At 42.6% G+C, this 1093806-nt stretch overlaps 7 protein-coding genes, 1 long non-coding RNA gene, 1 other non-coding gene and 3 pseudogenes across 35 annotated transcripts; 8 read left to right on the top strand and 4 right to left on the bottom strand.

The window, feature by feature from the left end:
- The first annotated feature begins 140578 nt into the window (after positions 1 to 140578).
- Positions 140579 to 270790, top strand: SMAD3 (SMAD family member 3). Of its 5 annotated transcripts, XM_017961630.3 has the most exons (10): positions 140894 to 141000; positions 179272 to 179432; positions 240358 to 240551; positions 240719 to 240850; positions 242224 to 242298; positions 246337 to 246387; positions 256908 to 257120; positions 260392 to 260529; positions 263022 to 263166; positions 266078 to 270790. In XM_017961630.3, the coding sequence occupies exons 3-10, from the start codon at positions 240467 to 240469 to the stop codon at positions 266199 to 266201; spliced, it is 963 nt and encodes a 320-aa protein (XP_017817119.1). In that variant the 5' UTR covers positions 140894 to 141000; positions 179272 to 179432; positions 240358 to 240466; the 3' UTR covers positions 266202 to 270790. The 5 variants fall into 5 exon arrangements, with proteins under 5 accessions (XP_003901143.1, XP_017817119.1, XP_021796356.1 ...); XM_003901094.5 differs by lacking the exon at positions 179272 to 179432 and having other exon boundaries at positions 140579 to 141000; XM_021940664.2 differs by lacking the exon at positions 140894 to 141000 and having other exon boundaries at positions 175075 to 179432.
- A 5556-nt stretch (positions 270791 to 276346) lies between these two features.
- Positions 276347 to 338238, bottom strand: AAGAB (alpha and gamma adaptin binding protein). 3 transcript variants are annotated; one of them, XM_003901095.4, is made up of 10 exons: positions 338067 to 338238; positions 314458 to 314648; positions 314236 to 314332; positions 313805 to 313894; positions 309630 to 309713; positions 286300 to 286382; positions 285403 to 285499; positions 279757 to 279861; positions 279432 to 279481; positions 276347 to 278782 (listed from the first exon to the last, which is right to left on the bottom strand). In XM_003901095.4, exons 1-10 carry the CDS (start codon positions 338194 to 338196, stop codon positions 278705 to 278707), a joined length of 1005 nt encoding a protein of 334 aa, XP_003901144.2. In that variant the 5' UTR covers positions 338197 to 338238; the 3' UTR covers positions 276347 to 278704. The 3 variants fall into 3 exon arrangements, with proteins under 3 accessions (XP_003901144.2, XP_009208740.2, XP_021796357.2); XM_009210476.3 differs by having other exon boundaries at positions 337727 to 338160; XM_021940665.2 differs by lacking the exons at positions 276347 to 278782; positions 279432 to 279481; positions 279757 to 279861 and adding an exon at positions 284731 to 284978.
- Positions 310260 to 310574, top strand: LOC103885893 (annotated as a pseudogene).
- Positions 338239 to 338293: 55 nt separating the features above from the next.
- Positions 338294 to 596247, top strand: IQCH (IQ motif containing H). Of its 7 annotated transcripts, XM_017961631.2 has the most exons (23): positions 338294 to 338455; positions 345082 to 345204; positions 346991 to 347085; positions 365736 to 365853; positions 391096 to 391212; positions 422536 to 422656; positions 429731 to 429859; positions 453448 to 453524; positions 455928 to 455966; positions 469075 to 469626; positions 470334 to 470400; positions 481899 to 481982; positions 486110 to 486285; positions 492630 to 492902; positions 497409 to 497600; positions 515292 to 515412; positions 519700 to 519986; positions 523129 to 523197; positions 559015 to 559185; positions 569567 to 569689; positions 584765 to 584826; positions 588704 to 588812; positions 595090 to 596247. In XM_017961631.2, exons 1-23 carry the CDS (start codon positions 338405 to 338407, stop codon positions 595201 to 595203), a joined length of 3270 nt encoding a protein of 1089 aa, XP_017817120.1. In that variant the 5' UTR covers positions 338294 to 338404; the 3' UTR covers positions 595204 to 596247. The 7 variants fall into 7 exon arrangements, with proteins under 7 accessions (XP_017817120.1, XP_017817121.1, XP_009208741.2 ...); XM_017961632.2 differs by lacking the exon at positions 492630 to 492902; XM_009210477.3 differs by lacking the exon at positions 523129 to 523197.
- On the bottom strand, positions 503145 to 514255 carry LOC101014291. Its single transcript, XR_001905255.3, has 2 exons — positions 511551 to 514255; positions 503145 to 506416 (listed from the first exon to the last, which is right to left on the bottom strand). It is a non-coding gene; the product is annotated as an uncharacterized LOC101014291 (long non-coding RNA).
- On the top strand, positions 538115 to 538788 carry LOC110743695 (annotated as a pseudogene). Its single transcript, XR_002523087.2, has one exon. The product of XR_002523087.2 is annotated as a signal recognition particle 14 kDa protein-like (transcript).
- Positions 596248 to 615812: 19565 nt separating the features above from the next.
- C7H15orf61 (chromosome 7 C15orf61 homolog) lies at positions 615813 to 621368 on the top strand. Its single transcript, XM_003901102.5, has 2 exons — positions 615813 to 616329; positions 621127 to 621368. The coding sequence occupies exons 1-2, from the start codon at positions 615984 to 615986 to the stop codon at positions 621252 to 621254; spliced, it is 474 nt and encodes a 157-aa protein (XP_003901151.1). The 5' UTR covers positions 615813 to 615983; the 3' UTR covers positions 621255 to 621368.
- A 16323-nt stretch (positions 621369 to 637691) lies between these two features.
- On the top strand, positions 637692 to 912664 carry MAP2K5 (mitogen-activated protein kinase kinase 5). 14 transcript variants are annotated; one of them, XM_009210483.3, is made up of 23 exons: positions 638222 to 638461; positions 645015 to 645063; positions 658216 to 658283; positions 674964 to 675033; positions 679977 to 680017; positions 680938 to 681005; positions 686205 to 686253; positions 693580 to 693644; positions 722361 to 722400; positions 737526 to 737594; positions 737684 to 737765; positions 749753 to 749814; positions 755783 to 755831; positions 780645 to 780718; positions 781684 to 781734; positions 790846 to 790917; positions 818567 to 818596; positions 840266 to 840292; positions 840604 to 840636; positions 861731 to 861792; positions 864765 to 864810; positions 911048 to 911138; positions 911969 to 912657. In XM_009210483.3, exons 1-23 carry the CDS (start codon positions 638327 to 638329, stop codon positions 912100 to 912102), a joined length of 1467 nt encoding a protein of 488 aa, XP_009208747.1. In that variant the 5' UTR covers positions 638222 to 638326; the 3' UTR covers positions 912103 to 912657. The 14 variants fall into 14 exon arrangements, with proteins under 14 accessions (XP_003901152.1, XP_003901153.1, XP_009208747.1 ...); XM_021941785.2 differs by lacking the exon at positions 638222 to 638461 and adding an exon at positions 639152 to 641578 and having other exon boundaries at positions 911969 to 912664; XM_021941786.2 differs by lacking the exon at positions 638222 to 638461 and adding an exon at positions 642680 to 643372 and having other exon boundaries at positions 911969 to 912664.
- LOC108587066 lies at positions 717931 to 720640 on the top strand (annotated as a pseudogene).
- Positions 912665 to 917920: 5256 nt separating the features above from the next.
- SKOR1 (SKI family transcriptional corepressor 1) lies at positions 917921 to 926941 on the top strand. Its single transcript, XM_031669227.1, has 9 exons — positions 917921 to 918105; positions 918332 to 920537; positions 921572 to 921662; positions 922590 to 922697; positions 923209 to 923280; positions 924651 to 924725; positions 924991 to 925065; positions 925577 to 925642; positions 926123 to 926941. Exons 1-9 carry the CDS (start codon positions 917999 to 918001, stop codon positions 926215 to 926217), a joined length of 2895 nt encoding a protein of 964 aa, XP_031525087.1. The 5' UTR covers positions 917921 to 917998; the 3' UTR covers positions 926218 to 926941.
- On the bottom strand, positions 926690 to 928631 carry LOC116275959. Its single transcript, XM_031669226.1, has one exon. The coding sequence runs from the start codon at positions 928285 to 928287 to the stop codon at positions 927772 to 927774; it is 516 nt and encodes a 171-aa protein (XP_031525086.1). The 5' UTR covers positions 928288 to 928631; the 3' UTR covers positions 926690 to 927771.
- A 4006-nt stretch (positions 928632 to 932637) lies between these two features.
- LOC116275973 lies at positions 932638 to 932744 on the bottom strand. Its single transcript, XR_004185439.1, has one exon. It is a non-coding gene; the product is annotated as a U6 spliceosomal RNA (small nuclear RNA).
- Positions 932745 to 1093806: the final 161062 nt, after the last annotated feature.

The following is a 1093806-nucleotide window of genomic DNA, read 5'->3' as shown; positions in this document are numbered from 1 at the left end:
AGCCATTTTACAACTCTATACATTGTAGAAAACTAATGATAATAAAATTGTTCTTGTCCATAAAGAAGCAAATAAATGTTGTTTGTTGGAATGCAATTGATTATCGCCCTAAGGATACTGGCCAATTTTGCAACTATTTATGGATTCATTTCAAATTTCCTATATGTGTGTATGTGTGCTCTTTTGTATTCTCCTTTGGACTAGTTTTTAACACCTTACTGATTCCTTCATTAATTAGTGAGTTAAATAAAATCTTTTTGACACTTATTTATCTTTATATTTGTATTAAAGTGACTTCTTTACCATATTAGTCTATTCTCATGCTGCTATAAAGGACTGCCTGAGACTGGGTAATTTATGAAGGAAAGAAGTTTGATTGACTCACAGTTCCGCATGGCTGGGGAGGCCTCAGGAAACTTACAATCATGGTGGAAGGGGAAGCAAGCACGTCCTTCTTCACATGGCAGCAGCAAGGAGAAGTGCTGAGCAAAAGGGAGAAAAGTTTCTTATAAAACTATCAGATCGCATGAGAACTAATTAATTATCATGAGAAGAGGATGGGAGAAACTGTCCCCATGATGCAATTATCTCCACATGGTCCCTCCCACAACATGTGGGGATTATGGAAACTACAGTCAAGATATTTGGGTGGGGACACAATTATCCTTTAACATAGATGCCAAAACTTAAAATTTAAGCCAGGTGCAGTGGCTCATGCCTATACTCCCAGCTACTCAAGAAGCTGAGGCAAGAGGACTCCTTGAGCCCAGAAGTTTGAGGTCAACCTGGACAACATAGCGAGACTCCATTTAAAAGACAAACAAACAAACAAACAAACCTTAATGTTTAAGTACCTTGCCCAGAGTCATAGCTTGTAAAAGCTACAGACTAAGTCCCAACATCCTGTTCTTTCTGCTCTCTGCCCCCATACCCAACTTTACAGCCTTCCTTCTTATAGCTTCTCATTCGCAAGGGTTATGACTGTGTGGTCATAACTCACTAATTAGTGAAGGAACCAGTAAGGTGTTAAAAGCTAGTTCAAAGAAGAATTTAAAAGAGTTTTGGTTTCCTAAGTTTTCAACTGAGGACTCAAAACCTAACCCTGCTTAGCTCAGTTATTCATGTAGAGTCCTGTATATGGACGTACTTTGAGAAGAGTGAAAGCCCCATGCATGACTAAGTGTATTGTGATAAAAGAGACTCACGGGGCTGTGGACTTGGAATTAGAAGATCTGAGGGCAAATTCTAGCCCCACCACTTAGCAGCCCTGTGACCTTCATGAAATCACTCAATCCTGTCTTGGACTCTCAGTCGCCTTTGCTGTCAAACAGGGACCCCATCTGACAGTTATGCTGCCAATATCCCAGAGATACTTTAAGGACGGAGCAAGATAATGGATGTGCAAGTGCATTATAGACTGTAGAACGCAATAGTGAGGTTAAGTATTAGTGTGATTATTACTGTTGTTAATGTCCTCACTCCAACTACTACAGAGGGGAGGGGTGAGGAAGTTTGAATGCAGGAGCTCCTGGCCCCTCTCCCTGTGGCCTACTTCTCTGGGGACAAACCAGGGCTGCTAAGAGCAGGGGCTCCCACCTTGGACTCCCTGCCCCTCACCCTCCTCTCCACAGCCCTCAGCCAAGCCAGCAGCAGTGGTCAAGTCCACCTTCATCTGGAGGTGCTTTCCCAGTGAAACCTGGGCCAGGGATACATTTTCCCAGGTCCCGCAGACACTGCTAAGCCAGTACAGATGTTCAATGAGAAGACCATTCACAAAACCCTCGCATCAGCTCACCCGTGCTTCCCAGTTACTCACAGCTGCATGATTTCTGAGCCCTGTCCACCTGGATATTTCCCTGAGATGACTTTTCCAGGTGTGAGCTCACTCAAGCCCAGCCAGCTGGGCAGGTGTGGAGTTCCTACCCAGTGCTGGTAAGAAGAGTGGGAGGAGGCCTGGCCTCCCACCCTCACCCTCCACCAGGAGAGAGCATCACAGAACTTCAGGGGCAAAGACAGGCAGAGGTGATCAAGGCCAAAGGACTCCAGCTCCAGCTGCTAGGTATCAAAATTACCTGCAAGAGCTTTCAAAAATTCAGATTAGGCCAGGCACGGTGACTCATGTCTGTAACCCAGCACTCTGAGAGGCCGAGGTGGACGGATCACTTGAGGTCAGGAGTTCATGACCAGCTAAACCCATATGGTGAAACCCCGTCTCTACTAAAAATACAAAAATTAGTTAGGCATGGTGGCGCACGCCTGTAATTCCAGCTACTCAGGAGACTGAGGCAGGAGAATCGCTTGAACCCAGAGGTGGAGGTTGCAGTGAGCCGAGATTGCGCCACTGCACTCCAACCTGGGCGAAAGAGTAAGACTCTGTCTCAAAAACAAAAACAAACACAAACAAACAAACAAAAAACACAATCAGATTAGAGAGCCCACACCCTCTACGTCAGAACGTGAAATGGTGAGGCCAATAAGATTTATTTTTCAAATCTTCCCAAGGCTTCTAGTGCCCAGCAGACTGGTTTGCAAACCAGCCTTCTAAAGCAATCTTCTTTCTATTATTAAGAAGGAGCCCATGACACAGAGGTGTTAAGTTCAAGGTCTCTTGGGTCAGCTTTTGGATCCACTGTTGCAAAGGGACAGGTTCTTAGGGGGCTGGCATTTTCTCGGAGTGAAGCAGGAGCTGCTGCAGGGGCTGAGAAAGTGGGAAGGAGCTTTTTGCTGCATTCCAGAGCAAATCTGGCTGTGAACAAACGAGAAAGAGCTTTAGTGTAAGCCGGGCTGAATGGATAATTAAACAGATAGCAAAATGGAATGCAGTTGCACACACCTCCCGGGAGCTGGCTGGGGGGAGATAATATGCTTTCCTGTCGTCAGAAGGCACAGGAGGAAAAACAACTGGGCCTGGCCGTTGGCCATTTAACAATATTGCTTTTGTAAACAAGTTGAAAAATCCAATAACTGTAAAACTTATGGCATGTCCTTAAAAGCCTGTTGCTGTTTTCCCTATAAACGGAGGAGCGTTTCCGACTGAAGGTGTTCTAATTAAACAGTTCGCATCCCCAGGGGCTGCGAGGTCATCCTAGGGAAGGAGGGTCTGATCCCTCCTCGTGGCCTCAGGACCACAGGTGGGGGTGGCCAGCTCGGGTTGCAGCCAGGCAGCGTTTTGTTTGCTTTGTTAGTCACTGTGCTGGATTGTAGCTGAACAGCTCTCTTCCTTCCTGTTGTCTACGAGGACTCCAAAGAGCAATTCAGCACAAACTCAAAGAAACAAACTCTTACCATAGAAGCAGGGCAGTGAGTGCCCACCAAAGAGGCAGCCCTTCAGGCTGGGAAGAGAGAGAAGTCTGGATCCGTTCATCAGGAAACACTTTGGTGGTGCAAGTAACAGAAAGGTAGAAAGTCTATTTCTAGGCCTAGAGGAGCTCACAGTCTTCCTGATGGGAAGAGAATGCACTCACACATGCACACTCACGCACACTCTCACACATACACCTTCACACATGCACTCACACACGCTCATACATGCAGACTCAAGCACATGCTCACATGTTCTCACACACATGCACAGGCTCACATGCTCTCACACACACACTCATGCACATGCTCGCATGTGGTCACACTCACACTTATGCACAGGTTCACACACACTCTCCCACATGCACACTCATGCACATGCTCACACGATCACACTCATGCACATGCTTCAAACTCATGCCTATGTTGACATGCTCACACACACATGCACACTCATGCACACACTCACACATGCTTATGCACATGCATATGCTCACACACGCTCACACACACAAACTCACACATTCACATACACACACACAATGCTCACACATGCATATGCTCACACATGTTCACAAACTCACACATGCACACTCATGCACACACTCACACATGCTCACACACATGTACTTACACTCATACACATGGTCACACACACACATGCACACTCATGTACATGGTCACACACATGCTCACATACACACACACACAGGGTCACACACACTCCCACTCACACACACTCATGCTCACTCACACACACACACTCACACACTTATTCATACACTCACACATCCTAAAAAGGGAATCAAGGGGAAGGAGCCCAGCACTGGTAAGTGGAACAGATAGGTGGTGGTGGGCAGGGGGCAGGGCTCCGGAGCTGGGGGGTCTTTGTAAAGGAATGACAGAAACTCAGGGCTGGGTGGGATTCCAAAGGCCACTTGGTGCCAAAGTCAGCTCTCACTTTCTTCCTCCCCTTTTCTTATCTACGTGGAGCACGGCCACACTTCACAGGTAATGGGCACAGTCCTCTGCAAGACTGTCCTCACTCCAGACATCAGCTGCAAGCTCACAGGTTCCGCAGGCCACCCACGCTCTAACCAGTTGGCTACAAATTTAGGAGTTCCCATGATTACCCTCAGGTTTGATCATTAGCTAGAAAGACTCACAGGACTCAGAAAGGCACTATATTTAAGATTATAATTTTTTAAATTGTAGTAACATACACACAGCACAAAATTTACCATCTTAGCCATTTTTAGGTGTCCAGTTCAGCAGTGCCAAGCACACTTGCATTGTTGTGCAACCAATCTTCGGAAGGCTTGTCACCTTCCAAAACCGAAACTCTGTACCCATCAAACAACCATTCCTCCTCATCCCTCCTTCCAGCTCCTGGCAACCACCCTGGAACAAGCAGTTTCAGTGTCTATAAATTTGACCTTCTCGGTGCCTCGTATAAGTGGAATCCTACAGCATTTGTCTTTTTGGCCATTATAGTGTTATAGCAGAAGGTTACAAATCAGAGCCAACCAGAGAGAGAGACGTGTACGCAAGGTATGGGTGGATTTCAAATGCAAAGCACCCACCACACACTCAGGGACACATCACCCTCTCAGCTTTGAATGTGACCAACTCAGAAGACTGCTGACCAGGGCAGCTCACCCAAGCTTCAGTGTCCAGAGTTTTTACTGGAGTTTCACATAGCCATAATTGATGGAATCACCGCCCATATGATGGAATTCAATCTCCAGCACACCTCCTCTCCCCAGAGGTCAGGCTGATATGCTATGACTCAAAGCCCCAGCTCTCTAATGCCATGACTGCTTTTCCTGACATAGCCAATCCTTTAGTGAATTATCTCATTAGTGTAAATGATGGAGGGGTCCACCGTGAGTCACCTCATCAGCAGAAGCTACCAAGTGTGGTCTAAGAGGTTCACAGTGAATAGAAATAATAGGGCCCTATAACCCTCATGGGGGATCAGGGATGTTTTTCTAACAGCCCATCAGCCCAACTGCCTTGGTTGAAGGGTGACCCCCCAAATATATTCCCACATCCAGGAACGTGTGAATGTGAGTTTATTTGGAATAAAAGGTCTTTTCAGATGTAATTGAGGATCATGCATGCACTCACACATACTCATGCTCACACACATGCACAGGCTCACATGCTCACACACACACTTATGCACAGGCTCACCCACTCTCACACATGCACACTCATGCACATGCTCACACATGCTCATACTCGCACACACGCACAGGCTCACATGCTCACACCATGGGAAGACAGAGGCAGAGACAGGAGTGATGCTGCCACAAGCCAAGATGCCCAGGGCCACCAGAAGCTGGGGGAGTGAAGGAAGGCTTCTCCCCTAGAGCCTTCAGAGGGATCCCAGCCCTGCCGGCCTTGATTTGGGGCTTCCGGCCTCCAGAACCGTGAGAGAATCAATTTCTGTGCTTTAAGCCACCCAGTTTGTGGCGATTTGTTACAGCAGCCACAGGAAATGAACACAGAGAGCCTAAATGATACCCCACACATGCCATGGCCTCCCCTCAAGACAGACCAAAAGAGAGACTAAAGGGACACTGAGGCAGGCACCCAGGCAGAAGGGACGTGAGAGGCTGGGGCAGATGGTGGCAGTGCAGCCCACAGGCTTCTCCATCTTCTCCTTGGCAAGAGAAGCCCCCGGCCTGTGTTGCAGACTCTCCTCTGCACAGCCACCCACTGTGGGAAGGGCTCCGTTCTGGTTAGTGAAAGCTATTCATGGTAAACCTGCCTCCTTTGTCAGTGATGAGTTAAGGGATGGGCATATGTCCTGGCCAGTGAAATGTGAGAGGAAAGATTTCCTGGTTTTTACAAAGGGGTGTTGGGGAGGAGACAGTTCCTTCTTCTCTCCTGGACCTGTCAGGGTGGATGGAGCCACAGCAGCCACCTTGTGACCATGAGGGCAGAAAGCTGGCTCACTGAGGAGGGCCAAGGGCAAAACAGGAAAGAACTTGACTCCCCGATGATGCTGTCCAGCCCCTGATTCACCAGCCCCACCACCCAGACTTCTCGTAGTGGAGATAATTAATTCCTTCTTTTGGGGCCTTTTGGGCCCTGGACTTCTTGTAATGGTGATAATTAATTCCTTCTTTGGGGGCCTTTTGGGTCAGACTTTTCTGCTACTTGTGGCCACACCTTTACTCAATGGTTTTCAAACATTTTCAACCAAATCTCATTGTGCAAATATTTTACATTGGAATCCAGGTCCATACATAGAACTGAAACAAATAATTCACAAAACAGTATGTACAAGACATTCGGATATTTTCTATCTATTTTTTTTTTCCTTTTTAGTTACTGGTCACAACCTAGCGTTTATGATTGATTTCATGATCCACAAGTAGTCATGACACACAACTTGAAAAGTACAATCTGGAAATAAAAAACAAATATTTGCCAGTGAGAGAGAGAAGTAAGTTGCTCCAGTGCAGGCAAAATCATACAGATCCTGCCCCAGACACCGAGATGGTGTTTTCAGGCACTGATTGGGCACAAAGAAAGACAGAAGTGGAGAGGGACACGGGGGGTGAGTCAGAGAAACAGGGAGACGGAGATGGAGGAAGAGCCCTGCTTAGCCGGAGCTGCACACCCACAGATGCTGACACGGTCCCCTGAGAAGGGCAGAGTGGAAGGCAGGCAGAATCAAGTGGAAAACACAGAAGCCCAGGGTTGGGAAGGAAGAGACAAAGAGATACAGGAAATTAAAAGCCAAATGCAGAGACAGAAGAGCAAGCAGGCTGGAAAGTGGAGATTCTAAGGCCAAGACCCAAAGGAGACACACCCCATTCTAAGCCAGAGCATGAGGGGCCAGTGCATGGGACAGAGTCTTAGTGACCAGAGTCCAGCTGCAGGACTGGGCTCAGCCACTGATGAGCCTGTGGCCTTGGTCAAGTCACTTCACCTTTCAGCCTCTGCTTCCTTCTCTGGGAAACCCAGCTAGCAGTCTCTCCTTCGCACGAGTGTGGAGAAAGTCAGGCTGCAATGCGAGCCCCAGGACTTGACAGTCTGTAAAGGATGGATGGATGTCCGTCAGGAAGGGCGGTCCACACAGACCCCTGCCGTTGGCCGGACAGAGAGTCTTTCGCTGCCACCCACCCACGGCGTCCCCAGTGTCCCTCTCCCGACAGTCCCCTCCCCCGCTTCTCTGCCCAAAGGAGGGAAACCCATTTCCCTGGGAACAGCTGTGTTTCCTCAACAAACAAATGTTCCCTTAAAACGTTTCTGAGGAAGAGCGGATGGTAATGAGCGAACATCTGGCCGAGCGGCACACTTTCGTTTTTGGCAGCTCCGGAGCCCGCCAAGTGACTATTCCCTAATGTTCACCACATCCCAGCCCCTGCTATTCCCAATCAGGCTTGTACCACTACGCCTCAATTAAGAGCAGATGTGGGGCTGAGCGAACGAGGAGGAAAAAACACCCTTCCCCAGCCATCCCTCCGCGCTGCTCAAAATCCAGGGAAGTGGTCTGAGAACTCACAGCGACTCCAGCTTCTGTCTTTCTAATTCATCCATCCATCCATCCATCCATCTGTCCATCTGTCTGTCCGTCCATCCATCCATCCAGCTTCCCCTGCCGTGGCCTTTGGAGATACAGATCTGAACGTAAGATCCTTGCCCCCTGTGTCCTAGATAGACATTCTTCTTCCCTATAATACAGGCATTGGCACACAGGCTCTATGAAGGGCCAGATAAAAAAATATCTGGCTTTGCAGGCTACATGGTCTTTGTCACAACTCTTCAACTCCACTGTTGCAGTGTGAAAGCAGCCATGGACAATATATAAATGAATGGGCATAGCTGTGCTCCAATAAAGCCTTATTTACCAAAATGGTGGCAGGCCAGATTTAGCCCATGGATCATCATCTGCTGACCCCTGCTATATGACAATATCCGAAGTTGAGGTAGTCACATCTTGGGGTATCTGCTTTAACTGTCCCTCACCCACTGCACTTCATAAGCCCTACTATCTCCTCCCCACCCCACTCTGGTGGACTCAGTTGATTGACCCACACTGGGAAGACACAGGTGGTGATACCCAATCCAAGCTGGGCTACTCAGAGTCTTTCCCCAGGCTTAGGAATTGGACCAACTGGGTCAGTTGGGTCTGCAGCTGATTTACACTGGGAACCGAGGGACCACCATCTTCTTCCTGCCTCCTAGACAGAGATGCAGAGAAAAGTGGGCTGTAGACAGTGCAAAACTGCTTTGGTCTGAATATTTGCCTGTCCCCTAAATTCATGTGTTGAAACCCTCACCCGTAAAGTGACGGTATTAGGAGGTGGGGCCTGTGGCTAGATCATGAGGGTGGAGCCTTCATAAATTGGATTAGTGCCCTTATAAAAGAGACCCCAGAGAGACCCTTGCCCCTTTCATCATGTGAGGACACGGTGAGAAGGCACCATCTCTGAACCAGAAAGCAGGCCATCACCAGATACTGAATCTGCCAGCAGCTTGGTCTTGGACTTCCCAGCCTCCAGAACCATGAGGAATAGATCTCTGTTGCTTATAAGCCCCCCAGTTTATGGTATTTTGTTATAGCAGCCCTATGGTTCTAAGACAGGAATGAAATAACCCATGTGGAAAGAGGCTGCCTGGCATCCTAATGCCCTTTCAGACTGTCCCATCCTGTCCTGAGCCCTGCCTACATTCTGGCCCTGTGTTCCCCAAAGCCCTCTGGATCCTTCTTGAAGAGTCTACTTTTCTGTTTATACTGGCTAAATTGGTGCTTCCTTCAATTAACCAAGCAAGGCATTCTGAACCACTTTCTGCCTCTGCACTCCATTCATACAATTAATTGGCTTTTGTGCCAGGACTTGCCCCGCAGTAGATACCTATGCAACTAAGATATGTCCTTGCCCTCCAGCAGCAGATAGGTAACAAAATAGGGAAGATGTACATCTGTGTTCCTCACTCTTGCACAACCCACAATAAGGAGTGCATAAACCGCCAAGGAGGAAGGGGTATGGATTAGGAGGTGAAGGAAATCTGAGAGTCTTGGCAGAGGAGGGACCATCTGTAGGCCTTGGAGAGTGAGTTGACTTTGGGCAGAAAAATAAAGGGGAAGAGGTGGTGCTTGAGTATAGAGCAACATTTTCCAAATTAGGTTCATAGAACACTAATCCCAGGAGGGGTTTTGTGGTATCCATCTTCCCCTTCTTTCTTACCCATAGACTTCTGATTCCATCCAACTGATAATGTGCTCCTTAGAAATACTCACATTCCCAGGCTCCTTTGCAGCTAGAGTGATCATGTGATACTTTTGGCTAATGAGATGTAAGCAGAAGTCAGCTGGAGGATGATTCCAGGATATAAAGGTTCAAACTCACCTTTGCACCTTGCCTTCTCCTTCTTCCTGCCTGGAATGTAGCTGTGGTGCCTGAAAGGGCTGAGACCATTTTGCAACCATCAGGATGAAAGCTACATGTTAAGGAGGGCAGAGCAGGAAACTGGAAGGAGTCTGGGTTCCCAGTGCCATGTCTGAGCGAGACCACATCCCAAACAAACAAGCAAACGAAAAACAATACATGTAGGCCAGGCACAGTGGCTCACATCTGTAATTCCAGAGCTTTGGGAGGCTGAGGTGGGAGGATTGCTTGAAGTCAGCCCTGGACTGCTTATTTCTGTACAGGTTCCTAGCCACTACTGAGGGAGGTGATTCTTTTATTTGCAACTCAACAAAATCATTTCTAACAAATGCAATGTTTAATGATAAAAGAGTTCTAAGGACCAAATCAGTTTGCGTATACGAATTTCCACTGTCAGAGAGTCACAAAATAGGTTATTACAGGTTCTGAGAAACCTTAACATGAAGACCACTGTCTAACCCAATGTTTCCCAAAATATTTGTTCACCAACACCTCCACTGCCAGGATGCCAATGGGCATCCCATGGGACACACTTCAGGAAACAAGCCATAGAGGAAGGAGTATGGGCTTCTGAGTCAAGAAAAATCTGGGTTGTAATGCTGCGTGGCTTCAGGCATCTCACATAACCTCTCTGAGCCTGAGGTTCCTACTACATAAAACGAGGGAGGGACATTACAGTTTACAAGTAATCCAGGTAAAGGACTCGGCACTGTCTGTGGCTCCCAGTCAGTCGTCAACGATTCTCATTAGCTGCTAGGATCATGTTTTGGAAGGAACATAGCATCAGAGACAGAAGTCCCTGGTTTGAGTGATGGTTTGCCGCTTTCTTTCTCTGTGACCTTGGGCCAGTGACTGCACTTCTCCGAACCTCCGTGTTCTGAATGGCAGAGGAGGAATTATAATGTCTACTTGGGCAAGAGGAGATATGTGGAAAAGCCTGGCCCAGGGAGGACATTCCCCCAGTGCAGGAGCCCAGAGCTCTGCCACCAGACCCTGCCTCCAGTCCCTGCGGGCCAGCCCTCTGCCCCAAAAAGGCTACAACGTTTGGCTTCTGCATTTCCATTTGTAAGGCATCTGCCTCGCCTCCCTGCCCACTTGTCTATCTTCCCTCAGGGATCGCTACTGAACCCTTCTGGGAGCTCCCCAGTGCAGAGCCTCCACTTCAGCCAGCTCTGTCTCCTCATCAGTCTGCAGCGCCCAGTACAGCGCCCAGCGCAGCCTCCCAGCCTCGGCTCAGGCCAGGGTCCCCTCCAGCCCTCCCAGGCAGCCACATCACGAGGCTCAAACAAAAGCACAGGTGCGTGGCCTGAAGACCCAGACTGCATCTTCACGCTGTGTGTGAGGCCTTGGGGAAATGGCTTCCCCTCTGAGCCTCAGTTTTCTCCTCTATAAAAGGAAGCGGTTGCAACATATGGAATTGAAAATGAAGATAATGAGACTTCCTTCACAGAGTTGTGAGAAAGATTCAATGAAGAGAAAAGCATATCTGTACGAGCATTGATGACAACATGCAATATTCATTGGTTACTATTATTTACATTTTATTTTCTCAGCCTTACTTTTGAGGCCTTTCGTTCTTCTTAGTTCCCCTCTCCCCTCTTCAGAGTGAGCTTGACTTTTTATTTGACATGTACTGAGTGTTAACTGTGTGCTGGGTACCCTGTTTGTATCATCTTATTTCATCTGCCCCCACATTCTCTGAGGTAAATCCTCTTTTTATTCCTATGCTCCAGTTAAGGAAACAAGCTCGGAGAGGCTAAGTCATTGGCTTGGGTCAGATGGCATATATATAGCAGATCTGAGGCTTGAATCCAGGTATTCTGGTGTTAAGGCTTATGCTTCTCACTACAGCACTATCCTGCTTCCCTCCTGGCTGTCAAAACCTGTCTATCAATCCTGACCCCAGGTGAATGAGGCCGATATTAACTTGCTCATCTGTCTCAGGAACAGATCTCATGCCTTATTAGTCATTGACATGTTAGTGTGAACTGAAACCTACTTTCTGAAGTTCTTTTCTGACTCATCTCAGGCAGAGGTCCCTGCTGCCTCCTTTGTACCCCCAAAGCTTATGTAATTCCCCAGCATAGCCTTGCCACGTTGCATTGCAATGGTACCTGTCTGTCCCTCTGAACTGAATTTGTGGATTGGTCAAGGATTATATGTATTCATCTCAGTGTCCCCAGTGACCAACACAGCACCTGCCACTAAGCGGACACCCAATTAAATCTGATGAATGAACAAATGAAGCGAGTTAATCATACCTCCTAATGAAAGCCATATGCATAAATGAATCTTGAGGCAGTTTTCATTTTAGTGAAATGACAGTGATAGGTACTTAGAGTCGGGGCTGGTCCTACCAGGAAGGGGCTATAAATTAGGGCGCCGCCAAAGTTCCCTTCTATTCCCAGAAACGCTCCCTCACCTCATTGCTGCTCACTGTTCGAGCTTTCTTTCACTGTGGGCAGATTTTCCTTCCCCTGGGAAGCCCTCTCCCTTCCTTTAAACGTCTGTTCAAGTCCCACCTCCTTACAGAAGTCCTCCACCCAAATCCTGATCCAATCCCTGATCCCTTGTCTCTGAACTCCTGGGTTCGATTGCAGCTCATTTTGCAGCCAGACACTAACAGAAACCAACCATGTATTAAACAGGGAACACATCGAAAGGCTCTTAAGCAGTGCTCAGGGCTGATGCGAAGGTGGGAGACTCAAGCATAGGAAATGAACAGGGGTGAGGGAAGCCAGGCGTTCTGTCCCCAGCTGGATCCACACTGCAGGGATTACCTGGTGAGGTGGCCACCACTGGCCTTGGGCCTTGCTGCGAGGATGAGCACAGAACTGCCTTATTTCTTCTCATCACTCACTTACAATCCACCTCCAGCTTGGAAGAAGCAAAGGGGCAAGCTTAGATCAGATGCCCGCATCCTCAGCACAGCAAAGTGGGGCTCTGTTCCGTCCCGGGCCACACACTAGGGTGTGTTGCACAAATACAGCAAGGGCTCGGGACCACGGGAGTCCACCCCTCTGGCTGCCCAGCCTTCATGCCCATCCCTCTCCTGTTCTTATGATTTGCCAAGGCGTGAGTAATGACCACATGCAAGAGGTTTTTAGGAAGCAAACTCAGCAAGGCTTGCAGATGAATTGGATATGGGATGAGGAAAAGTACTAAAGCCGCCTCCTGGGTTTCTGGCCTGCAGAGCTAAGGGGATGGAGATGTCATCACAGAGGTGGGACCACTCAAAGGGGACTTAGTGTTGGAAACAGGTCAATAGCTCACTCTCCATACACCCGCTCCAAAGCTCCCAGACTCACCTCTTCACCCAGAGCAGTTTATCCTGGCTCTGCTCCATGCTGTCCTTTGGCCACACCACTTTACCAGGCCGGTATTTCCCATTTATGTTCCCTCTTCCTCAGCAAGCTCTCTCTAACCTCAGCCATTAGTGCTTTTTCTTTCTTGAGCAATATATAGCCTGTAATCCCAGCATTTTGGGAGGCCAGGGCAGGTGGATCACTTGAGTCCAGGAGTTCAAGACCAGCATGGGCAACCTGGCGAAACTCCATCTCTACAATAACAACAACAGAAAATTAGCCAGGCATGGTGGCATGAGCCTGTAGTCCCAGCTACTTGGTGAGGCTGAAGTAGGAGGATCGCTTGAGCCTGGGAGGTCAAGGCTGCAGTGAGCCAAGATCGCATCACTGCATTCCAGCCTGGGTGACAGAGTGAGACCACATCCCAAACAAACAAGCAAACGAAAAACAATACATGTAGGCCGGGCACAGTGGCTCACATCTGTAATTCCAGAGCTTTGGGAGGCTGAGGTGGGAGGATTGCTTGAAGTCAGGGATTGGAGGCTGCAGTGAGTTACAATCGTGCCACTGCACTCCAGCCTGGGCAACAGAGTGATACTCTGTCTAAAAAAAAAGGCCAGGCACGGTGGCTCAAGCCTGTAATCCCAGCACTTTGGGAGGCCCAGGCGGGTGGATCATGAGGTCAAGAGTTCGAGAGCAGCCTGGACAGCACGGTGAAACCCCATCTCTACTGAAAATACAAAAAATAGCCTGGAGTGGTGGTGTGTGCCTGTAATCCCAGCTACTCAGGAGGCTGAGGGAGGAGAATCACTTGAACCCGGGAGGTGGAGGTTGCAGTAAGCTGAGATTGTGCCACTGCACTCCAGCCTGGGCGACAGAGCAAGACTCTGTCTCGGGGGGGGAAAAATCCCACATTGTACTTCATTGCGTGTCTACCATGCACCTGGCACTGTGCTGGGGGCTGAACTCACTTCCCACACATCCTGCCTATGGGCTGGGAAGGCAGGGGCGAGCTTGCTCATCACAGGCAGAAACACAGGTCCAAAGCTGAGAAAGAAACTCACCCAAAGGTTCACAGCCGCCCACATCAGGGGCTGGACTCAGACGAGCATCTTTGTCCCTTGTCCCAGCACAGCCCACCCCATTTGGGGCTGCCTCTCTACAGCTGCTGGGAAGAGAAGCTTTTTCTAATTGGCTAATTCTGTGGGGAAAGTTGAGGGGGTGTTTGGGGGCAGGTAGGGATTGGCGTGAGAGAGGGGTGATGGAGTCTGCCTTCATTCCGGGATCCCCAGGCCAGGCTTCCTTCTGGTGGTGCTTCCCTGCAGGAAGAGAAAGCATGGGGCCATTGCACAGAGCCCTCTCTGAAAGCAACTGCCCAGGCTACCAGAGCCTGCTCTAGAGGCAGGCGCCTGAACCCCCAGCAGGGCCAGCTCCACGGGGCAGGGAAAGGGGCCCTGTTCTCCCTCTCTCGTCCCCACATCTTAATGCCAGAGCAGGGGCCATAGGGAGAAAAGAGGGACTCTGTAACCTGTACAGCACTGAGGGCCCCTTAGGCTGGTCAGAGAGGAGAGGGGAGGATGGGGAGAGGAAACCAGAGAGGGATGGAAACGGCTCCCCACCTCCCTGTCCTGTCTCCCTCCCTCCATCTTCTTTCCCTTTAAAATGTAGGAGCCCAGGGCCCCCGGCGAGGCCGCAGTGCTGAGCCACACTACCTGGCTCAGGTTGGGCAGGGGGCCCTGGTCTGTGTCCATGTCCAGTGTGTGTCAGGGGCAGGGGCCGCTGCCAAGCCGTCTTCCCAACTGCAGCATCCCCCAGATCCCCCAGCTGCCCTGAGAGGCCTGACGGTTCCCTCAGGACACTGAGGAGCCTGAAGATGCAGCTGCTACCTTGATACGAAGCTCTCCCAGCCCACAGCGTCACCACGCGTTCTCTGTAAGTTATGTTTTAACATAAGACCTTCTATTTGGACTCAGTGACGTGCGTTGAGCACAAAGCAGCTGCCAGGCTCCCTGAACACACGCATTTGTGGAGTCTCCCAAGGAGGCCAGGACTGGCGAAGGATCCTCTCTTACAAAGGAGGACTCGGCACCCGGAGCGGCGAGGCCAGGCCCTAGGGGCACTGCACTGGGCCAGGGTGTCACTTGGTGCCTTTGCTGTCCCCTGAGGTTCAGAACTGCTTTTCCCAGAACCCCCTTCTCTGTAGGGTTCAAGTTGGCAAGATTTGCAAGGTGGAAGTGAAGTGCAGGGCTTGGGGCCAGGCCAGGGACAGGCACAGAGGTGTCCCGGGGCCCTGGCTTGTCCCTGCCTAGCCCCCAAAGAGCTCCTATTTCTGACTGCTGACCCTGCCGCCCATCAGCGACCCCCAGGCCACCACCAGGTGCCTCTACAGGGTCACGGTCTTCCAGGCCTCCTCACGAGCTCTCCCTCCACAGCTCCAAAGGCCAGGGCCTGAAACCCAAAGAGGCCCAGGGAATGAGCACCCTACGACGGTGCAGGCAGGTTTTAGGGCGTAGTGGCCACAACACAGACAGACAAATCCCAGCCCCATCGCTTACCTGCCTGTAAGAGCTCAGCGGGGTCATGGCTCCCCATGGAGCCTCAGTTTCCCCATCTGAAAAATGAGGGTAATCGTCTCTGTCTACAGAGTGGATGTGAGGGTTTGAGATCATGTCCTAAAGCACCTGGCCATGGAAGGCGCCCCACTCTGTGGCACACTTCACAATGACCTCCTGTCATAGAAACACTCATATTACCTGTTTTCTAGAACATATGCCCTTTGCACATGAATGTACATTTAAAAAATAATAATGAAAAAAAATGAAACTGGAACTCCAAGTCTCTGCTGCACCCCTAGCCCAGCTCCTGGAGAGCCTGGTCACTCTCAGAGGAACTCACTGAGTTCCTGCAACTGGTCTGAAACCTTCTTCACACTTGGGTCTAAGAAACGTCCCAGTCCTTCAGTTTTCTAAATCTGGCTCATCTGTATCCCCATGCCTTCCATATCCCCTTTACAAGGGCCAATTTCTTTCTTCTTCTTCTTCTTCTTCTTTTTTTTTTTTTTTTTGGAGACGGGTCTCTCTCTGTCACCCAGGCTGGAGTGCGGTAGCATGATCTTGGATCACTGCAACCTCCGCCTCCCAGGTTCAAGCGATTCTCCTGCCTCAGCCTCCTGAGTATCTGGGATTACAGGCACCCACCACCACACCCAGCTAATTTTTGTATTTTCAATGGAGACGGGGTTTCACCATATTGGCCAGGCTGATCTCGAACTCCTGACCTCAAGTGATCTGCCTGCCTCAGCCTCCCAAAGTGCTAGAATTACAGGTGTGAGCCACCACCCCTGGCCCACAAGGGCCAATTTCTAGAGCATTTCTGCAGCACCCTATATATCCACCCCTTCTTCAATCCTACAAGAAGCTGTGCATGGACTTGGTGTCCCAGGACATGGGGTAGGGCCGGGCCCACAGCCCAGGCTGTGACATTGACGTTGATGCTGCCCCTTCCCCTGCAAATGTCTGCTGCAGGACCTGTTCTTTGTCCTCTGGCCCCTGCTTCATGGAGCCAGCTACTGAGATGTTCCACTCTGCTGGCTGTGCACAGAGCCACCAAAGACCCCTGTCCAGTCCCCTGACCCCCACCGCCAGCCCAACAAGGCCCTGCCTGCACTGGGGAGCAGGCACAGGACCCCATCTTAGGAACTCACAGCCTCCTCATCTCCTCTCTCAGCAGAATATCCAGAGCTACCATCTTCTTCCAGGTACCTTGTCACCCTCTCCCTGATCCTAAATGCACCCTATCCTCCCAGGCCTGCCCCCACCCCAGGAAAACCAGATCCATCCCAGGATGACCAAATCTGGTGGCAGCCCCCAAAACACACAAACACTGTCACCCTTGCTCACCCCTCACTCACCTCTGCCCCACCCTAACACTCAAAGGCTTGGATTCCCCTTTCCAGAAAGAGGGACTGAGATGCTGCTTCATTTTCCTCCATCACAAAACTAAACTATGATCTTAAATATCCTTTTCAACAATTCACTTTGTAACCTACACACTCAGGCCCTGGGGCCCAGCTGCCTGCCCAGGATGCTGGAATTCCAGAGAAAGAGCTGCTGCTCTGCTAGCTGGCCACCAAATGCCCAGCCCCCAAAGGTGGATATAACTCCCCTCGCAGACGGGACTCACTCTGTGATTTGTCAATGGCGGCACTCACATGAGTTTGCATTCATTGCTCTGACAAGGGTCATGTCCAGAGCGGAATGGGTGGGAATAAACCATTGAAAAATCCATTAGGAAGTGAGTCCACAGGTGGCAGGGTGACTGTGTGATTTATCATTCACCCGGGATATCATCTATACTTGGTAGGGTGACCAGATGATGTATTTTCCAAACAGAGACACTTGTGAGCGAGAACGAGGGGTCAGTAGTAATTACGCCGGGCAGCAGATGTAAATCAGGCTTTCCCCAGGCGGCTTGGACATGTGGTCACCCATTAACTGGAAACTGGGACCCATTTTTTTTTCTCTCATTAGCTCCCATGAAAGTCTGGGCAAGTTTCATGGTTTCCAATGTAGAAATGAAGAAACTGAAGTTACGAGCAGGGAGGTGATGTGCCCAAGGCTGGGCAGAGGTTAGGAGCCCTCCCGCTGGGCTCCGTCCTCTGCAGCCCTTGTGGCTGGCCCAGCCCCTCGTCACCCTGGCTCACAGCTTACTTCATGTCCAGAGAACCTACCAGGGCAGTTCTCAGCGGCAGGGCCAGAAAGGGATTCTGGAACTCTGGAGGTTGAAGACACAGGTATCTTTATGATCAGGTGAGGAGAAACCCTGGCCAGAGACAAGGGGTTGGATGAGATGACCTCTGAGGACATCTACAGCTGTAGAGGAGGAACCGAGTGTCAGACCCCACTTGGGGCAGAGTGCGGCATTGTGCCTTAATAAGCACAAGAGGGCGCCCTCGCACCAACAAAGAAACATGTCTCGACACGTTCTCCCAAAGCTAAAGCAAAGGCCCGTTCACTTTTTGTTACCTGTTAAGGTTTAATTATTTTTCTTTTTGAAACAATGTCATACATGATCCGATCCGATCTGATCCTGACTGATCCGATCCGGCTGGCGAGCGGTTGAGCGAGCGTTTGAGCGGAGCGGGAGCGAATGGTTTGCCGGAAACGGCCCACCGCAACGCCTCCTTTTTTCTTTTTTCTTTTTCTGATGGAGTCTGTTTGTCAGCCTCAGGCTGAGTGTGCACGATCCCTGCTCACTGCAACCTCCGCCTCCTAGGTTCGAGTAATTCTCCTGCCTCAGCCTCCCCAGTAGCTGGGATTACAGGTGCACACCACCACGCCCCGCTAATTTTTGTATTTTTAGTAGAGATGATGTTTTGGTCTCGAACTCCTGACCCCAAAGTGCTGGGATTACAGGTGTGAGCCACCACGCCTGGCCACCAAATACTTTAGTGCCTGTTTCCTGTAAACAAAGTCATCTAACTAACCTTGCTGTAGCCATCAAAATCAGCAAATAAACAGTGAAGCATCACTGCCACGTAATCTCCAGCCGCTGCACTGTTTTGCCATTTTCCCCATGATGTTCTTTGTAGCAAAGAATGCAGGTCAGAATCATGCTTCTTGTAGTTGTCAAGTCCCCAGTCGGCTTCCGTTTACAACAGCTCCTTGACATTTCCTTGGCGTTCCCACCACCGCACTATTATGGGATGTCCCTCGGTTTGGGGTTGTCTGATGTTTCTCATGACTAGATTCGGGTCCTGCATCTCTGGCGGGAATTCCGCAGGGCGGTTCTGTGACGTTGTCTCCTTGCTGCAGCCCATAGGCGGGGCAGGGTTTGCATCTGTTCCATTCCTGTCGATGTCCATTCTGATCACTCGATGAGGGTGGCATCTGCCAGACTTCTCCCTGCGACTTATTCTTTTGCTCTTTGTAATTGGTATGTATTTTTGTGGGAGGCCCTTTGATGCCATGTAACTGTCCTGTTCAATTTACTCCTTTATTTGTTCATGTGAATATGGACTCATCGTTTCTTATTTTACTCAATGGATTATAACCTGTTACCGACATTACATATTTTGGTGCTACCAATGGGAGCCCCTTTGGGGTGGTGTCTGTGCCCTTTTGACATGTCCCCATCATTCTGTGAGCGCTTCCTTGCTTTCTGGCCCCACAAGATGCTCCACATTCATCTTGCACTTTCTCTGCCCCAGTTCTGAATCAGCCATTTCTCCAGGGAGTCCCAGTCTACAAGGCATTTCAGAGATCTTCAAGGGAAGCTCAGACCTAGACGCCGAAATATCCAGAGAGGCGCCTGTGGGACCTCCGCACTTGCTGCCCAGGGCTGCCTCAGGGCTCCGCTCCTTGTATTCTGGTGCAGTGCCCCTTGGCTGCCCCGGCAATGACTCACCCAGGCCCCACGGCAGCTCGTGCTGCAGCTCTGAAAGGCACAGTAATCCTTGGAAGCAACCACATCATGCTGACTCTGCAGAGATATGGAGTGCATGAGCTGTGGGGCCGCAGTGGCCTCCATCTAGATTTCAGAAGATGTCATGTGATAACCTGAGGGCCTAGATAGAAACCTGCCACAGGGGCAAAGCTGCCACAGCCGCCACAGAAAGTCCCACTGGTGCAATGCCTCCTGGAGCCATGAGGGTGGAACCACTCCTGAGACCCCAGAATGATGGCGCTACCAGTGTGCACCACATTCCCAGGAAGGATGCAGGCACGAGACTCCAATCCATAGAGCCGCATTGTAGGCTGAGCCCAGCAAAGCGTAGGAGTGGAGCTGCCCAACCCTACTCCAGTATGCTCAGAAGGTGGGACACGGAGTCCAAGATTATTTTCCACTTTAAGATTTAACATGAGCCCTGTCGGGTTGTGGGCTTATTTGGGACCAGATACCTCTCTTTTCTTGCCTATTTCTCCCATTTGGAATGGAAATGTGTATCCTATGTCTGTCCTACAGTCGTATTTTCAAAGCACATAACTTGTCTAATCTCATAGGCTCACAGCTGGAGAGGACCTTGTTTCAGGATTCATCACGTCTTGAGTCTTACCCATATCTGATTTAGATGAGACTTTGAACTTTTGGGGCCATTGTGATGGAATGAATTTTGTATGTGAGGACATGAATTTTGGAAGCCAGGAGCAGAATTATATGGTTAATCCCCAATGCAACGGCGTTAAGATGTGAGATCCTTAAGAGGTTATGAGGCCATGAGGGCTCCGTTGTCGTGAATGGAGTAGTGTTATCATGGGATTGGGTTTATTATCATAGGAGCAGCATCCTCATCAAAATGAGCTCAGTCCCCTTCCTTCTCTTTGTTGAGTGCTCTCTCACCCATGTGCTGCCTCCCACCATATTATATCAAGGCAAGAAACCCCTTACCAGATGCACACCCTTGATTTCAGATCTCCCAGCTTCCAGAACCATGAGTCAAATAAATTTTTATTCATTATGAATTACCCAGTCTCAGGTATTCTGTTAAAGCAACAAAACATGGACTCAGACACTGGACCACCCCAGACCGCCCCCCCCTCCAAGAGCACACCCACTTTGTGCTGCTCCACCTAATGGACCATTGAAAGGAAGAGAGAAAGTGAAAAGGAAGAGTTATTTTTATAATTTTTTATAGGATCCCGTTCTTGTTTCATGATTATAATCTCATCTGTTAAATTAAGTGTATCTTAAAGGCATCTTCTTACATATTTTAAGTTTGACCTACGGGTTTCTCTGTTCATAGTAAACTGCAGCCTAATTGGATGTGTAAACAGACTATAACCTACTCTTGTGCCAATCACCAAGTTTTGGTCAATTAAAGATGGCCAACTGTTCAAACCATGTTTATATAAGGCAAATGCCAAGCTGTAACCAATCCAACTGTTTCTGTATCTCATTTCGTTTGTATATCACTTTCCTTTTTCTGTCCATAAATCTTATTTGACCAAAAGACGATGCTGGAGTCTCTCTAAACCTATTCTGGTTCCAGGGCTGCCTGAGTCATGAATTGTTCCTTGCTCAGTTGACCTCTGTTAAGTTTAATTTGTTGAAGATTTTTCTCGTAGCACATCTCATATATTTCTGGAGTAATGACAAGTTTTCTTAGTTTATTTTGCAATTTCTTCCCTTGCAGAGTCTTACTCCTCCAAATTGCTTTTTTGTTTGTTTGGTAGATACACAGCGATCTTTCATGTTAGAGGCTCTCTTCAGCTGCCTGTGAATCTCTGGCTGTGGGCTCATGTGTGATGATGAGGAACGAGTCAGCTAGCTAGAAGTGGGTTGTCAACTGCAGGTGCCCCTGTAAGGAGATCTGCCAGGTCACTTAGTTGGGGAGCTCCTAAGGTCAGCATCCCCGTCTTTTTGAGGTGCTCAGATTCTTCAGGAAGGACTATTCCAGTCTCCTGACTGAAAGGAGAAGCCTGGCTGCCAGGGCTTGGGTAGAGATTAGGGGTGGAGGGCTAGGACGGAGGTGATGTCAGCACCAACACGATACACTCACTTAATTCTCCAGCAGGTGATATGGGACCTCTGCCCTCAACTTTTGCTGGTACCCATCTGTCAAGAGACCCTCCTATATTACCCCTTAAAGAAAATAACCTCCAATCTTTGCGGGGAGTGAGAGAGCTAGCTGTAGACATCAATTTATTTAGAGGTAGAGAGAGAATCTGAGGTCTGTCTTTTTCTTAAACAGACTTTCACTCAGTTCCCTTATTTAGCCCCTCTTCATTTCCACTTCCAGAGGCATCTGGAGCCTCCAGTTTCTGGACCTTCTAAAAATTCTGAATGTAAGCCTGGTTGACTCTTGCTTTTCCCACTACTGGGTAAGTATTCCATTTTCTTGGGTTTCATATACAGTGGCCCATCTGTTTTCCATCTTCCAATATTTTGTTGCTGTAGTTTCTTCTGCTTCCCAATATTTACAGATATACAGATATATTTTAAGCCACTATTTACTGTTTTTCTAGTGAGTTCTGAGAGGCAGCAAAAGTAGATGTCATTGTCCAATCATCTACTTTTCTAGTCCTAAGGACAGACTGACTCTTCTAAAAATTTTTTTCCTTTTATTTTTACTTGACACATAATAACTGTACATATCTATGGGATACAGAATATTTCAATACATATATTCAATGTGTAATGACCAAATCAGAGTAATTAGCATATGTATCACTTTAAACATTTAGTCTTTGTCTTGTGAACATTCAAAATCCTCTCTTCTAGTTTTTTGAAAATATACATTAAATTATTGTTAACTGTATTCACCCTACAGTGCTACAGAACCCTAGAAGGTATTCCTCTCTAGTAGTTGTAACTTCATATCCATTAACCAACCTCTCCTCTACTGTTCCCAGCCTCTAGTAACCACAATTCTACTCTTGACTTCTACCAGCTCATTTTTAAACTCCCACATATGAATGAGAAGTTGCAGTATTTATTTTGCCATGCATGACTTATTTCACATAATGTAATGTCCTCCAGGTTAATCCATGCCTCTGCAACGGACAGGATTCCATTCTTTTGTAGTTCAATATATTCCATTGTGTGTACTACATTTATCCATGTATCTGTCTATGGACATTTAGGTTGATCCCGTATCTTTGCTATGGTGAAAAGTGCTTCAATCCAATAAACATGAGGGTGCAGATATCTCTTCAATATACTGATTTATTTTCCTTTGGATAAATGCCCACTAGTGAGATTGCTGGATCATATGGTAGTTCTATTCGTAGGTTTTTGAGGAAGCTCCATGCTGTTCTCCATTGTGGCTTTACTAATTTACATTCCCACCAACAGTGTGTAAGAGTTCCCTTTTCTCCACATCCTTGCCCGTATTCATTATTTTTTGTCTTTTTTTAGCATGATAGTCATTCTAACTTGGTGAGGTAATATCTCATCGTGGTTTTGATTTACATTTCCCGGAGGATTAGCGATGCTGAGCATATTTTCATATACTTCTTGGCCATTCGCCTATCTTCTTTTGAGAAATATCTATGCAGGTTCTCTGATCATTTTAAAATCAGATTGTTTTTTGCCGTTGTGTTGTTTGAGTGCCTTGTGTATTTGGTATATGAGTGCCTTATTGGATGAATAGTTTGCAAATGTTTTCTCCCATTCTACAGGTTGTCTCTTCACTGTGGATTATTTCGTTTGCTCTACAGAAGCTTTTTTGTTTGATCTAGCCCCTCTTGTCAATTTTTGTTTTTGTTGCCTGTGCTTTTGAAATCTTACTCATACAATCTCTGCCTGGACCAATGTCCTAAAGCATTTCTTCCATGTTTTATTATTCTAGTAGTTTGGTGGTTGCGGGTCTTACATCTAAGTCTTTAATCTATTTTGATTTGATTTTTGTGTATGGTGAGGTAAGGGCCTAGTTTCCTTCTCCTGCATATGGCTATCCAGTTTTCCCAGCACCATTTCTTGAAGAGGGTGTTCTTTCCCCAGTGTGTGTTCTTGGTGCCTTTCAGACTGACTTTTTGATTGCCATTTGTGTTCATCCCAGCTGCTCAGCTGGACTGTGAGGCTTTGGCTAGATAGAGAAACTTGGTACCTCTTTGTTGAACAGAGGTGTCCTTTCTACAAAGGATTTATCCAAGAAGGGTCCTCCCAGCTCAGTGCCACCTCCTCTAGGAAGGCTTCCTTGACCACCCTACCTGGAAACACTTTCTCATTTAATCATTCCTTTAACATGCCACAAATTAAAGTGGCCCTAGCCAGGACATCCATCCCAAAGGCCTGCTGACCTCATCCTGTCCCTGGAGACCCTAGAACCATCCCCAGGCTGCTCCTGAGCCCTGGGCAGCCGTCTTCAGGGTCAGGATGGTGCCAAAGAATGGGCTCGGCTTTGGGGCAACCATGACTGCCTTAGGTCCCAGTGTGGCTACTCCCTTGTGTGCCCTTGGGCAGGCTTCCAACTGCCATGCCCACAAATATAAGATGGGAATAATTAATGCTGTTCTTCCCCTGCTCGTGTTTCTCAGCACCTGGGTGATTGCATGAGACTCATTTTGGCCAATGGCTTTTGAGCAAAAATGATGTATGTCATTTCTGGGCTGACTCGTGTCATCACTGATGCAAGGCCCTCCAAGCCCTTTCTCTGCCATGGGGACCAGCCGTGTTTCTGATGGCAGCTGCTCTGCCAGTCTGGGTTGCAGAGTCAGAACAAAGAGGACATGGAACAGAAGTCCCTACCAGCCTTCAAAAGTCATAAGTGAGAGACAAACCTGGTAGAGGCCATGGAAATGAGAGGTTGCTGGAGGATAACTTAGCTTCCTTCACTGATACACCTCGTGGAGCTGTAAGGAGTGAGTGGTGGCCTGTGTGAACCCGCACAGGGCTCTGCCTGGCACTACGCGGATATTCAAGAAATGGGATCTTTTTGGTGGCTCCAGGAGACCTGAGAGGCAGAGACTATGTGACTCAGGCAGATGTTCCACATCCAGACACAAGAGTCAAAGGTCACCTAGGGGGTCCACAGGGGCCCCTCAGGGACAAATAAATACACACTTATTCTGCTCCCAACTCCAGGCTGGGCTCAACCAATGGGTACTGTGCAACTGCCTCTCCGAGGAAGAGAGACTCTCACTGAGTCGATTGATGGGCAGGGGAAAGGCGTGTGATGGGAAGAGAGGGTATGTGACAGCACAGGGGAGATTATGGGGACTGCAGGCTTGCCCCATCCCCACAGCAGAAGGGCAGTGGCAGAGACCTGGCTGAGTGGCAGTCCCCTTTCTGGCTTTTCAACACCTGACTGGAGCTCTCAGACAGGGTGTCCCCACCACTCCCTCACCCAACAGACTGAGCACAGGCACCTGAAATTAGGCCCAGCATCACCGTTAACTGGCAGTTTGACCCTAGGCCTCAATTTCCTCTTCTGTAAAACGAGGATCATACACACGCTTGCCCTGTGTACCTCACAGGAGCCCTGTGAGACTCAAATATGAAAATGGGTATGACAGACCTTTCAAAACATGGCAGTTCTTTGAGAATGCAAGTTGATTTCAGAGAGTTAAATCTCACACTTCCCACGGAGCTGAGCAGAGCAGATCATTTTACCCCCATTTCAGAGATAAGAAAACACAGGCACAGAGGTTAGGTGACTTGCTGAAGGTCCCACAGCCGGTGGGTAGCAGAGTTGGGGTCACGCTCTGGGTCCTGTGAGTCTGAATCTAGTCTCTGCTTCACCAAGTCATCTCCCTACAAAAACCCCCGTGGAAAGAAAATCCCTGTGGATCCGAGCCCACTGGAAAGGTCTTCCCCAGCCCTCAGGATCCACTGTTCTGGAAGCAGGTAAGGAGACACGACCCACAGGTATGGATAGGAGTCCTGCCTGTGGCTAACCTGATGCCGTGGTGTTCAGGGGACAGAGTGAAGCCCATGGTGGCCCGAAGGCTGGAGTCGAACAATATGGGGCAGAAGCAGCTCACTGGCTGCACCTTCTCACAGTGTCAGGCTCTTTCTGATCATGAAAGTGGCCTTGCCCTCAATTCCATGTGCCAAGGAGCTGGGTGACTCACGGAGCCCTCAATCCGCAGTTGTTAAAATATGTCAGGCCTCCATCTGCTCCCCAGTCTCAGCCCCCGGGCAGCCACCTGTGACTACACCTTCCTTAGTCAACAACCAAGTCAATATACTGGGGACATTTGGTGGGTAAAAGCTGTTGAGGATGTTGGGGGGCTGTGTGCTTTTCTTGGCACCAAGATCAAGGTGGCTAACACAGGCATGCATAATCGTGGGAACAACCCCTCCTACTTAGGCAGCCTTGCTAGTCTTCAAACATTTTTGTACACATGATCTCGTTGATCCCTGCAAGTATTTTATAAGCTGGGGAAGACAGAAATATTCACCCTGGGGCACAGAGAGGCTTACCCAGGCAGAGACAACAAACAGGTGGAGCTCAAGCCATTCCACAATTCCTTTGCTAGTGGCAGACATCATTAATCAATCACGCCACTCCTTCCAGTTCCTCTGGGATGAGGCCTGAGAACATCTCAATAGAACCCTTCAGGCAGCCACTACCAATTGATTAAGGATTGCCATCCTAGGTGCAATAGACGTCAACTACCTAATCAGCTAGGTGACCTTGGGCAATTCTTACTGGTCTTCCCAATGGAAAAACAGGAAGATGGACTAGAAGTCCTGTGTTCCTGTGGGATGGCCTGTTGATAAGTCCTGTCTCATCCTTCTTTGCTCCTTTCCACGCAGTGGTAGCTCAGTATCTTGTTACCTCTTGCATGGGACCCCTTGGTGATCTCCTTTCTGGGCTCTAGTACATTGTGGAAACTGTTGCCTGTTTACCCTTCCTAACATTGTCTGCTCAAGAACTTCCACAGGGAGGGGAACATCACGTACTGGGGCCTGTCAGGGGGTGGCGGGTAAGGGGAGGGAGAGCATTAGGACAAATACCAAATGCATGAGGGGCTTAAAACCTAGATGACGGGTTGATGAGTGCAGCAAACCACAATGGCACATGCATGCCTGTGTAACAAACCTGCAAGTTCTGCACATGTATCCCAGAACTTAAAGTAAAATAAATAAATAAATAAAAGAACTTCCAAAGGCTCTCCATGCCCTTCCCAAGAGAGTCCCACTGCAGAGTGGCCATGCTCTGGCCTTTCTCTTCATCTCTAAACTCAATGCCAAGATTCCTCTTTACCCATCTCAGCTTTCAGCCAAAGGGCACATCCATTTGTTCCTGTGTGTGGCCCACACTATCCCCATCCCACCCTTGGGCCTTTGCCCATGCTGTTCCCTGTGCCTGGGGGTGCCTGCTCTCACCACCATTCCTCGTATCTGCTTCTTAAAACCTCCTCTGTCTTAAAGGTCATCTTAGTCAATGCTACCACCTGCTTGACAACTTCATGAATTCTCCATAACAGGGGGTGCCCACTCCTTCCTCTGAAATATTAGTGCTTTTTTTTTCTCTTTCCACATGCCTGTTCCTGCCCCTCCCTCAACCTTCCGACTTACTCACCTAGGAAACTCCAGGTGACTCACAGCCAGCACGCTGGGCAACAAACAGGAGACTTGCCTTCCTTTCCAATAGCAGTCATGATGGAGGCATTTCCCGAGACCTACTATGCACAAGATGCCAGGGTGGTGGGGAGGAGCATCTGGCAGGGGCTCTTGGCAGCCACTGGAGTTCTTTCTTCCTAGGGAGGGATGCAGCCATCAGAGGGGTGGCGTTAGTTGTGAAGGGGGATGGGCTTTGCAATGTCTGCACTTCTAAGGGGTATGAAGAGAGGGAAGAGAAAGACTGAGGCCAATGAGGGAACATAGCTCCTTTCTTCTCTCTAGAAAGTCCATGTCTCCCTCCTCCCCAGGATCCCTCACTAACCATGCACTCTTACAGAGAACTTGCTGGAAACAGTGAGGACCCAGACTCTGCCTTAACCATAGTAACAAAAGTGACAGACACTCACAGGCCTTAGTGCTCCTGCTCAGGCTGTTCCTACTATGGGGGCTGTACTTCCACTCCCTCTCCTCAACCCCCCTCTAGGTCCTCCTACCTCAGTGCCACCTCCTCCAGGAAGGCTTCCCTGACCACCCCACCTGGAAATGGCATGTGCACGTGGACTTCCTTAACCCTTTCACTTAGCCTCTGGTAGAGTATTCAGCCAGTCCCACCTCCCTGTGGTCACTTATGTTCAAGTGACACTGCCATCACCTAGTTCCATAAGGTCTTTGAGGCTAAGGTCTGTTTCTGAGCCTCCCTGACTCCCCTAGGCTTAGACATGCTGACACACTGGGCAACCAGAAAGATCTGTCGTGGAAAATGAGCAATGAGAACCAGGTGTGAGGCAGAGGCTCTGGAGGATGTCTCACGGTGTCCTTTCTAGGAAGTTGTCTAACCTTTGCCCTGCCTTCCAGGGGAAAGGGCCTGGAAAAGCCAGCTGGGCCTAAGAGAGCAGGAGAAAAAGACTTTGGCATTCTCCGCTGCTCCTCCTGGCTGAATACCTTCATGCCGAATTCAAGGGAGTGATCATAAAAACCAAAGCCTCCTTGACTTATTTCTAGGGCCAAAGCCAGGTGTCTGGGCTTCCCCTCATCCCTGCTCTCACACCTGCAACACCAATGGGCCTCAGGCTATTTCACCTGGAGTAGGGAGGACCCATGAAGATGCCAGCTAACTCAGAAGGGCTGTGTGGCAGCCCTGGGTTAAATCCTAGCTGACACTAACCAGCTGGCGACTGTGGGCAAGGGGCTTAGTCTTTCTGAGCCTCCATTTCCTTCTTTTTTTTTTTTTTTTTTTAAATTTATTTATTATGATTATACTTTAAGTTGTAGGGTACATGTGCATAACGTGCAGGTTTGTTACATATGTATACTTGTGCCATGTTGGTGTGCTGCACCCATCAACTCGTCATTTACATCAGGTATAACTCCCAGTGCAATCCCTCCCCCCTCCCCCCTCCCCATGATAGGCCCCGGTGTGTGATGTTCCCCTTCCTGAGTCCAAGTGATCTCATTGTTCAGTTCCCACCTATGAGTGAGAACATGTGGTGTTTGGTTTTCTGTTCTTGCGATAGTTTGCTGAGAATGATGGTTTCCAGCTGCATCCATGTCCCTACAAAGGACACAAACTCATCCTTTTTTATGGCTGCATAGTATTCCATGGTGTATATGTGCCACATTTTCTTAATCCAGTCTGTCACTGATGGACATTTGGGCTGATTCCAAGTCTTTGCTATTGTGAATAGTGCTGCAATAAACATACGTGTGCATGTGTCTTTATAGCAGCATAATTTATAATCCTTTGGGTATATACCCAGTAATGGGATGGCTGGGTCATATGGTACATCTAGTTCTAGATCCTTGAGGAATCGCCATACTGTTTTCCATAATGGTTGAACTAGTTTACAATCCCACCAACAGTGTAAAAGTGTTCCTATTTCTCCACATCCTCTCCAGCACCTGTTGTTTCCTGACTTTTTAATGATCGCCATTCTAACTGGTGTGAGATGGTATCTCATTGTGGTTTTGATTTGCATTTCTCTGATGGCCAGTGATGATGAGCATTTTTTTCATGTGTTTGTTGGCTGTATGAATGTCTTCTTTTGAGAAATGTCTATTCATATCCTTTGCCCACTTTTTGATGGGGTTGTTTGTTTTTTTCTTGTAAATTTGTTGGAGTTCTTTGTAGGTTCTGGATATTAGCCCTTTGTCAGATGAGTAGATTGCAAAAATTTTCTCCCATTCTGTAGGTTGCCTGTTCACTCTGATGGTAGTTTCTTTTGCTGTGCAGAAGCTCTTTAGTTTAATGAGATCCCATTTGTCAATTTTGGCTTTTGCTGCCGTTGCTTTTGGTGTTTTAGACATGAAGTCTTTGCCCATGCCTATGTCCTGAATGGTACTACCTAGGTTTTCCTCTAGGATTTTTATGGTATTAGGTCTAACATTTAAGTCTCTAATCCATCTTGAATTAATTTTCGTATAAGGAGTAAGGAAAGGATCCAGTTTCAGCTTTCTACTTATGGCTAGCCAATCCTTCTTTTATTTTTTACTTTTATTTTTTGAGACAGGGCTTGGCTCTGTCACCCAGGCTGCAGTGCAGTGGCACAGTCACGGCTCACTGCAGCCTCGACCTGCGGGGCTCAAGCAATCCTCCCGCCTCAGCCTCCCAAGTAGCTGGGACTACAGGTGTGCACCACCACATCTGTCTAAATTTTGTATTTTTTGTAGATATGGGGTCTCACTATGTTGCCCAGGCTGGTCTCGAAATCCTGAGCTGAAACGATCCACCCACTTCAGCCTCCCAAAGTGCTGGGATTACAGGCATGAGCCACCGTGCCTGGCCCCATTTCCTTCCTTTCTTCCTTTATTTATTTATTTTATTTATTTTTATTTTATTTTATTTTATTTTATTTTTGAGACAGTCTCGCACTGTTACCCAGGCTGGAGTGAAGCAGCGCAATCTCTGCTCACTGCAACCTCTGCCCTCCCAAGTTCAAGTGATTTTCCTGCCTCAGCCTCCTGAGTAGCTGGGATTACAAGTGCCCGCCACCACACCTGACTAATTTTTTCTATTTTTAGTAGAGATGGAGTTTCACCATGTTGGCCAGGCTGGTCTTGAACTCCTGACCTCGTGATCCACCCTCTTCGGTCTCCCAAAGTGCTGGGATTACAGGCACGAGCCACTGCGCCTGGCCTCCTTCCTTTAAATTGGAGCTAATAATCACAAGAAGACAAACACCATAGGATTCCACCCATGTGAGGTTCCCAGAGTAGTAAATTCATAGAGACAGAAAGTAGAATAGTTGCCAGGCGCTGGCGGAGAAGAGGATGGGGAGTTGGTGTTTAGTGGGCCCTGAGTTTCAGTTTGCGCTGATGGACAGTTCTGCAGATGGAGGGTGGTGATGGTTGCACAGCAATGCAAATGTTCTTTCTACTGAACTGTACACTTAGAAATGGTTATGAAGGGCTGGGCGTGGTGGCTCACGCCTGTAATCCCAGCACTGTGGGAGGCCAAGGTGGGTGGATCACGAGGTCAGAAGATCGAGACCATCCTGGCCAACATAGTGAAAACCCATCTCTACTAAAAATACAAAAAATTAGCCGGACGTGGTGGCGGGCATCTGTAATCCCAGCTACTCGGGAGGCTGAGGCAGGAGAATTGCTTGAACCAGAGGCGGAGGTTACAGTGAGCTGAAATCACGCCATTGCACTCTAGGGTGGGCTAAAGAGTGAGACTTTGTCTCAAAAAAAAAAAAGAAAAGAAAAAGAAATGGTTATGAAGATGAATTTTCGGTTACATGTATTTTATTCCAATTAAACATTTTCAAAAATCTTTTAAAAAATGGAGCCAGTGAGAGCGCTTATCTTTACCTCAGGGGGTTGTGGTGGGAATCGATGAGCAGATCCCACCATCACTGGGTCTGGTGTCTGGAATGGAAAGGACACTTAATAAGTCCTGTCCCCTGTCCCCTGCTTCCCAGTCTCTCTCCCGGGAGGGGAGGCCAGGGTCCCTGTGGCTGAGGCTGCAGTGTGTCAGGAGGCGGTGGCCCAGCTGCTCGCAGTGGAGGCAGTGAGCTCCCTGACAGAGGCAGTGTGTGAGTGGCAGAGGCCAGGCCAGGCAACTACATGTGGCGATGGATGTGGGCCCTGAGCTCCCTTCTCACCTGAGGATTCAGACAGTTTCTCAGCTCGACCTGTCTTGCCCTACCCTGCCACCATCTTCAGTGGCTGCACTAGGGTGTCCTGGTCATTCTGTCCTCTGCCAACCACACCACGTCTGAGAGCACCCGCCACACGCCTCCCTGGGCCAGGCAGGCTGTAGGGACTATGACTAGCCTCCAGGAGGGTCAGGTGGAGGTAAGCGAGGGAGGGAACAGTGGCAGAAGCAGTAAGATAGGTGGCACCTCCTAGGTCCTGCGCTGGGGACAGAGCAGGGACAGGAGGAGCAAGGTGAAAAGAATGGTAAAAACTGCAGGGCAGGCAGGTATGGGCTCCATCTAGCCCTCCTGTCTCTGAACCGGTCTCATCCTCTGGAAAGGGGCCTGAGCATAGCGCCTCTTCCATAGGGCTGTGACAATAGATGACACTATGCAGAAAGCGCTTGGAGCACAGCAGACCCTCAACAAATGGTGATGGATGTCGGTTGTTAGTTTTTGAGTGTGAGTGATGTGTGTGTGTGTGTGTGTGTGTGTGTGATTTGTTTTTGACAGAGAGTCAGAGAGAAGAGCCCAGTCCTCACCTCAGGAAGCTGGCATCCCTCCTGGGGCAAGATGTCTTCCAAATTGCCCTCCCCACCGCTCAGACACCACCACTGTCGCCTCCCTTCTTCAGAGCAGGATAAGAAGCCCAGAGACCCAGATCCTCAGAACTTCTGTGAGCCCCTAAAGAAGTTCCCATTTCAATAGTCCTCCTTCCCTATACAGTCCTCCTTCCCTCTTCTCAGCCCAAGAAGAGCCCGGTCCCTGCCCACTCACCACAGAGGGTCTTTGGCTCCGCTGACCTGCCAGATGTAAATGGAAAGCACGCTCCATTTTCTTTGTCCCAGGGGAATTTACTCGAGCATAGAAAACTCTCAGTCAAGAGGAAACCTCTGCTGCTTGTCAGAAAGCAATTCAGAAGTGACAAATTCCCAGGAGGAGTATTGGAAACCCACCCCAGGACAGCCCCTGGAAGGTAACAGTGGAGAGTACAGTGGTAATCAATTCTCTGTTTAACTTTCTGTGAGCACCCCCCAGTTCCCAGTCAGAAGCCAGGAGGGTATGGTTTAGGCGAGGTTAGGGTTCAAAAGAGACTGAAAGCCAGGACCAGCCCCTACAGTTTCCCACTGGCATGGTGACAATAATCATCACAACGATTGTACAGTAACACCGACAATAAGAAAGTTTATATCTTTCACCCACTTTTTGATGAGATGGTTTGTCTTCTTGTTACTGAGTTGTAAGAGTTCATTGTAAATTCTGAATGGAAGTACTTTCCTGGGCATATGTTTCACCAAAAAACAAACAAACAAACAAACAAACAAATGAACAAAGGCTAACACATATTGTGTACTTTTGTGGGTTGCAACAGTGTTCTTAGCGCTTTGTCCTCAGTTAGTTCCCTCAGTCTTTACCATGACCAATGTAATTGACTCTATTATTACTCCCATTTTACAGAGGAGGAAAGTGAGGTTCAGAGGAGGGAAATCCAAGCCACATAGCTGGCACGTGGAGAGTGAGGTTCCAGAGCCCACCTCACAGCCCCCCCAAGTGCAATCATAAAGGAGACAAACCCCTTGCCTGAGACACCTGTGGGAGTCAAATGAACCAGTGTGTACAATGGTACTTAGTAAACTGTGAGTGTGAGTTAGGAATAAAATAAGGGGTTCCTAGATGGGCATGGTGGCTCACGCCTGTAATCCCAGCACTTAGGGAAGCCAAGGCAGGTGAATCATGAGGTCAGGAGTTCGAGACCAGCCTGACCAATATGGTGAAACGCTGTCTCTATTAAAATTACAAAAATTAGCCAGGCATGGTGGCACGCACCTGTAATCCCAGCTACTCGGGAGGCTGAAGCAGGAGAATCACTTTAACCTGGTATGCGGAGGTTGCAGTGAGCCGAGATCATGCCACTACACTCCAGCCTAGGTGACAGAACAAGACTCTATCTCAAAAATAAATAAATAAAAATTTTTAAAAAAGGAATCCCTCTCTAGAGGTCTCCCCCAAACCAAACACATAATCCACCTTTTTCTTCATGAAGTCAGCAAGGTCAAACCTTCTCAGAGGAGGCCAAGAAAGGAGTGGGCTGAGTGGGAACTGGGCTGGACTCATTAAAACCAGTCAGCATTGCTTTGATCTGAACAGAACTGGTTTGATCCAGTTAGATTTATCTAGAACCCCTTAGAACCAGTCAGAATTTGTTTTAAAAGGTCCAAATTGGTATGATCCAGTCATATCATGTTAGAACCAGTTTACATCCTGAGATGATCGATGTTGGAACTGGCTTGGACTGGTTAGAAGCAGAATGAACTGCTTCTGTGACTGGCTGGAAGCAGCCACTGGCTCTGGTTTTACACCAGCACGCTTTAGTAATGTGTTTATTCAAAGCTGGGTTGCAGTGGGATGAGATGTGAGTAGGAAGAGGGAAGTCGCTTTGGAAGGTCAGGGAGTTACAGCCAAGCTTGGCTCTGCCTGGGGAGGGCCTTGAATGCCGAGCTGGAGTGCATATGATGTCACGTCTATTTTCAAGCCATACATAACCCTGCGGGGTGCTACACAGGCCGCTTGCTGTAAATCAATTTGCCTCTCACCCAGTGATTAATGGGAGGGAAGCTTTCATCACTTGTTCTGGGTAAGTTATTGCATGTGGAAACACATCTTTGATTTTATAAGTTCTTGCTAGAGCATGAAATTTCTTGGAGGAGGTTCCCTGAGGAATGTGGAGCCCCGACAGTCCCGTTCCCTGTCCCCTCCCTGCTCACAGATTCCGCTCCCCACTTCCTCCTTGCCCACTCCTCCTCCTGCCCAGCTTTGTCTCTCCGGGAGCCTCTGCCGCACCTCCCCAGGCCAAAGGGCTCACCAGGGCTCGGAGGAAGGCCTGAGGGAGGCGGAGTTCGCTGCCACCTTCTGCTTAGAAGAGCAAGGACTTTGTAGACAACAGGTGTGAGGAAGGAGGGAGGAATGGCACAGGACAGAGACCAACTTGTTGCTCTCCTGGACCAGATATAATCCAGATAGTCCAGGCCAACCTACTGAGGGCAGGGAACCTAGGAGTGGAGCGGGGCCAGGACGCCCAAGGGGCTCCCTGCATTAGCTGCTCTACAACGCCATGGTGGCTCCAGATGTGAGTCCAGTTAGAAGTCCAGACAGTTAGAAACTCTAGAGATGATCCTTTGAAATGCACATAGTTCAGACCCTCATTTTTGCCAGAGTCCCTGAGTGGGAGGGACTTGCCAGGCTACACGACCCAGACGAGAAGCTGCTCCAACCCCTAGTCCGGAGGGCTGCCTCCCTAAGGAGATGATGTCTGTCTTTTGGGTTCTTCCATCCACCCTGCCTGCACCTGTAGCACTAGCCTAACACTTCTCAAAGCCGCTTGGGGACCTTGTGAGCTCAGATCACCATGACACTGAAGCACACGGGCCCTACGCGCTCTGGAGCCAGACAGACCTGAGTCTATGACCCTGCTTTACTAGCTGGAGAGTCTTTGCCTCTCGGAGCCTTAGCTTACTCGGCCACAAAATGGGATAATACCAGAAGTCAGCTCATGGCATGGTTGGGAAGTTTAAATGAACTCATATGCACAGTTGATGATATTGCATGTTCACCTAATGGTGGAATCAATAATATGTATTGTTGGCATTTATGATAATAATTATAACTATCATTGAGCCTTTGTCCTTGGTCGTGGAGGCACTAGATGAGGACTCTGAGGACTTGTGTTAGAGTCCCTACTCAGGCACTGTCTCGCTCGCTATGTGGCCTCAGTTTCCCCATCTTTAAAGTGGGGGTAAGTCCTTCTGCTCTGACTGCCAAAGTAGTTATGAGAATCCAGAGATGTGAATGGGCTTTGAAAGCTGAAGAGTGTCAAACACACAGTCTGTTCTGCTGGACACAGAGAATGACCGCCCATCCCCCTCCAGGATGCTGCCGGCAGTGCGGTCGGTGGGCGCAGATGGCCCCAGCTGTCAGCTCTTTCAGGGTCTGCCTGAGTTGCAGAGACCCACCTTGCCTGGGGTCATGCCTTCCCTGGGGCAGCCCACAGCTGGGGACTGAGCAAGGCCGGGGATAAAGATTCAGCCATTTGGGTCCACCATGAGACATTCTGATGGGCGCTCGCTGAGGCTTCGCCAGGCCTGCCCTGAGGTCCAGCTTGTCCCTCTGCCCATCCTCCTTCCCCCCTCTTCTTCATGAATTCATGTGTGTTCATCCGTTATATACATCTTGCACCCCAAACGTCACCTCAGTGTCTGGGGGAACCCAATCTGCAAAAGCTACATAATAAAAGGCTGCCTCTTGCTGGCACAGCCATGCTTACCACACAGCCTCAGGGCCTGAACACCCCTCCTCTGAAATGGGCTCTGGAACACCTGGCTCAGAATCCTACAAATCTGGAAATACAGTTTGCCAGCAGTTAGTCAGTTTAGATGGAGGCTCTCCAAGTGAGTTTTGTTAGAGTTGCAGGGAAAGCTGAAAGGCAGAGCGGAAGGTGAGGACAGCTGCAGTCCTAACGCAACCCTCTTTCTAGAAGCCCGTACAGAGGGACCCTCAGCAGTGGGTGTTCTTTTGCACAGCAATGACCTGATACTCATTGGTCTACCAAGGCCACTGGTCAAACCACTGACCTCTGTGGGTGGAAATAGAGTTTGCCAATTCACCATGAAATGAGGGAAGTTGGGATGATATCATGAATTTTAGGGAATTAATTATACTCATCATAATGCTTTGCTGTTAAGAGAACTGCATAATGCTGATTATAGATTGCAGGGGGTTTGTTTTGTTTTGTTTTTAAGGTCCTCACTTGGCAAAAGAATGAAGAAAAGGAGCTCTGCATCTTAGAAATCCAGGTCTGGGATGTACCGAAGAGTTCCGAGTCACCTGGACGAGGCTCCTCACCCAGCTGAGGTGGAGAGCAGGGCTCTTTAGCCATGGAAATTTCTGGGGCAGCCAATGGCTTGCAACTGCTCTTATTGGGGTCTCACCCTGTTCATAGCTTGGACTGTAGGCAGGGTGACCTCAGTGCCCTTCCAACTCCAAGATGTCTGCGGTGAGACTCAGTGCTCTGCGTAAGGTGGTGGGCTGTGACAGTAAGCAGGACTTAGGTACCTCCCTCTCTGCCCCCTTCATAGGTCCTCCACACCTGAAAGGGGTCATGAGGGCCAGGATGGGTCAACAGCACCCCTCAGTGAGCTGTGGGCCTTCCCACCATCACTCCTGAGCTAATTGCCACCTGCTTGCCTGCCAGGTGCCTGCCCGCGTGTCTCCAGCTCTGGGCCGCCATTAACGACATGTTGCGGCAGTTTTACGAAGCGTGGCTCAGAACAATTTTACACCTCATTTGATTTATGTTCTGGGATTCCTTCCTCTCTCAGAGGTTCCCTCCCTCTGGAGGGACAGCGTGTGTCACCCATCCTAGTTCCCCTGTGCTCCGACAGAGCAGACAGACCCCAGGTCCTGAGCAAACAGCACCATGACCTCCCTCCCAGGCTTTCTGTCCAGGTGATGTCCTTGAGCCAGGACATCTGTGACTGAGGCCTCCTCAGGTGGCTCAGTAATGATCAAGAGAATCCCAGAGCAGGGAATGACCTCAGAGATGGGTAACCAAACCCCAATCTACAGGCGAGGAAACCGAGGGTTGGAGAGAGGCCTCGGGTCCCTCGGGACCCTTCTGAAGGTCACAGAGCCAGTCCGTGGCTGGCACCTGCCTCCTCTCTCCTCGGCAGAGGACAGGGTCTGCACTGGGAGCTGAGGCCAGCCACGAGCCGACCTTCCAGGAAGCAGAACCACTAGACTAGACTCTCCATGGGGCAGTGATCTCACTGAGGCGGAGGAAGGGCCAAGCTAAAGGATTGCTTGTCCACCTCCCTCATTGCAGAGGAGGGAAGGGAGGCTTAGAGAGGGAGAGTGACTTGCCTCAAGACACACAGCCAGTTAGGGGCAGAGTCAGGACTAGAACCCTGGCTTCCAGAACTCCAGGATTTCATCACTTTCTCCCTAAGAGGCAAGATCATTTCCATGGCTGGATCCTCTCCTTCATTCATTTTTGGTGGCCTCCCAGGTGCCAGGCATGGTGTCAAGCTGAGAGGATATGGTGAGGACATGGCAGGCCCAGTGGCTGCCCTCACAGCCTGCAGCTTCATGGTGGAGGTCAATAAGCACTTGGGCTATGATGGCGCAGGGCGTTGAGGCTGTGAAGACAGAGTGTGGGTCCCAGAAGCAGACCTTTTCCCCTCTACATTTGGGGAACTCCCCTCACAATGACTCCTGGTTGAAGGCCAAGCCCACCTCCCACTATAGAAGTTGGTACGGCCAGAAACTCACCATCTCAGCCTTTCTGAGGTATGTGACCAAGGTTCATCCAACTAGAAGTACCTGTCCCAGTTTAGACTCAGGAGCTGATGACATGAGGAAAGAGAGGGCAAGGGTGTTCTCTGTGGCCACAGGGCTGGGGCAGTTATGGCGAGGTCGAGGGCCCAGGGACGGAGGCAATGCAGATGGCATTGGTGGTGCAGACCACAGTGTCCTGGGTTCGGCACTGTTCTGGAGGAGACCCATCATGGAGCTTGACGTGGATGATGGTCCTGCTGTGTAGCTCTAGGATAGTGATGCTCCAGCCCACCTAGAGGACACACGAGGCTCTCAATATCTTTAAAAACTCTACCTTTTGGTCTGGAAACTTTCAAACATGCACCAAAGTAGAATAGTACAAAGATGGCTACCCACCACAGAGCTTCAACAATCATCATCATCATCCGCCATTATTGTTCATCTTCCCTCTATGCCTCTCTACACACATTTTTTTCTCAAATGAATTTTAATTAATAGACTTCATTTTTCAGAGCAGTTTTACAAAATATGGAGCAGACTGAACCAGAAGTTCCCATATACCATATCTCCCACCCGGCACATAATTGCCCCTATCGTTAATATCTTGCATTGGTAGGGTACATGTGTTACAGGTAATGAACCAACAGCAATACATTTATTATTATTATTATTTATTATTATCAACAAAAGTCTGTGCTCTATTCCGATTTCCTTAGCTTTTATTTAATGCTCCTTTGCTCTTCCAAGATTCCATCCAGGATCCCATATTGCGCTTAGTCTCTATGTCACCATAGGCTCCTCTTGACTGTGACAGTTTCACAGACTTCCCTTGTTTTTAATGACCTTGACAGTTCTGAGGTGTACTGCTCAGGTATATTGTGGGATGCCCTCTACTGGACTTTATTTTTCCTCAAGGTTAAACTGGGGTGATGAGTTTTTGGAAGGAAGATCACAGAGCTAATGTGCTATTTTCATCACATCATATTCAAGGTACATACTATCGATCATGATTAATTGCTGTTGATGTTGACCTTGATCCTCTGGATGAAGTAGTGTTTGTTCGCTTTCTCCATGGTAAAGTTACTCTTTTTTCCCTGCTTTCCATATGACTCTTTGGAAGGAAGTCACTATGCATAGCACACACCTACAGAGTGTGGAGTTGTGCTCCCCTCCTTTAGGAGTGGAATATCTACATATTTTATTTTATTTTATTTTATTTTATTTTATATTTTATTTTAGACAAGTTCTCACTCTGTCACCCAGGCTGGAGTGCAGTGGCGTGATCTCAGCTCACTGCAACCTCAAGCAATTCTCCTGCCTCAGCCTCTCAAGTAGCTGGGATTACAGGAACACACCACCATGCCCAGCTAATTTTTATATTTTTTATAGAGATGGGGTTTCACCATGTTGCCCAGGCTGGTTTCAAACTCCCAAGCTCAAACGATCCGCCCGTCTTGGCCTCCCAAAGTGCTGGGATTGTAGGTGTGAGCCACCAAATCTGGTAATACTTTATTTTAAAGCAACTTCCAGACAACCCATCATTTCATTCATAAATAGTCCAGTATACATCTGTAACAGATACAGACTTCCACGCACACAACTATGTTAGTATTTTCACCCAACATCATTAGCAATAATTCTTTAATATCATTTACTATCCATGTTCAGTTTCCCCTAATTGTCTCTAACATGTATTTCTATGGTTGGTTGTTTCATGTCAGGATTTTCATTTTGATTAGGGTCATTTCTCCTAGAGAACTTCAAACATTCTGGTCTTGGCTGGTTGCTGTATTATGGTTTTATTTAACATCTCCTCTGTCCTCTGTATTTCCTGGAAACTGGTAGTTATGTCAGAGGCATGATCAAATTCAGGTTCATTATTTTGGTAAGAATCCATTGTAGTGATGCATTCAACGTGAGATGTCCCTCTTTTCGTGTTGCTATGATTGATCAGGGGTTGAGACTTGTCAACATTTCTCCTCATGGATTTAGCAGCTGCTGATAATTGATGCCTAGACTCATGGCCTCTTAATAAATTCCTTTTCTTCTTAAAGAAAGACGTTGGCCAAGCGTGGTGGCTCACGCCTGTAATCCCAGCACTTTGGGAGGCTGAGGTGGGTGGATCACTTGAGGTCAGGAGTTCAAGACCAGCCCAGCCAACATGGTGAAATCTTGTCTCTACTAGTAACACAAAAATTGGCCAGGCATGGTGGCACATGCCTGTAATCCCAGCTACTCAGGAGGCTGAGGTAGGAGAATTGCTGGAACCTGGGAGGTGAAGGTTGCAGTGAGCCTAGACTGCACCACTGCACTCCAGCCTGGGCAACAGAGTGAGACTCCAAAGCAAAAGAAAGAAGAGGAGAGGAGAGGAGAGGAGAGGAGAGGAGAGGAGAGGAGATATATTTCTTGTGACAAAAAATCTGATGGATAAATCCTGGATGCCCAGTCTGGTGCTTTTCAAACTCCACCTGGCAGATGCCTGCCTAAGTTCTTGCTCCTGAAACAGGTATAGCATGGAGGTTTAGAGTGAGGACGGTGGAGCCAGAACTGCCTGAATTGAGGTCCCACCTCTACCACTTATTAAATGTATGCTCTGGACAGCTTTCCTCGGTTTCCTCATCTGTAAAATGGAGATGCTGCTGGTAATAGCAATGCCTAGCTAATAAGGTTATAATCAGAATTAAAGTACTTAATATACACAAAGCCCTGTCTAGCACACAATTAAGCACCAATAATTGTTAACTGATAGGATAATAACACTAATAATTTATTATTATTTTTTTTTGCGACAGAGTCACACCCTGTCACACAGGCTGGATGGCACAATCTCGGCTCACTGCAACCTCCACCCCCAGGGTTCAAATGATTCTCCTGCCTCAGCCTCCCAAGTAGCTGGGATTACAGGCACCTGCCACCACGCCCAGCTAATTTTTGTATTTTCAGTAGAGACAGGGTTTCACCATGTTGGCCAGGCTTGTATCAAACTCCTGACCTCATGATCCACCTGCCTTGGCCTCTCAAAGTGCTGGGATTAAGGTGTGAGCCACCATGCCTAACCAACAATAGTAATTTTTAATTTTATTGTATTTCCTAGTTCTCCTCTGACTCCACATCTTCTACTTGAGTAATTCCACCCATTCCTGTGACATTGACTATCATCTTCCCTGATACCTCAATGCCAAGAACTGATATGACTGAAAGATACACCGTCAATATAATAAATTTATTATGAGGGGTGGGGACAATCTAGCGGACTTTTGGTTGTGGCCTTTCCTAGTCATACGGTTTGATTTGCATACATGCCCTAGGGAGAAGGACATGTGAAGAAAAACTTGGGCCTTGGCCCAAGACCCTAGGTGGTGGAAACTACATTGCCAGGACAAGAAAATAGATTTGTCTCTGACACCCTTGGGGGCTGGCCCCGGGCAGGCGGAGAAGAACTCACTCTTAGATAAAGGGGGTCAGTAGCCATGGTGACCCACCAGGACGAGGCAGAGAAAGTGGTCCAGTGTCTGGGTTATTGAGTGGCTATTCACAGATACAAAGCTAAGGGATCTGGACATTTTCTTTTCCCTTTTTTTTTTTTTTTTTTTTTTTTTTTTTTGCAGTTACAATATTTAATAGAGTGAAAACAGAGCTCCCATACAAAGGGAGGGGACCCAAAGAGGGTGGCCATTGCCGGCTCGAATGCCTGGGTTTATATCTGGATCATTGTCCCTCCCCCTGTGCTCTCAGGTGATAGATGATTGGCTATTTCTTTACCTCCTCTTTTTGCCTAATTAGCATTTTAGCAAACTCCCTTTACTACCTGATTGGTTGGGTGTGAGCTAAGTTGCAAGCCCCATGTTTAAAGGTGGATGCAGTCACCTTCCCAGCTAGGCTTAAGGATTCTTAGCTTAGGAAATCCAACTAGTCCTGTCTCTCAGTACCCCGTCTCAACAGGAAAACCCAAGTGCTGTTGGGGAGGTTGGCTGATGACCGCTCTGACTGCTTCCTGCTGAATTGGGGTATAGTAGGGGTCATGAAGTTGAGATTTCCTCGGGAGGGGTGCCTTCAATGTCATTAACATCAGAGCATGAGCTAGTAGGCCAGTCCAGGAGTCTGCAGTAGATCTTAGTCATGGACTGCATCTGGGGCTCCAATTGAAGAACCATTTGTAGTTTTACAACTTTGATTCTGGAAGAGACAAACTTAACAAGGAGGTTAAAGATACAGGGATTGAAATGTATGGCCTGAAGTGCAGGGGATTATTTCTTTGGCACACTTCACAGGCCCTCACTATCTGCTTCATAGTTTTGAAAAGGCCTGGTCCCGTAAATAAGAATTTGGCCATCTGATAGGTGCTATCAATGCCTAAGTGAAAGATTTGGTGAAGGGTTTTAAGTAATTTCCATTGGTTAGCTGCAGGCAAAAGTATTTTTCCTTCTTCGGTGGCTAGCTATCCTGAGGAGAGGAAACTATGTCCTTGTGAGGTTCCCCATTCTATTTCTTCTGCTGAGTACTGGGACTTGGTTTCCCAGAGGGGATTACCCCATACTAGGGGTCCTTCTATAAGCATTTCTAATGGAGGGTCCCACTTTGTGGCTCTTTTGGCTTCAATATTCGCTTGGCAGTTCCCTTCTATTTCCCTTTCCTTTCCTTTCTGATGACCCCGGCAGTGTAAGACTGCTACCTCTTTAGGTTTCTGTACACCCAATAATAATCTCCTAATGGCTTCCTGATGTTTGATAGGTGTTCCCTCAGAAGTTAGGAATTCCCTTTCTCTCCATATTGCTGCGTGGGCATGGAGGACTAGGTAAGCATACTCAGAGTCTGTATATATATTTACCTTTTTTCCTTCTCCTAATTCTAGTGCCCGAGTGAGGGCTATTAGTTCTGCCAGCTGAGCACTAGTTCCTGGAGTGAGGGGATTACTTTCAAGTATTCCATTATTACTGATCACTGCATACCCCGCTTTTTGAAGTCCTTTTTCTACAAAGGAACTCCCATCAGTATACAAGTTGAGGTCGAGATCAGTCAAGGGAAACTCTAGAAGGTCCCCTTGAGCGGCATAGGTTTGAGCAATCACCTGTTGACAGTGATGTTCTATCTTTTCTTCATTGTCTGGAAGAAATGTGGCTGGGTTAAGAGTTGCACAAGTGTGCAGCTGCAGCACTGGACCTTCAAGTAATAGAGCCTGATATTTAAGCAAATGGTTATCTGACAGCCACAAGTCTCCTTTAGCAGTGAGTATGCTGTTTACATCATGAGATGTCCACACAGTAAGATCTCTTCCCTGTATTATTTTAACTGCTTCAGATACTAAGACTGCTACTGCCGACACTACCCATAAACAATGAGGCCAACTCTTTGCCATTACCTCAATTTCCTTACTCAGGTATGCCACAGGTTGCAAGCTGGTCCCTCGGACCTGTTTAAGGACTCCTAGAGCTATTCCTGTTTTTTCTGTGACATATAAAGAAAAGTCTTGCCCCGTTGGCAAGCTTAACACTGGGGCTTGGCTTAGGGACTGGAAAGCCACTTCTGCTTCAGGTATCCATCTTACTCAATGGGTACTGGCTTTCTGAGTTTCCTTAATTAGTGTATATAATGGCCTGGCTATTTCATCGTGCCTGTGAATCCATATTCAGCAGAAGCCTGTTATGCCAACGAACCCTCTTAGTTGTTTTAGGGTTTTGATATGAGGACAAGCCAGCATAGGCTGGATACGTTCCTCATTGAGGGCCCTGGTGCCTTTGGATAATTTTAGCCCTAAGTATTTAACCGGCTGTGAGCAGAGCTGAGCCTTTTGTTTGGAAACCTTGTAGTCACAAGTGGCGAGGAAATTTAAGAGCGCTTGAGTGGATTGATGGCACAAGGTTTTTGAACAAGTGGCTACATGTAAATCATCCTCATACTGAAGGACAAGAGCATCCAGGTATGAGAACTGGCTCAAATCTTGGGCGAATGCCTGGCCAAATAGATGGGGGCTATCCCTGAGCCCTTGGGATGAAACAGTCCAGGTGAGTTGAGATGTTGGGTTTAAAGAATCTTCAGAGGCAAACAAAAATTGAGAGTCAGGATGTACAGGGATGCAGAAAAAGACATCCTTAAGGTCCAGGACTGTAAACCACTCTGCTTCCTCTGGTATTTGGGAAAGCAGAGTATAAGGGTTAGGTACAGCTGGGTATAGAGGGACAACGGCCTCATTGATAATCCTGAGATCTTGCACTAACCTCTACTGTCTGTTGGGTTTCTGTACTCCTAAAATTGGAGTATTGCAGGGGCTATTGCCTGGTTTTACTAGGCCTTGGGCTTTTAGGTCCTTAACAAGCTTTTGGAGTCCTTGCTGGGCCTCAGGTCTAAGGGGATACTGCTGTTGGTAGGGAAAGGAGGCAGAATCCTTTAGTTTAACTTGAACAGAACGGGCATTCTTTGCTCATCCATATTGTTCTTCTGTTGCCCAGACTTCAGGATTAATTTCTTCCTCAAGCAGGGGACAACAAATGGGTGTTCCTTCTCCTATGTTCAGGTGTATAATGGCCCCTGCTTTTGCTAGAATGTCTCTCCCTAACAAGGGGTTGGGACTTTCAGGCATAATTAGAAAAGCACATAAAAAGAATAAAGTTCTCCAGTCACTACTTAGTGGCTGGGAGAAGTATCTAGTGCCTAGGACCCCTCAGATAGTGACAGATCTGGAGGACAGCTGTCTGGGATAGGAGAGTAAGACTGAGAATGCCTCACCAGTGTCCAGGAGACAATTAACCTCCTGGCCCTCAATGGTCAAGCATACCTGGGGCTCTGTGAGGGTGATGACATGGGCTGGCTCTTGCCCCGGGCACCCTCAGTCCTGCTGCTGGATCATCTGGTTAGTGGCTTCTGACTCAGAGGATCTTCATGCCCTGGGGCAGTGGGCCTTCCAGTGATTCCCTTGACATAGGGGCATGGACAAAGGGGTGGATTACTTCTATTCGGACAATTTTTTAAAGTGTCCTTGTAGACCACACTGGAAGCAAGTCCTATTAGGCATTCGATTTGCCCAGCTTTTCCCTTCTCCAGAGCCACCAAAGTCTGCTTGCCTGAGAGCCATGACTGAAGCGGTGGCATTTTTAAATCCCGTTTGTCCCACCTGCTCCTCCTGATCTCTATTATAAAAAACCAAGGTTGCCAAGTTCAATAGGGTTTCTAAGTTTTGCTCCGGGCCTAAGGTGGACTTTTGGTTTTTTTCTAATGTCTGCAGCTGCCTGAGTGATAAACTTATCCTTTAAGATTAGTTGGCCTTCAGTAGAGTCAGGTGACAGGGAGGTATGCTTCCTCAATGCCTCCCTTAGTCTCTCCAGAAAGGTAGTAGGATTTTCTTCCTTTCCCTGTGTTATGGTGGACATCACTGAGGAATTCACAGGCTTCTTCCGAGTTTTCCTTAGTCCTTCTAGCACGCAAGTTAGCAAATGTCTGTGGCACCAATCTCCGTGTTCTGATTCTGCATCCCAGTGAGGATCTATACTGGGAACTGCCTGCTGGCCTGCGGGGAATTGTTCTCTTTCCTCTGTTGTCATCCTATCATTGACCTGACTGAGATACCAGAGATCACCAAATTCTCGGGCTGCAGTTATGGCGGCACTTCTCTCATTTGGGGTTAGTGTTTGATTTAGCGGTAACATTATATCTCTCCATGTCAGATCAAAGGATTGTCCTAACCCTTGTAAAACATCAATATAACCATTAGGGTTATCTGAGAATTTACCTAGGTCTTTTTTAATTTGCTTCAAGTCTGAGAGGGAAAAAGGTACATGCACTCTAGCTGGGCCGAATTCTCCTCCTCCCACCGCTTGCAGGTGGCATAATCGGGGAATATCCGCACTCTTTGGTTCGTTGTTTACCCCTTTGTCTATCTCCTTTTGGATCATTTGGGTTGAAGGGGGATCCTTATTAGTTGGGGAAGGAGTCGGGGTTGGGGGCTGCCAGGTAGGGAGGTAGACTCTGAGGGCTTCCTGTAGGGCATAAATCACACTTTTTACATAATTGCGAGTTGTCTCTTAATGAAAAGAAAGTTTGTACATATGCACTTCACTCCATTTGCCTTATTTTCTACAAACGAGGTCTAGCTGTAAGATGGTGTTATAACGTATACTTCCCTCAGGAGGCCAGGTTTCTCCCCCTTGAAGTGGATATCTGGCCAGGCGGTACTGCAGAAGAATATAAGTCGTTTCTTTCTTAGCGTCTGAGGGTCAAATTGATCCCAATTCTCCAGAATACATCTTAGGGGCGTTTTTGCCTTGGAGGGAATGTTTCCTATCTGAAGAAAGAACATAGGGATGCCAGCACCCCTAGTCATTTTCTGATGAGCATCAGTTCAGGATTAATTTCTGAACTAATGAACATACAGCGTCCTCTATGCTCCTAATGCTTATTCCTTTCCACGGTGCGTCACCACCTGTGGACCTCTGCTTATCGGATTAGTTACGCTCACCGATGTAGCAGTCCTGCACCTGTTTTCCCTCCTTTCTTGACCACAAAGAAAGGGGCCCAGGCTGCTGGATTCTAGTGGTCCTTTACCAGTGTGCCCAACATTGCCTTTGCGCTCCGAGGTGAGTTCTAGAGCTGGGCTGGATTCCTGAATATTTCATAACAACTCAGCTGCCTCATCAAGATGCATTCCCATAAAACAACAGTTGTTATGCAAACTCATTTCAGAGAGGGTATAAGTAACCTTTTGAGTCAGGATTGAGATAGAGTTTTTTGATTCTGTAAGTACTTTAAGGCTTGGCTGAGTGCAAACAGTTCCCACCTTTGAGCAGACCAATTTTTAGGCAATTCTCCTAACTCTGCTTTCACGAGAGTCTCCCTATCAATTACTGAATACCCATTGTGGTTTTTTTCTCAATCACCTGGGAGGAACCATCTATCGTCCTGTCCTGAAGGGAGTTCCTCCTAGGTCTAGTTGGAGCTTTGTATGGTAATTAAGATTTAAATTCTCTGTTAGGAAATTTGCTGGGTTAAGGGAATTTTCAGTGGTTAATGTTAAATCACCTTTTTCTAACAGAATAACCCCATACTTTAAGATTTGAGTTAGTGAGCTACCTTTTTGCTTTTTTGACTTAGGATAATTCTGAACTGGTGAGGTGTGCTCACAACGAGGTTTCCTCTAAAGGTTATTTTTCTACTTTCTTCTGTTGGCAAAGCAGTTGCCGCTACAGATTGAATGCATTTGGGCCATCCATGGGTTACTGGGTTAAGCATTTCTGATAGGAAGGCTACAGGTTGTCAGTGGTCTCAGTGTTTTCAGGCTACGCCCTTGTTTACACTGACAACAAGGTAGTATTGGAGTGTTATAGGGTCACGGAGAAGACCTTCAGTTATCAATTATAGGTTTTAAATTTACCCTGGCTTTTAAAGGAATAGGGCACACTGTTTTTCCTTTACTACTTCTATCTTTCTCTTTCTTTCTCTCTTTGACTCCCTCTTTATCCCTCTCTCTTTCCCCTGTCTCTCTTTCTTTCTCTTTTCTCCTACCCCTTTACAAACTTGGGGCCCTGGCAAGGGTGGAGGGGAACAGGTCCCACATAACTGCCTCTGTCGAGAGCTGTACACCTAAATTGGGAGGGAAGCCAGAGACAAGACTCTCTGGGTTCATAGCCTAGGGGCCTAAGGACTCAGAATAAACTTCCTTAGATCCCTTTGGAGATACAACTTGCTAGAGGAAATGAAAGTCTGAACCATTAGTACGTAGGAGGCAGGGATCGGAGGAAGTCGATTCAGAGGTAAGGAGAATTTTGGGGCCACATTTTCAAGAAAGTCGTGGTTGGACCCAGGAGGTATGGGTCAGAAGGAAAGGTAGGCGCACGCGTGGGCGACTGTTGAGTAGAGACTTCTGGCTGCGCCACGATCTCAACCAGCTAACTCCAGGAGTTCAAGATGACAGCTTTTTACCTCTAGTCGGCCCTCTGCTTCCCCAGGAAAATTGAAAGCGGAAGCTGGTTCCAGGCAGGCCAACACTGCCAACCCAGAAGGGCTGGGGGTTGTTAGAAAGCACTTTCCCAGACAGCCTCACACCTGAGTCTTAAGTCCGGTGGCCACGCTAATCGTTTTTAACCAGCCGGCAGGTGCCCGGCATTTTCATCCAATTCTAAGGAAGGATAGGACAGAATAGCAAGTGAAAGTGGTCCAATATTACTCACTGCTTTGGAGATCCCTTCATAGTTGCCAAAATGTTACACGGCGGGGCGGGGGGGGGGGTCCTTGCTCCCAGGGCTCCCAAGATGGTGGCGGGCCACTTCCAAGATGGCGGCAGGCCTCTTGTTCTCTGACCTGAGGTTCTTGGCCTCATGGATTCCAAGGAATGGAATCTTGGGCCATGCAGTGAGTGTTATAGCTGTATTAGAAGCCGTGGATCATGGAACAGAACAGTGGAACCCAACAACTAGTGTTCAGCTCGATTAGGACGAACCCAGGCTCTTAGCCGTGCAGGAGCAATGGCAGGCCTTTAGCCCGATCGGGAGCAGCAATGGGCGCCTTGCTGGATCAGAAGCACAGCGGATACCCTGCCAGATCCGGAGGGGTGGAAGTCAGTGGCGGGTCAGCAATGGTGGCTAATAGCAGCAGTGGATGGCAAGCAAAAGCTCAGCTCAAGCTGTAACAAACATGGACCAGAAGAGTGTGCTGTTGCAAGATTTAATAGAGTGAAAACAGAGCTCCCATACAAAGGGAGGGGACCCAAAGAGGGTAGCCTGACATTTTCTTTTAACACAGTTCTCTTAGTTCTCTCTAAGAGCAGTGATCTGCTCTTAGGGAGCTCACTAGGAATCCCACTATAAGGGCATGTGGAGAGAGACCTGTGGACAAGGGATGTGAGTTGTGCTGATAGGTAGGCATATCAACACTATTGCTGGAGGCAGCTCTTTGTCACTGTAGTTCCACTCTTGGAACTTTGTCACTGTAGTTCCACTCAGGTTGCCCCTGAAGGGCAGGGGGTGAATGGAAACCCTCCCAGGGGCAAAACTTTGAGCAGGGCGCCTGGCTGTTTATCTTGCCTGGAAGAAAAGACAACTAAAGGATTGGATTAGATCTATATTGATTTATGGACAGAGGCCAATAGTTTGGTCAGGGACTTGGAGGAAATGCAACTGGAAATTTGATGACAAGGAGGTCTGGAAAGGAGATATTTAGATGGACCTCTCCAAATGGACTCAAAGGTGAAGATATTTTTATTCCAAGTGAATGCTTAGCAAAGAGCAATCTCAGCAGAGCATGATCTTAATAATCAAGTGGGCAAGATGACCCATTCTGTATATGTCAGCAGACTCATAAACAACATTCTGTTACGTTGTTTAAACCAGACTGGAGCCACTAACTAAATTCTCAAAGGTAGACTCACTTGATCAAAGAGATGCACATTTTAAGACCTTTGGAATGTATTTTTCTCTAGAAAGAGCATATGAGAAAATCTGTTTATCCTCACCAATATCAACATTAGATATTAACATTTAGCATTACAAATGTAAGAAGTAAAGTGGTATTTATTGTTTTAACTTGCATTTATTTGATTACTTGTGAGTTGATTATTTTTGCACATGTGTCTTACCTATTTGTATTTCTTCTTCTGTAAATTCCATGGGAACTAAGACCTCCAAACCAGCATTCTGTTATGAGTGCTGTTTACGGACAACATTCAAAACCTCAATTCATGCTATTGTGCCTACAGCTCATATCCAGCATGGTTGGGGTTTGCCCTCCATCAAACTCAGCAACATGGACTTCCATTTATCAAAAGCAATCTGGCTATCATCGACGCAGATACCAGCCTACCTACCAACAGCAGAGACCAACATGGAGCCCCTAACATAGCACTCCCTAAAGGGCCAGCCAACACCTGGTGGCAGGTTGACTAGGTTGGACCACTTCTATTTTGGAAGCGGTAGCCCTTTTTATCACTGGACTAGGTATGCTTTATGGATATGAGTTTGCCTTCCCTGCCTACAATGCCCCTGCCCCCATCACTATTCATGGACAGAATATCTTACTAATGTCACAGTATTCGACACAGCATTGCTCCTGACCAGGGAACTCATTTCACAGCTAATGAGGTGCATCCATGGGCTTGTGCTCATGTAAGTCACTGGCCTTAAGCATCCACCTAACAGAACAGAGAAATGGCCATTTGAAGACTTAGTTATGGTGCCAGTTGGGGGAAGCTTTTTGCAGGACTTAGGTAATGTCTTTTGAGATGCAATATGTTCACTGAATCTCAGTATATGGTGCAGTTTCTTCTGTAAAATTCAGGCTCAGAGGAATTTTAGACAGACTTCAAGAGGTAGAAATGGCAGTGGCTCCTCTCACTACTATTCCTAATGACCCACATTTTGCACTGCAGCTTTTGAGTTCCCTCTGGTTTTGGAGGTCACTTGGTTTATGGAACTTACAGAAGGAGAAATACAAAGTGAGTGAACACATGTGCAAAAACAAATTAATACAAGTAAATGGGCAAATTCTGAGTTCAGGAAACAAAATAAAGCCCTACTTTGCTTTATTTTGAACGCAATGTAAATGGTAATAATAATATATTGATATTGGTAGGATGACGATTTTCTCATATGCTCTTTCTAGAGAAAAATACATTACAAAGGTCTTAAAATGTGCATCTCTTTGATCAAGTGATTCTACCTTTGGGAATTTAGTTTAAATTGAAACTCCAGTGGTTTAAAGAAGCCCAGTTTTGGAACCAGACCAACTGGAATATGAGTTCTGTCCTGGCGCTGGCTTCATAATGTTCATTGGTGGCTGGCTCTCTTCCAGATAAAGTAGAATGAATACACACCAAATATATGGTAGCTATTATCATCACTTTTGCAAACAGTTATCGGCGTTCCCAAAGAATTAGCCACATGGATGTTCATCATAGTATTGTTTTTAATAGTAAAAACTTGGAAACCAGTTTGGCACCATGGTTCACACCTGTAATCTCAGCACTTTGGGAAGCCAAGGCAGGCAGATCACTTGAGGCCAGGTGTTTGAGACCAGCCTGGCCAACATAGTGAATCCCTGTCTCTACTAAAAATACAAAACTTAACCAGGCTACTACAAAAATTAGTCCCTGCAGTCCCAGCTACTTAGGAGGCTGAGGCATGAGAATCACTTGAACCTGAGAAGTGAAGGTTGCAGTGAGCTGAAATCACACTGCTGTTTTCTAGCCTGGGTGACAGAGCAAGACTCTGTCTCAAAAAAAAAAAAAAAAAAAAAAAAAAATTGGAAGCCACCTAAATATTCATTAATTGAGGATCATCTAAAAAATTACGATGCATCAGTTGAATAAAATACTATATATCAGCCAGGTGCAGTGACTCATGCCTGTAATCCCAGCACTTTGGGAGGCCGAGGCGGGTGTATCACCTGAGGTCAGGAGTTCGAGACCAGCCTGGCCAACACGGCAAAACTGCATCTCTACTAAAAATACAAAACATTAGCCAGGTGTAGTGGCAGGCGCCTGTAATCCCAGTTACTTAGGAGGTTGAGGCAGGAGAATCGCTTGAACCCAGGAGGCGGAGGTTGCAGTGAGCTGAGATCATGCCATTGTACTCCAGCCTGGGTGACAGAGAGACTCTGTCTCAAGAAAAAAAACAAAAACAAAACAAAACAAAAAACTATATATTGATTTAAAATGTTTATAGAAGTATTTAACAAAATGGAAAGATATTAACAATACACTATTAGGTGAAAAAGCAAGTTTTAAAATATATACTATATAATGTCATTTTAGTGTTTTTTAAAAGTTATATATTATGCATAAAACTAATGCTCACATGATGTAAAATATAGTGGACATAGTTATTATTCTGCTTGGGAGATAGGATATTGGGTGATTTTCATTTTCTCCTTTGACTACTCCATATTCTCCACATTTATTTTGGAAATAACTATGTATTGCATTCATAATGTTAAAAAAAAAAAACCTCCCCTGTCACACCAATGTGGTTTTTAAGATTTCAACTTTTAGATTCAGTGGGTACAAGTGCAGGATTGTTACAAGGATATATTGCATGGCGCTGAGATTTGGGGTATGACCAAACCATCACCCAGCCTTCCCCTTCCTCCCTCCCCTTTCTCATAGACCCCAGTGTCTATTGCTCCCTTTTTTTTTTTTTTTGAGATGAAGTCTCACTCTGTTGCTCAAACTGGAGTGCAGTGCCGCAATCTCGGCTCACTGCAACCTCTGCCTCCTGGGTTTGAGTGATTCTCCTGCCTCAGCCTCCCAAGTAGCCTCCCAAGTACAGGCATGTGCCACCATGTCCGGCTACTCTCTGTATTTTTAGTAGAGATGGGGTTTCACCATATTGGCCAGGCTGGTCTCGAACTCCTGACCTCGTGATCCACCCGCCTCGGCCTCCCAGAGTACTGGGATTACAGACGTGAGCCACTGTGCCCAGCCTATTGCTCCCATCTTTATGTCCATGTGTACCTAATGTTTAGCTCCCACTTACAAGTGAGAACATGCGGTATTGGGTTTTCTGTTTCTGCATTAATTCCCATAGGATAATGGCCTCCAGCTGTACCCATGTTGTTGCAAAAGACGTGATTTCATTCATTCTTTTTTTTTTTCATTCTTTGTTTTTCTTTCTTTTTTTTTTTTTTCTTAAGACAGAGTCTCCCTCTGTCACCCAGGCTGGAGTACAATGGCATGATCTCAGCTCACTGCAACCTCTGCCTCCTGGGTTCAAGCATAGTATTCCACTGTGTATATGTACCATATTTTCTTTATCCAATCCACTGTTGATGGAAACCTAGGTTGATTCCATGTCTTTGCTATTGTGAATAGTGCTGTGATAAACATACAAGTGCATGTGTCTTTTTGGTAGAATAATTTATTTTTCTTTGGCTATATACCCCGTAATGGGATTGCTGGGTCAAATAGTAGTTCTATTTTTAGTTCTTTGAGAAATCTCCAAACTGCTTTCCACAGTGGCTGAACTAATTTACACTCCCACCAACAGTGTATAAGCATTTCCTTTTCTCCACAGCCTCATCAACATTTATTATTTTTTGACTGTTTAATAGTAGCCATTCTGTCTGGTGTGAGATGGTATCTCGTTGTGGTTTTGATCTGCATTTTTCTGATGATTAGCGGTGTTGAGCATTTTTCCACATGTTTGTTGGTCGCTTGTATGTCTCCTTTTATGAAGTGTCTGTTCATATCCTTTTCCCACTTTTTAATGGCATTGTTTTTTGCTTGTTGATTTAAGTTCCTTATAGGTTCTATATATTAGACCTTTGTCGGATGCATAGTTTGTGAATACTTTCTCCCATTCTGTAGATTGTCTGTTTACTCTGTTGACAGTTTCTTTTGCTGAGCAGAAGCTCTTTGGTTTAATTAGCTCTTACTTGTCAATTTTTGGTTTTGTTGCAATTGCTTTTGAGGATGTAGTCATAAATTCTTTGCCAAGGCCAATGTCAGAAGAGTATTTCCCAGGTCTCATCTAGGATTTTTTAGTTTTAGGCCTTTCATTAAAATATTTAATCCATCTTGAGTTAATTTTTGAATATGATGATAGGTATGGGTCCAGCTTCAATCTTCTGCATATGGTTAACAAGTTAACCCAGTGCTGTTTATTGAATAGTGAATCCTTTCCCCATTGCTTATTTTTGTTAACTTTGTCAAAGATCAGATGGCTGTAGGTGTACAGCTTGATTTCTTGGTTCTCTGTTCTGTTCCCTTGGACTATATGTCTGTTTTTGTACCAGTACCATGCTGTTTTGATTACTATAACCTTGTAGGATAGTTTGAAGTTGGGTAATGTCTCTCCAGCTTTGTTCTTTTTGCTTAGGATTGCTTTGGCTATTCAGGCTGTGTTTTGGTTCCATATGAATTTTATAATAGATTTCTCTAATTCTCCAAAAATGACATTGGTAGTTTGATAATAATGGCATTGAATTTATAGATTGCTTTTGGCAGTATGACCATTTTAACATTATTGATTCTTCCAATCTATGAGCATAAAATGTTTTTCCATTTATTTGTGTCATCTATGATTTGTTTCAGCAGTGTTTTGCAGTTCTCCTTTTATTGATCTTTCACCTCCTTGAATAAATGTATTTCTTGGTACTTTTTGGTATGGCTATTGTAAATGAGATTCAATGCTTGATTCAGCTCTCAGCTTGAACATTATTGGTATATAGAAATGCTACCGAGTTTTGTACATTGATTTTGTATACTGAAACTTTACTGAAGTTATTTATCTGGTCTAGGCAAACCAGTGTTTTAAATTCAGGCAGATAGAGAGGGGAACAGGTGAACTCTGCATACTGATCCCAGACAGGATGCATTCTCCTGCATCTGGGAGGAGGCTGACTGGCCAGTAGGAGATTTTAGCTACATTAATTCTGTGACTTTCAGTTCACAGCCCCTCCTTGGCACGATCCCATCCCTATTCCAGCTGTCCCCAGGATGCTGGGTCTGTAATGGCAGGGAGAGAATTCCCTGGCTCTGCTCACTGACAGGATGGGAGAATGTCCCAGCAGCTGCCTCCATACCCGAGACCAGACATGCCATACTAAGGGCATCTGACTGGAATGTGGCTGCTTGGGAGAAATAGGCCCTGACCCAACACCCCAGGCCTGTGTGTATTGGCTGAGGTTCACAAAGACGCTGGCCTTCAGTTCAGCAGATCGAAAATATTTTTCAGTGAAGCCCCAGTATTTGACTGGAGAAACAATAATATTCCTTCTCTGGATGTCAAACATCCGGATAAACAGAAGCCCTTTTTTTCCGCCTCCTCTCTTCCCTGAGTGTTACAAAGGATGCTCTGACATAGGCTTTTGGAAGGAACTCACCCAGCCAGGGTGAGGGCCAACCTGAGCCACAAAGAGTGCTTATTTTTTTAAAAAAGAGGGAAACATGTGGCCCATTTCAGGTTTGCTCAAAGGGCCTGGTTTCTTCAGGAGCAAGGGTGCGAGACCTACCTCTTGAGATCAGACGACTCAGAGTGGTATGGTGGCTGCCACTGACACTTGTGGCCTGGGGGTCCAAGCCCCATCCCCAGCAGAAGATTGGGGCATGGCTGGGGAGGAGCCTAGCAGGGAGAGGTTATCCTACCCAGAGGTATGGTTGTGGGTGCAGCCAGAGGCAGGGTGCGTATGGGGTCAGGAGTAGAAAGGGAGGTGGAGGGCAGACATTAATTGAAGAACTCCTATTATTTGCATTGAACTGGAACCCAAGAATTACCAAGCCACAGAAAGTCAATCTCACCCAGCAGATGGACAAATCCAGTGGATGTGGCTAAGCCCAGAGGTTAAATGAAGGCATTCCTAACAAGTCCTCTACCAAATAGAACACATTCAGGAGATCCATTGGAGAATTTCTGGGAAAGAAAGGAGTGGGGATAATGACCCAAACCCTTCTCAAGTCTCACAAGGGATCATGAAAACTTTCCCAATTCCTTGGGTTCCTTTGAGCACCGCCTTAGCCCAGTTTAGCCAGTGACCCCTCAACTGGGCTTTTTGTCCCATAACTCACTGGCTAGCTCCATATCACTGGCAGAGTCTGCTTCCTGACACGGGCCCTGGAGCCCTTCCCAGAGCCAGGGCCACAACACCTCCTTCCAATGCTTCATCCTGGTGTCTCATCCTGAGACAGCTGACAGCTCTCAGGGCCAGACCCACTGACCTGTCTTCCCTTTGGTGAGACACGTTGGCTTTCCCATCTTGGTGTCAAACCTTAACTCTGTAATAATCACATTCTCACAGGCAGAACTAGTATTCACTCAAGTATCCTTCCATCAGAGATGCTCAAATTGAAGACTTAAGTGCTCTCATGCAATGGGATAAACTTGAACCTCTTCATCAGAACTTCTTGGAAACCCTAGTAGAGAGTCCTCCATGTTTATATGGACTGGATTTAGCCCAACCTCTGGCAATGTATAGAAATTCTGACTCCTTTGCAGACTTCATCACTGAGCCCTGATTCCACTATGAAACACCATCACCAATCTGTCCCTTACTCTCCACCTTCACTGTCTCTCCTCTGGTTCAAGCCACCTTTATCTCTTTGCCTGGGTTATTGCCATAACCTCCTCCCTGCTTCCACTCTGGTCCACATCCAATCCCTTTGCTGCACAAGCAGTTCCTCTGCTTAAAACTCTTCCCTGGTCTGCCATTGCCCTGAGAATATGAAGCAGGCTCCTAACCCAGTGGCCCTACCATCTGTTCATTGCTTGCAGCTCACCTCCATTCATGGTTCTCTTCCCACCAGCCCCAACCACAATGGCTTTCTCTCTGCCTTTCTATATGCCCACCATGTTCTTGCTCTAGTACTGTCCTTAGTCCAGTACTGTTACCACTGCCTGGAACAGCCTCTATGCCCAGACTGGCTCTTTGTTACACTTTATCCTATAAGTCCAAGCTTCAGAAAGTCTTTCTCTCACCACTCAAGACAAGAAAATTCCTCATGGTATTCTCCTCTTTGCCCTATGGCACTTACCAGACATCAAGGTGTGCATCTAACCAGGCTTTCACTTGTTCAGTATCTATCTTGACTGCTGGCCCATGAGCTCTTTTACAACAAAGATGATGTCTGCATGGTTCATCCTTATGTGGCGTAATCCACATAATAGATGCTCAAAAATATTTCCTGAGTTAGTAAATAAGTAGGTAAACTGTCTTTGTCTGTTTTGTGTTGCTATAGCAGAATACTTGAGGCTGAGTAATTCATAAAGAAAAGAGGTTTATTTGGCTCATGATTCTGGTTGCTGGAAAGTCCAAGATTGGGCTGTTGCATCTGGTGAGGAGCTCACATTGCTTTGACTCATGGTGGACAGGGGACAAGGAGCCAACATCTGCAAAGAGATCACCTGATGAGAGAGAAACAGAGAAAGCAACCGAGGAAGTCAGACTCTTTTTAACAACCTGTTCTCAGGGCAACTACTCCATTCCTGTAAGACTGAGAACATGCTCACCCTAACAAGATGGCTTTAATCTATTCACGAGGGATCTGCCCCCATGACACAAACACCTCCCACCCAACCCCACTTTCCAACACTGCTACATGGGGGATCAACTTTCAACATGAGTTTTGGTGGGGGACCAACCACATCCAAACCATAGCATAAATAAAAGAGAGAGAGTAGGTTACAGTAAGGCAAAGGACACCAGGAGGCAGCTGATTTAATAACCACCTGGGCTGAGAGTCCTTGATTGGCATCTGAGATCAACCACATTCTAGCTGTGTGACATTGGGTCAATAACTTAACCTCATTAAGCCTCAGTTTCCTCATCTACAAAACAGTGATTATAAGACTTTCCTCACTAGGTGGTTTTGAAAATTAAAGGTAATGTATTTTCAGAGTCTGACCCAATGCGTGGCACTAAATAGATCTCTTCATTTATGCTAAAAACACATATTGAAAGCATCCATGGGCTGGACCTGAGCTGGGGTCTAGGGGCCACACAGGCCCTGCACTCAAGGAGGATACCAGTTAGAGGCTCTGTAAATTGCAGCTATTCATAGTAATGGAACTACTAGTAGTATTAATAAACAAAATGTTAGGAAATTCTCTAGCCAGGGTGAATGAGCCAAGCCCTGTGGAAGCCCGCCTGGGAAAACCAAGGATATGAGAGAAGGGAACACAGTGTGAAGCAAAATACAGGAGCCAGTGTGTGTTTTACTATAAATTGTCCTTTGATCTTTTTTTCATGGTTGGCTTCGATTTTCCATTTAACTGAATTCAAGAAATCTCTGACGAAAGTTTTCATTCATAGAATGGATATTTACGTGTAGGTTGCTTTCAGGAGATGGAGGTTCAGAGGTGACTACCAACATGCTCTCTGCCCTCAAGAAGCTTATAGGGGAACAAGACACACAAAAAAATCCAATCAGAAGTCAAACCTAAAAGAGACACAGGTGAAGGGGATGGAGATTCAGAGGTGGGAGCCACAGGCTTCATGGCATGTGGCATTTGAGTAGACTGGAGGACATACAGGAGGAGAGAGCACAGCAATGGGAGAGGTTTGGGATATAGAGTCAGATGAACTAGCTTAAAATTTACCCTTAGAAAAGCACAGTTTCTCATCTGTAAAATGCAAATAATAATAGTAATAAAACCTCTCTGCATTGCTATGATTATTTTGTGTCATCATTATGTCACACACACACACACACAGACACACACACACACACACACACACACAGATTTCTTGGGAAATGTCAGAGCCATGGGACTGAGAAACATCTCCTGATATTCTGGTGAGCTCCCCAGCATCTCGTCCTCATTTGTTTCCTCCCCTAGCGGTGGCAAGGTAGACTCTCTAGGCCTGGAGGGCATGTGCTTAGTGATGGGTGACAGTGGTTGATGATAGTTGTCCCGCCTCATGCCTGGCTCACTGCTCCACATCCTTCTACTTAATCCATCCGAGATAGAAATAACACTTCTCAAACTCTCAAATCACTCCCATCCAGTCGGAGAACTTTCAGGAACACTTGGGTGGGTCCAGCATCTGAGCCTGGGTGGGCCATCAGCCCAGGCTGCCAAAGATGCCAGTGGGCTGAAGTGGGTCAGGGCAGACACTGGCCAGCTGTCCACCCAACCCATTTCCAATTCATCCTGAGCACACGGCTAGACTGCATTCTTGCAGCTGAGTGTGGCCAAGCAGCCTAATTCTAATCAATGAAAAGTGATAGACATGTGCTCTTCTCAGGCCTGACGGATACAACGCTTCCACACTCCTTCTCCTTCTCCTGGAGTCCTCTCCAGCATGACTTTGGAGGCCAATTTAAAGTTGGCATGCCTGCCATCAGTCAAAGTCTCTGAACCGCTGCGTGGAGAAGGATGCCCTCACGCTCACCATGTCTGAACCCAAACTAGAACAGCCCTGCAGTGTTAAACGAGGCATGACATAAACTTGCATTATGTTTATCCATGATATGTTTGGGTCTATTTGTTACAACAGCAATACTCACTAATACAGAAGAGCAGGAATCCCCTGGCTGAGGAGGACCAATGCAGGAAAGGCCAAAGAGCAGTTAGAAATCAGCATCCTGAGAGAACACAAGATGTCGTGACCAAGGTGTCTAAACATCAAACGCAAGACTGTGGGGGTACAAATGGAGTTGAGGGTTAGCATCTAGGCAAGGCGAGGTCAGAAATAACAAGGAGATGGGTTACAGGTGGCTGTTGAAAGCAGCGCTGTTGTGCCCAGCTTGTTCTCGTGGGTTAAGAAGATTTGAAGATTGAGGCCAATGCTCTTGTCGTTGGGCCCGTCCTACAACTCAGTTTTTACCTTCTGTACTCAATCTGTTGCCTGAAACCCCAGGGCCTGGTAACTAGGACTCCATGACCCTCCCCTGGGCCCTGGGACAAGATTGATATCTGATATTTAGTCTGATGGTCCAACACCATTTTACAGATGAGGAAAAGCAGACCCAGAAAAAATGAAGGGGCTAATTCATAAAGCCCAAATTGATCTTTCCACCTGGTCTTGGCCAGGGCACACTGTTTCCAGCAAAATCCTGCCTTTTTAATGCCCTGGCCAGAGCCTCCCCAAAAGGACCGCTTCTCTCCTCCCTCTCTCTCTTCTGGCAAGCTAGGCTTCCAAGCCTGGCCATTGAGAATTTAAAAGAGCTGGTTTCTTCTGGTCCCAAAGAAAAACAAGCTGGCCAATTTTCTGTTAGTCCCAAGGCAGCTCCTCACTGCCCTGGAGCCAAGCAGACACTGGCCAGTCTGTGTGGAGGGCTGAGGCTGCAGTACCCACCAGGCGGTAATGACTTCTCGGAGGGAGCTGGCCTCAGCTCAGGCCATTCCGGGTTGGAGGGGAGAGGAAACTGAAGACAAAACTGCGCTTCTCGTAAAGCTCTAATTCTAAAAATAAAGACCAAGTTAGCCTAGTGAGTGTCTGCAGGGATGCTTGTCTGAGTAGAGAAGTAACAGAGCAGTGCCGACGTCCTTGAGTTAGGCAACCAGACTAAGAAAATGGTGCAAAGTAAGCCTTCTCCTGACAAGATCTGCATCCCAACAAGATCAGAGCTTTCAGCTTCTGATAAATCTGTTAAGAAGAGGATGAGTCCGAGAAACTTAAAGCTAGTCTCAGATCTAGTAAAACAATAAAGAGAAATTATTTGTTCTTGCACCTGGAAATTTCAAAAATGTGAACTTCAGGCAAGGTTTGATCCAGTGAATCAAAGATGTCATCAAGCATCCAGTTTCTTTATATCCCTCTTTCTGCTTTCCATGGAATCACTGGGTTGCTAGAAAAAGGAAGAAAAAAACATACAGGATGTCTATTTAAATTTCATTTTCATATAGACAATAATTTTTTTAGTAAGAGTATGTCCCATGCAATATTTGGGACATAATTATACTAAAAAGTTATTTGGTATTTATATGAAATTCAAGTTTCACAGAGTATCTTATATTTTATCTGACAGTCTTATCCTAAGATGAGCACATATTCTCTATCTTTCTCTCTCTCTTTCTCTCTCTCTCTCTCTCTTTCTCTCTGGTAGCTCCTTGTGGTTGGAGATGAGAGAAGACAGTTCTCTTTCAAAACCTCAAGCAGACACCTCCTTGTATCTTCTTGGCCTGAAATGGCTATTTCTGAACAAGTGTCTATAGCTGGAGAATAAGATAAACTAATTGGATTAAGGAGAGGAGGCAGAGTGAAATGGCCAAATAGAAGCCTCTACTGATCATCCTCCTTGCAGGAACACCAAATTGGACAACTACTATCCACACAAAAACACCTTCATAAGAACCAAAAATCAGCATAGGTACTAGCTCAGCCACAGAGGGGTAGAGCACCAACTATGCTGTTGGGTTCCCAAATTCCAGGCCTTGGCTCCTGGATGGCATTTCTGGACCTGCCATGGGCCAGAGGGGAGCCCACTGCCTTGAAGGGAGAGTCCCAGGTTTGGCAGCATTTACCACAAGCTGGCTGAAGAGCCCTTGGGCCTTGAATGAACATTAGCAGTAACCAGGCAGTACTTGCTGAGGCCCAGGGTGGTGGTGGACACACGGAAAGGCTCCTCTGCTTGTGGAAAAAGAAGGGAAGAGTAGAAAAGACTTTGTCGTGCCTGGGTGCCAATTCAGCTGCAGTAGAAATAAAGTACCAGGTGGTTTCCTAAGGTTTCTGACTCCAGGCCCTGGCTCCTGGATGGCATCTCTGGACCCATCAGAACCAGGGGAAATTCACCACCCTGAAGAGAAGGATCCAAGCCTGGCTGGCTTTGCCACCTGCTGATTGTAAAGCCCTAGAGACTTGAGTGAACATAGGTGGTAGCCAGGCAGTGGTTATGGCAGGCCTTGGGTAAGACCTAGTGCTGTGCTGGCTTCAGGTCTGACCCAGTGCTGTCCCAGTGGCAGTGGTCAAAAAGATTCTTGTGTTACCCCTCCTCTAGCTCTAGGAAGCTCAACACAGAGAGAGAGAGAGAGACTCTGTTTGGGAGAAAATAAGGAAAGAGAACAAGAGTCTCTGCCTGGTAATCCAGATAATTCTTCTGGATCTTATCCATGACCACCAAGACAGTACCTCTATGAGTCTGCAAGAGCCATAACATTACTGGGTTTGGAGTATCCCTAATGCAGATATAGTTGCAGTGACCAAAAACTTAGATCACAGCACCCCAGCCCTTTTGAATACCTGGAAATCTTTCCCAAGAAGGATGAATATGAACAAGCCTAGACTGCCGGACTGTGAAGACTTCGATAAATACCTAACTCTTCAATATCCAGACCTCAATGAACATCCACAAGCATCAAGACCCTCTCCAGGAAAACATGAGCTCACCAAACAAACTAAATAAGACATCAGTGACCAATCCTGGAGAGAGAGTGATAAGTGACCTTTCAAACAGCGAATTCAAAATAGCTGTTTTGAGGAAACATAAATTCAAGATAACACAGAGGAGGAATTCAGAATCCTATCAGATAAATTTAACAAAGAAATTGAAATAATTAAAAAGACTCAAGCAGAAATTCTGGAGCAGAAAAGTACAATTGGCAAACTGAAGAATGTATCAGAGTCTCTTAGCAGCAGAATTGATCAAACAGAAGAAAGAATTAGCCTGAAAACAGGCTATTTGAAAATACACAACCAGAGGCTGGGCGTGGTGGCTCAAGCCTGTAATCCCAGCACTCTGGGAGGCTGAGACGGGTGGATCACGAGGTCAGGAGAACGAAACCACTCTGGCTAACACAGTGAAACCCGTCTCTACTGAAAAATACAAAAAACTAGCCGGGCGAGGTGGCGGGCACCTGTAGTCCCAGCTACTCAGGAGGCTGAGGCAGGAGGATGGTATAAACCTGGGAGGCGGAGCTTGCAGTGAGCTGAGATCCGGCCACTGCACTCCAGCCTGGGCCACCGAGCAAGACTCCGTCTCAAAAAAAAAAAAAAAAAGAAAAAAAAAAAGAAAATATACAACCAGAGGAGACCAAAGAAAAAAGAATGAAGCATGCCTATAAGATCTAGAAAATAGCCTCAAAGGAACAAATATAAGAGTTATTGACCTTAAAGAGGAGGCAGAGAGGGAGATAGGGGTAGAAAGTTTATTCAAAGGGATAATAACAGAGAACTTCCCAAACCTAGAGAAGAATATCAACATTCAAGTACAAGAAGGTTATAGAACAACATCAAGCAGACTTAACCCAAATAAGATGACCTCAAGACATGTAATAATCAAACTCCCAAAGGTCAAGGATGAAGAAAGGACCCTGAAAGCAGCAAGAGAAAAAAAACAAATAACATACAATGGAGCTCCAATATGTCCAGCAGCAGACTTCTAGGCAGAAACTTTGTAGGCTAGGAGAGAGTGTCATTACATATTTAAAGTGCTGAAGGGAAAAAAACAAAAACATTTTACCTTAGAGTAGTGTATCTAGCTAAAATGTCCTTTAAACATGACATACTTTTCCAGACAAACAAAAGCTGAGGGATTTCATTAACACCAGACCTGTCCTACAAGAAATGCTAAAGGGAGTTCTTCAACCTGAAAGAAAGGGATGTTAGTGAGCAGAAAGAAATCATATGAAGGTACAACATTCATTGGTAATTGTATGTATAGTGAAAAACACAGAATATAACACTGTAATCGTGGTGTAGAAACCTCTCATATCTTGAGTAGAAAGATTAAAAGATGAACTGGTCAAAAATAATAACTACAGTGACTTTTCAAGACATAGACAATACAATAAGATATTAATATAAACAGAAACAACAAAAAGTTAAAAAGCAGAGGGATGAAGTTAAAGCTTAGAGTTTTTATTAGTTTTCTGTTTGCTTGTTTGTGAGTTTGTCCACGCAGTCAAGTGTTAAGTTGTCATCTTTTTAAAATAATAGGTTATACAATATTATTTGCAAGCCTAATGGTAACTTCAAATGAAAAAACATACAACAGATACACAAAAAATAAAAAGCAAAAAATTAAAACATACCACCATATTTAGAAAATACCACATATTTAGAAAATAACCTTTACTAAAAGGAAGACAGGAAGGAAGGAAAGAAGGAAGAAAAGACAACAGAACAACCAGAAAGCAACAAAATGCAGTAGTCAGTCCTTACTTCTCAACAATAACATTGAGTGTAAATGGAGAAACTCTCCAATCAAAAGACATAAAGTGGCTGAATGGAAGCAAAAACAGGACCCAATGATCTGTTACCTAGAAAAAACACATTTCACCTATAAAAGCACACATAGACTGAAAATAAAGGGATGGAAAAAGACAGCTCATGCAAATGGAAACCAAAAAAGATCAGAGGTAGGTATATTCATATGAGACAAAATAGATTTCAAGAAGAAAACTATAAAAATAGACAAAGAAAGTCATTATATAATGATAAAGGGATTAATTCAGCAAAAGGATATAACAATTGTAAATATATATGCACCCAACACTGGAGCACCCAGATATTTAAAGCAAATATCACTGGAGCTAAAGAGAGAGACAGACCCCAATACAATAAAAGCTGAAAACTTCAACACCTTACTTTCAGCATTGGGCAGATTATCCAGACAGAAAATCAGCAAAGAAACATTTAACTTGATCTGGACTATGGACCAAATGAACATAATGGTTATTTACAGAACATTTAATCCAATGGCTGCAGAATACATATTACTCTCCTCAGCACGTGGATCATTCTCAAGATAGACCATATGTTAGGCCACAAAACAAGTCTTTAAAACTTCAAAAAACTTGAAATTGTATTGAGTATCTTCTCTGACCACAAAGGAATAAAACTAGAAATCAGTAACAAGAGGAATTTTGGAAACTATACAAACACATGGAAATTAAACAGTATTCTCCTGAATAAACAGTGGGCCAATGAAGAAATTAAGAAGATATTGAAAAATTTCTTGAAACAAAAGATAACGGGAAACACAACATACCAAAACTATGGGAAACAGCGAAGGCAGTACTAAGAGGAACGTTTATAGCTATAAGCATGTACATCAAAAAAGCAGAAAAACTTCAAATAAACAACCTAACTATGCATCTTAAAGAACTAGAAAAACAAGAGCAAATCAAACCCAAAACTAATTTAAAAAAAAAAGAAAGAATGAAGATCAGAACAGAAATAAATGAAATTGAAATGAAGAAAACAATAAAAAAGATTATTAAAACGAAAAGTTGGGTTGGTTGGTTGTTTGTTTTGAGACAGAATCTCACTCTGTCGCCAGGTTGGAGTGCAGTGGCGCGATCTTGGCTCACTGCAACCTCAGCCTCCCGGGTTCAAGTGATTCTCCTGCCTCAGCCTCTCGAGTAGCTAGGATTACAGGCACGTACCACCACGCCCAGCTAATTTTTGGATTTTTAGTAGAGATGGGGTTTCCCCATGTTGGCCAGGATGGTCTCAATCTCTTGACCTTGTGATCCGCCTGCCTCGGCCTCCCAAAGTGCTGGGATTACAGGCGCTAGTCACTGCACCCAGCCGAAAAGTTGGTTTTTTGAAAAGATAAACTGATTGGCTTGGTAAGGAGAAAGAGGAAAGACAATGGATGTTTGAAAGTGCTCAACATATATATACTACAGTATCAGTCACAGAATCCGTTTCCCAAGGTTAGATGGGGCCCTAAAGATCACTAGAGGATTAGTTCAAACTGCCATATGAACGACAATTTGAACTATCATATAGTTAAAGTTCAAATTTATACTATCTATAGTTATAGTTCAAATTTATAATATCTCAGGCTTTATGTTCATCTCTCTACTATCAGGGAGGTTACTTCCTTCCAAAAAGCTCATTCCATCTTTGGTTGTCCCTGGCTGTTGGACATCTAGCTAAAATCTTCTTTTTTTGTATCTTCCACTCATCGGTTCCAATGCTAACAAGAGGGATCTATCTATAGGACAGTTTCTAAACCAACTCCAGATGAATAATCACCTACCATGCACAAGGCTCCAGGCTATCTGCTTTAACATTGTTCATCTTATTTAATCCTCCCCAAACCTTTGAAATAAGCAAGTCCCTTTAATAGAAACAAAAACTTGGGAGTTAAGCCACTCATCCCCAGAATACACAACTAGTGGCAGAGCTGGATTTGAACACACATCAGACTAGATCTAAAGCCCACACTCTTACCCCTTCATCACGATGAGGAACCAACAGCTTTCAAATATCGAATGGCAGGGTCCCAGCTCCCTTCCTCTCCAGACTGAGCATTCCAGAGACTTTTAGTCCTTAAAGTTGGCGCCTCAGGTAGAGCATGCGCTCAGATGTGGTCAGAAAAACAGAACGTAGCCAGGGATAAAAGAACTGTGGGGATGGAGAAAAAAGCAGCCCCGAGAGCTTCACATACGAGTTACTCATCACTTGATTTCATCCACTTGTTGACATAAGTTGAGTGCCTGGTATGTGCAGACACCATGTGAGGCCATGAGGATGAAGAGAGAAAGAGGGAGAGTGAACAAATGAGTGAAGAACAGAGAGAGGAAGGGAAAGAAAGAGAAGGGAGGGAGGGAGGAGGGAGGGAAGGAGGGAGGAAGGAAGGGAGGGAGAAAGGGAGGGGGGGAGAAAGGGAGGGAGGGAGGGAAGAAGGGAGGGGGGGAGAAAGGAAGGAAGGAAGGAAGGGAGGGAGGGAGGAAGAAAGGGAAGAAGGGAGGGAGGAAGAAAGGGAGGAAGGGAGGGAGGGAGGGAGGGAGAGAGGGAGAAAGGAAGGAAGGAAGGGAGGGAGGGAGGGAGGGAGGAAGGGAGGAAGAAAGGGAGGGAGGGAGGGAAGGAAGGACGGAAGGAAGGAAGGGAAAGGAAGGGAAGGGAAGGGAAGGGAAAGGAAAGGAAGGGAAGGGAAGGGAAGGGAAGAAAGGGAGGGAGGAAGGGGGCCCATGTGGCTGCTCATGCCTGTAATCCCATGTAATCCCAGCAGCACTTTGGGAAGCTAAGGCGGGGGGGATGGCTTGAGCCCAGGAGTCTGAAGCTGCAGTGAGCTGTGATTGCACCACTGCTCTCCAGCCTGAGTGACAGAGACCCTGTCTCTATTAGAAAAATAAAATAAAATAACAATTTTTAAAAGGAAAAGAAAAAAAGGGAGAGCCTAAAGCATGAGGGAGCTTGTGGCCCAGAAAAAAAAAAAAAACAGAGGCAAAATCAATAATTACTGTAGGCTGGGTGCGGTGGCTCATGCCTGTAATCCCAGCACTTTGGGAGGCCGAGGCGGGCGGATCATGAGGTCAAGAGTTCGAGACCAGCCTGACCAATATAGTGAAACCCTGTCTCTACTAAAAATACAAAAGTTAGCTGGATGTAGTGGCGCACGCCTGTAATCCCAGCTACTTGGGAGGCTGGGGCAGGAGAATCGCTTGAACCTGGGAGGTGGAGGTTGCAGTGAGCCGAGATGGCACCACTGCATTCCAGCCTGGGCGACAGAGCGAGACTCCATCTCAAAAAAAAAAATTACTGTAAAATGTTACATATGTATGTATTTATATAGATAGATGTTGACATATGTTTACTTATATATCAATATATTTATATTGATGTATATATAAATACACATATATAGAAACATATAGAAAAACATTTGAATATTTAAATAGCAGCATAACTAGGGTGCTATGAATCTGGTCCTGGAGCAGTCCATGGGGAGATGGCAGGCAGGCCAGGCAGGAGGAAAAGCCTAGGCAGAGCACAGAGGGGCAGACATAGCTTTCAGACAGCTAAGGATTCAAGAACAACCTAGATGGAAAAGTATTCCATTAAAAGACTGCGGTACACCAACAGGACTATTCTTGCCTTAGTGTTGGATGACAAGGCCTTTGCTTCCCAAGGCACCCCTGGCCTGGGCCTGCCTTTCTGAAACCCCAGGCTGTTTCCGCAGAAAACATTCTCTCCATACGTTTAAAAAATTGGTGATTCATTCCCACAGAGGAAACTTATTTTGGCGTTTGAAAACATAAATGGGCAAAGGACACAGGCGGCTCACACAAAAGGAAGCATGGTTAGTAAACAGACTCAAGGAAACACAGTCAACCTGGCCAGTAATCAAAGAAATGCAAATTAAAACAACTGAGGCGCACATTTCCACCTATTAAATTAACAGCCATAACAAAAAGGTTGAGATGATTATATTCCATTCTGGTGAGGTCTGGGGAAAAGCGGCAGCTCTGACGTTGTTGGAGGTAGGACGGGGCCCCATGATCTGCGGAGTCCGGGGCAAACTGAAAATGGAGGGCCTTTTCTTCAAAAAGCATTAAGAATTTCAGGCCGGGCGCGGTGGCTCAAGCCTGTAATCCCAGCACTTTGGGAGGCCGAGACGGGCGGATCACGAGGTCAGGAGATTAAGACCATCCTGGCTAACACGGTGAAACCCCGTCTGTACTAAAAAATACAAAAAACTAGCCGGGCGAAGTGGCGGGCGCCTGTGGTCCCAGCTATTCAGGAGGCTGAGGCAGGAGAATGGCGTGAACCCGGGAGGCGGAGCTTGCAATGAGCTGAGATCCGGCCACTGCACTCCAGCCTGGGCGACAGAGCAAGACTCCGTCTCAAAAAAAAAAAAAAAAAAAAAAAAAGAAAAGAAAGAAAGAAAGAAAGAAAGAAAAGAAAAAAAAGAAAAAAAGAATCATTAAGAATTTCAAACGGCTAGGCACAGTGGCTTGTGCCTGTAGTCCCAGCACTTTGGGAGGCCAAGGCAGGCAGATCGCTGGAGCTCAAGAGTTCAAGACCAGCCTGGGCAACATGGTAAAACCCTGTCTCTACAAATATACAAAAATTAGCCAGGTGTGGTGGCATACATGTGCCTGGAGTCCCAGCTACTCAGGAGCCTGAGGCAGGAGGATCATGTCAGTCCAGGGAGGTTGAAGCTGCAGTGAGCCATGATCATGCTACTGTACTCCAGCCTAGGAAATAGAGCAAGACCCTGTCTCAAAAAAAAAAAAAGAAAGAAAAGAAAAGAAAAAATTCAAGATGGCAACAGCATAGAATTAAACCAAACGCTCTTCTCTTCTAAGTCCTCACTGGAAGTTCTGTAAATGAGTGCAAGCCTGTTAGGGGTGCAAGCCTGTTAGGGGGAAGGCATCCCTTCCCCTAACAAAGCAGTCTCTTCACCTGAAAGAAGATGTCATCCTCTCCCACCTACCTGGAGACTTTATTATCAACTGTCACTTCTCCCTTGACATTCACCCTGCTGCTCTCCACTCAGATTTTCCCATCAGCATTCAACATATGCACAAATCCTCCTTTCTGAAAAAATATATGACACCAATAACTCCTTCCTCAAACCCTCACTCTGCCTTCTATCCTCCCACTCTGCCGTCTCAGTTACATTCTGGAAAAGCTACATAGACACACTATCCCCATGTCCCTATTTCTCATTCATTTTTCCACCCTGTTTGTTCATCATTATGTCTTGCCAAGGTCACCATTGATTGACTTCCATTTGCTGAGGCCTCTCAGCGGCATTTGACACTAGCAACCACTCTTGCCTTCCTGTCACACTCTTCTCTTGGCTTCTGTGACATCATGTCCTCCTGCTTTTCCTCCCACATCTCCTGCAGGCTCTTTGGCCAGCTGTCTGTATACTGACGACTCATAAGTTCATGGCTCTTACCTAAACTCTGCTCTGAGTTTCAGACACACAGTCCAGATGCCCATTTGGTGGTTCATCTTGTCTATCTCAAAGACACCTTGATTTCCTTATGTACAAACTACCCAAATCTGGTCCTCTTCCATTGATCCTTACGTCTGTGCATGGTGCCATCATTTCTCTTTCTTACACCAGGAATCATCCTTCAGATTCCCTTCTCTCCTCTCCTTCTCACTACATCTTAAGTCAAAGCCACTACCAAGTTTTGCCAATTTTATCTCCTCAATACTTCCTAAATACTAAATTCCCTTATCCCCACCTCTATCCCCACACTCATCATCTAAGCAACTATCATCCTTCATCTGGACCACTGAAAAGCTCTCCATTTGTACCCCCAACCTTTCTTAACCTCCCTCCCACTATGCAACAGCCAGAGTGTTTTGAAGCACACATCCTGTCAGTAGGACCCCATTGCTCTCAGGATAAGAACCAAAGCTCTTCACATGGCTCACAGCCCATGCATGGTCTTGCCCCATGCGCCCCCACCCATTTGGCTCCAGCTATTGCGGTCTTCTTCTGGTTCCATGTGCTTTACCAAAAGGCATTTGCACATGCTGCTCCTTGTGTCTAGAATTTTATTCCTTTCCACCTTTGGTCTAGTTAGCTCCTAGTCATCCTTAAGCCCCAAGCACAATCACTTTTTCCTTAGGAAATCCTTCCATTAACCAACAGGCAAAAGAGGGTTCCACCATCAAATACTTTTATAGCTCCATGCCTCTCTCCTTACTAATACTTAGCATGGTTATAATTGCATCCATCTGTGCAACGACCTGATGGAGTCTGCCTCCCCAACTAAACGGCAGGATCTATGAGCATTGGCTGTATGTTTTTCCTCACCATTGTAACCGTAACACTTAATCAGTGTCTGGCAAGAAGAAAGTGTTCAATAAATATTTGGTGAATGAATGAATGGAAATCCCTTTGACAACATACTTTGAGAGCTATAGAAATTATAGCTATAGTTATGTTTTGATTCAGTAATACAGCTCCTAGAAATTTATCCCGAGGAAGTAATCCAAAAGAAAGAAAATATTGTATATATTTTTATATATATGAAAATATTAAGTACAAACTTTTTCTAATGGCAACATTTTAAAAAACACATGGATATCTAGCAATAGGAGAAATGTTGAAGTGTGGTAAATCCACAGAATAAATAACATGGTCATTAAAAATAATTGTGAAGACTAAGCAGCAATGTGAAAAACAGATTACAATATTACAATTGTTTTTCAAAAGCTGAATGCAAAATTGGATTTCTACAACTACGTAAAAATGTTTTATGCATGTAGACAAGTCCCAGATGGGAACGAGGAAAAATAAATGAGTTGATTTGTCCAAAGAGTACATTATGGTGGAATTTTCCATTTCATTTTGATTTCTCTTTGTGTAGTTATAATATTGTTTTTATATAAATGACACCTTAGTGTAATCTATACATTTTATCTAGCAATAGGTTGAATAAAACAGCAATGTTAAACTAAGAAGCCATCAAAACATAGCTAGTTACAATTGATGCACTGCTCAGCTGAGTTACAAATGCCTAATAAATAATGTTATTTGAGAACAACATTATTAACCACTTTTAAAATAGATCTCATAACCATATATATACACACATATATAGATATATAAACCCTATGTTTATAATGTTCTATGAACATTCATGTACATGTCTTTGTGTGGACATATGTTTTTGTTTCCCTTGGGTAAATACCTAGGAATAGAATGGGTGAACTGTATAGTAGGTATATGTTTAACTTTTTAAATAACTATCAAACGGTTTTCCAAAGTGATTGTGCCATTTTACATCCCCAGCAGCAGTGCATGAATGCTAGTGGGATGTAAATGTTCCACATTCTTACGAACATGTGGTATGATGGTTGGCCTTTTTAATTTTAGCCAGTCTAGTGGGTGTGGATTGTGGTTTGGATTTGTATTTTTCTAATGATTCATAATGTCAAAAATGTTTTATATTCTTATTTGATATCTGTATCTAATGTTTGGGGGAAGTATTCATTCAAATCTTTGGCCCATTTTTAAATTGAGTTATTTTTCTTTTGACTGTTGAGTTATAAGATATATTTATATATTCCAAATACAAGTTCTTTATTAGATATATTTTGTGAATATTTTCTCCAGTCTGTAGCTTGCCTTTTCACTTTCTTAACATAACATGATCTTTTGGAGAGAAAATTTCAAAATATTTATGAAGCATAATTCAGCAGCTCTTACTTTTATAGCCTGTGCTTAGCCCAAGATCACTAGATTTTTTTCCTTCTGTTTACAGGAACTTTATAGTTTTAGGTCTTACATTTGGGTTGGTGGCCCATTTAGAGTCAGGTTTTGTACTTGGTGTGAAGTAAGGGTCAAGGCTCACATTTTTGCATATGGATATCCAATTGTTCCAACACTATTTAGTGGAAATATTAACCTTTCTTCATTGAACAGCCTTAACATCTTTGTCAAAAATCAATTAACCTGGGGAACGAATAATTTTTTCAACAAATGGTGCTGGAACAACTAGATATCCATGTGCCAAAGAATGAAGTTTAAACCCTACCTCATACCATATACAATAATAAACTCAAAATGGATCAGAAACCTCTAAGTACATGCTAAAACTATAAAACTCTTAGAAGACAACACAGCAGTAAATCATTACCTTGAGCTAGACCATAGTTTCTTAAATATAAAAATTAAAGCACAAGCAACAAAAGAAAAAGTAGATAAATTGAACCACATCAAAATTTAATTGTTTTGCAAATATTGATAATACATCAAAAAAAGTGAAAAGCAATAGCAAAGACATGGAATCAACCTAAAAGTTCATCAATGGCAGATTGGTTAAAGGAAATGTGGTACATATACACCGTGAAATACTATGCAGCCATAAAAAAGAACAAGATCATGTCTTTTGCAGGAACATGGATAGAGATGAAGTCCATTCCCCTTAGCAAACTAACCTAGGAGCAGAAAACCAAATTCTGCATGTTCTCACTTATAAGTGGGAGCTAAATGATGAGAACACATAGACACAAAGAGGGGTACAGTGGACACTGGAGCCTATTTGAGGGTGGAGGGTGGGAGGAGGGAGAAGATCAGAAAAAAATAACTATTGGGTACTAGACCTAATACCCGGGTGGTAAAATAATCTGTACAACAAACCCCCATGACACGAATTTACCTATATAACAAACCTGCACAGGTACCCCGAACCTAAAATAAAAGTGTAAAATATTTTTAAAATAATCAAAATAATAATTTTTAAAAAGTGAAAAGACAATCCACAGAATGGGAGGAAACATTTGATCACATATCTGATAAGGAATTCATATCCAAAATACATTTTTTAAAAAAACCAGTCTCTTACAACCCAATAATAAACAGACAAATAGCCCAATTTAAAAATAGGCAAGGCTTTGTAGATGTTTCTCCAAAGAAGGTTCTACAAATAGCCATGAATAACACGAAAAAGTGCTCAGCATCATTACTCATTAGGGAAATGCAAACCAAAGCCACAGTTAGGTACCACTCCACACCCAGTAAGATGACTACAATAAAAAAAAAAAAAAGGATAATAACCAGTGTTGGTGAGGATGTGGAGAAAGTGGAACTCTCATCCATTGCCGGTGGGACTGTAAAATGGTGCAGCTGCTTTGGGAAACAGTTGGGTAGTTCTTTAAAAATTAAATATACAGTTACATATGACTCAGCAATCCTACTCCTGTCTACCTGAGAGAAATAAAAACATATGTCCACACAAAAATCTATACATGAATAGTCATAGATGTATTATTCATCATAGCCAAAAAGGAGAAACAACCCAAGTGCCCACCAATGATGAATGAATAAACATAATGTGATATATTCATGCAATGGTACATTATTTATCAATCAAATGGAAGAAAATACGGATACATATACAACATGGTTGATCCTTAATACATTACGCTAAGTGAAAGAAGTCTACATATTATATGACTATATTTTTTAAAATATCCATTTATATCAAAAATATTAGGCAGAATGGGCAAATATATGAGACAGAAAAAGTAGACTAGTGATTGCTTAGGGCTGAAGGTTGAGTGTTGGTGGAGGAAAATGAGGAATGACAGCTAATGAATATAGGTTTTGTTCTTAGGGTAGATGAAAATATTCTACAATTAGATTTGTTGATGATTGCACAGCACTGTGAATATATTAAAACCATTGAGTTGTGACTTTAAATGGGTGAATTATGTGATGTGAATTATGTATCAAAAAGAATGTTAAAAAACCAATTGATCACGTACATGTGGATCTATTTCTGGATTCTCTTCTGTGCCATTGAGTGATTGGTCTTTTTTTTTTCCCCCAAGCCAAACTGTATCCAGCTTTATTAAAGATATTTTCCATAAACAATCATAGTATTTCAGGCAGGACATGGGCAGACAATTGTTAATAGCATATGACAACTTTCAAACTCCCTTCTTCAGTGGACTACCAAAAATCAGAAAGCCACTGTAAAACCCAGGGAAGTCTTCACCTGATGATCTGAACGGGGAAAGTTTAGAGTGAGGTTGATATTTCACATTTAGCAAGTTGTTTAACAACTTTTCACAAGCTGACCCTGACCTTCAGGAAATGAAATAAAAATGGCAGAATTTATCTGAAGATTCGCAATCTAGAAATGGAACCACTACTTTTTCGAGGGGTTCCATCTCAGTGGCATCACTGGAAAGTCCAGATTGCCTGACACACCAGTAGCCAATTATTGAGGGTCAGGTCCCAACAGGTGTCTGGGCTTAAGGGAGTTAAGTCTATGCTGAAACGTGGAAAGGGAGAAGAGAACATAAAAACGAATTTGTTTTTCCGTCCCATGAGGCTTTTGCGCCAAGGGGCCTTGGGTGTTAAAGTCAGGGAATCCCCCCTCCGGGGAGCCAAGAGCAAGTCTCCCAAAACTAGAAGGGAAAGGGGTTTTCCGCACGTCAATCCAGCTTCGGAGACGTTCTGTTAGTGACATATGCCCTTCCCCCAAAAACACAATGAAGTGTTCTGTGTGCTAACAACATAGCTTAAAAAAAAGGCAAAACAAATTCTACATTTTTATAAAACTTGATAAAAAATTACATTTCAGACTGTACAGTCACCAGAAGTACACAGTTATCAAAAATGCACACGCTTCACTTGGCATCTGCAGCACCTTCAGCTTTCTGTGTCCGGTCCATTTTCTGCGGCGTTACTCCCCTCCTTGTCAGCCTCAGCTTTCCCCTTTTCCCTTTTGGGTACCTTCTCTCCCTTCTTTGCGGGGGCCTTTTTAGGTTTGGGCTCCGGCTTTGGAGGAGCAGGTTTAGTAGACAACCTCGTGGATCCTCTCTGTGGTTCGTCCTTCACCTTGGCTCTATCTCCTTTAGCATCACCTTCAGCCTTTCTCTAGGGCACGGTGGTGGCGGCAACGGCGGCGGGACGTAGGCGCTGGACGCCTGATGCAGCAGCGCGGGGGCTTTGGTTGGTCTGGGGATTGTTCTTGCTTCTTCTTCACGCTGCTCCGATTTGTCTATCTTGACACAGATACCACGCTATCTTGATCATTGGAGCTTTATAGATTTGGAAATTCGTGCAATTTCAACAACTTTCTTCTTTTACAAAATTGTTTGGGCTGTCATACGTCACTGTTAGAATCAGTTTGTTATTTTTACAAAAAACAGCATGCTGGGTTTTTTATTGGGATAGTACTGAGTCTGTAGATCAATTTTAACAGAATTAACACCTGAATATTACTGAGTCATCTGATCCATGGAGATACATATCTCGTCACTTATTTAGGTCTTCTTTGATTTCTCTCAGCAATATTTTCAGTGCATGGGTCTTACACATCATTTGCCATATTTGTCCCTAGGTATTCATATTTGTGATGACCCACAAAGTTTTAAAAGAAATATATTGGCAGAAATACTGCTAGATTAGACCGAAAGGGACAGAGACAGTACAAAATGAACAGAGGTTCTTTGAACCCCTCAAATTCTACTGGCAGGGAGCAGACTGAGAAAGCTGCTCGGTTGTGAACATGTGTAACGTTTTATTTAAAACTATTTTGGGTTTTTTAAAATTTCAATTTCCAATTATTTGTTGGTGTATAAGAATACAATTTCCAATTTCAGTTTCCAGTTCTTTGCTGGTGTATAAGAATACAATTGATCATCCAAAAAAATAGATCTCTATGTATCCTATACATTTCTTTTTTTTTTTTTCTTTTCTTTTCTTTTCTTTTTTTTTTTTGAGAGGGAGTCTCACTTTGTTGCTCAGGCTGGAGTGCAGTGGCGTGATCTTGGCTCACTGCAATCTCCGCCTCTTGGGTTCAAGTGATTCTCCTGCCTCAAGCTCCCAAGTAACTGAGATTACGGGCACCCGCTGCCACACCTGGCTAATTTTTGTATTTTAGTAGAGACTGGGTTTCACAACATGTTCATCAGGCTGGATTACAGGTGTGATCACCACACCTGGCCTGTATCCTGTACATTTCTTAAATTCACTTATCAGTTCTACTGGCTTTTCTGTAGACTCCTTATAATTTTCTACCTAGATAATTGTGTCATCTGCAAATTAAGAGTGTTTTATTTCTTCCTTTCTAATTTGAATGCATTTTCTTTTTTGCTTTATTGCACTGGCTAGAACTCCCACTAGAATGTTGGGTTAAAGTTGTGAGAGTACACATCACTGTCTTATTCTAGGTGTCAGGTGAAAGCATTCAGCGTCTTACTGTTGTGGTAGACAACCTCCAAGATGGTACTGATGATCTTCATCTGCTGGTGTTCATATCCTTGTTAGTCCCTGTGTGTCTGCATTGGTTTGTATGACCAATAGAATAAAGAAGAAGCGATCGTGTGCAAATGCAGAGACTAGATCAGAAAAGGCATTGTTACTTCCCTCTTTTTAGAATAGTTTGTTTGGAGGGAAGCCAGCTGTTATGCCAAGCAGCCCTCTGGAGTCTCTCGTGACAAGGAACTGTGGTCTCCTGACAATAGTCAGTGAGGAACTGAGCCTCTGGCCAACAGCCACATGAAAGATACCATATTAGAGGCAAATCCTCCATCCCCAGTCAAATCATAACTGCAGTCCTGGCCGGCAACTTGGCTACAACCTATGGAAGGCCCTAAGCCAGAACCATCCAGGTTCCTGGCCCTCAGAAACTGCAAGGAGGTAAAAAAAAAAAAAAAAAAGTGTAAGCTGTTAAGTTTTGGGTAATTCTTTTTTTTTTTTTTTTTTTTTTTTGAGACAGAGTCTCGCTCTGCCGCCCAGGCTGGAGTGCAATGGCCGGATCTCAGCTCACTGCAAGCTCCACCTCCCGGGTTCACGCCATTCTCCTGCCTCAGCCTCCCAAGTAGCTGGGACTACAGGCACCCGCCACCACGCCCGGCTAGTTTTTTGTATTTTTTAGTAGAGACGGGGTTTCACCGTGTTAGCCAGGATGGTCTCGATCTCCTGACCTCGTGATCCACTCGTCTCGGCCTCCCAAAGTGCTGGGATTACAGGCTTGAGCCACCGCGCCCGGCCTGGGTAATTCTTTATAAAGTAATAGATAACTAATAAAGACTTTGGTATTTAGAAGTGGGAGGCTGCCATAATGAAAACTTAAAATTTAGGAATGGTTTTGGAACTGAGCAATTGGTAGGAGCTGGAACGACATTGAAGAGACTGTTGGTGAGGACTTAACAGTAAATGAGGAGTGTGTGTGTTATTGGAAACTGGAGGAAGGAAGTTTCTTATTATGTAGTTACTATGTAATTCTCATTATGTATTCTTATTATGTAGTTAGCAACACTGTCAGCTGTGGTTATGGGGAAACTAGAAAATGTCACCAGTCAACTAGGTAATTGGGCTAAGGACTGTTAGCCAACACTGTTGAGGGTACTGCCTCATAGCTTGCTGCTTATCGTAAAATGCCAGAGGAAAGACTGTTTGGTTTTTTGTTTGTTTGTTTGTTTTTAAAAAGGAGCTGGGCACAGTGGCTCACACCTGTAATCCCAGCATTTTGGGAGGCTGAGGTGAGCAGATCACTAGAGCCCAGGAGTTTGAGACCAGCCTGGCAAAACCTCATCTCTACAAAAAATACAAAATTTAGCTAGATGTGGTGGTGCACGCCTGTAGTCCCAACTACTCAGAAGGTTTAGGTGGGAGGATCGCTTGAGCCCAGGAGATCGAGGTTGCAGTGAGCTATGTTCATGCAACTGCACTCCAGCCTGAGTGACAGAGCAAGACCTTGTCTCCAAAAAAAAAAAAAAAAAAGAGAGACAGGACTTACTATTTACGAAGATTCCCACCTCTCTAGATAGCAAACAATGCTAAAATTAAGAAATAGCCTCTGGGTAAATATTAAACTCAGGGGCTTCTCAGGAAATTGTGTTCTTAGGATGAAGCTGAGGGAGGAGGGTGACTGTGAAGTCGTTTGTTAAATTCTGAGAAAGATTCAAAAGGCAGTGTTTCACAGTACCGTTCAGTTACACTGCAATTCTGAAGATTTCACGGCGTGACTCACTAGAAATGAATCGCTAAGTGGGACAAGATTCCAGAGCCAAATAACTAGATGAGCAAGAGGACAGCAAGAGGGATGTCTGGAACAGGTAATCATTTCCAGGAATTGCCAAGAGAGTAGAGGTTGTGTCCACGAACATGGGCTCAGGTTCTAATCCCAGTTCTGCCGCTTATCGGCTATGTGACCTTGGGCAAGACACTTTATTCCTTGGTTTCCTTAGCAGTAAAATGCGTATTAAAGTACTTACTTTTGGGAGTTGTCAGTGAAGGTTAAATAGTTTAAAATACATAAGCACTCAGAACAACGCCTGACATCTAGGTTATGGTAAACAAGTAATAGTTGTCATCATTACTTAGGAAGGTGAAGTGAAAAAACCTACATTTCTCATAGTGAAGCTAGATGTGGCCCAGCTGTTAGAATTTGAGCAACAAAAGGAATTATGGTCTCATGTGTTGTCACAGGCTATGGAGGCTCTCAGAAGCCATCAAAATACAGCAGTCAACCAAGGGACAAATGTGAGACCAGGTCCCAGAGGTTTAATTTGCATCTGGCAGTTGAGTGACACAAACAGCTGAGAAGTGAAAAGGAGAAATTGCTAGGGTCTGAGAACACTTAGAGTCAACTAGAGCTGGAAGCGGTTTTTTCTTTTTCTTTTGTTTGTTTGTTTGTTTTGGAGATGGAGTCTCACTCTGTCACCCAGGCTGGAGTGCAGTGGTGTGATCTCAGCTCACTGCAACATCTGCCTCCTGGGTTCAAGTGATTCTCCTGCCTCAGCCTCCTGAGTAGCTGGGATTACAGGCATGCGCCACTATGCCTGACTAATTTTTGTATTTTTAGTAAAGACGGGGGTTTCATCATGTTGACCAGGCTGACCTCGAACTCCTGACCTCAGGTGATTCACCCACCTCAGCCTCCTAAAGTGCTGGGATTACAGGCTTGAGCCACCGTGCCCGGCCCGGAAGGGGTTTTTATATGGCCATGTCCAATATGATCATTTCTGTCAGAGAAAGGAGCTTAGAGGGGAAGTGATTCCACTAGCTGTGGCATAGCTGGGCCTGGCGCTGAGGAGTCCATGGTCTCCTGGTGCCTGCAGCACTGAAGTGGGCATCAGCACCTGCGTTCCTCTGTGATAACCAGCCTGGGCAAGGTCTGCTCAAAAATGGCTGGTACTTACTGTCAGAGAAGAGCTGAGATAGTAACAAATGCTAATATAATTTTCTATACCTTTAGCTTGCATTTATCAAGCAATTACTATGTACTAAGTCACAATCGTATTAGAATAAACCATTTGGGGCCTATAAAAATGACAATTTCGCCAGGCGCCATAGCTCATGCCTGTAATCCCAGCACTTTGGGAGGCTGAGGCAGGTGGATCACCTGAGGTCGGGAGTTTCAGACCAGCCTGACCAACATGGAGAAAACCTGTCTCTACTGAAAATACAAAATTAGCTGGGCATGGTGGCACATGCCTGTAATCCCAACTACTCAGGAGGCTGAGACAGGAGAATCACTTGAATCCAGGAGGCGGAGGTTGCGGTGAGCGAAGATCGTGCCATTGCACTCCAGCCTGGGCAACAAGAGTGAAACTCCATCTTAAAAAAAAAAAAAAAAAGGCCAGGTGCGGTGGCTCACACCTGTAATCCCAGCACTTTGGGAGGCCAAGGCAGGAGGATCACAAGGTCAGGAGTTCGAGACGAACCTGGCCAATATGGTGAAACCCCATCTCTACTAAAAATACAAAAATTAGCCAGGTGTGGTGGCAGGCGCCTGTAGTCCTAGCTACTCAGGAGGCTGAGGCAGGAGAATCACCTGAACCCAGGAGGTGGAGGTTGCAGTGAGCCGAGATGGCACCATTGCACTCTGGCCTGGGTGAGAGAGCGAGACTCTATCTCAAAAAAAAAAAAAAAAAAAAAGACAGTTTCGTATAGGTCAACCTAATATTTTACTTCATTTAATCATGATAAAACTCTATGTGGTATATACTATAATTATCTCCATTTTACAGATGGAGAGACTGAGGCACAGAGAGGTTAAGTGACTTACCCAAGGTCACATAGCTGGTAAGTGGTGGAGACATTTTATCTATCCAGGAGGTCTGACTGTACAGCCCATACTCGCAAACCCCTTCTTTATACACTGAGGTGGCTGTGCCCACAGTCTTAAGGGCCTGGCCCAGGCACCTGTCCCCTACCCCAGCCCTCAAAGCCTGGTAACCAGTTTTCCTCAGGAACTTAGATCAGCCCTGACCCTCCTGGAGCCTTGTCAGAAAGAACGCGCGCTAGATCAGCCCTGTGATCTCTTGCTGGCTGGGCTGCAAGACAATGGAACGACTCGTGTGCATCATGCGTTGTGGTGGAGACAATGCGTTTCTCCAAACACAAGTCACCGGAATAACAAACACTGCTGACTTCCACAGCACCGAAGTCTAAATATTGAAGCGGAGCATCCGTGCCTCGCCACGTGTGGTAATATTCCAGTGGGAAAAAGCCGGCAGCTGCTATTGTCTGGATTCCCCAGAGGGAAGATCTGAGGCTGTTTCTCTGGTCTTGTGAGACTTCTGCTGCCTCTCCCAAGGCCCCAGCCTGAAAGAGGGATTGTCTGATGTCAGACAAACTTGGGGACCCCAAACATCCCCCTGCACTGGTTTATAGCAAAACAAGCAAATAATGACAATGTGGAGACTTTTCCTAAAACAAAATGTATTCCATTTAAAGAGTCCTATTCATGATGCACAGCTTCCTTCTCACAGTGGCCCCTGTGCTCTGGGTCAGCTCCATTCCCCTCTCTGTCCTTAGCAGCTTCCTCTTCTGACACATACTCTCTGCATTGCACAAGGGCCTTCGCCAGCCCTGACTCTACTTCATGACTTTTCAGTCTCCATTTCCATTGCTCACAGCCTCATTCTCTCCATATTTCTTTGCTCATATTCTCTTGAGAGAATCTGACTAACCTAATATGCCTCTTCTTAAAATTTTTTCATATTTTGTAGAGTTAGGGTCTTGCTATGTTGCCCAGGCTGGTCTCAAACTCCTCGCCTCAAGAAATCCTCCCAAAGTGCTGGGGTTACAGGTGTGAGCCATCACACCCAGCCCTAGCTTGCCTCTTTTAATATCAGGCCATATTATACGTTGTTGGCCAGCCAATCAACCACCTGCCTTGGGGCCAGGTGGCTGTGATGGTCCAATAAGCTGTCAGGGTCATATGGCCCTAAACAGGGTTCCCTTTTGCAGCAGGTAGTGGCAGCAGGCCAGTTCCCCTTAGAAGGGATGTAAAAGGCAAGTGCTATCATTGACATGGCTGGTACAAAAGTCCAGTTCTAAGGTTTTGTGCCAACACTGTATTGGTACTTCTCAGCCCAGGAAGGTCACAGTCGTGGCTCAGGAAGATCCACCCGAGACACACAAGGGATACCAGAGCACTGGGCTCTGTGGAGAGAGGCAGCCAAGCGTCAGACATATGCTAAATGGACAGGATTCAGCCCGGGGGGTGCTTGCTGAGTCAGAGAAGAAGACACAGATTTACACATGTCTAGGAAGAAATCAGGAAGCCTTGCTGAATAATAGATCGATGGTGGCATCGTTCACAGAGAAAAAGGACAGGAGAAGAGCAGATTTTGGGAGATGAAGAAGACGTGGGCGTTCCCTTCTGGCATGAGATATGAGACATTCTACTGCATTTACCATCAGAAAGTAGGTTGTTCAAATGCCAACTTTAGGAAAGAAGTAGGGGTTGGAAGGACAGATGTGACAGATGTGGGTGGACGAAACCAGGGAGTAGGTGATGTCGCCCTGGGAGAAGTGGAGCATGTGACCGACAGCAAATGAATGAATGACCTAGTCAAGACTTGGGACTTGCTCATGTTTCATTCCTCCCCAGGTGACGAGCACTCACCGAGACCCTACTGTCAGATAAGGCAGAGTGGTGAATGGAAATAATAAGGATATGGGCTCTAAACACAATGCCAAGTTCAAGGGTGGACTCTGAAATGTACTAGCAATTTGCCTTTGGGCTTTGTCCTTAACCTCTTGTAGTCTTAGTTTCCTCATCTCAAAACGGGTGTAATGATATGTACCTCATCAGGCTGTAGTAAGGATTTAAAAAGGTAGCAAGAGTAGAGTTCCAAGCAGAGGATTTGGTGTGTGTAGTAGGCATTTAACAGAACTTACAGGGCTGAGCATGGTGGCTCAACCCTGTAATTCCAGCACTTTGGGAGGCCGAGGCGGGCGGATCACCTTAGGTTGAGAGTTTATGACAAGCCTGACCAACATGGAGAAACCCCATCTCTACTGAAAATACAAAATTAGCTGGGTGTGGTGGTGCATGCCTGTAATCCCAGCTACTCAGGAAGCTAAGGTAGGAGCATCGCTTGAACCCAGGAGGCGGAGGTTGCAGTGAGCTGAGATCACGCCATTGCACTCCAGCCTGGAAAACAAGAGCAAAAACTCCATCTCAAAAAAAAAAAACACAACCGAACTTACAGACTCCTACCTCCTGCCAAACGCAGCTGTGAAATACTCACAACATTCTGATAAAGAGCAGAACAGAGATTCTGGGGATGCCATACCCCTAGCCAATGGCTTCTCCACAGGACCCACTGACTGTGTCAATAATCTCATCTGGAGATAATGTCAGGAGTCTATATTTGAGGCCTGGGCCAAATAGTCCTCCTGCTCCCCACCCACATCCCTTGCATGTGCCCTCTGTGCCAGGCCATGCCCATTCATGTGGGCTCACTCCCCAGTGGGGGCCTCCCTCTTGCAGGACTCTCTCAGGCCCCTCAAATCTGCATATCCCTGGCCCCATCCTCCCCCTGCCTGCTGCTACCCAGGTACTGGTCACTCTCCAAGGGGAGTATTCAGTTTCCAAGTCTTCCAAACTTCCCATGAGCCAAGAGCTACCATTCTGATGCGTATACTAATGTCATGCAGATAGAAGCCACAAAGGAAAACGTATTCCCTTTAGTTAACGTCAAACATTCAACACCTGAACATTAGTTTACTTCATGTCATAAGATTTCCTCAAAGAAGTTGATAGAACTCAATTGAGAGAAATAAATGAAGATGAAAATAAGAGGAGGGTATGCCCATTCCAGCCTAGATGACTAGAAATAGCAAAGGCAACAATTTACCTTAGGTTTCTGTATAGATTTATTTATTTATTCATTTATTTTGTTAGTATTGTTTTTTGAAATGGAGTTCTGCTCTTGTTGCCCAGGCTGGAGTGCAATGGCACAATTTCAGCTCACTGCAACCTATCCCTCCCGGGTTCAAGCTGTTCTCTTGCCTCAGCCTCCCAAGTAGCTAGGATTACAGTCATGCATCACCGCACCTGGCTAATTATGTATTTTTAGTAGAGACAGGGTTTCACCATGTTGGTCAGTCTGGTCTTGAACTCCTGACCTCAGGTGATCCACCCGCCTCAGCCTCCTGAAGTGTTGGGATTACAGACATCAGCCATGGCTGCCAGCCAGATTTAATGTACTACCTATCAAAGCCCCTAAAGGATACTTTATGAGACCTTGATTAAATGAATAGTGATGTCATTACCGGATTAAATGGTTAAAAAGACTAAAGCTTCTCTTGAAAGGGTATGATAGTAAATTTAGCCTACCAGATTTCATAACATATTACAAAGTGACAATTATCCAAACTATATGGTAACAATAGGGGAAAAATGATCAGTGGAAAAGATTAGACAATCCAAAATTAATCCAATATAAAGTAAAACTAAAAATAATTCAACAATCCAGTGAGGAAAACAATTACCATATAATAAATGATTTCGAGAGAATTATAATGCAGAGAAGAGTTACTTACACTTTGTACCATTTTCTGCAATAAATTGCATGAGATTATGTGCCTGTCTGAAAAACAAACCGTAAAAAAGACTTGAACATGCAATACCACATTGATCATATTGGAAGAAAATCCATAATCAGAGACAAAAAATTCAATTAAAAAATAGGAAACTTTTGTTGAATAAAATATAGGACAGTCGCAAGAGGAAAATAACAGCCTGGAAGAAATAACAAACCAGCAATACACTAAAATTTATTAATTTTTGCTTTTTTACAAAAAACTAAAATCAGTGCCCAGATTCCACTCTGTAAGCAACAAAGGAGGTGAACAGACAGTTTACACAGGAAGCGCAGATGGTAAATCAAAACATGAAAAAGTACATAGCTCTACCAGAAACGAGAGGAATGCAAACACACAAGCTCTGGGTATCAGTGCATGCTTACCAAACTAGTGAAAAAAAAATGAAATCATCAAACCCTGAATGGGTGGGGCTGTGGGAAACAGGCAAGAGCCTCTATAGAGAGGCTCAGGGCTGACCTGCAGCCAGACGGCTGCATTAAACACGGGCTACACCGTGTGCCGCTTCTGAGACCTTGGGCGACTTATCTCTCTGTGCCTTGACTTCCTCACCAGTCAAATGAGGTATAAATGAGTTGATACATATAAAGTGCTTGGAAGAGTGCTTAGCATTTAGTCAGTACTCTATAAGTGCTAGCTATTATTAATATTTGTGTGGGGTGGTGGTTTTCTCTCAACTGAAGTAACAGGGCATGGACTTTGGAGCCAGAAAGATCATTCTTTCAACAAATATTTATCAAATGCCAGATCCAGGTGCAAATCCCAGTTCCACTAATTACTAGTAATGTCACCTTGTGAAAACTGCTTAGAAATCCTGAATCTCAGTTTCCTCCATCAGTAAAACTGAATCATAAAATCTACTGCCTAGTGCTGTTTGAAGTGTAATGAGATACTACATATAAAGTCCTAGGATGGGACAGGTAGACATCCTTAATACATATTAGATTCTTCACTCCTCCTCCTAGAACGTCAGCTCAACCCAGGTGTCCAGCCCAGATCTGGATCACACAATTTGCCCTCCACTGCCTGCCAGCTCAACCTGGCTAAGATCTTTAGAGGCCACAACCCCTGAAGGCCCATTATGCCATCTACCTCCAACACAGGTAAATCAAAAGAAAAACATCACCAATTCATAAAATAAAATGTTGGTGCTTTTGCTTGTTGTCATTGTTGTTGTTTGTTTTTCTGAGACAGAGTCTTACTCTGTCACCCAGGCCGGAGTGCAGTGGTGCAATCTCAGCTCACTGCAACCTCCACCTCCTAGGCTCAAGCGATTCTCCTGTCTCGGCCTACCCAGTAGCTGGGATTACAGGCACCTGCCACCACGCCTGGCTAACTTTTTGTATTTTTAGTAGAGACAGGGTTTCACCATGTTGGCTAGGCTGGTTTTTAACTCCTGACCTCAAGTGATCCGCCTGCCTTGGCCTCCCAAAGTGCTGGGATTATAGGCGTAAACCACCGTGTCTGACCTAAATGTTGGTGTTTTGATGTGCCATGCAACTTGTACATGTGCTGAAATAAGTTGTTTATTTCTGTATTATTTTTCTCCCTCTTGCTTACTTCTTTTGGTCTGCCTGTTTGCTGCTGACTTTTTGCAGGTGGCTAAGCCAGCCCAGTGGGTCATCCCTTCTGCTACCAAATCACCCCCATGACATGCAGGCCACCTCAACTTCAGATTTCTCCCTCCCCAGGGGAATTTACATTTTAGGTGGTGGGGAACAAGAGCTCCTGGGGGCCAAAAACCTGACACAGAATGGGCACTCAGTAAATATTTGTGGAATGAAGGGGTGAATGGATACATGAATGTTTCTGAACAGTGGAATTTGAGCTGCCATGGGAGGCAGAGGGGAAGAATAGCAATGCTATTTTTGCTATCTTTTAAAATCCCCATTTCTCTTTAATGGAGAGACAAAGTAACCAGAACTCTTCAAATCACACTAGGTCAATGCAAGGCTGATATTTAACAGGTGGCACAGACCAATCAGAACAGACCTGGAGAGCCACGCTGGACTCAGCACAACACCTTTGCTTGTGGGTAATGAAAGCCCAGGGTTTCTGAAGGCAGGGGCTACAGAGGAGGGGACACTTGGGACTCGAGGCAGCTGCTAGTCATCTACTGGTATGAAAACATTTCAGTACTCAAACAGCAAGCACAGCAGTGTCACACACGTGACGAATAAACATCAGCTCGGGCTAGGTAGCTGCATGACAATCAAGAAACTTCTGCCACTTCCCTCCCTAGGCCCCAAGTTCTCATCTACGAAACAATAAAACTTACTAATCTTCAGGTTCACTCTAGTTCTTACTACCTGTGATTTTAATATAATAATAAGAAGAACAATTTATAAAAGCCAGCCTGGTATGGCAAAAAAAGCACATGTTTTGAAGCTGGTAGACCCAGTTCAAACTCCAACCGTTACTTACTGTGAGGCTTGGGTCCAAATCAATTAACTTCTCGGAACCTCCACTTTTCATTCATTCAACAAACATTTATGGAGCCCTTTTTATGTACCAGGTCCTAAGGACACTTTTGTGAACAAGACTTAGTCCCTTGCCATCATGGAACTCGCTATTCTACCAAGGACTCTTTGGATGCAAGTGACAGAAACTGGCTCAAGCTAGCTTAGGCAAAACCAGAATGCATCATAAGAATGTAGCAAGTCTGGGGGCACCCAGGATGGAAAGCAACTAGACGTTGCCTAGAACCTGGACAGGAAGGCCACCAGCCTCTCTATCACCCTCAGCTACCTGCTGCATTACTCTCTTCTCCCCCTCAACCCCCTCAGTTCTGATGAGCCTCAGTTAATATGACATCTCAATTGTAAATTCTCCACAAAGAATCCCAGCACTTGGCTGGGCACGGTGGCTCATGCCTGTAATCCCAGCACTTTGGGAGGCTGAGGCGGGTGGTCACCTGAGGTCAGGAGTTTGAGACCAGCCTGACCAACACGGCAAAACCCCGTCTCTGCTAAAATTACAAAAAGTAGCTGGGTGTGGTGGCTACTCTGCACCCAGGATCCTCCACACACACACTCTGCCTCCCTGGAATCTCTTGAACCCAGGAGGCAGAAGTTGCAGTGAGCCCAGATCGCACCACAGCACTCCAGCCTGGGTGATAGAGTGAGACTCCAACTCAAAAAAAAAAAAAAAAGAATCCCAGCACTTTGGGAAACCAAGGCGAGTGGATCACTTGAGGTCAGGAGTTTGAGACTGGTCTGGCTAACATGGCAAAACCCTGTCTCTACTAAAAACACAAAAATTAGCTGGGCATGGTGGTGCACTCCTGTAGGCCCAGCTACTAGGGAGGCTGAGGCAGAAGAATTCCTTGAACCCGGGAGGCGGGGTTGCAATGAGCCGCACTCCAGCCTGGGTGCAGAGTGAATAAATAAATAAATTATCCACAAAGAGAACCTGATTGGCCCAGCTTAAGCCACATGCCCACTCCTAATCCAATCACCTATGACCATAAGGCGGGACCACTAGGTACAAACATGGCCTCAGAGACTCACCCGTGTGGATGGGGGAGGGGTCCAAATCCCCAAAAAAGGGAGGCTTGTAGATCCTGGTGTCCACTTCACGGCCTCATAGGGTGGATGTAAAGATGAAATGAAATTCCATGTAAAGTGACTGGCACAGAGCCTGGCAGACACAGCTGCAGGACTGTGCCTCTGTGCCTTGCTGGCAATTGGTGCTTGACTAAAACATGTGCTGAATGGGGGAGCAGTATTATTAACAATGATACCTTTCACATATTCACCAACTTTATGTCCTTTCCGTTAGTTACTTCCTCTGTTGCCTGGATCGCGAGCCCCACCTTGCTGAGTGGACTTAAACAAGTTAGTTGGGCACATGTGGCACGCAAGCTGGGTGGCATCCACAAGGTGGGTGCCTGATGTGCTGAACGAATGAATGAGTGAATGTTCTTCCACTCAGCCCTCAGTGCTCTGCTGAGGCAGGATGGGTGGCTGGAAAAATGAGGTCTTTGAAATTTGTCTCCTTTTCACCCAGACCTTTGTTAGAAGATCTTTTTCCCCCTTTGTTTAGTAACGAAAGAACCAAGAACTCAGGAAGAAATCAAGGACTGGGTTCAAGTCCTCCCACCACCCAGCCCCCGCCCCCCGCCCCGCCTAATTTGATGACTATCTTTGAGATACTGAGCTACCCTCTCTGGACTTGGTTTCTCCACTGGCAAACGGATATGGGCGCACTGATGATGCCTGCTTGGCTTTACGTGTTTGGGAGGATTGGCCAAAGTCAGAGGTGGGAAAGGACTTTGACAAGGCCTGGCCTCAGCCCTTCCCTACCGCCATCCACAGGGGAATCTTGGGTCTCTCTGACCAGGCCCCTGCAGCCTGGCAGGAAGAGATCTCCAGGCCTTCCGCCCAGCTGCTCCGTGCCCTTGGGAGCCCCTCCGTCGCCAGCCCACGACCAACCGATGACTTTACCGGCTATGTGGTTGAAACCCGAGCTCTCTTGCTAGGGCTTGAACAGGAAGTTTTTTCCTGTGGTGGAAGCTTTTGTTCTCCAAGTCGAATTTCCCTCAGCTGACGTCAGCCCATCAAACCTGCAGGGGGGCTGAGGGAGGGCTGCCTTGCAGGACAGAAGGTGCAGGGCTTCAGGCACCAATGGCTGTCTCCACCTTCCTCTTCTTCCTGCATTAGCCCATTGTGGCCTGGGGTCAGCTCCCTGTCCATTGGCTCCAAAGGAAAGACAGGGGGAGCTCATTCATTCTGAGAGGGGTTAGAAAGGTGGGTGGAACATGGTTTCTAATTTTGGTCCAGTCACTTACTGTTAGCTGAGTGACTTGGGCTGGACACTTAACCTCACTGGGACACAGTTTCCTCATCTGTAAAATAGGAATAATAGTTCCTTATACCTCCTATTAGTGGGTATCAAATGTAAAGCATTAAAAACTGCCTGCTACATAGTAAATGCTCAGTGAATATGAGCATTAATTTTTGTCCTTATTATCTCTCTGGTGAAGAGGAAATTAGATGTTGTGTGTGAGGTACCTACAGAGGGTCCAGCTCAAAGACAGAGGCAGAAAAAATCCCTTTACTAAGGGAAGATCATACTTTTCTGCTGTAGGAATCCGGCTGTGCTTTCCCTCCCAGGAGCACAAGGCTTCACAAAGATGACTCTGTTTGCTAAGACTGCCATAACAAAGTACCACAAACTGAGTAGTTTAAACAACAGAAACGCATCCTTTCGTAGTTCTGGAGGCTAAAAGTGTGAAATTAAGGTATCCAGCAGGGTTTGTTCCTTTCGAGGGCTGTGAGGGAAGGATCTGTCCAGGTCTCTCGTTTTGGCTTGTAGATGGCCGTCTTTTGCCTCACACCATCTTCCTTCCTTCTGTGTGTATCTCTGTGTCTAAATCTCCTCTTTTTTTTTTTTTTTTTTTGCGGGAGGCTGGTGGGGAAGGGCAGGGTCTCACCATCTTCCTTCCGTCTATGTGTATCTCTGTGTCCAAATCTCCTCTTCTTTTTTATTGCGGGGGGCTGGTGGGGAAGGGCAGGGTCTCACTGCATCACCCAGGCTGGATGTGCGATAATGGCTCACTGCAACATCAAACTCCAGGGCTCAGGAGATCCTCCTGTCTCAGACTCCTGAGTATCTGGGACCACAAGCACATGCCACTATACCTGGCTAATTTTTTTTTTTTGAGATGGAGTCTGGCTCTGTCGTCCAGGCTGGAGTGCGGTTGTGCGATCTCGGCTCACTACAAGCTCCGCCTCCCGGGTTCACGCCATTCTCCTGCCTCAGCCTCCCAAGTAGCTGGGACTACAGGCGCCTACCACCACGCCCGGCTAATTTTTTGTATTTTTAGTAGAGACGGGGTTTCACTGTGTTAGCCAAGATGGTCTCGATCCCCTGTCCTCGTGATCCACCCATCTCGGCCTCCCAAAGTGCTGGGATTACAGGCGTGAGCCACCGCGCCTGGCCAATTTTTTTTTAGTATTATTATTATTCTTTGTAGAGACAGGGTCTCACTACATTGCCCAGGCTGGTCTCAAATTCCTGGGCTCAAGCAATCCTCCCACCTCCCAAAGTGCTAGGATTACAGATATGGGCCACTGTGCCAGGCCGAAATCTCCAGTTTTTTTTTTGTTTGTTTGTTTTGAGACAGTGTTTAGCTCTTGTTGCCCAGGCTGGAGTGCAATGGTGAGATCTCAGCTCACCGCAACCTCTGCCTCCCGGGTTCAAGTGATTCTCCTACTTCAGCCTCCCGAGTAGCTGGGATTACAGGCATGTGCCACCACGCCTGACTGATTTTGTATTTTTAGTAAAGACGGGGTTTCTCCATGTTGGTCAGGCTGGTCTTGAACTCCGGACCTCAGGTGATCTGCCTGCCTCAGCCTCCCAAAATGCTGGGATTACAGGTGTGAGCCACCGCGCCCGGCCTCCACTTTTTAGAAGGACATCGGTGTTGTTGGATTAGGGCCCACCCGAATGGCCTCATTTTGATTTGGTTACCTCTGCGAAGGCCCTGTTTCCAAATGATGTCACATACTGAGGGTTAGGACTTCAACATAGGAATTTCGGAGGGAAACAACTCAACCCATAGCAATGACCTGGGGGAAGGACAGTGCTTAACTGGAAGGTGGATTTCAAGTCTTAACACCAGAATAGAGAAGACAATTTGGAGGAGAAAGGCCTCCTTGAGGCCTGTCAAATTCTCCCTGGAGCACGGCTATTTACATAAATACAATAGTGTCACGTTTTCAAAGCATCAGAACCTATTTATGGGACCCAAATATTTAAATTACTTGTTTTCCACTCTAAACCTCTGCTCCCCATTCCTAATTTCATCTGCCAATATCAAACATGAAATCTGAGATTCCCCAGTAAAACTATGCCATCCTCAATTCCTTGGCAATGGAGTTGCAAAGAAGGAGCAATGAATAGGGAGTTGATGAAGCTGGACTCACGCACTTGCTGTGTGATCTTGGCCATGTGAGCATCTCTTTGGGCCTCAGTCTCAATTGTAGTTTGTGTGATTGCGTATGTGTGTATGCACAGGTGTAAGAAAGGTGGAGGGATGGGCTGAGTGTGGTGGCTCACGCCTGTAATCCCAGCATTTTGGGAGGCCAAGGCAGGCAGATCACGAGGTCAGGAGTTTGAGACCAGCCTGGCCAATATGTTGAAACCTCATTTCTGCTAAAAATACTAAAATTAGCCAGGCGTGGTGGCGTGCCTCTGTAGTCACAGCTACTCAGAAGGCTGAGGCAGGAGAATCGTTTGAACCCAGGAGGTGGAGGTTGCAGTGAGCCGAGATCGCACCACTGCACTCCAGCCTGAGGGACAGAGCAAGACTCCTTCAAACAAAACAAAACAAAAAAAAAACAACAAAAAAAAAGAAAGCAAGAAAGGAAGCGGGGGGGAAGAGAGAGAGAGAGGGAAAGAACAGAAAAGAAAAGAAAAGAAAAGAAAAGAGAAGAGAAGAAAAGGTAGGCATAGGGAGACGATCTGACTTCTGACTGCTGCTCTAACCGGAGGGTCATGGGACAAAGCTGGTGCACCTTCTCTGAGTGTCAATTTGATATGAAGGTAAGCAATTTCAAATATAATTTAAAAACCCCAAAGCACTCAAGTATGTCAGAGTAGAATGCAACACTGCATGTGCTTTTATACTAAGACATGAGGTTTTAGAGAAATTAGAGATACACTAGGCTTTTAGTGGCTGTCCCATACTTCATTTCATAACCCTGATCTCTGGGGTCGCAGCTGTTTCCTGTGTGCCAGTAGGGGCTCTTCATTGGAAAAATCTGAAATGCTTTGGACTAGATATTGGCAGACATTCCAGTTCAGAAACTAGAGAACTTGGTTGGACCTGAACTCACTTCTGACACTGACAGTCTCCAGGGGTCTTTCATTCATCGCCTCCCTTTGTTCAGCCACATTTTCACTATGCATGCAACAGCCAGACCAGGTGGGAGGCCTGCACCAATCAGAAAAGATGCAGCTGGACTTTGGGAGACTAAGGCGGGTGGATCACCTGAGGTCAGGAGCTCAAGACCAGCCTGACCAAGATAGTGAAACCCTGTCTCTACTAAAAATACAAACAATTAGCCAGGCATGGTGATGGGCACCTGTAATCCCAGCTACTCAGGAGGCTGAGGCAGGAGAATCGCTTGAACCCAGGAGGGGGAGGTTGTAGTGAGCCAAGATTGTGCCATTGCACTCCAACCTGGGCAACAGTGTGAGACTCCATCTCAAATAATAATAATCATAATAAATACAAAAATTAGCTGGGCATGGTGGTGCACACCTGTAATCCCAACTACTTGGGAGTCTGAGGCAGGAGAATCGCTGGAACCCAGGAGGCAGAAGCTGCAGTGAGTTGAGACTGTGCCATTGCACTCCAGCCTGGGCAACAAGAGCAAAACTCCATCTCTGAAAAAAAAAAAAAGAAAAGATGCAGCTGGCAGCTAGGAGAAGAGGTGCACAGATGGTGGGCGTGGAAGCAGAGGAAGTGGAATCAACCACTGGAGGAAGCAGGCTCTGGCAGTTCTACGGGGAAATGTCTCGGGGCTTCCCCCATCTTCCAGTTCCTCTGATGGTCAGAACGATAGGAATTTGAAAGGGAGAGCTGGCTGGGCGTGGTGGCTCATGCCTGTAATCCCAACACTTTGTGAGGCCAAGGCAGGAGGATTGCTTGAGCGCAAGATTTCAAGACCAGCCTGGGAAACATAGTGAGACCTTGTCTCTACAGAAAATAAAAATAAATTCTAAAATTGGCCAGGCATGATTGTGCATGCTTGTAATCCCAGCACTTTGGGAGGCTGAGGCAGGAGGATCACTTGAGCCCAGGAATCCGAGGCTGCAGTGAGCTAAGATCACACTACTGCACTCCAGCCTGGGCAACAGAGTCTCAAAACAAAAAACAAAAACAAAAACAAAAAGAAAGAAAGAAAGAAAGAAAAGAACAGAAAAAGAAAAAATAAAGTGACAGCCCACCTTTCTCTCAAGCTCCAGCCCTCTCTTCTCTCCTTCACAGCCAAGCTTCTTGAAGGTGATGTGTATCCTTCTCCACTTGCTGTACTCTGGCTTCTGCCCCCCAGCACCCACTTAAACTTGATCTCCATAATGTCCTGAGCACCCACTTCCCTTGCTGCTAATGACAGGGAGTCCTCATCTCACTGGCCCTCTGGCAGACCCTCTGGCTTAAGAGTCACTGCCTGCCCTTCCCTTTCCTCCTCACTCTCCAGCTGCTCCTTCTCAGCCATACAGAAGCTTCTCCTTTCCCTGGCAGCTCTTCCTTCTGCACATCCTTACCTGCTCTCACAGATCAACCTATCTCTTTACAATGATGGTCCCCAGTGTCCATCCCAGGCCTAGAGCTCTGCTGGAGCTTCCAGCCTGGCCACCTGGCTTTCCCCTAGACATCCCACAGTCCTTTCAAACTCAGCAAGGATCAAGGGGGCCAAGGCCTTCCCCTGGACCCCGTCCTTCTTCCATCTGTGTTCCCAGGCACTGAAACCAACTGTGGAGCTACCCATGGTGCCTCCCTCCCCTTTGCCCTCCTCTCATTTTATCTATAGATTAATTGTTTAGCTTCAGTCTCATTCTGTGAATTGCACCTCTCAGCATTCTTCATTTGCGCGTTTCAGCTGTTCTTGACCACATGCTCCCTTCAGCTTCTCCAAGTCACAGCTGCCACTTTGCAATGCTCGTTCTCTTTCCTGCAGTGCCCGCCTCAGTCAGGCCTAGGTCATCCCTAGATGCTGATTTCAAGACAGCTGAGTTCCCTTTGGCCAGGCACGGTGGCTCACGCCTGTAATTCTAACACTTTGGGAGGCCGAGGAGGGAGGATTGCCTGAGCTCAGGAGTTCAAGACCAGCCCGGGTAACATGGTGAAACGCTGTCTCTACTAAAAATACAAAAAATTAGCCAGGTGTGGTGGCATGAGCCTGTAATCCCAGCTACACGGGAGGCTGAGGCAGGAGAATAGCTTGAACCTGGGAGGCGGAAGTTGCAGCGAGCCAAGATCATGCCAATGCACTCCAGCCTGGGTGACAGAATAAGACTCTGTCTCAAAAAAAAAAAAAAAAAAAGACAGCTGACACAGGGTCGCTGAGCCCACGAGAGGGGCACAATAGCACACAGAGCAAGGCAGGAACAAGGTAAGCCCCTTATAGATCTCATGAATAAAAACCAGAAACCAGCCCAGGACTCAGGACTAGACACAGCAAAGAAATCTCGCTCCTCATCCAAGCTCTCCCACTGCAGTAGATTTTGGTCACTTGCCTATGAATGTCCTGTGTGGTCAGCCAGCCAGAAAACCCATCTCCACCTCTCCTCTGTAACACACAAGCAAGAATTGGATTTAAGGAACTGGATGTGCAAGCTGGGCTCGGAGGAATTTGTTTGCCCAGGCCATATTAATTCTAGATGACTGATACATAGGATTTTTAAACCAGAAGGCCAAGGACCCTAATGAAGATCTCCTTGGGAGAGCCGGTATGAGCAGCACTCTGGAGTCTCCCTTCCAGATGTCTTGCAAATATCCTGTCTGGGGCTACCAAGTCCAGCTCTGCTCGGCAGAGCTTAGCGGTGAACAACCGTGGTGGTTCTCAACAATGGTTCTCAACAGGGGCATATTTGGCAACTTCTGAAGACACTTGTGGCTGTCACATCTTGAGTCAGGGAGAGGTGCCACTGGCATCTAGTGGGCAGAGGCCAGGGCTGCTGCTAAACATCCTACAATGCACAGGAGAGTCCCCAGCAAAGGATGACCTGTCTCAACAGGTTGTCAGTGCCAAGGGTAAGAAATCCTACTATGAAGTCAGACAGCTTGACTTCATACCCCAGATCCACCTGGAGCAACTCACCTACCTTCCACTGGCTTTGATTTTCTCCACTTTAAAGGGCTGAATATTTATATCTACCCACAGAGTTGTTGTAAATTTAAAAATGAGATAACTTATGAAAGGTACTTGGAACCATTCTTGTTATACAATAAAGCACTCAAGAAAGTATCCTTTCTGCTGTTAACTGCAGCACAGTGAAGATACGGCTCTTCAGTGCCAATCCATTCAGATATAGATGAACATTTCCATCTTGTCATCACATTTGGCAGAATCAGGAAGTCCCCATGTCACTGTGGAGGCTTCAAGTCACTCCAGATTGAGCTATGCCTCTGAGACCCACAGGGGCAAGGCACTCAATCTTCCACCTGGATAGATTTAGCAGCTTCCCTCCTGGCTCCCTGGGCTTGCTTCCTTGTCAGCCTCTGCAGACTCTAACCCAGAATCAACCCCAGACTCCATTGCTGGGCTCTTCCCCACCAGCAGCTGAGTCCCAAGCTGCTCCAACTCAGCTGTTCTTGACCACGTTTGGGCTCCCTGACCACCTCTGGCTCTGGCCTCAGCTCGCCCCATTATTGATGCTGGCTGCCTGAGTGGCCTCAGCTAGCTTCCCATCCAGCTAGGGCACTAACAAACACTGGAGAGTGTACATTTCTATTTTTCTAGCTTTTAGTTATACCTGATCTGTACTTGGAATTATTTAAAACACTCAACAAAAGAAAAAAAAAGATAGCAGTAGTGGAAAGTCTGTAAGAAGGAAAAGAGAGGTGAAAAGGATTTTTTACAATTTTTGAATTACAAATATACCTACCTTACTTTTTACATGTACTGCATATAAAAAAGCATCGTGGCTAAGTGGATTGGTTTCTAAAACATATTCATTCCCCACGCCGCCCCCTGCCAAACATGCTTTAATTATTTAGATAGTACAGTTGGGAGGGGAGGCAGAGGGAGCGAGAAGGAGAATATTAAAAAATCCTAGAATTTGTATAAAAGGAGAACCAACACTTTCATGGGTTAAGTAATGAAAAACTAGCTAATCTTTTATTTTAAGGAAGGTCAGTCTCCCAAAGGCAGAGATGGAAATGCACTATCACTTACGGAACAATCAGCTTGGCCAAGCATCCCCAGCAAGTCCCTCCTAGGACTCTTGCATTCAGAGGGGTCAGCCTGCATTCTCCTGGTGGCAGCACAGCAGGCTCTGAAGTGCCTGGCAGTGAAATTTAAGGAGCAGAGTGAGGCAAATTCCTGCTCCAAACCTGCTCTTCCATTCTACAGTCAGGAAGGTGAGTGACAGAGCTTGCCAACTCAGCCAGTCATAAAAGATTGATCCGTTTCTTCCAAACTGATGGTTCCTCTCTTTAGGCAATTGGGCACTTGAAGAAGCTTCCCCCATCCCAGTTGATTCCTCTGTGCCCATTTTCTCACTAGCAAACCATTAGCATGATGTTCAAGGAACAATCATCTACCACATGATGTACTGATGCCCTGTTTAATCAAACTAGGGCTTAAGAATAGCTGTGAAGGGCCAGACGCAGTGGCTCATACCTGCAATCCCAGCACTTTGGGAGGCCGAGGTGGGTAGATCACCTGAGGTCAGGAGTTCGAGACCAGCCTGGCCAACATGGTGAAACCCCATCTCTACTAAAAATACAAAAATTAGCTGGGCATGGTGGCATGCGCCTGTAATCCCAGCTACTTGGGAGGCTGAGGCAGGAGAATCACTTGAACATGGGAGGCAAAGGTTGCAGTGAGCCAAGATCTCGCCACTGCACTCCAGCCTGGGCGACAGAGCGAGACTCTGTCTCTAAATAAATAAATAAATAAATAAATAAATAAAATAGCTGTGAGATGGAAGAGGCTGCAAGTTTCCCTGGGAGCTTGTGGCACACAGAAGACCCCAGGACCTTGGCCTTAACAGGGTTAGGTTGCTGGGACTGGGGCTGGCTACTTCCACTCTAGAATAGTAGTACTGAAGACCCCTTTATTCATTTACTACTTCATTCATTCAGAGAATATTTATTGAGCATCTACTATGTGCTCCCAGGCACTATTCTAGGCACTGGAGTTACAGTAGAGAACAAAACGGAAAAACTCTTGCCCTCATGAAGCTAATATTTTAGTGGAGTGAGACAGATAAAAAATAAAGTAGGTAAGAGATATAAGCTATGAGGGCGGTAAGAGCTGTAGAGAAAAATTAAATAGTGGAGGGGGCAGGGTATGTGGCGAAGGGGTGTTGCCATTTCAGAGAGTTCTCAGAAAGCCTCACTCAATGCTGATGTTTCAGTGAAGACCTGGGAGGTGAGGGGTGCTGCACTGACACCTGGGGAAATGGTGCACGGGGCAAAGCCAACGGTCAGGGCAAAGGTCCTGAGGTGGGCATGAGGCTGGTGTATTTGGAAGACCAGGGATGACATTAGATCAGAGGAGAAGTGGTGGTAGAGGTAGATCATGCGGACCTCACAGGCTGCTGCAAGCCCTTTGGGTCTTTCTCCAACTGAAATGGAAAGTCACTGGAGGGTTTTATGCAGAACAGTGACACCAAATATTTTATGAATCACTGTTAGCTCCTTTCTCAATTATATGATTACCACCATTTTAAAGGCAGGGAAACTGAGGTTCAGAAGGGTTAGGAGAGTTTCCCATAGGCACATAGCATGAGCTGCCAAAACTCCTCTCCTTTATTTATTTATTTATTTATTTATTTATTTATTTAGAGATGGAGTCTCGCTCTGCAGAATGCAGTGGCATGATCTTGGCTTACTGCAACCTCCACCTCCCGGGTTCAAGGGATTCTCCTGCCTCAGCCTTCTGAGTAGCTGGGACTACAGGCGCGCACCACCACGCCGGGCTAATTTTTGTATTTCTACTAGAGACGGGTTTTCACCACGTTGGCCAGGAGAGTCTCGATTTCTTGACCTCGTGATCTACCCTCCTTAGCCTCCCAAAGTGCTGGGATTACAGGCAAGAGCCACCGCGCCTGGCCAACTCCTCTCCCTTCTAATCCAGGGCTCTTGGTGCTCCTGCATGTGGTTTCCAAATGCTCTCAACTCTTCTCCTGCCTGAGAAGGGGAGGCCAGAGCCTTGGAGCTGGGAAAGGGGCAGGCAGGCTGGCTTTTCTCAAACCTGGATTGCTGGGCACCTGTTGTCCAGCATCATTTGAGGGCATGTAAGGAAACTGCTCTAGAAATTTATGGGGTATGGCACACACGGTGAGTGTTACAAGAGATTATTGAGATGCTCTCCATGATTCCTGCGAACCCAGGTCCCGAGGGCCCAACAGGCCTCCATTTGAGCATTGGGTTGGCCATTGCTGGTAGCTGCTATTCATCTAGGAAGATCCCAGCGCTGGCCTCTGTTTCCACCTCCCCCAGCCCTCACATGTGGATCCACTGGTTTCAGCTACAGCTCCAACCCTGGCCTGGTTCACTGATCCATCAGCCTGAGGCTAGAAGCACTTACTGGAGAGCAAGTCACTCTTTCTACTGGCACCCAGTACTGTGCCTGGAGCACAGAAGTTGTCACACGCCTGTCATCCCCTTGGGCACTGGGCCTTGCCCTCCTGTGTAGCCTGCAGCTGGGTCAGCCTGGCTCCTCCTGTGGGGGCTAGGGGCTGGCCCCAGAGCTGCCCTGGCTAAGGCCACAGGGTCATACTGGAAGTGAACAGACCAGTCTCAACAAATCCAGGAAACAGACCCAAGTAAGGAGTGTGAAGGGCATGGCTGTAGTGTGGAGTGTGGAAGCCCAATTCTGGGCTGCCCAGAATTTCCCAGCAGGCTTGGGGGAGGGGTAGTGGCAGCTGGCCCAGTGGAAGGGAACCTCCATCCACCCTAGAAAGGTTGTCCCACTTTCCTTGTGGGTCAGCACCTCACAATGTCATCACCAGAAGGGCTTTCTTCCCTATGTGAATTGCGTAGCAGGTAGATGGATTTGTGCTTACAGACACAGAGTGGCCAGAGTTTTAAAGGCCGTCAGTTCCTATGGCCCATCTCAAAGAAAAAGACAAGGAGAAGCAAAATTAGAAGGAAAGAAAGAAAGACTGTAAAAGTTAAACAAAACCACCCACAAATAGCTTGAGGCAGAAAAAAGATTGTACCATATCATGGCAATCGCGGACAGTTTGGCAGCTGAGGGAAAGATGACTCATTCCTAGGCTCCGCTTGCATAATCCTCCCCAGCCCAGGCAGGAGAATGAAACTAGGAAACTAATGCAATGACATTTAGTAGCAAAAAGGAAGCCCACACAACATTTGTGCGAGGCCGTCCAAAAATAGCGGGCTCCTCCATGCTTGGGTTTTGAAACTATGCATTTCGCTTGAAATGCCTGAGTCGTGGCACATTTTTCTTGGACCTCCCACACCCTAATTCAGTTCATTTCAATTTAGCAGACATTTAGTGCAGGCCTACTGTGCTCCAGGCTCTGTGCTAAGGATTTGGGAGTGGCAAATACAAGGATAGGGGAGACACTAAAAGGAAAGTGTGAAGGGAAGAATGAATGGAGTCAAACCCCAGCACTATCCCTTACCAGGTCTGAACCTCAGTTTTTCTGTCTATAAAGTGGGAACAATGCCCACCTCAATTGTGTGAGAGTCAAATGAGAAGAGCAAAGCCATAGGGGCTCATGAAAGGAGTCCTTAAATCTGGTCAGGGTGATCAGGAGGTCCAGCAGGGAAGAAGAGATCTTTGAAATGAGCCTTGACTCGTTTTAACTGAACCGAACTGCCAGACTGAATAGTGGCAAGTATTTCTTCTGTGCCTGCTGGGTGTCAGGCCTGGTGCCAGGTCCTAAGAATGTAAGGACAAAGGGGAGAAACCCACCATCAAGCAGTAATAATCCTAACAGTAAAAACAGTAAAAACAATACAGGGAAGCAGCTAGGCATAATGGTTTTGGGTGCTAGTTCTGAAAACAGACTCTCTGTGTAAAAATCCTAGTTCTTTTACTCCCAGCTGTGTGGCTTGAGTGAGTTCTTTAACCATTCATTCTATGCTCCTGTTTCCTTTTCTATAAAATTAGTATACAAATAGCAATTCCTTATAGGGTTGCTGTAAAAATTAATTGGAACAGTGCTTGCAAAGCACTTAATCTAGTGCCTGGTGAAGTGATCCATAAGGGTAAGCTGCCACTATCTTCATTGCCACCGTCACCATTATCTTCATCACCATTATTACCATCACACGTCACAGAAGAGAGGGAGGTACAGAGTCCTCCAGGCAGAGGAGAACGTGGAGAGTCGGGGAATGCCAGAGGACGGAATGCTTATTCTTCAAGTGGGTTTTGAAGGACAAGGAGAAGTTTGCCAATAGGATTCTGGAAGAAAGAGGTATTCTAGGCAGGGGGACAATATGAGAAAGAAGTATGAATGTGCAGAAGATAAATGTTCAGGAAACAGGAAATGGCTCAGGCCGACAGCCAGGCTGAAAGGATGGCCTGACCAGGGAGAGAGAGGGCAAGCGGGAAGGGAGTGAAAGTCCTTCCTTTCTCGGCCTTTTGCACACACCCTCCTGGCACATGCCAGGCAGTCAGGAAGCCCTGGGCCTGGACATGAGCACTGGCTCTCTCACAGAGCCCTTTCCGACTCTTGGCTTCCTTCCAGGAGACATTAAGACACAGCCTGACTGAGAATGCAGCCACGGTCACTATCACATTTATTGAGAAAACTATCCCTTATGTTACTCAGAGCTCTTTGCATACAGATGCTGAAGATAAATTCAACTTAGAATTCAGCCAGGAAAAAACATTGATGAAACGAATTTATAACTTTCATTCAGAGTTTACAACATGCCAGCCTCTAAGTGCTTTACGTTATTAGCTCATTTAATTCTCACAACGACTCTTTGAAGTAGGCACTACGATTGCTCCTGTTTTGCAAATAGAGGAACTGAATGATAAAGAGGTTAACTAATTTGCCAAAGGAACATAGCTAGTAACTGGCAGAACAAGGACTCACGTTCTGGGAGTCAGGCTTTAGAGCATGTATTATTTCTATTTATTATTATTATTATTATTTGAGACAGGGTCTCACTCTGTTGCCCAGACTGGAGTGCAGTGGCACAATCTCAACTCACTGCAACCTCCACCTCCCAGGCTCAAACGATCCTCCCCCCTCAGCCTCCTCAGTAGCTGGGACTACAGGAGCACGTCACCATGCCCAGCTAATTTTTGTATATTTTGGTAGAGGTGGCGTTTCACCATGTTGGCAAGGCTGGTCTTCAATTTCTGACCTCAGGTGATCTGCCCACCTCAGCCTCCCAAAGTGTTGAGATTAAGGTGTGATCCACCACGCCTGGCCAACATGTGCTCTTTCTTAACTCCTTTGTAATAAACAGAACTCTTGTGCTTTCTGTGTTTCCCTTTTTGCTTTGGCCACCTGGAGCTTCTGCTAAGTTTTCAATAAAGTATAATTCTTTCCTTAGCCCAGATTCTCTTTCATAATTTTTTTTTTTTCCTTTAAAGCCCTCTGGTCTCCAGATCCTAACAGTCAATCCAGGTTTTCTTCCCACTACATTCTTCCTTGCAATTTGTGCTCCAGCTGCTCTGGGAGCCTCACTTTTTCCAGAATTCCTTTGCATTGTAGTACCTCTATGCCTTTGCTCATGCCAGTCCTCCTACCTGAGATGACTTGCCCTTTTTTTTTCTTTTTTTAGACTTAATGATGTGGAAAACTTATCATTTAGTGAGTGGAAGAAGTAAGTTACAAAACTACGTATATAAAAATACAGGTCGGGTGCAGTGGCTCATGCCTATAATCCCAGCACTTTGGGAGGCCAAGGCAGGCAGATTGCTTACGGCCAGGAGTTCGAGACCAGCCTGGCCAACATGGCGAAACCCTGTCTCTACTAAAAATATAAAAATTAGCTGGGCATGGTGGTGCGCACCTGTAATCCCAGCTACTCGAGAGACTGAGGCGGAGAATTGCTTGAACCTGGGAGGCAGAGGTTGCAGTGAGCAGAGATCACGCCATTGCACTCCAGCCTGGGCCACAGAGTGAGACTATGTCTCAAAACAAACATAAATAAATAAATAAACTCCCATTGTTGGTAAATAATATTTGAAGTGAATATATGAAAAACCTCTGAAGTTACATACCAAAATAACATTGTTTAGATCTGAATGGTGGAATAACAAATTATTTTATTTAATTTTTTCTTGGTGATCTCTATTTCTTGAATGTTCACAGAAAATACATATCATTAAATTGTTACTTTTAAGAAAAATCTAAGTTAATTTTTTTTCATTAAACAATTTTTTAAAAAATGACTTATTACCCGGATGGGCGCAGGACCACTTTGGGAGGCTGAGGCAGGTGGATCATGAGGTCAGGAGACCGAGACCATCCTGGCTAACATGGTGAAACCCCGTATCTACTACAAATACGAAAATTAGCCCGGCATGGTGGCAGGCACCTGTAGTCCCATCTACTCAGGAGGCTGAGGCAGGAGAATGGCGTGAACCCGGGAGGCGGAGCTTGCAGTGAGCTGAGATCATGTCACTGCACTCCAGCCTGGGCAATAGAGCAAGACTCTGTCTCAAATAAATAAACAAATAAATAAATAAATAAATAAAGGCTTTTTATCATTTTGACCCTTTTTAAGTAAGCAGTTTTATGACATTAAGTACATGTACATTGTTATGCAACCATCTAGGATGACATTCTAACCTCATTTCCAGCTTAGCCACATTCACTGTCTTTCCAGGACTAGAGTAGTTCTCACCTTCTGTTTAAAACTTTCTCTGTCTCCTCCCACACCCGCAAAAATGATGGCTCATCTCTCTCCACTCTCCTGTTATGGGGAGTGTGAAACTATGTGTCACTTATATCATTCTGCAATAGTGGTCAAGTGAGCAGCCCCTACAGCCTTCATTTCCTATATTTGATACCTACTATTTGTGTCCTAGCATAGCTGGGGCAAGTCACTTAATCTATCTGTGCCTCAGTTTCTTCAACTTTAAAAATAGACATTATCAGAATGGCTATTACTAAAACATCAAAAAATAACAGATGCTGGCAAGATTGCAGAGAAAAGTGAACTCTTTTTTTTTTTTTTTTGAGATGGAGTCTCGCTCTGTCTCCCAGGCTGGAGTACAGTGGCGCGATTGCGGCTCACTGCAAGCTCTGCCTCCCGGGTTCACACCATTCTCCTGCCTCAGCCTCCCGAGTAGCTGCGGGCACCCGCCACCATGCCCAGCTAATTTTTTTTTTTTTTTTTGTATTTTTAGTAGAGACGGGGTTTCACCATGTTAGCCAGGATGGTCTCGATCGAAAAGTGAACTCTTATACACTGACAGTGGGAATGTAAATTAGTTCAGCTGCTTTCAGTGGAAAGCAGTCTGGAGATTTCTCAAAGAACTAAAAATAGAACTACCATTCAACCCAGCAATCCCATTTCTGGGTATATTCCCAAAGGAATAGAAATCGTTCTTTTATAAAGACACATATGCACACATATGTCTCAGCACTATTCACAACAGCAAAGACATGAAATACCTAGATGCCCATCAGTGGTGGACTGAATAAACAAAATGTGGTACATACACACCATGGAATACTATGCAGCCATAAAAAAGAATAAAATCATGTCCTTTGCTGGGGCGATTATCCTAAGTGAATTAATGCAAGAACAGTAAACCAGATACCACATGTTCTCACTTATAAGTAGGACCTAAACATTGAGTACACAGGAACACAAAGAAGGGAATGATAGACACCAGGGCCTACTTGAGAGTAAAGGATGGGAGGAGGATGAGGACTGAAAAACTACCTATCAGGTACTATGCTGATTACTTGGGTGATAAAATTACACCAAACCCCTATGACACGCAATTTACCTATATAACAAACCTGCATATATATCCCTTGAACCTAAAAGTTGAAAAGTAAAAAAATAGACCTTATTAGTTTTATTTCACAGATAAGGACACCAGCGCTTACAAAGGTTAAGTTTGCCCAAGATCCCAAAGAGAGTAAGTAGTGAAACACTGTTAAAGCCAGTCGTCTGGCCCTAGAATGCACATGCTTAATCTGTGCCCCTCTAAATAATAACAACACTGCCATGTACTGATCACTTATTATGTAGCAGGCTCTCAGCTAGGTATGTGGTGCAATAACCTATTTAATCCTCATAAGTAGCCCCATAAAAATGGTTATTTGTAGCCTTTTATTTTTTTGAGATGGAGTCTCGCTCCGTCTCCCAGGTTGGAGTGCAGTGATGCGATCTTGGCTCACTGCAACCTCCGCCTCCCGCGTTCAAGTGATTCTCCTGCCTCAGCCTCCTGAGTAGCTGGGATTACAGGCGCCCACCACCACGCCAGGCTAATTTTTTTGTATTTTTAGTAGAGACAGAATTTCACCATCTTGGTCAGGCTGGTCTTGAACTCCTGACCTCGTGATCCACCCACCTCAGCCTCCCAAAGTGCTGGGATTACAGGCATGAGCCACCATGCCCGGCCCTGTAGCCCCTTTTACATATGCAGAAACTGAGGCCCAGAGAGGTGAAGTCATTTGCCTACATTTCTCAGCAGAATCAGAATTTGGTGACTATAAAGAATGCCTTCTTATTCACTACTCTATGCAAAAAAAAAAAGTTTGCTTTCTCAAGTCTATGACTGAGGACTCAATTGATGACTACAGATTGTTCTTAGGACAGAAAAGGGTAAGGCTTTAGAGTTCAAAGACAGGGATTCAGCAAGAACTCAACAGTATGAAGAAGTCTTCACAGAAGAGGCTGCACTGAGCCCTGCAGACTGGCGGTGGCTGGCCCATCCTGCCTGGGGCTGGCAGTGAAGGTGGGACTCCTCAGAAGCTGTCAGTTCTCAGTTAAGATTAATGAGACTGAAGTGGGATCTGGGCCAGGGCTATTGCCCAGGAGATACCACTGAAAGCCAAAGGCCAGCTAGAGATGGCCAGCATTAAAGATGAGCTCAATTCGGGAGATGCCCTATCAGAGCAGGGAGAACACTAGGGTCCAGGTCCACAGGTGCACTCAGCAGGTGTCTGAGCAGGTGGCTGGGTGTGGGAAGGGGAGAGTGTGGGAAGACTCCACATGGGCCTCTCATGGGGCCTCCTTTCCACAGTTACAGCCTTCTCTCCTGGAAGCCAAAGCCCTCCCTCTGATGGCTCTGTCAGCATTAATGACAACTCAGGCCTCCAACAGGGTAAGATAACAGGAAGCATTCCAGGGAGCCAAGCGATAAGAGGTGCGCAGGGTGTGATGTGGAAGAGTGAAAGGTGGAGATAGAGGGGAGGAGACAGGCAGAGCACAGGAAGGGGGAGGGAAAGGGTGCTTTGGAAGCAGCTATTTATTTACAGTTGAGGCCTTCCTGGGAAATCAAGGTCACCTCTTCCTAAAGCCAGTTCTCCAGGCTCTGCTTGGCAAAGCTTTGCTAGTTGTGTTCAGGTTGTGTGCTTGAAAGTAACATTGCTGCCCTTTGGAGGAAATGCTAGTGAATTCAGGTCTTCTGCAGACAAAGACTGGCCTTCCCACCTCCTGACCCCTCTTTCTTTTCTGGTGATCACCTGCTGGTTTCCCCCATTATGTCCAGTCTACAATGAGCACTGTGATTTGTGTGTCTGTGTGTGTGTGTGTGTGTGTGTGTGTGTGTGTTTCCAAAGGAAAGAGGGCCGAGCATGAATAACAGCAACTACTTCTATCATCTTTTAAGCTTCACCCTGATCCAGGACGGCTCTCAACTAATTCTCACAATGATCCCACAAAGTAAATCTTTTTATTAACTCTTTTTACAGGTACAGAGTCATGGGTCACACAACTAAGAACTAGCTGAGCTGGAACTTGAGCCCAGGCCTGCCTGATTCCAAGACAATCACTCAAAGAGTCCTCTCTGGGGGTTGCACTGAAGTGGGAGTTTCATTTTTTTCTGGTTTCATCCTGAAACACTACCACTTGTGACTTACTCCATCATCCCCTTTGAATATTAACTCTACCCTCTACCCAGCCCTGGAGACATAGAAAAGCTAAAAATATAGACAAAACACGGTAACAGGGTATCAACAGAGACTCTGAGGAGCGGTACTTGGTCCAGATTCAGGGGAGGCTTTTAGGGACTATTTCTTGAAGGATGAAACATCTGAGCTGAAACTTGAAGGGTGAATAGCAGCAGACTGGTAGGGACAGTGGAAAGGTATTTAGCCAGAGATCAGAGTCTGTGCGAAGGTCCGGAGGCGTGGAATACCAGAGCTTCTTCAGGAAACTCACTGGTGATTTGGAATATGGGCAGACCCCTGGAGTAGCAGAAATGCAGTTGGTGAAGGTAGCAAGATTTACCTGTCCTCCTAAGGAACTTGGACTTCATCATGAGGAGATGACAGGGAGGCACTGAAGGATTTCAAACAGGAGAACAATGAGTTCAGACTCCTGTTTGAGTTGAGCACTGGTCTTTCTACTTTCAGAAAGGCAGCTGTGACATTGTGGACAGCACCTGGAGCCCTGATGTTTAATTCCGAATTGGACCTTAAGCAAGTCACTTCCTCTCTTGGAACTCAGTTTCCTTATTTGTAAAAACTGAAGAGGTTGACCAGATGGCCACTTGGATCATTTCCAGTTCTTATATTCTAAGAAAAAAACTATGACCTCTCCAGGGGAAACAATGAGGATACCAGATCTCTTTCTGGTTTTTTGATTCCTCTGGAGTATACTATAGAACTGAAGAAGGCAGTCAGATATAAGAGTTTAGAGTTCAAGACAGAGATCTGGCGGGAGAGAAACATTTAGAAGCCCTCATTATACACAATATTTGAAACCCTAGGTCATCTCATCCAGTCCCAAGGCTTCAAACATCATCTATACCAAGAGATCTCAAATTTCTCTCTCCAATCATACCTCTCTTCCAAACTCCAAATTCGCACATCCCACTGCCTTTGAGGCACATCCACTTGGATGTTCAATAGGCACCACCAACAAAACACGTCCAAAATGGAACTCCTGATCTTCCCACTCTACTACCCTAGCCTGCATCACCCTCACCTTACCTTACAGTTCTTCAGGTAAAAAACGTACACATCAGCCAGGAGCGGTGGCTCACGCCTGTAATCCCAGCAGGTTGGGAGGCCGAGGCGGGCAGATCATGAGGTCAGGAGATCGAGACCATCCCAGCTAACATGGTGAAACCCGTCTCTACGGGTTTAAAATTAGTCGGGCGTGGTGGCGGGCACCTGTGGTCCCAGCTACTTGGGAGGCTGAGGCAGGAGAATGGCATGAACCTGGGAGGCGGAGCTTGCAGTGAGCCGAGATTGTGCCACTGCACTCCAGCCTGGGTGACAGAGTGAGACTCTGTCTCAAAAACAAAAACAAACAAACAAAAAAGTACACATTATTCTCAGTTCCTCTATAGCTCTTATACTCCCATTTCAATCCAACCTGAAATATATCCAGAATCCATCTCCATCACTACCACCAGGTTCCTGCCAACATTATTGTCTACCTGGATTAGTGAAACCACCTTCTTATTCACCTAATAGTCTACCAGTAATGCTCTGTCTCGGAGTATCAGCTAGGTCATGTTAGGACTCCCCAATGACTTTCTTTCTCATCAGAACAAAATTCAAAACCCAAACCGTGACCTACAGGGCCCTACGAAATATGCACCCTTCACTTCCTCTCTGACCTCATCCCCTACCACTGTCCCTTTCACTCTGCGCCCTCCAGTTCTTTGAACTCCTGCCTCAGGGCCTTTGCACTTGCTGTTCCCTCTGCCTGGAATGCTCTCACCTGGAGCGCTACAGCTCCCCCACTTGCTTTGGGTCTCTGCCCAATGTCAGCTTGTGAGAGAGGCCTTCCCTGAGCACTCTCACTAAAATAGCACGCCTCTGCCACACTTTGTCCTTTCACTCTGCTACCGTCTTCATTTTAACACTTATCACCATATAATGAAGATATTTATGTGTCTGCCTCCCCACCTACAACGGAAGTTCCATCACCACCTGGACCTTTTGTTCACTGCTCTGTCTGCGATGCCAAGAAAGCTGTCTGGTAAGTTCTCAGTAAGTGCTTTCCATACGAATGTGAATAAAACAACGTGGCAAGGTCACATGTCTAGAAAGCATAGGGCAGAGATTTGAATCCGGGCACAACCTGCTTGAGAGCTTCAAGCCGAACCACTGTGCGGTTCCTCCTGTTGATGACGGGGCGGGCTGGGGAAATCTGAGGTCCCTCAGCGATTCAGTCCTACACTTAGGGGAAGAGCCGTGGGGCTGGGGGGGCGGGTAGGTAAGGACAAGAACACAGTGTGGCTTTTCCCAGCCGTTCCTCTACTCGCTGCGGGGTGTGCTTGATTTTAACAGCACTGGCCATGAGGTCGTGGGGGCGCGGGGGCAGTCTCCTGGGAAGACAGAATGGGGGTAAATACGGAGGGACACCTCTGTCCCCTCAGGGCAGCAGAAACCACGGACTCTCCGAAGAAGAAAGGCCAGGTGGGAAGGAGGCATCACACCTTCGCCGAGTTACCTCCCCGGAGAAAATCCACGCGGGGACCTTGGGCAGCAGAACCCTAATGAAGGGACCCTGGCAGGAGGGAGGACCACAGAAATTCAGAAGAAAGAACAAAACAGAGCGAGACCGCACTGGCGGGGCCTCCCAGGACGTTCTTCGCGAAGGACGAGCACATTGCAGGGAGCGAGCGTGCCCGGGACGCTGCTGGAGGCGCAGTCGCTCGGCGGCGGGGGCGGCCCGGTTTCCCCGCTCTGGTCCTCGCCACTTCCTCTGCCGGGGCTTCTAGGAGACTCGCCTGCGTCGGCTACCCGGGCCCCGGGCGCCCACCGTCCCCGGCCGCGGCCGCGCTTTCCCCGTGCACGCGCGCCGCCCGCGCCAGCAGCTGCGCCGCCGCTCACCCACCCGCCTGGCTGGTGGTGGAACGCATCTTCCAGGAGTGCCCCGCAGACTCCGAGACTCTGGGGCCTCGCTCTTGGCTGCAGCGTCGAGACTAGCGGCGCAGATGGCTTTGCTGCGCGTGAAAAAAAAAAAAAGCCGTCGGCAGGCTGGGTACCCTGAGCCCTTTGATCTCTTGGCGAAAGGGGATTCTCTGTCCTAAATCTAAATCTAAAAGGAGAATCTAAAGGGCCTGCTTTCTTTGCCCTCTACCTCCTCCTCCGTGCCATGTGGAGCTGGGGAAAGGCTGCAGTCTGGAAGTTGGGCCACCTGGCTTCCTGTCTCACTGCTGTCTCTTGCTTGCTGTAAGACCTTAGACCAGTGACTCCGGGTCTCAGATTCTCTAACTTTAAAGCCAGCAGTGTAGATAAGATGGTCTCTACCGTTTCTCCAGGACAGGGATTGGGTCCTATTTTTTCTCACGACCCCCAAATTGAAAAGTGGGAGAGTACACTCGGTTTAAGAATGATTGTCCATATTGTAATGTATTCCTGTTGGGGTGTGTGTGTGTGTGTGTGTGTGTATGTTATTTGAACCAGATGTTTTCATCCCATGTGCAAAGTTCTAAATGGCCCCCATTGTCCTGCAGCTGGGGACACAGAGCAGAGATTTCACACACATGCCAAATTCATCTTAAGGTTCAGCTAAACCCTGAGCTCAAGGGAGCAAACCACAACCCACTTGGCCAAAGTTTTCTGTTTCCCGAAAACTCCCCTGCACCTTTGAAGAGGGATGATGTCCCAGAGTTGTGGCTCTGTCCCAACCCGCTCCTGAGAACAGATGAGCCTCAAGGTCAAAGCCTGGGGGAGTGGAGAGCAAACTGTGTGGGAGTCAGGGTGAACTTAAAGTGAGGCCCCAGTTCGAAAGACCAGGTCTGCTCAGTGGCAGGTACGGTGAGGAGGGGACAGGTTTTTAGAGCTTCAGATGGAAGTCATCTAGAAAACTACACTTGACAGCTGCAGCCATACCTGGCACTTTTGTAAGCACCTTTCCAGTGCCAGCATCCTCCAAAACAAGGGTGTAATATTGAGATCATTACTGTGGGCAAAAGGGGGCTCACCTGAGCTGGAACCTCCTGAGAAGCATACAGAAGTCCTCCCTGACAAGTATGAAACTAGGGTTCAGAGAATTTAAATCACCTGCCCAAGGTCACACCACTGGGGAGTAAGGCATTGGCCAGCAGGGATTAGAACCTTCTGTTGTCAGAGCTCATGGTTTTCCCATAATACTACAGACCAGGGTCTAGTTAGGCTCCGACTTGCTGGGGGAACTTTTTGCCCATCACCTGACCTCCCTCTGGAGGTGGCTCAGTTTCTCACCTGGGAAGGGGATGATGAAGGACCTAGGGAGAGAAATCACAGGAAGAGGGAAGGTACTCACAGCATAGCAGAGTATGAGTAGGGCATGGGGTTGGGGCTGTCATCCTGGGCACGGGGTGTGGGTGGTGGGGTCCTCCTGGGTATGGGGTGGTGAGGGTATCATCCCGGGCACAGAATGGTGGTGGAGTGTCATCCTAGGTATGGGGTGTGGGTGGGGGTGTCATCCTGGGCATGGGGTGGGGGTGAGTGTCATTGTGGGCATGGGGTGGGGATGGGAGTGTCATCATGGCACGGGGTGGGGGTGGGGCTGCCATCCTGGGCATGGGGGTGGGGGTGGGGTGTCCTTCTGGGTGTAGGGTGGTGAGGGGTATCATCCTGGGCACAGGGTGGTGGTGGGGTGTCATCCTGGGCATGGGGTGGGGGTGGGGTGTCATCCTAGGCATGGGGTGGGGATTGAGCTGTCATCCTGGGCATGGGGTAGGGGTAGGGCTGTTATCCTGGGCACAGGGTGGGGGTGGGGGTGTCATCTTGGGCATGGGTGGGGTGGAGGTGTCATCCTGGGCTTGGGGTGGGGTGGGGTGTCATCCTGGGAACAGGGTGGGGGTGGAGGTGTCATCCTGGGCAGGGAGTAGGGGTGTGGGTGGGGGTGTCATCCTGCTGTGTATGGACACCAAGGAAGAATGAGGAGCCATGCCTGAAGGGAGACTCTGGGAGGCCAGGCTGCCCACCTGACTTCCCTTCTCCTCCCCCTCCCCCAGCCACAGTCGCCCCAGGCTGGGAGGTCTCAAGTCTGATTGCACCAACACCTGGTTTGCATTAAGAAGTTCCTGACTGCTGAAGGAAGTCTCCCATAGAGACTTACTCTTCCCGATTACATAGGGCTTTACAACTTACCAAGTATTTCCAATCATTTTTTTATTTTTATCTTCCCACACCTCTTTGAAGTGAGCAAAGAAGGCATTGTTATTATCCCAATTTTACAGCTCCATGGAAGGGAACTTGCAGACCACAGCCCAGCCCCCTCCCTTTATAATCACATTAATGTAGCCCAGAGAGGAGACGCTACTTGTCCAAGGCCACACAGGTAATGCATGGCAGAGTCGGGACAAGAAATGAACTCTCTTGGCTGACAGGCTGATGTTCTTGCTAATGCACTGACCCAGGACATCCAGACTCCCGGGATTTCCCTGAGAAGTTGCTTAGGCTGGGCATAGTGGCTCATGCCTGTAATCCCAGCACTTTGGGAGGCCAAGACAAGTGGATTGCTTGAGGCCTGGAATTTGAGAGCAGCCTGACCAATATGGTGAAACCCTGTCTCTACTAAAAATATAAAAATTAGCCGGCATGCCTGTAATCCCAGCTACTCAGGTGGCTGAGGCAGGATAATTGCTTGAACCGGGGAGGTGGAGGTTGCAGTGAGCCGAGACTGTGCCACTGCATTCCAGCCTGGGCAACAGAGCAAGACTGTTTCAAAAAAAAGAAAAAAAAGAAAAAAAAAATCCCCTCGACTGGGCATAGTGGCTCATGCCTGTAATCCCAACACTTTGAGAGACCAAGTTGAGAGGATCACTTGAGCTTAGGAGTCAAGACCAGTCTGGGCAACAGAGGAAGCCCCCATCTCTAAAAGAAAAATAAACAAATTTAAGCTGGGCATGGTGGTGCATGCCTGTGGTCCCAGCTACTTGGCAGGGCTGAGGTGGGAGGGTCACTTGAGCCCAGGAGGTCGAGGTTGCAGTGAGCTAAGATCACACCATAGCGCTCCGGCCTGGGTAACAGAGCAAGACACTGTCTCAAAAACCAAACCAAACCAAACCAAAAACAAGTCCCCTTAACAGCATTTTCCCCAAAGTCTGCCTTTTCTTCATTAAAGTCGGGTGAAGATTAGGGAAGAAAAAAGATTGTGCCTTGACTCTGGTCCTGCTTCCTGTGCTGGGTAAGGTGAGGGGCGGGGGCTGGTGAAGGGTGAGTGAGGGGTATGGTGGCAGCCAGCCCAGGGTTCCCATGGTGCCCTGCAGCCACACAGTCAGTGGTGGCTAACCCCTACCCTTCTGCTTTTCCATCCTATTTTCCAACCCTGACCTGTGGTTATTGATGACCACACTGCTCCTCTGTGGCCTACAAGAACCCTCTTCAGCAAGGATTCACTTCATCACAATCAGAGGGCAGAAAAAGTGGACTCGGACATTTTTTTAATAACCAGAAGCTACAAAGAGGACTGAAACAAATTGAGTTTTATTAAAAGAACCCTCCATTAGCCAGAAAATGTTATTACCTTGCATCCTCTACTCCCTGAGCTTTCCGCTTAATAGAGTATTGATTGAAACATACATTTCCAAAGTCTGGTCTCAGAGGAGTGGAAGGGGAAAAACCCAAATAATTCAGAAATGCAGAGACCTCTTGCAGAAATGCAAGAGACCTAGCTGAAGTATTACTCTCTCTGATAGATTTTGGAGGGATGCTGGAAAGAAAAACACATTAATTAAGCAAGTAACAGGCTGAGGTCTGGCCTGGAGCAAAAGTTTTGTGGCTGAGCTATAAAAAGGTTAAGTGTCTAAGGGAAAACCCAGAAGCTTGCTAACCAGCTGCTCAAATGGGTGTTGCTATAATTCCATAGTTTGCACCAGACCTGGGCAACAGCTGGCTTTTGGCACCCAGCAGGGAGAGTGTGTCCCTACTGATTGATCCAATTGAGAAATTCCTCTTCCACTTTGTAATTTGAAATCCAATAACTTACCTCCTTCCTTCCTCCCCCAACCCCAAAGACAGAAAATTAGCCAGTGTGTGAATGGACTTCATAAGCGATCCATCCTATCAATACCGTATCAGGGATGCTAAAGACTGCCCTTTGAGGGTAAGTGGGCAACCGTCTTGAGCTCAATTTTCATCCCCCAATATGATCCTGAACATCCAATGGCTCCCTGATACCTTTAGGATAAAGCCTAGGTTTCTTTGCACGCATCTCAAGTCCTCCAAACTGAAACCCACATTATCTTTCCAACTTAATCTCCTAACAATTCTACAACATATGCCATCTGCCCCAGACAAGCTACTAAGTCTTTCTCACCTATTCATTCAGATTCTTCCCAAAACATGTGAGGGCTAGAGAAAAAAAGATAATCTTGATGAAATCTTCCCTTTCCTTCCTCAGGATGGACTACAGACTTTCTGACCTTCCTCTCCCATTGCTTCCAGGATGTGCCCCACCCTCCCCAGCCTGACTTCCCAAGCTTTTCTCAGCTTCGCTTCCCTGCCCTGCCTTCAACATGGATGCTCTGGGTCCTGTTTTTGACCTTACACAATTACAAGTGTGACCAATTTAGTCCATCATCTGCATGTATTGTATTTGTCCAACCACACAGTAAAAATACAGAACTTCTGAATGACAGAACAAATGAATTTGCAATTAGCCCTTCACGAATACTTCATGGCAAGGCAAGGATAGAATGATTTGCTCAAGGGATCTTCAGTCTAGTGTTCCATACACAGAGAGGTGAACTATGATAACAATCCATTGGTAGCCTAAAGGTTAGTTCATTTAACCGATCAGTTTAGTTAGGGGTTGTTGGCACATCAAAGCAATGTTTATTAAACCTGGCAAAGTGTCATATTGTGCTTGGGTACCTCAAACTTTTCTAGAGCTAGATGATAACATCTGCTTTCTTTTCAAGAGAATAATAGTTTCCTTTCCCTGAGCATACAGCATCTTTGTTCCCTCTGTTAACTAAGATGTCAGGCTGCCTCGACTTATTTAAAGAGACAGAAAATGTCTTTGTTTCTCAGCAATATTCCCCTTGGATTCCTTTCAGTGACAGCAAACAGCTACCTTGTTATAAGATGTATTTGCTTGCTTTAAAAAGGCTATCACTCTATCTATCTAAACTCCACTTTCTGGTTTCCATCTTTACTTAGAATTGCTCTGGTCCCCTAAAGTCATTTCTGTGTATATTGCACTTCTTTAATATTGATATGGAAAGACTCCAAGCTTCATGTTCCTTTTCCTGAGAAAAAACACCCTCCTCCTCCTTTTTAAGGGCTAATAACTCCATTTTGCAAACATCCCATTTCAACCCCAGCAGTTAAAACCGATGGATGCAGCTGCTTTGCTAAGACCAGATAAATGGGGCGGCTGCCCTGGTTACCGCAGAGACAAAAGCCCACTTTCCAGGAGAATGAGGGCCACATCTGGGAGCCTCAGGCCTCGCCCCTTCCCCCTTGCTGAGGCCTCTTGCTTTCTGTTCAAATAGAAGTGGAGAAAGAATAGTTTCTACTGCTGACTTGTGACTTTGTGGATCCTCAGCAGGGGAGCAGAGGGGAGGTAGTACTAATCTAAGACTCATCTGGTCTAGTGGGAGGGCCCTGGGCTGGGGGCCTGGAGGCCCAGGCTCTTGCCTGACTAAGCCAGCTGTTTGGTGACCTTAAGCAAATCATCTTCGCCTCTCTGGGCCTCAGTTTCCCCAGCCATATAATGAGGGACATTTATGAATTATTTTGGTTTCAGTTTCCCCAGAAGCTTGCGTCGAGGATTCAAGTGTGAGTAATAGGTCATTTAGAAGGTGATCCCTAGCAACTCAGGTGAATGGTGTGGAAGTGAGACAGAGAACAGAAGGAAGCCAATGTGAGGTGTGCTGCTGAGCAGGCCATCACCACGGGCGACTGGTATTGGGAACACTCGGGGAGACAGAGTTGGAACACACCTCAGAGTTCATCTGCCCAAGGGGTGAGGAAACTGGGGATTTAGCCACCAAATGCTCATCCCTTATTCATAAGAGGGCTCTTGCCAGGGACATCAACTCTTGGGCGCTTTGGGCTTTGCCCCACGCTGGCCACGGTGCTCATGGGTATCGGGTGTGAGCGGCCTGAATTCAGCATGGAAGTGAGTGCTGAGGAGACGGGGCAAGGCACTGACAGCATCCGTTCTAATAATTGACCTTTACAGCCCTGAAAAGCTGTGAATTTGTACTTGGGCAAAGTAAGCAAACTTAGGGCTTTGGTATGATAGGCAGGGCAAAAGAACTGTATTCTGTGCAACCAATGACAGTCCCCTACTTCCTTCCCCATGATCCTAAACCTCTAGGCTGTTCCCAGGGAGAACAGAACAGAAATAAAGTTCATCTCTAACTATTTAGAATGGTAAATTTACCCAGTGGCCAGAGAAGATGATGAAACTATAGAGACTCCATCCCGCCTTCCTTTCCCATTGCTTCCAGGATATGCCCCCACCCTCCCCAGCCTGGCTCCAAAGCATTTCTCAGTCTGGTTCCAAGATATCTTTTCTTCTCTTTCTTTTGTTTTTTTGCTTCCCAATACAAACCACCCATCACTGTTAGGTTTTCTCTCTCCTCACTTCTACATAGGCCATTCCTACAGATTCCCCTAGAGTATCTTTCATCTTATTGGCTGGTCAGAATTCTAAATGTCTTTCAAGGACCAGTGCTATTTCACCTTCTCCAGGAAGTGCTTCATGACCATTCTCGGATTAGAAATATCCCTCATGGCCAAGCGCAGTGGCTCACTCCTGTAATCCCAGCAGTTTGGGAGGCTGAGACAGGAGGATCACTTGAGTCCAGGAGTTCAAAACCAGCCTGAGAAACATAGTGAGACCCTCCCCCCCGTCTCTCCAAAAAATTTAAAAATCTACGTAAAAGCAGCCACCAATTAAGAAAGTGTTTAAGCTCAACATCTGGCTATCTTTAATTCCAACCAGTAGTCCCAGCTACTCAGAAGGCTGAGCAGGGAGGATCACTTGAGACGAAGGCTGTGGTAAGCCAAGATCATGCCACTGCACTCCAGCATGGGCAACAGAGGGAGATCCTGCCTCAGAAAAAAATAAAAACAAAACAAAACAAAACCAAAGAAAGAAAGGAAAGAAAGAAAGAAAGAAAGAAAGAAAGAAAGAAAGAAAGAAAGAAAGAGAAAGAGACAGACAGAAAGAAAGAAAGGAAGGAAGGAAGAAGAAAAAGGAAGGAAGGAAGGAAAAGGGAAGGGAAAGGAAGGAAGGTAGGGAAGGAAGGGAAGGGAAGGGAAGAAGGAAAGATCCTTCTTCTCTGAGTATCTGTTGCCTCCAGCATGCATCCAGCCTATACACACTAGACTGTCATTTCTCAGAGGCATGCCTGGCCTCCCTCAAATCGGAGACAACTTCTTTATACTACTTGGGTACCTATCTCCCAGTCCCTAGCAAGTATCCTAGAGACAGGAAATGTTGAAATAAAGAACAGTTTGGCAAGTATTTATTGAGCACCTTAGTATAGAGACACTGTACAAGGAGCAATGGGGTAACTCAAAGGTCAATAAAATCCCACGGCCATAAAGGATTTTAGAGTCAAAGTTGTCCTAGGTAACAGAAAGTCAGGATTTGCAAGAATGGCTCTTGGGGATCATCAGCTCTAAGTGCCTCCCTTCACAGATGCGGGAATCACAGAAGAAAATGACTCACCTAAGGTCACATAGCTAGTGAGTAGTTCTACATTAATCTGTTACTAATAGAGGGCCCCAGGCTGTCTTTTTTTAATCATCTGTGCAAGTTCAGAAACAGTCTTCTTTCTTTTCCTTTGTCTTTTTTTCCACTTTAAAGGAAAATGAAATTTACTGGCTTCCCTTTCTGAAGAGAAGGGGCAAAGAATAAAAATATCAGTTATGTAATAGTCATTTGCCTTAGTCATGCAGCCCTGCCGGAGTGCTGTTCGAACAGAAAGATGATTAAGTTAAACGCTGCATATTTATTCCCCTGCGGTCACCCTCATTGGTTCTGCCGCTGTAATTGATTTGACAGGTTATTTTTACTCAGAATGAGCTGGGTTCCTCTGCTGGCTTGCAGATTTGCTCTTGCTCTTGGAGTCCAGGCTGGCAATTGTCCAGATGGCCAGATGTGGGCTGATTTCTACCTGAGGAGGTGGAGGGGGGTCCTCGGCCTAGCCTGGGGGAGAACTGAGCTTGCAGTGTGAAAATGTGAAGGTATGAGTGCCTGTGTGTGTGTGTGTGTGTGTGTATGTGTGTGTGTGTAGGGGTTGATGGGAGAAGAAGGGTAGACAAGCTCAATGTTATGCTTCAAGGGATCAAACTGGGAAGGAATTAGGAAAAAATTCAACATGACATGAAATTATGTTAAGGATTTTATTCTGAGGGCAGAGAAAGTCTTATATGGCTTGGAACAGAGGAATGGAAGACCATGTGGGGGAGAGCTTTTTGCCTACAGAGGCTTCTGTACTTTTTGTCTATTCCAAGCAGCCACCTCTTCCCACCACTGCAAACTGCTCCCTAGAGTACAAAGTACATAGAACCAGTGTTCTTGGGTAGCCTGCAGCACCAGCCACCTACACATCCTTCTTCATCCTTGCACATGGCTCAGTGCCTCCCGCTTTGCCTGCTGTGAGGGGAGAGTGTGCTGGCAAATGCTCGGAAACCCATGGGAGACCTCTAGAAGTGGGCAAGGACCCCTTGAGGGAGCTGGTCCCCTGCAGAGAGACAGGCCATGGATTATTAGAACCATCTCAGTAATAACGTGTGACTTCAAATATCAACTAACCTTTGAACTTCAGAGTCCTAATCATCTATCAACGTGGGACAACCATAGGCTCTGTCCCATCCCCTCACTAGGTTATGATAACAGTAACCGCAAGTAATAATCATGGTATGTCAAGGTCTGAATCAAATGCTTCCTGCCATGCACAATCACATGCTATCTTCTCAGCGTGATCGAGAAGGTGTTACTATTATCGTTCCTTACAGACAAGGAAGCTGAGGTTCAGAGAGTTGAAAAACTCTACTGTGGGAATACAGCTCATGAGTGTTAGAATTCAGGCAGGCTGGCCCCAGCCCTTGTCTCTCTCTCTCTCTCTCTATTTCCTTTTAAGTCAGGGTCTCACTGTGTCACTCAGGCTGGAGTGCAGTGGTGTGACCTCAGCTCACTGCAGCCTCTACCTCCCAGGCTCAAGTGATCCTCCCACTTCAGCCTCTCAAGTAGCAGAGACTACAGCTGCATGCCACCATGCCCAGCTAATGTTTGTATTTTTTTGTAGAGATGGGGTTTCACCACGTTGCCCAGGCTAGTCTCAAACCCCTGGGCTCAAGTGATCCATCCACCTCAGGCTCCCAAAGTGCTGGGATTACAGGTGTGAGGTGCCACACCCGGCCCAGCCACTGTCTCTTAACACTACAGTACTTCATTCAATATATGCCAGGAAAAAAAAAAAAAATGAAACTGCTGAATGGTCAACTGCTATGAAGCATGTTAATGTGAAATTGTTACCATATCCAGAGTACTAGAATGCTGTGGAGACAATGTGTGGGAAGGGCAGCCCCAATATCTGCTAGTTTTCGAACTTCTCAGACATCATCCTTCTCATGTGTAAAATGGGAAAAATAATATCCATCTCATATGGTCTTTTTTTTTTTTTTTTTTGAGACAGAGTTTTGCTCTTGTTGCCCAGGCTAGAGTGCAATGGCGCGATCCCTGCTCACCGTAACTTCCACCTCCTGGGCTTAAGCGATTCTGCTGCTTCACCCTCCTGAGTAGCTGGGATTACAGGCATGCACCACCACCCCCGGCTAATTTTTGTAATTTTAGTAGAGACGGGGTTTCTCCATGTTGGTCAGGTTGATCTTGAACTCTCAACCTCAGCCGATCCACCCGCCTCGGCCTCCCAAAGTGCTGGGATTACAGATGTGAGTCACCGCATCTGGGCTCACATAGTCATTCTGAAGAGTGTAAACCTAGCAAAGGGCCTGGTATAGAGTAAGCAGTCAATAAACACAACTCCTTTCCTTCCTTCAACTCATCAAGAAAGCTGAGCCAAAGGAGCATCCACTTCCCCCAGGCCTCCCAGAACAGGGAATTTCCTCTGTGCATTTAACTTTGAGGGAGGGTATTGGGGTTTGACTCTCCAAAGTGGAACATTATCCATGGCAGTGACCTGGCCAAGCCCTGCTCAGTGGCCTGCCATGGTCAGGTCTAGGCCCATGCTGCTGCCTTCCTGCCCACCGAGCATTCAGGACTGGAGAGGAGGCTCACCCTGGAGCGGGCTAAGGAAGTGAGGTCATAGCCTGTGACAGCAGTTTGGAAGTTGGGAGAGGCCTGTCAGCCCCTGCCAGTCCCTGGACCTTCACAGAGCAGTTGTTTCCTATGGTTCGGCTGGAATTTCAGGCAGGAATGTTGAGCAGACGGCAGTGGGGCAAGTGTAAATTCCAGAGGCTGAGGCAACATTTTGCAGATGAGATTTTTTTCCCTGCCAGCCTCTGGCCTCAAGCAAGGCCTTCCTGGGAGTGGGAGGCGTTCGTTGGGCTTGGATTGCCTGAGATGCAGCTTCTCCTATGGAGAAGGGAAAATGATGGGTGCACTACTGTGGGCTAAGCACTTCACATGGATGTAACCCTTGTATGGTCAATGGGATTTAACCTGCAAACTGAAGTCAACATTATTTTCTTTTTCTGTCCTTTTCAGCTTTGTTTCTTTCTTCCTATCCCTAAATAAAATCTCAGGCAGATCTTTTTTTTTTTTTTTTTTTTTTTTTTGAGACGGAGTCTCGCTCTGTCGCCCAGGCTGGAGTGCAGTGGCCGGATCTCAGCTGACTGCAAGCTCCGCCTCCCGGGTTTACGCCATTCTCCTGCCTCAGCCTCCCGAGTAGCTAGGACTACAGGCGCCCACCACCTCACCCGGCTAGTTTTTTTTTGTATTTTTAGTAGAGACGGGGTTTCACCGTGTTAGCCAGGATGGTCTCGATCTCCTGACCTCGTGATCCACCCGTCTCGGCCTCCCAAAGTGCTGGGATTACAGGCTTGAGCCACCGCGCCCAGCCGTCAGGCAGATCTTATAGGTTTTCTGGGCCCCTTCAGTTTCCAAGACAGTCTTAACATTGTTTTTGTGTTGTGGGGTTTTTTGTTTGTTTGTTTTTGAGACGAGGTCTTACTCTGTTGCCCAGGCTGGAGTGCAGTGGTGCAGTCACAGCTCACTGCAGCCTCCACCTTCTATGCTCAAGTGATCCTCTGATGTCAGCCTCCCACTACAGGTGCTTGCTACCATGCCTGGCTAATTTTTTTATATTTATTTATTTATTTTTGAGACAGAGTCTCGTTCTGTCGCCAGGCTGGAGTGCCATGGCACAATCTCAGCTCACTACAACCTCCACCTCCCGGATTCATGTGGTTCTCCTGCTTCAGCCTCCCAAGTAGCTAGGACTACAGGCATGTGCCACCATGCCCAGCTGACTTTTGTATTTTTAGTAGAGATGGGGTTTCACCACGTTGACCAGGATAGTCTTGATCTCCTGACCTCATGATCCACCTGCCTTGGTCTCCGAAAGTGCTGGGATTACAGGCATGAGCCACCGCGCCCGGTCAATTGTTTGTACTTCTTACAGAGACAAAGTCTCACTATGTTGCCCAGGCTGGTCTTGAACTTAAGTGATCTACCTGCCTCAGCCTCCCAAAGTGTTGAGTTTACAGGTGCAGGCCTTGGCACCAGGCACAGTCTCACTTTGGTAAACAGGAACGTCTAGGTTAGTTTTATATCACAACTCACAACTCCAAGGTGATTTCTCCCTCCCCACATAAGGAACACTACTGAATGTAGTGTTTACCCTGAACTTTGTAATTTTCATTCCCATACATGTCTTTTTGTTTTGTAAGTTTTTAATCAAAGTGTCATTTGCATTAGGTGCACAAATCTTAAATGTACAACTTAATGGATTTTACAAATGAATATGCCTGTGCAACCACCACTTGGATCAAGCTTGGAAACATGTCCAGAACTCCAGAAAGCTTCCTCAGGAAGTACCACTTCAATGTGCCACTGGTCTGACCTCTACCACACGGATGAGTTTTGCCAGCTTTTGGCCTTGCTAAGTGTGAAATCATACACATTATTCTCTTTTGTGTCTGACTTATTTCACCTGTAAGAGCCACCCTACTGTTTTGCATTTGTTCTTACTGCTGTGTGGAATTCTTGTGTGACTATGCCATAATTTATCCATCCTACTAATGATGGACATTTGGGTTATTTCCAGTTTGAGGTTATGATGAATACATAAGCATTCTTATACAAGTCTTTTGATGGACTTAATGGCTTATTTCTCCTGGGTATGTAACAAGGAGTAGAATTTGGGAGGATATTTACGTATGTTCAATAGTGGATGCTGTCAAACAATTGTCCAAAGTGGTTGCACCAATTTACTTTCCCACCAGCAATGGATGAGAGCTCTGAGTAATCCACATCCTTGATAGTACTGGTGTTGTTAATCTTTTAAATTTTAGCCATCCTAATGGGTATGTGGTATATGGCATTATGTTTTAATTTGCATTTTCCGGGTAATTAATAAGGATGAACACTCTTTTATATGCTTAGCAACCTTTGAATATTCTTTTTTTTTTTTTTTTTTTTTTTTTTTCAGAGTCTCACTCTGTTGCCCAGGCGGGAGTGCAGCAGTGGTGCCATTTCGGCTCACATTTCATAGCCATTCTCCTGCCTCAGCCTCCTGTGTAGCTGGGTTTACAGGCACCCACCACCACACCTGGTTAATTTTTTGTATTTTCTTTTAGTACAGACAGGGTTTCACTGTGTTAGCCAGGATGGTCTCGATCTCCTGACCTCATAATCCGCCCACCTCGGCCTCCCAAAGTGCTGGGATTACAGGGGTGAGCCACCACGCCCGGGCCTGAATCTTCTCTTTTATAAAGAACTAATCAAGTTTCAGTTTTAAAAAATTGACCTCCTTCCCTTTTCATATTGATCTACAGGAGTTAATTATGTAATTTGGAGGAGTTCCTTCAATACATATTGCAAATCTCTTTTCCTACTGTTTGTATTTCTTTTCGGTATTTCTTCAATGTCTCTTTTCATGAACAGTTCTTAATTTTTTTTTTTTTTTTTTTTTTTTTTTTTTTTTTTTTTGAGACGGAGTCTCGCTCTGTCACCCAGGCTGGAGTGCAGTGGCCGGATCTCAGCTCACTGCAAGCTCCGCCTCCCGGGTTCACGCCATTCTCCTGCCTCAGCCTCCCGAGTAGCTGGGACTACAGGCGCCTGCGACCTCGCCCGGCTAAGTTTTTGTATTTTTAGTAGAGACGAGGTTTCACTGTGTTAGCCAGGATGGTCTCGATCTCCTGACCTCGTGATCCGCCCGTCTCGGCCTCCCAAAGTGCTGGGATTACAGGCTTGAGCCACCGCGCCCGGCAATTTTTTTTTTTTTTTGAGATGGAGTTTCACTCTGCCTCCCAGGCTGGAGTGCAGTGGCGCAGTCTCGGCTCATTGCAACCTCCACCTCCTGGGTTCAAGCGATCCTCCTATCTCAGTCTCCTGAGTAGCTGGGACTACAGGCGCACCCCATCTTGCTGGCTAATTTTTGTATTTTTAGTAGAGACTAGAGATGGAGTTTCACCGTATTGGTCAGGCTAGTCTTGAACTCCTGACCTTAGGTGATCCCCCTGCCTCAGCCTCCCAAAGTGCTGAGATTACAGGCATGAGCCACCGCACCTGGCCACAGTTCTTAATTTTAATGAAATCCAATTTATCAGTTTTTTATGGTTAATGCTATTTGTGCCCTGTTTAAGAAATCTTTTCCTATCCCAAAGTCATAAAGATATTCTCCTATGTTTTCTTCTAGAAGCTTTATTTCCCATGCACATCTTCATACTCTAACTATGTGTATATGTCTAAGCATATACAATTTTTTTAGTTTTAGATTTCATACAATGTAGCACATATTCGGCAACTTATTCTTTGCACTCAGTAGTGTATTTGCCAGCTTAATCTTTGTTGATACATATAGCTCAGATTCATTCATTTTCACTGTAGCAAAGTTAATTACACTGTGTACATAGATCACCATGTATTTACCCTTTCTCCTGCTGATGGACATTTAGGCTGTTTCCAGTGATCATCACCATAAGTAATGCTTCTATGAACACGCAAGCACGTGCCTCCTAGTGTGAGAGTGTCTCTGAGGTATATGCTTCACAGACTAGGAGGCTGTGGTTTGGAAGCTGTAGAAACTCCGCACTTGGAGGGGGTGCCTCTGGGGCTGTTGAGAAGTAGGAATGGTGAGATAGACCAGTGAGTGGGTGGAGTGGGGGTGCTACATAATCCTGGCTCTAGGCCCAGACCCCTGTTTCAGCCAGAGCAGATTTGCTTTCATGCTTTATAACCTGGGGTTCTGTTTAACTCTTTGTTTGAAAAATCAGTTCTGCTTTTAAAAAATAATTTTTTTTTTGCCAGGCGCGGTGGCTCACGCCTGTAATCCCAGCACTTTGGGAGGCTGAGGTGGGTGGATCATGAGGTCAGGAGATCAAGACCATCCTGGCTAACGCGGTGAAACCCCGTCTCTACTAAACATACGAAAAAATTAGCCGGATGTGGTGGTGGGCGCCTGTAGTCCCAGCTACTTGGGAGGCTGAGGCAGGAGAATGGCATGAACCTGGGAGGTGGAGCTTGCAGTGAGCCAAGATCGCGCCACTGCACACCAGCCTGGGTGACAGAGTGAGACTCTGCCTCAAAATAATAATAATAATAATAATAACAATAATTTTTTTTAAACAAATGACTGTGTTAAGGCATTGTTCCCAAAGTGTTATAGGTTAAAAAAAAAAAAAAGAGTCTAGGTTTGGTGGCTCACACCTGCAATCCCAGCACTTTGGGAGGCCGAGACAGGCAGATTGCTTGAGCTCAGGAGTTCAAGACCAGTTTGGCCGACATGGCGAAACCCCACCTCCACAAAAAATACAAAAAATTAGCTGGGCATGGTGGCGCGTGCCTATAGTCCCAGCTACTTGGGAGGCTGAGATGGGAGGATTGCTTGAGCCTTGGAGGCAGAGACTACAATGAGCCATGACTGTGCCACTGCACTCTAGCCTGGGTGACTGGGGGACAATGCAAGACCTTGTCTCAAAATTTAAAAAGGATGAGCCCTTCAGCCTTCAGCCCCAACCAGTCTGCTCACCACTATCACTCACGTGCAGCCCTCCCTCTTCTCATCCTAGCTAGACTGCTTATTGGTGTATCCTCAGCTGTCCAGCTAATCGGCTTATTGATAGGTTGATTCATTGATGAGTGACCCTTTGAATAACTTGGCACCATCATCTCATATTTGTACATTGTACAGTTCACAAACCAGTTTCATAGCTATCCTTTGCTCCAAAACTGCCAACACAGAGCCTCAAGGATTATGTGGTAGAAGAATCACTATCCTCATTTCACAGAGGTGATCCTAGGTCTCGGGGAGATGAGGAGGCTTGAGGTCATGTGACTGGGTGCTGGCGGATCGGAACTTGGACCCAGGCCTTTGAATCCCGGCATTGTGCCCGCTCCACTGTTGAGTGTGGCCTGAAAACACGACCTTAATCCAGCCGTTAATTAATAACTAACTTGTGTGTTGGCCTCTGCAACTTACAAAGTTTCTTTTAATCTCCACAATCCTTTGGTGGCTGGATGTTGTTATAATTTTCCCCCAACCCGCCCCTTTGCAAAGAGGGAAAACTAGTGCTCAGAGGGTTGAAGTGTCTTATCCGAGGGCACACAACTGTGGCGACAGAGCTACACTCAGTACCCAGCTTCCAGCTTCCTTGTCCTCTGTTCCCTGTCCTCTGTTCCATCCCTCACTTTTCTTCCCATGGGCAGGCCCCGGAGATGTCTGAGCATGTGGGCTTTTCAGCCACCCTCCAGCAGCTTGAAGGCCTGGCTCTCCTGGGCAGGCCCCGGAAACGGCTGGCTCGGTGGTGCTGAGCCGCCCCTCCCATGAGGCCTTGAGTTGTTTTTCTTATCTAAATAAACTCTACACAAACATGGGCACATTACTCATGTGTGAGTTATTTGCGATAGCATAGCCCAGAGATGGGGAAATCAGTTCACACTGGAACTATGTCTCAACCTGGTCAAAAAACAAATGGGGAAATGGAGTTCTAGGCCCAGGGCAGCAAAACTCAAACCCACACCCCATCTCAAGCCTGGGGAAAACTTCTGCCCCGGTCACATGCTCTGTGGACCCCACTGGAGAGAAGACAGAACCCACCTGTGCCTGGGGAAGGATGTGAGGGAGCTCCAAGGGCTGGGCTGTCTCTTCCAAGGCGAGCCTCTCTTCCCACGGGCCCTCTTGAGGAAAGACAGAGACACGCCTGCAGAGCAGGAGATCTCTGCTTTATCCTCCGGGCTTTTGCAAAATGAGTGCTGGAATCCATACCTGGTCCTTCTCCCCACATTTAATTAGATTCCTTCAACTTCTGGACTTGGATCTTTCACCAAAAGGCCTTGGGATCAGGGGAGGGGCTTAAGGAGCTGCTATAGAAATGAAGACGTGTAACTTAGCTCAGTGCCTGGCAGGGACCGGCTGCTTTCATTATGGTTGAGGGGCAGTCGGCTGTGTGAGTGATGGGAAAGAGAGATGATGCTAAAAGTTGTTTGTCTTGGCCCACCATCACATACCTTCCCAAAGGCTTGCACACCCACTCTCTCAGGCGTGTCGATTACCTCATCATTTAGGTGAGGGCCTCTCAGAGAAGTTCTCTGATGTGCTGGAGATACCCATGGGATGTCAATCATAAACCATGGAATGTGGGTTTTGTGTTTGCAAAGAGCTCTTGGACACAGGATCTCAAAGGAATTCTTGACAGAGCTACAAAAAGAACCTTAGCCCCCTGACTCCTAGATCAGCAGATTTGGGTTCCAGAAAATGTTTCCAGGATGCCCAGCTCTCTGGATATGACTCACATTGGTCCCAAGGAATGACAGCACTGCACATGGCTTCTGCCCCAGGGCTCTGGAACTGCGCTGCTTGGCCCCTGTGGTCACAGGGATTCCTTGCTCCTCTTTACCAGCTTCAGACCAAGGGACTCGAGCTTGGAGAGGCTGTGGTTACTGTGCTGTGTGGGTCTTGTCCTGGAGACCCTGTGTGATTCATCTTTGTGTTCCCACAGGGACTGCCACTAAGACAGGGCTGGGTTAAGACCCTTGGATATTCTGAAAGATCAATCCTCCCCCATATGAAATTCAAAGAAAAACAATTCTAAATTTGAAAAAAATGCCACCCATCCATGTGGGCTGAACTCAAAATAGCTTCCTTCTAGAGATTTTGATTGCAAAATCCTGGATGAATGCAATAAAGCTGAACTTTTTTCCTTGGCCTAGGAGTGGGGCAAGGGAGGGAGGGGTTTTGCCATTGGTCTAAGCACCTACTTGCTCTGCTTCCTGAGTCATCCAGATTGCCAAGGGAGTCTTGTACATGGTAGATGTCAGCCCACGTCTTCTAAATTGAATGAAGTGTGCTCGCTTCCCAGAAGAGGACTAAATCCAAGCAGTAATGTGTTAAGGTATGGGGACAGAGTCTGAGCCAGCAAACACGCACACACACCCCCCCATGTGCGCACGCGCGCACACACGCACACACAAGCCCATGCAGGCACACAGAGGGGAAGGGGAAGGGGGGGGGAGGGAGGAGGAAGAGGGAGGAGGAAGAGAATGTGTGGGGACCCAGCAACCTTTCTCAGTTCCAGTTTAAATGAACAGCAAAATAAAAACATGTTGTTCTCTCTCATAATTAATAGATGTGCTTGGAGTTTCACCTCTTGCCAGGCCCCTCCCCTGGTGCTAACTGACCCTTTACAGACAAGGTTCTACAGAAGGATCAGCTACTAGCCCTGAACCACATGGCTGGAAGGCTGGGCCTGGAACCTTTAACTTCACGGAAGATGCAACTCCACAAAGGGATTTTAGAACTTCCTGTTGCAGCCCCAAGAAGATGAATGCATTTCTACCTAAAACGGGCTTAGATCTGCTTAAAAAAATAACAACAACGGTAAAAATACACTTAATGAATGTGTAACAAACCACAAAACCACAGAAAGTGGGGTTTGAGGGGGAGTGCATAATTGTGTGTATTTTAGACATTAAATTAAGGTAACATGGCCTCATTTGGAAAAATCTGAGGGGAGGAAGGAAAGCACCATGAAAATATGAGCTCCATGCTGGCTGGGAGTTCAACTCCACCGTCCCCAGTGAAGCGCCAAGGGTGGAGTGTTCCTTTGTTAGTGTGTGTGTACATTTGCTTTTCATTCATTCATTCAAATATTTACTGAGAGACTACTTTGTGCCAGGCCCTGTCCCAGATACTTGGCAACAGAGCCATTTATTAGATATAGGAGTTCCTGCTCTGGCTACTCACATCATTGGGAACAGAAATGATATTTTTGGGTTCTTGTATTAAACTAACTGCATGCTACCCAAGGGCAGCAGGCCAGGCTCTTCTCTTGTAGCATTTCTTCTACAAAGCACCCTGAAGTGTGTGCCCACAATGGATGCTCAGGCAATAGGCCCAATGTGTGTCCTGATGCCCTGATAGGCACTAGACTTCCTTTTCTCCTATCACCTCCTCTCCTGCTCTTATCTCCTAGACCTCCGGGGTGGCCTTGGCAGAATAAGGCCCTGAGAGTTTAGCTGATTAAAGCTGGCAAGAACTTGAGGTGTTACTCTCTCATGGTCATTTGCATCTAGTTATGGGAATTAGGTCAGAGCTAGGAGAGTCTCAAAGGCAAAGAGGTTTCAGCTAGAAGAATGACAGCTCCATGGCAGGGTGGAAAGAAGAATTCCAAGGCAGAGAAGAACTCAGTAACTGAGTAGCAGTGTCTGCAGTGGGTAATGAAAGGAGGGCACTGAGTCATGTATGTGCAGCTTGCAAGGCCAGTCCGCTCCCTTCATTTTACAGATGAGGAAGCCGAAACTAGGAGTGTAAACAGCTTGCAAGCTGGGAGCAGGTCCATTGTTAAGACCAGGCCCTCCAGACCCCTGAGCACTCCAGTCGGTCCATTAATCAGGTCCTTAACCAGGCTTTGAGAACTTCAGATAGGGTCAGGCACAGTGGCTCATGCCTGTAATCCCAGCACTTTGGAAGGCTGAGGCAGGTGGATCACAAAGTCAGGAGTTCGAGACCAGCCTGGCCAGCATGATGAAACCCTGTCTCCACTAAAAATACAAAAAATTAGCTGGGCATGGTGGTGTGTGTCTGTAGTCCCAGCTGCTTGGGAGGCTAAGGCAGGAGAATTGCTTGAACCTAGGAGGCGGCGGTTGCAGTGAGCTAAGACTGCACAAAAAAAGAACTTCAGATAGTTTTCAGGCAAAGAGACTCCTTCCCCAGGTTGTAGCCATCCTCTTCATCTGTAAGTGAAGTCAGCTCTGATAAAGGGCTGTGTATCATCCAGGACCATGCGCCTATGTTTCCTCTGGTCTCTGTCATTTCCTAGTAATTATCTGAAGGCAGTGAAATATGGTACAACTAAAACTGAGAAGAAACCATACAAGAAACAGCAGGATTGGGATCCAAGTCACCTAAATTTTAGCAGTTGGCACCTGAAACCAATCTTCACTTATATCTTTCCATGCATACACTACAGATTAGACCTATGACATCACCTGACCTAGTGGCAGGATGAACACGGGACTGAGAGTCTGCAGTGTAAGTCCAGAGGCCGAGTGTCAGTTATGAGACTTTGGGCAAGTCAGTTCATCTTTCTTTCTTTCTTTTTTTTTTTTGAGATGGAGTCTCGCTCTGTTGCCCAGGTTGGAGTGCAGTGGCCGGATCTTGGCTCACTGCAAGCTCCGCCTCCCTGGTTTATGCCATTCTCCTGCCTCAGCCTCCCGAGTAGCTGGGACTACACATGCCCGCCACCTTGCCCGGCTAGTTTTTTTGTACTTTTTAGTAGAGACAGGTTTCACCGTGTTAGCCAGGATGGTCTCCATCTCCTGACCTTGTGATCCACCCGTCTCGGCCTCCCAAAGTGCTGGGGTCAGTTCATCTTTCTAGGCCTCAGTTTTTTTCTTTTTCTTTTTCTTCTTCTTCTTCTTCTTCTTTTTTTTTTTGATGGAGTCTGGCTCTGTTGCTCAGGCTGGAGTGCAGTGGCATGATCTCAGCCCACCTCCCCGGTTCAAGTGATTCTCCTGCCTCATCCTCAGTAGCTGGGATTATAGCTGCCCATCACGACACTCGGCTAACTTTTGTATTTTTACTAGAGACAGGGTTTCACCACGTGGGCCAGGCTGGTCTTGAACTCCTGACCTCAAGTGATCTGCCCTCCTGGGCCTCCCAAAGTGTTGGGATTACAAGTGTGAGCCACCATGCCTGGCCCTGAGTTTCTTGATGATTAATCAATTTACCTGCCAAACATTGATTCATCATCTTTGATGTACTCGGGTACAGGTGTTGAGGGGAAAAAAGGCAAGACAAGGTCCCTGACCTTAAGGGGCTTAAAATCTAGTGTAATGGATCAGTTCAGTAAACAAATAAATGTACTGATGGGTATATGTATGAATTGGAATAGAGGTCTGAACAGGGCCGAGTGGGGCTCAGTCCTTCCCTGGGAGTCCGAGAAGAAAAGGCTTCAGGAAGGGGGTGATGCTCAAACTAGTCTTGAGCAGAGGAGGAAGTGTTCATCTGGCTGAAGAGGTGGCATGTGAGGACTGAAGGGATGGACAGGCCCCAGAAGGCAAGATGGGAGGGGCCTAAGCAAAGATACAATGGGTGAAAGAATCGGGAGTATTTGTGATTTTCCCGGAGAGAAGATGTGATGTGGGACATAACAAGAGGCATGCGGCCAGAGGTAGCGCAGGTCGCATCACCCAGTGCCTTCTATTCCATTTTGAAGGACTAGGGCTCTAGTCTCTGAATCTGTGCTGTCCACCAAGGTAGCCATTAGCCACACATGGCTACAGTGCCCCTGAAACGTGATCAGGCCAGATTGAGATGTACATGTGAAATACACAATGGATTGCAAAGACTTCATATGAAAAATAATATAAAACAGAGATAACTTTTTTTTCCCCCTGAGACAGAGTTTTGCTCTTTTTGCCTAGCCTGGAGTGCAATGGTGCCATCTCAGCTCACTGCAACCTCCGCCTCCCACGTTCAAGCGATTCTCCTGCCTCAGCCTCCCGAGTAGCTGGGATTACAGGCATGCGCCACCACCCCAGCTAATTTTGTATTTTTAGTAGAGACGGGGTTTCTCCATGTTGGTCAGGCTGGTCTTGAACTCCCGACCTAAGGTGATGCACCTGCCTCGGACTCCCAAAGTGCTGGGATTACAGGCGTGAGCCACCGCGCCCGGCAAACAGGGATAATGTTATATTGATTACATGTTGAAATGATAATGTACTAGATATGTTGAGTTAAATAAAATAAATTATTGTGGGGCACAGTGTCTGACGCCTGTAATCCCAGCACTTTGGGAGGCTGAAGCAGGTGGATCACGAGGTCAGGAGTTTGAAACCAGCCTGGCCAAGATGGTGAAACCTGTCTCTACTGAAAATACAAAAATTAGCCAGGTGCAGTGGCAGGTGCCTGTAATCCCAGCTACTTGGGAAGCTGAGGCAGGAGAATCGCTTGAACCTGGGAGGAGGAGGTTGCATTGAGCCGAGATTGCGCCACTGTACTCTAGCCTGGGCGACAGAGCAAAACTCCGTCTCAAAAAAAAAAAAAAAAAATTATATATATATATACATATATATAATTAAAATTAACTTCACCTTGTTTTTTCTTTTTTAAAAGTGGTCTCAAAAAATTTTTAAATTACATATGTCACCCCTATTATATTTTTATTGGACAGCACTGCTGTAAATAATGGCAAATCGCCGAAAGCATACTTTTTTATTTTAAAGCAAGAGAGATGCAAATTGAACTTGTGCTTTAGAATGCTCACTTTGGCAGCAGGTAGAGAACAGAGACAATTAGAAAATTATTGTAACAATTGGTGGCGAGCAGTGATGGGGGCCTGATGGGGGCCTGAATTAAGATGAAAGCTGGGTGTTGGGATGGTGAATTCCATGGCGCTTGGGGTGTGAGAAAGGCGGAGTCCCCAGGCTGCTGGCTTCTGTGACTGTAAATTTTGGTGGTGTCCCTATAGGAGGGAAGGTCGAGGAGGAGGTTCATGGAGAAAGATGACAAACTCAGTTCCGAACCAACTTTGAGTTGACTGTGGGCCACCAAACGGGAGGTCCAGGTGATTTGGTCTGACGTCTGAGCCTGCGGCTCTGGAGAGGAGTCTGGGCCAGATACTTGGATATGGGAGTCAGTTTATAAGGTTAGGTGAGACTCAAGGATGAGTGAGATCACTCAGGGAGAGGACAGAAAAGAAAAGAGGCAAGTACTTGGCTCTGAGGAACACCAATACCTACAGGAGAGCAGGTGAAGAGGTCTGAAAAATAGAGCCTCCTACTTCCTGACAACAATGACATCCTATGATCCCTCATCTCAGGGCAGGCAGCTCTCTGCTGGGAGGTCCTTCAGTGGAGCCTGGTTTTCATCTGTTGATTTCAGAGAAGACAAAATTCACAGCTAAAGCTGAAGCTTTCTGGTCCCCTTGAATGGAGCTATTGATGATGAAGTGAGGCAGTGAGAAAAGAATCTGCCCCAGGTGCAATGTCACTTTTTAAAGCTGATGTGGCAAGACTAAACTGGTGTAATCACTTTCCAGAGGGCCATTTGGTAATGGTATAAAAAGTAGAATTCTGCTTCTAGGGAATTATTCTTAAACAAATAATCAGGGATGTACACAAACGTATATACACAAGAATGTTTAAAACAGCACTTTTAATAATACCAAATAAAATTGGAAAAAACCTCACTGTCCAAGTGTGGGAAACTGATTTAATAGTTATGGTAGGCCGGATGCAGTGGCTCATGCCTCTAATCTTAGCACTTTGGGAGGCCGAGGTAGGCAGATTGCTTGAGCCTAGGAGTTGGAGACCAGAATGGGCAACATGGCAAAACCCTGTCATAAGTTAAAAATATAAAGAATTAACTGGGTGTGGTCGTGTACGCCTGTAGTCCCAGCTACTTGGGAGGCTGAAATGGGAGGATCACCTAAGCCCAGGGAAGTCAAGGCTGCAGTGAGCTGAGATTGCACCACTGCACTCCAGCCTGGGCAACAGGAATGAGACTGTGTCTCAAAAAAAAAAAAAAAAAAAATTAAATTATGGGAGGTCCATGTGACAAAAAGCTCTACAGACTTTCAAAACAATGTAGGAAATACGTATGTATTGACATAGAAAGATATTCACAATATCTTAAATGAAAATGCAGGTGAGTGCAATATGATTATTTCTAGTTAGTGGCTGTTGTTTGTCTTCATTGTGATTAAGAGCAAGGACTTAGGTCTAGCAGGCTGCCTGGATTGACTGGGCACAGTTACTCACTGGTCTGACCTTGCCATGCTCAGTGCCCTCTTCTGAAAAGGAGACGATAATAACATGAACCACAAGCAGTTGTGAAAACCAAACAAATGAATCGAATCCATAGAAGTGTTGAAAATGGGGCTTAGCACTTGTAAGACTTCAATAGGTGCTAACCTTCATTATTTTTTAAAACATCGTTAGTGAGATATAATTTACATATCATACATTTCAACCATGTCAATCAGTGGCAGGAAGTTCTCATGGGCTGCAGATGCTGGGCTGTAAGTAAGGTGCAGAGTATTCCAGATGCGATATTATTGTAAGAGGTCAGGATTCTGCTCTTTCTCCCGTCACACACCCAGAGCCTGACTACACTGAAGCACTAACAGGCCCTCTCTGAAGGCCAGCAACATCTTCACACCTGATCTGAGAGTGCAAATCACCATTGTCTCCTTCTCTGCAACTCTACAACCCACGTTTCACACACTGGAGACACCTGACACTGCTTTTGCCCACATTTTTTTTCCTTCTCTCTCTCTCTCTCTTTTTTTAGATGGAGTCTCGCTCTGTCACCAGGCTGGAGTGCAGTGGTGCGATCTCGGCTCAATGCAACCTCCGCCTCCCGGGTTCAAGGGATTCTCCTGCCTCAGCCTCCCAAGTAGCTGGGACTACAGGTGTCCGCCACCATGCCCAGCTAATTTTTGTATTTTTAGTAGAGACGGGGTTTCACCATGTTGGCCAGGGTGGTCTCAATCTCCTGACCTCATAATCCGCCTGCCTCAGCCTCCTAAAGTGCTGGGATTACAGGTGTGAGCCATCGTGCCCGGCCTCCTTCTCTTTTTAAAATCTGTTTTTTCATTGGGTTATAACTCTTATACAGTATACCCTATTTCCTTTTACAATTTAATTTTTTAAAGTCTGGCCCAATATACATAATAAAATTTACCATGTTAACCATTATGAAGTATACAGCACAGTGGCATTATGTATATTCATCCTTGTTCTGCTCTTATCACACCATCCACCTCTGGAACTCTTTTCATCTTGCAGAAGCTCTGTACGCATTAAACACTAACTCTCATCACCTCTTACCCAACCCTCTGGAAACCACCATTCTACTTTTTGTCTCTATGAATTTGTTTATTCATTTATTTTGAGACGGAGTCTCACTCTGTCTCCCAGTCAGGAGTGCAGTGGTGCAATCTCCGTTCACTGCAGCCTCCGCCTCTAGGGTTCAAGCTGTCCTTGCACCTCACCCTCCTGAGTAGTAGCTGGGATTATAGGCATGCACTACCACACTCGGCTAATTTTTGTACTGTTAATAGAGACGGGGTTTCTCCATGTTGGTCAGGTTGATCTCAAACTCCCGACCTCAAGTGATCCTCCCGCCTTGGCCTCCCAAAGTGCTGGGATTACAGGCATGAGCCACCATGCCTAGCCTGAATTTGACTACTCTACGTATCTTATATAAGTGAATTCATAGAACATTTGCTCTTTTGTGACTGATTTATTTCACTTAACATGGTCTCAAAGCTCATTCACACCGTAGCATGTGTAAGAATTTCAATCCTTTTGAAGGCTGAACGATCCTCTATTGTATATCTATACCATATTTTGCTTCTCCATCTGTTAATAGATGCTTGGGTTGCTCCCGCCTTGTGGCTACTATAAATAATGCTGCTATGAACAGGGGCATACAAATATCTGTTTAAGTCCCTGCTTTTAGCTTCTTTGGGTATATGCCTCTGTTGATTTTTTTTTTTTTTTTTTTTTTTTGAGATGGAGTTTCGTTCTTGTTGCCCAGGCTGGAGTACAATGGTGCTATCTCAGCTCACTGCAACTTCTGCTTCCTGGGTTCAAGCGATTCTCCTGCCTCAGCCTCCCAAGTAGCTGAGATTATAGACATGCACCACCATGCCCGGCTAATTTTGTATTTTTAGTAGAGACAGGGTTTCACTATATTGGTCAGGCTGGTCTCAAACTCCTGACCTCAGGTGATCCGCCTGCCTCAGCCTCCCAAAGTGCTGGAATTATAGTAGTAAGCCACCGTGCTGGGCCTCTATACCTCTGTTGATTTTTAACGTAAAAATAACACGCCTCTATTATTTTTAATGTAAAAAAAATTAAAAAATAATTTAAAGTCATACACTCTCACTGCATTTGTACAACTCTATTTTCATTTCAATGCATCCTCTTTGGTGACTGTTCATATACAGGTATTTTTCAACGTAAATGCTATTATAATGAACCAACAATTTTCTGACTACTGTTTTTTAGGTCGACATTGCAAACAGAACCATAGACCATGGGCCTAAGCCAAAACTGATTTGTGACTTTATTATCTTGGAAAATAGGAAAGGGAAAACACAGCGACCTCTGTAAACATATATATGTACATACAAGATGTATGCAAGGACAGAAACATATGAATTCAGAGAGGAAACTCACACAACATGTACTTAAACAACTGGTGCTGGACTTTGAAAGAATGAGATATGAACAAGACCTCAGAGGCACAGGCAGAGACATCTCACATGCACACACACGTGAATCTCAACAACACCCCTGTATGCCTAGAGAGTGCAACACACCAGGACACACATAAATGATAAAAAAATAAACTCATACACACACCTCACACCTACCAGGATCTTCTCCTGGCCCCCAAACTCCCGTACTGGCAATTTCTGAAGGCTGGGAAGGAGATCCTGCAAGAGAACTCAAAACAGCTCTGTGAACCCTGCCCTGGGCTCCAAGTGCCCGCCCACAGGCCTGTCCCATGCTCCCAGCTCAGCCTTGGCCCCACGCCTGGGTCTGTGCACAGCCTCAAGTCCAATTCACTGCCCCAAATCTTTCCGAGTCAGACCTGCTCCCTCTCAATACTTTCCTTGGACAGTACCTGTATCCAGCTCCTTCTGTCATAGTCATTCTCCCAGGGACACTGTGTAATCCACACCAGAAATTCTGCTGTGGGCTTTGGGGGCATAGGGACCCACACTGGGCTGGCAGTAAGGGGCCAGCAGTCCACGGCCAGTCAGCCTTGGGCCAACAACAGCTGAACTGCCTGCCTCTCTGGTCCCTCCTCCATAAAGCAGCAACGCAACAACTAACTTGTAGACACTGAGAACTTTAAACATGACCACATCCTTGAAGTCCCAAGCCCAGTCCTGGCATAGAGCAGCCTCACAAATGGTGTTAATCTCCTGCCCTCCATTCCCTAAGCTGTCAGATAGGGCAATGCCTAAGCCTGCATGTTTTAGGGGTTGCTGTGAGACAGGAAATTTTTAATAATTTTGACTAAGTTCTCCACATGTAAGATATCATGATCACCGAACTGAATAGTACTGGAAGCCAAAGGTTGTATCTTTTGAACAAACTGAGAACAATTGGTCTATTGACTAATGTATGTTGAACACTTTGTGATGCTGTAGCTCTAGAACAGTAGGGTAAAGTTAGCCACGCTCCTTGGTTACGCACATCAATCATACACACTTAAATGCATTCATTTATTTTCCCTCTTTAGCCTCATCCCCTATTCTCCCATACATCCAACTGAGACATCTATTCTACTCTGTTCAATATGTACCATTTTATTCCTACTTTATTTATTTATTTAGAGACGGAGTCTCGCTCTGTCACCAGGCTGGAGTGCAGTGGCATGATCCGGCTAACTGCAACCTCCATCTCCTGGGTTCAAGTGATTCTCCTGCCTGAGACTCCCAAGTAACTAGTATTACAGGCTCCTGCCACCACAACCGGCTAATTTTTGTATTTTTAGTAGAGATGGGGTTTCACCATGTTGGCCATGATGGTTTCGAACTCCTGACCTCAGGTGATCCACCTGCCTTGGCCTCCCAAAGTGCTGGGATTACAGGCGAGAGCCACTGCACCCGGCCTGTTCCTAACTTTTTTATTATGGTAAAATATACATAATGAAATTGACCATTTTAACCATTTTAAGCGTACAGTTCCATGGCGCTGACTGCATTTACATTGTTGTGCAACCAACTCCACCATCCATCTCCAGAGATTTTTCATCTTCTTCCCCTGAAACTCCATACCCAGTAAACAACAATTCTCCCTCTCCCCCTGGCCCCTGGCAACCACTATCTCCTTTCTGTCTCTAAGAATTTAACTATGCTAGGTACCTCTGTAAGTGGAACCACACAATTTTTGTTCCTTTGTGGCTGGTTTGTTTCATTTAGCATAATATTCCCAAGGTTCATCCACAATGTATCATGTGTCAGCATTTCCTTCCTTTTAAAGCTGAATAATATTTCATTGTATGGGCCAGGCACAGTGGCTCACGCCTGTAATCCCAGCACTTTGGGAGGCCGAGGTGGGCGGATCACGAGGTCAGGAATTCAAGACCAGCCTGGCCAACATGGTGAAACCCCATCTCTACTAAAAATACAAAATTAGCTGGGTGTGGTGGCACATGCCTGTAATCCCAGCTACTCAGGAGGATGAGGCAGGAGAATCACTTGAATCCGGGAGGTGAAGGTTGCAGTGAGCCAAGATTGCACCACTACACTCCAGCCTGGGCAATAAGAGCGAAACTCCATCTCAAAATAAATAAATACATAAATAAAATGTAAAAATTCCATTGTATGGCTACAATATATCTTGTTTTTCCACCCATCCATTGATGGACACTTGAGTTACTTTCACCTTTTGACTGTTGTGAATAATGCTGCTATGGACATGGGTGTGGAAATACCCTGAGTCCCTGCTTTCAGTTCTTTTGGGTATATCCCCAGAAATAGAATTGCTGGATCATATGGTAATTCTGCTCAGTTTTTTGAGGAACTGCCATACATACAACATACCATTTTCCTCAGAGGCAGCACTACTTCACACCTTTACCAGCAATGTGCAAGGATTCTAATTTCTTCACATCCTCTCCAACATGTTATTTTCTGTTTTTTAAAAGCTAATAGTTGGCCAGGCATGGTGGCTCACACCTGTAATCCCAGTACTTTGGGAGGCAGAGGTGGGAGGAATCACCTGACATCAGGTGTTTGAGACCAGCCTGACCAACACGGAGAAACCCTGTCTCTATTAAAAACACAAAATTAGCCGGGTGTGAGTGGCACATGCCTGTAATCTCAGCTACTCAGGAGGCTGAGGCAGGAGAATTGCTTAAACAAGAGGCACAGGTTGCAGTGAGCCAACATTGCACCATTGCACTTCAGCCTGGGCAACAAGAGTGAAACTCTGTCTCAAAAAAAAAAAAAAAAAAAAAGAAAAAAAGAAAGAAGATAATAGCCATCCTAATGGATGTGAAGTGGGTCAATGTGTATCTTTTTATTTGTATAACTTCTTTCAAAATATATGTAATTATTTTGTGTATATGTAATTTGCTTTACATAGTAGCATTATGCTATTCATTTCCCTCTGTGTCTTACTATTTTCTCTTGGAACTATGTTTAAGTTCTATACATTTGTTTTGTGTACATGGAATTCATTGCTTCTCACTTTTGCATAGCACTTTATGGTATGCATGAATCACATCCATGTATATTGAGAACCTACTATGTGCTTGTGCCAAGCTTCCTATATGAGTGATTTAATCTGATTCCATACAGCAATCCTAAGAAGGTGTTGTAATTATCACATTTTATGGATGAGAAAACTGACACACACAGAGTTACGGAACGTGCCCAGAGTCACACAGCCGGAAGTGGAAGAGGTAGAAGTTTAACCCAGGTCATTCTGGTGCCACAGAAGAGCTCACACGTGTAAGGTATTACAAAGAGCTATAGATAGAGATCTGACTGTAGACAGAGGCTCTCAGGTGAGGGCACTCTGATGAAAGTTCTAGTCCTGATTTGGCTACTAATCTTCACAATGCAAATCACCTTCCTTTACAGACATCACTTTCTGTCTGTGTAAGATGAAGATGATTTTATACACTTTTTCTAGATTCACTACTTGTTGATTAAATACCCTTTAGCTAATGGGAAAATAATCAGAATTGAGGTCAGGTGTTTGTTTCTTTCGTGTATTTGAAGTGGCCCACCTGGGAGTCACTCCAAATATGTGAAAACCACTCAAAATACAAGAAAACCCACCTCATGAGGTGAACTGTTCATAGGATGGACTATTCCCAGGGAAACAGAGCCGCTGTTTCCGTTTCCATCCCACCTCTCTTGAACTTTGCACTTACCATGATGAAAAACTAACCGGGCTAATGTTTCCCTCCCAAGAACAACCTCTGCAAAAGCAGGCCTGGGTGGGCCCCAAGAGACCAGGTGCCAGAACAGAGTTTTATCCATCAAGGGTGGCCCACCCATTCACTGCCCAAAGTCAAGATCAACAGAACATGCAGGGTCTTCTCAGCACTGAGAAGAATCAGTTCCTCAGCCCTCCTCAGAGCTTTCTGAAACTGGACTTAGTGCCCCAGTGGAGGAACCTCTCTTGGAGAAACAGGCCTGAGGAGAAATAACTAGCCTAGAAATGGCACTTCTTAGACTTGCAGGTGGGTCCAGCACTATTTTTCTGCATGCACAGCTGTTCCTGTCACACAGATGTCAGCAGGGGAAGCGCAGGGAAGCGTGGTTCTGCCGCACTAACTAGCTGGCTGCCTGGTGATTTCTTCCCCTCAGGAAGATGAGAGGGCTTGAATGAGGGCCCCTTCCAATGCCATGATTTTAGAGGGTGAAGTACCTGTCAGGTCCTTCCACTACATGTAATCCTCAAATCTCTCTGAGGCTCTTCCTCCACAGTGCAAATCGCCTTCCTTTATCAGACATTGCTCTCTGTGTAACATAAAGGACTTGAACTAGAGGAGGACAGTTACAATGCTCTTTCTGGATCCACCACTCTGCACAGTGAGAACCGTTTACTCCATTCTTAGAGCAGAGAGAACAGACGCTCCGCGAGGGGAAGAAGAGAAAGCCAGCATTGGAAGCCAGGCCAGTCACTGATGGATACTGAGCCCCTTTTACTTTCTCTGGCTACCTCTCAATGGTTGGACTTGTTCAGGTTAAGATTAACATTTTACTGGACGATGATGACTGCAAGGTCCCTGTCCATCTTTGCCCACTCTGTCATATCATCCTCATCCCCACCCTTTGATGCTTCTCTAGGCTGTGAATCCCTTGAAGACCTTCGTCTTTTATTTTGGAAGTTCAGGAACTGAGTAGGAGGGCTGCAACATAGAGCTGCTCCGTCAATGTATGTTAAACTTATCTGACCTCCTTTCACCACTTTTCATGGCATTAACAATGCAAACCTTTTCACATGAGCTTCTCATAGCCACCCTAGGAGATTGCGAGGGAAGCTACCTCTAGCCCCATTTTACAGGTGAGCAAATAGTCCTTGCAGTGTTACAATAGTGTGCTTGTGTAGAGAACTGTTTTGCAAAGAGCTCGATCAATGATGTCTTCTTTGCCTTCCGTGACCCAGGCAGCTGGGTGCAGTGTCAAGATCGAAGACTGAGGCGTCAACAAAGTATTGGGTTCAAATTCCAGCTCTGCCACTTGGAACCCTGAGTAAGTAATATAATCTCTCTGTGCCTCCGTAAACGTGAGGCATAGGAACATCTACCTCACCAACCATTGTTAAGATTGAATCAGAGGCAGGCGGGCTACCTGGAAGAAAGCAATTAATAAATGAGGATTGTGTCATCCTTGTCTCTCTTGAGGGACGGGAAGAAGAGAGTGAAACCTAAGACCACAGCGGCAGGGCGTTAACAGGAGGACCAGCAAGCAACGGAAGTCAGGTTGACAAGCCTCAGTTGGGTTTCAGGGATTCTCCTTTTCAGGCGGGTATTTAGGAAGAGAGAGGGTGAGGAGCACAACGCCCTTCTGCAGCAGCAGCTGCGGACTGGCTTGTGGGAGGCGGTTCTCTGGGGCAAAGCAAGGGCCCCTGCCGCTTCTGGGCTGACTTTGTGGATTCCGCCACACCTCACAGGGCTTTGTAACTCCCCACCCACTTGAGGGTTTGCAGATAACTTTTTTTTTTTTTTTTAAACAAGGGGGGGGGGGGGGGTGGGGGATTCCTGCTGTTAAAAACAAACAAAGGGCTTAGACACCGGCTAGTCAACTGCGGGAGGCAGCAGCAAGAGAAAGGCCAAGGGCCCTGGAGTAGCTCCTTAAAGCCGCCGAGGGCCCTGCGGCCAGACGCCCCTGAATTCTTTTGGTGGGGTGAAAAGCCCCGGAGCTCCCCAATGTGCCAGTTGGTTTGTTGTTGTTTTGCTTTTTTTGAATACACAAACTCTCCGAATACTCTTGTCTTGCCCCACTTTTTTGTGAGTTCATTGCTCTGGAAACAAAACTCTTCCATTTACTGGGAATTATCAAATTTCCGATCTTTCTCTATCAGGAGATCCAGCAACACCGTGTTATGTAAATTTCTTCCAAAGATAAATTCGAAAGCACCTCCATTCATTCCTTCAAGAACTCAACAGATGTCCTTGAGGCTCATTTTCTGCCGGGCACTCAGTTCAGAAGGCTCAAAGGATCCCTGGCTCCAGCCATTGTCCAGGTTGTCACTGGTGTCCCCAGCTCTCCATTTCTGAGGACCCACTTCTCCCCCCCACACCCTCCTCCGCACACTTTCCCAAGGCTCTCGGCCGGTGTGATCTCACCAACGAGAGAATAAAAACAGCCCAGGGGCGCGGGCGCGGGCGCCGGCGCCGGCCAAGAGCCTTGACGGGGATCAGCCAGCGCGAGGCCAAGTGCGGGCCCCAACTTCCTGGGCCCGGGCCTTCCGCGCGCCCCCTCTCGGGCTCGGGTCCTCTCCAGGGTGCACTCCCGTCCGGACGGCGCTTACTTGCTGCGAGTCCAACCCTCTCCGGCCCGCAACTCCAACCGAGCCGCCCAAGTGTGGACTCCGAGAGCGGACGCCTCGGGCCGCGCTCAGCCCTCCCGCCCGAGGCCCCTCTCGCCGCGCGTTTCCCAGGACTTCCTCCCCGCGCCCGCCCGACTTCAGGTCGGGGCCGCGCGGGGTCCCGCGCGCTCCAGCCAGGACTGCCGCCGCCCGCGTTGCCCACGTGGGCGTGCTGGGCGCGGGGTGGTGGCCGGCCGGCCGGCCGGCCGGCCGGGCGCCCTCCCCGGAGCAGGGGGCGGGCAGGGCGCCCGCGGGAGGAGGTGGCGGGGCGCAGGGGAGGAGGCGGAGAGCCCCGGCGGCGAGGGGGCGGTGACAGCGCTTGGAAAGGAGGCTGCACGCGGATTTGCATGAAACACAGACTGGGAGCGGGCGGGAGCGGGAGCGCGGCGCACGCCCCGGGCCGGCCCAGCCAGCGAGCGAGCTAGCGGCGAGCCGGGAGGACTAGGGTGGCGAGGCGGCGAGGCAGCAGAGGCGGAGGGATCTGCGCATCAAAGCTAGCAAGGCGAGCGAAGTTTGGCCGGGGGTTGGACTTTCCTTCCCGGAGGCGGCACCCAAACAGCTACCCCGTGCGGAAAGCCAAACTTCTGCTGCCACTTGGAGTCTCGCGGCCGCCACCTCCGCCCCGCGTTCGGGGCCTTCCCAACCCGGCACCGCTGCCGTCCGCCCGCCCGGCCGCCCTTCTCTTCGCCGTGGGAGCCGCTCCGGGCGCAGGGCCGCGCGCCGAGCCCCGCAGGCTGCAGCGCCGCGGCCCGGCCCGGCGCCCCAGCAACTTCGCCGAGAGTTGAGGCGAAGTTTGGGCGACCGCGGCAGGCCCCGGCCGAGCTCCCCTCTGCGCCCCCGGCGTTCCGTCGAGCCCAGCCCCGCCGGGGGCGCTCCTCGCCGCCCGCGCGCCCTCCCCAGCCATGTCGTCCATCCTGCCTTTCACTCCCCCGATCGTGAAGCGCCTGCTGGGCTGGAAGAAGGGTGAGCAGAACGGGCAGGAGGAGAAATGGTGCGAGAAGGCGGTCAAGAGCCTGGTCAAGAAACTCAAGAAGACGGGGCAGCTGGACGAGCTGGAGAAGGCCATCACCACGCAGAACGCCAACACCAAGTGCATCACCATCCCCAGGTGGGGGCCCGCCCAGGGGACCCGGGGACACGCCGACCCGGCCCCCTGGCACTGCGGGGCCGACCCATTGGGGTTGGAGACGGGAAGAGGGAGAGAGAGGGAGACTGTGTGGGTGCGTGTGTGTGAGAGTGGGAGCTAGAGCGCGGGCAGGAAGGGGGTGGGGGGACCCCAAACAAAACCATCTCTGCATTTGCAAAGATCAGAGCCCGAGGCTTCCACACGGCACTCTGGCTTCCAGACCTCACATTCCCTTTCCACCTCCGGGAGGGGAGAGCGGGTTGTTGCGGGACTCGGCCGCCCCCACCCTGGGGAGCTGGGGCTGGAAGTTGAGGCCCGCTTTGTTCGGCTCCGCGGGCCGGAGCCCCTCCTCCGCCGCCGCCTCCCGCCCCCGCGGCCCGCGCTCGTGGAGGTGGTGGTGTCTTTGCGTTTCTTTTCTTCAGTCCGGTCTCCCCACTTTCCTCTACAGGAATGCGGTCCGTACAGCTGGGGCTGTGGGTGAGGAGCGGGAGCCTCGTGATTGACAGATTCCTTCTTCGTTCTTTCTTTGCCTTCGGGATTAGCATTTTTATCGAGTATTTTTAGACTCGGTTGTGCCAGTCTCCCGCCCCCTGAGCACGCACGCACTTTGGTTGCAGTGCAATGCTGTGACTTCCAAATGGGAGAGACAAGTGGCAGAAAATAGGGTCTTCTCCCCCACCTCCCACTCCCCATCCCGACTCTTTTGCCCTCCTTTTGGTCCAAGAGATTTTGAGTTCGTGCAGAATGAGGGAGAGGGGCGGGCTGGAACCGGGCAGATAACAAAACACACCCCAAAGTGGGCCTCGCATCGGCCCTCGCATTCCTGTAGAGCCCTCCTTCCCAAAGCGCGCTGCCATCTGTCTGCATCTCCTTTATCCTTCCCGTTGCGCGCTAGCTAGGTCGGGCGGGAGCCCACAGATGGCTGATAGAAAGGGTCAGTGACTTCTCTCCACTCCCCCAGGGCCTTCCTTAGCTTAGCTGTGCCTGGCTGGGAATTGGGGGTGGGGATACCTTGACTTCCTGTCTCTACCTCTCAGCCTCCTTCGATTCTGAACCAAGGGAGAGAGTGTGTGTGTTGGGGGCTGGCTGTTTTGGGGGTCCCAGGCTGCAGAGGAATGAGTAGAAAGCACCAGGGACTGTAAGCCAAAAAGGGGATTGTCATCCCTGCCCCTGGGCCAGGGTGGACTCCATCCTTGGCCACCTGCTTGGGGCAGTTGTACAAGGGCTGCCAGGCGAGTCAGGCAGGCACAAAGCAACATCTGTCCACGGGAACCCAGGGCAGGCCTCCCCTGGAAATAAATGCCACATATGGTGGGAGTGCAGACTTAAAATTTTTTTTTTTTTTTTGACTGGGTGGATCCAGTCAATAAAGGGGGAGGGAAGGCGGTGTGCTGTCTGGGGAAGTCGCTGGCCGTGTGATCGGGAGCCAGAATTGACTTCAGAGGAGGTGGTGTGATGTGATGGTCAGAGAGACCTGGGATTTGGTTCCAGCTCTGGTTCTTAATTCTTCTGTATTCCTTCGGTGGGGGTGGAGAGGGTAGAGTGGGAGGGGTCTGCCAAACCTACCTTCCTCTTATCTGACTGGGTGCATTGAAGACAAGTGCTTTATGCATTGAAACAGGAAAAAAAAAATGATATCAATTATAAAACAGGCAGCTGTGAAAAGTGTTTCACAGTTTACAAAGCATTTTCACATGGTTTTCTGAGGTCCTCAAAACAAGATAGAAAGCAAGCAAGCAAGCAACCAGCCCTGGAAAGTAGATAAGGTTGTTAGGCTTAAGATTATCACATTTTTAAAGCAGAGGAAACTTTAAAAGAGAGAGGTGAAAAGGCTTGAGTTGTAGACGTGGGATTCTGACAGAATGTGCTCTTTCTGCGGACCCATGCTGCTTTATACTTTGAAGATCCTGAATACATTCTTTGCTGAATGCTAAAACTGTGTTAGCTTGGGGAGGGCCCTGTGGATCTTTGTATGTGCGGTTGCTTCTTTAATCTTTGGGCTGGTGATCGCTTGGCAGAGAGGCCTTGCTTTCCCTTGCCTTGGTAGGAGTTTGTCCTCTGTGGGGCCATACCTTTGGCCTGCCTTTTCCTCTTCCAAAGTCCTGCTGAGACTTTGGAAGCCTAAGACATGTGAACGCTTTGGATGATTCTGAGGGTTCAAGCCAACCTGCCCTGTGGCCTTCTCGTGACTTTGTTAGGACTGAGGCATCTTCTGCCTGCCTGGATAGGACTGAATGCAAAAGCAGATTTTTTTTTTTTCATCTTTTTTTTCAGTTAGGGAAACCCAGTTGCTTGGGTGGATCCAGACAAAATGGATTTTCATCCTTGGATTTTGTGCCCACGCCTCTGGGTCACCTTGTGTCCCTTGGCAACAGCTGCTGCTGTTTTGGTCGTGGGCAGAAAACTAAAGGCCACGTCTTGGGGAGGTGGCTGGTTTGGCCTTATGCTGGTGATATCGATGTGTCTGCTAAGCCCCATAGATTGCAGTGTTGCTTGTCAAATTGTCTGCTTTCACCACAACTGCCTTTTAGTTTGGAAAGTAGAGAAAGGAAAGCGTTTAACTTAGTCATTCCCCCTGTGTGTGGGGGGTTGGTCACTGGATGCTTAAAAACACTCTGCAAGATCTGGACTCTGGGGTTTAAGGAGCCCTCAGTCTAAGGAGATTAAGCCAAGTGTGTTTTGGCTAATATATAATCACGAGCTGCAACAGCAATATTTGGCAATTAGAGCTGTATACTGGGGACTTCCAGACCACAGGCTTGCTTCTCTGTGACACCAGCTCTAATTTGTTTCAATTATCAGGGGAGCTGGAGTGATACACACTTACCGACATCAAGAAGGTAAAAGAGATTGGTGCCGAGGAAGTGGTAAGAGCTTCATTTAGATACACCAATAAAGGGGCTGTCAGGATACTCTGAGGTCTGGCAGGATTGACAGAATTTACACAAGTTTTGTAACAGCCTCTCATGCCTCACCTGCTTGAGTACCTGAGTAAAGCTGCAGGTATCTTCCTTGCCAGTGTATAAGAATGGAATCAAAGCATTTGCCACTGAATGAGAGTTGGTGTGTGAGCGTTATATGAGGAATAAGGAGCTCGGCACACTTAAAACTTAGTTTTCTGGTAGACACTGGTAGCTTGTGCTTCCACCAGGGAATCCATGCCTTGGCCTCGTTGTTGGGAGCTAGACCAAGCTTAAAGCATTGCTTGTTCGGAAGGGAATTTGGGCTTTCATGTGTCAGAGCACCCAGTCCAGTGGAAAATTGGAGGATTGAAGCAAACGCTAGATCTGACACACAGCATCTACTCCCTCCGTGTGAATCTGATCTTTTTGTTTTGGAAGCAGATTCTTGCCCTGTTGCCCAGGCTGGAGTGCAGTGGCCTGATCTTAGCTTACTGCAACCTCTGCCTCCCGGTTCAAGCGATTCTCGTGCCTCAGCCTCCCGAGTAGCTGGGATTACAGGCGCCTGCCACCACGTCCAGCTAATTTTTGTATTTTTAGTAGAGATGGGGTTTCACCAGGTTGGTCAGCCTGGTCTTGAACTCCTGACCTTGTGATCTGCCCACCTTGGCCTCCCAAAGTGCTGGGATTACAGGTGTGAGCCACCACGCCCCACCGAATCTGATCTTTTACTGTTGCCTCCTCTTATTATCTCCTTGAATTTTGCCAGGGTACTCTCACTTTGAGAAAGGAAAAAGATCCTAATCTTTAACATTCTTTTTCCAGATTTCTGGGGATAGACCTATTACCAAGGCTGTAGAGGCCTCCCTCTTCTCGGCTGCAGCTCAGAGCACCATGTGGCCCATTGGAAGCAAGCCCCCTTCCAGCTGCTAGGGAGGTAGTCCCTTGTCTCTTTGCTCTTGTTAACTTTGATTAGGGGAGCTCCACGTAGGGCCTGAGAAGAGGAGGTACCTGCAGGACAATAGGTAGCTGATGAGGGAACTGACTCAGCTGCAGCTGAACCTAGGAGCCACTTGATGTTCCCTGGGAACATTTAGAACCTTGGAACATGCTGCTTGCACCTGGGAGTGGAATGTTTGCAGACAGCCCCTCTGTTGAGAATTGCCAGTCAAATGTTACAGGGCTGGATTGTGTTGATTTATTGATATTTATTGGACCCCTCCCATGTCTGAGTCAGTTTTTTAGGTACCAGAGGAGGATATAGAGACACGTTTGAAAAGTTCCCTGCCTGTGAGGAGCTTACACATCAGTAAGGGAAACATTAATAGGGCATTATTTGAGTACCTAACTGCTATCTCTTTCTCATTCCCAGTTACCAGTAGAAATATGAGATCTAGTATGGATGATTTTTGATGGGGCCGGGCGTTGATGTGCCTTTTAAATATTGTAGAAGTCACTATGTTCGAAAATAAAATAATGACAGGCATCTGTTTTCTCTGGAAAAAAACACAAGATTCAGGTCCTGTACCTACCGTTCTACTACCTGCAAGGATTTGGGAATCCACTTAAGTTTCACAGCTTTTATGTCTGCACCTGTAAAGTCAGGATGAGATAAGTCCTGTGGAAGTGTTTTGTGAACCAGAGAACTTGACAGGTATGTTATGTTTAGCCTTCGTTCTGCATCATTCATTCATTATTGAATTATTCAGTCCTGGATTGAGCATGTACTACAATGACCCCAGAAGGGTCCCTGTACTCCAAGAGCTCCCTGTCTAGAGCGGGAGACAGACTTGCTCAAAGGTGTAGCATGAGCTGTGGCTGAGGAATGTACTAAGTACCAGCAATATGGAAACACAGTGAATTCTGTGAGAGGAGGTGTAGACAGGAGGAGAACCCATGAGAGGTGGAAAACTAAGAAGGGGACAAGAGTTATCCAAGTGAAGGTTTTTGGACTGCAGTATGATGTTGGGAACTTTTTGGTACATGGGGATAGTTCCCTACAAGAATGAGGACATCTTTATCCTCTGTCTTTTACTAAACTGTGTGCTGCTATAAATGTGTTACCTTGTAACTGGCACTGAATGGCCAGTGACTTGGGTGCGATATTTTACTCCACTGTAAACCATTTTCTCTTTGAAGTAAAAAGTAATTTGGTACTGCAAACCTGAAATTCAGGTTTCCTTGGTGGGAACAGGGACTTCAGATATATCAGCTCAGAATATGACAGGGAGTGTTAATAAAAAGTGGACAACTTGGCCGGGCACGGTGGCTCACGCCTGTAATCCCAGCACTTTAGGAGGCTGAGGCAGGCGGATCACAAGGTCAGGAGATCGCGACCATTCTGGCTAACATGGTGAAACCCCATCTCTACTAAAAATACAAAAAAATTAGCCGGGCATGGTGGCGGGTGCCTGTAAGTCCCAGCTACTCAGGAGGCTGAGGCAGGAGAATCACCTGAACCTGGGAGGTGGAGGTTGCACCATTGTACTCCAGCCTGGGTGACAGAGCGAGCCTCCGTCTCAAAATAAACAAATAAATAAATAAATAAAAAGTGGACAACTTGCAGATGGTTGCTTTGAAATTCAGAGCTTCAGTGTGACCTAGCTTCTTGTTTCTCTGGTTAACAGTTGCTGAGAATAAATCCTAGGTACCCGAGTTTCTGAATGAACATAGGCGCTTTTAGTGGTATGTTTTTAAAAAAGTCTTTGCAAGGGCGAAGTTTTAAATTACAATTTTAATAACAGAAAAAGTCTATGAATACCGTCGCATTTAATTCTGATGAGAAATGCAAGAAGTTGATTAAATTGATAGAATTTGTTTCAGGCTTATCACATCAGGAATCCAGTTAAATGAGTTACAAAATAAATATTGGTTTAATAATGTAGACATGTGATTGCTGTATTATTATAATGGAAATAAAATTAACACAATTTAATGAACTGAGCGACCATTAATTTTTACTTGTTAATTTATTAGGAGATTTTAATGCCATTTGATGCACAGTACAGCCATTATTCTGCGTGAGCTCCTTAACGAAATAAATAGGACCAAGCAGGGCTTGCTTTAAATTGAAATCGGCTTTCATTCCCGTTAACCTTGTTCTCCCACCTTCGTCCACCTCTTCAGCTTCCTGTAATTGCAATTAAGTTCTCTAAGGTTGGAATGCAGCTTTCTTAATCAGCAAGTCTCATCAATAGTCCTAATTGACTTTTGCCCTTTTCTCCTTTGCCATGTTGACTGCTTAAAACAAAAGCAAAACTAAAGGAAGACTCCATTCCCTCCCCCAAATCCACATCTCATAGAGTTGGTTGGCTGGCAAGAGGACTGCCCAAGAAGGCTGCTCGTGATGGCAGCCTGCTGAATATACAGGGGATGGGAGATTCACCAGCCATGTGCACACGTGAATGGCTGGTGCAGTGTTGGATGGGACTAGCTCCTCCCTAAGGAGGGGTAGGACCTTCTGTTGGCCTCTGACAAGTCCCTGAGCTATGGAACCTTCAGTCTTCCCATCTTCAAGCACAATGGTTCCTGGAAACAGTGGGAAGTTGCCATCCTAAGTCCATGCTACAGAAGTTTGGTTTCTAATTTTACTATATTCTAAGTTTTAGAACAGAGGCCATTCCAAGAGAACGTGTCCAGTTCCTTTTTATGCCTTCCTTTAATGCTCCTACCAGGTGCTAATTTCTGTGCCAGGTAATGGGGACAAAATAGTGAATAAGGCAGATACTGTCCCTGGCGCCTTCTGTAGCTTCTAGTCCACTGGCTGTGAAACACAGGCTCTTTGGAGTTGTAAGAATGCTGTATGTGTTCACTCTTTAGCTAATTTGTAAATACTGTTTTTTGGTGCCAAACAAACCAAGTCCCCCAAGCTCTGCAGTTTATTGACTTGACAAGGATCTCTCTCTCTCTCTCTCTCTCTCTGTATAACATTATCCTTTGTTTCGACTTAATTAACAGTTGGAGAAATAAACAAATCTATAGCACGAGTCATACTATCCACTGTTGGTTATCTAAGGCCCTTCCTATAAACAGCAGCCTGCCACAGTGGCAACTGCTGTAGAATGTTTTGACAGAGACTCAGTTTAAAATGAAAACACAGTAGAAGCCTATTAATTAAGAAGTTTGGCTAATTCTGGACTAGGCGAAAGTTTGTTTAGCAGGCCTTTTTGCCCCATAAATGCTGTCAAAGAAAAATTACTAATAAACAAGGGTTTGGGGATTATTTTGGAGGTAGGAGTCAGCAGACCTGGGTAGGTTCTAGACATGGCTCTGTTTCTGATTAGCTGTGTGACCTGGGACAAGTTACCTTACTTCTTTGGGCCTCAAATGTTCTCAACTGGAAAATAGGCTACATAAGCTCTATTGGAGGGCCTTTCTAACTTGGAATTGTATTCCTACAAGCATTTTATTTTATTTTATTTTATTTTATTTTTTGAGATGGAGTTTTGCTCTTGTTGCCCAGGCTGAAGTTCAATGGCGCGATCTTGCTTCACTGCAACCTCTGTCTCCCAGGTTCAAGTGAGTCTCCTGCCTCAGCCTTCTGAGTAGCTGGGATTACAGGCATGCGCCACCATACCCGGCTAATTTTCTATTTTCATTAGAGACCAGTTTCGCCATGTGCGCCAGGCTGGTCTCCAACTCCTGGCCTCAAGTGATCTGCCTGCTTCGGCCTCCGAAAGTGCTGGGATTCCAGGCGTGAGCCACTGCGCCTGGCCACATACAAACATTTTAGAAGCTCCCATTTGCACGCATCTAGTTCATCAGTGAATGACAGATCTTTAATTATCAATGTTCCAAGACTCTGTCAGCCTGGTGTCAACTAATTTACATAAGTGGAATAATAAAATTGTAATTCAGCCTTTAATTTTGGTGATTTCCCTCCTTCTTCCTTTCCTCTTCCTTACTCTGTGAGTCTGAATCAGTGACATTTAACTACAAAGGAATGTAAAAATAATGCTAGGATGAAGATGTGGAGGCTGTGCCTCTTGAAATGCAGTGAACAGTTTTTCTTCTTTTGTTGCTATTTTTGACTATTCTAAGAACAGGAAGTTTACTTAAACTAATGACCACAGATGCCTAAAAATGGTTAAATGTAAGAGGTAGGCATTATAGAGGATACCTGTGGAAAATGTTTGCTCATATGTCAAAGTTTACCCAGGAAGCTTCCTTTATTTATTTGCAAGCATCTATATAAAGAAAGGCTGCACTTGATTGCGTAAGCATGAGCCTTTTGTTAGGCAGCGTGGATGTTGCAAGTTTAAACCCCAACTAGGAAATGAAAAGTGAGTTTCCACCTAAATAGTTCTTTTTCAGTATCACATGGCTCTCCCAGCTTACATCTGGCAAGTTTTTCTCTTGAGTGCTTTGCGGGTATTTAGGACTCCAGTATTGTATTGTTTGTTTGTTGCTTGCTTGCTTGCTTGCTTTTTTTTTTTTTTTGACAGTCTCGCTCTGTCGCCCAGGCTTGAGTTCAGTGGCACGATCTCAGCTCACTGCAGTTCCAGGTTCAAGCATTTCTCCTGCCTCAGCCTCCTGAGTAGCTGGGACTACAGGCACCCGCCACCACGCCCGGCTAATTTTTGTATTTTCAGTAGAGCTGGGTTAAGACTCCAGTATTGTTTAAGAAACACGGTGTATGACTTTGCCTTTGAAACCTACAGATTATAAATCTGGTCCCTTTTGTGGCTAAGTGTTGCATCACAAACTGCCAAGCCAAGTTGTAGCTCTGAGATGTCACCAATTTTTTTTTTTTTCTTTTCAACTGGACTTTTGAAAATAGTGATGCTTTTTGGGTGTGTGTTTTTTAAAGGTCTGTTTTTACGCTGTCACAGCTCAAAAATGCCAAAAGGCATTTTTTCCTTAAAAAATCACCTCTGGGCTAAGCCCAAATGTGGAGTAATGAATCCAGAAAGGACTTTTTGAGTAGTTACAAGTGGCTGAAAGCAGGCACTGGTGATGGAAATTGGATTTTTCCTTTTGCTTCAAATCTTCCTGGTTGTAAACTTTTTCTTACTCTTACTGAAGTCAGACTCAAGGTGGGTCTAATTTCTCCTAGTCCATGGGAGGGCAGAGTGAATTACTGTTTGGTGTGCCACCCCTTTACATTTTGTGTGTGGCTGTCTCTACCCAAACAGGTTCTTCACATATTACCTGGGGAGCAGGAGAGGGGGAGGACAGGAAGAGCACAGTTAGGCAGAAAGAGCAAAGCCTCTCAAGTCTGATGGATCTGGGTTTGAGTCTGACAGTTATCAGCTATGTGGTGACCTTGGGTACTTTGCTTCAACTTACTGAGCCCCAGTTTCTGCATCTGTAAAATGAGGATGAAACTACCTACTTCATAGAAATCAACCCAAGTGGCCGGGCACGGTGGCTCATGCCTATAATCCCAGCACTTTGGGAAGCCAAGGTGGCTGGATCACCTGAGGTCAATAGTTTGAGACCAGCCTGACCAATATGGTGAAACCTTGTCTCTACTAAAACTACAAAAATTAGTTGGGCGTGGTAGCGGGTGACTGTAATTTCACTACTCAGGAGGCTAAGACAAGAGAATTGTTGGAATCTGGGAGCGGGAAGTTGCAGTGAGCCAAGATTGTACCACTGTACTCCAGCCAGGGCAACAGAGTGAGACTCCGTCTCAAAAAAAAAAAAAAGAAATCAACCCAAATGAGATAAGATGTATCAAGTACTTTGCCAGTATCGATCATAGTACACAGTAGGTGCTCAGTAAACACTCATTTTCCCTTTCAGAGGGGAAATTTGGCAGATGGTGTCCATCGACTCCAATAGGTGATCCCCTTCCCACCCCGACACCCTTGCTCGCAGGGCATTCTCCTTTGGAGAGTCTCAGTTGACATAGTAAAAGGATCTACTTCAATACACACGGAGAACATACAGACATGCCACTTGTTGATGTAAGGCTTGGCAGGCTATTGAAAGAGAAACAATTCATATTCTTAGGTGGTTCTGCCCTCCCCCCTCACCTTCTCTATCATTATTTTTAAAAATTCGTTTGGTGGACCAAAAATAATAGTACTAAAAACAAACTGATGAATCAGGTCTCCTGGGGTGGGGGATGGGTAAGATCCTGAAGCAGAAACGCAGTGACTCACGCGCCTGTCACTGATAGTTGCCCGTAAGTGCATGGAAGTGCATGATGTTTATTGTTGCTGGTGTTTTTTTGAGGCCCAAGTTGGAAGGCACTTCCGGCTCTCCCTCAAGTACTAGCTTACTGGTTAGCTTGGCTGTTGAGTGAGAATGGTCAGGTCCAGAAACTCATGGCTCTGAAATGACCCAGACGTGGTGGCTGTACCCTTGACTGCCCTCAGATACGTGCAAGAGGGAGCTCACGTTTAAAGAGTCATGCTTTGGCGTTCCACCTGGCTGTGCTCCTCTTGTTGGGGCAAGGAGACTGTAGGGCCAAGGGACAGGCCCATCTAGAGCCAGCACTTCCTTTTTCCAGATCCTGCTCAGAGGCCTGGCCCTGCAGTTCCCTGCCCCAGTGTCTTGAGCCTGTTTCCAAGTCCTGGGTGGGTCTCTTCCGCAGGTCTGTTACTTGAGGGCAGACTGTGTTGGCCATGGACAACACATGTACCCGCGGGCCCAGTGGCTGGGCAAGGGGTGCAGGGGTATGAAGGAATTGGCTAGAGCTTGGACTTGTGACCTGGGGACTCTATGTGGGTGTGCACCAGGCCTCTCAAAGTTATGGGTGGTGCTAGGGGTGGGCTGAGATCTGGGGCTGGGTCTCTCTGAGCTTCCACATTCCATTGTGAAACCAAGGGGTCAGGGAATCCTAAACTCAAACCTGGACTTATTAAAGTATTGGTCAAGGTAGGATGATAGAAAGCGTGCTGTGTAATCGTTTGTTACCTTGATTTCTGTCTTTAAATACTACATATGGTGTGTAGGCCATCCTATGTATTCTTGCTTTGTAGGGACAGGCCTTTCTTCCTTTCTTTCTTTTCTCTCCTTTCTTTTCCTTTTCTTTTCTTTCCTTTATTTTTGCACCATCCGCTCAGTTGCGTGGCCACAACTGAATCCCAGCCCAGGTGGCACCATTATATTGGTAGGATTTTGGAGATGTTCGCAGGAATTGATTTCCCTCACCCTGAACCCAGGTCAGAATGAATTTAATGCAGATGAGGGAGAAGGTGCTACATATTGTAGCTGCTCATTCAAAAAGTGGAGCCGAGAACTGAACCACTGAATGTGCATTTGTTTGCTGGAAATCTTTATTAAGCACCAGAGATACAGAGATGAAATCGTGTCTCTGAACTGCTCAGAGGCAAAAAGGGACACCAGTAACCACAGTTATGGTGGGTTCATGGAAGAGACACTAGAGTGAAGGTCAAACAAAATGTTTGGGAGCCCAGAGGAAGAGCAGATCTATTTCTGCAGGCTTCACAGAGGAGGCATGCTCAAATGGGGCCCTGAAGGATGGAGAGGAGTATGGGAGTGGGGTGGGAGGCAGCACAGATCACAGACCAGAATGTGGAAGGGCCTGCTGTCTAGGGAAGGCAAGACAGTTTAGGATGGCCAGAGTGTGGATGAGGGAGGGAGTGGCCAGAGAGGAGCTGGAGAAGGATGTTGTCAAGGGCTTTGGTTTGTCAAACTTGGTACTTTGTGTTTGGACCTTGCTCTGTAAGCGTCCAGGAGATTTTAAAGCAGGGAAGTGGCATGGTGAAAGCCACCATTCTATCGTTTCTTATTTCATTTCCTCCTCTTACCCAGTGGCTGTTAACAGCAGGTTTTCTGCCCGAGTTATCCAGGTCAGAGTCATAATCCTTTACAGTACCATGTGAACAGCTTTAGGCTATGTCTGGACCAGGTTGAAAACAGTGTTTTGTTCACTGTCAGGAGAGAAGACATGTTGTTCAGCCAGGAGGGCTCAGGGAGCCCAGGCGTTCAGGTAATTAGCCAGTGAGTCATGTCAGCCTTTTGATATGGATTCCTTGGGAAACTAAGTGGGGTGTTAGTGGGCTCCATGCAGATGCCTGGTCTACCCAAGCACAGGCCCCCCAGTGCGTCTGCTGGGTCTTCCCTGTGCCTGACACAGTGCCTTCATATGGACTGTCTCTGGTCAGTGTTTTTAATTTGTTGATGATCATCGAGGCTAGGCTTTCCAATTCCACACCACACTGCAATCAGTGAAACTACCTAAATTCTGTACTGCAGATCCATAGCATGATGTAAGTTTATTACAAACAGATTATATTCCTTAATAAGAGAGTAAAATAGCATCTTTAAATCAGTATTCTTCGTTCATTTTATCATTGAGAGATTGGGTATGATTTACCTCTCCTCTATAGGGTCAACTTGGTGGTGGTGGTGGTGGTGGTGGTTTATGTTGCTGGGTTTTTAAAAGATTGAGTTTCATGTCCAAGGACTGATTCTAGTTCATGGGCTGTTTTTGAAAACACTGCTAGAAACCTGTCACTGAAGGCAAGACCAGGGGCCGCCTGTTGCTGCGGAGTGCCGTGGGTTCAAATCCCTGCTCCCCAGCTTACTGCAGTGGTGACTGTGGACATGTCGTTTAACTTCTTTGAGCCTCCTTTTTCTCATCAGTAAAATGGGAAAAACAATGACCTCCCTCAGGAGGGACGTTATTAAAGTTATGTATTTAGATCAGATTAGATTTATTTTAGATTAAAAACTTCTTGCAAGCTGCGAATTGTTTTGCAATGTCTCATATTCTTTCTTTCTTTCTTTTTTTTTTTTTGAGATGGAGTTTCGCTCTTGTTGCCCAGGCTGGAGTGCAAAGGCATGACTGTGGCTCACGGCAACCTCCGCTTCCCAGATTCAGGCGAGTCTCCTGTCTCAGCCTCCCGGGTAGCTGGGATTACAGGCATTCACCACCATGCCCGGCTAATTTTGTATTTTTAGTAAAGATGGGGTTTCTCCATGTTGGTCAGGCTGGTCTCGAACTCCCGACCTCAGGTGATCTGCCCGTGTCGGCCTCCCACAGTGCTGGGATTACAGGCATAAGCCACCGCGCCTGGCCCCCACATATTATTTCTTTTTTTTTTTTTTTTTTTTGAGACGGAGTCTTGCTCTGTCACCCAGGCTGGAGTGCAGTGGCCGGATCTCAGCTCACTGCAAGCTCCTCCTCTCGGGTTCACGCCATTCTCCTGCCTCAGCTTCCCGAGTAGCTGGGACTACAGGCACCCGCCACTTCGCCCGGCTAGTTTTTTGTGTTTTTTAGTAGAGACGGGGTTTCACTGTGTTAGCCAGGATGGTCTCGATCTCCTGACCTCGTGATCCGCCCGTCTCGGCCTCCCAAAGTGCTGGGATTACAGGCTTGAGCCACCGCGCCCTGCTATTATTTCTTTATGGTGTAGAACTTACTAATACTGCTGAAAACCCTTTCTGACAGAGATGGGAGTTAAGGCTTCCAAGTTCACACCCAGATTTCCCACAGAGACTTTAGAGACAATCATAAATATTGCACAAAATTATATTGGAATATGAGCTCGGGGCACACATGCTCTGGTGCCTTGTACTAGAAGCTTAGGTGAGCTGTTACTCTTGGCCTTGTCCAAGCATTTGACTCAGAAGATGGTCGAGTCAGCAGTGTTGACTGTTAGCAAATCACCTAAGCCCACTCACATGGGATGATCCTGGTACGTGCTGCATGGACTGAGTGTCAACTGCATGCTGAGTGTATGCCAGAGTGGGTGATCTCCTTGATCTTATTTACTTACCTACAGTACTCTGGGAAAGATGGATTATTTATGTTTACAGAGGAGGAGGCTGAAGCATTGAGGAGTCAGTGGCAGAACAGGAATCTCAACTCAGGTCTCTGGTTCCTAGTTATCTGCATTCTACCCCATAGCACCTCAAGAAAGGGTGGCCATTCTTGTCCTCATACAAAAAGCCGTGACTTTGCTATCATTATTCCCTTTTGGTAAATGACAGAAACAAGGTTCAGATTACTTAGGTAAGTTGCTTTAGGTCTCAGGCTAAGGGCTGGAGCTGGATTTGCTGCTGAAGCTCTACCCCTTTTAGAATCGAGGATGACTACATAATTTATCAAACCAAGACATTTCCAAAAGTGAAAAGGAGCAGCATTATTAATTATGGCCGCTATTAATTACGGTCCTTGGCCACAAACCGGGACTGTCCAGGCAAACCTGGGTAATAGTCACCCTGCCTCTGGTCTTGATACCTGACCAAGGTGATGGAGAATTGGATCCGCCAGCTCCTGTGCTGTTGCTTAAGTGGAAGGGAATGTGCAAATTATGTCCTGCTATTCTAAGTGAAAGGACTTGCCCAAGGTCATGCGACAAGTTGGCAATATAATATTTTGAAACTGGATGAGACGTTAAAAACATGGTAAAGTGAGTACCAGAGCTTAATTAACTGGAGTAGGTGTTAGGGAACATTTGGCTATGCTGATGTCTACTACTGAAGGGAAAGGAGGTATAGAGGTCAAGGTCGGGTATGTATGGAGTAGGTGGGGGTGGTGGTGGCAGGGCATTCGCATGGCTCTGCTATGTCAGCACCATCATCAGGCCCTGTACCTTTGAAGCCCGGGAGATGCCAGTAGGCCCAGTGCAACTTGGATGTTATTTAATGGCCAAGAGCAGAGACTTCTGGGACTTGACTTTTCCTGCCCTGCGCTTCACTTTAGCTGAGGGCTTCAAAGGGACTATTGGCTGGGAGTGGTGAAAGTTTAGTGGATAATCCTGCTGAAGAATTTTGGAAGGCCTTGAGGAAGGAATTAAAAATAACAGTAAGCATGCCTTTTCTTTCTCTTTGATTGTGGTCAGTGCATGGAATGTGCCAGGGCCGCTGCGGAGCAAGCACGTGGCCCCGAATAACCCCTCCCCGCCAACGGAATTCTGCAGAGAACATGTAAGGGCTGTGCTGTTTCACTCCTGCTTCGGGCTCTCAGGGTTTGTTTCCGCGATCATCCAAAACTCATCTTCCTTCTCTTGCCCCAGATAATTTATTGGAAGTCTGGAGAGGGACTTGAGTTCTCTCAACTCTCCAACCAGACTATTGCTGTGGGTGAGGCCCTGTCGGGTGAGCTCCAAGGAGAGCAGTTGGAGTGACAAAGAGGAACGGTTACAGGCTGAGAAATGCGAAATATAAATTCAAACCAAACTTGGCACCTGTTTGGAGAACTTCAGCTGACACTACAGTGCCCCTGTCGTTAGCCTTTGTGGCTCAGCTGGGTCTTATAAATAGAACAAGATGCATTTCCCCTTTTGCTACCCCACAGACACACGGAGGCATGTGTGGGGGTGGCATGGACAGAGAGTATTCATTACTTATGCTCCAGTGCATCAGATAGTCATCGTGGGAACTGAGCCCTGGTGACACGGGGATGACTAGGCCATCTTGTGGGTAAGCCTGGAAGCGGCTTTTGAGTCTCCTGAGTTGCAGCTCTCCTTACCTTTGCCAGCCTCCCTTCCCGAGCTGAGGCCCTCAGTCCTTCATGCCTGCGTGCTGCGGTAAGCCGGTTGGCCCCTTCCATCTCCAGTCCATCCCACATTCTGTATCGGGCCAGCATCGCTGTATCAGGATGCTTTTGGCCAAAAGCGACTTGAAATCCAACAAACAGCTTTAATCATAAGAGGGCTTATTATCTCCCCTAAGAAGGCTAGAGGCAGGAAATTTCAGACATCAGAAAGGACTCAGGAGCCTTACATCTTTCTTCCTGGCCATCTTCTCTTCAAGCTTGTCTCCTGTTGGTCCAAAGGTGGTCACAGCTGTTACAGATATGCCGTCTACGAACAGTTGCATCCAGGGTCAGAAAAGGGCTCCTATTCCTTGGGGGTCTCTCTTTAGGAAGAAAACCTTTCCCAGGAGCCTCCTGGTATCTTGTCGGTCATTATTGTATCACATGCAATCAATGACAGAAATAATGGACCCTCAGAAGCCTCTTGAGGTCAAGGGCCCAGGCTATTCCTTTGACTCATCAGGGTAATTAGTATGGAGGTAGGTGCTGAGTACATTTTATTTGGGTTGGTGCAAAAGTAATGGCAGTTTTTGCCATCGAAAATAATAGCAAAACTGCCATTACTTAGGCACCAACTTACTAATATTTGTTGGTTGCTGGTGTTCTTCACTAAGAGACTCCTGAACACTTATGTCTTGCTGACTTCTGAGGATGTGATGGTAAGTCTGCCCTCATGGAGCTTGTAGTCAAGGTGGAGAGAAGGTGCTGTAACTGTGTTTGAAGCATCTCCAGAGTAGACTGTGGCAGTCTGGTAGCTTTGGAAGAGGTGTTAAATTGAGGCGCAAGGAGAGAAAAGGACCTGAGAAGCACAGAGGGGGGACTGTCTGGGCCTCTGAGTGCCATACCCAGGGCCACACATTTTGTGATGCAAGCCACGTTGTTTCAGGTTTCAAGCAGTTGCGATTTCTGTCTCCACCCCTCCACCAGTCTTATTTTCCTGTTGACAAATGATAACAACTTGCCCTAGGGTTTGGAGTGGGGGCAGGGCATAGCACTGAGGGGAATCTCCTCCCCCAGGGGAAATTTTCTAAAGGTTCTTGCGGTGTTCTAGCTTCAAAACCATATGCAGTTTAATTGCATGTTTAGTATCTTTGTGCATCTCTGTTGCTTTGAATCTGCTGGAAACTTTCTCTGAAAGCATGTATATGTGAAGACATAAAAATTCTATAAATGTTTAGTGGTTAAAAACAAAGTCCTGGCCAAATTATATAAAGTTTTGCCGTCTTCGGATGGAACTTTCTGCAGATAGGGAATACCCTTGAGTCTTCCTGTCGCAAAGAGCTAGTAACTAACTTCAAGTGTGTAAGTGCCCTTTCATTCCAATTCAGAGAAAACAGAGCCTGTCCCAAGGCCTCATGTTTTGTTTTCCTATTGATGTAGGAGCTGGGATAACTTGGAACCCCAGGGAACATCTCAGAGTTAATTAGTTTTTTGAGGTCTTTCTGTTTTTCTTGCTTGATTAAAAGAGTTGCAGTTTTTGCTTTGATTGTTTAAAAAAAGAATCTATCGCTACTGAACCAAGAGGTGAGGGTTGGCATGGGGTGGGCACTCCAGTAAATATGTAAGTTGTCTTCCTGCCCTCTTGTCCTGGTGGAGCACAGAGAGGCGCCTTTGAGCATGGGCCTGGAACCACCAGCTACTTTCCTGGAAAATTCTTTAGTTTCCAGAAGCAGTGGCCAGGTGAGCCTGGGCATGAAACCAGGCGAAGTTGCCCCAGTGTGAGGCTGATTCTGTTTGCCTCAGTTCTGAAGTTAATGGTCCAAGTTCACTACTCAGAGAGAGAACGTCAGCATGTGGGGGAGACGGAGGCCCTGACGGCCGTGCCAGGGTGCCCCCAACCCTTTGTTTAACCACGGCTGTGGACCAGTGGTCTCAGATGTTTACCGTCGCCTGTTTATAAGAGGGAAGTGTGGTCATATTTCTATCTCTCTTGTGGGCTGCACGGTTGCCTTACTGGGGTTCATGTGGGAAGTGGTTACCGTTAGGAGGAGGATGAAATAACAGTACTCACAAAAAGGCTTTGATCCAGGGATCTTTTTAAATGTCATCTTTTGGCCACTATGTTTTTTTATTTTTATTTTTTGCTATCTGCTTTAACTTCAACGATGAGAAAATCAAACCATATACTGGACATCATTCTACCCAGCTGGGCTGAGTCAGAATTGCAGTTCAAACTACTTCTGCTCTCCCTGGGTTTCATGTGCTTTCATTGTGGGGTATCTTCCAGATCTGCAGTTCTCCGGAGCTAGGGACCCCTGAGCTCCAGCTGCTCTCTGGACAGTACCTCAACATCCCTACAGTATCTGAAATGGAATGTTTGCCATTTCTTCTTATTTCTCCTCCCACAGCCTACTCTGATGTTCACGATTGCTGGAATCCCCAGGTTCTAAAAAGTATTGAATCAGCAAGTGAACAAATAAAATGAGAGCCAAAGAAACTGTGATCTTAGCATCTTGTATTCTGGGTGAGGTTGAGGCCTCTTGGCCACTCTTGCTGGTGGAGATAGGCTTTATGACTTTGGGGAAATCAGCTTGACTTCCTGGGTGTTGGCCTTCTCTTCTACAAAATGACAAGCTCAAAGGGGGAATCTGAAAGAATCTATGTATCCATTCTCAGTTTTTCTTTTCTTTTCTTTTCTTTCTTTTTTTTTTTTTTTTTTTGAGACAGAGTCTCGCCCTGTCCCCCAGGCTGGAGTGCAGTGGCGTGATCTCGGCTCACTGCAAGCTCTGCCTCCTGGGTTCATGCCATTCTCCTGCTTCAACTTCCTGAGTAGCTGGGACGACAGGCGTCCGCCACCATGCCCGGCTAATTTTTTATTTTTATTTTTAGTAGAGACGGGGTTTCACTGTGTTAGCCAGGATGGTCACGATCTCCTGACCTCGTGATCCGCCTGCCTCGGCCTCCCAAAGTACTGGGATTACAGGTGTGCGCCACCGCGCCTGGCCATTCTCAGATTTTCATGATAGACCTCTGAACTCTCCTTGGCTTCTTGTCTTTGGCTGTTTTCTCAATGCATATATTTTCCTGGGGGACAAATCTTAAGTTTTCATCTGATGGTGTGCCTTCAGAGGTGAACCATTCCTTAGTGACCTATTTAATTGCATTATCATTGTTGTTTAATTTATCACGTATTTACTGAGCTGCTTTTGTTGGTAGTGGTGCCATCAGACACATGGTCCAGGAGCTGCAATGCGCTGCTGATGAGGATGGTCACACATAGCTCTGCCCTCATGGAGCATCCCAGGGTGAAATGAGACCTCACCTGAGGTCCGATTCCCAGGCTAGGGGAAATCAGTCTACAGGCAAAGAGGAATTCAAATTTAGCCTGAAGCACAGGTTTTCTGTGCTTCTAGGCACCGACTGGGTTCCAACCGTAGTGCCATAAAAATACAGGAAGGAAGGGAAACGTGTTCACAGGTTGGTTAGAGATTTTGAAACCAACAATCAGCTCTCTCTTATCCATAAGAAACTAGAATCTACTGCTGGCTTCAGTCCCTCAGACCCGCTGCTCAACAAAGTGCCCTTTCAAAACTGGGTTAGACTCTGTGCTAATGGGTTTTTCCATGAACCTCGGACAGCCGACAAGTATATTTTTTGAGGATTATGATCGACTAGGATGCTCGGGAATCTTTAAAGAGAAGCACTCTCTTGGCTATCTTTGCCCTTAATTGTTTTAAGACCGGTGAGGAGACTGAGCCTTTCAGAGATGAAGCATTCAGAGAATGGCCTCTGAAAGCATATGGCTCAGTAAACAACTGACTGGTCCTTTGTCACTATTTTTGTCCAGCGGCTGTCACCGTAGGGGCTCCTCTGGTGTGGAGGAGAGAGAATTAGAGGCAGCAGGCCTGGGTTCTAGGTGTGCCTCATTGTGAACCAGCTTCAGGACCTTGGGTGAGTCACTTTTCTGCCCTGGCCCCTGGCTTCCTCTTCTATAAACTAAAGGTGTCGGCTTAGCAGGATTTTAAAGTTTCTTCTACCTTAAAAATTCTGATTCCTGCACTTGCATTCAAAGAAATGACTCGATTACTCATTTGAATAGTTTCAGAATCACTGTATAGTCAACTCTGGACTAGAAATGGGGACCTACAGTTGAGGACAGGATGGAAAGAGGTTTAGGGGTCAGGGTGAGCTGTGGGGGCTAGGATTCTTGATTCCTCATGATTTGCAATTTGTTGTTGGTGTTACCATAGAAGATTCTCAACCATGGCTGCTTTTAAAACTTCTGATGCTCAGACCACCCCTGAGACCAGTGAATTTCGAATTTCTACAGGCCAGGCTGGGGAAATCCATATTTTTTAACTTTCCTAGGTGATTCCGGTACGTGGCCAGGATTGAGAATCCCAGCCATAGATGCTTATGTAAAGCTGTGGTTCAGTGTTACGGGCATCTGTTCTGGATGGAAAGCGATAGTGGTTGGTCAAAAAAATAAAAAACATGTGCACACACACACACACACACACACACACAGAAAGAGAACAGCTCTGGGTTCTGGAAGTGTGTTGATTTGGTCATCACGAGTGCTGGTGGTGAGTAGTTGCCCTGAGGTTTGGAGTCCCAGTTCCCTCCTATCTCTGGGTCAGTGGTTTCTCAACATCTTTGAAGTAGTGAAACCATCTGTAGTTGGTTATTTCTGCTCAGAAACTCACAGTACTAAGTGGGGGGTGGTGCAGGGGGGTGGAGCAGGAATGGATTAAACAGGCCCTTACACATGCCCACACTTTTTTCATGAAACTAAGTTAGAGGCCTTAGCCAACTGCAGCATACCTTAGTGTCAGATCCTTGGCATTGCTCTGGTGGATTCTAGGGGCTGTGGATTCTAGGGGTTCAGAAGGCTGTAGGGATGTGTGTTGCTCCCTGCTGCCTTGGTGAGAGAGTGTCCCTGTCTTTGGCTGAGAGCCTCCTGTCCTGCCACTTCATCAGCAGTAGCATCTAAACAGCCCTTGAAGGGAATCAGTATCCACAGCCTAAGAAATCTGATGAGACACAGCTGTCTGCATTAAAATATTAACAGAAAAGGTCAAACTGGGAAGGGGCAGCTAGGTTGGAATATCTCATTCAGGTAAAGAGATGGGCTTGTGGATCGTTAATTGGTGTGAAATGAGCCCTAGGAGGGGAGAGACTATATCAGTGCTGATTAACCTCGAGGGCTTTCACAGATGAAGGGGGATGGTATGAGAAGCTTTACATATAACAAGGTTTGAGATGCAGTTGTAGACACATGCCAGATGTAGGTTGCTATTTTCTCAGATCAATGAGGAATCTGTCAAGGCACTCAGAGAAATGGAAAATATAGTTCCCTCAGGAACTATAGTGTCAAATGATAGCAGTGAAGACCTTCTGTGTCCTGGCCACACAGTGAGGATCAGAAGACAGAGCGTGGAGAGTGGAGTGGGACACGTGGATCAAGGAATGTGGACTTGAGCGAGCAAAAGCGAGTCACTCAGGTCCCACTATCACATTGCATATCTTTTTTTTTTTTTTTTTTTCTGAGATGGAGTTTCGCTTTTGTTGCCCAGGCTGGAGTGCAGTGGCGCAATCTCGGCTCACTGCAACCTCCACCTCCCGAGTTCAAGCGATTCTCGTGCCTCAGACTCCCGAGTAGCTGGGATTACAGGCGCCCGCCACCACACCTGGCTAATTTTTGTATTTTTAGTAGAGATGGGGTTTCACTCTGTTGGCCAGGTTGGTCTTGAACTCCTCACCTCAGGTGATCCGCCCGCCTTGGCCTCCCTAAGTGCTGGGGTTACAGGCATGAGCCACAGCGCCAGCCTCTTCTCCTTTCTAACATGATGTCATTGTCTCTGGGAAGCGGCCCTGGGGGGCACCTCATTGGTAGCAAGAATGACTTCATGTTCTTGCTCCCATGCAAATTCTCTACTTTGAGAAATAAATTTTCCTCTAGGATTTTTCTTTGTCTGCAAATGGTGGGGGTGGGGGGGCGGTGTTCTTTGTCAGATCCCTGCTTTGATGATTACCGTCTGCCCACCTGAATTTCCTGCATAGTTTCAGTTGGAAAGTCTTTTCTTTTTGGACTCTAAGATACCGTGTAATAGGATTGTTTTTGATTTCAGTAGGCACCTGGCACCCTCTCAGCTGTGGCTGCATTTCGGGTATGTTGGGAGTGATTATCTGTGCATCAGAAAACTCAAGTTTGTCATGTGAGCGAGTTGTGTGAGCATCAGTGCAGGGCGGGCTTCGTTAGGCCCTGCCTGTGGCCATGGCTTTCCTTTCCCGGCGCGTGATGATTCCAGATTTCATGGTCACTAGCTGAGTGTAATCAGGAGCAGATAAGAAAGCCCTGTATAGAGCAAAGTATGAATTTCTTCAAGTGTTGAGGGAGGTGGCAGAGGCATTATATAGATGTGTGTGTTTGTGCATGTGTTTAAAAAAAGACTTATATTTTCTGGGCAGCAGAACTTAAGTTTCCAGTAAACATCTCCTCCCTTTTTACTTTACCTTTTAATTTTGTGTTTATGGTCTCTGTGCTTTGAAATTGTTTTTGCTGTGATGCCAGCCCTGCCTGAAGTGGGTGGAGAAAGCCAAGCCCTTTGGAAGCCACGGTTTAGATCAGAGTTCTTGCACTGACATGGCCCAGCTGATTGACAGTTCAGACGTGATCACTCCATCTCAACTAGAAGAATAAAAATAAAAACCTTGAGCTGGAGCGCCGAGGGGCCCGCATTTGTTAGTTTATCCCCCAGTCTCACTTTTATCACAGGAGGGGTAATAAAGTGCTGCTGTGTATAAGTCTGGTCTGCGGTTGGTTTTCTGGAGCCCCAAACCTGGGACTAATTCTCCCTGGAGCCTGTGGCCCAGAAGATGGGTGCACAGTAGGGTTCCTTGATGCTAAATGGCTCTCCCGATTGACTTGAGATCTCACTGTTCTTGTCTTAGCTTTACTTGTTGGGTTGGAGGAGGTGAGGTGGGTGGGCAGTGGCCTAGGGAAGCCCACGATAGAAACACTGGGGCAGAGAATCCAGCCCAGGCCAGGTGGAGAGCATCAGCCAGTGTGAAAACATGTGGAAGGGAGGGAGGCAGGCAAGAAAAGCTGTGGGAGAGAAACCCACAAATGCAGCAAAACTGCGTAGGGCCCAAGCGGTGGGGCGGCAGCGAAGGAAACACAGTGGTGTTTGGCTGATGCTTCACGCCACTTTTAGTTCAGCGCTGCTAGGAAGGCTATTTCAGAATGCTCCCGAGTGGGAGGGGGCAGCTGCTCTGGGGTAAGAAGGGGATGCTAAGGCCGGGTGCGGTGGCTCATGCCTGTAATCACAGCACTTTGGGAGGTCGAGGTGGGCGAATCACGAGGTCAGGAGTTTGAGACCAGCCTGACCAATACGGTGAAACCCTGCCTCTACTAAAAATACAAAAATGAGCCAGGTGTGGTGGCGATCGCCTGTAGTCCCAGCTACTCGGGAGGCTGAGCCAGGAGAATCACTTGAACCCAGGAGGCAGAGGTTGCAGTGAGCTGAGATCACACCACTGCACTCCAGCCTGGGTGACAGAGCAAGACTCTGTCTAAAAAAAAAAGAAGGGGGTGCTGGGAGCATGTGGGTGGATAGGGCTGACTAGGGCTGACTAGGTCACCTTTGTCAGGGTGACCTTTCTCCAGAGAGCCCAGTAGGCTCAGAAGGAAAGACCCTCAGCACCCTGGCCCACACAGTTCCCCGGGAGACCCCAAATAAAGCATTTGCACAAACAGTCCCGAGTGGAGCACACCTAGCTACCTTCTCTTGCAAAGTGAGCCTTTTAAAAAGGGGTGTATGGCTGCTTACTTCTGAAGAGGCCAGGCTAGGAGACCCCAGAGGGACACCCAGAAAACCCAGATGAACCTCCTCCATCTGCTATCCCTGCCAGATGACCCTTGCTGCTTTACTGTTTTTTTTCTTTGAGCCGCTTGGTGATCTCGAATAGCAGAAAAATGAGCCAGATTTCCTTCAATCTATGCCAGTCTTCATCCCCAGCCTCCCGGTGGGGCGATGAGTCACACCAGTGGGAAAGTGCTCTGTATACTTGATCATGTGCAGAGCACTTTCCCATTGTTTTATCTTTACAACCGCCCTGGGTGGAGACACGGCAAAGTGGTCCTATCCCTATTTTGTAGGCGATCAGGCACAACTTACAGTTAGTGCAGGAGCAGGGACTGAGGCCAGCCCTCAGTTCTTCGACAGAGTTCTTTGTCTATGCTGTGTTGCCTCAGAGAGAAATGCCCATGGGGAGTGTGTGTGCGTGGGCATTGTGCTCTCCTCGTGTCCCTCAGACAAGAATGAATTCTTTGCCAACTGATGTCACTGGGAAAGGGGGACACCACTACTTTCCTGCATACTGCACTTTACAGTTTACAGAGCACTTACCCACACGTGATTCCGTTTCATCTCCCAGACAGTCCCTGGAAGTAGGTGCTCGTCTGGATGAGCAGGCGCAGACTTGGAGAGGCTGACTTGGCCCAGGGCATATAGCTAGAAAGCAGCCAGGCAGTAAGTGGGTGGCACCGCTGAATGCTGGGGGTGGGGAAGCATGAGCTGGATGGAGCATTCGGTGGTCTAACCAGTAGCCAGCAGTGGTGTTGGGGTTTGCTGCCCTCACCTCTGAAGCCACACAGGCTCCTGCTTCCTGAGGGTCACCCTCTCCTGGAGGGCTGCCCCCGCGTGGGAGCGTGGACAAGTGTGCACAAGGGGGAGGCACACCAGGCACACCCACCCCTAAGGGGGTGGGACAGGTGGCACTGGGAATGGCTGGAGTCGGGGTTCACCTGCTCGGGGTCCGGCCTTCCCGTTTTGCAGGACTGAGAGGCGGGCTCTGAAGGAATGCAGTGCTTAGAATCTCGATGCCTGTCCTGGGATAGTGGGAAGAGCAGGGAGTCTGGAGTCCGATTTTGCCGAAAATTCCAACTTTGCTGCTGAGTAGCTCATGAGACAGGCATTTCACCTGTTGGAGTTCACTCTGAACTTCAACTTGGGGGTACTCAGATTTCCTTCGGAAGCTGTGAAGAAGTCCCCTGCCACAAGTTACTCCCCTGTTCAGAAGTGACTTGAGTGATCGTCTAGTCCAACCCCATGATTGACAGCTGGGCAGTGACTTGCCCAAGTCGCTTGTTGGGAAGAATGGGGCAGGATGATGATGATGATGTCCACTTCTTGGGGAGGACGGGGAAGGGTGGTAAACCCTTTTCAACGCTTGCTTATGGGCTCTGATGTGAACCACTCACTATTGGCGGACTCCTGGTTTTCCAAGTGTTTAGAGGCTGAGCTGAGGTCCCTGGGGTTTTGGAAGGCAGACTCACATTTCACTGAAAGCCCTAGATGCTTCTCCTTACTGCAGTTCCCCTCCCCAGCACTCCCGCCTCTCTGTTTTCTCGGGCTTTAAATCAGCTTTGGCTTGGGTCTGAAAGTAACCCATGACAGCGGTAAGCCTCCCGATCTGTTGTGTGCGGTGTTTCAGCTAAAATATTACAAACAGACCACCAAACTGTGTTTGGTCCAAGGCCAAGCCCCTCCCTCCCCACTTAAGCACTTGATTACCTGCTGTAGGGTTGCATCTTGAGCTCCGTGGAGGAAACTGTTTATTTCAGGGCCGTTAGAGTGCTGTGTGGGAATCCAGGAGAATTTATTGTATTGTTAACATCTGGTTTCATGGAGTCTGTTTCTTTTGATTTTAATTGTGCCCTCGGGAGAGAAAGATCCTCAAAATGGTGGAAAAAGAAGATACCACCTTGCCGTGGCACACACATTGCTGCTGTGGTACATGGTGGACGTGGCTGAACCAAGTCCCCTTATTCTTTGAACATCCTTGCGTATTATTCCTGCTTCCTCAGCCGTCTCCAGGCACCAGTCTCCTCTGGAGGGATTTCCCGGGTGGCTGCCAGGCCAGAGCCTGACAGGAGAGATAGGACCTGCCTCCACAGTAACAAATGGCTGAAGGCGGTTTGGGGTGTTGCCAGTAGCCTTCTCTTTCACAGTGGCTGAGGATCCGGTGTTGCGGTGATACATGATGTGACCTCTTCAACCAGTGAGTCACTTACCCCCAGATAACCACCCGGTACTTTCAGGGGAAACCGTTGTATCATTGTGGCTGTGGCCATGGTTTCTCCAAAATAAGGTGTTTTTAGAAATGAAAGTACAGGGATTGGTTTCCTTAGATTTGTTGTCATGGATTCATGGATCCCCAACCCTTTTCACGTAAAGACTTACCTCTGTTTCCTCTTAAATTGTATACTTGGTGTCTGTTTTGTATATTAATAACAACTGACACTCTTCTAAAGTTTTTTGGGGAAAGAAAACATAAGTTTAACTCTTAATTCTAGAAGGTAAAAGCCTTCTAGAATTGTCCATTTGCATAAGCATTTTTATATTGCTGTAATCAGTGTATTAGTCAAACGGGAAGGAGGAACCTCATCAGACATTTAGCACAAAGGGAATTGAATACGGGACCTTGGTTACACAGGTGGTATAGCAGCTGAGAAGCCACACATGGGAAGGTGAGGTGACCCAGAGCTTGGAGGAGGCCGCTGCCGCCTTCAGGCTGGAGGGACAAAGGGAACAACAGGTGATGTTCCCAGAGCCCAGGGTCTGTCTAGAGCAGTTGCAGCTGCTTCTAAAAATGCCGACCCAAGGTAGAAAGGGAGAAGGGGGAGAAACAGCTTGGCCTCTCCCTCCCTCCTGCCCTCTGCTTGCCATGAGAGCCTCCTATTATTTAAACCCTGCCGGAGGCCTCCTGATCTGGAGTCTGCAAAGTCAGGGCTCAACCCCAGGGAGGACACAGCAGAGCACAGGGAGATGAGGGGTGGATCAGAGGGCAGACTGGACCTGGACCAGCACAGGGTGCAAGCCTGATGCTCTAATTTTATGTTTTATCAGCATTTTCTTATATGTGGCTTTCATAATTACACATATTTTATCAAGTAGATGAACTGCATTTAACCATTCCCCAGCTGTTTGGTGCACACTTTAAATTACTATACATCAGCAGTTCTCAAAGTGTGGCCCCAGGCCAGCAACGTCAGCATGACCAGGGAACTTACTAGGAATGCAGAGTCTCAGACCCCGCCCCCAGGCCTCTTGGATCAGAAACCCTGACTGCGGGCCCAGCAGTCTGCATTTTATACACTCTCCGAGGGCTGCTCATGTGCATCTGAGCTTGAGAACCGTGATTATAGACAATGATGCGCCGTGTGGAAGCGGGTGGTGGGATACTGAGGGTGCTGGGGGTAGAAGTGGTGGAGGGAGTTTATTCAGAGGAATGTGGTATAGCTGAAAAGGCACAGGACTCCAGGGCTGTTCTCCTTTAGGCCCAAGCCTGCCCTTGCTCTTAACCTCTTAATGGGTTTCTTCTTTTTTCTGTTAAACAGCTAAAAGTATCAAATCATGGGGTTGCTGTGAGGGTTAAATGTAATAACAGGCATGATGTTCCGTATATGTTGGGTCTTCTGGAGCTTTGGGGAAGGAGGCGTGGCAATAACAGCCAGCTTCTGCGTCATGGAAAATGGCCACCATGCCCATTCCTGAGTTGTGTGGTCTGAAAATCAATGATGAACACTTAGGAGGCTCATAGCCTGCTTTGAGTCAGTAGGAAGACTGGACTTGAGAGTTTGGAATCTATAGTCTAACTTCCCTTCCCCACCCTGTCTTTGTAAATGGTGCTCATCTAACCCTACAGTTAATGCTATCTTGTCACTCATGTCTGGCCACTTGTTAGAGGGGAAAGAACCCTGGTGTCAGGACAGGACTCCCGGCTCCCCAAGCTGGCTGTGTATTCCGGGGCATATCCTTAACCTCTCTGAGCTGCACTTTTCTGATCTGTCAAACCTCTACGTTGATGCAAGTCAGGTGCAATGATGGACACAAAAACTGCCTTGCACACCTTAGCAGGCCTGTGAAGATAAAGCCTTCAGGATCCACACCTTTGCCAGGGCCCACGCCAGCCCCGCCACCTCCGTGAACCTCTCATTCCACTGCCAGTGCAGGGGTGCGTAATCAGGATTTGCCAGTGGAGGTAGGAAGGGTGGTTGGATTGTCACGCTGCTGGCACCCAGATGATGTTGGTAGCAAACTGGGGTCATCTGTGCACTTTGCTGTCTCTCAGTCTTCCCAGCAGCCCTGTCAAGCAGGGAATCTAGCAAGAAGTGGCCAAGGCGCAGATTGTTTAAGAGGAAGGATGTGAGCAAACTGGATCCCAAGAGGACAGATGGAGGCCCACTTTGCCTCAGAGTCCAGAGAGCTGCTGCTGCTAAGAAGGGAAAGAGGAACTGGGTCAGTGCGCCTGCTGACTTGCAGCGCTGTGTTGGCATGCGAGGTAGTGCTGGTTGGGAGGTCGTTACCTGAAGGAAGCAAAGGCAGCTGGCGGTTCCTATCTTTTTGCCTCTGGCAGCACCTAAAAGAAGCCTCTTGGGCCAATAGGAGGATGGACTGTCCCCGGCTGCAGAGTTCTGTGAAGTGCTGCGGACGTGTTCGTTGATCTCATTTGGTGCCTCCCTCTGTTGATGGCTCAGGAAGCCGAGGCTCTGAGAAGGCACATGGTTTACCCGAGGGGACGCAGGCGAGGAATCTGAACCCAGATTGCATTTTCTGGTCTAGGGCTCTTTGTGTGACCACGGTGCTTCCCAGACCCACACTTCTAGTGTTCCAGGCCCTTGACCACCCATCCTGTGGAGGGGTCCTCAGGGCAGGCAGTGGGACCACCTGAGGCCTGTGTGGGGTGGCCTGTGGTGTGAGGGACCCAGGAAGTCAGCCTGTGTCTGGGCAAATCAGAAGACGTGGCCATCTACCAGCCATCAGATGTTCCCGTACACTTAGGGCTGTGACCAGAAGTGGCATCAAGATGGGAGGTGAAGCTTCTGGGACCAGAGAACCAGCTGCTCCTATTCACTCTGCTTTTGGCTCCCTCATCCCACCATCCCACCCCGTGGCTCCTCCTGAGTAGGGCTGAGGGCATTTACCTGGCTTTCTTCTAAGGCAGACTCGGCACGAGAGAATCTCATTCAAGCTCTGCTCAAAATTGCTACCCTGAGGAGAGGGCTGTGACCAGGCAGGGCAGGGTGTGATAACATGGAATCCAGGGCCTGCTGGAGCAGGCCCTGATGAGTGTAAATAACTGTGTTATAGGCAGGACCTGAGCTTTTCACTTCATAAATATACATTACTTCTAATGTGGCCAGGGCCGAGCTAAAGATCATAATTATGTGAGATCTGCTTTACAGACATTTAGGGAAATGTGTGGGGCTGCACTGATGTAGGCAAAGATGTGGCCACATACATTTAACATGTGTCTCAAAGGAGCCTTTGCTTTAACCCTTTATCAGACCCTGCCAGGGTGCTCCTGACTTGATGTCCCAGAGCGTTTGGAATCAGAGTTGCGCTCTTTTTTCTTGCATTAAATGCACTTGAGTTTTAACCCAGCTTCTGGACGGATGGCAGGGCCGCATGAGGGGGTCTCCATGGGTGGGGATAAGTCCAGAGAAGTCAGCTGAGCTGACTGGGCAGGTCTTGCATAAGTCACGCCGTTTCTCTGAGCCTCAGTTTCTCCAGCAGTAAAATGTTACTTGTCTCTTAGGGTTGTTGTAAGGTTGAGTTAACGTGTATACAAGGCATTGCTTGGTGTTTACCACCTTGCTGAGAGCTGGTAAATGGTTGATTGGTCCCTTCCTCTCCCCTTGATGTTAAGCATATTGAAAGATGGCCACGTGCTCACCTCTCCTGCTTTACTGGGTGGACAAAGGAGCTGTCACACAGTGTGGCAGCCTCAGAAAGGTTACAGAAGGCCAGTAAAGTTTTCCGGCTCAGCTGGTCCTGAGGCAGGTGAGCATTAAACCCAGATCCTTTTTGTGTTTTAGTATTGGATCCTTTGGCCGACATATCTGAGACCCAGGGCCTCGGAGTGTGGGGTCCTAACCTAATTTGGCTTTGGATGAACTGGCCAGTAAATGGAAGGACAGCTGTGGAAGTGTGTCTCGAACCTGTCCTTACACAGGTGTGGCTGGCATCAAGGCCAGCTTCATGGGCATATGACGAGTGCAGTCACACAGAGTTCATGCTCAGGAGGGCCCTATGCTTGGTTTAATGCTCTGCTGTCACCATCTTGAAATTCTTTTTTTCTTTTGTTTTTGGCTCTTGTTGCCCGAGCTGGAGTGCAATGGCTCAATATCGGCTCTCTACAACCTCCGCTTCCTGGGTTCAAGTGATTCTCCTGCTTCAGCCTCCCAAATAGCTGGGATTACAGACACCCGCCACCATGCCCAGCTAATTTTTGTATTTTTTTTTTTTTTTTTTACTAGACATGGGGTTTCACCATGTTGGTGAGGCTGGTCTCGAACTCCTGACCTCAGGTGATCCACCAGCCTTGGCCTCCCAAAGTGCTGGGATTACAGGTGTAAACCACTGCATCTGGCCATCTTGAAATTCTTAATAATTTTATCTTTGACCTAGTGTTTTGGAGCATGAGCATGGGTAGAGATGTGGGCAGTATGTGAGCCTTGAGCCTTCTGCTCCATTCACATGTAGCATTTGAGCACAGACTTCTGCTGGACCTGCAATGCGGGGGAGTTGAGTGAGAGTCAAAGCGAGTATGAGATGTCACATCTGCAACTGAGTAGGCGGGGACCCTGACAGTCCTGATGCTTTCCATCTGAACTGGAGCTTGTCTTGGACGTAGAAAGAAGGCGATGACATTCTAAGAAACATCAGTGACCAAAGAGCCCCATCATATCCTTTATTAATCATGTCACTTCCCTTGCACCAACCACTTATACTGCAAATGATGACGGAAGAAGGAAGAGGAAAGATAGGGCACCCGTAATGCCTTTTCTTCTCAGATCTTCCTCACTCCCCAGGAAGCATAAAGAGTGATGGTAGAATGGACAGTATCGAGAAGCGAAGTAAAAACGATTGAGATAGCTTTATGGATGTTTCTCTGGTTCTGGTACGTCACAAAATGCATATCCAAGCCCTAAAATACAATTCATGTAATGTTGGTGATTCCACATACTGGTTAAAGGCTTTTTATATTTGCAGTTAAAACTGGCATCACACAATATAAATAGTAGTGGTAAAATTCATGCTAATTCATGCAATTTAAAATTTTAATGTTGCTTTACTTAGAATAATATTAAATAGCAAATTAAAAACACCATGACACATCAAGAGAGAGACTGTGGAAGAAAGAGAAAAAGCTTTCTATTTTAGTACCATGATTGGTACTTTTTTTTTTTTTTTTTTTTTTGCCTTTTGCACAAAGGGTTCCATATTTTCGTTTTGCACTGGGCCCCACAAATTATGCAGCCAACCCTGACTGGCGTCCTGGGGCTGGAGGTCTCAGGCTGGTCTTGCACAGGCAGCCTCTAGATCCCTGGTCTGCTCACATTGTCTCCTGGGTTGCGGAGCCAAGAAACAACATATAGGCAAGTGACCATGTACGCTTGCTCTAAAGATTCCAAGCTTCCAGGTGGTGGTGGCTCTGTTGATAGAGAGAAAAAGTGAGGAATTTCAGAGGCTACAAACATACTCTTGTTGAAGGTGTTTTTGGGGTCTCCTGTGCGTTTACTTTTGTGAATTTTTGGGCAGCCTAGTATAGAGGCATGAGCCTGCAGTGAGCTGAGAGAGAGGCCCTAGTTTGACTCTTAACTCAGGCATGGTCTCCTTGGGTGAGTCATTTCTTCATCAGGCAGTCCTCAGTCTTTTGGTTGCAGTGTAGTTGTTAAAAATGTGGGCTGCTTGGAGGCTGAATTCTTGGGTCCAATCTTATCTCCATCTCTCTGTCCTTTTTTTATTTTTGTGTTTTTTTTTGAGACAGGTTATTCCTCCACCACTCAGGCTGGAAGGCAGTGGTATGATACTGGCAAACTGCAGCCTTGACCTCCCAGCTTAAGTGATCTTCCCATCTCAGCCTCCTGAGTAGCTTGGGACTACAGGCATTCACCTCTATACTGGGCTAATTTTCATTGTTTTCTGTTTTTGTTGCTGTTGTTTGTAGAAACAGAGTTTCACTATGTTGCCCCAGGCTGGTCTCAAACTTGAGAGCTCAGGCTGTCTGCCTGCCTCAGCCTCCCGAAGTGCTGGGATTACAGGTGTGAGCCACTGCGCCCGGCCTTGTCTCCATCTCTTAACTAGTAGTTTGACGTTGGGCAGGTTGTTCAAGCCTCCTGGAGCCTTGGTTACCTGTCTATAAAATGGGTATAATGGTAACTACCTTATAGCGTGGTCATGAGCATGAAATGAGGGCAGAGGGAGGAGTTAACATTGTGTCTAGTCGATGGGATTGAATCAATGCTAGCAAGGGTCATGATGGTGAAGAATGAGGGGAGGAGGAAGAAACAGTTGCTGTGGGGGCTAGGACCAATAGTAGTATCCTCTAGGAATCCTGACCTTCAAGGTCTAACTTCCGAGATTCTGTGAATACGGTTCTAGGGAGCCTCTGCCTCCGACTTCTAAGTAGTTCTTCAGGCTGTACTGTAGAAGTTACTGGAATGAAAGAAAAAGTGTAGTGTTTGAAGGTCTTCAAGGATCCTGGTCCTCTCACCCTGTTACTGTCAGTCCCATGACCTTTGACTGTCCATTCCCCACTAAGCCTTGCTTTACACATCTGTCAAATGGAGCGGCCATGGGTGTGCCTGCCTTAGAGGATGAGACCCAGCTGAGATGACCTGCGGAGAAATCTTTTATAAACTTTTAAGTACTGGTGTTAGGAAGAGCTAACGTGGTGAGTCTTCAGTGTTTATTTAAATGCTGCTCACTACTGTCCTGAGAGACTCCAAGGAGGAGTTACTTTCTTTGGGCCCCCATTCATCATCTGTGAGATGAGAGGATTGTGCCATAAACTGCCCCCCCCCGCCCCCACCCAAGGCAGATTAAAAAAGAAGGAAGGAGGGAGGGAGGGAGGGAGGGAGAGAAAGAAAGAGCGAGCAAGCCAGCAGGATTTGGAATCGTCCTCTAACTGGAACCACAATCGCAGGTTTCAGGGACTCAGGAAGGGGTGCAGCCCAGCTTGCGGTTGAGAAATGAATGTCAGATGTTAGGAAGAAAAAGGCCTATCTCAACGCAGCAGGGGTTTCTTGCTGTCCCTGCCTCCTCAGCCCCGGTAGCCTGTCGCTCCCTGGCGAACAGCTTGGCAGCACAGAGGCAAACCACAGAGTACATTTGAGGCCCAGATCTGCTTATTTCAAGGGTGGGGCCGCGTTTTTCTCCTGCCACAGTGAGCTAATTAAAGAAAACAAGCTTGGGGAGTTGGGAGAGAACTGTCCACAGGACACTTGGGGAGGCTTGCATTGGTTGTGGAGGCCTCCACAGCCCCCGGAAGGCAGGTGGAAGTGGGCATGGAGGATCCCACGCATCCCCGGTGGGGGTCCGAGGGCCCACTGTTGCTCAGCTGGGAGACTCGGGGACGGTGGGAGGGCATACATGGATGGGAGGGTGGACTCCGCTCCTGGGAGGGCCAGTGTGGAGGAGGGTCAGGCAGCCCATGGAGATGGGACAGTGTTCTGAAACGCTTCACAAATGTGGACTTTCGCCCCAAACTGTGGACAGAGCCTGTGTCCTGAGTGAGGGTCAGCTCTGTGAGTACCCATGGTAATTCCCCTCTCTGTGGTGCTGCTCTTTCAATTCATGTGTCAGCCTTAGAGAAAGTGGCTGTGACTTCTGCATTCCTGAGAGTACGCTGACATGAGAAGAAGTAGCTGCTCTTGTTCAGAGTCACAGGGCTGGACAGTGGGATAAGAACTCAGGACTTCTGTCTCCGGATTCAGCATGCTGATTATGGGGAAAAGCAGACACCAGTTCATCATTTCTTGTGAGCATCACTGTCCTCCATATTGGAGCCCAGCTCAGACAGCTGCATGGTATTCTATAGAGAAGGTGTGTTGTTGAAATATTGATTGTGCAAATTGAATTGTGTTTTAAGACTCCTGGGAAAACCATTTAAAGGAATCCTGTTGTGAGTCATTTTGAAAAAATGGAGAATTACACCACTTCCCCAAGGATTTTCTATTTTGGTAAATTTCATGTGGCAGGATTACTTAAAGAAGGGTTCCTGTGTTTTGCTACCTTATACTGGTTACTGCATAAGGAAGGTTTACTCGCCAGAGGTCCGCACACATTGGAGAACTGGGGGAATATGTAATACTTGTGCAGAAATGTTTTGATTCATGTACTCAGAAGATGGGATCTGGATGACACCTCCAGCCTATTGATTCCCAAGTAAGGTGTGATGATGCCACTGCCAGCGAGGTGTGCTATGAGGAATTTTTGTTGATGATGAAAAGTGGATGCTAACTGATTGCATACCACATGCCCCATACCTTACATAGATTATCTTATTTAATTATTACTGATAATAGTACTACAGTCTGTGAATGATTTACTTAGCAATTAATTCAAAAGCATATTCCACTCTACAGTGGAATATTTTTTGAGCCAACAGATGAAGTACGTGGCCAGGCGCAGTGGCTTGCCCCTGTAATCTCAGCACTTTGGGAGGCCAGGGTGGGCGGGTCACTTGAGGTCAGGAGTTCAAGACCATCCTGACCAACATGCTGAAACTCCATCTGTACTAAAAATACAAAATTAGTCGGGCGTGGTGACACATGCCTGTAATTCCAGCTACTTGGGAGGCTGAGGCAGGAGAATTGCTTGAACCCAGGAGGTGGAGGTTGCAGTGACCTGAGATCGCGCTCTGGCACTCCAGCCTGGGCAACAAGAGCGAAACTCCAACTGGAAAAAAAAAAAAAAAAAAGAAAAGAAATTAAGTATGTGCCACAACATGGATGAACCTTGAAAACATCATGCTGAGTTGAAGAAGTAAGACATCAGAGGCCACATATCACATGATTCCATTCCCATGCAATATCCCGATAGGCAAATTCATAGACATAGAAAGCAGATTAGTAGTTGCCAGGGGTGGAGGAGAGGGGAACGGGGAGTGACTGCTTCATGGATACAGGGTTTCCTTGAGGAGTGTTCTGGAACAAAATAGTTGTGGTTGTACAATACTGTGAATGAACTCAATGCCACTGAGTTATATACATTAAAGTGGCTAACATGGTAGATTTTTGCTACATGTATCAATATATTAATGTATTAATGAGTGCGTTAATTACAATATTAATATATTGTGATAAATATATCAATACATTGTGATAAACATATAGATTGATTTTAATATATATTAAAATCAAATGTATTCCTCTAATGGTGTCCATTTCACTGACTTCGTTTCTGATATGTTTGTGTTGGGTGGGACAGAAAGGAATGGGTCATTTACGTGTACACTGAGGCTGAAGAAAGAATGGGACTTTCCAGTCCAGGCTCTACCTTTATGAGGAACCAGAGACCCAGAGAGGGCTAGCGACTTGCCCAAGGGCACAGAGCAGCGTACCAGAGTTGAGCTTTGGCTTCTAGCCTCCTCACTTTCTGTTGGGGAAGTCACAGTGGGAAAGTGGGTTTTAGCTCCTTTATGTCTTTGGGTATGTTCTGGGTTACGGAGGATCAGCTGTGTTCCACCTGGCATTTTGTGCAGTCCTTGGGTGCTCAGGGAAATTGTCTGTCTCACCCTGAGGTGAGGCTCAGGAGGCTCTGGGGCTGTGTAGCAGAAATGGAAATAACCCAGGTCCTGGGTTGTGTCCTCATGGATGTGTCTAGAATAATTCCAGTCGTGCTACTCGCTTTGGGCAGTTAGCGAAAGGGCCCAATTATGTGCAAATACATACGTTTGGTGTTTGATGGGAGACTTGCCCTGTGACACTGCTTCTTTTCTCTTTTTGACTATAAACATCTGACACTACAGGAAATAAGAAACTTTCCAGTACCTAATTTATGCTCACTCTACTTTCAAACCCTCTTGGCCCCAGCACAGGGTAAATGAAACTGTAGCTTATAGGAATATTTACATATGGGAGTCAATGAGCTGTTTAAATACTTGGATGTCAGAAAAAGGTTTCAAATTTAGCAAGCCCCCTGACTCTCCCACCCTCTGGCATGTAGTGGGTAGGCCTGCCTGCTCTCTGAGGTCGAGCCCTGGTATCCTGCCCTGGTTGGTGGCAGTATAGCAATGATGATGACAGTGACGATGACGCCACCGGAACAGGCCGAGCAGTAATTGAATTAAATATCTATTTAATCCCTAGGAGAATCCGAATAAGGTTTCAGGATCTTGGAAGTTCAATTATACTCTCAGTAACTGAGGTGAGATCCGTAGGCAAGGAGTGACAAGATCGAGACTGATTAGCTACATGACCTTAGGAAAGTAATCTAAAGCTTGTTCACAGAGTCCTCATCTTTGAATGTGAACGATATTTCTGGCCTCTCCTATCTTACAGAGTTGGTGTGAGCATCTGCATGAGATGATGGACATTAAAGTGCTTTGTTAGCTGTTGAGACTCTACTGAAATGAAACCCAAGGGTGGGTGCCACTGAAAGAAAGAGGAATGAATGCAAACTGGTTTGTGTTGGGAGTTGTACTTGGCACAGCAGAATTTGCCTTTGTCTTTAGGAGAGTCTTAGCTGTGGGAAGCAGGGCTTGGAATGCACTGATATTTATTTCTGCCATCAAATCAGGATTATGAGGCACCTGATCTGTTCAAGGCCGTGTGAGTGGAACCAGGTCCTGCCTTCCAGAAGTTCATGGTTACATTGTGTTTTCATGGGTCACCTGGAAGGTGAGCTTGTGTGAGAGTGAGGAGAATTGACCTAGTGAATCCTTCCTGCCTCGAGGCCCACCATGTTATTCAAATCAGTCTTGGGGGAAATGCTGTAAAAGAGAGAGAGAGAGAGTGTGTGTGTGTGTGTGTGTGTGTGTGTGTATGGTGTGCATGCTCGCGTGCGTGAGTTTGTGTTGAGAGAAAGAAAAAAGCCGGGAGAGTAGGATGAGTCAGATTTAACCACTGTTTTTTCCCTTTTGAAACTTGTTATGTTCATACACATACAGCAGTCATGCACTTGCTCAGAAATGTGTGAAAACCACTTAAAATGTGTGAGATGCGGCCCTTTAGAAAGTGTGCCTTCCACCACATTCTCTTGAGCAGTGGAGTAGGTTTGTGAGTGTTCATATCTGTCCTCATCTGTGGGAATTGTATGTCCAAGGTGCTAGTTCAGGGCCATTCTGGGCCGACGTGTGTGTATAGACTTGTCCTGGGTGTGATGGGAACAAGACCATCCAGTGTATGATGGGGAATTCTGTTAAACAGGTAGAATTCCGAACCTCTTGATGGTCCTGGCTGGTCAGTTGCAGGGAGTGACCTTGAATGGACTGGGAAGATCTGGGTATACCATGTTTCTGTAGACAGGATACGCAGTCCCTTAGCTTGGTATTTAAAGTTCTCTGGAGGTGACCACTTTCTGGATTTACCTTTGTGTGGCCCCTCTGCTCCTCCCAGGTGAGGCTCATCATAGCTCCTCTTCAACGTGCTTTCTCCACACCTGCTGCCATGTTTTAGCTCCCCTTTACGTTTCCTGGGATGCTCTCCCAGACTCCTCTGTACCTTTCTTCTTTCAAATCCAGAACAGGTCCCATCTCCTTAGTCTTAACTGTCTGTGAATGGTCTGTTGCCTCACTTCCCAGCTCTGGCATGCAGTACATGCTCAGTACACATTTTTGAATGCATTAATTTGGCTCTTCTCTGTGAAGGCAGCTTGTCTGTGTGTCGTTCATCTGCCCAAATTTGATTGTCAGCTTCCTTTGTACGGAGCTGTACTATTCTTTTTGTTGTTTTTCATAACTCCTTTCCCCTGCCTCCCACCACCCCAGTTAGAAGAGTTGTAGTCAAGGTCGTGTAGTCAAGGTCATGCAAGAGCTACACACTTGAACCTTTTCCATGTGATTTCACGCAAGGCACGTGGCCTCCTTGGGACTCACTTTACATTACTCGACAAGGGGATAGCAGAACCCACCTTGGCTGTATTGAAGGCTGCATGATGATGAGGAGAGAGTGAGGGATGGGAAAGAGTTTGGAAAACAGCAGAGCACAATGCAAACATGAGTTATTCATGGTTTTGTGTCCATGCTGACTGTGCCCTGACATTAAGGCTGGGCGGGTCTGGCCCAGGGCTTCCGGGGTAGGCGCTCTGCTGGTGTCTGCTACTGACCTGGAGTCCAGGACCCCTGGGTCCCACTCACCCTCCCTGGGCTGCAGTTTCCTCCGCTCAGCTACCCTTTCCAGCCATGACTGCTGGTTGTGGAGCTGAATGTGTGTGGGGCGTGGTCCCGTGTGTGAACTCCCCACCCCTGTGTGGTTTTCCTAAGCTTGCAGTGCAACAAGGAGCTGGAACAGAGCTACAACAACAAGGAGGGTTTCCTCCAACTATCAGTGCTCTTGGATCCACCGTTTCGGCTTTGACATCACCGGGAGCGACCACCCTGGTCCTCTTTCTTTGTGCCAAGCTCATTGCTAGATCACCATAAACACTTACTTGGATTGATTAGAGAGGCTATTTGCAGTATTGAAGGTGGCAGAATTATTTCACCTTTTCTAGAGGTGTTGACGTTCAAGGGTAGTTGGCGGTGACTGTACAGAAGGGAGACAGGAAGCCTGGAGGAAGGAAAGCGGGTGCGTAGCCGAGAAAGTGCACAACGGGCCCTACTTTTAAAAATGCCTGCCTCCGCTGGTTTTGTTGTGGCAGCGTTCAAAGGCAGGAAGACAGATAAGATCGGATTTCAGGATTTTTGTCTGCCCCGTACCTCCGCCCCCAACTTTTGACAACCAAGAGCTTTTCCCCAGCAGGAATGGGTATATTTCAACTTCTGTAATCCCTGCATCTCGCACAATACTTGGTATTACAAGGTGCTCAATGAGTGTTTGAGTGAATGAATGCCTTCCCAGTTCTCATCACAGCTATAGGGTGTCCCTGTATACATCAAGTCATGGTTAGCAGCAGGTTTGATCGCGGAAGAGACACTAATCAATGTGTCTGATTCTAGAAGAAGACGGAGCTTCTTGGAAGAAGGGCCTGCCCTCTGAAGCTGTCCTCTGTGTTCCCCGGCATTCTGCATTTTGCGGTCACCCCTCATTATCCCTGAGTCCAGGAACACCTGAGATTGGAAAGGATTCCAGCCCCGTAGGGCCTTTATTGTGGCCCCCAGTAAGTGATAAATATTCATACTAATTTTGGGCAGTGTCCTTTATCCAGCTGTTTTCCCATGAGTGCCCTCTGTTCCGTCAGGTGGCCGAAGACGGATAACTTTGGCAAAGGGCTTGGCACAAATGGCCAAGTTTACACTGGATCACTGTACTCCGTGTTATCTTGTTTCCCCGATGGTCATTGCCACATAAGAAAGTACTTCCTCTGTGGGCTTTGCCCACCCCCTTCCCTTGACAGAGACCTCTGGGCCTAGTTAAATGTATAAACTGCATTGCAGGAGTGAAGCGGTTTCCATTAAGAACTGGGATCTATGTCCTGGGATCCAGTTCTTCTCCCCGCTTTTAATACTGAAAGCTGCTTCCTATCCGAGAGTTGTCTGGGGACAGACACTGTGCAGCTGCGTGCAAACTTCTTTGAGAGTTTGATCTTGCAGGCGTCCCAGTGGCTGCTCTGCCTTGTCTGCTTCCTGGGGGTCTCTCAGTATCAAAGCCACCTGTGGCTCCATCTCACCTCCCTGAATAGGAGGTGCCATTTGTCAGGAGGCCTTGCCACCTTTGGCCCTTTCTTTCCAAAGAAAGAGCCCTGGCCTGGAGTTTGTGTCTCAGCTCTGTTGTGTGAGCTTAGGCAAGTCAGTTGACTTCTCTGAGCCTCAGTTTACTCCTCAGTAAACAAAAAGATTAGATGAGGCGCTCTTCAAAGTTCCTACCGTCTGTGTCCTTCCTCTGCATCCTACAGGGAGGGAGGAGCTGCCTCTGTTTGGTGGTGGGGACTCAGGCAGGATGGTTAGGGAGGGATAGGGGAACGAGATCATGGTGTACCTCCATGGCCACAGTGGAAACTTTGAACCTTGAGCTGTATGCGGTGAGTCCAGGATGCTGAGAAGATGCCGGGCTGTTGGGTAAGCAGAGCCCCTACGGGAAGCAAAGAGTGTTATTCAGCCCTGTGGAATGCTGAGGCAGGGCTGAGCTTGGGCAGGGTGGCTGAGAGAATTGTGGCTCTAGCTGTGGGCAGAAATTCATGGCCTTGAAGAATGGCTACTGTATATACCAGTGATAAATATTAGTCACTCTGGCAGCAGAACGAGTTTCCTGTGCTGCATTTTTGGCACTTCCAGAAAAGGGAAAGCCTTTCTCTCTGACGGGGCACAGGAGGGAGAAACAGGAATGTGTCTCTTACCCTGATGCCCTGGCTGGAGATCCCGTTGGGTTTTCAGGCTGCCTCAGGCAACACAGGGCCTGCTAATGCCTCCTGTTGCCCTAGGTCAGGCCAGGGCCCATCGTTGACATCTGTGCTGTGCTGTGTCTCCGGGCCTTGCTTGAGCATGTCCTGAATGGAAGCCTTCATCTGCGCTCATTTCCCTGCCCTCCCTGCCATCTGCACAGCCTCCTCCAGGTCTCCCCTTCCCAGTGAAAAGCACCACCATCCAGACCTCAGGAAGTGATCATTTTAGCCTCTTCTTCTCCCTCCCCATCCAGGACATCACCGAGCCCTGTCAGTTCTGCCCCCAGAATATCTAAGTCCATCCAATGCCCCATCTCCACTGCTGCTTCCTCACCCAAATCAGGGTGTTTCTGGCCCCATCTCCCTCCTACCTGGTCTCCCTGCCTGCACCCTCGTCTCCACTGGGCCCTTTCTACACCAGCAGCCAGCATGATCTCTAAGAAATGTACATCTGTCATCGGTCATATCTGCTGAAAATTGTTCAGGGCTTCCTGTTGCCTTGAGGATAAGGGTCTGAATCCCAAACAAGGGTTCACATCTCAACCTCTCAAGCCTACCCTGACCTTACGTTTCTTTCCTCAGGGCGTTTGCACATGCTATTCCTTCTGCCTGGAATGCTTGTCCCCATAGTTTTCAGCTGGTGAATGTGAGTCAGGTTTCCCCTTAAATGTCACCTGAGAGAGCCCTTCCTAATTCCCCCCTTCATCCTAACTATCCTCAGTACACTCTCTCATACAGATTGTTCTTTTCCTTCTGAGACCCTGCTCCAGCTTGTAGTTCTAAATCTGTGATTATTTACTGTCTGTGTTCCTCTTGAGGGCAGGGGCCATTTCTTTTGTTCTCTACTATGCTCAGGACGCAGAACCAAGGAGCTCAGTAAATATTTACAGGCATGCATCATACGTGGAGGACACTTATGCTGTGATGGCCCCACACCTGGCTTCCTTTGGGGTCTGTCTCCTGCTCTCCATTACCCGCGGAGTAGTCACTGAGCACTGGCTCTTCCTGGCTTCACTCTCTGGCATCAAAACTTATCAGTCCCACATTTCAGTCTTTTGCAAGGTGACACTTCATCTGATTACCTAATTCACACTAAGGTGTTAATGGTGCTAATGACATAGTATTTATTACCCCAGGGGACCCAGAACGGTGGCATCAAAACATATCGTTCCCCAGTGGTTTAAAACTCCTTGGTAGCTTTCCAGGGAGTCCAAGTAGAGTCCAGTCTCCTTAGCTGGGTTCACAGGGCCCCGTCTGCACGACTCGGCTTCTGTCGGCTTCCCTAGCCCTGACTTCCTAAGCCTTAGTCATCGCCCTCTCTCCCACCCAGGGCTCAGCACAGTACCTGGAACAGCCAAGCCCTCAATAAATGTTTACTGAGTGCATTAAAAAAAAAAAAAAGATTTTAATGAGTCATACTTAACTGAAGATTTTGGTATAGTCAGTCGTTGGGCCTTAGATGCCAAAGGAATGACAAATGGTGGGAATTTCAGGCACAGCGACTGTGATAGCCCCAAGGAAACCAAGAGAGAAGTATCTTTATCTGGGTGGAGGGGAGTGGGCCTTTCAGAGCCTCGAAATCTCCTCACCTGCTGCACCACTCCCGCCACATAAGCACCCTACCCTTCTTCCCAGGGTGAGGTTTATCAGCTCTGCTTTCTGATATGCCAGACGAGGGGAGAGCCTCAGTGCCATGCCTTCCTGCCCTCCTGATGCAGTCTGTGGTCACCTGCAGGCAGAGACAGATGAAGTCTGTCATTCGGCTGAGAGTAATTTCTGATAGGAGAGGGGCTTCCCCCGGCCCTTTCCGCCTCTCTGAGCCTTGCCAAGGTCACTTGGGTTGCCCAGCCTAAGTCACTGCCTGTCTCTGTGGTTATTGTGTGGACAAGGCCTCCCTCTGTTCCTCCACTTCCCCTCCCTGCCCCATACTCTTGCCCTCACCCACCCCAAAGCCTCGCCCTTCCCTTCCATAGGGATATGGCCTGAGAAAGGAGGAACCATTTGATTTTGGTTTAGTTTAGGAAAATCTTCCTTTTTGATTTGTTTTAGTGTTAGGTGCAGAGTGGTGACTATTGTTGAAAATGAGTGGGGGATTTTGGCTTCGTTTAGGTTTTGGAAGGGAGGATTCTCTGAGGCTTGAGGCTTCTGTGATACTGACTTCTGGTGTGGAAAGTCTTCCTCCCTCATCTAGGTGGCTGGGCCTTCAGGTTACTTCCCCAGCAGCCTCCCTGGATCTTCTCTCGTCTCCCCCCGCCCCTGCACCGTGCCCAGGTGATCTTTCTAAAGGATCTAGCACGTCCCTGGTTAGAACCCTTCTGTCCAGTGGTTCCTAGTGCTTCGGGGATAACTCGCCTTGTCCCTCGGTGTCTGCACAGTGTCCTCTATCTCCTCTCACTTGGCTTTGCCCTCAGGGGCTCCGGTAAGAAGCTTTCCAACCTGGCAGCTACAGACTCTGTGTAGTTGTATTATTGCTGTAAATGGGCAGGGATTATGCATTTATGGAGTGACCGATTTCAAGTACAACTGCTACCACGGGAGAGGTCTGTGAAAATCACTGGAATTGAAAATTATCATGCTTTGCCCAAAAAGGTTGAGAATCCTCATTCTGATGATACTAGAAGCCCGCTTTCCTCCCCACCCTGTGCCAAGCCATTTCTTGCCTCCTTGCTTTGCCCATACCAGCCTGGAATGTCCCAAGCCTATTTAACTTGCTTCCTCCAAAACGTAGTCCCACCTTGATCTCCAGGAAGCAGCCTTCAGATGCCCCCTCCTCCTGGCCACTGCACATGTGTCCCCCCAGCTGCTGAGGCACACGCCTAGGTCTGACACACACCATGATATGTTGAAAACATTGGTTTCTGGGTTATTCTTCTCACAGTCCCAGGCAGCGAGCCCTCAAGGACAGGGGCTCCATGGGACTGGTCTCTGGGTAGGAGGCCAGGACCCAGGTCACTAAGGGCGTGTCACTCATCTGGACCACAGCTCCCTGCCTTGTGGTGTGGGCTCTGTTCTCTGCACTGGACTCATTCTAAAACAGAGCATTTGGTCCTTGCATCCTGCCTTGTGGTTTATGACTTAGTAGATTGAAAATGACAGTTGTGCTCCATTTTCATTTGGAAAGAAAAAAAAGAGTGGAAAACCAGAGATTGCGCTGATCTGGAGGTAGAGAGAAAACTGTGGAGATCAAAGAATATATTATTTATTATGAATGTTACATAGATCAAGGCATGTTTGAAATAGGCTTAATTTTCCTCAAGTTGGCTTTTGTCTCACAATTGAGTTCTTGTTGACAAAGACCAGTTATTATTCATAGTTGTGTCTCTGGAGCCTAGCATGGTGCCTGATAAAGCGTGGTCACTTCACAAATACTTGTCGAATGAATGCATGGGATGAATATGCATTTGGGTATTTTTAATGCTTGATGATTAGAACATTCTCATGGCTTGTTAACTTGTAAGACATAATTTTCATTGTAAGTTCTTTGTGTGTGCACATGCTTTTTGTGTGGAATGCTTGCCATGCACTGAAAAATGCTTTGTGATAGCAGTTTTGAAAAATTGAGTCATTTTGCCCTGATTGAAGCTGGGTGACCTTGTGCAAGTCAATTTAACCCTCTGGGACTTGTGGCCCTCATCTGTAAAATGGGTAGAAGGTCAGAGTGGACCTCGTGGCTTGAGAGGCTAGTACCCTCACGCTGCATGTAACTGTCACATCCTCCTCTTTGGAGATTGGACACTGACCCTCTCCCCAAGGGTTCCTGCACAGAGCTGGAATTCTCTCTGGTGTATTTGACTGCATTCCAGTGGGTGGAATGCCTTGTTTCTCAGTAGCAATGATAAATGTTAATGTGGGGTTATGAAAGCAAGCCAAGAGCCATGGAATAATTAAAACACACACGCACACAAAGAAGGAAAAGCGAGAGGGGAAAACACGCTTAATGGACAAGGGATGAGTAAAACCCAATGGACTGAGAAAACCCCAGAGCTGAACTTCACATGACCCCGCGTGCTGCCTGCAGTTGCGACACCCCGTGCCCCTTGTGCCCCGCCGGCCTCTCAGTGATGTCAGCGGGCCATGGGCCCCACAGGAAGCAGGGACTGCCATCAGCCTGGTGGAGCGTGCCAGCCCGCTCCTCCTCCATGGCCCACTTCCCACCTACCTGGGTCTCCAGATAACATGAAGCCATAGCTCCCAGGCTCGTCAGCGGGGGAAACCAACTCAGTGCTTCCCAGAAAACAGAACCCCAGCCCGTTAGTGATGTCCACGCAGGCAAGAGATGACCAAGAAGAATGTTTGTCTTTTAGGAGTTCTCTGCCTGAAACCAGCAGGTTTCCTTTAGGGGTAGGGTGACTGTGCTTGCTGAATACCTCTAGGTCATCAGTGAATGAAATAATTCATTCTGTGCTTGAGTGTCTAAGACCCAGGGGGTTTAGGAATAAGTAAGATACTGGCTGTGCCCTTGGAGTTCTGTGCTGCTTAGGGGATACGACTCAAACTCACAGACATCCGTGGCTCAAATCAAGGCATATGGATGCAGTGACTCTTGGAACATTCAAGAGAGAATCACCACCTCTGCCGGTGGAGGAAAGACCAGGAACTGCCCACCTAGTTTTCCCATGACCCCAGCCTGTAGCGGGATATGTCAGAAGATTTGGACTTAGAGGAACTTGGGTTTGACAAAACAGAAGTGTATGTATATAAACAGAGAGAGATGGGAGTGATGGGGGATAGGACGCTGACAGTGCCTCGGTAGTCCCTCCGCCTAGGCGACAGCATTGACTTCATAGTGGTGTTGTGCAGTTTGAAGAAGATACAAGAGGGAAGAGGAGCGTTCCTTGCTGTGCAGATGCAAGTGCTCATTGTTACTTGTTCTGCCTCTCTGTGTCTGTGACATCCAGCCCTGTGTGGGCTGCCCCTGGTTGCAAAGTGGGCCTCCTGCCGTTGAACAGCTATGGTCCAGCGGGCAGGTACGCCACAGTCATGGAAGACTAGTTAAATCATTACATAATAGTTAGCTCTGTATGACCAATCTTTTCTTTAAAGAAATTCTTCCTTTTGGAATAATTATAGATACACAGAAAAACTGTATACAGGTAATACAGAAAGTTCCAGTGTACCCCTGACCCAGATGTCCGTAATGTTAACGTCTTACATTACCACGGTACACATGTCAAAACTAAGAAACAACATTGGTACATTACTAGTAACACAAGTCCGGACTTTATTCAATAAACCTTTTGAAAAATAACAGCTTTATTGGCATATAATTCATATACCATAAATCTACTCTTTTAAGGTATATGATTTAGTGGTTTTTAGTATATTAACAGAGTTGTGCAACCATCATCACTATCTAATTTTAGAACATTTTCAACACCACAAAAAGAAACCTCATACCCATTAACAGTCACTTCCTGCCCATCCCCCTTAACCCTGGCAACTTAGTCTACTTTCTGTTTCTCTGGATTTGCCTCTATTGGACATTTCATATAGGTGAAATCATACAATTTGTGGACTTTTGTGTTTGACTTCTTTCACTTAACACATTTTCAGAGTTCATCCATTTGTAGCATGTGTCAGTACTTCATTCCTTTTTATGGCCAAATGGTATTCCGGTGTATGGATATACCACATTTTGTTTGTCCTTTTTTCGGTTGATAGACATTTGAGTTGTTTTCACTTCTTGACTATTGTGAATAATGCTGCTATGAATATTTGTGTACAAGCTTTTTTTGTGGACATGTGTTTTCATTTATCTTGAGTAGATACTTAGAAGTGGAATTATGGGGTCATTCGGTAACTTTGTTTAACTTTTTGAGAAACTGCCAAATTGTTTTCTAAAGTGGTTGTACCATTTTAGAGTCTCACCAGCAATATATGAGGGTTCCAGTTCTCCCCATCCTTGTCAAGACTTGTTGTTGTCTCTGTTTTATTTTAGCCATTCTAGTGAATGTGAGGTGGTATCTCATTATAGTTTTGATTTGCATTTCCCTATTGGCTAATGATATTGATCATCTCTTCATGTGCTTTTTGGCCATTTGTGTTTTTTGTTTGTTTGTTTTTGAGATTGCGTCTCACTGGGACATCCAGGCTGGAGTGCAATGGTGCCATCTCGGTTCACTGCAACCTCTGCTTCCTGGGTTAAAGCGATTCTCCTGCCTCAGCCTCATGAGTTGCTGGGATTACAGGTGCATGCCACCACCCCCGGCTAATTTTTGTATTTTTAGTAGAGACAGGGTTTCACCATGATAGCCAGGCTGGTCTCAAACTCCTGACCTCAGATGATCCATCCGTCTCAGCCTCCCAAAATGTTGGGATTACAGGCATAGCCACTGCACCTGGCCTTCCATTTGTATATCTTGTTTGGAGGAACATCTACAAATCCTTTAGCCATTAATTTTATTATTATTTTTTTCTTTTTTGAGACGGAGTTTTGCTCTTGTTGCCCAGACTGGAGTGCAATGGTGCGATCTCAACTCACTGCAACCTCCGCTTCCTGACTTCAAGAAATTCTCCTGCCTTAGTCTCCCACGTAGCTGGGATTACAGGCGCCTGCCACCACTGCTGGCTAATTTTTTGTATTTTTTTTTTTTAAGTATAGATGAGGTTTCAGGCTGGTCTTGAACTCCTGACCTCAGGTGATCCACGTGCCTTGGCCTCCCAAAGTGCTGGGATGACAGGCATAAGCCACCACCCCCACCTAGCCATTTCTAATTGGGTTGTCTTTCTGCCGTTGAATTATAAGAGTTCCTTATATATTCTGGATACAAGTTCCTTTATCAGATACATGGTTTGCAAATATTTTCTTCCATTTTATTTCTTTCAGTTCTGTGGGTTGTATTTTCACTCTCTTGATGGTGTCTTTTGAAGCACAGAAATTTTTAATTCTAATGAAGCTAAATTTGTTTTACTTTTGCCACTTTTGCTTTTTGTGTTGTATCTAAGAAACCGTTGTTTAATCCAAGGTCACAAAAATTTACTCCCTTGCATTCTTCTAAGAGTTTTATAATTTTAGCTCTTATATTTAGGTCTTTGATCCATCTTGACCTAATTTTTGTATAAGATGTGAGGTAGGGGTCCAGCTTCATCCTTTTGCATGTGAATATCCAGATGTCCACGCACTGTTTGTTGAGAAGAATGTGCTTTCCCCAGTGAGTTGTCTTGGCACCCTTGTAGAAAATCATTTGACCATAAATGTAAGGGTTTCTTTCTGGACTGTTAAGATTCTCTTCTATTGATCCATACATCTATCCTCATGGTAGTCTTGACTACTATAGCTTTGTAGTATTAATCAACTTTTAAAATATATTTTTCTTTTTTTTTTTTGAGATGGAGTCTTGCTCTGTCACCCAGGCTGGAGTGCAGTGGCGCGATCTTGGCCCACTGCAAGTTCTGCCTCCCGGGTTCACGCCATTCTCCTGCCTCAGCCTCCCGAGTAGCTGGGACTACAGGCGCCTGCCACCATGCCTGGCTAGCTTTTTTTTGTATTTTTAGTAGAGACGGGGTTTCACTGTGTTAGCCAGGATGGTCTCGATCTCCTGACCTAGTGATCCGCCTGTCTCGGCCTCCCAAAGTGCTGGGATTACAGGCATGAGCTACTGCGACCGGCCTTAAAATATATTTTTCAAAATCTGCATTGTTCAAAAAAAGAATCTGTGGTAACTCTCAGAAATCCAGTAATTACAAGAGTAAATCCAGTAAATACAAATAAAGATAGACAAGGAAACTAGGGGAGAAGACAAGAAAATCAACAGGAAAATAAGATAACATCAGAGTTAATGTTAGCACACAGTATTATGTGTTGTAAAGTTTTGTGAGATTGTTGGAAGTAGTCTGCAAATTTGGCTTTGAGCTTTCTAGCAGCCCAAGGGTAAAATGGAAATGCGATTAATGACAAGATTAACATAGATGTCTGAAAGATTTTTTTAAAAAATGTCCCTGCCTCCAGTATTTTCAGGGACTGAAAATAAGCATATTTCTCCCATAGACCCTAGGAACCTGAGCTTCTCGCGCACAGGATTGGTTCTTTTGTGTTAGTTCTTTCCCTTTGGACCAATAGCTCTTCGAGGACAGTAACTGTCTTATTTCCCTCACATCTCCCTGCAGTGTTTAGGACAGAGCATGGGAGATGCTTACAAAATCTTGACTGAATTCTTTTTAAAATTGGGAATGTTTATTACATCCTTTGGCAGCATTTCTGCCACCAGGTTGAGGTTAGTTGGGACCAATTTGGTGGTGGAGAAGTGGCAGGGGCTGCCCTCCTGGCTGCATTTTAGAAGTGTTTTCTTGCATCATGCTTCCTGAGCGCTGGCTAAGCAGTGGAAACATCGGGCCGTTGGGGTCGTGTGCCCTTGTCCTGAGAGATGGCGGTCACTTTGGAGTGAAGGTAAGCGGCATTGCTTCACTCGTGTGGAACCCACCCACCTTCCCACTTCCTCAGCGCTGGAGGGTCCTCTCTCTCGCTCATGCCCTCTGACGTGCCTTTGAGACTGCCTGCCCAATGGAACTATCCAGTATGTGTGAGGGGGGACCTGGCTAAAACTGAACAGCTTCTCATGGAATTGGGCCCCTCATCACCTACGGTTGTGTGTAGCACAGAGATGGCCACTCTGCAAAGAGGCCTAGCTCCCTCACTGGGGGCAAGGAACAAGCCACCTTCAACTGATTACATGTCATAGTGGGTGGCCCTCTTTGTCCCACACCCAATGAAGGGCTTTACCATTTTTCAGTAGCATCCTTTCTTAAGAGAAACAAAAAATAGATTTGAATACCAACCTTTAAAGGGGTAGTTGTCGTTACTTCACAGTTGACAGATGGGGAAATGGAGGCTCAGGGTGCGTTACCTGCCTGCTGTAAGTCATATGATGAGTGGGGTGCGAAGACCTGACTCCAACCCAGAGAATCTTGACTTTGACTTCATCCTCCCCTCTTTCCACCTGCCAGCACCCAGTCTTTCTCTACATTTAGGGGACTTGAGAGGCCATTCTTTCTATTTTGGGTACCTTCAAACAGGTAAGCACAGTTTTCTTGGAAGTTACCTCTGCCTCCATGTGGGAGACTATCAACAAACAGCTCCGTCTTACCCCCGCAAAAGCACTCTCTGCACGGTCACCCCGGTGCCAGGAGCAGCCTTGTAATATGCCACACATCTTGTACTGCCTGTGGCTTTTCACACCTCCTGTCTCAAATATTGGAGCTTTTTTGGCTACAGCCCTGTGAGGAAGGCAGTGTGGGTGCTGTTGACCCTATCTTACCCACATGGGCACTGCATCGTCTAGGGTCGCCCTGTTGGTTGGGATCTGGAGTAAGCCCAGAGGCCAGGATTCTGACTTCTGGTCCAGTGCTCTGCCCTAGCCCTGGAGCAAATGTGTATCAAGTTGCACTGACAATCTTTGAATTCCTGGAACTCATGCCATGAGCATTTCCAGGAGCACCTTAGCGCTTCATTACAAAGATGATGAGACCGTAGGAAAGTCTTCTTTTTTTCCCACGGAAGTAGAATGTCACCCACACCCGCAGATTTTGTTGTGTCCCTTCAGCATGAGCTGTGTTCTCAGAACAGAACAGGTAGAATACAGTCAAAATGCAAACAGAATGGCTTCCCCCCACAATCTGCTTTGATGGAAATGTGATGCCAAACAAACAGAAAAGTTGTTTTGGCTCCATCTCTGAGGTCATTTAGTTGCTATTTCCATCTACTTGGAATCCACATCTGCTGTGTGCTCAGAGCTGTGCTGGTTGCCAAAGAATCCAACAAGAAAAAGGCATGGCCCCTGTTGGGGTGCTTAGTCCTATCTCGCAGTGCCCCAAGCCCAGGTGAGAGACGTATGCCCTCTGGGCCGTGATTTCCTCATCAGTAAAGCAAGGAAGATAATGTCTGGTTAACCACCCTCCTGGAGTCATGGCAAGGCTGGTACAGATTCAGTGGCATTAACTCATTTGTTCATTCAGCACATTTTACTGGCAGCTTACGCTGTGCTGGGCTCCGGATATAGTAGTGAACAAAAAGGAAGCATCCACAAGGGTAGCACTGCAAATGGTAGGAGCCATGTATGAGAAGTCCAGGGAGCCTGGTTCCATTTGAGCAAGCAGTAGTGGTCTGGGAAGGTTCCCCCAAGGAAAGGACATTGGAACCAAGTCCAAAGGGTGAGTAGGAGTCATCAGAAGAGCATGTCTCTCATCTCTGGACTTCTGTAGAGAGATTTCTGTAACCACTGTACCCTCTGGAAGTGGGTACAGAAGTCCAGAGATGAGAGAGATGTTTAACAACAGAGAAATCCACCCGAAGGACTTTGTACATCTCTCTAACATCTCCTGTTCAGTTTATCTCAGCTGGCCTTTGCTGAACACCTGTTAGTTGCCTAGTGCATCCCCAGGTGATGGATTATGGAGATGGCAGTGGTTGACACGGTCTGAGAGCAGCTCCCAGGTAAACCAGCGCACTGTGGTTGATGGGCTGCCTCCAGGTAGAGAGTGAGACCCTCCAAGCACAGCCTGGCCATCTGCATCTTCACATTTGCAGTGCCTAGCACACAGTGGACAACAGGGATCACTGGACACGCTGTCCTAGGATGCAGATTCGTACCACGCCTACAAGGCTTGTAGAAATCTTCCCTAACACTGATCATGTGGTGTCCAGTAAGGGACCTAAGCTTTTGAATCTTGGATCCATCTCAGGCACAGGGATAACGGTGGCGCCCATCTCACGGGATATGTGGACATTGTCTCAATAACGACTGTGATGTGCTGAGCAAGTGCCTGGCTGGAGAAGCGCGTGGTAAAGGGAAGCAGCTGTGATTATTATGGGTATCATTCCTAGTGGTTCTGCAATTAGTCTTGACAGTATGTGCCGCAGGACTTCATACAAGCAGAGGCTGCAGGTGTTGGAAGTGCTCCTTAGAGCCTGTGGGACCTAGATGGGCACAGCGAGGGAGAGTCTTAGGTGGAAGCAAGAAAACTGAGTATCAGGAAAGGAGCCAATTCCCTTGGTGATGGGGGTATCTGTTCTGCATGGAGAATAGATGACTTCTCAGCCATTGGGAAGCCAGCTAACCAGCTTTCTGCTTGATGGTTGTAGAAAAATCCCGTGATTAGTGACAATGGCATGCCAAGTTTGAAGAGCAAAGGTCAGGAGGTGAGAAAGCAGATAAATGCAATGTTTATCTTGAAAGAAGTTGTCAACTGCTTGGAAATCCCCAAGCTTACTTCCTCCAGGAAGCCATTCTGGACTACTTCACCCAGTTCTCATACCTCCCGGGCCCGCCATCTTCCCAGCACTGAAGCACACGCTGAAAAGGGCGTTTTTCTGAATATGTCACTGCCTCCCCTTTTGGAGAGATGTGGCTCCTTGAGGTCTGGGGTCATGGCTGGCATGTTTGGTGGCGTAGCTAGAAAGAGTAATAATCCTTTTTGAATGCACAACATTGACAGAGGCCTTACAGGCTGAAAATGCTAATTAGGACACACAATCAGGTCTTTTGGCCTCAAATCCAGGTGTTTTCCCACCTTGTGGGCCTCACTCAAATGATGACCCCAGGTTCTGCCCGTGGTGAACGAGCAGGCGTGGTTTTGTTCCGTTAGGATATGGCGGGAGAAGAGAGCTGGTTGTCAGAACCAGCAGTGGCTTCAGATCTTGAAAGTCCAACTCCTTCATTTTACAGAGGAGGAAACCTGTGCCCCAAAGCAGGTCCCCCCAAGTTCCAGCCCAGTGCCACCCTCACTGCACAGAGCAGCTGTCTCCTTTTGATCATGAGGAAGCCACTGGGTCCCCGGTGGAGTTCAGCAGATGTGCCGGGTGTGCGACTGGTGGGTGTGAGGATGTTTCCTTTCCTGCTGGGAAGTCCTCCAAGCTCTTGTGAAAGAAATGTGGTTTGTCGAGCATGGATTTTCAGACTTTCTTTATAGACAGCTGTTGTTAGCTTAAAAATGCCTGGAAACATGATCAACTGTAATGTTTTAATGATAACATAGAAGCACATAATACTAAGCACATGTAATGAGAATGTGTGGAACTCTCTAGTAAGAGTCTGAAATTTGGCCGGGTGCGGAGGCTCATGCCTGTAATTCCAGCACTTTGGGAGGCCGAGGTGAGTGGATCACCTGAGGTCAGGAGTTCAAGACCAGCTTGGCCAACGTGGCGAACCCTGTCTCTACCAAAAATACAAAAATTAGCTGGGCATGGTGATGGGCGCCTGTAATCCCAGCTACTCAGGAGGCTAAGGCAGGAGAACTGCTTGAACCTTGGAGGTAGAGGTTGCAGTGGGCTGAGATCGTGCCATTGCATTCCAGCCTGGACAACAGAGTGGGACAACAGATTGAGACAACGTCTCAAGCAATAAAAAAGAGAGTCTGAAATTCATTCTTTCAACATGCTTGTGTTGGGTGCTGCCTGGCACAGCACTTGATGCCCACTAACTCACAGCGTTGGGGAAGATAGGCATGGAACAAGTCATCTGGTGTGGTCACTGCAGTGGGGGAACCCAGTGAGGGCCTGTCCAGCCCAGCTGAGGGGAGACTGAGAGAAGGCTAGGTGGCGTAAGTGAAGATATGGATAGCGCTTTCCTCTTCAGAGTGTTTATTACCAGGGTTAGATAAAGCAGATCTCATGTATTTTCTGCTACTAAATAGAAGTTCTTGTTTTGTTTGATTTCGAGTGGTCTTTGATATTTTCCAAAAAGGTAATAACTCATTGTTGAGTGAGATCAGGACTGGGGCCAGCAGACTTGGGTCCAAAGGTGTGTCATTTTTATACCAGACTAGAATCGGGTGAGGGGAGATGTAAAGAGATGGCTATTGTCACAGAAAGCACCAGAAAGAGCTCTGCTTAGAAAAAATGCCTTTCTCTGCGAGGTTTTCATCCGACATGGGAACACAAAACACCAGTTTAAAATAGCTAGGTAAGGCTTCACGGTCTCTCCATGTGATGTGGGGGTCCTGAGTCGTGACCATCCCATTGTACAGGATAAAATACTGGTTTCTGAGCTTGTCTTTCAAGACAACCCAAATGCTGTCTTCCCCGTGGTGCCTTCCTTGGGAACCCCAGCCAGGTGAGGTTTGCCTTTTCTCTGATGTTGCCTAACTTTTCCTCTTTGTGTCTCTTGAGCTCAGCGACATGCATCCCCTGTTGTACCTAGCACAGAATCATGCACAAGCAGGTCCTTGTTAACTGTTGGTGCGTACCAGCAAACATTTATGGAGCACTTATTATAAGGGGCACAGGCCAAGGAGCTGGATAGATGAGTGTGGAGTTTGCGGGAGAGGTCTGAGCTGAGATATATATTTGTGAGTCATCATTGTATGGATGAGGCCGGGCTGGGGAGGATATGAGGGTAGAATGAGAAGGTCCAGACCTGCACCTGAAGAACAGCCCCATTTAGGCAATGCAGGGAGAGACAGAGGAAAAGCAAGATGGTGCACAGTGACGTTGAAGGTGAGTGATGAGACCCTGTAGTGAGAGGAAAGGAGCAGCAGTGCTAGATGTTGCAGAGAACCCAGAATGATAAGGGCTGAAAACCAAGTGTTCTGGATTCTGTAACCTGGAAGCCACTAGGTGACCCTAGCAAGGGCAGTCATGGTGGAGTGCTGGGGCTGAAGCCCACTGCAGGGAGGCCCGTAGTCAATGGGAGGTGGGCAGTAGACACAGAGGGCTGGGTTATTCCTGCCGCACAGCTGTGCTGGGGCCATGGCGGGGTTGGGGGTGCCACAGAGTGGGAGTCAGAGAGGGAACTGGGTAAGGGCTGACCGTGGATGGGGAGCGCATGCAGTGCTTTCAGAGGCCACGTGAGTGGAAATGTCTATGAAGCAGATGGATGGAACCCTGACTGAAGTGTCTCAGACTTGCCAAAGACATCCATAAAATTCAGACCCGCACACACTCGGGAATGGGAAAAATGAATTATTTTGTAAGAAGCTTGTAGTCCAAAGGTAGAATTGCCTAAGAGCTTCTGAAAGGAAAAAGTCATGGCAAGTTGGTATTTTTAAAGTGAAATAATATAGGTTGGATTTTTCTAGTAACTTCAAGGGGTAAAGACTTTGGATTTTTTTTTTTTTTGAGACAGAGTCTCACTTTGTCACCCAAGCTGGAGTGCAGTGGTACAATCACAGCTCACTGCAGCCTTGACCTCCCAGGCTCAAGCAATCCTCCTGCCTCAGCCCCTTAAGTAGCTGGGATTATAGGCGTACATTACCACACCTGGCTAATTTTTGTATATTTTGTAGAGGTGGGATTTTACCGTGTTATGCAGGCTGGACTCAAACTCCTGAGCCCAAGCGATCTGCCCACCTTGGCCTCCCAAAGTGCTGGGATTAAAGGCATGAGCCACTGTGCCTGGCCAAGACTCTGGGCTTAGTAAGCCTCTTGCAACTCACTAGGAGTGGGTTTCTAGGACCTCCCCACTTTCTTGCTTGTTGTTTCTTTTGCTAGCCATAAGTCCCTGGAGTACACTGGGTACTTTATGGGAGAAAGAGGAACAGTGTGGGACAGACTTTGCCCTGAGCTGCTTAACGTGATGTGGGGAACAGAGGTGATAAGAGCCTGTGGCAGCTCAGGCAGCCCTGCCGTGACCTGGAGTTCAGGAGGGCTATCAAGAATAACAAGACTTACACACATGCCATGCTGTGTCTTGGGGTCAACACATGGATGATTTTTGAAACTCCCTCTATATATCAAACTCACTTTGGAGATGTAAGGCGTGGCCTCTGTCCTGGTGACAGTATCTGAGTGGGAGGCCTGGTAAAATGTCTGTGTTTAGGATGATGAACGCCATATTCTAAGACTGGTAAGTGCCATGGGGTGGTCTAGAAGGGCAGATGGGCTGGCTGTGAGGAGGGCGGAGGCACTGTGCAATGGTGTTACCTGGGAACACTCCGTGGAGAGTGTGGGAATCTCACCCTGGCCCTACCCCTTTATCCTGCAGGTAAGAGATTGGGCCTGGGAAAGGGAAGGGGATTTTTCAAGCTTCATGGCTGCTCCAGGACTTGTAAGACTTTCCTTTAGAGCAAGCTTGTCCACCCTCTGGCCCGTGGGCCGCGTGCGGTCCAGGACAGTTTTGAATGAGGCCCAACACAAATTCATAAACTGTCTTAAAACATTAGAAGATATTTTGTTTTTTGTGATTATTTTTTTAACTCATTCAGCCATCGTTGGTGTATTTTATGTGTGTCCCAAGACGACTCTTCTTCCAACGTGGCCCAGGGAAGCTGAAAGACTGGACACCCCTGCTTAGAGAATGTGCATTTTCTGTTATAAAAGGACCTTGAATCCCCATCTGATATGTTGCGACTTTGTCTTGCATGTTTTCAGGCAGGACACGATTATATCTGTAACATAATAATACGTAAGAATGTGCACTTCTTAGCCTTTGCAGAGAGGCGGGAGGCCTGTTTCCTGCAGCCCCCGCCCCGTCCTGGCTGAGGGGTGGGAGGCAGCTTGCTGGCCAGCCCCGCTGAGTCACCCTCCGGCGTGGAGCCCGGTGGGGATTTCCACGCGGCCCCAGTGTTCTCTTCTCCTCGTTTCCTGTTGGGCTTGTGACGCAGGCTGGCTGCCAGCGGGTGCCGGTGGGCACTCCCGACACAGGCCACTGCCAGCCGGCCTTGTGGGCCCTGCGGGCATCGTCGGTGGCTCTCCCCCCATGAGTGACTGTGCCTGGCAGGATGTGCCCCGCATCTCAGTTGCACTCCGTTCTGGGTGGGCAGCTCCCAGAGGCCCCTGGGAGGGCTGCAGATGGGCGGGGGGTGGCTGCCTGGGAGGACGGGAGTTTTTGTTGAAGAGAGAGCTTACTCTTGGGGCAGTTTGTACTGGGCGTTTAGGGTTATAAAAACCTAGATTTGCTGAAAACGGCTCTCTTTTATCTTCTGACAAGAACATTTGTGAAGAAAACAAAACAGACCTTCAGCCATTTAGTCTGTACACTGAGAGAATGGTTTCTACAGCATGCCTGATGTCTCCGGGTCTTTCTAACACATCCATGTATGTGCTCGTCAGCCTCTAGTGCCTCCATTTCTTGATAGGATATTTTGCTTAAAAAAAAAATCTCTGCTGATAGGACCTCTGCATATTCACGCATGTTTTTCCTCCGGAACTTTGTGTCCCACTACTGTGCTAGGCAGTTTACAAATGTCATCTGATTTCATTCCTGCCACTACAGTCTAAGGCTATGTTGTCTGATACCTATCCACCACCCTCATGTGGCTATTTAAATGTTGGTTCGTTAAAATTAAATACAGTTACAAATCCTGTCCCTCAGTCACACCAGCCACATTTCAAGTGCGCGGGTAGGCTAGTGGCTACCACATCAGTTCATATAGAGCAGTACATTTTCATCACCACCAAAAATTCTATTGGGTAGCACTGGTCTAAGGTCTGGACATATGTCCCCATTTTGTAGATGAGGAAACTGAGTCCTACAGAGGTTAAGTTGACTTGACCACTTAGAAGAATGAACAAATGAAACCTTTTCATTTTACACATGAGGAAACTGAAGGTTATACTCCCCTTTCCTTCTTAGAAAAGAGAAATTGATCTGTAGGCTTCAGGGACTCTTCAGTTAGCCTGGGGGTGCTGTGCGAGTCAGCTCTTTTGCTGTTCCCCCCAGACCCTGTCAGCTGTGGGTGGCTGGTTTCTCTTGGTTTCCTCACCAGAGTTTGGGAATGAGCAAGTCAGGACTGCTCTCTGCATGGTAATCCTTTGGTGCATTTCCTATTGGGGGATTTATGGAGCTGGTGATCTCTTGGGTTTTTTGGCCATTTGTTAGAGCCAAGAGAGGTCATAGGAAAATGATATACTAGTTTCATTGTTCAAAATACTGAGGTCCAGAGAAGTGAGGGGATGCTGAGGGTCATGCATCTAGCTAAGAGCTGAGCTGGTTCTTAAACGTGTTTTCAAGCCAGGGCTTGTCTGATTTTCTTAGGAAAGTAATCACTCCTTGGACAAGGACAGTTTTTTTTCATGGAGCAGTGATGTTCCCTGTGGTCTCTATGTAGGGTGGTAAGGAATAGGGCTTTGGGATCCTACAGACCAGGGTTCAAATCCTGGCCCCACCACTTGTAAGTTATGGGACTTCAGAGAAGGACTTAAACATTCTGAGTCCTCAGTTTCTTCATCTGTAAAACAGGGATAAAATACCTCAGTGAATTTGTTTTAAATACTTGCGTCCGGGCATGGTGGCTCATGCCTGTAATCCCAATACTTTGGGAGGCTGAGGCAGGAGGGTCGCTTGAGGCCAGAAGTTTGAGACCAGACTGGCTAGCATAACAAGAGCATAACAAGATCTCATCTCTACAAAAAATTAAAAATATTAGCTGGGCATGGTGGTGTGAGCCTGTGGTCTCAGCTACTCGGGAGGCTACAGCATAAGGTTGCTTGAGCCAGGAGTTAAAGTCTGCAGTGAACTATGATCATGCCGCTGCACTCTAGCCTGGGCAACAGAGTGAGACCCTGTCTCAAAAAACAAAAACAAAAACAAAAAATCAGCCAGGCACGGTGGCTCACGCCTGTAATCCCAGCACTTTGGGAGGCTGAGGCGGGCGGATCACCTTAGGTCAGGAGTTCGAGACCAGATTAGCTAACATGGTGAAATCCCGTTTCTACTGAAAATACAATAAGTTAGTCAGGCATGGTGGGACACGCCTGTAATCCCAGCTACTCAGGAGACTGAGGCAGGATCAAGAGAATTGCTTGAACCCAGGAGGAGGAGGTTGCAGTGAGCCGAGATTGCACCATTGCACTCTAGCTTGGGCAACAAGAGCAAAACTCTGTCTCAAAAAAAAGGAAAAAAAAAATTCTAACATGTTTGAGATTGACTACAATTCCTAGCATAGTGCAAGTGTTGGTAAATAGTAGCCATTAATATTATGAGCATATCGGCCGGGCGCGGTGGCTCAAGCCTGTAATCCCAGCACTTTGGGAGGCCGAGACGGGCGGATCACAAGGTCAGGAGATCGAGACCATCCTGGCTAACACGGCGAAACCCCGTCTCTACTAAAAACACAAAAAATTAGCCGGGCGAGGTGGCGGCGCCTGTGGTCCCAGCTACTCGGGAGGCTGAGGCAGGAGAATGGCGGGAACCCAGGAGGCGGAGCTTGCAGTGAGCTGAGATCCGGCCACTGCACTCCAGCCTGGGTGACAGAGCGAGACTCCGTCTCAAAAAAAAAAAAAAAAAAAAAAATATTATGAGCATATCATCACCTTCTCCCAGGATTTTAATTCTATAGTATAGAACCCAGTACATAGGAGGCACTCAGACAGACAGAATGCCCCAAAATTGGGAGACAAGACAAACTTATTTTGAAATAGTCTTTTTTTTGACATTTCCAAAGAATATATTCAATGTTTTTCTGCAACACTTGGCCTTCTTTTTAGGTGAAGGACCTCTACATTTATGGATTCAATTGCTAACCTGAAAAGCTATAATAAAACATCCCAGAGTATCCAAAAAGCCTGGAAACAAAGGGAAAATAGTGTGTCCTGCTTTCCAACTTTTGGATATGCTGTAGAATAGACTGAAACAAATCACTGGAAAATAGGTTGTTGTCAGTTTTATTCAGAGGCTTTTGTTCCTTTGGATTTTCGTTTTTTATTTTTGGGACAGAGTCTCCGTCACCTGGGCTGGAGTGCTGTGGTGCGATCATAGCTTACTGCAGCCTCAAACTCCTGGGCTCAAATGATCCTCTAGCCTTGGCCTCCTGATTAGCTGGGACTACAGAAGCATGCCACCACGTCTGACTAATTTTTGGATTTTTCTGTAGAGATGAGGTCTTGCTATGTTGGGCAGGCTGGTCTTGAACTCCTGGCCTCAAGTGATCCTTCCACCTCAGCTTCCTGACATGGTAAGATTACGGGCATATGCTACCACACCCAGTTTTTTTGTTCCTTTGAAAGAAGACATTGCTAATGATTGCCCTGGGGTGTCTAGATGACCCCGCCAGCCATCCACCTCTGCAGTTTACACAGCTTGTTGATCTCCACAGTGAGAATTAACTTCACAATCTGAGCCCGAGAGGCTGGAGGATTGTCAGTCTTTAGAAAAAAAAACAAAAATAAAAACAAAAAACCATTATCTTTAGAGAAAATGAAGTTGTTGAGGAAGAAGAGTAGACACATACTTTCTGGAAATATTTTCAAAGGGAATTAGAAAAAGATTTTGGTTGTCCGTTGGTGAACGAGAATATTCATAAGCAGAATGCCTCATTACTACGTCACACAGCTGACCAAGGCCTCATCTGAGACTGTGTTTGAATAGAAATTAAACAGGGCTGACAGTGAAGTTTCAGCTTTTAATTAGCTTTCAAAGGTATACCTCTACCTGTGATGTTGGAGCACCTTGAAAAACCTCACTGCTCTGTGCCTGAATGAGGGGCATCTAGAGGGCTTGGAAGATGTGGCACAGGGCAGCCGGGGAGAGGCTGGTGGCCAGAAGATGACCCTGATCTTGGTGAATTTACCTGGCATCTGAGCCTGGCCTGAACAATTCAGAAACCTCATTTTGTCAGTCTTGGAGTCAGGGCTCCTGTCTCTTAGCAAAAAGCTAATGCACACATCAAGTGTATTTACTGACAAGTGTAACCACTGTGAGTTTGTAACCAGGGCGCTGTCTGCTTATGGGCACACCACCCGACCAGCCAAATGGTCAGAGGGCTGGGTGGGTTGGGGAAGGGGAGGGAGGGAGGGAGTCATGGGAAGCAGTTGTGCTGTAGCATGGGCTCCAAGCCCTGGTGGCTGGGTGCATCCCTGTATTCCATCCAGGCCCACCCACTAGTGGGCCAGCCCTTTCCCTCTGGACAGTTCTTGCTTGGGCACTGACTGGGTTTGCTGCTGAACCTCCTGGCCTGGCAGCTCTGGTTGCTGATCCACCCGCTTCTTTCTTTATGGAGATTAAGAGTGGCTCCAGCGTGTGTATGGAGAGCCTCTTTGAAGCGCTGCTGCCTTTCTGTGCCTAGATCCACGATCTTCTCTCCGGGATCACCCCGTTGGACATTTGCTTTCCACCTTCTCCAGTCCCAGTGAATGCATGAACCTCTGTCCTCACTGTTGCTGGCTGAGCCAGATGACAGTCCTGTGACCTGGCCTCAGGACCACTCTTCTAGCCTACCGTGGGTGGATGAAGCCAGTGGGAACAGGATGATAGGAGTTAACCACTTTTTAGGCCTCATCGGGCCTTTTCACTTTAATAGCTTAGCAGAGACATCTGTGATGGCTTGCATCCAGAGTGCGTGGTATTTATTTTTGATTTGAAATATGAAAAGCATTTTTTTTAAGACAACTGACTCCTCTGAGTCATGCCCATGGGAGCAAACGGCCTGAAATATGAGCTTGTGCTTGCTGGAGGAGGATGACAGAGGAGCCTGCTGCTGGGTTCACTGGTGCTGGGGTTAGGTCACTGCTGGGCTGAAGTGCACTGACCATAAGAGCAACATGTGGGCAAGAGCCGCGGCACTGGGGTAATTTATTGCCGCCGCTCGCTTCACCAGGAACCCCACATGCTGGGTTCCCACAGGATGGGACAACTGCATGGAAACCCACACTTGGCCTGTGTTGAGCAACCACGTTTGAGTAAGAGTTATCTTATTTGGCAGGGTGGGTTAGGTGTGGGGTATTTGTCACTGAGAAGCAGAAACTGTGTGCTTGACAGACAGTCCCTGAGTCCTTAGGGAGTTGCGTAGTTTTCTTTTCTTTTGTGGGTTCATCTTACCAGCAGTTGTGTTTGAGAATGTGCACAGCTCACCTTTGTTCAGCCCTTTACAGTTCACTTCCACAGCCTTCTTTGCGTCTTGCCACCATCTTGCGTGGTGTCAGGCCAGGGGTTAGGATGCTCTGTTTACAGATGAGGAGATTGAGGCATGAGTTGTGACTGCTCACAATTGCTTCCTGAGTGGTGGGGCAATGCTGGGGCACTGCGCCCAGACTCCAGACTTCCAGGGGTCCGGGACCTCCTGCTGCCAATCTCCTAGCCTGCTACCACAGCTGTCTGTTTCTTGGCCTCTCCCTAGACTTCTAATGGAACTCTTGGGGTACAGTCTGGAAATAGGTTTTTTTTTTTTTTTTGAGACGAAGTCACGCTGTCTCCCAGACGATCTCGGGTCACTGCAAGCTCCGCCTCCCGGGTTCACGCCATTCTCCTGCCTCAGCCTCCCAAGTAGCTGGGACTACAGGCGCCCGCCACCTCGCCCAGCTAGTTTTTTGTATTTTTCAGTAGAGACAGGATTTCACCGTGTTAGCCAGGATGGTCTCGATCTCCTGACCTCGTGATCCGCCCGTCTCGGCCTCCCAAAGTGCTGGGATTACAGGCTTGAGCCACCGCGCCTGACCTGGAAATAAGGTATTTTAAACGTGCTTTGCAGCGATTGTTACAGATCATCATGTTCAGGTGGCACAGGGGCTGACCCTGCTTCAACTTCCCCCTCAGACATTAAACCTGTACCACCCACTGAAATGGTTTTGATTTTCTACTCTGCGCTTAAGGCCCATCTTCCCCCCATGAATGCCAGCTCCCCAAGGACAGAGCCCTTTCCTGTCTTGTCCACGGCCGTGTCCCAGGGCCCTGGAAGGTGCCTGGCACACAGTAGGCCCTTAGTAAATGTTTGTCGGATGAGTATGTCTCTTTTTCAGCCCTGTGGTTAGCTGGGAGAGCTCTGACAGTAGAGTCTGGCAGGTCTGGTTCAAGCATCCCTTTGGTGTAACATGGTGTGAACGGTGGGGCCTCACTGAGTTGTGGAGTAGAGGGCTGTGTCTCCGTACGGCCTCCTGGTGAGGAGAAGATAGTCACCACCCACACAGGCACACTCTTGAATATTCCAGCACAAGGTGGGCACTCATTAGAGGGCAGCTCTTACGGCCACTGCCTGGTGTGTCTTGGCGTGAGCATTAGGGTCATCGTGGTGGTCAGTTTTTCCACTGCCATCAAATGGGATCCATTTAGTTCTCAGACAGACAAGGTATAGGGCTGGACTCTGTGCCGTGGGCTAAATACCGACTGCCTCGAGCCTCAAATCAAGACCAGACACCGGCATAAACCCAGGTGGCCCAAGCCGAGGTCGCTTCCCAGGGCCAGCCTCATGAATGGATGAGTAAATATTTACCCTGTCTGAGGTCGAATGTGAACTGTCTACCAGGTGTTTTGTTTTTCTGTCTCCTCCCTCTCTTTCTGCGGTGCCTCCCCCTGTAAAAAAGGAAACCAAGAGGCTGACAGGTTAAGTGACGGGCTTGACACAACTAACCATCAAAACGTCCTCCAGTCGCATCTAAGTCCCGTTCCTTCTTAGGCACTTCCTCCAGGAAGCATTTCCAGATGACTGGCCCATCCTGCCCTTTCCCTCCTCTGAGCCACAGCCTGGAGACAGCCCTCTACCTGTGAATCCATACGGGATATAGGCACAGGGGAAGAGGTTTGCTCATCCTCTCTCCTTCACCCTTGTACATATTAATACTCACCTGGCAATGAGTCATATGCAGCTCTTGTGTTGACCTTCCATGTCCGTGTCTTCTGTGCCCATCTCTGGAGTTCCTGAAGGTGAAGGGCTATGTCTGCTGCACCTTCAGACTTTTTGAAATTGATTGGTTGATTTGTACATCCATCTATTCACCCCACCCCCACATCCTACTGTACACGCTTATGGTCAGTCTATTCTGTGTCAGGCTCAGGGCCTTTCTCCCCAGAGTGCGTTCATGTCCAAGGCTAGAGTGGATGGCTAGAGGCCAGAGGACAGCTTAGGCTGAAAGTGGTAGGGAGACTATCAGTGGAGCTGGGAGGAGCTGAGCTTCTGAAACTTGGGAACATTCAGCCTTGCTAATGAGCTCCTCTGAAAAAATATCTTATCAGGCCCTCAGCTATCCACCAGTTCTCCCTTTCCAACTTGCAGCCTGCACCCTGGCCACGAAGTTCATAGGCAACAAAATAGAATCCACCTTCCCTATCACTCACCCCTTTTAAAATGTGACTAACTCTGAGCTAACCAAGCCTTGGCCAGACGTGGATATGGTTATGCACGGACTTCGTTTTGTGGTTTGTCATTTCTGACTTGCTGGGAAATCCTTTGTTGGGGGTGGGGATGGGAAGTAGAGCATCTCTGGGACTGGAGTTTTTCTAAGATGTGTGAGATTTAGAGGCTTTCACACTGCAAAAACAGGGAGAGTGGGCTGTCTGCTTGCCTTTATGGTCAGTGGAGAAGAGCCCAGACTTGGAGGAAGAACAGCTAGGTTCAGATCCCTGCTTTTACTCCTGACCATTTAGTAGCCTTGGCCGAGTCCCTCAGCCTTTTTGCCTCAGTTTCCTTATCTGTAAAACATGGGGTTCTTGAAGGATTAAAGGAACTGGTGTGTGTAAAAGCCAGGAACATAGTTCCTGGTGTATAGTGACTTGTTATAATTCATAAATCATAATTCATTTCTTTTTTTTTCAAGGCCAACGTAAGATTTCTAAGAGTTTGGTTTTCAGAGAGTTGGGGTCTTGCTTTGTCGCCCAGGCTGGAGTGCAGTGGTACGATTATAGCTCACTGCAGCCTCAAACTTCTGGGCTCAAGAGATCCTCCCACCTCAGCCTCCTAAGTAGCTGGGACTGCAGGTGCACGCCACCACACCCGCTAGTTTTTAAATATGTATTTTTAGTAGAGCGAGGCTTGCCATTTTGCCAAGGCTGGTCTGGAACTCCTGGCCTCAGGCGATCCCGCAACTTGGCCTCCAGAAATGCCAGGATTATAGGCCTGAGCCACCACACTCAAGCCTTCTAAAAGTGTTTTGGTGTGCACCATTAGCACTGTGTCTTAAAGGTGATGTGCACCTTTAGCACAGAGTGTTAAATGCACGGTGGATGGATATCATGTGCATTTTACAGATGAGGCAACAAACTCAGGCCCAGCCACTGACCCAAGGCCACATAGTCCCAGATAGAGTTGGAATTTGGAATATTCCAAATATTCTGCTGACTCCAATCCTAGGTGCCTTCCACTCACCTGTCCTCTTTCCTCTACCCCTGGGACCCCTGGGAAGTGATGTGCACTTAACACATCACTGTGGGAAAAATATAGCAGGAACTAACAGGACTCCTCTCTCAAGAAGGAATTTCAGTCTACTTGGGGAAAGAATAATGGCCAAGCAGTAACTCACGTTTGTTTAGCATTCTAGAGCAGTGTTGCCTGATATCACTGTAATGTGAGCTATGATGTACAGCAGCCCCCACTTGTTCTTGGTTTTGCCTTATGAGGTTTCAGTCAGCTACAGTTTGGAAATAGGTGAGTATAGTACAATCAGATGTGTTGAGAGAAAGAGACCACATTTATATGACTTTTATGATAGTATATTGTTATAATTGTTAGATTTCATTATTAGTTATTGTTGTTAATCTCTTACTGTGTCTAATTTATAAATTAAACTTTGTCCTGGATGTGTATGTATAGGAAAAAACACAGTGTCTATAGAATTTGGTACTATCTCTGGATTCAGGCATCCACTGGGGGTCTTGGAATGTATTCCCCTTGGATAATTACAATTACTTCTAAAATCTGAAATCTTCTGGCCATGTTAAAATGTAAGATGAGGGCGAAATTAATTTTACCTAATATATCTTGTTTAATACAGTATATCCCAAACCATCATCATTTTAGCATGTACTCAAATATAAAGATTGTTAAGGAGCTATATTACATTCTTCTTTATCATACTAAGTCTGAAGTTGATGTGTTCTTTATACTTGCGGCACATCTCAGTTTGCACTGTCCACATTTCAAGTGCTGCCACGTGGCTGATGGCCACCATATTGGACGCAGCAGCTACAGGCTTTCTTTGTTAGGTCAATTGATGTCACCTGCATTTTGGAGTGGCGTCCTTGAGCTCCCTGGCTGAGTTACTAGTGAGGAGCTGGGTGGGACCAGAGCTTGGTCTTCTTCCCATTAAGGAAGAAGGGAAACTTGGATTTGCTGAATATCTACTATGTCCTAGGTGCTGTGCTAGATACTCTACCTTTGTCATTCCATTTAGTTCTCACAGCAGCCTTGCATGGTGGTTGGATATCATGTGCATTTTACAGATGAAGCAACAGAAACTCAGAGAGACCCAGCAACTTACCCGAGGCCACGTAGTCCCAGGTAGAGTTAGAATCTGGAACAGGGCCTGCTGACTCCGGTACTAGGTGCCTTCCACTCACCTGACCTCCTCCTCCTACACCAGGGATCCCCACCCCTGGGGCCACGGACTGATACTGGTCTGCGCCTTGTTAGGAACCGGGTCTCGTAGTAGATGAATGGTGGACAAGTGAGCATTACGGCCGGAGCTCTGCCTCCTGTCAGATAAGTGACTGCATTAGATTCTCATAGAAGCATGAACCCTATTGTGAGTTGTGTATTGGAGGCATCTAGGTTGTACACTCCATATGAGAATCTAATGCCTGATGATCTGAGGTAGAACAGTTTCATCCTGTAACATCCCCCCAACCCCCCGTCTCTGGTGCCAAAAAGACCGGGGACCACTGCCCTACACAGAGAAAGAGAATTTGCACATAGCAACTTAGGCAAAGTATTCAAGGAAAGTGCCAGGGGATAGGAAGGACACCATGGGCTAGTGGCCTGTCTAGTAACAGCTTCAGGGCGTCAGTTCAGAAGGCCTAGGCCTGCTTTGGTTGGGGTGTACATGTAAAAGCAGCATTCCGTCTAATCACAGGTTCTGCCTGAAAGGTGGACACTTTTAACCCTTTGGGGGACAGGGTTGGTGATAGCTAGTTGGGGGTATGAGGTGGGGATGAGGAGGTGGTAGTGGGCAGCAATCGCAGAGGCCAGAGATCTGGGCTGTGTTCTGCCTGCCACGCTGGGAATGCTGAGTACTTCCCTAGCCTCCAAGCAACTGAGACTTTCTGCTCGGGGAATCCCCAAGGATTTGGGGCAGCTGGAATTGAGCAAGCTATCGAATGCATGCATGGATTCATGCAGTCACTCACTTCACAAATATTCACTGAATACGTGCTTTGGGCCAGAATGATTTTGGCAGGAATATCTTGTCCTACATGCTATTGCTATGTCCTCTGAGGACCTGCTGCTTCGCACGTGTAGATAGATCTCCCTCCAGACTACTCGGCAGATTCCCGAAGCTGACTGAGGCTCAGGGAGTGTCAGCCCCTTGCCACAGGTCATATGGTACCGAATGGAAGGTGTGGGACCTCAGAACCAAGAGGTTTTGACTCATTTGTCCCTCTTTCTGTCTGTTTTGCCATCGGCCGGGAGATAGGCATTGAGTTGTTTCTATTTGCCAGGCATCGAGCTGTGTTTTCAGGGGTTTCACTGTTGTTGTTTTCATTTTGAATGTGTTTGTTTTGTTTTACTTTTAAGAGCAATCACAGTGCTCCTGATGCTGAATGGTGGCTGACGTCTGTTGCATGCCAAGCCCTGTGCAGGGTGGTGGTCACAATTTATTCCAGGGATTTCTCCCAGTCCCGCTGTAAAGAGGAGGAAACTGATGCTCAGAGATTTGGACCTTTCTGAACATCATGAAGCTAGGGATTTCAGTCCCAGCCCCTCTCTCTAGAGCCCCGACTTAGCCACTATACCCCACTGCCTCTCTGTGACCAGGGTTGAGTCCTGGTCCTCAAATAAAGCCCGATTTGCCAGAACCTTCTTGTGAGGCCTTACCTGGCCTTCAGTTTTACCACGTGTTAATTGGGCGCGGGGCAGCCGGTCCATCCTCTTGTGCAGAAATCACCCTGCCCAGGAGATGGGTGCTTCTTCAGGATACTACCTGGCTCAGAACACTGCACTAACAGGAGATAGAGATCCGATGTGTGTGAACTGTGTGAAGGCATCTCTCTCTGCTCCTCCAGTCTCCCCCTTCTGTCTCATCATGCAGGGCAAGCTCAGGTTGTCGTCCTGCCTCTGTTGGGAGGACCCTTGAGTGGTCATCTCCCGTGCCCAAGCAGACCTGCAGAGAACCCTGTCCACACTGATGGTCATCTGAGACACGGAACTTCATGACAGGAACGTGTCTTGGAGGATAACTAGCAAGTCTTTCACTTTATAGAGGGGGAAACTGAGTCCTGAGCGATCAGCCACGTAGATTGTAGAGACCTGATGATGCGTCTCATCTCCTTATCTGAACAGCAAGTTCCCATGCTGCGAACGTCTCACCCTGATCCTCACCGTATTTTTTAGGAAGTGGATGGGGCTTTGAGAAGGACAGCCTCACTGTTTTGCCCATTTCTGAGATGGAAAATCAAGGAACATTGCCCCATCTTCACCCCAGGAATCTATATGCCCCCTCCCATAGGCAAGATGGAAGCTGGACCAGAATGTGCGGCTTGTGCTTCTTGCAGGGATGGTGAGGGCAGATGGGGCAGGGAGACATCGTTCCTAAACCCAGCCTTTTGACCCAAGAGGCAGGGACTCCAGGGCTGTAGAATGGGAGAAATTGTGGGAGGAAAAGCACTGGGCAGGAGGCCTCAGTCAAATGCACCTGCAGTTTTTAGCTGTGTGACTTGGGCACAGTGCCACCCATGAGCTCCCATTTTCCTATCTGGGACAGTGGACTCACGAATAGGTGTGAGATGTGCCCTCCCAGAACTGTTGCATGAATTGAATGAGGTGCCTTGCTTAACTGTACTGAATACGGGGGAAGCCTGCTTAAATGGATGACAGGCCTTTTATCCTTAGCAAGCTGCCGCACTCCCCACTCATCACTCCAAGGCAGCCTGTTGCATTTTCCTTCATTCTGATAAACTCCTTGAGCTGAGCAGAAATCAGACTCCCCGTAACTTCTGCTGCACAGTTTAGAACAGCCCACCATGAAGCCTCATGTCCTTCGGGACATTCTGCCCTGTCCACTCGGATTTCTCTCCTCCCTCCGAAGCATCATCAACTTCCTCCTCTGTTCCTCCTCTGACCCATGTTTTGCACTTCCTTGCTCTGTCACTCCTCTTTAAACACTTGTCCAAATTGTTTGTGGCCCATCCTGTATTACGCCCAGGGCAGATGCAATAGCCCAGCCCAAGCAGCAGAGACCATGGCCTCCCTGGTGTGGGGTCTGTGCCTCTTCTCCAGGCAAGTGGCTGTGACAGTCTAACTTCATGGAAGGGTGAACTCAATGACATTGGCTGAACTGCTGGTGAACACGGGAAAAGCCCTCCCGGACCTCTTATCTCTCTCTTCTTGCCAGAGGAAAACCATGTCCCCGTTCGTCCCATTGGAGCACTATCAGGCTTATAGCCATAATCCTTTACACCATAACATAACTTTGCCCCAGATGCCAATATTATGTGCCCATATTTTTTTCTAGAAAAACTTAATTGGGATTTTAAATGCATTTGGGGGATGGGCTGCTTTTGTGTTTTCCGCCGAAAACAATGAGAAGGAAAACAAAGTATGATCCTATTGCCAGAAAACTGGAGCCAAATCTGAAATTAATTTACAAAGTCATTAGTATTTTCCATTTGCGAACCCCAAAATGAATGTAGGTGCAGTTCCTTGCAATTAACTGCAAATTAGGAAAGGGTTGGGAGGAATTTTTAGGGACCAACACACAGAACTGTAGCAGAAGTGGACGGGGGAATGGAACCAAGAATTGCCTTGGTTTTCACTCAAGTCTGTGGTTTGGGAGAGTGGTGCCGACTCAGATATTCCCCAGAAGAGAGCACTTTTTCAACAACCTGAAAAGTGGCAGGGACCTTTGGAATGATCTGTTCTAACCTTTTCATTTTCTCAGTGAGGCAACTGAGAGGTTCAGAAAGGGTACGCGACTTGCCTAAAGTCACACAGCCAGGAAGGTCAGAACGAGGACCAGAGAGAGCCCTGCTTCTGACTCCCTGGCCGGTGGTCCGGCCGCCACTGCCCCCTCTCTCCTGGGTGCTTGTCTGCTTGTGCCTTTCATGTTCAGACCTTGAGATATTTTCACGTTTAGCACCACTCCTCATTAGAGTAGAGAAAAATGGGATGATGTGGTCAGAGTCACCCGCAGAGTCACCCCAGGTTTCAGATGTGCTGGTGCTTACCGACTGCCACAGGGAGAAAGCAGTGGTTTCTCCCTTCCCTTCAGCAGCCTGGTTATTTCCAAGGCCCAACCCCCGCGACTCCCCACCAAGCCAGGCCCCCACCACTGCACATTGAGAATCTGCTGCTCTGTGAATGAAATCGGCCTGGGGTTAATGAGCGGTGAATGTGTGTCAGTGTTTGGTATTTGCAGCAGGAGCTTTTCCTGCGATTCCCTAAGCTCAGATGAACGGGGCCTTTAAGATGCCATCCAGCCATCAGAGAGATGCAGGAAAGGCCTTTTGAAATGCTGTTTCCCCTGACCCATTTGAGGTGAGGCCCTGTGATGTCATTTCCCCGGTGGTGTGTGAGAGAGTGAGCAGCGCTAAGAAAAGCCACTGCTGAGAGTTCACAGTCCTTGCTTCAGTGTTGTCTTACTCTCAGGGTGCCTTAGAGGACTCACAGCAACCCTACCTCCAGCTTCTCCAGCTCCCTTTCCTTGGCAAACACTTGACCCATCCCAGCCCTTGGGCTTGCTTTCCTCCTCCTCTGCTACCACATACTGTGGGTGGTGGGAAATTACTAAAGGCACAACTCTGGCTCTCAAAGACTCTTAAGTCCAGGATCGAGAAGAACTGTGTTTACACGGAGTTGTCAAGGATCGTTCTGCCAGTGATAACCTATCAGCGTGCAACTCTGTGCCAGGTCCTGCTCTGGGAGCTTTATATGTGCTGTTGCCCCTCACACTCATGGCAGAGGTGAGACAGAGTGCTGAGAGATTTCTACAGACAAGGAATCTGAGGTTTAAAGAAGCGATGTTTGATGAGCCACTGAGGGGTGGGGCTGGGATTGGAACCAAAGCTGGCTGCCCTTCAGCTCCCAGGGTCCTGCTGGAGAGATGTGCCCAGGCGAGCCTGTGCTGGGACAGTGGAAGCAGGAGTGTCACTGGTGGCTTTGTCCTGGAAGCTGGGCAGGTGCTGGGGACAGAGCTGGCCTGGTTTTGGAGCCACAGGAGAGAAGATGGCCAGAAAGAGCTGTGTTTGGAAGGTTCCTCTCTGTGCCAGGGGTCAGCAGTCTGGGTTCTAGCACTGAGAGGGGCAAAACATGGGTTTGTAGGAGAGAGAGGGTGACCCCCAGTGAGGGTAAGAAAGATCAGCTCCAGTGAGCTCTTCTCACCCTGGGTCGCAGCCTGCACCAAAAATCCAGGGGCAGCCCCTGGGCCCAGCCTGCCCCCTTCAGAGTCCCCTGACTGTTTGAGGCCATGGGCCAGTGGCTTTGCCCCTTGGAAGCTTGGTTTCATCATGCGGGACAGAAAGGGGTCAAAACACCCCTTTTCATTGTTAAGATTAGATGATTTGAGAGCCGAAACTTCTGGCAAAGTACCTGGTACCAAGGAGGCCCTCTAAATAATTAAATGATAGTTTTCATTTTTCCTTCCACTTAATTGTTTTTTCAAAAAAAACTTTTCTTGCCTGTAATAACAAATTTCAGAAGACAAGTTAATACATTGTTGTGTATACTCTCAGGCCAAGAATTTCCTCAGTGTTTACATACCAGAGTAGTACTTTGAACTTCGATTTTCTCCTCTGCCTCTATGCTGGTTCAGACACCCTCTCTAGGATGCCAGAAGCAATGCCCTGCCTTGGCCTATTTTTGGGGTGGTGTGTGTGTGTGTGTGTGTGTGTGTGTGTGTGTGTGTGTGTGTGTTTTCATCGTATTATAAAAACATGAAACATTTGAATTACGGGCAAAGGGTAACTTAGCCATGTACCTTCTACCAGATTTAATAAATGTTAGTATTTTCCATATTCACATCAGGTATTTGTAACATCTCTTTCTTTACTAAAAATAAAGAACCTTCTGCTGAAGACCTCCTGTTACTCCAACCCCCTTTCCCTTCTTCGCGCTCCTGTTTCACAGGTGTTTACTCTCTTTTAAATTGGTGTGTGTCCTTCCCAGCTAGAATTTTGTAGTGTATTATTTGTAAAGCCAAATAACCCCATTGCAATGTGTTTGAACCGCCAAAACAAATGATCAACTTTTGGGAAAAGAAGGCTGAATATCCACGGCCAGATCAGTGACTCGAGATTGCAGAACAAACCTACCTGCTCTCAAATTGAAATCTCAAAATTACAAATTCATTGCCTTTGACTTAAAACTTGAAGCCCTCAACCCTGCATAATTGCAGATACATTAAAGATTGTGCCATCTTGAGCTCCCAGGGTCATCTGAACCTTTCATGTGAAGAGATACATCCCAGAGTCAGTCATTCTTTTTTTTTTTTTTCTTTTTGAGATGGAGTCTTGCTCTGTCACCCAGGCTGGAGTGAGTGCAGTGGTGTGATCTCGGCTCACTGCAACCTCTGCCTCCCAGATGCAAGCAATTCTCCTGCCTCAGCTAACTGAGTAGCTGGGATTACAGGCATGGGCCACTATGCCTGGCTAATTTTTGTGTTTTTTAGTAGAGACAGGGTTTCGCCATGTTGGCCAGGCTGGTCTCGAACTCCTGACCTCAGGTGATCCGCCCACCTCTACCTCCCGAAGTATTGGAATTACAGGCGTGAGCCACTGCTCCCGGCCCAGAGTCAGTTATTCTTAGAGCAGGTGTTCTGGTTTTTGTCTTTAATGCTTCCCTCCCCACTTTAACATAACTGCAATATATAATTATTGTGGAAAATTTGGAACACATGGAGAAGTAAAGATTGAACTTGCTGACTGCCCTATTACCCCAACCTGCACCCCCATGGAGATATTTTCTCCCCATCCCCCCAAGGGCAGAGGATGGAGATCCCTGGGCTCCTCCAGGTGGGGAGTGGCACCATGGTCTTTTCGGGTTTCCTAGGGGACAGGCCCCATTGACCATCGGATATGTGTCCCCAAGGTGGTTAGAGGCCATCACCTCCCTGAGGTCAGCTCAGTGGGCGGGGCTGGGTAGCTCCTGGTGGTCTACCCACCATGCCTGTTCATCAGGTTGGTGTCTGACCTCTTTCTGGTGTCTGGTGCTGATCCAGGCAAGGTGACAAGTGCTCAACAGAGGAGTCCTGGTTCCTTCAAGGACGCTGGGAAGTGTAGGACAGAGCAGGCTGCGTTTGTGGTTTTTGCCAAGGCTTGACTTTTGACGACTTTTCTGAAAAAGATCAGGGGCATTTTGTTTTGTTTTGTTTTGTCATTTTTTTTTTTCCCCAGTAGATGTTCCTATTTGGTTCACAGATATAAACACTTGAACCAGGCGATATCAGCACTGCAAGTCGATTTACCACCACAGCCATTCTCTAGTACCCGTATGAACTGTTCCTTCGTAAGTTCTTCCTTTTTGCTTTTTTAAACAGAAATTATTTTCATTAGGATCACTACTTTCCCATGTGCATTTTACCACAAAATTTGGTTCTAATTTTGTTGGTTCGCTTGCTGTTAGTACTCATGTTAGCTTCTGCCATTCTTTCCACCGTGTCCTGGGTAAAATTTTGCATATCCGAGTGGTTGGATTCTTTCATCAGTTTTTGGTTAGTGACTTTCGTGGTCTGCAGTTTTAGCTGCTTTCAGTTTTATTTTGTGTTGAAGTTTTTTCTATGAGATTGGATTTTTACAGGGTCAGTTTTTAAAGGTTGCAAGAAGGGTGCTTTTTCAGTTTGCTTATTATTTTCAACACATGTTTTACGTGGGTAATTTTAGCTTTGTTGATCACCAGCTTTGTTTGGGGTGCTTGGTTTCTCTCAAGTTAAATTATCCCAGGTTATCTGGCCAGAAGGCCCATAGGGTCAGAATGGCAGGTCAAAATGTCTTGCTGCTTTCTTGAAGACTTTGAAACAAGCTTGCAAAGTACTGTCCTCCCTTTGGATTTCTCCTGTCTGGGTGTTGCCAGGGCTCTCCTGTTAGCGACAGAAAAGAGGAGGTACTAGAATTTGGCCTTCTAGGAAGGGTTGTATTGTCCTTATCATCAGAATCCCTCCCTCCCGTCCCTGTGACCTCCCAACTTCACAAACACATCTTGCCTGACCCTCGGCAAACGTGGAAAGGCGCGGCTCTGGTACACCGGAAAGCACGGTGGATGGGGAGGTAGGAGCCCCGTGCCGGGACATGTCTTCTCTCCTTCTTGAACTCCTCTCCCCACCCATCCACAGGGTTGCTGGCCAGAGATCTGTCAGAGTTCTTCCGGGTTTCTCTTTCTCTGGGTGGGGATGTGGACTCTTAGGATGTCAGGAAGCAACTATAGGAAACCCCCTGTGTGGGTGGAGCAGAGGTGTTGCTCAGGGCTCTCTGCCTGGTTCCGGGTCCTGGGACCCTGCTCCCCGCCCCTGAACCCCACCTCCCCCGGCTCCAGGACGGAGCTGGCTTGCCATTGCAGTGGATCTGCAGAAGAGGGTTCCAGAGTGTGCGGAGAGCACGCTGGGGAGGGGAGCTATTTGTTCCTTTCCAATCATCACTGTACTGAGCGGTTCCCTGGGACAGTTGAACCCAGGAGAACTGAATTCATCTGTGTAAGTAAACACCCATCTCCCCTTAAAGGAAAAGCCCCTGTGCAGCCTCTCTGGGCAGCTGGAATGCTGCTCTGTGGGTCTGGGCGTTTGTTCCTTCTTTCTTTCTTCCTTTGATTTCTTGCTGTCTCCTTCAATTAGGCCTGTGACTGTTTTCACATGGCTATTTGTATATACAAGCCATGCCAGGCATCATCATTTGTGTTTGTCTAGATCAATAAGAGCAGCTTTAACCAAAAAGTCCAGCTGAGAATTTATAAATACCCTTCACCCCCTCCCCTCCCTGGAAGATGTGAAAACACCATCCCATTAACCCTCCAAAGCAGTTGGTGGACTTGATCAGGGAAGATGTGAAATATAATTTCTTTGAATGTGCTTTCTCTTTACCCTTTTAGTGGAATTTGATCAGTGTTTAAGCAACTGTAGCCGATTCCCAGCCCACTTCAAAGCAAAAGCCCTTCACTGTGCCTATTTGCAAAATTACCTTTGAGAGACTGAAGTGTCGGAAATGCATTTAGACATAGATTGTGCTTTATATTAGCTCTCCGTTGCCCCATAAAATGGTCTTGGGCGTATCTGAGGCAGCTACCAAAGGAAACTTAAAAACAGATTCCGGCGGCAGCGATTCTTCTGTGCTCACTGTGGAAAAGAAGGGGGTTAGAGATTTAAGTTTATGTGGATCTTGAGGATTTTAAGAACCAGATTTCTTTTTGCTCACATTAGGGGAAAAAAATAAAGCTCAGATGCCCCGTGATATCTCGTTACGTCAGGTTTTCCTATAAAATGTCAAGACGGCAATATTGGGTTTCCTGGCTTGCTTTTCCCCACTGTGTCTGCTCTTGCCAGAATTTTTATTAGGGGGAGGGGAGCATTCTCTACCCCTCCTCCCTCAATGAAATCATTTCTTCCCTAGCCTTTAACCCGTTAAAGTTTGGGAAGGGAGTACTTTGATTTTAGGGTTAAATACAAAACTTCCCTAGTGACTGTGGCTGGAATTAAGGTGTACTTAAGGCTGTGGCAGCCGTGGTGGGTCCTGGGCTGGCTGGGTGCTAGGGTTTGGTATGGAAAGCAGCTTGCATCACCTGCTTTTCTTCCCATGCCTATGGCTTCCCCAGGCACCCCCTGCAAAGCCAGGCACGATTCCAGCTGTGTTAAAAGGCCCTGGGAAGTGTTAACTGATCAAAAATGTTGAGTAACTAGGATTATTATTATTTTCACCCTGACCAACTTCAATCAGACTGGCATATCTGCGGTCACCAGGTATGCCGCAGGCATGGGTGGAAGCTGTGCTTGTAAAGTGAATGTGTGTAGGCCAGGTGTGGTGGTTCATGCCTGTAATCCTAGCACTTTGGGAAGCCAAGGCGGGTGGATCCCTTGAGGTCCGGAGTTCAAGACCAGCCTGACCAACATGATGAAACTCCATCTCTACTAAAAACAAATACAAAATTAGCCAGGCATGGTGGCACATGCCTGTAATCCCAGCTACTTGGGAGGCTGAGGCAGGAGAATCACTTGAATCTGGGAGGCAGAGGTTGCAGTGAGCCAAGATGGCACCATTGCACTCTAGCCTGGGCAACAAGAGTGAAGCTCTGTCTCAAAAAAAAGAAAAGAAAGAAAAGAAAAGGGAATGTGTTTGATGGAATCTGTGCTTGATTAAGCGAACGTGTTTGATCCAAGAGGGCAGGGAATTCTTTAAGAGACATTAAGTACAGATTGACGAGTGTCTTGTCTCACTGCAAAAACCTCCTTTCTCTCTTCCTTCCTAGTCCCCACTGAAAATGGAGTGGTAATAGCTTAGTTCTCACTTTGGGTTCAGGCAAGAGAAATGGTACCCAGGAGGTACAGTTGAGTAGAGAGTCCTTTAACTCTCTTCTTTTTTCTCACTTCTCTTTGTTCCACTGTTGTCTCTTTACTTCTGCCTACCTTAGCAGCATGCTGCAGAATAAACCCTGCTAGGAGGAAGTTTGAAATCTCTAGGCTGAGAAACTATGCAGAGAGCAAATGACCTTCTGAGGGCTCTGGGTACAGAATCTTGATGTGATAGGTGGGTCTAGAGCCGACAGAGACTCAAGGCTCTAGAGTCTTTAGCCTTGATGAGACAGATGAGCCTGACGGGACAGCGAGAGTGAAAGGGAATGCTATTAATAATGACACCGGGTCAACACACGTGAACCCAACTGTCCTGAACAAACGGGGGTTTGTGGTTGCACTATAAAGCCCAGGCTCTGTTTTGATTTGGAAGGAGTGACGCCTTCCTCTCTGGAAGCTTAGGCTAGGGTTGCAAGCTGAGGTGTTCACATGGACAGACAGCGTGCAGGAAATGGGGCCTGGTGTAAGGAAACAGAGCAGAACTCAGGGTTCATTCGCAGTCTAAAGGGGGCATTGGCAAGTCGGCATCAGACAGTAGCAACTTGTTGCCAGATCTTCAGAGTTTTTTCAAGAGAAGCCAAAAATCGAGATTTACATATGAAATCTCCCAGTTTGTAAAACTTGGCAACCATTTAAAAATTTTAAAAATGTTATGCAGGCCAAACACAACATCTGTGGGCAGTGGGCAGCTGCCTGTTTTTGACCTCCAGCCCAGACCGATTAATTGATGGCTGTCTTCTGGGTCTCCCAATTCCGGCAACGGGAAGCTTCTTAAGGAAGTTGCCTGGGCTGACCACAAGTGAGGTGGGGAAGTGGAAAGAGGAGCTTGACTTGGCTTCAGTTGATCATTTGCACAATAAATATGTATTGAGCACCTGTTATGTTCAAAGTACTATCTGTGTTGGGCCATGTTTCCTAGTCTACATTTTGGGATGAGCTGTTTCTTCCTCATGCTGGTGGACTCTTTATGCCCTGCATAGGGATGGTTCGATGCTTCTCCCTGAGATTATAGCCAAGATGGATGCAGTGGGAGGAACTTCAAGTGGGGGAATGTTGGGGAAAGATCTGGGTCTGATTGGCAGACCCTGCCAAAGTGAATTGTATTTCAGGTTAACCCAGTGGTAGTCCCCAGGATGAGACAGTCTTCAGCTGAGGAAAGCCCTGGGGATTTGGAAGCTAGAGTAGAGAGAGCCTAGCCAGGGACCCTTGTCTGGCAGTCCCTGAAGGCTGTACCAGGACCAGGAGGCAAAAATCACAGAAGAACAGACTCCATTCAGCTCCATATGTGGCAGAACTTTCTAACAGAGCTCTGTACCCTGTGGCTGTTGGGCCAGATGATCTGTAAGCTGTTTTTCATTACCTGGAAAGTCCGATAGCTTGAGGCTGCCCCCTGCACACCCATTAGACTCCTGAATCTTAAACCTGCTCTGGTTCATGGCTTAACTTGGGGTCCGGTGCCCCAGAACAGCCAATATAAACTCTTAAGTTGAGGCCAGCTCAGTTTGCCTGGGGATGAGGTGAGGTGCTATGGGGAAATAAAGGCTTCTCTAATGCTGTGAGGTGTCATTCGTGTTTTCCGTTCTCCTGCTCTCTGAATTTTAAATTAGGGCCGGTCATACAAACCTCACAGGCTTGTTCAGTCAACAAAGGCACAGAGAGCTTAAGTCACTTGCTCAAGGCCACGTAGCTAGGCAGTGAGGAGCTGGGGCCTGGACCAGCTCATCTGTCATCCACTGCTCTTTTACTCCCTTTCCTAAACTGTTAGATTTTAATTTCCTTTTGGTATATTCATTCTTTTGTGTGTCTCCTCTCCCCCCCCCCCCCGCCATTGTTTCTCGAACTGTCAGTGTTCAAATGTTTAATAGCTAGGTTTTTTTTCCCCCCGTACGCTTGGCCAGAAGTAGGAATTCATCACCATCTGTGAACATTTACTGCGCCTCCATGGTTTGCGTGGAATTGCACTAGAAACACTCAACCCCGGGGCTTTGTTGGCAATAAACTAGGTCTTTCTGCAGAACTTCTGAGGACAAATCACCAACGGGTTGGAAAGCATTTCCTTCAGGAATGGCAAAACTCTTATTTTTCACCTTGTTAACGCTGCTCCCACCTTTGTGTCTCCCCTTGTGTCAGTCTTAAGTGTGTTAAGTGCTTTTTTCTGCTCAGTGTCCTAGATAAGAGGTTTCCAAATGATGTCCCCTGATCTGTACCCTACCCCCAATTCTCAGGCTTCTGGATAGACAGAGAATGGACATCTGGTTTGTTTTGGAATGACAGGCTAGACTAGAGGCGTCCAGAGGCCTGGTAACGGCAGAGGCTGCTGGCATCTTAAGACATTCAGAAACCACTGTGCTAAATAACGGTGGAGCTGTAGTGATCTCAACATTTCAAGGAGAAAGGAGCTTATGAAGTAGGCTTGTGATGTTTGTGAAAAGGGCCCTGTGGGGCATCTGGTGGGCACCCCGTGTAGAGCTGGAACACAGGGACATGATCCCATGTGCAGGAGACAGCTCCAGCCTCTGCATACCCGTCGGCGCACTCCTGGGTTGGAACATCCTCTTCGTTTTCTCTGGCATGTCCTTTTGCTCAATGAATCATTCCCGGCCAGGCCAGACGTCCTTGCTGGATCCAGAGCCAGCTCTCTGCACCAGCCCTGTGATTCTCTAATGCCAGCTTGAAGTTTGGTGACCCATCTTGGGATGCTTTGCCTGTCAAGGCTTTTCACTGATGAATAGTTGTTACGAGCATGTCAGCCAGAATGGTACTTTTCAAGTCATACAGTAATGGATCTGTATGATTTTTTTTGCACAAAGAACTAAATAGCTAAGATACTAATGTGGCAGATATGCCATAGCTACCTTTTCAGTGAAATCTTTAGTGTACACATTTGTCACACTGAATTAGAACATATTAAGGCAGCTCATTAATGTTTCAGTATTTAGAGTTTGTCATACAATGAGCAAAGACAGACATCGTTGACACAGTCTGTTGGAGCAAAATATGTCTAGGCTTTTGCTTGCTTTTTGCATTTTCAAATTCACATTTCTATCAGAATTTTTGAGTTGTTTGTTTGGAGGCAGAGTCTCACCCTGTAGCCCAGGCTGGAGTACAGTGGCCCCATCTCAGCTCACTGGAACCTCCGCCTCCCAGGTTCAAGTGATTCTCATGCCTCAGCCTCCCAAGCAGCTGGGACTACAGGCATGCGCCACGATGCCTGGCTCAGTTTTGTCTTTTTAGTTGAGATGGTTTTCACCATGTTGACGAGGCTGGTCTCAAACTCCTGGCCTCAAGTGATCCGCCCCCCTCGACCTTCCAAAGTGGTGGGATTACAGGTGTGAGCCACTCTGCCCAGCCCTAGGGAGTTGTTTTTTTTTTTTTTTTTTTTTTTTTTTGAGGTGGAGTCTTGCACTGTTGCCCGGGCTGGAGTGCATGGCGTGATCTCGGCTCACGGCAACCTCCGTCTCCTGGGTTCACACGGTTCTCCTGCCTCAGCCTCCTGAGTAGCTGGGACTACAGCCCGCCTCAGGTTCCCAGAGTGCTGAGATTACAGGTGTGAGCCACCTCACCTGGCCTTTTTTTTTTTCTTCTTTAATGTTTGTATTGAGGTATAATTAATATGCAATAAATGGCACATATTTAATGTGTACAGTTTGATGGTTTTGATATTTGTATATGCCCATGAAACCATCACCACAATCAAGATAATGAACATGTCCATCACTCCTCTAAAACTTTCCTCCTGCCTCTTTGCAATTTCACCATCTTGTTTGCCTGCTGCCCCTGTCCCTAGGCATCCACTGATCTGCTTTCTGTTATTATACATTAGTTTGCATTTCCTAAAATTGTATATAAATGGAATCATACTATATGTATTACTTTTGTCTGATTTTTTTTTTAACACAGTATAATTATTTTCAGATTCATCCATCTTTTTGCATGTTTTAGTAGTGACTTTTTATATTTCTTTGTATGAATATAAAGGGAGAGATTATTTATTTTCATTATTTTCATTTTCAGTAATATATTTTCATTTTCAATAATATATTTTCATATATTATTTTCATTTTAAAAGTTTCTCCTGAAGTAGTATTTTTTTTTTTTTTTTTGAAAATATGCTTTGAAAGAAATTTGTTTAGAATTCATTTGGCCCTAAAATCCACGTAATCAATGAGTTAAATCAGTAAATATAATATTTGGCATCTACCATGTTTGCTATATGCCAGGCTTGATGGTGCTTGTAGGGCATAGAAGAGGCTCCTGTCCTAGCCAGTGATTGGTGTGTTCAGGAGGGCCTATCAGTAGTTCACTAGTGCACCATATCCTACATGTGATAGAGCTGTCATGTTCTTAGACACAAAGACGGCTGTTACACTGTTATTTGCAAAAACGTTGAGGTCTTGCTTTCCACAGGCTATGGCCTGATGCGCGTTTCCAATTTTGCACAATGTCACAGCAGATATGCCTTCCACGCCCTTGGTCTTTCACAGCCAGGCATGGGGCTGGAATCTCAGAGCTACGGTTGCTGTGATTCTCTGATTCCTGCTCAGGGGATTGCATGATGGGGGCTGGAGTGCAGGCAGGAAGTTAGCCTCCTGGATTCCCTCATCCTCACAAAGCCAGGCGCACAGGGAGGTGGTGGGGGTAGGGAGTTGCCATGGGAATTTCTTCCCCAACCAGACAGAGTGGAGTGTGTTGCTGGGGAGTTGGAAATCTTTTCCACATCCATTGTTCAGTCAAGTTCTCCTGAAAGAACACTTCTTACTGTGTGTAAGAAAAATCAATAAGCCTCTGATAAATAGTCAGACTGTTGGAAAAGGGACCTTGTAAGTATCTGGTCCAGCCTGCCCATTTTATAGGTGAGGAAGCTGAGGCTCAGCAAGCAGGAGTGACTCAGGAATAAGCACTCATAGCAGAGCTGGGACTTGGGAAACCCAGGCACTGCTTTAGACCTTCATTTTCATAATCTGCGAGGGTGGGAGTTTCAAGAAGGCTTGGCAAAATTTGATAGGACTGGGAAAGAGGTTGTTAATCTCTCATCCTGTGCTCAAGGATGCTGTGCCATTTAAAAAAAAACAAAACAGAAAAGAAAGACAAAATAATTCTCCCAGATGATGTTTCTAGAATGTTCTCACATCTTACAGTCTCCTGACCTTGCACAAGCTTGTTCCAGGAATAACGTTAAAATTCACGAGTGGGTGTTCGGCGACATCATTGGGCAGGATTTTCTGGTTCGTGAATGAAAGGTGATAGGTGACACTGTATGTCAGTGTAGCGCTTCTCGGTTTATGAAGGGCCTTCATGTGCAATCTCTATGTGAACCACTTCCCACATAGCCCCTTTATACCAGTGAGGAAATTGGCCCCCAGAGATGAGGCACTTGGCCTGAGGTGGCCCAGGTGGTAAGGAGAGGAGCCAGCTTTCCAATGCAAGTCCCAGTCTCCTGTTGTTTCCACCGTGTCCCCCTGCAAGGCAGCTGGGGTGTGCAGAACAACAGCTTGACACAGTGGGAAGAAGCTGGGCTTTTATGTTCAGAGTTCAGAGCTCAGCTCTGCTCCCCTGCCTGCTGGGTGACCCTGTGGAATACTCCTAACCTCTCTGAGCTTCATTGTCGTCTTTTGGAAGATGAGACCCTGTCCTACAGGATTAAAGTAGTTCAATATAGAGTGCTTACTATACAACTTGCTTCTAGGAAGCAACTGGTCAGTGTTACCTCCTTAACGAGGGTGAAGTAGACGTGGGAATACTAGATGTGAAAAGAGAGCCTATAAAGCAAAACTGAGGACACATTTACACATACCAAGGGGTGCCCAGCCCTGTTTTTCTTGCACATAGAAGCTTAAATGTTTCCCAGATTGAGCCATTAATCTTTGATTTTTTTTGCAAAGGAAGTTAAGACAGAGGTTCTCACCAAGTGCCTTGCACATAGTAGGCCTGTAATACAGACTGGATGATCAGCTGCTCTTTGGAGTAGCACAGAGTATGCCTACACACCATTTGAATAAAATGCGACAGCCTGCAAGAGACCAGACTTTGAAGGTTATAGAGCCAGGGCGCGTGGTCAGAGCAGCTGTCAGTGGAGGTGCGGCCTGGAGCGGGTAGTGTGGAGGCTGGAGGCTGGAGGGGCCTGTTCCATGGCACCAGGGTTGAGTGGGAGTCAGTGCAGACTTAGAAGAGGGGATGTGTGTTCCGGGGTGGGGAGCGGAGAGGGATTTCTCTGACACTTAGATGGAATCTCAGGTCATACAGAGACATTGTCTCTGTGTTTTATATTTTCCTTTGAGAACATCGCCATTTAAGTAACTGATGCTCTGAGTGGGGAGAGAAGAATGAGCCTTTTCCCTCTATTAGAGCCAGTAGCCGCCTCTTCAGGTTCAGACTTTTTAAGGTGTATGGAGACAAAGTTGGGTCAGTGTTTGTAGAAGAAAGGCTCTTTCTCCCTGTCTCCCTCCTGCTTAATCCAAGGAGCAGAGAACACCAGGGAAACTTGGAAGTAGCGGGGGTGATTCGGGAGCTAGATGGGGCCTGACGTGTGAAGCTGCTACCTGGTTACAGCCAGGCAGAGTTGGAAGGGTGTCCTTTGGTGGGGTGAGAAAAGGGCAGTCTCCCAAGATTCCCCTGCACCCTGCCAGGCCCTGCCAGGGGCCCCTCCCACCGTTCTTTGCTCCTTCCACGGAGACTGTTTGAGAATTCAGTGATTCACTTCCCGTCGTCAACTCTTGTTTAACGTTCCCCTCCATTGTTACCAAACAATCCAGGCCCCAGTGATGTGTGGTGTTCTGAGAGTGGAGGAGGGAAGAGAGAGAGAGCGAGCCAGAACTGTTTACAGAGCCGGGGAGATGGGCCCAGGCTTGACAGCCGGGCCGACTTGAAAGACAGGCTACAGTGGAGTGTGGCCCCAACAGCTGGGTGTGTGCAGGGTGGGAAATGCCAGGCACAGCCGCTCCTCCACAGAAACCACTCTGTTCTTTCTGCTCTTGATGGAAGCTCCTGCCCTTTATTGTGGTGTTAGCTTCTTTGTTCAATTACGCCGACAGCTGAGTTTTCTATTTGGGGCCATAGTTTTGAGGTCATGATTCCTGGAGCAGAAAAAAAAAAACAACATAGGAGCTCACTCAGAAGGATCCTTGGGTAAATGCCATCCCTTCCTGGGCCCCAGTTTCCTCACGTGTTTGGGGGGAAAAGAAGGTGGTGGTGAAATGCCCCCCACCAGCTCCAAAGTCCTGTGGTTCTGAGGCTGGAATATTCTGCAAAAGGACATTTGCACACCACCCTTCCACCGCCCCCGCCCCAGTGTCGCGTCCAGGTCCAATTCTACCAGCCACAGATGTGAGCATGTCTGGAACCCGTCTACCTGTCTCATTCATTCCATGACCTCTGATTTTTGAGGTCAGTAATTCTGCAGCCTCCCTCACCTTTCTGGTTTAAAGCAACCTCCTGTGTCAGGAAGTTGTTTGAAATCAGTTTAATTCCTTTATATCCCACATGACAGCTACGACTGCCACCGTTTAGTTGATGTTGGTGTCGGGTTTGGGGCTTACTTGGTTTTTGTGTTTGCTTCTAACCTGCAGAAAGAGTCAAAGTTCTGAAGTTTTCTCTCTCATCCTTTCTGTTTGTTGCTCCATGTACAGTAGGGAAGAGGAATTTGTGTTGGTAGAGTCCACATTCTTGATTACTTATTTGCTCTGCTGCTATTGATGATTCAGGTTTTCTCCAAGGCCCTAGGTGCCTAAAAGCATTGAAGGAATGAGAAGTGTAGACACAGAACACCTTTAAGCCACTTCCCCCTGCAAATTAGTGTATTTCACAGGTATTTGGAATGCTAGAAGGTGCTAGAAGGTGAGCAGACACTAGAGATCTGTTGAACCCATCATTTTTTAAATGAGATAATCCATACCATACCTAAAGACTCCTCCATGAGTCATTAGCACAGCCAGAGGGAGGACCACACACACTCCTGTCATCTAATGAGCGGCCAGGGCTCCAGTCCATCCCCAGTGTGGCCCATATATCCGTGTGCTTTCTCCTCTATTAAATCCAACACTGATAAAAATCGCCAGTTAACAAATATTTGTTGAGCAAGTTTATTGCAAATCGTTCTATTTAATGTCTGCCTACAACCTTAGCCACAGATGACTCTCTCTCCCTGGTATGGCAAGTGGGCAGAGCTTCCTTATTCAAAAACATTTTAGCTTCCTGCACCTCCCCACTGGTTGCTTTCACCTAACTGGCACCTGCGGCTGTCATCCCCCTGCTGTTTTTAATTGCACCTCTCAAGACCAGCTGATTGCTTAAAGAACATTTCTGGTATCGGGCCCATGGCAGTAATGTGCGTCTGTGGATCCCTTTGCTATGAGGCTTGACTTCTCGATCGGGTTCACAAGGCTGGTGGGCAGTCTGAGATCTTTGCTTATTTCTTACGTCTTCTGAAAGGTACTGTGAAGCTTACCAGTTGCTGCTGCACATTATCAGTTAGTCATTCCATTACCATTACTATTTTCTGAGCAAATGTGACCTGCAAGCCCCATGCTCCATCCAGGATGCAGGCAAGGTTAAGCTGGGTTTCCTTTCCCTCAAGGCGCTCCTGGCACACTTGGGAAGGGAAGTCAGAAACACACAGAAGTCACTTCATCATAGTAGGCCTTTGGTGCTAATTGATGATGAATTTGAAGAGTGCGGGACAGTGGGGACGGTGGACTGTAAGAGTTCGAGGAGGGGAGGATGGAGAGAGGTCATTTTTGCAGAAAGCCAGAGTGGGTTACTGTTTGAGCTGGAAGATAATTGGACCTCCGAGGGCTCTGTCCCCACCTGCACCTCAGCTCACTATGCTGCTGGCCAAGAGTGCAGGAGCCCCACATTCAGATGCTGTGGCTGCAACATTTTACCTCCACTACTTGGGCCTGTTCAGCATTTGGAGTTTCTATGCCTGCAAATTAGGCCTGTCTAGGAAGTGGGGGTGAGGTGGTGGGTGGGCAGGCGCTCTGAATCTCAGCTGGGACTGGGTGGGCTGATAACGGGGAGAGGTGTTAAGTATCTAGGACCCAGCGGGAGGACGCCTCACCTGGAAGCCTTTCCTTGTTCCTGATTGTAGCTGTTTTAGGGATGCAGTTTTCAGACAAGGGCCACTTAGTTGATGAGGCCGGCTTAATCCAGGATGGCTGTTGCCACCCTGACATTGTAAGTGTGGGCCTGGCTTCTCTGAAGTCCTCCCTTCTTACTTGTGTGGAATTCCTATCTTCCTGCCCATGGGGGTTCTTTGCTGTCTTAGGTGAATTGCCCCAATGAACCAGAACCTTTTGTTCAGGTACAATAGGAGGTCTGTACCCTTAGACAGAAAGGAATGCTAATTGGCCACTTAACTGTCCTCAGGGTACAGATGCCAGAATATACAGGACACCCATTCTTTGTTACCATTTGGGATGGAAACTGCTTATATAAGCTTGTAAAGCTTTGATTCAGAAAGCAAGAGAATGTGTATGGAACAGAATGTGTATGGAACGTTAGCAATTGGTATCATGCAGATGCTGCATTTTTTGCATGTAAAGGTACCTCTTTAACTCCATGGTCCTTAAACTAACTTTTTCAAGAAACATGGTCATTTTCCACCCTTCCTTTACTTCCAGCCCCCCATTCCTACCCAACAGTGGCTGAACTGAAAGGTTTGCAAATCCTGAAGGCTTTGGGGCTTCTTTTAAAAACAGGAACTGAGTTGTAAATGTCGTAAGACTGAGATGGGGAATGTTCCTTTCCCAACCATACTGTGTGACATTTGCTAGGAATTGTTGTAAAATCACTGGAGTGAGCGCTTGTCCTGAGGCACTGCCTCTGCGCGTGAATGTCACTGAGTCGCCCGGTTGACCCGTTGCATGTTATGCAGCACTTGTGACACTGTTTTATCTCTCTGGCCGGTGACTCATAATTAAGGAAGTCAAAACTGTGCAATTAACATAAAACCTCCTCATTTGCCCTCTTCACCTTTCCCCAACCCCCGCCCCCAGTCAAGAATGCCCGCCTGCCATTTTCTCTAAGTCTTTGGAAACTTTAAGATTTGTTTTGATAGAACAAGGCCTCCAGTTATCATCATCCTCGCCTGGTTCCACTTGTTTTACCCCAAAAGTCTGTGAGAATCTTTTCCAGGAAAAAAAGAAAGTAAGTAAGTAAGTCCCACCCCCAAGCGTGCAGTCTGCCCACGGGAAGTGATTCATGGTGCTCCGATTCATGCAGACCTGACTGCAGGAGGCGGGAGGCTGGGAACCAGGTCTGGGAAAAGAGGGCAGAGAGAGGATACCCAGACCTAATGGCTTCTGCTCTGTGGAAGAAAGTGAAAAACAGAATGACTAAGAGTCCTGTAATAAGAATTGTTTGTTTTGTGAAGTTGAACTAATAGTGAGGTTTGCCGGCAGATAAGACTTGAGAAATTGCAGTTGTCAGGGAAGGGGACTTTTCCATGTCCTGCCTTTTTTTTTTTTTTTTTTTTAAATTTTTAAGAAGCAAAGCTATTTCTCAGTCTTTTTTTTTTGAGATGGAGTTGCGCTCTGCTGCCCAGGCTAGAGTGCAGTGGCACAATCTCAGCTCACTGCAACCTCCACCTCCCAGGTTCAAGTGATTCTTGTGCCTTAGCCTCCTCAGTAGCTGGGATTACAGGTATCCGCCACCACACCTGGCTAATTTTTTTGTATTTTTAGTAGAGACAGGGTTTCGCCATGTTGGCCAGGTTGGTCTTGAACTCCTGACCTCAGGTGATCCGCCCACCTTGGCCTCCCAAAGTGCTGGGATTATAGATGTGAGCCACCACACCAGGCCTTATTTCTCAGTCTTAAAACATTCAGGTATTAGTGGAAGGCCCAGATCTGTGTTTCAGTTCTACCTTGCCTCCTCTAAGCCTCTTTTCTTTTCTTTGGGGAAGAGGGTCTAAGATAAGACCATTATCTCACAGTCTCCAATAGCTCTTTCTCCCCAATTTCCCTTTTATTTATTTATTTATTTTTGAGATGGAGTCTCTCTCTGTTGCCCAGGCTGGAGTGCAGTGGCATGATCTTGGCTCACCGCAACCCCCACCTCCTGAGTTCAAGCCATTCTCCTGCCTTAGCCTCTTGAGTAGCTGGGACAACAGGCGTGTACCACCATGCCCGGCTAATTTTTGTATTTTTAGTAGAGACAGGGTTTCACTATGTTGGCCAGGCTGGTCTCGAACTCCTGACCTTGTGATCCACCCGCCTCGGCCTTGCAAAATGCTGGGATTACAGGCCTGAGCCATTGCGCCCAGTCCATTTTCCCTTTTAACCTTTCTCCCCAAAGTTAGAGTTTTTGAAAAATAATTGATTTTTAAAAAATTGACAAATAATTGTCCATATTCACGGGATACACAGTGATGTTTTGATGCATATTAGTGTCATCATGGTGATCACATCAGGTTAATTAGCATCTCCATCATATCAAGCATTTATTTCTTTGTGTTGAAAGCGTTCAATATCCTTCTATTTGAAATTATGTAATATATGATTGTTACTATGTATGTTACTATATAAGCATTCAATATCCTCCTGTTTGAAACTATGTAATATATGATTATATATAGTAACAATCGTATATTACATAATTGTAAACTATGTAATAATATTGTAATATATGATTGCTAGCTATTTGAAACTGTCTAATATATGACTGTTTAGTATAATCATCCTACAGTGGTATAGGACACCAGAACTGATTTCTCCTCTTTAGCTGTAATTTTGAGGCCTTTAACAGGTCTCTCCCCATCCCTCTATTCCCTCTCCCCTTTTCAGCCTCTGGTATCTTCTTTTCTATTTTTACAAAGTTAAGAGTTTTGGGGCTGATACATGTTTTACCTAATACTCATTTTTTGTTCCATCATGTTGTCGTAGAATGAAGGAATCCTTTCTGTCCTATAGGCATTTTATTTTCTTCTCCCTCAAACTGACAATGCAAATTAATTTGATTCCCCAAAGCACTTTGGAAACAGAGAGACTCTTAAGTGTTGGCTACACGAACAGGCCCGCTGCCAAGCCAAGCGAGAGGCCCAGATCACCCGGAGTGAGAAGATGGGTCTAAACACACCTGGCTTTGTGACTCCCATTTCAAGCTCCCTGTATTGTTGGAGGTCAGCTTTAGGGGTGAGGGATTTTAATGAAAGCTGAGGTGAGGTCCGCTGTTGCCTTAAGCCCATCAGAACATTGCCAAGGGCTGTGAGTATGCTGAATGGGTCCATGAGTGATCTCTTAAAAAGACATAAACCATCTTCAGGCCTAATTTTCAGCAGAGTGAAATGGCCCCCCAGAAGATTCTGTGAAGCCTGGCAACTTTTCCCTTTCTTCCAGTAGTCACAGACCAATTCCGATCTTTGTAGCATCTTTTATTTGGGACTTGAAAGTTCTATGATCCTGCTGACACTCAAGAAAAAGCAATCCCCATCAACTTCGTGCTTGGAGAAAAAAGTTTGTGAAGACCAAAGCTACTAAATAGAAAAGCCCTGAACACTCCGCTCCTCCTCCTCCTTCAATATTTAACCATCTTTGCATGGGGGAAGGGAGGGGCTCTCACCAGAGCCAAAAGAGAATCTCTGCTGATTTAAACCCAGTGTGCTTTGTAGTCATAGAGAACTGAGTTTGGAGTGTAACGTCTAGGTTCAAGCCCAGGCACTGTTCCTTGCTGATCCTGGAAGACTTTGGGCAAGCCACTCAGCATCAAAAATTTTTCATCTGTACAATGGGAGTGATGATACTCAGCCTGCAGGATCCCTTTATCCAATGAGTTAGTGAGTGAGAAGTGCTGGGTAAACGCTTCCTCTGAGGTGTAAATTGCTTCTGTTTGGCCAGGCGCCCCGGCTCACGCCTGTAATCCAAGCACTTTGGGAGGCTGAGGCAGGTGGATCACCTGAGGTTAGGCGTTTGAGAGCAGCCTGACCACAATGGTGAAACCCCATCTCTACTAAAAATACAAAAATTAGCCAGGTGTGGTGGTGCATGCCTGTAATCCCAGCTACGCAGGAGGCTGAGGCAGGAGAATCACCTGAACTGGAGGTTGCAGTGAGCAGAGCTAAAGGAGCGATACTCTGTCTCAGTAGGGGGGAAAAATTGCTTCTGTTTACCCCCATCTTGCTTATCTCAGCGCATTTCCTTAGCCTAGGGGGATCTCAAGGGGAGGGAAGAGAGCAGATTTGCCCCCAGGGGACATTTGGCAATGTTTAGAGGTGTTTTTTTTTTTTTCAGTTGTCACAGCTGCAGGTGGGCGGCCTACCGGCATCTAGTATGAGGAGGCCAGACATGCTGTTAAACATTCTATACATGTTTCTATACAGGACAGCCCCCCAGCCCCCAACAAAGATTAGCCCAAAACATCAGTAGTGCCAATGTTGAGAAACTCTGGGCCTCGCCAGATCCATAGCCCAAGGTGGAAAAGTTCTTGGTGTCTGCGTGCTTTACAGATAATTATCATCAAGCTGAACTTTCTCCAGTAACCAACCTTCTTTTCCAGAAAGTACACATTCTGTGCCCACCCATGGCCCTTGGGAGGTGGGATGGCCCAAGGTCTAGGCGATCTTTGTGTGTTTCCAGTAGAGTCCAGCCCTCCCAAGGATAAGGCAAGTAAGGCAAGGTGTTTCCTGGTTTCCTCCTCCAAGGGTCTGCCCAGGAGCCTCCTGCAACTTCTGTGGCTCCTGCCCAGGCTGCCCCATCTGCCTGGGGCACTTGTCATGGACCTGAGCTGACTGCTCTGGAGAACTAGCAGGGGGAAAAAGAGGACTAAATATAATGGGGAGAAGTGAAGAAGAGGCCAGCTGCTGGTCTAGAGGATGGCATAGGGGGCTGCAGCCTGGCATTTTATTTGGTTCCCCCTAGACTGGCAGCATTCATGCCTGAAGCACTAGATATTGTCCATTTATAAGTTCAGATGAAAATTGAGTTGTTCTTGGTGGAAATGTTTTAGTGACTGGTATCAAGGGTTGTGAAATTCTGTCTTCAGCTCTTCATGGCCAATCTAAACTGGAACATTCAAAAATATGCTTAGTACACTTACAGAACTTGTTGAGAACACTCAGGAAACTCAGCTAGAGACAGAGCACATGGTAACTGTGGTAGAACTTGCAGTGAGACCTCAATTATCTAGAACTTGGCCAACCACATACTTGACCTCACTAGATTTCTTTGTGGCACCAAATGAAAAGAACAGGCTAATGTTGGAAATGGAGTTTAAATAAACAACAGTTTTAAAAATCTTTGAAAATGCCGGGGGTGTAGTATATTCAGTGTACATCCTGAGTTCCTTTTGTTTGTGACTCTTTGATTTCAAGCTTCAGAAAATTACAATTATAGGCTAATTATTTTTACTACTGCTAATCATAATATAGTCAAATTATAGGTCTTTCAACCAGAGTCAACAACTGCTCAGTCCCTTTTTAAAAAAACAGAAAACACTTGTGATCTTAAAGACCTTCAGGCAACTTAAGATTCAATACAACAAAGAAAAAATTGTCTTGCTGTTCTTAACTTACCAAAGCAGGAAAGCAGACTCACATGTGTTTTACAAACGTCATTGGCAAGAAGGTTGGCGACACCAGCTTGGTTGCAAGGAAAGAGGCCATTGCGAGGCCTCCTTCTCACGCTGCAGTAATTTGCTGAGTGACCTTGAACAAGGATCTTACTAATGCATCAGAGTCTGTTTCCTTAACCCCAAAATGAAGGGATTGGACCAGGTGCCCTCAAGGTTCCTCAAGGGTCAGCCGTCACAGTTCTCCGAAGTGAGTTTTCAGGCAGACATAGAGTTAGCCAGAGTGTCGCCTCACCAGGACATTTTGTTTTCTGAACATGGGGCCTCTGTGGTTTGTCCCATGGACCCAGCGGACTGGGTCCATAACTCCCTGAAGAACTTCTCCCCAGCACAAAGGATGCTTTGGATTTGACTGTGTGTACCAAAGGGAATGAGTGAACCCCCAAATCAAACATCCTTCTTGGCAGACAGTGTTTTCAGGGCTTTCTTATTTGTTCCTTTATTAAGCAGTTATCCGGGGGTGGTCCATTGCATGGGAGAAAGAAAGGCATGTTCTAATACTTGCGTATTAAAGAGCAGCAGAAAGAGAGCTCTCACTCTCAGGGTGAGCTTACAGTTCAAAGACCAAATGGAACCGAGGCAAAGAGACTTTCCAGCCACCAGCAGAATTTTTTTCTGCCTTCCCAGAAGGTCTGATGGAATGAGCACGTCATCCAAACTTGAAGTCACTCAAGTCTTGCTTTTATTTTGAACCAGAAAAAAAGATAAAGAAAACCCACGTAGAATGCAAAATTTAAGTAGAGTATAAAGATTTTAGGCCGGGTTCGGTGGCTCACGCCTGTAATCCCAGCATTTTGGGAGGCCGAGGCGGGTAGATCACAGGTCAGGAGTTCAAGACCAGCCTGGCCAACATGGTGAAACCCTGTCTCTACAAAAAATACAAAAATTTAGCTGGGCTTGGTGGTGGGCAGCTGTAATCGCAGCTACTCAGGAGGCTGAGGCAGGAGAATCGCTTGAACCGGGGGGGCGGAGGTTGCATTGAGCCAAGATTGTGCCATTGCACTCCAACTTGGGTGACAAGAGCGAAACTCCATCTCAAAAAAAAAAAAAAAAACTTAATTGCTGGTGAGTGAACACAGGAATAGTAGGGTAGCTTGATTGCTGTCAAAGGGAAAGAGATGGGGAGGATGTGAAACTATGAGGGCAGATGGGCGTATCTGCTGCAGCATGTATGTTCTGTGAACATGTGTGTATGTATCAGTGTGAGTTCAGGGCATTCATTGGCAACCCCGAGGTCTAAAACAGCTCCTTTTTTTCCATTAAACATAGCAGATGGGAAATGTCTAGATATAGAATAAATTGAGGTGAAATGTATGCTAGAGGTTTGGTTTTTGGGTTATTAATGTGCTATTTGGGGCTGCTTTAAAAAATGAATACTAAATGAGTATTTGGGGGTAAGTTCATATTTTATGCAAATTGACTCCAAAGCCTCTAGGTAGGTTGTCCTTCTGAAATAGTTAAGTCTTATCCTGGTATTGTATTCAAGATCTGGGCATAGGGCTATGCCCCATTTAGAATTAGGGAAAAGAATCTGAGTCACGCAGCCTGGCTTCACGTTATATTAAGTCTGGGAAAAGTTAGGAAAGTTGGGTAACTCTCAGGTGCTGTTTCTCAATCCATCTATGGAGATAATGATACTCCAAGTTTATTGGGAAAACTGGTGATGGAGTCAGTGCATCAGTCAGCTAGTGTTGCGTAACAAAGCACTCTAAAAACCCAGCAGCTTAAATCCATTGTTTATGCTTACTCATGCTTCTGTGGCTCACCTGGGCTTGGTTCCTTGCTACAGATTTGGCTTAGGTCTGCTCCACGTATTTTCATTTTTGGGCCCAGCGTATGGGGCAGTAGCTGCCTGGGGGTGGGCAGGTGGGAGAGGAGGGAGGTCCCATGATGATGGCAGAGGTACAAGAGGACAGGCAGAGACATACAATGGCAGTCTGTCCCTTCTGCTCATATTCCACTGGCCAATACAAGTCAACAGTCTACCCCAAAGTCAAGGGACAAGAAAATACGTGCCACCCATGGTAGGAGGAGTGGCAGAGCCACAGAGCAGAAAGTGTGGCTGCCGAGAGGGGTGACTAATTCACTCTGTCACAGTCATCAAGTGGCCAACACGGTACCTGGTACATAGTCACTTCCACCTCTGTTGTTACTATTACTACTCAATGGGCAAGTTGAAAAAGAAAGTTTGTCTGAAAGTGACTAGAAAGTTCAGTAGTAAGAGCATGTGTGTGTATTAAATAAAATAGGTTGCAACTGAAATATGGTAATGTTAACAAATTTACTCTTTGTTCACTTCTTTGGCCCAGTTAACTGGCACAGTGCTTGGGATATGGTAGGTGTTCAATAACTATGTGGTGATTGATGAATGGTCACTTTTTTTTTTTTTAAATTTCCGAGATGGAGTCTCACTCTGTCACCCAGGCTGGAGTGCAATGGTGCAGTCTTGGCTCAAGCAATTCCCCTGCCTCAGCCTCCCAAGTAGCAGGGATTACAGGCGCACAGCACTGCGCCCAGCTAATTTTTGTGTTTTTGGTAGAGACGGCGTTTCATCATGTTGGCCAGGCTGGTCTTGAACTCCTGACCTCAGGTGATCCACCCACCTCGGCCCCCCAAAGTGCTGGGATTACAGTCATGAGCCACCACGCCCAGCCGAATGGTCACTTTTAATAATGGTGATGCAGCATGGGATAACAGAAAAAGCGCTGTTCATCCTACTTGCCTCTATCTCCCATGTTTCAGCCCTGGTCTGGGTTTGAATCCTGGCTCTGCCATTTACAAGGTATATGACCTTGGGCAAGCCTCCTGAGTTCTCTGAGCTGGGCGAGGGTCCTGGGGGTGTTGCCATTTCTGCGTGCTCACATAGCATTCGTGTGCCTGGCACATAGTGCTGAATAGATCTTGGCATGTTTCTGGAACTTACGTACTCTGCTCCTCACCTTCTCCCAGCCTCTGTGTTGTCCCACAGATGGCTGTGAGTGGCTGATGGGTGGAAGTGCAGACGTGAGTAACCCTTGACGTGAGGTGGGCCCCAGCCCCACCCTCTCTCCTTGGGGTGCACTCTGGCAGGCTTCACCTGCGCCATCGGCTTTGGGCTCTGGCATGGCCGCATCCTTGGCTGTGGCTCTCACCACCATTTTGGGATGCTTTACAGGTCCCACTTGAAGCCAATGGGAGGAAACCTAATTTCCTGTAACAGGAAATTGTTCTGCTAGGGAAGAATATATTTAAGGATTAAAACCTTCTGTCAGAGGAACTTGAGGGAGTTGCTAGAGAAAGACCTTTGGGGGTCTGTCATCAGGAAGCCAGTGGGTGTGGGAGAGGAGATCTCAGTCATAAACGGGGAGGAGGCCCAGCAGCAGGTTCCTGGGACTGTACTCCTCATGCCAGCAGCTGGTCTTGGGCTGGGAGGAAGGGCTGGGCCAGGGAGAAGAGTGGGTCATAAATAGACCATTTTCTGCAACCAAGCATATTTATGGTAACATCAGCTCAGAATTAAGACTTATTTATTGGATTTACTTAGTGGGCCCAGTGCCCTATAAGGCTTGGGAGGGTGTGTTCTGGACACATCAGCTGTATTAAATCCAGCAGCTGAAACTCCACATTCACTCTTATTATTTTGGTAAGCATTGCTATATATTTTGAGCGGGGCAGAGGGAGAAAGAAGGAACAATGCCAGGGCTCTGGGCAGCCCAGACTCCGACCCAAGAGGAGTTGTCGCTGATGCATAAGAAGTAAATGAGATTCCCTCCCTGTCATGAGTTTGGGAATTGCATGGCCCAGAGAAGCAGGGTCCAGATGACTTTTAGAAAATACTGCCACGCCAGATTGGTGGTCGTGTGCTTGCGAGCTGGAGAGTGAGAGGTGCCTGTCTCCTTGCCATCAGAACCCAACCTGGGAGCCAGGAGTGCTGGCCACTTGGCATGGCCCTGATACAGACTGCTGTGTGATCCTGTGACATGCGCTTTGCCTCTCCAGGGTACGGGTGTACAGTGAGGTGGGACCATTGTAAGATGTGCCTTATTATCCACACAGTGTTGTGGTGAGGATGATCTGAGATAAGGAACACAGAAGCCTTGTGAAAATTTAAAGCACCAGACAGACATGAGGACTCACTGTGACCCTCCTGGCGGTGCACCCAGATGGCCGAAGCAGGGAAAGAGATGTGTTGTTGAGGACCTACTGTGTTCCTTCCTTTGCCGGGCACTATCATAGTAAAGAGGCAGTAATGGTTACATGACAATACTGACAGTAGACTTTCTGGAATATCTTTCTGACACTTTCTGGAATATCTTTCTGGGTAGTGTCCATTCAAATCATATTATCTCTTTTTTGAAAAAATTGATTGTTAATATTGAGTGTTCTTACTAATATTTCATTTTTAAATTTTATCCCTCTGGGGAAAAGAATTTTTTTTTTTTTTTTTTGAGACAGGTTCTCACTCTGTCACCCAGGCTGGAGCGCCGTGGTGCAGTCACAGCTCACTGCAGCCTCAGCCTCCTGGGTTCAAGCGATCCTCCCATCTCAGCCTCCCGAGTAGCTGGGACTGTAGGCGTGGGTCACCACGCCCAGCTAATTTTTCTATTTTTTGTAGAGATGGAGTTTCACCATGTTGGCCAGACTGGTCTCGAACTCCTGGGCTCAAGTGATCCACCTGCCTTGGCCTTTCAAAATGCTGGGATTACAAGTGTGAGCCACCACGTCCAGCCAGTGTTTCAGATGAAAAATATTAAGACCAAGACACTAAGTGATTTTTTTCAAATTTGTACAGTTAGCAAGTACTGAGTCAGTATTTAAACTCAGGCTTATTAAATCCATTGCCTTTTTTTGGAATGGTGGTATAATTTATAAATAATAAGCCATGCATATTTAAAGTGTGCACTATGACAAATGTTGATATATGTATATACCTGTAAAACCATCATAGCAGTAAGAGAATAAACATAACCTTTACCCCCAAAAAAGTTTCCAAGTGCACCTTGGTAATTGCTCCCTCCAATCCCTACTCCCTCCCTGTAACTCCCTCTGTCCCCAGGCAATGACTGATCCCTGCTTTCTGTCACTAGATTAAGATTAGTGTGCCTTTTACTTTAGTTTAAATTACCTTATAATTTTACATGAACATAATCATGCCTGGCTTCTTTCACGCAGCAGCATTAATTTAGATTCATTCATAGTGTTGCGTGTATGAGTAGTTCATCCTTTTTTAGTACTGAGTTGTATTTCTTTGTATGGATATGTTATAGCTCATTCGTCTGTTAATACACGTGGAGTAGTTTTCAATTTGGGGCTATTACATTCACGTACAAGTCTTTGGACATAGGCTTTTATTTCTCTTGGGTAAATACTTTGAAGTGGAATGGTGGATCATATGGTAGGCTTATGGTTTTTTAGCTTTTTAAGAAACTTCCAAATGTTTGAGGGATGAATATCCCAATTACCCAGATTTGATCATTACACATTGTATGCTGGTATCAAAATATCGCAAGTACCCTATAAATAAGTATAGCTACTGCATATCCCCCAAAATAAAATATTTTAGAAAGGAACTTCCAAGCTGTTTTCCAAAGTAGTTGTACCATTTTACATTTGCACCAGCGGTGGAAGGGAGTTCCAGTTGCTCCACATCCTTGCCAACACGTGGCATGATCAGGCTTTTTAATTTTAGCCATTCCAATAAGTATGTAGTCCTATCTCATAGTTTTAATTTGTGCTTCTCTAATGACCAACGTTCTCAAGCATCTTTTCATGTGCTTGTTGCCTTCATATCTTTCTGGGTAGTGTCTGTTCAAATCATATCTCTTTTTTAAAAGATTGAATTGTTAATATTGAGTTTTCAGAGTTCTAGAAAAAGGTCTATTATCAGATATACGCTTTGCAAATATTTTCTCCCAGTTAGGGCTTGCCCTTTTATTCCTTTAACAGTGTCTTTCAAAGACCAGAAACTTAAATTTTGATGCGGTCTGATTTTTTTTTTTTTTTTTTAAATGAAGTGCTTTTTTGTGTAGTATCTGAGAAATCATTGTCTATCCCAAAAAGTCACAAAGATTTTCTCCTGTTTTCTTCTAGAAGTTTTAGAGTTTTAAGTTTCACTTCAGTTTGTTTTTGTATAGGGTGCAATATGAAGTTTGAAGATTATCTTTTTTACATATCCAGTTGTTACATCACCATTTGTTGAAAAGACTGTCCTTGTTCCACTAGATTGTCTTTGGACCTTTGTTGAAGCCAGTTGTCCATACATATGTAACTATATCTGGACTCTCTTAGGGTCCATTGATCTGTTTGTCAGTCCTCGTGCCATTATCATACTGCCTTGATTACTGTAGCTCCCTTGCTTTTAGAAATATAATTAATATCAAAGTAATTCATGTATGATTAATATTACTTTTAAGGCAGGAGGGCCACCCACTTCTGTCACCCAGATGGAGCTTACCTCCACAGCCTCATTCTCTCCCGCTGCCAGCCTGAGCTTTTCTCCAAGGCCTTCTCTTGCAGAGGAGGCTATGATGTCCAGCTGGCCCTTTTTTGGGACTTTCATCAAACACTGAAGAGCAAGTGTGGCCACTTCCCTAATCTGTGGGCACTCAGTGGCTTTGCAGGAGAAGGAGAACAGCTGAATAATGACTTCCCACTCTCCCTTTTACTCCTGTTCAACCCCCAGCTCACCGTGCTCGTCCAGGGCTGGGTTTGGGGAGTATCTCCTGTGATGTAGAATAATAAGGCTAATTTGTGGGTGTATGAAGCACTTTCAAATGGAAACCAAGCTTCACGAGGTCGGGGGGCAGGAGAATACCCCATTTTATAGACGAGACAGCTGAGTGTCCTAGGAAGCTCATGAGCTGCCCAGTGTCTCCCAGCTAGGAGAGTAGAACCCTTCTTGACCCCAGGTCTTATGACTCCACATCCGCCAGTCCTCCTTTTATACTTGAGGGACGAGTCCCAGGCTGTCCTCTCGATCTGCCTGATAATTACTGTTTTTCAGCTGTAGGGCTTCCTTGTTCTGGGGCCCCACGGGAGGAAGGTAATTACATCCTTCGAGATGCCCTTAGTCAGCAGCTCCGGGTCAGTTCCTGTGACCAAGCCCAGCTATGACCTTTGTCTGTCCTTTCCCCTTCCCAGGCCAGTGGCTTGGAGAGTGCGATTGGATCCCTCTGTTTCTCTCTTTGGTTGGTGCTGTTGGTGGCATCTGGCCAGCCCCTCCTTCACAGAGTGCCCATGAATTCTGTGTATTCAGGCAAATGGGTGCCCTCGGTCATAAGAAGGCACAGAGGGAAAGCTTGCAAATGTCTCACTGCCAGCCCTGCCCAGCTATTAGAAAAATTATGGCACTGACTGGCAGGGTCCTAGGGTGGGCCTCCTTGAAGAAAGAGCAGCCCTGCCTCTTAGTGGGGTACCTGTGACTCATGAGCATCCATCTCATCGGCTCCCCGCTTCTATCCCTGCTACCCACAGTCTGTTGGTCACATGTAGCCAGAGTTCCACAGGGCCTGTCTCTTTCACACATATGCACAGCCCATTTGCACATCTCAGAGGCTACATACTGCTTTTAGAACACAGAAGAACCCTTTATCATGGCCTTCAGGGCCCTGCAGAGTAGCCCTGCCTGCCTCCCCAGCCTCGTCTCTAGCCAGCTCTCTCTCACGATCTCTCCAGTCCCTCTGGCCTTCATTCTGTTCTTCCGGCCTCACTATGTTTTCCACTTTCCACAGGGCCTTTGCGTGTGCCCTTCCCTCTCTTTGTACTGCCCTTCTCCTGCACCCCTTTGCCTGGTTAGTTCTTACTTACTCTTTAAGCCTTCAGGTCAACCATCACCTCCTCTGAGATGCCCTGTCCAACCCTTCAGCAAAGTGGGTGCCATGGTCATACACTCTTGGGGTTCCCTGTTATTTTCCTTCAGGACACTTTCATTGCATGTAATTGTAGGTTTCTGTGATGATGGTGATGATTATTTGAAACGGAGTCTTGCTCTGTTGCCCAAGCTGGAGTGCAGTGGCACGATCTTGGCTCACTACAACCTCCCCCTCCCGCGTTCAAGTGATTCTCCTGCCTCAGCCTCCTGAGTAGCTGGGATTACAGGCACGGACCACCACGCCTGGCTGATTTTTGTACTTTTAGCAGAGACAGGGTTTCACCTTATTGGTCAGGCTGGTTTTGAACTCCTGATCTCAAGCGATCCACCCGCCTTGGCCTCCCAAAGTGGTTTCGGTGAGTATTTGATTAATGTCAGTCTTGCCCAGGGGAGTGGAAGGTCCATGCAGGCAGGGACCACTTTGCCAACCTTTTCTCACAGTGAAGTCTCTTTCCTTACCACTGTATCCTTATTGCCACACATAATAGGTGCTCATTAAATATGTGCTAAATAAGGGACTCCATTTTAGTGGCACCTCCTCACCTAATGTCAGACACTATCTGAAGTTTTATGTCCCTCCGGAAACCTTCTGCCTCCCAGCCTTGCCCATAGCTGACGATGCTTTTGCCATCCCTGAGCTCTCCAGTCGTCCTTTCCTGTAGGCCACCCAGACTCTCGTCATGCACATCACCTGGGGATTTCACAAAGGGAAAGATTCTGATTTAGTAGGTTGGGGTAGGTGCTGAGAGTGTACATTTTTAACAAACTTCCCTGAACCTCTGCTACTGGTCAGGGACCACCACACTTTGGCCTGGCTTGAGAGGTAAGGGCACCAGGTCATAGCTGCTTGGCATAGAAGACATGGTTCACTCAGGGTCATGGCACTGGCCCATTGTAGGTGGGCACAGTAGTGTGTGCCTGCAGTCCCAGCTACTTGGGAGGCTGAGCTGGGAGGATCACTTGAGCCCGGGAGGTGGAGGTTGCAGTGAGCCGAGATCACGCCACTGCACTCCAGCCTGAGTGACAGAGCAAGACTCTGTATCAAAAGTTAAAAAAAAGAAAAAAATCCCTTTAATTTCCCTCTTTCCCTCCCTGCTCACCACAAATAACTAAGAAAGAGAGAAAGGAGGGGCAGGGCATGGTGGTTCACGCCTGAAGTCCCAGCACTTTGGGAGGCTGAGGCGGGCAGATCACGAGGTTTTGAACTGCAGGGCTAAAGTGGGTCTGTTCTTTCATTGAAAAACTATTTGTACACCTACTAGATACTGGCTAACATGGTGAAACCCTGTCTCTGCTAAAAATACAAAAACAAAATTAGCTGGGCATAGTGGCGGGAGCTACTCGGGAGGCTGAGGCAAGAGAATGGCGTGAACCTGGGAGGCGGAGCTTGCAGTGAGCCAAGATTGCGCCCCTGCCCTCCAGCCTGGGCGACAGAGCAAGACTCCGTCTCAAAAGAAAAAAAAAAGAGAGACAGAGAGAAAGGAGGAAAGGCAAGTTTTCTTTTCTCTCCCTGACTTTCTAATGTGCAAGGGAAGACCTGGGTGAATGAGGGGAGGCAGCCTGTGTACTGTGTCACTCTTCTTTGGATCACTGTAGTCCCCATATCTGTGCCTAAAGAACTCTCATTGTCCTCCCCAGCCCTGTCCCCTCTCCACACCTCTGGGCTGTGTAGGAAGCCGATGAGTGGCTCCTGGATCTTTTCCAAGCACAGTTGAAGTGCGGGCCCTTCCCGTGGAACACAGCTCCCTGAACAGCAGTACAAAGTTGGGGAACCCACCGGGGACTGGTGGACGAGGCCTGCTCTGCCGGCTGGGGGTCCTCACAGGGGGCCTTTGTTGTCTTCTCCTGAGATCCCTCCCAGCACTCACAGGTAGCAGTGCTCTGATCTCCTGGACCTCTGGGTCTGGGAGAAATGAAGGGAGGGAGAGCTTTCCAAGTGTCTGGAAGTAGGAGGCCGGACTCTGCAGAAAGCACGGGCAATCCACATTTCCCTCTCTTTCCGCTCCTCCCCGTCCCGGCAGGTCCCTGGATGGCCGGTTGCAGGTGTCCCATCGGAAGGGGCTCCCTCATGTCATCTACTGCCGCCTGTGGCGATGGCCGGACCTGCACAGCCACCACGAGCTGCGGGCCATGGAGCTGTGTGAGTTCGCCTTCAATATGAAGAAGGACGAGGTCTGCGTGAATCCCTACCACTACCAGAGGGTAGAGACACCAGGTATGCTGCCTGGCCCGCCTGTGGGGACAGCAGGTGCTGGGGTCGTCACTCTCCCCCGACCCCCCCACCCCCTCCCCCAGGGTCTGTGGTGCACTTGGGGGTGCGGGGACTTTGGTGCTGGTCTGGCATCGACACTGAGCCACCTCTGCTCTGTCTCCCCCGGACAGTTCTACCTCCTGTGTTGGTGCCACGCCACACAGAGATCCCGGCCGAGTTCCCCCCACTGGACGACTACAGCCATTCCATCCCCGAAAACACTAACTTCCCCGCGGGCATCGAGCCCCAGAGCAATATTCCAGGTAGGCACGTGGGCGGCACAGGCTGGCCTGGGAGGCAGGGGCAGCGGTCAGACATCAGTCCTGTGGCCCCAGTCTCTGCCCCCTGGCCGTCCCCCGTTCATCCCCTCTCTCTGCACAGCTCTGGCCTGAGGGCCCCTGACTCAGAACCACATCCCTGTTGGGAGAGGACCCATGACCTCAGCTCCCCCCTTACTAGTGATGCTTTTTTTGGCATAGAGGAGCAGCGTGACCCTTCCGCCCGGCCTTGGTGCAGTCATTTATTTTGGAAGCGGAAATAGCAACACTATTTCTCTCACCGCCCATGAGGCCGGGACTGGCGTTCAGTCCCCAGTGGACCGGGGGTCTGCAGAGGCGGGGAGTGAGCTGAGGGCCAGGCAGCAAGTGCGGAGAGCTGGTTCTGTAAATTCGCCTGGGCATCGGGCCTCGGTGAGGGGCCCCAACCTGGGTGGGAATTGAAGTAACTTTGAGTTTTCACTCTGCAGGGAGAAATGGGCTTTGCTGTCAAAGACTGCAAATGTTTTTAGAAGCCCCTCATTTACATGCAAATAATGTGTGAATCACCAGCACTTTCCGACTCCAGGAAAGCTGTGCTTGGCAGCACTTGGGCTAGTCACTTTTGCTTGCTGGGGCAGTAATCCTGCTGCGTTCCTCTTAGAGCATGCTAATTTGGACGTGACGTTCATCCTGGGTTAGTTTACTGAGCTGAGGTTGGCTACAGACCTGTGTGCTTGGGTCAGAGTGTTAAGGAGAGACCCACTGTCCAACCTTCTCAGATCCTTTGCGGGTAGCCCTGGCGTCCCAGGGGTAAGTCAACTACTCTGTGTTCAAATAGCAAACTTTGGAGGGCTTCAGTCAGGGTCTGGGGGAGGTTTCAGAGAAGTAGATCGCACTGTGTTTGCGACCATTGAATTCGTAACCTAACTGCTGAGTGAGGACACATCCCCTAGAGACAAATCCCGGGTCTGCACGGGAGAAGATAGTAGAGGGTGGGTCTGAGCCTGCAGGTCTTCAGAGGACAAAGAGGGGTGAGGCAGAGGCAAGTCCAGACGCCTCCCTGGAGGGGGTGGGGCTTAACCCTCACCTTGAAAGACCAGGAGAAGTTAGCCTGGTGGAGGCTCTAGGAGTACACACTTCAGACGTGGGAGTTGGTCCGGTCGTGCGTGAGCAAAGGCAGTTATGATCCAAGTGGGAGTCAGAGGTGGTCAGGGGCGAGGACAACAGAACAAAGAGCTGGAACCTCTACTCCGAGACCTGGAGCTCCTGCAGCCAGGGACACTAGCATCATGGTGTGCATGTGTGATGTGTTTGCAAAAGGTGTCTCAGAGCCCAGCTGTGAAGGCCTTTAAACGGACCTCCTTCCTTCTCATTCCCAGAGACCCCACCCCCTGGCTACCTGAGTGAAGATGGAGAAACCAGTGACCACCAGATGAACCACAGCATGGACGCAGGTCAGTCATGCAGGCATATGCTCTTATTCTTAACTGATTAGCAGCTGGTGGGTTCAGCCCTTCCATCCCTTCCTGTTCGCCCCCTTCCTCCCTCTCTCCTATCTCTCTCCAGTATTTGTAGAGCAACCATGATGTGCAAGGGGCAGGGCATAGGAGAGGGTCCGAGCTGCCCACGGATGATGGGGGAGATTGACAGGACAGCCAGCAGTCACTGGGCCATCTCATGTGTGCCCTCATGGAAGATGCTGCATGGCACCAGGCACACAGCAGGGCCACTTCATCTGGTCTGGGGAGGAACAGCACCTTGCAGTCCAGGTTTTTCCCCACGTTGAGTCTTGGTGATGTGTAGGTGTTAGCCAAGCTGTCAGAGTGGGCAAGGGGTGTGCCAGGCAGAGTCATGGGAATTGGGCAATTCTGGGTGCATTCTGAGCCTGGTGCATTCTGGGGACAGTAAGAGCTCGGTGTGTCTGGAGTCCGGAGAGTGTCCAGCCCAGGAGCTCAGCGTGACTGGAGGATATACTCTCTCCAGTGGGGAGAAGGATGGGAGGGCCCACCACACAGGGCTCCGGGTGTGATGGACCTTCAAGCTGGCAAGACCACTTGGCATTGAGTCAGGGCTGATGGGAACCACTGCAGGCTGTAAACAGGGCCTGGGCCTTAGTGAGATGTCACCGGCAGCAGGGTGGGGAGTGGCCTCGACCACCTCAAGAAGTCAGGTGGGAGGCCAGAAAAGACTGAATGGAACTAATGCCTCTTCTGATGACCAGTGGAGACCCCTGAAGCCAGTATTTTTGTGTGACAACCACATGTGATGTGTGTGCTCCTGCCGTGAGGGGCAGGCTTTAGTTCTCGCCTGCTACATCTCCAGATGTTTCCCATATCATTTGTTATAGGACCAGATTGGCTCCAGACCAGCAGCTTCTTGAATTGAACCCCAGCTGCCACATAGAATGTGTACTGAGTTGTGTGTGGTTGGGAGAGGGGGAGAAGGGGAGAGGGAGCCATGCAGATGTTCTATTCCGATGGTGGTGGGCATGCCTCGTACACACAGAGCCGCTAGACACAGCAGAGCCACCTGCCCTCGCACACAGCCCAGAAGAGATTGTGCGGTTCCTTCCCCCACCCGCCCCAGACGGAGTCTCCCTCTGTTGCCCAGGCTGGAGTGCAATGGCGCGATCTCAGCTCACTGCAACCTCTGCCTCCTGGGTTCAAGCTATTATCGCGCCTCAGCCTTCTGGGTAGCTGGGATTACAGGCAATGCAGCACCACGCCCAGCTCAGTTTTGTATTTTTAGTAGAGACAGGGTTTCACCATGTTGGCCAGGCTGGTCTCAAACTCCTGACCTCAGGTGATCCGCCCGCCTCAGCCTCCCAAAGTGTGGGATTACACCGCATCCAGCTGAGGTTGTGCAATTCCTGAGAGAACGAAAGAGACTCGCATGTCCGTTTTAGTTGCTGAAATCCAGCCTGGACATCGTGGCACTTTTGGGTTGAGCACACCCGGTGGAACACACCCGCCCGGCGGAGTGGCTAGCAGCGCGAACCAGCTGGAATGCATCGAAGACCTTCCTGTATCCGATGCCAAGAGACCGCTGCAAGCTTGCAGCTCTTCAGTGCAGGCACGGGAAGCAGGCCAGCGGAGTGACATGTCTCCAGCTGCTGTGTGTCTCCCCACTCTGCGCTCCCTCTTCCCCCTCTGCTGCTCTCCGTATTTGCGCAGTGATTACTGTTACAAACAAACATGGACCAGAAGGGCCGGAGATTGGAAAGAGCAGCCCAGATTTCATCCTGTCAGCTCTTGTTTCTTCTCCTTCCTGTTCCTCCTTTGTGCCTCCCTTTTCTCTGTCCCCTCTCCCTTCTTCCTTTCTTCTCATTAAGGGTGCCTTCAGGGCCCTGTTGTGAACATGAGTGATTTATCTGAAGTAGAGACAGACCAGACTTGTGGACCCCAGCCAGTGTGTGGGTGGTGGGCGGGGGCTCTCCTGTTTTAGTCTCCGTTCTTCAGAGTTGCCTGCTTGGATAGTCCAGTTGCTCACGGGGTTGGCTTCCCTGCCCCCCGGGGTGTGGTAGCATCTCAGGGCCAGAGGGTCACCTTGTTGTCCCCCATGTCGCCTCACCTACCTCCACGCCCTTTTAGACTTGCGAGAAGGCCCCTTGGATTCCTAGGTGTTCGTGGTTCAGGTCACCACAAAACAGGGGACAAGCATTTATCGAGTGCCTACCACGTAGCAGTCATGGTGTAAGCCTTTTTATATGCACAGTCTCACTTAATTTTTACATGTCACACAGTAGATGATAGTATCCTCATTTTATACCTGAGGAAAAAATTAAGGCTCATAGAAGTTAAAACGGCTTAGCCAAACTCACATAGCTGATTTGTGGGGTTGTCTAGACCCTGTGACTGATTATGTAACTCAGTTCTCTCAGTGAACATTCCACATCCCTCTTTGCATTAGGAGTTACAGGGAAGGAGAAATCCGTGGTTCTTCCCTTGCCCTCAAGGAGGTTACAGCTGAGTTGGGGCAAAAGAAGAGATCGCATGAACAGCGCAAGGCAGCATTCGCTTGAGGCCAGATGCGACCCAGTCTCAGGACTGATAGATTTCATTAGACCCCATAGGGTGGTTAATAAATAAATAGCCTCCTTTTTTATTTTTATTTTTTGAAACAGAGTCTCACTCTGTTGCCCAGGCTGGTGTGTAGTGGTGCAAACATGGCTCACTACAGCGTCTATCTCCTAGGCTCAAGTAGTTGTCCAGCCTCAGTCTTCACCACTCGTGGCTATTTTTTTTTTTTTTTTTTTTTTTTCCTGTAGAGATGGGGTCTCCCTATATCACCCAGGCTGGTCTCAAACTCCTGGGCTCAAGTGATCCCCCAGTCTTAGCCTCTTAAAGTGCTGGGATTATAGATGTGAGCCATTGCGCCTGGTCTCTGCAGCCTGCTTGATAGAGGAACAGAGGAGGGGTGACCAGCAGGATGCTGCTCTGGAAAGGTGTCCACTGTTTATTTTTGAAGGCTGATACCATGTGAGTTCTTTTCTCTGGAGGTGAGAGGTGTAGAGAACATAATAGAGTAAGAATTGGGTAGATTTAGACTTTTTCCCACATGCACCATCATCTTTTGCATAAAGTGTTTGTCTGGGCCGGGCGCGGTGGCTCAAGCCTGTAATCCCAGCACTTTGGGAGGCCGAGACGGGCGGATCACGAGGTCAGGAGATCGAGACCATCCTGGCTAACACGGTGAAACCCCGCCTCTACTAAAAAATACAAAAAACTAGCCGGGCAGGGTGGCGGGCGCCTGTAGTCCCAGCTACTCGGGAGGCTGAGGCAGGAGAATGGGGTAAACCCAGGAGGCGGAGCTTGCCCTTGCCGTGAGCTGAGATCCAGCCACTGCACTCCAGCCTGGGTGACAGAGCAAGACTCCGTCTCAGAAAAAAAAAAAAAAAAAAGTGTTTGTCTGGTTGCTGAGTTGCAGGGTTTCTGGGACAGGTTTGTGAGTTTCCTGGAATTGATCTTTCTAGCACCTGAGCTGCTGCAGCCTCTCACCAAGGTCGTGGCTGGTGATGCTGGGGAGGCCTCAAGCCCCGCCTGTATGGGAGGGCTGGCCTCCTGCTTCCTGGGTCTTTGCAGCTTGGGAGAAGGGCTTCCCTGGTCCTCTCATTTTCCTGAGGGCATAGTTAATAGGGCAGGTGTAAGCTAAAGAAAAAAGGTGTCACCTATTCTAGTTGAGAACTTAGCAGCCCTGAGCTGGGAGTCTTGGTTAGCATCATAAAACCATCCGAGACCTCTGAGATCATAACCATAAGAGACCTCTGAGATCATCCACTCCATTCATTCATTCCAGACAAGAAATTGGGGCCCAGGGAGGGACAGTAGAGGCAAGGGTATGGGGTAGGCCTTCTCCTGGGACTTGGAGGCTCAGTCCAGGGTTTTCTTTCTGCTGTGTTGAGGCACCCCACCTTGATATGTAAGTGTTTAGTAATTGGGCTCTCCAGGCCAAGAATCTTTTGTGAAGTCTCACAACTGTGTCTCACCTCGCAGGTTCTCCAAACCTATCCCCGAATCCGATGTCCCCAGCACATAATAACTTGGGTGAGTATCTCCTGGTGCACACAACTGGAACCCCCTCTAGCTGCAGCCCTGGCGAGTCGCCAGTGTGGGGAGGGGGCCCTGAAGGTAAGGCTCTCCCCCGACGCCTACCATCAACCCAGCTCAGCCCGTCAGGTTTCTGGTTACGGTGATGCTGAGGTCACCACAGAACGGAGAAACTTGAGAACAGTGGTGGCAGGAAAGGCAACCATATGCCGGGTTTGTATTTCCCCTGGCGGGGCCGGTAGACGTGAGTGAATGAAAATTCCCTAAACCTTATGCCCAGGAGAACGAGGGTATGTGGTCAGCTAAGCATACGTGTGCGGTTTGGTGCAAAGCCATGGACAGCCGTGCAGACTCCAGCCCCCTGACATTTAAAGACTTGTTTCAGATACACTTACTGGAGTGTTTCATCTTACAATTATGTAATTTTTCTTAAAACAGCAACATATAAGGAATTTGAAAATAAAGTCAAAGTGCCCATAATCCCAGCACCCTAACATAACTGTGTGTGATCACAGTCCTGATGTTCGTGCATCAGGCATATACATACATATCTGTGCCTTGCCACTGAGATCACAGTGCATATCTGGTTTTTTCATTCTCTCTTCTCCTTACGTTATTTTGTAAACACGTTTCTGTATTTACGTGTCTTGTTTATCGTTGTTATCGCGTGATGTTTTGGAGTGGAGGGTCCATTGTTTCTGCTATATCCCTCCGTGGTTAGACTTCTGGATCAGTTTTTCCAAGACTCACTTTTCTAACCCAGTAGGGTCCTTCAGTTCTCCAGCTTGGGATAGACTTTGGCATGGAACCTGCCAAAGGGCTCAAAACAAATGAAATATCCGTTTAGTTTTTATTGATGGGAGTTTTTTATATTCTGGTCTGGTAGTTTTAGAAAATGTAGGTTGGATTTTGTCTGGGGCTTTATTGCTGAGGCTTAATTTGTGGCTCAGGAAAAGAAACAGTTAATATTTCTTGGCGAATCAAAGTGGATTGGCCTGGTTTTTGTGCCCATTTGCTTCCAGACCTTGACTGACAGCGTCAGATGAAGAAACTCATCATTTGGAGTATTAGGAGATGCCTGAAACCCTTTAGAACAGGCTGACCTGGGGAGTATGGGATGTGACTTTGGGGGGATCTGTTTTAACATTTTTGTAAAATAATATCACTGTGAGTGCCGGGCTTTGCAGAGGGAAGGTCAGATTCCTGATATGAAAGGACCGAGTTATTAAAAACAAACTGAAGGCTAGAAGCGAAGTTAACTCTTGAGAAATAAAAGGCCATGATGATGAACTTGACGCCAAGCTTTCAGCTTTTGAGATTGGCTGCTTTAGATTTATTTTCTGTGCCATTTTAAAACCCTACTGGGGCCAAGGTAGCACTTTTAGTCATCAGCCTTCCAAGCAGACACTTGCTTTTGAAACCATAGCAGTCCCAGGGCAGCTTGGAGGTGGCTGATGCTGGACGCGGTGCTCCAGACTGAAAGGTGGTCATTTGCTGTGAACTGCCCTCTAGATTGTGTAGACTAGGATGAGGATGATGGGATGTTTCTTGAGCTTGGACCCAAGGCAGCATCCCCTATTGACATAGTTCTCCCTCCCTACTGCCCCTTCCTCAGGCAGCTTGCCTGAGGATTGAGGATTCTTAGGTTATTTCTTCCAAAGGGAGGACCCTCCCCGAGCCTGGCCAGCAGAGAATGGGTGCCAGTTTGCACTGGCCTAATTGCATCTCTGCTGGGACAGTGTGACTCGGGGGCGAGTCGCCCAGCGAGTCAGGGTTAGGATTCTGGATGAGACACTGCGCTGACAGGCCTGGCTTCCCCTCTGCTTCATGAGCCCCTGTGCTCCCCTTCACTCATTCAAACCATTGACTTCATCCCTACTCAGAAGGTCGCCTGAACTCCCAGTGTGATCGCTGGAAGGGGATGAGATGGTGATGACGATGGGAAACATTTCTTGAGTTCGCTGTTTACTGTTATTCAGAGTGCTTCCTGCATGTTAACCCAATCCTTGTAACTTTATAAGGCAGAACTGTTGTGATTTTTCATTTTACAGATTAGGAAACCGGGGAACACATTGGTGAACTGACGTGTCCCAGATTCACAGCTAGTGAATGGAGAAGCTGGCTTTGAACTCAGGCCCTCTCACTCCAGAGCCTACACTCCCATTGCGGCATGACACTGCCTTGCTGGGCCATTTGGACCAGCTGTCCCCACCCTCCTCACTTAGAGGAACAAGGCTCAGGCAAGGCATTTGCTGACTTTTACATTGGAGACTAATGCTAGGCTGTGGCCCCAGGAGGGGAAGCCCTGCCTGCTTACCTGCCTCTTCCTCACTCCTTCATTCCCAGATACTTGTGGTCTGCATGCCGTTCAGGTGGGGGATTGGAAGAGGGACCACAGACCCAGCCATCAACGGGCTATGGCGTTGTTGGGATCAATAAGGCAGGACCAAAAATTATTCTAAAACAAGAAGTAGGTGCAGATGAAGAAATCTGAGGGTTCAAGGGAGGGAGCGATGGAATTCCAGGCCGGCCAGGCGTCTCCTCTGTATTCATGCTCTCAGTCAACATTGGCTGAGTTCCCAGTATGTACTGATGCTGGGGGCCAGAGCTGGGAGAGCACAGGCATTTGCAGCCTGGGGGCGGGGGAGGGGCAGCTGGAGGTGTCCACGTCCACCTGTAATGCATTGTGCCAGGTGCCCAGGCACAATGGAGCAAGCCCAGAAGAAGGAGGAATAGTGCATGCCAAGGAGGAAAGTAGGGAAGTGTGGATGGAGTGGGGAGACATGGGAGAGGTTGTGCCATGTGTGAGCGGGCGCTTGAAGGACAGGTGGGACCCTGTGAGGCAGAGAAGGAGGGAAGGCCATTGCAGGTCCAAGGGCAGGATGTGATCTGAGGACAGCTGGCATGGTGGTTGGTGGTTGTCTCAAGAAGGACAAGGCGCGAAGACGAGGCTGAAATGGCTGGTGGGGCACTGAGAAAAGACCCGAGTGTCTGCTTAGCGCCGTCTTACGTGTAGAATACAGCTGTTCATGGGTTTTGAATGGGGAGGTTTTCTGATGACAGCTTCATAAAGATTAATCTGGCCACTGTGTGGAAGCTAAATTCTAGGGGAAATTACTGGAGGCAAAACAAAACAAAAACAAAAACCCACTTAGACAGCTCTTCCTCTCGAGGAGGCTGAGATGGATGCTTTCGAGAAATGGTCCAGAGCTGGGAGAATGCATTTGAGAGGGAGTCATGGGCCTGAATGAGCAGGGTTTGTTGACCAGTGTTAAGTGGGGATGATGGTAATGCCTCCATCGAGGCTGGACACCCAGGAAGTGGAATGGGTTTGGGGTGGAAGATGGTGGTGGGTTGCCTGTGCTTAGGAAAGCAGCTGGCGCTGGAGGTGCAGATTTGGAAACCATTAACATATGTGGCAGCCTTTCCCATAGCGGGGCCTGAGAGAAGGGATTTGGTGGTTAAATGAGTGTGGAAAGCCTGTATTGTGGCCCCTCCTGCAGCCCCCACTCAGGAGGGACTCACATGGCCACGCTCTGAGGAGCCTGCAGAAGGAGGCCTGTCTGACCCAGTGTTCCTCCCATGCACTGATCGCTATTCCTGCACTTCTCTCTTAACACCCCACTGCCCATCCGTAGATCTCACTCTGCAAACACCAATAAAGTTTGGCTGAAGTCATGACAGTGGATGGATTTAGTGGAGAGGGCGACCCAGCTCAATATGGAAAGACAGCCAGAGACGCACTCAGGTGGGGGGGTTCCTTGGGGAAGGCTGAGGTCAGGGGGATGATGGGGTCACCGCAGCTCAGAGGGGAGGGAAGCCCTGAAGGACGGTGGCCACAAGCAGGCCCTGCAGAGATGCAAAATGAGATTTAAGAAGCGGCCTTGGATTTGGCATCAGGGGTTCAAGGGGGAGCCTTTAGGGAGCAGTGTGTGGGAGGGGAGGGGCTGCAGTAGTCAGCAGTACACTGAAGGGCAAGTAACAGGTGGGGAGCGGAGGCACCCAGCAGCGCAGCCTTTGCACTGACTCAGAGTCAGTGAGTCCCAAATCCTAGGATGGAGGCAAGCACACAGGGAGCTCTTCCTAGGAAAAAATGGGGACATCTCAGGACATCTGATTATTTCTTTTAAAGAGATTATTATGAAATTACTGTGCAAAAAGAAAGAAAGCAGAGGACATCTGGTTTCTCCTTTCATTTCCTCTGCACTCCAGGCGTTAGCTCCAGGGCTCAGATCTGGGGAAGGTTGAGCCTCTTGCCCCAGCAAAGCCACTTCTGGTAATTACGGGGCAGGGACTCCTGGTTGAGACCGGGCTCAGCATCCTGCCCCAGGCAGGCTCTCGGAGACCCTGGGACCGTTGTTTGCAGGGCAGGGGATACGAGCAGGTGATGTTCCTGTTATTACGCAGCGTGCTGGGTGAGTCACCGGGAATTTCCTAGGCATTTAAGGCGGAAGGATTGGGGTAAGTGGAGGGGAAGGAGGAGGCAGGTGGAGAGAGGAAAAAGGTAGTGAGCTGGCTTGTGCCCGGTGAGTAAGTTGTTCCCTGTCTTAAAGTGAGACAATTAGGGCGGAGCCGTGACTGAGGAAAATAATGTACCAGGGAGAGCCCTGGGGGAGCAGTTGAGCTGCAGTTAAAGGAGGCGATGGCTTCCCAGAGTGCCAGTGCCAGGAGAGAGAAGCGGGGATGGGGCAGCTTGGAGTGAGAGGGACAGGGCAGCTTGGAGGTGGCTGATGCCGGATGCAGTGCTTCAGACTGAAAGGTGGTCATGTGCTGTGAATTGCCTTCTAGATTGTGTAGAGTAGGATGATGGGATGTTTCTTGAGCTTGGATCCAAGGCAGCGTCTCCTGTTGACATAGTTCTCCCTCCCTACTGCCCCTTCCTCAGGCAGCTTGCCTGAGAGTTGAGGATTCTTAGGTTATTTCTACCAAAGGAAGGACCCTCCCCGAGGCTGGCCAGCAGAGAATGAGTGCCACTTTGCGCTGGCCTAGTTGCACCTCTGCTGGGACGGTGTGAATTGGGGGTGAGTCGCCCAGCGAGTCAGGGTTAGGATTCTGGGTGAGATTCCGCGCTGACAGGCCCAGCTTCCCCTCTGCTTCATGAGCCCCTGTGCTCATGTGTGAGCCCCTGTGTGGGGGCAGGGCAGCCCGAAGACCACTGGCCCTGAGCGTGGACAGCGGCCCGGGGCCCAGGCCCAACCCAGTTCCAGGTATCTTCATGCTGCTGCCCAAGGCTCTTCTACAAGGCAACCTCTGGCTCCAGTCTTCCCCACACTTGTGAAATCACAGGCAGGCGACATAATGACAGGAAGTCAGCTGCAGGCTCCGTCTTCACACTCCCGTGGGCCCGGTTTTTAGACTTTGCCACTGTTCCGGGTTGCAGTAACTTCCTGGTTCATAAGCTAAAAGGGCATGGGGGTCTCTGTGCAGCCTGGTTTGGTGTTTTAGTCCTTAGATACATAGATTGGAATTAGTGCCCTGGGTGCTGGGACACAGCTGGCGTGGGCTCACAGAGACCTCACCCTCTAGCACAGGAGACTCAGGTACACAGTTTCTGGGACACAAGGCTAATTCTGCATTGAGGCAGTGAGAGAGTATTTCACAGCCATGTGAGCGGGGCCTTAAAGATCGCGTCCCTGCAGAGGAGGGGGATGGGCAGTCCAGGCAGAGGACCCAGGCAGGACAGAGAAGTGGCGGATGGGGAACATGGGAACCGGAGTGTGGAATCTCCTAGAGTGAGGAAGAACTGCCTTCCGCAGGTGAGGTGGGCCCGGAGGAAACCAGTCCATTTCTGTTTTGACCTTTCATCTTGCAGCGGCGGTGCTCCTGGCCTTTGTCCGTTCCTTGCTTTCGATTTAGAGGAGAAAGTTAATTTCCCCCTCTTGCCTCCCCACCTTTTCCTTTACCGGATTTGAATCTCTTGCACATGTTTTTAATAGGCATCCCTTAATCCAAGCGTTGCCTTCTGGGTTTTATTCTGTTTTCTTTTTCTTAAACAAAATGGAACGTCTGTGCCAGCTTGGAACAGGACTGAAAACTGAGGCCAGCCAATGCGTTAGGCTGGCAGGGGGCCAGCCATGGATTAAGTGCCCTATGGCACTCGAGAAGTCTGGCCGACACCACACTGGTGGGGGCAGGGGACCCACAACGGCTGGAGCTGGAGGTTCCTGCGTCTCCAACACGTCTGCACTGGGAAGAGAGATTAGCACAGACTCGAAGTCTGGCCGGGAGCGGGGCTGTTTGAAGGGAAGGCCGTGGGCACGTGCTGTTGTCTTCCACCCCAGTGTGCAGAATGCTCAGCCTAGAGGTGAAACTGCTGTTGATTGGGGTGTGTCACCTTACCCTCCCCGCAGTCCTTCTCCTAGAGGAGCCTTCTCTAGAACTGCTTCTGCATTTGTTGGTAAACCCTGGAAACCAGATCTTGCTTGCTTGCTTGCTTGCTTGATCAATTGATTGGTCGGGGGAGGGGTTGCTACCTCCCCCTGAGAGATTTCTTTTAAGATTTAATGCCAGGACAAGCTTTGTTTACCCTGAGGAACTAGTAAGCATTGCCCATCCACCAACCAGAGCCATAGACCATATAATCTTCCCTTTTTGTCTTGTCTGCTAGGAAGCTCAGAGCCAAACTAGATGCTTTCGCAGTAACTATAACCTCATGGTTATCCCATTATAGCCGCCTTCTTTCCAGAGTCCTTTTTGTTTCTCTGATAGGTAAGGATAAGTCCTTTGGGAAAGAAATGAGGGCATATTTAGTGTTCTGGGGTGTGTGTATGTGTGTGTGGCAGAGTCTTGCTCTGTCCTCCAGGCTGGAGTGCAGTGGCGTGATCTCGGCTCACTGCAACCGCTGTCTCCCAGGTTCAAGTGATTCTCCTGCCTCAGCCTCCAGAGTAGTTGGGATTACAGGTGCCCACTACCACGCCCGGCTAATTTTTGTATCTTTCGTAGAGATGGGGTTTCACCATGTTGGCCAGGCTGGTCTCGAACTCCTGACCTCAAGTGATATGCCTGCCTTGGCGTCCCAAAGTGCTGGGATTACAGGCATGAGCCACTGCATCTGGTCTGTTTTTTGTTTGTTTGTTTTTTAAAGAAAAATGTGCCATTGAAGGCAGAACCCAGAGGTGGTGACCATACTTTCTGGTCTGCCACTCTTCTTGCACAAGTTTCGGGAGGAAGCAGCTGAGGTGTGGTGGGCAGGCGGGACCTAGAAAGGAGGGAAAGCACGGCTGGCTTTTAGTTGTTTGCAGAGAATAGAGAGTGCATGGCTGGGGTGCTGCTCCGGCTCAGTCCCGCTTCTGAACACAGGGCAGCTTGTCCAAACAGCACTCTCTGAAATGGCAGCCTGCAGACTTTGCCACTGGCCTGATTTCACTGCTCCCTCAAACAAGCGTCTTCCTAATGATGTGTCAGGTTCCTAGTGTCCGGGGTTTTCCACAACACTGTCCAGTGTGTGTCTGTGAGTTGCAGGGCTGTTTGGATAAGGGCTCAGATCTGCTTGGGAGGGCCTCTCGGCCTATGACCCGAAGCCTGTCTTTGATTCTGAGGGTCCTTGAAGCCCACCCCTCCCCAGAGCATGGTTCCAGCACCATGCGATACAATGGGTGGCCTGCCAGCTTTTTCTTTTTTTGAATGGTGGGCTGGGTTGCTGTTCCTGGGAGCCTAGCTCTTTCTCTTGCCTGGAGTAAACCCAGAGAATGCTGGGCAGGGCTTTATGATTTCGGGGTGCGGACTCTGTTCTGTTCTACACACTGCTGAGTAAGTCAGAGCCAGCCAAAGCTATACGTTCAAGCCGACCTGTGCCGGAGAATGACCTCGGTGGTCAGCATTATTGTCTTCTAATGCACCAGAGTCGTTGTACGGACTGGAAAACTGAGGTTACAGAAGGAGGTCACATCCCCAATATCACACAGCAGGATCAGCAGAGCCTGCACTTGGGCAGTGGTGGCCAGCAGCACTGATACTTTGCCTGACCACTCTGAATGCTTGGGTTGCACTTGGATTTTTTTTTTTTTTTTTTTTTTACGTTTCCAAAGCAACATAGCTCACATTTTACTGACCACATTGTTTAGAATATAGCTTATCTCATTGGAATGTTGAAGCATCAAGCAAAGCCAGAGCCAGATGTGGCTGACGTGGCTCAGCCTCACCTCAGGGGCCAGGACACAAGCCACAGCTGCTCCCGGCCCTGTCCTTCCTCCCTTCCCCATTAAGTACTTTTGATGCCTTCATCCTTATCTTCCTTTGCTCCACCCCAGGAAGAGAGGAAAAGGTTAAGAATGCTTTGCCTCCATCTTGATGGTGATCAAGATAGGACCAGGCTGTTTTCAAGTTCATAGAATCCAGTTTTTATCATTGTGTTAACACCATGTGCTGAGTGCTTGATGCGCACCCCGCACTTCACATGAGTTATCTCTGTCTGTCTAGAAACAGCACCGAGAGTAAAGAGGATGAGGCCCAGAGAGTGTAGCTGGTTTGCTTGCAGTTGCACGTCTAGTCTGTGCCTGAGCCAAGACTGATCTCCAGTCTGTCTGGAGGATGGCTCGATAGCTTGTGTCCCATGATCCAGTTAAATATCTAGCGCCGTTTTGCCCTCTAGAAGACATCTGGCAACATCCACAGCCTTCTTTTATTGCCACAATTTGAGAGGGTGGTATGGATGTATACTGCTAGCACCTAGTGGGCAGGGGTCAGAATGCTGGTAAACATCTTACAATCTACACACGCTCCCTCCCACCCACCCACCCAACAAAGAATTATCTGGCCCCAAATGTCAGTAGTGCTGAAGTTGAAAAAGCTGACCTAGGGTGTCCTAACCCTCCAGCTGACACTTCCTGGGCGTGTGTGGAGTGCAGGGGTGTTACTGGCTTGCCCCTTCTCTGTTCGTGGTAGCATTCTCCTTGCTTTTAGAAGGGATCATGTACCTAGACCCCATAAGGGGATCAGGGACACTTTGTCCTGCAGGCAACCAGACCCCTTCCTGTGGGCAGAACAGCTTCTGACTTTTCTCTCTTGGGCTTTACACACTTTCAGAAGGTCTAATGAGCGGGGGTGCCCCTGGTGGGTTCCCCCTCCTAGACGTTGCCTGGTATCCATTGAGCAGGGTTCTCAGGCCAGGGCGACGGCACGGGGAGCCTCTCCTGTTCCCCCCTCAACAGAGCCCTGCGCTGAGGGTTAAAGTGAGGGAGGAGAGATGTCAGCCTGGGCCCTGGGACCTCATGGTAGAGTTGGACAGTCAGGATGCTCACATAGAGGCACACCCTTAGTCACTGCGTGGCTCCAGGTATATTTAAGAGCCAGAAGGACTTCAGAGCCAGGCTGAAGCTTTGAGATGGAAGAGTGAGAATGAGCAGGGGACTCCCTGATTCTTCAGCAGATGGATGGGATTCAGGTAGGCATCAAGCAGAGCGTGGCAGGCCAAGGGCTCGTGCCCAGCAGTCAGTGCAGCACAGAGAAGCAGCTGGAAGTGGTTGGCCCAGGGCGCAGGGCAGTCCTGGTCCAGAGGCTGTGGCATCAGTGTGAGTGGGAATTCCGAGGGCCAGGCCAAGGGCTGAGAGTATGGACCTGGAGATGCTGCAGAGGCGTGCAGTAGGAGGGCACAGTGCCAGGGCCGCTGGGCTGGGGCAAGAGGAGGGCAAGGAGGCCCCAGGAAATGGAAGGCTGGGATCCATTTCCAGTGTAAGGAGAAGCTGCCATTTACTCTTCTGAGAAAGAGAACCAGCCCCTCGCAGGATGGCAATTTTGCTTTGAGGAGCCCCATATGGAGACTACACAGACAACTGGGACAAATCCAGATTTTCTTTCAGATGGGTTTGTGTCCCAGCCACCCCAGCAGCCGGCATGTAGATAAGTGTGGAAAATGGTTTCTGTGATAAGAGGCAGGGCTCCAGGCTCAGTCTGCGGACGATCCTGATGTGTCCACTGCGCTGACACGGGGCCCTATTGGGAGCCCACTCGGCTGCTGCAGGCTTGGAAGCTGCTGCTCCACAGGCTGGGAGTTTGCCCCCAGGGCTGTGCAGAACCAAAACCTGAAAGCCCTTTTAGGGGCAGGATTAATTACTGTAGGAACCTTGCAAGAGAGGCTGAGAGGTGACTGTGTGGGAGGTGTGGACTGCCCCACAGTGGGCACACTGCAGTGGCTGTCCCAGGTTCATCCAGGTACTGGGTGGCCCCTGGTCCTCTTCAGGTTTGGCCCAGCCCCTGCTTGAAGACTCCTTCCATCCAGTCAAGGCCAAGCAGGCGGGGCAGGGCCTCTATGAGCTTAAAAAAAAAAAAAAAAAGAAATCAGTGGCCCTTTACACACACAGCGTGGCAAGGCTGACGGAATCTCCTCCGGACACCTGAGCATCTTGTTCTGGTGGGTGCTGCCAGTTTTATACGATAAAAGGCACCGGGTGGGGAGATTATTAATCCCTCTGAAATGTGGGAAAATGGTTTTCCAGAGCATCCATGGGACCCCATCGAGGGAGCAGGGAGCATGGGGCTTGGGGCACCCACTGACCCAGTAGCCCGCCCTGTGTCCACAGACCTGCAGCCAGTTACCTACTGCGAGCCGGCCTTCTGGTGCTCCATCTCCTACTACGAGCTGAACCAGCGCGTCGGGGAGACGTTCCACGCCTCGCAGCCATCCATGACTGTGGACGGCTTCACCGACCCCTCCAATTCGGAGCGCTTCTGCCTAGGGCTGCTCTCCAACGTCAACAGGAATGCAGCAGTGGAACTGACGCGGAGACATATCGGTATGGGGTGGCTCCATTCCCCGCCCCCAACCCTGCCCCTGCCACTCTATCGCGCCCCCAGCCCCAGGCCCGAACACACAGCCTCTGCAGGGAACCTTGCCTCCATCCTTAGCTGTGCTCTGCCTCCTGCTGGGCACGGGGGAAGACTCACCGCCCCAGCAAGGCCCCCACATTCCCTGTTGCCCTGTTTAGGGGCCAGACAGGTAGTGTTCAGGCCACTTAATCATTCCCACTCAAAGATACAATCTCAGAAAATCTGGAAGCCACAGAGGAAAATACTTAAGGGATCGAGAAGGGAATGTCTATGAGAAAGGCAACATATGAAATCTTTTTTTTTTTTTTGAGACGGAGTTTCACTCTATCCAGGCTGGAGTGCAATGGCACAATCTCAGCTCACTGCAACCTCTGCCTCCCGGGTTCAAGCGATTCTCCTGCCTCAGCCTCTCAAGTAGCTGGAATTACAGGCACCCAACCACCACGCCTGGCTAATTTTTATATTTTTAGAGACGGGGTTTCTCCATGTTGGCCAGGCTGGTCTCGAACTCTTGACCTCAGGTGATCCACCTGCCTTGGCCTCCCAAAGTGCTGGAATTAGAGGCGTGAGCCACCGAGCCCGGCTGAAATCCTGTTAATAAAAAGAGTTTGAAAGTGCAGATGGATAGGTTGATAAGTAGGCAGTCGCTGTTGGAAGAGTGATCTTTTCTTATTTTCATGTATCATTATTCTAGACAATTTAGAAAAGGTAGAAAAGAATTGTCCACCATCCAAACACCACTACTGTGAACCTTCTGCCTTCGAGCCCGCAGAACATAAGTAAAAGATGACTCTGTGAGTTTAAGGAAGATGAAGCTGTGTTACGTATCGCTTGGTTTGCTTATGAAATTATCATGCTTAGAGGATTTTACCATCCAGAACACAACTGTGAGAACTTAGAAGGGCTGTGGAGAGATGGCAGAGTGACGTTTTCTCAGACCTCGTCCTGGAGCCCCAAGGGTTGGCGAAGGGTTCCTGGGGCAAATTCAGGAGCTGGGCAGGTTAGCAAAGGGAAGCCTGGCCCCACGTGAACCAGGGCACCTCTGCATTCGCTTGCTTTATATCTCGGGCTCTCACAGAAGCCTTCGTTTGAAGAGAGGATTGATTCTGTAGTGAAGAGAAGAAAAGTTTGGAGGCCACAGGCCTAGGTCTGTGCTGTCATTTTCTAGGAGAGGGGCCTGATGTCTAGGGGTGGGGAAGGGTAGGGAATGGCTCTCAGAGACCTCATTGTCAGTGACAGACAGCCCCCACTACCAGACCCGTTCTCCCTATTTTGCTTTTTGTCTTTTACTTCAAAAAAGATACTTATTCTGGGTGGCATCCCACTGTTGGATTGATTGATTTACAGATAGGGTCTTGCTATGTTGCCCAGGCCCAGTCTCAAACTCCTGGGCTCAAGCCATCCTCCCATCTCAGCCTCCTGATTAGCTGGGATAATAGGCATACACCACTGCAACTGGCTTTTTTCTATATTTTATTAAATATATATATATATATGTATATATATATTTACTTACATATATATATATATATATGATTTTTGTTTGTTTGTTTTTTGTGAGGGGAGACCAAGTCTCACTCTTGACCCCCAGGCTGGAGTGTGATGGCATGATCTCGGTTCACTGCAACCTCCACCTTCCAGGTCCAAGTGATTCTCCTGCCTCAGCCTCCTGAGTAGCTGAGATTACAAGCACGCACCACCACACCTGGCTAATTTTGTGTATTTTTAATAGAGATGGGGATTCATCATGTTGGCCAGGCTAGTCTCGAACTCCTGACCTCAGGTGATCTGCCTGCCTCAGCGTCCCAAAGTAGTGGGATTACAGGTGGAAGCCACCATGCCCGGCCTATTTTTTTGTTACTGAAATGAAACAAACATTTTTGGTCTGGGTCTTCACATCCCCACCTCTGCCTCCTGCTCTTACTGACATGATACAGTTGTGGACAGCCAGGAAGTCATCCCTCCTGTGGACTCTGAGCTAACCAGCACCCTGCAGAACTAAAGCCAGGAAAAATGGGGAGTGGTTGGAGGAAGGGGACAGTAGTGGGAATAGGAGGCAGGACAGGGGACATCCAGTGATGCATGGGTCGTTCACCTGGTGTTCATCCCACCTGACGCTGGGCCTGTAACACCTGGCTCCACGTTCTGACCTCTGAGCTTCTTCCCCAGTAATGGAACAGAGACTTTCCCAGGCGGGAGAAGGAACCATCCCCTGGCCAAGCAAAGAGCTCATTGTCAGAGTTTACGTAACTGTTCGAGTTGCAGAGCCAATTTAAAAATAATTTCTGTCCATCTGGAGTGGATTTAAGAGATGAAAGAAAAGTAAATGATATAAACCTCTGGAATGTTTTAGAAAAATGCATTGAGGGTAGAAAAAAATATGGGGTAGCATTAAGCCATCCCTGCAATAAAGGGCTCCTCGGGGTGTCTGCTGCGCCAGAAGGAGCCCTGCAGGTTTACTCAATGAATCTCTGAATCTTGGAGTGTGAAGAGACCAGATAGTAGTGGGGTAGTAGTAGCAGTAGCAGCAAGAAAAGCTGACACTTACAGGCGCTTACTCTGTGTCGCACAGTAATCCTGCAAGGGTAGGCGTTATCATTCCCATTTTCTTTTTTTTTTTTTTTTTTTTTTTTTTTTTTTGAGTTAGGGTCTCACTCTGTCTCTCAGGCTGGAGTGCAGTGGCATGATGGGAGCTCGCTGCAGTCTTGAACCCCTGGGCTCAAGCAATCCGCCCACCTCAGCCTCCCAAGCAGCTAGGACTACAGGGATATGCCACTATGCCCAGCTAATTTTTAAAAAATATTTTTGTAGAGATGAAGTCTCATTACATTGCCCAGGCTGGCCTTGAACTCCTGGCCTTAAGTGATCCTCCCACCTTGCCCTCCTAAAGCTCTGGAATTAACAGGTGTGAGCCACCGCGCCCAGCCCCCATCCCTATCGTAGAGACAGACGAAGGCTCAGAGGGTGAATAACTTGACTGAGGCTCACACCTGCTCAGTGGCAAAGGCTGTCACTGAGACCTATCCTGTGTGCCCATGTCTTGTCATTTGCCTCCCTTGGCTTTAGGAATCCAGCATTGCCCATTTCTCCTCCTTGAGGCTTGGGCTTTGGGGCCCGTTTGCCTGGGGAAGCTGTCAGTCACTGGGAGCAGCCCTGCAGCTCTGCATCCTTTGCAAGCCTCAGGGCCATTGTGTATGAGCAAAGGCACCCCGTCCAGTCTAACCTGAATCTCTGTAGGAAGAGGCGTGCGGCTCTACTACATCGGAGGGGAGGTCTTCGCAGAGTGCCTCAGTGACAGCGCTATTTTTGTCCAGTCTCCCAACTGTAACCAGCGCTATGGCTGGCACCCGGCCACTGTCTGCAAGATCCCACCAGGTAAGCCAGCCACACAGGCACCCCTGCCTTGAGGTCCCTCTCCAAGTGCATGCCTGGGATGCTGGAGAGAGTCCACGTTTCTCACCTTTTCTGCTCACTGGTGATTGCGTTTTCAATCTGGAGGTGATTCGATTGGGTTTTCTCTATGCCCACAGATCTAACTGTGCTTTCCCTGAACCTCCAGGGAGCAGATGTAGCATCTGATGGGTCTGCCTTTAACCATGGGTACCTGCCTGTTGCCCTGTGTGTAGATGCTCAGGCAGTGTGGCTTCCTTTCTTCACTCATTCATTGTACTAACAGCATGCAGGGCTCCGTGCCAGGTGCTGTAGGGGATGAAGAGGTAGATGGGGCCCTGCTCTGCTCCCACAGACCTTACAAACCTGCAGAGCGCAGAAGACAAAGACACGGATGAGTTCAGTATAAGGGAGGGGTGCCAAGCACCAAGCCAGCAGCCCAGGTAGAGAGAAGGCCCATTTAGCTGTTGGGATGGATCAGGGAAGTCTTCATGGAGGAGAAGCATCTGGATCCTGAAGGATAGGTAGGCACTAGGCACAGGGAGGGCTTTCTAGACAGGGAGAACAGGCCAGGCAAAGGCCCTGAGGTGATGGGGGGCAGGACATGGGTGGGTAGCTCTCTGGCTGGAGGAGGGCCACGTATGAGACGGTCAGGGGAAATGTTTCAAAAGCACAAAGCATGAGGCCGTGGAAGGACAGCAGAGTTTGACTCTAGGGAACTGCTGAGGGTTTTCTGAGTGAGTCTGAAGATGCCACCTGTACCCCAAGAAGAGGTGTCAGGCTGCACCCCCGAGAGTGGTTTGGACAGGGCCATGCCTGGACAGCAAGATCAGGCAGGTGGCTGATCCCGTCTAAGGCCTCTTTCCTCAGGAAACCAAGGCAGAAAGCCCCAGCCAAAGCCCACTTTTCACAGGACCTGCAGCCACTGTGCCGGCAGCCCGCGGAACGTGGCCTGTGACAGGCTAGTGGAGCAGGTAGCCTGGCTGGGCCATTGCCTGTGACACGTGTGTGGCATGCCCTTTCCTGCCCACTGAGCAGCAGATGGTCGTGGAGAAGTGGTGGACCACGGGCAGGGAAACTTTAGAATGCAGAAAGTCTGAAATGGTAATAGCGCATCAGGTTTCCAGAGCATTTTGTGGTTGCATTTACAGAGTACATTCCGATCTTTGACCTCATTTAGTCCTCTCTAGTTATTCTCTGGCTCTATAAGTAAGGAGACGCTTTGAGAGACAAGTTCAGAGAGTTTCAGCCATCTGCCCAAGGACACACAGCTAGTAAGTGACCAAGCCAGGATGGGGCCTAGGGCTGATGGACTCTCAAGTCTGGTGCTCTTCTGCTTCTTGACCCTGCTGGGGGTCAGGGCCCAGGTTCAGCCCTGTTCCACCACCCTTGTCCTTGGAGGGAATGAGAAGAGGAAGCTCAGTGACGCTCTTGGCCTTCTGCCTCCTCCATTCCCCGGCCCCACCCCCATCTTTTGGGTGAGGGCTGAGTTGGCTCTGGTGGTGTTTGTCAGCTCATAGAATGTCAGAGCTGGAAGGACCTCTGAGGCCAGCCCCTCATTATACAGAGACACAGGGTCCCCAGGAGAAAGCGACCAGCTCAGAGTCACACAGCAAGAACAGGAGCCTGCTGTTGGCTCATTCATAAGCGTCACCCCAGCTCACCTTTTGGCTATTTCCGGCATGTGCTTTTGTCTTTATTTTTCTGGTTGACACATTCCTGGCACTCAGGCAGTAAGACTTCAAACAACGTTTATTTTAAACTTTATTTGTGACTGTCTTTAGTTTTACTGTCTGGAGAATTAGATGCACACCTTCACTTAGCTGTGAATGTCACCTCCACCCCGCCTGGTGCCCAGAGGCCAAACTGTGGCCCAGATCTCTCCTTCCCTCCTAGCCCCAGCACCAGGTGTATTCATCAGAGGAGCCCAGGTGGAGGGTGCCCTGGGCCCTCCGCCGAGCTTCCTGTGGGGATGGCAGGCCCAGTAGCCTTTCAGCCAGCCCGTCTCTGCTGGCACTGCCTGCTGTGGAACAGCCAGAGCTCCTGTTCCTAGGTGGGCGACCAGACCCCACACAGCATGGGCAACCTGGTCCAGGTCCCTTATCTCTCTGTCCCCTGGCCTGTTTGCCCAGGGCAAGGCCCCCTCTCCACACCATCTCCCTAGTCTCGGAAGCCCACTTTGCAGACTTCTCCCCGCTCTGGGAGTCGGAGCTTGTGGGCCAGCCTTCCACCTCCCCTTGCAGGTATGTCAGTGGCACCTCCCAGTGAGGAGGCGGGTTCAAGGGGAGGGACTGAGTCGGCCTTCCCTTTGCGTGGTGCTGAGCGTGGAGTGTGTGGCAAATGCATCACACACTATGTGTCCCTGGAGCTGTATAAATGAGGCTGGTCTAGGGGGTCCAGGACTTGCTTTATCCAGGAGGGGAGCAACAGACCTGGCCACTTTCATCCCCACAGCCCCGTTTCTGTGTTTTTGCCAGGATGCAACCTGAAGATCTTCAACAACCAGGAGTTTGCTGCCCTCCTGGCCCAGTCTGTCAACCAGGGCTTTGAGGCTGTCTACCAGTTGACCCGAATGTGTACCATCCGCATGAGCTTCGTCAAAGGCTGGGGAGCGGAGTACAGGTCGGTTACGGGTGCTGCCTACATCAGGGGCCCCAACTCCAGGTGACTCTGGACAGCAGAGCAGGCGGGGCTCCTCAGAGATGAGCGAGGCCAGCCCTGGCATCAAGAGCAGAGAGACCAAAGATCAGAGAGAGCCCAGGGCCTGGCAGGCAGGAGGGGCTGGGCCAGCAGCAAGGATGAGGAATTGCAGAGCGATGTTTGCTGGCACCGAACAGCTGCAGGCACTGTAAACACACGCTCCCTCTTATCCTCATCCCAGCCCTGGGTGGGGCTGCCGGCATCATCCGGATAGATGAGAGAACTGAGGCCCAGGGAGGGAGTGGCTTGCCTGCAGTCACATGGGTAGAAGAGCTGTGTCTAGAACTCTGCCCTCTCGGCTTCTTCCTTACTCTTCATTTTAGGCACATGGCTTTAGGATGACCCTCTTCAGGAAGTTAGGTCTTCAGCTCATTGTTCTTTCCTCCTCTGTTGCTCCATTTCTGACTCAGGGACCCCTGGTGATGCTGAGGAGCCCAGGATATTAAAACTGAGAGTCAGGGAAGGGAGGAAGAGATTTGGGTAGTTATAAAGGAACAAAATTTTCTCGCTGAGAAATGACTTTTTTAGAGTCCTAGATACTGGTTTCTTTTCTGTTTTTCTTTCTTTCTTTTTTTTTTTTTTTTTTGAGATGGCGTCTCCCTCTGTCACCCAAGCTGAAGTACAGTGGCGCCATCTCAGCTCACTGCAATCTCTGCCTCTGGGACATGCCTCAGCCTCCCAAGTAGCTGGGACTACGGGTGCGTGCTACCACGCCCAGCTAATTTTTTGTATTTTAGTAAAGACCACCATGTTGCCCAGGGTGGTCTAGAACTCCTCAGCTCAGGTGACCCGCCTGCCTCGGCCTCCCAAAGTGCTGGTACAGGTGTGAACCACCGTACCCGGCCCTAGATACTGGTTTAAACATGGCCCTGATGTAGTCAGGTCTACCTGGTCGGCTTGGGTTCAATCTCTCAAGCCATCCTGCTTTGGGTTTAGAAAATCCAGTCCCTTTTCTTTCCACTCACGGACAAAAGTTTGCTGAGAGGCAGGGCTGTGTGCCCCCGCCTTCTGCTCCACACTCCCCACTGCCAGCCGCCAGCTCCTGCGGCAGATGCAGGGGTGCCCACACGTCAGCTCGAGCCAGTGCCTTGCAAGCTACTCTCCCCTTTTCTTCATTTTTCCAGATGTTTGGAATCCATTTTGTTTTGCAGTCATGCTGCACCCAGGCCAAACCCATTTCAATATTGGCCTCGGGCCACCGTTTGTAATGAAATCCAGATGAGCATGACTTATGGAAAGTCAGATTCTCATTAGAGGATTTCGTCCTGTAAAATCCTCCTCTTCCACTTACCGTATTTTAGCTGCTGTTCTTCTGTGTCTGCCCCAGGGTGTCAGGGAACATAGCCCCTTGGTCTCTGGGGTGTCTCTGAAATTCAGGAGTGACCAGTGAAGCAATCAAAGTGGTCAGACCTCAAAAGAACTTACCTATGTTATGGCCTAAAGAGATCAGCCCAGGCCCAAAGGTCCAGCCAGAGAAATGTTTTAAGCAATCTTTTAGCCCTGGCTTAGATCATTTAGGGAACAGGAGTGAAAGGTTAGAAAATTAAGCTCTTTTTACTGGAGAAGGGAAATATTTAAAGATGGACTGCAGTGGAGAAGAGCAAGGGGATGTCCATTTGCTCTTCTTATACCAGATTGTAGTCGAGAGGGCCACATTCAAGTACCCTCACTCATGCAGACACCCCAGGGTTTGTCTGCAGGCCCATTTCTGAACCTCCCTGCTACACAAGCAAAGTAGAGGCCAAGCAAGGAGGGCGGTGCCCTCAAGACAGCAGCCCTGTTCCTGGTGTGGCATTGCAGCTCTCCCGCTCCAAGTGCTAGGAAGAGGCTCTTTGGTGGCAGAGCCTTTCCCTGGGGACACTGTATCACCGTGCGGGATGTCCTGCCAGCACACCCAGTCCTCTGCGGCCCACCGCGTCACCGCTGCCTGGCAGGACTGCACAGCAGCCTGACGGGCGGGCGCGGCCCCTTCCCAGAACAGCCTTGTCGTCCTCCTGCCTCTTGGGCCAAGGAGAGTAAGGTTTCAGCTCTTCTCTCTGTGCGGTGGCTGAAAGCAGGGCCCAGGGCCCACACCTCTCACCTCCAGCTGGCACCAGCGGCTCCAGCCTCAGCAGATAGCCTTTGCTCAGTGGAGGCCTTTGGGAGCCTGCCTGCAAGCTGCGTCATCAACCAGCCTGAATTTAGACAAAGTGCTTTGGGGAAAAGAAACGTGTGGTGTGCCTTGGTTTTTTCCAGTAATTGTTCCATGGCTCGCTCTGCTTGTAAGATTTTCCAAAATAAGGCCGTAGATGAGAATTATATCAGCACATTGGGAACCGAAGGCATGCGGACACTGTTGGCGCTTTGTAAAAAACACCCCTCAATCAGACAGACACACGTCATTGTGGCCTGCTGGGGCTGGGCCCGGATTTGGAGATAGGGGAGCGGCACGTGCCCATTTGGTACAGATGGGAGCCAGGAAGCCCTTTGCTCAGGATGGTGGGCTCTTCTATTAGGGGGCCTGTTACAGTAACTGGGCCTCTGGGTGCCCTGCAATTGACTTTGCGTATTTAACTCTTTGCCGTTGACTTTACATGTTTAACTCTTTAAAGTTGACTTCCTTCCCCCTCGAGAGAACTTAATTTACCTGAAGTCCTCCCTGGGTGGAGGAGTGTGGCCTGGTAGTTTCAGCAAGTTATTGGTACCGCTTCTAGGACAGCGTCTCACAAGGTAGTCTATCTCTCTGGCTTTGGGAAGATGAGTGTCACCAAAGCAGAAGAAGTTTTCTGACTTGTGTAGCCCCCTGGAGATGTTTTTAAGTCTCCCCCCCCACCCCTTTCCCTGTTTCTTACAGGAGACAGACTGTGACCAGTACCCCCTGCTGGATCGAGCTGCACCTGAATGGGCCTTTGCAGTGGCTTGACAAGGTCCTCACCCAGATGGGCTCCCCAAGCATCCGCTGTTCCAGTGTGTCTTAGAGACATTAAGTGTGGTAGGGGAGGGTGGGCTTGGGGCAAATGGCCATGCAGGAGGTGGAGAAAATTGGAACTCTACTCAACTCATTGTTGTCAAGGAAGAAGAAATCTTTCTCCCTCAACTGAAGGGGTGCACCTACCTGTTTTCGGAAACACACGAGCAAACCCAGAGGTGGATGTTATGAACAGCTGTGTCTGCCAAACACATTTACCCTTTGGCCCCCCTTTGAAGGGCAGGAAATGGCGTCTGCTCTGGTGGCTTAAGTGAGCAGAACAGGTAGTATTACACCACCGGCCCCCTCCCCCCAGGCTCCTTTTTTGAGTGACAGCTTTCTGGGCTGTCACGGTCCAACCAGAAACGCCCCTCTGTCTAGGACTGCAGTGTGGAGTTCACCTTGGAAGAGCGTTCTAGGTAGGAGGAGCCCACAGGGGCCATGCGGACCTCACGCCCAGCTCTCTGATGTTTGTGACGGTGCCTCTTCCAATGAACATTCCCAGCCCAGCCCCAGCACTCCAGCAGACCCTGCCCCTCGTGAGCTGGATAGACTTGGGGTGGGGAGGGAGGGAGTTTGTCTGTCTCCCTCCCCTCTCAGAACGTACTGATTGGAAGGCGCGTGTTCAGCAGAACCTGCACACAGGACAGCGGGAAAAATTGATGAGCACCACCTCTTTAAAAACTCACATGCGTTTGTCCTTTTTCACTTTGAAAAGTTGGAAGGATCTGCTGAGGCCCAGTGCGTATGCAGTGTATAGTGTCTATTATCACATTAATCTCAAAGAGATTCGAATGATGGTAAGTGTCCTCATGAAGCAGGAGGCCCCTGTCGTGGGACGGCGTTTGGTCTCAGGCAGCACCGCACTGGGCGCGTCTCCAGTCATCTGTAAGAGCTCGCTCCAGATTCTGATGCATACGGCTATATTGGTTTATGTAGTCAGTTGCATTCATTAAATCAACTTTATCATATGCTCTTTTAAATGTTTGGTTGATATATTTTCTTTAAAAATCCTGGGCTGGCACATTGACTGGGAAACCTGAGTGAGACCCAGCAACTGCTTCTCTCCCTTCTCTCTCCTAAGGTGAAGCTTTTCTAGGTTTTGTTGAAGAGACACCTGCCAGCACTTCTGCAAGCTGAAATTTACGGAAGCAAATTCACCAGAAGGGAAAACATCTCAGGCCGACATAGGCAAATGAAAAGGGCTATTAAAATATTTTTACACCTTTGCAAATTGCAGGCTTGGTTCAAAGAGGTCTGTCATCTTCCCCCTGGGATATAAGATGACCTAGCTCCCGGTAGAGGATCGTCAGTGACAACTATAGCAGTTGTATTGTGTAATAAGTACTGCTTCCAGCAGCAATTCGGGAGAAAACTAGCCTCAATGATTTCAACTGGAAAAAAGAAAAAAGAGCCCTCTTCTTTTCCCAGCCTTTTGCAGAACACAATAGACAGAACCGCCACCTTCAATTGGTACTTTGTTCTTTGCTGCTGTTTTTGTATAAAATGACCTATCCCACATTTTTGCATGGATTTAAAATCAACGGACTTCCTATGGAAGTCCTGTTTTATTCCAGGCGAAGGGAAGAAAGTGTATACACTTTTGGCAGGGTATACACCTCAAATGTGATGAGATTTCTGATGTTGGAGGGAGATGGAGAGGTTTCCTGATGCCTCACCTGCAGGGTCCTGTGCCTCTGAATCGCTAGCCATGAGGTTTCCAGGTAGGACAGCTGCTCCCCAAGCCTCCTGAGGACACAGGAAGAGATGGAAGGAGCACCTTGACAGACTTGTGTGAGTCTTCTCGAAGGAGTATTGACTCAGAACCCAGAGACAACACAACACCCCTCACTTCCTCTGAGGGCCAAATACTGTGAGTCTGAAGTATGTGCCTGGTGTCGAAATGATCTGTGGCCTGTTGCTTACACAGGAAGCCCCCTGAACCTCCTGTACATGGGTTCATGTTCCCAGCCAGCTCTGAGACCCAGGACACAAATACTCCATTTTGGCTTCTGCTAGAGCAGTCATGGTTCCTCTCCTAAAAGCCACGGGCAGCAGTTTCCGAGGGCCTGCATTCTCCACCTGCTGCATGATTCTGTGAGGGCTTCCTGTAGCACACAGCCCTCTGGGTGCTTGGGAACTAGCTTCAGGCACAGCCCGATTCTGGTGATCCAGTGATCTGTGGAGTCTGTCTTATTCCAGGTGAAGGGGGGAGAAAAAGCCTATACTTTGGCAGGTTATGAACTTTGAATGTGATGAAATGACACATTTGGCTGCTTTTGGATAGTGTCTTAGAACCCTCATTGCTCAGACCTGAAGGCTACTTCCTTGGCCCTTTTTCTTTATAGACTAGACCATCAGAGGAGGATGTGTGGGATTGTAGGCAAACCCACCAGTGGCATACTGAAAATAAATTTGATCATACCTAAGAGGTTGGGAAATGGTGCCTTTCCCACCTTAGAGCGCTACATAGGTGCTTTGGGCATATGTAACATCAGTCTCCTTCCTTGAAGCCACAAGCTAGTTTTCTTAGTTTTAAAATCCTGTGGTATGAGTGGCATTTGTATATTAAAACACTTTTTTAAAGGACAGTTGAAAGGGGCAAGAGGAAACCAGGGCAGTTCCAGAGGAGTGTTGGTGACTGGATAGCAGTTTTAAGTGGCGTTCATCTAGGCAGCACGACCGTGTGTGTTGCCGCTGCCCTGGGCTCCCCGCCATGACATCTTCACCTTGCAGCTTGTGCTGAGACTGACCCAAGTGTAGCTAGCACTGGGACATAGATCCTTGTCTTCAGCACCTTCCAAGGAGCCAACTTTTATTCCCTTTCCTCTCTCCCCGCCTCACCTCGCTTCTTCCCAATTTAGTAACTTAGATCCTTCCAGCGCATACGTAGGTAGCTACCCCAGCCGGTTTGGATTACAGGCCTGTGCTGGAACATCATCTCAGTTGGCCACCTTCCTGGCAGGCTGTAGACCTGACATTTTGAGACAAGCCTAGAGTCAGGAGCAGGGACTTTGACTCTTAGGAAGAGCACACATGAGGACAAGGCTGCTGGCAGACGTCTCCATTGTCCTTATGTTGTCTGTGTTGTATTTTCTTTTAATTGACCATGGTGATTATTTTTTTAAACCATTGTTCATATACTGAAGTGAGCTATAGCACATTATCGTGTGCTTATTTTGTTTTATTTTTCTCCATCTCCCCTTGGCTTCCTAGAGTTTGGGCATATTCCAGGCTAAACGCTTTTACTGAAGACTACAGAAAGGTCTGAAGTAGTGTGTGCATGGCATGCACGTATGTGAGTAATCTGGGGAAGACGCAAAGATCTGTTTCATTCTTAGCCTCAGGCTCATGAGGGTCTCCACAGGGCCAGAGCTCAGGTTACACAACCACTCCTTCGTCCTCACAGGAGATGTAGGGAGAACAATCTGCAGGCTGCTTGTAGGACTGTTCACCAAGGGGAATACCAGCAGCAAGAGGGCACACGTTTAGCCCTGGACGCTGTTTCTTACTGTGTGACTTGGCTAGAGTTGGGAGTTCCCCCAAAACATACGTGTCCCCATTTTACCAGAACCAAACCTCAACACAGCAAAGCTGTACTGTCTTTATGTGGCAAAAATGTTTCCTTGTAGGCCCCTTTCAGGTAACAGTCTTCACAATGTATTGCCATCACGGTTTAAGGAGCATCAGCAGCTTCTCAAGTGGGTAGGGAAAGCAGAAAAACGTACGCAAGAGGACATGGATCCAAAATGATGACGAAGCATCTCCCATGGGGAGGTGGTGGTGGGGAGATGATGGGCTAAACAGGCAACTTTTCAAAAACACAGCTATCATAGAAAAGAAACTTGCCTCATGTAAACTGGATTGAGAATTTCTCAGTGATTCTGTAATGGATTTTTTTTTTTTTTAATGCAGAAGTAATGTATACTCTAGTATTCTGGTGTTTTTGTATTTATGTAATAATTTCTTAAAACCATTCAGACAGATAACTATTTAATTTTTTTAAGAAAGTTGGAAAGGTCTCTCCTCCCAAGGACAGTGGCTGGAAGAGTTGGGGCACAGCCAGTTCTGAATGTTGGTGGAGGGTGTAGTGGCTTTTTGGCTCAGCATCCAGAAACACCAAACCAGGCTGGCTAAACAAGTGGCCGCGTGTAGAAACAGGCAGCTCTGAGTCAGATCTGGGCCCTTCCACTAGGGTCCTCTGAACCAAGCCCCACTGCCTTGCTAGGGGTGAAAGCATTACAGAGAGATGGAGCCGTCTATCCAAGAAGCCTTCACTCACCTTCACTGCTGCTGTTGCAACTCGGCTGTTCTGGACCCTTACTTTGGTGTGTGAGGGATGGGGAATAGAACATTGACTATGTTGATTACCTTCACTATTCAGCCAGCCTGACCTTTTAATAACTTTGTAAAAAGCATGTATGTATTTATAGTGTTTTAGATTTTTCTAACTTTTATATCTTAAAAGCAGAGCACCTGTTTAAGCATTGTACCCCTATTGTTAAAGATTTGTGTCCTTTCATTCCCTCTCTTCCTCTTGTAAGTGCCCTTCTAATAAACTTGTCATGGAAAAGCTCCTGTGCCAGGAGCTCAGTCTGATTCATGCTGTTGTCTGTAGGTGGAGAGAAGATTTAAAGGGGAGGCCCGAGGGGTCCCAGGGACTTCAGGGCTCAGGAGGACCAGAGGAAAATGTCTATAAGCCCAGATACACCTTGACCAATGATGTGCCAGGCCACATTCTGCCATGGTCCTCATGTAATATCCAGCTGCTCTCATTCACCAAGGGCAACATGCAGTGCCAGCAGGAGCCCCTGAGCCATCTGCACAAAGGTCAAGTTTCTCAATGGGTGTATCTCGCTGTTGCCCAAGCCTAAACACCATGTGTGTCCCATCTATCTCTGCAGTGCCATTTTGTATTTTACTTCCTCTACACCCCAAGGCCTTTGGCAAATGACTGAATGCCACCAACCCAACCTCCAGCCCTGCCATCTCTTGCCTCTGCTAGTCCCTCCTAGCCTGATTCCTCCGTTTTGTCATGGTGTCTTAAATGCCACCAGATTTGTCTTCCCACAGGCATGGAGGTAACTTTAGCGTCACAAGTACCTTGGTTTCCACATCTTCCAGCTCAGATGACTGTTAGCACCTGTGAAAATTCATTTTGAATTCAAAACGCCCAAGGAGAAAGGGACTTCAAAGTTGTTTCTTTGGCTAAATCTTACACCGACCCCAGAAGATGTGGAGAAAGAAAAACATTGATTAAAATGTAAAATGTTGGCCAGGCGTGGTGGCTTAACGCCTGTAATTCCAGCACCCTGGGAGGCAGAGACAGGCAGATCACTTGGGGTCAGGAGTTCAAGACCAGCCTGGCCAACATGGCAGAACCCTGTCTTTACCAAAAACTACAAAAATTAGCCAGGTGTAGTGGTGCACGCCTGTAGTCCCAGCTACTTGGGAGGTTGAGATGGCAGAATCACTTGAACCCAGGAGGTGGAGGTTGCAGTGAACTGAGATCACACCACTGCATTCCAGCCTGGGCAACAGAGTGAGACACTGTCTCAAAAAAAAAAAAAAAAAAGTAAAATGCCTTTTGGTTTTTGAGAGTCTGAATAAGCAGCGTTTGGGGTAGAAGGATGAACTGGGTTGGAATGATCCTGTGGTGTGACCACATCCGCAGCAGTCCTCCTAAGGACCTCCCCAGCATCCAAACACCTCCCTCAACAGGAGGAGGCAGGTTGCAGTGTAAGGGCCCATGGATTTGGCCTCCGAGAGCTGCATCAAATTCCTGCCTTTATGATGATTTGGTTGGTTCTTCCACCTTCCTACACCCTTAACAGCTTTCCTCAAGGGTTTATGTAGCCTGTAGTTCTCAGCAGCTGACCCAAACCAGTCCTTTTAACCCAGCCTGTTCCTTGAGATGCATGACTTTAAATTCCAGCTATTTGTTAGACGTGATGCAAAACACAGCGCCCCCAAAGTGGATCATCTTCCCCCCTCACTTGAGCCAGCTCCCTTTTCTGCTTCCCCAGTTTTGATCAGTAGCCTCTTCCCTCCCATTTTCCAAGCCCGGAGCAGCTTGAGGAATGTCTTTTCCTTGCTCCCCATCACCTCTCTGCTGCGACCATCTCCCTTTTGGAAAGGCCCTACTCCCTGAACTTCCCAGTTCTCCTTGGCCCTCTGGTACAGTCTGCTCTTTCTCTTGGGCCTACACCTCTTCTGCCTGCTTCCTTGTTGGTATTCCCAGACCACTGTTCTGCTGACTCCTCCCTAAGTGATCTCATCTACCCTTATGATTTCAAGCCACACAAACGCTAATGACCCCCAAATCAGTACTTACAGCCCAGACTTTAATCCCAAGCTTCAGACTCATGTCCAGCTGACTGCTGGCTGCTGGCACATGGAGGGGCCACAAGTACCTCAAACTCACAATCAAATAAACAGAATTCATGGTGTCTCTTAAAACTATCCCTCTCCTCTGGCCTTCAGCCCTGTTTTAGACATGACCATTGACCCAACCTACGTCCACAGAAGCCACAGCGGTCCACCAGTCCTCTGCTCCCACCTCCACACAGTCCCGCTTCTCCAGTCTCTCTGCTCTAGTCCCACTCAACCACCCTGAACACACCTCTAGTGCCTGGAGAACTGCACCAGTGTCCTAGTGGGTCTCCTAGACTCCAGATGGCTTTCCTATAAAGGCACCCTTCATACTGCCCCAGTAACCAATCTGACCATAGATGCTTCCCCTAGTCCACTGCACACATTCTAAGGTCTTTGCCCTGGAGCACTTGGCCCTCATTTGCCCTTACCTAGCTTTCACCACTCCCTGCCTTACCCTCTACAACCCGGCAATTTGCAGCCCTCATGGATCATCCTTGTCTTCATGGCTGCTTGTGCTTAGAACATCAACTTCTCCTCCCCCGCCCACCCCCGGCTCCCCAGCACACCACCACTTCGCCTGGCTAACTTTTACTAATGCTTTGTGCCTCCATTCAGACATCTCCAGGAAGCCTCTCATGAACATCTATTTGTGTTGCCACAGTCCCCGCTCTAGGCTGCGAGTTCACTGAGAGCAGGGTTTACATTTTATTCTCTTATCCCTGGCTTCTTTTTTGGCCACCACATACTTTTGCCGAGTAAATGACTCAGTGTCCATATCTAGTAGATTCTATCTTAGCAATATATTTTATATACATTTCCATAGTGCTTACAGCAATTCCTTATATATGACTGAAGGAATATAGTTCCTGCTTACCTGCTATCACAGCTATTCCAAAATTCTCCTAATCTGTGTCCCTGTAGTCCAGGGATAGCAAATATATGGCAGAATTCCCCCCTTCTCTATTTCTCTATCCATGGCAAACTCATCACTGGGTTGGGTCCATCCTCAGCCTCAGAGTCTTTCTCACAGCTAACTGGTTAGACAGATACTGCTAATACTGCTGCCACATTTTCCTGGAATGTAATTATGATTAGATGCTTTTTCTGCTCAAAACCTTTGGCTCCTCACTTACCTCCAGAGTAGGCACAGACTCTACAAAGTCCCCTCCAGCATCACGCCATCCCCATCTGCCACCATTTCTCTATGTGGACTCCTTGCATTTTCCCAGCACATCCCTTCACTCTTCTTTCTGTACCTTTGTTCAAGCCATAACTCCAACAATTCTGCTGCCTCCACTCACCTATCTGCCTCAATCCCTTATCCTTCTAGCTCAACTCAAGCAGCGTTACTTCCCCTAAGTCAGTGGTTCTCAGAGCGGGTCCCAGGACCAAACCAGCAGCATCGGTATCACCCGGGATATTAAAGACGCAAATTCTCAGGCCCCACGCCAGGCCTACTGAATCTGCAGCTCTGTAGTGGGGCCGTCCAGGTGGCTGTGGCGTGGGCTCACTTCTGAGAACCACTGCTCTAAGATGCACTTCCTGTTCTCCCCAACCCACTGTGTTCTCTCCTTCCCACAGCCATTAGGGCTAGTCACAGCACTCTTCACATGCTGTCTTGGCATTGTCTTTTGTGACCTTGTCTGGTTTGCCCCCTGCTCCCACCTGAGTTGGACTCTGAGTTCATGGAAAGGAGAAACTACATCCTGACTCAAGTCTGGATCCTCTGCCACACCTTGCTCAGATTCTGGCACCAACGACGTTCACTGTCAGTGTTGGCTGGACCCTGAGTTCTTGTTTCTGCTCTCACCAGGGTAGAAGGAACAAATTTAAGGCTCTCTGACTTCACCATTAATGACTTCCTGAGAATTTCCTGGGGAAACATGATTGTTGCAGGCCATGTCCTTGGAATTCAGATTAAAAGAACCTTTTCTCTCCTAAACTATGCTGCTGTTTCCATAAAGTTCCTACCCTGGGCCTTAGTCCACATTTTTGTGTAATAGCATTAAAGCCACCTGGCTGATAATAGCAAGGGCAGGGGCAATGATTGGATACCTCCTTCATTAGAGAGAACCCAAGAGGCTTCCTAGTCAGTAAACTGGGCATTAGCAAGCAGCTTTGGGTGCCTGGTGATGCCTCCCAGATCTGTAGCTGTGCGGAGGAAGTGTTTGGGCCTAACAACGGATACACAGAAAAGGGTTTTAAAAGTTGTTTTTTTTTTTCTTTTTACCCCCAGGCCTGTGTTCCAAAGATGCAGTAATAACCATTAGGGCCGGGTTTTGAATCACAATGTTTTTCAAAAGGAAACAAAGTAGAACTGTAAATCCCTAAGAGTGGGAATATGCTATTGCTGTTACCTTTTTTGTTAATTTTTCTGCAAACCAGAGGAACAACTTAGAATAGAGCAAGATACTTACTATGCTAGAACTTAATTCTGAGTAAAGAGACCTACGTTAAGAGCAAGCTTTGTGATGCTAACAACAGGCCTATGTAATGCCAAAGTAGGAAATTTAGAGGATTTCTCTTTTTTTTTTTTTGAAAAAAAAAAAAGCCTGTCGCCCAGGCTGGAGTGCAGTGGCACGATCTCGGCTCACTGCAAGCTCCGCGTTCCAGGTTAAAGAGATTCTCCTGCCTCAGCCTCCTGAGTAGCTGGGACCACAGGTGTCTGCCACCACGCCCAGCTAATTTTTTGTATTTTTAGTGGAGACGGGGTGTCACCGTGTTAGCCAGGATGGTCTCGATCTCCTGACCTTGTGATCTGCCTGCCTTGGCCTCCCGAAGTGCTGGGATTACAGGCATGAGCCACTGCGCCCGGCCAAAATTTAGAGGATTTCTAAGATGTTTTCTCTAAGAGCTTACATGCCAAAGGTGCCAGGATGGATCACTAAACCCTGAGTGGAATCAAAAATACTAGAATTATGCCCTGCACAGTCAGCAGTCTACTTTCATGACACATACAAATTATGGGAAAGTTAATAGGGGGTTGTTTTCAAACTAACCTTGTACTAACACCGTACTGGGTTCAGTTCGCATGACCAGACTTTTTACACTTTCTTCACCTATAGTCCTCTAATAAGATTTGGTACTTAATGACATAATGCTGTAGCTAAATTGTCTATTGTAAAATTAACAGGGGCAGTAGGGAGAGTGAAGAGCAAATCTAATGCGTTAGAATATTCACTGAAACTCTTGTCTCCATCAATCAGAACGTTCTATGAATCAGAACCCCTAATGAATCAGAACCTCTGACCACACTGGACACGTTTGCTAAATTTAGCTTTGCATCAGCAAACGCTGAAGCTCAGGATAGTTTACAGAGCTCTTATCTTACCTTTAGACAGTGATTCTTCTAAGACTGTTTTTCCATGGCAGGCCAAGGCAAGGCAAGGGGCATTCCACACGCTCTCTCAATGGCCATTGTTAAGAGACTGGCCCAAGGTTAAAGGACTCTGACAAGCCATGGCAAAAATTGTTGATCCCGACCTCTCCACAGTGGGACCAGGAAATCAGCCATATATCACATTTCACGTGTTCAAAATAGTTTGCAGGAATGGCCTGACATGCTCTATGGTCCTTGAACCACATCCCATATTACTCAACCATCTAAGTCTAGCTTCCCTGAATCTCTAGCTTCTCTGAATTAGACGTGGCCAAGTTCTATAAATAGAGAGCAAGCAAACTGGTTCTGTCAATCTTCTCATACTCTGGCAGGATGGCATATTTTAAAATTATAAAAATATCTATGTCTTCATCACTCTAAAATTATTACATAACACATGATTTTCTCAGGGGAAAAATGTTTATTCTTGTCTTTCCTTACCTTCCAGCACTTATGTATGGCTCTTCAAACTTTGTGATCATATTCATCTAACACAAACCATACTTTACAACCAAAACCAAGGGCCTACTATGTGCCAAACACTATGTTATGCAAAACGAGAAATGTTTAAGGAAAAAAACAACCAAAAACCAAGTCTCTTATTTTAAATTCCAGCTGGCAATTCTGTAACCACTTGTGGTAGCGTGAACATAGGTCACTGTAGATAGACTGCAGCTATTACTGTAGTGTTAGCTCATGATCACTATTCTAACATGGGCTTTTAGTAGATTTCACTAGAGACCTTCATCCCATATGTCCCTAGAAGAGGCCAATATCCCTACATAGCTGAGGTCTTAAAAACATGACATTACATATGCAGGGTAAATTCCAAAATAGTGAGCTTGACAAACTCTTCCACTATTCACTATATATGTCTAATCCAATGAAGGATATAGGGCTTCCCTCGCTCATACCCCCTAAAAAAACCACAAAATCATAATAATAGACATTAGCAGAGTTTATAAATAAATCACATTTTAATCATCTGGCTTTGTTTAAGCTACCAAATCAAATTCACAGATTTTTCTAGTCTGGTCTGTTTTTTCTAACCAGATGGCCTAGTATATTTTCTAAAACCTTCCATCTTTTAAGGAAAACATGTTCCACCTTTTTTTTTTGCAACCCCAGAGCCAACTTCCCTAATGCAATCACCTCAAAGAAACACTGATGGGCTGGTGGTGAACCACAGACTCAAAGTCCTTCAGAACAGTAAAAGAAAAAAAAAAGGAAGGAACAAAAGGTCACGAAGCAATGTCCAGTGTTCCCTGGAAAGCCTCTTCCTGAATGCTTCAGTCACTGAGCTGTCTCCTCCCTGTGGTCACTCCTGCTGGCCCCTGTAGCATTCCATTCCTTCTGCCATCTGTTTCAGGTTCTGCAGTGCTTATAAGGTGGTGTCTGGAGGGGTGTGAGCCTTATTTCTTTCTGCTCCTAACCCAACCTGTTTCTTTCATGCGGTATAAATGGTTCTAGGGCCCACCTAGGCCAGAACCGGTTCTCAGCTGGTGTGTGGGCACCTTCCATCCACTGTACTATGTGCCAGTTCAGATCCACAGCAATAATGATCACAGTGAGGGCTAATGATATGCATTACAAAGTCTACAAAAACAAATAAGGATTTTTATTTGCTGTACTTTCCACTCTTCCTTTAAAAACTTGCCATTTACTTATCAGTTCCTTTGGGGCTGACCCACTCACTCAAGACAAAGGATAAAGAACGAAAGATAGTCACTCAAGGTTCCAGGCCTGGAAGGGCAGAGAGGAGCTATGAACCTCGGAAGTCAAACAAGGTGCTCAGGAATTCACTGCCCAATATTTCGCTTCCCCACCCACCCCTTAGTGTTCCCCCTTTGGCAGTCATCTCTCTTTGGCTGTAAAGAGAAAAAGGGGGAAATGTGCCTTGTTTTGTGGGTATAAAGTATGACAACACAGCTCTGGCATCTCCAGCAGCAGGGGAGAACTCTAACTAAGGCAGAAGAGTTTCTTCACGAAAATCACAGTATATGATCACATACGGTCTCCGTGGCCCATACAAGGACTCCTTAAGGTTCTCTCTAACATACAACCTATCTCCCACAACTCACTAGAGAGGTTTTATTCCCACTGGAATAGAGATCCTTTGCCTCATTTATTACAGTCTAAAAACCCACACTGGCTTTTTGATTCTTTCTAGCATGAGCTCAGACACTATACTTCAAAAGAATGCCCAGAGGCATTTTCTTAGGTAGAGACTAAGCTGTGGGCTAAGACTTTGGCCCCACATAGCTCACATCAATTCTGCAGATGCCTTCTTTCCTCCCAATAAAAGCATCATAGCTCAGAGCTACAAGCTCCTTGAACGGAGAAAACCCAAATCACCCAGGAAAGTTGACACAACTCCTGATGTGCAGTATCAAGTGTGAATGCTGGAAATGCTACTTAAAAGGCTGACCAGGAATGGCCTGGAGGTTGTCTTCAACTTGAGTAAATCACACAGACCTCTGAGATTTATCCTACCCTCATTCCTAGAACAACAACAAAAAAGTATATTTAAGAAATCCTCACTCATTACTATCACTGTATTCCTCGCTCTCTTACAATATACTGAGGAAAAAAGGATTTCTCCTTAACCTTCTACTAAAAACTAAAATTAAGGGGACCCTATAAACAAGTCAAGCAGCCAACATGATAATGGCAATTTTGGCAAAATATGACTGGGCTGAGTAGAGAGAGATCTCAGAGACAGCTAGCATCTTTGTTAGTCAAACCCTAGTATGAATAATTTAGTGCTCTTCATCAGATGAAAGGCCTTCAATTTCATCTCTGTCTCCCCCGATTGCCATCCAGAATGCTTTGGCCACCTGTGGAGAGAAGCATGCAACAAATATTAGGCAACAGCTACATTTCAGCTTGTTTCATATGTTATGCCTTGAACTGACTGAGACCTACAATTCTGCACTTTGCCCTCCAGTCCTCTGGCAACACATATCAAAACCCTTGAATACCATTTGATCCATGATCGCCACATCTAGAAATTTATACCAATGATATATTTAGAGTTGTATACAAAGATGATGTGTAAGGATATGCACAGCTTCATTATTCACAGAAGCAAAAAAATGCACATGACCTAAATGCCCAAAAAGGAACAGGATAAATTATGACACATTCATATCAGGGAACACCATCAACCATCCAAGTTTCCTGCCAATAACATGTGTTGGTAATAATATAACAAAACAACGAAGAGTTTTCTGGCCCAATAGTTAGAAAGGCAAACATTGTGAGTCTCAATGAAGGTTCCATGTCACTCACCATAGAGGTGAAAAATCTTGGTTTGAATGCAGCAACTATACTATTACTGTATAAATATTTAATTAGTTAGAAGTTAATATTCAATGAAAAGCTCACACTAAGACCCTTCAGAAATACACAAGTGTGATATATAATTATAATAATAGCACTGGACCTTTTATAGGTACTCACTAAATACCCGGCTGATTGTCTCACCTTTTCTGCATGCACCTTTCTTTGCTCGTGAGGAAGCGTCGCAGCCTTGTCTAGGGGGAAAATGCATCTTAAGAAATTTGTCTAATAGCACAGGACACGTAACACGTTGAAAGAAACAGAAGAAGGCAAAAGCAGGAAAAGTAAAAGGAAAGAGAATGAAGATGGAAATTTTTTTTTTTACCAAGTCCCACGAGTAGCTAAGTTTCTCAAGACAGCTGAGACCAGAACAAGGAATCCAATCCAGCAGTGAACAAAATAAAATGCTACTACATAAAACAGACAAGCATCAATACGGGAACATATTAGACACAATGGATCCGATTACCTTTCATTTCCTTTAACTTTGAAAAGAGTCTTTCAAAATTCTCCACATCTCCTCCTCCAGTAGTAAGACTGGCTAGTTCTTGAATATCCAGATCTAACATGGGATCTGAAATAGGGATTTGTCACATTATCTGTCACGTTATTTGCATATGTGCTACACTGAGAGAATCCTAAGGCAAATGATAACCTTGATGAAGTCACCAATGATCGAAGGCCCAGTGTATATACCACCTTTACAGTTCATGGTGCCTCGCCCTGCTTGGCTGCTAGTGGGCCCTCACAAATGAAGCGTAACTATTTTATCCTCACAACATTGACATGAGGTAAGGAGTACTATTTCCATTCTAAAGATGAGAAAACCACAGCTTAGAGTTGAAGTGACTTGCCGAGGTCACAGCTAGTAAGTGGATCCAGACACAGGGGTTACCAACTCCAAAAGCATACTCACTCCACTAAGGTACATTGATTCACCAATAAATGACTAAAGTTTATACCATATTTTACTGTACAACAAATATTTTCACATCTATTACTGACAACAACTATAAAAGGTGATTAGAACAGATAACATTATCTGAGAATAACAGAAAATGATATGGAAAAAAAAACCCTGTATCTAAAAATGAACTCATCTAAAATTACAGCTATTCAGAGGTAGAGCTGATTTAAATTCACATTTCCTTACTACAAATCTTTTACGGTTTCTACCTTGGCACACTGCTTCTTTATTCAAGTTTGTTTTTAATCAGAAATTTAACTTCTTCTCCATTCCAGGCCCACTACCTTCAGAATGTCTTCCCTGCCCATCCCAGTTTCACAGGTCTCCTTCCTTAGAATTCTTTCTACATTTACTGTTTCTAGAACTGTCTTAGCACTTGCATATATTACCTTTTATTCTAACATTTCTCCGCCACTACTTTAATAAATACTACTACCATAAGAGAGAGAGTTTGCTTTGGATCTGCACCACTGAATGCTTTAACATACATGGTTCCATTTCATCTTTGCAACAGCCCTATGAGGAAAAATTTGTCACTGTTATTTTACAGAAGAGGAAACTAACACCAACAGAGGTTAATTTACTCAAGGTCAGGCCATTACTAGTGATAAAGCCATGATTTGAACCCAGCAGGATTCCAATTACAGGACTCCAATGCCTATGACCTTAATCACTACATTATAGGTCCTATCTCTATATTTTTAGACTAAGCTCCATGAAGATAGGATGACTTATAATTATTTGCATCTATCACAATGCCATATAGACAATTTGGTGTTCAAAATGTATTTTGGTTAATATATTTGCTTTTGTTGAATGGACATGTTGTGTAGGAAGTTAGTATATAGGGCTGAAGATAAAAGTTTGTGATCTACTACCATCAGAGTGAACAGGCAACCTACAGAATGGGAGAAAAATTTTGCAATCTACTCATCTGACAAAGGGCTAATATCCAGAACCTACAAAGAACTCAAACAATCTCTACAAGAAAAAAACAAACAACCCCATCAAAAGTGTGGGCAAAGGATATGAACAGACATTTCAAAGAAGACATTCATACAGCCAACAGACATATGAAAAATGCTCATCATCACTTCAGCCATCAGAGAAATGCAAATCAAACCACAATGAGATACCATCTCACACCAGTTAGAATGGCGATCATTAAAAAGTCAGGAAAACAACAGGTGCTGGAGGGGATGTAAGAAATAGGAACACTTTTTATTAATTGTTGGTGGATTGTAAACTAGTTCAACCCACTATGGAAAAACAGCATGATGCATTCCCTCATGATCTAGAACTAGATGCACCATATGACCCAGCCATCCCATTACTGGGGATATACCCAAAGGATTACAGTAAATTATGCTGCTATAAAAGACACATGCACACCCATGTTTATTTAGTGGCACTATTCACAATAGCAAAGACTTGAATCGAACCCAAATGTCCATCAACAGTGACAGATTGGATTAAGAAAATGTGGCAATTACATACACCATGGAATACTATGCAGCCATAAAGGATGAGTTTGTATCCTTTGTAGGGACATGGATGCAGTTGGAATCCATCATTCCCAGCAAACTATCACAAGAACAGAAAATCAAACACCGCATGTTCTCACTCATAGGTGGGAACTGGAACAATGAGATCACTTGACCCAGGAAGGGGAACATCACACACCGGGCCTATCATGGGGAGGGGAGGGGGAGGGGGGAGGGGAGGGATTGCATTGGGAGTTATACCTGATGTAAAATGACTCCAGTTGATGGGTGCAGCAGACCAACATGGCACAAGTAAGCATACATATATAACAAAACTGCACGCTATGCACATGTACCCTACAACTTAAAGTATAATAACAATAAATAAATTATAAAAAAAAAAAAAAAGTTTGTGATCTATCTGTGTATACATAGTAATTGAGCTGTTAATGCAGACAGAATCACTCCATGCCTAAATATAGATTTGGAAGAGTTTAAATGGAGCAATGAAGAATGTCAATATTTAAAGGCTGAGAAAAGGAGGGTATCTACCAAAGAAAGAGACGGAATAATCAGAGAAGTAGGAAGAAAACCAGGTGAAATCGTGTTGGGTGAGGCACGGGAAGATAATGTTTCAAAGAGGAACTGATCTGTAACACTGAATGCCGCCACAAGGTCAAGATGAGGACTGGAAAATATCTACCCGATTCAGTGGCATGGAGGTCATTGTTGGCCTTTGCACAGAGCTGCCGTAGTGGCATACCAGGGGCAAAAGACAGACAGGAGTTAGGTGAGGGGCAAATGGGAGGTAAGGAATAGAAATAAGTTTAGTAAAGAGATAAGGTGGAAGACGTGGGATTGAGGAAGTGTTTGGTTTTTATTGATTTGGTTTTGCCTTAAATTTTTTTCTTAATTTATTCTTTAAAAAAAACTTGCAAAAATAGTATACAGAGTTCCTATATACTCTTCACCCACTTTCCCCTAGTGTTAACATCTTATATGACCATGGTACAATTATAAAAATCAAGAAGTTAATATTGGTATAATGTCATTAACCACACCATAGACTTTATCAGTTTTTCCACTAATATCCTTTTTCTGTTCCAAGATCCTACATGGAATTTAGTTGTCAAATCTCCTTAGTCTTTTCCAATTTGTGACAGTTCTTCAGTCTTTCATTGTCTTTCATGACTTTAACACTTGTATGGTCAGTTACTTGTATAATGTCCCTTAACCGGGTATATCAGATATTTTCTTATTATTAGATTGCAGTTATGCATTTTTGGTGAGAATACCTTCTCACTGCATCCTATAAGGAGGGCTATTATGTCAATATGTCCTATTACCAGTGATGTTAATAATTAAATTACTTCATTACATAATTAAAGTGGCTGGTATCTGATGAGTTTCTCCAGTGTAAAGTTACTATTTTCCCCTTTGTAATAAATAAATATCTTGAGAGAGATACTTTTAGACTATGCAGATATACTTCTCCTTAAACTTTCACCACTAATTTTAACATCCATCAGTGGATCTTGCCTGCTACAACTATTACTGTGTTTTGTGCCTAATGACGGCTTTCTACTTTCTTCATTCCTTCTGTATTTATTACTTGAGATTCTTCTGTAAGGAGATGCTGTCCTTTCTTTCTCATTTGTTTATTCAATTATTTATTTATATTAGTATGAACTCATGGATAGTTAGCTTATTCTACGGCTTATAACCCTATACTATATTAAACTACTTTGCTGGTCAAATTGTTCCAGATTTAGCCACTGGAAGCTCTTTTAGATTGGTCCCTAAGCCCTTTCAACATGTCCCCACTCTTTTTTGAGAATTTTCTTAATTTCTGGTACCATGAGATGCTCCAGGGTCATCCTGTATTTTTCTTGCCCAAGTCCAGGAATCAACCACTTCTCCAAGAAGCCCTACTTCCTTTTATTGGAGAATGGTATTTAGAAAGCAAGATCTGGCCAGGCGCAGTGGCTCATGCCTATAATCCAAGCACTCTGGGAGGCCGAAGATGGTGGATCACCTGAGGTTGGGAGTTTGGACCAGCCTGACCAACATGGAGAAACCCCATCTCTACTAAAAACAAAACAAAACAAAACAAAACAAAAAATTAGCCAGGCGTGGTGGCACACGCCTGTAATCCCAGCTACTCGGGAGGCTGAGGCAGGAGAATCGCTTGAACCCAGGAAACAGAGGTTGCAGTGAGCTGAGATCGTGCCACTGCACTCCAACCTGGGCAACAAGAGCGAAACTCTGTCTCAAACAAAAACAAAAACACAACAACACACACACAATAAAAGAAAGCAAAATCTGAGTGCTAAGTGTGTCCACTGCTACGGCAATATTGTTGCTTCTGGGCCTCTCAGTGGACAGAACTAGGAAATACATGTGTGTATACTAATACACACATACACACACATCTGTATTTATTTTCTAACTGTAAGTATATTTTTAAAACCATGAGTTCATACTGATACACTAGATTCCAATCCAGTACTAAAGGGTACATCTCGGCCTTCCCTTTTCCTTATTGGTAACCTTTTTCCTCTGGCAGTAAGAAACCTAGCTCCCACTATCTATATTTTCTTGTTTTCTATATGTCGGTATATGTGTGGTGTATAAAATATCTATATAAAAAATTTCAGAATTAGCCATACCCCAATAAGAAACACATTTACTAAGTAGAGTTCAGTATTTGTGTTCAGTTCTTTTTGTTTTTAGTCTTACGGTATCTAGTCCAATTACCGTTTTCTACAGTTACTTAGGTTTAGTGCTTGAAGTCCCCACCCACTTCAGTGTGATTACTAGTTTGTTTTAACGGCAGAGACTTAGGCAGGTTTAAAAGCTAATGGGAAGGATTCAATTGAGAGGATAAGGTTGAATAAACTGGAGAGAAAAAAATATATACATGATTTTTTCTTCCTCATATGTTTCTATAACCAATCACTTGAGTTTTCTACATGAATTATAATAAGAAAAAAGAGTTTTAAAAATTTATTACTGCACATGAGCCCTCTGTAGCATAAAGATAAAGTAGGAGTATCAGTAGTTCCCCAGCAAAAGAAGATTTATAGTTATTGTCAAGTAAGTTCCTTGGTTTTCTGGCTTTTGGACGGCATATTGGATTCCAGTTTCAGCTCCAGGCCCTTCTTGCTAGATGTCCTTGGACAAGTTATTCAACTTCTCTGGGCTTTAGCTTCATCTCCATAAAATAACTTCTCTGCAAAACTTCATTACCAAATGAGAAAGGGGATATAAAAGAACTTTAAAAGGATGTGGAAGGGCTTATAAATACAAAGTTGTATTATTCTTGTCACCATCAATTCTGACTACTGTTAAATATTATGAAAAAACTATATGATACAGAGCTACCTGTTTCGCCACCTGGTTCTGTCTGCCTTGGCTACGATGATCTGAATCAAGATCCTGCTAGGAGAATTAAAGAAAAAATGGTGCTCACATATTTGTTATGTATTTATTCTTCTTCCTTTTTCTGATAGCCACTGGCAAGGCTCACATTCATGTGTGGTACACTACCACTTTTTTTTCCCTTCTCTGTGTTTAAAGTCAATTTCTCCCTCAATGATTTCTGCCCAGATACCTATTCCAAGTTGCACAAAGCTCTCTCTTGGCAGCCAAAGGAGGAACTTACCCACAATGCTATCAACCTGGGCATCTGTTGTATTAGATGCACCACTCCGATGATCAGAGAGGGATTCAGTCCTATCTGCTGCTGGCAAATGGGGTTGCTGTTGAGGAAAATACACATAAGCAACAATTTAATAGACTATTCCAGAACTAAATCCAAAAAAGCTCACACTTTCAGTCCTTGGTTGGCTTGAGAAAAGAGTAACAGGAACTGGAGGCAAAGAAAGAAGAGCAAGATCACATTAAAAAAATAAAAGGCTAAAAATTCACTAACCCAGGAGTACCTTCCCCCAAGGAAGAACTAGAAAGTGTTGATTTTGCTTTAGACTATTAAAACATGTTTTTTGTTTGTCTCATTTAAGATCCATGTTATATTCAAAATGTGAAAATGTAACACAATCGTAACACAAATAGCTCAGAGGCTGTTGAAAAAGATCCCTGGAAAGACAGTGTGGCACTGTATAATTTGCTCTTGGCTCCAGCTGCTGACTAAGGTAAAGTTGGAACAAAGTTCTTAAGGACGCAGGGTTGAAACTGGACTACAAGCTCATTGAGGACAGGGACCTTGCCTCGGATTTGCCAAGGTCTTTTACACAGGAAGTACTAAAAAAGCACCATCAAATTTACTTTCTATTTAAAGATCTGAAGGCAAATTAATGCCTCAGGGAAATCCTAGCATATTTTAGAAAGCACCCTAGTAAAAATAAAACCAAAGCTGTAAACATCTTGAAAGGGCTTACTGCATTAGCAAGGGCTGTTTTAGGCTTTCCTTTCGTCTATTTTTAACATTCTCCGTTGCCTTTTAAATGGAAAGGAAAACAATGGTGAATATGTAAAGATTCACAATGACAAGGAGAAATTAAAGCCAAAGAAGGAAAAAAGATCCAAGAAGAACCTTTACCTCTGGGTGACAGGGATCTGCTGACCCAATGCTATGGTTTGTTCCAGTCAATGAGTTGAGAAGATTAAAGCCTTGGTTCCTATCTAAAAAGGAAAAACACAATCACTGAAATTAGTCATTTACATTTTAAACTGTTCAAATGACTAGGATGATGAAACAAACGCTGCTTATTTGTTTTCAAAGTTCTAACTACATATAGGTATTTTTTTGAGATAGGGTCTCTCTCTGTCGCCCAGGCTAGAGTACAGTGGCACAATCACAGTTCAATGCAACCCTGAACTCCTGGGCTCAAGTGATCCTCCTTCCTCAGCCTCCTGAGTAGGTGGGAATACAGGTGCCTGCCACTGTATCTGGCTATTTTTTTTTTTAATTGTTTCTTGTTTTTTGTAGAGACAGGGTCTCATTATGTTGCCCAGGCTGGTCTTGAACTCCTGGCCTCAAGCCATCTCCTGAATCAGCTTCCCAAAGTGCCAAGATTACAGGCTTGAGCCACACCCCTGGCCCTGAATACACTTTTTTAAAGTACATTTTTAAAAAAAATCACACACTATTAGTCTAGGTGGAAAATAATAGCAGGGCCATTATAGACAAACAAAAAGCCAGTGGTTCTATTTGCAAAGATTAATAGCACTAATGCTTTAATAGCCACTATGAACTAATATTCCATTGTTTTAAATAATCAAAAACATTTAAAAAATCAACAAAGGCATTCATATCAGGTGAAAAGGAATATGAATGCTTTTTGAAAAAAGCTCTAGGGCTGGGTGCGGTGGCTCACACCTGTAATCCCAGCCCTTTGGGAGGCCGAGGCGGGTGGATCACAAGCTCAGGAGTTCAAGACCAGTCTGACCAACATGGTGAAGCCTCGTCTCTACTAAAAATACAAAAAATTAGCTGGGCATGGTGGTGGGTGCCTGTAATCTCAGCTACTCGGGAGGCTGAGGCAGGAGAATCGCTTGAATCCGGGAGGCGGAGGCTGCAGTGACTTGAGATTGCACCACTGCACTCCAGGCTAGGCAACAGTGCGAGACTCTGTCTCAAAAAAACAAGAAAAAGAAAAAAGCTCTAATTTAGATATGAATGAAGCAACTGCAGTTAAGGCTCCCAGTATGCTGTTTGTATTTACAATGGAGGACAAATCTGGAGCAACACATCTAGCACTGTTCAGAGTACAAGGGCCAGCCTTCATCCAGCAGTGTTCCCCAGAATGACCTGGAACACCTTATTAAAACTATCCTAGTATTCAAGGACTCTATCTGAGATTCACTGAGTCAGCATCATTAGGATAGAGATCATGGAATCTCAACTTTTAGCAAGTACTCCAGGAGGGTCTTATGAACACAGTAGTTCGAAAAACACTGCCTTAGAGTAGAACATGAGACTGTAATCCAAGAGTAACAGTACAGAAGGCAAAGACTTTCTCTCTCAAAAAGACAACTTTCTCCCACCTTGCCTTTCCTCTCCCTATCTCTTCCCTGACCTACTCTCATCTCTCTTTCTCTAAACCACCTATAAATTCCCTACACCCTTTCCCCTGCCAGATAGTTGGTCATATAGAGATATCCAAAGAGAGAAACTTTGCAGTGTCCTTCCTTCTTCCTTTCACTTGGAAAGATCTGCTTTTTAAACTGGGATGAAGTCTCAAATGTGGCCTGCTAGGCTGTAGCCTGCAGATTTCTGGAGCTTGACTCTCGCCACAGAGGCAGTCATATGCAGCTATCAATCCAGTACCTCTGCATTAAAAGCTACCTTGGTCTGGGCAAAACTAAGAGGCTGCTGCTGACCTACTGCTTTTCATTCTGTACAACCTCAACAGTGGCAGCATGGTCAGAGGTTCATGTGTACTCCTGGAGCCCCCCTTATCTCCTCATCCAAAGGCCTGGGGTCTAATCCAAAGACGGGGGCTAAGGTTTCAGCAGGGTAGGACATGTAGGCTCAGAGGCCCAAGAGAAGCAGATCCATGCAGTGTCCTATGATGACAGTTTCAGAGCCTAAGGATGTTTATTCAAACATCAGCATGGTTCTTTCTTTTGGCCAATGTGTTGCTGATTTTAAAGTAGCTGTATGTAGTTATGTAATACTCAGACATGGATTTTACCTGTCATGAAGATATACATGAGTGCTCTTATAATATACTTTAAGCTATTTGTACAAAAGGCAATATCTGAGTAATAAACTACTTCTGTAAGAGAGTCCTCACTTCTATTACTGGAAATAACTTGGACCTTGGGTAATTTTCCAATTCAGTTCATAAATCTGTCCATGTTCTAATTCCACAGCTTATATTTTTCCTCTGTTAGGCAACCCCTAAACTTGGCAGGCCAGACTGCAACTCAAAGAACAACGCAATACAATGTCAGTTTATGCATGTTATGAAACCAAAACAGTCTATTTGAAATACCTCATTCCTTACTGTGGCTGCCTGTAAGGAGAACTGGGATGGACAGGAGTTAGGAGTAGGAGCTAGACTCATCACTGTATACTGTAAACCTTTCATTTTTGTTACATGTTCATGTATTATTTACCCATTCAAAGAGATTTTTTGAAATTTTTTTTTTTTTTTTTTTTTGAGACGGAGTCTGGTTCTGTGGCCGAGGCTGGAGTGCAGTGGTGTGATCTCAGCTCACTGCAAGCTCCGCCTCCCAGGTTCACGCCATTCTCCTGACTCAGCCTCCCGAGTAGCTGGGACTACAGACGCCTGCCATCACGCCTGGCTAATTTTTCTATTTTTAGTAGAGTCGGGGTTTCACCGTGTTAGCCAGGATGATCTCGATCTCCTGACCTTGTGATCCGCCCGCCTCAGCCTCCCAAAGTGCTAGGATTACAGGAATGAGCCGCCATGCCCGGTCGATTTTTTGAAATTTAATAATTTTATGCTGTGTATTTATCACAATTAAAAACTTCGAAAAAAAATTAACGCCCAATTAGAATGGATAAAATTATGAAAAAGTCAAAATAGTAGGAAGAAAACTGGACTAGTGGTCAGAAAACCTGTCTTTCATTCCTGGCTCTGTCTACCTGTGTGACCTTAGATGAATTAATCAGGTTCACAATTGACTAAGAGTTTACAATCAGGTTTCAGGCTAATTATAATAAGCTAGAAGGACTTTTACTGACATTATAAACAATGAAAAATTTAGTCAACTAACAAGAGAGTTCATTATGTTCCGCTGCTTATATTTTAAGGAACTTAGAAACATACAAATTGACACAATGAGAAAAACAATTCATTTTTGTTTATCCAAAGTAGACTGCTCGCATATTAACACTGCTCAAAAAACTTAGATGATATTTTATATACCTATGGCTTTTTAAAAAATTCTGTTCTGCCTGGTTCAATGTTTATTAAAATTCCATCCACATGCACTCACTGTACAACAATTCTTCTCATAGAAAAGAATTACATAAATCTTTTCTTGCTTGCTAGATTTTTCTCCCCAGGATTCAGGGCATGGAAATGTCATCCCTATTAAGACGGATTTATTCCTTTAGCAGGTAGTTGTTGAAACTGGCTCTAGCATCTACAGTTTTATTGATGCCACAAAACTCTAGACTAGGAAGGAATAAATAAATTCATCTCCTCAGCTGATTCTTATGGAACTTCAGGGATGCAGAAAGGGGAAGCTGTTAAGTGATGTAAAATAAATTATTCTGTAAGGCACAATAAGTATATTAAACTCTGATTCAGTTTTAGTAGTCTAGTAAGTTGGACACCAGTGGATGCATGGATAAAAATGAAAATATCATGAAAAAATCTGGCAGTGCTGGTCATTAGCACAGATTCTTCCAGAAAGTGTAAGAAACAAAACTATAGCCTCTAGAATAAAGATTTTAAATGGGAAATTCTTAAGCCTGGAGATGATTTTTTTTAACAATAAGAAGTTAAAAAACTTGAAATATATGAAATTATTTGGCCACCTCTTTACAAATCTAAGGGCACACTGTTATTTTAGAAGCATAAAATGCATTTCTCATAGAAATTTTGACTTACATGAAACATTTAAAGAATTCAAAACCTAGGCAAAGGGGGAAATTTCAGTTTGGGGGAAGGGGAAAAGTCGCTTTTTAAAAAGTATTTTTTTCCTTTTAATTTTTCTGATCTTTTCCCTTCTCCATTATTTATCAAGGTAATATGACAAGCATATGAATTTGGAAATAAGGCATGGATGTGAATCCTACTTCTACTATTTACTGTGTGGTTTTACACAAGCTATACCTTCTCTGAACCTCAGTTTCCACATTTACACAGTGGGTATAACAATATTTACATTGCAAAGTTTTCCTAAGGGTTAGTAGTAGATAACATTTATCAAGTGCTAAATATGTGCAAGGTAATATTTTAGGTACTTATAACGCTTCTTTAATCCTCACAACAATCAAAGCATGCCTTCTACAAACAATAGAAATAAATATATGTCTTCTTTATTGCATTATCCTCTTTTACAGAAGATTTATTTCATTATTCTCTTTTACAGAACAAACTGTAACTCAGAGAGATTAGGTAACTTATCCAAAGTCACATAGCTGGAACCAGAACTTGAAATCTAGGACTCTCTGATTCTAAAGTCTATACTCTTTCCATGAAGGCCAGAGGTCTTGATAACATGTAAAGAGTTGAGACATGGACAATGTTTTGATGCACAACTACTGGCTTACTGGATATGATACAAACGTGGGTGAAGTGCAAAAAGATAATGTTTCATTCATATATAGTTCTCTTTTGTCAGTAATCCTTCATTAAGTCCCTGGTTTAGACTGTGATTTTCATTGAAGTAAGGTGAATAACTCAGGACTGAATAATTAATCATGTACCACTTACTAACGGTTCACAGCCCAGCCCTATAACTCCTTGAGGCATTGGTCACATAAAACAAATAGTAGTCTCTTCACTGTCCCTCAAGCACATGTAGACCAGGGGTTTTGAATCTCAGTATTACTGACATTTCCAGCTGGAGAATTCTTTGGTGTGCGGGTAGGTGGGAAAGAGGGGTGTCCTGTGCATCCCCTGCCTCTACCCACCAGATGCCTATAAGACTGCTAAATGTCCCCTGAGGGGCAAAATCACTTCCAATTGAGAACTACTGACACAGGTTTAATTAGAACAGGACAATTCTGGCTAAAATCCTCAGGTTTTTAAGTCCTTACTTTTAAGTAAGGAATATAACAAAGATTTTCAATGAAAAAAGAGAAAAAAAAACCATTAAAAAGACTCAATCATTCTCTCTTGTCAGCACGGAAAATATCCTCCCCCTACTCTGAGAAACTTCTCTAGATGACTTCAGCCACTAATTACTTTTCCCTCTGTGCCATTTGTCCTTGTTGTCCTTACTATTCAACTGGCCCTTCAGAGAACATGCTACTATTACTACTCATCTCGAGTCAAAATGCCATCCTCAACTATACTATAAACTCCTTGCAGACATGGACAATCGCTAATGGTTCTACACTGCACAGCCTCCAGCATAGTGCTAAGTATACAGGAGAGAGGTTGAAATATCCACTGAATGCCTAATAGAACTGTCAGGCAGGGGCTGCAAGCACTAGCTATGTAAGTTAGTTTTTATTCTAAATGTTTATATACGACTCAAATATTAAGAATTTCCATGACCACACCCCCCAACATGCCTAACAGACGACCTCCTAGATATTTTGTGTTCATATTTCAATTTTTATTTCCTTAATGTAGCAATTATTTGGCATCATCTTAAGAAATTTTTTCCATATTTAAAGTTGTCTTTATATCCCCTTCCCTGCATAAAATGTTTTTCCTTTATTATAAACACATTCTTTTCCATCTGAGTGATAAGCATGACCAAACTTACTAAAACTAAGATATTTCAATTCGCATAGATAAGTTGTACCTATTTCTTCAATCAAACCACACTGTTTGAATAAAAAATTGTTTTAAGAAGGAAATGATTTCACTAGCATCAGAGAAATAAACTTACACTTTGATATCACAATCCGCTTCTTGGCAAATTGAAGTAAAATGTTTTTTGAAATCATAAAACAATTAGAAGAATCAATTTATTCTTTTTCACTAAACTACTGCTTGAAAAGGGCAAACTTTGAAATCCATTATTAAAAATAGTACTTATTAAAGACAAAGGCCTAAGCACCGTACCTGGTTCTACCACCTGGCTTTAGATTCAGGAAAGTGAATCCACTCTCCTACGATACCTGGGACACCTGCTCACATGTCAAGAACATATAATGAACATGACCAGAAAGTAATAATACTATTTTTTTCTCTTTTTCTGGATTATAAATAATATATTCATTGTAGAAAATTTGGAAACAAGAGAAAAGTACAAAGACGAAAATTAGGCTGGGCGCAGTGGCTCACACCTGTAATCCCAGCACTTTGGGAGGCCGAGGAGGGAGGATCATGAGGCCAAGAGCTTGAGACCAGCCTGGCCAACGTGGTAAAACCCTGTCTCTACTAAAAATACAAAAATTAGCTGGACATAGTGGCGTGTGCCTGTAGTCCCAGCTACTAGGGAGGCTGAGGCAGGAGAATTGCTTGAACCCGGGAGGCGGAGGTTGCAGTGAGCTGAGATCATGCCACTGCACTCCAGCCTGTGTGACAGAGCAAGACTCCGTCTTGGAAAAAAAAAAAAAGAATAAAATTAAATCACCAAAGATACCAATTAATACTCTGGTAATATGTCTTCCTAGTTGTTTTTTTTTTTTTCCTATGCACACATACACACAAATCTTAATAAACTGAACTAAACATCAGAGTGAGTACTATTCTCTCCAGAGTTGTAAAGGAAAGCTTTATTCTGATTCCAATAATAGTTCCATTGTAAAGTCCTATCTCCAGAACTTGAAGCACACTCTTGAAAATCCTAAAAGGAATGTTCAGAATCAAGTCAAAAATCATTCAGAACCAGTACAAGACTTTACCATGAAAAAAAAATAAATAAAGATGACTTAAGTGGTTCATACCCAGGTCTAAAAATAATTCCAATGGAAGTACTAAAAATGTTTTTGCAAGATGGCAGCAGAAGAGCAGTGCCTCCAGGGTAACTAATTTGAAGAGATTTCCCATGATTCATTTGCTTACAGTTAATTTTAAGGGTACACTTTTAAAACAAAGTCTCACCGTTTTACTCATACACTTATTCCTTCTTATTTTTTATTTTCTCTTCCCCTTTTTCTGTTATAAGACAATCTCCTCCATCAAATTATGCCTTCTATACACACACACATCCACATACACAGATAGAAATCAACACATACTTATTTAATTTTTGACCACAACGTTCATATTTAGACAACAGTCAGAGAGTATCCATTTTTTTGACTCCACAATATTAGGTGCTGGGTTAAAAAGAGAAGCAACTAAGTCTGAATCAAGGAACTCAATTTCATAGAAAGTAAAATTAATATAATTCTACGTTATCCTAGAGTTCTACCATCCTAGAGGTTAGGAAACGGGTCCAAAGACATGAAGCCATTTTCCAAGAGTAATGTCTTTCACGGGTAAAGACAGACCTGACTAGAACTGTCTTCATTAACCATTCTCCTCTAACTGATTTTATATTGTTTTATTTTCTGTAACATTAGAGTCAAATTTGTATTTAATCATCATTTACTTTAGAAAAACAATTTTATTTAAGGCATTAGCCATCTGCTTTCTCAGGAGAACAGCCCAGGTACCACAGATAGACCTTGTGTTTAGGTACACATTTCTTTTTTTATTTTTTTGAGATGGCGTCTCACTCTCACCAGGCTGGAGTGCAGTGGCACAATCTCGGCTCACTGCAACCTCCACCTCGCGGGTTCAAGCGATTCTCCTGCCTCAGCCTCCTAAGTAGCTGAGACTACAAGTGTATGCCACCACAACCAGCTGATTTTTGTATTTTTAGTAGAGATGGGGTTTCACCATGTTGGCCAGGCTGGTCTCAAACTCCTGACCTCGTGATCCACCTGCCTTGGCCTTCCAAAGTGCTGAGATTACAGATGTGAGCCACTGCTCTGTACAGCAGCTGCAAATGATTGCTTGAATTGGAATCTGGGATTTCTGCCATGGAATCTTGTTACAAGTAAATTCAGGGGGATACACATTAATAAATGATCAATTCTTTCCATTTATAATAGGAAAACAGAAAACTACGACAGAAAGAATTGTTGTTTCTACTATTAAAATTCCACTAATCCTCCTCCACCTGCATTACTGGGGATTAAACTATAATAGATAGATTGAAAGCAAACTCTCAGGGCTTTTGAAATCCAGTCTCTACAATTACTGCTTACCAATGGGGGATCAAAGTCACAACTCTGTAACATTTGTTTAATCTAATCCCTCTTTCACTGATTAGAAACAGTAAAAGATCACAGCATTTCTCTTCCTTGCTCTCTCCTCCATGGTGGTAATTGTTAAAAGACCCACTGAATACTCAAGAGTTACCAGCGCGGACTAAACTCCACACAGCACTTGTTAGTGCTCAGGTGATAAAGCTGGGGCAGGGTCTTAGTGGTAACATTAAACAGACACTTTAAACAAGGTCACTGTACATAATACTACCCTCTCATGTGAAACAGTGACAACCTAGTCTAAAACAAACAAACAAACAAAAAACAACTCATCAGGCATCTACTTACCATCTTCTTTTCCTTGCCCTTAAAACCAACTCTTGCCAGGCGCAGTGGCTCACGCCTGTAATCCCAGCACTTTGGGAGGCCGAGGCTGGTGGATCACGAGGTCAGGAGATCGAGACCATCCTGGCCAACATGGTGAAACCCCGTCTCTACTAAACATGCAAAAAATTAGCAGGGCATGGTAGTGCGTGCCTGTAGTCCCAGCTACTCGGAGGCTGAGGCAGGAGAATAGCGTGAACCCAGGAGGCGGAGCTTGCAGTGAGCCGAGATGGTGCCACTGCACTCCAGCCTGGGCGACAAAGCGAGACTCCGTCTCAAAAAAACAAACAAACAAACAAACAAAAAAAACAAAAAAAAAAAACACCAACTCTTACTTACCAGGTGCCTCTCAATTTAAGACACAGTACTGAGTATGATGCCTAGATCATCTAGGTTTGCAATGAGGTTATTTGATGTACCAGACAAATTGAAAGAGAAGACATGTCACTGGAGACCACAGAGGGGGTGTGGCAGGAGCAATCAACTTTTAAAAACTTGTCACATTTGGTAAAAAGCACTGACCCACAGTTTCTCCTTTCATGATGACAATAAAGGGACATTACCAAATTATAAATGACAGGTCCAAATGGTTGATTTCCACAGCCACAAACCAGACCCTGATATGACTGTGGGTAACTCGACTAAGCAGCTGAGACTTTATCTACATCCCTTTCCTTGAGCGACAGCCAAACTTTGAGGTTAAGGAATTTTAAGAAAAGACGGTATAGACAATGAAAATTTCTATGACTGTAGATATCTAAAAAGCGCCACCCAAATGTAAAGGCGGTCCTAACCACTTCATTTCCTGGCCCATGAGAAGTCGTACCTTTAACACACAGCGGAAACTCTGATTTCCCTAAAAGTTTGACCGTCACAATGAATCCAATGGTATCTGGGAATTTCCTCTAGGGTAGAGCTTAGCACATGCAACCAGATCCTTCAGCTCAGTGTTTCTCAACCGTTTTCAGTACAGCCGCCTCACCAGGAGCCTTTTAAGACATCTTCCCCCTAATTTTGACACACCCTCCCACTGAAATATTAATACCACAGATATACTGTATATGTGTTTATGTGTCGCACATTTATTTGTGCCTTATACATAAAAAGAGTAAAGATTTTTTGCCCCTCAAGAATTAATGTTCACCCCTTTGGAGCAATAATGCCCCTGTTTCTTATGCACGCTTTGCACCATTCACAACAGCAAAGATGGGGAATCAATCCAGGTACCTATCAACGGTGGATTAGACAAAGAAAATGTGGTACATGTACAACATGGAATACTACATAGCCATAAAAAAGAACAAAATCATATCCTTTACAGCAGCATGGGTGCAGCTGGAGGCCATTATCCTAAGTGAATGAAGGCAGGAGCAGAAAACCAAACACTCTATGTTCTCACAAGTGGGGGCTTAATACTGAGTGCACATGGACAAAAAGATGGGAACAGTAAACATTGAGACTTCAAAGTGGGAGGGAGTGAGGCAAGGACTGAAACACTACCTATTGGGCAATGGAATAATTAGAATTCCTGTACATGTACCCCCGATTCTAAAATAAAAAATAAAAAATTTTTAAAATGCATGCTTTGGCTTAATGAAACAAGACACTGGTGGAGCCAAGAATATAAAACTAAGTTCTGAGTTAATATAGAAGCTATGTCTATCCACATGAAGAAATGCTCATCATCACTGGCCATCAGAGAAATGCAAATCAAAACCACAATGAGATACCATCTCACACCATTTAAAATGGCGATCCAGCACCAGGAAACAACAGGTGCTGGAGAGGATGTGGAGAAATAGGAACACTTTTACACTATTGGTGGGACTGTAAACTAGTTCAACTATTGTGGAAGACAGTGTGGCGATTCCTCAAGGATCTAGAACTAGAAATACCATTTGACCCAGCCATCCCATTACTGGGTATATACCCAAAGGATTATAAATCATGCTGCTATAAAGACACATGCACATGTATGTTTATTGCGGCACTATTCACAATAGCAAAGACTTGGAACCAACCAAATGCCCATCAATGATAGAACAGATTAAGAAAATGTGGCACATACACACTATGGAATACTATGCAGCCATAAAAAAGGATGAGTTCATGTCCTTTATCGGGACATGGATGAAGCTGGAAACCATCATTCTCAGCAAACTATCGCAAGGACAGAAAACCAAACACCGCATGTTCTCACTCATAGGTGGGAATTGAATAATGAGAACACTTGGACACAGGAAGGAGAACATCACACACTGGGGCCTGTCGTGTGGTGGGGGTAGCGGGGAGGGATAGCATTAGGAGATATACCTAATGTAAATGACGAGTTAATGGGTGCAGCACACCAACATGGCACATGTATACATATGTAACAAAATTGCATGTTGTGCACATGTACCCCAGAACTTAAAGTGTAATGATAGAAAGAAAGAAAGAAAGAGAGAGAGAGAGAGAGAGAGAGAGAAAGAAAGAAAGAAAAGAAAAAGGAAAAGAAAAAAGAAAAGAAAAGAAAGGGAAGTTATGTCTATCAGGAAAATTTACAAATCTCTTTCTAGAATAATAATTAGCCTATAACTATAGTACTGTAATTTAACCTGTTTGCCCTTAAATCTCATATTAAGTAACAAAAAGCCATTAACAGCACCTACTATGTACAAATAAGAATTATAATTCAAACCAAAAAGAATAACCTGTTGTGACTCCAAGTAAAATAATTAAAAATAAATATAAAGTATCTTTCATTTATAAGGAATGCATGAGTATTAAATTAACTATCCTTAGCTGTACTTTGGATTAAGTGCAAAGACCGTGGGATAAGCATCTCCATCATTCCAGATGGCCTAAATTATTTAAAAGGATATATTTAAAAGAAATAAGCCAAAAAGCCCAAAATCTCAGCTATCATCATCATTTCCACACAGTCTCATTAAAATCTTACTCATGTCAGAGAGCACCTAGGCTAAGGGGAGTTTTGTAGCCAATGAACTCATCTGGCTTGGCCAGTGATTTCCCACGCAACTTAAGGTAAATTATTGAACTACTCTGTGCTCATTTCTTCAACTGCCCAGTAATATAAACCAACACACTGTCATGGAAAAACATATAACACTCTTAATCAGGAGACCTGTCGTGGTCTCACGTTGGCTACAAACTCACTGTGTGAATATGAGCATGTTACCCCTCCTCTTTGGGTCCTGTTTTTCCCCACCTGTAAAAGGAAGAAGCCATACCAGATGCATGCATGGAGATTGTATGTTCTAAATGTTTTCATCAGGCTAATTGACATGTACTATCATGCCAAACAAAACAATGCTCCTTATTAAGTTTCATAAAACACAATAACATGTAATCTGGGTGAACCTAACTAGTAGAGGACCTAGTAAAAATACTGCATAGATAAATACTGGGAAGAAAAATATGATTGCTTTTCAAAATAACAGACTCAAAAGTTTAGGCCAAATACTTTTCAATTTGAATTAGGTACAATTGTCATTAATGAGAATTCACTGTAGGCTTATTGAATCATATCTACTTTTTGCCTAGATCATCTCTTAATATGAAGTACTCCATAGATTACTGCCTGTTATGTTCAGTAAGGCCTTCATTTTAAGATTTAGGGAATGTCTCTGAGTTACAGCAATCTGGAATTTGGGAAATCAGGTCCATATCTGCCTTATACATACCCTGTAATACAGATTCCAATTAAATATCTTCTCAGCTCTGGTTTGTCCACACTTATTTATTATATTAGACAATTTCCATTGTTCCCATCCCCTTGGTCATTTCAGTCTCCCTTAGCTAAATCTTTTCCAATTCTGCTGGAACTTTCTTCACCTCCTACTAGGGAGACTAGAAAAAAGACTCATCAAAATGAAAGCTAGTAACAAGGTAGAAGCAAGGGGAAATACACCGACAGATAAAATTTTCACCACTGCTCTCAGCATTATGACACAAAGTAAAATATAGATCCTTTCCTTGTTTAAGTGCTTAAGCTACCAGCATAAAAATATATTCTATCTGCTAAGAATGAACAAAACAGTTCTTGGAGTTCTCTATGCAATTAATTGCTTCTAGACTGCTTCACAAGGTGCTGTTATTTAAAGCGTTCAGCCAAAAAGGGTGTATGATCCTGGCAAGGATGCTATAGAAGCCATTCCTGTACTGGATGAACAGACTAGCTCAAAAGTTCCTAACAGTTTCTACCCAATGCAGTTGAGGGCACATCTATCAACCACTTAGTAATAGCGCTTAATAGTTAAGTGATTCTCAATGGGAGCCAGGCAATCAACATCTTCAGAGGGCTTGTAAAGCATGTGATATGTATTTCCATACCCCCACTGGGTCTCAGTTGAGAATCACTGGATTAAATCATTGCTAAAATCTCTGAATATAGGAGCCTACTGATATTCTCACACAAACTATTTGAAGGCAAATGTCTTAATTTTTAGCAAGTTCAATATATAGACAACCATTCAACCAATCTGAGTCTCAGTTTTATTGAATTCCTCCATTTCATGGATGATGTCCTCTACACTACCGCAGCCATGTACTCCCAAGGTCATACCCAGACCTTATTATTACCAATAACTACAACCCCTCCATAATTTCAACTTCATGCATCACCTGTTTTTCCAAGTCCCTCTCTCTCCCTATAGTACCTTAACCCAATTATCCTTCCACTGCACCAGGACTCAAAACTACCATCTTTTTACTGACCCACTCCAATTGATTTCCACTCTCTCCTTTTTAGCTTAAATTCCATGATTATTATAATTAATCTCTTATATATACTACTGAATCCCTTGCCTCTCTCTTGCTGTGATAACATTTGCTTAGCAAAAGCAGAACTGATTACTACATGTACATGTACATACACACACACACACACACACACACACACACACACACACACACACACCCAGGCTGCCTGACTTGACTTTAGTTTTATGACACCAAATTTCAAGTTGGGTCCCTTAATGCTGCCTGGCAAATCATACGTCACATCCCTATAGGTTCATTTACTCTCTCTCTCCCAAATGACTACTTCACATTTTCTCCTCTCTCCTCAAATGCTAATGCTACTTCCTCCCTTCTGCCCTCTCAAGTGATATCCTGGCCTCCTACTTCACTGAGAAAACTGAAGCAATCAGAAGAAACTTCCACAGATTCTCATGCCACATCTCCCCACTGAGCCCCATTTGCATCCACATACCCTCTTTCCCATGTCTTTCTAGGTTTACTTTCCTCCTCCTGTGCAAAGCCAGTCCCTCTACTTGTACACTGGAGCCCATCCCTTCTACCTACTCAAGGACATCACTCCGGTAAGTCTCCCTTCTCTTTCCTACTTCATCTATTTTTCACCCTCTATTGGATCTTTTCCATCAGCTTATGAACGTGCTGCTCTTGTTCTCATCTCAAACAATAAAAATCTCAACCACATTTTTCTCTCCAGCTCTCACTTATTTCCTTGCTCCCCTTTCCTGCAAAATTTTCAAGAGTTTTTATAGTCACTATCTTCAATTTTTCTCTTTCAACCTATTTCACCGAAACTGCTCTTCAAGGTCACTAATGCTAAATCCAAGGGTCAGCTCTCTATTCTCATCCTACTTGACCTATTAGCAGCATTTGGCATAGGCGACCACTCCTTCCACCTTGAAACACTCTTCACTTTTGCTTCCAGAATAAGACTCCACTCTCCTGGTTTTTCTACCTCATTGACCTTTCTTCCTCAGTCTCCTTTACTGGTGCCTTCTCTTCTCCCTGTCTCTTGATGTTGCAATGTCCCTGGGCTGAGTCCTTGGTCTTCTTTAAGTACTGCATTCACTCCCTTGGTGATCTCATCAAGGCTCAAGGTTTTAAATGCCTTTCTCCCCAAACTCCACACATCTCGCAAACTGGCTACTTGATATCTCCACTTGGAGGTCTAGCAGCCACTTGGAGGTCTCAGTAGCCATGTCAAATTCAACATGTCCAAAACTGAACTACTGATATGTGACCCTGTTTGCTTCATCTTATAGCTGCCTCATTTCAGTTGACGACAACTAATCTTTTAAGTGTTCAGGCCCAAATCCTGTTGTCTTCCTTGACTACTCTCTTTCTCTCGTATCCCATATCTAAACCAGCAGGAAACCATGCTGGCTCTATCTCACAATATATCTGGAATTCAGCCTTTTCTTACTGCTTTCATTGTCCCAGCCCCAATCTTAGCCATCACTCTATCTTATTTGGAATATTATAATAGGCCCCTAAGAGATCTTGGTTGTTCTTCACCCTCATCATCTACTCTCCACAGAGCAGCCAGAGTGATCTTTTTAGACCTTGTCAGATCATATCACTTTCCCACTCAATACCCTGCAACAGTCCCCTAGTTTACTCTGAGTAAATGTCAAAGTTATTATGATGGCCCTTGAAGCCCCAAATAATCTAGCCGTTTGTTACCTCTGTGACCTCTCCTGCTCAGCCAGCAAGCGTCCTAATATATCCTTCAAACACACCAGGTGTGCTTTCACCTTAGGGCCTTTGCTATAGCTGTTCCCTGTCCCTGGTATGTTTTTCTCCCAGATATCCACATGGTGAAACACCTTATCTCCTTGCTCAAATCTCAAGAAGACCTACCTCGAACCACCTTATTTAACATTGCAATCTACACAGCAATCTCAATGTCTCTAACTCTGCTTTATTATTTTCCCATATCACTTATCATCTCCTAATATACTATATAACATACTAATTGCTTGTATTGTTTATTGACTATAGCCTCCCACCAGAATGAAAGCTCCTAAGCACAGACATTTTTGTTTAATTTGTTCACTGATATATCCCAAACAGACCAATACTTTGCACAGGGCAAGTACTCAAGAAATATTGTTTGTATGAATTAATCAACACTTGAAACTGGAGCTTAAATATGGACTAGAGAGATCTGAGGCCAGCAGAAGAAAACTCAAATGGCCCAGATACACTCAGCACCTAAATTATGCTCCCAGACAATTAGCAACTTATAAAAGCTGTATTATTTCCTTCAGATCTCAAGAAGGACTGTCACAGCACTGCTGACCTCTGCATGATACTAAACCACACTAGAAACAAATATACAGGAAGTATGAGAAGGAATGTCCACTATTTTCACCTTTCCCTATAGGTGACTCCATATTAAACATAGTCCTGTCTTCTTTCTCTGACTTGAAAAGTCACTTTTCTTTTTCTTTTTCTCTTTTTTTTTTGAGCAGAGTCTCACTCTGTCGCCCAGGCTGGAGTGCAGTGGTACAATCTCAGTTCACTGCAGCCTCTGCCTTCCGAGTTGAAGTGATTGTTGTGCTTCAGCCTCCCAAGTAGCTGGGATTACAGGCGTGCACCACCACACCTAGCTAACTTTTGTATTTTTTGTAGAGATGAGGTTTCACCATGTTGGCCAGACTGGTCTCGAACCCCTGGCCTCAACTGATCTGCCGACCCTGGCCTCCCAAAGTGCTGGGATTACAGGCGTGAGCCACCGTGCCTGGCCAAAAGTCACTTTTCAATACTACATAATTTAGGAATTAGAGAAAGCAGGTCAGGCAAGGGGCTAACGTGGCTTTGAAAATGATGAATTTATTCCCATGGATTAAGCACAGACTCTTACAAGTTAGAACTAGAAGACTATCATTTATGTCAGTGGTTCTCAACTATGGCTGTATATTTGAATCCCAGAGGCACTTAAAAAACACTGTAGCTGCCCCTCCCTTGGGTGAGGCTCAGGTAGCATAGGTTTCAAAAGCTTCCTAGGTCACTAAAGTTCCCAGGTGATTCCAATGTGCAAACAAGTTTGAGAACTGATGAGCTATATGACCTTGGGGAAATTACTTGGCTTCACTGAGCCTAACTCATGTGGCTTTTGTGAGGACTAAATGAGATTTTGCACATATACCATCAGGTGCTATTAGTATCACTGCCACTTCTCCCTTTTCCATCATCACCACCACCACCTTTTCTACTATTACTATTATCATCATTGGTGGTATCATTTCCTTCCTCCTTTTCTTTTTATTGAGATTTAATTTACATATCATAAAATCCAGCCTTTTAAAAATGTATGATTCAGTGGTTTTTAGTATACTCACAAAGTTGTGCAACCATCACCACCATTTAATTCCAGAACATTTTCATCACCCCAGAAAGAAATGCCATACCCATGAGCAACCTCTCCTCCCAGCCCCTGGGAACCACTAATCTACTTTCTATCTTTACGCATTTAACTATTCCGGATATTTCATATGAATGAAATCCTATAGCATGTAGCCTTTCATGTCAGGCTTTTTTCACTTAGCATAACATTTTTGAAGATCATCCACATTGTAGCATGCTTCATTTTTAGGATTGAATAATAGTCCATTGTATGGATACATCACATTTTGTTTTCAGCAGTTTTTCTCACTTTTTGGCAATTATGAATAATACTGCTATGAACACTTATACACATTGTTTTGTGTGCCCATGTTTCCAGTTCTCTTGTGTACACAGCCAGGAGTGGAACTGTTGGGTCATATGGTAAATCTATGTTTAACTTTTTTTTTTTTTTTTTTTGAGACGGAGTCTCGCTCTGTCGCCCAGGCTGGCGTGGGGTGGCGCGATCACGGCTCACTGCAAGCTCCGCCTCCTGGGTTCACGCCATTCTCCTGCCTCAGCCTCCCGAGCAGCTGGGACTACAGGTGCCCGCCACCAGGCCTGGCTAATTTTTTGTATTTTTTAGTAGAGACGGGGTTTCACCGTGTTAGCCAGGATGGTCTCTATCTCCTGACTTTGTGATCCGCCCGCTTCCGCCTCCCAGAGTGCTGGGATTACAGGCGTGAGCCACCGCACCCAGCCTATGTTTAACTATTTGAGCAATTACTAAACTCTCTAAAGTGGCTGCAGCACCATTTTATATTGCCACCATCAGTGTACAAGGATTCTAATTTCTCTACATCCTTACCAACATTTGTTACTATCTTTCTGACCCTAGCCATCCTAGTGTGAAGTGGTATTTCATTGTTGTGATGTGCATTTTCCTGGTGACTAATGATGTTAATCATCTTTTCTTTCTTTTCTTTTTCAATACTGGATTGGGGTCTCTGTTGCCCAGGCTGGAGTACAGTGGCACAATCTTAGATCACCACAGCACTGAACTCTAGGCTCAAGTGATCCTTCCTGCCTCAGCCTCTCCAGTAGCTGGGACTACAGGTGCATGCCGCCATGGCTGGCTGATTTTTAAATTTTTTTTGTAGAGACAAAGTTCTCACTATGCTGCCCAGGTTAGTTTTCAATGCCTGACCTCAAACAATCCTCCTGCCTCGACCTCCCAAAGAGCTGGGATTTCGGGCGTGAGCCACCATGCCCAGCCAACGTTAAGCATCTTTTCATGTTCTTACTGGTCGTTTGTGTATCTTCTTGCCTATCCAAATTCTTAACCATTTTTATACTGGATTAGTTGTCTTTTTATTACTAAGTTGTAAGAGTTCTTTATATATTCTAGATACATTCTGCTGATCCTTATAAGATACATGTTTTACAAATATTGTCCCTCATTTTGAGGGTTGTCTTTTATCCTTCACTTTCCTGACAGTGTCCTTTGAAGTATGAACATTTTTAATTTTGATGAAGTCCAATTTATCTATTTTTCCTTTGGTTGCTTGTGTATTAGTAACTTTTAAGAAGAAAGGAAAAAAGTTATGAAGATATTCTATAACCAAGTAAGTTGTTCAGACTTATAATAATCCCTCATTAAATCATGAATTCCCATATAGAAAACACATCCACTTTATCTGGGGGGAGGGCAGGAAGGAATGCAATTCATCTCTTACATTTTTAATTAACTAGATTTTCAGATAAAATATTAGACCTTTGAATGTCAAATGTCCAAGAAACTGCAAAGAAATAAAACCTGAGTTAGATTTGTGTGTTTTCAGAGCCATTTGTTGCAACAGCTAGATGTTCATAATCCTTACAAGAAGTGGAATTGTTTTTTCAAATTGAGCATATTTAAATATTTTTAAAAGAGTTTCAAACAAGTATTTTTCTGCAACTGTACAAAATTAGTGGCATGACATAACCTAAATGTTCTATTACTGCTCAATAAATACTAACTAGACAATACATAATCCCAAATAATCAACTGGCATTATATAATTTTCCAATGTAATAATCCCAAAGAATCAATTGTGATTATAGTAATTTTTCTAACCAAAACAACAAAAGCTGGTCATTATGAATCTCTTGAAAAAGGTAATCAGTACCTCTATTATGTTTTTTTACTTTGTCAACAAACTTTTTAATTAAAAAAACTTTTTGATTTAAAAATTTTTGTTGGTGGCAATAGTTGTACAACAATGTGAATGCACTTACTGCCACTGAAATGCATATTTTAAATGGTAATTCTTATGTATATTTAACCACAATTTAAAAAAGAGAAAAGGGGAGAAAATAAAAGAGAAAAAAAGAGTAGGAAAAACAGAGACCCCTAAAACAAATAAACCAGTCTGAGCACCTGCTGGCAGACAACACTCGGACATTCAAGAAAAGCAGGCTGAGGAAGGCACAGTTCACTGGGCACGCAGACAGATCGCCAGCAAAGCAGGCTCTATAAACAGCATAGGAGGTAGGTTACCCTGGAAGAGTAATATGACCCATCATATATCCAGAGAGCTTTGTCTCTAAAGTAAGATGCAGGGCTCTAAAAGGATGTCCTTCATACTTCCTAAGACCTGGGTTGCATCAAAATGTCATTCATTGTATCTTCATACCACTTACACCACGATCCTCTTAAAATGAAGTTAAGCTAATTAATGGCAGTATGTTGTTTTTTGGTTAACAGGAAACTAGTGTACCAGTACTCTAAAGAAAAAAAAAGAAAGCGAGGAAACCTCAGGGCAAAGAACCATGAAAAATCCACAATGTACCTCCTTGCTTTGCAGTTCTTTTAAGAATATTGTTTAGTGTCTAAAACAAGTAAAATGGCATTTTTTCAGGAAACACCTTTGACCATACTTCCAAAGTAATAAAGCCTGTTTAGTCCAGCTTCTCAATTTATAGCCATAAGTGTACATTACAAGGCAATAGTTCTTTAATATACGAACTTGGGACAGAGATTTTTCAAAAAGTGAATGAAGCCAAAGAAGACTTTGTGAAAATAGTTCTCATAAATATAACAAGCACCACTGAATATAATTTTATTCTAAATTGATCCAGTTTATGTTCCAAATCTTATTTTTATAGCCTTCCTATGGTAAATGCTCAACAAGGATTTGCTGAATAGATGAATGAGAAGGACCAAGTCTTAATTTGAATTTGTTCTGGTAACAGAGAGATAACCACATAAATGAAAAACTCCTTATTCTGGCTATGATTAAAAGGTGAGAAAATAACAGATGTTGGTGAGGTTGCAGAGGAAAGGGAAGTACTTATACACTGCTGGTGGGACTGTAAATTAGTTCAGGCATTGTGGAAAGTAGTTTGGAGACTTCTCAAAGAACTTAAAATAGAATTACCATTCAACCCAGCGATCCCCTTACTGAGTATACACCCAAAGGAATGTTAATCATTCTACCAAAAAGACACATGAATGTGTATGTTCATCACAACACTATTCACAATAGCAAAGACATAGAATCAATGTAGATGCCCATCAACGGTGGACTGTATTAAAAAGTGTGGTACACATACACCACGGAATACTACACAGGCATAAAAACGAAGAAAGTCATATCCTTTGCAGCAACATGGACACAGCTGGAGGCCATAATCCTAAGTGAAGTAAAAACAGCAACAACAAAAAACCAAATACTACATGTTCCCGCTTATAAGTGGGAGCTAAACATTGAATACACATGGAGATAAAAAGAGGCCCAACAGACACTGGGGCCTACTTGAGGGGAGATAGTAGGAGGAGGGTGAGGTTTCAAAAACTACCTATCAGGTACTATGCTCACTACCTGTGACCTGGGTGACAAAATCATTTGCACACCAAACCCCAGCAACACACAATTTACCCACGTAACAAATCTGCACATGTGCTCCTTGAACCTAAAATAAAGGTTGGAGAGGCCAGGTGGGGTGGTTCACGCCTGTAATCCCAGAACTTTGGAGGCCAAGGCGGGCAGATCACGTGGTCCAGGAGTTCGAGACCAGCCTGACCAACATGGTGAAACACCCCTGTCTCTACTAAAAATACAAAAATTAGCTGGGAGTGGTGGTGTGCACCTGTAATCCTGGCTACTCAGGAGGCTGAGGCAGGAGAATTGCTTGAACCTGGGAGGCAGAGGTTGCAGTGAGCCAATATCGCACCACTGCACTCCAGCCTGGGCAACAGCGTGAGACTCTGTCTAAAAAAAAAAAAAAAAAAAGTTGGAGAAGGAAAAAAAAAAACCCCAAAAAACTCCTTATTCTTTCTAGATCTATCTAGACTGCTACATCAATAAAATAGAATCTAGCACCCTTGCAATTCAATGTAACAGACATAATAAGATTCCTCCTAGAAAGAAAAAAGGAGGAAGGAGGATGGAGAGGGGAAGAAAAGGAGAGGAAGGAATACCTTATTATGCCAGAAGGAACTTCTCTAATGATGACAAGGGTTAGATCAGACCTCAGGAAAGCTAAAGGGCGCCAATCTCACTTAACACTCAAGGGTCTACCAAAAACTGAAGTGAAATATTCTATTTCTGTAAAACTGGTCTTCTACTTGACCTTTATCAGGGAAGATGGGGTAAGCTCACTGTAAAATACGATTTTTTCATTTTGTGTGTGTGTGTGGTTTTTTTTTTTTTTGAGATGGAGTCTTGCTCTGTTGCCAGGCTGGAGTGCAGTGGCACAATCTCAGCTCACTGCCACGTCTGACTCCCTGGTTCAAGTGATTCTCCTGCCTCAGCCTCCAGAGCAGTTGGGATTACAGTCACGTGCCACCACACCCAGCTAATTTTTGTATTTTTTAAGTAGAGACAGGGTATCACAATGTTGGCCAGGATGGTCTTGATCTCCTGACCTTGTGATCCGCCTACCTCGGCCTCCCAAAGTGCTGGGATTACAGATGTGAGCCACATCGCCTGGCTGTAAAATATGATTTTTCTCATTCCCTTCTGTAGTGTCTCACTCAGCATACTTGTTGAGGCAGCCCAGAGCAGTAAGACAGAAAAACCCTATACAGGGAGCAATTCCTAAAAGACTATGTTATGGACTAAACTATATCCCCCACCAAATTTGTATGTTGAATTCCTAACCTCCAGTATCTCAGAATGTGACCCTATTTGGACAGGCTGACTACAGATATATTAAGATGAGGTCATACTGTAGTAGGTAGATCCCTACTTCGATGTGACTGTAAAATGTGGACACAGACAGGCACCTAGGGAAAACACCATGTGAAGGCTGGAGTTTGCTGCCACAAGCTAAGGAACTACCGGAAGCTAGAAGACAGGCCTGAAACAGACCCTTCCCTGGCACCTTCAGAGGGACCATGGCCCTGCCAACACCCTGATTTTGGATTTCTGGCTTTCGGAACTATGAGACAATGCATTCATGTTGTTCTGTGTCATATGGTTTGTGGTACTTTGTTACCATAGCCCTAGGGAACTAATGCAGACTATAAGAGGCCAGTGTGCACTAGCCTACCCTCCTCAGATTGTACTTCAGATCCAGTCTTCTGCCTCATGGCCACAGCCACTACATTACCCCCAGCCTCAGCACCTCACTCTTGAACTGCTGCAAAAGCTCTGGTCTCCCTTACTTCAGACTCTATCTTGACTTTCTTCAATTGTCAAACCTCCCTGCACACCACCTTCTTTGCATCAACCCCTTATTTAAAAAACTCCAGTGACTCACCGATTTTTACAGGAAAAAGCTAAAATTCTCCTGACTGGCATTCAGGCCCCTCTCTAAGCTAGCTCCAAATGCTAGGTGATACTCTCTTAGTGACCCTAGAACACGTAACTTTTTTTGTTGCCCAGGCTGGTACGCAGTGGCATAACCACAGCTCACTGCAGCCTTGACTTCTTGGGCTCAAGCAATTCCCCCTCCTCAGCTTCCCAGGTAGCAGGGACCACAGGCACATACCACCATGACCAGCTAATTTTTATAGAGATAGGCTCTCACCATGTTGCCCAGGCTGGTCAGAACATACAACTGTTATTCTCTATGTCATGCTTCCTTCTCCACTTGCCACTCTCCCCTTTCATCAGTCCAAATCTTGACCTTCCTGTGAAAACTACTGTCAGGACACACTTTCTCCTTGAAGCTCTCTCTCTATACTTGAGCCTAACACAACAGCCATATTTCTGATTCTATGCACTTTACTGCCTGCATCAGTCATCTGTACTCTTCACAGATTGCTTTGCATAGTTACCTGGCATTTGAAAAGTATATGCTTGAATTTCATAGCTGGACTAGGAGCTCCTTAATAATAGGGTCTATGTCTTATAATTTTGGAGGTACTTCTCAAAGCCAAAGACAATGCTTGGTGTATTACAGGCAACCTCTAAATTCTTACTGAATTAACTATTAAACATATATGAAAAATTCCTAGAAATGCTACCTTTGGCACTTCCTTCAATCAGGGAATTGAAATTGGAATAAATCTACAGATTTCATATAGTACTAATGGTCCCACATGTATCTGAATAATTTAAAACTTACAAGGAATAAGAGGAAAAAAATGACTTGAGTCCCAAGTTACTTACCATTCTTCATTACTACATTGGACCACACATTGGCATTCAGGGCTTGGACAATTCGCTTTACTCCTGTAGATTCCGGGAAGTCGTCTAATCAGGGAGGGAAATATACATATTTATACATAACACTCATACAGATATACATACACATTCACAAAAATATGGCTGGGCACGGTGGCTCACGCCTGTAATCCCAGCACTTTGGGAGGCCGAGGCAGGCAGATCACCTGAGGTTGGGAGTTCGAGACCAGCCTGACCAACATGGAGAAACCCCGTCTCTACTAAAAAATACAAAATTAGCCGGGTGTGGTGGTGCATGCCTGTAATTCCAGCTACTCAGGAGGCTGAGGCAGGAGAATCACTTGAACCCAGGAGGTGGAGGTTGTGGTGAGCCAAGATGGCACCATTCCAGCCTGGGTAACAACAGCAAAACTCCATCTCAAAAAAGAAAAGAAAATGTTATGTATATATCCCCCAAGCCATATTTTCAAATGACTGTGGTTTTGTTATCCTGTTTAGTTAGTTGTTAGTTCACATGGTACAAGGGAAAAAACAAATACAGAGCTTGGAGCTCCTGATAAGAATACTCTAGAGAAACTCATTTCCTCCTCAGCTGTCTGAGGATTGACCACCATCATGAACGACATGGTAACTATCCAAACTGGAAAGTTCATGACCAACCAACTACTTCAGAGAAAACAAATGGTCATTGATGTCCTTCACCCCAGGAAGGCAACACTACCTAAGACAGAAATTTGGGAAAAAGTAGCCAAAATGTACAAGACCACACCAGATGTCATCTTTGAATTCAGAACTCATTTTGGTGGTGGCAAGACTACTGGCTTTGGCATAATTTATGATTCCTTGGATTATGCAAACGAAAAGGAACACAAACATAGACTTACAAGACATGGCCTGTGTGAGAAGAAAAAGACCTCAAGAAAGCAATGAAAGGAATGCAAGAACAGCATGAAGAAAGTTAGGCAGACTACAAAGGCCAGTGTTGGTGCTGGCAAAAAGCCGAAGGAGCAAAGGTGCTGGAAGGATGTTATCTGTGGCCGCTGTGGTTTTTTCATGATTAATAAACTAAAAACTTTCAAGTGGAAAAAAAAGAATATTCCAGAAACTAAAGCAATTAAATAAACACACAATATAAGGCAGTTATATAAAAAAGTTATCCTCACCAATGGAATCTATTTATATTCTGAAAATGTAAGATTCCACTTATTACACACATTTCTGGCACAGCACGAGAGATACCAATCTAGACAGAATGAGTTTCCTTAAGGCAGGAACAGTCCTCTTATTAATAGTATGCTATAAAATCATGTAAATGCTCTATCCTCTGCTGGAAACGAAAGAATAATAAGTGTTATTTATGATTGATATCTATAGAAGAACTTCTTGATCAGAGAAAGACAGTTTGAGTGAGAAGTGAAATGACTACAAGTCTAAGAGATAGGCAAAGGGTCATTACAATAACTTACTTTATTAAGAGTACTATCCTGCTTCTGGAATTTGACTGATACTACTCAGAATAATGGGGCTGTAATCCCATAGTGTACCAAAAAGGTGGTATTCTTAGCTACAACATAGGAATGATTGTGTACAAAGGAAATGGAGATCCTACAGATGTTGAGGACTGTAAGGCTGCATCTGGAAAACAATGACAGAAATAGTTTTCATGTGGTTAAAAAAGGAAAGTTCCCTGAGTTTACAGAACATAATCCACACAGAACCTGTCTCTAGTGGCCAGCCTAGCCCTGGGTGGTTTAACAGGAAGAGCACAGAGTTACATGTCAGAATATCTGAATTTGAAGCCAGGCTGTGACACTTATTAGCTATTTGATCAAGGGCGAATCACTTACACCATTCTTACAGAAAGTGGAAACAATACCATTCTATGCACATCTCTCCTAGAGGAAAGATGCACTGGAACTGACGATTTACTAATGTAACCTTCCCCCACACTGGAAACTCCTTGAGGGCAGGAATCTTGTCTTACTGAGTTCATATGCCCACTGCCTAGCACAGTGCCTGAAAAACAGCAGGCACTCACCAACTGTTTAATGGATCGATGAATCATTTAAAGAATACCAGCCTACCAACCTAACAGAAATACAGTGATTAAATTGAAAATATAGTGATCAAATTGAAAATACTCAGCCAGGCGGGGTGGCTCATGCCTGTAACCCCAGCACTTTGGGAGGCCAAGGCAGGTGGATCACGAGGTCAGGAGATAGAGACCATCCTCTGGCTAACATGGTGAAACACCGTCTCTACTAAAAATACCAAAAAAAAAAAAAAAAAAAAAAATTACCCGGGCATGGTGGTGGGCGCCTGCAGTCCCAGTTACTTGGGAGGCTGAGGCAGGAGAATAGTGTGAACCTGGGAAGCAGAGCTTGCAGTGAGCTGAGATCGCGCCACTGCACTCTGGGTGACAAAGAGAGACTCTGTGTCAAATAAAGAAAGAAATAAATAAAAATAAATAAAGAAAATACTCTACCAAGATAAGTTTATCACCACCAATGTTTGGATGAAAATCTAAAAGTCACGTTTATCTTAACTGTGAATGACTTAATTCTCAAAAGAATAACTAATATTTTAGATGACATAACCAGGAACCAAAAATGTGGTCTGAAATGAAGAGCTAGTACCCATAAGAGGAAAATTAATACAAACTAGCATAAAGTCCTATATTCATGTTCGAATAATACATGCAAGTAAAAGATGAGGAAATATGGCTTAGGAATAGTTTGTATTTTAAAAGTCTAGGAAGGTTTTCATTATGTTACCTAAAGATGACATATCAAAAAACCCATTTTAAGATTAATCTGAATGAATACAAGAACATTATTCAGACAAAGGGCTATGAGAAATACAGTGTATAAAGGAGCAGAGAGTCCAAAATGATCACAGTCAGATACTGACTCCCAAGGACAAGAGAAAGAGAAAATTCTATTGCCAGAAATCACACAGGCTCACATACACAAAACAGGGCACAAGTTTCAGGGACCTAGAAAAACACAGAAAAAGATGTATTTGCCAATTTTCAATACTCTTTAAAATGAGCAAGGAGAAAAACCAGCCTTTTTACTTCGGCTTTGTTCTCTTCTTCCCTGGCAAGTTTTATTCTCAAAGGTAACAGTATTTTGGAAAAATTATAAATAAAACCAGAATATAGAAAAATATTTCTTAATTCCTTAATAAAAATACAAGTTTCATGAAATTACTGCTTATGTCTTATCTATGTACTTTAATTCACGTTGGTTTTCCCTGCCCAGGATGTCTTTTGGAACAACTGGCATATTCACAATGCCACCTCTCCACCAGTCCTCTCACTACAAGCCCAGGACCTTTTCTAACTTCTTCCCCATGGAGCAGCTGACACGTGAGAGTTCACAATGCCAACACGTTCTCTGCACTTTTAAACAAAAATAAGCTCTCCTGTCTCTAAAATACCACAGCACCACTATTTCTTCTATAATTCTTATGACATTCCACTTGATAATTCAATTATCTGTAAGTTTCATCTCTTGTACCAGATTATAAGGTTTTGGTGAACCAAAAACCCTCTTATCCTGGTAGATACCACAACAGGTGTACTTCAAAGGAGAAAAGATGAGAAAAGAAATGGGGAAGGGGAGTAGAAAAGGGGAAGAAATAGAAGGTCCAGCAATAGCGGAGGACAGCGATTGCAGAGCTACCTGGGGTGGAGGTGGGGGATTAAATTAGGGGTCTGTTTTTTGGCTTCAAATGTCCAAAAGACATTCAAATAGATCTGAAATGTCCCCTGCGATTCCTGGGAATTCAGTCTTAGGTTACTATGAATTCAAAATAAGAAACATCAACTTTAACTACTATGAAGGTCTAACTCTCCTTCTTCAGCAGTGGGGAAAGGAAAAAGGATTGGGAAAATGACAAAGATTTTAGAAAGCAGCCTTACACCTTTATCCATAAGAAAAACACACATTTTCAAAAGTTCTAAAACAGGTGGTAAAACCAAATAAATGAATTCTCACACTAAGTATAAGACTACATCAATGGATTTTGCTTAAATCCTTGAAACAGCTGGGGAAAAAGTTTCTTGAATTTTGCTGTGATTCTTCTTCCCTGAATTAAAATAATCTCTCATATCTGAATCTAAGTGCCATATTTTCTACTAACACATAAACACTTACCATCCTCCTCAGGCAACTCCTCTGGACTAAGTTCTACCAATTCGAAGCCATGTCTGATGCACCATTCTTGAGCTTTCTGTCGGCTGACACCTAAAATAATATGCAAAAGAATCTTCACAAGTAAGAAGAAAACAAAACATGACTATTCCTGCAATATTCTTCATAAATCTCAATGTGTTTCCCTTAATGTCAATGTTATTCTAAAGGCATCTATTCTAAAGGCATCTAAAATAACAAAAAGAAAATGATTTCTCAACCCTGAAGTATACATTCTTAAAAAAAAGTAAATATTACAAGATACCAAAGAAAAATAGCTGAAAATATTTTCATAAAGCAATAAAGTCACATGGGATGTATGTCCTAAGTTAAGGAAACAGATGTACTCTGTTTATCAAGGAATGGCAAATGCGTGTCCCACCCACATGCCTTACCATCTTCAGACACTCTATCACAGACCAAGATCATCACCTCAGGTAACCATGCTTCTGCCAGTGGAAGCCATGAGGAGACACTGTCGAGACCCGATTTCTAGAAGGAACAAAAAATATAAACAAACAAAACCAGAAAAGAGATAGTAAGATAAAATGTAACAGGAAAAAAAGAAGGCATGCAATAATTTCTTATTCAAGCCTTCATAGAAAACAAAGTCTTACTTGTGTGCTGTCAAAGTAAACCACAAATGCTTGGACAGATTCTGCAATCTCTGCAGTCACAAGAAATTTGTTTGGCACCACACACAAATTGATGTCCGCTGAATAGTATTTATTATCAATGGTCCAGGGATAAAATCTCACAGCATCATTGGAAGTCACTTCCACAATAAGATCTTCTGTTCCAAGGATATCTAAAAATAAATGACAACATTACCATGTAAAGTACAAAACCAATATACATTGGTTGATTTTCTCGGTCAGATACCAGATAAAGCTGGTAGTTTCGCTGTTTCTTTTTATGTGAGGATTTCAAAGGACCCTGCATTTATTAGCTTTAATCCTATCTTCTCTGATCATCTGATTACAAAAGTTATGGTGATATAATTTAAGTCACTGACTTTTTCTCTTTAAGAACACAAAAATCATTGTGAACTAGATTAGATAGTAGTAAAGGAAAAAATAGTCATACAAGCAAATATCCAGAAAAGAGGAAGTAGAAGACAAAGAATGACAGTTGTATTTATTGTATTGCTTAAGTGCTTCATAGGAGGTAGACTATAACAAGCTTCTGGAATTTTTAACTATTTTGTACTTATTGCAAACTAAAAGGAAGATAGGATTAAGGCTAAACCATTAATAAAATAGAAGAGCTACATATATTTCTTGGACTGAATGCTTAGACATTAATTCAGCTAATGAAATAAGAGAATGGATACTGATAAATGACCCGAATTCTATTTATATTCAGCCTTGTTCACATTCTTTGAAAGCCAACCCAAATTCTTGTTTGATCAAGACACTTCTGGTAAATTTTAAATGTGTAATAGCCAAACAAATTACTACAACTAAATTTAGATTCTAAAAGATTAGATTATAACTAAATCTTTCGGAAATTTATGTGCAGCATGTATATAATAGGAAATCCCCATAGTAAGAGACAAGTCAATGATGAACAAATGAATACAGACATGATCACGGAGCCATGGAAGCATTTTGCTTCCATTATGTTATACAGTACTTACAACTGGAAGAGAAATTACAAGTTGTTCTAACCTAAACTCCCATCTTTCACACCCATACCCACAACCTCCACTTTATACAAATGTGGAAAATGAGCTTATAGAAGTAAAATGACTTGCCATTAATTGACTTATCAGAAGAATATAAAGCAAAACAGTCACACACTCCTCATCAATGCATACTAAGATGAACACATATTAATGAAATGTGCCTCAAACTCATAATTAGCAAGACACTGAAAACTAGAAATTAAATTTTAAATCCCAGAGCTAACATTATATATTTGAAAAGATGCCATCATTTCTGCTCAATATAAAGTTATGGGGAAAGTATTTAGTCCAAAAGACTGCTAGGAATTATGTACAAAGTGTGGTGTAAGAGTGTATACACACATGAGTTCTTTTTATTAGCAAAGTTTCATCACGTGGTTAAGAGGAACTAATCTTCTCAAGAATGAAAGGTCAGCCCTTTTTTTAACAAAAAAATTAAATTTAAAATACATTTAAGGTTTTATCTTTGATATAAAGCATATCATGAAACTAACTAAAAAATTTTTCTCACCAGAACCAGAATTGTTACTCTTAAATTAGCAGAAGGTCTATGTCAATATTTGACAATCTGAGTGTATCCCATTTCTTCAAGAAATCAGCAGTTCTGTCTACTTAATTTCTACCTGAAGTCATAATCTTTTACTTAGTGTCAGTCAATTCCATCACAACCAGCTGCTACGTCCCTTATGGAGCATTAAGACAATTTCAGGTGGGAAATAAACAGGTAAGTTATTAAAATCAAAGATGTTGTTTTCATGTAAATGTCTCACAGAAAAACAAAAACTAGATCAAAGTCTACATTGCATTCAAATCTAACACTCCAAACTTCAAGAAGGTGGCATAGTAACATGTGGCTGTGTTTCTAAAAGCTGAATACTGGCACAGCTAACACACATGCCACAATACGCTGATAAATACGCACATAAAAGAAAGAAACTAAAACAACGAGAAAAGCAAAAAAAGTATAAACTAATTTTTTAATGGTGAAAAGAGCCACCATATAAAATCAGTCTTCATTCTTTTTTTTTTTTTTGAGACAGAGTCTCGCTCTGTCGCCCAGGCTGGAGTGCAGTGGCGTGATCTTGGCTCACTGCAACCTCCACCTCCCGGGTTCACGCCATTCTCCTGCCTCAGCCTCCCGAGTAGCTGGGACTACAGACACCCGCCACCACGCCTGGCTAGTTTTTTGTATTTTTAGTACAGACTTAGTAACACGGGTTTCACCATGTTAGCCAGGATGGTCTCGATCTCCTGACCTCGTAATCCGCCCGCCTTGGCCTCCCAAAGTGCTGGAATTACAGGCGTGAGCCACTGCGCCCGGCCATCCATGAGTAATTTTTAAAAATAGCAAACTGCGTATTTTTTAAAGGAGGGAAGCACAAATAATGAAATACAGTAATGAATTCACTTGTTGCTACAGGGCAAAGTACAAAGGCAGAGGGGGACTAATATTCCTGTCATTGCTACAATCAGTTCTTAATATTTCCTAAATCGGTTGTATTGTTAAAAACTGGAATAAAAAAATTGGGGTTATGCTTTCTTTGCTCCTCAACATGAGAAATCTAAAATCAATTAAAATGGCATTACTAACTGCAATTTAAAATTACTAACTGCAATTTAAAATATTTAGATCCATTAATGATGGCTCATTTTATTAATGTTTAGAACACAAAAGAACAAAACAATGTTTGTTACTCAGAGCACTTACAATTTCAATTTTATACTTGCATTTGCAAATGATTAAGATATTTACTTAACACGGAGAAAGAAGCTGTTTCTTTCTTTTTTCTCCAAACCTAGATAGGAATGGAATCAATAAGTTGGGAAAATGAACTTCACATTTCAGTGTTTCAGTAGCTAGTGGGCTTTGGCTTTTGTTTTATTCTCTGTGCTGCCTAAACAAGTTGATAGCTCAATTTACTTATCAGATTTTTTTTAAACATTTTATGTCTAATCAGACACTTTCTTCAAGACTGCATATGGACTTCATTATCACATCTGTGCCGTATTAGAGCTAGGGAGAGAATAGTAAAGACTGTTTCATTCTAATTCCTATGATCAATATCATAACGTAGAGTTTAATTTAAAAAATGTAAATGTCTACACTAAATATAGCTTTCTTCCCTCATGTTTTCTATTTGATTTTCAAATGCTTAACAAGTTTATTCTTTTCCAAATTAAAATGAAATTATTCAAATTATGCACATGGCTAAAGATTTCTGGAGATCAGCTAATATAATTCACTCATTTTACAGATGAGAAAACTGAGGCCCAGGAAAAAAGAAGCCACTTGCCTAATAGGAGCAGAGCCTAAAACTGGATTCGACTCACCAACATTCTTTCCTACTACACCGTGATGTTACAATACTTAGCATCTGAGCTGGATCACACTTGAGTCTCTAATAGTGACAAGCCAAAACTAGTCTATGGACCTAAAGTATCCTCTGCCCTTTTAGGAACACCAAAAATAATAGCCAGAATATGGGCACAATTATATACAGATCTGCAGCACAATTAACCCATCAGAAAACTGTCTATGACATTCAGGTATTTATACGTCAACGATGAGTCACAGTGATCTTGAGGTTTTTTTGTTGTTTTTGTGTGTGTGTGTTTTTTGCAAGACTTCCTAGAAAAACCTGCAGTGGGCTCCCTTCTTTGTCCTTCACTAAATTATTATGTTGTAGACTCCGATATGCACAAAGAAAATCAAAGCAGCTTTCCCCTCCTCCTGGTGGATGCCAGCCTATCTCATTCACACTGTTGGCAGCCACCTGGTGGAGCTGTAATACATCACTTTTTAAGAGACAAACACTAGGTGTTTACTTGCCAGGTCTGTTACTACAAACTCCATTTCACAGCTTACAACAGTTAATTTGTAGTGCTTTTACAAAGGAAGTTAGATGCCAACTCAGTTCTAGTAGCAAACATAAACCTTTCCTTCAGTGTTAAGTGCAAGTATAAACCTCTATCCCTATTTGAGAAACTTTTTACAAAGCCATCAATTCTCCAGTAACTCCCATTTACTTTCTCACATCCTTGGTCAACTTCTTTTCCCTATGATCTCATGTGGTAAGTTACAGAAAATAAAGATTCAAGAGCTTTGAAGGAAGCCATGTTCCAAGGCAACATTTCAGTTCAGTAACCCAACATCTTCCTCTTTTTATTCAGCTTTCTACTCTTCCCTGTATATCCTAATAATGATCCTTCCCTCAGAGAAAGTACAAATGTGGTAACCAATCAAATGAAAGAAAAGAGGCAGCTAGCTTTCTATGGTTAAGAATCAATAAGAGGTGCTACTCTTTTTAGCATGAATTAGAAGGCAATATGAAGTTCAAGGTGAATTCCCAAACACCACAAATATCTGTTCTCCTACACACACACATTTTATCTATATATAAACTTGCACATACACAACCCTTACCTTATGCCCTCACCTATCCACCTCAGCCAAAAAAGACAAATGCATTCTAAACTAGACACGTTGATACTGTTATGGATTTTTTATGTCTCCTTCAGTAGTAGGGTAATTAAGTACACTTTTAATATCAGTAGTATTAATGTGCACTTAACCAATCATGACATTCTTTGTGAAGCAAAGCTGTCCAGTGGTTAAATCATATTTTCTATGCCCTGAGGGAAGTGACAGCTGCCACCTCAAATCAAGATGATCCCTCCGGAAACCAGCACTCTTCTCAGACTGCAAAGTTGGTTTTATTCTTTCTCATAAACTGAAACTGCCTTGACAGCCAGGCATCATAACCTCTCACCCCAGATATGAGTGTCTTTCATGGAATCCACTCTTCTGGAGACCCAACATTCTTCTTTCTTCCCTTTGTGAAGGCAGTACTAACAAGAAGGGAGAAGAGCATGGAAAGCAGAGACAGCACAGACCTGGGGTCCCACAGGCCTGCATTTGCATGCTGGCTCTCTGCAAAGCCTTGGGCAGATTAACCCCTCTGTGTCTCATTTCCTTACCTGCAAACAGGGATGAGAACACTTCTCAAAAAGCTTAAATGAATTAAATGAAACTATGTCAAAGAAAGTACAGACACTGGGCACAGAGTAGGCCCTTAGTAAGCACAGAGTCGGCCCTTAGTAAATATTCATTTCCTTCTTCCCAACTCACTTTTTTTCACATTTGTGACAGCCCTCCTGACTACAGGTAGGTTAGAGATGCACTGAGGAGTTAGTAAGAAACATTACAGTCAGGATAACCATCTCCTTTAAGCTGCGCTAGCCTCGCCCTTCTACCCCAGACCACCCCCTAAAATAAACTTGAAATTTTTCTTTTCCACTGCTAAGGCATATGCTGAGACAGAAGAGAAGGCAATTAGGAAAATTATAGGAGGCAGCAGAGTCTGACGTCAGCTGAAAGGAAAAGTAGCCATTATGAAAGAAAAGAACTGAGCAAAATATGACTTAGGAAAAATTCAAAACCTAGAGTTTTCATTAACCAGCATGGGAAAAGAGAGACTTTTAAAAATCATATTGGATTCATACTGTTGCAAGCAACTACAGTTTCTTACCCACAACTTCATGAGACTGTCAAACAAGGTGCGTGCTACTCTGTCAAATATTTTGTAGTAGTTGTGAACAGGTTAGTCCCTAAATACTAAAAGTAGATGATACTGCTCCAGTGGAAAGGGACTTTGTAGCATGGTAGTATTTAAAGGTTAAAACTGTGCAACATTAGAGTTGAGACTTCACAGACAAACGTCAGGAAACTCATATCTGAGGCTCCCTGTGTAATCATACCCCAGCCTCCTGGTGCAAGTATACGTGATATTTGTTGCAGTCTGTACGACAGGTCAATCACTGGATTAGTATAGACTTGCTGAGGGAAGAGTAACTGGATTGAGTTAAAGCAACATACTGCTTTAACAATAGTACAGAGATTCTGGGTTGCTTACAACACTTAATTACCTCTTCCTGACACACCCCTTTTTTCTGGTTACACGCTAAACTCGCATTTCCACATGCTCTTAAGCTTTTTATATCACAGCGGAAACATTTTAAAGCTGAAGTAGAGGAAATCCAACCCAGTCCTCCTCTTTTTCCTCAAGTTTACTTTCTCCCAATAGTCATCTGGAATTGGTCACCACAGCTGCATCTTAAAATAATTGGGGAAAGTCAGCGGGCGGTGTAGGGGGATGCGGGATGGGTGGGGGGTGTCTCTGCTTGCTTTTAGAAGACCGTACAATGCAGTCAAACATACACACAAGAACATAAAAAAGCAATCAGGAAAGGGAGAGAGAATATGGAGAAGGGTTTTATAAAGATCAAGCACGAAACATCAGCCTCTAAGTTTTATGGGCTGCATGCAAAGACCACTTTGTCAATTCTAGCGGCACAGCTGATGGACAATTCCTACCTATATTTTAGAAGGGTAAGGCACTTCTCTGAATTCCCTTGCTAGTTCTAAATATACCCCTAAAGCAGTGATTCTCTATGGGGATGAGATTCTCCCCAACCCTACCAAGGGGACATAGGTCAACACCTGGAGACATTTTTGCATCACAATAGGGGGATGTTACTAGCATCTAGTGAGTAGAGGTCAAAAATTCTGCTAAACAGCCATCCTACAATGCACAAGATAGCCCCACAAGACAAGGAATTGTCTGGCCCAAAAGGTCAACAGTGTCGAAGCTGAGATACCCTGTCCTATAGCAAAGAAACCTTATGGAATTTACTTAGCTGTATTCATGAAACAAAATAATAGTTCTGGAATGCAAAATTGGTTTTATTCTTTCTCAAAAAGCTGAAACTAGGCATTACAGTCAGGCATCACAACTACCTACCCCAGATAAAAATATCTTCCATTTATATCTAATAAAATCTCTCTCTGATAAAGTCTATCTAAAGTGTCTTCTTTGATTATTAACCATAAAAATTATTTGGCAATTAACCTCAGAAGCTTTGAAGATAATCTATGAATGATAGATTTCTAGAAGAATTCATAAGCCTAAACAGGACAATTATGAGATAAAAATCATTTTCATATTCAAATGGTAATTTTTCATAAACAAATCAGCATCAAGTAATAAAACCTTACAAGAAATGTCAATGTCTGCTCAGGATGACAACATCTGCAGTAGATGCTAATTTACTCTAAAAACAGACAAACATGTTTGAGATGAATTTTCCAAAACAGAATAAGTTTAATGAATAATGGAGAACATTCATTCTGTAGCCCCTGTACTCAAGTATTGAAAATAAGCTTGATCAGTTAGAAAATGTCAGAAAGCTAACAGATCCAACGTCCCAGCATTCAAAAGGTTCCTCTAAAAGGGTAAAATCATTATTGGGCAACAGATGGTCAATGAATCATGGAAAACAAAAATACTAATAAGTAAGACATTATTGAAAGTAAAAATTGTTTCAAGACACCACCAAGAAAAACAAAACCCAAGCCATAGAACAGGAGAAAATGTTTGCAAATTATTATATATCAATAAGGGACTTGTAACCAGAATATATAAAGAACTTTTTCATTAATAAGAAGACCACAAAACCAATTTAAAAGCGGGCAAAAAAGAGCTAGGCACAGTGGCTCATGCCTGTAATCCCAGCACTTTGAGAGGCCAAAGTGGGTAGATTGCTTGAGTCCAGGAATTTGAGACAAGGCTGCCCAGCATGGCGAAACCCCGTCTCTACCAAAAATATAAAAATTAGCTAGGCGTGGTGGCACACACCTATAATGCCAGCTTCTTGGGAGGGTGAGGCATAAGAATTGCTTGAACCTCACAGGCGGAGGCTGCAGTGAGCCAAGATCACACCACTGCACTCCAGCCTGGGCAAGAGAGTGAGACTCCATGTTAAAAAAAAAAATAGGTTAAAAAAAAAAAAGTGGGCAAAAAAGATCTGAATAGACATTTCACCAAAGAAGATATTAAAATGGACTATATGCACATGAAAAGATTCTCAACATCATGAGTTATTAAGGAAATGCAAATCAAAACCACAATGAAATACTACTTCACATCCACTAGAATGGCCATAACAAAAAATACAGATAATAACAAGTATTGTTATTGTCCAAAGATATGGAGAAATTAGAATCCTCACTGATGGGAATATAAAATGGTACAGCCACTCTGGAAGAAAACAGTTTGGCAGTTTCTTAAAATACCAAATATAAATTTACCATATGACCCAGCAATTCCACTCCTAGGCATCTACCCAAGAGAAATGAAAACAGATGTCCCATGAAAACTTGCACAAGAATGTTCATAACAGCATTATTCACAATAGCCAAAAAGTGGAAACAATCCAAATGTCCATCAACTGATGAACGGATAAACAAAATGTGGTATATCCATACAATGGAATATGAAGTACATCCTACAATATAGATGAACTTCAAAAACATCATGCTATGTGAAAGAAGTCAGACACAAAAGACCACATATTATGATTCCATTTCTATACAATGTGCAAATCTATAAAGACAAAAAGTACATTAGTGGTTGCATGGAGCTCAGGAGTGACTGCAAATAGTCACAAAGTTCCTTCCGGAATGATGGAAATGTTCTACAATCAGATTGCAATGATGGTTGCACAAATCTGTAAATATATTAAAAAAACACTGAATTATACAATTAAAACAGGCAGATTTTATACTACTTAAATTATATTCCAAAAAGCTGCTAAAAACCATAAAAACTGGGAGATAATGACCCCATTACTAATAAGGTAGGTGACTGAGACGCATAATGTTTTAGGTACTTAGAACAATGGATGGCACATTTGAACAAATCTGGTCAATATTTATGGAATGAAGTTAACTTGTTTAAAGTCAGAGAGCTAAAAAAAGGATAGAATTCAGTACTCAATCCACAGATTTTTTTTTTCACCACAGAAATCCTATACAACTCCAGGAAAAGTCAGACAAAACAGCCACCCTGGTACATCAAGATCACAGTGTTGTTTATTACCAAATGATCAAACATTTTCCTGATCTGAGCAGGCTGGAGTTTGATCCAAAAACAGTGACACTTTTCTCCACTTCTGTGTCAAACCAGCCATCAGATCCGTATGGAAAATTAAACTCTAAATACGTTTTTGTTACTGAACCTACAATATCATAAAGCCTCTTTAATAGTTTCACAACAGGCCAGGTGTGCTGGCTCACACCTGTAACCCCAGCACTTTGGGAGGCCAAGGTGAGAGGATCAGCTGAGCTCAGGAGTTCAAGACCAGCCTGGGCAACACGGCAAAACCTCTTCTTTACAAAAAATACAAATATCAGCCAGGTGTGGTGGCCTGAGCCTGTAGTCCCAGCTACTTGGAGTAGGGTAGGGGGGCTGACGCAGGAGAATCACTTGAGCCTGGGAGGCGAAGGCTGCAGTGAGCCGAGATCACGCCACTGCACTCCAGCCTGGGTGACAGAGCAAGACCCTGTCTCAAAAAAAAAAAAAAAAAAGAAGAGTTTCACAACTGTCCTGGTCCATCAATCTATGTCAATATTGCTTCCTGAATAAGAATTATTAGAGACGTATTTGTGGTATCCGTGTGTACTGGCTCCAAAATAAATACAATGTTATGTCCAAATTATCATTCTTGCCAAACTTAAAATAATTTTCATACCTTTGAGAGGTGAAGCCAGCTGGACTTCCTGGGTTGAGTGGGGGACTAGGAGAACTTTTCTGTCTAGCTAAAGGATTGTAAACGCACCAATCAGCACTCTGTAAAAACATACCAATCAGCACTCTGCGTCTAGCTAAAGGAGTGTAAATGCACCAATCAGCTTGCTGTAAAATGGACCAATCAGCAGGATGTGGGCAGGGCCAAATAAGGGAATAAAAGCTGGCCACCCAAGCCAGCAGCAGCAACCTGCTCAGGTCCCCTTCCACACTGTGGAAGCTTTGTTCTTTTGCTCTTCACAATACATCTTGCTGCTGCTCACTCTTTGGGTCCGCACTACCTTTATGAGCTGTAACACTCACTGTGAGGGTCTATGGCCTTCATTCCACGAACCCACCAGGAGGAACAAACAACTCCGGATGCACCACCTTTAAGAGCTGTAACACTCACTGCCAAGGTCTGCGGCTTCACTGCTGATGTCAGCAAGACCACAAGCCCACCGGAAGGAAGAAACTCCAGACACATCTGAACATCTGAAGGAACAAACTCCGCACACCATCTTTAAGAACTGTAACGCTCACCGTGAGGGTCCACAGCTTCATTCTTGAAGTCAACGAGATCAAGAACTCACCGAAAGGAACCAATTCTGGACACATTTTGGTGACCATGAAGGGACTATCGCCTAGCAGTGAGTACCATCAGACGCCTTTCGCTTGTTATTCTATCCTATTTTTCCTTAGAATTCGGGGGCTAAATACCAGGCACCTGTTGGCCAGTTGAAAGCGACTAGCGCGGCCGCCAGACTAAAGACACGGGTATCAGGCTTTCTAGGAAAGGGCTCTCTAACAACCCCTGACTCTTTGGAGTTGGGAGCATTGGTTTGCCTGGAACCAGCTTCCACTTTTCCTGTACTTCTGGGCTGAGCCGAGGGTCAACAGAGAGGAAAGCCATTCAGCTCCGGGGTCCTGACAACAAATTGGTTGACCCTTCGGCCATGAGTGGAACTCTCAAAGTTACATCACCCAAACGAGACTCGCCCATCTATCCTATCTATCCTGACCCTTGCCTCCTGGGTCCTAATGCCTGTCAGACAAACTTCCTCTAGCCTCTCTTCTCCGAGACTAGTCCCACTTCCACAACCACTCCCTGTCTCTGGTGCTTTTCTAGTTTCTCCTATAAGAATGATTTCTAGTATAAACTCCAGGACTCTATTCCCTTCTTTAGGCACCAGGGCTCACCAATCAGAAAGACATTCTTTGCGCAAAGCCCCGTCGGTGGTGGGGGTACTATCTTATCTGGAATTTTAGGATCCCTCCTCAGACTAGCAGGCCTAACAAAATGTATTCCTGAAGCTAGAATATGGGGAGCTTCAGAAATGATATCCTTCCTATCATATGATGAGAAGTGAGGACAAAAGGCATCACTCTTCCAACCCTGGAGATCCCTTCCCTCCCTCAGGTTATGGCCCTCCACTTCATTTTTGGGGCACAACATCTTCATAGGACGGGGTAAAGTCCCAATACTAACAGGAGAATGCTTAGCACTCTAACAGGTTTTTGAGAATGTGTCAGTAAGGGCCACTAAATCCAACCTTCCTTGTTCCTCTTTGTGGTCTAAGAGGACAGGCAAGGGTGCAGGTTTTCGAGAATGCGTCGGTAAGGGCCACTAAATCCGACCTTCCTCGGTCCTCCTTGTGGTCTACGAGGAAAACTAGTGTTTCTGCTGCTGCGTCAGTGAGCACAGCTATTCCGATCAGCAGGGTCCAGGGACTGTTGCGGGTTCTTGGGCAGGGAGAGGGGAAACAAACCAAAACCACAGGTGGTTTTGTCTTTCAGATGGGAAACACTCAGGCACCAACAGGCTCACCCTTGAAATGCATCCTAAGCCACTGGGACCAATTTGACCTGCAAACCCTGAAAGAGGGGCAGTTCATTTTTTTCTGCATTACGGCTTGGCCCCAATATTCTCTCTCTGATGGGGAAAAATGGCCACCTGAGAGAAGTATAAATTACAATACTATCCTGCAGCTTGACCTTTTCTGTAAGAGGGAAGGCTAATGGAGTGAAATACCTTATGTCCAAGCTTTCTTTTCACTGAAGGAGAATACACAACTACGCAAAGCTTGCAATTTACATCCCACAGGAGGACCTCTCAGCTTATCTCCATATCCTAGCCTCCCTATAGCTCCCCTTCCTATTAATGATAAGCCTCCTCTAATCTCCTCTGCCCAGAAGGAAACAAGCAAAGAAATCTCCAAAGGACCACAAAAACCCCCAGGCTATTGGTTATGTCCCCTTCAAGTTGTAGGGGGAGGGCAATTTGGCCCAACCCAGGTACATGTCCCCTTCTACCTCTCTGAGTTAAAGCAGATCAAGGCAAACCTGGGGAAGTTTTCAGATGATCCTGATAGGTACATAGATGTCCTATAGGGTCTAGGGCAAACCTTTGACTTCACTTGGAGAGAAGTCATGCTATTAGATCAAACCCTGGCCTTTAATGAAAAGAATGTGGCTTTAGCTGCAGCCCAAGAGTTTTGAGATAGCTGGTATCTTAGTCAAGTAAATGATAGAATGACAGCCGAAGAAAGGGACAAATTCCCTACCGGTCAGCAAGCTGTCCCCAGTATGGATCCCGACTGTGACCTCGACTGAAATCATGGGGACTGGAGTCGCAAACTTCTGTTGACCTGTGTTCTAGAAGGACTAAGGAGAATTAGGAAAAAGTCCATGAATTATTCAATGATGTCCACCATAACTCAGGGAAAGGAAGAAAATCCTTCTGTCTTCCCCGAGCGGCTACGGGAGGCCTTAAGAAAATATACTCTCCTGTCACCTGACTCACTCGAGGGTCGACCGATCCTAAAAGATAAGTGTATTACCCAATCAGCTACAGATATCAGGAGAAAGCTCCAAAAGCAAGCCTTAGGCCCTGAACAAAATCTGGAGGCGTTATTAAACCTGGCAACCTCAGTGTTCTATAACAGGAACCAAGAGGAACAGGCTCAAAAGGAAAAGCGAGATCAGAAAAAGGCCAGAGCCTTAGTCATGGCCCTCAGATAAACAAACCTTGATGGTTCACAGAGGACAGAAAATGGAGCAGGCCAATCACCCGGTGGGGCTTGTTATCAGTGTGGTTTGCAAGGACACTTTAAAAAAGATTGTCCAATGAAGCTGCCCCCTCACCCATGTCCACGATGCCAAGGCAATCACTGGAAGGTGCACTGCCCCAGAGGACAAAGTTTCTCTGGGCCAGAAGCCCCCAACCAGATGATCCAACAACAGGACTGAGGGTGCCCGGGACAAGCACCAGCTCATGTCATCGCCCTCACTGAACCCCAGGTACATTTAACCATTGAGGGGCAGGAAATTGACTTCCTCCTGGACACTGGTGCAGCCTTCTCAGTGTTAATCTCCTGTCCCAGACTGTCCTCAAGGTCCATTACCATCCGAGGAATCCTGGGACAGCCTGTAACCAGGTATTTCTCCCACCTCCTCAGTTGTAATTGGGAGACTTTGCTACAGATAGTAAGTATGCTTATCTAATCCTACATGGACATGCTGCAATGTGGAGAGAAAGAGAGTTCCTAACTTCTAGGGAAACCCCCATTAAATATCACAAGGAAACCATGGAGTTATTGCACACGGTGCAAAAACCCAAAGAGGTGGCAGTCTTACACCGTTAAAGCCATCAAAAGGGGAAGGAGAGGGGAGAACAGCAGCATAAGTGGGTGGCAGAGGCAGGGAAAGACCAGCAGAAAGGAAAGAGAGAAAGAGACAGAAAGTCAGAGAGAGAGAGAGAGAAGAAGAGAGACAAGGAGTCAAAGAGAGAGACAGAGAGAGGAAGAGACAGGCAGAAAGTCAAAGAGAGAAGGAAAGGGAGGAAGAGACAGACAAAGGGAGTCAGAGAGAAAGAAAGAGAGACAGACAAAGTCAAAGACAGAAGGAAAGAGAGAAAGAGAAAGTCAGAGAAAGAGACAGGAAGAAACAGAGAGACAAAGAGGAGACAGAGGAAGAGACAGAGAGGCAGAAAGTCAAACAGAGAAGGAAAGCAAGGAAGAGACAGAGACAAAGAAGGAGTCAAAGACAGAGAAAGAGAGAAGTAGTAAAGAAAAAAGTGTACCTTATTCCTTTAAAAGCCAGGGTAAATTTGAAACCTATAATTGATAATTGAAGGTCTTCTCCATAACCCTATAAACACTCCAATACCACCTTGTTATCAGTGTAAACAAGGGCGTAGCTCAAAAGCACTGAGGCCACTGACAACCTATAGCCTTCCTATCAAAAATCCTTAACCCAGCAAGTTTCCTAACAGGGGATCTAAATCTTAATTAATTACTATACAAAGGTCCGAGCAGACTTAGGAAGAACTCCCTTCAGGACAGGATAATAGATGGTTCCTCCCAGGCGATTAAGAGAAAAAGACACAACGGGTATTCAGTAAGTGACAAGGAAACTCTTGTAGAAGCAGAGTTAGAAAAACTGCCTAATAATTGGTCTGCTCAAACGTGGGAGTTGTTTGCACTCAGCCAAATCTTAAAGTACTTACAGCATCAGGAAGGAGCCATCTACATGAATTCTAAGTTAATATGGACTGAACGAGGTCTTACTAATAGCAAAGAATAATTGAAATCCCAAACTTACAAGGTTTTCAACAAAAGTAAAGTTTGCTAAAAGTTAACAGTGTAACATGTATTATCCTACTACCCACATTCTCAAAGGACTTCTCAGACAGTTTGCAAGAAATAACGATATCTATCCTTAACGATCCCAAATAGACTTTCACAGCAGTGACTCTCCAAAACCGCTGAGGCCTAGACCTCCTCACTGCTGAGAAAGGAGGACTCTGCACCTTCTTAAGGGAAGAGTGTTGTTTTTACACTAACCAGTCAGAGATAGTATGAGAGGCTGCCAGGCATTTACAGAAAAAGGCTTCTGAAATCAGACAACACCTTTCAAACTCTTATACCAACCTCTGGAGTTGGGCAACGTGGCTTCTCCCCTTTCTAGGTCCCATGACAGCCATCTTGCTATTACTTGCCTTCGGGCCCTGTATTTTTCTTTTTCTTTTTCTTTTTTTTTTTTTGAGACGGAGTCTCGCTGTGTCGCCCAGGCTGGAGTGCAGTGGCCGGATCTCAGCTCATTGCAAGCTCCGCCTCCCGGGTTTTTACGCCATTCTCCTGCCTCAGCCTCCCGAGTAGCTGGGACTACAGGCGCCCACCACCTCGCCCGGCTAGTTTTTTGTATTTTTTAGTAGAGACGGGGTTTCACCGTGTTAGCCAGGATGGTCTCGAACTCCTGACCTCGTGATCCGCCCGTCTCGGCCTCCCAAAGTGCTGGGATTACAGGCTTGAGCCACCGCGCCCGGCCCGGGCCCTGTATTTTTAATCTCTTTGTCAAATTTGTTTCCTCTAGGATCGAGGCCATCAAGCAACAGATGGTCTTACAAATGGAACCCCAAATGAGCTCAACTAACAAATTCTACTGAGGACCCCTGGACCAACCTGCTGGCCCTTTCACTGGCCTAAAGAGTTCCCCTCTGGAGGACACTACAACTGCAGGGCCCCTTCTTTGCCCCTATCGAGCAGGCAGTAGCTAGAGTGGTCATTGTCCAATTCCTAACAGCAACTGGGGTGTCTTGTTTAGAGGGGTGATTGAGAGGTAAAGCCAGCCGGACTTCCTGAGTTGAGTGGGGACTTGGAGAACTTTTCTGCCTAGCTAAAGGATTGTAAACACACCAATCAGCACTCTGTAAAAACGCACCAATCAGCACTCTGTGTCTAGCTAAAGGATTGTAAATGCACCAATCAGCACTCTGTAAAATGGACCAATCAGTACTCTGTAAAATGGACCAATCAGCAGGATGTAGACAGGGCCAAATAAGGGAATAAAAGCTGGCCACCCAAGCCAGCAGCAGCAACCGGCTCGGGTCCCTTCCACGCTGTGGAAGCTTTGTTCTTTTGCTCTTCACAATAAATCTTGCTGCTGCTCACTCTTTGGGTCCGCACTACCTTTATGAGCTGTAACACTCACCGTGAGAGTCTGCAGCTTCACTCCTGAAGTCAGCGAGACCATGAAGCCACTGGGAGGAACAAACAACTCCAGATGCACCACCTTTAAGAGCTGTAACACTCACTGCCAAGGTCTGCGGCTTCACTCCTGAAGTCAGCGAGACCACGAACCCACCGGAAGGAAGAAAGTCCAGACACATCTGAACATCTGAAGGAACAAACTCCGCACACACCATCTTTAAGAACTGTAACACTCACCGCGAGGGTCCACAGCTTCATTCTTGAAGTCAGCGGGACCAAGAACCCACCGGAAGAAACCAATTCTGGACACACCTTGATCTTACAGAAAATGATTTTATATCAGATTGCATTATTTGTTGAGTGTCATTATTTGTTGATGAATTATTGGGGCATATTCCTTGAGGGAAAAGGCAGCGAGCTGCTTACACCAAATGACCACTGCATACTTTCTAGATTTTTACCTTTTGCCATACAAAAACAAAGCAGTTAGATGGTCCAGAAATAAATGTCTGATTCTAAACAAGCTCAGAACCCTCCAGGATGATACAATATTCTCTGTATCATAAGTGGTTTTGTACAATATGGGCCAATGTGTAATACTGTTCCACTGGTATTTCTCCTCCTACTCTCCACCACCGCCTCATTTATGGGTATGCCATTTAATGAAAGAACACCTTATAATCATTTCACACATCAACAATATCTAAAAGACTAGTCTAAAACCTCACACGAAAAGTCAAATTCTCTACTCCACAAGTAAGGAAACAAACTGCACACCAATAGAGTCATTTTCATTTATTATTTAACTTACCACACTTTATCTACTAAGGTTTCAACTACCATCAAAGAATAAACTAATTGTAAACTGATTCTGAGAGCAATAGACGTTTTCATTTTAATAGTAAAATCATCTACTGCAATTTCTCCTACTGCCACCTGCACTCTGAATCCACACAGTCTAGTTGCTAAGTTGACCATATTTTACATGTATAGAACTAGAATTGAATCTTGGCTCCCCAGCTTTTGGGAACTGAACAACTTTGGGAAACCACAGCTATACTGAGCTTTAATTTCACATACACACATACTGGAACGTAACGTAGACATGTTTTTTTTTTGAAGTCCCTTTGGGTCTGGAGAAAATGTGAACATTTAAGCGTCTCTTCCTCCTAGATTGATGGCAACCTCCCTCTTTAAATAAACATAAACACAAAAATCAGTCCTTCTTTCAATGTTGGTTGAAAAAATATAAATATATTAAGTATCATAGCTAAAAACAATCAGTTCCCTCACCCCAGTCATCAGTTGAAATCAATGCCCTCATCAGACCATCTACTGAATCACTCTGTGATGACAACTCGAGGCCCTTGCGGTTCATCTTGCTGGCCCAATCTTCCATTCTTTGAAGAAAATAAAGACTTGGAAATATACAGTCCAATCAAAGGCAGAGTCCTCTTACCACAACAAAATAAGTAACTTTGCTTAAGTAAAAATTACTTATTCCCAGAGTAAACCAAAGGGTGCACTCCGAATACCTCAAGTAGCTACAGAAAAATGCACATTTGAAGACTTAAGCTTTTATCTCCATTCTGTTCCTAGACAATGGTGTCAAAGCAGCACAAAAGCCTCTACCTTTGAAATAACAATGTTCTCTTGAGTAAATTACTTGAAGATACTTTTGCAAGTATAGGAGTCTGACAGACCTAGAAACAAACTCCCAATCTTGTTTTCCAAAGAAGCAATGTCATGAATATGGCTGGCTTTCCTGTGTAACTCTCCAAAGCCTAGTTTATCCATTATATAATTGTGCTTTCTGGTTCTGCAGTTTCAGAAACCTGAGGACCAGAGGGTTGTTTCTATGGGTAAATGCATCTGAATTTCAAACACAAAAGGTTAAATTTTCTACTCCACAAGTCATCTACTGCAACCTTAAAATAAGGCTTGATTCCTAAGTTCTCAAAAACTAAAACAGGAAAAACATTAAGTCAAGTTAAGAAGCATTACATAAATCTTGCATAAAAATAAGTAACACAATAACACAGATTTTTTTATTTTTTAATTTTTTTTTGAGACAGGGTCTCACTTTGTCACCCAGGCTGGAGTGCAGTGGCGTGATCTGAGCTTACTTTAACCTCTGCCTCCCGGGTTCAAGCAATCCTCCTGCCTCAACCTCCTGAGTAGCTGGGATTACAGGCGCGCACCACCATGCCCGGCTAATTTTTGCATTTTTAGTAGACATGGGGTTTCACCATGTTGGCCAGGCTGCTCTCGAACTCCTGAACTCAGGTGATCAGCCCCCTTCAGCCTCGCAAAGCGCTGGGATTACAGGCGTGAGCCACCGCGCCCGGCCAATAACACAGAATTTTACATCTAGAAGAGATGTCAGAAATGATTTCGAACAACCCTTTATTTTTAATGTTAATCCTGTACAGTAAGAATCACCAATACATATCATCTCTGAGTTCACTCAATTGAGAAAATAAAAATCCAGACATTGTTAGACTACCTATCAGGTATGCACAATGCTCTTTTTAATAAGTATTTAATACAATACACATATTAAATAATGCTCTATTTAATATAGGTCCTCTGTTGCCCAGAAGACCTATATTGGTTTCAACGGCAACAATTTTTTCCCCCTCCATTCAGAATTAATCATCCCAAATAGGCAATGTGAGCATATTTAAAACCGTTTAGGGGTTAATCTTCTCTATCATTGCTTACACCAGTGCCACGACCTTAAATTTAAATAGTACTGACTGCTAAGGAATCTCAACACATTACATTCACACATTCCCGTGCATACAAATTCTGAATTTGAACATATGCTTCAGCACCTGGGCAAGTCATTTAGTATTTCCAAAGCACAGTTTCTTCATCTGTAAAATGGACACAACCTACCTTCACAGGGATACAAAGACCAAACTAAATAATGTGAAAACATGTTTGGGAAGAGTACAGATATACATATGAATGCTTGTTATGATTGTAAGAGCTCCAGATTCCTACATTTCACTAAAAGGAAGAATTTCGTTCAGATGTAGAAACTGAATGGACTACAGTTACTGAGTCGGCATTACATACTTTAAAACCAAACAAGTTTCCATGGACTTTTCTATCTAAAGTTCCTTCTAGGGAAGTAGAGTAAGATGTTAAAACTTACGTATCTTCATTTTAATATTTTCACAGGTGGGGCATACACTTTCTTTCTTTTTTTTTTTCTTGAGACTTTGAGACAGGGTCTCACTGTCACCCAGGGTGGTGTGTAGTGGCATGATCTCGGCTCACTGCAACCTCTGCCTGCTGGGTTCAAGTGATCCTCCTGCCTCAGCCACCTGAGGAGCTAGGATTATAGGCATTGCACCACCATGCCCAGCTAATTTTTGAATTTTTAGTAGAGATGGGGTTTCTCCATGTTGGCCAGGCTGGTTTTGAACTCCTGACCTCAAGTGATTTGCCTGCCTTGGCCTCCCAAAGTGCTGGGATTACAGGCATGAGCCACCATGCCTGGCCCATGGAGGATACATTTTCTACATTCCTCTCAAGGGCAGGAACAGTATCTTAGGCATTATTTTAGCTGCAGTAACTGGAACAGAGACTATCTCTGTGTTTAATAAATATTCATCAGAATATACTTTTCTAGAATAAAGTAAAACTTTGGTAAAATATATGTGAGGTAGAAAGAGCTCTGGCTGTGGTGTAGACATTTGCTCTCATATCATGTATTACAAGTCCTTCAAGCATCCTGAGGCTTCATTTCCTTTTAAAAAGTCTACCCTGTTGCTAGGCACGGTGGCTCATGCCTGTAATCCCAGCACTTTGGGAGGCCAAGGCGGGAGGATCACGAGGTCAGGAGATCGAGACCATCCTGGCTAACATGGTGAAACCCCGTCACTACTAAAAAAATACAAAAAATTAGCCAGGCATGGTGGTGGGCGCCTGTAGTCCCAGCTACTCGGGAGGCTGAGGCAGGAGAACAGCATGAACCCGGGAGGCAGAGCTTGCAGTGAGCCGAGATCGTGCCACTGCACTCCAGCCTGGGCGACAGAGCGAGACTCTGTCTCAAAAAAAATTAAAATAAAATAAAATAAAATAAAACAAAATAAAAAATCTACCCTGTCAGTAATGCCTCTTTTATCCGATGTTAGACATCCACACAGAATACCACAAATAAGGCCTTTGAGTGACAAAAAGAAAAAGTTTCTAATGAAGTCCATGCATGCACTTTACGCATAGTAGAGACCCAGTGATTCTTATTTTAAGTGTGTGTGTGTATCTGAGACAGGGTCTCGCTCTGTCGCCTAGGCTGGAAGGCAGTAGTACCATCAGAACTCACTGCAGCCTCGATCTCCCAGGCTCAAGCAATCCTCCCACCTCAGCATTCCAAGGAGCTAGGACAACAGGCACATACCACCATGCCCGGCTAATTTGTTAACATTTTTATTTTTATTTTGTAGAGACTAGGTCTCCCTATGTTGCCCAGGCTGGTCTTGAACTCCTGGGCTCAAATGATCCTCCCGCCCTGGCCTCCCAAAGTGTTGGAATTCCAAGCATGTGCCACTGCGTTTGGACTATTTTAAGAATATTTCTAATAAACTGCTATTTGGTTATATTTCCCACTGGTGGTTAAAAGCACTAAGATAAGATAGATCAGATGTCCAAGGAAAGAGAAATTGGAGAACCCTAAAGGTTTCTCTCGCTGATACATGAAGTAGAATCAAACCTTCCCAAAAAGGCAGATCCAATTCAATCCAAAACTATTCTACAGCCTAATATCACCAAACACTTGACAAACTATTATGTGGGCTCCATCTCTTACCTCAGAATTAGAGTCAACCTGTGATTAATTTAATCCCATCTTTAATTACAGTCAAAGAATAAATGCTCAGCAAATACTTCATTTTAACACTATCCACTGCTACCCTACTCATAACCTTGGAAGAAATGATAAGCCCTCTTTTATGGTTCACTTTTCCTTATTCAAGCAATCTGCTCACTAGCTGTTCTTTTATTTTTTACTACATGACAGTAACGAGTTGCAATGGAAAGGTCAACTGATTTTAACCCGAATTGGAATTATCTAAGAGCATTTTACATACAGAGATAAAATGGATTATTTTACAGAATTAATTTTACCCCCAATAATGCTAATACACTTTACAGAAGTACAATGTTACTATTTGCTAACTACAGGTAATCAGCTACTTCAAGGCAGTGACCACGTTTGCCCATTGGGATCGTTAAAGCACACAACAGAGCACTGTAGCCAACAGAATAATTAATATTCCTGAGAATGTCTTCAAAAGACTTTCATGTATCGCTAATAGGATTCCAAATGCATGTAAGTCTTTTGGAAAGTTAGTTACATCTTTAAGAATCTCGAGCAAATTCTGGTTTATTCACTAGACGGATAAATGTGAGAAACTGATTTTTTATAAATCTCAGGATAAGAACTGTGTATTTAAAAAATTTTAAAAATGGCCAGGTGTGGTGGCTCACGCCTATAATCCCAGCACTTTGGGAGGCTGAGGCGCGTGGATCACGAGGTCAGGCGATCAAGACTATCCTGGCTAACGCAGTGAAACCCCGTCTCTACTAAAAATACAAAAAATTAGCCAGGCGTGGTGGTGGGCGCCTGTAGCCCCAGCTACTCGGGAGGCTGAGGCAGGAGAATGGCGTGAACCCGGGAGGCAGAGTTTGCAGTGAGCTGAGATCGTGCCACTGCACTCCAGCCTAGCCTGGGCTACAGAGTGAGACTCTGTTTAAAAAAACAAACAAACAAACAAACAAAAAAAACAGAAATAACTGTGTATCAAATGTAATTACAATTACTTCTTTTTAAGAAACTGCATTGGAAAAACAGACTGGAAAGAAACGTTAGCAGTATTTGTAGTTGGGTAATGAGACTATGGCTATTTTCTTTTCTCTGTATGCTAAATTTTACTTAATAAGTATGCACTAGTTTTACAATGAAACAAAGAAAAAAAGAGAAAGGAAGGAAGAAGGAAGAAAGGAGGGAAGGGAGGAAATGGGAAGGAGCACTGCTTAAAGGTAGCAAAATGGCCTAATTAGACCAGCTAGTTACCACTTAGTTAAATACTATAATTAAGTTTTCACCCTAGCAAGGAACTTTCTAAGTGATCACAAATGTTAACTAAGTCATATAATATCTGCACTGAAGGGACATCTTACCTAATTCTGTCATTTGACAGGTGTAGCAAAGAAATTATAATTATACAATGCTTTACAGTTTACAAAGTGTGTTCAAAATGTCACATCATCTGTCCTTCAAATACTCCTGAAATAGGCTCATATGCCCCATTTTAAGGATCAGGAAATTGAGGGTTACAGAGATAGTAATGTGCCTTAATAATAATGTCTATGATTTATCAAATGTTTACTACATGCCAGACTCTGGGTTAAGCACAATCCTGTGAAAATTATCCCTACTTTATAGATAGAAGGTGAAGGGGCCAGGCGCGGCGGTGACTCACACCTGTAATCCCAGCACTTTGGGAGGCCAAGGCAGTTAGATCACTTGAGCCCAGGAGTTCCAGACCAGCCTAGGCAACATGGCCAAACCCCGTATGATGCGGGGGCGGGGGGGGGGGGCAATTAGCCGGGCATGTTGGCACCCACCTGTAGTCCCAGATACTTGGGAGGCTGAGGTGGGGGGATGGCTTGAGCCCAGGAGGCAGCAGTTGCAATGAGCTGAGATAATGCCACTGCACTCCAGCCTGGGCAGCAGAGTGAGACCCTATCTCAAAATAAAAATAAAAAAAAGGAGAGAAAAGAGAAAGTGAAGGGTAGCCAGGCACAGTGGCTCACGCCTGTAATCTCAGCACTTTGGGAGGCCAAGACAGGAGGATCACTTGAAACCAGGAGTTGGAGACCAGCCTGAGCAACATAGCAAGACCCTGGCTCTACAAAAAATAAAAAAAAATAGCCAAGGTTCGTGGTGTGAGCCTGTAGTTCCAGCTACTTGGGAGACTGAGGCCGGAGGATCACTTGAGCCCAGGAGTTCCAGGCTGAAGTGAGCTATGATCGCATCAATGCACTCCAGCCTGGGCGACAGAGCAAGATCCCGTCAACAGAACAGAACAGAACAGAACAGAGAAAAAGAAAAAGAAAAAGAAAGGAAAGGAAGAAGAAAGGAAGAAAAGAAGGAAGGTAGGTAGGTAGGTAGATTAGGTGACTTGCTTGAGATCATACAGCTAAGTCACTACTCTGATTCTAAGCCATACACTTAAAACACTTAAAACAGAAGTCTTGAATTACCTATAATTCAACTTCACAGAGCCCTTTAGTAGAGTTGGCTTATGATCCAGTCCCATGTTCTCTCTTTTAAGAGTTACTAAGTCTGACAGCCATTATGAGGGTCTATAAGCAAAAGCACTAGCCCAGTCATACCCAAAAACTCATGTTGGCGGAGAGCCCATGCCTCAGAAGGCGTGAATAACTAGAGTGCAGGGGACAAAGCTAAGAAGTCTTATAATGTACACATTAAGAAGCAACCAAGAATTCAAAGGAAACACTCCCCAGAGCAGCAAGGATAGCAACATCACGATATCAACAATTCCAGCACCTTACACTCCTGTAACCTAGCGCAATTTCCGCAGAGCCTTCAGGTTCATCTCAACGGATCCTCGCAAAAACCTGTGGGCTGGGCTGGGCTGGGCAGAGCGGGAAATCAGTCTCACTTTACACAAGAAGCCGAAAGGAACGCAGAAGAGGGCCAGGTGGGCAGAAAAGCACGAGATTAAGAGCCAGGGGCAGCCACCTGGGGTGACTGGGCGCCTCCATTGACTGGAGGAAGAACGCAGGGCCCGCGGAGAGGACAAGGCCCAGAGAGGCCGAGGCGCTGGGTCCGTCGCCCGCCGAGGCTCAGGGGCCTTGGAGGTCGGCCCAGGCGCCTATCTACTCACGTTGGACCAGCTGGTCTCCAGAGAAGGCGGAGGAGCAGCTGGTAACCAACGCACAGGGTACGCCCGCAGCCATAGCTGCGCTCGCAAGCCGGTTCCGTCTGGCAGCCGCTTCCGCCTTGGACTGCACCATGGCCGCCGGCGCGAGGGGGAGACACGCCGGGGAGGGCGTTCTCGGAATGACCAGGCTGCCCTGACCCCGCCCCCAGACCCCCTTCCGCTCCCGGCATGGAACAGGCCAGGCCGCGCGTAGTGTTGCCATGGGGACGAGCGGCCCCGGCTGAAGGTTTCGATGCTTGGAAACCGCGCCTCCGCGGAGGTAGCAATTCCTTGACCTAGCCATGGCTCAGAACACTGAAAACCACGACCCTGTCGGATCCATCTTAATCCAGGTGGGAAACGGGCCTCCCCTGGCCCTGCCCAGCCGTGCCACTTCCGAGCGAGGCCCCGCGCGCCGATTCACGGGCGCTTAGCCATTTGGTGCGCCGTCCCTAGACTGCCTTCTGCACGCGAGAGGCTCCCCAAAATGCCCATCCAGACCTTCCCCCACGGCTCAGCGCACTCCCGGTGACTTACCGTGTAGGTTACGCCCCAGAAGTACGAGCTTTCTGCCTCTGGGAAAACTCACGCTGAGGCCCCATTTTTAAATGTTACATTCTGAAAAATTTGAACCCATCACGTCGGGAGCGGAGGAGAGACAAATCAGACACTCTAGGAGGTGATAAGAAATTTGGAGACAAATTGAAATATGTGCATTGCTTTTCTTAAACTCCCCAGTTTTTTAGATCTAAATGTTCCTTGTTGGGGAACACAAACACAACAATCAAGATAACTTGGAATGAAAAGATATAACATTTAGAAACTTGGTGAAGGAGCTTTTTAATTTGAGAGGGGAAATGTCAAGAAAGTCTTGTCCAATACAGGACAATTTGTAACAGTTGCACTAAGATGTTTCTGAAATGATTATGGCATTTTGTTTTCACATTTATGTGAGGTAGCTTTAAGATATTTCCACATATATCATCGGTTTTAACTATCACATATATAATAGCTGCATTTGAGTAAGTCTTGAAGTCATTTGTGTAAGGTCACTCTATCAGGACTGTCACTCAGTCGGTCTGAAGTGGGTCTTATGAAAGGGATCTAATTTTTCTGGCAGAATTTTGATCTCTTACCTCCCATCTAGGAGAGATTTCCCTAAATCTACCTTTTCCCAAATACAAGCCCCTAAACTCACCAATTTCATACACTTCCCCTTTAAGAATCATACCTAAATCTTACCTGATCTTTTATCACCCTCACTTTCACCATCACCAAGCAATGAATTTAACCAAACTGCAAAGTCTGAGGGAACAGTCCCCAAAAAACTGCCCTAACTTCAACACTCACTACCTGCAAGTTTAGAGGTCCCCAGAACCACCTCACTCAGACAAGCTGGGTGCACACTTAGGGGCCCCATCACCACCCTCACATTCAATGATTCACTAGAACTATTCGTAGAACTCAGGAAAGTGCTGTGCTCACACCTCCAGTTTTATTATACTGAAAGCATACAAATTAATCAGCCAAGGGAAGAGATGCATAGGACAGAATCCAGGAGGGGTCCAGACACAGAGCTTTTGGTAATCTTACCCCTGTGGAGTCATGGACATCATTACCTGCATTATTTCCTCCCAGCCACAATATGTGACAGTATGCATAGAATATTGCAACTAGAGAAGCTTATCTGAGGCTTTGATGTCCAGAATTTTTACTGGGGCTCAATCTCACACTGCCCTTGTGGTTGACCATTAATCTCCAGCCCCTCCTGAATACTTTTAGTCTCCCACTGTTCCAGAGGTCTGAGCTGATACAGCATGGATCAAAACATCCGTTATAAATCATGTTGTTAGACTGTCTGGTGGCTAAAGCCCACAAAGACTTTTCTATCAGGCAGGACATCCCAGGGGCCTAGAGATCACCTCCCAGTAGCCAGGGGCAAAGACTGGACCCCTCTTTGGGTAAGGTTAATTCTTTGCTGCACATACCCCCTCTTTTTATAGATTCCAAATAATGAGAATAATAATGGAGACTCCTACCTAGGATACAACATTATAGTAATAGATAACTGTTGACACTGACTTGTGAGATGGGTCAGAAGAGGTAATAGTCATATCCTTGTTGATCTGCACCCCTACTTGTTTAAAAGGATTCCTGTGGACATATCAGGTAAAGGGCTGTGTAGAGGAAGAGAGCCTACCTGTTAACCAGATTATTAAGACTGATTCCTGTATAGTATAAAATTCTATTCTCTACATGTAGAATATGTATAGTGAGGAAATTTGGAAGACTTTCCCTACTTTCCCAATGAATCCTGAGAATTTGTGAGTATGTAGCACCACCCAAATGTGCCAACATGGATTCCACTTCTGTTTGGGGCTATGGTTTATTTCCCTCAGACAGGCTACCAATAATTAGTATGTCTAGTGGAAAGCACTTGATGGCGAGTCAGAATACTGAGATCTGACCATGGCTTTGGCATTCTCACAAGTAGCGACTTTGAGCTAGTCACTTCACCTCTCTGGACCTCTTCCTCTTCCATAGGGACACTTTCTTCTTCCATAGGACATATAGTTTGGATTAGGTTCACTTCTGACTCTAAATTGTCCCAATTTCCCGAAGCTACATCATTTACTGTAAAAGTAGACTTCCTTTCTTGTTAGCCTAGGCAATTAAATTGTTTCTGGCAAATCAGTGAGTGAGTGAGTGTGTGTGTGCTATAGACTGTAAAGCAGAGGTACTTTAAATTTCGACTTGCTTCACCCTAATATGGTCAGTTAGGTCTGTGTATCAATCAGATATATTAAACAGCTTAGGCGTTGTAGGTATTATTTTTTAGCTCCAGTTTACAGAAGACACTTAAGTACAAAGAAGTAAAGCATCTTGCCCATTGTAATACATCCAGTATGTATTGATCCTTAAATAGGCTATGGCATGTTTATGAAGTAATCTTGAAGAAGTGTGGTAGCGACTCTGGGAACTTTCCAGTCATACTTTGTAAATCTTAGAAGCTTTGTTTTTATGCTTCATTAAAATGTGGTGTATTCTTAACATATCTTTATAAATGCTTGCTTGACCCAAATATTAAACAGGTTTGTGTAACAAATATTACCTGATTTTATGATTCAAAATTAGCTTTTTAATTAAAATCCAGCAATTGTGTGTTCACACAAAAAAAACAACAACTGTGTGTTAACACTGATCTTGGGAATAAGGGAGCTCAATTGACAGTTTGCTATTTTCATTCTTTCTTATCAACCTCTCTGTCTGATTTGTCAGGTGCATACAATATAAAAATGAATGAAGTTGGCCAGGTGTGGTGGCTCATGCCTGTAATCCCAGAACTTTGGGAGGCTGAGGCGGGTGAATCACTTGAGGTCAGGAGTTCAAGACCAGCCTGGCCAACATGGCAAAACCCTGTCTCTACTAAAAAATACAAAAATTAGCTAAGCATCATGGCAGGCACCTGTAATCCCAACTACTTGGGAGGCTGAGGCAGGAAGAATTACTTGAACCCAGGAGGTGGAGATTGCAGTGAGCCGAGATTGCGCCACTATACTCCAGCCTGGGCAACACAGCTAGACTCCGTGTCAAAAAAAAAAAAAAAAAGGCCGAATGCAGTGGCTCATGTGGCTCATGTCTGTAATCCCAGCACTTTGGGAGGCTGAGGCGGGCAGATCATCTGAGGTCAGGAGTTCGTAGACCAGCCTGGCTAACATGGTGAAACGCTGTCTCTACTGAAAATACAAAAATTAGCTGGGCGTGGTGGCAGGCTCCTATAATCCCAGCTACTCAGGAGACTGAGGCAGTAGAATCGCTTGAACCCGGGAGGTGGAGGTTGCAGTGAGCCGAGATCGCGCCATTGCACTCCAGCCTGGGGGACGAGAGTGAGACTTTGTCTCAAAAAAAAAAAAAAAATAGAAGAAAGAAGTTAAAGATAATTGAGGTAATGAGAATGACTCAGCCAAACTCTAGCAGAGATGAAGAAAATGGAATTTTATATTGCTTTTGACAGTATATAGTCTGGTTTCGTGGCTCTTGTAAAGTCTAGAGCAAATCTTTGCTGCATTAAATCTTTCAAGGGCTTCTCATTAAGTAGCTCTGTCCCCAAATTGTCAAAATAATAATCTTTCTCCAAGTAGAAAATTTATGGAAAACAAGATGTTTGATGATGATAGAGATGATGGATGAGATGTAAAATTTCAATATGATAGATTTGGATCTATTTGAAGAAAGAACAGAGATTTAGAACTCAATCTCTTTTTCTACCCAAGTCAGGTGTAACTTTTTCTATAGTACTTGTCTTTATTGCAATTATACAAACATGTGAGTGGTTGTTAGAGGGGAGGAGAAAATAACTAGCAAGAAAAGGAAAAATTCTTGAGAAAGATTAGGGAGCAAGTTATTCAATTAACATTTACATAAATTCAATTAACATTTACAGAGTATTAGTTTCACTAATACTCTGTAAGGAGTTTCACTAGGTTTTACAATTCAGAAGGGGAGAATTAACATTTGTTCAGTGACCTCCTATGTGCTTAACACTATACAAAGTACTACATATTTTTACTCATTTTGTTCTTGCCACTGTTTTGAGATAGCTACTATTATTCCCATTTTACAGATGAGAACACGAAGCCTCTAAGAGACTAAGTAACTTTCCCAAATTCAGTTTAGTAAAGAACGAAGCAGGATTCCAGTTCACATCTGTCAGCACCAAAGCCTATATTGATTCATTTTCATACATATTCCTTTCATTTTCATTCAACAGTTTTAAGTAGAGTAATTCTTTTTTATCCTGGACAAAGAAATTAGAAATTCAGAAAATTTGGATGTATATGGAAATCATGTGACTAATAAGTGATCGGGCTAGGAATTATATTCAGCTGCCTTTTATTGAGTTCTTGCTATGTACCAAGGCTGTTACATACTATCTCACAATTCTGTCAGGAAGTATCATTGTCCACACAAGGCAGGTAAAAAAAACAAACCTTTGGCACAGTTTTTACTCCCTCCTGTAGTTGATAGAGATAGTTACAGAAATATACATGGAGCTACAGATACTAGAAGAGGGAAAGTCAGTACATTCAAAGGAGGAACCAAAAACTGCAGGCCTAGAAAGGGCCTTGCCCTTGAACTCCCTCTCTCTACTTTCCAAATGTCTCCAGACAATAGATGGCAAATCAGCTTGCAGCAGTAATTTGGACAAAACAATAGAAAGAAGTACATCTTTATCCTTAGTGCTTATAAGCAAGCAGTAGGTATGTTCAAATTTCAATCTGTGAGCTCTGAAGGCCTTACCTGACAATTTGTGCAGAGTACAAATGACCAGATGTGTCTGCCAGACTGTGATGCCCATCAGTGAAAAGATGTAAATTCTGATCTTTTGAATACTTGGCTCCATGGGAACATTTGAGATTAATCAATAACACAGGCTGGATCAGTGTTGAGTCCAGTTATACTAACAGAGAAAAAGTAACTTCTTCAAAATGCCTTTAGCAACCCAATTTGCAGATTGTTATTGGTGTGACTATTGCTGAAACAGGTGTTGGGTTCATAAATTTGCATAACAAAATGTTTTTCTTGTGGCAGCAGCCCATACAATAATTGGTGCCATCTGTATTTATCTGAAATTTGGTTTCTAATATGAATGCAGCAAATCTTGTGCTTTCTAATTTCATAGGGCCCATTTTATTCTGAGGGTGCCTGATGTTGGAGAGATGTTCATCATTTCCAAAGAAAATACAAATTGAAGGAAAAATGTTAAAGTAATAACATATGTTCCTTTTTGTTCAGGGATTATTTTCATTTCTCACTACATAAAACAAAATCAAGGTCACAACACCTACCAAACTACTTCTTCAGAGCAGTAAGTGGGGAAGACTCAGCCTAGGATGGAAAACCAACAGGCACTGACGACACATTTACAATAGTTTTTGAAAGACATTGCTTCTGCTACAACTTCTTTGCTGGAAGTTTTTTGTTTTCTTTCCTCTTAACCAATTTGTAGAAATTGGAGTCTGTCACAAACCTCTTATCTCTGACTCAACTCTTTTACCACTTAAGAAAGCAGAAACCATTTGAGTTGCAGTGTTATCTTAAATCTATTTCTAATGGGAGAAGGAAAAACAGAAATAATATGAAAGCATCATTTTTCACAATCTGAGAGACAATAATAGAGCATTCTCAATAAAGAATGCCTTAGAAGGGCCGGGCGCGGTGGCTCAAGCCTGTAATCCCAGCACTTTGGGAGGCCGAGACGGGCGGATCATGAGGTCAGGAGATCGAGACCATGCTGGCTAACGCGATGAAACCCCGTCTCTAATAAAAAATACCAAAAACTAGCCGGGCGAGGTGGCGGGCGCCTGTAGTCCCAGCTACTCGGGAGGCTGAGGCAGGAGAATGGCATAAACCTGGGAGGCGGAGCTTGCAGTGAGCTGAGATCCGGCCACTGCACTCCAGCCTGGGCAACAGAGCTAGACTCCGTCTCAAAAAAAAAAAAAAAAAAAAATGCCTTAGAACCAGACTGGGTGTGCTGGCTCACGCCTGTAATCCCAGCACTTTGGGAGGCTGAGGTGGACAGATCACGAGGACAGGAGTTTGAGACCAGCCTGACCAACATGGTGAAACCCTGTCTCTACTAAAAATACAAAAATTAGCCAGGCGTGGTGGCATGCACCTGTAATCCCAGCTACTCAGGAGGCTGAGGCAGGAGAATCGCTTGAACCTGGGTGGCAGAAATTATAGTGAGCCGAGATCACGCCGTTGCACTCCAGCCTGAGCAACAGAGCGAAACTCCATCTCAAAAAAAAAAAAAAAAAGCTTTACAACCATAAAACTGGTCCTTTTCAATCAATACCATAAAATCAGCTTTATGTCTCTACCAATTCAAGTACATTGTAAACCTTTAAGATAAATAACTGCTATAGGTGGACTATGTGTGGATTATTTCAGTATTTTTCATTTTTTATACCTCTAGATCCATGAAGACCTTTATCAGTTAAAGGAGGAATTAACAAAATTCTCACCTGAGGAAAAACGAGAGACTCTAGACATTCGGAGTCTTGAAACAGCAATCAAAAGAACTGAAATGGGGTTAAAAGTAAGTAGAGCTTTAGATATTAAATAAAATACTGGAAGGATACAAAGCATCCTCTAGAAAAAAGGAATTGCAGTTCTCATAGAACCCTGCATAATTCTGTAACAAAGCTGAATTTAGGGCAGTCATCAGCATTCTTGTTCTGTTGTTTGTTCTCATGATAATTATTAACTGATTGATTTATATTGTCATATTTCACAAAGAATTTAAGTAGGTTAAATGTAAGATTATGCAGTGACAACTCCTAAAATGTAGTTTTATAAGAATAACTTGGAGTATGAAAAATAATTACTATCACTTGATCTTAACCAAAAGGCCAAGAAGCAATGAAAAATAATTACTGTCAATCCAACAATATACCTGACCAATACATTGCAGATTTTCTGGGATTTACTGAGATTTCACAAGAGAAGAGTTGGCTGGGCACAGTGGTGCAGGCCTGTAATCCCAGCACTTTGGGAGGCCAAGGCAGGCAGATTACTTGAGTCCAGGAGTTTGACATCAGCCTAGGCAACATGGCAAAACCCCATCTCTACAAAAAATTTTTTAAAAAATTAGCCAGGCCTGGTGGCACACGCCTGTAGTCCCAGCTACACAGGAGGCTGAGGTGGGAGGATCGCTTGAGCCCAGGAAGTCAAGGTTGCAATGAGCCTTGATTGCCCCACTGCATTTCAGCCTGGGCTACCCAGAGTGAGACCCTGTCTCAAAAAAAAATAATAATAAAATAAATAAATAAATAAATAAATATAAAAAATAAGAGTTGACTTTCCCCTAATAGCCTAAATATTTTGAGCTATTTGTTTTTGTAATATTATCATCAAGTGGGTAAAACTAAAGAAATATACCAATATTGGGCCAGAGAAATAAAGTAGATAGGAACTTCATCATTACAAACAGATCTAAGGTCAGGGGAGAATCCAGTTTTCAGACCAGGAGAATACTCATTTACGAAACAAGCTAATGGAGTCCATCTTCCAAATAAGGTCCATCTCCAGCTTCTAGACCTCTTATTTTCAGTGTCTCTGCTCTTGATTCAGACTTTTAATCTACTCTGTTACCTGCTTTATCTCTCAGCTCCCAAGGCTGTGAGAAATGCGGTATATTTTGTAGCACATCATTGTCATATTACCTGATGATGAGAGGGCTGGACCCAGCTGGAGTCTTTGGATTGGCTCATTTAAATAATGTTACCTAAAGACCAAATGCTTTCTTTGGATGCTTGCTTGAAGTCCCTATAAGAAAAAGACATTACTCCATGTCTGTATTGCCTAGTAGATTTACCTGGCTAAAAATGCACTGACTATTGTGCACTATTTTATTTGTAAAGAGTGCCATAGAGGCTGGGCAATATAGGGAAACCCTGTCTCTGCAAAAAATAAAAAAATTAGCCAGGCGTGGTGGCGTGTGCCTGTGGTCCCAGCTGCTCAGGAGGCTGAGGTGGAAGGATTGCTTAAGCCCAGGAGGTTGTGGCTGCAGTGAGACATTTTGACACCACTGCCTTCCAGCCTGGGCCACAGAGCAAGACCCTGTCTCAAAAAAAAAAAAAAAAAAAAAAAGAAAGAGTGTGCCACAGGTCACTCCAGCTTTGAGTCTCAGTTTATTATGCTTTCTGCAATAGTTGAAGTAATTTGGCCTTGAGATGCCTAATGATACCTTAGGCATGTAATAATACATAGCATCTTGTGGTTTTGGCTTAATTACAGGATTCAGAGTGTTAGCCTAATGAAGTAAATTAGCTGGGTATCTTAAGTCCACAATAATTGCCTAACCTTTGACATTTCTGTAACAGATTCACATTGAGAAGTATTTAAATGTTGTAAACCAGAATGTATTAACAACTGCTGTTAATGATGAGAACTTATATACTCCCCAGGCTTCCAAATGGTAAGTAAAATAGCCATTTAGAGCCCAAAGTAAATAAAATTGAGAAATAACTTTTCTCACTCAAATGAGATGACTATAAAATATAGGCAACATTTTCTTGGCTTTGTTAACATCCTTTCTATTCAGTAGAGATTTTGTGTAAGAAGTTAATGGTAGATCAAGTACAGTGAACATTGTTCAGGTGAGGGATGCATTAAAACCAAGACTGTACCACTAAATAATATCAGGCGGTTTCATCCCTACTGCCTACAAGGCACTTGTATTAGTTATCTATTGTGTAAGAAACTACTCATGTAGTCATTTAGAACAACAGATACAGTTTTTATGGGTCAGGAATCTGGGTACAGTATATACATGGAACAGAATTATACTTGTACCCCTCAAGTTTATGCAGTTTTTAAAAAAGTAAGTTAATGGTAGAATTTGGACTTCAATGAAGTGATTATAGATTATTTCTATTGAGTTCTAATGCTTGACACCGTAACAGTTATTTCAATGTCCTGGGTTTTGCTGCTACTCTTTGTTGTTGTTATTTTATAGCAAAAGGTATCTAAAATTTAACTTTTAAAGGAAACGTTTTAATGCAAATCAGTTTTCACACTGTTTAGATCATGTGGTGCGTTAGGGTTTTTAGAATGTCTTATGTGCTTGATTGTACAGATAATTTTGGTATCCAGGGTAAACAAAAATAAAACTTGCTTGAAATACCTATTATGTGCATCCTAAGAGATGATTTATTAAAATTAGAATCGAGTTAAAAATAAGTGACCTTGCCTTATCTTTGGACTTTTTACACACAGGCCTCCTGAATTTGAATGAATGTAGATTAAGCTTTTGTACTAAACTTAAAAATCCCGTAGCCCTTATTTGTGTTTTATATATGTACCCAGCATACATGAATAATATCAGGCAGTGAAGTAAAGTTTCATAAACAGTGCACAAGAAGTCAAGGAAAGCTGTAGACATAGCCAAGTCAGTACAGGGGAGCAGAGCTTTGGGTATACATTGGACCTGTCTCCCTTTCTCTACCTGAAGGCAGTGCCACAGGTATCCATCATCCTTTGGTAGAGGCAGCCCTTTCCTGGTCTCCCTATTTTTACCTGGACCTCCTTGCACGTATAAACATCTGTCATCTCTGTATTCATCACAGTTTCATCCCTACTGCCTGCAAGGCCCTTGTATTAGTTATCTATTGTATAAGAAATTACTCATGTAGTCGTTTAGAACAACCCATACTTACAGTTTTTATGGGTCAGGAATCTGGGCACAGGTAAGCTGAGTGCCTCTGACTCAGGGTCTCTCACAGGCTGCAATTTAAGTACTGACTGGGGCAATCTCATCTGAAAACTTGACAGTGGGTGGAAGGACAGGGAAAGATCTGCTTCCAAGCTCACTCTTATAGTTACTGGCAGGCCTTTGTTCCTCACTATGTGGGTCTCTCTTAAGCTGCCTGAGTATTTCTACAGCATGGCAGCTGGTGACCCAAAAGAGATCCAGAGAGTGGAAAAGAGTGCCCTAGATGGAAGCCACAGTCATTTTCTAACCTGATCTCAGAAGTGGTACACTTCTACTCTGTTCTGTTGTTAGAAGTGAGCCAGTAGGTTTAGCCTACATTCAAGGAGAAGGGATTACACAAGGGCATGAATGACAGGGGGTGGGGATCATTGGGGGCCATCTAGAAGGCCAAATACCACTGTACTCCTCTGTTTATCTTCATGATCCAGTTATGGTCTCTCTCTTGCTCTCTCTCTCTCCCTCCCTTCTTCCCTCCCTCCCTCTCCCTCTCCTCCCTCCTTCTCTCACTTTCTCTCTCCCTCCCCACTGTGTGTGTATATATATCAAGAAGTATCAGATGAATTTGTATTGTGTGCTAGCACTGAGAGAGAGACAGACAGAGAGAGAGAGAGACGTGATCTTGCTCTGTTGACCAGGCTGGTCTTGAATGCCTGGGGTAAAATGATCCTCCTGTCTGGGCCTCCCAAAGTGCTGGGATTATAGGCATGAGCCACCATGCCCGGTTCCTCTTCTTTATTAAGCTTTTCCTCAACTCTTCAAATGATTTCTGAACGTATGTAGCATTCATACTATACAACTTATTTGTCATACGTCATTTATTACCTTATATTGGTAGTTACTTCTTCATTGCTCTTGAGGACAGTGACAAAGTCTCATGTCTCAGTAGTCCCAGTTTACCATAGTGTCTTGTACACGGTGCAGAGATGGTAATGAACTATGTATGATTTAGTACCTCATATTTCTTAAAATACTGGAAAGAATTATAAGTAACTAACCTCTGCCTTCCTGGAAAATTATTGACATGTGATCTTATGAGGGGAATAGGAGAAAAGTCATTCCAGAATGCTGATCTTGAGCTGGGAACCTGGAGAAGCAGAAAGGTCTGAATGTCCAAGAGATATGGACCTGATGATGCAGGAACACTATTCTTTATAGTATCAACACATTGACCCTCCAGAACTCCACAAACTTCTGGGTGAATCTAAAAACCTATTCTCTTCGCTTCTCCCTTATCCTTACTTTGGCATCCTGAATTAGACTGTCTTTTCTGCCTATATTTAATTCAAGTCAAGAAGTATCAAATGAATTTGTACTGTGTGCCAGCACCATGGCTAGTGCTCTTTGGAATTCAAAAGGTCATTACCTTGAGAACTTTAGAGTCTAGTCAGAGAGACAAACTCAGTGCACGGTGGCACATGGGTAAAAGGTGATATAAGTCTGTCAAGAGATTAGAACCTTGGGAGTTTGATATGGGCTACTCTAGTCTGGAAAGATTTCAAGGGTAAAGTAGTACTTGGGCTCAGGCATGCAGAAAGGAAAAGGGACAGCTTTCTGAGAAGAAAAAATTACCATGAATGAAAAACCACATAGGGAATAAACGTGGGAACCTGTTCATTTGTGAAGACCAGTGAGCTTGGAGATGAGAAATGGGAAAACAATTGAAGAGGTAAAGTGGGGGTAGATTGGGCAAGAGTTTAATACTAGATAATAAAGTTTAAATTCATCTTAGAAAGTAGTAAGCTATTGAAGCCTTTTGTGTCAAACTGTGACATGACAAAAGTGACATTTTATAAAGATTAATCTGAGAATGCTGTATAGAGTGGATGGGAAAGGTTATGGTCTAGAGATAAGAAAGTAGTAGATGGATGGCCATAATTACCCACACATTCATTTAGTAACTTATTTATCGTGCATTTATTCAGCATTTATTGAGCAGCTGCTATTTACCAAGCAGTATGCTAGATATTGGATATATACTAATTAGACGTAGACCTTGGCCTTATAACTCAAAGTTTAATCTGAGGTATACAAGCCTGGACAAATATGATGATGGGGGAGTAAAAGGAAAGGTTCGATTTGAGACATTTGGAAAGAATCTCAATGAACATAAGATTGTAGAAGTAGATTGAGTGAGACTCAAGGATGACCCTAAGATTTGGGATTTGGAACACTGAGAAGATAGAGGAATCATTCATCTAAAATGATAGCTAAGAAGTCAATTTTTTTTTTTTCCTCTCAAGAAATCTTTTTTTTTTTATACTTTAAGTTCTAGGGTACATGTGCACTACATGCAGGTTTGTTACATATGTATACATGTGCCATGTTGGTGTGCTGCATCCATTAACTCATGATTTACATTAGGTATATCTCCTAATGCTATCCCTCCCCCCTCCTCCCACCCCACGACAGGCCCCAGTGTGTGATGTTCCCCTTCCTGTGTCCAAGTGTTCTCATTGTTCAATTTCCACCTATGAGTGAGAACATGCGGTGTTTGGTTTTCTGTCCTTGCGATAGTTTGCTGAGAACGATGGTTTCCAGCTTCATCCATGTCCCTACAAAGGACACGAACTCATCCTTTTTTATGGCTGCATAGTATTCCATAGTGTATATGTGCCACATTTTCTTAATCCATTCTATCACTGATGGGCGTTTGGGTTGGTTCCAAGTCTTTACTATTGTGAATAGTGCCACAGTAAACATACATGTGCACGTGTCTTTATAGCAGCATGATTTATAATCCTTTGGGTATATACCCAGTAATGGGATGGCTGGGTCAAATGGTATTTCTAGTTCTAGATCCTTGAGGAATTGCCACACTGTCTTCCACAATGGTTGAACTAGTTTACAGTCCCACCAACAGTGTAAAAGTGTTCCTGTTTCTCCACATCCTCTCCAGCACCTGTTGTTTCCTGACTTTTTAATGATCACCATTCTAACTGGTGTGCGATGGTATCTCATTGTGGTTTTGATTTGCATTTCTCTGATGGCTAGTGATGATGAGCATTTTTTCATGTGTCTGTTGGCTGCATAAATGTCTTAAAGAGAAGTCAATTTGAGGAGGAAAGAGCAAAGTTTTGTTTTTGACTTTGGAATAAGGTTACTTGGAACTTTCTAATGCAGATGGAACTTGATTTGGGAGACAATGAAGCAGGAGATAAGCAGTTTCAAGTTTTAAGGCCCAGTAGGTTGAGATGAGGAGCTAAGATCAGAGAAATAGATAGGGCTACATGCCAGTTTTGAAAAAGTCTTGGAAACAAGCAGACCAGAAGTCAGATAAACAAAGGTACATTTGTATAGCATGTTATTACAGTGTACTTTTATATATTAATACATGATCTCAAATAATCCTTACAACAACGCTGTGAAATTAGTGTTATTACTATGCACACTTTATAGATGAGGAAACTAATATTGAATAAATTGCACAAGATCACAAGGCCAAGAAGTCTAAAGGAATTCTAATAAAGTCCAATCTTTTTGTTCAAAGTGCATTGTCTTTTCTGTAATGGCAATGAAAGATAGTATGATGGTATTTGCAGTTATTTTCAATATTTTAAAATTCTTTAAAGAAATCATGATTAGTAGGCTGGACACAGTGGCTCACGCCTGTAATCCCAGCACTTTGGAAGGCCAAGGAGGGTGGATCACCTAAGGCCAGGAGTTCCAGACCAGCCTGGCCAACATGGTGAAATCCCATTTCTACTAAAAAAAAATACAAAAATTAGGCTGGGCGTGGTGGCTCATGCCTGTAATCCCAGCACTTTGGGAGGCCAAGACAGGTGGATCACAAGGTCAGGAGATCAAGAGCATCTGGCTAACATGGTGAAACCCCTTCTCTACTAAAAATACAAAAAAAAAAAAAAATTAGCTGGGCATGGTGGTGGGTGCCTGTAGTCCCAGCTACTCGGGAGGCGGAGGCAGGAGAATGGCGTGAACCCAGGAGGTGGCGGTTGCAGTGAGCTGAGATTGTTCCACTGCACTCCAGCCTGGGCGACAGAGCAAGACTCTGTCTCAAAAAAAAAAAAAAAACCCCAAAAATTAGCCGGGTGCTGTGGCATGCCCCTATAGTCCTGGCTACTCCAGAGACTGAGGCAGAAGAATTGTTTGAGTCCAGGAGGTGGAGGCTGCAGTGAGAGATCCCGCCACTGCATTCCAGAGAGATCCTGCCACTGCATTCCAGCTTGGGCAACAGAAGGAGGCTCTGTCTCCAAAAATAAAAAAAGAAAAGAAAAAAGAAATCATGATTAGGCTAACTAAAATTTCAAAAATAGGCTCTTGATTTAAACAATTCAATGAGTTGAAATGTGCTAGTTCATACTAATTAAACACTTTAGTTTGTGGTTATTTATATCTTTAATTTTTAAATTTAGAACTAAAACTGTGACTTGCAAATAGGTTAATATACATAATCTTAAAACAATGAATCTATAGGGAAAATAATAAGAGGGATTCTTGGAGAAGAAAATATTAGAAGTTACCTTACCAACTTAAAATATTGGCTCTTAGTTTGAATTCAAGAGAGCCTAGCAAGGCAAAGTGCGTTGCCTGTATAGTTGGCAGCCAAGAGGCCTATAGCAGATGGAGAAGGTGTGTCATCAAAGGATCAAGCATACAAGCAGCAAGTAAGAAAGCCTCAGAATGGAAGGGATGGGGAAAAACAAACAGGAGAAGAGCTGTCACCAATTCTAATGAAAGAATCCAATACTCAAGTTCTACTGTCTCTGTCTTCCTCTTTATCCTTTCATCTTGACAGAGAACCAGGAGTCTGGACTGTAGATTGTCAGGTTATGATAGCTGAAAAGAGCTACCTAGGTAGCAATTGCAGCTACAGAGAACAAAACAGAAAGTATCTGGCAGAAATCTTTTCGTATACAGTTCTCTTTTGCCAAGGAGTGCCTTTGCTCCTTACTAGGGTCTGGAAGAGTGAAGGAAGACATTGACTGGGGCATGGAGTTAGTTCCCAGAAGTGCTACTTGGATCATATCTTTCCTATTCAGTACAGTAGTATAATCATTTGCCTTCTTACCAGGAAGATGGGGAGCCTGTCAAGTTTGTATGGGCCCTATAAGCCTGGAGGAGTGGTATGAGCATCTCTCAGTCCTAGCTGTGAATGTGTAGGGCTAAAGTGGCATGCCATCAGAAATGAAATGAGATGGGCCGAGATTAAACAAAATAACCGGAGAAAAATCCAAACTGGGTCTTCAAAGTAAACAAGCAGGTCCTGAGAGTCAAAATGAAAGTCATAACATGTGTCTCAGGGAAGGAGAGAAGCAACAGCAGTAGATGGGAATAGAGAGAAACAGGAGAATCCCGGAGATGGGAGACTATGGCCCGTGACTGACATTTTCTCTGCTCCCAATCATACCTGGTTCTGCACTTGCCCCAAGACACTGTCATGAATAGACTTGGCTTCAGAGTCTGGCATGGACTGCTAGGAGATTATATCCAAAGCAGGTTACAGAGCCTAGAATTTCTTCAAGTTCTCATGCCTAGAAGGAGGAGATGGGACAATTCATGGCGTTTTTCTTCTAAGATTCCTTAACAAAGTCCTTAGACTACCCAAGTAGGAAGGTGTTTTTCATTTACCAACGGCACCATTCACTGAAGAGTGGGATGCTTAGTCACAATCTTGATCAGGGGGTCAAATAGGAGACTTAACTTTCTCTAAGTTTTGAAGTGGGACAGAAGCAGGACCTGGCCTTTTATCGACATAGCCATCGGTCAAAGGATTTGGGCATATATTCATAATATGTGTATATTTATTTATAAATTATATATTTTTATTATATATAGTGAATACATTATAAAATGTACCAACATATAAATTTTTAGTAAGATAAATATGAAATAAGTATATTTAAAATTTTTAAAAATTGTATGAATAGCACAAAACTTTTAGTTCTTGCTAATAGTGTTCATTAACTATAATGTTCTGGTTGCTTAATCTTGTTAATTATGATGGCTTTATACCAGCTGTAATTAATATCTCAAGACATCATACTCTATACTTAGGTGAGGTTTAGCACTGATGATAGGTGTAAGTCCATAATTTCAGTTAGTCTTCTGGATAATTTCTAAGTTTTGGGGTTTCTTTGGCTGACTTTTCTTAAGTTGGATTGGATCATCATCATTTTTACTTTCTAATGTGGGTGAAGAAAAAAAGCTCATGCTGAGAGTAAAAATGTCAACTCTCATTTTCTTGTTCATGGATGCTTATCGTTATCTTCAAAATACAGTGTGCTTTTTGCAGAAAGCCTTAAGACACGTCCGTTTTTTCAGCCTTAGCATACTTGAAATTAAATAACACAATTCATAAACCCACTGCATGAGTAAACTGCAGTCCATTCTAATGCGCTGAGAGCAAATGCACCAGTGCTGGTCCACTGTTTTGTGGTTTGGAGACTCCACTCTCAGGTTGCCTTCAGAGCTGCAAGGGACGTTACCACATGAGGGATCGAGTGACAGGCTGAATATTGAATGGTAGTACAAAGTAGTTTTTTATTTATTTCTTTTTAAATGTAAATAGACGTTCTTATACTTTCCTCACATGACCAATGGCATCATCTTCTGTATCACCCGGGATGTGGGTACCGTATTTGAGAGACAACAGGTCTAGAGTGATGGTTCTCAAACTTTATTTGCAGTTTTCTTTCACTGGCTCTCAGAAGGGCATCCTAGAATCTGCATTTTAACAAACATTCTTGGTATTTCTAATGCAGATGATTTGTCCTAGGAATCTCTGAGATGAGCATGACTGCCTGGAACCAATATTTTTTTGGACACATAGAGGGCCTTTCTCTGTATGATTGAGAGCTTGGTCCTGGAAATTCTACTACCCGGTTGCTGTGAAGGATTGGAGTACCTCTTGCACTAGGATTGAGCCAGGACTGGAACCCGGCAGTCAGGCTAGCAGGAACTGCCAGTGCCTGCTCAAACTGTGAGGCTGATGGAGTATCAGAGGCCAAAAGTCCCAGGGCAGCAACTCCTTCTGAGAGGGAAGGCATATAATGACTGCAGATCTCTGTTTGTTCCTTCAACAGCAGAGCACAGTTCCTATGAGTAACTGAGAATCAACATTGTTTAGATATGGGGCTTCACTTTATCTATGGAAACCCAGGAAATAGGGAGAGTTCATTCCAAATGAATACTATCCATGGACACACCTTGAAAAAGGATTTAGAACAGAGAGGCAATAATGATCCTCTTCATTGTCATCCTTATCATGATCTTCTTGATCGTCATTAATGTTTTCATAACACCCTTGACAGTTTGCAAAGGACTTTCTTTAAACTTACAAGGTAAATATTTACTCTTTCTTTTTAAAGATGAGGAAACTGAGGCTCAGAGAGTTTATGTAAACCAGTCCTAGATCACATGCATAATCACTGATGAGGCTGGAATCCTAATCAAATATCTACAACCTAGCACTCTTTGCTCCATACCTGCCTGAAAATCAGAAAGCCTAATTTTCACAAAAGATAGTTTTCCTTTTTAGCCAGCATTGCCTAAGGGAAAATCTGGTAGTTTTGCCTGGTAGAGGCAAACCAGTAGGTACACAAAGTGATGATAGCGAATGCCAGCAAATGCAAGATTCTCCTAGCAGTAATCTTGAAACAATGATAAGGACATTATCAGAAGAGTTCAAAGTGCTTTTGTATTGTTTTCAAAATAGGTTTCACTTTATCCACACTTTGGCAATGATTTTTCTTTTATGTCAAAAGATAGTTCCTCCTCTTACCATTGCTGGCTTTCATAAATTTTATTGCTTGTGATATTTGCTCACACTGTTCTTAATGACCATGCTTTGCTTATTGACACTAGGAGGGTGACTGCCATCTGTACCAGCACTATCAGAACTGCACAGAAATCTTAATTTTTTGCTTGCTCTGTTGTGCTACTATTTGCGGGGGGGAGGGGGGGGGAAGAAAGAAACAAGAACAAAGCAAGTAATAGTGAGAAAAAGTGAGGGTAACAGGTTTTTGTTCAATGGTGAGTGTAGATTAGAAGGTGTCTTGTCATTCAATTATTGAAACACCATGGATCCTATCTATTCTGGGTTGTTCCAGTACAGTTATATACGATATTGACCACATTCTAGTCACAAACACATACACACACACACAGAGAGAGAGAGAGAGAGAAAGCATGCATAACAAGATGTTAACACTTGGTAATCTATGTGAGGGGCATTCACATGCTCGCTGTTCTTTCCATTTTTCTTTGGGTTTGGAACTTTTTAAAATAAAAAAACAAACTTTTAAAACAGAATTACAAAATAAAACATAACAACAAACTGGAAAAATATTTGCAACAGAAATGACACAAAAATTGCTAAGATTCTTAAATACAAAGTACACTTGCCAAAAAAAAAAAAAAAAAAACCAAAAACTAAAAACCCAACACTTGATATAGACAGAAGGGCATCAACAGACCACTCACAGAGATAAAAATGCAAGTAACGAGTAAGCATGTGGAAAGTGTTTAATGCCACTGGTAACTGATGAAACACAAACGAAACAAAAATGTTTCATCTTACAGATAAACCAGAGAAATGCAAATCAAACAATATATTACTATTTTTTCTTCAAAAATAAGCAAAACAAATTAATTTAAACCACCGTAATACTCAGTGCTGATGAAGGTATAGCAAATGGGCATACTTTTATCCTTCTGGTGGAAGTGTACATTAGCACACAGTTCTTTCTTCATTCAGTTTATTATTTTGTTGATACATAATAGTCGTATATATTTTCAAGGTACATGTGATAATTTGATACATTCTTATAATGTGTAAAGATCAAATCAGGGTAATTGGATTTTCCATCATCTTAAATACTTATTTTTTCTTTAAGCTAGAAACATGCAAATTATCTTCTAGGCATTTTGAAATGTACAGTAGAGTAGTGTTAACTATAGTCACCCTACTGATCTGTAAAACCTGGGTTTTATTTCTTCTCTCTAACTGTATATTATACCCATTAATCAACCTCTCTTCAACACCCCTTGTCCCTCTCCTCCTGCTCTCTGGTAACCACCAATCTACTCTCTATATTCATGAGATCCACATTTTTTTTTTAAGCTCACACATGTGAGAACATGAGATATATTTGTCTTTGTGTACTTGACTTATTTCACTCAGCATAATGACCTCTAGTTCCATCCATGTTGCTGTGAGTGACATGATTCCTTTGTTTTTTATGGTTAAATAATATTCCGTTGTGTATATATAGCACGTTTTCTTTATCCATTCATCCATTGATGGGCACTTAGGTTGATTCCAAGTTTTATTTATTGTGAATAATGCTGCAATAAACATGGGAATGGAAATCTCTCTTCAATATATTGATTTCCTTTCTTTTGGATATATACCCAGTAGTGTGATGGCTGGGTCTTATGGTAGTTCTATTTTTAGTTTTTTGATGCACCTCCATACTGTTTTCCATAGTGGATATACTTTACTGAATTCATTAATCAGTTCTAACAGTTTTTGGTGGTGTCTCTAGGTTTTTCTAAATATAAGATCATGTTGTCTGTGAACAAAGCTAATTTGACTTCTTCCTTTCCAATTTGGATGCCTTTCTTTCTTTCTCTTGCCTAATTGCTCTGGTCAGGATTTCCAGTATTATATGGAATAAACGTTGTGAAAGTGGGCATCCTTGTCTTATTCCAGATCCTAGAGGAAGGGCATCCAGTTTCTCCCTGTTCAGTATGATGTTGGCTATGGGTTTGTCATATATGGCCTTTATTATTTTCAGGTATGTTCCGTCTATACCCAGTTTGCTGAAGGTTTTTTTTTTTTTTTTTTAATCATGAAGGGATACTATGGTTAGTTTGGCTCCACCAAGTTTCATGTTGAAAGTTGATCCCCAGTGTTAGAGGTGAAACCTGATGGAAGGTGTTTGGATTGTGGGGGTGGATGCCTCATGAAGGGATTGGTGCCATTATCATGGGAGTGAGTGAATTCTACTCTTAGTCTCCATGGGAACTGATTGTTGAAAAGAGACAGGCACCTCTTCCTCTGTCTTGCTGCTTCTCTCACCATGTGATCTCTATGTACTGGCTCCCCTTACCTTCTACCATAAATGGAAGCAGCTCGAAACCCTGACCAGAAGCAGATGCTAGCACTATGTTTCTTTTATAGCCTGCAGAAGCATGAGCCAAATAAATCTGTTTTTTAAAAAATTACCCAGCCTCAGGTATTCCTTTATAGCAACACAAACAGAATAAGACAAGGGATGTTGAATCTTATCAGATGCCTTTTAGCATCTATTGGAATGATATACTTGGGTGCTCCAGTGTTGGGTGCATTGACACTTACAATTGTTCTATCTACTTGTTGAATTGACTCCTTTAATGATATAATGATCTTCTTTGACTCTTTTTACAGTCTTTGACTTGTAGTCCATTTTATCTATGTACAATTACTCCCCTTTTTGAGTTTCCAGTTGTATGGAATATCAACTCCATGTCTTTACTTTCAGTCTGTGTCTTTTTTTTTTTTTTTTTTTTTTTGAGATGGAGTCTCGCTCTGTCGCCCAGGCTGGAGTGCAGTGGCCGGATCTCAGCTCACTGCAAGCTCCACCTCCTGGGTTTACGCCATTCTCCTGCCTCAGCCTCCCGAGTAGCTGGGACTACAGGCGCCTCGCCCGGCTAAGTTTTTTTTGTATTTTTTAGTAGAGACGGGGTTTCACCGTGTCAGCCAGGATGGTCTCGATCTCCTGACCTCGTGATCCGCCCGTCTCGGCCTCCCAAAGTGCTGGGATTACAGGCTTGAGCCACCGCGCCCGGCCCAGTCTGTGTCTTTATAGTTGAGGTGGGTTTCTTGCAGGCAGCATATAGTTGGGTATTGTTTCTTTTATCCATTCAGCTGCACTGTGTTTTTTAATTGAAGAACTAAATCCATTTACATTCAGTCTTATTATTGCTAAGTAAAGACTTACTATTACCATTTTGTTGCTTGTTTTCTGGTTGTTTTATAAATTCTCTCTTCCTTTCTTACTGTCTTTCATTGTGGTTAGATTATTTTTCTCTGGTAGTATGTTTTAATTCATTGCTTTTTAATTTATTTTTAATTACTTAATTTATTTTTTTGTTGCCCAGGCTGGAGTGCAGTGTCGCAGTCTCAGCTCACTGCAACCTCCGCCTCCCAGGTTCAGGCAATTCTCCTGCCTCAGCCTGCCAAGTGGCTGGGATTACAGGCACCTGCCACCATGCCTGGCTAATTTTTGCATTTTTAGTAGAGACAGGGTTTCACCATGTTGACCAGGCTGGTCTCAAACTCCTGACCTCAAGTGATTTGCCCGCCTCAGCCTCCCAAAGTGCTGGGATCACAGGCACGAGCCACCATGCCTGGTCTGAGCCACCATGCCCAGCCCATTGCTTTTTATTTCTAACGTATCTATTATAGTTTTTTGCATTGTGGTTCCCATGAAGCTTATGAAAACATCTTCTAGATATAATAAGTTATTTTAAAGAGATAATGTTATCTGAGATCACTAAAATATAATAGAAACAAATAAAAAAATTTAAAAAAACTCTACAATTTAAGTCCATCCCCCATACATTTTGACTTTTTTTGGTCTCACCTTACATAGTTTTATATTGCCTATCTTTTAACAGGTTGTGTAGCTATTACTGTTTTTAATAGATTTATCTTATAGGCTTCATACTTGAGTTTGAGTAGGTGGTACACCACAGAGTATTAGTGTATTCTGAGGTTGTTTATGTACTTAATTTTACCAGTGAGTTTTTTACCTTCCAATGTTTTCTCTTTGCACATTAGTGATTTTTTTCTTTCAGATTGAGTAATTCTCTTTAGCATTTGATGTAACATGGGTCTGGTGATAGTGAATTCGCTCAGCTTTTGTCCATCTTTGAAAGACTTTATCTTAGCATATTTGAAGGATACCTCTGATGGATACAGTATTCTTCAATGGCAGCTTTTTTCTTTCAGCACTTTGAAAATGTTTTCACACTGTCTCTTGGCTTGTATAGTTTCCATTGAGAAGTCCTTTGCCAGATGAACTGGACCTCTTTTATGTGCTATTTGCTTCTTTTCTCTTGCCGTTTTCAGGATCTTCTCTTTGTCCTTGACCTTTGAGAGTTTGATTAGTATATTTTGGGATGGTCTTATTTGGGTTGAATCTGTTTGATGTTCTCTGTCCTTCCTGTACCTGGATAGTTATGTCTTTCTAAAGTTTTCAAAAGTTTTCTGTTATTGTTTCTTTAAATAAGCTTTCTACCCCTTACTCTTCTTCAACTCTCTCTTGAACATCAATAATTTTTAGATTTGGTCTTCTGAGGGAATTTTTTGTATCTTGTAGGTGATCTTCATTTCTTTTTATGTTTTTCTTCTCTGACTGTGTGTTCTCAAATAGCCTGTCCTCAAGCTCACTGATTCTTCTGCTTTATTCATTCTGCTGTTGAAGGTCTTTAGTGAATTTTTTAGTTCAGCATATATATTTCAAGATTTCTGTTTGTTTTTATTTTTATTATTTCAATCTCTGTTAAATTTCTTTGATACATTTCTTAATTGATTTTCTGTGTTATCTTCGTGATCACTGAGTTTCCTTGTAATTGCTATTTTGTTCTTGGTCAGTGAGCTCGCATATCAACATCTCATTAAGGTCAGTCACTGGTTCCTTGCTTTGTTCATTTTGGGGAAGTCATGGTTCCTTGTTTGCTGTTGTTGTGGCTGTATGTCTGTTTCTTTGCATTAAAGGATTAGTTATTTATTCCAGTCTTCTCTCTCTGACGTATTTTGGTTTTTAATGGATATTTTTGCTTTTTTCTTTGTAATTTGTATCTTTCTTCCCCCCCACTAGGTTGCTGTCTCCTTTTTGGCACTAGATGGCACCTTAAGCCTAGGTTTGCATCGAATCTAATAAAGGATCAGAGTGCTGCCTGTCCCAAATGGAAGAGGTCCCAAAGGAGATATTCTGGCAATGTGGGTCACCTGGCCAAGGGTTTGTACCAAGGGGACCTGTGGAACATATTTCCTACAGCATGGTACTGCCACTCTGATTTGGTGTCTCCCTTGGCCTAGTGATAGAGTGGAATTTCTAGGGTTGGGATGGTTGTCTCACCTCTCCACTTTGTCTCTGGCGGTCCTCAGGGATATTTGTCCCTTCAGGTACTCCTGATACTTCCCATGGGTTGAGGTAGGGACAGGTCTTTTGTCAGGAACCCAAGGTGATAGGGAAGCTGGTTGTCAACCTTGATCTCACTTTTTCTAGTGAAGAAATCATGAGTTGGGGGAAATATTTTCACATGCTTGGTGCAAGACAGATTGTGGAGAGGGGAGTCACGGATATGGAAATCTGATTTCCCTTCCATCTGCTTGGAGTTTTTTCACTTCTCCATGGCCCCGGGAACTGTCTCATCCTCATCTTTGGGTTCTGGGTTATTGCTGGTAATAATCTCGGTAATGTATGTTTGTTTTTAGTTTTCTGTTGTGAGAGCAGGAAGCCAGTTTGCTTCTATGCTGCCATTTTGGAACTGGAAGACAGCATGAAGTTCTTAAAAGCAATTTTTCAACATATATGAAAAAATTTAAATTATTATTTTGGGCCGAATGTGGTGGCTCACGCCTGTAATCTCAGCACTTTGGGAGGCTGAGGTGGGAGGCTTACTTGAGTCCAGGTGTTTGAGACCAGCCTGGGCAACATAGTGAAACCCTATCTCTACAAAAAACTTTTTTAAATTTGCTGAGTGTGGTGGCATATGCCTGTAGTCTGAGACAGGAGACTGAGACGTGAGACTGAGACAGGAGAATTGCCTGAGCCTAGGATATTGAGGCTGCAGTGAGCCATGATTGTGTCACTGCATTCCAGCCTGGGTGACAGAGTGAGATCTTGTTTCAATGAATAAATATGTTTTAATTTAGTAATTGTAGCTCTAAGAATTATCTTAGGAAATAAGGAAAGATATACATTAATGTCTGTATAAGTATGTTCATTTTAGCATTGTACCTAAAGCAATAACTTTGGATATACCTTAAGTATCAACAGTAAAAGAATGATTAAATTCATTTTAACGCATCTATATGTATGTTATGTAGCTATTAAAACTGATATTGAAGAAATTTTAATGACATGGAAAATTTCTCATAGCATATGCTGAGGGAGAAAAAAGCAGGGTACAAAATTATATCTCAATTCAATTATCAGTATCTAAATTCACTTCTAAACACATCATCCGTGGAAGTAAAAGGATTAAAGAAATACACCAAGATACTTTCACTTCTGGGAAGGTGGTGACATACTGTCTTTTATGCCTCCTGCTAAGTACAACTAAAAACTTTGGGCATTATATTTAAAACAAACTTTAAAAGACTCTGCAAGACGGAGAGAAGGCAGACCAGCTGAGGGTCTTGAGACACAAGGAACAGCATGGTGGTGAGTGTCCTGGGTTTTCTTTTTGCCTCATATATCCCATAGCAAACATATATAATTTTTCTTCCCTCCAAATAATTTCCTTTAACAGGAAATTCTTCAAGACAGGTCTCAGGCAACAAATTCTCTTAGTTTTTATTTGTCTCAAGACATCTTTATTTCCCCTTCACTTTTGAAGGATAGTTTTTACAGGTTAGTGGGTTTTTTCTTTCCACATTTTAAATATTTCAATTCATTCTCTTCTTGCATAGTTCCTAAAAAAAAAAAAAGTTCAGTATAATTATTATCAATAGGTAAGGTGTTTTTTTCTCCCTGACTTCTTGCAAGATTTTCTTTGTCTTTGGTTTTTCATAGTTTAAATATGATATGTATAGGTGTAGGGTTTTGTTTTGTTTTGTTTTGTTTTTTGCATTTATCCTGGTCAGTGTTCTCTGAAATTCCTGAATCTGTAGTTTGGTGTCTGTCATCAATTTTGGAAAATTCTCAGCCATTATTACTCAAATATTTCTTTGGTTCTTTTGTCCCTTCTTTTTCTTGTATTCCTATAATGAGTATGTCACACTGTTTATAACTGAATATTCTGTACTGTTTTATTCATTCTTTTTTCCCCTCTGCGTTTCACTTTGAGGAGTTTATATTGACATTTCTTCAAGATCACTGATTTTGTTTCATTGGCCATATTCAATATATTGATAAGCCTATGAAAGACATTCTTCACTTCTTAAAACAATACTTTTTATTTCTAGCATTTTCTCTTGATTCTTTCTTAAAGTTTAAATTGCTCTGCTTACATTACCTATCTTGTCTTGCATGTTGTACACTTTTTTCATTAGTGCCCTTAGCCTGTTAATCAGAGTTATTTTAAATTTCTGGTCTGATAATTCCAAAATCTCTGGCACAGCTGAATCTGGTTCTGATATTTGCTTTGTCTCTTCAGACTGTTTTTTTCTTTCCTTTCAGCATGCCTCATCATTTTTTATTGAAGCCTATATACCATCATTACATCATTGGGTAATAGCATTTAAGATAAATAGGCCTTCAGTGTGAGGGCTTGTGTTTATCTGACTAGGAGTTACACTGTGTTTACTGTTTGCTGTTAACTGTTGGCATCTGAGCATTTCCTCCAGTATCTTTGTGTTTTTTTTTGTTTGTTTTTTGTTTTTTTTTTTTTTTTTGAGACAGAGTCTCGCTCTGTTCCCTAGGCTGGAATGCAGTGGCGTGATGTTGGCTCACTGCAAGCTCTCCCGGGTTCACACCGTTCTCCTGCCTCAGCCTCCTCCTGAGTAGCTGGGACTACAGGCGCTCGCCACTGCGCCTGGCTAATTTTTTGTATTTTTAGTAGAGGTGGGGTTTCACTGTGGTCTCGAACTCCTGACCTTGTGATCTGCCCGCCTCGGCCTCCCAAAGCAGTATCTTTGTTTTTATCACCCCTTTTGTCTCCTGTTTTGTCTTTGGGTTTCCCTAGAAACCCCTTCTTAAAAAGAGTCTAAACTTTGCAGTCTTTCATATATAGTCTTCTGTTATCAGGGGCTCTGTAAATGTGGTGGTAAGGTGTGTGTAGAAGGAAGCATTCTATACTCCTATAATTAGGTCTCAGTCTTTTGGTGAGTCTTTGCCCTGGGCTGTTACCTTGACAAGTTTTTCTCAGCATTTCCTCCCCTTTAGTGAGATAGGAAGGCTAGAGTGGGTGGAAGTTGTCTAATTGCCCTTCTTCAGGTCAGATAAGGCTTTGGTAAGACAGTTTCCTTGAGAACTTGCCTTCATTACAGAGAATAGAACGAAGAACAGAGCTCCCCGGGAATATTCCAAAATAGCTATTTCCTTCTCCCGCTGCTGGAAGCAGGAGCAGATTCTCTGATCTTCACAGTGAGAACACGTTGGGGCTCTTGGAGGTAAAACTCACAAAAGTATGGGACCCTCTAAGATTCTCCTCCTTGCCCCTAAGAATTTTTAACTCTCAAGCTAGTCCACACTGAGCCTCGAGAAATGTGTCGATTAAAGCTTAAGTGTTCTTGTCAGTGCAGGTTCCAACAGCTGACTTCTCTCAGGCTTCTGCTCCCTGCAGGCTGTGATGCTTTATACTACTCCTCTCTCCAGCTTTCAGGACAGCAGTTTACCCTGTGATCTCAATTCTCTGATAGATAGAAGAAGAGTTGTTTTTGGTTCATTCAGCTTTTTTCTTGTTGTGAGAATAGGAATGACAACTTCCAAGCTTATTACATGTTGGAGTGAAACTAGAACTCCGTTAGTTGCTTTTTAATGATAATTTTGCAAAAGTGGGTATCACAATAGAATCAAGTTATTGAGTTGTATTGAGTTATTGGTGGGTGAGTTTTGTTAGTAATAATTATATTGATAATCTTAAAGATCTTGAACTTGCTTTCAAATTAAAAATTTTAAGACATAACATACCACACAAATACTCATTCTTACAATTTTATTTTTTTTTATATTGCACTCCCATGAAACTATCCACTGCTTAATAAGGAAAATGTTTAACCACCTTTGATATTTAAATCTTTACAACTATATAAAATAGCAGAGATTTCAAGAATATAAGTATTAACCACTTAGGGACCATCATTTTGCATATATTTAACATTGGCTCTCCTGTAATTTGATTTTATTAAACAAAATACAACATTATGTATTTTCTTTTACCAAGAATGTTTTATAGTGCAGTAATTCTTTCAGTTGTTAATCATATAAACTCAGCCAGAAATAGAGCTTTTTATTCATGCTATAATGGTCTTTATCAGACTTGGAAATTCTTATGCTTAATAAAACAACTACAGTTTTACAGTGGCAAAAATGATAAAGATTAGTTTAATTTATTGTAATTACCGATAGAATATTTCCTATAAAATATAAGCTTAATTAGGAAGCATTGTTTTAAAATTACAATTTGAGAAGCTTTTAAGATAGCAAATTTGATTTTAAATTCCATTTCTTTTTACTTAGGTTACTTCCAACTGTAATTGATCAGAAATCATTTATTTTCCCTCAGGAATCTGAGGGTAAACTTTGGCAATCCCAAAGACAGCACAGTTCATCTCTGCCTGTCTTTCCAAGAGCAAAGGTAGGTATAGAGAAATTCATAGACAGAAAGTAGTTTAGTGACTGCCAGGAGCTGGGAGGAGCAGAGAGTAGGAGTGACTTTTAATGGGTATGAAGTTTCTTTGGGGGATGATGAACATGTTCTAGAATTATATTGTGGTGATGATTGCACTACTCTGAATATAGTAAACACCACTGAATTATATACTTTAAAAATGTGAATTTTATGGTATATTAATTACATCTCGATGAAGCTGTTAAAAACTTTTTAAAAAAGAGTAAAGTAAGAAATTTGCTTTGTGTTCTAAGTTAGAAAACATAATGAATGTATAGGTCTGTTTCTAGAATTTCATTTTATAGTTGTCTCAGGTATGTTCATGGCATAGTCAATTTCTACAACAAAAGAGCTTTCTTCAGAAGAAAATAAATCAAGACATAATGCCTTCACATTTTTTAATAGAGCCAGGTGGCAAGGAATAGAGCTCAATAAGTTTCTGACTTGGCCTCCATTGAGTGTTCTCTCAATTTTGTATCTGTTTTGTCCCTGTCTTAGTTCAGGCTGCTGTAACAGAATACCATGAACTGGGTGGCTTAAACAACAGAATTCTATTTCTTACAGCTCTGGAGGCTGGAATTCAAAGGTCAAGATGCCGGCAGATCCGGTGTCTGGTGAGGTCTTTCTTCCTAGTTTGCAGACAGCCTTCTTCATTTGTTTCTTCACATGGCAGAGAAAGAGAGAAAACCAGCAAGCTCTTGTGTGTCTTTTTATAAGGGCATTGATCTCATTCATTAGGGCTCTACCCTCATGAGCTAATTATCTCCCCAAATCCTCACCTGTTAACACCATTACCCTGGGTTAGGATTTCAACATATGGGTTTTGGTGGGCGAGGGGGGTGGGGCACAAACATTCAGTCCATAGCACACCCTGACTTAAAAGTAATACTAGCTCACCTCTTTTGGATAGCAGGAACTGTTATCAGTACTTTGAAAATACTAACTTGTTTGAACTTCAGAACAACCCTAGAAGGAGGTGTTATTATTATTATTATTAAGATGGAGTTTCACTCTTGTCACCCAGGCTGGAGTGCAATAGTGTGATCTCGACTCACTGCAACCTCTGCCTCTCAGGTTCAAGCAGTTCTTTGCCTCAGCCTCCCGAGTAGCTGGGATTACAGGCACCCGCCACCACGCCTGGCTAATTTTTGTATTTTTAGTAGAAATGGGATTTCACCATCTTGGCTGGGCTGGTCTTGAACTCCTGACCTCATGATCCACCTGCCTCGGCCTCCCAAAGTGCTTGGATTACAGGAATGAGCCACCACGTGTGGCCAGTTGTATGACTTTTTACATGTCTATCTTCCCACTAGATTATAAGCTTAATGAGGGCAGTACCTGTATCAGTTTGTTCATTGTTATATTATGCCTAGGGTGTGGGCCATAGGCTCTTGACCTCCTAAAAGTTTGCTGAAAATCACTAACATGAGGCAGATTGATTAATAGGAGAAAAGGCATACGAGTTTATTTAACGCGTATATACAGGAGCCTTCAGTATGAAGACCCAACATCCCAATAAGTTACGGAAGCTTATGTATCATCTTGGGGTTACAGAAAGAATGGGGGCTCAGGGCATGGCCAAAACCAGGTTATGTTTATAAATCAGGTTCAGTGGCGAAACAGGTTATAAGAGGGAGAAAGGAAGAGGCTTGGCTAGCAAAGATGGCCTTGTGTGTAGATGCAGCCTCCCTCAGACAGAATAGATGGCAAATGTTTCTTTTCAGTCTTTTAAAGGTATCAGACTCAATCTCTCCCAGATCCAGGAAATGACTGGAAAGAGGAACCTTGGCAGCATTGATGGAGATTCTTTTTTTTTTTTTTTTTTTTTTGAGACGGAGTCCCGCTCTGTCGCCCAGGCTGGAGTGCAGTGGCCAGATCTCAGCTCACTGCAAGCTCCGCCTGCCGGGTTCACGCCATTCTCCCGCCTCAGCCTCCCGAGTAGCTGGGACTACAGGCGCCCGCCACCTTGCCTGGCTAGATTTTTGTATTTTTTAGTAGAGACGGGGTTTCACCGTGTTAGCCAGGATGGTCTTGATCTTCTGACCTCGTGATCCGCCCGTCTTGGCCTCCCAAAGTGCTGGGATTACAGGCTTGAGCCACCGTGCCCGGCCGGAGATTCTTTACAGAAGCAAAATTTCTCCATGAAAGACAGCTTTGCAATACCACTTCTGTTTGCTGGCCCTGTGGCAACTATTTCAAAATATGTCAAAGATATATATTTTGGGGTAAAATATTTGTATTTCCTTCACAGAGGATTCTGCATAAATGTTTGTTGAATGGATAAATGAAACCACCACAGTGATCTCTAAGAGTGTGCTCATCTCCATGTAAAATATCAGTTCAGGCTCCTGTGAACTCCCAAAGCAGCCCTCTCCTACCTCTGTCCTTGCACTTGTTACATTGGGTCTGTCAGCCACTTTCTGAGGAGTGCTTACTGTGTGCCCAGGATTATTAGAGGCTGAATAAGACAGATCAGATCCCTGACATCAGAGAGCTTATATTCTAGTGGGGAAAGACAGACCATCAATAAGATAATACTAGATAATGATAAAAGCTCTGATAAAAATAGAATAGAATGCTGTGATAAAGGGAGCTTAAATTTCTCATCTTCCTTACTGTTAAATCACTTCTTCAGTCATTTTTTTTTACCTGTTTGGCCAAGAATCTCAGGAGGTCCACAGATGGTCCCCAAGACCAGAGATTAGATGGAGGTCTCTGATTTATAAGAACAATGAAATAAGATGTATGAAATTAGGCTATTTTAGAATGTATAATTGCTATTATTGTTCTGGGAAAAAACAAAACAAAACAAAACTACGGCCAGAAATTTATTTGCCCCAAAGAACTCTGAATCCTGACTAATGTTCATGAAGACGCACTGTGTTCTTTTAGATGCTATGGGGATGGGTAAGCTTCTCTTAAAAAGGGGCATGGACTATTTCCCACCCTGACTTTGCCTCCAGAGCCTGGATTACTATTGTTGTTGTATTTCTAATATCTGTGACATCTGCTTAAAAATGCATATCGTCTGACATAAAAAAGAGCCCTAATTTTGCACTGTAAAGTCAAAGACAAACGATGCTGTCTTGCCAGCTGTTACACATGCCTACGACACCAACATAAAGCTTGTATTATTAAGTAGTTGTGAAATCCAACTGGGACGTTGCTACCTTTAATTGCCCACTTCCAACCTTTTAAACCAGGTGAAACCCCAGTCACTTCTTTAAGCTCTCTCTCCCCAAAAGTGGATAGCTGTTTTTGAAATTCACACCAAAAAGCTTCTATGACAAACAGTTAGGAGTTGCTCAATTGTAATTAAGAATCATAATTTAAAATTGTTTATTAAGCCTCTTTTAATTTGAAAAAGCATATTCAGAAACATTTACAATTTAAAAAAGAAAGGTTACACTAATCTTTCACTTTCTGAGGTTTTCTCTTGAAAAAAATAGAATCGGTGATGAAATATCAGTAAGTAGTATTGGAATATAAAGTCTAATTTTCAGAATTTGCAGATAACTGGGCGAAATCAATATGGACTCCATTTTTGCTTATTAAAATACTAATTTTTAATTTTTTCCTCCAAATGTATCAGTAATACATGCTTGTTGTTGTGACAAACATAATATGAAGATGTAAAGGCAAAGCCAGTTGTTTAACCCGCACCCCCTACCAAACTACCCAATCCCATGAGGCAACCAGTGTTAACAGCAGGTTTATTTGTCCACTCATTCCCCTTTGTAATAGTGTATATTCAGTACAAGTACATATGCAGATATGTAGGGTTTGAGTTGGTTATGAATTTTTTTGCTTTTACTGAAACAGATAACATTTTGAGTCATGCAAATAAAAACCATTTTTGTTCATAAACGCTATATATGAAGTTATGTTCATACAATTATTTGCATAAAATATATGCTATTTTATGTTTATAAAATAGGATAGAAATGTAATATGGTGTGATATTTCTGAGTTTTTTTTTCTATTGACTATCCATGACAACAAAAGAGGGAAAGTGGGACCCTGTAGGTTCTGGGGTTGAGTCTAAACAGCCCAAAGTAAGTGGGAAATATCTTTGATAGCTCATGCTTTGGCATATAAATTATAGCAATTTTTCACTCCATTTCATTATATATCCATTTTTGTTTCAATATAAAAGTAATGGATTTTACTTCAAAATATTTAGATAAAACTCATGCCCCAAATAATAGATCTCTTGTTTATTATGTTCCTGTCACACTACCACATACTCCCAGTAGTGCCCCAATTTGAGATGTAGAGGATTGTACAGCATCAGTATATTCATTTACCAAACATTTTCAAATTTTTATTTATTTCATTTATTTTATTTTTTATTTTTGTGACTACATAGTAGGTGTACATATGTATGGGGTGCATGAGCTATTCTGGTATAGGCTTGCAACGCATGATAATCACATCAGGGTAAATGGGGTAGCCATCACCTCAAGCTTGCATTTATCCCTTGTGTTACAAACAATCCAATTATACTCTTTAGTTATTTTTAATGTACAATAAATTATTACTGACTGTAGTTGCTCTGTCGTACTATCAAATACTAGTTCTTATTCATTCTTTCTATTTTTTTGTACCCATTAACTATCCTCACTTCCTCACTAACCCACACTACCCTTCCCAGACTCTAGTAATCATCCTTCTACTTTCCATCTTCATGAGTTCAACTATTTTAATTTTTAGCTCCCACAAATAAATAAGAACATGTGAATCCTGTCCTTGCTTGCCTGGCTTATTTCACTTGACATAATGAAGTCCAGTTCCATCCCTGTTGTTGTAAATGACAAGATCTCATTCTTTTTTGTGGCTGAATAGTACTTCACTATGTATATATACCACTTTTTCTTTATCCATTCTTCTGGGCTTTTTGTTTGCTTATTTGTTTTTTAACTTTTAAGTTCAAAGGTGCATGTGCGGATTTGTTACATAGGTAAACTTGTGTCATGGGGATTTGTTGTGCAGATTATTTCATCACCCAGGTATTAAGCCTAGTACCCATTAGTTATTTTTCCTGATCCTCTCCTCCTTCCACCCTCCTCCCTCCAATAGGACCCAGTGTATGTTGTTCCTCTCTATCTGTCCATGTGTTCTTATCACTTAGCTCCCACTTATAAATGAGAACATGTGGTATTTTCTGTTCCCACATTAGCTTGCTAAGGATAATGGCCTCCAGCTCCATCCATGTCCCTGCAAAGTACATGGTCTCATTCCTTTTTATGGCTGCATAGTATTCCATAGTGTATATGTACCACATTTTCTTTATCCAGTCTATTATTGATGGATATTTGGATTGATTCCATGTCTTTGCTACTGTGAATAGTGCTACAGTGAACATGTTTGTGCATGTATCTTTGTAATAGAATGATTTATATTCCTTTGGGCACATACCTAGTAGTGGGATTGCTGGGTCAAACAGTATTTCTGGTTCTAGATCTTTGAGGAATTGCCACACTGTCTTCCACAATGGTTGAACTAATTTACATTCCCACCAACAGTGTAAAAGCATTCCTATTTCTCTGCAACCTCACCAGCATCTGTTGTTTCTTGACTTTTAAATAATCACCATTCTGACTGGTGTGAGATGGTGTCTCATTGTGGTTTTGATTTGCATTCCTCTAATAATCAGTGATGTTGACCTTTTTTTCATGTGATCATTGGCCGCATGTATGTCGTCTTTTGAAAAGTGTCCATTCATGTCCTTTGCCCACTTTTTAATGTGTTTTTTTTTTTTTTTTCTCAGAAATTTGTTTAAGTTCCTTACAGATGCATCCTGTGTTGGTTACATAGTTTGCAAAAATTTTCTCCCATTCTGTAAGTTGTCTGTTTATTTTATTGATAGTTTCTTTTGCTGTTCTGGAGCTCTTTAATTAATTAGATCCCATTTGTCAATTTTTGTTGACAAAAATTTTGTTGCAGTTGCTTTTCTCATCTTTGTCACGAAATCTGTGCCCATGCCTAAGTCCTGAATGGTATTGCCTAGGTTTTCTTCCAGCGTTTTTATAAGTTTGGAGTTTTACATTTAAGTCTTTAATCCATCTTGAGTTAAAGTTTGTGTGTGGTGTAAGGAAAGGGTCCAGTTTCAATCTTCTGCATATGGCTAACCAGTTATTCCAGCATCATTTATTGAATAGGGAATCCTTTCCCTATTGCTTTTTTTTTTTTGTCAGGTTTGTCAAAGATCAGAGTTGTAGGTGTACAGTCTTATTTCTGGGTTCTCCATTCTGTTCTGTTGTCTATTTGTCTGTTTTTATACTAGTACCATGCTGTTTTGGTTACTATAGCTTTGTAGTATAATTTGAAATCAGGTAATGTGATTCTTCCAGTTTTATTCTCTTTGCTCAGGATAGCTTTGGCTATTCTGGCTCTTTTGTGGTTCCATATAAATTTTAGGATTGTTTTTTCTAGTTTTATGAAGAATGTCATTGGTACTTTGATAGGGATTGCATTGAATCTGTAGATTGCTTTGGGTAGTATGGATATTTTGACAATATTCATTCTTCCAATCCATGAACATGGAATATCTTTCCTTTTTTTGATATCCTTTTCAATTTCTTCCATTAATGTTTTGTAGTATTCATTGCAGAGATTTTTCACATCTTTTGTTAATTCCTGGATATTTAATTTTATTTGTAGCTATTGTAAATGGGATTACTGTCTTGATTTCTTTTTCACATTGTATGCTGTTGGCTTATAGAAATGCTACTGATGATTGCATGCTTATTTTGAATCCTGCAACTTTACTGAACATGTTTATTAGTTCTAATAGGTTTTTGGTGGAGTCTTTAGGTTTTTCTGAATATAAGATCATATCACCTGCAAACAAGGATAATTTGACTTCTTCCTTTCCAATTTGGATGCCCTTTATTTCTTTCTCTTTTCTGATTGCTCTAGCCAGGACTTCACATTACATTCTATGTTGAATAACAGTGGTGAAAGTGGGCATCCTTGTCATGTTCCCAAACTTCGGAGAAAGGCTTTCAGTTTTTCCCCATTCAGTATGATACTAGCTGTGGGTCTGTCATATATGGCTTTTATTTATTTAGTTAGTTGTTTATTTATTTATTGAGATGGAGTCTTGTTCTGTCACCCAGGCTGGAGTGCAGTGGTGCAATTTGGGCTCACTGTCACCTCTGCTTCCTGGGTTCAAGTGATTCTCCTGTCTCAGCCTCCCAAGTAGCTGGGATTACAGATGCAGGCCACCATACCCGGCTAATTTTTTTTGTATTTTTAGTAGAGATGGGGTTTCACCATGTTGGTCAGGCTGGTCTCAAACTCCTGACCTCAAATGATCCGCCCACCTTGGTCTCCCAAAGTGCTGGGATTACAGGTGTGAGTCACTGCGCCCGGCCTATATATGACTTTTATTATGTTGAAATATGTTCCTTCTATCCCCACTTTCCTGAAGGTTTTTCTTGTGAAGGGATGTTGAATTTTATCAGATACTTTTTCAGCACCAGTTGAAATGATCATATGGTTTTGTCCTCTATTCTGTTGATACGAGGTATCACATTGATTGATTTGCATATGTTGAACCCTCCTTCCATTTCTGGGGTAAATCCCACTGGTCATGATGAATTATCTTCTTAATGTGTTGTTGAATTCAATTTGCTAGTATATTTTTTTTTTTTTTTGAGATTTTTGCATCAATATTCATCAGGGATATTGGCCATAGTTTTTTCTCTTTTTAATGTGTTTGGTCTGGCTTTGGTATCAGGGTAATACTGGCCTTGTAGAATGAGTTTGGAAGTATTTCCTCTTCTTCTGTTTATTGGAATGGTTTGAGTAGAATTGGTATTAGTTCTTTTTTAAATATATGGTAGAATTCAACAGTGAGGTCATCGGGTGCTGGGCTTTTCTTTTTTTTTTTTTTTTTTTTTTTGAGACGGAGTCTTGCTCTGTCGCCCAAGCTGGAGTGCAGTGGCGCGATCCTGGCTCACTGCAAGCTCCGCCTCCTGGGTTCACGCCATTCTCCTGCCTCAGCCTCCCGAGTAGCTGGAACTACAGGCGCCCGCCACTGCGCCCGGCTTATTTTTTGTATTTTTAGTAGAGACGGGGTTTCACCATGGTCTCGATCTCCTGACCTTGTGATCCGCCCGCCTCGGCCTCCCAAAGTGCTGGGATTACAGGCGTGAGCCACCGCGCCCGGCGGTGCTGGGCTTTTCTTTGCTGGAAGATGTTTTATTATGGGTTCAGTCTCACTACTTGTTATTGGTTTGTTTAGATTTTGGATTTCTTCATGGTTCAGACATAGTAGGGTATATGTGTCTAGGAATTTATATATTTCTTCTGAATTTTCCGATTTATTGGCAAATAATTCCTCATAGTAGCCATTAATGATCTTTCAAATTTCTGCAGTATCGATTGTATTAGTTCCTTTTTCATCTGATTTTATTTATTTGGGTCTTCTTTTTTTTCTTAGTCTAGTTAAAGGTTTGTCAATTTATCTTTTCAAAACAATTTTTTGTTTCATTGATCTTTTGTACTTTATTTCATTTATTTCTGCTCTGATCTTTATTATTTCTTTTCTTCTGCTAATTTTGGGTTTGGTTTTCTCTTGATTTTCTAGTTCTTTAAGATGCATTATTAGGTTATTTATTTGAAGTTTTCCTTTTTCTGGATGTAGTTGCTTATAGCTAGCTATAAACTTCCCTCTTAGCATTACCTTCACTGTATTCCACAGGTTTTGGTATGTTATTGTGTTTCCATTATCTTGTGTTTCAAGAAATTTTTCCGTTTTCTTAATTTCTTCATTGACCCACTGGTCATTCAGGAGCATATTGTTTATTTTCCATGTATTTACGTAGTTTCCAAAATTGTTTTTGTTATTGATCTCTAGTTTTATTCTATTGTGGTCAGAGAAAAAGCTTGATGTTATTTCAATTTATTTTGAATGTTTTAAGACCTCTTTTGTGACCTAACATTTGGGCTATCCTTGAGAATGATCCATGTGCTGATCTGCACATAGAGCCTTCTGCAGCCATTGGATGAAATATTCTGTAAATATCTATTAGGTCCGTTTGATCTGTAGTGCAGATCAAATCTGATGTTCCTTTGTTGATTTTTCTGTCTGGAAGATCTGTTTAATGCCAAAAGTAGGGTGTTGAAGTCTCCAGCTCTTACTGTATTTGGGTCTTTTTTTCTTTCTGGTTCTAATACCATTTGCTTTATGTATTTCGATGATCCAGTGTTGGGTGCGTGTGTGTATATATATGTGTGTGTATATATATATATATTTCCAGTTGTTACATCTTTTTGCTGAATTAACCCATTTATCATTATATAGTGACGTTTGTCTCTTCTTATAGTTTTTGTCTTGAAATCTATTTTGTCTGGTGTAGCTACTCCTGCTCTTTTTTGGTTTCCATTTGTATGGAATATCTTTTATTTTTTCCATTCTTTTATTTTTAGTCTATGTGTGTCTTTATAGGTAAAATGCATTTCTTGTAGGCAACATATCATTGGGTCTTGTTTTTGTATCCATTCAGCCACTCTATGTCTTTTGATTGGAGAGTTTAGTCCATTTACATTCAAAGTTCTTATTGATAACTAAGTTAGGCACTCTTCTAAGCACTGGAGGACTTGTCTTTGAGAATATGTTGAGGGAGATAGACAAATAAACATCATCTGAGACAGAGAGAAGCACTGTGGGCTACAGAATCAAAGAGAAAGGGTGGGCTTATGCAAACTTGGTCAGGGATGGGAGAGGCTTTACAAAGGCAATGATGCCTGGGCTGAGTCTCAGCCAGCTAGGATCAGAGAGGAAAGGTGCTCACAGTGGAGGAAATATGCAATACATGGCCATAAACAAGAGTATGGCTTATTTGGGGGGAACTCAATGAGTTCCTTGTGGTTAAAATGTAGACAGTATTGTTTGAGGACAATCAAGAGATGAGGTTGAAGAAGAGATAAGGGAGAGCCAGATAATGATGCAGCTTGCTAAGATTATATCATGTGAAAGAGCTTGAATTTACATTAGTGACAAAGAGAACTAGTTATAATTTTTAAATAGCAAATTAGAGAATGACGTGATCATAATAGTGATTTGAAAAGATCGTTTTGTCAGCAGTATGGAAAAAGACATTGAAGTAGGAGGTAGACTCTGGGAACTTCATCATCCAATTTGTGGCAGTCCAGGTGAGAGATGATGAAGGTCTGAATTATTGCAGTGATCATGGGCATAAAGGAAAAAAGACCATGATTAGTGTTAGAACTAACATGACTTGATGATTGGGGGATTAAAAAGAGAACGAGAGAGTCAGTGATAACCCACAAGTATCTAGCTTGGAGACTGGGTGGTAGTTACACCATTCGTTGAGATGGGAGACATAGGAGAAGGAGCAGATATGTTGAGATGATGATTGGAGTAGGCAAATAAGATAAATTCAGTTTCATACAGTGTTGAATCTGAGATGCTTGTGGACCCTTCCAAGAGGAAATGCCTAACAGGCAGCTGAGTGTACCTACATGTAGTATGGAGGTCAGAAGAAATATCTGAGAATAAGCTATAGATTTGCTCTTATCAACATTTAGGGGTGGTACAAGTCAGAGAAGATGGGATCTCTCGAAGAGAACATCAAATGAAAATGATGAGTAATGTAGTTGAAATTTCCGTATCACAAATCAATAAGAGATTTTCAGGTTTCAAAGCATAATTTAAAAAACCAAACAATAATGTATATTACACAAACTTTCGTGTAACAAAGTTTGAGTCTAAGCCTTTTTATTCACAGTCTAAAGGTTCTTCCAAATCACTTTTGGCCATTTGACATCACATGCAGCATCATGATGACAGACTGTTTTTTTAACAACTCTGACTTGTGAAGTGAATCTTTTGTCTTCTTTCAACTGGTAATATAATTCTGGGGCATAACGAAATATAATAGGGTTTCTTTTCATTGTCTTATTTGGTCCAACTCATAATTTCATATTTTCCTTAACTTAATTCCCAGCCCTGAAAGTTAAACACCTTCTCCTGAAAATCAGTGGAAGGCTTCTGTCAGAGCTGTTCAGTACCTGAATGATTATATAAACTGGTGACACCAGTTCTCCATAGCTTTGAAAATCCTAGAGTCTATTCCATGAGATTTGCTATGCTGGTTTATGACATAATTTCTGCATCTATAATAACTTTTTTATTTTAATGCTGCATCAAAATGTAATCTTTTAAAAGGTGTTTTAAACAAAAATCAGAAATACTGGTGTAACTTAAATTTTAAGCACCTGTGGTACTTCTAGGGCACAAAATTCTATTGTGGTGATGATGGTATGAACATATGCTTATTCATGGCTAGTCTGAGTTGCACAATTGCATCACAGCTTACTCCTGTGGGTAGTGACTGGCAAGATTCTTTTGACATCACATATAAGAAAGGCTGATCTCAGAAATGTTAAAACTTGAAAACACATTTTTTTGAATAGAAGAAATACAGCACATATCATACAAGGCTTTACCCTTAGCCTAATAATTTCAGTGTTGAAAGCATTCTTGGAGATTTTATTTTGTAATTTTGAAAGCAATTAAATTGTGAAGGCAGTTTGTGAGACAATTCAGATTACTCAACAAACTTTGAGTGTTAAATTTGTGCAATTCACTGTGCCCAGCTCTGGAATGCAAAGATATACAATACAGCATGATCCCTTTCCATATGGAATGTAGTATAGTGGTCCTCCTTGGGAGCCTTGGGAAATGCAGAGAGATTTCTGGGGTGGTTACAATGTTTTTGGAGCACTGCTGGCCTTTAGTGGGCCAAGGACACTCAACTTTCTATAGTCCATAGGATTTTCTGCACAAGAAGAGCTATCTCTCTCGCAATGTTCATAGAATCCACTCTGGAAAACACTGCAGAAGACAGACACACAATCATTATTCATGCAAGACCAACCACTAGGGAAGGGACATACTATCACTGTGTTGTAACTGTCTCATTCTAGACAATACCTATTGTTCAGCTTGGATACCTACCTTGTTTACTGATGAAACTCAGAATAATTCTGGACAAAAGCAAAGGGTAAAGCCATTCCAAAGAATATGATATAGGCAGTCTAAAAGACAGGTTCCAAAAATTGGAATAAATGCAGAGTTGCCCAAATAGCACAATACCTGGCACACGGGAAAGTACTCAGTTTGGGGTATTATTATGATTATTAACCTAATACTAGAATCTCCTGGAATCTCACATTTTGAAAGGACTTCAACAGTCATCTGATTCTACCCAGGATAAACACCAGCTCACCCCAAGTTCCTTAAAATGGATGCCTTAACAATCAAACATTAAAAAAAATATTGTGCTCTAGTATGATACAGCAATATACATTTGTGTCTAACCTGGGAAGAATCTTTAATTTTGTGAATTTTGATCTCATTAAGAAAGGCAATTTTCAAAATTTCACCCAAACTAAAGTTTTGAGAATTTTTGACATTATGAGGCATAATATGGTAAAAGATCAAAAACTGAAAATGTCAGAGCAGGCAAGGGTTCCTTCACAAATTTTCGCTGTAAGTTATACCTCTATCAGGGTAAAAATTTTGCTGATGAGATGGCAAGTTGGATTGTATAGAATACATTGGAGAGAAGAGAATGCCTACAAGGATCCACTGTGAGTTCTGCCCTCTCATTAGAATGTAAGCTTCATAAGAGCAGCAACTTTTTGAAAGGATTTGTTTCCTTTTCCATGGCTTCTAAAAACCCTTTTTATATGAAAATATTCAAATATACCTTCTATAGACTGAATGTGTGTGTATGTCCCCAAAATTCATGTTATTAAATAAATCCTAATGCACAGTGTGATGGCATTTTGAGGTATGGACTTTGGGAAGTGCTTAGCTCATGAGAGTGAAGCCCTCATGAGGGGGATTAGTGCTCTTATAAAAGAGGCCCTAGGGAGCTTCCTTGGCCCCTCTTCCATGTGCAGACACAGTGAAAAGATGGCCATCTATGAACCAGGAAGCAGACCCTCACCAAACACTGAATCTGCCAGTGTCTTGATCCTGAACTTCCCAGCCTCTAGAACTGTAAGAAATAAATGTTGTTGTCTGTAAACCATCTAGACTCTTTTTTTGAGACAGGGTACTGCTCTGTTGCCCCAGCTAGAATGCAGTATACAATCATGGCTTATCATACAGCCGCAATCTCCCGGACTCAAGCAGTCCTCCTGCCTCAGCCTCCCAAGTAGCTGAGACTGGGACTAGAGGTGCATGCCACCACACCTGGCTAATTTTTAAATTTTTAGTAGCAGCAAGGTTTTGCTATGTTGCCCAGGTTGGTCTCTAACTTCTGTGCTCAAGTGATCCTCCTGCCTTGGCCTCCCAAAATGCTGGGATTACAGGGGTAAGCCAGCTCCCAGGCTTCATTATAGCAGCCCAAACAGACTAAAACAATACGAAAAAATAACATAAATAACCACTTCTCCATCACTTAGATTGAGCAGTTGTTAACCTTTACCATTTTTGCTTCATCTATTTTTTATTGAAGTGTTTTAAAATAAAATAAAAACCTAATGACATTTCACCCCTTAATGCTTTTAACATGAATCTTCAAAAATGAACTGTTTCTCTTTCACTCACAGTATCTTTATCTCACCTAATAAAATCAACAATAATTCTTGAATATAATAAATTTCCAGTTCATATTTAGATTGCCCGAGTTATTTCCCAAATGACTTTTACTCCTCTCTTATCCAATCCTGGATCTGTTATCCATTGCATCTGATTATTTTATTTCTAAAGCAGGGGGACTCTGTTTAGTTCATTGCTGTAACCAGTGTCTAAACAGTGCCTAGCCTGGAGTAGGCTCTTAGATGACAGCATAGTGGTTAGAACTGTGGGTTAACATCCTGGCTCTATCACTTACTAGGTATACTTGGGCAAGTCACTTAACCTCTCCATGCCTCAATTCCTCATCTGCAAAATCAGTTTAACAGTAGTATCTGTTGTATAGTGAGTGCTGTATAAGTGTTAGTTATTGTTCTTATTTGTTGATAAGTACTAATCAACCTCTATTATGTACCTAATACATGTTGGGCCCTATTTTAGGCATCAGCCAAATTTCTCTGCTCTCATGGAGTTTACATTCTAATTGGGGTTGAGTAGTCATTAGGAAAACAAAAAACAATTTGAAAAGTAAACATCCAGTTGTCCCTCACTATTCATGGGGGATTGGTTCCATGATCTCCCTTGAATACTAAAATCTGTGTATGCTCAAAACCCTGATATAAAATAGTGTAATATTTGCATATAGCCTATGCACATCCTCCTGTACACTTTAAATAATCTCTAGATTATTTATAATACTTAATACCATGTAAATGCTATGTAAATAGTTTTTATACTCTATTGTTTAGAAAATAATGACAAGAAAAAGAGTCTATATATGTTTGGTACAGATACATTTTTTAAAAAATATTTTGAATTCACTGTTGATTGAATCCATGGATGCAGAACCCATGGATATGGAGGGCCAGAGTGAATAGCACGTTAGTTGGTGAGAGAAAAGTTGGGAAAGGAACATAGGGAGCACTGGGATGGTCTAACTTGTAAGGTGGCATGTAAGCACATATTTGATGGCTCTGAAGGAGCAAGTCATGTGCCTCCTTGGAGGACATGCATCTAGACAGAAGAAAGACCCTAAATTATGAGTGTGAGTAGCAAAGAAGAGGAGGGTGCAAGGGAGAGTGAAGTGGAAAAAGTAGGAGGGGCCAGATCTTGTAGACCATTGTGAGACTTTGGATATTACCACGTGAGAGCAAAAGTTATTGGAGGCTTACACTAGAGAATATGACTTGCAATTTGAAAGGTCCCCTACAGACAGAGTAGTGAATGCTATAATAGAGTTTTGGAAAACATGCTCTTGTAGAGCCAGAGGGTATGCCTAATGCCTGGGCTTTGATGTAACCATTAAGTGCATCATGTTGAAAATCTTTTTCAAGCACAGCAGTATGACCTCTGCATCCTAGACTGCCAGCTCACATATAGTATGTTCTTCCAACAATTCTTCAACACTATGAGGACCTTCAACCCATTGACCTCTCATTATTTCACTATTTATCACTTTTATCTTATTGTCTTTTCCTTCTCAGCTAGATTAGATGCCATGGTTGTGGCAGAAATTGTTAGTTCTCTGCCAAATATCTATTTCCTCACCTATATTACTAACAGAACTGATTTTACTTAGGGTGGCAATATGTCATAAGGAATAAGATTCCTCATTTCTGAGCCTTCGTTAAAGCAAAATATTTCCACGTGTCCCAGTTCTGTCCAGTTAGTACCGAGCAGCAGTCTACTGGGGGTTGGTTCCAGGGAATATTTTGCTTTTCTAATAACGGGGATAGTCACAGCTGGCATGTTCCTTTGCCCCTATTTCTCTTTCTCCTTTCTTCCTTCCTTAAACACAGACATGACATCTGGAGCTGCAGCAATCATCTTGCAACCATGGGATGACAAGCATGGACAAAAGGCAACACCCTGATGATTGTAGAGCAGAAAGAGAGAAAGGAACTGGGCCCCCAATGGCTTCTCTGAGCAGCTGAACTAATGCTAGCAATTGACTACCTCTGCCATGTGAGAATAGACCCCAGAAGGGTTTTTTGTTTTGTAATGTCAGATCTCTTCTGACTGATTCAGTGGTTCAACACCATGGTCTCTCTTTTGCAAACGTCCTTGTCCATCTTTCCCTCCGTCATGCCTGGGAGACAAAACACAAGTCTGGTTAAACCTAACGAACTGCTCTGTGTTTGCATCTGAGAAGGTAAATATAGCTGTAGTACATCTCACAATGGTGCTTAGTGGTCTGACTTTAATTTTATGACCCCAAATTTCTGGTGGGCACTAAATTCAGCCTATATGTGCTAGCACGTTTCTGTAGCAAAATCAGTTTCTCATCCCTTGAGATGGCTATTTTAAACTTTCTCCTCTCTCTTCATACCTCTAGCACCCTTGTCTCCCCTTACTTTCAGCTGATGATCTCCCTTCATACTCACCTACCTCATTTTTTGTGTCAGAGTCTGCTAGTATCTCCAGTATTCCTCTCCCTCTTTCTTTGTCATAACGCCCTTGATCTTTTTAGCTAGAAATATGGCTGTCCCATGTAAAGACCATATTTTCCAGCCTCCTTTGCAGTTGATTATAGCTATATGGGCAAGTACTGGCTAATGAAATGTAAGGGGGAGTATTATGGGTAGCTTTCAGGAAATGTTCTAAAAAGATAGAACTGGCTTGTGCCCTTTGATCCTTTTCTTCTCCCTCCTCTCTTTTGCTACGTGGGATGAATCTATGATGTTGGAACTCTATCTAGCAGCCATCTTAGACAGGAAGAGTAGGTCCACATATTGGGATAGAAGAGTACTGAGCTAGAAGGGGTCTGATCCCTAACAATTTTATGACTTCCAAATCAACCCTGAACAACCTACCTCTGGACTTCAGGTACATGAGAAGACTGAATTCTGTCCTATTTAAACGATATTCTTCCAGTTTTTAGTCACATATAGACAAATGAATCCTAACCAAATACATCAGCCTTTCTAGGTCGAGATGTACTTTCTGTGCCTTCTCTCTAATCATAACGGAAGTGTCCCTCTCCTATTAAGGCCAGCCTCTTATTAAGGCCTTAGTTTCTACAGTTATTTCCTTTCACGAATCATCAGTTTCTCACTCCTCAGTCATTTAGAGATCTTTGCTTAACTAGCTCAGTTTCATCACTCTGGTCTTAGTCTAATTGTTGTCTCCTCATAGAGGCTGTTCTTGACCATAATATCTAAGGTAGTTTTCTCTTATTCTCTATCCCATTATCCTAGTGTATTTTATTTAGAGCATTTAGGGCAATCTGAAATTAATTTTATATCTGTTTATGTGCTTATTGTCTGATTCCTCACATACCTTCAAGAATGTAAGATCCACATGGTCAGGGACTTCATCTTTCCTGTTTCTAACACCTACTAGGCTCTCAAGAAGTGTCTGAATGAATGAATGAATTTTGTTGGAATTAAAGAAGGAGAGAAAGAGGTTGGAGGAGACCTTCCAGAGTAATTTGGGCCTGACTGAAATTGAAGTTTGAATAAAAGTGTGACCAGAAGACACTGAAGAGGGAAGAAGAAGACATTCCCAGAAGAAGGAACAGCATGCTCACTTGCAGAGGTGGAGAGAGCGTGTTGTGTGTGGGCATTGGTCATTCAGCATGAAAAGTGCACAGACTTGTCAGGAAGGAATGGCAGGAGTGGGGGCTGGAAAGTAGGAATGGTTCAGACTACACCACCCTAAGGGAAACTGGTGGAGGATTTTAAAGGTGAGAGACATATTCGATTCAGTGATTAAGGGCGGGCCATCATGCAGAAGATGGATTGGAGGTAAAGAGACCCATCTAAGGGACTATTAAGGAGGTCTATGTAATAATCAGTGAAGCATGGACCACGCAGTGCCTGTGGGGAGTAGAGTGGGTAAAGGATCTGATAGGATGATAGGAAGTTGAATCAAGAGTGCATCACCTAACACTTCTTTATAATGTGGCAGTATGTTGTGATGAAATAAGGCTTTGGATTCAGAGACGTAAATCAAATCCTGTCTCCTCACTTCTGGATTGTGTGACCTTGAGAAGTCACTTAACCAATTATCCTCATTGGCAAAGTAGTGACAATATCATATACTTCCTATTGTTATTTTTAGGACTAAAATCCGAAAATCAGTTGAATATGACGACACCCACCTGTTCTGGTGCATGCCACAAAATGGGACCTGAAAAAATGTTAGCTCTCTCCCCTAACCCTTCTCTTATTCTCCAGTTCAACTCCTGTAGGAAAGAGAAAACGGGAAGGCCACATCTCAATAGAAGTAGGTAAGCCTTTAGGTTTTGTGAACCTGAGGCAGTTAGGCAGCAGCTGGGCTATTTAGAAGCAGCATGGAGTTAAGTGATGCTATGATTGTGGAGGGCTTCTACTTTGTTGATCCTTCTAGCCTTAACAGGGAGATAAGAGGGGAGGTAATAGAGCATAGAGTGTTAGAGTTAATAATAAAATAATAAATAAATAAAATAAAGAATTAATAATAAAATAATGAATCATTACATTTTAATTACACCTTAATTTTGGTTGACACTTTATTAAGAAAATGTATTTTTGAATAGAAGCAAAAATCCATATAACCATCTCTCAGCTTTTACAGTTAACATAATTTTTCCATTCTAATTTCATCTATTCCCTCTACTATTTTTGGCAAAGTCTTTGAAAGTAAATCCCAGACATTATATCGTTTCACTTTATCATATGTTATTTGGTAAAGATTTTTAAAAATAACCATTATCACCTGTAACTAGTGAGCATAGACCCCATTAGCGTTTTCTGGTATATAATCTAAATCTCTTCTAACTGATTCAATGGTTCAGCACCATAGTCTCTCTCTTGCAAACATCCTTGTCCATCTTTCCCTCCATCATGCCAAAAACTTAACAACAGTTCACGAATATTGTATAATTCCCAGTCCATGTGCAATTTTCCCCAATTGTCTTTAAATTGTCATTCTACTGTTGTTTGCATGAATCAGGATGCAAACAAGGTCCACACATTATAATTGTATTTCATTTTATCTAAACAGTTTCCCTCGTTTAAAACATGTCATTTAAAGATTTCTTGAGTAATACCCTACAAGCACAGGCAAACAAAGCAAAAATGGACAAATGGGATCACATCAAGTTAAAAAGCTTCTGCACAGCAAAAAGAAACCATCAACAAAGAGACAACCCATAGAATGGGAGAAAATATTTGCAAACTACTAATCTGACAAGGAATTAATAACCAGAATATATCAGGAGCTCAAGCAACTCTAGGAGAAAAAAATCTAATAATCTGATTTTAAAATGGGCAAAAGAGGCTGGGCATGGTGGCTCATACCTGTAATCCCAGCACTTTGGGAGGCCAAGGCAGGCAGATCATCTGAGGTCAGGAGTTCCAGACCAGCCTGGCTAATATGGTGAAACCCCGTCTCTACTAAAAATACAAAATTTAGCCAGGCGTGATGTCGTAGCTTTTAATCCCAGCTACTTGGGAGGCTGCGGCAGGAGAACTGCTTGAACCTGGGAGGTGGAGGTTGCAGTGAGCTGAGATCATGCCACTTGCACTCCTAGCCTGGGCGACAGAGTGAGACTTGGTCAAAAAAAAAAGATCTGAATTGACATTTCTCAAAATAAGACATACAAATGACAAACAGGTGGCTTAGCATCACTGATCATCAGAGAAAGGCAAATCAAAACTACAATGAGATATTATCTTCCCCAGTAAAATGACTTTTATCTAAGGACAGGCAATAACAAATCCTGGCAAGTATGTGGAGAAAACAGAAACCTCCTACACTGTTGGTAGGAATGTAAATTAATAGAACCACTATAAAGAACGGTTTGGAAGTTCCTCAAAAAACTAAAAATAGGCTGGGCGTGGTGTCTTACTCCTGTAATTCCAGCACTTTGGGAGTCTGAGGTGGGCGGATCATTTGAGGCCAGGAATTCAAGACCAGCCTGGCCAATATGATGAAACCCTATCTCTACTAAAAAATACAATAATTAGCTGGGTGTGGTGGTGCATGCCTGTAATCTCAGCTACTTGGGAGACTGAGGCACAAGAATCACTTGAACCTGGGAGGCAGAGGTTGCAGTAAGCATAGATTGTGCCACTGTACTCCAGGCTGGGTGACAGAGCAATAATCTGTCTCAAACAGCAACAACAGCAAACTAAGAATAAAGCTCCCATATGATCCAGCAATCCCATTTCCAAAAGAAAGGAAATCAGTGTATCAAAGAGATATCTGCACTCCCATGTTTATTGTAGCACTATTCCCACTAGCCAAGATTTGGAAGCAACCTAAGTGTCCGTCAACAGATGAATAGATAAAGAAAATGTGGCACTTACACACAATGGAATATATTCAGCCAAAAAAAAAAAAAAGAATGAGATCCTGTCATTTGCAGCAACATGGATAGAACTGGAGATCATTATGTTAAGTGAAATAAGCCAGGCATAGAAGGGCAGGATTCACATGTTCTCACTTATTTGTGGAGCTAAAAATTAAAACAATTGAATTCACTGAGATAGAGAGTAAAAGGACGGTTACCAGAGGCTGGGAAGTGTAGTGTGGGGCTTGGGGAGAAGTGAGGATAGTTAATGAGCACAAAAATATAGTTAAATAGAATGAATAAGATCTAGTATATCAAAAGAAGGTGACACTGGCTGGTCACTCTGTTATACTCAACAATTTATTGTACATTTAAAAATAAAAGCATATAACTGGATTGTTTGTAATACAGAGACAGGATAAATGCTTGAGATGATGGCTGTTTATCCTGATGTAATTATTACTTATTATATGCTTGTATCAAAATAGCTCATATACCCCATAAATATATATACCTACTATGTATCCACAAAAATTAAAAATAAAAAAATTTTAATGTCAATTATTTGTTGAAGAAACCAGGTCATTTGTCATATAGGTTCTTCTCACAGTCTGGATTTATCTGATTGCAATCCCGTGGTGCCATTTTACATGTTCCTCTGTCCCTAGTATCTCTTGTAAATTGGTAGTTTTATCTAGAAGCTTGATTGTATTCAGATTCTGTCTTTTTGGCAGGACTACTTCTTATTGTACAATGGTGCTATACCCAGTGCCTGTGTATTTTCTTTTATAGCATATCAAGAGGCAATTTCTTTTTTTGTCTTTTAATAATATTAAGACTGATCAATGAGAATTATCAGCTGAATTTGTCTTTTATAAAATTTTATAATGTCTTTTAAAATTTTATATGTCTTTTATAAAATTCTCTGCAACCTTTCACTTAATGATATTAGCAACCATTGATATTTGCTTTAATACATTATTTCATTAGGAATTACAAAGTAGTGATTTTTAGAATTCTATCATTCCTTTGCATTTTTTTAGCCTCTGTGAGGAAGTTTTCTTTAGCAACTCTTTGGTGACTCTGAAAACCAGTTTTAATTACTTACTTTTTGCTTAATTACTTCTTTTATTTATCAATTTTTAGGTTAATTTATCAATTTTATCAACTAGGTTTTTGAGGAGAAGAGAATATTATTAAGAACTCATGGATTTTTGTATGTTTGAAGTGTTTCAATCCATTGTAATCGTTATTTTGGGGCCAGTGGGAGCCTCTTTCACATTGGCTCCAGAATAGTACTTTATAATTTATAACAAAACAACCCTATGAAGCTAAGTGTTACTACCCAGTTTTACAAATGAGAAATCTAGATCACACAGCTCAAATCAGGACTTGACGTCTATTGTTCTTTGTATTACATGAGACAGTGATTGAAAGAATGAGTGTTAAAGGTGACTAAATTCTTTGTATTTTTCTTTTCTCTGCTTCTGAGACTAAACAGCAGCTGTCTTTAACCAGTGGGAATATGATATTAAGCAATATCCACTTTAGAAGACATTACTTGCAGCAAACACTGTTGATAATACTGTAACTTCGTAAATAGCCTCTCTCAACTTTGTTTGTGAAGCATTTCAATTTTGATTACTCTGTGTGGGATCTACTGCTCAGATGTGTGTCATTTTATGGTCTACCCATGTCTGGGGAGCTGGCATTACACGCTGCCTAGTGTTTTTAATTCAGAAGTTCTTCTAAAAGAAACCTTAGCCTCCTATATTCCAACCCTAGTTTTAATAGCATAAGCTATTTCCTTCTTATATAGCTTTGTGGGCATAGTAATAAAATAAATACCACAAAATCACTGATGAGATGAAAATTGAGCTCCCTGCTTCTGTGCAGCCATGTAGGTAAAACAGTAATTGGCTCTGATAATAACTTTTGTTCTTACAAACCAAAGTCTGAATGAGAGTCACATTTGATATATCTGCTTGTAATTACCATCAAAAGGAGAGAATACAAAGTTTAGATTGTTTAGTGACTCAAGATAGATTACATACATTGATATCTTTTCTTGACCAATTTACTAAAATTTTCTGAAATTATTTCTGATATTTATCTTACTGTTGGTAAAAAATGATCATCTTCCAGAGCATACTTTCCTGCTTAATGGAATGATTAATTTTATTTTTGTTTTTGAAGTCTATAATTGATTTTCTTGAAAACCTATTATTGGGTCTCATAATACAACATATGTTTGTAAGTATTTTCCCATATATCACAGTAGATGGTTTGTAAGACAAATTTAGGTTTTGAATGTATTTGGTAGTGAATTTCAGCGAAACATTTGTTATGTTAAATTTTTTTTTTTTTTTTTTTTTTTTTTTTTTTTTTGAGACTGAGCCTCACTCTGTTGCCCAGGCTAGAGTGCAGGGCATGATCTCAACTCACTGCAACCTCCACCTCCTGGGTTCAAGCAATTCTTATGCCTCAGCCTCTCAAGTAGCTGGGACTACAGGCGCCCGCCACCATACCTGGCTAATTTTTGTATTTTTAGTAGAAACGGGTTTCACCATGTTGGCCAGACTGGTCTCGAACTCCTGGCCTCAAATGATCCACCCACCTCGGCCTCCCAAAGTGCTGGGATTACAGGAATGAGCCACTATGCTCGTATGATTATGTTAATATTCTTTAAACATAGATGCCTTTTAAGTGTTTTTGAAAAGAGCAATTAAATCATGTGTGCTACATATTACTATTTTGGTATACACAAGCAATGGTACCAAAATAGTAAATATGAGAACATTAATATTTTTAAATTATCTTTTAACCTCAAGTCATTGCTTTAGAACCCAACAATAAAGAATTGATAGTACATCTATCATTTCTGTTGGATTTCTATTTACATACTGATTTCTTTTCGGAAATAACTATGTCTAGTGCTACAGAATTTAACAATAAGCAGAACACTACAGGATTTTAAGGCCAGTTTTAACAGTGATTCTGTATTTGGCCATTTCCTCCCTATACCAGACCTATAACCACACAAACTTGATGGAGCATGATAAAACTAAGAAAACTGCTATGGCCCACTGAGCAAATAATCCCATAATTAAAAAGTTCTAACAGCTTAGACATAGATGAAGCTATTACCATCAATTCTATATCCAGAATACACACATTTAAAAAATACCCTAATTACAAAAACCCAGATCCAGTCAATATAATACATATTAGCAATTTCCCAATCCTTGGTAGAATAGCAATTATTCTGAACGTTTAAGAAGGAAAATATTATGTTCAGGTATTAATTTCAATAGAAGAGGCAATCTGCTTCCATGCAAAAACCTTGGAGTAGTGCTGTGAGTATTACCCACAGAAGAAAAGCCATTTATAATTAGGTATGACATTACTTTTGTGACCACATGTACCTCAAGGAGAAGGAAATAGACATGCCTTGTTTGAATCCTGTATTCTTGCCCAGATTAAATAAAGTAGACAGTTGAGGACAGTTATTTGGAGATTTGGTTTAAGAAATGCTATTGGTCGGGTACGGTGGCTCACACCTGTAATCCCAGCATTTTGGGAGGCTCAGGCAGGTGGATCATGAGGTCAGGAGTTCGAGACCAGCCTGACCAACATGGTGAAACCCTGTCCCTACTAAAAATACAAAAATTAGCCAGGTGTGGTAGCATGTACCTGTAATCGCAGCTACTCAGGAGGCTGAGGCAGGAGAATCACTTGAACCTGGGAGGCGGAGGTTGCAGTGAACGGAGATTGTGTCCCTGCACTACAGCCTGGGTGACAGAGCAAGATTCCATCTCAAAACAACAACAACAAACATGCTATTAAAAAGTAAAAGGAAGATTTGGAATATCTGTTAAGAAAGACCTTACCTAGACATATCTATGCTTATCTAGCATACATTCTGTAGATATTTTTGTAGCCTTCTTCTTCACTTTGACCTTAGGCACAGACCCTTTATGAATGCTTATGTCAAAGAAATAGCCGGATCATGAACAAATCTGTCTGATTCCTACAACCATTTTAACAACTGCGTCAGATCACCCTCAAAACTAAGACACTTAATTGAAGGGAAAACAGTTAAGTTGCTCACGGTACTTCTAACCTCCTTTTAAAAAAGTTACAAAGCCTACAAACCTACATATTTTGACTCCATTTTTATGAAATGTCCAGAATAGATATACATCAGTAGAGACACAAAGTAGATTACTGGTTGCCTGGAACTAGTGGGAGGAGGGAATGGGGAGCAATTGCTAATGGGTATGAGGTCTCATTTTGGAGTGATGCACATGTTCTGGAATTAGATAGCGGCGATGGTTATAGGAATATACTGAAAACCACTGAATTGTACACTTTAAAGGGGTGAATTTTATGGTATATGCATTGTATTACAATTTTAAAAATCACAAAAGACTAGAAATTATTAATAATACCATATTCCCTACATGCAAAATTATCTTTTAGCCTAAAATCATAGAATCCCAAAGCTCAGGCATGGTTCCTCAAGAGACCATCAAGTCTAACATGCATTTTGCGAATAAAGAAACTGACTTCCATAGAGGTGAAGTGACTTACCCAAGGTCACACAGAGCAGTCGAGAGGAGAGCTGGCACCTAGGGGTCCTGACAACTATCTAGTGCCCCTTCCCACCACCACTATGTGGCCCACTCTCATGGTTTATTTTTAAGCATGTCAATGATAACTAATTTGAATTATTTAAAATGAGGAATAAGTGGTTCAAACAAGAGGCTTTTTTTTTTTTTTTTCCTAATGAAAGCATAAATTATTCTTGCAGATAACAGAATCTCTGTGAAGGAGTAGATAAATTTGTTGTAAATTTACCAGGCCCAAATTGAGATTTACCTGTAAATGTCCCTAGAGGAAAGTGGCCACATTAACAGACCAAGGGAGCCCTCTGCCTGTGTATTTGTGGTATAGATTTCATTGGCAAAATCCTTGACCTGGAAAGCTAAAAATAAATTAAGACCAGGTATTCTATCTAGTCCTTTGCCCACCTTGGTTGGCTTCCAGCGTTATTTTTGAGAAAATGTGTCTGAGGATGTATTTGTGGGAGCAATGGGATATACGGAGGAAAACCTATAGAAAGTTCCTTTTCTGTGAATAAAAGGGACTGATTAGCAGCCTAAATAAAAGATCCAAATATATTTTTTTCCAGTGAGAATTTCATTAAAATAATTATTTCCAAAGAACTTTAAACTCCTTTGAGGATATAAAATGTTAGTAAGCATTTTTGTTCATCCAGCATGAAAGTTTCATTGTTTCTTTGTTTCAGCGAAAGATAGGGTTGAATGTAAAAATCATGCAGGATCCTGAAAACATCCACCACAGAGCTGCTGTAAATGCGAACTATGGAATCAGTTTACCATATATTAATCAGAGAAAAGCATGTGTAAGTAATGAGTTGTTTTAATGAGCTCTTATTTTTTAAGAAATAAAAGTCATTTATTAGTAGTGTAAGATGTAATGTAGATATTAAGTAAAGATTGTAATCCTTTTGTCTTTGGAATTTTTTTGGAGATGGAGTGGCTCTCATTCTGTTTGTAATTAGCAATGATTAAGAAAATGTACGCCTATTTTAAAGACTTATTTGTAGCTCATTCAGATTTCTCTATTTTATTTGATATTCCTAAATAATCTAGTACCATAATTTTAATAAGGAAATAATTTACCAGCAAAAAGAATTAATAGAGAAATTTTAAATATTGTATTTCTTTGATAGTAGGCTTAGCACTAGAAAAATCAAAATAAAACAACAGCACAGAATCCTCTTCACTTGTATATACTCTCATAATGTACAAATATATGAGAATATTATTCTAAAGCTGAGGTAAGCAGGGACTAATCCTTTGTGTCAGCAAAATAATGAGAGGGAAAAAGAATCAAATGTAGATTTGCAGTAAGAGATCTCAGAGTTGATGCCCATTTTTGCCATTGACTAGATGCTACCTTGTCCTAAAGCAAGGATTGTACTCTTTCCATGTTGTGGAGTTTTCTTAGGAGAATTAAGAGTAGTGCTTCATTTTAACTGGAAAATTATTTAATTTGAGATCATTTCTAACACTGAAAACAATTACTGAGGTAACATCTCTATTTTTGTAAATATATTTTTAACCTTTGGCTTCTCTCAAAAGCTCTTAAATGTATGACTTGGTGAAATCAAAACTAAAAGCAAGATTAATGTTAGAATTAAATTGCAAAGCCATTTCTAACTAGCATAATAGTCTCTTAGATTAATCTTCCAAATTTCCTACATAGACATTTTCAACTGCCTACTTCATTCATGTAACCCTGAAATGTATTTTCGGTTTCTTTATATGTGCTTTATGTTATTCTAACAGGTTTGGTTTAAGAGCACTTTATCTTACAAATACTTGTATAGCCTAAGAAATAACCGGAAAGTTAGATATTTTTATTCCTGCTGAAACTTTATTTAAAATGTCACTGTGAATAATGTGAAAGGGTTTTTATCTGTTTCCCATGAGCCCAAAGCTCTTGAAATACAAATATTATTTCTCTGGCAACACAGACAGAAGCAGATTTCTCTTTTGTTGTTGTTGGTTTTCCTCTTCAATCTAGAATTAATATTGGCTTAGCTGGAGGAGTACTGAGGCTTTGTAGCCCGAGGCAACTGTTGTGTTTCATGCGAACTTTTTCTGATGAGTACTGGAGTTTTAAAAGGCATACCTCTAGATTTAAAAAGGATTATGCTTTGCTTTATGAATCTGAATGAAGATTCAGACTTCAGTAAATAGAGATTTCAAAATTATATCCAAAACTTGGGACAGATTCTTAGTCATTAATTATATATTTTTCCAATTTCCAAATAGAATGAATGCCTTGGATGTTGTATCTATATACTTTGAGCAAAGAGAATTTGGGAAAGCACTTTGCCTTTTATGACATATAGCTAATAGATGTTCATTTACTGTATTAAATCTCCTTTTTCTGTCAAACTTGATGCCATAAATATCTACACCAGAGCAACTTAAAATTGGATGTACATTATGTATATTTTTTTCAAACTGTCAGCCTTTTGATCAAATAGTTATCATTTTGTGTTGATATAGTTGTATGGTAGTACTAACTGAAAAACAGTATTTTCATTTTGGATTTACAAAACAGAAGCATTGTGCAAAAAGCACTGTGAAAGAAGTTTGTTCAGGTATTTGGTTTTAAACAGTCATATAAAGCATTTGGGGATAAATGCAGTTGTGATTTACCACTTATAAAAATCATTTCAAAAGCACTAACCCAAACTAGAGTAATGTGTCTAGCATTGTGATGTATAGTTAATTAGAAAGGCATCATCAAAGCTAATCATTTTAGAACTAAACACTCGAAGGGGATTATTATTTGGCTGCCGAGGGCCATGTGTTTCCTTACTTCTTATGAAACTTGATCAGCTTGTCAAAAGCCTGTAAATAACCTTAGACATTTTTGACAGAGCAAATGTGAATATGTAGCCACTTTACATTATTTGTTCCCAGAAGCTGGTATCTTCTCCATCTTAGGAAGTGGTGTATTCCTCCTGATAATAAGAGGCTGATGCAAGGATTTTAGTGCATTGAAAACACATATAACCCCTGCCAGACACACATACTCATATTGCAAAACTATCTTGAAAATTGTATATCCTGTGACTCTGTTATGTAAAATCAATTTACCAAAAACGTGTTAAAAGTGAGACTCACTGGTGGTTTTTTCAATATCTTCAGTCTGCCAAATAGTAACAAACAGCCTTCTAACATTTTTTCTAGTAGGTCCTCAAAGGTATGTGGAAGCAAGAAGAAATCCCTGGTACTGTTCACATTTCCTCACTGACATCTAGTTCCAGTTAGAGTTTATAATATAACACATTAAGAGAGCTACAGAAAATTTGACTTTGATTTATTTCTTTTAAATAAAAAGTGTTTCTTAAAAGGCTTGAAACATGTATCTGTTAACATGAATTTTAAAAGAATGATTATGAATGCATAACAAAATAGCCAAACCAAACATTGCTTTGAATTGCTGCACAAATAACTCTGATTATAACTGTTATGACCTAGAAAAGAATCATAAAAACATTTTTCTTTTTGGCAAGATATGAGTTGCTGTAGAATTATACCAGTTCTTTGGTCCCACTTTCCAAATAAATAAATATATAATGCAATGTAAACTTAGAATCTTTTATTTATTCATGAGGTTGAATTTAATACTATTGTGATTTCTAGATTTTATGAGTCATATGTTATGCAGTGTTTTCCACTAACTTAGTTGGGTAGCAACTACACTTCACAAATCATAGTTTCATTCTTTACTGTTTCACTTGGGGTGTACATAGTAATCTCTCTCTCACTGAAAGCATACTCATTTCTGAAATGATAAAGTGATAGAAAGTGAGGCAATTGTGTTAATGTCAAATGATTAGAAGAAGCACTAGAAGTAAGGGGTGGGGGTAGGGGGTGGGAGTGGAGAAAGAAGGGCGATTTCAGAACATGATTGTGTTTTAAGCCCATGCATATGGCCACAATTACAGTCACAACATAATTTGGCAACGGTAGCAGAATTAGATTTAAACAAATTGATGTTACACTGCAGTAATTCAGAATGAGCTTGTTGCATTTATAAACCATAACAAGAAGCAGAGTGAATTAATAAACCCTTCTTGTCACTAAAAATAAAAAAAGGGAATAATTGCTGAGATGGAGTTAACTTAACAGATGACTATAGTCAGCATCCTTTCAGGCTAGATATGGGAAAGTGAAGGTCACCCCCATCTCAGATGACAAAGAGGGAACATTTTGTTGGTAAACAAATTAATCTTTTGAAAGGTCGCCATTTGTTTTAAGTTTTTATCCAGTTCTTGTCATCTGGAATCAGAGATTGACTGTCATTTCACCAGGCAGGGGTGCAGTTGAGGCAGACAAAGCTGCTTCTGTACGTATCAGCATTCCTTGACAAAACTCGGTGCCTGATTGTGATGCTATGGGCTGCTGGTTTACAGCTGTCTCCGGACAAGAGTGGAGGCCCACCCCTGAATTCCAATAAGATGGGCCTGCATGTTCCGCCTGCTGTAAGCTGGCCCTCTGCCCACAAGTAAAATGTATTGTAGTTCAAGCCAGCAATTATCTCTTTTACTTCCTTCTGTGCTGCTTCTGTTCTCTTTTTCCAAAAACAGATGTGGGTATTCACTCAAGTTCTGCATCTATTCTTTCTCACACCTGCTGGGGCAGAATTTTGACAGAGGTAGAGTTTGAGGGAGCCAGCAGACAACAATCAGATGCAATTTCTTTGAGAACAGTTTAAAAAGAAAATGTTGATTTTTCAGGAAATGTGGAGTCAGCATCTTGGCCCCCCTCCCTTTTCCCAGGAGCATTTGGTAAATTAAATTAGTTGAACAAAAGGAAATAGCTTTAAAGACATTCTGAAATGCCATATCCTATTTATGACATACAGTCATTACCCAAGGACTGTGGTGGCATGCACAGCATCCCACTCCCATCATTTAAAGAGAGCTTTCTCTTCAGGTTGCTTAGATAAAGAGTTTTCAACAAAGGAATGACTTTTCATGTCCTTCCTCATTCACAGCCTACAAAATGTATTCCACCAATATGGCAGTGATGGTGGTGGTGGTGGTGGAGGTGGTGGTGTGTTGCCTTTGTATGTTGTTGCTGTTTAGAATTTCTATTCTGCATTGGTTTGGAGTGACGGGAAAGCTGAGGAAAGCCATGGAATGTTGGCTGGTGGATGGCTGTCTCACTAAAGCCCATTGCTCTGGGGGCAGGGAGAGGCAATGAGAGGCTATAGCCTTGTCAGATAACATTCAGAAAAAAAATCTAACAGTAGTGAGTTCTTTTAATTTCTTTTTTATTTATTTATTTATTTTTGAGACCGAGTCTCACTCTGTCGCCCGGGCTGGAGTGCAGTGGCGCAATCTCAGCTCACTGCAAGCTCCGCCTCCCGGGTTCACGCCATTCTCCTGCCTCAGCCTCCCGAGTAGCTGGGACTACAGGTGCCCGCCACCCTGCCCAGCTAGTTTTTTGTATTTTTTTTTAGTAGAGACGGGGTTTCACCGCATTAGCCAGGATGGTCTCGATCTCCTGACCTTGTGATCCGCCCGTCTCCGCCTCCCAAAGTGCTGGGATTACAGGCTTGAGCCACCGCGCCCCGCCGAGTTATTTTAATGTCTTTACAGTGGTATGTTTCTTGAGCTTCTCTGCCAAGATTTTGCATGCATTCCCAAACCAACCCCGTGCTGAACTGAAACCACTTTTTAGCTCTCAGAATAGTGATTCTGGGTCAGACTGCCTGGTGTGAATCCTTACTAGACTGGGATTTCCCAGAAACAGTCTCCCTTTCCTCATGTAAAATGTCCATAATAAATGTATCTATCTCATAGGATTGTGTTGAGTTTTTAATGAGATAATTCAAAGCACTTAACAAAGGTCCTGGTACAAAGAAGTGTTCTGAAAAATATTAGTTATTACTATTGGTGAGTCTCATATATTGTATTGTGCCATTGTTTTATACTGTCATTTAAAACACATTATTGTAGGGGTCCAGGGAGGGAACCAGAATATTGCTGAGGTCTCCTCCAGGGATACTGTTTAATATTTTACATGATTATGCTTTCTTTGCCACACAGATATGAGGACAGGAACCTTGTTGTCTGCTCTGTTTGTCTGTTTTTCAAATCCTCCCCTTTATCAAGCACTATTTTACACATAATAGGTACTAAGGACAGGACTGATTTGTCCCCTCCTCTGTCCAGTCTCTGCTCTGAAGCTATATAGACTGATGTTGAGTTTTGAAGTGAAGTAATGATTTTGCTGGCTCCTAGTAGGCCTAGTTGCACAGGATACCCCCTCCATGGGCCATCTGATAAGATTTACCTAGTGAAATGCCAGTACTACTGGACTCTTGTTGCAGCCTTGCCACTAACTAACTAGTGTTTCCAAGAGCAGGTTACTCTGTCTCACTCATTCTCATTTTTCTGTTTTATGAATGGGGGGAAGCAAGATGGAGAGGCAATCTGGTGTGCTGGGAGGGGCTTGGAGCTGAGATGGATCAGAGTTTGGGTCCTATCTGCTGTTTTGCAGTTACTGAACCCTAGGTAAGCAAATTACATTTCAGATCCTGAGTTCCCTGTTTTGTCAAGTCAGGATAATGATGCCTACTAAATAAGGGTGCTATGGAGAATACAGATAATATATTAACATTGCTGGCACATAATGGGTACCTAATAAGGTTCTTACCTTCCTTAAAAATGAATTAGTACTAAAAATCTCTCATTTCCTTCTTCACACTTATGCTTTTAGAAAAGAATCTGATTTGGCTCTTTTTACATCCTAGTGTAAGTGAGTAATAGGATTTAATGTTCATTTTCAAATTGTTAGAGAACTCCAGTGAGTTTCAGAGGGGTTCTCAGCATTTAATTTGTATTTCATTTTTAATGATAAATATTCAAGCATTTTAAGTATAATAAAGAACAATACCTACATATTTCAATTGATGCCAAATTTTAATGCATTCGATCATTTGATCGTCCGTGGGTTAATTTGTACTTTCAGGCTTACTCTGAGTGTGTGTGTGTACATTTGAATTTCCCATAAAGGTGTTTTTTATTAGATAGGGTGTAACTTTGTACTAGTCATATTTTGAAATTCAGATCTGCTCATATACACTCCTATAAGAATCATACAAATAAATAAGCAAAGATTAAATAAGCTAATATGTGTGAAGGTCGTAAAGCAGTGCCTGACTCCTGGTAATCATTCAGTAAACATTAATTGGTACTAGTATTAGAACACATGTGTGCTACTATCAATTAAAAGCCAGGCAAGTTCTCTGATGCATACTTTTGGCACAGCATAATAGTCAACTGTACAATTACAGTAATATAGCCACATCATGATAATATAGCATCACAGATTGTTTCACTGCTCGATTTAAGTTTGGGTTGGTTCTTACATGATTTGAAATGAGCTATACAGTCTTTGACAGTGCAAGGTTGCAATGTTACTCTGTTTACAACTGCAGATAAAAGTCAACAATGAAGCATAATGTCAAAATTTGGACTCAACATGCAAAACAAAATTAGATTTCTTTGAAACTCAGAGACTGTCTGAAAGAGAAGGGTGGTGAGATACCTGAAAAGAAATTTAAATGGGATATGATAGAACATCCTAAAATGTTACATGACACATTTGAAAAATATTTTTGGTAATTTAGCCCTTTAATTATAGTAGCATTTATTAAGTTTGCCGGACACATTGTTTCATGTATACTATCTTATTTAACATATTGTTTTATGTATACTATCTTATTTAACCCTTACACTTCTAAGCAGGTGCCATTTTTATAACCATTTTATAGATAAGAAAACTGAGACTAAGATTAAGCTACTTGCCTGAGGTTGTATAGTAAGCAAGCGGAGTCAGGATTCAAATTAATTATGGAATCTATTTGTCAAATATCCCCCAACTGACTACTTAACAACTAATCCTTAATTATCAAGGAACGTAAGCAATTGGTAGACATTGTTAGTGACTCTGTTTTGAAACAAAAAATTTCTACTATTTTAAAGTTTCTGGATCATTTTAATTGAACTAAATTCTGAGATTATAACTGCCATAACAAATTGTTAGCTTTTTGAAATTGCTTATTCACATCTGGATTTTCTACATCTTGTGCAGGCAAAATAAAATATATAAATACATTGCATTCTGTGACAGATGTAAGACTGTAGTTATTTATAACTCTTGATTTCATAATTTGTCTTCATCAAAACAGCCTCATTGTTTCCAGGATTGGTTTATATTGCTATAACCAGAAATATACAATATAAATACATATATAATAAATATATAATATAAATATTTATATAATAAATATATAATGTAAGCACATACTATATTTAAGTAATAATTATATACATATAAGTACATAATAATATATGCAATTATATTATTTATATTTGTTTTGACATACACAATTATACTAAATTCTTATAAAATTTGCCTTTACTTATATATCAGCATTCTATTTAAGGTTGCATTTGAAAAACTTGTTCTACTGCTGAAAATAAATTTGCAAATCTTTGGCATCAAGTATTACCTCTCCTATGGGTATTTATTTTTTAACAAGAGCAAATCCGCTACTTAATTAAAACAAAGGAGTTAGGCTCTATTAAGGGATTTCAAGCATGAGTGGACAGAGAGAAGAGGGATTTGGGGGAATCCAGGAAGAGAGCCTTTGCACTGCTCTGAAATCATTTCAGGTCGGCAGCCACCTGCTAACAGGACTAGGCCTGCTCCCTTATGATATACTTTTTACTTTGTGCCTTTTCACTTTATGACTTGGCCCTTGGACTGGAGTATTTGTTTGACTACATACTGAGAGATAGTGTTTCTAACCTCAAAATTAATTCCACTTTGAAAAGCCAAAAATTAGGTAGACAGAGGGACCTGTGTCACACCTATGATAGGTTTAGGGTACAGGGGTCCATGGGTAGAACTGCATTTCAGTATAATAGGTTCCCATGTATTTTATTTAATCCATTTATAAAAGATTATTCTGAGAAGGGGTCCGTAGGCTTCACCAGACTGACAAAGGGGTTCATGATGTCCCAAAAGTTAGAACTGTGATACATCTTTTCTTTCACACAAAAATCCAGTGTGGGACAAAGTATGCATCAGAACAGAGACATATCCTAAAAACCCTGTATCCTTTATGGCTGAAATATCCACATCTCTTAGTTGGTAGTGCGGAAAAACTACGAAAAAGTGGATAATGTCTACAATACCAGCCCAGATTTTTATAAGAATTACACCTTCTTGAGTAAAAATATAAAATTTATGCTTTTGCCTAATTACTGTTGCTTTTCTATTGCAAGGAGGAAAATGGAGCAGCTACAAAAGTGGTAATGCTTGCAGTAATATAGTAAGCGTTCTGTTTAAAATGAAGCAAAGGAAAAATACTACAGCAAGTAGTGTTATAGCATTAGCCACAAGAAAAATGGGACTAATAGGATTGTTTTTTATCATGGTTCAGGTTAATTATCTACTGAGAGGTTCTTGAGATGAATAAATACTATTGCTGTGTTCTCCAGTATTCTAACCCATTGTACCTTAAACTGTACTTGAATTCAAGTATACATTCCTAGCCTTTTAGAACCTCCTTGGTAGAATAGAAGTAAGTGCCCATAGACTAGATTGATTCACCCTACACTTTCTTTAAAAGCCTAGCCTCTGAATTACACTACAGAATGTGTAAAGTAAACCCAGAAGATACTTACTTAGAAGAGATTCCTCTCATTAGGCTATAAAGTTTGGGAAATATGACCTGAAAATACCAGATTTATGTAATTGATTATTTATATAAAAAGATTATATAATCTTTTTACTTCCATCTCTATCTTCCACAACAGCTTGAATAATAAATCAGTTTATGGTTGGCAACTAAGGCGTCATGGTCTGAAAACAACCATGCATGCTTTAGTAGAAAGAGCCATAGATGGAGAATCAGAGGACTTGGGTTTTCAATCCTGCTCTCAATTCTGGTGCTGTGAACCAAGTTAACATAGGTATACCACTTAGTCTCTAAAGACAAATTCTTCATCTACATACTGAAAAGATAAATTGGCTACTTCAGAATCATCATCAGGGCCACAGTCCTGGTTATGTGACTCCCAGATTAATGCTCATTTGGTTCCTTGTGGAACCACCAGTCTCTCAAGGATCAATGTAATTGGATGGAGGCAAGCCTTAAGATAGGCCTTAGAGGAACTGATGGGCAAGACTAAAGGAGAGGTGGTGTACATTTTAAGTACCAGAAGCAATACAAGCACAGGCCGAGGTAGAGAATAGTGAGAGTAATGGAGGATGGCTTAGAGCTTTGCCTAATGAAGTTGCAGAAACCAAAAGATGTTGTTGGCTGTGGAGGCCAGTTGATGGATGGCCTTGAATGGGCCCCTGAAATCCAGTTGTGTGATTTTCAGTCAGGATCATAAAAGGCAGGGCTTAAGGCAGACAGCTTCTGAAGTTAGATCACTTCTCCAGCTTCTTTAACTGAAGGGCAACTTTAGAATTCTTTTGAATGATCTCTATTCCTTAATGTCTTCATTAGTTATTAAACTTTATTTTCTCTTCCTTTGGCTATAAAGCAATAGTACTTTGTTGAATACCTTATCTCCTGAACTTGTTAGATAATCATAAAACTGCCTCATTGGAGTTCTACAGGCTGCACCTTCCCCTGACCATTTACATACAACTCTCTGTCCCTTTCATATAAATGGCCACTCAGAACTGGCCAATCTAACTGGATGGGTGGGATTTCCTCTCAGTCCCTCTTACTTTCTGTCCTAATGCTGTATGCCCCACTACTACTAATGATTCTGCCTGTAACTTCATCTCTAATCCCTACTTCTCACCCCCCCTCCAACATTAGCTAAAAGCAGGACTTGTTCGGGCAAGAGAAGTGGTGGCAAGACAAAAGGATAGAGAGTAGGAATGGTTGATTCCTCACACTTTCTGACCCCATCTCCCACCCAACTCTCCTATTGCCATATCTCAGCCTCAGCACTGGACATTATGAGCCTCCTCTCCCACTCTCACCCTCTCCCCAACTCCCTTGTGGTCCCAATCTAATAATGCACAGAAATGCCCAAGAGACTATCTTAATCCAAATGTTTTCTGAAATATGGGTGTGTCTCCAAACTTATCATCTCTTTGTGCTAAATGAAAAAAAAAGAAAAGGAAAAGTGGTATTCATGGAACAGGCTTTTTTTTTACTTCCTGACATTTTTTCTTTTATATAAGCAGTAAAATCCCTTAGAAAATGTTCAAATTGTTCTTTTTTAAAGTAGGAGTCACAGCATAGTTGTATTGGGTCCGGCAGATAATACGTTACTGAAATGACTGAGTGTAAAGGCTAGGTCCACGTTACTGGAGTACTGAACTGAGGAGACAGGCTTTCCCTCCAGGAGGCAGCCACCTTAGCTCTAGCCTTTTGTGACTGGGTTTCCAAAAGAAGCTGGAAAGTCATGCTTATATTTTTTTGTGAAATCTAATTTTTAAATGTGTGATCAGATAATTTTTTTAAACCCTGTGTAGTTCAAAGAAAATATTCTTTAGGCTATTCCTGTCTTGCAAGTCAACAATTTAAGAAACAGGAAGAGGTATGGTTTTAGGTATGATAGTATTGATGTCTTGTAGGCAGCTGACTGGCAACTTAGAGCCCATTAGAGTGCTAATACCTTAGCGAAGCCCAAGATGTAACCCTTGACTTCATAGGATTAGAGATTTGATTTTGCCAGAGTCAGTCAATCTCTTGGGTACAGCTGAACTCACAAGAGACTGATGTACAAACTGAAATGCCACTTTATGTATTCTAAGGAGAGCTATCATGGTCAAACAGACCTGAATGTTCAAATCAGCCTGATCTGATGCACATATTTTCTCCTTATTAGAAAGCTACACAGAATCCAGTTAGAAGGCTGCTTAGTGAACAGGGAAACCGACTAAGGTAATTAGTTGGACAATCTTCATGGTGAGCAGCAGCATCACACTTTTATAGTCAGACACACCCATCTGTGAAGCTACACTTGCCAGAAGGATATGAATACATTCCTGTAAAGTGAGTGCTTTATGGATACTGAGAAATTCTGCCTCTCCAATTCAACTTTTTATAGTAAACATTAATAGCTACTATCTGCTTGGGGTTGACTATGTGCATTATGTTATATCACAATCCCCATGGAATGAGTGATACTATCTCCATCTTACTGGTAAAGAAACTTCAGTATAGAGAAATTAAGTTACTTTCTCCAGTCATTCAATTAGTAAGCGATAGAACTCAGAATCAGGCTCTATCTGATATTACAGCCTGTGTTCTTAATCTTTGCCTTCCTTTTTACTGATTTCCTGCTATGAAATACCACTCACCTTCAGCTGATGTCTTATGTCTTTGATAACACCAATTAGACTACATTCCCTTTTGGAATCTTTTAAGTCAGCTTCTACATGGATCTGACCACATTGATCATGTATCCGTTTTTTTAGTTGAACACTCCGAGTTGGGGTAAGGGGTGACACATCTCCTTGTCACTAGTTTATACGTCCTATCTGAGTAATTACACTATCCAGAGGATGAGAGAAACCCTGGCTGAAACAAACAGAATGTATCAGGAGGAGAAAGAAAAATAAGACACAAGAGGAAACCAACCCATAGGGGAAGTATTCTTGGGCGATTTCTTGGTAAGAAATGCTGCTTGCCTTGGCTCCCAAAGCCACTAGGAGCTACTTTTAGAGAAAAATAATTCTCCTTTCTCCTTGTGTAGCTGGTGAGAGGCCCAGATATGTCTAATGGTTAGGCTCAGATATACTAATGCATTATATGAGCTTGCCTGGGGACCTAACCACTTTAAAATTGTTCCTAAGAAAACTCAATTTTCTGAGTTCCAAAATGCCCTTTTCCATTTCTCACTTAAGATGGGGCTGACCCTTATGGAAGGTTATCGGGAGGAGTTGTATAGTGAAAAGAGCGACCCAAGAGAGCAGTGGCATTGTCTTCTCCACTCATTTAAAAGTATGCTCCATACCTAATACTGGGTTAGTTTAACATAACCATAATTTTGAGCAGGAGGTTTTACTTTTTCAGAAAAGGATTTTCAAACTGTAATCATCTTATGGAATTATCATGTCATCTAACTTATGGAATTAGCATTTAATCTAAACATTTAAATCCCAGGGAAATTACCTATCACTAACTTGCTACCATCTTGGGTTTAGTATTCCATTTACCCATAGCTTAAAGTGTAGAACCTGGACTTTAACAGAAGGGAAGGTAAATCTCTCAGCAACTTCTACTTTCTAATTTGAACACTTGCAGGACACCTAACTGTGCTTCTGCTCTTGGCTGCATGTTAACCTGGAAGGTACTACATACTCAGGATAAATACTGCGTAAGTGTTAAGCAATAGCCAACATTTCTGAGGGCTTGTCTGAGTTGTGCATGCTGTTAAGTACACTTTACATGGATTATCTCACATAATCCTCACAGTAACCCTAAGAGGCAAGTACTATTCCTACTTTCATTTTACATTTGGGGAAACTGAGGCAAAAACCAGTTAATAAAATTCACCCAAACTCACACAAGCTAAAAGTCGAAGGATGTTAATTCAAACTCAACCAGTTGGCTTTCAACCTAGCATTCTTTATCCTTATTCTATACTACCTTCCAGGTAGCTTTGAGGGTGGTGATTTTGACCTGCATTTGAGGGACATATCTGGGCCCAGCCCAGTCAAAGATTGCTTTCTTAATGACCAAGGAATTTGATGAAGAAATTTCTCTGCCCCAGTCTGAGACAGAAGTAAAAGATCAGAGTATTTAATAAAGGCTGTATTAACTCAAAGACTAAAACAAGAAGATGAGCTAGTACTTTTAAGATGAAAACTTCCCCAACTACATTCATATCTCTAACTCAGACATAATGTCCAACTTGGTCAGAATGCAATATAAATTTGCTTTTATTTGTATGTGACTTTGAGTAATACCTTGTTAAAGACCCGTATAATCAAGTGAGAACTGTGTTAAGTTTTTCTTTTTCTTTTTTTGAGACAGAGTCTCACTCTGTTGCCCAGGCTGGAGTGCAGTGGCACGATCTCGGCTCAGTGCAACCTCCACCTCCTGGATTCAAGTGATTCTCCTGCCTCAGCCTCCTGAGTAGCTGGGATTACAGGTGCACACTACCATGCCTGGCTAATTTCTGTATTTTTTAGTTTCACTATGTTGGCCAGGCTGGTCTCGAACTCCTGACCTCAAATGATCTGTGCGCCTCAGCCTCCCAAAGTGCTGGGATTACAAGTGTGACTACCACACCTGGCCAGCCCTCTTTTTTCCCATAATAATGTCTATCCAGATCTTTTAAGGTAGAAGGAATTTTCCCTTGCCTAGGCCATCATAGCATGCTTTTAAAGCATTCACGTGGTATACGTTGAATTGAAAGGGGAGTTTGTATCTTTTCCTCTTGTTAGATCTCCTGGAACCATATTTTTTTCACTTTCATATCTTCCAGGGTACTTTACAAAATGCATTATGCAGAGAAGGTACTCAATAAATGATTAATTTAATTCAATAAAATGTAATTGAATGTTTGAAGAGGAAGGATTCTATAGAGAAGTGACAGGGCAGGGAGGGTCTGTCTAGTCTCATGGGCATGGTTTTCAGCTGTGTTTCTCTCATCTCTCCATCTCCTTCTTCCTACCCCCAAGCCCTACACACAACTTCCCTTAGGTGATTGTAGCACAATCCTAGGGCTTATGTTTTGGAAGTGAGCCCAAGGCCCAGGTAGGCAACATAGCAGCTGACTTTAGGAAGCAAACATGAAGCTTTGTTCACCCCCGTGCCCAATTTTCTGATTATAACACTTTTTTCACATTCTCATTGAAGAAAACTTGGAAAATACAAGGGTTGAAAGATAAAAAAATTACATAACCTCAATCCCTCCACCTAGAGATAATTATTATGAACATTTAAATGGATTTGTTTTCCATGTTTGGATGTATGATCTACCTCCCTCCTTCCTGCCCTCCTTTCCTTCCTTGCTTCTTTCTTTCCTTCTCCCTTCTCTTCTTTTTGTTTCTTCTTTCTCTTTTTTTCTCTTCTCCCTCTCCACAGTCCCCTCTCTAATGAGGAACACATGTACCTAGTAATAATCTTCACATAAAAAGTGGGGAACCTATGTGAAGAAAACTCCAAAACTTTAATGAACAACATCAAAGAACACTTGAATAAATGGAAAGATATATCATATTCCTGAGAAGGAAAATGTTTGTAAGCATGCCAGTTCTTCCCACATTAATCTTTATGTCCAATGTGATTCCAATCAAAATTCATATGGGTTTTATTTGGTTTGCATGGAATATTAATTTTTTCAACTTGCTAGTGTTCATCATCTTGAAGAATAGGCAAAAGGCCTCGTTTCTTTTTTCCCTAAAGAAGATTAATGAAGGTGAACTTTTCATACCACTTACTAAAGCATATAATAAAATTACAACAATTATTTCTACGGGTAGAAAAATTGATAGATCAATGGAATAAAAAACTCAGCATAGATATTGACCTTAGTGTAAACAATAACTTGGAATGTAATAAAGGTGACACTGTAAGTCAATGGGAAAGGGAGGACTTGTTAGATGAATGGTGCCAAGTCACTTAGCTAATGATTTGGGAAAAAAAAATTAGATTAAATCCTAACCTTGCATTCTATACAAAGAAAACTCCAGATGGATTAAACTAAAGTAAGATGTTTTAAAAAGAAGAAATAAAGAAATTAGGGCCGGGTGCGGTGACTCACGCCTGTAATCCCAGCACTTTGGGAGTCCAAGGCGGGCGGATCATGAGGTCAGGAGATTGAGACCATCCTGGCTAACATGGTGAAACCCCATCTTTACTAAAAATACAAGAAATTAGCCAGGCGTGGTGGCGGGCACCTGTAGTCCCAGGTACTAGGGAGACTGAGGCAGGAGAATGGCGTGAACCCAGGAGGCAGAGGTTGCAGTGAGCTGAGGTTGTGCCACTGCACTTCAACCTGGTAACAGAGCGAGACTCTGTCAAAAGAAAGAAAGAGAGAGAGAGAGGGAGGGAGGGTAGAAAACCATTAAAAAGAACTATTTTTCAAGTTTGTCAAAGGAAGATTTTTTTTCAGCATCATAACCTCATATAATATTGACAATCCTCATTACAAGAAAAGTCCATGTTTCTATTAGGCTCCAATCGTAGACCTCACACTAATTCCTAGGTCATATTCTTGGGGCAAATCACTTATATTTCATGGGCTTTAGTGTGTTTGTCACTTTGAGGTATTGGATCCAATCATCTCTAAGATCTCTTCTAGTTCTGACCATCCGTAATTCTGATCGAAGTCTGTTTCCTTTGGTTTCCTTCCTTCCCCATTTGTGACCACTGACACGTGACATGTGGGACAGAAAAGCAGACCAGGTGAAACTGTTTTCTGTACTGATTGTGGAAATAAAATTCACAGAGGGTATTGTTTTTTCAATTTATGCATTCAACAGAGCATTTGTTGAGTGCTTTCTATGTATGCAACAAAATATGCAACTTGTCCTCATCACTTTTACTTGTTACTACTTTTAATACTCAGAGCGTATTAAAGACATTGTTACTCCCAATTTTCCAGTCATATAATTAACATATGGCTCTTTCAGAATTTGAAGATATATTTTCTTTTGACAATCTGATTCAGAATCTAGAAAAATTATTCGAAGAGAAATTGTGAAAAGGACAAACTCTTACACACAGACATATACATATAATATTAAAATGATCGAATGAATATTCCTTAAAAATTCGCTTCATTACTAAACGAGTTAATTTTTTTTTAATGGACTGTATCTGAGATTAATCCCTTCATTGACTTCGGCAAAAATACCTGAACTGTAAGCGCTCCTAGCCTCCTTTCAGGTTTGCTTAGGCATCTCTTCCACAGACTTTACTGATGCAGCATAGAAATTATGGCAAAGCCCAGTGGAGTCATTGAAGTAAAAGTCTCAGTACTGCTCAGGAAGGGATGCCAAATTAAATAAAAAGAGCCCCAGCAGTTCTGCAGCTGCGTGCCAACCCAACTGCTGGGATGAGGTAAATGAGGACCAAACTTTATTTCACTTATGACCCCAGCCAGTATTTAAACGAAAATGCCTAGAGAGTGGCACACTGCTCTGTAATAAGGAATAAAAAGAAATAGCAAAAATTATTATAATAAATGATAAATTCATTCCCAAAGTCTTTCTTAGATCTTAAGTGAAACGACTACCATTTACGCTCATTTCTTCTCATGTGGTATCAACTATACACATTTTTTCTTATGAAATGTAATAGTCATGTAAGTGAAATGGACAGTACTTTGTTCTCTAGTAATTACTTTTCCAGATTACAATTTCTGTTGGAATACCACAAATAAATGTTATTAAATATAGTGAGAAAAAATAGCAACAAGGAATCATTACATTTTTGTCAACCTGAATTCCTCAGAAAATTCTGGGTCCAGTGTGTCTCAAGCTCCTTTGAAGAAAAGTTTTATGTAAAATCGAATTATCACTTGTCTTTTATTAATAGCTTTACAGAATGGGCTCCTATTAACAAATTATAGCAATATCATTGTTAGCTATGTGTCAATCCTTGAATCATTTTTTTCCCTAAAATGTATCCCAAAGAATGCTGGTTCTTTGGAATGTTAATAGGTATTCCAGGCAAAAAGAGTATTGTGGTCCCATAAAATTGGGAAACATGAGGTTAAAGAAAGTCAGACTGGTTTTTATGCCATTAAGCCACCTGGAGTCACTAACACGCTGATGTGCCTTATGAATCTTTTTTTTTTTTTAATTATACTTTAAGTTCTAGGGTACATGTGCATAACGTGCAGGTTTATTACATATGTATACTTGTGCCATGTTGGTGTGCTGCACCCATCAGTTCATCAGCACCCATCAACTCATCATTTACATCAGGTATAACTCCCAGTGCACTCCCTCCCCGCTCTCCCCTCCCCATGATAGGCCCCGGTGTGTGATGTTCCCCTTCCCGAGTCCAAGTGATTCTTTAAGAAGAGGAAATGCAGTTAGCAATGTTTCCCAAACTTCCTCAGAGTCCCTTTCTGCAGAATAGCTCACAGAACTATATTCTGAGGAGCACACTTTGGGAAATTTTGCTTAAGTGCTGGATTTCATAACAATTTTAATGGAAAAATTTCTAGACTACATTACATACTTTGCTTCGTTAGTCACATTTTACCATAAGTTAACTGTTTTTTGTGGGGGATTGGGACATCATAATAACTCTACTTTATGTAATGCACTGTATGGGGTCTGTGAGGCATGCAGATGCCCTCACTTCAGATAGCTGCTGTGTGTTCAAAATAGTATTTCTGCTGCAGTTTCCTCCACAGTCATTTCTATTCACCACGTTCTTTAAGTCTGTGTTCACAATCCCCCTTGTCACTTCTGCTGCTAACTACCCTTTTATCAGCCTAAAACCCCTTCCAGCTCTGCAAATTGTGATCCTATGTGTGCCTTTTCTTTCTTTCTCTTTTTCTTTCTTTCTTTCTCTTTTCTTTTTCTTTCTTTCTTTTCTTTCTTTCTTTCTCTTTCTTTCCTTCCTTCCTTCTCTCTTTCTTTCTTTTTCTTTCTTTCTTTCTCTTTCTCTCTCTTTCTTTCTTTCTCTCTGTCTCTCTTTCTCTCTCTCTCTCTCTCTCTCTCTCTCTCTCTCTCCCTCCCTCCCTTCCTTCCTCTCTCTCCCTCTCTTCTCTTTCTTTTTTTCTGTGTTCTCTCTTTTTCCTTAGGCCCTGCCTGTCCTGAGCTTTGGCAGCAGGGTACCTTGGCTTTTATCAGAAGCCAAATGGCAACACTATTTTCTCCAGGTTATTGAATCAACCAATCCCAGCTTTGTTTCCACTCACACTTCGAAACTTTTCATTTAGTTCCCTTTCCATATTCATATCTGTACTATATAATATACTCTGTATAATTTCAATCTTTTGAAATTGATTGAAACTTATTTTATGGCCTAGGATATCGTTTATGTTGGTGAATGTTACATGTGCATTTGAAAAGAATGTATATCCTACAGTTGTTGGTCTGTAGTGTTCTATAAATGTTAGGTCCAGGTAGCTGATGATGATTTTCAGCACATCTATATACTTACTGATTTTTTAAAAATTAATTGTTCTACCAATTACTGAGAAGAGGCTTTTAAAATCATCACCTCTAATTGAAGATTTGTCTATTTTTTCCTTTAGTTTTGATGATTTTTGTTTTACATATTTTGTGTTAATATTATTAGAGACATTCACATTTATTATTGTTGTATTTTCTTGGTTATAAGAAACTTACATCTGTTTAAGACTCTTTCATCTGTTTCATCTGTTTAAGAAAAATCTCTTTTCCTCTCTCATAATTCTCTTTGTCTTGAAGTCTACTTTGATATTAATATAATTACTTCATCTCTCTTTTGCTTACTGTTTGCATGGTATATCAGTCTTTTTTGTTGTTACTTTCAACCTGTGTCTTTAAAATTAAAATGCATTTCTTTTTTTTTTTTTTTTTTTTTTTTTGAGACGGAGTCTCGCTCTGTCGCCCAGGCTGCAGTGCAATGGCCGGATCTCAGCTCACTGCAAGCTCCGCCTCCCGGGTTTACGCCATTCTCCTGCCTCAGCCTCCCAAGTAGCTGGGACTACAGGCGCCCGCCACCTCGCCTGGCTAGTTTTTTTGTATTTTTTAGTAGAGACGGGGTTTCACCGTGTTAGCCAGGATGGTCTCGATCTCCTGACCTCATGATCCGCCCGTCTCGGCCTCCCAAAGTGCTGGGATTACAGGCTTGAGCCACCGCGCCCGGCCCTAAAATGCATTTCTTACGGTAGCATTTATCATGTCCTGTTTTTTAAGTTCAGTCTGATAATCTCTGCTTTTTAGAATGTTTAGTTCATTTCCATATAATGAAATTTAGACATGGTTTGATTTAGAACAACTGACACAGGACTTTCCTTGTCTGCTTTGCTGACTGGGGACCTCCACAACTGGCGACATCCTCCCTGGGCCTTGCTCAGCCCTGGGCCCTGACGCTGGAGGTGCCCTGTCCGCTCAGCCTGCCTAGGTTACTTATGTACAGCCCTTTGCCTGCGTTAGGTGGTTCCCAAGCTCTTGTCCCACATCTAAGAAGAATGAGGTTATGGTAACAATTTGAAGGTTGAGGAGGACAGAAAAACATCTTATTGAGCAACAGAACAGCTCTCAGTGGACAGGGAATGTGGGGGGTGGTTCCCCACCCTCGCAGTTGGTTTCTCTTCCAATCTGGCTGGGTCTAGGGTTTTTTATGGACTCAGAATGGGGAGTGTGTGCCGATTGGTTTGTGAGTATGCAAAAAAGGTTAAAGGGAAAATACCACTCAAAGGTGGGCTTGACAATGTAAAAACACAATTAGAAAAGGCTAGGTATATGTAAAATAGGTGAAGGGTGGGGATCAATCAGTGGAAAGCACACCAAATGGGAAGAAAGGTTCTCGATCTGGTCCAAGGATTTACCTGAGACTTGTAGCTAGGCTTTAAATTGTCTCAGCCTGAAGGTCGGGTTTCACTGGGGACCTACCCCATCTGCCTAAGCATTTATCTGTCTCCTGCGGCTATCACAACCATCTTTCTATTTGTTTTCTATTTATCCCATCCATTTTTTGTTCCTTATTCTTTGATTTCTGACTGACTTAGAGTTACATATTTTTAAATAATTTTTAATATTCCATTTTAAATCTTTTATGACTTTTAAACTATACCTGTTTACATTATTTTTATTGGTTGCTCTAAGAATTACAATATTCATCCTTAACTTACTAGAGTTTCTTTGGAGTTAATATTGCACCAGTTCACATAAGATGTAAGGAATTTGCAACTATTGACCTCCCAATTTTTGTGCTATCGTTGTCATCTACTTTACGTATATTATAAAATGCACACTGTATAATAATTTTTGTTTTAAATAGCCAATTGTCTTTGAGAGAAATCATGAGAAGAAAAAGATATAATCTTTTATATTTGCCATATATATCTGAGTTGTCATCTGAAGTCATTTTCTGTCAGCTTGAAGAATGTTTTTAAGCATTTCTCTCTTTTTTTTTTCTTTTTTTTTTGAGATGGAGTCTTGCTCTGTTACCCAGGCTGGAGTGCGATGGCATGATCTCAGCTCACTGCAACTTCCACTTCCCGGGCTCAAGCGATTCTCCTGTCTCAGCCTCTCAAGCAGCTGGGATTACATGCGCTCACCACCAGGCCCAGCTAATTTTTGTAATTTTAGTAGAGATGGAGTTTCACCATGGTGGCCAAGCTGGTCTTGAACTCCTCACCTTGTCATTTGCCCACCCCAACCTCCCAAAGTGCTGGGATCACAGGCGTGAGCCACCACGCCCAGCTGCAAACATTTCTTAAAAGAAAGCTAATGCCTGCTGGTAACACTTGCTTGTCTTTTGTCCAAAAAAAAAAAGTCTTTAGACTGGCCGAGCACGGTGGCTCACACTTATAATCCCACCACTTTGGGAGGCCAAGGCGGGCGATCACTTGAGGTCCAGAGTTCGAGACCAACCTGGCCAACATGATGAACCCCCGCCTCTACTGAAAATATAAAAATTAGCCAAGTGTGGTGGCACATGCCTGTAATCTCAGCTACTCAGGACGCTGAGACAGGAGAATTGCATGAACCCAGGAAGCAGAGGTTGCAGTGAGCAAAGATAGCTCCATTGCACTCCATCTTGGGCAACAACAGCGAGACTCTGTCTAAAAAAAAAAAGTCAAAAAAAGTATTTAGATTACCTTTATTTTGAAAGATTTTTCACTGGGTGTAGAATTTGGGGTGGCCATGTTTTTTGTTTTTTCCCTATTCAGTGCTTTAAAGTTCCATTGTTTCTGATGAGAAGTCAACCATTAGTCAAATAATTGATCCCTATGTGTATAATGGATCTTTTTTTCTTTTCTGACTGCTTTCAAGATTTTCTTGCCTTTGGCTTCCAGGGGTTTGATTATCATATGCTCGAATGTAGTTTTCTTTGTGTTTATTCTTCTTGGGGTTCATTGTATGAGTTTCTAGGATCTCTAAGCTTATTTTTTTTTAACAAATTAGGGAACATTCTGGCCATTGTTTCTTTAAATATTTTTCTCTATAATTCTCTTCCTCCTCTTCTTCTGGGGCTTCAATTACATGCAGATTATACCACATGATATTGTCCTACAGGTCACTGAAGAACCAGTATGTAAAATTTTTTTTCTTGTTATTCAAATTAGGTAATTGCTGTTGATTGCTCTTCAAGTTCCCTACCCCTTTTTCTGCCCACTCTAATTTGCTGTCAAACCTATTTGATTAATTTTTTATTTCAAATATTTTACTTTCAGTTTTAGAATTTCCATTTAGTCCTCTTTTATATACATTTAATTTCTCTGCCAAGATTTTCCATGTGTTCATTTAGTATTATTACAATTTTTTAAGGTCCTTAAAATATGTATAACAGCAGCTCTAGAGTCTTTATCTGCTCATTCTAATATCAGAGTCATCTTAGGATCTGTTTTTATTGCCTATTTTTTCTTTTGACTATGGACTACCTTTTCCTATTTCTTTGTATATACAAAAATTTGTATTGTTATGAACATTATAAATGTTATGTTGTAGAGACTTGGAATTGTTATCTTGCTTTCTAAAGTGCTGATATTTATTCAAGTAGGCAGTTAATTTGGCTAGATTCAAACTCCAGACTCTATCCTTGCTGTGGTTGGTAGCAGCTGAAATCTCTGCTCAGTTTTTACAAATCGTTAACGGTTCCATCCTGGCTGGGCTCCTTAAAAACCTCTTTCAGATACCTGGAGCTCAGAGGTCAGCCAAGGATTTATATGTCATTTATTTGCAATTTTTGGAGTCTCCTCTCCTTCTTGCAATTTCCTCATTTCTATTATTTCCCCCTATTTTCAGCTTTTATGACAGCACTAAACTCCATCCTCTGACTTTCAAGCCAGTAAGACTGTGTTTTTCTTCTTGAGTTATAGCCACTCTGCCTTTCATAGTCTGAGAAGTACTTCCAGGCCAGAAATTACACACACATACATCTCAACTGTTGCAGTTCCCTTCTTTCAAGATCAGCCACCCCCTAGTTTCTGCCTGCTTTCATTCTCAGTGCCTTCAAATAGTTGGAGTTTTGTGGGGTTTTTTTTGTTGTTGTTTGTTTATTTTTTACATTTTGTCCAGAGTGTGTTATTATTGTCTTCAGGAGAGAGTCTTTTATAAGCTGCTCCACCATTACCATAAAGGTGATACTTGCTATTGTATTACCCTTATCAAAATAGAAGATATTCGCTACTAATATGTCCATTTTAATTGCGCCTTCCCAGAAAGTTTTAAGTGATTATTTTTTAAAACATTCTTTGCTCTTTTTCTTATTCACTTGAGATAATAAGACAGAATTAGATGAGCTTTGAATTGCATAATGCCTTCAGGATAGTATACAAATAATTACAATATATGTTATAAATGTAACAAGATAAGTAAAAAGAAAAACTATAGAAAATCAGAGGAAGAAGAGATCAGAAGTGATTTCCTACAGGAGATTACATTTAAGCTAGTTGTTAAAGGGTGACAAGAATTTAATAGCAGAGTCTAGAGGAGAAGAATATTCTAGAAGGAACATTATAAGAAATGCAAAAAAGTGATAGTGAGGCTCAAGTCTTACTGATTATATGTATAATTTATGACTTAAAATCAATACTTAAAAGTTCATGGCATGAACATACTGCTGTACTCAACAACATGGTGAATCTCACAACCAGTTTTGAAAGAAAAAAGTCAGATACAAAAGAATACCTACTGTAATAATCTATTTATATAAAGTTTGAAAACAGAAAAACAATAGGTGGCAATAGAATTCAGAATGCTGGCTGTCTTTGAGTTGTGGTAGTGACTGGGAGGGAGCAAAAGAGGGGCTTCTGGTGCCTGTAATGCTCTACTCCTTGCTCTGGATACTAGTTACCCACAGTGGTCACTTGGTTACAATTCATCACTTTTGCCTTTTAAAAAATGAATATTGTGGCTGGGCATGGTGGCTCACACTGGTAATCCCAGCACTTTCAAAGGCTGAGGTGGGAGGATCACCTGAGCCCAGGAGTTTAAGACTAGCCTGGACACCATGGTGAAACCTCATCTCTACACAAAATACAAAAATTACCCAGGCCTGGTGGTGTGCACCTGTAGTTCCAGCTACTCAAGAGGCTGAGGTAGGAGGATTGCTTGAGCCCAGGAGGTCAAGGCTGCAGTGAGCTGTGATTACACCACTGCACTCCAGCATAGGCAAGAGAGCAAGACCTTGTTTCAAAAAAAAAAAAAGAAAGCAAGAAAAAGAAAAAGAAAAAAATGTTGTACTTCAATAAAATGTTTACATGGAAAAAAAACCCATTCACACATTCCTGGTGTGAAAAATAATTTATGGAATGCATCTCCATATATTAATTCATTAATTCCTCACAATAGCCTTATGGAAGAACAGTGATGGTGAATTTTATGTAAAATAGGATTCTAGAAATTCAAAATATCATGATATAAAATAATAAATTCTTGCTTTATTTTTATTTTTAGAAACTGGGTCTTTCTGTCACTTAGGCTGGAATGTAGTGGCATAATTATAGCTCACTGCAGCCTTAAACTCCTGGGCTCAAGCAATCCTCTCACCTCACTCAGCCTCCCAAGTAGCTGAGATTGCAGGTGCATGCCCAGATAATTTTTTTTATTTTTTGTAGAGACTGGATCTCACTATGTTGCTTAGTCTGGTCTCGAACTCCTGGCCTTAGGCAATCCTCCCACATCACCCTTCCAAAGCACTGGGATTGCAGGCATGAGCTGCTGCACCCAGCCAGATTCTGACCTTATACATAAAGGTTGAAATAATTCAAATTTGAGTGAATTTTATACATATATATACATACACACACACACATATACACATATATATACACATATATAGTGAATTATATGTGTGTGTGTGTCCTGTATTATTTAGTATATGAGTTCTGAAAATATAGAAAATAATAATAGATTAAATACAACCATAGTTAACAGTTTGAGCATGGCAGTTTGTGGCTCATCTGGCAGTTCTACAATGTCAGGTCCACACACACTTTCCATCTGACTGCTCTGACCTCCTGGACAGGCACCTTGTGATCTCAGATGGCTACTCACCTCCCACCATCATGTCTTTATTTCAGTCAGCAGAGTCAGTAGGTTCCTATACCACTGGCCAGAACCTTGTCTGAAAGCCACAGAAAGCTGCAAGGCAGTCTGGGAGGTATAATTTCTGGCTGAGTAGTACATTGGATGTCAGCCAGCAGTCTTTGCCATACCTGCCATTCTTTGCCTGTCTTGAATTATGTGAGTTCAGAATTATGAAATGCTTCCAGAAACAGATCCTTTACATAAAAATTACTTGCACTGTAGATAAGAGGATTCCTGTTTTACAGAAGATAAAACAGACTCAGAGAAGTTAAATAACATACATTCTGCACTTTGCTAATTAGGTGACAGAGCTAGGAATCCAATCCAGTGCTCCAAGCCCAAGATTCTTGCCTTTACTATAGATGCCTCCCCAGGGAATTTTCTTCTGTCTCCAAGAATGCTGTTAAACCTGACCAAGAGGAATTGAGACTCCTACTGTAGCTAAGTTAAGTGGCACCAAGAAAGACCTGAGAAAGCTGGCAGAGTGGTAGGACATAAGGGTAGAGCTGGTGACCTAAGCTGTGCTTGGTGAAAGCATCAGAAACTAAGAAAGTACAGTAAAAAACAAAAACCAAACAAACAAAAAAGCCCCACTGGGCCATGAAGCAGTGACTTGCATTTTTCATTCTGCCTCTGAAATTGATAAACTGTATGCTTTGACTATTTCTCCTTTCTGTTTCTGAGTTTTCCTCTTCCATAATATGGGGAGGGGGTTGGGGCAGGGTTGCCGAATATGATCATCCAGGTTGAGCACAAATTCACTAAGCAGAAGATGTGGGAGCGAAGTAGAGAGGTACAGCATAGCTCGAATCCTAACCTTTCCCGACCCTCCAGGTACTACCAGCAAATTGTAAAAATACTGAGATTCTCAAAAATACTACAAAATCTGGAGAGAAGACAATCAAGCAGACATCCTTATTTTTTCTGTCTTCTGACTACAGAGACTTTTAAGAAACGTGAAATTGGAAAGTATATAATATGTCTGACACTTTCTGAGAAAAGTAAAGTCTTCAGGACTCTATGAAAATATTCCAGAGTGCTTGGGGGTTGAAGGTAGGGAGGGATGGCCTTATCTTCAACTAAGTAAGCAAGCCCTGATAGATGATGTTTATCAAGATCTCAAGAGAGGCAAGAGCGCCTAAAAACTTTAACAAGGACTGCATACCTCGACAGAGGCTTCCCCTGTCCAAGCCCTCAGGTAACAGAAAGGTAGAAAAACCCCAGAATGCCCAGTTCTCACATGTTGCTGGGAGAGATGACACACTGGTACCAAATAATGGGGGAGGAGATTCTACATAACAGCAAGTAGAATGTCTGGACAGAGCTACCCAAGTACGCACAAGGAAAAAAGAAATTATATAGTCACTATACGGATTTCCTGTGGTCTTTGCATTTTCTCCAAGTCCGTATTTCACCCACAGCTAATGAAAGCAAGGGAGGGGAAATGGAAGGGAGAATTATGGGCTGCAAAAGACAAAGTCTAATGTAGAAACAACATAAATGAAGGAACAGAAGGAATTTTCTCACAATTTCTTCACATTATGCTACAACCTAATAAGAACATAAATTAATTAAAACGAGCTCAAACATGAGATGATAAAATAGCAGAATAAAAAAAAGGGAGATTGCAGATATAAGGAAACAAATTGAATACCAGAATACTTTATGGAACTCATAAATAAACTATAAATACAATGGACATAACAAACATTGCTGAATATTAAAATACTGACATAGAGAAAAGACTGTAAGTACAGTAAATGCAGAAGAAAAAGACAAAGGAGGTTAATTAGAAGCTAATAGATATACCTATTAGTTTGGTACAAACTATAACAAAGAAATCCAAAAATATAATGACTTAAATAAATTAGTTTATTTCTCACTCTCAAAACAGTCCACTAGTGAGAAGTCCAAGGCTGGCAGGACAGCTCTGCTCCACACAGTCGTTCAAGATATGGTTTCTTTCATCTTGATCTCCATCAGCTCCTCATTACAGTAGTTACAGGACATTCTAATCCCAAAGGTGGAAGCTGGCTCCTCTCCATACCTACATTTCAGCCCACAGGAAGGATGATGATAGTACTGCCAAGCACTCTGTGGACACGACCCAGAGGTTACACAGATCATTTCTGCTTACACCTTATTGACCGGAATTTGGTCATTTGTCCACATTTAGCCACAGGGGATGCTGGGAAATGTATTCTGTAAGTGGACAGCCATGTACTCAGCTGAAACTCAGGATGTACTATTCTACAAATATTTTTTAGGTAAATATTTGGATTTCAAAGAGAAAGAATGCTTCAGACATCCAGATGAAAAGAAAGTAAATCACCTACCAGGGGTGGAAAAGCAGATGGCTGTCAGACTTCACAATAATTCTCATTGTGGAAGAAAATGGTGCAATGTCTACAAAATTTGGTGAAAAGAAAGAATGACCCCAGATGTAATTCAAGTATAAGTTGCATTAATTCTAGTAAAGTACACATGAACACTTGTTGGGAAAAACTGCTTGGTAACCAAAGCTAGCCAATTAAGAGATCAATCAAAGAGCTCAAGCAGAGAATCCATGACAAATGAACTATTTGTGAGCACTGGACCCATTTACATGTAGAACTGATACTAAGCAATCTTAGAATTATGGTACCAAAACAGAATGGGAACATTATAAATCTGGGTGATATAAAAATAATGATACAATCATATTGGGAGGTGAGGGAGTGGAGATCAGGGCATCAAGAGAGTTCTGATTATCTCACCATTTGAAGCTAAGATATAGTATCCAAAATGAAATCTTGTGGTAAATAGATCTAAACGTTTTTCAGAATCAACTTTATTTAACTCTAGAGCAGGGGTACACAAACTACTGCTTGAGGGCCACCTGTTTTTGTAAATAAAGTTTTTGTCCATTTTGGCTGTTACAACAAAAATACGATAAACTGGGTGGTTTATAAACAATAGAAATTTATTTCTCACAGTTTTGGAAGCTGAGAAGTCCAAAATCAAGCTGCTGGCAAATTTGGTGTCTGGTGAGGACCTGTTTCCTGGTTAATAGATGGCGCCTTGTCTCTGTGTCCTCACATGATGGAGGGGACATGGCAGCTCTCTGGGGTCTCTTTTTATAACCCCATTCATGACGATTCCATCCTCATGATCTAACCACCTTCCAAAGGCCCCGTCTCTTAAAAGTATCACATTGGTGATTAAGTTTCAACATGTGAATTTAGGGGGGACACTAACATTCAGACCGCAGCATACAGCTTCACCCATTTATTTACACATTGTCTGCCTGCTGCTTTTAACTACAAAACAACAGATCTGAACAGAGCCTTCATGCCTAAAATATTTGTTATTTGGCCCTTTAAGGAAAAATTTGCCAGACCTTGAAGAGGCATCATTTTTAATTCAGAGAAATCTTGTGGTAAAGAAATATTTATTTGAAGTTTAATAATGTGTTAGATTTAATGCAGCCTTTTTTCCTTGTGTAAAATTAATAACATAAGTCCTATTTTTATACAAGGATGTATTAATCATTCTAAAGATGTCAGGGATGATGGATCACCTGATGATATTTGCCTTGATTTCGTAAACTTTTGTCTTTTGTATTTCTACACTGCTTGAAATCTTTATAATGGGCATACATCATTTTGACCAGAATAATAAAATAGAGTGGTTTTCCTATTTGAAAACACTGGAAGCAAATATGCCATAATATTAACAGTAGTTAATTCTGGCTGATGGGAATATGATTGCTGTTTTCTTCTTTAAGCTTTTCTATATTTTTTACATTTTCAAAAATTTTCGGCTGTGCGCATTGGTTCATACCTGTAATCCCAACACTTTGGGAGGCCAAGGCAGGAGGATGGCTTGAGCTCAGGAGTTCAAGACCAGCCTGGGCAACATAGTGAAACCCTGTCTCTACAAAAAAACACAAAAAAGTAACCAGGTGTGTCGGTGCACTCTTGTGGTCCCAGCTACCTGGGAGGCCGAGGTGGGAGGATCACCTGAGCTCAGGAGGTGAAGGCTGCAATAAGCTTTGATCATGCCACTGAACTCCAGCCTGGGTGGCAGAGTAAGACCCTGTCTCAAAAAAAATTTTTTAAGCTATTATAGAAGATTTAACATCAAGTGATAAAGTTCCGAATTCCAGTTGAGGAAATAATAATGAAAAACTAGCTAGAAGGGACATTGTTCTATTTATAATATGATTTATATTATATCATATTATACAAACTACAAAGTATGGTTGCAGAATAAAATATAATAAAAAGCATGACAAAAAGAAGCAGCCACAGCAGATGATATTTGAATCCTTTCAGGCTATCAGCACATTCATAAAGCTGGTTTCTTTAATTTGCATCAGTTTCAGTCTACCTTTCCAGTCTCATTCCCTCATCCTACCCTCCTCATACCCATACCCTATACTCCAGTCACATAGAGCTCCTCCTCATCAGTGAAATCTTTATGCATAAAATATGCTATTTTGCACCATTGCTACCACTTTTTCTACCTATAACTGCATCCTCTTCTCCACCTGATATAATTTAGTTCTTTCTTTAAGATGCAATTTAAATATCACTTACTGCAGTACATCTTAACTTTGGCTGTGCATCAGAATCACCTGGGGAGCTTTCTAGAAATATTGAGACCCAGGCCTCAGCCCACCTATTCTGAGTTAATTGCCCAGGGTTGGGGCCCAGGCAGCAGTATTTTTAAAAGCTCCCTGAGTGATTCTAACATACAGCCAGGGCTGAGAGTCGCTGCAAAGCCTTCTGCAATACAAGCAGGCAGAGTTAATTACTCCCTCTTCTATACTCCTACAGCCCTTAGCTTTTCCATTGCTCATGAAATTTAATGCTCATCGTGTTAAAGTTAGTGTTATATAGTAAGTGCTCAGTAAATGCTGAAGGTCGTTTCATTCCTTCACCCTCCAACCAAGCATACGCAGAAGTGGTTATGCTTACCATGGAACAGGACAGCACAGTGGGCAGATGTTTCCTATCTGACGCTATCTGAGGGATTTATTTCTGTCAACGAAAACACTACCTTCCATTTCCCAACACATACCCACACACACATACACACACAGTCACCTCACTGCCTTTTCAGCATAGTTCTTCGATCTGGTTTTTACATTGTTTAGACTGATGCAATTGAAAGAATTAAAGCAGTGTTATGAATGTGCTGATTGCCTGACAGAGTCTGAACATCACCTGCCTACTCTCCTCTCCTTTGTGTCATCCTTTATATTGTGTTTTATGTTGGATCCTGCTGCTTTAGCTTGCCAGAGCAGGTTGTCAGGTGTTCTTTGTCAAAGGCTTTCAGAAAATCCAGATAAATTATGCTCTGTGTCCTGAAACTGCCAAGCCTATATTTTACATCATCACAGTGCTTGACAGGTTTATTTAAGTTGAATCTTTCTCTCCTCCTCCGATTTACCTTTGTCTCACTGACCCCTATATCAATCAGACAAGTGGAGACCCTGCCACTTTTGATATTGAACATCCTCAGCTATGTACATGCCTTCTAGAGCACAGTGCATTGGGTATCTCAGCCTCTCTGATTAGGAGGAGATCCTGGAAGCTACTCATGTTTGCAGATGAGGTGGGGAGAGGAGAGCTGAGTGTGAGGGCAAGAAACCAAGGTGGATCAGGAAGACCAAAGTCTCATAATAAATAAATCTTATGAGTCCCACACTCTCATTAAGGTGAGGCTGGTAGCACCTCCCTTTCCCCTTCTGACTCACCTGGGGAGACACAGATTGCACTAACAGTCTATGCTTTCCTATTCAAAATACTATTTATATTTATTTATCAAACATCATCAAAGTGTTTGATATTCATGGTGTTACCACATCCTGGCAGTGGGGGCCCTAACCCTTTATCCAGACATTTCTCAGCTAATAGATACTTATTTTGTAAAGTGATTTTCTCCCCCTGGTCTCGATGAAGCTTTCCCTTTGTTTTTCCTTAAAGTCACTATGACCTTAATGGCAATAAGGTATTGTGCCACCGAGTCCAATGGCAAATTTTACTAATGTAAAATCAGATTAATTTCAGAATTGAATAATCTGTGCGTATCTAGTATACTGTATGGCCTGAAACAAATCTAATCTTTATGTCTTAAGTTCTTTATTAGTTAAATAGCAAACTGTTACCTAGTTCCCTTGGAAGTTATGCAAATTAATTAATGTTTGGAAAATGGCTTGAAAATTCAGTCTATAAATACCAAACAGTTGCATCTTCCCTGCTGAGAGAACCCAGGTAATTCATAAACTCCTATAATAAAGGTAAAAATAGTGTAGTTGGACTATACAATCAAATGTGATTTATATGCAATATATGTAATCTTTAAAATCTAGAAACCATTTAATAGAAACAATTCATATTTCGTAACTGTAATAAAAACATTTTATGACTTTAGGAAAAGTAATTATCTTCTATAACTAATCCAGATATTGTGTCCTTGTAACCATCTCTGAGATCTGCAAAAAATCTACTCAGGATTAATATTGATTGATATGTTTATCTTTTAATTCTTCCAGGTTTTTTTTTAACATTAACACTCTAACATTTATTTCCTGGGAAATTTTTTGGTACAAAACTTTGCTGTATTCAAAACCTCCTCTGTCAAGATTTAGCATTTTTATATTGTAGTCATTAAAATTGAACAAAATCTTAATAGTTCTTTTATTAACTACTATGTTGACTTTATATAGTGGAAACCACAACATGTTAATTGGATTTAATTAGCTATTTTAAATTACACAAACTCCTGACAGTAGTAGACAATAGCACAGAGCATTCATGAGCAATAAAATTGGAGCTGATATTGCTACTTTATTAAAACTTAATGCAACTATTCATAACTTTATTCACTGTGTTCACTGTGAAGGCAGAAATGTTTGCTGAAACAAATTTTTGATTATCTAGGTAAATGTTCCAAAGTTAATCAAAGGGTCTACCGTATCCAACCTCACGGTTCTGCCGTCTTCTCATCGCACAGATCCCTATTTCACTCCTGTACCAGTCTTACAAGCAGATGCCCGCAAAGGTTAGTGATTCGATAGCCATTTTATGCGTTTAGGAACTTAAGAGAAAGAGCATTGAGGTAGGATTGGAGGCCTGAATTTGGACTCTGGCTCACCTACTGATTCTCCTGGGTGACCTCAGACAAGTCAGGTCCTCACTCTGGTCTGAGTTTCCTGCTCTGTAAATCAAAAAGTTGGACAAGACAATCACTAGAGTCCCTTCCACCTTTAAAATTCATCATTCTATGGATTTAATATTGATTATATTAAATATAGATGGTGTTATTACCTAGTAAAATGATCATTGTGTTTATGTGATAGCATTAGAATTTATTAAGTTTCTGAGCAGATCATTTCTGATATATTATTATTCTGGCAGCATTTTAAAAATTTATTTCAATACCCTATTATAAGGAAATATGAAGCCAGAATTAATGTAATTAGTGTTTAAACTATGCATGTTTTAGTCTAAACTCTAGTCTTGTGAAACCAGTGGATTTTGTTTTTAAGCAAAGGATTTCATCTTTATCTCAGTATCTCTAGTACCTAGAACCATATCCAGCATTTTGTAGATACTAAGTGTAGGTTGAGTGAATAAGAAAATGAAAGAATAAGCAAACAAGTGACCAAATACTGAATGTCCTAAGTGTAACCATCTCTGGTATTTAATTTAATTGACCAAAGTGTTAAAGAATGCCTAAGTGGATCCCTTTCCTATCTCAAATATGACTTAGTGAGATGGTCTTTAATTACTTCTTATCTCACTTTCTGCCCATTGGTCTGGAATATTTAGGACCCAAAGCTGGTTCCCAAAGGTTATTCTGCCACCTGGAAATCCAAAGTTCTCCAGCTTCTAGCTACTGCATCCTCTGTCTGCTGGTGGTAGATAACCTGAGATTATTATAAGTCTCTGGATTTGTTAAGCTCACAACTTTAATAGTTATAAACCATTGTTCAGCAATCTTTGTGACATATGCTTTCTAGTTAGCTTATGTAATATTTACTTCCTGGGAATACTAAATAACACCAGCAGAGTGTTCCCATTTCTTGCTTTAATACCATCTTATATTCTTCCTGAACCAAATTAGGATGAATGAAATAGTGAATGAATGAATGAATGGATCGATATATCCTTCTGTCTGTCTGTCTGTCTATCTATCTCTCTACTATGCTTTAGCAATAGAGACAATAAAAAGTTGCCACAAAATAAAGGTAAATCTAGAATTTTGGCAACTTCATCCAGAAAAAAAAATCACATTTTCATTTCTAAATTATCTTCATGAGAACACATGGCCTACCATAATATTAGGGATTAATAAATTAATCGACATATATTTATTGAGTACTTGCAATATGTCTGGTATTGTGCAAGATACTATGAATGTCAGGAAGCCACAAGTCACAGAAATATAAATACAGTGTCTATATTTTTTTAGGTGTTTCTAATGCCCTTAAATGTTGTTTAAGCCTCACCCCAGATCTACACAGGTCCAGAATGAGGTGAAAGACTAATAACATGCCGAAGAGAGAATCATTTTGAAAAATGAACTTTAAACTTTCCTACTTTTTCTTGAATACCTGGCTAAATCCAAAAAAGAAAGCTTCACCCCACCCCTCCAAATGGTTAAGAATACAAGTTTTACATTACATAGACCAAATTTCAGCTTGGCTCTGTGACCTGAGGCAAATTGCTCTCTGTCTTAGAATAAACTCTGAACTCTATGAACAAGGCGTACTTGATCTGGCCCTCACCTACATCTCCATTTCTCATCTCACTCAGCTGTCTTTATACTTAGCCACCTAAGCCTTCTCTCTAATCTTTATCAGGCCAAGCACATTTGCAGATCAGGCCTTCACAAGTGCCTTTTCCTCTGCCAGTAAGGATCACTTCCTCAAGCACCTGTCCTTTTCCTTCAGAGATTATCACAGTTTATCATAATATATTTATTTTATTTTATTTTATTTTTTTAAGTATACATATGTAACAAACCTGCACATTATGCACATGTACCCTAGAACTTAAAGTATAATAATAATAAAAAATAAATAAATAAATAAATAAATAAAAGAAAAAAAATATATATATATATATTTATTTTAAATCTATTTAACATCTTCTTCACCACTAGAGGCTCCATGAGGTCTTTCTGGTTCGCCACTGCATCCCCAGCCCACAGAATAGTTCTTGACACATAATAGGCACTTTATTAGTTAAATGAATGACAGAATGAATGAACTTCTAATTCTTAATCTATTCAACAGGAAAGTAAGGGTGGATTTAATAAAACCTGGTGTTTTATTAAACATGATGAGGATTTAATAAAACAATGGTGTTAAAGGATAACTTTCAAAAACAGCTAAAATCACGACTGTCATACAAACATAAAATGAACACAGGTCAAAGATTTTTATTTAATTCATCAGTTAACAACCAGTTCAAAGAGAATCCAAAGAATGGACACATTTGTAGATCAGGAATATTGAAATAAATTTGCAAATAAATGCAAAATTGGATTTCCCATGAGGAGAATTCCCCTTCATCAGACAGAATTTTTTTTCCTGTCTATAGATAAGAATTATTTGCATTATCATCAGTTATTTATAAAGTAACCTCAATATCTACAGTGTTGTAAGTAGCCTAATCAAAGACTAGGCTCAGATATTCACTGGAGATTTCAGGACTCTATTAAAAGGGTATCCAGTGATCCCATTTGCTTATTCTAAAACTTAAAAAATATATATTATAATCTTCTCCCCTTTTGACCAAAACAATCTCAAAAACCAAAAAGTCGCAGAATAAGGCTGGTCTCAGTAGGTTTGGCCTGATAATTTACATAGGTGGAGCAAAAATGTTCATTACCATATAAACTACCTTAAATTTGCTTTGTTGGAAGTTTTTGTAGGGAATCTCAGCCTGAATAAAATCCCCTATTATTTGCTATCCCAAGGCTAGGAAATCAAGCCCACGAAACTCTGTTCATCAGATTTCAACTGCAGGTCCTATACATTTGGGTAAATTTCTCTCTTCTAGAAGTCCTCCAAATATCTTAAAGTTCTTGGGGCTATAGCATGTAACCTTCCTTACCACTTAAAAGGCTGAAAATCATGTAAGCCATATACCAGGCTAGTTTTTCTGGGAGGACTTTGTAAGCATTGGCTCTATCACGCATCAACCTTGATTCTGTAAAAGTGACTCATCGGCCGGGCACAGTGGTTCCGCCTGTAATCCCAGCACTTTGGGAGGCCAAGGCGAGCTGATCACCTGAGGTCAGGAGTTCGAAAGCAGCCTGGCCAACATGGCAAAACCTCATCTCTACTAAAAATACAAAAATTAGCCAGGTGTGATGGTGGGCACCTGTAATCCCAGCTACTCGGGAGGCTGAAGCACGAGAATTGCTTGAACCCAGGAGGCAGAGGTGCAATGAGCCATGATCATGACACTGCACTCCAGTCTGGGCAACAGAGAGAGACTCCGTCTCAAAAAAAAAAGAAAAAGTGACTTGTTATACCTGATTAAATAAACATTATTCTCAAATATAAAATTCTAGGCAAGGCGTTGGCTCAATAGTGATTTTTCTAATTATATCTTAGTACAAAGAGAACAGCATCGAAACTATGTAAATTACTATATTGCCATGAGAAGTAGAGACTCAATGAGAGTTTCTGAATTTGGGATGTCCAGGGAGCACATTCAAAGCATTACAAGTTTCATCTCTTTATATTTGGTAATTTTATGAATATTCAATTTATATAAGCACTTATTTATCTCTACAAGCCAATCAGAACAGAATTCCTTTAAGAGCCTTTATGATCTAATTTATTAACGCCATCTGGAGACAGGAAAACATTCTACACTCACAATGTGAGATAAGGAACTTTCTGAATTATGGATACAAAGACATATGGATAGAGTGTATATCCTCAATTCTACCATTTCAGCCACAGATAAATAGAGAATAAACACAGTGGCCAGACGCAGTGGCTCATGCCTCTAATCCCAGCATTTTGGGAGGCTACCAACGTAGACAGATTGCTGGAGTCCGGGAGTTCAAGACCAGCCTGGGCAACATGGCAAAACCCCAACCCCAACAAAAAATACAAAAGTGAGCTGGGCATGGTGGTGAACTTGTAGTCCCAGCTACTCAAAAGGCTGAGGCGAGAGGATGGCTTGAGCCCTAGAGGCAGAGGTTGCAGTGAACTGAGATCATGCCACTGTACTCTAGCCTGGGCTACAGAGTGTCTTAAAAAAAAAAAAGAAAAGAAAGAAAAAGAAAAAACAAGAAAGAGAAAATAAAAACACAAAAAGCTTACCAGTCCAGATATCAAAGAGTTGTTCTCCTTCCTTGTGAACAAGAAATTCCTAATTTGAGCTCAAAATAGACAGATGGACAAAAACTAACAAACTATGCTCTCTATAAGACATTAGATCATTTCCAGAGATCACCAAATTCCCAATCATGGCAGCTGCCAACAGGGAATAACTTGCCATTCATAAATGAATGAAAAAGAAAAACAAATTAATAGAGAGTAAAATTAAAATTAGAAAAACAAGAAGCTTTAAATTAACCTGTGGGGGCCAAGAAAAATCATGCCTGGGCTTGGCTTCCTGTGAGATACATCATTTCTGATGATTTCAGGTGACCCTTTTGCTCATCTCAGTGGGAACTCCAAAACTGTTAAAGGATGATTTTTTCAAAAGTAAAGTTATGACTCTTATGTAAATATAAAATGAACACATGTCAAAGACTTTATTAACTTATTAATTGAGGGAACTAGCAAGATGTTACAGTAAATTCAAAGGACAATCCAAATAAACACATTTATAAATTGAGAGTATTTAAATAAATTTGCAAATGGATGCAAAACTGCCTTTTCAGGGACTTGTCCTTCCACATGTAAGAATTTAAATTTGCATGTGTAGAAACAAGAATTAGTGACATTCTTATCAGATTTCTATAAATGAACCTTAATCTTTATGGAATTATAAAATGGACAGTTAAAAACAAAGATGCAGCCTAGCACAGTGGCTCACACCCATAATCCCAAAACCTTGCTAGCCCAAGGCAGGAAGATTGGTTGAAGCCAGGAGTTCAAGACTAGCCTGGACAATATAGCAAGACCTAGTCTCTACATTAAAAAAAAAAAAAAAAAACAGATGTGATGGTGCTATTCCAGTAGTTTCAGCTACTTGGAAGGATAAGGCAGGAGGATCACTTTAGCCCAGGCATTCAAGGGTGCAGTGAGCTATGATGGTGCCACTGCACTCCAACGTGATCAACAGAATGAGAGCTTGTCTCTAAAAAAGCAAAACAAAACAAAGATGCACAGAGTACTGTAGGACTGTAGGTCAGATAATCTTCAGAGGTTCCAGCATTTCAGTGAAAAGATACTCAGTAATCTCTTCTACTTATTCCAAAGTCTTAATTTTTTCCTTCCAATAGTAGATGGACACACATATGTGTTTGTCTGAAATTAAGATGATTGCTTCAACCAGCACTAAAGCACGGGTTGAAATCATGCTTATAGTCTTCAGAATTCTCAGAGAATGAAACTGACTCTTGAAATGAAAATATACTGAATTATAAGGAGACCTGTTTTTCACATCTGCGAAACAGGCAGAGTTCTTGGAAATGAAATTTGATATTTATAGGTGGAAAGTATTTGTGAGAACAAAGAATTAGTCTTAACAAGATTTTTAAAGTAGTTCAATCTAGTGTTATAAAAATTAAAACCCGAAGTACTAATTTCAAAAAGGTCCTAAAGTGTTATACTCTGGATCAGTAGTTTTTAAGTGTTAAGAGTACAAAAGATTAACCTGGAGTGCTTATTTAACGTATATGTTACTGGGCCCCAATTCTAGTGGTTCTCAAACTTCAGTGCACATGAATATCTCCTGGAGCCTTCAATAATGCAGATTACCAGGCCCTGTCCTCAGAAGTTTGGACAGGTCTGAGTTGGGGCCCAGGAATCTTTGCTTTTAATAAGAAATTCTTCCCCTAAATGAGTCTGCAGTAAGTAAACTGAAGATTTCTCTTTGGAATCATTGTTTTACAAGTGAACGTTTTTCAGCTCTCCAACCCTTCAGTGATCATTCTACTGAATTCCTATAACACTAGACTAACATTCTTAATAGTAATATAGTATAGAGGTCATAAGGTAAATGGAAATAATATTGGTCCCTCTTAGAAGGGACCAAGTTGTGTGCCAAATTCTTCAACTTAGGCCAACTTGAATACACAGTTTGTATTCTAGGATTTTGTTGAGACCCAGAGTTCTTTACTTACTTTCTATTATGTAAAAGAACAAGAAGAAACTGAAGCCCTACCACAAATTTATTGCAAGTCGTCCCCAAGTTTCTAGGTTTCTGGTTTCAGTATAGTAGATCCACCTTAACAAAAGTTTTCCCTCTAACAGCAGGCTTTGGTCAATCATTCATTGATTTATTCATTTGTTTATTCATTTAATGATGTCTCTTATCCTTTAAAAGATTTGGCACCAGCCATAGTAACACAGTATGAATGCTAGGAATTGTGAATTAGTTACATTAATACTAACCATTTTGCCCAGTTGTATCAAAATAACCTATCTGAGCATGAATATCTTCTGGTGATATGAGAAATGTCTGAAAATAACTCCTTATTTTATAAAGCATGACTGATTATACAACAGGGGCATGGTTTCAAGTACACAGATTTCCTTCTTTTGGAACAAAGGATCTCCTTAGTTATTAAGAATGTGTGCCTGATTTCTCTGAATTTTAAAAAGAGCAATAGTATTACCAATGATTGAAAATACCATAAGTATAAAGAAGTTTTAGTTTGCCTTGAAATTATATTTCCACTTTAAAATGAAATTACTTTAGTGCAATTTTATTTCATATTACTGCCATTGGAAATGACATTTTTCCTTGGGTTAGAATATTACATTTAAATGAATGTGTATTGTAGCTATTTTTTCATGCAAAGGATTAAGGCACTAGATGTACCCTCACAAATAAGATGATGAATGGAGTAAATTACACTTGTGAAATTTATAGAGCTCTGACTTTGTGGAATTGCTTGGAATTAAACTCACATTCTATTAATGTTTCTTTTTAGGGATTTTAAGTATGATAGAACGAGGGCTGATTCCACCAACAGCAAGGATTACCTTTCAGAATCCACCCATTATACCCAGAGCAGCTCCCCTGCACAGTTTTGGTGAAGCACGTAAGATTCCAGCTACAGGTAAGACACTCTCGCGTGTCTGTTCAGTTGGGGACACACAGATATTATCTCTGCCCCAAATCTAGCCTTCTAGTAGCCAACTTTTGTCCTCAATAATAGGACAAGATGAAAGTTGTAATCATCCTGAGTTTCACTTTAGTAAATAAATCAATTGGGCCGGGTACAGGCTCACACCTGTAATCCCAGCACTTTGGGAGGCCGAGGCAGGTGAATCATCTGAAGTCAGGAGTTTGAGACCAGCCTGGACAACATGATGAAACCCTGTCTCTACTACAAATACAAAATTAGTGGACGTGGTGGCTCATGCCTGCAATCCCAGCTCCTGGGGAGGCTGAGGCAGGAGAATCACTTGAACCTGGGAGGCAGAGGTTGCTGTGAGTGAAGATCACGCCACTGTACTCCAGTCTGGGCAACAAGGGCGAAACTCCGTCTCAAAAAAATAAATAAATAAATAAAAATAAATTAACTTTAGCCATCTTTGTAAATTACATATTGAGGGCCTGTGTTCTCTGTGTGTGTTAGGAGGTTCGTATTTTCAAAGGGCTTACAGTTTGGCTGGGGAAACAAGATAGATATAATAAAGATAAATGACGATATAAAGTGACATGGAACAAAAACCAAATGGACGTTAAAGTCTAGTGCCATGGGAGTTCAGAGTAATAATTGCTGAGGGCTGAGATAATGGAAGAAGATTTCAAAGAAAATACTGGATGAAATAGGGTGCTAGAGAGAAGCACCGACCTGGGAATCTAGTAACTCGTTGCAGAATCTTGGGCAAACCATTTACTTTCTCTGGGCTGCAGTTTTCCCAGTCATATAATGATAGATTTTGGCTGAATTAATTCATATTTAATTATTTGTTTTATAAATAATTTTTTCCTAATATTTAAAAATAAATAAATATTTGTTGAGTTATTGTTTTATCCAAAGTAGCGTCTAGGTGCTGGAGATCCAGCAGAAAATGTCAGACAGCGGTTCTGTTCTCATGGTGTTTATATTCTAGAGGGAGACAGGTACTAAGCAGATAAGTAAATGAGAATTTCAGCTAGTGATAAATGCTAGAAATAAAGCAATATGGGTTAGAGAATGATAAGGAGGGGGCTACTTTGCTTGTGAGGGAAGGGTCAAGGAATGTCTCTCAGAAGAGATAGGAGGCTTGAGCTGAGATTCAAATGATGCAGAAAAGCCGGTCATGTAGAGATCTAGAGAAGAGCATTTTAGATATATGACAGCACAGGGACAAAGGCCCTTCATGAGCAAGAAGGCCAAACTATGAGCAAGGGAGAAAAAGGGAAGAGATGAAGGTGGAGAAGTAGAGAGGGATTATGTGCTGTAGGCTAGAGCCAAGACTGAGTTGTCCTCAATATTTACTCTTCCCCTACCTCCATAGTAATAGAGTTGTGGGTCGGCACATGTCATTTTAACTGAAGACATTTCCCAGGCTTACTTGCTGCTGGGTGTGCCATGTGAGGAGGCTGTGGACAATGAAGATGTTAAGCAGAAGTAGACTGAAAAAGTTCTGGACTGTGCTCTTTAGAGAAAAGAAGCATAGCCCCTTTTTTGCCTTGCCTTCTTCTGGCTAGCTGGGATGCAGATGTGATGATGAAACTTGGGCATGCATTTTGGAGCCGGAGATGGAACTCCATGTTGAGTCTTGCAGAACTGCCCTGCCAACCCAGGACTGCCTTCCTTTGAACTGTGTATGAGAGATAAAGAACTCTTAATTTATTTAAACGACTCAGCGTATCTTTAAGATCTTTCTTTTTAAATACCTTAGACTATACCAGAATCAGCATGGCAGCCTTCCAAACCACAGTGAAGAGTTACATTTAATTCTGCTAACAGAGAGAACCCACTGACGGATTTAAACAGAGTATGGGATGATCTGATGTATGTTTTAATAACTGCTTTGCAGATAACAAATCATAGTGGGAGCTTGGAGAGTAAATGACTATTGCCATAAACCAGGTGAGAAATGATGGTGGATATGAGGAGGATGGTATCAATGGAGATGAAGAGAAGTGAACAAATTCAGGTTATATTTTGGTGGAAGCATGAGGACTGACTATTGGATAGAAGTGAGGGAAAGAGAGGCATCAAGCATAAATATATATGAATATATGAATGAATATCTGTGAATGTGCTTCAATTTTGTATTCATTCTAGTGTTGATGGGAATTTTAGTGGTTTATACTATAGAGCTATTAGGAATAATACTACTATGAGCATACTTTTTTTTTTTTTTTTTCCCCAGACGGAGTCTCGCTCTGTTGCCCAGGCTGGAGTGTGCAGTGGTGTGATCTCGGCTTACTGCAACCTCCACCTCCTGGGTTCAAGCAATTCTCCTGTCTCAGCCTCCTGAGTAGCTTGGACTACAGGCACACGCCACCATGCCCAGCTAATTTTTGTATTTTCAGTAGAGACAGGGTTTCAACATATTTGTCAGGCTGGTCTTGAACTCCTGACCTCAGGTGACCCACCCACCTTGGCCTCCCAAAGTGCTGGGAGGACAGGCGTGAGCCACCATGCCCAGTCATTATGAGCATTCTTGCACTTTTAATGCCTTAATTATTAATTCTTGCCTTTTAATGCACATATGTAGGTATCTTTTAATGCACATATGTAGCATTTCTGTTGAAGATATATGAAAAAATGGAATTGCTGAGTCTTGGTGTTTATATATGATCAGATTTAATAGATACTGCCAGTTTTCCAACGTGGTTATACTGACTTATTTTCCTACTGGCAGTATATGAGTGTTCCAGAATATTCGTCCTTGTCAACACTTGATATTTCTTCAGTTTTTAAAACTTTAGCCATCCTGAAGAGTCTGTTGTGGTATGTCTTTGTGGGTTTAATTTCTACTTTCCTGATGACCAGTAAAATTGAGCAAGTTGTTTTGATAATGCGTATTGGTCATTTGAGTATCCTCTCTTGTAAGGTGATTTAAGACTTTAACCCTTTTTTTTTTTTTTTTTTTTTTTTGAAATTGGATTGTCTTTCTTTTTCTTAGTGATTTATAGGAATTACTAGATATTCTGGGTACTAATCTTTTATCAGTTATATGTATTGCAAATAATTTTTCCTACCCTGTGGCTTGGCATTTCACTGCTACTGTTTTTTGTTGTTGTTGTTGTTGTTTTTACTTTTCATTTTGAGATAATGGTAGATTCACATGTAGTTGTAAGAAAAAATGCAGAGATCCTTTGTACTCTTTACACAGTTTTCCCCAATAGTAACATGTTGCAAAACTGTAATATAATACCACAAGTATAATACTGATGCAGGCAAGATATAGAATAGTTCCATTACCACAAAGGTTCATCATAGTGCCCTTTTATAGCCATACGAATGGACAATTCTAAATCATCCATTTCATCTAATACAGTGAATTTTAGAACTGGCTTTTTTCATTCACTATAATTCTCTGGAGAGTCATTCAGGTTGTATTAATAGTTTATTCCTTTTAGTTAATAGGTTATATTAATATATGTAATTACATTAATAACTTTATTGCTATTATTGATAATTTAGTCCTTATATTGATAGTTTATTCCTTTTTATTACTGGGCAGAATTCCATGTTAGAATGTACCACAGTTGTTAAACCATTGACCTGTTGAAGGACATATGGATTGTATCCAGTTTCGAGCTATTATTAATAAAGCTGCCATAAACATTTGTATACAGGTTTTTATATACACATATGTTTTTATTTCTTTAGAATAAATGCCCAGGACTATAATTGCTGGGTCTTAATGGTAATTGCATTTTTATTTCCTCTGCATATATTTGGAGCCATGTCATATAGTGTTATAACTTTTGTTTTAACCATCAAATATAATTTAGAAAACTAAAGAAGAAAAGGAAAGTCTGTTGCTTTTATCCTATTTTTGCTTATTGTATTATTTCTTTTTTCCTAATGTTCCCAAGAGTTTTTAACTTTATCATTTGCTTTCTGTTTAGAGAATTTTCTTTAGCCATTCTTTTAGAGTCATTATACTAATGAAAAATTATCTTCATTTTCCTTAATCTTAGAATGTCTTGCTTTCCCTCTTTATTCCTGAAGGATATTTTCACTAGGTATGGGATTCTGAGTTGGCAATTCTTTTCTTTCAGCACTTGGAAAAAAAAAAAAAAAAAAGTTGTGCCACATGCTTTTGGCTTCCATGATTTCTGATGAGATCTGCTTTTGAATTGTTTTTCTCCTGTAGATAAGGTGTTGCTTTTCTCCTGCTGCTTTTAATTTTTGTTCTCAATTTTTAGTTTTCAGAAGTTTGACTATGATGTGTCTTGGTGTGGGTTTCTTTAGGCTTATTCTGTTTTAGTTTGGCCCAGCATCTTGAATCTGTAGGTTTATGTCTATTGCCAGATTTAGGAAGCTTTCAGCCATTATTTCTTTGTGTACTTTTTTTAGCCTTGACCCCTACCTCCTCTTTATCTAGGACTATGATGATACAAATGTTAGATTTTTTGGATCTAGTCTCACAGGTCCTTGAGGCTGTGTTCTCTTTTCTAGTCTGTTTTTTCTCTCTTGCTCAGATTGGGCGATTTCTATTCTTCTATCTTGTAATCTCATCCACTGGATTTTGTATTTAGGTTACTGTAGTTTTCAGTCCTAAAATTTTCATTTGGTTCCTTTTTATATATTCTGTTTCTTTGTGGAGACTTTCTGTTCCTTTTCTAAGACTATATTTTTCACTTGTTTCCAGACAGTCAGCAATTGCTTGTGGAAGGATTTTTATGGTGGCTGCTTTAAAATCTTTGTCAGGTAATTCTAACATCCTTGTCATCTCACTGTTGGTATCTATTCATTATCTTTCTTCATTCAGTTTGAGGTCTTTCTGGTTCTAGGTACGATGAGTAATTTTCAATTGAAATCTTAGCATTTTGAATATTATATTATGAGACTGTTTCTTATTTAAATCTGTTTTTAGCTAGTACTCCTAGCACACTTATTTATTCCCCATGCATTTAACGAATAAGTCCAATTAGATGTGAAATAGCATCCAGTTTATGTATTGCTGGATTTCATTTGCTAATATTTTGGTTTTGATTTTTGCATTTTTGTTCATATGTGAGACTGGCCTAAATTTATTCCTTTCCTGTAATGTTTTCCTTAGGTTTTAATATTAATATTAGTTTTGCCACAATGAGTGTGATCTTTTTTTATATTCTCTGGAAGAGTTTGGATACAACTGGTACTATTTCTTTCTTAAATGTTTGGAATAATTTACCAACGAATCCATGTAGTTTTCTTTGGAAATAGGCTTAGGATTGAGGAATTTTCGTTAACAAATACAAGACTTCTTTTTTTTTATGTCTGTGTCAGTTTAATAAGTTAATTTTGTGCAAGGAATTTGTCCATTTCATATAAATTTTCTAATTTATTACAATAAAGTTGTTTACAGTATTCTCTATTTTGTAATGTCTGTAGCATCTGTGATGATGTGCTTTCTCATTCCTATTGTTGGTTACTTCCACCTTCCTCATTTTTTTTTTATCAGTATCTCTAGGTGTTTATTGATTTTTTGGTATTTTCAAATAACCAGATTTTTACCTTATTGATCCTTTCTACTATGTATTTTTAATTTGATTAGCATAAGTTATCTTTACCATTTCTTCACTTTCTTTGCTTTTAATTTTTTTATTTGTTTAAACTATTGGCACACATGCTTAGCTTATTAAGTTTCAAGTGTTATTTGTTTCTGATATATAAATTCTGATATAAATTGAAGGCTATAAATTTCATACAAAGCCTACTTTAGTAAGTTTGTTATGTCATATTTTCATTATCATGTATTTCAGATTATTTCCTTATTTCCATTTTTATTTCTTCTTTGACTTATGGGATATTTAGAAGTGTATACAATTTAGTAGTTCTTAGCTATCTTTTTTGTTATTGATTTATAGCCTAATTTCATTTTTTAGAGAGCATATTCTATATGTTTTCAGTTATTTGAAATCTGACTTACTTTTTGACCCTAGCATATGAAGACTTTAGGTAAACTGTCCATGTGCATTTGAAAATATGTTTTGTATTTGTTGGATGCAGTTTTCTGCATATATTCAATTAATTCAACTTAATCATGTTATTCAAATCTATCTCTATTTTGCCTATTTTATCAATTGCCAAGAAAGGTATGTTAAAGTCGCAAGCTATGCTTATAAATTTGTCTATTTCTCTTTATTTTTTAGTTCTACCACTTTTTTCTTCAGATCACACATATCTTTAATTTAGTCCTTTACAGAAAGAATCTTTTTCCCATAAAAAGTAAGAATTAAGTGCACATCATTTTAAATAGGAGTGAACAAACTTTTTTTGTAGAAGGCCAGGTAGGAAATATTGTAGGCATTGCATGCCACCTATTATCTCTCTCATATATTCTTCTCCTTTTATTTAAACATCTCTTAAAAATGTAGCAACAGTTCTTAACTTGAGAGTCATACAAAAACAGACTGCAGGCCAGATTTGGCATATGGACCATAGTTTGCCATCTCCTGACTTTTAAGTATTAAAATTAATGTGTTCCAGTAGTTATATCAAGAACCAAATAAAATAAAAATTAATTGGTATATTTGCACACCTACAATATGCTCAGGGACAAAAATATAAAATATATATAATGTAGCTACTATCTAGAAATTACTTTAGATAGTATAATTAGAAAAAATGCACACATGAAAAAGACAATATTAAATACAAAACAATATGTTCTGAGTATTTTTAATAGCTAAATCTTATAGTTAAAACAGAGAATAGGGGAGTACATGAAGGGCATAGCTAATGAGCAGCAGAAAAGTTAGATAATAGAGGATCACTGAAAGTCTTTATGGATAGAGACCTCTTTGAACCAGACCTTGAGACATGAAATAACAGAGAAAATAGAAAATAACATGAACATAGGTGAAAGGGAATTTGGAACTTGTGGGGCAATGAAGGTAACCACAACAACAAAACCCACAACCAGTTCAACTTCCAACCACACCCAGTCACCCACCCTAATGCCCTAGAAGAAGAAGACTGCCATTTCCAGGCATAAATGCTATTTACCTCAGTTTTCACGGTTCTAAGCCCTATGTCTGGCAATTAGTAGAAGCTGTGAGACACAAAAAGCAACTTACTGTCAAGAGACAAATCTGCAGAACCAGACTCAGAGACTAGATATTACAACTATTAGGGAATTTAAAATAACTATGATTAATATGTTGAAGACTAACTGGAAAAATGAGTCATGTGCGAACTGCTAGAGGTTTTCAGCAGGGAGTTGAAAAGTATAAGAAAGAATCAAATAGAAATGTTATAAATAAAAAGCTTGGGAACATATAAAGAATGGCTTCAATGGGTTCATCAGTAGAATAAACACAACTGAGGGAAAAAGGTCAGTGAACTTAAGGATAAGTCAAATGAAATTACACAACTGAAACATAAAGAGGAGGAAAAGCAACAGTAACAGAGCAATTGATAACCATGAGACAATAGCAAACCTTTTAATATATGTGAATTTGGAATCTCAGAAGAACAGAGAATAGGGCAGAAGAAATATTTGAAGAGAAAATGGCCAGGAATTTTACCAAAGTGATGAAAGACATCAAACCACAGATCCAAGAAGCCCACAAACAAGATAAATACAAGACACACACACACACACACACACAGAGAGAGAGAGAATCATCGTATTCAAACGGCTGCAAATAAAAATTAAGAGAAAACCTTGAAGATAGCCAAACTAAAAATGTACATTACATACAGAAGAACAAAGATAAACATTACAGTATTCTTCTCATCAAACACTATGCAAGTCAGGAAATAATACAGTGACATCTTTAAAGGGCTGAAAGAAGAAGAAGTTGTCAGGTCAGAATTCTACTTCCAACAAAAATATTTTTCAAAAGTGAAGGAGAAATAGACTTCTTTAGACAAATAAAAAGAGAGAATTTATTACCAGCAGAACTGCCCTATAGAATATGTTAAAAGAAATTTCTCAGGCAAAAGGACTGTAATACCAGAGAGAAATTTGGGTATACACAAAGAAATGAAGAAACCTGGAAAATGTTTCCTTATATTAAATTCATCCAAAAGATAACTGACTATAACTCAGGAGTCAACAAACTTACTCTTTAAAGGACTAGATAGGAAATAAGACTAGACAATAAATAATGTAATGTTTCATTCCTTTGCAAGTTTCTTTGCATCTTCTTTTCCTCCTTATTTTTTCTTTTGCTGCCTCCTCCTTCTTCTCTTTCTTCTCATCCTTTTTCCCCTTCTCCTCCTCTTCCTTCTTCTACTTCTTGATCCTTTAAGAATGTAAAAACCATTCTTACCTCAAAGGCCATATAAATACTGTGAGCTTGATTTGGACTATGGGCCATAGTTTGCTAACCCCTTGTCTAAAGCAAAATTATTAGCAATGTATTGCGGCTTCATGGCATATGTAAAAGTAAAATATATGACAACAATCACACAAGGATGAGGGAGAAATTGATATATAACAATATATTGTTATAAGATCTTTATACGTGAAATGGTCTAATATTAATTGAAGGTATATTGATTAATTGAAAGATGTTTTCTATATCCTGAACAACCATTAAAATATTTTAAAAAGAGGTTTAAATAATAATTTATGTAGCGATAAAATGGAATCATAAAAATATTTACTCCAAAAGCAGAAAATTTGTGAAAATCATGAAGAAAACATGGAACAAATAGAAAGCTAACAAGATGTTAAATTTTAATGCAGCCGTATGTATTAGTCTGTTTTCACACTGCTGTAAAGAACTTCCCTGAGACTGGGTAATTTATAAAGGAAAGAGGCTTAATTGACTCACAGTTCCACATGGCTGGGGAGGCCTCAGGAAGCTTACAATTATGGCAGAAGGGGAAGCAGGAGCATCTTACATGGTAGCAGGCAAGAGAGAAGAGCAGGGGAAACCATCACTTAAAAAAATCATCAGATCTTGTGAGAAGTCACTCACTATCATGAGAACAGCATGTGGGAACCTGCCCCCATGATCCATTCACCTGCCACCAGGTCCTTCCCCCAACAAATGGGGTTTACAATTCAGATTACAATTTGAAATGAGATTTGGGTGGGGACATAGGCAAACCATATCACCATATTAAGAATTGTAGGCAATCTTTGCTGATGGTGTGGGACCACACAAATGACTGTTTAAGCAGAAACCCTCCCAGGTAGTTTAGAGTCAGTAGGAAAAATTACAATTGTTTCATGATCTTTAAGATTTTTGTCAAAACATTAAAAACTTTATTCCTCTTTATTATAACTATGTGGGGCAATGAAAAAATAGTAAAATGAATATTTATTTAATATCCTATTATTCTAAACATTAGAAACATTGAAAATAAAGTGTTTGTTAAAAAAAAAGAATAGTTTTAAACAGTGCTTGCCTTTTTCTTCTTATCATTAACTTATGATATGGAGTGATAATCTTTACTGTGGCTTGGTGCATTGTCATACTTCTTTCTAACTTTGAATCAGCTTCCAACTTTTTATCCTTTTCACTTTTAATATTATGAAATATCTCTGAGTCCCTTTAATATGAAATTTCTTTCTGGCATCACATCCTCTCAAACATGTACTTTCATCACAACCACTTTCCTCATTTATGTCAGTAAGTTAAACTTGTCTACATTCTTCTGGATGCATTACTAGAGTCTTTCAAATGGTGGCATTGTCTACATTCCCATAGTCAGCTATTTCTTCTGTAATTCTACTTACAATATATTTCAATTTCACTTTGAGCACTATCAATTTTCATTCTTTTGGTGTACTTTTAACCTCCTTAACCAACTCTGTCTTTCATTTGTACATTTTTTGTGGAAAAAAAAAGATGCAGATTTATTGCTGGGAGTCAAAGAGGCAATACTACTACATTATTTACAGTCTGTATGCAAACTCAAAAACAGATGCACAGTGACCAATGACTGACAGACTTTGAATGGAATGACTTGAATGGTCACTGATCTTGATATGCATCTGTCACTTATGTAGTGATTTGTGGAATAGAGTTCTAGCAGCAAAGTTTATATTTTATGCAATTACAATTTTATGGTAACTGAAATTTGAACTATGTTGGAGTACTGACGTTATTTAACTAAACTGTGGTAACTAGAATTTGTACGTACTGGAACAGTGCAAAGTGAAGGCTGTCTTTACAATAAGTGTGAATGCTCTAAATACACCAATTAAAAGACAGAGTTTGTCAGATTGGATAAATAAGCAAGACCCAACTGTATGTGGTCTCTAAGAATTGCAATGTAAATGTCGAGAAAGATAGGTTAAAATAGGAGTAGGGTGAGAAGTGACAAATCTTTCTATAGAAGAATTCCAAATAATGTATTTTTATTTATTTGTTTTTGAGATGGAGTTTCACTCTTGTTGCCCAGGCTAGAGTGCAATGGTGCAATCTCGGCTCACTGCAACCTCTGCCTCCTGGATTCAAGTGATTCTCCTGCCTCTGCCTCCCAAGTACCTGTGATTACAGGTACCCATCACCACGCCTGATTAATTTTTTGTATTTTTAGTAGAGATGGGGTTTCACCATGTTGGCCAGGCTGGTATCAAACTCCTGACCTCAGGTGATCCACCCACCTCGGCCTACCAAAGTGCTGGGAGTACAACCGTGAGCCAGTGCGCCCAGCCCCAAATAATTTAAACAGTTACCTCCTCCTCCAGGAAATGGAGCTTATTTATCTACCCCTTCCCTCTCTTTGAATGTGAGCTGAATTTAGTGATTCACATCCAAATAATAGAGTATGGAAAGAAGAAAAATAGGAAATTTACAGTGGAGAAACCTGGCAAACCCTGCCTTAACCAAATGGCCAAGGATAATATCATTAGTCATAATTCGGGTTGATATCACGTGCCCCCTAATATGATATGATGAGGAAGGACTTCACCTTTATGTTATTCTACCCCAACAACCTATAACCACAGAGAAAAAAACATGAGAAAAAAATCAGACAAACCCACATTTCAGACATTCTACAAAATACCTGACCATACTCCTCAATACTGTCATGGTCATGAAAACAGGGAAAGACTGAGAAACTGTCACAGACCAGAGGAGCCTAAGGAGACATGATGACTAAATACAATGAGATATCCTGGATATGATTCTGGAACAGTAAGAAGACATGAGTGTAAAAACTAGTAAAATCTAAATGAAGTCTGGAGTTTAGTTAATAATAATGTATCAATGATGATTTCTTGCTTTTGACAAATGGACTATGGTAATGGAATATGTTAACATTAAGGGAAACTGAATGACAGTATACAGGACTGTCCTAGATTATCTCTGTGACTTTTCTGTATCTAAAATTATTCCAAAATAAAAAGTTTATATATTTTTAGTTCAAAAATAAATTATAGGACTAGACACAAATTACATGTAAATTAAAAATTAATAAAAAGGAGAAAGATGGAAAAATATACCATATAAACAATAATGAAAAGAAAGCTGGATTGGCTCTATTACTATCAGATGAAGACACATTAATAGGAATAAAGAGGTACATTGATGATAAAAGGATCAATCCAGCAAGAAGACAGACATTCCTAAATGTGTATGTACTTAAAAACAGAGATATAAAATACATGAAGCAAAAATTAATAAAACAGAAATAATAAATCCAGAATTATATCTCACAATAATCAGTAGAACTAATAACCCCCCCAAAAAAAATAATACCATAGAACATAATAATACTATACTCCCCAACCTTTTTGACAACAGGGACCAGTTTTCTGGGAAATAATTTTTCCACAGACAAGAGGTGGGGAGGAATAGTTTCAGGATGGAATTGTTCCACCTCAGATAATCAGGCATTAGATTCTCATAAAGAGCAAGCAACCTAGATCCCTCATATGTGCAGTTCATAATAGGGTTCTTGTTCCTATGAAAATCTAATGCTGCTGCTGATCTGACAGGAGGTGTGAATTCAGATGGTAATGCTCACCTGCCACTCACCTCCTGTTGTGTAGCTCAGTTCCTAACGGGCCATAGTACCCGGTCTGTGGCCTGTGGGTTAGGGACCCCTGCTATAGAAGACTATAATGTAACAGTATTATAGGCCATATAGACCATTATAGAGCATTAAAACACAACAGAACATGCATTTACTTCAAATGTACATGGAACATTCACCAAAATAGACCATATTCTGGACCATAAAACAAATATTAACAAATTTAGAATAGTTAAAATCTTACACATTATGTTCTCTGACCTGAACAGAATTAAACTTAAAAGTAGAAAATCCCCCAAATGCAAAAACACACTTCTAAATAAGCCATGGATCAAAGAGGAAGTCACAGGGATATTAAAAAAATTTTTTTGAATTAAATGGGAATGACCACACAGTGTACTGAAATTTGTAAGATGCAGCTAAAGTAGTGCTTAAGAAAAATTGTTAGCATTAAATACTTTTATTAGAAAAGAAGATCTCAGATTAATGATCTAAGCTCCCACTCTAAAAAACCCAAAAAAGAAAAGCACATATACCCAAGCAAGCAGAGGATGGAAAATAGAAGTCAGTGAAATGGAAAATAGGAAAAAATAATAATAATAATTCAGTGAAACCAAACTGTGTTTCATGGAACATTTTTAAAAATTGGTAAGCCTCTAGACAGACTAACCAAGATTAAAAGAGAGAAGGCACAAATGACCAATATCAGGAACCAAAGAGGAGACATCATTACAAATCCTATAGACATTTAAAGGATGCTAAGAGAACACTATAAACAACTTTATGTCTATAAGTTTGACAGCTTATATTGATGGACGAATTCTTTGAAAGACAGATACTACCTAAGCTCACTCCAGAAGAAATAGATAACCTGATTAGTCCTGTATTTATTAAAGAAATTGACTTAGTACTTATAAACATTATAAGAAAAAAAAAATGATACCATATGGCATCACTGGTGAATTCTACCAAACAATTAAGAAAGAAATATTACCAATGTTACAGAAATTCTTCCTGAAAAATAGTATAGAGAGAAACACTTCCCAGATAATTTTATGAAGCTATCATCACCCTGATACCACAACCAAAGACTTTAGAAAAAACTACAGCCCAGTATTCTTTATGAAAATAGAGGCAAAAATCCTTCACAAAATATAGCAAATTGAATCTAGTGCATGTGCGCTCTCTCTCTACATATATATATTTACATTTATATATATTTATATATAGATATATGTATTTATATATATATTTATATATAGAGAGAGATGATGTATTTTATACATATTACATCATGACCATGTGGGGTTTATCCTAGGAATGCAAGGCTGTTTCAACATTTAAATATCAATCATTATAAGTCACCATGTGAATAGACTGAAGAAGAAAAACTATATAACCATCTCAATTAAAATAAATCAACATCCATTTATATCAAAAACCCTAAGAAAATTAAGAATACAAGGGAACTTCCTCAAACAGATAGATGTCTACAACTAACATCATAATAGTTTTTGAATGAATGCTTTTCACCTAAGATCAGGAACAAGACATGGTTGTGTACTCTCACCACTTCTATTCAACATTGTACTGAAGTTCCTAGCCAATGCAGTGAGGTAAGAAAAAGAAACAAAAGACATGCAGATTGGAAAGGAAGAAATAAAACTCTCTTTGCAAAGAGCATAATTACTACATAGAAACTCTCAAAGAAGCCATCACACACACACACACACACACACACACACACAAAAGCTAGTAGAACTAGTAAGGGAGTTCAGCAAGGTTTGAGGACACAAGATTAACATACAAAAATAAATTTAATTTCAATTTGTTAGAAATGAACAATTGGAAATTGAATATTAAAAAAATACCGTTAACATAACACCAACAATTAAATACTTAGGTATAAAGCTAACAAATATTTGCAACATACGGATGCTGGATGCTATAAAACACTAATGAAAAAAATTAAAAGATGACCTAAATAAATTAGGAAGATTAGCCATGTTCATAGATTAGAAGACTCAGTATTTTTATAATTAATTTTCCCCAAATTGATCTATAAATTCAATGCAGTCCCAATCAGGATCTCAGTAAGATTTGTTGTAGATATTGAAAAGCTGATTCTAAAGTTTGCGGAAAGGCCAAGGAGCTACAATAGTTAGTACAATTTTGAAAGAGGAAAACAGCATTGGAGGACTCCTGTTACCTGAGTTAATATAAAGCTACAGTAATCAGGACTGTGTGGTATTGGCAAAAGGATAAACACAGATCAATAGAACAGAATAAAGAGTACAGAAATAGAACCATGCATACTTGGTCAATTCATTTTTAACAAAGATGCAAGGGCAATTCAATGGAGAAGGCATAATTTTTTCAACAAATTGTGCTGGAACAACTGGACATGTATATAAAAGGGAAAAAAGGAACCTTAACCCATTCCTTGTACCATACAAAAATTAACCCAAAATGGTTTATAAAATTAAATATACAGCCTAAACTATAAAACTTTTGGAAAACAAAGGGGAAAATTTTTTGTGTTCTTGAGTTAGGCAAAAGTTTCTTACATACCACACCAAAGGCAAAATCCATAAAATGAAACAATGGATACATTGGACTTCATCAAAATTAAACACTTCTACTCTTTGAAACACCGTGTTAAGAAAATGAAAAGAAAAGCTATAGATTGGCCAGGCACAGTGGCTCATGCCTGTAATCCCACCACTTTGGGAGGCCGAGGTGAGTGGATCACTTGAGGTCAGGAGTTTGAGACCAGCCTGGCCAACATGGTGAAACCCCATCTCTACTAAAAAAACAAAAATTAGCCAGGCGGTGGGTGCCTGTAATCCCAGCTGCTCGGGAGGCTGAGGCTTGAATCTGGGAGGCAGAGGTTGCAGTGAGCTGAGATTTTGCCATTGCTCCAGCATGGGTAACAAGAGCGAGACTCCATCTTAAAAAAAAAAAAAAAAAAGACAAGCTATAGATTCAGAGTTAATATTTTAAAACAATAACTGATCATGTATTTTTATCCAGAACATATAAAGAACTTTTAAAACTCAGTAATAAGAAAACAAACAACCCAATAACAGACAAAAGATTTGAACAGACACTTTACCAAAGGAGATATATGGATGGTAAATAGATATGTGAAAGCATGCTTAACATCATTAGTCATTAGGGAAATGCAAATTAAAACCATAATGGGATACCACTACATGACGATATGGAACAACTGCAACTCTCATTCCTTGCTGGTGGGGATGCAAAATGGTACAAACACTTTGGAGAACAGTTTGGCAGATATTTATAGAGTTAAACATGTATTTACTGTATGACCCAGCAATATCACTCCTAGTTATCTATTTGCCCAAGATAAATGAAAACATATTTACACAAAAACCTGTATATGAATGTTTGTAATATATGAATGTTGCTTTATTCATAATCACCAAAAACTGGAAACCATTTAGATGTCTCTCAGCTGATGAATTGAGGTACATCCATACAATGGAGTAAAACTTGCTCTAAAAAGGAACTAATTGCTGATACATGCAACAATAAAGGTGAATCCCAAATGCATTATGCAAAGTGAAAGAAGCCAAACTCAACATGCTACACACTATATGATTCTATTTACATGACATTTTTAGAAAATGAAACAATGAAGACAGAAAACAGATCAAGAGTTGCCTGGGGATGGAGAGAGTAGTTGATGGTAAAGGGGCATGCAGGAATTTTGGCAGGTATTGGAATTGTTTTTTTGTTTGATTGTTTGTTTGAGAATGGAGTCTTGCTCTTTCGCCCAGGTTGGAGTGCAGTGGCGTGATCTCGGCTCACTACAACCTCCGCCTCCCAGGTTCAAGCAATTCTCCTGCCTCAGCCTCCCAAGTAGCTGGGACTACAGATGCCCGCCACCACACCCGGCTAATTTTTTGTATTTTTAGTAGAGATGGAGTTTTGCCATGTTGTCCAGGATGGTCTCAATCTCCTGACCTTGTGATCCACCTGCCTCAGCTTCCCAAAGTGCTGGGATTACAGGTGTGAGCCACTGCACCTGGCCTGGAATTGTTTTATATCTTGATTGTGGTGATGGTTATATGACTTACACATTTGCCAAAACTCATAAAACTATACTAAAAAGGGTGAATTTTACTGTAGGTAAGTAGTAACTCAGTAAGTCTGACTTTTAGAAAGAATATCGGGGGAGGGACACCTTCTTGACATGAAAGGAAAGCATAGGGAGCTGTACACAAAGCTGGAGAAGTGGAGTTCTAAGGAGATGGCCTGTATGCATCAAACTAGAGATGCCAGGGTCCTCCTTGAAATACTGAATTAGAGTCTTGAAGTAGATATGCTACCCATCACTGAATTCATTTCTTTTGGCCGCTGTAGAATATTCCATTTTTTTGTTTGTTCGTTTATTTTACTTTAAGTTCTGAGATACATGTGCTGAACGTGCAGGTTTGTTACATAGGTATACTTGTGCCATGGTGGTTTGCTGCACCTATCAACCCATCATTTAGGTTTTAAGATCCGCATGCATTAGGTATTTGTCCTAATGCTCTCCCTCCTGCTTCCCCCAACCCCCCAACAGGCCCTGGTGTGTGATGTTCCCCTCCTTATGTCCACGTGTTCTCGTTGTTCAGCTCCCACTTATGAGTGAGAACATGCAGTGTTTGGTTTTCTGTTTCTGTGTTAGTTTGCTGAAGATGGTAGTTTGAATAGACCATAGTTAATTTATCCAGTCTTCTGTTGATGAACTTCTGGGTTGATTTCAGCCTTTGGTATTGTGAACAGTGCTGCCATTCATTTTTTCACGTTTCCTACTGAGTATGCACAAGTATTTTTCTTGGTCAATAGGCGTGGACTAGGTCATGGGGTAGGTGAACATTCAACTTTAGGAAGTAATGCCAAATTGTCTTTTAAAGTCATTGCATCAATTTACATTTCTACCTTCAGTGTGTAAGATACTCTGTGAATTCACATCCTTGCCAACTCTTACCATAGTTATTATATCTTCCTAGTAAATAGGAATTTTTATCATTGCACATTCTCCTTCATTATCTCTATAATTGCTTTTTAGCATAAATAGCTTTTTGTCTGTTAATATAGCCACTTCAGCTTCCTTTTGGTTATTGTTAACCTGGTATATCTTTTCTCATTTTTTTAACTTTTAATCTTTCTGTAGCCATATGTTTTAAGTCTGTCTTTTATAAAGAGTATATAGCTGAATTTTAAAAAATTCATTCTGACCATCATTATGCATTTAGCATTTACTGCATTTACAGTTATTCTAATTACTAATATATTTTGATGTATTTCTTCCATCTAGTCTATTTCTGTTTGTGCCCTGCCCTGTTTTGTTGCTATTTCATTTTCTTTCCTTTATTGTCTTCTTTTGAATAGATTATTTTTCCTCATTATACTTTTATTCCTCTATTATTTTGGAATTGATACATTCCTTTTCTATTCTTACTGCGATTAGCTTGTTATTTTCACATGCATATATTACTTATCAAAGTCTACAGTTAATAAATATTTGTACTTTTTCCTTTAACAATATAAAAACCTCAGAACATTTTAACTCCATCTCCCTCCTGATGTAGAATCTATTTTTCTTATGTATTTTAGTTGTATCTTTTAAAAAAACCCCACAAGACATTATTGTTAATGTTTCTTATGTAATCAATATTTGTTATATTAGCCAACAGATTTGTCACTGTCTTTGCTCTTCATTCATTCTTGCATCTCAGACTTTCAATACTGCATTCATTTCCAGCTCCCTAAATTATATTCTTTAAATTTCCACTAGTACAAGCCTGTTTCTACTGGTGGTAAACTCTGTCAACTTTTATTTGCCTCAAAATGTGTTTATGTTCTGACTTTTGAAAGTTATCTTGTCAGCACATTCAATATATTATTTCATTGTTTTCTAGCAATTATATCTGCTATTGAGGAGCCTGTGGACTATTGAGAAGTCAGTGGTAAATAGTGGCTAAAATTGTGGATGAAAACAATTTGTCTTTTGTTTCCTCTCTAGCTGAAATAAGTTCTTTTTATCCTTGGTGTTCTACAGGTTCATTGTGATGCATCTAGGCATATAGGTCTTTTTATTTATCCTGCTTTGTATTTATTGGGATTCTTGAATCTATAGACTAATGTCTTTCATCACTTCTTAGCAATCTCATCCATTATTTATATGCATTTAATAGAAAACAAGAACATCCCAGTACTTTGGGAGGCTGAGGCGGGCAGATCACGAGGTCAAGAGTTCAAGACCAGCCTGACCAAACTGGTAAAACCCCATCTCTACTAAATATACAAAAATTAGCCAGGTGTGGTGGTGCACACCTGTAATCCCAGCTACTCAGGAGGCTGAGGCAGGAGAATCACTTGAACCCTGGAGGCGGAGATTGCAGTGAGGCGAGATCGTGCCACTGCAATCCAGCCTGAGTGACAGAGTGAGACTCCGTCTCAAAAAAATAATAAAAAAAAAAGAAAACAAGAGCAATTGATAATAAGTGACCTAAGCCTAATTAAACACAAAAAGACAGAAAAAAAAAGCAGTAAACTAGAAAAAAAAATGAAAGGAAATAATGAAAATAAAAGCAGACATTAAAAAAGTAAAAACAAAAATGACCCAAAAGAATTAAAAATTGGCTTCTTTTTATTATTATTTATTTATTTATTTATTTATTTTGAGACAGAGTCTCACTCTGTAGCCAAAGCTGGAGTGCAGTAGCACGATCTCAGCTCACTGCAATTTCTGCCTCCAGGGCTCAAGCGATTCTCGTGCCTCAGCCTCCCGAGTAGCTGGGACTACAGGTGCATGCCACCACGCCTGGCTAATTTTTTTGTATTTTAGTAGAGAGAGGGTTTTACCATGTTGCCCAGGGTGGTCTTGAACTCCTGAACTCAGGCAATCCGCCCACCTTGCCCTCCCAAAATGCTGGGATTACAGGCGTGAGCCACTGCACCCAGTCAAAAATTGGCTTCTTTAAAATAACATAAAACAGGCAGATCTCTGACAATAATGATAAAGAGAGGAAAAATAGAAGGCACAAGTCAACACTATTAAAATGAAAAAAGTTCACTAACTATAGATATAGTAGAATTTAAAAAAAATCATAGTAGGGTAACTTTATGCCAATACATTTAAAAATATGAAATGAAAAATTTCCTAGAAAAATGTAAACTACCAAAAATAACTTGAGAAAAAATAACAAACTTAAAACAATATCATTAGATAATTTGAACTGGTAGTCAAAAATCTCTGTCTTTTAAACACACACACACACAGACACACACTCACACACTCTAATATGCCAGAGGGGAGAAGGCCTCAGGCCTTTTATAGGCAAGTTTTACCAACCTTAACAGGTCAGTTACTTCTTTTTATACTATTCCATAGGGGAAAAAAAAGAGGAAAAGCTTGTAAACTGATTTTATGGGGCTATTATAACCTTGCTACCAAAATTGAAAAAGCACAGTACAAGAAAAAATATACATAGATCAATCTTATTTAGGAACATAGAGGCAAAGATTCTGAATAAACATTAAAGTGTTCATCATAATCAAGGAAAAATGTAAGGAAAGTTCAACATCAGAAATATTTAGCAATATAGTTCACCATATTAACATATTCAAAAAGAAAAAACCTCATGATCTCAATATATACCAAAGGAAAATAAATCATTCAATACTATTAAACATTAATGATAAGGGGAAATCCTCTGGATGGAGTAGAATAGAAGAGAATTTTCTGAACCTGATTGTTGTTATCAACCAAAGCCCTAGAGCAAAAAATACTCCTACTAGGGAAACTTTTGTAGCATTGCTTTTCTATTTCTCCATTAAAAGCAGAGACAAGCCAAGGATGCTCTTTGTTGCCACCATTTTTGTACTGAGGTCCTAGCACATGCAATAAGACAAAGTATGGAAGGAAGAGAAGAGGGAAGGAGGAAGAGAAGGGAACAGGTAGTACCAGTCAGGAATGCATATAATTATAAATATCAGAAAACTACCAGTGGCCTAAACAATGAGGAGTTTGTTTCATACACAAGAAATTGGGAAGTGAGGAGCCTAGGGATGGTGGTATTGATCAGCAGGGTTGTCATGGTGTTCTTTTTTTTATTTTGTTTTGTTTTATTATTATACTTTAAGTTCTAGGGTACATGTGCACAGTGTGCAGGTTTGTTACATATGTATACATGTGCCATGTTGGTGTGCTGCACCCATTAACTCGTCATTTACATTAGGTATATCTCCTAATGCTATCCCTCCTCCCTGTCCCCTCCCCACAATAGGCCCTGGTGTGTGATGTTCCCCTTCCTGTGTCCAAGTGATCTCATTGTTCAATTCCCACCTATGAGTGAGAACATGCGGTGTTTGGTTTTCTGTCCTTGCGATAGTTTGCTGAGAATGATGGTTTCCAGCTGCATCCATGTCCCTACAAAGGACACAAACTCATCCTTTTTTATGGCTGCATAGTATTCCATGGTATATATGTGCCACATTTTCTTAATTCAGTCTGTCACTATGGACATTTGGGTTGATTCCAAGTCTTTGCTATTGTGAATAGTGCTGCAGTAAACATACATGTGCATGTGTCTTTATAGCAGCGTGATTTATAATCCTTTGGGTATATACCCAGTAATGGGATGGCTAGGTCAAATGATATTTCTAGTTCTAGATCCTTGAGGAATCGCCACATTGTTTTCCACAATGGTTTAACTAGTTTACAGTCCCACCAACAGTGTAAAAGTGTTCCTATTTCTCCACATCCTCTCCAGCACCTGTTATTTCCTGATTTTTTTAATGATTGTCATTCTAACTGGTGTGCGATGGTATCTCATTGTGGTTTTGATTTGCATCTCTCTGATGGCGAGTGATGATGAGCATTTGTTCATATGTCTGTTGGCTGTATGAATGTCTTCTTTTGAGAAGTGTCTGTTCATATCCTTTGCCTACTTTTTGATGGGGTTGTTTGCTTTTTTCTTGTAAATTTGTTTGAGTTCTTTGTAGGTTCTGGATATTAGCCCTGTTCTTTCTACTTTACCCTCTTTGGTTCAATTTCATCCTCATGCTTGCCACCTCATGGCCATGGCCATAAAATGGTTTCTGCAGCCCTGGGCCTTACATACACATTCCAGGCCAGATCAAGGGGAAAACAGTGGTGTCAGTGTCTTCCCAGAAGCCTTGGGGTGAACTTTCCCTTACATTTCACTGCTCACTGTTAGCTACAAGAAAGGCTGGGAAAGTGGATGTCCAGGGATAGGGTTAGAGCTAACATTAGGATTATAGACATACTTATACTAAATAAATACTTAGAATGATGTTATATTTATTCTAATCCTTTCACGGAAATTCTGTTCTTCCTTGTTGGATTTAAGTATATATATTTAATATTTGAGGCATACTAAAAACTTATTTATTGTTTATCTTGTTAAAATTTAACTGCATGTTCTTTTAAAAACAATTTTTTTTCTAATCTGACAATGCTAGGAGTTGGGCATATTGTCACTCTGAAAAAACTGGGGCTCTAAAATTAGTAATAACTGGCTGGGCGCGGTGGCTCATGCCTGTAATACCAGCACTTTGGGAGACCAAGGTGGGCGGATCACAAGGTCAGGAGATTGAGACCATCCTGTCTAACATGGTGAAATCCCGTCTCTACCAAAAAATACAACAAAAAAATTAACCGGATGTGGTGGCGGGCACCTGTAGTCCCAGCTACTCGGGAGGCTGAGGCAGGAGAATGGCTTGAACCCGGGAGGCAGAGCTTGCAGTGAGCCGAGATCATGCCACTGCACTCCAGCCCAGGCGAGAGAGAGAGACTCCGTCTCAAAAAAAAAAAAAAAATAGTAATAACTACCACAGAAGCATACAAGTTTGTCCAGAAAGACAAGGATTTTTTCCTCTACATTAACTCTGGCAAAATTTACCAAACAGATTTTTCCAGCAAGGAAATTGAGTAGCAAAATAGGCAGTGCATTAGGATACAGTTTTGTAAACATGCAGACACATTCTTCAAATGCATGTGTCTCATAAAATCCAAGGCTACAAGAAATTATAATTTAGTGATAGCATTTCTGCAGACAACTAAGAAAATTCTTATTGATATCATTAACTGTGGATTAGCCATGTGAAATTACTTATCCTTGAGATCTTTATCCTACCAAATTATATTAAAATTTTGCTAAAATCCTTTAAAAGTTATGCCCACTTGAAAATTTCTCAGCTGCTATTTTGTTTGAACATGAGAATTTAGCCATAAATCTCACTTGTCTGAAGAACCTGAAAGCTAAACAAAAATTGTACTGAGTCTGCAGACAATAGGAATAACAAATTTTACTGGTGAATCTGTGGAGTCAAAGCAGGCTGAACACAGGATGTGGACTTACCTTCAGAAGTGGGAGAGCAAACTCCAAAGTGGACACCAGGGAAGGAGAGCATAGAACTGAAGGCAAAAACTATAGCCTTAAAATGGGGTCTTCATACACTACTGGCCAGGGGAGAGTGAGGACTTCAAGTCACAGGGAAGCTTGCCGGAAGCCAGGGAAACCAGAGGAGTGTAAAAATGAGTTGATCAAATGCAACAAATAAATCCCTTTTGTGAAGGTGAGTTTCACTGAAAAGGCTCTGCAATTTTTCCTACTTTTTAAAAAAGAGCTGAAGATATTCCTTGCAGCTCAGTTGAGGCAATCTAAGAGAACCAAGTCCTCAAAGTGAGATTCTAAATTATGTATTGATATCCTTTACTACTGTGCTGTTTTTGATCAATATCTGTCAATTCCTTCTAAGATTGTTATAGAAAACTGACAGAAAAGGGGGTTGAGCTGAAGGAATTGAGCTGAAAGAAGCCTCACTTCTTTTATTCAATTAACCATTTAAATAAATTATTTGTTCTCTTTCTTGGGAAGAGTATTATAAGGATTCTTCTCCCCTGAGAATGTCAGACGTGGGCTTTTGGTAAAGGGCAGTCAGGTTTGCTGCCAGGCAGTAGGAGAGATGTGATTGAGACAGCATTGTCTAGCATGTGGGCCCATTCTTCCTCAACCGTGGACTAGGTGTGTTCTCTAAAAGTTGCTGCTTATAGACTTAACTAATTTCAAAAATAATCTTTATGATGCTTTTCACTTGTATCACTTCCCTCAGTCATTTAAATTTTTTAGAATCTTTTTTTTTACACAATAGAATAGTCCATACGTAGCTATGTTAAATCACCTTTTACATGAACCTGGGAATCTGGCTATTTAAAGAAATCTTCTAACAAAGCATTCTATAAGACAGATATTACTCTCCAATTTGTCTGCTTTTGAAATGTACCTGCTTTTAAAATTTGCCCTTTTATCTAGGCAGTTTGCATAAGGCGGGCTGACCTTATATTCTAATAGAACTGTTGCCCTCCCATGCTCTTGGCTTCCTTTTGAAGTCAGTGATCACAGCTGTTTCACTGAATGATACAGAAAGAAAGGTAGTGAGTGCACAGTGGGTGACAGAGCCATTTGACTTTCAAGGTACAAACCCAATAGCATCCAACCAGTGACTCAGCCTCTTCTTCTGGAAAAGATAACATGTACTGTCTTCATCCACAGCCACTTTCACTGTACCTCGGGAACCACCGCCACCTCCAGCGGAGGTGAAGTTCTTTCCCAAGAAACACAGTTCAAAGGTATTCATATTCCTCACTACAGAAAGAAAATTGTTCTTATTTACAACATTTTCGGTGAGATTTTTGGTGATTTACATATGTTATTGAGTTGTACCTTCAACCTAGAAATAAGTGCTATTTCAGCTGTTGCTGGTATGCATTTGACTTTCAAAAGGGGAATTGTACAAGTCAACTCTAGCATAATGTTATTGGTGGAGTCTAAAAAATTCAATCATGTTGCATCATTGCAAGATTAACTAAATGACTGGGTCAACTTCTAATACTAACTGGTCAGGAGTCCAGTAGCTATTGCTTTGTATCCAAATTTGTGTGGTATAGGATGTCTTATTGTGAGGTTCTACTGTATTTCATTTGTCTTTAAATACAGTTTAAAAAGGCAAGATCTTCAAATATAGAATACCTTAATGAAGCAGGGGAAAGAATTCTGCATTATTATTATTATTATTATTATTATCTCAAGACAGAGTCTCACTCTGTCGCCCAGGCTGGAGTGCAGTGGCACAATGTCGACTCACTGCAACCTCTGCCTCCTGGGTTCAAGTGATTCTCATGTCTCAGACTCCCAGGAAGCTGGGATTACAGGTGCCTACCATCATGCCCGGCAAATTTTTGTATTTTTAGTGGAGACGGGGGGTTTCACCATTTTGGCCAGGCTGGTCTCAAACTCCTGACCTCAAGTCACCCATCTGCCTCGGCCTCCCAAAGTGCTGGGATTATAGGCATGAGCCACCACGCCTGGCCTTTTTTTTTTTTTTTTTTTTAATCATCATGTGGCACTTCCTTTTCTTTTTCTTTTTCTTTTTTTTTTTGAGATGGAGTCTTGCTCTGTCACCCAGGCTGGCGCAATCTCAGCTCACTGCAACCTCTGGCTCCCAGATTCAAGCGATTCTCATGCCTCAGCATCCCTAGTAGCTGGGATTACAGGCATGTACCACCACTCCCGGCTAATTTTTTGTATTTTTAGTGAAGACAGGGTTTCTCTATGTTGGCCAGACTAGTCTCGAACTCCTGGCCTCAAGTGGTCCACCTGCCTTGGCCTCCCAAAATGCTGGGTTTGTGGGCATGAGCCACCACACTGGGCCAAATTCTGTATTCTTTAACATTAACTCCTCACAGTACAATCTAATTCATTCTTATGGAGAGTCCCCCAGTTTCAATGTGCTGGACTTTTGTACCTTGCTTTCTTATGTTTATGGGCTGCAGATAGACTTGTGATTTTTGAAACTTTTCACCACAGAAAGGAGAGAGCTGGCGCTGTCTTTTTCTGGCTTACCTTATGTGGAAAGTGGTCATGTTTTCAGCTGCTCTCATAAGAAAAAAGGAGAAATTGAAGAGTGGCACAAGAGAAATTAATCCTAGACTGCTACCTGCCCTTCCCAGACTTTCATCTTTCAATACTGAAATCATCAAGAGGTTTCACTGTATTTTCAGCACTGGTGGGCTGTGTCCCCTTAAGAGATTTCCAGGCTATTTATGTAGCAGCATGTCATGTGACACCCCAGTTGCCATGGCAAATATTTGTGTTTCATGAAAAATGTGAGTAAAGAAAATCAATGTAAATGGCCAAATCCCAAGACAGACAGGCCTTCAGGCGAGTGTTTGGCCTGCACCATTATTGTTTCAAATTCAGCTGTTTAACAGGCTGTGAGAAGGCCATGGGCTAATGTGCATAATAGGAACAGGCGGAGGCACCTGTTTTGATTCTCACCCTGTTGGAGTGCTCAGGTCCCACAGTTTTATAGATAACAGATCTACAGGTAATACAAATATTATGACTAGGTTGTAGCCAGTAAATGGTTTACCTCGAAAAAATAGTTTTAAATAATGACATATTTTCTGAATGCTAATGAGCCCTGGCTTTAATTTCCTCTATTGACTTCACAAAGCTCTCCCCGACTGCTGGAAACAGTAATATTTAATGACTTTTTCCTGTGGTCCGAGATTGGTACAGCATTTCTAAACTGACTCTTCAATGGTAAATGTAATTTTTCATATATTTTGTGGGAAGTGTCCTGGGCATGGAAGTTAAAAGGAAGAAGGACTTCAGTGTGCCACGCCTCGTGATAGAGCCAGTACAGACCTTTGATCAGACTCCACCACAAAGCAGTGTGGTGCCACACTAGTGTCCCCTAGAAGTGGGACTTGGCTTCTGATTATAGTTGTTTTTGTAAATATTTGCTTAGTCAAACTCTTCAAAGCAAACGGGGCTTGGCAAACAGAGCATTGTTGTCAGTGTGGGAAAGGTCTTTCTAATTATTAGCTCCTGCCTGCGTGGAAAGAGAGAACAGGCTGACCCAGCAGGGAAAGTGGGGAAAGGAGTGAGGCCCTGAGCCTTCTATTTGTTTTGTAAAATTGCCCATGAGAGTCGTTTTGATTTAAACTGTGTCTCGTTCTTCATTGTAGGGGAAAAGCAGAAGGCCAAGAGGACATCATGATAGGAAGGTCTGTAATTTGTGTGACTAGTTTTAATTTAGGGTCTGTCACCTGATGTCCCTTCCTTTTGCTGCAGGGCAAAAGTATGGGTGACTGCTTGACAGCTGGAGATGGCAACAAAAGTTCATGCTTCTTTTTTTTTTTTTCACCACCATATCAAATTTATTATTCCAATGGCACTAGTACAGCTGGAGGTGCTCATGGTGACACCGCACAGGACTTCCTGCCTGCTAGAAATCATCTACCCGCTTGTTCCTTTCTCCTTTCTGGGGCAAAAGCCACTACGGGCCATTTACCCAAATAAACCTCTTAATGCGTTTGTTAAAATTTGTTTGGACATCTGAGTTTCCCTCTGAAGAAATGGAAAAAGTGTTGGGTGTCCCATCCCACCTCCCCCTCCCTGACCAGCCCGGTAAAAGTCCCTGCTAAGAGGGCGTGTCTGCTGCCTCTGGACTCTGGAAATAAATATCGCTTCTTCTTTTATAAAAGAAATTAGATCATGGTTTCAGAGAAAAAAATTTTTAAAAAACATGGTTCATTTAAAGTGAAAACCCTTTTTTGCCTTCTTTTGGGACTGAATTACTTCTCAGGCTTCAGTCCAAATGACTTAGCATCCTTAAAATTTGGCTGAATCACATCAATCTTCAACCTCAATCACAGATTTTCATCTTTTAAAAGTACACTTAAAAAGAAATAAAATGTGAAAAATAAATGCAGTTGTTCCCCAGCACGTGCTTGTATGTGTGCACGCATATAGGATGCACACACACATGCAGCATATTGCGTGTATGCTGTAGTAAAGATGGGATTTAGAGTTAAGCTAATCCTAACAACTAAGGTAACAAAAATATTGGAAGAACGAAATAGCCCCCACAATATGGCAAGTACATGCCAGCAAGGAACATTCCAGAAGGTCATGCATGGGTAATAAAAGTCCTGAACTTGAAGTAGGAATGCACCGGATTCTCCTTTGAGCAAGTCACTTTACTTCTCTGCTCTTCACTTTCCTCCTCTGACAAATGAGGACAATACCTTCCTTCACATAGGGTTGCTGCAAGGATCAGATGCGTTAATGTGTGTGAAAGTGTTTTGGAAAAGTACTTGTTATCATGACTCATTGGTCCATTATTAAGAGCATCTTCTAGGCCTCCCTTTCTTGGTGATCTTCTTATCAGTAAGAATTTCACGGGGATCTTAGCCATCTGCTTTCAAGGAAAAAGAGCCCGCCTTTGGGGTCACATTTTATTCCTGCAGAGCTGTGCCTAAATAGAGCTGTATTTACATCAATGATTATATACAGTCCCTCTGTACCTAGACAGATTGCTCCTTAGTAAACTAATCAGTGCAATTAGATCCTTCGTCTTGCTTCCTTTGACGTCTTACTGTGAGAAAAGTGTGAGCTTGATTTGCAGGTTAAAAACAGGATGTGTTTACAAACACTAAGGCATTATTTATCTGGAATATTTGTAACTGCTAATGTTGACTGAGCATGTCCTGCATGCATGGCACTAAGCATCTTTCATACCCAATGAACCCTCATAGCAGGCAGAACCTATGTGCTGCAGTTGTCCCCAGGCCCACTCAGTTGGCAAAAGGGTGCAAAGGATCCAGCTGACAGAGTGAAGCCCCAGAGTTTGTGCTCTCTGCACGTTCCAGGTTATGAATGCTTCCACATGGGTCAGTTTTTCAAATACTACTACTACTGCTCACAAATAGTGTTACTACGGCTGCCACTGCTGCTGCTACTGCTACTTGCAGCTAACATGTACTGAGTGCTTACTCTTTGCCGGGCTCTGTTCCTAATGTCTTAAGTGGATTATCTCACTTAGTTTTCACAGGATTTCTGTGCAGTAGGCACTATTATCATTCAATTAGTCATCCAATTAGTAAATGACAGAGCCAGCATACAACACTGGACTATGTAACTACCAGAGCCCCAAAGCATTGGGGAAATTTTTATAAATCTCAATCATTTTTTACAGAAACATATTACACTTAATACATTTCCAAAATATATTACATTTCTGCCTAACTAATATAATGTAATATTTTCTCTATTCAATATCATGTATACAGGTAATCAGTTTCTGTGTCCTTTACTGTTTCCTTCAATAACAGACAGCAGTGATCACCTTTGTTGCTGTGTCTGCTTTCATCAGCTCCGACTTTAACAGCCTTTTCTATCATATAGCTCAGTTAACCAAACCCAGTTTAAGAAGTTGAATAAGTTTAAGTCATTCAGGCTCTACACAGGATCCGAAGAATAAAATAAAAAACGATAGTAGAGTTTGTCATAGTTATTTCGATAAATCTGAGGCATCTTTATTTTCAAGAATCTAGTTCAAAGGTTTGAGGTTGTTAAAATTTTCCTGTCAGCAAATACATCTTTTTATTTAAGGCAAGCATAAAAATTATGTTAAGATTCACTTAATTTTGATTTATATTTTGATAATAAAAATCTATTTTATGGATAAAACAAGCAAACAAATATTTATTCTACTATAGGAGTACAGACCAAATTCATGAGTGTGTTTGCTTCTGGGAACAGGGAGAAAGGGGAAGGAGAGTGAAAAGAAATACAGAGAGGATGTTAACTTTGTATATATATAACATACACACATATATGCACACACCACACACACACACACACTTTTATATATACAGCAAAGAAGACGAAAAATTAAACAAAAATGTGTCCGTGGTAGTTTTTTATATTAATCTCTATACTTCTCTGTGTGTTTAAAACTTTTCCAAAACATTTCCAAATAAAAAAAATGCAAATTGAAGAAAAATATAATAGAAAATCCTATTTCCCGCCGGGCGCGGTGGCTCAAGCCTGTAATCCCAGCACTTTGGGAGGCCGAGGCGGGTGGATCACGAGGTCAGGAGATCGAGACCATCCTGGCTAACATGGTGAAACCCCGTCTCTACTAAAAATACAAAAAACTAGCCGGGCGTGGTGGCAGGCGCCTGTAGTCCCAGCTACTCGGAGGCTGAGGCAGGAGAATGGCATGAACCTGGGAGGCGGAGCTTGCAGTGAGCCGAGATCGCGCCACTGCACTCCAGCCTGGGTGACACAGCGCGAGACTCCGTCTCAAAAAAAAAAAAAAAAAAAAAAAAAAAAAGAAAATCCTATTTCCCAAGCCATCCCTCCATTGTAAAATTTATTTTGGTGTAGAAAGAATAGGTTTGGGTGATAACATTGTAATCTCAAATTTGGGATCTCACTTCTCTTAGTCATTCTTTTCAATTGTTACTTTCTTTAGTATTTTCCCAACATATACTTCTGATCCTCTCATTAGAAAACTGTAATTATTTTATGGGTGAGTCAGCTGAAATATTTTAATCAGGCAATATGTGTGACATTAAACATATCACTGCCCCATCTGCTCTCATTTCCCCCTATCTGTATACAAAGAAGATTGGATCCAATCAGTATTTTTAAAGGGCTTCCATATCCTCACCCTACAACCCCAGGGAATCCTCACCCCACAACCCCAGGGAATCCTCACCCCACAGCCCAAGAGAAAGAAGAGAAGCAAAAGCTCCTATCAGTGAGGGGCTCTAGGCCCCTATAGCCACAACACCTGGGTTTTCTATTTTACCTCTTTACCATCAAACTATATAGTATTTGAACAAAATGTTTGAGGCTTTAAAATGTATGCTTTCAAAACCACTAGATGATATCTAGCGGCAGTTTTGGCTTTAACATGTCATATCTGGTGGGGGAATAAGCCTACTTCTTAAAGGGCACAGGGTGCCTCCCTGGTTCACTTTGCTCCCAAAACAATTTAGTCTCCTTTCTTATCTTGCCCTAAAGCGTTGGAGAGAGGGCAGGTCTTAAGAGAATTAGAGCTCTGCAACCTGGTGATACAAAATGAGATTCAAAAGCAAGTCCAAAGCTATTTTTTTCTCTTTTAGACTCATTTTCTCTCATAAAACCTCATTTAACTTACCATCTTAAAGGAAGAAAAGAAAAATCCAGACACGAAAAAAAAAAAAAAAAAAAAAAAACCTTTTGGAATCTTTTTTAAAAAACACAAACCTTGATTTTTTTTTATTTTTTTATTTTTTTATTTTTTTGTTAATGGAGTCTTGCTCTCTTACCCAGGCTGGAGTGCAGTGGCACAATCTCGGCTCACTGCCACCTCTGCCTCCTAAGTTCAAGTGATTCTCCTGCCTCAGCCTCCCAAGTAAGTAGGACTAGAGGTGTGCACCACCACACCCAGCTAATTTTTATTTATTTATTTATTTTTAGTAGAAACGGCGTTTCCCCGTGTTGGTCAGGCTGGTCTCGAACTCCTGACCTCAAATGATCTGCCCACCTCAACCTCCCAAAGTGCTGGGATTACAGGCGTGAGCCACCGTGCCCAGCCTAATTTTTATTTTTTCAACTTTTAGGTTCAGAAGTACATATGCAGGTTTGTTACATAGGTATTAATAAGTTGTGTGTCATGGGGATTTGGTGTACAGATTATTTCATCACCCAGGTAATAAGCATAGTACCCAATAGGTCGTTTTTGGATCCTCACCCTCTTCCCAGCCTCCACCCTCAAGTAGGCCCCTGTGTCATTCCCTTCTTTGTGTCCACGTGTACTCAATGTTTAGTTCCCACTTATAAGTGAGAATATGCAGTATTTGGTTTTCTGTTCCTGTGTTATTTTCCCTAGGATAATAGCCTCCAGCTCCATCCATGTTGCTTCAAATAACATGACCTCTTTCTTTTCTGTGGCTGCATAGTATTCCATGGTATATGTGTACCACATTGTCTTTAACCAGTCTACTGTTGATGATAATTTAGATTGATTCCATGTCTTTGCTATTGTGAATAGTGCTGCAGTGAACATAACACATGCATGTGTCTTTACAGTAGAATGATTTATAGTCCTTTGGGTATATCCCAATAATGGGATTGCTGGGTCGAATGGTAATTCTGTTTTAAGTTCTTTGAGAAGTCACTAAACTGCTTTCTACAATGGCTGAACTAATTTACATTCCCACTGGCAGTGTATGAGCATTCCCTTTTCTCTGCAACCTCACCAGCATCTGTTATTTTTTGACCTTTTATAATGGTCGTTCTGACTGGTTTGAGATGGTATCTCATTGTGGTTTTGATTTGCATGTAGAATCTTTTAAAAACAGTTACCATTTTCTGTAATTCATTAGAAATTGCCATCCTCACCTATGCATTTTCATCATTAAACTTTCCAAATGAATTGAAATTATGTAGTTTTATTTGCCAAATAATTTTTTCGGAATTCTTGCAAAACAATTTTTCTTGTAATTGCCGAGAAAAACTATAAGGATTGTGTTTACTACTCTTCATAGCATTGTCTAACTGAACATTTTTATTACATGTAATTAATAATTTCACTTATATACAACAGAAAAAAAGGTTAAATTATCAGCCAACAAGATAACCTTTATTTTTTCACTTTATCTCTTTCATTGATCAAATTGTGACCTGATCATTCATAGAAAATTTGGAAAATTCAGAAAAGAGAAAAAAGTATAGAAGGATTTTTTCCCCATATCACAATCCTTTGGTACTATTTAAATTTTGGCATATTCTTTGTTGGTATTATACTGTATATTCAACTGTAATTTTACTCTTTTCATCTAACAATTTATCATAAACCTTTACATATATGATTTTAAATTCATGAAACATTTTTAGTGGCTTTATAATATTCTTTATTAAAGATATACCATAATTTTCTTATTCATCCTATTGCTTGACATTAAATTATAAATGTTATATTATTAATAAACAATTGTTGTTGTTTTTGTTTTGAGATGCGGTCTCTCTCTGTCACCTAGTCTGGAGTACAGTGGCATGATCGTGGCTCACTGCAGCCTTGACCCGCCGGGGCTCAAGCAATCCTCCCACCTCACCCTCCTGAGTCGCTGGGACTATAGGCATGTGCCACCACGCCCAGCTAATTTTTTTTTTTTTTTTTTGCATTTCTTTGTAGAGATGGGGTTTTACCATGTTGCCCAGGCTGGTCTTGAACTCCTGGGCTCAAGCAATCCACCTGCCTTGACCTCCCAAAGTGCTGGGATTACAGGCATGAGCCACCACACCTGGCCTGTGGAACTTCTTGATCGAAGGGTATGGACATTTTTGTATCTCGGTAGCCAAACTTTGCATTAGTGCTCCAAAACTCAAGCTACAAGTTTGCAGATAACTTGTGTGAACATGGAACAGCTTTGTACTGTGAACCCAGTCCAACTGGCTATAAGCTTAAATTTTAGTATTCATTCATACTTTCATTCATTCATTCATACATTCATACATTCATTCATTCAGCTAATCCTTTTTGACCTTTACCATGTGCCAGGCAGTGTACTAGATAGGCACTGGGGACACAGCAATGAACAAAGCAAACCTAGTCCTTGCCCTCTTGAGATTTATATTCTAGTGAGAGAGGCAATAATCTGATACTGAATATAACATCAAAGAGTGAGATAAGTGCTATGAAGAAAAATAAACCAGAATACATATGTAGGTATAGAAGCCATGCGCGGTGGCTCACGCCTGTAATCCCAGCACTTTGGGAGGTCGTGGCCAGCAGATCACTTGAGGTCAGGAATTCAAGACCAGCCTGGACAACATGGTGAAACCCCATCTCTACTAAAAATACAAAAATTAGCTGGGCGTGGTGCCGCATGCCTGTAATCCTGGCTGCTTGGGAAGCTGAGGCAGGAGAATCACTTGAACCTGGGAGGTAGAGGTTGCAGCAAACAGAGATTGTACCACTGCACTCCAGCCTGGGCAACAGAGGAAGACTCTGTCTCAAAAACAAAACAAGAACACGTATATAGGTATAGAGAGTATGACAAGGTAGAGCTCTGTAGAAATTCTGCAAGTATTCTTTAGTGATCTGTGATCAAGGAACTTACTAGACCCACATTTTTCTCAGGAAAATTGGAATGTCAAGCTTTACTTTGGTGATAATAGCAGTCCTTTTTGAGGCTTGCTCTTTTTCCTATACATGTCGAGAAAATGATGATGTGTCTTTGCTCAGAGATCTGGGAATCTAGGCTGCTTTTGATTCCCATCCTGTCAGGCTTCCTGTCCACATCCCCAGCAGGTTCAACCCATCCATCATCATTGTCCCCAGTGGAGACTCCAATTTCTTGGAGAATATTAGAGGTATAACAGAAAAGATGAAATCAATGCAGCATTAAAATGAAATGTGTCTGTAGAAGGAAATTTCACATTTGACTGAAAATAGACCATCTATTTAGAAAATCTTCTTGATTCTGTTCTGTTTGATCTTCAACCAGATTTTGATCCATCGTGTGTTTTTGTTCCATGAGGATGCATCAAAGGACAGGGATTTTTCTCCTCAGGAAGTGTTTCAGAGTTCAGGAAGACTCATTTGAATAAAGATACCTTTCAAAGCAATTGCAGAAACTATTTCTAGAAAATTGCTGCTGATCTGAGTAGCCTTTGCACTCAAGTCTCTTCTTTTATATGTCTCTGCTCGATGAGTTCTGTTTTTGCCTTTTATTCTTTGTAAAGGTTAAGGACTCTGACTTTCACTTTTAATTGGCACTTACGGATTACTTAGACAATTTCTTGGTACTAAGAACTGAGAGCCATTGACTTGCAGACCCCAGAATACTGGAATATCACTCTTTGGGGTTCTCTTCTCATGACCACCGTTACCAATAGGTGGTGTGGGCAGCCATTCATCTATTTTGATTTCAGAGTTACTAGAAAGAGTTTTCTATCTAAAAAATAGAATAGGAAAAAAAATCCCCCAGGTCTTTTTCATGGTGCATAAAGTGATGCCATTGGAGATAGTTGCCTTTGATTTGATGGCTTTACTGGCTCCAGAAGTTTATTAAAAAGCCAATACCCCTGGAGGGGTGACACATTAAGTCAGAGAGGCATAGGGTATCAAAATTAGAAGTGCCTTGAGTGATCTCTTAATGGAAACTGAAACCCACGGAATTGGTTTCCCAAGGCCACAGAGGAAGGTGGTAACAGACTAGATTCTGGGTCTTCTTGCTTCCGATACACCACACCATGTTATGTTCATTAGCACATTGATAGGAATTAGTTTAACAAATTGCTTTCCAGCCTATCAAATAAGAAAAAATGAGCTGAGTGCAGTGGCTCATGCCTGTAACCCCAGCACTTTGGGAGGCTGGGGTGGGTGGATCGCTTGAGGCCAGGAGTTCAAGACCAGCCTGGGGAAGATAGCGAGACCCCTATCTCTACCAAAAAAAAAAAAAAGTACAGAAATTAGATGGGCGTCATGATGTGTGCCGGTAGTTCCACCTACTCGGGAAGCTGAGGTGGGAGGATCACTTGTGCCCAGGAGTTTGAGGCTGCAGCGGGCTATGATCATACCACTGCACTCCAGCCTGGATGACACAGGGAGACCTTGTCTCTAAAAATAATAATTATCATTCAGTTTTTTAAAAAGCAAAAGAAAAAACCAGCAGATCAAGGCCAGGTTGGCTCTGACATACAAGGTGGTAGAAGGAAGGCTAAGAAGAGCACAGCTTAGTAAGGGTCCATATGGAGAGTTCTAGACAGTTTAGGCTGTGGGCACTGGTGGTATGGGGGCAGGGATCAGCACGGGGTAGGGTGTGGAAGAAAAAGCACCCGATGGGAAGGAAGAGGGGCTGATGAAAGGAAATGGAAGAGTAGCAAAGACACACTTCTTATAGCACTTATTCTCCTTCCTTTGGTTATATATGGATTTGTGGTGTTTAGGAACAGAATTTTGTCATATAGTAACAAAAATACTGTCTTGGAAATGAAGAAGATCCACCAACTAGCTTTGTGATTTTGGGCAAGTCATTTAACCTCTCTGAGCCTCAGTTTCCTTCTCTATAGTAAAAACCACATTGACTAGGGTTAAGGCACTGTTAAAGGTTCTTGACACATACTGTAATCATCACAGCAGCTCTGCAGGGACCTCTCATTTTTACAGATAAGGAAAATTTAGGTTCAGAGGGTGTAGTAACTTGCCCAAGAGTATGTAGCACATATTGGCAAAGCTTGGATTTGAACCCAGGTTAGTTGGACTTAAGGCCAAGGCTAATTTCCCTGGGCCCATAATAACCTATTGAGAAAAAGGCAAGGCCAGTGACCTTCAAGTTCCCTCGTCCTCTAAAATTCAGGCCTGTGACTATGCTGAATTCCAGACCCCTGATTAGGTCAGCTACTCTCTCTGAATATCATGTACATATTTTGAACAGTTCTAGCCAGCTGAGGTCCTGATGTTTATTCTATAGGAAGCTCAACACATTGTGGACCCTGAACACAATTTAAAAGCAGGGTCAGACAAATAGCATCCCTGGTCTTTGGGAAAGAATAAGGACTCATCTCTGAGGGACATTCCATTCACATTCTAAATCCAAACTCACATTTAGAGCCATAAGGTGCAGGAAGAACTTACTCTTTTTCACACAGTGCAATTGCCTGGGCTAATTACTAATGGATATGTTTGGGTATTTGAGAAACTGAACATTGGCTTTTAGTTTCAGAAGGAATTTAGTCTATCCTTCTAGGCAATGGAATGATTATCATTCTCTAAAGATGATATCCATGTGGTATTATCCCAAATACTTGGCCATTTGCCACTATGAGATCCTGCTTGTATCCAATTATGGATCCAGTTTAACGCCACACCCACATACTGTCCACATAAATGAAAAGAACATTTTTCATAAAGACATTTGTCTTAGAAATGTGATTTTCTTTGTAGTGGTTATTTCTAAATTTTATTTATTTATTTATTTGAGAGACAGGGTCTCAATCTGTCACCCAGGCTGGAGTGCAGTGGTGTGATTATAGCTCACTGCAGCCTCAAACTCTTGGGCTCAAGCGATCCTCTCACCTCGGCCTTCCAAGTAGCTGGGACTACAGGTGTGCACCACCACACCCAGCTAGTATTTCTGAATTCCAGAATGCAACACTGGGTCTATCTTTTTTGCTTAACATCTGTGACCTACTAACATATGTAATCATCATCCTACTTTCCTGTTTTTTGTTTTGGATTTAGAATTTTGCCTAAAGAACTGCTCCAGAAACTCTCAAAGTTACCTGATTAGCGATTACACTTTGCAAACGAAGAACATTTCCCAGCTAGTTAGTTAGAGCAAGATGCTAATAATTAGGCCACAGGTTTGGACTTTGTGTGGGCCAGTTAGTAGATACAGGCATCTTGCAAAGGTATGATTGTGACCCAAGAAGGACCAGGTGAGAATACAGTGTTTTGACAGAAATCCTTCTTGGCTAGAAGGAAAAAAAATTGCCTTAAAGTCAGTAATATCATATTGGGATTACAGCACGTCTTTAAAAAGGAAGGAAAGGGAGAGGGAGGAAGGGAAAAAGAAAGAGAGAGAAAGGAGAGGGAAGGGAAAAGAAGGAAGGAAGGGAAGGAGGGAGGAAGGAAAGAGAGAAAGGAAGGAGGAAGGAAAGAAGGGAGGGGAAAAGAAAAAGGAAAGAAAGAAGAAAGAAAGCCAACAAATAATAGTGGACAAGTTCACGGAGATAAATAATAAAGAATAACAGAAGGAGCCCGAACCTGAAGCATGGCGTGACCTTTAATCAGGGCTCTTATTCCTAGCCAGCTTTGAAGCAGCTTTGTCTTTACCTGCTCAATGGATCTCACAATGCTGATGCACGGCTTTAATTTGGGAAGCCTTTCTCTTGAGAGGCGTGTCTTTTCTTGCTCCAAGTCTAAAGTGCTCCCAAGTGTGGCGTTCTCTGTGACAGATGTACTACAGTTATGCTTTAGCTGACTGCAAACCCATAGCTTCCCAGTGCCTGAGTGGTCTGTTTGATGTCCAGGAGTGTGTTTCCTTTGAGAGCAGGTCTTTGCTGGAATATCCTCCAAGAAGGTAGAAAGGTGTCATCCCTTTGTTCTAGAACAGCCACTGATAAATTTCGCTCCCACTGCCATGCAAGCCTGTTCTTTCAGAAGGTCTAAAATGCATTTGCTGATGTACATAACCCTAGATCCACCCCATGGAAAGGCACTGTCTGAGAGAGATGTGAGTCCTCTCCTTTCTCAACTTCTCCCAAGGTTGTCCCATTTTCATAGATGGCCCTAATTCCACATGTCTCACTGTGAATATAAGAAGTTTCAGAAATACTAGAGTATTGCCAAGGAGACAAGATTCTCTGGCAAATCTCCCATCCATAGCTTTGCTTCTTATAGAAGTCTCAGAGTCCTGTTGACTGCATCACACGTGACTGGCGGGACCAACCAGCTCCATACACATCCATCTGTGATTATTTTGCATGGCTGTTTCTCACTGATGAAGCACTGTCATTCTTCTCTGAATTCTAATTCCTACTAGCAGAGACCGTTCCTGAAGGGAGGAAGAAATGTGGCCATAGAGGCCATTTCTGTTGGAACATGTGCCACTTGTTTTCCACCAGGAGTGGCAGCCTCTCCTGCCAGCACTGGTGGCTGCTGAAGGAGGCATTACTTCTCCAACTTTCTCTTGCCCATCCAAGAGAAGGAATTTATTTTCATCTACCAAGTAGCTTGCATTCTCTTCTGGCACCCTGATTAGATCAGAAAGGGATAGAAGCTTGGCAAGAAGACTTTTTCCCTCATTTTTATGCCTTATAACAACTCAGGTTAAAAGTACACAAAAAGCTCACTGCTGTTTAAAGCGTGCTTCTAAAGTAAAAGGAAATGTGCACTTTTGGACTTAACACTTGTTTTTCAGCATTTTTACTTGAGATGGCAGTCTAATTAATTATTCCGCCCCCCAGGACCGGAGAAAAGAAAATGCGTGAATAATCTGATGTAATAATACTCAACTCAGTGCTGTGGCATAATCGTTATGGATAAATTGCTGGGGGGTTTTTTCTTTTGGGTTTTTTGAAAACTCTTCAAAATGCAAAGAGTAATTATAACCCTACAGTTTGGTAAAGATGGGCTTATACATCTGAGAACGCTGACATATTGAAAACAATCTATTCCTTACATCCCTAAGCAAGAAGAAACAATTATCACAGTAAATTAATACCGGGTTTACTGACGAGAACTCAGGGTCTGAAAATCTGTATGCTCCGTCTCCCCCAACCCCTCCAAGCCATTAGGAACATGTACATCATGAGCAGAGTGTCTATGTCTTCAGTAGAATAGGTTCTGAGAATTGAAATGTAGTGGATACAGAGTGGACATTGACACAACACAATTTCCCTTTCCTTTTTGTTAAGGGAGGGTGACATGTATTGCTATTGTCATCTAAACAACCTCTGATTTGATTTTTTAAATAGCATTTATTATTTTTAACATAGGAAGTGTAAAGAACAAAAAAAATTGCTCAGCATCCGATTCTTAGAAATTTGCCAAATACAAATAAAAGTATTTTCGTAGCTTAAAATGTCAATACAGATGGGAACAAAATGAAAAGCAAATGCTCCCTTGGTTTTGTTATCAGATTTGTGATTCTAATCCACCTGGGACAGCCCCAGATATGTTCCTAAGAAGATACTAGACTTAAGATTAAAAGAACACATGTCAAGAGAACCCTAAGAATGACAAAGGTGATAACATATAACATAATGTTCCTTGTAAAAATGACTTCTGGATATTAAGAGAAGATGACAGAAGAACTATAAAATGCTAAAAAGTGATGTTCTTTTATGAAGTCAGAAACAACTTTTAACGGGCACATTTGAAGTTATCCAAAGGAATGCAAAGAAAGGCTTCACCCTGTTTTTCAGACTGGTGGATAAGTTATGATCACGGAATCAGCAACACGCTTCTCAGACCATGCGTGCATGTGTAAAAATTAAATCACAGAGATTGGGGGTCAGGTGACTGTATCAAAGTAAACTAAATGTGTAACTTTTTATGACCAGTTTCCTTGAACAATTTTATAACACTTTTATAAAAATGTTAATAGATTTGAGTGATCTCTAAGATATCCATCTGGTAATGAGTTTTAATGATATATACTAGCCAGACCTTCATATTATGATATGTGTGTGTTAAATCAGTACTAGGATTCATATCTTCCCACCATTGAATGCTAAATGATAATGTGGTAGTGTGTGTCTTGACCACTCACTTAAAGGAGATCATAATATCTTTCACTTCTGAAATATATTCCTTTTTTTCCACAGGCCGTGAAAGTGACACCACCTTCGAGAGCCCGGAAATCACTGTGGGATTATGACTTTTTAATTTATGATGGTGTCATAGACAATACAGCCCCAGACTTCTTAGCATTCAAGGAACATTTTAGCTTAGCTTGGGGAGGTATTTTTTCTCTCTTGGAACACGTTGAGAAGTTTCTCAGGAACTATGCAATACCAGAAGTCAAAATAAAAGGGAATAATTTGGTGGCCCTCCTTCCAGAGTTTGAGCTGAAGAATAAACTTACCAGATATGATCTTCTGTCAGTGTTAGAGGACCCAGCTCATGTCCAAATGCTGATAAATCTTCCAGGGCAAAGGTACAAGGGCCAAGATGGAAATTCGGAGGCCGCCATGAAGATCCAAGCCACATGGAAATGCTACAAAGCAAGAAAATTCTTCCTCATTTATCGCCAGCAGAAGTGGGCATCAGGTGTGATTGCCATTGCTTGGCTATTACATTGCCATAAGACTCGACTAAAGAAGATACTAAAGGAATCACGTCAGAGACACCTGGAGAATTTCCGCATTCGAGCCAAGGTGCACAAGGCTGCCAGCTGTTATGGCAGACCTCTTTTTCTAAACATTTCATGCTTGAGCGGTTGCAATAAGTTGTCTCTTTATCTTCCCTTTCTGTTTCCAACTACCCTCCTCGCCTCAGACTCCCTCGCCTTTCTCTCCCCTCAATGTATGATGCACAAACCCCACAATTGTTTGTGCATCATATTTTAGCCCTAATCAGGAATCTGGCTTTCGTGCCTGCAAAATCTGTTGCAATTTTTCTATAGGAAAAAAAAAAAGTCCCTTTACTTTGACTGTGGTAGTTCTGTCAGAAAATCAATGTTTTAACTGCATTACTTTTTCTCCCTATATATACCTTCTGGCACTTTAATTTGCTCAGAAAAAAAAGATCCTCTCTTGTCTACATTGCTGTCACCACTTTGTCAGAAAGTATTTAAGTTTGCAGACAGCCTTTTAATTAGTGCTCACAATTTCATTTATGTTTGCTTTCTCTTTTTTTCATTCATATTCTGTTAATTAAGTGAGCTGCCTCTAATCTTCCCCTGCCAGTAGCATCATGTAGCCACCTAATTAAATTAATTGGGGAAGATGTTTTAAGTATGTAATTAAATCAATTAATATAATTTATGCCTGGCTTAACTGTACAGTGGAAAAACAGCTGAAGTTTGACTAGATGAATCCACTACAGCTTCCTGTCACTGATCAATGCTCTTCTTGATTTTTAGCATCTGGCAGCCAACTGGAATCGCATCAGGACCTCCAGGAGGACTATTATCCATATCCCATCATTAGGTATAACACTTTTGCCTGCAAATCTATCAGCAACCTCTATTACCCACCACATTATGGCTCCTTGATTGAGTTCAAGGAAGGCCCCTTGTTTTATTCAAATTGGTCTCGGCAGGAAAATGTTCTCGACATGATGAGAGTAATAACACAGGGCCCTCGCTCGAAACGGCGTTTAATTTGGGGATTAAGCAAATAAAGTCATTATGTGGGGGCTGCTATTCAGTGGAGAGGTGATTTGCTGTAATTCGCTTTCATCTGTATGAAATGAACTAAAAAGTTGTATTTTTCCCCCTGAAATAACAGATAATGTTTTCGATCTTCTTTAATGATAGAAGAATACAGGCTTGTATGTGTTGTTGCTGTTACGCCAATAAGCCAGGATATTGCTTGTACACTGTTTTTAATCAAATGTGCAGTCAAAATGATAAGCTACATTCTCTGAAATTATTTAGTTCTAATTACGAGCAGATGGGATGCTTTATTTGCACCTAGGGCGCCTGAGCAAAAGGAAATGCTGTGTGAACAAGAATAATTAAGAAGTTGAATAGTGTTTTTTGCGCTTAAATAATCTGCAGTTTCATGTTAATTAGCACTAATGTAATTATTTAATTACATTTATGAATTGGGGAACTTAAAAGCTGTTGTCTGAAACACACTGGTAAAAAAAGGTATGCCAAAATGACATTGGGAATTTCAGAAATTTGCATTGGAGTTTCTTTTAAAACATGAGCTACTGTTAACATGTTTGGGATTTGTTTGCTTCCTTACTTTGTTTTGTTTGGTTTTGCATCTCACTAGTGTGTTAAACTTCCTTGGTGAGGTCAGATTTCCTAAGCTGACTTGCTAGAGTTTTGACAAGCAGCACAACCCATTGAATCTCTTTGTTACATCCATATTAGCTCTTTGTTAAAGTCTTTTAAGTAGAGCAATGCATTAAGTGATCTGTTGTAATAGAATTCTGGATTGCAATTTATTCATATTCATATGTGAGTATAACCAGTTTGTGTACTTATGTGTAGTGTAGAAACATAACACATTTGAACAGTAATATGAAAAGAAAAAAAACATTTAAATTATTATACAAATATAATTATTTTTAAATTAGTAAAATATCAATAATAAAATAAGGCAATCTTTTCTAGATTCTGGAGTACTTAGATCTAAGTACTTACAGAAAGTTAAGAAAATACTTGCATTGCACAGAGCCTTTTCGTTTTGGTCTTCATGGCTCATGAAAGAAATTTGTTTCTTAGGATCTAAGTGAGATAAGACAGATGTGAATTTCATTCTAAGTTGGGCTTTTGTTTTGGTGAGACTACTTGTACACACAAGATTATTTCACACACAGAAATTGCACTTGTAATTGATTGCAACCAAAGAGGCTAATTGCAGACCCAATTAGTTGACTTGAGCCCTTCGAATAAGGTGCAAGAGCCTTTGCTTCTGCAACTAATTGTGGACCAGACCTGATATTATACGGGAAATTTTGTTTTGCTTTCTCTATACAGGGCCCCCACTTTGCAAAGTTGCTTAGCACAAAGATGTGATAGACACAAACTTCTTTACTCCTACACTCCCACCTCTGACCCTCCTAAAAACTTCCATGCAGTCTGCTCTGCAGAGAAGTTTGATACAAAAGAGTCTCCAAAGAAGGAAAAATTTGAAAGTAAGCATTATGTAAACTGGGTAATAAAAAAAATTTGAGTGAATCTATCTTAAAATTTCAAAAGAGCTTACTGAATATAAATTAAGTGGGAGTTCCCAGCACTTTGGGAGGATTGCTTGAGGCCAGCAGTTCAAGACTAGGCTGAACAACATAGTGAGACCCTGTTTAAAAAAATTTCAAAAATTGGCCAGGCATGGTGGCGCAGGCCTGTAGTCCTGCTGGGAAGGCTAAGGCGGGAAGATCACTTGAACCCAGGAGTTTGAGATTACAGTGAGCTATGATCATCCCTCTGCATTCCAGCCTGGGTGACAGAGACACTGTCTCTAAAAAAATTAATAAAATAAAATAAATTAAGTGGGAGAATAATCTGGCCAAAGAATCTAGAAATAGAAAACATTATTTTAAATATGATATTAAAACTAGTTTTCTTCTGGATTACACATATTCAGTTTAAATAAATATATAATAAATATGAAGGTCTTCCCTAATGTAGCAATTTTTGTTTGTTGCCAACATGATACCCATTGTAAAGAAAAACTGCTAATTGTGTAATTTCTAAGAGATAAGAACAAGCTCAGAGTTTTTCTCAACTGAGCATTTTACAAGACTAATTGCACACTTTCAAAAGAGAATAATACCTGGGCTTTGATCATATAGTAGTTGTTTCTACAATATGTTTTGGATTTTTTTTTTTTTTTTTTTTTTGAGACACAGTCTCACTCTGTCACCCAGGCTGGAGTGCAGTGGTGCTATCTCGGCTCCCTGCAACATCCGCCTCCTGGGTTCAAGCAATTCTCCTGCCTCGGCCTCCTGAGTAGCTGGGATTACAGGCATGTACCACCACGCCTGGCTAATTTTTGTATTTTTAGTAGAGACGGGTTTTCACCATGTTGGCCAGGCTGGTCTCGAACCCCTGACCTCAAATGATCCACCCGCCTCAGCCTCCCAAAGTGCTGGGATCGCGGCCGTGCTTTGGATTTTATAAAAATGACTTGTGGACATTAAATTAAGTAACAACAAGCTGTCATCTCCTATGTGTTCCACAGATAGAATTCTCAAACTATGTGTATATTTTTAAGGATATAGGGTACCCTTTTTTGTGTACCACATCCCTGGGAGTCCTTAAAGAAGATTTCAGCTAGATGCCACAAACTTCTTTGTCTCATGCACCAGGGACTTACCTATACAATTCATAAAAATAGAAGTGGATGAAAGTGAAGCAATTTTTTCTCTAAATGTACTGCAAGAAAACTAATCTATTCAATCTAGTAATTTCATTTCCAGAGTTGAGACAGATTCACTAGTGAAAATCAGTTGGTAGGATTCTCTGGTTCAGGCATTTAACACAAGTTGCAGCCTTGTCCTCTTTTTCTCTTTCCATAGGAAATTTGCTGTAGAATTAGCTCTACACATAATCACACCATGCTGCTAGCCAACTGGGGCTGCACTAACTTGTTTGAACCCTTCAAATGAAAGCTAAGTAGCTGATAACGGCATAATATATTGTAGTTGTATGCATTTGGTTATTTATGTAGTTTTGCACACATGGGAATAATTGCATTTTCCAAACTGGTGATCACAGAAAGGATGGCCTTGCATAAGGTTTTTGACCACAAAATAATTTATAAAGTATTTTAAAATCTATGGCTTGGTAATATGAACAGTAAGACAATTAAACATTGCGGAGTAACCTCTTTGAAAGGAGGACTTGGGCTGGGCGCGATGGCTCACGCCTGTAATCCCAGCCCTTCAGGAGGCCAAGGCAGGCAGATCACGAGGTCAAGAAATCAAGACCATCCTGGCCAACATGGTGAAACCCCATCTCTACTAAAAATATGAAAATTAGCTGGGCGTGGTGGTGTGCACCTGTAGTCCCAGCTACTTGGGAGGCTGAAGCAGGAGAATCGCTTGAACCTGGGAGGCGGAGGTTGCAGTGAGCCAAGATCACACCATTGCACTCCAGCCTGGTGACAGAGCAAGACTCCATCTCAAAAAAAAAAAAAAAAAAAAAAAGAAAGAAAAAGAAAAAAAGAAAGGAGGACTTATGAAGCTTGATTAATTGTTATGTATTTCAGATAGTATTCCTAGATATAACAAAAATTTTAGCTATTTTTAATCCACAAGAGAAGTAGAATGCTTCTGTCAAAAAAAAACCTGATTTGCCTTGTAATTTTATAAGATGATAGAGAAACATTTTTCAGAGTTTATAGGCTGATCTCTTAATTGGATATTACATATTTTATCATTTTTATTAATGAAATATAATTATAACAAAATAATCTACAGTGGTTCATAACAGGAATAAAATATTAGGGTCTATTTTAAGCAAAATCTATCAGTCAAATGAGAAAGAACCTGAAGAATCCTAATTCCTCTAGAAAAACCAGGTGTCTAAATAAAGCCTACAGACTAATTTTGCTCCCAGTTTCTTTGGCCAAGTATTTCCTCCACTTTTAATTTAACCCCTGTGCTTCTTTATTGCAGCACATCGCTTGGTGCTACGTGTAAACTCAGTTGCTTTTTAAAATATATTGACATGAAATGAGACGTGCCAAGTATGGGGCTCTGCTGCTGTGAGCAGTATATGAAGCCACTGCCAGCCAATTAAACCCCCAGGGATGAGTTTCACTCTCACTTCTCCTCCACCTTTAACATGGATGACTAAAAAGAATGTATATAGTTCAGTTTCATATTTTCCCTCTGTGCCCTATTTTAGCAAGTTATTATTCTTGGGGTTAAAACAAGTAGTGGTCTTCAGATTATTCATTCGATAAAAATTGTGGATCCTGGTATTATGAAGTTCATGAAATACAACATTTTCTAGCTCGTCTGCACTTTCACAGAAGCCTACAAGAAAGGATAGGGAAACTTACTTTTGTGTGCAACCAATCATACGCTGAACTGAGAAAGTCCCAAATGCTTATGAGACTCTTGCTTCCTAACTCCATGCTTTTCTGCCAAGAGATAAAAGCTTGAGCTCACCTACATTTGTGAACAGGGGCAGAGTGGAGGATGGCAGCCAAGGGCGTTAGATCTGCAATCACTTTTTGCTATGCCTCCACGCATATTGGCACCTTTCAACTTTCTCTGCTATGAGCTGGAGTCACCTGATACCCAGTTCAGTGCTGCTTTTTACTTTTGAGTTAACAACTCAAAGACAGGATAGATGTTGTTCCTTCCACCTCAGGCTAGAAAATCTGGACTTTCGATAAAATCTTTGCAGTCTTCAACATACATTTTGGCAAGTAGTATAGAATCCATAGTTTAACTATGGCGTTGCCATACTAGATTCTTGGGATAGGTATACTGCCAAGACTTCCCAGACAGCATTTCCCAGAAATATCCAGATCTTTGTGAGTATTTCCCAGAAATATCCAGATCTTTCAGAATCAGGAACAAAGTACACTTAAACTTTAAAAATGTTTTATAGCCCAAACCAACACATATTTGTATTCACCCATGTATCCAAATCAACACTCATTGATACTGGTTAGATCAGAGTTGGTCCCATGATCTTGTAATATGAAATTATCCAATTGGTCTTGAGCTATATGATGTTGTACCATGAAATATGGAAACAACATTGAACTAGGTATCAGGTGACTCCAGCTTACAGGCTTTTCATGAGATCTATTAATATTAGGATATGCTGTAAAAGGAATTTTTCACTATAAAAGATAAAATCCTTTACACTCATAAAAAATATTAAAAGGCTTGTTCAGTGGTTCTCAGGACCCCTTTACACTCATCATGATTATTGAAGACCCTAAAGAACATTGGTTTAAGTGGGTTATATCTGTCATTATCAACTGTATTTGAAATTAAAACAGAATAATTTTTAAAATGTTTATTAACTTCTTTTAAAATAACAATAATAAGCCCACTACCAACACTAACCTAAATAACATATTTTTGAAACATAATTATTTTCTAAAACAAAAGAAATTAGTGAGAAGGGTAGGACTGTCTGACAGGTCTGAAAAATTAATAGAACATGGTTGGATTCTCATATCTGCTTCTGTATTCAATCTGTTGCAATATGTTGTTTTGGTTGACACACATGAAGAAAATCCAGCCCTACACAGATAAGTATTTGGAAAATGGAAGAATAATTTGTATATTTTATAGCCTTTTCAGATAGTTGTGTATATTCTTCTTTGACTTTATACTAAACTCAACAATGGTAATTCTAAGTGTTAGCTGCAATGTGGAATCTACAATCATATTAATAAACTTTTTGTCTTTTGTAACTTGTAAGAGAACAAGATTGAAAAAGGCAAAGAACATCTTAGTATAATTTTGAAAATAGTTTTGACCCTGCAGACTCCCTGAAAGGTTCTCAGTATCCGCTAGGGTCCCCGGATCACAATTTGAGAATCACTGCTGACATGGTTTGGTTCTGTGTCCCCACCCAATCTCATTTTGAATTGTAATCCCCACATGTTGGAGGAGGGGCCTGGTAGGAGACGATTGTATTACAGGGGCAGGGTTCCCCCTTGCTTTTCTTATGGTAGTGAGTGAGTTCTCCAAGAGCCGATAGTTTTAAAGTGTGGCACTTCCCCCCTCGCTCACTGTCTCTCTCCTGCCACCATGTGAAGAAGGTCTTTGTTTCCCCTTCACCTTCCGCCATGATTGTAAGTCTTCTGAAGCCTCTCCAGCCATGTGGAACTGTGAGTCAATTAAACCTTTTTTCTTCATAAATTACCCAGTCTCAGGCAGTTTTTTTTTTTTTTTTTTTTTTTTTTGAGATAGAGTTTTGCTCTTGTTGCCCAGGCTGGAGTGCAATGGCATGATCTCAGCTCACCGCAACCTCCGCCTCCTGGGTTCACACAATTCTCCTGCCTCAGCCTCCTGAGTAGTTGGGATTATAGGCACGCACCACTACACCCAGCTAATTTTGTATTTTTAGTAGAGATAGGGTTTCTCCATGTTGGTCAGGCTGGTCTCGAACTCCCAACCTCAGGTGATCCGCCCACCTCAGCCTCCCAAAGTGTTGGGATTACAAGCGTGAGCCACCACGCCTGGCCAAGTAGTTCTTTATAGCAGTGTGAAAATGGACTAATACAACTGGCTTTCGTTACATGAAATGCTGTGCTAACCACTGACAAAAGTTTAAACAAGAGAACTTCCTTACTTTTTTGAAGGTGAATCCATTTGTCCCATTTGGTTTGAGGATGTTTTCAAAACTCAACAAAGGTACTTCTACGTTTTCTACATCTTTATAACAAAATTCCCTAATCCCCTTCAATAGCCCCCAAAAAACAACTATCAGTTTTATTTTAATCATAACTGACAATGGATATACTAAATAAATAACCCAGATAGAGCTGTTTCTTGCCATCTTTTGGGATCCCATCTTCTTGCTCTCTAGTATCTTGTGCTTTCACACTTGCATAAGTAATTAAAACCTGATTACAACCACAGTGTCTAGATCATAGTTCTCTATTATTACAAGATGCTGATGTGCAATCATTTGTGAATATATCACGTGTCCTCTTATTTTTCTACCATTAGAATACCAAAGTTTTCTTATGAATTGGAGCAATTCCAGATTATCTCTGTATCAATGTCACTTTTCTTCATCTTTCATCCAGTGTACTCTCTTGAGTAGAAGAGAAAGGGATGAAGTAAGCCTGAGTATGCTGCTGGGAGGGTGTGATGCATTGAACATCACTGATCACGAGTTTCAAAATGAGGAAAAGGTTGAGAACTACTCCTCCAGACCATCAAACTGAGGCATGAATGACTACCATCCCAGGCCAGGGTGATGAGATAAACAGCTACTACTTGGTAATCAGGAGTCTGTTGGTAACCTCTTCTCTGCCTTGAGTACCATTATAAGAAATAGGACTTGGGAGACAAAAGAAACTAGGAGTCAACCACAGGGTAAGAAGCCGAGTATTCAAGAACGTGTGATCTGCTGCAACAACGGGCGTGTCACAGAGGCATGCACCAGTGCCAAGGGGGCTCAGTCACTCAGCGTGACCTTGCTCATGTTCTTAGATTTCTGTGGTTACTGTGAAAGAAAAGCCAATCCTAGCAGAGCTGGTTTTCTGGATGCAAAGAGGCAATTAGTATCATCTGATAGATGTTTATGCAGAAAGGGACTGGGAAAGGCAGTGAAGGTAGAAATGAAGATGGAGAAATGATTGCCAGTAACCCTTGATGAGCAACCTTGGTTCAATGGAGGACCAGAAGTAGTAGATGAATAACTTCAGAGAGGCAGCTCTCAGGTAACCTTCTTTGATGTAGAGACAATAATATTTCACAACTACTTATTTGAGAAAAGGTGGAACTCTCTATCAAACTAGGAATATTTTGCAGGAAGTGAGAATGGCCATAGGAATATTTTGCAGGAAGTGAGAATGGCCATGAGAAAAGAGGCTGTGATCCTTTCTACAGTGATGAGGAAGAGAGAGTGCCTCTTTCTGCTAGTGTTGTATTCTGTGCTAATGAGGACCTGGAAAAAGCTACAAATCCCACTTACCACTCTTTGAATTCTCCAGAAGTTCTCCAGCTTAGAGAACCCAATTTTAGGAGAGTTGAAAGAAGGAGTGATGAGAACACACAGGAGAAAGGGCTAAGAATTTAAAAGACAGGCCGGACATGGTGGCTCACCCCTATAATACCAGCACTTTGGGAGGCTGAGGTGGGTGGATCACTTTAGCCCAGGAATTTGAAAGCAGCCTGGGCAACATGGTGAAACCCTGGCTCTACAAAAACTACAAAAATTAACCAGATGTGGTGGTGTGCACCAGTAGTCTCACCTAATTGAGAGGCTGAGGTGAGAGGATCACTTGAGCCCAGGAGGTTGAGGCTGCAGTGAGTTGAGATCGCACCACTGCACTCCAGCCTGGGCAACAGAATGATACCCTGTCAAAAAAAAAAAAAAAAAAAAAAGAATTAAAAAGATTATTTGAGTACGGGCTTCACACATGTTTCATTCATTTATTTGACTGGAGATTTCACAAGTGCCTGCTCTAACGTAGCTATGAGTCTGGTTGCAGGAGCTAGAGTGGTGCAGATAAAAGAAGAGATGAACAACAAAGTAAACAACCAAGCAAAGAAATATGTAGTGACAACATGAGAAAAGGGTGGTGAAGAACAGGTGCAAGAGAATGACAGTGAAGGGAGACTAAGAACTTTAGAAAAGGGTGGTCAGGCATATAACGCATGATGATGAGGACCTTATTGCCTCAGTAGAGACCTAGCAACTCTTCTCTTCTGCTTCCCTCTCCCACTTCTAAGGACTCTGACAATTACACCTGGTGCAGCCAGACAATCCAGGATAATCTCTTGATTTTAAGGTCGGTTGATAGCAACCTTAATTCCATTAGCAACTGTTTTTCTTCTTTGTCATGTAATCCAATATATTCACTGGTTATGGGTATTAGAACTCGGACATTTTTGAACAGCCATTATTCTGCCTACCACAACAACTGAAAATAAAAGTGAGAAAAGAGGCCAAAGCTCTTTGTCCCTTCTGGAGTTCTTCTCTGCTCACACTTGGAGAGTCTTTTATTTTCTATAACTAAATTTCTTACAAGAGCTAATATGTAGTATCTAAACTGTATAATAATTGGTAGGTTTATGTGACCTTGGACAAGAGACAAGACACTTACCTTGAGTTTCCTTATCTATAATATGACAGGATTGAGGATAATGGTCTCTCAAAACTCCCTCAGTGTTCCTAATCAGACCCTGGAAGAAACCATGTCATTGTAGATTATATTCCAAAGTGTAGTGTCTCATCGCCACTGGGCATGTCTACTGAACTCCCGCAAACCACGACATCCTTGTTGATAGTTTCCTGGTTAAGTCACTGTTATATTTAGTGTATGCTACCAACATTGATGAAATCTTTTCACCTGTCAACACATGTACTTTATGGATGTATAAAACAAAACAAGTCTGACTAAAAAAAATATAGTGACTCCCAACTTCTGCTCTGCTGATGTCATTGTACATTGCATTGTATCTCGTCCATGTAGAATGCTCTGTTGCTTGTCACAGAGTTTGTTGTTGTTGTTATATGTTTTGGAAACACCCATACCTTGTAACATTAAAATACCTTGTGTTTATAAAGCACTTTACAGCTTACAAGATGTTTTCATATCTGTAACTGCATATGATTCTCTGTAACAATGTTCCAAGATTAGCATACACTTCTTTAAAATGGGTATATTCTATGTAGACATTTTATATGCATTCTTGATCAGTGGTAACAGAGGTCCCAAGTAATTTGTTGGAAAACTGACTTCAAACAGTGGAATGGAACACAGACTTATTCACTCACATGCTGCATATGTGGCAACAAAGTGATCAGACATCTTTTATATTTTAAATTGGACATCATCTTAATGAGACATATTATACTGCTTTTATCTTTACTTTTGAAAGGCAATGCAGTCATGGAATGCTCTCAGGCACTTTTCTTAATCACACTTTATTCTTTAGGCATTTTCCTGCCTTTTTATACTCTTGCTATATGTTATCCACAATACATCTTTCTAAACATTTATTTGAATATAGATAAAATTATACATATACAAAATCCCAAGGTATGATACTGCAGTCACACATAAAGACATTGGAGTTGTAACTGCCTATATTAGCTTTTATATGTGGAATGGTTCTCTAAATTATTTGAGAGATTAATAATTTTTCAAAAATGATTCGAACAGCTCATTTGTCCTTCTGCCTTTCTCTCTAATTCTTAAGTCCAGATGCAAAGCAAAGAGAGACTTTTAGATGATTGTAAAGTCATTTAATTTCCAGACGTTGTCTAGTGTTTAAACACTGACATCAAAGCAAAGAGTCAATTATCAGAGTTCATTTGGTCTGAAGCCCCATTGCCTGAATTGCCATAGTTTTCCTTATGCTGAAAAGGAAATGTGTGTCACATCTTGAAGCTGTGGTATATAAAATCACTTTATCTAGAGCAGTTTAACTTGAAACATGTGTTTGGGCTCACTAACCACAAGGAGGCATTGAAGCATCTCTTCAAAATGTGAAAAGCAATTTTATGAAGAAAAAGAGTTACCCCTACAGTTGTTGAATTTCATATAAGCAATTATACCTGCTTGTGAGTACGCATGCTTTTTAAGTTTATGTTTTGATTCACTTTTTTTTAATGACCTGAAATATCAGCAGAAAGTGTTTCCACTGTTGTTTCTTTTGTGAGAGATTTTTGGACAATAGTAATCCATATGTGTTTTCCCTTCTGCTCTGTTTCCAGTGGAAATGAAGGCAAACTGCAGGACTTTTATTAGTACTGACAAAGTAACTGCATTAGCTCTTCTTGCCCTTTGAAGGTTAAAAGTTCTTTTGACTGTGAGCAGAAGTTGATTTCTTTAGTATATGAATTATTTAAATATGTATTCCTGACAGCAGGGGATTTATCTGAAATCTGTGTGTCACTTAAGAATGATTCTGGAACACATTTTCAAAATACCACATGGGAAGCTCACATTAAGAAGCCAAAACAATATTTTTTTAACCTGAGCATAATTTTCTTACGCATCCTTGTAAACATTCACATTGCATGTCAGAAATTTTCTCCATGTTTTGTCATCTTGATTCTTAGCAGCCTTGTTGGTATTAGAAAATGTGAACCCCTCTGTTACAGAGTATGTTGCTTAGCACATCTTCCAGAATAATGTTTAATTCCCCCGAGAAACAAGCACCTCATTCTTCGGGATTGGGTTGTTTCTGTAAGATGCTTCAGAGAAAATGTTTTCCTGGAATATGGACTGTGACATTTCGAAATTCTCTTGTGCCATGTTGCTATATTGACTTGCTCTTTCTGCGTTCTGACACCTTGTTTGCCTTTTAGGGTATTCCCAGCCTGTGAGAGAACATATTGCCGATTTCAACACACAGCAGAACACGCAGCTGGGGAGGCTGTGTGACATCTTAGGTACAGTCAACAGTTTTACACAAGTGACTCTTTGGAATGTTTATCAGTGGATGTTGATAAAATGTTTTATTTGTTTGTTTGTTTGTTTTTTGATTATTTTTTCCCTCTACAAGGAAAAAGCTCAGATTTTTAATCTACTTACAGGGCAATTCAGTGTTTTATTTTAAAAAACAGATTTGTAGTAAAATCAGCTTGAATTAAAAAATGACATTTTAACCAATTTACTTGGACAGTTTTCTAGATTCTCTTTGCTACAGGTTTAGATCAGAATTTCTCTCCTGTAAACCAAAAATCTTCTTTATTTACTGAATCTTGCAGTGAGTGAAATCAAAATTTTACATTCGTGTCAGTCTTGTCTCTTATAATATCTGGGGAATGAGTGAAAGGTGGTATCAGAAATGAAGCATTGTGTTTTCATAAGAAGAAAGAGGGGGAAATGAAGATAGAATTTTAAAAGAAGGTTTTATTTAAATATAGAGCATCTTGTTATTAGAAAACATGAAGTGCCTAATGGAGGGAATTTTTGGAAATACAGACCTTGATTGAGTGATGTGTGCATCTTTGTGAAAGTCAAGTTCTGATACTGGTTTGGTCAGTTCTTAGTCAGGCACCCATCTGGAGCCAGGCAGGAAGGATGCCTGAATGTGACAGCTTTGGTTGACACTATTCAAGGCCCGGGTTCAGATTAGGCTCTAAGAATATAGGTTGCAAAAGCTAAGCAATAACATTGAATCTGTTTGTGAGATACTTGCCAAAAATTCAAGGTTGTTACATAAAAATTAGATTTTTATTAGTCATCAAATAAGAACTTCTTTGTTTTGTTAAAATGCAATTTCTCTGGCCCTTATTTAAGAAAAACAAGGAAGACTTTTAAATGATGAAGGACCAACTTAGCTGGCTCCCTGGAATGACATACTTTACATTATTCATATATATTTCAGCATCATTATTATTTTATAAATGCCATTTGGTAGCAAAAAATACATCAGTACTAGAAATTTACAGTCTCCTAAAATAATAATCATAATGGCTTTAATCTATTATCTAGGCACTAAGATTGTTTTTCAGCATTACAAAAAAATTTTTTAATGACTTAAGATTGACTTGTTAGTATTAAGCTATTTCAACTAAAAACCTGACTGGATGGAAACCACTGAAGTTTAGCGTAGGGCAGACTTTGCTGTAATTTATTTGAATTAATTTTTTTCTTCAGCTTTTTATATCCCTTTCTATATATAGTACAAGCCATCACCAAATAATTTCTTTATAAAAGATTCTCATTATTGGAAAAGACTTGAAAGTATTAGGCTTCTATTTTAAACAACTCAATAATTCACTCTATCTCTACCTGCAATGGAATATTTTGCTTATATGAACATTTCTGAGAGATTATGAGCCAAATGCCTTTTTCTTGGTACATAGTCTTTATGATATAGCAGTGCAATCATAAAATGTCTTCAAGAGGAGTAATGAAAGTTTAGAAATAGATGAAAAAAAGTACTTTCTTGTGAAATAAAAATGTGAATAAACTAGAAAAATAAGTAATAATTTCATGGAAGAATAAATAATTATCCCTTATGGTTTTTCTTTCTTATTCAGGGGAAACAAAGATAATCCAGTCACACTGGTAAGGCTGGTCACTAGTGAATTCATGGTTCTCAGGTGGAGACCCCAATGGCTAGTTCCTAGATGAGTTCAGCAAGAAAGTGACTGATTACTGACTAGCAATCAAAGAAAGCTTCATCTTCGTATCAATTCCTTTCCAAAATTACCTGTCAGTTAATTTTGAACATGTGTAAAATTAACCCATGATAAAACCCATTAATACTGAATATTAGAGTTGGTGATATGTATTCCTTTGCCAGAAATGAACAGGAAAGGTGAAATTGGCAACATGATTCCTTTTATCATTTGTAACCTAGAAATTTCTTCCCAAGAAAAAATTTGCTTTTCGTCTGCTACAGTCTGTAAGCTATTTCTGTTGTTTTTCTGCCCTATTCTTTCATACTTAAAAAAACTCATTCATTTGATTTTTAAAACCTCTATTGTAATTTGGTTAGACGCTAGTCTCTTCTTCAAAACACAAGACTTCGGATGACTAATTTGATGATTCAGCAATTGGATGCAAGTTATTTACTTACTGTCTTCTCAGTTAATTTATTTTGAGGTTTATGCTTCAAAATTAAATGGGAGCCACCTAAATATTCACATGTATGCAGCACCTGCTGTGGGCCTAGCACTGCGCCAGTGCAGAAAACACCCTTTCTAGGTCTCTGGAGAGGGAGATTTCTCTTGTATGCCTTGCGTCTAGGCATAAAAGACTTTCTCAACTTTGCAAATCTCTCCATAATCCCTTCAGTCAGTTCACAAGTGTTTATTGAGTGACTCCTACATATTCCACACTGTGCCAGGGCTTGGGGGAATATAAGAAATAGTACAAACATTGCCTTTAAGGAGCTTGGAGAGACAAGATTAATAGATTGGAAACAATAGGATAGAACACAGAGGACACTACTTCATGTTAAATCTTGAGGCACTGATCAAAAGGAACGTAGGGAGCCGGGCGCAGTGGCTCACGCCTGTAATCCCAGCACTTTGGGAGGCCGAGGCGGGCAGATCACGGGGTGAGGAGATCGAGACCATCCTGGCTAACACGGTGAAACCCCGTCTCTACTAAAAATACAAAAAAGTAGCCGGGCGTGGTTGTGGGCGCCTGTAGTCCCAGCTACTCGGGAGGCTGAGGCAGGAGAAAGGCGTGAACCCGGAAGGCGGAGCTTGCAGTGAGCCGAGATCACGCCACCGCACTCCAGCCTGAGAGACACAGCGAGACTCTGTCTCAGACACAGCGAGACTCTGTCTCAAAAAAAAAAAAGAACGTAGGTGTGGGGGCAGCTGGGGAGTCACTGTTGGCCTGGCCAGCCTAGTCAGGGTGGGCCAGGAGCACATTCACACACCCGTGCTGTTTCTTGAGCACTTACTATGTGCCAGATGCTGCACCATATACTTTCTATATCTTCACTCATTTAATAGTGTCTAAAACAATACGCCCCAGGTGGTTGTATTCCCCTTTTTACAGATGAAGAAATGAATGCTTAGAAAGGTTAAATACCTAGAATTTAATCAGTCTATGCTCTGTATATATACTCTGCCAAACCAATCAGAGGAATCTTAAAATCCCCTCTTTGCCCTACTTGCCTAAGAAAACGTTTACAGTGCTCCCTCCTCTGAACTTCTTTAAGTACCTGGTCTGCGTGCTTCATCGTGCCCACAATGATTGCTGTATTTCCCTCCACGTTTAGCCCAGGGCTTTGCCCCTACAGACCAGTCAGCTATTTTGTGAATGAATGGATGAACAAATGAATGACTTCATTGACTGCTGATTTCCTATTCATACTCCCTGAAATATTCTGCAGCATGGAGTGGATACTCTCATTTCACTATTCCATTTGGATGGGATATTTAATTAGGGTTTCTTGTGATGTTACATGTAAGAAGCACATCTTAAGAAGGAGAAAAGTTAAATTAAGGCAGTGTTACCTTTAAACCAAAAATCACAAAACCTGCTTTTTAAGTAATATACTCCTCTTTGGGAATCAAGCAGGGGAAAGGCTGGTTTCCTGAAATAATCATTGCTATGATTATAATCAGACCATTTATTTGAACAGGACATTCCCTGAATTGGCCCTGTCAAGTCCATACAGAATAAGAAATTGCAATTTCATCAGCTTTGTAAAGTTAATAGCTCTGTTTTATAATTTACTGAAGTTAATGGAATAAATTTTTAAAGCAGTATGCAATTCCTGTTGATGTTAATGGGAGTTGTATGGCTAAATCCCTATGTATTATTTGAAAGTACATTTCCAAGGTATCTCACAGCCCTCCTTCTGAAGGAATCATTGCATCTATTTTTTTTGGTGGTGGTGTTATTTATATTTTCTTTAGAGAAATGCCGAACTGTAAAAAAGCCAGTTAGATTGCTCAGATAGTACAAAAGCAATCTAAATTAACCTCAACATGGGTTTTGGATATGCTCTTTATTTTAAACTGCACAACATCAGTCGGATGCCAGAGTTCATAATGTCATTTACCTTCACACCAGTAATTAACATTGTGCCTGTTGTTTTTAGATGCCAATGTGAATGTCATCTACATCTGCTCCCATCATATGAATGATGAGTTAGTGCTGTATTACAAACAAATCCTAAGTCTACATGCAGCCGTCAAATCGGGGAACCTTGAGGACAGAAGTGACCTGCAGGACAGGATCAAAATTATCACCCCTGAAGCTGTAAACATCTTCCCCGTGAGTTTGTCTTCTAATTACTACGGTTTCAGGGATGCAGTAAAATTAAATTGGAAATTTTATAACTTGCAATGCTCTGGTACACATCAGTGAAATATTATTGCAAGTGTAACAGCTTTACTGATTAGACTACTAGTTGGTCTGTAGGAAATAAATATTCCAGTTTAACTTTCAGACTCAGTGGAGCTACCCCTGCCCAGTTTCTCTGTAGTCGTAGCCTAATTCCAGTTACTAGGTGGTACCATCAAGTAGGTGGATTTATAACATGCACCATTCCTTTTTCTTAATTTTGTGTGGAGGACACTAAGGCAGAGAAAGGCTGGGCCTGCCCACAGTCACAAAACTAGTTAGGAGCAGAACTAGACCAGACCCTCTCTTTTCTGATCCACACAGGTACTCCATGTTTTTTTCCCCTGAGGGGAATTTGGCTTGATTTACCATATCAGATGGTTCCTAATGAAAAATGTTCAGGTTTTTTTTTTTTTTTTAATTGTGCTGATTTTTTAGTGAATGGAATGAATTCTGAGTGGAATCCTATTCCTAGACAAGAGCCTTTGGGAAATTCATGGAATGATAAAGGCAGCGTTCTAGAATAAGGCAGTACAAAAGATGGCTTAAAACGAATTTATCTACATTTTAACAAGAATTTGAACTTTCCATGTTAACCAGATAACAGTTTAATACCTAATGGACTATGCATTTTTGAGGAGACTTTTTTGGTGTAATTAAAGATAGCTGTTTTCATTTACAATTGAAATGCACCAAAGTCAACTGTCTCTCTGTTGCCAAAGTGATTGCATGCTATACATAGGGAACATCTATGTGTGGGTGACTACCCGTTAACACTTCAGATGTACCATGATTTGACCAAAAAAACAGGGGGGGTTGGGGGAGGGACCTAAGGAAAGGCTTGCCAGGACTGGGGAGAGTTTCGATAGCATTTCTACTTTGCTGATACTCACTGAATTGTTGTCAGGATTTATTCTTTTCTACCAAAATGAACATTTTATTTTTTCATAACTGGACGCCTCAGTATTCCTTTAAAAACCCTCTGCTCAGTTTTGTTTCATTGGCACTTTTGGCTGTGAAAGAGGAAGGCAAGGACAGGGGCTGGGGAAGCAAAAGAAAGGACAAGTGGCAAATCACTGCCACTTACGTACATTCTTGGGAACCTTCCAATATCCTCCACCAATGTAAGAATTTCTTTGGTGCTTCCTAGTTATTGCTTGGCCTCACTGACACAGTTACTATGGACATTAGGGTGCAAGGAAGAAAAAGAACTACCATTAGTGTATAGTTAAATTCCTGATTTTCTCCAGCCAGAAAATTGATCTAATGGCTGCTAGCTATTAGTAAGGAGTTTCTGCACATCTGAAATGCCCATATACATTAAAGAGGCATAGAATGGGGAAGGGTCACTAGATTGGGGAGAAAAAAAGTGAGAAAATTAACATTTTTCAAATTCTTAGCATACAGTTTCTTTTCTTTCTTTTTTTTTTTTTTTTTTTTGAGACGGCAGAGTCTCACTCTGTCACCCAGGCTGGAATGCAGTGGTGCAATCTCAGGTGACTGCAACCTTCGCCTCCCAGGTTCAAGTAATTCTCCTGCCTCAGCCTCCTGAATAGCCGGGATTACAGGCATGTGCTACCACTCCCAGCTGATTTTTGTATTTTTAGTAGAGACGGGGTTTCACTATGTTGGCCAGGCTGGTCTCGAACTCCTGACCTCAAGTGATCCGCCTGCCTCGGCCTCCCAAAGTGCTGGGGTTACAGGCGTGAGCCACCATGCCCAGCCCAGTTTCTCATTTGATTCTCAGAATAATGCATCAAGATGGAAAGATAGCTCTTTTTATCCATCTGTCTTTATGGCTGAGGAAACCAATACTCCGTTTCTAATCCAAGGTTACTAGTAAGGCCAGAGTGTGAACCACAATCTCTCTACCCCAGAGCAGTATCATGAGTTGGAATGACTGCCTTGCTCCAGGATGACCTGGGGCCTTGGGCAAGCCCCCTTACCTCTCTGGTCCTCTGGTCCTCATCTATAAAATGAGATCCTGGATTAGATCATTTCAGAGTCATCTTCAACTCTATCATCCTATTACCTGAGAACTGTACCCTTGCTAGTCCACTATTTGGCTTCTAAGCAGGAGACAGGCACTCACAGATGCACATAGTATTGATTTACATCTTTATGAGTAGAAACAAACAGGCAAGGTTTTAAGTACTTAATAGTTCTCCTCATAGCTCAAGTTTAAATTATTTGAGTAATTACTCATAAGCAATCAACTTTTTAAAAATGCAAAAATTAAATTCTTACTTTCAAATCAGTTATTGTTCATGTTTGGTGATTGCTTCATTTGTTTTTAATGGGTTTGAGAAATTGTATCAGTGCTGATTTTCATTTAAATGGATGGCTATGAGATTTTTTAAAGCATGCCAAAAATCTGTTTGTACATCTCTCCAAGTTACTATATGATTCTTGAATTTGTAATGGTAAAATGTGCTCTTTATAAAAGTCATTATGTCTATTTTTAGACATTTCAGTGTTTATGAAGACATCCTAAACAACTACCTTTTATCTCAGGTCAAAAAAAAATCAGTGGTGATAAATTAAATGTCGCTATAATTCAATGGAACTAGAAACATTTTAGATGTTGTCATCTGTGTCAATCCATTGCCTGGATCTGATGATACTGATGTTCTCCAAATGGTCATACAAGACCTGTGATTAGTGATACATCCTTTGCCATCACTCATTCACATTTAAATCTGTATTAAACACATATAGAACACAATACTGTGGCAGCATCTTGCCTGGAGTCTAGGGCATGCCCGCAGATGACTATAATACTGAGTCGGGTAGAGTACTTGCCAATAGAAACAAGCAAACCTAGAGGAGATGGAACTCCATCCTGGCTGGAAATGTGCTCAGAATGTTAACATTAGGTTCTATTGCTGCATCTGCCATCCTCCTTCACATCTCAAAAACCCACCAGGTCTTTACTACTCACTCGATAAAATAAGGAACTTGTGGCAGCAGTGGCATGTCAACTGTGTTAGCGGGGTTTGAATCCTGCTTCTGCTGTTTACTAGCTGTGTGACTGAGCAAATCACTTGAGGCTTAATTTTCCCATCTCCAAAATAGGGATAGCTAATTGATTCAATGTCACATGGATCAAACGAGAGATCACGTCAAAGGCTTTGATCTTGTGAACTTACCATGAAAAGATTGCTGCCTTGGAATCCTCTTCTGGGTGCCCTGAAAAGCTCACCACAGACATCGTAACTCAAGTCACCTATTTAGTTCAATTTTTTTACATGTCTTCATTGGAATAATTTACGGGAAAAAGAAAATAGTGAAATAAACAAGGAAGAAAGACAGTGACTAACCAGATGGAAAACACAAACCTGCCAGGTGTTATCACTGGCCATTGTCAAATGGAACATTGGGTTTCCTAGAACTGCATTCTCAGAAGTATGTTTTTTCAATGGATTTAAGGCCAGGTGCAGTGGCTCACACCTGTAATCTCAGCATTTTGGGAGGCCAAGGTAGGTGGATCGCTTGAGCTCAGGAGTTTGCGACCTAGCCTGCCATGTCAGGCAACATGACAAAACTCGGTCTCTACAAAAAATACAAAATTTAGCCGGGCATGGTGGCACACGCCTATAGTTGAGGGGCTAAGATGGGAGGATCGCTTGAGCCTGGGAGGTCGAGGCTGCAGGGAGCCGTGTTTGCACCGCTGCACTCCAGCCTGGGTGACAGAGTAAGACTCTGTCCCTGCTTCTACCAAAAAAAAAAAAAAGGATTTAAAATTACGGTAGAAAAGGCATATTGCGTAGATCTAAGGAACTTGGAATAGAACACCTAATCTGGAGGAAGGGCCCAATAGGGGAAATCATGTAAATCCTCGTCTCAGAGGAGCTGTTTTTTGCCTTTTAAAATTGTGGTAAATTATATATAACACAAAATTTACCATTTTAACCATTTTTAAATGTACAGTTTGGTGGCATTAAGTACATTCACATTGTTGTACAACCATTGCCACTATCAATTTCAGAACTTTTTATCATCCCAAGAAGAAACTCTGTACCCATTAAGCAGTAAGTCCAAAAGAGCTCTTGTTTTAAAGGGAAAGTTATTTCAGAGCTGGAAGGACCCTAGAGACTTCTCATCCAACCCCCCATTTGAATATGAGAAACAGACTCAGAAAGGTTGAGTTTTCTAAATCACCTAGCAAGTCACAAATTCAGACTGAAATGCAGGTGTTCTCCCCAGTCCAGTTCTCTTTCTCCTATACTCAGGAATGATCAGGAATTATACTCTCTGACAATCTGCAAACTGGTGCATCTGATATTCCTTGAAACAATCACTACAGTCTGCAAACTGGTGCATCTGATATTCCTTGAAACAATCACTTAGCATTTCTCCATGTTTTTATGCTGCAGTAAGTAGACAATTTTTCACTAGAATTGGGGTAGTAGATGCTAGTCTATAAAATCCCTTCAACTCCCTTGAGACTCTGGCACTTTTACATTATATTAATTGTGTAACATTTTAATGACTTTATTTTTTATTTTTTTGAGACAGGGTCTTACTGTGTCACACAGGCCGGAGTGCAGTGGCATGATCTTGGTTCACTGCAGCCTTGATCTCCCTGGCTCAAGCGATTCTCCTGCCTCAGCCTTTGAGTAGCTGGGACCACAGGTGTGTACCACCACGTACCTGGCTAATTTTTTTGTAGATAGGGGGTTTTGCCACATTGCCCAGGCTGGTCTCAAAGTCCTGGGCTCAAGTGATCTGCCTGCCATGGCCTCCCAAAGTACTGGGATTACAGGTGTGAGCCACGACACCTAACCTGACTTTATTTTTAAGAGGGTTTTCTCTATAAAAATAATTATTACCATTTGTTGAGCATCAATGCTGTGTATTATACTAGGAATTTTACATTTGTGATCTTATTTTAAAAGCCTTAGAGCAACCCCAACAAATGGGTAATTTTTATTCTTATTTAACAGGTGAAGAAACAAGCTCAGGGGGGGTCTAAGTTACTTGCCTACATTAATGGAGCTTATAAGTGACAGAGCTGGATTCAAAGCCAGACCTGTTTCACTTTAAAGCCCCATCACTTTCCTGTGTGCCATGCTGCCCTCTTCTCTAGAGGGAGGAAAACAATCTTGGATTATTTTATTCTATCCTTAGGTAATGTCTTTCCCATGCCCATCTTCACCTGATAAAATCTCACCCATCCTTCAGAATTCACCTCAACCCCAACCTCTTTCGTAATAATAGTACCAGCTAACATTCATTAAGTCTTTATTGTATCCAAGGCACTGTTATAAGTAATTTACATACATTATCTCATTTAATCCTTACAGCATCCTTATGAGGTAGATACTATTATTACTCTCATTTTACAGATGAGGAAACGGAGGCACAAGGAGAATGTGTATTTGCCTTTCCAACTCTCCCCACCAGCATGCCTCTCGAGGGCTCGGCAGATCCTTAGGGCCCTTCTCTGCCCCGTCTCAGTTATGTGTTAACTTTTATTCGTTCCCCACCTCTCGAAAGCAGAAACATGATTGTGTTAGTTTTGGTGTATGCTGACCATCTAGCTGTTTCCTCTGCCCCCATTAGACTAGCTAGAATTATTTATTTAATTGAATAAGACAGTCACATGTATTGCTGAGCTGGGTCTAACTAGTCAAAAATAAAACAAAAAGAGGTTTTCACTGAAAAATGAATTTGAGTCTTGCTGAAATTTTCAATTATTTTCTATTTGTGAATCCTTTCCAGAGTTGTTGCCTAGAACCATGATAATCATTATAAAAGTGCATGTTATCTGAAGCAGATTTAGTAGTAGAATTTTGGAAGGAGGGTGTCAGGTCAAGTGCCTTTTTTCTACTCAAGCATTTAAACAGTTGCCAGAGTAGGAATCTATATAGTAAAGAATGCTATGGGGCTTTTTTCTTCATTTTTTGTATTGATTTTCCAGACACTTTAGTGTTAAACCATGCCAGAAGTGTTGCAGAGATGAATCACTATTACCCAAAGGCCGCCAGCCTCTTTTCCTTCTGACAGAAGGATAATTCCACGTGGATCAAATAAATACAGATGTGTAGTAATTAGTTCTATTCCCAGTGAGCCTATTTCCAACACACTAAAGATGTGAGCGATTACGGAACCTCACCCCAACAGCTTTTATCAATTTAAACTGCTAAACAACAGGATAGGTCATAACCCAGCCTGCTATTAATAATGTATTTATTAGGTGCAACATTATAAATTAGGTGTATGGACTAGAAAAAAGGACACTTTTTAACAATAATAATATGATCTTCCCCCAGAAGCATCATATGTGCCTGGCCACTCACCTGATGTACAGTCCCAAGGCAATCAAAAGAATAAAAAATCTCATCCGAGGAACAGAGGCCTACATCGTCAGCGGGCTCCTCCACAGAGATGATTTAGCCGTGGCCGATATGTTAGACATACCCATCCTGGGCTCTGAGCCTGAACTGGCTCATCTTTATAGTACCAAATCTGGAGGCAAACGTGTCTTTGACAGTGCCAATGTGGCAGTTCCTCCTGGAATAGATGACATTTATAGTCAGCAACAGGTATGTGGGGTGGACAAGTGAAGCTCTGTTCAAATATTTGAAACATCCTCTTGATCTTGGACAACTTCCAAGTCTTCTGGAGCCAGCTCTACCCAATGAAGGATAGGTGGAATAGTTGAGTTGATTTGAGGGAATCTATTTTATTTATTTATTTCTGAGATGGAGTCTCACTCTGTCATCCAGGCTGGAGTGCAGTGGTGTGATCTGGGCTCACTGCAACCTCCACCTCCCGGGTTCAGTGATTTCCGGCTAATTTTTGTATTTTTAGTAGAGAGGGGTTTCACCATGTTGACCAGGCTGGTCTCGAACTCCTGACCTCTAGTGATCTGCCCACCTCAGCCTCCCAAAGTGCTGGGATTGCCAGCGTGAAGAACTACGCCCGGCCTCAGGGAATCTACTTTAGAACTTTGTGTTTTAAAGTATTTTCCTGTTAGTCTTGCAGAAATTGCTGGAATTTCCAAACCCTTTACTCATTTGGAATAAGCACTGTTAAAATGTATATATCATTTGGACTAATCTGCTATCAATGTTTAATGCTTTAACATGGATTAATTCATCATCATATCAGCCAGTCATTAAATAGGATCCTAAGAAATAGGAGAGTCAGTTTTCGCTAAAAGCAGTGGGTTTGGAAAACTCCAGTGAGTGATCCTCCCCACTGGGTCAGATTGCAGAGGGCCTGTGAACAGAGGGCTGCAGACTTCCTTCGCTCTTCAGGAAGCGATCTAAAGGGAGGAGGGGAAAGATCTCAGAAAGGGGAAGTAAGGCAGCTCCAGGAATAAAGCTGGGGAAGTAAGACAGCTCCAGGAATAAAACTATCTGTTTTTGGTTTTGCCTTGGACCAACTGTGTGGCTATGCATTCTTCTAGCAGATAGTCAGGGCCTAAAACATTAGGAGAAATGTATTAGCCACTAGAAACGTTTTCTCTTTGAGTTAGCCCTGGCAGGTGTTCTTCCATTTAACTGCCATCTGTTTTCATAATAGAGAAAATTAAAAGACAAATGGCTGTTAACATTTCCTAACCTCTGTTTCAGTACACCTCTTGACCATTACTCTGAGCCAATCACAAATTATCCCCCCAACCCACTTCTTGGGAAACCAGAGAACCATGCACAATGAGTCAGTTTGTGAGGGACGATATTTAGGGATCCCCTCCTACTCTTAGTTGCTTGATCGTGATGCTCTGCACCTCACAGCCACTGAGCTAAAAAATCTAGCCTTTCAACAAATCATACTTTGCAGAGATTAGTTTGAAGATACTATTAGCTTATTAAATTGCCCACAAGTATTTCACTCTTGCTAGAGTATTCTTGGGCAATTTTCATGGGCTCATGAAGGAGGTTTCTCTTAACGGTATCACAACCTAGGAAAGTCGCAGGCAATTTTAGCAGGAGTGGAACAGAGAGGCTCCCCCTGAGCTGTTATATCACTTCCATTGTCATTAGCCACCACTGGAATTTGAAGATAACAAGGCATATTGCTTGACTCTGCTTCCCAGCAGAATATCTATCTGGCTGTTACACTTATTACAAGCGAAATACATTTTTAAATGATACTATTGCACACATGCACTATACATTAAACAACCTTCAAAACTTTAACATGTATGTGCAATATTTATATTGAGTCTGCCTTCATCTTCACTGAGGAAATCTCAGGCAATCTTTGCTATGAAATATTTCAGAACTGTGTATGTTGATTATAGTTAAAGATGCAGGCACATTTAATGCAGTAAAATCTCCCTCTAGTGCTAGTATTCAGAAGTATGACTAAAAACCTCCTTAGAGACATATCAGATTTGAGAGATGTCATTTGACCTATGGTATGTGCAAATTGTATAACAATAAACCAATATTTCACCTGAGTTCTACTCTGCTTGTTTGGAAAACATACATCTGAGGTCATCAAGAATTAAAATACTCCACTGAGATTTTTCCAGATAGTGACTACCCTACCTAATCTATCTGAGCATGTCAGCATTTTGAATCTACAGATGGGGATGAATCAATAACACTGACTTTTTACCGATATGCATCATAAACTTAAAGCTGGTGAAAGAAAGCTGCAATTATTTTAACTTAGGTTATTAAGTATTTCTGACTTTCAGTTGGACTTTAGCAGTAATTATTTTTCTGCTCTTTACCAGGATAAAACGAATCACAGCTAAAAAAATTTATTACATCCTTTGAACAGATAGACTGAAACAGAAAAATGATAAATATTTAGAAATAGCATAAAGTCATTTTGTTTAGGATTAATTTGTTTAAATCTAGCATGAACACAGTGAGCATTTCCTGTTTTGATCCATAAAGTAACTATAAAAGTTCTCTTTCTGGAACATGCTCCATGGGAAATATTGACAGCTTTGGTTAAATAATCAAAAATGGCGATGCTATTTTAAAGCACTGTTCAATTTTCACTTAAAGATAGCACATAATTCTTTCCAGTGGTGCAGTCTTTACAATACTATTGATCCTTTTCATTACTGTAGGGGATCCATCAACAGATGCCCATTTATAGGATTCTCAGAAGCAACAAATAATAGGATTTGGAAGAAATAGATAATAATTCTGTTAGTAGTTGAGACCTCCAAATATATAATATATCTAAATATGCCATTTTAAAAAAATCTATGCCAGAACACCTTTACTAACACTAGCAAAAGAATTTTCTCTGATGTTAACAGGCCAAAGACCGTTTCTACTTCTGCAAAGTGTGATCATAATACAGCAAAATATGATTAAATGTAAAATCTATATTCTCAACACATTAGAGAAATAAGGAAACAACTTTGAAGGCACATTTTAAAAGCCTTCCTAGGCTGTGCTCATCACCATATGGTTTGTAGACCGGAGTTCTGTCATTTAAACACCCAAATTATCAATACAAACTACTTGATAATTAGGGAGCTAAGATAATTTTAATTTTCACCCTCACTGAATACCCCATAGTTGTATGAGGTTTCCAGAGAACCCAAGTATGGCCATTTTGCTGTCTCTTCCACACTGCCGTGTAGTATAGTATCCCCAGGAAGATTTGCTGGACAGATACAACCCAGAAGAACAGATCAGGCCTTTAATCAAAATAACTTTAATCTGATAGCTCCAAACCTCAACAGAACTGTAAACCATGAGTCCTTTCACACTCTTTAGTTTAAAAAAAAAAAAAATTGTGGGCAAAGAGAACTGATCAAAAAAGAGGATAAGAGTGTCACAGAGTCCTTCCGTACAGAAAACCATAGCCAAGAACGGCATGGGAGGGCTCGCGAGACAAAATGCTTAGTGTTATTTTGTTGCTTTCTGGGAAGCAGAGACTGGAAAGTCTGATAGGAAGACAAGACAGAAAAATCATTTTGTAATCTAATGAGGTATTTTTCTCCCAGGCTCTGCCAGGAGAGTATTACTTATAATTAAGTCATCTTGCTATAGACTTTTATCTGATTCAAACTCACCCCAAATGGCTTATTGACTGTAAGGAAAGTGGCTTCTATTGCTCCTCTTCTGACTTCACCCTTCTCCACCTCTCTGTGGGTTGGGATAGGCAGCACAGTGAAGAGGGAATGAGCATAGGTTTTGGAGTCAAAGCAACTTGAATGGAATTCCTACTCTGCTACTCAGTGCTGTGTGATTGTGGGCAAGTTATTTAAATTAGCGGAACCTCAGTTTATTTACATATAAAAGAAAACTAATAATTGAGTCCACCTCATAGATTATTGCATTAAATGAGAAAATTCATGCACAGAACTGAGATGAGCCAAAGGCCTGTCTCCTACTGAGAGTTCAGTTATCTTAGAGATCATCATCATCATTATTCTGATACTTGAGCTTGGAGTACTGTTCTGTCCCTTAAACTCCATGTGTTTGAGCCCAGTTCTTGAGGAAATGTTTCAAATAAAATGGCAAGTAGGTGTGTATTCCAGGAAGGTTGCTTTCACAAATGTTTTATCACCTTTATCTGTCTTCTTCTATAATATACTTGTTTATATCACACATATACTAAACTCGGCCAATTGGCCAGCCAAACAAATGTATTTCTTGTACATTAATGAGGAAAAAATTAAATGTTTTATAGTTTATAGCAGTGAAAAGCTCAACAAATCCCCAAACAGTTAAAGTTTTCAAGACTATAACTCTTTATAGTCTTGAAACAATTAAAACATCATTTGAGGAATCAATAAGTAAATGCATAATTCTCCGAAAAAGAAAGAAAACAATATCAAGATTCAATTACAGGTATTCAGGGATTGTTTCTTTTGCCTTCAAAAGCCAGCAAAATGATAATTTCAGAATTTCTCATAATAAGACTTGCTTTTAAACATGTCTTTGGTGTCACTGGTTAATGGTTTCTTCACATCATATTTATATCCCTTTAAACTTCTTTAATCTGTCTTAATAACTAGAAGATAACCAAATGAACTGACCATTAGAAGTAAAGACACATGAGAAGTACAGCGGAATCCCAGGAAATGAACTGTATTAAATGTAGCTGTGTCTTCGGCCCCACAGATGATAGAGCAGCTGAGTCAGCTGATAACTGATCACCTGCAAATACAGCGCTGGCTCTTTAAAATGGACTCTGAGTTCCGAGGAAATGGGACTGCATTTTGTGATATTCCTTCCTACCTAAAGTGCTACAAATGGGTGCTCAAGGAGAGTAGCAGATATGGCCTTGAAGACTGGAGAAAGAAATGGGCACAAGTGAGTAGTCAATGGTGACTTAAACCCGCAGTGTCTGCGAACAGTTAGGGGATGAAGCAAAAAGTTCAGCTAAGAGATGAAAGTACTTTCCTCTCTACTTAGCTCTGTCACCTGCCAGCAGTGCCTTTCTTGGGACCTTTTTCCTTATATACACAATGAATGGGGATTGACTGAGTTCTTTTCTTTTTTTTTCTTTTTTTTTGAGATGGGGCCTCACTTTGTTGCCCAGGCTGGAGTGCAGTGGTAAAATCAGGGCTCACTGTAACCTCTGCCTCCCTGGCTTAAGCGATCCTTCCACCTCAGCCTTCTGAGTAGAGGGGACTACAGGCATGCGCCACCACGCCTGGCTAATTTTTTCTGTGTGTGTGTGTGTTTTTTTTTTTTTTTTAATTGAGACAGGGAGGGTCTCCTTATGTTGCTCAGGCAGGTCTCGAACTCCTGAGCTCAAGCAATATGCCTATCTCAGCCTCCCAAAGTGCTGGGATTACAAGTATGAACCACAGTTTGGGTTATTTTCAGTGTTTCTTCTCTGGGCCCTAAAAGTCCTCATTCACATCTTGAAATTGATTATGATAATTAGGAAGTAATTTTTTATCACATTCAGGTAACATTACAAATCTTATAATTTGCCCTAAGTGGTTCTTGATCATGTGCTTCTAACAACTGTTGTTATTAAGCTAGCTGTATTTTATTATGAGATAGAAATTCTATTAGTGAATGGTTGTCACCTGGAAGCGAATGTATAATAGCATTCTGTCAGCAGTCATATGTTTTTGAAGACAATTCAAGGAAATTTATGTAACTGCTGATCCCTGTGAGACGCTGAGAAAATAGTACATTCCAGCCAGAAAATCTCCCAGCAAAAGCTGAGCTGTAGGTAAGAAGTCTTAGCATGAATGGATGTGTATAGATTTTTTGCATGCACATTTGTGAAGGGATGAATTGTACAACCTTTTAGTCCATTCCAAATTTGCTTAATTAAACTAATTTTATATGGTTTAATATATAAATTAAACCTGCCATTCTAAAACTATCCTGCTATGCATCCAGAAATCCCCAGACTTGCCTAACTTCTCTTAATCCCAAATCTCTGTTTTGGCTGACCTGCTGGTTGAAGCATAACCGATTAGGAAAATCTCAACACAAATTCCCTTAACTGGTTCCTTCCCTACCAGCATACATAGCAGTGGGCTGTGCAAAGTGATTTGCGTCTGCTTTGCGCATCCCACTACGGAACTATATGAATCAAGACACAAGTGATAGAGAGGGAGGGGCACACTGGAGGGAACCACATTATTCTTGGAAAGTGGAGTGATGAATAAATCTAGAGAACAGTCAGGAGAGAGAGTTCCCTTTGACAAATGTGACTGGTTTCCCCATGATCTATTCTGGGCTTCGTTCCTCCCTTCCATCAGTAAATGGACTAAATGCAGTACCTGTCATGGCCAGCTTTTTACATATTATTTAAAGGATACTAAAATGAATTACTCTTCTAGATAAATATAAAACAAAGAAAATGTATTTAATTTTGAGGCCCATAGAGATTTCCCTTATATTCTCTTTGAACTAGATTTTATTTCATATTGTATAGTTCTTTTTTTAAAGCAACATTGTTAAGATGAAACCATAAAAATATGGCTTTTTTATTTAAAACATTGAAGTGTTAATGTGCAAAGTATGTGTTGGCTTCAGTATTTCAAATCAATAATTTTTAAAGAATTCTGTTGACATTAGACTATGATAAATTTGAAATGTTTGACTTTAAAAAATATTTTAAATACTGACATTTGGCTGCATTTAGAAGCCTCACTGTGCATTATTTAAATTTCAGTTATTTTAAACCGTAGCATTTTTAATTGGCACCAAATACATTTGGCACTGTTGTTAATGTTATTAAATGGAAAGCTCTTGAATAATTAATAATCTATCTAAATCATTTTTTAAAACTTAACAAGAAAAATATAATTATTTGGAAATCTCTTTACAGTCTGAAGCCAGTGCTTAGCCATGATCTGAAGCCAAAAATAAAAATAAAGTAGTTCTGAAAAGGTGCCTCTTTTTTTTTTTTTTTTTTTTGTAGGAGCCTATTGACATTCTTTTGCCTTCAAAGTGAAATCATATTCGGAGTGGAGGTGAGCTGCAGCCTCCACTGAGTGTAGCTATTGAGAATTTAGGATTAGAATTCTCCTTTGTTCCAGAAGACCATCGTAATGGTGCACATTTAGACATCAAAGCATTACTTTACGAGCACAGGCATGTTTTAATGTCCTATTACAGTTTGTAGACCTGTTTCTTTTGATAATGAAGATGTTGTGTCATCAAGCCTAGCCTGGCACATACAAAACATATGCTGGCAGGTTATTAAAAATTTCAGCTTCTTGATGAAAGACTATCCTGCAGGCTAAGAGTCCAGAGAAAGACTCCATTCTGGGAGAATTATTAGAAATGAGAATATGACTGTAAGCACTAAATTATGTTAATACTTACAAATAGCATCATTTGCATAGCAGTTTATGATACGATACCATGATTTTTCTCATTGGTATGTTGTAGGCAACAGATTAAAAACAGTGCTGTTTATGGAAGTTTGAACTCTTGAGATTCTCTTTCATCTTATGCAGATATTGGTTTTAGATGTAGACAGGATTCAGTGTAGACTCAAGTGTCTAGTATAAAGATCAGCCGGGCCAGGCGCAGTGGCTCACGCCTGTAATCCCAGCACTTTGGGAGCCAGAGGCAGGTGGATCCTGAGGTCAGGAATCCTGGCTAACATGGTGAAACTCCATCTTTACTGGAAAAATACAAAAAAATTAGCCAGGCGTGGTGGCAGGTGCCTGTAGTCCCAGCTACTTGGGAGGCTGAGGCAGGAGAATGGCATGAACCTGGGAGGCGCAGCTTGCAGTGAGCCAAGATGGCGCCACTGCACTCCAGCCTAGGTGACAGAGCGAGATTCTGTCTCAAAAAAAAGAGAAAAGATCATCTGGCTAGGCGTGGTGGCTCATGCCTGTAATCTTAGCACTCTGGGAGGCCAAGACGGATGGATCACCTGAGGTCAGGAGTTCAAGGCCAGCCTGGCCAACATAGTGAAACGTCTCTACTAAAGATACAAAAAAATTAGTCGGTGGTGGTGGTGCACACCTGTAGTCCCAGCTACTCAGGAGGCTGAGGCAGAAGAATTGCTTGAATCCGGGAGACGGAGGTTGCAGTGAGCCGAGATCACACCACTGCACTCCAGCCTAGGCGACAGAGTGAGACACTATCTCAAAAAAAAAGAGTCATCTCTTTTTTCACTATGTAATTTGGAACCAGAGTTATCTGGCTGGTTATAGTTGAGAATTAAAATAGTCCTGAAGTCAGCAGATGCTGAGAAGTTGTAGTCACCATTAAAAAAAAAATCAGTAGAGACATGTAGGTGATTTTTAGGAAAAGCAGAATGTTACATGATGGCCAAAATGGAAACAGAACACAACTCTATCATTTTTTCTCGGTGACTTGGTACCAAGCCTATTCTCTTCATCCTACCAGCTAACAAAACCTACTTCCCCCAACAAGTTCCAGTAAACTCATTCACTTAAGTACTCTGCTCGTTAAGTTTTAATGAATCCACACTCTTGCACACACTCCAAACTCCCCGTTCCCCAGTTGGGGGTATTTATTTTCATTTAGGAGGAATAAAGGCTTAAATAAAGGAAGGCAAACATGGAGAGAAACATTCCTGGGTGAACTCACCTAAGACAGTCTAGGGAGACCCAGGCAGACATTTACTGTGGGTACCAGTCCTTGGGGCTTTTTTTTGTTTTTTTCTTTATGGGTGTTTTCCTTTCCTCAATTCCTGGGTCATTGGCTTAGTGGCAGTGATGCTACTGGTGACACTGCTTTGCAAGAGATCTTTGTAGAACAATTTCTGTGTGTAGAGAACTAAGCCAGTTCACTTTCAAGTTTCTCTGTGCAGCCCTTCGTTGGGCCTCTGTTACCCTGGAGATTCTGGGATGTGGTCTTGGCATTACTGTTTTACCACTTAATGAGAAAAAGGAAATTGAACTGGCTCTTGAATGCTTCTAGTAAACATTGCTATTTTAGCCCTTTGCAAGAGCAGTTTTACCTTTATTTGTACTTTGGTTTACTTTGTTTGACATTTGATACTAATTTGGGGATCACCAATGGAGGAAAAAAACTAATTAGACAAGTCCCAGCTACTCGGGATTTTGAGGTGGAGTCTCACTCTGTCGCCCAGGCTGGAGTGCAATGGCACGATCTCAGCTCACTGCAAGCTCCGCCTCCTGGGTTCAAGCGATTCTCCTGCCTCAGCCTCCCGAGTAGCTGGGACTATGGGCGCCCGCCACCACGCCCGGCTAATTTTTTTGTATTTTTAGTAGAGACGGGGTTTCACCGTGTTAGCCAGGATGGTCTCGATCTCCTGACCTCGTGATCCGCCCGCCTTGGCCTCCCAAAGTGCTGGGATTACAGGCGTGAGCCACCGCGCCCGGCCCTAATTAGACATTTTATATTAATTTAGGGATCACAAAGGTAAGAGAAGAACTATGCCTAGAAAAGGTAGAATAAACTACAGTTGTTTTGCCTCCTTTTAGAACTAAGGCAGCAAACAGAAAACACAATTACAAAAGAGAATCATTAACCGTTTCATGGCATAGAACTCCCTGCATCTCCACCTCCATTGTGAAGACCTCTGTCCATTCAGAATGGCCCTGGAACTAGGTCATAGGAGCCATTGCAGGATGGCAGAGCTCGTTGTCCCGTGTGGAATTTAGTAGGTATTTATTAGGTGATCCCAAAGAGCCACTGCTTGTAATCACATCATTTTTAGAAAAGTTTAAATATAACAAGATTTTAAAACTATTTAACCAAATAAGTACATAATCATTTCCCCAAACATAGTTGTTTTCATTTTTGTGTATTGATTTCTAAATATGCAGTATTTCTTTCTCATAGCTACAATAATAGTGTATATGCTAGTTAAACATCAGATCTTAAATATTCTCCATGTTTATACATAGTCTTCACAATTAGCAGGTGCATAATATTCTCTCATATTGATGAACTCTAATATATTAAACAATTCAACTAAGTTGGAAATTTAGGCTGTTTCCAGCTGTCATTTTTTGGCGGGGGGAGGAAGGAGGGAGGAAAGATTTGTTTGTTTTTATATTTGGTTTTTGTATACACCTCTTTTTGCCTCTGTTGAGTTACTTCCCTAGGAGAAGGACCCAGGAGTAGAATATTTTATGGCTTTTGTTACATATTGCCATATTCCTAAGAAGATAGTACCAATTTCCAAGGCACCTAGCAAAGAATAATCATACTAGTTTTATCACAACCTTACCATCAGGGATATTATGAACTATTTGCACTTTTATTTTAGATCTAAAAATCCAACTTCTCATTGCTATTATTTGATTACTAGCAAGGGATATTCTTTTCTCATGTCCTTATTATTTGTGTTTTATATCAAAAGCACAAGATTTTTATATTTTTTTAATCTAGATTTTCTAGGTTAAGAAAAAAATCTAGGTTATTCTTTTTTCTAGTCATGAAACTACATATAAATGATTATTGTTCACTTGTTTTTATATTTATTTTTATGTGCTAAAATCTTGACTTCTTAGATTATCTTTATGTATTTAGTTGTTGCCAGAACACTGAAATTAAACATTTTGTAGATCTATGAATACACTGTTAAGGTGTTGACATTTCCTTGTATTTCTTTGTCGTCGTCATCATCATCATCATCATCATCATAAATACTGCAGAGTACCTACTGGGTACCAGGTATTGTGCTAAGCATATTACCTGAATTGTCTCATTTAAACTCAGAAAAACCCTGAGGTTTTTACTCATTTACTTCCATACCAATTTAAGGTATAAGGAAGGTATTACTATTCTGTTTACAGATGAAGAAACTTATTCTTAAGAAGTGACTTGCCCAAATTTATAGCTAATAAATGATTGTGCCTTGCTTTTAACCCACATCTGACTGCTGCTAGCCCAGTGCGTCTGCCACACTGAGCCAAGTACATTTAGGAAAGACCTTCTTATTTGAAAGTCCTGGACAAGTGTTCTCCCGCAGGTCCTTGCCTTTGTGACTCATACCGTGTGCTGCCCTTGTGGCAAGTTTTCTGCTTTCCAGAGATTTGTGGGAAACACAAATATTCCTGGAACACAGAGGCCACTGGTCTCAAATTTCTTCCCTTTCCTAGATGACAGAAGAGCTGGCAAACTGGGAGGTGTAGGGGGCCATCAGTACACACACCTCAGAGCTGGCGAGGAGGAGCCCTGCCTGGGAGTTTCTAGATTCAGCTCTTGCAACCCAACTGCCTCACATACCTGGTTATGTGCATGGGTGATGAGAGAGAATTTTAGACATCACCCTTTGATTGTTCATGGGAATGACAGATTTTCAGTGCCTTTCTCAATCAATTTCAATGCCTTTCTCAATTTACAAGCTCACTAAAATGATCACGATAGTATCATTCCCAAAAAGCTTGGAGTAAATTCCCAAAAAGCTTGGAGTAGCCCACCTTCACAATCAGATGTAGCATTAAAAATATTGTAAGCATTTAAAACCCTGGTTTTTAGCTCAGTGCAGTTAAAAGGTCACTCCTGTAATATTTTGTAATCCCAACACTTTGGAAGGTCGAGGTAGGAGTTGGCTTGAGGCCAAGAGTTCAAGACCAGCCTGGGCAATATAGTAAGACCCTATCTCTACAAAAAATTTAAAAATTAGCTGTGTGTCTGTAGTTCCAGCTACTTAGGAGCCTGAAGAAAGAGGATCACTCGAGCCCAGGAGTTTGAGGCTGCAATGAGCCATGACTGCACCACCACTCTCCAGCCTGGGTGACAGAACAAGACTCCTATCTCTAAAAGCAGAAACACCCTGTTTTTAAAAAAATAAGCAACCAAATATTTTGTTGTTGTTTTAATTTTTTTAGTCTCCTATTCCAGGTTGACATAGTAAACTGCCTTTTAAGCGGAATGAGTGATGGAACAGGCTAGTCATTCAGGGTAGCTAAGAGGTAGTCTGATTTCCTGGGGTACCATAGCCAGGGACACCTAGGTTAGACTCCCATGCTTCCTGGGGGATAACCATAGGCAAATTACTTCAGCTCTCCAAGTCTCCCTTTCTCTATCTGTAAAGAGAGATTAGTACCTGTCTCATGGGGAAGTGGTGACAAGTAAATGAGAAAATTCTGTGAATTGGCGAGCAGCGTGCTTAGCACATAATAAGACTTTAAGAAATGCTACCTATTATTATTACCATAAAATTGTATTACAACAAAATACAGGTAACATTGAACAAGTACATACAACTTAATCTTTCTTTGGTGATTTAGAAGGTTCTTTAGGCTCTGGTGGGCTTCCAAGGTATTGCTGTCTATGTCCATTAGCCATCATTATATGTGGTTGTGGCTGTTGAAGATACAGAATGTTGGTTGATCCAGTTGTTCCCAGCCTATGCTTTACCCAGACAGTGCCTTGGAAAGAATAAGTCTTCATAGCAGCCTGCTTTCTTCTCATTTAGAAATATAAAACCGTTCAATTTATTTGAACTTTCTCTGAGTTGAATAAAGAGGCTTGACGAAGTAGGGACTATTCTGACCAAAAGATTGCAACCCAGTGGCTTTCTTTTCTGGTTCCAGTTGGTGTATTTTCTAATTAGTGTAGCAGCACGTCACCACAATCATTGGAAAGTCTTAATCATTTACATATTTGTCTTTATCGCCGAGAATGACTTAGAATGTTTTCTTCCAGTTCAGTGGGTATTTTCATGAAGCTGCCAGGGTTGAGTTTGAGGTGTCTCTCTGTGCCTGAGGAAGATGACAGGAGAAGGAAAATTGCCTCCCCAAGTGAAATGAAAGCCAGGGTACCCCTTCTGAGGACCTATAATAATCAGCTACACAAGCTGTTGGTTTGTGTGTCCTATTGATTTAATATGCTTCTAATCAGTACATAAAGCTATGGGCCTGCAGTGTTAATTTTTCATATGCTTACAAAGTACCCTTTGATTTTCTGTCACACGTTAATTACAGTGTTTTGCCATTAAATAGGAAGCTTTGTGTAAACTAATTACTAGGTAATCATTGTCTACTGCAAGCGTGCTGTTTGTACCTTTTATTTTATTCTAAAAATGCACAGATCTCACAGTCTGGAAACACTCTACCTTCCAGCCATTAGCTCTCACTAATTCATAGCATTATTGTGGTGCGAGTGTAGGAGTTGTAATTGTTGTGGTATCAGAGCTGTTAATTACCGGAGTAAACAGTTGAAATGGTGCCAAGGTCTATTGTACAAGGCAGAGAAAAGGAGGTTTAAATGTTACTCCCACCATCTGGGGACTGGAGGAGAGGCAAATGCTTGAAAACAGCAGTGAGGCGCTATCGCCGCTTCAGCTCCAGGGTTGGCGGCCATATGGATCCCGAATACTTTGAATCAATTGAATTTAACTGCCAGTTTTTCGCAATAACAGCGTGGAAGGAAGGAATAAAGCAAAAGATGAGAGGAACGAGAATTGGTTAGTGTTCTCACATCCAGGAAGTCCCCGTTGGAGGTCTTTTGGAAAGGTCTGCTTTGCTGAAAACCACAGAACAGGCATGGGCATTTGGAACGGTTTCAGAATGAGTTTTACTCTCCTCTGACGGTGACTGCGCCATTTGCTTCTGGTCGTCTGTCCTTGGTGCCCCTCGGTGAGACAGGGATGCCCTTGAGAAGGCTCAGACTTTCCTGTCACTGTGCCAGATCCAACAAAAATTCTGACTTTGGAATTCACTGATTTACCATCCTGGTATTTTAACGAGCACGGTCTGTGGAAAGAAAACAATCAATCTATAATGCTACTACATCTGCCTCAAGTGTATGCATCTGTATGTGTGGAAATATCAAAGAAGGCGCAGCTCTTCACTCTGATAAAGAAAGGTCGCTGCTTGCCCATTCCTTTTGCATAAAATTAAAATATAAATTCTCCCGATAGTGTCTCATTTCATTCCACAGACTCACTCCTCTCTCCCACTACTTGAATGAAAAATCAAGTCCAAAGGGCACATGTGTTTCCTTTTGTTTTTAATTTTCAATTAAAGAGCTTTCATCAGCATATGCAATTTTCTCAACCAGCGATATTTCTCTAACTGGAAAGAAAGACTCCATTACCAGTAATGATAATTATGGCTACTTCCACTTATGGCTGATTTTAAAACCACATGGTTTCTGCTTTAAAATATTGCATGATCTTTAGAACAGGCATGTGTATTTACTTGATGTCACTCATATTTTAATATAATTTCCTTAAAACCATTTTCCAATGTTAAAAATATTTTTAAAACACCAGTCACTTGCTGCTGTAACTACTTTTTAATATCATTTCCCAACCATGAACATATTCTTCTTTTTGTAAACCACCCTGGATTATTTATCTTTAATTGTTCCTTTAGCAGATGTCGAAGTAATTCCGGGAGTAGTGTAAACAACTTCCTGAAAGAAAAGGATCGCAGGCCCTCACGTACACCATGAACCAAGGATGGGGCTTGTCGGGGTTTTGATGATGGCAATTTTGTCCTGGGGAAAAATTTTCCTGCCTTTGTGTATGTGCAAAGTTCAATTACGAATTTCAAGAAGCATTTAATCTTTATCTATTGAAACCCCCAGCATGCAGCGCGCATGGGGTGAGCTTAGAAAGAAAACCACAGCCCCCTGTGGTGAGGGGAAAAAAGAAACAGCAGTTTAAGTGCTGGAAAGTTGAAAGGGAATGAACCTCTCTAGTGTGTGTGGTCGGGGGCAAAGCAGTTGCGCTGAGCTTTGGAATGGAGGCACAACATATGTGCCTCAGTTGGACAAAACGCTTCTCGAGTCAAATCAACTGCTAGGCCTGCATGTTGGTGCAAGGTGGAGGCCTAGATAATGAGGGACAGACTCCTCAAGAAGCAGCGAGTGGATAATGCTACATAAGTATGGAATTATATACCGCATTTTCACCATTCTGTTTAATGAGAGCCGCCACCGCAGCGAATCACTTGCCACACAGCCGAAATGGGCCATTAGCTATCAAGGGAAAATTGTCTTTGCCGCTTTCAGCAGATGGAGCAAATATTTTACAAAGCAATTTTACATACCAAAAACATTTGTGTGCCTTGGTAATGTTGGCTGTTTTACATTATGTTACCTTCTACAGCAGCATAATTTTCCATCTCATCGAAGGCAAAGTTGGCATTTTTGATTTTTAAATTCTCAATTAACAATTAAACATGGAGTATTAAAGCAGTCCTTAAACTTTAAGTAGGTGTGGGAAGTAGTTTATGACTTGCCAAAGACATTTTCATTTTTTCTTCATCCTCTCAGCATATTTTTGCACTCTAAAGAGGGACTATTTCTAATAATCTGGATGGAAGGGAATGAGTGGAAACTCCACTGCTGATTGCAGAATGAGAGTTACCAATGCACACAGTGGTCAGAGCATTTGCTGGCTGAAAACACCCATCATGGATTGTGGATACACAGTTTGGTTCACCCATTTGCATCAGTTTAAAATGTTTTAAGTTTCAAGTAACAGAAAACCCAACCCAAAATGGCCTTAAAAATAAAGAGAATTTATTATCTCAGGTAACTAAAAATCCAAACATTGGTCTGGCTTCAGACAAGGCTCAATGATGTCACCAAGGACCCAGTTACTTTCCACTTTCCTCTACACTGCACACCATTCTAAGACTGGCCATCCTTAGGGTTACAAGATGGCTGCCAGTAGCTCCTGCAGTTTGTCCCTGCTCAAGGCGATAGGAAGAGAGAACATCTCGTAGCATTCTCAGAAGAGCATAAAGCTGCTTTCTTAGAAGGCCCCAGGAAGTGCTTCCTAATATTTGATTGGTCTAATTGGGTCATGTGCCCATCCTGAACCAATCACTGTAGCCAGGACGTGGCTTTGCTCATCAGGACCAATCCTTGCCGCTGAGTTGGGGGGCAGCACTCTCAATCAACTCACATAGTTTGGCATGGGGAAAGGATTGGTCCTGAAAGAAGTTTGTAATATTACCCTGAAAGAGGGGGCATAGATGCTGGGCAGCCAGTGACAAAGGCCCATGCTACCATATTTTCATACATTTGACAGCACTGACTTAGCATCACCTGTGGATGATGGAATCCAGCCCAGACTGAGTACTTGTGCCTTGATGGCAGTTACCAGCACAGATTCCACTGCACCATGGCACACTGGTAGCAATTGGGTTTGAATCCCAGTTTTGCCACTTTATGGCAGTGTGACATGAAGAGGGGATGACAATATCTACCTCAGAGAGTGGCTGAGATGATAAATGTAAACCACCCTGCACATGCCTACCACATGGTGAGCTTTTAATCATTAAAAGCTTTTAGGCTTTTAATAAAGCCTAAAAAGTGACTAAAATGTATCCTGTGCACAGGGAGGCAGCCCTTCTAAATTCACCCTCAAATGTGGAACCCCTCCCTTCTCAATCTGTGTACCACTAGCTGATTCAAATCCTGAGCACCTTTCATGGTGCTTCACACTTGACACTCTGAAGAGGCAGCAGGGCCAGTGGGGAGCACTCACCCAGGAGTCAGAGGCAGCCAGAGAGCACCTGCGGCCTCCTAGTGTGACTGGAGAAGCCCTCGTTCCCTCTTCTGTGACATGAGGCATTTGTCCTAGATAGTCCACATGGCTCCTTTCAACACTGACAGTCTTGCTTACTTTTTCAGGTCATTGTCTTGCCCTTTTCACTCTCTAATCCTCCATCTAGGGATGTCAGAAGCATCTAGAAAGCAGAACCATGTAGGCAGGTCCCTTGATTTTCTTTTGAACGCCATCAGTGTCTGATATGGGAGATTTGAGGTGATTAACCAAAAAGTTATTAATTCACCACTGCAGATTGGCACATGACCCATTTACACCAATGTGTGTCTGTATGTGTGTATGTGTGTGTAATACACACACACACAGAGAGGCACTCTTGGAATTTACTTGGTTGGGGAAGCTAACGCTAGAGTTTGAAGTAGCTTTAGTCATTGAGTGCAGTATTAAGCTTTAGTCATTGAGTGCAGTGGATAGTTTACCTGCTTCCCCTAAGATACCCTGAATCTCATTCATTCAGACATCTCTTCCTTCAAATTTACACTTTCTTGATAGAAAAAGAGAGAGCAAGAGGCAAGGTACATACTTGGTAGACAAGGATCTCTGGGGTGCATCGGCCAGGCTGGTGGAGCCCCATGCCTTCTGCAGATGTCTTGGAACCTTCCAAGGTCCTGACAATTGTTGATGCACTCTGAGAGGTAAATGTGGGCACTGGAAAAAGTGGAGGCAAGCCTGTACAGTGGCAAAGATGGGGCTGAAGTTTCTTCTGATGGGAATTACCCTAGAGCTATCAGCCCCACAAAACTAGCAGCTAATTGCATTCCCAGAGCCAGTGCAATCATGATGGAATGAAAATCTGGAATTCTGACTTTTTTCAAAAGTGTATTTTTTTTCTAGCACTTGTTTATTACCTACAAGGTATATATTTTTCTTTCCACACTTCCCAAGTCATTAGCTCTAAATGATCTGTTCAAAATGGATAATAGACTCTCTGAAACACTGATGTGGTCATCCATCGTCCATCACCTTGGTGTTACTCAATTACTCAATGCAAAGCAAAAAAACTTCCTAACTACTCATTTCAAAAGGTTTTTTGTTTGTTTGTTTGTTTTAGAGGCAGAGTTTTGCCCTTGTTGCCCAGGCTGGAGTGCAATGACGCGATCTCAATTTACTGCAACCTCTGCCTCCCGGATTCAAGCAATTCTCCTGCCTCAGCCTGCCAAATAGCTGGGATTACAGGTGCCCACCACCATGCCCAGCTAATTTTTGTATTTTTAGTAGAGACAGAGTTTCACCATGCTAGTCAAGCTGGGCGTGAACTCCTGACCTCAAGTGATCCGCCCACCTCAGCCTCCCAAAGTGCTGGGATTACAGGCATGAGCCACCGTGCCCGGCCTCATTTCACAAGTTTTTAAGATAAAGATGTGCCCCTGTTGCTGGCTTATAACAGATACTCAATATATATACACTTTGGGAAGGTAGAAAAGGGAGGAGGAAGGCAAGCTAGAAATGGTTCCCCTAACACTCTTATTTTCTGTCTTTAATCATTTGTTGAACATTACAACTCACTGAGTGATGATCTTACACAAGCCTCTTAAAGTCCCTCAGCTTCCCATTTTAAAGCAAGAGAAATAGCATGGTAGTGGCTACCACAGAGTGTTGCTGAAAGGACTGAATGAGATCATGAATGTGAACCTGTGACAAGAGAAAGTATTTTACAAATACTATTCTAATGATTCACATGAATTGGAGTGTTTGTCTGTTACGGAAGGGGTGTGTGTGTGTGTGTGTGTGTGTGTGTATACATAAGTTTGTTTTGAACAGAATAAACTTGAAGAGCTACAGATCTTCCCTTACCAGCATCTGCCCTTAAAGTTGTGGCATTATGTTTGAACTATGCAAAATGATAAAAACTCGAGAGCAGAAAGCCCCCCAAAAACTGAGAGCTTGCATCTGACATTGATAGACCCTTTGTGGCCGTTGGGACCTTGTTGCTTCTTGGGAAAAGGGTGTTCTTAGCTTGTTAAACCACTGCTGCGATGGAGTCCTTTGCTCCTGGATTTGAACTCTCGCCTAACCCACCAGTTCACAAGCAGCTTCTGAGTACCAGCAGAAACCAGACTGTAAAAGGTTGTTTTGTTGGGGGGATAAAATAAAATGAAGCTTTCACCAAGAATGTCATTTTTCTGACCTTACTTGAATATATGAGCTGCAGGTCCTGCTGTATTTTTTTGGTTTGTTTTGTAGAGATGGGAAGACAATTTTCGTTGGTGCTGAGGCCATTCTTAGTATAATCCTTGTTTTTCCCGTCAGACACTTTCAAAATAAAGAAATAAATTAACCAGTTAATACCCCTCTCCTCTTACCTCGCATTATTCCTCTCCATGCCTTTTTCTTAGAGAATGAATCATGGCCCCAAGCTGCCTCTGTGTGCCCCAGCATCTCTATTGAATGTCACCCCGCCAGTGCCTTTAGCTGTGTACCTCTCATGGTGGGACACGATTACTCCTCCAGATTCCAGCAGCTGACTTTCCTCTAGGAAATTTAGCCCCTTACTGTGGCTTTGTGCACAGTGAAAACTCCAAGCGTCAAAGCAGAATGGCTGGCTTTGTGAGCAGAGGTGTTGGCAGAAGCCTGGCACAGTGTCCAGATGCCACACGCAAGCAGCAGGCTGATGAGTTACTTATTGGCCCTCACATAGTATGTTGCATCTGAGGTGACACTTCATAAATGCAACCTCATTTATCTTCCCGATGCCCTTCAGAGGCAGGGAATCCCATAAAGTCCGCCCAGGAAGAATCTGTGGTTCTTAAGCAGCCTTCCCTCCAGCTGCTTCCTGAGCAGCAAGGAGGAGCCCATTGAGAGGTTTCATGTTTTATCTTATTCTGTAACTTTAGCTTTAAGGACTACATCCTATGTTTACCAGCATTGTGACTCATTCCACAGACATTTAGTGTTCCCTGTGCTAGGGACTGGGAGACTGACCTCAAAGCCGGTGCCCATGCCATTAAGCAGCCCGGAGAGAGCTGGAGAGCAGGGAGAAAGTTTTCTCTCCCAACTAGGGTGGGAGAGAAGGCTTCCTGGAGGAGATGTGGCTGGAACCACCTCAGGAAGGATGAGGAGGAGTCAGCAAGGGGAGGAAGAGGAAGAAGGGAGGCAGAGGAGGGCAGGTTCAGGGGAGGCTGGGGGCTGGGCAGGAAAGTGAGGCCGCATTAGGAGTCAGAGGCCATATCACAGAGGACCTTCCTCATCTGTCGTGTTGAGGAGTTTGGACTTGATCCTTAAGCTGAAGGACATCTTTCAAGATTTACGTGGCAAGGCTTTTACCTACTCCTTCACTGCCTTTTCTCCCTCTCTCCCCAACACCAAAAAAAAAAAAATTATATATTTATAAACACTTTTTGTCTAGTCCAGTTGCTTAAAAGGCCTGACATTCTGTAATTTTTGCTGTATAGATGAGTGAACGATTTCTCTTTGGACTGTCTTGGTATGAATGGCCAGATAGTGTGTAACTGGTGGATGATTTCACGTTCCCCAGCAGTAGGGCAGAAAAAGCCATTTAATCAAGGCAGAACAAAGAAATTCCCACTTTCCTGACAGAGGGCCTGGGCTGTGAGACTTCCTTTCCTTGCTATTCCATTTTCCAGAGAAGAGTGGGATTCTAACGCTGTGTTTCATTGTCCCAGCTTTGGGGCACTTCATGAATCAGAGATAAAATGGAATGGTTTTAACTGAAACAAGTGTAAAACAAAAGAAAGATGGATTTTGGAGACTGTTCAGAGAAGGAACAAAGGAGTCCGGGTTGCTGGAGCTGCGCATTTCGCATGCTTGTTTAAAATTTAGATGCAGGGCTTTGGGGCGATCAGGTAATTCACAGTAAAGATCAGAGAAAATGTGCACCGTGTATAGGATGTGAAGGAGGGAAAAGGCCCATTGCTTTGACAGCAGTTTCCTTGCTTCTGCATCACAAGGCAGAGGTCTCTGCATGAGCGCTTCCCCAGCCCTTCTTCACAGACCTCCTCCCACTCTGCAGGGAGTCGTCCTGAGCTGAGTGTGAGCCAGGGCACTCTCCGCCTTTCAGGGAGGTTCTGTTTTGTATGTCAAGCACTTACTAAGCTAACTAATGAAACTCTCCCACCAAGATTTTCTGGATATTTCGGAAGTTATTCAGATTTTTTGAACCTGCTGAGAGCATAGTGTCAGATGTTTAGTCTTCTGCTGTGGTTTGTCAGTAGGCACTGGACCTAGAATCAACCAGCTGTTCCAAGGAGTTGGGGCAGGCAGTGCATAGAGGACAATCACTTTTTAATGGTAGGGAAATTGGAAATCAGTGTGTGTGATTTCTAAGATTCCAATCCCACACCCAAAGCTGATCCCTCCAAATTACTGCACCGTCACTCAGATTCAGAAGTTCCCCCGCAACCTAAAGTAAATCTGAGTTTCTCTTGTCAGTGCTCCTTATTTTGAGTATGAATAGTGTCTGTCATGTGAGTTTTGGTCCAGTACCCTGCCTCACTTCTGGCAGAAATAAAATCTGAAGAGGTGGCTTTTATTTGAAAAAGTTTAGATAGTCTAAGAGGAAGAGTATCGCAACTTAGGACATTTAAAAAAAATTGTCCTGGCAAACCAAGGCTTTTTATATCAAAAGCCAGACTTCTTATTCATTGAGGATTCCATACTGATTTCATTTTGACAGGAGGCTCTTTAGTCTTTGGGTTGTTTTACAAATGGTATGGGGCCAGCCTCACATCCAGGGAGATGAGACTGTGACCTAGGGGGGATTTCAGGCAAACTGAGGCTGGCCCCAATACTCCTTCCCACCTAACTCTTCCAACCCATCCCTACCTAAAATCCCACCTTTACAGCTTCAGCCATAGTTTAAGGCTTTGATGATGAAGTTGTAGGATGCAGACATCCACCAACAAGGGGAAAATGGCACAGACTAAAGAGATGGAAGATGACTGGGCACTGTAGCTCATAGCTGTAATCCAGCACTTTAGGAGGCTGAGGGAGGAGGACTGCTTGAGACCAGGAGTTTGATACCAGCCTGGACAACACAGACCCATCTCTACAAATATATTTTTTAATTAGCCATGCATGGTGGTGTGTACACGTAGTCCCAGCCAATTGGGAGGCTAAGGCAGGAGGATCATTGGAGCCCAGGAGACTGAGGCTGCAGTGAGCTATGATCACACTACTGTACTCTAGCCTGGGTGACAGAGCAAGGCCCTGTCTCAAAAAATTTAAAAGAAAAATTAAAAATATATATGGAGGTGGCTGGGTGCAGTGGCTCACGCCTATAATCCCAACACTTTGGGAGGCTGAGGTGGGTGGATCACCTGAGGTCAGGAGTTCGAGATCAGTATGACCAACATGGTGAAACCCCGTCTACTAAAAATACAAAATAAGGCTGGGCGCGATGGCTCACGCCTGTAATCCCAGCACTTTGGGAGGCCGAGGCGGGCGGATCACCTGAGGTCGGGAGTTTGAGACCAGCCTGACCAACATGGAGAAACCCTGTCTCTACTAAAAATATAAAATTAGCTGGGCGTGGTGGTGCATGCCTGTAATTCCAGCTACTGGGGAGGCTGAGGCGGGAGAATCGCTTGAACCCGGGAGGCGGAGGTTGTGCTGATCCGAGATTGTGCCATTGCACTCCAGCCTGGGCAACAAGAGCAAAACTGTCTCAAAAAAAAAATAAATAAATAAGAAAGAGAAAAACAAAAACAAAAACAATTAACTCCACATTTTATATAAAAGGAAACTGAGGCCCAGAGTGAGAAAAGATATTGCCCAAGGACACTCTGCTGGTCAGGCTGCCAGCTGCAGTGGGTCTGAAACTTGGTTTCCTGATGCCCAGAGAGAAGGGTGCCTTTCAGAGACAACAGGAACAATGAAGAGTTTTTAGGGAGGCCAAATCACTTTTGAAATATGAAAACTGAAATGGCTGAAAAAAGAGAGAACATTTTCAAAATGGCTTTCTGACTCTGGGTAAACAGTAACCACATTTTTTTTGCCTGTTGGAGGCCTGGTTTTTAATCACTCCACAAGCAGTTTTCATTTCTGTAGTAAAATTGCTTGTGGTTCTATTTAATTTGTTTCTGCAGGAGCCAGCTTTGGTGAAGATCTCCGAGGAGCTGGCGGGCATTTTAGCACAGCACGCACAGCCAGTCAATGAGAAACGGTTCCCGACGTGGAGGAAATTCCTCCAAACATTTCTCAGTCAAGGTAAATAAGACTGTAAAGTTTCTATTGAGGATTAGTCTACACAACTTTGGATTCTAGTTTTGGGTCAACTGGGGCCAATTTCAATACTTTGCATCTCCTGTGTTGGTTTAGAAAAGTGCTCCTATGGTTTTCTTTTTCAAATGTTGCCTAAATATTTATCTTACACCCAGCCTCTTAAGTAAATAGGAACCTAGCATGCCAAGCATGGCACGGGGAGCTCAAGATTCTGGGCCTGTTTTTACACCACAAACTTCTCCTGAGAGGTGGGCTTTGGAATCAGATTACCTGGGTCTGGATCCCATCCATGACTTTGAGCAAGGTTCTTAAACCCACCAAGGCCTGGTTTCCTCACTTATTTACCTTACAGGGTCATTGGGTGGATTCAATGAAATACAGATATGAAAGTTTCTACCACAGAACCTTACACAAAATCATCTTTAATAAGTGTTGGTTTCTCCTCCTGTTTTCTAGGAGAGCAGAAATGGTCTCGCTTCCAGTTCTGAATATAACATTTCCAAACAAGGGTTTGCTAGAGTCCAGGAACAAAGCGAGCCTCCATTCCTTTCATCCTCCTCCTCCTACTTCATCCTCATTTCCTAACAACATTGGGTGGTCCATGAATGGGGGAATGAATGGAGTGAATGATGCCTGTCTACCGTCTCAGAGGTCCCTGTGAGGGTGCTACACAGAGGCACACCCATGCGACAGCCCTCACTCTCTAGGAGGTTACAGTGCAAGACATATTATATGCTTACCCACATGCACAAGAAGAGAGGGTTAGTATAACAGGCCACAGAAGGCATCTTCCCACTGCTATCAAGTGATAATAATAATCTCAGCAATAGTCAATAATGATAAGATAATGTCATGTCAGATGATAGCAGCAGCAGCAATAGCCCAGTGATGATAATAGCACAGTGATGATAAAACAGTGAGCTTAGACAGTGCTTATCATGGGCCAGGCACTCTTCTAAGTATATCTACGTTAACTTATTGAAGCTTCCTAACCATCCTATGAGGTGGGCACCATTATCACCCTCATTTTATAGAGGTGGGAAGCTGAAGTACGAAAGATTAACCCCAAGTCACTCTGCTAACACATAGAAGAGCCCATGAAAAGCGACCTCTGTGCTGCTCCAGGAGTCTTGAGCAGAGCCAGTGGTTACATTTATCAGAGCATATCGTAGCTCAATGTATGAGAGTGTATGAAAGGACAGATCTGTTGGTTGTTGGAATATACCGGCTGGGCAGGGTGTATTGGGCACCCTGTTAATGAATTATTTAAGCAAGGGGTTGAATGGCAGCCATCTAACAAGATTGCAGAAAAGAGATTCTTTGCAGGGGACAGTTGTGCTAGACAACTTCCCATGTCCTTTCAACTCTAAAATGTTGTGATTCTATAAATTTCCACATGTACCCACTGATAGACAAGTCAAAGTAAGGAAAGTCAACCCCATGCATAAATGGAAGAAAATCAAGTGGCTACCACACACACACACACACACACACACACACAAACACAAACACACACACACACGATCAATAATAAGGTGTTTTTTCTTTTTTCTTTCTTTTTTTATTTTGAGATGGAGTTTCACTCTTATTGCCCAGACTGGGATGCAGTGGCGCGATCTCGGCTCACTGCAACCTCCGCCTCCTGGGTTCAAGCGATTCTCCTACCTCAGCCTCCTGAGTAACTGAGATTACAGGTGCACGCCACCATGCCCGGCTAATTTTTGTATTTTTAGTAGAGACAGGATTTCACCATGTTGGCCAGGCTGGTCTCGAACTCCTGACCTCAGGTGATCTACCTGCCTCAGCTTCCCAAAGTGCTGGGATTACAGGCGTGAACCACTGCACTCAGCCTGATGAGGTGGGTTTTTTTGTTTTGTTTTGTTTTTGTTTTTAAGTTATGGGGGGAAGACCATGATGATCTCCAGGCCCGTCCAGGTCAGGGTGTTAGGAAATTTCCAGATCTTCAAGCATCTGCCTGCAAAAGCCTCCCTCTAAACTATTTCTTTTCATGTGAGCTTTGTAGATGAGAAAGGCTTTCCCAGCAACTATCTCATCTGAGCTGTATAACCACAAGCTAAGGCTTCACCTCCACCTCCTGTTCATCTTTATCCTGCTTTCTCAGCCATGCTTATTTATGGAGAGCAGTACAAGCTTTATTAACTTAATTTTCTTCATGAAGAGACTGAAGCTCAGAGATAGGAGGGGACTTGGGCAAAATCACACAACAAATAAGTGGTAAATGGAACACAAAGTTAGATCCTTCAATTTTAGCACATTTAAAAACCTAGGTCTTGAAAGTCATGTGTTTTCAAAGCTTCTGCCTTTCTGTCAACCCAGTGCATACGGCAGGCCCTGTATCAATGGTCCCCAACTGAGCCAGGGTGTCTCCCAGGTTTCCCGACTCTAAGGTCACCATCTCCCTCCCTCCAGCTTCCACCATTGCCTGTTTCATTCCATTTATGTTTTCTCCAGTGTGCTTATGGCCACAAAATGTGCTAGGGATTTGATTTCTAAATTGTCATAGGATTATGTCAAAAGCAATACTTTTTCATTTTCATTTTTATTTTTTGAGATAGGGTCTCACTCTGTCACCCAGACTGGAGTGCAGTGGCACAATTATAGCTCAGTGCAGCCTCGACCTCCCAGGCTCAGGCAATACTCCCATCTCAGCCTTCTGAGTAGCTGGGACTACAGGCGCACACCACCATGCCCAGCTAATTTATTGTTTACAATTGACAATTTTTTTTGTAGAGACAGGGTCTCACTTTGTGGCAATACCTTTTTCAGAAGAGGAATTAATTGCTCTGAGTGGAAGAAAATAACAGTGAAAAGGTTATGGTCATGATGCTGAGAAGATAGTACAAATAAGCTACTTTGAAATAAAATACCCAAGTAATCTTGTAACTTATGAATGATAGTGTGTTTCCACGGAAGCACTATCTTTCAAAACATAGGTGACAGCTAAAGCCACAAAGTTAACCAAAGCACAGAGACTCACTAGGTTTTTTACTTTTGTACATTTTTGTCATTGTTGTTTTGCTGCATTTACCTTGCTAAATCCCCAGCAACTGATGTTTAGATATAGCACACACGACTAGGCCTCGTTTGAAGAAAAGAATGTCTCAAACCAAATAGAAAAATTAGGGTTTGAATATGTACCCTCCAAACTCGATTTTCCTTTTGAAACTTGGTGTTTGTTAGGACTACCTCTGACCAGATTTATAGACACTTAAGGAAAGTGCGTTTTGGATGAAGTAACAGATGACTGCATTTGAAAACTGCTCATTTTTTTATTTGTATGCTGTTCTTTTACACCTATAGGCAGAGGTCACACTTCTCCCAGCCCCCAGCAAATTTGCAAAATACAGGCCAAGTTTCTCTTAGTGCTGTCAGGTTCTAGACGGCACCCTATCTATGGAACACTTTGTTGTTTTTACTTTTAAATTATCTAACTGTTTACAAGTAATATCTTAAATTTTTTCTCTACAAAGAGGACATATACAGTAAGATTTGTAAGTTGGGCCTAAAAACAGAAGATTGGGACTATGTAATTTTTGTGGACACCACTGAGATAGGCCACAAATTAGCCAGAAAAATGTTGTCGTGGTGCTTGAACATCAGACTTGCCTCTGTGATTTTTGGCATTCAAAGCAAAAGGTAAAATGTAATAAATTATAAAGCTCTCATTATCAGCAGAGAGAGCACATGCGTTCTTCAAACACGGCAATATCTCTTGGTTCCATATTTTTAAAAACGTTTTATAACTGACTTTATATAGAAGTCCTTTGGCTGACATGATGGTCAATGTTCTCTCTGCCCGCAAAAAGCCCAAACCCGTCAAACCTTCAAAAAGCAGTGAAATTTACGCAAAAGAGCACACTGGTCATCAAGATGACAACTGCGGACGATGGGCAGTTAATTCCCCAGAGGGATTTGATCATAATCCTTGGGTTCACTGTTTATGAGTGGGCATAGACCCAGTGATCCTCACAGTGTCTTCAAATTATAATCAGAATCAAAACTACCATTCACTGAGCCCTACAATATACCAAGCATTGGGCTAAATACTATAGATAGATACAGTATCTCTAAGATTCACAACAATCTGAAGAGGTAGGCTTTATTATGCCCATATTACAGATAAAGAAAAATAAGTTCAGAGAATGTAAGCTACTTGCTCAAAGTCTCTCAAGACATGGCAGATGCAGAATCTGAGCCCAAGTCAAACAAAATGAATGTGTCCTTTCACCTGCTCCACGTTTTTCCCACCAGGGGGTGTGATCGAAGCATTCCCACCTGCAGACAGCATCACCAACCTGACAGTGGACATGCTGATAGAGCCCAACGGGAAAATCAGCGTGCTGTCAACAGGGGACCAGCTTCATGCCGACAGCCCCTTCATCTCCTCTGGTACCACCGTGCCTCAGACCTCAGTGGATCCCCAAGTTCTCACTTATTTGTGCCTCCAAATTGGAAAAGCCTGCAGAATGAGAGATGTGGTTGGTTACTTTTCCATAGATCTGGTGACTTTTATTGATCCAAGCACCTTGGAACAGCAGGTAAGTTGAATGGATGCCACTCGAAATGCTGAAATCTGTAATGACTCTGCACCCTACACACCAGTGCAACAGGGAATATGAAGGCTCTTCTCAAATGCACTGATTCTCTGATGAGCTCGCTCTAAATTCAACACCTGCATGGTCCAGGCAAATCCAAGTGAGACCAGGCTTTATGTCCGGAAATACAGGGCCAGGGTTGTCTCATTCAGGTACAGTTGGAGTTAAAGAGTGACTGAGGCCAGGCGCAGTGGCTTAACACCTGTAATCCCAGCACTTTGGGAGGCCGAGGTGGGCAGATCCCTTGAGCTCAGAAGTTTGAGAGCAGCGTAGGCAACAGTGAGAAACCCTGTCTCTACTAAAGATACAAAAATTAGCTGGGCCTGGTGGTACGCACCTGTAATTCCAGCAACTTGGGAGGCTGAGGCAGGAGAATCACTTGCACCCGGGAGGCAGAGGTTGCAATGAGCCGAGATCACGCTACTACATTCCAGCCTGGGTGACAGAGTGAAACTCCATCTCAAAAAAAAAAAAAAAGAAAAGAAAAGAAAAGAGTGACTGAAGCATCCCTCACAGTTCACAGCTCTGTTGATTAGGCCCTCAATTCTGTCCATTAGTGTGATGCCTATGTATCAGGAAACTATTTCATGCCATCCAGGGAGTGGAACCTGTCTAGAGCCTGTTTTAAATAGAAAATCAATCACTAGAAAGGAGTTAAGAGTTCACATTTCTGTTCCTTTTCTTATCAGTAGTTCACCCACAACTTAGATTGTCTCATTTTTCTCTTTTTTTCTTTAAAAAACATATTGAGAGATATTTCACAAATATAAATAATAATATAATCAATATCATGTGCCCCTGCTCAGCTTAAGAAACAAAAGTGGTGTCAATGCCACCTGCAGCCCTGTGCACTCCTTGCCAAACACATGGCTCTCCTCCTAGAGGCCAGGAGGAAGCTCCTGTCTTATACCTGGGGTTTTGATTCCCTTTCATATCTCTGTGCTTTCACCACACATGGATACATGCGAAAATAATGTAGAGTTTTATTTGACATGTTTTTAAGCATTTTGTAGATCATAACATTCTATCTATTATTATTTTACTTTACGCTTTTATTTAATATTCCATTTGTGAGATTCTTCATGTGCATAGGTATGGTGCTGAGATATAATATTCAGGAAAAATCATCTTTAACCTTTTTCACTTTGCTTTTCCCGCCTAAAAGTATAATGTTCAAGTTCACTACTATTTCACAGGACTCGTGTTTTAAAATGACCAGTGGCTCCTCTCTTAGTGCTGCGTGTCCAGACCTCTGTCTAAAGGGCGAAATGACCTCCTGGCCTCCCTCTCTCTATATCCTCTGGTCATCTGCATTGTACATATACTTTAGTTGTTTTAGGATCATTATTCTCGGTTTTACAGTTCTCCATTTCAGTCAGATGATGGTTTCAAAGTGAGAGTTTATGTTTTTTGGCAGATTTCAGCTTGTTCAATGATCATTTTCCATTTGCCTTCCTGGGCCCTCCATTGGTTTTACATTCTGTTCTCAGGCCTGTACATTGACAGGGAAAAGGACAAACTGAAGGTCATTCAGAACTCTCCCTGTGGTGGAGGCAGCACAGAAACCACGATCCCTGGGGAAATCTGGATGGCAGGGATGCAGGGGGAGGAGAGCCAGGGGAGGCTGCCCTCCCCAAATATTTGTCATAAGAAAGAAAGATTGGCTGGGTGTGGTGGCTCATGCCTGTAATCCCAGCACTTTGGGAGGCCGAGGCAGGTGGATCACTTGACCCCAGGAGTTCAGGACCAGCCTGAGCAACATAATGGGACCCCATGTCTAGAAAAAATACAAAAAATTAGCCAGGTGTAGTGGCAGGTACCTGTAGTTCCAGCTATTCAGGAGACTGAGTGGGAGGATCACGTGATCCCAAGTCACCGTAGTCTCAGCCTCCCACCTCCACTGCAGTGAGCCAGGATTGCATCACTGCACTCCAGTCTGGGTGACAGAGTAAGAACCTGTCTCAAAAAAAAGAAAAAGAAAAAAAGGCTGAGCACGGCAGCTCATGCCTATAATACCAGCACTTTGGGAGACCCAGGCGGGTGGATTGCTTGAGGTCATGCCACTGCACTCTAGCCTGGGTGACAGAGCGAGATTTCATCTCAAAAAACAACAACAACAACAACAAAAAAAAAAAAAAAAAAAAGAAAAGAAAAAGAAAAAGAAAGAAGGAGAGTGAGAAAGAGAAAGCTAAAACTGTGGTCCCTGGGATAATAGGGAGGATGGAACTATGGGGACAGCTGACTTGTGGCTTTTATTTATTTGAATTTGGTATAAGGAAACTTGCACACAGCAGTCAAAAGGATCTTCTCCAAACACGATGCTGGTCCTTCCTTGGGCTCACCACCCTTCTGGGCTTCTGGCTGACAGGTCCCACCCTTCACTTGGCTGGTTCCATGTACCTGGCCGGTTCCATGTACCTGGCCAGTCTTGTCTCACCCTAACTTGCCCTCTGTTTTGGTCTGGTCCACCCACACACCCTGTCTCATTCCCTCTTACTCATGATATTCCCTCTACCACAGGGCCTTTACACATGCTACTCCTCCACCTTAAATGCTCTTGCCTTTTCTTTTGACCTAGTTAGCCACTTTTCCAGCCATCACATTTCAGCTCAAGCCACATTCATTGGAGCCCTTCCTGACTTTCCTGACAAAGTCAAATTCCCCTTTTTTAGGTTTTCATATCATTGTGTAGTTGTGTATGAGCATTCCTCATACTACTTATCTCAGTTACAACTTTAAACTTATTTACATGACTATCTGATTAATATTTTTTCTCCTCCTGTCAATTGTAAGCTCTTTTAAGTGATGTGCTGTGTTTCTTTTTTGCTCCCCCACTGTATTCTCAGCACTTACTTCTGTCCTGGCACAAAGTAGGTATTCAGTAAATATTTGTTGTATGAATGAATGAACAATGGAGGTGTTCTAGCAAATGCCGGATGGTGGTGTTAAGGCTTTTGAAGAAGCAGCTCAGACATTCATTGGATGAATGGGATAGATGGATACTAGATTCTCTGATTGTATCATACTATGAATTCTCCTTGTCCCTTCCCATAAATACTTCAGTATATAACCATTTGTGTTACAGTTATCAACAGAATATTGGAAGAAGTTCTCAGTGACCACACCGAAGGGTGTTTCTACATTAGCAAGAGAAGTATGTTTGTTCTCTGTATATAATAAATTATTTACAAATCACTGGCATATTTTCTAGCCATTTTTGCAAGTGGTATCACTTCAGAAAACACCTTAATTTTTTTTCTAATTGACATGCCTTGTGATGCCAGTGAAGCAACTGGCAGCCATATTATCAACCCTCATTTTTTGTCAGTCTAACAGATTAAAAAAATTTTGTTTTATTCAGAATTTATTTGATTATTAGTGAAGATCCACACGTCTTCATATGTTTGTTTGCCCATTTATGTATTTTTCTTAATTGCCTAATCATGTCTTTTGCCCCATTTAAATTGGACTATAATACAAATGTTGATTTATTGGAGCTCTTTGTATATTGGAAACTCATTCTTTGACTATTATGCATCTTGTAAATACCTTCTCTCAGATTGTCATTTGTGGCTTACCTGTCTCTCTTTTTATTTTTGGCCATGTTTCTCCACCATAAAAATTACTATTTCTGGCCAGGCTCAGCGACTCACGCCTGTAATCCCAGCACTTTGGGTGGCCGAGGTGGGTGGATCATGAGGTCAGGAGTTCGAGACCAGCCTGGCCAATATGGTGAAACCCCATCTCTACTAAAAATACAAAAATTAGCTGGGCATGGTGGCACGTGCCTGTAGTCCCAGCTGCCCGGGAGGCTGAGGCAGGAGAATTGCTTGAACCCCGGAGGTGGAAGTTGCAGTGAGCCAAGATCACACCACTGCAGTCCAACCTGGGTGACAGAGCAAGACTCTATCTCCAAAAAAAAAAAAAAAAAAAAATTACTATTTCCTCCCTTGTAATTGATTAGTAATATTTTGTAGAAATGTTCCAAGAGTACCACAATAGTGTATTGCTTATCAAATTCCACCTAGAAAACTTAGCATCCACTGGCAACTTTTTCCACTACCACTATGATAATGGTAATTTTGTATTTCTGTGGAAAATTTTCTGGTACAGTTTTGTGTAGAAATTTCTGGCAATTGCTGGGCGCAGTGGCTCACGCCTATAATCCTAGCACTTTGGGAGGCCGAGGTGGGTAGATCACAAGGTCAGGAGTTTGAGACCAGCCTGACCAACATGGTGAAACCCTGTATCTACTAAAAATACAAAAATTAGTCGGGCATGGTGGCACGCGCCTGTAATCCCAGCTACTTAGAAGGCTAAGGCAGGATAATCTCTTGAACCTGGGAGGCGGAGGTTGCAGTGAGCTAAGATTGTGCCACTGAACTCCAGCCTGGATGACAGAGCAAGACTTCGTCTCAAAGAAAGAAAGAAAGAAGGAAGGAAGGAAGGAAGGAAGGAAGGAAGGAAGGAAGGAAGGAAGGAAGGAAGGAAATTTCTGGCAATCTACTGCAAGAGACAATATTCCTTCTCCACCTCTCATTTTTGCCTGTAGGTCTGTATGTATATATATCAGTATGAACTCATGGGTTTCTATTTTATTTAACGGGTTGTATTTTGATACTTTCATTGTTTTGATGCTCAGTTGTTCCAGATTTGGCCAGTGGGAGACCCTTCAGGGTGTGTCTTGTGTCCTTTTGACATGTCCTCATCATTCTTTGAGCATGTCTTCTTTTCTGACACAATAAGATGTTCCAGGTTCATTTTCTGTTTTCCTTGCCCTGGACCTAGGATCGACTCTAGAAGCCCTGTAAGATCTGGGCTCTTAGTGCTGCCATTGCTACTGGAGTGTCACTCCTTCTGACACCTCTCAGTGGACAGAGCTAGCGAGTACATGTATTACGTATGTACAATACATACACACAATTATACACACATGTACACATATAAACACACATATGTACCTGTACATACATATATGCATCTATAACTATTTCTATATCAGTGTTTATATTATAAAACCATGAGTTCCTGCCAGCATCTCCAATTTCAATCCAGCACCTCAAGGTTCTTTCTATAATTCTTTTCCACACTTAAAAGTAAATATCTTGATGGATATCCTGCTTATTCTGATTTGGGGTACAATTACAATGTATCTACATTGTATACATGTATCAAAATAACACATGTATGGCCAAAATATATATAATTATTACATATCAATTAAAAAATGCCAAAAAAACCCCTCATACCCATTATTTAAACTTACAAATTAAAAAAATAAAAATAAAAATAAAAGCTAAATAGAACTTGGAACATAGTAACTGTGTATATTTACAAAATAAAATCCCAGGCCTGATGTGGTGGCTCATGCCTGTAATCTCAGCACTTTGGGAGGCTGAGGCAGGAGAATTGCTTGAGCTCAGGAGTTCAGTACCAGCCTGGGCAACATAGTAAGGCCCAGTCTCTACCAAACGATTTTAAAAATAAACAAAATTAGCCAGTCATAATGACACACATCTGTGATCCCAGCTATTTGAGAGGCTGAGGTGGGAGGATTGCTTGGGCCTGGGAGGTCAATGCTGCAGTGAGCTGTGATTGCACCACTGCACTCCAACCTGGGCGACAGAGACCCAGTATCCAAAAAAAAAAAGAAGAAGAAAATCCCAGAAACAGGAGGATCAAGATAGTTTAGAGCAGGGGCTGGTAAACTATGGCCTACAGGCTAAATCTGACCCAGCATTCATTTTATGTAAATAAAGTCTTATTGGAACACCAAAAAATAAATAACTTCTCCAATAATGAGAAACTTGAGTCTTTATCCCTCAATATACTTATTTGCTCAACCAGTTTACTTATTTGTTTAATGTAACTAATCTCCCAACCACTCCTGCCATCTTCTTTACCTACCCTATCCGTGCCCTACCCCTCCATGCCCCATGTGCTTGGATCCCAATCCTGTCGTTTGTGTTTTATTTGTAATTGCTCTTCATCATACTAAAGTTTCATATAGTCAAATCCAGCTCTTTTTCTTTTTTCTTTTCCTTTTTTTGTAGAGACAGGGTCTTGCTATGTTGCCCAGGCTGGTTTTGAACTCCTGGCCTTGAGCCATCCTCCTGCCTTGGCTTGTATTACAGGTGTGAGCCACTGTGCCTGGCCTCCAGCTCTTCTAAATTGCTATATTACCTTGAACTTATCACTTTACCTCATTTTCAGTTTTCTCAGCTATAAAATGAGGAGGTTAGCTTATTTTGCATCTGAGGTAACCTACAGTTCAAAACATTATTTCAATAACATTTTATTTTATTTTTTTAATTTAATTTTTTTTTTTTTTTTTTTTTGAGACGGAGTCTCACTCTGTCGCCCAGGCTGGAGTGCAGTGGCATGATCTTGGCTCACTACAAGCTCCGCCTCCCGGGTTCACGCCATTCTCCTGCCTCAGCCTCCCGAGTAGTTGGGACTACAGGCGCCCGCCACCACGCCCAGCTAATTTTTTTGCATTTTTAGTAGAGATGGGGTTTCACCATGTTAGCCAGGACGGTCTTGATCTCCTGACCTCGTGATCCGTCTGCCTCAGCCTCCCAAAGTGCTGGGATTACAGGCGTGAGCCACCGCGCCTGACCTATTTCAATAACATTTTAAAGCACTTATTTTCTGTATCAGCAAATTCAAATGTTAATAATAATCATCTACTTTTTAAAAATTATCGCCAGGAAATAATCATAAAGATTTAAATACACATATATTAATCACATCATTATTAAGAATAGCAAAATATTTCAAATAGCCTAAATTCCAACAATAGAATTTTTTTTTTTTTTGAAGCAGAATCTCACTCTGTTGCCCAGGCTGGATGATCTTGCCCCTCTGCAACCTTTGCCTCCCAGGCTCAAGTGATTCTCGTGCCTCAGCCTCCTGAGTAGCTGGGATTACAGGCACACACCACACCTGGCTAATTTTTGTACTTTTAGTAGAGACAGGGTTTAGCCATGTTGGCCAGGCTGGTCTCGAACTCCTGGCTTCAAGTGATCCGCTTGTCTTGACCGCCCAAAGTGCTGGGATTACAGGCGTGAGCCACTGCACCTGATCTCCAACTACAGAGAGTATTTAGAGCAAATTATGATAGACCAATGAAACTGCATACTGTGAAGACATTAAAACTAATGTTTTTAAAGAATATTTAACAGGAAACTTTATAGAATAGATAAAGGTAAAAAACAGATCACAAGCAATATATGCAATATGATAATTTTATATTAAAAAAACACAAATGCAGAGTTAAAAGAACCTAAAGATATATGCTAAGATGTTACAAGTCATTATTTCTGGACAGCAAGATTGAAGGTGGCAGAGTAATGGTCCCCCAAAGATATCCACACCCTAATTCCCCAAATCTGTGAACATTATGTTGCATGGCAAAAAAAACTTTGCATATGTGATTAAGTTAAGGATCTTGAGTTGGGAAGAGTAGCTTGCATTTTCCAGGTGGCCCCAATATAATCACCAGGGTCCTTTTAAAAGAGAGGCAGGCCAGGCATGGTGGCTCACACCTGTAATCCCAACACTTTGGGAGGCCAAGGCGGGTGGATCACGAGGTCAGGAGTTCGAGACCAGCCTGACCAACATGGTGAAACCCCATCTCTACTAAAAACACAAATATTAGCCGAGCATAATGGTGCGTGCCTGTAATCCCAGCTACTCGGGAGGCTGAGGCAGGAGAATCGCTTGAACCCAGGTGGTGGAGGTTGCAGTGAACTGAGACCGAGACACTGCACTCCAGCCTGGTGACAGAGCGAGACTCCATCTCAAAAGAGAGAGAGAGAGAGAGAGAGAGCGCCAGGGGGATCATAGAGAAAGATTTGAAGATGCTGTGCTGCTGGCCTTGAAAACAGAGGAAGGGACCATGAGCCAATGAAGGCACACAGCCTCTAGAAGCCAGAAAAGGCAAGGAAACAAATTCTCCTCTAGAGTCTCCAGGAGGAACAAAGCCCTGCCCACATCTTGATTTTTAGCCCAGTAAGACTTCTGACCCACAGAACTGTAAAATAATAAATCTGTGTTGTTTTAAGCCATTGTTTTAAGCCAGTGCCTCAAGGACAGCAATTTGTTGCAGCAGCAACAGGATACTAATATAGAGGGTGGTTGCTATTTTGTTCTTTGTGTTTTCTGCAAAAGTAAACATGTATTATAGTGCAGGCTCAGTGGCTCATGTGTGTAAATCCAGCACTTTGGGAGGCTGCGATGGGAGGATCACTTGAGTTTAGGAGTTTGAGATCAACATAGGCAACATAGCAAAACCCCTGTCTCTACAAAAAAAAAATTAAGTTAGCTCGGCATGATGGTGTGCACCTATAGTCCCAGCTACTCAGGAGGCTGAGGTAGGAGTATCATTTGAGCCTGGGAGATTGAGGCTGCAGTGAGCCATGATTATGCAACTGCACTCCAGCTTGAGCAACAGAACGAGACCCTGTCTCAAAAAAATAAAAAGTAAATGTATTATATTTCTAATCAGAAAAAAATGCATGAAAAACAATAATAAAAATTTGTATAGAATGTTATTGTTTGCAAAGCACTTTCACATACATGATCTTACTCACATACACACAGCTCTTACAGTAGACACGGGAAGCAGAAAACTGAGGTGACTGCATCCATTTCAAATTCATGCCCACTAGCCCCAGCTGGGCCCCATAATTTACCATACTGACACGGGAGGGGCTAAGGGGACTGGCGGCCAAGGCAAAATAGGTAAAATGACAGCAATGCCTCAAGGACAGTCCCACGATTGTGAATCAATTCCAGATAAGAAAGCAGAGAATCCTTTCTAGACTTAAGGAGATGAGAATGAGGTTCTAGCAGAATAGAAGAACAGTTTTGGAAATGTAGGACTTAAATATTGGAAGCATCAAGTAGAACATGGGGTCATTTTGTAATCAAGGGAGAAGGGGCCGGTTCCTGGGAAATGGAGATGGTGGAGCATGGTCTAAGACTACTCCTGCCAGTGGATTTAGGTCCAGGGTTTTGGTACCCTAGAAATGGGGAAATTCCAGGCCTTCAGAGATGGCTTGCAGAGTACATAGCACTTCAGAACACACAGAGCTACAAGGCAACCATGTTGGAGATCCGGCCTTCTCACATAAGGATGATATTATGTAAAGGGATCCAAGCAGTAAACAAATAGCAGCAAAAGCTATTTCCAAATCCTGATGGGTCCTGGAGCCAGGGCCAATGATAAACAGTATCTAGTAGTAAGGGAGGAGACCACGCCTCATATTGTCTTATGCCCAATTTCTGCCTCCAAAGAAAGAAAAAGTCAAAATTAAAAGGCAGAAATGAAATCCACAAGCAGACAGCCCGGCGCCACATCCTAGGCCTGGTAGTTAAAGATCGACCCCTGACCTAATCGGTTATGTTATCTATAGATTACAGACCTTGTATAGAAAAGCACTGTGAAAATCCCTATCCTGTTTGTTCTGATCTAATTACTGGTGTATTCAGCCTCCAGTCACGTACCCCCTGCTTGCTCAATCGATCACGACCCTCTCACACACCCTTAGAGTTGTGAGCCCTTAAAAGGGGCAGAAATTGCTCACTCGGAGAGCTTGGCTCTTGAGACAGGAGTCTTGCCAATGCTCCCCTGCCGAATAAACCCCTTCCTTCTTTAACTTGGTGTCTGAGGATTTTGTCTGTGGCTTATCCTGCTACAGTAGGTTCTAGGAGGAACATGAAGTACCTACTAAAGGCTTTAAGCTGAGGAGGATGACATGTTCATTGAAAAACACCTTCGGAGGACCTACTTTGGCTTCCTTTTAGGTGCTATGGAAATAAACAAGACATCTTCTGTATCATGACAAAGTTTATTTCATATCCATCATCCCATTTTATTTGCTATACATGCACACAACTGTTTTATACTTGTATTGATTCATAGGTATAAATATTGTCTCCATGAGATTTTTTTAATCCTTTAGAAAATGTACTAGGCCTTTAATTTTTTTTACCTCTTCATGATGTCTAACACATTGATGGTCATATTTGGCCAGTCACCTGACTGTTATTTGTTATTTATGGACTTTTGGAACTTCCAGATGATCCAGATCTTTTGCAGTTAATTACTCACTTTGGGGAAACTCTAAATAAAACAAGTGTTTATTGAGCATCTATTATGTATAAGCCCTTATGCTAGGTGCTAGAGAAGCTACAAAGATGCAAAAGACATGGAAGTGCCTGCCCTTAGGGAGTTCACATTCTAGTTGGGAAGATAGGCTTGAAAAATGAGTAGCAAGGAAAGGCTTAAGTGACAACTACGTAGAACAATAGAAGAGACATCACAAAGGTAATGTCAGTTTAACAGCCAAATGATTTTTCTGCATGCATTCAGACAAGAGAAAGATCCTTTCTTTTGGGAGCAATCAAGAAAGGTTTTACAGAGAAGGTGGGATTTGAGCGAAAGATAATTAGGATATGAGGAGGGTACGAAAGAGTATATTCCAAGTGAGAAACAGGCTCACTTGGTGAGAAAGAGTGGTGGGAAAAAGCACAGAACACATATGGATAAAAATGATGATCTAAGTCTTACAAATATCATGTTGGATTCACCTCATATAAATATACATTTATATAGCAATTCTCCCATTCCTGTTCCTCATAATAAGTCTCTAAACAAATAGGTTGGCAAAGATGCACTATATGAAAATTCCCAAATTAAAAAATTCTTTCAGAACAAGATCATGTCCTGCATTTGCAGGGACATGGACATAGCTGGAGGTCATTATCCTTAGTAAACTAACGCAGGAACAGACAACCAAATACCACATGTTCCCACTTATAAGTGGGAGCTAAATGATGAGAATATAGGGACACATAGAGGGGAACACCACGCACTGAGGCCTATCAAAGGGTGGAGGCTGGGAGGAGGAAGAGGATCAGGAAAAATACTGGGTACTAGGCTTAATACCTGGGTGATGCAATAATCTGTACAACAAACCCTCATGACACAAGTTTACCTATGTAACAAACATGCACATGTACCCTGAACTTAAAAGTTAAAAAAAAAAAAACACACATACTGTTCTTTATATTTCACAGGAAATTGAATATATATAAGGTTCACTAATTATCATAGAATTCAGTTGAACATTTCCTACCGATATCAATAGTTTTTCAGATTGTAGCCTCTTGTTTCTTGAGGGGAATGGTGATCTGGCTTTTACCAAATAAAAGCTTCAGTTGATGGAAAAAGGAAAAAAAAATTCTTTTAGCCTGCATATCAAGACCCATCTCTAAAATTAAAAATAAAAAATTAGCTGAGCATGGTGGCACACATCTGTTATCCTACCTACATGGAGGGCTGAGGCAGGAGGATCACTTAAGCTCAGGAGTTGGAGGCTGCAATGAGCTAGGATCACACCACTGCACTCCAGCCTGGATGACAGAGCAAGACCCTGTCTCAAAAATAAATTAATTCTTATTTTAGATAACTGTGAACTTTGAAACAATAATCTTTATTATGAGCATTGAAAGGTATTACTTTTTTTAAAAAGGAAATGAAAGAAAATCCAATCTTTAAGAAGAATTGATATGAAAAACAGCTACTGGAGAGTAGTAATGGCCCTTCCAAAACGTAAGGTTAGCTACAGAAAGGAAACAAGACTTGTCACAAAGTACAAATTGTGAGGAAAGACGACAATGGAGGCCCTGATATATACCAGAGTATATCCCATAAACTCTGAAAACGATTTCGAAGAGTTTCTAAATACAGAATATCAGCCTAGAATAAAAAAAATCTGAAAATATTTTCATTGCAATGGCAATGGGTTTTGGCCCCAGTCTTTCCACTAACTAGTGTGATACTGTAGACAATTCACTTGACCTCTGGGAGCCTTGTTTTTTTGTTATCAACTGGTAAATTCCTGCCCTCCTCCTCCTAGTATGTTCTGATCGGCTGAGCAGATATAAGGTGCTGTTCTTATTAAATCAAATGGCATAACCACATGTAAAACTGTCACAGGAGCCCTCAGCAGGTTCTCAAACTGTGAGTCGAATCAGAATTGAATTAGCATTATTTTTAAAAGTCACTGAGCATTATCATCATCTCAAAGTGATATATAAGCATCAAAAATGAATACATTTATTTCAGAGAATGGAAAAACCAAAGTCTACAGAAATATCATAATTCCTTCTTGTTCACTGCTATATACCCAGCACCTAGCACCCTGTCTAGCATATAATAGATGTTCAATAAATATTTATTAAATGAATGAATGAATACTTCTCTGAGTCCCCCTCTAGTACTCTCATTTGCAAGATCTCCCTATTTCTGTTTTCAGGATATACAAGGTATTCACCGAGGGAGCTCAGTGAGATTTACTTTTTCTCTTTAGGGAAGGTATTTTATTTATATGGAAGAAGGCTAACAGAGTATATCTAAATTAAAATTTTATAGGCCTTTGGTATAAACAGAAGTACCTATTATTCAGTGTTTTAAAGTGCTATAGTGGGCAGATTGTTAATCACAAGTTAATATCTAGTGAAGGGAATATACATCCCAAAGGACTTTGAAGCATTAAAGTAAAAGACCTTCTCCCTTTAAAAGGTCTGCATCTTTGTGTCAGTGAAAGAGACCTATAATATGGAAGTAATAGTAATGATGATGGCAATGTTGATGACTTCTACAATAAGCACATGGGCAATGATGACAAATTTTTCCAGTGAAAATTACAATTCTGTTTCTTAACACTGATAGTGCAGATAAACTAGTGGCCAACTTTGCTATGTATATATTACCATTTGTGATTGTCTGTAAATGTTTGGTTAACGCCCCTTACACTGTAAACCTTGATATTGAGAAATATTGAACCCAAGCCTAAACATCAGCTCTTGGGTAGAATTTTGGTTGATCTACATATAACGGACCTAGTTCCTCTGTTTACATCAGCTGTGCCCCCAAGCCTTCTTCAAAAGATGCCCATTCTCACCATGGAGCTCTTTGCTTCCTTTCAAATGAAACCAAGACACCTCTCTGGACTCAGGGATCTTTTAACTTGAATCACAAGAAACATGGCCAGGGCGAGGAAAATCTGGACACTCACACTGCACCCTGCTGTCTCCAGCAGGTACTTAAACATTTCTGCAGGACTCAGGAGGGCAGGAGGTAGGAAAAAAGGAAAAGGCTCCCTACTATTGCCAAGAAAGACCGTAAGATTCTTCACCGATGAGCATTTATAGCTTGCCCCAGCATCCCAAAACAAAGCTGAAAGTTGTTCCTACTTCCAGCTATCACCTGTGGTCAAGACTTTTTATGTGATAAATTTTCTCTTGCAAAATTGTCCTTCTCTAATCCCAGCTTTATTGAGGTATAACTAACCCAAAAAAGTACTTTTATTTAAGGTGTACAACATGATATTTCAATATACACATACCTTGTGAAATGATTACCACAATCAACCTTATTAACATATCCATCATCTCACTTGGATACGTGTGTGTGTGGGGGGGGGGGGGGGGGGGCAGAACTTAAGATCTACTCTCTTAGCAAATTTCAGGTACATAACATGTAGTTATTAACTATAGTCACCATGCTATATGTTAGGTCTCCAGAATTCATTCATCTTATAACTGAAGATTTGTACCCTTTAACCAGCATCCTCCCATTTCCCCAACTTCCAACCCCTGACAATCACTTATCTACTTTCCATTGCTATAAATTTGACTTTTTGGATTCCACATGTAAGTGAGATCATGCAGTATTTGTCTTTCTGTGTCTGGCTTATTTCACTTAGCATACTATCCTCCAGGTTCATCCATATTGTCATGAATGACAGAATTTCCTTCTTTTTTTAAGGCTAAATAATATTCCAATGTGTATATACATGTATACATATATACACACACCACAATTGCTTCATCCTTTCACCTGTCATCAGCTGACACTTAGGTTGTTTCCACGTCTTGGCTATTATGAATAATGCTGCAATGAACACGGTGATGCAGATATCTCTTCAAGATTTTATTTTCTTTGGCTATGCACTCAGAAGTGGGATTGATGGATCATATGGTAGTTCTGTATTTGTAAGTTTTTGAGGAACCTCCATACAGTTTTCCACAGTGGCTGTACTAATTTACACTCCCACTATAAAGTGGGAGTGTATAAGGGTTCCCTTTCTCCGCATTCTCACCAACACTTATCTTTTGTCTTTTTTTTTTTTTTTTTTTTTTTGAGGCAGAGTCTCGCTCTGTCACCCAGGTTGGAGTGCAGTGGTGCGACCTCGGTTCACTGCAACCTCTGCCTCCAGGGTTCAATGATTCTCCTGCCTCTGCCTCCTGAGTAGCTGGGACTACAGGCGCCCACCACCATGCCCGGCTAATTTTTGTATTTGTAGTAGAGATGGGTTTTCACCATGTTAGCCAGGCTGGTCTCGAACTGTCCTCGTGATCCGCCCGTGTTGGCCTCCCAAAGTGCTGGGATTACAGGCGTGAGCCACCGCGCCCAGCCTTCTTTTGTCTTTTTGATAATAGCCATCTGAAGAGGTGTGAAGTGATATCTCACTGTGGGTTTGATTTGCATTTCTCTGATAATCAGTGATGCAGAGCACCTTTCATATACCTGTTGGCCATTTGTATGTCTTTTTAAAAAAGTATATTCAGGTGGGGTGTGTAATGCCTGTAATCCCAGCACCTCAGGAGGCCGAGGTGGGCAGATCACTTGAGGCCAGAAGTTTGAGACCAGCCTGGCCAACACAGTGAAACGCTGTCTCTATTAAAAATAGAAAAAAATTGTCAGGTGTGGTGGTGCAAGCCCGTAATCCCAGTTACTGGGGAGGCTAAGGCACGAGAATTGCTTGAACCAGGGAGGCAGAGGTTGCAGTGAACCAAGACTGTGCCACTGCACTCTAGCCTTAGTGAGACTGTCTCAAAAAAATAAAAGTTGGCTGGGCGTGGTGGCTCACGCCTGTAATCCCAGCACTTTGGGAGGCTGAGGTGGGTGGATCACTTGAGATCAGGAGTTCAGGATCAGCCTGGCCAACATCGTGAAACCCGTCTCTACTAAAAATACAAAAATTAGTCAGGCATGGTGGTGCACACCTGTAATCCCAGCTACTTGGAGGATGAGGCACAAGAATCTCTTGAACCCAGGAGGCAGAGGTTGCAGTGAACCAAGATGGCATCACTGCACTCCAACCTGGGTGACAGAGCAAGACCTGTCTAAAAAAAAAAAAAAAATCTACTCAGATCCTTTGCTCATTTTTTAATCAGGTTATTTGGGGGTCTTTGCTATTGAGTTGTAAGAGTTCTGCAAAATTATCCTTAATATTCATTTTAACTTAATTTTACCTGTAATGTAAATGTTGGGGTGGAAAAGTACATTTGCTTTAGGCCTTACCTATTTCTTAAGACAATCCTGAATCACCCCCTCCCGGCACATGGCACCACTGGTTGCTTCTTTCATTGATCATGTCCACAAGACTCTCCAGAACACATAAGCTTGGTGGCTTCATATTCAATAAATGCATTATTGAGACCCGCTGAAGGAAGCAGACTGCTCCTGCAGGACTCAGGAGACACCCCAAATACTGTGAGTGCCCCAGTTGCAGAAGTAGGAAAGGGAGATCCCCCCTCTCTCGAACACACACACCCACACTGGAGAAGCTGAAGGTCTATTTGCTGGGAAGTTTCTCACTTTACCTGGAGCTGAGTCAATTTAGAGAGCCAAGGGAAATATAGGGGTAGAGGAAGAAGCAGAAAGGCCCTAGGAGCTCACTGCATCCCCTAGCAGCCCATTTCTGCCTGGCATCACAGGGATCCATCAGTAGGGCAGCCAGAGGAGCAGGGGGTAAATCTCCACAGGGAGAAGGAACTCTCGAGCCGAAGTTTATAACAACTTGAATGGGGTGAGAAGCCTCCTGGCGAGAACTCAGGGGAGGGCACAAATCCGGTGTGCAGACTCCATAGGCAGGGGAAGAACCAAGCCCTTTTCTTTCTAGCCTGGGACAAGTTTTCAAGCCCGTCTTGCCCTCTGCCTGGAAACAGACTCGGGGCTATTGTGGAGAGGCATGGTGGGAGTGAGACCAGCCCTTTGGTTTACATGGGAGCTGGGTGAGGCCTGTGACTGCTGGCTTTTCCCCCAACTTCCCTGACAACCTGCATGACTCAGCAGAGACAGCCATAATCCTCCTAGGTACACAACTCCAGTGACCTGGGAACCTCACCCTCATCCCCTACAACAGCCGCAGCAAGACCTGCCCAAGGAGAGTCTGAGCTCAGACACGCGTAGCCCCACCCCCACCTGATGGTCCTTCCCTATCCACCCTGGTAGCAGAAGTCAAAGGGCATATAATCTTGGGAGTTCTAGGGTCCCACCCACCACCGTCCCTCTCCACACTACTATAGCTGATGCTTTCTGGAAAGCGCTGCCTCCTGGCAGGCGGCCAACCAGCACAAAAATAGAGCATTAAACTACCAAAGCTAAGAACCCTTATGGAATGCATTGCATCCCTCGCCACCTCCACTGGAACAGGCACTGGTATCCACTGCTGAGAAACCCACAGATGGTTCACATCACAGGACTCTATGCAGACAACCCCCAGTACCAATCCAGAGCCAGGCAGACTTGGTGGATGGCTAGACCCAGAAGAGACAACAATCACTGCATTTCAGCTCACAGGAAGTCACATTCGTAGGAAAAGGGGGAAAGTACTACATCAAGGGAACATTCGGGACAAAAGAATCTGAACAACAGCCTGCAGCCCTAGACCTTCCCTCTGACAGATCCTACCCAAATGAGAAAGAACCAGAAAACCAACCCTGGTAATATGACAAAACAAGGCTCTTCAACACCCCCCAAAAAATCACACTAATTCACCAGCAATGGATCCAAACCAAGAAATCCCTGATTTACATGAAAAAGAATTCAGGACGTTAGTTATTAAGCTAATCAGTGAGGAGGGACCAGAGAGAATCAAAGCCCAATGCAAGGAAATCCAAAAAATGATACAAGAAGTGAAGGGAGAAATATGCAAGGACATAGATGGCTTAAAGAAAGAAAATCAAAAATTCAGGAAACATTGGACACACTTTTAGAAATGCAAAATGCTCTGGAAAGTCTCAGCAATAGAATTGAACAAGTAGAAGAAAGAAATTCAGAGCTTGAAGACAAGGTCTTTGAATTAACCCAATCCAACAAAGACAAAGAAAAAAGAAAAAGAAAATATGAACAAAGCCTCCAAAAAGTCTGGGATTATGTTAAATGACCAAACCTGAGAATAATCAGTGTTCCTGAGGAAGAAGAGAATTCTAAAAGCTTGGAAAACATATTTGGAGAATAATTGAGGAAAATTTCCCCGGCCTTGTGAGAGACCTAGACATTCAAATACAAGAAGCAGAAAGAACACCTGGAAAATTTATTGCAAAAAGATCTTTACCTAGGCACATTGTCATCAGGTTAGCCAAAGTTAAGACGAAGGAAAGAATCTTAAGAGCTGTGAGAGAGAAGCACCAGGTAACCTATAAAGGAAAACCTATCAGGCTAACAGCAGATTTCTCAGCAGAAACCCTACAAGCTAGAAGGGATTGGGGACCTATCTTCAGCCTCCTCAAACAAAACAATTATCAGCCAAGAATTTTGTATCCAGTGAAACTAAGCATCATATGTGAAGGAAAGATATAGTCGTTTTCAGACAAACAAATGTTGAGAGAATTCGCCATTACCAAGCCACCATTACAAGAACTACTAAAAGGAGCTCTAAATCTTGAGTCAAATCCTAGAAACACATCAAAACAAAACAGAACCTCTGTAAAGCATACATCACACAGGACCTATAAAACAAAAACACAAATTAAAGAGCAAAAACAAAATCAAAGTACACAGGTAACAAAGAGCAGGATGAATGCAACTGTACCTCATATTTCAATACTAACATTGAATGTAAATGGCTTAAATGCTCCACTTAAGAGATACAGAACTGAAGAATGGATAAGAACTCACCAACCAACTATCTACTCCTTCAGGAGACACCTAACACATAAAGACTCACATAAACTTAAAGTAAAGGGGTGAAAAAGGCATTTCAGCTCTCACTGCTAGGGGCTTCAGCGGAGGGAGTGGAGCGAAGCGTCGCCGCGATGGTGTTGTTGGAGAGCGAGCAGTTCCTGACGGAGCTGACCAGACTTTTCCAGAAGTGCCGGATGTCGGGCAGCGTCTATATCACCTTGAAGAAGTGTGAGCTCCAAGGAAGTGAATAAATTTCAGATGGCTTATTCAAACCTACTGAGAGCTAACATGGATGGGCTGAAGAAGAGAGACAAAAAGAACAAAACTAAGAAGACCAAAGCAGCAGCGGCGGCAGCAGCAGCGGCAGTAGCAGCAGCAGCAGCACCTGCCGCAGCAGCAACAGCAGCAACACCAGCAACACCAGCAGCAACAGCAGCAACAGCAGCACAGTAAAGGGCACAAATTTCCTGCTTTCACCAATTAACCACTGAATTGCTATTTTTTCTGTTTGGCCACATAGCTAGGTTTCTGGTTCCCCCACAGTAGGTGTTTTCACATAAGATTAGGGTCCTGTTGGAAAGAACAGTTGCAGTGTTTATAGGGTAGTTGTGGTAAGAATTTAGTTTATTTTGCATTTGGCTAATTGGTCTGTGTTGCATGGTTATATTCTCCTGGATTATAGATTAAGTCTCTGTAGACATCTCTGTGAAGAGCAAGCTATCATTAAACATGTCTGTTTATCAAAAAAAAAAAAAAAAAGAAAAAGGCATTTCATGCAACTGGACACCAAAAGTGAGCAGGGGTAGCTATTCTTATATCAGACAAAACAAACTTTAAAGCAACAGCAGTTAAGAGACAAAGAGGAGCATTATATAATGGTAAAGGACCTTGTCCAACAGGAAAATATCACAATCGTAACACTGCAGCTCCCAAATTTCTAAAACAATTACTAATAGACCAAAGAAATGAGATAGACAGCAAAGCAGTAAGAGTGGGGGACTTCAATACTCCACTGACACCACTAGACAGGTCATCAAGACAGAAAGTCAACAAGGAAATAATGGATTTAAACTATATCTTGGAACAAATGAACATAACAGATACATACAGAACACTTCATCCAACAACCACAGAATACACATTCTATTCAACAGCGCATGGAACTTTCTCCAAGATAGACCATATGATAGGCCATAAAACGAGCCTCAATCAATTTAAGAAAATTGAAATTATATCAAGCACTCTCTCAGACCACAGTGGAATAAAACTGGAAATCAACTCCAAAAGGAACCTGCAAAACCATGCAAATACATGGAAATTAAATAACCTGCTCCTGATGAATGAGCACTGGGTCAAAACAAAATCAAGATGGAAATTAAACAATTATTTGAACTGAATGACAATAATAACACAACCTATCAAAACCTCTGGGATACAGCAAAGGTGATGCTAAGAGGAAAGTTCATAGCCCTAAATGCCCACCTCAACGAGACCGAAAGAGCACAAACTGACATTCTAAGGTCACACCTCAAGGAACTAGAGAAACAAGAAAGGAAATTACCCAGCAGAAGAAAGGAAATTACCAAGATCAGAGCAGAACTAAATTGAACTGAAACAAACAATTACAGGCTCACGCCTGTAATCCCAGCACTTTGGAAGGCCGAGGCGGGCAGATCACCTGAGATCAGGAGTTTGAGACCAGCCTGACCAACATGGAGAAACACTGTCTTTACTAAAAATACAAAAAATTAGCTGGGCATGACGGTGCATGCCTGTAGTCCCAGCTACTTGGGAGTCTGAGGCAGAAGAATCACTTGAACCCGGGAGGCAGAGGTTGCAGTGAGCCAAGATCACGCCATTGCACTCCATCGTGGGCAACAAGAGCAAGACTCCGTCTCAAAAAAAAAAAAAAAAAATACAAACAATAAATGAAACTAAAAGCTGCTTCTTTGAAAAGATAAAGAAAATTGATAGACCATTAGCAAGATTAACCAAGAAAAGAAGAGAGAAAATCCAAATAACCTCACTGAGAAATGCAACAGGAGATATTACAACGGACACCACTGAAATACAAAAGATCATTGAAGGCTACTATGAACACCTTAATGCACATAAACTAGAAAACCTAGAAGAGATGGATAAATTCCTGGAAAAATACTACCCTCCTAGCTTAAATCAGGAAGAATTAGATACCCTGAACAGACCAATAACAAGCAAAGAGATTGAAATGGTACTTTAAAAGTTACCAACAAAAAAAGTCCAAGACCAGATGTATTCACAGCAGAGTTGTACCAGACATTCAAAGAAGAATTGGTACCAATCCTTTTGACACTATTCCACAAGATAGAGAAAGAAGAAACCCTCCCTGATTCATTTTGTGAAGTCAGCATTGCCCTAATACCAAAACCAGGAAACCGATATCCTTGATGAACATTGATGCTAAAATCTTTAACAAAATACTAGCTAACCAAATCCAACAACATATCCAAAAGATAATCCACCATGATCAAGTGGGTTTTATACCAGGGATGCAAGGATGGTTTAACATACGCGAGTCAATAAATGTGATACATCACATAAACAGAATTAAAAACAAAAGTCACATGATCATCTCAATAGATGCAGAAAAAGCATTCGACAAAATCAAGCATTCCTTTATGATTAAAACTCTCAGCAAAATCGGCATACAATGGACATACCTTAATGTAATAAAAGCCATCTATGACAAACCCACAGCCAACATAATACTGAATGGGGAAAAGTTGAAAGCATTCCCTCTGAGAACTGAACAAGACAAGGATGCCCACTCTCACCACTCCTCTTTAACATAGTACTGGAAGTCCTAGCCAGAGCAATCATAGTGAGCCATCAGACAAGAGAAAGAAATAATGAGCCTCCAAATTGGTAAAAAGGAAGTCAAACTGTCACTGTTTGTTGACGATACAATCATTTACCTTGAAAACCCTAAGGACTCCTCCAGAAAGCTCCTAGAACTGATAAAAGAATTCAGCAAAGTTTCCAGATACAAGATTAATGTACACAAATCAGTAGTTCTTCTATATACCAACAGCAACCAAGTGGAAAATCAAATTAAGAACTCAACCCCTTTTGCAATAGCTGCAAAAAAAAAAAAAAAAAAAGAATACTTAGGAATATACCTAACCAAGGAGTCAAAAGACCTCTACAAGGAAAACTACAAAATACTGCTGAAAGAAATCACACACGACACAAACAAATGGAAACACATCCCATGCTCATGGATGGGTAGAATCAATATTGTGAAAATGACCATACTGCCAAAAGCAATCTACAAATTCAATGCAATCCCCATCAAAATACCACCATCCTTCATCACAGAATTAGAAGAAACAATTCTAAAATTCATATGGAACCAAAAATTAGCCCAGAGAGCCAAAGCAAAACTAAGCAAAAAGAACAAATCTGGAGGCATCACACTACCTGATTTCAAATTATACTATAAGGCCATAGTCACCAAAGCAGCATGGTACTGGTATAAAAATAAGCACATAGACCACTGGAACTAAATAGAGAACCAAGAAATAAACCCAAATACTTACAGCCAACTAATCTTTGACAAAGCAAACAAAAACATAAAGTGGGAAATGACACCCTTTTCAATAAATGGTGCTGGGATAATTGGCTAGCCATAATTAGGAGAATGAAACTGGATCCTCATCTCTCACCTTATACAAAAATCAACTCAAGATAGATTAAGGACTTAAACCTTAGACCTGAAACTATAAAAATTCTAGAAGATAACACTGGAAAAATCCTTGTAGACATTGGCTTAGGCAAGGATTTCATGACCAAGAACCTGAAAGCAAATGCAATAAAAACAAAGATAACTAGCTGGGGCCTAATTAAACGAAAGGGCATTTGCACAGCAACAGTCAGCAGAGTAAACAGACAACCCACAGAGTGGGAGAAAGTCTTCACAGTCTATACATCTGACAAAGGACTAATATCCAGAATCTACAACAGACTCAAATCAGTAAGAAAAGAAGAATCCCATCAAAAAGTGGGCTACGGACATGAAGTGACAGTTCTCAAAAGAAGATATATAAATGGCCAATAAACATGAAAAAGTCCAGGCATGGTGGCTCACGCCTGTAATCCCAGCACTTCGGGAGGCCGAGGCAGGCAGATCACCTGAGGTCGGGAATTCGAGACCAGTCTGACCAACATAGAGAAATCCCATCTCTACTAAATATACACAATTAGCCAGGCATGGTGGCGCACGCCTGTAATCCCAGCTACTCGGGAGGCTGAGGCAGGAGAATCACTTGAATCCAGGAGGTGGAGGTTGTGGTGAGTCAAGATCACGCCATTGCACTCCAGCCTGGGCAACAGGAGCAAAACTCCATCTACAAAAAAAAAAAAAGAAAAAGAAAAAGTGCTCAACGTCACTAATGATCAGGGAAATGCAAATCAAAACCACAATGCAATATCACCTTACTCCTGCAAGAATGGCCATAATCAAAAAATCAAAAAACAGTAGATGTTGGCATGGATGCGGTGTACAGGGAATGCTTCTACACTGCTGGTGGGAATGTAAACTAGTACAGCCACTATGGAAGACAGTGTGGAGATTCCTTAAAGAACTAAAAGTAGAACTACCATTTGGTCCAGCAGTCCCACTACTGGATATCTACCCAGAGGAAAAGAAGTCATTATTCAAAAGAGATACTTGCACATGCGTATTTATAGCAGCACAATTCACAATTGCAAAATCATGGAACCAACCCAAATGCCCATCAATCAACAAGTGGATAAAGAAACTGTGTGTGTGTGTATATATATATGTATGTATATATATGTGTGTGTGTATATATGTGTGTATATATATGTGTGTGTGTGTATGTGTGTGTATATATATGATGGAATACTATGCAGTCATAAACCGGAATGAATTAACAGCATTTGTAGTGACCTGGATGAAACTGGAGACTGTTATTCTAAGTGAAGTAACTCAGGAATGGAAAACCAGACATCGTATGTTCTCACTGATATGTGAGAGCTAAGCTATGAGGACGCAAAGGCATAAGAATGATACAATGGACTTTGGGGACTTGGGGGAAAGAGCAGTATGGGGGCGAAGGATAAAAGACCACAAATATGGTGCAGTGTATACTGCTCGGGTGATGGGTGCACCAAAATGTCACAAATCACTGCTAAAGAACTTACTCATGTAACCAAATACCACCTGTACCCCAGTAACTTATGGACTAAAATAAAATAAATAAAAGCATTATCATCCTACCTCCTACATATTACCTTCATTCCTACAATTTGCTTTTCCCTTTTTCTCTGCTGATATACAACTTCGCTTCCTTCAAAACATATTTCAAAGTCCAACTCATCATGGATCCCCCTTAAAGTGCCACTTCATCCTCTAGCCCTAGCTCAGATCTGAAGTATAGCATTGATGGCCAGAGTAATTATGAATGATAATACTAACTACTTATTGTATTTTTGTCATGTGCCAAGCACTCTGTTATGTATTTTACATGTAGTAACCCTAATCCTCACATCCTGAGAAGTATTATTATCCCTAATTTACAAACGAGGAAACTGAGACTAGAGTGACATGTTCAAGGCCACATGAACAGCTATTATGTGGCAAATCCAGGGTTCAGACTGTGACTTATTTGGCTGCCACGCCTGTGTTCTTTCTCTCACAACACATACTCACTGTGGTACTGCACTGGATTGATAGTGACTTGCTCTGTAAGTATCCCCCCAACCCACCACTATCACCAAAGAAAACGTATGTTTCTTTTATATGTCCTCAATATGCTTGTTGAATGGAGTTGAACAGCTTAAAGCCAGAAAACACATCTCCTATTTTTTTAATATATTCCATCCTTGTGCTCAGCACATAAGGTAATCATTAAATGTTAATGACTAAGTGAAATGGAATAAAATCAGTGTTGTGGTAGCCATTTTTAAGCTTTAAGAGTTTAAATGTGCAGCCCATAGACAGCACCACAGCTGGGAGTGCCATATTGCCATTAAGCCAGAAGGTGGATTCACGGGATGGAAACATTGAAAACAGACACCACAAGAATGGTTAAGTCAGTTTTCCAAACCACTTTCTACAAGTAGCTACTGCTTTCTCCCCCATAATAATTTCACAATGATTAGCCTGCTAGGTGAGAAATCCCAGGCAAAAACCTCATCTCAGCAGAGTTTAGGGCAACCACTTAAGTATTGGGTCAAGGTGGGAGGTGATGGGGACAACAGGTAGAGTCATTCCCATCTAGCTGGTCAAAAGTGTAAGATAAATGCCATCTAGATATCTATTATGGGATTTATCTTTCAAGATAAATGTCTTTATTCTTACAATTAGCTTGAAAAAATGCAATCTCACATTCCAACACATATGGATATCAAAATGCATACTTGGTGAGGAATGGTGTCTTATGCTACCAATTTCTGCTTCCTTTGCTTTCTTTGCTCATAGCACAAAATTTCAAACTTTTTTGCCAAAACCTTACTATGTAGCTTTTTAACTTAATTAAATATATAGGCAATTACTGACACCATCTGTCTTCATAGAAAAAGAACAAGAAGTGACACAAAAGCCTGGGATTCTGAAGGGGATGTTTAGCAAACAAAACCTTCTAGATTCACTATAGTAATATTTATTTTTAAGAGCCCTTCTGTCATTTTAAATTATTTATGTTTCTTAGAAATAATGAATTTGAATTATACTTGGAAAGTGGTGGCTTTGGTATGATTTTTTTTAAAAAAGGAAATATCAGATAATCCATTGCTTTTTCAGTAAAACAAAAACTTAAACATGTCGTTGAACATCTGTTACTAGTACAGTCTAACACAGCACTTAAAATCCTTTAAAATCCCTGAAAACCTTTATCAAGTTACATGAATCTTTTGCATAAATGGAACTGTTTTAGCAATATGTATATTCCTTTAAACATATATTTTGCTTTCTTAAACATAAGATTCATTGTGTTCCCTATTGTTCTGAGCCCTTATAAATAAATAAATAAATGAAATTGCTTCTCTTCTTAAAGACTTTGTCTTCCCCTGTCATGTTACATTCCTATCCCACCCCAGAGTACCTACCTTATGTCTGTTTTTTTGTTTGTTTGTTTTTGAGACGGAGTCTCACTCTTGTCGCCCAGGCTGGAGTGCTGTGGTACAGTCCCGGCTCACTGCAACCTCTGCCTCCTGGGTTCAAGCAATTTTCCTGCCTCAGCCTCCCGAGTAGCTGGGGTTACAGGCATGTGCCACCACACCAGACTAATTTTTGTATTTTTAGTAGAGACGGGGTTTCACCATGTTGGCAAGGCTGGTCTCGAACTCCTGACCTGGTGATCCACCCGCCTCAGCCTCCCAAAGTGCTGGGATTACAGGCACGAGCCACCACACCTGGCTTGTTTTTTAATCTTTGTAGATGTCTCCACAAATGTCTTAATATGTAAATGCTATTGAAACAACCTACTGGAGTTTGATCCGGTAGTCAGGAACCAATACAAGTCCAAATAATGCAACAAAATTCACCTCCCTTACAGAGGACACAGGTAGGAAATATAAAGAAGAACAGGGAGTTTCCCTGTCATTAGCAGTTACCACCAGGGAGGACAACTGTGTTCCCCTGCAGCTCTTCCCCAGAATTGGAGGGAGCATATTTCAAATGCCATGTGGCAGCAACTAAGTTCCGAAGTCAAATAGAAGTGTGCAGGACACAAGGACATTTCTGAAGAGGCTCAATAGAAAGACATTTCTCAAAGAAATGGCACTGTGAAACTTCCATTCATATGAAAGACTTATGGCATACCAAGGAATATGTTATCCCGGATTTTGAGGGAAAGCACCAATGTATATGTTTTATACTTTTTATTCATTTATTAATGAAAGAAATTTGAAGAACGTCATTTCACAATGATTTTCTACAAATTGCCTCGAAGATTCTGTATTTAATGCTTAGCAGATACAGGTAGAGCTAAAACTAAGAATTTACACTTATCTGCCATGACTCAATAGCGTTCTAGTGTATTCTCCTGAGAGGAAGCTATACATTAAGAAACAGTGCATTGAATTTTAGAAGAGGTAAAGGAAAAGGACGGGGAAAAGAGGAAGGGAGGAAGAAAATACCACCTTTAATGCCATTTCTTTCATTTGCTAGAAAACGAACCCAGGGACAAATGGTATCAGAGGGGGCCTGTTAGTTAAAAGCAGCCTCTGGGGTGAAGCTTAGCAGAGTAGAGGTCTACCATAGCAGCTGAGCCCGGACAGGCCAGCGGGGACTGTAGGACATTTACTCAGGTGGAACTCCAGGGTGCCTTTCAGCTAGCATCTACTCAATTGAAATTTTTCCCAGGGCCCCTAAAGCTCCACCCACATGTTTCTGGAAAGTGCCACAGGACTTTTATTGATCACAGGTAGGAACCTTGGCTTTTTGCCTGTACTGAAGGACCGTATTTCTTTGTCCTCATACAGCTCCTATATCATAGGCTTTCAAAGTGCTTTAGAGACAAATAATGGGAAAGGTGAGACAGAAGGGTGTTAAGTGACTTGCCCAAAGTCCCACAGTAAATCACAAGCCTTCCCTGGCTTCAGAGCTGTCTGGCAATTGGGGAAGCTTCTTGCTGTGGCTGCCAGCATCACAGTGCCCTCTCACATTCTGCCAAACGTTTGTTTCCCTCGCCAGGCCGAGAGCAATCACCAGGGTCAAGCACAGTTGAGAAAACCTGGCCTTTTGGGTTAGGCAAACCTGGATCTTCATCCTTGCCCTGCCACTGAGCTATGGAACTTGGCACGTTTCTTGGGTTCTTTGAGCCTCAATTTTCCCTTCATAAAATGGGAGTATGAATACCTACCTCATAAGGTTGTTCAGAGGATGACAGAAGCAAATACCACAGTGCCTTGCACTTAATAGGCCCTTAACCTACATCAGTGTCCCTTCCTCTTTCCTTTCCCAAGTCTCTCTCCTTGAGTCTGTCCTACATGACAGCTGCAAGGCTGTCATGATAGAAGTAGATATACTTCTGTCGAGAGTGCTGTGCTGGGTGTTGTACAGGATGTAGGTATGAAAAAGATCACTGCTATCCAAAAGGATGTCCTACTCGCCTGACAGGGTGCTGAATCTTTCAAACACCAGAGTCTGTAGGCAACAGTGGCAAAGTCATGGAATCCAGATTCATCTCTCAGATAACTGAATCCAAAAGGTTCCCTTATGATAAGCATGTAGTACCTGGGACTCAACCCTCTACCATCACCAAATTAGTTAGGATGTACTGGATTATTGGGTTAACTTGATGGGGTTGAGGAAGTGTCCCCATGGAGGGCATAGAGCTTGCAGGGAGCCCCACACCATAGAAGGAGTCTAGAGTGCTTGGAGTCCCCTGGGATGAGCAACCGGAGGACAAGAGGAAGGTGGAAACATCTGGGACAAAGCTTTCCTGAGCCACCAGCCTGCTACCTGAGCAGCCCCTTCTCTTCTGGGTTTGACCATGTCCAGCCCCTCTCAGTCCAGGAACTGATACAAAATAAAAGCCTGCTGTGGTGAGTCCAAGCAACAGATTACCTTTTAGAAAAGTGGCACTGTCCTCAGAGTCGAGTCTTTTTGCTGATGGAGCCAGATTTATGCTAATATATATTCTTTCTTCCAGATCATGACTGCTTATAGTGTCCCATATATTAACCCTCACTGGGCATTAGTTTGCTTTCGTGTCTGTAGCAGGTACTTTTTACCCATACCTGGCAAAGCTTTTTAAGGTTTAGACTAATACCTATAATAAACTCAGAAGGCGGTTTGGGAGGTGGTTTATCACAGGCTCCCACACTCAGTCATCATTCTCACACTCAACTATATTCAAACAAGTGGCCGTATACATTGTACAGGTATCCATCCTAAATGTGTGTGTATGTAACAGCTTTAGTGTGATACCATACACTATAAAATTCACACTTTTAAAATATACATTTCAGTGGTTTTTAGTATATTCACAGAGTTGTGCAACCATCACCATTATCTAATTTTACAACATTTTCCTCAACCCCAAAAAAGAATGCTGTATACATTAGAAGTCACTCCTCATACCTCCTTCCCCACAGCCACTGGAAACCATTTTCCATCTCTATGGATTTCCCTATTCTAGACATTTTATATAAATGGGATCATACAATAGGTGGGTTTTTGTGACTGGTTTCTTTCAGGTTCTGTAATGTTTTCAAGCTTCCATCATGTTGTACCACATATCAATGCTTTGTTCCTTTTTATGGTTTAATAATATCCCATTGTATGGCTATACCACATTTTGTTGATTTATTCATCAATGAATGGATATTTGAGTTGTGTCCACTTTTTGACTGTTATGAATAACGTTGCTATGGACATTCATATAAAAGTGTTCGCATAAACATGTGTTTTCCTTTCTCTTGGTTATATACTTAAGAGTAGAACTGATGGGTCAAATGGTAACTCAAAGTTTAACTTTTCAGGAACTGTCAAACTGTTTTCCAAATCAGCTGTACCATTTTGCCACCTCACTAGCAGTATAGAAGGGTCCCGGTTTCTCTATATCTTTGCCAACACTTGTTATTGTCTTTTTATTTCAACCATCCTTGTGGGTATGAAGGAGCATCTCTTATCTGTGTTTTCAAGGAATATTTTCCCCCTTGTGTGATTTGATTGAATCACCCAGCAAAGATTCATTGGGCACTACTTCTATCAGGAGTGCTGCGCTGGGTGTTATACAGGATGTAGGTATGAAAAAGAGAGGTTCTTGCTCTCAGTCTCATTCTCCTCTCTAGGAATTTCCCGAAAGTAAACAAACTTGCCTTGAATTAGAAATCAAGGGCTTTGAACCCTGGTCTGAACTCTACTCCTGACCAAGTCTCTTCCCCTTGTGAGCCCATGCCTAGGGTTTGAGGGGATTGGGCTAGACTAACGCTAAGGCCGTAGCTCAGACAGTCCATATTTCTTGCCTATATATTCTGCAACCAAGGTTGTTCTTTATTTAAAAATTCTGGTTTCCTGGAACTGTCAAGGAAACTGGGAAGGAAAGGGGAACTCTGCAGCCAACTCATTGCACTGATTAGGTCCAATGCCACATGCTCATCCTTACCGAGAGAGGATTTTGCTTTGCACAATGGTCATCAAAGGCGGTTCATAGGAATCTTCCCCAATGGGATCCACAGAACAAGAGCTCTTCTGCTTTGGAAATCCTCACAGAAGCCTTTTGGAGATCATTTGCAGTGACAGTAAAGGAGCACTTCTCAACTAAAAGAATCCTTCACCAGCCCTGCCATTTATAGCATGGAAATTAAAGAGGGAGAATAACTATCTACAGTATGGGATTACTACATTGAATTGCCATGGAAGGCACATATACAATTACTAGTCCTAGAAACCTGAAATAGGTTATAAAAATTGTGTTTTCATGTTTCTTATAAATTAGTGCTTAATGTCAAAAATAAGAAAGTAGCATTCCAAAAATTCATAATAAAAAAGCAAAGAAATGCTTAAAAAGAAATGAATATATTCTGTATCTTTATAAACAATAGCTGGGCCATGGGTCTTGAAAGTAATAGAGGGAACATCATAAATTCATAGAGGCTGCAGAAGAAACTCAAAAAAGGAAGCAGAGAAGGCAAGAGTATATTAAAAGATTTGTGATTTTTTTTTACAAAGGTGAAAAATATAAATACAGTGGCTGCTGATGAAAGTTTAAGTTTCAAGATTTTCCATTTTTAATCCTCAAATTAATTTTAGATATAGTTTCTTCATATCCTGAACGAATTTCCAAAGTCGCAGAGAAACTTCTGGCACTCCGAAGAAATTGATTTAATGCTGGCAATGAAGTATCATAGAAAGAACTAGCCCAGAAGTCAGGAACTTGGGCTTTGATTCTAGTTCCTCCCCTAAATGTGGGACCTGAGAAGTCATTTCACCTCTCAGAGTCCTCACCCATAAGATGAAGAGATGAGAAGGATGGAGGTCATTCTCAGTCGGCCAGAACAGTGCTGGTTAAGACCTCCCTGAGCCCTGAGTATTTTTAGTTTTAGAGATTCCATCCTACATCATATCAAATGTATTACAATCCATTTCATCTATTCCATGAGGATAATCATGGAACATGATTTACACATAACTGTATAAGTGTTGTGTTGTACCTGACTGACATGTTCCATTTTGTTGCTATTTTTAAAACATTGTTATTTTGCAGTTTTCTTTTCATATTTGGGAGCCAGGAATTTTTTTTTTTTTTTTCCAGAATCCAAAAGTTTTGAAGGCCTTTGAAAATCATGGAAGCCTTAGGTACGCCTGGCCCTGAGTGTTAAGTGGCAGGGCACAGATGGTTTGCAGCCTCTTACCCCACCGACTCCAAACACCCCATGAAAGGCAGTGTCCAAGGGGATTGGTACAGAGATGGAAGCTCTGGTTGCTCAAAGATAGTTTCATGGAGCTGCGATTTAAGTCATGCCCAAAAAGATTAGTAGGATTAATAGAGACAGAGGGGAAAGCCTCTATGCTGAACACCACGAGGCTCAATTGCTGACCGGGGTGACTGCCCTGTACAGCGACAACCGCTGTTCTTCACTTCTCCAAGAGACTGGGCTATCCCAGCAGCTGCCACCAGGTGGCAACAAGCCAAGCGGCTGCTCTCCCCTCTGCCTATTGCATTTTAATGTCATGCAAACAACTCTTACCAAATACCATAATCACATTAATATTTTACTAACTGAAAATTCTTATAGTGGGGTGTACCAACTCCTTTAAAATTAAGTATGAGGTGTGTTGTTTACCACAATGGAGAGCTCCATGCTATCTGGAGATTCAGTGATCCAAGTGGGAAAAAAAGATGTCACTTAGTAACTGCCTAAGAAAACATGTTCTCTTTATAATAGCTGGAATTCTGAAGCCTGTACTTAAATAGCATCTGCAAAGAGTTAAATGCGCTCCCTGTCTCTGAGAAGCAGGCAAGAACACAGAAGTCAAGAAGCAAGTGAATTCTTACACCTGCTCCAACTCTGCTCCCAACAGTTAGATGGGGAAGAAGTGGTCAGGACCCAAAACAGATTTATCTCTGCCAGGCCTCTGTAGTAATAGTCTCACACACTATCTCATTTAGCCACTGAATCCACACGTATCCCTCAGGGATAGATCCCATCAGGCCTGTATTAATAGACAAGGAAACAGGCCCAGAGAGGGGAAAGAAGTTGCTTAAGACCACAAGGCCAGCACTCCCAGCGAGGTCCTGTGACTCTGGTCCAGGGCACTCTCTGTCCTGAGAAAGCCATCCACCTCTCCCAAGCCGTGGTCCCCTCCAATCCCATTACTCTCAAGCTACTGTCGTTTCTTTTCCCCTAACAAGCTGCCTCTGTCCTTCTCCACCTTACTGCATCTCCCTAAACGTGATGAGAAGTGGGCTGAGCTGCCTCTGCCTTCTCCCCTGGGGAAGGCCTCAGGTCCTATAGACCTCGCTTCTCACCAACCCAGGAGAATCTTGAGCCCCAGGCCCAGAAGTGAGAGCAGAGAAAAAGCTGCTTCCCTCCCGGGAACTGATTCTGTTTTATCCCTAGAGCCTAGCCATGCACATCCTCCTGATTTTACAGCTGCAAAAGGAGAAAAAGTGCCTGAGATTTCAACCCACTCTCTATAACATGCTTTAACAAAGGCATCTCAAACTTAACACCCCCAAACCTGAAATCTTGATTTTACCTTCCAAGCTATTTCCCTGGCATTCTGCCCCAGTGGGAAATGGTAACACTATTCTTCCATTTTCTTCAGGGTGGAAGTTCTGGAGACACTTTTGGCTCCTTTTTCTCATACTGCACATCCAATCCATCAATAAATCCTTTTGGTTCTACTTTTGAAAAATATCTATAACACAACCACTTCTCCCACCTTCCAGTTACCAGTGCGGTCCAGCCACCATCATCTCTCACCTCAATTACTGCAAGTCTTCCTAACTAGACTTCCTGCTTCCATCCTTGCCCCCTCAGGGCCTCTTGTCACTGCAGTCAGAGTCACATAAGTTAGCTCACATCACTCCTCCACTCATCACTCTCCAGTGCATTCCCAGCCTCCACAGCTGTAAGAAGGAAATAAGCCCTTGGCTGTGTACTTAGCCACATCAGTAAAACACAGGGAACCATGGCCCACCCGTGGCTGTATTCTCTACCAACCAGAGGAGCTGGGCAGGTGACTGAGCACTTGGTTTTACTCTAGAAAAAATCAAGTGGTCCAACGCTGGATTTTCTGTCAGATTGGGGCTGTGAATGCTGTGAACATGGGCAGAGGTGACTCACACATCCCTTGGCCAACCAGCTACTGAACACCGTGGGCCGTGCATCACAGTTCGCGCTGAAGGCCGGATGCCATTTCTGGCGTGGGTGAATTCTCAGTGCTGCATGTCTCAGAGTGGGCTTACTTGGAGGGCCTGTCTTTTAAAAAATTCTCGGCAATATAATAAATATACACAATTCCCTGTTAGCCTCATAGATGCATCTGGAGGCAACAGAGGGAGGATTCACCCAGCCTACTATCCCCAGTGAGTGATTAGTTAAAGAAAGTGTGGCCCAGAGAGGCAACTTCTTTTGGTCACAGATATTTGTCTCAGAACCTGATACCAAAAGCTGGGGCCTTTAGTGGGTCATTTATCCTGTCTGGAATCTCTGGTTCTTCTTACAAAAAGAAAAAGAGGAAGAAGAAGATAAGAAAACTTTGAGATGAGTCTGCAGAGCATCTATGGATTCATAAAGCTCTGAAATCCTGATTCTTCAGTGAGTGTTATTTGATCTATAAATTAGTGTCTGAGTCCCATACGTGCCCTGATGCCCATAGGAGAAGGGTGGCAAGAGGCCACACCAAACCCTTTGCTAAGAGTTTTATTTGCACAGAATGTAGGGCCTGAGCACATCTGCCCACATCTGTGTGCTCTACTACCCATTCATCCCGCCTGTCACCAGAAAGAGGCAGAAGCAGCAGGGGTGAGCAGGCAGCCTCCATCTGCCGAGAACACCTCAGGCATAAAGGGCTCAAGACCGGGCTTCCCTCCCACCCCTCCCCACACAGAAGCATGTCACTACATTGTCATCTCAAAGCTTGCGGCCCAGATCCTGGGAACAGAACAATTCTGGGCAAGCTCACCTCTGCCTGACTCCTGCCCTGTCTACTGGCTTTCACCTGCCCAGGCCTCCAGATGCAGCTGTGGTTCACATGTCATCCAGCACAGTGGCAGTCAGGGCAGTGGACAGCAGGGGCCTCTGCAGCACTTCTGCCCTCCCCGCCCCACTGGCCCTGCTCCTTTGCAGGTTACAAAGCACTTCTTTACAACCAATCCAATAGAAATAGAATTTGGCCGGGTGCAGTGGCTCAGGTCTGCAATCCCAACACTTCGGGAGTTCAAGGCGGAAGTATCGTTTGAACCCAGGAGTTTGAGACCAGCCTGGGCAACAAGATCTTGTCTGTACCAAAAAAAAAAAAAAAAAAGAAGAAGGAGAAGAAAAGAAAAGAAAAAAGAAAAGGAGCAGGGTTTGGTGGTGCAAACCTATAGTCCTAGCTACTCAGGAGGCTGAGGCGGGAGGATCACTTGAGCCCAGGAGGTCAAGGCAGCAGTGATTTTATTATTATCTTATTAATACTTTCTTATTAATGAGATATTATGCATTATTTTTTACATCCTCAGTCTTCAAAATCTGGTGTGTATTTGTACCATTTCAATTGCTCAATTGCCACATGTGGCTAGTGGCTACCATATTTGATAGAGCAGATCTAGAATATACATGAAAGTCTATATACAGTTGCAGTTATCATGATTCTGCTAATGTTAACATTGGTAACATTTTGTTATATTCTCATCTAGTCTTTTCTACATATATTAGTTTTGCAAAGCTGAAGTCATGTTGCTTATGTAACTTTCTATCCTCCTCTTGCTGTTTTGTGCATCTTCCTAAATCATCAAAGGTTACTCACAACCACTGCCTCTAATTATATCAGACTATCCCATCACTTGGATGTGTCATAATCGTTTTAGCCACTGCCAAAATGTTGGACAGCAACAGTGTTTCAGTAATATAAGTAATGCTGAGATCATTATTTTTATATTCCTTGTGCTCTTAAGACCTTGATATAAACCTCGGTAGCATTCTAACCATTTTTAACAAAATTACCTTTGAATATCATCAATCAGTCACACAACTGGCAACAAGTGATTTCTGACTGACAGCTGAGACATCTTAGGTTCTCATCACTCACCTTTGACACCTGGTTCTGCAACCTAGGGCAACCACTTCACTTTTCATGCCACAATCACTCCATTTATAAACTGACTGTATTAGGTGATTTTTAAGGGTCTTTCCAACCCTAACCTTCAGTGATATTTTTCCCTCACCCTCGCATCTAATCAATTAACCTGTCAAGCCAGTTATTATAAGTCATCATAAGCAAGTCATGTCAAAGCCACCACATAAACATTTCAAATTCATCCACGTCTCCCATGCCCACTCCTAATGCTTTGTTCAGGCCCCCATCATTGCTCACCTAAAGTGGGACAAGATTACCTAGTGCTGAGAGATGCGGTTCTAAAGTTAACATCAGAGTCCCAAATCAAGAATAGGACTAAATGGGCTGGGTGCGGTGCTCATGCCTGTAATCCCAGCACTTTGGGAGGCCGAGGTGGGTGGATCACTTGAGGTCAGGAGTTGGAGACCAGTCTGGCCAACATGGTGAAACCCCATCCCTACTAAAAATACAAGAATATGATTAAATGAGAGGTGTGAGAACACATGGGCCTGGCACGGAGGAGGTGCTCAGTGAATATTTGCTGCATTTGAATCTGAAACCAGCCTCAAGTGACTCACCTGGATCTCACTCCCTGAAAGTTATGGAGGAGGAGTTCACAGTGAAACACTGGAATTGCGAATGCACCCTGCTGTGTGCCCTGCCCCAGACACTAGGTGCTGCAGGAAGACAAAGACTTGGCAGCATCCCTAAAGGGCTGACAGTCTAGAGGGGGAGATAGGAACCCCTGTGCACAAAACAAGCATGCCTCAGGCGGTGTCTTCAATGGAAAGACCAGATGGAGAACAGAACAATTATCTGAGCAAATCAGGCAAGCCTGCTGTTGAGGAAAAGGCTGAAGGAAATTTGTCCTCCTGTTTCCTTTGAGAACCAAGGGGTTAGGGCAGCCAGAGGAAGCAAAAGTATTTCAGCTCTAGAAACAGAGTTCTGGTCTGTGCTGTATGATCTTAGGCAAACTATGAGTCTGCTTTTTTTATCTCAGTATCTTCATCCGTAAAATGGAGATAGAGTAATACCAACCTGGCACAAACCTACCCACCTACTGGATTAAGTTGTTGTGAGGTTCAATAGAACAATTGCCAATGGGGAAAACAGTTATTAAAGGGGTGACCTAATAGCTAACATAGACAACGGACAACGTGCCTCCTAAGAATCTGCTCTGAAAGGAAATGTTTAGTCATCATAAAAAGCATCTGTAATGAACTTTATTTGTTTAATTTTATTTATTTCCCTATTTTTATTAAATAGAGTTGGGGTCTCGTTATGTTGCCCAGGATTGTCTCGAACTCCTGGCCTCAAGCAGCTTCTCACCTTGGCCTCCCAAAGTGCTGAAATTACAGGCATGAGCCACTGCACCTGGCCTGCCTTATAAATTATAAAGTTCAGTAAAGGCTGGGTGTGGTGGCTCATACCTGTAATTTCAGCACTTTGGGAGGCCGAGGTGGGCGGATCACAAGGTCAGGAGTACAAGACCAGCCTGGCCAAGACGGTGAAACCCCATGTCTACTAAAAATACAAAAACATTAACCGGGCGTGGTGGCAGGCGCCTATAATCCCAGCTACTCCGGAGGCTGAGGCAGAGAATTGCTTGAACCTGGGAGGCGGAGGTTGCAGTGAGCCAAGTTTGCACCACTGCACTCCAGCCTGGGCGACAGAGTGAGACTCCGTCTCAAAAAATAATAATAATAAAATAAAAAATAATTATAAGGCAATTTCATGTGCATTTATTTTGTTTACAAAACCCTGTCAGTACTATCATTTGCTCCTTTCACACTTAAGGATACTGAGATTTTGCTCCTTTTACACTTAGCTTAAGAGAGCTTAACCTACTCATTGCAGTTCCCACTGTGAGGTCCAGATTTAAGCTCTCTGACTCCTTGGTTCTCACTCTTTCCCCTACACTGTGCTGCCTTCCTATTAAAATCCTAATTACCAAAGCATTAATATTATTAACATAAATATTAATAATGTTTGTTATATATGTTTCCCTTTGATCAAGGACACTAAAACCTCAAAATAGAAACTCTGAAAAAAAAGTTTGACATGCAAGAATAGCAAGTTCACTTTCTCATATAAAGGGAAAGTAGCTGTCCCCATCTGGTTTACATTTCATGCTATACAGCAGGAAATATTTAAGTTGACAAATAGGATATTTACAACTGCAACAGATACTTGGCAGTTAGTTTTTAACAATTGTTGCAAATGTGATTTATTTGCTATTATAAAAGGGTATTACTGTGCGAATATGACTCCTGAAATTAGCTTCAGTTTAGCAAGGGGCCTTGACAGCTTGACCTCTTAATATCCTTATAATGACGCCATTTACATTCAATGCTTACTCAAGTTACTCACTGCTAGATTTGTTTGAAAGGAGTCCACTCTAGGGCAGATGTATTATGTATTTTAACACACAGAGTTGGTGAGTGGGGCAAATGTAGGCCTTCTAAGAGGAAAAACTGTTTAATCAAGTCTTCATGAAAATGTGTTAGTTTCCAACTTCCTACAGTGAAAATGCATTATGCTAATTACAGCATACTCCAGAAATACTTCATGTTTTCTCCACAAGACATTTTCATGGCATGTCTTATATTAAATACAAACATGTTCTGATCCTCTGCAACTTTAGTTTCTAATTTCACTGGAGAACTGTTACACAGGATAAGGATTGGCTGGGCCAGGATCAGGGAATGGGAAGAACGTAGACTTGGAGTCAGGTAGAATTGGATTCAGATCCCAACACCACCACTTCCTAATTCAATGGACTTGGGTACCTCCCTGAACCTCAGTTTCTTCATCTGTGACATGGGGTTGTTATTTTTATTTTTATTTTTATTTTTGAGACGGAGTCTCGCTCTGTCGCCCAGGCTGGAGTGCAGTGGCCGGATCTCAGCTCACTGCAAGCTCCGCCTCCCGGGTTTACGCCATTCTCCTGCCTCAACCTCCTGAGTAGCTGGGACTACAGGCGCCCGCCACCTCGCCCCGCTAGGTTTTTGTATTTTTTAGTAGAGACGGGGTTTCACCGGGTTAGCCAGGATGGTCTCGATCTCCTGACCTCGTGATCCGCCCGTCTTGGCCTCCCAAAGTGCTGGGATTACAGGCTTGAGCCACCACGCCCGGCCGGGGTTGTTATTTTTTAGGCTGCCACAGAGATCCGAGATATTTATAAAGCACCCAGCTTCATAAAACTGTAGGTACTTGATACACTGGGCCAGTCGTGTTTTTGTTGCCTGTTTAAAGCTCAAATGTCACCTTCATGATGCAGCCCTGACTTCATTAGACAAATCCAGTCTGTCCTTTCTTTCTGCTTCAATAGTACTTTGTTCCACCACCATTACTTTATCACATATAACATTGTATTGTTTAATGGGATATGTATGTATCTGTCCATCTGTCTTCACTTTGTTTTTTTTTTTTTTTTGAGATGGAGTCTCACTCTGCCACCCAGGCTGGAGTATGGTGGTGTGATCTCGCCTCACTGAAACCTCTGCCTCCCAGGTTCAAGCGATTCTCATGCCTCAGCCTCCCAAGTATCTGAGATTACAGGCGCACGCCACTCTGCCCAGCTAACTTTTGTATTTTTAGTAGACATGGCGTTTTGCCATGTTGGCCAGGCTAGTCTCAGGTGATTCTCCTGCCTGGGCCTCCCAAAGTGCTGGGATTACAGGTGTGAGCCACCGTGCCCAGCCTGTCTCCACCTTCGTGCTGGCAGGACCTATGCCTATTTACCTTTGACTCTCCAGTGACTAGGACGATGATATGCCTTGAACATTGAACTGAGGAGGATTCCAGGGGTGCTTCTGGATTCAATGTGGGGGTACAGGATGACAAGGGCAATTAACGTTGATCTGCCACAGGAGAGGGAAGAAGTAACACATGACCTACTTTTATCATTGCCAGTTTAGCACATAGTAGCTGCTCAGTAAATATTTGTCAAACGAATTAATGGACATTACTCAGTTACCTAGCAGTTGACATTAACTTATAACTAAGGTCTATTTTTTAAAGCATTTGAATTTTTATTTTTATTGCATCATAGTATTCTTCTAATAACAGAAGCTGTGATACAGCTAGGATAAGGTGTTATTACCAATTGACAATTGAGAGTACTGTGACCTTGTAGGATTGGTAAAATAAGATTACCCTTCACTCTCATGAGAAAATGGGGATAGACCTAAGACTTAGAGGCCAACCATAAATTTCCCTTAAATATCATATTGAAGTTCCCAGAGGGGCTGTCACTGCTTTTTCCAAAATCAGGGCAAACAGCCCTTTCTCATATTCGTCACTCTTTCCCCCTCTTTCTGCTCTACTGTAGTTCCCCAACCTCCAAAGCTTCTGTCCAGTCTCATTTTCTCAGTAGAAAACCTGGCACTGACCATGTGCACTGACCTGCAGGCCATGGGCAGAAAAATCAAAGTCAACATGAGCTTTTCAAGGCTTGGCGTCTCTGTCAGATTGTCTTGGCCAAGTATTTCTGTACCTTCCCGCAAGAACGTTGAATCTTCTGAATCAGACTCCATTTCTCAGTTGAACAATGTAGAAACAGAAGCAAAAACATCTACTCTATTAAGACACGTGGTCCCTGGTTTCACTTAGTCTGATGTAGTTTGGCCTGGTTGGGCAGAGGTGGGGCCTTCGCTACTGTTTGCTGATCTCACCCTCACTTCTACCGCTCCTGTTTTAATCAGGTGTGGGCAACGGGCCTTAACCTCGCATATAGTGACCAGCTGGCCCTGACTCAACTCACCTTATACCTGACAAACGGCCATCTGGATTGCAGTTTGAGCACCCTGGAAGTGTCCCGCTTTGTTCCAAAGGAAAAGAAGAAAACCAACCGCATTAGTGCGCTCTCAGTGCCGGTAAGCAAGAGATGCTTCCTGAAGGTTCTAGGTATTCAGCAACACCCACTGCCACTGCCTGAGGTCCGTCTAGGAGCCAGGCTCTTTGAGTACAGGAAGAAGAGAGAGCCTCAGGCAAGTCACTGGACCTATCTGAGCAGGGTCTGGAAATGCGAATATGTTGGTCAGAGGAAAGGGAGAAGCCATTCCCCGATGAAGCTGCAATCCGTGGAAATGCGAAAGAGCATGGGGCTCTCCTCTCCTTTTTCTGGGCAGGTATACCTACACCCATTGCCTCCACTACCAGCTGTTTCGCACAAAACCCGTATTGTTCTAGCCCAAGTCTCTTTTGTGAGCTTCAGATTCGTGGGTCCAAAATTCCACAGAACATATCCAAAACTGCATCCCTTTCGTCTTTCTTCCTCCTGTACTTCCTGTTAGTGGATCAAGCCAGAGGCTGATAAGATAACCCCCAGCCCCACATCCAGTCAGCAAGCAGGGCATATTGAGTGTAGCTGCTAAAATGCCACTAACCTGACCCCTCCTCTCCACAAAGATAGTGTCTTAGTTTCGGCTTCCGCCATCTCACACCTGTATTCCTCTTAAGATTCCCTGTCCCTGCCTGTCCCCTCCACCTAAACAGACACGGCAGCCAAGGTAGTAAGGTGGAAAACCAGTCTGAGCATGTTGTTCCCTTGTGTGTGATTGTGAATGGACTCCTGTGATCTTCAGGAAAATCCCATTTCCCAGCTTGGTTAAGGAGCCCCATCATGATCCGCCTCTTGCCACAGCTGCCGCCTACGCTTCTCGTCGCTAGCTCCATCGGTGAAGGGGCTGGGGCCAGAGTCCTGGGGCTGGCTGCAGGTTACCAACCTCAGCACCCTGAATAACAAAGGGCATAGCCCTGTGGAGACAGTGGGCGCTTGATTGAACAGGCTAGGTTGGTCATGGAGACAGAGAACAAAGGCCAAGGGGACCAGATGCCCTTTGTGCAAGAGTGTATTGGGGACTCTTTGGCCACACTGCTCTCACAGCTGCCAGAGGATTTCTTTGGCCTTTCCTTACAACAGTGGGCTTCATACCTTTTTGCAAATGAAACTCTACTTGAAATCCAAATATATCAAACAGATAAAAGAGGAACTCTAGTGATTAATGGGATGCAACACGAGTGTCCCAGAGATACCTTTTCCAAGTGGTCTCCTTCCTCTCTGGTGAACCCCTTTGGGTCCAGGAGATACCTCTGGATTTGAATAACCTTTGTTTGACTCTTCCCAGGATCTCTGCAGTCACCATAAGGAGGGTACCTGATGTCTTGGGGGGCACAGGCAGCCTCTTCCTTCCCCTCTTCTTCATCCAGTTGTCCAGTGAGGTACCAGGAAGCACCTTGCTCACAGGAATCCCCTTGGTCTCATTCCTGAGTAAGAAGAGAAGCAGAGTTGGGCTAGAGAGGAGAAACAGACCTCTTTTAATTATGACCCAGGACCTTGCTAAGAGGCTTTCATGTCCAACTCTACCTGTGGCCTCCATCCTCACCAAAGAGACCTGAGAGACCCTATGTTCAATGCTAGAGGGAGAGACAGCAGTGACACTTGAGCCCTTCTGGCCTAAGTCTATGCCATTTCTGCAAGAAGCTGGGGGTCAGGTGTGGTGGCTTGCACCTATAATCCCAGCACTTTGGGAGGCCGAGGCAGGCAGATCATTTGAGCCTAGGAGTTCTAGACCAGCCTAGGCAACATGGCAAAATCCTGTCGCCACAAAAATACAAAAATTAGCCAGGCATGGTGGAGCATGCCTATAATCCTAGCTACTGGGGAGGCTGAGACAGAAGGACCACTTGAGCCCTGGAGGTCGAGGCTGCAGTGAGTCATGATAGTGCCATTGCACTCCAGCCTGGGTGACAGAGTGAGACTCTATCTCAAATAAATAAATAAAATAAAAAGCTGGAAGCAGAGTGGTATTCAGCACAAGACTTCCAAAGACAATTGCAGCTTTTAAGTATGTTGCTTCAGAAGGCTATCAGCAGAAGTTGTGCTCTGAATGAGAAGCACTCCCCCATTTTCCCCATGTTGCCCATAGGTTTCATTCCTAGCTATAGGCAACATTCTTCTGTGATCAAGTCTTAAACACTTTTAGGAACTGCATGCACACAAAAGGGAGGCATTACGATCTTCAATAAGGCAAATGCCTCTTCAATCACTGGAGAAAAGCTCTGCAGGTTTTCTGATGTAGGAATAAATTGAAAGTGCTTTTCATTTTAGAAAGATATAAACAGATATTCCCACCTTGGTGCCACTATGCTTGGGTTGTGCACACATCCTCCTGTGCATGTGTACACACATGATCAGCAATTTTTTAAAAAAGAAGCATGTGCACATGCATACACAGTACAACTCACAAGCAAATCGAAGCTTCCGGAACAAGTGTGAACAGACTATGATGCTGTCAAGTTTATGATCAGGCAGTTGACAGCCTCCTTTGAAGATTGAAGGAGAAGAAAATGAACAGATGAAACCACAATGATAATCAGAGCACATTCAGAACTAATGCCTATAAAATGCTTCTAGTGTGGGTCCTTTTCTTTAATAATACGCTCTATAGAAGGAAAGCAAACACCTTCCTGGACTCTCAGAAGAGCTGTTGTCTCATCTCAGAAACAGGGGGCAGAACTGTCACTCAGATCTGTTTAGACCAGGTGAATGGGTTTCTGATTCACTGACCTCCACAAAGAACCACAACAAGACCTGATAAATCCCAGACGTGCGTGTTTTAGAAATGAAAAGGAATCGCTTAACAGTGTTTTAACTTTCAATTAATGTTCTGTCCAAACCAGCATCAATCACCACCCTTTTCTGTCAGTTTTCACTCTTCCTCGCTCTTTCTGGACCCTCCATACCATGGTTGGTGAGTGTCCAAAAGGGAACATCTTTGCAAACATCTAACACAACCCAAGTCATTTATACACATTTTAGCAGCACATGATCTATAATGAATGATTAAGTAAAACCTTTTGTGTTAAATTATGATGTTAATAATGATTCTGTCTCCTGTAATTTATTATAAATTCTCAAATGCTTCGGGTTTGATTTTGATAGAATGCAACAACAACAGAGTTTATATGATGACTTTATTTTTAGAACTCCTTTGAAGGCACACATTTCCCTGCTACTGCTGCTACTGTAATTATGTACAAAACCAATCACTCATTAGAGTTAGGATACATTATCTTCTAGACAGATGAGGCTAAATAAGCAACACATTAATAATTCAGAGAGCAGTTCATTATGCATGTGGATGCCTGCTTCGTAACTGAAATAAGAACCTCATCAGCCTCTGCCAACCCTTAAACAATAGTTCTGTGTTATTGCAGCCACATTCAAGTTTACGCTTGTTAAACTGCTACTTGGATTATTTTATCAAACATTCATTTATTTGTGGTCCCTTACTGCCGAGAACAGATTTTGGAAGCTCCTTTTTTAAGTTAATGATTTGAGCAATGGGTGTTATTAATTCTCAGAATATTATAAACATGATTAATTTTCAGGCAGAGATTTATTACATAAGGATTTCAACTATGTCAACTGAAATGCATCACTGTCAAAACAAGTATCATGGCGAAAATAGAATATGTTCCACACTTCAAGTGCTGGTGCTCAGAACTAAATCAATTTAAATTGTGGCTGAAGCAAAATTATATTCTCCAGTGAAAAGGAGTATTTTGAGCTTCCTTTATTTAGCTTAAAGCATTCTTGTTAGATTGTGATTTAGAAAGGTAGTTTAATAAGACTAGACTTCTACCAAGAATATTTTGTCTTTTATTTTTTTCTCCTGTTTTACTAGAAAAGGCTAACCTCTGAAATTCCCACCCATTCCAAATGTGGCCAGTGGAAATTTGGAGTGAAGAGTACTGGTCTGGGAGTTAGGGATCATGAGTTCTGATCTTCTCTTCTGGCCTCAGTTTCCTCATGTGTAAAATAAAGGAGGGCTACATGATCCCCAAGGTCACTTGGGAGATTTGATTTTATGGGGCCTATAGAAAGGACTCTGCACCAAGCCTGGCCCCGGCAGCCTCATGTGTTGTGGATGGCTGAAGGAGGGGACATTTTCTGTATGGGGACACAGGAAGGCCCCATCCCTCTATACTACAGCCTTCACTTAAAAGGTCTTTTTCTTGCAGGATCTTTTAGAAAGGAGTAATATTGTAACAGGTTATATTCTAAGTTCTCATCAGCTTTTACCTTAGCCATCAGTTACTACTTTCAACAAGGATCAACTACAAGTAAATTCTGCAGATATTTACCCAGTGCCTATTTTGTGCCAGGCACTCTACTAAGCACAGAGGATATAAGGGTGAGTAGCAAAGCACTCCGGTTTATCAAAGGACACAGAGCTTTTACTCCACCCCAAGTACTTTACTAAGTGCTTTCCAAGAATCTTTTTGCAGTCCAATATATTAGGCAGGTGCTGTTATTATGCTCATTTTTAGAGAGGAAGGTGAGGTTAAGAGATGTTAAGCATTTGTTAAAGGTCAGTAAGCAAGCGAGTAGGGAAGCCAAGATTTAACCTTGGCCTGTGTTTAACTGTCACGTGTTCCAACATGCCCTGCATCGGCTGAGGATCAGTGATCCACCCCCAGAGTGGAGCCTGTGCTCACCCCTAAAGAAGTCTCTTTTTGAGACCATTGAGAAAGCTATTCTTTGAAAGGAGGATGTATTTCCCAGTGTGACGAGGTTGTCTCCAGGAATATTGCCATTATCCATTGGCTTCTCGTCTGCTCTGAGCTCAGCCTCAGCTTCTGAGTCTCACACAGAAGCATTAAATAGACCAGATGTTCATAGAGGAGTCTTAGATTTTAAAAAGGACATGTAACTGGACATGGTTTCCTATACATAGCACAGATTTCCAAGCAAATAACACAGAGCATGGAAAAGAGCATGTCACTTATACCATGAACCATGTAGAAAAGCTTGACTATGTTTTTTTTTTTTTTTTTTTTGAGACGGAGTGTCGCTCTGTAGCCCAGGCTAGAGTACAGTGGCCAGATCTCAGCTCACTGCAAGCTCCGCCTCCCGCGTTCACGCCATTCTCCGGCCTCAGCCTCCCGAGTAGCTGGGACTACAGGCGCCCGCCACCTCGCCCGGCTAGTTTTTTGTATTTCTTAGTAGAGACGGGGGTTTCACCATGTTAGCCAGGATGGTCTCGATCTCCTGACCTCGTGATCCACCCGTCTCGGCCTCCCAAAGTGCTGGGATTACAGGCTTGAGCCACCGCGCCCGGCCGACTATGTTTTTTTAAAAAATGAACAGTTCACACACTAAAAATAGGCGTGAAATATACATCTTCAACTTTTCTAAATCAAGTTTAATGGGGTTCTCATTTAATTTTTTGAAATACATAATATATTCACATGGTTCAAAAGGCAAAAGGTGGAAGCAGTCACACACTGACAAACCTCCTTCCCACTGATTAGTTCCCACCTCATCCTACAAAGGTAACCACCATTCTGTGTCTGTATATCCTTTCAGAGCATCTTTTTACATACACAAGTAAATACACATACAGGTGATCCTTTTCCCCCTTTTATACCCAAAATGTAGCCTATAATACATACTGTTCTGAATCTCACTTTTTTCTTTGGAGAGCTTTCTTTAACACTTCATAAAAATGTTCTCATTTCTTTTTTTTCAGATTCAGACACCTGAGCAGTATCATTTCTTTTTTACAGCAACATGTTATTCCATTGCATGGATGTGCCATAATTTATCTACCCCATGGGTAGATTTTTGGGTTGTTTCCAAATTTTTCCTATTACAGTGCTGAAATGAATAACTTTGTATATATATATATCACTTGGCACATTTCAGATATATCTTAGAATATATACCATAAAGTGGAGTTTTGGCTCAAAGGACATAACCATTTTTAATTTCAATAGATATTTCCAAATCATGATTTCTTTTTTGATCCTTGTCAAACCTAGATAAATTGTACAGCATCAGAAGAGACTAGTTTTTACAAATCAACCTTTTAATAATTATGTTTTCTATTTGTATAATGCTTTATACTTTAATTATACACAAGCTTATTTGATCCCCATGATAACCCCAAGAAATCAATGTCAAGGATTATTATATCCATTTTACAGAATAGGAAACTGAGGCTAAGCAAGGTTAAGTGAGCTGCCCAAGTCATAAAGGTGGTACATAGCAAAGCCCAGGTCTTCTGATTCAAGTCACCTTCTGATGAAAAGGTTTATTGGTTAGTTGGTCAGTTTTAATTTTAAATAATTGACCTTATCTTTGAAACTATTTAGTTTAATACGTGAAAATAATTGCTAACATTCACTGAGAGCTTACTATGTGCCAGACACTATTCCAAGGTCTTTATATTCTCATCTAATCCTCCTCTCAATACTCCTATGCTATTCACTTGTGCTATCAGGCTGGATATAAGACAACCCTAGGTGATTGATAGTTTTTTCCTGTATAAAGCGTGCAGTTGGCTAAGTCTTCTAAAAAGTCGGTGTATCTTGTAAGTATTATTCTAATTTAGCACTTAATATGTGCCAGGACTTTCACCAAGCATCAGGAGACAAAGATATTTGACAAAGTCCCTATCCTTAAGGAGCTGAAAAGAAAGGCCATAGAGAGAGAGAGATGTTGCTATTAAAATAGATAACATACACAAGGAAATACCACAAGGCCTCATTTAAATGCCATTTGAGTGACAGACCCTCAGCTTGCTGCCAGAGTTCTCAGGGGAAATGACTGTGAACTGGCAGGGACAGGGAACACTTTACTGAAAACATAGAACTTGATCCTGCCTTAAAGACTAGAACAGTCACTAACTGGCAAGGAGGGGAGGACGTCCCCTAGCAGATGGCACAGAGTCCAAAGAAACCTGTGGTCTGCTAGGAAAAGGCAGTGAACCAGTTGGACTGGAGCACAGAACCGGGGAAGTGCGGAGCAGGAGAAGTAGTTGGAAGGGTGCACTGAGCAAGTTTGGGGAGGTCTACCCACCACACCGGGTCTGAATTTCACCTTGAAGGTGAAAAGGCCTGAATATTTCTGAGTAGAAGGATGACACTGACCAACCTGTGTTAGGGGAAAATGATTAATCTGGTGATACTGTTCAGAATCTCAGGAGAAGGGGGAAGAGTAGGGGGAAAAACAGCCTGGGAAGTTACATTTATTGTAGATCCAAAATCCTTTCAAAAGAATGACAGCAAAAATAGTAGCTACCATTTATCAGGTTCCAGGCACTGCAGTAAGTGCTTATTTAATCATCAGAAGACAGAGAATTTCAATGATCTGTTCAAGATCACACACATAGTAAGTGGCCTTGTCAGGTTTTGAACTTCTTTCTCACTCCATATAACCTTTCCACTCTTTCCACTATAGAATTATGCTTGTATCCTTACCTCTAACTCTCCAGGCAATAAAGGTCTGGACTAGGATGGTGATAGTTACGGAAAAGAAGGTTGGGAGACATGTACCAAATATCCTCGCTCTTCTTTCAGATTCTTTATGCACCGCAAGCCCCGGTCTGGGAGGAGGGGGAGTTGCACCTGCATCTCTAGTGAAGAAGAAACCTCAGGGTAGCCCACCCTTACGTGTTGTCTAGTAATCATGTACTACTGGACAGTAAGCTCTTCTGCTGTGCTTTGGAGCCAAGATACATAGTATTGCTAGATCGTGCTACCACATGCCTGCCTGCCTACCTCTATTGCTGGCTGGGGCCTGGTCTTGGTTTTTCTTTATATACTATGGCAGCATCAGACAAGTTTAGAAGACAAAAATAACCTTGGAATTATCTTGTGAATTCATGGCAATTACCATGCAATTACATGCTCAGTAACCACAGTGGAATTCGAGAGTGTTTACAGTTCACTTCCATGAGCGAAAGCCCATGCTTCTGGATGCTTCTGGGCTTCTCAGTGTGAAGGTGAGAGCATGGCCAGCCTGGTATGGCAGGGTGAGCAGGCCTGGTGGCCATGCCCTTCCAGACATACTGGCCAGCTGGGCTAGAACTTCTCCAAGCCAGTTCTTGTTACCCCACCAATTATTCCTGCTTAGTCCACCAGAGCCATGCTGTCCTCCAGCAGGCAAGACCCAGAGCAACTGCCCTGAGTTGTCCTCCTCTAAGGATGGCGTGACTGTCCCCTGTGCCTTGTAATAATCACCTGCTTTTGCCCCAAAGTATTTATCAATGGGCAGTGTCTTTCTTGAATTACTTAAATTTCTTGAATTCAAATTATCCTTGGAAGAGTCTCTTAAGAGGGAAGAGCTATCCACCTAATCTATTTCGGTTATTCATTCTCTTTTATGTAATAAACACCGAGTGCCTGTTCTGTGCTGGTATCATGCCCAAACCGGAGATTCAGAAACCAAACAGCGCCTGTCCCCAAACAGCGCCTGCCCTCAGAAAACTCCCAGTCATGGAAGGGAGACAACTAAGGGAACAACTCATGATAGGTCAGGGTGACAGTGTACAGCTGTGAGGCATATGAGGGTCAAATCAGATTTCTGTTGTTAGAAAAATCCCAATGGCTACAAATGGGACCCTACAAGGTGGGTACACAACTCAAGCTGTATTAGCCTGTGGGGGCCTAACACATCTGCAGATGCGGATTCTACTTGCATTTAGGATGAGCAGCCTTAACTGGCGGTACTGATGATATGACCTTCAGACACAGGACTTGATGTAAATGTTGAAGAAAAACATGCTCCCTCAATCACATATCGGGGGAGCATGTCACCAAAAGTGCCACCAAATCTGAGTGTGTGTGTGTGTGTGTGTGTGTGTGTGTGTGTGTGTGTGTGTGTAGAGGGAGAGAGAGATGCAGGAGAGGAAAGGATGTCTATTCTCTGCAGAACACTCAGTCAGCCCTAATTCCCCTGCGTTGTCTCAGAGACAGGAGGCGAGCCGGAGACCTGATTATAATGCATGTCAGGTCACTACGATTCCTTACGGCCAGCTCCAGACCAGCAGCACCTCCTTTTCCTACTCCTGTTCTAAGTCACTGCACAAGCCCGGGTACCTACTTGCCCAGCACCTGTGCACCACCACAGTTCTAGAACCAAGCCAGGCACCTTTATCTTCTATGCCCTAAGGTTGGCCATGGCCCTATATGCAGTTCTCCACATTTCCAGCTATCCAGAGAAAAACTGTTGATTGACTAAGGCAAATATCACATCTCACAAAGAACATGCTATAAAACTGCCAGGATCCAGCACTTTATCTGGTACATATTAAATGTTAAATGTTTCCAGGAAATACGTAATGACAGCACTTTGGCCCTACTATCACCATTCTCTTTGGCATGGCTTTCACTGATAGACAAGCAAGATAAAGAAGAGCAGTTTCCCCAAAGAAAGAAAGCAGCATCAAATTTCTAATGTTGGCCACCTCAAGGAGGTGGTCCATGCTCGGTGACTTGCTGCCAAAGGTTGAAGTATGGGAAGAGCGGGAAAATACCTTTACAGCAGAGAAACCTGTAAAGTTTTTTCACAAACTTCAAAAGCCACTGTAGCCAGGTGATAAAGGTTAACATCATCAGTGATAAGTCACACTGATACCATCTATCTACGCTTGATATGAAGTGAGGAAAATGGCAGTTTGCCCATGTGGTCTTCCTCTCAAAAACACATTACTACAGTCTAATCAGGAGAAAAACATCAGACAAACTGAAATTGAGAGAGATTTCACAAAATGCTTGCCCATTACTCCTCAGCACTGTTAAGATCATCAAACACAGGGAAAGATGTGAAGCTGTCACAGCCCAGAGAAACCTAAGGAGAGATGACAACTAGTTACGGTGTGGTATCTTAGATGGGATCCTGAAACAGAAGAAAGGAATTAGGGAAAAACGAATGAAACAGAAATAAAGTATGGATTTACGTTAATAGTAACGTAGGGCCAGGTGTGGTGGCTCACACTGGTAATCCCAGCATTTTGGGAGACCAAGGCTGGCAGATTGTTTGAGCTAGGAGTTCAAAACCAGCCTGGGCAACATAGTGAAACCCTGTCTCTACAAAAAATAATAAAATTAGCCATGTGTGGTGGCACACACCTGTAGTCCCAGCTACTCAGGAGGCTGAAGCAGGAGGATCACTTAAGCCCAGGAGGCACAGGTTGCAGTGAGCCCAGATTGCGCCACTGCACTTCATCCTGGGTGACAGAATGAGACCCTGTCTCAAAAAATAAAAAGTAATGTAGCAATTTGTTCCCTTAGTTGTGACAAATGTACCATAGCAATGTAAGATGTTAACAATAGAAGAACTGGGTGTGGGGGATATAGGAACTCTCAGAATTACCTTTGCAATTTTCTTGTTAATCTACAAGTATTCAAAAATTACAAGTTTATTTAAATATCTGTTTAATATTCAGTTGTGCTCCTTTCCAGACGCTGGCAACCAGTCGTTATGCAGTGATGACAACCCAGCTAAGACACAGCAATCTCTCACTGGTTTTCCACTACGTTTTTCTTCAGATCTGTAGGGCCCATGGCATTGGCTATGATCTGGAGGTATGAAGGGTTACAGTTGGCCAGGGGTGGACCAAAGGCATGCCTGTGGGTGATCTAGGTAGCTAATAATTTGGTGCCCCTTCAAATAGATATTCTTTAATACTAGTTTGACATGTCTGTAGAGGAAGGCTGATTGCTGCTTGGGGAAGAGCAGATACGCAACTCCACAGAAAGTAGCACTTAGTCCTGGAAAGTTCTACTTCATCACCAATCTTGCACACCCACTTTGGTAAAGCAGAAGCCATGCAAGCTCTCCAGACTTAGGATGCATTTTGGGGACCACCTCATGATCCTGAAGCAGGCCCTGAGCTTCTTGATCCCACCCAAAGCTGCTTATCAATGAATAGCTTCTGTCTTAGTCTGCTGGGGCTGCCATAACAATATAGCACAAGCTAAATGGCTTGAACCACAGAAATGTGTTTTCTCACTGTCTGGCAGCTGGTACGTCCAAGGACAAGGCACTAGCAGATTTAGTTCCTGGTGAGGGCTTGCTTCCTGGCTTGTAAATGGCTGCCTCCTTGTGGTGTCCTCACATATTGGAAAGAGAGAGAGAGAGATCTCTGTTGTCTCTTTTACAAGGTACCAGTTCCATTAATCAGAGCATCACGCCTACAACGTCATTTAACCTTAATCACTTCCTTAGAGGCTCTCCAATACAGTCACTTGGGAGGTTAGGACACATTTCAGTCCGTAGCATCCTCCTACCAACATATGATAATTTATTTCTGAAGGGAGTGCTGATAAAAACCATTTTCTCTACTTTTGGTCTGTTTCCAATGATACCAGGGGCCCCTGCATAGCTGCTTTATCCTGATGTAGCTGACTAGGGGCAAGTGCAATGCAATGTCTCCTGCCAAAAATAGAACCTCCATTTTGTGCCTAGAGACTCATGTTACTCCAGAGAAACAGTTTCATGTTTTTCCACTTTGATTCAGATTTTCAAGTCTCTCACACTCAGGGCCATTCTAAGACCCTGAGTAACCCTGTACACTCTTACTTATGGAAGACCCACTTCACAGCACCTCAAACATCTTAAAATATATTCATCTCCCACATTAAATATAAGGTATATATAATGACATAAGAATTGAGTAGTAACCAGTCGATCAGATGTTTTGATTTGTAGATATTCAGTTCTACATTTATTAACTTACATTCTTTATACTTGAGACCAGTACAATTTTCAAGGATCAAATTTTATAAGTTCTATTTTCCTTTTTCTTTTTTCTTTCTTTTTTTTTTTTTTTTGAGACAGAGTCTCATTCTGTCACCAGGCTGGAGTGCAATGCTGCAGTCTTGGCTCACTGCAACCTCTGCCTCCTCAATTCAAGCAATTCTCCTGCCTCAGCCTCCCGAGTATCTGGGATTACGGGCATGTGCCACCATGCCTGGCTAATTTTTGTATTTTTAGTAGAGACGGGGTGTCACCATGTTGGCCAGGATGGTCTCAATCTCTTGACCTCGTGATCCGCCCGCCTCAGCCTCCCAAAGTGCTGGGATTACAGGCATGAGCCACCGCACCCAGCCTCAAATTTTATACGTTCTTTAAAAGCATGCAGACCTTCAGCATGAGGCCAAGTGAATAGAATGGTCTGGCTGACACCTGGCAATCCTCAGCAGGCTGCCAGGCACTGTCAGGGCACATGAGACTCTTTGATTAGATGAATTCGTGCTGTTTGCAGACACGTGAAGTGGAGTTTGGATCCCCTTGCAAATTACATTAAAATTGATAAAATAAAGAGAGAATGAAGAAGCCAGATTGAACTGATTTACCTGAAATTAATTGTTACATCTGCTACACACAATCCTTTTGGAATTAAATAGTTTTTATCCCCAAACTGATTAGACCAAAACACTTCCACATACCAGAAGATGGTTAAATCTAACTCTAGCTTTATCTGAATCTATTTGTTTTATTTTATTCTAAAATATCAAAAGTAGAACAACTCTGTAAAAAGGCGTATTTGGCAGGGACAGTCTCCTGCCCTTCCCGCCCCACCCCCACCCCCGGCCACCAAAAGTGCTTCATTACTTTCTATTGCCTGAAATTATTATTAGAGATTTATTTCTTGAGCTTAAGACTGTATTTGACTGAAGTTCAAGTACCCTTGGGGTAAGTAAAGCCCCAAACTTTATAGGTTATTTAGTCCTTAGTCTCCGAGTTGATTGGATCTATTTCCAAGAGCAGATTTTATAGGGGAAACAGATGGCTAAGGCCCGGGGAAGCACGTGGATGGCGCAGAGGAGGGGGTTCCACTGAGGGTCAGGGAGCTCACTGAAGACAGCTACAGAAAAGGCAGACAGAGGCCGGGCGCAGTGGCTCATGCCTGTAATCCCAGCACTTTGGGAGGCTGAGGTGGGTGGATCACCTGAGGTCAGGAGTTCGAGTCCAGCCTGGCCAACATGGTGAAGCTCCATCTCTACTAAAAATTAGCCAAGTGTGGTGGCGTGCACCTGTAATCCCAGGTACTCAGGAGGCTGAGGCAGGAGAATCACTTGAACCTAGGAGGCAGAGGTTGCAGTGAGCTGAGATTGTGCCACTGCTCTCCAGCCTGGGCCACAGAGCGAGACTCTGTCTCAAAAAAAAAAAAAAAAAGAAAGAAAGAAAAGGCAGACAGGGGCACCGAAGACACTTCCAGCAGAGTTCCATAGACTCACCTCCAGGCCACCCATGCACAACAACTTTAAAAAAGATGAAAGATAAAATGAGAAAGAAGAAGAAATATAGATTAGAGCAACAGATGATGAAACAACGCAAAGAAGAAAAAGATAACAGAAGAAAAGAGAGAGGAGAAAATCCAGAGACAGAGCATCCACTGAAAGAGGAGGAGGGGGCCGGGCGCGGTGGCTCAAGCCTATAATCCCAGCACTTTGGGAGGCCGAGACGGGCGGATCACGAGGTCAGGAGATCGAGACCATCCTGGCTAACACGGTGAAACCCCGTCTCTACTAAAAAATACAAAAAAACCTAGCCAGGCGAGGTGATGGGCGCCTGTAGTCCCAGCTACTCGGGAGGCTGAGGCAGGAGAATGGCGTAAACCTGGGAGGCGGAGCTTGCAGTGAGCTGAGATCCGGCCACTGCACTCCAGCCTGGGCGACAGAGCGAGACTCCGTCTCAAAAAAAAAAAAAAAAGAAAAAAAAAGAAAAGAAAAGAAAAAGAAAGAGGAGGAGGGGATAATCGGAAAGAAAAGGAGCGGATAAGCCGGGTGCGGTGGCTCACGCCTGTAATCCCAGCACTTTGGGAGGCCGAGGCGAGCGGATCATGAGATCAGGAGATCGAGACCATCCTGGCCAACATGGTGAAACCCCGTCTGTACTAAAAATACAAAAATTAGCTGGGTGTGTTGGCAGGCGCCTATAATCCTAGCTACCCGGGAGGCCGAGGCAGGAGAATGGCTTGAATCCGGGAGGCAGCGGTTGCAGTGAGCCAAGATCACGCCACTGCACTCCAGCCTGTTGACAGAGCAAGACTCCATCTCAAAAAAAAAAAAAAAAAGAAATGAGAAAAGAAAAGGCGCAGATAATAAACAGAAGTACAAGAAAAGAGGGAAGACAAACAAGAAAAGAGGGAAGACGTTGAGTCATAAAAATCTGAGGAGTCACATGACTATTTGAACATTTTGGAAATTCTCCGGCAGTATCCTTGCTTTACTTTTCCTGAGATGAGTTTTCATCTTTTCAGACCCTGGGGTCCATCCCTGCTCAGGACTCTTCACTTGCTGTCTTAATTGCCTTTTCTTGGATGGTAAGTGGTGAACCAGCATTTATGGAGTGCCTACTGCGTACTGGCCTCTGAGCCGAGCACTTTACTTCATTATCTCATTTATTCTTCATGCCTGTCCTGTAAGAAGGTGTTATTTCTTTTTTTTTTCTTTCTTTTTTTGTTTTTTTTTTTCCTGAGACGGAGTCTCACTGTGTCGCCCAGGCTGGAGTGCAGTGGCCGGATCTTAGCTCACTGCAAGCTCCGCCTCCCGGGTTTACGCCATTCTCCTGCCTCAGCCTCCCGAGTAGCTGGGACTACAGGCGCCTGCCACCTCGCTTGGCTAGTTTTTTTGTATTTTTTTAGTAGAGACGGGGTTTCACCGGGTTAGCCAGGGTGGTCTCGATCTCCTGACCTCGTGATCCGCCCGTCTCGGCCTCCCAAAGTGCTGGGATTACAGGCTTGAGCCACCGCGCCCGGCCAGAAGGTGTTATTTCTACCATATTACAGTGAGGACTTTAGGCTTAAAGATTTTAAGCACTTTCCCAGGGTCATACAGCCAGGAATTTTGTGGAACTGACATTTGAACCCATAATTGTCTACAAAGTCAAGCATGATTCTTCGTCTTACATAAGGTGTCCCCTATATGCCCTTTCTCCCCCTAAGGACTGTTTCCCACCAACTGTCTCTATTTCTAAAATATTACCAACCCAGTCCAATAAGAATTCTGGAATCTATTTCCAATATATCCCCTCTAGGTACCTCTTATGTATTCTTCAGCTGGAGAAACACAGACTTCTTTTCATAGCCCCTATAACTATCTCTACATTAAAAAGGAGAAAAAAAAAGTTTAGCAATTGCCCTAAAATTTTATTGCCTTTTTGGGTTATGCTGAGTCTAAAAACAAGATCATTTACCCGAATTCCAGAGTAACCTGCTCCCACTCTTGGGTGAGTTTAACGTGGGTGCTCGTTCCAGAAAAAGAAAGTAACATTAATAACACATCATTGTCAGTGCTACCGAAAGAAGAATCCTCAAAAGTCCTTATTCTCAGCAGTGTTTTTTCTTCCCATTATGATCACAGACTTTCAAATGATGTTCTTGTCCAAAGTCCCAGGGGAAAAAAAGGGGAAATTAGATCACTCTATGAGTTTATTTTTCCTTGACGCATATGGGAAGGGAGCATTGCTGAGTTTGTAAGCAACTTGGTGGATCTCATTCCGAGTATTTTTCTAATGCTGCAGAATACCCCCACTGACTTCCTAATGAAATGAAGTTGTAATGAAAGCCATATGGAGAAAGGCGTCACGTTTACTGCCTGCACCAGTGTGGGGCAGGGCTGGTGTCACACATACACAGGCAGTGTGCCACCATCCTAAATAGCTCCACAGTCACCAGCAATCATTTCCTCTGGCCAGGGTATTGCCATGGTGGGAATCATTTGAGCTGCTCACAAATATTGATTCTCCTCCTTCCAGGCACATAACGAAATTGTATTTCCTCAGCCCTCCTCCTGAAGTTGGGCATGGCCACACAACTTGCTTTGGCCAGTGAAATATAAGCAGAGGTAATACGTGTGATTGTTATGCAGAAACCTGTAGGAGCCACTTCCTGAGTTGCCATATCCTTTTTCCTGCCTTGGAAATCATGGAAACACATTGAGACAGAGCCTCCTTCAGCCTGGGTCCCTGCATATACTCACAGTGATCAAAGACCCATGCCAACCCATGTAGGAAATGGAGCAGGACCAAGAACTGCAGCTTTCGTTGTTAGAAACAACCAGTAATTGGCCGGGCGCGGTGGCTCAAGCCTGTAATCCCAGCACTTTGGGAGGCCGAGACGGGCGGATCACAAGGTCAGGAGATCGCGACCATCCTGGCTAACACGGTGAGACCCCGTCTCTACTAAAAAATACAAAAAACTAGCCGGGCGAGGTGGCGGGCGCCTGTAGTCCCAGCTACTCGGGAGGCTGAGGCAGGAGAATGGCGTAAACTCGGGAGTCAGAGCTTGCAGTGAGCTGAGATCCGGCCACTGCACCCCAGCCTGGGCGACAGAGCGAGACTCCGTCTCAAAAAAAAAAAAAAAAAAAAAAAGAAACAACCAGTAATTTTGTTGAATTACTGCAACATAACCCAGCCTAACCAGGTTGATACAGAAATTAATATCAAAAGAAGATGCTCCTAAAACAGAAACCTAAAATTTTGGTACTGGCTTGGTGGTCAGGCAATGAGTGGCTGGGAAACTGTTAATGGAAACCAGAAGGATGACAATTCATGTTATGAGGTGGTGAAATATTTGGCAAAATTGATACCTGCAATTACTTGGAAGGCAAATAATATACCTAATGTACCTACAGCTCTAGGAGAAACAGTTGGAAATGTTAGTGTTAATGGTTTATATTGGACATTGCTGACTGCATTTGGCAAGGTATTATACAAAAATTATGGGCTTCTAAATGAATCAGGCATCTTGCAAGCAGAAATGAAAGGGAATCGAGAGATCCCAGAAATTCGGCACTTTGCAAAATGGGAAAAACTGAACTGATTTTAAAGCTCAAAAATGAGAATTTTAAAAATTGAAAAGGCATTTATTTATACAACCAAAATCAATTAAAACTCAGCCCTGCAATATGAGTCAAATTAAAGGCATGACTATAACCTACTATTAAAACCTCTGAATTAAAGTATCTTAGAGTATGAATCCAACAAAGATTACGGCATCCAGTACTGTATTAGTCCATTCTCATGCTGCTATGAAGAATACCCAAGATTGAGTAATTTATAAAAGAAGGAGGTTTAATTGACTCCCAGTTCTGCATGGCTGGGGAGGTCTCAGGAAACTTACAATCATGGCGGAAGGGGAAGCAAACACATTCTTCACCTGATGGCAGGAGAAAGAAGTGCTGAGCAAAGGGGGAACATCCCCTTATGAAATCATCAGATCGAGTGAGAACTCACTATCATGAGAACAGTATAAGGGTAACCAACCCCATGGTTCAGTTACCTCCCACTGGGTTCCTCCCATGACACGTGGAGATTATGAGAACTACATTCAAGATGAGATTTGGGTGGGGACACAGCCAAACCTTATCAAGTACATATTTTCATTTAGAAAGACTCTCTCCGGAAAAAGAGAACAGAACAAATGAGTAAAAAGAAAAAGGGTATAGCTCTCCTACTGAAGCCTGATAGTCTTAAGATAACTGAAATTAAGAGAGAGGCATAGAAGCAAGAAAGCAAAGAAATATAGAAAATTTAAGAAGTATCTAGAAAATAACTCCATGTTGTAGCTATTGGTACTTGTAGCTGATTGAAATCAAACAGATTAGAAACCAACTAAGTTCTTTAAAGAACTCAATGTCAAGAGAAATCTCAGTCTGGATTAAAAGAGACTGTCGCTGCTTAAGACTTTAAACAACCCTTGGGCCCTTAACTATCTACAGGCAGGAAGTGAGTGAGAAAGTTTTAAAATTGCTAAGGATGGCTTGTGCCTGTAATCCTAGCTGCTCAAGAGGTTGAGGCAGGGGGACCGCTCACTTGAGGCCAGGAGTTCAAGACCAGCCTGGGCAACATGGCAAGATCCCATCTCTTAAAAAATCGCTAAGGAAAATATAATCTCTAGTATCCACTTCAGATGTGGCCCAAGGACAATTAGGAAAAATAAATAAAATCTCAGAAGGCAGAGTCAAGGACCACAAAGAATAGTGTCTAAGCTCATGAAGCAATTGGGATCAGAGCTAATCAAGGAACATTTCCCACCCAAAGGATAGGGGCCCTGGAAATGTCTGCCCAGTGGAATATCAGAATTACTACAAAGTCTTGTCTTCTGTTTCTCTCTCATTGTTTCTCTTTCCAAATGGAAGTTACCCATTTAGTGCAGTTACCCAGTCCTGTTCCACCAGTTTTTGAAGAGTGAGGGCTGAATAGATAATTTTGGTTTTTTTCTTTCTGGTTCATGGCTTTTCAGATCAAGAGAGCCAGACCTGATCTAGAAGATATCATGGATCACCCATAGTTATTTCTGTTTGATAGCATTTTATACCTTGTTAAATATTTTCACACATTTTGTTTCATTCTTGCAATAACTTTGAAAGGTAGACATTTTCATTCTGATATTGTAAATGAGGAAGCTGAGACTTAAAATGTTAAATCACTTTGCAAGTTTACTAGTAAAAAAAAATTATGTATTATGGTGCTTTCTAATAACTAGCTTGAAAAGAATTTTACACAGAAGTAAAATTTTAAATATCATTGAGTGGGGAGAAAGATGGATAAATACAAACAAAAAGATCTATAACCTAAGATGCTACCTGGGAAATGGGCCTGAGTAGGATAGCAATTGAGAATCTGATAGCCAGGTAGTAACACATGAGCATATTGTTAAGGGAGATACTGGGGTATGTAAGTAGATTGCAGTTGCCTGGGAAAATTTTGCTAACATTGAGGTTTACTTTGGTAGCTGCCTAAGGGTACACTCTTACATCTCTCACATGTAAAATAAAATATGGAATTGTTTTATGGGATAAGGAAAAACAGCTTTGTGTAAGCCTTTCATTTCTGTTGTTTCCTCTGGATGAAGGCTAAGAATATTCCTGGTCACTTTTCTTAGAAAGTTATAAATGTCCTGCCAAATCTAGACATTCTGACTATGACAAGGTATCTTGCAACCAACTAACTCTTTCACTAAAAATGATTATAAAGGCTGGATAGATATATATAAAACAACTCCTTGAAGGTATTGAAGGGCAACTAAAATAGTCTTAAAAGAACAGAAGGGCCAGTCACGGTGACTCACGCCTGTAATCCCAACATTTTGGGAGGTCGAGGTGGGCAGATCACTTTAGGCCAGGAGTTTGAGACCAGCCTAACCAACATAGCAAAACCCCATCTCTACTAAAAATACAAAAATTAGGTGGGCGCGATGGCCCATCTCTCTAATCCCAGATACTCTGGTGGCTGAGGCACAAGAATCATTTGAACCCAGAAGGTGGAGGTTGCAGTGAGCCAAAATCATGCTACTGCACTCCAGCCTGGGCGACAAAGCAAGACTCTGTCTCTAAAAAAAATAAAGAAAGAAAGAAAGAACAGAAGCATCTAAGGTGAGTGCCATATTCACCCAAGTTTTAAAGGACATTTAAAAATGTGTTAGGAAGTAAATCTAAACAGATTTTTTCTTGACCTCATGACCTTGATCTCTTGACCTGGTGATCCGCTCGCCTCAGCCTCCCAAAGTGCTGGGAGGCAACAGAGACTGGAGTTCAAAACTGTCAAACTGTTTGAGACTTGAGATCCAAAATCCTAGAGCAAAGATGATCAAAGGGAAATGAGCCCAAAAATTTCGCGTATGGATGCCATTTAAACCCCTAATTGACTCATACCTGGTGGAATGAACAGCTCAAGACTCCAGCAAATCCGTGGGAAAAATGTGACAGTAGCTGGGAGGCTAAAGATCTGGCAGATATTTCAAAAGTCACATGCTGTTGGGAAGAGATTGGAGTTCATGTCCTGCTAAATTGAAAGGGTCCTAATAAACACCTCAAGTTTCCAGTGGAGACTGCTAAAGGACCAAACTCTAGGAGTAAGTACACTTTCCTTGCAGAAAAAACTAAACACGAAGCGTGAGGGAAAACCTTTAAATAGACCAGGTCCAACAACAGCTAAAATCAACCCTTAGTCCAGGTGTGGTGGCTTATGCCTGTAATCCCAGGCATGGGATTGGGAGCTGAGGTGGGTAGATTGCTTGAGCCCAGGAGTTCAAGACTAGCCTGGGCAACATGGCAAAACCCTGTCTCCACCAAAAATACAAAAATTAGCAGGGCATGGTGGCACACACCTGTAGTCCTGGCTACTTGGGAGGCTGAGATGGGAGAATCTCTTGGGCCTGGGAACTCGAGGCTACAGTGAGCTGTGATCACGCCACTGCATTCTAGCCTGGGCGACAGAGTGAGACACAGTCTCAAAAAAAAACTTTTAAATACAAAAATAAAATCGGGGCCGAGCACTGTGGCTCGCACCTATAATCCCAGCACTTTGGGAGGCCAAGGCAGGTGGATCACGAGGTCAGGAGTTCCAGACCAGCCTGGCCAGCATGGTGAAACCCTGTCTCTACTGAAAATACAAAAAAAAAAAAAAATTAGCCAGGGATGGCAGTGCACACCTGTAGTCCCAGCTACTCAAGAGGCTGAGGTAGGAGAATTGCTTGAACTTGGCAGGTGGAGGTTGCAGTGAGCCGAGATCACGCCATTGCACTCCAACCTGGGTGACACAGTAAAACTCCATCTCAAAAAATAATAAAGTAATAAAATAAAATAAAACAAAACAAAATAAAATAAAATAAACACTTGATACATCAAGATGAGCTGTCAGTACTCTACTTGTCTGCCAAAAACAAAAATTTAACCCTCTTTGAAGGAAAATGTTATCTAGAGCTGCTACAATTTTCCATCTTTAATGACCATCATCCAATAAAAAACCATAAGGTATACTAAAAGAGGGACCAAATCATTGAAAACAAAGGGGAAAAATAGAAAAAGATCCACAGGTGACTCATAACTCCACCGGTCCTGGCCACTTTTCAACACAATCTATGAAAGCTAGAAGAGAATGGGAACATAATTTTAAAGTATTGAAAGAAAAGTCTCTGCCAACCAAGCATCCTGTTCCCAGCAGGAATAGAGTTTAAAGACAGGGACTTTAAAATAGCTAGGACTAATATGTTCAAGAAAACATATATGTTTGTAATATATTCATGTCACCAAAGACCTAGAATCAGTTTTTTAACCCAAATGGAAATTCTGGAACCAAAAATTAGTGTGACAAAATTAATAATTTAATATATGAATTTAATAGGTTATCAGAACAAACGACTAGCGAACTAGAAAACAAGCCAGTAGAAAAAAAATTCCAACTTACACACAGAGGGAGAAAATGATGAAAATGTAGAAAAAGGCTTCAGAGATACATGCAACATGGAGGAAACCATCTTTAACTTTCCTGCAATTAGTGTTCCACAAGGACAGGAGGGAGTGATTGTATATAAATACTGGCTGGGAATTTCCTACAACTAGTGAAAGACATCAAAACGCATATCCAACCTCATTCAAAAAGCACTAAAAACCTCAGGCAAGATAAATATAAGGAAAATCACACCTGGGAACATCATGATTATACTCCTAAAAATTGAAGAGCAACAGAAAATCTTTTATTTTTATTTTTATTTTTGAGATGGAGTCTCGCTCTGTCACCAGGTTGGAGTGCAGTGGCGCAATCTCAGCTCACTGCAACCTCCACCTCCGGGGTTCAAGCAGTTCTCCTGCCTCAGCCTCCTGAGTAGCTGGGACTACAGGCACGCGCCACCATGCCCAGCTAGTTTATGTATTTTTAGTAGACATGGGGTTTCACCATGTTGGTCAGGATGGTCTCAATCTCTTGACCTCATGATCAGCCCGCCTCAGCCTTCCAAAGTGCTGGGATTACAGGCGTGAGCCACCGCGCCCAGCCAAGAAACAGAAAATCTTAAAAGTAGCTAGAAAAAATATAATTACCTGACCTTCAAATGAGCAATAAGACTGCTAGCTACGTTTTCTTTTCTCTTCTCTTCTCTTATCTTTTTTTTTTGAGATGGAGTCTTGCACTGTCTCCTGGGCTGGCGTGATCTTGGCTCACTGCAACCTCCTCTGCCTGCCAAGTTCAAGCAATTCTCTCCTACCTCAGCCTCCTGAGTGGCTGGGACTACAGGTGCGTGGCACCATGCCTGGCTAATTTTTTATTTTTTATTTTTTTTTGTATTTTTAGTAGAGACAGGGTTTCACCATGCTGGCCAGGCTGGTCTCAAACTCCTGACCTCGTGATCCGCCCACCTCGGCCTCCCAAAGTGCTGGGATTACAGGCGTGAGCCACCAATCCCAGCCAGTTTTCAACATAATCTACGAAAGCTAGAAGACAATGGGAACATAATTTTAAAGTATTGAAAGGAAAGTCTCTGCCAACCAAGCATTCTATTCCCAGAAGGAAAAAAAAAATCCATTAAACATCCCACATATCCCTGGAAATGAAACCTCTGTGAACTTGTTCTGCATATGGGGATTTGATGCCAGATTATTGCTGATGCTCCTTCTCAATATAGAACTATTTTTTAAAAGGGGGTTATAAACTTATGAAATGGGAACCACTTGTTGGAAAGGATTTGTTATATTTATGTTAACCATAGGTCCCTAGAATAGCACTGTCCAATAGAAATATAATGAAAACCACTAATGTAATAAACCACAGAGATAATTTAAAATTTTCTTGGAGCAACATTTTTTAAAAGTTAAAGAAATAGGTAAGGTTAATTTTTAAAATATATTTTATTTAATACAGTATATTGAACATTTCAACATGTAATCAGTATGAAAATTACTGAGATATTCCTACCTTTTTTGTACTAAGGCTTTGAAAGCCATGACACATCTCAGTTTGTACTACTAGCATTTCAACTTCTCAGTTGCCTCATGTGGATATTGGCTACCATACTGGACAGCACAGTAAGGGATGCCAGAGATGTACTAGGCAGTGGTTCTCAACCCTGGCTGCCCATGAGTGACCTCAGTGAGGAACTTTAAAGAATGCAGATGCTGGCCAGGCACGGTGGCTCACGCCTGTAATGCCAGCACTTTGGGAGGCTGAGGCAGGTGGATCACCTGAGGTCAGGAGTTTGAGACTAGCCTGACCAACATGGTGAAATCCCGTCTCTACTAAAAATACAAAAATTAGCCAGGTGTGGTGCCATGCGCCTGTAGTCCCAGCTACTTGAGAGGCTGAGAAAGGAGAATTGCTTGAACCTAGGAGGTGGAGGTTGCAGTGAGCCAAGATCACGCCACTGCACTCCAGCCTGGGTGACCGAGTGAGACTCCATCTCAAAAAAAAAAAGAATGCAGATGCTCATGCAGGGCTGCAATTAGGGTAAGGCAAGTGAGGCACTCTTCCTGAGCACAAAATTTAAGGAAACACAAACACATACATACACACAAAACCCTCATTAATAAAGATAACTAATATTTTAGTGCAATATTTTAACAATCAACATTACTGCAAAAAATTCATTATGAATAAAATATCAAAATTTTTAATGAAAACAGGACCAGATTACTGATTTTTTCCTTTGCCTTGGGCTCCAATATGACTCAGCATGGCCCTACGCCCATGGCCCACCCAAGACCAAATAAGTCAGTATTTCTGGAAGTAGGGCCCAGGCATTAGATGACTCTAATGTGCAGCCAGCATTGGCAGCCACTGTTTAGTCCACTGTCTGTCCCAAAGCTCAGATTTCCTGATAAAGTGGGAAGTTGATGAGTGGTCATAATTCTGGCATGTGATTTCTTTTACCAAAGCCCCAGAATATAGTTTCCTTTTTTGAGCTTTCCAGTGAAGGGAAGTTCACAACTTCACAAGGCAGTCATTTCCACTGTTGGACAACTCCAGGGTTACCTCTTATTTATTTGGAGAAAACTGTGACAAGATAATTTAAAAAAAAAAAAAAAAATGGTAAAGCCATGCCTCTCATACAGATATAAAAATAAACACATGATAAAGATTTTATTTACAGAAAGAATTGCCAGGCACAGTGGCTCATGCCTGCAATCCCAGTACTTTGGGAGGATGAAGCTGGGAGGATCACTTGAGCCCAAGAGTTCGAGACCAGCGTAAGCAACATGGCAAAACCCTATCTCTACTGAAAAACATACACAAAACTTAGCTGTGTGGTGGCACATGCCTGTGGTCCCCAGTATTCAGGAAGCTGAGGTGGGAGGATCACCTGAGCTTGGGGAGGTCGAGGCTGTAGTGAGCTGTGATTGAGTCACTGAACTCTAGCCTGGGTGAGAGTGAGACCCTGTCTCCAGAAAACAAAACAAACAAAAAGAGGGAACTAGGCAGATATTATAACGGGTTCAAAAGAGAATCCCAAAACAGACATCTTTATAGCTCAGGAATATTGAAATTAGCAAATGGAGGCAAAATAGGTTTTTCCACAAGGGAGCAGGAAAGGGAAATCAACTCAGCCTTTACCAGACTGGACAGAATTTGCTTGTCTATCAGTTACCTATACTTTACAGAATTGTAAAATATCTCCCATAGAATCAATCTGATAAGGCAGCAGGGAGTGCTATAGACCAGCAATCCCCAACCTTTTCGGCCCCAGGGACCGGTTTCATGGAAGATGATTTTTCCATGGACATGGAGGTGGGTAGAGGGAGTATGGTTTCAGAATGAAACTGTTCTACCTCAGATCATCAGGCATCAGTTAGATTCTCATAAGGAGCATGCAACCTAGATCCCTTGTTTGTACAGTTAACAATAGGTTTCCTGCTCCTATGAGAATCTAATGCCACCTCTTATCTGACAGGAGACGGAGCTCCGGTGGTAATATTTGCTTGCCTGCTGCTCACTTCCTGCTGTGTGGCCCGGTTCCTAACAAGCCACAGACCTATCTGAGACCAATCTGGTACCAGTCTGCAGCCCAGGGATTGAAGACCCCTGCTATAGACAACATATAGTTTCCCATTGAAGTACAAATTTCTTTCCACAGAACAAATTGCTACCATATATATATATATAATTTTTTTTGAGACAGAGTTTCACTCTCGTTGCCGAGGCTGGAGTGCAATGGCATGACCTCGGCTCACTGAAACCTCTGCCTCCCAGGTTCAAGTGATTCTCCTGCCTCAGCCTCTGAAGTAGCTGGGATTACAGGCGCCCGCCACCATGCCCAGCTAATTTTTTGTATTTTTAGGAAAGACGGGGTTTCACCATGTTGGCCAGGCTGGTCTCGAACTCCTGACCTCTTGATCCGCCTGCCTTGGCCTCCCAAAGTGCTCATCTGTCACCCAGGCTGGAGTGCAGTGGCGCGATCTCGGCTCACTGCAACCTCTGCCTCCCGGGTTCAAGCGATTCTCCCGCCTCAGCCTCCCAAAGTGCTGGGATTATAGGTGTGAGCCACTGTGCCCAGCCTACCCTGTATGTTTTTAACCTATCACTCTTAGAACAGTGGTTTTCAAATTTTGATGTACACAAGAATCATCCAAGAAGTGAGGTAAAAGACAGATTGCCTGCCAAGTCTTCTGAGCTTGGATGATGCCCATGAAAATGCCTTTTTAACAAGCACACTAGATGATTCTGATGCAGGTGTTCTGAGGATCATACTCAAAAAGCACTCTTCTAGAACATACTTACTCCAAATTGAGACAGCCTTTTCAAATGTGTTCTCATAATATCTGAAGGTAACTCTAGATTTCAAATCAAATCAATCTTAGTAGTCTTTCTGTGCCAGTAACATTTTCTGTACTTTGTTTCTGAGATAATATACTATTTCTTTTCTCCCCATTGAAATTTTACAGGACAGGCAAGGAACTGTTTTTATATTATATGAGCACATGAAGAGACACAAGTTGGGAATGTTGTGAGTATGAAGTATATCTGTGAGTTGAAACAAGCTAAAGAAATAGACAATCACGGCTAACAAGAATGATGCTTCTCATGCATTTTAATCAGCATGCTGATTTATTAGAAGTCTATCTTTATTTAGATCTTCAGGTATTTTATTTTGTTTTTTGTTTTTTTGAGACGGAGCCTTGCTCTGTTGCCTAGGCTGGAGTGCAGTGGCACAATCTTAGCTCACTGCAACCTCCACCTCCCGGGTTCAAGCGATTCTCCTGCCTCAGCCTCCCGAGTCGCTGGGATTACAGGCATGCACCACCATGCCCAGCTAATTTTTGTATTTTTAATAGAGATGGGGTTTCACCGTGTTGGCCAGGATGGTCTCGATCTCTTGACCTCGTGATGCGCCCGCCTTGGCCTCTCAAAGTGCTGGGATTACAGGCGTGAGCCACTGCGCCCGGCCTAGGTATTTTATAAAATGACTTTAGATGTGTCAATGGGGGTTTATAAATATAATTGATTAATTATCTGAAATTGATGGGTAAAGTTTAGACTTAACAACATATTATACCCAAATGCATACACAGATAAGGCACATCAGATCTCACTATGGGGACCCAGCTCAGTTGTCCTGAGTGTGGAAGGCAGTTGCCATTCTGGCATACTTAGAAAAGTGCTCTGTGCTCTGGTGACTTCACACGATGTCCCCACAACAGGCAGGATCTGTAGCTCCTCCTCAGATCCAGTTTCATCCCGGGTGCAATCTTCTCAAGGTACGCATGTGCTGAGCACAGACTGCTGGCAACACTCGGAGGCTTCCGCATTTCTCCCAGATTTCCCTCTGGGATATTTTGGAGTCTAGCAAAGTTGTCTCCTATCTGGGACTCAGAATTTTAGAGCCACAACCTTGAGTCATCTCTTATTTCGTATCTTGGCACATGGTTACTTGGTACCTTTAAGTCATCCTACCTAATTGGGAAACTGTCTCTGCCCTGTATTTCTCTTCCTTGTAACCTACAGCAGTGTAGACATTGTGGCCTCACACTGAAACACACAGAAACATATACACAAAGATCTGGTCTCATAAACACTAACCAAATAAGATCCAATTCCTCTACTAAGCATTAATGTTCCTATGTGGCCTCAGTCCTTCCCTCCCCAACCTCTGCTCCACCCTACTATGGTCAGTCTCCTGGAAACTGATCCAAAGAGGTACACACTACAACAAGCAAATGGCTGCATAGGACAGGCCTCAACTTCCCTATCCAAAGTATAGTCCTTTGTTCTGCCAAAGCATTGTCAGCTATAACAGACCATTATCAATACAGTGATATTCACCCTCATCGATCCTTTTGAACTTAGGCAAATGTTCTGGTTCCTTCCCCTTTGGAACTAGAATGTGGCTACAGTTTAATCTGGCACTTACAGTCTCAAATGCTTCCCATCACCTGGGAAGGGAAGCTGGCTGTTTGAGTCCTCCCCTCGAGTTTCAATCTTTCCCCAAGATCCCATAAACATGCAAAACTTATTGGGTCTTGTTAAGAACGTCACTTCCCTAGGGAATCTTCACCCATTTGTCACACTGCCCTGATAGCAACAGAAATGAGACCTCAATCCATAACATCCCAACAAGCTTGCCTTCATCTTATCTACGCAGGCCTTCACATCCAGAATGATAACAGAGCCTCTGGGCATGTGCAGAAAAGGATCAGCCCCTTGCTTCCCAGTGGATTTCTGCCCCTCAGCTCCCTCCCTGCCCTACCTTTCCCTACCAGAAAATTTGAAAGCATGTTATCTACTGTGCCAGGCACAGTTCTAGGTGCTGGGGAAACAGCAATGAGCCCTGCTCTCAGAAAGCTGCCACTGTAGAGGGGTGGGCATACAGTAAACAAGTAAACAGGTAAACGTGGTCTAGCATGTCAACTGCTGACAAGCCAGGAAAGGGGGACAGCAGTTCACTAGTAGCTGGAAGATCAGAGATTAAATACTTCCTATTTCATTCTCCCCAAATGACACAGTGATGTCAGAGCTGGGCAGAACACAGACCACCAGGAATTACTGGGACTAGGAGAACCAAGCAGTCATCTGGATTTGAAGTTGGCAAGCATGGGAATAAGAAATTTGTTTTTTCCCAAGTTATGAATCTAATTAAGCAGGAAACATTCAAGGTCCAAGTATATTTCTAAGCCCAGGAATTCAGACAGATGCGTTAGTTAGGTACAAAGAACTAGAAATCAGAACCTAGAGATATGAACTCTGTCTTACTGGGCACCAGCTGGCATGAAAGATTAACTGCAAAGGAGAAGCTGGGACAGGACTGGAACCAGACAAACTCTTCTGTACATAGGATGAGGCTGGGAGGGGTTAGCTCCCTTTGGGTGATGGGAGAAGAGCAACCAGACAGGCCAAACACAGGACCCAGGATTCAGGTGCCTGGAGGTCATCCTGAGAAGCAACCAGCTCATACCATCAGGAAAGTTCCAACCACAAAGAGTAAAGGGACAACCTGAGAGCTAGGTCGTGGGGAGCTTGACCAGAGGCACTCAGGAGGCCACTTTTGGAGACCCAGGCTGATAGGGGGTGGCATGAGGAAAGCCTTTCAGCAGGCAGCAGAGCCCAGCAGAGGCTGACACTCAGGAGCAGGACTTGTGTCCTGGAATTGATGGGATGAGACAGGGGTAGCATCACCAAGGCAGAGGCAGAGTTCCTGAGGTATGGGCCACAGGAAGAGCAATGCAGGTGGGTACTCGGGCATAGAGGAACCAGGCAAGAGGAAAGCCATCACAGAAAGTAGGAGATAGAAGAAGAGCCTGTTCTATGAACAGAAACTCCCAGTCATCAAACTGACCTAGCAGCAAGGTGGATTTGATGCTGAAGCCTACAGAATTAATAATTAGACTGGTTACCAAAAGGAACTTGCCCAGCTGTCCCTACACCTGCACCTGAGATTTCAGGCAAGGATGCCTTGACCTGCAGGCTAGTTTCAATGGTAGAAATAGTCCTATTGGTGTACCTTCTAGATGGTTATTGCTATTCACGCATCCTTCAGGGAGGGCACAGCTGACATGGACCTCTCGAAAGCCTTTAGTCCTTTTCTATTGTTTTCTGCCCATCTTATTCTCATCCCTAACTGCAGTCATAGAACCAGAGAATGTTAGAACACAGAAGGGCCTCAGAATTAACTGATCCTTATAGACAGGAAACTGAGACTTAGGGGCAATGATTTGCTTGGGTCACACAGTATGTGGTCTGTCTCCTGATCCTGAAGTTAGTGTTCTTTTCACTACACCACAAAGCCTATGCTGAGTGACCACCTTGTATAGGGAGCCCTATAATGCTACAGGATAGTTTGCAAGTTGTCTCTGAAATCTTAAAGTGGATGTTCAGGTTTATAAAGACGGCTGTTCATGAACAGGGCACATTCTCCTCTGACAATAGGCAGGACACTCATTAAGTGGTAGGAATCACTTGTACACATGAAATAGAAAATAAACCCCAGACAAAAGTCTCCAGAATACTGAGATGCAAATGTCTCCATAGACAAGGAAATCATTCAGCAAGGATCACACTTAGTGACATTCTCCTAAAGGAACTTAAACCATTTTAAAAATGAACTCGTACAACATCCTAGCTCAGTGGTAGACTTTTACTAGAAATGACCGACCCTATTGCTATATTTTGCTAAGTTGATTAATAAAAAATATTTATTAGGCAAATCCTTTTTGTTGACAAGTTAAAATGGAGTCTTATCTTTCATATCTCCCTGAAGATTGCCACCTTGTGAGATTGAAAATACTCATTAAATTCCATCACCAGACAGGCACAAATGAGAGGGCGATTGTTTTTAAACATGTGAGGGGAATCGTTGGTAAACTCATTTGTTTGGATATCATTAACAGAACAATCGGCGAGGATCTCCAGGGGGTCCTCATGACCTTTGCTCGCAATCTCTTCATCATCCATCAAGAAATATCAGCACCTAATATGCAAGGCGAGACCAATTTTAAGGTGAGGTGTTAATTAACTAACGATTCTGGTTAATTTCTATACAAGGGCTGAAAATACCTCATGCTGTATTGTAAACAAGTGCTAAACCATCTTTTTTTTATTGTAAGCAGTACATATTTTACAGTGTGCAGGGTCAATACTGTAAGGTTCCCACTGAAGCCGTTAGTTAAATTTAATGGTTTGAAACTTTTTCTTTGAAATAGAGTTGACTTTTAACTTGCTGCCATTTTCAAACCCCAGCTCCTAAGATAGCAGAGCTTTCTTATGTTGGACGTGAGTCTGAAATGTCACAATGGAACCAAAACAGAGATTATCACAACCAAAAACTGTGAATGTTACCTATCTATATTCCAGATAATACAAGGTCTGACTAGTGATTCCTGGGAAGCCCTAGTTTCTAGAGCCAGAGAAGTTCTAAGACCTGAGAAAGCAATGTGTGTTAGGGAGAAGCAGAAAATATAGCATGTATGTGGGCCATCTACCCCACCCGTTTCTCCAACGTGGGTTGGATTATTTCACTACTAACCTTCAGAAGCCTCCTTATGACCTTTAAAGATGTTGGTCCATCAAATCCAGTTGTATATAATTGACTAGAAGTCTCCAAACTCTAAACTACAGGAACAAGGTCTGTACGGGAGTTTCTGAAACACTGTCTGAACAGAGATGATCACGTGGTATTGAACAGCAAGGTATGAATCTGATTCCCAGCCTAGACCTTCATTAATTCAAAGGACACAATCAGAAACTGCATGTGGTTTTCCTCCTAAATGGAAAGTCCAACAAAAGCTTAATAGAAATGTAATTTTAATACAAGCTAGGGCCTAACTCCTTTAGTAACAGTAACAATAACAACATGATTTTATGAGCTGGAAGAATGATCACTGCTTTCCCTACATGATTGAGAAGATTCAAGAAAAGATAGACCAAATGTTACATCAGTGTTCACTGGTCCTAAGGGATCTATGCTCATCATTTACTGTTGTTTTTTTTGTTTTGTTTTGTTTTTGTTTTTGTTTTTTTCAGAGATGGGATATCTCACTGTCTTGCCTAGGCTGGTCTCAAGCTCCTGAGCTCAAGGGATTGTCTGCCTTGGCCTCTCAAAGAGCTGGGATTACAGGCATGAGCCACCTTGCCCAGCCTATCATTTACATTTTAAGTTCCTGCTAGCTAGTAGCATCATCTTATCTGTTAGTGCCATGTGCAAAACTTGGAGCCTCTCTGCATTTGATCCATTCAGCCTGTCCAAATATAGCTAATAATCAGAATCAGATGCTTTAACCTCAAATGCATTCAGACTAAGTTGATTCTGAGCTTGTCTTGCTCTTGGCAGAGTCAACCGCCCTTGGTAAAATGAAAGCTATTTCTCTGCCCTTTCTCTGACTTTCAAAATCATCAAAAGTCAGATGTTCTCAGGTAGCTTTTAATTATGTCATGGTTTCTAGCCTTCTCATATGAATGATTGTTTTCTTGATTTTTACTCATGTTAGGTCTAAAGGCAAAAACTTTCAATCTCAGTAATATAGGTATAATAACAAAAACTTGAAGCAGTGAAATAGATTAATCTTTGCTAGTATTTTCTGTCTTCTACTTAGTGGCATTGTGGTAGGTATTTTCAGTTTTTAAACAAGGATTTACCAGGAAAGTAAAGGCTAAATAAAAATGGAAGGTGATGAGGTGATGCGGCTGGGCACAGTGGCTCATGCCTATAATTCCAGCACTTTGAAAAGCTGAGGTGGGCAGATCACTTGAACCCAGGAGTTCAAGACCAGCCTGGGCAACATGGTGAAACCCCATCTCTACAAAAATTACAAAAATTATCCAGGTGTGGTAGCTCATGCCTGTAGTCACAACTACTTGGGGGGCTGAGGTGGGAGAATCATTTGAGCCCAGGAGTTGAGGCTGCAGTGAGTCTGGGTGATGAGAGTAAGAATAAAAACAAAAGGAAGATGATGCAGAAAATGCATTTAACAAAATTTAACATTCTTTTCTGATAAAAACATTCAACTAAGTAAAAATAGAAGGTCACTTCCTCAACCTTAGAAGGACATCTACCAAAAAACCACAGCTGACATCATAGTTAATGTTGCAAAACCAAAAGCCTCCTTGCAAAGATTAGGAACAAGACAAGGGTGTCTGCTCTTGCCACCTCTATTCATCATTGTACTGGAGGTTCTGGACAGGGAAATTAGGCAAGAAAAGGAAATAAAACACACTGGGTGCAATGGCCCCACCTGTAATCCCACCACTTTGGGAGGCCAAGGTGGGAGGATTATTTGCACTCAGGAGTTTGAGACCAGCCTGGGCAACATAGCAAGACCTCATCTCTACTAAGAAGAAGGAGAGGGAGAAAAGAAGAAGAAATAAAAGTAAAAGTATCTCTATTTGCAAACGGCAAATTCTTGTAAATAGAAAATTCTATGAAGCAAGAGGATTCCTTGAACCCAGGAGTTTGAAACCAGCCTAGGCAACATAGGCAGACCCTATCTAAAAAATAAAAAATTAGCCAGGTGTGGTGGCACACACCTGTGGTCGCAGCTACTCAGGAGGCTGAGATGGGAAGATGGCTTGAGTAGGGTAGGCTGAGGCTGCAGTGAGCCATGATCTGCACTCCAGCCTGGGTGACAGAGCAAGACCTAGTCAAAAAAAAAAAAAAAAGAAAGAAAGAAAGGAAGAAAAGAAAATCCTAAAGAACCCATCAACAAGTTTATAGAACATAAAATCAGTATACAAAAGACAATTGCATTTGTGTAATGAATAATGCAAACATAATTTTTTAAAAAATTCAAGTTACAATAGCATCAAAAAGAATAAAATACTTAAGAATAACTTTTTTTCTTTTTTGAGACGGAGTCTCACTGTTGCCCAGGCTGGAGTGCAGTGGTGCGATTTCGGCTCACTGCAACCTCTGCCTTCCAGGTTCAAGCAATTCTGCTGCCTCAGCCTCCTGAGTAGCTGGGATTACAGACACGCACCACCACGCCCAGCTAATTTTTATATTTTTATTAGAGACGGGGTTTCATGTTGATGAGGCTGACCTCGAACTCCTGACCTCATGATCCGCCCGCTCAGCCTCCCAAAGTGCTGGAATTACAGGCGTGAACCACCGAGCCTGGCCAGGAATAAATTTAACAGAAGAAGTGCAAGATTTTTGCAATGAAAACTACAAGACATGGGTGAAAGAAATTAAAGAAGACCTAGATAAACATAAAGATAGTCTGTATTCATCCAATAGAAGACAATACTGCTAAGATGCTGATATTCCCAAATTGATCTATAGATTCAATGTAATGCTTATCAAAATCCCAGCTGGCTTTTTTTGCAGAAATTAACCAGATGATCCTAAAATTAATGTGGAAACGTAAGAGGCCCAGAATAACCAAAATAATATTAAAAAGAAGAACCAAGTTGGAGAACTCGCACTTCTCAATTTAAAAACTTACTACAAAGCTACAGTAATCAAGACAGTATGGTACTGGCATAAGAACAGAGATATAGATCAATGGCATAAAGTTGAGTCAGAAATAAACCCATACATAATGGCCAATAATTTTTGGCAAGGGTGCTGAAACAATTCAATGGAGAACAAATAATTTTTAAATAAATGGCACATGCAAATATTAAGTGGGACCTCTACCTCACATCATATATAAAAATTAAGTTAAAATGGGCTGGGCGTGGTGGCTCATGCCTGTAATCCCAGCACTTTGGGAGGCTGAGGCAGGTGGATCACCTGAGGTCAAGAGTTCGAGACCAGCCTGGCCAACATGGTGAAACCCCGTCTCTACTAAAAATATAAAAATTAGCCAAGTATGGTGGCGTGCACCTGTAATCCCAGCTACTCAGGATGCTGAGGCAGGAGAATCACTTGAACTCAGGAGGCAAAGGTTGCAGTGAGCTGAGATCGTACCACTGCACTCCAGCCTGGGCAACAGACCAAGACTCCATCTCAAAAAAAAAAAAAAAAAAAAAAGAAAGAAAGAAAAAAAAGAAAATTAAAATGGATCAAATATTTAAATGTAAGAGCTAAAACTGTAAAACTTTCAGGAAAAAACATACGTATAAACCTTCATGACCTTGGGTTAGCAATAGTTTCTTAGACATGGTGCCTAAAGCACAAGCAACCAAAGTAAAAATAGATAAATCAGACTTCATCAAAATTTAAAACTTCGTGCATCAAAGAACACTATCAAGAAAGTAAAAAGACAGCCCACAGAAAGGGAAATAATATTTGCAAATCATATATCTAGTAAGGCATAGTATTCATAATATACAAAGTACTCTTACAACTCAACTACAGAAGGACAAATAATCCAATTTTAAAAGGGAGCAAAGGATTTGAATAGACATTTCTTCAGAGGAGATACGCAGGCCAAGTGCAGTGGCTCACACCTGTAATCCCAGCACTTTGGCAGGCTGAAGCAGGAGGATCACTTGAGGCCAGGAGTTTGAGACTAGCCCAGGCAACATAGTAAGACCTCATATCCACACAAAAAAATTTTTAGTTAGCCAGGCATGGTGGCACACACCTGTAGTTCTAGCTGCTCAGGAGGCTGAGGGGGGAGGATTGCTTGAGCCCAGAAGGTCATAGCTGAAGCGAGTCATAATCACACCACTGCACTCCAGCTGGGGTGATAGAGCAAGACCCTGTCTCAAAAAAAAAAAAAAAAAAAGATGTACAAATGACCAATAAGTATATGAAGGAATGCTCAACATCATGTTATTATGGAAATATAAATCAAAGCCACAATGAAACATTACATACCTAGTAAGATGGCTACAGTTAAATAAAAAGGCAATAACAAGTGTTGGTGAGGATATGGAGAAACTTGAACCCTCATATATTGCTGGTAAGAATTAAAAATGGTATCACAGATATGTAAAGTTTAGCAGTTTATAAAAAAATTAAGTGTAAAATTACCATATGACCCAGCAATTCCATTTCTAAGTATATGTCTAAGAATATTGAGAACATGTTCCTACAAAAACGTGTACATTAATGTTAATAGAAGGAATATTCATAATAGCCAAAAATTAGAAACAACCCAAATGTCCATCGACTAAGAAATAAGTGAATTTTATTATATTCTATGGATAATATTTTATATAATGGGATATTATTCAGCTCTATAAAAGGAATAAAGTACTGATCCATGCTACAACATGGCTGAACCTTGAAAACATTATGCTAGGTAAAAAGCCATTCACAAAAGGTCATATAATGTATGATTTCATTTATATGAAATGTGCAGAAGAGGTAGATTCATAGAGACAGAAATAGATTAGTGGTTGCCAGGGGCTGAGGGAGGGGAATGAAATGGGGAGTGACTGCTAATGGGGACAGAGTTTCTGTTTGGGATGATGAAAATGTTCTGGAATTGCATAGTGGTGATGGTTACTTGCAAATATACTAAAAACCACTGAATTGTATACTTTATAAGGGTGAATTTTATGGTATGGGAATTATACCTCAATAAAATATAAATAAAGTAAATGGGAAGGTGTCATTGTTTTCTTCCCAGCAACCAATGGAAAGAAACCCTCCCATCAGCCTACTAGCCCTCATTTTAGGGTGACTAGACCAATGTTTCTCAAATTATCCATAATAAGGAACTATTTGTTTTGTTTTGTTTTGATCTGACTATCATGGATCAATATTTTTTAACAAAATAGAAGAAAATTTAATTACTAGAAAAATACGATGAAAAAAATTAAAGATGTACAATTGAGAAGCCCAATGTTTTTATTATTAGACGTAATAGGCATAAAAATTCTAAAAAGTTTTCCAAATTCTTACCCTCAATTTTTTTTTTCTGAGGCAGAGTCTCGCTGTGTCGCCCAGGCTGGAGTGCAGTAGCCAGATCTCAGCTCACTGCAAGCTCCGCCTCCCGGGTTTACACCTTTCTCCTGCCTCAGCCTCCCGAGTAGCTGGGACTACAGGAGCCCGCCACCTCGCTGGGCTAGTTTTTTTTGTATTTTTGAATAGAGACGGGGTTTCATTGTGTTAGCCAAGATGGTCTCGATCTCTTGACCTCGTGATCCGCCGGTCTCGGCCTCCCAAAGTGCTGGGATTACAGGCTTGAGCCATACTCTCAATTTTTTTACTCATTTCAGCAAGATTGGTAAGCCATAATCTGTAGACAAATGCCAGTCGGTAGAATGTATTCTGAATAGAACTGGTCTAAACCATGGTGAACTCCCAAAAGGACCAGATGCTTGGGGGAGAGGGATTGTAAGAGGTCTTTAAGTAATAAATATTGTCTTTACTGTTTACTTACAGACCAGCATTGCTGATATTGAAACTATTCTAAGAGTAACAAAGGAAAACAAAATGAGATATGAAGAGGAGCAACAGTCCAAAGATGATAAAAATCTCTCTAAACCCAAGAAATAATCCTGGAATAACAGTACATAACATTTTGGATCCCAGTCTGGAATAAAAAGGGAAATTTTTTTTTTTTCTGTTAGAAATAAAAGCCAGGGGAAATTGGTTTGCTTTGTGTGCTAGGAGGTGAATCAGAAGAGATTGTAATGAAATGCTCTTTTTAAAACATTGTTTATTAAGTGATCTTATTTTACTTATTAAACCAAAACTTATTTGTGTTTTCATTTGGGAGTGTTGAACAATCCCTTCTTCTTCTCAAACTCAGAAAAAAGTCATCTGATAAAAGAAGAAAGTTAAAAGTCTTACTGATATCACCTCCACATTTACTTCCTCACAGGTCTCAGGATCATGCAGCTTTTATTTTTTATGTTTTATAAAGTTTTCTCCTATTTCTAATAGTTACTCTGCATTTATAGGTTTGAATAAAGGCTTAAGCATTGTTATTTGTCAAAACACAAATACCTTTTTTTAAAGCTTCAAATTATATTGAAATTATATTTATATGAATTTTTCAGTGACTATCATTCATCGTGTTTTTGTTATACGAAGCCGCTATTGTCTGCTATTGTTGCCATTTTTCAAAAAGTAGGATAAGCCAGCATCTAGTTAACCAAAGCATCAGAATGTATCTAGGTGGCAGTATCTGCTCTTAGTTTCAGATGGAGTGTAACTCGAGCTCTGTAGCTTGAATAAACATTTGTATTCTCTAGTTCTCCAATTTAATACAGCAGCGCGATTTTTTCAAGTTTAGTTCAACATTACACTACCTTTAAAAAGGCTGATTGTTAAGATTAGGTAGTGCTGACACTAACTTTCAGCATTCACTTCATAATTGTCCAAAAATATTTCTACATCAGTGAGCTTTACTGAAGGGCGAAATAAAAGCAAATTACAACACCAAAACTACGTATTGTTTTAAATAATGACCTTTATAAATATTTTAGTGTATTGGGAAAAGGAGGAGGATTTTTGCCTATGGAATTTCAATAATTTGTTAACTGTGCTTCAGCCACAGGCTAAGAGTTTCTGTAATAAAATTAACATTTCTCTGTGTGAGCTTTTGTTTTGCTATAGTTGGAAATACATTAATTAGCCAGGTTTCCTGCCTGTGCTAGGTACAACACTGACCTCTTTTTCTTGCCAGATCTCTCTCATCCATTCGAGGGGCCCATTGTCCAGACACTTGACAGATAGGAAGTACTACATGCCCATTAGAGTCGCGCCTCGATTGAAGCCAGAGCAACATAAGGTCCAAGAGACTCATTAGTTCACTGGCACAATCGTGTCCTGAGAGTAAATGAAACCCTCTGTCTCCTTATGGCTCTCATCTGCTCTGGACTTTAAAAGAAAACTGTCTCCGTTTTGTTCGGCACAGTAGTGGATCATTCACATGGCGAGAACCCCTGCTTAACAGTACAAAACTGTTAAATCTATCGGGAAGTTTTGCATGTGAATTTTGATTAGCACTCCCGAGGCTCAAGCTGCTGGCAATAGCGAAACGAGTTCGCCATTCTACACCATTGTTTTACCCACTTGATTGGTTTCTCAGACAATGCCACTTTCCTCCTTTGCAGCTATCATTTGCATACACCACAGAATTCAGACCTGTGAAAGTGATTGGGAGCAAAGTTCTCTACCTAAACATCTACAGCTTCAAAATTAAAGGAGAAAAATTGGTATAATGAAACAATCACTTCAAGTAATTAAGTGGAAGAAGCCAGAGGATCAGATTAAATTAGTGACATGTTTTAATTACAGAACATTTGAAAAGAAGCAATAGTCCATTATCTTTTAACACATATATGTTACATAGATACTGTGCTCTTGGTAAACTAAGGCATGTTTGAAAAAAGAATCATTTATATGTGTACAATATCTAAGTATCCTAAATATAATTTAGTCACGATGGGCCAGGCTCGGTGGCTCACACCTGTAATCCCAGCACTTTGGGAGGCCGAGGCGGGTGGATCACGAGGTCAAGAGATTGAGACCATCCTGCCCAGCATCGTAAAACCCCGTCTCTACTAAAAATACAAAAAATTAGCCGAGCGTGGTTGCGGGCGCCTGTAGTCCCAGCTACTCGGGAGGCTGAGGCAGGAGAATCGCTTGAACCTGGGAGGCGGAGGTTGCAGTGAGCCGAGATTGCACCACTGCACTCCAACCTGGCGACAGAGTGAGACTCCATCTCAAAAAAAAAAAAAAAAAAAATTAGTCACGATGAATTAATTACTGAGCTTTTGCTCTTCTAAATAGGAAACTGAAATATTTGGTGGTAAGAGGATTTTGGGGAAATTATATATCATTTTCCAGGAAGTTTTTGGGAGAAGCATACATTAAACAATGGAGGTGTCTTTGTATGAGAAATGACCCATTATTTAATGTTGAATGTTTGCAGTGGTTGGAGAGCATTATTGGATATAAGTATCTCCCTTAATATATTACCTCTTTTATATTGACTTTAAAGAAACCAAAGAGATTATAATATTAAATGTGCTACTGCCTACCTGTGCCACCTACCTATTTAGTGACCTTTCCATAAGCTACTTACAGTTACTTATAGAACAAACTGGGGGCTAGGGATGTACTGTGCTAAAAGCTTCATATACATTATTTTATTGCATCTTTCCAAAAACTCCATGCGTGTAGGTACTACGACTGTTCTCATTTTACATATGAGGAAATTGAGACTTAGTGAGAGTGTCTCACCCCATGTCTCAAGCTAAACGAAAGAAATTTGGGATTTGCTCTCTTTTACCACAAATTCCAGCATGTTGTACAAAGTAGAGGGTTTAGTTTCACTTGCCCCAGATCATCCAAGGAATTTGCACATTTTTAGAATAACAAATTCTAGTGTATTGTTTAAAACATAGAAAAAAAGCAGGTTAACTTACGCATACTTCCTGCTAATAAAATGAGCTTGTACAACTGACAGCATGGTAAGGCATTGCAATTATGTGATCAAAGTCAGAAGAAAAAAATGGTGTCAGTGGAATTCTCCTATGGTGATGGATCTGTAAGACTGGTGAAGAATGATGTTGGAAAGGCATATAGAATGTGAAAGCTGGGAAGTCATGCCCTGAAGTTTTGAGAGATGAGTATAAGGTTAAGAAATCATAGAAGCATTGGGAAAGGCTTCCAACAAAATGTGGAACAGCCTGGAAGGAGTTTGGGGAGCATTATTTCAGCTGTGTCATCTTAAGAATTGTAAGCGTCCCATTTTTTAAGTATAAAAATACATATTTTATCACAAGTAATATATTAGTAACCATCTGATAGCTTTAACAATTAATAATCATTTGTATTCATTTGGCACCTTTCTTCTAAAGAGCTCAAAGCACTTTACATTTGTTATCTCATTAATTCCCAACACTGTCCCTGTGGGGAAGGTAATAAGTATTTTAACATTTAAATGTTTATCTTTCAGAATTTCTCAAGCATACATTAATTATATTTCCAAAAATGTAAATGTTCATTAGTTTTATTTTACTGTTCCTCTGGCTTTAATGTGCATAACAAATTTGTGCAACTCTTTAAATGTACTAATCATGGTAAATCGCATCTGGAAAACTGTAAATGAAGTTGCCAAGATAATGTGAGGGTGGCAGCTGGGGGAGTGGGGAAGCATTCGACTTCACTTTTCTCACTGGAAGAAGTTTGGATCAACCCATCGCAATGGGCTCTTCTGTATCTTCTCCACATATCATTCCTTTCAAGTGGCGTGCCACAGGAAGGTCAGGACTGCATCTAAGAGCTCAAAGCCGATAGAGCTACTATTTATACTGTTGTTTTATTAATGACTTCATCAATGGGGAACAGAAACTTGAGGCATGCTGTTAGGAATTACATCCCAAAGAGTCACAGAATAATAAGGGCCAGGAACTGGCCTCCCCAGCCCTCCTTCTCTCGGGCCTGGTCTTACCTTCCTCAATTTTCTAACTAGAAAAATGGCAGAGCATAGTACCTGCTCCTCAGGGAAGCAATCGAGATGAATTGGCCAATGTTGGGAGAGTGTTTCCAAGATGAAGCGTTCTATATAAATGTTTAAGTATTATTATTACATGGCTACTTCAAATGGAAGCTCTAACTTTGAAATGTGATTATACACTTTCCAAAAACAAACCCCTTCATAACCACATATATAGGTTTATTTTTCACTCTAACAGTCTAACTCATGGTTGTGAAACTTTATTGCACTTGATGGAGGGCCTTGGCTTTTATTAGTTTTAAACTGCTGGTTTCTGGGGTATTTATGTAAATGAGGGAAAGACACCAAAACAGTAAATAATAAGCATGTCCCTGCTGTTTAAAAATCTGTTGGTGAAAACAACTTTTGTTATAAGAAGACCCTAAACATAGCACAGAAAAATATAGCTTTGCCATTAACATTTTGTTTCAGTTTTACAATTGTCACCCTATACATGTGTGTCATCACACACACACACACACACAGAGGCAGAAAGGAGAGAGAGAGAGGAGAGAGAAGTGAGCAAAATGCTACATTTTAAGATGTTTTTATTTAACAAACTGTTATAAAGTATACCAGATGGCTAATTATAGCTCCCAGAAACAAAAGGCCACACCCAAGTTTACTGCAATAGCCTCATAAGGAATGTTATGATGAAATCATCATCCCATAAACTCGACAGCAAAACAGCAGACCTTCCATTGGTTGCAAAATAAACTCCAAATTAAAATTAAAATTTTGATTCATTTAAAGATTCATGCCACTTTGCTTCCCAGGAAAGGACACAAAATACTTTGCAATCGTTGAAAAACTCAAAATTATTTAGGAACATGCTCTTTGTTTGCAGATTCCCTTTCCATGGCTTTTCATTTTCTCGGGCTTTATTTTTCCAAGTTGAATATCTATAAACACATTGCTAAGCCAAAAATTTAGATCATTTGCAACAATAGTGAAGAATCTAAAGGTCTAAATATTCAATAATAGGGTATTGTTTTAAAAATATGAAATATCTACATTAAAGACTTCTATACAGTCATTCAAAAATCATGTTTCTACACCAACCATACAATCCAGCCATTCCACTCCTAGGTATTTGCTCAAGAGAGAAGAAAGCATATGTCCATACAAAGACTTGCACAGGAATGATCAAAGCAGCTTGGTTTACAATACCCCAAGGCTGGAAACAACCCAAATGTCCATCAGCAGATGAACAAATTAAAAATAGTGGGATAATCCATAAAATGGAACACCACTGAGCAATGAAAAGAAAGAAACTATTAATAAATCAACAGCATAGAAGAATCTCTATGTTGAATGAAAAAATGAAGACAAAAAACGTACATACCTATTTAACATTTTAGAACATAAAAACTATAGTGAGTAGTAACCTGGGGATGAGAGAAAGGGTGGGAATAGGGTGAGAAGGAGAAGGAGGAAGAAGATTACAAAGAGGCAGAAGGAAAATGCTGGGTGATGGATATTTTCACTATACTGACATACAAATGATTTATTGGGTATATACAGATGTCAAAACTAATCTAATTGTACATGTTAAATATTGTCAAAGATAAATAAGGCCGGACACTAGTAAAAGTGGTAAGGAGAGATTTTAATCAGTAATACACTATTGCAATAGGGAAAAGGGTTCAGTGTAAACTGAATTCAACTTCAATTTGCACAGAGCTGACTGGGCATTGTAAGGGGAGAATGAGGGAACAGAAGAGGGGACAGTGGCTGCTCAGTAGAGTCAGAGAAGTGAAAAATAACAGAAACCAGGAAGCGGGGTTGGTTCATGTGAAACCCACCTGGTTTTGCTAACTGACACAGAAGTTAGGCTCCTACTCTCACACAGAAACTGGGAGACAGGAGCCCTAATTTAGGATTGGCTACAAGACAGTTTATTCTTTTGGCACCCTGGAGTTTTCTCAAGCAGGTATTTTAAGAGGGGGCTAGGGTCATCTTAGGGTTGCAGCCTTGAGCTATTAGAAACTATGTTAATGTTTGTTCAAGTCTTCATAGGCCAAGGTTAAGGCCTGGTCAAGAAGAGGGCTGGGAGGAGCCTGGCCGGAGCTTAGTCAAGGAGAGAATCTTTGTCAATATGTGCAGTTTATGAATGTCAATAATACCTCAAAAAGCTGTTTTTTAAAAATCATGTATTAGGAGAATATAAGTGAAATTATATTCATTAAAATGAAATGTTATTACTAAATAAACATTTTAAAATGTTTTCAATAGCATGAAAACTATTGTTTTTATTCTAAGCTTAATGCCGTCTAAACACTCTAGAATTCACATCCAGACCACGTCTTTGTTGCCATACCTATGCAACTTTGTGCCACACCACAGAGAATGCATAAAAGGGCAAATGCCTCCACTCACCTGCAAATATTTGGAAGGGCAGAGTAGTGATTATGTGGCATCTGTAGGTATTCTAAATGGGTATGGAATATGTATGACATCTACTTTAGATTTAAATGTCTTAACGGGTTTTAGTTTAAGCTCTTTCCTTAATAAACGAATAATTTCTCCTCTTTAGTTCTCAGGTTTCTGATACATAAAATAAGAAAGAGGAACTGATATTTAAGCTTCCTTCCAGCTCTGATGTTCTACAATTCTATGCCACCATCATCAATGTATATAAAAGGGACAAAATTGTTGTTGTTGTTGTTGTTTAGTTTCTTGTTTTTTTAAGATGGAGCCTCACTCTATCACCCAGGCTGGAGTGCAGTGGCGTGATCTCAGCTCACTGCAACCTCCGCCTCTTGGGTTCATGCGATTCTCCTGCCTCAGCTTCCTGAGTAGCTGGGATTACAGGCACCCACCACCACACCCAGCTAATTTTTCTATTTTTAGTAGAGACGGGGTTTCACCATGTTGGCCAGGCTGGTCTCAAACTCCTGACCTCAGGTGATCCACCCGCCTCGGCCTCCCAAAGTGCTGGGATCACAGGCAGGAGTCACCTTGCCCAGCCAAAATTTTATGTATCATGCAAGGAGGTGGTCTCTTCTTCCAGCTTTCTTCCATGTATTGGAAACAATGGATGAAAATACTTTGCCCCTTAAACACCCGCATCTACTATCCGAAAGGCCTACGATTTTAAATGGTTGCAAAATATTGCATCATTTTAAAATAGTTCCTTGCAACACATTTTTCTTATGAAAAGGAGCCATATGAAGCCAAATACAACACCTCCTTTAGACTGGGATCATGTCCTTCATTTTTTGTGTTTCAGTTTCGGCACTGAGCTCTCAGTTATTGTTAATCAACAAAACTAATGGAAACATCTTATTTTGAAAGCATTTTTATTTGAACCGATGTCATGTATACCTTCTGTACTAGAAGATCTTGATGGAAAAAGATGAAATAGAAATGAGAATAAGAGACTGGGCAGAGTGGCTTATGCCTGTAATCCCAGCACCTTGGGAGGCCAAAGCGGGTGGATCACGAAGTCAGGAGTTCGAGACCAGCCTAGCCAACATGGTGAAACCTAGTCTCTACTAAAAATTCAAAAATTAGCCAGGCATGGTGGCGGTCACCTGTAGCCCCAGCTACTCGGGAGGCTGTGGCAGGAGAATCGCTTGAACCCAGGAGGCGGAGGTTGCAGTGAGCCAAGATCATGCCACTACACTCCAGCCTGGGTAACGGAGTAAGACTCCATCTCAAAAAATAAAAATAAATAAATAAAGAAATGAGAATAAGAAACTTTACCTGGGCATTTCTGTCCTTGTACAAACCAGAGCATCTCTGGGTAGCTGCAGCGCTGTCTCTGAGCTTTAATATTTGCCTGTACCCAAAAAGAGATGGAAGATTCATTTCCTAATATTCCATCTTGCAATATAGTCCCTGGTGAACTGCATACATGAGATATAATAAAATGGTGAAGCTATTTCTACCTGACACCTTTAATCCCATCTTCTAAAAACATCCGAAAACGCCACCATGTTTCCTGGGCACCATCAACCAGCGGGCAGGCACAGCCTTTTTAGGAAGTATTCTGACATTCATGCAGCAAGGCCTGGACAAGGAGCTGGAAGCAAGATGACTCTATATCCCTCTACAAAGATCACATTTGTTATTATGACCAAAACTTATGTGTAAAACACTTCTTTGAACTTCATCGCCAAGGCGGAAACCTCTCTGCTCCTTTTATTCTCACTACAGCTCATAGGCTCTTGGCACTAACACCATGAAAACAAAAACTTACCGATGACATGAGCTTTCAAAACTACTCATAAACATTCTTCTTAAGATGACTTTGTCTTTCAGGATGCCTGTAGAGTTTTTGATTTTTCTAATTATGGAAACGTACCCTCATTCCAGAAAACAAATAGCGTAACATAGCTTCTTTGGAAACACATTAAAAAAAAAAAAAAAAAAAAAAAAAAACAACAAAAAAAAACTTGGTAAAACAGGAAAGCATAAGAAAAAAATTAAATCAATTTTTATTCCACCACCTGGAGATAACCACTGTCAAGGTTTTGGAGTGTATCTGCTATGATTCCTGCCTAGGTCCTCTGCATTTGCCATTCCCTCTCCCTGGGACACTCTTACCTCCACAGCTTGCCTGGCTCACTCACTTGCTGCATTCAGGTCTCTGCCCAACTCTCACCAGACCAGGGGGGCCTCCCTGACCACCCTCCTAAAGTAGTACCACCATTACTCTCTATTCTCTTACTCTGCTTTATTTTTCTTCAAAGCCAATTAACAATGTGTGGTATTATGTAATATCACATAATAGATACATTACATAGTTATCTGTCTCACTCAATGGATTGTAAATTTAATGATATATGAATGTTGGCCAGGTGCAGTGGCTCACGCCTGTAATCCCAGCACTTTGGGAGGCCAAGGTGGGCAGATCACCTGAGGTCAGGAGTTCAAGACCAGCCTGGCCAACATGGTGAAACCCCATCTCTACCAAAAATACAAAATTAGCTGGGTGTGGTGGTGCATGCCTGTAATCCCAGCTATGAGGGAGGCTGAGGAAGGAGGATCACTTGAACCTGGGGGTTGCAGTGAGCCAAGATCGCACCACTGCACTCCAGCCTGGGAGACAGTGAGACTCCGTCTCAAAAGAAAGAAAAAAGTATGTATATAAACAAATGTACATATATAAACACACATATATACATGTACATATCTCCTAGAACATTCTCTCTCAGTAGTAACAGTTGCTTGCTTAATATATATTGCTTTTATTCTTTTATCATTTTGAGTTTCTATTATACAGATTCTTTTTTCTTTGCACATATAAATTTAGAAATAGGATCATCCCAGACATACTGTACAGACTATGTTTTTTACTTAGCAGTAAATTATCAAGATACACTGGAAACTCTTACCCAGTGAGATTTTAATAATGGCATAAAGGATGCTAAAAATTCCCTATTGTTAAACTGGTACATGGGCATTTTGATGCATCCATCAAATACATATCATGTTAGCATCAACCAGTTAAGAAAGTTATTAATATTAATAACATATTCATATGGTACTTTATCGTTTATAAAGTATTTTCATCTCTTGTTTGATCCTACAATAAACTCAAGTAAACAGAGCAGAAACTCAGGTTAAATAATTTCCCTAAAATAATATAACTGGTGTTAGGGAGTCCAGACTCAAAGGTCTGGATTTTCACCATACCTCTTGTCCCTGGTTGAAGCCTTCATTTTATAGATGAGTGATCCATGCTTAGAGAACAGGGAAGGGATGTGCCCATAGTCACATGGCTTCTTCAAGAAAGAATAGAGACAAGAACCCAAGACTCCTGACTCCCTGTCCATAGCTCTCACAACTACTCTCTCTCTCCACTGCATGCTGGCTCAATAAATTTGAACAAAATTCGTAACTTGCTACACAGTTAAAATGGCGACCGACGCATGCTGATATCCTTCTCTGAAGATTACTCAGTATATTTGCTTGGTGCTGCAAAGTGCCAACCTGATGACACTTGCAATCCTGAGCTTATTTGATGTGGTTGGGAAGCAAATGAGATTCCAGTGCCCCTGTTGCGCATAGGTGCTCAATGAGCATTTCCTGCATGGTGGGGAAGTGCCCTATATTTACAGTATTTGATCCAGTTTAACAGCAAGATCCTGTGTTAAAATTAGCCTTGAAAAGTTTTCACCCTAGTTCACACAAAAACAAGATTCTGTGATTATGACTAGCAATTTTTCATGAGTTGATTATCTGAAGAAAACCTAAAAGGTTTTGAACCATTAAGCAGTCGATTTAGGAAAAAAAAAAAAACAAAAAAAAACCTTAGTGTACAGAAGAATAAACTGAGAAATGAAACAGACTTGTTTCTTGTAATAATTATGAGCAATATCTCAAACTCAGCATCCTTAGACCATTGAGCTGTGTAGGATGAATGTGCTAATTAATCAATTACTACCCAACAATGTACCCTGTTTATTTACTGAAATGCACCAGAAACGTGCGCAGAACTGGTAATTATTAATCATCTTCAGTAACAAATATGACTCAAGTTCACCTTCATATAATTAATAGAGCATGTAGTTAGCTTTAACATCTTGCTTTATTAGGAATAGCAATGAGAAATAAATAAAAGAAGCTGAACCCCAAGTTGTGGTTCATGGAGATGCTGGCTTGGACTAATGTGCATATTATTCATAGCAGCAGCATTACTCATACCCACCCCAATTGCAGCCAGCTGCTCTCTAAATTAAAACCTAACTTTAAAAAACTAAACGTTTTTGTTTGAATAAAATTTTAGGCTTAGAGAAAAGTTGTAAAAATAGTCCAAAGAATCCACATATACACTTTCCTCAGGTTCCTCAACTCAAACCCGAGTTTTAGAGCTTGATAATTTGCTTACATTTGGGACCTTTGTTGGGGGTGTCCAAACTTATTAGCACATGGCTTTCCATTTTAAAGATATTCTAAAAGTACTTTTCAATATACATAGAAATAGTTGTTTTACATCAATTTTTTAAAGTAATCTAGTTTTGAAAGTCACTCTTTCGACCAGGTGCAGTGGCTCACGCCTGTAATCCCAGTACTTTGGGAGCCCCAGGCAGGTGGATCACCTGAGGTCAGGAGTTTGAGACCACCCTGACCAACATGGTGAAATCCTATCTCTACTAAAAATACATAAATTAGCTGAGTGTGGTGGCACATGCCTGTAATCAGCTACTCCAGAGGCTGACACAGGAGAATTGCTTGAACCCAGGAGGTGGAGGTTACATGGAGCCGAGATTGTGCCATTGCACTCTAGCCTGGACAAGAGCGAAACTCCATCTAAAAACAAAACAAAACAAAAGCCATTTTTTTTTTTTTTTTTTTTTTTTTTTTGGTGAGACGGAGGTTTACTCTTGTTGCCCAGGCTGGAGTGCAATGGCGCGATCTTGGTTCACCGCATCCTCTGCCTCCCAGGTTCAAGCAATTATCCTGCCTCAGCCTCCTGAGTAGCTGGGATTACAGGCATGTGTCACCATGCCCGGTTAATTTTGTATTTTCAGTAGAGACGGGGTTTCACTGTGTTGCTCAGGCTGATCTCAAACTCCTGATCTCAGGTAATCCGCCCCCTCACCCTCCCAAAGTGCTGGGATTACAGGTGTGACCCACTGCGCCTGGCCAAAGTCATTCTTTTTGAGTCATCATGCATGCCCCAAAATTTACTTTCAGCCAGATAGATTTCTGGTTAAGTGGATTGTATTTTGGGTCTAGAATGCTATTTCCTGAGTCTTTGTGTTCAAAGCATGGGTTTTTGAGTCCAGCTCTTACAGGTTCAAATCCCAGCTCCACCACCTGCCTGCTCTGTGACTGTGAATAACCACATTACCCTCTCTAACCTTTGACATTTCATTCCCTCAGCCTGGAAATGAAGAAAATGAAACCTTGCTCTGGAGTGTTGTTTAAATGAGACAGTAGATGTAAAGCACCTAGAATAACATAAACACCTAGAAACTGGAAGATATCATTACATGGAGATTAATACCCTCTGTAGCCACTTTTTGCTTAAGAAACTGAAATGTGCACACACAAAGTGGTATTTCACACAATGGAGCTGCAAAGGCAGGTTAACATTTTTGAAAGTTTTCTCCTGAAAGAAAAAAATAGAGAAAGTCTAGTGCTATTGTGCAGTAAATTAAAAAACCTCCACCATCTGAAAATACCAGTGGAACTTCCCTTCAAAAACCTAAACTGACAAATCGTAAATCAGCTGGTGGACTACTGTATTTCCATTATCACAGGATTCAAGGACTCCTTAAATGGAGGGTCCCCTTAGGGCATTTCAGTATTTGTTTATAGATCATTAACTACTTGTCAGTGAGATGGGATGTGGGAGGGGGCAGAGACAGTTAAAGCTAAAGGGCTAAGAGCCACTGTCATTGAAGATCAGCAATGAAGCCAAAACGTCTTCAGGATTAGGTGTAAAAATATTATTCATGTTACCAAAATGTCACATGCTTTTCATGAATGTATCTGTTGATAAAACAAGGCTCACTTTATGAAGATGGAATCATAACTATGACCCATGTGACAAGGTGAATTTATTTGGCTATGTTTTCAAATACTTCCCCAAACATATAAGGATTTGTGATATTGGAAACATGCCCATAAAATGGACTGTTATCTATCAGCATGTGTCATTATCAGATTTTAAAAGTCACAAATATAGGCTGGGCAGCGTGGCCCACGCCTAAAATCTCAGCATCTTGGGAGTCAGGAGGATCGCTTGAGCCCAGGAGTTCAAGGCCAGCATGGGCAACATAGGGAGATTCTATCTCTACAAAAAATAAAAAACTTAGCTAGGTGTGGTGGCATGTGCCTACAGTCCCAGCTACTCGGGAGGCTAAGGAGGGAGGATCATCTGATTCTAGGAGGTTGAGGCTGCAGTGAGCTGAGATCGCACCATTGAACTCCAGCCTGGGTGACAGAACAAGACCCTAACTCAAAAAAAAAAAAAGTCATGAATATGTCTCCTTGCCTCCGGATTCCAGAGTATCAGCATTCACAGCAGGAGTTGGGAGTGTAACCATAATTGTTCTATTGCCTGATGTGCACAGCAAGGTAATACACCAAGACACTGGGACTGGGGTATAGCCGAGAAAGAATGAGATGGGAGGAAATCTCAAATTTGTCTCACCTAGGAGTTTGGGGCTGGGCTGGGTTTTTAAGGGTTTTAGGGCAGACCAAAGTGTGGAGAACATTGATTGGTCAAAGAGTGCAAGGCGAAGCCATGAGACAGAGAGATGAAGAAAGTGGATTCTCATAGCGATTCCGTTCCTCTGTGGAGGTCTTCAAACTGGTTGGTGTCAGCTGTTTCACTGGAATTTGAGATCTGAAAAACATCTTAAGCAATTCTTAAAGAAAAGCCTTATGATTCTACAGTCAGAAATCCCATCTGTGGGAACAGTGGGGATGCAAGTGGTCAGTACATAGTGCTGTGTGACTTTCAGTCACAAGGAAGTCGGCCGAAGTGCAGCCTGATTAATGCTTAATTGTAACCCTATTTCTGTCCAGAACTCTTGCTAAACCTAAGAGGACAGCTTCAGGAGTAGAACTCTTTCCTAACGAAAAGCACACTGAAAGCCAGGAGGACAGGATTTTTAGTCTTGATTCTGATATATGACCTTGGATACCTTTCTTACCTATTCTGCAGTTTAATCTCTCCAACGATCAAAATTAAAATTTTAGTTAAAACCACTGACCCTACATATTGTAATTTCCTTTCTCCAACATCTTTCAAACATACTGATTGTATTCACTTCACCCACTTTCCCCCATACCCCTCATTTATTCAACAAGTAGAGTGCCTTCCATATGCCAAGTACTGTTTTAGGTGCTGGGATCACAAAAGTTAATAAAACAGACATAAATCCCTGGCCTTAGGAAGTCTATGTTCCAGTGAAGAGAAACACCAACAGTAGTTGAGACACAAGATGCTTTTGGATGAAATCTATACCCACTATGTTAACAGTAAAGTGCTTTACTACAATAATTCTTCTTGCCACTCTGTAACAGCAGCCTACTCCTTGGGGGCCTTCAGAACCTCAATCAGTTCAACAGAAAGACTCAAGAAGATCTAGATAAGAATATAGCAGTTCCTTCCTTTCCTAACGACTTCTGCCATAACTCAGTATTTCCATGAGGATAATTTTGCATAAAGCCAATGTATATTGTCCTTGCCAGGGCAACACAAGGATACAGGAACGGAGCAGGGAGCGGCATTTGCCACTGGCGGAGGGGGGGAGAATTAATGAACATTCATCCAGCTGCAGGGGTCTCTCAAGCCATCTCTCCTGGTGCTGAGCATGGCTTAGAGGGCACTGAGCCACCAAGCAGATTTGGGTTTCTAGAAAACCAATGTCTGTGGCTCCTGTGAGTATCTATTTTTAAGTTCTAAAGCATGCTGGAATATGAATGGGACAGCATCCTCTCCATGGTCCTTCTTTCATGGAACCAAAGGCCCTTAGGCCTCAAAAGTAGAAATTTAAAATAAAATCCTAAATGTAAACATTTCTATCTCTTGTTCATAGTTCCTTTATCTTTTACCAACTTGCTGACATAGGCACCCAGTAACTTTCCTACACTTCTCCCTCTGGGAATAGCAGTGAGTTGAATACTACATCCCTAATCTATTCTGTTTTAAATCACACTTAGAAATATATGAATAAATCAGGATCTCACAGTAAGATCAGAAAAGCAACATGAGAATAACTGTTCTATACATGTACAGGATAAGATCTGGGTCAAGTCCACAGTGACATGTTCTCTGCAGATACTTAATGAATGATAACAACAGGATGTGTTAATATATAGTACTACCTGTAGAACTCATTTTCTGTTTCAAACTTTTTATTGAAGTATAATATACATATAGAAAAGTATATATATCAGCTGGGCACTGCAACTCACGCCTGTAATCCCAACACATTGGGAGGCCGAGGTAGGAGGATTGCTTGAGCCCAGGAGTTCAAGATCAGCCTGCAAAACAAAGTGAGACCATGTCTCTACAAAAAATACAACATACAAAAAATTAGCTGGGCATAGTGGTTCAGGTCTGTAGTCCCAGCTACTTGGGAGGCTGAGCTGGGAGGATCTCTTGAGCCTGGGAGGTAGAGGCTGCAGTGAGCCATGATCATGCCATGGCACTTCAGCCTGGGTGACACAGCAAAATACTGCCTCGAAAGAGAAAAAGAGAAAAGAAAAAGAAAGGAGGAAAGAAAGAGAAAGATACACATATCAAATGTGTACAGTTAAAATAATTTTCACAAAGTGAATACACTCATTCAACCAGGATCCAGATCAAGAAAGAGAATAATTCTCAGAAGTCCTCATGTTCCTTCTAGTCACAGGCTTCCCCCTAGACCCACTCCGCTAAGGGTAACTAATCACTGTCTTGCCTTCTAACACTAATAGCATAGATGAGTTTTTGCCTACTTTTACACCATATATAAATGAAACATAGTGAGACCCCCATCTCTACAAAAAAAAAAAAATAGCTGAGCATGGTGGTGTGTACCTGTAGTCCCAGCTACTCAGGAGTCTGAGGTGGGAGAATTGCTTGTGCTCTGAAGTTCCAGGCTGCAGTGAGCTATGATGGTGCCACTGCATGCCAGGGCGAACAGAGTGAGACTCTCTGTCGCAAAACCATAAAACAAACGAACAAACAAACAAACAGGAAGAGACAGCAGAGCTCTCTCTCCGCCATGCAAAGACACAGTGAGAATGCAGCCATGTATAAGCCAGGAAGAGAACCCTCATTAGGAACCCAATTGGCCAGCACCTTGATCTTGGACTTCCTAGCCTCCAGAACTATGACAAATAAATTTCTGTTAAGCTACCCAATCTGTGGTATTTTGTTATGGCAGCCCAAGCAGACCAATACCAATACAGATCTAGGTGTGTTACGCCTGGGTCATAAGGCATGCCTATATTCAGCTATTATATATATAGCACTATACTGCCAAAAATTTTTCCAAAATGGGGGCCAGCAATGTATAAGAGTTCCAATTACTCCAAATCCTAACCAATACTTAGTATTTTCTGTCTCTTCTACTTTCACCATTCTAGTAGGTGTGTAATGGTATTGCATTGAGGTTTTTAATTTCTATTTCTCAGATAATTATTGGAATCAAGCACTTTTCACCTGTTTATTGGACCACTGGTTATTCTTCTTTATAAAATGTCCATTAAAATATTTGTTCATTTTTCCATTGAATTGTCTTTTTCTTAATGATTTGTATGAGTGTGTTCTAGATACTCAAATGCTTTATCAGATATATGTATTGCAAATACTTCTTCCACTCTATGAATTACCTTTTTAGTCTCTTCATATGGCTTTTGATGAATAGAAAATTTTAATTTTAAACTATCCCAATTTATCAATTTTATTAAATTCTTTTTTTTTTTTTTTTGGGATGGAGTTTCGCTCTTGTTGCCCAGGCTGGAGTGCAATGGTGCAATCTTGGCTCACCGCAACCTCTGCCTCCTGGGTTTAAGCGGTTCTCCTGCCTCAGCCTCCCAAGTAGCTGGGATTACGGGCATGCGCCACCATACCTGGCTAATTTTGTATTTTTAGTAGAGATGGGGTTTTTCCATGTTTGTCAGGCTGGTCTCGAATTTCCAACCTCAGGTGATCCATCTGCCTCGGCCTCCCAAAGTGCTGGGATTACAGGCAAGAGCCACCACACCCAGCCTAAAATTCATTTTTAATATGTTCTAGGCACCTACAATGTTCTACATGCCTTTAAAACAAAAACAGGAATGCAAAGTCTCTTCTAGGAGCAGCATGAAGTATGTGTGCACATGCTAAATGCTGTCCACAGTATCGGTCTTTATAGTCATTTTAAGGGGTTCCTTCTAAGAGAGATGCCGTTTCTCTATGCTATGTGGAAAAACGTATTTATTTAATGCATTCTTAATTATAGGATACAATTTTTTAAAAAAACATCAACTTAGGCTTTTGAGTGCAACATCCCTAGGTCCCTGTTTCACAGCCATGAAGAATTGGAACTGAAAAGAAAATCAAGCATGTGATCTGAGTTGTGGGTTGGTTGCTGTTGTTTTGAGAAATTATCTTATTTCAATTATGGAAGTGGCACCAAATAGTCTTAAAGTCAGAAGAGATGTTATTTTCTCCATCTCTGTATCTTTAGGTAAGGGAATGTTTCATTCAAACACTCTTAAATATGGGGTGTGGCCCACCATTTTTGTCTCTCTTTGAGGGAACTTTCTACCTTAGAATAGAAAAGAAAGGGAGATAGTGAAAGAGGCTCAGGTTAAGAGAAACCTTCACTGCTGATGAGGTTTAGCCAAGAGAGTTGTTACCAACAGAAGTCCTTCAGTTTGGTAGCCCTTTTCCCAAGCCTTCTTGATGCAAAAATGCAGTGAACATATGTAATATCTGGTCCTCTTTGTGAGTGGTTTTCATCTCATATGCCACAGAACCTAGGGTTTCTCAGACATACTTCAGGGATTCTGCACATGTTCAATTCAAATTTCATGTTTTTTTTAAAAAGATTTTTATATTGCCAAAAGACAGATAATGCCAAAATTTAACATATTGCAAACTGCCCACACATTAATTTGAGGTTAAGTCATTTCAGTGTAGATCTCATAATTAATCTCCTGCTGCCATTTTTGTAATTGAAGCACATGGCCGGATTTCAAGATGAATAATTTAAAAACCACTCTTATTTGTATCTACTTCTCTGAAGAAATCGGAATTTTCTTGATAGTGTACAACCAAAACAGAAGATGCAGAAATAAACTGGATACTGAGTCTGCTGTAACTGCCACTATGTTGAAGTTAAAATAAAGATACAGAGATTAATCTCTAAATTTAACACTTTTTTGGGGGAAAAAACTGCAATTTGGTATATACACACAGACCAGGTGGTCTTCAATATGTCCGAAGAGCGAAGAGAAGGTTGGAGCTTTTATAAAACAGAAAAATGTTACATAGTGCTCTTTGAGAAAGTTCATTGGCACTAGTAAGGTTCTGAGGAGCTGGCAAGCTTCAATAGGTAAGGCAGTGGGGAGAATTAATTCTAGAGTTGCAGCAAGTTATCTCAGCAGTTACAGATAAAACTGGTCTCAGGTCACAACAGGCAGTTTCAGCAGTGGGACTTGCAGAGAATTACATTTCTGAAGTAATGTCATGTGTCCTGAGTGCTTTCTCCCCCCTGGCTTTTCCACTGTTTTAGCTGGGGATAGGAACGACTCAATTCAAAGGATCCACTTTCACAACCACAACCCCCAGCTTCAATATTTTGCAAGCAATAGGATCAAGAGTCCAGTGGCAGTGGGGCCAGCAATGGCATGCTCGCCAGACTAGTTCCTGTTGGTCTTATCTATGTCTTTGCTGTTCAGACTCTCCTGGTTCCTTCCTATTTTCTGAGACTAGTTCTCTAGACTTCTTGTTTACTATTTGGGCTACGTACTTTTCTTCCAATGAATCCCCTTTCTGCTCAAAACAAAAGAAAATCCAAGACAACAACACACTGAAGTTTCATTGTTTTGTTTTTTATTTACCTAAAAAGTTAATATGAAAAATTTGAACTTACAGCTGGACTTGGTGGTTCCTGTAATCCCAGTGACTCAAGAGGCTGAAGTGACAGATTGGCTTGAGTTCTAGATCAGCTTAAGCAACATAGTGAGAATGCATGCCTAAAAAATAAATAAGTAAAATAAAAGGTTAAAACAATTTTTGAACTTATGTTTAGTAATAAAGCATAAGTTTTGTTTTGTTTTTTTTTTTTTAGACGGAGTCTCGCTCTGTCAGCCAGGCTGGAGTGCAATGGCACGATCTTGGCTCACTGCAACCTCTGCATCCTGGGTTCAAGCGATTCTCCTTCCTCAGCCTCCTGAGTAGCTGGGACTACAGGCATGTGCCACCACGCCCAGCTAATTTTTGTGTTTTTAGTAGAGACAGGGTTTCGCCATGTTGGCCAGGCTGGTCTCGAACTCCTGACCTCAGATGATCCACTGGCCTTGGCTTCCTAGAGTGCTGGGATTACAGGTGTGAGCCACCACGCCCAGTCTAAAGCATAAGTTTTAACCAATTTTATGTGTTGAGGATCTTCTTCAACAGATTTTGTTTGAAAAAGGACTCCACTGTTTTTTAAAATTTAATTTGGTCAGGTGCAAAGGCTCACACCTGTAATTCCACCACTTTGGGAGGCCGAGGTGGGGGGATCACTTGTGCCCAAGTGTTCAAGACCAGCCTGGGAACATGGCAAAATTCCACCTCTACAAAAAATACCAAAAACAGTGGCCGAGTGTAGGTGGCACACACCTGTAGTCCCAGCTACTTGGGAGGCTGAGAGGAGGAGGATCGATTGAGCCCAGGAGGAGGAATTTGCAGTGAGCCGAAATCAAGCCACTGTACTTCAGCCTGGGTAACAGTGAGATCCTTTCAAAAAAAAAAAAAAAAAAAATTCTATAAAGTCCAAGTTCTATAAGGTAAAGTTCAAGTTCAAATTCTGTAAGGTAAAGTTCAAGATTCGGCATATGTTGGTGGGTGCTCAATCAATGTTCAATAAAAACTGGGGAATAGGCCAGGTGCAGTGGTTCACGCCTGTAATCCCAGCACTTTGGGAGGCTGAGGCAGGTGGATCATGAGGTCAGGAGTTCGAGACCAGCCTGGCCAACATGGTGAAACTGCGTCTCTATTAAAAATACAAAAAGTAGCAGGGTAGGGTGGTGCACGCCTGTAATCCCAGCTACTCAAGAGGCTGAGGCAGGAGAATCACTTGAACCTGGGAAGCAGAGGTTGCAGTGAGCCAAGATAGCGCCATTGCACTCCAGCCTGGGCAATAGAGTGAGACTCCGTCTCAAAAAAACAAAACAAAACAAAAAACTGGGAAATATAAAATTTCGCCATACTATCCTACATCCCCCTTGAGTTTTTAGCAACGATAGTAATTGTTATATGATGCTTAATGCGTAATTACTGTACCTCATTTACATAAGGTGGTTTCAGACACATCATCTTGTTTATGTATGGCCTTTCCAAACAAAATGAGCTCAGGACAAAAGAGGAAATGCTTTTTTAAAAGTAGGTGTGTCTGTAAGTTATTGCCTCAAGAGGCCGCAAAGTTTGAGCAAAGGTTTTCCCAAAGTAATGGATTGATAATGGGTGACTGAGGACCACAAAGGTCGGTAAGACGCTCCTGGTCCGTCTACCAGGTTCTTAGAGGGAGGTGGCCTTGTGTGTTCGGACGCTGCACCGAGACACGTGAGGTTTTTAAATAAACTTTTGATTTTGAAATCTCTGGGACTAATTTTAAACAGTGAACCCGACAGCGAGGACCTACACACAAAAGTGCTCCTGGCCTTACCAAACAACGCAGACCTGGGATCTCGGCTGCCTACTCACTTCCCTGAGGACGCCTCGTCGTGTTTCAACGACACCCAAGAGTTTCCCTGAAGCCCAGGGCGTGGGAGGGAGACCTGGGTTTGAGTTCTGCCCCTTGCGGAGGTGGTTAAGTTACTGAATTGTTTTACACCTAAATTTTCCTCAGACCCAAATTGATGAGACCTGCCCGAATCCCTCCTCCGCCCCAGAGTCACTAATGACGGCGCGAGGTCATACCAGGCCACTCAAAACCAGCCCCTTGACGCAGGTGTCTCTCCGCCTCCCGCAGGTCCCGCCTTGCGCAGGTCACGCCTCCTGTCCCCCGGACTCCACCCCCAGCGGGAGGCCTCAGGACCGCTGTGCGCACGCGCCGCCGCACCCCGGGGGCTTTCGGGCACCCGCGCGGCGCCCGTTGGCCTTCCCGCCGCTCGCCCGGGGGCGCGCTTGTGCGCCGGCGGCTGCGGACACCAGCCTGCGTCCTCGGCGCGGCGGGCCATGGAGGCCCTGCGGATGGCCCACGAAGTCGCGCTCCGCCTGCTGCTGTGCAGGCCGTGGGCCTCGCGCGCCGCCGCCCGCCCCAAGCCCAGCGCCTCCGAGGTGCTGACGCGGCACCTGCTGCAGCGGCGCCTGCCGCACTGGACCTCCTTCTGCGTGCCCTACAGCGCCGTCCGCAACGACCAGTTCGGCCTCTCTCACTTCAACTGGCCGGTGCAGGGCGCCAACTACCATGTCCTGCGCACGGGCTGCTTCCCCTTCATCAAGTACCACTGCTCCAAGGCGCCCTGGCAGGACCTGGCCCGGCAGAACCGCTTCTTCACGGCGCTCAAGGTCGTCAACCTCGGTGAGTGGCGACTGCCGCGACCACGCGGTGAAGCCCGCCCCGCCGGGACGGCCCCGCAGCGGCCGAGCACTTGACGAACACTCGCGGGCAGGTGGAGTCCCGCCGGGGTCGGCTCTGCCTGCCGGCGCTGGCTTCGCCTTGGGTCCTTTGTAGTCCTCGCCCAGGGGTCCCCAGCTTGCCGAGCTCCTGGCTCCCGAAGCCGTTCACCTGCTGCAGGCGCATCCTCGAGCCTAGGGAGGAGCAGGCCGCCCTCCTGTCCTGCCCAAGTTAACCAGGGACGACCTCTGTCTGGGCACTAAGCCAGGGGGCGTCAGGAAACGCCCCCTGGAAAGTGGCTCCGAAGTTGACACCCGTTTTACTGCATGGCAGGACTCATTCCCGTGAACATCACTTTGCGGCTGCATTATGTTGCAAGAACTGGAACTACTCTTTCAGTTTCTTTGTTTTCTTTATATGAATTCAAAGTTTGTTTTACTAAAAGCACCAAAGGTTTTCACCAGACATAACGCTTCCTGAGGTACTAGGCCTAAAATATTTTTAAAGGTCTTTAGTATTTGTATGTTTTCATGGAGATGCCCTGAGGGTGTTTACTGTCACTAGGTGTATATTTTCTTTTGGTTTAATGACAGAAGAGGTACGAACATGGAAATAGGTCAGGGGAAAACAGAAGGCCTCAGGATGTTTTGAACTTACTAATAGCTGGTATAAAATCAATCTAGATTTCAGTGATTCAAAATCTAGCCATGGAGCTGAATAAAACATGTTACCCAGCCAGGTTTTAAAAGCCAGAATTAAACTATGCCCTGCGCAGCCGTGCTAGTAATACTATTACATAATCTGATCGTCCATTAAGGTTAAAAGTGGTCTGTGTATTTTTGCTTATAATAACATATATGTCAGTCATGGACTTTTTGAGCCGTTACTCCACTGGACTGTCCTGTAAGGAGAAAATTATTTAGCAAAGTGTTATCCTTTAAAAATGCCTCTTATTATTTGACTGATGGACTGTATAGAGCATGCCCACTACATTGGAGGTTGGTTGAAGTTGAAGGGTGAGGTGACTTCGGAAATTCAATTCGAAATTATTTGGAAAGACTGGAGTGTTAACTAGATTCGAGAAGTATAAGTTTATTTTAGCATTTTCATAAGCAAGAAATCATTCTTCCCTAAAGAATAATAGGGAAAGCATAACGGGAGGGTTATAGGTAAACCATGAGCCAAATGCCTTCTTTTCCTTTAAAGTCACATTTTTAGTGTTAACATTTTGTTTAAGATCACCTTAATGATTAGGGGCCTCTCTTTTAGATATAGATATTAAGACATCCAAAAAAATGGATACTCAGAACATTCCACACATAGAAAAGTAAAACCTTTTAAAGTTGAAAGAAACAACAGTTGTAGTGTGTTTTGTTTTGTTTTTTAATGTGAGAGAGTGATTTAATGGTATGTATGGTCTTTTGGACATTCTAAAAATCCTGGTAAAATGAGAGTAAGAGTTCTAAGTTAAGCAAAAAGGACAACTTTTTGCTCATGCATGCTTTAATACAAATTGGGATATACTGATAAAGGAAATTTAAAAATATTTTCAAGTGGTGAACACATCTGGTAACATTTATTTTTAATTTTTGTCTGAAGGTAGAGGGGATGTGAATTAGATAATAGAGTCCTTTCCTATTCTGTGATGTACAGTCGTCTCTCTGGATGATCAAGTACATACCCTATTAATATTATACTTAGGATTTTGTTCCTCTTCTTTCCTTCCAAATTAGTAATTACTAGAGTAATTCATTTTTCCATTTTGTAAATAATAAAGATTTCTGTTTACCCATTTGCTCCTTTTCTCCTCCGTCTTCCCTTCATTGGAAGCTGACATTTTACTGATGGTTTACCAGTCTAGGTATCCTGCTGAGAGGTAGATTGAGATTTAAGAAAAGCAACTTACCATTGGAATGAATGGGATTTACTGAGGAATTCTAATTTTTTAAAGTACTTAATTTGACAGTGGTTTACCTACTGTTCAACTGACTCAAAGTGAATTATTATGCAAAGAACTGATTTTCAGGTTCTTTTGATGTTATATGTTTCAGATATAAATTTAATTTTTCAGAAAAAATTGAATTTTCCATAGAATCTTACAGACTTTAAAGCATACAAAGAAGATTATGCTACAAAGAAGATTTTGTAATATATAAGTTATATAGGTGGCAAACCTTCCCATTTTGAGTATTAGTCTGATTGCATTAAATAGACAGCAAAGGGAAAAAATACAGAATTTCTGACTCAGATCATAACTCCATCTCCTGTCAAACAGCATTACTGCTAATGGTTCCTGGTTATTTTTTAATAAGATATAATATAGTTATTAAGCTAGTAATCTTAATAAAAATCAGCCCTTGATTTTAGCTGAAAAGATATTGACTGTTTTTTTCTGTATTTATGATTTTTCAAAAGTATGAATTTTTAAAATCAATATGTTAACTGATAACTGTGATAAATATTGTAAAACAAAATTGTCAGTGTCACCAGGTATTCCTTACATTTATATACTTAGTCTTGGTTTAAGAGGCCTATTTTATATATTTTAGTCTCAGTATGCTTAGAAAATTAGTAATTGCTTCTAGAGCCTATTTTTTTCTTCCTCATTCCATTGATTTTCAGCTTTTGAAGTTGTGATATTGCATTTTAAATTCATTTTTTATTTCAACTACTCCCTCTACTTCTCTCTCATTTCTGCCTAGCTTGTTCGTATTCTTCTTTTTCCACCTCCCACCCCTGTGCCACTTGCCTTTTTTTTTTCTTTGTGGTTAAATGATTTATAAGTAGCTTTATTATTCTAGTTTTTTGTGGATTTTTTTTATGACATTCCCTTGAGGTATTTAGAGATTCTTTTGGACATTATCAGGGCAAAGAAGGTGATACACTAAGGTTTCATAGGAGTTCCAGGGAACCCTGTGATGGTGACAAACTGTGACCCAGTATATTCCTAAAAATAGAGAGATTCTAGCCTGAATGGGCATTTTTTTCCTCTTCTCCTCATTACCAGCTAGTGATGTGATGCTTCTCCTGATTAATCTCTGGTATCACAGTGACTGGAATGCAGCTTCAGGGAGAAGCACAAAGTAGTTCAACAAACACACTCAGAAAGAGCTTAACACAGCAAATATATTCTTGCAGAAAAATAAGACAAAAATTTAGCAATATGATTAGTCCAGAGCATGTGTTGCTTTTTTTCTTTTTTTTTTTTTTTTTGAGTCGAGTCTCTCTTTGTCGCCAGGCTGAAATGCAGTGGTGTGATCTCGGCTCACTGCAACCTCTGCCTCCTGGGTTCAAGCAATTCTCCTGCCTCAGCCTCCTGAGTAGCTAGGATTACAGGCATGCACCACTACGCCCAGCTAATTTTGTATTTTTAGTATAGACGGGGTTTCTCCATCTTGGTCAGGCTGGTCTCGAACTCCCAACCTCAGGTGATCTGCCTGCTTTGGCCTCCCAAAGTGCTGGGATTACAGGCATGAGCCACAGTGCCCGGCCGCTTTCTTTATTACTAGAAAGTAAGTGATTTTCCAAATGTACAGCTATCCTTTTAAAGTATCACTTTCTGCCCATTTCCCTCAAAAGAGCATAAAATTAATGCTTGTCCAGAGCATACTATTTGTTATTGATTCATGTGCCTATGGTTTTATCACATTTTTAATATGTTAGTAGTCATTGATTTTAAATAAGTACCTTTAAAAAGATAGGAATTGTGAAAGTTTGTTTTGTGTCCAACAGTCTTATATGCAAGTGAGTGCTTAATGCATACCTCTGGATAGTGTGTTTAGTTTTGTATATCACAAATGGCAACTAATCTCAAAGCAGCAAAATCTTATCAATTCCAAAGAAGAAACACATGTTGGAGTCTACTGTATATCGATTTCAAATTGGCTGAAACAAGGTTGTTTTCAGATCAACTGAAAAAATGCTGAATAATAGTTTTTTTCTCATGCCTATTGTACTGAAATCTTACTTGGAGTTAGATTTTGCCTTAGATTTTAAAGACAGCTCTTTGACCCAGCTTCTTTTAAGTTGCACAAAAATTACTTCAGCCATTAGTGTTACTACTAACTTAAAGAACAGTAATGTTGGCCGGGTGCGGTGGCTCACACCTGTAATCCCAGCACTTTCAGAGGCCTAGGCAGGGGGATCACAAGGTCAAGAGATCGAGACCATCCTGGCCAACATGGTGAAACCCCATCTCTACTAAAAAAGTACAAAATTATCTGAGCATGGTGGCGCGTGCCTGTAGTCCCAGCTACTCAGGAGGCTGAGGCAGAAGAATCGCTTGAACCCAGGAGGTGGAGGTGGCAGTGAGCCGAGATAACACCACTGCACTCTAGCCTGGCAACAGAGTGAGACTCCATCTCAAAAACCCAGTAGTGTTAACCTAGTAATTTTAGCTCAAGGCTAATAATCAGGAGTATCTACAACTAAATTAATGAGTATTCTTCTCCATTTTCTTATTTATGAAAAGAATATAGAATTACTTCATGATTATTCAAGGGTAATGAATTTATGAAGTACTTGAATTAACATTTATACCCACCTTGTCTATAGTATGAAAACCTCTGGACTCACATAATTGCCATCATGTTCCACATTGATGAAATTGAGCCCTTAGATAATCATAGAGTCAATGTTGAGTAGTATTTTTATATTTTACCACATTGTAATTTGTTAACATTGCTGAAGAGTGTTATATGTGATTAGTAACTTGCATGATTAATAAGCATTGATGTTTATACATATTCATTTGTTTTCTAGGTATTCCAACTTTATTATATGGACTTGGCTCCTGGTTATTTGCCAGAGTCACAGAGACTGTACATACCAGTTATGGACCCATAACAGTTTATTTTCTCAATAAAGAAGATGAAGGTGCCATGTATTGAAAGTGTGCATCGAAGAACATAAATATCAGTGGATTTTCTCTGTGTATATGTGCAGTATTTATTTTTGATCCTTTAAAATAAAACTTTTGCAAATACTTTTTTCTTTCTACAGTATCTGCTTCTTTAAGATGAATCATTGCCCTCAAGAGGTGAAGCTTTTTGTACACTGTTATATATTACGTACTCTGTTTAGCTGATGGGAACTACAAACACATGAAGCTTCACACCATTTTTTCCCTAGAACTAGGTTAACCTACAGATAAAAAATGATTACAATGTAATAGATTCTATAATTAGGTATTAACAATTTAAATCAACTCTGAAGAAAAAATAGAGATGCCCACACAAAAGAGGAGGGGGGAAAATATTTTATATAACAATGGAAAAAGAAGTAGAAGACATGAGAATGTATGATGGAAATATTATCATTGGCAAATCGAAAATTAATGAGAATCTAATTGTAATCTCAAGACTAAGCCATTGAGCTGCCAGGATTGTAAATAGAAATGTTTTAAAGGCCTTGTGCCATTTACCTGGAGGAGGGTTTGGAGTGTAATGTTGAAACTTCTTGTTGCTTAAAGAGTCCAAAACCATATCGTTTTTAAAATGTAATAATAAGTGGTTAATATAAGTGTAGCAAGGTGAATGAAATTCAGACTTATTAAAAGTTAAAATAGCTTTCCTATAAAGCTGCCAGAACAATTAAGGTCTTCTAGAAAGATGCAGAAAAATAAATTTAGTAACTGTTTATAAAAGCAATTAACTGAAATGGTATATATCCATAGACTTATTGGCAATAGGGAGTGGGCTGAAATTTTAAAGACCTAATGGCACTTTTGCATTTGAATTTTATTAATTGCATTTTTGAAAGCCAAGTCATTTAAAAAATTTATCCTTGGGGTAGTCACAACATACCCAGATGAATGGTAAATTTCAGAAATTTGGAGTAATTTAGGGAGAACTAAGTAGAACTATTTAATTTCTAAACCAATGGGTGTTTAAGATTTATGATCTCTCCCATAATTACAAACATACATTATATATCATTTTATGTTAATGTGTTGCTGATACTCTGCAACACTTACACATTTTTGTAGCAAAACATTTAATAAAATTCAACATTTGGATGCTTACTCCTGTCAAGTCAGTAGAGAAAGTGAGTGGAAGTGACTGAGGTGAAGGCACCAGAATAATGAAGTAATACAAACCAGCTTCGTTAAAGGTAGTCATTTTAAATGATCTACAGAGAGTGAACTGTTCTGCAAATATATGTAGTGTTCACTTGTCTAAAAGCAATTCTAAGTAACAGTTTAATCAAAGAAGTATTTACACCAATATATTTAGTCCAGAAGAATATACTTGACACTAGTTAAATGAATGGCTTACACAAAGGAGATAGTGTTACATTAAGCTTCATTAATAATAAAACAACTGACTATTAGCATTTTGCAGGGAAGGCTAGAACTGATTTCCTCTGTAATGGGCAAAGTTAAATAACTATAGCTCATAAGTTTTAAGTCAAATACTGCTCATTCATTGCTGCTGGTCTTGTCAATACTGGCTGTAAAGGTTTGGTCCCAACACAAGGCTGATAAAATGGTTTTTAATTACCAGACTATGAATACAGCTTTTCAGTAGAGTTGCACCTCTTTTCACACTGGCCTGTTTGATTTCTGATAATTTGTACTGCTGACTCTGCTTACCTGTTTTTCAATAGCTATAGTCAGTGTGACTTCTTGTCCATATGTGATAGGTAAGTCTCCTTGGAGAACATCTTTGACAAACTACCCTATTGATCTCTGTAATTCTCTGCTGCTTGCAGCATTAAATAGGGCCTTGATTTCTTGTCTGATGTGCTCACTATAACAATTAAGCAAATGTAATATTTTCTTGTATTACATGAAAATCAATAGACCTCTTGCTCTTATGGAGTTGATCATGGTGAAGGATGAACTCAACAATGGGTAAAGGCGTGGTTTAAAAATTTAAATATCATTCATTGGATTTATTAAGTCTTGTAAACTTTTAGTCCGAAAACAGTACTTCCCATTGAACAGCAATGGTTTAAGTTTTTTCTTTAAAGCTGCATATTATACCAAAGTATTATGGCCTAAAAGGGAGAAAGTATAAACGTGTAAGTCAGGAGACTAAGTCTATTTTTAGTATCAGTGCTGTCTTTTTGACCTCAGGCTAATAACTCTCCTCCTTTGTGTCTTAGTTTTTCCACTTGCAATCTGAGAAGAATGAAAGAAGAGACTTTTCTACCCGAAAATGTGCATCAGTTTTACTTTTGTCTCTGCAAAAGCTCTGTTTTTATAATCCACATTCTTCTGCTCCATATATTTACATTTATACTTAAAGGACTTCATTAATTAAAACATTTCAAAAACAAGGTGATGGAGAGAGAAGGAGAGGTGCGCTGAAGGCACATGCCCACTAACCCTGAAGTGCCATGTGGGGAGCTGAACAGGCCCTGCTCTTCTGCATATGAGTAGTTTCCTTAATTGGTGAAACCACTGATTTAGCTTTTCTGTCATATTTCTTTGATAGGATTTTTATCTTTAAAATAATCCAACCAAAACTGTTTTAATAAAGGTGTACTTTTAGTATAAAACCTTGCATCTCTTCTATTGTTATTTCTATACAAATGAATGATCATGTATTGGAATAAATTTCTAGGCAAAATTCTCAGTTCCTGTGTAAGGTTTGAGCCACTATAAAGATTCAGTAACCTATTTGGGAGCATAGGAGAGGCTGCTAATACAAAAATCTCTATTTTCTTAGTGCTGATGTCCTAAAATGCCAAATTGTACAATCAGTTATAGTTTACCACACATTTTGGGGCATTAATATTTTTCTAACGTTGACTTCTGTAAAAATTGAAACTTTTCTTTTTGAGAGGAGTTTTAGTCTTGTCCAAGCTGGAGTGCAGTGGTGCGATCTTGGCTCATTGCAGCCTCCGCCTCCCAGGTCCAAGTGATTCTCCTGTTTCAGCCTCCTGAGTAGCTGGGATTACAGGAATGCACCACCATGCCTGTCTAATTTTGTATTTTCAGTACAGACGGTTTCACCATGTTGGTCAGGCTGGTCTTGAACTACTGATCTCAGGTGATCCGCCCGCCTCGGCCTCCCAAAGTGCTGGGATTACAGGCATGAACCACCGCGCCTGGCTGAAACATTTTTAAGTATTAAAAACCATATGTATTTTTTAAAGTACATTTTACTTCACGTCATTTATATTTATATTCACCCAAAACTGTAAGCACAAAACATCTATAGTTCCTCATGAAATATCTTTTAACTCTGTTAATGATGTTTGAATAAGTGGGATGACATAAAAGGCAAAGATCTTGGTTTCACTTCACTGAAAAGCTAATGCAGACAACAGAAACCTTATCCTAAAACTAGTGGATTAAGTATCTACTGTTTTTCAGCACTTACTATTCAGACAATAATGACATTTGGGGGCATCTTAACCTAACAAGTACTTAGCATTACATCTCACCTGGGTCAACAGTCTAGGGTATCAGAGTTAAATTCTGTTACTGTAAATTAATGGAAAATGTAACTGCACTTTGCTGAAAGATCAATGTCCAATAAAGGCTGCACAATCAAATCTTGTTGCAATGATTGAGGTCTTTAATTGCCTTTCAAAGATAAGGTGGTAATCGACACAGCTTTAACTGATCTTTTTTACTAGTTCAATTACATGTTAATGACTAGTGCCAAGTCAGAATCTTTAACTACTTATACTTATTAAATCTGTTAGTAATGAAAAATTACTTAAGCTACACAATCGATAGAACACAAATCTTAATTACTAGATTTCACTTTCATATCATTTTATGTGCTTGACAAATGTTTCACCAGGGCTTTCCCAACAATAAGAAGTGTTATTAGTATGACCACAGTCCACAGAGTAGTTTTCTAATATAAATTGGAGATCAGATGTGGAATTTTTTTTCTTTTAATGAAAATGTGGCTAAAACAGTTTCCACCAACACAACCTTGGCAATTTAAAAAAAAAAAAAAAAAAGGTGGCCGGGTGCAGTGGCTCACGCCTGTAATCCCAGCACTTTGGGAGGCCGAGGTGGGCAGATCACAAGGTCAAGAGATAGAGACACATCATGGCTAACATGGTGAAACCCTGTCTCTACCAAAAATACAAAAATTAGCCGGGCGCGGTGGCAGGCGCCTGTATTCCCAGCCACTCAAGAGGCTGAGGCAGGAGAATGGCGTGAACCCAGAAGGCGTAGCTTGCAGTGACTGAGATCGCACCACTGCACTCCAGCCTGGGCGACAGAGCAAGACTCTGTCTCACAAAAAAAAAAAAAAAAAAAAAAAAAAGGCAAAACCAAAACCACAATTACTTTTGCACCAACCTATAATACTTCGGAAAAGGATAAAGGCAGATGACAAAAAATAGACAAATACAACCAGGACTTCATCAAAATGTAAAATGTTTGTGCTTCAAAGGTCTCTATCAAGAAAATGAAAGACAACCCACAGAATGGGAGAAAATATGTACAAATCATATATCTGATAAGGGACTTATATCCAGAATACATAAATAACTTTTAAAGCTCACCAACCCAGTTGAAAATTTGATTTGAACACACATTTCTCCAAGAAGATATATAAATGGCTAACAAGCACATGAAAAGATGTTCAACTAATCATTAGGAAAATGCAAAACAAACCCACAACGAGATACCACTTCATATCCACTAGGATGACTGTGATCAAAAAGACAAAAATAAGTGTGGATGAGAATGTGGAGAAATGAAAAACTCATGCATTGCTGGAGGAAATGTAAATTGGTGCAGCTGCTTTGGAAAAGTTTGGCAGTTGCTCAAAATATTAAACACGGAATTACTATATGACCCAGCAATTCTGCTCCTAGGTATATACCCTAGAGAACTGAAAACATATATCCACACAAAAACTTGTACACAATTGTTCATATCAGCATTATTCATACTAGCAAAAAAGTGGAAACAAAAATATTCATTAGTTGATGAACAGGTAACATGTAGCATAGTGACACAACGGAATATTACTCATTCAAAAAAGGGATGAAATACTGATACAAGCTATACCAATGATGAAGCTTAAAATTATTACACTAAGTGAGGCCGAGCAAGGTGGCTCACGCCTGTAATCCCAGCACTTTGGGAGGCTGAGGCGGGCGGATCACAAGGTCAGGAGATCGAAACCATCCTGGCGAACACGGTGAAACCCCGTTTCTACTAAAAATAGAAAAAATTAGCTAGGCGTGGTGGCGGACTACAGGGTTGCAGCTACTCGAGAGGCCGAGGCAGGAGAATGGTGTGAACCCGGGAGGTGGAGGTTGCAGTGAGCCGAGATCGCGCCACTACACTCCAGCCTAGGTGACAGAGCCAGACTTTGTCTCAAAAAAAAAAAAAAAAAAAAAAAAAATTACACTAAGTGAAATCAGCCAGTCGTAAAAGATCTCATATAATTCCATTTATATGAAATGTTCCGAATAGGCAAATCTGTAGAGACGGAAGGTAGATTAGTGGTTGTCTAGGGCTGAAGAGGTTGGGGGGAAATGGGGAGTCACCACTAAGGGGCATGGGGTTTCTTTTGCTGCTGATGAAACTGTTCTAAAATTGATTGGGTTTGGTTGCCCAATTCTGTGACTATATGCAAACCACTGAATTGTACACTTTAAATGAAAGAAGTGTATGGAATTATATCTTAATAAGTCTCTTAAAATTATTAAAGAGAAGAGGACAGGCTGGATGCAGTTGCTCACGCCTGTAATCCCAACACTTTGGGAGGCCGAGGCAGGAGGATCACCCGAGGTCAGGAGTTCAAGACCAGTCTGGCTAACATGGTGAAACCCCATTTCTACTAAAAATACAAAAAATTAGCCAAGCGTGGTGGCGCGTGCCTATAATCTCAGCTACTTGGGAGGCTGAGGCAGGAGAATGGCTTGAACCTGGGAACTGGAGGTTGCAGTGAGCTGAGATCATGCCATTGCACTCCAGCTTGGGTAACAAGAGTGAAACTCTGTCTCAAAAAAAAACAAAAAAAAAAAAAGAAGAGGACAATGCACAATTAGTGTTTAATGGGTACAGAGTTTGGGTTCTGTAATATGATAAACGTTCTGTGGATGGATGGTATTGATGGTTGTAGAATAACATCAATGTACTTACAACCACTGAATGGTACAGTTAATGGGAGGTTGAGGCAGGAGGATTACTTGTGCCCAACAGTTTGAAAGCTGCAGTGTGGCATGATTGTGCCTGTTAACAGCCAATACACTCCAGCCTGGGCAACACAGCAAGACCTTGTCTCTAAAAAGAAAAAAAAAAAAAGGTTAACATGGTAAATATTATATTATGTGTATTTTATCACAATTAAAAACAATTTTTAAAAATTAGTAAAGGATTCAATGTTAGTATGATAAAATATGACTGCATGAGGTTAAAAAATGTTAGAGATTAAAATAGTTAAAGCATGTTGACATCATTTTGTATGTAGCAGTCTTAGAATTTAAAAATTTTTAATTATGAAACCTAGTTTTGATTAAGTAGATGAAATTTCATTTGGGATCATTTTTAGTAACATTATGAAAAGGATACATTTGGTTTGAGATTATTTAAGATAAGACCAACGTAAGGCATGTAAAGTGTTAGTAAATGAAAATATCCTTTCTTAGATCCTAGTTGCTGGATAAAGAATATCAGTTACTACTAGTAAGCGGTTTTATGTAGTATTGCTTATGGCTATTTTAGTTGCACTTATATCATTTTAAATACAGTTTATGAACATTGTACTATTCCATTATATTATTAATTTATCTTTGGTGATATTTATAGTATCAATTTAAAAGCTGTAAAACTTCATGAAAAGTAGCTTAAACAAGGATTTTGATAAACAAAAGCTTTCAGTTTTAAAAGCAAATCATGGAAACTGAACTTCCTAAAGAAGATTTGAAGTTTTTGTTGTTGTTGTTGATAGAATTATGAATCTTATAAACTCAGTATTTTTTAGTTAACCTAAATACATAAATCTATTTGAATTCATCTTATGAAAAGAGATATGTCATTAGATATATGATCATTATATGCTTTAGTGATTCATGGACCTTGTTACATACATGCTTTGTAATGTGTGAATTATTTAGTAAGAAAAATCACAATAATTTTGTTGTTACTCAAAAATTTATGGGTTAGCAGAAACAATTATGCAGCCCCTGAAGCTGGTATGTTAAGGTAACATCATTAACACTACGTAGTATAATTTTTTTAGTACTTATTTGACATAACCTTTACTGCTTCTGTGAGAATATATCAGTAATTTTATAACAATCTGTCTGTAAACAGAACATTGAATTTATTAACCACAAAGTGATTCATTTTACTCCATTTTCATATTAGTTCATAATTTAAAATCAGACTTAAAAAGTTGTCTACTCAAACCCTAAAGGAAGAATAAAAATATACAAAATAAAAAATTAATACTCTAGCAAATAGATATAAATGTAAAACTCCACTTAAAGTGGATATTTTTATTTCAGAAGACATAGATGTTTAAGAACTAGATGAAAATAGATACCTTTGTTACCTTTTTTACACACTGTATCAAGACTCTTCCCATGAGATGACAACCAAAATTTTAGTTTATGTTTTCAAATCTCTAAATTTACAAAATGAAGGAAGCAAGAATTTGAAAGTTTGAATAAAAATCTAAATAGTGTCACTTAATTTTAGATCACATTTCAAAATCAACAGTCATTTATTCATCCAAGAAATACTTTTGCCTTGACAGTGTTGAAGGCATTTGTCAATGTTGCCTTGACAGTGTTGAAATCCCGGTAACTTTCCCTGCCAACAAAATCTAGCAGTTCTAAATCTATTTATATAGTCCATTCAAGCCATACTGAAAACACTGCTGTCCACAACTTGGTGAGAACCATGTGTTATGAAGTTTTCTTTCCAGCACTTATCATATAATAAAGCCTCAATGTTTAATAAATATGTGATGGTTCAAAATTAAAAAGAAAACTTGCATTTGTTTTTAATAGCTTTTTAAAAAACAGTATACTTTAATTGGAGATCATATGGATTCTTTACAAGAACAGCAATAAATTTTGAAATATTATCTCAGATGTAATGAATTAACTATGAATGCTAAAGACAGGAGATTGTAATCTTGTTGAATGTCCTTTTGAGGTATTTCAAATGGTGCCACCTGTTTTCTCATACAATAATTTTGCTATTTTAAAATCAAATTTAGAATGATGTGTAGAAGTAAATGAAGTGAAACATGAAACAGAAAGTCCTAGAATCAGTTAGACTTACTCTTTTAAAACAGAACTAGAAGTAATGTGTTAGTAACTAGGAGACATGAAGAGTGTTTTAATCCTCAGAAAATGGAATGGGTTACCTCCTGAGACAGTCTTCTGTTGTTGGAGCTGTTCAGAGACTACATGTCAATTCCTTCGGGAGATGGGAAGGGGGCAGATAGAATCTTGAATGGGAAGGGGATTAGATTGGTGATTTTTTAAGTCCCCTTTAACTCTGAAATTTTATTGTCATTCCTGCATGTCTATGTCTGGTTCCCAACCATGCTATTTAGTTTGGTATTTACCACTTTCCCACTATATGTGGAATACAAAGAACCCTGCTTTGAAGAGAAAAGATATGGTTTTAGTTCTTGCTCTACCACTGCTGGCTGGTAGAGTAACTCTGAGAAAAATTAGAGGTTTCTAAGTCTTTTTTTTTTTTTTTTTTTTGAGACGGAGTCTTTTTCTGTCACCCAGGCTGGAGTACAGTGGTGCGATCTCGGCTCACTGCAAGCTCCATTCACACCATTCTCCTGCCTCAGCCACCCGAGTAGCTGGGACTACAGGCGCCCGCCACCACGCCCGGCTGATTTTTTGTATTTGTAGTAGAGATGGGGTTTCACCGTGTTAGCCAGGATGGTCTCCATCTCCTGACCTCGTGATCCGCCCACCTCGGCCTCCCAAAGTGCTGGGATTACCGGCGTGAGCCATCGTGCCCGGCGAGCTTTCCAAGTCTTAATGTCTTCACGTATACAATAAGAAATGTATCTAACACTTACATAGCATTTACCTTTGCCAGGTCCTCATCTAAGGACTTGGCACATATTGACTCACTTAATCCTCTCATAACAACCCCATGAATTAGGTACTGTTTTTATGTTTATTTTTCAGTTGTGGAAACCAAAGGGTCTTGCCCAAGGCCACACATGGTAAGTATTCTTCCCATGTGTCTACAGAGTCCACATTCTCAGCCTCTACTCTCCACTTGTCATAAGATGCACAAGATAATTTTGTTAGACAATGGATGCGGAAGTGTTCTGTTATTATGATTACAACTACATATAAAGAAAGTAATATAGATAAGTTTAAACAACGAGAAGAGAGAAAAAATAAAGTTTAAATGATTTGTAGGAACACCAGTCTACTCTACTGAAAAATGTGTTATGTAGAAATTATGTCTAATAAAATTTCAAATTAATAAATTAGTTCATTTTAGAGTGTTTAAAATCCACAGTGCTTGGCATATAGTGGTGGTCCATGAATGACCTGTGGAACTGTAATTTCTGCCTCTGTGTGAGTGTATTGTTCGTTTCCATTCCTGCCGAAACAGAAGACGGCAACTCTCCTGTTACACTTTTGGGAGTTTGTGTTCATTTTTTGTCTGTCTCTTCATAGTCTTTAAAAAAAATTAAAAGGGCTGGGGGCAGTGGCTTACCTCTGTAATCCCAGCACTTTGGGAGGCCGAGGCAGGCGAATCACTTGAAGTCAGGAGTTCGAGACCAGCCTGGCCAATATGGTAAAAACCCATCGCTACTAAAAGTACAAAAATTAGCCAGACATGGTGGTGCACGCCTGTAATCCCAGCCACTCAGGAGGCTGAGGCACAAGAATCACTTGAATGTGGGAGCCGGAGATTGCAGTGAGCGGAGAGTGTGCCACTACATTCCAGCTTGGGTGACAGAGACTCTGTCTCAAAATTAATAGATATGAAGCAACATGAGAATAATTATGTTTATTGTTTTATTGTTGCTATTATACATTATTTTTTCAATCAAAATTTCAAAGACATTGCTGGTGTGTAGAAAGGCAACTTTTTTTTTTTTTTGAGACAGGGTGTCACTCTGTCACCCAAGCTGGAGTGCAATGGTGCAATCATAGCTCACTGTAACCTCGACCTCCCAGGCTCAGGCAGTCCTCCCACCTCAGCCTCCTGAGTAGCTGGGACTACAGGCATGTGCCACCATGCCTGGCTAATTTTTGTATTTTTTGTAGAGACAGGGTTTCACCATGTTGCCCAGGCTGGTCTCGAACTTCTAGGCTTAAGCGATCGGTGCCTTGGCCTCCCAAAGTGCTGGGATTACAGGTGTGAGTCACTGCATCTGGACTGTATTCTTTTAAATCAAAATTAATCGACATATATTGGAGTGTTATCTGCAAGGGCCCATACTGGGTGCTGAAGGAGATAGGTGAATTTCTTTTTTTTTTTTTTTTTTTTTTGAGATGGAGGCTCGCTCTGTTGCCCAGGCTGGAGTGCAGTGGCAGGATCTTGGCTTACTGCAATGTCCGCCTCCCGGGTTCAAGTGATTCTCAGGCTTCAGTCTCCCGAGTAGCTGGGACTATAGGCACATGCCACCACACCTGGCTAATTTTTTGTATTTTTAGTAGAGACAGGGTTTTACCATGTTAGCCAGGATGGTTTCGATCTCCTGACCTTGTGATCCACCTGCCTTGCATTCCCAAAGTGCTGGGATTACAGGTGTGAGCCACCATGCCCAGCCAGGTGAATTTCTTAGTAGAGATGGGGTTTTATCATGTTAGCCAGGATGGTTTTGATCTCCTGACCTTGCGATCCACCTGCCTCGCTCTCCCAAAGCGCTGGGATTACAGGTGTGAGCCACCATGCCCAGCCAGGTGAATTTCTTAAACATAGGAGGCAATCATTATTTTAAATAAAATGTACTGTTTAATGGGAGTCTATAATTGTTATTGCCACAATCTTGGTGGTGGTGGTGGTGGAAAGGCAAGGGGGAAAGTGATTGATGTTCAAGGCAGGCAGGGGATGAAAGATGCAATGCAAGTTGCATTTCTATTATTCAACCTACTCTGCTTTCAAAACTCCCTGTTCAGTCAGCAAATATTATTGAAGTGCCTACTATGTTCCAGATACTCTTTAGGTACTAGGGATATGGAAGTGAATAAAACACACAATTTCATCCCTTCACGAAGTTACAGTCTAAGTGAGAAACAAATGAGTAAAACATGTGGTATGTTAAATAGTGATAAATGGGCAGGGTGTGGTGGTTCATGCCTGTAATCCCAGCACTTTGGGAGACATGCAGCTCACTTGAGCCCAAGAATTCAAGACCAACTTGGCCAACATGGTGAAACCCTGTCTCTACTAAAAATACAAAAAAATAGCTGGGCGTGGTGGTGCACACCTGTGGTCACAGCTACTCAGGGGGCTGAGGTGGGAGGATCGCTGGAGCACAGGTGGTGGAGGTTACACTGAGCTGAGATCACACCACTGCACTCCAGCCTGGGTGACAGAGCCAGACCCTGTCTCAAAAACAGAAAGAAAAAAAAATAGTGATAAGTGCCAGGAGAAAAATAAACTAGGGAAGAGGATTAGGAATCATGCATGCCTTCATACTTGTATCTATGGGTTTGAGGATGGCCTGCAATCTCGATAATGTGCCGAGAGCCTCACTCAGCAAGAAGGTGACCTTTGAGTCAAGACCTACAGAATATGAGGGAAGAGCCATGCAGATATCTAGGTTAACAGCAATCCAAGCAGAGGAAATGGCAAATGCAAAGGCCCTGAAGTGGGATGCGGGACACTTTCAAGGCACAGTGAGGAGGAGGCTGGTATGAGTGAGGGAGAGTAGCAGGAAATGAAGTTTGAGAGTTTAGATGGGATGAGGGGCAGAATGTGTAGAGTTTTGTAGGCCAAGAAAAGGATTTTGGCTTTTTTCCTGCACAAGATAGGAAGCTGTCTGTAGAGTTTTAGTCAAACAAGTGACCTGATCTAACTGTGGCAACTGGGTAGATAATACTGCTGGTAGTAGGGGCAAGGGTGAAAACAGAAGATGAAAGAATAGTTTGGACTCGGGTAGTAGCAGTGAAGGTGGTGAGAAAGGCTCAGATTCTGGGTTAAGGATTCGATATTGGGATCAAGGTAATAAGAGATGAAAGAAAACTTCTTTGAATTTATAACAGCAAAATGTAATTTTCCTCCTTAAAAAAATAAATCACAACAACAAAATAACCCTATTAAAATGGGCAAAAAAAAAAGGCCAGGTGTGGTGGTTCACGCCTGTAATCCCAGCACTTTGGCAGGCCAAAGTGGGCGGATCGCCTGAGGTTAGGAGTTCGAGACCAGCCTGGCCAACATGGTGAAACCTTGTCTTTACTAAAAATACAAAAATTAGCTGGGTGTGGTAGCGCACACCTGTAGTCCCAGCTACTCGAGAGGCTGAGCCAGGAGAATCCCTTGAACCTGGGAGGCGGATGTTGCAGTGAGCTGAGATCGCGCCACTGTACTCCAGCTTGGGAGACAGAGCAAGACTCTGTCTCAAAAATAAATAAATAAATAAATAAATACATAAAATGGGCAAAAAACTTCAATAGGTATTTCTCCAAAGAAGATATACAAATGAGCAACAAGACTAGGTAAAGATGTTCAACGTCACTAATCATTAGAGAAATACAAATTAAAACCACAGTGAGATATCACATTATACCCAACAGGATAGCTACTATAAACAAATACAGAAAATAACAGAAATACAGAAATACAGAAAATAAGTGGTGGTGAAAATGTGGAGAAATAGGAACTCTTAATGCACTTTTGGTGAGAATGTAAAATGGTACAGCCACTATGGAAAACCGCATGGTGATTCCTCAAAAAATTAAACATAGAAAATATCCAGCAATTCCACTTTTGAGTATACATCCCAAAAAGTCAAAAGCAGAGACAGGAACAGATATTTGTACCCCCATGTTCATATCAGCTTTATTCACAATAGCCAAAAGGTGGAAACAACTTAAATGTTCATTGATAGATGAATGGATGAACACAATGTGTTATATACACACAACAGAATTTTGTTCAGCTTTAAAAAGGAACGAAATGGCCAGGGGTGGTGGCTCACACCTGTAATCCCAGCACTTTGGGAGGCCAAGGCTGGTGGATCACCTGAGGTCAGGAGTTCGAGACCAGTCTGGCCAACATGGCGAAATCCTGTCTCTACTAAAAATACAAAACGAAAAAGGAAATGCTGACACATGTTACAACATGGATGGACCTTGAAGGCATTATACTAAGCGAAATAAGCCAGTCACAAGAAGGCAGATACTGTATGATTCTATTTATATGAGGTATCCAGAGTAGTCAAATTCATAGAAATAGAAAGTTGATTGGTGGTTGCCAGGGGCTGGAGGGAAGGGGAAGTGGGCAGTTGTTTAATAATATAGAGCTTCAGTTTTGCAAGATGAAAATCTGGAGATTGGCTGCATAACAGGGTAAATGTATGTAACATTACTGATCTGTACACTTCAAAATGAGTACAACGGTAAATTTTATATGTATTTTATCACAATTTAAAAAAATCACTAGACATCTAACTTTTCAGTAATGTGTCTATTTTCAGTTAAATTTGCCAGCTAACAGAAGCCAATATAGGCCAGTTTTCATATTCTTAAGTGTTATCACACTGATGCACTCACTGTTTAACCATTTTCCCTTCTGATTTCATTTTTCTCTTAGCATTTACTACCAACTAACATATATTTTACTCGTTTGACTGTGTTCCCCATCAGAATATAACTTCATGAGGGGAGGGATTTTCTATTACACTTAGTGAAAAGTAAATCTCTGAAGTAGGAACACTACAAGTAAGCACAGGTTTTTTTTTTTTTTTTTTACAGTAAGTTTGCTTAATGGCTAGTAAACTATTTCAGCCAGTACCTGAGTGACTATCTTGATTTGTATCATTTAAAAAGAAAAAAGGCTTGGTGCGGTGGCTCATGCCTGTAATCTTAGCACTTTAGGGGGCCGAGGGGTGGATCACTTGAGGTCAGGAGTTCGAGACCAGCCTGGCCAACGTGGTGAAACCTCGTCTCTACTAAAAGTACAACAATTAGCTGGGCATGGTGGCGCGTGCCTATAGTCCCAGCTACTTGGGAGGCTGAGGCAGGAGAATTGCTTGAACCTGGGAGATGGAGGTTGCAGTGAGCCGAGATTGTGCAAGTGCACTCCAGTCTGGGTGACACAGTGAGACTCCGCCTCAAAAAAAAAAAAATTTTAAAAAAAGAAAAAAAGTACTAAATGCAAACGTCTTAAGATCACATACAACTTCCATGTCAAATACTAAATATTCCTTAAATTTAGACAGTAGTTTATTCATTTTGGTAAAGATCAAAAAGTTATATTTTGTCATTTATGATACCAAATGGAATGGTCTTGTATTATCAGTGATTATGATGCTTCTCGCAATGAGAGTTAGAACTTTCTGGAAAATCCTTGCTCAAATCATCAAAGTTAAGATTTCTTACTATATAAAGGCTATGAAGAGCTGACGTGTAATTATACTGGCTCTGCAAATATTGGGAAAGAAATATGAGTTTGCCATTATCGTAGGAAAAGCTTCAGAATATGTATGCAAATTTGGCAAATTGAGTTGGTTTTCCCCATGGTACTTCGAATAAAAGAGACATTTTAACAAATCACAGATTCATAGAAAATCTCTAGTTTCGTGGTCTATTTTCTAAAATAATAGGAAATGAACTTTTAATAAAAGTACATGAGGACTTTTGATGAACAGTTTATTTTTCACAAAAGTGAAGTGCTGGTGAAAAGGGGCAATTCCTAGAATATCTGAAGGATCTGACTAAATGAATTTCTACCTAAGATATTAATTTACAGTAACTTAAAAAGTGATAATTTATCTCCTACAATGGACTTTCAAATTAAATATAAAAGTAACTCAGAGTAAAGTATGCAGAAAAATTTTGGTATTGTAACTGAAAATGACCAACATTAATTTTTTTCTCACATTAATCAAGCACCTTACTGTTAGAAGGGAAACTGACACGCCTCCGCAACCGAGTTTATACAAAATTCAACCCCCAAAAGTAGAGCCAATTCGTGCACCTTCATAAGAAAGAGATAAAGGACGAACCTACACGTTACAATTTGTAAACAAACCTCTGTAGAGGCATCATCATTCTACAAGACTATGCACTTTAAAATCTGAGATAACAACGCATTTGAAGATAACCAAGGTTGGCCAGGCGCGGTGGCTCACACCTGTAATCCCTCAGCACTTTGGGAGGCTGAGGTGGGTCAGGAGTTTGAGACCAGCCTGGCCAACAAAGTGAAACCCAGTCTCTACTGAAAATACAAAAATGAGCGGGCACGATGGCGCCCGCCTGTAGTCCCAGTTACCGGGGCGCGGGGGACGGCAGGGGTATCGCTTGAATCCGGGAGGCGGAGGTTGTGGTGAGCAGAGGTCGCGCCATTGCACTCCAGCCTGGGCGACGGAGCGAGACTCTCAAAAACAAACAAACAAAAAGATAACCAAGGTTTATTGCTACTTCCGTGATATCACCCACTGCGTAAGCAGTGCTATTTAGTTGAAAATACATGGGCTAGACCGAATATTTCTGCAACAGTTTAATAAGAGACGATGATGCGACTACTGCAGCTGTCCCCAGGCAATTAAACTCTTCAGTGAATTTCTTTACTATTGCTTTTGAACAGGGAACTGTTTGCTATTTTAGGGCACTGGTGGGGTAAAGAACCTCACTGAAAAATGCAAATACGTTTTGCTAATGTGGGAGAAAGAGGATCCTCTGAACCTGTGACTTGTAAGGGGGGGATAAAAAAAGATAACTATTTCTTGAGTTCTTGCCTTGCTCTTGCTGATTCGATGCACACAACCCCACGAACATTCAGATGCAAGGCTTGACAAAGTGGGGATAACTGGGAGCTGCAGCCCAGTCTTTGAAGCTTTTGTAAAGACAAACGGTCTTCAATGTTAAGCCTTAAATTGGCTTTTGGCGGACTCCAGCCCTAGATCATTTTCACCCTTCGTTTGGTAGATGTTTTCACTTCGCTGTCATTAAGCAGGGTCAGGAAACGAAAGGGCCGTGACCTGGTCGCCGCCGGCGCGGGTGAGGAGGGTCTCCGGAGCGAGCAGGACCAGTCTCTCCCCGACTCGCCACTCGCCACGCGCCACACGCCGCGCGCCGCTTCTTCAGCTCCCAGCGCCGGGGTTGCGTCTTCCCGGGAGCCGCTGCCCTTTTCCAACATGGCGCCGCGGGAGGCGGGTCCCGCTCGTTGGCTCCCGGGGTTCCGGCGCCGCGCGTTTTGGTTCCGGAGTAACAGTGTCGCCGCCGCCGCCTTCCTCCTCCTCATCTTGCCGCTACCGCCGTCGCCGCCGCCGCCGCTGCCGCCGCCGGTCCGCGCGGCCTCGGGTGGCCGGAGCTCAGCCTGCGCGCGCCGCGCCCTGTGTCTCCGGGTGGGGCAGAAGACTCGCCCCTTGACCCTCCCGTGGGGACTCTCCATGGTGTGGCGGCCCTGGGGCTCTTTCTTAATAGCCCCAGACTGAGTCCCTCCAGTCGAGGACCCTCTCCTAGTCCACTGACGAGCGGTGGACACCTGCCGCTGTATCTCCCCCAAACCGAGTCCTTGCCCTGCCGCCTCCTCACACCCACACGGCGGCAGAGAGCTTCACCATAGCGTTCGCTAAACTCCAGAACCTTCCGACCTCAGCTAGTTCCTGCGGGCCTCTGCCCGCTTCCCGGTGCACCCTCCCCGGGAGACACCTCAGACCCCCGACAGCCTGGGCAGGCTCGGTGCCTGCGGGTGCGTGCCTGATCACCCCTCCCCTCTTCCCACCCCCTCATCCGCCAGTCCCTTGTTTTCACCCTCTGTCCTCTACCCCTCACTCCCCTTGTCACCTCTTCGAGCCTCTTCCTAACCAGCGGCCAGTGGGTATCCCCTACCCAAGGATGTGAGCCTCTTTAACCTGTAATGCTGTGGCTAGCCCTTGGCCCTTTTCCTGCCATGGAGAACCAGGTGCTGGTAATTCGCATCAAGATCCCAAATAGTGGCGCGGTGGACTGGACAGTGCACTCTGGGCCGCAGTTACTCTTCAGGGATGTACTGGTGAGTGGTAATCTCAGTGTCCAGATCCCAGCAAGGGGGACTCAGGGACTTGAGCAGTCAGCACCTTGACCACTGGTGACCTGAGCTAGTGGCAATGGCTACTGCTGGCTTCCTGTGGAGGCAGTTTTATTGCTTCAGGCACAGCATTGATAAATTGCAACCACTGAAACCTGGCAAACGTCTAGGACCCTGGGGAGATAGATCAAGCTGACTGAACCCCTGCCCTCAGAGAGCTCATAGCCCGGGCTGGGACACACATATAGTCACAACCACGCAAATGGAAACAGCTGAATCTAGAAGAGATGTTTTTTTCCCCCAAGTGTTTCAGGGAATGTCCCTGGACAGATTCCAGCCCTGTTTTTCTACTGAGTTGTCTGAACTTGGTGACCGGCTGAGAAAGGGAAAAAGGACAACTTTAACTTACCGTGTTTGAGCACACTGTTTAATTTACTTATTTTGAGGCAGGGCCTCAGTCTGTTGCTCAGACTGCAGTGCTGTGGCACGATCTCGGCTCACTGCAGCCTCTGCCTCCTGGGCTCAAGTGATTCTCCTACCTCAGCCTCCCGAGTAGCTGGCACATGCTACCACACCTGGATAATTTTTGTATCTTGTAGAGATGAGGTATTGCCATGTTGCCCAGGCTGGTCTCGAACTCCTGCGATTTGCTTGCCTCAGCCTTGCCAAAGTGCTGAGATTACAGGTGTGAGTTACTGTGTCCAGCCTGAGCAAACTTAAAGCATTATTGAATGTAAGACGTTTTATTTAGAAAAACATGCTGCCCATGACAGTATGACACATCATCCGTTATTAAAATCAGTCCAGTTTCAGAGATAGTAAAATTGAGGGAAAATGTGCATCTTATAATTGGTGATATTTTACTTTCAGATTATTCAGAATATATTTCAAATAAAACGATAGAATTTTAGAGCAGGGTGTAACACTGTAGGTGGGCTGTTTCTTTTTTGCAGATAGTTACTGAGGAGCAGTGAGGTGAAATGGCTTTTCCAAAGCTGTGAGCTCAATACCAGAACTAAAATTGTGTTTCATTGACTTAGTAGGTTTATTTCCCTACATGTTGCAGCCACTTCTGATCTTTCTTTATTCATTTGAGATAGACAGGGTGCCTTGTGGCCCATTCTACATGCTGAATAACTGAAGCATGGAAGACAGAAGCGGACATTCCGAAAAGCACATTGCTAGCAGCAGATCTGTAATGGAACTTGTCTGCAAGTTAAGAGTGGGCAAGGTGGCAGGATCTTGGGAAGAGGGAGATTTGTGATGTGATTTTTCATTGTCTTGGGTAACTCAGTCAAAATTTGATTTCTATAACTTCATTTTGAGTTCTGGATGTTACTGACTGCCCAGGCCATGCACATTTTTGGGTGCCTTGGCTGAGAGCTTTCCATATTGTGCATCAAATGCCATCCTTCTCTTTGTAGCCAGAGTTCTCCACACAGTCACGCACACACAGATTTCCCCTCATGATAAGGCCCAGGCTCCTTCACATGGTCCTCTGAGCACATCTGGATTGGCCCCTGTCTGCCTGGCACCTGTGTCATCTCTCATCACAGGCCTATAAACTTCTGTGCCTCACTTATATAGGTTGATTCTCAGTTCTCCCAGGTGTCCAGACTGTCTACAGTCTGCCCTTCACCGGCCGATTCCCACCTGTCCTTCCAAGCCAAGTTGTGCTTTTTCTCTGTCATTCTTGGTTATATGCCCCACCTCTCTGTTGCCACAGCTTTGTGTGGGTCCCCCAGCAAAGCACATGTTTGATCATGATTCTTTGTCTCCTCCACTAGATGGTAAACTTCTGGAGGAGATAGGTATGTTGGTTTTTGTTTCTTCATAGGACCCCAGAATACTTGTTTAAGAAGGGAACTTAAAAGAGGATGCATGCAATTATGGTTCTGTGGACAGAACATGAGGTTTAGAGTCAAGGAATTTGGGTTTAATTGCAAGCTGTCCCACTAACTAGGCAAGTCAGTCTACCTGTCTGAGCCTTTGTTTCCTTATTTGTAAAACAGGGAAACTTGTACCTTCCTCAAAGACTTGGCAAGATTATGTGAGATTGTGACTGTGATGAGAAAGACGGGCTTTCTCTTACTCATTTAAAACAATGGAAGGTTGATTATTATGTGATTATATTATTTGATTATGTGATTGTTTCAAGAACAGCCCAGTGTTTAAGACCACAAACTCTGGAGCCAAGTTGTTTAAATCGCAAGTTGTACTACTAGGGCAAGTATCTTCTGTATCTCAGTTTCTTTATTTGTGAAAAAAAAGTTGGGGAGGGGTGAAAGTAATGCCTACCTCCTAGAGTTCTGAGGACTCCTTGAGTTGATACATGTAAAGCTCTCAGAAAAACTTAGCACATAGTAAGCGCTCCATTAGTGTTGTTATTATTGATGGGATTGTTATTATAAGGGATTGGACTTGGGTCTTCTGTTTCTTGAGCATCTCTAAGTTGTACCTGGCTCAAGGCTGACTGGCCTAACAGGAAACACTACACAAGTGGCCCCACCACTAGAGCTCAGCATGCCAGGTGCCTGCACACTTTTGGCCAGGTAAGCCCAGGTGGAGCATGTTTTGTCAGGAAGGCCTGACGAAGGACCTGTGGCAGTGGGTGTTCAGTGCTATCTCCTAATGATCCATTTTTTGCAAATGTTCAAGCCCAGATCCTGGCAGACTCCTGTGATCTGTTCTCCAGGTTCACTTCATCTCTTCATCAAGAAAAGGCAAGAACCAACAGACACGTCAGCATCTCTGGCTTGGAACCTTAATCTTTAAAGCCACGTGGAACCTGGAAGAATCGCCTCATCTAATTCAGACTCATTTCAAATGAAGAGGCATGAACCCCACAGGGGCAAAATACCTTGCTAAAGCCACACAGCTAATTTTTGGCAGAACCTGACACAGATGCCAGAAGCAGGTTGTAGTCACCTAGTCAGCCATAACTGAGTGTTTCGGACCTCAAGTCAGCAGTTGAGGGCTCCAGTCACTGTGCATCAAATAGCTAGGAGACCCTGGGCAAGTCACTCCGTCTCTCTGGGCCTTGTCTTTTGTCTGAATCACCAGGGACCGGCTTAAGTATGGAGGCCGACCTGACCCTCAAAGGTAGAGACATTTGGGTCTTCAGTTTTGCAGCTTTCTGTGTTTCTCTTTTTCCCTGGAGACTGAGTTCCTAGTTTTGGGAAAACTGTACAAGAGGTTCTGTTAGTGTGTGATGAGAGAGAATGCTCAACCCTCTCCCCTCTTCTGTTTGTATCCTGTGGTCTCCAAGCTCAGATTTCCCCTCATCTATAAGACTTCTGGGCCAGGAGTGGTGGCTTAGGCCTGTAATGCTAACACTTTGGGAGGCTGAGGTGGGTGGATTGCTTGAACCCAGGAGTTCGAGACCAGCCTGGGCAACATGGCAAAACCCTGTCTCTACAAAAAAATGCAAAAATTAGTAGGGCATGGTGGCACACACCTGTAGTACCAGCTATTAGGGAGGCTGAGATGGGAAAATCTCTTGAACCCAGAGGTTGAGGCTATAGTGAGCCATGATTGCACCACTACATTTCAGCTTGGGTCACCCAGCGAGACCCTATCTCAAAAAAGAAGAAAACACGCACACACACACACACACACACAGATTTCTGTCTAAATTGAGTGTGATTTTTCCTTTCTCCTGAGTTACCAAATACTATTTGCTATTTATGTCTTTTGTTTGGTGCCTATACTCTTAAGTGTTTTGTATTACTAGTCTTTCAGGTTTGTCTTTATCTCCGTAACCAGTTTATAATCTTCCTAAAGTCAAGGATCAAGTTTTATTCTCCTGTAGCCTACAGCTTTGTGATCTTTATGCTCCTGGCATGTTGTAGATACTCAATTATGTTTTGGATCTGTCAGATATTTGTCTGATTTTTTGAAAGGAAGAAGAAAAGCATCAAAAAATGGTCATCATCAAGATATGTAAACTTCAGTTTTCTTTTTCTTTCTTTTTTTTTTTTTTTGAGACGGAGTCTCACTCTGTTGCCCAGGCTGGAATGCAGTGGTGTGATCTTGGCTCACTGCAACCTCTGCCTCCCAGGTTCAGGTGATTCTCCTGCTTTAGCCTCCTGAGCAGCTAGGATTACAGGTACACACCACACGTCCAGCTGATTTTTTTGTATTTTTAGTAGAGACAGGGTTTCACCATGTTGGCCAGGCTGGTCTCAAACTCCTGACCTCAAGTGATCCACCCACTTTGGCCCCCTGAAGTGCTGGGATTATAGGCGTGAGCCACTGCACCCATCCTGGTTTTCTTTTGAAACCTTCTTTAGGTTAGGTACATGTTATATTGTTGAGAGTAGAAGTCACTTTAGCTGGAAAATGTATATAAAATCATCAAATGTACCCTGCTTTAAAATGACCAGTAGATATTCCTGATGTTTAAACTTCTTACCTCTTTGTCATTATGATAGCCCCACTTTATTTGCTTTAGAGAACAAAGTGGTTGTGTTCACATGATTCTCTCACTCAAGTTTGCTTTGTTCTTTCTCCCTTTTCCTCTATCAGATGAGAAGCATGTGTAGCACCTCATCTATGTCGATGGGCTAAGGCATGCCATTGCCACTGAGCAGGTTTTCATGTGGTTGTTAGAACTCTGCAGTTTGATGGGGTCTGCTATTCCGAAGTGGGAAGGAGCTTAAATTAGTTTGCTAACACTATAGAGGCAGAGTTCACATCTCAAGATCAGAGTTTCCTGGAAATAACCGGTGATAACTTAGAGAGTTGGGGATAGAGCAGTTGTTTTCCCCTCATTTTGTTAAACCTACACTGGCTAGAATGGGTGTTCAATAAAAACTGCTGAAGGATGAAGTCAGTGAGTGAATCACCATCCTCCACTGATTCTTGGGTGCTGGAATTTCAAAGTTTTATTTTGAGGTAAGCTCTGTAATATTCCAGTCATAGTGTTTTATTTATTTACCAGACACTAGTAGGGCACTTGCCATGTGCTAGACACTCTTCTGAGCACTTTACAAATACTAACTCATTTGGTAGGTACGGCTAAGATCTGATATTACACATGAGGAAACTGAGGCACAGAGCTTTTGTGGACTCAGTTGTGCGAGAGAGCTGGCATCCAGCTGTAGCCGTTTGGCTGCAATTTCATGTTTTCAGGCTTTCCACTGGATTACCTGTGTGCTTTGTTCTGTACTACCTTTACAGTTTCCTGTCCATAAATACTTTCTAACTATGAGAGTGTAGAAAGAATTTTTTAACACTAAAATCTTTTATAGATACTTCCTCAAAAAGTTGATGTTTCATTTGTGAAGACTAGAGTCGGAAAAAAATAATCTCTTTTGGCTGTAATGAGCAAGGGCTGCCTAAGATAGTTCTCTTTGATCAGTTTTATATTCACAGATTTATTTTTGAAAAAAAAAAAACCACTATAGAGGCAAGACTATTATGCAAATTGCCACTGCAGCAAAAGCTTCTAAAGAATTGCCTTTAGAAGGAAGTTGCAGCCGCCACTCTGCTAAGTGCCCTGCTTGGAAAGGCTGTGAGCTCCCTGCTGAGAAATACTGCAAGCGGCTTTGTCAGCCGGCTGCCTGGTGCCAGTTCTGGTGCAGCCTGGGAGGGACATTGTGGCAGAGCTCCCGGAGAGAAATGAGGTTTGCAGGCCATTGGAGCTGGACTGGACGTGATGGAGGGTCACTTTCCCCAGAGTTTAGGTGTTCTGTGCTTATTCAATTAAGCTGTCTCAGTATACTAATTTTCATGTGTTTTCAACTTTAGAGATTTATTTAAACATTGATGTCAGATTATATACACTTTTTAGATTTTTGTTGTAGGCTAGATTAACCTTGTTTCGGTGTCATTAAGTATGTTTTCTGTTGCTTAAGAGTAAAGGTTGATAAGAACCGTTTGTGTTAAATGTAGCATAATGCGTTTATATCATCACAGAAACTTGTGTGTTGAACTACCATTATGAGTGCGAGGCACAGCATTGCTTGTTGTATATCAGGAACTACATTTGTTGAATGTCTTCAATGTGCTAGGTCTAAGCTTATGTTTATTAGATTAATTTTACACTACCTCTGTAAGTATTACTAGACCCATTTTGGAGGGTAATCAGATTGAGGCTCAGAGAGGTTAGGTGATTTTTTTTCCAAGTCATTCGTTTAATGATAAGTGCAGAGCAGAGATTCATACCTACGTCAGTCTGACTCTCAAAACCCCTTTCTCTTTCAACTGTATTGTATTCCACAGCCTCCCATAGAAGAAACCAAGTTTTTGTAAATACACAACAGTGTATTTGTATTTACACTGTTGAATTGAGAATAAAATATTATGTTATTAATAAAATGTGGAAAAGGTTTCTTAAAGATTTTTCTTCCTGGAATAGAGATTTAAACTCTGGGTTTATGTTGCTGGGCTAAGTGTGATTATGAGCTAATGTTTTTATAGTTTATGCTAACGTTTCAAAAATCTTTCCCAGGTTCTCATATTTCCTCTAGGATTTGCCACATGTTAGCAATAAAGAAGATGGCTAATTGTGTTTCTTTATTCTTTCTTTGTTTAGGATGTGATAGGCCAGGTTCTGCCTGAAGCAACAACTACAGCATTTGAATGTAAGTCTGGCTTATATACTTTCTTGACTATTCCTTTCTGCAGTCATTTTTTAAAAGGGTTTATGGGTTGCATTATTTTAGAAACTGACAAAAACACATTATTTATGACCATCATATGGTATATTTAAATATTTATAAATTAATACAAGTTTAATGATGATACTGAACTGAGTAATATTTTCTTATTTAATCATATCTTGGGTGAGCATATTTCTACAATATAGCTTTAATTACCAGCATGACCTTTATCTGCTCTTGCTCCTGATTGTAATAATATTATGGGACAAAATGAAACGTGTAAACTACCTGTAGGCCAGTGATTATTGATTAAGAGATTTTAATCCATTGCTGCTTTAAAACATGGAAGCAAAGTAGAGCTTTTACCGTGAGCATTACATGGAACAATTGTGTTTTAGTGGGGCTTGGCAGGGATGCTAGGTGGTGACAGGAACACTTCAGGTCTTTAGTGCTTCCTTTCTTCCCACAGTTGACCTGGGGACAGGGCCAGGGTGACTTGGGGACTAGAAAACTGTTTTGACATGAACCAGGTCATTGCAGAGGGCATCATGGAATGACTCATGCTAAGATGAGATAGTCAGTAGCATAGGGGCTCAGATGCTGAGAGGGATGAAGTAAGGATTTAGAACTGTAGTTTTTTTTTTTAAGATGAGGGCTACTTTTTTTTTTTGCCACAAAGTCTTGCTATGTTGCCCAGGCTGGAGGGCAGTGGTGCAATCTCAGCTCACTGCAACCTCTGCCTCCTGGGTTCAAGCAGTCCTCATACCTCAGCCTCCTGAGTAGCTGAGATTACACGTATGTGCCACCATGCCCGATTAATTTTTGTATTTTTAGTAGGGACAGGGTTTTGCCATGTTGGCCAGGCTGGTCTTGAACTCCTGACCTCAAGTGATACACTCACCTCAGCCTCCCAAAGTGCCGGGATTACAAGTATGAGCCACTGAGCCTGGCCAGAGGGCCACTTCTTAACGTTGAAAAATTTCAGTTTTTCTGCATGATAGGATACTTTTTTATTTCTGTTTTTTATGAAGATGGTTACTTATAGAGAATACAATGGGTACTTCCTTTTTAGAGGATAATTTGGCATTTCTTATCAACATATAAAATGTGCAAAACCTTTGACTTAGCAGATCCACTTTTAGGAAGCTGTTCAACAGAAATAGCTACACATGTGTTGAATGCCCTTCAAACAAGGTGTTCATTGTGAGATGATGATGATTATTATTACTGTTTTTAGAGACAGGATCTTGCCTTGGTGCCACGCCTGGAATGCTGTGGCATGATGGCTCACTGTAACCTCGAACTCCTGGCTTAAACAATCCTCCCACCTCAGCCTCCCAAATAGCTGGGACTACAGGCATGCACCACTATGCTTGGCTAATTTTTAAATTTTATGTGGAGATGGGGTCTTGCTATGTTGTCCAGGCTAGTCTTGAACTCCTTGCCTCAAGCGAGCCTCCTGCCTTGACCTCCCTAAGTGTTGGGATTATAGATGTAAGTCACTGTGCCTGGCCCATTGTGGGATTATTTATTTTGGAGATAGGATCTTACTCTTCTGCCCAAGCTGGAGTGCAGTAGTGAGATCACAGCTTGCTGTAGCCTTGACCTCCTGGCTCAGGCTTGTGGGATTATTTTCAACAGCAAAAAATTAGAGGTAAACTAAAAGCCTAGTATAATGGATTAATAAATTACAATTTATCTATAATTCAAAGCATTAAACAGTAACTAAAAAGAATGAGTTAGGATTTTTTACATTGATATGGAAAGGTATTTGTGAAATATTGTTGAATAAACCAATAATGCATATAGTATTATCCCATTTTGTAAAAAATCCAACCCCGCTTCCCCAACTTTATGTATGTGTTAAAAGATAGGATCTGAAGAGTGCCTACTACAGTACTTTCCAGTGACTTACCCTGGAAAATGGACTTGGGGCCTGAGGCTTGGGTTAGCGGGGTGGATAAATGAGCACACTTTTTACTTTATATATTTCTCTATTGTTTGAACATTTCTCAACGATCATTACCTGTTTTTAAAAGCTATAATGAGTAGAACTCTTAATGTAATTAGCATTTTGTTAGTCACATTGAACTGTGCTATAGAAAAATAGTACATCTGTCTGAAATACATACACTAGTGTTGCAAGCTTTATTCAGACTCTTTGCAGTAACTCCTTGTGGGTGCCACGGGTTTCATGGACAGTCTGATAGTTACCATTCAGAGTACTTACTATTGATAGATGCTTTGCTAAGAGCATTCCACGGGTTATCTTATTTCTTTTAACCATCACAAGATCCCCACGAAGTACTTGTTATTTTTTTTGAGACAGAGTATTGCTCTGTTGCCCGGGCTGGAGTGCAGTGACATGTTCATAGCTCACTGCAGCCTGAAACTCCTGGGCTCAGGTGATCTTCCTGCCTCAGCCTCTCGAGTAGCTGGGACTACAGGCACCCACCTCCACGCTTGGCTAATTAAAATTTATTTTTGTAGAAATGGGGTCTTGCTGTGTTGCTCAGACTGGTCTTGAACTCATGACCTCAGGTGATCCTCCCATCTTGGCCTTTCAAAGTACTGGGATTATAGGTGTGAGCCACTGTGCCCACTAAGTACTTAAAAGGACTGTTATTAGCTCTGTTTTGGTTGAGGAAAGGAAATCTTCTTTAAGCAACTTGCTCAAAGTCTCGCAGCTGTTAAGTGGTAAAGTGGAATTTCTGGAGTAGTTTCCAAAGTGTATATTCTCAACCACTGTACTGGACTTGTTTTGAGAGTTGTCATAATTATTGAAGTCACATATTCTGGTTGTTCTTATGCATGGTAAAAAGAAGTTTACTTTGTATTTTGTACTTTATGCTTTTCGGGTCCCCAAAGTGGCTTGATGTGCCTGTGCCTGCCTCATTGGCTTCCAGTTAGAGTTCATAATAATAATAATACTGATTATTTTAACGATCATTCATTGATAGCTTGCTCTGTGCCAGGCAGTGTACTAGATGATTTGCCTAAGTTGTCAGTAATCTTTATACTGACTCTGTGAAATAGGAAAATTATACCTGTGAGGAAACAAGCTCAGAGGCCTGAAATGATTGCTGAATGTGATTGCTTGGAAGGGTGAAGCCCAGGTTCAAACATACATTTTTTTGACTATAAAACTTGCACTCTTTATCCCCAAGTGTGTCAAAAACCTAAGTGTAAATATAGATAAACCTCTACTACTACAGGTTTAGGTTCTGTGATACCGTGCTGTATCTTTTGCTCCATCAATGGTAGCAACTCTGTGCCCATCTGCATGTGGGCCAGGTTTAGATGAAAAACAGTAGATACAAAACACACCCACAGACAAAATAATGACAGTTCTTAGTTTTTTTGTGTGTGTTTGGATTATCATTACTTTCAACTATAGACTTGAAATCCTAGGCAGGCTTTTTTCATGATTATTTTGTGGTGACTTTTTTTCTTAACCAAAAATTCGAACCAATAAGTGGAATCTATGTTTAAGAAATAATTGAGAAGATATAGCTTATGAGCTAATTTACGGGAATTTTGGAAATATTTCAGTGGCTTATGGGTATAATGGAACAACCCTTGAATAAATACAACTTTAATAAAAGAAATAGTAATACATTTTTGGTTTTTTGAAATGGTCTGGCTCTGTCACCCAGGCTGGAGAGTGCAGTGGTGCGATCTCAGCTCACTGTAACCTCTGCCTCCCAGACTCAAGCAATCCTCCCACCTCAGCCTCCTGAGTAGCTGGGACTATAGGTGCATGCCACCATGGACTGGCTAACTTTTGTATATTTTGTAGAGACGGGCTTTGACCATGTTGCCCAACCTGGTCTTGAACTCCTGGGCTCAAGCAATCCACCCTCCTCAGCCTCTCAAAGTGTTGGGATTACAAGTGTGAGCCACTGCACCAGGCCTTATAGTAATACATTTAATACTGAAAATATACCTAACACTAATTTATATCTTATACAAAAGAAATGGTGTTATAGTTAGTGATTTGAATTAAGCAACAAGAGAGAGGGTAGCTGTCAAATGTACCTGTTTTGTATAAATGTAGAGAAAAAGAGTTGAGTGAGTGGAAAAGAGGGGAAAGGTCAGATAATGTTACAGATTCTCCAGTTCTGAGAAATGGCGTCTCTTCAGTGAAACCTCTGGTGATTCCAGATGGCATTAATCTCTCTGCACCTTTACTAGAGCAGGGAACCCCTTCAGCCTGCGTTCTGGTCCGTGTGTGCATGTTACCTTCCCTCACTCTATTTTGAGTCACTTGGTGATATGTACCATGTTTTATTCCACTCTTTCTCTCTTCTTAGTAATGAGCTTGCTGCCTTAGAGGAACACACTTGTTGAATGAGTGGAATGTTATGTGAGTCCACATTCAAATGAAAATTATAAAATGCACATGTCTAAATCTAAATGAGTAATTTGCTTTTTTGGATTATTTGTGGTATAGCCTGAGCATGGGATATAATTGGTTGGTGGTGGACAATTCAGGCCTCCAAATTCAAATTCCCACATTTGACTGACCCAAGGGGGTCAAAGGCTGTATTCTTTCTGATTTCTTTTTCTGGGCATGGTGTTTCCAAGGGGAGTTAGGGCTGGATGAGGAGAGGGACATCTGTCTGCTGAACTCACCTTTTGGCTGATGGTCCTAAACCTCGTTTTCTTATTAAAAGGACCTCTTTTAGGTCTTTATTCTCCCTTACATCTAGAGCTCACAGTTCTACAGGCTGTACAAGCATGGCACTAGCATCTGCTTGCCTTCTGCTGAGGAAGCTTTTACTTATGGTGGAAGGGAAATGGGCAGCAGGCGTGTCACGTGGTAAGAGAGAGCAGAGGAGGTGCCAGGCTCCTTCAACCAACCAGTTTCTCACATGAACCAACAGCGTGAGAACTCACTGCCATGGAAAGGGCACTGAGTCATTCATGGGGGATCCACCCCCAAGACCAAAACACCTCTACCAGGCCCCACCTGCAACACTGGGGATCACTTTTCCACATGAGATTTGGAGGGGACAAATATTCAAACCGTATCATTGTGGAAATAAATTTGTAAGATAAATTCTTAGAGTTGGAACTGCTGAGACAGAGAGTACCCATATTTAAATTTCAATATCTGTTACTGCGTTTGCTCACCAAAAGGCAGAACCAATCTACACTCTCATCAACAGTGTGTGAGAAGGCCCATTTCCCTCTCCAATCCCATCAACTCTGGACATTAGCAAACCTTTTAGTCAATGTCAGTTTGATAGGTGAAAAAGATTACTATATTACTGTTTTATTTTATATTTTTTAAATTGTAAATGAGCTTGAATATCTTCTCATTTGTATTTGGCTATTTGTATTTACTTCCTTTTTTTTTTTGAGACAGAGTCTCACTCTGTTGCCTAGGCTGGAGTGCAATGACCTGATCTCAGCTCATTGCAACCTCCACCTCAGGGGTTCAAGTGATTCTCCTGCCTCAGCCTCCCAAGTAGCTGGGACTACAGGCATGTGCCACCACACCTGGCTAATTGTTTTGTAGCTTTAGTAGATACAGGGTTTCACCATGTTGACCAGACTGATCTCAAACTCCTGACCTCAGGTGATCTGCCCATCTCAGCCTCCCAAAATGCTGGGATTATAGGTGTGAGCCACTGCCCCTGGCCAGCTATTTGTATTTAATTTCTATAAACTATTTATCACCTTTGTCTGTTTTTCTATTTGGTTAGTTATCTTTTTCTAATTGATTTAAGGGTTTTCCATTATTAAGGCTGGCCCTTTGTCTTGTGTGTTACAAATGTTTTTGCTCTTTTCGGTTTGTTCTGGTCTTTTTATTCTCTCTTCTTTTTTCCATAGAGAAGTTTAAAGTTTTTACATAGTCAAATTACTTATTTTCCTTTGTAACTTCTGGGTTTATGTCCTGCTTAAGAAAGTCTTCCACAGTCCAGGATATTGAAGAAGCATTCATTCATATTCTTTTTTCCTTCTACTTTAATGAGGTTAGATACACACACAGTTATGTATATAAATTTGTATGTTTGTGTGTGTCATATTGTGGGTTTTTATAAAAAGCATGTATTTTTAATACAAAGTTCAGAATTTGTTTCTTTTTCTTTTCTTTTCTTTTTTGAGATGGAATCTTGCTCTGTCGCCCAGGCTGGAGTGCAATGGCAAGATCTCAGCTCACTGCAACCTCCGCCTCCCGGATTCAAGCGATTCTCCTGCCTCAGCTTCCCTAGTAGCTGAGATTACAGGTGCCCACCACCATGCCTGGCTACTTTTTGTATTTTTTAGTAGAGACGGAGTTTCACCATGTTGGTCACGCTGGTCTCGAACTCCTGATCTCAGGTGATCCACCCGCGTCAGCCTCCCAAAGTGCTGGCATTACAGGTGTGAGCCACTGCTCCCAGCCCTTATTTTTCTTAATTCTTGCACCATCTTCAGTTTGTTTTGGTGAAATAAATCAGGTGGGGATCCAACTTTATTTTTCAAGCAGATAGTTGATTCCACACCAGTTATTGAATAGTTTTTCTTTTCCCAGATGTGAGAACCTTTCTGAGATGAAGCTAAATTCCATAACCATAAAAAATCCTGTGTGTTTGCATTTCTGGGTTCTACATATGCTGTAAGAGCTTGACATTCATATAGGCCCAGAGACCCCTGCTGATTTTCACAGTTTCATTAGCAGATTAATGAGTACACCAACACATGAGGTGATAAAAATCAACCGTGCCCACTAATGCATTTCCTGTGCATATCTGTTACTTGTGTTCCTCTGCCAGCATTTTCTCTAGAGAAGTAACTGCTGTAAAATGACTGTTGGATTCGTGTTCCTGGACAGTAAAATCTCACTGGTGACTTGAAACATGCATTTTAAGTCCATGTAGACAAATGCTGTCTTAAACCTATAAAAAACATGTGGTTTCACTTTTCCATGACACTCATGTATTCTGATCTGTAGCTCTCGCAAGTGTCTTCACATTTGTCAAACCGTGCATCTGAGTTTGGTTCAGAAAACATGGTTATAGGATAAATATTTATTGAATTTGTGCCTTTCTTCAACCTTGACTATTTTATACTCTCTTCTCATTGCACAGAATCATTTTTAGCTGTTTTATGAATTGCTGTAAGATTATTTTGTACTTAGAGTGGAAATCTTTAAACTAACACATCACATCTCATTTTAAATTTGGCATAGTATGACCATTTAAGGCAAAATTGCAATTCTGGAAGTTGTAAATTCTCAGAGTATAGGAAACAACTATAGCTGATAACTGGAGAGACACCCGTAGGAGATACTCTTATGTTCAGATAGCTATGACAATCTTGTTAAGAATAGTTGGGTGGGAGGTTCTTTTTGCTTCAGAGAAGAGTCTGAATCATAAAATATTTGGAAGAAATGAAGTTTCATTTCCTTAAACTATTGTATGTGTAAAAAGATAAAGGGTCATTTTTAAGTAAAACTAGATAAGTTAGTGAAAAATTGTCACAATAAACCTACACTGAGCCTGCAAATTATTTAACATTTAAGAGTTAATTATGCATCCTAGAGTTTGAGGCAAATAAGAGAGCTTTAATTTGTTGAAATTTTGGCTTGAAATATTACTGATGCAAAAAGTCCAAATGCTTTTTAGTCTTATGAGAGTAGTCATTTCTTGTTAATAGTCTTGCTGATTTGTATGAAAATTAAGAAGTTTGAGTCCTTTACTCAAGCACCAGTCTAGTTGTTCCTTAAGGTCAGTAGACAGTGCAGCTTATTTTTGAATCCCTACCATAGTACCTGGCACATAATAGACACTCTGTATGTGTTTCTGGAATGCATGGATGGTTGAATAGTGAAGTAATAAGGATAAGCTTTCTATATCCCATTCATCAGCAAGTCCTGTTGGCTCTATCTTCAAATTTATCCAGCATGTGATGACTTCTCAAAACCTCAGCTTGGTTGAGGCTACCATCATTTCTCACTAGGATTAGGACAGTGGCCTCCTAACTGGTCTCCCCCATACAGCCTCTTTTCCACATGGCAGCCAGAGTGATTCTTTTAGAAGTCAGGTGACACTACCACACTTACAACTTTCCAGTGATTTCCATCTCATTCCAAAGTAAAAGACCAAGTCTTTAAAATGCCCTGCAAGGCTCTGCATTTTCACATGTGGCCTCAACCTGTCCCACCATTGTTTCTCTGAACCCGTGTATTTCTCCCCCCACTTCTCATTCTGTTGTAGCTACTCTGGCTTCTTTTTTGTCTGTCAAACATGCTAGGCATTCCTCTGACCCAGGGCCTTTGTATTAGCTGCTCCCTCTGCCTGGAACAGTCTTTCCCCAGATATCAGCATGGCCCACTCCCTCACCTCCTTCAGTCTCTTTCTACTAGAGTGTAAGTTCCATGAGAGCAGGATTTTGTTTATTTTTTCCTTTTTCACTGTTACTGTCCCAGTATCCAGAACAGTGCCTGCCACCTAGTGGGTACTTTTTTTTGCTGGAAGGAGGAAGAAAGCAAAGAAGTAAGGAAGGAATCAGAAAGAGGGAAGCAGGAAGATAAATTAAAACTCATGGATATGAAGATGTGGCCATGGAAAGTACGGCCTCTAGTCCTGCCCAGGTCATTAACTCCATGCCTGAGAAGGGCTTTAAACCTGACATCTTTTCTGTTAGTTTCCTGTTGATGTCTTTCTAACTTCTACAATTATGTTTTCATTTCTTTTCTCTTACCTGGGAAAAGTGCCTTTGCAGTAGTTCCAATTGCCACCTGGCACAGGAGGAGTGTGACAAATGACGTATAATATATTGCCTTAACTTTCTGTAGCTCTTTGTAGAAGCTAGATTGTTTCTCTTGAAAGCCTTCTTGAGCCCCTGTCACCGCAGTGGGTGCTGTTTGTCTGAGAGCTGAGTCTGCTGTTCGTCTGCTGTTTACTCAGTAGGCCGTTCTGACCGCCCCTTACCTGAGGCTGCCTCTCCTCTCTATTGGGCCTTTGTTTCTTTTCTTGGTTTTTCTTTTGGATTGCATGTTGCTTCAAATAAAATCGCTAACAACATATGGCCTGTTATGATTCTCTTTTCCCAAACTCTGCCATTTTGTATATTTGTGACACACTGCAGATTTTGTGAAGATTGCTTCATAATATTTGTTTACCATCTGCTGCACTCTATTTGGTATCTTGCTAGGATTTTTTCCTCCATTTTAAGTGACATTAACAAAATCTAGCCAGTACATAGGCTTTCTGGTTCTACTTTTGCTTCCCTAATGTGCTGGAAAATCATATTACTATGCTCCAGGCAACTAGAGAAGCCTAGAATTCTCATTGTGAACCAGTGTATCAGATCTGTCTGCTCCCCCACCCCCACCCTTTTTCTTGGTCATATCCGGTAATGCTTTTTTGGTCAGATGGCAAAGAACCTCCATGTATAAGATAGAAAAAGCTCAAATTATTTTTTTACTTCTTATTACTTAGTACCACTACTTTCTAGTGTTGTTCTCTAACATATTTATACCTCTGAAACTTTGTGCCAGTTTAGTAAGTTTTTATGATTTATGGTTCCAGCTAGTGTGATTTTAATAGCTTATCCAGTTTGATAGGCAGCTAGCCTGAGTCTTGGCTAGATGGGCTGTATATATCCAAGTTTTTGTTCAGAAAAGTATTTTAGGCTACTGCAATAGTAATTTGCTTAGTATGTATTTCTGCTTTCTTACCCTTCACTAACTTTTCGTAGTTGTCAATTCACCGTCTTTAGACGGAAGTGCATTTTTGCTTTACAGGTTAAGGCGAATGGTTTGCTCTTAGGCTGCCATCAAGGGGTCAGAGATAGCTTAGCTTTTGCCTTTTGGCTGGAGCCACCAGTCTTCTCATGGGTGTGGTTATTTTCCAACTCAATTTCCTCTTGGACAAAAACAAGGAGTCTTTAATAAAACAACTAAGCATAGATACTAAAGAGCAAATCAGACAGTCTCCCAAAGAGCAGTTTGTAAAGAAAACCAATACCTACATAAAACTAGGTGTCCTATTAACCCGTGACAACTATTATTCAGTACGTCATATAAGCCTGGTTTTATCTCCAGCCTTTCTTAGAATGCCTTTTTCAACTTATCTGAAATCTTCTTTTGGAGTCAGAACCCCTAAGGGGATAGTTCCAACATTTTATCACTGGGTTGATGTCAAAAGCTATTCTAGCCTTTTGGCTCCAGTTTTCTGTCCACTGAAACAAATGCTCTTGTAATGTTTCTTAGCTCCTTTTTTTTTTTTGAGACGGAGTCTTGCTCTGTTGCCCAGGCTGGAGTGCAGTGGTGTGATCTCGGCTCACTGCAACCTCCGCCTCTTGGGTTCACGCCATTTTCCTGCCTCAGCCTCCCGAGTAGTGGGGACTATAGGTGCCCACCACCGTGCCCGTCTAATTTTTTGTATTTTTAGTAGAGACGGAGTTTCACCATTCACAGGATGGTCTCGATCTCCTGATCTCGTGATCCGCCTGCCTCAGCCTCCCAAAGTGCTGGGATTACAGGCATGAGCCACTGCACCTGGCCTCATAGCTACTTTTTATGCAACTTCTCTACAGTAAATTATTCTGGTAGCTGACTTCTTTCACAGATCTCTTTCTTCTGAAATAATCCCTCAAGAGATTTCTTAGAAATGTAGAATTCCAGAATATTTTGGTTTAAGTAGCCTTAAAGGTTCAGGCTCTAGCTTTGAGAAGTTGAAGAACTCTCCTTTTGTTCTTGTAATTTAAATGATCTTTCTGTAATCGGTGCCCCCTCCTTTTTAAAATAAATTATAAGAAGGGTTTTCACTCGTTTTACCAAAATATAAGCACCTGCCCATCCCATGTGAGCAATACCTTATTCAGGTCTTGTGCATATTGAAATTCGGTATAAGCAGTCTCTTTTTAACCATCATCTCTATAGCTAGCTTAGTTGCAGAAATGAGATTTATTTAAAAAACTACTTTATTCGGGCTGGAAATTGTTTTTATGCCAAGTTCAGGACTTCGTAAAGAACAAATCAGTTTAGCCTACATTTAAAGAGAATTTGACCTGGTTTTAAAGCAAAAATGTAAAGTGCTTTCATGTGTGGTGATATGTAACATTATATCATTTGTACTCTGTTTTTTCCTGTCTCCTGAGTTTTTAAGAAAACTTTCACCTTAACCTTGAAAATATTAGTTTCTAGAACCTATATATAGAGAGACTCCTTTCTTCTCTTTCTACAGCTAGAATGGCATTTCTCCCCCAATTTGGCCCTAGAGATTCTGTATCTAAAGTGAACAAATGAAAGAAAAGGTGCTAGATTCCTATAAAGTTCTTTATGTGTGTAACATCTCTCAGGACTGTGCCTTCTTCATTACTGAAAGTGACCAGTGTATGCCTTTTACTCTGAAAAGAGGCAACTCTTGATAGCAGAATACTGGTAATGACTCTCCTAGATTTAGATAGTGTGATCTTGATGATGCCAACTCACATTGAGTTGGGGAACTCTGCAGCAGTGAACCAGGATCCAGAAACAAATGTTTGGAAAGAAAACCTGAGTGAGAGCTGTGGGTCACTGAACAGGACTGGTCCAAGTGCTGGTTTCTATCATGCTATCAGATTGCTGTTGGCCACTGAAGAGATAAAGAGAGAAAGTATTTTGCTTGAAAATAGGTTAATTGTGAAAGAACACAAGCTTCCTCCTAGGGTTCCCATAGCCTTGTCACCAAGCAGGGGGATATCCTTGGAACTACAGCCAGACAGGAGGGAAGACCCACTGACATGTGGTAGGGGAAGAGCCCTTTGTTGAACTGAACTCCCTCTGTACTTTCAGTAAGTGTCCCCTGAGCATGTTGTGCAAGCTTATTCTCTTCATGATGAGAGATTTGTCTGAGGTTCTCCAGGCTTGGGATCAGAACAGTCTTTCTGTGTGATCAAATCAGCAATTATATGCTCAAGAGTGAACAAAAATAATAATAATTCTGAATGTTAACAAGCACACTAGAACTGAGGCATCCTACTGAGAGCCTGCCCCTTCCAAGTTGTCCCCTTGGGAGGCTGTGTACATTGCTCAGGATGTTTTTGGCATTTCTTTCAACTGTGCATTTACAGTCTACTACGTAGGCTGTCCTCACTGTTCACAAATCTTTATAGAAGGATGAATAGTTAACTCTATATTTAGAAATAGCCATAAGTCATTCTTAGACATGCTTGGCAGATTCTTAGACATGCTTGGCAGATCAGGCCAACAATTCCATTTTGGGTTAAAAATGAGATTTAATATTCTCACATAGTCTATCTTCAGGTTTTTAAAGCAGTTTTGAAAATATATTTCAAAAACTACTTTGAATAAGAGAAGTATCATGAAATAAGTACATTATTTCTAGATGTGACCTCTGATAATACTTACTCAAATGTACACATTCTGGTTATGTAGTTTGTGAAGTCTTGTCCTCCAGCCTTAAGACTTAAATTATTTCAAAATAGCATGAATAGCATTTGAAGCTTACTATGGCTGGAGAGTATGCAAAACAAGTGAAACTGTTCAGAAAAAGAGCTGCTAAATAGAATGGGATAGAGAGACCTGTATTAGAGCTGCTTTACAAGTTAACCTTGCACTAGGCCTAGGTTCTTCTGTGGAAAGAGTATAATAATAATGATGTTCATGTCGTAGGTTTGTTATGAGGTTTTCAAGGAGGTATTGCATATGAAGCATAGATCACAGTGCTTCATGTATAGTAGTGTTCAATAAGTGTTAGCCATTTTTATCATGCTGTTGTGACATGATAGATTGCCTGGGAGAGAGGAAGAATGGAGAAATCGGGGTATGGTGCCGTTCGGGAGATTTAAAAAGTACGGATAGTGGAACAAGACTGGCCTCTCTTTGGTTTTTAGTTCCCCTAACCAAACCTGTTTTGTCATACTCCAGTTATATTTACTTTAACCTAGATATATGTTGTGAATGACATGAGCAATATTTTAATTTTCTGCTATCCCTAAAAGAAAGTTTTATATTGAGATTCTGATCGTACTCCAAATGGAAAACAAAACAACAAACTAATAATGTCAACATCCCCCCAAAATGTGGTGTTGAGGGTTAGAATATCACGTTGTAATAAACTGTTTGTATTATGTTCCCTTTGTGCATTAAACAAATGCACACCTTCTCATTTGCATTATGTTGCTTTTAAACAGATGAAGATGAAGATGGTGATCGAATTACGGTGAGAAGTGATGAGGAAATGAAGGCAATGCTGTCATATGTAAGTGTACTACAAATGAGGACTATTTTTTAAAATGTTAATGTGATTGAGGATGCTGTTTCTTGGGTATAATGAAGACGTAAATAAATCACAGTTGTCATACATTTTTCTATATAATAGGTAAAGGTTTCAAGGATTTCCGTATGTGAAAGTTAAGGGCATTATTTTCAAAAGACACTTACTGATCATATCATAAACATTAAGAATAATGCATCTTAATGACTTTTGCATTAGGTATCGTGCAGACTAAATGGACTATCAATTTCCTGTGTTTTTTATGCAGTACTTAAAGTAACGGCTCATTAAAAATGAACCCCTGGGCTCTAAAAAATTTTTCAAAATCTACTTTCAACTGGAGATCTCTCTCACCCTTCCAGACTATAGTTACAATGTAGCTGCAGGCTTAATATGGATACACGATTTAAAGATGTACTCTTGGTTATTTATGCACTACCCATAGTACTCCCACCGAAAATGAACTACAGGGTTACTTACTGAATCAAAGTGATCTGAATATATTCTGAAATGACTTTTCTTTTGTGTTTAAAATTTTACTGAAAATCTGTGTTAACAGTTGTCTGATACTGAAGTAAACAAGAGAAAAGGGCATATTTCTAAAGCTTCAATACTAAGCTTGAAAAATTCAGCTATCATGAGGAGACATAGGTTACCTGAGTCTTGATTTGAGCCTTCCTCTCAAGTTTTGTTTTATTATATCTGAGTCTGTAATCTGTTTACAAAACCTTTTCCCGTGGTCTGGTAGAAAGAGCATTGTACTAGAAGTCAGGAGACCTTAGCTCTTCTGTGGTTTCTTGGCCCTAGGCAAATCACTTAACCTTTCAGTGCTGTAGTTGCCTCATCTGTCAATTGTGGATAATAATACTTGTCCTTTATACTGCACAGGGCCATTGTAATGATCAAATGGGAGAATAGATGTGAAAGCCCTTTGAAAAGTTAAAAGTTCTATACAAATGCAAATGATGAAATCATTTGGAATCATGTGGAAATGATGGAATCAGGGCTCTTGCTTTTCTTTGAGACCCTAATCTTAGTCAACAGTTAGGTTGTAGGTTTTTGATAGACTTCAACTTCAGCCATGATATTGTTTCATTATAATGAAAACTGTGAACTATCTGTATGGGTTTCCGCCAATAGTTTTAATTTAGGGTAGGAGGATAGAGAACAAGAAGGATAGGATGATTAACGGAGCATTGCATTCCAACCAGCACAGAATAGGAAAAGTCAATTTCCCATTGACTTCCCATTAACTTATGTGAGAGTCTTTGTATACTGAGAATTTAGAGCTGGGCTCATCAGTACCTTGAAAGGCAGAGTAGGATTGTCTGCTGAAAAGGTCTAGCACTAGTATTGATAGATTGGCTAACTCTCCTGAGAGTGTGACATGCTTATATTTAGAAAACACACACACACACAGATGGGTTCTAATTTTCTCACATATGTGCATTGCAGAGAACTGACATCAGTATACTTTCATTATGTATTCAACTTAACCACATGCAAAAGATACGTACTTTTGGGTATGGTCTTACAAACTGTGCTTTTTGAAAATGTTAGTGGGTGTGATCATAGTGATAATAATAATGATGATTTCCATTTCTGAGTTACTGCTATATACAAAGTGCTTGGGGTATTTAATTTTTTTAGTTTTAATAATCACTCTGAAAGACATATATTATCATTCTTATTTTTAGATGAGGAAGCTGTGGTTAAGAGATAAGCCCAAGGTCTTAGAGTTAGTATGAATGTGAATATGGAATTTAAGTTCAGTTTCTTTTAATGCCCAAGCTGTTGCTCATTTACTGTTTTACACTGTCTCTTCCCCCACCTTCCTCTTTGCACATTTGTAGCAGGATCTTTTTATGTCATCACTGTTATTTTTTTTTTTCTCCGAGATGGAGTCTTGCTCTGTCACCCAGGCTGGAGTGCAGTGGTGCCATCTTGGCTCACTGCAACCTCTGTCTCCTGGGTTAGAGCAATTCTCCTGCCTCAGCCTACTGAGTAGCTGGGATTACAGGCACCTGCCACCGTGCCTGGCTAATTTTTGTATTTTTAGTGGAGACGAAGTTTCATCATGTTGGCCAGGCTGATCTCGAACTCCTGACCCCATGATCTACCTGCCTCGGCCTCCCAAAGTGCTGGGATTACAGGTGTGAGCCACTGCGCCCGGCCTATCATCATCATTATTACATTCTGAATAATTTGGGTTTATATAATACCTTAGTTGTGATTTCTGCACCATATATTCCTTACAGCATATGCTTATTTTCTCAAACACCGTGTTTAATTATTTTTGTGTTGTAGGAAAATATGATTACATAATCTTACATTACATGTCCTTAGTTTAAAAGTTTCTGAGATTTCTTGGGAGCCACTTTTTTTTGTCTGAATAGAAGTCATCTTTCTCATTGATGAGCTAATTTTGAAAAAATTTTTGTAGAGATGGGGTCTTGCTTTGTTGCCCAGGTTGGCCTCAAACTCCTGGCCTCAAGTGGTCCTCCTGCCTCAGCCTCCCAAAGTGCTGGAATTACAGGTGTGAGCCAAGGTGCCTGGCCAGGTTGGCTGTCATTTTGATCTGTCTTGGTTCTTATGATTGAAATTTAAGGAGAACCATTTGGACCTAACCTCACAGTCGGTTTTGGTTGGTAGTCCTCATAATTACCAGCATGTTCCTACAAATTTGCATTGGTCTTTATTTTGTAGACATTGTAAAATGTTGCCTTTTTAATTGAAAACTTATCAGTTATTTAAATTTGGCTCTGAAGTTTGAGTCAGGATTTTGTGTAAAGGCATAGGGAAGATACTGACACATTACCATATTTTTATTGTTTTTTACAAAAAGCTTTTTGTTTTGTTTTTGAGATGAAGTCTTACTCTTTCGCCTAGGCTGCAATGCAGTAGCCTGATCTCGGCTGGGTTCAAGTGATTCTCATGCCTCAGCCTCCCGAGTGGCTGGGATTACAGGCACCCGCCACCACGCCCGGCTAATTTTTGTATTTTTTGGTAGAGATGGGATTTCGTGATGTTGGCCAGGCTGGTCTCGAACTCCTGATCTCAAGTGATCTGCTCACCTTGGCCTTTCAAAGTGCTGGGATTACAGGCATGGGCCACCGCACCCAGCCAAAAGAGCTTAGTTTTTCATATAGAATTCAGTAAATCTGTGGTCACCTTAGTATTTCTTCAAAAGCCATATGTGGGAAAGCAAAAATAGAGGCACTTTTACCTTTAGTCCTTTAATCATTCTTTTTCGCTGATTACAAAGGTTAAGTAAATAAACAGCCTATATCTCTGCATAAGAATAAAAACAAATTTGCCATCTCTGAGTTGAAACTTGAAGAATTATTTTTTTCCCCCTTGGATGCAAGCATTTTCTGGCTTTGGGCCAGTACAAGTGTACATTTTTATCAGTAATTTAAATAGATTTTTGTATTAGACCTGAAAATGTTGCCTTTTTAATTGAAAACTTATCAATTATTTAAATTGCTAGCAGCCTGAGGCTGTTAATTTTATGAGTGCCATAATAATGGCATACAGTGGTTTTTGATACATGTGACACATGGAATATTGTATTATGGTAAGGATTTGTCATGGCAATAGGTTGTTGTGTGCTGTTAAATAATAACCAACATATTAAACCAAAGTCTGTTGTCACACATTAGTACCATTTTATATAAGTTATTTAGAAGTTGTATTCTTTTCTTCATTAGATATATTTTTAAGAGATAATGAGAAGAAAACAAAGCTATAATAAATTGTCTTTTAAGAAAATATAAAGTAATTTGGTCTCCAAGGAGATATTTAATGTATTGAAAGATTTCAGCAGCCAAGTGTTATTACAGCACCATTGTGATAGCTGCTCTGCGTTTTGTTATGAGTTTGTGTTAATCAACAATCTGTTTTTATAGCATAGTTTCTTGTGAGTTATGTTGTTAGAATATTCCACTTCTGGGATCATGGCTTTTCCTCTGACACTGTTGCATCTTTTTAATTCCTCCATAAAGTATTTTTTAATTAGAATTTGAAATGCTTTATTAGAAAAAAAATACAACCTACATATTCTGAAAACTAAATACCTGATCATTGCTAATTAAATATTCCCTTAATGTAGTTTAAATTATTTTGTCGTCGTTCTCGTTTCCTCCTCTCATTTTCTAGAAATACTGAAAATAGCGTGCTGCTTTTTTCCTTCCATTTTTTTGTGTTTGTTGTCTGGTAGTTCTATGGAGCCCCAGTTCTAGGAGGGGATTGTTTTACTGTTAACCTCTTCTTTTGGGTGACCTTTCATGGAGAAATTCAGCCAATGCATCTTGCTTTTGTAAATAGATTTATATTTGTTTCTGCTAAATCCTGTGTCTAGGGATTTATTACACCTGGTTCTCTTAATATTGAGAGACTTGTGTGAGTGGAACACAGTATTAACAAAAATAATTTTCATCATTTTGTCTATTCTCACTCTTTATATCATTTTTTCCCACATTGCCAGAAGAGTATGGCATACATTTTACTGTAATGCCTCCCATTATGAGACCTTGTATTATATTCAGTACAGGAATCCTTGTATTTAAGGGAAGTGTAAGTATTCCCTTTGGTGTATTTGACCGCAGTGTACCTTGTTAGACATTGAGTACTATGAGGGAAAAATATTTTTTCACCTGTGGAGCACCTTGTAAATTGGGACATGATTGGCTTTATTCTAATATACATAACTTGGACGTTGCCTCTAAAATCATGCAGTTACTCGAGTAGAGTCAGAAGGTAACCACAGAGGTTTTGTTCAACTCTTTCATTTTATAAATAAGGACATTGAGGCCCACAGAGAATAGAAGATTCAGAAATCAGTTGGAAGTCATATGGCTAATTAAAGGGAAGGCCTGGATATGGACTCTCAATCTCTTTGCTCCTGGTTGTTTTAAATAAGGTTTTGTTTTGGTATCTATTGTAGTCCCGCTCAGCTTTGCAAATACTACTTTTTCCTGAGTGTGAAAAATAATGCTTATTACCAAAATGTCACTGTACTTGAGTTTGTAGAGAAATGTAAAAAATACTCTGTTGGCCGGGCGCGGTGGCTCACTCCTATAATCCCAGCACTTTGGGAGGCTGAGGCGGGCGGATCACAAGGTGAAGAGATCGTGACCATCCTGACTAACACTGTGAAACCCCATCTTTACTAAAAATACAGAAAATTAGTCAGGCGTGGTGGCAGCTACTTGGGAGGCTGAGGTGGGAGAATTGCTTGAACCTGGGAGGTGGAGGTTGCAGTGAGCCAAGATTGCACCACTGCACTCCAGCCTGGGTGACAGAATGAGACTCCATCTCAAAAAACAACAACAACAAAAAACTCTGTGGGCGTCTGAAGGTTTAAAGGTTTTGTCCTTACCTACAAGGCTGTGTTTTACTTTGTTTGCCAAATTTGTTGTCCATTTAGAAGTTGAATATTTAATAGCATCAGGGCCTTAGCTATTAGGAAGTTTTCTGTAAAGAGCAAAGACGTTAGGAAGCTCATTTTCCACATGGTGCTTTCAAACATGCCACATAGTAAATAGGTTCAACTTTGAACTTAACTTTGCAGGTGGCAAAATCAGTTCAACTTTCAGTGAGTCCCCTAATTGAATGCAATTTATCCAAACAACTGACCACGTAGTATATTCTTCAGGCAAGGTGGAGAAATGGTGAAAAAAATGAGAAAGGGAAACTGAAGGAAATAAATTGTTTTGGAAATTTATTTTCTCAAATAATGACATGCTCCAAGCTGTAAGTAAAGTTTTTGTTTTGTTTTTCTTATCCTAGTCAAAAAAGAAAACTTTTTTCCAGAGGCAGATTATTTTAATTACCTTCTCTGTGTTGTTTGGAACATTTGGATGCCCTTGAAATAGTGATAAAAGTGTAGTGACCCCTGCTAGCCCCTGTTGTGATCTATCTTGGAGCCTGTTTGGAAGCAGGGAGCAGAAGCATATTCAAGTTTGCATCAGAACAAGGGATTTATTATGTGGCTCTTGGACGCAAAGGAAAAGATAAGCATGAGCAAGCCTCGGTCTTGGTGGTACCGGGACACTCTGGGGACCGCTGGAATAGGAGGTTTGGACCACCAACATTTTGTCATTTATATGGCTCTACTCCCAGTTCAGTTCCATCTCTGTGGAGGGTTCCGCTTACCCTATTTATAACAAAATGTCTCATTTGGCTTGCTGTCTGCATAGTCCTGTTTTATTTAAGTGTCAGGTTCCCTGAAGCTACTGTTAAAACTTCTGCTTTAAGAGGAATAGCAGAATTGCTACAGTCTAAAAATCAGGTGAAAGGTCAGTGTGTGAACACTACCCCAAGCTAACCAAGGTAATAACTCTGAAAGTTTCAGCTGAGAGGATCCCATAAATTTTGGGCCTGTTGGTGAATACAAATTTAAACTCCTTCTGCCAACACATATTACCTTAAACTCAGCCAATTTGAATTTCATCTGCTATTGGCTGCCCAAACTTCTATTAAGACTATCTGGAGCTCCTTAAAGTCCTCTACGGTTTTATCCAAATGGTGTTATCATTAAACTTGGCCAACTTGCTGTCATTTTCACTTTCAAGTCATTAATAAATACATCCATCCAATAACATGAGCCTATAAATAGGGCCCAGAGTTGGTCCCTGTTGACCTTCACATTGTGATTTTCTTTCTCATCATCTAATCAATCTGTGACCATATGTGGACCCTCAGTCGAGTCTCTTAAGGAAGAGCTTGTATACATTGTAGTCTCCTCATGACAGGAACAATGAGTTATTAGGGAGTCAGAGCCTGAAGCCAGGTAAGTAAATGTAGCTATTAATTTGATATTCAAAATAGATTGGCTTCATATGTTATTTTTGACCACTGGGGCAGTTGTGTGCTTTGTGGGAGGTCAGCATCATAAAGGAAAAGCCTCTTAATGTAAAGTATGAGAAATAATTGAAAGAAGGTGTAACTAATGACACATCTGAGTAGGGTTATAATTAAATTTGTAGCCATTTGATAGAGTTAAGATTGTTGGGTTCTTCACTGGGAAAACTAATAAATTAACTATGGACTGCAAATAGTTGGTTAGTTTATTGATTATTGCTGTAATTACTGACTGAGCTACATATAATAGGATATGCTTGCAGTATTGACAACAGGAATCTGAACATCTTATCATTAGTGTGAAAAAGACAGCATGAGTATTCCTTATAAGTGAAATACTGTACCAATTATGTTGTCTGTTAGGCATGCTAAGGAGAGATTTGAGAAACCGTCCTGTATAAATGTATGGAAGAGTAATAAATAGGCCTGGTGTTTCCTCTGTACGTGAGACTTGCTGCTGAATAAATTAGAAGGTATGACCAATGAGAGTCATTACTATGTCTATATCAGTTCCTCTCTGGATTCTTCCTGTAAACATTTGTGCAGTGTCTATAATGTGCTAGGCATTATATGGCAGTGATTTCTCAAGGTTTTGAAGGCATAGTCCTTTTTGAAAATCTGTGGGAAGTTGTTTATTTTTTTACCCCAGAAAATTCACATAATGCAGTGTTTCACCAGCTTCAAGGATCTCCTAAAGCCCATATAGATCCCAGGTTAATACCTCTGGCATAAGAGGAAATAAAATATACAAGGCATGGTTCCTGCCCTTGTTGCACTTCCAAAAGAGAAACAGTGTTCCCCACAATAGCCATTTACTTTATTATTTATAGTACTGCAGTAATTGAGGGGAAGGGAGGGGATACTGACTCAATCTCCATAAACCAGTTAGTTAAATTCTACCACTGTACTTTGTCCAGATATCTCAGTGGCCTTGTTTTGTGGTTTCTGTGTCACCCTATTGTTATGAACGTTTTTCTTCTATGTACTCTTACTTGGAAATGAGAGATTCAAGGCACCATTTCCTATTTCAAGATTTTTTTTCAAGTACTTTTTAAGAAGGTTTCCTATATACCAGCTCCTTTAATTTTGATCTTCTTAACATCTTTATAAGGCGAGCAAGGCAGGCTTTTTCCCCCATTTTTACAGCAGAGGATACAGAGGCATAAACAATTGTGTGCCTTTCTTGAGGTCACACAGCTAGTCCATAGAGAGCTGGAGCCTGAGGTCACTCACTCGCTGGTTTGTTTCCTCATTCATCCAATCAGTTTTTTCATGCAGCAAATGTTTATTGGATAGCAGTTCTCTGGCCAAGTGCTATGCAAGGTGGTGGGGGTGCAGTGAGCATACAGTTCATGCCCTCTAGGAGCTCATGGTCCAGTCAGGGAGATTAACAAAAAAGGAAACAGAATTCAGTGGGAGAAATCAAGGAAACTCATAATTACCAAGCGGAGTGATAAATGATATAATACACCTCAGCATTAGGTGCTCCATGAGCACAAGAAGTGTCTAATCTAGCTTTGGGGACCAAGAAGGCTTCCTGAAGAGGGCCGGTGTCCAGGTGGAGTAAGTTAGGACAAGGGGACTAGGAAGGGTGTTTGGGGCAGAAAGAACAGTGTATTTAAAGAATGCCTGGTGAATCAGGAGGAGCTGCCTGTGATTCAGTCTGTATGGACAGTGACGGGGAAGAGGGTAGGAGATGAGGCTGGGAGGAAGGTGGGTTAGACCATGGAGGGCCTTAGCTTGAGGGAACAGGGAAGTGACATGATCATATCTCATATTGTCAGAGGCATTTGAGCCACAGCAACTCTGTATTAGTCTGTTTTCATACTGTTACCGGAAAGGGGTCCCAATCCAGACCCGAAGAGAGGGTTCTTGGATCTTGTGCAAGAAAGAATTCAGGGTGAGTCCACAGTGCAAAGTGAAAGCAAGTTTATTAAGAAAGTAAAGTGGTGAAAGAATAGCTACTCACTCCATAGACAGAGTAGGACATTCCTGAAAGTAGGAGGATGAATGTGCCCACCCTAGGTATGATGTTTGTTTATGTATAGGATAAAAAAGGATCATGGGGAGATGTGCTCTGCTACAAGGGTTTGTGATAAAGGATTCATTTTCTTAATTACTATATTTTGCAAGAATTGATATTATCTTTTTTTTTTTTTTTTTTTTTTGAGACAGAGTCTTGCTCTGTTGCCTAGGCTGGAGTGTAGTGGTGCGATCTCGGCTCACTGCAAACTCACCTTCCAAGTTCAAGCGATTCTCTTGCCTCAGCCTCCTTAGTACCTGGGACTACAGGCACCTGCCGTCATGCCCAACTAAGTTTTGTATTTTTAGTAGAGACAGGGTTTCACCATATTGGCCAGGCTGGTCTCGATCTCCTGACCTTGTGATCCGCCTGCCTCGGCCTGCCAAAGTGCTGGGATTACAGATGTGAGCCACCGCACCTGGTCTGATATAATTATGTTTAAAGCAAAATTAGGAATGCTTCTGTTCTCAAGATATTAGGATATCAGGACATTCCTGAATCTGGGCGTGTTTAGTAAACGTTATCAATCTGTTCCCTTCATCATAAACATCTAGAGCCTTGGAATACCTAACTTCCTGGGAATGTAGCCCAGCAAGTCCCAGCCTCATTTTTCCTAGCCCTCACTCAAGATGGAGTTGCTCTGATTCGAATGCCTCTGACAACATTGCTATAAATAAGAGCTATTTGAGACTGGGTAATTTATAAAGAAAAGAGGTTTAATTGACTCAGTTCTGCATGGCTGGGGAGGCCTCAGGAAACTTACAATCATGGCAGAAGACAAAGGGGAAGCAAGTACCTTCTTCACAGGGTGGCAGGAGAGACAGTTGGGTAGCGGGTGGGTGAGTTGCCACACACTTTTAAACCATCAGATCTCGTGAGAATTCACTCACTATCATGAGAACAACTAGGGGGAAATCCACCCCCATGATCCAGTAATCTCTCGCTGGACCCCTGCTCCAATTCGACATGAGATTTGTGGGCGGGGACACAAATCCAAACCATATCAGACTCCATCTTGAATAGAAGCTGGGTAAAATGAGGCTGAGACCTGCTGGAAGTCAGGCATTCTTAGTTACAGGGTGTTTAAGAGTTAAGGGAATAGGTTAATAGCGTTTACCAAACAGACTCAGGACTTAACAGACCCAGGAAATGTCCTGATATCCTGATATCTTAAGAACAAAAGCATTCTAAGTTTTGCTTTAAAGATAATATCTTTAAATAATAATATCTTCTTGTGGAAGACAGTAGTTACACAAAGATGAACAATTCTGTGTCACCAGCCCTTGTAGTGCAGCGCATCTTCTCCATATGGTTTTTTGCTTTGTTATCTAGTGTTCCTCCTCTTACTTTTGGGAACACCCGGCTCTGATTGGATTTATTGGTGAAGCCATTCTTTTATTCCTTTACTTTCTTAATAAACTTGCTTTCACTTTACTTTGTAGAATCACCCCAAATTCTTTTTTGTATGACATCCAAGAACCCTCTCTTGGGGTATGGATAAGGATCCCTTTCTGATAACAGTATTTCTCAAGAGTGGCTTGGGGCAGAGAAATTATAAAGCATGGAAGCCACTTAGGGGTCTGTTCCCTGTGAAAGACAATGGTGGTCACAGGACTGATGAGAAGTTAACAGATTTGAGAAGTGGGGAGGATGTCAAGATAATAAAATTTAGTAGGCCCAGCATGGTGGTACACGCCTGTAATCCCAGCACTTTGGGAGACCAAGGTGGGTGGATCACGTGAGGTCAGGAGTTTGAGACCGGCTTGGCCAACATGGTGAAACCCCATCTCTACTAAAAATACAAAAATTAGCTGGGCATGGTGGGGGCACCTGTAGTATCAGCTACTCGGGAGGCTGAGGCGGGAGAATCACTTGAACCCAGGAGGCGGAAGTTGTATTGAGCCAGGATCGCACCATTGCACTCCAGCCTGGGTGATAGAGCAAGACTCTGTCTCAAAAAACAAAATAAGACCTGGTGCGGTGGCTCACATCTGTAACCCTAGCACTTTGGGAGGCCGAGGCAAGTGAATCACGAGGTCAAGAGATCGAGACCATCCTGGCCAACATGGGGAAATCCCATCTCCACTAAAAATACAAAAATTAGCTGGGCATGGTGGTGGGCGCCTGTAGTCCCAGCTACTCAAGGGGCTGAGGCAGGAGAATCATTTGAACCTGGGAGGCGGAGGTTGCAGTGAGCCGAGATCGCGCCACTGCACTCCAGCCTGGGCAACAGAGTGAGACTCCATCTCAAAAAAATAAATAAATAAAATAAAATTTAGTGATTGAATATAGGGGAGAAGAGAAGAGAGATGGTTTGGATTACTTCCAGATTTCTGGTTTGGGAAACAGGGTCATAGTGATGGTATTTCCTGAGACCATAAACTCAGGCAGCAGAAGACAGGTCTAGGGTCTGAGAGGGGATAGGAGAGGAAATCAATTTTGGACCTGTTGAATTGGAGGAGGCGCTGCACAACCAACTGGGTATGTTTCAGAACTTAGGAGAGAAATCTGGGCTGGAAATAAAGATTTGTGATTCATCAGCTCATAGTTAGTCTCAGTGACTCCTCTGGTAGTTGAAACCTTTGAAGTGGCTGAAGTAACTCAAGGAGAGTATAAAATGAGAAGGTTAATGAAAAACAGGGAGGGAAATCCTGCATTTAAAGGAGGAATGGGGTAATAACCACTTACAGGAAACCGAATGGAGTAGTAGGAGAGGTGGGAAAACCTGTGGAGGGGGTGGCGGGAGGGGGGTTGCCAAAGAAAGAGCCAGAGGTCACCCATCCGCACAGATGTCTTCACACTGCTTTGCCAGCCTCTGAAAGATCGGGGGACATAACCTAACCTGCACAGGGTGTGAGCGAAGCCACAGCTCTTCACCAGCTCAGCAGTCTACCAGGTAACCCTGCCTATTTAGGTAAATGTTTTGAGGTATGAGAAATATGAGATAACCTACCTCTTAACTTGTAAGCAATAAATATACATTTTATGCCCCGAGTGCATGGCATGGCCTAGAATGAAAGGAGTACTTTTTTTCTTTGTTTTTTGGTTTACTGATAAACCATTTGCTTCATCTGTTAAATAGAGGTGATGATACTTACAGAATGGGATAGGATTGTAAGAAACTAAGTGAATAAACATAGATATGTAGTACTGAGCCTAACACACATAGGTGTCCAATGAGTGAGGGTTAGTTCTCTCCCTGTGTCTCTCTCTCTGTCTCTGTTTTCTCTTCTTTTTTCTTTCTTTCTCTCTCTTTTTTTTTTTTTTTTTTTTGAGATGGAGTCTTGCCTTGTCGCCCAGGCTGGAGTGCAGTGGCATGCTCTTGGCTCACTGCAACCTCCACCTCCTGGGTTCAAACAATTCTCCTGTCTCAGCCTCCTGAGTAGCTGGGATTACAGGTGCACACCACCACACCCAGGTAATTTTTGTATTTTTAGTAGAGACAGGGTTTCACCATGTTGGTCAGTCTGGTCTTGAACTCCTGACCTCAGGTGATCTGCCTGCCTTGGCCTTCCAAAGTGCTGGGATTACAGGCATGAGCCACTGCGCCCACTTCTTAATAGAAAATATGTGCCTTATAAACTTAAACTGTGCTATTTTAGAACTCAAGTTTTTAAAAAAATATGGCAGATTTCCATGAAGAAAAAAATGTAATTATTGATTGAATTGTGCCATTAGCATTAGAATTAGGTTTATAACAAATATGAACACTGTAGTAAACTTGCAAACAAAACAAAGCAAAAAATTGTACTTGTTATCCCCTTGTTGAATCTGGCCCTCTGTTTCAAATTAATTAGATTTTTGGTAACTATGCTAAACTTTGTCACATCCTTATTAAAATGGCTTAAGAATTTTGAAGAACAGCTCAGAAGGAGTCTGAAACTAATCTGAGTCTAGTACTGGAGATTCCATTAGCAATTGCAAAACTGATTAATCTTTTACCCGTTAACTTATTGATTATCGCTGCAGTTACTGCGTGTAACAGATTATGCAAGGGATAACAGGAGAAAACACTTTTTATAACTGCTGCTGATGTATTCAGTTTGAACACAATATTTCGTACTCTATATAATTATTTCTGCACTTTTAAGTGCTGGAACACTTCTAAGATAGAAACTTTGCTTAGTATTGTTTCAATATGAGGAGGTGTACTTTTAAATTTCTTAACTAGTAATGCATTATAGATTACCAAGTGCCTTCACTAATTTTATTGCTGCAGTTTAATTTTTGAGCCTCACTGTAACCCTATATATTAGGGTAAATATTAGGAAACTAATGTTTAATAAAGTTAAATTTCTTCCTGAAGGCTACACAAGTTAATGAGTGGCAGACTCAGAATTCAACACCATTTGAATCAGTAAATATTTATTAAATACCTACTATGTGCAGAGTTTTGTGTTAGGGCTAATAAATGCCAGGATAAGATTATAGACTTGAAGATGAAGTTATTTGGATAACTTTAAGTAATATTATGAAGGTTACTTTGTTACATTTCTGTCCAAGCTATTATGTTCAGTATCTTGGTGTACAAGGTTTAGGAGTGTTTTTTTGGTCGTTGCTGTTTGTTTCTTTGTTTTTTTCTTTTCTTTTGGTTTTGGTCATTACTGCTTATTTTATCACTATTTAGAACAAAATTGGAGAGAATCCCTTTAAAGGAAGAGTATATAGAAATGACACTAATAGATTCAGATCTAAAAACAATTTGCTGCCCGTGTGTGGTGGCTCACGCCTGTAATCCCAGCACTTTGGGAGGCCAAGGCAGGTGGATCACCTGAGGTCAGGAGTTTGAGACCAACCTGGCGAACATAGTAAAACTCCATCCCTACTAAAAATACAAAAATTAGCTGGGCATGGTGGCGGGTACCTGTAATCCCAGCTACTTGGGAGGCTGAGGCAGGAGAATAGCTTGAACCTGGGAGGTGTAGGTTGCAGTGAGCCAAGACTGTGCCACTGTACTCCAGCCTGGGTGACAGAGCAAGACACTGTCTCAAAAAAAAAAAAAAAGAAAGAAAATCCCAATTTGTTTTGCAGTTTATTAGTTGCTGTCTTTGTTTTCCCATGTGAGCCTCACAGCTATCCGCTGGGTAAAATCAAGATCTGTCTTGATTTTATAAATGAGTAACATGAGGCACAGTGAGCATTTCGTCATGGAGGTCACATGCTTGGAGACAACAGTTAGTGATGAAGCTCCTGAGTTTGAGCCCTCTGATTCCTTCATGTGCCTTGCTCATCTCACTGAGTAGCATGGACCTGGTGGCCAGTCAGGACTGCTCTGTGCCAGGAGGTACCATGCATGGCCCTGCATTTTATCCTTATCTGATGGGGAATGCTCCATAGGCAGTAGCCTGAGTTTCTAGGCCTAGTCCCTTGTTGGTGGCTGTTTCTCAGGGATCAGTTGTGTAGGGCCCACACTGTGGATTTGATTACCTCCGTTTACAGCATGTCCTTGATAGTGAATTACTTTGCTATGTAGAACATAAGCGTCTCTATTAATACAGATACAGATCAAATGCAGTAGTACAGCAGGAGAAAATACACTTGGATTTAGAGGAAATATAAAAAACAAAAAATACAACCTAACTACTCGCTATAGAGAAACTGTTAAGTGGCATACTCAACATCATTACTGTGACTGTTAATCGTGGTACAGAGAGATGTTTATAGATGGGTTAAAAATTCTCACAATGATTATAAAAGTGTATATAGCTTGCCAGTTGATTTGGAACAGACTTAAAATGAAAGGAAAACCATTTTTATTTATTTATTTATTCTGTGAGGTAAATAAATAAAGCTGGAAAACAGGTCAATTTCATGCATGCAAGGTTTTATAGTAGGAAAAAAATGCATTGCACCTGTTCTGACCCTTTACATTTGAGGTTATTTGTTTTCAAACTTGACCCCAAGCACCAGTTTTAGACATCTCTATAATTAACTTGTTAGATAAAGCATAAGGATATTTTATTTGTCTTGATTTCTAGGACAATGGCAAAGTAGTAACTGAAATTACTAGCCTATTGTACATAGCAGTTAATTAAAGAAAAGCATTAACTATAGGAGAACACAACCACTGCTGTTGTCTTGTATCAGTACAAAAAGGCAGTAATTTTTTTGACAGCCACTGATTGGAAAGTTGCTTGCAGCCTTCCAGAAGCAAGGGGGTACATGCTGTGGATCAATAACCGGCAAATTTCCCATTAAAAAGAATACCTGAGCAATGTTCCAAATAGCCACTGGCATCTTAATTTTCCATGGAAACCTCAAATACTTGTGTGCCGAGGACAAGTCATTTTCGGACAATTTTTCCAGACTACTTGTTAACAGTTATTGCTGTCCCAAAAGGTTGACAGCCTACATGATTGATATTTCATTTACTTGTCATCACTGTTTGAGTAATGGCGAGTGCTGTATTTCTGTGGTTTTAAGGAACAGAATCTCCTGAAAGACATTTGCCTTAGTGTATATTCCAGAGTGTATGTTTCGTATGTTTATGCTGTATGTATATGAATTTTTATGTCCATAGAAGGAGAGAATCACTTCCTTTACAGTTTGAAGCCCTTTGGAGAGCTGAGTATACTTGTATCAGTCCATACCTATCCAACATCCACCTTCACTTTATTTGTTATTAGTGCAAACAGCCTTAGATGTATTAACTTGTGATTCCCAAAATGATGTGGAATTTTATAGCTCCCCTTTATTTTCAAGAGGAAAAAAAAAACCCTTGCTCTTGTAATAATTTTAATGTACATAAAAGCAATAGGAAGATATATGTGATGTCTGCTAAAAAAAGAAACTTTTAAAGAATGTCAGTAAACAATGATAATCAAGGAGAGATTTCCTAAACATATAGTATTTAAATAATATGAACATGTTTTTAATATAGAAACAGCGAGGATGAAAAGGGTGTTCTGCTCTTTGACAGCCCCTCAAAACATAAAATCAGCAGTTTTCATTGTGGATATTTTTCCACCAAGATCGTCACTTGTTGTTTGTCAAGCATTATAAGATGTGAGAGCACAGAAGCCATCTCCAAGTTAGGTGGACATATGCTTACAAATCAGTGTATTGAAAGAAGTGGTAATCAAACCACAGTACAACCTACTGAATAATTTGTGTTTACTAAGGAGTGTGAAAGCTTTGTCACTTAGAACTTTATTTTTTGTGTGCAGAATTTTACAGTGCAATTTGGTCTGTACTAAAGTGTTTATAAGGCTAAAGCATAAAAGGTATGTTTGCTTGAAACTAGGCTACCTTTTTATCCTGTTAATCCTGTCATCTTTGGATGGGTCATATTTTGTTTGCTGTTTCCACAGTCTCTGTAATTTAGATTTCCATTATCTGTGCATTTCATACACAAATGTGAATAATGTTTGATTAACTGGCATGTAGGTCCAAGCCCAATGTGAAGTTTCTTCATTTTGCTTTGCAAAATCCAGGGAAAAAGAGCAAGAAGCAATTTGGGAAATTCCACTAAAATGCTTTATGTGTTGTTTAAATATATATAATTTTCAAATATTTTGTATTATTTAATTTATATTAAATACTAATATAAAGTCTTAACACTTTTAAAGATAAATGCCAGGGTGAAGGCTAACATACTGGACTTTCAATCCTAAATATTCACTATAGTCATTTTGGTGTGCCGGTAGGGGAAAAGTATTCTCAAGGCTGATATGTTTATACCAGCAGTTTACAAAAGTACTGTGAATTAAACAACCACTAAGTGTCTGTTCCAGTATTCATACATTACTGAGTAATCTCTTTCTATAATCTCTTTGCAGTATTATTCCACAGTAATGGAACAGCAAGTAAATGGACAGTTAATAGAGCCTCTGCAGATATTTCCAAGAGGTAATGTTGAGCAAATTCTAATCAACAATGATTATTTCAGTAAACTGTTTCATCAACAGTTATGTTTTCCAAAGGTTTAAATGCACATAACATGATGTTTAGCTCTTAATTTGAAAAACAAAAGAAGTATTCATTATCATGGGGATTGCAGGCCATATTATAGTTATGGCAGATAAAATATCTAATTTACTAGAGTAAATTAAACTAACTAGATTGTTTTTTGTTTTTGAAGTACATGCTTACATTAGCTTAAAGAACTCTTTGGGGGTCCGCATGGTTTCTAAACCAAGGCAAATGAATGACTTTAATCCTGGATATTTATAAACTGTGGCTCATGATGGCGGCCAGAGCTGCGATTGAGGAGAAAGCTTTTAGCTAGTGCAGAAGCTAAGATTTACTGAGGTGTTAGGAGAGAAATTTTGGCGGAATGTTTGGTGTCTGTTTTTTTGAGGAGGTATTTTCTAAATAGTTGAAATTCTTCACAAATGGAAATTTGATTATCTCCAAAAATAAGAGCTGATGAGAGTAAGTTTCAGTGAATCACTTGGTCAGATAATTTTCTTTTTCCCTTTTAGGTTTGGCAGTACTATCCTTGTATCAGATATGATTGTTCAACCGTGTATAAATGTTCCCTCAAAATTTGAATAATGGTGAAAAAGAACAGTTTAATTATATAAACCATTAAGTCTTTCACCCGTTATACATTGCCCCACTTGGAATCCATGTTTTCTAACTAATGGAACAGATAAGGAAATTCTCTAAGTAACCCTTCTAGAAATAACTTAATTGAAATAATTAAAAGTTAAACTTACCTTCGTTAACTGATACTGTACAAATAATCATGGTATGAGTTTTCCAATTAAACATTCTAGACTTTCATTACCTGTAACTCTCTGAAGTTTGAATGGCTCAATTAACCAGTAGGCTCCTATTTGCACTGATAAAGTCTCCAAAGGCAGCTGGCTTGGCCAACCCTCAAGAAGATCTGGGTTCAAGAATAATATTGCTCTTTTAGCATATGTGTGGGCAGCAGAATCGGGAGTGCTTAGTATATTACTAATAACTTATTGAAGTGCTAAGTAAGTACAGTTGGGCTATTTAAGGCCAGTGATAGTTCAAAATAAGGATTGTGATTAATCCACTTCTGTGGTACTTGAAGAATAACCACCAAAACAGAAAAAAAGAAAGAAATGTTGCTATTTCCGTTTATTAGGCCAGTGATTAGGATGTAAATTATTTTTTTTGTTTGTTTGAGACAGAGTCTCGCTCTGCCACCAGGCTGGAGTGCAGTGGTGCAATCTCGGCTCACTGCAACCTCTGACTCCCTGGTTCAAGCGATTGTCCTGCCTCAGCCTCCTGAGTAGCTGGGATTACAGGCTCATGCCACCACACCCAGCTAATTTTTGTACTTTTAGTAGAAACAGGGTTTCACCATGTTGGCCAGGATGGTCTTGATCTTCTGACCTCGTGATCCGCTCCCTTGGCCTCCCAAAGTGCTGGGATTACAGGTATGAGCCACCGCGCCCAGCCAGGAGGTAGATTATATCTTAATGTTTGTAGTGACTGGAGAATTTGGGCAAGTTTCAAAATTCTTTCTTTACAAGGAATACTATTTTACAAACTGAAAATTTCTATTAATTTCTCTACTGACATTATAGCTCTGCCATAGAAAACCCTAGTTGCAGTATCCTGGAGAAATATACTTCCAGGCAGGGCACAGTGATTCATGCCTGTAATCTCAGCATTTTGGGAAGCTAAGGCAGGCGGATTGCTTGAGCTCAAGAGTTTGAGACCAGCCTGGGCAACATGTCAAAACCCTGTCTGTACAAAAAAAATACAAAAATTAGCCAGGTGTAGTGGCATACTCCTGTTGTCCCAGCTACTTGGTGGGCTAAGGTGGGAGGATGGCTTGAGCCCAAGAGGTTCAGGCTACAGTGAGCCATGTTTGTGCCCCTGTACTCCAGCCTGAGTGACAGAGCAATACCCTGTCTCAAAAAAAAAGAAAGAAAGAAACATACTTCCAATGTTGTGGGTTGGTTGTTTTCTTTCATTTTGTGAGCAGTCCTGTCATTCTCACTGTTCATCTCATTATGCTTCTTCCCATGATAATCACAACCATTTTTAGATGTCTGCTCTGTTAAGGCCTTAATATTGCTTTACGTGTCATCGTCTGTAATCTTCCTGGTAGTTCTGCCTATTAGGTATTATTGTTTCCAATTTATGGATGAGAATATTGAGGTTCAGAGAGGTTAAGTAACTTCAGAGTCACACAGCTTATAAGTGCTTACTATGCCCTTTGAGTAAGAATGTCATTTAAATTATAATGTGATTAAAATGGAAAGACATATATATTAAAATATAATTAGAGTGTGCATGGGAGTAGTTTGGAGGGCTTGTTTTGGAGTGGAGAGAAGAGTATATTATGGGGAGGGGATTCTTAAAGGAGGAAAATATATGAGATGTCATTGTCACATGTAGTCTTATCATAAAACCCACTAGGCTGCAATAAATTGTTAAACATAGTCTTTCTAAGCCAAATTTAAATATTTCAGAATATGAGACTGTCTTTTTATTTCTGTAGTTTTTAAATATGCTATGGTATAATTGTTTCTAGTGTTTGGTAGTCTTTTGCTTTTTGCTACCTATCTACATTGAATGTACATTTTATCATATGTAGATAAGCGAAATTATGCAAATTTACATAATCAACATGTAGACATACTGGGTATATTTCCTATGTCTACCTAGTTGGTTAGAGGCCCTCACACCTTAAAAAGAATCTTTATACTGAACAAGTAGGAAGGATAGGAGAAAATGATTGTTTCCATTTTAGTTTTTTTTTTTTTTTTGGAGACAAGAGTCTCACTCTATCACCCAGGCTGGCGTGCAGTGCGTGCTCACTGCAGCCTTTATCTCCCCAGGCTGAAGCAGTTCTTCTGCCTCAGCTCCTGAGTAGCTGGGACTATAGGCATGTGCTGCCACGCTGGGCAAAGTTTTTTTATTTTTCAATAGAGACAGGGTATCACAATGTTGCCCAGGCTGGTGTCAAACTCCTGAGGTCAAGCAGTCCTCCCACTGCCACCTCTCCAAGTGCTGGGATTAAAGGCATGAACCACCATGCTTGGCCATAATTCTGATCTAATAACATGTTCTCCTCATTCCAAGTAGCACAGTTGCCTTGGATAGTAACTCCCAGGTCATGGCTAAGTCCTCTCCATTGTTAAAAGATATGTTAAATATTAATAAGTGTGAACATTGACTAGCTTTACAGTAATTCCTGACCCGATAACTTTAGGAAATAGGAGGTTACTGGGTTTTTTGACTGCTGTTTACATCTCTAGTTATAAAAGTTTGAGAAGTCAATTGAGGAGTGAGGCAGATGTTAAGGTTAGAGATAAGAGTTGACGTTTGTCTCTGATTCCTTGGCTAGCGACTTTGTTTAAAGGAAATTTATGAATGCACTGCTTACTTCAGTGCAAATATTTTGAAGTGTCATCTTAGGAAGTATTGATGGTCCCTCAAGGACCAGGCATCAAATGCATGTGACTGTAGTTCAAAAGGTTAATTTCCATTTTAAGGAAAGAAGATTTTGAGTCTTAATTTTAGTGCATTTTAGAAAGGCAAGTGAAAACATTTTGTTATGGTTTAGATATATTTTCTAGGAAAAATAACGTAATAAATTTGAGTATATTTGAAATATACAAAATGAAAGCAACGGAAGTGTTTTGTAATTATTACCCATATCTTCTCCTTTTTTTTTTTTTTTTTTTTTTTTTTGAGACAGAATCTCACTCTGTCACCAGGCTGGAGTGCAGTGGCATGATCTCAGCTCACTGCAACCTCCGCCTTCTGGGTTCAAACGATTCTCCTGCCTCAGCCTCCCAAGTAGCTGGGATTACAGGCACCCGCCACCACGCCCAGCTAATTTTTGTATTTTAGGTAGAGATGGGGTTTCACCATATTGACCAGGATGGTCTTGATCTCTTGACCTCATGATCGGCCCACCTCAGCCTCCCAAAGTGCTGGGATTACAGGCATGAGCCACTGCGCCCAGTCGTTACCCTCATTTTCTTGTTATTAAACGGCTCCATTTCTTATAGTCAGAAACAGGAAAAAGACATGTACATCTGAGAGAGGGGCAAAAGAAAAAAAAAATCAAATTAATCCATCCCCAAACAATCAATCAAAATTGACGGCCCCTTAACATACAATTTGTAGGGGACTATAGTTTTCATGTCTATAACATGGGCAGGAGGCTTTTGTATTTTTAACACATTTGTTGAAGAAGCATTTGCTGAATTAGAAAAGTACTAACTTGTAACTCAAGATGGTGTCAGGAAATTAATATTCTTTTTTCCTGGTACTGCCTTATCTCTAGGACTAAATCTTAGCACATGTCAAGATTTGTAAGAAATGTAATAAAATTAGTTATATGTCTGTATTTTAATACATTTGACTGCTTATGCCTGTGCAAAGTAGTATTCAAACTAGAATGTTCAATCGTAGAATCTCTAGCAATCTTTTTGGCATTAAAAGATCCTTTTCTCACCCCCCTCCCCCGCAAAAGAATCCCTTAGCTCTTTTCAAAGTAGTTTTAAGTGATAGCAGATATACAATGTAATAGAATGAGGACAGATTGCAGAAATTTGAATTATGAAAGGAATCTAATCATTTTAGCTCAGTTAACTTGGTTTTTATATGTTTTAAGCAGAAATTGGAATTTATATGAGGTGGTGTCAGAAAGCTCTTTGCATTTATAAATGCTCACTCCTGCAAGTTAAAACCCTGGTTCATAATTCCCACTTTGGGTCTTGGGAGCCACTTTTCAATCATTTCTCTCTGCTAATTTTGGTGTCACCCTCATTTCTTTTTAAACGATTCATTTTGAGCAAATTTGTAAATGGCCCTGATGTGTTCTACAATTTAGTCAATTACTGTTTCAGCCTGCAAGCCTCCTGGGGAACGGAACATACATGGCCTGAAGGTACGAATTTCAATAATTGTTTCAGTAAAGTTAGATGGATTTGTAATGCTGTGTTCCACTTATTGAAATGTCAAATAAAACTGCACTTTCTCAAGCTCTGACAAGCGATCCTTTTATTTATTTTTTTTAAATGGGAGGTGGAGGGGGATTCATCTGTAGTATTTGCTCAGTATGTGTATATATTTGCATACGCGGGGTTTGGTACTGTATTTTCAATTATTTGGAATTGTTTTGTTGGTCAGTATCTTCAGGATAATCCTAGATGCTGGTATCTACAAAGATTTTAGTGAGAATATAGACTTCATTTCAGTGATTAATTAAGCACATGAGCATATTGGACATGGAATACCCTCCTTTTGACATATTTATGCTAGAAACATATATCTAGCACATAGCTTTTCATTCTGTCTATTTTGTATTCTGGATTTCTGTTTAGGGCTTCACATCTGAAAGAAAAGCTGGCTTTTGTATTAGGCTCAAATATTTAATAATTAATGATTTGGACCTCATTTTTTAGTGAATAAGAAACATTCTGCATACAGTGTTCTGCTTGGTTGCAGAGCTAGAAGGATGTAACTTGAGGTTCACTACTAACCCCTGGGTATATTCTTAATGTACTTTTTGAACATACTGTTTTTATATGTATTCTAGACAGTGAGTTGGATTTTCACACTGTTTATCTCTCCTTTTTCATCACCGTTTAAATATTTAATGGAATAATGACAGGAATAGAATATTATGTAATGTATGGGTTATACGGTTTTGTAACCTATATACTGAATAGACTCCAACCGTAGGTCTGTCTAGCAACAAGCTAATTAACCTTCATAGTGAAATGAGAAATTTGTGGCAAATTATAGGTTAATTAGAACTGTGTCCTCAGAACACAAGACTGATCAAGATTCTTTCTTTACTTTTAGGTGAATACTCGGGCCGGACCCTCTCAACACAGCAGCCCAGCAGTCTCAGATTCACTTCCAAGCAATAGGTGAGAGCAGTTTAGTGAAGTGTGCCCTTGATGTGATTTATCTACAGAGTTGGGGTGAGGTGGGGAAGAAGCTAGAAAGAAATTTGACTAGTTAGATAACCTAGCTACATATTGACCAAAGAGAAAGGACCTCTTATGGAAAGGTGAATGTTTAGATTTAGACTGGGTGCTCAGAGAAGGCTGCCTGGGGAGAGTGATGTTTCTGTTTTGACCTGAAGGATGAGAAGTACGTCAAGAAGTAGAGAAGGGTGTTTCAGACAGAGGGAAGAGGGTAGGTGAAGGCCCTGAGGTGGAGAAGAAACTCGGCATGTTTGTGAATAGGCCAGTTTGACTGGAGCACAGGGAGGGGTGCTGGGTTGGGGAAGGGATTTGGAGAGAGGAGATGAGAGAGCAATAGGAGTGATAGGAGCTAAGGAGGTAGACAGGACTCATCATGCGGGGCCTCGTAGGCCCTGTCATGTTTGAATTTTCCTCTCAGTTGCACTGGCGAGCAGTTAGAGGGCTTTTAGTAGGACAGGGACGTGGCCAGCCCTATGTTTTTAAAAGATTCTCTGCCTGTGGTGTGGCAAATGAGCAGAATCTAATCCTGCCTTCTTTTGATGTTTGACTCCCTACTCCTTGCCAAATGGTCTTCAAACCTCTTCCTGAACATCCCTGTTGGAGGAATGCACTTTATCAGCCAAGGCAGGTCCTTCCCTTTTTTATTCGGCTGTATCTCAGAAGGCTCTTTTTGTGAGCTGGAATTTGTCTTTCTATAGCACCCACTCATAACATTTTAGTTAAGCCCTCAGAACGTGGTTGTTCCCTCTTCCAGGGGAACAGCTCTTCCAATGGTCTTCCCTCCAAACACAGTTCTAGATTTTCTGTCTCAGTAAATTCTCCCATATCCAGTCTATTGCTAACTCCAGATAACCTGTCAGTCCTCCTTCACTGCTTCCTAGGCCTCCCTCAGTGCCACACCCTGTCAGTCCCCACACTTGTAGGTTCTACCTTCTGAGTAGCTCTGAGTCTTTCTACTCACCAGCATCCCTGCTGCTGTGTGGGTGGTTCTGGCTCTCCACATCGCTGCCACAGCCTCCTGAGAGTCTGCTCCCTCCGTTCTTGCCCCATTGAGCCCCTCCTCCACCCTGCAGCTGGAGCCACCTTGCCAGTGCACAGTCCTGAGCTGCAGTCATTCCCTACTTTAAAACTTTACTGCTCTTCATGCTTTCAAGATGAAGTGTAACCTCCACAGCAGGTGAGCAGTGGCCCTTCACATATGGGTGCTCTGTGTACTCCAGCTTGTTGACCTGCCTCTCCACGGCATCCCACCTGACATTCCAGCTTTGCTGATGAACACATAGTGCCCTGAATGGACCACTTTCTTCTCTCTACTGGGCCTGCACATTTTCCCGTTTCTTTTCATCCCCACCTTGACCTTCAGTCTGGCTAACCTTGGTTATCTTTGAGGGCTAAATTATCTTCTTCTGAAAACTGTCCCTGATTACTACCCATCTCCCAGTGCACACCAGGGACCTCTGTAGGAATTCCTATGATATCCCCACGCTTCCTTGTATTGTAGCAGTGAGCACATTGTATTATAATCACCTCTGTCCTCCAGTAGATTCTATACTCCTTGAGGGCAGTGACTGTAGCATATTCATTGGCAAAGTTCCAATTCCCAGCATGATGCTTGCCATATAGGTTATAGTCAATCATGTTTGAATGAATGAATGAATGTATGTGTGAATATACTTGTATTTCTTTTACATCTTGCCTCTGGACTAAATTCTCCCATCTCTTTCATCTTTTCTGATATGACATTACTTCTAGTCCCCTCATCCTTTTACTCTTCTTTGGATATCTCAGTGTCTCTCTTCAGGTGTCATACTCAAGTTACAGTCGTAACACATTTAAATTTTAAAATGTTTTTATTTTATTTCATTACTTTTTTAGAGATGGGGTCTCGCTCTGTTGTGCAGTTAGAGTGCAGTGGCGCAATCATAGCTTGCTGCAACCTTGACCTCCTGGGTTCAAGTGGTCCTTCCACCTCAGCCTCCCAAGTAGCTGGGACTATGGGCCTGCACCACAATGCCTGGCTAGGCATTTTTTTTTTTTTAATTTTTTAATTTCTTTTGTAGAGATGGGGTCTCACTGTGTTGCCTAGGCTAGTCTCAAACTCCTGGCTCAAGCAATTTTCTCACTATGACCTTCCAAAGTGTTGTAGTTACAGTCATGAGCCACCACAGCTGGCCTTAAAATGTTTTTAAGAGTGATTTTTGGATAGCTTAGGTCACCATGAACATGCGGATGAATGAAATATTGAGTAAAATGACTCACAAAGAAATTGCCAAGATACAATTTTTTCTTTTTTGTTTTTTTTTTTGTTTTTTTTAACCAAAGTTGATAGCCAGATACTAGCATAATGAATGAAACAGTATTTTCCTCTATTGCTCTCAAAGCATGGGTTGTTTTTTCTTTTGCCTTAGGTGATTGACTGTTTATTAAACTGAGTTTACTAATCCACTTGGTGTTCCTAGGTCATAATTACTGAATTCAAGTCCTGCTGCCAAGGCAAGGCCTTTCCTAAACTACTTAGCTTTCTCCTTCTGTAAATTAGGATGATTAAACTTTCCATCTATCTACCACTGGTGTTAGAAAGATTGATGAAGCTGTATTAGGAATCACGTTTTATTTCTTGGATGAAAGGCATTTTATAAATGCAATGAATCAAAATGTTATTAATTCAAGTTTATAACGTAATGCAATATCTATGTAGAAACCTTGCCTGGACTTTGTTTGGTTATTTGTGTCTTTACAATAATTGGAACTATCAAATTGGGAGTCATTTGTGGGAAAACTAGAATCTGAATGTTTCCCAGAAAAAAATATGTGTGTGTTTGTGTGTGTATAGGAGATAGACAGACTTTGAGCAAGGTATGTACCTTAGAGGTCTGTATCTTAGTATCCTTTATAAATTAGGGATAATAACTATACCTGGAGTATAGTTATTATAAGGATTAAATTAGGATAATAAGCATTTAGCACAGTGCCTAGCACATGATCATCACTTGATAAATAGCAGCTATTATTATGTTAACTGGACTGATTTTAGGCAGCTGTGTATTTTTTCCATATATGTTTCAGCTTTCATCCTATTCTACAAAATTGTTAATTGCCACTTTAGTGCATGGAGTCTTAGACGTCGTAGGACATTAAAGTCAAGAACCCTTGGATGAGGACATACTTTATAAAATCTGGGAAAATAGGGACTCAGGCTCCATAGTTTACATTTGACCATAGCAAAAGTTTAAGATATATGTAGAAAGAAGAGTAATTATAACTTGAAATGGTAAAGTGTGATCAAACTTGAAGTCTGAGATTCTCTCAAACGTAACTTATTAAAGGTACTAAATGGAATATGTGTATTTCATGTTAGGTCTTGAGTCCTTTCTCTTTTTTTCTTTTTCTTTTCTTCCTTCCTTTCTCCTTCCTCCCTCCCTCCCTCTCTCTCTCTTTCTTTCCTTCCCTCTCTTTCTTCTTTCTGAGACAGGGTCTCATTGCTGTCACCCCCCATTCTGGAGTGCAGTGGCACAATTACGGGTCACCACAGCCTCAACCTCCTGGCCTCAAGTGACCTGAGTAGCTAGGATTACAGGCAGGTGCCACCATGCCTGGCTAAGTTTTTAATTTTTTTTAGAGATGGGGCCTTACTATGTTGCCCAGGCTTGTTCTTGAACTCCTGGGCTCAAGCGATCCTCTTTCCTGGGCCTCCTAAAGTGCAGAGATTACAGGCTTGAGACACTGTGCTTGGCCCCTTTTGCTTTCTGATATATTTATGATCTTAATATCTTACTGCATTACTACTACTGCCACCACTGTATAATAATAACCAGAGCAGTGACCACCATTTATGGAACCCTGAGCATATGTCAAGTCATTTACAGGCATGAGCCACTGTTCCTGGCCTCTTAACAGGCTTTAAAGCTCAAATAGAATATTGTTGGGAAAAGGTGCTATTTTATATGCTACTCTACTAGTCAGGTAGATATTCACAGGTATAACTCATTATAAAGCTAGAAGTCTTCAGAGCTCCCCTTGACTACCATTCTTTATTCAAGAAGGACTTTCACGCCGGGGTAGTGGCTCTTGCCTGTAATCCCAGCACTTTGGGAGGCCGAGGCGGGTGGACCACCTGAGGTTGGGAGTTCGAGACCAGCCTGACCAACATGGAGAAACCCCTGTCTCTACTAAAAATACAGGCGTGGTGGCACATGCCTGTAATCCCAGCTACTCGGGAGGCTGAGGCAGGAGAATCACTTGAACCAGGGAGGTGGAGGTTGTGATGAGCCGAGATCGTGCCATTGTACTTTGCACTCCAGTCTGGGCAACAAGAGCGAAACTCTATCAAAAAAAAAAAAAGGACTTTCACTAAATTTATCCATATGAGTGTTAACATAGTCATACATGTTCAGAAAACGCTTTAATATTTCCTAAATAACTCTGGAAGCTGAGTCTTGTACCCATAGGAAAGGAAAAAAAAGCCAGCTAAAATTTATTAGTTTTGTTTGTAAAAACACACCTACTATGGACAAGACACAGCACTAGATTTTTTGTAATATTTAATTTTCCTGGTTACCCTGTGAAATTGATATTTTCCCCATTTTACAGAAAGAGGAAATTGAGGTTCAGCGAGGATAAGTAACTTGTCCCAGATCACACAGCTAGTGAGTACCAGGATTTATTTGTACTACATATTTGCTTCCCAGGAAACTCAATTATAACTTTTAACTGTGTGAGAGACCAGGACTTAAATTATCTGTTTTTTCTTTTAAAGTTCCATAATCTTTATTTGCTGTGAATATTAGTGCTTAGCAGCTGACATTGTCCACATGAAATTGCCTCTGAAAGGCTATCTAAAGGCAGTAGAACTAATGACCATAAAAAAGTCACTGAAGTAGTTCGTAAAATATTGTAGCTTCATCTTGACTGTAGGCTTCTTTATTGCTTTAGATTACTAATAGAGTTTTAGTGTCTTTATTTGATACCTTTTGCATTTGGCCAGTTACTTTTGAAAAAAAAAAATTATATCGGGAGAAGGATGTGAGGAGTGTGCTCAATCCCTATACCTAAAAGCAAAGGTGTATTTCAGTCTGGAATTTTCAGTGGTGTTCAGAGGTGTTGATGATCTTGCCACTAAAAAGTGTTTTTCCTTTTCAGCTTAAAGAAGTCTTCTGCTGAACTGAAAAAAATATTAGCCAATGGCCAGGTAGGTATTATTATATATTAAGATTTGCACATAGTAATAACATATTACTGTCCATTTTTTGTATCCATAAGCTTATTAAACAGATAAAGAGTCTGTGAGTTACCTGTCATAAATGAATAACATGGCTTAATTTGATTGGCAGAACAATTTGCAGCCCGTTTTTCAAACTGTGCTAATGGGTTTCACTCCCAGCAGATTGAAGTACCATGCACACACCCTGCTGCCATCTCAGTTTTTAAAAAGTTAATCAGTTCTGAACAAGTGTGTCAACTCAGGGGCTGTTGAAATGGCCCTGCATTCTGAGGTAACTGTTTCTTTCATTATCTTTGGGGAGAAAAGGAAAAACCATTACTTTTTCACCTTAGCTCCTTCTTTTGTCCTGAAACTAACACTGGCTTTTTAGGGAAGCAGTGACAGCCGACCTTTGGCGTAGAAAATTCCTGGCCTTCAGGAGACCTTGGTTTGCCTCGTAGACTGGCCATCTTATGCTGAATGACCTAACCCAGCCAGTGAGGGGCAAACGAGCCTTCAGGCCAGTTATTTCTTACTAATTTTGATTCAAGTAAATGGACACATCTGAAATAGTATAGTGCTTTTAAACATACACTGGTAAATTAAGCTACCTACAGGGTCCTCGATTCTTCAATAGCAACATAAATGCGTTTTAATGTTTGTTATAGTGGAAGCCCTTTGATAGCCTTGGAGGCAGGCGCCTGTCCATTGCGATCAAGCCTGCCTATTAGACTCTATTGACTGAGACATCTGTGTCACTGCAAATAAAAGACTCTTATTGATTTTCTTAACTGCTGTTCACTTCCCGTCCATGTTTCGAAGGCTGAAATCTTAATTATCTCAGATGCTTATTCAGTGCCTTCACACGCTGACCTCTCCAAGCCTCATTGGCATTTCATGAATCAAGTACTTGTAGTGGAGCATGTCAAGAAGACAAAGCCAGGTCCTCATGCCTGTCCTTTAATATCACCTGTAACATTGTGGCCTAATACATGTGCATGCCTTAAAACAGTGCTGTATGGTAGTGATTCTGGAGGCCTTGCTTATTTAGCACACAATTCCTTGAACACAGTTAGAAGAAATTAAGTTGATCTGCTTCTGACATCTGATTGCCATCCAGAGTATGTGAATTCCAGTCCTTAAATATCCTGTATACAGCTAAGGAGAATCTAGTGGTGTATGTATAATCTTTGCACTCTCAACATTTTAGATAGTATTTATCGAATACCTTTAACTTTCAGCAGCCAAAGGTTTGTTTAGATTGAGGTCCACATCTGTATCACCTCAGTGCCTTATATTTTGTTGGAACCAGTATATATAAACAAAATCTGACTAAAAGGAAAGATACTGAGCCTAGGATATTTGTGTATCTTCAACATGCTTGCATTCTAGTTACTAATTGTAGTTTATGTATGAGTCACTGTGTTCCTTAGCTGGAAAATATATTTCAAAATTGACATAAATTAAGAAGCTTTAACTACATTTATTCAGCCCAGGCAATGGAAAATAACCTGTCATAGACTCTTCTTCCAAAAATGAAAAACAGTTTTTTCCACTGCAAAAAAATAATGTTTTGACAGTAAACCTAGTACCATAGATATCTTAGTGGCTTCAGTTATGAGGTTCTCTGTGGTGGGAGGTTGTCATGGCAAGGATTTTTGACACTTAAAGATTGTTTATTGCTTTCCCTTGGGAATGTGATAACCTCATATTAAACAATACAGCTTTTTTTTTTTTTCTTTATAAGGATTAGCCTTTCTTACATTTACTTGCACTCAAAAAATTCCCTCAAAAACCAAAAAAAACCCACCTTTGGAAGCTTTCAAAATGTCTCCTTCTACTAATTCCTTAATTCCTTGGTGCTATAGGGTAACTAAACAGTGAGTGAAATTGCATTGCAGTGAGGTACTGTGCACAGTTGTAGGCATCAATAAATTTCTGGGCTGAACACTGACACCACTTGATATGGAAGATGTAAGTCACATTTAATGATACTTTAACACTTGAGCATAGTTTTTTATTTTAGTGGTTTATGCTCTCAAGCATTAATAATGATTTGCCTTTCCACTAGCCTCCACTTAGATTTAATAAGGAATTCATATTAATCATTAAAAGAAAGGGACATGATTCTTCAAGATAATCAAATATTGACAAGTTAGAAATAGCTTTCTGCCTGGGTTCATTGATATAGGTTATGTGATATAAATATTTATTTCTTTTCTGTCACTCAGAGTAAATGCCACCAATTGATTCAGCATTGATATAGTGTCAACAGTTCATAAGAAACATTTGACTGGCCTGTGTTTTCCGATTAGTCTCTGCTCTATAAAGTGGGATTTACTAAATCTCTCCAATTGTCTGCTCATAGAGTGTGACTGCTTTCTGAAACCATTATTGCTTCGATTTGTGAAGCAAAGGTCTAGTGATGGGACTAGTTTCTGTCAGACCTTTACATATAAAATAAGGATTAATTGAGCATTTTTATTTTAATGATTTATAAGCGATAGGTACTGATTCTTCTTAACACAGACAGACAATAAACAAAGAATATTTTCTGTGCTGATCCATAATTGAATTCCATTTCATTTTTTCCATTAATTTCATTAATATATTAAATCAAGCACTTAAAAAAAAGTTTAACATTTAATCTTTGAAATGGAGACATTGTTTTCCTGTTATTACTTTATGTTGGAGTAATTCCATTTTTCCAGCTTAAAAAAATAAATCAGAAGGTATTTTTGGCATGTTTTATTGAGAGCTATAAATCAGTCTCACTGATGTGTTTTCTGGATGTGTTTTTCCTACTTCAGTTCTAGTGTGGCATCATCTGTTTAACATTGGCCCTTGATTTGAAACTGATTAGAAATAGCCCAGCGGGTCAATTTGAAGAATTTAAAAAGTGCACAGTTACTCCAAAGATATGTGACTTTGGCTTTTGCATCTCTAAAGTTATTTTTTCTTTTTCTGTTTTTTAGAAAGATTTTATAGGAGAGGGTGGCAGTATTTTCCTATTCCTGATAAATCAAGTATAAATCTACTCAAATCAGATGTAAAACTAATTCTGGTCCAGCTGCATCTTTTGGCTGTTATTTCGATAACTTCAAAAAGCCTTTAGAAAAACTTTCTGTACTTGGCTGGGTGCGGTGGCTCATGCCTATAATCCCAGCACTTTAGAAGGCCCACTTGAGGCCAGGAGTTTGAGACCAGCCTGGCCAACACGGTGAAACCCCTTCTCTACTAAAAATACAAAAAATTAACTGGGTACGGCGGCCCATGCCCAGGTGGTGGAGGTTGCAGTGAGCCAAGACAGTGCCACTGCACTCCAGCCTGGGCGACAGAGCAAGACTCTGTCTCAAAAAAAACCCAACAAAAACAGGAAAACCTTTTTGTATTTAGAAAAAAAAGGAAGGGGGAATAGGTATCTACTGTAAAATTAGGTTTAAAAACTGTATCATTACTAGTATATATAACTCTTAGATTCTTACAGTTCATCTTGGATTGTAGAGGAAGACTGAAACATAAATGAGACTGTGTATGTAAGCCCAAACTACACAACCCTCCTTTACCCACACAAACCCAACCTGACTCTGCCCATGGGTTGTTGCTGTCTCTGTTTCTTTTATGGCCCCTGCCTCTCTTTCAGCAGGAACAGAGCTCAGTGCCAGTCATTTCTCTAAGGTCATTTGCTATCTTGGCAGTTGACATGTAATTGTAACTCCTGTGGCTTTTTCTTCCTCCTCCCTCACATTTATTATTCTGCCTTTTATTTGCTTTTTTAGTTAAAACAAGGAACCTGGACTGTATTTAAAAACTACTTGGTATTGTTATTGAATAAAAAGCTGTCCTTCACCTGTTTTCAATTTAAAGAGCTGTGTGATTTTAAAAACGTTTTTCTTCTTAAAAACTAGCATCATAGCTAATGAAATTGCTTTTAACTTGTGAGTGTCTTTCCGTTGATTGTTTACCTTCCTGTGGGCCAGTAGCCATTGATAGGAATGTCCCGCCATACTTAACACCTGAGACAAACTGCTAAGCTATGATGTTGAACTGGAGTATACTGAAAGACTGAGTTTTTGACTAGTTATGTAACCTAAGTAAAGTGGGCTAACTGGTCTTAGAATGCTGTAAAATTCTGTGATTTTTTTTAAATGATACTTGATCCCAACTATAATATTTAAATACAATATTCTGTAAGCTTCTAAATATCACTTTCTTATGTAATGAACACTCTTCCTATGCTTCATTTTGAAAAGTTGAATTAATATCCTTATCTAAATGAAAAAGACAAAAATGCTACTAGTTGATTGTAGATCCCTTTAGTGATTTTTTCATAGTTAAGATCAATTAAATTAGCCTAATTGATCAGAGATATGAAGTTCTAAAAATATTTTTTGTAATCAATTCTTGGGCTCTGCTTTGTTTTTCCCATCCCCTCCCAATTTCTTTTTTTACATGAGGAGTATTTGTACAGCATATAAAAATTAGAAAATTCAAATAAGCAAAAAGAAAAAGAATCTGGTATTTTTAAATATTAAAAAATGACCAGGCTGGACACAGTTGCTCATGCCTGTGATCCCAGCACTTTTGGGAGGCTGAGGCAGGCTGATCACCTGAGGTCAGGAGTTCGAGACCAGGTTGGACAACATGGTGAAACCCCATCTCTACTAAAAATACAAAAATTAGCTGGGCATGGTGGCACTTGCATGTAATCCCAGCTGTTCAGGAGGCTAAGGCAGGAGAATCACTTGAACATGGGATGTAGAGTTTGCAGTGAGCTGAGATCACACCATTATACTCCAGCCTGGGTGACAGAGTGAGACTTCATCTCCAAAAAAAAAAAAAACCAACTAAAAAACTATCAATCAGTTCACAGGCCAAAGGTTTACATAACTTTAAAACATTGTAGAAACACATTATAGGAACACGTTGCTCACTTTTTATGGATACTAAGTGACATGGTTCTAGAAATTGCTCTTCAAAACCATTTTTATCTTTATGAGACTCTTGCAATCCTCCTGGTTATATGAAGGATTCCGTATTTGTCTTGATTTTTTCCATTCTTGAATTTGCTTAGACAGTGATTAATGCACATGCACATACACTTGCAACAAACATTCTCCCTCTCTCCTTCTCCTCCCTGCACTCCTTCCCCACCTGTGCCCTGACAGTGTTGGATGCTTACCACTCCTTGTTAGGTTGGAGTGCTGGGAATGTGGATTGGGTAGCTTCTTCCCTTCTCTTTTCCCTGTAGTGGATATTAGTGGTAAAAAGACTAAGAAGTCAGAATTACACCGTTTGAACATGCTCAGAGACATGCCATACCTACCCCTTTGCCTATGAAGTGGTGGAGGGTATATGATTGCAGACTGTGGCCCCTCCAGGGCATAGACCCTATCTACTACGTAGCAACTTCCTGCTTACCCTTAAACCTTAGTGCCACAAATTCAGAATTTGTGTTCTTGAGTGAGTGAAATGTCTCTTCTAGAAATTTATGTCAAGCCTTGATGAGAGTGTAGCTTATTAGTTAATAGTACAAATCAGGTTGTTACAGACATGTTTAGATTACCTAGAGAAATGTTCTAAGGGGATTAGCCCAGTGGCCTATTTGTGCCCACCAATGGATACTGCTATTTACGTATCCTTCATTTATCAAAGTAAACCAAACAGTAGTTCTGCTAGTTTAGCATCTCGTCACTTTATGTGTTACTTTTCTTCATGCTGCTTTAAAATTTATCATTCCGTCCAGAATAATGAGATTTTATTTTGTTTATGCCACACCTTTTATACAGCTTCAAATGTTTTTTTTCTGTATTAGTAATATAGAGGTAGTGATGAACAGAATTTCCCTCAAATAGGAAAATAGTTGCCAATTGTTCTGGCATGTTTTTCATTACTTCACAGACCCTGAATATAATAATTAGCTGATTGTAAAGGGCATCAATCTGGTTGTACTACAATTAAATTGGGTGCTGAATTGGCCTTTGCACATTAATCTGTCAGTATTCTTTTAGGGATTGGTAAAATGGCTCGGAAAGGAAGCTGTTTCTGTTACCTGCATTGTACTCCTAATTATCACAGCTCTCTGAAGCTTCAACTTCAGAAATGTGTAGAAGAAAAATATTTCCCTTGGTGAATGAACCCTTGCTTTATTCAATTGGTAGAAGTTTAGAGTAGAGCAAAATATTTAAAGCTTTACTATACTGGTCTGAGAGCAAACTGTTTTTTTTCCAAGTGATATTGAATTAAAAACTCCATCCATTTTCTGCCCATGCAAGGCAGTGCAATTCCCTGGAAATTGATTTTTTTTTTTCAGGGCTTACAGTGGCTTTCCCCAAGCTTTAGCTATATGGAAAAGAACACCTTTATTAAATCCACTTAGTGAATAAAGTTGGCAGTTAATTTTTAAGCATCTGGACCAGTGTGTAGAAAATTACTGAATGCATCAAAGTCCGACTAGTCTTAAAGTCACTTGATAAATAATTGTATAGGGAGCTCTCTAAACTCTAAAACATTATTTTGTGGGCACTAACATAATTTACCTATTATTCATGATACAAATGAGAGTAGTTATTTGTGGTATAATAGGTTTTATAGAACCTTGAAAAACATGCAAACTTTTATATATTAAGTTATGAAAATGACTTTAATAAAAATTACATGCCTATGTATTTTTCCTTTATAATATCCGACTATATGTGCATCTTAAGTGCATTGATTTGGTACTTTTCCATCTTCATAATATGATTTCTGCCTAATTATTGCTGTATACTAGTTTGTTACTTGCAAAGAAAAGCGATATGTACTCTAGGAAAATCATAAACATTATTTAGTTTGTTAAATGTTAATTATGGGGGTCATCTGAGGAGTTTTCTAGGGCTGATTTATTTACAGATCATGCGTTAGATTACTGAGAGAGTGTGTGTGTGTGTGTGTGTGTGTTGTCTTCCTAAGTTTGACTTTGGTTATGTGCAGTGCTCTTTGGCATTGGTTATATGCAGTACTGGAGAATGTTTTCTTATCAGTATCTCTGACCTGACCCTTTTGAGCTATGTTATATCATTCCATTTTGACACCTTTTATCAAACTTTAATGAAATGACCCAGGCAAACAAATTGTCATTAAACTTTCCATCACTTTGTCCCTTGGTATCGTCTTTTATAAATTGGACAGCAAATGTTGTATTGATCTTCTCGTTCTTGCAGCTGAACTTGAAATGACCCAGACTGCTTGTTGTTTATGGCCCAGAGTTGCTTTTCCTTGACATTTCCATCCACAGCATGACACCCTTTTTGTTTTTCTTTCTTTCTTGTGGAGATGAATGAACAAGACATACGGTATCGGGACACTCTTGGTCATGGCAACGGAGGCACAGTCTACAAGTGAGTAGTCAATTTTGTTTAAACTTTCTATCGGCTTTTCCAAATACTGAGTATCCAAGTTCACTGTGGCAAAGATTTTTAAATGACCACTAACACTTAGATTTTATTTCCATATTTGACTCCAAAATTCTGCAAGACATCTATTTTCTCAAGAATTGCCTGGAAAGTGCATTTATATTGCCTTTTTAATATTTCCGAGTCTGCAACTCTCCTGGGTGTGTACTTAATAGTCCACCATTAGTAAGTCTACCTTTAACTGGCCTGAAGTTTAATGCATTTTTTTTCCTTTGCTTTTTAACACTATTATTATTATTTTTTAACTTGCTAGCATCCTACACTAGTCCCCTGCCTGTTTACAGTTATGCCCAGTGGAAGCCAGACCTTATAAATACCATTGCTTTGCCCTGTGTCAACACTATAAGTTATTAAAAAGCCTTCTTCCTGTTGTATTTTCTTCTCTCCTCACCCTATTCCCCTGAGAGAATTTCTACACATTGATGAATATGTTAAGTTATAAAGTTCTCCCAAATTCCAGTTGCAGTGATCTTACCCCAAAGGAATGTTCATTTTCATATTAAAAAATGCTAGCCATAAAAAATAGTTCTCCGACAGGGAAGTCTTCTCATGCAGTAGTACAAAGTTTAAACTACATAATGTAATATCTGGTACTTAATAGTCTGCAATGGTGTATGAAAAATATTCCACTAGGAATTAAAAAATCCATACTCTGTAAGAAGGCCCTGAGGGAATAATAAAACTTTCCTCCAGAGAGCGGTTTTCCATGTATACACTAATCCTACATCACATTATGGTTGTGATATTAGGTCACAACCACAGATACTTTAACATTGGTATTAATATGTATTTCCAGAGTTGTAAAATAATTAACTTATTTTCTAATTGATTACCCATATTCTTAGAATTTTAAGTTCTGACTAACCACATGAATACAGATAAAAATTGCCCTATTCTATGACCATGAAGGTTCACATCCTAAAATTCCAGAACATCCCCTACTCATTGATGCAGCCTTGGTGTGGAATTTGATTTCTCAGGCTTAGAAGCTCTTTTGAAGTCATCTGATTCAGCCACCCATTCAGGGCTTCAGTGCCCTTTGCAGATACAGCCAAGATGTGAGTCCTTTCTCCTGAATATAGTCCTTTAAGAGCTTATGTTCACATGTTTGGATTGTTTTTTCCTGCAGATGACTGAGTATTGTGAACAGTTGGTCTGAAAGTGAAGTCCTTCCACTATGATAATTCAGAGAAGTAAATAAGAACATGTTTCTTACATGTTCCTTGGTCCTTGAGCCTGGCCCTTAAAATTGGGGTCCAATGTGTCTAATGATTTTTGCGGCTACTATTCTGCTTCCCTGGATCATACTAGTGTTCTTCCCACGCAACCTCCAGTATAAATGGCATCTTTTCATCTTAGTCTTCTCTTCCTTACTATCTGATTTAGATTTTTACTGTGTTCTGAAGGTTCTTGAGTTCAGGTGCCCATAGAAAGGAAAGAGGAAGAAGGAACATGTACAATCTGATTTGCTTCTATTGAGTTCACTTTTCAAAGCTTGAACCTTTCTTCTTAATGCCTTTAGGCTGATAGCCAAATATAATAAAATAAGAAAGATTCTGGCAACTCTTTGTATTCCTTTTATTGGCTTCAAATTGAATTCAAAAATGTTTCCTTAGACTCCTAACCTACCTATCTGTGTTATTTCAGCAAACCTTTAGTTTTATATTAATTGAAGGTCTATTGTGAATTTATTGTCCTAGCTTATTTCTAGAAGGGAAGAAGCATAAAACCATGAAACTTCAGCAGAATTTTTACGAGACATAATATTCTAGATGTTGACATTTTAATCCTTTATTTTAAAACATAGGTTTGTTTGTTTGTTTATTTGTTTGTTTGTTTTGAGATGAAGTCTCGCTCTGTTGCCCAGGCTGGAGTGCAGTGGCACGATCTCAGCTCACTGCAACCTCTGCCTCCTGGGATTCTCCTGCCTCAGCCTCCCAAGCAGCTGGGACTACAGGCGCACACCACCACGCCCAGCTAATTTTTGTATTTTTAGTAGAGATGGTGTTTCACCATATTGGCCAGACTGGTCTCGAGCTCTCAACCTCGTGATTCACCCGCCTTGGCCTTCCAAAGTGCTGGGATTACAGGCATGAGCCACCAGACCTGGCCAGGTTTATTTTTTAAAACGGGGAGTGTACAGAGAAGTGGAAAAAACATGCCCATCCACCAAGGGAAAATCACAGCATGAAATTATGTTAATTTTGTTTTTAAAATTGTTATTTTAAATTGTGGTGAAATACACATAACACAAGTTACCATTTTAACCATATTTAAGTGTATAGTTCAGTGGCATTAAGTACATTCACACTGTTGTGTAACTGTCAACACCATTCATCCACAGTACTCTTCATCTTGCATAATTGAAACTCTGCACCCGTTAAACAGTAACTCCCCCTTCACTCTGTTAACGTTGTTTTTAGCTAAGAAGCATGGCTGGAACTTCTTTCATTAGGGCTACTATGTCAAAGGGACCATTCTTCTATATGTCCTTGCCACAGGTTTTTTGATTTGCTAAAATGCTGTGTGTGATGTTAGGAACTTATCCTAAGAGCTCATTTAGCTACCATTGCTAATGCTCACTGTAAGTGTTGTAAGATGTAATGTTTTTGACATGATTGCATATGGGTGGTGAATGACAATATCCTGATAATTTTAGTGCGTATATAGTAGATTTATTATAAAAAGAAATTTCATTTACCTTATTGCCTGTGTGATTCTTAAGAGGGGAGGTGAAGGTACCAAATTGCATAACCACTTGTCATTGATCGTTGGGTATCATTTTTGCTCGGGCTTCAGCTTGTATTATTGTTCTTATATCCCTGGCTTTTAGTACAGCACAAAGAAATGATATAATCATTGAAAAATGAGGATCCATTTTACTAAAGTCTCTATAAAACTAAGTGTTTGATGTGTTATGATTGAGTTTCTTCTATACTAAGTTCACCTTAATGGTGTCGGTGATAAAAAAAAATGTGGTTTTTCAAACAGCGTGATTACATTATAGGCTCTGCTACATAAACTAGATGAAGAAAATATTGGAAAATACACTCATTGGTAACAAAACTGCCTAATGGGCTTATTCCATTTTTTTCTTTAAAGTGTAATAAAGCTAATAAGTGCAAAGCAAAAGTTTAATAATGCAGTCTTATTCACTTCACTTGATGGAAGGTTGGGAATTTTAAGGGATATTGTAATCATGTGTAATTACAGTGTATATGATTTAACAGTTGATACATTTTCCTCCTTTAAGTGTAGATGGGCTTCACAGTTGTACAATATGAAATTCTGGCCCCAGACATTTAAACCAAATGGTAATGTGAATTCTGTGTGCTGTCTCCTGATGAGCTGTGCTCTATATTGTGAGAGTGACTTAGGCAGTTAATTTTAAGTTGGTATTTCTTGGATTACTAATTTGGGCTACATGGAACATAAAGGAAATACCTTAAAGTATGGCTCAAGCCTAGGAAGAAGAAAAGTTTAGGAAAAGGTAAGGAATGTATTTTCCTTGTTGCCCCATTTCCTAAAGTGCTACAGGTTGCTCCAAAAAAATAAATTCAGGAAAGACATATGTTCTATTTCCCTCTGAGAGATTCACAATGAATTTCAAAAATGTTGAGAAAGTAGAGAGTGGTATGTGTTGTGATTAAGTGTGAGGGCTTTTAGTCTGAATCCTGCCTCTGTCACTAATTAGCTACGTAACCTTTGGCAAGTTATATAATGTCTTATGCCTCAGTTTTCCCATCTGTAAGATGGGGATAATAATAGTATCTAGGTTGGGCGGGGCACGGTGGCTCACACCTGTAATCCCAGCACTTTGAGAGGCCAAGGTAGGCAGATCACGAGGTCAAGAGATTGAGACCATCCTGGCCAACATAGTGAAACCCCGACTCTACTAAAAATATAAAAATTAGCTGGGCGTGGTGGTAGGTGCCTGTAGTCCCAGCTACTCAGGAGGTTTGGGCAGGAGAATTGCTTGAACCCGGCAGGTGGAGCTTGCAGTGAGCCGAGATTGTGCCACTGCACTCCAGCCTGGCGACAGAGTGAGACTCCGTCTCAAAAAAAAAAAAAAAAAAAAAAAGAAAAAGAAAAAAGAAAAAAAAATAATAGTACCTAGGTTGTTGTGAGGTTAAATGAGATGATCCGTAAAAGGCTTAGCACTATGACTGACACTTATTAAGTGTTAACTACTGGTAATGGTAGTGCTAATAATAGAAACATTGTTTACATTCTGTACTTCCTACCCTGACTTGGCCATGGGACTCTTTATTTTTTTTATTTTTATTTATTTATTTTTTGAGACAGAGTCTTGCTCTGTTGCCAGGCTGGAGTGCAGTGGCAACATCTTGGCTCACTGCAACCTCCGCCTCCCGGGTTCAAGTGATTCTCCTGCCTCAGCCTCCTGAGTGGCTGGGACTACAGGCATGTACCGCCATGCCTGGCTAATTTTTTGTATTTTAGTAAGGATGGGGTTTCACCATGTTAGCCAGGATGGTCTTAATTTCTGACATCATGATCCACCTGCCTCGGCCTCCCAAAGTGCTGGAATTATAGGCGTGAATCACCGCCCCCAGCCAGTCATGGGACTCTTTTTGAGGAACATCTATAAACATCTCACAGAATTATAGTTGTGTTGAACTAACTTTGAGAAATTCTGCCTTTACGTTATACACATTATACTTCTGTATTTTCTTCTATTCTGTAGTTGCTTGATGAATAATGATATCTTACATATTATCTTAAATATAATGATTTTTTAAGTTTCAAAGTATTTTTTAATCCTAATTTATTTTTGGATTGCTATAGGACAGCTGGTATAATGTTAAGCCCATGTTACTACTGAAAAAACTAGGGCTTATCATGTGGCCATTCAGCAGCAAAGCCAGATCTCTATACAGCATTTCTTTTCTTTTTGCTTGGTGTTCTTCCCCCAGGCGGTGTTGTCTCAAGGTCAAGCCGAGTCCATTTTGTTTTCTTGTGTTTTCTCATGTACCCAGCACAGTTTTAAGGATAAAATAGATCCTTTGTACGTCTTGGCTGAAATGAGAATGAGGCAAGTGGAGGTTTTAGTGGGGCTCTTTAATTGGATCTTCCTCATATCTAGCTACTTTGAGAGGCTGTACAATTGCCGTAGAACATTCACCTAGAAGAATAAGAATACCCAAACTAAGGAGATTGATATTTGAATGACTAACTTTCTTTAAAATGTTAAAACTTTCAGTGCTTAGTATCTGTTGACTCACTAGTCACTGTCTCTTTTTCTTGGATAATATGTCACATGGAAATGAAAGAAATTAACAGCCATAGTGACTTTGGAAACATTGATTCCAAAGCCAGTCTCTAAGACTCTGCTTCCTTGGTATATCATTTGATGGAGTCACTCAAACTTTGGGTCAGAAATGAAGTAATATTTAACTTTGAGGATTAAATCATGGTAAGTCAGTTAGCCAGCAATCACTGAAGGATTTATTTTATTTTTTCCTTAATGCCAGTTATTCAAGCCAAGACTCATATTTTCAGCTTCGGGGCCAGATAATCTAGTCTCAAGATGTTTGAAAACTGAATTTTCTACCTCCAACTCCTTCCCACAGGATAGAGTAAGAGTCTGATCTGGAATTTTCTCAGTGATACAATGGGTAGTATAGATACTGCCTTCATGGTGTTTTGAAGGTTGAATGTATACCATTACTTAGGAATTAATTTGAACCTATCTAGAGACAGTAAGAGGAGGGAAGGATTTGTAATTCTCAAAGATGTTAGTCTGTCCTCCTTTCTGTTGCCTTATCTAAAGAGAGATATTTGCTGGGCAGTGGGCTGGGGATGGTCCTTGGAGGTGGTAACTGCGATCCTGTGGCCTATTAGGTTGTGTTTTTTGCACTTGTGATTTGACTGTAGAGGCCAACTAAAATGTTAAATTAGTGTTTGGGAGCTTGAATCATATTAACTCATTATAGTAATATGATTTATTTAATGAAAATTAGAAGGACTGATGGTCATTTATATAAAATGAGAAAATACATAATTGTCTAGTTAAATGCTGTTTAGTAAACAGAATATTTCAAAACATGGAATTCCTTACGGGAAACAGAATGAAAAGAGTCCTTGATGGTGAAAATATAGGGAACCACATAGTACCCAGAAAACCTTGACTTTCCTCTTTGACCAGCCAACCTGAAGGTGTGAAACTTAAAGAGGGAGCAAGAGGTCTGGACCCCAGCTTCGCTTGTGGCTGTGCCAGTGGCCCTAGTCTTTTATATATTTTTCCATGATGTGTATCTTGTAAATTAAGAGTAGTTTTTAAAGGGTTTTAAAATTGACCTGAGAGCTAGAATGATGGTTTGATTTATTTGGACTTTAAATTTCTAATCACATAAGGAATCTTCCTTGCAGCCAAGATCATATTTTAAACAAGCAAACAAGACATCATCCTAATGTAAAATTAAATATTTGTATATGGCTGGATTGCATTATAGTATCATGTGACAAGCAAGGATATTAATGTTTTCAGAAAATCAATGAATATTTGTCAAATAAAATTAATTATGTATGTTTCCTTCTCTCCTTCTCTCAGCATTCACTGTTATAGGTTTGTTTCATACAATAATGTGTATTGTATCGATTTGAATCTAAGGAATGAACCTGAGCTCATGGTTCTCTGTACCTTTCCCACCTTTGCTTTTCCCCACCTCTCCATGTTCCTATAACTTCATACATGCTCATATCCATTATGGCAGTGATGTATTATTGGCATCCAACCAACATGACAGGATGTCACAGGTCGCTGAGAAGAGATTTTCAGACTCTGTTTCCACCCGAATTAACTATTATTGAAATAGTTTATTGAGATTGAAGTATTGATCATTTTCTGCTAACCTTGGCTTAAGGGAAGGAAGAAGAGGCAGTAGTGTTTTTGAAAGACACTAAATTTCATTTTTAAAAATCTCATTTATTTAGCCTTTTTTTCTTTCTGTTTTATAGCCTTTATTGTTTTATTGCTTGGAAAAGGGTATCTTGGTTTTATTTTTTATGACAGTATAATTATACTTCAGAAATGCACTTGATTACTATGGGTAACAAAATTGTTCTAGTATATTGGTTTGGCCAATATTGCTATACAAACAACTTTTCAGTCAATTGAGTCTGGTAAAAATCAATACATTATGGTAATATTTCAAGTAAGAATTTGCTGAATCTAAGTGTTTCAACTTCATCTCCTTTCAGGGAAAAAAATAGTTTTGAAGTGGCAAGACTTCTTTCTAATATTTTAATAACAAATTTTTATTTATAAAGACATTTAAAGTCCCCAGTAAAAGTGGTTGTGATTGGGTAAACATTACATTAGCACACTTCTGTATTATAGGGTGCAAGATATCTAGTTTCCATTTGAAATCTATTCCCTGCCACACCAAGAAGGCATAACATCAGGGACTGACATAGTGTCTGTCACTTTTGGATTCTGGATTCCTGTATGTAGTTCTGGGTGCTGAGTTTACAGACATGTGGACAGTTCAGAGAGCACCCAGAGGAGCAATGGAGAGAATAATGAGGGATTGGGGAATTGTGCCTGTTCAGTCCTCCTTCATTCATCTGTCAGGCAGCCAAGTTCTGAGCATGTGCTATGTGGAGGGCTCTGTGTCAGATGTTGGGGACAGCCTAGCCTCAAAACTTGTGTCTGGATAGATGCATAAGTTCTGTCCTCAGGTACGCATGGGGCCTCACAGTCTGGGCCACCTGTCTGTGTGTATGGTGCACAAATCTGGGGGCTGAAGAAGGAGTGATGGCTTTTGGCTCTTTCCTCAGGAAGGATCAGGAAAGGCCTCATGGAGGAACTGGCATTTGAGAAGTGTTTGAAAGGAATTGGCTAACTTTTCTCTGAGGAAGAGAAGATTAAAGGGCTCCGTGACAGCTGACTTAAAGTCTGAAGGGCACTTCTGTAGATGAGGAGCAGGTTTGCTTTGTGTTCTTCTGAAGACTAGACACAAATGGCCTGTCTTGAATGTCTCTGTGACAGTCGGCCTTTGGTTAGAGTGATTAATGTACTCTTTCTACTCTTCTTCCCACTGGGTTGTGTTCCCTGGAGGAGAGTCATGTCTAGGTTATCTTGGTGGGAGTCCTTACAGCGCCCAGCACAGTGCCTTACCTACTGTAGGCACTTAGTGAGTGTTTCAGGAATTTACCTGCAGAGGCAAATTCTTCACAGCCTAAGGATGGACACAATGTGTTGTTCATTGCTGGGTGACTCTGGGAAGTGGTAAACTCCTCTACCTTAAGCAGAATGATGTGGCTGTTGTTCAGAATGGCTGAGAAAAGAATTCCCACTTTGACCTGGACATGAGATGACTGCACAGATTTCTCCCAAGCCTAAAGTCCCAGAACTAAATTCAGCATTCAGTTACCATAAAAATCTTATGTCAGGTGTTGCTTGGTTTTGTTTAGTCTATATTCATTTTTTGCTGAACATCCTGTCACTGTGCCAAGGACTATTCCAAGCATGTGCAGTCCAGTTGTGAACAAGATAGGCAAGGTCAGATAGGCAACGTCCAGAGCTCACACTAGTGGGGCAAACAATAATCAAGACAATAAACACTGAAGTAAGATTATATAGACCTTGCATGTTCTATTAAAAAATGTAGAAGAGGTGCTCAGGAAGACCTGTCTGAGGTGGTGCTGTTTGAGCTGAGACTTAAAGACAGGATGGAATCAGTTTGGGAAAATCTGGGAGAAGAACCTTATAGGCAGAAGTAACCACTCAGGCAGAAACTCTAAGATTAAGATAGGCATGAACTTGTGTAGTTGGAGTAGAATAAGCTCTGGGGAAGGTGGAGAGATGGACAGGGCTTGATCACCCTGGGTCTTTTAGTCCTTGCTAAATCCTTGCTAAGAAGGTATGTTACCCTCTTTTTACTTGTGAGAAAGATAAAGCTTGGAAGGGCTAAGTGGCATGCCCAAGATCAAGTCAAGAATAAAACTTAGGTCTTCTGACACCTACTTCCCAAGCCAAGGTTTTTCTGTTTGCCATTCACTCTCTGAGTTTCCTAACTTTTAACCCAGATTATTTTTGGATGTAAGATATAAAATCAGTGTATAGATTTAAAAATCAATGATGTGTCATCTCTAGGTGTTAATTTTAGAGGCTTTTTAGTAGATGTTAAAACATCCATTTCTTGGCTGACAGTTATGACAACGTAACTTGTTATTTCGTCTACCCTTTGGGTCTCCTTATTTACCAAAAACTTATAATTTAATAATTGAATCCCTGGATTAATTATATGGTTGTGCTAGCAGAGTCTTGATTTATAAGACACGTTACGTTTTTTATAGCTATTTTATAGTATTTGATGTGTTAGAAAATCGTAGTCTCTCGGTTGGCATATTGCACAAGCAAATATTTGTGTACCATAGCATCTAGGGCATTTACTTAAATTGCTTTTTTGGAAAATAATTCACTGGAAAGTCCAAAAGGCATTTACTGTGTATAACTTTCTGCCACAGTTTTTTTTTTCTTTGCTCTGTCATTGGTTACTTTGATGTAGGAGACCATGTTTCTGTTAAATTGCTGCCTTACTAGAGCGAAATAAGTTTAGGTTCTGATTTGTACACTAACGTTGAATTGGAGGAGCAGTTTGTAAAATTTGAGAAGGAAATAGCAATAGAAATTTAGGTTGTGGGTATTAAACATTAAAAAAAAACCCATTAATTTGCTTTCTAATGTGACTTTATATCATGTTGTCTTCTTGACCCTAAAATTTCCTTACTTTTCCTTGTCAGTATGGCAAAAAGAAAGAAAAAGAGAGTACAGTGCTATTGCTGAAAGCAGTTAATGGTTTTTGTCTCGTGAATTTAAATAATAAAATGAAAAATGTTCACGCAAAATTAGAACTTGCTTTAGGACACAATCAATATAGCATTTTAACAAGCTTAATGTATTTGGAAGATATGCATTGTGTGAGGTTCTCAAACATACTGATTCTATTACGACAGTTAACTGTAGCAGCAAAATGTAACAATATACTTAGCCAATAAACATAAAACTTATTAAATCATAATTAAATTTTCAGAAAAGTTATCTAAATATTATGAATAAAATATATTTTACATGGCCTCAGCAACAAAATGTATAGCCAATGAAACTTTATAAGTGGTGAAGAAAACCATATATGGGATAAAGTTATAGAATGAATTTTTACCGCAGACACATGTACCGAGTTAAGTTTGTGTACATCATTTATTTCTTCTCTCTTTTAACTTCTTTTGGAGGTAATTCTTAGTGAGTATTTGCAGAGCCCAACAGCTGGGGTAACTGACTGAAGGGGCAAATGAGAAGTTTCCCTGCTCCTTTGGAGTCTGGTGAAATGTTTCAAGGCCCTACCTGCCCCCATACATGGAAGATGCAAGAGGTACTCAGATTCACTGTGGTTGCGTTTACATTTCCACAGTGGGCCCCAATCACAAGCTTCATATTATGGTCCCAGCTGTGTGGGAATGTAGCTGAGTACAGTAGGTATCGTCATCCTCATTTGATTTATGAAGAAACGGAAACACAGATAAATGAATGGATTTCCCTGAGGATTCAGACCAAGTCAAGGATAGGACCACCACTGAAACCCAGGCTTTCTTAATTCTTAGTCCTTTCCCAATGCCATTCCTGGTAAATAATCACATTTTGACTCCATGAGGAGCTAGAATAAACAGAATATATGCAAACCTAAGAATTTCTGCCAGCAATCTCTAGCAGATATACTTCAGCTGTACTTTGAATTTTTATTTTGTACACCAGGCACAGGCACATGTATGTTATAGATGACCAATATGAACAAACAGCTGTCTCCCTTCCTGCTTCCTTCCTTGGAACTTGTAATCTTTGAATAACTGATTAGGCCAGTGTCAGAAATGTTTATGCTGATCTCTGAACCTCAGTCCGTTCAACAGATGACTCCCTGGAAATTTTATCTTTGGTTTTCTTTTTTTTTCATTGCCATGATTTTGTGAGTTAGTTTATGAGTGTATTTAAATCATTTCTGGAATCTAAATATTTTGGGCTTGCTGATCTTTATAAGGAAGTTAGTTTCCCTTCTCTCATATAGACCTCTTTCTGCTTTCTCCTCCCGTCTATCGTATTTTAAAAGTATATGTGACACCGTTAAGTTTTAATCTTCTAAATGGATTGGAGAATAGCACCTTCCCTTGACTAACCTCAAAGGATTTTAAAAAACAGAATGTTGCCCAATTTTTGAGGGAGAATGTTCTAACACAGTTTATATATTTTTGTAACTCCACAAAGGTATCTCGTAAAGAACATTGGTGGAATTGGGTTTTAAAGTCCAAATACTTTCCTTCTGTTGTGCAGAACATAGCTCCTCAACCTAGAGGCACAGTGTCATATGCAGGGAAGTCACTCAGATTCCTTCTTATTATTGGTTTAAAGATCACTGTCCCTGGATGGTATAAGATATGATGGTAGTTTGTACTGTTCAGTTTTTACGTTAAAGGAAAAGTCTCTCCTGGTTTCTTTTGACCCTAGTCATGATATGCCCATTTCATGAAGTCTATTTTATGCACAAAAGTGCACAAAATGAAGATAAAGTGCCTCTCTCCAGCCTGACAAAAGCCATTTCTTTGCAGAATGGTAGCTGCAGCGAAAGTGAATAAATGAATGGACAGCAATCACAGCCTAGTTGATGAAACTGTTCAATTAAAGCACAGGCATTTACATGGTGTAATTTCCCTAAATTGCCAATGAGCCCCTTTAGACACAACCAGTGTTCAAATTGATTTCAGCATTGATTTTGGCTGAAGCTGATAAATTTCTGCTTGTTAGTTAAAGTAATTTTGCAGAAGACTTTGTACTGCAGTATTGAAGTGTTCATTTAGCTGATGGTTAAAAGAGGAGTTATTTACAGAGGCCTCTACTGTTGTTCTGAGATGGGACAATTCCCCAATCATCTTTTACTTTTAATTTTTTAGGCTTCAGTATTCCAATCAATAGGTGATTGAAACTGATTAAAACTTATCCAACCAGCTGCCTATGGCAGTTTAATTAGAAGCTGGATGATTCTTAAATTAAAGTTGTCTTATTTTCATTGCAAAGCCATCTTCCAGAAGAGTAAGGCACAAACAGTGCAGAAAACTTAAAAGACTGGCTTTGCTAAGGTATCTTGCAAATGTTAAATCACTCAATAGCTATTCCTAAGACAATTCAAAAATGTATCAGAGAGTTTGCTTTTATGGAGATTAGAAGTAATGACATGCTTACTTGCCAGCCAAGGAATGTTTGTTTCATTCAGTCAGAGAGATTACCTACTGTATAATGATATATGTGAAAGACCAGCTGTTTGGGATATATCTATTATTTCATAAGCAAGATGAATGCTTGAGCTTATTTTTAAACACTGTAATGCAGGATGAAACTAGCCATCATGATATCCTCTGCATCTGCCCCCTGGAAACCATCAGCTTTGAATTTATATTTTTATTCTGTTTTGAGGTCTTGATTAAAATAAATCTCCATTGAATGAAAAACAGAAATTTTTTATGTAAGTTCATGTTGACTTGTCAACAGTATTGTGGGCAGGATTATAGAAGAGAGATTTTTGCTCCTCTGCTCCCTAGGGAAGCTTCTCCATACTCATTTTATCTAGTGTGGGACAATTTCTTGAGTTTTTAATGGAAATGGGTTAATATTTTTGTCATAGGGGACATATTACATCTGATATTACGGGGAAGAAGGGAAGAAATGGCTCACTTTTCAGAGGTGCATTTACTCTTTGACCCACTAGGGTACTATTTAGTGTTCTAGAAGAGGTAATTTAGTAAATTGTACCCCAGTGGCCTGAAAAAGTTAATGCAACTCTGAAAAGTGAGCCATTCAATCGATTTTCCCTATTGCTTTTAAAAAATCAACACTGACCATATCCAGAGAATGTTGAAGACAACTGAAATTAGAGGATCTAGAAGCAACCAGTTTATTTTTACACAAAGCTTGTTGGGACATGCACTGGATTTGGCTTCAGAGGACCCAAATCTACTTCCCACTCCAGTACTTACAGATAGGAATCGTGAAGCAGTCAGTGACCTCACCAAGCCTTGGTTTCCTTATCTATAAAGTGGTGATAATAATAATATTTACCTCACAAATTTTTGTGGAGATCAAATAGCTTTACTGTATGTAAAATGTTTTATAAACTATGAAGCACAATAGAATGTTAATTATTAGAATAAGGAGGTTTTCTGAAGTAGCCGTTTATGTATCTGATTTTGGAAAGTAATTTGTTGTTAGTTTTCCCAGAAACTGTGAGCAAAGATTAGATGGCTATCAAGTTGTTTCAGGAGAGAGTTTCCTAGCTAGTTAATCCTCAGGGCTAGTTAATCCTCAGGGTATTTCTATTCCCCCCCCCCCCCCCCTTATTTTTCTAACAATTCCAGTTATTTCATTCCTTCTCATCATTAGGCTTTATATGTCTTGCTTCTCTGTTTACCCACTACATTCTTTCAGAATCCTTGATCAAGAGATCAGTGTGACTGTAGCTTCCTTGATCTCAAAGGTATTTAGACCATATATTAAAAGACATTACTCTAGTTGATGTGGAGAGTGTTAAAGGCTTGAACCAGGCCACATCAACTTGGGGAAGAAATACCGAGGTAGCGATGACTACATTAACTCTGAGGCAGGTATGGGAGTAAAAAGGGGTATATAGCCAGAGTAAACAGAAAGAAGAAATGGCAAATGTAGAGTTACAGTAGCTTTCTCTTATCGAAAATCTTTCTAATCTAGCCAAGTTCCCTATATCATCCATTTGGTTGATTTATGAGCCCTATGTACAATCAGTTATCTTGAAATTAATATCTGTGACCTAACAACATATTTGACTTGAGACCTAAACAGTATGAGGGGCTCTGTTTTTTTGTTTTTTGTTTTTTCTTTCTTTCTTTCTGAGACAGAGTTTTGCTCTTGTTGCCCAGGCTGGAGTGCAATGGTGCGATCTTGGCTCACTGTAACCTCTGCCGGATTCAAGTGATTCTCCTGCCTCCACCTCCCAAGTAGCTGGGATTACAGGCATGTGCCACCACGCCCTGCTAATTATTGTATTTTTAGTAGAGACGGGGTTTTGCCATGTTGGCCAGGCTAGTCTCGAACTCCTAACCTCAGGTGATCTGCCCGCATCGGCCTCCCAAAGTGCTGGGATTACAGGTGTGAGCCACTGTGCCTGGCCTGTTTCTTAACCACAGATTATTTTGCAATCAGTAGTCAAGCATCTGTAATGGGTTTTTAGGCAGAAGGAAGGTTGGCAAAGACTGCTATTTGAACTAGTACAGTTTACATAAAAGCTTCTTTTTACAACTGCTGTTTACTTTGGGTTTCCTATTTTAACAGCTAGAGCCTGGCTAATGTGTTTATCTATTATGGAAGGCAACAACTGTCAGTGTTGATTTCCCTGAAACTATTTGAAGTATTTCTGTGGATGGCTACTTTAGTATGTGACAGAATGTTGAAATTTCGAAGCTTGGCCATTAGTCTTAAACGTGTTAATAAAATCTACCTTCAAATAAACCTACCAAGTGAACAATTTCTAAAAAGGCCAAGCAATTAGAGGATTAAATTTTAATTTAAAAATTTAAATGTATTTAATTTAAAGTTTAAAAATTATATTTTTCATTAGCTGAACCACAGCTAGTTTACATTTAGTTCCTGAAACGATATCATTGCATTAAAAGGTGACATCTAGAGGGTTTTAAAATTAATCTCGCAAGATAATAAAAGATTTTTGTTTTGTTTGTGTCAGTATTTGTGTACTCATGTGCTTTATACAGCAGAGAAACGTTCTGCTTGTTTTGTATTAGCTTCAGAGTTGTTCAGCCTTATAATCTTTTGGGAAAATGTAATACAATCAACTCTCAGATTCCTTGTTTTAAGTAGTAGTCTCATGGGGGTATCTCCTAATAGTTTAACCTCCTCGATTTCTACCATCTTCTTTCTTTTTGTTTTAGTTTTCCTTTATGCCAACACTATAAAGTCTTTGAAATGGAAACTTCTAAGTTGAAGAAAGACTGGTATCTTGTTATTCTAAATTTACATAAAAGCAGAGGCTTTTTTGGTTAATAAATAAAATGTCACACAAAGAGCAAAGAAGCATCATCTCTGTAAGTATAGAAACTGATGATCCTACAGTATATAAGCTTTAACCAATGCCATGTTTTAATAAGGAAGTAGATTTAATAATTGAACCTGAGTGTGACCAACTCTTAACTTTCTGTGCCAATGAGGAGAATGAAGAATTGCATTTTAGACAATGATTTATTTGTCTTGTCTTGATCAAACTTTTTCGTAATGAATCAGATCTCAGAGAGCTTTCTTTTCCTTTGTCTTTTTACCTCTGCCATGTCTCTGATGGACGTCCTATAAATCCCTAGGGCGTTCAGAGAATAGAGAATCAGGGAATACAGGATATCTCGCAAGCTGTGAAATCTTTGCATGAAAAACAAAGAACTGATGTTATTATTTGAGAGAGTGAGCTACCTCTGCAATGAGCTAATAACAACAAATACATTTGTAACTTTTATTTAGTTTAAAATAGCCTTTGCTCACCGTTTTTCTTGTCTTCTACCTGTTCTCTAAGAGACACAGGGAACAAAATAACCATCACTTTCTTTCTTGCTTACCTAGAATGAGACCATCTCTTTTTAATTACTGGTTATTTCTTGAGCCAAATCCTAACCGTTGCTTTCACCATTTTAGTGGCTGGATTATTTTCTTAGGTTTCCTATCCATTTGGAGAACCTTTCAACAATTGATAACACTCTATAAATAATTCACAAAGTAATTGTGTCCCTCTTTTCACTAACCTTCTTTGAAGTATGTTATGTGAGAAGTAGAATTTAAGTCAGTGGCATTTAGTTCATGTGGTTAATGAAGGAAGTGCCCTGTGTCCTTCATAGAACAGTGGCAATACTGTCATTTCAGTGTTCCTGTTTTGCCATTGTGATTAAAAGTCATTATACATGCAGTTACGCTCCAGGTCTTTTCTCCAAGAGGCAAAAAAAATGGGTATTTCCATACTCATTTTGATAACTATTTTGCTAATAAATTGACATTTATGACATAGGATATTGTCAGTTATGCTGAAATCTGAAATATTTATAGTCAGATTATAGGCCAGCCTCCCCCATTCTTTCTTTAATTATATCCTACCTCACAATCACTAGGAAAGCACATATGCTCCCTATTATAAATTCTTTCTGCTCATAATTTAAAATAATTTGGTTGGAATATGTTTAGAAATTAATATGCAGAATAGTACCGTAGAAAATAGATGCCTACTTTAATTGTATGAGATTGTACCAGCTTTATCAGAAAATATATGATCAGCTCTAGGTTATTTATTTTGTGAACAAGAGTCAGCTGGGACAATTCATATTTTTTGGTTCTCCTAGAATTTGAAATTCTAGGCATAAAGAATTTTAGTAAACATGGTAAAATCCAGATGCAGTTGATCTTATGCATGGCATAATTTGTGTAGGAGTCCAGATGTTGGAATTTGAACACAGGTTGTTTCCCCCTTCTGTCCTGTGTGGACTTTTTAACATGTTATTTTCACATACTTATTTTCCTTACTTTTATTTATTTTTTGATACAGGGCCTCACTCTGTCACCTAGGCTGGAGTGCAGTGGTACGATCATGGCTTACCATAGCCTCGACCTCCCAGGCTCAGGTGATCCTCTCACCTCACTTCCCAAGTAGCTGGGACCACAGGCATGTGCCCCCATGCCCAGCTAATTTTTTAAAATTTTTTGTTGGGATGAGGTATAATTTATGTTGCCCAGGCTGGTCTTGAACTCTTGGACTCAAGCAGTCCTCCCACCTCAGCCTCCCCAAGTGTTGGGATTACAGATGTGAGCCACTGTGCCCTGCCTATTTTCCTTACCTTTAAAGATTATTCTAGAAATTCAGTTTACTCTTTGTAACGATGTATCTTTTAATAAATTCTCATTAACAGTTTAGATGAAGGTGAGCACACCTCTAACCTTTTATGTATTGTACTAGACTCATCTTTAACATTTCAAAGAGTAGGTAATATAGTCAGTTGGATTTGTCCCTAAGTATTGCTTTTGAAATCAGTCACATGTTTTTTGAACACTTTGTGCAAAGTACTTCACTTGGCACTCGGGTAGATAGAACATCAACTTTCATGGCCTCAGGGACCCCATTCTTTGGGGTCTGTTGTTAGCTTACTGTTTGTACCTTCTCATCTCCTTTACTGTTTTCTTCTCATCTTTCTGACCTTTGAATTTAGAGAGCCTCAGTTCCAGTCCTTACACCTCTTCTGTGTTTAATTCACTTCCTAAGTGAGTGTGTATAATTCCATGGCTTTGCATATCATCTGTATGCTGAGGAAGTCCAAATGTATGTCTGTAGCCCTGGCCTGTGTCCTGAACTTCAGACTCACATCTGATTACCAGTTGGATGTCCTCTAGGCATTTTAAAATTATCTAAAACTGAATTCTTGATTTCTTTGGAAACCTGCTTTGTTTACTGCTTTTCGCATCTCAGTAACTGGAAACTCTATTCTACAAGTTGCTAAGGACAAAAACTTTGCAGTCTTTCTTCATCCTTCTTTTTATTTCAGATTATATATACCTTTACCCACAAATCTTGTGGGTTCTTCCTCAAAAATATTTCAGGAAGCTGACCACCTTTCATCACTCTTTTCTTGCTACCCTATTCAAAACCACTATTACTGCTTGCTAGGATTTTATTGCAAAAGCCTCCCAGTTTCTATCCTTGCTTTCCTGCAATGTGTTCTCTCCACTCAGCAGCCAAAGTGATCTTTCTAAAATATTAGGTCTCCCCCTCTGCTCATAACCTCTTATATCACTTGGAATAAAAGTCAGAGTCCTCACCATGGCCTAAATGGTGCTACACAGTCTGTTTTCCTTACCTCTCTGACCTCATCTCCCCCAGCTAGCCCTCTTGCTTATTCTGCTTCTGCATACATGTCAAGCACACATTTCCACCTTGGGCTTTTGAATTTGCTGTTTCCTCTACCTGGACTCCCCTTCCCCTAGATGTCCGAATGGTGTGCTCTTATACTGTTCACATGTAACCTGAAGAGAGAGGCATTTCCTGACTTCCTCCCCAACCCTAATATCAAATAGCATGTCCCTAATGTTGATCAGTCTCTATATCCTTACCTTTATTTTTTTCAATGCACTTACCCCCACCTCACATATTGTATATTTATTTGATTATTGTCAGTCAGCCCCTATCAGAAGGTAAACATCACAAGGGCAGGGACTTGATCTCATTTGTTCTCTGCTGTATCCACACTGCCTCGCTTATTGCCTGGCAATCAGAGACATGCATTAAGTATTAAATATAAAAAAAGGATCTAGGAGGAGAATGTATCATATACTGTGGAAGAGGTTGAGCATATAGTAATGAACAAAATGGACCTTGACCTTCCCCTTGAAACTTACAACAGAGACCCTATATTAAGAATTTACAGCATAGTTAGGTAATTAGAGTTTACAATATAGTTAAATAAAGTGAACACCATACCTGTAATCCCACCACTTTGGGAGGCCAAGGCTGGAGGATCACTTGAGGCCAGGAATTCAAGACCAGCCTGGGCAACATTTTTGTAGAACCCTTGTTCTACAAAAAATAAAAATAAAAATTAGTCAGCCATGGTAGTACTCTCCTGTAGTCTCAATGACTCAGGAGGCTGAGGCAGGAGGGTTGCTTGATGCCAGGAGTTCAAGACCAGCCTGGGCAACATAGTGAGACCCCTTCATTCTGCAAAAAATAAAAATAAAATTTAGCCAGGCATGGTGGTTCACTCCTGTAGACTCAACTACTCAGGAGGCTGAAGCAGGAGGATCACTTGAGCCCAAAAGTTCAAGGCAGCAGTGAGCTATGATTGTGACACTGTACTCCAGCCTGGGTGACGGAGTAAGACCCTGTTGCTTAAAAAAAAAATACTAGGCTGGGCACAGTGGTTTATGCCTGTAATCCCAACACTTTGGGAGGCCGAGGCAGGCAGATCACGAGGTCAGGAGATCGAGACCATCCTGGCTAACATGGTGAAACCCCGTCTCTACTAAAAATACAAAAAATTAGCCTGGCGTGGTAGCGGGCGCCTGTAGTTCCAGCTACTTGGGAGGCTGAGGCAGGAGAATGGCGTGAACCCGGGAGGCGGAGCCTGCAGTGAGCGGAGATCGTGCCACTGCACTCCAGCCTGGACGACAGAACAAGACTCCATCTCAAAAAAAAAAAAAAAATTAGCCAGGTGTGATGGTGGGCACCTGTAGTCCCAGCTATTCGGGAGGCTGAGGCAGGAGAAGTGCTTGAACCTGGGAGGCTGAGGTTTCAGTGAGCCGAGATTGCACCACTGCACTCCAGCCTGGGTGACAGAGCGAGACTCTGTCTCAAAACAAAAACAGAAACAAAAAACAACTACTGATAAGTTAAAGTACATACCTGTGCATTTAAATAACTGTTGAAGAGAAATAATAATTTATAACCAGAACATATAAGGCAATAGAGTAGTTGATACCAATAGATAAATGAAACCACAGGGTAGGAAATCTAGTAGGTAGGGAAGTAAGTAGAAATAAAAGAATGGCATCCAATTGAATTCAGAAAGGAATAAAATGAAAGAAGGAATTGTGACCATTTAAGTAAATCTGACTATATAATACAACAATAGTAATAATTCAAAATGAAGTCAAACAAAAAGACTGGACAAAATAATATGTTAAGATGAGAAGTGCTTGATTGAAGTTAAAATGTTCTAAGATTTTTATATTGTTTAGGAGAAGGATATAGGTGGCAATTAACTTTATATTTTGTTAAGTCAGGTATGATTGTTAAAAGTTATATGGGCAACTAAAACACAGTGAATAGTGAATAGAATGCATAACTTCAAAATAGATGGAATAAAGGGAGAATAATTCTGTATAATAGAGGAAGAGAGAAGGTGATAGGTGTAAATTAAATGAATTAGGTGGTAGAAATAAATCCAAATATATCAGTAATTACAAAAAAAGTAGAGTAATATTAGCAGCTAATAGATTAGGTTGCATTTTTAAAAATACAGCTATGTGCTATTTTAGACTGTATTGGGAGAAGTTTCTAAAATACCAAGACACAGCAAAATTGAAAGAAAAGGGTAGGGGAAAGTACCTGGCAAAAACTAATCAAAAGAATGCTCCTATTGTGGTTATATTAACATAAGACAAAATAGACTTTAAGGCAAAAGGTATTACTAGAGAAATGTTATGAAAATACAAACATTTACAACTGAACCACAAATACCATGTATTAATATGAAAACTCCTGACATGCACCAAAGTGACTCTTAAAGGATAGGTTTATATACATACCTTCGTAAAGAATAACTGGGTATTATATGCTTAGCATCTAACTCAAGAAAATCAAGAAGGTGGGACAGGGAGTAAACCCAAAGAAAATGGAAGGAAATAAATACTAAAGAACAAAAGTTAAAAAAAAAAAAAGAAGAACAAAAGTTAATTAGGTGAAAATTCAAGAAACAATTCAACAAAACCAAAAGCTGGTTCCTTGGAAAAGCTTATCAAATATAACAGCAAGAAGCAGAAATAACAAAATTAGGAATGAAAAGGGAACATAATTCTAGACATAACAATGATTTTAAAAATAATAGGATCCAATGAATAACTTTATGACGATAAATTTGAAAACACAAAATGGGCAGTTTCTTAGGAAAACTTAATGAAATTGCCTTAAAAATAAAAACCAAAATAGGCCTAGAGCACTTTAAGAAAATTTATTCATTCAGATATTTAATGATTATTTGTAAAATGTGCCTGATGTAGTTTTAGGCACTGGAAATAATAGCAGTGAACAACAACAACAACAAAAAAATGAAAGTCTGTGTTTTCATGGAGCTTCATTTGTTGTGGAGGGAGACATAATAAATTAATAAATTTTCTCAGGTGTTGCTAACTCTGTGAAGAATAAAGAAAGTGGCCAGGTGCGGTGACTTACGCCTGTAATACCAACATTTTGGGAGGCCAAGGTGGGTGGATCACCTGAGATCAGGAGTTCGAGACCAGCCTGGACAACATGGTGAAACGTCGTCTCTACTAAAAATACAAAAATTAGCTGGGCCTGGTGGCACACGCCTGTAATCCCTGCTATTCAGGAGGCTGAGACAGGATAATCGCTTGAACCCAGGAGGTGAAGGTTGCAGTGAGCCGAGATCATGCCACTGCACTTCAGCCTGGGCAACAGAGTGAGGCCCTATCTCAAAAAAAAAAAGAAAAAAAAGAAGATGAAGGGAGAGTGTGCTGTTTTATGAAGGAAAGACAACGGAACAATGTAGGACTGAAGGAAGCAGTGGAGCAAGCCAGGTATATATTAGAGAAAGTGGCCCAGCCCTCAGGAGAAGGTGCAAGGCCCTGAGGCAGGAGCACGTTTGGTGGAACAGTTGAGTATTGTACATAAAAGAGACTGGCGGAAGCAGAGATCAGTGAGGTAACCAGAGGCCAGATGATGAAATCCTTGTTTAAGAAGTGGCAGAGCTGGGGTTCGAGCTGTCAGTGACTTCAGAGCCCACCCCCTTTGCTCTTGTGCCTCCCAGGATAGATTGGCAGTAATTGCAAAATGCTTCCTTACCTGGAGCAATTTGGATATAATGGTCCTTTGCCTGATTGAAATAGGTTAGTACCTTTGTAAGTTTTGGGTTATGTGTTTCCCTGCCCTAGAATACAGGTAAAAAAATTAAACATCACTATCTGTTGTGTGTGTGTGTGTGTGTGTGTGTGTGTGTCAGAATTTCGCTCTTATTGCCCAGGCTGGAGTACAGTGGTGCAATCTCGGCTCGCTGCACTGTCTGCTTCCTGGGTTCAAGCGATTCTCCTGCCTCAGCCTCTCGAGTAGCTGGGACTACAGGTATCCGCCACCAAGCCTGGCTAATTTTTTGTATTTTTAGTAGAGACGGGGTTTCACTATGTTGGCCAGGCTGGTCTCGAACTCCTGACTTCAGGTGATCCACCTGCCTCGGCCTCCCAAAGTGCTGGGATTACAGGCATGAGCCACTGTGCCCAGCCAAACATCACCGTCTATTTCCTTTAGGTCCTAAAATATGCATATTCTGTTGTGTCTCCAGTCTTGGCTTTGCCACTGGCTGTGTGAGCGTGGATAAGTTATCTAACCTGGCTTTTGGGTGCTTCTGCTATGAAAGAAGGGGATTAGGTTAAATAATTTTCTGTATTTTCTACTAGCTCAATAAATTATCTAATTCTATACTAAGATTAAAAGTTAAGACCAACTTCTTTGTCTGGTCATCTAGAACCTATTGTTACAAATGAAATAAGAAAGTATGGGGCCGGGCGCGGTGGCTCACGTCTGTAATCCCAGCACTTTGGGAGGCCGAGGAGGGTGGATCATGAGGTCAGGAGTTCAAGACCACTCTGGCCAAGACGGTGAAATCCCATCTCTACTAAAAATACAAAACTTAGCTGGGCGTGGCGGCGGCTCCCAACTACTTGGTAGAGTGAGGCAGAGAATTGCTTGAACCCGGGAGGCGGAGGTTGCAGTGAGCTGAGATCGCTCCATGGTACTCCAGCCTGGGTGACAGAGTGAGACTGTGTCTCAAAAAATAAAATAAAATAAGAAAGTATGGATAGTAAGTATTCTCTTGTACTCGGCTGTTTATTATTTTAAATATATGAAAAACTTACACCAGGCTACTAACTTTTTCCATGGCAAAGTGTATGTGTGTGTGCTCAATTTTAAGAGCTGGGACTGTTCCAAGAAGGCCTGTGCTGGTCACAAACAGAATGGAACACTGAAGGACCAAGCACTAAAAATATCTCATAAAAATGCTTCCTCCATGCAGTCATTGGAACAGGTAATTACTGTGGCAACAACAAACTAATTTGAAGTGTTAGCTGTTAATTAAAACATTGCAGAGGTGTATAGTTGTCTTTTGGTGTAACCAGAGCCTCCATTCGAACTTCATTAATCACTTTACAATTAATTTGTTGAGGAAGGTCAAGACAATTGAGATGCAGTATCTGTTGAAAGTAAACAAATTCCTTTTCTCTAAGTAAATACCATTTGCAAAGTTAAGGGACACACTCGACTCATGCCTGGCATTGCCTTTTGTCATCCACTTCTCCTTGATGATTAAATGTTAAATTGGTACTGTCATTGTACTGTAAACCAAACCACATAGCATCTTTATTGCTCGAAATCGAACCCAAACTTCCACGGATGAATTAGCGTGCATCATAATTAAATTATCAAGCCTCTCCTTTTAATTCACTTGGAAATAGGAGACCTTTCTTTTAGAAAAGAGATCGGCTTTCTTGACAAGCTAATTAAGTTGCCAAACTGTCCAGTATGGTATGTATCTCAGACTATCTGCTAATCATTTTCTTATCGCTGTTGCTGGTCTCAGACATCCAGGTGTTGCTTATTCAAAGTAACAACACTGATCTTTTTATAACTTTTGAATCCTTGTGTATATATTTAATTATTTGTTGTTATATTTCAATTCTTGGTTAGTGATTCTAATATACAATATTTTTAAAAGTTGGAATTGGAAGAATCTGTGATGTGGAAGGGGAAAAATAATGTATCACAAAGTCTTACATATTATATTACTTGTATTTACATGGAATAAACTTACTAATTTCCTTTAAATCACATTTCAGGCCAGATGTGGTTGCTCACACCTGTAGTAATCTCAGCACTTTGGGAGGCTGGTAGATCACCTGAGGTCAGAAGTTTGAGACCAGCCTGACCAACGTGGTGAAACCCTGTCTCTATTAAAAATACAAAAAAAATTACCCAGGCATGGTGGTGGGCGCCTTAATTCCAGCTCCTTGAGAGGCTGAGGCAGGAGGATTGTTTGAACCTGGGAGACGGAGGATGCAGTGAGCCGAGACTGCGCCACTGCACTCTAGTCTGGGTGACAGAGCAAGGCTCCGTCCTAAACAAGTAAACAAACAAAAAACATAATATAGGGGATAGGGTTCCACTTATAAAATGTGTATCACTTTGTACAAAGTATAAAAAATTATTTTACTGGGCACAGTGGCTCACACCTGTAATCCCAGTGCTTTGGGAGGTCAAGGTGGGAGGATCGCTTAAGGCTTGGAGTTTGAGACCAACTTGGGCAACATAGCAAGACTTCATCTCTTAAAAAACTTAAAAAAAAATTAGCCAGGCATGGTGGTATACTCCTGTAGTACCAGCAGTTTGGGAGGCTGAGGTGGGAGGATTGCTTGAGCCCAGGAGTTCAAGGTCACAGTGAACTAATAAGATCGCAGCAGTGCAGTCCAGCCTGCGAGACAGAATGAGACCCTGTCTCTGAAGAAAATAATAATTGATTAAGTTTTATTATTATTTTCTGTATCTTTGAGACAGAGTCTTGCTCTGTCACCCAGGCTGTAGTGGAGTGGTGCGATCATAGCTCACTGCAGCCTGACCTCCTGGGCTCAAGCAACCCTCCTGCCTCAGCCCCTGTAGTCCCTACAGGAGGACTATAGAGGACTACAGGCACACACCACGATGCCAGCTAATTATTATTTTTTTTTTTTAAAGACAGGGTCTCCCTACATTGCCCAGGCTGGTCTTGATCTCCTGGGTTCAAGTGATCCTCCTGCGTTGGCTTCCCAAAGTGCTGAGATTACAGGCATGAGCCACTGCTCCCAACCTGATTAAAGTTTTATAAGTAGTATTTAGAAATACCAATGAGGTTGTTATTTGAGAATGTCTTTAGACATTTTCAAAGGTTAAATAATTCTTTGGTAAAGTAAACAATCGTCATCTGATTTTTGTAATCTTGCTTTTCCTTTAAATGAGATATACTTGAATTTCTTTATAATTAATTGATATAATAAAAGTTAAGTTTACCTTCCATAACTGGCTTGACCTTTGTCCACTCAAGTAGCAAAAGCAAAATGAGTAAGTTCTTATAACAATCATATATTTGGATAAGTATATACATATGCTTTATATATGTAGTTTCCTAGTCTTGCCTGAATTTGTAACTTTTTACATGTAAACGGTATTATAAATACCTATAGGCTCTTAATAACTAAATTATTTCTATAAGTCAGTCACCTTCAAAAACTCTTGTCAGTGATGGTTCAACTCTGTAAATTTACGAAAAAGTATTGAATGTACCCTTAAAACAAGTGAATGTTATCTTATGTAAATTATATCTCAGTAAAGCTGTTAAAAAATTTTGTCAGTCCTTTCTGCCTGTGGACACTGCAGAGGAAACATCCTTAAAGTCTCTCTTCTGTCTGCCATCATGTCTAAGTCAGAGTCTCCTAAAGAGCCTGAACAGCTGAGGAAGCCCTTCATTGGAGGCTGGACTTTGAAACAACCGATGAGAGCCTGAGGAGCCATTTTGACCAATGGGGAACACTCACGGACTGTGTGGTCATGAGAGATCCAAGCACCAAGCGCCCCAGGGGCTTTGTGTTTGTCACATATGCCACTGTGGAGGAGGTGGATGCAGCCGCGAATACAAGGCCACACAAGGTGGATGGAAGAGCTGTGGAAACAAAGAGAGCTGTCTCAAGAGGAGATTGTCAAAGACCCGGTGCCCACTTAACTGTGAAAAAGATATTTGTTGGTTAAAGAAGACACTGAAGGCCGGGTGCGGTGGCCCACGCCTGTAATCCCAGCACTTTGGGAGGCTGAGGTGGTTGGATTATGAGGTCAGGGGTTCGAGACCAGCCTGGCCAACATGGTGAAACCCTGTCTCTACTAAAAGTACAAAAATTAACTGGGTGTGGTGGCGGGCACCTGTAATCCCAGCTACTCGGGAGGCTGAGGCAGGAGCATTGCTTGAACCTGGGAGGTGGAGGTTGTGGTGAGCCAAGATCATGCCATTGCACTCCAGCCTGGGCAACAGAGCAAGACTCCATCTAAAAAACAAACAAACAAACAAAAACACTGAAGACTATCACCTAAAAGATTATTTTGAATAATATGGAAAAATTGAAGTGATTGAAATCATGACTGACTGAGGCAGTGGCAAGAAAAGGGGCTTTGCCTTTATAACCTTTGATAGCCATGACTCCGTGGATAAGACTGTCATTCAGAAATACAATACTGTGAATGGCCACAGCAGTGAAGTTAGGAAAGCCCTGTCAAAGCAAGAGATGGCTAGTGCTTCAGCCAGCCAGAGGTCAAAGTGGCTCTGGAAACTTTGGTCGTGGTTGTGGAGGTGGTTTTAGTGGGAATGACAACTTTGGTCATGGAGGAAACTTAAGTGGTCATGGTGGCTTTAATGGCAGCTGTGGTGGTAGTGGTGGTGAATAAGGTGGCAGTGGGGATGGCTATAATGGATTTAGTAATGATGGAAGCAATTTTGGAGGTGGTGGAAGCTACAATGATTCTGGCAGTTTCAACAATCAGTCTTCAAATTTCGGACCCATGAAGGGAGGAAGCTTTGGAGGCAAAAGCTCTGGCTCCTATGGTGGTGGAGGGCAATACTTTGCCCAACCACAAAACCAAGGTGGCTATGGCGGTTCCAGTAGGAGCAGTAGCTATGGCAGTGGTAGAAGATTTTAATTACCGCCAGGAAACAAAACTTAGCAAAAGAGGAGAGCCAGAGAAGTGACAGGAAAGCTACAGGTTACAACAGATTTGTGAACTCAGCCAAGCACAGTGGTGGCAGGGCCTAGCTGGTACAAAGAAGACATGTTTTAGACAGATACTCATGTGGATGGGCAAAAAACTCAAGGACTGTATTTTTCTAATTGTATAACAGGTTAGTTTAGTTCCTGTTCTGTGGAAAGTTTAAAGCATTCCAACAAAGTGTTTTAATGTAGATTTTTTTTTTTTTGCACCCATGCTATTGATTGCTAAATGTAATAGTCTGATCATGATGCTGAATAAATGTCTTAAAAAAAAGTTGGCCGGGCGCGGTGGCTCAAGCCTGTAATCCCAGCACTTTGGGAGGCCGAGGCGGGTGGATCACGAGGTCAGGAGATCGAGACTATCCTGGCTAACATGGTGAAACCCCGTCTCTACTGAAAATACAAAAAACTAGCCGGGCGTGGTGGCGGGCGCCTGTAGTCTCAGCTACTTGGGAGGCTGAGGCGGGAGAATGGCGTGAACCCGGGAGGCAGAGCTTGCAGTGAGCCGAGATCAGGCCACTGCACTCCAGCCTGGGAGCACAGCGAGACTCCGTCTCAAAAAAAAAAAAAAAAAAAGTTGTCAGAGCAACCAGATTTTCTGCAGAACAGCAGAAAATGATGTTTCCATGTTGGCAGTAGTGGATTATGTAAATTTTGGTTTTATTTTTGTTTTAAGAAAGGGGAAGTTTAGGGGCTCATTAAATATGTTTTACAACTGGGCAGGTGAAGATGAGGAATTCCTGAGGCACTAACTTCTGTTCCCCGTTTTCCCTATGCCATTCCCATCTTAACACCAGATGAGAGGAAGTGCCATCTGATCTTAGCTAGTGTATAAAATCCTCTACAGGGCAAGATTTTTAGTTCTTCGAAACTAACTTGCTTCCTTATATTAATATTTTCATGGGCTTGCAATAACAACGCTTGTTTATGTTATGTAGTTTATTTTGAAATTTTTATTGTATAAAAATGTGTTGCAGATGGTTTCTAAATAATGTGCAGAATATCTAGTCCCCACAGTATATGTGTAAAGGCCACATTTCATTTAAACATAAAAGGTACGGTGGCTCACTCCTGTAATCCTAGCACTTGGGGAGACTGAGGTGGGAGCATCACTTGAGGTCAGCAGTTCTAGGCCAGCCTGGGCAACATCCAGAGACCCTGTCTCTACAAAAAAAATTAAAAAGTAGCTGGGCATGGTGGCATGTGCCTATAGTCCTAGCTACTCAGGAGGCTGAAGTGAGAGGATCACTTGAGCCGAGGAGTTTGAGGCTGCAGTGATCTGTGATTACGCCACTGCGTTCCAGCCTGGGTGTCAGAGAGAGCCCCTGTCTGAATCAGTCAGTCACTCAATCAGATAAACACAAAAGGTCTTGATGGATAGTAATGGTATTTTATTTCTGTAAACCCTATTCTCGTTCTTTTTCATAAATGAATACCCTTATATTTCTTGATTTAAGTTGTAGTTATTTCACTATATCTGTTCCTTTGAGCTTGTTTTGATGAACTGTTAAGATATAGTTTATCTGTATGTGTAACTGAAAAAAACAGGCAAAAAGACAAGCAAAAAAATTGAAAAAAAAAAAAAGAAAGCAAAATGGCTCTGTATACTGCTTAACATAGAGAACCCACACACACAGTGACAGTCATAAGGGATCTGGAGCCAAAAGACCTAGGTTTGAGGTCTCATTCTGCCACTAGTTACTTTGTGCCATTGGGCAAACTGTTTAACTTCTCTGTGCTTCAGAATTCTCATCTATAAAAGGAGGATAATAATGTATCAGCATTACCTCAGAGAGTTATTTTAAGGTAATGTGTAGTAAATCACTTTGTAAACCATTAAGCTCCATATAAATGTAAATTACTACTGTTGTTAGTGTTCTTTGAAAGTACCATGTATCCCATTGCTGCAGAAATGTTTGGATTTACATTCATGTCTTTAACCATTTTGTAGGTTGTTTAGTGATCCCAAATGATTTTGGTTTTTTTTCTTCCCATAGAGCATATCATGTCCCCAGTGGGAAAATATTAGCTGTAAAGGTAAGTACTGGATACATTTTATGAAATTCTTGATGTTCACCCCTTTCCTTTCCTCTGTTAGCTTGAGTCACAGATACTGTCAAAGAGGAGATGAAATGGTTTAAAGTTTAGATAGTGGGTAGGGGAAGCTGTGGCCCTCTGGTGACATTCAGGCACCTGAAGATCTTTTAAGTATGCCTTAAAATAGTCAGTTGTAAACTCCGTGTATTGTGATTCTTCTTGCTAAGAAGAGAAGACTTCTTTCTGTGTCCCCTGCTAAGTGGCATCACCATCTTCCTTGTCATGCAGCTCAAAACCTTACTAGTAACGTATTCCTTTTCCTTCTTTAAATATGCCACATCCTGTGAATTGCTGTATCCTGTTAGAATTTTTCCCTGAAATATATCCATTTGTTACTTTCTTTCTATTCCCATCCTCATTACCATGGTCTTGGATCGGGCTCACATTACCTCCTACCTGGACTTTTGAAATAACTTCCTTACTGTATTTTCGGTCTTTTCTTTTCCTCTGCACCTTTTACTCTGCCATAGATTTGAGAAGTTAAATCACAGATCTGACCGTGTCTTGCTAACTGCCTTCCTCAATCATGTACAACATAAAGCCTAAGATGTCTGCTTTGCTTCTGACTCCTTCAGCATACTGAAATACCCAAGCACCACACCTGCCAATAGAGTCAGGCTACACACAACTCAGGGGCGTTCCAAGCAGTTACCTAGGATGCTCCTCACTTGTTCCCATGCAGTTCGTAATTCACACTTCATCTCTGCCAAACTTCAGCATCCCAGTCCTGCCATGTCACTTTGGATTTAATCTCTGCCACTGCTGATGCTTGATCTTCCCATTATTTTAAATCTCAGATTTCCTTAATGGACTCTGTCTTGAATTGCACTTACGACTGAAGCCTTTGCTAATGAAGTCCTAACCCTACAGAACCCCATTTCCAATTCTGGGCCGTTAGCTAACAAACTGGTCAGGCCTGCCTTGCCCCCGACCTTCCCCACAAATTGTTCAGGCCCTCTACATATTGGCACCCACCTACCTTTATAAACATGCCCTCTGCTTTACCAATCTGTTACTTCCTGTCATGCCTTTTATCTCCAGTCTACAGGCCTTTAGTAATTAAAGTTTTTATTTTTTGAGTATTATGCTAGATTTTTAAATTTTTTATTTATTTTTTTATTTTTGATTGAGACAGGGTCTTGCTCTGTCATCCAGGGTGGAGTGCAGTGGCGTGATCTAGGCTCATTACAGCCTCCACCTGCCACATCCAAGAGATCCTCCTACCTCAGTCCCTTGAGTAGTTGGACCACAGGTGTGCATCACCATGCCTGGCTAATTTTCTTTATATTTTGTAGAGACGGGATCTCACTATGTTTCCCAGGCTGGCCGCGAACTCCTGGGCTTAAGTGATCCTCCTGTCTCAGCCTCCCGAAGTCCTGGGATTATAGGCATGAGCCACCACACCCAGCTATGCTCGATGTTTTATAACTATTATATTTAATCCTTAAAATTACATAGTAAGCCTGTCTATTTTAGATTAGGAGACTGAAACTCAGAAAGCTGAATTGTCAAAGATCACAGAGTTGGAAGGGATAAGGCCAGGTTGTAAAATGTTCATCTGCCTTCAAAGCCCATCTCTGTTACACCATGCAGCTTTTATACAACTTACTAACATTGCTCATCCCTCTGATTTCCATCTATCTTTTCATGGTTTGTCTCCAAGACCCCTTTTTAGCTATCCACAGTGAGAAATTGGTCTCTTTCTCTAACAGTTGCATAGCATATATTTCTGCATCTTTTTTCTCATCTAGGAGACTAAGAATCAGAGCAATTACATTAGAATTGCTTATACCTTTTAGTAAGTTGAAACCGAAACTAAGACTCAGAGCCTCTGACTGCTGATGAAATCGAGAGTTCTTCTTCCATGTCACATCTAGTACAGCACCTAGAATGTGTTATGTGGCATTATCAAGTTTAGTTTTAATAAGTTAAATAGGGCCGGGCGCGGTGGCTCAAGCCTGTAATCCCAGCGCTTTGGGAGGCCGAGACGGGCGGATCATGAGGTCAGGAGATCGAGACCATCCTGGCTAACACGGTGAAACCCCGTCTCTACTAAAAAATACAAAAAACTAGCCGGGTGAGGTGGTGGGCACCTGTAGTCCCAGCTACTTGGGAGGCTGAGGCAGGAGAATGGCGTGAACCCGGGAGGCGGAGCTTGCAGTGAGCTGAGATCCGGCCACTGCACTCCAGCCTGGGCGACACAGTAAGACTCCGTCTCAAAAAAAAAAAAAAAAAAAAAAAAAGTTAAATAACTTGTGAGGGGGTACAACAGAGCTTCCTTTGAGATATTTTCTTTGACAATTCAGCCATATAGGTCCATAGAATTGTAGAACTAGAAGAGACCTTGGAGATCACGGGTTACAGCCCCCACATTTTACAGAGGCGCTCAGCTCACTGAATGCAGTTCTGTCATACTACCTCGGTGCTCCCTGAACGCGGCCCTGTCGTACCACCTCGGCGCTCACTGAGTGTGGCTCGGTCGTACCACCTTGGTGCTCACTGAGTGTGTAGCTTTGTTGTGTGCCTTGGCATTGGATTAACTTTTCTGTACCTCCTGAGCTCCCTTTTCACTAAGAGAATACTTTCACTAAAACTTGAGCACTATTTTCCCATCCATTGAGTTACTTTTTTGTTCCTTTTTTGTCAGAAGTCTTAGATTGTTGCTGATGATATATTTAAAGATAGTCAACTCTAGGTTATTTACTCCAGGAGAGGGGAACAGTGTTATAAATCATCCAGAAATCTATCATTATTTGGCCTTGCCAAGTACATTATACATTTTTCATAATTTCATACATTTTGAATTATGTTTATATAGACTAATATTAAAATTATTATGCATTAGTTGGGTGTGGCAAGGGGCCAACAGCTTTTTCTGAAAGGATTAAAAGCAATTTTAAAGAAAGGACATATTTACAGAATAGCTGTTAGGAAAGTAGAGACTGTCAGTAAATGAAAATAGTTGAGATTGACAAATGTACTGTTCACTAGACCTGACCATTAAACTGGGCTTTACGACAAGAACTGTACTATATTCACTTTGTATCTCTAGATTCTATAAAATATAGTAGATACTCACACTGAGTTGAATGAATGGATGATTTAAGAGTAGATAGGATTATCGTGATTAAACGCTTGTGTAGCCCTGAGCTTGTTGGTCGTTTAGGCAAAAACCACGTAACTTATATAATAAGTCATAATCTGAGAAAATGAAATTTACCGTTTCTTCAAAACAGGCAGAATTTTTAATTCTTAGAAGTGTGTTATTTTGTTTCCAAATATTTGGAGATGTTCCATCTTTCTATTACTGATTTCTAATTTAATTCCATTGTGGTTACAGAGCACCCTTCCTATGACTTGAATTATTTTAAATTTATTGAGACTTATGGCTCGGAATATGATCTATTTTGGTAAACAGTCCTTGTAAACATGAAAAGAATGTATAACCTGCTTGTGCCTGTAATCCCAGGATTTTGGGAGGCTGAGGTAGGTAGATGACTTGAACTCAGGAATATGAGACCAGCCTGGGCAACATGGCAAAACCCCATCTCTACAAAAAACAAAAAATAAAAAATAAATTAGCTGGGCATGGTGGTGTGTGCCTGTAGTCCCAGCTACTTAGGAGGCTAAGGTGGGAGGATCGCTGAGCCAAGGAAGTTGAGACTGCAGTGAGCCATGATTGCACCACTGCATTCTAGTCTGGGTGACAGAGTAAGACCTCATCTCAAAAAAAAAAAAAAAAAAAGAATGTATCATCCACTGTGTAGGGTATTGTATAATGTCAATTAGATCAAGTTAACTGATAGTGTTATTCAACTCTTCTATATCTTTGCTGATTTTTATCTAGTTGTTCTATCAGTTATTGAAAGAGGGGTGTTGAAATACTCAACAATAATTATGGCCTACAGTTCTGTTATTATTATTATTATTATTATTATTTTATTATTTTTTTTTTTTTGAGACGGAAGTCTCGCTCTGTCGCCCAGGCTGGAGTGCAGTGGCCGGATCTCAGCTCACTGCAAGCTCCGCCTCCCAGGTTTACGCCATTCTCCTGCCTCAGCCTCCCGAGTAGCTGGGACTACAGGCGCCCGCCACCTCGCCCGGCTAGGTTTTTGTATTTTTTAGTAGAGACGGGGTTTCACCGGGTTAGCCAGGATGGTCTCAATCTGCTGACCTCGTGATCCGCCCATCTCGGCCTCCCAAAGTGTTCTGTTATTTTTTACTTAATGTTTTTGAAGATATATTCTTAGGTTCATTTATGGTTGTTAGGTCCTCTTGATGAATTGGCCTCACTGACATTATGAAGTAACTTTTGTCCATGATCATATTTGCTCTGAAATTTATAGTCTGATATTAAATTATAGGCTTTATTTTGACTAGTGTTAGCATGATATTTTTTTTTACTTTTAACCTATTGTGTCATTATTTTTGAAATGTATTTCATGTAGGCAGCATATAGTTGGGTCTTATTTTTTAATCCAGTTGGATGATCTCTGCTTTTTAAGTGAGTGGATTGCGACTATTTACATTTCATATGATTATTGATAAGGTTGGATTCAAATCTGTCACTTTGCTCTTTGTTTTCTATTTGTTCTGCCTGTATGCCCCCCTTTTTAAGTGATGGCTTTAGAATTCATAACTTAACATAGTCTCCCTATGTAAATAGTATTGTACCACTTTATAGTCTAGAAATCTTACAATGGTGTATTTTCATTTCCCTCATTCCAGCCTTTGTTTTATTGTCATGCATTTTACATCATCATATGCTGTAAACCCCAAAATACATTGTCACTACTTTTGCTTTAGATATTTATCTTTTAAAGACATTTAAAAAGTAAGAAAAATAGTATTTTATTTTTATTCATGTATTTACCAATTCCAGTGCTCTTCATTCGTTTGTGTGGTTCAGATTTCCATGTATATTATTTTCCTTCTGTCTGAATGACTTCTTCCTTTATATTTCATATAGTGTAGGTCTTTTGGTATTCTTTCAGCTTTTGTATGTCTAAAAATCTATATTTCACTTTCATTTTTGGAAGGTATTTTAATTTTTGCTGGATGTAGAATTCTAGGTTGACTGTTGTTTTCTTTCAGTTTTTTAAAGATTTTCTTTCACTGTTTTCTTTCTTTCCAGTGAGAAGTTTACTGTCATTTTAAATCTTTGTTTTTCTGTACATTAGAATTGGCTTCATTTCTGACTGCTTTCAAGATTTTTTCTTTATCACTGGTGTTAAGCTGGTGTTTACATCTTTAATGTCTCTGCTTAACATGTTCAAAACTTCTTCTGCTTTCTTTTTTTTTTTATTTTTATAAATAAAGATGGGGTTTTGCCACGTTGCCCAGGCTTGTCTCGAATTCATGGGCTCAAGCAATCCACCGGCCTCCACCTGTCAAAGTGCTGGGATTACAGGTGTGAGCCAGGGCACCTGGCCTCCTCTGCTTTCTTATCTACTTATTCCATCATATGTGTCATATCTGGATCAGTTTTGACTGATTCCTTTTCTCCTCACTTTGGGTTGTGTTTTTTGCTTTTTTTTTTTTTCATACCTTATAATTTTTTTTAAGTGAAAGTTTATTAAGAAAGTAAAGGCATAAAAGAATGGGCTACCCTGCTTAGGCAGAGCAGTCATGCCTTATAATTTTTTTATTGGATACCAGACATGTGGCATGGGTGCTGGATATTTTTGCTCTGCTTTAAATATTTTTGAACTTTATTCTGAGATTGTGATGGTTAATATTGAGTGTTAACTTGATTGGATTGAAGGATGCAAAGTATTGTTTCTGGGTGTGTCTGTGAAGGTGTTAACATTCACAGAGATTAACATTTGAGTTAATGTTAACATAAGAGATTAACATGGAGTCAGTGGGCTGGGAGAGGCAGACCTACCTACAATCTGGGTGGGCACCATCTAATCAGCTGCCAGTGTGGCTAGGATAAAAGCAGGCAGAAGTTGGAAGGACTTGACTTGCTGAGTCTTCCTGCCTTCATCTTTTTCCATGCTGGATACTTCCTGCCCTCAAACATCAGACTCCCAAGTTCTTCAGCTTTTGCACTCTTGGACCCACACCAGTGATTTGCCAGGGGCTCTCAGGCCTTCAGCCATAGACTGAAGTTGGCTTCCCTACTTTTGAGGTTTTGAGACTGGGACTGGCTTCCTTGCTCCTCAACTTGCAGATGGCCTATTATGGGACTTTACCTTGTGATCCTGTGAGTCAATACTCCTTAATAAATTCCCCTTCATATATACATCTATCCTATTAGTTCTGTCCCTCTAGAGAACCCTGACTAATACAGAGATGGTATTTAGTGACTTTTAAATAATTTTATTCTTTCAAGGCTTGCTTTTAAGTTTTATTAGACAGTACCAGCCCAGTGGTTAGTCTAGAGCTAATTTTCCCGGTGCAACTGAGGTAGTACTCTTCTGAGTACTCTACCCAGTGCCTTGGGAATTGCAAGGTTTTCCACACTGACTGGTGGGAACACAAACTTTTCTTGCTCAGTATTAATCTGAAGATTGTTTCTTCTGAGCCTTTCTGGTGGTTCTCTCCCTGGCCTCAGGTGATCTCCTGACATCTATGTACAGATCATTCATTACTCAGCTGAAGACTCCAGGACCCGCTCGGCAGATCTCTGGAGCGCTCTCCCTCAGGTCCTCTGCCAGCTCTCTGCCCTCTGCTTCTCTAGCTTCTTTGGCCTCCTCAGACTCTCAGTTTTGTCTTCTCACCTTAGGGAGATGGCTTATCTCTGCCTGGGTTCCCCTCCCTGCACTGGGGCCTGGAAACTCTCTGGTCAGCAAGCTGAGCAATCATAGGGTTCATCTCATTTGTTTTCATCTTTCAGGGATCACTGCCCCATTCTGGCTAATGTCCAATGTCTGGAAGCCTGTTGATTTGTGTGTGTGTGTGTGTGTGTGTGTGTTTTAGTACCTCTTCCTTTCTTTTTTTTAAATTTAGCTTTTAAGTTCTGGAGTACATGTGCAGGTTTGTTATATAAGTATACTTGTGCCATGGGGGTTTGTTGCATAGATTATTTTGTCACCCAGGTATTAAGCCTAGTACCTATTAGTTATTCTTCCTGATCCTCTCCCTGCCTCACCCTCCACCCTCTGATAGGCCACAGTGTGTGGTGTTTCCCCCTATGTGTCCATGTGTTCTCATAATTTAGCTCCCACTTATAAGTGAGAACATGCAGTATTTGGTGTCCTGTTCTTGTGTTAGTTTGCTAAAGATAATTACCTCCAGCTCCATCGATGTTCCTGCAGAGGATATTATCTCATTGTTTTTTATGACTGCATAGTATTCCATGGTGTGTATGTACCACATTTTCTTTATCCAGTCTATCAGTGATGGGCATTTAGGTTGATTCCATGTCTTTGCTATTGTGAATAGTGCTGCAATAACCATTTGCATGCATGTGTCTTTATAATAGAATGCTTTATATTCCTTTGGGTATATACCCAGTAATGGGATTGCTGGGTCAAATGGTATTTCTGTTTTTAGGTCTTTGAGGAATCAATGCACTGTCTTCCACAATGGTTGAACTAATTTACACTCCCTCCAACAGTGTAGAAGCATTCCTTTTTCTCCACAACCTTGCCAGCATCTGTTATTTTTTGACTTTTTAGTAATAGCCATTCTGACTGATATGAGATGGTATCTTATTGTGGTTTTGATTTGCATCTCTCAAATGATCAGTGATGTTGAGCGTTTTTCCATATGATTGTTGGCCTCATGTATATCTTCTTTTGAAAAGTGTCTGTTCATGCCTTTTGCCCACTTTTTAATGGGGTTGTTTTTTTCTTACAAATTTCTATAGACCCTGTCCTTATACCCCTTTATTACAAAAAATTAACTCAAAATGAATTAAAGACTTAAATGTAAAACCCAAAGTACAAAAACGCTGGAAGACAACCTAGGAAATACCATTCCGGACATAGGAATGGGATAAAGATTTCATGATGAAGACACCAAAAGCAACGGCAACAAAGGCAAAAATCGACAAATGGGATCTGATTAAACTAAAGAGCTGCACAGCAAAGGAAATTATAAACAGGGTGAACAGACAGCCTACAGAATGGGAGAAAATTTTTGGAAACTATGTGTCTGACAAAGATCTAATATCCCTTTCCTTTCCTTACACCACTCTAATCCAGATGCTTGGCTTTTTTCTTGTCAGACATGTATACCAGATTTTGAATTGTTCTCAGTAAATAGAAGCTACCATTTATTGATGATTTATGCAATGCTAAGCATTTTCCATGCATTTTTAAAATTAATACTCACAACAACCTTTTGTAACTCTTATTGATTCCCATTTTACAAAAGCTGAGGCACAGAGAAGTTAAATAACTTGCCCAAGGTCCCACAACTGATAAGTAGTAGAGCCAGGATTTAAACCTGGGTAGTCTTGTCCTAAGTGCCTGTGACCCCCTGCCGGTGCTGCTCACTGCTCTCAGATTTGCCTTGCCAAGGATCATCCTGGTCACATTTCTTTCCCTCTCAAAAGTCTTCAGAGGCTTCACGTCACTTCCCAGATAAACTGAAGACTTCAGAGGATGGAATTCAAGATCCTCCACTATATGTCATCAGTCAGCTTTTATAGCATTATCTTACATGTTTCAATCCTGTGTGTCTTTTAGGTTGAACTCATTGCCTTATCTGAACTCAGGTACTTTCTCACTTCAACACTTTGATTCACGTATTCCTCTCTAATTAGAATGCTTTCACCCGTATCTCCACCTATCAAAATCTTTAACACCCTTCAAGGATCAGCTGAAAAGCCTGCTCTTCCATTGAACTTTTCTGGATAAGCCCTGTCACATATGGTCTATCTCTCACTCATTTTCTTCTTTGAACCTTTCTAGAATTCCCTGTATATGCCTTTTAAGGGTGTTATCACCAACTGCCTTGTATTTTGCTGTTAGGATACCTGTACATTTCCCCTATTATATTGAAATCTTTTTGTAAGTGGGAAACAAATCTTATTTATCTTCTTGCCTTACTCCGTGATTCCTGCAGATCCTTGCGTACAAGGTATGGTACAAAGTATTACACATAACGAGTAAGTGTTCAACACATAATTTGTTGAATGACTGAATGAATAAATTTTTGTTCTTCTGTTTGTTCTTTAGTTCATTCATCTTTTAAAGTAACGTCTTAAAAGCAGGTTCAGCTCATGTACAAAATATCTCATAGCATTCTTTATATGGACCATTGCTCTCACCCAGAATATTTTGTACCTTTTTTTTATATTAAAGGGTGAAATGGAAGGTTAAGAGTTAGAAGCGTATTTGATCTTTTCCTGACCCTCTCCTGACTTTTGTGTGACTTCAAGCATGTCACTTGAACCTCCCAGTGACCTCAGCTGTGAAACGGGGCTGCTGGTGTCACGGAGGGATTGCGAAGAGCAGCACATCACAGTCCTTGTCCAAACAGAATCATCTGCAGGGTCTGATGCCTGCATGGAATGATGAGGGAAATTTAATTTTTCAAGTAAAGTAGTCAGTTTGACCCACACTTTGAATGTCTGTGGGCACAATTAGATGAGTCCTTGAAAATCTGTTACTTTTCCTACTCAAAGTGTTTCTCATGTTATGCTTGTAAATGTTCTTATTTTTTAGACAAAAAAGTATATTGTAAATGTTTCCCTTTTTAGACTTCTGAGGTAGGAATATATCACAAGATATTTTTAAAAGAAGTTGAATTTTGGAAAGAATAATGTACCATGAATTTCTATTTTACACTATTGAATTTAGAAAATGTTCTGCCTCAAAGAGAACATTTTGAAAATGATGCTAATCACATTTTAAAGGTAACTGTTTCATAATGACCATATGTAATTTATGAAATGTGTTTTTACCTTTTTGTGTGTTTGTTTGGTGTAGCTGGTCAAGACAATTGCAGATAAGTAGAGCAGAAAACAAAAATACTGTTAGCCATCTTGTAAACAGAACCTTTTTATACCATTAATGTATTCTATAAAATCTTTCAAGTAGTAATGCTTGGAGGATTTAATATATTTCCCAGTATTGTTTGTTTTGTAAGTGGGAAAAATCCATCTAACAAGAAATTTCTTAGCATTGTATATTGCATGTGCTGATTATCATTCTTTGACTGCTTTGGGTTTCTGCTGCTTTTAAACTAGCATTTAAATGGACCATTTGATTAATCATTTGTATACTGGCTATAATCCTCCCAAATTTCCTTTCTGAGTAGTACATACTGTAAAAGACAATTATGTTGCCACAGATTAAATAAGTGAATTAAAATAGAATAGCAGCTTAATTTGACCTGTGATTTTGCTCTCTTTCCCTTTAGTGAAGTGTGTGCCACTCCAGCAAATAAATGAAGTCATCCATGACAGCTTGTGATGAATTGCCGTATTTATACTGTATATTTTAATAGCCTCACACTAATTTAAATTGAGCACAGAGTAAATTATAATTCAGTCACTTGACTGCTTATATTTAACTTGACAACTCATCCTTATTTGTCCTGGAGGTGTAGTGGAGAGCAGTGGAAATGCACTAAGGTATTTCAGTTTCTCACTTAACCCTTTCTCCATGGAATGCTTCATATTCAAATTCTCTCCAGTTTGAAACATTTAGCACTTCCTAAGGAGAAAAAAAATAATGAAGACTCAGGAAGTCCGTACTTTTCTTGGACTTCAAAAAGAAAATTAGTCTTTGCCGTGCTTTCGCCATTGCCTTCAAATAAGGAATTGGATTTGTTTATTTTTAGCAGTTTTAAAGCTCACTCACAAGAATACCCAGGGGAAGGAGAATTAACCTTCCACCCAGAGTGCCAAGTCTCCCAGAAAATAGAGAGCATTTGAGTAGAGTTATTTTAAGGAGGGTTTTACTTTTCCTCTGAAGTTCTCAGAAATTACTTTATTCGTTTTTTCCATCATTTTTGAATCTCCACTATTCTAGACTAAAGCAAATACCAACAATGATCAAAACAAATTAGAGTACAGCGGATTAGCTCCACAAATACAGTATTCCTTACTACATTTTAGGTCAGTGTGGCATTTTTATTTATTTGGTGGTGTATGTTTTTCATTTTAAATTCAGTTGTGGAAATCAAGCAATCTATTTCTTCTGTCTAGAAACAGCTTCTTATAAAGAGGATTATAGTTGTAAAGACTTTAGTTAAATCCCACATCACTTACTAGGCACTACTGTGAGTTAGACCCTGTGTGGAGTGCTGAGCGGGGGATAGAAAAATGTACAAGACTCAGCCCTTGCCCTTGAGAGGCTCATAGCCACTCTAATCTTGAGACTTCGTTTTTAGGAGATGAGGGATACATGCAGAATGTACATATTGAAGGCCAGAGCTAGACATTAATTTTGATGGAGGGCTTTGAGGTGAGCTTCATGGAGGCAGTGGTGGCATTCAAGCTGGGTCTAAAAGATAGAACAGGATTTTTTTAGTCAGTGCCTGGAGTGGAGAGAGGAAGCACACCTCAAGTAGAGGGAACAGCAGGAGCAAAGGCTGGAAGTAGGGAAGGCACAGGATATATGTGTACACCAGGAAATGTCATCTGATTTCACATGAAGGGTGGGTTTGTGGTGGGAGTAGTGGGAAGAGGAGTTAGAATAAGTTGTCTGTATTATGGAAGAATTCCTTGAATGTCCTGCTAGAGTTTTAACTTTATTGTAGGTGATGGGAACACAATTAAGGTTCTTGATTAAGGGAATGATATATTCACAGCCAGTAGTTTGGGGTTAATTCCATGATGTTGGCTAGCAATGTGGAATCATGTCATTTCTAGGTTGGTGGTGGCCTGGAGATGCAATATATCTTAATAGTCATATATCTTAGCACTGAATAAATGGCATTTTTGAAACCTTAAATAAATGGTTCTCAAGCTTACTTTGGATTAGGAATTACCTGGGGAGCTTTACAAAATAACAAAGATGTGGGCCCAACCCCAGGGATTCTCATTCTGTTGTTTTGGGGTAAAGCCTGCACCTTGGAATTTTTTTTTTAAGTGCCCTAGGTATTATGATTTGAGGCCAGGGTTGAGAACCATTGATTTAAGGTCAATAATAACTTCACTCCTTTTAGCAGAGATTTTTAGAGTGAGAGATTCCTGGTACTTGTCATCATAGTAGGAATAGCCGTAATATTTTATGCCGTAGGATTGAACTGACGCTAGATGAATTAATTTTGTTGGTAAGTTTTACACAAGAACAAAAATGTAAGTGAATATTGTTGGCAAATGACTATTGATCAGGAGAAGTGTTTAAATGTTTCTTGGCAGTTTTGTATTACACTTACAGTCTAGTTTCCTGAGAGCTTTTATAAATAACCCCAAAGCAAACTTTTTTTATTTTTATTTTTTGAGGCAGAGGCTTGCTGTGTCGCCCAGGCTGGTGTGCAGTGGCATGATCTCGGCTCACTGCAAGCTCCGCCTCCTGGGTTCATGCCATTCTTCTGCCTCAGCCTCCCAAGTAGCTGGGACTACAGGTGCCCGCCACCATGCCCTGACTAATTTTTTTGTATTTTTAGTAGAGACAGGGTACACCGTGTTAGCCAGGATGGTCTCGATCTCCTGACCTCATGATCCTCCCACCTCAGCCTTCCAAAGTGCTGGGATTACAGGAGTGAGCCACCACGCCCAGCCGCAAACTCTGGATAGAAACCACCTTTGCCTTTCTTCCCCCCACCTTTCCCTACCCCAAATCAATACCTGGCCAATGTCAGGACTATAAAATGTACTTTAGAATTGTCCTTTTCTTTCCTTGCTCTATCAGCAGTTTACAATGCATCATTTGTGGTTTTTTTCTTCAGTATGATTATATATATGTTCTTCAGTTGTAATACAAAATGTAATTCAAAGTCGAATGGTATATAACTACACTATCATAGTAATTCTGAATGTTAAGTTTTTGTCTAGAAATGTCTAGAGTCTGCCACAAATCATAAAAATTGTTTTCCACCTGTTTTATTCTCCTCACTGCCTTTTTAAAGTAAAAACAAGCTGGGCATGGTGGCTCACGCTTGTAATCCCAGCACTTTGGGAGGCTGAGGCACGTGGATCACCCAAGGTCAGGAGTTCAAGACCAGCCTGGCCAACATGGTGAAACCCTGTCTGCACTAAAAACACAAAAATCAGCCAAGTGTGGTGACAAGTGCCTGTAATCCCAGCTACTCGGGAGGCTGAGGCAGGAGAATGGCTTGAACCCAGGAGGTGGAGGTTGCAGTGAGCCAAGATCGTGCCACTATACTCCAGCCTGGGCAACAGAGCAGGATTCCGTCTCTAAATAAATAAATAAAACAACTACTCTTGAATTATTTTCACTGGCATGCTGAGTAGAATTTGAGCAGTATGGTCTTCTTTCTTTAAAAAATATGTGTTTGAAATAAACTAGAATTTATTCTAGATAAGTTTATAAATGTTTTACATTTATGGGTTATAAATCACTATGGGTAATATCACTCAGTGATTGATATTTTAAATAAACCATAAAGTACTGAAAAGCCCATGAGACTGAGTCCAGAGGAGGGGGTCCTACCATTCCCAGGCTCTGTGGCTCCTGGGAAGGAAACCTGGTTTCCTCCTCACTCAAAAGAAGGGAGTTAATGAAATAAGATTTCTTTAAGCTTTAACTTGCTATAACAGTATCAGCAAAAAACATTACCTGACCGGGCTGGGGGGGGGGGGGGGGGAAGATGATATATTTTAAAAACTCCTTATTTCTCTCATAACTAAAAACCCCACTTAAAATGTCATTTTTGGCTGGGCATGGTGGCTTACGCTTGTAATCCCAGCATTTTGGGAGGCTGAGGTGAGCGGATCATTGAGGTCAGGAATTCAAGACCAGCCTGGCCAACATGGTGAAACCCCGTCTCTACTAAAAATACAAAAATTAGCTGGGTGTGGTGGCAGGCGCCTGTAATCCCAGCTACTCGGGAGGCTGAGGCAGGAGAATCACTTGAGCCCAGGAGACAGAGGTTTCAGTGAGCAGAGACCGTGGCACCGCATTCCAGCCTGGGTAACAGAACAAGACTGTCTCAAGAAAAAAAAAGTCATTTTTTGGCCAGGTGTGGTAGCTCACGCCAGTGCTTTGGGAGTCTCAGGTGGGCAGATTACTTGAGCTCAGGAGTTCGAGACCAGCCTGAGCAACATAATGAAACCCCTATCTCTACCAAAAATGCAAAAAATTAGCTGGGCATGGTGGCACGCCTGTGGTTCCAGCTACTCGGTGGCTGAGGTTGGAAGGTTTGTTTAAGCCTGGGAGGCAGAGGTTGCAGTGAACCAAGATTGCCCCACTGCACTCCAGCCTGAGTGACAGCATGAGACTGTGTCTCTAAATAAATAAAATGTCATTTTTATTCATCATCCTCTCTGCTTATTGCCTAGTGTCTGATCACAAATCACAATATAGTTCTTTTTTTTAAAAGACAGAATTTCGCTCTGTCACCGAGGTGAGAGTGCAGTGGTACAATCATGGCTCACTTCAGCCTCAAATTCCTGGGCTCAAGTGATCCTCCCACCTCAGCCTCCCAAGTAGGTTGGGACCACCTGATCACACTATACCCAGGTAATTTTTTTTTTTTTCTGTAGAGATGGGATCTTGCTATGGTGCTTAGGCTGGCCATATACCCCTTGCCTTCAGGTACCTTGCCACCTCAACCTCCCTCTCAAAGTGCTGGGATTACAGGCATGTGCCACTGCACGCGGCCAAGACAATTCTTTTATATTGGTTTGAGGGTCATTCCTATGTTCCTCTTTTGAAAATAGCCAGCGTGGCCAAAATAGAGTGCATAAATTAAGAGTGTTATAACTTAACTGACTTTTAAAGCCATTACTGTTGACCTTTGAGACCTGGCTTTTTTCTTTGGTCCCATCAATCACTTCTGTACCACCTCCCCCAGTTCAGAAGGACAAAAGGTTAGACAGATGCAAATACAGTTTGTATTACTGGGAATTATAGTGGTAAGAAGAAGGAAGTGGGGAAGAATAAAGGAACTACCATTTTTTTAGTTCTTATATTTCATAGTGATTATAGCTAATATAATTAGAAGGTGAATAAATATTAATACCTTTCTATATTTAGGTCATACTACTAGATATTACACTGGAACTTCAGAAGCAAATTATGTCTGAATTGGAAATTCTTTATAAGGTAATTTTTTTCATAATTTTTGTTTGTAAAGCATGCCTATGTTATTGACTTGCAGGTTTATAACTACTTTTGTCTTATTTTTGTTACAGTGTGATTCATCATATATCATTGGATTTTATGGAGCATTTTTTGTAGAAAATAGGATTTCAATATGTACAGAATTCATGGATGGTGAGTTTTCCCTTTTATAATACTTTTGAAATGATTTTTAGAGTATATAGTGCTTTACAACCTGGTTTTGATATAGATATCAAGTAGAATTAAAAATAATTAAAATATGCTAATAATTACCTCATTTATACTCTAAGATTATTTCAGTGTTAAGTGTTCCTGGGGTTAAATATTTTTAGCTGAACTATAATTTCAAGAATTGAACTTCACTTTTATTGAAAATTTAAATAGAACAGATTAAATGCTAGTCTAATCGGTGGTTTGATATTTGATTCTTTTGCACAATCTGTCTTTACTTGCAAAACAGATGTTCTGTTCTTTTAATGTTTCAATAGCCAAAACAGATTTTCTCTTAAAGAAATCTATTAACCCAATGTCCTGTGTCTTTCAGAAAGAAATCGGTTCTTAATTGCAAGATAAGAAATTGTTTTTCAACACAGCTGTTTAGCCAAGATGTGTTTAATTTTCTTTGGACTTTAGCCCTTTCCTTCCCTCTCTATTTTTTTATTCATTTCTATTTTGATAGTTCTTTCTTGACCTGAATATTATGGCAAAATACAGATTTCTGGGGACATATCAGTGAAATGATGTAATCATTATTGTTGTTTACCAATTTTAAATCTAAGCAGTCTTTAAATTTTACATATTCAGTTTTCCATAATCTAGTCCATTAAAACACAACTTTAGAATATATAGTTAGTTCCTTGTGGAGATTCTCAGTGCATTACTAAAGCAATTAGTTTGTGCCCTGCAAAACTTTAATGAGCCAACGTTGATACCTTGATACTATAATAAGGTGTATAACGTGTTCTAAATTACTTATAGTAGAATGTCAAGAATTAAACATCTTACAGCCATATAGGTAGTATGGTAACTGTGGAGACTGACTAGAAAAAGTGGATTCATTGAGCCAATACATTTTACTGTGTTGTAACTTTTATCATTCTTTCTTTGAAGTCTTCAGTTTTTCAGTTCTACTCAAACATTTTTGTTGAGACCAGGCATGGTGGGTTCACACATGTAATCCCAGCACTTTGGGAGACTAAGGTGAGAAGATTGCTTGAGCCCAGGAGTTTGAGACCAGCCTGGGCAATATAGTGAGATCTCATCTTTACAAAAATAATTTTAAAAATATGGCTGGGCGTGGTGGCTCACGCCTGTAATCCCAGCACTTTGGGAGGCCAAGGTGGGTGGATCACTTGAGGTCAGGAGTTCAAGACCAGCCTGACCAACATGGCGAAAACCCGTCTCTACTGAAAATACAAAAATTAGCCAGGCGTGATGGTGCATGCCTGAAATCCCAGCTACTTGGGAGGCTGAGACTGTGAATTGCTTGAACCTGGGAGGTGGAGGTTGCAGTGAACCGAGATCGCGCCACTGCACTCTGGCCTGAGTGACAAAGTGAGACTCTGTCTCAAAAAAACAACAACAAAAAAAGAAAACAAAAAAAGGAAATTAGCCAAGCATGGTGGTACATGCCTGTAGTCCCAGGTTACTCTGGGGGCTGAGGTGGGAGGATTTCTTGAGCCCAGGAGATTAAGGCTGTAGTGAGCTGTGATTGTGCCACCACTGCACTCCACTCTAGGCAACAGAGTGAGACCCTGTATCAAAAAACAAATAAATTAAAATTTTTTATTGAACTATAACTCAGATACCATAAAATTCACCTTTTAAAAATGTACAATTCCATGGTTTTTAATATACTCACAAGGTTGTGCAATCATCACCACTGTATAATTCCAAAACATTTTTTTACCACCCCCAGAAAGAGACTTCCTACCTATTAGTACTCACTCTCTACTTTCTCTTTCCTCTAGTCCTTGGCAACCACGATTTATCTTCTGTCTCTATGGATTTACCTATTCTGGACATTCCATATAAATGGAATCTGATAATATATGGCCTTTGTGTCTGGCTTCCTTTATTTAGCATAATGTTTTCAGTGTTCATCCATACTATTGCATATATGAGAACTTCATTCCTTTTTATTGCTGAATAACATTTCATTGTATGGCTATACTCCATTTTGTTTATTCTTTCATTAGTTGATGGACATTTGGGATAGTTCTACTTTATGCATAATTATGAATAATGCTACTCTATGTATTTGTATACAAGTTTTGTGTGGACATATAGTTTCATTTTTTTTTTTTTTTTTTGTGACAAAGTCTTGCTCTGTCACCCAGACTAGAGTGCAGTGGCACAATCTCAGCTCTCTGCAACCTCTGCCTCCTAGGTTCAAGCAGTTCTCCTGCCTCAGCCTCCCGAGTAGCTGGGACTACAGGCGCGTGTCACCATGCCCGGCTAAGTTTTTGTATTTTCAGTAGAGGTGGGGTTTCACTGTGTTAGCCAGCATGGTCTCGATCTCCTGACCTCGTGATCTGCCTGCCTTTGCTTCCCAAGGTGCTGGGATTACAGGTGTAAGCCACCGTGCCCAGCCAATGTTTTCAGTTCTTTTAGGTATATACCTAGGAGTGGAGTTGCTAGGTCATATGGTAGCTTTATGTTTAACTTTTTAATGAACTACCAAACTGTTCCAATTGATTTTACACCACTTTGCATTCATACCAGCACTGTATAAGGGTTCCGTTTTCTTCATATTTTTGCCAATACTTGTCATTATGTGTCTTTTTAAAATTATGGCCTCGTAGTGTGACATGGTATCCCATTTTAGTTTTGATTTAGACTTCTCTAATGATTAATGATGTTGAGCATCTTTTCATGTGCTTATTGGCCATTCATATATCTTCTTTTAAGAAATATGTTTTCATATCCTTTGTCTATTTTTTAAATGAGTTATTGGGCTTTTATTGTTATCTTTTCACTTTCTTTTTTCTTCTCTTTTCTTTTCTCTTTTTTTTTTTTTTTTTTTTTTAGCTGTGGTATCATATTGCCCAGGCTAGTTTTGAACTCCTGGGCTCACGTAATCCTCCCACCTCAGCCTCAAGTTTTATTGTTTCAGCTCTTATATAAGCCTTTGATTTATTTTTGAGTTAATTTTTATATATGGTATGAGATAGGGGTCCAAATTTATTCGTTTGCATGTAGATATCCATTTGTTCCAGTACCATTTGTTAAAGACTATTTTTCCCATTGAATTTTCTTGTTATACTTGTTGAAAATTGACCATAAAATATATTTCTATACTTTTAGATCAATGCATATACATCTTGCATTGATCTAGTTGTCTTTGTACCAGTACCACACCGTATTTGATTACTCATACTTGATAACTCTAGATTATTATAGTTTTTAAGTTCCGAATTGAGAAGTGTAAGTGATCCAACTTTGTTCTTTGTTTTGGCCATTTTGAATACCTAGCATTTTTATTTGAATTTTAGAACCAGCTTGGCAATTTCTCCAAAAAATCCAGCTGGGATTTTGATAAGAATTGAATTGAATTTTTAGATCAACTTGGGGAATATTGCTGTCTTTAACATTATTTAATCTTCAACTCCAAGAACACAGATGTCTTTCAACTTACTTAGGTCTTCTTTAATTGTTTTTCAATGATTTTAAAATAATTTTTAGGCTATGAGTGGTAACTATTTGTTAAATTTACTTCTGAGTATTTTTAATGCTGTTTTTCTTAATTTCATTTTTGGATTGTTCATTGCCAGTGTACGGAACTGTAATTGATTTTTATATATTGATCTTGTATTCTGCAACCTTGCTGAACTTGTTTACTAATGTTAATAGCTTTTTGTGGATTCCTTAGGGTTCTCTATATACAAGATAATACCACCTGCAAACAGGTAGTTTTAGTGCTTTCTTTTCAATTCTGGATGTCTTTTAGTTCCTTTTCTTGCTTAATTACCCTGGCTAGAACCTTCAGTACAATGTGGAATAGACTGATGAGAACAGACATCCTTCTCTTGTTCCTGACCTTAGAGGGAGAGCTTTTAGTCTTTCACCGTTAAATATGATGTTAGCCATGGGTTTAGAGTAGTTGTCCTTTGTCAGGCTGAAGAAATTCCCTTCTATTTTTAGTTTGTTGAGTATTTTTTTTTAATCATGAAAGGGTATTAAATTTTGTCAAATGCCTGTTTTATGTCTATTGAAATAATTGTGCATATTTGGTCCTTTATTCTGTTAATATATGGTATACTGTATTAATTTATTTTTGCAAAATGAACCAGTCTTGCAGTGTTGGAATTATTCCACTTAGTCATGATGTGTAATTCTTTTTATATGTTCCTGGGTTCAGTTTGCTGGTATTTTCTTGATGATTTTTGTATTCATATTTATGAGGGACATTGGACTAGTTTTCTTTTTTTGTGATGTCAGTGTCTAATTTTGGTGTCAGGATAGTTCTGGCCTTATAGAATGAGTTCAGAAGTGTTGCCACCTCTTCTGTTTTTTTAAAGAGTTTATGAAGGATTCATGTTAATTCTTTTTTAAAAAAAATTTATGGACTGGGCGGGGTGGCTCATGCCTGTAATCTCAGCATTTTGGGAGGCCAGGGCAGGTGGATCACTTGAGGTCAGGAGTTTGAGACCAGCCTGGCCAACATGGTGAAAGCCCATCTCTACTAAAAGTACCAAAAAAAATTAGCTGGGCCTGGTGGCATATGCCTGTAATCCCAGCTACTTGGGAGACTGAGGCAGGAGAATCGCTTGAACCCAGGAGGTGGAGGTTGCAGTGAGCCAAGATCATGCCACTGCACTCCAGCCTGGATGACAGAGACTCTGTCTCAAAATAAATAAATAAATAAATAAATATTTTTATGGAGACATATTATTTTACGTATTTATGGAGTACATATATAATAATATTTTGATACAAGCATACAATGTGTAGTAATCAACTCAGAGTAATGGAGATATGCATGACCACAAACATTTATCATTTCTTTGTGTTAGGAGTATTGCAATTCCACTTGGGTAGTTATTTTGAAATATACAATAAATTATTAATTGTGGTCACCCTGTTGTGGTATCAAACATTGGATCTTATTCTTTCTATCTGACTATACTTTTTTACCCATTAACCAACCCCTCTTTGTCCTATCTTTCTCACTACCCTTCTCAGTCTCTGGTAGTCATCATTCTACTATGTCTCCATGATCATTTGTGTTTGGCTCCCACATATCAGTGAGAGAGCATGTATGTCTTTCTGTGTCTGGATTATTTCATTTAAAATAATACCCATGTTCTTGCAAATAACAGGATTTCATTCTTTTTATGGCTGAATAATATTTCATTGTGTTTATGTACCACATTTTCTTTATTTTTTCTTTGATGGACACTTAGATTGATTTCATATCTTGGCTATTGTGAATAGTGCTGCAGTAAACATTAGAGTGCACATATCTCTTCAATTTACTGATTTCCTTTCTTTTGGATATATACCCAATGGTGGTATTACTGGATCATAATAAGGTAGTTATACTTTTAGTTTTCTAGGGAATTTCCATACTGTTTTCCATGGTAGCTGTACTAGTTTACATTCCCATCAGTAGTGTATGAAGGTTCCCCTTTCTCCATATCCTTGCCAGCATCTGTTATTCCCTGTCTTTTTGATAAAAGCCATTTTAGCTGGAGTGAGAGGATATCTCATTGTGGTTTTGATTTGCATTTCCCTGATAATAGTGATGTTGAACATTTTTTCAAATGCCTGATGTTAATTCTTCTTTAAACATTTGATAGAATTCACCAGTGAAATCATCTGGTTCTGGTGTTTTTGGGGTGTGTCATTAATGTGGTTTTTTTTTTTTTTAATTATGGTATAATACTCATATAAAAATTTAAACCTTACTAGCCATTTTATTAGTCCATCCTGTGTTGCTATGAAGGAATACCTGAGACTGGGTAATTTATAAAGAAAAGGGGTTTATTTGGCTCATGATATTGCAGGCTGTACAAGAAACATGGTGCCCAGCATCTGTTTCTGGTCTGGGCCTCAGGAAGCTTCCATTCATGGAGCAAGAGAGAAAGGAGGGAGGTTCCAGACCCTTTTTAACAACCAAATCTTGCAGGAACTTAGAGTGAGAACTCACTCAATTTTGTGAGAATGGCACCAAGTCATTCATGAGGGATCCACCCCTTTGACCCAAACACCTCTCACTAGGCCCCATCTTCATCATTGGGAATGAGATTTCTTTTTTTTTTTGAGACGGAGTCTAGCTGGGACTACAGGCGCCCACCACCTCGCCCTGCTAGTTATTTTGTATTTTTTAGTAGAGACAGGGTTTCACCATGTTAGCCAGGATGGTCTCCATCTCCTGACCTCGTGATCCGCCCGTCTCGGCCTCCCAAAGTGCTGGGATTACAGGCTTGAGCCACCGCGCCTGGTGGGAATGAGATTTCAACATGAGTTTCGAAGGGGACAAATATTCAAACTGTGTCAGCCATTTTAAATGTGTAATTCAGCAGTGTGAAGTACATTAACATGGTTGTGCAACTGTTACCACCATCCATCTCCAGAACTCTTTTTATCTTGCAAAGGTGAAACTCAATAACTATTAAATAAAAACTCCCAATTCACCCCCGCTCCCAGCCCCTGGCAAACAGCATTATACTCTGTCTCTATTTGACTACTCTAGGTACCTCATATAATTGGAATCACATAGTGTTTGTCTTATTGTGTCTGGCTTATTTCATTTTGCATTATGTCCTTAAGGTTCATCCATGTTGTAGTATGTATCAGAGTTTTCTTCCTTTTAAAAGCTGAATAGTATTTGTGGTTAGTTTTTTTTATTACCAACTCAATCTCTTTATATACAGGTTTAGTCAGATTTTTTATTTTTTCTTGAGTCAGTTTTGGTAGTTTGTGTTTTTCTCAGAATTAATCTGTTTCATCTAGGTTTTCTAATTTATTGATACACAGTTGTTCTGAAAATTCTCTTATAATCCTTTTTATTTCTGCAAAGTTGGTAGTAATGTTCCCTCTTCCATTCCAGATTTTAGTTTCTTGAGTCTCCTCACTTATTTTCTTGGTCAGTGTAGCTAAAAGTTTGTCAGTTTCTCTGTTTAAAAAAAAAAAAAAATTTTTTTTTTTTTTTTGAAACGTAGTTTCACTCTTGTTTCCCAGGCTGGAGTGCAATGGCGCAATCTCGGCTCAGCACAACATCTGCCTGCCGGGTTCAAGCCATTCTCCTGCCTCAGCCTCCAGAGTAGCTGAGATTACAGGTGTGCGCTACCACGCCCAGCTGATTTTGTATTTTTAGTAGAGACAGGGTTTCTCCATGTTGGTCAAGCTAGTCTTGAACTCCCGACCTCAGGTGATCTGCCTGCCTCGGCCTCCCAAAGGGCTGAGATTACAGGCATGAGCCACCATGCCCAGCCAAAAGATTTTTTTTCATTTAAAATGAAACCGACTTTTGGTTTCATTGATTTTCTCTATTGTTTTTTTCTGTTCTCTGTTTTGTTTATTTCTGCTTTAATTTTATTATTTTCTTTTTTTCTGCTTTGAGTTTAGTTTTAGCTTGATGTTCTCCTTCTGCTTAAGGTAGAAAGTTAGGATATTGATTTGAGATCTTTCTTCTTATTTAATGTAGGTTATAAATTTTCCTCTAAGCATGGCTTTAGTTGCATCCTAGAAGTTTTGGTATGTTGTGTTATTTTCATTAATCTCAAAGTATTTTCCATTTTTCTATGACAGAAATCTCTTGTGATTTCTTTCTGACCCATTTTTATTTAGGTATGTGCTGTTTAATTTCCACGTATATGCACTTGAGAAGAATGTATTCTCCTGTGGTTAAGTGAAGTATCCTTTTCATGTCAGTTAATTCTGATTGGTTTGTAATACTGTTCAGTATTTTCTTATTAATCTTCTGTGTAGTTTTGTCCTTTTCTGAAAGTGAGATATTGAAGTCTGAAAAACTAATATTTTTGAGTTGTCTGTTTCTCCTTTCAGTTCTTTCAGTTTATGTTTCATATATTTTGGCATGCATGCTAGGTGCATGCATGTTTATAATTGTTATGTCTTCTTGGTTGGTTGATCCTTTTATCATTAGAAAATGTCTTTGTCTCTAGTAACAATATTTAATAATAGTTATCTAAAAGACTATTTTTTCCACTAGTATAGTCACTCCAGCTCCCTGTTGGTTACTATTTGAATAGTATATCTTTTTTCATCATTTTTCAACCTGTTTGTGTCTTTAAATGTAAAATACCTCTGTTGTAGACAGCATATAGTTGGATCATTTTTTTAAAAATTAATTCTGCCAATCTCTTATTTAATTAGAGTGCTTAAACCTTTTACATTTAATTTAATTACTAACAAGGTGAGATGTATCTCTCCCATTCTATTTGTTTTCTATGTGTCATGCCTTTCATGTTCTGTTATTGCTTTTTTTATGTCAAATAGATATTTTCAAATGTACCATTTAAATTTCCCATGGTTTCTTTTGCTCTATTTTTTTTAGTTATATTGTTAATGTTGCCCTAGGGATTACAATTAACTTCTTAACTTATAACAATTTACTTCGGATTAATACTAACTTTATTTTAATAGTATACAAAAGGCCGGGCATGGTGGCTCATGCCTGTAATCCCCGCACTTTGGGAGGCTGAGGTGGGCAGATCACCTGAGATCAGGAGTTCGAGATTAGCCTGGCCAATTTGGTGAAACCCCATCTCTACTAAAAAAAAAAAAAAATACAAAAATTAGCCAGACGCAGTGGTGCATGCCTGTAATCCCAGCTACTCGGGAGGCTGAAGCTGGAGAATAGCTTGTACCCAGGAGGCAGAGGTTGCAGTGAGCCAAGATCGCGCCACTGCACTGCAGACCGGGCGACAGAGTGAACTTTGCTTCTGTATCGCTCAATTTCTTCTCATCTCTTTTATGCTGTTATTGTCATATAAGTTACGTTCTTATACATTGTGTGTCCAAAACAAATTTAAAATTATGCCATTGTCTCTTAAGTCATATAGGAGAACAAAAGAGATACAAACAAAACATACATTTATCCTGTCTTTTATATTTGCCTATGCAGTTACCTTTACCAGTGTTCTTTATTTCTTCATGTGGATCTGAGTTACTGTCTTTTAACTTCAGTCTAAATTTCCTTCAGTCTGAAAGACTGTATTTTATTTCTTGTAGGGTAGGTCAACTAATGATTAATTCTCAGTATTCTGAGATAAATTTTCCAGTTTATTTGAGAGTATCTTAATTTCTCCTTCAGTTTTGTAGGATAGTTTTCGCTGGATATAGAATTTTTGGTTTACAATCTTTTTCTTTCAGCTGTTCAAATATGTCATTCGCCTGCCTCTGACCTCTGTGGTTTCTGATGAGTAATCAGCTCTTGATCTTTTTGAGGATTATTTGTAACTGAAATGTCACTTCTCTTGCTGCTTTCAAGATTTTCTTTATGTCTTTGGCTATGGATAGTTTGATAATAATGTGTATAGGTATAGATCTCTTTTGACTTTATCCTATGTGAAGTATACTGAGCTTCTTGGATGTGTAAATTCACTTTTTAACATCAAATTTAGGAAGTTTGGGGTCATTGTTTTCTCAAATATTCTTTCCATTCCTTCCTTTTCTCCTCCCTTTCTAATCTCCTGTTATGCGTATGTTTGTATGCTGGATGGTGTTCTCCAGGTCTCTGAGAATGTGTTCATTTTTCTTCATTTTCTTTTCTTTTCATCATTAGACTGGATAATCTCCATGGACCTATCTTTACCTCCTTTGATTCTTTCTTCTGCTTTCTCAGATACGCTGTTGATCCTGTCTAATAAATTTTCATTTCAGTTATTATACTTTTCTACTTCAGAATTATATTTGGTTACATATAATTTCAGGGAACAAAGAAAAGTGACAGATCACAGAGAACAAACCAGTAACTTTGGAATCACGAGCAAAAAGTTCAAACCTACCGAGCCACAGATGAATGAGTTTCTAAATGCCTTGAATACCACTACCTCAGCTAAAATTAAATTCTGTCAGTTTGCATCATAGTAGTATCACATTGCATGAGACTTTTTAAACTGCAAAAGGTTCACGTGTGATTCTCAAGCTATGTCACATCATGGGGAAACCTTTTAATTTTTTTTTTTTTTTTTGAGACAGGGTCTCGCTCTGTCACCCAGGATGGAGTGCAGTAGTGCAATCTCTGCTCACTGCAACCTTCGCCTCCCAGGTTCAAGCGATTCTCCTGCCTCAGCCTTCTGAGTAGCTGGGACTATAGAGTAGTGTACACCACCTTGCCCAGCTCATTTTTATTTTTTTGGTAGAGATGGGGTTTCACCATGTCTCCTAGGCTGGTCTCAAACTCCTGACCTCAAGTGATCTTTCCACCTTGGCCTCCCAAAGTGCTGGAATTACAGGTGTGAGCCACTGTGCCTGGCCACCTTTTAAATCTTTAACTTCTGAAACTTCAAAGGTTCAGGTCTTCTCTGAGCTCTGCCGTCAGCTGACTCTTGGCTTTAACTAGAACATTCACATCGCTGGGATTATTTTCCCCACCTGTCAAGTAAGGTCGCTAGACTAATCTTTAATGTCCTTTTCTGCACTAATGTTTGATAGGTCTAAGAGTTGCCATTTTTGATAGATCTTTAGGATAGAAATGATAATAAAACAGAGAAAAATTAAACCAACCCCCTCTGCCATTTTTAACCTGATAAGAATTACTGAATTGCAGAAAAAGAACTCATCAAACTTAACAGGAACTCTTAATCCTGAGTGGATCTGCCACATCGTTTTTTCACCGATGACATTTTTCTCTAATGGACATGAAAAGGACAAGATGAATCAGTGATGGCACAGAGCCAGCTGTGTAAAGATTTAGCCATATGAATAGTTAAGGAAAGTGGGTCTAACTGAGGTTAAAAACCAGTGAACTACCTCAAAGTTAGATTCCTTTTTGGCTTCTTCTACTGATAATGGTGGTAAGGTAATCTTTGCTTTTTGGGTTTAGCTTGTTGAAACCATTGTCCATTTAGTTAATTAAGCCCTGATTTATATCCTTTGTAAAAGTGAATTCTCTTAGAAGTTGTTACTGGTACATCTGGATGGATTTTCACCTCCTAGTTTTAAGCCATTCAGGTCATTCACTTCATAAGGGATTGGTCCAATAAGCTGCATTTGTCAGTCTTGCAAATACCAGCATGTAAAGCTTGATCTTTTTTATTCTGTTTATCCTTCATACTGCCAATTTATCTGAAAGATCAATGAGAACATAAAATGTTTTTCTGCTGTATTCTCACTTTTATTACATCTGTAATAAAAATGTCATTTTAGTAAATAAGGATGGTTCAGTTCATATCAGATTTTTTTTCATTATCTTCCCAGTAGCACCCAGAGCCAAAGTGTAATGTTTAGTTATACTTTGGTTTCCCAGTTTCTTGTTCAAATCTGCAAACTATGAGCAAAGGTTAACTAAGAGTGATCATTTTTCTATATCTGCTTTAAATGGGATAAATATAAAGCCAGTAGCCATATATATAATATATGCATGTGTCTGTATGCATATAAAAATATTTGTCAAATACTCTGAAATAATTTTTTTGTAGAACTGAAAGACTATACCTCAATTTGACTCTTAAAGAAAGATGATTACATATTGTTAAAATAGATCTCATAATCATATCATTAATGAGCAAAGTAGTGGTTCTCTGCATATATTCCAGCTTTTGTTGGATTAATGTGAAAATTCTAAGATATTACCCGGATTTACATTTGAGAAAAACTGTTACAAAAGGCAGGCACCTAAATGTAATTGTCATATTGATCTTTATAATTTTGTGTATGTATTTAAGTTTACATAAAGTATAGTTTCTTAGCTTGCCTTTGACTAGTTTCTTTCAGTTTGTCATGTATGCAACTATACACTTCAGAATAAAATGAAAATATCCACTTATACTTCATCAGGAAGTACGATTATGTTATAGATAACATTGGACTAAAAACAAGTTTTATACTACACATCCAATGTATGGTGTAGGAAGTGTAAGAACATAGTCTCACAGTGAATACACAGGAGGAGCCCAGTGCATTGTTCGGGTGGTTTCATTTGTAGTAATATGGCATGTTTATCTCTACAGGGGGATCTTTGGATGTATATAGGAAAATGCCAGAACACGTCCTTGGAAGAATTGCAGTAGCAGTAAGTATATGGCTTCAGTTTTAGGAAATTTGAGTGATTTAATCCTTATAATCAAGCTCACTCTTCTTATATTCTCAATGTCTTTTCTTGTTCTTCAATCCCAGTTGGCTCCCAAGACCTTCTTGACTTTCTCCTGTTTTGTTCTTTCTTCTTTTCATAGACCAGCCCACCCACCGTCACAACATAGTCACACACTTATGTATTCCAACCTGTTCTAGTTTCATGTGTTTGCAGGGACCTTGCTGTTCTTGTTGACTCGTAAAATTTCCAAGTTGTTCTTAAAAAAAAACAAAAACAAAAAAACTGCTTTTTTGTTTTGTTTTTACATTTTGTAGTTATGATTAGCATATGTTTCGCAAATACTTAAAAAGTCTGTTATTAAAGCAGTCTATGAGAAAACACTAATTTGTTAAGAACAAAGTAGTATTAGTAAAGATTTTTTGCAGTCTTTTTATGTTCTTGGTTTTTAATTTTTTCATCAACTATATCTAGAAATTTATTCCCTTTGTGATTTAAAGCAGTTTTTCCATATTCATGTATTTTCTATATACACTAATATACTGATGAAATTGAACTAACATTACTATAATGTTCTCATAAGTTCCGTATTTCACATTTATAATAATGTAGGTTAAACAGTGTCTGAGAGAAGTCATGGGGTGGTGTAATAGTAAACAATTGCTAAGCTAAAGACACTATGATAACTTCAGTGGTTTATTGCAGAACAAAGTGATTGTACCATGTACCATATAATTAAATGGCTGATTTTCACATTCATTATGCATCAGACTGACAACTCAAATTCTTTAATCCAACATGGATACTTATTTAGTCTTAGTTCATTGTAATTCACAGCTTTCCTTTTTTCTTTCTAATTATTAGTGTGAACTGCCCTGGGTGATGAGAACTTTCTTTTCTGATGCTATTGCTGCTAAGTAGCTTCTCATCTACATGTGTAGGTAGATTAGTATGAAATTTGAGTACTAAAATCACTATTTTAGATGAAAATAAAAATGTTTCATTTCCTGTTCTAATGCCAGGGGAGTGAATGCTTTGTGGCTTTTGGCAGTTCTTGGCTGTAAAGTTTAATAACATGTATAATAAAGGGCAAAAAAAGGCAAGGATACCAGTTGAAAAAGAAAAAAGTATACAAGTTCTATATACTCAATTATCTATGGAACTTGGCAAAAATAGAAATCTCCCATCTTCAGTAGAGAAGCATGTTCTTCCTGAACTTCATAAATCTTACTTCCCTCTTGTTTAGGGCATCCACACAAGGCCACCAATCTTTTCAATTCTACTGGAGTAGGAAAACTGTTGAAGTGAATAGAGTCAGCAGAAAAAATAATTCAGCGTCAAATGCAGGGCTTGCCTATTAAGTGAATGAAAATATGACACAAATTATTTTAGTGAAAGGCATTAAAGTAAGTGCTACTCCAAAGGATTGTTTATATTTGCTCTTACATTTTTTTTAGTAGGGGTTTTTCCCCCTAAATATGTGTCCAATTTCTCCAGCTTTTATGACTCATCATGTCATAGTAATGAAAACTACATACAGCTGTAGTAGAAGAAATGCTTTTAATAATTTTGCTTTTTGTCTGCCACTTTTTATAAATTCTGCAGGAGCCTGGGTTTGTGTAATGCCTCCAAAGTGTATTTTTTTTTTTTATGTATCCTGAATAGGCTACAAATTTGAATGATCATTTGTTGCAGCTGACGAACACCAGATTGGCCCATGGCTAATACCTGACACTGGGAGGGTTGTACTAGTCAAAATAAGACTAGCAAATTGATGGGCTGTGGGTTATGGTGTGTAAACTAAATATTCCCACAGTCTGATTGTGTTCCCAGTATCCTTGGTCATCTCTCCAAAAGTGTACTGAAGATGGCATCAACATCTTTCCCTTGAGTTCCCTCATTGAGGCCAAGAAAGCACAAGGGTGCTATTGCCAAGTGAAAAGCAACAGAATCAGAAAGAGAGAGTGGGAAAATCGGTGTATATTGAATACTTCCTGTGCTAATCACTAATGCATGCTGTCTATACAAATATTATGTCATTTAGTCTTTACAGCCACCATGTAAAGTGTGGACTATTGAACATACTCTGTGCACATGCAAGATGAGGTTTGGAAAAGTTAACCAGCTTGCCCAGAGTTATCATCTAATTAGTCAGTACAAATTTGAACACAGGGCTGTCTGACACCATACCCCTTGCTTTCTCAGTGTGTTCTCCTAACAGAATGAGAAAAAAAAAAAAAAAAAAAAAAAAATAGAGGCAAGAGTGAAAGAAAGAGCTAGGCTAAAAAATAAAAAAAGAGACTTATGAATGAGAAAATAATGGAGCAACACAATTGCTTCAGATTCTTTTCATGTCTTTAGGTATCTCTCTTTTCCCAAATTAACTTTATTTTCCAGGGTCTAATAATCTGGCATGCAAGGCAGATTCATAGGTCCAAGGTTCATTACAGCATGGACCTCTGTCGACCTCTGTGATACGTTGTTCAAATTTTCTCCTGTAAAATGTATGGCAAGAGAGTTCCCCCCCCCCCACCAAGGAATTTATACATACCTGGTTTCAGCCTTCCAACTTGCTCAGTGACTCAGTGGTTTTTCTCTACTATCCATTTGAATATGGTCTCCTATAAAGAGGAATGAATGCCTTTCTGCCTTTCCCTGCCACCCAACACATTCTGTTTTTCTTCTCATTTCTGAAGCAGTGACATTGTGTACTGTATTTTGAGTGCTAATGTTGATTGAAGTTGTCCCTGAAAGGAGGTGCACTTGACATGTCAAGGAGTGAGTGATTGACAACAGATATAAGTACTTTTAGTGTCAAGGCTTTGTCAAGTCATTGTTGTGAAACCCAGCCTACTGAATACCAATAATATCCTTTAGATTTTTCAGTTCACAGATTTCTAGCTCCTTTTTCACCAGAATTTACATGTTTCTAAAGGAAAATGTAGTGTATTTTGACAAAGAATAAGAATATTTTCTTTTTGAATCTCTAACATAGTGAATAATTTTAGCAAATATTATAAAATCAGTATTTGTTTTATTTTTTCTAACTGATAATCAGAATATATTGGATTGCCTTTCCCTACATGTTTTCTGAAAATTCATTTTGTATGGAACCAATTTTTAGCGGTGAGCTATCTTTAATGGATAGTTTTTATAACATGCAGCTAAGCTTCTAAGTTGAAAATTTTAACCCTACTTCCTCAGAACGGAGAAGATGATCACCTCCATGCTAAATAAGATGATCTCCTCCTATTACTCAGAGAGAAAATTGTTATCGTTATGGATGTTACTTTTTATAAACATTTAAAGAAATATTTTTGTTATGTTTCCTTCTGTGATAAAATTATCATTATTAATATTTTGATATTTTCTTGCTGTATTGTCTTCCTGTCCAGAATACATGTGTTTTATTGTAATGCCAGTTATTTCCAAACTCTGGAAGAAGTCATTTGCTATAAAAATGTATGCTGTTCTCTTAAAATAGACAAACATATACCGGGATTGATGAATCTATGTAAGCAAATCTTTCAGGAGCACATTGCACCCTTTGAGAACAATTAAAATATGTTAACCTCTGCTCAGTATTAATTGATATAGATTTTTGTCTTCTAGATCTTTTGGAAATTGGCTTTCTCCCATTGCATTTCTTATTTTACAGTTGCTCTTAGGCTTCCTTGATCAACTCGAATCCTTGCATATTTAGCCCCTAACGCACTTCTTACCATTTTCAAGATATGTAAACCACTCAGTTACTTCTCATGGTAATGGTAGGTTTTCTTGTTCTTATAGTCCTGACTTACCCGGAATTCTCTATAATGATGAATACTTTTAAATCTTACAGTAAATTTTGACTAGTAGTGATTTGTTCAGTGTATCTGGTGTCAAATTATGAATAGTCAACCTTGAAATTGGTAAGTTCACACTCGTGTGCATATAGGGTCAATGGTTATGAATAAAACATGTGCATTTCCTTTTATAGCAATTTACATGTAAAGATTTTTTAAGTTTTTAATGGTGACCACTGATTAAATTTTCTACATAGAAGGGAGTACTTGTAACCCATATACTTAGGGTCATGAAAACACCTTTTTCTCAGTATCTCATTCAACTAATTACTCTTAACTCACGCTATGAAAGTGAAAACTGCAAATCTAATTCAGATGTTTGTATTTTCTCATTTTATTTCCTTGACCTGTCTTTTTAATACCTTGCCTTGTCAACATATATGCTTTGCGCCAGCCAGACTGGCTTGTGAGGACCATCTTGATATACTTTGTTCTTTCCTACTCCAATATACTTTATAAATTTGGAGGGACCTTTTTGTTTTGAGATTATTTTAATCTTATAGAAAAGTTGTGAGACTAATACAAAAAATTCCCACAGATGCTTCACCTATATTCCCTAGTTGTTAACAGTTTACCACATTTGGTTAAAAATCTATAAACATATTTTTTCCTGAAACATTTGAGAATAAGTTACAGATACCACGGCCTTTATCCCAAAATATGTTAGGTATCTATTTCCTAAGAACAAACACATTATCTTACGTAATCACTGATTAAAATCAGGAAACTAGTATTGATACAATATTATTATCTACTCAACAGCCCTTATTTGAATTTCACCAATTGTCCAATAATACCCTGTATAGACCAAAGAAAAAAAATTCTGGTTCTGGAAGTCTAGGATTATTCTTTGCATTTGGTTGTCATGTCTCTCTAATGCCTCAGTGTTTGTCTTTCATGACTTTGATATTTTGGAAGAGTATATTGCCCCAATACTTTGATTATATATTTCTACCTTCACCTAAACACTTCCTTCTCTTTTTTTCATTTAAGTTAAATCCGTTACTCAAGACACAATACCTTAGTAAACCTTTCTGACTCCTGATGGGAAAAGCAGTTTCTATTCTACCCACTGCCTTATTTCATCAGTTGACTTTTTTTAAATGTCTCTCCAGGCCAGGCATGGTGACTCCCACCTGTAGTCCCAGGGATTTGGGAGGCCAAGGCAGGAGGATCCCTTGAGGCCAGGAGTTCAAGACCAGCCTGGACAACAAAACAAGATCACATCTCTACAAAAAATATTTTAAAATTAGCAGGGTGTGGTGGTGGGCACCTGTAGTCGCATCTACTCAGGAGGCTGAGATGGGAGGATTGTTTGATCCCAGGAGTTTGAGGTTACAGTGTGCTATGATTGCACCACTGCACTCCAGCCTGGGCAACAGTGAGATCTTGTCTCAGAAGAAAAGTTTCTCCTTGGTCATAGTGTCCTGACTTCAGAAAAAGTTTTACACAGAGAAGTATAGAAAATTAAGAAAGCCATTGTCCGTTTTTCCTGTCCGTCTCCTTGCCTGGCTTAGCATCATTATGAATTCAGCATAGGTACTTCCAGATTATTTTATATACACATGCACTTATTTCTTTCATTTGGAGTACCTTATCTTCAGAAGATTATAAGCTCATTAAAGGTAGGAACTGTGGCTTTTGCATTTGGTTTTCCCGCAAAGCCTCACACAGAAACGGGAGATGTTCAGTAAATGCTTATTGATTGACAGAGTTTTAAAGGAAGAGTTAGGCCAGGCGTGGTGGCTTACGCCTGTAATCCCGGCACTTTGGGAGGCTGAGGCAGGAGGATCACTTAAGCCTAGGAGTTCAAGACCAGCTTAGGCAACATTAGTGAGATCCCTGTTTCTACCAAAAAAAAAAAATAGCCAGGCGTGGTGGTACACACCTGTGGTCCCAGCTACTCAGGCAGCTGAAGGGGGAGGATTGCTTGAGCCCAGGAGGTCAAGGCTACAGTGAGCAGTGATTGTACCCCACAGCACTACAGCCTAGGTGACAGGGTGATACCCTGTCTCAAAAAAAAAATGTTGATATATTTAAATATGGAAAGTTCCTTATAAAAACCATAATTGATAATTGTACTGTTTTCTTTTTCCTAAATTTAGGTTGTTAAAGGCCTTACTTATTTGTGGAGTTTAAAGATTTTACATAGAGGTATGTGCTGGGCTTATAAGCTTGGGCTTAATTGGGTGGGGTTGGGTCTCTCCAGATACCTTGATTTTTAAAGTAAGTGTTCTGACATTTAAGCCAGCTGATACATCTGGTACTCAAAAAGATGGCTGCTTTATAAATGTTATGTTTCTTGTTTTCTCCATCAACTGCTCTCATTTAGATTATAAACTTGGTAGCGTGTTTTTGTGAATCACCTTTGTCAAACTTGTAAAAAGATATTTCATAGTATTTGAAAATAACAGGATCTTGTTTGTCTTACTTAACTCTTGTTAATGCAAAACCTTTGCTTTCTGTACAGTTACATCCTTCCTTCTAATAACATTTCAGATAGTATCACACACTGTTCCTTAAGAGATTGCTTCACATACCTGGAAAGAAAAACTTTATTTTTAATTTTTTTTAAAGATGGGATCTTGCTATGTTGGCCAGGTTGGTGTTAAACCCCTAGCCTCAAGCAATCCCCCTACCTTGGCCTCCCAGAGTGCTAGGATTCAGATGTGAGCCATCGCGCCTGGCCAAAAGTAAAACTTTAAATAAGATATTGGTGAAAGCATCAGGAATAGTCCCCTTGTCCGGTAACAGAACACATGAGAGAATAATCAGATAACTGTTGAATATTGCAAAAGGAATCTCCTTTTGTTTTTTTAATGTTCCCAAAATATCTTAATTCATTTGGAGCAAATTATTAAGTGAGAAAGAGACTATAACAAAGCAACTTCAAGGCCTAGTGTTACTAACAGTGCTGTTTAATTTTACACATCTGCTCATCTTAGCTTTATGTGCATTTGGGGAATGGAACAGCATACACATTAGATATGATTAAAGGAAAGTTTTTTTTTAAGAGTGTAAACTGTGAGATGGAGAAAACAACTGATATTTTCAACTGTGATGTCATATCTGTCACTACAGGTTGTTTTCTTTTGTGGTGGTTTTAATATCCTAGTGATTCCACATCTCTTCTGAAATCCTCCTCCTTCTTTTTAATGAGGGTATCTAGATTTTGACAAATAAAATATTCAGGGTTTTGAGGGTATTTATTCTGACTAAATGAAATCATAAACTAGATTTCTTTTTAAAGCCAGTCCACTCCATTTCTAGAGTATAGTTGGTGTGAAAGGTAAGTGTAGGGAGAGTGAGTTTTGTTAGTATTACTTTCTCTGGGTATAAATAAGTGTGTGAACACATTTGGTGGATGAAAGAAAAATTGAGCATTTTTGACTACCAAGAGCAAGAGATAACAATATTTAACATTGTATAACTTGTATTGTTTCTATTCCCTGTACTTTTACCTCCCCACACCCAGCAACCCATAAAGTGGTGATAGCCATTTTAATAAGAATTAACCCAATGGTCAGTTCTCAAAATTTGATTGATTTTTTAAAAATGGACATCTGCCATCCATTTGACAAAAGAACTAAAGGGAAAACATCCATTCTTAATAGCAAAGCTTTCTTTAAACGGACAGTGCCATGGAAATTCGAGTGTTATTAGAAAGTGAGTGTTAGGATCATCATGTGCTCTGGGCATACAGGTTAATTCTGGCTTATAATGAAATCCCTCTCTAGCTATAACTTTGTGCATGGAATCTTAGTAGCACAAAGAACTATGGTGGATAGGGAAATACGTTTTAGTTATTCTGCCATTATCTTGATTTTTCTTCTTTAAAATTAGAAATCATGCTGATAAGTTGATGTACCTTTCGTATTCCTCTATCTAAATTTTTTTGATTTTGATTTTTACTCTGGGTTTGGGGGAAATAACTAAAATTTTCATTTGAAATGGGATCTTGATAGACATGTTTCAAATGGATTTGTCTGGATCTAAAAATAATGTCGAGGGTCAGATTCTCAGTATAATCACTTTATGATCACTGTGACCAAACTTGGTTGACCAGAGCCTGTCAGAAGCCAGTAGGTCCTTTTTTTCATCCCTGGTTGCAACTTGGGCTAAGAAAGGGCTCTTTTGTTAGTGATGGACAAGGGCTGCAGTGGTTTGACTGATGGAGAACATAGAGGTTTCAAAAGGGAATCCTGGGCCTGTACTTATTTTTTCAGTTGGTGCCAGCCAGCCCAATTCCTACAGAGAATAGCCTGCTATAAAATGCCACTTGTTGTGAGAAGATATCTGTTGGGGACAGATTAGGAGCAGTGGTAGAGGGCTGACAAGTCCTCTCAAGGAATTTCAGTGAATGAGTGTGCACCTACATCTGTCTTGATGGAAAGACTAACGAACTGCAGTGCAGATGAACAGTTATGTCCCAGTAGTTATGGCCACTCAACTACAGAAATAAATATGCTGTGGTAATACACCTCATTAAATATATTCATATTTAGCTTTTGAGTTTCCCAGCTATTCATGGAAACTTTTACTTTCTAGACTTAAAAGCATGTGTTTTTATTGAAGAGTCAAATAAGCCGGATGTCCCTGAAGACTTTTGTAAAGCATTGTAATGAGAAATTTACCCTAGATTGAGTAGTTGTTAACTTAATATTTTAGAGGTTTTGTCCATATTTAATAACTTGGATTCCATAAAAATAAGATTAAAGATGCCTTTTTATTTACCAAAAAGCTATTTAATTTTCTTCTTGATTAAAAAATTGTAGCTTTTTAGATCAGTTCAATCAGGCAATTAAAGATCAGAGCTTTTAAGTTCAGCTAAGGCAATTAAATAGGTAATATACTTGTTTATGCACTTTTGCTGTATAAGCTCATTGCTGTTCCTTCTTAAAAGCACATGTACTCATTTTTGCTTTCTCTAAATGAATGATGATGGGAATTCTAGCTGAACATGTGTCACATTGTCAAATCAAAGACAGGGGTCCTTCTGCAGCGGCTGGGGAGCCCGGTTTAGGCGTTGTGAGAGGATAGAGAAAAGAAGATGGTGAAAGAGAAATACTAATGAGTGATCTTTACCTCTTCCTCCTTTGTCTTGGTCTAAGTACCTGTGTTCTCCTCTGATCATCATTTTCTAATGCTGTTCTTAAAAAGCAGAGTAGAAAAAAAATTGCTTTGTACTTATGGGCACAAATTTCAAAAGATTAAGAAATGGAGACGTGTTCAGTATCTAATGAGAAAAGAGAACAAACTATTTCTCACATTTATGTGGCCTCCTTGGAATACAGTGGTTCTGGATTTTAGCTATAGAAAGTGGATATATAAATAGTATATTACAGAATTTATTAAAGGTAGTTAATGGCTTCCAAACAAACTCTTGAAAACCTGGAGTCTCTCCCATAGTGTATATCCAGTGAGGACTGTAGAGTAGAATGAAATCTGAGCAATAAGCAGTGGCATACCACCCATCTCGTGAGGCTTGTTAGTCTGGTAAAAGTTAGTTTATTTGATAGTATATTATGTTAATTGGAAATTGTTTTGGAAATTGAAGGATAGCAGTTGCTATTCATAATGGATCATCAGATGTTATATTCAATCAGGTGTTACTGTTGTTTATTTTGCTCTTTTTAAGATTTGATTGAGATATAAGTGCAGGGACTTCATAAACTATTGAATGCTAAGAATGTGGCATGTTTTTATTATAACCATGAATTAATCACTTTATTCAGTTAATAAGAATACACCACTCCAAAACCAAGCCAGGGAGAGAGTTTATTATACTTTATATTACTGAGTCAAAAATTATGAAAATCTTTTCTCTAAAATAAACCAAACATGATAATTCCATATGAGCACATAATTATTAAAAATGTTTGAAATGCCCACCAAATTAACCACTGCGGAAAAGTTGTCTTTATTAAAAGGCATATGTGAGAGCACTATAAGCATAGCATGTGCTGACTGTGGGTAAAAACAAAGAAAATGAACAGTGAGAAAATCTGTTAGGCCAGATCCGACATTACAGGAAACATCGCAGCTTCACTTCAAAACATACATCGCCACTAATGAGGTGAGAGCCCTGCATATTAATAAACCTACAGCTCCAGTCATAGCCATCATTACCTACATCAAACATAAATACAAGATTAACACCTATGCCATTTCTTTGGAAGATGTGAGAATGCCCTAGGAGTAACTGCTCTGTCTTTCCCTGAGGATAAAAAATAGAAATACAAGGGTAAGGAGAATAGAACTTAGATTAAGAAAATAAAATTGGCAATCATTCTGGAGCCATCTTACACAGATGCAGAAGTTTATAGAAGAAAAAAAAAAACCTGTATAGTTGGTGTACCAGGAGTTTTTTTTGTATATATGAACCTGGTTAGTTTCATTTACTTTCTCCAATAGGAGAACTTTTTAAAAATACATTTTTGCAGAAATTCTGTAGGCAAACACTGCCCAAATAGATTTGTGTTTAAAGAAACTAAGCCTTGTAGTTTCAGTGTACATGTTACAGATTTTATTTTCTACCCTTGGCTTTTCTCTTTTATAAATCTGGCCTCACACAGACTTTCCAATTAGTGCTACCTTTGATACCAAAGCCAGTGTTAGTTTGGTCATTCAGCAACGATTTATTTTATACCTACTACGTTCTAGGCACTGTTCACAGTACTTGAAAGACATCAAGACATGAAACAAAAGATTTCTGTGATCCTAGAACTCATGTTCTAGCAGTGATAGAGTGGGTTGGGAAACGTTCCTTAAACAATACTATACACAATAAATAAGTAAAATACAGAGTGTGTTAGAGGGTTGTTAGTAATAGAAAAGAAAAAGTAGATTGAACTTAGGGGAGGCAAAGAGTAGATTGCGTATTAATCAGGAAACCTCACAGGGAAGATGAGTTTGGAAGGAAGGCTTGAAAGGGGGAGGAAGTAGTCAAGTAGATATATGGGGAAGAGTTAGAGTAGACACCACAGGATGTGCCTGGAGTATCAGTGGAACAGCAAAGAGGCCAGTGTGTCTGTATCTGAGTGTGGGGGACGAAGGTAGAATCAGCTGTTAGGAAAATGTTTTGGTAATTCAGGTAAGTTTCAGGGGCCCAGATCAGGGAGATAGTTATAAAGATGGGGAGAAGTGGTGATTCTGGATATATTTTAAATGTAGAGTCAATAGAATTTCCTGATGGATTGCTTGTGACTTTTAAAAGAAAGAGAGGCGTCAAGGTTGCTTAAATTGCTAACAGTTTAGTATGCTAAAAATACTTCTTGCTACTTTCTTACCCTGAAAAGAGATAACAACAAGAAACCTGATAATATGAAGTGCTGACAAGAATACAGAGCAATTAGAATTCTCATACATTGCTGGTAGAAATATAAAATGGTACAGCTGCTTTGAAAAATAGTTTGGCAATTTCTTGCAACATGATTCAGCAGTCCCCTTCCTAGATATTTACCCAAGATAAATGAAAACATACATCCACACAAAAACTTTAGGCAACTCTTTATAGTGGCTTTATTCATAATATCTGCAAAGTGGAAACAACCCAAATGTCTTTCAGCTGGTAAATGGAAAAACAGACTGTAATACATCCACAGAGTGGGATATTACTCAGCAATAAAATGAGCTACTGATACATGTAACAACATAGGTGAATATCAGATACTTCATGTTAAATGAAGGAGGCTGACTCAAAGGGTTACCAGCTGTGTGATTCCACTTATATGACATTCTGGAAAAGGCAAAATACATACATGGAAAAAGCAAAATACAATCTTCCATCCTATGGGATGGAACATCAACATCACTGGTTGACAAACAGTGGAGGAGGAGTTGACTATAAAGGCATGAAGGAACATTTTGGTATGTTGGAAATGTTCTGTGTCTTGATTTTGGTGGTAGTTACATGATTATATGTGTTTTTTAGCAAACAAAGGCCTGTGCATCTGAAAAGGGTGAGTGAATTTTACTGTGTATAAATTATGCCTCGGTAAACCAAATTTTAAAATTAAAAAGTAAACCAGACTTAGAGAGAAAAGCTGCTCTTACATCTTGGCCGTGCAGCAGACACTCTAGAAAGAAGTTTCCCCTGCCAAAAGGACAAAGCATTCTTTCAAAGGGTCTTGGTGATTCTGTCATTATTTCTTTTTTTTTTTTTTTTTTTTTTTTTTTTTTTTTTGAGACGGGGTCTCGCTCTGTCACCCAGGCTGGAGTGCAGTGGCCGGATCTCAGCTCACTGCAAGCTCCGGCTCCCGGGTTCACGCCATTCTCCTGCCTCAGCCTCCCGAGTAGCTGGGACTACAGGCGCCCGCCACCTCGCCCGGCTAGTTTTTTGTATTTTTTAGTAGAGACGGGGTTTCACCGGGTTCGCCAGGATGGTCTCGATCTCCTGACCTTGTGATCCGCCCGTCTCGGCCTCCCAAAGTGCTGGGATTACAGGCTTGAGCCACCGCGCCCGGCCAATTCTGTCATTATTTCTGTATGTTCATGGCTCCTGACAAATCCTACCTAGGTTTGATCTAGTAACTCAGTAGCTTAAAAAACAGCCAGCCAACACCCCCACCCCAAGAAAAAAACCAACCCTCGTGGTTTAAAGGATATCTACAATGCCAGAAAGAGAGAGACAGGGTCAGAGAAGGGAAGATAGTGCGGAGAGAAACAGAAACTTAGAAGTTGCTGTTATCATTGGCACAATTTGAAACATCTGGAAATTGGACAGTTCTTTCCATAGTTAAGCCAATTTTTTCACCAGAGATATTACCAAGAACTGCATATGTGCAGAGCTGACTTAACCTGTTGGACGATTTTAAAAGCTCAGTTTCTAAGAAGGAATAAGGATTTATTCGACATTCCCAATTCAGTCCTACTGACTGACTGCCTCACTGGGTGACCCCAGAAAGGCAAATCACTGCTGTTCTCTTTACCTCTGTTCTCTCATATATACTATGAAAGAGTAGCTGAGTGATCACTCAGATTCCTTCAAGAGCTAAGGTTCTGGGTTCTGTGATTTCATGGCTGAAGGAAGTGTGACATGTTGATAAGGTGGGGAACAAAGCAAAGCAGAGAGACATAAAGGAAAAGAAAGAGAAAAGGGGAGAATTTCCAAGAGTAGATTTTGTGATGAAAATAATAACAATAATGACTATTTATTAAGCATGTACTCTGTACCAGGCACTGTTCTGGGTGCTTAATGTATATAAATTATTTAAGGTATTCCTTCAAAGGGGGAAATTCTAGGAAATATGAAATGTTTTAAAACTGAAGATAAGAGAGTAAAGTATAAAACAAATAATTGAGAATTAAAGCTGTGTACCTTAGCTAAGAAAATGTTGCTTTCTAAACCAGACTGATGTAATCAAATCAAAAGGCATCTTTAAGGGTAACTGTTTTTAAAGTATCAGGGACACTGAAAATGAAGTATTAAGACAGTCCCATCTAAGGGCATCCTTTTTAAGGAAGGAATTTTGAAGAAAATTGGAAGGTGAGAGGTTAACAGTTCAAAAGAGTGTAGGCAGATAAATGTTCTATATTTGATATTGTCCTTTAAGCAGAATCAGTATAAATTTTAAGATTAAAAATGTTATAAGAATATTTGTATTATATTCCAAAATTATTTTGTTATATTTATTAAATGGGAAAAGAGAAATGGTTTGGTAGAGGTAAGACTTTGAATTCCTTAGGAAAGAAATTTCAATGTCAAGGTGGTAGTTAAAATAATATGTTAGTGCGTGTAAGAGTTGGGATTTGTGGCAAAAATAAATTAGGGAATGATTATTTTCCGGATAAAATGATTCTTAAACAAAAGAATTCTTGGAAAGCATTGCTATCAATAGAAAACTAACCTGATTAATTTTTAATGATTTATTAAAAGATATAATTTGCATAAAGCTTTGTAACAGTCTTTTTTGCAGAGATCTACATAATTTGTGCTTAACTATACATTATAGTGAATTTTGAAATAACCTATGACATATTTTTGCTTTCTGGAGGATCAAACAGTTTTTGTTTGTTTGTTTTTTTGAGACAGAGTCTCACTCTGCGGCCCAGGCTGGAGGGCAATGGCACAATCTTGGCTCACTGCAAGCTCCGCCTCCCAGGTTCCAACGATTCTCCTACTCCGGCCTCCCAAGTAGCGGGGACTACATGCACGTGCCTCCATGCCCAGGTAATTTTTTGTATTTTTAGTAGAGACGGGGTTTCACCGTGTTAGCCAGGCTGGTCTCCATCTCCTGACCTCGTGATCCACCCGTCTCGGCCTCCCAAAGTGCTGGGATTACAGGCGTGAGCCACCGTGCCCGGCCCCAAACAGTCTTTTAAAAGAACTGGTTAGTGTTTGAGTTACCTAAGTCAATTTAAAAGGAGTCATTCCCAGCTGGGTGCGGTGGCTCGTGCATGTAATCCTAGCACTTTGGGAGGCCGAGGTGGGCGGATCACGAGGTCAGGAGATTGAGACCATCCTGGCTAACACCATGAAACCCCATCTCTACTGAAAATACAAAAAATTAGTCGGGCGTGGTGGTGGGCGCTTGTAGTCCCAGCTACTCAGGAGGCTGAGGCAGGAGAATGGTGTGAACCTGGGAGGTGGAGCTTGCAGTAAGCCGAGAGTGTGCCACTGCACTCCAGCCTGGGCAACAGAGTGAGACTCTGTCTCAAAAAAAAAGGAGTAATTCCCAGTAGGTTTTATGTTGCCATGTGTAATGATGAGAGAGCTAGCATGTGCATACTTCCTTCCCTGAGCTCTGAGGCTGTTTAATCAGATGGGTCTGGAAGGAGGCATTTATGTTATGCAAGTGCTAGTGTTGACAGCACCTTATCTCCTGTGTAAAAATCATTTCCATATTGTCCTTTAAATATAATAAATATTAATCACATTCAGCGCTATAGTAGATTATAACTTGTGAATGTTTATGTTTTTGAAAAGAGAAAAGACTTAGCCCATTAACAGGCTAAACAAACTATGACTCTAGGTTGTTGGTTTTTCTCCAACTCTGACACTACCCACACAAATGAACATCTCGAGAAATTAAGCCTCTTTCCCCATATTGTTCATTCATTATATTCACCTTGGGTGATCACGGGGTATTTCCGTCTTTGTAGTACGTTGTGATTTTCAAGAAACAAGAAACGCTACATGTCTTAAAAGTATTCTTTTAAAAGAATATGTGCCTAGAATATATAAAGAACTCTCAAAACTCAATGGTAGAAAAACAAACAATCCAATTAGAAAATGGGCAAAGACACAAAGAGACATTCCACTGAAGAGTATACACAGATGGCAAATAAGCACATGAAAAAGATGTTCAATATCATTAGCCTTTAGGGAAATGCAAATTAAAACCACCATGAGACATACCTGTCAGAATGGCTAAAATAAAAGATAGTAACAACAGCAAATGAGGATGCAGAAAAATTAGATCACTAATACATTGCTGGTAGGAATGTAAAATGATACACCTCCACTGCTGACATTAAAAAAAAAAAAAAGCTAGACATGCCACTACCATATGACCCCAGCAATTGTATCCCTGGGCATTTATCCCAGAGAAATGAAGACTTCTGTTCACACAAAAACCTGTACACAAGTGTTTATTGCAGCTCTATTCATCATAGCCAAAAACTGGAAACAACTCAGATGTCCTCCAGCAGGTGAATGGTTAAACAAGCGGTGGGCATTTATACCATGGATTACTGCTCAGCAATAGAAAGGCGTGAACTCTTGATGCACACAACCTGGATGAATCTCCAGGTCATTATGCTGAGTGAAAAAGCCAGTCACGAAGGTTACATAGTGTATGATTCCATTTGTATAATATTCTTGAGATTACAAAATTATAGAAATGGAGAGAGCACATTAGTGGTTACCAGGGGCTAATGAGATGGGAGACAGAGGGAATGTTTACAATGGAGCAAGACAAGGAATCCTCATGGTGATGGAAATGTTCTCCATCTTGACCATCGGTGTCAATACCCTGGTTGTGATACTATACTATAGTTTTATAAGATGTTACCATTAGGGGAAACTGGATGGAGGGTACACAGGAGATCTCTGGGTTGTTTCTTACCATTGTAAACGTAAACTTTGAGATAACTATGTAAATCTCTAGTTATCTCAAAATTAAAAGCTTAATGTAAACAACAAAAAGAGAATATATCATCTTTCTATAGTTGCTTGTATTCAGACTCTGGACAGCTTAATCAGAGAGGTTGTCCTGGACTTAGTTTTTCTCTCTCCCATGCTTCTGTGGTAGGATTTGATCATAGGCAGAGTCATCCCTTTTAGGAAATCAGTAAGAGGGAAATTGCCCTCTTCCATTCTGAAAATGAATTATCAATGGAAGCCTTAGAGGAGAAAGAAGGAAAGACGTCCTGTGTCATTCAAGGAACAAATGCAAATGGAAGAGGGTAGTTATTTCCCCAGTCCCCATCTCTGAAAACTTTCTGCCTTGCAGGGGATTGGGATTTGAAGCAGATTGTGTGATCGTTGTGTGTTTTGGCTCACCAGTCTTTATAGTATCCATTAGGGTAAGCTTCTGTCCAACCACCCAGCAGGATGCCCCCAGAGTGTGGATGAATGTTTGATTCACCAAGCCCCACAGATAGCTCTGATCATTGCTTTGTCTCTGACACAAGCCTGAAGTTTAGGAGCTTATCAGAGGGAGAGAGAGAGAGCACCTGTATGATGAATGATAGGGTCATTTCTGTTGGTAGAGGAATTTATGGCATTGATTTTTTGCCAGTGGATATTTGTTGGATGAATACATTGAATCATAATTTTCTGAGGACAATGTTTGTCTCCTGAAATTTTTGTAATGTGGCTAAATTAGAAGTCATCTTTTGTTCCCCTTTCTCGTATTAAAGTAAGAGATTTATCCTTGGGACATTTTGCCAAGCAGAATGGACAGACAGCTTTAGCAGTTGGAAGAGCTCTCCATGTCTCTTCCTTTCTCTAAAGGCATGGTTGAAGGTGATCAGCACCATGGAAATCCAATCTACTCTTTTGCTGGTGGAAGATTAAGTTCCTTCTGGATTGGGTGCAATCATAATGATAACAATATTAATCATTTTACTAATATTGTCATTTATTGAGTACCTTGTATATGCTACTGTGTTAGCTCTCTTGTATGTATAATTTTATTTGTTATAATAACCTTTTGAGGAGGTATCGTTGTATCCCCATTCTTAGGTGAAGAAATCAAGGCTCAAGCAGCCTAAAAAACTTGCTTAGTTATAGGAAATATCATAAGAAAAAGTCTTAGGAAAGTGGTTGGTGGCCTAATGGAAAAGCTCTAGTTTTAGGTTCAGACCCAGGTTTAAGTTCTGGTTCTTCCTCTTAATTCATCTTAGCTATGTGACCTTGGGTCAGCTTCTTAACTTATTTGAGGTCATAGCATCGTACCTGGCATATAACAGCTATTATTATGTCAAATAATTATTTCTCAAGAAAAGAAGCAAGAAGTTAAGTGAGAGGGAATAGTTAGAACGTTCCTCAAACTTTCCTGTTACATCTCCTTTTCTTAGAAAATTAGCCTGTGAGGGCCGGGCGCGGTGGCTCAAGCCTGTAATCCCAGCACTTTGGGAGGCCGAGGCGGGCGGATCACGAGGTCAGAAGATCGAGACCATCCTGGCTAACATGGTGAAGTCCCGTCTCTACTAAAAAATACACAAAAAAAAACTAGCCAGGCGCGGTGGTGGGCGCCTGTAGTCCCAGCTACTCAGGAGGCTGAGGCAGGAGAATGGTGTAAACCCGGGAGGCGGAGCTTGCAGTGAGCTGAGATCCGGCCACTGCACTCCAGCCTGGGCGACAGAGCGAGACTCCGTCTCAAAAAAAAAAAAAAAAGAAAATTAGCCTGTGGGTATAAAGAACTTAAAACTTCTGGGCTGTTTTCTTTGTGAAATTCCCAAGATCACCCAACTATTCACTGCCAAAGCTGGGATGATCCATCCTATTGGTTCCAATAAGATTTAGCTTATAAATATAATGCAGTTTGTTAAGGCTTAAGAGCTTAACTAGTCAAAGCCTCTAGTTTTGTGTCCTTGGGCAAGTAATTTCATTAATTTGAACCTCAATTTCCTCCTCTGTAAAATGGGGTTAATAATAGTACCTATCTCAAGGGTTATAATGAGAATTGAATGAGGTAATGCATATGATAATAATGTATTTAGCCCAGTTCCTGGTATATATTAAGTGCCAAGTAAGTGTTATCTACCATAATTTTTTGTTATTTATTTAAAACAAATTACCAGGATTAGTCTTCTGGACACACCACTCCAAGTCAAGTCTGCTGTCTTACATCTTATTTATGCATATAATGTGGTGCTCCTTTGTTTTCTTTCCTTTTTCCCCAAAAAGCTTTTACAGTCAAGAGGAATCTTAACAGTCAGTGGTATCTTAGACTTGGGGAAGTAGGTTGTGCAGGTACACATTCCTCCAGACCTGGCTTTTCCTAAACACTGACCAGAATATGTACATATCACAGGTAGGAATCTAAGATTCACCACTTTAGAAGGAAATCTCTTTTACTTACTACGAAAGGATTAAGAGAGGGAGAATTGAGAAGCTCAGGCCTTTTTGCCCGTGTTATTAATCTCGTAAATGCCCCAGGTCCCCTGCCTTTATTGAAGAAGGAAAGCCACGTTTGTTGCCTCCATTCTGAACCGAATCATGAGACTCTAGGCAATAACTGCCATTGAGGATGGCTAATTATGTTGTTTAATTTTATTTAAGGCTTTGCAAGAATATTTGGATGACCTACCCTTTATTATGTAATGGAGTCATTAGAATAACTTTTATATTGCATTGTGGTTTTCTCTTAAGTATGTTCCTGTTGTGCACAGATGAATTTGTAATGCAGAATGTCAGCATAGTCTATATTTAATTGTACCTGCTGTTCTCATTCATTAGAACGCAGTCCCCAAGAAATAACTAGATAGATATATTGGGTTTTTTTCTTTTCATAAGACAATTAAACATAATGAAAGAACATTGCTGAAGATCCCAGGCACAGTGCTAGGAGAGGTTACTAGGAGTGGAGACCTGCTAATGCACCCTCTGGCTCCTGGTAAACTGAGAGTGGCTTCCTGGTATTCACACAGTGTAACTGCTTTATGGGGGGAAAAAGTTGAAGAGAAGTTTATTTCTGCTTCCATTATAATCCCACAACAGCCACATGCCACATTTAAAAATGTTTCTGTAAGAATTGTACCATGTCTGTTTCTAAGAGCATTCAGTGAGACATGTAAAAGTTTAGAGCAAATTAAGTGTTTTAAGTATGAAACAAAACAAAGACCAAAAAGAAGTAGAAGTTGGAGATACCAACAGCACCTGATGTGAATAGGTCACAGCAAAAAGGGAATCCTCAGTTGGTATGATTTTTCTTTTCTGACAGAAGAAAGCATATAGCTGATACAAAATCACAATTTTCTTTAGAACTGATCTTACCAGACACCGGGCGCAGTGGCTCATGCCTGTAATCTCAATGCTTTGGGAAGTTGAGGTGATCAGATCATGAGATCAGGAGTTTGAGACCAGCCTGGCCAATATGGAGCAACCTCATCTCTACTAAAAATACAAAAATTAGTGGGGCGTGGTGGTGGGCACCTGTAGTCCCAGCTACTCAGGAGGCTGAGGCAGGAGAATCGCTTGCACCCAGGAGTTGGAGGTTGCAGTGAGATGAGATCGTGCCACTGCACTCGAGCCTGGCGACCCAGTGAGACTCCATCTCAAAAAAAAAAAAAAGGAATCTTTCCAGGAAATTACCATTTGGGTCCCTATACAAAGCTCATTAAGTAACTCCAACTGTAGTTTTGTGAAGGAGCTTTTATTTGTTTTGAACAGCCCCCTTGGCACCCAGCCAGATCCTAGCCAAGGGTAAACTCCCACCCTGACCCCTGATTGTGCTGGGGGCAGGGGCTGGGCAGTGGGCGGAGGAGCCCTTTTGTGAAGACTTCAGGAAAGCATATGCTCTTGAGGCTCTGGCCTTTGTTAGCAAGCTTCTGCTTGATGCTGTTTCTGTGGATTGTTTAATGGCTAATTGGTGCAGAATGTGTAAAAATACAGTTTCCTGCACGAAGCAGTTATGGGTGGCAACATGGGTTGTCTCAACATGATACCAATTTCCACAGATGATTTGGTCAATTCAGTGGGGGAAAAAAAAATCAGTCAGTCCAGCCTGAAAATCAGAGCAGTTACTTACAGTTATTGAGGCAACTCTGGTTGGTGGATCAAATTTTTCATGTTTGAATCAGTTGTTTTTACATTTTATAAACATAGCCTTAGTCATTTTTGGAAATAATCTTAAATACACAAAAGTAACATTTTAAAATTAGTATCTTTGTTTAAATATTTGTAATCACAGTTTATCAGGCCTAGTGCATATCAGTTCTAAGAGGAAATAACCATTTTACCATTGATATATAGTATATTATATGTAATTAACTGATCTTTCATACTTTGTTATAGAGTAGGAGAGTGACCACAGTGACCACAAAAGCACCTGCAGAAACTATGGATTATCAATTTATTTATTAGTAATTAATTAGTAATGGTAATGAGAAATCAAGTTGTGTTTTGAGGTTGATTTTTTAAAACAGCTTTCTTGATATATAATTTGCATGCCATAAAATTCACCTACTCAATTCAGTGATTTCTACTAAGTTTATAAAGTTGTGCAACCATAACCATATTCCAGTTTTAGAACATCGTCATCACCCCAAAAAAGTATCCTCATGCTCATTTGCAGTCAATCCCTGCTCCTGTCCTCAGCCCCAGGGAACCACTAATTTACTTTCTGACTCTTAGAAAAGATTTGCCTTTTCTGGACATTTTGTATAAGCAGAATCATACCACATGAAATCTTTGTGCCTGACTTCTTTCACTTAGCATGATGTTTTTGAGATGAGTCTGTGTTATAGCATGTGTCTGCAGTTCATTCCTTTTTATTGTTGAATAGTATTCCGTTGTATGGATGTATCACATTTTATCTGCTTATTTACTAGTAGAGGGACATTTGGCATTGTATCCACTTTGGGACGATTATGAATAATACTACTTTTCATACACAAGTCTTTTTGTGATTCTGTATTTTTATTTCTCTTGAGTAAATACCTAGGAGTGGAATTGGTATGTTTCTTTAAATATTTGTAAATCATAGTTTATCAGGCCATCTAGCACATATCAGATTTGAGAAGAAATAATTATTTTACCGTTGGTATATAGTGTATGATTAGTGTAATGAACCAATGTTTCATACTTTGTTAAAGATAGAGTAGGAAAATGACCACATAGTGACTACAAAGGTTATGTAATAGGTTTATGCTTAATTTTTAAGGACACTTTGAGGCTGATTTTTATTTACCTAAAACCACCTACTGTTATCCTTAGCATGACTGAAGGTCCTTTTAATAAACTCTTCCATTATTTTTGCTCCCTGATATTTTTCTAATAATCATCTAAGCACTTCAAGTTATTGGATGGAACTGCATCATAACCACCTATTATCTACTTGGGCTGTCACTGCTGCAACTCAAAGATTTATTGCATCATTGTTAAAAAGCCCAGCTTGCTGTGAAATCTCACTGAAGGAGTGGGACAATAATGTGACAGGAGACACATGTTGTGATTGTATAATGTTAACTCTTCTGTGATCCCAGCTGAACACACTTGCTATCCTAGAAGAAGCCTGCCTTCAGGTGGAGCTGGTATAATGAAAGTTAACCTCATTTAGCATTTGGATATGAGCCAGTGTATTAAATGATCCACATCCTGATTTCCTAGAGTGGAAGTCATCATTACCGATTCTACAAAGCAGTAGCTTTATAGTATATTTGGTACATTCAAGTTTACAAAATGTTTTTCCCATTCATTTGATTCATTCAACATTTCACTGACCTCTAGCTCTGTGCCAGCAGTGCTAAGCACACGGGCTCACTTCATTCTCTTAACATCCTTGTCAATGTAGGAAGATCAGATATCAAGATATCAGATATCAGTATATGATATACAGGATATGATATACAAGATCAGGGATGATATCTAATCTTCTGACACTGGCAAGGTTGTCAGTGAGAATTCAGGATTGTTATGAGAATTAAGTGAAATTGTGTGCTCAACACTGAGCATGTGAGTGTTGTGAGTACACACACTCACACATACATGTATGCTCAGAGAGGTTTAAATGATTCGTGCGGTCTCACAGTCCGTATGCAGGGGCACTTTCCAGGGCATCACTCTGCTTCCCTTAAGGGAATCTGACCCACAGGAATCTATTTTGATGCCTATAAAAGCCTACTGCATAAAATGACTAAATCTTTTAAAATGAAAAAGATAAGGAGTATTGGATATTAAAAACGAGTCACTTTGTGTTGTACCTTTATCTTACTATTTCCAAAATGATATTCATCTCTTGGCCAAGATAACTTAAACCTAAACCTTAAATTAGGAAACACCTAAACATGGTATTTCATTTTTAATGCAAAAGGAGAATAAGTTAGTTTGCTTTTTCACTAAAGGTTTATGTGTTGCGGTAGAAGAAACTTATTTCTCTTTAGTGCTATGAAAAGGACCCATAATTCCAGGCTTCAACACACCTCATTTGTATTTTCTTTGAGAAAATGTCACAGTTAAAATCAATGCCCTAGTATTCATTTGAGCTCCCTTGCCTTCAATAAAACTAATTGATAAACCCTAATAATTAATGGCCTGATTAAACCAAAATGACTTACATCTGCCCTGATGATTGCCATTTATAATCAGTCACTTTAATGACTCATCTTTTCTGTGCTTTGCTTACAGAAGAAAGGCTGTGATGTTTTTAAGTGAGCTGAATGAAAAGCTGTATGCCTTCAATTGCTGTTTGTTTTCCATAACTTGATATTGCATTAAAATAAGCATAAATATAACTACCTCCTTAAAAGTAATCTTTCTGCCTAATCTGTTGTGCTATTGTCTATGGCTTCGAGTGAAGCTGAAAACAAACAAGAAAAAAAATCAAATCATTTCAGTGTTCCTGGAGCTATTTTTTTTTTTTTTTAAGATAGAGTCTTGTTCTGTCGCCATGCTGGAGTGCAGTGGTGCAATCTCAGCTCACTGCAACCTCCGCCTCCCTGGTTTAAGCTATTCTCCTACCTCAGCCCTCAGCCTCCCAGGTAGCTGGGACTACAGGCACACGCCACCATGCCCAGCTAATTTTTTATATTTTTAGTGAAGACAGGTTTCGCCATGTTGGCCAGGCTGGTCTCGATCTCCTGACCTCATGATCCACCCACCTTGGCCTCCCAAAGTGCTGGGATTACAGGTACGAGCCACTGCACCTGGCCCCTGGAGCTATTCTTAAGAGTTGTAGGTTGGCTGGGTGTGGTGGCTCATGCCTATAATCCCAGCACTTTGGGAGGCCAAGGCAGGCGGATTACCTGAGGTCAGGAGTTTGAGACCAGCCTGGCCAACATGGCGAAACCCCATCTCTACTAAAAGTACAAAAATTAACCGGGCGTGTTGGTGGGTTCCTGTAATCCTAGCTACTTGGGAGGCTGAGGCAGGAGAAGCTTGAACCCCGGCATTGGATGTTACAGTAAGCCGAGGTCATGTCATTGCACTTTAGCCTGGGTTTCAAGAGCAAGGCTCCGTCTCAAAAAAAAAAAAAAAAAAAAAAAAACAGATACTTCTACTTCTGCCCATGGAATCACTGCTGTGCGATTTGCCTTCCACCAAAAATAATTAGGAAACTGGACAAAATAGTGAAACAGTTATCTTCAAACTTTAGACAACAGGCAATGTGAGATAGTGATCCCTGAGAGAATAGAAACAAATGAAGTGAGTCCTATAATCACCCAAGCTTTCTGCACAGAAACCCAAACAAAGCTCAAAGGTCTTACTGAGCTGAAGAGACAGAATTTGGAGTTTGAGGAGACCAAAAATGGCTAGAATTTACAGAGCAGAGTCCTAGAAAGGCAGGAATATGCAGAGAAAGAGCTCTAGAAATTGCATAGGCGTTTCCTTGTGTCTGGCCTAATACCAGCATTTATAGAGTGAAATCCTACAAAGCTAGACAGCAACTACTGTTTAGAAAAGAAAATTTCTGGGGAACTGTAAGCTGAACAATTCCCAAAACTTATACAAAGTTGGGAATCTTTTAAATTCCAATAATCCAGTGTAGAGAGGCCTCATTAAACACATTGAAGAACTCAAGAAAGACATTAGAAGGATTATGCTTTAGCAGTGGGGCTAAACTAGCCCTGTAATAGGGGTTACTCTCAACTCTCCTAAAATAAAAGCTCTAAAATCAGCCTCAAAATGATTCAGCTGTCAGTATTCAGCAGCTATACTACTTGCCAGTATCAAGTCCAACACACTGGATTACAATAAAATCCAGCACTTGACAACACAAGATCCACAACATTGAACATCCACATAAAAAGTAGACAAGCAAAGACTTTTTCTTCTGATTATGGATGAAAGACTATAACCGGGAAAAAAAAATCAATCAGTGGAAATAGATGCCCCCCTCCCACATACACACCAGAAATAATGGACTTTGCAGACAGAACTTTAGAATAGTTTTTATAAAAACTGTATCTGCTCAAGGAATTCATAGGAAACATGAGCATAATGAGATAAATGGAAGACAAAGAAACATGAGCATAATGAGATAAAAGGAAGACAAGTTGAACATTTATTTTTCAATTACAAAAAATATCTGAAATTAAAATTTCATTAATGAATTAACTGGATTAGACACTACAGAAGAAATTATTGTGATCTTGAGGTTAAAGATCTAGAAATTATCCAAAATTACTACAAAATTACTCATTCCTACTACTAGAAAAAATATTTTTTTACATGAGTACAATCTTAACAATCTTTGAGACACTATCAAGAAGTCTAAGACGTATGTGTAAGTGGAATCTCAAAAGGAGAGGAAAGAGAAAAGGAAACAAAAAATAGTTTGAAGAAATAATAGCTGAAAACTTTCCAAATTTGGTGAAGCCTATAAGTCCACAGATCTAAGAACTCAAGAACTCTAACCAGGATGAACACAGAACCACACCAAAGCACATCAAAATCAAAATTTTGATAACCAGTGACTAAAAAGAAAATCTTAAAAATATTCATAGAAAACAGAGCACATTAAGTAGAGAAACAAAGATAAGAATGACAGCCGACTTCTTGTCACAAGCAATGCAAGCCAGAAGATAATGGAAGGACATCTTTAAAATGTTGAAAGAAAAAAGTTATTCCAGAATTCTGTGCCCAGCAAATACATTTTCCAAAAATAAACAGCTAAATAAAGACTTTTTCAGACGAATATGAGAGAATTCATTGCCAGTAGACCAGCATTACAAAAAAATGTTAAAGGAAGTTATTTAGGATGAAGGAAACTGATGATGGATGGTTAGATCTACACAAAAGAATAAATAGTTTCACAAATCATGGATAAATAAAAAGATTTTTTCTCACTTTTAAATGTCTTTAAAATATAATTATGTAAAGGGAAAATAAAGACATTATATTATGGAGCTTACAGTGTACATAGAGGAAAGATGTATGAAAATAAAAGATGAGAAGAAGAAAGTGGAAATATATTATTGTAAGGTTTGTACATTATAAATGAAATACCCTAATATTACTTGAAGGTAGACTGTAAGAAGTTAAAATAGCATATTGTAAATGTTAGAACAGCCATAAATAAATAAAGCTTCAAACAGGCTGGCAAAATTCAACCCATGGGCAAAAATTGGGCCTTTGCCTGTTTTTAACACAATGGCGTTGGAACATAGTCATGGCCATTCATTTCCATGTGGCCTATGGTTGCATTTGCACTACATCAGCAGAATTTGAGAAGTTACCACAAAAAGCTTATAGCTCTTAAAGCCTGAGATGTCTACTTTAACTCTCTTTACAGCAAAAGTTTGCCAACCTCTGGCTTAGAAGCAAGTAGTAGAGATTAGTGGAATGCTAAGAACTAGCCCAGCTAACCCAAAAGAAAGCAGGAAAAGAAGAAAAAAAGGAACAAAGGACAGATGGGGCAAATAGAGTTGAACCCAGCCATATCAATACTTACGTTAAGTGTGAATGATCTAAACAGTCCAATCAAAAGCACAAATGTCAAACTGTTTAAAAGAGCAAGACACAACTGTACAGTGTTTGCAAGACACCTATTTCAATTATAATGGCAGATATAGCATCCAACAATCATCATCAGATTGTGAAAGAAAAATAGTAACATGGCCAGGCACGATGGCTCACACCTGTAATCCCAGCACTTTGGGAGGCTAAGGCAAGCAGATCACTTGAGGTCAGTAGTTCGAGACCAGCCTGGGCAGCATGGTGAAACCCCCATCTCACTAAAAATGCAAAAATTAGCTGGAGGTGTATGTACCAGACACCATTCTAGATGTGGTAGTGAACAAAACAGACCAAGTATGCATTCATGGAGCTTCCCTTTAAGAGGGGAGTCCTGAGAATTAACAGATCTATATGTAGAAATACAGCATGTTGATGGTGCTAAATGTTAAGAACACTGAAGCAGAAGAAAAGGGAAAGGAATTATCTTAGCTGGGAGGGTACTGCTACTGCATACCAGGTGGTTTGGAAAGGCTTCCCTTAAAAAGGTAAGAATCTAAAGCAAAGGAGAAAATTTCAGGCAAAAATCTAAAGCAAAGGTATGCAATTTGTGGAAGCATAATATTTCACGGACACAGAGCCACAAAGCAAGAGCATACCTGGCAGGTGGGCCAGTGAGCTGAAGCAGAGTGGGCATGGAAAAGAGTGGCAAGGTGAGAGTATGGGACAGCTCACACGGGCCTTGGGGACCTCTGGGAGGACTTTCCATTTTTGCACCGAGTTGGAAAGGCTTTGGAGGTTTTAGGCAAAGAAGTGACGTGGTCTGACTTAGGTTTTAAAGGGATCACTTTAGCTGCTGTGTTGAACACAAACTATAATAGAGCAAGTGTAAAACTAGGGAAACCATCTCAGTAGCATTGTTGAGGAAAGGGTGCATATAGTCTGGCAAAAATGTTTCCTCATAAACATTACATTGGTTTTACAGTCCTACTTACTGGGCTTTGGAAATTATTTTCTTTGAGCTAGTATTTTACTCAAATACAGCTTAAATTGCCACAGTAGCAATAGAAGTTATTTTCTAAATAGAATGAAATATACAACTTTTTCTAGCTTGGTTGATTACCAGTTGATAATAATAATATACTTATAGAATGTTGGACAGTTTAAAAAGCAATTTTACATTCATTATCTCATCTAATCCTCACAGTTCTCAAATATTGACATGGTAACTGTTATCTCCCTACAGAGTTGGAAACTAAAACATCACATGCCAAGGCCAGTCATGTGTCAAATTTGTGACAGGATCAAAAAGACTAAAACCCAGGTTATCTGTCTCCTAGCCCAGATTCATTGACTTTGTTAAAGGGAGCTGTTAGGTTCAAATTATCTCAAGGTTGCTGGTAAAGGGGACATTTATATTAGCAAATTTAATGTATCATTTAAAAGCTCTCAACCAGTGAGCGAGATACTGTGCTCAGAAGGGATACATTTGAAGATGTATAAATTAAACTCCTACCCTGTGAACTTAATTCTTTGAGTGATGATACTGATAACAGCAAATACATTAAATAACTCTTAGTATAAAATGTCATCAAAGCCAAGTGTGGTGGCAAACACCTGTAGTCCCATTGACTCGGGAGGCTGAGGCAGAAGGATCACTTGAGCTCAAAAGTTTGAGGTCAGCCTGGGCAACATAGCAAGACCCTGTCTCTGAAATACATGCATACATACATAAATCATATGCTTTGCCAAACAAATGGTACAGACAGTAGACGCTACAGCAATTCAAGGAAGGTAGTGACTGATGGCCTGAGATGAAGGATGGGCAGGATTCAGATAGATGGAAAATATGGAGGAAAGATTTTTAAACCTGGGGGTGGGAGGGAGATGATGAAAACAGAATGAACAAAGCCTTAATGAGGGTTTTTTTTTTTTCTTTTGAAACAATGATTAAAACAGTCTTGTTGGAATACAAAGATTGATTTGAGGATGACTGGATGTCTACTACTTTCACACATAAAGTACTTCTGAAAACCAGGTTGAGGGGAGAATATGAGAAGTCATACAGTAGGCTTACATGTACATTAAAAAAATGTTGGAAAGCTGGAAAAATGCAGTCAGGTTCTTATTTACACCTTGTCTTTTGGAATATAGTTTAGCAGTTTTGTTGTTTTATTATTTTCTCTTTCCATTGATCCACTTAAGTCAGATGTATCTGATTGAAACTAAAGATTTGCTGCTTTTAGCATACCTCTTAATTTCCAGGCAGCACCTTCTTCCAGGAGCTCAAAATATTTGTTCATTAACTGTCTCCATCTGATGTGGTGGCTTAAGAATGGTTTGGGGCAAACTTGTCCAACCCATGCTCCACGGGGCCACAGGAGCCCCAGGATGGCTTTGAGTAGTGTAGCCCAGCGTGAATTTGTAAACTTTGTTAAAACATTATGGGATTTTTTTGTGTGTGCCATTTTTTTCTATCTCGTCAACTATCATTAGTGTATTTTATATGTGGCGCAAGACAGTTCTTCCAATGAGGCCCAGGGAAGCCAAAAGATTGTACATCCCTAGTTTAGGATGTCAATATATAAAGGAACAAATTGTCCAAAAGAAAAATATTTAAAACTCAGGGCCCATGATAAGAACTAGATTTGAAAAATAAGACCAAACTATGTAGAATCTAACATTTGTTTCAGTTCAGCAAACATTTAAGTGTCTACTGTGGCTGTCTATGATGTGTTGTGCTAACTGCTGGGGCACACTTGAAAGCACAACCCTATTCTTAAGGAATTCATGTTCTGGTTGGTGGCAGGCATGTCAGAGAATACTTAACCTCCTCCTTAAGGAGAGAAATGATTTAGTGAAAGTGGTATATTTAAGGTTTAATATGATGGTGGTATAAGAATTAGGTTGAAAAATTAGAGAAAACTAGACACCAAGAGACCAGGGACTTGCTGGTAAAGGGGACATTTGTCTTAGCAATTTTTTTTTTTTTTTTTTTTGAGACGAGTCTCACTCTGATGCCCAGACTACAGTGCAGTGGCACCATCTCAGCTCACTGCAACCTCCGTTTCCCAGGTTGAAGCAATTCTTCTCCCTCAGCCTCCCGAGTAGCTGAGATTACAGATGACCGCCACAATGCCTGGCTAATTTTTGTATTTTTAGTAGAGATTTCTCCATGTTGGCCAGGCTAGTCCCGAACTCCTGACCCCAAGTGATCTGCCTGCCTCAGCCTCCCAAAGTGTTGGGATTACAGGTGTAAGCCACTGCTCCCGGCCATGTATTAGTAAATTTAATGTATCATTTAAAAAGCCATCCATTACTGAAGATACTGTGCTTGGAAGGGATACATTTTAAGAGGTATAAAGTATACTCCTACCCTGTGAACTTATTTCTTGGGGTGATGATACCAATAAAAAGAGCTTACACTTGCCTGTGCATACCAACTTGAATTCCTAGAGCCTCCCAATAGAGGTTATAGTGTGTGGTATCTGAAGTGCTTGCTACAGAGACAGGCTCTACAGTTCACCCCACATCACTGAAACAGAATCCTCAACCACAACATGTACTCGTGGTCTCCATTCTTTATTCTCTCATCCATTCAACAAATGTTTATTGAGCACTTGAAATATATCTGTCACTCTTTCAGGGGCTGGGAGTACAGTAGTCAAGAAAAGAGACAAAGTCCCTGCCTTCATGGAATTTACATTCAAATGTCAGTTATCAGGCTGAGGCTAATAACATTTATCAGGCTAAATGAACTAATGTATAAAAAAATGCCTAGCACATTGCCTGTCACATAAGTATGATTCAGTAATAGTTGCTGTGTTTGAACTTGAAATTTGAATTAAGTATCTACTCTTGGCAAAATACTTTGTTGTGGTACCCTTTTGCCAGATGGAAGGTCAGGAGAAGATTAACCCATTTACAATTTTTAAAAAAATGTTACATCAAAAAATTGTCTCCTGTTCAGTGTCAGTGTAGTTGAGATTATATGCTGTTTTAAATATAACCAGTTGTCTCTGCTAGACCACTTTTGCCATAAAAGATGCATTGAAGCAGATGCTGCTCTATACCATCAAAAGTGGTATGCTCTTGTCCTCCTTGGATGGCTTTTTTGGGCTCCCTGAATTCCTGAAAAGGCTCATTGTTGTCACTGACGATGCTTCACAGAAATCCTTTGTTTCATTACTTAGCGACTGACTGCTTTGGTGAAATCTATTCAATTCTTTTGTTAACTGTAACAGCAGTCAAAAATAATGTAAGGGAGGAGAAGGATAAATGAAACAAAGACTAATAAGCACATGCATGTAGACACATACTCACATCTTTTAGATAAATTTCTAAGTATTATCTGAAGTAACATTTGCCTTGTAAAACATGGGAAATAGCAGTGCTACATTCATTTCCTCATCGGTTTCATTCAGATACGACCTGTTACCCGTAGCATATGAATGACTTTTCCCTGTTGGCCTCCCTTTGGCCTTACTATTACTTAGATGGGAGGATTAGCCTGATAATTACACATATAGAGCAAAACGCATCCTTTTTGTGCAAATTCTTTGCAGGAAGATTACCTTTTCTTATCTACCTCCTTTTCCTGAAAAACTACGGATAGGATGATGGGTGTATTTACCGTTGTTGTAAGCCAAAGTTTGATTTCACTTTTACTTGAAATAAACTCTTGCTTCTGTAGAAACCAGCAATTGTTAAAAGTGGAGGAGTTAAGACCTTACATTTTACCTTCAGTTAAAAAAAATGCTTTTCATTAAATTTGTGATTTGAATTTCGGATTGAGCAGATGATGTCATTTCTGCAACTTGGTGTGGTGTGCGTGTGTGCTTTTAAAGAACAAACGCTGTAGATATATGGAATTAGTTACATGGCCTTTTCTGGTCCCTTTTTAGATGTGAAGCCCTCCAATATGCTAGTAAACACAAGAGGACAGGTCAAGCTGTGTGATTTTGGAGTTAGCACTCAGGTATGTCCCTTTTCCTCCCAGTATACTCTTTTCTCTGCAACAACCTCTTTATATTTTCATTCTGTTCTCTGGATTGAAAAATCACCTAGCTGCCAGACAAACAGAAACCCTGCATCTTTTCCTCGGTTGGGAGTGTGTTATTCATTTTTAATCTCTGAGCGAGTTTCCTTCATCAGAATATGATTGTTCATTGTTTAATGACAGTAAAAACTGCTGATATTGTAATTACTACTTACGAATAGCAAACTTCATTGATATGCAGCTTTGATATGAAAGCGTTTTGGCCAGACAAAAGGGAGGGCAGAGTGGGAGCTGTGCCTGGGGAACCCAACTGGCCCACAATAAAAATTAATATTGGGAGCAACAATGGTGGAGGGCCATTACAATGTGCAGCACAAATTTTAATTAATTTCCATTTTGGGCCTCCCCTGAGAAACCCAGTGATAGTGACCCATGAGCGTGCTGTGATGTTGATTTGAATTGCAGCCACCTTTACTCTCAGCCAAACACGAAGACCAAAGCGAAGGTCATCGTTGTATTATGAGTTGTCAAAGTCTGTTATCCCTCCAGCGTATTTAGTGTTCGTTTCATTCTAGTAATGCATGGGGCTTCATTCACATCTTGAGCCATCTGACTAAAAATTGAGTGTGTTCAAATTCTGCTTTAAATTGACTTTTTATATCAGGCGGGTTTGGGGTACTAAAGCGATAAGCATCCTGCTTAAGTAAATTGTTTAAGGTTATCTGCTATAAACTGTAATGCTGTGCTTGTTTAAATTGGAAATCACATTCAAAAGAAAAGAGAGATTTAATCATTTTTAATGCCTTTGTAGATAAATTTGTTCCCTTTTACATAATTTTTAGTTGATTTATACGAATGATGATTGTAGGTTAAATGAGGAATAATTGCCCATTTTATTTCCACATTATCTTTATATTGTTCTAACAGACTGTTTTGTCTCATAGCTGGTGAATTCTATAGCCAAGACGTATGTTGGAACAAATGCTTATATGGCGGTAAGTAAACTCATGCAAAAATAACATTTAAAACCAACATCTTTATCTTTATGTACTTGGTAATGTATAATTCTTGAATTAATTCCACAGCTTTAGCCTAGCAGATCATAAATTACGAAGTCAATCTACTCGTGGTCTGATTTTTAAATCTTTCTAAAAGACATTAGGGTTTTTACAGGAGCTATCAACTTATCTGACTTTGTTGACTTAACTGGTTGGTTCAAGTGTGAAATCGCTGAGTTTTGAAGTTTAATCCTACAGAAAAATTGCACCTTGTAGCATACTGGCCACTTTTCCACATTTCTTATTTAATTAACCCTCAAATATACCCAAATGTCAGTCAATAAAATTGGTTGTTTTTTCTTGAAATATGAACATGCTTTGTCACCTGATCAAAATTAAATTACTGATATAGCCAAATTATATTTATGGATCTCTGAATGTAAAGGTTTAGGGGGCAGTTCTCTATAGAACTTATACCTCTATATTTTGTTTAGTTGTTATTCATGCCTATTGTAAGATTATTTAGTTGCACTGAAATAAACTTACAAACAATAACAAGTAGAAGCATAAGGCTGTTTCAAAGACCAATGTAGACTTGGCTTTTAAGTAAGGGAAGTTATTTGTTTTCATAAATATACTTTAGTTTGTGCGTTTCCATAATCACCTTGAGAGTCAGAGGGAAAAAAAGAATTAAACAGGAAACTTATCTAGTATTATTTTTGGAGCAAAGTTTTGTCTTCCTGTAACAACTGAAAGATAATTTTTTATAATGAAAGCTCTAAATTTATTTAGGTAGTCCCTTTCATCTCTAATAGTCTTCATTAATATATCATGAAATTAAATGATGTTAGTATGGATAAAACTGTGGGTCTTATTCTCAGTATTCTGTGTTTACATATTATCTTGATTAAAGATTTAGGGATGGAACCTTGTTCTAAACCTAATTCTAAACCTAAATCTTATTCCCAGAACAATACAAAACTTTTTTTTTTCATTCAGATACCAGAATAGCTCATTTTTGTCTTGCATGGTTTTTAAAGAAAGTTCATACTTTCTTGTTTAAGTGTAATAATAGGAAAAACAAAAAATTAACCTCTGAAGTCATCATATCTGTTTTTATAAAACGTAATCACCTTACTTCCTCTACCAAGTTAGATGAGATTGGTGAGCCACGTTTATAGCCTTACTGAATGCTAAGGTTTAAGTCTTTGAAAGAATATGAAACACTGTAATTTTTAAAAAGTGGGGGGACATGACTGTAAATGAAACAATTGCTCAACTAACCAGCATGTTCTTAGTAGCTATAAATTCCTCTGATAATTAAATTGTATTGTATTTTAATGTACAAATCCAGATTACAGTTGTCTTTCCCAGGTGTACATTAAAGAAATTAGTTTTTTATTTTTGTTTATGGGTGAATGTGATGCATCCATCTGTTAACTGAAAATATGAGGTTTAAAATTATGAAACGTTAGCTCAGATTGACAAAACTAAAATTGCTTTGCTTCTTAGGTGAGTGAATTCTAGTCGTCAGCTTTATAGTTCAAGCTATAAAAAGCATAAGATACCTAGAAAAGGAGCAATGATAGCTTGAGAGTGAGCACTTTGCTCAGTTCAGTAGGAGGCTCTTATTGGCCAAGGCCAAGTACTTACCTACATGATGTGAGGTTGGGGAAGGGGGGAGGTGGAAATAACCTATATTATTATAGTACATGTATTAATCCCTACATTTTATCTGTTGAGAGTCTCTTGAGAGAAAGGAACTGAGCCTTTTTTTTTTTTTTTTTTTTTTTTAAACCACAACTGGTTCTCGTTTTAGCTGGTATATTTTATAATTTTGAGTTCTACATAAGTCCTATGCCAAATATCCATGAACTGCAGTTCTCAGGCCAAATTCAATTTACTGGAACAATGTACTAATCACTCTTCTAAGCTCTTACGGCCTATTTTTGTAAATTAAAGTTTTATTGGAACATGTCCACACCCATTTGCTTATATATTATGCATGGCCACTTTAGCACTGCAGTGGCAGAGTTGAGTAGTTGTGACAGTTGCAACAGAAAGTATATGGCTTATAGCATGAAAAATATTTACTAGCTGACCCTTTACCGAAAAAGTTTGCCAGCCCCTGATCTATGCCAGTGAAAGCTGTATCTGAAACTGAGAGCACCTTCAATAATCAACCAGCATTTACTGAGCATCTTCTGTGCCGTCAGTCAGGTACAGTGGAACCATTGTATAATCTAGACAAGACTTGGATGAAACAGGAAACATATTATGTGTAGCAGCATTATGTGTGACATAATAAAGACTTAAGTTGTACCAAACATACATTTAGAAAATAAGACGGCCTGGGCACAACGGCTCATGCCTGTAATCCCAACACTTTGGGAGGCCAAGGCGGGTGGATCACCTGAGGTCAGGAGTTTGAGACCAGCCTGACCAACATGGAGAAACCCCGTCTCTACTAAAAATACAAAAAATTAGCTGGGTGTGGTGGTGCATGTCTGTAATCCCAGCTACTCGGGAGGCTGAGGCAGGAGAATCACTTGAACCTGGGAGGCGGAGGTTGTGGTGAGCTGAGATCGCACCATTGCACTCCAGCCTGGGCAACAAGAGTGAAACTCCATCTCAAAAATAAAAAAGAAAAGAATATGAGATAGACAGTGTACGAATTTGATGATTCAAACAGTATGTGAAAAGGGTGCTTGCACAAGAGAAAGATCACTGTGAATGGATGAGCAAAGACTCAGAAATAGAAGGCATGGGGCAGGGTGAAGAAATGGGGAAGAGGACAAATAAAAAATTGCAGGAATACGTAATTAGAAGTCACTTGATACCCCCATTTTATGTATTTCCCTCACTTTATATTCGTGCATACTTCTGTACAGTGATAATAACATCAGTAATAATAGCTTACATTTAAGTAGCTTTATGTGCCAATCACTCTTCTCACATATATTAACTTTTAAATGCTCACAACACTATGACATAGGTACCTCACACAGTGCCAGACGAGTGAATTAGTTCATGAAAGCTGCATTCCAAAAGTGTCTTGTTCACTAATTATAAGCACAACATTTAACTTTTCATATTAGGAATATATTTAACTTTTCATATTATGAATCTTGCTTGTGTTTCAAGGTATAGACAGGGCAAAATTACTTAAATACAGCCAGCTAGGCTACTCAGATATTAAAAAGAAAATATATCAGAATGAAATAGCCCTGCATATGTGAATAATCTCACTTTATTCTGCAATCGGAAGTATAAGATATAGGAAAGATAATTAGGAAAAGGACAGGGAAGCTTTTGTAACATCATTAGTCATTTAGAAAAACCAAGTATGGGCACATTAAGCAATGTGCTTATAGGAGACTTGAAAAGTCATCTTGATCCAACCTCGCCATTGACCAGTGAGGAGACTGACCTGGAAAAGTGAATTGTCATGCTCAAGGACATACTGTTTTTTTAGGGGCAGATAATTAATAGATTCAATAGATACCTTCATCAGAAGCATGAAAGATTTTCTTTTTTTTTTTTTTTTTTTTGAGACGGGGTCTCGCTCTGTCACCCAGGCTGGAGTGCAGTGGCCGGATCTCAGCTCACTGCAAGCTCCGCCTCCTGGGTTCACGCCATTCTCCTGCCTCAGCCTCCCGAGTAGCTGGGACTACAGGCACCCGCCACCTCACCCGGCTAGTTTTTTGTATTTTTTTAGTAGAGACGGGGTTTCACCGGGTTCGCCAGGATGGTCTCGATCTCCTGACCTTGTGATCCGCCCGTCTCAGCCTCCCAAAGTGCTGGGATTACAGGCGTGAGCCACCGCGCCCGGCCGGCATGAAAGATTTTCAACCACATTTTAAAAGGATTTTATCCATAAGGTTTATAAAAGGGGTCTAGAAGCTTGGAGCTTATATTAAATTAACAATTTTTCAGAAATTCTTTATTTTTTTTTTTTCTTGAGATGGAGTCTTACTCTGTCCCCCAGGCTAGAGTGCAGTGGCATGATTGCAGCTCACCACAACCTCTGTCTTCTGGGTTCAAGCGATTCTCCTTCCTCAGCCTCCTGAGTAGCTGGGATTACAGGTGTGCAGCACCACGCCTAGCTAATTTTTGTATTTTTAGTGGAGATGGGGTTTCACCATGTTGGCCAGACTGGTCTCAAACTCCAGGTCTCAAGTGATCCACCCTCCTTGGCTTCCCAAAGTGCTGGGCTTACAAGGTATGAGTCACCACACTCGGCCCAGCAATTCTAATTACTAAAAATTTTATTATGTTTTTAAGATAGAAGTTCCTAAAACTTTAACTATTCAGTCTTTCTGGCTTACTATCATTTTAAAAATCAAATCTAAAAATTGACACTATTGCTATCATTAACTGAAGTTTTAAAATGAAAAAATCTTACTCAAATACTTGGCCCTTGGGATCAGAAAGTCAATCTAAATAACCATTCCTATCTCCAGAATGTTTTTTTCTGCCCAAGCTATTCCAATTCTTGGAAATTGTCTTTACTTGGAATAAAACCCATACACATTGCATGATCCAACTCAATGGCTATGCTCATGCGGTGGTAGTAATGGTAGTGGTGGTGACTGGGAGGAGGCTAGCATTAACTGGGCATTCCCATGTGGTGTGTACTGAAGCACATTACAGGATTCATTCAGTCTTCACACAACCCCAGGAGGTATACGTATTACTGCTATTATTTATTATTACTGTCTTCATTTTACAGATGAGGAAACCAAAGGTCAAAATATCTTTAACCCAAGATCTCAGAGTTGGCACATAGTAAAAGGCAATTTAATTAGGACATCAGCTTCTAGTTTCTGCTAATAGCAGACTAAATTATTTAGATCAACTCTTCTGTTTAAATGTGCTAGCTAAGTTTTTTTTTTTTTTTTTTTTTTTTTAAACCATCTCAAATGCACCGAAGAGCTGAAAAGACAGTGGGCTACTCCCAGCACAATTTTTGAATGAAATCCTACCACAGAGAGGAAAGTAGAATGGGATCCCCATCACTGCTTATTCCTGAGGGCATTTGCCTGAATCACAGTTAGGCAAGAGGGTCAGCGGCCAAGCTTCAGAGCCCACCTAAGTCAGAAGGTCTCAGAGAAGATCTTCTCTGTTCCCTGCTAGAAGCCTAAATGGGTAACCTCAGTGTAAGGGTAAACTAGATCTAAAACTGCTCCTCTTCCCCCAGTCCCAGGAAACTGAAGAGGAGGCATCTGGAACTAAGCAGAGAAGCAGAAGAAACAGGAAAACTAGAACAAGTTGTGACCATAGCCTAGCCCTGGTATAGATTTGCACCCTGGGTATATGCATACATGTCCTAGGTTGGACAAGGCACTTCACACTGAGAAGTGGTTTGAGGTGGTCTCCACCTTAGGCCTCAGAGAACCTCTCCAAAGTTTTTCTTTCAAGAGGAGAAACTAGCAAGCAAAGAGAACCGGGCACACAAGACAGCAAAGCCACCTGAAGAAGATCAGCAGGAATAGCAGGCAGCAGAAACATTTGCATACAGACTTAAGATCACACATTTTTAAAGTGACATAGCAGATTTTTAAAGTTCTAAACAAAACTTCTAGATTAAACTTTAAAACTCACTGTATTTGACAACATATTGGACACAGCAGAAGAGAGAATTGGTGAACTGGAAGATAGATCTGAATTCAAGCAGTCTAACTTCAGAGTCCTGTTTAACCAGTGTTCTGTCTGCCTACACAAGGATCTTGCCAATGTTAAAAAAAAAAAAAAAGAAAAAAGAAAAAAATCCTTAACACTTGTGATACATATTTTGACTATACGCTAGCCTGAAGTTTTCATGCCTACTTTGTTAATTTTCTATGTAGCCTGAGTCTGAACAGAAATTCCTTTTTTGGAAGAGATAAGGGATACACCTTGATATCTTCCTGCTTTTGACAAATCTTGTTGTAAACAGACAGTTCTGGAATTAGTTAACTACATGTGAATTCTTGTCAAGGCTGAGTCACAGAGGGCATCTGGAGGGAGTATAGTGTGGGTGCCAGAAGGACTGCCCTTTAAGATCCTCTCTAAATTCTACTTATTAGATCATCACTACCTTTACTGGTCTTATTAAGAACAGGTCAGGGATTTTTTGTTTCATTTTGTTTGCTTGTCACTTAAACCTCACTGCAAAGATATTTTAGACAAGAGTCATGTTTTTCCTATTATTTAGCTTTTCACACTAATGACAGCTGTCATGTGAGAGAGTAACCTCAGTTTTAGCTTTTTAACTGCTAAATATCCATCACCAATATTCTGTCAACAACATGGTACCTGGTAGTTGGTTTTGTTTTGTTTTGTTTTTCAGGGGAGAGGACAGGGCAGGCCACCTTGGCTTCAAGTGTGAGAACAGCTTTGAACTGTGCAGCCTCGGGCCATCAAATCCTGGCTCCATAAATTCAGAATGTTTTGGTGCTCATCTTGTGTCTAAATCACTTCCAGGGACCTGGGCACATTTTCCAGTCCCTATCCACCTTAAGAGTTGTTTAGGATAGACACGTGGAGCTTGCTGTTGGCTTTTGCTGAATATTTTTGCTCAAACACTGCATCACAGCAGTAATCTTGTTTCATTAGCTTATTGAAAGATTTCCCCAACAAGAGGTCATCAGAATCTGACCCTTAAAAGCGTTCTCTTATTTGCCATCTGGTATCTGTGAACATTATCACTTTTTCTATTTTTTCTTTTTAAATTTAATTTAATTTTTCTATGCTTTATTATCAGCTTACAGTTTGCATTTGTTTTGATAGTTCAGTGGGCAAATGTAATGAGTGTGTTTAACCTCCTTGTTGATCCTGCCCAAATATTTTGTATGTGGGTTCCACTTTTGTGTGTGTGTGTGTGTGTGTGTTTTCTGTATTCTGGATGAAATGCTTGGTACCTGTCAATCAGTAGAATGAAGAAATGGAGAGAGGAAGGAAAAAAGGTCAGGGCAACATTTAGTTATTTCTTTACTAATTCTAGAGGATTTTAGGATTTTCATGTTTGTTAGAAGTTCTTGACAGACATGAATAGCAATGTATGAGGAAGTTATATTACAACTCTCTAAGGAACTTATTTGTTCATACAGTAAACATGTATTACATCCCTTTAGTCAGCATGCATTGACTGCATATCTGTTATGTGTCCGGCAAGGTACTAGGTATGTCTGCCTGGTACACTCTTTGCCTCTTAGGAAAAATGAACTAGAAAACAGATGATTTTATAACACAGTGTGATAAATAATAAGATATGAACAGCATTTTAATGAAGTACAGAAGCAGGAATTTATAATTCTGCTGTAGGAGTAGAGAAAGGTTTCACCCTCAAACAGGATCTGTGTGAGACATGGTCATTAAGCAGAGAAGAGGAAAGCAGGGAGATCTGAAAGGTCATTGTCTCTCCAGGGAACATGGAAGTATTTAGTGACTGGAGCTAAGTGTACCAAAGAATCACCCAGAGAAATTATTTTTTTAAGTGAGGATCTCTAGCCCCATCCCCAGAGATTCTGATTCTGGAGGTTCATTTGTATTAATAGTAAGCACCTCAGGCAGTTCTGTGATGGCTGCTCCAAAGACTGCACATTGAGAAATACTGACCAACTCAAGGCTGTGCTTGGCTCTTCTGACTTCTAGTTGTGGGGTCATTTTGACTCACTGGAAAGGCCTCTAATTTTGCAGTCAGACACAACTGGCTTTGAATCCTCGCTCCTGGACTGTGCATTTAATGCTAACCCATAGCTCTAGACTTGAACATGTCACTAACTAAGCCTCAGTTTTTACATTTGTAAATTGAGGGCAATAATACCTACTTTTGCAGAATCATTATGAAGTAGAAGACGCAAAGTACCTAGCCCAGTGTCTGACACTAGTAAGTGGTCATTAAATGATAACTATTACTATCCTTCTTGTATAGTGGATACAGCACTCATAATGGTTAGTAAAGTAAACTAAACTTCTCTGTGCCTCATTTACCTCATTTGTTAATTGGGGATGATAAAATAGTACCAATGTTACATGGATGTTTGTGAATCTGAAATGAGATATGCATGAAAAACACTAAAACAAGGCCTGGTGTACAGAAATTCTTTAATAAATGCACACATAATTTTGTTGTTGATGATAGTAATGATGGTGACAATAATGTTATTCCTGTAGCTGGCTAGCCAGTTCTGTATGAATACATCCTGATATCTATTTAATTGGATATTGGGGTGTAAGTTATGATCTCAGCCTTGCCATGATTAGCCTGTAACCTTTAGCAATCATTCCACCTTTGTGAAACCTCAGTTTCTCTCATTCATTTGTTCATGTGTTCATTCCAAAGCCTTCTATGAAGTACTGTACTGAATGCTAAATCCTAGAGGGATAGATAGCTCAGGAAGCATCCACTCAGTATGAAATTATTCCTTTTGAACTAGAGTGTTTATGTAGCCTTTTTTAGACCAGGTATTTGCTATACATCTTGCGTGGAGGACCCAGAGTCCCAAATGGACCTTTCAAACTGTTCCTTGGTTCATATACAAAGAAACTCTGATCAGTGGAATGAAATGTTGAACAGTAGATGAATCTGGGTAAAGGAAATAGGAATGTGCTTTGCTCTGATCTCGTTTTTTCAAATTTCCTGTAAGTTTAAAGTTATTTCCAAATAAAAAATCAAAAGAAACCCTACTGTTCCAGACCCATGTATCAAAATGCAAATAAGTAATAATATCATATAATGTTGTATAATTTGTTACTCTACAATGAAGATCACTGGATTTGGAGGGAGAGGATCTGGATTCAAATCTCAGCTCATTCACTACTTAGGACCTTGCCTAAATTACCTCACTACTCTGAGCCTCCATTTTCTTCATCTGTGAAATGACTTCCAAAGTCTTCCTCACAGGGACTTGGAGAGGATTCAATAAGAATATATCTATATATAATTTCTATAGATTTTATACTATATGCACAAATACTTATATACACACATGTAAAATTGTTTTGTCATCTGTAAAATGCTATGCAGATGTTGGTGGCTCCTCACCTTAGCTGAGCTCATTTTGGTGTGTGTGTTTTCCTGAGTAGCATCCGTGAACTCACAAGCTCCCTTCTGATTCCTTGCAGCCTGAAAGGATTTCAGGGGAGCAGTATGGAATTCATTCCGATGTCTGGAGCTTAGGAATCTCTTTTATGGAGGTATGTTGTTTGCACATAGATGCTTCCTTGCATATCTGTACTAATATATTCAATCAGGAAAAGTGAAGATTTTGAAAGAATAAGCTAAAATAAACCTTCAGCATGTTATATAGATGTACACACAGAGTTTGACCATAAAGTCTTTGATTCCTTGTGTGGCTTGTGAACTGACTCTGGAGGTTATTTTAAAGCACTATTTATTACAGATCACCTGTGTAAGACCTGCCTGGCGTCTTTGTTAAAAATACAGATTCTACGACCCTATTCAAACCAATTAAATCCAAACCTCTAAGAATCTGCATGGTTAATCTGTTCCCTGGGTGATTTTTATACACACTAAATCTGGAGAACCTGTGTTCTAAAAGAGGGATTCCAGAAAAATTCGGTGTCCTGTTGGAATGCATATGTAACTTCCAAAGGTGATTAGTTTAAAAGGTACAGCCCTACTCATTTAGATATGTAAGTTATATATGTTAGTTTTAAAAGAAAAAAAAATCACCTCATTCCAGTATAGTCATATCAGATCTGTATGTGGGTTAAGGGGTGTTGTGATATGATGGACAGGGAGGGGGGAAGAGGATGTATGTATTTAGGACAATTGCAATATCTACTCTTTATAGCTGTATTTAGAATGGACTTTATGTTAGTGTTCCAGATGTAGCTCCATTAGAACTCTATGCTATGATTTTTTAATAAAATGACCATTGATCTACAAGAAAATGCATATAACTTAGAAGGACATGTGGATCAGTTTGAATTATGGTAGTATAGAACCTGTATACTGACCAGTGCTTCAAAAATTCTCATTTAAATTGAGTCAAATAAAGAAGGACTCTTCTTTTCTTTTCTTTTCTTTTCTTTTCTTTTCTTTTCTTTTATTATACTTTATGTTCTAGGGTACATGTGCACAACGTGCAGGTTTGTTACATATGTATACATGTGCCATGTTGGTGTGCTGCACCCATTAACTCATCATTTACATTAGGTGTATCCCCTAATGCTATCCCTCTCCCCTCCCCCAACCCCACAACAGGCTGCGGTGTGTAATGTTCCCCATCCTGTGTCCAGGTGTTCTCATTGTTAAATTCCCACCTATGAATGAGAACATGCGGTGTTTCGTTTCCTGTTCTTGTGATAGTTTGCTGAGAATGATGGTTTCCAGCTGCATCAATGTCCCTACCAAGGACATGAACTCATCCTGTTTTATGGCTGCATAATATTCCATGGTGTATATGTGCCACATTTTCTTAATCCAGTCTATCATTGATGGACATTTGGGTTGGTTCCAAGTCTTTGCTATTGTGAATAGTGCCACAATAAACATACATGTGCATGTGTCTTTAAAGCAGCATCATTTATAATCCTTTGGGTATATCCCCAGTAATGGTAATGTATTGGTTAAATGATATTTCTAGTTCTAGATCCTTTGAGGAATCACCACACTGTCTTCCAGCTAAGCAATGGTTGAACTAGTTTACAGTCCCACCAACAGCAGTTCCTATTTCTCCACATCCTCCAGCACCTATTGTTTCCCTGACTTTTAATGAGATCACCATTCTAACTGGTGTGAGATGGTATCTCATTGTGCTTTTGATTTGCATTTCCTCTGATGCATAGTGATGATGAGCATTTTTCATGTGTCTGTTGGCTGCATAAATGTCTTCTTTGAGAAGTGTCTGTTCATATCCTTTGCCCACTTTTTGATGGGATTGTTTGGGTTTTTTTCTGTAAATTTGCTCGAGTTCTTGTAGGTTGTGGATATGCTTAGCTCTTTGTCAGATGGGTAGATTGCAAAATTTTCTCCCATTCTGTAGGTTGCCTGTCAATTTGATGGTGTTTCCTTTTGCTGCAAAAGCTCTTATTTTAATCAGATCCCATTTGGTTTCAATTTTGGCTTTTTGTCACCATTGGATTGCTTTTGGTGCCTTTGTGACATGAAGTCCCTGCTCATACCTATGTCTTAAGTCGTGGGTATTTTTTAGATTTTCTTCTAGGGTTTTATGGTTTTAGGTCTAACATTTAGGTCTCTAATCCATTCCTTGAATTAATTTTTGTATAAGGTAAGGAAGGGATCCAGTTTCAGCTTTCTACTTATGTATAAATGTAGTTTTCCCAGCCCCATTTATTAAATAGGGAATCCTTTTCTCCCCATTTCTTGTTTCTTTTGTCAGGTTTGTCAAAGATCAGATGGTTGTACATGTGTGGTATTATTTCTGAGGGCTCTGTTCTGTTCCATTGGTCTATATCTCTGTTTTGGTACCAGTACCATGCTGTTTTGGTTACTGTAGCCTTGTCGTATAGTCTGAAGTCAGGTAGCGTTGATGCCTCCAGCTTTGTTCTTTTGGCTTAGGATTGTCTTGGCAATGCGGGGTCTTTTTTGGTTCCATATGAACTTTAAAGTAGTTTTTTTCCAATTCTGTGAAGAAGGTCATTGGTAGATTAATGGGGATGGCATTGAATCTATAAATTACTTTGGGCAGTACGGCCATTTTCATGATATTGATTCTTCCTATCCATGAGCATGGAATAGGCTTCCATTTGTTTGTGTCCTCTTTTATTTCATTGAGCAGTGGTTTGTAGTTCTCCTTGAAGAGGTCCTTCACATCCCTTGTAAGTTAGATTCCTAGGTATTTTATTCTCTTTGAAGCAATTGTGAATGGGAGTTCACTCATGATTTGGCTCTGTTTGTCTGTTATTGATGTATAAGAATGCTTGTGATTTTTGCACATTGATTTTGTATCCTGAGACTTTGCTGAAGTTGCTTATCAGCTTAAGGAGATTTTGGGCTGAGACGATGGGGTTTTCTAAATATACAATCATGTTATCTGCAAACAGGGACAATTTGACTTCCTCTTTTTCTAATTGAATACCCTTTATTTCTTTCTCTTACCTGATTGCCCTGGCCAGAACTTCCAACACTATGTTGAATAGGAGTGGTGAGAGAGGGCATCCCTGTCTTGTGCCAGTTTTCAAGGGAAATGCTTCCAGTTTTTGCCCATTCAGTATGATATTGGCTGTGAGTTTGTCATAAATAGCTCTTATTATTTTGAGATATGTTCCATCAATACCAAATTTATTGGGAGTTTTTAGCATGAAGGGCTGTTGAATTTTGTCAAAGGCCTTTTCTGCATCTGTTGAGATAATCATGATTTTTGTCTTTGATTGTGTTTATATGGTGGATTACGTTTATTGATTTGCGTATATTAAACCAGCCTTGCATCCCAAGGATGAAGCCCACTTGATCATGGTGGATAAGCTTTTTGATGTGCTGCTGGATTCGGTTTACCAGTATTTTATTGAGGATTTTTGCATCAATGTTCATCAGGGATATTGGTCTAAAATTCTCTTTTTTTGTTGTATCTCTGCCAGGCTTTGGTATCAGGATGATGTTGGCCTCATAAAATGAGTTAGGGAGGACTCCCTCTTTTTCTATTGATTGGAATAGTTTCAGAAGGAACAGTACCAGCTCCTTCTTGTACCTCTGGTAGAGTTGGCTGTGAATCCGTCTGGTCCTGGACTTTTCTTGGTTGGTAGGCTATTAATTATTGCCTCAATTTCAGTCCCTGTTATTGGTCTATTTGGGGATTCAACTTCTTCCTAGTTTAGTCTTGGGAGAGTGTATGTGTCCAGGAATTTATCCATTTCTTCTAGGTTTTTTAGTTTATTTGCGTAGAGGTGTTTATAGTATTCTCCGATGGTAGTTTGTATTTCTGTGGAGTCAGTGGTAATATCCCCTTTATCATTTTTTATTGCGTCTATTTGATTCTTCTCTCTTTTCTTTATTAGTCTTGCTAGCAGTCTATCAATTTTGTTGATCTTTTCAAAAACCAACTCCTGGATTCGTTGATTTTTTTGAAGGGTTTTTTGTATCTCTATCTCCTTCAGTTCTGCTCTGATCTTAGTTATTTCTTGCCGTCTGCTAGCTTTTGAATGTGTTTGCTCTTGCTTCTCTAGTTCTTTTAATTATGATGTTAAGGTGTCGATTTTAGATCTTTTCAGCTTTCTCTTGTGGGCATTTGGTGCTATAAATTTCCCTCTACGCACTGCTTTAAATGTGTCCCAGAGATTCTGATATGTTGTATCTTTGTTCTCATTGGTTTCAAAGAACATCTTTATTTCTGCCTTCATTTCGTTATGTACCCAGTAGTCATTCAGGAGCAGGTTGTTTAGTTTCCATGTAGTTGAGCGGTTTTGAGGGAGTTTCTTAATCCTGAGTTCTAGTTTGATTGCACTGTGGTCTGAGAGACAGTTTGTTATAATTTCTGTTACTTTACATTTGCTGAGGAGTGCTTTACTTCCAACGGTGTGGTCAGTTTTGGAATAAGTACAATGTAGTGCTGAGACGAATGTATATTCTGTTGATTTGGGGTGGAGTCTTTTTTTTCTTAGTAGAGATAGGGTCTTGCCATATTGTCCAGGCTGGTCTTGAACTCTTGGGCTCAAGTTCCTCCTGCCTTGACTTCCCAAAGTGCTGGGATTACAGGCGGGAACCACTGTGCCCAGCCAGGACTTTTTCTAATAGAAAAGTAGAAAGGACTCTTTAAATAATATCATAGATAGAGTTGCAATCATGATTTTATAACCTTTTTTTTTTTTTAGTCAAATACTTTTTCTGTGAGTTTTGTAATGCATGAATGCAATTGTATTTGTAAGGAAATAATCTTCAAACTCAATTCACCTGCACAGTAGAAAGAAAGCAAAAATAAAGTGTGGAACGTTTATTAAATCATATTCTTCTGCTTCTTCTTAAAAGGCAATCTAAGAGGAAATACAATATGTATGCATCCTCTGAGAATTTAGCGATAATGGTGGTCACATCTCAGAGCTGAGTCTCCCAAGAGAATCCTCAAAGGCTTATTCTATTATCCTGTTTTAGGGAAAACTAGTGTTTTTGATTTGTGGAACTCAGGATTGCTGTTTTACAATTTCCTTTTGCATATTTTAAATTGTTATTATTTATTTTATAAGTGACTGGATATAGTGTAAGACAGTTGAGAAGTGACATGGTGTAGAGATAAAAATCCTAGATTGGGAATGAAAGACCTGGGTTACAGTTCCAGATTTGCTAGTAGTTTTTTAGGTGACCCTGTGGAAGCCACTATTCTTCACTGGGCCTCAGTTTCTTTATTTGTAAAATATTGATCTCTAAGCCCCTTTCCAGACTAACATTCTATGACTGTGCTACTGCTTATTGTGTTGTTTTCTTTCCTTAGCTTTCACACACCAACTCTAGAGTTGTGTGACTGAGACAGTGATAAAATGGCATAAAATGCAGAGGCATGGCACTACTATAAGAGCACATAACTATTAGATTTAAGATTTAAAGCACATATAAATGTTCACCATTCATCCTTTCTACATTCATTTATGCATTCATGGGTTGAGCTCCTGCTGTGCCTGCTGTATAAGCAGTGGGGATAGAATAAGGAAAAGACACTGAAGTCTTGCCTGTCATGGAGTACCATTTGGGGAGGGCTGGGGCATGAGGGGAAGGACAGAAAACAAAGGGATAACTAAATGTGTAATTTGTCAGATGAGAGTAAGTCCTATGGAGAAAAAGAAAGCAGACTAGGCCGGGCTCAGTGGCTCACGCCTGTAATCCCAACACTTTGGGAGGCTGAGGTGGGCAGATCACCTGAAGTCAGGAGTTTGAGACCAGCCTGACCAACATGGAGAAACTCTGTCTCTACTAAAAATACAAAAAATTAGCTGGGCATGGTGGTGCATGCCTGTAATCCCAGCTACTCGGGAGGCTGAGGCAGGAGAATCACTTGAACCCGAGAGGCGGAGGTTGCAGTGAGCCGAGATCACATCATTGTGCTCCAGCCTGGGCAACAAGAGTGAAACTCTGTCTCAAAAAAAAAAAAAAAAAAAGGAAGAAAAGAAAGCAGACTAGTCCTCTCTGGTAAAGTACCACTTGAGCAGATACTTGAATGCTATGAGAGAAGGGAGCCACCTGATAGCAAGCTCAAAGGCACCAAGATAGAGTACACTCTCAGCATTTTTAAGGAAGGGAGAGACCAGTGTGACTTGAGTGGAGTTAGCAAGGGAAAAATAGGAAAAAATAAATTTAGAGAGGTAGCCAGGGGCCAGGGCAAATATATCCTTGTAGGCCATGCTAAGGACTTTATGTATTACTCTTAGAAGAAATGATCTGACTTAAATTTTCACAGTATCATTGAGTGCTCTGTGGAGCATGACTATAGAGAGGCAGGTGTGGAAACAGGGAGATCAGTTTAAGTAGGTAGGAAGACGGGTGCTCAATAAATATATTTATGTTGCATATTGAAATATGTGTCTGTCTGCCAGTATTTTGCTGGTTGCTGGGGTGCGAAGATTAATAAAAAGAGACTTTTTGTAGTGTAAGGAAGGAGATTGCCATTGATATATTTGGGTTTTGTTGATGATATTCATTTATCCTGGAGATAAACTATTGAATATTCTCTGGAAGACTGAAAAAAACAGACTCGTTGAATTTTCAGGATCGAAGAGGATTAGGTACAGAGAACTGTGTGAAAAAATGTCAGCATTGAGGGTGGGACACCTGAATGCCGGAAGGACTGTGTTGGCTCATGTGGTAGAGAGCAGATAACCAGATGGTCGGGAGTGAGGGCCAGGAAGAGCTAGGCCTTTTGATGCTCCTTGTATTTTAAAATGGATGGTAAGGAGCCAGGTGTTACAGCAGGAGGAAGAGATGTTGTTAGAGGTTGCAAAGAGAAATCAGATTATGATCATCGGAGAGAGTTGTTGAGCACCTCTGTACATGATGCTTAACTAAATGCCTTCAGAAGGAACTATGGGATTGTAGCCCCTGACCTCTAGGGGCTTATTACCCCCATACAACATGGTACCAACACAAGTAATAGACCAGTAAGTCATTAGAGAATAGTGTAAGGCCCCTGGCATGTTTTTTTATACCTGATCTATTTGGGGTCCAAGGAAAAGAAAAACGTGATAGGGAAGAGAAGTAGGAGATTTTGAGTCCATACATGAGAAATTGTGGGGATTCAGTAGTGAAGATTACAAGAGAAACCCAAGGTTCTTGTTTTTTCTTTTTGAGACAGAGTCTTGCTCTGTCACCCAGGCTGGAATGCAGTGGCACAGTCTCGGCTCACTGCAACCTCCGCCTCCCAGGTTCAAGCGATTCTCCTGCCTCAGCCTCCCAAGTAGCTGGGACTACAAGCGCGTGCCACCGTGCCCGGATAATTTTTTGTATTTTTAGTTCAGACGGGGTTTCACCATGTTAGCCAGGATGGTCTCGATTTCCTGACCTTGTGATCCACCCGTCTCGGCCTCCCAAAGTGCTGGGATTACAGGCGTGAGCCACCATGTCCGGCCAGTTCTTGTTTTTCCTTAAGGGCCAATATGAGGAGAACATTACCTGAAGGGATTAGGAAGTTCGTGCAAAAGAAGTACTTGAAGGCCAAGATTCTTCTTTGTTTTTACCATAGTATACTAGGAATAGATGTAGTAAATCCAATTTAAAATCACTATAGACAGAAGTATGAATCTCAATAGCATTTTGGAATCTGAGGAACAAACTGCATTCTGTAACATAGTCAACACTTTCCAAGAATTGCTCGTCTTCTGTTTTTTTAGAAACAAAATTCTCTTTCTAGCAGAAACTTTCCTTTCTTCAATAATTCTTACTTAAGCACTTGCCCTGTGCCAGGCCCTGGAGAGTGGGGCACACAGAGCTGAGGAGAGCCCACCTCTGGTAGGAAAGAAAGATACCTAAAGCCCAGAATAGTGTGATGAGTCTTCAGTAGAAATGTTTATGAAGGACTCTGAGCCACAAGAGGAAGGGGCTGAGGTTTCACACAAAGGAGTTGACATGTAAGGGAGATTGGTCTTGAACAGAGTTTGCCACTAGGAGAAAGAGGGGAAAGATAGAGGATCCCTTCCCCATTTCCCAGCACACTCTAAGGTATGGATCCTTGTAAACACTTAAGGAGAGATCAAATGTCAAAGTATGCAAGGTCTCCCCCAGTGTAGTTTCACTACCTGTTTGTGTGCATGTCTTCTTCAAAGTGTTTTAAGTTAACCAGTTTATTCTCCTAGGGTACCTGTGGTAAAGAAAAAAAAAAAATGATAAAAATATGGGAAACCAAGCAAAGGAATTTCCCTGAAATTACACAGGAATCAAATACAGGCCAGGCCTAGTGGCTCGTTCCTATAATCCCAGCACTTGGAGAGGCTGAGGCAGGAGGATTACTTGAGGTCAGGAGTTCAACACTAGTCTGGGCAACATAGCAAGACCCCATCTCTAAAAAAAAACAATTTTTTTTTTCATTTAACAAGGAATGGTGATGTGTGCCTGTAGTGCTTGCTGCGTGGCAGGCTGAGGCAGGAAGATTGCTAGAGCCTAGGAGTTTGAGGCCGCAGTGGGCTATGATTGTAGCCATACTCCAGCCTAGCCAACAGAGCAAGATGCTGTCTTTACAAAAAAAAAAAAAGAATCAGAGACAAAAATGGGCATGAGAGTTTTCTGTCTCTTCTATGTCTCCCTAGCACCCTTTCCCCCAGTTCCATAAACCCTCATCTCTGAGGTTTGGTGATGCCAGAAGCAGAAAGTTCAATCTACGGCTGTCAGACTTGAGGGCTGCCTCCTGCCTCCCACTTTTTTTTTCTAGAGACATGGTCTTGCTATGTTGCCCAGTGTTGCCTCGAATTCCTGGAGTCAAGTAATCCTCCTGCCTCAGCCTCTTGAGTAGCTAGGACTGCAGGTGCACCACTGCACCCGGCTGAATGCCTTCATTGTTTTAAACCCCTGAAATGACAGGGTTCCTCTTTGCCTGCCTTCTTCCTGCTGCCCATTGCCTTGTTAATATGCTGTCACAGCCCCCATGGGGAGTCATAACAAGGCCTCTTGCCACACTCTTTCATAAAAGATGATGCTACATGCCGCTAAAATGTGCCATTAAAAAAAAAAAATCACAGACAGGTACATTTATGCCTTAAGCAAAGAAACTTTAATATCAGACTATCTTTTACCCAGGGACAGAATTGCTTCTCTCTCCTTTCAGTAGAGCATCCCTCTTTTGGGGGGATAAAGGTCATCTCTTCCAGGTTTTTGTCACCTGCATGTAATATTTGGAGTTGGCAGATGTAACAAAAAGATGAAAGTTATCCTTAGGAAGGGAAAAAAAGATTATTCACCTTGACTGATGTATGACAGTTTGACTTGATGGGAATAATTTGGGCCATTTCTCCATTGTTTGTTTTGTGGTGTTTAACTCAGATCTTTAAATGTGTTGTAGTTCCCCTCCTGTGGATTAGTTATGGAATCATTAAAGGTCATTGACATATGTGGGGTTTGTGTGGGTTCACACTGTATTGGGGAAGAGAACCCGTGTGGAACTGTAGTTCTTTTCCTTGAAACTTCATTAGCAAGAATCAATGTGAAAATGCAAAAAGAAAATGAAAAAGTAGTGAGACCCACTAACAAGGATGTAAAATTCCTGAACTAGGACAAACTAGGAGGGTAATCCTGCCCTGGAATATTTGTTTACCTCTTCTGGAAAGCTTATACTGATTCAGTTGCCTAGGAGAATTTTAGGATTATTAACCTTATAGTCTCTGTTGAAGACTTCAGGGCTAAACTTTAAAATGAAAATGAGTTTGGTATATAATAAGGGCTTTACCAAGTTTAATAATTTTATTAGGGGTGGCTAAAACATTTTAGGGCATAATTTCTGAATTTCACAGGCTGTTCAGTGCTTATCTCTTCTAAAGAATGGCTTAAGGAGAAAGTCCCACTCTCATTTTTTACTAAGTAATTATTCCATTTATATTCTTGTGTCATTTGCGTTCACAACATAAATCTGTAGTTGGGAAGTAAACAGTCATATCTGCAAAAGTGAATTTTAAGTGGGTCCTTCTTGAGTCAAAAAATAAGTCAACATACGTTCTCTGCTAGCCTTGCAATTTGCAGTATGTAGGATGATGCATCTACATTAAAAAGGCACCAAGGCAGTCCTGTAATATTCTTATTTTTACTGAGTATGCTGTACAAATATATATGTTCTGGTTTGGGATTCTATGTGGTGGGTTATTATAAACTTTATTAAGGTTGAGATGAATAATCTGACAGACATTTCTATAGGAGTCAGACCTAAAGCCTGCCCCCCACCCTTTTTTAGAGGCAGAGTCTTGCTAGGTTGCCCAGGTTTGCCTTGAATTCCTGGGCTCTAGCAATCCTCCCTCCTCAGCCTCCTGAGAGTAGCTAGGACTACAGCTGCACCACCGCACCCATCTGAAAGCCCCATCTTTAGCCTATGCATAGCCTATGCATAACATATGCATTTTGCTCTTTTCACTTGGATCCTCATTCTTTCTGCCTGTTTGCCACCCTTCTAACCAGTCTCCTGAGTCTGAGGCATAGAACAGCCTGGCTCAATATGCTTGGTTAATTGGTGCGTCATCTAGTCCTCTGAGACCCCTCTTCATCTTGACCAGTGTTTTATTGAAGTGGTTTGAATGATGTGCTAAATGATGAAAGCAAGGACCATGACTTAGAAAAATGTCTCAACATAGGTGAAGAACATAGAGAACAACACAAGGTCATTGTCATTGTCATCCAAGTAACATCATCTTCTGAAGATTTTTTTTTTTTTTTTGAGATAGAGTCTCTTACTCTGTCGCCCAGGCTGGAGTGCAGTGGCACAGTCTCAGCTCATTGCAACCTCTGCCTCCCAGGTTCAAGCGATTCTCCTGTCTCAACCTCCCGAGTAGCTGGGATCACAGGCATGCGCTAACACACCTGGCTGATTTTTGTATTTTCAGTAGAGACGGGGTTTCACCATGTTGGCCAGGCTGGTCTTGAACTCCTGGCCTCTGGTGATCCACCTGCCTTGGCCTCCCAAAGTGCTGGGATTACAGGCATGAGCCACAGCACCTGGCCATCTTCTGAAGATTTTTTGGGCTCTATTATTTTGACAAAAAGAACTGTGAGTTTTAGAATTACCTTTACCAAGTTAAAAATAAACCCATGGAATAATATGCTGTTCTCTGTACATGTAATATCATTTTTCTTAATCTCTCCAAGATACAGTTTAAATAACCATCCTTCATGATGCCAACTCTCATATTTCCAGCTGAAGGTAATATCTTCCTCTTCTGACCTTCATCTGCATCTTCCTTGTGGCGTGTAAATTGTCCACTTTGTATTACAGTAATTTATAGGTATGTCATAGTTCCTTATGACAGGATTCAAATCTGACTCTCTCATAATCTTCTTTTCTGTTTAGTACAATTCCATTGCCCTAGTGGGCAGTCAAGAAATCTTTTTGACTCAATTTTTTCCTACTTTTGTAGTGGTTTTTTTAAAGCAGTTTCAGAAAATAAAGATCAGAGTTTAGAGTGTGATGGAGTCTTTAATATAAATGTCCATCAGTGTTTGGAGAATAAATCACAGTGTTTTGCTTGTGAAGAAGAGCTTTCAGTTTACCAGAGTATCAGATCCAAATTTGAATTCCACTTCAGCCAGCCTAAGCTATAGAACCTTAGGTAAATCACTTAATTTCTCTGAGCCTCAGTTTCCTCCTCTTTAGATGGGAGATCTACTTCAGAGGTTTTGGACAAAGTTCGCAAGGGAAAAAAGCCATTATCCCCTCTCTTTAAAAGGAATTACCCTTTGAAATGTTTACATTTGAATCGGAAAGACTGCTAATTTGGTTAAATACGGTGCAAGCTTTAGCTTACAGTTTCACCTTAAGCTCCACTAAAAATAGCCATAACGTGATTTACACACACACACACACACACACACACACACACACACACACGCAAAAGGATACCATAAAGAAAAAGGGAAAGGAGACAACAACACTCAAGCTTTGAATTTGAGATAACAGTAAACAACTGACCAGGGCTGAGAATACAAGCAAGCAGGCAATCTGATATACTGTAAACAGCCAAAGGCTCAGGAGTTGGTGGGGCCAGATATGTGGCGCCAGGAGTCAAGGTGGGACCAAGAGAGGAGAATTGCTTTAAAGTCAGTTTGACAATTATGATAAGACTAGTTAATCTTTTCATTTATTACAAACTAATATGAATTGCTCATGAAAACCCAATAGAAAACAATTGTTAATGTACTTCAGTAAACACTGTGGGTAGACACTCAATCTAACAAAACTGAGTGGGAGGGTTTTTTGGAGCAAATAAAATGAGTGATACCTGGCACCATAGAAGTCTGTGTCCCATTACTGCGTTCAGAGGCATTAAGTGAAAGTTTAGATTCTGAATGTTGAGACCTCCCACCCTGTTCCTAGGACACTCGTGATTACTTTACACTCAAAGATTACTTTTCATGCAGGAGATTAGCAGAGACTTTGTCTAGGGAAATCTGACTAGGAAGACTTAAAGATCCAGACATTGGGAGTTCCCCAAGGAAAGAGCCTAGCTAAATCATGCTCCCAGGAGAGCCCTTAGTCTACAAGCCCCATCCGTGAGCACAGAGTATCCAGTGAGATTTTCAGTGCCTTACTCTTACAGAGACATTTGAGAAAGGCCTTTAGGGTGAGAACAGAGGCCTACAACAACTAAAAAGAAAAGCAACTTGGCCAAAAAACTGTGCAGCGGGTAAAAAGTTCAAATAAACTACCACTAGTATCCTCAGGGGACTAAAGAGAAACTAGTGCACTCAGAAGATAAGAATAGGCTGCTGTAGCAAAAGGAACTTTCAGAGAACAGCAAGAAATAGGAGAGAAATGAAAATTAAAGAACCAAGTCAAGAAGTTCATGAGAACTTCTCGTTAAAGAACCAAGTCAAGAAGTAACATGAAAAATAGAAGTTCCAGGAAGAAAAAACAGAGAAAACAAAGGGGAAGAAATCATCGAACAAAAAATTTAAATTTTAATGTTACAACATGGGAAAAATATATGTTGTACGAGATTGCCCTTCTCTTAGTATTCCTATAGAAAAAAAATCATTTTTTCCTCAAATGACATATGGCAGTGTTTTTTCTCAGAAAAAGTGAGTTTTTGTTAAGGATTAGTAATAGAAATTATCCCTAGGAAAATTTACTATAAAAAATACAAATAGTTGGATATAACTACCTTTTGTCTCATTGGAATGTAAAAGCTTAACACATCTAATTTTTACATATACATGTTGTTTAATAGATGCCAGATAAGACTCATTAGATATCAAGAAAATGAATTGTGATCTTCTATATGTATAAGTAAACACATAAACCATGTAGAGCTGTGTAAATGTAAATAAAAGTATTTGAAAAGTGGCAGGGGCTGGGCGCGGTGGCTCACACCTGTAATCCCAGCACTTCGGGAGACTGAGGCGGTTTGATCACCTGAGGTCAGAAGTTCGAGACCGGCCTGGCCAACATGGCAAAACCCTGTCTTTACTAAAAATACAAAAATTAGCTGGGCATTGTGGCAGGCGCCTGCAACCGGTTACTTGGGAGACTGAAGCAGGAAAATTGCTTGAACCCAGGAGGCAGAGGTTTCAGTGAGCCGAGATCGCACCCCTGCACTCCAGCCTGGGTGACAGAGCGAGACTCCATCTCAAAAAAAAGAAAAAGTGGCATGAATTACCTAGCCCAGTACCCTTGACAGAAACTTCTGGAGAAGTTTGATGGCGAGTTTGTCATTTTGTCATTTTCTTTCCAATATCATTTTTAGATTCAAGTGCTGTTATCCTAATTCTTGAACTATTAAAGGGCTTAGACTGTATTAACCAGAATTCAGTTCACATATTGGCACCAACACTTATAACCAGTGTGATCTTAGCCAGTTCAGTTTGTCACTCCAAATGTCAAATTTCTTATGTGTAAGTTGAAGGTAACATTGGAATTCATTCATTCCTTAAATATTTGCTGAACACCTTTTACATGTCAAACATGTTATTAAGTGCTGGGGATACACTGGCAAACAAAATAGGCATATTCCCTTTCCTTGTTGAGCCTACAATGTAATAAGGGAGGCAGAAGATAAACAATAATAAACACTTATACTTTCTGAAAGCAAGATTAGAATATATTCAATATTCTAGGTTTTTTCATGAACACTTTTATTTAACATTAACAACCACATAAAGTTACTTGAAGTAAGCTTTTTGAAATAGCGTCTTGTATGTATTGAGTACTTACCAAGTAATAAGAATTATGAAATATTATCTAGACTTGGCTCTTGCCTCTAAATATATAGAACTCATTTTCCCCCTCCCCTACCCAGCTGCCAAAAAAAAAAACAAAAAACAAAAAAAACACCCAGACACACAGCTGTTTCTAGTGGGTGTGTGGTTGTGCCTTTGTTTGCTTTTCTAGCCCTTGGTGATTGTGAACTGGTCTGAGGGGTGACGGATGGCTCTGGATGCTCTGTAAGCAGCTGCTGTCAACTTTTCTATACCATAAAAACTTGCCATTTTGTGTTTCACTCAAATACTGATATTTTCTCCTCTTCTTTTTAAAATTAGTTTCAAGAATGTGAGTGAAATCTTACCACATGTTGAATATTCCTAACCTGAAAGTCCAAAATCTGAAATACCCCCAAATTAGAAATTTTTTGAGCACTAACATGACCCTGAAAGGTCACACTCATTGGAGCATTTAGGATTTCAGGTTTTTGGATTGGGGATGCTGGTAAGTATAATGCAAATATTTCAAAATCCAAAAAAGGCCAATATCTGAAATATTTCTGGTCCCAGGTAGTTCAGATAAAGCATACACTAAACGTGGAGTCTCCTGATCCAACTAGTGAAACATATTACCTATTGACCAAAGTTTCTGCTGAGAACCATCAAAAGGTGAAAGGATCTGAAGGGCCCAAAGACAAAGGAAATTTCCATGGAAGATTTTATAGGAAAGTGGGGAGGATGTGATTCTGGAATCCTTGTCCTGGGTCCTCCCCTCCCACTGAAGGATGCTGAGGAAAAGAACATGTAACAGTTTCTGTCACTCATTCCCCTGCTCTTACTCCTTTTTCTGTAATTCTGTCTTGATGTTTTTCCATTATCTTTTTTTGGGGGGAGAATCTAAAATTGTGTGTAACTTAGTGCAAAAGGAGTTGTTGAAATGACCTTTGGCAGATGATGGATTGACTAGTTCAGTCCTTTGCAAGGTTTGTGAAGGGATCCAGCTGTCTCAGATTACCATGCCTAAATGTGCATTTTCCAAGGTTGTCAGTGATTGTAGTGAATTTGAAACTGGCAGACAAAGTGAAGTGTTTCCCACTGAATAAGGCATTGTTGAGTTTGCTTTGTGTTCAGAGCTGTCGGGAACAACCATGAGATTGACAAAACAAGATGTAACAGGTGCTAGCAGTCCCAGCTAAGCATTTTGTTATTTTGTTGGATTTCAGACTGATTTTAAAGTTTTTCCAGTAGCACATGCTCATATCATGTATACACACAAATACACAGAATTTGAAATTTTAAGAAACACAAAGTCTTGATATGAAGAATAAATAGAAGTTAAAGCAGGCATTTCACAACCCATTTTCAGATGTTTGAAGGATTGTCAGTGGAGAAGCAGCAAGTTGATCTTTTATGACAAGAAGGCTGAATCTTCTGAAGCTAAAACAAAAGCCAAAAAAAGAAAAACAGTCCCATGACTTTCTATTCAGTATAAAGAAGGATTTTCTAATGGATAGAACTCTACACTCTCCTCCTCAACAGTGAAATCATTTGCCTTTAGAGGTAAAAATGTCCCATCCCTGGGTACACTTAAGTAGGGACTGAATGGCTGTTTGTCTCAGATGTTTTTAAAGAATTTTTCTGTAGAAGAGACAGATACAAGGTTAAACAAGATGCAGTCATGTATTCATTTGGTCACTCAGAAAATATTTTTTGAGTGCCTAGTATGTGGCAGGCCCCGTGCTAGTCACTGGGGACACTGCTGAGAACAAAACTGACAAAATCCCTGCTTTCATGAAGCCTACATTTTAAAAAAGAGTACTTGATCACTGTACCTTTTTAGACAAATAAGCAAGTTAAGCTGCACGTGGTGACGCACACCAGTAGTCCCAGCTACTCAGGAGGATCCCTTGAGCCCAGGAGTTTGAGGCTGCAGTGAGTTACTGTCATGCCATTACACTCCAGTGACCGAGCAAGACCCTGACTCTAAAAGTAAAAAAGAAAATAAATAAACAAACAGGATGATATGCTAGGAGTAACTGAGTGGTATGGGATTACTTTTCAGTTGAGATCTGAAAGATAAGGAACCAGTCTTCTAGTGACATGTCTCAACACTAAAATTCTGAGTCTATGATAATTTTGGGAACCATGTCTGCCAACTTTGTGATATCCAGTGGTAAAAACCACTGCTCCTAGAAAATTCTCTTATATGCCTTATGTTGTACTTAGAGACTAGAATTTTTTTAACCTAAAGATAGACTTTAGAACTTGTTAAATCAGACGACTCCTCTTAGCAGAGAGGAAGCTGGTCTCCAGGGAACTGTGCAGAAGAGGACTGGAATCTGGGTCTTCTGATGTGAAATATAGTGCTCTTTCCTCTCTTCCAAGCTCTTGACATCCTCTTGCTCAGTGTCATTCTAACAAGAAGGGTGACAACATCACACTTTTTTTAATGTAACACTTAACAAAGCTATTTGGTATTCATTATCTCTTTCAAGCTTCTCCCAACTCTGAAAAATCAGCAGCTTGAGGCATCAAATATTGTTTCGCCTTATGAGCATCAAAGTTCCCATTTTGCAAATGAGGAAACTTAGATCCATGTAAGTTAAAGGACTTTTCTAGAAAGGTTAAGTGAATAGATCAAGCAGCAGCAGTCAGGTATTCTGACTCACGGATTAAAATCTGCTTCTTCCATTATGCTACAGAAAAGTAAATCAAGTAGTTTGGAAAAAGAGATGAATGGTAAATGGAACTGAGCAGGAAATCAGATAAAGGAAAAGACAGGTTTATTGTGACTCTGCTGGTCAGTTAAGACTGCTTTTCATAGGATTATACCTTACACTATCCCTGTAGCTGGTTTAGTTTCACCATATTTCAAAATGTGCTAGTTATTTTTCAGAAACTAAGGCCTAGTTTATTTATTAAAAAGAAACACAAATATTAACCTAATCTCCAGTATGTCTACTGTAATAGGAAGTAGGTAGGTAAGGATCCCATCTAATTAGTAAATATTTATCCAGTGCTACCCAGTGTTGGCAGTAAGGGTATAAACTTTGCCCTCAGGGACTCCTTTACTAATAGGAAGAAAGAAAAGTAAAAGTGCAACGGAAACACGTAGAACTGGGCACAGGAGAGTGTGGGCTGACATCAGTGTCAGAGAAAGCGTGTCAGTTGTTGATTACTGTTTAATAAACTACCCAAAATTAGTGACTTAAAATAACCATTTATTTACTCAGGATTCTGTGGGTCAGGAATCCTAGCAAGGCTCAGCCATTCTATGTGGCATCAGAAGCCTCTCATGAGGTTGCAGTTGCGTAGTGGTTAAGGATAGAAGATCCAAGATGACTTCATCTGCGTGTATGGTGCTTTGGTGGGGATGGCCAGGAGTGTCTGGGACCCACCTCCCTGCTTTCCCTCCTCTCCCATCTTCCCTTCATGGCTAGTTTAGACTTTCTTTGTGGTGCCTAATGTTCTAAGCTGTGATTGCAAAAGTTACAGATCCATTAAGGCCCAGCCTCAGAAATTACACAGGATTGTTCCTGCCACATTCTGTTGATCACAATGTAGGTTCTTGATGATGAAGCAACAAGGTCACATTGCAAAAGAGCATCTTGGGCTGTAGATTGGGTTAAGGCCATCACTGGAGGCACAATACATTTCAGAAAGCTTCCTAGAAGTGCTGGTATCTAAGCTAAGTTTTGATGAATGGGTTAAATTTGGAGGACAGTGTTCCAACAAGAGCGGCAGCATGTACAGAGGCCAGAAGTATGAGAATATCAACTGTTTATGACTCCCTTGACTTTCAAATGTCTAGAAATAGAAATGTGAGTGAAGTTGAGCTCAATAGACTAGACCCCAGCACTGATGTTTTCTCAAATACCCACAGCTGCATGACTTCAGAGAATGGTTTAGAACTGGAAGTCCCCAAAGCTAGGTCTCTAAGAAACCATTGTCATGATTAGGGCTGCCTGCTGTCAGAGGACACAGGTCAGCATTACACAGACTTTTTAAGAGGATGGATGTCATTTCTTAATTCTTATGAGGATTCAAATGACTGTTGAAGTAAACACATGAGATGGGGTTTGGGGCAGTTAACTCTAATCATTTTTTTTAAATTTTTATGGGGGCTGGGTGCAGTGTCTCATGCCTGTAATCCCAGCACTTTGGGAGGCTGAGGTGGGTGGATCACTTGAGATCAGGAGTTTGAGACCAGCCTGGTCAATATGATGAATCCCCTAAAAATACAAAAATTAGCCAGGTGTGTTGGTATGCACCTGTAATCTGAGCTACTTGGGAGGCTGAGGCAGGAGAATCACTTGAACCTGGGAGCTGGAGGTTGCAGTGAGCTGAGATTGTGCCACTGCACTCCAGCTTGGGCAACAGAGCGAGACTCTGTCTCAAAAAAAAAGTTTTATGGGTACATAGTAGGTGTCCATATGCATGGGGTACATGAGATATTTTGATACAGGCATGCAATGTGTAATAATCACATCAGGGTAAATGGGGTATTCACCTCAAGCATTTGTCATTTCTTTTTGTTACAAACATTCCAATTATACTTTTAGTTATTTTTAAATGTGTAGTAAATTTTTTTATTGTAATCACCTGTTGTGCCGTGAGATACTATAATTTTATTCATTCTAACCTTATTTTTGTACCCGTTAATCATCCCCACTCTTCTCCCCGCCAGCTACCCTTCCCAGCCTCTGGTAACCATCATTCTACTCTCTATCTCCATGAGTTCAATTCATTTAACTCTAGTCTTTTTCCTCCTTGGCAACCTTTTAATCTTTAATAAGAAATAAGTCCTCTAAATTCGTCATAATGGTTAAATATGTGAAAATGGTAGCTACTGATCAGTCTAAGCAGTGATATGTAAGAGGGCCTTGTCAGTTAAGACCGTCAGTTCCTAATACTGAAGAGTTTGTGTACCGTGTTCATTAAGGTACTGTGGCATAGAAACAAGCAAACCAGGCACCTCCAGGTTGACCAGACTCCAGGAGAGATCAACATCAGGGGATATATCATAATCAACAAGTGCTTATTGTCAACCTACTGCAAAATGCTATTTCTGGTGTCATGGAGAACATAAAAGTTTATGATTTATACTTTGCCCTTAAACAAGTTAAAATGTGTAAGGCACTAGAAACACAGGAAGATGCAGAACACTGGTAACTGTCACCGGGGAGGGTGTGATACACACTGCCCAGTGAAGGGTATGGACAGAGAGTGGTATGAAGTTTGTCCACAAAACTGTGGGTAGAATCTTCTGGGATTAACTCCTGACAGAAGAGGAGAAGAGGAGGAACAATTTGAACCAAATCCTGGAAGAATAGGTCAGCTAGAAATCTATCTACTCATCTGTTGCACCATCTCAGGTTCCAGATAGGAAAACTACCCTCAGTGTTGCATTTTGAGCTATGCGAACATTTGAAGAACTTTCATTTTTCAATTAGGGAAGTAAAATGGTTGCTTTCATTGATCATGGCTAAACTTTATGTCTCTTTAACTCTAAGTCTCTCACGAATTTCCCCTCAGTGCACAGAATACCATGGAAAAATACCTTTGCCATTGTTTTTAACTGACTTTTAGAGATTTAGTTAGGTACCCAGATATTTTCATTAGTATTGCTGTGAGTAGAGCTATTGATGGAAATCAACATGGAACAGTTAAAGTGTCTGTAAAGCTACAAAAGTGAGTATTTTTAAATTGAGGGGTTTTTCCCCTTTTTTATTTATCAGTTAGCTGCCTTATACTTACTATGGCCTAGATGAAATTGTATATTCCATTTAAACACAGTATGTAACCAAAAAGTTACTCAGCTAGGGTTTTTGGTCTAATGTAGTATAAACAGATTGATATACACATACACAAACATAAACACATGCATATATATACGCACACATATGCTTATATATACATAAGTATACACATATATACACACGTATGCTTATATGTACATAAGTATATACGTATATTTATGTATATACACACACACACACACACACAAGAAAAAAAGAAAATGATGCAAGTGAAATAGCATATGGGAGAGGAAGGAGAATTATGTGTTTTGGGACAGCAGGGTTAGAAAGACCAAGGAACATTTAAAGATTCAAACAATAGCATTTAGCCTGAAATCTACTTTTTATCATCTTTACCCAGCCATCAGAATGAAGAAAGACAGTGTCCAGCTGTAGCAGTAGTTTGGTAGCAGGAGAATTAGACGTAAAGGTACCAGTGCCTGAGGGGTGGGTCATGAATTAATAATTGCTATGTGGCGGATGAGCCCCGTCAGAAGAGCTGAAAATGAGGAAGTTGCCTTGCAGAGCGCTATCAATCACTCAGTGACCATAACTTCCAGTAATTAGTGTATTTTATGGGCCTTTGCTTCAGTGGCTCGAAAGCACATATGCTCCAGTCACAGCTAAACTTTGCCGGAGTAATATTCCAGGATGATTTATCCTCCTGCTGCACTGGGATATAACCCTATATTAGGTGAAGATTGTGAACTAAGCTGCAATAAAGTGTAAGTTTAGGTACAGTTTGCCCAGGTTGAGACCTCAATGTATCACGCTTTTCAGCATTCACGGTTAGGCTATAGCAGGCAATCATTTTTAACAGTGAAACAAATAAAGCAATTAAAGGAATAGCATTAGGATATTGTACTTGTGAATTACTGTTGCCCTGTCCCTGTTTAAGTGTCTACTATAATAAGCTCATTTCTTCTTTTTTTTTTTTAACATACTCTGTTAGAAACATTTATTTGTTTTTTGTTTTTTTTAAGTTTCAGGGTACCTGTGCAGGATGTGCAGGTTTGTTAATAAATATTTGTCTGTAATGCTGTCTTTTCTGCCTTATTATTAATAATCTGGGACAGAATGCGGGACCGTCTGAATGGTAGATAAGTGCTTGATTGATTTATTTGTGCTACTGTTTGGGCTCCTTAAGTAAGTTTATATCAGTGGACTTTGGTGAGGACAATAGTTGTTTTTTGTTTTGTTTTTAATATTGGCACCCGTTAAGGAGCACTCCTGATGGGACCCTCACATTTAGGCTCTTTCTACACAAAGAAAAAGACATTACTTACAGGCTCTCAGAGTACTTGGCACTTTTGGTATAGGCATAATGAGTTATTTGCTGTGGCTCACCCACTGCACTAGAAGTCTATGAAGTCTTTGCAGACAGGATCCTTTACCATTGCCAAAGCATTTGCAGAGCCCAGTGTTCCTAGGCTCTTAACAAGCTTTGCCACCAACTTACAGTATGATCTTCAGCAAATTAATTAAGCTACTGGTGCCTCCATTGGGCCATAATTCTGTTTGCATTGAAGAAATCCTTAGAGTTTATAGGAAAGAGTTTGTGAAAATAAGTATAAATTGAATAAGGAAAAAATATATGTGATTTCACTGTATTCTCTTGAGAGTAAAGTATGTCTTCATCACTTTTAATGATGGTGTCTTTGTATTTCCTTAAATAGACACCGGTGATAAGCTAATTTCACAAGTGTAGATGGAAGAGTGTACACAGTTTGATGCTTTTGTTACATTTATTATCCCATCTTTAATTTGCATTGTATTATAATATGCAAGTAAAACAATAATAATAAAACAAACTAATTGTCTTTAATTAAAGTGAATTAGATTTTGATTTTAATATATTTGATGTAGTGAGTACTGATATGTGGAGGGTCCCAAAGGTTATTAGGGCATGTTTCTGTTAGGCCTGATGGTGTTAGTAATAATCCTCTTCCTCGTAGTTCTAGACATGAACAAATATGTCACTTCATCAGTCTCTGTTACTCGCACTTATGCCCCTCCACAGGGGTTGCAGATTCCACAAGTTATCAGCTAATGGCGTTATACATTAAAAATTGAAGCTTTCCTCACTCTGAGGCCTTTCAAGGCTTTGTTCTTAAGCCCCAGACACTTTGGAGTGCAGCTGCAAACTATAGGCAGAAGATTAAATTAATTTGTAACTCTTTTTTTTTTGGTCCTGCATTACTAAATCCTCCACATTTAATTGAAACCCTACTTCAAGACGCTTTGTGTTTCTGTGTTCTTTGTTGTCAGTTTAACCTACAAAGCACTTTAACACTGGTAAATTGCTGTTATATCCTTTGGATTGTTTTTAAACCATTCAGTAAGAAAACAGTGAAATTGATACATGGGGCGAAAAAGTAAAATCTTAGAGTAGATTTTGAGGTATTTCATATTTATTATGGTTCTTTACCAGCATAGTTCCAGATGATTTAAACTCTCTCTCTAGGACTGTGTAAATTGGTCTTGGGATGAAATCTCACCTAGGGAATTTTATGTAATCCAGTAGTTAAGTCTGATTTTTTAAAGTTTCCCTGTGTCTGAGTGTTCCAAAGTGACTGCTGCACTTCTATAAAATGAAGATTTAACTGCAGCGCACAATCTAAATGCAAAATCCTTAGATGGAAATTTAATTGTGTAAAATGTGCACAAGGTAATTAAGAACAAATTTTAGAACATTTCAGACTATAAAGTTGTCCTTCAGCTAGATCACTGGCTATATTGAAAATGCTTATTTTCAATTTGTAGTTATGTCGAGAAACATAGAATATGTCTAAATTAAGAATAAAAAAATCCAGTGCTCTTCAGTAGAACTGTAAATTTAAAACTACTCCCACAACATAGTTGATAATTCTAAGTAGGAGACTTGATTATTAAAAACATGTCTTGAATTTGTGTCCTGCACTTGTTTTCTGGCTACAATGTTTGTTTTCTCTTTACCATTTATGATTCTGTGACAATAATTATTTTTATTATCAACAAAAGCCATTCTGTTGCTTTATCAATAAATAACTTCTTTTTGTTAAAATACAAAGGTCTTTATCGTGTTATATATTTGGCAATTGTTATGACCTCTCTTTCACACACAGACACACATACAAATATATTTGTTATTTAAATTATAAAATCCAACATATTCAAATGCTGCTAACTGAAGAGCATTTTATAGACTGTGGTTGGACAAGTCAAAGGTCAATAAGATGACACTAAGGAATAGTCCTATTTTTAGAGTGAGATGTTAGTTGTTTACTGCTATTTAAGTATATCCCCAACTGGTAAACACTTCAGACCATTCTTTTTCAGCCTTTTACGTAATAAACATCCCACAACAAACAGAGGCTTCAGCAGTTTGCTAAATCTTAAGTATTTGGAATTAAAGTGTACTTTTTAATTTAACGTTAAATAGAATCCCTTATCTCTACCTCCACCCCCTGGCCCCAAATAAATAAAGCTTTTCCAAATCTTTTACAATGTGAGCTGCTCCCCTCCTGGGAATGAAAAGGATATGAGACTCATTTGATGAAGTGCTGGCACTTACGTGTGTCTACATTTTTCAGTACACTTTTTTTTAAAAAACTAGACTTAAGCTGCCTATATTACATGCTTCTTTTGTAAAGATGATAAAGAGAGCAGAGATTTCTATTGGCTTAACCCTAATCTATTTGCTTTGTTGTGATTCTTTTTTTTTTTTTTTCTTTCCTTTAACTGTTAACCTATTTATAAATCTAAATCTACATACAAAGGTCATTGGTTGGCTGAACTTAAACCATTTTACTCAGTAAATTTAATTAAGAAAATACAGTGCAACTCATAAGCAAATGAGTTTTTTCCTAGTTTTAAACCAAACCACCCTCTTGAGTGCTGATTGCCTTGCCCGACCCCTGGTGATACAGAAACAGGCAAAATTAAAAAGGACATTAAAGCTTCATTAAATCTGAAACACATTTAGTACAGTGACATATCTGCAGGCCATTTCAGAGAAGATTACATACTCTCTTTTGTAAGTTTCCTAATTTATAATACCTTGACAATAAAAACTGGGGAAATGCAAGTAGATTAATAGACCAGTAGGAGTAAAAGATACAGAATGGCCCCAGGTCTGCCTGTGTGTGAAATATTCACTTGGAGCATATGTGCTTCTTCTTCCCCATAAGGGTCCCATGTTTATTTTGACTTTTGACAGCCTCATGGAGAACTCGTTCTTTTTTTTTTTTTTTTTTTTTTGAGTTAGGGTCTCACTCTTGCTCAGTCTGGAATGCAATGGCATGGTCAAGGCTCACTGCAGTCTCTGCCTCCCCGGGTTGAGGTGATCCTCCCACCTTAGCCTCCCAAGTAGCTGGGACTGCAAGACACGTGCCACCACACCCCTCTCATTTTTGTAGAGAACTCGTTTTTCATGCAGCCATATCTACTAAGAAACCGTTTTCTTTTTTACCTCCTCCCAGTAGAACATGATAAAAAGAGTTCTAGAGCCTGACTGTATGTTTCCTTGTACTTTTCTGTAAGACAAATAGTGTGGAACATAAACACTGTAGCTGCATTAGACCTAGAAGGATAGAGGCATACATAGAAGGCAGGAGTCCTCTCCTGGGGCCTTAAAATGACTGCTTTTAGTGCCAACCTAATAGTGCTCTTGCCTGTTTTCACTGGCATGGATTCCCAAGTCTTTCAACAGCCCAGTGGTGACACTCTATAAGAGAGGAAGTGATTGTCACCATGCTGCAATTGCAACAGTACCTACTAGTTAAGATCAAAGAACCATTCTCTGTCTTCTGACTCTAAAGAGGTCAGACCTGCAAGATGTCTTACAAGCAGTCCTCCCAGGAACGTAGTTAAAAGGTAGGACTGAGGTTCCACGAGATGTCAGGAAATAACACTGAAAGCAAAACCAGACCCATGAATGATGAGTTCACCAGTTCAAGCACTGGCATGTGTTCCCAAGCAGACTGGTACAGAGAGGCTCCCAGCTGACCAAAGTGCACTAAATTTTCTCTCTGTTGTCTTGCATGGCATTGTCTTACAGAGCAAACAAATCACATCAGCCGTCCTTTTTACCTGGTACAGTCATGACAGAGAGGGCCAAGTAGATGAATGCACCTTCCCAAGTTGGCTGGAGCCTGGCCTCTCCGTAGAACCATGACCACATGCAACTGGAAGCTCTGTGTTGAATCGGGAAGAATTCACATTTTTTGCTGTATCCCACTCCCTTTTAAGATGTCCGTTTACCATTGCTTAATTCTTTAAATTGCAAGAACCAATGGTCAGTGTTGGCACCTGCCAGCTAATTTAAAACTTGACTGTATGTGTGTTGGGCAAGTTTCCTCTGTCTTTAAGCCATGTGAACAGTATTCTTCCATGGTCCCTAATGACATGCTGAGCATATACCCAGGTGAATGGCACAATGTCTGTGGAAGGTCTTGAGCCAGAATGTTCTAAGTGTTTTGTAGTAGTTATTAAGCTATTAGCTTTTTTAGATGTGAGACTCTCCTCTTGCTGGTTTTCTAACTCCAAATGGAAGAATATGCAAAACTCATAATCCACAGATCACTGCGATACCTATACCTGTTAAGTCACTGCAGACTGTTGCAAATGCCTCGTTCACCCACCACAGTAGACCGTAGTGATTCCTCCTGAATCCGTGTGCACACTCTGATTGGCCAGAAACAAACTATTTTCAAAATGTAGGGCAAACCTACAAACCTGTATTGCGAGGAGGTGGGGTCGGGACAGAGGACAGGAGAGCTGAGTCCCTCCCCTTTCCCTCCTCATACATAGACAACAAACATAATCACACATAACTTAGAAAGGGAGTTTGGCAAACATCTAAATTTTCTTTCATCCCACCTTGTAATGTTTTTATTATGTACAGTGGAAGAGATTAATGATATCCATCAAATGAAATGATGATAGTATACCTATATCTTGAAAATCCATACACATATCAGTGTATATTTTGTGGACAAGACATGAGTACAAGGTAATGAAACTAGGTATTCTAAAACATACATATATACACATACACACACAAGCATATGTGCAAATGAGTGTTGACCTTTTCAAAGTAGTCACCTTATAAGGTCATAATGTTTATTCCTGTTACATGGCTATTGTTCATATTGGTTTTAGAACTTTGGTAACTTCAGCATCTTCATGTCTAAGCAACAAAATATTTAGTTTTTGTAGGTTGCTTTGGGTTTTGGTAATATCCGTAGGCTATTCAAACCTTAGTCTACAAATAATTTACATGATGAACAAGCTGAGGGGTATAATTTTAAATCCAAGATAAGATGCATACTAATAAAATGAAATAGGTATTCTGTTAATTGAAATAATTCTAAAACAATTACAAAAGGAGAATTCAGAAATGTTTGAGGAGAATTCAGAAATGTTTGAGCAGGATCAGTGTCTTTGAAATAAGTGCAGAACTTCTCAAGATTTAGAAAGGCGGTGTAATATGCGGGAAGGAACGCTGGATTAAGTTGCAAATCTTAAGGTCAGCTCCTAGGCCTCCACTTATTAACTATTTGGGAGCTACTTCAGTGGGACTCTGGGTTTTAACCTTTGAAGTGGGTTGATGCCCTCTTAGATCCATTAGTGTTAAAATCCCTGATGTTGTGATTCTGCTTTGAAAGTAGTTGCAAATACATGTAAATTATGTCAGGACTGAGGATGGGCCACATTATAAAATTGCAAAGTTTTGCCACTATTTTCTTTAAATAGGTTTTGGTATGTTTGTTAAATTTTATCTTTTTGGCCAGGTGCAATGACTTAACCCTGTAGTCCCAGCACTTTGGGAGGCCAAGGCAGGCGGATCACTTGAGGTCAGGAGCTCAACACCAGCCTGGCCAACATGGTGAAACCCCATCTCTACTAAAAATACAAAAATTAGCTGGGCATGGTGGTGCGCGCCTGTAATCCCAGCTACCTTGGGAGGCTGAGGCAGGAGAATCGCTTGAACCCAGGAGGCGGAGGTTGCAGTAAGCCAAGGTCATGCCACTGCACTCCAGTCTGGGTGACAGAGCAAGACTCTGGCTCAAAAAAACAGTTTGTGTCTTTTTGCTTTATATCAAACCTATTCCTGGTTGGATCATTTTGTTTTTACAGGTGAGGATTCAAGGATCAAAATTAAGTGACTGGCTCAGAAACAGAACAGTTTACAAATCAAGCTAGATTGGAAGCTTTCAGACTTAGACCTACAGTTCTGACTTCACAAGCTTGAAATGGCCATTTTTCCTACTAGTAGGTAGAAAATGGATGAAAAAACTTTAACAAATAGATGAAAATAATGGCGCAGTTTTCAATTTTATAATAATGTCCATTCCCCATTTCCTACGACCCTTCATTTATACTTGTAACTGAAAATGTTGTGGGTTAGTAACAATTAGATGTTCCCATTTTACAAGACAAAAAGCAAAGAGTTTTTACATCTCTGTCTAGAAGAAACTGTCGCACACATGTAAATGTGGATAATGCCAATACAACTGAGAATATTACTAAGGGAAACCACATAAGGATAATGTTTTGTTATTAAAATATCAGGGATGCAACATAGTCCATTGAAAATGTCCATTCTAAATACAGCTCTTAATGTAATTACAGCAATAATTTAGTTTGTACATTCGAGGTTGTGAACTTCTTTATATTTGCTGGATGCAGTTCTGAAATTTAGTACTTGTCTGTCTTAAGGAGATCTGCCCTGCATGCAAATCTATAACTAGACAAATATTATTTCCTTTCCCAGCTTGCTCTTGGGAGGTTTCCATATCCTCAGGTAAGATTGTTCATTACTGCCGTTTGCCACTGTGACATTCATTCCTATGTATGAAGGTGCAGGGAGCAATTGTGAACATTTGAGTCACATACAAATAAATCTGTCCTGTTAAATTGAAAAGTGATATCTTAAGGAGTCATTTAGAAATCTCTATTGATTTTTGATTTTTTAAACTCCTGGATTTTTTCTTCTTTGTTAAAGGTTGAAAGTGATCATTGTGCTTTTCCTTTGTGTGACATTCGGGATTATTTTTTTTCCTGGTCCAATACCATGTAGTCATTTTGAGGATGGAGGAGAGAGCCAGCCTTTTCTTGATACGCTTTTTAAGCTCTTAAACTCACTTAAAATTTTTTGAGTTAAAAGATTAAGACAAAGGGTGAAAGCATCTAATCTAGGTCATTATTTTTGCTAGGCGAATAGATGGGCCCCCAATTTTATGAGTATAATTTTGAACATATTATTTAAAAGTATTTTGCTCCTTCCTGTCTACATTTATAAGAAAACAAAACAGTCCATTATACTAGCATTGCTGACTCTAATCTTCATTAAAATTTCTTTAAGATTTTTATTATAGAAGGGTACTAGCACTAAAATATAAAGCTATTTTGTGGTTTGAAAATGATTCCCCAGTGTGTGGGGGAAATAAGTGAAATGTCTAGAGGGATGAAAAATGAATGGTTTGACTGTTTTCCTCTGGTTGATGTTCACTGTTTTTCTGGCATCTTGGTCTGTACAGGCCAAAGTGCCTGGAGGCATGTCTGATTTAAAGGTGGTGTTGGTCTCTGCTCTTTAAGCATCTATTAACTTGCTATTATTATGCAAATAAGTGTTGTATTACACATACTAATTTATGCATGGTTAGATTATGCAGATGCATCACAAACATGGTTATTGAATAATAGAATGGGGCTCATTCTCTCTACCATCTTTATAAGCAGTTTTAAGCAAATTCTCCTGGTACCAATGTGGACATTTAAAGACCCTTTACTCAATGAAATGTCTCTTTCGTATTCTTTTGCTTTCACAGTTAAAGCCATCAGATAAGTGGAAGAGAAACTGTCCAAGTTGTTAGGTTCAAGAGTGTTAGTCTCACTTTTCAAATTCATAGACTTTTTTGTGTAAATGTAATATTTTTCCCTTATAGAAAAAATCTAAAATGCAGTTGCTTGGCATGAATGCTGGCATTTAGTGAGATTTTAGTGTATATAGCCTTGCTGCTTAGCTCTAGGTAGCCCATCAAATTAAAATCACATTTTCAGGATTTATAGCTCATTAGAATATTTATCTTGGTAAGCTTCTTGTTCCGTCAGTAATTTCTAAACAATTCAGTTTGGCCAATTTGTGAAATCCCCTAAAATTTTGAAAATGAACACACAAACCCTGTACAATATATTTCTCAAACAAATCTTAGTAGAAAACTTTTAAGCCATCCAGTAAAAATTCCAAACGTTGAGAATGTAGCAATATTATTGAGATTCCTAATGTCTAGAGTAATTAATCAGTGAGATTTGATGGGTGATGAGTCTAAGAAATGAATTGCCATCACATTTGACTATTGAAGCACATGAAGGCTGTGGTCGAAGTTGAGAAGAGGCTATTTACCTTTGCAGTATGGTTTTCCTGAATATCTAAATATATCTTTATCAGTGAAGTGGAAGTTGGAAAATTCTAATACTATGCTGAACTCCCTAAGTTAGCAACAACCTTTATGCCAGAGTAGGGGTGGGAAACAACTGTACTCCTTGAATCATGATAGAATGTTGTCACCAAATTGGTACTTCTCTCTGAAATAATAGAAGCAGCTTTGATGCCATTAGGCCTATTTCCCAAGTCTTTCAACAGAAGTTTGAGTGTGTCGTTGCTAGAACCACTAATGACTTTTGGTGGAGTTGGCATTTATTTTAAAGGCTTTGTACTATAAGCTGAAGATTGGGAAAGGATACTTTATAAGTGCCTTTCCTACCCCTCCCTTATGTCCTCAAAAAAAACACATAAAGAAAAATGTGTATTTTTATAGAGTCACAGAGGCTGAGTTATGGAATAACACCTTCTCTTTGGCCCACATTATGTTATTTGAACTCCTACCACTCTGTGAAAGAGCCTCCCCTCATAAATTGGACAAACAGAATGGCTGATTTGCTCACTGTTAAAACTATGGCTGGTTTGGTTTCTTTGAATCCCAAGTGGAGTAGGCAGGAGTGAATCGTAGACTCTTAGAGTTGGAAGGGGTCTTAGACATCATCAAATCAAACTTCTGTACAGTGTCTCTGAAAAGCAAACATCCACACTGCTTAAATACTTCCAGTGACAAGAAACTCACTATCTTACAAAGCATCCACAGGGTCAAAGCAATGTTCTATTCATCAAGCTGAGAACTATCTCATCCTAAGTGTCACTCACTAGTCTTATCCTAGAACACATGAAAGCCTTTCATATATCCTTAAGATCACATTGATGTGATTGTTCCTAGGACTAGGGACAGTGCCAGGGAATCGCTGCTGTGAACTCAAAGTCTAATCAGGGCACCAGACCTGAGCTGTCTTCACTAGTGGCAAATTGAGAGGAGTGGCCTTATTGGAAGGAGCCCTGGACCACAAGTCAGAAGATTAGAATTAGAATTAGGTGCTACCACAGTCTCACCGCAGGTCTTAATTGTTGCTTTGTAACTCTGAGGTGTCAGTTTCCTCGTCTCTAAAATGAGGATTCTGCCTACCTCTCCTATCGGTAGGTTGATCAAATGAAACTATGGATATGAAACCACTCTGAAAAGTACAAAGGGCCACCCGTCTGGATCAAATGTTGGGCTGCAGCCCAAAACAATTTCCCAACTATTAACCATAGGTTGTAAAAGGATGTTCTTAGCAACATGCCAGTCACAATTGGAGCAGAGTATAAAATGAGCAGAGGGTAAAGCGGGGAGGAGGGGCTGGCTTCAAGACTCGTCTTTCCCCCAGCTCAGCATTAGTGCTGTTGACAGCGTCATTAGCAGCCCGTCGTCCTGCTGGTGACACAGTGTGTACCCAGTGAGGGTGCAGAGGGAGGAGTGTTGGGAAGACTCTAGGGACAGTCAGTGCCCTGGGAGCAACATAAAGGTTAAAGGGCCAGGTTTTTGTTGAGATAGCCATTCTATATGAGTTTCATTGTTTTGTGGGTCAGGTGTTTGTTATTTGAAAGCACTATTTTAGTTTCCTTTAGGCCTTAGGATTGCATAACTTCATTGGCATGCGGTTTAGGGTTCTAAAGAAAAAAAAGATAAGGAGCACAGTCTTATTACTACTGCCAATAACAGGAAAACCAATGGTGTCTTGGCTTCATCTAGTACCTTTCCCACCTAGGGTTCCAGTCTCAGGCTGTTACCTGACTCAGGCTGTACATTCTACCTGCAGGGACTTATTTCCAGCCTCTAGGTGAGCCAACTCAGGCTCAGAGAGGCAAAGTACCTTGCCTTAGGCAGGAATGGGTACAGTTAGGTCTAGGACTTGCAGACAAATAAGGCAACTCACTGGCTCCTTAACTTCTTAATTCATTTGGCTATTCATACCCCTCTGTTCTCCTTTCCACTCTGCCCTACAACCCTTCTAGTTTGCCCTCTCTGCCCTAGGGAGGCCTCTTGTATAGATGAGAAATGCTGAGCACTGGAAGGTTGTGCCATTGTGCATGGTGACAAGACCATTCCCCAGATCCCTCTTGCTTTTCTTACCATGTATTTAGCAGAATAATGGGAGATCCAGAGGGCCCCAGAGCCCTCACTGACCCCAGTGCCATTAAATTATGGGTGTTTGTGAAGCATATTCTGCAATAGGATAATGAAAAATTGCATTTTAAAATATCTTGCAGTTTCTCAATTTCTGGAACATTTTAGCTTTAATAGTAATCTGGAAAGATGTGAAGGTCTAGACAAGGACTGGAGCTGCCTATAGTTAATCATGGAGATCCAAATTCAGTTGACTTAAAAAACATAATGGTGGGCAATGGTTTGTTTAATGACACCATAATTCAGGAGAAATGAAAAGGATTGCCTGCTAAAAATTGTCATCCTTCATTCAAACTTTACAACAGTGCCCTGCATTAGGATGATAGCAAATCCATTAAGGAGACTTCTCAGGGGATGCATCAGCTCTGGCATTGGGAAATTTGGCAAGCAAGATGCCACAGGAAAGTGAAAATAATACAGACACAAATGTATTTAAAGTACTTTTGCATGTATAAAAATACTGTTCTTCTTTTGGCTGCAATTCCTGATCTTGGTTAATAAATTACATCAAAATGACCTGAAGTTAAAAAAAGGGAAAAAATCTGAGCAAATAGTGCCCCTGGTATTGTAAAGCTTTGAATGTTTTCACACCCCATTAATTTATTACTTCTCTTTCTTCATCTTTAAATTTCATTTTTTTTTTTCAAAAATTCTGACTCCCCGCTGCTGCAGTGATTTTCATCTTGTTGTTAATTTTCCCTGCTCCATATGGAGCTCCAGACATTTCACCTGGAGGCTGTACTAGATTTTGCTGTAGTGATCGTACTTCCGGAGGCCAAAACTGTCATTTAGGGTTCCTGGTGCATCTGTCTGCGCCAGGCTTTTCACTGGCATGGGAGAGTGTGAATAACAAATTGGATGCACCTGAGATTCGGATGATTAGTGTGTTTTGTGAATCTCCACGACTTGTAAGCAGATAGCTCTGCGGGGAGGAGGGTGCTCAACAGCGACTGTGGGTGAATCTGTACTCACACCTTACATTTGGGGCTTTGCAAGGGAAGTGCAAACATCCTAGGCAGTCTGAGTGCAGAGAGAGTAACAAATATTTCATCCTGCCTTGTCATTGATTAGAAAAGAGCCTTTAATTTCATTTCACCCCATGTTGTGATTAATTTGCATTCTTTGTCAGAAGTTAATGGAGTTTTTTATGGTTCACTCTGAAATCCTTGAAGACATCAGACTTGATCTGATGTTTATACAACCGCCAGCGGAATTTTTTCGTTTGATTGATGGCAAGCTTGATGTTATTCCAAACGGCTTTTTAAGCTGTTTTTAAGAATTATTTGAATAAAATGCAAGCAAGATATTCTTGTAACGATCAAGTTTATCTGTTAAAAATCTGTTTCAAATAAGATGATAAGTAGTAAAAAAGGATCAAAAAGATGAGAGAAATAGTGAATAGTGATGTTATTTGTTAAAAACACATAAGAATGGCATTCAAATAAATTATTGCAGTATGCGGAGAAGATCACTTTTATTGGAAAAAAAATACCATCATCTGGCCAAACAGAATAATTGGGACTAGGATCAAAGGAAAGTCTGAATCTTTGGGATCAGAAACTTTTACTACCAATTGGCTAATTCTCATTTATTCTGCCAGCTTTTGCCACCAGTGTACAAAATAGAGATTTACTTTTCTTAACTCAAGGAGACAGGGCTGTCAGGCCTGTTAGCTGAACAAAATGATGACATATTACTTGTCTCAAAGAGGCATTCTTAAATCCCAATACTAGGTAAACATAGGTAGATAATAAGCGAAATATATGCATTCTTAATGATATAACGACTGGCACCTTCTACAGGATAGTTCAGAAATGAAAATACCCTGTTGTTAAAACCAAGATACTTCTGTCATTCTTGGGTAAGAGAAATGTGTGTTCAACCCGTATACACTACATATCAAAGTATGAGAGGAGCTGTAGGTGGCATTTGCTACAGAACCTCCTGCTATTAACCAAGGAAATACGTTTTGCAAATGCTTTTTGATTACCAATAACATGTTTGATTTGGGAGCTTTGCCTTGCTTCAGCAGATTCTTGCTTTGCTGTAACTGCTGCTAGTGAGACTTACTCATAGGTCAAAAAGCTACTTATCTGAGGACTTTCATTTAAAACTGATTAATTTATTTGCTGCATCTGAAAGTTTGCTAAATAATTGGGTAGTTTTAATTGAAGTTACTGCTTTCTGATCCTTGTATTAACATGATCTAAGGTCCTTTTTATTATATGCAATCCATATTATTGACCAGATTTGCCTTGTTTTCATTTAAATGTAAGCAGCTTGTCAAGGAGAAAATATTTTGTTTAACTTGGCTTGGAAACGTGCTATTTTAATGTGTTTTGTTTTTTTCAATTGACAGACTGTCTTTTAAACATTCATTTATTTTGCAGTAATAAATTGTGCTCTGGATAGAGTATGTGTTTCAGAATAGAGTAGAAAGCGTATGTTCTTAAAACTATTTAAAAACATTAAACACTTTTCAAATGCTAATGTTGAAGTACTTGAGTTTTTACACTTAATTTTATTTGTGTTTTAAAAGCCTTTGACTAATATATTGTTACTAATTCTAATGTTGATTGTTTACTAATGTCTTGTATTCAATGTTAAATTTAGACCACAGATATCATTTTCTTTTTTTTTTGAGACGGAGTCTCGCTCTGTCACCCAGGCTGGAGTGCAGTGGCCCGATCTCAGCTCACTGCAAGCTCCGCCTCCCGGGTTCACGCCATTCTCCTGCCTCAGCCTCCCGAGTAGCTGGGACTACAGGCGCCCGCCACCTCGCCCAGCTAGGGTTTTTTTTTGTATTTTTTTAGTAGAGACGGGGTTTCACCGTGTTAGCCAGGATGGTCTCCATCTCCTGACCTCCAGATCCGCCTGTCTCGGCCTCCCAAAGTGCTGGGATTACAGGCTTGAGCCACCGCGCCCGGCCTCATTTTCTTATTTATGTTTGCTGATCACGCCTGGAATTGCAAAATACCTAAAAAGTGTGCACTCTTTGAAAAGAGGTATTAGAATCTATCCTATGTTGCATAAACTTTTTGAAGTTCGGAACATCAAGGATTTAAGTAAATTTTTAAATATACAGTTTTTTGTGTGTGAGGTCTTTAATCAAGGAAAAAATAGCAATGAGTAATCACCCCAAACTTCAGGTGCTCAGCTTTAATTTGCAAGAGTTTAAAGGGGCAATATGCATGCAATTTTTTTTCTAAACAGATGTCTAGTCTATATGTTTTAATTAATTTTACTTTTGTTCTCACTATTTAGGATATAGACATTTAAAATATCCTGATATTTCAAGCATAAAATCAGATTTATATTCCATAAAAATGCAGAGACGAAATTTGAGTGACATGAAGATGTTCACTTACACACATTTACTTCTTCCTAGGAATTTTTGAATTGCCAGTGTCAAATTATTCTCCATATCTATTGCATACTTATCAAGAAGTCTCATTATTTTATTTGCTTAGCCTATGCCAGAAACAGGAGGTGGGTTCCTAGTATATCCTTAAAATAGAGCAGAAATAGAAGAGAAATCATCCCGAAAGTGTGGGTAGCTTAGAAATGTGAAATTCTTCATTAAAGATAAATTACTTGTTAATACTTCAGTTGAGATATCTGTATTTGGCCAGATAGGTTTGTGATTCGTGTGTTGTTTGAACTATTGTATGACATACATCTCAATTCAACGTTATTTGTCATTGAGCACGTACTCTGTGCCTAAGTACTAGGAGCACAAAAATGAAACAGATGTGGCCTCTGCTTTCAGAAGAGTCCAGTCCAGTTGGAAGAAAAACATAAAACCAATGGCAGTTGATATAAAAGGAGTCCTCCAGGAGATGGGATGCTCTGACCTCAAGAGGAAAAGGGAGTGTTCAGCTCACTTCAGGAAACCAAGAAGGTTTCACAGAGTGGATAGCTGATGCTTGAGCCAAGGCTTTGAGGCAAGAAGGACAGGACCATGGTTCCTTTATAGTTTTTAAATAATCAGTTTAGCCCAGAAATAGAATAGAAGGTTAAAGTAATGAACTTGGACACCAAGTCATAATAATGAATTTGGTGTCCAGTCTGGCTTTCACGTGGCAGCTTTGCTATTATCTCTCCCTCTTAGGCTCTGTGGTCCAGGAAGCCTTCCATTTCTCTCCCTTTGCAAGAAGCATGGGAAAGGATGTGCTAGGTGCTCAAGTCCAAAGGAGGTTCATCTGGTGAAAGATAAAGGTCTAAAGCAGCATATGTCCTTCCAGTACTTTAACAGTACTACTGTTGTTACTTTCATTTCCCTAACAGTTTAACAATTCTCCTAGGTAACTTTTAAAGTAACTGTGGGAAGGAAGTAAGAAAAGAGAGGGGAGCATGGTAGAGGAGGGAGTTTATGTATCAGGATGGAGATGGCAAGTGTAGCAGGGACCAGATAAAGAAATTGGGTTTGAGAATTTTGTGAGTCCCCTTGACATGACTGAGGCTAATCTGAGGTTGGAAGCGATTGCATTTTAAGGTCTCTGCCCCTGAAGATAGTTGGCACATGCCCCAGAGGGGTTCCCTGCCACCCTCTAGAATTTGGCTTGGTATATCACAGGGCATTTTCTAGACTGCTGGGGAGAAATTGTCATGATCAAATGGACTAATGCCTAAGGGAGCACTTTGAAAAATATAAGGTGGTAAACAAGAGCTAGGTAATATTAGTATTATTTATATTTCCAGAAAGTTCTTTAGGGATTTACCTATGTAACTCTGAAAATATATGACCATGTCTCACACCAGGTAGGACTAAAATGAATTATTTTTCTGATCCCACAAGAGTCTTTCTTTACAGTCTTTCTTTTTTGAGTTATAATTTATCATTCACAATCACCATCATAATATATAGAATTATATACAGAATCTCGTCATTTTTAGTTCAGTTACTGGGGACCATGATTCCCTTACAATTTTTAAATGATCAATTTAGCCCCCAGAAATAGAATTGAAAGTTAAAGTAATGAACTTGGTGTTCAGTCCAGCTTTCACATGGCAGGTTTGCCATTATCTCTCCCTCTTAAGCTCTGCGGTCCACTAGACCTTCCACTTCTTTCCCTTTGCTTTTATTGATGCAGTCTGCTATTTTTTTGAATCATAGGATTTCAGCATGTGAAGAGATCTTACAACGATCTAGTCCAACTCTTAGATTACAGACGAGGAAATAGGAGTTCACAGCCATTAAATGACTCACTCGTGATTACCAGGTATTCAGCAACAGGGCCAGAATATCTCCCACTCACAGTGCAGTGGTCTTTTTACTCTAGAGGGATGGTGGGGGAGAAAGTAAGAAAAGGCATCCAGAGATTGTGAGCCTAAATGACCATCCTTATTTCACACACACATCCACAAAAGTACTGCCTCCAACTGGTATGTCTGCAGACATGAAAATTACTGTCCCAGGATGCTCTGTGCCTGCCAGGTAATTGCTGACTGGCTATGGATCCCTGGGGGGAGAATGGTCCTCAACAGCAGTAGTAGCAGCAGCACCAGACAAAGACATCAACCTTTATTATACTCTAGTATTTTACTTATCACCATTCAGTATGGAAAACTTGGGTAGATTTGGGGATAGGGGCTCATTGACTTCTAAGTTAAAAAGGGGACAGACCTGGCCGAGCTTTGTTTGAGCACAGATTACTTTTTAGATGTTTAACAGTTATGGATTAATGCCTGGGAGGTTTGGGAATTCTTCCTCAACTAAAATGTTAATGATGCTAAGAACCCAACCCTCTTCAGTGCCAATAAAACAGACAGCTAAGTTTATTGAAAAATCAATGAGTTGCCTAAAAGGAGCAAAGAGCTAATTCGATTTAGGACTGGAGATTGCCAGGACACACCAGGTGGAAAGAGGGTCCCAGAGACCACTAGGAGCCAGGAAAGGAGGAAGTTGTCTGTTTATGCACAGAACCAAGGTGTCATCTCCAAGGAATTTTGGGTAACCAAGGCAGCCAATTGGAACCAAGTGTGGACTGTTAGGATGCACACATCAAGGTCTGCAGATGGTAACCACCACTCGGAAAAGGAAAGAACAGCTTGGGGAATAGAATAGTCTTTTTTTTTTTTTTTTGAGACTGAGTCTCACTCTGTCACCCAGGCTGGAGTGGAATAGCATGATCTCAGCTCACTGCAACCTCTGCCTCCCAGGTTCAAGTGATTCTCCTGCCTCAGCCTTCCAAGTGGCTGGGATTATAGGATTGCACCACCATACCCGGCTAATTTTTGTATTTTTAATAGAGATGAGATTTCGCCATGTTGGCCAGGCTGGTCTCGAACTCCTGACCTCAGGTGACCTGCCTGCCTCAGCCTCCCAAAGTACTGGGATTACAGGGGTGAGCCACCATACTCAGCCTGGAGTAGTCTTATGAGAGAAGAAGCTATTGGCCTACAGGTTCAGAGGAGGAGAGACCGAAGGGGTAATGAAGCTTGTATTGTTTTATTTTCTGTTCAGAAACAAGTTGCAGAAAGCACTCTTCTGGGCATAAGGTATGAGGAGACCTGGACTATAGGTCTAGTTGGTAAAATCCTTTAAACGAAAGAAAGTTCCAGGCCCTGCTCTTTGGATAGCCCCATGCCTTCTTGGTAGCCAGGCAGCTGGAAACACTCAGTGATTCAGGGTAGAGGGCATAGGAGGCAGCAAATGACACACCGAACAAGTGACAAATTAAGTCACTAACAGTATATGTTTTCCACCCAAACACACAGACAGAGCTAACCTGAGTTCTGGTCTTCGCTTTTATTATTAGTTGCTTGACCTTCTTTCTTTTTGGACTTCAGCCTCCTCACCTGGAAAATAATGGAAATGCCCTAGGTTAGTGATTTGCAGAATTGTGGGTAGACAATGCATAGAGGGGATGGGGTCCACACACACACACACATACACAACCACACGAGCAGCTCTGCTTCTGTCTGGTAATTTTTAAATGCATCTAAGTAATATCTTATTTGAACTAAGTTATTTGGTAAATAGAGTCTGAAAAATGCTGAACAGGATACTTCTGTGGTCTGCTTTCACCTTGGATGAGCAGCTTCCTCCTCCTGTCCACACCTTCAGCCCTCTTGCTCATCACCATCTCCCCCCGATTACTTCCTTGGAGTTTACTGAAATCTGATTGTACCTATATCAAAATATGGGAGTTATGAAGTAAAACTCTGAATCAAATATCAAACATTGGAGCCAGGTGTGCTGGCTTACACCTGTAATCCTAGCACTTTGGGAACCCAAGGCAGGAGAATCGCTTGAGCCCAGGAGTTTAAGACCAGCTTGGGCAACACAGGGAGACCATGTCTCTACAAAAAATTTAAAAATCAGCTAGGTGTGGTGGCACATGCCTATAGTCCCAGCTACTCTGGAGGCTGAGGAGGGAGGATCACTTGTGCCTAGGAGGTCCAGGCTATAATAAGCTATGATCGTGCCACTGCATTCCAGCCTGGGCAACAGAGTGAGACCCTATCTCAAAACAAACAAACAAAAAAGAGATAAAAGAAAGAAAGTCAAACTTTATCCAGTTCATTCTTGATCCATGACTTATTTTGTTTAAATCTATTTTGAATTTCATTTACAGTCAAGCCAGTAAGAAACGTTAATTCACAAGATTATGTGTGACTATATATATGTGTGTATATATATATTTTTTTATTATTATTATTTTTTTTTTTTGCGGTGGAGTCTCACTCTGTCACCCAGGCTGGAGTGCAGTGGCGCAGTCTCGGCTCACTGCAACCTCCTCCTCCCAGGTTCAAGCAATTCTCCTGCTTCAGCCTCCCTAGTAGCTGGGATTACAGGCACGTGCCACCACACCTGGCTAATTTTTGTATTTTTAGTAGAGATGGGGTTTCGCCATGTTGGCCAGGCTGATCTCAAACTCCTGACCTCAGGTGATCCACCCACCTTGGCCATCCAAAGCACTGGGATTACAGGGGTGAGCCACTGCACCTGGCCAATTTTAAGATTCTTTCCCTCCTCATCCTGTATGAACCATGTAATGTTATGCTGCAATTATAGCTGATCTCAAAATCTCAGTAGGCCACATCCAAATATATCATGGTAAAAAAAAAAATTCAGTGATATGTGGAACCAAAACCAATGCAGCAACCTTTCTTACAATGCCTAGAAACATCACCATGTAGTAGGGAGCTTTAGGGGTTGGAAGGATGTGGAGAAGCTGTCTTAGAAATCTATAGAGCCCTAAGGCCGGGCGCGGTGGCTCAAGCCTGTAATCCCAGCACTTTGGGAGGCCGAGACGGGCGGATCACGAGGTCAGGAGATCGAGACCATCCTGGCTAACCCGGTGAAACCCCGTCTCTACTAAAAAATATAAAAAACTAGCTGGGCGAGGTGGCGGGTGCCTGTAGTCCCAGCTATACGGGAGGCTGAGGCAGGAGAATGGCGAAAACCTGGGAGGCGGAGCTTGCAGTGAGCTGAGATCTGGCCACTGCACTCCAGCCCGGGCGACAGAGCAAGACTCCATCTCAAAAAAACAAAAAACAAAAAACAAAAAAGAAATCTATAGAGCCCTGAGGGAAGAAAGCAAAACTCCAGAGAGTTGTATTTTGTCCAAATACTGAGTGATTTTTAGAGGAGAGTGCAAGACCTGTGTTTAAATCTTAACTCTGCTACTAGGTTTCAGGAACCTTTACTAAGTCACTGCTTTCTGTGGGCCAGCAATTGTATTCTATCCATCTTTTGGGTCCTGGAGTCTACTGCAGTGCCTGGCATAGCATAAGGATATGAAATCGATAAAGTAATTATGTAGCCCAAGTTTACTTTTTACATATTGGCAAAGCAAATTTTACAATCACAGGGAACCAAGAACACAAATCCTGAGGCTCTAAATCAATTGTTTTGGCCCCTTTCTTTTCTTCCATGTCCCATCCTCCCACTGAACCCTGCCAGCATGAATACCTGAGCATAACACCTTCTGAGGAGATGTGACAACTTGTCGTCAGACTTTGAAGGTTCTCATGTCAGAGAAAATGTAGATTTGTACTGTCAGAGGGGTAGAAGTGGGGCAAGGGATGGAAGGGTCAGTCAGAAGACAGTAAGCTTCCCTTTGCCAGATGAATTCAGACAGAAGCCCCATCAGCAGGGGTGCAATGAAGGAGGGATTTAACATTAGATTGGGATGAGGAGCCAGGTTAGATTTTAAAATCTTTAAGGTTTTTTTCAGACCCCAGGAGTCTATAATTCTACTTCAGCATTAGCCAGGCCTCTCCTCAGCCAAACAAATAAAAAGGGAGAAATAACAGATAGAAACATCTTCAGACTGTCCAGATTCTGTAATTGCTTTTATCATTCACTCATTTTGACTCTCAAATACTCTGTCAGTATGAAACACATCAGAAATAGAAGAGTATAGGGCCAGCTGCGGTGGCTCACACCTGTAATCCTAACACTTTGGGAGGCTGAGGTGGGTGAATCACTTGAGGTCAGGAGTTCAAGACCAGCCTGGGCAACATGGTAAAACCCCGTCTCTAAAAAAAATACACACAAAACAAATAGCCAGGAGTGGTGGGCACACACCTGTAGTCCTAGCTACTCAGGAGGCGGAGGTGGGAGGATCACTTTAGTCCAGGGAGGTCAAGGCTGCAGTGAGCTATGATTGCACCACTGCATTCCATCTTGAGCAATAGAATGAGACCTTGTCTCCAAAAAAAAAAAAAAAAAAAAAGTGTTTCCTTTTCAGTCTCTGATATCTTTTTCAGTATATAAACCTGTAAGATGTATATACTTCTCTGCTTTCTCTCATTTGAGCCAGCTGTGTGATAGGGCTATCAGAAATGTGAATGCATGGCCTGGCATGGTGGCTCACGCCTATAATCCCAGCACTTTGGGAGGCTGAGACAGGTGGATCGCTTGAGGCCAAGAGTTCAAGACCAGCCTAGCCAACATGGCAAAACCCCATCTCTACTAAAAATACAAAAATTAGCCAGATATGGTGGCATGCGCCTGTAATCTCAGGTACTCAGGAGGCTGAGGTAGGAGAATTGCTTGAACCCGGGAGGTGGAGGTTACAGTGAGCTGAGATTGCGCCACTGCCCTCCAGCCTAGGTGACAAAGTGAGACTCCGTCTCAAAAAAAACAGTGAATGCACTTTTAACCTCCTTGAGTCTCTGCTCTCTGGTGTATCGGGCCCAAAACATGGTGATCTAAGCCTGTCAATCCGAGGTCTGTGTTTAGGTGTGGGTGTCATACTTTATGAGGAACATACACATATGGAAACGAATTCAGACGAAGGTGACTGTGGTGGTGGAGAATGGGAAATCATGCCTGGGTTCTTCAGGCAACTTTCAGGTTCAGGTAACAGAAAACTCAACTCAAAGGAGCCCTAACCACAAGGGGAAATTACTGGACTGCATGACTGAAAAGCCTAGTCTTGCTTGTTGGTTTTAGCTGGGACTTGACTCAGCAAGTCACATTCGGTTCTCTCCTTAGTAGGCTTCACAGACCAAGAATGGTTACTGGGGTTCCTGGAGCAACCTACGTCCTGTCTGAGAGGGGAACAGCAGGTCTCTTTTCCTCAGAGGCAACCAAAGGCCTTAGCCTGCAGTTTGATTGGACCAGTTCAACTCCCTGTGCCCAGGGGATTTAGATGTTGCTGGCTAATTTAGGCCTGAACCACCTACCATACCCTAGAACTGGGGGCAAAGTCATCTTCCCATGGAACACACGGGCTTCTTGGGGGTGGGGGAGTGTTGTTGGAGTATCCTTAGTAATAAAGGGGAGAAGGATAGAGGGCAACCAAGATACCAACTGATCATAAGGAAGAAAACAGGGATGTTTATTCAAGAAAGACAACGTTGTGGAGATATGACCGCTATCTTCAAATATGTGGAAAGCTGTCTTTAAACTTATATGCCATAGCTCCAGATCATGGGCACATCTTCCAGAAAGACATACTTCTTGGATTCAGAATAAGAAAGAACTCCTTTTTTTGTTTGTTTGTTTGAGACAGAGTCTCACTCTGTCACCCAGGCTGGAGGGCAGTGGCATCATCTCAGCTCACTGCAACCTCCTCCCGGGTTCAAGCAGAGTTCTCCTGCCTCAGCCCCCTGAGTAGCTGGGACTACACGCACATGCCACCCCACCCAGCTAATTTTTGTATTTTTAATAGAGATGGGGTTTCACCATGTTGGCCAGGCTTGTCTTGAACTCCTGACCTCAGGTGATCTGCCCGCCTCGGCTTCCCGAAGTGCTGGGATTACAGACGTGAGTCACCACCCCAGCCCAAAAAGAACTTTTTTTTTTTTTTCTTGAGAGGGAGTCTCGCTCTGTCACCCAGGCTGGAGTGCAGTGGCGCAATCACGGCTCACTGCAAGCTGCGCCTCCCATGTTCATGCCATTCTCCTGCCTCAGGCCTCCCGAGTAGCTGGGACTACAGGTGCCTGCCACCATGCCCGGCTAATTTTTTGTATCTTTAGTAGAGACGGGGTTTTACCGTGTTAGCCAGGATGGTCTTGATCTGACCTTGTGATCCTCCCGCCTCAGTCTCCCAAAGTGCTGGGATTACAGGCGTGAGCCACCACACCTGGCCAAGAAAGAACTTTGTTGACAGTTTCATCTGCCCAAAAGAGAATCATTGGAATCTCATCATTGGAAGTCTTGTAGCAAAGACAGAATACCTATATGTTTGGAATATTATAAAGTGAATTTCTGCATTAGGCAAAGAATTGTACTAGGTGACTTCCAACATCATGTAGAGGATTTAAGCTAACAGAGGTGCAAACGAAATGAAAGCTCCAGAAAAACCGTCTCAGACATTTTGAAACATTAAAATGTTGCTGTAGCAGATTTATTTCACCATAAAGAGTAGGGTAGTCTAAAGGACCTTTCTCAGAAAAAGCAACACCTCCTTCCCCCAGTTTCCCCTTTCCCCTGTCTCCACACACAATTAATATTCTTAAACTGGATTCTGAAATAAGGCCACCCTTCTTTTGGGACAAAGAAAGGACAAAAGTTTGATATGGCAGATGTCTAAAATCTTCTTCAAAAGTTAGGTACTTAATGGACTCTGTGGCCAGACCTCGTACCATCAGGAAAAAGATTTTATAATTCACGTCAGTCATTTTAAATTACAATTCTAAGCCCCTGCTTTCCTTGCAGAACTCAAGTTTAAACATTAAAATGTGCAATTACCAAGAGGAAGATTTACTATGGCTCTTATACACCTATGTGGGGTTGGACATGCGCTATGTCAATTTTAAATACACAAAGGATAAAACAGTATGAACTGGCAGCCAGGTCCTTTTTTTTCCTGCTCACTGACTGGCAGACCCAGCGAATGAATAATGTTTCGCTGTACCTCAATGCTCCAGCTGTTGTATTTTGTGTGAAAATGCATTGTCCTTGATACTCAGGAAGCAGTGAGAGCCAAGTAAACTAATTTATGGCTGTGATGATTTTCTGTCTGGTCCCATCAGAGCTGTGCCCTCCTGTAGGCATCTTAAAGCCTTTCTGTCCTACCTAGCTGCTTGCTACATTCAGGGATATGCAGTTTTTGCTTTTCAAAACTGGTCACTCCTGAATACAGCACCCCAGCTGGAGTCTGAGATGTGGGCCAGAAAGAAGGTGCCAGTGAGTAGATCTTAGAATGTCAGAATCATTGTTTCTTTCTTATAACCTATTGAGTAGCTGCCTGCTAAATCCTCTTGTAACTTTTTTAGGTCCCGTGAAAATATACTAATAGACCCACAGACATGATAAGAACTTGAGCAAGGACAAAGGCTGATGAACAGGGGAGATAGGATTGCAAAGTGAATTATATGTGTTCACCTGAAATTATTGGAAATATTATCCATTTATTTTGTCTCTTAATGCATTTAGTATCTTCACATATCAGTTTGCCAAAAGTCCCATTTGTAGTTAGCCATAGTAAATTTTGTTCTCTTCCTTTATTTAAAAGTAATTTGTTTAGGAGCTTTTTAAGGTAGTGGTACTAGGCAATGTATATAAAGCTTATCATGTAGCAGTGGTTTTGTTTTTCTCATTGAAGGCTTTTTGAGATATGGACACTTTGTTTTTGCAAGTTGTACTGGATTGGAAGTGGTATTTCCCTAAGTTTTAATACCCACACAGTGCCAGATAAAATTAGATTGATTGCTGGTACCATTTCTTCCTTGGGTAGGAAAAATAAACATGGCTCCTGAATAGGAAGCTCTGGCTTCAAGGAATCTTTGGGCTTCTCTAGCTCATTCCTTCACTTTGTAGACGAGAGCTCTAAGCCCCACTGAAGGGAGGGGGCTTCTGGGGACCATGGGCATCTGAGTAGAATCCCAGGGGTCTTTCTCACTCCAAAGTTCATGCATTTTTCTCACAGTGGACAGCCTCCTAACCCAACTGTCAGGGTCAGGCCAGGCACTATCTATGACTTTGGGCGCTGCTCCCCTTTGAGCCTCAGCTTCCTTAAAGCAAAGTGAGTAGATTGAACTAAATTATCTCTGGGGTTCCTTCCCTTCATAAATACTTCAGATCATAATTCTTCGTTTAGAATATGAATGTCTCAGTTTTCCATAATCCCTGTTTATATTTAGCCAGGGTTATAGCTTCATGCATCTGATTTGAAAAGAGAGTCCTTTGCAAAATAGCCACAGCTCCTAAAATTTGAAGTTTAAAAAAAAAGAATAAAGAACTCAACATTGAAAGCTAGAATGTAGGCCAGTCACGGTGGCTCACGCCTGTAATCCCAGCACTATGGGAGGCCGAGGCGAGTGGATCACAAGGTCAGGAGATCGAGACCATCCTGGCTAACACGGTGAAACCCTGTCTCTACTAAAAATACAAAAATTAGCTGGGCGTGGTGGTGGGCACCTGTAGTCCCAGCTACTCAGGAGGCTGAGGCAGGAGAATGGTGTGAACCCGGGAGGCGGAGCTTGCAGTGAGCCAAGCTTGCGCCACTGCACTCTAGCCTGGGCAACAGAGTGAGACTCCGTCTCAAAAAAAAAAAAGAGAGAAAAAAGAAAGCTAGAATGTGATGCCAGTAGCACAACAAATGAAAATGCTAATCTTTAAAAATTCCAACCATATGATTTAATTTTATATTTCTTCTTTCTATTTAAGAGAAAATAATACAAGCTTGAAAAGCAGTAAATATGTAAAGAGAAAATTTGTCAACTGATATTGGAAGATCTGACCTAGGTCATACATAAATCTTACAGACAAGAGCTGCAGGGCAAGCCATAATTTCAGAGAGTAAAGGAGAAAATGAAAGCTATAGCTGGTGTCTTCTCTAAGTTACATAGGTAGATTCATTTTAGTTTTCTGATTGTGCCTCTGAATATAATGTAAAAGGGGCTGGTAGCAAGGTCTGTTTTACCACTTAAGTAAAAAGCTCCTCTACAGAGGGCGAAGCATAAAGTGAGACTTCCAAAATTGCTTTTTATCACCAGAGTCATTGGCTAAATAGTTGAGGCCCCACAAGCAAACTTTTACATTGGCAATTTCCTTTCTAGCATCATTTTTCACAGTCATAAGTCATGTTATAAGAGTTTTCTAATTGCTAACTAGATAGTCCTTGTAAGGAAATATATGATAAATGTTACTGTAATAATACCAAGACCTAACTGGTACTTGTGGCTGCCTTTTATGAAGTCATTCTTCCCCCATTTAAACACATAAGAGTCTGTCTTACATCAGAATGAGACATAACTATCCCCTATTAGTGTGGTTTTAGATCTTGAATCTAACAGCTAATGAAAGAAAAAAATCTATGCCCAGAAAAGGGAAGAGGTTCATTTAGTCTATCAAAATGCTACTAGTTCTAGAAACTGATTAACAAAGTGTGTGACTGGAACAATTATTGTTCTCTCATTGTCCCAAAGTACTAGTTAGACATAGAAAACACTCAATACACGCAAAATGTATAAGCAGAAATGAGGGCTTGGACAAGTTAGTTATAAACAGCATTTCATATGTTGTGAGGTGCAGACAGTACATCAGCCCTAACAATATTATTGTGTTCCTCTGAACTCTGCTCTCACAGCTAAGCATTTCGAAGGCAGACCCAGAATAAAGATAGGCATTCACAAAGCCAACATTTTATATTGAGGACCTTTGCTTCCACTTTTAATGTGCTATAAAACTAGGGGCTTCACTTTTTCATGAACTGTGTGCAAAAGCAGAGGCAATGACTGGAGGTTGACTGTTTGGGTCTGTTTTATGGTTGCTGTGCCTATACAGTAATGTGATCTTGAAAAAGGTAAACAACAAAGAGTTTAGCAGTGAAAAATATGCCTAATATAAATACAGCCGAGTACATGGCAGTTCAGAATTTTAAAAATATGACTGTGGCATTAAATTTTCTGGTGGAATTAACAGAGGAACAGAATACAGCCTTTACGGCAATATATCTGAGACAGAAAAAGGAGATAATTCATCTAACTCTATGGTCTATGTGGCATTCATATAAAGAAAAGCACAGTAGCTTTATTTAATTGAGAAAATGAATCAATTACAATGATGTTACATCATCAAATTCTTGTGAAATAGAAGATATAAGTCACTGCATTGTGTAACTGTTAAAAAGTAATTGAGTATCTTAAGCCTTTTGAATCAATTTCAGGTACTGGTGCTGCTACCTTAATACAAAATTTATGAAGATGATTTCATATAATATGTTGCTATCAAAACTGTATAATAAAACCTGATAACATCTCTCTTTAAAAACCTGGGCAAAACAGTATAGTTATAAGATTATTTTTAAAAAAGACTTTGATATTGCTGTTTTTCTCTTTCTTTTAGTAAAGAGCAAGCATAAATAGTACAATTTTAAGTTGTCTTAGACTAAGCTTTTAACCTGCAAAATAGGGCAAACTAGAGGCTTTCTTTAAGACCTCAGTTCATGAGGAAGTTTCCTCCCCTCAGTTAATCTGATTCACACAACTCATATGTTACTGGGGACAGTGTTTCATAATCCATTTCGAATTCATTTCAAAACCTCTCACTTAGAATGTTTGCTGCATGTTCTCCTCAGAGAATGTTGTCATCCCCCTGACTCTTGGAAATTTGTGAAGCTCATTCTCTTTGATGTCAGAAATGGATTTCTGATTCTTTGTTCATTACGAATAATTCTGCTGTTGAAGTAGATATATCTTACTAGGAATGTAGGGGTAGGGGGAGCATCAGTGTATGCTTGAAAAAAATATATAAAAGGAAACTCCATAGGTATCTCATGTCATAGGAGAGGTTGTCCAGGCTTTTCAGTACTTTTTTAAAGGTGGTGTAGCTTGTTACTGAAATTCTTAACTGCTTCAGGATGGTGGTTACAGCTCCGCCTTCCCTTGTAGTATAAATCTTTACCTGCAGAATCTTGGCTGGAAGTACTCATGGACTGGAGGAACCAGAATAAGCAGTAATTCAGGACAACATTAAGCAGGGACTATCAACATAGACTAAGCCAGTCAACCTGGGACAGAGGTTTCCCAAAGTAGTGATTGGGGAGGAAGTGATGAAAAGCCAGTAAGAGCAATGAGTGGGCACCATGTTCATTTGACAAATACATGGGAGAACACTTTAAAACATTCAGGCAGTAGGAGGAATGGTGTGCTGATCAGCCACATGGATGCAAAAGAAATGCATAAACGTAGCTGCAGCTCTTGAGAAACTCACAGTCTAGGTGAGAGGAACCAACATGTCAAAATGGATAATTTATCAACAATACCATACCAAGTATAAATGTATATAAATCCAGTTGTTTTCAAATAACTCTATGACCATAGGCAGGTGTAATACAGATGCTGGAAGGAAAGGAGCTCTGGAGGAGCCCCAGCACCACCACACCCTGGCCCTGAGGCCTCAGGCCTAGACCCTGTCCTCTGGTAGGCCCAGCTTTCCCACCATAGAATAAAGATGATCATCCCCGCCAACCTCAGGGTGGTTGTGCAGATCAAATGAGTTAGTATATGGGAAAGAATTTTTGTAAACACCTATAAAAACATATAAGGGATTATTACTAGTTTCCGTGTGTTTTACCAGCTGGTTGGAGCTCAGTTATCTCAGAAAACAGTTGACCCATCAGTATTTGGTTCCTGAAAAGTTCTCTGTTAGAAAATGTAGTACCTGGAGTTTCATTTTCATTGAGTTTGTAACTGTAGCCTTTTTTTTTCCTGGATGGGGAGGCATTGAAGTGTTTAGTACTTTAATGACTAAGTGGATGTTTTATTAATTTTTGTGTCACGTTTTAGTAGCTTTCTAAGAAATTCAGTTTATCAGTGTTAAATGTGTGAGCAACCTGCCTTCAGAATGTTGATCAGAAACACACTCTTACTGGACTCTGCTTTTATTCCCTAAAAATCAGTGTAAAACTTGCATGAATTTTATTTTCCCAGAGAGCATTGCTGCCCTGGAAACAGGCAGAAGGAACTTTGGAAAAGGTGGAGTCGTTACCTCACTCCTAAGTTAGGGGCAAATACTTCAACCACATAATTAAAGTTTTCTTCACAAAATAGGGAATTGTGAGCAGACACTGGCAGGAATCCAAAATTCTAATTTCTGACTATGATTTAATTTCAATTTTAAATAAATCGGTTTTTAATTTAAAAAGAGTGAGCTTCATAACATTAGCAATGATTGCAACATTAAGCCCAGTGTTCACAATCTAGCAATATAAAACATTATTTATATCTGAATCGTAAACAGCCTTTTGAAATGGATTATGGTTTTTCTCCCTATTCTAATACAACCTGGAGGGTACTAAAAAGTGTTGTGTGAAATTAACATTCTGCTGACTTTCGCCTATAAATGAGAAGCGAGCTATTAACATTTGTGTATTTTCATTATGTAAATTGTGTTAACACATGCCCACAAATTGCCACCAGCAATGCAATAATTTTCTCTCAGTGATCATAATGTGTCCAAGTGAGTCATTTTGATTATGACATGCTAATTACATATTGCCTTTTTTCAGATTCAGAAAAACCAGGGATCTTTAATGGTAAGCTTTATGAGTTCAGAAAAAAATTCACTTTTCTTTTTCCTGATGGCTGCTTCCTTTGCATGCTTGAATGCCTTGTTTTAAACTTAGCAAATTGCATTTTGAAGAAAATGCAAACCTTTAACTGCCTGTATTAGATTAGGTACCATTAGAAATAATAGAACATCCTGAGCATCAATGTTTTTATAAGAGTTTGCTGTTGTTGATTAATCTTGCTATATTTTATTGCATTAATGATTTTTTCTTTCCACTCCACTGTAAAGATATTGCATAGAGGCTAATACTTTTTCCTCTCTTCTTTTCCATTGCAGCCTCTCCAGCTTCTGCAGTGCATTGTTGATGAGGTGAGGCATCGTCTTATGTGCTTTCACTCCTAAAGTCATTCCTAATGGTGTGGAAAGCTTATATTTTGTTTCCTAATGAAGCACAATGCCCAACATCCTTGGAGCAAGTTGTGTTGTATGGCTCTGAGCTGTGTTACGTGAACTGGCCTTGTCCTGAATCCCACTCTTCTGATTCTGGCCAAGAAACCCTGCAAAACCAGACTGTCCCGCAGGCTGGTCCTCAGGGGTATCAGATGCCCTAAAGACAAAACACAATAATATTAATTGACCCTCTCCCTGGCCAGATGGGGATGGAGCTGGAAATTAAAATGGTATCATTTTTTTCTGCAACAGTTATTTAAAGTCATTCAGTAGGCAAGGGTCAGAGTTGAAGAGCAAGCATAAGCTGGGTGAAATTTGCCTTCCTTGAGTTATTTACCCAAAGCATATCAGAGCGATAAAAAGGCTCAAAAACTCTAGGTCAACAGTTCAGCTTTAATTTCCTAGTTAGGCATTTTTCTCAGAATATACCCCTAACATCTTGTGTATTCTAGTGGCTGGAAACCTGTATTCTCACATTTTAATTGAGCTTACTTCTGATCATCCTGCTCCATTGAGTTCCACTGTTCCTTTGCCTTCATGAGGCTAATCTACCTACCTTTCTCTCTCAACCAACTTTGTCTACTTCTTATTCTGACTTTAAATTCCTTTTCTGTAAATCATCAATCTTATAATACACAAGGCTTTCAAGAAACATTAACATTTTCTTTAAAAAGTGAGCTTTTTTGGGCTTGGGTTTGCCTACTAGCAATGTTTATTTTTTTAAACTTGAATTTTATAATATTTAAAACACTTGTAATTAGAGAGGAAAGGCAATAAATGATTCAGATAGGAAAGTTTGAAAGAAAAAAATCGTAATTCATAATTATTCCTCTCAATTAAACATCTGCATAACCAGTTATGAGATTTGGGAGAAAAAATAAAGATCCTCCTAGGAAACAAACAAACATACACACATATCACAATAATAGTAAGAGTGGGGCTCTAACATCCTTAATGGTTGCATCAGTCAGTCCATATATCCCCTACAAGCCATAAACCATGTTGATGTAAAAATGAAGGCATCGTCGTGAAACAAATGGAGGCTCCATTATCTCAAATATCAGACAGACCTCCTGGATCTAATAGCTCATCAATATCCTCTGTCATCTTATATTCCAAAAGCATACTATCCCCATCAGAATCCTCCCAATTTAACTGGTTTTCCTGAGGTCCTCCTCCAGTTTTGCTTGGGGAAGTGCCTGGGGAAACTTGCCTACCCAGTTTTGTGCACAGTCTCCTGTATTTCCTGGGCTCTCCCGTTGGTCTGCCAGGCCCCTATCAGAACATCCAGGTAAAGACATTCCTTGCCAATACTATATGTGTTTCTGGACAGCTCATTTGAAGGTTTTCTGCATCAAATAGATATTTTCATTCCTTATTTAAAGTAGCAGTTATTGCTATTCAATTTAAAATATCTTGTTTAATTTGGGCAAAATCATGAGACTCTTGAAATTACCGTAGGGAGATGTTCTATTTAAGGGGTGAAGGTTGATGAAGAACAATCATGTGTAACTTAAATGGTATATTTTTCTTCATAGCATTTCTTTCTTAGTCAAGAGAAAAATGTAACTTAGACATCTATTCCTGTGTACTCTAAAACCATCTTCCTTGTGGAAACTTGGGAAATGAACATTGTCTTTACTAAAACCAGGTTGATCTTGGAACTGAGCTGATATTCTGCAATAAAAGTATTAGGAAAGGATTGGCCAGATGACCTGCCTTAGACAAGAGGAATCATAGCATCTCGGAGAGGAAGAATTGGTGGGATCCTGTACTTACTGCGCTTGTCCTGTGTGTCTGTCAGAGTTCTCATTGCTGTGATGCAGTGTTCCTCATAGGGTGGCCCAAGGACTGATTGCATCAGAATTTTTTGTTATAATGCAAATTCCTGGCCCCAGATCACTGAATTAGACTTTCTAGGGGTCGTGCCTAGAATCTACTAGTTTCCCAGGTAACTCTCTGCACATTAAAGTTTGAGAACCACTTCTCAAACTTCTCTAACTGCTTGCCAGGGCTAAGTCTTCCCCTTTAGTTCCCACAGGGCGGTTAGCTAGCTAGCTTCATTTGCATCTGACTTTTAGGCCTTTTATTTGTGAATGAATATGCCCAGTTGGGATTTGAGCCATTTTACTGCTTGGGAGTAGATTTACCCCATTGTGAAATGGGTATCTGATGCTAGTATGTACTATTTCCCGTTGGAGAAAAGTCAGATCAAAAATTACTTCCCCTGAGGGAGCCTAATTCAGACAAGATGGGTATATTTGGCGTCACATACAAAATAGCTGTCACAAAGCCCAGTGTGACATATTATTGTGTGGATTCAGCTTGACCTCCTGTTACGGTCTGGCAAAGAGTGAAGATGTAGTAAAACACCACTAAGGTGGGCAAGAGCCAGTCCTGGAGTGGCCAAAGATGAATGTTAGAGCCAATCTGGGAGTCAGGAGGTGGAATCATGGAACAAAGCCAGGGTTAGCTACCAGATGTCCAAACAGAAGACACCAAAAACTAAACAGGAGTAAGAATCATGACCTTGAAACTCAGACCACAGATCAGGAATTGGGAGGGTAGCCAAGGTAACAGGAGAATTGAACTCCAATCAGAAATCTGGGTGGTCCAAGTAAATTTTGGTGGGTGGTGTTTTTCTGAATTGGCGCTGGCTAGCTGAGGTGTAAGTGACAGCTTAAAGACATCATCTGGTGCCTCAGAGTTGCTTCTCAATAGAACTTTTTACCTTAAGGTCCTTATGTAATCAGGTCCTCCCTATGTCCCTGAATACCTGCGTTGTAAAGTGCTTTGGTTCTTTATAAGTGATGTGTGTCTATGTGTACCTGAAGCCTTAGCCATCTGATATCTTTGGGGAATAAGTCAGCCCCTATTGTCTAGATAACTGAAATTTATGACTGTAAGCTCTGACAGCGATGAGAAATTTGCATTTTTAGAAAGAAATGTTTCTAAAATCTATTTGTTCTTGGCAGCCTGTTGACGGAGTGTGGTGAATATCATTTAACCTTTTCTCAGTGACTTAGTCCCTTGTTCTGAACATGGTACTGAATGTAAACTTTGATGTATTGATGCCCTCCAGGGCTGTAAAATTGTGTGGGGTTTACCTTATTCTTTCACTGAATTTTGCCAGCCATTTTGCCAGAGTGTTTGGCGTTGACATTGATATTCTCGGGCCTCTTGAAGTGTATAGAGCCCTTTGCCCCCAGGCTAACGCGCCTTACATGGCTATACTGCACTGCATAGTACTTTTCCTGTGCCCTCTTGTGATTGCCCCTGTTCTCTATGGGTACTCCTCATTCTTGTCGATGGCTACCTTTTGTCCCAACAACCCCAACCATCTGTCTTCGGGTTTTTTGTTTGTTTGTTTTGTTTTGTTTTGTGTTTGAGATGATGTTTTGCTCTTGTTGCCCTGGCTGGAGTTCTGTGGCACAACCTCCACTCACTGCAACCTCCGCCTTCTGGGTTCAAGTGATTCTCCTGTCCTAACCTCCCGAGTAGCTGGGACTACAGACACACGCCACCACACCTGGCCAATTTTTTGTATTATTAGTAGAGACGGGGTTTCACCATGTTGGCCAGGCTGGTCTCGAACTCCTGACCTCAAATGATCTGCCTGCCTTGGCCTCCCAAAGTCCTGATTTCATATGGTACTTTTTAGTTTTGCTAAGGTCACTATCAGGAGTGCAAAGACCGAAGACAAGCCGGGCACAGTGGCTCACGCCTGTAATCCCAACACTTTGGGAGGCTGAGGCAGGCAGATCATGTGAGGTCAGGAGTTCAAGACGAACCTGGCCAACCTGGCGAAACCCCGTCTCTACTAAAAATACAAAAATTAGCCGGGCAGTGTGGCAGGCACCTGTAATCCCCGCTACTCGGGGGGCTGAGGCAGAAGAATCACTTGAACCCAGGAGGCGGAGGTTGTGGTGAGCCAAGATAACTGCATTCCAGCCTGGGTGACAGAGCAAGACACCCTCTCAAAAAACACAAAAAGGAAAAAAAAAGGAAAAAGGAGAGGAGAGGAATCTCATGTTCATGAAGTGGGGGCTTAATATTGTTACAACGGAAATACTCTCAAAATTGATCTACAGATTCAGTGTAATCGTATTAAAATCCCAGTAGGCTTTTTTGCAGAAATGGATAAACTAATCCTAAAATTCCCATGGAAATGCAAGGGACTCAGAATAGCCAAAACAATCATTGAAAAAAAAAAAAAAAGAAAACAACGTTGCAAGATTTATACTTTCTGATTTCAAAACTTACTACAAAATTACACTGATCAAGATAGTATGGTAGTGGTATAGGATAGACATATGGAATAGAATTCAAAGTCCAGAAATATATATGCATGGTCAATTGTTTTCTGATGAGGATGCCAAGACCATTCTGTAGCAAAAGAATAGTCTTTTCAACAAATGGTGCTGAGACTACTGGATATCCATATGTAATAGAATAAATTTGGACCCCTACCTTGCATCATACACAAAAATTAACTCAAAAAATGGATCAAAGATTTAACTGTAAGAGTAAAAACTATGACACTCTCAAAAGGAAACATAGATGTGAATCTCCATGACCTTAGGTTAGCAATGGTTTCTTAGCTATGACACCAAGAGCATAAGCAAACAAAAACAAAAGGAGGGCCTTATCAAAATTAAAAACTTGTGTGTGTCAGAGGACACTATCAAGACAGTGAAAAGACAACCCACAGAATGGGAAAAAATATTTGCAAATCGTATATCTGATAAAGGCCTGCTATTCGGAATATATAAAGAGCTCCTACAACTCAATGATAAATAAAAAGACAAATAGCCCAATTTAAAAATGGGGAGAGGATTTAAATAGACGTTTCTCTGAAGAAGATAAACAAGTGGTCAATAAGCACATGAAAATATGCTCAACAATTAATTAAGGGAATGCAAATCAAAACCACAATGAGACACTACTTCATGCCCACTAGGATGGCTGTAATAAAAAAAAAAAAAAAGAAAAAAAGAAAAACAGAAAATGACAAGTGGTGACAAGAATGTGGGGAAATTGGAACCCACATAAATTGCTAGTGGGAATGTAAAATGGTTCCATGGTTGCTGTGGAATACAGCTTGACCATTCATCAAAAAGCTAAACATAGAACAATTATATGACTGAGCAGTTCCACCTCTAGGTAAATACTCATTCAAGAGAATGGAAAACATATGTCCGCATAAAAACTTATACATGAACGTTCATAGCAGCATTATTCATAATAGCCCAAATGTAGAAAAGAATCCAGAAGTTCACATTGGACCATAAATAGGAATGAAGTACTGATAAATGCTACAATATGAATGTACCTTGAAAACATGCTAAATGAAAGAAATCAGACACCAAAAGCCACATATTCTATGAAATGTCCACAATAGGGAAGTCCATAGAGACAGGAAGTCAATGAGTTAGTGATTGCCAGGGACTGGAGGGGAGAAGGGAATTGAGAATGACTATCATAGGTACAAGGTTTCTTTTTAGGGTGGTAGAAATATTTTGGAACTGGGTTGTTACTTTAAAAGGGTGAATTTTATTTTTTGTGAATTGTCTCTAAATTTTCAATGTCAAAGAGAAAAATAGAAAGCAGAGTTTCTCTGTGATGGCCTGAGTTTAGTTGCTTGGCTGGATAGGATGGGCTTCAGCAGAAGAAAAGAAAAGACACTCTTAAACCACATTCCATTTCATAGAAGACTACCACAGCTAGAAAAATTTGTATTTTTATTTACTTCAAGAGACATTTATTGAGCTCCTGCTTGGGTCGTGATCTCTACCAGGTGCCGGGATAAATCCCTGTGCTGGATGACTTCATGATCTAGTGGAAGACAAACTCATAAAATAGATTTGATTCATTATGTTAAAAACGATAATAAAGCCATGTAAACAGTGCTGTGCAAGGTTGGAAGATGTGGGAAGATAGCAAAGCATCAGAGAGGAGATGATATTTGAGCTGGGCTTTGGAAATACCTTGATATTCACAAAATGAAAGTGGGGAGAAGATTGTCCCAGCAGAGGGAGGGACACAACCATAGGTGTCTAAGTGTGAGGCAGTTTTGAAGACGAATAGTTGGCCCAAAGAGAAGCTAGAAAAAAATACAGGGAGCATCTCAAATGCTGTACCAAAAAGCGTAGGTGTTGCCCTGTAGCCAAGGGAGATGATTGGAAGGTCTGACATGTTGAGATCTGTATTTTTTTCTAAGACAGTTCTATTGAGATGGGTAGTAGGAGAAATGAGACTGAGGGAGAATCTTAGAAGCTAGCTATTAAATATTGATTGATTGATTGATTGATTGATTGATTGAGATGGAGTCTTGCTCTGTTTGCCCAGGCTAAAGTGTGCAGTGGCACAATCTTGGCTCACTGCAACCTCCGCCTCCTGGGTTCATACAATCCTCCCATCTCAGCCTCCCAAGTAACTCGGATTACAGGTGTACACCACCATGCCCAGCTAATTTTTTTGTGTGTCTTTAGTAGAGATGGTGTTTCACCATGTTGGCCAGGCTGGTCTCAAACTCCTGACCTCAAGTGATCACCCGCCTCAGCCTCCCAAAGTGCTAAGATTACAGGTGTGAGCCACCACACCCGGCCTTTAGAGGCTTTTTAGTGATATTGTTATAAAGGAAGCTCTTCCCTCATTTTTCTCCTCCCTTTCCCAGGCCTCCATTTTCTCATCCCACTTTGTTCAGTGTCACCCTCTTCTAGAACAGAAATGTTAGCTGCCCCTTAGTCACCCTGACTCACATAGGTAGAAGTGTCTAGCCATGTGGTTAACTTCCATCCTCTTCACTGAGCATCCAGGCTGGGCTGGCATCAAACAGTGCCTCCTTCCACCACTGGTCATCTTCACTAGCATTTCTAGAAAGCATCAGGGGAGCCACGTCCAAGTGGAGAGTCCATGTGAGGCCTCTTGTGAGTCCAGGTGTTTGGTAGGGTAGATGACTGTCTCTATTAATAATGATTCTTTTTAGCACCACCATAATGATGTGCATATGCCAGCCAGGCAGATAAGTAAATAGTGGAGGCTCTCTTATGTCTTCATTAAGTTTTATGGTTAGAGTCATAAGAACTTGCAGAAGACATACACTTTTATAAGTGGGATTTTGTAATGATGAGCTGTTGAATTCAGGGGGTTTTGTCAAGAAAGTCTGTTTCCATCTTAAGCAAATCTACTTTAGTCCTTCTCAAACCTAATGGAGAAAGCCAGCATCTCTCCCCCACACTAGGCACAAAGGCCTCTTCCTAGAGCTGTGGCTTGCCACAGTGCTACCTCTCTGTTGGCCCAGAACCCTGGCATTATTACAGTGCTCCTACAAGGGACACTGTGTTTTGAGTATCATATGCATTCCAAATAAACTCTAGGATAAACCACCTGTTCCTGATTGAAGGAGACTGCCCCTATATGGCAACATTTTCTCTCTCTCACCCTCTTCTTATGCTGCTTTCTTTGATCAAGAACAAGAAGAAAGAAATAAGAGACAAAGTAAAGATACACGTAAGTTTTGAATACAGTTGTGCCTTGTGGAATGTGAAAGTTATATTTTTCCCCAGCTTTATTGAGGTACAATTAACAAATAGTGTATGTATTTAAGGTGTACAATGTGATGTTTTGATAAACATATACATTGTGAAAGGATTGCCACAATCAAGCTAATATATCCAACCCCACATACAGTTACTGTGTATGTGTCTGTGTGTGTGTGGTGATAACACTTAACAATCTACTCCTTTGGCAAATTTTAAATATATAATACAGGATTATTAACTAAAATCACCATGCTATATTTATCTTATAAAAGTAAATTTGTACCCTTTGACAAACACCTCCTCATTTCCCCCACCCTCCAAGCCCCTGGTAACCACTCTTCTACTTTGCTACTGTGAGTTCAACTCTTTTAGATTCCACATATTAAGTGAGATCATGCAGTTGTTGTGTTTCTGTGTCTGACTGACTTAGCACGTTCATCTGTCTGAACCTTCAGGTTCATATGCTGTTGCAAATGACAGGATTTCCTTTTTTAAGGCTGAGTAAGATTCCATTTTGGTGTGTGTATCCATACCACATTTTCTTTATTCATCTATTGACTGATCCTTGGGTTGTCTTCATATCTTGATTATTGTGAATAATGCTGCAGTGAACATGGCAGTGCAGATGTCTCTTCAGGATAGTGATTTATTTCCTTTAGATATATACCCAGAAGTTGGATTGCTGAATCATAGTGTAGTTCTATTTTTAGTTTTTTGAGGAACCTCCTGCGTGCCGTTTTTCCATAATGGCTGTACCAATTTACATTCCCATGAACAGTGTATAAGGGTTCCCTTTTCTCCACATCCTCACCATCCCTAGTTACCTTTTGACTTTTTTATAATAGCCATCCTAACAAAATATGAGTTGACATTTCATTGTGGTTTTTATTTGCATAAAAAATAGTATTTCTAAAAGACATTTGCAAATCAGATTGTATCTTCCCATTGGTACAGTAGTTGATTTTCACACATTTCTAAAAGCGCTTGACCCCTTTATGTTGCTCAAAAACCCAACCTATAAAATAGATGAACATGAAGCTATTTTGATTTGGCCAGAGGATGGGAGATTTAGATCTCCACCCCCTTTCCCACACACCTGCATAAGAGAGCTAAGAGTTCCATAGATTATAGTTTGGAAACCACTGATGATAGCCCAAAAGTCATTCTGTAAACCTGTGTTAATCCCAGAGCTAGGTACTGGGAATGGAGAGTGAATAAGATGCTCTTGCCACCATTCAAGAGCCGCTACTCTATTAGGGAGGCAGACAAGTAAACAGTCGTATATGTAGATCACTAAACTGCAGGTAGTGTAAGTGGTATGAGACGATGGCCTGGGCTCTCAGAGGACAGTGACTGTCATTTCAACCACTCACATAAATGGGTATTTACGATGTGGTATTTAACGATGTTTGTAGCCATATAAATTCTATCATTAAAGTGTGGCCAAGGCGCTGGGAAAACAGAGGAGACAACTCAGTGGAGGAGACGGGAGCTACCAGGGAAGCTCTGTAGAAGAGACGAGACTGAAGGATAGCCAATAAGAGTTAGCCTTGGAGAGATCTGAGGCCCCTGCAGGGGGTTCAGTATGGCTGGGGTGTTTGGGCAAGTATTACAAGATGAACCAAGGGCCACATTTTGAAGGATCTTTATACCCCATGCTGAGAGATATTTGTAGGGGAGGGAGGATGGGGAGACTGAAAGAGTTTTAAGCAAGAGATCAACGTAGCCAGATTTGTGTTTTAGAAAAATCACTGTGGCAGAGCTGTGGAAGATGGATTGGAAAGGACATTGGAAGCCGTAGTTCTGATCAGAAATTGGAGGGGTTTAATCAGGACAGCCTTAGTGTGTTTGAAGGGTATTTAGGAGATGGAACTAACTGCATTTGGTAAGTAACTGGTTATAAGGGAGGGTAGGGAGGTAGGTTCAGGGATGAATCACAGGACTTGGGCAGTCAGGTGCATGGTGGTACCCTCCTGAGATGGGGCACACGGAAAGAGGCATGTTCAAGGGATGAGATGATTAGGATTCTGTTCTTGAGAGATCATCGAGCACCTCATTCAAAACCATATTCGTTCCTGCTCCAGATTCAATTATGAATTTAACAACTAGACTCTAAGTTCCTAGACATTTTATTTCTATCTTTCTAGTACCGCATCTAACATCCTGTAGGCTCTTGTAAATATTCATCAAATGACATTTATGCATAAATCTCAACACCTGTTTTTTCAAGACCTCAGAAATATAAATCCAAAAAGTGACAGAGAATATATGATGCCTTAACCTTTTTTTTTTTTTTTTTCTTTTTTTTGAGACAGAGTCTCACTCCGCCACCCAGGCTGGAGTCCAGTGGCGCAGTCTCAGCTCACTGCAAGCTCTGCCTCTGGGGTTCACGCCATTCTCCTGCCTCAGCCTCCCAAGTAGCTGGGACTACAGGCACCTGCCACCATGTCTGGCTAATTTTTTGTATTTTTTTTAGTAGAGACGGGGTTTCACCTTGTTAGCCAGGATGGTCTCGATCTCCTGACCTTGTGATTCGCCCGCCTCGGCCTCCCAAAGTGCTGGGATTACAGGCGTGAGCCACTGCGCCCGGCTACCTTAACCTTTGTGGTCTACACAGTGTTTCCCCATGTCACATTCTTTCCCCACACACTCTATTTTACAGACAAGGAAACTGAGTGACAATCAAAGGATAAGGCTCCTTACATTATACTGTCATTGATTTGAAGAAAGTAAAAAGTGACCACTAAACATTTTGGCATCAAAGGAAGAGATTTTTAATAAAGCAATGAAAGAAGACAACTTCGCACTGCAGACATGCTCAAAGGTCATAGGTATTTTGCAACTCAGTTCAGTTTTGCTGTTCATATGAATGACCCCACATCTTTCAGTTAATTGAATTCTATTCTGCATACTCTGTTTAATTTGGCGTGGAGGAATGTGAATCCTTTTAGAAAGATTTCTATTGAAATACAATAAGTTTGGCCCTTAAATGTGTTATCTTAAAAAAATCATTCATGTAGAATGACTCATTCCTAGGCAGGGTGCCTGAGAAGCCACTGGGCTATGAAAATAGCTGGTGCTGGGGGGTGGGGGATGCTGATGGCAAGAATGATTGCCTAGTAATACCTCCTGGAAATTCAAAAGTGAGGTTAAGCCAGGCGTGGTGGCTCACGCCTGTAATCCTAGCACTTTGGGAGGCCAAGGCAGGCAGATCACTTGAGCTCAGGAGTTCAAGACCAGGGTGGGCAACATGGTGAGACCCCATCTCTACAAAAAAATACAAAAATTAGCCAAGCATGGTGGCATGTGCCTGTAGTCCCAGCTACTTGGGAGGCTGAGGTGGGAGAATCTCTTGAACCTGGGAGGTGGAGGTTCCGGTGAGCCAAGATCATGCTACTGTACTCCAGTCTGGATGACAGAGTGAGACTGTCTCTCAAAAAAAAAGAAAAAAATGGGATTAACCAACTTCAGAGGAACTAATATCCACTCATCTTTTACCTGAGAGACTTTACCATGATTCTGGCTTCTGAAGTTAGCAAGAAGTAAAAGGAATACCATCCCCCTCCTATTCCCAGCATCCCAAGGATGACCTGTTCCTGTCATAGCACATAACTGCAGGTGGTTAAAGGGAGACAGGACCTGCAGACCCACAGTGTCCAACCACAGTGTCTAGCTCTAACCACTCCCACAAACAGGTTTTTGTGATGTGGGATTTCATGGTACGTGCAGCTTGTGTTAGTTAATGACTGAGGCATTAGAAACTCAGTAAGTTAATACAACCATATGCACACAATGGTCCTGTCCTTTCAGCGGTATTGTCAGCTAGACCTGTGTTTCAAATTGTTGGGAATATATTGTTGGGATCCTGAAAACTGATATTCCTCTTTTATGTAAGGCAATCTTTAGAAATCTGATACCTTCTTTGAAAAGTCCAGTGTGTTTAAATTAATTCAGTTTGGCTGGTTTGAAAATTGAAAATAGGTTAGTATTAAGGCCAGGATTCCTTTAGTAATTACTTTTTCTATTGGTAATAACTGTTTCTTTAGAAATGACATTAACATTCTACCAAAACACAGCAGTAATCCAAAAGTTAATGTTCTGTTCATTTATAATTATATTTAATTCATATTTATGAGTTGTCAGAAGGGAGGAGTAAGAAAGAAGTGAGTACAAAATGTTACAGAAGAAACAAGTTATAAGAAAATTTTTTCTTCATAGTCTGAAGGATGTACAAAGTCACTTGAAGTAAAAAAAAATTTTTTTTAAACACACAATTATATAAAATTATATTTTATTAACTTGCTGAAAAAAATCTGTATTTTTATTATTTCCAAGTGGCACTGAGTGAATGCAGCCAATAGACCTCATCCATTTCTTCTTTTTTACTAACCCAAATATTATCATAAACATCCCCATAATTTTGATTTAGTAAGTCAATTAGATTTGTGGGGATTTTTTAACCAGAAAAAATTCTGCATCTTTAGGCAGTCATTGAACAAGTAGCTTTGTGTTCCTTTGAATCGTCCATGAAGCCTGATGTATTATTAATGAATTAATTTCTTGGTGGTGGAGGCCTGTGAATAGCGGTCTGTGAATGGGCAGTTGCCTGGTGGGGCCAGTTTTGGCTGCTGTCATTTAACATGTGTTGCTCTATTGTGAAGTCTTACCCAGCCATAGGACAATGCTCATTTAATCCACCATGATGGGACCTACACACCCTGAGCCCAAGTTGGATGCCAGGGTCAGTTACCCAGCAGCTTGGGCTGGGGGCACTGCTCTGCTTCACTGCCGAGTTGCTGTAATCGTTTTGCCGGCTGTTAATTTTCTCTAAACCAGGGAAAATGTGTATGTGAGCGGTACAAATGTTCTCAAAAGAGATTCCAAACTGGTCGGCTGGGGTGTTGCCTCCATTCCAGAATGGAGGCAGCATTCCAGGGAGTGTAAGCTCCTTCCTTCCTCCTGGAAATGGAAACGTCTGGGCCCACGAGATCCCTGATGTTTTGAGGTCCAGAGTAGCAGATGGCATTATGATTTTCCAAATCCTGATGAACATTCTAACTGAACTTGTTCATTTCACAGTATGTAGTTCTATTTTTTTCATTTCCTCTTCTTCCCTCCCTCCCTCTTTCCCTTTGTTCCCCTCATAGTAACTAATTTTAAACTGGTGTAGTGTCTCCTTAAACCAGCTTTAAATTCCCTTCTGTCTGTCTATTGTATGCACAGTTTCATGTATAATTCTCAGCCTTTGAATTGAAGCTGAAGCAGCCTTTGAATTTGTTTAAAAATGTGTAGACAAATACAGCCAACACTCATACATGCAGCCACTGGTAGTTCTGTTTCCCCCCTTATCTGTAGCTGGCAGTGCAGGTGGCAAATGGTAGTAATTATTTTAACTAACAGTCGAGTGAACATTCAGGAGGACATACAGTATGGTGATGTGGACTTTGGATTTACAGTGAGTTCTCAGAGGCTGACTTGATAGTGTTATGGCTTGCTGGTTTTTCGGGACACGGACCTGCCAGGTTCTTGTACTTCAACAGTGTGTGGATGTGGTTCAGATGTTTCCATCTTAACTCTTTATCTATGAAAAGATCAATTTTTTTTTTTCATTTGGGTACCTATTAAGGGTTTTTTTCTCTCCTAGATTTTTCTCTTTTGTTTTTAATATAGTTTATGATCTGCCTTTTAGACTGCTTTTAATCAGCACTTCTGTAGAACCAGGTGAAATGCCAGTGTGTATATTAACATTCTAATTTAGGTACTGGATCAAACATGTATAGCTGGACTTTTCTTGAGGAAAAAAGTTGACCTGACCAGTGTATGAAATTCAAACACTATACAGGAACAAGGTAAAAGCACAGGTAGGAATTGCTGAATAATTACCTTTAGACCAGCCTGAGCAGGAGACTTCCCACGAGGGTGAGCTCATTTAATGGTTCCTAAAACTCAATCTTGTGGATGTCAGTGGTCATGCTTGATTATTTGCAGCAGTGTTTTATGAAAAGCAGTAGAAATGCACTGGGAGGCTGCAGAGAAAGAGGACAATAACAGGTTTTACTTTTGTAAATGAAATCCCTTCGGTATGAGACAAGTACGTTTTTTGCTGCTCTGACTAAACCACTGAAAAGGGAGATGTATGTGGATGTTAGTGTGTGAGTATGTGTGTGCTGTTCCTGTAGGCACCTCTAAAAAATGCTGTGCACTATGGCTGATGACCAAAAAGAGACCTAAAATAAAAAGAGAAAAAAGATGTTCATTGGCTTTGGAAAGGAAGCAATTATAAATACAGTTTAAAAGATTAATCTGTTTTCCGTTTCTCCACTCACCTATTTTCAAGAAATGTTATAAAACACTAAGATCTTTACCATATGTTTACAACATTTCTAAGTAAATATAAATCTTTTAAATGACCAAAAAAAACACAAGCAGACTAAATGAAGAGTCCATTTTGACAAATAATGACAAAGATCATTTCTCTTCTCTTTTATCCCAATACTGAAGAACTTCCAAAACACATTAAGGAGAAAAAGAAAATAGGAAAAAAATCTCTATAATCTCAAATTTCAGTTACCCAGAGACAGATTCCTTTAGACCTGTTCGTTTATATTTTGTTTTTTATAAGCCATCTGGTAGTGATGTTCACTTGGCTAACAGCTGGTTCTCCTTGATTGAAGGGTTTATGGATAGGATGGGCCTTTCAGTGGCAAAAATTCAGGCCTTTACCCCATGGTTCCAGGCCCATCTGAGACAAGTTAAATGAGCTGCTACTGTCAGCCCAGACCCAGTGGACAGAACTTCACACCAAAATGCCCACATATGTAATTTGTCACACCTGGCAGCCCAGAGCATGGGGTGACCCAGTGTGGAAATTGAATCATCTTTCACTTTCTCTGCTCAAGACTTGATGTGGAGTGGGATGAGTAAAAGGCGGGCTTTCTGTTCTCCAGCTGAGCAGGGTTGGAGGCTTTCTTCTCTGGTATGTCATCTGCCAGCTTTCCTAAGTTCAAAGCCTTGCTTTCACCCTGATGTTTTCCCTCATAACACCCCGAGAAGTAGGTCAGTTCTGTCTGCATCATGAAATCAAAAATACACTTAGAGTCAAAATGCTGATTGTTCCTTCATGGAGTGGCCACATTTTAAAATAAACTCAATGTTTTAACAAGCATTGATTGAATTCATACAATCTGCTATGTAGTTATGGCTACTCACTCTAAGCGAGACTCATTCTCAGACCAGGAGCACCTATTCATCTCTTTCCCACCTTTCTCCTTCTGATAACATGTGACTGCTTTTCTCTCCCCCCGTCTACATTCTGTTACAGCAGGTATGTACAGATATGAACACTGAGGACCTTTAAAATATGAAAATGTAGCTGATTTCCCAGAATCTCACATTAGTGTACACCTTGGACAGGTCGTTTTTGGTTTGAAGATTAGCTTCTATGAAGATCCTTAGAGGTGAGGGTCCAGTTGTTTTCATTTTTTTGTTTTTTAGATTTTTTCTTTTTTAAAAACAAACTCGGTTTTCTCCCCAGGCAAGTACAGATTTGCCCTATGGGTTCTGCCAGTTGTCTCATAAAGATGCTACTCTAAGGCAGTGAACAGTGGAGGATCAGAAACCAATTTGGGATCTGACAGGCAAAACGCTATCCTGCCGGGCATGAAGCCCCTAGAATTACAAATGATCTTTGATCCCAGCACTGAGGATAGAATGCAGTGATCCAACAGAGCTTTGCCAATTAGTATGAATCCCAGTGCCTAAGAGTAGACATTGTTGGGCCAGGCCAAAGGAACGTCAGACATGAATTAAAAGATTTACTTTTAAAATATAGAGCATGACTCTCAATATTGGTCAGACTACAGATGATTTTCTGATGTTGAACACCTGTTGGCTTGGTGGCTTGACACCAAAGTCTAGAAGTGGGCTATTAAAAAAAGTTAGAGGGCTGGCCATGTTTCATTTAATTTGCCATGCTGGTTTAATCCAACCACAGTACAACTGACCTCAGAATTCACCAGTGCAGCCAATGCCTTGCGATTTTTGAGAAGCTGTCCTATCTTCCTTTGCTTTACTGCCAGTATGCATAAGGTCTGAAGGAATGTCTGTTTTGTATAAGGAGAAGGGAACAGGACCCAGACTACAACATTCAAGGTCCCTCCCACCCTCAGGTGCTGTCTGGGAGAGAGGAAAGAAGAAAGTAGAGGAGCAAATAAGGTATCTCACATGCTGCAGACTCTTTTACTTTACTCCCCATGACCCTCGTTTGTGAACTCACTTCTACCAGTCAAACTGAACCAAAACCTCAGTGCCCCCCTGTTCATCCTGAGTGCCCAGCTTTGGCACTCTTATGTGGCCACTTCCTCCATCCTGCAGGGCTGGTTATTAGGAGTGCACATCTTATCCCTCAGAACAATACACAGATTCTTTGGGGATATGGATTAAGTATCAGCGATTCCACAATGCCAGGCTCATTGCATTCCACATGGTAGATGCCCACAAAAGCTGTTGAATGAATGAATGAATAATGAATGATTGTATCATTTTTACACAGTATTTTATGTTATGCCTTATCAGTGTCTCAATTAATCACCACATTATTGTCAGGTCCCACTGTCACCTTTAATTATGAATTACAGGCAAAAATATAGTCCTCAGGAATATTTTTTTAAGCAAAGGGCCCTTAACTTTTTTCCAGTTGAGTATTTATGCCAGCGTTCTCCCTTATACAAAGCAGAGTTCTACTAAGAATCTAGGCCTCATCTAATTGTTTAAAAATAGTCCCTGTCCCTTACCTTTTCTTTTTAAACTTTGTATTTTGACATAATTTTTAGATTTACATGCAGTTGTAAGAAATAATACTGAGAGATCCTGTGTACCTTCCACCCAGTTTGCCTCAACAGTAACATCTCGTAAGTATAGTACAGTATCGACTGGGCACGGTGGCTCACGCCTGTAACCCCAGCGCTTTGGGAGGCCGAGGCCAGTGGATCACGAGGTCAAGAGATGGAGATCGTTCTGGCCAACATGGTGAAACCCCGTTTCTACTAAAAATACAAAAATTAGCTGGGCGTGGTGGCACACGCCTGTAGTCCCAGCTACTCAGGAGGCTAAGGCAGGAGAATCGCTTGAACCCAGGAGGCAGAGGTTGCAGTGAGCCGAGATCGTGCCACTGCACTCCAGCCTGGTGACAGAGCGAGACTCCATCTGAAAAAAAAAAAAGTATAGTACAGTATCTATACTGTAGATAGAAAATTGTCGTAGATACAAGACACAAACCACTGATCTTATTCAGATTTTACCAGTTTTACATGCACTTGTGTTGGGGTGGGGAGTTGCAGGGTGGAGGGTAGATTAATAACACAGATTATTCTAAAGCCAAGATACGTTATAGTTTAAAAAAAGAATATTCCTTGAATATTGAAAGCATTTTTCTCATTGATGATTTCTGTGTTTGGAATATCCAGCTTATCTGCCTGCTTTCAAGGTCACTAAATATACTTATTGGCACACTTACTCTGTAAGTGAACTAGCAGCAGCTGTGGTTGGAATTGGACCTCTTCCTGCCTTGTCTCCTCCACCAGCTCTTTGAGTGTGCAGGTACACACACACACACACACACACACACACACATTTTCTGCTACTTGCCTTTTTTTATGCCTGAGTACCTTGCTGACAAGTGCTAATAACAAAATACCCAGAGAGAGTCCAGTTGAAGTTAACATACATTAAGCATTCTGAACTTGTCCTTTTGCTCATAGATTGTGCATAATTAATAATTAATCAGTTTCAGTTGTAATGGGTTGACCTTCTTGAACTGTTCATTATTCACAAGGCAAAGGCATCGCTCAAACTTTTTCCTATTGTCCTTCGCTGTTCTCTAGCGTGCTGCATGCTTGTGTTCCAGTTGTTTAGCGAAAGGGGCTGACCAGGTAGTTACTGAAACCTCTGAGACTTGGAGACTGTCCTCCTTGATGACCAGAATTGCTTACTAAAATGGTTTATGGCAGCTGTTTTTATGTAACAGTTGCCTGCTTGATAACAAGAACCAGCTTGTGTCACTTCAGCAGAACTCTAAAGTTGATTTGAGACTAGACTCTCAGATTGAGGCTTTTGGTTAAGGTTGTGTCCACTGCTTCGTTCTATACCTCTGTGCTTAGAAGTTCAATGGAAAAGCATCTGAAAAAAAAGCCCTTTGGGTGAAGTATGGCACCCAAGGTCTTAAAGAGAGTGACTTTCATTAACAATTTAGAGTCAGTGTCAGCCAGTATTGAGAATTCAGTGTAACTGCTTCTTCAACCCACATTTAAATTTTTGAAATATATTTCTCCATCTTGCCAGAACCCATATTTCATAAAGGGCATTTTTGGGATGTAGCAGCAACTGCTTTACTAGAGTCTCTGAACCCCTCCGATGACTAGGTACTTTCCCTTCCTGTGAGCTACAGTGAAACCGGAGCGCATATTTACTGTATGCCTCCCTCCTGACATGTTTGAATTAGATAACAAAATAGGCAGGTTCTTGGAGATCTTTCACATCCTGATCAAAACTAACTTTGTAATTGTATTTGCTTTAAAAAGAGAAAAGTATACTGTCAAGTCCTGCAGTGCAGAGGACACTCTCAGGTATATTCATTTGCTTTCCTTTGGAGTGTTAACAGCCTTCATACTTGTGTGGAGTTGGAGACTCTCAGAAAGTGCCTTTGCCCAGTGTTTATGTGTGGCATTCTCACCATCCCCCTACCAGTCCGTCTTCTGCATCTCAGAGATTCTCCCTTGAGGGATGCAGGAGACATGGATTTTAAAACAAAAATAAATATCTGGCATTGTGCGTGTGAGATTAGAATTTCCCCCACATCTTTAATGAGTGATTCTTTCCAGGCACCACTGAGATGAGAATCCACTCGCTGTGGTTCTGCAAAGTCGATTTGGGCTGGCATTTTAGGAAGTGAAATAAATTATTCATGGGTACCACCCAGTGTTCCTTAGTTTTATAATATGAGGAACTTAACAGGCTACAATATCAGGTCTTAAATAAAATTAACTACCCATGCAAAATGTCACATTTCCTCATTTTGTTTCTCATCCGTTTTTACATGACTTCTTCATCATGTTGCTAGTCTATAATTCATTAATTTACTTTTGATATCATACTTTGAGAAGAGGCCCACATTAGCATCATGTTTTATACCAGATCTTTATAGAAAGCCAGTCCAGAATTTTAACCATCTTGGTAAATATGGAACCACATTAAGATAGCAGGCTTTTATTTTCCTAAATATTGCATTTTAGAGCAACTACTACTCAGGTACTTTCAGTACTACACCCTTAAAAGAAATCCATGAAACGATGACTTAGAGAAGCTTCCTCACTGATCAGAGTCCATAATTTTTACACCTCAGACTTTGAACTATCTTTTTACTAATGGTTTTTGAGACAGTAAAATGTCATTTCTTGAACTGGGCCTTGTAGAATCTTACAGGCTTGGTGATATATATGGCTTTCCTAAAACAGGCTGCAGCTGAAATTGATATCATGTTTTATTTTTGCTCTTCAAACCGATGGGACTTCTGTGGCCATTTTATATACCTTTATTGAGGACTTGTCATGCTATTTCGTGTCTTGTTTCTTTTGAGTGGACTGTTTCATCAGCCACACATCCACCCCCGTTTTTCATGTCCTCTCTATGTAATGCCTGCATGTAATCCTTTGAACTTGGCAAGATTTTATTTCACTCCCATTTTTCCTTTGTTTTCCTCTTAGCCTTTCTCTACTGATGAGAATTTTAATTTTAGAATTACTAACCATCCCTTCTTCTGCATGAATAGATTAAATTCAAAGAAGACAGATATGCAAAAACCAAGAAACATTTTGTTCATGTTTCTTCTCTTATAGCCTCTTTGGGTTTTTTTGTTATTTGTTTTTTGTTTTGTTTTTTGTTTTGTTTTTTGGCTGCCTTGACCCCCTTAGTTCCTTTGATTTAATTGTATTATCCAGCAGTTTCCAATTGTTTGAATTGGAAACAAAGCCTTAATAAGAGTTCTAGTTAATTTTCTGTCTTGTAATTACCGATCTCATTTTTCTGATAATTGGCCACAGCAATTATATGTATATTTACTAATCACATAGGAGGCTGTGCAATTGTATCTATCTGCCACCATTGATAATGACACGCATATTGCAGAGGTGCTTTTATCATCTTCTTTTTTCCACTACATCAAAGCTATTTCCTCTCGTTCTCAATAATGAATACATGCATGCATTTGACACAGTTGTGTGCTAGAGAAATTGTTTGGCTCCCACCAAATGCTGCATGCTCTGAGTTTCTTGCCTGCAGCGCTGGAAGGTTGTATGTAATGATATATTGCTCATCCAAATGGCCAAAGCACTCCAAAGCACAGTGAGATTAAAATAAGTCATTCCTTTGTTAATTTAAATAGGTGCATGTATCATACTTTGCAGGGCACTTTGTGTAGGGATGTCAGGGAGGAAAAAAGCCGCCGAAAGGTATTTTTAATAGCAAATGAGAATAGATGAGAATGGAGTCATTTGCAGCTGCCTACTTTATGTGGCTCTCTTGTTCCAACTGTAGGTCTAATGAGATGACTGTTAAAGTACTCTGCAGTGTAATTTCATTACATCCTGAGCTGTTACACTATAAACACAGTGGCGCTCTCTGTCATTCTTGGAAAAACTCCTAAATTCTTAAAGCCTTCCTTTGCAAACGGTAATGAGGTTTGCTCTCTGTGTCGTGTGGTGGTGGTGGTCTGTTGCTGTGTGGTTTTCTGCTTTTTTGACTGACTCCCACCTCCATCCCAGTTTTGGTTGGTGGTCAAGTTGGGAGTTTTTCATTGTATCCTTAATTCACTGGCTTTCTCATATGAGGAGGCTGCCTAGACTGGCAAATAGGCTGAAATTCCTTTTCAGGAAACAGCTTTCCCTATAAAAGCCTTTCTATTAAAGTAAAAAAAAAAAAAAAAAAAAAAAAATCTGATCCAAATTATTCTATTAGGGGCAAACAGTAAAGGGCAGTTGAATATACAAATAAATGTAAGTAAAAAGGAAAGTGTAAATAAATAGCAAATCCAGTAAAAGAAACAAAGGTCAACACAAGAATAATTTCACAGCTCTTTGTTAATTACAAGACCATTTGTGTGTTACTTAAATAATCATTAATTTCTCATTTACACTTTCCCTACCTTCTCTCCTACCCTGTGGCTATCATTGTCCTTTTTTCACCTCCCCTCTCTCTCAGCTCTCATGTTTCTCACCATTGTAAAATATGTGTGGGTTAAAATTTGGCATTTTTACCTAAATGTGTGGAATAGGGTGAAGACAGTCTTTTTAATTGAGTGAGGCCTTATTTTCATTGTATTCATCTTTACACTGCTCCTTCACATGGGTGGATGGGGAATATAAAGAAAGAGAAGGAACTGTTGTGACTTTTGGTGACATGTTTTTCCTCCATCCCAGGATTCGCCCGTCCTTCCAGTTGGAGAGTTCTCGGAGCCGTTTGTACATTTCATCACTCAGTGGTGAGCCCGTTTACAAACATGCCATGCCCTCAATGTAAATGATACATGCCATTAACTCGGCAGCTCCGTGAGACCTTATGGCTCTCCCTGCTTCCTTTTGGAGACAGGAGGGACTTGGGGGCCTTGGGCAGATGGGGCAGCAAAGCTGAAGAAATTGTTTAAATTATGTAAACGTTATTTACACAAAGGGTCATAAGCATACTTCAGAACCTTTTTCCTGATTTAATAAACTGCTGAAAGTCAAGATACTTCTTTAAGCACAGATACTGTTGCCATCCTTTTTTTAAAAAAAGAAATACACAATTTTATAGCCCCTATTGAACAGACATACAAAGCTTATTTTTATTAATGTAACCTCAAGTTACCCATAAAACTGTCTGTCACTTAGTGGAAGCAGCATAGTTTATTAATTCATCGGATTTTCAGTAAATAACTTTTATCTTTGGTTGTATTTTAAATACAATACTGGGGTCCCATTTCATGAAATTTGACATTTAGAAGACTATGAAAACAGTTCAGCCCACTTTAACCCTTAAAGAACTGAGAAGAGCCACAGGGGCCCTCAGAGCCTCTAGGCAACTCCTTGTCATTTTATACCTGGAGAAACAAGCATTTTATTGCCAAGGAGATTCTTTGCCAGCCTTCTGCCTTTTTCCTCCTAGCAGACCACATCTTTCTTTTATTACCCCTTCACCATCATTTCCCTCTTCCCTCGTCCTGCAGGACTGATATGACCTTGGGAGGCCAAGGTATTCCCCTGCCCTCTCCCTCACTCCAGCACAGAGAAATTTCCCAGGAGAGAGGAGGAATTCAGGAACATAGGAATCGTCGTCCTCAAAGCAGGAGACAAAACCAACCGCAACTCCTTCTTAACTACGTTGGTCTTCTTTCCCTCCTTCACCAAAGTCCTCATTCTCCCAGAGTCATGTCCACTGCTGGAAAATGAATGGGCAGACCCCACCGAAAGAAACCCTTGTTTCTGTGGTGTGGCAAAGTAATGCTATCAGGATTCTTGCTAACCAAAATCATTGTGCGCCATCCCCTTCCCCTCCCACCATGATCCGTCTGATGATTACGCTAAAGGGAAACCAAGAAATATTCCTTAATATAAATGTCAAGCTTTATCACCTTTTTGACTAAGTGTAACATGTTACCTCTTAATAAAAATGTCTCATACAGTTTATATTCCATAGAAAATATATGTGGGGAAGAAATTTTTCTCCCCAATTAAAAAAATTTTATTAACACTGTTTCTATTTATTTAAAATACTTATATAATATAGTGTAGCTTTTAAAAACTATTTTTACTCTGAAAACATTGTATTTCCAAAGCATGCCATGTTGGGAAAAAAGCATACATATTGATTAAACACTGGAATCCTGAGCTGTTTTAAAGCTCCTTAATGATGTTAGAACCGTTACCCAGAAATATATATCCCTCTTAATTTCCTTTACATGGAATTCCTAAAACACATGGTAATGCCTCATTTTGAAATGCAAAAATTGAAACACAAACCATGCGATTCCTCTACTGCCTGGAGCGCCTGGTTTGGGCATCACCCTCTCTGCTCTGGAGGAGATGTTGGATCTGTGACAGGATCGCAGCGCTAATCTTATCTCGCTGTGTGGTCTGAGACCAACCTGGGGGTGGGGCTGGTCTGAGCAGCAGGGAGAAAAGTGGATAAGGCTTCACCTCCCTCCTGTCCAAAAAATTAATCAGCTATTATTTAAAAGTTTTATGGAGACAGAGGGAGGGATAACCTGTATTCAAATTTCCACAGATGTCAAGCCGAAACAGAAATGATAGTGGGTAATAGCCTTGTTTTCCCAAGAGATACAGCTACTTTGGAATGTCAGATTAGGACTGTTACCAACTCCACTGGCGAGACAGCTTGAATTAGTTGCTAATGGATGCAGTATTTGAGAGGTGCATATGGTTATTTATAGGGAAGGCAAATGTCCTCGATGTTATTAATGGTTCATAACTCCGATTCTTGTTTACCAAATGATCATTAAATCTGTTTTTAAAAAGGTATTGTCAGCAAATGCAGAGATTATGTGAAGAGTTTTCTTCTTGCTTGTTAGAAGAATGCCTTATATAAAGAAAAAAGCATCTGTGTGATTTTTCCAAGTGATAGAAGCAGCAATCTCTTTTCATGACTTTATCCCATGGACACTGAGTTTAGAACAGATACAGTCATCAAGTAGGCAGCTGCCCAGTCACCTTCATCCCATGTGTGAGTGCTTCATCACATAGCTAAGTACATGTTACAGCTACTAATTATATCTAATGCATGGAAAACAAATATTTTGTATGAAGAATGTGATTCTTTAAGCAGCTTAAACAAATTTAGCTATCCCACAGTGGTTTAATGAATTATCAACTTGCCTTGTTGCCAAAACAAATGCAAGTCAAGATAATCTACAGCAAGCCACTTGTAATTTTGTAGCATTATCTAGATTCCTGACCTGTTTTATATACTTCTTGTCATTTGGAGTAATAGTGAAAGAATGAGATGTATTCTCATTTGACTCTACAGTCATGTTTCTTTCCTTACTGTCTTATCCCAATTACCAAAAAAAAAAAAAAAGGTTATTCCGTAAATTTAAGTTTGAAATAAATTGATAATTGAGTCAATAAGAGAATATTGCTGCTTTTTTCACATTAACTTCAAAAGTAGAATTAGGATACATTTAGTTTAAATTCATTCTTTATTGTGTTGCAAAATATTTTTTAAGTGAAAAAGTAAGAAAAAAACTTTTTGTTTCTTACTCATAATGTCCCCCAGAAATGTGATTAAGTAAAGACAAAAATAAAAGAAAGGGAATATATGCTAATACTTTGGCCGAGAATTGAACATGATGAATTTGAAAACATTCAAATTCCAGTACAAATAGCCATGGGTAGAAATTACAGCAAAAATATACAAATGACACAGATAATATGAGCAGTTTTTTTCTCTCCACTATAGTATGCGAAAACAGCCAAAAGAAAGGCCAGCACCTGAAGAATTGATGGTAAGTGTATTTTTTTAGTTACATTAGTATTCTCAGTTATATATTTATGTTTAACATTCTGTTTAAAAGTCCAGAATGGAATTTAAAACAGCCATAGGCTCTGAAAAGGCAACATTATTTACTTCATTTGGGTAGATGTTTTTGAAGCTCATATCCTCAGATAATAGTTTTTACTTTTTAAAAACCCACCACCTTTTTGAAAGTTAATGCAGAACTCTTTTCATTTGCCTCATCAAGGGTCACAAACTTAATGTAGGTTACTCTTTATCCTCATTTGCTATTGAACCTTTTAGAATTCAGAGGATTGGTAACAGAAGATCATCAGTGCAATAAGTTTTTAGTGCAATTCTGCAAAAAATTTCTGAATGTGGCATGGAGTCCTCTTAGATTCATGTAGAATGAAATCAGACTGGCTGCAAAAGATCAAGTTAATGTGAATCTTTGGTCTTTCCTCAGAAAGAGACAGCTACAAGGCTGCCAATGCTGTGTTCTCAGCTCCAAGGCAGCTTTCTTTGATTGCAAATGACAGTTTTTAGTCAAGCAGGGAGAGGAACAGAGATGCTCCTAACAATTCCCAAATGGTCATTTATTTAGTGCAGATTGTTGATTTGACAATGCACAAGCTGTTAGAATAACGTTAGGATCGAGCATTAGTAAATAATAATTATAGTCTGTTCTGTCTAATGTTTTGCATACCATTCCCTGCCTTTAGATTTCTACAGTCAGAGCAAATTCCTACCAATTTTCTTTCACTTTCTTTAAATAATACACATTTTACAGATACCAGTTCAGAGGTTTTCATCCTTTGTATTCCAACCTAATAAACAGTTTCAGTGCCCCAACTTCTGTATAATATGGATTTCATCCTTGAATGTAAAATAACAATACGTTTCCTTTTTGCATCATGAATGCTTTTCAGGAAGGTACTTTCCTCCTTCGTGTTCCCTAGAGCAAAATCTCAGTTTTCAGGGTAGTTTCAAGTTAAAGATCACCCCTAAAAACCTCTGCAATTTATAACTCTGCAGGTTTCATATCTAGAATAAACTGGTCTCTTTTTTTGGTCTCTTTGATGGTTGGAAAATTCTTGCAGTTAGTCACATTTGAGAAAGCTTGGAACAGGTTCTAGAGATGGAGACCCATTTACCTTGTGTATTATTGTGCTATGGCTGGATAGCTCAGCTATTAAAACAAAGGAATAACATTTCATAAAACAGATATTTGTTTGTAAATGCATGTTTCAATGCTGCAATGAGTTGGCCACTTATAAATAAAACATCTGCAGATCACACATACACCCATAAATGTATATGGATGTATATATTGGTAAGGAACACCACTCCAGGGTGGCACATCATAAAGACAAGGCTAAAGGGTGAGTACTTTCAGTGCCTTGAAAGCAAGTGCTGTGTGTGTGTGTGTGTGTGTGTGTGTGTGTGTGTGTGTGTGAGAGAGAACATAGGTATTTAGATATATCTCTTTACAACTCTACACCCTGTTGTGTGCTGTCCCACATTTTTAATTAATAAATATCAATAAATCAATAAAATACAATGAAAAATGTAGTCACAGGAAGCACCATTCCATACTTAATTTAACATTATTTCTAGTACTGCTCACTGTTTGATTTTAAATGAATGCATTCCCAGAGGTATAGCAGTGGTGAGGCACCACTGCTTTGGCAGGGCTCAGTGAGGAGGCAAGGAACAATAGACTATATGTGAAGCTGCTGTGGTCAGAGAGTGAGCCCTGCCTGGACTTTGGGCAAAAACTGGGCCCAATAGGGGATGGGAAAGAAAGTGGGTTTTCTTTTGTCTTAAGGAACCTGAGCCACATCCTGGGGCCCAATCTTAAGGAACCAGCCTCTTTATTCCTTCCAGCATATTAATGGCTTTAATTTTTCCTTTTCTCCCCCGCCTACAACCTATTTGATGGTGCTCCCATCTGGAAGCCGAGAGCCTCCTCTGGAATGCATGAACTGTAGAGCCCATTTGTCACTCTGGGTGGGGGCCTGTGCCTTTCACAAAAAGAGCAGTTTATCTCCCAAGCACGGTTACTCCAGCCAGCAGGGTACCAGCATGGGCTGCATGGGCCGCTTCAGATGTGAGGTCTGCAGGATTGTCAAGGTTTCCCTGTAGGCCTCCATTTCCAAATCAAAGAAAGAAAATTAGAGATGGGCAGCTGGAAATACTGGAAGTTATAAATTCACTATTTGGGAACTCTTATATGAACTCCAGATGTGACCTTGACCAGCGAACACAGCAAATCCCAGCCTAAGTAAATCAGAATATAGGACTGGTGGGCCAGATCACCCTTACTCCTGGGTCTGGGCAATGCAGAGTGGACACTTAGGTGGTAGGGTCACTGTTTATACCAGAATACCCCTTATCGAGTCATAAAATCATCATCTTGGCAGTTTTTGACCATGTGAGTCTTAAAGATGAGTGTAAAACTCAAGGTTGGAATTTGGAGACCATTTAAATCTCGTTGTTAGAACTCATTTAGTTGTTTAGTTATTTTATGCCCTCCACTTGGTGTGGTTGTTCTTACGATAGTTTTCGGTTTTTATATCCTAAGTGAAAGTATTTTAAAGTTGGACCAAGAAACTCATTTAATGCCCACATTTTGAGGAGGCCAGGATACATTTGGGCTGCTGTGGTTTTCTGGCATGTAGCCATTAAGCTACGTCAGAAGTTCTCTCAAAAGTTTTATCATCAGCATCTACAGCATCCTAAGAGATCTCAGAACCCAGTAAATAATTGAATTTGGTAGTTGATAGACCACTGTACACAGTCTTGTTCTAGATTCAGCAGAAGATATAAAGTAGAGGAAGCCACACAGATAGTGTTTTCGGGCTATAGTAAGTATACAGATAACTAGAATGAAGTAACTATTATAAAAGAACTGCAGAGTTCTGTGGAGATCCATTTGGGGAAATGAGGAAAAACTGGGTAGAGAAGGTAGCATTTGAAAGGGGCCTTTGGAGGATGAAGTGAATTTTAATAGCTTTGAAGGGGCCATTCCAGGCAAAGGAAACAGGATGGGCAAAGCATAAGTATATCTCGGTCTCAGACATTTTCAGAGCAATGTGAAGCCTCTAGTGCCTGCTGGAACAGAAACCCCTTCGACATTGACCTGGTGGAGTTCAAATAGGCAACATATTCACCACCAGCTGGGCAATCTCAAGACATTCCACTTCTGTAGAAGGAACCCTGGAAACAGCACACCCATCCACATAGATCTTTTTTCTTGAGTGAATTATCTTGAATGGACTGCCATTCATGTATAGGAAGGTCCCTCATCTTTGAAAAGTTGTGTCCCTCATCTTTGAAAACCCTGCTTTAAAGGTAAAGTAAGCATGTAGGCAGCCAAGAACATTCAGCATGCCGACACCGGGCAGGTAGAACCCCACCCCCACCTCCACCTCCACCTCCAATTCTTTTCCTGTGATAATGATTCCATTGTTAAAGAATCTGCTTTTAAATCACACTGCTGCAACTCACAGGAAAGACCTGTGTCAGTGCTGCCCCAGCTCTGTGAACTGGGACCAATAAACTTAGGGACAAATTTTCAGACAGTGGAGACCCTGAGGAGGTAGCAGACAGAATGCTCAGCAGGCTTCAGACAATGCAGGGATTCCATGGCTTATGTGGGAAAAAGCCAGCCCCTTGCCAGTCGGAAAGGATTGGTAGGACTGCAGCAAGAAGGGAGAGAGCAATAGTGCAAAGATGGTAGAGAAATTTCCCTTAATTGTCAATAATCAAAATGAAGGATCCTAAAACATAAAAATCAGACCCTTAAACTCAGGAACAAAGACAGCCTAAGATGAGAGCATTAAGATGGGCATTCAGGTTGGTTTTGCTATTCAACTTCTGTGTTTAAATATTTTGAAATAAAAGGGATATGTGAGACATTACTGTATACACGATTTGCTTCTCTAAACCACAAGGAATTCTTTCTGAGGAATTAATCTTCCTTCAGAATTACTTGGTAGCTAAGGTCAGGATGTGACTTAGCAGGGAGAACCTCCACCATATCCCTTCACTGTGTAACCTCAGCCAACTCCCCGTCCCCTCTCCACTTCAGTTTATATGCAAAACCGAGGGGGCAGCCCTTGACCAATGGTCTGTGACTTTAGGAAGTCAGAGCCCCAGAAATTACATCCAAAGTTATCTATGCATGTGGAGATGTGCCTTTTCATCCAAAAAGAGGAATTCATGACTGTTTCATTTTTCAAAGGGGACCCTGACCCTCAATGATTGTTAAGCTCCTTTGCTTCTGTCCTTGAGAGTTACTTGGCCAGGAGCTAACTGTAGGGAGGGAGGTGTTCACTCCGCAGGAAAGTGCCTGCTTGGGGGTGGGAGTGGGGTGCTTTCTGTGGGGTTCAGCAGGGCTTTGCACCAGCGTCAGGCAGCCCTTTAACCTCCCTGCTTAGCCTGTCTGTGGGCCTTAACTTGAGCAGGGAAGGTGTGGGCTGTGGGCACCCACACAGTTACAATTTGGGCTCAGAGTACGGTAGATCTTTCTATGCATTTAGAGTGTTTCCAGAAGCTTTCCGTGTCTAAGCTCTATTTAATGGAATCTATGCATAGTAAGTAATCAGGTCAGAAGAAGCAGCATCCCGGTTTGAGATCAATCGCTGGCTAATACTTTATCTAGGCCACTTTATTATCTCATGCTGATCTGATTCCCATTCTCCCCCTCCTTTGTAGCATGCACTTCAGCTGTGGTAAAAGTACGTATCACATACATATTAAAAACATATACCCATTCTATCTGTATGTAAATGTGTGAGGCACAGCTGGATATTGCAGAGGAGTTTGATTTACTAATAGTTATTATCTGTTCTAGCTGTTCAGTGGCAGAGAGAATTTCAGAGAAACAAGCTGGCGAAGAAATTGTCTTTATGCTATTACTATACTGCTTTAGTAATTGTTTAAAAACATGGGTTTTCTCCTTAGGTTCTAGTAATGCCTGTTATTTTGTGCATTTCCTTGTACATTCCAGAGTAGGGCATCCTTTAAAGGCATTTAGCATTTCCTCAGGTTTGGTTTTCAATCCAGGCACCTAAAAAGAAACACAGGATGCAGTTTGCAATTGAAATTTGACATTTTGCTTAGAAAGCAAGTAAATAGTGGCATTGGAAATACACCAAGCTGGCATGGGTCCAGAAGGCGGGGTATCAGTTAAAATCAGAATAGTACTTTTGGATTTTTTTCCTTCATGTCATCCTAGCAGCTGCAAACTTGAAGACATCTCATTTCTCAGCTAAGGCTTTATGTATAAGAGGTGGTAATGTTTTGGGGCTAATAAACACCCAACTGCTCTAGAAAAATCTGTTTAAACATTTAATTACTTGCTAAGAGATGTTAACTTAACTCCTCTAAATTAAATTGTCACTGGTAGCTTTTCTGCTGTTCCAAACCTGATTGTAATTACATTTTCAGATAGTATGGATGGTTGTTCTCTCAATTAATCAAGGTATATGATAAATTGCACATCTGCATGGTCCTTTTAAAAATCCGGGTAACCATGATATTAGATTTTTGTCTGTCCAGCACTCAAATTCCAGTGTGACTTTGGGCTTCACACCAAATGGCTTTGTTTCTTTATTAGACCCAAATCTTCTGACCGCTATAAAAGACAAAATGCACTGGACAATTAAGAAGGTGATTTTATTTAGGCTATTGAAGTGTAGGGAGAGTGTTTATTACTGAGAAGTGGCTCAAAGAAAAGGGAGGGTTCTGAGGTCTTATGAAGGCAGGTAAACAAGGGGGTCACCAGCAAGTCTTAGGGAAGTCATGAGGAAAGATGGAAAAGGATCTTACCTCTGTGAGAGCAGCATGATCCTTTGTGGTTAGCAGAAGGGTAGGGGGATTTCTTATCTGTTACTGCTTACTAGAAACATGGGGCTCAGATCAATTCGAAATAATCACCACATTCTACTAAATGTGCCAAAGATAAGTTTTGGTTTATTTTGATCCGGGGCTTACCTGTGCCCTGAGCACAAATATGAAGAAAGGGGCATTTTCATAGCCCCCTTAGAAAGTGCTCATCCACCCTGTGCTTGCAAAAATCTAAGCTTTTTAAAATACTAATGATGGTTAATAAATTGCGAACTTGAATGTAGTTCACTACAGATGGCTATTACCTGTGTCATATGGAGTGTGTTTTAAAATGAACCTTTAGGGCCAGACTCCTAATGTGTCTGGCCACTCATTCTTGTAAACATCATTTTGTTTTCAGTTGTTCATTTGGAGGTAGCTCATTAGCTATGCCACCCAGAATTTGCAGTGAGAAATACTGGCTGGGATTGTAACTTCAACTGAATATTTCCATCATGCACAAAAGTCATCACAACAGCAAGGGGGCCCCACGTAGGGTCCAGCTGACAACCATGGGATTTTTTTTTAAGTTCTGAAGGCCATTAAAATCATCTGTTTGTGTCTGCTTATAAAGAGGAACCCACTAGTAAAGAAGTTGATTTTAGCTTTTTAATTGCACATAATTACAACGGCAGAATCACTGTCTGGATACTTGAGATCGCACTAAATCAGACAGCTTTAATTTGAATTTTTGATGACACATTAGCACTTCAGCAAGAACAGAGAGATTATAACCCTAAGAAAACAGGCTTTGTTTTTCCATAGATGTGACCACTTAATCTTTTCACAAGACTTTAGCAGATAAATATGTGTGTGTATGTATATGTCTTTATATACATGCACATAGCAAGCAAGATATAGATAAAGTCTGTCATTCCTTGATCATGGTGATCTGACAGTTTTAATTTCCCAGTTAAGCATAACTTTTTTCCTCCATCAGTCAAGTCAGATCTCTTAGTACAGTGATGACTTGCCTGTTTAAGATTGTAGTTATTTGAACTCATGTCTGTAATGCCTCTTTCGTGTTTTATTGGACTGTCATCTTCCCAGTACCTTGTTTCAAGGCACAGTGAAGCTGTGTAGCCTTCATTAAACACAGGAAGAGTTTGGTTATCTTGGATGCAGTAAAGTGGATCAGTCGGGCTGCTCTTCAGTGCCATGCCAGATTCGCGGCAGCTCGCGGCAGTGGGGAGGCTAAGGGGGGTCTTTAAAGTACGTTACACATTAGTTCCTCATTGGCCATGACTCAGCTCATTAGAAGTTTCTGTTATTTGAGTGGTACCCTCAGCCTAAAAGAACCTCCTCTCCCCTCCCTTGGAAGGTCTTGGTCCTCCTCCCTGCGGCTTTTCCCTACTCTTCGCCTTCACAGTTGTGTGCTCCCTTCTCTGAAGCCCTTCAGCATGTATTGTGTCTAGGTTGGAGCAGCATCTAATTATATCTTCATCTTATGGCCACAAGTTAGTCCATGTAGTACAGCGGCTCTCAACCCTAGCAGCTCATCAGAGTCACCTCAGAGGTTTAAAAGGCAAAACAAAAAAATGCCTGGATCCCAACCCGGATCAAAGAAGCTCTGGCCAGGAAGCAGGTAATTTTTTTTTTTTAACCTTTAAAGCTCTCTAGGTGATTACAAGGACAGCCAGAGGGGAAACTCACTGGTTTAATACCTTTTTTCTTCCACTAGATTGTAAGTTCCTTGAAGGAGGATCATGATCTTATAATTCAGTGCCTATCCTAGTCTGCTGTCATTTAGGCAAAACAGTGTTGGTTGCACATGCTATTCTCTCTAATCCAATCCAGTAAAACACTGTACAGATAAAGTAAACACTGAACAGATAAAGACAAACAAGACATATATCTGGTTCTCCAGGAACTCAGAGTAAAGCTGAAGAAACTAATCCAAGAACAAGCAATCCCTGGACATTACAGTATGCAGTGTAAATTAGGGTGGCCACACTAGAATATGTGGCCAGATAAAAAAGATTTTTGTTTGACTTCATGCTAGGAGAGATCATTGGAGTTAGAAAATTTGGTGCCAAAATAATAAAATTTCTAGGATATTGCAATATTTGAATATTGAATGTTTGAATACAGGGATAATATTCAAAACATTTAACAACCAGTATAGCATGAAGATTACCAATCAGAACCAGCTCCAGGGTTTAGCCATCCCACTCTGGATGTATGGGCAGAGCTAGGAGGTGCTAACCAGGTGGTGATAGGCAGCACGTATGATCTTTGGCATGCATTCTGACCACTTGAGAATTTACCTCAAGCAAGTAACTCCACATCCAGAGGTTATTAGAGAGCCAAAACCTAGAGGAGACCTCCTGGGTAGCACCATCTTTGCCTGTTAGATTGATGACAGGGGACCCGAAGGTTTTTATCTGTCTGCACATCAGATGCATGCCACCCACTCCCCAGCTCTTGGGAATAACGGATTCAGTTGAAAAAGACCAGAGACATTCAGCCGTTTGTGGGAGAAATATAAAAGGATCCTAAAACTAGTCCCTGGGATTTGGGAATTGCTGTTGAAGGTAGCAAAGTTGTTTTCCTGTGAGTACACACCGATAAATAGATGCAGTTCTTATCAATTATTAACCAGTCTAACCAGGAATTTTAAGAGCTGGGGAAAATATTAGAAAGCTCCTATTTACAGTTGTACCAGCTGGATTTGTTTAATGGGTTGTTTGCTTTTTAATTTGTAGCAGTTTTGAGAGAGACCTTTGGGGATTATGAGTCTTGTGATTTCAGATACGGAATTATTTGAGGGGCAAAATCTGCCTGCAGATAATTTGAGGTTCACTTGGCCATTTAGAGAGTACAGAAAGGCAGTGGAGACGTTTGGGCCTACTGTCCTCTATTTAATTTTCAAGATTAGAATTAAACATTAGGCCTTGGTCTACTGAGAGACATTTGCTGGAGCGTGGACTAGTTTCTTTCCAGTATCCTGGTTTACCGTTTCTCTGTTCTCTTCATATAAATGGTCACTGATTCTGAAGTAGGAGAATAGGTACCATTCATTTATTTGTGCAAAGGTTCCCTTGACACAAATGAAAATGGAATTTTCAAATGTAACCCGATTAACTCTTAATTGTTAGCCTGTGTGTGTCTTAGCTTCCTCAGAAGGCTTCTGAATGGCCTGCATCTCTTTCTAAATTTGAGGGGGAGGGGGATTCAATTAATAGCACGACTTTCTAATTGTGGGATTGGTGTGGAGTTGACAAAAATTTGTATAAATAGGGTACATTTTTTCCACTTAAGAGGGCTGTGCTGAAACATTTTTAATTGGATTTTCATGGTGATTGACAGCATTTGATTATGACAGTAACTTTATTTGGCTGGACTGCTTTAGCCTCTTGTTCAGATTTTTCCATCAAAGCTCTTTTTTCTCCTCTGAATCCCCAGTGGAGCAGCAGTCATTGTGGAAGAGCCTTTTAGCACCTTTGTTGTCGCCATCCCTGGTGATGATTGGGCCCAGCTGGTAGTAGATAAGAAAATGTTCCTTTCACAAAGAGGCAGTGTCTCCCGCCTCTGCAGTTTCAATAATTTTAAGAGCCCCCCAAACCTGTTGAGGATTAGAAGTAGCTTTAGATGTGAAATGAGTGTTAAGTATTAGTAATCGGGAGATTAGGGCCCCAGGGACAATGAGAGATAAACAACTGCAATTAAGGCAAATCTGCCGATGTAAACAAAATTTAGCAGAAACAGATGCCCTAACCATTTTGGGGGATTGATTTGAGGGCACCGAGGAATCGATTTTTGTCTTGTTTACACTTTCAAACCCCTGTGATATACTGGAAGGCTAAATATTTCATACAGCCTGATTTGAGTTAATTTTTTTTTTCAGCGCCTCACAGTAGGCGCCTCTCTTCTCACAGTGACCAGGCCTGAGTTTATTCAGCATTCACAGGGAGCAGCTAATTGTCTATGAAGGGCCCCCGTGTTTAAATGGGCTTGACAGGAATTTAAATTTTGTTTCAATCAACCCCTGTGCTCACAGCCTGCTCCAGTTTCTAATTTTTAAATTAAACATGACTTTTTTTTTTAAGCCACAGCTTTGCCTCTGGAATACTCTTGCTCTAACTCTGGGGAAGGCAGATCGGCAACCCTGGAATGCTGGTTTATGCAGGGCGTGTGGCACCAGCTCTGCATTGGAAAGTCCTTTCTCCAAAACAAGACTTCCTCCCCCCTGTCAGGGAGGTCAGCAGAGCTTTGGCTGGGCGCTGTCTCCTTCCTGCCTTCAGAAATGGCCCCCTTTTCAGCTCTCCTGTGCAGGCAGCAGTGCTGCATCATCTGGAAAGTGGGTTAAGCACCAAAGGAAGGTGTAAGGATGGCTTTTAGGGGACGGGCTGAATTATAACCTCTGCACGTCTGGTGCAGATTTGTATTTCAGAAGCCTTTTCTACTGTTGTGAGACAGGGAGAGAAGCCGATGTGGGAATCACAGATGTGCATTTCAGTCTGCACTCGCCATTTTTATGTCTTAGCGTCCACTCTGTGCCCAGTATCCTGCCTGACGCCAAGGAGGCAGCATGTCAGCCTCAAGTCCTGACCCCCCAGCCATCTCACAGTCCAGTGAGGAAGGTGAGGGTAGACACAATCAAGCACAGGATAGAATGCGAGAATCGCCAGAGACCCTCCCTCACCATCTCCTCCTACCTTCGCCTACCCGTTCACCTCAGGCCACTCCTGTGGAGTCCTGTGCTCCAAACTCTGGCAGTCCCCAGACGCGTGAGGCGTCCTCATACAGTCATGTCTTTGCTTGTGCTGTCTCCTCACCACCTCTGAGACCCAACTGGCACAACCTCTGTGAAGTTTTCCTAAGCGTGCTTCAGTTGGGTTGAGGACTTCCTTTTGCATGTCACCCTTCACCCTGACTAATACTTCTATTAGTGCACTCCTCGCACTTTGTGGCAGTAACTTGTGGTAACAGTCAATAAAGGAGACCACAATCCCTCGAGGAAGAGATCATGTCTTATCTTTGTATCCTTAGCGTCTAGCCCAGTCTCCAGCCTGAGTAGAATGCTCAAATAAATGGTCATTGAATTTAAATGATATGAATTTAACAGGTGAAATGAATTTCCATTAGGGGTGTCTGGGGAGGCTTTGAGAATGGAGTGACAGGTGAGCTGGGACCCATGGACATTTGGGTATTTATGTGAGAATATTTTCTGCACACACGTGTGAAAGGCAGCTTGTGTCATAAGGAAAAGTACCAGAGCCTCTAATAGCCACACTAGCCAGTATTCATACTACAATTTATTTTCTCTAAACAAACTTGAAGAGATTGAAGTAACAATTGCACCTAACTTGGGGCTGAAGATGAATCCAGAAAGGATCCTGTTTTATAATCTTTAGAAAATGGATTTATTATATAAGAGAAAACATTTTAAACAAGTTAGAGCATTCTTTCATCTAAGTTATCTCATTTGACCTTCACATGAATACTATAAGGATTATTCTTACTCCCATTTTATTGATGCATAAACTGGGGCTCAGAGAGGTTAATTTCCTTGCCTAGAGTCACACAACCAGGAAGAACACAGGACTGTCCTACTGCACAACATCAGAGCTATACCCATTGTTGCATAGTAGGCAGAGGATTGTTATTGTGGTTTAGAGAATTTCCACTAAGTCAAACTATTTCTTGCAGTTAGAAAAATAAAGCTAAATACAAATACAGGACCATGCAGAGAAACTTATAGGATTTCAGCAGCCAGAGCCCCGGTAGGTTGCTTTGCTCAACTCCCTCCCTATGGTCACCTCCACCTTGATGCCACAGGCTGCATCCGCAGGGCCATGGTCGAGGCAGAGAGCAGATGGCTGCACACACTCTCCACCCATCCCCAGGTGGCGGGGGGCCTGGTTGAAGCCCGAACCTCAGTAGAGACAAAACACAAAAGAGAAAGTAATTACCAACAGTTTGCCCTGGTCTGTTAATTGGTTATCTGAGGGGAAGCTGCGAGAATTTATGTAATCATTGTTGTTTTGGTTTTGGCAAAAACTGAGGGCAGAGTGTGTCCTGACAGCTGTCTGGTCACAAACCTTTCCACCTTTCCACTTCTGCCATCATGGGTATAGAAATGGGCAGCTTCCAAGAGATGATGTTCCTCGAGTTTGGGAGAAATTACCTTTAACTCAATAAACTTTTTACTGAGCACATTCTATGTGCAGAGGTGTTACAGTTTAGCTAACTCGGAGTATGGGCTGTGCCCCAATGGTAGTTTGTTTGTTGTTGTTTTTTTCCCTGAGACAGGGTCTTACTGTGTCACCTAGGCTGGAGTGCAGTGACACGATCTTGGCTCACCGCAGCCTCAATCTCCCAGGCTCAGGTGATCCTCCTAACTCAGCACCCGCCCTTCCTTGAGTAGCTGGGACTACACATGAACAACACTATGTCTGGCTAATTTTTGTATTTTCAGTAGAGACGGGGTTTCCCCATGTTGCCCGGGCTGATCTCAAACTCCTGACCTCAAGTGATCCGCCTGCCTGGGCCTCTCACAGTGCTGGGATTACAGGTGTGAGCCACTGTACCCGGCCCCAAACTGTTTCTTAAACACAGGAAGATAAGGATTTTGTGGCAGGATATAAATCAAGCCAGTCTGAAAACATTCTGTTTAGTTCAGCTGACATTTTTTTTGGAGCAAAACTTTGTGACCGGGCGCAGTGGCTCAAGCCTGTAATCCCAGCACTTTGGGAGGCCGAGACAGGCGGATCACGAGGTCAGGAGATCGAGACCATCCTGGCTAACACGGTAAAACCCTGTCTCTACTAAAAAAATACAAAAAAACTAACTGGGCGAGGTGGCAGGTGCCTGTAGTCCCAGCTACTTGGAAGGCTGGGGCAGGAGAATGGCGTGAACCCGGGAGGCAGAGCTTGCAGTGAGCTGAGATCCAGCCACTGCACTCCAGCCCGCATGACAGAGCGAGACTCCGTCTCAAAAAAAAAAAAAACTTTGTGAGCGAAGGAAGCTGTGTGCGGTTCACATTGCAGCATGGCTACTTGTCTCATTGCAGGGCAGCAGCAAGCAGTTCACAGGACAACTACTTGAGTGGCACAGCTATAGGGAATACAGAGGGCTATCAGACACTAATCCAGCAAACACAAATCCATCATACATACAAAGTAGTCAAGCCAAACAATCAGGGTCCATCATGAAGGGAGAAGGGAAACAGCGAGGAGAAGACAACCCACAGATGTCTACACCCCAACACAGGTGCTGGAGGCGTGGGGGCAACAGGGGCCCTGGCATGGAGCCATGACCTTGCTCATCCTATGACCTTGATGGAAGGAGTGGAAAGGTAGAAGGGTTTGTGATCTGACAACTGACAGGACGTGTTATGTGTAAAGCATGGAGAGGCTAAGGATGGTCTTTCAAAGCTTGAAAATCAGTCTATCGTGTGAATGTGAGCCAAGAAGCAACCTGGGAAACTGGAAAGAGATTGAATTGGATATCAGAAAATATAGCTTCAAGTACAGGCACCACCTCTAGGAAACGGGGCCGGCAGCAGCTGTTTACTTAGCCCATCTGAGCCTGAGCTGCTTCATCTGTAAAATGGGGTAATGATACCAACCTCACAGGGGCTTTAGTTGTTGGGTTGTTTCTTTTTTTTTTTTTTAACTTATAGAAGATAGAGTTTATGAAAGTGTTTGTAAACTATGAAGTGCGAGACATACGTGGGACATGAGGTCATTCAGCCTCTTTGGGTCATGATTTTCTCATCTGTCTGATGTTCCTGGGTATTTCCAGCTTGTTGCCTCTTGGAAGATACATGTGTTTAGGGAAGCTTAATGTGACTTAGAATACATTATATGTATGTCGAATGTTTGCAGTTGGCGTACACTGAATTGGTAGTCTCTTGGAGCAGTCTCTGTGGTTGAAAATCCAAACAAGATGAAGCACATTCCTTCCCATTCACTGGAAGCTGTAACTTTTCCTGTCTGCCCGTTATTATCGGTAAAACGTAATGAGCATCTTGTTGGACGGAATTATTGTAAACCAGTTAATCAACAAGTATTTGTTGTCCAGGTCTGTGAGGTGCCATGATGGGTTCAGAAAGGATATAAGAAACATCTATGTCCTCAGGAGCAGACTAGACATGCCTGTTGGCAGCATTTAGAGAAGGCAGGATGAGTGCCAAGCTGCTGGCTTGGGTGGTGCAGGAGCTCAGGGAACAGTGGCTGAGGGGCTGTAGTAGTCAGTGAGGATGCCTGGCTCCAGCCTGAGTACAGAATTTGGAAAGTGGTGGTACAACAGAAAGCCAACTTCTCCCCTCCCTCTCCCTTCCTCTCCTAGCTCTCCATCCTGCAGCGTGTTACTGAACGCTCTCCACCTCTGGTTCCTTACCTACAAAAATAGAGTATCGCAAAGTGTGAAATTCAAGTGAGATAAAAATGTTAGACACTTAGCACAGTGTCTGGCATAACATAAGTGTTCAATAAATGGTAACCATTTTTATCGTCATTGTCATTGTCATCATCATCACTGCTAGTAACAAGAGGGAAGACATTCCAGGGAGAGAAAATGGCACAGGCTGAGACCGGAGGGAACGAGGACAGTGAAGAACCCACCCTGGCCAAAACAAAAATGACCCTTGGAAATGATGGGGTAAAGTTAGCTGCCTGGGGCCAGTGTGATCTGGAATGGCTGTCCACACCAGAGAGTAGTGGGGCAGTTGGAAGCTCTTGTTGGTTCTTAAGCAGGAAAGTGGCTGGTCCATAACAGACAGATAGGCAGGCAGGGCAGACAACAGGACTGATTCTGCCTGCCCCAGGTGGGCCAGACCCTCTGGCTGAAGCTGATTCATGCATAGGAATGTCCTAACCCTTTGGCTGTTTCTCAGATTTTGCGAAGGTCTCTAGCCAAAAGAATGGGAAACCGAGTTCAGCGCTTGTAGCTGCTTGGCAGCATGTCACTTGTCTCTCTTTCTGCATCTTCTTTTCTGTGTCCTTTCTGTCACTATCAGGGAAAATCATTAGTATGCTAATCTAGCTAGCCATCATTTTAACACTGACCTTTGCTAACCTGCCTTTGCAATTTCAGGAACTATGTTTGACTTCTCTAAAAGTAACCTTAAATTGTAGTCTTGTAAGAATTCCAGAGCTGTATCCTTCACTCCTTCTTCTAATGAGGTTATGACCAAATGCTCATTATAATTGCTTTAGACTCCTTTTAATTTTCAAGCTTATTAATCATAAGAAGAGTTATTTAAAATTGCATAAATTAATCTTAGATTAAAAGCCCATCAAAGCCTCGAAACAATTAAGAATAAGTAGGATTTCCCTGGGGCAGCAAGTTTTATTTTAATATTGTAGTCAGGTGGATATCAGAACCTTGAAGTATGGTAGTGATTAATGTATGCAAAATTTAAATGAGATTTTTTAAATGGCAAATCTAAATCACATATTGACCTAACGGTAGGCCTTAACTGCATTGTCTGTCATATATTTAAACTGTTTACTAATCAACATTTTAATTACAGCATGTGCTGGCAGACCCTAGGACAAATAAAATTTAGCATTTAAAAATGTTACTACAGTCTATTACCCAAAAATAATAAGGCTCTTAATAAAATTGGGAAAAATGGAGGAATGAGAAGACAGTAAACTTTCTTGGCACAGCACCGTCCTAGGGTGTGGAGACTGTTCTGGATGCTTCTCAGCCCCTACTCTCACCTTGAAATTCTGCTGATCTGAGACAGCTTCCTCTTCATGGAACTGCACATGTGTTGCCTTTGATATTAATTTATATTTAATTAGGGAACTACTCGCTTTATATATTTGAGTCCCTGGTTGCAAGCATTATTTACTTAAACAATGTATAGCTCTGGGGTCCCCAGGACTTCTCCCCATTTTTTATATGAAGATAAGATGTTTCCAGAAATTTGATTTGGCCTCAGCCAGTCAGCAGCCTTTTGTCCTGCCTTCCCCTCACCTCCTTGAATCATTGCCGGGTCGTGCAGGCTGTCCCCAGGAAGGTGGCCTCAGGCTGTCTTAAGTTTGCAAAGTATTTCTCTATTTTGTAAATACTCTGCTTCATTATTGAAGGTGGATGGGTAAGAGAGTCACCTTGAGCAAGTTACTTCACCCCTGGAAACTTTAGTACCCACTACATGGAAAGGGGGATAATAGTGACCAATTTACTGTTTCTGTTTTTGTGAAAAGGCAAATAAGGTGAAGCACATAAGCACTTAACATAGTAGTTGAAAAATAATAGGTTCATAAGCAATGTTTATTCCTGCCATCATCATCATTTATTTGCTAAAACTAGTTTTTAAATTATGATTAAAAATTTGGCCAGACATAGTGGAACATGCTTGTAATTCTAGCTCTTAGGGGACTGAGGCAGGAGGATCACTTTATCCCAGGAGTTCAAGACCCACCTGGGCAACATAGTGAGACCCTGTCTCTACAAAGATTTAAAAATTAGTTGGGCATGGTGGCACTGCCTGTAGTCTCAACTTCTCAGGATGCTGAGGTGAGAGGATCAGTTGAGCCCATGAGGTCGAGGATACAGTGAGCCATGATCATACCACTGCACTCCAGCATGGGTGACAAAGGGAGACCCTGTCTCAAAAAAAAAAAAAAAAATACACAGTACAGAAAGATATACAGTAAGAAGTTAGTCTCCTTCCAATCCTCCATATCCTCCAGCCCCAATCTCTAGAGATAAGTATTGTTAATAGTAGCTTGTGTATCCTTCTAGAATTTTTAATTCTTTTTATTCTGCACCTTGCTTTTTTACTTAGTATGTCATTGAGGTCTTTCCATATGATATAAAGATCAACCTCATTCTTAACGGCTGCATAGTATTCCATACTATGGCTGTATCATATTTATTTATCCAGGACCCTGTCATAGAATATTTTGACCATTTCCAGAATTTTTTTTTTTTTTTTTTTTTTTTTTTGAGACGGAGTCTTGCTCTGTCACCCAGGCTGGAGTGCAGTGGCCGGATCTCAGCTCACTGCAAGCTCCTCTTCTCGGGTTCACGCCATTCTCCTGCCTCAGCCTCCCAAGTAGCTGGGACTACAGGCACCCGCCACTTCGCCCGGCTAGTTTTTTGTATTTTTTAGTAGAGACGGGGTTTCACCGTATTAGCCAGGATGGTCTTGATTTCCTGACCTCATGATCCGCCCGTCTCGGCCTCCCAAAGTGCTGGGATTACAGGCTTGAGCCACCGCGCCCGGCCCAGAATTTTTTTTTTATTAAGACAGTGACCGTGTCTCTATGTATACATCTTTGTATACTGGATATGAGAATGTTAACTCTTCTTCATTTCTTCTGATACGAAATTATCAGATTTTAATCTTTGCCAACCTAATCAGTGGTAAAATGGTATCTAGTTGGCCAGGAGTGGTGGCTCATGCCTGTAATCCCAGTACTTTGGGAGGCTGGGCAGATCACCTGAGGTCAGGAGTTCAAGACCAGCCTGGCCAACATGGTGAAACCCCATCTCTACTAAAAATACAAAAATTAGCCGGCCGTGGTGGGGGCACCCTGTAATCCCAGCTACTCTGGAGACTGAGGCACGAGAATCTCTTAAACCCGGGAGGCAGAGGTTGCAGTCAGCTGAGATCGCGCCATTGCACTCCAGCCTGGGCAACAAGAGTGGAAACTCTGTTTCAAAAAAAAAAAAAGGAACTAGTAGTTGTTTTAATTTACATTTATTAAGTATGAGGATTAACACTTCTTTCATATGTTTATTGGCCACGTGTATTTTTTTCACATTCTTTGCCTGTTTTTCTGTTGAATGTGTTATCTCTTCCTTCATCTTATTGAAGATTGATTTTTCCATCTAGACAGTGAAGGGGGTGGACACACAATTTCCAAGGCCCCTTCCCACTTCTGCAGTCTGTGGTCCAGGCCCAAGTGTCCTTTGGGCAGCTTTTACACTACCAAGGTGCTGTTTGCTGATGACCTTGTCGAGCAACATTGAGGTTGAATAGCCAGTAGCTGGGGGTAAACTACAAGAGAGTCGTTTTCTTTTCCCTTTGTTTAGTTGTGTATCTTTCTTCCAGTCTTAAAAAAGCAGGCTTGGAAATTGCAAGGCAGAGCTGGATTGAACTTCCTTTAAAGCAGCCTGTAAACATCAGGAATATTTATTTTTTCTATTTGTTTTAAGCCTGGGAAGACTGTGTGGTTTTCTCAACACTGTCCTGATGGAGCCCTGACCAGCAAGCGTGCAATGCCCCTAGCCCTAATGTGCCATTAATGATAGGTTAATGTACAGTATAATGTTTTTGGGACTACGGGTTCATTACACTTCTGAGTGTGAGGTCTTTCCACAGAGCGCCCAAGGTCCCATTGCATTATATCATGCAATAAAAATACCCTTTTCATATCACACACTAATAAACTGTATTTGAAATGCTGTCTGAGGGCACTGCCGTCTTGTCTATAGGCTGTGCACAAGTGCAACAGTTGGGATTCCTTTTTCCTATTTTGTGGTTTAGTTACATGGAATTCTAAACCCAGAGGTCTGGTCATTCTTGTTTTAAATGGGGAGCAAGTTGGGTCTTTAGGGCTGAGGGTCAGAGGAGGGGCTGCTTACTGAGTGGTGAGGGTCCTTAAGATGTGGAAAGCAGGGCCTTTAATTCTCTACTGCAGCTGTCAGGAGAGCCAGTCACATTTAAAAAAAAAAAAAAAAGACAAAAAACAAAACAAAACCTATGTCCTAATGTCTGCCACACTTAGTGCTGGACATGTGTTAGGTGTTATAAAAATTTCCTTAGAAAAGGAGTATGAAAAGTACTGCAAAATTTAGGCCATTGGTAGTCATGACTATGGAACTGCCTCCGGGCTACGAATTTCACACACACTGTCCTCCTGTGAGGTTGATGCTGTTCTCCATATTTTGCAGAAGACAGAGTCAGAGCTAGGGGGAATAAGCTGTGTTGTAGAGAATGAAATCCACAGGACTCCTGGAAACCACAGGTAAATTATTACCTGTCTACTCAGAGCCCCTCACGCCACGAATAGTCCACCTGTGAGATATCTGAGCTACAGCTGGGCAGGAGCCAAGCATCTTCTTTTCAAATGCACGTGGCCCTAGTGCCCTTCTTAAGTTATTCATACTTTCCTGTGAATTGGCTTAATGTCAGCAGTTAGCTGGCATCAGATGATTTTGAAGCTTTGGAAGAGGAGACTCTTCTGCATTAAACAGGAAAAGGGGCACTGGAGTTGAGGGATGAGGCAAAGACTGAAGGATCAAAGGGCTTCAAATCACCTGTTTCATATTTTCTCTAGGGCAGACTCTGTGACTTTGTTATGCAGGGGCTTGTATTGACCATTTGTGGAGGAGTGTAGGGAAAGACTGACCTGTGAAGGCCAAGAACCTCAAGAAACTTGGGCTCAGGCATCATTAACACCTTAGAGTGCAGTGTCCTTGTTTATAAAATAGGTTATCATTTACTTTCTGATAGGGCTTTTGGAGATCGTGTGAACTAATGTCAGTGAAAGCACCTAATGAGCACCTGGCACAGGGTAAGTGCTCACAACTGGCTGCTATTATATTGCACATCATCACAAAAGGCACAGGTTTGGGAGCTGACATCCAGTGCAAATCCCAACTCTACCTTGGCAAAATCCACAAATTGAAGGAAGTAACAGTAATGCCATCCAGCTACTTCATGGGGTTGTTGTGACACTGAAATAAGATAATGAGCTCGAAAGCCAGTTGCAGAATCAAAACCCCTATTCAAATGCTGGTATCAGTAAATATAAGTATTTCTGTCTCCAAATCAACATATTCAAACTGGGTTGTCTTTAAATAAATATCCTTACAGCAAAGGCAATAGGGGGAGCTATTAGGAAGATTCACTGATCTGTTCCCCTCACCACCAGGGAGAATGTCATAGCTGCAACAAAGACTTACAATAGCACAAAGCATATAAAAGTCAGGGCAGTTCTTACCTCCTACCTCTTCATAGCGACAAAGCACCAGGCAGAGGAGGGGCAGGGCCAGGTCTCTGCTCACCTGCATTGGTGAGAAGAGAGCCAGTACCTGCTCAATGTGGACAGTATTGCTTAGAACAGTGGTTGGAGGTCATGTTTGCAAAAGGAGGTTGAGATCAAAGGAACTGTGTTGAAGGGTTGAGTTGGTCTGGTGGAAAGAAAAAACTAGGACGTTGCTAAGACCCTCCTGCAAAGGACTGGACCTTTTGGCTGTAGGCAAAGTTCCCTTAATTGTTATGAGAAGAGTATTTAAATTTCAAGGATAATTAGTTTTTCTTTCAAGGGGTATAGGGTTAGACTAAACCTTTTGTTTTCGGATGTGAGGACTTTGAAACACTTGGATACACCTCTCAGGGGTTAAATCTGTCTTTGGGGCTACCAGGACTTGAAAAATGTTGCTCTGTATCAAGAAAACCAGAAGTGACAAGTTCATTTAAAAAGCCTGGTTTGTCATTGTTTATCTAATTTTCGGGGTTGACACAGAAAATTAAACCAGCTGACACTCACTCTCTGACCGTCTCTCTGGCTCATTTCCCTGGTCCTTTCCTACCTGACCTTGCAACTACAAAATGCTCCAGACCCTAAAATATAAAACTTCCCACTGAGTTTCTGAGTCACCCTGCAGTCATTCCAAGATTATGTCATAGGATGTCATCCCTAATGGTATTAAAAATCAAGATGAAGTTATAAATCTGCTCTGTGAGGTATTTCTTTTTTCACCCCGCTTTGACCATAAATCTTAAAAGTAATCAAACTCTCTGCAAAGAAGCCAAGGTAAACTTGGGCCCAAAGCGGCCCCATATGTCTTGACTGAATTCAGAGGATCGGCAGCCTTGTCTGTCCCCGTGAGAGAGCATGGTGCTTCATGGCAGACTTACAGAAAAGCGGGCAAAGTGAGAGCCTTCATTGTGTTTAATGTGGATTTTCTAAATCTCACATGGCATCATCATAGGTGGATGAGCTGCTCCACGTAAGAAAATTATTCAGATAACTCTAGTGTATTCTTTATAAAATCAAACTTTAAACAATTACAAGCCAGAGGTCTTAAATGTATTATAACACTTCTCTATCCTCTTAAACAGCTTACATGCATCAGGATTTAATTTTTTTAAAAATTAAATTTACTTCCAGCTACTCGGGAAACTGAAACAAGAGGATCGTTTGAGCCCAGGAGTTCAAGGGTGTAGTGTGCAATGATTGTGCTTGTAAATAGCCACTGTGCTCCAGTCAGGGCAACACTGTGAGACCTCATCTCTAAAAAAACCAAAAAATTCTTAAGCTCATTGTTATGGTCATTGTCTATTTGCCATGTTCTATACCAGTATCTCCTGATATTGACACGAGTAGGGCCATTCGTCCCTAGGCTGGTTGACCCCAAGCTGGTTTTTTGTTTTTGTTGTATAGTTTTGCTAGTAGATGTAATTTCTTGCTGCTGTTCTTGTTCCTCCCTTTAACAGACCTTCCTCTTCCCCTTCTGTTTGGCTGTTTCTCTTGTGCTTTCAATTGGGAAATCAGATACTAAGCTTGTTAGAATCAAGTCTAAAATACAAGAAAATTGGCTTAAGGAAAAGCTTGAGGGACTACCTGAAATTAAAATGTTCAAGTTCTAACTTCCAGATTCTTAGTCTAAGAAAAGGGTGTCAAAGTATAGTGGCCTATAGATTGTAAAGTGCCCCTAAGTTTGGAAACTAGCCATTTCACTGCATAGAAAATATACTCTTTGATCGTGTTGTATATAAATGTCCAAGTGTGAAGCAATATGATTATTTTCATCTTGAATCAGTAATTAAGGTGGACTTCAAACTACTGAGGTTTTATTTTCTGAGAGGACCAAAGAGTCCTGAATGTGCCAAGGAAAAGTCCTTAGATTCTAAAACCAGGCTTAGATCTAGGCACATAGAAGCCGCTCCGCACGTCCATAGTGAATCTTATTGAATTAAAGACCCTCGGTAAAATAGACACAGCTACCATAAGAAGGAAGCTTGCAACTAAATAACTTTCTTAACAGTGAAAATAGACTTTGGTTTCATGAGGCTCCGCAGTGAAGGTGGCCAGCTTATTTGTAACCAATGTGTGCTCCCTCAGTCTTTCATTCTGCACATGACCAGCGACACCACCTTGGAAAACACGGGTCACACCACTCACCACCATGGAAAACACATTTCAGCCTTCTGTACATTTAATTTTCTTCAGCGTTACCTTGCAAACCACAGTAAATCAATAACAGAATAGTTAAATACCACAGGTTCTTTGTGTTTTGTTTTAGAAAATATTGCTCAAGGCTAAGAGTGAGTTCTGTTGATGGTTTTTATTTGCTGCTGGGATGCAAAATGATCAGAATTTTCTAACAGTTTGCTTCCTTTTTGTGTATTTCCTTTTTTATAAAAGGGTGTGGTCTGTTTCAGATGGAAAACATTAGTTGCTAATAGCAGAAACTTGAGAATAATTGGTAATTTTCAATCCTGTAGAAAACTAGACTAGGTCTGATGACTTTGACCTTTGTTATGCTCTTCTTCCAAATTTTCGCTAGCCAGCTCCCTGCACTCCTGACCCTCAGCAGCCCGTTCCACTGAACTGAGGGAGGGTCAGATAACTGGAACATCACAGCTGAAAATAGTAAAAAAAAAAAAAAAAAAAAGGTACTTCATTTAAGGTTATTTACCCAAAGTTTTGATGTCCAGTGTCTTTAGCAATTTTTTCCTCTTTATTGTTTGTTGATTTGATAGCAGCAAAAATTTTCCACTTTGGCTCAGTCTTTGTGTAAATGGTTTGTTTCTCCCTGTTAAGGAACTAGAAAAGCTGTTACTAAGATTTTAAGGGGGTAGCAGCCTTTACTTAATTGACTGCTTCTTGAAATAAGATGAGACAATGGATATGAAGTGCTTTGAAAAGTTAAAACTATGATCCTAGGACTCTGAAACCTCTGACGCCCCTGCGGGGGGTGATGTTTTGTCAGCACTCATTGGCACCTTGCCAGCCACCGCCATTATCACTTCTCCACTTATCTCACACTCCCTTTCTGCTGTTGAGTTGTCACTCTCAGCATTTTTCAAATGTTGGCTTCATATCATTCATACGGTAGGCCCTTATTCTTTTTCAATTTTGACTGGATTTGTGGTTACGTGTCCTTTTTTCCCTTCTTGATATTTACTTGTTTTCCCTTTACCAATTTTGATCATCTTCATGACATCTTTCTATTTAATTCCTTCATATTCTTTATTATTTGCCATCTTATTATTTCTTTAGACATACTTTTTGTTCTTTTTATAATGTATTAAACACTTAGCTCATAAATTTTCAATATTTTTTCCTAACATATGCCTATAAAGCTATGAACTTGCCTGCTGATATTGCTTTAGCTGCATTCAACAAGTATTTACATGCAGTGTTTTCATTGTCATTCAATTCTAAGTAATTTTCAATTTCAATTAGGATTTTTTTACACCAGATTATTTAGAAGTATTTTTTATCTCCAATAGTGAAAGATGTTTTGTTATCTTGTGGTTATTATCTAATTTTAATCCACTGTGGCCAGAGAGCATGCTATGTATAACATCAGATCTTTGTTATTTGTTTAGACTCCCTTAGAACATGGTCATTTGGTTTGTCCCCCCAGTGTTCTCTCTGCTTGAAAAGAGTATGTGTTCTCGGCGGGGCGTGGCGGCTGACGCCTATAAGCCCAGCACTTTGGGAGGCTGAGGCGGGCAGATCACGAGGTCAGGAGATCAAGACCATCCTGGCTAACACGGTGAAACCCCATCTCTGCTAAAAAAGTACAAAAAATTAGCCGGGCGTGGTGGTGGGCACCTGTAGTCCCAGCTAACCAGGAGGCTGAGCCAGGAGAATGGTGTGAACCCGGGAGGCAGAGCTTGCAGTGAGCCAAGATCACGCCACTGAACTCCAGCCTGGGTAACAGAGTGAGACTCCATCTCAGAAAAAAATAAAAGAGTGTATATTCTCTAATTGTTGAATGCAATGTCCTATGGATGTACTTTAGATCAACTTTATTGTGTTTCTCAAATATTTTGTAACTGTACTGATTTCCTACCTGCATTATATCTATCAATTTCTAGGAGAGGTATGCTACAATCTCCCACTACTACTGTGGCTTTGTCTGTTTCTCCTTGCATTCCTGTCCATTTTTGCTTTATATGTTTTAAGGCAGTAATGTTAAGTTGCATATGTCAAAATATTGTGTCTTCATTTCAAAGTATGTCTTTTGTCTTTATGAGGTGATTCTATCTGTAATATATTTTCCTTCAAATTTTATTTTTGGTTTTTATTAATAGAGCTATGCCATCTTCTTTTGGTTAGTATTTGCTATGTTTGATTATCCTTTACTTCTGTGTTCTTTTACATGAATCTCTGCATTTCATTGTTGATGTTTTAAATTTTAACTAAGGCTCTATTAATTGATTAATCATGTATATTTATTGTTTGTTAATATACTTGAGGTTTTTTTCCCTACAGTCCTACTTTGTACTTTCTCTCTACTTTTTTGATTTCTTTTTTCTTCTTTGTCCATTCTATTGGAGTGAGGTTTTTTTTTTTTTTTTTTTTTTTTTTTGAGACAGAGTCTCACTCTGTCGCCCAGGCTGGAGTGCAGTGGCCGGATCTCAGCTCACTGCAAGCTCTGCCTCCCGGGTTCACACCATTCTCTTGCCTCAGCCTCCCGAGTAGCTGGGACTACAGGCACCCGCCACCTTGCCCGGCTAGTTTTTTTGTATTTTTTTAGTAGAGACGGGGTTTTACCGTGTTAGGATGGTCTCGAACTCCTGACCTCGTGATCCACCCGTCTCGGCCTCCCAAAGTGCTGGGATTACAGGCTTGAGCCACCACGCCCGGCTGGAGTGAAGTTTCTTTAGGCCATTCTTGCATTAATACAAAGAAACACCTGAGACCGAGCAACCTGAAAAGCAGTTTAGTTGGCTCACAGTTCTGCAGGCTGTACAGGAAGCATGGCTCCAGGCATCTGTTCAGCTTCTGATAAGGCCTCAGGAAGTTGACAGTCATGGCAGAAGGCAAAGGGGGAGCTGGCACATCACATGGCAAAAACATGGGCAAGAGAGACAGTGGGTAGTGGGGAGGTGCCACACACTTTTAAAGGACCAGATCTCGTGAGAACTCATTCCATTCTTGAGAACCCCACTCCCCGATCCAGTCACCTCTCACCAGACCCCATCCCCAACACTGGGGATTACATTTCAACATGAGATTTGAGTGAGGTCAAATATCCAAACTATTTAATATATCCGGTTTTTTCCTTCACATTTAGTTTTACGTTGGTTTGGAAATCATATTCTGTTTCTGGCCTCTAACTGCTTATCCCTAAGTTAGCTTCAGTTGTATATAATGAAAAACAAATAGCAGCTTAAACAAGATAGGAGGGTGTTTCTTACTCATGTAAAAGCAGACAGGAAGTAGGGTGCCTAGCCTGATCTGGCAGCTCCTTAAAGGACATTCAAGCTCCAGCCAGCAGGATAGGAGGAAAGGGTGTAGAAATGCTTGCCCCTTCTTTTAAGAACAGAATGTCTAGGAACTGGTACACAGTGTATCTGTTCACATGGCGTTGGCCAAAACTGAGCCCCAGAGAGGCTGGGAGTGCTGTTGTTCTGCTAGGTGACAGTGTCTCCTGCTAAAATCAGAACTCTTATACCACAGTGAAGAAAGAGAATGGATACCAGCAGCAACTAGCAGTCCTTACCACAGCCCCTTTCCCCCAAGACTTCGGGGTTTTAGAGTTTCTCATCACTGCCTTCTTACATGTTATCACAGTCCAGAATTTCATTTCCCCTTGTTTTTAGATCTTCAAAATCATTACTGCGGTTGTGGCTTTATATCGTTACTGCTTGTTCACATTTATCCACATGCTTGCCAGTTATTCCTCATTGTGATTGCATTCCTTCAGAGGTTTCTTTTCCTTTCTGAAGTACATCAAGAGTTCTGTCAGTATGGTCTGTGAGTGGTAAAACAGTCTGAGTTTTTGTTCTAGGACTGGCTTCCCTTTGCCCTAACTCTTAAGTGTTAGTTTAATCGGGTTTAAAAGCTTAGGTGGATAATTTCTCCCGAGTACCTTGGAGATACTCTCTTGTCCTCTAACTTCTACTGTTGGTGGTAAGAATCTACTGACTGCCAAATTGCTACCCTTTCTAGGCAATATGTGTTTCTGTTTGGCGCTTTCATTTTCACTATAGTTTTTCTAGGTATAGATATTATATTTATTTTACTTGGAAATCACTGTGGTTTTTTTAATCTGAGAATTCACATCTTTCATTGTTTTTGTTTGTTTGTTTTTGTTTTTGTTTTTGTTTTTTTTTGAGACAGAGTCTCGCCCTATGGCCCAGGCTAGAGTGCAGTGGCATAATGTCGGCTCACTGCAACCTCTGCCTCCCGGGTTCAAGCAGTTCTCCTGCCTCAGCCTCTGGAGTAGCTAGGATTACAGGCCACCACACCTGGCTAATTTTTGTATTTTTAGTACAGACGGGGTTTCACCATATTGGGCAAGCTGGTCTCGAACTCCTGACCTCAGGTGGTCCACCCACCTCTGCCTCCCAAAGTGCTGGGATTACAACCGTGAGCCACCATGCCCGGCCTAAAATGTTTTCTTACTCAAGAGCTAAGGAAAGGAGAGGACAAGGGAGAACCTATCCTTCTAAGCATTGTGTCTTTAAACCTGCATCACCACACAGCCATCACCCCCAGAGACAAACCTTGAGCATCTAGACACTTGTCACTGGCCCCATATTCAAGGCGTGGACATGCTGCAGACTCCGCCTTTCAGGGGAGTCCTTAGTATCATCTGGAGCAGGATGCCCACTCTCCTCTGGCATCCTCCCTCCTGATTCCTCTGGGCATCTGCATGGCCCAAAACTGCCGGAGGCAGCCAGCATGTCCCCCACTGTACAGCCTGCCCAGTCCTTTCCGAGGCCCCTGCCAGAGCAGCCACCACAGCCCCCTTTAAACAGGCCAGTGGCATCATCCTGCCATTCACAAGGATCAGCTTCCTCAGACAAACTCATGAGTGGCGGCACCCCAAGTGTCTACCCACCTCACCATGGCTCACTGGAGTCGTCCTGTGCCCCACCCAACACCGTGCGACACTGGTCCTGCAGCTACTCTGTAAGGACAGGCCCTAGAATGACTCACGGATACCTCTGGAAACATTTTGTTCTCCCAGTGGGCCATTTCTGGTGTGTGACTCTGTGTAGGAACACAGATCTGCTCAGATGAAAAGTGGAGAGCTTCTTGACCCCCTTAGATGCCTGTGTACTGTCCAGGATGGCTAGAGGTGTGCAATTTGCTGCTAATAATGGAATATTTGGGGGAAAACATCTATTTCTGTAGCAATTATGAAGAATAAACTCAGGAAAGTTGATTGAAATGACATGTCACAGCTGCACACCACTTCCCAGGTCTTAAAAGGAAATGAAAGGCTGGCAAGGAACCCGCACCCCCAACCATGGAAAAGCTTTAGAAATCAGAGGCCGAGAAAGCATGTTCTCAGAACAAATGCCTTGTGTGGAAAGCTCTGCATTCATGGCATTTGCCCAGGTATGCTCGCTGGGTGGACAGGAAGACTTCACATCTTTGGTGCAAGCACCTCCTCTCACCACTGTGCCCCCAAGTGCAGGACCTGCGCTCTGTGTGGAGGAATAACCATCACGTGCCCAGAGTGTATCTGTGAAGCACCGCCTCAGGGTCAGGTGATTTCATTTGGTCCTTGGAACCCACTCCGGGAGGAAGAGAGAGCAGGTGGTATTCGGTGTGGGTAAGGAAGCTGCAGACAGCTGCCTTGTGTTCAAAACCAGCTGACAGATGAGACCCAGAAATGATGGAGATAAAGTATCAGCTTTACTTCTATACAAATCTGGATTGGAGGATGTATTTACAAGTGTGGCCCCGGTGGCCTCGGTAAGCAGAGGTGAACAACTGCAGGCCTCCTGCAGGCTTAGAGCCTGCCTGGAGGCTCGGCATGAGACGGCAGGCCAGCCGGACCCACCCGGTGGGCCCACCCGCCCGGTGTTGCCACTCCCTCCCTGGGGACAGGGCTCAGGAGTGTTACAACAGCAGCCCTTCCACATAGAATGAAGCCAGGGGAAGGGAGGCCCCCTCCACTCTTTAGTATTACGTCTTTTATAGGCGAGGCCTTAGTGGGATGGCGAGGGGAGAGCTGACCGACTCTTAGCCAGGAGCCCTTGCAGTCACCCCACACAGGGTGCGGGGCGGTGGGGAGATTGTTATTGTGATGCTTTGGCTTCCTCTTGTGGAGTCACTTATCAGGGACCCTCCTTCCCTGACCACTCGTGTTGATTAGCCTGGCCACGCCCAGCCTGGAAGGAAGAGTTGGCCCCAGGGATAGTTATGATTTATTATCACATGTAATTAATATGATCAGGCTGCCAACTGTCCTGCCACTTGTCAGCAATTCAGCAGACATTGGAAATCTGTACATCCTTCCATAAATTATTTAACTTCTCTAATCTGAAGTTCTCTGTGGGGTAAGTAGAGATCAGACTGGTAGCTTTAAAACTTTAACAGTGGAACATGTTTTATTATGTAAAATTAATGCAAGACTTCAAAATTAATGTAGAAGTGGGGGGGTTTTAGCATGAATGTATTAGTATCCATTGTAGACACTTCTTTTTAAAGTCATCCATGGGACTTCTCTTAAAGGACGCAAATTCTGAGAGCCAGGGTCACAGGGGCTAGTGGCAATCTCATATCTACACTCAGCTTATTTCTGTATATTGTCTCGGTAGCGCAGTGTCAAGGAAATCCACACTCACCCAGTTGCCTTCCCAACTTAGGCATCCGTCAAACCAATGTAGATGCCTAAGAGAGGAATAGCAGAAACGTTTTATTTTACAGTTAGTCACTGACAGCAATGACCAACTGTTCATGTGAATTGCTTATGGTAAATATATTGGTCAGACAAATGGTAGTCAAAACTTTTGGGAACTGACAGCATTAGAAACTCAGAGCCATGGACCACACTGCATCCCCCACCCCGATGTACGTAATGGGGCTCAGTGTACCTGGGCTCTGGTGCACTCACACAGCTTTACACATGCATGCGTACGTCCTGAGTGGACATCTTTTTTCAAATGACCAGTGTGCCACAGCAGCCCTCCTAGCCCATGCTTGCCATATAAGAAGTTGAATAATATGCACAGATCTAAGTGGACTCTAAGAGCTGCAAAAAGTAACACCACAGTATGAGGTAACAGTATTCAGTGTAACTCTTTGACCATAGTTGAGTGTATGTTATTTTTTTAGATCAGTTTTTAAAACTGTAGCTAAAAAAATTCTTAACAGAATTTGAAACAGCTGCAGAGCCCCCAAAACACATCACACCCTGTGGCTCCGCTGGACTGAGATCCCATCTAGTCCTAACACTCCATTAGTGTGAGAAGGGACAGAAGGGTTACCACAGCCAAGCAGGCTGGAATCCTAAAGGGAGATGCATAGGACCTTCAAGCAAGGTTCACAGGTCCAGCAAGGAAAGACAAAGGGATGGGCAGTAGGTTGGCATTTGGAGGTCCCTTCAGCCTCTCAGATCACCATTTACAGGGCAGTCACCTGATCACAGGGCTGCCCTGTCCAATGGCAGTTTGTTGGTCTCTTTACTAGGCCAGGCTTACTGCTTCAACAGGTTCATGGGTCCTTGGCCTCCTATCCCATGCAGCATCCTTGGTGGGAGAGGAGGTGCTTGGTGCTCACCCTGAAGGAGAAGTCCTGTGGTCCAGAGAGCCACCAAATGTCTAGAGCAGCCACAGCTTATGGAGGCGTCTCCCCAGAGAGACACCACCAGTAGGCAGGCAGTGTGGTGTCTTCCATGGTAGAAGAGTGTCCTGGGTTTAAACTCGAACTCTGCTACTTTCTCCATGACCTTGCCCCATATCATCAAGTTTTCCTAGAGCTGTAGTTTCCTTTATAAAATGGGGGTGCCAGGAGGATTCAAGAGAGCTGTGTGCAGATGTAAGGCATTCAGCCAGTGCCTGTACACAGCAAGTGCTCAGTGAGTAGATGTATACGTACAGAATATATAAGTCACCTTTTCATGAGGGCCTACCACATGTAGGCATTGCACCAGGCCCTGCAGCCACACCAGCAAGTTAATAAATTCTTCAAATGCATGATATTCTCTAAAAAGTTACAGAAAGAGACAAAAGTATGGGGACCCCAAATAGGTACATTCCTATTTCGGAAGAAGCTCAAAGCCCAACTAAGGGCAGACAGAGAGGTGTCACTAAATGAGCACTGGACTGGAAGTCCAGCCCCACAAGCCTCAGGCAGCACTCACACACTACGGCAGGCTCGGAGCCTCCATTCTTGTCCACACGACCAGCACACCACGCCCTGCCCCCCTGCCTCCACGTGGGAGGGGCCCGGGAGTGCCCTGCTGTCAGTCCCTCAGGAAGGCATCTCACCACAGGGGATTAGGGACGTTAGTACAGAGGCAAAGAGTCAAACTAGTGACACACTGACTAATGCCCAGGTGGAAGAGGGAGTGGTGAGCAACCACAATTCATCTTCATGACTGTGATGTTTTCACCAATGTCCCTCATTGTGCTTCTCAGCCCCTTTGGTGAGGGTGTCTGCCCAGATGATGCCAGCACCTCCCCGACTCTCCCCCGTGTCCCACTTTTGGAGTCATCGTGCCTCTGGCAGCCCTATTCTTTTCCCTTCATTGTGTCTCCATCTTTTGTGGCAAAGTCTGTGGACCATAATAACTTCAACCCTCGTCAGTTTAATTGTTGCAATTGGCCCTGAGAGAATCCAGGGAATGAGAGTGGCTCTCACTGCCTGGTGATGAGGCAGCAAGATCTTTCAGCCTTTCCAGCCTGGCACTGCCAGGCTCCACAGACATGACTGTGCAGAAATGGTGCTAACATGCTTTCTGCGTGAAGGACAGAGGTGTAGATGCCTGGGGCGGTCACCGTGGGTGGAAGATGCTCTTGACAAGCGTGTGTATCGATGCCTGTGCTTCCATTGTTCCTTGTAGCCTGATGGGACTGCAAGAGCTTGCCTGCATCTGAATTCCTCTGCCTGGGAGGGGTGTACGTTTCACCCAAGCCCAGAGGAGGGACCAGCCGCAGGGTGGTCTGCAAGAAGCTTCTCTGCAAGAAGCTTCGAGGTTGGCTCTCTGATTGCAGGCACAGGAGAGCAAGGCATTTGGAGTCAGGAGACCCATGTTCTGGTTCTAGCCCAACTGCCTAGTTGGTTGCCCTTGGGCAATTTCTACACACTGAGTGTCAGTTTAGTCTTTGGCGCAATGGAGATACGTAGCTGTGTGTGGGCCACAGTGAGCATGGGAACCAGTGGGCACATCAGGACAAACCTTTGGCAGGTGCCCAGCACGCAGCACTCCTTGTCCAAGTCAGTCTGTTGCAGGGTGGTGTAAAGCATCACGGATACAATGTGCCTCATCAGTAATACGAAGGAGGTGGGGTCGCCTCCCAGCTGGATTTGGTATTATTTGGTCTGCTCTCTCCATCCATCTCTAGGAGTCTGGCTTTGCCAGGATACCTGGAGCATCTGGCTGTGTGGAACTCGGGCACCTCTGGGTGGCCAAGTGAGTTTTGTGCTTCCTCCCAAATTCTCCATCAGATTTTGTTTGCTTGCTAAACTCATGAGGAATGCCTGCATTGTGCATGTCACAGGGTTAAGGGCATCAGTTACAGTCTAGGAGGAAGGAGAGAACCACACCGGCCAGGGTCCCAGGGGAGCCAGGCCAGCCCCGAGAATACTCCAGAATAGAAACCAGGAGACACGAGCTCAGTGCCAGCTCCTAACCCCCCCTTCCCTCCCTGGGCCTCAGTGTCCTCTCCTCTAAAATGGGGGTCATGGTGTATTTTCCCTGAATCCCATGCAGGGCTGATGGGAGGAGGGGGAGTCATTGACTCTCCCACTATGTCCAAGGGACAGTGTTGATAGAGGTCAAGACCTGGGATGGTCTAGGCTTGCAGCCTGCAGCCCTGGTGGTACCTCTGGCTAGGCAGGCTTGAGTCGCCAAGGTAAAAACAAGATGAGGGGAATTGCAATCTGAATACTGATTCTCCCTCCTCTATCCAGGAAGAGCCCAGGGCAGTGGGTTTGGGTTACAGACTTGTGGTTCAGTCCCACACCTGGGAGCTCAGGCAGGTCAGCTGTGACCCTGCAGCCTCCATCAGTAAAGTGGAGGCGATTGTGCCCACCTATGTGAGTTAACACTTCTTTGGCTGCAAATAACAGAAACCAGCCCCAGCATGTGAGGTGCCTCACAGGATCCTGTGACCGTGTGGACCCTGCAGGCAGAGTCGCTGCCAGGCTCTGGGTATAATGACCCCAGGGTCTCCAGTGCCGTCAGGACCCCCTCCTGCCTGCCTCTGGACAGCATCTCCTGCTCTTGGGCCTGCACACTGGCTTTTTCTGTGTGTCCAGTCAAATGGTGGTGAACGGCTGCCAGCAGCTACCAGGTCCACAGGCCACAGCCTAGGATGCTGGGTCCCCTCCATGTCTGTCTGCCCCCTGTGATTCTCTCTCTCAGGCAACCACCCTAAACCAATCAACAGTGGCTGGGGACAAAACCATTGGGTCCAGGTCGCTTCCCTTGCAGGTGGGGTAAAGTGTCAGGGATACCATGTGCCTCAGCAGCAGCAGGAGACGAGGTCACCTCCCAGCCAAGGAGGGCAGGAGAGGCTGGTGTCTCCACCAGAGCCGAGGATGGGGCAGCCGAGCAGCCCTCTCCCCTCGCCTACTGGGGCACTTGGGCAAACTGCCTCCCCGCAGTGCGGCCATCCGCCCTTCTGTAACGTGGAGGAATGCCTCCACGCCCCCTCCTGCTGTTCCGCTCTGCTTGTTCCAGAACAGATGATAACAGAGATGGAGCATATGGGCCCCAAAGTCACCCGGCATTCTGGGAAAGTGACACTGTGTTACCCGGGGCTTGGGGGGAGGGGCCTGTCACTTGTGAGCACAGCTTCTCCCTTTGTTCTTTAGAAGGGCACGAGGTCGCCCCTCCGGAGCCTCCTGAGAGGAAGTGTGCATGCTTGGACTTTGGGAAGGATTTCCTCTATCTAGGCAGCAATTTGGGAAAGCAGCCATGGGGTGGGCATATATATGGGGAGGAGAACATGTGGAAGCCAAAATCCAGTCCTTCCTGGGCCTCTCCTGCCTCAGGCCCCAGGCCAAGCCTCTGCCACCCACAGGGCCACACCCAGCCTGGCCTCCATGGGCCCTGCGCCCTTAGGGGTCCCGCAGATGTGTCAGGAGCCTCCCAAGAGTGCTATGAGCAGATTATGGGAAGTGCCCAGCTGGGCTCCAGGTCTAGCTCCACCCCAGCCTCAGCAGGTCCCTGCCTGGGGTTGGGTGCTTTGGCACCTTCGAAGCCAAGTTTCCTCCTCCTCCTCCTCACAGCTCTGACTGCTCTGTGTGCCTCTGAGCTAGACTCACACAGGGTGTCCCCAGGGCAGGTTTCCCAACCTCGATTGGGAAGGTTGGGGGCAGGCACTGCATCAGCCTAGGGTGAGGTCGCCTGGGCATTCTTCTCCTGTCCCCCACAGGTCTGACCTGTGGTCCAGAGGGGCCATGCCATCCCCTGCTCTACTGAGACCTGGTCCTTGACAGCCCCTGCAGACACTGAGGTTGGGACAGCCAGGGTCCACATCCCTCCTGGCTTTGTGATGAGCTCATGGCAAGGCTGTGTGGCTCTTTAAACAGCCTCTCCAGGGCTACAGTCAAGGCTGGGGTGTGTTGGGAAAGCAACCCTGAAAGCCCAGCCCACCCTGTGAAGGCGGAGGACAGGCCCAAGAGGGGCTGAGAAAGCTGGAGGGAGAAGAGCTGGAGGGATCGAGGAAGCGGCCGCTAGACGAGGAGGGAGAAGAGCTAGGGGGAGACACAGGGTGCCCTCATCTTCCCAATTCTCTCTCCTCACTATGGCTCCCCGAATCTCACCATGCAAGCTGCACAGTTTTGGGCGGGAGAGGAAGCCACCAGGTGTAAGTTCCTAGGCAAGAAGCCGTTTGGTGAAGAGGAGGAAAGAGAAGGCTTTTCACTTTTCCTTTCACCTCTGACTTGTGGCCTGGCGACCCTGGGGTTGTCCCTGCTTTTTTCTGACCTTCCCTGGGAATTCCCAGGAGGCCCTAAGATTGTGGATGTAAATCTTTGTGCTTCAGGACAGCAGAGAAGAAGAACTGGCTAAATAGAACCTGGCCTGCCTGTGTGATAAGAGGGTTAGAACCAGAGGCAGGCCACAGGGCAACAGGGCCGGCCCCTCCAGAGTCCAGCCCCCACTGGAACTTCTCACCAGGAACCCAGTGATCCTGTGCACAGCCCAGCACATTCCTCCCCATCCCCCCTTCCCCTGACATGTTTGCCTTCCCTCCAATTACAGGTAGTGACTTCTTTATAGGAGAGCTGTAGACAAAGGAGAAAGCTAAAAGGGATTGACATAGCCTCTGACGAGATGATTCTTTGGTCTCTGGGCAGCAGCTGAACCGGAAAGCTGGCAACAGTGCCAGGCCTTGGCCGACAGGCCATGCGAGTGATGCCGGGCAGAGGAAGGGCCAGGCAGAGTGTGCAGTGAAGATAGGCCCTCCCTGTTAAGCACCTTCCAGGCTAGTGCAAGCCTCAGGAAGAGGTGGCAGAGTCTGAGATGTGCCAGCCAGCACTCCAGACGGTTGGTACTGACTAGTATGTCACTGCCCGTCCCTGGGCCTCAGTTATCTAGGCCATGAAATGGAGCTGATAGCCTCCCTCGTTACCTCACAGGGTTACTGGGGAAAGATCAGATCCAGGCTGAGGGCCCTGGAAAGTGCAATGAGCACTGGAGTCCGAGGACTGCCTGTCACAGCCTCCTCTCTTCCCTGCAGGGCCACCCGTTCATCGTGCAGTTCAATGACGGAAATGCCACTGTGGTGTCCATGTGGGTGTGCCGGGCGCTGGAGGAGAGGCGGAGCCAGCAGGGGCCCCCGTGAGGCTGCCGCAGGGCGCTGAAAGCCCCGGACCAGTCACCAAGGAGAACAACCCACCTGTCACCCCTCTCCGTACGCTGCCTGCGCCAGAAGAGCTTTGCTGGGCCCTGGCTTCCCTGCCTTTGCCTTCACCCCTGCCAGCAGGTGGCCTTGCCTGGGGAGCCCCACGTGTGGCCCGCCCCACCAGGCCATCCCCATATCTTCTGGTCTGAAGGCGCTGACGCTGGCAAGGGAAGTAAAGGGTGGGGCATCGAGAATGGAGGCTCCTAGGGTCCCTGCCCACTTCTGTTTTCCTAACGTTTTTCTCTGTAAAGGGTCAGGCCCATCAGCATCACTGATGGGAATAAAAGTATTACTGCTTTGTGACAACCTCTGCCATAAGAGTTGTGTTGTCCAGTGGGTCTGTCACCCCCCAGGGTCATAGCAGAGACATCTAGCCATGGAAGGTTGACACTCCCTCCATAGGGTGCCGCATTGCTAGGGAGCCGCTGCCCAGCTGGGCTTCCATCTCATGGGTGGGATTGCTGCTATTACAAAGGGTGAGTTTGGGGCCAGGCACAATGGCTGTCGCCTGTAACCCCAGCACATTGGGAGGTCGAGGCAGGAGGACTGCTTCAGCCCAGGAGTTCAAGACCAGCCTGAGCCAACATAGGGAGACCCTGTCTCTACCAAAACTTAAAAAATTAGCAGGGTGTGGTGGTGCATGCCTGTGGCCCCAGCTACTTGAGAGGCTGAGGTGGGAGTATCCCTTGAGCTCAGGAGATCAAGGCTAAATGAGCTGTGATGGCACCACTGCACTCCAGACTGGGTGACAGTGAGACCCTGTCTCAAAAATAAAAATAGCGACCTGGGAGTCAATTATTTTGATAGGGGTTTTATATGTTACTAGCAGCTAGTATTTTGCCAACTAATGTAGGCCTTTGCATTTGGTGCCTGGAGCACACTTCCCCCGTGCATCCACATGGCTCACCTCTACACCCTTCAGGTCTCGGCTCAAATGGCATCTCAGTGAAACCTACCTAACCATTCTAAAATCGCAACCCTCCTGCACCTGCCCTGGGCCAGCATGTGCCCCTCACTTGCACCATTTTCCTCTACTGCATTCAGAACTGTGTGACACATCACTAATTTTACTTATTTTCTCTTCTGTCTCCTTCTTCCCCTGCCCTCCATTAGAATGCGGTCTCCACAAGGGCAGAGATTCTGGTCTTTTTCAGACTGTATCCCCAGTACAAAGAACAGGGCCTTGGCTGTGCACAATAAATGTGTGTGGGTCAAATGGCCAAAATGGTGGAGCTGTGACTTCCAGTCCATGCGCAGTCCAGTGCCCCATGGAAGGGCACCCTATGTGAGGCATCACATGCTTCCCAGGGCAGAGTCGGCTCATCATCTTCTTAGTAACGCTTTTCAAGGCACAGGCCCCCAGCTTTCTCTGAGCACCTGCCATTTCCCTGGGGTTAGGAAGGTCGCAGAATTGGATGGGGCCCCTGGCGGGAAGACCCTGGCCCAGTACTCAGGGCAGGGAGAACTGCAGGCAGCGTGCATGATGGACTTTCAGGAAGAGGCCCTCAGAGAGTGGAGAAAGCGCAGTGGCTCCCACACGGGGCTGACTACCCTGGAATGTGAATCAGCCGCCACCCAGACTAACGCGCATCCTCATTTTGAGAAGATCCATCCAGCAAGCCTGTCAGCCCCAAATCCCAAGTCAAGGGCAGTAGGAAAAGTGAGCAGGTACCTTGCTGGGCAGTGTGCTTAGGGCATACTGTATCAACTCGTTTAATCCCCACCATGATCCCAGGAGGGAGGTAGTGATACAATTATTCTGCCTATTTTACAGATGAAGAAACTGAAACAGAGAGACCAGGTGACCTACCCAAGGTCACCCAACAAGTAGCAAAGCACTGTCGGGATCCAGAGCCCCACTCTTAGCCACGGCTCTGATGGTCAACTCCACACACACAGCACACATACGTGCACACATGTACACACACACACACGCCCTGTCCTGTAACACAGAGGCTCCCAAACCGTGGTTTGCCGAGATAATGTTGGTACCTTTGGGAAGGTACAGGTGCAGAGCTCCCCAGGGATACAGGTGCGGAGCGCCACAGCACTGAGAAACACTGCTCCAGACCCATGCTTTGGCCTGAAGGCCAACTTTCAGGATGATCTTGAACAAAGCACGTCTCCTGTCTAAGTCTGTTTCCTCATCTGTCAGTGCAGGGGTTGATCTCACTGTGTCCTGGAGCTCCTACAGCCCTGATGTCCCAGAGCAGAGTTCTCACCATTTGGGTTCATCCTGTGAACATTCTTGCCCCCAAATTGCATTACCCACATACATGCACGCACAGAATTTTGTTCACAACTTTAGGGTTTGTGGAGACCCTGGAGCCCTCTCACTCATGACCCACTGTCAGGGGCCCCTGCTTTGGGGCAGCCCCCAACTATAAATTCCCCTCTGGCTTGAAGCCAAGAAGATGGGCAGCTGAGTGACCCCTGAGGGGTTCTCCTGCTAGGACTCCTCTGGCCGGAGGCAGGTCCCTCTTTGGCCTGTTGAAGTGATTCCTCCAGTCACCCTTGGGGGCCAGAGGCGAAGTTGCCCCTGCCCTCAGAGGTCGCGGGAGGGCTAAGACCTAGAACACTGCAGTGCTGGAGACTGGCCTAGGCAGCATGAGCCCTTCCCCTGCTGGAAAGCCACCCCAGCCCGCCCTCACCCCATCCATGTGGCTAATTCCTATTCTTCCTTTCAGGCCCGTCTCAAACGGCACCTCTTTGCTGCTTTTTTTTTTTTTTTTTTTTGGAGTTGGAGTTTTGCTCTTGTTTTCCAGGCTGGAGTGCAATGGTACACTCTCAGCTCACCACAACCTCCGCCTCCCAGGTTCAAGCGATTCTCCCCCCTCAGCCTCCCGAGTAGCTGGGATTACAGACATGCACCACCACGCCCAGCTAATTTATGTATTTTTAGTAGAGACGGGGTTTCACCGTGTTGGTCAGGCTGGTCTCGAATGCCTGACCTCAAGTGATCCGCCCTCCTCAGCCTCCCAAAGTGCTTGGATTACACTCGTGAGCTACCGCGCCCAGCTGGCAGCTTCTTTATTTCCTTCTCTGAATATAGACTGTAAGCCCCTTGAGGGCAGGGTTGAGGCTGACTCACCTCTATCCCAGAACCTGGCCCAGGGCCTGCACAGGGAGGGTGCCTGTGGTGTGGGAGGGTAGGAGGGAGGGAAGGTAGGGTGCAGGGATGGGACCCTCAGACTTGAGACCCTTGGGGCCTGTCACTGTCCTGCTTGAATCTCTTGCTCCAATCCTTAATATCGCCCACTCACTTTCTAACTGGAGCCTCTGAAAGACCAGACCCTCACTAGAGGCAGCCCCAGGCCTCTCAGACCTTCAGGGGAGCCTAGAAGGAAGTGTTTCCGGGACAGGAGGATCCTCGCGGGGCCCCAGCTCACAATGACAGGGAGGTGCCTCCTCTGCTTCTAGGGCCCTGGCTTGAAGGCCAAGAGGCCCCCTTACACTCAGCCCATTGTCCCTGCGTCTGTCTTTGGTTTTCCCATGTGGGGAATGCAGGATACAGAATCCCAGGGCTTTGGAGATGTTCCAAGAAGTCCATTGGGGCAGAGGGAGGAGAGGTGGAACCCTCTTCTCCAGATGTGGTGGGGGCCTTGTGGTCCAAAGCAGTGTGACCCAGAGCCCCTACCCAAGACCCAGCCCAGTGAGGGGGGTGGTCAGGCCAGTGTGAGGTGAACTGGATGGTACAGCCTCACTGAGGGAAGCTGTGGGTGCCCTGCCTGAACAGACCCACATCTTTGGGGAGGCATATACTTCCAGGTGTCTGCACACTCAGGCCAGGGTGGAACCTCCAGGTGAAGCCTCGGGATGATGCTGGGTCTGCAGGCTGGCAGTCCCCGGGCCCCCATCACACAAGGTGGTTCAGAAGGGACTGGACAGCTGCTTCCACATGGGATGGAGCCCAGAGAGGGCCACAATGCCACCTCGAAGATGTCTTCTGTCCCCCTGACTGCTGCCCAGACTTCCCCTTGGAGCTTCAACCTTTAGCTAAGTCTGGCCCCTATTAGAATGGGAGCCTGGCCAGGCGCGGTGGCTCTTGCCTATAATCCCAGCACTTTGGGAGGCCGGGGCAGGCAGATCATTTGAGCTCAGGAGTTTGAGACCAGCCTGGGCAACATGACGAAACCCTGTCTCTACAAAAATTAGCCAGGCATGGTGGCACATGCCTGTAGTCCCAGCTACTCAGGAGGCTGGGGTGGGAGGCCCACCTGAGCCTGGGAGGGGGAGGTTGCAGTGAGCTGTGATCACGCCACTGCAATGCAGCATGGGCGACAGAGTGAGACCCTGTCTCAAAAAAAAAAAAAAAAAGGAAAAACGGAATGGGAGCCTGTGTTCTCAGTCACAGAAATGTCCATGAGAAAGAGGGTCATAGAGGGAGGATGGAGGGAGGGAAAGACGGCCCCAAGTCCCAGGGTGAGGGAGGGAGGTAGTGCCCAGTAGGTGGACAGAAGGGCGACGAGAGGGGAGCTGCACCGATGGTTCTCAGCAGCCCAACTCCATTCCTGGGGCCAGGTGGACCCCCAGGACTGCATCTCGACCGGGTCCCAGCTTCTACTTTGGGGGATCAGGTGTTTTCACTTCATGAGGCCGGAGGAAGCAGTTAAATCCAAGCACAGGTGAGAGGCACAAAGCAGGAGGCTGAGGCTGGCATCAGCTCCAAGGTGCTATGGCAAAGGCAATAGGCGTGGCAATGTGGGGTCAGGAATGGGGAGGAGCAAAGAGGTCTGCGGGGGGAACCAGGCCAGGGGAAGCAGTAAACAGCTCAGGTCGTCTGCCCTGAGTCTGGTCCTTGGTGGGTGCTGGCTGCTCATATAGGATGTGGGACGAGGTCAGTGGCCTCCACGGCAGAGCACGGCTGCCGTGGCACTTGCCGGCTTTGTCATCATGACTCCTTTCCACCTTGGCAGAAATCACATCCCCAACCCAGCAGACATGCTCTTCAACTAGTAGGTAGGCAGAGCGGGCTGTGGCTGGCAGTGGGTGGAGCCCCTGAGACAGCCTGGGCTGGCACGAGCCACAGGAGTGGATTATTATGTGGGGCAGGGGAGGCAGCAGAGCCCAGACCTCATAATGACAAATTTTCTGCTGAACGACCACAAATATTCGCTGTGACTTTGGACAGAGTCTGAAAAAGACTTTGTTTCCTCCCTTGGCGGTATCATTTGTCTTGTTTTGAAGCCACGAGATTGCAGGCACGAACTTATAGACTCAAGTTTGTCTTAATTGCTGTGGTGTCACCACCTCTCTGGCAGATAACAGCACAATGAACGAGTCGATGGGGCTGAGCCCTCCAGGTCCTTCTTCTAAAGTGAGACAAATGTCCCTCCTTTGAGCCCAACAGTCCATCGGCAGCTTTGTCATTTATTTATCTCCCTAACAGTTTGCATTAACTTGCAAGGGATAAGAAGTCTCTCCTGCCTGCAGACTTAGTTAAGAGCATCCAGTCAAACTGTGCTGCTGGTCCTTCCTAGGAATTTGCTCTTTTTATCTTTTCTTCCTGCTCTGGGGAAGAGGGGTTGTAGGGAGAGCAACAGGGCACACACTGGGAGCAATAATGAGGGCAGAAGCATGAGAATAAAGTTTTGAGATAGAAAAGAAATCCTATTTGTCTTGTAATATGAGTTGCACGTGGCAAACTGCCTTCACACTGGTCTCATTGGTCTCCCAGTGTCCCTGCAAGGGCAGCAGGCAGCAGGGTCGTCCCCACCTCTCTGTCTTCCACTCTATGTTCCCATCATAGGGGGTGATGCTCTGCTCCCTGAATGTCCAGAGCCCTCTCTGCCTCTGAGTCATGGCATAGGCTATTCCCTCAGCCTGGGACACCTTCCTCCCATCCTCTGCCTCCTGCCTAATTGCTGTTCATCCTCCAAGATTCAGCTGAAATGCAGTTCCTATGGGGAGGTCTTTTCCAATACCCAACCTGACCTGGCCCACCTGTGGGTATAGGATCCCAGCCCACAGGCTACCGTCACCCTGGAGCTCCTCTGTCACCACCTGACCTCTCTATATTGTCCTTCTGTGTTTTCTTACATCATCTCTCTGCCTCACCTCAGTGAGAGCCCCAGGAAGACAGGAGCTGGCTCAGGGCCTGGCATTCAGGAGATGCTCGAGAAACAATGGTTAAATAAATGAAGGGGAAGATGGGGTGGGAGGGGCTTCGGGAAACTTCAGTGATCTGCCCCTCCCTGCCTCCAGCCATCTGGGAACAAGTTATTTACTTACTTATTTATTTGAGATGGGGCCTCACTCTGTCACCCATGCTGGAGTGCAGTGGCACAATCTCGGCTTACTGCAGCCTCAGCCTCCCGAGCTCAAGTGATCCTCTCCCTTCAGCCTCCCAAGTAGCTGGGACTACAGGCATGGACCACCATGCACAGCTTGTTTTTAAAGTTTATATAGAGATGAGGGCTCACTATGTTGTCCAGGCTGGTCTTGAACCCCTGGCCTCAAGCAATCCTCTCACTTCAGCCTCTCAAAGTGCTGGAATTACAGGCATGAGCCATTGCACCCAGCTGGGAAGAAGACATTTATAAAAGCATCTGGGCCGGGCGCGGTGGCTCAAGCCTGTAATCCCAGCACTTTGGGAGGCCGAGGCGGGTGGATCACAAGGTCAGGAGATCGAGACTATCCTGGCTAACATGGTGAAACCCCGTCTCTACTAAAAATACAAAAAACTAGCCGGGCGCGGTAGCGGGCGCCTGTAGTCCCAGCTACTTGGGAGGCTGAGGCGGGAGAATGGTGTGAACCCGGAGGGGCTGGAGCTTGCAGTGAGCTCGAGATCGCGCCGGACTCGGCACTCCCAAAGTCCTGGGATGACAGGCAGTGAGCCACCGCGCCCGGCCTCTTTCATTTTCTATTACTCTGCATTTTTCAAATGTAACTCAATAAACATATATTATTTTGTAATAATAATAATTTGTTTTAGAAAATGTTAAATCTCTTGGTCAGAGTCCCAGCAAGGCAGTGGGGGAGGCGGGATTCAATGCAAGTCTCCTGATACCCAAATCGAACCCTTCTTTTCTACCCCATGGCCTCCTGGGTCTTTTTTGGCAATCCTGTGGGGGAGGCAGATGAATGTAGCTATGAAGGCCGGGCGCAGTGGCTCATGCTTGTAATCTCAGCACTTTGGGAGGCCAAGGCAGGTGGATCACCTGAGGTCGGGAGTTTGAGACCAGGCTGACCAACATGGAGAAACCCCATCTCTACTAAAAATACAAAATTAGCCAGGCGTGGTGGCTCATGCCTGTAATCCCAGCTGCTTGGGAGGCTGAGGCAGGAGAATCACTTGAACCCAGGAGGCAGAGGTTGCGGTGAGCCAAGATCATGCCATTGCACTCCAGCCTGGGCAATAAGAACGGAACTCAGTCTCAAAAAAAAAAAAAAAAAAAAAAAAAAGAATGTAGCTATGAAGGGCATGGGCTTGGAGTCACACAGACCTGGGTTCAAGTCTTGGGTCCTCCATTGACTCACTGTGTGACCCTAGGCAAGATGCCTAACCTCTCTGAACCTCAGTTTCCTCAATGGCAGAGTGGGTAATTACAGTAGTGGATATTGTTGATGTCATTATTAAATCATCCCTGCTACAGGCCATGATAAGCACAAAACACTTCTAAAGGGCTGGTTTCTGTCCCCTTCCTCCCACCAGGCACCACTGCCCCACATACACACAGACCCGCATACAACCACTGAAGTCCTGGTGACTCCCCACTTCTGAAATATTCCTTCCCCAGGAGAAATGGGGCCTCCTTCCTCTGTGATGCAGTGGTAGCTCATGGTGACGCTCAGGGACCATCATTCTCCAGCAAATATTGTTGAGGCTTTTCCCCTTCCTCCTCCCCCACCCAATGGTGATTCACTTCACCCTCTGCATTTCGATGCAAGAGATGCATGGGGCATGTGCCGCTGCTGCACGCCAGCCTGGGTGGAGTGACTGCGAGGAGGTGTTCTGTCCCCCTTACTGGAGTGAGAGTCCCGGGAGAACACAGCCTGCATCTTACAGGGAGGCAGCTGTTGCTGAAGAAACAGCTTTCACTTCAGACAGGTCTGGGTTTGAGTCTTATAGCTACTACTTCCTGGCTGTGTGGCTTTGGGCAAATCACTTCACCTCTCTGAACCTCAGCTTCCTCAGCTGTGAAATGGGTGTGCTGGCATCATAAGATTCTTAGGAAAACAAAATGAGATGAGAGATGCCAAGAGGGCAGCACAGTGTCTGGTGCACAGTGGGGACCCAACTTCCTTAGCTGGTGTCAATGGAAATAGAAAAGCGACTCTCCTCCTACAACACTGCCACCACCAGCCCTAATCCTGTCCCTTTGTAACCCCTTACCCTGCTTTACTTCCTTTTCACAGCAATTGTCACCACTTGGAATTACAGTAATCTTTCTTGTCCATCTCCCTGCTGGAGTGTAAACTCTAGAGAGGAGGGACTAGCTTGCCTTAATCCCCCACTGTATCCTCAGCTCCTGACATACAGGAGGTACTGAGTAAGTGTTTGATGAATTCATGGTGTCTCTAGCACCTATGCTGGGCCTTGCTGAGGTTTCAGAGAAGTCCTGGGGAGTCTCCCTGCCCCAGTGGGGGCTTCCTGCTTGTTCACTAAAAATCCCAGCAAAGCTGGTACCGTCTCTCCTGGGGGAGGGAGGATACTCATTTCTCCAGACCAGAAAAGTCAGCAAGGGGTCAAGGCAATTTAAAGGAGAGAGAATAATCTTTCAACAATAGTGCTGAGGCAACTGGATATCCACATGCAAAAGAATGAATTTGGATCCCTATCTCACATCATACACAAATGTTAACTCCAAATAGATGGGTTAATCATAGACTAAAAGTAAAGAGCTGAAGCTATAAAAGTTCTTAGAGGAAAATATAGAAGTAAATCTCACAGCACAGCCTTCTTAGATATGAGGCCAAAGCACAAGCAGCCAAAAACAAACAAACAAACAAAAAACACAATAAATTGGATGCCACAAAAATTAAAAATGTGTGTGCTTCAAAGGACACCATTAAGAAAATACTATGAGTAAAAAGAAAACTCATAGAATGGGAGAAGTTACTTTCAAATCATGCATTTGATAAGGGACTTATATCTAGAATATATAAATAACTCTTACAACTCAATAATAAAAGTACAAATAACCCAGTTGAAAAAATAGGGAAATTATATAAATAGACATTTCTCAGCAAATGACTAATAAGCACATAAAAGATGTTTAACATCATTTTATCAGGGAAATGCAAATCAAAACCACAATAATGTATTATTTCATACCCAGCAGGAAGGCTATAAAAAAAAGACAAATAATTACAAGTGTTTTTGAGGATGTAGAAAGATCAGAACCTTCATCCATTGCTGATGTGAATGTAAAATGGCGCCATTCTTTGGAAAAGTAATCTGGCATTTCTTTACAAGGTTAACTATAGAGTCATGGTATCACCCACCAATTCCACACTTCGATATATACCCAAGATAAATTAAAATATGCAACCACACAAAAATGTGTGCATGAATGCTTATAGCAGCATCATTCATACTCGCCAAAAGGGGGAACAACCCAAATATCTATTGATGGATGAATGGATAAACAATGTGGTATATCCATATGATGGAATAGTATTTGGCAATAAAAAGGAATGAAGTGCCGATACATGCTACAACATGGGTGAACCTTGAAAACATTATGCCAAGTGAAAGAAGCCAGTCACAAAAGACCAATATTATATTATTCCATTTATAGGAAATGTCCAGAAGAAGCAAATCTGTAGAACAGAAAGTAGACTGGTAGCTGCCCAGGGCTGGGGGGGAGTAGGGACATGAGGGATGATAACTAATAAGTAAAGAGTTTCTCTTTGGGGTGCTGGAAATATTCGAGCATTGATGGGGTGATGGTTGCACAACTCTGTGAATTACAAAAGAAAATCATTGAGTTGTAGACTTTAAGTGGATGGAGTATATGGTATGTGCATGATATCTCGACTCAGGTTCCCTTGGGGTCAGTGGAGTCCGGGAGACTATGGGGAACTGTATGACATGCCTGGAACTCAAGTCCTTCCTCTGACTGATGTGGCATCCTGTGGTTTTCCCACACCCCAGAACCTGGGCTCAGAGATGCCTCAAACTGTCCCAGCATGCAGACCCGACTCCACCAATGTTTAGGCAGCCATCTTGAAGTGATTGGAGGCTATCAGGGAAGGAGGAGCTCACATGTGCTGAGCGCCTACTCTGCCATGTGATTTGTGCAGGACTGGGACTAGAGGGAGGACTTTCAGGACCCCTGAGACTGAGTGACTTCTTAAATTTTTCACCCAAGGTACATTACTCTAGTCCCATCCCTGGCTGTGTTCCATATTCCCAGCACCTTAGTTCATCATTGTGACATCAGGCCACGTGCTGTGGCTCATGCCTGTAATCCCAGCACTTTGAGAGGTCAAGTTGGGTGGATTGTTTGAAGCCAGGAGTTCAAGACCAGCCTGGCCAACATGATGAAACTCTGTCTCTACTAAAAATACAAAAATCAGCTGAGTGTGGTGGAGGGCGCTTGTAATCCCAGATACTTGGAAGGCTGAGACAGGAAAATCCCTTGAACACGGGAAGCAGAGGTTGCAGTGAGCCAGGATCATACCACTGCACGCCAGCCTGGGTGACAGAGTGAGCAAGATTCCATTTAAAAAAAAAAAATGACATCCCTGTGAAGCCCACATGAGTACGTTACAGTTGCGGGTTTAGAGACTCAAACAGAGCAAGTGTTGCTGGCTCCAGAGCCTGTTTTCTTTCCAGCCCTTTATCCATGATGCTGATGGAAGAACCCCTGGGGAAGCCTCTTGCAACCAGGGAAAGCTTGGCAAGCCTGCCAGCAGCTCCCCACCTCCCAAGAACAAGTGTTTTGGAGGTCTCTGTCTGGATAGCTTTGAGTCTGTGTGGAGGGTGGGAATCCCAAGACCTCCTAAACATCACTAGGGAGCAGAAAACCTCTTGAAGAACCACATTGGCCACTAGACCCCAACAGGATCAATAACTGTGGCCAGCAAGTCAAGTGGGACGTAGGCTGGAGCTCACAACCCTCATTCTCAAATGCTCATTTCGTCCACCAAACATGCCGAGTACCTACTAAGTGCCAGGTCCTGGGTATGCAACTGCAAACACAACATTCCAGTGGGAGAGAGAGAAACACAAAAAAGTGACCAGAAAATATTAACCCATGAACAATCCAATGATGAAAATAAAACAGCCATGGACAGAGGGGGATGAGGGCCGGCACGAAGGCAGACTTAGAGGAGGCTCAGGAGAGGTGGACGCAGGGAGGGAGAAGGTAAGGTAGCCTGCTCTGTGGGGTGGAAGCCTCCGGTGACACTGAGTTTTCTCAATGTGTTTTCACAGGTTCATTGGAAACTTCTAAGTGTCCACATAGTCTCCCCCATGCTGAAAAGACCTTGGAAAGAGGCTGTGGCTAAGCTGGAGCTGATAGGAGGTGAGCCTCTCACCTCTGGGACCAGCCAGGATGCAGGCAGGGACCCAAGCTAGAGATTCGGGAGAGGATACTCATGGGAAAACCTGGGGCCAGCTGGAGCTGCTCAGCCACCCTCTTTTCCTTTAAGAGATGTTTTGTTTTGTTTTGTTTTGTTTAACAGACAGGGTCTCCTTCTGTTGCCCAGGCTGGAGTGCAGTGGTGCAATCATAGCTCACTGCAGCCTCCCTCTCCTGGGCTCAAGTGATCCTCCTGCCTCAGTCTCCCAAGTAGCTGGGGCCACAGCTGAGCACCACCATGCCCCAGCCCCCCTCTCCCCCTGTCTCCCTCTCTATGTATACATATATGTATATATGTATATATATGTATGTGCGTGTGTATGTGTGTGTATATACACACACACACACACACACATATATATATATATATATATATATATATATATTTTTTTTTTTGTAGAGATGGGATCTATGTTGCCCCAGCTCTTCTTTTTCTAACACCTGTGCTCAGGCCTGGGAGGCTTCTCTGTCTTGTTCGGGCAAAGAAGGCTGGTCCAGGGTTCCCTCCTTAGTCTCTGCCAGCCTAACTTGCATACCCAGGTGAGAGAGCCTCAGGAGGGCAGAGCCGGGCCTCGAGACCTTCAAACCATTCCCGAGGCCTCCTGGCTCTCCCTCTCCCCAGAAGCTTAAGCGTCCTACACCTAAGTAGGGCCACCAAGCTCCACCCATCTGCAGGGCTCTAGAAGAGAGGTGTTCATGAGCCCCTGGACTCTGGATCAATCCTTCACTCTCCTTCACTCCTGCAAAGTGGGGGTCCATGTGCCCATCCTACAGATGCAGATATGCAGGCCCAGGCAAAGTCCAGGGCCCTTCCTGGAGTCAGCAGAGGAATCGGGTCTGGGCCCACCAGGACTGCGGTTGTTCTCCTCCTTTCGATGTTCCCAAGAACAGGGAGTACCCTGCCGTGAGGAGCGCTGGTCTCACCTATGATCCCAAAGAGCCTGGTCCAGGCAGCGGAAATCCAGAGGGTGCGGCCTCCCGCCAAGTCTGGGCCCTCTCCAGCCTCAGTCTCTGGTCCGCAACCGGAGTGAGGTGGGCCCGGAGCTCTGAGCACCTTCTCACGGGCTCCGAGGCCCCCGCCTTCTCCTCACATTTGCTCTCGGGTTGGTGCCCGGCAGGCCCCGCCCAACCTCTTTCACTTGCTTGGGCAAGGGCAGCCGCCGCGCCGGGCTCTGCCCTGTGTGGCCGTCGGATTAATATCCAGATATTAAGTAAACAATAAATTAGCAAAACTACAAGAAAATTTTACAGCCCTTTGCATTTGGCAATCATTGAGTGTTAATTAGAAATTCATTACAATTAAAACCCTGCCTAAACAGGGCCTGCGCGCCTTAATTACATCTGATTTTTAATTCAGAATACGTGTTTACACAGTAAGCGCTACGTACCCCGTGATTATCCCCAATCCTCTTTATACTGTACTAATTATGTAAATTAAACCTAATTAACTGACGAAAACTGCTGTTAATTCAACTAGTAAAAGATATGTGCTTGCGGAGGAAGCGCGTCCGCCCAGCCCCAGCCCAAGCCGGAGCCCAAATGGACGCCACACCCGGGACACGGAGGCAGCGCGGACCCCGCCAGTGGGAGGAGAAGTGCACAAGGCACAGCTCGCATCCAGAGTCCGGCTCTTCGACCCCTGGTGCCACCCGGCAGCGGATAAAAGAGAGAGAATCTTCAATAATGGGGGTCAGGAAGGCCAAGGGCAGCGACGACTGCGGGCTCTGGACAAGGCCGCAGGACCAGAGCCCACTGAGGAAGAGGGGTCCCGCCCATCCCGTCGGAGCCTGGGTTGCGGTCCCAGCTCTGCCACTCACTGCCTGCCTGAACCTGAGCAAGTGCCCTGGCTGTGCCAGGCCTTCCTCCTCTGCATCGTGTAGTGAGGGCGATACTGAAACGCAGCGCTGCGCCTTCCTTACCGTCCCTCCTTCAGGCTAGGCCCTTTCTGCAGCATGCCAGGCACCACTTTTTGAGTCTAGAGATCAGCCTGCGTCCCTTATGGGCTGAGGGCCTTGGTTGAGGAGAAGGTCAGGGGTTGGCTTCTACTGCCGGATCCTCAGTTTCCTCCTGTAAAATGGGAATAAGTGGTTCCAATCTATTCCCAGGGCCCCTGTAAGAACCGGCTCTTCAATCAGTAAAGTGCGGTCCGCGGTGATATTAACCCGCCGGACGCCGGCCCATCGTAGAGCCCCAGCTCCTACCCCCACGACCTGCTCCCCGGTGCCCAGCCCTGAACAGCGGGGCTTCCCCAGCCTCTGTCCACGAGCCTTCAGTCTTTCTCCAACTTAGATCAGGGACAGGAGCTGGGTGGGTCTCCTGGCATTGGCCAGAGCGCGGGGAGCTGTCCGTAGCTTGGTGCTGAACGGGGACGCAGAGTCGACGCTGCACGCCCCCTGGTGCGGGGCGGTACCCTTTGTCTAAGAGGTCCCGGGGGCCCCTGCGGCCGGGCTGTTGGAAACGGAGGCGTCTTTGGCCCTCGCTGTACAACAGAGGCAGGACAGGCAGGCCCTGCTCAGGGGGACCCAGCCCATCCTCTGTTCACTCCCACCCCCCAACACCCTGGGGGCGTCCTGGCTCCAGGATCCTTGTCGCGACCACGCCGAATTCTGAGATGCCTTTTAAAAAATCATTAGGAGGCTAAGAATAATTACCGAACGGGATTGTAATTATGGGGTGGGGGAGCCTGGGCCGAGGGAGGGAGAATGAGCTGGCGGGGACTTAGGGGCAGCTCACGGACTGGGACGGAAAATAGGTTCCTATGTTCTCCCTAGGGAAGGTGTGGGAGGAAAGACAGCGGGGAGTTGGAGCGGGACAGAGGCACAGCCTGGGAAAGACGCCCGAATGGAGGGGCCAGAGGCAGAAAGAAAGGGACTGAGCAGGTTCCAGGACTGCTCTGGGAGAAAAGGGAAAAGCAGGGAGATGAGAGACAGAAAGACTGGAACTGAGGAGGGGGAAGAGGGCAAGAACCCGATCTAAAAGAGATCCTCAGAGGAGACAGAGCCCACAAATTTGGGAGAGGTTTTCGGGGCCTAGGAGAACGGTACCCTACGTCAGCCAGCGTAGCCGGGAAGAAGGCAAAGGAGTCCGTGGGCTGGGCCTGCCCCCTCCTCAGTCCCTGCTCCAGGCCTCAGCGATCGGTTCGCGCTTCCAGAGCCCCTTCCCAGGGTCTCTGAGAGCCAGGAGGGAAAAGAAGAGAAGGGAGAAGTGGAGGAAAAGGAGAGACACGCCCCAGAGGAGTTGGGACGCAGGAGAGAAGGGGGCCCATACCCGGTAGCCCGAGGGAAAAACGAGGCGAGGGGGGTGAGGGCGACCCCGCGCCGCTACCCGCGAAAGATTTATGGCGCCTTCCGGGTTCCAAGGACAGGCTGTGTTTGTCGCTACTGCCACTGCCGGTAGTCGCCGTGGCCGCTGCGCCCCCTGCCCAGGCGGCCTGCCGAGCCCCAGGCCATCCCTGCCATTATTAACTTCTGTTTGATTAGGGTAATTGTTCAAACTTAGGCTGGACAGTATGATTAATTACAGTTTAATTAACGTGTCCATTAAGGACACTTAATGCCAGGGGGGCAGGGAGGGGGTGGTGGAAGCGGCCGACGGGGCGCCCGGGTGCGGGTAAAGAGGGGCGGGGTGCGACTGGTAACTCAAACGAAGAAGTAGAGACAGATTGAGAGAGGAAGAGAAGGGGACCCAATGGGGCATTAGGGGAAAGAATGGTGAAGACGGACAGACCGATTGAGAGAGACAGGAGAGGGGTGGAGAGAAACGGAGCTTTGAGCAGAGAGAGGAGGTACCCAGGGGCGTCCGTAGCATCAGGGGACTGGACCTACCCCGTGGGGAAACTGGGTTAGCAGCGCTGAGAGAGTAGTTGATCTCAGATCACTCCCAGCGATGACTTGGCTCCTGCCCTGGGCCTGCTGGTGACGGCGAGGGGAGGCATTCAAGGCCAAGGGCTCCCCAAACCTAGTTCCCAAGTCGCCTGCCCAGGGACAGAAACAGGAGAACGCCCCTCCTCAGGTTAGAGCTCTCCTGATACCTCCCACCGAAGTCAGGAGCATGGGGGAGGCAGATCTGCTCCTTCCCAGCTGCCATCCTCGCTGCCTGGCACCGAGGTCCCTGTCCCGGACTCTGGTGACCCTACTGGTTCCCCAGGGCCACTGTAGGCTCCACCACCCCGGCCCTTGCCTGCAGCCCGAAAGTGAAGTACTCCTCCCTGCGCCCGTTCCTCTTGAGTCCCCCTTAGCCCCATCACCCGGTCCTGGTCCAGACCAAAACTGGCTCGTTGGCCAGGAGCACTGGGCCTTCCCCACTTCATTCTTGGGGACAAACTTTTTGGCCCCGGGGCCTTTCCTCCTTCTTGGCCTCTTCAGCTAGAGCGGGACGCAGGTGCAGGGCGCTGGACGCAGGTGTGCGGTCGCTTACCTGGGGAGTGCAGGCCCTGGGGCTGCGGGGAGGCGGCGGGCGCCGCGCGTGGCCCGCGGGCGGGCGGACCCGGGGAGGTCGCTAGCGACTGCGCGGGCGGTGGGTGTGGCGCCTCGGCTCACAGCTGTCAGACGCGCCTGCCCCGCCACTCGGGCTGTGACCGCGCTGTCCCCGCCGCCGCGCCATGCGCTCCAGGCTTCGGCCTCTAATTCCGGCCAGTCCCCGGCCTCGGGGTCAACAGCTCAGGGTTCGCATCTCCGAGCCCGGGGCCCCGGCGCCCCGCGCCCGCTGAGAGCGGGAGGGGCCGCGGGTGGGAGCGCGGAGAACCAGGGAGCGCGGCTGTGCGCGCGCGCGGGGAGGGGCCGCGCCGTCACCCGGAGAGCCCGGTGGATCCCGGACTCCCGCCTGCCGCTCCTCCCGCCGCTCACCTCCGCGCACCGCTCGCCCGGCTCCAGCCGCCGCCGCACTGTGAGTACCCACGTCCGATAGCCGGTCGCCCCGGTGCTCTGCCCCTGCAGCTTTTTTTTTCGTTTAGTTCTGATTTGGGCTCCTGTGGCTGTTGATTTTATGATTATACCTAACCACACCACCGCCTCGCTCCCACCATTGCCAGTCTTTCGCTTCGCTGCCCTCCCCAGGCTCGTCCCTCAAGCTCCGGGAGCCGACGAGTGTTCCCCAAGCTGCTCTGGCTGCTGCTCCTTGTCGCTGCATATGGCCCTTCGCCTGTGCTTTCCGCTTTGGCCCCCGAAATTCCGTTCCTTTCCTAGGGACCCCCTTCTTCTGACTCCGGGCCCGGATCCCCTCCTCTCATTCAGGGAAAACCGCGCAGGGACCCAGGACCCTCAGCTGGGGTACGCTCTCGGCTCGGGCGCTCTCTTCACTGTATGCGGGCCAGGCACAGTTGCCGATTTCGAGAAACCGAGAAGCTGTCATTTCCCAGCCCTGCGCGCCCTCCAGCCACCTCCAGGAGGGCGCGGGGCTTGTCAGCCCGGGAGTCAGGACAGTGTTTTTGCCTCCTAAAATGATATAAAGGACTTCAACCCGAAATGAGGGTCAACTTATTTTAGTTCGATCCTCGGAGATAAAGATGAAACAGACAGATAATACATAAATAGCTTGATACTTGAAGAAGGTACAAAACAGATGAAAGAAAGAGGAGCGAGCTGGCAGAGACAGCTCAGGGACAGATAAGATCGACAAATGAGGGGCTCCTAGACAAATAGAGAAGAAGGGAGAGAGACAGATAAACAGAAGATTCCAGTCTCCTTGCTGAAGGCTTTTGAACTGGGATCCCCTGTCTGTCTGGAGTGGCCCCTCTGAAAATGGATTTACCTTCAGGGCCGACTGCAAGGGAGAAGCCCTCAGGGTTGGGCTACCCTGGCCGCAGGCTGCAGGCGCTCTGATGGGAGCTTGGCTTGTCTGAGGACATGTGGCTGGGTCAGGCGACCTAGAGGGCCCCAAACATCAGTCCCCAAGTGTCCCCGCTGCTGAGGTCTGCCTGCACAGCTCCCTCCCTGCCTCAGCCAGAGAGCAAAGTGCAGGACCAGCAGCAACTTTTGTACCTGGAGCCTTGAAATGGCTACGAAGATGGCCGATATTCCTTCCAGCCCATATGAACCAGGACAGCGAGGCATGAAGGATGCTCAGAGAGGTGATGCCCCTGAAAGAGGAAGCTCAGAGCCCCGGAGCCTGCAGTTGGCCCGAGTGGGAAAGGCATATATGAAGGAGGAAAGCTCAGGGAGTGGGCGACTGGAAGCTAAGAAGTGGATCCCAACAAAGTTCCTTGAGAACCTCTCTGTCCCACGCGTTGACCTCGGTGGAAACCAGCTTTGGTCTGGAATACAGCTAAAAATGCAGAAAATGTGGTGAGAACTGCAGGATCCTGGTCTCACTAATAGCTGGAAAGAAAAAGGTTTATATATCCAGCCGAAATCTTTCTGCTCAACGAACGTGGGAGCCAGGCGTGAGAGGAGAAGCTCGGGTTTGTGGAAACTGGCAATGCTGTCCCCGGAAGCCGGCTCGGCACCGAGCTGGGTGCGGTGGGGGCCGCGCTAGGTCCGGGCGCGCACGGAGCGCTTCGGAGAGGGTCGGGTTCAGCACCGCGAACAGCGGTAGCCTCCGCCTCTCTCCTTCCCGGGCAGACCCGGTTCCCTCCTCCTTCTCCCCACCCCCCTCCACCCCCTGCTGTCTGGAGATGGGCAGTGACCGCCCCTCCCCCGCCTCCCCATCCCTCCTCTCACTGCCCCCGCCCGCCCGCGTGCATGCGCGACTGAGCAGAGGGGCGGCCGGTCCCCGAAGTCCGGGCTTCAGGACCCGGGCCGGCAGCACCGGCTGCGAGTGTTGCCGAAGGCGCACAGATTTGGGCGCTGAAAAAGCCTGGATTTGGCAATGGCTTTGCTGTGTGGCCTTGGGCAAGTCACTCTGTGTATCTGGGTTTCACTTCCTTCCCAATCCGAAAACGGGATTGGGTTCCTTGCAGACCGGGCATTCCTGAGGTCTCCATTACCCCTTCTCCTCCCCCAAACCCCGGGGGCTTTTGTTAACGGCGCCAACATGGGTCTGAATAACAAAAGACGCCTGTCCAGGGGGTGAATGAGTTTGGACTCCCCACTGCCAAGTATCCCCCGCGCGCCCAACTCGGCGCGCCCCACTGGGCGGGCCCGAGACTCGGCGGCGGAGCTGAAAATGGCTTATCTGCTCTCTGCTTTCTCTATTTTGCAGGAGCGGCGGCATGGAAGCTCTCACCACTCAGCTGGGGCCGGGGCGCGAGGGCAGTTCCTCGCCCAACTCCAAGCAGGAGCTGCAGCCGTACTCGGGCTCCAGCGCTCTCAAACCCAACCAGGTGGGCGAGACTTCGCTGTACGGGGTGCCCATTGTGTCGCTGGTCATCGACGGCCAGGAGCGCCTGTGCCTGGCGCAGATCTCCAACACCCTCCTCAAGAACTACAGCTACAATGAGATCCACAACCGCCGCGTGGCCCTGGGCATCACGTGCGTGCAGTGCACGCCGGTACAGCTGGAGATTCTGCGTCGGGCCGGGGCCATGCCCATCTCGTCGCGCCGCTGCGGCATGATCACCAAGCGAGAGGCCGAACGCCTGTGCAAGTCGTTCCTGGGCGAGCACAAACCACCCAAGCTGCCCGAGAACTTCGCCTTCGATGTGGTGCACGAGTGTGCGTGGGGGTCGCGTGGTAGTTTCATCCCTGCGCGTTACAACAGCTCTCGTGCCAAGTGCATCAAGTGCGGCTACTGCAGCATGTACTTCTCGCCCAACAAGTTCATCTTCCACTCGCACCGCACACCCGACGCCAAGTACACACAGCCCGATGCCGCCAACTTCAACTCCTGGCGTCGTCACCTCAAACTCAGTGATAAGTCGGCCACAGACGAACTGAGCCATGCTTGGGAGGACGTCAAGGCCATGTTTAATGGCGGCACGCGCAAGCGGACCTTCTCCCTACAAGGAGGCGGCGGAGGCGGTGCTAATGGCGGGTCGGGTGGGCAGGGGAAGGGTGGTGCTGGCGGCGGTGGAGGCGGCGGCCCAGGGTGCAGTGCGGAGATGGCCCCAGGCCCGCCGCCCCACAAAAGCCTGCGATGTGGTGAAGATGAGGCAGCTGGGCCTCCGGGGCCACCTCCACCCCACCCGCAGCGCGGACTTGGCCTGGCGACCGGAGCTAGTGGCCCGGCGGGCCCAGGAGGGCCTGGTGGCGGCGCAGGCGTACGAAGCTACCCGGTGATCCCGGTGCCCAGCAAAGGCTTTGGGCTCCTGCAAAAGCTGCCCCCACCACTTTTCCCCCATCCTTACGGCTTCCCTACGGCCTTCGGCCTATGCCCTAAAAAGGACGACCCGGTTTTAGGTGCGGGCGAGCCAAAGGGCGGTCCTGGCACTGGGAGCGGCGGCGGCGGCGCGGGGACTGGCGGGGGTGCGGGGGGCCCGGGAGCCAGCCACTTGCCCCCGGGGGCAGGAGCGGGCCCGGGCGGTGGCGCCATGTTCTGGGGGCATCAACCCTCCGGGGCAGCCAAGGACGCAGCGGCAGTGGCTGCAGCGGCCGCCGCCGCCACTGTGTACCCGACGTTTCCCATGTTCTGGCCAGCAGCAGGTAGCCTCCCGGTACCGTCCTACCCCGCTGCTCAGAGCCAAGCCAAGGCCGTGGCAGCAGCCGTGGCGGCGGCAGCGGCGGCGGCGGCGGCAGCTGCTGGCAGCGGTGGCCCAGAGCCCCTGGACGGTGCCGAGCCAGCCAAAGAGGGCGGCCTCGGCGCGGAGGAGCGCTGCCCGAGCGCTCTGTCCCGCGGGCCCCTGGACGAAGACGGCGCGGACGAGGCGCTGCCACCGCCCCTGGCCCCACTGCCCCCGCCGCCCCCGCCGCCCGCACGCAAAGGCTCCTATGTGTCGGCCTTCCGGCCGGTGGTCAAAGACACTGAGAGCATCGCTAAGCTCTACGGGAGCGCCCGGGAGGCGTACGGCGCGGGGCCTGCTCGCGGGCCGGGACCCGGCGCTGGGAGCGGCGGCTACGTGAGCCCGGACTTTCTGAGCGAGGGCAGCTCCAGCTACCATTCCGCTTCGCCCGACGTGGACACCGCGGACGAACCCGAGGTGGACGTGGAATCCAACCGCTTCCCCGACGACGAGGGCGCACAGGACGAGACCGAGCCCTGCGCACCCAGCGCAGGGGGTGGCCCAGACGGTGAACAGCCCACTGGACCCCCTTCCGCCACCTCCTCTGGAGCGGACGGTCCCGCAGACTCTCCCGACGGCGGCAGCCCCCGCCACCGGCGCCGCCTCGGGCCACCCCCAGCTGGCCGGCCCTCATTTGGGGACTTGGCGGCCGACGACGTGGTGCGGAGACCTGAGAGGAGCCCGCCAAGCGGCGGCGGCTACGAGCTGCGAGAGCCTTGCGGGACCCTAGGAGGCCCCGCGCCGGCCAAGGTGAGCCCCGCGCCCGCCCCGCAGGTGGCGCCTTCCCACTTACCCTGTGCCTGGCGGGGCTGCGGGGCCGGGCGGAGGACGGGAATTTTGTTCCGCGCAGGCGTGGGAACAGCAGGCCCAGGCCACTCTCTGCAGGCCCAGCCTCTGGCGCGCTGCGAAACTGGGCCCACCCGCACCCTCCAGTGAGGGTTTCGAAGGGAAGGGAAGCTGGGGGCGGGGGAAGGACTGGGGAACGTGTGTGCTTTGTTTTTGTTGATGGGAATGGGGAGGAGACCGGCAGAGACTGCCAGATACAGAGACAGAAAAGGGGTGTGGAGGAAGAAAGACGAGGTAAGAAAGGAACTCAGAGCCAGAGAAAAGCGCTCGCCCGGGTGGGCATCAGAGCCCCAAGGAAGAGGAGAAGAGAGGACAGTGTGGCCTTTCCCTGAGTCCGGCCCCAGCAGTACCGGGTCCCTGGAATCTCCCACCACCCCAACTCGCAGTTTTCCGAGTCTCTTCGCACTCCCGCCTTGGGAACCACAGGGTTCGTTGCTGGGAAGCTGTCTCCGGACCGCGTGCGGGGCGGGAGGGGGGCTCGCAAGTTGGCAGGGCCGGGGCTTGAGGGGCAGGATGCAGCCAGGCTGGAGTCGTTGGCCATTTTGAAAGTGAGTGCGCATACCTGTACATTCGGTTCATTAAAACACGAATCATTAACCGGATGCGAAAGGCGTCATTTGTGCCGGGGACGGGGTACCGGCGGGAGAGAAAGTGCCTAAAAGAAGCTGGGTGCAGAGGGTGGAGGACACTTTGAACGGCCCTTGGCTTGGAAGCCGCTTTGTGTTTAGAGTAATTTTCCCGCGGGGGCTAATAATTATCCTGAATCCACAAGGGCGCAAGGGTGCGCCGCGTGCGTCGCTGTGCCGGCTCAAGTCCTGCGGACGCACCAACCTCTGCCACCCCCTCGGCTTTCCCTCTTGGCCGCGGGGTAGGGCTGGGCGTCTTCGGGCCGCCGCAGGGCGCCCCCCTAATCGCCTGTCATTTCTCGGCCGCCGCAGGTGTACGCGCCCGAGAGAGATGAGCACATGAAGAGCGCGGCGGTGGCGCTGGGGCCCGCGGCCTCCTACCTCTGCACCCCCGAGGCCCACGGTAACGCCTGTCGCGGCCGCTGGCCACTGTAATGGGGGGACCGCAGACAGAGGGCCGGGGTCAAGGAAAGCCTGTTAAGAAAGACAAGGAGAGAGACGCAGAGGAAGAGGGAGAGGGAAAGAAAAATAATGAAAACAAGGAAGCTAAGCTAATACTCCCAACAACTTTCAACCTTTGGTTACTTAAAAACAACAATGACAACACGCCCTCTGCACCACGCGCACACACATGCTGCAGTACACCCAGACACGGAGTTAAACACTTAACAAAATCACGCCCGACACCCCTGCAAGGCCTCTCATTTATTCAGCAAGTGTGTTTAGCCGCGGGGTCCCCTTTGGCTAGGCCGGATCCGGGCGGAGGATGGGGGCACATGGCCGCGCGCTTGGGTACCCCAGAAGCGCCAGGGTAGCTGAGGCCCAACGCTGGGTGGTGGGAGCCGCCCTGCACTTGCGCGCCTTACCAGGTTCCTCGCAGAGGAGGGGTTGGGGGCCGCGGAAATTCGGGCAGGTCGAGGCAGCCGAACCCCGGACGATGTCCCCCTACCCACCCCGAAGGTCGCAGCCTGGGTCGCGTTCTCGGCAAGAGTCGCGCGGAAAGACCGGGCGGCCACGCGCGCTCGCGGTGCCCCAGTATCTGCGCACGATGTAGGTCGCTGGTCCCTGGTGGGCTCGGCTGCTCATCTTGCTCTTTTCCAAGGGGCTGGGGCGGGGGCGTGAAGCCCGGAGATGAGCAGACCACGCGCGGGGGTCGGGGGGGGGGGCCCGGCCCAAAGCCTCAGGGCGCGAGCCTGGGCGCACAGCCGGGAACCAGAGGCGGCCACGACGCTTTTAATTAGGGCTCGGGTGCCCCGACCGCGGCAGCTCCGGTAGTATCGGGGTCACGGTTTCTTTGCCTCTCCTTGAAACTCGGTTTATTGCCTTCAAGAGCCAGATAAAGAAGACAATCACTCGCCCGCCGATGATTTGGAAACGAGGAAATCCTATCCAGACCAAAGGAGTATCTCCCAGCCAAGTCCTGCAAATACAGACAGAGGTGAGCCAACCCTTGAACCCATCGCTCCCCACCGCACCCGGGAGCTGGGACCCAGGTCGCCCACGTTCCCAGAGGCTTGCGAGAAAGGCTTTTAATCAAGTGTAAGTGGCTGCCAGTTTTCTTCCTCGGCGAGCAGATAAATATTTAATGCGAGCAGGGTGCAGGCCAGGTTTTCTGCCTCCTTGATGGATTTGAGGTTTTTTCAGGTAAGGACAGAGGATGTACTGAAAGGAAATGGAGGGACGTCCTCACCCACATAAAATAGGTCAAAGGGCACTTCCTGCCCTTAGATGGCCCATCTTCCCTGGGCCGTCTCCTCCAGGGGTCACTCTTCTACTCCCTACCATGATGTCTTAGAAGGTGGGTAGTACCGGATGCCTGTAACTGTCTCCTCTAAAGGCAGAGGGTCTAGGGTAGGTCCCTGACTCGATGTGGTTCCTGAGAAGCCCACCCCTTCCCTCTCAAGGGCTCTCCCAGGACAGAACCCCTCTTATCTGCCCTTGTATCCCAGGCGAAGATGGGCTTACCTTGGATGTCACAGGAACTCAGCTGGTGGAGAAAGATATCGAGAACCTGGCCAGAGGTGAGGCTAAATTTGTGAAAAAGGTGTACACTGTGCCTGAGGGTGATGGGTCATTCCTGTAGAGGGGTGTTATCCGTGTAGGGGGTGAGTGTGGAAAGACATGGCCTTGGGGGGATCAGTTTTCCTTTCTTTGGGTGGAAAGTATGATCCTCTGGACACATTACCCTGGCACAGAGGTATGTATGTGTGGGTGGAGAATGGGAGTAAAACAAACCCCCAGAAGTTTATTGGAAGTTTGGTTCCCAAGGCCCAGGTCTGTCTGAATAGCCTTGCAAGAAAGAGAAATGAATAACGATGATGAGAACTTTTGATGCCTGTGGACAATCAGACAGGACAGTCTGGGTCCTCTAAACTCAATGGAAAACAGGACTTCAATGCAAGATTGCAGGGAAGCATTTATTTTAGGAATGTGAGAGGTGTTTTTCTTTCTCCTGGAATTGACGTATAACCACCTCCACCTTACCCTAAATGGAGTGAGGATGGAGCTTGTTTGCAGAATGGGGATCCCTGGGGGTTACTGCTCAGCCTGTAAGGAGGAGACTATGGTTTGAGGTGCAGAGTAGGGGAGTCTCTAGCCCCACTTTGCCCTTCTACCTTTCATTCTTGCATTTCAAAGGAGCCTCTTCTGGTGGAGGGCCCAGATACCCATGACCTCATGGTCAGGGCAGGTGCCACATCTATCCCTCTGGAGTTGGTTCTGAGGGTACTCACAGAAGCCTCTACACCTAGCTCCCTGTCCCTCAACTAGCCCATAGATGGTCTTCGGAATTGGTGGCAGGAGGAAGACAAGCATTGGTGGTCTTCCATTCTTCCTAGTTACAGAATTACAGGAAATGCCATTACCTTCAAAATCATTGGTGCTTTATAGTGAGGGTTCTTAGCATGGATTTGGCAGTCTTCAGACCTTCTGAAATTGTAGGCAAACTGTTGTATGTGTATTTTTCTGGGAAAGGTGTCCAAGGCTCTGACCAAAGCCTCCCTGATTTATATGGAAAGGGTGGGGGTGGGGGAGGGTCTGTCACTTGAAGTGGGAAATCAAGTTTCTGTGGGCCAGCTTCTTAGATTAGGGAGTTAGGAACAAGTTAAAGCAGTTGCCCAGCTGCATAGTTCCTGGAGCCAGGGCTTAGATTCCACCATCCTGAATTTATTCTCCTGGGCATCCTATCCCACAGCCCAGTTTCTTCACCTAAATCCTTTGAATGCAGTTGGTAAAGCCAGAGAGTGGAGGGCCTCCACCTACTGGTCATCCTCCTCAACTCTCCTCTCAGGGTTGTTGACCAAGGCAGAACCTGGGTGCTTTCTAGGTCCCCTGAGCTCCACATAACCCTGCTTTACCTCCCCCTTTACCTCCCACTTTTCCCCTTTCCCAGACGAATTGCAAAAACTGCTCCTGGAACAAATGGAGCTCCGCAAGAAGCTGGAACGGGAATTTCAGAGTCTCAAAGGTACCCACTGCCATCCTGCCTCATCCCACCTCATCACCGAGCCTTCCACCAGGGTGCCCCGACCTACTCCGAAAGCCAGGTGCCAGGCAACTGGCACTAGGCGCCCTGCAGGAGCCAAGAAACTGTCCTTTTCCAGGGTTGTCGGCGAATGGCTGGGTGGGAGTGGGGGTAGGGGTGAAAGCGGGGGGAGGGGGGCAGGGAGTGAGGAAGTGGAGCTGGGGGAGGGGGCTGTGCGTAACAGCTCTCACTTAATCAATTTGCACAGATAATTTTCAGGATCAAATGAAGAGGGAATTGGCTTATCGAGAAGAAATGGTGCAACAGCTGCAAATTGTCAGAGGTAAGACGGGAGTCAGGTGAGCGCGTGCACGGGCCGTAACTGCCTCTCGTCTGGCAGGAGCCGCAATGTTGGCTCAGTCATTTGGATTTAAATTGAAGGTAATTTAACAATTATTTTTTTTATTTAATATCCTTTGTATACTCTGATTAGCCTCAGAATGGCAAGCGAGCCCAGCAAACGGCTTGCAGGCATCATTACATGGAGTGATTGAACTTCTTATCGCGGCAATTTCCATGGTTTCTAAATTAAAAATCGAGGCGTAAAATTACCTGGGAAGTAATGCCTAAGTTTGCTTTAATTTTGGTTAGATCCGTCTGCCTCTAAGCGCCATCCCAGGCCATTTCCTTCCTCCGCCAGTCTGCAGTTAGGAGCTCCGGTACCCCCTCCCCCGTCCCTGGAGTTGTGTCTGCGCGGAGCTGCGCCCTGGGGAGAGGAGGAAGCTCGGGCTGTGACCCCGGCCTTTCGGAGTGTGGTCTGCGTTTCCTGACTGGCCCCTCCTCTTGTCTTCCAGATACCCTGTGTAACGAACTCGACCAGGAGCGGAAGGCGCGCTACGCCATCCAGCAGAAATTGAAAGGTGCGGAAGCCAGGAAACAAAAAATAGGAGGGGTGCTGGGTGCCGGCCGTGCTGTCGAGTGAATGAATGAATAGTGGGACTAGTGAGGAAGGCCACGATCCACATGGATCAGAATCTGAGAGGGAGAAAAGTGGAAACTGATTTTAACGGGAAGATTATTCTACGATGGTGGGGTAAAGAAAGCCACTTGGGCTTTGGGCGCCAGAAAATCTGCCTTCTAGTACCAATTCTGGCTTTGAGCAGGCTGACCCCTCTCTTACTGTGCCTCAGTTTCCTCTTCTGTAAAATGGGGCTACTGAACCAGAGCAGTGGTTCTAAATCACCAGCCTTTGTCCTACCTTCCTGCCTTCTCCTGATCCGCTGCGTTGAGATTCCCTGACCCCAAAGGGTTGGGTAAGGTCGGGGAGGGGAAGTGGTGGACTGCGCGGTGAGGTCAGCCAGGAGAGGAGCCCAGAGTGACCCTCGCGACTCTCTCCCCAGAAGCCCACGACGCCCTGCACCACTTCTCCTGCAAGATGCTGACGCCCCGCCACTGCACTGGCAACTGCTCCTTCAAGCCCCCGCTGTTGCCCTAGGGCCGGCCTGGCCGCACCCCTGCGCCCTCAAGCCATGCTGCTCCTTGTAAATACCCGCTGCCGCGGCGGCCCTGAGCGAGGAACAAGCCATTCGGACCCGACCGATGTAAATACAGCCGCCCGTCCGCCCGCCTTCCTCCCGGGCTCCCCGACCTTGCCCGCCCCCTCCCGGGCGTCCCAGTCCAGGGCGCCGGCTTGGTTTCCAAGTGTAAATACCGCCTCGCACCTCAAATCCCCCTACCCCGTTTGAACTCTAGGGCATCGGACCTCAAGGGGTTAAAACTGGACAGACGGGGGCGGGAGGGGAGAGAGCCCCCTCCCTTTGTATAGCCTTGAACCGGATTGTGAATACAATGTAGCAACTTCGCTGGCGCCTGCCCCGCACTCCCCGTCCCGTCCACTTCTGAAACTCCTGTTCCTAATGACAAAGTGGCTATGTGCAATGGATATAAATGTACTGTGAGTCTCTCGGTTCAGTATTAGGTTCACTTTAATTTATTTATGCTGTAAGTTATTTTTGCTTCCTTCTCCTGGACCCACTTCCAGTCCCGTTTTGCATTCCCCTTTGGATTTTGCTTTGTCTATTTTTTTGTTGTAACCTCTTGATGTAACAGCACTTTAAAAGGGCGACAACTGACTCACGAGATGGCAACCACCTGGAGCCTGTTTGGGGAGACCACCCTATACCCTTGACTTTCGTTTTTAATAATTATAATAAAAAAAAAAGATGTCACTTCTGGGGCTACGGAGATGGGAGTGCATCGGCGGAGAGGGGCGGGCGGAGCACTGTGCAACAGGTGGGGGTGGGAGCAGCCTCGCGGGTTCTGGGGCGCCCGGGGTCAGAATCGGGCCTGCTCAGGTGGGCAGCAGCGAGCACTCAACCTCTCCACTGTCCCCTCCAGACACACTCAATTTTCCCCCACAGAGCACTCCCTCGCCGCGTTTAGGACCCTCCCTTGGGCCCGTGATGGAGGAGGGGCATTATGTCATGGTCCTTAGAGCAGAGGTCCCCGGCCCTTTCTTCAAGCGCTCGAAGGCGCCGAAGGTTCATCCGTGCCCATTTCCACGCCTGCCACATCGGGGAAGTTACTTCCGGGGCGCTCACAGACAGGGCTCCCTGCCGGGAATCCTAGGTTCAACCAGAATTGTCCCTTTAAATGGCGCGGGCACCGCCGGCCTGGCCTGGGGGCACTGGGGCGGGGTGGAGGTCGCAGCGCGTAAGGTGGGTCTACGCCCGGCAGGCCTGGAAAGGAAGGCGGGACTTGGAGAGCTCGGTCACAGGCGGCCTCCCGTCTGCCCTGCCGCTACCCGAAAGGAGGGACCCCGGTCCGCATTTTCTGTTCGGTCCATTTTAGTCCGAGAAGGGCTAAGGACTTGCCAGGCCTCCGCTGGGGCGTCCGACATCCGGGTCGCGGTTGGCAAGGCCTCCCAGCGGCCTCAGTTTCCACAGCGCACCTCCCGCTTGGGCTAGAGACGATGTTGCAAACTGCAGAACACTCTTTTTGCGAGGAGGAGAGTGTGGATGGAGTGGGAGAGAGCGCACGGCACTGGGAATCATTCAGCCTTGGCTTCCATTTCTCGCCCTCGGCTGGCTAGTGGGGGTCCCGGGTTGCGCCCTTCTTTTATCTTTCCTGGGTCTCTGTTTCGGCCTCTGTGAAATAACACGCAGGCCTCCGTCCATGCGGCTCGTAGAAAGCGGACGGCAGGCCCCGTGCCACCGGCCAGCGGTTCGGGACCGGGAGCCCTGGGCTGCAGGGACCGGGAAGTTTCGTGGTGGGTTGTCTTGGTGGGCTTCGGACGGAGCCGGCGAGTAGGGGCGCGCTCTGGGCCTCCCCGAAGCTGCGCAGACGGGGAGTCCAGCTGCGCGGAACAGCCGGGAAGCCAATCCCTAGAGTCCTTTGCGCTGGGGGTCGGAGGCTTGGCGTCCCAGGATGTTCCAACGGCTAAGCCCAGAGAGGACACGAAGGAGGTAACAATGTTGAGGGCGCCCGGCACACCGCGAGGCAACGCCTCCGGACATACCATCCCTGGGCAGGGTCCCTCTAGGGAGCGGGAACGTTTCATATGCATGGGAACCTGATCCGTTCTCCGCTGGACCCATGGCGAAACTGAGGTCCAGAGAGGAAGAGACTGGAGACCCCAGGGCGCGCCAGGGCCCGTGGAACTGCGACAGGGCGGGACAGCGCTGGTGTGGGAGTTTGCCGGCGCCTTTCCCCACCGCGGATTGCACCTTTGGAAGCCGCACTTTTCTTCCCTGTAAAATGGGCATAACCATTACCACCCAGGCAGGAAGTTCCGTGGCTGCGGCCCGACAGAGGAGCCTGGCAAATGCTCCTTCCCAACCTTCCTTCCCAATTCCCCCCAAAGTGGAAAAACTCCTAGGCGGCTGGGGCCTTCCGGAAGGGACGCCCCATTTGGGCCGGAATCTCTGCGGACTGGAGTCGTAGGCGGATCCGACCCAGAAAGCTCAGTCGCAAAAACCCTCCTGGGCTTCGCGTCCCTTTAGAAGTGGTTTGTTCCCCCGAAAATGTTAATAACCAAACGATTGGTATGGATGTAATTATCAATAATTATACGAATTATTGCTGATTGCGGGGCTCGTAGCTACTTTAATTAGTTTACCAGATTCTAATTAAGTTAAATGAAACATTAATAGGGAAAATATGCTTTAAAAAAAAAAAAACCGGGATTTAAAAAAAGTCTATTTCTCGCCACAATGTTGCCACCTTGCGACAGATTTTAGGCATTACAGCCAACGCCCGAATGCCCAGACTAGGGTGCCTGGGCTCCCAGGGAGAACAAGTGGGGCCTGGAAGTTGGGAGGAGGCAGTTGAGCACAGAATGTCCTCCGGGCTGTTCTCCTGGGGTGTTTGGTTTGGCCTGGTCCCCAGCGGTGCCTACAGGAGGTCTGGCTCTGGAGTCCTAGATCTGGGATAAGGGACCAGAGCGCACGGAAGCCGGGAGCCCTCTTATTCAGAGGAAACCGGGACCCCTCTTGAGCGCCGCAGTGGGACAGATTATCTCTATCCTCACCTGTCCTGGCAAATCCAGAGTGAGAGACTGAGTAAAGCTGGAGCCACCGTTGGAGACAGCATCAAGTGGTTTTATTTTTCACCCCCATGGGAGAAAGCAGTAAGTTCCTTCCCATCTCCATTTCCTCTGCAAATCAGGGTAACCTGTGTGCTAAAGCACCACTTATTAGACCCCTCAGCTCCTGGAACACAGGTGACTCCGTGTTCTAGTGGCACTCTGTTCATGAGGCTAGCAGGGCACTCACCTCCCTTTGTTATTCTCGGTTGTTTAAGTGTCTGTTGCCCTAAGAAAGTAAGTTGACAGCAGGGGTCACACCTTGCTCTTCCTTGCAATCTACAACGCAGGGCCCAGGACTCCACAGGCACACAACACATGTCTAGATGAATGGCTTCCAACTTTGTGGTTCATCTAGGTGCTGAAAATGTCTAAGGGAAGGAATCCCTAGGTGCTTCTGGACAACAGCCACTGAGAAGCAATTAAGCTCATTTGCATAAGTTTAATTAAACAGGTTTACTGCTCAGAAAGAAGATCCTTCATCAATAGGATTAGTTTTGGGAGCAGGTGTCAGGTAAGTGATTGTCAACCTAGAAAAGGAAAACTTTGTTTCTATTCCAACTATGTCCTAAAGAGGGTACTCCTTCACTCCGTCATATTTTTCCAGGTCACTGGCACACAGGTCCACCCATTCCTAGCTACCCTGCTCTAAAGTCTTGATCCATTGCAAACATGTGACTCCTGCCTTGCATTCAGAATACCAACAAAAGCAGAACTGGATCTGCGTGCTCTTCCCATGAATTCTAAACAACCTGATCTCCTCTCTTCATCCTCAGATGTTTGGCTAAGCGTACAAACTCTGGAGCCAGATTTACTGAGGTCTCAATGCTGCCCTGCCATTGATGAATGACACTGGGCAAGTTGTTGAATCTCTCTGTGCCTCAGCTTCCTCATCTATAACATAGGGAGATGAACAGTACCTACTTCATAGAACTGTTTTCTGTTAATATGTGTAAAGCACTGAGAACAGCTCCTGGCATACAAGAAGTGCTATTGTATAGGTGTTTGCGAAGATTACAATTCCCTCTGAGTTCACTTTCCTGAGACTCAAGCCACGAGTGCTTTTAAAGAGTCCCAGAATGGACCCCAGACTGTTACCTTCCTCTCCTCCAGGGGCCCAGAAAGGAGGACAAACCAGTGCTTTTTCAAGCCTGGACTATTGAGCTTTCTGGAGACACGTTCATAAGAATCTGCAAGCACGCAGGTTGGAAAGGCATCCTGCAATGCCAATGCATTGACTCTATGTGTCCAAAGAGGCTAAGACTTGCCCAAGTTCCCTCAGCAGGTGAGTGTAGGGTGTGTGCAGAGGAAAGAAAGTCAGCCAGGTCTCTGGATTTTCTGGGACTAGGAACTGCCTGTGTCTTTCAGAATTTCTGTTATGAGACAAGTTTCTTTTCTTTCTTTCTTTTTTTCCCAGGAGAGACGGGGCTTCACCTTGTTGGTCAGGCTGGTCTCGAACCCCTGACCTCGGGATCCTTTCACCTCAGCCTCCCAAAGTGCTAGGATTACAGGCGTGAGCCACCGCGTCCGGACAATTTCTTTCTTTTCTTTCTCTCTCTTTCCTTCCTTCCTTCCTTCCTTCCTTCCTTCCTTCCTTCCTTCCTTCCTTCTTTCTTTCTTTCTTTCTTTTTTCTTTTTCTTTCTTTTTTTTTTTTTTTTTTTGAGACGGAGTCTGGCTCTGTCTCCCAGTGCAGTGGCCGGATCTCAGCTCACTGCAAGCTCCGCCTCCCGGGTTTACGCCATTCTCCTGCCTCAGCCTCCCGAGTGGCTGGGACTACAGGCGCCCGCCACCTCGCGCGGCTAGTTTCTTGTATTTTTTTTTTTTAGTAGAGACGGGGTTTCACCGTGTTAGCCAGGATGGTCTCGATCTCCTGACCTCGTGATCCGCCCGTCTCGGCCTCCCAAAGTGCTGGGATTAGAACAAAGCGAACAGTGCTTTTTGGGCCAAGTCCTTCACTCTTGGATTCTATTTTACTCCCCATAACACCCCCTTCCACATACATAGACTAATAATATTCCAGTCTGATGGATTGTCTGTGCTAAAGGAGAGGGAGTCACACCGACGTTGGTCGTTTTCTTATTTGGCATCCCTAGGGAGACATTTAAAACTACTCACCCAATTGCCCAAGTAGCCTCCAAAGAACGAGGTATCTCCAGGGGAAGAACAGAAATCCAGTCACCAAAGATTGTCCTCTAACGCCTTACATCGAAGGCCCTGAGCCAAGGAAGAGGCGGAGATGTCCCGCGGTCCCCTATTCTCGGCTGTTACCTGGAAAGGATCATTTCACCTCCACTGAAGAGAAAAGGAATGGGTTCTGAATGGAACGCTGCCCGGCAGCTCCCAGCTTCCGCTGGTAGAGTACCCGCCGCTGTCCCTGGGTGGCTCCGGGGCTTTGCGCCTGACCGTCCTCTTGCGGCGCGCCTGGAGGCTGGGAGCTGTGCGACCGCTCGAGGCAGATCGACTGAGGTCCCAAAGGCCGCAGGGCCCACGAGATGGACTACGTGCATGCTCAAGCACTAGCAAAGCAGATGCACCATTTCTCTGTTGGAAAGATATTTCAGAAAACATTCACTAAGTCGTCGAAGGAAATCTGAATGTGGTTGGACTTTGTTTCCTCCTTATCTTACCACTTAGGACTGTGTTTTTGCAATTCAATTACCTGAGGACTGGGTCCCGATTTTTTCAGGGTCTGTGCCTCTATAAGTCTTATCAGGCTTTACCTCTCAGTGACTGGGGTAAAATGATGACAGTAAAACAGTAAAACCCACAGGGTGGGGCAGTCTGGAATTTTTAAAACATTATTTTATTTTTCTGCCCTCTCCCCCCCATTTTCTTTTTTCTTTTCTTTTATTATTTATTTATTCGGTCAGGAATATTTCAATGAAATATTGGTGAAGCCCTTGACAAATGGTAGATATTCATTAAGTGGTGGCTTTCCCCCCCCCCCAAAGGATTCGGTCACTCTTGTTGCAAGTTCCTTATACGTTTGTCGTTGCACTAGGTCCTGTTATGTTTCGGAGCTGAAATGGATCAACTCTGGCAAGACGAAATTTCCTTAAGTGTAAGGTACTGCAATACTCAGGATTGTGCAGAGGGAAGCAGAGACAAGATAGGAAAGATCCAAACTGGGGCCGGAGAGCCAGATGCAAAATGCACCGCAGAGATGAGTCTGCCTACGCCCCACCTCCTTCTATTCCGTCTCCTAGGACTACTGCATTTATTTGTGTTAAACAAAAGATATAGCCTGTAGATGAAAGATGTTTTCAGTGGTAAACCGTGCACCGGCGTATAAACGTGGTGTAAAACAAACAAACAAAAACAAACCTGGGGCGAAAAATATGGAACGCTTCACGAATTTGCGTGTCATCCTTGCGCAGGGGCCATGCTAATCTTCTCTGTATCGTTCCAATTTTAGTATATGTGCTGCCGAAGCGAGCACGGAACTGCCCGCTTGCCAGAAGGTATATAAAGGCAAGAAATAGAAATACTTTACACTTACGGTAAGTATGTCATAGTCCATTTTAAAACATAATTTTAAAATTACAAACTACCCAATAAATTATTACTTTCTGCATCAATATTTTGTACTAATATCTTTATGTTTACAGCCAAATTAATTCTAATTATCTCTCTAACATTCTTGCATCGTATATGCAAATATGAAGGACTCATGGGAAATAGGCCCTCTTCCCGCCAGACCTTTGCGCGCTCCCGGCGGACGGTCACGCTCTGTCACGTGGTGCGTGCTGCCTGCGCGTCTTTCTGCGGGGGCAGAGGAGGCGCGGAGGGATCAGAACCGGGTTTTTAGTCGAACGCTGCGCGGGGGTGATGCAACACCGACCCTCGAAACTACCGAGCCGCGTATGCGCGGCGCGAATGCATTTTTGGAGCCAGGGGCCATGGTGCCCATGGGGTCCGCACGGGTGTTGGAGACCCCATGGGCACCATGTTGTTGTTCGACTCGGGACCCCGAAAAGATTGCGAGTCGCTGCTTGGACTCTTCCCTGCGCCGGGACCCGAGAGGCGTGACCCTAGCAAGGCCTGGGGCCACCCACCGGGGCCCGGAAGGGGCCGACAGGGGCTGCGGCGGGGGTTCGTGGGGAGGGTGGGCCAGGGCGCGCTTTCATTTTCCCCTGGGCTTCTCGGGACTCGCTCCCTGCATTCGGAGCCAAGGGGATGAGGGTGTCTGCTTTGGGACCCCAACTTCCAGTAGTGATGGAAGTCTGGGAAGGGTCACCACCGTTTGAGCCAACATTTAGAAAGAGCCAGGCGCTTAACTTAATTGGTGTCATTTCCTCCGTTTTCCGGTTTAGCGAACAGGCTCTGGGAGGTTAAATCATCTGCCCCAATGATCCTGCCACTGGTTAAAGTAGTTGGGATTTGGATGCGAGTCTGATTTCAAAGACTGATTTTTTTTTTTTTTCTTTTTAAAAACACAGTTTGGAAAAGATTTGAGACAAGTGCCGCCTCCACTTTCCGTGTGAGACTTACTCCAGAAGCCCTGAGCAGCTCAGACTTTCCTTCCTACTTCCATTCCTTCAACAAATCAATTGAACACCTTTGGTGTCAGCACCGGGGCTTCAGGGGTGCATGAGTGGTCAGGGTTGCTGTGGTCATGGAGCTCGGTTCCAGCAAGGGAGCCAGGCAGACACGAAAGAGCCCTCTGGATGCTGAGACGTGCTATGAAAGTGTGGCATAGAAAGTGCCCGGTTGATGATGGCCACTTCATTGGGGGACAAGAGAGAAGGTGACATTGGAGCTGTCATTGATGATAACTGCAGCAGCGCTGGGAGGACGGGGACCGAGATCCAGGCAGAGGACCTTGCAGCCACCTGAGTTAGTGTCACCCATCTGGGCCAGCCCTTCAGGGGAGGCCACTGTGGTGGTAGTTGCTGCTCCCAGCAGTGCTGTGGCTCGGGGGGCCGCTGCCAGGGAGTTCGGCCTTTAGGGCCTTGAGTTCTCCCCACTCGCTACCCCTCTTCAGTGAAATGGAAGTCATTTGACTAGCTTCTCATCTGACCTTATTAAATAAGAAGTAGGCAAACGCAAACCTCAGAATGCTAATATGGCGTTTATTGAGTGAAAAGAGCTAATTTGGACAATGATGTTTCCCCCAGATGTACAAAAAGGAATTGCAAATAACCAAAAAGCATATTAACATTGATGGCAGATGATGCTAATCTTCAATTAGCATCCACATTTGTATTCAGTTATTTAGAACAGGTAGGGCTGGTGGTTTCATAAATGCCTTGTTGTGGAAACTAGCATGAGATAGACCTAGTTATTAGTTCAGAATTTCTGGCTACATGAGCATGTGTTACTTTGAGCCAGAGGTAGATTTTTTTGTTGTTGTTTGTTTTTTTTTGAGATGGAGTCACCCAGGCTGGAGTGCAATGGTGCAGTCTCAGCTCACTGCAACCTCTGCCTCCTGGGTTCAAGCAATTCTGCCTCAGCTACCATGCCAGGCTAATTTTTGTATTTTTAGTAGAGATGGGGTTTCACCATGTTAGCCAGGCTGGTCTTGAACTCCTGACCTCAGGTGATCCACCTGCCTTGGCTTCCCAAAGTGCTGGGATTACAGGCGTGAGCCACCATGCCTGGACTTTTTTTTTTGAGATGGAGTCTCATTCTGTCACCCAAGCTGTACTGCAGTGGTGCGATCTTGGCTCACTGCAACTTCTGCCTCCTGAGTTCAAGAGATTCTCCTGCCTCAGCCTCCCAAGTAGCTGCGACTACAGGCTCACTTGTTAAAATTAGACCATGCTGGGCAAATTTTTATTTTTATTTTTATTTATGTTATTTATTTATTTTTGAGACAGAGTCTCAGTCTCTTCCCCAGGCTGGAGTGTAGTGGGGTCATCTTGGCTCACTGCAAACCCCTCCCCCCGGGTTCAAGCGATTCCCCTGCCTCGCCTCCTGAGTAGCTGGAACTACAGGCATGTGCCATCGCCCACAGTTAATGTCCGTATTTTCAGTAGAGACAGAGTTTCGCCATGTTGGCTAGGCTGGTCTGAAACTCCTGACCTCAAGTGGTCTGCGTGCCTCAGCCTTCCAAAGTGCTGGGATTAAAGGTGTGAGCCACAGCGCCCCGCCAATTTTTCGTTTGTCTGTTTTTTCTTGTCGAGCAATTTTGCAGAGGAGAAAGATCTGAGTTCTAGTTCTCATTCCACCTGAAACTGTTTGTGACCTTGGCCTGCTCCCGGTACCTCTCTGTCTCTGGTTCTGTTTTATCTTCTGCAAAGTGAGGAAACTACCCTAGAGATGATCCTTGACATTTTTCAGCATTGAAATGCTGTCATTCTTGCAACTGGATAACTGAAGGATGTTTTTGGATAATTATAATTTTCTGATATTCTGCATTCTCCAAGTACCATGAAAAAAATAATAATTAGCAAGATGTAAAAATTCAAGAGGGTTTGTGTTTTCTCTTTTAGAAGGGTGAAGCAAGCTGGTCATCCTGGAGCCATGGAGGGCCCCAGGAACAGACCACAGGGGCAGCTGTGGATCTAGGGCCTAGGACCTGCTGAACCGTATCACAACACGCTTCTAAGCTCCAAAGGCCAGTGCAGAGGAAGCGGGAGGCGGGTGAAGGGGAGGGGATACACTGGATGTAGCATGGAGGTGGAGAGGAGGCAGCACGGAGGGGCTTAGGGAGGGGAGAGCCGAGTGCACCATGACTTCGTGGGAAGTCCCAAGCCCCCACAGACCTTGAGGGAATAGGCATTGCAGGCAAGGAGAGTGTAGGTGCCAGAGAGGACTGGACTGGTGGGCAGGCTTGGAGTTGCGGTGGGGGCCGGCTCCTGCCGCCTTCAGAATTGCTGGCTTCTCTTCACTCTGCAGGCCTGAAAAGAACTGAGTCCTGGCAATCTTCCCTGAATGTTCTGGACTACAGAACCCCAAGAGATGAGGAGTGGTCCCCCTATCCTGTCTGAGGTGGTACTTCCCACTACCCTGAGTAGGAGAGGGCAGAGTCAAGTTTATTTTGAATAATTAAGAAATGGGCTGTTTCATATGGAAAAAATGTCAGTGAAGACATGAACTTTAGGATTCTCTAAAATTATTTAGTGTTTCCTTTACAGACATAGAGCATTGCGTGTTTTCGTGTATCATTTTATTTGAAGCAGGAAGGGCTGGGGACTCCTATCAGCCCCACCGGAGGGAGGGAGGAAGGAGCGGGGATGTGGAGAGAGGCCCCTGTGGCTTTGTTGATGTGCAGGCCTGGGAGGAATGGCATTAGTGGTTTCAGGAGGTGTTGCCCTGGGATTGTAGCACAGGGACAATGCGCTGTTCACGTGCCTGACCCTGAAGCTCCAAAGGCCCCAGACACAGAGCATGGTCAGAGCGGGGTTGGAGGGGGCCTGAGTGTGGGGGAGGACCTACTCCCCCAGGCTGCCAGAAATTCCTTTGAGCTCCTCATGCTCTGAGTCAAGCCTTGTTCTTATAACATCTCTTTTGAAGTGCACTCTGCCACCTAATTCACCTCAATGGGAATGAGTTTTTCCAAAGTTAGGCTGAAGGGGGGTGGAGTAGGCAAATTGGTTTGTGTGCCCACAGCTCAGAGGGTGGCCTGGAGGAAGAGGCAGGGTCAGCGGTGGCCAGCTGACCTCTCAGAGGGAGTTTCTTTCAAGCCTTCTAAGCCTGGTGTGCCCAGAGCTCTTGCTCTGCTGGTGTGGCCCCTGGTGTGTTGAGATCAGTTCTAATCCATCCCAGATGCTGGGCCTCAGTGGAGCCCTCTGGTCTCGCCTGTCCCCCTGCACAGCCCAGGCTGCCCCTTTTACTCTCCCCCAGATCTCGTATTTGTGCCCAGAATGTCTTAAAAGATGTTTCCTCACCTGTGGGATGGTGATTGTGCTGCCTGCTTTGCGGGGTCATTTCAAGGTTAAATGCAGGATTGGGTGTGAAAGGCCCTAGCGTGTCGGATGAGCTGATTGATGCCAAGTGTTTACAATAGTCCTGGGCTATTCTAATGCTCAATACATAACCACTTCCTTACCCTTCTTCTTTCCTTTATCTTGCAACTATCTGCATGAAATAAACTTTCTTTAAGGTAAAAGTCGCAGGGTAGAGAGGAGTCCCTAAGTTTTGCTCCTTTTAGCCACGACGGGGAGTATTGTCGCCCAGATGTCTTTAATCCTTTAGATTTGAGTTACCAAAGGCCCTGGTTAAGAGGCAGTTATGCTTTGAGACAGGACACTACATAGACTCAGTAGTACCTGTTTCCTTAGCTTAGTACGATTCCTTGCCCTTTAAGACCCGCACAGAGTCTTCTGGCGTCCTGTTTCATGTGAGTATCTCTGAGACATAAGCGTGGGGGCGCGGGGGTGGTGCTGGTTATTATTCCTCTTTTACTGATAGGGAAAGCCTAGAGAGGTTAGGTGACCTATCTAAGGACACAGCTAGTTAGTGACAGTCCTGGAATTTGCTCTCGGATCGCTCTGACTCCAAGGGCTCACTTTATACCGAGATGTAATATGGGAGTACAGTCTGAGGGGTTCTGGGGTGCTCTCTCCAAATAATCTCTTACTCTTGCCTTAAATCCTGCCACTGATGCATCGTTATTTTGAGCTGTTGCTCTATCGAGGGTTCACTGTGATTTATTTCATCAAGACCTTTTTCTCTGGCAGTCCCAGGATGGCCTAAGGGCATAAGGTTCTTAGGTTTAGGGTGTGGAGGACGTGCTCAGAAAGAAGGTTCAAAAAGAGGAATTGCCAAGTCTGAGCACGGGATCTGCCAGCTTCTCTTTAGCTCTCGGTTTCCCTATGTGGGTTTGCAAGGATGGGAGGAAAAGTGTCACACCTCCTCCAAATCCTGGCTGCCCTGGAGTCCAGACATCGCTCCCTACCAAGGCTGCAGTGACCATAGCAGTGGTACGGGGGAAAACTGCAATGACTTTCAGCCAAGAAGGTCCGTATTTGTGTCTCATCAACTGTGACTAGCTGGGTCACCAGTCTCTTCCAGTTGCTGATTCTGTTTTCTCATCTCTAAAATGGAAGTGATGATTTTTCTACTTACCATACAGGGTAGTGAGGCTCCACGAGAAATGCCACTGTCAATTGCTATACAAAAAAAGACAGGAATATCTAGTATTGTGAGACACCCAATGGAGCCTCAGGTGGCTCAGCGTTCCCCTTACCTGGTGAGTGAGGCATTTGTGCCTTAGGAACAGACCTACAAAATCAGAGCACCAAGATGAACCATCACATTGTATTAATATTTTCACACCACTTAGCTCTCATTAAAATGTACTTTGCTGAATTTAATATGTGATTTCAAATGACACAACATATTAAGTGCTTAATATACTAGAAATTATGAAACTATTATAGTCGATGCCATATGAAATAATTACACTGAATTAAACTTTAGCAGCCAAGTGAAGGAAAGACTTCAACTCAAAATGTCTTAAAGAAGCTTAAACCGCCACTGTAATCCCCAAAATAAATGTCCAGAAATTAGGATCTTTAAATAAAAACTGGAACTTAATCTGTACTTATACCGGGAAGCTCTTCTGGGCTTTGGTGATATGGAGCATTGTTCCCTTGGGGAGGTGACAGGCCCTGGGACCCACCGCAGGCCAGGGTGTTGGAGTCGGGGCTTCAGTGGGCTTGCTCCATGGGCCTGGCTGCGGGTTGGCTCAAACGGCCTGGAGTAAAGCCTTCTGCCGAAGTGACAGATTAGTTTTTGCTCCAGATTAGCGTACTGACAAGTTAAAAACAAACCCACCTTATGGAACATCTATTGAGTGCTTCCTTTGTGCCAGCCATTTATATGCAGTTCCTCGTTTGATCCTCACAATACATCTGTTTTAAGAGCCACTGTTTTTCAGATGAGGAAACAGGCTCAGAAAGATTAAGTGGATCATCCAGGGCCTTAAATCAGAATCCGTAGTGTTCGCCCCTGCATCACATTGCCTTCCTCTAAACTCTTCAACCTCCTCATTAGTGTGTGTGTATGTGTGTGTGTGTATGCATGCATGTATGTACTACTCCCTATTTTAATAATGATTCAGTGACTGATACGATTTGGCTATGTTTCCACCCAAAATCTCATCTTGAATTGTAATCCCCATAATTCTCATGTGGCAAGAGAGAGACCAGGTGGAGGTAATTGAATCATGGGGGCAGTTTCCCCCATGCTGTTCTTGTGATAGTGAGTTCTCATGAGATCTGATGGTTTTATAAATGTTTAGTAGTTTCTCCTGCATTCATTCTCCTTCCTGCCGCCTTGGGAAGAAGGTGCTTGCTTCCTCTTTGCCTTCCGCCATGATCGTAAGTTTCCTGAGGCCTCGCAGCCATGCAGAACTGTGAGTCAATTAAACCTCTTTATGAATTTCCCAATCTCAGGCAGTTCTTTGTAGCAATGTGAAAATGGACTAACACAGTGACCAAACACATTAGCCTGCTATCTGACAGTGACATGACCTATATCTTTATCACATTCCAGTCATGGAGACTAGGGACCATGGCTTGAGAATTTCACCGTGAACTCTCTTGATACACTCAGCCTGACTAACTTACACAGGAAGTGCTCTATGGATACTTGCTGTTAATTCAATTCAAGAAGAACGAATTCATTACCTCCTCAGTATCCTGACATACACCTTTGTGTGCTTGCTTAAACAAGATATCCTCTTATAAAGAGCAAGGATGCTTTCTCTCATAGGGGATACCAGTGTCTTAGCTACTTAAGGTGCTATGTCCCAATTACTTATATCACATGAAAATACCCAATGGGCTGTTTGAAAAATATAAGTTTTGTGTGGACATTTAAATGTATTATTTACTGACCAGCAAAAATGATTTTCATGGAGACAGGAAAATTTGGCTCAACCAAACACGTGTTTGTAATGAACTGAAAACATCTATTTCTCATAACTATCAGGATTAGGCTGTCTTGTGTCATAGAAAAGCAAATAACAGTGACTTTAAGATGATAGAGGTTTATTTCTCTTTCACATGAAACAAGTTGTCTTTTAAGGACTTGTCTGGTGGCTCCATTGTGGCAGACAGCCGGGCTTTTTTATCCTTTAGGGCCATAATTCATGGTCCAAGATGCTTGCTGGAGCTCCAAGTTCCAGGCAGGAAAGGCAAGGGGGGCCGTTACTACCCCGAGTGAAATCCATAACTCAGCATACCACCTAGCACTCAGGAGCACTCAGTACATGGTACTCTTGGCTGTTGCCCATCTTCTATTCCACACAGCAACAAGAAGGGGGAAGGGAAGTCATATTTACTAATACCATATGGGGTTCTCAGGACCATGCTGGACATTTACACATGGTTGCATTCAATTTTCGTAATCCAGTGAGGGTGGTGTAGCAGCAGGTTAAGTAGGAAGTGAGGCTCTATCCACATGTGGAGGTAGGAAATTGGAGGGAAAGGGTGGAATGTTTCCATAAGAAGTCCAAGGGCTTTCAAGAAGGAGGTGATGAAGCCTCCAACACTTGCTCCCTGAGATTCAAGCTAATATACATTTTCAGTGTGGATCAAATGGTTCTAAGGTGCAGTGGCAGGAAAGTGTTAATTATGCCCTTAAAATAAAATTGCTGTGAGCATAGAAAGTGAAGAGATTAAAATTTTAATAAGACATTAGAAAAGCTAGCAAAAGACATGAACAGGTATGTCACAAATTAGGAGCTCCAAATGGTGAATGTGAAAGTGTACTCAACATCTTTAATCATCAGGGAAATACAAAACCACCTCACAATTAACACTGAGAAGTATGATAATGCTGTTAACTAAAAACTCAATATATAAATTTGGAAAGGAGAGCTTTGTTTCTTATAAAGGGTTATAGCCAGCAAGGTGGCCATTCTGACAGGCTGGGAAGTGTTAGCCTTGGTCGAAGCCCAGAAACACACACTTCGAGGGAGAGAGGGAAGGGTAAGACAGGAATTTAAGTTGAATGGTTGGCCAAGCGTAGGTATGCAACAGGATACAGGAGGAGCTATGAATATTCATGTAGGTGGTCCTAATACTTGCATACTTGAATAAATATGCACATTACATATGACCCATGTTCTCTTTGCAGTGGAGACTTGTAACATTTAAATGTGGTACAGTTAGGCTTTATATGTCAAAAGGCCTTTTCAGGACACAAAGGCACTCAAGTGTGCAGCCTCTGTAAACCAGCCAGACCAGTCCGTGGTTGGTGGTCTTCTCATCAGGAGAAAGTTAACTGAAATAACTCTTGTCCAATCAGAGCTGTAGTGATGCAGCTTGTGGAACAGGGGGTCAGTTAGGTAGCATCTGGCGGTGGATTGAGTTGCAGCTTATTTTAATATTGTTTATTTCAAGGACAGTGCTTGTTTAGCTGCTAGAGAAGAAGAAAAACCTTGTGGCAGTTAGAACAGAGTTTATTTTTTAAGTGCAGGGGAGCGTAGTGACTTAACCCTAGCATTGCATGGCCTTAGGTGTTGTATATAGTTTGATATAAAGAGTCCATTCTATCAGTCTTGTGATCTCTATTTTAACATTAAAGCTGATCAGTTGGGCCGGATGCAGTGGCTCACACCTGTAATCCCAGCACTTTGAGAGGCGGAGGTGAGAGGATTGCTTGAGCCCAGGACTTGGAGACTGCAGGGAGTTATGGTCATGCAACTTCACTCCAGCCTGGGTGACAGAGCGAGACACTGTCTCTAAAAAATAAATAAATAAATACAATGCTGCTCGGTTGTTGTGTCCAAATTGCGATCTGACCTCCTGTCTCGTCAAGGCCAGGAACTCAGTTTTTAAGTACTGCTGGCCAAGAGTAGGGGGTCCATTCAGTCAGTTGCAGGGCTTAGAATTTTATTTTTAGTTTACAATGCCAAGTGCTGAGGAGGAAGTAGAGCAACCAAGATATGAGAATATATGGCTGGGGCGTGGGGAAATTGGTATGCCCACTTTGGAAAATTGCATAGCTCCTAAAATTGAAGATAAGTATACCTTATGACTTAGTTGTTCCTTTCCAGTTACATACCCTAGAGAAACTCGTGCACATGAGCACAAGTTACAGGTAAAAGAATGTTCAAGTTAGCATTGTCTGTAATGGTCCCAAACTGGAAACAACTCAAGTGCCCATCAACAGGAAAATGGATAACTACACTGTGGTATATTCATGAAATAGAATATTATGCAGTCATGAAAATGAATCAACTACAGTTATTAGGTTGGTGCAAAAGAAACTGTGTTTTTTGCCATTGAGAGTAATTCAGCCCCTCCAGTGTTAGGGGCTGAATTATATCCCCCACTCCTACCTCCAAATTTGTATGTTGAAATCCCAGCCCCTAGTACTGCGAAGTGTGACCATATTGGAGATTGGGTCTTTAAAGGGGTAATTAAATTAAAATGAGGTTATTGGATGGACCCTAATCCAATATGGCTGATGTCCTTATTAGAAGAGGAAATCTGGACACAGACATGCACAGAGAAAAGACCATGTAAAGATACAGAGAAAGGGTAGCTGTCGCCAAGCCAAGGAGAGGACCTGAGAGGAAACCAACCCTGCCAACACCTTGATCTTGGGCGTCTAGCTTCCAGAACAGTGAGAGAATTAATTTCTGTTGTTTAAGCCACCCAGTCTGTCGAACTTTGTTAGGCCCCACCAACCCTCCAGCAGACTAACACACCAGCAATGTCGACGGGTCTTGTAAACATGATACCGAGTGGAAGAAGAAAGGCACTAATAATAGATACAGAAATATACCGTTTATTTAAAGTTCAAAATTAGGCAAGACCAAACTATTGTTAAAGGAAGTGTATACAAATGGTAAAACGATGAAATCAAGGAAGCTACCAAAAATAAGAAAATGAGAGGCAACACATAAAGGCTTCTGGGAGTGGTGGCAATATTCTGTTTCTTCACTTGGGTGCTGGTTACTCGGGTGTTCTCCCTAGAGTTGTGCACTGAAGTGAACCTTTATATGTTGTAGATGTTGCAGTATTTATAATAAAATGCTTTAAAAGGAAGACAGAAGCAGGTAGGGGAAGAGAAGAAGCAGAGAGAGAAGGAACAAGGAGGGGGAAAAGGAGGGAAAGGAGGAAGGACGAGAAAGGGGAGGGGAAGAAATAAAGAAATCAGTGGGCTGGCCCCATACCAAGTGGGGTGGTCTAACAGCTGTGAGACCATAGCTGTCAGTTAAAGGTGGGTCCAAAGCTCAGGTGCTGCCTCTGAGTGTGAACCTAAGCCCAGAATCTCTCCCTTAGAAAAGGGCTTAGATACTTTGTAACCTTGGGAAAACCAGAGTATTTTTCTGAGATTTGTTTCTTCATCTTTAGACTGGGGAAGACAAATGCCTCTCAATTAATGTTGTAAGGTTCTTCCTTTTACTAATTCAGGTCTCTGCTCTGATGTCACCTCCTCCAGGAAGCCTTCCCTAATGATCTTTTGAAAATAGCACCTCTTGGCTGAGTGAAGTGGGCATGCACCTGTGGTCCCAGCTACTTGGGAGGCTGAGGCAGGAGAATCTCCTGAGCCCAGGAGGCTGGGGCTGCTATGAGTCATGATTGCACCACTGCATTCCAGCCTTGGCAGCAGAGCAAAACCCTGTCAAAAAAAAAAAAAAAGGAAAAAATAGCACCTTGATGTGGCTTGGCTCTGTGTCCTCACCCAAATCTCATCTCAAATTGTAATCCCCACATGTTGTGGGAGGGGCCTGATGGGAGGTGATTGGATCATGGTCGGACATCCCCCTTGTTATTCTCCTAATAGTGAGTCAGTTCTCATGATATCTGGTTGTTTGAGAGTGTGTGGCACTTCCCCTTTGCTCTCGCTCTCTCTGCTGCTCTGCCATGGTCAGATGTGCTTGCTTCTGCTTCGCCTTCCAGGATTATAAATTTCCTGAGGCCTTCTAGTCATGCTTCCTGTTAAGCCTACAGAACTGTGAGTCAGTAGAACTTTTTTTCTTCATAAATTACCCAATTTCAGATAGTTTTTTTTTTTTTTTTGAGACACAGTTTCCCTCTGTCGCCCAAGCTGGAGTGCAGTGATGCAATCTTGGCTCACTGCAACCTCCGCCTCCTGGATTCAAGTGATTCTTCTGCCTCAGCCTCCTGAGTAGCTGGGATTACAGGTGCTCACCACCATGCCTGGCTAATTTTTGTATTTTTAGTAGAGATGGGGTTTCACCATGTTGGCCAGGCTGGTCTTGATCTCCTGACCTCAAGTGATCCACCCACCTCAGCCTCCCAAAGTGCTAAGATTACAGGCATGAGCCACCATGACTGGCCTCAGGTAGTTCTTTACAGCATTGTGAAATGGACTAATGTACCTCCTTTCATTCTTTTTCCATTTATTTTTCTTTACAGTACTTAATACTATTGATTAGTATTTATCTCTGAAATTATGTCAAATATTTGTTTGTGCATGAGGAGCAGGATTTTTGTTTTGCTCCCCACTGTATTCCTACTGCCTGAAACAGTATCTGATACATAGTAGATGCTCAATAAATATTTGCAGTTAGTTTGGGTGCGGTGGCTCACATGTGTAATCCTAGCACTTTGGGAAGCCAAGGCAGGAGGATAACTTGAGGTCAGAAGTTCGAGACCAGCAAGGCCAACATGGCAAAACCCTGTCTCTACTAAAATATAAAAATTAGCCAGTGTAATGCTGCACGCCTGTAATCCCAGCTACTCCAGAGGCTGAGGCATGAGAATTATCTGAACCCGGGAGACAGAGGCTGCAGTGAGCCAAGACTGCACCACTGCACTCCAGCCTGGGGGATAAGAGCAAGACTTTATCTCAAAAAGAAAAAAAAAGAAAAGAAAAGAAAAAGTTTGCAGTTACAAACATTAGATAATGCTTCTGTGATGCCAGGCACTTGAGGCACTCAGTCAATGCTGGTTCTCTCCTCCCCTTTTAGCTGAGACCCCCACCCTCATTTCCTGAGGCTGGTGGCCCCTTATCTTTTTCCTGCCCCCCTCCAACCTGGGACTGAGAAAGTGCCCACAACTCACACCTCTGATCAGTAGCAACACTTCAACCCCTGGGGCCAATCTAATCCGTCATCTGTCCCCTCCCCATGCCCTTGCCAAGGGTCACAGTCTCCCTCCCTCCCTGAGGGTCCCTTTCCCTCAGAGGGGTCAAGCTACCCCTGGGTGACCCAAGCTCCAAGTGCTTACAGCACTTTGGGTGCATGGGCTGTTGCCTGCATTGATAGTTCACTGTTTTGGGCTAAGAGTGAGGCCCTGAAAACCCTCCATAAAGGCTTCTCTCATTACTTCACCCTCATTAGTTTCTCCTTCCTCCCTGTTCTTCCTACCCAGATGCCTATATTTAGTGCTGATTTTCTTCTGCCTTGTGTTAGAGTTAGTTGTTTACTTATTTGCTTCCCCTACCCCCTCCCAGACCATGAGCCCACCTGTGAGGGGCCAGACTTTATTCATTGCTGTACTCCCAGTGAAGTGGCATCATTCATCTGGGATGATACCCGAGGTTCATTGTCTCATGCTAGGGAAATCAAGGACGTGGACACACAAGGAGTGAGGTTAAGAGCAGAGGTTTAATAGAAAAAGGAGGCCCAGCGTGGTAGCTCACGCCTGTAATCCTTGCACTTTGGGAAGCCAAGGTGGGGGAATCATGAGGTCAAGAGATCGAGACCATCCTGGCCAACATGGTGAAATCTTGTCTCTACTAAAACTACAAAAATTAGCTGGGCATGGTGGCATGCACATGTAATGCCAGCTACTTGGGAGGCTGAGGCAGGAGAATTGCTTAAACCTGGGAGGCAGAGGTTGCAGTGAGCCGAGATTGTGCCACTGCACTCCAGTCTGGCAACAAAGCAAGATTCCGTCTCAAAAAAAAAAAAAAAAAAAAATAGGCAAAGGAAAGAGAAAAGCTTTCTCCTACAGAGAGGGGTCCTGAAAGGGTTTCCAATCCATGGTAAAATGCAGGGGTTTTATAGATGAGCTTGAGAACATAGTGTCTGTTTACATAGGGCATGAAAGATTGGTTGGACCAGGTGTACAATTTGCATAAGGCATGAAAAAGTGGTTAGGACTAGGTATGCTATTTGCATAGTGTGCAAAAATCTGGCCACCCCCACCCTAATCTTTTATTATGCAGATGAACTTTCTACCTGACTGGCACCATGTTGTCTGTTCCTTTACTGTACACATGGTGACAGAAGGGAAGTTGAAGCTTCTATGTTGAACATACCTGGCCCTCGGGTAGCCCTTTTCTATTGGTACAGCTGCTGGCATTCACCTGTGCAAGCTTCCAGCTTGCTTATCTGTTTGCAGCTCGATTTTTCAGGCTGCTCTTTGTTAGAGAAGCAATGATTTGGGGGCTGCTTTTTGTTAAAAGGGAATTTCTGCCGAGGACTCTTACCCTCACTATCTGCCTAAATAACTTCCTTCTATCTCCTGTGTCACCAGCACCTAGCACAGCACCTGATTTTTAAATCTTATTTATTTATTTATAGAGACAGGTTCTTGCTCTGTCGCCTAGGCTGCAGTGCAGTGGTGTGATCATACCTCACTATAACATCAACCTCCTGGCCTCAAGTGATCCTCCCACCTTGGCCTCCCAATGTGTTGAGATTATAGGTGTGAGCCACCACACCTGGCCTTAATAGACATTTTTTTTTTTTTTTTTTTGGAGACGGAGTTTTGCTCTGTAGCCCGGGCTGGAGTGCAGTGGCCAGATCTCAGCTCACTGCAAGCTCCGCCTCCCGGGTTTACACCATTCTCCTGCCTCAGCCTCCCAAGTAGCTGGGACTACAGGCGCCCGCCACCTCGCCCGGCTAGTTTTTTTGTATTTTTTAGTAGAGACGGGGTTTCACCGTGTTAGCCAGGCTGGTCTCGATCTCCTGACCTCGTGATCCACCCGTCTTGGCCTCCCAAAGTGCTGGGATTACAGGCTTGAGCCACCGTGCCCGGCCTTTAGACATTTTTTTTAAAAGCTTCTGTTACAAAGGACAGATAGTAGGACTTCAAGAGTTAAGATGAGCACAGACCAAACTTCCTAGATGTGCCATCTTCCAACTTAAATTCAAAAGTTCCTTGAGACATAGAGAAGGACAAAAACTGAGAACCATTCAGAAAACTTAGTGGTAAATTGTTGGCCAGAGTCCAAGATGGAATTTTCCCTAATGACCTGCCAGTGGGGCTGGGTGAAGTCACATGGTAGGAGGCCTTTGCATAGCTCACCCTCTAAAGTGGCCCAGAACCTGCAGGCAGGAAACTTGCAGGGAGAAGCTTAGGCCCTCATCCACTGTACAGGGCTGCACTCACCAGCAAATGGGCAGCACACTCCTAACACTCAGGTATGGTTTTCTCAGGCAGTCACTTCTGTCCACCCTCGCCCCTTCCATTAGACTGTCTCTGCCTGTGTCTGTGGGGACACTGTGGCACTCAGTACCTATGAGCAGGGAGGGAGCAGGGCGGGATTGATGAGGAGGTGGCCTAGAAGCCACGCTCGCCTAATGCAGGGACCCTACAGATGGAAAGCGTGGAGGTTTATTTCGCAATATCTGATAGACAGTAATATAAATACATTGTAGTAATTAAATTGTATTAACCCAGTTTGAGGGTCTTTGGCTTTTAGTATCGTGCATTTATTTTTATTCTGGTGTGTTTGGTCTTATTTCTTTTATTTTGGTTTATGCCTTCTCTTTTCCATGTTTGTTTTTGTTTTTGCCTTCTGTGATAGGCAAGATTGCATGATGATGGATTTCTTAGAGTCATGGTCTCACTATATTGCCAGGCTGGACTTGAACTCCTGGTCTCAAATGATTCTCCAGTCTCAGCTTCCTGAGTAGCTAGGAGTACAGGTGCACCACTGTGCCTGGCTGATGATTTGTTTTTATCTTCTGTAATTTGGAAAGTATATAGCCTATTGTTTTAATTCTGCCAACACCTTGAAGATTTTTAAAAACTTTCTTGAACCCATGTAATATAGTTTGGACTTCCCCTGCAAATCTCATGTTGAGATGTAATCCCCAGTGTCAGAGGTGGAGTCTGGTGGGAGGTGTTTGGGTCATGGGGGCAAATCCCTCCTGGCTTGATGCTTTTCCAGAGATAGTGAGTTCTCGTGAGATCTGGTTGTTGTAAAGTGTGACGCCTCCCCACACTCTCTCTTGCTCGTGCTCTGCCATGTGAAACCCCGGCTCTCGCTTTGCCATCTACCATGAGTAAAAGCTTCCTGAGACCTTCCGAGAAGCCAAACAGATGCCTAGCACCAGGCTTCCTGTACAGCCTATAGAACCACGAGCCATTTAAACCTCTTTTCTTTATAAATTACCCAGTCTCAGGTGCTTATTTGTGCAATGCAAGAAAAGCCTAACACACCACGTTTCTCTATCAGACTGAAACTAAATCTACCATGTTTGCCTCCCTTCCAATAGAAAGTGAGAAGTTTCTCAGGCCCTCCTTCCATATCTCTTCATTAGCGGCCTAGGTGATCACACCTCTCTTTTAAAAAATGATATAGGTCTTCTTTTTGCAAAAATTGGTTTTAAATTTGGGATCCAAATTTTGGCCTTTTTTTTTTTTTTTTTTTTTGAGATAGAATCTTGCTCTGTCACCCAGGCTGGAGTGCAGTGGCAGGAACTCGGCTCACTGCAAACTCCACCTCCTGGTTCACTCCATTCTCCTGCCTCAGCCTCCGGAGTAGCTGGGACTACAGGCGCCCGCCACCATGCCCGGCTAATTTTTTGTGTGTTTTTTAGTAGAGACAGGGTTTCACTGTGTTAGCCAGGATGGTCCTGATCTCCTGACCTCATGATCCACCCGCCTTGGCCTCCCAAAGTGCTGGGATTACCGCATGGGCCACCGCGCCCAGCCAGTCATGTTTATAATTATTTATTTGATTCTCTGTATTTACATGGTTTCCACATTTCCTGCAGGCCCCACTTACTATGGCTGCACAACAAATTATCCCCAAACAGTGGCCGGGTGCAGTGACTCATGCCTGTAATGCCAGCACTTTAGGAAAGGCCGCGGCAGGCCAAGCACTTGAGGCCAGGAGTTCGAGACCAGCCTGGCCAATGTGGCAAAACCCCATCTCTACTAAAAACACAAAAATTAGCCAGGCAAGGTGGTGTGTGCCTGTAGTCCCAGCTACTTGGGAGACTGAGGCAGGAGAATTGCTTGAACCCAGAAAGCAGAGGTTGCAATGAGCCAAGATTGTGCCACTGGGTGACAGAGTGAGACTGTCTCAAAAAATAAAATAGACCAGGTTCAGCAGCGCACGCCTGTAATCCCAGCACTTTGGCAGGTCAAGGTGGGCGGATCACCTGAGATCAGGAGTTCAAGACCAGCCTGGCCAACATGGTGAAACCCTGTCTCTACTAAAAATACAAAAATTAGCTGGGTGTGGTGGCACGTGCCTGTAATCCCAGCTACTCGGGAGGCTGAAACAGGAGAATTACTTGAACACGGGAGGCAGAAGTTGCAGTGAACCGAGACCACACCACTGCACTCCAGCCTGGGTGACAGAGTGAGACTCTGTCTCAAAAAACATAAATAAAATAAAAATAAAAATAAATTTTCCCAAAGCTTAATGCTTAACACAATAATCATTTGTTACCTCTTGCTCTTTCCGTGCATTACAGTTTAGACACGGTATAACAGGGATGGCTTATCTCTCCTCCAAAGGAGACGTGAAATGTCTGAGGCCTCAGCAGTAAAACTCCAAAGTTGAGCCTCCAGCTTGGCTAGAATCATCTGAAGGCTTGCTTACCTGCAGGTGGTGCTGGCTGTCACTCAGCGGAAGGCCTGGCTGGGGCTGTTGACCAGAACACCCACACATGGCCTCTGGTGTGCCTGGCCTCCCTCACAACATAGTAGCTGAGTTCCAAGGGCAAGCATCCAGAGAGAGTGAGCCAGGTGGAAGCCATTGCCTTTTATGACCTAGCCTCAGAAATCATTCAGTGTCACTTCTGCTGCATCCTGTTGGTTGGGACAGTTACAAAGTTCTGCCCAAGTTCCATGGAAGTGTGTCAAGATCACTTTGTAAGACAAACACGTGGAGGTGCCCACATATGTACACACGTGTGTGCATGTATACACATGTACATACATACATATGTATATGCTGATACGGTCGTCTTTGAAAAAAGACCATCAGCCATACTGTATTTTCTTAAATTCTTGATTTTCAACTTATGTTTTAGGCAGTTGCAGAGTGTATTTGAGTAATTCTTTCAGGAAGATTGCATGAGTAGATACCTGAAAGTGTCTATGAGTCTCAATGTGCAGTAAGTAAAACGGTTGTCTTCTTTCTTATTTTAAAATTCATAGCCAGGTGTGGTAGCTCACCCCTGTAATCCCAGCACTTTGGGAGGCCGAGGCTGGTGGATCACCTGAGGTCAGTCTCTACTAAAAATATTAAAATTAGCTGGGGGGTGGGAGGGGTGTAGGAATGGCACACGCCTGTAGTCCCAGCTACTGGGGAGGCTGAGGCAGGAGAATTGCTTGAACCCAGCAGGTGGAGGTTGCAGTGAGCCGAGATCACGTCACTGCACTCCAGCCTGGGCAACAGAGTGAGACTCTGTCTCAAAAAAAAAAAAAAAAAATCATAAGGCCAGGCATGATGGTTCATGCCTGTAATCCCAGCACTTTGGGAGGGCAAGGTGAGAGAATCGCTTGAAGCCAGTGGATGCTCAATGCACTGGCCTCCCCCACTGTGGAAGAAGCCAGTTTTGTCTCCATTTGCGTAGGCATTTCAGTCTTCCCCATCTATACGTGTGTCTGTTCTTTGCATCTCATTAGAACTGGTTGTAGGCGCCTGCTGGTCCCCTCATTAATAATGCGTTACATGAAATCCAGAACACATGTATGTTTTATATCTGCATGAGAATCATCATCTTTTTTGAAATTATCCTTTAACATTCCTTTCCTGAAAAGTTGAAATGATGTATTCAACACTATCTATGACAGTGTAACAGCCATGATTTAATGATACTGATGGACAGTAGAATGCACATATGCAGATAGAGTGTGGTTAGAACTACATTTAATATTAATAAGAAAAAAACTCGAAAATATGTAACAAAATGTGTTGAACTGTTTAATATTTGTCTTCATTATATTTTCCAAAAATTTAAAAAAACAGGCTGATGCAACCTTGGTAGAGAAACCCAGTGAAGCTAAACTCTAAGCGTCTGTTTTATTGAGGGATTAGTAATTGTTTTATGGTTCTTGAAGGGCTGGGAGGGGCTTCCTGGTCTCTGTATGTCACTGGGGTCAGTGGGAGTGCTGCTGGAAAGTGAGGGAACATATGATGATTAATATAATCATAATAAATCAGTACTTGTAGTGTCCCAGGAATTGTGTCAGGCAGTATCTCATTTAACCTTTACAACAGCCCTTTGAAGTAGATAGTGGTAGATGGTATTCCCATTGGCTAGGTGCGGTGGCTCATGACTGTAACTCCAGCACTTTGGGAGGCTGGGGTGGGAGGATTGCTTGAGACTAGCCTGGCAACATGGTGAGACCTCGTCTCTACAAAAAATAAAAAAAATTAGCCGGACATGGTGGCGTGCACTCCTATAATCGCAGCTGCTGGGGAGGCTGAGGCAGGAGGATCCTTTGAGCCCAGGAGGTCGAGTTTGAAGTGAGCTGTGATCACACCACTGCACTCCAGGCTGGGTGACAGAGTGAGACCCTGTCTCAAAAAAAAAAAAAAAAAAAAATAGTATGCCCATTTTATAGATGAGGAAACTAAGGTTAGGAAACTTAGGTTAAGTGACTTGCCCAACTAATATGTGGTAGAACAGAGACTGAGACATGGGCTTTTAACCCCTCTGCTACTGTGTGTCATGTGAGAAATGTTGGAGAGGAAGTCCTGAGGATCTCCTCCTGAAGAATTGTCCCCACTACTGGATCCAAGCCCTCAGAATCAATTCATCCGTGAAACATTCACTGAGCCTCCTCTGTGTTCCAGGCCCTGAGGATAAAACGTGGTCTGAGTCTTCAAGTAACTCAGGAGCCAGGGTGAGCAGCCAGGGATGGGAGTTGGCCAAAGGAGGGGCCCTGGCTGGGGTGGGGAGGGTGAGGAGGTGCTTCCAGAAGGAGGCAGAAGCCCACTTGAGTCTTAAAAGATGGGAAGAGCCAGCCTGGTAAAGGGGTGAGGGTTGGGAAAGGGCATTGAAGGCAGAAGAAGGGCTTAAGCAGAGAGGGGAAAGAAACCCCCGAGAAGCACCATCAGCACACTCACTCCAGCTCTGCGGTTCACCTGCCTCCACTGTCCCCCCTTCTGCTGCTGCCCTGGTTACCAGAAGCTGTTTTGTTCAGTGGGAAGGTGGGCGGGCACAGTGCATTGCTAGGGGTGGGTACCTGAACATGTCAACAGAGCCTCCTTTTTCCAGGATGTTTGAACGTGGGTCAGATGGTCTCTCCCCAGGGCCTGACGGTGAGAGGTGCAGCCTGCAGAAGGCCTTGGCAGTGGGTGTGCAGAGGGCACAGCAAGAGTGGGCAGACCAGGCTGTCTGAGTAAGGACTCAACACACCTCTGAGGTCCCGCCGCATGCTCAGCATGGGTTCCAGGACACATGCCAGGGCCGCCTTAACACATTTCTTGTTTCCTTTAGATTGTCCAAATTGGGTTTCTGTCACCTGTAACCAAAGATCCCTGCTGACACAGCCCCTGAGTTCCTCAGACTCAGGAGAGGGACCTTTAAACTAAGAGAGACTAACCTATAGATCAGGAAGTCAACCGACTCATTTCCCGTGAGAAATGTCACTGCTCATTGGGTCAGCCTTTCACATCATTACTGCCGGTGTCTCCTTTCCCTGGAGAAAAGCCACCTGCATTGACACCTGGCCTTTTGGAGCAGGCCACAGGCCCAGCGAGGATCTATAGCTACAGGCATCAAGCAAGGACTGCCCAAGGGTCAAAAAACTGTTTCTGTTAAGGTCCAGACAGTAAATATTGTAGACTTTGCAGTCTCTGTTGAAACCATTCAACTCTACTACTGCAGTGTGAAAACAGCCAAAGACAGCACATAAATACATGAGCACAGCTGTGTTCCAATAAAACTTTACTTATAAACATTGAAATTTGAATTTCATACAATTTTCATGTGTCCTGATATATTACTCTTTTTTTTGTTGTTGTTGTTGTTTTGAGACGGGAGTCTTGCTCTGTTGCCCAGGCTGGAGTGCAGTGGCACAATCTCGGCTCACTGCAACCTCTGCCTCCTGAGTTCAAGTGATTCTCCTGCCTCAGCCTCCTGAATAGCTGGGATTACAGGCACACAACACCATGCCCAGCTAATTTTTGTATTTTTAGTAGAGACAGGGTTTCACCATGTTGGCCAGGCTGGTCTTGAACTACTGACCTCAGGTGATCCGCCTGCCTCGGCCTCCCAAAGTGCTGGAATTACAGGTGTGAGCCACCATGCCTGGCCAATATATTACTCTTCTTTCAACTTTTTCCAATTGTTTAAGAATATAAAAGCCATTCTTAGCTCTCAGACCAAGCAGAAACCAGTGGTGAGGGACCAGATTTAGCTTTGCAGCCTGCAGTCTGCCTACTGTTGGCCTAGGACATGAACACTTATGCCAAGAAAGAAGATGGTTGACAAGGAAGCTGGACAACTGGGTCCATGGGCCAGGCCAGGGACACTGCTGAGGCTGCTATCTAGGCTTGTCACTCTAACTGCTGCTTCTCGAGCCATTCAGACCACCCTCTTCAGTTTACACCTTCCTGAAGAAGCAGCTCAAGACCCATGAGTGGGCTTAAGTGCTTGGAGATGATGATATGTCTAGTCTTGCCTCCCAAAATTTAGCCTCGGATCACATTGATGCAGCCGCTCCTGACACTTCTATGGGCAGTTGTCCTGCCCCCATCCCCTGTGAGAAGCAGATTATGAAAGCCCACTCCTCCCACCCCACACAACCCAGGACCCAGAGGCCAGGAGGGAATAGGCTGGCTGTAGTCGCTGACTCGTGCCCTGGCGTGAAGGCATGAGCTCTTTTGAGAGGGATCTTAAAAGACACAGTGGGAAGCTGCAGTTACAAGTTGGCTCTGTGGCTGGGCGCAGTAGCTCACACCTGTAATCCCAGCACTTTGGGAGGCTGAGGCAGGTGGATCACTTGAGGTCAGGAGTTCAAGACCAGCCTGGCCAATACGGTGAAAACCCATCTTTCCTAAAAATACAAAAATTGGCGAGGCATGGAGGCATGTGCCTATAGTCCCAGCTACTCGGGAGACTGAGGCAGGAGAATTGCTTGAACCCGGGAGGTGGAGGTTGCAGTGAGCTGAGACTGTGCCACTGCACTCCAGCCTGGGAACAGAGTGAGACTCTATCAAAAAAAAAAAAAAAAAAAAAGTGGGCTCTGTGCTGGAAGATTGAGTAGACTCAGGGGCCAGGGTGGTTGTAGGAGGCCAGATGTCAGTGGAAGTTGGGGGAATGGAGATTGGTGGAAGAGATAACAGTGGGTATCCTGGAGACAGAGATAGATCGACTGACTGGCTGAAAGAGAGACAGACAGCAGGTGAGTCCCAGACCTGTCCCATTTCTGGCCCTTCCTGAGGCTTGACTAGGGGGTCTTCACTGTAACTTTATAGCCCCCTTACCCTATACCTGGGGTAATCTGGGTAATTTCAATGCTTCTCTGATACATTCTATCAAACCAGAAGCTGTGGAGCAGGTAATTTCTTTTTATTTATTTTAAATTTGTATAAATTTATGGGATACAAGTGTAATTTTGTTACATGCACAGAATTCATAGTGGTGATGTCAGGCTTTTAGGGTATCCATCACCCAAATAACATACGTCGTACCCATTAACTGAATTCTCATTATCCATCCCCCCATCCCCTTCTCTGTGTCCACTATCATTCCATACTCACACCCACGTGTGTACATTATTCAGTTCCCACTTGTAAGTGAGAACATGAGTATTTGTCTTTCTGTGTCTGACTTGTTTCACCTAAGATAATGACGTCCAGTTCCATCCATATTGCTGCAGAAGACACGATTTCATTCATTTTTGTGTCTGAACACGATTCCACTGGGTATACGGACCATATTTTATTCATCGGATCGTCTGTTGATGGGGACGTAGGTTGATTCTATGTCTTGGAGGAGGTCATTTCCGCTGTTGGCCGAGCTCATCCTGAGTTTCTGATCTTACTCTCCCAGGGAACTCTGCACTTCGCGTTGGGGACTTTTTGCTGTCTTGGTGTCTGCAGGTTGGAATCTTGCTTCAGCCACAAAAATTCACAGTTGGGTGGTCTGGGTCTCACTTCCCTCATCTCTTAAATGACTGTCCTGCATCAGGCACCGTTTACTATGACAATGTTGAACTTTATCTGAGCCCTGTGCCGCCAGAAGTCAGCGACAGTAAAGTTCTCCAACCTCTTTAAGTTCCGAGGAAAGAGCTAGCCACAAAGGACCACCTTAAGCTAGCATCCCGAGGAAAGACGAATCCTCACCCTTTCTTACTATTCCGTAAGACTCGCCGATGACGCCTTTGTTTACCTGCCTCTCTAAAACCCCAGTCCCCTTTGAGATGCTCCTCATTAATGAACGTTCTCCCTATTGCAATGACCTGAATGAAATCTTAACTGTCTGGGGCCTTTTGCGTTCACAATGACCATAATTGTGTTGTTGTAAGCGTCAATCGGGGGCGCAGCCGGAGTCCCAGGTCCCAGTCCTGGCTCCCCCATGTCAGGCTTCCCCTTTGGGCCGGTTTCAGGTCTCAGTTGGGAGCTCCCTAAGGGCCCCTAGCTTAGAATATGTGTGAGTGGCAACCCAATCCCTCAACCCCTGAGCGGGGAGCCCGGGCAGAGCGAGCTGCTGTAACTTTTGCACGCCGCCACCAGAGGGCGGCGGCTCCGCGGAGGAGGGCCCCAGCTTCTGCGCCCGCTCGCGCCCACAGTGCCTTTAAAACGTGCGTTGGAAGTGGACGCCACGCAGCCTGCTTTCCAGAGCCCCGGCGCTTCCCTTCTTCCGTCGCTGCACTCCAGGCGCTTTCCTTACGCGTCCGCGCGCGGCGAGTCCTTCCACTCCGCAGGGCGCGCCTCAGGACTCTTGAGTGGGCGGGAGGGCTGGAAGGCCAGGCTGGAGCTTCGGGTCTCTAGCGCTGTGCAGGGCACAAGGTCCCTGCCCCTCTCACGGCCGCTAGCCTCTCTACTTAAATCTCGAAGGATTTCTGAGGCAGCGGGAAATGGGGAGGAGGGACGAGAGCCCAAGACCACTGTCTTGGGTGCGCGATTTAACCAGTCACACCCATCAGCCCCTTAGAACGTCACAGCGTTTCCTTAAAGTGGGCAAGACAGGAACTGTTTGCCCCTTCTGAAAGATGGGCAAACGGGCTCCCAAAGAAAAAAGTTGATTGGCAGAGCTAGTAAATGGCAGAATTAGGACAGGAACTCAGTTCTCCTAGGCCCAGACCCGGAGCTTTTGGGGTGGGATGGCACAGAGATGGCTCCCTGCCTGGCGTAAGTAAACTGGTCGCTCCAGCCGAAAGAGGCGCCGCACATCCTCTCCCTCAGGACGGCCAACCCTGGACATCAAAATGCAGCCGCTTTTGGACTCAAATTGTAGAGTTCTTTTTGTTGTTGTTTGTTGTTTATTTATTTATTGAGACAGAGTCTAGCTCTGTCACCCAGACTGGAGGGCTGTGGCACGATCTCGGCTCATTGCAACCTCTGCCTTCCGGGTTCAAGCAATTCTCTCGCTTCAGCATCCCAAGTAGCTGGGACTACAGGCGCCCGCCACCGCGCCCGCCACCACGCTCGGCTAATTTTTGTATTTTTAGTAGAGATGGGATTTCACCATGTTGATCAGGCTGGTCTTGATCTGCTGACCTTGTGATCTGCCCGCCTTGGCCTCCCACAGTGCTGGGATTACAGGCGTGAGCCACCGCGCCCGGTATGTCTGCTTTTTAAAGTGCTTATGTCTACCTGCACATTTTAGAGGAAAATAGAAATACTAAAGCCAAACTGTCCACAGTGGCCGTCTGTGGCAGTTGAAGTAGCAGTAATGGAAATTGCGTTTTATCTGTATTGTTCAAAATATTCACTACTAGCGTATATAAATCAGAAAGAGGAGCAATGATTCAGGACTTCTGTTTGACAAAATGATAATAATACTTCCTCTTTAAATAATTGGAAAATACAGGCTGGGTGCGGTGGCTTATGCCTGTAATCCTAGCACTTTGGGAGGCCGAGGTGGGAGGATCCCTTGAGCCCAGGAATTTGAGACCAGCCTGGGCAACATGTCAAAACCCCATCTCTACAAAATAAAAAATTAAAATGTAAACATTGGAAAATAAAGAGAATGAAGAAAATAAAATTCATCAGTACCTCCTCCCAGATATTGGTATTTTTCTTTCTGGTTGGTTTCTTTCTCTACAGAATGTGAATAACAGTATTAACTGTACAGGAATGTTGTGAGGATTGAGCGAGAGAACGTATGGAATAGTTAACATTCCAGAAGTGTTAGCTATTTTTATATGCAACAAAATCAGCACCAGACTGTATCTACCATTTCTATGCTGCTGTCTTCACATCCAGCATTGCTTCATGAACGGTTTCCCATTCAATTCTTCTTTTAAAATTGTATTTTTAGTGATGGTACGGTATTTTATTACATGTAAGCACAATTTATTTAAGTTATCCCCTATTGTTAATCCTTTAGAATGTTTCCCATTTTTGCTGTTAAAATAACAGAGAGATTAACATCTTTAAACATCTACCTTTGTCAGCATTTCTGATTATTTCCTTAGATGAATTTTTAGAGGTAGGATTACTGGGACAAAGGGTGCAGATATTTTTCAGGCTTTTGACTCAGGTGACCAAATTGCTTCCCAGAAAGATCTTGCCAATTTACACTCCCACCTGCAGTGCGTGAGAATGTCTGCCCCACGGCACACAAAGGAGTGATTTTTTTGGGGGGATGGGTGAGATTTGGGTCTGTTGCTGAACCGAGGAAGATAAGCCCCCCAAGCCCCATAGCGAGGTAGAGTTTAAACTTTAGCGCAGAGAAGGGATGTCAAAACAGGCAAAGTCCATGGGAGAAAGGGAAGGGATGTGGAGCAGGTTTACAGAGATTGTCTTGGATTTAAGAAGGGATACCTCATGTTTGGAGACGGGTGGAAAGAGGTGTGATTGGGTGTGGACAGAGTCATTGTAAGGAGGTAGGTGGATTCAAGAGGCTAGTCCCTTGGGGCCACCTTTTCTCAGTTAAGTAGGAGGCTGGGTCATCTATCCCAAAGGTAGTAGGTGAGCCCGAGAAGGGGACTTGAGGATAGAGGTGCAACCCTTTAACTTGAGGACAATAAAAGAGTTGACTGTCCAGTTGAGGGTGATGACTTTGAGTTGTCATGGCACCATTCATGGCACCATTCTGCAGGGCTGTGGGTACTTTCTCTACAGCATGCAGTTACCTGGGGAAAGAAAAACTGTGCATATTAATTTAAACCAAATCTTTCAAAATGTGGTAAACAGTAGAAAACTATTTTTGGGGAGCTGGAGGGATTCATGGTAATGAAAAGCTTGTAGGTTTCTGGAGTTGTACCAAACTTTCAAGGAACAGTTAATTTCTATCTTATATAAGTTGTTACAGAAATTGCCCAGATCATTTGATGAAACCAGTATAATCTTGATTCCAAAATCGGTGAGGACAAAGCAATAAATAAATATATTAAGTTCATTTCAGCTGTGAATGCATGTATAAAAATCCTGGCCAGGCACAGTGGCTTACACCTGTAATCCCAGCACTTTGGGAGGCCGAGGCAGGCAGATCACTTGAGGTCGGAGTTCAAGACCAGCCTGGCCAACATGGTGAAACCCTGTCTCTACTAAAAATACAAAAAATTAGCTGGACATGGTGGCATGCACCTGTAATACCAGCTACTTGGGAGGCTGAGGCGGGAGAAATGCTTGAGCCCAGGAGGCAGAAGTTGCAGTGAGCCGAGATTGCTCCACTGCACTCCAGCCTGGGCAACAGAGTGAGACTCTGTTAAAAAAAAAAAAAACAAAAAAAAAAAAAAAAAAACTTAAATAAAATATCAACTAATCCAGTTAAATGTTTTTTGAAAGTAGGTTTATCCCAGGAATTCCAGCTCAACATTGAAAATCACCCCACTTTAATAAAGGACAAAAATCACATGAAAGAAATCACATGAGTATCTCAAATGGTAAAGAAAAAGTAGCATATTGATAAAGTTTTTCACCTATTTTTTATTTGTGAGTAACTCAGCATATGACTTCCTTGGACTTATGAAAATGAAAAAAAAAAAAACTTAGCAAACTGGAAATAGGAAAGATATCTTTAATTTGGTAAAGGTTATATAGGGCCAGGTGCAGTGGCTCACACCTGTAGCCCCAGCACTGTGGGAGGCCAAGGCAGGAGGATTGCTTGAGCCCAGGAGTTTGAGATTAGCTTGGGCAACATAATGAGACCCCATTTCTATCAAAAATACAAAAATTAGCCAGGGGTGGTGGCACATGCCTATAGTCCTAACTACTTAGGAGGCTGAGGTGGGAGGATGGATTGAGCCTCGGAGGTCGAGGTTGCAGTGAGCCATTATTGCACCACTTCACTCCAGCCTGGGAGACACAGCAAGACCCTGTCTCAAAAAAAACCGGTTATATAGCAAAAACTTAAAGCAAACACTACACTTAATGAGCATTCACTTTGAGATCTGGAACAAAATAAGGCATCCAACTGTACAGATATCAACTATATAATAATAGAAGTTCTAGACAAAGCTATGAGCGAAGAAAAATATAAGACATACAAGATGAGAAGAGATAAAATTATCACTATGTGAAGATATTTTCATTTGTCTTGAAAAGCAAAGCGAATCAGCATAGACTTTTAAAATTAAGATAATTCAGTAATTTAGTAGATAGAAGATTGACCAAAAATAAATCCTTAACATTTGTCTTCACCCCAAACAACCAACATCTAGTCACAATAGCAGCAACAAAGTATAAAAAAATCTAGTAATGAACTTAATTAAAAATATCTATGGAGAAAACATTAAAACTCTAAAAAGGATGTAGAAAATAACCTGACTAAATGGAGATAAATTTTAGGTTCTTGGATGACATGATTGAATATTATATAGAAATCAGATCTTTATGAATTAATCTATACATTCAATGAAATCCCAATAAAGATTCCAGCTCTATTTTCCAGGAACTTGATAAACTCACTCTCAAATTTGTGTTGACAAACAGGACTAAGTCAACCTCAAAAAAATAAAGGGCTGGAATTTATCCTACCAGATATTAAGCACACTACAAAGCTATATCAAACCAAACCAAACCAAACAACATTGTTTTGGCACCAAAACAGACCAATAGACCATGGAATGGAATAGAAAACTGAAAGTCAGACCATTAGTATATAGGTTGGGGGCATCACAAATCAATGAAGAAAGCAGATTAAACTCGTTCACTATATGGGGGAAAAAATTCAGAATCCCTGCCTTACACCGAAGGGAAAGGAATACACTGTGTGGTGTTCTGATATATATATTGGTTTTCATCCATATATTGGCTCCTAACTCCCATAGCCCTTGTTACAGTCTTGGCTGCTAACTCCCATAGCCCGTGTTACAGTCTTGGCTCCTAACTCCCATAGCCCTTGTTACAGTCTTGTTATAATGTTCAGCGTGTGAGGCCTCAGGAAACAGAATCTCTCTTCTGCCCTCCTTTCACCTGCTCCAAGGCAGACATCTAATCTACCCCCACCTTTCTGATTGTGGGTCTTAAGATCCTCCCTGAGAGGATTCCACCTCATACCCTAAAGGGCAAGAATGCTTCCATAAAAATCCAAGAGGACTGGGTTCAGAGAGATCCAGATAGCTGAACACATGCAGGCTGACAGGAGGAACTCATTCGCGGGCCTGGAGTGTGGTGTACCCCAACTCCATGGGGACAGAAGCTCCTGTGCTGGAGACCCTTCCAGAACTCGCTAGAAGTCTCTTTATCTGGCTGTTTATTTGTATCCTTTAACATATCTTCCTTAGTAAACTGGTAAATGTGTTTCCCTGAGTTCCGTGAGCTGCTCTAGCAAATTAATCAAGTGTAAAGAGACAGGCATGGGAACCCCAACTTGAAGTCGGTTGGTCCGAAGTTCTGAGGCCTGGAGTTGTGGCTGCGGGGAAGGAGGGAGAAGTTTTAGGGACTGAGCCCTCAACCTGTGGGATCTGATACTATCTCCGGGTAGATAGTATCAGAAATGAATTGGAAGACACCAGCTAGGTGTCTGCTGCTTGGTGGTGGGGGAAACCCACACACATTTGGTCACAGCAGGTTCTTCTGTGTTGATGATTGTTGCTGTATGATGTAAAACACTAAGTGATGTAAAACTTTAAGGTGAGAAATAAAACCAAAGTTGATAGAAGAAAATGTAAGAGACTATCTTTGAAACTTGGGTTGGGAGAGGGACTCATTAAACAAAACTTCAAAGCACAAATCAAAAGGCAAAAAATGCATTAGTTTGATGACATCCAAATTAAGTATTTCTGTACAAAAGAGGATACTATGGACAATAGGTGACAGAATAGGTGAAGATATCTGTAAATCTAAAAATGATAAGGGATTAATAGATAGAATATGCAAGTACCATTGACACAGGCTTTTATTCTCAGTCTCTTTGCAAGCCAGGAACCTCCAGCCGGCAATGCCACACGCAGGCCTCGCTTGACCATGCTACCTGTTGCAGGAGATGGCCTGCCCACTTGGCCCACCCAAGCTGAGTATGGCTTGAGCACCTGTTCCTGAGGTCTTGTCCTGTGCCCAAGAAGAATGAGGATGCACTGACAATCAAAGAATGAGCAAGGCAGGGAGTTTTATTGAGTGATGAAACAGCTTTCAGCGGAGAGGGGATGCAAGGGTTGTCCCCCTACCTGAAAGCTGGAAAGTGCCCATAATATGGCTGAGTCCAGGGCTTTTTACAAGCTCAGAATGGGGGAGGGGCAGGCCACAGGTAGTATTGGAGAAAGCAACATTCTATTGGTTAATAGGCATTCAGAAAGAATCAGTCGGGAAAGGGAAGCAGAAAGAACAGAAGTTCTCACTCTGGGTTGTGGTTTCATCCAGGACCAGCAGTCTGGTCTTTCAGCCTTCAAGCTGTTTTTGGCTTGAAGGTGGGGTTTCGCTGGGGACCTGCCCCTATTTGCCTAGGCTGCCACCTGTTGCTATCACTCTCATCCCTCCATATCCATTGGGGATAGGTTCTAGGCTCCCCCTTGGATACCAAAATCCAAGACTGCTCAAGTCCCTTATTAAAAATGGCATAGTATTTGCACAAAACTTGTGCACAAGTCCTGGATACTTTAAATCATTTCTAGATTGCTCATAGTATCTAATACAATGTAAATGCTATGGAAATAGTTGTTATACTGTGTTTTAAAAAAATCATTGTATTGTTGTTGAGACAAGGTCTCACTCTGTTGCCTGGGCCTAAGTGCAGAGGTGCAATCACAGCTCACTGTAGCCTCCACCTCCTGGGGTCAATCGATCTTCCCACATTAGCTTCTTGAGTAGCCAGGTCTACAGGCACACACCCTGACACCAAACTCATTTTTTAATTTTTTGTAGAGACAAGGCCTCACCGTGTTGCCAAGGCTGGTTTCAAACTTCTGTTCTCAAGCGATCCTCCCGCCTCAGACTTCCAAAGTGTGGGGATTACAGATGTGAGCCATTGTGCCTGGCCTAAATGTTGTATTGCTATTTTCTTCATTTTTATTTATTAAAAAATATTTTCAATCCATGGTTGGTTGAATCTGAGGATCTGGGACCTGTGGATATGGATGGCCAACTGTAACTCATGCAAACCAATAAGCAAAAGGGGTATTCCTGGTTTCCCATCCAACAAGTAAGAAGCTTAGAAGTCATCACTCTGTCCTAACAATTAAAAAGCTGAACAAACGAAAATCAACAACTCTTCTTAGATCCATCAGAGAATTAGGTCATGGGGAAAATCATTACCTCCCAAGTTGAAGGCAGATGGATACTTCCAACTTACTGGAACAGAAAATCACAAGCGGAAACCTCCCTGGGAACCAGTACTAGGATAAGAAAACCTGACCTGTAATTGATGAATTGCTGGAGGCCTCGTTGTGGACAAATCTGACAGTTGAAAGCTTCAGCAGGATCCCAATCTTAGCAGAGACCCACATTTTTGTGATTGTAACCCCCAGAGCTCTATCTGGTTCTCACAGTGAATATCAGAGAAAAATCTTCAGCTCCTGGCAAGGGGGAGAGGAAATGTAACCATTTGAAATAGCTAGAGGGTTCTGATCTTCTTGACAAGGCCTTCCCTCAGGAGAAATTATTTCACCAGAGCCTGACCAACCAAGATAAGGGAAATACCCAAATCCAGTTCCCTCTAGCCTTCCTGTCCTACCTAAGGAGTGAAACAACCCCAAAACACAAGAAAAACACAAGACAAAACACAGAAAACACAAGACAAAACAATGGAACAGGATATCCAAGAACTGTGGGACAACTGAAAATGATGTAACATACATGTAATGAGAGTATCAGAAGAAGAATAAGAAGGAACAGAAATATTTGAAGCAATAATGACTGAGAATTTCTTCTAATTAATGTCAGATGCTAACATACAGATCCAGGAAGCTCAGAGAACACCAAGCTGAATAAATGTCAAAAACCTATACTAGGCATATCATATTCAAACCGCAGAAAATCATAGATTAAGAAAAAAAATTGAGAGAGACCAGAGCAAAATAACAGCTTACATATAGAGAAGCATAGATAAAAATTACATCTGGGCCAGACATGGTGGCTCATACCTGTAATCCTTTGGGAGGCTGAGGGAAGGCAGGTTGCTTGAGCTCAGGAGTTTGAGAGCAACCTAGGAAACATGGTGAACCCTGTCTCTACAGAAAATTTAAAACTTATGTGGTGGCTCATGCCTGTAATCCCAGCACTTTGGTAGGCTGAGGTGAGTGAATCATTTGAGATCAGGAGTTTGAGACCAGCCTGACCAACATGGTGAAACCCCATTTCTACTAAAAATACAAAAAATTAGCCAGGCATAGTGGTGGGTGCCTGTAATCCCAGGGACTCAGAGGGTGAGGTATGAGAATTGCTTGAGCCTGGGAGGTAGAGGTTACAGTGATCTGAGATCATGCCACTGCACTCCAGCCTGGTTAACAACGTGAGACTCTGTCACAAAAAAGCAAATAAAAATCAGATGGGCATGGTGGTGGGTGCCTGTAGATCCAACTATTTGAGTGGTTGAGATGGGAGGATTTCTTGAGCCTAGGAGGTCAGGGCTGCAGTGAGCTGTGATTGAGCCACTGCACCCTAGCACTCTAGCCTGGGTGACAGAGCAAGACTCTATCTCAAAAAAAAAAAGACTCAAGTATATTGTTGTCTACAATATGCCCACTTTAAATATAAAGATCCATATAGACTAAAAGTAAATAGATGGAGAAGGATAAGAAAGATATACCATGCTAACACTAATCAAAGAAAGCTGGAGTAGCTATATTCAGACAGAGCAGACTTCAGAGCAAGCAAATTAAACAGGGATAAGAGGGGCATTACATCATGACAAAGGGGTTGATTCTCCAGGAAGACATAATCTTTAATGTGTATGTCCCTAACAACAGAGCATTAAAATACATGAGGCAAAAACTGATAGAACTGCAAGGAGAAATAGATGAATTCACTATTTTAGTTGGAGACTTCAATACCTCTTTGTTGAAAATGGACTGATCCAGCAGTCAGAAAATCAGTAAGGATTTGATGAACTCAACAGCACCATCAATCAACAGGATATAATTGACGTCTATAGACTACTTCATTCAAAACAGCATAATACACATTCCTCACATGCACCACTCAGCAAGGTAGACCACATTCTGGGCTACAACCTGCACCCTAACTAATTTAAAAGAACAGAAATATTACAATGTATGCTCTCAGACTACAATGGAATTAAACAGAAAGATAGCTGGAAAATCCTCCAAATACTTGGAGACTCTAACAACATACTTCCAAATAACATATGGGCTGAAAAAGAAATCTCAAGAGAAACCAAAAAATATTTGCAACTAAATGAAAATGAAAACTCAAATTTTCAAAATTTGAGGGATGCAGTAAAAGTGCTTAAAGGGATATTTATGACATTGAATGTATATATTAGAAAAAAAATCTAAAATTATAACTCAAACTTTCACCTTAGTAAAAGAACAGCAAATTAAATGCAAGGCAAGGAAAAGGTAGCAGATCCCATAGAAGGATGGACAGTTTATCAAGAGAAAACTTAAACTTATAAAAGTGGTAACCCAAACAGGCAAGTTAAGAGAATTATAAAAAATTAAAATCATTAGTAATCAAAGAAGTTCAATTTTAAACAGCAATGAAATATCAACCTTACACCTAGCAGACTGGCAAAAATTGGAAAGCTGGAAAATGCCAAGTGTTAGCAGGTAAGTGGAGATATAGGTTCCTTCACATGCTGCTAGTGGGAATGCAGGTTGTCAACCATTGTGGAGAGCAGTCTGACACATTAGATATATTAGATAAATTAAATATATGCACAGCCTGGGACCCAGCAAATCTACTCCTGGGTGTATATACACTCAGGATATGTAATCATATAGGTCCATCAGGGAATACAGATTAGAACATTGGCTGCTGTGTCAGTTCTGCTAGTAGGCAATTGGAGACAAGCAGTTGTCCATCTGGAGAGGAATAAATGGGTAAACTGTGAATGATGCATGTAGTAGAGTGCTTTAGTCTGTTTTATGCTGCTGTAGCAGATACCACAGATTGGATAATTTGCAATGAACCAAGATTTATTTCTTACATTTCTGGAGATGGGAAGTCCAAGATCATGGTGCCAGCATCTGGCAAGTGCCTTCTTGCTGCTGTGTCGTAAGACGGCAGAAAGCATCAGATGGCAGTAGAGCAAAGAGAGGGTTACAGAGGGCCAAATTCACTCTTTATCTTTCATTTTTGTTTTTTTGAGGCAAGGTTTTGCTCTGCCACCCAGGCTACAGCACAATGGCATGATAATAGCTGACTGCAGCCTTAAAATCCTAGGCTCAAGGGATCCTTCCACCTCAGCCTCCTGAGTAGCTGGGACTACAGGCATACACCACCACACCCAGCTAATTTTTTTCTTTTTCTTTCTTTCTTTCTTTTTTTTTTTTTTTAAAGAAGGGGTCTCACAATGTTCCTCAAGCTGGTTTTGAACTCTTGGGCTCAAGCAGTTCTCCCACCTCAGCCTCCCAGAGTGTTGAGATTACAGGCATGAGCCACTGTGCCTAGCCCTTAAACTCACTCTTTTATAATAGCACCAATCCCACTCATGAGATGGAAGCTGTCAAGTTCTTAAAGGTTCCACCTCTGAATACTGCTACAATAGCAATTACATTTCAGCATGAGTTTTGGAGGGGACAAACATTCAAACCATAGCATATGTATACATAGCAACATGAATGAATCTTAAAAACAGCACACAGTGACAAAGGTAAGAAGCATAATGAGATAACTTGATACCATTCATAAATTAAAGTAGATGCATGTATTTTTGTAATTTATTGTATACGTTACCAATTTAAAAAATGCATACACACAACATTTGAAATAGATCATAAGCCTAAATCTGGAAGCTGAAACTGTAAAACTTCAAGGAGAAAACATGGGAAGATCTTATGATTTGAGGTTAGGCAAAGATTTTAGGATTAAAAAAGCACGAATGAAAAAAGAAAAATGAATGAATTGGCATCATCAACATTAAAAGCATCGCTTTTCGAAAGGCACCATTAAGAAAATGAAAAAGACGGGCCGGGCGCGGTGGCTTAAGCCTGTAATCCCAGCACTTTGGGAGGCCGAGACGGGCGGATCACGAGGTCAGGAGATCGAGACCATCCTGGCTAACACGGTGAAACCCCGTCTCTACTAAAAAATACAAAAAAAAACTAGCCGGGCGCGGTGGCGGGCGCCTGTAGTCCCAGCTACTCAGGAGGCTGAGGCAGGAGAATGGCGTGAACCCGGGAGGCGGAGCTTGCAGTGAGCTGAGATCCGGCCACTGCACTCCAGCCTGGGCGGCAGAGCGAGACTCCGTCTCAAAAAAAAAAAAAAAAGAAAATGAAAAAGACAAGCTGCAGCTTGAGAAAAAATATTTGCAAAACACACAAATGATAAAGGATTTTGTGACAGTCATCAACTTATTGCTTCTTGGCTCCAAATTCACCCTTCTTTACCTGTTCTGTGATAATGGAGGTTGGTTAAATAAATATTTTTCTTTGATATTTGATGTTAAGCCAGTAGTAGACATGGGAGGAGGAAGAAATTTTCTCTTACTATTTCCCTTTTCCTGAAGAGGGCAGCTTCTTCAGCTCCCAGTTCTGGCAGTGCATGGTAACCTTCAGTGCCCAGCTGACAGAAGCTTCCCTCAGCATCTTCTCTAAGTGGTGTGCCACTGGCAAGGCACCTGACCATGAGTGGCTTCCCCCAGCACCCCATCACCTGAAGAATTTGCAGCAAGTTTCAAGGTATGGCACTTCTCTGTGGACAACATCACCTAGTACCCTAAAGGGAACATTCCAGTATTGCACTGTGAGCCACTTCAGTGTCTTCTTCTCCATCCAGGATGCCATGCTGTGCTCTCCCCAGCAGGATCTGGAGTTCCTCCTTGGGCACTGTATCCTGCCGGCAGTGGCTGTTCCCTGTATTTGCCATTCTTGCATTCATCAGAGTTCTCTGTAACTCCTTCAGTCAATTTCCCATTACTCAAATCTCGTGTTATTTCTTTCTGTTAAACTTTACCTGTTTTCTATTTCCTGATTGGACAGTGATACCGAATTCTATCCAGAATATATACAGAAACCTCCCAACTCAATAATAAATAAAACAACACTGACTTAAAATTGAACAAAAGATTTAAAGCTATTCATCGAATAAGATATAAAACAAACACTGACTTAAAAATAAGATTTAAAACAAAAGATTTAAAGCTACTTTGCCAAATAAGATATAAGCACATAAAAAGATTCTCAACATAATTAATCAATAGAGAATTGCATATTAAAACCACAATGAGATACCATTAACATCACAAAATGTTCAAATTTTAAAATCTTGACGATACAAGCTGAGGATGTAGAGCAACTGGAACTCTTATTTCTTTCTCTTTTTACCTTTCCTTTTTTCTTCCCTGGGATGGATCCTGAGCAACTAGAACACTTACATATTGCTGATGGAAATGCAAAATGGGACGTCAGTTTGGCAATTTCCGATAAAGTTAAATATATACTGATGTATATATCTCATTGCTTTAATATGCAATTCCTTAATGACAATGTTGAGCATTTTTTTGTTGTTGTTGTTTTTTGACAGTCTTGCTCTGCTGCCCAGGTTAGTGTGCACTGCTGCAATCACAGCTCAGTGCAGCCTCGACCTCCCAGGCTCAAGTGATCCTTCTGCCTCCCAAGTAGCTGGAACTACAAGAGTGTGCTACCACACCAGCTAATTTTTAAATTTTTTGTAGAGATGGGGACTCACTCTGTTGCCCAGGCCAGTCTCAAACTCCTGGGCTCAAGTGATCCTCCTTGGCCTCCCAAAGTGCTGGGATTACAGGCGTGCGCCAACCCACCCAGACATTTTTAAATGCTTATTTGCCATCTGTTTATCTTATTGTTGAGATATCTGTTCAGATGGTTTGTCTATTTTAAAGTTGGGTTCTTTGTTTTTGTTGAGTTTTAAGAGTTCATTGTATATTTTGGATACAAGTACTTTATCAGATACATGTGTTATAAATAATTTCTCTGGTCTGTGGCTTTTTCATTCTTTTAACAGTGTCTTGTGCATAGCAGAAGCTATTAATTTTAATAAAGTTTGACATCAATTTTTTCTTTCATGAATCATGCTTTTGGTGTTGTATCTAAAAATTCATAGCCAAATCCAAAGTCATCTAGTCTTTCTCCTGTTTTCTTCTAGAAGTTTTATAGCTCTGCATTTTACGTTTAGGCCTATGACCCATTTTGAATTAATTTTTGTGGAAGGTCTAAAGTTTGTTTCTCGATCTTTTTTTTTTTTTTGCATAACCTTTTCCTGTTGAATTGCCTTTGCTCCTTTGCCAAGATAGGTTAGCTATTACTGAATGTAAATTATACCTCAATAAATTAACATAAGAAATACATATTTTCCAAAAATACAAACAAAAACATTTACTGTAAACATAGTAAAGTGGTTGCCAAGGTATATGGGAGGGTGTGTAATATGAATACAAAAGAGAATGGGCTGGGCTCACACCTGTAATCCCAGTACTTTGGGAGGCTGAGCCGTTGAATTACCTGAGGTCAGGAGTTTGAGACCATCCTGGCCAACATGGTGAAACCCTGTCTCTACCAAAAATACAAAAATTAGCCGGGCATGGTGGCACATGCCTGTAGTCCCAGCTACTTGGGAGGCTGAGGCAGGAGAATCGCTTGAACCCAGGAGGCAGAGGTTGCAAAGAGCTGAGATCACACCACTTCTCTCCAGCCTGGGTGACAGAGTAAGACTCCATCTCAAAAAAAAAAAAAAAAAAAAAAGAATGAATACAGGGATGGAAACAAGTGAGGGGCCTTGCATGCGATGATAATTTTTTTTTTTTTTTTTTGAGACAGTCTCGCTCTGTCATCCAGGCTGGAGTGCAGTGGCACAATCTTGGCTCACTGCAAGCTCCACCTCCCGGGTTCACACCATTCTCCTGCCTCAGCCTCCCGAGTAGCTGGTACTACAGGCACCCACCACTACACCAGGCTAATTTTTTTGTATTTTTAGTGGAGATGGGGTTTCACTGTGTTAGCCAGGATGATCTTGATCTCCTGACCTCATGATCCGCCAGCCTCGGCCTCCCAAAGTGCTGAGATTACAGACCTGAGCCACCACACCTGGCTGCAATAATTTTTACAGATTCACAGTTGCCACTAAACTGTTCTGTCCTTCCTAAGCACTGGATAACCTAGCTAGAAACTACATTTCCCAGTCCCCCTTGGTACTTGGTGTGACTGTATGTCTAAGTTCTTACCAGTGAGATGTGAGCAGAAGTGGTTGTGCTATTTCCATGTTCTTTTTGAAAGAGATTTGGTCTGTACTCTGTCCGCCTTGCCTTCCTGCTCATCAGAAATAGTCACAACTGGAGCAGCCTTAAAAACCATCTATTGGGTGGCTTGTGGTGGCTCATGCCTATAATCCTAGCAATTAGGGAATCCAAGATCAGAGGATTGCTTGAGCTCAGGAGTTTGAGACCAGCTCAGTCAATGTAGTGAGACTCCATCTCTACAAAAAAATTTTAAAAGTAGCTGGGTGTGGTGGTGTATGCCTGTGGTCTCAGCTACTCAGGAGGCTGAGGTGGGAGGATCCCTGAGCCCAGGTGTTCGAGGCTGCAGTGAGCTATGATCACACCACTGCACTCCAGCCTGGGTGAGACAGTGAGACTCTGTCTTGAAAACAAAACAAAATAAAAACACCATACGTTGAGGATAACAGAACTGCCTTGCTTGTCTGGTCTCTGCATAACTTTGAGGAGCAGAGCGTAACATTAAGGAAGTGAGACCATTCTTTCTTGAATAGTCTGTGGTAATTGCCAAAGAGGGGACAGAATAGGGCTGAGTGAGATAAAGAATTTTTCTGCCTGGGGCCAGGAGAGGTGGCTCACACCTGTAATCTCAGCACTTTGGGAGGCTGAGGCAGGTGGATCACTTGAGGTCAGGAGTTCAAGATGAGCCTGGCCAACCTGGTTGTGATGGTTAATACTGAGTGTTAACTTGATTGGATTGAAGGATACAAAGTATTGATCCTGGGTGTGTCTTTGAGGGTGTTGCCAAAGGAGATTAACATTTGAGTTAGTGCACTGGGACAGGCAGAGTCACCCTTAATCTGGGTTGGCACAATTTAATCAGCTGTCAGCATGGCTAGAATATAAGCAGGCAGAAAAATGTGAAAAGAGAGACTGGCCTAGCCTCCCAGCCTACATCTTTCTCCCAGGCTGGATGCTTCCTGCCCTGGAACACTGGACTCCAAGTTCTTCAGTTTTGGAACTCAGACTGGCTCTCGTTGCTCCTCAGCCTGCAGATGGCCTATTGTAGGACCTTGTGATCATGTAAATTAATAAACTCATATATGTATATTTCTTTAGTTCTGTTCCTCTAGAGAACCCTGACTAATACAGATTTTGGTACCAGGAATGGTTCTAGAGGAACATAATATTAAGGATGGAGTTCTTTTGTTGGTTTTGAGGTTTCTGGAATTGGCTGCTTAATATGATTAGACTCCAAAATGCTAAGGACTCTACTTCAAATAGTATGGAGGACACTGATAGTCCTTGGTGTGAACTGCTTAGAGAGTTATGCAAAATAAATGCATTTGACACTCCTGATTCATCACTCATGAGAGGCAAGGAGTTTAATGACTCTATACATAATACCTTTGACCATATGTGGGGAACCAAGGAACATAGTGAAGCTGGTTGGTTGCTCCTAAGTTCAGCGGACAAAGTGATGAAAGAAAATGATGAACTCGGGAATTCTATCTCCTGGCTTCAGAAGCAGTCACTGAGCCTCAAATCTGCTAAGATTGCCCTGAGTGAGAGTCTTATCTCCTGTAAAGAAAAAGCTGAAATTGTGGAAAAACAGACACAAGCTCTTATCATGTGAGTGGCTGACCTGCAATGAAAGATGCATGCACAGCCTCACCAGGTGTCCATTGTTAAAGTGAGGGCATTGACTGGAAAAGAATGAGATCCTGCAACTTGAAATGGGGATGTGTAGGAGGACCCTGATGAAGCTGGGGACACTGAGTTTGTAAACTCTGATGAACCTTTTTTTGCCAGAAGAAATATCTTTCCCATCCTGAGTAGTGGCAACATCCCCTCCCTGACCCATGCTGCCATCAGCCTTTCCACTTTTGTCTGAGGAGATAAATCCTGTGCTGCCTGAGGCAGCAGTGATGGCCTCCCCTGAGGCAGTTGCTAGGCAAGACAATGTTGATTCTCCTCAAGAGGCACCCCCAACACCCCTTTTTGCTTCCAGACCTATAACTAGACTAAAGTCCTGGCAGGCCCCTAGAGGTGAGGTTGGGAGTGTGACCCATGAGGAAGTACACTACACTCAAAAAGAACTGCTTGGGGCTGGGAGCAATGGCTCACACCTGTAATTTCAGCACTTTGGGAGGCCAAAGTGGGTGGCTCACTTGAGGTCAGGAGTTCAAGACCAGCCTAGTCTACATGGTGAAACCCTGTCTCTACTGAAAATATAAACATTAGCTGGGCATGGTGGTACACACCTGTAATCTCAGCTACTTGGGAGGCCAAGGCAAGAGAATCACTTGAACCCGGGAGACAGAGGTTGCAGTGCACTGAGACCATGCCACTGCACTCCAGCCTAGACAACAGAGTGAGACTCCATCTCAGAAAAAAAGAACTTCTAATTTATATAAACAGAAATCTGGGAGAACAGGCATGGGAATGGATATTAAGGGTGTGGATTAATGGTGGAAGGAACATAGAGTTGGATCAGGCTGAATTTATTGATTTGGGCAACAAGAGTGAAAACTCTGTCTCAAAAAAAAAAAAAAAAAAGGTTCTAACAGTTTATTACCTGAAATATGGATTAAAAGATGGTCCACTGTGAGCGAGTTGGAAATGCCTGATCTCCTTGGTTTAATGTGGAGGAAGGGATCCAGAGGCTTAGGGAGATTGGGATGGTAAAGTGGATTAGTCATGTTAGACCTACTCATTCCAGCTGGGAGGGTCTAGAAAATATTCCCTCGACCAATGCCTTGCAAAATAGATTTGTGAGGGCAGCATGTGCATCTTTGAAGAGCCCTGTAATTGCTCTTCTTTGTATGTCAGATTTCACAGTGGGAACCACAGTCACTCAACTACAAAATTTAAATATAATGGGAATAATTGGATCCCTAGGTGGCAGGGCACAAGTGGCAGCACTCAATTGTCAAAGGCAAGGTTGGCATAGCTACCATAATGAACAGCGGAGGCAAGCAGCAATCAGAATAGTCTAATTTGTGTAGAGCTCTCACATTGGCTAATTAATCACAGTGTTCCTAGAAGTGAAATTGATAGGAAGCCTACTGAATTCCTACTTAATTTATATAAGCAGAAAACTTCTATGTCGAATGGATAAAAGACTAATTTGAATTATAAAGTTTTAAAAACAGAGAATCACAGCCCCTCAATCAATTTCCAGACTTGAGCCAGTTTATAGACCCAGAACCCCTTGAATGAAGGGGGATGCCGAGTCCCCTTGAGGAAAGACCCCACTACATTACTGATAATGTATACAGCGAATCTTTCTCTTGTCCTTCCCCAAAGATACCTACCGCCTTTTACCAGGATAACTGTGCATTGGGGAAAGGGAAATGATCAGACATTCTGAGCTGACATTGATTCCAGGGGACCCAAAACATCATTGCGGTCCTCCAGTTAAAGTAGGGACTTGTGGAGGTCAGGTAATTAATGGAGTTTTAGCTCAGGTCTGACTTAGAGTGGGTTTGGTCCCCGGACTCCAACTTACAGTGGGTTGGGTCCCCGGACTCATCCTGTGGTCATTTCACCAGTGCCAGAATGCATAATTGGCATAGACATACTTAGCAGCTAGCAGAACCCCCACATTGACTCCTGACTGGTAGGGTGAAGGGTATTAGGGTGGGAAAGGCCAAATGGAAGCCATTTGAGCTGCCTCTACCTAGAAAAATAGTATATCAAAACCAATATCACATCCCTGGAGGAATAGTGGAGATTAGTGCCACCATCAAGGATTTGAAATATGCAGGGGAGGTGATTCCCACCACATCCCCACTCAACTCTCCCATTTGGCCTGTGCAAAAGACAGATGGATCTTGGAGAATGACAGTGGATTATCATAAGCTTAAACAAGTGGTGACTCCAATTGCAGCTGTTGTACCAGATGTGGTTTCATTGCTTGGGCAAATGAACACATCTCCTGGTACCTGGTATGCAACCATTGACTTGGCAAATGCCTTTTTCCCCATTCCTGTTCATAAGGCCCACCAGAAGCAACTTGCCTTCAGCTGGCAAGGCCAGAAATACACCTTTACTGTCCTATCTCAGGGATATATCAGCTCTCTGGCTTTGGGTCATAATCTTATTCAGAGAGAACTTGATTGCTTCTGCAAGATATCACACCGGTCCATTACATTGATGAAAGTATGCTGATTGGATCCAGTGAGCAAGAAGCAGCAGCAAACACACTGGACTTATTGGTGAGACATTTTCATGCCAGAGGATGGGAAATAAATCTGAGTAAAATTCAGGGACCTTCTACTTCAGTACAATTTCTAGGAGTCCAGTGGTATGTGGTCTGCCAAGAATTCCTTCTAAGGTGAAGGATAAGTTGTTACATTTGGCCCCCACTAAGAAAGAGGCACAAAGGCTAGTGGACCTATTTGGATTTGAGCCAACACATTCCTCATTTGAGTGTGATACTCTGGCCCATTTATTGACTGACCCAAAAAGCTGCCAGTTTTGAGAGGGATCTAGAACAGGGGAAGGCTCTGCAACAGGTCCAGGCTGCTGTGTAAGCTGCTCTCCCACTTGGGCCATATGACCCAGCAGGTCCAGTGGTGCTTGAGGTGTCAGTGGCACATAGGGATGCTGTTTGGAGCCTTTGGCAGGCCCCCATAGGCGAATCACAGCAGAGGCCTCTAAGATTGTGGAGCAAGGTCCTGCCATCTGCATCTTCTACTCTCCTTTTGAGAGACAGCTCTCGGCCTGTTACTGGGCTTTGGTGGAAACTGAACTTTTGACTATGGGTCATCAAGTCACCATGTGACCTGAACTGCCTATCATGAACTGGGTGCTTTCTGGCTCATCTAACCATAAAGTGGGTTGTGCACAGCAGCATTCCATCATCAAATGGAAGTGTTGTATATGTGACTCTGCACAAGCAGAGCCTGAAGGCACAAGTAAGTTACATGAGAAAGTGGCTCAAATGCCCAAGGTCTGCACTCTTGCCACCCTGCCTTCTCTCCCCCAGCCTGCACTGATGGCCTCATGGGGAGTTCCCTATCATTAGTTGTCAAAGGAAGAAAAGACTAGGGCCTGGTTCACAGATGGTTCTGCATGATATGCAGGCACCACCCAAAAGTGGACAGCTGTAACACCACAGCCCCTTTCTAGGACGTTCATAAAGGACAGTGGTGAAGGGAAATATTCCCAGTGGGCAGAACTTTGAGAAATGCATCTGGTTGTGCACTTCACATGGAAGGAGAAATGGCCAGATGTGTGATTATATACCAATTCATGGGCTATAGCTAATGGTTTGGCTGGATGGTCAGGCACTTGGAAGAAGCATGATTGGAAATTTGATGACAAAGAAATTTGGGGAAGAGGTATGTGGGTGGACCTCTCTGAGTGGTCAAAAAGTGTGAAGATATTTGTATCTCATGTAAGTGCTCACCAATGGATTACCTCAGCCGAGGAAGATTTTAATAATCAAGTGGATAGGATGACCCGTTCTGTGGACACCACTCAGCCTCTTTTGCCAGCCACCCCTGTGTCATCACCCAATGCGCCCATGAACAGCCTGGCCATGGTGGCAGGGAGGGAGGTTATGCATGGGCTCAGCAACATGGACTTCCACTCACCATGGCCACTGCTGAATGCCCAGTTTGTCAGCAGCAGAGACCAACATTGAGCCCTCAATATGGCACCTTTCCTCGGGGTGATCAGCCAGCTACCTGGTGGCAGGTTGATTATATTGGACCTCTTCAATCATGGAAAGGGCAAAGGTTGTACTTACTGGAATAGACACTTACTCCAGTTATGGGTTTGCCCATCCTGCATGCAATGCTCCTGCCAAGACTACCATCTGTGGACTCACAGAATGCCTCATCCGCCATCATGGTATTTCACACAGCACTGCCTCTGACCGAGGCACTCACTTTATGGCTAAAGAAATGTGGCAGTGGGCTCATGCTCATGGAATTCACTGGTCTTACCATGTTCCCCATCACCCTGAAGCAGCTGAATTGATAGAACAGTTGAATGGCCTTTTGAAGTCATAATTACAATGCCAAGTAGGTGACAATTCTTTGCAGGGCTAGGGCAAAGTTTTCCAGAAGGCCGTGTATACTCTGAATCAGTGTCCAATATATGGTACTGTTTCTTTCATAGCCAGGATTCATGGGTCCAGGAATCAAAGTGTGTAATTGGAAGTGGCACCACTCACCATCACCCCTAGTGATCCAATTGCAAAATTTTTGCTTACTGTTCCCACGACGTTATGTTCTGCTGGCCTAGAGGCCTTAGTTCCAGAGGGAGGAACGCTGCCACCAGGAAACACAACAATGATTCCATTATACTGGAAGTTAAGATTGCCACCTGTACACTTTGGGCTCCTCCTACCTTTAAGTCAACAGGCTAAGAAGGGAGTTACAGTGTTGGCTGGGGTGATTGACCCAGACTATCAAGATGAAATCAGTCTACTACTCCACAAAGGAGGTAAGGAAGAGTACACATGGAATACAGGAGATCCATTAGGGCATCTCTTAGTATTACTATGCCAATGGGAAACTACAACAGCCCAGTCCAGGAAGGACTACAAATGGCCCAGACCCTTCAGGAATGAAGGTTTAGGTCACTCCACTAGGAAAAAAACCATGACCTGCTGAGGTGCTTGCTGAAGGCAAAGGGAATACAGAATGGGTCGGAGAAGAAGGTAATCATTAATACCAGTTACAACCACGTGACCAGTTGCACAAACGAGGACTGTAATTGCCATAAGTATTTCCTCCTTCTTTTGTTAAAAACATGTTTGTGCATGTATACACTTGTATGAAGAAAACATCTTCATTTTAATTCCTTTCTCCTTTATCATATGACATAAGATTTATTGACTTCACATCAGCATTTAAGTGTTGCTAACTTTATGTAATAGTATTTGGGTTGGGGATTGGTGCGTTTGCAGTTGTACAAAGCATAGTCGTATTATGTTAGGTGTAATTATGACCTTATTATTGTCTTTATTTGAAGATTATGATTTCAGGTGATGTGTATGCGTTCAAGTTGACAAGGGGTGGACTTGTGATAATTAATACTGAGTGTTAACTTGATTGGATTGAAAGATACAAAGTATTGATCCTGGGTGTGTCTGTGAGGGTGTTGCCAAAGGAGATTAATATTTGAGTCAGTGGGCTGGGAAACGCAGACCCACCTTTAATCTGGGTGTGCACAATCTAATCAGCTGCCAGTGCGACTAGAATATAAGCGGGCAGAAAAATGTGAAAAGAGAGACTGACCTAGCCTCCCAGCCTACATCTTTCTCCCATGTTGGATGTTTCCTGCCCTTGAACATCAGGCTCCAAGTTCTTCAGTTTTGGAACTCGGACTGGCTCTCCTTGCTCCTCAGCCTGCAGACAGCCTATTGTGGGACCTTGTGATCATGTGAGTTAATACTTAATAAACTCCCCTTTATATACATATCTATTCCATTAGTTCTGTCCATCTAGATAACGCTAATACAATGGTGAAACCCCGTCTCTACTAAAAGTACAAAAAATTAGCTGGGCATGGTGGCAGGTGCCTGTAATCCCAGCTATTCGGGAGGCTGAGGCAGGAGAATCTCTTCAACCCAAGAGGCGAAGGTTGCAGTGAGCTCTCAGGGACTTCAGGCTGAGCAACCAAGCAAGACTCTGTCTCAACAACAACAACAACAAAAAAACCAATTGTTCTGCCCTGAAAAACCGTCCTTCCCACCTAATCCTCCCATGATCTTCACTCTTAATGGCTATGACAATAGTTCTCTTCCTGATGTCCCACCAATCTATTCTAGAACAGCCTGCATTGGCACTTGTGGCCTTCTCTGGGCAAATATGTTTCCAAGTACTGGTTGTGGTGCAAAAGACAAGGTGATTAGCACCCTCCCATGCACCCCCTTCACCATCCACCTGCACACACAACACAAACACTGGACTTCTGGGTGTGTAAAAGAGGGGAGGGCAGTGTTAAAGGAGTGAGAAGATTAGCCTAAACGTTTTGCTAATACAGACAGGTCCATACTTAATCATTGTATTCTGGCATGCTATTAGAAGTTATTTATACCTCACCACCCCAAATAGAAAAGTAACTACCACAGTTACATTTATAATTCACATGAAGTTAGGGTTAATATTTTGCATTGTGTTCTTTTGGGTGTGTCTCTCATAAAAGGCATTAAAAACATCAATGTGATTGATGTTTTTTAAACCCAAATTGTGAATATTTGTCTTTTAGCAGGGAAGTTTAATTTGTTTGCATGTATTGTTTTGCTATATGTATTTTATTTTTGGTAATCTTGCTTACAGTTCATACTTGTTTATGATTCTATTTACTTGCTGATGTGGCTTGGCTGCATCCCCATTCAAATCTCATCTTGAATTATACTTCCCATAATCCCCAGGGGTCATGGGAGGGACCCAGGGGCAGGTAATTGAATCATGGGGCCGGTTACCGCCATGCTATTCTTGTGATAGTGAGTGAGTTCTCACTAGATCTGATGGTTTTATAAGGGGCTTTTCCCCCTTTGCTTGGCACTCATTCTCTTTCTTGCTGCCCTATGAAGAGGTGCCTTCCACCATGATTATAAGTTTCCTGGGGCCTCCCCAGCCATGCGGAACTGTGAGTCAATTAAACCTCTTTCCTTTATAAATTACCCAGTTTTGGGCATTTCTTCATAGCAGGGTGAGAACGGACTAATACAGTTGCTATTTCCTTTTTTCCTGTGTTTTGTCATGCAAACTTTAGTTTGCTTTTATTTTGCTATTATTTTGGAGATAGTTATCCTATTTTAAAAATTCTACTAGGATTTATGAAGTTAAAAATTCTTTTATTTCAATAAGATCCACATGCCTTTATTCTTAATCTAATCAGGCAATATGTAACCTCACAAAAATATCAGTGTTCCTCTAAGATACATATTTCTTTGTATCTGTACCTTAGCAAGCCACCTCCATGTGAGATAGTATAAATTTTTTGTTTCTTTGCTTGCTTTGCTTGGGAGCAGTATGGTAAAGATCTTGGACTTGGTGTAGAATAAATATGTAATTCATCACATATACTGTTACTCAGAAGTCCAGCTTAGGTCTTCTTTAGTGTCCAGTTCGAATTGCAGTTGATTCTATTACTAGTTTTATTAGAATTTATTGATGATTTGCTGATTTTCTTTTGTTTATCAGCCCTTTTCACCCCAGCAACTTACATGATTAACAACATTTACACACAAGGCACATTCTCCCGGCCATAACCATTTTTCGTGGAATATTAAACATTTTATGGAGAAGTAAGGTGAATAGCCCCTCAGACTTTTTGTGGCATGAGATTTATTAAAGCATTTTATAAACATATTAGTGGTGTAAAATCAGCCCTTTAAAGAACTTTTAAAAGCTCTGTCATTTTATAAGAAAAAGTACATAAATATAACCAATCTAATTTTTTTAAACATAAAGCTTTATTTAAACTAAAATTTCTCTTAACAAGTTTAATATTTTTCCATGTCTTCCTAATACGATAGATAACATCAGGAAAGGAACAAGTATGCACTGTTGCAGAATAAACATGAATTAATCTTATTTTACTATTTAAAACTGTAACAGAATTTATGTATATATATCAATATGACCATGATTATGAGAAATAGCACTTAACCACTAGTTTCTCTCCTTTTGATTTGGTAATCATTGCTGTTGTGTGGTTTATAACAGAAATTATCCCTGGGTCATGCTCTCTCCTGTGTGTCCTAGATGTGGGTGTAATCTTTGTGTCTGATTTGTCTCCCCTGCCTCCTTCCATATTAAGAATTCATCTATGGGTACGATTAAGAAGAAAATTAAAGTAAGTACAAAAATCATGCTGGGCACAGTTCCTCACACCTGTAATCCCAGCACTTTGGGAGACCAAGGCAAAAGGATTAGGATTGCTTGAGTTGAGGAGTTTGAGACTAGCCTGGGCAACATAGTGAGACCCAGTCTCTACAAAAAAAAAAAAATCAAAAATTTGCTGGGCATGGTGGCGCATGTATTTTTAGTCCCAGCTAGTCAGGAGGCTGAAGTGGGAGGATGGCTTGAACCCAGGAGATCAAGGCTCCAGTGAGCTGTGATTGTACCACTGCACTCCAGCCTGGGTGACAGAGCAAAATATCGTCTCAAAAAATAAATACATAAATTAAAAACCATAAAAATCATGACTCCCAGGCAGCAAGTTTTTAAATTTATTTGTGGTACAGCTGTCAGGGGTACTAGCCACTAGCTGAAGCAGAGATAAGCTGTGGGTCAGGTGAAAGTCTGGGTAACTCATTGTACCAGCCGTATTTCTGCTTCTCAAGAAAGCAGACTGTAATTCAAAGGAGTGAGAGCGCCTTATTATATTTTAATGCACTCTAATTTTTCACAGTTAGTGATATGGTTTAGGTCTGTGTCCCTGCCCAAATCTCATGTCCAATTGTAATCCCCAAAGTTGGAGATGGGGCCTGGCAGGAGGTGATTGGATCATGGAGGTGGATTTATTCTTTGGTGCTGTTCTCATGATATTGAGTAAGTTATTGTGAGAGCTGATTTTTTTTTTTTTTTTTTTTTTTGAGACAGAATCTCACTCTGTCACCCAGGCTGGAGTGCAATGGTGCAATCTCAGCTCACTGCAACCTCTGCCTCTTGGGTTCAAGTGATTCTCTTGCCTCAGCCTCCTGAGTAGCTGGGATTACAGGTGTGCGACACCATGCCTGGCTAGTTTTTTTGTATTTTTAGTAGAGACATGGTTTCGCTATGTTGGTCAGGCTGGTTTTGAACTTTTGACCTCGTGATCTGCCTGCCTTGGCCTCCCAAAGTGCTGGGATTACAGGTGTGAGCCACCGCTCCTGGCCGATCTGATTGTTTAACAGTGTGTAGCACCTTCCCTTTTCTTCCTCCTGCTATGGCGACTTAAGACGTGACTGCTTTCCCTTTGCCATTGTAAATTTCCCGAGGTCTCCCCAGCCATGCTTCCTGTACAATCTGCAGAACCGGAAGCCAATTAAACCTCTTTAATTTATAAATTACCCAGTCTTAGGTATTTCTTTATAGCAGTGTGAGAAGGGACTAATATAGTTAATTAATTTCAAATTAGGAAATAGTTTGGGCAATCAACAAAACAGTATACTCACTTAGCTTAAGAGAGAAAACACTAGGCCAGGTGCAGTGGCTCATGCCTGTAATCCCAGCACGTTGGGAGGTCGAGATGGGCAGATTGCTTGAGCTTAGGCACTCAGGAGACCAGCCTGGGCAACATGGAAAAACCCTGTCTCTACCAAAAATACAAAAAATGAGCCGGCTATAGTGGAGCATGCATGTGGTCCCAGCTACTTGGGAGGCTGAGGCAGGAGGATCACCTGAGCTGGAGAAGTCAAGGCTGCAGTAAGCTGAGATCATGCCACTGCACTCCAGCCTGAGTGACAGTGTGAGACTTCAACTCAAAAAAAAAAAAACACAGAAAAACCCATTAGAGATACAACGAAACTTTCCTTAAAACACATCCCCAACTCCATTATTGAGGTATAGCATAGAAGGTTAATTTATTTTTAACAAATACTGTTCAAAATTCAGTTAGTGAAGCATGATTTATGATTTATTTCTTGAGACAACTTTGCCTTTGATGATGAGATAACAAGGTGTTGTAACAGCAAGACTGTTGGAAAATGTATTTCTCGAACCATCAAATTCATGAAGGAAACAGTCTCTTTTGAGTTTCCCCATTGAAATGTAACTTCACCAGACCAATCTGGTTCAACTTTTCTGTAACAAAGGTTAAGTAACTTGAGCACGCCCAGCCTGCCTGAACCAAGCGTGCAATCACCGGGGGAACCTCAGTGCTCAAACCCAAGGAGCAGGGAGTGAATTAAGAAGTGGACACCACATGGCAGGATCCAGGATCCAATCAGATCAATCCCTGCTGTCACCTCATGGCAGGATCCAGTCAGATCATGCCTCCCAGCATCACTTCATTGCAAGATCCAATCAGATAACACCTATTACCCTACACTTATAAAACCCAGCCCAGCCCTCCAGCTGGGGGGAGACAGATTTGAGCATTTTCCCATCTCCTTGCCAGTTGACTCAATAAACATTTCTTGCTGCAAAAGCTCAGTCCTTCAGTGTTTGCCTTTCCATCATATGAGGGCAAACGGACCTGGTTTGGTGATGTAATATGTCATTTCCACACTTTTTTTGTTGAATATATAAATGTAAATTCAGTATTCAAAAATATAGACGACTACAAATGAAAAGCAAGTCTCTTGTCCAGTGCTGTCCTTAAGTCGCTCATAATTTGTCCTCCCAGGAGGCCGCTAAGACTACGGTTTCTTGTGTGTACTTCCTGAGATATTCTATGTATTCAACGAGTTTTCACAGTATAAGTATCTCTCATAAAACAGAAACGCAACTATCCTGACTTACCCAAGCAGGAGTTTGGATTTCTCACTAATGAGAGGTTTGGGGTGGGTGGAGCATCTCCACTGTATCATCAATGTCCCGGCTTCTTTCCTTCTTTCTATTCAGTTACTCTTAATATAACTGAGTAGTTACATTATCTCACTTATGAAGCCTTATGGTCAAGAGTTGACTGCTCCACCTTCACTCTCACATCTGCATTTCAGAAATCAAGAAGTAGGAGGGAAGAGGGAAAGGTGGTTCCTGTATTAAAGCAGAAATGTCCTCAGATCTCCAGCTGTCTCCCATTAATATCTCTGTGGCCACAGTGGTGTCACATAGCCACTTGGAGGGAGCCTGGAGAGTGAACTATTTTTTCTAGGCCCATTCCACTCTCAACAAAATTTCTCTTAGTAAAGAATGACAGCAAATAATTGTATACTGTATATTAATCCTGCCTTGCTTTTTTCACTTACCTACTGTATGTGACTCACCATGTGTGTCCTTCTCAGAAAACAATGTCATTTATTTATTTATTTCAATTTATTTATTTATTTCAATGCCATTTATTTATTTATCTGAGACATGGTCTCACTCTCCAGGCTGGAGTGCAGTGACATGATCATGGTTCACTGCAACCTCGACCTCCTGGGCTGAAGCAGTCCTACCACCTTAGCCTCCCAAGTAGCTGAGATGACAGGCACATGCCACTAAGCCCAGCTAAGTTTTGTATTTTTTGTGCAGACGGGGTTTTGTCATGTTGCCCACGCTGGTCTCAAACTCCTGGGCTCAAGTGATCCACCTGCCTTGGCCTCCTAAAGTGTTGGGATTATAGGTGTGAGCCATCACGGTCCGGCCTCATTTATTTATTCATTCATTTAACATAAGAATCTGTTGCTAATTTATGTAGTGGAGAGTAACTGCCTTATATCTGTTTCTGCTGGGTTTTTTTTGTTTTAAGACAAGGTCTCGCTCTGTTGTCCAGGCTAGAGTGCAGTCATGCAATCATGGCTCACTACAACCTTAACCTCCCATGCTCAAGTGATCTTCCTGCCTCAGCCTCCTGAGGAGCTAGTGCTACAGGCATGCATCACCATTCTGAGCTAATTTTTTTTTTTTTTAAATCAAGACAGGGTCTCATTATGTTGCCCAGGCTGGTCTCAAACTCTGGAGCTCAAGTGATCCTTCCACCTTGGCCTCCCAAAGTATTGAGATTACAGGCATGAGCCACCATGCCCAGCCTGTTTCTGCTATTTTTAGAACCACAGATTTTTAACTGGACACAGGCACCCAGAATAAGACTAAATTTCCAAGCATGCTTCTGACTAGATGTGGCCATGTGACTAAGTTCTGGCCTATGGGATGAGAACAGAAGTAAAATGTGCCTTTGAAGAGGATGTGTGCCTTCCCCTTCCTCTTTTTTCCCTTCCTGCTGGCTGCATTGTGCACTTGGCATTGCTCCATCATGCAGATGAGAGATTGTATGTAATAGCAGCCAAATCTACATCCTGACTAATACCTCCGTTAATGGGCCAGACACTACACTAGGGGCTCAGGATACAAAAACAAACAAACAAACAAACAAACAAACAATTAAATTTCTACATTCCGGGAGCTCAAAATCTTGGGTAGAAGACCAAAGGGTAAGCAAACACTTTTGAAGTCAGTGCTGTGGTAGCTCCAGGGCCCCTGGAGCCTGGCATAACCAATCACCTACCATGTCTATCTATCCATTTGTGCATCTCTTTAGCCATCCGTGCGTTTCTTAATTTACCCACCTACCCATAGATCAGTTCCTCTGTCGTCCATCTGTTCATGCTTGCATTCATTCATTCATCTCTCCCACATAGCTCACGAGGATCCTGCAGGGTTTTTTGTTGGTGGTTGTTTTATGAGACAAGGTCTCTGTCGCCTAGGCTGGAGTGCAGTGGTGTGATCATGGCTCACTGCAGCCTTGACCTTCTGGGTTTAAGCGATCCTCTCATCTCAGCCCCTTGAGTAGCTGGGACCACAGGTGCAAGCCACTGCACGGGCCTCATTTAAATTTTTTTTTTTTGTAGAGACCAGGACTCACTAGGTTGCTCAGGCTGATCTTGAACTCCTGGGCTCAAGTAATCCTTCTGCCTCAACTTCCCAAAGTGCTGGGATTACAGGCGTGAGCCACCTTACCAAGCCTCTGCATTTATTTTTGTTGAGAATTATATAGGGCCTGTTCAATTGTATTTTTCTCAAATTCAAGCCAATCAGAATGGCACCCTTCGCCTCAATTTTAACAGATACCAGGCACTAAGATCACCACACACATGCAATATAATGATGAAATTTCATGTTCAAATCACATAACTAAATGCTGATTTGTGAATAGTTTTAGATTTTCCTAGGTAATGAAAATCATACAGTCATTCGTTTTTTTCAAGGACTGCCTCCCACTTCTCCTGAGTTGGATGTGCCACCAGCCCACCTTACAGCCAGCCCTGGGGAAATGTAGAGGGAGACACAGGGCAAATTCGGTGTTTGTTATAATCATTTGTGATGCTATGTAACAGCTATCCTTAGCTGTGTACCTCCCTTATTCTTGAGGAATAGAGTAAGGTGGGGTGACCACCAAATGAAGCCAGCAGGCTTCATTCACCTCCAGGGAATGAGACTCCTTATCTCCCTCTCTTTCTTACTTTGGCCACTGAAATTTCTCCAAAACTCTTCTTAGGAATAAGGGAAAAATCAAGGGTGCAGATTATGGCAAGGACATAGTTAAGGTATGCAGTTTTGTTTCATTTAATGAGAAAATATAATGGTTGTGTTAAGAAATTAAATGGCTCACAGATTGATCCCCATTAATATATATTGAATATTATTTGTCAAAAACACTGTGAATTTATTTGGTTTAAGACAAACATCAAACTTCAAATCAAACTTAAGTAGTAAGTCTAATATTAATGGAGATGAACTAGGAGTAGAACTGGGCAAGGTGGGGAAAGGGATGAAGGTGGGAGGAATGTTTTCTTTTTAAAATATAAGGAGCCCTGGAACTTATAGAAATTCAGCCCTGTTTTTGGTATTAGGGAGATAAAAAGATCAGATCTCTTCTGCCCCTGCCTGTAAGGCAGGAAATTTTCTGTCTACTCAAGTAGATGAGACACACATCTGCAAAGTCATACAGCAGAACAGGAGGCTACTGTCAAGAGCTGTTACAAAGGGGTGGGGGAGAGTAGGGAGTTGAGGTGGCGGGTAAGGATATGCCAAGTGTCGAGTAGATAGTGCAGGAAAGAAATGCACAGAATGGGAGAAAATTTTTGCAATCTACTCATCTGACAAAGGGCTAATATCCAGAACCTACAAAGAACTCAAACAAATTTACGAGAAAAAAACAATCCCATCAAAAAGTGGGCAACGGTTATGAATAGACATTTCTCAAAAGAAGACATGCTAGCCAACAGGCACATGAAAAAAATGCTCGTCATCACTGGCCATCAGAGAAATGCAAATCAAAACCACAATGAGATACCATCTCACACCAGTTAGAATGGCAATCATTAAAAAGTCAGGAAACAACAGGTGCTGGAGAGGATGTGGAGAAATAGGAACACTTACACTGTTGGTGGGATTGTAAACTGGTTCAACCATTGTAGAAAACAGTATGGCAATTCCTCAAGGATCTAGAACTAGAAATACCATATGACCCAGCCATCCCATTACTGGGTATATACCCAAAGGATTATAAATCATGCTGCTATAAAGACACATGCATACGTATGTTCATCGTGGCACTATTCACAATAGCAAAGACTTGGAATCAACCCAAATGTCCATCAGTGACAGACTGGATTAAGAAAATGTGGCACATATATACCATGGAATACTATGCAGCCATAAAAAAGGATGAGTTCGTGTCCTTTGTAGGGACATGGATGCAGCTGGAAACCATCATTCTCAGCAAACTATCGCAAGAACAGAAAACCAAACACCGCATGTTCTCACTCATAGGTGGGAATTGAACAATGAGATCACTTGGACTCTGGAAGGGGAACATCATACACTGGGGCCCATTATGGGGGGGTGAGGGGGGAAGGATGGCGTTGGGAGTTATACCTGATGTAAATGACGAGTTGATGGGTGCTGATGAGTTGATGGGTGCAGCACACCAACATGGCACAAGTATACATATGTAACAAACACTGTGCACATGTACCCTAGAACTTAAAGTATAATCAAGAAAAAAAAAACGCACATTTCTCCAAGGGGGTGGTATCCATAATGGGTTTGAATGGCCAGGGAAGCTATTCTCTCCCCTTCCCTTCCTTCCTCCCAGTTCTAGACATTGGGGGATACAGTGGTGAAGAAAACAGAAAGAAATCCTGTCCTCCTGGAATTTACATTCCAATGGGGGTAAGACAGACAACAAACAAAATAAATACAAATAACAGTGTGTAGGATAGTGATACATGCTATGGAAAAAATAAAACAGGGAAAAGGAATCAGGACTATTGGGAGAGTGTAATTTAAATATGGTGATCAGGGAAGGCCCCACAGAAAAGGCGACTTGAGTAAAAACTAAAGGAGAAGAGGGAGAGAACCATGTCAGTATCCAGAGGAAGAACATTCCGAACAGAGGGAGCAAATATGCAAAGTACTTATTCGGCACCTACTGCATGCCCACGTGACAGCAATAGGAATATGTGGCTATTTGCCAAACTGTCTTCATTTGTGAAACATTTAAGCTTACTACAGAAAATGAGAGTTTTTTTTCTTTCCCACGAGGTTGAGAATATATGGAGGATGGGTTGCACAGAAGCAGCAGCAACCTTTGCATTAAAAGAAGGCAGCTTTTTAACCCGAGGAGGAGGCTGAGAATCCAATCATGACTTTTCTGTCATATGATTGAGGGGATAGGAGCCTAGTGATAATGGGACACGGAGCTTTGGCTGCAGAGCTCTCCTTTGTCCACAATTTAGGGCAATTGTCCTGCACTCTGCCTCCATCCTTCGGGGAGACTCAGTGGAGGAGACGTTTCCACAAGCACCAGGCAACCGGGCTCCTGGAAGCGGCAGACCCGGGAGAGGAGAGCAACTCCCCAGCTCGGTGTTAGATATCATCTGAGACTCCTTACACCCTCGCAGCTTAGAAACTCCTCAGATTACCAGGCAAAGTTGGTTTTGACAATGTCTGGGGAAGGAAAGGCTGCGCTTCCTGGCTGACCGGCATAATCAGGCTCTAGAGGAGTAGGCTTGCCTATCAAAGGAGGTGAGAGCTAAGTTGTTGCTGCGTTTCCGCTTCAGGATGAATGAATTCCACCCCATTGAACTGAAGGGACCTGGTGCCTGAATTCTTTCATCTCTAAAATGGGAAAAATAATTGTTGCACATATAGGGTGTTGAAATTATAGCCCTCAATTGGTGATAATTACCATTACTTAGTATTAATAATTATTATTTGTAAAACGTCTCCCAGAGTTGTTGCATGGATTGCAATATCCGAATAAGCATATAGTGGGCTTCCAGACACTAGCAGTAAGGACGCAGTTTCTGTAGAGGTTGAGTGGCGGCTCTTCACCGACTAACTGGGTTTGCATCCCCCGCCTTTTTGTTTCCCTTTTTTAAAATATATTTTTTAAATATCAGGGAGTGTCACTGTGTTGCCCCAGGTTAGTGTTGAACTCCAGAGCTCAAGGGATCCTCCCACTTTGGCTTCCCAAAGTGCTGGGTTTGCATCCTGGATGGCCACTTAGGAGCTGTGTGTCCGTGGGCAAGTTGCTTAACCTTCCTGAGCGCCTGTGTCCCTATCTTTAAAGTAAAAATAATAATAGCACGTTTTACTACGTGGAAGGAGGCTGGACCAGGTTTTCTACAGCCAGAGCATCTATGCTTTCCAAAGGGCCTGGGCAGCAGGTATGTATTAGTCTACTAAGAGTGTAATTATGTTATATTAACAGCGCCTACCTCCAAGGGTTGCTGGGAGCAGAGAGCACTTCACAGTGCTTTACAGCAGTGCCCGGCTAGAACTATGCTTGCATTGTTATTAATGTGATTAGCCTCATTTTGCAGATGAGGAAATACAGGCCCAGAGAGGTTAAGAGACCCCACGCAGGGACCTGCAGCTAGTCGGTGGCAGGGATGGCCCTGGAATCCGGGGGTTCCGTCCAGCACCCCACAGCGGCCCATGCTGAAAACCAGACAACGTCCGCCCCCGCCAGAAGGCACCCTGGGAACGGAAAGCTGGCCGCCTTCCAAGTGCCAGGCCGCCCTGGGGCCCTGCCCCCGCTCCACCCTCCCCCATCCCTGGAACAAAGTACACTTCTGCCGCAGGAACATTCCAGCAAACTGAAGGCATTGCGGGCGCGGCCGCCGCCCCCGCCTTCCCACAGCTGCACGGAGCGTCCACGGCCCCAGGCCGAGCCCCACTGTTCCCCCTGCCGACCCGCCCGCCCTGCCGGCTCCCTGTCGCCCGCCGCGTGTGCAGACGCAATTGCACCGGAGGAATTCTCTGGTCTCTTTGCTAACCTCGGGACCCACAGTTGCAAAGGCTGAGGGGCGGGGTGGGCGGAGCAGATGCTGAGGACTGCGGTGCCCTTAGGGGCACTGAGTCGCTTGGCAGCAACCGCTCCTGGGCCCGCTGGGTCCTGGTCCCGGGCAACCCCCACTGCCCCACTTTACTCCTTTATAGGATAAACGCGTGCTGTTGTTAAGAAAATAAAACAAGTAGAACTGGGAGAAAGATCTCTATTAATCCCACCAGGCTGAGGCAACTGCTACTAATTCTGGTTATGTCCTTCCTGACTTTTTGTATACACAAAAAACACAGATGTACATTAACACGAAATGTCCTACGATGATACTGTTTGTTTCTAAATTAACGAACTTTAGTTGTTAGAGCAGTTTTCAGTTGTCAGAAAATTGGGAAGCTAGTCCAGCGTTCCCATATAACTTCCCACCGCTCCCTCAGTTTCCCCTATTGTAATATCTTGCATTTGTCACAATTGATAAACCAGTATTGATATATTAGTATTCACTACATTTCATGGCTTACATTAAGGCTCACTCTTTGTGGTGTAAAGTTCTTTGCATTTTGACAAATGCATACCACCATTACAGTATCATACAGAACAATTTGACTGCCCAAAAAATCCCCTGTGATCCCCTTGTTCCCTCTCACCCTCTAATCCTATGCAGTCACTGATCTTTTTACTGTTTCTATGGTTTGGCCTTTTCCAGAATGTCATATAGTTGGAATCATATAGTCTGTTGCCTTTTCAGACTGGCTTCCTTCACAAAATAATATGCCTTTTAAGGTTCCTTCATGTCTTTTTGTGGCTCGATGGCTCATTTCTTATTTATAGCTGAATAATATTCCGTAGCACGGATGTACCACAATTTGTTTATCCCTTCACCTTTTGAATTGCCTCCAGTTTTTGGCAGTTATGCAAAAGATGCTATAAACATTTGTGTGCAGGTTAATTTTACTGCTTTTTGGATTGCTTTTAAAAATTATTTCAGTCCAGATGAGGTATGGAGTAAAGAAACAAACAAGTCATGAATGTCATTCAATATAAATATAGATCTATATCATCATTTTAATGGCTACATAAGATACTATCATAGTTTATTTAACCAGTCCCAATTGTACAACATAGATTGCTGTCTTCTTTGATTCTGACCTCATAAACCTGTAACAACTTGGTCTACCCTTGATAGTATCTTGTAGTTGTTAAGGCTTAGTTGCTTGTGTCCTGTGTTCAAATCCCAGCTACTCCACTTAATTACTTGGTGTCCCTGGATAAAGTATTTAATTCCTTATGAGTCAGTTTCCTGTTTGTGAAGTGGAAATAATAATGGTACTTATTGTGAGGATTACATGAGCTGATACATGTAAGATGTTTAGAACAGTTTAGAACCTGGAGCAATACAAACTCATAATAAAATTTAGCTCTTTTTATTATTTCTTTAGTTTTTTAGAGATAGGATCTCACTCTTTTGCCCAGGCTGCAGTACAGTGGGGCAATCATGGCTCACTGTAACCTCCACCTCAAGCAATCGTCCTGCCTCAGCATCCCACATACAGGTGCGCACCACCATGCCTGGGAGTTTAGCTATGTTCCCCAGGCTGGTCTTGAACTCCTGAGCTTAACAAAGTGATCCACCCACCTCAGCCTCCCAAAGTGCTGGAATTACAGGCATGAGCCACTGTGCCCAGCTAAATTTTTATTTTTATTTATTTTATTTGTTTGAGACGGAGTTTTGCTCTTGTCGCCCAGGCTGGAGTGCGGTGGCGTAATCTTGGCTCACTGCAACCTCCGCCTCCCAGGTTTAAGCAATTCTCCTGCCTCAGCCTCCTGAGTAGCTGGGACAACAGGCGCGTGCCACCATGCCTGGCTGATTGTTATATTTTTTGTAGAGATGGGGTTTCACCGTGTTAGCCAAGAAGTTTTCGATCTCCTGATCTTGTGATCCACCCGGCTTGGCCTCCCAAAGGCTGGGATTACAGGCATGAGCCACTGTGTCCAGCCTGTTTTTATTTTATTTATTTTACTTATTGTTTTTGGAGACAGAATTTTGCTCTGTTGCCCAGACTGTAGTGCAGTGGTACAATCTTGGCTCACTACAACCTCCGCCTTCTGGGTTCAAGTGGTTCTCGTGCCTCAGCCTCTTGGAGTAGCTGGGATTACAGGTGTGTGCCATCACACCCAGCTCATTTTTTGTATTTTTAGTAGAGACGGGGTTTTGCCATGTTGCCCATGCTGGTCTCGAACTCCTGAGCTCAGGCAATCTGCTGGCCTCGGTCTCCCAAAGTGCTAGGATTACAGGTGTGAGCCACAATGCCCGTATTGCCTAGGCTGATCTTGAACTCCTGGGCTCAAGGGATCCTCCCACCTTGGCCTCCCAAAGTGCTAGGATTACAGGCATGAGCCACTGCACTCAGCGCTCTTATTTATTGTCTATTGAGCATCTACGTTGTGTCCTGAGCTAGGCTTGGGGAAGTTATCAAATTCTAAATCCTATGTGTAGTTTTTTTTTTAATTAAAAAAATATTAATTTATAGAGACGAGGTCTCAGTATGTTGCCCAGGTTGGTCTTGAATTCCTGAGCTCAAGCAATCCTCTTGCCTTGGCCTCCTAAAGTGCTAGGATTACAAGCGTGAGCCACCGTTCCTGGTCACATGTGTAATGTTACCCTCAAAACACTTTAGTTTGGCTCGTGCTGGGGGATAATGCAAAGCACAGTAGTACTAACTCTTTTTGTTGTTTTATCTGCACCAGGCACTGTTCTGGACTCTGGGAGTAGCAGGGTTGGAATTTGAACACAGGGGTCTGGTTCTAACCACCCTGCCTCTCTATACAAGTAATCCCAGTACAAAAGACAAAGCAAGATGTGTTCTAATAAAGGGGAGATGAAGAACTGTGAGAATTCAGAGGACCTAGTGATGGCTTCCAGCTGGGCATACCAGGGAATGCTCTTTGTTAAACTTCATTTAGTGAACACCTATGGAGCTTTTATAGACAAGACACAGCCCTAAGCACTGGGGGAATAAAGAAGCAAATAAAACCAACGGGAAGCATATAATTTGGTGGGAGAGACAGAAAACAGACTCAACAAGCAAATGTCAAATGGCAGGTTGTGACACAAGCTACAAAGGAAACACAGGCTTCCTTGACGATAATACTTGGGGTGTGGTAGGGATTGGCACCTTGGTCAGGATGGCCTTGGAGGAGGCAGCTCGAAACACTGAGCACTGTGAGACAAGGAGCCAGACATGGGAGGAATGTGGGGGATAGTCTAGGTGCCAGAATGAGTAAAAGTCTGGAGGCAGAAGGTGTCTTGGTATTATATGTTTTAAATACCATCAGAAGCTGATATGGAAGTGACACAGGGGGCAAGGGGCAAGTGGCTAAGGATGAAGTTGCAGAGTAGATACAGGCCAGTTTCTAAGAATTTTCTAACCTAAAAGAACTTCCTGAAAGTGACTGAACAGCCTGGAGGTAAGGACAAGAACATCCACTCCGCGTGCATTTATGATGGACCAGGCTCTATACATGCTCTTCACACAGTGTTGTATTCAACCTTGCCAACGACTTACTTGGCAAGGTAGGGAGCTGAGGCTTGGGTTTTATTCCCAGTGTGTAGGGAAGCCACCGAAGGGTTTTAAGCAAGGAAGTAGCAAGGCTAGATTGATATTGCAGAAAGATTCTGTGGGCTGCTTGGTGGGGAATGGGGTGGATGTTTGCAAGGGAGAAATGGGGGTACCAATTACGAGACTACTGCAGTCACCTGGGCAAGAGACAGAATGGAGATTTGGCTAGAATGATGGCAGCAGACAGGAAGAGAGATGGATTTGAATTATATTTCAGAGGTGAGGCTGAGAGAAGAGGTTGATGGATTAGATTAGGGTGGAGTAGGGAGAGGAAGGAAACGGACATATGCTCATTTTAAGTGACCCAAACAATTCAGAAAAGTATAATGAAGAAACCATTTAAAATCCTCTGAAATCCACTCGCCCAGAGAGTACTATTAACCTGATGGAGACACCCTGCCAGACAGCTTTCTATGCCCAAACATAGGGAATAAATGGGCTCCTTCAGTTGAAAACCACAGAGATCCACTCAAGCTGACTTATATACCAGATACTTTGTTTTGAGGCCTCAGGGGTGTCTCCTGGAATTGCGGACCAGTCAGCTTCATGAAGAGCTGGAAGCAATGCAGAAAGCTGGAAACACAGGAGCCTCTCTTTTCTCTCTGGGGCTCACCATCTGCTTCTCCTTGCCTCCTCTAGTCTTCTCTTTTTTGGCCAATTGACCTTGGTGTGCACACTCCATGTGGCTGCCCTCACTTGCTTTGTATCACTCCCCAACTCCAGCTTCTAACAAGATGAGCTGATGGCCTTGAGAAATGGGATCCAGCACACTGACGATGAAGTGGTCCATTCTTTGTGTATTGGTCTGTTTTCACGTTGCTGTAAAAAATTACCTGAAACTAAGTAATTTGTAAAGGAAAGAGGTTTAATTGACTCACAGTTCTGCATGGCAGGGGAGACCTCAGGAAACTTACAGTCATGGTGGAAGGCAAAAGAGAAGCAAGGTACGTCTTACATGGTGGCAGGAGAGAGAAAATGAGCAGGAAACTGCCAAACACTTTTAAACCATCAGATCCAGATCTCTTGAGAACTCACTCACTATCATGAGAACAGTATGAGGGAAACTACCCTCATGATCCAATCACCTCCCAACAGGTTCCTCCCCTGACACACAGGGATTACAATTTGACGTGAGATTTGGGTGGGGACACAGAGTCAAAGCACATCACTTTGCAGGATGGAAAAAGGTCACTGGTACAGATGCAGGTAGGCTGTTTCCTTTGGTGGTGGGAAGATGAGGTGGCTCTCCTAGTTGCTTCTTTTATTTCAAAGGAATGGGTGAGGTTGTCAGGTGAGAAGCTGAGAGTGGATCGGGGATGGGATGGGATGTTTTCTAAAAAACAAGAATATATGAAATAATTTGTGTTTGAGAGTAGAGACAAGAATGAGTGCCGATGGCCCACTTGAGGTTTGTGGTCATAAATGTAAAGAGAGATTAGTGGACAGAGTTGTTTTCTTCCAGCCACATCTAGCTGCTCAGGTGAAGGGAATTTGCTCTGACCATTTTTCAGGACAATAGAATGAGGAAGAGAGAGGCCAGGAGTGGTTATTGTGTTAGAATCTAAAGGGATAATTAAGAAAGTGAGAAGATAAGTGGGTGAAAATGTTAGGAACTCTGTCTGGGGTTGAAGAGTTATTGAGTCAGGATACTAGAGTGAGAGAGCTGGAAATATTGGAAGGGTTGGCCAAAGAGTAGGGTGGGGTGCTAAAAATGATTTTAAGGTGGTGAAGCAATCATTGCTGACAGTCCAGGGCCTGACCATGGGAGCAGGAGACTGAGGCCATAATGAGTACAAGACAGCTGGAGGGGAGGAGATCAAGAGTCTGGGCAGCCAGCCTCCAACCTGGACCTAGTGGTTCTCATGAGGTGTATTCACTCCCCTCGACTAGTCCCTCCTGCACTCATTGGGGCTGGCATGTGTAATAACGACTGTGTGTCTTCCGAGGCTGTGTTCTAAAATCATTGCAGCTTCTGTCTTTGCTCTCTTGGATTGTCTCAGGGAAGCCGGCCACCATGCCATGAGGACACTCAAGCAGCCCTGTGGAAAGACCTACCTAGTTGACCAACCAGCACGAATTTGTCAGGCATGTGAGGGAGCCACATTGGAAGCTAATACCCCAGCCCCAGTCAAGCCTTCAGATGATTGTGGCAGCCCCAGGAGATAGGCTACAGCAGCATCAGAGACTCTCAGCCAGAATCAACTGTCTCTGGCTCTCCAAAGCCTGCCCATAGAAACTGTATGAGATCATAAGTGCATATTGAGTTGTTTTGTTAATTTGGTTTTTGTTTGTTGTTGTCATTGTTGAAACAGAGTCTTGCTCTGTTGTTAAGGCTGGAGTGCAGTGGTGCGACCTTGGCTTACTGCAACCTCCACCTCCTGGGTTCAAGCAATTCCCCTGCCTAAGCCTTGCTGCCTCAGCTGGGATTACAGGTATGCACCACCACACCCAACTAATTTGTGTACTTTTTTTTTTTTCTTTTTTTAGTACAGACAGGGTTTCACCATGTTGGCCAGGCTGGTCTTGTACTCCTAACCTCAAGTGATCCACTTGTCTTGGCCTCCCAAAGTGCTGGGATTACAGGTATGAGCCACTGTGCCTGGCCTATTTTGTTAATTTGTAAATTGTTACACAATAGATAAGTAATACAGAACCTGAAAATCTAGGGTGTCGGATGGGTTTTTGATATCAGTGTTGGTTGAAATCACAAAATGGTGAGTACTGCTGATGGTGAGAGAGGCTAAGAGGCCAGGGTCTAAAATCTTCAGGGAGTAAGGGAGAGTATCCAGGAGGCTTCAATGAGAACAGCGAGTGGTATAGCCTAAGGACACGGACTTCAAGGGAACAGAATTTTGTAGAGAAAAGGAAGGATAATTAGTCTAGGAAAGGCAATGAAGAGCTGGGAGGGTACCAACCCCTCCTCCAGGTCTGTAGTATATGGGGTGTAGGAGAAAAACCAGCCCCTGCTTTAAAGGGCCACAAAAAAGCAACGTCCTTAGGCACAACCAGATTTTAATGAAAGCAGGAAGGGGAAATGAATGTTTGGAGAAGAGGTTGAGGATTTAGGACATTTTCTCGAGGGTGGACCATGAGTTTCAGGGTCACAGTGGAAGAATGGAGGAAGTAGGGAAGGGTGGGAAACTGATTAGATTAAGGGATATGATAAGAGTCTGGGTGATGATGGATTACCTGAGAATCTTGGATATGGGGCGGATATTGAGATAAATAGGGATGTGAGGCATGCGGGTGAGTCTGGAGGGTCTCAGAGAGGAAAATGGGTAATTAGTTTCTTCTCAGGGTTCATGCTGTATGCAGTTTCCAATGGTGAGACAAAGGAGAGCTGGTCTTCCCAGGAACACTAAAGATCTCTTTTTTTTTGACAGGGTCTGACTCTGTTGCCCAAGCTGGAGTCCAGTGGCATGATCTTGGCTCACTGCAGTCTCGACCTCCTGGGCTCAAGCGACCCTCCCATTTCAGCCTCCCAAGTAGCTGAGACTCCAGGCATGTACCACCATGCCTGGAGGCTTTAGCAGGCATGTCCTGCTAAAATTTTGGTTATATTTTGTAGAGACGTGGTCCCACTATATTTCCCAGTGTAGGTCTTGAACCTCTGAGCTCAAGCAATCCTCCTGCCTTGGCCTCCAAAGTACTGGGATTAAAGGTGTGAGCCACCAAGCCCAGCCAAAGACCTCTTATAAATGCTGTTATAGGTAGTGTAGGGGTCATGAAAAGAGTTTTGCAAAAAGAAAAATTGTTCATATTTGGGAAGAAGCTCTTTGTCTTTTTTTTTTTTTTTTTTTTTTTTTTAGACAAGAGTCTTGCTCTGTTGCCCAGACTGGAATGCAGTGGCGTGATCTTAGCTCACTGCAACCTCCACCTCCCAGGTTCAAGCAATTCTCATGTCTCAGCCTCCTGAGTAGCTGGGATTACAGGCTGCACCACCACACCCAGCTAATTTTTGTATTTTTAGTAGAGACAGGGTTTCACCATGTTGGCCAGGCTGGTCTCCAACTCCTGACCTCGAGTAATCTGCCTGCCTTGGCCTCCCAAAGTGCTAGGATTACAGGCCTGAGCCAATGTGCCTGGCCTGTTGGATCCTTTTATCTTTTTCTTACTGCTTTATAAATGATTTATATATTCTGGCTACAAGCCCTTTGTCAGTTCTATGTGTTGCAAATAGCTTCTCCCATTTCATGACTTGCATTTTCTCTATCTTAATGCTGTCTTGAAAAACAGAAGCTCCAATTTACCAATCTTTTCCTTTATAATTAGTGCTTTTGTATATCTTGACCAAGAAATCGTTCTTTACTCCAAAGTCTGAAAAATGTTCTGCTATATTTTCATCTAAGTTTTATTGGTTTGCCTTTCATATTTAGACCTGTAATACATCTGAAATGTATTATTTTGCATAGTGTGAAATAAAGATAATTTTCCTTTCTCCTATATAAATATCTAGTTGACCTAGTACCATGTACTGAAAAGACTTTCCTTTCCCTATTGCAGTACAGTGCCACCTTTGTGGTAAATCATATGACAACAAGTTCATGTGTCTGATTCTGGGCTTTCCAATCTGTTCTGTGGTCTATTTGTTTATTCCTGTTCCAATACTACACTGTTTTAATTACCATGGCTTCATGAGTCTTGTTAATTGTTTGTAACTCTTCCCACTTTATTCGCCTTCTTTAATAATGTCTTGGCTATTTTATGCTCTGTTTTATTAAATGTATTTTCAGATACATTTTAGAATCAATTTGAAAATCTTGGCTTGGCTTGGAGGCTCTTGCCTGTAATCCCAGCACATTGGGAGGGTGAGGCAGGAAGATTGCTTGAACCCAGGAGATTGAGACTAGCGTGGGCTACATAGGGACACCCCATCTCTACAAAAAATATAACAATTAGCCTGGTGTGGTGGCACATGCCTGTGGTCCCAGCTACTCAGGAGGCTGAGGTGGGAGGATTACATGAGCCCAGAAGGTCGAGGTTACAGTGAGCTGTGATTGGGCCACTGCACTCCAGCCTGGGTGACAGGGCAAGACCCTGTCTCAAAAAATAAAAAATAAAAAAATAAAATCTCCACAATAACAGCCTATTAGGATTGGCACTGGGGTTGCATTGGCCCTGTAAATTGACTGGGGGAGAATTGACCTCTTTATGGTATTCAGTAGCCAATCCATGAATATCCAGTCTATAAACATCCTACATCTTTTGTATAGAAATGTAAGTGATGTTTGTAAATTGATTTTATACCTAGCATCCTTGCTAAATTCACTTATTCTAATAATGACAGTTTTGTTTCTTTCTATCCAGTCCTCATATCTCTCATGGGTTTTTTTTTTTTTTTTTTTGCGTTATTATACTAGCTATGACCTCTGGTACAATGTATTAAGTAGCCTCATTCCTGGTCGCAAAGGGAACACTTTAAACATTTCACAGGTAAGATTGATATTTGGAAGCCGAGGATTGCCTGTAGTCTCCGCTACTTGCAGCTACTTGGGAGGCTGAGATGGGAGGATTGCTTGAGCCCAGGAAGCAAAGGTTGCAGTGAGCCAAGATTGCCCCACTGCACTCCAGCCTGGGGGACACAGCGAGACAAAACAAAAAAGTTAATTTGCTGACATTTTTCTTACTTCCTGAGGTATACGCTTAGGTAATGGATTTTCAGCCTTTCTTGTTTTGGGATATATGTGTTTATAAGTCTATACATTTCTCTCTAAGCACAGGAAGTTCTGATATGTCATACTTTTGTTATCATTCATCTCAAAATATTTTCTGATTTCCACCATGACTTGTTCTTTAACCATTCTGGTTCAATTAAGAATCATTCTCAGGCCATGCATAGTGGCTCACACCTATAATCCCAGCACTTTGGGAGGCCAAGGCAGGCGAATCATTTGAAGTCAGGAGTTTGAGACCAGTCTGGTCAACATGGCGAAACCCTGTTTCCACTAAAAATACAAAAATTAGCTGGATGTGGTGGTGCAGCCCGTAATCCCAGCTACTCGGGAGGCTGAGGAATGAGGATCGTTTGAACCTGGAAGGCAGAGGTTGCAGTGAGCCAGGATTGCACCATTGTACTCCAGCCTGGGCCACAGAGCAAGACTTTGTCTCAAAAAAAAAAAAAAAGAGAAGCATTCTTAGTTTCCAGACATATGGGAATATTCCAATTTCCTTTTTGTTATTAGTTTCTAGCTTAATTGAACTGTAGTCAAATTTACTGCTTATGATTTCAATGTTTTGATTGTTAAGACTTACTTTATTGCTCAGCATATAGTAAGTTTTAGTAAATGTTCTTTGTATTCAATTATATGATTCCATCTTGTTTATTGGGTACAGTGTTCTACAGTTGTCAATTAGGTCAAGTTTGCTAATCATGTGCAAATTTTCTATATCCTTTAACTTTTAACAGCTTGTTCTATCAGTTAAGGAGAGAAGTGTTTTAAAGTAGCCTGTGTGAATATGTCTTTTCTCCTTTTTGTTCCTATTTTTGCTTTAAGTATTTTGAGGCTAAATATTGAGTATAAATAAAGTTAGATGTATTTTATCTTTCTAGAATCAAATTTTTTATCGTTATGGAATGTTCCTCTTTATTTAGTAACGCTTTTTTGCTTTGAAGACAATTTTGTCAGTTTTAACTTTCAAGCTTTCTGTATTCTTATATCTTACAGCTGTTTCTTGTAAACATACAGTAGGGCTTTGTTGTTTTTTATATAACCTGGCAATCTTTGTCATTTAATTGGGGCATTTAGTCCATTTACTTTTAATATAATGTAAATGGTCATTGATTTTCAACATTTCTTGTTATTTATTGTTTTTATTTAATTCTAACATTTATTATTTGCTTGCAACTTGTTTCTCTATTTTATGTTATTTTCCCCGCTCCTTATTCTGTTCCATTGAAATGGCTGTTAAAACTGTTAATAGAACTATAACGTACGTACAGAAAAAGGCCTAAATCTTAAGTGCATACTTTGAGGAACTTCATCAAGAGAGCTTCATAAACTGAGCAGACATAAAAGACCACATAAACTGAGCACATGTGTATAACTGAGGCAGGAGAATAGGGAATTAAGGTAGCCAAGGATTGGGGCATAAGCAAAGCAATTAGGGTAGCCAAGGGTTGGCGCATAAGCAAAGAAATAGCAGGTGCAGCCAGTTCACAGAAGCAAGAGAACAGCAGGTGCAGCCAGTTCTAGGCAAGCCTGGGCAGCATACAGGCCACCTCTTTACTCCTGTGATAAGACAGAAGTTTCCACTTCAGCCTCTAATTGACTGTGGTGCAAGCCTCCACTTCAGCCTCTGAATAGTCACAGGCCAATCCTTCATAGATTGGAACCACCTGGAGGCCTCTAAAAGCACCTAGGGGTGTTGCCAATTTCCTTTGGCTTCATAAAAACCCTGGGGAGCATTGTGGTGAAGAAGTGCTTGAGCTGCTTGTTTGAGCTTTCTCCCACTCTGTGAGTTGTACTTTTGCTTCTTCGAATCTGTGTCTTTATTACTCTGTTCTTTTGTTGTTTTGTTTGTGCATTTGTTGCTTCTTTTGTTGCTTCATGTGTTTTGTTCATTCTTTGCACAACACACCAAGAACCAGGACAACTCACAGTCAAGATCTTCTATCCAGTAGCATATTTTGGTGGGCCAGCCAGGAGGTAAGCCCAAATTTTGGGATTTGTTTTTCCTTTTCTTTGTCAAAGCTGTCATTTGTGGGCACAAGTTGGACGGATATAAGCCAGTAGGGTGCCCGTCGCTTGAAGTCTTCCGTGACAGGATAACTTGGTCATAGAACAGGACATTTAGGTCCTGCTGAGATCAAGAACAAATTCATGCAACAGACAGGTTTTTGTCTGTATGGCAAAATGTCTTTGAGGAGGTTAGACCACTCAGGCCAGGCACGGTGGCTCATGCCTATAATCCCAGTACTTTGATAGGCCGAGGTGGGTGGATCTCTTGAGGTCAGGAGTTTGAGACCAGCCTAGCCAACGTGGTGAAACCTCATCTCTACTAAAAATACAAAACTTAGCCAGGTGTGGTGGCACATGTCTATAGTCCCAGCTACTTGGGAGGCTGAGGCAGAATAGCTTGAACGGGGGGGCAAAGGCTGCAGTGAGCTGAGATGGCGCCACTGCACTCCAGGCTGGGTGACAGAATGAGACTGTCTCAAACAAACAAACAAACAAAAAAGGTTAGACCCTTCATTTTCTGATTCCTATATTCATCTTGTTGATTATTTGTCCGGCAGTAGTAGTGCAGAATTACTTTTCCACCCATTTATATTCCTCTTTTAAGAGTAGGGAAAGAGACTGCTGTTTCATGAATTTTTTATATTTCTCTTAGAGTGGGGCAAGGGATTCCTGTTTTATGCAGAATTCTTTTTTCATGAGAACCTGGAATTTTTAATGGTTTGTAGGGATACATCCCTGACTTTATCATTAATAGTTTTAAGGTACATTACAATATCTCTTGTTTCATGAGGGTTACAGGCTGAAGAAGGATCGCATGAGTCCAGGAATTCAAGACTAGATTGGGCAAAATGGTGAAACCCATCTCTATTTTTTTTAACAAAAGTAAATAAAGGTAATAAAATAATCATGTGCCGGGTGCGGTGGCTCACACCTGTAATCCCAGCACTTTGGGAGGCCGAGGTGGGCAGATCACTTAAGGCCAGAAGTTTGAGACCAGCCTGGCCAACATGGTGAAACCCCATCTCTACTAAAAATGCAAAAATTAGGCAGGTGTGGTGACGTGTGCCTCTAGTCCCAGCTACTCAGGAGGCTGAGGCAGGAGAATTGCTTGAACCTGGTTGCAGAGGTTGCAGTGAGCTGAGATCATGCCACTGCACTCCAGTCTGGGCAACAGAGCAAGACTGTCTCAAAAAACAACAACAAAATAAAATAATTAGAAACATGTTTGTGTCTGTCTCATTTTGCTCAAAATTATTTGTAAAATTAATCCATGTTTGTATTAGTCTGTAAGTCTGCCATAGCAAAGTATTAGACTTAGGTGGCTTAAACAATAAAAATTAGTTGTTCTGTAGGCAAGAAGTGCAAAATCAAGGTCTATCAGGGTGGTTTCTGGTGAGGCTTCTCTTCCTCGCTTGCAGACAGCTGCCTCCTTGCTGTTTCCTCAAGTGACTTTTCCTTTGCGTGTGTAGAGAAAGAGATTTCTGGTCTCTTCCTCCTATAAGGACACCAGTCCTATTGGATTAGGGCCCCATCCTTATGACCTCATTTGACCTCAATTACCTTATTCAGGGTCCTATCCCCAAATACAGTCACACTGGAGGTTAAGGCTTACACATATACATATACATTTGGGGGTTGGGTAGTGCTGACATAATTCAGTCCAGAACAATATTATTGCATGTTTGTTACTTTTCATAGCTGTATAGAAATTCTTCATTTATATATACTATAGTATGTATATGTATACGTGGTATGCATATACTATGTTTTATTTGTACTACTATCAATGGGTATTTGACCAGTTTCCAGTTTGAGGTTATTATGAATAGTCTTCTGTGAACATTATCTGTGTTGTAGGTGAATATTAAAGATTTCTGTTTGGTATATACCTAAGAATTGCTAGTTTCATAAAATATTCTTGTTTTCAGCATTACTGGACACTGACAGTTTTCCCATAAATCAGTTTACATTCCCACCAGCAGTTACACAGGGTTCTTTTTGGTCCACATCTTTGTAAATATTTGTTATTATCTGACTTTATTTCTTCATTTTAAACAATTCTGGAGGTTGTGTGGAATATCTCATTATGATTTTAATTTATATTTCCTTCATAACTAATGAAGTTAAGTAACTTTTCTGTGTTTATTGGCCATTTGGATGTGATTTATTGATTTATATTTAAATATAAATTATGAGACAGGGTCTTACTGTGTTGCCCAGGCTGGAGTGCAGTGGTGCAATCACAGCTTATTGTAGCCTTAACCTCCCAGGCACAAACAATTCTCCCACTTCAGCTTCCTGAGTAACTGGGACTACAGGCATGCACCACCATGCCTGGCGATTTTTTTCTTTTTTGTAAAGATAGGGATTCACTATATTGCCCAGGCTGATCTTGAACTCCTGGCCTCATGCAATCCTCCCACCTTGGCCTCCCAAAATGCTGGGATTATGGACTTGAGTCACCACGCCCGGCCTATTTAATAATTTGTATGATTATTGTGAAGTGCTTGTCCAAATCTTTTGCCCAGTATTCCATTGTTTTGTCATTCTGTTATTGTAGGAGTTTTAAATATATTCTTGCCACATGAATACAGACTTGTAACTGTAACAGATTTGTCACCTGATGCATGCAGCAAGTCAATATGCCAAGACACTGGCTTGCAGCAGAGAAAGAGGTTTAATCATAAGGTCACCAAAGGGCTGGGCGCAGTGGCTCAAACCTGTAATCCCAGCACTTTGCAAGGCCAAGGCAGGCTGATCACTTGAGGCCAGGAGTTCAATACCAGCCTGGTCAACATGGTGAAACCACCTTTCTACTAAAAATACAAACATTATCCTGGTGCTGTGGTACGCGCCTGTAATCCCAGCTACTTGGGAAGCTGAGGCAGGAGAATTGCTTGAACTTCAGAGGCAGAGGTGGCAGAGAGCTGAAATCACACCACTGCAAGTAACTCAGTCTCAAAAAAAAAAAAAAGTTACCAAACAAGGTAACTTTGGGAGGAAACCTCAAATCCATCTCCCTGAAGGAATTTGGAGGTAAAGTTTTTAAGGGTTTTGGAGTGGGCCAAAGTGTGGAAATTTTTCATTTGTCAAAGAGGCAGAGTGAAGACATGCTGATCCCATTCCTCTGTGGGAGTCTTCTAACTGGTGTCAGCTGTTTTACTAGAATTTCAGGCAACCCTTAAACAAAAGCCTTAAGATTCTAATGTCAGAGATCCTGTCATAGGAACAGTGCAAATAAATTATTAAACATTATGACTCTACTGTCAGAAATCCTGTCTGTAGGAACAACGGGGATGTAAATGGTCAGGAGCTAGTGCTATGTGACTTTTAGCAACAAGGAAGTGGACCAAAGGTCAGCCTGATTAATGCTTAATTAGAACTATATTTCTGTCTAGAACCCAGCATTCAATTCTTAACCCTGTGGGGCGGTTTCAGCCTCTGTTGTTGCAAATGTCTTATACTCGGTGATTTTGTTATCGGAAAGGGATTACACCTTTTGTTAAAGGTGGTTTTGTTATCCTAATCCAGACCCCAAGAGAGGGTTCTTGGATCTTCTCCAAGAAAGAATTCAGGGCGAGTCCACAGAGTAAAGTGAAAGCAAGTTATAGAAGTAAGGAAATAAAAGAATGGGTATTCTATAGACAGAGCAACAACATGGGCTGCTTGACTAAGTTATACTTATGGTTATTTCTTGATTTTTTTTTTTTTTTTTTTTTTTTTCTTTGAGACGAAGTCTCGCTCTTGTCCCCCAGGTTGGAGTGTGATGCTGTGATCTCGGCTCACTGCAACCTCCACCTCCTGGGTTCAAGTGACTCTCCTACCTCAGGCCCCCAAGTAGCTGGGATTACAGGCGTGTGGCACCACGCCTGGCTAATTTTTGTATTTTTAGTAGAGATGGGGTTTCACCATGTTGGCCAGGCCAGTCTAGAACTCCTGACCTCAGGTGATCCACCCGCCTTGGCCTCCCAAAATGATTACAGGCGTGAGCCACCATACCTGGCCTATTTCTTGATTCTTGTTTTGACAAGGGGTGGATTATTCATGACTTTTTCAGAAAAAGGGCAGGGATTTCCTGGAGCTGAGGGTTTCTCCTCTTTTAGACTGTATAGGGTAACTTCTGGACATTGCCATGGCATTTGTAAACAGTCACGGCGCTGGTGGGAGTGTCTTTTAGCATACTAATGTATTATCATAATGAGCAGTGAGGACAACCAGAGATCACTTTTGCTACCATCTTGGTTTTGGTGGGTTTGGGCTGGCTTCTTTACCGCATTCTGTTTCATCAGCAGGTTCTTTATGACTTGTATCTTGTGATACCAGTCCTGCTGACCTCCTATTTCATCCTGTGCCTAAGAATGCCTAACCTAGGAATGCAGCCCAATAGGCCTCATCCTCATTTTATCTAGGTGCTATTCAAGATGGAGTTGCTGTCATTCCAGCGCTTCTGACAATTTGGCAATTTACTGTCTTTCAACAAGCAGACATTTTAAATCTTAATAGAGTCCAATTTATTATTTTCCTTTACATAGTTGGCCTGTTTTTGGAGTCTTGTTTAAGAAACTTTTGCATACTACAAAGTTGTGAAGATATTTTCTTATGTTTGCTTCAAAAAGCTCTATTGTTTTTCTATTCATATTTACATCTACTGTCTGGTGGATTTATTTCTTATGTGTGATGGGATATAGGGACCAGAATTCTTTTTTTCGTATGGACATTCATATAATCCAACACCATATATTTGTTTAAAAAAAAAAAAACATAAAACCTTAAACAAATTCAATTTAACAGATTTTATTTATTTATTTATTTATTTATTTGATAGAGTTTTGCTCTGTTGCCCAGGCTGGAGTGCAGTGGTGCAATCTCAGCTCACTGCAGCCTTGACCTCCCAGACTCAGGTGATCCTCCCACCTCAGCCTCCAGAGTAACTGGAACTGTACGTGCTCTCCACTAAGACTAGCTAATTTTTGTATTTTTAGTAGAGATGGGGTTTCACTCTGTTACCCAGGCTGCTCTCAAACTCCCAGGTTCAAGCAATCCACACACCTTGGCCTCCCAAAGTGTTGGGATTACAGGCGTGAGCCATCATGCCTGGCTAATTTAACAGATTTTAATTGAGCAAAGAACAAGAACCTAGCAGCCTCTTAACAAGAATAACTCCAGAAAGGTTCTAGTGCTGCCTTGAGGTGGAAGATTTATGGACAGAGAAAGGAAAGTGACATATAGAAAACTAAAGTAGGGTGCAGAAACAGCTGGATTGGTTACAACTCAGTGAGTTTGCCTTATTAGAGCATAGTTTGAACAGCTGACCACCTTTGATTGGCTGAAACTTGGTTATTGGCACTGGAGTAGGTTACAGTTTTTATTTACACATCCAGTTAGGTTGCAGTTCACTATGTATGGAGAAGGCTTTAGGCAGAACTTAAAATATGAAAGAAGGCAGCTTTAGGTGAAACTTAATTGAACATATTAAAAGATCTTCTTTTTTCCACATGGTCTTAAAACATACCTATTTAGTCTTTGTTCCCAGTTCCTGGTACAGAGCTACTAAATGGAATTTCCTGAGTGACAGGAATATCTTGTTATTCAGATCAAGCCCTTTCTATCACACCTAAGTTTATGCTACTCAGGTGACAGGGTGGGGCCTATAGATAGCATCAGAATGGGGCTGGTCACTAGAAAACCCAGTGATTAGAGTGTTGGAACTTTCAACCCCACCCATCAACCTCCAGGAATGAGGGGAAGTAGAGATTAAGTAATGAGAGTTGACAAACTTCCAGGCTGGTGAATGAATCTACTTGCTGGGAGAGTGTCGCACCCCAACTCTGAAACCACCATTACAAAATTATAACTGAGACAGCAAAAGAGATCTGACCTAACCAACTCTATCTTGCTTGAAACCTCCAAGCCGTCCTTGTTTATTTCTGGGTATAGACTGAACTAACTTTGGGAAGAACTTAGTTTATAGTTTAAAACAAAGACAATAACAGCCCTTTCCCAAAACAAACCCCCTTCTTGCCTTGGGGATAGACTGCTTTTGTAGGACTAACAAATTAGCTAAAAGATTAGCTTAGGAGTCACGCAGCAGGAGGCTACAAGATTCTGACCTTCTCCTGGGGATAACATTACTATTGTAAGGCTAAGATCAGTGCTTGAGATATTTTGCAGACCTTGCACTTGATGGATCAGCTGGCACCACCCAGATCGATAAACTGGCTCATCCAATGTTGTGGCTGTCACCCAGAAACTGACTCAACGAAAGAGGACAGCATCTACTTCCTGCAAGTTCATCTTTGAGCTGACCAATCAGCACTCCCAACTCACTGCCCCCCGCCCCACCCACCAAATGAACGTTTAAAAACTCTGATCCCCCAGTGCTCGAGGAGACTGATTTGAGTAATAATAGGATTTGAGTAATAACAGCCGGCTCCATGTGAATTACTTTCTCTATTGCAGATCTGCTCTGTCTCTGCAGCAGGCAAGGTGAGCCAGCTGGGCAGTTACAAATTCAAGGGTAAGCTCCTGAAGTCAGGACCCTTCCAGGCCTCACCTGTGTGCTTCTTCATCTGTGTGATAATGAACCAGCAAACATAAGTGTTTCCCTGAGTTCTGTGAGAAATACTAGCAAATTATCAAACCCAAGGACAGGGCTCATGGAAACCCAAATTTATAGCCAGTCTGTCTGAAGCATGGGTCACAGCTTGGAATTTGTTCTTGGCATCTGAATTGGGGGCAGTCCTGTGGGACTGAACCTTTCCCCTGTGGGATCTGATGCTGTCTCCAGTTAGATTATGTCAGAATTGAACTGAAATACAGGACACGAAGATAGTGTCTGCTGGAAAATTGCTTGGTGTGTGTGTGGGAAAACCCCACACATCTGGTACAGAAATGTTCTGTGTTGTGAGAGTACAGTAAGAGAAAAAAGTGTTTTTCTCACCCCAATTATTGCAGTGTTAATTTTGTTATAAATTAGTGACTAAATATGGGTCTAACTTTATTGGTTTGTCTGTTAGGGTTGATATGTTTTGTTTTTCTATTTCCACCCTCTATTTGAAAAGTATATGCTTTTTTGTTCTATTAGCTCACTGCAGCCTCAGCCTCCCGCACTTAAGCAATTCTCCCACCTCAACCTCCTAAGTAGCTGGGACCACAGGCATGTGCCAATGTACCCAGTTAGATTTTTTTTTTTTTTTTGTATTTTTTTGTAGAGACATTTCAAGAGCCATGTTTCCCAGGCTGGTCTTGAACCCCTGGGCTCAAGCAATCCACCTAGCTTGGCCTCCCAAGGTGTTGGGATTACAGGTGTGAGCCACAGCATCAGTCCTGAATCTGTGACTTATTAAAGTTTAACATTATTTGGTAGTTTTACCTCCTTCCTAGGTGTAAGAGAGAGAGGAAAGAAACACAAAATGCAGCTCATCAGTAAAGACAGGTTTACTTTAGATAAAACATGAGAGGGGCTTCTGGTCGATTTTGGTCAAAAGTGCTTTCTCTTACAGACTAAGAGTACATATTGGTGTCTCAAAAAAAAAAAAAAAGAGTACATATTGGTTTTAGGGTGAGGGGGCTTATCACAAGCTTGGAATGTTTCTATGTGAAGAAGATGTTTTATGGCAGGGTTGGAATGTCTCTGGGAAGAGGGGAGTTCATCCTGGGGCAGACATCTTTCTGGTCAGTGGGGGGTTATCTCGAGGCTGGCATATTCCTGGCTGGAAGGAGGTTATCTCAGAGCTAGCATGTCTCTGGTTGGGGAGGAGTTTGGAATGTTTCTAGTTGGAGATGTTATTTGTGGTTTATGGTCATGTTGAGCTTAGCCATTAGGCTGATGCCCTTTGGGTTTAGGTGGTTTTTTATTAAGGTGAACTTTAGAATGAAGGGCTTGTCCAAGATGGCAATACTCCTGCTCTGTCACCAGGAATGCAAGGAACTTAGAATACTAACTTCATCTATTAGCCTCCTCAACTTAGATGCAATCTTTAAAAATGTATTTTAGTTTTGTATATACTTTAAACCTCATGAGATATTGTTGTGGTGGTGGTTGTTTTAGCAGTCAATAGTTGATTTGACTATTTGATTAATTCCTAAATTTGCTTATAGTGTTGCTCTTTAATCTTTCCTGCATCTCTTTGCTTTCATCTGGTATCTTTCCCCATTTGTCTGAAGAATACATTTCCTTTGAATCAAATCTATTAATGAATTCTCTTAAATTTCTGTCTTGTTTTTTCTTTTCCTTTCTTTCTTTTCCCTTTCTTCCTTTCCTTTCTTTTCTTTCTTTCTCTCTATTTCTGTTTCTCTCTCTTTCTCTCTCTCTTTCTATCTCTCTCTGTTTATCTCTCTTTCTCTTTCTCTCTCATTCTCTGTCACTCTCTCTTCTTTCTCTCTCTTTCTTTCTCTCTCTGTCTTTCTCTCTCTTCCTCTCTTTAAATAGAGACAGGGATCTTACTATGTTGCCCAGGCTGGTCTTGAATTCCTGGGCCCAAGAAATCCTCCTGCCTCAGTCTCCCAAAGTGTTGGGATTACAGGCATGAGCCATCACACCTGGTCAATTCTTTTAATTTTCATTTGTCTTTTTTTTTTTTTTTTTTTTTTTAAAGAGATTGGGTCTCACTATGTTGCCCAGACCGGACTTTGAAGATGTTCTTATTTTTAAAATAAGCTTTTATTTCATCTTCCATCTTGAAATGTATCTCTGCTGGGTGTAGGATTTCAGTGTTCTAATATTATATTGTATTTTGAACTCCATTGTTTTGTTCAGACTTTACACGTCATTCTAATTATTGCTCCTTTGAAGGAAATCTGCTTTGCTAAGATATTCGTTGTGTTTGAGTTTGATTTGTCTAGAAGTGGTTTTCTTTTTTTTTCATTCTGTTGGGCATTTGTAAGAATTCTTGCATATGTGGCTTGATGTCTTTAATTTTGGAAAATTCTCAGGCATTATCTCTTCAAATGTTGTTTCTGCACCAATTCTCTCTCCTCTGTGTGGGACTCCACTTACATATATGTCAGGCCTTCGCAATGTACTGCCTGCCTTTACTTCTATATTTTACTTATTTTTGACTCTCCATGCTTTATTCTGAATTTTTTTTCAGATCTATTTTTTAATACATTTCTTCACTCCTCAGATTAACATTATCTGCTGTTAATTACACACACGGAGTTCTTATTTGTTGGTTGTGGTATTTTTTTATATCTAGAATTTCCATTTGGTTATTTTTTATGGTTTCCAGTTATTTGCTGAAGTTCTGGGGGAATACAAATAGTTGCTCAGTGTATTCATGAGGAGGTAGACTCTTTTGCTCTGGGACTGGCTTTGGAATCACTTAAGGAGCTGCCAGAACCTATCGTAACATGGACAGTGCCCTGTGAACGCTCTCTACTGATCTACAAAGAACTTCTTAGTTTATGGATGGCAGTTCAAAAGTGAACGGACAGCATCCTGTTCAAAAGGCTGCCACTCTGATTTAAAAAGTAAAAAGAAATTAACTCATCAAACTGAATTGCATACTGTTTACCCTAGTGTTTTACTGACTCATGAGCAGTGGTCAATGTCGTGGCCATATGGTCAGGCAGTGGAGCATTGAAAAAGTGGCCTCTTAAAGAGATGCCCATATGGGGCCCATCTCTATGGAAAGCCTACCTCTATGGGAACTTGAGGGATGCATTAAAGTAGAACATGTTGATGCCCATCTTCTTGGTGTTTGGGTCATAATTCATAAAGGTGACTGAGTAACAGCACCTAGAGGCTAGTTCCACTGAAAGAAGATTTTTATTCACATTTCTTGAAAGGAGGATCATGTTACACCATTCTGGACCACATAGGGAAGCACCAGTATTGATCAGGAGGCAGAAAGGAGTGAGGGGAAGGCATGGACCACAGGATTTATTGGGGTTTCCATGAGAAAGGCAAGACAGGGTAAAGTAAACAGCTCAGGATTGGTTAGTTTGAATAATTCCAGTGGGTTTTGGGGTATTTGGGATTTCTCTAGTTGTTTGGTACCTAGTTCAGGGTTGGTTTAGGGTTGGGAAATATCGGCTTGATGTGTGAGAATCAGATGAGGAGGATGATCAGAGTAGGAATTCAGGATTGCAGGGGAGATGTAAACAACTTGGCCATTAGTTTGGTCCTTATAATTAATAAGTGCTAAATAGACAAATGCAGGATCTAAAAAACTCAGTGAGATGCGAAATATCAGAAGAAGTCCCTTTCAGGATAAGGTCATTGGATTAACTGAGTGGATATCTTGATTTGTTCACTTGAGGTGGCCACCTGGGTCATGAAACAAGTGGACATTGTGGGGTGGGGGCAGTAGCAATGCAAAGATGGGCTAAATTTAGGCATATTCCTTTTGCACCCTCTGAGGTGCAAAATGCCAGTAAGTACAGTTCTGTCTGCCAACAAGAGAGACAGAGACTCAGATGGCTATGGGACAGATTCCCTGGGGGGAAGGCCCAGCACATAGCTGGCAAGTGGGAGTGATGCTGGTAGCACTAGAGGCTATAAATGGGACCTTAAAGAAATAGATGCACACACTGGACCAGGGTTTACATACCCAGTGGTGGATGCAAATGCTCAGATACTATAAAAGAACTGGAACAGAAGATACTACACCAATTTGGGCAGTTGAGTCACATTTATTCAGACCAAGGGACACAGTTTCAGCATGTAATACCCAACAATGGACACAGAGATATCCTCCTCAGAATAATAGTTTAATAGAGAATTGGAATGGGCATTTAAAACATTGGTTGGCCAAAACGGAAGGAGAGATAGGCATGAAGGGCTGACTTACATGCCTTCATGAGTGTGTGCTCACACCTAACATCGGAGTGCCACTGGCTAGAATCCTCTGCTATTTTTGTGGATCTGAGGATGAGGGGGTGGGAGATATGCTGCTATAACTATGCAATTCTTCTCACGAAAGGAATGTGTTGGTATGACTATACTTTTTTCTTTCTTCCCTATAGGATCTTAACTGGTTTTTTTTTATTTTTATTTTTAATTTTTAAAATAAAAATAGAGACAAGGTCTCACTATATTGCCCAGGCTGGTCTTGAACTTCTGAGCTCAAGCGATCCTCCCACTTCAGTCTCCCAAGCTGTTGGGCTTATAGGCGTGAGCCACCACACCCAGCCTCATCTCAATTTATTTTTCCTACCTAATGCATGGCCCCAGGCACAGGGCTGTAACAAGTGCTGGTGCTGGAAGCAAAGATAATTCCTAAGCAAGAAACTGTAACTATACTTTTAAACCTTTGTGTCAGAATTCTTAGGGCCTCATGAAGCAGATTGTACCTTGATCCTAAGTAGCAAAGCTGAGGTTAATAATAGATGTAGCTATATTGCTTAGTGGTAGAAATAGTTGATGAGTTCTGTACCTTTATAACCCTATCCTAGATGAGATGAGTGAACTGAGGGGAAGGCACTTACTAGACTAGTATTGTTGCCTGCAATCTAAACCAGCACTGTAGCTAAAGCTAACCTCCCTTCCAAAGATGGAAAAGTTAGGGCATAAAAAGAAGTAGGAATAGTAGCTGTGAGTAAAGGAATGGATCAATGCATTATGCAATGAGGGAGATTCAATATTACCATTAATACTTTGAAAGAAGCTCCGAGTAAGAGATGGCATTGTCTCTCAGTTCACTTATACCAGATGCCTGAAAGGGTGAAGCCATATATTGCTGAGACCACCCCTCTTTATAGAACCATACAAGATAAAATAGAAGCTTGCAAACCTGAGCAAACTTACCCTGGGAGACATCTGGTCATACAATATGGTAACTGGACTAATCAGTAACTGGGACTCTAGCAAAGTTCCAAATATTTTTATTGTTCAGGTTACATCTACCATAGTATGATAATGATATAACACTGGTATTGTTCACTGGATTATAATACTGATATTGATGGTCAAATGTATAAGGAAATTGAGTTAAAAGCCTCCTATCCCTATCCTGTACTGGTGCCTCCAAATGTTAGGCATATTCATGTTGGTACTGTGGCTGTGTCAGAGGCATTCGAACCAGAGTGACTCCATCTTGAATAGGGACTGGGTAAAATAAGGCTGAGACCTACTGGGCTGCATTCCCAGGAGGTTAGGCATTCTAAGTCACAGGATGAGACAGGCGATTGGCACAAGGGATGGGTCACAAAGACCTTGCTGGAAAAGAAGCCAGTTAAAACCCACCAAAGACAAGATGGCAACAAAAGTGACCTCTGGTCGTTGTCACGGTTCACTATAGGTGAATTATAATGTATTTTAAGCTAAAAGACACTCCTACCAGCACCATGACAGTTTATAAATGCCATGGCGATGTCAGGAAGTTACCTTATATGGTTTAAAAATGGGAGGAACCTTCAATTTGGGAAATTGCCCACCTCTTTCCTGGTAAACTCACAAATAATCCACCCCTTTTTTTTAACATATAATCAAGAAATAACCATAAAAATAGCCAACCAGCAGCCCTCAGGGCTACTCTGCCTATAGAGTAGCCATTCTTTATTCTTTTACTTTCTTGATAAACTTGCTTTCAGTTTTCTCTGTGCACTGGCCTGAATTGTCTTGCACAAGATCCAAGAACCCTCTCTTGGGGTCTGGATTGGGACCCCTTTCTGGTAACAGTAGTATGTTATATTAATGCTACATCAAATGTAGGTGCTCAGATAGGTTTGATGGTTTTGCTATAAGATAGCCACGACCAAAGTCCAGGGGTAGCCTGTTGTATAATAATTTGTCTTTGTCCCAGATTTCTGGCTTCTAAAACCCTGGGCATTTCTCAAGCAATCAGAGTGTCTTTGTTCTTCATGAGCCCCTTGGAGCACACCTCAGTTTATGCTAATGAGGTGATATGTGGTGGGCCTCTAGTTAGCTTCAGGACAGGGCCTGTCATGGTTTAAGCCATGTTATATGAGCCTGACCTCCCAACCTCCAGGAAGGGGATAGAGCCTGGAGATTGAAGTCAGTCATGTGGTTAATGATTCAATCATTCATGCCTATGTAAGGAAACCCCAGTAAAAACTCTGGTCACTGAGCTCTGAGGAATGTCCTGGTCAGTGAACATGTTGATGTGCCAGGAGGATGATACACCCTGACTCTTTGGGGAGAGGGCACAGAAGCTCTGTTTGGGACCCTCCCAGACCTCACTCTGTAAGTCTCTTCATTTGGCTGGTCCTGACTTGTATTCATCATAAAACTGCAGCCATAAGTATAGGGCTTTCCTGAGTTCTGTGAGTTGTTCTAGTGAATTGTCCAACATGAGGGGTCATGGGAACCCCCAAATTTGTAGCCAGTTAATCAGAAGTGCAGGTGGCCCTTGAAGTGTAGTTGGCATCTGAGGTAAGGATGGTCTTGTTGGGGACCAGCTGTGCCTTTAACCTGTAGAGTTTGAGCCTAATTCCAGATTGTTAGCATCAGAATTGTACAGGTGCTTCTCAACTTACAATGGGGTTATGTCCCAATAAACCCATTGTAAATTGAAAATATTATAAGTCAAAAATGCATTTTAAAAAATTAGCTGGGCATGGTGGTGCATGCCTGTAGTCCCAGCTACTTGGGAGGCTGAGGTAGGAGAATTACTTGAGTTCAGGAGTTTAGGGTTGCAGTGAGCCCTGATTGAGCCACTGCACTCTACCCTGGGTGACAGAATGAGACCATATCTTAAAAAACAAAAGAAAAAAGGAAAATACACTTGACACACCTAACCTACCAAACATCATAGCTTAGTCTAGCCTACCTTAAACATGCTTGGAACACTCACATTAGCCTACAGTTGGGCAAAATCATCCAACACAAAGCCTATTTTATAATGAAGTGTTGAATATCTCATTATATAATTTATTGAATCCTGTACCGAAAGTGAAAAATAAAATGGTTGTATGTACTCAAAGTACGATTTCTACTGAATGTGTATCATCTTTGTAACACGGTGAAGTTGATAAATTGTTAAGCTGAACCATAGAAGGTCAGGGACCATCTGTATTTTAGAACAATAACTGGTGTCAGAAAAGACTCCAAGTTTTTACCCTTAGCCCCAAAAGGCTGTCAAATACTCTGCTTAGCTTCTCAGCCTTTCAAATGCCTCTTCTAAATTCATCTGATGCCCGCTGGGGAAAGGCAGCACTAAATACTGAGTTTCCTTCTCTAGGTTTTCTTCTGAATTTTCGTTCTATACTTTTTCATTGACTTGTTAGCTTTTCAGTCCTTCAATCAGATGTTTTTCATATTCCGCCCAGATTTTCAAATTGTCCTTAGTAGAAAGTTTGGTCTGAGTATTCAGTCTCCTATTAATGGAAACATAAATCCTTCTTCTCACTGACTTATTTTTCATTGTGGTTATATATATATAAAAAACATAAATTTTGTCATGTAAATCATTTTAAAGGCCAATGTGGTGGCTCACACCTGCAATCCCAGCACTTTGGGAGGCCAAGGCAGATAGAATGCTTGAGCCCAGAAATTCAAGGCCAGCCTAGGCAACATGATACCCTGTCTCTACAAAAAACATAAAAATTAGCCAGGTGTGGAGGTATGCTCTGTAGTCCCAGCTACTCCCAGCTACTTGGGAGGCTGAGGTGGGCTGTAGTGAGCTGTGATTACACTACTGCACTTCAGCCTGGGTGACAGAGTGAGCGCCTGTCTCAAAACAACAACAACAACAACAACAAAAAACCATCTTAAAGTATGCAGTTCAGTGGCATTTAATACATCCTCAGTGCTGTGCAATAGCCACCACTCTATTTCCAGAACATTTTCATCACCCCAAAAGGAAACTCCATACTCATTAAGCAGTAACTTCCCATTCCCTCTCTCCTCAGCCCCTGGCAACCACTAATCTGCTTTCTGTCTGCATGGATTTGCCTATTCTGGATATCTCATATAAATGGAATCATACAGTATATGGCCTTTTGTGTCTGGTTTCTTTCACTTAGCATGTTTTCAAGGTCACAGATTTTTTTTATATGTGCTGTTTTCTTTGTCTTAATATTCTACAGTTACTGTTTTCATTTCTTCTTTGACTCAAAGCATTTAGGAGATTGTTTTTACGTGTTCTATTTTTATTACTTTCAGTTTTGGTGCACTGTAGTCAGAATATGATTCTGTTTCAATTTTTTGTAAATTTTCTTTGTGGCCTGTTGTACTATTAAATTTTGAAATGTCTCATGGGAACTTGAAAATAAGATATAGTTTCTATATTCAGAATATAGACTTATGTACTCTATTTACCTGTCCAGCAAGCTAGTTAACTAGCTATCATCTATTATCAGTCTTATTAAAAATCATTCAAAACTTCAATTATGTTTCCTCTATTTGATTTGCCATCATCTGAGAGGTGAGTTAAAGCACCTTGTTGCAGTTGATTTCTGTATTTAGTTGATATTTTCGTATCAACTAAATATATATTTCAGTGCTATTAACTTATTGTAATACATATTTGCTTGCATGCAGCCTGTTATTGACAAAACTCTTGCCTACTTTTTGTTTGGATTTGCCTGGAATATGTTTACTCCTTCATTAATTTCAACCTTTGTGGGTTCTTTTGTTTTAGGTATATCTCTCGTTGATAACATACCAATGCCTCCTATTTTATTTTCAAAAGTGAGTTTATATCAGTTTTATTCAAGCCTATAACAGACAGGTTTAGTCTACTGTCATATTTTTGTATTCTCAGCTTTGATTTCTATGTGATCTGTTTTTGTTTGTTGCTTTCAAATATGGAAGGAATTCAAGCCGTTTTTCAGTTCTACTGGTGGATATCTTTGTAATTATAAATAATACATTAGGCCAGGCACAAGCGGCTTATGCCTATAATTCTAGCACTTTGGGAGACCAAGGCAGGTGGATCACTTGAGCCCAGGAGTTCAAGACCAACCTGGGCAACATAATATGGATTCATTTCTACAAAAATTTAAAAATTACACGGGTGTGATGGCATGTACCTGTGGTCCCAGCTACTCAGAAGGCTAAAGTGAGAGAATTCCCTGAGCCCGGGAGGTTGAGGCTGCAGTGAGCTATGATTGCATCACTGCACTCTAGCCTGTGTGACAGAGTTAGACCCTGTCTCCAGAAAACAAACAAATAAGAATAATATGTTCAATCAGTATTTCTCAATTTATAATCTTCAAAAAAGAAACAATATCATTTATGCCCTCTTAAAAAAAAAAATTGAAATTGGTGATTTAAAAAAATCACCCTTGCAGCAGCCACTGTAGAAAACGGTGTGGTGATTCTTCAAGAAATTAAACATAGACCAGGCACAACAGTGCACGCCTGTAGTCCTAGCTACTCGGGAGACTGAGGTGAGAGGATGACTTGAGCTCAGGAGTTCAAGGCTGCAGGGAGGTATGATTGTAGCCAGGGCATTACACCTGGTGACAGAGTGAGACCCCCATCTCTAACTAACATTTTAAAAAGGAAATTAAACATAGAATTACCATATGATTCAGCAACTCTACTCAAAAGAAGTGAAAGCAGGGACTCAGGTATTTGCACACCCATGTTCATAGCAGCATTATCCACAACAGTCAAAAGACGGAAGCATCTGTTAACAGATGAGTGGATTAACAAATGTTGTATATACACATACAATGAAATATTCAGCCTTAAAAGGGGAGGAAATTTCCATAAATGCTATAACATGAATGAACCTTGAGGATGTTATGCTAAGTGAAATAAGACACACACACACACACACACACAGTATGAGTCCCCTTATTTGAGATATCTAGAATAGTCAAAAATCATAGAGACAAAAAGTAGAATGGTTGTTGCCAGGGGTTGAGGAAAGAGAATGTGAAGTTAGTGTTTAGTGGGTATAGAGTTTCAGTTTGGGAAGATAAAAGTTCTGGAGACAAATGGTGGTGATCGTTGTGCAGCAGTGTGAATGTAGTTAACACCACAAAACTGGTCAATTTGTCTAGGCATGTTGACTCACACCTGTAACCCCAGCACTTTGGGAGGCCACAGTGGGAGGATTGCTTGAACCTAGGAGTTTGAGACCAGCCTGAGCAACATAGAAAGACCCAATCTCTACAAAAAATTTAAAAATTAGCTGGGCATGCTGGTGCACATCTGTAGACCCAGCTACTTGGGAGGCTGAGATGGGAGGATTACTCAAGTCTGGGAGGTTGAGGATGCAGTGAGCCGTGATTGCATCGCTGCACTCCAGTCTAGGTGACAGAGCAAGACCCTATCTTAAACAGTAAATTTTATGCTACGTATATTTTGCCACCACAAAAACAAGCAAACACCAATGTCCTTTTTGAAGGACATTCCTTCTTTAATTATAGTTTTGAGAATTTCCCCCCATGTTCTATTATCAACAGCAATGATTAACAAACATTTTGTAGGGTATTTTTTTCCCCCAATAACTGTAACAATTATATTATTTTCCAGCAAATGTGATCATTATGGTTATATAGGCTTTCATGTTCAAATACATTTAATGCTTACCACCAGCCTGTTTATACCTCAGTTTCCTCCTATGTCAGTTCTAAATTTTGATTCATCATCTCTCTCTAACATGTCCTCAAGTAGAGTGATATATTTCCTGGTGAAATAATGAATGATGAGAAGCTATGTCTTATGTGATGTCTTTAGAGGAAGACCTTCAGGCCTCCTGGTAACAGCTCCCCTGTGGCTGCAGGCTATGGGATGTAGCACCATCCTCTTGGTTTCCCTTAACTCTTGCCTACACCTCGTCAATAATCCCTTTACTAAACTCTCCTCCGTTACCCAGCTTGTGAGTGGCTTGTTTCCAGCTGGGACTATGACTGATACAGTCTCTGCCTCCTCTGCTGTCCATGCGCCCCTTCCTTCCTATCTCCTTTCCCTCTCTTTCTTTTCCTTTTTCCATCTTCCACTCCTGTCCCTCCTTTTTCACTTCCTCCTCCTCCCTTTTGGAGTGAGGTGACATGCGGGGTATGTAGGTTAGCATATCACGCTCCGCATCTAGCCCCTGGCTGCCCTTGTCCCTGGGTGGTCAAGAACAGAGTATTCTTTCTGAGCCGCTCAGTGTTCTGGCTGCTTTTCAGAATGTGCAGCCCATCCCCCAGGCTCTCAGAAGCCCCACCCCAGCCAGCAGCCTGACAGAGCTCACAATTCTGTTTTAAGCTTACTCCCTTACAACTAGTTTTATTTCCTAGTCTGACATCTTGGGAGGATGGGTGAGACCAAATCTGTTACATCAGTGTCTAGATGGAGCATTTGCTAGTTCAGGCCAAGACATGAGTTTCATTTTTATGGCTCTCCCAATCCTTGTGTGTGCAGATTTTATTGAGTTAGGAGTTAAAAATGTAATAAGCAAGGAGAAAAAAAATTAAGTCCCTTCAGCTAAAGACTACAGCCTAACAAAATCCTTAACAGACCCTTGTTAGTCCTGTTGCTGGGAAGTATTTGTCCAGCAGACCTGGAACAGTTTAAAAAAGGAGTGGGGGTTTGGTTAACATTAAAGAAACACAAAGATTTTTCATCTGGCTCTGGGGGAGAGCAGAGCCACAGAGGGAACAAGAAAAGAAAGAGGGGATTGAGCATTTTTGCAAACAAATGATAAAACTGCCTTTTAAAGAAGGAGGGGGGGATCCCTTGTCCAAACAAGACTTCTGCCAGGGTAGGAAATCATTTCTGCAATTGTTTACAATGCTCAGGCAGCCGGTCCTAAGTCAACATGGCCTGGGAGCGTTGCCCTGGAGCCTCCTGCCTTTGCCAGCCGCCTGCCATCTCAAGCTCAGCTATTTCTGGGACTTAGCTCCCTCCCTTGAAAAACAAACCGTGGCCCTCACTGTCATCCCCAATAAACCCCCCGGTTTGTGCAGCCTTAATCATGTTTTCCAGAAGAGTTCTCCAACTGATGGCCTGGATGCAATGTGTTGGGCTCAGGAGAGCCAGTGTGTGTGGGGGAAGGGAAGTTCTCATTTGTGGATGCCAAGATGGAAATTTCCATCGCAGTCCAAGATGGCTTCACCTGTGGCCAAGGAAACCTACTTCATCTCAAAGAGGAGAATTTGGCTAATGAACAGCCTGGAATTTATGTCCTTTCCTACAGTTTGTTCTGGAAACCCAGAGCAAAGTTTGCTTTTACTAAAAAGCACCATAATTACTAGTCATAACCCTTCACATCTGGTTGTCACTTAGTGTAGAAGTCTTTTCACTTCTGTTATCTCATTTGTTCTCCACCATGAGAAAGGCATTATTAATCCCATTTATTTACTTTTTTTTTTTTTTTTTAAAGGGAGATCTCATTATGTTTCCCAGGGTGGTCTTGAACTCCTAAGTTCAAGTGATCCTCCTGCCTTGGCCTCCCAAAGTGCTAGGATTATAGGTGTGGACCACTGTACCCGGTCAATCCCATTTATTTAATTAATCCATCTATTTGCTTCCTTATTTGGTGTTAATAATACCGTCACATGGCTTGAAAATTTTAAATTTCAGTGAAAAGATGCCTCTCTTCTACTCTGCCACTATCCTTCTGGTCTCTACCTGCCCAGAGGTAACCACTGTTGTTCATTTTTCTGTGTATCTCTCCAGAGATGCTTTATGTATATCCAAGCAACTTGGGGTGGTACAAGGAGAGAGACTATTGCAGGGAGACAGAAGAATCTCAGGCACTAGGCCTAGCTCTGTCTCCAATTGGCTGTTTGACATTGTGCATGCTACTTTCCCTCTCTGAACCTCACTTGTGTTATCTGTGAAAATGAGAATAAAGGCTAACATTCATCAGGCTTATATGTGCCTGCCACTGTGATAAGTGTTTTTATATATATTAGTTGAATTAAGCTCACTACAGCGCTATAAGGAGGCGCTGTAAGCCCCATTTATCCATGGCAAACTGAGGCACAGAGAAATTAAATATCTTGCCCAGGTCCTAGTTAATTAGAGGGAAAACCTGGGTTTTATGAAGCTAGGTAGTCTAACAGTAGAGCTCATTCGCCACTTAAACCCCTGCGCTATATACTGCCACTCATTTATGATATTGACACTACCAAATGATGGCTTGAGACAGAAGGCTGCCCCGGAGTGGTTCCTCCCAATTTCGGTATCTACAATCCTATGTCCAGTTCTCCTAAAACCCTGGCCCGGCAGCGCTGAGTCACTCAGCCCCATTCAGATGGGATGGTGACAGCTGGCAAAGAGCAGGAGACAGCAGGGCAAGGCTCAGGCGTGAACCCTGATGTCAGACCAGCACTTCCCCTGTGTCCCTCCAGGGGCATCAGGACAACTCTGTAATAAGAATTTCTTATTTTTATCAAAAGTAGTAATGTATATAATTTAAAAAGCCAACTCATATTCAGAGACAAAAGACAGCAGCCCAGAACAAACACTTTTAACTCCTTTGGCTAGTTCTGTATATATTTATCTCCCATATTCTTGTCAACATTAAATAATGAGATTCAGAAAGTATGATTAAATATAGAGTTTATCTGAGCCCAAAGCTTGAGGATGGCCACCCAGGAACACGGTGTACCTACAATGGGTTTTTAAAGGAAAAAAAGAAGAGGCAGTTCCTAAGTTGTTTTAACAAGAATTTACATTAAAGTAACATAAGCTATTGATTGGTTATACATTGTTCTTTGTGTCACAAATTCCAGGAACATGAAGATAATGGGTGAGGCCAGCTAGTCAGAAACAAAAATGCCTTTAAACAATTGCCCCCAGGGCATGGGCGGGATGCGGAGGTGGGGGTGAGGGATGAGAGTGGGGCCTGACTGAAGTCCCAGGTCTCTCTGAGCCAAGTAAATTTTGCATACCTCTCATAGCTTACAGCAGTCTGAGTTATTTTTCTTTTATCATTCTAAACCTAGATAGTAAATATTTTCAGCTTTGTAAGCCATACAGTCTTTGTTGCAATTTCTCAACTCTGCCTTATACCTAGAAAGAAGTCAGGCAATATATACATGAATGAGCATGGCCATCTTCCGATACAACTTTATTTACAGAAGCAGATTTTTCAAGCAAAAAACAGATTTGACCTGTTGATGCAGGATTTTTCTTGGTCATTTTGCCAGCCAGAGACCTCCAGCCAGCAACACCCTTGGCCCAGGCCTTGCTCGGGTCTGGGTCCATCACAGGAGAGGCCCCATCTACCTGGGCCTGCCAGGCTATGCCTGGCTTGCACTCCAGCGTGGGTGCTGTGGCTGCTGCAACTGCGTGCTGGCAGGAGGGGGTGTGTGAGCTAGCAAGAGCAGGGTCCAGCCAGTTGTTCCAAGAGCTGGCACAGGAGCGGGATCCGTGCAGGGCTTGTGGCTGGACCAGGTGTGTCACAAGCGACTCCTGTGGTAGACTCTGGTGTCCAGACGAGGGGAATGTGGTGGCGCCCAGGCAACGGTGCCCTGGACCCTGAAGCCCCAGAGGGTGTGTTACAGTGTGCTAATTAGCTCTTTTAGTCCCATTGTCCACTGCCCAATGGATGGCAGTGTGTTAACAGCTCTGTCAGCCCCATTGACCTGCTCCAGCCCATGGCTCTGAGATGGCTTGGCCCTGCTGCTGCTTCCTGTCATGTAGGGCAGCTGCCTTCCACTGGCAGAGGGCAGAAGGCCACAGTGTTACAGTAGCCTCTTCTTTGTACCTGCATTTGGTGGGTCCTGAGTTCTTGTTTCACATCCAAGAAGAATGAGGTTATGCTGACAAAGGGTGAGGAGGCCAAAGAAGAATTTTATTGAGCAACAAAACAGCTCTCAGCAGAGAAGAGACACAAAGTTGGTCCCCCACTTGAAATCGGGTGGTCTTTCAATCAGCGTGGCTGGGTCTGAGGCTTTTATGGGCCCAGAATGGGGGAGTGCATGCTGATTGGTTTGTGAGTATGCAAGAAAGCCTAAAACAAAGGTACCACTCAAAGGTGGGCATGACAGTGTAAAATCCCAATTGAGGAAGGGTAGATACATGTAAAATAGAAAAAGGGTAGGGATCAATCAGAGGAAAGCACACCAAATGGGAGGAGAGGGTCTCAGTCTGGTTGGAGGATTTACCCAGGACTTGTAGCTAGAGTTCAAACTATCTTTGGCTTGAAGGTTTCACTGGGGACCCTTCTCTGTCTGACTAGGATTTGTCTGCTTCCTGTTGCTAATCACTGTGGGATGTAGTTTACTGACATCTGTTGTAAATTCTTAAATTTCTGTTTCTTAATTTATAAATTTTAATTGATTTTCTAATGTGGTCAATAAAATTTTTTTTCTTCATTTTTGTTTTTATTTTTTGAGATAGGGTCTCACTCTGTCACCCAGCTGGGTGACAATCATTACTGACTGCCTGGTGTGCAGTGGCACAATAATGGCTCACTGTGGCTTCAACATCCTGATCTCAAGTGATCCTCCTACCTTAGCCTCCCAAGTAGCTAGGACTACAGGTGGACACCACTCCTGGCTAGTTTTTGTATTTGTTTTTGTAGAGAGAGGGTTTCACCATGTTTCCCAGGCTGATCTCAAACTCTTGGGCTAGAGAAATTCTCCTGCCTCTGTCTCCCGAAGTGCTAGAATTACAGGCGTGAGCCATTGTACCTGGCCCCCAAGAATTTACCTTTCTTAAACAGCTCCCCTCTCTGCAGTTGTTTACCCTCCCAACTCATCCTAATTGAGTTATATTGTAATTATCAGTTACATTAATATTCAATGTTTATATTATAATTAGGTAAATACTGTTCTCTCTTGAGTCAAACAATATACCATTTCCTTTCTCATACAGCCTTTGTTTTTACCTGGAGTTAACTATTTCATTCTTTTTTTTTTTTTTCCATTTGCATAGCGTCTTTGACTTTCAACAGCCTCTCAGAATTTTCTACATGGTTAAACACCTCTTTTTTCCAGTGCTACTGTTTTGCTGGAGCCCCTTCTACAGCCTTCCAGAGACTCCCACTCCAGTGTGGACTGGGATTCCCTGGGCCTGGGCTTATCTCTTATTCTAAAACTTTCTTTCTCTACTATCCTGGAAATCCACTGGATCTCTTCTCTATATTGGATCTGTTTTTCCTAGATCCCATGTCCTCTGATTTACTTCCTTGCTTTCTTTAATATACTATCACTTTTTTTTTTTTTTTTTTGATGGCGTCTTGCTCTGTCACCCAGGCTGGAGTGCAGTGGTGGATCTCAGCTTACTGCAACCTCTGCCTCCCGGGTTCAAGCGATTCTCCTGCCTCAGGCTCCCAAGTAGCTGGGATTACAGGCACCTGCCACCACGCCTGGCTAATTTTTTGTATTTTTAGTAGAGATGGGGTTTCACCATGTTGGCCAGGCTGGTCTTAAAGTCCTGACCTCAGGTGATCCACTTGCCTTGGCCTCCCAAAGTGCTGGGATTACAGGTGTGAGCCACCACACCTAGCCCACTATCACTCTTGAATGATAGTTTTGGAAGGGGTAGCATTCTAGACAAGAAATAATTTTTTCCTCAATATTTTGAAGCATATAAGTTGTTAAAAGTCTGATACCTTTTTAATTTTTAATCCTTTATATGCAATGTGTTTTTCTTCTCTAGTAGTTTTTATAATCTTCTGTTTCTAATGTTCTGAAATTTCAGCATGATGTTGTCAGAGGCATTTGAAACACAGCAACTCCATCTTGAATAGGACTTGGGTAGAAGAAGGCTGAGACCTATTGGGCTGCATTCCTAGGAGGTTAGGCATCCTAAGTCACAGGATGAGATAGGAGGTCAGCACAAGATATAGGTCATGAAGACCTTGCTGATAAAACAGGTTGTGTAAAGAAGTCAGCCAAAACCCACTGAAACCAAGATGGCGACAAAAATGACCTCTTGTGTTTAGCCTCATATTCATTTTCTGCGTTACCTTGTGCCTCTAGTTACTGAGCCTTTTTGAGTTTCTACAGGGTAAGTTGACTTGCTTCACATGGTATCACCCATGCACAGTTTCGTAAGAGTCAGCTGCTTCTAGTCTGATAAGACAGCTTGGATTGTCTATCGGCTTTTCATCCTCCTAGCACATGTTGACAACTCTTTCCCCCATTGTTTCCATTCTTGTCATCTTTGTCCTTGTGAACCTAGTTTGTTCTTATTGCAATGGCCCCTAATTGGTCTTTGTTTCCATCCTTGTTCAATCTTTGTTCTTTTACAAGATATTTTCCACAGAGAAGCAAAGGGGTCTTTTAAAAATGTGAGTCACAAATCCAGAACATTTGTGGACATTCCACAGGACAACTGCACTAACCTCTTTAATAGTCAACAGTATGAAAACACAAGGTAAAGGGATAGGAAGGGACTCTCCTGCATTAAAAATATTTAGGAGGCAGGCCAGGTGTGGTGACTCACGCCTGCAATCCCAGCACTTTGGGGGGCCGAGGTGGGCAGATCACAAGGTCAGGAGTTTGGGACCAGCCTGGCTAGCATAGTGAAACCCCATGTCTACTAAAAACACAAGAATTAGCTGGGCATGGTGGCGGGTGCCTATAGTCCAGCCACTCAGGAGGCTGAGGCAGGAGTATCACTTGAATCCGGGAGGTGGAGGTTGCAGTGAGCTGAGATCGCACCACTGCACTCTAGCCTAGGCAACAGAGTAAGACTGTCTAAAGGAAAAAAAAAAAAAAAAATTTAGGAGGCATACTAAAAATTGTAATGTGTAGTCACGGTATAAGCAAACCAATTGTAAAAAGACATTTGGGTACTATTGGGGAAATTTGAGTAAAGAAATTTAAAAATTATTAATTTCGTTAGGTGCAATAATAGCATTATGGTTATGTAGGAAATATATTTTCTAGAGATTCATATTGAATTATGATAAAATATGATGTCTGAAAATTTGCTTTCAAAAGCTCAGCAAAAATAAAGATGAAGCAAACATAACAAATTTTTTTCTTTTTTTTGAGATGAAGTCTCACTCTTGTTGCGCAGGCTGGAGTGCAATGGCATGATCTCAGCTCACTGCAACCTCCGCCCCCTGGGTTCAAGTGATTCTCCTGCTTCAGCCTCCCAAGTAGCTGGGATTACAGGCATCTGCCACCACGCCTGGCTCATTTTTGTATTTTTAGTAGAGACAGGATTTCACCACGTTGGCCAGGCTGGTCTCGAACTCCTGACCTCAGGTGATCCGCCCGCCTCGGCCTCCCAAAGTGCTGGGATTACAGGTGTGAGCCATTGCACCTGGCCTTTTTTTTTTTTTTAAAGACAGGATCTCATTCTCTTGCCCAGGTTGGAATGCAGTGGTGAGATCATAGATCACTGCAGTGGTGAGATCATAGCTCACTGCAGCTTCAACCTCCCAGGCTTAGGAGATCCTCCCACCTCAGCCTCCTTAGTAGCTGGGACTACAGGCACACACCACCATGGCTGGTTAATTCTTAAATTTTTTTGTAGATATGAGGTCTCCTTATGTTGCCCAGGCTGGTCTCGAACTCCTGGGTTTCAATAATCCTCCCGCTTGGCCTCCCAAAGTGCTGGGACAACAGGTGTGAGCCGCCATGCCCAGCATCTACTTTATCTATGTTTGAGATGTTTCCCCAAAAAAGGGGAGCCGGGAGAGTAATATCATGGCATTCAAAGCCTTTCCCATGGTTTCCCAGCTCCTTAAAGTAAAATCCAAAGCTCTTACTGTAGGTTTCAAGGCCTCATGAGATTTGGAACCAGATGGCCTTGGGCCCTTAACTTCTGATGCTCCTGTTGTCAAGGTCCCAGCCTCCTCACTGTTCTTACCACCCCACTGCCGCCTCAGGGCCAGTGCATTTGCTATTGTCTCTGCCTAGAACATCACCCCATCCCACAATGGCCACTCTACCTCATTTAATTCTCTGCTTCAATGTCAGCTGCTAAAACATAACTTTGCCAAGTCTCCATCTAAAGTAACATTTTCCGGCCGGGCACAGTGGCTTATGCCTGTAATCCCAGCACTTTGGGAGGCTGAGGCAGGCAGATCACTTGAAGTCAGGAGTTCGAGACCAGTCTAACATGGTGAGACCCTGTCTCTACTAAAAATACAAAAATTAGCTTGGTATGGTAGCAGGTGCCTGTAATCCCAGCTACTCAGGAGGCTGAGGGAGGAGAATGGCTTCAACCTGTGAGGCAGAGGTTGTAGTGAGCCAAGATCAATGCCACTGCCCTCCAGCCTAGGCGACATAGCAAGACTCCATCTCAAAATAAATAAATAAAATGAAATAAATAAATAAATAAAATAACATTTTCCTTCATCTCCACAGCATCCTCTGTTTCCCTTTCTCTGCTTTTATTTCTTTATTTTTATTTCTTTTTTAGAGACAGGGTCTCGTTCTGTTGCCCAGGCTGGAGTGCGGTGGTGTGATCATAGCTTACTGCAGCCCCGAACTCCTGGACTTGGAGATCTTCCCACTTCAACCTCCAGAGGCACTGGTACTACGGACACACCACATGCCTGGCTAACTACTTTTATTTCTTTATAGCATTTAAAAAATTTTAAATTATTTTTTATTTTTATTTTTTTGATTCAGGGTCTTCCTCTGTCACCCAGGCTGGAGCATAGTGGTGCAATCATGGTTCACTGCAACCTCTGTCTCCTGGGCTCAAGGGGTCAACCTCAGCTTCCCAAGGAGCTGAGACCACAGGCGTGCACCACCATGCCTGGCTAATTTTTGTATTTTCTGTAGAGACAGGGTTTCACTGTGTTGCCCAGGCTGGTCTTGGAACTCCTCCCAAATACATATTTATACATTTATACAAATATACATTTATCTTTTCACCCTTTTTTTTTTTTTTCTGAGACCAAGTCTCGCTCTGTCGCCCAGGCTGGAGTGCAGTGGCACAATCTCGGCTCACTGCAACCTCTGCCTCCTGGGTTCAAGCAATTCTCCTACCTCAGCTTCCTCAGTAGCTAGGATCACAAGTGTGCACCACCACGCCCAGCTAATTTTTGTATTTTTAGTAGAGGGTTTCACCATGTTGGTCAGGCTGATCTCAAACTCCTGACCTTGTGATCTGCCCACCTCGGCCTCCAAAAGCACTGTTTAACCATTTTTAACTACACATTTAATTGGTACTAAGTACATTTACATTATTGTGCAACCACCACTATTATCTATTTCCAGAACTTTTTTTATCATACCCTACTGAAACTCTGTACTCAATAAACAATAACACCGTGTTCCTCTCCCCAGCCCCTGGCAACCATCATTCCACTTTTTGCTTACATGTATTTGACCACTCTTAGTACCTCATATAAGTAAAATCATGATAGTTGTCCCTTTGTCTCTGGTTTACTTCATTAGCATAATGAATGTCTTCAAGCTTCACCCATGTTGTAGCATGTGTCAGAACTGCATATCACCTGCCATTCTATATATTTGGTCATTTGCTTATTAACATCTGCTACCCCCACAGCCCAAAAGGTAAGGTCCTTGGGGGCAAGAGCTTTGTTTTTGCTTGTTCATCTAGAACAGTGCCTGGGCACAGAATAAGTACTCAAATATTTGTTGAGTAATTTGCCTCCTGTTGGGACAATCTCCTTTTTTTGCATAGAGTTGGCCTTCTTTTCTGAACACGATGTGTCCATTTAGAAAGCAATTTTCAGCTCCCACTGTGCAAAACACTCTGGGGGACAGAAAGATAAGGTAGTGAAGTGGGTTAGAGTGGTAGAGTAGACATCTGTTTTTATTGATTTTTTTTTTTTTTTTTTTTTTTTCCCCTGCCCAACATTTACTCCCCTTCTTCTAATATTAGCAATGGGATTTTCCTTTGGGATGTCTCCTTTACCCCTTCTCAGTCTGTGTGGTTCTAAAGGATCCATCTTACCCTCTGGCTTCAAGGCAAGATAAGTAACCCAGGCCTGCCAATAAGACCCAGGCCTGAGACTTCTGTTGCAACCATGACACTGAGCCTACAAAACTGGGAGACAGTGAGCCTAGAGTTCTGATACCTCACTATGTTGAATGCTTATGTTCGAGAATGAAGACAACATAGAAGAAAGTAGAGTTCAGAGATGGACAAAAGGGAATAGAGCCCTGATCACATTGTTTGAGCTCCTGAAACCAGCCATGCCCAAAATCAGAGATCAATTTCCTGGACTTTTCAGCTTTGTGAGCCAATCATTTCTCAACCCCTTCCCCTTCATTTGTTTCTTTCATCTTATTTTGATTTGAATTGGATTTCTATCACCCACTGCCAAAATATTCCTGACTAATATAAGGGAGATAGACAAAAAGCAGGTAGAGAGACTCAACTTGTGGGGTTAGGAGGCTCAGCTGTCATCCAGGAAAAGCATAAAAGATTTAAGATGTTTACCTCAAGGAAGAGAAGCCCCTGGAAGGCAGGGCTACATCTTTAGATATATAAAGAGCTGTCATACAGGAGAAGAATCAAATTTGCTGTAGATAATGCAAGAGGAAATACCAGGACTAGCAGCTAAATATTTTTAGGAAAAAGTTAATTCAGGAGGAAGGAAAATGTGGAGGCCCCAGAAGTAGCCTAGAGGTATAGTAGGGAAGTGGGAGTAAGTGAATAAGCCCAAAGTGGGGAGACACAAATGGTATGCAATGGTGAGAAAAAGGGCAGCCCTGCATGGGGCCTCGTTGTAGATAACCCTCAAGGTCCCTCTCTTGGGAGCTCTCCACTTGTGCTGACTGATGTAAGCAGAGAATGAGTTTGTCACCTGAAGACATTAGACACATGGCCCCTCCTTCTCAGCCCTGGGCTTCCTACTCACATGCCAGAAGCTAACTACAAAGTTGCTCAAAAACACAGTTGATATGGGCTGACCATTAAGTTCACCAATGGAGTATAAGATATGTTAGTCTGTTCTTGCATTGCTATAAAGGAATACCTGAGGTGGGGTAAATTTTAAAGAAAAGAGGTTTATTTTGGTTCATGTTTCTGCAGGCTGTACAGGAAGCGTGGTTCCAGCATCTGCTTCTGGTGAGAGTTTCAGGAGGCTTACAATCATGGTGGAAGGCAAAGGGGGAGCAGGCTTGTCACATGGTGAGAGAGAGGAGGTGAGAACTCACTCATTTCCATGGGAAGGGCACCAACACATTCATGAGGGGTCCACCCCAATGACCAAAGCAGCTCCCACTAGGCCCCCTTCCAACATTGGGGATTACACTTCAACTTGAGTTTTGGAGGGGACAAATATCCAAACTATATCATGGGAGAAGTGAGCTTTCTCAAGGAATTTGAAAAAAGTTTTTCTCGTTAGCCTCTTCTGTAAAAGAGTATCTGGCACCAAAGCATGTACTGTGGTTTTGTTAAAAATTGTTTTGTAATTTGATGAGTCTGGGTCACAGCCCCAGAAAGATTCTGGATGGCAACTGCATCACAGTCCTGACATAAAAGATGCTCTCAGTATGCTGCCATCCGGTGCCCACACCACCCTTTCCCGTGGCAATGTAGGAAGTCTAGAAAGACTTCGCCTGCCTCCCCTTCCAGGCCTTCCCTCTTTACCTACCGGATATCTTCCTTTCTTGCCTTTTCCTGTCCCCAGATCTTGCTCTTGGACCAGTACCTAATTTTCAGAAGGCATTTCCAGATAAGAAGAAAAGCTACAGTGACAAAGAAAATGCATCAGTCTGGGGTCACTGTGGTGGCAGAGGGAGTTTGGGCTTTGGGATCAGAAATGAGTTTTTTACTTTTTAAAAATTATTTATTTTTTAAAAGCTTTTTTCTGGTTTGTTTTTAAATGAGATGTAGATATGCCTTAGAAGTCAAAGAACCAAGTTTAAGTTCTGACTCTACCTTACAAGGAAAACTCAATTTTCTACAGTCTTAATCCCCTCATGTATAAAGGAAGGATAATGATACTTTATTTTTGGGAGTCTCACTTTGTCTCCCAGGCTGGATTGCAGTGGCGTGCTCTCGGCTCACTGCAACCCCTGCCTCCCAGGTTCAAGCAATTCTGGTGCCTCAGCCTCCCGAGTAGCTAGGATTACAGGCGTGCATCACCACGTCCAACTAATCTTTTTTTTTTTTTTTTTTTGTATTTTTAGTAGAGACGGGGTTTCATCATGTTGGCCAGGCTGGTCTCGAACACCTGACCTCAAGTGATCTGCCTGCCTTGGCCTCCCACAGTGCTGGGATTACACGAGTGAGCCACCACGCCTGGCGAGAGGTGTTTTCTTAAGAGGAGGTCGAGGAGATATGCTTGGAGATTGTCAAGGCTTTGTGTTGGAGGTTCTGCTACTACCTGCCATAGTCCATCTCCCTTCTTTCCTGGATTTATAGCTAAGATTATATTTTCCAGCTCCCCTTTCAGTTCAGGGTGGCCGTGTGACCACATTATCTCCAGTGGAATGTAAGTGATGTAATGACATGTGGCATTCAAGGGCCTAGGGCTTAAGATTCTCCTTCTCTTTTTCCTTCCCATCAGCAGCAACCCAGATATGGCTGCTAACCCAGCATCAACCATGCAGATGAGAACTGGGCTCTTGGAATGGCAGAACAATAACTTGGAAAGAGCCTGGGTCTTAAGGGACTGTGTGCAGCAGAGCTGCCAGCCTTCAAGGACTATACTGTGCAGGAAAAATAAATTCCTTTGCTCCCTAAGCCATGGTTTAGTTGGATCTCTTTATTACAGCAGCTGAGCCTTACCCTAAATGGTATGTCAGATATGGACCATCTTGCGATAGGGCATCCGGTTTCTCAAACCTGGGTTCCTTTTAATAAACAATAGGCAGTTGTGGTAAACTGGAAAAAGCCCTGGACTCAAAGTTAACAAATTTGACTGCTCAGTGAAAATAATTAACATTTTGTGCTTTGCATCATAGTTGAGATTTCCTCTGTGAGACCTGATTTCTTTTCTTTTCTTTTTTTTTTTTTTTTGAGACAGAGTCTCTGTCACCCAGGCTGGCATGCAGTGGTGCCGTCTTGGCTCACTACAACCTCCACTCCCCGGGTTTAAGCCATTCTCATGCTTCAGCCTCCTGAGAAGGTGGGACTACACGTGTATGCCACCACGCCTGGCTAATTTTTGTATTTTTAGTAGAGACAGGATTTTGCCATGTTGACCAGGCTGGTCTCAAACTCCTAACCTCAAGTGAACCACCCACCTCAGCCTCCCAAAATGCTGGGATTACAGGTGTAATTTCTTTATCTATAAAATGGCAACCACAGAGGTATGAGGAGTATAAGTGAAACTTTTAAGTTGTCAAGTGTCATGCAAACATGAGGGCCTCTCAGCGTCTGGGGCATTGGAGGGCACTAGACGTGTTCTGTCTCAGCTGAGAGGCAAGGTGGGGTCCTCTGAAGGAGGGGCCAGAGAGCAAAAGTGGGCACAGTCTGCTGCCTCGTCTCTTGGACAGATTGACATACAAGAGGCCCATGGTGGAATGTATTCCTAGCCAACTAATTGTAAAAACACGCAGAATTATAGACACAGAGAGAGCCTATAGAATACCCCACATGACTGAGAACAATCTCTGCAGAGGAGCACTGCATTAAAATAACAGCCACGGCAGGCATGAGGCCGCCTTCAGAGATAAGTGCTGGAGTTTGGCTCTAAATGCCAACATCCTTAGCTAATCTAAGTAATGCATGAGCAGGAAGAATTCCGTGGCTGGGAGCCCAAGTGGAGTTGTATAAAGAACTCTTAAGAACAGCTAGTAACCTCCAAGCGGTAGGCCCAAGTGCATGATGGGGAATGTAACATTTAATAGAATCTGAGGGGTGAGGGGCTGCTGAGAGGGCTGGGGGTGGGGGCTTGGACCTCGATGAGAGGCACGCTGTTAAGGGGCTTCTGGCAGCGCCTCCATCACGCCACAGATGGTTTCTGTCTCTGGTTCATTTGTTTTGTGCAAGATCAACTCGAGTCAGGAATCCCAGGTAAGAAAGTCCACCATCCTCTCATTAAAGAGGCCGGGAAGGGCTTGGCCAAAAAGTTACGGGGAAAGATGTCACTCCTGTTGAGAAGGGAGGCAGCCTCCTACCTCTGACATGATGGCTCCATGATTTTTGGAACTCGAACATTCTCCTAGAGATTCTCATATATTCTCCACCTCCCCACCCCCATCACTAACTCTCATGTTATAGTTGGGGAAACTGAGGCCCAGCACGGGGGAGCAAAGCTCCAAAAAACACACAGTGAGTCGAGGGCTGCGGCGATCACCTCCTCCAATCCAAACCACTCCCTACTTCCCACCCACCCCATTATTTCACAAATGCAGATGAGTGCAGAGGGAGAAAGTGACAAGGTCAAGGTTTCATTCATTTCAGGGCAGAAGGAGGAATGGTAGCTAGGCTACCTGGTCCAAAACCAGAACATTTTGACCATCACGTTTCAGCATCTTATCAGCTGAGACTGATGACTAGCAAAGGCCTCTCTCCTGGTCTGGGACACCAGGACTTTCTGCAACTGTTGCACTGAGATGGGCTTCCAACCTCACCCCCGAGGTTGCTGTGGCAGAATTCAGGTTCTGGGGAGTTGTTGGACTGAGCAGGCTCCTCTCAGGTCCTTGCCTCATGGGCCTCTCCCACACGCTGATGGGGAAACAGAGCATGCAAGCCAAGGTGGATGTCCCTGGCTTTCATAACCTCCTCTCCAAAGAGATAGCCTATCACTTTTGTATTCTTTTTTGAGATGAGGTCTCACTCTGTCACCCAGGCTGGAGTGCAGAGGTGCTATCACAGCTCACTGCAACCTCCACCTCTCGGGTTCAAGTGATCCTCCTGCCTCAGACCCCAAGTAGCTGGGTAAGTGGGACCACAGGTGCATACCATTACACCTGGCTAATTGTTGTATTTTTTGTAGGGATGGTGTTTCTCCATGTTGCCCAGGCTGATCTTGAACTCCTGGGCTCAAGCAATCTGCCCTCCTCAGCCTCCCAAAGTGCTACGATTACAGGCATGAGCCACCGCGCCCCACTCACTTTTGTTACATTCTAGTTCTCAGCAGCATTAGGTCCAGGTCCCCCACCCCATACTCCTAACCATTACACAGATGTGTGCACACACACACAAGGAGAGGTCTACACAGGGCCTGAATACCAGGCGGCGGAGGTCACCAGGTGCTTTTCAGAAGCTGTTGACTAATTCTCTAGCAGTACATAAAAAGCATCCTGGTCTTGTAGTAGCCTCCCATCATATGAAGGGCCCTCGTCCCTTCAACCAGGGCTCTCCTGCTAGGTTCATGACTTCATGTCTTTGACCTCCACTGGCTGGGAGGCTCATGGGGGCAGGGGAGTCATTGCCTATGGTGCATGCAACAGGCCCTCCGCTAATACTGTGCTCTTTAGAGTAAGTGGAGGGTAGAGAAAGGTTTCTCAGTTCTGCCTTAATTCAGGAGTGCCCCAGGCAGCAAATTGTTGCTTCTTCTTATGGAATGGCGGGTGCTTTGGACAAATGTTTTGGAAGATTTTTGGAATTCCAGAGTACTGCAGAGAGTACTTTCAGACATAGTTGTCAGTTGGAAGAGAAACTGTGAAAAGGGCCTGGACCAGGCTGGGCTGGACAACATTATATATCCACAATATCCTGGACTGAACTTGAGCCATTCTGTATTTATGTGATTGTCCTGCTGTTGACAAAGAGCAAGTCCAAGCCTGAGGAATGTTTTGTCTCTCTATTACTACTATTAATAGACACAAAGACTAAATATCAATAAAGGCCAAAACGAGCGAAGAAAGTGGCAGCCCTTTTATTTGCAAATATGCACGCACTCTCGGGCGAGGGTCACTGGTCCACGGGAAAGGGCCAGGGAAGTCGCGCCCGGCTCTCAGGTGAGGTTCTCCAGTCCACGAATGTGGGAGCTGAAGAAGTCACTCCAGCTCCTGCTGGCAGCGGACTTTTATGCATTGGTACTGGAAGGGGGAGGGCAGTGGGCGGGATAAGGGCGTGATAGGGGCGTCTCCATAGGCGTTGCCGGGTAAGTTTCGATCAGACTGAGGTCACCTGGCACATGCTCAGTTGATTTGCATCTTCCGGGGGCGGGCTGCATTTTCCCCCGCGGCTGCATTTTCCCAGGCCCGGGAAAGTTGGTGAGGAAGAACCCGGAAGCAACATGGATTGTGCCTTCTTGTTCACCTTCCTCCATCTTGTCCTTTCTCCCTCACCCAAACAAGGAGTAGGGTAGATTCCACTGAAGAAATGTTCCCATGCCAGTCGTCTTGAGAGGAAGTTTGTCCTGGGTAGAAATTGAGAACTCAAGATGTGGACCTTTGGGGTGAGAAAGAAGTGTGTTCTCTCTCTCTCAACAAAGTTGGGTCTGCCCTACAAGGGAAGACATGTTCTGAGCAACCCGAGACAAAGGGCTGGGCTGGACTCTGCTGATGGGGGATAAGCTGGGGCTGGACAGCTAGGTAGCCCTGTAAGGTTATCTGGGCACCAGCCTGGGCTCTATAGACTCTGAGAAAATCCACATTGGTCACCGTGTTGAGCATGTCTTTACATTTTATTCTTTTTCCATGGTGTCCACATTTAGTCAGTGATTTGTTTTGTGCGACCACCAGAGCAGGAGCCAGAGAAAAGGCAAGCAGGCAAGGTAAAAAGAAACTTTATGGCCGGGCGCGGTGACTCAAGCCTGTAATCCCAGCACTTTGGGAGGCCGAGACGGGCGGATCACAAGGTCAGGAGATCGAGACCATCCTGGCTAACACGGTGAAACCCCGTCTCTACTAAAAAATACAAAAAACTAGCCGGGCGCAGTGGCGGGCGCCTGTAGTCCCAGCTACTCGGGAGGCTGAGGCAGGAGAATGGCGTGAACCCGGGAGGCGGAGCTTGCAGTGAGCTGAGATCCGGCCACTGCACTCCAGCCTGGGCGGCAGAGCGAGACTCCGTCTCAAAAAAAAAAAAAAAAAAAGAAACTTTATTAGCTAGCCAATGTGAAAGAAGAAAGAGCGAAGGTCACCGGTCTCCGGCGGTGGAGGCCGAGGAAGTCGCTCTAGCGTTCTCGGGCGGAGTTCCTGGGTCCGCATATGAGGAGGGGCTTTACGTCTTGGGCCTGCGAGTGGGAGGGCAGTAGGCCGGACATGGGCGGGTCGGGGGGGGCCGTGTGGTAGGCGCGGCCAGGTAGGTTTCGGTTTCCTGGGTCCGACGTCAGGTTGCGTCTGCGCAGTTGACCTGTGTCTTTCCCCGGGCGCGGGAAAGTTGGTGATGAAGAACCCGGAAATACGCCATCTTAGTCCCTTTTGTTCTTTGTTTCTCTCTTCCTTCCGTCCAGACAGACAGCTCCTGCTAGACACTGCATCTGGGTTCTGTTGAGTGTCATGCACTGAGGGGAAGGCCCCCGCCATGCTTGGGGCTGAGTGGTCACCATACCTGGCCTCAACATTTTAATAGAACTTTTCACTTTACAAAACAATTTCCCACTCAGAGTGCTGGGCTCGGTGCGGGGACAGCCATGCTCAGCAGGGCGGGAAATCATAGCAGGTGTGCAGACTACTGAGGAAGCAGGACAGGGAGAACATAAGGGCAAGCTCTGGGGTAAGTGGAAACCTAGCACCTGGGGGCTCTCCAGAATTGCTAGGGATCCTCTGCAGGGACTGAGTTCCTATGTGGGCCAGTAGGGTTCAAAGGAAATTGTAATTTGAGCATTAAATGGAGATAAGGCAGTTTATTTTCATTGGCTGGGGAGGCCTGAACATAGCTGTTCTATTAAATGTTGTGGTAGTAAAAATAGATAACAGCAATAATCTAGTATGTTAACGTGTGAGGTTTTTTTGTTTGTTTTTTGAGACAGGGTCTTGCTCTGTCACCCAGGCTGTAGTACAGTGGAACATTGCAGCTCACATAATCATTGAACTCCAAGGCTAAAGTGATCCTTTCACCTCAGCCTCCTGAGTAGCTGGGACTACGGATGTGCCCCATCATGCCTGGCTAATTTGTGTGTTTTTTGTGCAAATGGGATCTTATTATGTTGCCTAAACTGGTCTTGAACTCATGGGCTTAAGTGATCCTCCTGCCTCTGCCTCCCAAAGTACTGTGATTACAAGTGTGAGCCACCATGCCTGGCCTCAACATTTTAATAGAATTTTTCACTTTACAAAATAGTTTCCCATATATCCATTTCTAGTTGATCCTCAGAATAATCTTATATATAGAACAGGCATCAGATTGTTAATTGTTCTTATTAATGACAAGGTTAAACTATATGAAATTGCCATATTAATAAGTCAAACACTGTTAATGTAAACAACTTTGTATGGTTTATTCTCATATTACATAAATCATAACTATTATAAATAACAATAATAGTGTCTTAGTCCATTTTGTGTTGCTATAACAGAGTACCATAGACTGGGTAATTTATTTTAAAAAGAAATGTATTTCTTACAGTTCTAGAGGCTGGGAAGTCTAAGATCAAGGGGCTCACATCTGGCAAGTGCCTTCATTCTGTGTCAATCCGTGGCAGAAGTGGAAGGGCAAAAGAGCCTGAGAAAGCAAGAGGGGAAGGAGGGCAAATTCATTCCTTTTATCAAAAACCAACTCCTGAGATCATGAACCCACTCCTTCAATAGCAGCATTAATCCATTCATGAGAGCTGACCCCACGTGACATATTACCTCTTTTTTTTTTTTTTTTCCTAGAGGCATGACACACTCTGTTGCCCAGACTGAAGTGCAGTGGCACAGTCATAGCTCTCTGCAGCCTTGACCTCCCAGGCTCAAGTGATCCTCCTACCTCAGCCTCCTTAGTAGCTGGGACTTCAGGCATGCACCACCACACACAGCTGTTTTTTAAATTATCTTTTGTAGATACAGGGTCTCCATATGTTGCCCAGGCTGGTCTTGAACTCCCGGACTCAAGCAGTCCTCCCACCTTGGCCTCCCAAAGTGCTGGAATTATAGGCATGAGCCTTCATGCCTGGCCACTAATCACCTCCTAAAGCTCTAACCTCTCAAAACTGCTGCACTGGGGACTAAGTTTTCAACATATGAACTTTGAGGGACACGTTCAAGCCACAGCATGTAAGAACTTTAAAAAAAAATCATGTACCTGGCGTATTGTTAAGCTCTCTTCACACATTTTATCTCCGTCAGTTCTCAGGAGAACGTGATGAGGTGCATATTCTAGTGGATATAGAAACGTTCCTTTCAGGTTCCTCTTCAGAGCCCCCACACTCATTCCCAGCTGCGGGGAATATTGGCTACTTCCCTCACTGGGAATTGCCCTTGGCCACAAGTCACTGCTTTCACTAAGGTGATGCCCAGACCCTGGGGGTCGTCATTAGGCCGTGACTGGCTGATGTGAGGATATGAAGACTGGGCCTCTTGCCTCCATTTGGGACCCTCTGAAGGGCCATGTAGCTCAGAGCTCCCTGTAGGATTGACTCTTCCTGGTTGCAAACACATTGGGGGTCATCTCCCTCTTCTCAATCCTGCCCTCTCACTTTCAGATGTGTGTCCCAAAATTACTATCTAAGAAACCTTCTGCGGACAGAAACCACCTCCATCTCAGAATCTGCTTCCAGGAAACCCAAACTTAGGACAGTTGGTGTCAGAGGGGTTCAAGGTGGCAGACTCTAAAGTGGGCGTTTAGAGAGGGATCACGTGCTAGTTAGGTCTCTGTGAACTGGTGTAGGAGAGGTAAGGATAGTCCCTGACATGCTGTAACTGCATGATGGCTAAAACTTGCATTTCTGGTGAACTGGGGTGTGATAGGGTGCAGAAAATTCGACTTCAAAAAATAACACCTTAGGAATTGGGAAAACGTTAGAAACAGGAAGGCTACTGTCACCTTCCCCTCTCCCTTCTTCCCTGAAGCAGGCCATAAAACTTAGGAAGGTCACAATCTGACCTTCTTCCACCCTTCTCTCCTGAAAACCCTCAGGTGACAGATGTCCTGCCCTATACCTTGAGGGAATGTCACACAAGAATGACAAGAATCTAAACAAAGAGGCCTTGTGAAGATCCCCCTCTACAGTTTATTACTATTAGATCATCACCCCTTTGTCTAGTTAGACTTCTGCAGGACTGTTCATTCTTCATCAAAGCCAAGTATAAGGATACACAGGTTTCCCTGTTTCATTGAGCCTTCATTTCTGAAGCCTCCTGTGTCATGTAAAACCAATATTAAATACATATGTATGCTTTTCTCTTGTTAACCTGTCTTTTTTTGAGACGGAGTCTCACTCTGTCACCCAGGCTGGAGTGCAGTGGTGTGATCTTGGCTCACTGCAAGCTCTTCCTCCCCGGTTCACACCATTCTCCTGCCTCAGCCTCCCGATTAACTGGGACTACAGACACCCGCCACCACACCCAGCTTTTTTGCATTTTTTAGTAGATACGGGTTTCACTGTGTTAGCCAGGATGGTCTCGATCTCCTGACCTCATGATCTGCCCGCCTTGGCCTCCCAAAGTGCTGGGATTACAGGCGTGAGCCACCGCGCCCAGCTGAACCTGTCTTTTGTTACAGAGTCTCAGCCAAGAACCTAGCAATGAGTAGGAAGATAAATCTTTTCTCCTCTACATATGGTATATGGGTAGAAGGGATCACACTCATTGGTGTAGTATCTCTGGCAACTGGGGGCCATAGTGACTATAAGGACTATGGAAATGAATGACTGTTGCTGAGTCTATTTACTTGCTAAAGAGACTTCATGATAGTCTCAGAGTGAATAATCACCAAGGTAAAATGTGAAAGCCAGATGGCCTCCTGGGCAACTGTTAAGGAAATCCCTCCTACAAAAGGAGGATCAGGCATAGGATTTAATGGTAAAAATAGCAGAGCTTTGGAGAAGGTATGATTTTTTAGCCCTGACAGGCCTCCAATGCCAGGGTCAGAGCCCTAATAGTGGGAACCTGAGATTTGGGTTGGGGATATATGAGTAGATGCAGTCAAGCACCTTGAATTCTCAGGTCCTTCTGAACCCACTGGGTTTGCAGAAGTGACACACTTCTTGTTGGCAAACAGTGGTGTCCCTTGTTTGAAGATTGCATTAGTCTGTTCTCACACTGCTATAAAGAACTACCCAAGACTGGGTAATTTACAAAGAAAAGAGGTTTAATTGGCTCACAGTTCCACAGGCTATACAGGTCTGAGAGGCCTCAGGAAACTTACAATCATGGCAGAAGGTGAAGAGGAAGCTGGCACGTCCTACGTGACTGGAGCAGGAGGAAGAAAAAGATGGGGGAGGTGCTACACACTGTCAACTAGATCTCATGAGAACTCACTCACTAGCATGAAAACAGTAAGGGGAAATCTGCCCCCATGATCCAAACACCTCCCATCAGGCTCCTCCCCTAACACTGTGGATTACAATTCAACATGAGATTTGGGTGGGGACACAGAGCCAAACCCTATCAAAGATCATACAAGGTTTCCAGTGAGACAGGTGCCATACATGAGGATGCTTGTCCTCCTCAGAACCTAACTTCACTTCCTTCCTGGCAGTCTAATAAACAACAAAAGTCAAATCCCAGCCGTGCTGAGCGTGCTAAGGTTAGGAGAGGCACTATATGCTGCAGAAGCCACGGGATCTGGCTAATACATTTAAGCAAGCACAGCACAGAACTGGGTCCTAAGTAGGCTGGATCAACAGGGGAGGAAGGTAAAGGTGGATACGAGCAGGTATTAATATGGGAGTTCTCTCCATGATACAGAATTTAACACTTCGGCAACTCAGGATAAGCTAGTGAACACACTTCAAAGATGGATTTTAGAAGCTTAGGAAAAGGAATGGTTCACACTAAGTGAAGTAGAAATATTAGAACTGCTGTGGCAGATGATGAAGGAGAAGTTCAAGTCTTGGAGAAGTAGTCCGGGCATGGTGGCTCGTGCATGTAATCCCAGCACTTTGGGAGGCTGAGGTGGGCGGATCACTTGAGGACAGGAGTTGGAGACCAGCCTGGCCAACATGGCAAAACCCTGTCTCTACTAAAAAATACAAAATAAATAAATAAATAAATAAATAAGCCAGGTGGGGTGGCCTGTACCTATAACCCCAGCTACTCAGGAGTCTGAGGCATGAGAATCACTTGAACCTGGGCCAATATTTTGCCACTGCACTCCAGTCTGGGCAACAGAGAGAGATTCTATCTTAAAAAAGAAAAGAAAAGAAAAGAAAAAAAGTCTCAGACAAGTGGGCCTGCTAGAGTGTTTGCAGTGCCTCAAGCCAGAAAACCCATCAGCCAACTCTGTTCTGTGGGAGGCCCTGGAGAACACTGTATTTACTGAAGCAATAAGGAATGTGTCTGTGGGGACTAGAGGTGGCACCAGCTTCACTGACCGTAGGAGGTGCTGTTACAGAACTGGGCTCCCTGATGCCCATGGATATGTTAGAATCCTAAAATAACATAGGTCAGGTAGTGGTGCTTGACCTTTAAACCAAGGTGAGTGCAATTGCAATGAACAGCAAAATTGGATCCTGACCCACAGAGCACTATGGAGATGGCTAATAGAACACAGTGTTCCTAGAAGCAAGATAGAGGGGTGGCCAACAGTGCATTGCTTAATTTAGACAGTCAAAAGAAATCAAGGATGGATGATCAGGGGGCTGAAGGCAGCCACCCCCAGTAATACATCATGATTTCTTATCCTGTTTTTGGACCTGAGCCATTGATTAAAAGAGAGGCTAGGTCCCTGTGAGGAAGGATCATGTAATATCATGGCAAATGTGTTCAGTAGTAATGCCCCAGACCTTTCTTGAAAGAATCTATGGTCATTTGCTGTGTATTACCATGAGAAAGGGGGAATTCTGAGGGCTTTGAAGGACTATTAGCCATGAGATCTAACTCGACACTGATAGCTAGTGACCCAAAGTGCTTTTATATCCCTCCCTCCCATCAGAATGAGGGAGTATGGATTCCAGGTGACAATGAAGCCCTAATCCTGTTCCAGTTCACAGTGAGTCCATTGGGCAGGTCTACCAACCCACTGTGGTCATATCCCTGATTCCTGAATGCTTTGGAATGGACATACATGGTAGTTGGTAGAACCCTAGCATTGGTTCCTTGAGTCTCTAAAAGTGCTGCCTCTCCTTTGCCAAAATAGTAAATCAAATACAAGATTGTTTATTATTCCAGGAGGAATGGCAGGAAGTAGTTCCACCTTCAAACATTAAGGAAATACAGGGATGGTAGTTTTTGTTGTATCCCCATTTAATTCACCAATCTGGTCCCTAAAAAATTGCATAATCATGGAGACTGAGAGTACACTCCCACAAACTTAACCAGGTAGTATCCCTACTTGTGGTTGTTGTGCTACATATGGCATCTTCCTGGAGCAGATGAATACACGCTTCAAACAAGGTATATGACCAATCATGTCCTTATTGCCTTCTTTTCTATCCCTATCAGAAAGGAGAATCAGAAGTAGCTCACATTCACATGGAACAGACAATTGTATACATTTGCATGTTGCCTCAGGGCCATGTTAACTTTGCTGCCTTTATCATAATGTCCAAAAGGATCTGGCCCATCTGGATTTTTCATGGAATATCTCATTAGTCTAACATATCAATAACATCACGCTAATGAGACCAAATGAGCAAGAAATGACAAGTACATTAAAGACCGTGGCATGACACGTTCACTCCAGAAGGTGGGAAACAACTCCTACCCAGATTCAGGGCCCAGACATATCACTGAAATGCATAAAGGTCTAGTGGTCTGGGGATAAAGGTAAAGGAGCGCTGGAGCTCTGAGGTAAAGAACGTAAAGAACAGGGCAACCCGCTCGGGTCCCCTTCCATGCTGTGGAAGCTTTGTTCTTTTGCTCTCCACAATAAATCTTGCTATTGAAAAAATAAAATGATTAAAGAACAAATGGTGAGCCATCACATTTGTACATCAGTACAAGGATGGCATGAAACTGTCCTCCACAGCTGCAGCTGATATCACAGGGAGGCTGAGGGGATGTGATGCAGGGCACTGGCAGTGTCTACCCCATTTTACAGATGAGCAACTAAGTCTCTGAGAGGTTAAATAAATTGCCCAAAAACACAGTCCTGGCAAGTGGTGGATCTAAGATTAAAATCTAGATCTATCTGACTGGAAAGCTCATGTTCTTTAATACGTATGTTGTATAGATAAGGAGGCTGGGAACAGAGAGATTAAGTGGCCTCTTGTTGCATCTTGGGCTCCCTGGGAGGCAGATTCCGAGACAGATTGGCATGCAGGAAGAGTATTGGGAAGTGTTCCCAGGATTGACACCCTGAGGGGGAGTGGAGAAGGCAGGGCCGGGCAGAGGGAGAGGCTGGGCTGTGATGCCATCACTATACCTCTGGAGTGCTCTGCACAGGTGTCCCCTGTTGGCAGGAGGGGGCGGAGCCTTGATATTCCGGCACAGAGGCAGTCCTTGGGCTGCCCCAGGAAGAGGACATCACCTTGAGAGAGAAGGTCCTCTTCAGCCAAGGGCAGTTCCCCGGGACACTCTGCCTACCACTGTCAGCCTTTGATACTTCCAGCTGCTGGGGCGAATGACTGCTTCAGGCCTGGTAGAGCAGATCTGGGGTGATGTGCCCCAGCATCCACTCTACCTCTTTAGGGTCCTGCAGCTAGTGGGCAGCACAAAAGTAGGTCCTCTGACTCCAAAACTAACATAGTCCTGCTTTGCCAGCTCCAAAATGGGTCCCCTATCTCAGAGTGAACAACCAAGACTGTGGGATCATTGATTGGAAAAGAACTGTAATCCACTCAAACTTGATCAAATTAGAAGGAGAGAGTGTTGGTCATAGGAATCTTAGCTGAGGAGAGGGAAAAGATTTCATTCATTCAAAAATATATATTGAATGATGACCATATACCAAGCTCCGTTCTCAGTGTTGGAGAGACAACAAGAAAGTAATCAAAGCTCCTGCTCACGGAAAACCCTTTCTAATGGAGGAGGTGTCGGGGAAGGCCCCGTCCTCCTGGAGACCGGGAACAACCTGCCTCCTTAAGAGACAGAGGAGCCAAATGTGTGTCTCGTCTTTTCGTAAACTGTCTATAGGAGAATAATACTGGGTTAATTTCTCATCTGCTTATCAGCCATATACAAGTAAATGCATAGGGAAAGGTTGGTAACAGTTGTTACCTCTGGGGAGGGAGTAAAATGGGGAGCTTGAATTTTCTCTCTCTCTTTCCTGCCGTTCCTTCCTTTTCACTAGTTCCTCATTTTGCTAGTGTACCCACGGTCTAACTGCTGCGTATAAAGCCAGTGTCAGAGACGGCCCCTGCTTTCTTCCCAGTTCTAGTTTCAGGCCTGAAACAGCAGCTGGAATTTCCCTGCCCTGTCTCCTCTTTTCTTCCTCTCTAGAGACTCCTCTTGCTGTCAGCTGAGAAGGGGGAAGCAGGCACCTGGAGATTCTATAAAATGGGCCACACATTTGGGAGATTTGGGAAAACAGAAGAGAGCCATTTTGCAGGCTTTAGTCCTTTATATATTTCTGCATTACTTGAAGGTTTCATAGCAAGTGTGATTTGTGTATCAAACGTCTAGCTGTTGCTGTTGTGGAGGTTTTTTGTTTTTTAGGATTTTTTTTTTTTTTTTTGAGATGGAGTCTCTCTGTCACCCAGGCTGGAGTGTAGTGGCACGACCTCGGCTCACTGCAACCGCTGTCCCCTGGGTTCTGGCTCAGCCTCCCGAGTAGCTGGGTGGGATTACAGTGTGTGCCACCACGCCTGGATAACTTTTGTATTTTTAGTAGAGGGGTTTCACCATGTTGGCCAGGCTGGTCTCGAACTCCTGACCTCAGGTGATCCACCTGCCTCAGCCTCCCAAAGTGCTGGGATTACAATCATGAACCACCATGCCCAGCCAGTTGTGGAAGTTTTGTCTGTTTGCTTCTGCATTTTGACGTTACAGATGGAAGACTCTGGCTGACAAACCAGGCCTGGCTCGGAACTTTCTTTTCTTTCTTTCTTTTTATTTTTTTTTCATACTTTGAGTTCTAGGGTACATGTGCACAATGTGCAGGTTTGTTACATATGTATACATATGCCATGTTGGTGTGCTGCACCCATTAACTCATCATTTACATTAGGTATATCTCCTAATGCTATCCCTCCCCCCTCCTCCCACCCCATGACAGGTCCCGGTGTGTGATGTTCCCCACCCTGTGTCCAAGTGTTCTCATTGTTCAGTTCCCGCCTATGAGTGAGAACGTGAGGTGTTTGGTTTTCTGTCCTTGCGATAGTTTGCTGAGAATGATGGTTTCCAGCTTTATCCATGTCCCTACAAAGGACATGAACTCATCTTTTTTTATGGCTACATAGTATTCCATGATGTATATGTGCCACATTTTCTTAATCCAATCTATCATTGATGGACATTCGGGTTGGTTCCAAGTCTTTGCTATTGTGAATAGTGCCGCAGTAAACATACATGTGCATGTGTCTTTATAGCAGCATGATTTATAATCCTTTGGGTATATACCCAGTAATGGAATGGCTGGGTCAAATGGTATTTCTAGTTCTAGATCCTTGAGGAATCGCCACACTGTCTTCCACAATGGTTGAATTAGTTTACAGTCCCACCAAAGTGTAAAAGTGTTCCTGTTTCTCCACATCTTCTCCAGCACCTGTTGTTTCCTGACTTTTTAATGATTGCCATTCTAACTGGTGTAAGATGGTATCTCATTGTGGTTTTGATTTGCATTTATCTGATGGCCAGTGATGATGAGCATGTGTCTGTTGGCTACATAAATGTCTTCTTTTGAGAAGTGTCTGTTCATATCCTTTGCCCACTTTTTGATGGGGTTGTTTGATTTTTTCTTGTAAGTTTGTTTCAGTTCTTTGTAGATTCTGGATATTAGCCCTTTGTCAGATGGGTAGATTGTAAAAATTTTCTCCCATTCTGTAGGTTGCCTATTCACTCTGGGTAGTTTCTTTTGCTGTGCAGAAGTTCTTTAGTTTAGTTAGATCCCATTTGTCAATTTTGGCCTTCAGGACTTTCTATAGTAAAGACCTCTAGGCCTGGCACCTGCTTGTGGCAACATTGTGAAAGTGGTCAGGCTGCCTATGGGAACCCTTTGTGACCACGCCCCCTCCTGTTCTCCTGAACGGTTCTGATTCTGACTCTGGGTTATCCCACAGAGGTGAGGACTAAGCTCTGATTTGTGATCTTGCCCACATTGCTATCTAAGGGGTCTGGGGAATCATGTCCTCCAAACCATAAATTCTTATCAGATGGGTTTTATTTAACCCTGTATATCATGACTTACTTTCCAATCTGACTCTCGTATAACAAGAAAGAAAATCCAAAGAGTTAACCCCAAAATATATTTCCTTGCCATGTCTTGAAATTGTCCTGCAAAGTCTCTTGTGGGAAAAATCCACATTCTATAGAGAATCCCCTTTCCCCTTTGTTTTCTTTCCAGATCCAGGAGATAATCAGCTAGAACCAGACACCCTTTTAGGTCCGATAAGAAACATTTTACAACCTGGTCTCTCTGAAGTCTGCTATCTGAGAGCTTCCTCTATACAATAAAACTTGGTTTCCACAGTCCTTTATGTTAACCTGAACATTTCCTTTCTATTGATCCCAGATCTTCAGATAAACTCAACCAGTTGTCAACCAGAAAATGTTTACATTTACCTATAGCTTGTAAGCCCCCACCTTGAGTTGTCCCTCCTTTCTGAACCAAACCAACGTATTTCTTAAATGTATTTGATTGATATTTCATATCTCCCTAAAATATATAAAACCAAGCTCTACCCTGAACACCTTGGGCACATATTCTCAGGACCTCCTGAGGGTTGTGTCACGGGCCATGGTCACTCATATTTGGCTCAGAATAAATCTCTAAAAATACTTTACAGAGTTTGACTTTTTTTGTCAACAGAGGACCAGGGTGTCTCCAGGTAGGCTTTCTCCCCTTGGGCTTTTGAACTTCACAGTGGACCTTCTTGGTTGGGGTGAGAGGCCTGTGTCCTGAGGAAGGAACAGGCAGTAGCAGCTGGTGATGCTGGTGATCTGGTGATGGCACATTCTCCCTAGAGATGACCTGTGAGTCCCTTGGGGAGAGCGAGGCTGGCTTTGGACACAAGTCATGGGATCCATAGTGGATAGGCATGAACTGCTGTTGCTCAGCACTCAATGGCCACTTTTCTGATGACAGCACTACAATTTTGCTTTAGTGATTGACCTCTCTTGCATTTAATACAGCCTTGGTGGGATTGCCATTCAAGGGACCCCACTGCCCTGCGCCAGGAAATGGGCCATGTGACCTGTTAGGTCAATTGGATGCTGTCTTCTAGGAACTTGAATTTTGAGGGACTGATACAAAAACAGAAAATGTTTGGGGCCAAGTCATCCTTGTTCTGGCAGTCTAAGGCAACAGACCTTTGGTTCCTGCTTTCCAGATTCCTCAAACTGCCCTCCTGCCTGTCCTTCTGAAGCATGGGGCTTCAGCTTTTCCTTCAGCTTTCTGTTGCCTCACATCTTCTAATTAAGAACTTTTGGAGTAAGTTACCCAGAATTGATTTCTGTTGCTTACTACCTAAGACCCCTGACTAATATAGCATCCATACCACCTAGGCCTTTGAAGACCTATCACCTCCCTAAAAAGCTCATGCTTTTCAGGTGTGCTGTGTGTGTTTCGTGGTGTTTTATGTATGCTGTGGATATGGAGTGGGCAGGGGATGAGCAGGGCAGGTTGGGTGTTAGGGACTAAGAGAGATATCAGCGTCAGCCAGGTTCATATCCCACATTCCTGAGCCATGCTATCAGACTGGGAGGTGCACACCCACGGGAGGGATCCAGAGCTGAGTACAGGCAGAGCATGAAGCCACAGGCTGAACACACTACGTTTTCTGGAGGTGCCAATTGGAAGGTTTTATGGCAGGTGGGGAGACACGGTTTTTTTTTTTTAATTTAAAATTGAGTATGTATATATTTTGGCATAGAATACAAGAATCTGTGGGGATTTTTATGAGAACACAAGCATGTTCTAAGAAATTTCCATCTGGCAGAAAGTCAATTCCATATACGTATCTAGACCTCTTGGCAGTACACATTTGCTCTGCAACTATAAAGGGTTCTTTGGTGGAAATTTAGAGAAACACAGACCCATGGTATTGGGAGCTTTAACTAAACCACAGACTGTTCTAATCTAGGTCCCTCCTCTGTCTGCCCTCAGATTCCTTTTAGGGTCGGACTACAAGTGGGGCCTCTCAGTCCTGTTAGCTTTGGTATCTTCTTCACAGACCCTAGTTACTGCTGCTCTCATGTACAACCTTGTTAAAAATCATTCACCAAGGAAAGACATCCCCTGTCTCTGTGGGCAAATGCAAGAAGCTTAAAATCAGGGAGGTGGTTCTCATGATGGAGGAGAAGGAAGTCAGTAAAGAAAACCTGATCTCACCGAGCGCAGTGGCTCACGCCTGTAATCTCAGCACTTTGGGAGGCCGAGGCAGGTGGATCACACGGTCAGGAGATCGAGACCATCCTGGCTAACACAGTGAAACCCTGTCTCTATTTAAAAAAAAAAATTAGCCGGGCGTGGTGGTGGGTGCCTGTAGTCCCAGCTACTCGGGAGGCTGAGGCAGGAGAATGGCGTGAACCTGGGAGGCGGAGCTTGCAGTGAGCTGAGATCGCGCCACTGCACTCCAGCCTGGGTGACAGAGCGAGACTCCGTCTCAAAAAAAAAAAAAAGAAAAGAAAAGAAAAGAAAACCTGATCTCTCTTTTGGCATGTGTGAGATTCCAAATATATGGATTTCTATTATGTGCCAGGTATTTGTAATGTTTCATCATTTTAACCCCAAGCCAAAGATGGTATTATAATATCATGGTATGGATGATGATTGTTACGAACTGAAAGCTTGCATCTCCCCAAAATTTATGTGTAGAAATCTTAACCCCCAATGCGATGATATTAGGAGGTGGGGCCTTTGGGAGATGATTAGGTCATGAGGGCAAAGCCCTCAAGAATGGGATTAGTTCCCTTATAAAACGGACCTCCAAAGAGCTCTCTGGGTCTCTTTCTGCCACGTATGGATATCAGAGGTTGGCAGTCTGCAACCCCGAAGAGAGCGCTCACCAGAACCCAACCATGCTGGTACCCTGATTTCAGACTTCTGGTCTCCAGAACTGTGAGAGATAAATCCCTGTTGTTGATAAGCCACGCAGCTTATTGTGCTTTGCGATAGCAGCCTGCATTGACTAACACAACGATCCCAGGGCCCAGTGAGGCTGAGTAACTCATCCACAGTCACACAGGTATTTAGGCCATTTATTGTAGACATCATTCTTGTTCCAGGTCCCCTTTTGAGATTGCTCTCCTGACCTGAATACAGAATAAATCAGATCCACAAGACTCTAGTCCGAACGGGTTTATTGTCTGCGTCCCTCCTCCTAATGGAGAGGCCTCTCCTCACCAAGAGGGTCCTGACCACCTGGCGCTAGGGGTGCTGGAGAGGAGCACAGAGAGGAGGAAGGGCCTGAAGATGATTTCCCTAACAACTCTGTACTGTGGGAATTAAGATCGTGGGCTCTGAGGGTAAACAGAGCTGGATTTGAAGCCCGCTCTCCTCCTACTCATGGTATAGATAAGAGGGAAGGAGGGGGTGGAGTGGGAGGGAAACCACCAACCCCAGCAAGCCACAGACTCCAGGAGGTCACCATTGGGTCCTGAACCATGTTCCTAGTGTCTTTACAAAGAGGAATGGCAGCTGCTCCACCTCCCACAACATCCAATCAAGCGTCCTGCAGACAGTGGCAAATTACAGAGAAGCAATGGCAAAGGGGCTGTGGATGGGCCTGACCATCTGGACCTGGTCAAATCTGCTGCCCGGTCGCTTGCTCTTGTAACCTCATCCTGACCCGAAGTGTCTGCCTACAGGTGCTCCTGCCTCTCCCCTGGCCCAGCAAGAACCTCAGGACGCCCTTCCTTAACTCCTGGGTAGGAGCCCACAGTGGTAACTGATCCACGTGAGGTCCCTTTGGTGGTAAAAGCATCTCCACCCCCAGCCTTCCCAGGACGTCCTGTGCAGCAGGAGTTGATAACGCCGTGTACAGGCTGGTGGGGGTAGACACGCTCTTGTTGCCAGGCCCTGAACACTCTGAACCCCAGCCTGGGCTCCTGGCCTTAATGGGGCAGGGAGGGGACCACCGGGGCACGGAGCCAGGGATCCTGTTACTCTCTACATACAGGTGCCAAGTAGGCTACTTTATTGCCAAGTTTTCTTTTTTCAAAAACTTTCTTTCCATTCTATGACGCTTTAAGGGAAGAAATTCCATTGTGCACCGTAACACTGAGGACTTTTACACCAGAGAGTCTCACAGGGAATATTCAGGCCTTGAAGAAACCACTAGAGTTTCGGTTGCTGGAGGACAGGGGCCCTGTCTTAGATTCTCTTGCTTAGGCCTGGAAAGGTTCTTAGGGATGGTCTAGTTCAGTCTGAGTCAGTGTGAGCCTGGCCTCATCCCAGACAGACAACCATCTCCCTACAAACAGCACCATGATGCCTTGTTGACTTCGTGGTCCCGCCTGCTCCAAGGCACTGCTGGATGATCAAAATAAAGCTCCTTTCTCCTACGTGCTATGAGTCTTCAAGGGGGTGAGGAAGTCAGGCACTGAGTGGGGAGTACACCTGGAGGCGCAGTGTCAACTGAGCTGTGTGTCAAAGTCTGTTATGTGTCTCCTGGGTGACCCTTAACAAATTACTTAGCCTCTCTGGGCCTTTGTTAGCTCACCTAGTATTAATAATATAACAAGCCAGGCGCAGTGGCTCACACCTGTAATCCCAGCACTTTGGGAGGCTGAGGCAGAAGGATTGCTTGAAGCCAGCAGTTCAAGACCAGCCTGGGCAACATAGAGAGACCCTATTTCTACAAAACTTAAAAAAAAAAAAAATTAGCCAGATGTGGTGGTGCATGCCTGCAGTCCCAGGTACTCAGGAGGCTGAGGTGGGAGGATGGATTGAGCCCAGGAGGTTGAGGCTACAGTGAGTCATGATTGTCCACTACTACACTCTGGCCTGGGTGACAGAGTGAGACCCTGTCTCTCAAATAATGATAACAACAATGTTATAATAGTAATAATAATACAATAGTGTTAAGTCCTTACGGCTGCAATATACTTTGTAGTTTATAAATCATGTTTGCATACCTGGAGTCTCAGAGCTTCCCTACAGGCTACTCAAAGCAGATATTTTTAGCCTTATTTTTGAGTTGAAACTGAGCTCTAGAGAGGACTAGTGACTTCATCAAGATCGCTAGTGACCCAGAAGCACCAGCATGGAATCTTTATCCTGATGTTTTTGAGCCATGCCCAGCTCTCCTCCAGGCTCCGGCTTTTGTGAATTACAGTGAAGAAAATGCAGACCAGGTGACTTGCTGAGTGACACGGTCATATTTGATGGGGAATCATCTAATAGCTTTAAAAATATTTTTTTGAAGGAAAAGTGTGTTTCTTCATTCATTTCTTTATCCATCTGTTCATCAAAGTTTTGTGAGGCAATAAATATGTGCCAGACATGATGCAAGGAGTGGGGACGAAATGGAACCAGCCGTGACTCCTGCCCTTGAGGAAGTCACAGTAGGCAGGAAGAGGAACATCGAGACACAAGCACAACAGAAAGTCATTTATTTATTCCTGTCATTTGTGAACCCTTTTCCATCTTCCAATAGTCCTTATGGAAAAAGCAAATACCCATAAAAAGATCTCTTAAGGTGGTTGGAGACACACACGGGGTGGGGGTGGGAGTTTGGGGGACAAACTTCAGCACCTCACGCAGTCTTGTGGTGGGGCCTGCATGCCTATGTGGGTGCGGCAGGAGGGGAGCAGGTGTTCTTAGAGCTCAGCGTCCCTCCCACCACATTCCCCTGTGCGTTGCCCCAGGCACAGGAACTTTGTAATCACATCCAGCCTGGGACTATAACCAAACACAGCATTCCACCACCCTCTGCAACCTCTTTGTTTGATCTTCCCCCTGGAGACACAGGTCATGAGGAAGAGAAGGGGAAGGGGGGCAAACTGCAGGGAGAGTGTGTGGGGAGCTTCCTTTGAATTGTCTTTTAATTCAGAAACTGAAAACAAAGATGCCATTTCCCAAGGCCTGAGATACCGCTGCTCTGCATTAAAGGAATTCAGTTTCAGAATCCTGGAGCAGGGTCCACCTTGGAGGTCACTAGTCCAACCCACTTGGTTTATTACAGAGCCCGGGAAGGGACCATAACTTCTTTGATGTCCACAGCAGAGAGGGGCAGCGTTGCGGTGTGATGTCACAGCAAAGAGGGGTAGCTACTCATGGGGAATGACTCAAGAAGCCTGGGGGAAAGCCTTTCCCACCAGTTGCTCAATAACACCTAAACTGCCTTGCCTGTGGACCCGGCCTTGTATTGCATCATCAGAGATCAGCCTAACAAGCAAATGCACCAGGGAGGAAGTGTGGTAATGGAGGCTCATTTATGCTAGGGCGTAGATGACTGATATCAGGGTCTTTCGCACCAAGAGGCTTAGCCGGAGGCAGAGGAGAGGAGATCAGAAAGGCATTGGATCTTGCAAGGGCAAGAGGTGACTTGGGCTAAGCCTGCAGGGAAGAGGGCACAGAGCTGAGAGGCTTCAGGCACGGAAGGGAAACTTAATACCTGCTTTGTAGGCCCCAGGTCCTGTGCCTGATTTTCTCTTTCCTATGGGAAGGAAGCTGTGAGATTTCTGAAGTGTCAAGTCACTCTTCATGTCTAATCCTGTTGCTTTTTAGAGAGGGTGTGTTTTAGATTTATGTCTGAACTGCATCTAAAGGTATCAGCAAGGTCATTAATTTCAGCCACCTGAATGTGGTGGCTGCCTCTGCTTACGCACAGTGACACTTCCTTCCTCCAGTCCTGTGGGAAATAAGGTATTTCTTCGGGTGAGGTTTTTGTTTTGTCTTGTTTTTTTAATAATTTAAGCTCCTTGTTTTATGTATCTAATCTCTTCATATTTTCAGTATGAGAGTACCACTAAAGGGCATTTTACATTCTCGGAGTATGTTGTAATTGTTGTTTATAATTTAAACTTAATCTTTTTCTTTAGTGTTTTTAATTACTTAAGAAATACATACTCATTGTAAAGGATTCAAAAAATAGAAAGGTACATGAAATAACAAGCATCACTTTATCACTTTCTACTGCTAAAGGTAGACACTGTTAACATTTTGGTTTTCTTTCTTTCTGTCTTTTCTTTTTTTCTTTTTTTTCAGCAGAAAAGGAATTATATGCTACATTAGCAGGTCTGTGAATTCGTGAAGATCCCTGAGACCATTTCAGGGGTCCACAAGGCCAAAGCTATCTTTATAATAACACTAAGACAAAGTTTGCTTTTTTTCCCCACAGTGTTGACATTTGCACTGATGTTGCAAAAAGCAAAAGTGGGTAAAAACTGCTAGTGCCTTAGATCAAGGAGGTGGCACCAAACTGTCCTGGTGTATGGTATTGTGTCCTTCACTACTATACTCTCAGAGGAGCCGAAATTCCAGTTTCCTGAAGAATGTCCTTAATGAAGTAAAGATAATAAATTGTGTTACATTTCAACCCTGCCATACCTGCCTTTTTAAGATTCTGCATAAAGAGATGAGAAGTATGCTTAAGCCCTGCTGCATTCCAAAGTCCACTGACCATCTCACAAGACACTTGTGCAGCTGTTTGAGTTGCAAGTTGAATTCTCTGTCCCCCGGTTCCCCACCACAGGGAACATCATTTTCACTCGAAATAATGACAGACAGACAAACCGTGGTTGTTCAGATTTGGGAATTTTCAGACATTTTCTCAAAAAATGAATGAAAGGAACCTGTAACTTCAAGGAAAACTGACGGTGTTTGTTACTAATGATGAAGTTTTAGCTTTCTTTTCTTTTTAACTTTTAAGTTCAGGGGTACCAGTGTAGGTTTGTTACATAGGTAAACTTATATCATAGGGGTTTGTTGTACAGATTATTTTGTCTCCCAGGTATTAAGCAAAGGACCTACTAGTTATTTTTCCTGATCCTCTCCCTCCTGCCACCCTCCATCCTCCTACAGGCCCCAGTGTGTGGTATTCCCCTCTATGTGTCCATGTGTTCTCATCATTTAGCTCCCACTTATAAGCGAGAACACGCAGTATTTGGTTTTCTGTTCCTGTGTTAGTTTTCTAAGGATAATGACCTCCAGCTCCATCCATGTCCCTGCAAATGACATAATCCCACATTTTTTAATGGCTGCATAGTACTCCATGGTGTATATGTAACATGTTTTTTTATCCAGACTATCACCGATGGGCAAGTTTAAGCATTCAAGCAAACATTAGAATTTTCAAAGACTTGTATTTGCCACTGTGAGCTGGACAACTTCCCAACACTTAAAGACTTTAGTGATGAGATGGGTGGTGATATTAAATGTGATTTTTGATATTGTTAATAAAATATGTTAATATTAGAAAGAGCTATATAACTTAGTGAACTAATATTTTTCAAAGACTAATGCATAATATTATAAAATCATTTGTGGCAGATAAACCAATGGATTTTAATGTAACAGAGTGTAGATAGTTCATTGATATGACTTTTTAATTTTTTATTTATTTATTTTTGAGATGGAATCTCACTCTGCTGCCCAAGCTGGAGTACAGTGGTGTGATGTTGGCTCACTGCAACCCCTGCCTCCTGGATTCAGGCAATTCTCCTGCCTCAGCCTCCTGAGTAGCTGGGATTATAGGCACGTGTCACCACACCCGGCTAATTTTTGTATTTTTAGTAGAGACAGGGTTTCACCATTTTGGCTGGGCTGGTCTCGAACTCCTGACCTCAAGTGATCTGCCCACCTTGGCTTTCCAAAATGCTGGGATTACAGGCGTGAGCCACCGCACTCGGCCTCATTGATATGGTTTAGAATCCACGTTGCCACTAACCTTTCAGAAACTACCACTTGTCAAATTTTGGTAAACAATCAAAGAATAGCCATAATAATCTGGAAAGGCTATTAAAACAATCCTGCTTTTTCAACTACGTATCTTTGTGAGACCAGATTTCCTTCACGTACTTCAACCAAAACAACATATCGCAATAGATTTAATGCCAAAGCAGATATGAGAATGCAGCTGTCTTATATTAAACCAGATGTTAAAACATATTTGCAAAAATGTGAGACAATGCCAGTCTTCTCACTAAATGATGTTTTGATATAGTTAACTTTCATAAAAAGGATATGATTTATAGTAACATGCGATGAGTTTATTATCATTATTTAAAATTAATAAACTCATTTTTTGAAATTATCTTAGTCTTAAAGTTTAACGCAATAACTATTGATAGACATAGCCTACATACGAAAAGCTCCAGCCAGATGCGGTGGCTCACACCTGTAATCCCAACACTTTGGGAGGCCGAGACGGGTGGATCACAAGGTCAAGAGATCAAGACCATCCTGGCCAACATGGTGAAACCCCGTCTCTACTGAAAATACAAAAATTAGGTGGGTGTGGTGGCACATGCCTGTAGTTTCAGCTACTCAGGAAGCTGAGGCAGGAGAATTGCTTAAATCTGGGAGCTGGAGGTTGCAGTGAGCTGATATTGTGCCACTGCACTCCACCCTGCACCCTGGTGACAGAGTGAGACTCTGTCTAAAAAAAAAAAAAAAAGAAAAGTTCCTTGGGATTTTCAGTAATTTATAAAAGTATTAAGAGGGTACTGAGACCAAAAAGCTTGAGAGCAGCAGCTCTACATATTATTCCATACTTGATCACTCTTACTTGTAGGCCCCAGGTCCTCTGCATGCTTTTTTCAAAACTTAACTTCTCCCCTATTCATGGATATTTAGATCAGTTATTTTTCGTTATTGTTTATAATGCACAACAAATATCTTTTGTACTTCTTACACAATTTTGCAAGTGTTTCTGTCAGACAAATGACTAGAAGAACTATTGAATCAAAGACTATTCATATTTGAAAACTTAATACTTTCAAATTACATCCTAAAAAGATTATATCATTTTAAACTTCTGCCAAAAATGTGTAAGAGGTGGGGCATGGTGGCTTGTGCCTATAATCCCAATGCTTTGGGAGGTCGAGGCGGGAGGATCCATTGAGGCCAGGAGGAGTTTGAGACCAGCCTAGGCAACAGAGCAAGACCCTGTCTCTACAAAAAAAATTTTTTTAAATTAGCTGGGCATGGTGGTGCATCCCTGCAGTCCTAGCTACTCAAGAGGCTGAGGAGGGAGGATCTCCTCAGCCCAGGAGGTTGAGCCTGCAGTGATCCATGATCTCACAACCTCACTCAAGCCTGGGCAACAGAGTGAGACCCTGTCTCTTAAAAAAAAAAAAGTGGAAGTGTCCATTTTCTCATCATCTTTTTTTCCCGTCTTCTTAAATTAAATATTTTATGACTATTTTTTCTCCTCCATTTTTTTTTACTCTTTTGCCCCAAAAAGCATTAGAGTGAGCTTAAAATGAAATTCGGGAACATGGATAAATTAACAAAATCCAGGTAAGGACGGTTATACTAAAAATCTAAACAAATGGAAGACATGTAGCTAAGCACTACATTTAACTCTGTGCTTTCAGGCAACCAAGGCAAAAAACAAACAAATAAACAAACAGTGATTTACATATCTATGACTATCTACTAGCAGGAAGTCAATGAGTACCCAGAAAGAGACCAATATCTATGATTTTTTTTTTTTTTTTTTGGTGAAAAATGGGATCTTACCATCTTGCCCAGGCTGGTGTCAAACTCCTGGATTCAAGCAATTCTCTCATCTTGGCCTCCCGAAGTGCAGAGATTACAGGTGTGCAACACCAACTACTTCCATCTAATTTTTAAAATTTTTGTAGAGATGGGATCTTGCTATGTTGCTCAGGCTTGTCTCAAACTCCTGGCCTCAAGTGATTCCTCCCACCTTGGCCTCCCAAAGTGCTGGGATTACAGGCATGGGCCACCATGCCTGGCCTATATGAGACACTTAGTCAAATTTATAGAAACAACAAGTAGAATGGTGGTTATCAAAGACTTAGGGGAGGGGGCGAAAGGTGGGGGGAGATTGTTTAATGGTGATATGGTTTAGCTGTGTCCCTACGCAAATCTCATCTTGAATTGTAGCTTCCACAGTTCTCACGTGTCATGGAGGGACCCGGTGGGAGGTAATTGAATCATGAGGATGGGTCTTTCCCGTGCTGTTCTTGTGATAGTGAATAAGTCTCAAGAGATCTGATGGTTTTATAAAGGGGAGTTTCCCTGCACAAATTCTCTCTTGTCTGCAATCATGTAAGACATGGCTTTCACCTTCTGCCTTGATAGTGGAGTTTCCCCAGCCACGTGGAACTGTGAGTCCATTAAACCTCTTTTTCTTTATAAATTACCCAGTCTCAGGTATGTCTTTATCAGCAGTGTGAAAATGGACTAATAGAAATGGGTATCGAATTTCAGATTTGCAAGATGAAGAAGTTCAGAAGATCTGTTTCACAGTAATGCAACTATACTTAACATCACTGAACTAGACACCTAAAAATGGCTAATATTTTTCAAAAAACAGTCCTGGAACAATTGGATATCCACATGCAGAAAATGAATCTAGACACAGACTTTACACTCTTCCCCAAAATTAATTCAAAATAGATCATAGACTGAAATGTAAAATGTAAAACTACAGGACTCCTAGAAGATAACAGGAGAAAACCTAGGTGGCCTGGGCTATGGTCATGACTTTTTAGATACACCAAAGGCACAATCCATGAAATAAATAATTGATTTGCTGGATTTCATTAAAATTTAGAACTGCTCAGCAAAAGATAATGTCAAAAGAATGAGACTACAAGCCATAGGTTGGGAGAAAAGATATGCAAAAGATATAACTGATAAAGGACTGTTACCCAAAATATACAAAGAACTCTTAGCACTCAACAAGGAAACAAACAACTTGATTAAAAAATAGACCAAAGACCTGAAAGACATCTCACCAAAGGAGATCTACAGATGGCAAGTAAGCACATGAAAATATATTAAACATCATACACCATCAGGAAATTACAAATTAAAACAACAGTGAGGTACCATTACATACCTATTAGAATGGCCAAAATCCAAAATACTGACAACACCAAAAGCTGATGAGGGTGTGGAACGGCAGGAACTCTCATTCATTGCTGGTGGGAATACAAAATGGTACAGCCACTTTGGAAGACCTTTTGACAGTTTCTCACAAAACTATATATACTCTTACCATATAATCAATCAATTACACTCCTTGTTATTTACCCAAATGATCTGAAAACTTACATCCACACAAAAACCTGCACACAGATGTTTATAGTAGTGGGCAGCTTTATTAATAATTGCTAATACTTGGAAGCAATCAAGATGTCCTTTCACAGGTAAATGGACAAATAACCTTTGGTACATGCAGACTATGTGTCACATGATTCAACTCTAAAAAGAAATGAGCTACAATGCCATGAAAAGACGTAGAGGAACTTTAAATTCACATTACTAATGCATTTACTATTCTGAAAAGGTTACACATTGTATAGTACCAACTGTAGAGCATTCTGGAAAAGCCAAAACTATGGAGACAGTAAAAAGATTAGTGGCTGCCAGGGGTTAGGAGGGAGAGAGGAATGAATAGCCAGAGCATGGAGGATTTTTAGGTCAGTGAAACTATTCTGTGTGATGCATGTCATTATACATACATCATTATACATGTATATAATGGTAGATACATGTCATTATATGTATGTCAAAATCCATAGAACGTATACCACCAAGAGTGAATCCTAATGTAAACTATGAACTTTGGGTAATAATGCTGTATGAATGTAGGTTCACTGCTTGTAACAAAGGTACCACTGTGGTATGGGATGTTGATAGTGGGAGGCTGTGCGTATGTGGAGACAGGGAGTGAGGATGGGAACTCTCTGTACTTTCCACTCAATTTTGCTGTGAACCCAAGACTGTCCTAAAAAGTAAAGTTTATTAATTTTATAAAATGGTTAAGATGCTACATTTTATGTTATTTTTATTTATTTATTTCTTTTACTACAATTTAAAGAATCTAGAACTGGGCATGGTGGCTTGCGCCTATAATCCCAGCACTTTGGGAGGCCAAGGTGGGAGAATCACTTGAGCCCAGGCATTCGAGACTACCCTGGGCAACATGGTGAAAACTCCATCTCTAAAAAAAAAAATACAAAAATTATCCGGGCTTGGTGGTGCATGCCACCAGCTAGTCAGGAGCTGAGACAGGAGGAGCCTGGGAGGTTGAGGCTGCAGTGAGCCATGATCAGACCGCTGCACTCCAGCCTGAGTGACTAAGCGAGACCCTGTCTCAAAAAAAAAAAAAAAAAAGGTAAATTAAAATTTAAAAAAAAGACCACACATACACTACAAAGTCTCATTTTCATTCCATCCTATTCTTGTCCAAGAAGCAACCATTTAAATTTATCCTTTCAGTGTTTTTATGCAAGTTCCACCAATATAAGTGATGCATATGTTTTCCTCTTCCTTTCATTTACAAAAAGTAACATCCTATAGACACTGGTCTACACTTCCTGTATATTGTGTTTTCACTTAACAATTTATTCTGGAGATCTATATTAAGTGGCGCTGTCCAATAAAATAGTCACTACCCACATATGGCTATTAAACAAAAATTAAATGCAATTAAAATTTAGCTGGGTGTGGTGGCTCACGCCTGTAATCCCAGCACTTTGGGAGGCTGAGGCAAGCGGATCACTTGAGGCCAGGAGTTGGAAACCAGCCTGGCCAACATGGCAAAACCCCATCTCTACTAAAAATACAAAAATTAGCCAAGTGTGGTGGCACATACCTATAATCCCAGCGACTGGGAAGGCTGAGGCACAAGAATGGCTTGAACACAGCAGGCAGGGGTCGCAGTGAGCCAAGATAGTAGTACCACTGCACTCCAGCCTGGGTGATAGAGTGAGATTCTGTCTAAAAAAAAAAAAAAAAAATCCGTTGCTGAACTATTCACATTTCAAGCACTCAATAGCCACGTGTGGCTGGCGGCTACCATTTGTCCAAGAATAGAATATGTCCATTATCACAGAAATTTCTTTCAGAAAGCACTGGTTATAAACATCTTCCTCCTCCTTTTTTTACAGCCAAATAATACTCCACTGTGTGACAGTTTATTCTACCAATCCCTTCCTGGAGACATTTGAGTTATTTGCACTATTTTGCTGTCATAAGCAGTGCCCTCTCATCACATGAATTTTTGTGGAATAGGTTCTGCAATAACAAAAGGCATGGTAAGATAAGGCTGTGACCCGAGGCAGTGATTGCTCTGCAGGAAGGCCATACCAGGGTGGGACTTCTACTTTCATGGATCTACTCAGTCCTTAGCTATGCAAACCTGGAAATGTTCAGGCTGACGTCACATTCACCACACTCATAAGACACTAGTGAGTATCAAAAATGATCAATTACTTGATATTAAATGGAGGTAATTCTTTAGATTTAGTGAAGCCCTCGTGTCTGCTGCCTAAGACATTGCCTTCCCAGAAGGCAAGCCATACCCAGGGGAAATGGATAATTCTGACACATATTTCATCCAGACATGACAGGTTCCTGTTCCTAAACCAAGTATGCCTCTCCTTTTATCGGAAAGCTTGTGTTCACTGGGTTCACCATTTCCTGTGCAGCATTTTCCCCTGGGCCATCTTTGCACAGATGCCTGGGCAACTAGCCCTCTTCTGCCAGCTTTTTCTTCAGGCAGTACACAGTGTGCTCGGGAGGTTTCACCTTGTTTGGTGATGGTCATGTTTCAGTGCAGTTTCAAGTCCTCCCCAAATTCTTTAGTTATATAACCACAATGTCTTCAATCTTGCTATTGTGACATATGGTGGTTTTAAAATATGCCTAAAAATTCTTTACTACTCTGCTCTTCAAGCGATGAAACTAGCTGAGCATGGTGGCATGCACCTGTAGTCCTAGCTACGCAGGAGGCTGAGGCAGGAGGATCACCCGAGTCCAGGAGTTCAGGTCCGCAGTAAGCTATGACCATGCCACTGCACTCCAGCCTGGGCCACAGAGCAAGACCTAGTCTCTTAAAAAGAAAAAAAGATGGAACTTAATTCCCTTCATGTTGAGGGTGGACCGGACTTTGTGACATACTTACAATGAATAGCATGTGGCAGAAGTAAGTGTGTGCAGCTTGTGTGACTAGGTCTTAAAAGGGAATGTGGCTTCCTCCCTGTCTGGCTCTCTTGAATCATTCACTCAGGGTAGGCCAACTGCCATTTCATGAAAACACTCAACAAGTCCTGTGGAGAGGTCCATGTGGTGGAAACTGAGGTTTCCTGCTAAAACCCAGCACTAACTTGCAGGGTGAGTGTCTTCATGCATTTTGTGCTGCTCTGACAGAATACCTGAGACCAGGTAATTTATAAAGCACAGAAATTTATTTTTTCACAGTTCTACACACTAGGAAGTCCAAGATTAAGACACCAGCGTCTGGCGAGGGCCCTCTTGCTGTGTCATCACATGGCAGCAAGGCAAAGAGAGAGAAAAAAAGGAGATGAACTGATCCTTTTGTAACAGTATTAATCCCACCTCTGAAGGCAGAGCCATTATGACCTAATAATCTCTTATATATTCCACCTCTTAATACTATGACAACGTCAGTTAAATTTAAATACAAATATTCAAATCACAGTGCCAGGTGCATGAGCCATCTAGGAAGTGGATTCTCCAGCCCTCATCCAGCATTCAGATGATTGCAGCCCTGGTCAAGTTCTTGAAAATCTCATAGGAGACTGAGTTAGAACCACCCAGCAAAGCTGTTCCTGACCCACAGAGACTGTGTGAAATACTAAGTGTTTATTGTTTTATGCTGCTAAATTTGGGGGAAATTCATTAGCAGCAACAGATAGCTTTATACTCTAAATGACTGAGATCATCCTTTTTTGTTTTGATTCTTATTAATTTCCCTCTTAGAGGGTTATCTTGACTTCTAATCTACAGGGACACTCAAGAACACTAACCTGTGAACCATCATTTTCTTATCTGTAAAATGTAAGATTGGTATGAAGGACACAAAGCAGGGACTCAAATGGAAATGATTAATATTGTTGTCGTTGCTCATTAATAATGGAAGCCTTGGGCATCTTCCATTTGCCCCTCCATGTACATGTCCATTTCCAATCTTTTCTCACCCTACTCTGTGCCCCAGGAGGGGCTGGCTTCCATGGACTATGTCAGTGGCCTCTCTGGTTCTCAGGCTTCTGGTAGAGTTTGGCAAATGAGAAATTCTGGCAGGAGATAGGAGGGCCAGAAGAAAGGGATGTATTTCCTTGGTTTCTTCCCTGCCAAGTCACCCTGCTTCATCTTCATTCTTCTACCTAAGGCCACCCTGTCCTGGTACAGGTAACTACTGTCTCCCCTCTCCCCTCCAGGCCTCTGAATGATAACTGCTCCCCTCTGTTGCTAGCCCCAGGGTGCATCCATGTCCTTTGGTGGGTTCCCTAAGCTCTGTCTGCACACCTTTGTAAATAGTCCCTGTATTAAATTCACCTCAAATTATACAGATCCCCTGCAGGGATCCTGAATGAGAATGGCTAGTTTTGGTTGCTTTTAATAATGATCCTGGATTTAAAAAAAAAAAAAAAAAAAAAAATGGTATAACCAGAAAGATTTCTGAGAATCCAAATAGATACAAGATTGAGCTTAGAAAAATCTAAAGAAATGGTTGTTTAGAATATCCCAACTTGAATTATCTGTCAAATGTACATATCACGGATATGAAAGGAACCTTGTTTCCCTCCTGAGAGCAAAACCCAGGACCTCCAAGCAAAACCCAGAACCTCCAAAGTAGTCTGTGGAAGGAGGATAGCTGGAGTAAGACAGCAGGGAGAGCCGGGCGCGGTGGCTCATGCCTGTAATCCCAGCACTTTGGGACGCCGAGGTTGGCGGACTACTTGAGATCAGGAATTTGAGACCAGCCTGGCCAACATGGTGAAACCTATCTCTACTAAAAACACAAAATTTGCCTGGTGTGGTGGCACATGTCTGTAATTCCAGCTACTTGGGAGGCTGAGGCAGGAGAATCACTTGAATCTGGGAGGTGGAGGTTGCAGTGAGCCAAGATCTCGCCACTGCACTCCAGCCTGGGAGACAAGAGCAAGACTCCATCTCAAAAAGAGAGCAGGAAGACCCAGTGGGAGAGGGCAGTTGGCCAGCCTTGACAGTGTTTCCTGAGAGGACACTTCTCACCCTGAGTGCTACTGCCTCCTGCCCACAGGGTGCTGCTACTTCTCTTTCATGCTTTCCCTAGAACTTCAACAACAGCAACAAAAGCTTTATAGATATTTAAGGAGACCAAAAAGGAGAACGCCTGAGGAAGAGCCATCCATTTAGGCTGCTCCTCATCCTGCTGGAATGAGGAAATGTAGCTTGGATTCCCAGCCTGGCTAACTTCTCAAAGCATTGACATCTGTGCCACCCCATGGGGCCAACACACCTTTCCAGGCACCTGCCTGAGCTTCTCATCTTCAAAGTGGGTATAATACTATATTGAGAGGGTTCATCTATGTAAAGTGCCTGGGACAGTGTTGACAACCAGTACGTGATAATTTTAATAGCAGCAGCAGCAGCAACTGTAGTCATTAGTGAAGATAATGGGTGTGGAACATGAACATTTGTTTTGACATGTAGGGTTGAAATTTATGCCAAGAGCCTGTGCCTAAACTCAAGAGTCCCAAGAGTGTCTGGGATAGACTATGAAAAAGCATTAAAAGCCTGATGTCTGTACAGAGATCACACAAATTGGCCTGTAGATGATTTTTGTTGAAGGGGTGATGACAGAGCAGTAATAAAAAACCTAAGTTGTTCTTACCCACTGAGTTGAGTCTTTAGAACCCAGCTTAACATGTTCATGACTCAGATTTATTTTGAATCTTAGCTTTTATCTAGTACTTTAAAATGGGAGCAGATTGGGCTTACGAAAGGGTGCAAAACTTGCCCTGACATTAAATGGCCCCAGTTGCTAGCCTCTTGAGTTCTTATATCTCAATTATAATTTTCTAGTATTATAATTGTTGGCCTGTTTCCTCATGCTATGCTTTTAGCAGCCAGATCTTATTGCTTAGAAAGTGATTAATAAATGTTGGTTCATTAGTAATGTTTGGTTAATGACTGTAAATGTTTCTCATTTTCTATTTCCCCTCTTTATTGTTAATTGCTTCTAATCTATAAACTGGGAAGACAGATGTCAAATCTCGTAGTTGTGTAGGCAGCTGGAAGGACTCAGTATTGGGAAACAGATTATTTTACTCTTGGGGCCTTAATGCCCATGTGGAGCTCCTTTGGAGGAAAGCCTACCATTTGGCAAGGCTACCTGCCACCATGGAGCAGAGGTAGACAGCAAACCCAACAACAGTTGGCTATAGACTGACAGCCAATGAGTCAGTCTCCAAAGAACATCAGAAACCAAGGGAACCAATCAAATCCTCTCTTTTGGAGAGTTTGAATGTGAATCTCAAGAGGGCATTCCCTGCTGAGGAGGCTGAGGCTAACCCATGCAGTGTAAGGCAGCAAGCAAGCCCCTAGGTAGGAGGAGTAGCCGTGGAGGCAGAGTGGCTTTGTTGCCTGATGGTGGAACCTCAGGGTCAGGGACCACTGGGCAATGCTCCCAGCATGGAGCTACAGTAATTCCAAATGACTCCTAAACCATGTCCTGCTGACTTCCATGACTGCTAGAAGGAAAGTTGGTGCTGCATGGTTGCTCCCTTGCATGTGGCTGTGCGGGCTGTTTTGGCTTATTTGTTTAAGAGGCGAACTGTGGAGAGGTAAAGAACTTTCACCTACTCTAACCAGAGTATCCTTATTTTCTAGAACGCTTGAAAAAAATGTAAGCATTTGATATATGGAACCTGGTATAGATATTAAAATGCACTCAAGAGGAAACATGCTTTTTGCTGAGGTCCTATCTTCCAGCTTCTTTTTTTTTTTTTTTTTTTTTTGCACTCCGTCACCCAGGCTGGAGTGCAGTGGTGCAATCTCACCTCACTGCAACCTCCCCCTCCCGGCTTCAAGCGATTCTCCTGCCTCAGCCTCCGGAGTAGCTGGGATTACAGGCGTGTGCCACCACGCCCAGCTAATTTTTGTACTTTTAGTAGAGACGGGTTTTCACCATGTTGGTCAGGCTGGTCTCTAACTCCTGACCTCGTAATCCACCTGCCTCAGGCTCCCAAAGTGCTGGGATTGCAGTCGTGAGCCACCGTGCCTGGATTAGTTTCTTTTCCTTTTATTTCGGGTCTGGCAGGAGACTTTTATATTGTTTCCCAGGTGTGACAACTAGTCACTGTATCGTGCTTGTAAAGAATAAAATGGGTTTGGAAAAAGAAACAAAAAATTTCTTTTCAAGTTGCTACTGGCTTTACAAATCCTACTCAGAGTATCAGAGTATCAGCCAGCACAGCTTTTAGATGCTCAGGTCAAGGTCATGGCATCTCTCTCTTTCCTCTTCTTTACTTTCTTGACTCTTCAGGTACACAGACCCCCATCCACTTCTTCCACTGACTTCCCAGACCGTCTTCCCTCCTTTACTCTTTCCATTCTCTGTGTTTTTCTGACACAATGTAATACTTTCCAGCACCAAACATGATTACACTGTGTTGATGGATAAGGAACCCAAGGTGCTGGCCTGAGAGACAAAGCCAGGCTCAGTGAGGACATTCATTGCCAGCTGTCATGGGGAAGTGGATGGAGATTGTAGCAATGGGTTCAAGAAAGTCAGAAAACAAAGGCTTTCTAAACAAGTGGAGGAGAAATCTAGAAGTCATAAAGGAAAAATGAACACATCTGACTACATAAAATATCTTAAAACTGTATGTGAAAAAAGATACCATAAACAAAATCAGAAGGCAAATGACAGAGTGGACAAAAATATTTGCAACACATGTAACAGAAAAATGTAAATGTCCTTCCTATACAAAGAGTGCTCTACAATTTAAAAAGGAAATATGAAAGGTCCAATAGAAAAATGGTTTGAGGTTTGAAGAGACAATTCACATAGGAGAAAATGCATACCTCCAGAAGACATAAAATGATGCTTAGCATTACTTTAGTCAAAGACATATGATATAAAACAATCAGGTTTTTGTCTATCAGATTGGATAAAACTAAAATGACAGATAAGAGTAAGGAAATGGCTACATCGATACAGTTAGTGGAGGGTGCATCACACAACCTTTTGAAATAGAGTTTGGCCATGTCAATCAACATTACCATGTGCCATACTCAGTGATCCAGCAGATCTACTTCTAGAAATCTGGCATACAGAAAAACTCATGCACATGCATAAAGATATATAGATGAGATTTTCATTGTAGCTCTGGGACATAATAGCAAAAATGGAAAACTGAAATGTTAATAAGGGAATGTTTTAAATAAACCATGAATGGTGCATCTATTAACCTAGGCAGTTGATAAAAAGAATGAGGTGGCTCTATAGATACTAACCTACAAAAATGTTCATGGTATATTAAGTGAAAAAAGCCCATTGACAAATTAAACAGCATGATTCAATTTCTACACTTTTTTTAAAGCATGAAGAAATAGTGATTTATGGGGAGGTACGTCGGGATAAATACAGAGCAAATTGTTAATAGCAGTTTAATCTGAGAAGTGGAAAGTGGGGTCTTGTGAGACTTTGTATAGTTCTTTCTAAGCACAGCTGAGTTATGGGAGGTTTTGCTTTACATGTTTTTCACTAACTTTCTAAAGTATGATCTCAATGATAACATGATACAATTGTAAGGGTATTTGTGATAACTGATCGATCTGTTATATGCCTATTTTACTTTAGACACTGTAGTAGAGTGATTCCACAAGTTAATTTTATCTTCATCACTCCCTATGCAATACATATTATTATTAGAACCATTTTTGCAGGTGGAGAATATGAAACTTACACAGCTGAAGCTACTTGTGCACAGACTTTGGCCATGGTTATGGCTTAAAGGCAATTTGAAACAAAGATGTTGGCAATAATGTAACGCCCAGGGTGCTACAAGGACTAGGTTGAAAGTCTGCCATCTGAGGAACTCCCTTTAAAGCACATGAATAGTCCTTAAAAACTGGGTCTCAATAGATCCTTCCCCAGCTGGGGTCAAGTCCCCCTTCTTTTGGCTTTTGATGTCCTGGCTTTGTACGCTTTCCATACTCTAGACAAGGAATGCAAATGAGTGTTGAATGAGAGTAGGGGTTTGAAGTCCCAAGCACTAGAAGGCAAATTTACCTCCCCTGACTTAATCCCGGGTAAGCAAAACTGAATGATGGTCCAGGTGTGTCAGCTGCCCACATTCTCAGCAACACTTCCAACTCCTTTTCTACTTCTTTCACAGGACAAATCTCCAGCTGTGAAGTCCCCAGAGTCCCCCTTCCACAAAGCTGGCAGCCTTTGCCCAGGGCTGTGGCAATTACTCCAAATGTTTGGAGAGTCCAAACCTCCTCTTCTAACTTTGTGTATAGGCGACCTCTGTCTTCCATGCTGGGGGATGGGAGAAAGGGGCTGAGTCTGTGTAGGGCTAAAGTTGCCAGCAAGAGCTGGGACCCAGGAGAGCAGGTGAGAAGGGAGGGGTCCGGGGAACCAGAAAACCTGTGGTTCTGAAATGAATCTGCATGAGTCATTTGTTTAAAAATGGCAGTTTCTGGAGCCCCAAAATAATCTTGGGGGATAGAGTAGACCAGAAAAGACAAAATAAAATGAAAGAATTAAGGGACAGCTAAATGCCTGAGATAGGCCTTTGGCTTGTGCTTAAATGATCCATGTAGGTGTGGGTGTGTGTGTTTAGTGAAGTCTGCCAAGCTCTCATGACTGGATTCAAGTATCAGGTCACCTGTCCAACCAATCAAATATCCTTATCTTTCAGTTGGAGAATCTTCCCTCCTCCCTGATTCCAGTCCCCAATCAGGTCACTGTCCCAGCTTTGTTAGGGGATAGGCAAATTGCTCAAGATCATTCAGTCTCACCTACCAAGTCAGGACTGCTTTCCTAGAGCAGTCAGCACTCCTCAGCTTAGCTTAGCTCAGGTGGCCTTTGGAAAATGCCTGGCTGTTACCAGATCATGGCCTTCAATTTTTTTTTTTTTTAACTGCAACCCTTAGTAAGAAATAAATGTCATATCATAACCCAGTTCATAGGTATGCATGCCCACACATACACACAAACTGAAACAGAAGTTTCAACAAACAGTACTTACTTCTTAGCCCAATTATCTCATTATTTTCCATTCTATTCTTTTTCATTTAAAGAAATGTTTGTAGGCTGGGCAAGGTGGCTCACGCCTGTAATCCCAGCACTTTGGGAGGCCGAGGTAGGTGAGCCCCGGAGTTTGAGATCAGCCTGGACAGCATGGTGAAACCCTGTCTCTACAAAAAATACAAAAATTAGCCAGGTGTGGTGATGTGTGCCTGTAGTCCCAGCTCCCAGCTACTCAAGAAGCTGAGGTGGAAGGATTGCTTGAGACCCAGGAGGTCAAGGTTTTAGTGAGCCCTGATCACATCGGTGCACTCCAGCCTGGGCAACAGAGTGAGACTTTGTCTCAAAAAAACAAAAAAAAAAAACGAAACGAACCAAACAAAAGTAACAACTTGCAATTCATTCAGTTAATTTCAATACCTGTGGGTTAAGACATGCAGATTGAAATACACATTCAAGCCTAATCTCTGAATTATGCAGAGATTTTGAGAATATTCCTTCATTAGCCACAGCCATGTGTACCACACAGGAGAAACCAGGTTGAAGGGCAAGTCGTGGTCCAAGGTTCATCCATGGACCCTCAATGGTGAGAGATACTTCGTCACCAGAGGGTTGAATGTATTGAGTCATATGATGAATGGGGCCACCGTAGTTTTAGAATAAATACAAGATTTTCTTGCTTTCTTGCTTGCTCTTTCTTTTCTTTCTTTGTTTTGAGACAAAGTCTGGTTCTGTCACCCAGGCTGGAGTACAGTGGCACAATCACAGCTTAACTGCAGCCTCAACCTCTGGACTGAAGCGATCCTCCCACTTCAGCTTCCCGAATAGGTAGGACTGCAGGCATGCAGCAACACACCTGACTAATTTTGGTAATTTTTGTAGAGACGGGGGTCTCATCGTTTGCCCAGGCTGGTCTGGAACTCCCAGGCTCAAGCGATCCACCCACCTCAGCCTCCCAAAGTTCTGGGATTACAGGCTTGAGCCTCCCTGCCCAGCCAAGATTAGCTATTGAGAGCTTTCTATGTGCCAAGCACAGTTCTAAGCACTTTATACCAATTAACACATTTAATCCTCACAATACCACCATGTCGTATGTAGTATTATTAATCCCTGATATATGGACAGTTTGAGAATTTAACATCCAGAAAATAGCTCTTAAGTATGGATCCAGGTATCAAAGCCAGGAAGACTGGCTCCAGAGCCCCCAGCTCTTACACACCACATGTACCTCCTCCCTACAGTAGAGCTTCTCGGACCTTCCATGACTGGTTCACTTTGCCCGTCTTTTCCAAGGATAATGTCCAGTGCTGAGCTCAGCAAGCTGGCCAGAATTATACAAAGGACTTAGACTAGAGCTGGAGCTTCGGTGTGGTCACCAATCCAGGTGATCATTTCATTAGATCAGTCCAGCAGAGCATTCGTTCAATACCCACTTACCAAGCCCTCGAACCCAGAAAGTCAGGGCTGGAAGACACTCCAGAAACTTCCAGCTACTTGGGGACTTTCATACAGGGTAAAAGGGACACAGGGACCTCTCTACTCCAAGACTTCACTTTTATCTGTTTCAGAGAGAGAGTTTCTGCATAAACTTATACTTGAACAAAATAGTCTTGCTGTTAAAACAAGTTTATTTATTTTGGGGGAGGTGAGCGAAATTTTTAAGGAATTAGCAGTCTTTTAGGAAATAATTGATTAAATGATTTTTAGTGTGGTAAAATACATATAATGTAAAATTTACCATGAATGGCAGTGCATTCACAGTATTGTACAATATTCACCACTAACTCGTTCTAGCACATTTTCATCTCCCCTACAGGAAATCCCATATCCCCTAGGCAGTGATTCCCCATTACCTTTTCTCCCCAGTTCTGGAAACCACTAATTTACCTTCCGTGTTTGCAAAATTGCCTCTTCTGGGCATTTCACATAAACAGAATCATGTAAAATGTGGCCTTTTATGACTTGTTCTTTCATTTAGTATAATGTTTTTCTTTTTCTTTTCTTTCTTTTTTTTTTGAGACAGAGTCTCACTCTGTTACCCAGGAGGCTGGAGTGCAGAGGCATAATCTTGGCTAACCACAACCTCTGCCTCCCCAGTTCAAGCAATTTTCATGCCTCAGCTTCCCTAGTGGCTGGGATTACAGGTGCACGCCACCACAGCCAGCCTCACTTAGAATAAGTTTTCAATGCTGTAGCATGTATCTGTACTTCATTCTTTGCTATGGCTGAATAATATTCCATTGTTTGAGTACATGTTTGTTTATCTGTTTATCAGTTGATGGGTGATTGGATTGTTTCCACCTTTTGGCTGTTGTGAATAATGCTGCTTGCTATGAACATTTGAGGACACATTTTTGCTTGAGCACCTGTTTCAATTCTTTCAGTTATATTATTTCTATTTATTTTTTATTGAGACAGGGTCTCAATCTCTCACCCAGGCTGGAGTGCAATGGCACAATCTCAGCTCACTGCAACCTCAGCCTCCTGGGCTCAAGTAATCCTCCTGCCTCAGCCTCCTGAGTAGCTGGGACTACAGGCATACACTACTATGCCTGGCTTATTTTTGTATTTTTTGCAGAAAGGGGTTTCACCGTGTCGCCCAGGCTGGTCTTGTACTCCCGGGCTCAAGTGATCTGCCCTCCTCAGCTTCCCAAAGTGCTGGGATTACAGGCGTGAGCCACTGGATGTGGCTAATTCTTTCAGTTATATACCCAGGAGAGGAACGACTGGGATCACAGGGCAATTCTTGTTTAAGTTATTGAAGAAGTGCCAAATTGCTTTCTACAGTGGATGCACCATTTTACATTTCCACCAGCAACATATGAGGGTTCTAATTGCTCCACATCCTTGACAACACTTGTTATCTTCCTTTATAAAAAAATTATAACCATTCTAGTGGGTGCAAAAATTGTCTTATTGTGTTTTTTTTAATTTGAATTTCCCTAATGACAATGATACTAAGCATCTTTTATGTGCTTCTTGGCCACTGTATAACTTCTTTAGAGAAATGTCTATTCATGTCCGTTGCCCATTTAAAAATTGGGTTGTCTTTTTGTTGTTGAGTTGTAGGAGCTTTTCACATATTCTGGATACAAGTCCTTATCAGATAAATGATTTGCAAATATTTTCTTCCATTCTGTGTGTTGTCATTTCACTCTCTTAAAAGCATCTTTTGATGTTTTTCATTTTGATGAAATCCAATTTATCTAATTTTTTCTTTTCTTTCTTTCTTTTTCTTTTTTTTTTTTTTTTTTGAGACAGAGCTGCTCTGTTGCTCGGGCTGCAGTGCAATGGTGCAACCCTGGCTCACTGCAACCTCTGCCTTCTGAGTTCAAGTGATTCTCCCACCTCGGTCTCCCGAGTAGCTGGGTCTACAGGTGCGTGCCACCACCCCCAGCTAATTTTTGTATTGTTAGTAGAGACAAGGTTACACCATGTTGGCCAGGTTGGTCTTGAACTGCTGACCTCAAGTGATCTGCCCGCCTCAGCCTCCCAAAGTGCTGGGATTACAGACGTGAGCCATCACGCCCAGCCTCTAATTTTTTCTTTTGTTGCTTGTGTTTTTTGTGTCATTTCTTAAACCAATGGCAAATCTGAGGTCATGGACATTTACCTTTATATGTTCATCTAAACCATACAACGGTTTTAGCTCTTACATTTAGGTCTTTTATCCATTTTGAATTAGTTTTTGTATATGGTGCAAAGTAGGGTTCCAACTTCATTCTTTTGTGTGTAGATATCTAGGTTTGCCATCTTAATTTGTTGAAGAGACTCTTCTTTCCCATTGAATGGTCGTAGTAGCCTTTGAAAATCAGTTGACCATGGATGTATGAATTTATTTCTAGACTCTTAATTCTATCTCATTTATCTTATGTCTATCCTTATGCCAGTACATGTACATGATGATTACTGTAGCTTTGTAGAAAGTTTTGAAATCAGGAAGGCTAAGTCCTCCAACTCAGTTCTTTTTCATGATTGTTTTGGCTATTCATGGTCCCTTACAATTCCCTATGAATTTTAGGATGATCTTGTCTATTTCTGCAAAAAGGCCTTTGGAATTTTGATAGAGATTGCATTGAATCTGTAGATTGCTTTGTGTAGTATTGCCATTTTGATATTAAGTCTTCAAATCCACAAACTCAGGATGTTTTTCCATTTATTTAGATTTTCTTTATTTTAACAATGTTTTCATTGTATTAGTCTCACATCTTCTTGGTTAAATATATGTTAAGTATTCTATTTTTTAAAATTGTTTGAAGTTTTTTTTTGAGACAGGGTCTCATTGTTTGCTTGAGACAGGGTCTCATTCTGTCACCCAGGCTAGAGTGCAATGGCACGATCTGGGATCACTGCAGCCTCCACCTCCCAGGTTCAGGTGACCCTCCCACCTCAGCCTCCTGAGTAGCTGGGACCACTGGCATGCCCCAGCACGTCTGGCTAATTTTTGTATTTTTTTGTAGAGACAGAGTTTCACCGTGTTGGCCAGGCTGGTCTCAAATTCCTGGGTTCAAGCCATCCACCTGCCTCTGCCTCCCAAAATGCTGGGATTACAAGCATGTGCCAAGGTGCCTGGCATATTCTATTTTCCACCCCAGCAAAGTAATAGATCTTATTTTGGGAGGGCAATTTTAGGTTTACATAAAAATTAAGCAGAAAGTTCCAGTATATATCTTTTTAAAAAAAATTTTTTTTGATGCTATTATACACGAAATTGTTTTCTTAATTTTCTTTTTTGGATTGTTCATTGCCTTACATGTACAGAAATACAGCTGATTTTTGTGTGTTGATCTTGCACTCTGCAACTTGGCTGAATCCTTCTATTAGTTCTAATTGCTGTTAATATTTGACGCTTGCCCTTGTCCATATACCGTCTCCCTGCCATTTAATTGTTGAAGAAACTAAGTGGCTAGGATTTGCCCAGGGTCCTGCTGCCTTTTATGACTGAGCTTGGGGCAGGCTTAGCACTTTTTCCCTTCAGAGCTCCAACTCACTCCTTAAATTGAACCCCATTTTTTCAGTGTAATTTGTAGGTACAAATTTCAGCCAGGTGCCTCTACAAAGCCCCTGTCCACCCCTTCCAATTCCCTTATCTCTTCCCTCTCTTCCCATTCATTTGCCCCCATGTGCCCATTATCATGAGCCCAGCGTGGACTCCCACCTGGACCCTGGACCCCGGCCCCCAGCCCTGGCCACAAGGTCACAGAGATAACTCCGTGGGAAATTATACCCCGGGGCCCTTTGCTCCTGACTCCCTGCGTGGAGCAGAGAACCACTCAGATAGGTGCTTGCAGCAGTCCCCCTCTCACGGCTGTTTGCCCGGGTATTCTAGGATGCTCTGGTATTAGAGCACCCTGCCTGTTACTGGCCCCCTGAGCACCAACAAGCCCGTCTCAGGCCTCCGAAGCCAGGCAAATCTAGCATGCAAAGCAGGATCATTTTCGGGCGTTGGCCCCCGCCTCCCCCCCCCCCCCCCGCTTGAAATCTGGTTTCCATGTTCACAAAACGCAGCCCTACTGGTGGAACTCGCGACTCCAGACGCAGAGAAGCTGTGGGCAGAGGCGGAGGCAGAGGGTGGGAATGCAGCCTGGCGTTGGAGTGGGGAGAAAGGGGAGGGAGGAACCGCGAGCCCAGGCCCCGCCCGGTTGCCTAGGTGACAGGGGAGCGCGAGGGAGAAGTGGGGACTGAGCTGATCCGAGCACTTCAGATCTTAATACCGAACAGCTCAGCCCCCATGAGGGAGGAGGACGAAGCCCCAAGCCAAGGGAGTCATCTTCATTATTTTACCTTAGTACCTAGTGTTCTGCTTTCCATAGTGAAACAGAATGTCAGTCCTGGAAAAGAGCTTGCGAAGTCTCTTTGCCCAGTGGTTTTCAAGCAGGTTTGTAGGTTTGTAGCTAAAGATTCTTGTTTCAAATAAACCTTACCCAGAACCTCAGTTTGCAAAACAGACCTGTAGGGAGCTAGTCACCCCACTCCACCTTCCCACATTGTGGAAAAGCTCTGGTCTGGGCCCAAACCCTCCTTGTAGAGATGGGAAAACTGAGGTCCCCAGACAGGCACTGCATTGCCCAGGGACACCCAGGACGTAAATTCGCTGCAGAACTAGGATTGGAAACGGTCTCCCAGTGATCACCATAGAGCAAGCATGAAGAAGTGGATCCCTTGAAGTAGCTGGGAAGAGAACAGGCACGCAAGATGTTTTAGGAACCTGGAATTTCCAGACCTGCTGAGACAACACAATCCCCTTATTTTACAGACGAGGAAACTGAGACCCAGAAAGGAGGCAATGGCAAGTTAGTAGAGTGGTCCTAAGCGGAGTAATATTCTCTTAGAAGACGAATCTGAGCATTTGGCTTTTTGGCTAGCTTAAGCAATAAATCTTTGCTGAAATTCTGAGGTGCCAGATGGCGCAGGGGAGGAGCACCGGCCTGGGAGTTTCATCCCCCTCTGTTACTGACGAACCCGTGACCTTGGGAGATTTATTTTAAAGAGTCAAAGGGATCATCCCCCGGTTTGTAAGAGGTCCAGAAGAGTAATAGGATTAAATGGTGCTTCAGAGTGTTTTATATTGTTTCTAAATGTCAGGGCCTCTTTGGGGGAAGGGAAGTAAGCACACTGCTCTTTAAAGACGGAATTTGACAGTGGGTTTTTTAAACGTTCTTTATTTTTCTTTTTCAATTTTCATAGCTAATTATAAAGTAACACATGGCCATTTCAGAAAATGTGTAAAGTACAGAAAATGAAAGGAAAAAACAGCAGAAAGAAAACTCACCCATAAACATCACCCAGAGGCAACCATTGTTATACTTTGCTGTACATTTCCTTTCAGTCTTTTTTCTACAATTTTTTTCTCCTTGTACAGCATAAATTGTATTTTATGTTGTAATTTTTAATAATTTCATTTAATTATTTCATGATTAATATTTAACTTAGAATATTAAAGCTAAAGACCTGTCTGATCACCACCCACAGCCCTGGATTCTTTGATGTATTAATCTTCCAGAGCATTTAATTTTTTTCCCACTTATTTACACTCATCATTTATTTATAGCCATTTCATTTATGTAAAACCACAGGAAATGTATAGTGTAATAATAAATGTGTATATGTATTATATTGTATATGTGTTTTACACAATGGTATAATGTTTTCTCTGCAATTTGCTTTTTTCTTTTTTGCTCATTTGACACCTATATTAGTCCATCTTATGTATAAGCCACTTTATATCTACCCATTTTGTTCTTGATGAGCATATACATTGGTTCCAATTTTTTGCTACTGTGATAAATTCTACAATGAATAACCTTTGCAAATTCCTCTGCAGAGGGGCTAATAATGTTTCTCTGGTGGTAGATGCATGAAAGTAGAATTGCTGGATATGCATTTACTTACTTTTAATCCACACTGCCAAATTGCCCTCTAAAGCTACTGTGTATAATGAGCATCCTTATTAGCTTATAACACTGCTTTGCTTGATTATAGAACTTCACTTTAAAATATATATATATATTTTAGAATCTACTGAGCGAAAAAAATTTATTTTTCTATGATTTTCCTGATTATTAGTATGACTAAGCATATTGTTTACTGGCTATTTAAAAAATTAGTTTATAGAGTTGCTTTGTATATTTAGGCCACTATTTTTTTTCTATATCTATCACAAACATTTTCCTCACTCTGCTGATTATCTTTTAATCTTGTTTGCAATGTCTTTTGACATGCAGAATTTTAAATATTTAATATAGCAAAATGTATATATTTTCCTTTATAGATTTTTGTTTTTTGTTCAAAAAGATCTACGTTTTTTGCTAATAATTATAAGTATCTATTTACTTATCTTTTTTTTAAACATTAAAACATTGACTCCATCTGGATTTATTTCGGTGTATGTACGTGATAGGAATCTAATTTTGTTGCTTTGCATATGGATAGTTAATTGCTTTGATACCAATTATTGGATAGTCTATTTTCCACTGATTTCGAATACCAACCCTATCGTATACCAAATCCCCATATAAACACAGATCTATTTCCTGACCCCTTACTCTTTTCCGTTTATCCATTTATCTCCTTTTCTATTTTTATGCAAATACTACACTGTTTTGATTACTATTGATTTATAATGTATCTTAACAGCTGATGGGCAAGTTACCCACTTTTTCTGTTTCATTGCCTTGGTCCTTCCTGTACATTTATTCTTCCATATGAATTCATTTATGAAGGTCTGTGAAAAGTCTTTTTAGTAATTTGATTGTTATTGCATTGAATTCATACCTAGATTTTGAGAAATGTATCTAGACTATAGTGTCTTTCTATCCAAGAATTTGACATGTTGATTTATTGGGTCTTTTAAAATGTGTTTTAGTCAAGTTTAAAATCACCTTCATAGAGATCTTATTTATCTCTCTCTCTTTTTTTTTTTTTTTTTTTGAGACAGGGTCTTGTTCTGTCGCCCAGGCTGGAGTACAGAGGCCTGATCTCGGCTCACTGCAACCTCCATCTCCCAGGTTCAAGCAATCCTCCTGCCTCAGCCTCCTGAGTAGCTGGGATTACAGGCGCACACCACCATGCCTGGCTAATTTTTGTATTTTTAGTAGAGATGGGGTTTCATCATGTTGGTCAGGCTGGTCTTGAACTCCGGACCTCGTGATCCGCCCGCCCCGGCCTACCAAAGTGCTGGGATTACAGGCGTGAGCCACCGCGCCTGGCCGATCTTATTTATCTTTTACTAAAATTTTTCCTAAAGACTTTATAGTCTTTGTTACTATTGTTTGTTTCCAATTACATTTTCTTATTGCTTATACTTGTATGTAGAAAGGCAATTAATTTTGGTACATTGGTACTATTAATTCTAACAGTTTGTTCATTAGTTCTTTTAGGTCTTCTAGATAAGACAACCAAATCTCATCTGTATATAATTAATGCTTTGCTTTGTCTTCTTCCCTTCTAATATTTATATCTCTATTTTGGAGATAATCGTACTGAAATTCGGTATGTTCAAGAAGGGGAATAGTGGGTATTCTAATCTTGCTCTTGACATTAATGAGACTACATCTAATGATGTACCTTGTTAGTAGGCTCAATACTGTAACAGAAAACTCCAATACGTCAATGGCCAAACACACAATGGCTCCAACTTGCATAACGTCTAATGCAAATGCTGCACATCAAACAACTGTCCTTCAAGGGTGACTTGGGAATCCAGAATCATTCCATCTTGTAATGATACCACATTCAATGTATCACCTCCAAATTTGCTGCAGAAGAAGAAGCGAATGTGGGGAACACCAGATCTTTAACCACCTTGACCTGGGAATAACTTCCACTCAGTTTTCTAGAATAGTTATGTAGCCCCATGTATATGCAAAGGGTCTGAAAAATATAGTTCCTGACAAGCCAGCCATTTCCTAGAATCTGTGCATAATATTGTTTAGTAGTCTCATAACTTTAAAATCTCTTCTGAATCAGTAGTTTGATCATTTTGCAATCTAGATAAGGTTAATTTGCACTCCCTTTTGTTTCACTTGATCAGGCTTGAAAACATTTGTCTATTTATCTTTTCAAATCTTTTTTTCTTGTCTGTTTTATCGTTTTGTACTTCCGTCTACTATTTTTCTTTATTCTACTTTCTTTACCTATATTTTGCATTTCCCCCCGGTTTGTTTTTGTTGAAAGCTATACTGGGTTGAATAGTGTCCCGCTAAAATTGATGTCTACCCAGAATCTATAAACAAGGCCTTATTTGGAAATAGGATTTTTGCAGAGGTAATCAAATTAAGATGATATCATACTGGATTAAGGTGGGCCCTAAATCCAATATGACTGGTGTCCTTATAAGAAAAGAGAAATTTGAACCCTGAGACAGACACACAGGGAGAATGCCATGTGACGACTGAAGCAGAGATTGGAGTGATGTATCTGTAAGCCAAAGATTGCTGGCAATCACCAGAAGACAAAGAGGTCTAGGAAGCCACCTCCTTCAGTGAGAACATGGTGTTGCCAACACTTTGATTTCAGTTCTAGCCTCCAAAACTATTAGACAATAAATGTCTATTGTGTTAAGCCACACAGTGTGTGGTAATTTGTTATGGCAGCCCTAAGGAACCAATGCAAAAGCTAAGTTTATTCAACATTAGTCTTCCCTGCTTTATAATAAGTACAGGTAAGTTTATATATTTCTCTGAAGACTACTTTAATGTCACCTTAAAGTAGTACTTCAGTTAATTCTAATTTTATCGTAGTTTTTTCATCAACCCATTAATTATTTAGACCTGTGTTTTAAAACTTCTCGATGTATACAAGTTTCTAGCCATCTTCCTGTTGTTGTTGACATAAAATTTTATCATTAAATGTTTTGTATTATTTTACTTTACTTACTTACTTATTTTTAGAGATGGAGTCTTGCTATGTTGCTCAGGCTGGACTCAAACTCCTGGGCTCAAGCAATCATCCCACCTCCTCCTCCTAAGTAGCTGGGACTATGCCCAGCTATATTACTTAAAAAATTTTTTTGGAACTTACTGTGCAGTTGAATACTTAGTCAATACTTAGTCAAATTTTATAAATGTTCCATTTGTATTTGTGAAGAATGTACATTTTCTATTCAAAGTTCTACATATATCAATTACATTCACAGGTTGTCTGATCATTGCTGTGTTAAAGACTAGCTAATTGATGAACAAACTTGTTCCCCTTCCTCCTGGGCACACAATTAGGCTACATTTCCTGGACTTTTTTGCAATTAGATGTGGTCTTGTACTGAGTTTTGGCCAATGGAGCATGAGCAGAAATTATGTGTGTCACTTCCAGGCACAGCTCACATGTGATTCTCCTTTCTGTCTGTCACTATGAATGCCAAGATCTCAACACTCAGAGTGACCTTGGAAACTACATATTGAAGGTGGCAGAGTATCTATCAGCTTGAATTCCTCGCAGAGACCCTTCCTCCATGCCCCACAACCAAACACTGAACTTAACATGAAAAATAAATTAACTTCGATTGTCTAAGTGTTCAGCTACTGATAGTTAAGAGTTTATTTGTTACAGTTGCTAGTGTGACTTAAACTAATACGATACTCTATACTTTATACTTTTTTTGTCTTCTTGTTTTGTCAGTGTCTGATGAATGTGTGTGAGTCTCTTGATATAAATATAGGTCTAGGCTGGACACAGCGGCTCATGCCTGTAATCTCAGCACTTTGGGAGGCAGAGATGAGAGGATCACTTGAACCTAGGAGTTTGAGACCAGACTGGGTAACAAAGTGAGACCCATCTTTACAAAAACTAAAAAAAATTAGCCAGGTGCAGTAGTCTGTGCTTGTAGTCCCATCTACTCAGGAGGCTAAGGCAGGAGGACCCCTTGAGCCCAGGAGTTCAAGGTTATAGTGAGCTATGGTCATGCCACTGTACTCCAGCCTGGGTGACAGAGCAAGAGCCTGCCGGAAAAAAAAAAAAAAAAAAAAAAAAAAAAAAGGCTGGGCACCGTGGCTCACACCTGTAATCCCAGCACTTTGGGTGGCCAAGGTGGGTGGATTACCTCAGGTCAGGAGTTCAAGACCAGCCTGGCCAACATGGTGGAACCCTATCTCTACTAAAAATACAAAAATTATTCGGGTGTGGTGGTGTGTGCCTGTAATTCCAGCCACTTGGGAGGCTGAGGCAGGATAATCACTTGAACCTGGGAGGTGGAGGTTGCAGTGAGCCGAGGTTGCACCACTGCACTCCAGCCTGGGTGACAGAGCGAGACTCCATCTCAAAAAAAAAAAAAAAAAAAAAAATACACACACACACACACACACACACAGAGCTATATGATTCCAGATGTATACAAATTATAAATTACTTTTAGTAATCCATAAAATCTTGCTGTATATTTCAAAGCTATGTTGTTAGATATGTGAACTCGTGTTATAATTTTTTGGAAAAGCATTCCTTTTATCAGTATGAAAATTATTTTTGCTGATATTTGCCAGGTTTTAACCATTTTATTTATTCATGTTTTGGAAGCACCAGAGTCCATTGAGACATTTTATTTGTAGGTATGTATTACACCCCTAGAAAAAGAATCCCAGGATTTTCCCTCCTATGTGTTTTTTGTCTCGCTTTTTTTATGGTCCATGATACCAGCTGAGATTGTTAGTACAATGAATTGAAACTGGTGGGATGAAAGCAAGTTATTCTGCCATTTTTCTAGATCTTTGAGTTGGACATTGATATGGTTTGGATGCGTGTCCCCTCCAAATCTCATGTTGAAATGTGATCCCCAATGTTGAAGGTAAGGCCCAGTGGGAGGTGTTTGAGTCACGGGGGCAGATGACTTAAGAATGGCTTGGTGCCCTCCTTGCCATAATGAGTGAGTTCTCGCTCTGAGAGTTCACCGAGATCAGGTTGTTTAAAGGAGTGCGGCCCTCTCCCTCCATCCCTTGCTTCCATTCTTGCCATGTGATGTTCCTGCTTCCCCTTCACCTTGCGCCATGAGTGGAAGCTTCCTGAGGCCTTCACCAGAAGCAGATGCCAGTGCCGTGCTTCCTGTATGGCTTGCAGAACTGTGAGCCAAAATACATCTCTTTTCTTTATACATTACCCAGCCTTAAGTATTTCTTTATAGCAATGTGAAATGGACCAACACACATCAAATCTGGGGCTGATCACTCCACACTTGTTTAACCTGCCTGTGAGGTTCACTATTTTCTCAGCTCTGTGATCATTAATGGTTTCAAATCACCAATGTAGCCATGCTTCATCATCACAGTTAGAAACTGGATGATGACTTTGGAGCATGGCCTAATGTGAACCTGGCATTTGCCCCTCTTCTCAGCATTGTTGATTCTCTTGAGAGTATCAGCCAGGACATTAATGTGCACCATTATGGCTGCTGGGTAGCCTCACCCTCCCAAGCTCCCAGTAAAGCCCCAGCAATGAGAAGCTGCACCGCCTACCTGGCCACAAATCCCCAGTGCTACCTTCCCCAGGCCAAGGCACTGCCTTAGTTGCTAAGAGGAGCCAGGCACTGCGGTGTTAGCCTGGACTACCGCCTCTCTGGGTGGCTGAAAGTTCCGGCTCTCACCAGCGCTGCAGCCTGCACCTCATGGACCTGGGTCCTCAGAATGTGGAGCATGGGGTGTCTGAACATGGCTCTCCTCTATGCCTGTCCAGAACACTGCAAGGCCAGGATTCCTGCCTAGTGGGGCTCAGTGTCCTCGAAGAGCACTGAACCAGAGCCTTAGATTGCAGGATGGTGCCAATGACCGATGATCTCAACCGTTTTGAAGTGTGCAGTTTAGTGGCATTAAATACATAAGCATTGTTGCACAACCATTACTACCATCATTTCCAGAATGTTTTCATCTTCCCCATCTGAAACTCTGTACCCATTGAATGCTAATTCCCCATTCTCCCCCTCCAGCCCCTCCCAATTGCCATTTTACTTTTTGTCTCTATGAATTGACTAAGTACCACATATAGATGGAATCATACAATATGTAGTCTTTTGTGACTGGCTTATTTCACTTAGCATAAAGTCTTCAAATTTCATTCATGTTGTAGCATGTGCCAGTTCTTCATTTTTTTACTGAATAATATTCTATTCTAACATTCTTTTTTTAAAAAAAGCAACAGGTTGGACTGGGCGTGGTGGCTCACACCTGTAATCCCAGCACTTTGGGAGGCCAAGGCAGGGGGATCACAAGGTCAGGAGTTCGAGACCAGCCTGACCAACATGGTGAAACCCCGTCTCTACTAAAAATACAAAAATTAGCCAGGTGTGGTGGCGCATGCCTGTAATCCCAGCTACTCAGGAGGCTGAGGCAGGAGAATCGCTTGAACCTGGGAGGTGGAGGTTGCTGTGAGTTGAGATCATGCCACTGCACTCCAGCCTGGGCAACTGAGTGAGACTCCATCTCAAAAAAAAAAAAAAAGAAAGAAAGAAAGAAAAATAAGTAAAATATAATTCACATACCATAAAATTCACCCTTTTAAAGTATCTAATGATGGCCAGGCACAATGGCTCATGCCTGTAATCCCAGCACTTTAGGAGGCTGAGACCCGCAGATCACATGAGCCCAGGAGTTTGAGACCCAGCAACATGGAGAAACCCCGTCTCTACCAAAAATACAAAAAAATTAGCCAAGTGTGCTGGTGTGCACCTGTAGTCCCAGCTACTTGGGAGTCTGAAGTGGGAGGATTGCTTGAGCCCATAAGGCAGAGGTTGCAACGAGCCTCAATCGAGCCGCTGCACTTCAGCCTGGATGACAGAGTGAAACCATGTCTCAAAAAAAATAAATAAAATTTTAAAATTAAGTATAGGGCATTTTTCATATGTTTACAGAGTTGTCCAACCATTACCACTCTCTAATTTCAGGATGTTTTCATCACCCCTGCAGCCATTAGCAGTCACTCCTCATTTTCCCCTCCCTCCAGGACCTGGCAATCATTAATGTATTTTCTGTCTTTATGGATTTGCCCCTTCTGGACATTTCATATAAATGGAATCATACAGAGCTGGGCATGGTAGTGTGCACTGATTGTCCCAGCTGAGGCAGGCAGATCCTTGGAGCCCCAGAATTTCCATGCTGTAGAGTGTGATGATCATGCCTGTAAATAGACACTGCACTCTAGCCTCGGCAACATGGTGAGACACCGTCTCTGAAATAAGTAAATAAATAAGATCATACAATATGTGGTCTGTTGTGTTTGACTTCTTTTGCTTATAATGTTCCCAGGGTTTACTTGTTATAGCATGTATCAGTACCTCATTCCTTTTTATTGTTGAATAATATTCCATTGTATGAGTATACCACATTTTGTGTATCCATCTATCAGTCGATGGACATTTTAGTTGTTTCTAATTTTTAGCTATTATGAATAGTGCTGCTATGAACATTTGTATGCAGATTTTTGTGTGAACATATGTTTTCACTTTTCTTGGGTATGTACCAGGAGTAGAATTGCTGGATTATATAGTAACTCTATGTTTAACATTTTGAGGAACTGCCAAATAGTTTTCCAAAGTGGCTGTACTATTTTACAATTCCATCAGCAATGTATGAGGGTTCCAATTTTTCCACATCCTTGCCAAAACTTATTATTGTCTTTTTTATTATAGCAAGCCTGGTGGGTGTGATGAGGTGTCTCATTGTGGTTTTTATTTGCATTTCCCTAATGACTAATGTTGAATTCTTTTCATGTGCTTATTAACATTCATTTTTAATGCACATATGCAAGTATATTTTAAAGAACTAATTGGTATCTATGTCTTCACTGTCAAAAGACAAAATTACAACAAATTTAGTTTAAACATCTTAATTGGCTTTATTCTCATTTCTAGAATCGGGCAACACTTTATTCCACAAAATAGAATATGTATTCCGATGAGCTGAGCAGAAGAGGTTGGTTTTTATAGCCAGAGAAAAGCTGAAGAAAGCAGAAACAAAGAATGAAAAGCGGACTGGTAATTTCAAAGTTACTTTTTCTGTAAGGCAGGGACAGAGAGAAAGAATAATGGAAAGATAACTGATTGGTTAACATCAGGTTACTTTTTTGGTAGGGATTAAAGCAGAGGGAACTTCATTATCATGCTGATTATAATTGGCCTATTTGAGGAATTGGCTGTTATCTCTCTCCTCTTGTTACCAAAACACCAGGGGTTTGGTCTAGGTCCTGCTGCTCACAGCACAGAAAGCCAATCACTGAGGCAACAAGTGTTTCCAAGAAAGAAGAATTTAATTGAGTGCTTCAGCTGAGGAGAAAGGAGATCAGTCTCAAATCCATCTCCCTGATTGACTAAAATTAGGGGTTTATATAGCAGGGAAGAAATGTAACTACAGGTGGGAAAACAGGAACTTGGGTTAAGAACACAATCATGATGAGTGAGGGGCCTGTCATCTCATTGTCTGAATACTATGATCTCTTGAGTTTCGTTTATCTGATACTTTTTGAGAAGCCAGGGGTTTTTTTCCTGAGGAAGGAACTCAGATAAAACAAATGTAAGTTTCAAGCTTTAAGACAAGAAGTGTCCATTTCTATGTTTATCAAAAAAAAAAAAAATCTATGGGACTGTTGGGTCGGTTTCATCCTGATTTCTCAGAAGGTCAGAAAACAACTTACTTTCTGTTTGGTGAGGTGGAACTTTAGCATGGGTGACTCCATTTTGGTTTTTAGCCTGGTCTGTTGGGGCCTAGGGCAGGAGCTTTGTTCAAAACAATGGCCTCCCATAATTATTTTTTACCATCCCCCAAACAAGGCAAAAGTATTAACAGGAAGCTTTATTTCATTACTTCCACTTTTTGTGGAATGTTCCTATGCTCACTCAGTATGCTAACCTCAAATTTATTTCCAGGTTGTTATAACTTTTCAGGGAGTTATTTAGATAAAAATAAGATTTATTCAATCATTTTAAGAAATTCACAGCTGGGTGTGGTGGCTAATGCCTATAATCCCAGCACTTTGGGAGGCCAAGGCAGGAGGATTGCTTGAGTCAGGGAGTTCAAGACCAGCATGGACAACATGGTGAGACCCTGTCTCAACAAAAAATAAAAAATAGCTGGGCATGGTGGTGCACACCTGTGGTCCCAGCTACTTGAGAGGCTCCCAGCTACACCCAGAATCACTTGAGCCCAGGAGTTCAAGGTTGCAGTGAGCCATGTTTGTGCCACTATACTCTAGTCTGGGCAACAGAGAGAGACCTTGCCTCAAAAAAAGAAATTAATCTTTGTTTTTGTTTTTGTTTTTTTTTTAACTAGAGTTAAAAAAAAATTAGAGTACAACATCTAATTGCTTGTCTTTTCTCCCAAAAAGGATCCGGAAGGGAAGGAGTGAGTAAATTTTCTGAATATTTTTATGTTTGAAAATACCTCTATTTCATCCTCACATTTAAATATAATTTGGCTATAAAATAATAAACTGAAATATCCCTTTAGCATTTTGAAGGTATTGAATTTGTGTTGCTAAAAATGTCTGATATCACTCTTTTCTAGTGAGTATATCTAATTTTTTTCTCTGAGCGTTTAGAATTTTTTCTTTATCTTTGATGTTGTGCAGTTTCACTATGATGAGTCCAGATGTGGGTTAAAAATTTATTTTATTGGTACCTAGTAAGCCCTTTCAATCTGAGAACCTACTTTTTAAAAAATACTGGGAAATCTCTAGTTATTATTTCTTTAAATGATACTTTCTCCCTGTTATCTCTGGCCTGTAATTCTAGAATTCTAATTAGATGAATATTGAATCTATTCCCTATATCTTTACCTTTTGTTTCTTTTTAAAATCAATCTCTCTTACTTTGTGTTGCATTCTGAAAGAATTCCCATACCTCATCTTCCGGTTCCCTGATTCACCCTTTAACAGTGTTCATTCTGCTACTAGCCCATGTATTTTTTATTTCAATAATTGTATCTTTTATTACAAAATTTCTGTTTCTTGTTTACAATCAGCTATGCCTGTATCATGAATAAAATACTCTTTCTTATCTCTCTGAGTATTTATAATCACATTTATTTGTTGTTGTTGTTGTTGTTGTTTTGAGATGGAGTCTCGCTCTGTCACCCAGGCCGGAGTGTAGTGGCACGACCTCCGCTCACTGCAAGCTCTGCCTCCAAGGTTCACGCCATTCTTCTGCCTCAGCTTCCCATGTAGCTGGGACTATAGGCGCCCGCCGCGCCTGACTAATTTTTTGTATTTTTAGTAGAGATGGGGTTTCACAGTGTTAGCCAGGATGGTCTTGATCTCCTGACCCCGTGATCCGCCTGTCTTGGCCTCCCAAAGTGCTGGGATTACAGGCGTGAGCCACCGTGCCCAGCCAATCACATTTATTTTTGTCTAGTTCTGGTTTTCCTTATTAACTCTCTTTCTTCAGGTGTGCATTTGTCTGTCTGTTGGATCTGTGATCTCTTTTTTATAGTATTTCACTCCTCATGCATTTGGTGATCCTTGACTGTGTGCATTTTTGAAGTTGCAGTGTCTTGTTAGGCTGACAGCTGCCTTTGGTTGAGCTCTCTGTGTATAGAGAAGAGCAAAACAGCTGCTGATCTTGTGCTCCGTACAATGTTGATAAGCAGGACCTGCTGCTAGGTGGGAAGCTCAGCAGCTGGTCTTTTAGGCTTGGATGTTTGTCATTCCTCCCAGATTTTGACAGCCGCTCAAAACATGACCCCTTCTTATTAATCCAAGTCCTTGCCCCTTAAACTCTTACCTGCAGGGTAGGTGGAGAAATGCAAGGTTGATAGGCCTGGCTGCTCCTGCTACAGGTCCCCAATTAATTCCCTTGTCAATTTCCCTGGAGTATCTTTTGTTCCAACTTTCTTCCATCACCTCTGGATATGGGACATCTTAGTATTGCTCCTCCTTTTGGGGTGGTTCACTGCGCCTATTTTATCCTGGATTAGAAGAAAAATTTTTCCCTTTGCTGTAAAAGATATTATTAGGACAATAGTGAGTGTATGTCTATGCATTAAGTAATGGTGTCATAGCATCATTAATTTCCTGATTTTGATTACTTTTAGGTTTAAAAAGTCTCTATTTTTAGGAAAAACACATTAAAATATTCAGGGATAAACAAACCAAAACACATACAAACACATGTACATATTTTTATGTCATTAAAAACTCTTCCATAAACATCCATTGTAAGGCCTGCCTAAGAGTCCACTGGCTGGGTACATTATAAACGGCTTAATCATGACCTTCGTTTTGCCATTTTTGATATTTCTCATTTGTCTGTATGACAAGTAATCCTGAAATGAACACTCATATTTAATCCTTTGTCTACATTCCAGATTTTCTTCCTTTGAATAAATCCATAGAAATGTTACTACCGTCTAGGGGTATGAACATAGTAAGATTCTTGGGTCAGGTGTGGTGGCTCACACCTGTAATCCTAACACATTGGGAGGCCAAGTGGGGAGGATTTCTTGAGCCTAGGAATTCGAGACAGTCCTGGGCAACATGATGACACCTCATCTCCACAAAAAATACAAAAACTAGCCAGGTTTGATGGTGTGTGCTTGTGGTCCCAGCTACTCAGGAGACTGAGGTAGAAGGACTGGTTGAGCCCAGGAGGTTGAGGCTGCAGTGAGCTGTCATCACACCACTGCATTCAAGCCTGGGTGACAGAGGGAGACTCTGTCTCCAAAAAAAAAAAAAAAGATCCTTAATACGTACTTGATTCATGTGAATTGGAATAACTCAATTGTGTTATGCATATTCTCATTGATTTCATTTAAAAGTTTTGCTAATTTGAGGAGGAAAAGGGAAATTATATTTCAGGTTGTTTTAATTGACATTTGCTTTATCCCTACGGAGGGTGATTTTCTTTTTCTCTTAAAGTACTGGATTTTGTAAGTGTCTGCTCCTGGTTCCTGAGGGGATTTGTGACAGTCACATATTTCTCTCAGGGGTGGAAACAGCAAAGCTGTTTGTAACTTCTAAGAAGTAATACATGGTGATTATCATACTAGAACATGCAGTCAAATCACTTGTGACATATCCACACTACAGCACAAGATTGAATTGACAATTTATTTAGACTCCTAGAATTAGAAAACACAATATCCCCAGGGAAGGATAAAGAGTGGGTGACAGGAGGAGGTAATTTCTTTGCCTGCTTGTTTACCTACTCCCCTTTTTTCTTCCTCCCATCTCTCTCCCTTATATTCTATATGCATATATAATATATTATATATAGATATACATCTAATGTGTACATTCTCATATAATATATAATTATAACATAATGAAATTATAAACAATCCATGATAATATAATATATGCATGATGTTTCCAGGCATCAAGAAGATTTAGAGCTATAAAGCCAGCTGTCTTTTCCTCTGGGGCATATGCTCTAGTAAGGCAAGAAGACACGTGCCTCATGATTGCAATACAAGGGGGCTAAGCCTGGCTCCAGCACCTTTACAAGCATTCTCACCTTATCTACCAACCTGAGCTCCACCTTTTCTCTGAAACCCTCCTTGCTTTTCTTGCTCAGCACACTGCTGTGCCTGGAATTCCCTTATCTTATTACCTCTCATCTAACCTAATCATCCTTCAAGGACTGCTCAGTTGCCACCTCCTCCAGGAAGCTTCTGTGATCCCCCACTCTTAGATACAAAGCTGTCTCTTTCTGCACGCTCCACCTCTCCAATGGGACTTCGCACTTTAGACTTGGCATTGTGGCTGTTGCTGTACTTGTCTTGTGTCCTCAATTAGTTGTAAACTCCTAGAGGGCAGGACCTGATCTGACGCAGCTCTGTATCCGCATGTTACCTACCTCAGCTCCTGGCATAGAAAAGGCACACTCTAAACCTTCTGATAAAGGAGAGAATGAACACATCTATACAGTGTCCTTCAATTTCACAGTTTTCCCACATCACTGCAATGTGTGCCTTGTGTGTACCTAATGGGACTAAATGTTAAATGAGCACCCCTTGGTGACTGCACAGAGGTTGGTCCGTGGGCAAGTTCCCAAAATGAAAGCAGGAACTGGGCATGTGAATGTAGAATGAGTACAGGACCGGGAATCAGGAAGGCGCCTGGTTTCTACCCCAGCTCAGCCTCTACCCAGCTGTGTGACCTTGGAAGTTCATTGCCTCCTCTCTGGGCTTTGATCTACCCATCTGTAGAATGGGACTTGGGGGTGATCTCCAATGCAAGGCCCTTTCCTCCTCACAGATCCACCCTTCTGGCACAGAGTGTGTGTCAACTGCCCTGGCAGCCCCTGAAGGTTCAGTATTCAGAAAAGAGAAAGTAGCTGGGAGATACCAGGGCTGACATGTGCTCTCTATTTTCTAGGAGGCTGCGGAGCTTCCATAAAGATATATTTCATGTGAAACCTTTCCCCTTTTAGATTTCGTAAGTTATTTTATTTACATCCACTTATATACATGTGGTCTGTCTTAAAAAGTAACATGAATGAACGGCAACCCTCAGGCACAGCCCAGAAGATCAACTGTCAAAATATAAAGGAGAATTCATTTTCTATGGAAAAAAAAATGTAAATGCATAAGAAAGGACAGAGAAATTTCCACACCTAACTAATAATAATGGTCTCCTTTGGGGAGGTGGGGAGGAAACCAAGGTTAGGGGCTCCAAAAAAACTTTAGTTTTATCAATATTCAATTTTTTAAGCAGGATATACATATAATTCTACGATTGAAAAATAATGAATCAGTTAAAAGGCCCAAGTGGTATTTAATGCTGCACTAACATAATTTTGAGTCTTGATACCCATATGGGTATTTATCTTTATTTTTATTTCCCCAGTTCCCTCTCTCTCCTGTCTAAATGTGAGGATTGGAAATCATTTCTAGCAAGGAGAGCTTGATTAAATAAAGGTGCTTGATACAGTTGGAGTCTGTGTCCCCACCTAAATCTCATGTCAAATTACAATCCCCAATGTTGGAGGTGGGGCCTGGTAGGAGGTGTGATTGGATCATGGGGGTGGATTTCCCATTTGGTGCTGTTCTTGTGATAGTGAGTGAGTTATAAGATCTGGCTTTTTGTTTGTTTGTTTGACACAGGGTCTCACTCTGTCACCCAGGCTGGAGTGCAGTGGTGCGATCTTGGCTCACTGCAACATCCACCTCCCAGATTCAAGTGATTCTCATGCCTCAGCCTCCCAAGTAGCTGGATTACAGATGTGCAGCACCACACCCAGCTAATTTTTATGTTTTCGGTAGAGACGGGGTCTTGCCATGTTGGCCAGGCTGGTCTCAAACTCCTGGCCTCAAGTGATCCACCCACCTTGGTCTCCCAAAGTGCTGCCATTAGAGGCATGAGCCACCATGCCCGGCCAAGATCTGGTTGTTTAGAAGTGTGTAGCACCTCTACCGTCTTTTTCTTCCTCCTGCTCCAGTCCTGTAAGACGTACCTGCTTCTCCTTCACCTTCCCTCATCATTGTAAGTTTCCTGAGGCCTCCCCAGTCATGCTTTCTGTACTGCCTGTGGAACCATGAGTCAATTAAACCTCTTTTCTTTATAAATTACCCAGTTTCAGATACCCCTTTATAGCAGCGCAAGAATGGACTAATACACTGCTTTAATTTACAAGAACACTTTGCAAGAATTAGGACTCCTATCTCCTAAGATTATACATTTGCATGGAAAAGAAGCAGGTTGCTTACAGAAAAGAATCAAGAATCAAAACTTTGCAATGAAGGATAAACTTAAAGTAAGAGCAATAAAATGGAGAATGTGGCCAGGCACGGTGGCTCATGCCTGTAATCCCAGCACTTTGGGAGGCTGAGGCGGGCGGATCACAAGGTCAGGAGATCTAGACCATCCTGGCTAACATGGTGAAACCTCATCTCTACTAAAAATACAAAAAATTAGCCAGGCGTGGTGGCAGGCGCCTGTGGTCCCAGCTACTCAGGAGGCTGAGGCGGGACAATGGTGTGAACCTGGGAGGCGGAGCTTGCAGTGAGCCGATCACACCACTGCACTCCAATTCCAGCCTGGGTGACAGAGTGAGACTCCGTCTCAAAAAAAAAAAAAAAAAAAGAATGCAGTTCAGGAAGAGGAGGTTGCAGACACACTTAGAGAAGAGGCACCATGCTTTCTGGGACTGGGCATCAAGCCTGCTTCTGAAAGTCCTGGCAACCAGGGAGGGAGAAAGAAAAATGCGATTTCTTCCATAATGCTTCTCATCAGAAAGAATAATGCATTACAATTACACTGAGGGGCAAAGCTTGCCATGAAACGCTAAAAGAATTTTATGTAGGTATCATTATTATTGTCCCATGAAGGAATTAAGGCTCAGAATGATTTAGCATCTTGCCTAATATCCCCTAGCCAGCAAGTGGGATGGCAAGATATTAACCTGGTGCTTTTCCATGAATTATCTTTTTCAATCCTAGTGACAGCAGTAAGAAATAAGCATTGTTGTCCCTGTTTTAGAGATAAGAACAAAGTAGCTTCCAAAGGTTGACGTGCCCAAGGGCACATAGGGAAAAGGCAAACCTGGATGCAGGCCCACAGCTTAGGACTTCAGTGCCAAGAGGCCACAAAAGGCCTCTGCAGCACCTCCTCTCCCATTATCATTCCCTCTCCACCCCTCCAAGCCCCTATGTCTAAATACTCAACTGCTTGCTATTCTGCAGACACACAGTCCTTTTTGCCTACAATTCCCCATCACTGGAGTGCCCTTCATCACTGCCCTTCTTGGAAGAGCCTTCTCATTCTTCAACATCTCAATCAAATTTTATTCTTTCTTTGCTCATGATCATAACATCATTTGAGCACTTCTCAGTATGCACTGTAATTTTATATTTAAAAAGTATTGTTAGCTGGGGGAGGTAGCTTAGGCCTTGTAATCCCAGCATTTTGGAAGGCCAAGGTGGGAGGACTGCTTAAGTCTCGGAGTTTGAGGCCAGCCTGGGCAACATAGCAAGATCCCCATCTTTACAAAACATTTAAAAATAAACCAGGTGTGGTGGTGCATGCCTGTGGTCCCAGCTGCTCTGGAGGCTGAGGTGGGAGGATCACTTGAGCCTGGGAGGTAGGTGCTGTAGTGAGCTGTGATCACACCATTGCACTCCAGCCTGGGTGACAGAGCGAGACCCTATCTTAAAACAAAACCATTTTCCTGCTTTTTGAGTTGCCATCTGCAATGGAACAATCACTGAAATGCAGATTTTCACAAAAATTTTTACAGAGAAGACCATCACTCTTGAGGCTGAACCCTCAGATATGATGAAACATGCAAAGGTCGAGATCAGGAGAAAGAAGGAATTCCTTCTGATCAGCCTTTGCTGGCAAGCAACTGGGAGATTGTATTCATCCGTTCTCATGCTGCTGTAAAGACATACCTGAGACTGGGTAATTTATAAATGAAAGAGGTTTAACTGACTCACAGTTCCACAGGGCTAGGGAGGCCTCAGGAAACTTATAATCATGGCAGAAGGGGAAGCAAACACATCCTTCTTCATATGGCGCAGCAAGACGTGCAGAGCAAAGGGTAGGAAAAGCCCCTTAAAAAACCATCAGATCTCATGAGAGCTCACTATCATAAGAACAGCATGGAGTTAACCGCCCCCATGATTCAAGTACCTCCCACTGGGTCCCTACTATGACACGTGGGGATTATTGGGACTACAGTTCAAGATGAGATTTGGGTGGGGTCACAGCCAAACCATATCAGAGATTAACATGCTTTGCCTGTCGACCACATTTGCAAGGAGTCCACTCTCCACCTTGTGTTGAGATTTCATAGTGGTGTTAAGAAAATGAAGTCTTGTCGGCCGGGCACGGTGGTTCACGCCTGTAATCCCAGCACTTTGGGAGGCCAAGGCGGGCGGATCACGAGGTCAGGAGATCGAGACCATCCTGGCTAACACGGTGAAACCCCATCTCTACTAAAAATACAACAGATTAGCTGGACATAGTGGCAGGCACCTGTAGTCCCAGCTACTCGGGAGGCTGAAGCTGGAGAATGGCATGAACCCGGGAGGCGGAGCTTGCAGTGAGCTGAGATCATAGGCCACTGCACTCCAGCCTGGGCAATAGAGCGAGACTCCCTCTCAAAAAAAAAAAGAAGTCTTACGTAACTCCCATGGAGACCAAAGAGAAAAAAGATTAAGCTGGCTGTCCTGAAATACCATAAGTAGATGAGAATGGTAAAATTAGCTGTCTTTGTAGGGAGTCCCCTTCAGATAAATGTGGTGGTGACATTTTTAAGGCCAGCCACTTTGACAGACATTATTGTGGGAAATGTTGTCTGACTTATTGCTTCAACAAACCAGAAGACAAGTAATTGTGTATGAGTTAATAAAAGATATGAACTAAGAATAAAACAAAATAAATAAAATCTATTGTCCCCTCTTTCTGAGTTCTGTGAAGATCTGGATTTTGTCTGAATCATCTTTATATGCCCAGTGCCTAGCATTGTGTCTGGCACACAGTAGGTATTCAACAAATGTTTGCTGAATAGATATGTAATATATATGAAACTGCCCTTGTCCTGGATGGTGAAGGGCACACAATGACATTTGACAGCATGCCTATCCCAGAATAATTTATAATTTCATTGAAAATATAAGAAATGACACCCCTGAAGAAATTGGAGAACAAAATAGGTGTAGTCAGATGCCAAATTGTGTGGTTTAAATTCTGAGTGCTGAGGGGGAAAAGAAGGATGACATCTTTGGGATGCTAGAGGGGGCTTTGGGGATGTGAACCCCCAAGGTGTGGGATGAAGTTCCCCCTTTTAGTAAGTTCCACAATAGCTGTTATGCAACAGCATTAGTTGGTCAAAGAAATTGAAGAAATGCTGTGCCTTTGATATATTCATGGGCAGAGTGACTCTCAATGGGACCATGGAATCTTATTTAGTAAGAAGGATAATAAAAATTGTTTTGCCAAACAAAAAAGGAAGGGGAAGCCCAGAGAAATTCGCCTCTGTTGATTTCAACCAATGTTCTTTTTGTAAAATTTAATTTGTGTAAAATGTTTAAAGTACCTTAATGCATTATTTAAATTTTAATAATTAATAACTTTAATGTCTATGATTGAAGGTTAAAATTTGATAAGCAATTTAATTTCTAAGCCTGATATTTGTATTTTCTCATAAAGTAAAATATGATGGGATTAAAGGCAGGACAGACTCACCCTTCCTGGTTTGTGATGGAGAAGGTCACTGATGGTCATAATTGCCTCCTTTTTTATGTGCTATTGCCCTGCTGAGACATTTCTTGAAACACTTCATACTGTACTCACCCAAGGTTTCTAAAGCTGTCAATGTCAATTGCTTTTGTTCTTACCCTAACACATGTTGTCACATGAGAAACATAAAGCCTTTCTTGTGAAGATAAGGGGAGCTATTATGGGTGCCTACAAAGACTTGGAGATTAAGGATACCCTCTATGACAGTCAGGTCATGGCAAGAAGCAGAATGCACCCCAGATGGATCAAATGAAGACACTTGAAAGAAAGAGATACTTACAGACACATGAGCAGAGAATAGGGCACCAACAGTGGATGTTAGGGCACTCAGAGGCTAGCATCTGAGGACAGGGGAAGGGAAGCTCTTATTACCCTTAAATCTGAAGGGACAAGGAGAGTAAATAGTGTTACTGGAGCCCAGTATGAGCTGCACAAGGAAGAAAGGAACCGCCCAAGAGGAGCTGTAGGTATGAAGGGTGGCAAATGCTGCCAAAGACAGGCCATGGCATCAGGGAGACAGGGAGAAGAAAAAGATTTGATCTCACTCTCTTCCTGTCCCCAGTCTCCCGTTAATGTTCCTGCTGGCCATACCCAACCAGAAATGAGCTGTCAAGGGAGGCCAGGAGGTGCATCCACAGAGGTCAGACTTTGTGGCATGGAGTAGGGCAGAGAAGAGCAGAGAATAGATCTGAGGAGGATGTGTGTGTGTGTTGCCAGGGAGCAGGGGTTGGCCAGCCAGGATGTTCTGAGAGTCCAGCTAGAAAAACCTGCACATGATGGATGCCATCAGCTACTCTGAAGCAACCCTTGTCAGGTAACCAAA

This window comes from Papio anubis, chromosome 7, assembly GCF_008728515.1.
Source record: "Papio anubis isolate 15944 chromosome 7, Panubis1.0, whole genome shotgun sequence".
In the NCBI taxonomy this organism is placed as follows: Eukaryota; Metazoa; Chordata; class Mammalia; order Primates; family Cercopithecidae; genus Papio; species Papio anubis.
Note: the sequence above shows the minus strand (reverse complement) of the source record. Positions and strands in the feature narration are given on the sequence as shown.

Excerpts from the sequence above, each read along its gene's own strand:
- SMAD3 (XM_003901094.5), top strand. The coding sequence starts at position 140,795 with ATGTCGTCCATCCTGCCTTTCACTCCCCCGATCGTGAAGCGCCTGCTG. Across the intron at positions 257,121-260,391 it reads ACTGACGCGGAGACATATCG|GAAGAGGCGTGCGGCTCTAC; the intron begins GTATGGGGTGGC and ends GAATCTCTGTAG. Across the intron at positions 260,530-263,021 it reads TGTCTGCAAGATCCCACCAG|GATGCAACCTGAAGATCTTC; the intron begins GTAAGCCAGCCA and ends TGTTTTTGCCAG.
- AAGAB (XM_003901095.4), bottom strand. The coding sequence starts at position 338,196 with ATGGTGCAGTCCAAGGCGGAAGCGGCTGCCAGACGGAACCGGCTTGCG. Across the intron at positions 279,862-285,402 it reads CCAGGTTGATAGCATTGTGG|ATCCCATGTTAGATCTGGAT; the intron begins GTAAGTTCCTCC and ends TCCCTATTTCAG. Across the intron at positions 279,482-279,756 it reads AAAGTTAAAGGAAATGAAAG|ACAAGGCTGCGACGCTTCCT; the intron begins GTAATCGGATCC and ends TTTTCCCCCTAG.
- IQCH (XM_017961631.2), top strand. The coding sequence starts at position 338,405 with ATGGCTCAGAACACTGAAAACCACGACCCTGTCGGATCCATCTTAATC. Across the intron at positions 391,213-422,535 it reads TTAATCAGAGAAAAGCATGT|GTAAATGTTCCAAAGTTAAT; the intron begins GTAAGTAATGAG and ends TTGATTATCTAG. Across the intron at positions 429,860-453,447 it reads ACGTAAGATTCCAGCTACAG|CCACTTTCACTGTACCTCGG; the intron begins GTAAGACACTCT and ends CTTCATCCACAG.
- C7H15orf61 (XM_003901102.5), top strand. The coding sequence starts at position 615,984 with ATGGAGGCCCTGCGGATGGCCCACGAAGTCGCGCTCCGCCTGCTGCTG. Across the intron at positions 616,330-621,126 it reads GCTCAAGGTCGTCAACCTCG|GTATTCCAACTTTATTATAT; the intron begins GTGAGTGGCGAC and ends TTTGTTTTCTAG.
- MAP2K5 (XM_009210483.3), top strand. The coding sequence starts at position 638,327 with ATGCTGTGGCTAGCCCTTGGCCCTTTTCCTGCCATGGAGAACCAGGTG. Across the intron at positions 693,645-722,360 it reads AACGGAGGCACAGTCTACAA|AGCATATCATGTCCCCAGTG; the intron begins GTGAGTAGTCAA and ends TTCTTCCCATAG. Across the intron at positions 780,719-781,683 it reads ATTTTGGAGTTAGCACTCAG|CTGGTGAATTCTATAGCCAA; the intron begins GTATGTCCCTTT and ends TTTGTCTCATAG.
- SKOR1 (XM_031669227.1), top strand. The coding sequence starts at position 917,999 with ATGGCTTTGCTGTGTGGCCTTGGGCAAGTCACTCTGTGTATCTGGGTT. Across the intron at positions 921,663-922,589 it reads CTGCACCCCCGAGGCCCACG|AGCCAGATAAAGAAGACAAT; the intron begins GTAACGCCTGTC and ends ATTGCCTTCAAG. Across the intron at positions 923,281-924,650 it reads TATCGAGAACCTGGCCAGAG|ACGAATTGCAAAAACTGCTC; the intron begins GTGAGGCTAAAT and ends CCCCTTTCCCAG.
- LOC116275959 (XM_031669226.1), bottom strand. The coding sequence starts at position 928,287 with ATGCATATGAAACGTTCCCGCTCCCTAGAGGGACCCTGCCCAGGGATG.